Genomic DNA, 1,084,494 nt, shown 5'->3' with positions numbered 1-1,084,494 from the left:
CCTCTAGTCTCCCGTGAATGCTGAACCCAATGTGAGACCCAGTGAGAGGCCACAGAGCCCAGTGGCACTGCCATTCAAATCAGCTTCCCAGCATCAGAGCAAGGTGGGCGGTGCTGGGTCTGCTGGGGCAAAGACAGGCGCTAGTCTGCATTTGTGCAGTATATTGTGATAGCCAGAGTTAGAGGTATCTACATGTAGATAAGGATACATAGAGGTCTATTTTTAAATTTTTTTATTGAAGAATAGTTGACATACAATATTATATTAGTTTCAGGTGCACAACATAGTGATTTAACAATCATATACATTACCAAATGCTCACCATGATTAAGTATAGTTACCATCTGTCACCATACAAATTTATTACAATATTATTGACTATAGCAATTTATTTTTAAATGTCATTTGATCCTCACAAACAATGCTGCAGGATTTTCATGTTTTTCAGAGGAGGTTAAGTTGGGCTCTAGGGGTCCAATCATTAACCCTACTAGAAGAGGTGGCATAGTGAGGACACCAATCCAGAATTTTAGCCATTATAGGCACCACTCCCTGCCTCTGTCTCTTTTCATATCGTGCCCAAACCCCCCTTCACCTACCCAGGGTTGACCTGTCCTTTAAGTCTAGTTAAATCTATTTGAATGAAGTAGATCCACTGACCCCATCCCTTCTGACTGCCAGGAGTCCTTGGTGGTGTTCAGCAACATACACCTTAGCAACTATTCTTTTGTTGACTTTGTATTGTTCTGAGGTGTCAATCCTGAGTTCCAGACTGTTTTCTTAAGGCAAGATTAATAGAAGATTCCTTTGGATGTCAACATCTGACAGCACTTTCACATTCTACTACTCAGCAAATAACCAATAAATGCTTCTCAAAAGTAAATGAGTAATGTGGGAAGGTAGTCAGGAATACATATGCATATGTGAGTGAACATACATGTGTCAGGCAAAGTTTGATGCAGGAAACAGAACCACTTTGGCTGAAAGGGACTGAATATAGGGAACCATGTGCTTCTGTAACCATTGCAGAGCAGAAGTAAGGAGCCACTTATACACGACTGGTTCCGGGATGAATTATCCAGCTATGATTCACTTGTCAGGAAGCTGTTACTGCTAATGACAATTGCCTCACCCCTCTCAAGTGGTGACCAGACACTAGGACATGGAGTTGAACCATCACAAACATTCACCTTTGACTGACCTTCCAACACCTCCAGTGCAGGCAGATGGCCTCTGCCCGCTTCTCCAGGATTCAGGCAAATTCAGCTCTCTGTCACCACCTACACTGCATCCAGAACCCTACTTGCAAGATGGCCTCTCCTCCCTTGAATACTGAAGGGAGCAGAAAAGGGGGTGGGAATGGATTCTGAGTGCCAGCAGAGCAGGTGCCAGTGCATGACTGTAAGTGTGCAGGTGTAGAGCGACTATATGCCACCACCATTCAGCAGTTAAGACAGTGAGGTCATGGCTAGGTGTCTAGGAGAGTCAGTAGGCTGGGAGAGGTGGATTCTTTTGAGGTATTTTAGATTGAGTGCTTTTACTCCAATCAGTGAAGTTTGATTGGGTGTTCGAGATTCAGCCTTGGAGGGAAGCAATGTCAAAAAAGACAACCTGTACCATGGAAGGAATGAGTAGAAAGGAAAGGCAACCAGCTTTCCCATGCAGCCGGCAGGGGCATGGTGAGGAGAGGCCAGCATACTAGGTGCTTTTTACGTATATGAACCTGACTCTTTTGAGCACCACCTGCTCATTAAAAGCCCTCCTTTTAAGCCCTCTACCCACTACCCTCCGGACTCCAGCCCAGAGAAACACACACACAGTTTACAATCTTGATCAACAGGGCCCCCTGGTGGTGGGGCAAAAAATATTCATGTTTTCTGTGGTGCAGCAACAAATTAGCTCCATTAGAGCTCAACTTTTGGATGAGGGAGAAACACAAATCTAAACTGAGACAACGAGCAAGTTGAACTAGATCTCCCAATGCTTAGTTCCCAGTAACCGGGGCAGCCCCTAGCTCCCCTCTGATGTGCCAGGCTGACTCTAGCTAGTCAGTGGCCCTCAGCTGGGGGCTGTGCTGCACCCCCGTACACATTAGGCAATGCCTGGAAACATTTTTGATTGTCACAACTTCAGGAGAGCCTACTGATACCTCAGTGGCCAAGAATGTCACTTAAACACCCTACAGTGCACAGGACAAGAAAGAAGAATCCTGTTGAAATGTCAGTAGTGCCTCAATTGAGAAATTCTGCCTTAGCAGAGGACAGTTTCCCCCCCAGAATGCCTTTCAGGGTGTCACAGGCTTGAACCCTCTGTGTCGCTCACAGTTCCCCACAAACCTGAGATGTTGAGAGAGATGCAAAACAGAAGGATAAAGACCCACAAGCTTCACACATCTTAGGATGGCAGAATGGCTGTGATTGCAAAAAAGGAAAATAACAAGTGTTGGTGAGGATGTGGAGAAATGGAAACCCTCTCATATTGTGGGTGGGAAGGGAAAATGGTGCAGCCACTGGGGGGAACAGTGTGGCGGTTCCTTGGAGCGTTACATGCAGACTCATAGAATATGACCCAGGAATCAGTAGATACTCAAAAGAGCTGAAAGCAGGGGCTCAGATAGGTTATTTGGATGTCACTGCTTACAACAGCATTCCTCACAATAGCCCAAGGGCAGAAACACCCCAAACATCCATCAGTAGAAGAATGGACAAACGGAAGTGGTCTATCCACACAACGGAATATCATTCAGCCTTAGGAAGTAATGAAATCCTGACACATGCTACAATCCAAGTGAAACTTGAGAACATAAAATGAAATAAATCATACACAAAAGGACAAGTATTGTGAGATTCCACTTACACGAAGTACCTACAACAGGCAAATGCATGAACACAGGAAGTAGAAGCATGGTTGCCAGGGCTGGGAGATAGGGGAATAGGGACATCATGTTTAATGGGTGCAGTTTCTGTTCGGGAAGATGAAATCGTTCTGGAAGTGGATAATGGCGATGCTTACGCAACACTGTGAATGTACTTAATGCCACTGAATCCTACAATTGAAAATGTTAAAATAGTAACTTTTATATTATGGATATTTTGTTATCCCCCTCCCAAACTTGGGGTTCTCAGATCATTTAGGCCGAACAGCAGCCAAGGTCGGCAGGATCCCAGCTTGCCAAGACCTTCTGACCATGCCCCACAAAGGCCTGAAGGTGTTCGCCAGGACTTACACCTGGTCATGACATATTAGCTGAGGATTTGCTGCCCATGGCTCTGATGAGCTAGGCTCCGAATGGATTTCGTGGGACCCAGGACAGCTGGCAGCAATGCAGCTCACCACCAGGGCACCATTTTTAAAAAGTCTGAAATGCACTGTAAACGGGAGCTTCCGGAAAGCCCTTGTGACGCAGCTGTAGTCAGCAGGACTGTCTTTCTCGAAGAAAGAAGATGAGAGAAAGGGGCTGGAACTGATAGGAGGGAGGACGCTGCCAAGTCCTCCTGGCTGTCTCTGATTCTCCACTGCAGCTGTGAGCCGCCAGCTGTGCCCAAGTTAAGACAAAGGCACTTTACTTGCCTTAGCCCATTTCTCTGTGGCATCTCACTGTCCGAATGTGTTTGCGCATGCACACATGGGTGGTTTATGGAACAGCTCCCCCTAAGGCAGTGATCCCAGTCTTTAGAACACAGGGATGATGAGTCCAAGTTGTAACTCGAATTCCAGTGACACACCAGTTAGCACTACACGGTGAGAACTGTTGTAGGTCACAGAGAGCACCCTTGCAGCAGCTGGCCGGCTGGCACAGGGCAATCAGTAAGGGAACAGGGATGACTCCGGACAAGCCATCCGCACCCAGCCATGCCCAAACCTTCGGCTGTAAAGCGGTGATCCGTGCTGCAGGGCATCAGTAACGGGCATGTGGCACAGGCTGCCTTTTGCCCAGAAGAGGCTGCAGACCCCAGAAACACCTTGTTGGAGATACTAGTCACTTCCCATCCACTGAGTTCTCGAGCAGCATGGTTTCATGGTTCTCTTTTGCAGGTGACGTCCACTGTGTATACCTCAAGCTTTTTCCAGGGACCCCTTCGGGTCCCCATTGGGAGGAGTCTGTAGCCAGGGAAGGTAGTGGCTGGGCAAATGTGGCTGTTCAGCTGTCGGGACCTATAGGAGGTGATACCTGGAGATACCTGTATGAGCACACAAGCCCCTGCAGAATGTGGAGGCCTTGGCCAGAAGTGCTGGCATTACCACAGGATTCTCCTCAGTCAACCCCAGAAATGCACTCTTACCACAGAACTGGCTGTAGGGTCAGAAAAGCCATGGATTGTCTGAAGCTTGGATATAGGAATATGTCATACCAGGCCACACCCTGGGGACAAGAAGTGTCCCTGCCATTGCCTACTATGCAGTTTGTGGCAATATGAGGAACACCAAACCTCTCGAGTGTCTTTCCTATACTTGCCCACCCAAAATTCAGTGTAACAATGCCCGTCTCTGTTTTGGTTCACGTTATTCTCCCTGAACAGGATGCCTTCCCATTCTTACCTGTTTATGACGTTTCCCCTAATTTATACCCATCTTTATACATCCTGTTATTTAAGCAAGTTAAACTAACACAAGCCATTTTATAAACTTGTTTTCTTCCGGGACCTTTTATTTGCAACTCCACAATTTGCCACCAGGTGGCAGTGGCACACTGCACTGTGCTATTCGGGTTTCTACTGGGATCTAAGGTTTGACGGGGACCTTCGGCGCGAGTCGGGCCCTGCGCATGACCTCACTTTATCCTCCCATAACTCTAGCTATTACCATCCGCACTTTACAGATGAGGAGACTGAAATTCTGAAAGGCTAATTAATCAGCCCCAAATCACAGCAGTCTTTGGAAGCAGAGCTGGAGTTTTGAACCCAGGTCTGGCTGCTTTAAAAGCCCACAGGGTGTGGTGCACTGAATTTTGCCCTCGGGGCTGAGTTTCCTGCAGCCCTCTCCTTACTGCATGCTGCCTTTCTTCTGATTTTATGTGCCCTACTGTGTCCAATCAAGGCCCTCTCTTGCTCCAGTCTAGTTCCCACCCTGGGCACTAGATGCCAATTCCGTGTTGTGATCCTCCTCCGCGTTCCAGGCTTCAGCGTGTTTTGAGGGTTTGCTTGGCATGAACTCTGTGTGGGCTGGGTGCTCGCTGAACTTTAATGTGGGGTCATGGGGCGACCAGGGCTGCCGGATACCACCTTAATGAGGAAGAGAGCTCTGGGCGAGGCTGTGTAGTGGGGGTCCGGCCTGTTAGGGCAGCCTGAGCACCTGCAGGTCCAAGGCCAAAAGGTGAAGGGAGGACGCACCAGGGTCCCCGACCTTCCTTGGGGCCATCCTTGCTTAAGAAAGGGAACGTGCCTCCAGAGAGGGGTGACTTCTGCAGAACGGGGAGAAAGTCTGGGGCCAAAGAGATGTTGAGAGAAGGGCAGTAAGTGAGCAGGAGGAGAGATCAGGGAGGACTTGGCAAGACTAAGAGCACAGCCAGTGGAAGGGGATCACGTGAGCCAAATGGAAGGGAACTGGGGAGCCCAGGAGGAGAGGGACTGCTGCTGCCTGGGACGGCAGCCGAGATTCCAGTCCGTCCTGGGCATGAGGAGCACAGAGAGGGAGGTCTCGTCCTGTTCCTAGGCCAGCAGTCCTCCCAGGCTCCCAGCCTTCCTTCTTAGCTCCGAGTACCACTCCTGCTGGGGGTGATGCTGACCTAGCACCACTTGTTCAGACACCCGTCCCCCCAAGGAGGGGCAGAGGTCCGGCCGGCACAGCGGGGAAGGCTGCCATGGGACGCTCTTCACTAGATGTCGGGACAGTAACAAGACCGGAGGCACAAATGGAGCCGAGAGGCAAGTTCCGAGCAGAATGTAGAAATCCAGGAGGTAGAAGGGGAACCCAACCCGCTAAACTGAAAGGGCAAGAAGCAGAAAGAGAAGACAGAGAGGGGCCAGGAACCCACCGTCCAGGGGGCAGGAGCAGGGGTAGTAGGAACATGGAAGGGTCCCGTCCTGCTCCAACAGATGCTGTTGGTCTCACTGCCTTTTTAATGCAGCTCAGGCCTGCTTCCTGGGAGGGCCAGCTAAGCGAACCAGGCAGGTTGGGCCCCACAAGTGGAAAATGAGGCTCTGGGGTTCAGCCTCTAGCAGTGGCCTCTGACCCTAAGAAGAAGCCCCTAAAGCCAGCCTCCCAAATGTCAGACCCCTCTAAATTCTACCTACACTTGATGGTATACCTTCATTAAAAGTGGCACATGAAATGGGTCAGAAGACCATAAATTGGGGCAGTGCTAGGAAAATTCAAAGGCCACTCACGCTTCTGGTTTAGCTGGGTTAGAGGATGGGGCAAATAACAGTTCTTATGTCCCTTTGGAGTCTGAACACAGGAACCAGAAGCAAGAGGAAGAGGATGCAGGTGAGCCTGGGAGCATCAGGAAACCTCTTTAGGACACTTTTTAGGGGTTCTCTGGAGAAGCGGCTCTGAGGAGAGGGGGTCAAGGTTGCAGAGCGGAGCATGCACAGAGGCCCTGACCGCTCAGGAAGCCTGGGGCCAGGCACTGGGACAGAACACAAACGCCGACAGGGACGACAGACCCCAGCTCACACCCCCATTGTGCCATCGATGCTGCCACAGACGAGGTGTTGCTCGGGGACCCCCAAGACTGGCCAGGAGAGTGACTTTTGCAGCCAAACAGCCCTGTTGGCAGAGGAAGAATTCTTAGCCCCTCTTTAAAGGCTCTCTGATAAGAAGCCATACTATCTGAGCAGCTGGAGTTCAATTACAGTGTTATTTGGACAAAGAAAAAAATTCAAATATCCCACCCAGCCCAGTGTTGCCTCTGTGATGATTTTGCCCCGGAGGCTCCAGAGTCAGGGTGTGGTGAACTCAGCCTGCCTCCTATGAGTCACAAAGTGCATGCACACACGGAACCTCACTCGAGTCTCACAACAGCTCTGGAACGTGGCCTTATTGCCCCAGGTTATGGTTGAGAGGTCAAGAGACAAGGACAGCGCTTGCCCCAAGCCGTGGAGCTGAAGGGTAAGTCAGAACTTGAACTCAAGTCTTTTAATTCCAAATATCTTCCCCACCCTTTTTTTTTCTGTCACAGATCACAGACAAATGATTTAAAAAAATAAGATCAATATAGGGAATTTTTTTAAAAGCTGAATTTTCCATTTTAGAAGATAATCCTGTATTCTGTGATTACTTCCATCCTGCTTTTTTTTTGGCATTAAAATGTCCTTTAGGAAATGATGCCAGTTGTGGATGGTAGATTCGTATTTTTAATTTAAGGCCTAGTTGGCAAGATTTTAAAAAGTCACAACCCCAAGTTTAGCCCCCAGCAATTTGTCCTGGGAAGTTCCCTGGGGTTTGACATGTGAGAGCGCAGGAAGCTGTAGCCTACCTGGCAGTGTTCACAGGTGTGCACGGGGGTGGGTGGGGCTCAGCCAGCCGGGAGCCGAGGATGCCGAGTCCCTGCCACGCCTGGGCTCTGAGCCTGTCCGTGCCACCGCCCGGGTCAGGGGCCTGGCTCTCTGCTGCAGGAGCGACAGCAACCCTTTTGCTCCACGGCCGCTACTGATCTCAGCCCCGACACCACCTCAGGGGTCAGTGATGACAAGAGGGACTCCGTTCAGCACACACCGGTGATAGATTCCCTCTGGGGCTGCGGCAGCTTGCTGTGTCGTGGGAGTGAAAAGGCCTTTGCCGTATTTCTTGAGCTACTTGGTTAACTAAAATACGCAGTTACTCATAGGGATCCAGGAGTGCAGCACTTGGAGAGACGGCTGGTGCACCACCAGATCTCGGCCCTGTAACAGCGCAGCGCTGGCCATATACCGTTCGAGGCCGCCTCTTTGTCTACAGGTTGAGATGCAAAATCCTAAATTTGGGTCAAGCCCAGGCACTGTCTGGCCTCACCGCCCTTTTCAGCGAATCCCAGCCACCCAGAAACCATTCCCCCGGCACTCGTGGAAGCCAGTCCGCCCTCCCGCGCCCGCGCACTCCGCCCCATCCACGGCTTCACCCGTCTGCTCACACGCACGCTGAGCGGGGAAGGTGGCCGGAGCCACAGCTCAATGCCTCGTCATCCAAGGAACCCGGCCGTATTTGCAAAGCTTAATGTCTCCCTATCGTGGCACTCCCTATCTAAATTGTCACTTGCCCTGTGTTTTGTTTCTTCTTTAATAGCTAAAGCTCTGTCAAACCAGCCCCAATCAGATGTCAACATTCACAACAGTTGCAGATGCAATATTTTCCATCATCATAAAGATGATTTTCTTTATGTCTAATATAAAAGGTAGATGTGTGAGGTCCAGAACTCCCTGCGATCCGTTCTGGCTCCTTAAAGGCGTGACACATACTCGTCTGACCTTGAGGTTTGTTGGGAAACACTGAGAACCCCTTGACTGAAGTCCGTCACACCCAGTGCAGACCAGAAGCGTGAATCCTGTGGTCGGCTGGTCGGAAGACTTGGCCTCCCCATGTCCTTCTGCGCCTCCCCGATTGCCCCTCCCCTCGAGGGCTGTGCTGGTGAGATGTGAGAAAGCCTCTGTCCGCACTCTAGACTCTTGGTGACCGAACACACGGCTCTTCAGAATGACTTACCCGTGCACCCCAGCCCTGGGGCCTCAACGGATCTGCACCGTACCCCCACATCCAGATCACCGATGGCTGTCCTTGCCGAAGGATCAAGGCCACCGAGCTCGCTCTTTGTGTCAACCATCTGTGACTGTCCCTTCCGTGTCCCGCTGGACCGGGGGCTGTGGCAGCTGGCCCGTCTCGCCAGCACGAACTCTGGGATGGGCCCCTCCCTGCAGCCCCTCTGTTTGAGGAACCGCCCCTGCCCTGTGGAAGCTGCCCCCACTGTCTTGATGAGGACTGAGGGAGCCCAGGGGGATCTTCTGGTCCTTCCCATCTTGGGCAGAAGGGAGAATGGACCTCAAAGGGCTACGTCCCAGGACCAGACTTGATTTGGGAATCTAAAGTATTTTGTGTCTTTTGGTGAACTTCAGAAATTGTCCCGTATTTTCACTAACTCCCATAGGAAAATATGAGCCAGGGCCTCCGCATGAGGAATGGCAGGAAAAACCAGCTCAGTTCGCTGGAATGGGCTCCTCCACCCCACTCACCCCAGCTGAGCTGAGGCGTGTCATCCTGTCGGTAGAAGGGGGCCAATGTGCCTTTCTGATGCTCACTCCCCATCATGTGGTGTGGCGAACAGCGTCCTCTAAACATCTTACCCAGAATTAGCCAAGCTCAGGGTTAAGCACATAGTCCTCTGAGACTGCCAAGTCTTCCTGGAATTTTGGCACCAGCCCCAAGTTCAGGGTTTTCTCCAAACCACCCTGAGTTTTGGTGATTCACTAGACTGTCTCACAGAACTTGGGGAAAGCACTATATTTACATCGGCAGGTTTGTCGTAGCAAAAGGAACCAAATCAGAACCCACCGAAGTCTGAGGTGCACGGGCACTGCCTGAGAGAGCTCTGAACACTCCTCCAAACCCCGATCACAAGGCTGGTCTTTCTGGCACAGCCAGCCCCACCCTGAGTCACCCCTACCTGAGCATGAACTACCAAGCGGTCCACCGTGAGCAACAGGACACCCCAAATCACTCAGGTCTGGAGGCTACTCTCCAGGAGCCAGCACTAAGGCCAGGCCTCTGTCTGGGTAAGGTTAGGTCCTCACCACACACATCTCTCTGACAAAAAGCAGTGCCCTGGGGCAGTTCGTTCTAATACTTCTCAGTGTTTCATAGAGCGATGGCGTAACACTAAACATAGTTTGGAAAAATCATAACACTGAGCAGGGTCCAAAATAAGGTGGTCACTCATCTAAGCTTTTGAGAGCGTTTGAGTCAGTTTACACTCCCTGCTAACCACTGGAGAACAGGGATTTTGTGTTGTGGCTAAGGGCCAAGCCACGTGCCTGAGAGTCAGCCCCGCTACGAGTAGGAGTGACATCCTCCAATGAACGGAGAAAAGACAATGAGGATAAGTAGGTATGGAGACCCTGCCCACCCCAAGTGTGCCAGGCTGGAGTACCTCTAGCCCCTGAATGGATGAAAAATACATCCCTCTTTCCGAATTGTATAGGTCTATCTCGAATTAGCCGCATTCTTACTGCCAAAATAAATTTCCAGGTCTATTTTTAGGTTGTAACACTTTGGCAATTAATGTTATTCAAAATTCTGTAAGCTGTGGGAAATCTTGAAACTGTGAATGAAATAATTTTTGTTTTAAGTTTCAACAATCAAAACACTATATTTTGATGAATCTTTGAAAGCATCACTATGAAGGTGAAAAGGGGGAGACATAGTTTCCATTGGATTCATTTCTGAACAATCATGTCTCTTCTCTCCGTGTGTGATTCTTATTTAGTTGGCACCCAGCAATTGTGAACACCCTGCACAGCCCGGGGAAAATGGTGTGCAAGCACCTGTCAGTGGGTCAGCATGGGACAGGCTATGTCAAGCTGGTATCAGAACACCTTGGTCTGTTATTTGAAGAAGTTTGTTTCAACTTCCCTGATTATATGAACTTCCTCCCATTTTAAAGAGCAGATCCATATAGTAACATCACTTCTAAGAGTAAATATTATAAAGTCAATGACAAGAAAAACTGGCAAAATTAACATCCCTTTTTGAAGCAGTTCTTAGGCTACAGGCTCAGCACCCCCATGAAGACAAAAGCCCCGAAGACTGCCCTGTTCACCTCTCCTGAGCAGACGTCTTCATCAGCAAATTGGCCACTGTGCCCTCTGGACAACTTGTCTGGTCCCAAGAGTGGGGTTGAGTCGAGGGGCTCATCATCGGCCAGATTTACTTGGCCTTAAGCTTCCCACAGTGAAGAAAAGAAATTCTCACGCCAAACTGTTTTATGGCAAATTAAGAAGCAATGTCCACCAGAGGAATCTTTCTGGACCTCTCACTGCTTCTGTGTGTTTGTGATAACGTGTCACTGTAACATTTAGCCACATCATTATGCCACCTTCCAAACCACTGTAGGCAGGTTACTGGCAAAAATGCAAGATTCTTTTTATAAATAATGCTCAGTTCACTTTGTGTGAATATTTACATATACCCAGGGTTGTTTATTACCCAGGAAGAGGGCAATTACATGTATTTGATATTCCACAAAACCCAGGACTGTGCCTGATGCCAAACAGCTATGAAATAATTGTTTCATTAAGTTGTGGATGGGTTTTTACATTAGCATATTATAGAATCCCCTGTGGGGTGGATGACCTAAGAGAACTGTTTGTGATGTTAGAGTCTGAATATATATAGGAAATATTCTGATGCAGTGCCCCTAACTAACAGCCTTCCGTCTAAGCATGCAAGGAAGTTAGATGACGATTAGAGGAGATTTGTGCAGCTGATAGAAATGAAATCATTTGAATTCTACGTGGCATTTCCAGAAATGTGAGTTATACACAGAACATGTACAGCCCTGGAAAGTTCTAGACCTAGAACACCCTAGAATGAGTTGATGGATTTTGGCTTCAGGGTAAAACCTGAGACTCTGTAGCCCCAGGCACATAAATAGTGACTATCATGTACTTACAAGGTGCTATGCAAGCCTCAAAAACATTTTCATTATTTTGACCCACCCACTGCTGCAAACTGTTTCTGGTGACCCAGGGGAGAGGTAATAGTATCCTCATGGCTCCCCGTTGACTGAACTCCTTCACGTGTGTTATCTCATGAAATCCCTCTAACAACCAGGTGAGGTAGACATTATTTTCAGAAAAGAGAGGCTTAGGAAGGTTGCAACTTGCCTAACCAAGGGGGAAAATTGTGTGTCAAAACCAGGATTTCTAACTGAAAGCTAGTTCTCACTCACCATGCAATGGCTTTAGATCATCTGACCCTAAAAAAAATCTCTAAACGGATCAAAAGGACAATGTGGACACAAACCCAATTTGACTAAAAATTATCACTTTACATATTAGTAACTTCAGTGCATCGTGGGCGTGTTTTGTATTGAATTCTGCCAAATTTTCAGAGTTCTTTGGGGAAAGTTTCAATCCTTTTGTTCTTTGCTGTAATACATTCCAATCGGTGATTCCCTGCATGCTTTATAGTAATTGCAAAATATTGGAACAAAGTGTCCAACCACAGAGGATATGTTATATCCGCCCTAAATATCTTGGCTTCTAGAATGTAGAGAATTTCTCTCTCTTCTCTGTTCACTCACCTGTGATAACCAGGTTCAGGGTGGGGTCTAGGGTCTGTGATATGGAAGTGACAAGCCCTCTGTCCATCCACACCAAAGGATGCCACTTGGTAGCGTGTGTCACTAACACCAAATATTAAGGGCCTGCAGTTTAACGAGTCATAAGAAATACATATTTGGTCATTCTGATTATTATTTTATTATATTATTTCCCAGGTATATTTGGTCTTCATCCACTGTTCCTGTAAACACTTCAGAGCCTTCAAGGTGAACTGGGTGTCTTGTTCTGTTGATGAGAGACTTTTGGACCCCACCCAAGTGTAGGGGCTGGAGGTTGAATCAGCCAATGGCCAATGACTTAGTCAATCGTGATGATGCACTGAATCCCTCACAAACACCCCTGAGAAGAGTGTATGGCTTCCCTGTCGGAGAGAGTCTCTGTGCTTGGGGAGCCAGAAAGCTTCCCCGTACCGCCAGGTCAGGCCCCAGGCTCCACGAGGACAGAAGCTCCTTTATTTGGGATCTTGCACTATGTATCTCTTTATTGAGCTATTAACTTAATGTCCTTTACGGTATCCTTTACTAAACTGGTAAAGGTATGTGTTTTCCTGAATTCTCTGAGCCACTTTAGCAAATTAATGGAACCTAAGGGGGAAGTCATGGGAACCTGCAGTCGGGGGAACCGCCCGTTGGTCGGAAGCACAGGAAACTGCCTGGGGCTTGTGACTGGCGTCTGGGGTCGGGGGGTGGGGTGGGGGGTGGAGGGCAGTCTTGTAGGATGAAGTCTTAACCTGGGCCATCTGTGCTGTTTCCGGGCAAATAGGGTCAGAATTGAGTTGAGTTCTGGGACCCCCTGCAAGTGTTCGAGAAGAGCTTGGATTGCGCATGGGAAGATCGGGAAGATCCCCCACCCCCACCCCCATACACACACACACACGCACATATTGGAATCAGGTCCAGGAACCCAAAAGGAGTTATACTAATGTGTGTACTATGTCAGTGCTGTGTATAAGAAAAAAAATAATGCCACACTGGATGTGCTAGTAAAACATTAAATTATAAAGCAAAAAAACATCCACCCCCTCTACTAACTTCTCTATAGACCAAGGCAATCTTTTCTATTCTAAGCAAGATTTCACACAATTTTCCTCTCGTCTCCTGTCTCCATCCTATGTATGTGCGTATTGTATACACACACACTAATTTCTGAGGTCCAGTCCTCACATGACAAGACTGTTTAAAGCAGAAAAAAAAAAGTTGGGGAGGGAGGGTAGAGAAAGGAACAACTTAGCTAGCTAGACTTGCTTGGAAATCTCTGGGGGCCTGGCTAATGCTAGCGAAGCTTAAAGACCACCTAGTCATTTAATGAAACACAGAGAAGAGAGAGAGGCATTTGCTATTCTAAAAAGCCCCAAGTCAGTGAATGCAAACGTGCCCTATTCTAGAAAACCCAATTAAAGGAACTGCTGGGAATTCCCTGCATAGTTAAGCAGAACAATTTTTCCCCCTTTAAGGCCATGTTTACCCTTCAGAAACCACATACCCTTAAGCACAGAAAGCCAGAAATGCATCATTTTCAGGAAGGACGTGGTGCATTAGCTTGGCCCTGTCCTTCAAAGGAAGAAACCCAAAATCCATCACTGCCTCCGACAGCGGCTGCCTCCTGCTGCTGCCAAGAAACAGAAGCGGCTCCAGGGCCAGCATGTGACTCTGCTTGGAGGGGACAGATGTCGGGGCTGGTCAGAGCCTGGGCCTTCCTCTAGCCTACGGACATGCTCCAGCGAGAAGTCAGTCTGAGAAACCGCAGACCAGGGAAGTGCTTTCCAAAGCCACAGAGAGGTAACAGGCAAATAAACGAACAGGGATATGGAATCTCACGCCCCAGTTTCTGAGATTTGTCACTGGGTCATTTGCAATGACTGAGTCAAGAAGTATATTCTTTGATAAAACTGCTAAGGGAACTTTCTTCCAAGTGTTCTGTCTCATCTCCAACCAGCTCGTGGTGGTTTCAGGTTATGGCAATGTGCTCAGTGTAGCCCAAGCGAAATTGTGAGATCTCATAAGGCAAAAAATAAAAACAAAAGCTGAGTGGGAAGGGGGTGTTCCTGCCTCTCTCTGGGTCTCTGGGTCTGGGGCTATGCCCCTTCCGGCCTCTCCATCCCTGGTCTGGGGCTCTCCTCTTCCTTCCTCCCCATGCTCTCCTCTGGCAGGAGAGTCACCCCCACAGCTCTCCAAGGACTTGTCTCCAATGCAGGCAGCCGGCAGAGATGGACACCACCTCTGCTTCTCAGGTCCACGCTCCTAGAAACTAGAAAGTCCTGAGCAAAAAAACATACCCCCTGTCTTTATGGAATTGTAATTTCGTAGAGAGAGAAAAAAGACACTACCAAAACTAGGCACATACATGTGTTAAGTCACTAAGGGAGAGGACAAGAGCATGCAGAAGTGTAGGCTGCTCTGGTGGAGAATGCATGGGGGATGCTGTGGAATGAATGGGCCCCCCTGCCCCCAACTTTCATGTGATAATGAGTGTGACTGTATTAGGAGGTGGGGCCTTTGGGAGGTGAATGGGTCAGGAGTGTGGAGCCTTCATGATGGAATTAGTACCCTTATAAAAGAGACCCCAGGGAGCTCCCTCACCTCTTCCACAAGGTGAGAACACAACAAGAAGGTACCATCTATGCCCCAAGATTCAGGCTCTCACCAGACACTGAAATCTGCATAAACTTGGACTTCCCAGCCTCCAGAAACTGTGAAAAATCCATTTCTGTGGCTTATAAGCCACTCAAGCTATGGTGTTCTATCATAGCAGCCAAAATAAATGAAAACAGGAGATTGGGGAGGAATTATATAGGTTAGGGGTGCCAAGAAGTGTTCACCTGAAGGAGTGACATTGAAGTTGAACCCTGAACAAGAAGTAGGAATTAGCCATTCAAAGGGAAGGGGAAAAAGAACTTTCCAGACCAGGGAACCACATGAACAGTCCCTGGGGCAGGGAAGAACTGAATTTATTTGAGGAACTTAAATGCCAGTGTGGCCAGAGATGAATGAGACAGAGGTTGAATTGGGTTGAGCTAGAGCGGCCTCAGGAGCCACCACATGGGTCTCTCATAGCCAGTTATGGGGTTCTACTGAAATTGCAATGGAAAACAATGAGAGTTGTACCAGGTGCATCACTGTTTTGTTTGTTTTAAAACATCATTCTGGTGACAGAATGAACTGATAACCGACAAGCATCAGTGGAAGCAGGGAAGCCAGTTAGAAGCCTGTTTGTGCTTCCATAGGGGAAGCTATGCTAAGTTCTCAGTCCAAGGCTATGACAATAGACATGGAGAGAAGAGAAGGATTCAGGATAAACTTGGGAGGTCAAACGGACAGGTGTTAGGGACATATTTTATGTGGAGAGTAGGCAGTGAGGTAAAGGGTAGAACCAAGAATGCACCTAATATTTCTGGTCTGAGAAACCGGGTGGATGCAGGTGTTGGTACCAAGACCAGAGGCTCTGGAGCAAATGGGGAAACGGCTCTGTTTCGGACACACTGGGCTTCAGCTGTCTCTGAGACATTGAAGTAGGGCTGAAGAGTAAGGTAACGGTATCTGAATCCAGTGCTCAGAAGAGAGGTCTGGCCAAGAATGATAAATCTGAGAGCCACCAGGATAAAGAGGGTGTTTTTTTAAAATGGGAATTGGTGAGGTCACCCAAGGAGAAAGTGCAGAATGAAATGAGAACAGCGCCTAGGACTGAGTTTGGACAACTCCAACATCCACAGCAGGTAGCGGAAAACCAACTAGGAAGTCTGGGGGGGAATGAGGAAAACTGGGCAAGCCAGCTGTCAAAGCACAAGGAAAGGGAAGGGTGCGTGTACATAGCTAATGATGATACCATCCCTATTTTCCTTCCAGTGCCTTCCTGTTTTACAGTTACTCCACTAAACCTTTTAAATCTCAGCTCCAACTTTAAACTGTCAGATCCACTCACCCATCCATCTACCTACCCAACCATCCATCTATCCATCCACCCCCTACCCCTCCATGCATCCATCCATCCCTCTGTCAATCCATCCGAGTCTGACTTCCCACTAAGGTGCAGGGCACACAAGGCTCCACAAGGAGGAGCCCTCAGTCCTCTCTCTGTTCATTTTTCCTTTCCTGTTTTTTTGTTTTCTGGCTCTGAAGGAACTGTCAAAGATTTGCTTCACGTACATATAATGATATCCAGTGCGGTATTTGGTCTTGGTAAAGTACCACAGATCTCCGGTAAATTATGTTGAGTTTGTGGTAGTAATAATAGCAATAATAGTAATACCATGATTGGAACAATCTTCCTTTTAATGAAGAGAAGGAATATTTTTAGCTTCCAAATTGTCTGCTGTGTTTTCACACAGTCTGGATTGCTTCTAATCCATTTAAGCCTCTTGCCTTCAGTTCACTCAGTTTCTTTCAACATTTGCATTTTCCTTCAGCCTGTCAGCATGAGAAACTCTTATGTGGCAATGCTTTAAAGGCCAGAGGAGTACGTTCCAGAGACGGAGACTATTTCTGTTGTGCAGCACTTGATAGAGGCCTCATTCCCTCCTTGCAGCAGGTGGCCTGTCCTGGTTTAGCTCGCATCCCTGCCCTTGGCCACCATCCTCCCTAACTTCTGCCACCACGAGAACCACAAGTTTCCCTTTCTCAGTAGGTCCCTTCTTCCTGCTGCCACCTGGATTTGCCTTTTTACAGGTCATTTATCCGTCTACTTTGGCATGATGGGAGATTTCACATAGATTCACATATTCCTTGAGGACCTTCTGTGATACAGGTTGCAAAACGCGATACTACTGGCTCTTCCTCCAGTCTCCCACTGGGTTGGATTTACTCTTTGCCACTGTCTTCTTTCTGTCTCAAAACTGTTTCAGAGTAGCGTGCACAGGGCTCTGCTCCAGCTGCAGCCCCGTGGCCTCTCTGCTCCCTGCCACTTAGCATGTTGCAATTATGCAAAATCTAGTCCAGATTTTCATATGCTGGGGCCATCCTTGATCTCTAGGGCACCAGATCACAGAGCACTCAGCTTTTTTACGTTCTCTTTTCTATAAACTCTTTCCCAACTCCATCAGTGGGTGGTGGCCTCATGCCCATTTTGGAAGTAGGTAAGGGCGTAAATCCTTAGAAAAATAGATAGGCTCCATCAGCTTGTGTTTGCTGTGGCAGGTGATGAATTAGGGGGATTAAATCTCCAGCGAGTGAGAGCTGTTAACACATAATGGCTCTGCCAAAAAGGGGTTTATGAGTGTCTTTCCCAGGGGCTCTTTCAAAATAAAATGAACCTGCCTCAGATGATTTAGGAGGACAGATTAGATGACGTTTCAAAATTCCTTCCAGTCCTGAGTTTCTCCTGCTCGTCCCTCCCCGACTCTGCTCTCTGATTTCACGAGCCTGAGTGGTTATGCTGTGAGGGGCGGCACCCATCCTCCCTACCTGGGCTTTCTGTTGCCCCAGTTTTACTGATGGGTGAGGTGGACTTTTCGTAAATCCATCAAAAACATACCTGAAGCATACTCTGGGGTACATATTAAATCTAGGAGCCTTGATGTCCTTTTCTTTCTGTCCCTGAAAAAAAATTAGGCATCTATTCCCACAGTGGGTCATGTCTTAGATTTGCTAAGTTGATGATTTTCTTTGACCATATTTATCTTTCTAAGTTTTGAGTGACTGGGCACTTCTCTGAGCCATTACTCCTGAGAAGTAATTAAGCTGTGGAATTCTTCACTTGCAAGGGTAACCATGAGTCTAGAAGCATTTTCCTGTGAATCCTTCTGCATGCAAAAGCCAAAGAGGACTGACTCTGGCCGCCTCACTCAGCTCAGGTGCATCGTGTGGATTAATTGGGTGGGGGCCACTCCAGCAATTTACTTGCTTCACAGACATTGCCAAGCACCCACTGTGTGCTACACCCACTGCTGGGGAGATTTCCAAAGACTTAGCACAACGTGAATTGTACAGTGGTAAGCATAGCTGACAACATGTTCTACAACAGAGGAGGCAGAGAGCAGGAAGCAGGGAGGGCGTCTGGACTCTGAAATCAGACACTCTTGTGCTTCTAACCAGCTGCTTCACCCCTGCACAGCTGTGTGGCTTTACCCATCTGCCTGTGCCTTGATCTCAGCCTTCCCAGTCTCCAGGACAGTGAGTAATCAAGGTTTGTTGTTTTATATATTTTTTAAATCTGCTAAACCCTAGTTTCTTCCTCCATAAATGTAAGACTGTTGCAAGGGTTAGGTGAGTAAATGAACGGGAAGTATTCACTGTAACCAGTGTCCAGGGGGACACTGCTCTGGGCCCCTGAATTTAGCTGGGGCTGTTCTGTTTAAGGCGTGTCTCATTGCAGGGCTCAATTCAAAAGAAATACAAAGTGTCCCACAGGAAGCTTTGGAAGGTAATAGATGCCTTTCCTATAAGTGTCTTTAGGAGGTGGAGAGAATTGCGTTATACAACAGGGAGAGAGCCAGGCTCCCAACTGGTCTCCCTACACGCCTCTCTCTCGGCCCCAAATCCCACTGCTCATCTGTGACCAGATCTTTCCACTTTTCATAAACACTCCTCACCCCCATCCCAGCCCAGGCCCTTATGCTCCCCTTCTCCTTTCTAACCCACCTCCAGCGTGCCCCACCCCACTTTCCCACAACCAGGAAACCTCCTCCTGCCGCATCCTGAGTTGGTTTTGAACCACGCCAGGCATTTATCAGCATTTCTAAGGACTGTGGAGGCAATGAGCTTCAGGGACATGATTTTTTCCACTGGTGTTAAACAAAACTGGATATTAAGGAAAAAAGTCTCCAGGAGAATCTGCAAGGATGGAGGTGAAAGCAGGAGAAAGTGGGAGGCAAGGCTTTCTGCTGCTTTGCGAGGCAGAGAGGGCCCTGGACCTTCCCAAACAAGGGAAGAGTAACTGCTCAGCATTTGCCCGCTTGGAGGAAAGCAGGGCCTCTAATCACGGGGAGATGTGAATGGCATGCATTTCCTAGGCTCCGCAGAGCCTGTGGTTACTCTCCACCTTCACTGCCAGACAGGGCTTTCCACAGAAGTTTGGGGGTGCAGTGGAGCACCCCGCACCTCTCCCTCTGGGAACCCAGGGGGATGGGATGTGCATGTTTCCCACCCAGGCAGAAAGCATGACAGAGACACGCATGCTTGGTGGCATCGCTGGTCACCAGGCTCCACGCTCCCAGGCCAGGCTCATCACCCCGAGGTCACATCGCATCTGTAAAGAGGAGCAAAGCATTAAAGGGTCTGGATTCCAATCGGAGTTGGTATGCAGCGGGCAGCTGCCCAAAGCCCCACAGTGGGTCCCTAAGGCTTCTCGTGGCTCTGATCTGGCCCCTGTGAGGTGGGTGTCTGGAGGCACATTTAGCAAGAGCTCTCCCACACTTAAATAGAACCTTCTCCGGCACCCTTGGCAATGCATTTAATCAGATGCAATTTAAGGTAGAGAGAAGGTAGAAAGAGACTGAAGTTAACTGAGGGCACTCCATGTGCCAGAAGCTTTCCATATGTAATTTTACTGACTTCTCAGGGTTATAATAGGTAGGTGCGATTTTTCCTTTTTTAGCTGAAGCAACAGAAGCTGAAGGTTTTTAAACAACTTACATAAGGTCGTAGCACCAGATAAGAAGCAGAGTCAGGGTTTGAAGCCAAATCTGTCTGATTCTGAAGTACCTATGTCTCCCATAACTGCATATAGTTTCCCCTTCTTCATGTTAGACATTAAAATTAAAGCCCTTTAACACTTATAGACCAACTTACACATTCCTAAATGAAGGCCTGATAGACCCTCAAAAAATATTTTCACAGAAAAAAAAAAATCACTCAATAGTGACTTCAATGAAAAGAATCTACCCCATTGCTCAAAACAATGTGGCTACCCTGATACTTTCATCTCGGGATTTATTTATTGTCTGGGTGTGCTCAGAATGGACAGATGACTGTGACGTCTGACATGAGGTTAAATAGAATTTCTCTGCCCATGGGGAGCATTACCGTCCTGGTCTCATCCCAGCACTGACTCAGAGCCGTTGAAGACCCTGCCCTGAGGCGGCTGCACCGTCCAAATCACACTGAACAATTATGCCTTAATGCTGCCATTCACCATTTTGGGAGCCAAAATAAATCTGTGTGTGTGATTTTTTTTTTCTCACAAAATGTAGACTCAAACAACAAACGGACCTGATTCCTTCCCTTCCAAAGCACATTGCCCAAATGCGCTCTCTTTGTCCCCTCAGTTAATGAAGTCTCCTCACTGCCCGGAGAGGGACCAAAGGGAAAAAAGGAAATCTTTGATTAAAAAGAAAGAAGAGGAACCACTTCGTCATTACCCACCTAGTCTGGGAAGTCTGCGTAGAGTATCTACAGTGGCTCTATTATTGCTTCCTTTCTAAAACGGTCCTTCTTAAATGGTGCCTGGCTTTTTTGTTCTTATATTTCTAATTTGACTTTCCCAGATGACATTTGGGTCTATAAGGAGATGGGGGAAGAGGGTCAGCCTCAAAGAGGAAGAACTGAGGGAAGTCAATGGGCTCCAGAATCTTTGTTCTTTTATCATTTCTTCCGCATCTCACATCTACGAGCGAAGGTCTGACCTTGCTTGCTGGGCCTTCAGGCACACAAAGCTTCTGGGAAAATGAAGCAAAGCATCACCTCTCCGCGGAGACAAAGAAGTGTTTAGGGGATCGGAGAGGAAAAGCCAGACCCGGATGTTCTCTCCCACACGACCTCATAACAAGTCCCAGGAGTGTCATGGCCAGTCCGTCCTGGTTTGCCTGGGCCAGACCATCCCTGCTGGTGAGGACAGTGGTTTCAGAGGCTCCCCGCGGTGAAGAGCCCCCGATGGCCTCATTTCCTAAACGACCAGAGTTGTCCCTGAAAGTTACTTCTCAAATCCCCTGTGCAACCTGCTTGTGAGGCTCCACAAGGTCAGTGTCTGCCCCTTCCGGGTCCCCGTATTGCTATCGGGCAGGTAGCTGACTCTGTATTAATGACAAAAATAATGATGTTGACACCTGCCAATACAGGACCTAGAGGGGGAAAACTGAATTCTCCTGATGCATCAGCAAATTGCAAGTTGAGGGCAATCATTGAAAACTTACCTTAGGAAACACATTACCAGCCATGTATGTGGCCATTAAGAATCTTAACCAGATGGAAGGCAGAAAAAGCCCAGCAGCCAAGCACCACTTCCCTCTCCCAGCTACTTGTAACAGTGAGGCAGACAACCAGTTGAAGTATATATTGTGCAAAGCACCTGTGCCAGAGACCTCAGGTACCTGCAATGAGCAGCACAGGGCAGTTGGCCCAGATTTATAGATTTTTCCCACAATGAGATCATCACTTTTTACACTTATCCAATTCTATGTGAAGAGTTTCTTTAGAATCCCTTTCCAACTTTCTACAAGTTTACCCAATGTAGGGGGCAAGGCGCTTATAGATATAAAACTTGGACTCTGGCAGGAGATGCTCAAGGACCCCAAGAAAGATCTGAAAACCAGGAGCTCTGGATTTAAATCTGGCTTCTGCAATGTGAAGTGGTCTCAAGTTGTAATTTTGTGCCTCAGTTTTCCTATCTGTAAATTGGACGGACTCCTAGTGTATCCCATAGGACTGTTGAAAAGGTAAGAATTTTAAGAAATTAAAAACATGCTGCAGACATAAACTACCCATGCAATTTATGAGGTTCCTTTATTCTGAGACAACCAGGATATACCGGGTAAACTCACTTTGGCAATATTTCCTGAGTGTCTGTTCTGGGTAGCCAGGGTGTAAGCTAGATGCTGCTGGTGATGCAGCAGTGAGCAGAACAATGAAGGCCCTGTCCTGAAAGAGCTTTAGCTTCTAGTCAGAGGAGACAAAAAATATAATACAATATACAGCTGACCCTTGAACAATGAGGGGGTCAGGGTGCTGACCCCTTGCACAGTCAAAAATACACATACAACTCTTAAATACACTGTAGAGATGGTTTGTGGGAGGTAAATTCCCTCAACTTTTGCTTATATGGAAATTGTTTAATCCCTGCTTCAAATCTAAATGATAATCTTGCTGGGTAGAGTATTCTTGGTTCCAGGCCCTTCTGTTTCACTGCATTACATATATCATGCCATTCCCTTCTGACCTGTAAGGTTTCTGCCAAGGAGTCTGATGATAGCCTGATGGATTTTCCTTTGTAGGTGACCTTTTTTCTCCCTCTGGCTGCTTTTAATACTCTGTCCTTATCCTTGATTTGTGCCATTTTAATTATTATATGTCTTAGTGTTGTCTTCCTTGGGTCCCTTGTATTGGGAGATCTGTGCACTTCTATGGTCTGAAAGACTATTTCCTTCCCCAGATTGAGGAAGTTTTCAGTGATAATTTTCTCAAAGAGACTTTCTATCCCATTTTCTCTCTTCTTCTGATACCCCTATAATGTGAATATTGTTCCATTTGGATTGGTCACACATGTCTGTTACTATTCCTTCATTCCTAGAGATCCGTTTCTCTCTCTGTGCCTCAGCTTCTTTGTATTTCTATTCTCTAACTTCTATTTCATTTACTGTCTCCTCTCCCTCATCTAATCTGGTTTTAAATCTCTCCATTGTTTATTTCATTTCAGATACTGTATTTTTCAAAGTTTTTGTCTCTTTCTTGAAGTCCTCCATGAGGTCTTGAATATTTTTCTGTAGCTCTGTAAGCATGTTTATGATTTTTATTTTGAAATGTTTATCAGGAAAATTGGTGATTTCACATAGCCCTCTTTCTGTTGTTTGTGGGATTTTGGTTTGTACCAGGTTCTTTTGTCATTTCATATTTGTATTGATTACTCTGGAATAATAACTTTGTGCAGACAGTGCCCTCTAGTGCCCAGAAGCTCTACTTTCTGGAGCTGCCCAGCACCTGGAGCAATAGTGGGGATTTCAGGTGAGCAGCACCAGTGCCTGCTGGGAGGAAAGAGCTCTTTCCTGCTTCCTGGCTGCACTGCCTGCTTCCACTGCCAGGGCCAGTGGGCTGAGCATGCAGGGGGGAGCTTCTGCATTAGGTCCCTGTAGCTACAGTAGACAGAACTGCCCTTGGGCTGGCCTAGTGCAATGGTGGGTGCAGCTGTTTCGTGAACTGGTGCTGGCCAGATGGAAGGAGTGGCAGGCTGCATGTGATGATGGGGGGCCTCGATGCATGTCACCAGCCATGGGGATGGAGTGCCTGCAGCTCCTTAAAGTTCCCAACCTGTTGGGCTAGTGTGACAGGATGATTTTGTCCACCTTTCTCCTGAGCAGTAAGCTCTGTGTAATCCTTGCCCCTTTAACAGCCCTCTCGCTGTTGGGAAGTCTTTCAAAGTGCCCACCTTTCTTTTGTCCCAGAGTGGCCAGTTGTGGGTATTTGTTCTCCACAAGAGGCTGGAATCTCAGTCTCTCTGAGTATTCCACCTGTCTTTGCTTTCCAACCCCATGTAATGTGAGTTTGTGCACCCAGAGAAGATCTCCAGGGGTGGGTGTTCAGGAGTGCTAGGCTTCCACCCCCTCCCTGCTCTGTTTCTCTTCCTTCCACCAGTGAGCTGGGGTCGGGGAAGGGCTTGGGTCCTGCCAGATTGTGGCTTTGCTACTTTACCCTTTTCTGTGAGGCCTTCTCTTTTCCCCAGATGTAGGCAATCTGTTGCAGTCTTCTTTCCAATTGCTCTTTCAGGATTCATTGTATTTGCTGTATTTTCATATTATATGTGGTTTGGTGAAAAAGTTTCTGTCTCATTTCTCACACCACCATCTTTAAGCCTCTCTCTCTCTACATACAACTCTTGATTCCCAAAAACCTAACTATTAATAGCCTACTGTGGAACAAAAGCCTTACTCATAACATAAACATATATTTAGTATGTTATATATATATTATATTGCATTCTTACAATAAAGGATGCTAGAGGAAAGAAATTTTTTAAGATTGTTGCAAATCTCAAAACATTTTCCCAATATATTTATTGAAAAATGTCCACATATAAATGGACCCATGTAGTTCAAACCCATCTTACTCAAGGTCAACCATAATTTATGATATGATGTATATAATAATACATAATGAGATTCCAGGCATTCAGAAATATGCTAAAAATACAAAGAAAGGCAGGGGCTGGAGGATGAAATGGAGAGGGTGTGGCTATTTCAGAGAGGGTGTCTGATACAGTCTAACAATTTGGTATTTAAGCTGAAACCTGAATGAAATGAAGAAGTGAATGGATTTTGAGGAAGGAACCTTCTAAATACAGGAAACAGAAAAATGCAAAGGTTCACCCATCACTCAGCATCACAATCAGAAAGAGACAAAGATTTGCCTCCTCAAGTAGAAGCTGAGAAAGCTGTGGCCCAGCAGGAGGTGGAGACCCCTCTGATCCGTGTGGCTTTGCGTCTGGACAGGAGCAGGTAAAGGCAGAGGGCGTCTGGCTGCAGCCCGGCCACTCCACCAGGGTGCGGGCAACCTGAGACGCTAAGATGTCAGCGGTAGCAGCTGTCCACGGTTTTCTGAGACCTGTATTTCTCTGACTGTGAAGAAGCTTCTACCTTTTTCCATAAAACGGGAGTGAGTTGTGTCTGGCCCTGAAAACGGCCACAGAAAACTTTGTAATTGGTCTCATTTATACAAAGTAATGCTCTTCTCCAGCTGCACTCTGCCTATGAGTGGGCAGCAGGCAAAACAAAGCCAGAGCCCCAGACTGCATACACCAAGTGCCCATTACCCTCTCACTAAATATTATTTTTTGCAAAGCCTTTAGCTAAATTGCAAGCCACTTTATAGTCTGGATACACCCCACCATAGCGTGTATATCATACTGAGCCATAAAATGTGTTGAAGTTTCTTGGGGCAGGAACAGGTATAAAATTACAGTCCATTATTACTGTATTTCCTTCCATTACTCTTTGTTATATTTCTTAGGTCTAACCAAAATCATTCTTACTTCTGCTGATTGTGTACAGCCTTCAGATATCAGGAGATGGTCTCCGGCTTCCCCCAGGTCATCCTTCACTGAGCTCTTCTCATCTTTCTTCATGAATCCAGTTGTCCTCCGCCATCACTCCAGTTGCTCTTCTGCCAACACTCACCTGTTTGTACCTGGCTGGTAATTAGAGACTCAGAGCTGAGCACAGCCTTCCAGGTGGGGTCTCAGCAGGGTCGTCTGTTACTCCAAGTGTTGCTTAGCTGATCCATTTTCATTTCCTCCCGGGTCCCACATTTCACTCCAGACAGGATAATGTGAAGCGAGCACAAAGGGGAACAGCACAAATATTACCCAGACCCAGAAAACGGGTCCTGGGAGGACAGATTAGAAAGCTGGGCCAGGTTCTGTTTAGAGCCCAGAAGTAGTCCCAGGAAGAGGGTGTAATGACGGCAGGGGCCTGTTTTCGCCTGCATCTTCAGTAACAGCAAGAAAACAGGTTTTATGCCACAGCAGAGACATTTTGTCTTAAGCGTTACTAAAACCTGCAAGGGGCTGAGCTTTCTGGGGTTTCTCTCCAGAAGTCACTAGAAGCTCCTGTACAGGGAGTGCGGCAGGGAGGAGCCTCCCGCTCCGTGCCGCAGGCTGAGGGCTCTCCCCCATCCAGGTTCCCTCCCCACTGCACATGCTTCTTCCTCTCCAGAGCCACGCAAAGGGCGCTTTCCCAGCTACCTGTTCACCATGATCTGGATTCATTCATTTTCTCTCCTGAGGGTTTATGGAAGGGGAGAAAACCACATCGGCAGACAGCTGGCATGAGTTGGTCTGAGTTGGTCACACTTCCCTGGCAATTTTGTTGGTGCAGTTTTTCCTCATCTTGTATGCCCACCCCAGCCCTGTGCATAACATTTATTTGTCACAGAGTAGGTATCCGACAGACACGTGGGGGCTGGCTCCAAACAGTGGATTAGACAGCACTGGGCTCACAGCCGCTCTCTCCCGTCAGCCACGGGATTTGGGGCAGGTTGCTTAACTTACTTGGGTCTCGGTTTCCTCACATATAGGACAGAAGCATCTCCTTGGGATTTTGTGAAACAAAGTGAGAGGGCATGAGTAAAGCCCCTGGTACGTAACAGGCATTTGTACAGTATTAGTTTATCCCCCCAGAGGGAAAACCTCTGGTGTCCAGCTCTGGTGGACCTCACAGTCTCTCATGTTTACAAAATTTCTATTATCATCTTGACTTAGGGAAAGCTACTGTTTGGAGGGGGAAAAAATTTCAAAGAATACAGTTAGTCTAATCCATTAGCAAGAAAGTATAGAAGGTCATAACCCAGCTTTGATCTGCAATTTGGAGGAAGGAGTTTCCATATACTTGAGGGATCATTTCTTCCCCTTGATGGGATGTTGGAATTTAACTCCCATTAACCATTACAGACATAATGAGTCAGCATCCAGGGGAAACGTACCCTCTAGTGCTTAATGAACGCAGAATAAAACATTTCCTTTTATCTTCGACATTTACCAGAGTAATTTGAATGATGATATTCATATTCATGATGCATAAGATCCTTCCGTCAGCTCCGTATTGTCGCTAAGGCTCCAGTGGAACGCCCATAAGCACACCAAGAGCTTTTTGATGATTTTGTGATATGGAAGCTGCTGCTGCAGATGAATCATGTGATCCCAGGTCAATAGAAGATACAAAACATTTTACAGCAGCTGCATCTTTCTGCTCAAACCAATGGATTTTGGTTGCATTGAAACAATAATCTTCAAATAGAGCACAAATCACTTTTAATAGAGCAAGGCCCACCTACCACCTGATAGGATAAAAATGGACCAGTGGCAATAATGAAGGCCATTCCGCCAAGCATAATGTTCAATAGTTCGTCCAACTGGGACTAGAAGGGGCAGATTTGAGAGCTTAAAAAGGTCCAGGCTGTGCTGTAGTCCCATATTTTTTAACATGAGAAAACTCTACAGTGAAGCCATCTCGCTCCCTTGTTACATCTGCAAGCTCCTTGAGGCACAAGACTATGTCTTATGTATCTTTACTTTCCCACCTCTTAGCACAGGGCTTTTGGTGCACAGTGGGCTGTTTTGAAGCATTCACTCTGTGTCAGGCCCGTGTTAAGCATTTTATATCATATGCATATCTTATGCATTTCTCATTACAAGCTTATGAGGAAGGGAAATAGTATCAATATTCCCTTTTTTTCAGATTAAGAAACTGAGGTTGGTTTAGAGAATACTAAACACTTGCCCAAGGTCACCCAGTAGATGACAGAGCCGAGACCTGAATCCAGGTCTCCTGAGGCCATAACCTGGGTGTGAGCTGCATATTCCAGGGTCCTCATTGAAATGTTTGCCAAACAGCACTGGAGTCAAGGATGGGTCAGCATGTGCAAAGGCTGTGTGGCATTTTTTTTTTTTAGATAATTATTTTTTATTGAAGGGTAGTTGACACACAGTATTACATTAGTTTCAGGTGTACAACACAGTGATTCAACATTTATATACATGATAATTCTAGGTACCAGCTATCACCATACCAAGTTGTTACAATATTTTGACTATATTCCTTATGCTATACATTACATCCCGGTTACTTATTTATTTTACAATTGGAAGTGTGTATATATATATATATATTTGTGTGTGTGTGAGGGCATCTCTCATATTTATTGATCAAATGGTTGTTAACAACAATAAAATTCTGTATAGGGGAGTCAATGCTCAATGCACAATCATTAATCCACCCCAAGTCTAATTTTCGTCAGTCTCCAATCTTCTGAAGCATAACGAACAAGTTCTTACATGGAGAACAAATTCTTACATAGTGAATAAGTTACATGGTGAACAGTACAAGGGCAGTCATCACAGAAACTTTCGGTTTTGCTTATGCTTTATGAACTATAAACAGTCAGTTCAAATATGAATACTCATTTGATTTTAATACTTGATTTATATGTGGATACCACATTTCTCGCTTTATTATTATTATTTTTAATAAAATGCTGAAGTGGTGGGTAGATACTAGATAAAGGTAGAAAACATAGTTTAGTGTTGTAAGAGAGCAAATGTAGATGATCAGGTGTGTGCCTGTAGACTAAGTGTTAATCCAAGCTAGACAAGGGCAATAAAACATCCACTTATGCAGAAGATTTCTCTCAGAACAGGGGGAGTCAGGTTCTAAACCTCACCTCTGCTGATCCCCAGTTTCTCACCTGATGGCCCCCCTGCGACTGTGCCTGTCTTAGGTTGTTCCTCCCTTGAGGAATCTTACCCGTCTCTGGCTAACCAGTCATCTTCCAGGGCCATACAGGGAAATGTAAAGTTGGTAAGTGAGAGAGAAGCCTTATTGTTTGAAAAGGTTAGCTTTTTATTTCTTTGCATATGTATGCCCTGTGGCTTCTATGCCCAGCATTTGTCTTGAGGTGTCTTTACCACTTGGAAGAATTATGATACTCGGTAAATTCGATATGAGGCACGAATTCTATTTAAGGGTTGTAGTTAGGAAGGAAGAAGAAAAGGCGGAAGAAAATCCGGGAAGATTGATTATTTCTTTGACATATCTTCTTGTAGAGTAACTTCAGCATGTATAGGTTTTAAACTACTAATTAAATTGCGCACACACATTAATATATTAGGAGTACAGTTATGTAACCAAAGCATACCTGTAATTACCATCCATCTCCAGTGAAACCAAGAAAACCAGTTAGGCACCTTAGGCATTTGTGAAAACTTATCTATGATATGGTGGATATTGTCCAACTGAACTTGAACACTCTGAGAGAAATCAGACAAATTAAAACAACCCATTCCTGGGGACTGTTCACATCCCATATGTTCTTTTAGCAGTAAATAGTCTGTAGTTGTAAGATTTTGGAGAGCTACAATTTGCAGTTCTCCTAATTCTTGGTTGAGTTCCAACAGTATAGATCCAGTCAAATTTGTTGTTTTACTATATGCACAGGCCAGCTTAGATATCTCCTTCTTCATTCCCATGGCAAGTCCAGGAACTGCTGGGATGAGTGCATCTACACCTGTAGCAGTACGTGGATCTTTTTGGGGTTTTTTGATGATCATCTTCTGGCATGAGTCTTCCCGAGAGTGCTGATGTTGGAAGTTCTTTTTCATATCATATCTTAGTTCATTTTCGGGTGTGTGGCTTTTATACATGAGTCTGTGGGTACAAATAGTAATTCCAGTAGGGGATACTTCTAGAGGAGGTCTGTAACAGTCTGTAAAAGGCCAGATGGTCAATATTTTAGGCTTTGTCACAACTACTCAGCTCTGCTGTCATAGCATGGCTGAGGTCCAATAAAGCTTTATTTGCCAAATCAGGCAGTGGATGGATTTGCATTACCTGCCTCCTCTGGAGTTGGCCAACTCTTCATCTACAGTGTCTACCAACAAAATCAATGGCTACATTAAGTTGGGGGACAGGTAGATCCCGAAGCAGATGGAGCAGAATTTGATGCTGTCTCTGTCAGGATCCCAGAGGGAAACAGATGACATGCTCAGAGAGTTAATTAGAGTTTTCTGCAGGACTTCCCATAGAAATATGCACAGGGATAAGAGAACCAACAGAGGATGGTGATACTAGCTACTCTGGGAAGCAGTTCCCAACCCTAGGCCTGAAGGGACAAATGAAGGAACATCATTATTGGAACAGGGCAAAGGTTGTCACACTCATGCTCAGGGGGGCCCAGGTGAGTCTCGTAACCAAGGTCCTGGTGCAAATGGCAGAAGGTGTGAGTTGAGGCTGGGAGGGAAGGGTGCGCAGGACTCTGGAAAGAAGTTTAGGATTTCCTTCTGTAAAGATACAGATCAAGGAGGCCTTCCAAACAGAGATGCAAATCTTAGGTATGTGACCTTGGGTTAACTATCCACCTTGCTGAGCTTGTATTTCATTTTTTTGGGAATGGTGAACTGTGGGTAATGAGGTTCACCTCATGAGTCCACCTGTGCTGCAGAGGAGCAATTTCACATGAATGTCCATTTCCTGGACTCCCAGGCTACCCCATCAACACTTGGCACCCTTGGGGGTGCTGCAGCTTCCCTTTCTCAGCTGTCACCATCACAGGCTTGACACTGAGCCATCTAGGACTTCCTTTTATCAAATCCACACACCCTCCTTTTTAAGACCCCCACACTATTCTGTGCAATTTTGGGTGTTGGAGGCCTGGGAAAGGAAAGTAATGCTGACTCTACAACAGTGATAAAAAGAGCATCTGTATTGTTAGAGGGTTAAAAAAAATGCCAGAACTATTCTTTGTAACAAAAACCCTGGCTTCTACATTGGTGCCTCATGGGGAGCAGAGCTGATATTAATTCTGAGTTGTTTGGAATTTGCATGGAAGAACCATCTTCCCTCACCCCTTCTCCCAACAAAAGCTAAAGTAAATGGGGTAGGTTTGTAAAAGATGGAATCTTCCAGGTTCCACATTCAGAGTATGATTATTCTCTAGCAAGAGATCAGGGACTGACTCCATTTCTGCGGGCGTGATGGAACTTCCAGCAAGCTGAGAGAGCAGGGTGAGAAAGGCAGGGTTCAAAGAATGTAAAATCCACACTGGAAAAAAAACAAACTATTGACACCTCATTGAAAACTTTGGAAAACTTTCTGCATAGGAACAAGCTTTCCTTGTATCAAAGAAGTGGGCGGGAACAGAAAACCCTCCTTGTCTGGGAGTTACTCTGGTCACTCTCCTTGTTACTGCTCAGTTACTTGTTCCCTATAAACCGTCTGTCCTGGCTGAAAAAGTAGGGGCATCTGAAGCATTCTGGATAAAATCTGGTCCTGGACAGATGGCTGCCCTGTGTTCCGACCCTGGTAAGGCGGTGAGGCTGTGAGGATGTGAGGCCGGAGCTTGAAAAGCCCATGGTCCAGTTTTCTTCTCAGTCCTGTTGGAACTTGTTGAAAGACTATCAGTACAAAATGGAAGAGAAACTACTTGTCACTGAAAGCTTTGGAGAAAGACCATACCTCTGCAAGAAAAATCAGCCCTGGGAGAATAAACTTGTAAAACATAATCCATCACTGGAAAGAACATGTCCGGATCCCGGACCGGCCGCTAACTGCCCAGGGGCACTTGCTGTATGTCTCTGAACTTCAGCCTCCTTACTTGTGTCTGCAAAATGAGAAGACAATAATATGACTCTCTCATAGGGGTGTGACAAGGTAACATATGAGATACTGTCATGTAAAACATCTGACAAAATACCTGACCCAGAACTGTTTTTTAATATTTATCTCAAAAAAACACTTATAACAATTTGTTCATTCAACAGGTATATATTTAGTGTTATTATGTGCCAAGCCCTGTTCTAGCTGCTGGAGGGTCATACAAAGTCCCTGGCTTCCTGGCCATCTAATGGAAGACACAGAAAGTGCAAAATACATCTATAGGATGATAATTACTATCATGTTAAAGAATGGTAAAATAAAGAAAGCATGGTGGAGAGAGAGGGGAAAAAGATGGTGGAGTAGGAAGGCAAGGCAGGAAACCTCCTCCCACAAACACACCAAGGAAGCAACTACAGCAAACATAACTAAACCTGAAAATGACCTGAAGACTGCAGAACAGACCCCCTACACCTGAGGAAGAAGAGAAGACCACACAAAGAAGAATAAACTGGCAGAGCCATGGTCAAGCGGGACTCCAGCCTTTCCTCCATCCCAGCTCACAGGTGGGAGGAAGAGGAATGGAGTGGAAGGGGATAGGCACCCAGGAACTCTGCACACCTGGCCCTGGAGATCTGCTCTGGGACCATCAGTCCATATTGCACTGGGTTCTGGTGGTTAGCAGGACTGGACACAAGGGACAGTTGGAACACTCTGGGAGTCTGCGACTCCAGCCACTTGTGGAGGACAGTCACACACCACTGGTCCCATGGAGACCCAAAGCAGAGGTGATAGTTTAAAAAATTTGCCAGCAATGTGAGGGGTGACAGAGGGCTGAGGGTTGGATGGAGATCTCTCTGCAGGATAAAGTGCCAGTAGAGAGCCTTTCCTCAGCCCAATGGTTAAGGCACTCCTGGGAGCCCCAAAAGGCCCATCCCCATTGCTGGCAGAGAAGCCTTGAGACATTTCCCTGTGCAAAGCCAGCATGCCAGCCCTCATGGCCCAGCAGCATCAGACTTTACTGTCTGGCAGGCAGAGGGAGGTTCTCCCAGCTTTCTCAGCCCTTTCGCACCCCAACTTGGGAGGTGCCTGCAGGGACCAGTTCCCAGACCTCCTTCCTCCCTGTGGGTGGCCAAGTCTAGTGCTGTGCACCTCACCACAGCCAGAGGCACTTAGGCAACTCACTGCTGCTGCATGCCCTGCCACCACGTGAGTCACCATGCTTTGCCCCAGAGCTGAGCTGCCTGCCATCATTGCAGGGAATCCCACCATCACCCCAGGGCAGACAGAAGGTGGCCCTGCCAACAACTATCCCAGCAGAAGCCAATGCTCTCATCACAAAGGGCCACTTGAGGCAAACTGCAGGTCTCAGCAGACTAAAATAAACCACTGCCAACAGACAGACAGAAAGGTGACCCCACCCACTGCTCACCAACAGCCACTGGGACTCCACAGTAAAGGAGAACCAGACAATGGAGAGGGAAGTGTCCTGAGCTTCTGGGTACCTTCTTCATAAAGCCATTACTCTCTACACCAAGAAGCATAGCAGGTCTGTCTAACACAAAGGGAAAAACACAGAAACCCTGACAAAATGAGGAGGCAGAGGAATGTGTTCCAAACAAAACTACAGGATAAGACACCAGAAAGAGGGCTAAATAAAATGGAGATCACAAATCTCTTGATAAATATTTCAAAGTAAAAGTTATAAATATGCTCACTGATCTGCAGAAATGTATTAAAGATCTCAGGGAGGACTTCAGCAAAGAGAAATAAGCTGAAGAATGCAGTAACTGAAATGAGGCATACAATGGAGGGATGAATAATAGATTGCTGCAAGTAGAGGAGACAATCAATGAGATGGAAATTAGAGAACAGAAAAACAATGAAGCTGAGGAACAGAGAGAAGAGATAATCTCTAGAAATGAAAGGATGATAAGAGAGCTGTGTGACCAATGTAAATGAGACAATATTCACATAATAGGGGTACCAGAAGAAGAAAATGAGACAATATTCACATAATAGGGGTACCAGAAGAAGAAGAGAGAGAGATAAAGAGAAAGTTTCTTTGAAGAAATAATTGTTGAAAACTTCCCCAAACTGGGGAAAGAAATAGACACTCAGGTAATGGAAGTACAGGGAGCCCCTAACAAAAGGAACCCTAGGAAGACAACAGCAAGACATTTAATAATTAAGATGACAAAGATTAAGGATAAGGAGAGAGTATTGAAAGCAGCCAGAGAGAGAAAAAAGATCACATACAAAGGAAAACCCATCAGGCTATCATCAGACTTCTCAGCAGAAAACTTACAGGCCAGAAAGGAGTGGCATGATATATTTAATGTACTGAAACAGAAGAACCTTCAACCCAGAATCCTCTACCCAGCAAGATTATTATTCAAATGTGAAGCAGAGATAAACCAATTCCCAGATAAATGAAGGTTCATGGAATTTATAGCCACTAAACAAGCATTATAGGACATGTTAAAGGGACTGCAGTAGATGGAAATGTTCCTAAGGCTAAATGGATTTCACTAGTGAAAATAAAGCCACAGTAAAGGTAGTAGACCAACTAGTTACCAAGCAAGCAGGGAACAAATTAAAACAAAACAAAAGTAGTAAAACCAACTGTATACAAACTCAGTCAAGGGATACATGAAAAATGCAGATTATGACATCTAATGCATAAGGTATGGAGGAGGAAGAAGAAGAAGAAAATAGCAGTTTTAGACTGTGTATGAAATAGAGCAATCATTATAACTTAATATAGATTGTTATATAGTCAGAAAGCTATCACTGAACCCTGTGGTAACCACAAATTTAAAGCCTATAATAGATACACAAAAAAAACATTTAAAAAGAGGAATCTAATCACAACACTGAAGAAAATCATCAAATAACAAAGAGTGTAAGAAAGGAACAGAGAGGAACTACAACCAGAAAATAATTAATAAAATGGCAATAAACACATACCTATCAACAATTACCTTAAATGTAAATGGACTGAATGCACCAATCAAAAGACAGAAAGTGGCAGAATGGATAAAGAAACAAGACCCATCTATACGCTGCTTACAGGATTCTCACTTCAGATCCAAAGACATACACAGATGGAAAGTGAAGGGATGGAAAAAGATATTTCATACAAATAATAGGGAGAAAAAAGCAGGAGTAGGAGTACTTACATCAGACAAAATATATTTCCAACAACAAAAGTAACAAGAGACAAAAAAGGACATTATATAATGATAAAGGGGTCAATCCAACAAGAGAATATAACCATTATAAATGCGCACACAACATAGGAGCATCTAAATATGTAAAACAAATACTAACAGAATTAAAGGAGCAAATAGACTGCAACACCTTCATTTTAGGAAACTTTAACAAACCACTCACATCAATAGGCAGATCAACCAGACAGAAAATAAATAAGAAAACAGAGGCACTGAACAACACATTAGGTCAGATGGACTTAACAGTTATGTATAGAACATTTCACCCAAAAGCAGCATGATACACATATTTCTCAAATGCACATGGAACATTCTCCAGAATCGATCACATACTAGGCTACAAAAAAGAGCCTGAATAAATTCAGAAAGATTGATATTGTATTAAGTAACTTCTCAGATCACAATGCTATGACTCTAGAAATAAATTACAGAAAGAAAACAAAAAAGCCTACAAACACATGGAGGCTGAGAAACATGTTTTTAAATAATTAATGGGTCATAAACAAATTCAAACAGAAATCAATCAATACATGGAGATAAATGAAAACAAAAATTCAACAGTTCATAATTTTTGGGACATTGTGATGGCAGATCTAAGAGGGAAATATATAGCAATACAGGACTACCATAAGAAACAAGAACAATCCCAAATAAACTATCTAAACTCACAATTAAAGAAACTATAAAAAGAAGAACAAATGAAACTCGAAGTTAGTAGAAGGAGGAACATAATAAAGATCAGAGCCAAAAAATATAAAATAGAGAAGAATAAAACAATAGAAAGAATCAGTGAAACCAGGAGCTGGTTCTTTGAGAAAATAAACAAAATAGATAAACTCCTAGCCAAACTTACCAAGAAAAAAAGAGAGAGTACACACATAAACAGAATCAGAAACAAAGAAGGAATAGTCACAACAGATACCACAGAAATACAAAGAATTATTAGAAAATACTGTGAAAAATTATATGCCAGTAAATTGGACAACCTAGAAGAAATGAACAAATTCCTAGAAAAATACAACCTTCCAAGACTGACCCAGGAAGAAGCAGGAAATCTGAACAGACCAATTACCAGCAATGAAATTGAACTGGTAATCAAAAAATTCCCAACAAACAAAGTCCAGGATCCAATGGCTTCATAGCTGAATTCTACCAAACATTTAAAGAAGAGTTAATACCCATGCTTCTTAAAGTATTCCAAAAAGCAGAAGAGGAGGGAATACTTTCAAACTCATTCTATGAGGCCAGCATTACTCTAATATCAGAACCAGACAAAGCCACTACAGAAAAAGAAAATTTTAGACCAGTATCCCTGATGGACATAGATGCAAAAATCCTCAAAAAAATGTTAGCAAATTGAATTAAAAAATACATCAAAAGAGTCATCCATCAAGACCAAGGGAGATTTATTCCAGGGATGCAAGGATGGTACAATATTCGAAAATCCATTAGCATCATACACCACATTAACAAAAAGAAGGATAAAAACCACATGATTATGTCAATGGACACTGAAAAAGCATTTGACAATATTCAACATCCATTCATGATAAAAAATTCACAACAAAATGGGTATAGAGGGCACATACTTCAACATAATAAAGGCCATATATGACAAACCCACAGCTAACATCATACTCAATGGCAAAAAGCTGTAAGCTTTTCCTCTAAGATCAGGAGCAAGACAAGGATGTCCACTCTCACCACTCTTATTCATCACAGTACTGGTGGAGGTCCTAGCCACGGCAATCAGACAAGACAAAGAGATAAAAGGTATCCAAATTGGTAACAAGAAATTAAACTCTATTTGCAGATGACATGATATTATACATAGAAAACCCTAAAGACTCCACCAAAAAACTATTAGCACTAATAACTGGATTCAGCAAAGTTGCAGGATACAAAATTAATACACAGAAATCTGTTGCATTCCTATGTACTAACAATGAACTAGCAGAAAGAGAAATCAGGAAAACAATTCCATTTACAATTACATCCAAAAGAATAAAATACCTAACCAAGGAGGTGAAGGATCTGTACTCTGAAAACTATAAGACAGTCATGAGAAAAATTAAAGACACAAATAAATGGAAATATTTATATTTCCAAAGCAGGGTAAGGCTGATAGAATGTCAAGAAATGCTATTTTAAATTTGGTGTCCAGGAAATATCTCTGAAGAAGTAACATTTGAGCACATGGAAATTGTCTTGTATATACCTGGGGGAAGAGCATTATAGGCAGAGGAAACAGCAAGCACAAAGGCCATGGGACAGGAATGTGCTCAGCATAGTGTAGGAACAGCCAGGAGCCCAGTAAGGCTGGAGAGCAGGTTGTAAAGGCAAAGAGTTAAATGAGTGGAGGAGAGGTATTAGGAGATGGTTCATTAGCTGGTGTTTCAAGAAGTTTTGGTGGTTTCTTGTGTGTTTATCTTGACTCTGAGATGAAATTGAAAACCTCTTGAGTCAGTGGGGCAGAGCAGTTATGACTGGTCTCTAGTATCAGTGAATCTGGGTGTTAACCAAGCTCATGACTTCCTATCATCTGGAAAAGTCTCTTAATCTCTCTAAGCCTCCATTTCCTCCTCTATAAAAGGGAGATCATAATAGTACCTATCTCATTGGATTTGTATGAAGATTAAATGAGATAATTTGGGAAAAGCACCTGGCATTGAGTAAGTGCTCCCACATGTTAGTTACTATTATTGAGGGCAGCAGGGTCATACTCTACACATTTCCTTTATCAGTCAACAAGTAACTATTAAGCTCTTACCATGTGCAAGCTTTGTGATATATAATCCCGTACTTCCTAGCATTGTGTTGACCACATAACTCACCTGTTAAACGAATTTTTGTAGACTTACAAAACAGCAATAATTTTCTAACCTAGCAATCATCTGACAGACAACTCTATTCAGAATCCCAAAACCAGAAAGAAAACAAAATATGTCTGCATTCCCAGAACACCTGTCAGAAAAATTGTGCACTAATGCTATAAACTTAAATCATGGAAAGCTCTTCATTGCCTGCTCATTTTTAAACCCAGTTACATGCTCAGTCAGTCAGGTTTTTCAAGTTATAGAGGATTGGAAGGGACAGTTGCCAAAGGCCAATGCATTTAATGTAGAGAGCAATGGTGCAAAGAAGACAAAATTAAAACTATAGAAAGCAGGGAGAATAACTCAAAAAAGGAGTACAGGAACCTATTCATTCACTCCTTTATTTATTCAACAATTAATTCCCTGGACAAATATTTATGGGTGACTATTGTAGACTAGGCAGTATTGTTGGGAGCTGGGTATACGGAAGTGGCAAGAACACCATCCTTGCCCTCACAGAGCTTGCAGAGTGGTGGGAGGAGACAGGCAAGCAAACTGTTGTTGATCCAGAGCATTAAGTAGACAGGATGAGTACCAGGCACTAGAGGGTACTGGAGAAGCACTGATCAATCTTGAGCCCTCATAGACCATTTCCCGAAAAAATGGGGGGCCATTTGTATGAGGGCACTCAGTTCATGGTTCATCTGCTGACTCAATAACAGTCACCACACTGCAATAATAGGTGCTCAAGTCTGTGATGCTGAGCACATAAGGATAGTCAAGATTCCCTGTATTACATTTTATAAAGCAGGGAATAACATGATGGTTTCCATTCAAAATTATTTTAGTACAATTATCAGTTCTAAAATTGATGCATTCTCTGGAAATCTTAGTTGTAATCTTGCCCTTGTGGCATTAACATTTATTTCCTAGTGATATTAGATCTATGAGGAATTATTGTAAGGCTGTAGTTTTCAGACAGTGTTTCAGGTACACTCTATGAGATTTAATTTCATACTTAAATATTAAATAAAGTACTTTGGTTTTTTAAAAAATTATCTGGTTATAAGGAAAAGGTTTAGGAAAAATATCCTTAGCTAGGGGAGTCCTATTTGTAATGGTAGCCTTGGCACTATTCATGCTATCATTTCAAATCGAAAACAAGTCAGTCAGTCCACTTGACTATGTTTCATAGCCAAGTAATGGCCAATTATTCACCTGCCTGGTTTACTCAAAAATGCCATTGATATCAATGAGTGCTATTTATTAGAGCAGAAGAATGGGAAAAAACCTAAAGATCTAAGAACAGGGAACCAGTTAAATAAAAGATGGCACACCCATAAATAGAATACTGTACAGTCATTAAAAAGAATACAGTGCTCATATGGGACATTCTCCAAGATACACTGGAAGGGAAAAAACAGTATCTGAGTGAACAAAAATACCTACATTATTTTTAGTAAATGGAGTGATGCACAAAATGTTAACGACAATGGTAGCTACCAAGTAGAGGTGCTGGTTGACTGGGTTCAGGAGAGGGAAGGAAATTATTTTACACTGATATCCATTGTACCTGTTGAATTTCATATCATTTGCATATATTATAAATCCAAAAACAGATCTAAAACTTTTTTTAAGTGGAGAATAAATAAAAATTTTCATTAATCCCAAAGGAAACATGTTGGAGTAAGATGGTGGAGCAAACTAAGCAGGTGTCAAATAATGGCAGCTTCAAGGGCTGCTTCCTCTGTGCCCAGGCTCTGTCACTTAGGGGATCATAAGGAGTCACACACCAGCAGTCACAGGAAGATTAGCTCAAAGTTTGGTGTGCTCCATGCTTTAAAAATCAATTTGAAGGACTTCAACATACATTTCTCCGAAAAAGATACACAAATGGCCAAAGAGCACATGAAAAGTGGCTCAACATCACTAATCATTAGGGAAATGCAAATCAACAGCTCCATGGGATACCACCTCACACCTGTCAGGATGGCTATGATGAAAAGAAGAAATAGAAAACAGAAAATAACAAATGCTGGTGAGGATATGGAGGAAAGGGAAACTTTGTGCACCGTTGGTAGAAATACAAAATGGTGTGGCTGCTGTTGGCAGAAATATAAAATGGTGTGGCTGCTATGGAGAACAGTAACATGGCTCCTCAAAAAGTTAAATGTAGAATTACCACAGGATCCAACAATTCTACTTTTAAGTATATACCCAAAAGCATTGAAAGCAGGCTCTCAAAGAATATTTGTAAACCCAGGTTCATTGCAGCATTATTCACAGTCTAAGGCAGAGGGAACCCACTTCCATCCATGGACAGATGAGTGGATAAACAAAGTTGTGGCATATATACACAAAATGGAACATTAATCACCCTTTAAAAGGAAGGAAATTGTGACACATGCTACAATATGGATGAAGCTTGAGAACAGTATGTTAAGTGACATAAGCCAGTCACAAAAAGACAAATAATGTATGATCCTATTCATATGAGGTATCTGTAGTAGTCAAATTCGCAGAAACTAGAATGGTGGTTGACAGGTGCTAGGAGGAGGAGGAAGGAAGGGTGTGTGATTATTTAATGGGTACAGAGTTTCAGTTCTGCAAAAGGAAAAGAGTTCTGGGGATAGATGGTGGTGATGGCTGCACAACAGTGTGTGTTTAATACCATTGAGCTGTACACTTAAAAAGGGTTAAGTTGGTGATGTTCATGTTATATGCATGTTACCACAATAAAAGTAAATTTTTGGAAATGTGAATTTGAATATATCCAGACATTACACTCGCCAATTCCTCAACAAATTTGTTATGTTTTGCAGCCAGTTTCACAGATCTACCTTAAAAACCAGTTTCACACATTGCCTTACCTGCCTGGTCCCATATTCATTCCAATTTGTGAGCCTTAGAGAATCCATTTAACCTTTTTGACCATCAAATTTTCTCCTAGGAACAATAATCTCCATCCTCCTGGGATAATGGATGGAGGAGTAGGTGAGCTATGTGTGCAAGCATTTATAAACCCAGTCAGATGCTGTGATGTGCTGCATTCACCCCCAGAAGAGATCAAAGAGTGCTTCACTGTGTGGGTTAGTAACATCGTCACATCCCCTCCACACCTGAGCTGGAGAAAAGGTGACAGGACAAGTATAGGAAAATTAAAATCACACAATCCATGGGTTTGGTTTTTTTTCCCCCTTAAAATACTATCAGCATTGCGGGGTGGGGGTGGGGTGGAGGTAGAAGCATAATAAACAGCTTTGAGACATGCCACACTTGATGTAGAAAACTTGGTTCTCAGACATCATTCTTTTTCTGACAGTGGTGTAATCTTTAGATGTGATTTCTGCCATTCAAGAGCTCGCCCACAGCCTTGGACACCAAGAACTGTTTCTTCGGGTGATCATTCTACTTAGTGTGCTCTCCCTTGGCAGGTACCATGTTCAATTCCTCTCCTGTTTTGTGTATTAGCCCCGGAGACAGGAGCATGTTTTTCTAAGGGTCTTTCTTCCTCCCTTCCTCCCTCCGTCCATCTGTCCTTCCATCCCTCCCTCCATCTGTCCTTCCATCCCTCCCTTCCTTCCGTCCCTCCCTCCCTCCCTCCCTCCCTCCCTCCCTCCCTCCCTCCCTCCCTTCCTTCCTTCCTTCCTTCCTTCCTTCCTTCCTTCCTTCCTTCCAACTATTATTTTTTGAGCATCTGCTGTGAGCCAGATGCCATCTAGACGTGGAGCAAACTGAGGCTAATAAGACAAAGTCCTTGGCATTGTGCCTGTAACATCCTGGTCAAGAAGGTTTCCTTCCTAGTCAAAACTCTATGTGCCTTAGTTTCAGACTCTGAACAAGAAAATCTGTTTTTGAATCTCATCCTTAAAGAAGCTAGATTATATAAATCTATCAATACCCTGAGCCATCGCTTGAATCTGACCTATGAAACAAGCAACAAAAATATTTTGACTTTATAGATAATACCTTACATATATTTATAGTATGCCTTTTTTATGCTCAGCTCCAGGTATCTCAAGACTTCTGTGATTTAGAGAGAAGAAAATCATCTACATGTGATAGATATGGAAAATAGGTTCTTAAAACTCAAGTGACAAATCTCTGTAGGATTGTCAACTTGAGGACATGTGTCAAGCAGTATCCCATAGGAGTCCTTCTACTGAATTTTTTGTCAACAGATTGTTTAAATGGATTTTATAAATGATTCAAAATATATCTGAGTGGCTGGAACAAGAAGCAAAAATAGCCTTTAAAATAACCTTGACAGCTTTTCCTGCTGACAAACATGGGGGGAGATGATGATGAACATTCTCAAAACTGTAGGTCCTTCCCCACAAGGAAAGTGGATTGTGTGAAGGTTTGACCCCAGCTGCTGTCTAAGAAGTTCCCATTCGAAGATGCTAGTATTTTGAACTCTGAGAGAGAAGAAAAAGCCTGGGAGATGAAGACTGGTCCACACTTCATAACTTTGGTTTTATGATGAAAAAATTAAAATATGTAAGTTGAAATGATCTCTTAAAAAAAAACCTAAGGTGTCCCAGCCTTCCAGGTCCAAACCCACCCTTCATGGTCCTGTTCGTGATGCTGGAGCTGGACCTTGGACATTTCTCCTGTACCAGGCGGTGCCATGTGGGCCTTTGTCCCCAAGCGCGCTGTAGGAGCACCGCAGGGGGAAGTGACTTGTCTTACTGGTTCTGTTTTTCCTTTCTTCTTGTTCTTGCAGCACGTGGGACATCCTGTGGCACTCACCTCTGTGATTTCAGCAGTCCCCTTACAGGTGGAAGTCCCTCTTCCAAATTTGTTTTTTCCTTGGGTATCTATCTCCTTGTATCCTCTGTTCCTATCATTGTGGGAGTTTCTTAAACTCTTACAGTAATAAATCCCCTGTTACTAGTTAATAATTATTTACATTAAACTTTCCCTGTTACTGTGTGATTTCTTTATCTTCATTGGACCTTGATTAATACACTGATATCCAACAGAAATGTATATTTATGTTCACCAAAAGCTCTGTACAAGACACTTCATACTAGCATTATTCATAATAGCCAAAATGTCTATTACTAGGAGTGAAAAATTGTGGTATATTTATACAAGAGAATGATATACGCAGTGAGAATAAAAACTGCAACTACATGCAACAACACAGATGAACTGACAAATGTAATTGAGTGAAAGAAGCAGAAACAAAAGAGAATACTCTCCACGATTTCATTGACTTAAGTCCCCAAACAGGCAAAACTAATTAGAAAGAAAAGCAATTATTCTTGGAGAGGATTAGTGATTGGAAGGGACACAAGGAGCTTCTGGGATGTTCTATTTCCTGGCCAGGGTATTGGTTACATAACACTGTTTATGCAAATTCATTGAGCAGTGTTTTTGACGTTTATATTTAAAAAATTAGGCTGAAAATATTACATGTTTATTGAATATGTAAATAATCTGTATGCTAAGATTGAGAGGTTTATGAGGATATGTTGGTGAAGATGTCAAATAAGCAGTTGGAAAATGTAAGGCACATGGGAGATTGCGGCTATACATATACGGACATATACGCTCAGTTTCATATGGTAATGGTTGAGGTTAGAGATGGGCTCATCAAGGGAAAGCGTTCAGGTCAATAAGATAGGGGATAAATGATGGAACTTTGGAAGGAGAACTCAAGTGGGTAGAGGAGGAAAAGCCCACAAAGCTGAAAAAAGGTAAGTCGAAGGAGATAAACAGGAGACTTGTGTCGTACAAGCAGTGGGACAAGAGAATGTCAACAAATGGAAATTTCATTGTCAAAAGGCACTGCAAGATCAAGAAAGGTGAGACTGAGTTACATGATTTTGATAATTAACAGGTCATTTGAACTCTAAATGAGACATTTTGAATAATCTGGCTCTGATCAGAGCAAAAGGCAGAGATTATGGGTACACATTACTCTTTAAAGTTATTTGGTGGTAAAGTGAAGGAGAAAGAAAGTTTGAGCATGGTTTAGGCCTCAGGGAAGGAAGAGCCTAAGGACAGCGGGCTGGCGCGTAGTCCCCTGAGACAATGGGAACGGTGGGATGCCACCTCCGCAGTCAACCAGCTAACAGGCGTCTGCTCCTCAAAGTGTGGCCCACAGAGCAGCTGCGCCAGCATCACCTGGGGCCTTGCTGCAAACGCAGAACCACGGCCCGGGTCTAATCAGAATCTCCATCTTCGTCAGATCCCCATAGCTTTTAACACTTAACAGCTATCAGGCTACGATGAGATTGAGGCTCAAAGAGGCTGCCGAACTGATTAGGGCTGAGCCAAGATACATTTCCGGAACTTGCTCAGACCAATGTTCTTTTCAGAAATTCAGAGGAATTTCTACTTTCAATTCAACAGTATTGTTTAGGATGCTAGAACCCCTCCAACGACTGAGCTCAGGGTAGTTCCGTGCCTACAGCTGCGAGCCCGTTAAGTTGGTGGCGTGAGACCGGCACTGCCTCGCCGGAATCCACGGCAGCGTTGGAACTTCACTTCCCAGCAAGCCCCGCGCCTGGTGGCGTCAGCGCGAGACCTGACAGGCACCTCGCCCTGTCTGCTGCCCAAGCTGTCAGGCAGAGGCGGGACACCACACGCTTGACGTCAGGGCGCGCGGCATCCTGGGATGTGTAGTCTGACCGGGACTCGGACGCCCCCTCGAATGAATGGGGCCGGACTGCCTGCGAACTACAGCTCCTGGGCCCGCGGCTTCGGTGGCGCCGCGCGGGAAGTGGAGACCGCGGCGGCCCCCGGGGACAGCGGCGCGCGGGTACGCTGGCAATGCGCTGTGCCGCGGAGGAGGCGGCGGCCCGGTTTCCAGGGATAGCGGTGTAGGCGGGCGCTTCCTCGGCGCGCTCGCTCCCCTTCCCTGCACCGATGCACCCGGCCTTCGCGGTGGGCCTGGTTTTCTCAGGCTGCTGCAGTAACGTGATCTTCCTAGAGCTTTTGGCCCGGTAAGTGACCTCTGCGGGCCGCACCCGGGATTCTGGGGCTGCCCTGAGGAAGCCGGAGGAGGGGCGCCCCCGCGCGCCGTTCCCGGGGCGCGCCCCACTCCACGCGGGGCCCGGGGTGGGTCGGCCTGAGCCCCGGGTCGGCTCTGGGCTGCCTGGGATGCTGCGGAGCCGGGACTCGGTCATCCAGCGCACCTCCGCTCTCCCGCCTAACTGTCACAGCATCTCTCGAGGGGAACTCTCGGGGTTTTGCTGTTGTCACCCCTTTTTCACACCCTGGCTGATTGAAGCCTGGAGAGTTTTCCACGTGACCGGGCCGAGGTCGGCCGGGAGGTTGTGGCAGAACCCAAGGTTCCTCCAGCTCTTTTCTGGATCCTGTTAATGCCACGTTTGACTTGAGTAATGCTTTGTTTACACGCTGCAAAGAAAGTTTCATTTCTGTAAAAGTGGCCCGCAAAGCATTTGTTTTATTGGCCTTAGAGATAGTTATGACTATTTTGCCTAAATATACCTCTGAGTGATGTAGTAGAAAGAATTCTTATTTATGCAGAGGTCGGTCCAGTTGGCCTGATAAGAGCATTTCCAGTTTTAAGATACTATAGTCTTTAAGTTGGGAAACACGTGTTTTGAGGCATAGTTTTATAAATTATGAATGGCCATGACACTTTCCCAAAGGGAAACTAAGTTGTAGTGAGGTGGCACGCAAATAAAGTTGAGTAATAATGTGCAAAGTTCAGTAGGTAGAAGCTGTTACATAGAAAAGACAACAACGGTTGGGCTGGAAAAGACTCAGGACTAAAAATCTCAAAGATAGGAATTTCAGTCTTGTCTCTCTGGCTGTGTGACCTTTTCAAGTCATTTTGCTTCTCTGGGCCTCCTTTATCTGGCTTTAAAATATCTATGGTTGTAGCTCCATGCTTCTGAATTTACACATTATCTCTATTGCCCATCAAAGTAATCTTGTATACAAATTAAATCAAGAATTATAATCTCTGTATTACTGAAAATGAAACAGGTTCCCAAGAATTTAGGTGGTGGTTTACTACTAAATGGTAAAGCCAGAACTGGAATCCAGAATATCTGAACTCCTAGTGTGATACCTTTTTCAACCTCCCTGTTACTTTTGAACTTGAGCGGCCCATTTTTGGTTACCCAGATTTTGGTCAATTCCTCATGTGGTGCCAACTACAAATGTGTTTTATTTTCATTGATTAAGTCATTGTGAAGCAATCAGTTTACTTACGATGTGGGGTTAATTTTTGCCATTGTGGAGCTTGAAATTTTATGATGCAGGAAGTGTTGAAAAAGATCTGTAGTTCATCATCCTTGGGAGTAGGCGGTGAGGGATATAAAAATAAAAAAGCAAAATGCATCTGGGGATAAGCATGGCACATTTCAAAGGAAGGTCACTTTGGAAATTGATTTAAAATTTTTAAAAATTATAAAATCAGGCCAGCCACAGAAATGATCAGAGAATAATAGTGTAAGATTTGTGTTAAATATGCCATTAAATTAAATCTTGTCAAAGGCTTTATGATGTCAGAATATGCTAGCAACTGAAGGCCCTCATTTCTGGTTGTGAGCCATGGACTAAATTACTTGATCTTCCCAAGGCTGTTCTCTGAACTGTAAAAGGCAGGAGGATGGCATCACCGGCCTTGCAGGGCTTGTGAAGGATGAAAAGAGATGCACGCATAAAGCCTGAAGCAGGTGGAGTTGGCATCCTCTACCAACTTCTGTTTCAGTTCTGGTATAACTTGTTTTTTGAGCTGTTCGTGAAAAGTTGTGAATAAATCTAACTTCACAGTTTTTGTGCATTATAGGAGCTTCTATTTGGTACACTTTGAATAATTTGTAAATACATCATCAAATCATCACTCCCTATTTGTCTTTCTTGTAAATCTGGAGTTTTGCATACAGCAGTGGGGTTCTCCCAAGATGGTGAGGGGTACATTTATTAATTTAATGAATGGTAAGCCATAGTGAATAGCTGCTTTTTCCTGATTTGCTTCAGCAACTTATGACTTATGTTGCAGATCAATAAAATATGAGCTGGTAGGGCCAGATGCTCTTGAAGGTTCTTTGTAGATTTGGTCTTTTCATAATTTATGACTTTATCTTGAGACAGTGCAATGGAAATCTCATAAATGTAGAGTAGGAATTGTGTTTCTTACATGACTTCCTTGGGACCATTTCATGCCCTAATAAGGGACAAACAGAGCACTAAGTACAAATTAAAATACTGGCATGACTTGTAGGGAGAAGCAAAGATTTTTAACCATTTCCCCCAAATTTAGTTCTTTCTTTCTGATTTTCATACCTATAATTAGATCCCGTAATAAAATATGAAGCACCATGCGGTGACTAGAGCAGAGGCGAAGTAATGAACTAGTGCTTTGATCTCCCTCCTGGAAGAGCTTCCATTCTACCTTGGAAACAAGGTATGCACACATCAGCTAATTGAATAGGCAAGGTATTGTGCATCTTACACAGTCTGAGACATTTTCTTTTTCCCTGTTTATTTTCAATCAGGTGCGTAATATTGAATCACATAAAGAACTTCCCTAACTGTAGAATAAGAAATACAAAAGGCATAAGCTATCTGTCCAATTCTTTCCCTTTAAAGTTGCTTTTTTAAAAGTAAAAATTTGGATTCTTAGCAGAGAGAATTTGAAGTAAGAGAAACATAGCAGTTAGTGCTATAATTCCTGAAGATAAAGTTCAAGAAAAGAAGTGATTGAGGGAAAAGGACCTAAGTTTTTACTCTGAAGTTTTAAAATGAATTATTCAAACTGAAATAAATAGTTTCATTGGTAGCTATACAACAGTGGGTTCCTAAAAAGCTCTGTAAAGTTGAGGTTTCAAAAATTGAATTATATGAGTACATTAGGGAGATTTAAAAATCCTATGGAAATAAAAGCCAAAGTAAATCAGAGATAGGGGAGGAGGGACTAGGGATTGACTCCTAATGTATATGGAATTTCTTTGGAGGTATCCTAAAATTAAATAATGATAATGGCTGCAAAACTCTCTACTAAAACCACTGAATTATAAAAAATAATAACAATAATAAGAAGAAAGAGGTCTAAAAGCACCGTTTATTTGCCATGTGGCCCTGGGAGACTTTCCTTATAGCCCTCAGTGTCTTTAGCAATAAATGGGCATAATAATATCTACCTCCACAAAATAAAGATAAAATTGAAGATTATTATGATGCTTTTTAAAAAAAAATCCTGTGAAGAATACACTTGTAACATGAATCATGTTTTGAAATAAATTGTTTTTCATCTTGCCTACAGTCCTAGTATTCTAGATCATTCTTGTTTCCTGTGAGGCACCCCTACATTCATTCAATTGCTTGAATGATGGCCAGACACTGGGCCCAGAGAGTGGGAGCATGAAGATGAACAGGACGTGGACAGTCCTTAGCCGTCTCTGTGTGGCACTGGGTTCTTACCATTGCATTCTCAGCATAGTGTGGTCACCTTAAGGGCACAGGCATCATGTCTCAGTCCTGTCCGCCCTCACAGCTAACACCTAACTTTACACATAATGGGTTCTTGATTATTGTTCTTTAATTGGCCTAAGCATTTGGTAAAGAGAAAATGGAGGGAAAGGAAGGAAGCTTAATGAACCCCTTTTGGGCTAAGTTTTGTGCTTGGCACTGTATTTAATTTATCATTGGATCCTGTCTACAATGTTAAGAATTTATCACTTCTATTTTATAGGTGAGAAAAATTGGTCAATATAAATATCTTTAAAAGGGTTATTACAAGTGAAGACTTTCCAATACGCAAGATCCTAGTGGAACTAGTCTTGGCCTTTTTCACTTCCTGGCAAAAACTGTGTTGTACTTTTCAGGAAATGGCTTGTTTACTGTACAGTTAACCAATGAGATAGGCACTAATACTGTTCCCATTTTAAAGCTAAGAAAAGTAGGCTTAAATAGGGTAATTAACTTTTCACTGTCACACGGTAAGTGACAGATCCTGCATGTCATTGTGTACTTTTTATTAAGGTATCATTGATACACACTCTTATGAAGGTTTCACATGAAAAACAATGTAGTTACTACATTCACCCATATTATCCAGTGTCATTGTGTACTTTTAACCAGAGGAGTACAGCCGTTCCAAACCTTGTGACAGCACCTAAGAATTACCTGTGCATCCTTAACGCCCCCTCTCCCCCACCTCCTGGCCCTTTCCCCAGACCTACACTAGTAGTTCTCAGCTTTGGCTGCACGTTAGGGAATCAAGTAGGAAGCTTTCAAAATTATAGATTCCATGATGCTACTCCAGAGACCAATCCAGTTGGAACTGGGAGGGCGAGGCTCCTCAGGCATATGGGTTTTTAAAGAGCAGCCTAGCCAGTGCTGACAAGCAGTGTGCCAGGAACTATCTAGGCCTGAAGTGCCTTCTGCTACTCATATTTAGGCTAATGGTTTTAATTAGCACCTTGGATGATGTAAATGTCTTCCAAGATTACTTATGGATCCTTGCGATGGTTAGCTCTGTCCTTTGAACATAAGAAGTGCTAAAGAGATTGTTGAAATGAATATAAAGTGGTTTTCAAGGAAACCTTCATAGGCAGTGGAGCCTACAGGGTAGCAACAGTCCTGCCTCAGATGGTAAGCCGAGCTCTGTACAAGAATGGCTTATGCTTGGAGTTGTCTCTTTCTGTGCCTGGTGGGTATATTTAAGAATTCGTATACTTGGCATTGCTGTTTAATATTAATACTGACAATGGAGAATGGAGTTGTTTTTAATAAAGAGCATTATACTAATATATAATAATATAGTCAAATCTCTTAATCACTAGCTTTGGGTAAATAAATGTCTTTGATCAAGATGAAAATACAGAGTATGAAGGCCTGAAAATATGGGTAATATGGGAAATCTGGAAGCTTTAGGAAAACAAAGACAACTGCTCACTTTGTACTTCTTCCAGTGACTGAGCAGAACCTAATGGAGGGCAGGCCCAAGAAAACCACAGGTATTTTAAGTAACTAATTTTCACAGAGTGCTTCAGGAAGGATGTCAGAAGGAATTTTTCTGTCTTGTGAATTTGTTCCTCCTAACGTCGCTGTGGAAGATCCCCGAACCCTTACATAGATCCTCAAGAGGTCTGATTGAATTCCACCAGCATTTGTTGTTTGCCTAATATGTTTGTGTTAAGGGTTGTGGGGAACACTAGATAGTAATAATGTTCCTCAGTCTTTGCTTCATTATTGCTCCTTACCCCTCACCCCCACCAAAGACTCTTTTTAGATATTTTTTCCCAAATCATCCCTCCATAGATACATTATTTTCTAGTTTATGTACTGTATGTATTTCTCTATTTGATACTTCAAAAAAGAATGAGATCCTGCCACCCCACGATCCAGTTACTGCCCTCGTTGGGGCACTGTCTAAGGTAACATCATAAGCAGTGGGCGCACAGTCTTAAGCCGACGGTAGTCATGGTGATTCCTGGTTGGGGGATATGTAAACATTCCTGGACACCTGAGTGTATTTCTGTGCTTTGGGCTTTTGCCCCTTATACTGATTAGAATCCTGACTGAGGATCCTGACTAAAGCCCTCTTAGTTAAGTGAGGCTCAATGCTAGTAACGTGACCAACTTCCTACAGTTTACTAGAAAAATTGTGTCCTAGTACTAGGAACAAGTGTATCCAGAATAATTTTTTTTGAGTATGTGTGTGTTATTTTTAAAGTATAGTTGACATGCAATATTAGTTTCAGGTGTACAACATATTTGACAATTATGTATGTTATGAAGGCTCACCATCTGTAGCTACAAAGTTATTATATACGTATTGGCTATATTCCCTATGCTGTACTTACCAACCCTGTGACTTACTTATTTTATAACTGAAAGTTTTTCCTTCTTTATCCCCTTCACCTAGTCCACCCATTCTCCATTCCCCTCCCTTATGGCAATCATCAGTTTGTTCTCTGTATTTATTAATCTATTTGGTTTTTGTTAGTTTTATAATTCCACATATGAGAGAAATTGTATAGTATTTGTCTTTCTTTGTCTGACTTATTCCACTTCGCATAATTGACGAATTCCATCCATGGGTTACAAGGGACAAGATTTCATTCTTTTTTATGGCTGAGTAATATTTCATTGTATACCACATCTTTATCTATTCATCTATTGATGACACTTAGGTTGCTTCTGTATTTTGGGATTGTAAATGCTGCAGTAAATGTAGGAGTGCATATATCTTTTAAAATTAGTGTTCTTGTTTTCTTTAGGTAAATTCCCAGAAGTGGAATTACTAGGTCTTATGGTATCTCTATTTTTAACTTTTTGAGGAACTTCCATACTGTTGTCCATAGTGTGTGCTCCATTTTACATTCCCTTTTCCCCACATCCTTGCCAAAACTTATTTCTTGTCTTTTTGAGGATAGCCATCCTGACAAGTGTGAGGTGATATCTCATTGTGGTTTGATGTACATTTCCTGATGATAAGTGAAGTGATTCTTACTCATGGCCTGCTATACCTAGAGAAGAATGAAATAAGAAAGCTTGACATTTTTTCTCTGTGAAGTATATTGATAATTATATGTGATCATTGGGTTATGAAACCTGAAATAAGAACAGCAGCTAATAGAAATCTATCTGCCCCATTAGTCTGAACTGTCAATACAAAAAATCTCAGTGCCCTTTATCTCAGTGTTTTGTACCTTTTTTTCTCTTTGTTATTTACTACATAGGAAGCATCCAGGATGTGGGAACATTGTGACATTCGCACAGTTTTTATTTATTGCTGTGGAAGGCTTCTTCTTGGAAGCTGATTTGGGAAGGAAGCGGCCAGCTATCCCAATAAGGTACGGCACATTGAAATCTCTTTTAACTTTCGTTTTTTAAAAAAAGTGAAGAGCTTTTCTGGGACCTATATAAAAGGAGTATGAGACATCCTTTTATAAGAGCTATAGATATCAAAGATATCAGTAAAATAATAGTTCATTTTCTGAATTTAATATGTTGTGAAACTCCAGAGAGCATATTTTTAGAATAAAATTCCTGCTACAATACTTAAAATAACTAGTGGAGACAACTCTGTGTGTGTGTGTATGTGTGTGTGTTTATATGTGGTCAGTTAAAGGCCTAGTGTGACCACAATTTTGGAAAATAGTTTTGTATGCTGTCCTCATGTTGGTGAAGTTATTAGATATGCTGAGTGGTGTTGCTCCTTCATAAAAATGAAATGGCTTTTGGAAATAAAAAGAGATGGTGGCTACACAACATTGCAAATGTACTAAATGTCACTGAATTGTTCTTTTAAATGGCTCTCTTTCTGTTACATGAATTTCACCTCAAAAGAAAATGAATGGCAAACAAAGGCAAAATTGTTGATTTCAGACGTCCATCCTTTAGTTCAAATTTGCATAGGGCCCAAATAGAAAACAGGGCAGTTCTTATAATAAACAATGTATTGAAAACTCAGCATTGCTGTTGTGAGAAGACTTGAAATAAAAGTGTAAACCATCCACATGTATTTAGTAGGATAGTGTCACTTCATCTGAAAGGGACGTTCTGGTGCGAAGATATCCCGGGACTGGATAAGGCTCATCCTCGTGGGTGTCCTTTTGCAGCATTCCTGAGTGACGTGCTGTAGAAAATCTGACTGAATTTTGTTCTTAATATTGTATTTTTTAAGTGCCCAGTGCGATGTTAAATGTTCTGAATACTTGGGTTTGCTTTCATTGGCTTTAGTACCTGCATAAAGCTTTCTGCTCCCAAGACCAGCATTTACATCCCAGGAGCTCTGGCACTTTTTGGCTTCACCGGCCCTTTCCTTCTTCCTCGCCCCGTCCCTTCCCATCCTGGCTGTCACCAGCACAGTTCAGGAGCTTACTCACTCTCACTCTAACTTGTGTAATAGTATCCTAGCCGGCTGACCTCCTGCCTCCCACCGCTTCGTCCCTCCATTTCAAATTCCACAATACCTGCGACCCCCCTCTCATAAGCGCTCAGGGGTCACTCCCTAACCTGCCCTTTGAGGCACCCTGGGATGCTGCCCTCATCACCAGACCCCATGTGTGTCCCATTTGGGCTGTTTTATTTTCTACCTGGGAAACCATAATCAGAATCTTTCTTGTGTCATTCATCCCCATGAGCTATTTCTAAGCAGTGCTGTGTAGGCAGCAATGTGGAATAGCTGGAATTAATTATCCTGAAAAACCTTGATGAACTCTGTTCTCCGAAAGACATCTTTTCAAGACAGGATGAAGAAAATTTGCAAGAAACCTTGTGAAGTCACCAACAGTATATTATTTAGAAGCTGTGAAACAGCAGTTGTCAGAAATTTTGCATGTGTGTAGGACTGTGTTCTGCATCCACTGTAACTTTATTTCTAGATCATGTTAATTTAGCCCTGATGTGGCTGCCTGTTAGGCCATATTGCTCTATACCTAACCAGCAGTGCAAAATAGGTTCTTGTCAGGGAAGATAACTTGAGACTCAGTGCTGTCACACCCTTCAAATGTCTGAAAGGGCGGGTGGGGAATCTGTGCTCAAGATTTTTCAACATTTCCTGAAGACTGTGGAACCACTTATTTACCTTTGCCCCACATTCTTTACCCACTTATTTAAAAAATGATTTTTTTCTCTTTTTGATTAGGTTGAGTTTTCTGAAATTGCTTTTCAGCCTTTTTTTGACCTACAAGAGTGGCGATTTAAATGGCTTAATCTGATATATATATAAAAGGCATCTTGTTATTTTCTAAATCAAAAAACAGGCATACAACTGTAAAATTATTTAATTCATTTATTCATAATTTTTCATTTGTATTTATCCATTTATCTTAGGGTTACTGGATTGAAAATTTTTTTGTTTTTATTATTATTTAAAGACCTATAAACTACCAAAAAATAAGGGCCCTGATTTTAAATACAAATCTGTACAAGTCAAATAATGTCCTGGTTCATTTGGAGACATCTGGTTCAATTCAGAACGTGGGATATTTTAAGTTACTAGGCTGAAAGTAACCCTTGACTTAGTAAATCTTTTCTTTGGAAATAGTGAAAATTAATAGAATAAACAAGTGTATAGAGGAAATATTTGAGAAAATTAACTATTTTCAAGCTCTTTAGAGGTATATGAAAATAATTTACAAAGAACTAACAAAATAATAAAAATTATCCAATTTAAAAAACCTACTGATGTCTACTAGGTAACTTTTTTGAAGCCCAGTTTTCAGTTACTGTGTATACTTGAAAAATATTAAATTAGTGTTTCTTTAAAAATATTATATAATTCAAGCTTTTTTCATATTAGCCTGGCTTTATGAAATAGTTTTATACATACTTAGTATTTGGCTTCATGTTATAATAGTGATACAATCTTTTAATACAGAAGAAGTAAAATACTTTTTAACCAAAAATATCTATTTCCTTCTATACTTTTCTTTTTCTTATTTTTTATTTAAGTATCATTGATACACAACCTTATGAAGGTTTACATGAACAATATTGTGGTTTCAACATTCACCCATATTATCAAGTTCTCACCCCCCATTGCAGTCACTGTCCATCAGCACAGTAAGATGCTATAGAGTCATCACTTGTCTTCTCCGTGCTGTACTGCCTTCCCTGTGACCCACCTATATTGTGATTGCAAATTGTTTTACTTGGTTTTCTTAAAATAGTAAGTTCTATTTGATGAGCTGTCATCTCTGCATTCCAGGTACTATGCTGTAATGGTGACCATGTTCTTCACTGTCAGCGTGGTGAATAACTATGCCCTGAATCTCAACATTGCCATGCCTCTGCATATGATATTTAGATCTGTAAGTGCTGCTGGCTTACATACGTATGTTTGAAAAATGTAGCTGACTGGGTAGATTAAACAGATGGTCAAAATAGGAAGGTTTTGTAATAAGTAAAGTCTAGGATATAAGAATAGGTCTAATGGATAAGTGAGCAGAAGCTTGTTTTCATCTGAGAAGTAAGGCAAAAAGAGAAATGTGAACATGGATGGTTTACTTTATTTTATTGAGGTTCTATGGGTGATTAATAAAAGGAAAGTTAAAATTTCCCTAGGAAACAGATTTTACCTTTAATTTCCTTCATCTGGTTGATTTTTTATTCAAACTTGTTATGGATGTTATTTAACTCACTTGTCATCACCTTTTCTTCCATATACTTACGTTTTCTTCTAGTACATGGAACACATACTTTTTTTATTTTCTATTTTTTTAAGCAGAGACTTGAGATAATTAAAGAAGGCAAAGATCCTGATGAAGGTAGGGTTTCTCCCAAAGCAGCAAAAGTTTTATTTTTTGCCTCATGTATGGTGGGAGACCTGCATTTAGTTGTATATAAATTAAAACAGTGTTTCCTAAAGAGCATGAAAGACTTCAAGGAGGAATGTAGTTAGGATTGCAGAAAAATGCAAAATGGATGATAACTGGAATTAGAACATTTCTGTATGGTCTGAGATTGAATGTGTTATTCCTAAAGGGACATTTCTGAGTTAATTATGATTACAAAGATCACCTTCAAAGCACTGAGCATATGGTAGACTTTCAATAATAAACTGTTGCTGATTGGCTGACACCTTTCCAGAGGAGAGAGATCCCTGCACTTTTTAAAAAATTGAAGTGTAATTGACATACAATATATTTTTTTATTAATGTATAGTTGATATACAATCTTATATTGGTTTCAAGTATACAACCCAGTGGTTCAACAGTTACCCATATTATTAAATCCTCACCCCTTACGCAGTCATTGGCTATATTCTCCATGCTGTAGCACCATCCCCATAACCAATTTATATTGGGACTGAGAATTTTTGTGCCCCTTTGTCACCCTCCTCTCCCCACCCACACACCTCAACCCCTCCCCCATGGTAACCACCAATCACTTCTCAGTATCTGTGAGTCTACTGCTATTTTGTTCATTTTGTTTTTAGGTGACACAAATAAGTGAAATCATGTTATTTGCTTTCTCCATGAGGCTTACTTCACTTAGAATAATACCCTCTAGGTCCATCCATTCTGTTCCAAATGGCAGGATTTCTTTTTTTTCATGGCTGAATAATATTTCATTGTGTATATGTACCACATCTTCTTTATCCATTCATCTATTGATGGACACTTGCTTCCATATCTTGGCTATTATAAACAATGCAGTAATAAACATAGGGGTGCATATGTCTCTTTGAATCAGGGATTTCCGATTCAAAATCAGAAAATGATAAATTCCTAGAAGTGGAATTACTGGGTCATATGATTTCTATTTTTGTTTTTTTGAGGAACCTCCATACTGCTTTCCACAGTGGCTGCACCAATTGACATTCCCACCAACAGTGTAGGAGGGTTCCCTTTTCTCCACATCCTCGCCAGCACTTCTATTTCTTGTCTTTTGGGTAGTGGCCGTTCTCACTGGTCTGAGGTGATATCTCATTGTGGTTTTGATTTGCATTTCCCTGATGATTAGGGATGTGGAGCATCTTTTCATGTGCCTGTTGACCATCTGTATTTCTTCTTTGGGGAAGTGTCTGTTCAGGTCCTCCTCCCTTTTTTGGATTGGGTTATTTGTTTTTTTAGTGTTGAGGTGTATGAGTTCTTTATATATTTTGGATGTTAACCTCTTACTGGATAAATCATTTACAAATATATTCTCCCATACTGTAAGTTGCCTTTTTATTCTGCTGATGGTGTCCTTTGCTGTACAGAAGCTTTTTAGTTTGATGTAGTCCCACTTAATCATTTTTCATTTTGTTTCCCTTGCCTAGGAGATGTGTTCAGGAAAAAATTGCTCATGATTATGTTCAAGAGATTTTTGTCTATGTTTTCTTGTAATTTTTATGGTTTCATGTCTTAAATTTAGGTTTTTGATCCATTTTGAGTTTACTTTTCTGTATACACAGTAATCTGATTTCATCTCTTAGATATAGCTGTCCAGTTTTCCCAACACCAGTTATTGAAGAGACTGTTCTCCATTATATATTCATGGCTCCTTTATCATATATTAATTGACCACATATGTGTGGGCTTATATCTGGGCTCTCTAGTCTGTCCATTCTTGTGCCCATACCATTACTGTTTTTATTACTGTAGCTTTGTAGTATAGCTTGAAGTCAGAGAGCATAACCCCTACCAGTTTTGTTCTTTCTCAGGATTGCTTTGGCTATTCAGGGTCTTTTGTGGTTCCATATGAATTTTAGGATTATTTGCTCTAGTTCATTGAAAAATTGCTTTGGTAGTTTGACAGGGATTGCATTGAATCTGTAAATTGCTTTGGGTAGGATGGCCATTTTGACAATATTAATTCTTCCTATCCATGAGCACAGGATAGATTTCCACTTATTAGTATCTCTAATTTCTTTCCTGAGTGTCATATAGTTTTCAGAGTACAGTCTTTCACCTCCTTGGTTAGGTTTATTCCTAGGTATTTTATTCTTTTTGGTATAATTGTAAATGGAATTGTTTTCCTGATTTCTCTTTCTGATAGTTCTTGTTAGTTCATAGGAATGCAACAGATTTCTGTGTCTTAATTTTGTGTCTTGCAACTTTGCTGAATCTAGTTATTAGTGCTAATAGTTTTTTGGTGGAGTCTTCAGGGTTTTCTATGTAAATTATCAAGTCATCTGAAAATACTGAGAGTTTAACTTCTTCCTTACCTATTTGGATGCCTTTTATCTCTTTGTCTTGTCTGATTGCTGTGACCAGGACCTCCACCAGTACTGTGTTGAATAAGAGTGGTGAGCGTGGGCATCATTGTCTTGTTCCTGATCTTAGAGGAAAAGCTTTCAGCTTTTTGCCATTGAGTATGATGTTAGCGTGGGTTTGTTGTATATGGCCTTTATTATGTTGAAATATGTGCCCTCTATACCCATTTTGTTGTGAGTTTTTATCATGAATGGATGTTGAATATTGTCAAATGCTTTTTCAGCATCCATTGAGATGATCATGTGGTTTTAATTCATCTTTTTGTTAATGTGTATGATATTGATGGATTTATTGTACCATCCCTGCATCCCTGAAATAAATCTCCCTTGGTCATAATGGGTGATCCTTTTGATGTATTTTTCAATTTGGTTTGCTAATATGTTGTTGAGGATTTTTGCATCTGTGTTCATCAGGAATATGGGTCTAACATTTTCTTTTTTTGTAGTATCTTTGGTTCTGATATTAGAGTAATGCTGGCCTCATAGAATGAGTTTGGAAGTATTCCCTCCTCTTCTGCCTTTTGGAATACTTTAAGAAGGATGGGTATTAGCTCTCTTTAAATGATTGGTAGAATTCAGCTGTGAAGCCATCTGGTACTGGATTTTATTGGGATTCTTTGGATTACCAATTCAATTTCATTGCTGGTAATTGGTCTGTTCAGATTTCCTGTTTCTTCCTGGGTCAGTCTTGGAAGGTTGTATTTTTCTGGGAACTTGACCATTTCTTCTAGGTTGTCCAATTTATTGGCATATAATTTTTCAATAGTGTTCTCCAATAATTCTTTGTATTTCTGTGGCTTCCCTTATGACTATTCCTTTTTCATTTCTGATTTTGTTTGTGTCCTCTTTCCTTGATAAGTCTGGCTAGGGGTTTATCTATTTTTTTTTTTTTTCTCAAAGAACCAGCTCTTGGTTTTGTTTTTCCATTGTTTATTTTCCTCTATTTTATTTATTTCTGCTCTGATCTTTATTATGTCTCTTCTGCTAACTTTCGGTTTTGCTTATTCTTCTTTCTCTACTTTCTTTGTGAGTTTAGACTGTTTATTTGGGATTGTTCTTGTTTCTTGAGGGAGGCCTATATTGCTATTTACTTTCCTCTTAGAACTGCTCTTGCAGTGTCCCCCAAATTTTGGACTGTTGTATTGTTGCTTTCATTTGTCTCCATGTATTGTTTGATTCCTGTTTTGATTTGTTCATTGATCCATTGATTATTTAGAAGCATGTGTTTAGCCTCCATGTGTTTGTGAGTTGTTTTCTTTGTGTGATTTATTTCTAGTTTTGTACCATTGTAGTTTGTGAAGTTGCTTGATACAATTTCAGTCTTTTTAAGTTTGTTGAGGCTTTTTTTGTGGCCAAGTATGTAATCTACTCGGGAGAATGTTCCATGTACACTTGAGAAAAATGTGTATCCTGCTGTTTTGGGATGGAGTGTTCTGTAGATATCTGTTAAGTCCATCTGATCTAATGTGTTGTTCTGTGCCTCTGGTTAATGTCTGGTTAATCTTGGTGTGAGTGGTGTGTTAAAGTCTCCAAAAATGAATGACTTCCAGTCTACCCCTTTAGTTCTGTTAGTATTTGTTTTTCATGTTTATGTACTCCTATGCTGGGTGCATAGATATTTATAATGGTTATATCCTCTCGTTGGACTAACCCCTTTATCATTAGATCTTGTTACTTTCTTTGTTTTGAAATCTATTTTGTCTGAAATCTATTTTGTCTGATATAAGTACTGCTATACCTGCTTTTTTCTTCCTATTATTTGCATGAAATATCTTCTTCTATCCCTTAACCTTTAGTCTGTGTATGTCTTTGTGTCTGAAATGAGTCTTTTGTAGACAGCGTATAGATGGGTCTTGTTTATTTATCCATTTTACCACTCTGTGTCTTTGGATTTGTGCATTCAGTCCATTTACATTTAAGGTAATTATTGATAGGTATGACTTATTGCCATTTTATTAATTGTTTTCTGGTTGTTTTTGTAATTCCTTCTCTTATATTCTTATTATTTGATGGTTTTCTTTAGTGTTGTGACTGGATTTCTCTTTTTTAAGTTTTTGTGTATCTATTATAGGATTTAGGTGTGTGGCTACCATAAGGTTCAAGAATAGCTTCCTAACTATATAATAGTCTCCATTAAGTTGATGATTGCTCTATTTCAAACACAATCTAAAAGTAATTCTTTTTTCTTCTTCTTCCTCTGCACTTTAGGTATTAGATGTCATAATCTGTACTTTTTGTGTATCCCTTGACTGATTTTGTATATAGTTGGTTTTACTCTTTCTGTTTTAATTTTGTACTTGCTTGGTAAGTAGTTGGTCTACTACTTTTACTGTGGCTTTATTTTCACTAGTGAAAACTATTTAGCCTTAGAAACATTCCCGTCTACAGAAGTCCCTTTAACATATCCTATAATGTCAGTTTTGTGGTTATAGATTCCTTCAGCCTTCATTTATCTGGGGAATATTTCATCTCTGCTTCAAATCTGAATGATAATCTTGCTGGGTAGAGGATTCTGGGTTGAAGAGTACATTAAATATTTCATGCCACTCCCTTCTGGCCTGTAAAGTTTCTGCTGAGAAGTCTGCTGATAGCCTGATTGGGTTTCCTTTATATGTAATCTTTCTCTCTCTGGCTGCTTTCAGTACTCTCTCCTTATCCTTAGTCATTGTCATTTTAATTATTATATAACTTGGTGGTGTGTTTCTAGGGTTCCTTTTGTCAGGGGCACTCTGTGCTTCCAGGACCTACATGTCTATTTCCTTCCCCCATTTGGGGAAGTTTTCAACAATTATTTCTTAGAGACCTTCTATCCCTTTATCTCTCTCTTCTCCTTCTGATACCTCTCTTTTATGAATATTGTTTTTGTTTAGAGTTCCCACACAGCTCTCTAGCATTCTTTCATTTCTAGAGATTCTTCTCTTTGTTCCTCAGCTTCATTGTTTTCTGTTCTCTAATTTCTATCTCATTGATTGAAACAATCATTCTCTCCATTGTGTGTTTCATTTCAGTTACTGTATTCTTCAGCTCTTGTGTCTCTTTGTTGAAGTCCTCCCTGAGATCTTTAATACATTTCTGCAGATCAGTGAGCATATTTATGACTTTTACTTTGAAATCTTTATCAAGAAGATTTAGCCCTCTTGCTGGTGTCCTATAATTTTGTTTGGAACATATTCCTCTGCCTCCTGATTTTGTCAGGGTTTCTGTGTCTCTTCCTTTGTATTAGACAGATCTGCTATGCTTTGTGGTGTAGAGAGTAATGGCTTTATGAAGAAGGCATCCTGTGGTGCCTGGAAGCTCAGGACTCTTTCTACTCTAGTGCCTGGTTCTCCTTTGCTGTGTAGCCCCAGTTGCTGTTGTTGGACAATGGGTGGGGTTGCCTTTCTGTCTGCCTACAGTGGTTTATCTCAGTCTGCTGCTGCCAGCCCTTTGTGATCAGAGCTGTGGCTTCTGGGAATATTGTGCAGGGCTGCCCATGCCTGCCCTGCAGTGATGGTGGGGCTGCTGGGTTAAAGGAGTGGTTGGTGTGGTCACATGGCTCTGGGGCAGGTGCACAGTGCAGCAAGTTACATGGTGGCAGGATGTGTGGGTGGCTGTGAGCTGGGCCACCTGTGATGAAGAAAGAGTGTTTAGGGATGGCTCTTGCACATGCCTCTCTAACTGGGCTGAGACAAGACAGAAAGCTGGGAGAGCTTTCCAGGCAGCAAAGTCTGATGCTGCTGGCCAAGTGGGCTGGCCTGCTGGTAGTGTGCAGGGAAACCCCTCCAGGCTGAGCTGTCAGAGAGGGGAATGTAGCATTTGGGGCTCCCAGGATTACCTGACCTGTTATGCTGAGGAAAGGCTGGGGGGTATCATCCACCTGCCCTCTCCTCTGCAGAGAGACCTCCATCCAACCCTCACCTCTCTTGCACCCCTTAACCACAGCTGGCAAATCTTTCAAATTGCCACCTCTCCTTTGGGTCTCAGTGGGACTGGCAGAGCATGCCTGTCCTCCACAAGCAGCAGGAGTCTCAGCCTTTCAGAGTGCTCCAGCTCTCCCTGGTGTCCAGCCCTGCTAATCACCAGAACCTAATGCAGTGTGGGCTCATGTTCCCAGAGCGGATCTCCAGGGCCAGGTGTGCAGAGTTCCTGAGCACCTCTCCCCTCCCTACTTCTTTCCTCTTCCTCTTGCCTATGAATTGGGATGGGGAAGGGCTTGGGACCCAATGGGTTGATCATGGCTCTGCCCCTTTACCCTTCTCTGTGTGGTCATCTCTTCTTCACCAGGTGTAGGTGGTCTGTTCTATAGTCTTCAGGTCATTTTTAGGGTTAGTTGTATTTGCTGCAGTTGCTTTTTTGGTGTGTGTAGACTGCATGCCTGGCAGCTTTGGCAAGCTGGCAGGAGCTGAAGCAGGTACAGGCAGGAGAATCCTGGGGTGCTGTGTGCAGGGGGCACCCTAGAAAGATAGCAGGATCCAAAGCAGGTGCAGGCCACAAGGTTCCTGGGTGCTCTGAGCTGGAGCTACCCTGGCAGGATAGCAGGAGCTGTAGTGGTCCCATGCCAGGGATCCTGGGCCACTCTGAGCTGGGGGTGCCCTGGCAGGAAACTGGAGCCAAAGTGTGCATACTTTTACACCGCAGCTTTTTCTGTGCCCCAGAGTGTGCCTGTCTAGGCAGGGGTTCCTCACTGCTGCAGTCCCTAGTCTCGGGGTAGGGTTCCTGTCAACTTTCCTGCCGTTTTCCATGTGGCCTTTAACCTTTGTTGTACAGAAGCTGTTCAGTCAGCCTTCAGTTCTTTAGGAGGAACTACTGTAGGTGTTTGTGTAGATTTGGTGTATCCGTGGGAGGAGGTGAGTTCAGGCTCTTGCTACACTGCCATCTTGGACCCACCCCCACCCACCCACTGCGCAATTTCTTTCATTAAAACTGGGGGTGAAGAACAGCTTATTTAAAGGTCTTATAAATTAGATAGATGGGAAACTTGACAAAATAAGATTATAGTATAATTTACTCCTGCTAGCCCTAGCTTCAACTATTACCAGTTACTAAAAGTTAATTGTTTTTGTTGTCATCTTTAAAAGATTTTATGATTTTACACAAAAGGTTTTTAGTGATTTTTACTTTTTGCCATTGTAAGAACATTAGTAATTATTCACCCTAACCTCCTTTTTTTCTGTTTTTAACCCCTGTCCATGTATCTTGAATTATGGTATTTTCTTTCCGAGTGCACTAAAACTCTGTTACCATTGTCTCCTTTTACAGGGTTCTCTAATTGCCAATATGATTCTAGGAATTATCATTTTGAAGAAAAGGTAAACAATACAGTTTCATATTCTGTGTTTAAGAGGAACATCCTGAGTCCCACCTGTAAGTTAGTTTGGATTCCTTTACTCCTGGTGGTGAACTTGCAGTTGCTTTCGGCTGTCTGCCTTCTTAGTTCTGTGATAATGGTGAGCTTTCTTGGGGCAGTGGACAGGTAAGAGGCCCCACCTGTGCCTTGGAGCAGTGTTTTCTCTGTGTAGAGCTAATGAGCTCTTGTCATCAATGACTCTTTAGTGCCATACTGGCCTGTGAATTCAAGTGACATAGAACTTTGCTGTCCCAGATGGTGAACCACTAGCTACCTATGACTATTTACATTTTAAATTATTTAAAATTAAATAAAGTTTAATATTTAGTTTCTCAGTCTCTTAGTCACATTATAAATGCTCAGTAGATACATGTGGCTAGTTGCAGCCGTACTGGAGGGCCCAGATTGGAACATCCCCAACTTCACGGTTCTGTGGGACGGTGCTGTCATAGAAGGTATTCATCAGCACAACATAACAACTAAGGAATAATCATACATGTTAAAAGGCAAGTTTCTAACAAAGGCCCAAATGGCCAAGAAGGTAGAATCAAGTTTCAGGACTGCTTTTTGTGACTGTCACCAATGGCTGTCTCTGGGATATGGTTAGGAACTATCAGAAGTAACTGGGATGCCTTTTCAAAGTTTTTGCTCCCACCTTCATCCTGAGCTCACCTGCCATTCCCAAGGAGGGGAGGGGCTCTGGGGAGAGAGAGAATATAGTTTGGAACATTTCTCAGGGGAGGTTCACCCTCGCTGTTAAGACCAAAATAGTAGAAGTTAATGCCCACTTTTCAACATTCTCATCTAGCCCCAGAATTAGAACTTTCCATACCAGCTGTTCATTCGAAGAGTGGGAACCTAGAGTTTTTAAATAATAAGGCTGTGTCATAAAGGCAATTGTCCTATCTTGCTAGGCCCCTTGCTATGAGCCCTTTATCTCTTGAGGCTTATGTAGTCCCCAGGTGGGTAACGTTGTTGTCGATTTCTAGGTTCTCTCCATTCATACATGTATAATGATCAAAAGTTTCTTATGTTTGACGTGGCTGCTATGTTTCTTGGTAGTGTGGGATTCACCTTGGGACAGATCTGTTGTCTTTCCAAACTTTGATTTTGGCCTATAACAGGGATATAAAATAATATCTTATAAAAGGAATGTATTCTCCAAATATATATATATATATATATATATATATATATATATATTCCCCCAAAATGTCAGAGGCCTTTCTCAAAAATCTCAGTTTCCCTTAAGAAGTTGTTTTGAGTCTGTTGTTTAGAATCTACCCAATATCTAAGCCTTTCTTACAGTGTACATCCCCCAGGGAGCAGGAAATCTCCCTAAGCTAACTATCTGATATCATGAATGAATAACTTATCAGCTCCCTTTGTCTATCTTGAGTGGAGCCCCTCACGTTCATAGTGTTCCCCTCATTCCAGGATTTGTGTATTTACCTTAACCATGCCTTTCATTATTTTTTAGGCCTGAATTACAAAGCTCTCTAACATGCTCTTCCCCAGACTGAAGCGTTCCCTTTTTTCTCTGTCAGCCTCCAGCAGGACCTGTCTCCTCATCAGCCCCTCTACTCTAACATAATGCCCTTGGCCTCTTGCCAGTTCTCTTATAGGCGTTGCTGTGACCAGAACTATACCAAGTATTTGAGTAGAAAACTTTGGATCATTCATCCTATAAGTTAAATTTCATTCTTGCTTGAGGCCTTTTGCTTTATCACCAAGAGCCTGAGAGGGACGTTAATGATACTATTTTAGTTAATGTGCAATGCCAGTGTCATTCCTGCCAATAGTCCTATTAGTTTAATATTTCCTCCTTTAGCCAACCATGGCAGCATTTAAAAACAGCATTGAAGTCATTCAGAGACGTTAAAAAAATCCTCTCCTGAAAATGGGCAGTTCAGTTCCTTTCTGAGTGCCGAGTCCTGCTGCTCGTCCCTGAGAGCCCACCCTTCACACGCGGGTTGGGGCCCCCTGAAGACGGGAGAACCACGGGTGCCAGTTTCAGTCTCAGGCAGGCTTTCATCTGGACTCTTGAGAGCAGGGCATGGCATGTATAGTCTGTGTCTTTTGTTTTTGTTTTCTGCTGAAACAATCGATTGGTCCACCAACTATTGGAAACAAACTATTTTAAACCACACCAAGAAAGGGTGTTGTTTAGAAACCAGTCAGCATCCCGATTGTCTCCCATGCAGACTTACATGGACTCTGCTGGGAAGTGACCCCCTCAGTCATATTTTGGTGATTTGTTCTCTTCTGCACATTCTGACTGTAAACATCATATGGACGTTTGTATCTGTGCCTTCTAAGGTGTTCTTATTCTTATTTTTTCAGATACAGTATATTCAAATATACCTCCATTGCCCTGGTGTCTGTGGGAATATTTATTTGCACTTTCATGTCAGCAAAGCAGGTGGTAAGAATTGGTTCACAAATCATTTATTTTCACTCCTTGCTATGGGGGCCTAGGTACATCACGGTTGTTGCAATAAATTTAAATGCTTATCTAATACAAGGATTCACATTTCTGGAAGAGTGGAGGGAAATGGGTAACACAAATATATCCCTTGTATCTGGTATGTTGCATGTAGTTCCCGTTTCTGTACTTAGTATTTTTTCTTATTTCCTAGACTTCACAGTCCAGCTCGAGTGAGACTGATGGATTCCAGGCATTTGCATGGTGGTTACTAGGCAAGTACAGTAATTACAGTAAAGCTAGTTGTGTCTGAGGTTCTGTTAGCTGAGTTTTCTCCGAAGGGATGTGTTTCTTTGCAAGAAGCTTCAGCTAAACAAATTATGCCATGGAAGAGAGAGGCATCTGGAATCATATATTTCTGAACCTTCGTGTTCAAGAAATGAAAAAAAGAAAATGCCCATGTTCATAGTAGTGTGTTCTACAACGTGGATCAATGGGTTTTTGGGTTGCCACTGGAATAGAAAGGAAGTATGTTTAGTTGCTCTTTGGAAACCGCTAAGAGTGTCACCCAATTCTTCAGGATCTGTCTGTTGAGTAGAAGCTTCTACTAAACACAGGCACACTACAGCAGTTGACTCTTTAAACTTACAAGGGACCTATTTCTAAATCTTAGATTTGTTTTCTTAAGTTAACTCACCCATAACAGTTTTCCCCATACCTGACTGATCTTCAGAATCTCCTGGGGAATTTATTAAAATACAAGTATATCTTTCTGAAATTCATTAGACAACTCCTGTACAGCTTTGCCTTTGTATTCTGTGATAGGGCGGTGAGGCTCCAAGTGCATGCAGCTGATAGCAATCACAGACTGAGACCAAGGGGAAGAGAAGTAGCAATGAAAGAACTATATTCTCCTTGCTTCTTGGTTTGAAACTTTACCCTTTTATCTTGCCCTTCTTAACGTAAAAAGATCTTTATGAGCTATTAGAAAATACTGTATCCAGTAAAATTTGCATAGGCTAAGAATATACAACTCATGGGGAAAAAAATTAATGTCCAATAATTTTGTTTAGCCTACGTCTAGTAATCAAAGAAATGCAAAATAAAATACAAGTACCTTTTTGTTTTGGGTCTATTATATTGGCAGGATAATAAATGATTATTCTCATTGCTGCTGCTGAGAGTGTAATAAGACAGCCATTTTCATATAAACTGTAGTTTACATTGGCACAGTCTTTCTGGAGGAAAATTTAGGTATTGAGTTTTTTAAATGTCTGCAACCTTTGAACCGAGTAATTCCACTTATCGGAGTTTATCCTAAGGAAATAATCAACATTTTGTTTAAAGATTTGTGTACAAGGATGTACATTGACATTAATGATGAAATAATTGGAAGTAATTAGCTGTTCTCATATTGTAAGACATTTAAGTATGATGCATCCACATGGTGGAATAATATGCAGCCATTAAATCATGCTTTTGAAAAAAGTTTAATGAATGAATTGAAGGAGGATCTAGGAAAAATTTTATGTCATGAAGATACAAAATTGTATATTCCTTAAGATCCTGTCTTAGCATAAAATATGCACACAAATGTATATGAAGAGATGTGTAGCAAACTGTTAAGGACTGGCTGGTTAACATTGTGGTTGATTATTTCTTTTTAAAATTTTGTACATGTTCTACAACTAATTTGTAACATTTGTAGAACTTTAAACAATCAATAAATGTTCTTTAAGAAAATATCTGGAAATAGCAAATCCAGGCATCTCCTGAACCCACTGTTTTGTTCTCTAGGTATCGCGGCACTGACTTTTGCTCTCTTGATGTCAGCAAGGATGGGTATTTTCCAGGAGACCCTATACAAACAATTTGGGAAACATTCCAAGGAGGCTTTGTTTTATAATGTAAGCAATTCCTTGAACCTGGGGAAGATAAAAGTTACCGAGTTGTAATATGTTACTTCAAATGAAATAGTCCATCCTTCTGATGTAGCTGAAGGATCAGTTTATTATCTGGTAAACTGCTTTGGGCCCCACAGACTGAGGGGCCTTTAGTGGGCTATGAATGGACATTCTGTGCTAGTTCTCTACACGAGGTGACTGTGATCAGCAAAGGGGAAGCGAGCAGGCAGGCATCTGAGGGAACTGGGGGAGAAAGGGGTGCGAGGAGGACGTCCCCTGGATGGCATGTATTCACTCGATGGTGAGTTTCACTAGCTAATTATATATGCATCAGCTTGTCTGCTTGAAACTGCTGATCTAGAGCCACTTCATCTAACTTTCATCCCCCACCGACCCTGTCCCCAAAGCCAGGGGGATACAGTCAGCTCCAGGTTCAATAACTTCTCTCTCAACTTTTTGTACTAAGGTTGCAGATAAGCAATTTGAGACATTCAACTGAAGCTAGAGTAAGTGACTGGGAATTTAAAAATAAACATTCAGTTTGGTTCACGTCTTTCTTTTAGCAGAGTACCTAGCAGAGTAAGTGCTTAGTGATGCTGGCTGTGAGTCCTCGTTACTGTGGTGGTCGTGGTGGTGGGTTTTGTCAAGCATAGTAATCTTTGCTTACCTGTTCTTTCCTCTTCCTGTTCAACCTTTTTTTTATTCTTGTCTTAATTTCTTTTTCCTTATATTGTCCTCCAATCTCTTTTCCCACTAGTTTCCTAAAAAGAAATTTCCCTGAAACCTTCCTTCACATTCTTAATTATCTTTAAAGCCGTTATAACTAACTGTTTTCAAAAATGGCAAAACGTAGCAAGTCCTTTGGGTGGAATGACTATTTAAATCTCTCATTCCCTTTTACTGCTGACTCCATTCTTGTGTGTGTGAAGGCCATCAGACGCCGGAAGAACAAGAACCGTAATTTAGGGGTTGATCTCATGCCATATAACATCAGGTAGTTAGAATCACGAGTCTAACTAGCTGGCTTTTCTAGATAATTGCTTGTCAAACAACTTAGACAAAACTTTAAATCATTAGAAAGCTAATTACCCTGTAATGTTTGCATTTGAATTTATATGAAATATTTCTTCCCATAGCATGCCCTCCCACTTCCTGGCTTTATCTTCTTGGCTTCTGATATTTATGACCATGCACTGCTCTTCAGTAAGTCTGGTGAGTTTGGGCTTATCCAGTAGAATCACCTCACAGTTTCTAAGGCAAAGACTCCATTTCACTCAACTTGACCACTGGTGTTCTCAATGATCTTATCCAAATCACCAACCCTTGCTCAAAACTCCCCAGCCCATCTTCAGGAATATGGCACCAGCAAATATAGCAGCAAAAGCTTTTATAGGCACTTCTCAATTATTTGCCAAAGAAGTAAGAGAGTATCTTCAGATTTTTCTATTTTGCTTTGGAATTTGTGTTTGCATTTGAATGTGGAATGAATGCAGACAAATAATAATAACACTGAGAGATTGGAACCATGAGAATTCAGGTGGTGTCCGACTCTCTGCTGCTGTTCATCCTTTCCTGCTGTGAGAGGAAGATCTGCTTGCGAGCCTAGACGTAGCTACCTGGGAGCAGCAGAGGCACAGATCATGACAGGGCTTTTTTCCAAGTTACAGGTTAGGTAGGCGGCAGGAATAAGCAAAATTAGTTCAAATGTCTACAGTGTAAGTTAGCTGTTATTCTTTAAAGGGATATTTAATAAATTAACTATAAATTACCAGTTGTTACCTTGAAAGAAATCACTTACATGATCTGATTATCTACTAAAAGACTAAAAAAGATAAATGAACACACAGGGAACAAATACACATTTTTTAAATTAAGGCTTTTTGTTGATTATACCCCAAATGGTAAGTATATTTTGTAGAATGGCAGTATGTTCAGTGAGCATTTGCCTGCTGTCTGAACAGGAGCTGACACTACTTGGAGTGTGCAGTGTTCCTCTCCCATTTGCCCACAAAAAAAACATGTGATGAAGGTAGTGTGTAGGAAAGTTTTTAACAATCATTTCTCTCTTTTTTTGAGATATAATTGACATATACAGCTAATTTTTGATGCATTGGTTTTTAAGATTCTGGGATTGATTTCAATTTAGTTATTAGAATGCTTTTCTAAAAGTTGTGGAGATGGGTACTTACATAAATTTTTTTTAAGAATCTGCCTTCAACTTTTTCAAAATCATCTCAAGCATGCATTTTTTTTCCCTCTTGCTTGTATTGAGGTTAAATACCTCAGATGGCTGTGTTCTTGAATTTTCTAGAAGTACTGAAGATCCATTGAAGTATTTTAAGTCACACTGTGATTGTCTCTTTCCCCAGCAGGTTGATACAATGCATCTCTGAAGTTACTAAACAGTAGTAACATTTGTTAATGTTCTTTTCATTTCAATACTTGCTAAGTGTTTCAAAGACAATAGAATACCAGATTATTGGGATTTCCCATTAGTCCAGACATACAGTTATAACAAATTATCTTTATGTCTATGGCTTTTTATATTTGCAAAAGAAAATTAGTGTTAATTTACTAAGCAGATCTCAAGATCACTTTGCTAGAATTTCCTGTTATGTGTTGTAATTCAACCCCCAAAACAATTGAGCAATATTAAAAAAATGACCCTCAAGGATTACTATTTCTTACTCTCTTTGATCTTGGATGTTTTATATTTACTGTGCAAGGTTCATTATATAAAAATAGCATAAGATTGTATTTAAAGGAGGGAAATTTAGAGTTCCACTGCTGTACACATCAGCGAATTTCATTTTACCAGTGTCCTTCTAGACACTGTTTACATTTATTCTTACTAGTTATAGTACTTGTACTGATATAATTTTATGCTTGCTTTATCACTTTAACTGCATCTTCTATGTGACTATACATAGTCTTTATGATTTATGAAATGATTAATGCCTTATCTAATTAAAGACCCTTTGATTCAGAGTTTTTCTTTATTATAATTAGTATGGCAATGAATGCAGAACTTTGTTCTTCTTTTTAATCAACTAGGATTAATTCCTAAGATTGGGTATCAATACTTTATGACCCTTTAAGTATTATGAAATTAATTTTTTTTTAAATATTGCCAGTTTCACTACCACCTTGCCAGATTAGGATATTATTTATAAATTTTTAATTGCTAATTTAATAGATATAAAATGATACAGCCTTGTTTGATTCTAGCAGGACTGAACATATTTCCAGATGGCATTCAGTTGCTAGTTGTCTTTCCTCCTGGGCCGATTGTCAGTTGAGACCATATCATTTTGAACTTATCTGTGCTTCATTCACAGTCTTTCTTTGTAAAGTGGGGTCCTGTTCACCTGAATGATAAAGAGTTTGTTTTCAAACTATAATTTGTTTTAAGAAACCAATGTAATGACTCTTAAGGCTGATGCACCCTAGAATCAAGGCAAATAAAGTGGTATATGGTCTGGATCTATATGCAAGGAAAATAATATTGCTACCTCTGTTATGTTCAGTCTGTATTATTTTGTTTGAAAAGATGAAAACTTAAGCTATCAAATGTGCTATGACTTTCTCCCCTCTTACTCTTGGCAGAATTATATCAAGTTCCAGTCATTGGTGTGACAGTGCCCATCATGTGGTTCTACCTCCTCATGAACGTCATCACTCAGTATCCTTTGCTCTCCTTTGTCTCGTTTTGGCACCGGAATGTTTATTCTTCCAACAGTACACTAACATGAGTTTCTTTTTTTGCCTTGGTCTGTTGTGCAGGAGGCAAAAAGGCCCATCCAGCGAGCACCCCAAAGAGATGCTAGTGGTGTGGTAGGTCTGTAAGTCACAGGGCACCATTCAGGAAGTGTTCTGGGTGGAGGTCTAGAAAACAGTGGATAATTGGCAATTAGTGTATGACATGAATGCTCTATAATTTCTACCTGGAGTTTTCCAGTATCCCAGGATATTTTTCAAGCTGCTACAAAATTCTATAAGAAATTTCAAATTAATTAAACCTAATTTTCAAAATGGTTCTTTTGAACAACCTTAAATTAAGTCCACTATAAAAACTGTTGTATCTTTGAAACAGTGAAGCAAAGATGGACCTCATTCCTCTGAAGCCTCCTCACTTACAGACGAGGGGGTAGGGCCGTGGATCAAATCAAATAAAGGTGGGTGTGGTGACCTACTGTAAACTGGGAGGAATCCAGAATAAGAGTAATTGGAGGTTTTCAAGCAGTTTCAAGTTAAGATCCACAAATGGAATGGCAGGAATTCTGCAGGATGTTCTACCAAGGATGATCTAAGAGCAGCCATAGCCGATCCCCATGTTTTCTGGTTCTTAGCAAATGAACATTTAAGCCAAGAACCACAGCAGAAGGTTCTCCCTGCTGATCTCTTCGGTAGTCTACAGAAAACCACCTTAACCCCACCCCCTCAGGTATGTGTGCATCCGAGGCGTCTTCATCCTCACCACAGAGTGCGCCTCCCTCACCGTCACACTTGTTGTGACTCTCCGCAAGTTTGTGAGCCTCATCTTTTCCATCCTGTACTTCCAGAACCCTTTCACTCTGTGGCACTGGCTGGGCACCTTGTGTGTCTTCGTTGGGACCCTGATGTACACAGAGGTGTGGACTAACCTAGGGACCACAAAAGGCCAGCCTCAGAAGGAGGACAAGAAGAACTGAGGTCTGCCTGCCATAGGGAGGGCCAGGGTCTGGGCCCCACCTCACCTTTGTTAATGCTGAATTACCCCCAAGCACCAGAGAATCCTCAGGAGGGGCCCCTCCGATTTCTCATGGCTATACTACTGACGTTTATGGACTCCAAATAGCAACCCCTCAACTCTGAAATAGGAAGAGAATAGCTCTCTGCTACGAAACAGCCCATTCACTTGTTATTTGTTCTGTTTACCAAAATATTCAGTGCTGCACTTTCTTGAATGCTGAGTCCCCAGAGCTACTAGTTTTATATCCGTGGTCTTGGGCAAGTGTATCCCTTTTGTTGCTGTTCTGTTGACTCTGCGTAACAGTCACTGTGGTCCTGGGGCCTTGGGCCTTTTTGCCCCCTTCCATCCTTCAGCAGCAGCATCAGGAACAACTGAGTGGCCCAGTGAACTGAGACACTGGTGCTGCTGGGGCTGGACTTTCCCCAGTGTTGGGGAAGAGCAGTTTGTCCCTGTGAGCTGGGCCCTGGTGACACGAGTAGGACCGGTAGGGCTCATTTCCCACATTCTACTTTTTTCCTAGCAGAAGTCATGTGCGTTCACATCTTTTGATTTCTGTGCTTAGAACAAATGTGCAGCCTCTCTATGTTAATGAGAAAGGAAGGTTGTATCTGAACTGGGAAAGGGACGTTTTCCCTCTGTCCACATGCCTAGTAGCCTAGAGCAGAGGTGTGATGCCCAGCTGGCTCCTAGCAGGCAGGTGAAGTGGAGGAGAGAGATGCAGCCCTGCCTGTCAACTCTGATAGCATGCCAGTGAGTGCACTAATATATATACAGTAGGTGTGGTGTATGAAGTAGGTCAAACCGCAACTAAAATGAAAAGGGTTTTTTTCCTGCCTGTGGTATCAGTGTTCCTCCGATGAGATTAATTTTGAGAAAGAGGCGTAACGTCAGTGGAACATGTTTTGGTGTTTGTGCTTTTGTGTAGTTTGTATATGGTAATTTTGGAGGTGAGACTAGCAGGAAAGTCAGTGTTCTTTATTTCCTTGTTCTTCAGTAGGCATTTAAGCTGACTGGCCACTTCTCCTTTTGCACAGAGATGAAGGCTTTTGCACAAAGACAAAAAAAAAAGGGGGTGGGGGGCACAGATTGTGTTCTTAAATTGAGGTGTGGGTCTCCAGGTCTCATACCGAGGTGCGGTATGTCTACTCCACAGCTGGGAGCTGTTCCCTGGTGGGGTCTGAGGTCAGTGTCTCTAGAACCGCTGGGTTGCTTCGGGGAAGTCGCTTAAGCTGCCTTGGCTTTTTGTTACACAAAATGTGGATACTGTTTCTCCACCTGAGCCACAAGGTTCCCAGACTGATTTGTTGTTATGGACACTGACCACTTTCAAGTGCCACTAATGGTTTAGTCTAAAAGATGCTGAATTAGGTGTGAAACCATTCATGGAATCAAATGGTACTTTCTTTGAAAAATCTGGAGTTCCTCAGGCTGATGGTGCTATAAATACCATGGGTTGAATATCCTCTTAAAAACAACAAAAGCTACTTTTTTTAAATCGCTTTATTGAGGAACCTGTCCTTAGACTCTGTTAGCTGTGTATCTGGAGTCTTACCAGGATAACTCTGAACAGGACAGAACCTTCCACCACATGGTATCACCCTTTTTATTGGTGGCAAATATTACAATATATATGCTAACTGAACTGTTGATGTACACAGACAGCTCTTCACTGGGTCTATTAGGTTTTAGAGAATGTGTGTCCCTCTCAGTGTGAATGCTCTGCTGGTCTTATTAACAAAAGGTTCTGTATGGACAGATAAGGGCACTCATACAGTGAAACAAACACATGTAAGAACAGAATGTCTGAAATGCCCCGTGGGTTGATTTTTCTTTCTAGTGGTCGAATGTAAGGAAATATGTCTAACAGATACTAGTTGATTTTTTTTAACAAGCTTTTTTTTTTAACCATTTATTTCCCTTGCACAACTGACTTTTCAATCCAGGTTGAAATTTATTTCAACCTTTATTAAAGGGGCGAATAAACCATTTTGTAGAGAATCAGATTCATATGTAACTAGAGGAGAAATGTCTATTAAATAGCTATGCTTTCTCTGAATCAAGATCATGTAACTTTGTGCCCCAGAGATAGAGGATATGGTTTGTTTACAAAAGAAATTGTTGTTTAAGACATCCAAAACTCTACCCTTAGAGCAAAGATCAAATAACAGTTGACACTAACCAGCAAATGAGCTGTGTGTGGGTACACCTATGTGCCCACTTAACAGCTAGACTGGTGTCCTAAATAAAGTAACAGGAGAAAATGGTGGCTGTTTGAATTATATGTCTGCATACCCTTTACCACAATTCTATTGTCGCATCATAAGCTCTCTTTTTCTTTTTGTATTAGTAATTTATTTTTGTTCCTTTATTTTCTTTTTCATCCAACTAAACAGCCATTAATGCACTAGGTAGGCTTCTGTCAGGTTCTAACATACTGACACAATCCAAAGAGTTTTTTTCCTTCTGCCCTTTTATCCAGTATTTTAGTTATTTCAGTGCTATGAGTGAAAACATGAAAGCCAAATGGATGCATGCCACCCACAACAGACCGATTCTACCAGAAAGATTACCTGACATTTCTAAAGGAGTCTGACATCTCGTGGTCATTTCCTGAGCACCTTTCTTCCTGTCTGCCCTGTTTTTCTTTTAATTCCTAACCTCCCCATCCTGTTTCCTCACTGCAGCCTATGTTCACTTGTATAGCTTTCTCCTGAGCAACACCTATCTGTAATCTTGTGTCCGTTTATGCCTCTATTCTTTGGGGCCTCTCAATGTTTTTATGGATTTTTACAGGGTACTTACATCCGCATACCATGTATTTTGTTACACTTTATTAAAGCACTGATACAGAATGGGGTGTCTACCTGGCAGAGTATGTGAATATATGTAGATGAGTATGGACATGAAGGGTTAATGTAAAAATGTTCATATATTCTGTCATGGCTCAAAGTGTGGCTGAGAATCTTTACCACAGTTCTTTTCTATATTTGGAAAATAATAGTTTTCCTGTTTCGCTCTTCTTGTCCTACCTTTAGCTGACTTCACTCAGCACTGTCGAATGCCTGTGGAGAGGGGAGGTAGAAAACATTAGGTTAGGAGTGATTCTAAACCAGTGCATTAGCTCGGGCTGGTGGACATGCTCATCAGTGGACCAGCTGGCATATTAGAGAATGTGGCAAAGACCGGGAGCAGGTACGCAGTGCACACTGAGAGCACATCATAGAAACGTGCAGTCAAGATCCTACCTTGCAGTCATTTGTTTCTTGTGGGTGTGGAGTTATGAGTAATTCTGCCCTTATTAGGTAAAGTATTTGGGTCTCAGTAGCTTTATCCTGGGAAATGGGAATGCTCTTACCTGCGATCGTCCACTCTTAGGTTGAAAGAAGTGTCAATGTAGATAAGATATACTCGTTATTATTACTGGTTGTCCTGGCATTTGAGAATGAGTATCAACAGTGTTTGTAAATGAAAGAACTAGTCATTGCACTGGGATGTGTTCAGTACACACCGAGCTGTGGTGGCAGACTGTGTAGTATTGTCTCCTCCCAGCAGTTTCCTGCCAGTAGACTGCAGAGAAGGGAGGAACCAGGGGTCATGTCCAAGTTCTGTTTGCCAGTCCCAGCACAGTTTCTGAGAAAACTTCTGATGGATCCTGATACCTGTGTTCCTACTCTTCATTAGCTGGTTGGCAAGAAAGCAAATAAGAGGAAACCTTCCTAAGATTCAAAGCCAGAGAAGAAATAGAGGGCGCACACCAGGGATTGCTCCCGGCATGCTGCTTTTTGCTGTCTTCCTGCCTGGTGGTCAGAGGAAGAGCATTGCATCTTGAGCACCTTGCACATGAGATGTACAGTGCAAGGGGATGCCTATCAGAGTAGCAGTAAGGATTTCTAAAAGTTTTTGAAGTAGGTTATTTGGGGTGAACCTTACATTTCCATAGCTGGTTTGTATTGGCTGATGCCTGGAGCTCATTGTCTGTTTGTCTGTTCTCAGTATCATACTGAGACCTCTGTCTGTGCTTTACCCACTTTAATCATTAACCATCCTGGCAAATTGCCTCAATTTTAGTCAGGTAAGGTAAGCTGCAAGGGTACCACAGGTAGGTGGGATGGGGGAAGCCTAGTCTACATTTAGAAGAAATAAAACTCATGTTTTTTTAAGAAAAAAAGCTTTATAATTCCCTGGCACACTGGATTATATATATCTTGTGAGATGTAAGGATGACGCCTATGAACCCAGGACAGCGTGGTGATCCCCAGGGCGATACAAATGGCTGTATATATTACTACATCACAGTCATTTCTGTGCAAGTTGTTTCTGTTCCAGAGAATGGCATCTTCCTCCAAAGAAGAGGATGATATTTAAAGTAGAATTTCCTAACAAAATATGTGGAGTGGGGGGTGGGGAGGAATGGTAGGGTTATGGTTTTCCCAGCCTGGGAGCTAGTCATTCAGTATCGAGTTTTAAGAACAAAGACGGGGCAGAGATAGCAGTAGAGTATGTAGAACAGCTAATAGGCATTAGTGAGCATTCAGATGTTGAGCTCTGTAAATATCAAACATTGGCTTCCAGCCTTGTGAGTTATTTGAGCATAGAGTTAAGGAGTACATGGAGATTCTGTGAATAAAATGTTTTGCCAAACAAGCTGAAGAAGTCTTTTACCATGATTACTTAGAAAGAGCAATTTTCTACTTTCTGAAACAACTCATCAGACACCTGGTTTTTATCCTGAATTGTACAGTCATTGTTTCTTAATAAAAGTGATAAATTTGCAGGTGTTTCCAATCACCACTACCTTTCAAGTGCTTGTGTGTGGTTTCAAAAGCTCTCCAATTTTGCCTTGCATATTGGTGGTGGTACGTTTTACTACAGATGATCGTAAGCCTCCTGTCTTTTTAATGCATAGCATGTGGATCAAACATAAACCACTTCACAGGCTACAGGTCTGTTTCTGCTTCAAAAATGTAAAGAGGATCAGCCTACTTTTGGAGGTTTTAGAGGTTCATGATAGTTTACATTTCTGTAGCAGATCTCTCAAAACCTCTTCACCTTAATAGAAACACATTGATTTTTGTAATGCTGCAATGTAATGCCCAGCTCTATCTTCAATCTGTTGCTTTTAAGTAAATCTTAATGTGAAAGCAACTTTCAAAGCAGTTTGCCACACCCAGTCCATTTTTGATCATGTTACTCAGTAGCCCCTAGGTGCAGAACACTAAAAGGAAAGCATAATTAAAATCACTAAGTAAAGCATAATTAAAATCCATCTCTTTAAAAATCACAGCACAACTTTATTGGAAGGATGGGGCTTGATGTTCTTAAACTGTCCTGAGCCTGTAATTGCATGCTGGAATGGTCTCAAGCCCCTTTAAACCCTCAAATCATGTAGGCAACAGAGGGTAGCAAACTCGAATGTTACGAACCGCAAGCCTGAAACAAGTAGAGAGCCCTTTGGGAGACGGAATCATGGTTTAGTTAACCCCTCAGCAAACTGTGTAACCTCACCAGCGGGGCATCTTCTGCAGGGCAGCACCTCTGACTCCCTTGCCAGCAGCAAAACTTCGTTGCGGATGATGCTGGTGTTCAGCCCGAGATGTCCCTCATTAACACTGGCCTGAGCGCACCAGTGCACGGCAGACAAGATCCACTTCCTTTGTCCCCGTTTTACATTCAGCATTCAAGCAACTAGGAGACATGAGCATAGGGAGACATGAGCATAGATTAATGAATTTAGTGTGTATTCATGTCAAAACTTCTCTTTAAAAGAAGAAAGCACATCTGGCTATGCAAGTATTTGTTAATAGTTTAAGCTTTTCAGTGATGTTCTTTATTGGCAGATTAACTTAATAAAATCATACCATCATTAGAATTAAGTCATGTTCATGGCTGATTGTTACATAATCAGCACTTCAGGAGTTTAGCATCTGGCTTCATTATTGCATGTGACTCCATGGTGACAGATGCGTTCAAAGCTAAGGGAGCTGATGATGATTGGAAGTTTATTATTTCCTATAATAGCTTCAAGTAAGTTTACTGCATGAGCACATTCTCTTCATGAAGGCCACACATCTGTATCAATTTCCTAGAATTTTTAAGTTTGTCACAATAATGAGTGTCATGCCAGCAATTAAATGGAGTGACTTAGTAACAGTAAACACAGAGTTGCCATATGTGAGGCACTTTGCTTGACTTAATACTCTTCACTAATCACTGAAGTTAGAAAATTCTCCTAGTTACACAGATAAGGAAACTGGGGCACAGAGGAGCTAACTTTCCTTAGTTACTCATACGGGTCGGAGCCAGGATTTGAGCCCATTAAACACTAATTCCAGAATCTACACTTAACCATGGTACCATGCAACCTCTAAAGTTCCAGTGAGAGACTGCAAGATCTTCCTTGCCCCATGTCTCTGGTGTAGATCTCTGTGGGCTAAGTGTCAACAGTCTCAAGTATGTTTTCTCACCATTATGTTAATGTGTCTTTGAATTCATACCTTCTCTCTTTCCTCTTGAGAGTTTATCATCTGTGCTCTAGTATAAGCAGTCAGAAAATAAAAACCAGGAAGTTAGTAAACAGGACTCAAACAATTCTGGTTCTTAAATGTTCCTATCTGAATGTGTTCTGGTATCTGAAGCACATGACTTCCAGGTTAATCAACAACATCAAATACACAGTGTGGAAACTTAGGTAATTAAATCACAAGGCCTTTATCAACAATTTGCCTAAGTAGCTGTAATTCACAGTATGTTTAATGTATGCATTTAGTTTCTCCAAGTTCTGTCTAAGAAAGCTCTTAAATTATGTAATCTACCTGGATAAATGCCACCCCTGAATCATACTTTGATAATAAACCTTCAACCATCATACAAAGATCATTACTGGAGTTTTCATTTTCAGTGATTCAGAATCTTTGGCCCAAAAGGAGTTTAATGCATTATCCATTATCCGATGGATTGCCTAATAGCCTCCTTTCAAATGAGAATCAGTGGAGTATTGCTCAGATTTTAGTTCTAGAAAACATTTGTCTCTGCAGATGTGTTAGCATGTGCAATTTTGTAAGAAAATGAAAACTCATCACTTTAATATAAATTATATCAGGATAAGATTTAACTGCATGCAGTAAAACCCAGCAGTAACTTAACACACTAGTTCATTTTTCACAGGTGGTAGGCAGACTGCGGCCCGTTCAGCCACTCGGGGAAGTCACCCAGGAAAGCAAGTGGAAGCTGTCAGAAAGGCACATCTGCAGAAGCCCGGGTATCTGCCCGCTGCCACTAGAGGGGCGATGACACGGCCTCTGTCTGGCTTCCGCATCACACAAGAGCACATCAGGAATCTATCCCAGAACACTGCCTGCGATGATTCGGGGAATGTACATTCCAAGATCCTCAAACCCTCTGACACTGGGAGAAATTGGGATTGGAAGGGGAAACGGCTGACTTCCTGATAGGCAGCCTAGCACAGTCTGCCACATGGCTGCTATTAAACAATAATATTTAACTTTCAGACAGTAAAACAATGCTTCTGCCTCGTATGACATCCCTCATACAATGAACATGCTCTATCTTTTCTCCGTAAGGCACCATATCCAGCTCTTGTTCAGGCACAATTTCCCTTTAATATCCTATATCCTAAAGCCAAAAATTAACCACCATGTCTTAGATAAAATTAAAAGGTAGCGGAGGGAGGATAATTTGATGCTGATAATTAAAAATTAAGCTGCAATATCAATACACTAATACATTCATACCAATGCAAAGAACAAAATAGGTAGACTTGTTACAGTCCCCATTTTAGCAATTCTTTATGAGGCCATAGTTGGTACTTAGAACTTACTCCACTACTTACGCTTGTTCTTTACCTTCTGCCAGCAACTCTGCCGGTCAAGGGTCTTTACCTTGTGGAATGACCCAAACCTTCACGGCTGAAGAGTCAGCTCCTGTTCCGCCAGCTCTGTGGTGGTGTCTTCTAACTTGTGCCTCTGGACATGTAACTAGTAAGGAAGGTTCCTGGGGCTGCCTGGAGTTAGAAACATTCCTCACTGGTGGGGTAGCAGGACCTGCTCCCATCATCCTCAGGGGCAGTTCCCCCCAGCTAGGACTGTAATCCTCTTCCTTGCCTATTGCTGCAGTGACAAAAGAAGTAAAAAGTGACTCAGTGGTAGTGTCAACTTCCTCAAGTGAGCCTTTGCTGCATTCCTTAGTGAAAGCATTCCTCCCTGGGCATCTAAAAATTCTCCACCAGCAGCACTTCAAATTGTGGGGACAAGAAACAAAAATTTTGCAGGTGGTTTGTTAGGGGGTAATGGTGTGAGTCCACCTCACATCTACCTCCTCATTCCTGGATGCATGTTTCCTCTGGGTGCAAAGGGACTGTGGGACTGTGTGTGTTGCTGGTCAGGCAGGCACTGCATCTTGCAGGACAGCAGGACAGCACGTTCCGCCTGATTTTCCAATACACTGACGCCGAACCAGGCAAACCAGAAGGTGCCAGCTTACCTGGATGCTTTTTTTTCTAGCTGCCACACAAGCAGCCCATTCTCAGGTGTCTGTTACTGGTTTAGACCAACTTGAGTGACATAGAGTTGGCCTCACTTAACTTGTCTCTGGCATCTCCCTCAAACCTCACTTAAACACATGCAAATGAAACACACACATTTGCAGTGTTCTGGTGTAAATCCTGAAAGCTACACTTCTTTTGAAAGCTCCCCATCCCTCCCACTTCCACCCTCTTTCTTCGGTGGGCCCATTTTAAATGTGTTAAAGCTAGGAAAAGATGTCATCAAAAGGAGAAAAACAGGTGGGGAAGAAAAAGATGAAAACATTCTTTGACAGTTCACTTCTGTTTTGCAGCTGTGAGAGCTGCAGATTTGAATTGTGTTACCTCCCTCACCAAGCTAATTAATTCTCTTTAAGGAGAAAAAAAAAAGCCACGTCTCCTTCCTTCAATCAGTGTCAACAGCCAATTACAATCTTTCATCACCCAAAGTGTAATAACACAAATGTTATCATGGAAGAAAACAGTTGGACTGACAAGATTAGCAATTCACTCCTTTCTTAATCCTGTAATCACATGGTATGCAGCAGTTTACAATAATATACACCCAAATTTGCCAGTAAATTACCCCATAAAGGCCGTGTGTAAATTCCCCTCATGTCATGTCTACTTTTGGCACAGAAGCATGTGTCTTCCTGTAGGAGACTTGGGATGAATTAAGATCAACTCCTTAGAGAGCTTTTTCCTCATCCTTTAACCACTGCAGAAGGTTGATAATTATAGAGAGGGACATACTTGGTGGAATATATAACCATGAATGGCATATAGGGGCTACAGAGAACCAAGGCAGCTGCCAGTGACAGAAGGTGCTATGCCAGTGCTAAGATCAGCACTTGGTTGTGGGTGCTGGAAGACAAAAGTCTTCTTGCCTTATAGGATCAAATATCTGTTGATAAGATTTGATTTTGTTCCCCTGACATCTTTGGGATGCCCCACTTAATCAGCGCTTAAAAACCACACTCCCTGCCTCCCACCCCCAGAGGGTGTGGTATGATGGGTATGAATTTCAGATCATAAACTGGACTGTGAAAGGAGTGTCACAGACAACTGATGTAAAGAAACTGATTTAGGAACTGATGCCCAGCCCCCACACTGCCAGGCCTGGTGGGGGTGGATGGGGGGCTCTCATTACATCTTTGCTAGGGCTCCACATCTCCCTGTCGTCAAAGGAAGACCCAGGAGGCTGTGTGATGTTTACAAAATGAAAAAGAGGTTCTGAATTTCTGTCCATTCTTGGTTGTTGGGGGTCCCTGAAACCTGGTGATTCTGTAGCCCCAGTGCCTGCCTGGGAACACTGTCTTGGTTTCCCCTGTGCTGTGTGACTCAGCATTTCTTGGCCCCAAATGCCTGGTTTACCTCAGGTGGGGAGCCCAGGGGGCCTGAAGGGTGCAATTAAAGCCAGGTGAAGACGTTAATGAAACGAACGAGAAGGCGGAGGCAGATCCAGTGTGGGAGAGAGCAGGGGAGTGGAGCAATGTCATGCCCTTGTGAAGCCCGCTTAGCCCGTGAAACAGGCCCAGCTTATTCTTTAACAATCTATATGCTGCTCTTCCTCTTCTTCCAGCCCTGAATCAATTAAATAGCTTTGTAACCAGGGTGAGAGACAGACCTCCAGAGTGTGTACATGACCCTATGTGGGTAAAGAATACCAAGATTCGGATCAACACAGTTACCCACATAACCCTATTCTTAAGACAAAGCTTCAAAGAAATTACTAATCACCCATATATATCATGCCTTATGCCAACCCCTACCCAAAAGGCCCTGTAAAACCCCAAACCCTTAAGTGCACCTCCTCTCTGAGGTCAACTGCACTCCCGTCTGAGTGTATACTTGTGGGTAAATTTGCAATATTTCCAGAATCTCTCACTTGGCTTTGGTGCATCCTTATATCAATAGGTGTTTCAGGGGGTGGAGAGCAGTGGTCACCTACATATCAGTGGGTAATAACGGGGGCATGCCAGGGTTTATCTAGACGGGAGAGGTTGGGTGGAGCTCTCCTCTGCTGCTGCAGCCGGGTCTAGAGAGAGACAGGGGTGACTGCTTGTAAGAAATAAAAGGGTTTCTTAATTTTATTTCTCCCTTTGACTGATTTTGATTTTAGAGGTGTTGTGCCCTGGGATTTTTCCCCGGGGAGTTACAGTACTATCTTATCAAATAAACTTTCTTGTTGCATAAGCCTATTGTACTTGTGTCTGAATTGTTTTCCATGATAAAGAACTCCCAGACCTCCACCTCCTGTGGTAAATGTCTTTGTCGCTTTGCTGTTTCACTCAGCTTTCGAAAGTCTTAACAGGATCTGTTTCTCTCTCCTTGTTTTATTTCAGACCATTAGGGGAGTGGAAGTTCTCAGAACATAATGTCACTCCATCCAGTGCTCGGCAGCTCCACCAAATTCTGGGGTGTTAGGAGGCTAATTCCTACGCTGTGCAGATAAAGCGGACCCTGGACGCCAAGTAACCCTGGCATTAGGAGCTGGCAAGGGAATTGCTCTACGCTGAGCAGAGTCCAGTGAACTTTCCTTTCCTCCTCTGTTCTTCCTTGTTCTCGCTCTACTGAATGCATGGCTGCTGACATGGGCTTAATATTCTTGCTTTAATGAATTCCTTTCTTGCTGGCACTTGTTTAACCTGATTGTGAGCTCTTTCCCCGTCAGAGTCAAGAGCTCTGCCCTGTCGAGGTTGAGGTTTTGCCTGTGCACAGGGAGAGACCTCCCCAGAGGCAGCTGCCTGGCAACAAAGGGTCAAAGAAACACTGTGCAATATACAGATCTCATTTCTCCTGCCTTAGGGTGGAGGAAGGGAGGGGGCTTGGTTTAGAGACTTCTGTCTACCTGGTAGTCTAGCTGCCAAGAGGACTTCTTTCCCCCAGCACCACCTTGTGGGGGTTGGGGGTGCAGCGAGTGCCCAGTGTATGTAGCTTATGGGGCCCCTCGCCTCTGCTGCTGCATCTGCACCCATTCCTTGACTCTATCTAGACTTTGAAGGGGGATTTCTTCATCCTCCTGAGTAGTAGCCACAGGATTTCAGCTAATGTTAGAAGATCTTACCTGAGAACCATCACACTTCTTTCGGACCCCTTGTATTGAGGAAACTGGAACGCATTTCCTGCTTCGCCAAAGTCCTGTTCATCTCTGCCAGGGCCCCTTGAGTTCCCTTGTGCCAGGAGGACTTACGATCTATAACTGAATAGCCCGGGAAGGCATGAAGATCAGGCCCCCCAGTAACCACCGCTGGAGTCACACACTTTTGATACTGGACCAGATATTGGCAGTCAGTGGGTAATACAACAAAATCAGAGTATGTCTTAATGAAAGCATATGTTCCAAATCCCCAAATCGTCCTTAAGCAGCAAAACTCTAACCACTAGATAATTTATGGAAGACATTGCAGAGCTCAGCATGCTTAGTGCCTTGTGCTTGACAATCAATCCCCTACCTAAACTAAGTGAAAATATATTTCAAATCGAAGATGCAAATGCTCTGCTGTGGATACTGTTGAGTTCATTTCACACAGATAAGGCACAGATTCCACAGTACACTTCGTCGTGACAGTCTGCAGGCATTCACAGATGCTAGTGAAAAGTATGTTATGTGCCTCTGGCACTTCCAGGACCTAGAATGCTCCTGGTGGCTGTGGTTGAAAACTATCCTGCACCAGAAATTCTAATCCCACTATACCCACACAGAAGCTCTTGCTCATGTGCACCAGCAAACATATCCAAGACTGCTCATGACAGTGCTGCTTGCTCTACCAAAAAAAATGGGAAAGACCAACATTGCCGTGGACAAGAGAATGGAAAATGGAAAAGTAATAAATGAACTATAGCTTTGCAGCAACAAAGATGAATCATTGTTGAGTGTCAAAGGTAAATCTCAGAAGACTCAGCAGAATGCTAGCACTTTCATAAAGCTCAAAAAACAGCAACATCAAACTACGTACTATTTAAAAAATGCAAGGTAATGGCAAACTGAAAATCCAGAATTGTTATCTCTGCACTTCTGGGGCTTACATTTTAATAAAGGGCAATATGCAATAAACAAGAAAATAATTAAAATAAATGTTAGATGATAAGAAGTGCTCTGGAGACTAAGCAGGGAAAGGGGGTGAGGATTGGGTGGGTGGGATGGTGACTCTAGACGGAGATTTTAAATAGGATGATCGAGGAAGGCAGCAATACCAGCAAAGCCCTGAAAATGTGAGAGAGCAATGTGGCCATCTGGGAGAGGCGTGTCCAGGACAGAGTTACAGGAAGTGTACATCCTCTCATCAGTAGCTTATTTCATATGTGATGGTCACCTACTAACACTAGTGCCCTGGGACCAACTAACCTCCTTCACCACGAAGCTACCTTGTCTTTCCTTCTTTTGTGTGGCTCTTAGAATCATATATTGATCACAAGGACCTGCCCCAGTTACAAGCAAGTAGAGTTATTATTTAGGTAAAATTAGTGGCCCAAGCAAAATCTTTATTTGGCAGAATTCAAAGTTAAGTCAGGAATTTTACTACAATTTACGAGTACTGCAGTTTCAGGAAAAATAGATTGGATCTCTGTACCTAATCTCAATGATCCAGTAAATATAGAATTTAAATGTTCCACAGTGGCAATTGAGAGTATTTTTGACTTTACAGTTGGGAGGAAATGCTATTTCTTGTAAGAGTTAGAGAATTAGAGGCATGCATTAGGATAACAGAATTTTCAAGAAAACCTTATAAACTAGGATGAAAATTGGATTTGGGGCTTTAGTGTCTGGAATTCTAATTTAACATGCTGTGGAATTTGCCTCATCAAATTGTGAAACTAATCTCTCATGCCAACAACTGCCTGGGTTAATAAAAAATGAGCTTTTCACATGTTAATAAACAATAGAAAATGTAAAACTGAAGACCTTTCTCCTCCTTAAATGCAAGCAAGTAGTATGTGACCTTAGCTGAGCCCCTTTGATCTGATGGAGGCATTCTAAATTAGTGGATCAAATTGCTCCCATTTTTCACAGTTCGTCAACAAAACTTGCTGCATATGCTTTTTTAAAACAGTGATGCCATTAGGTTCTGTCTGGTGCTAGGCTGATCTGGCGCAGGGAGCTGTTGATCTCATCATCTCTGTAAACAATTTCCTTTGTTATCAACAGAGTTTGGGATTGGGGTGCTTTCATTACTCAGATACTTTAGGGAAGAGTTTTTATGCATGACCACTTTGCAAAAAAGAATACAAACAATAACATAGTGCTTATGCATTTGGAGGTCAAAGCAATATATATTCAACTAACTCAGTGTCTCACCAACACTGTTAAGAGAAGTTTTTGTTTGATTTTGGTAAGTTTGTTAAGGGATTTGATGCATTTGAGAGAAGATGGTCAGGTAAGTCTCTGGGTGCCCTCAGACCTTTTCTTCCCCCAGGGACTCTGCTTGTGCTCTGCACTGAGAGAGAAGCCACCTGAGCATAGAGTTCTAAGAGTTGTTGTTATTCACTGGTTTTCATTTTTACCACATTTCCCTTTTAGTTTTTGGCTTATTTGTTTTACTAAGGAGATAAGTATTATGTGCATAAATATATATATTAAATATAAACACATATATTATGTACAGAAATATGTATTGTTTTAGAGAGTTTTTCTGGCTCAGTTTTTTTATTGTTTTCTATTTATATTCTTATCGCATTTTACAATTCGTTTAATCTTTGGGTTCTCTCTTTTATCTTTATTACATGCCTTAATGTAACACTTTAGAAATATTTATTTTATTAATTTTTTTTAACTTTTATTTTGCTTTCACTAATCTACAATTACATGAAGGACACCATATCTACTAGGCTCCCCCCTCACCAAGTTCCCCCCACATCCCCGTTCACAGTCACCATCCATCAACATAGCAAAATGCTACAAAATCACTACTTGTCTTCTCTGTGTTGCACAGCCCTCCCCATGCCCCCCCCCGACACTATACATGCTAATTGTAAGGCCCCCTTTCTTTCTCCCCCCCCTTATCCCTCCCTTCCCACCCATCCTCCCCAGTCCCTTTCCCTTTGGTAACCGTTAGTCCATTCTTGGGTTCTGTGCTTCTGCTGCTGTTTTGTTCCTTCAGTTTTCTTTTGTTCTTATACTCCACATATGAGTGAAATCATTTGGTACTTGTCTTTCTCTGCCTGGCAGAAATACTTATTTTGAAATTTTGATTTAAATAGTTCTTTTATGCCTCAAATGTTTTTCATTTAATAAGTCCAATATAGAATCTTGTTACCTTATGGTATTTCTTATTTACTTTTCATTTTAATAAGTCTTTCTTTATTCTTTTTTTATTGGATATGAAATTTTTGTTAAACTTTTAAGTATCTTACTAATTCAATTTTTTATCTTTCTACACTTAAATTCTTTTATTTCTCACATTGTCACATTGTATGGATAGTATATTATTAGGAACACTAGAATACTTTTGAGAGTGAGAGGGAGGCCTATTAATTTTGCTGGGACAATAATAGGCATAAACTGGGACAGCCCCAAGCAAATCAGGATGCATGATCACTCAACCCCCAAGGAAATTTGGGGACCCTTCCCTACCCCACGAAGCACCATGAAGTGGGGCAGCATCTCTGGTTTTTTCATAAAAGATCCTTCATCTCTTCTGAACCTATCTTGCCAAAAATACTTACAAAGATAAAAATAGCTAAGCTTATAGAGCATTTATCATTTGATAAGCACCTTCCATGGGCATTCTGGGGGGAATACAGTGTGAGCTTCCCCTGAAGGTAGATGTAGCCTCTTCCCAAGTGGGGATGGTTTTCCCAGTCTGCCCTTTCCATGCAGTGCAGGTTTCTGTGTGTGATATTCTTCCTGTTGGACTTGGGGCCACTCTTACAACAACGTCCTACCACACAAGAGGTTCTCAATAGTCCTGGCTGACTTGGTGAAAAAAATACATAACCATAGGACGCGTCACTGGAGGGGACCTTGGCAGGTTGTCCACTTGCTCTCTGCATCTCTCACATACATAGTCTTATAGTTACTGTGATTTGACTCTTCTTTCTTGTTGAGAAAAAGCATTTCCTCGTTCTCTCCCTCATTATGAGGGACCTGGAAAAGAGGGCTAATGCAGGGGTCAGCTCCAGCAGGGCTTCTTTTTAAAATGAGAGAGCCGTATTTCTGCTGAGCACCTTCCCTGACAGAACCCTGAGCGGCAGCCTGGGCCCTCTTAGACGGCCAGAGGTTCAGAGGGCTCCATTCTACCTCCCCAAACAGACCCTGTTTGTCCCCAAGGAAAAGCCAGTTTCTTACAATAATTATCACTATCATCTTTATTGAACCTAAGATGTTATACATTGTAGTATACACCATCATTTTATATTCCACCAAGAAAGAACAACAATGCTGCCAATTGAGCTATGGCATGCCATCAATTTTTAAATGTGCTCTGATTTTAAAGATATTAAAATGTGAATAAAGTATCTCAGAATCGATAAAATACTTTTTCTTACCTTTAATTTTTCACTATCTGATTATTAATTCTCATCTAAGACCCATCACAGGGGGTTGGGGACTCACCTGCAGGCTATTGTTCAACCCGATTCATTACATCCCCTCCCCCAGCCACTCCCAGGTCTGTGAACTGACATTCCCCAAGAGTTGAGCCTAGCTGTGGGTGAAACAGTTGAGTAAGCTGCCTAAGGTCAGACTTCCAGGGAATGGCTGAATCAGAATTCCAACTCAGGCATTCGCAGGGTAGTTAGCCATTATGTTATGGCACCTCTCTAGGTATTTAGACAGAGCCTCTAAAAATTGCTTCTGGTGCAGGGAAGCAGGGATCGTGATTTTTGTATTATACAGTCTACCCTGGAGGCCATTACAGGAAATGGCTGTGTCAAACTCAAGACTAATGCCTGTAAGGCATTGAGAATGTGGCCTACACGCTCATACATCACCCCCTCTGGGAGAACTGGAAAAGAAACTTCTCTCAAATGTCATTATCAAGAAAAGCTGTGCTACTACTGGGCAACTGCTCCACTTCATCTTAGGTCACTATGACTCTTCAGTCTGTGGAACTGATCATGCTTCCTTCTTTGCTGTGACTAGTAGGAAACTTAACTTTGTGACCCACCTCGAACAATTATGATTTGCACAAAATCTCTGAAATTGGCAAGTCTCAATTGCTAAAAGTATGACAATGTTGTAACCAAAGAGCACAGCCCGCACATCTCCATGAAGAATGAAGGACCAAGGTCATCCACATGGAAAGGGAGTGTGTCCCATATATTAAACATTGTCTTTTTTTCCCCTTTGCCCTAATATCCTTCCTTTTTCATGTTTTATCTGATCAATTTAAATGTACTGCTGCATGTGTCCTCTAACCTTTTTGGAATGCAGCAGTATACAAGATAAACGTACATCTTTGTGATCTCCTGAAAATGTATTGCTTTCTGGAAACTGAAATGCAGATATTCAGGTCAATAAGGCAGCATATTAGCAGCTATCCTAACTTCTCATCCAGTGAATTATGAAAGACATCTGTTTATAAATTCCAAACAACAACAACAACAAAAATAACTGGCACTAGGGAAAAAAATCTGAAGTAAAGACCACATGTCAAAGCATATCCACTGAACACAGCATCTTGGGGAGAACAGAAAAATATGGGAATAGCAGAAGATGTCTTCAAAAAATGTTTCAAAGTACTGTCACCTCTCACCTCTCATTTCTCCTACTGGAATACAGAAATCAAACAGATTCTTTCATTATTATAGGACTATTTTCTAAAATATTCCCCTTCCCTTAAGGCTTTTAGGTTAAGCATTTGACAACAAGAAAGTAATCATATACAATAATTGTTATAAATATTGAAACTACAGAAAAATCCAGCAAGAAATAAAATAACATAAATGTTGAATATAAAACCAAAATAGCTCTTGGAGATTTATTTTGGCAAAAGAAAAATAGGTATGAGGTTCTATAAGCTGAGTCTTAATTAACTTTCTAGTTAACTTTATAAATGGGGGAGTGGGAAAGACAAGAAGAAATAAAAACATTTAAAATTCCATGATATACATCAGAATAAGAAAAAATATACTTCTCAAATCACTATGGATGAAAAGAACAAAATATATTGCAAAAGACATAAACCAATAAGGGAAATAGCAAAAAATACAAGCGCATTAGGAGCCAAGATGGCGGCATGAGTAGAGCAGCAGAAATCTCCTCCCAAAACCACATATATCTATGAAAATATAACAAAGACAACCCTTCCTAGAATAAAGACCAGAGGACACAGGACAATATCCAGACCACATCCGCACCTGAGAGAACCCAGCGCCTCGCGAAGGGGGTAAGATACAAGCCCCGGCCCCGCGGGAGCCGAGCGCCCCTCCCCCCAGCTCCCGGCGGGAGAAGAGCAGGCAGAGCGGGAGGGAGACGGAGCCCAGGGCTGCCGAACACCCAGCCCCAGCCATCCGGGCCAGAGCGCAGACACAGTGAGTGCGCGGGGCCCTGGATTCTAGGCAAACAGGGCAGCAAGAACGGTGAGCGGGTACTGGAGGCCGGGTGCTGGAGGACATAAGAAAAGCAAGAGGTCATTTTTTTGGTTGTTGTTGTTTTGCTTTGGCGAGTGCTTTTTGGAAGTCTTAAAGAGACAGGGACCCCAATACTAGGGAAACAGGGCAGCAACTCTGGCGAGCGGGTATCGGAGGCTGGCGCCAGAGGACAAAAGAAAAGTGAGCAGCCAATTTTTTTTTTTTTTTGGTTGTTGTTTTGTTTTGGCGGGTGCTTTTTGGAAGTCTTAAAGGGGCAGGGCGGGGACACTTAATCCAGAGGTAGGGAATCCGGGAATCTCTGGGCACCCTAACCCCTGGGCTGCAGGGAGCAGGGAGGCCCCTTATGGAGATAAATAGCCTCCCAGCAGCTCCTGCTCCAACGCGACTCCACCATTTTGGAGTAGCTGCCCGAGCCAGGCCACGCCCACAGCAACAGCGGAGATTAACTCCATAGCAGCCGGGCAGGAAGCAGAAACCCTGTCTGCGCGCAGCTGCGCAGCACAAGCCACTAGAGGCCGCTGTTCTCCCAGGAGAGGAGGGCCACAAACCAACAAGAAAGGAAGCCCTTCCAGCCGTCACTCGTCCCAGCTCTGCAAACTATTCCTATCACCATGAAAAGGCAAAACTACAGGCAGACAGAGATCACAGAGACAACACCAGAGAAGGAGACAGACCTAACCAGTCTTCCTGACAAAGAATTCAAAATAAGAATCATAAACATGCTGACAGAGATGCAGAGAAATACACAAGAGAGATGGCATGAAGTCCGGAGGGAGATCACAGATGCCAGAAAGGAGATCGCAGAAATGAAACAAACTCTGGAAGGGTTTATAAGCAGAATGGATAGGATGCAAGAGGCCATTGATGGAATTGAAACCAGAGAACAGGAACGCATAGAAGCTGACATAGAGAGAGATAAAAGGATCTCCAGGAATGAAACAATATTGAGAGAACTGTGTGACCAATCCAAAAGGAACAATATCTGTATTATAGGGGTACCAGAAGAAGAAGAGAGAGGAAAAGGGATGGAAAGTATCTTGGAAGAAATAATTGCTGAAAACTTCCCCAAACTGGGGGAGGAAATAATCGAACAGACCACGGAAATACACAGAACCCCCAACAGAAAGGATCCAAGAAGGACAACACCAAGACACATAATAATTAAAATGGCAAAGATCAAGGACAAGGAAAGAGTTTTAAAGGCAGCTAGAGAGAAAAAGGTCACCTATAAAGGAAAACCCATCAGGCTAACATCAGACTTCTCGACAGAAACCCTACAGGCCAGAAGAGAATGGCACGATATATTTAATGCAATGAAACAGAAGGGCTTTGAACCAAGGATACTGTATCCAGCACGACTATAATTTAAATATGATGGCGGGATTAAACAAGTCCCAGACAAGCAAAAGCTGAGGGAATTTGCTTCCCACAAACCACCTCTACAGGACTTCTTACAGGGACTGCTCTAGATGGGAGCACTCCTAGAAAGAGCACAGCACAAAACACCCAACATATGAAGAATGGAGGAGGAGGAATAAGAAGGGAGAGAAGAAAAGAATCTCCAGACAGTGTATATAGCAGCTCAATAAACGAGCTAAGTTAGGCAGTAAGATACTAAAGAGGCTAACCTTGAACCTTTGGTGACCACGTATTTAAAGCCTGCAATGGCAATAAGTACATATCTGTCAATAGTCACCCTAAATGTAAATGGACTGAATGCACCAATCAAAAGACACAGAGTAATAGAATGGATAAAAAAGCAAGACCCATCTATATGCTGCTTACAAGAAACTCACCTCAAACCCAAAGACATGTACAGACTAAAAGTCAAGGGATGGAAAAACATATTTCAGGCAAACAACAGCGAGAAGAAAGCAGGGGTTGCAGTACTAATATCAGACAAAATAGACTTCAAAACAAAGAAAGTAACAAGAGATAAGGAAGGACACTACATAATGATAAAGGGCTTAGTCCAACAAGAGGATATAACCATTCTAAATATATATGCACCCAACACAGGAGCACCAGCATATGTGAAACAAATACTAACAGAACTAAAGGGGGAAATAGACTGCAATGCATTCATTCTAGGAGACTTCAACACACCACTCACCCCAAAGGATAGATCCACAGGGCAGAAAATAAGTAAGGACACAGAGGCACTGAACAACACAGTAGAGCAGACGGACCTAATAGACATCTATAGAACTCTACATCCAAAAGCAACAGGATATACATTCTTCTCAAGTGCACATGGAACATTCTCCAGAATAGACCACATACTAGCCCACAAAAAGAGCCTCAGCAAAATCCAAAATATTGAAATTCTACCAACCAACTTTTCAGACCGCAAAGGTATAAAACTAGAAATAAATTCTACAAAGAAAACAAAAAGGCTCACAAACACATGGAGGCTTAACAACATGCTCCTAAATAATCAATGGATCAACGAACAAATTAAAATAAAGATCAGGGGATATATAGAAACAAATGACAACAATAACACAAAGCTCCAACTTCTGTGGGACGCAGCAAAAGCAGTCTTAAGAGGAAAGTATATAGCGATCCAGGCACACTTGAAGAAGCAAGAACAATCCCAAATGAATAGTCTAACATCACAATTATCGAAATTGGAAAAAGAAGAACAAATGAGGCCTAAAGTCAGCAGAAGGAGGGACATAATAAAGATCAGAGAAGAAATAAACAAAATTGAAAAGAATAAAACAATAGCAAAAATCAATGAAACCAAGAGCTGGTTCTTTGAGAAAATAAACAAAATATATAAGCCTCTAGCCAAACTTATTAAGAGAAAAAGAGAATCAACACAAATCAACAGAATCACAAATGAGAATGGAAAAATCACGACAGACTCCACAGAAATACAAAGAATTATTAAAGACTACTATGAAAACCTATATGCCAACAAGCTGGAAAACCTATAAGAAATGGACAACTTCCTAGAAAAATACAACCTTCCAAAACTGACCAAGGAAGAAACACAGAAGTTAAACAAACCAATTACGAGTAAAGAAATTGAAACAGTAATCAAAAAACTACCCAAGAACAAGACACCTGGACCGGACGGATTTACCTCGGAATTTTATCAGACACACAGAGAAGACATAATACCCATTCTCCTTAAAGTTTTCCAAAAAATAGAAGAGGAGGGAATACTCCCAAACTCATTCTATGAAGCCAACATCACCCTAATACCAAAACCAGGCAAAGACCCCACCAAAAAAGAAAACTACAGACCAATATCCCTGATGAACGTAGATACAAAAATACTCAACAAAATATTAACAAACCAAATTCAAAAATACATCAAAAGGATCATACACCATGACCAAGTGGGATTCATCCCAGGGATGCAAGGATGGTACAACATTCGAAAATCCATCAACATCATCCACCACATCAACAAAAAGAAAGACAAAAACCACATGATCATCTCCATAGATGCTGAAAAAGCATTTGACAAAATTCAACATCCATTCATGATAAAAACTCTCAGCAAAATGGGAATAGAGGGCAAGTACCTCAACATAATAAAGGCCATATATCATAAACCCACAGCCAACATTATACTGAACAGCGAGAAGCTGAAAGCTTTTCCTCTGAGACCGGGAACTAGACAGGGATGCCCACTCTCCCCACTGCTATTTAACATAGTACTGGAGGTCCTAGCCATGGCAATCAGACAAAACAAAGAAATACAAGGAATCCAGATTGGTAAAGAAGAAGTTAAACTGTCACTATTTGCAGAAGACATGATATTGTACATAAAAAACCCTAAAGACTCCACCCCAAAACTACTAGAACTGATAATGGAATACAGCAAAGTTGCAGGATAGAAAATTAACACACAGAAATCTGTAGCTTTCCTATACACTAACAATGAACCAATAGAAAGAGAAATCAGGAAAGCAATTCCATTCACAATTGCATCAAAAAGAATAAAATACCTAAGAATAAATCTAACCAAAGAAGTGAATGACCTATACTCTGAAAACTACAAGTCACTCTTAAGAGAAATTAAAGGGGACACTAACAGATGGAAACTCATCCCATGCTCGTGGCTAGGAAGAATTAATATCGTCAAAATGGCCATCCTGCCCAAAGCAATATACAGATTTGATGCAATCCCTATGAAACTACCAGCAACATTCTTCAATGAACTGGAACAAATAATTCAAAAATTCATATGGAAACACCAAAACCCCGAATAGCCAAAGCAATCCTGAGAAAGAAGAATAAAGTAGGGGGGATCTCACTCCCCAATTTCAAGCTCTACTATAAAGCCATAGTAATCAAGACAATTTGGTACTGGCACAAGAACAGAGCCACAGACCAGTGGAACAGACTAGAGACTCCAGACATTAACCCAAACATATATGGTCAATTAATATTTGATAAAGGAGCCATGGACATACAATGGCGAAATGACAGTCTCTTCAACAGATGGTGCAGGCAAAACTGGACAGCTACATGTAGGAGAATGAAACTGGACCATTGTCTAACCCCATATACAAAAGTAAATTCAAAATGGATCAAAGACCTGAATGTAAGCCATGAAACCATTAAACTCGTGGAAAAAAACATAGGCAAAAACCTCCTAGGCATAAACATGAGCGACCTCTTCTTGAACATATCTCCCCGGGCAAGGAAAACAACAGCAAAAATGAACAAGTGGGACTATATTAAGCTGAAAAGCTTCTGTACAGCAAAGACACCATCAATAGAACAAAAAGGAACCCTACAGTATGGGAGAATATATTTGAAAATGACACATCCGATAAAGGCTTGATGTCCAAAATATATAAAGAGCTCACACGCCTCAACAAACAAAAGTCAAATAATCCAATTAAAAAATGGGCAGAGGAACTGAACAGTTCTCCAAAAAAGAAATACAGATGGCCAACAGACACATGAAAAGATGCTCCACATCACTAATTATCAGAGAAATGCAAATTAAAACTACAATGAGGAATCACCTCACACCAGTAAGGATGGCTGCCATCCAAAAGACAAACAACAACAAATGTTGGTGAGGCTGTGGAGAAAGGGGAACCCTCCTACACTGCTGGTGGGAATGTAAATTAGTTCAACAATTGTGGAAAGCAGTATGGAGGTTCATCAAAATGCTCAAAACAGACTTACCATTTGACCCAGGAATTGCACTCCTAGGAATTTACCCTAAGAATGCAGCAATCAAGTTTGAGAAAGACCAATGCACCCCTATGTTTATCGCAGCACTATTTACAATAGCCAAGAATTGGAAGCAACCTAAATGTCCATCAGTAGATGAATGGATAAAGAAGATGTGGTACATATACACAATGGAATACTACTCAGCCATAAGAAGAGGGCAAATCCTACCATTTGCAGCAACATGGATGGAGCTGGAGGGTATTATGCTCAGTGAAACAAGCCAAGCGGAGAAAGAGAAATACCAAATGATTTCACTCATCTGTGGAATATAAGAACAAAGGAAAAACTGAAGGAACAAAACAGCACCAGAATCACAGAACTCAAGAATGGACTAACAGGTACCAAAGGGAAAGGGACTGGGGAGGATGGGTGGGTAGGGAGGGATAAGGGGGTGAGGAATAAGGGGGGTATTAAGATCAGCATGCATAGAGGGGGTGGGAGAAAGGGGAGGGCTGTACAACACAGAGAAGACAAGTAGTGATTCTACAACATTTTGCTATGCTGATGGACAGTGACTGTAAAGGGGTTTATAGCGGGGACCTGGTATAGGGGAGAGCCTAGTAAACATAATATTCTTAATGTAAGTGTAGATTAAAGATAACAAAAAAAATAAAATAAAATAAAAGGGGGATTACTCCATCATAGGATAAAACTAACTGTAAATCAACGATTAATGCATGCTTTAAATATCTTTAACTTTGATCACTTAAAGGGTGTCAGATGATCGGCTACGGAGGTACACTTTTCTGATAATATTCCTTTCTCTTAAAAAAAAAGCAGTTCCTGTGTGGTGACCTCCAATGAGCTCTACACAATGGTATAAAGGGCATATCAAAGTGTGAGCAAAGGGTCTGTTTGTGTTTATACAGAGGATCAAAGCCTAATTTGGCTACCCAGAAAATGAACTAAGATGCGATATGAAGAAGAACTTCCAACATCAGCACTCTCGGGAAGACTCATGACAGAAGATGATCATCAAAAAACCTCAACAAAGATCCAGGCGATGCTGCAGTTGTAGCTGCATTCATCCCACCGGTTCCTAGACTTGCCATTGGAATGAAGAAGGAGATATCTAAGCTGGCCTGTGCATACAGTAAAACAACAAATTTGACTGGATCTACACTGTTGGAACTCAACCAAGAATTTGGAGAAGTGCAAATTGTAGCGCTCCAAAATCTTACAACTACAGACTATCTACTGTTAAAAGAACATATGGAATGTGAACAGTTCCCAGGAATGGGCTGTTTTAATTTGTCTGATTTCTCTCAGATTGTTCAAGTACAGTTGGACAATATCCATCATATCATAGACAAATTTTCACAAATGCCTAGGATGCCTAACTGGTTTTCTTGGCCTCACTGGAGATGGCTGGTAATTACAGATCTGCTTTGGTTATGTAACTATATTCCTATTATGTTAATGTGTGTGTACCATTTAATTAGTAGTTTAAAACCTATACATGCTGAAGTTACTCTACAAGAAGATATGTCAAAGAAATAATCAATCTTCCCATGTTTTCTTCCGTCTGCTACCTCTGTAGCTTTTCTTCTTCCTTCCTAATTACAACCCTTAAATAGAATTCGTGCCTCATATCGAATTTACCAAGTATCATAATTCCTCCAAGTGCTAAAGATACCTCAAGACAAATGCTGGGCATAGAAACCACAGGGCATAAATAGGCAAAGAAGTAAAAAGCTAACCTTTTCAAACAATAAGGCTTCTCTCTCACTTACCAACTTTACATTTCCCTGTATGGCCCCAGAAGATGACTGGTTAGCCAGAGACAGGTAAGATTCCTCAAGGGAGGAACAACCTAAGACAGGCACAGTCGCAAGGGGGCCATCAGGTGAGAAATTGGGGATCAACAGAGGTGAGGCTTAGAACCTCTCCCCCCCTGTTTTGAGAGAAATCTTCTGCATCTGTGGATGTTTTATTGCCCTTGTATAGCTTGGATTAACACATAGTCTACAGGCACATACCTGATCATCTACATTTGCTCTCTTACAACACTAAACTAAGTTTTCTGCCTTTATCTTACATCTACCTACCACTTCAGCATTTTATTAAAAATAATAATAATAATAATAATAATAATAATAAAGGGAGAAATGTGGGATCCACATATAAATGAAGTATAAAAATCAAACGAATAATCATATCTGACTTGATTGTTTATAGTTCATGATGCATGATCAAAACCGAAAGTTTCTGTGATGACTGCCCTTGCACTGTTCACCATGTAAGAACTTATTCACTATGTAAGAGTTTGTTCACCATGTAAGAACTTGTTCGTTATACTTTAGAAGATTGGAGACTGTTGAGAATTAGGCTTGGGGTTGATTAATGATTGTGCATTGAGTCCCCTATACAGAATTTTATTGTTGTTAAGAACTATTTGATTAATAAATATTAAGATATGCCCTCTCAAAAAAAAAAAAATACAAGTGCAAAGTCATCACATAACACAAGACAAAATGATAGAAGTAGGACTGCATTCATCAGTACTAAAAAGAAATAAAGATTTTGTTCCACACCTGAAGTAAAAGGCAGAAACTCGGATTGAGTTAAAGAAGTGCATCCAGCTATGTTTTTCTTATAACAATGATTCCAAAATCAAATTACATAGAAAAAAGTAAGACTAAAAGGATAGAATGAAATATATTAGGGGAACAAAAATAAGGAGAGGTGGCCCCAATATTATCAAAGGAAAGTTCAAAGCAAAAAAGATCAGTGAAACAAAAAGGATCCTTTTACACTGAAATAAGGTGAAATCCATAATTATGATAGAATAGTCTTGAGCATTTATGAGCTGATTAACACAACATCAAAATGTATGTAGCAGAAAAAACCCATTTGATATATAAGAAGAGGCAGAAACACAACTACAGTGAGATACTAAAAACCAGTTATCATCTACAACAGAGCAAGTTGATAAAAATGAGAGGCTCTATATAGGTAGTTAATATAATTAGTAATGTTTAATTAGTAGATGTAGCAAAATTTTATACCATAGACTTTCTTTTCAATTCCACGAATGATTTTTTTTAGTTGAGCACATCCCAAGGCAGAAATAACATTAATAATTTTTATAAAAATATAATCACATAAACCACATTTCCATTTCTTCATTACAATCTACTGAAACTAGAACTTAAAAGAAAACTCTCCAAATAACTGTTGGGCCAATTAAGCCCCCAAACTATGTTGCTAAACCCTTGTGAATTGTTCTATCCTATATAATAGCTACTAGTCAGGTCTGGTTATTTACATATAAATTAATTAAAATTAAAATTAAAATTTCATTCCTCACATTAGCCACCCTTTAAGTACTCAATAGCTACATGGAGCTAATGGCTGCCATAGGGACAATGTAGATGTTTTTAATGCATTTAAAGCTTTATTAGGCAGTGCTGTTTTTAGAAAATAAAATTCATAACAAATGGGGACCAAATAGTTAATATTTAATAACATGGCTCTCATCTCTCACAAAAATATAAGAGACAACACTAATATCCCAGGATAAAAATGTAACAAAAGCACGAACCAACAATTCATAAGAAGGAAATACTAATATAAAATAAGCACATGAAAACTTAAATCTAATCAATAAAACATCATTTCAACTATCAAATTAGCAATGATAAAAATTACAGTGAGCTATGATATGCTAATGAGTATGGTGACATAGTCACTGATAAACTACCGAAGGCAAATAATGAGAATGTTTGATGGTATTATTCTAGAAAGTCCCCACTCAACCGTCTAGAAGCTTGGTTCTCAAACCAGGCTACACATTGGAATCCCTCTGGGGACTTTAAAAGAATACAGTGCTTGAGCCTCTATACCCACAGACCCTTATCTAACTGGCTTAGGGTAGAACCTGGGCACTGGTATTTTTTAAGCTGATGGAGAATCTCATATGCAGGTCAGACTAAGACATAACTTCAGGGTCCTGAGTACAGTAGAAATGCCACTTGAGTGTGGGACTTTAAGAGTAGGGGCATTTATGTCCACTGCTTGGCTTCCCATATGGAGCTCTACCAGGCAGTCTATTCATAGAGTTCCCAATATGTCCCTATGGTGGGAACTCAAGGACAGAAGACTGCGTGGTTGTTAAGGCAGACAGGGGCTGAGACAGACCCCTGGCCACCGAAACACCCAGGGGAACATGAGGCTTATTCTGTGCTTCCATGAGCATAACCGAAGTTACATAAAAGAGCAGGTTGACAAACCTGGAGGGGCCAGAATGATGGGGATACAGCAGCAGCTACAGGTGAGGATGCTGGAGAGCAGGAAAGAACCAACGAGCACTTGTTCTTTGATGCGGGAACCAGATGCCTTCCCCTGATAGCCCGAAACTGTAACTTCTGGAACTTAGGTGCCATCATGGGTAAAAAGTCAAGAAGAGAAATAAGATTGAGATTATCCTGAATTGACTGAGAGTAAGATTCAGTGGCTTGCACTTTGGATTCGAGCTTATAACTAAGAGTTTGTGGCCGGAGCTAACTTACTCATTACATGTGCATTAGCTAGCTTAACTACCACAAGGATCCCAACAGGCACTCCTTCTATAATCATAGCTTTATAGATGGTAATGCTTTGATTCAGATAGCAAGTCATTTATATTTCTAACACTTTTAGCTTTATATACTTTGATGTTATATGATGCAATTCATAAGAGTTCATGACTGCTATGTCTTAGTAATGGTATGCACCTGTTTTAATGTAATGGGTGTTTTATGTATCATTTAATGATTTTTGTCCTGACCTCTTACTCTGATTATAATATTGCTACCCCTGGTTGCTTTTTATTTCTGTGACATTACTTTTGATGCTTCTGTAAGCATTCCTTTATGTACCACTTGCTTATCTACAGTCAGCAGGCAATCCAGGAAGGAAGGGAAGGAGAGAGTAGGGGAAAGAAACAGAAATGTAATCACTGTGAGCGGTGTTTTTTTTTTTTAAATAAGTAAGTAGAAAAAAACTAAAAAGAAAATTAATGGTTTGGATAAGACATTCAATAAGATATAGTCAATACGTACCTCAAATTTTTGTTCTTTCCAAGAAAACACCTTTTTTTCTATACTCATTCATGCTAAAACTCATAGTAAACCCGGAATGAAATGAAACTTCTTTTCCTAAACAAGTTTATCTGCCAAAAATCTACAGCAAATTTCACACTTAATAGTAAACATTAGAAATACTCTTTTTAAGGTCAGATGTGAGATAAGGATGCCCACTGTCATTGCTTCTATTCAACATTGTACTGGGGGTTTTTCTGGGGACAGTTTTTAAAAAGAAAAAAAACAAAATTAAGAGGAAAAAATAATAGGAATGGAAAGAGGAAAATATTGTCATTTTTTTTAGTATTAAGTGGATGGAAATCCTGAAACAACATACAAATACAGTTAAAGGGAATACCCATGATATATATAGAAATCAATTTCATTCTATACACCAGCGACATAAAATATAATCTTAAAGAATTCCATTTACAACAACCCAAACAAATGGCATCTAGGAATACATTTTTACTAAACATAAATATGTCCTTTATGGGGAAATTGTTCAGTTTTATTAAAGGAACTAAAGAAAACCTACACAAATGGAGCATGCTTACAGATAAGGAGGTCCAATATTATGAAGGCAAGCTTCCTAAATTTATGAATTAAACAGAATTCTAATAAACTCCAGGCAAGACATTTAGATTTTGATAAACAAATTCTAAAATTACTTAGAAAAGGAAACTGCAAATAGCCAAGATAATTTTTTAAAATATCAAATTACACAAGTTTTCCTACCATACTTTAAAGTCTTACTATAAATGTATAGTAAATAAAATAGTAACATAGAGCTGTTTCTATCCAGATAACATATCACTTCCAAGCATTTATGGAAGCAATATATGAGAGAAGTGATTTTACAGATTAGAGAGGAAAAGGGGTGGATTGAACAACTGGAAAAAAAAAATTCAATCCATTCCAGGTAGAATATAGACCTAAATTGGAAAAGCAAAGATTTTTTAAAAAGCACATAGAAGAGTATCTAGAAGACTACATATATGACAATGGAATATGGAAGGAATTCACAAGACATAAAAAGTATAAACTATAAATAAAAGATGGACAAATTTGGCTATATTTAAAACTTTTATTATTAAATAACATTTTAAAAAGGTAAAAAGGTGGAAGACAGCCTTGGAAAGAACATCTGCAATATACACAGTTAACAAAAATAATAACCAGAATTTATAAATAAACCCCAAAATTGATAAGAAAAAGATGATAATCCAATTTAAAAGTAGGCAAGACATATAAATAAGCAACTCACAGAAGAGGAACCAAAAGTGGCCAACAGACATAAAAAATGGTCAGCATTACTTGTAATTGGAACATTCAAATTAAATACAACAAGTTTATATTAACAGCCACTGAATTAGCAATAAAAAGACTGTCAATTCCACTTATTGGTGAAGAAAAACGGGAACTCTCTTACATGTTGGTGAGGGTGTATTAGAATAATCCATGTGGCAATATCTTGTTAAGATAAAAGATTTGTATATCTATGACACAGAATCGACAAGAATGGTTTTAACTGTGTCTTTGTAATAGCAAAAAAAAAAAAAGAAAACAAATTTAGTGTTTATCAGCAGGAAAGTGGATAAACTGTAGTCCATTCTTACAATGGAATATTATATGGCACTGAAAAAAGTTTACAACTAAAACAGCAGTCTACATAAATCCCACAAACATAATGTTAAGAAAATGTTAACTGCTGAAAATTTACAGTACAACATGAAGTTTAATATCATGGTGAACAAAAACTATATATATTGTTTAGTGAAATACATATGTGCCAAAATATCAATTTAAGAAAGGTCTCCATTTCTAGATTTTTATCATGAATGGGTGTTGGACTGCGGCAAATGCTTTTTCTGCATCAATTGGTATGGTCATTGTTTTTCTTTTTAATCTGTTATTATGGTGGATTACATTAGTTGATTCCAATTATTGAACCAACCATGCATCCCTGGGTTAAAAAAACACTTGGTCATAATATATAATCTTATTATTGAATTTTACTTGCTAATAATTTGTAAGGATTTTTACATCTATATTCATGAGTGGTATTAGTCTGTAGTTTTCTTTCTTTGTGCTCTCTAATGTTGGTATTAGAGTAATACTGAGCTCATAAAGTAAGTTGAGAAGTCTCCCTCCCTTTTCTATTTTCTGGAAGAGATTGCACAGAATTGGTATAAATTCTTTCATAAAGATTTGGCAGAATTATCCAATAAAGGCATCTGGGTCTGGCAATTTCTTTTTCAGAATTCAATTAGGAAGTCTTTAATTCAATTTAATTCTTTTTCAGTTTCTTTAATATATTTCTTTATAGGGTTATTCAATTGATCTATCCCATATTGTGTGAGTGTGGTAGGTTGAGGAATTGGTACATTTCATCTAAGTTGTCAAATTTATGTATGTATAGTTGGTTGTAGTATTCCCTTATTATCCTTTTGACATCTGCCAATATAATTTTTAATATTGGCAATTTGTATCTTCTCTCCTGTCAATTTTACTAGAGAGAAGTTGTCAATTTTATTTGTCTTTTCAAAGAACCAGCTTTCTTTTTCATTGATTTTTCTCATTGTTTTTCTGTTTTCATTTTCAATTATTTCTTTGCTTATCTTCATTATTTCATTCTGCTTACTTTGGGTTTATTTTGCTCTTTTTTTAGGTTCTTGAAGTAGGAGCATATTGTTTTAAAAATCATTTTCTTTTCTAATGTATGCATTTAGTGTTATAAATTTCCCTTTCTGCACTGTTTTAGCTGTATCCCATAAATTTTGTTATGATGTATTTTCATTTTCATTTAGTTTATTTTTTAATTCCCTTGAGACATTCCCCTAGAGCCATGGATTATTTAGTAGTGTGTTGTTTTTCAAATGTTTGGAGATTTGCCTGTTATCTCTCTGTTACTCTAGTTGAATCTATTGTGGTCAGAGAACATTCTCTGTATGATTTCAATTCTTTTAAATTTGTTAAGGTTTCTTTCATGGCTCAGGATATGGTCTAAGTTGGTAAGTGTTCCATGAGTGCTGAAAGGAATGTTTATTGGGCTGTCACTGGATGGAATGTTTTATAAATATCAATTAAATTCTACTATTTGATGATGAAATTGAATTCTTCTATATCCTTGCTGTTCCATCAATTGTTTAGAAAGGAGTGTTGAAGCCTCCAACTATAATTATAAATCTATTTCTCCTTTCAGTTCTATCTGTGTTTGCTTCACATATTTTGCAGTTTGGTTGTTTAGTATATACATAGTTAATTTTCTTATATCTTCCTGGTTGACTGACCCTTTTATCCTTATGTCATATATATCTCTGTTTCTGGTAAAATTTTTACTCTAAAGCATACTTTATCTAATACTAATGCCACCGCTCCTGCTTTCTTTTGATTAATGTGTGCACGATATATGCACTTTTCCATATTTTTGCTTTCAACCTGCCTATATGGTTAAATTTCAAGTGAGATTTTGTAGATGGCATGTAATTGAGTCATGTTTTTTGTCCACTCCACCAACCTCTGCCTTTTAAGTGGTGTATTTAGACCATTTGCTCTAATGTAATTATTGGTATGTTAGTTCTTAAGGCTGGTTTTGGCTTTTGTTTTGTTCTTTGGCTCTCTGTTTTCGTTATCTTGTCTTTTCATGTGTTATTTGAATATTTTTTAAATTCTATTTTTATTTATCTATAGTATCCTTGAGTGTATCTCACAAAGTAGATTTATTAGTATTCTAGATATTATATTACTTGTATATGACTTACCACAGTCTACTGGCATTGATATTTTAAGAGTTCAAGTGAAATGCAGAAAGCTTAGCTCCCTTTAAGTCCCTTTGCTCCTATTTATAATCACCTTAAATTATACATACCTTCTACATATATTAAGAACCACATCAGGCAATGTTAGAATTTTAGCTCAACAATCAAACATAATTTAGAAAACTCAGGATGAGAAGGAACTTCTATTGCATTATCTGTATTTTTACTCTTTCCAGTGTTCTTTTTTCCTTCCATATTCCAGATTTCCTTGTTTTGTCATTTTCATCCTGTTTCAAGGGTTTTCTGTAGCCATTCTTTTAGGGTAGGTCTGCTGGCAATATATTCTTGGTTTTCTTTCATCAGAGAATGTTTTAATTTCTCTTTATTCCTGAAGGATATTTTCACTGAATCTAAAATTCTAGACTGATGGGGTTTTTTTCTTTTAGCACTAGAAAAATGCTGTTCTACTTCCATAGTTTCTGGTAGTATCATGGGTTATAATGAGAAATCCACTATCAATTGATTTTTTTTCCTTATAATTAAGATATAATTTCTTTCTTGCTGTGTTAAGATATTTTTCTTTGTCTTTAGTTTTCAGAAGTTTGATACTGACATTTCTGTAGCAGATTTATTTGGCGTTATCCTTTCTGGGGTTCATCATCTTCCTGAGTTTGCAGGGTTTTGGCTTTTGGCAAATACAGGGAATTTTTAGTCATTATTTCTTTGAATACTTTTTTAACCCCATACTCCTTTTTTTTACTCTCCTTCTGGGTCTTTAATGACATAAACATTAGATCTTTTCATATAGTCCCTACATATCTCTGGAACTCATTTTGTTTTGTAGTCTATTTTCTCTCTATTGTTTGTATTGTATAATTTCAATTGCTCTGTCTTTAAGTTCACTGCTTTTTATTTTTCTGTTCTCCTCATTCTACTGTTAAGCCCATCCAGTAAGTTTTAAAATTTCAATTATTGTATTGTTCAGTTCTAGTATTTCCATTTGATTTTTCTTTATATCTTCTATTTATTTCCTAAGACTTTCTCTTTCAATACTGAGACTTTTTCATTTGTTTCAATCATGTTCATAATTGCTTGTTGAAGCATTTTTATGGTAACTGCTTTAAAATTCTTGTCAGATAATCCCAACATCTGTTTCATCTTGGTGTTGGCATGTGAACTTGGTGTTACTATTCAAACTAATAGTTTTCCTGATTCTGGATGAGTATTTCTTTAAATTAATCTTGGATGTTTTGGATAGTATGTTGTAAGATGACAAATCTTATTTAAATTTTCTATCTTTGCAGAGCTTCTGTGACACCATGCCAGTGGGGGAGGGGACACTGACTCATTATTGCCAAGTGGAGGAGGAATTCTACATTTTCTACTTGGTCTCTCTTGACAAGGGATGAGTGATACCTTACTAATGCTGGGTGGTGGTCAGGGGAAAGTTTAGGATCCCCATTAGGCTCCCACTGACACTGGTGTGAGGGGGGGGGCATTCTTTACTGCTCTGACAGGTCCGTGGTGAAAGCTCTGGATCTCCACCAGACCTTCTCTTCCACCACCCTGATGAGAACGGGAAGAGGTACCTAACTACTATCAGGTGGGCAATGGAGGTCCAGGTCCCTAAGTGGCCTTCAATGACACTGTCGGGGGGCGGGGGGGTTTCTCATTAATATTGGTTAGTGGGGAAAGTCCTAGCTGTCCATGAGAACTTCACCAGCACTACTCCAGCAGGGAGGCAGAAGGGAACTTTGTTACAGCCAGAAAAGGGTCGAAGCCTTTGCTGACAGGGTGAAGAGTAAGGGTGGGGCCACAGTTATATCCATGGTGTTTGACTAAAGCAATGCAGTGATTGTTTAAACACTTTCTGTCTCACTAGGCTGCCCCTTTCCTAGTCCCTTAGCGAGAGAGAGCAGGCTTTTTGTTGGAGTTTTTGTTGTCTGTACCTTTAGTGATTTGGAGTTGCAGTTTTTCCAAAATCCAGTTCAGGATATTTGAGGTAAAGAGGAAGCCCAGAAAACTCACCACTGGGTCATCACTCAGGTCCTGGGGTCCCCAGTGGGCCTGACTTTTTCCTTCCGTCTCTCAGCCTTCTTATGTTTGTTTTATAAATAATTTCTCGGGTTTTAGCTGTACTTAGTGCAAGAAATAGGGAAAAGTGCATCTCTTCCATATTGCCTGAAACTGGAACTATTATTTGTATATTTTTTGTGTGTCTGAAGTATTTCATAATGACTTCTTAAAAAGTTAGATGATGCTGGTGAAAGTTGAACTATTCTTTAAGACTCTTGGGGCATAATGACTGAGACTCACTCTCTGCCTCCTCACTTCCCCAGAGAGGACTGCCTCCCTTTGCCTGCCCAGCCTTGTCCCCTTGTCCGTGTCCCCCTTTCATCCCCTCCCACCAAACCCAAGAAATGACCTTTAACCAGCTCCTATTGAGAATAGGGCCAGGTGGAAGACAGAAACTAATAGCAAGTCATGTTATACCTAAATTTGATTTTGGGAAAGGGGGTTCTCAAAGGAGTTTTTGATATTTTTAAAAGAGAAGTCATTGAAGGGTTTTGATATTTAAAATATTTCACCATTAGTACAGTACCATGTGGAGGCTCTCCTTCCTCTGAGTCATCACGTGCAGATGTTTCAGAGAACAGACCATTTACCAATCCAAAGCGACATGTTTCAATGTTTTAACAACTAGGATAGTTTTCCTGGCACAAATCAGCTGAATACCAGCCTTAACTATAACTACTTCTCCTTTCTCTGTGAACACTGAGTAGTGAAAACTGAAGAAAATTGTTTAAAAGTATTTCTAATGATGAGCAGTACATAATTAGAAAAGGGTGAAATTTAAAAAACTGATACTTTTTATTCCTTCATATTGCTAAAGCAAGTTGAGAACCATGACAAATTATATTAATTAACTGCCTTTGAGAGATGCAGTTGACCACATGTTAAATAGAACACTACAATCCTTTCCTAATCCGAAGAACAAAATACTTCAGTCCTCTAGAGTATATACTAATGCTGTAAGTGGACATACTGAAATTCAAGAGCACAGTCCCCACTGGATATATCTAAAACTCACTATGCACATAACAATTCAGAGGCCTTGGGAAATTTTGCCATCTGGTATTTCAGAGCAGGAAGCAGCTGGAAAAGTCATTAATAGCTATGGGAAAAACTGAAATTAAATCTCTAAAAGGTAAGAATAACTTATATTTTTAAAAAGGCACTATTCAGAGAATCACAAAAGAAACTGATTGAGAGAATCAAGGCATATAGATCTTTTGACGGAATAGCTAGTTGACGGAATGAGATACAGCCGGGATCCATGGCCAGATAAGACAAAAGGATTGGACATGATCAGATCCAGTTTTCCATGTTAAGATCAAATGTCAAGCACCAGTCTACTTGCGGCCCTGAGGGATTGGAGGCAGGATGAGTTTGGTGTTGGAACCCGGGCGACTGATGACTGCGATCGTGTGTCTTCTAGGTTGGCCAGACCCTTTCTCACTTGGAAACGTCTGTTTATATAGTGCTGTAAATATTAAGAAAAAAAGATACGGTACATATAGTTAACCCTTTTTTGGTACACTAAATAAATAAAATAAGCATTACATGGTATAAACACCAGAGTAATTTTTAGAATTCATTCATAACAAAGTATAAAGAATGACATCCAAACAAGAAAAATAGGGGATAGGTTCATAATATATTATGTGCATATTTGGACAAGCCTTGGGTTGCATAGACCTGCCCAATAACCAGAAGGTTGCAACATCAAGTAACTTCTCTGCCACTTTTCTATCCTGCTCCTGCTCTCGGTGATAATGTCCTGCAACCGTGCGTGTTCATAATCATGCATAAGCCCACTTAGAGCAGGCACACACCCATCCTGAAGTCCTTCCTAGAGAAATCTCATGTAATGTCTCTAAGGTTGGTTTTGTTCACCAAGGATGAACCATGGCACTAGGTTCCTTCAGGGACTGTGGGGAGCAAGAGGAGTTTGGAAGACAGACTGAACATAGAGCATGGTGGCCAGAGGCAGCCCTGTTCTCACTGGGGAGAAAACAGTGCAGCAGGACTGGAAAAGCGAGGCAGGAGATTCTATAAGGATTGAGAAAAATGCAGTGACCTATAAGATCAGGAAGACTCAATCCAAAATGTTAAAGGAAAAATGGACCTTTTAAAGGTATACTCAGAGCAAGAATGGCATACTCCTTAGGAAGATGATATTATGCTATCTGAAGACAAAAAAGGAAAAAGACAAGAAATATCTCTGCCTTGTTTGCTGCTGCTTTATTTTTTTTTCCACCATGGAAATACTTTTTAAACTGGAAAGGGTAACAAAAACATCTTAAGAGAATGAAGTCCTGGAAGAGGAAAGAAGACAGTGGAATAGGAGGCCTCATAATCAGCTTAGGTAGCCAGGTAACTTCCAGCCCAGCGTGCTGAAAGAGCTCACGGTGGTAGTTTTAGAGTGTTTGGTCTCTGGGAATCCACCGACAGTGAGAAAAGCACTGGAGACAAGTGATACTGCCATTTTAAAAATAGGTATGAAAATGCATGATCAAAACCAAAAGTTTCTGTGATGACTGCCCTTGCACTGTTCACCGTGTAAGAACTTATTCACTATGTAAGAATTTGTTCACCATGTAAGAACTTGTTCATTATGCTTCAGAAGATTGGAGACTGTTGAGAATTAGGCTTGGGGTTGATTAATGATTGTGCATTGAGTCCCCTATACAGAATTTTATTGTTGTTAACAACCATTTGATCAATAAATATGAGAGATGCCCTCTCAAAAAAAAAAAATGGGTATGAAGATTTACAAAAAATGGGTATGAAGATTTACAAACCAGTGCACCTGACTTTAAACCTTAGTATATTTGAGTTTATGAAACAAATGGTTTGTGCATTTAGAAAATACTGAACTGAGTGCTAAGTGTTGGAAGGGATTTGCAAAGAAAACTGTTTCAAATTAACTTAATTTACCTTTTGCTTACTCTGGGGTTTAGAAGCTATAGGCCATAGGCCAAATCTGGTCTGCAGCCTGTTTTAGTAAACACAGTTTTATGGGAACCCAGCCAGTGCCCATTCATTTACAAATGTCTACGGCTGCTCTCACACTGCAATGGTCGTGTTGAGTAGTTGCAGAAGAGTCCATGTGGCTCACAAAGGCAAAAGCTTTTACTATGTGACCCTTTACAGAAAGCTTCCTGACCTCTCAGTTAGAAAATACCACTGATATATTAATGCATCTTAATTTCTGCAAGACACATCTCAGTTTCTCGTGTGGATACACTAGAGAGATGTGAGTAGGAATCAGTCCAGGTAGGCTCTCCGTGGAATTCAGCCTCTGGAGACTTGTCACAGGACACCCCTTGGCTGAGTGCTGGACCCCCTTGCTGGCAATGATGAGCACACAGGCACAGGTGGATGCTTGCTGATTTTATAGAAATATAATGCAGTAAATGTGGAAGATGAACCAAGACCCAAAATGACCCAATCAAGCTAGAATGTGGGGCTGAAACCAAAATGATAAAAAGATGAAAATAAAAGTTGTGTTCATGTAAAAAGAAATCAAGTGTGCATATATTGGACGATAGAAACCTGGCTTGGTAGTCCACGTGAAAAAGATAGGAGAGTTTAACTGATCCAGAGCTACTAGCGTGATGCATTGGTAAGAAAGCCACCAAAGAAGGATGTCAGCAAGATGGCAGACTAGGAAGCTCCAGGCCCTTGTTTCCCCATGGAAACATTAAATAAACAACTAGCTAAAATAACTTTATAGGAGCTCTAGAAATCAGCCAAAGATCTACAGCAACCAAGTGAATGCCCAATCAAGAAAAAGCCACATTATGAGCAGGAAATTTCTAGGTGCTTTTTAGTCACCTTTGCCCCAACCCCAACTTGGCAGGCCAAGGAACTGTCCCCCAGTTCCCTTCTGTGCCCCACCTGCCTGGGTGCTGCCTGATTGGTCTCTGTACCACCTAACTCAGAGCTCACGTGGCCCCAACTGGAGACCTCACACTGGGGGAAGCCACAGGCCCACGGGAAGCGCATGCCTAGGAAAGGACTGAAAGACCCTAAGCCGTCACACTGGGCTGACCCTGGGCCTGGAGCTGCTAAGTAGTCAGGAACTTCCCTGCACAGGCCCAGTCTCTAGACTGGGGAGAGGCAGCTGTTTTTTCAAATTCAGTTTTCAACAAAGGATCACAAGACATAAAGAGACAGGAAAAAATGGCCTATTCTAAGGAAAAAAATTAATCTCCAGAAACCAGCCCTATAGACAACTACCATAATCTCCTGCTGTGTGTACAAAAATTTCCAAACGTAATACCCAACAGGCATCGAGCACTTCATTTCTTACTTATGCCATACCCCATCTTGCTGGTCCTATATTATTATATTATATATTACATAATCATGTGCATGGTAATATGGGATATTACTATAGTATTATAGGACAGATACATTATTCCCAAGACTCAGACATTAACTGATTTGCCCAGCACCATGCCTCCACACAATAGTAGAAATGGAACCAGAACTCAGGTCTTCTGATTCCTAATTCGGTCTTCTTCCCACTGTACCGCCCCACAGGTCACAGCCCCACTCTGCTCTGGCCAGACTATGTTTGGAATGCAGTTTTGACTCTTAAGTATTCCAGGTAAGGAAGGACACAGGCAGAGGAGAGAAAATGTGATAGGAAGGGTCTAGGAACACGATCCTCTGCGTAGCAGTGAGTCTCAGTGCCATGTTTTGTCCAGGGTTCCTGGGTCCCCTCAGGCCCTGGAGTGGCAGGTTACAGGCTTTAAGGGGTTCCTAGAACACTGCCCACATCCTGTAAGATGACATTAAGTGTCTACTTGAGGATCTGGGATTATTTGCTGGAATTTTGGTCTTAGGACTCTAACCCTCATTGGGTCCTCCCTCATGAGTGAAATCCTGGAAAAATACCTTATCTCAGCCAGCTCTCCTGAATACAACTGCTGCTGAAGATGGAGTCCACCTTTGAACTGGTTAGAAGACGCATCTTTAGGAAGCCTTCCTTCTGGAGATGCCATCCACTGTGTCCTCCTGTCCCCAGCAACCTAACAAGTCATATTCTCTTGCTGGTTCCCCTGGTCACCTGAACAAGCAGGGGATCCTCATGTCCTCTCCTGAGCTCAGGCAGACCCCCAACCCCACACCACCTCCCAGCCTACAAATGGTGGCTCCATCCTAGCTTCCAGGTGCTAGAGAATTTCCCCAATCCACCCATTCCTCTATCACCTGTTCACAGAGCCCCATCTTCTATCCTGACACTGGGTTCCTTTCTCCCTTTCCCATTTTTACCCCTAGCTCTTCAATCTCCCCACACTGTTTAAGGTGTTTATTCACTGTCGCTTGTGAACATTGACATGAAGCCCAGGGACAAAACTCTGATCACTAGTCTGCCTGTACCAGGAGACACCCATTCACACACGTGCTGGGGAGCAAGGAGCAAAAATGGGGGGCCTGAGCCAGATCCTTCCAACCTAAAACCACCAAGATTCTGCCAGACCCCCAGCACAGGAGAGTGGCTGGTGCTGAAACCTTCCTTGCTTCTCGTCACCTTCACTGAACGGAGCTCAAGTCGCCAAAGGCCTCCTCCAGGCACATGTGCCGCTGGCCCGGAAGTCCCTTGCAGCTAGTGTGGCCAGATGGGCTGGGCAGCAGTCCACTCTAAGCAGCTCAGTGACCTTGGGCACATTCCCGACCTTTCTGAACTTTGCTTCTCATCTACAGCAATGGGAGACAAATAACCCACCCTACTTCAGAGGAGAGATGCTGACTTGAAAGACTCAGTAAACTTTAAAAACCAGGAACAGTCATAAAAAGAGTCGGGAAGAGATATATTTAAATAGTAACATTCATACTTACATGAGAACCGTATGTAAAACACCTCATACCTTTTAGGGCCTGATCCTCCTCCTCGCCACTTCTTCCTGATCCTGGGCGTGAATAAATGCTGCCCTCTGGAGGCTGAGGAGACAATTCTTTTGCCCATGGACAAGACTGAAATAATCCAGAATGGTTCATAGTACCAGGGGAATCCTTGCCACTGAAAAATGAAAAACGAATGATATCTCGGAGATGAGAAACTACTAATGGCTCTACGATCTATGCCTGTGACTTCACCGGGTTACCTTTCCCAAGTCACGTCAGTCGTTTGTGAACATGTCTTTGCTGAGCTAGTTTTCAATGGTATCTACAGCAAAGTTATAGAGCAGCTGACATGTCAAGTACGATGCATATCAGCATAAACTTCTCATCCAATAGCTATAACATAACTGAGTACCTGTAAGAGCAAGGCATTGTGATAAAACCAAGATGAGTAAGGCTCAGATCCCGATCCCTAGGACTTAAGAATCAAGTGCAATTTGTATATGGCACTTCCTGCTCTTTAGAGGAATAGAGAAAATGACAGCGAGTTGGGGTCGTGACCCAGGCCACACATGGGCACACCTGATGCCGGTTTTGGGGGACTGTGATTTTATTTCCCTTTTGAGGGTAAGGTGGAATGTAATCGGGGTGCCTGATGTCCCTGGGTGGGCAGTTCATTTCCTACCACCCAGGTGGCCCTGCCTGCTTCCTGGATTCGTCCCAGGGGAGGCAGCCCCACGGGGGAAACTCATCCTGCAGGGAGCTGGGGAGTAGCTGAGTTTAGTTGCTTTGTTCTCAGCAAAATTAAATGTTATTTCTTGTATTCATTTTAATCAGTTTTTTTGTCTTCGCTGAACTGTTTGCATCTTTTCCTTATTTGTCTTTTGAGGATCTTGGTGTTTTCCGTATCAATTTGTAAGGACTCTTTACATATAGTGAATGATATAACTTTTCTTACATTTTATATAGCTTGTTTCCCTTTTAAGTTTGTTTTGGACTTAGAAGAACTAAAAAATGTCTGTATAATCAAAGCATATTCATCTTTTCTCCTGTGAGTCTTCTTATTTCTCCAAAAATATCTCATTAGCATTTTAGTCAACCTACTATATGTGTACAATAAAATTAAGTCATATTATTCAAAAGGGCTTGTAATGAAAAGCAACAATCTAAGCTCCACCTCTTTCAACCCTGAGAGCCAACCCTTTTGACCCATGTCTGATTTTTAGACATTCTGACAATAATCTTCTTTCTAAATAACACATTACTGACTTTTACTGACATCAGTTTTAAACATATCTTTGGTAGACATGGATTTCTGCTATGATCAGAAAGGATTTAGCTGACTTAAGGACATTCCCCATTTTTTCTCCCCACAAACAGTTCTATCAGTATTTTCAGTTCCTCCATCTGTCAGATCTTTATCTTCACATATTATATTTAAAAACTTCATTTCTTGTTCCATCAAGAACAGATGATGGACACTGACTTCCTACCTCCACCTCCTAAACTTTGTTGTTAGAGTTCTACTTTTCACTGTCAACATTGATTATATTAAGCTTTATATTCATAACTTTGTCTCTTTACGATTTAGCCAAAGATTGATTTTAAATGTTGAAAATTAATAGATACTTGTTTACTGCAGGTTGGCTGTGATTGTGCTTTATTCTCTGTAGTTCCAATGTAATGACAAGTATCTTAGCAAAGTAGTACATTTCCAGCATCAAATGTCAAGTTCAAGTTCACCTCCACTGCTTCAAATTCCACATTTAACTTCAGTTCATATCTGGCAGTAGCAAAGGCCAGTGCAAAGTGGGTCAATTCAAGATAGTCTACCAGAATGATATTACGACTGTGGTAGAGATGGAAAGGGTAGACGCCAAGTCTTAGTGAGGCGAACCCTGGAGTTCAGGGCTCTGTTGTTACAAACACAGTCCAATTAGCTGTCTGAGCCTGACCTTGACCCAGGAGGAAATTTGGTAGGTGGTGTAGGCATACACGAGGAGGCGCTCATGTGTGTTACATCTGAATGGCAAGCAAGGGCTGCAGTACTTGACTGTTAACTCATGGCTGGAACTCAGAACCGGCTCTCCTGGGAAGTCCCACGCCACAGAGCCTGGGCGCCTGCCTCCCAGTGGACCTGAGCTTCCTGTCAAGCACAGCTAGGGCTCGATGGCACCAACATTCCTAGGCAAGGATGGCCGGGATGGGACAATCTCCCTGAACCTAGGGGTTCTGCTCAGAAGTTTCAACTTCTTGTTATCAACTGGTAGAGAAGTTGAATGGCTTGCTTGAAGGAGAGGATCCTGCTTACCAGCTTATAACGAGTTCCTGAGTCTGTCTTTGTGCTAGACAACAGCTTTGGGAACTCCTCAGAGAAGGCTGGGCCCCTTTCTGGCAGAGCACCCTCGCTTCTAGAAGGCCCTATTTCCCAATCTCTTACTCTTGCCTAAAGTAATTGAGCTTATCCAAGAAGCACTTCCTGCAGAGTCATTAGCTGAGATCAATACTGCTGATATCTGGGTTCACCAGTGACTGAGCAACTCTTTCCCCTATCCCCTGCAGTGGGAAGTGCCATTATTAGCCCATGTTTGGGATTTTCTCTCTAGAAGTACAACTAGACTGAGTCTTTCCCCCCTAATTACAGCCTTAGATGCATTTGCATTTTATGGGCCAGATCTTTGATTCCAAACTATGGAAGCATAAAGGTATTCTTCCTTCTTTTAGTGAAAAACATAAAACCCATAGATTTTATGGCCAAATCTCTAAACTAATATAAATCTAGTATGTTGAAGGAAACACAAAAATAAAATGGAAAGAAAAATTTCACTGGTTTTTTAAAATACAAACGTATTAGTTTGCTAGGACTGCTGTGACAAAGTATTGTGGACTAAATGGCTGACAGTTACTGTCTCACAGTCCTGGTGTCTAAGGGTTGAGATCCAGGTGGTGGTGGGACTATTTCCTTCTGTGGGCTGTAAGGAAGAATCTGTTTTGCCTCTTCTCTAGCTCTGGTGGCTGGCTGGCCATCTTTGGGATTCCGGGGCTTCTGCATAACCCCAGGCTCTCTCCCTATGTGTGTGTCTGTGTCCAAACTTCCCTTTTTTGTTTATAGGGACACCAATCATATTGGATTAGGATTCTGCCTTACTCCAGTGTCACCTCCTCTTAAGTAATTACAGCTGCAATAACTCAGTTTCCAAATAAGGTCACATTCTGGGCTATTAGGGGTTAGGATACCAATACAAGAATGTGAACGATTCAACCCATAACAGTTGGGTCTCTTATTGTTGAAAACGAGTACACCTTCATACCTTCGAGTACACCTTCATACCTTCATTTAAAACACACACTAAAAGAGGGATCACAGAATAAGTTCTGCCTTTCAACAATTTCTTTTCCTATGGAATCTATGAAAGTATTAAATGAAAATGCTTTGAAAGTCATACGTATAAATGCGGTAGAATTGAAATTCACGTGTTACTACATGTGGATGGTCAGACTTGAGGGATAGTGTGCACTGTAGCCTATTAGGTATTCTTTTTTCCTCTCTCTCTGTTATGGACTGAATGTCTGTGTAACCCCCACTCCTGTTCATATGTTGAAATCCTAACTCCCAATGGTTATTAGGAGCTGGTACCTTTAGGAGGTCACGAGGTCTTGAAGTGGAGGCCTCTTGAGTGGAATTAGTGCCCTTATAAGAAGAGACACAAGAGAGCTTGCTCTCTCTCTCTCTCTGCTCTCCACCACAGGAGGACCCGGCAAGAAGGCAGCCATCTACAAACTGGAAGAGCACCCACACCAAAATGTCACTGTGCTGGCACCCTGATCTCAGACTTCTCAGGCCCCAGAACCATGAGAAATAACTGTCTGTTGTTTAAGCTTCCCAGTCTACAGTGATTTGTTACAGCAGCCTGAACTGACCAAGACATACTCTCTCGCTGTATTCTCATCAACCTACTGAGCTAAAAATCCAGCACTTGAATAAATCCTCAGAGATTTTAAGCTTCAGGATTGTTAAAGAAAGCTAATTAACTAATTATAATACTAATACCAGGGTCTCTAGATCTACTGAAATGTAAAGACTTGGGAGACCTATTTAGAAGGGACAGATATTTTTCATCATCAAATTTATGAAAGGAAATCCAAAGTATTACAATAAAATTCAGAAATGAAGGAAAGCATTATTCATTTTTTAAACTGACATTCTCATTATGACACATCTCCTCATCAAATATCCCTTTGCTCTATCAGACTTTTAAAATAATTTTTTCAAGTTATCTTAAAACTTCCAAAATTATTGTGTTCATTGTTGAATATATGAGGGAAGAACAAAGAAAATAAAAATTGGCCATAGTCCCATTGCTAGAAGATAATACTGATAATATTTTAGTGTATTTAATTTCTGTACATACACATGAACATTTTTGAACCCATCTTACACTGGATATGCATTTGCATCTGCGTTTCAACACTTACCATTCTAGGCACTGATTTGTATTTAATGCTTTATAACTTACCTAAATTTTTTTCAGCATATAGAGTGATGTAGTAAACTTAATTACATTGAAAGGGCCAGTTTTTCCCATTTATTGAATGTATCATCAAATTCTCGTGGATTCTTAATAGATTTTTTAGGATATAAAAACAAAATATATAACCTGTGCAGACAATTTAGAAGTTACAGAAAAAGAATAAAGAAGATAAAAATAATTGATAATTTTAGAGAAATATGACTGTTAATATTATAGTGTACTTCCTTCCAGTCACATTTCTTATCTGTTACATTGTTATGTATTCAGACACTCCAGACAGACTGCCAAACCCATGGACTCCTTCTGAAGAGTTCTTTACTTGGTTCTGTCACTGGTCTGGCCACAGATGACTGGATTAAGGAAGAATATCTGATATAGGGGTGACCAGTCTATAGACTCATCTGCTACTTAGATCTCTATCCCTGAGTGGCACCCCGAGTAGATAGCAATTGACTCAACCAGCCTGATCTTTGCTTGGGAAGTTTGGACCCAAGACTTATAGAGAGATAGTCAATTGTACTGGCAGGCACAGCTGATGCAGAAACAGAATGTAGTAGAATGCCCACAAAAGCCCAGCACTAAAATTAGGGGTACATAGTCTGCTGTATGGGGTCTCAACTAAACACATATGGTGCTTTTCAAACACACTTTGACAAATGAAGCATGGGGACCCTAAAATGGGTATATATTTTTTACACGTTGAACATCAACTGGGGGGCATTTTGAAACTTAGCATTGTACTAATCAAAGATGTTGATTGCAAATTACAGACACCAAATCTGGCAAACTTGAATATTATAATGAGAGTTATTGAAAAGCTATTGGGTAGTTTATCGACTTAATGGACAACTAGAGAATTGGGCTTAAAAACCAGGCAAGAGCCAAGGTAACTTGGTGCCAAGATACAGCCAAGTCTCAGTACAGGGAGAGACTAGTAGGTCAGCACTGCTTGCATCCCGTGGTGGGCTCTTGATCCTTCCACCGTTGGGTGACTTGCAGAACCTCTAACTGCCCCTTTGTCTTTGTATCACTCCCTGAAGATTCAAAATCCCAGGGAGAAGCTTCTAAGTGTATGAACCTAGGTTATGCCTATGCCCCTCCTAGAGGGCCAGGATCCACTCCCTTTGAATTCCGTGGTGGGAGGGGAGGCTGCTTCCCAGTTTCAGGATTTCTCAAAAACCCAGGGATGAGTGTTATGATCTTAACTAGTCAGCACTATTTTGATTCCATCAAACCTCAACTCACCTCTTTTCGGGATATGGTCCAAAGAGAGTTTTAAAATAATCTTCACAAAGCTCAGAATTTTTCTGTAGTTCTAAAGCTGTAAAAAAATGTGTATCATTGATGCTGGGTACTGGTACTGGACCCCTGCAATTGAAAAAAAAAAAAATCCAAGGAGTTTTGTAATGATACTAGGCAAGCATACACACAATACCTAAATACTATTATATCCACATAGAGGCAAATACCAATAAAATCTACCTGGGAAAATATATTGTTATCCACTTATAAGCATTCACTTCAGATCTTGTCTTAGACACTGGCTTTATTACATTCTAATTAGTAGATTATGCAAATTTGTATTGTGACTATTCCTTATCCCTTAAGCCATTAATATAGGCAAATTATCTTCCTACTGATTAGTATGTATTTTATTATAAACCCTAGTCCATTTGTTATGTGAGTTCCAGATATCAACTGCTATAAAAATTGCAATGGATGTATATTTTCCAATTTTGTATATAATCTAATGTTTTGAAATTATTCCAGAATAAAATATTTCTAAAAATCCTAATTTTGTACTCACACCTGAAGTCTAGTATAAAATAATCTTTATTTTATTTTTTATTTTTGTTTATCTATACAAGCCTGTTTCCCCAGAGTGACTTGAAAGAATCATTAACCATTTTTGGTGAATATATCCGACTGGTATTCATCCCAAACTCGTTAAATAGAGTGCTGTGTGCAAAGTAGCCCAATTGCATATAAATGCATGCAAATTCAAAGCCTCTTATCTGCCCTACTATGCCTCATTTGGAGCTCATATTTAAAATTTTTAGTGTCTCTGTCCCCAGGGTTTTAATAGGCATGGACACTCTGTTGGTCACACAGGCCCCACCTTCAGCTGCTCTGGGGGTCACTGCTTATCCCCTGGCCACCAACCTCCCGGCCCCTCATAGAACTTCACATATACCATACAGCCTGTTTTTGAATCAGACTATCCACAAATAGCCTGCCAATATGGAGAAAATTAGTCACAACTTTTTTCAATGTATCACAAATAGACACAACTTAACCTTCATCTATATTGGTTAAAGATTTTCAACAGACAGCTTAAAATCATAGACAATTAAAAGAAGTGAAATTGAAAAAATTTTTAAATGGCTTTTTTATTCTGCTTTCATGAATCATCACATTCAAAAAAGCTTTTTAAAATGCTCTAATTAAGGTCCTGTCAATGTTCTCAGTAACTTTCTGAAAAGAGGGACTTCACTTTATTACTCAAATTTTCTAAAAGGGCACACACATAAAAGAGAATTCAGAATATTTAAGCCTGTAACATGAGTGAGAAAACAAAATGTGAACATTTCATAACCATCCTGTGACCTGCTTATTCATTTTGAGTAAGTCTTAAAATCGAAATGTGCCTCTTCATATGTCATAATTAATGGTACAATTATTAATTCTAACCACTGACTCATGATGCCTTTACTATGTAACAGGAACTAAATGAAACATTTCATGTTAAATATTAAGAATTCATGTATTCAAGAAGATACTTAGATTCAAAATATCATTATTTGCCATCATCAAAGACTACAAAAAATCATCACCTTCTGGCAGCTGTGAGCATATCAGGCCTTTTAAAAAATATATAAATGAGAGGAAACACAACTTCCAGAACTAGGCTTACTACCGAATTACTGCCTCCATATTAGTCCAGAGGGTCTTGTTTGTGTTGATGACTCAGGATTCATTTGGCTTAATTGGGTACTAGAAAATAAATCTACAGATGCCCGGGTATAAATATATGTGATAAATCCCTACCTTTGAAATAGCAGTGTGTGATGTGGAGGCACCTTTCCCATTAGGATCTCCCGGGATGCCTTATACTGTCTCTCAATGGAATCTCTTTCCTAGGCAAGAAATATGATCAGGAAATTATACTGATGTTAAAAATATGTCAGATGGTTACAATAACTATAATCATTCTTTTCTTACTAGATATTGCCAAATACATGGAGAGAAAAAGGAAAAAAAAATGTAGGCTTAAAAAACAACTGATATCTGCTCAGTGGAAAAAAACCCTTAAGAAATCAAAATATTTTTATGAAGACTGCAATTTAATATATCATTTGACATCTAAATAATAATGAGGCAATTTTTATTAACTGCATGTTTATACATTATCTTTCTAATGAGATTATCTCTCAAGGATAGAGATTATTATTGTCTTTCTAGTCTTAGCACGCATAATAACTCACTGGCTATATCCAGCAATGGTTAATTATGATCTTGAAATAGGACAAATGGGAAGTTTTTCTCTCATATTTCACCAATATCACTGTCACCATCACTAAATACTTAGTGAACATTTGATGGGGATACAAAAATATAAAAGACACAGTCTCTGCATTCAAAAGGTTTATAATCTGGTGGCAAAATCAGATTTAAAAAGAGGAAAAAAGCAACAAGATAGCACTGTTGTTTTATAAATAGCATAACATGTGCACACACAGATTACCTGATGGGAACATGACCTGTTCAGCAACTGTCCATGTACTGAATTTCCTCACTTCAAGCAAGCCTAATATATAACATTCTTAATAGAAAAGATAAATTAGCAGTACTTATTTGTTTTACCTGAAGACTCATTATAAAAAATATAATGGGATATATAACATCTAAAAAATATAATGGGATATATAACATCTATTTAAACAGCAAATGCATTTAAAATACACTAATCTTTGCTTGCTGTAGCTTAATATGACATAAACCTGTTTTGATTTTAATGTCATTACCAGTCTCCTCTACAAGTTGATATTCACTTAAAATCACATAGGAAACAACAACAAACAAGCACACCAGTGGCAGGATACACACAAAAGCTGTGGCGTGAGCTCAGAGCTCCAGGGGAACCACCTGTTCTAACACGGGGGGCCAGCATAGTCTCAAACGATTACATATCTTTGGGGGAATTTGCTAAGAATCGATATTTAAGGATTAAGTTAATGTGAACCTAAAAACATTTCTCTATTACAAAACTTATCTGCAGGAGTGGCTGTGCCCTGCAGTGATGCCAAGATGGGCACAGTGAGCATCTCTGGAAAACAAACCACACCCAGAGACCAGAAGTCCCTTTGGTCACTCCTGGATCCCCTGTACACAGCACACGCACTTCAGCAAGAAGCAGGAGCTCAATACATATCTTCAATGTACAACAGTATAAATTTGGGGGGATAAAATGAAGCATAAGTAATGTTTACCATTCCTGGTAATTTGAACTAGAACTTTCTGTCAACGGTTACTAGCTTGAGAATTCTGGGTCAAGCTTTTGAGATTGTCTCTTAGACACTATGACACATGAGAGCTCACATGTGGATTCATTGAACATAAGCTCTCAGGTGGATATTGATTGTCAAGACAATTTTACTGTATCCCTGACTGATAGCTTGTGGTTCTATATAAGCAAATGAGGAGAAAGTATCTGTTGGGTGAGAGGGAGGGGGTCTGTAATAGAAAAAGAAGGGAAGAAAAGAACAAACTCTATTCAAATCTCACCATTTAAAAACTGTATGTTTATACGGCCAATTAATATATGATGAAGGAGCCATGGACATACAATGGGGAAATGACAGCCTCTTCAACAACTGGTGTTGGCAAAACTGAATAGCTACATGTAAGAGAATAAAACTGGATCACTGTCTAACCCCATACACAAAAGTAAACTTGAAATGGATCAAAGACCTGAATGTAAGTCATGAAACAATAAAACTCTTAGAAGAAAACAGAGGCAAAAATCTCTTGAATATAAACATGAGCAACTTTTTAGTGAACACATCTCCTCAGCAAGGGAAACAAAAGCAAAAATGAATAAATGGGACTACATCAAACTAAAAAGCTTCTGTACAGCAAAAGACACCATCAGCAGAACAAAAAGGCATCTTAGAGTATGGGAGAATACATCTGTAAATGACATATCTGATAAGGGGTTGATATCCAAAATATATAAAGAGCTCACATGCTTCAACACCCAAAAAACAAATAACCTGATTAAGAAATGGGCAGAGGATCTGAACAGACACTTCTCAAAAGAAGAAATTCAGATGGCCAATAGGCACATGAAAAGATGTCTTACATTGCTAATCATCAGGGAAATGCAAATTAAAACCACAATGAGGTATCACCTCACACCAGTTAGGATGGCCAACATCCAACAGACTAGGAACAACAAATGCTGGCAAGGATGTGGAGAAAGGGGAACCCTCCTACACTGCTGGTGGGAATGTAAATTAGTTCAACCATTGTGGAAAGCAGTATGGAGTTTCCTCAAAAAACTAAAAATAGAAATACATTTGACCCAGGAATTCCACTCTTAGGAATTTACCCTAAGAAAACAAGATCCCAGATTGAAAAAGACATATGCACCCTTATGTGTATTGCAGCACTATTTACAAAAGCCAAGATATGGAAGCAACCTAAGTGTCCATCAGTAGATGAACGGATAAAGAAGATGTGGTACATATACACAGTGGATCATTATTCAGCCATAAGACGAAGACACATCCTACCATTTGCAACAACATGGATGGAGCTAGAGGGTATTATGCTCAGTGAAATAAGCCAGGCAGAGAAAGACAACTACTAAATGATTTCCCTCATTTGTGGAGTATAACAGCAAAGCAAAACTGAAGGAACAAAACAGCAGAAGACTCACAGACTCCAAGAAAGGACTAACGGTTATCAAAGGGAAGAGGTTGGGGAGGATAGATGGGGAGGGAGGGAGAAGGGGATTAAGGGGCATTATAGTTAGCACACACAATATAGATAGGTTACAGGAAAGGCAGTACAGCACGGAGAAGACAAGTAATGACTCTATAACACCTTACTACACTGATGGACAATGATTACAATGGGGTTTGTTGGCGGAGGACTTGATAATATGGTTGAATGTTGAAACTACAATGTTGCTTATGTGAAACCTTCATAAGATTGTGTATCAGGGATATGAAACTAAAAAAGAAATAATCAAGGGGTCAATAAATGTGAAAAAACAACTATATGTTTAAGTAACCCCACAGATACATCTGAATTGTATCACATTACTATAAAATTATATATATTGGCCAAATCTACTCTCCTACTCTTATGTTAATTTGTTATTATTTTTTCTCAAATTACTCTATACTAGTACATACATTTTCTATGGTGACTTAGATGTATACCACCCTTCACTTTTTCTTACATTGATACTTGGTTCAAATTATATCATGATTGGGAAGGTAACAGTGGTAATGGAAGCATAGTATTTGGATCTTCTAGAATTTCCACATAAAAATAGAGCATGCAGGTGGAGCCAAGATGGCAGTGTGAGTAGAGCAGTAGAAATCTCCTTCAAAAAACCATATATATTTTTGAAAATACAGCAAATACAACTCTCCCTAAAAGAGAGACCAGAAGATACAGGACAACAACGAGACCACATCCACACCTGCGAGAACCCAGTGCCTCGCAAAGGGGGTAAGATACAAGCTGCGGCCTGGTGGGACCCGAGCGCCCCTCCCCCCAGCTCCTGGCTGGAGAAGAAGAGTCAGAGCAGGGGGGAGATGGAGCCCAGGACTGCTAAACACCCAGCCCCAGCCATCTGCACTAGGAGCGCAGACACACAGTGCATGCATGGGGTGCTGGAAACTAGGGAAACAGGACAGTAAGACCTGTGAGCGGGTCCCCGCAACCGGCACCCATGGGACAAAGAAAAGCGAGTGCTTGTTCAAAGTCTTAAAGGGACAGGGACCCCACAGCTGGACGGAAAAGTCCTGGGACACTTAGTCCAGCAACTGGGAATTCCGGGGAACTCCAGGCGCCCTAAACCCCTGGGCGGCAGTGCAGCTTGGAGGCCGCTCATGGTGATAAACAGCCTCCCGCCTGTTTCCCCTCCGATGAGGCTCTGCCATAGTGGAGAAGCAGCCTGAGGCACTAGGGCAGAGCTTCTTTCACAGTGGCCGGGTGAGAAGTAGAAATCCCGTCTGTGTGCAGCTGCCCAGCACAAGCCACTAGGGGTCGCTGTTCTCCCAGGAGAGGAAGGCCACCAACCAGCAAGAAGGGACGTTCTCCCAGTCAACACATGCGCCAACTCCCCACAAATACCTCTAATGCCATGAAAAGGCAAAAGAATTAGATACAGACCAGACTAACCCAGACATCCTCCCATGACAAGGAATCTGGGGAGACAGACCTAACCAATCTCCCTGAACAAGAATTCAAAATAAAGGTCATAACCATGCTGATGGAGCTGCAGAGAAATATGCAAGAGCTAAGGGATGACGTACGGAAGGAGATTACATAAATGAAACAATCTCTAGAAGGATTTATAAGCAGAATGGATAAGATGCAAGAGGCCATTGATGGAATAGAAACCAGAGAACAGGAACGCATAGAAGCTGACGCAGAGAGAGATAAAAGGATCTCCAGGAATGAATCAATATTAAGAGAACTGTGTGACCAATCCAAATGGAACAATATTTGCATTATAGGGGTACCAGAAGAAGAAGATAAAAAGGGATACAAAGTGTATTTGAAGAAATAATTGCTGAAAACTTCCCCAAACTGGGGGAGGAAATAATCACTCAGGCTACAGAAGTATACAGAACTCCCAACAGAAGGGACCCACGGAGGACAACACCAAGACACATAATAATTAAAATGGCAAAGATCAAGGACAAGGACAGAGTTTTAAAGGCAGCCAGAGAGAAAAAGGTCACCTATAAAGGAAAACCCATCAGGCTATCATCAGACTTCTCAACAGAAACCTTACAGGCCAGAAAAGAATGGCATGATATATTTAACACAATGAAACAGAAGGACCTTGAACCAAGAATACTGTATCCAGCATAATTACCATTCATTTAAATATGAAGGAGGGATTAAACAATTCCCAGACAGGCAAAAGTTGAGGGAATTTGCCTCCCACAAACCACCTGTACAGGGTATTTTAGATGGACTGCTCTAGACGGGAGCACTCCTAAGGCTAAACAGATGTCACCAGAGAAAATAAAATCACAGCAAAGAAAGCAGACCAACCAAATACTAACTAAAGGCAAAAAATAAAATCAAGTACTCACAAAAGCAGTTCAAGGAAACACAAAAGAGCACAGAATAAAACACCCAACATATAAAGAATGAAGGAGGAGGAATAAGAAGGGAGAGAAATAAAGAATCACCATACAGTGTTTATAATAGCTCAATAAGCGAGTTAAGTTAGACAGTAAGATACTAAAGAAGCTAACCTTGAACCTTTGGTAACCACGAATCTAAAGCCTGCAATGGCAATAAGTACATATCTTTCAATAATCACCCTAAATGTAAATGGACTGAATGCACCAATCAAAAGACACAGAGGAATAGAATGGATAACAAAGCAAGACCCATCTATATGCTGCTTACAAGAGACTCACCTCAAACCCAAAGACATGCACAGACTAAAAGTCAAGGGATGGAAAAAGATATTTCATGCAAACAACAGGGAGAAAAAAGCAGGTGTTGCAGTACTAGTATCAGACAAAATAGACTTCAAAACAAAGAAAGTAACAAGACATAAAGAAGGACATTACATAATGATAAAGGGCTCAGTCCAACAAGAGGATATAACCATTCTAAATATATATGCACCCAACACAGGAGCACCAGCATATGTGAAACAAATACTAACAGAACTAAAGGAGGAAATAGAATAAAGTGCATTCATTTTAGGATATTTCAACACACCACCCACTCCAAACGATAGATCCACCAGGCAGAAAATAAGTGAGGACACAGAGGCACTGAACAACACAGTAGAACAGATGGACCTAATAGACATCTATAGAACTCTACATCCAAAAGCAACAGGATACACGTACTTCTCAAGTGCACATAGAACATTTTCCAGAATAGATCACATGCTGGGTCACAAAAAGAGCCTCAGTAAATTTAAAAAAATTGAAATCCTACCAACCAACTTTTCAGACCACAAAGGTATAAAACTAGAAATAAATTCTACAAAGAAAGCAAAAAGGCTCACAAACACATGGAGGCTTCACAACATTCTCCTAAATAATCAGTGGATCAATGATCAAATTAAAATGGAGATCCAGCAATATATGGAAACAAATGACAACAACAACACAAAGCCCCAACTTCTGTGGGATGCAGCAAAAGCAGTCTTAAGAGGAAAGTATACAGCAATCCAGGCATATTAAAAGAAGGAAGAACAATCCCGAATGAATAGTCTAATGTCACAATTATCAAAATTGGAAAAAGAAGAACAAATGGGGCCTAAAGTCAGCAGAAGGAGGAACATAATAAAGATCAGAGAAGAAATAAATACAATTGAGAAGAATAAAACAACAGCAAAAATCAATGAAACCAAGAGCTGGTTCTTCGAGAAAATAAGCAAAATAGATAATCCTCTAGCCAGAATTCTTAAGAGAAAAAGGGAATGAACACACATCAACAATCAGAAACAAGAAAGGAAAAATCACAACAGACCCCACAGAAATACAAAGAATTATTAGAGAGTACTATGAAAACCTATATGCTAACAAGCTGGAGAACCTAGAAGAAATGGACAACTTCTTAGAAAAATACAACCTTCCACGATGGACCAAGGAAGAAACACAAAATCTAAACAAATTACCAGCAAAGAAATTGAAGTGGTAATCAAAAAACTTCCCAGGAACAAAACTCCTGGGCCAGATGGATTTACCTCGGAATTTTATCAGACATACAGAGAAGACATAGTACCCATTCTCCTTAAAGTTTTCCAAAAAATAGAAGAGGAGGGAATACTCCCAAACTCATTCTATGAAGCCAACATTACCCTAATACCAATGCCAGGCAAAGACTCCACCAAAAAAGAAAATTACAGACCAATATCCCTGATGAACGTAGATGCAAAAATACTCAACAAAATATTAGCAAACCAAATTCAAAAATACATCAAGAGGATCATACACCATGACCAAGTGGGATTCATCCCAGGGATGCAAGGATGGTACAACATTCGAAAATCCATCAACATCATCCACCACATCAACAAAAAGAAAGACAAAAACCACATGATCATCTCCATAGATGCTGAAAGAGCATTTGACAAAATTCAACATCCATTCTTGATAAAAACTCTCAGCAAAATGGGACTAGAGGGCAAGTACCTCAACATAATAAAGGCCATATATGATAAACCCACAGCCAACATCATACTGAACAGCGAGATGCTGAAAGCCTTTCCTCTGAGATCGGGAACAACACAGGGATGCCCACTCTCCCCACTGTTATTCAACATAGTACTGGAGGTCCTAGCCATGGCAATCAGACAACACAAAGAAATACAAGGAATCCAAATTGGTAAAGAATAAGTCAAACTGTCACTATATGCAGATGACATGATATTGTACATAAAAAACCCTAAAGACTCCACTCCAAAACTACTGGAACTGATATCGGAATACAGCAAAGTTGCAGGATACAAAATTAACACACAGAAATCTGTGGCTTTCCTATATACCAACAATGAACCAATAGAAAGAGAAATCAGGAAAACAATTCCATTCACAATTACATCAAAAATAATAAAATACCTAGGATTAAACCTAACCAAGGAAGTGAAAGAACTATACCCTGAAAACTATAAGACACTCTTAAGAGAAATTAAAGAGGACACTAACAAATGGAAACTCATCCCATGCTCTTGGCTAGGAAAAATTAATATCATCAAAATGGCCATCTTGCCCAAAGCATATACAGATTTGATGCAATCCCTATCAAATTACCAACAACATTCTTCAATGAACTGGAACAAATAGTTCAAAAATTCATATGGAAACACCAAAGATCCCAAATAGCCAAAGCAATCCTGAGAAGGAAGAATAAAGTGGGGGGAGATCTTGCTCCCCAACTTCAAGCTCTACTACAAAGCCACAGTAATCAAGACAATTTGGTACTGGCACAAGAACAGAGCCACAGACCAGTGGAACAGAATAGAGACTCCAGACATTAACCCAAACATATATGGTCAATTAATATACAACAAAGGAGCCATGGACATACAATGGGGAAATGACAGTCTCTTCAACAGATGGTGCTGGCAAACCTGGACAGCTACATGTAAGAGAATGAAACTGGATCACTGTCTAACCCCATACACAAAAGTAAATTTGAAATGGATCAAAGACCTGAATGTAGGTCATAAAACCATAAAACTCCTAGAAAAAAACATAGGCAAAAATCTCTTGGACATAAACATGAGTGACTTCTTCATGAACATATCTCCCCAGGCAAGGGAAACAAAAGGAAAAATGAACAAGTGGGACTATATCAAGCTGAAAACCTTCTGTACAGCAAAGGACACCATCAATAAAACAAAAAGGTACCTTACAGTATGGGAGAATATATTCATAAATGACAGATTCGATAAAGGCTTGACATCCAAAATATATGAAGAGCTCATGCACCTCAACAAACAAAAAGGAAATAATTCAATTAAAAAATGGGCAGAGGAGCTGAACAGACAGACAGTTCACCAAAGAAGAAATTCAGATGGCCAACAGACACATGAAAAGATGCTCCACACTGCTAGTCATCAGAGAAATGCAAATTTTAACCACAATGAGATATCACCTCACACCAGTAAGAATCGCTACCATCCAAAAGACAAACAACAAATGTTGGCGAGGTTGTGGAGAAAGGGGAACCCTCCTACACTGCTGGTAGGAATGTAAATTAATTCAACCATTGTGGGAAGCAGTATGGAGGTTCCTCAAAAAGCTCAAAATAGACATACCATTCGACCCAGGAATTCCACTTCTAGGAATTTACCCTAAGAATGCAGTAGCCCAGTTTGAAAAAGACAGATGCACCCCTATGTTTATTGCAGCACTATTTACAATAGCCAAGTAATGGTAGCAACCTAAATGTCCATCAGTAGATGAATGGATAAAGAAGATGTGGTACATATACACAATGGAATATTATTCAGTCATAAGAAGAAAACAAATCCTACCATTTACAACAACATGGATGGAGCTAGAGGGTTTTATGCTCAGTGAAATAAGCCAGGTGGAGAAAGACAAGTATCAAATGATTTCACTCATATGTGGAGTATAAGAATAAAGAAATACTGAAGGAAAAAAACAGCAGCAGAATCACAGAACCCAAGAATGGACTAACAGTCACCAAAGGGAAAGGGACAGAGGAGGATGGGTGGGAAGGGAGGAAGAAGGGGGGTGGGAAGAAAGGGGGTATTAGGATTAACATGTATCATTAGTATGTAGGGGGTGTGGGGAGGGCTGTGCAACAGAAGGAAGACAAGTAGTGATACTACACTAATGGATACTGACTGTAATGGGGTGTGTGGGGGGGTACTTGGTGAAGGGGGGAGCCTAGTAAACATAATGTTCTTCATGTAATTGTAGATTAATGATAACAAAAAAAATAGAGCATGCAACAGCATGGAATAGTAATGCAGACATTATGTTGAATGACAAAAGCTCAGAGTAATAAATAATACATACAAATATATGATCCAATTTATATGAAGTTCTAGGACAGGCAAAACTAATCTGTAGTGATAGAAATTGGATCAATGACGGCCCAAAGTATCAAGGGAGATTGACTGGGAAGGGGCAGAAAGGAACTTTCTGAAGTAATGAAAATGTATCTTGTTTGGGTTTCATGGTTATGAAGGTGTACACTTTTGTCAAAACTCATCAGTCAGTACATTTAAAGCCTGTGCATTTTACTGAATGCAAATTATACTTTAATAAAGTTGATTTTAAGAGGTTGAAAAAATGGAATAACTAGATATGAAAATGAAAAACCTATCAAAACATTTATAGGAAGACCAGGTGACACCTTATCCTCTTAAACTCCAAAATACAGGTGAGAATAACCAACACCTGCATGGTATCCAGGTCTATCCAACAGGACATTGAAGGAGGCAACTGGGTGACTAAAAGACCTGAGAACAGGAGAGCCCCCAAAGAAGAGAAAGCTGTGACAGTTTGGGAACCACAGCTGGAATCATAGGGATTGTTCCGATTCCAGTGGTAGGTAAGAACAAGGGGTCCACTTAGGTTCTGAAGGATCTGGATCAACTCTGAATTCTTGAAACTGACCTCCTGGGCTCCCTTCTAAGATGCAGCCACACACTAAAAAAACATGGGTGTGTATGGAATATAACTGAGTTAGGACAGAGTAAACAGGGACAAAGGAAAGAGAAAGTCTAGACCAAAGTCAGGGAGGGGAACAGAGCCAGGAAATCTGAGACTCTCTGTGTGTAATAGAGCACATAAAACTAATGAGAAATTTCATGAGATATTATAAAATTCTAACATCTCCTATGTCTTTCAGAATCAGCATTCTCAGTGTGGAAGAAAGAAAAATATGTAATAGAGAAGACATTAAGTAAAAATCCTGAAGTCTTAAATCAGAAGGCCAATTGGATTCTCTTGCCTTCCAGAATATGAGAGAGAGAGAGAGAGAAGTGGCCAGGAACGTGGACACAGAGCCAAGAAATCAGAGAATCGGGGTTGGCATGCACAAGAATGAGCTCCAACTGTGGGAGAGAAGCCTGAGTGCAAGAGGAGGACGGCCAGGAGAAAGGCCAGAACATATGAGAAATAGAAGCAGAGGTGCGAGGAACTGAATGCCTCTGGGAGGAAGAGAACTCGGTTTCTAATCCTAGTTCCAGTCCCTATGAGTTCCACACATCATCTCTGCTCATTATGCACTATGAAACCACTCATGATATTTTTTATAATGGAACTACCTCTTCCTGTAGCTGACTTGAACAGGCGTTGGTTTCTTGCACCTTGAACACCCCACTCTTATGACTGAATCAGACATGAATGTATAGCTAAGCTGCTATCTACTGTGGCCTAAGCCTTTTTGTTTTTTTTGGTATCATTAATGTACAATTACATAAGCAACATTACAGTTACTAGACTCCCCCCATTATCAAGTCCCCACCACATACCCCATTAGAGTCACTGTCCATCAGTGTAGTAAGATGCTGTAGAATCACTACTTGTCTTCTCTGTGTTATGCTGCCTTCCCGGTGCGCCCCCCCCCATTATGTGTGCTAATTGTAATGCCCCTTTTTCCCCCTTATCCGTCCTTTCCCACCCATCCTCCCCAGTCCCTTTCCCTTTGGTAACTGTTAGTCCATTCTTTTGCTCTTTCAGTTTTTTTCTTTGTTTTTATACTCCACAGATGAGTGAAATCATTTGGTACTTGTCTTTCTCTGCCTGGCTTATTTCACTGAGCATAATACTGTCTAGCTCCATCCAAGTTGTTGCAAATGGTAGGATTTGTTTTCTTCTTATGACTGAATAATATTCCATTGTGTATATGTACCACATCTTCTTTATCCATTCATCTACTGATGGACACTTAGGTTGCTTCCATTTCTTTGCTATTGTAAATAGTGCTGCGATAAACACAGGGGTGCATATGTCTTTTTCAAACTGGGCTCCTTCATTCTTAGGGTAAATTCCTAGGAGTGGAATTCCTGGGTCAAATGGAATTTCTATTTTTAGTTTTTTGAGGAACCTCCATACTGCTTTCCACAATGGTAGAACTATTTTACATTCCCACCAGCAGTGTAGGAGGGTTCCCCGTTCTCCACATCATCGCCAACATTTGTTGTTATTTGTCTTCCAGATATTGGCCATCCTAACTGGTGTGAGGTGATATCTCATTGTGGTTTTAATTTGCATTTCCCTGATGATTAGTGATGCAGAGCATCTTTTCCTGTTGGCCATCTGAATTTCTTCTTTGGAGAAGTGTGTGTTCAACTCTTCTGCCCATTTTTTAATTGAATTATTTGCTTTTTGTTTGTTGAGGTATGTGAGCTCTTTATATAATTTGGATGTCAAGCCCTTATCAGATATGTCATTTATGAATATATTCTCCCATACTGTAGGATGTCTTCTTGTACTACTGATGGTGTCCTTTGCTGTACAGAAGCTTTTTGTTTGATATAGTTCCACTTGTTCATTTTTGCTTTCGTTTCCCTTGCCTGGGGAGATATGTTCATGAAGAAGTTGCACATGTTTATGGCCAGGAGATTTTTGCCTATGTTTTTTTCTAAGAGTTTTATGGTTTCATGACATACATTCAGGTCTTTGATCCATTTTGAGTTTACATTTGTATATACGTTAGACAATAATCCAGTTTCATTCTCATACATGTAGCTGTCCAGTTTTGCCAACACCACTGTTGAAGAGGCTGTCATTTCCCTACTGTATATCCATGGCTCCTTTATTGTATATTAATTGACCATATATGCTTGGGTTAATATCTGGACTGTCTATTCTGTTCCACTGGTCTGTGACTCTGTTCTTGTGCCAGTACCAAATTGTCTTGATTACTGTGGCTTTGTAGTAGAGCTTGACATTGGGAAGCGAGATGCCCCCTGCTTTATTCTTCCTTCTCAGTATTGCTTTGGCTATTTGGGGTCTTTTGTGGTTCCATATGAATTTTTGAACTATTTGTTCCAGTTTGTTGAAGAATGCTGTCAGTATTTTGATAGGGATTGTATTGAACCTGTAGATTGCTTCAGGCAGGATGGCCATTTTGACAATATTAATTCTTCCTATCCATGAGCATCAGATTAATTTCCATTTATTAGTGTCCTCTTTAATTTCTCTTAAGAGTGTCTTGCAGTTTTCAGGGTATAGGTCTTTCACTTCCTTGGTTAGGTTTATTCCTAGGTATTTTATTCTTTTTGATGCAGTTGTGAATGGAATTGTGTTCCTGATTTCCCTTTCTGCTAGTTCATCGTTAGTGTATAGGAATGCACAGATTTCTGTGTATTAATTTTGTATCCTGCAACTTTGCTGAATTCAGATATTAGTTCTATTAGTTTTGGAGTGGATTCTTTAGGGTTTCTTATGTACAATATCATGTCACCTGCAAACAGTAACAGTTTGATTTCTTCTTTATCAATCTGGATGTCTTTTATTTCTTTGTGTTATCTGATTGCCATGGCTAGGACCTCCAGTACCATGTTGAATAAAGCAGGGAAAGTGGGCATGCTTTTCTTGTTCCCAATCTTAAAGGAAAAGCTTTTAGCTTCTCACTGTTAAGTATAATGTTGGCTGTGGGTTTGTCACATATGGCCTTTATTATGTTGAGGTACTTGCCTTCTATACCCAATTTGTTGAGAGTTTTTATCATGAATGGATGTTGAATTTTGTCAAATGCATTTTCAGCATCTTTGGAGATGATCATGTAGTTTTTGTCCTTTTTATTTATGTGGTGTATGATATTGATGGATTTTTGAATGTTGTACCATCCTTGCATCCTGAGACGAATCCCACTTGATCATGGTGTATGATGTATTTTTGAATACGGTTTGCTAATATTTTGTTGAGTATTTTTGCATCCATGTTCATCAGGATATTGGTCTGTAATTTTCTTTTTTTGTGGTGTCTTTGCCTGGTTTTTTTACTGGCGTGATCCTGGCTTCATAGAATGAGTTTGGGAGTATTCCCTCCTCTTCTATTTTTTGGGAAACTTTAAGGAGAATGCATATTATGTCTTCTCTGTATGTTTGATAAAATTCAGCGGTGAATCCACCTGGTATGGGGGTTTTGTTCTTGGGTAGTTTTTTGATTACTGATTCAATTTCCTTGCTGGTAATTGGTCTGTTTAGATTTTGGGTTTCTTCCTTGGTCAGTCTTGGAAGGTTGTATTTTTCTAGTAAGTTGTCCATTTCTTCTAGGTTATCCAGTTTGTTAGCATATAGATTATAATAGTATTCTCTAATAATTCTTTGTATTTCTGTTGGGTCCATCATGATTTTTCCTTTCTCATTTCTGATTCTGTTTATGTGTATAGATTCTCTTTTTCTCTTAATAAGTCTGGCTAGGGGTTTATCTATTTTGTTTATTTTCTCAAAGAACCAGCTCTTGGTTTCATTAATTTTTTCTATTGTTTTATTCTTCTCAATTTTATTTATTTCTTCTCTGATCTTATTTATGTCCCTACTTCTGCTGACTTTGGGCCTCATTTGTTCTTCTTTTTCCAGTTTCAATAACTGTGAATTTAGACTATTCATTTGGGATTGCTCTTCCTTCTTTAAATAGGCCTGGATAGTTATATACTTTTCTCTTGGAACTGCCTTTGCTGCATCCCACAGAAGTTGGGGCATTGTGCTGTTGTTTTTGTTTGTCTCCATATATTGCTTGATCTCTGTTTTAATTTGGTCACTGATCCATTGATTATTTAGGAGCATGTTGTGAAGCCTCCATGTGTTTGTGAGACTTTTTGTTTTCTTTGTACAATTTATTTCTAGTTTTATACCTTTGTGATGTGAGAAGTTGGTTGGTAGAATTTCAATCTTTTTAAATTTACTGAGGCTCTTTTTGTGGCCTACTATGTGGTCTATTCTGGAAAATGTTCCATGTGCACTTGAGAAGAATGTGTATCCTGTTGCTTTTGGGTGTAGAGTTGTGTAGATGTCTGTGAGATCCATCTGTTCTAGTGTGTTGTTCAGTGCCTCTGTGTCCTTACTTATTTTCTGTCTGGTTGATCTGTCCTTTGGAGTGAGGGTGTGCTGAAGTCTCCTAAAATGAATACATTGCATTCTATCTCCTCCTTTAATTCTGTTAGTATTTGTTTCACCTATGTCAGTGCTCCTGTGTTGGGAGCATAGATATTTATAATGGTTATATCCTCTTGTTGGATTGACCCCTTTATCATTATGTACTGTCCTTCTTTATCTCTTGTTACTTTCTTTGTTTTGAAGTCTATTTTGTCTAATACAAGTACTGCAACACCTGCTTTTTTCTCCCTGTTGTTTGCATGAAATATCTTTTTCCATCCCTTGACTTTTAGTCTGTGTATGACTTTGGGTATGAGGTGAGTCTTTTGTAGGCAGCATATAGATGGGTCTTGTTTTTTTATCCATTTAGTGACTCTGTATCTTTTGATTGGTGCATTCAGTCCATTTACATTTAGAGTGATTATTGGTATATATGTACTTATTGCCATTGCTGGCTTTAGATTCATAGTGACCAAAGGTTCAAGGGCAGCTTCTTTACTATCTAACCATCTAAATTAACTCACTTATTATGTTATTATAAACACAGTCTGATGAATCTTTATTGCTCTCCCTTCTTTTTCTTCCTCCTCCACTCTTTATATGTTAGGTGTTTTATTCTGTACTCTTTTGTGCTTCCCTTGACGGATTTTGTGGATAGCTGATTTTATTTTGCATTTAGTTAGTATTTGGTTGGTCTACTTTCCTTGCTGTGGTTATATTATCTCTGGTGACATCTCTTTAGCCTTAGGAGCACTTCCATTTAGAGCAGTCCCTTTAAAATACACTGTAGAGGTGGTTTGTGGGAGGTAAATTCCCTCAACTTTTGCTCATCTGGGAATTGTTTAATCCCTCCTTTCAATTTAAATGATAATCTTGCTGTATACAATATTCTTATTTTGAGGCCCTTCTGTTTTATTGCATTGAATATATCATGCCATTCTCTTCTGGTCTGTAAGGTTTCTGCTGAGAAGTCTGATGATAGCCTGATGGGTTTTCCTTTGTAGGTGTTCTTTTTTTCTCTCTTTAGCTTCTTTTAATACTCTGCCTTGGCTTTGATCTTTGCCATTTTAATTATTACATGTCTTGGTGTTGTCCTCCTTGGGTCCCTTGTGTTGGGAGATCTGTGTGCTTCCATGGTCTCAGAGACTATTTCCTTCCCCAGCTTTGAGAAATTTTCAGCAATTATTTTGTCAAAGACACTTTCTATCCATTTTTCTCTCTTCTTCTTCTTCTGGGACTCCTATAATGTGAATATTGTTCCATTTGGTTTGGTCACACAGTTTTCTTAGTATTCTTTCATTCCTCGAGATCCTTTCATCTCTCTCTGCCTCAGCTTCTCTGTGTTCCTGTTCTCTGATTTCTATCCCATTAACAGTCTTTTCCTCCTCATACAGTCTGCTCTTAAATCCTTCCATTGTTTCTTTCATTTCTGTTATCTCCCTCTGGAATTCATCCCTTAGTTCTTACATATATCTCTGTAGCTCCATCAGTATGCTTATGACTTTTATTTTGAATTCTTTTATTGGTGATTTCAGTCTCAGCAGGCCCTCTCTCTGGGGTTTGAGGGATTTTGGACTGAACAAGATTCCCCTGCCTTTTCATGGTGATGGAAGCCATTGGTGATGAGTGGCATGTGATTCAGCTGGGAGAACAAAGTCCCTTCCTGCTTTCTGGTCACTTTGCCTATCTCTGCTGCCTATGCCGGGCAACCACACACAGGGAGCAGCCTCTGGGTTGATCCCCTGAGCTCCCATAGATGGAGTCACCCTTGGGATAACCTAGGGTACTGGCGCAGGTTGCAGGTGAGCGGCGTGTGTTCTCCCATGAGCACAGCATGCCTTCATGTTTTCGGGACTCCACACCATTTTCTGCTGCCTGTGCCAGGCAACCACACACAGGGAGCAGCCTCTGGGATGATCCCCTGAGCTGTGTGGGCAGTGCAGCCCTCATGATGGCCTAGAACAGTGGTGGGGGTTGTAGGCAAGCAGTGCATGTTCACTGTGAGAATAAAGCACCGTTGTGCCTTCCGGACTCTGCACTTGTCTCCGCTGTCTGTGCCAGTTGACTGTGGGCAGGGGGCATCCTCTTTGTCTGTCCCAGTTAGCAGCATGCTGGGAGAAGCCTCTGTGTGGTTGCTGTGGGTGGGGCTGCTCCCCGGTTGCTCCACAGCAAGGGAAGATCAGTCAGTTTGCTTGTAGTGCCAGCAGGGGTGAATGAACTGCAGGTTGTTTATCACCATGAGGGGCTTTGTTGCTGCATTGCCACCCAGGGGGTTAGGGCGCCTGAAATTCTGGTTGTTTAGGAGTCCTGTGCTTCCACTCCCTCGCCACTCTGATTCTTTTCCTCCCACTGGTGAGCTGGGTTGGGGGAGTGCTCAGGTCCCGCTGGGTCACTGCTTTGTATCTTACACTTTTCAAGATATGTTGAGTTCTTGTAGATGTGGATGTAGCCTGGATGGTGTACTGTATCTTCTGGTCACTCTTTTAGGAATAGTTGTATTCACTGTATTTTCAAAGTATATATGGTTTTGGGAGGAGATTTCCGCCACCCCACTCACGCTGCCATCTTGAGAATCTGCTGTCTGGCCTGAGACTTTTTGTCCAAAGTAACCAGTTTGATTCTTCTGACCACTGCCTGGAGTTCTGACTTTAGAAGATGATGTGATTATTTGCTTAGAACAGGCTATCCATAGGATAACAGTGATGAGCTGACAACAAAAGCAAAAGTTCTATTGCTTCTTCAGCAATTGCAATTGCAATGATTTGGGCCTCTTTGTATTTCCAGTTTATTCTATAAACCCTATTAATAATGGAAAATGAGCACAACCTAATTTGAATGCAGTGCCCCTCTGCATTCAACAATCCTGCACATAACTGATTTCTCTCTGTTCTTGGAGAACTGAATTGGGACTAAGGTGTATGACTGGTTTCAGTACTGCGAAGTTATAAAACATGGACTCTTTGAGTGGACTTACTTTGAAGGCTCAGCAAGAACACTCAAAATTATATCCCAACAACAAAGCCGAATTTCCCTTGAAATACATATTTCACAGCATTAATTCTGTGGTGGTACTTTCCTATTCTTGCTAAATACAAGCATTCAGTATTTTGACTAGGAGGCTGAGGCAAATGTACTCCCAAAATCTAGACAGAATATTGTTTTTAGATCCCATTCTATTCTTAGAGGTGTAGAAAGAGGCTAAAAGATTGTCTTCAGCTGACGCCAGTCAGAGAATAGCTTTGGCAAAGCCTAGTCTCAAAATACCCAATCCTCTTTTTGTCTGATGCCGTGTAATGCTCAGATGCAGCTTCACCCCATCTTTCTCTCCTTACCACTGGTGTTTTTTTGGCTGAAAGTTGGGCCCATAATTTCACAAGGTAGTTTTTGTGTGTGGAATCCATGAAATCATACAGATTTGAAGTAGTAAACCTCCTAGATGACTCTCTGGATTTCAGCAGAGGTGTGTTAACACCTGGTAGGAAAAAAAAACAAAAGTTTAAGATAAAAGGCATAATATAGGATAAGGGTACTTTCTGAAGTGAAAGAACCTTTTATATCTGGATTGTCCTACACACAGAAAACTGCATCCCTAAAGTGTGTGCATTTCAGCTTGAAAGTAAGGTAACTAAAACTATGTCTCATAACTATTATTGATAATCATAAAGCCAGGCCATAGCACCTAATAGACACATCCTGGGAATATGTTTAGTGTTCAGTCAGTATAGGTTTATGAATGGAATTAAAGGAAATACATATTAGCAAAACACTACTTTCCAGATAATTAACTGTATAATTACTTTCCGTTTGCTATAACTCGCCTAAAAAGCTAAGAAGAAAGCAAAGTGTTCATGCTAAGAAGAAACTTAAAAGGGATGATGAGGTCACTGTTTAATAGAATTTATTCATATATAATATGTAATATTTTCTTAAAACATTATATCAACATAATACACCACATCAACAAAAAGGACAAAAATCAAACAATCATCTCAATAGATGCTGAAAAAGTATTTGACAAAATTCAACATTCATTTATGATAAAAACTCTCAACAATTGGGTATAGAGGGCAAGTACCTCAACATAAAAAAGGCTGTGTACGACAAACCCACAGCCAACAACATACCTAACAGTGAAAAGCTGGAGTTTTTTCCTCTAAGATCAGGAACAAGAAAACGATGCCCATTCTCACTGTTTTTATTCAACATAGTACTGCAGGTCCTATGTTGTACTGAGTACTGAGGCCACGCAATCAGACAACACAAAAAATTTAAGGCATTCATATTGGTAAGGAAGAAGTCAAACTGTCACTATTTGCAGATGACATGATATTATACATAAAAAAACCCTAAAGAATCCACCCAAAACCTACTAAACTAATAACTGAATTCAGCAAAGTTGCAGGATACAAAATTAATACACAAAAATCTGTTGCACTCCTATATACTAACAATGAACTAGCAGAAAGAGAAATCGGTAAAACCACCCCATTTACAATTGCATCAAAAAGAATAAAATACCTAGGAATAAACCTAACCAAGGAAGTGAAAGACCTATACCATGAAAACTACAACACACTCATGAGAGAAATTAAAGTAGACACAAGTATAAATGGAAATACATCCAATGCTCATGGATAGGAAGAATTAATACTGTTAAAATGGCCATCCTGCCTAAAGCAATCTAGAGATTCAATGCAATCCCTATCAAAATAGCAATGGCATTCTTCAACGAACTAGAGCAATAGCTCTAAAAGTCAAATGGAACCACAAAAGACCCCGAATAGCTAAAGCAATCCTTAGAAGGAAAAACAAAGCTGGGGGGATTACATTCCCTGGTTTCATGGTCTACTACAAAGCCACAGTAATCAAGACAATTTGGTACTGGCACGAGAACAGACCCATACATAAATGGAACAGAATAGAGAGCCCAGATATAAACCCACAAAAATATGGCCAATTAATATACAATAAAGGAACCATGGATATACAACGGGGAAATGACAGCCTCTTCAACAACTGGTGTTGGCAAAACTGGACAGCTACATGTAAGAGAAGAAAACTGGATTATTGTCTAACTCCATACACAGAAGTAAACTCAAAATGGATCAAAGACCTGAATGTAAGTCATGAAACCATAAAACTCTTAGAAGAAAGTATAGGCAAAAATCTCTTGAATAAACATGAGCAACTTTTTCCTGAACACATCTCCTCAGGCAACAGAAACAGAAGCAAAAATGAATAAATGGGACTACATCAAACTAAAAAGTTTCTGTACAGCAAAGCACACCATCAGCAGAACAAAAAGGCATCCTACAGTATGGAAGAATACATTCATAAATGACTTATCTGATAAGGGGCTGACATCCAAAATATATAAAGAGCTCACATGCCTCAACACCCAAAAAACAAATAATGTGATTAAAAAATGGGCAGAGGATCTGAACAGACACTTCTCCAAAGAAAAAATCCAGATGGCCAACAGGCACATGAAGAGATGCCCCACACTGCTAATCATCAGGGAAATGCAAATTAAAACGACAATGAGATATCATCTCACACCAGTTAGGATGACCAACATCCAACAGACAAGAAACAACAAATGCTGGTGAGGATGTGGAACAAGGGGGACCCTCCTACACTGTTGGTGGGAACAGAAATTAGTTCAACCATTGTGGAAAGCAATATGGAGGTTCCTCAAAAAACTAAAAATAGAAATTCCATTTGACCCAGGAATTCCACTCCTAGGAATTTACCCTAAGAAAACAAGATCTCAGATTCAAAAAAACATGTATGTTTATTGCTGCACTATTTACAATAGCCAAGAAATGGAAGCAACCTAAGTGTCTATCAGTAGATGAATGGATAACAAAGAAGTGGTACATATATACAATGGAATATTATTTGGCCATAGACAAAAACAAATCCTATCATTTGCAACAACATGGGTGGAGCTAGAGTATATCGCACTCAGTGAAATAAGCCAGTCAGAGAAAGACGAGTACCAAATGATTTCCCTCATTTGTGGAGTATAACAACGAAGTAAAAGTGAAGGAAGAAAACAGCAGCAGATTCACAGACTTCAAGAAGGGATAAGCAGTTATGAAAGAGAAGAGGTTGGGGATGGTGGGTGGGGAGGGAGGGAGGAGGGAATTGAGGGGCATTATAATTAGCACACACAATACAAATAGGTCACAGGGAAGGCAGTACAGCACAGAGAAGACAAGTAATGATTCTATAGCATTTTACTACCCTGATGGACAGTGACTGCAATCTGGTGGGGGGAACTTGATAATATGGGTGAATGTAGCAACCACTATGTTGGTCACGTGAAACCTTCATAAGATTGTATATCAATGATACCTTAATTAAAAACAAACAAACACAAAACATTAGAACGTATAGAGACCTAGAATATAAAGACCCTGAATTTCCTTTACTGCTCATCTATAAAGGGCCCAGGTGTAAATGCCTTTGGATATATAGGAGCATCAACTTTATAAATGCTTTAAAAATGCTAAAATAAATGATTTCCACATGTCCTACCAATCAAATATGGCTGACTGAACAGATGTGGAAAGCCACCCTCACGCAAAGACAAAAATTACCTAATAACACATAAAAGAAATTAATTTTGTTTCTAATACATAGCAAAGCTGAAACTAAGAAAGAAACATTTCCAGATGTTGGCATTGACATGAAGATCCCAAGTGGGAAGAATGGAAATTGATGCCAAGAGGTCAGAGTGTATGTGGGTAAAATTGCAGTATTTCCAGAACCTCTCCCCTGGCTTAGTGCATCTGCATATCAATAGGTAATTACAAGGGCGTGTGAGGGTTTATCTGGACCAAAGAGGTTGGGTGGAGCTCTCCTCTTCTGCTACAGCCGGGTCAAGAGATAGAGACAGGATGACTGCTTGTAAGAAATAAATGGGTTTCTTAACTTTACTTCTCCCTTTGACTGATTTTGATTTTAGAGGTATTTTGCCCCAGGATTTTCCCCCTGGAGTTACAGTGTATCAGGGACTGAGGTGTCTAGACTGAGAAAGGACACTTCCTGTGTGCTTGATGTACAAGACTTGGGCTCTTTGATGATGTGAGAAGTTAGAAAGGGGTGTCTAGAAATCTCAGCCAACAGACCTAGGACTTTGCCTGGGCACAGAGTCTCACCTGGATTGAGGGTGGACATACCTGTAGGAAATCAGACCTCTAATCCTGTGCTGTGTGCTGGTATGGACTCTGAACTTGAACTTCCACCAAACTGTGTGGTAATCCTAAACCAATAGGGTAATGTTAAAGCTGTGGCAGATGAGAAAAAGTTCATCATCGTGATAGGGAAGTTTAAGTGCCATATCCCAGCAACTGCCTTGGGTGGGAGAGAGACTCAGAAGATCAACAAATGGGCAAATCCAATCCCAAGGAATTCCAGCTGATAGAGTAATCTGAACAGTAATCCATTAAATAACTATGTTTATAACCATCACAATGATAATAGGAGACAATTGCATGTGGAAACATTCTTTGTTAAATCATGACGGGAACGCCATTCAATCCCTATTTGTTGAGCACCTGCTATGTGCCAGACAGTGCTCTGGATATTGAGGATACCATTGGGAATTCCTTCTAATGCTGGAGTCAGTCAACGCATCGGATGATGTCAGGTAGTGATGAGCACAACTGAAGGAACAGGAAGCCAGATAAGGGGACAGAGTGAAAGAGGGCCTGACGGTAAAAGAAGGCCTCTCTAAGGTGGTCTAGACTGTGATCTAAAGTCAAGAAGAAGAAAAATGTTCAAGTATCTGGGGTAAAGCATATCTCGCAGAGAGAGGGCCTTTGCATAAGGGCCCAGTAACATGCTTAACCTAACCGAATTACGGTAAAGAATTCAGCATGACTCAAGCAAGTAAAAAATATATGAGATGGAAGAGAGGGACTCTGTGCTCATTAAAAAAAAAAGAGGAAACTTTTGTCCTCTTGATGGGACTCTAAGAACAGAGCATTATGTAAAAGACCAGATAAAAAACTAAAGAGATAGGAGCTATATTTATTGAGATAATTTCTACAGAAATGATCTTCTATGTATATGTATATATAACTTATATGTATATATTTATATATATGTAAAAGCTTACAAAATATTGTATTTGTGTCAGCGTTCCTTTTCCTAGCTTCCTAAGACATAAGCCATTTATACTATGATGTAAACAAGTCAAACTCAATGTGATGATACAATGCAGCTGTAATTTCAACAATTTAATGTCTTCATGGTTTTTCAACAACCACACAGTTTGGGTAAAGAAAATGTGCTTAGACTACTATTAAACTACACTGTAATGCCATCACTTTAATGACCTGGACTCTTACAATAATTTCCATCAGTTCTTAATATAGTTTCTAATGCTATAAAACATCAATGGACAAGAGATCTAGTTCTCAATTTGAAAAACCCAAGGTTATAATACTCTGCAACAAAGTTTCTTAATGTGATACTGTTCAAAGTATGTAAATTAAAGTCTAACTTGAGACAGCATGAAATATATATGAATTACTTTACAGTCCACAAAAAGAACTCAGTTCATCAGTATATAGACTACTGACATTTATTTTAAACACAATGACACATAAATGAATTTAATAATGCATGACAGATTTTAAAGTTATTTTATGGATTAGTATCATTACCAAATGCAGGAAAATATAAATGAAATATCTGAAACAAGTGGAACTACATCTCAAGTTAATTCTAAATAGCTTAGGCCTTTTATTTAGATTTATAGCCCTTTAAAGTCCAGTGAATTAAAATAATATTTATATAAAACATTTAAAAATAAGCATAGAATCCAACCTAAATAGCAAATGCAGTAGAACCATATTACCTAAGAATGAAACACATATGAAAGATGATATGTATTTAATACCATATCATCACACAGACTAAACGAGCTTTCATTACAAAAAAGAAAGGTGAAAATAAAAGATGTGGATGATCTGATATTACAGGCACATAGTTATGTCAATAACCAGTAATAAGATTACAATTTGGGAGTCAGACTGTGAATATTTTGAAAAACAAATATCCCTGTTTCATAAATAATTTTTCTACATTAAGATTGCTTCTATAGCAAAGCAACTATATCACTCTCCTGTCCAAATATATGAGACTGAACACCTTTAAATATACATTTTTTAACATTTAAATAAAACCTTGGGAAAAAAAAAACGAATCAACACTAGAGTTTGTCTCTCTCTGAAAACACTTGGGGATAGGCTTTAATTTTCAGACAAAAGTCCTCAGATAGCCAGATGGTTTTAGAATTGTTCATGTTTCTGTCACCAAATGAGGCTTAAAAGAACATACTTAGACAATCATGAAGGTTTTTCTAAACTAATTATAGAGTAATTTATACCTACCATGATTAAATACATACACATATATAAAATATAAATACCTATAAAATCCCTATAAAAGAGTCTTAGTACTGAAATACACAACCATACAGGGCCAAAAGCAAATTAAAGCACAATAATCTGCTATACAATTAAAATATTTATTTATTTTTAATAGGATAGTTACATAATTTGTAGTGGAAAATTAAGGGAAAAGTTCAGTGCATTAGCAAGTGTTATTACAGAAGTGAAGTTATTACAGAAGCTATTTCCCAGGACAGATTTAAATCTTTACAGTTTGTCTCTCTCTGCTTCTAAGAAAGGAATAATAGCAACTCGAAAAATAATCATTTCACATGGTATCACCATAATTTTCCATAGCAAAATAATCTTTTAGAGTAGAAAGCTACAATGTGAGTCCAAGGAAATGAATGAATGATGTTCAGATCATAGACTGTGAAATGAATACAGTAAAGTGCCCTCTTCTCCAGTGTCCAAGCAAAGGAATAATCGGCGATTTAAACAGAGAACAGATTCTACATCAGGATAAAGGAAAACCCAGGAATGTGTACTCGCCCACAGAGAGAATGAGGTACGAAGAATGTTCCTTTCCATTGAGATTCATACTTTGAAATGTCCTCAGCAGTGCTGACCGAATGGGTTCATCATTTGGCACCATATTCAGAATGTCCTAATTCAAACATAAAACAATAGTACTCTGAATTTCAGGTTTCTTTTTTAATGAATGAGTTTATCATGAAGTAGTTAAGTGACACACTGAAGAGGATAAGACACAGGGCAGGTAAATTTCAAGAGTGAAAACTTGATACATAAGATTTTCATATGTGTAGAATTTGGGAGAGAGAAAGGAGAAGAAAAGGGTAGCATTGATTGGCAGGAAATAGGATAGAAACCTTCAGGGAGGTTGAATACATGCAAAAGGTTTCCTCTCCTTCGAGCAATATCTTCATAAGTACATTTCTGATGTGCTTTCTACCCAAGCCTACACCCCTGCCTCTGGTAAGTGTGATCTTTGCTTGCTAAGGGTTCATCCTTCAGTAACAACTTTTTCAATAATGTTTCACTGGACACTTCCTCTAGCAAAGTCTTTTTAAGTGTGTCTTTCTTCATTTTGCTTTTCTATCTTTGTCTTTGGAAACTGAAGGTCATTAGATCTGATAGCTTGTAAAAATCAGTCTTTGTCTCAACCCACCACAAAAAAACCCAAAACATCCAATATCTTGTAGTTTATTCATTAGTCAAAAAACTTGACAGCATTTACCAGCTAACCAATCTGAAACACAGAATTCAAATGCCTTTGATTTCATCAATAATGAAGTAATAGTAAAAATAATAACATTTATTGAGCATACACCATGTGCCAGGTGCTCTGACGAGTCTTTTATGTATCATAAGGAAATTTTATGACCTCAGGACTAATTTATAGATACTCACTAGAAAGTCTGAAAGTCATTAATCTAATGTGTACTAACTTCATGTAATTTTCTAGTACTCAGCCCTATATTCAATAAAACAGACTATTAGGCTCTTCATAGTCAGTCAATAGAGCCAACTGTAGTAAATGGTTCATAGATCATAAGAGGAAACTTAAATTTCACCCAGTTCAACTAATCACCCAACATAATGGAGACTCCATGTAAGATTCTCATCAGAGCACCTAAGTTCTGGGAAAGCCTATTCCTCTGTACATGGTATTTAAGTCTTAGAAAGTTCTTCCTTGTGCCAAAGTGAAATAGAACATAAGTTTACTGCTTTTACATGACAGCTTTTCATATATGTGAATCCTATTCTGTATAACTTCTTCTGAATAAATACAGGTTCACTGCAGAAAGTTTAGTAAATACTAAAAGGCATAAGTGAAAAATAACAGTTACCAATAACCTAATAACCCAGAGCTCACAACTGGAACCATACTAGCTATGCCTCCTTAACTTGCTTTCTCCAACATATAACAAATATTTTCTTCTTCCACACCTTTGTCCACAATCAATTATAATGGCAACATAGCATTTAGGCATATGGGTATACCATAATTTTTCCATAACTTATTTTTAAAATCCTCTCAGATGGCTAGATTATTTCCAGATCATAAAGGCATTCACAGGAACATCCTCGTACATAAATTATTTCCTTATGATAATTCTTGGATGGGAATTACTAGGTTAAATAAAGATGAGCAACATTTTAAGGCTTTGACAGATATTGTAAAACTGTCCCCAGAAAAGCTGTGCCAATTTACTTTCTCAGTGTGACCCAGGAAGTGCTTTACCCTTAGCCTCTCCAAGGTCAGGTATTAATTTGTTCCCTATGTTTGCTAGTTGGGTACCCAAAAAAGTCTATTCTGTTTTAACTTACAGTGGTAATTAAATACTTTTTTGCCATATTTTGGGCCATTTTTATTTCCTCTTTTGTGAATTACCCAATCATTCTTTTGTCCAATTATCTTTTGAAGTTTGAAAGTAACTGATTTAGCTGTTTAAATATTTGAAGAAGGCTCCTAAGTCCAGTAGAAATATCATCTCTGTGGACTTGAAACTAGATACCAGACTTCTAAAAAGCTTAAGATGGCACAAGCTAATAGAGTGACTAAAGTTCAGAGTGATTTTTATTTTCCCCAAAAGAGTACTTTGCTAAGAACCATAGCGAATAAAGTAATATTAACTCTGTGTGCAAAGATGGAAAATGACAGTTTTTAAATATTTATATTCTACAACTAAAAAGTTTCCCTTGTGCCAAGAAAATCAATAGTAGCAGTAAAAATCTCTCACCAGAAAGGAGTTGATCTTTCCTACTCCTTCCTTTGGACCACAAACAAAATGTCTAGCTATACTGAATATGAGACATTTCTACTGCCAAAGCACAAACACCAACAAAACTCCTACACCATCGGGGACCCCGGGGAAGGGGGCCAGAGCTCTCTCCAAGTCGTCAAACGAAGGGAATTTGGCTTCTCACTTTCCATGAGAACCCTAAGGAAAATGCAACCCCAAATGCTTTAAGGAGCCTCAGAGCCAGTTGTCCTGGGAGGAAACCAAGTGAATTCATAAAGTTCTTCACGTGAACTAAGTGAGGTATTGGTGCCTCTATAATCCCCTCCCCCACAGCTTATAAAAAACAGTTACCCTCACTTTCTTTCTCTTTCACAATCTGCCCTCCCCCCCACATCGAATCAAAATACTTGTTCAATCTATTGTCACAATGCCTTATTTTAGGTTCTTACCTGTCAGGATTGTTGCAATAGCTTTCTAGCCTCCAGTATTTCTTGTCCCTACCTTCTGTACTGCCCTCTACTAACTCTACACAAATGCCATGGAGTCAAAAATTTAACCATTCAGTGGCTCCCCATTGTTAGAAGATCAAGTTTCCAAGCTCGTCAGCATAGCACAGAATGCCCTCTTGATCTACATATACCTACAGCTCTTCTAATATCTGGGTCCTTAAAAGATGCTCTATGCCTGTTTTTGCCTCCATGCTTAGGCATATGCTGTTCCCTCTTCTAAGAAACCTTCACTCTCTTCCATCAGTCAGCTGACAGTGATGTAGCCTGGATGACTTAGCTGAAGGATGGCTTCCTCTTGGAAGTGTCTTCTGATCCAATTCCCACATGCCGGACTGAATTCAGTATCTTTCCTTGGTGCCCTTATGACACTCTGGAAAAGTTAACAAATGGGTTTTCTGGTCTGTTTGATGCTAAATCTAGCCTTGTATGCTGTGGGACCTCCAGTTGCCCTAATCACATGTTGTTGTAATGAACCCTCTTATCTGTCTTCACTGATAAAAGAGAGCTTCCTGAAGAGTCCTAATCATTTCACTGTGTCCAGCAACTATCACAGCATCTGGCACATGGGAAGTACTCAATCAGTGTTTGTTGGATGACTGGACTAATTCAATAAAAATAAGGTATGATATGCTTAAAAATTTACCTTATTACTTTCATCTTCAACAAATCACATAGGTTCTTCATTTTACAAGAGGATTCCTGCATCCTGAGTTTAAAAAATATCAGTTTCCTCTACAGAACTTGAAATAATGTTTGCCATACATACAATTTTGTGGACATACACCTTTTGTGTATGATAAGACACATTTATATAGGCATTCATTCATCACTTTTTTTTGTATTTTTTGAATACAGGATGCCCAACACTGCTTGGCATGCTACTGCATATGTAGTAAAAACTCAATAATTATCTTCTAATATTTTAAGAGTCAAATCGTGGTTTGACTGCTTTGCTCACAATTACCCTCCTTTCTGGGAATGCAGCCTCCACACACTCGAGGAGTGAGCCCGATGGTGACCCTGTCTGTGGCTGGAGTAGACTGGTTTAAGAATGAGCACCTGACCCACACTGGGTCAATCCGTGTCTTTCCCTGAGATTTTTTTTATCTTAGGGTCAAGGAACATGTGAATTAATCCCTTTCTAGTGGTGGGAACTGCCAGGTGTAAAACTTGAGAGGTGTTGGTGACCATGTTCTCTGCCATGTGCAGAAACTGATACATAATCATTTGTATCAAAAAGAATGAAGACAACATGGAGAAAGAAACAGAGATGAGAAATGATGAGAGTCCTGGGGATGACAAGAGTCCAGGAGATGACAAAAACCCCGGAGATGACAAGTCTAGGTTATGCTCAATTACTGGTCCCCAGTCACACCTCTGCCCTGCCCCGTTTGGTTGTGTGAGAGATTCCACTCCTTCCTCATGGGTTCATATGAGCTGGCTCAGGTTGGACTCCTTTCACTTGCCAGCAAAAGAATCCTGATGGTATGAACAGATGAAAAATGAAAAATGAAAAACTGATTTGCCTGCATTTTCTCCCCAGTAATTCTTTTAACTGATTCAACCAGATGGTTCAGCATAATGAAGGCACGGGCTAATTTACATGAGGTTCCTATTCAGAGGCAGAAAGAAGGTATTCATTTTGAAATACATTTCAAACAAAAGTTAAGTTTCAGGCCAACGCCAAGTCTAAAGCACTTGCTCAATCACAGTGTCATATCCATAAAAACTTGTCCTCTGCCCTTCAGAAGACTCCCACAAACCAGTGGTGGGTTTGGAATCTTTGAGGGAGACGCCAAGACCCAGACACTGCGAAGGCTTCCTTTCTCAGAGTTCTTGTTGCTTCCAGAGCCCTCAGTAATGCAAGAGGCATGAGAATTTTCTAATCTAGAAGTGAATTTTCTTGATGAAGAAAACAAAATTCAAGGGCAATACCACACTGCCTCAGCCAGAGTTGGAGCTCATGTTGGAATTCATACAAGTCTGGACACAAAGGCTCCGTGCTGACACCAGCCTCTAAGACCAGCTCAGCCAGCTGGCAGCAGCAGGGCTTGCTGGGCACCTCCCATAGCGGCCGCTCTCCCAGGCTGCAGTGCCAAGCCACAGGGGCAGCACAGAGGTGCAAAGGTTGACTGCCTTCTAAGAGTCCAATGGCTGGATGGTGCCGGCAGGCTTCCCACCTCCACTGATTCAGGGTTGCAGAAGGAAGCCAGTATAGAGATTCGTACGACCTGGCCTTAACTTTCCATTCTATGGCAGCACTGCTTTGGGGGCACAGACGTTAATGACCTGGTGGCCCCAGGAACGGCTTAAACCTTGGTGCTCTGACTGCCCCTAGCTTGCAGTCTTCCTGTCCAGCTGCCCTGCTCCTCAGCAGACCCCTGGTCCCGGGGGGCAGCAGAGCTTTTGTCCTTCGGTGCACCCCTGTGCTTCTGGGGGCACCTCTCTTTCTTTGGCTTGCTGCCTAGGAGCAGCGTCCCTCTGGACAGAGCTCTCTCTGGGGCCCAAATGGGCTTCCGTCTCTTTGCTGGGCTGCTGGGCGGCGGCCATTCCATCCCCCTTGGGGGGCTCCGTGGCAGTCTCTGTCTTCTGAGACCTTCGCCTCTTACGAACCTCTTCTCTTCTCCTTGGGCGCTCCCTGGGAGTAGCGACATGCGGCACTGACTCCGCAGAGGACTTTTCACTCTAGAGGTCTCCTGGGTGGGGCCTGACTCTCTTCAGTCGGTTGGTCATTTGCTTGAGATGATCCTCCAGAATTCTCTCTTTTCAGAGATGGTCCTTTTTCGGACACGGCCACTTTCTGAACCAGGTCATTTGACGGGAGGCTGGCATGACCTTTTTTGCTGGAATAATGTACTTTCCCCCTTTTCTTTTCCTGTAATTGGGGATCTTCAGGCAGTGGTTGAGCGTGGGGTGGCTCAGGAATTTCTGGTGTGCGGACTTTTCTTCTCTGGTTCCCCTGAGGGCTCTGAGGTCTGGGGTCAGGGTGGTCAGGGGCATTAGTCTGGGATTCTGGCTGTGAAGCTGCCTGATGGCGTCCAGGCGCTGCCCTTTTCAGATGCGCTGCTCCTTCGGCTGCCTCTCTTTGGATGGGGAGGGGCTTTTTTCTAGCTGCCGCCTGCCGCACTGGCCCTTGGTTTTGGGGGGAGGCCTGCATGGCTGGGATCTTCTTGCTGGAGGAGTGGCCTGCTTTTGGAGTTTGCCTTTGCTTTGCAGGCGTCGAGTCATGATGAGCCCCCGTGTTCTGGGGCAACGGTGGCTCCGAGAAGGGAGTAGGAATGCGAGGAAGCCTAACCACCTGGGCCTCCTCCTCCTGCGGCGGGGCCGGTGGGGGGGCAGGGGCGGCCTGCGGTGCAGGCTCCCTGACTGACGCACTGATAAGAGGAAGTTTCACCTCCCTGACTTTCTCTTCCTGGGCTTGCTGAGGACTGTGGTCCAGATGGGAGCTCAAGTTTTGCGGTGGTTTGGAATGGGGAGGGCTGATGAGGGGAAGTTTACTGGGGTCTCCTTCCTGGGCTAGAGGAGGCCTGGGAGCGGGGGTCGCAGTGTGATCCGAGGCTGTTCCTACAGCCTCCTCCCTGCTGGGTGAGAGCACTGCGGGTGTGGGCCTCCGACTCTGGAGCGGAGCAAGGACTCGAGGCTGCGGCAGCCTGGTGGGAGCCAGCCTGCTTCTGGGAAGCAGAGCCACTGGCTCTTCCCTGTCCTGGGTCTGTCCGGAGTTTGTTGAGTCCTGGGGATGTGGCAGCTCTGGGTACGGAGTGCTGACCCGCGCGGCTTCTGCTTTAGGGGGTCCCTCCTCTAGAGGCTGCGGAGCCTCTCCCAGCGATGATCCTAGCACCCCGTCCCCATCGGGGTGGGAAGGATCCCTTGGAGGGTCATGATGGGAACTGCCGGGTGGCAGGCTGGCTGGCTCAGTTTGCTCATCCTGGGCTCTCTGGGGGCTGAGGGATGTTGGGCCAGACTGCCGTGGAGGTTCAGATGGGGGACACCCGGTGGAGGTTGCCTTGGCCTCCCCCGACTCCTCATCCTGGTCCAGCTGAGGGCCATGGATTGGGGGTGGGTCAGGGTGCTGAGAAGGCCCTTGGGAAGGGGTGCTCGGGCGATGCCCTCCTTCACCTGCTTTCAGGGACGTCTGGGCCTCATTTTCAGGGAGATTTGTGGTTATTATTTTTGAAGAAAGATCTGACTGTTGAACATCCCCTTCCTTCTGGTTTGGGGCTGAGTTGTGGGCCTGCTGGGGAATATGGGGAATACCGAGTCCTGAATTGCTGGGCGGTGGGAGCGGCTCGGCACCAACATGGCTGTTGGGAGAATGCTCTTTTTCCTGGGCTGCTCCCTCCCGAGTCAGCTCCTGGGTCTGGGAAGGAGCTAGGCTGTGATTTTCAGGGACGTTTGTGTGAATCTGCATTCCAGGGAGGTGCTCTGTTATCTGGCCATCTGCTTGCAGTTTTGCCAAGCGCCTCGGGGATGGAACTAGGTGTGCCGGCACCCCAGAGGCAGTCTTCTTGCTAGGGGGAGCTCCTGCTTTAATATAAGAAGAAGTTAGCTAAAAACATTTTAACAAATACGAACAATTATGTAACTTAAGAAATTAACAAAAAAAATCTCTCCCTTTTTTGATGTACGTAGGCCCTTGAAAAGAATAAAATTACATGCACATTCAGAAGAATTTAACCATCCCTTCTTCTTGGGGATACTGAGTGCCTATAATTCTTATTTAGTGGACCATAGAACAATTTTAGTCAACCGAAAACAAGAACTTTAATAATAAAATTTAACAAATAAAGAGGCTTGTTCGCAGAACCAAAATTTATATCTAGGTCTGAGAGTGGCAAGAAAATTTTCTAAGTGAATGAGATTAAGTTTTTACCACCTTTGAAGTCATTGCTGCTTTTGATGATAGAAACTAGTGGATGGACTAGTTAATGGCATTCCCCTCAAAGAAACTGTGAGCTTTGTGAGGAGTAATGTCAGCTTACTAATTCTTAGCAAGGTGCACGGAGCTCAGCAAGCACTCAATAAATAAGTAATGAATGGAGGAAGGAGGGAAAGAATAGATCTGATGGGCCCACAGACACCATGGCTCAGAGAAGCTGCTCCAGAAGATCTGCTGTTCAAGTTGTTACCCCACCCCCACCCCCAGGGCTCCCCTTTTCCTTCCAAGTCTACTCTGGCTTCAAAAATGGCCCTCAGAGGCCACTAGCATTGTTGATATTGCAGAGCATGATCGCTTCCTTCAATCACCACAGGAGCAAGTTCTCAGAGTGATTCTGGTCTCATGGACACAATCACCCCAGCAGGCACTTGTTTATGATAGAAGCCCTGGTATATTCTGGCGGGCCATGTATCATTTTAACTTAGTCCTAAGGGCAGGACGCTGAAATGCTAGTGGTCAGAGGTGGCACACCCATCTGGAACAGCCTTAAAGAAACTAGTCTCTGCTCACTTTGGGGAGACCCGATACTCAGAGACTCCAAACAAAATCAGACCTCCTAAGTGAACCCAGGTGGTCCATCTGCAGAAGCGAACCAGACTCCCTGACACAGTGCGCCACCCCCAACAAAGCAGGATGAGCTTGGACTACTCTGGGTTCCCACCGAACCTGCTAGTCTGGGAGTGCATCCGGTCAAACCAGATGTCTCTGGGGAGGGAGAGGGAAGGAATGGGGGCGAGGGAAGGCTGGCTTCTCTGTGGGATTTCCGAGAGAATACCCTGTTCATCATTGTTATCTCCCTAGTTTATAGGAGTTAGAAATTAAGCCAACAATTATAATTTAAGGCAACAGTCATAAATTAAAGACAAATTTAATCAAAGTTAAAATAAAATATAAAATCAATGAAAACATCTAGAGTAGGCAAATTCACAGAGACAGAAAGTAGATTAGAGATTCCCAGGGGCTGGGGGTGTGGTAGTTTTTGCTTAACAGGTACAGAGTTTCTGTTTGGGGTGATGAAAAACTGTGGAAATAGTGGTGATGGTTAGGCAACACTGTGAATGCAATTAATGCCATTAAGTTGTATGCTTAAAATGGTTAAAACAGCAAATTTTGTTATTTTTTTTTTACCACAATAAAAAAGTTATTAAAAAAAAGAGAAATATCAGAACAGTGAAGTTCAGTGCTGAAGCTTCTTCCCATCTTTAAACCCTCCTGGTTTCCTGTAAGCAGACATAGAGGATTTTTTCCCCCTGCTTTCAGAATTTAGCAATTCACGTAATTTGGCAAATGATACCACGCCCTTCATTAGAGATAAAGGCACCATTTTACGGACTAGTCAATTGCTCAATTTTCCCGTTTGACTCATCATCACCATCACCATTTTCCTCTGTGATTAGTCAGAATTCTGAATAACGATTTGCAAATATAATTTTATTTTATGATCTCTACAGCAAGAACTCAGGTTGGCAGCTCGGTCAGCTTTTTAAAAGCTTTACTAGAAGCACTGACTATTCCAGAAATTGATTATATAGAGACAAATGGAGAGTAAAATACCCCTCATATTGAGTTGTGAGCATAGGGAATTTTTTTTTTTTTGTCTTTTAGTTGCAGGCTTAATATTACCTGCATTACTATAGGGAAAAAATAACATGATTCTGTACCTTAATTGATACACATTTTTAATTCATGGTACACCTAAAGATCTTGAGGGTTTATAATCACTCTGTACCTAAAGTTACTATTTTATAAATGCATCAAATAAAAATTCAGTTAGTCTCTCCTCTAGTGAAGGACTGAATTTCTGGGTCCATGCTGATAGGCCTGCTATACTCAGAACAGATAGATCTTGGGTTTACTTTTATGGCTCTGTTCCACTCTCATTGTTAAGAGTAGAAATTAAAATTATATTCTTAGTTACAAATTAGCAATATAAAATTACTAAAGATAAAGCTACATATTATTTCAAATATTTGGGAATAATTTTTAGTTGGCATTGATAACAGGATTAGTGCTTCAATGGAAACACCATTGACCATCAGATTCCTATTTGTACTGAAGCCTAACATACAGATTCTCTAATTCAACTGGGAAAAACCTAAGCTCTGGAAGACCAGATTCTAAAATACTCCATAATATTATACATAGCGTTTGTGTTTTTAAGAAATGGGAGTTCAAAGTGAATCCTCTAATCAAATTAATGATTTTTGGTGAAATTTAGAATACAAAACTAAGGCCTCCTATTTCCAGTCCAGTTTTCTAATTGCTCAGAGAAAACTGTCTTTCACAGAATCTTGAATATTTTTTATTTAAGTTCCTGATCTTTGACAGCTCAATGACATATAAAAAATACTCCACTCAACTAAAATTGTTGATTTTTGTTTCTAGGTATCCTGTTTACATTTATGCAAATTATGTTAAGTCTTTATGGAAATATTTCTAAACCACAGAACTTAGACCCAACACAAAGTGGAGGCACAGAAGGCTGTGGCGGTGACCTGCTGCGGCTCTGGACCCCTGCAGGGAGTCATGACATTCATTTTCAGGTGATTATGGCTGGGACCTGCTCTCTGGCAGTGAGCCTGTAAACTTCTGGCCTGCTCGCATTGGCATGTACTTCACAGCCCCAAGACTAAGGCCACTGGTTCTACTTTTGGACCACCAGGGAAAGCTTATCAGTAAGGACTATGTTAATTGCAATTTTAAAATACTCTCGTCTGGCCTCCATGAAGTCACTTTATGTACAAGTTTACCTTTAAATCATTCACTAAAAAATGTAACTTCCTGCACAGATTAACTGTATATATAAAATAAGCTGTTTGGTTTTTTAAGAAAACACGTTATTTTCCAAAATACTAAATCTGCCAGAAAAACAGGGGTCTGTTGAGGCTGGTGATTTGATACATTAATTATAAACCCACTTCCCATCTACTTTTTAAAACTGGGATTCTATTAGGCCATAGCTGGATGTCCCAGTTTCAGTTATCAAATGCATCTGAGAGTGATAACATTTTTATAAACTCTATAATTCATACTTTTCATCAAATTAGATAGTCCTGACCTAATTAATCCAAATAAATGATGTTTTATTTGACCCTTTAAAATGAGAGTCTGTTTTCCTATGCACAAATTCTCTTGTCTATTAATTTGCCAAATGGCAAGGGCACCCAACTGTCAGTGTTCCTCATGGCTGCAGAATAAGGGGGAGAACCAGAGCCCCACTGCCTGCCGAGGCAGGGTACTGCTCAGGTGCCATGATTCAGAGGTGCCCCCAGTGCTCCTGATTGAGAAACAGTTTTCTCTGTACTCAGAACTGGTTGGGCTCAGGAGACTCATTCATGTTTACCTAAACCCACATGGGGCTGATTTAAAAACTAGAAGACAAAGTTATTAATTTACCATGGGAGATGGGCCTGGCTCGTGGGTCAGGGCAGGGTGTTCCAACATAGGGTACCGCCCCCCACAGGGATGCAGGCCCACCCAGGGGACCAAATTAAAGATCAGAAGGTTGCTGGGTTAGCAAAGACTTAAAGCAAAGGGAGTCAGCTTTCCTCAAGAGAAACTTGTATCAAGTTACAAAGCCTCATTAGGTACACTGTGCAACTTGTGAGGCATAGCTTTTCAAAGAACCAAAGCCTAATTCAGAGAATAAGAGCAGTGCTGGAGAAACACACCAGCAGGCACCCGATTTAAGGCCCACCCCCTATGGACAGAGCACTGTCCTCCACTTATGCACCAATGCCCATTTTCACATAGGGCACACTTTGTTCAGGTACTTTGCAGGCCATAAGTTGTACCCTGATCACATGTCTCCTAGATAAGACATATGTAGAAGAGAAACCTCAGTCATTATCTGTTGGTTGTTACCAGTTTCACACTGACCTCATTCCAGAATTCCAGGGCCACCTGACCTGGGAAAAGTGTGTAAAATTGTAAATCAGCACTATTAGTTTGAACTCTGGAAAAATCATGACCTGGCCTGCCTCAGCCTGGCCAGGATGCAACCTGGCAAGCAAAACCCTACTTGGGCACAGACTCATAAAAGCTAAAACACACAAACCTGCAGAATATTTGCACAGCAGCAAGAGTCTCCTGTATATATTCATAATATGGGATGGGATGAGAATGCAGGTCATTCCCCTGGGGGGACCTTCCTTTTTTTATTATTATGGTGGTAAAATGCACATAACATAAAATTCGCCATCTGTATGGAAAATGGAAGATCCATGGCCAGGATCCTCGCCTGATCCTAATCTACTCGCCCACTGTACGTGCAGTGATGTAATACTCAGCCTCCCGTGTAGGTGCATGTTTGCATAAAAAGAGATCTGCCCGGTGCTCAGAGTAGAGGAGAACAGAGCCTCGAGTGGAAGCAGCACCTGAGGCAGGGGCTGGAGCAGAGGCAGAGAGGGAAGTGGGGGGGATTCTAGTGCTTACTGCCACCGTGAGAATAAAGCTTGGCATTTATTTAACCAAAACTGCCCTATATGTAAGCCATTAAGAACCCTTTTACCCCCAGTGCTCCATTGCTGTTTTTCAGTCTCACTGAATCCAGAGTGAACTTTCCCAGAGCTGAAACCCCCTCTGGCCTGCAGCTATACCATCTGAACCATTTTTAAGTGTACAGATCAGTAGTGCTAAGCACATTTACACTGTTGCACAGCCAACCCTAGAACTCTTCTCATCATGCAATGCTGACACTGTGCTGTTCACAACTTCCACTCCTCTCTGCCCCACGTCCCTGGCAACCATGGTTCTATTTTCTGTCTCTATGAATTTAACTATTTTAGGTAGCTCATATAAATGGAATCATACAGTATTTATGTTTTTGTGACTTGCTTTTTTCACCAGCACAGTGTCCTTAAGTTTCATTCCTGTTGTAATATTGTCAAAATTTCCTTCTTTTGGGGGGGCTGAATAATATTGCATTGTAAGTACGTTCCATACTTTGTCTCTCCATTTGTCTGCTGATGAACACTTGGGTTGTTCCACCTTTTGGCTATTGTGAATAATGCTGCTATGAACATGGGGGTACAGATAACTGTGCCAGTCCCTGCTTTCAATTCTTTTGGGTACATACCCAGAAGTAGAATTGCTAGATCATATGGTAATTCTATTTCTTATTTTTTGAGGAACCACCAAATTGTTTTCCATAGCAGCTATATAACCTTTTATATTCCTAATTTCTCCACATCCTTGCCAACACATATTATCTATCTATCTTATTTTGTTTTGTTTTGTTTTCATAGTAGTTATCCTAATGGGTGTAAGATGCATCTGGGGGAGCCTTTTAAATACAATACTCCTGTACCAACATTCTAAGTGAGGGCTTTGTAATTCCTAGATTCTGAGGAGATGCTCTCATATATCCTGGGTCATTTGCTGTGAACGATCCATAAGGCAGGATCCATAACTCCATCTAGCAAGACAGTCAACTGAAGCCCAGAGCACTAAGCAGCTTGCCCAAGGGAGCAGCAGGCCAGAACCTGGCTCTCATCCCCCGACTGTACTTTTCCACTATACTATGTAGTCCAACACTTTAAGGACAGTAGCAGTGCACAGAAAAAGGGACCGAAACAATGTCAATACAAACCTACCAAGCAGAACAACACCTCAGCCCTCTAAAGGGGGCCAGACTTCTGAAAGTCTGAGCTGTGATCCAAAAGGCTGACCCTTACCTACCACAAAGCTCCAGGGCACTGCCCAGCAGGCCCTGAAGGACAGTCCTCCGGGCTCTATCTTGGTCACTGAGACAAGCGCAGGCACGGGTTCAGTGGGCTGATTCATGCAGCTAGTTTGTGGGGACAATCACACCAGAGGAAGTATGGGAATTAAAGAGTTAGAGCCAGCTTAGCCAGGCTGATGAGTACCCAAATAACAACTCACAAATTTGTTTTCCTTTCCGTGAAAAAAAAATTCTGGAACAAAAGGGACAGGATATAGTACCTGTAGTCGGAGCCAAACTGCTGGCGGTTTCCTCAGACAGTCCAAGGTACTCTCTAATGAGCTGACTCAGCAACTGGTAGGCGACATCCAGATCATCTACAGTAAACGAGACACTTTAAAGTGACAGAATCCTATCAAAATACAGTTTGCAACTGTTGGTGGTAATGATTTTTTTTAGCTACATTTAATTTTATGAATATTGTGGTAGACAGAATTCTAAGACCCAATGACAGAGAGAGTTTTCTGGTAGCAGAAAAGGAAGGCAGAGACTTGAAGCATGAGGAGGATTTGATGTGCTGGTGCTGCCTTGAAGGTGGAGGGGGCCATGTGGACAGGACCTCTAGGGAGAAGCCTCCAGGAATGGAGGGCAATGCCTGGCAGATAGCCAACAAAGAATCAGGGACCCCAGTCCTACAACCACAAGAACCTGCAGTCAGTCAACAATAAGAATGTACTTTGGAACAGATTTTTCCCTGGTGACCTTATATTTCAAAATAAAACTTTGCTAAAAGTTACTGACCTGCGTTGATTACTGCATCAAAATATCCTGGAAATTCCTGATTAACTTTAATATAAAGGTCCACTCTGGAGACAGCAAATTCAACTTCTACACGACTGAATAACCCTTTTCTCCGTAAGTATTTCTCATATTTTTTTTTGTTCATTGGTACCACCAGGATATATCGAGGCTCAAAATAGGAACATTTCAAACTTCTTACACCCTATGTGTTTAAAGAAAAGATAATAAATAAATTGGAAACAGATACGATTAAGAAATCATTTTGGAGACATCTGACAACACGTATAAGTAGTACTGTATTGAAGAATGTATCTGTATAAATAGGTATTATTTCCCTATAAATATCTCAAGGTTAGATTACTTCTCTCTGTTCATCAAATATTAAATTGGAAATATAAGAATTCATTCAACCCAGTTATCCTCTAACTAATCATTCTACTGAATTTGATTAAGAAAAGAAAATTGTTAGATGCAAATAGGTACATTCACAGCAGTATTGCATCTTCATTATTTAAATGTAGTTTCAATTCTACATTTTAAAGGGCATCCTTGTAGCTCTAGGAGATATAGATATATTACCAGAGTGAAAAGGTTCCTTTGTTACCTCTTTTTTCATCTCCTTGGGACTGTTCCTGTTGCTAAAACAGCAGCTGGTTGGCTGGTTCCTATTATATCTCACAGACTCTTACCCAGAGCACAGGAAGGCCATGCTCATTGCACCCGGATGCCAGGAGCTCACACAGGGAGCAGTGGCAGGTGGTGGTCTGTGGATCTGGAGAGCTGGTTGTGACTGCAGCTCTCCAGCTACCGCAGAATCTGTGCCAATCTCTCCAGCTTCTTGAGTACCAGTTTCCTCCTCAGCAAAAAAAAGAGCTATTCCAAATGGATGTTAAAATTCCTTCTACCTCAATCCTGTCTATCATCAGTAGGTTCACTTAATGTCCAAAATCTTTGTTGTGAAAATTCTGGGGAGAGAAATATAGACTCTTTAAAAAAACAGTTTCTAAAAGTGTTGATGACAAGAGCACTTTGGAAAAATGCATTAGCTGGAGAGACTCCGGGGAGTAAAAGCCTGGTGTACAGACTCAACCTCCTGGAGATGAGAAGGACAAAGCTCTTGGGGAGTAAAACAGTGACACATGAGCCAGCACTCAGAGAGCCACCGAACTGGAAAAGGGTAAGCACAGGCAACCGGAAAGCTTCTGCACTTGAAGATGAATTCATTTTTATTTCTGCCTAGGAAGATATTTTTGTCCAAGGGAGATATTTTTGAGAAAAGGCTATTTTTTGCTTATGAGCATAGAAACAAAGAAAACCTCCTTAAAGATGCAAAACCAATCAACTGCAGAAATCTAAGAATTGCATGATTTGAAATTAGGAAAATGAAGGAGCTGGAGGAAATGTGACTGTTTCATTAGAGTGAGGCCGCACTTACACCAGTACAGGGAGTCAAACGGGGATTGGTCTCCTGCTCTGCCAAGTCACAGAGGAAAAAAGTTCTCAGAAAAGGTTCGGAGTCCATAGTAAAGGGATACCAGAGTGGCCTGGTTGTGTTTTCTGTAAGTTTGATCTAATGGAATCACTTTTATAACTTTTTTTCTGACTACAAAAGTGTCATCCTGCTCAGTGAAGGAACCTAGAGAAAAAACCAACTGTCTTCGAAGATTTCAAATACACAATAAAGCTATATATTTTTAAAATCAATAAGTGGAATATTGATGATTTTACTCTGGGTCTTGTTTTCAGAAGATTTTCTGCATATACTAATTATAGAAGATCACTGGGAGAAGATGGGATACTGGAGCCAAGAGAAAAATCTCCTGAAATTGGCAAGTCTCAATTGCTATAAGTATGACAATATTGTAACCAGGGAGCACAACTCACACACCTTCATGAAGAATGAAGGACCAAGGGCATCTGCATGGACAGGGAATGTGTCCCATGCCTGTAAGCATCAGGCTTTATCTACAATATCACTTCATAACAGAGACCATGCTCTAAAAAGATAAAGGATAGTTTAGGGAGAAAATAACTTAGAAAATATATCTTAGGAGGCAGTTTTACTCATAGTCCATGTGTAATTTCTTGTATGTAACTCCTGTCATTTAATTTTTCATGTCTTGCCTTCCCCACACTAATTACAAGCCTCCAGTCTCACACTTTGGTAGGCATTCCTCGGGCCTAGCTGTATGCTACCTGCCCATTGTAGCCCCCTCCCAAATATATATACAAACTCTCACACACATTAAAAATAAATTGCATGAAAACACTTACTTCTATTTCCATATGAATACAGCTTGCTAAACCATCTCTGGCGATACCTTCTACGGTGTCCCTACTTAATCCATAATGGTGATTACTATAATGAAATGTTAGAATGAATTTCCCCTGAAATTTGAAAAATATAAAGATTTTCATAAAACAGGTTGCCATAGTGGAACTTAATTTACAGAAAACTATTTGATGTCTTAATTTTATTATGATTCCATAAAACTTAGGAATATTAGCAATTGTATATGGATGACAAAGAGTTTATACCAAACTGTGGTCAAGTAATGTATTCAGAATTTTCAACTGGCAAACAAATCAGGCTTTTGGAAATAATCTGCCGACAAAACATTAGAGGAGAGTGTGGGCACGGAAGCTTATGGTGGATCATTTTACTTATTTATCCACTTCCTTGCTAACCCTGCACCGTAAGCCTTCATTCTTGAGGAAGCACAGACTAATAGTTTGCCCTTCGCCACAGCCATTTTGGCTCTGCCAGCGCACTGCGTAGCCCAGAAAAAGCTTCAGTCCTCAAAAGCCTTGCATTCTCAGATAAGCCGGAAGGCCATGAATTACAGGGACATCGTGAAACCTCTGAATCCTGAGATAAGCCGTGGAAAACAGACCCATCCTGTTTTCTCTTAAACACAGCTTTTTACTGAAACTGCCCCAAATATTATCCAACAGAATTGCTGTGTGCCTTACAGTCACCTGAGGTATAAATACCGCCTTCTCTCTGTATTCTAGATGCTGGTTCTTCCCAAAGCTGTACTCCCTTGCAAAAAAAAAAATCCAAGTAAAAAATACGTTTCAAAATCGTCTGACCTTTTCTTTGACAATATTATATTTATTAAACCACTAGGTCTCATCTATACTGGAGGCTGACGACAAGGGAAGGGATGAGAACGTGGATGACAAAGGCATCTGTGGCTCCTCACGCACATGATTCTGAAATAAACAATGAAGCGAAAACTCCCAAGGCTGAATCCCATCAACGGGATCTCATCAAATGGCACCACCACCATTAGGAACAATAGCAGATGTTCGGGAGATCTGTGGGGTGAGGCCAGGCTATGTATCAGGGGGGCAGTGTGGGAAAGCCAGGAGATGTCAGGTGTATTTTGAGGTGGAGTGGGTCTCTGGTCTGCTGCAGGCGATGACGAAAATCCACACCCCCCATAATCCAAAGAAGTTTATGTCATGCATTCTACGACTTAAGGACTCAGCAATAAATATCCTTAATATTTTATCCCCTTGATGTCACACCTTTGTTCTTTGGAACAAATACTGTGACTCCTTTTCTTTTAATACATATGTATCTACATAGATATATCTTCTGAATCTCCCATCAGGTATGTGCTTACCTTGTTTACTGTGACTTACCCTATTTTCAAAATGTATAGCTGAATCACTTTTCAGATATAAAACTATGAGTTTGTTTATTTATGTGTACAGGGCCTCCCTCTGTTCACAAGGATATTTTCTGGAAGGATGTAGGGTTGGGAGGCATCTTGCATTGCATTGTACTTATATATACAAAACAGGCCCTGTTAAATGGTATTGTTAAAGAATTGGGATTACGTGGTTTTCCAGTTTCTGGCTGGTGACACTCCTTTCACTTCTTCCCACCTGTGCCTTTCTTAATAGTAATAATCGTATTTCAGAAGCCTTTTGATCTGTGGTCTTATTTCCACAGGAGAGAGTATCTACAGGCAAGTGATAGTTACATGTCTTTAAAAAGGGCTGTGTGTCTGTGGGCATGTCCAGGGGATGACCTGTATGTTGCCAGCGGGGTGTGTATATGAGAGGGTGTGTACCTATCAGAGTGGGTAGGTGTGACCACAGTGGGTAGGTGGGTCCATAGGTTTTTGTGGCGAGGTATGTCAGGGCCGTCTGGCAAGTGGTGGGGACTGGCAGGCTGTCTGGGCGCGTGTTCTGTGGAGGGGGATCTGTGTATAGGCTGGGTGTGTCTTAAGCTGACAATGTGTCATGAGTGTGTCTCTAGGTTTGTCTCTTTATGAAACAATCTCAAGCTCACTTTAAGGGGGAAAAAGGAAATCAGAAGCAAAACTGAGTTGAAGAAAATGACATTATATTGAAGTAATATATGTTAGCAGAAGCAGTGAAAATAGGTACTTTTAAAACACTCAAGGACATTGTAGAAGGCGTAAAACTGTAAGACTAAATAAAGCATACAAGTACAGTGATTTGTTAGACTAGGAATTGAACCAGACTTCCTTGGTTATAGATATGATAAGGTATGGAACATCAGGGGAGCATATGTGGTACTGAGAACAGATGAACTGAACCAAGGAAACATGCCTCAGACTCTAACAAGAGAAATTAACATTAATGTGGGGAACCAGTTGTCTTTCAACCCAAAGAGTCCTCAAGGAATGCTTCTTACTCATATCAAGATAATGCTTCCAATCTCTATTAAGGCTTTTAGAAATATAAAGACCCAGAGCACTCTTGATCAATTAAACTGATCATACATTAATAGTGCCAAAATATTGCCCTATGACAGAAGATTTGAAGAATTTCCAGGGCGTTCTTTTGATAAGGGTTGGAGGGAAAAGAGCCAAGGCATTAAAGAACTTTCTCACTTGGGTTTCTCTGTGAATGCAAGAGGACATACGCACCATGTGTGAAGTTTGTTATTCAAAGTAAACCCATAGGAAGTGCAGAGCCTATGCTGAAATGTTCTACAATTATGTGCATTTAGGTGTAAGCCAGGTCCATTATTTGGGGATGGAAGGGGCAGAGAACAGAGGGAGGAAGGAGGAGCAGAAAGAGGGGAGAGGAAATGTAACTGTAAGAGTATCACTGGTTGAATGATAATCTTTCAAAAGCAGAACATAGACTAGTCCTTAATTCAGTCCCCTTGTAGGTTTCAGGAAAAAAATATGGTGTAAGATTCATTTGGTGACAGAAAGGATGATGATATTAACAAAATTCAGGCCCACAGTGAAGAGAAAATAAAAGGCTTACAGATTTGTCGGCTGTGATAAAGATATGAAATACTCTTTCAGTTCCATGGAAGTCATGGGTGGAAATGTATGCACATTAGCATACAGTTTTGACAGATGAAACACACTCAGGTAGTGAGGGTTCCCTCTGCATGTGAATGCCCAGAATAAACTGTTATGAGAATGAGCCCACCCAGAGACAAGGGTGTCATGAATTACTAGCAATGACAAGATTACCAGGGTTGCAGGGGAAAATAACTTGAACTGAACAAGACTGCCCAGAGCTCTTATGAAATAGACTAATGTGGGGTAAGCACCCTCACCTGGTAAAGACACAGCCCTGAAATCAAGACTCTTCTTTGGTCTAATAGCCAGGGCTTCCAACTGCATTAGGGAACCATCTGGCCTCTAAGACTCAGGACTTCTTGAACAGGGATGTTAACATGGAAGGTTAAGGCTGTATATGTGTCCAGGAAAGGCCGACTGAATGGGACAGACCATGCCGACACAATGCTTATGGGCTCAGCAATTAGCAAGCGACCAGCAACGGTAAACAGAAGGAGTGGTCTCTGGAAAGAACACCCCAACCCCTAGGAATGCTCAATCCACAAGCTTCATGCACCCGATCAGGTCTGCGAGCACTGCCTAGCTTGAGGAAGTCAGATTAATAACAGCAGCACCTGATAAACATGGATCACAAGAACTTTTCATAGTGCTCTTACTTCCATTTTCTTAAAATGTCTACTCATTTGGTTTTATTGGAAATTTATAACATTTTCTCTAAGATCATAAAACAGATGAAAAATAGTGTATAAGTGACTTAAGGGAAGACAATTACAACACGTCTCTCATAAACACAAAATGTAATTGTTCTCTTTTTTATCACTATTTCTAGTATTTCCACGAGAGAACATGTATTTCTTGCACAAAAAGAATAAAGGAGAATATTCTTACCATGTTCAGCATTTCATCGAAAACTTCTTGAGAGATAAAATGATAATCAACTCGATCCCCTTCTCCAAAGTAAGGCGGCCTTGTGGTGTGACAGGCACTGGAAACATAAGACAGATAACCTAGTCTATTTCTGTTAACTTGAAATTCAAAATGGGAAAGGTTTCAGTATAAACTTTTCAGTATAAACTTCAATTTTAAAAAGTTGAAGTTGATCCACACATCATAAATCAAAGTAAGATAATTGTGAACCCACTGTGGTTCTGAAGTGTTACACTACACTCAGCCTCTGTACTCTACAGGGATTTTACAAATTTTGGATTATCAACATCAAATTTTTACTCATTGTTTTCATCACCTTCTGAATCACATCCTCTGCTGTCACCTAATAACACTTTATTTAAGTATAACCATATTTATTACTCATTTATTTTCCCCTCAGTGTTTCCATGTTTCCTCTGATCTATGGACATCTTCTGTGTGCTCTCCTTCTCTTTCCCCCAGTGCGCTAGCCCACGTATCTCTCAGGACTTAGTTTCTAAGTGTCACTCCTCTAAAAGGCTTTCCTGACCCCCTACTGCTGGGTTATGCACCTGTTCTTTGCACTCCCATAGCCTCTGTGCCTGCCACCAACTGCCCCGAGGCCTGCGCCACCCTGACCCCATCTCCTCGCTGTGGAAGGGCAGAGATGAGCTTGCTCTGCCTGCTCACTGTGTGGGAACCGCCATGGGAATCCAAGCTTTTGGGGCTGAATGGAGTTCTCAGCTCAGCCAGAGTGGTGGCTCCTTCCCTGCCTGCGTAGCACCCCCAGCCCGCCACACCCCAGTGAATCCCTAGCACCCAAACTGCCTTCCTTTCTCCACATACCTGTTTTTTTCCTCTTTCCTAGCAAGACATACGAATCATAAGGCAAGGGCTTGTCTTTGTTTGTCTTATTTGTCCCCATATTCTCAATGCCTGGCCCATTACTGGCATTCATGAACTATTTGTAACATGAAGGAATAAATGAAACATGTGGCTGTGATGAACTCCATTTTATGGATGACTATAAAATGAGCAGTCCAAGGCCACAGAGCTGTCCCAGAACTAGACTAGAGGGGACCCAACTAGCACAGGACTCCTGATTTCATACCATTCTGACTTCCCACCGTTAAGTTCTGAGAAGGCAAACTGGTTTTCAGATTATTCTGTAGTTTTAAAACAGGAGATGAGACTAGCTACACATTTGATGTATTTCATTTGTTCTTCACAAAAAACCATGAGGTAGGTATTATTGTTTTTATTAGACAGACAGTGAAACTGAGGCACAGTATTGAAGTCATGGGACCAAGTAGCAATGCCAGGGTGACTCCAAAGTTAATTTCTTCTAATACCACACTGCAGCCTCAAAAGCCTCACCATTACAAAGTCAAAAACAAGTTTTTTTAATTCATACCACTGTTTCCCTTCATTGATGACCAAGAATTATACTAGTAATTCTACACTAGTATATTTTAAGGTCTTAGCATATATTTAAATTGTATACTCAGCAAAGAGTATATTCCAAGAGAACACAGTCAAAACACCGTGACATTTGTTTTGTTGTATGAATACCTTGGCATTTCTTCACCCACCCTGGCAAGGACCTGAGACCCTCTGTCTATTGGTATCCTTGACAGTCAGCAAAGATAAATCAGCGACATGGCATCCTGTGCCACACATCCTTCGCACAGCCTTTAAACACTGAGCTGAATTTGCATTTCCCAGCAAAGGAATGGAACACCAGAGATTTTTTTTCAGAATTTCTTAAAGGAAAACAAAGCAAAGAAGCAATTTGAAGCTTCCAGGCAGGTAACTAAAGAGATGACTTCACTGATGTGGAGAACGTTACGTCAGGATCTGCAGCCACTGCGGACCTTTCTGTGAAGGAGAACCCAGGAGGGCCTGTGGTTTTTGAATCCTGTCATCCAACTTTCATACACAGAAATGTTTGCTGCAAAGTATGCTGCCTAAATATGAACATCTTAGAAAGGAACACTTTGGAGTGAAGGCAGTATTTCACTAAACTTAGAAAAAAATTACGCCAAATTCTGGACAAAGAAATTTACCTGGGCTATCATCACCTTCAATTCCCTTCCTCTCTCCTGTCTAAATATAATTTCAGTCATAATTTGAACTTCCATGACTTTATTATTTACGAACTGATTTACTAGTAAATCATGGCCAATTAGTTAAATCATGGTTTGTGACGGGAGTCATACTCCTATTAGTTTCACTTAACAGACAAAAGAATTGAATTAGAGATTAATCCCAGACTACAACAATGACCCTAAAAGTCTAAGAGCGAATTAGACATTCTAAAGGCCAATTCGTTGACCAGCTGTCATCAAGGAACCTAACAAACCGAGTCCACAGAGAGGAGGAAGAGACCAGAGGGGGAAAGAATCCGGAAGGCCAGGCCAAACAATGGAGTGTTAAAACAGCCAGGGTGATGGATCAGGAAGGAAGATGTCCAAGAAAGCTAGCAGGTAGATGAGGAAGTAGACATTTTTTCAGTTTGATTCAGAAGCATGCAGATTTAGAATCTCAATTCTGGGTCATATTGCCTCAGGAAATAATGAACTTATTATTGCAAATACGTAGGCAGAGACTTGGCTACGAGTGCATCTCAATTCAAGCACATTGTAACACGCTACACTGTTGGTAAGTGAACTCTTTAACAGGTACCCACAAAAGCCTGGTAATCCTAGGGCATTTGGCAGGCAAATTCAATTGGCAGTAGTGCAAATATATGTTGATAAACTGATGGACACAATTTAAAGAAATCATCAAGACAGAAGATTCCAACACATACTGTGTCTGAGTATCCGAAGCCAGAAAGCCACTACTCTGCCCACTTTCCGGTAACTACACCCCACGCTCTAACTCATGCCATCACCGGCTGCTACTACTTCCTACCTGGTCTCCCTGCGTCCAGCCTTCCCTCCCCAGGCCCGCTTCCAAACTGCCAACAGGGTGCGCTTTCTACAGTGCAGCTGCGCTCATGATACCCCCTGCTGAGAGATCCTTCAGATCAGACCCCTGTTTAGTTTTCTAGTCTGGTCTTCTCCCATCTCCCTCCACACTTAAAGCTTAGCCGTACTACGGGTTCTTTCAGTTAACCAAATAAGCCTGTTGTTCTTTCTGCCTGGAATGCACCCTGACCCAAGCTGCACGTCCCTCTGGTCTTTACTTCTGTCACAGAGCTTCTTTACTTCCCTTATCATACCACCCATCAAACCCTCTCTTCAGACAGCATTTACCTGTCCAAATCCCATACTAGATTGTAAGCTACCAGGAGGACAAGACCCACGGCTGTTTTACATTTTATCACTTGCATGTGGCACATGGATGGTGCTCAATATACACTGATTGAATGAATAAGTGAACCATTCTACTAGTTTGTCACATCTGTATAAACAGACATTAGACTGCATTTAGGTAGTTGTAGCTCATACCGTCTCATTTAGCTACATAGCTGTGGTCTTTTACTTTACTGTATTACAGTGCTAAAAGTAAAATACAGTCAGCAGTCAATGCCCTAAAAAAGGTTATAAAAATAGAGATTGCTATAAAATAGAGATCTAAGGAAGAAGAACAATGCTTTTGTCTCATGGCTATTCAGATCACTTTCAAGGCCTTAAATCTGGAAGACAAATAGGCATCCTGGTATTGTTCTATGATTCTCTCATTATCCAGACTTCTTCCAGGAAGCCACTGATTTGTGTATTATTATTAAGGTTGGAAATAAATAGAGAGACTTTGAAGGCAGTAAATGTGTAACTCCAGGCTACTTATAACTAGTGCAGGTAAAGAAAGAACATCTAACCTATTTCTAAAACCAAGAACAAAAGGAAAATAAAAACCTAACACAAGAGCAAAATTTCTCAGCACACCGATATTTGTTATGCCACCGAGTTATGTTTTTAATTTTTACATACCTGAATATGCAACTTAGCATGTGAAAATTTGTTCAATGTCTTGGTCTTGGGCCAATGCAATTTAAAAAGGAAGAGAAAATACCAAGAGAAAATGAAATAAATAGGAGGGAAAGAAAAGATTCAAGCAAATGGCTTAGAAAGTGCCTTTGCAAATACCTACATGTTCATGATGAGATGGTATTCATGCTTTTTTTTTTCATTGAATTAAAAATCTATAAAATTTATGTTGGATAGAGAATAAAATGAAAGAAAATCTAAACTTGCCCCTGAGCTTATTCTTTGGTTATATCATTTGTTTTAATTCAAAAGTTGCTGTATATAAAGTAGTACTATCTTACTCTCTTATCAGATGAAATTACTAGTTATCTACTACCCCTTTTTATCCAGTGATACGGTCTTTGATCCATGCCTTGATGGAATTCCTAGAATGACTTGCCACTGAACAAGCCCTGGTCTCTGCCTCCATGAGGATGCCAATGAACTGGCTGGACAATGTTTCTGAGCCTATAAGGGAGGTAGGTTAGTGAGTGTGCAAATAGTAGTGGGTCAGTAAGGAGTGTCTTTCCATTTGCCACTACTTCCATCCAGAGGAGAAAAACAGCAGTGGCAGTGAGGTAGGGCAGGGACACGGGACAATCACAATTAATTTCTCCTGCCTATGATGAAAAATCCCAAAATATAACTAGTATAGTAAAAACAGGAGGGACTCCATCTTATGACTAAGATTCCTTTTTAAAAATCAGGGAGTTAGAAGGTAAGATTCCTAACACATTTTATGGTAATCAACCAATAACATACCCTATCTTAAGGCAGGGCAAAGTCCTAAATTCCTTGTGCAAAGTTTACCTTACAGAATATCTAGAGGACAGATTATGGATGTTGACATAATGTCTCTCACTGGAGACAGACATCATGAGACCACTTGTCAAGCCTACATGCCCCCCTTCCATTCCACCTGCCCTTTGCCCCATTCTTGAAAGCCTGAAACGACAGAATCCTCAGCCCTTAAGCATGCCTCCTGAGGTTGCCTACACTCGCCTTTCTTCAGGTGTGTACGTTGCCTTAAATAAAGCCTTCTTGATGCTCAACTTACTGCATTTTGTCTCTTGCATTTCCAAGCCTCTTGGGGGGTTAATAAGAAACCCTTTTCCCAGTGGTAAGACTTTGCTATTTGTTATTTCAGTCAATTTTCTAGACTTAAGCACAGGTATTTTCTCTCTCTGTTCTACTTCAGACAAGTGGGGAAGGGGTACTGAGATCTCTGATTAGGGCTTGCAAGTTACCGTTGCCTGGGAGACAGGGACAGGGCTGCAACTGTACCATCATGCTCTTTAGTAGCCTGCCCCCAAATTTTCTTTCTTTGTCTTTGGGAAGTTCTCAGAACATAATCGCATTCCATCCAGTGCTCTGCGGCTCCCCCAGATCCTCGGGTGGTAGGGCCTTAGTTCCCATGCCATGCAGATTCAAGTGGACACTGGATGCCACGTGACCCTGGCTTCTGCCCTACACTGAGCAGGAGTTCAATGAGCTTCCCTTCCACCCGCCCCCCACCCCCTCGCCTGTCCTTCCTCTCTCTCTGCTGCCTGGGCAGCTGCTGTCATTTGCTGCTACTCTCACTTTAATGAATTCCTTCCTTACCTATACTCCTCCAAACTGTTTGAGAATTCTGTCTCAGTCAGTCAAGAACCCTCCCCTGTCCAGGCTGAGGTTTCACCTAGTGTGCAGGGAGAGACCTCCCCAGATGCAGCTGCCTGACAACAGCAGCAATAATAGTACGAGCATGACGTTAATGTTAGGATTTTTGTTTTGCCTTCTTGTGCCTCCACATGAATAGTACACACACGACTTAAAGGCCTAAGTTCCCCCACAAGATTACAAATGTCATTAAGGCAAGGACCTCATCAATCTTGTTCCCACTGTATCTGCAGAGCCTTGCACATGGAAGGAACTCAATAAATATGTATTGAAAAAAATCAATGAACAAATGAGTAAATCCATGCATCTCTCCATATATCCATTAGTGGAAGCTGGGGAAAATTACCTGTGCTTCTTATCACACTAACTTCCCACTAAATATTGCACAAAATACCATTAATTCATTCATACATTCACTCAATCAGTTAGCATTCATTTAACAAATATTTATCATGCACCTATTAAGAGCCTGGCCCTCTGCTGAACATTGAGAACTCCATGGTAAGCAGAGCTGACATTGGTCCCTACCCTCACTGGCCTACAGATGAGCAGGGAAAAGAGGTGTCAAGTCAAGCAATGACAAGCATGATGTATAAGCATTCTAATGCGGGGAAAACAGGATTAAATGAAGACCAATAGTTGGGGAGCCTAGTGTCCAGGTGAGAACATAGTGGCAGACTGGATCACAATCTTGGCGATGAGTTAATAAACACCTCGAAGAACTCATTCAAAGCAGCATGCCTCAGGCAGTGTATCACACAAACAAATATGAAGGGCTAGGCTACCAACCATTTGCAACATAATTAAAGGAATTCTAATCAGAGCCTTGGTTCTTCTCACTTTGTTTTGTTAAAAGATTCCAGGTTAGCACATTAGCACAATAGTCAGGACATAGGCTTTTGCCCTAGTTTGACTTTCCATTCACTGAGTTTGACTTTTCTTTTAAAACAGACTCAGTACCACTATATAAGCATAATAGCACTCCATATATTTTTATTCTAATATTAAGTTCTCATTTATTTTTGTTACTTCAGGATGCTTAAAATATATTAATGAATAAATTATTCTATAATCCTAGTATTTGTATCCTAGAGTAGTCCTAATGAGGGATGTAATTTTAGGTATCTAAATAAATGGAGTGGTTTAAAATAGTACTTACATTGTTTGAACATGTGTAGCTTAAGGGAAGGAACTTTTATGTGATGGTATTAGAAAATAATGTGCATTTATTTTGTCTACTGTCCTATGTGTGTTTGTAGTCACATCCTCAGCTCACTGAAAACATCACTAATCTAAAAGTAATTTCTTTGTCATACATGCCAATAAAAGAAGAAACTAGTTTAGAAGACCTCAGTGATAAATCTGATTCCTGGAAACCGTTAGAAAGTCTGTAAATCCAGCTGAAGATTTTTTTGGATGGTTCTATGGTTCTAGATTTGGGATATGTTCCTCTATTTTAACTGGGTCATTAAGAAATCACACAGCAAAATATCTGCTCCAGAAAAATGAAAGTGTATTGAAAGCTAACCTGAGGGAAAGGAAAAACTTGAGCTGTCATTTCTCTTTGCTTCCTCCTGAAATACGGCTCAAAAAAGAGAACTGTGTGGCGATACAATAGCTGAGCTGCTGTCAGCATGAGTTCCGGCAGAGACAAGGAAAGGCTGTCACCTGCCCCCAGACCAGCCCATCGCACATGACAACATTGTGATTTGTCCTATCACACTGCATGCCAAGATGAGCCCGCATTCCAACACCACTATACTTTATTAAAACACGTGTATCTTCAAGCCTTGAAGAAAGATTCCTGCTGTTGCTGAATTAAGTTAAACGTTTGGAGGATTAGAGTAAAAAAATATAGTGTATATCACAGTGTAATAAATGGCAAAGAAGCTGATAAACCTGCTTTGTACATTTTTCAACTTGCTTAAAATTAATAACCCATATTAGCAATAGCCAACATTTTACAGCCTTACCAGCCAATAATCAAACTTACCCATATCTGAAGTAAGTGCTAAAGTGCCTGCAGAGGCGGTGAGCCAGTTCTCGTTTACCACAAGCTTCAGGCCCAGCTAATATCAACATGGGGTAAGGCGCATCCAGACTGGGAAGAGTGCTGTAACACAGGGCAGAGTCAGCGATGGTCCTATCCTGGTCAGACACGCAGCGTGGTAACTGCGTCCAGCGTTTAGGTGTCTCTGTCACAATCACAATTAACTCAATAATTGAGCACTTGCTATATGTAGGCATTGGATAGCAGCAGCAGGTTGGTCTTACTTTCCAGAAGCAAGCTGGTTATACTAAGCCAAAAATAATATTTAAAGCATAGATAACAAGTAAAATCCAAATATACGTAAACCTATTAACAATTTCTTAAAAAGAAAAATATGGTAAGCTGTATTAGTTCTTGGTTGATAAAAAGTATTCTTCCAAGAACTTCAAAATAAAAGAAATGCCCTAGACCACCCTCTGAGGCTTAAACTTTAATAGCCACACCTCTTGAATCAGAATACAGACATGCAAAGAAACTGGTAATACACTAAAATTTACATGAGCAATTACTTTGTGCTGAGTACCTTTCTAGAATTCTCTAGCTAATTAACGTTTCTCTTATTATCCCCATTTAACACACAAACAAACTAAAGTACAGAGAGGTTAATTAGCTTCCTGAAAGTAAAAGCCAGTTAAGTCCAAGCTGATAGATGAATTTAGGCATGGCTCTGGGCTGGGAAGACTGGACTAAAAATGAATTTATTCATAAGATCTCCTATAACATGCTGAGCAGAAGTGTTGAGATTCCACTCATGACACAAATTATAGAAACGCAGAATAAAATATAATATATTAAAAATACACGGCTGAGGTATAGCTTCTATGAAGAATGGAGGCAGTGGCAGGGTAGTTTTTCAATCTCTGAATACCTACATAAGAATAGAAAAACTTGAGAGCAAAAACCCATGGATAACTTACACAATAAAATGAGATGAAAAGTCTTTTCACAAACAACACACCCCAAAACTTTCACAGCCTTGGACTCTGTGCTTGAGGAAGAAAGAGGAAGCAGTGGGGCAGGCCCGAGAACAAGGGAACCCCAAGATGGCCCCTGGGAATCGCTGGTACGCAGGTAGGCTGAACTTGTACAGGTACAACCACCTGTACACGAATGTTCATAATGGCTGTGTTTGCAATAACCAAAAAGTGGAATCAGCCCAGATGTCAAGAGACAGGTGGTTAAACTACCTGTGGTGCACACATACCAAGAAATACTCGGCAATAAAAAGGAATGAACTATTGATACATCCAAGTACTTCGATGAATTTCCAGAGAATCAAGCTAAGGGAAAAAAATAAAGGCAGTCCCAAAAGGTTATATACTATATGATTCCATGCACATAGCACTCCTGAAATGACATCACAGAGAGACAGGGAACAGATTATTCGTAGCCAGGAGTTAGGGAAGATGAGAAGGAAAGAGGTGACGATGACTGTAAAAGGGAAGCATAGGGATCCTTGTGACCAAACTCTCCTGTATCTTGACTGTAGTGTTTCTCGTATGAATCTACACATGTGGTAACAGTGTGGAGAAGTAAATGCCCACAAGATCATAGGGAAAACTGACAAAATCTGGTAAGGTTGAAGGATTGTATCAATGTCAATGTCCCGGTTTTGATATTCTGCTATAGCTGCGCAAGATATACCATTGGAGGAAACTAGGTGAAAAATATATAGAATTTCTCTGTATTATTTCCTACACCTGCATGTGAATCTAAAGCTATCTCAAAATTTCAAGAAGTTTAAATAATTAAAGAGAAAATAATTTGAGAGGAAGTAAAAATATTGAAGATAGGCAAAGGAGATCTTCCTGAAAAAGAAAACCAAAGGAAGAGAACAAATATTAAAGACTGTAATTCAAGAAAACCTCCCTGTAATAAAAATATAAAACAAAACTGTACACTGAAAGAGCACAGAGCCCACCTGAGACTGACTACTGGCCCAGAATGACTAATGTCAAGGCAGTCCATTAAAATTACTGGACTTTAAATTTAAAAAAAAATTGTTCATCTAGAAAAAGAGAACACATGACTTAGAAGGGAAAGAAAATTAAATAGTCATCAGATTTTCGACAGCAATGTTTTGCATCAAAAGAAAATAGAGCAACATCTTTACTATATTCAAGGAAACAAGTGTAAGACATGACTTTACATGTAACATAAATGACTTTCAAATACAAAGTTTTGTAAACAGTATCAACTTGCAAGAGTTCAAGGGATACTGATACCATAGCCCTTCCTAAGGAATCTACTAGAGAACAAGCTTCATACGACCAAAATGACTCAAGAGACATCAATATAAGTTCTGGTGGTGAGCAACAAATATGCAGTTATCCACAGATACAAGAATAAATGACAGCAAAAGAGAAAGTATAATAAGTGCTGGCTACATATTCTGACAATATAAATATAGCACACTATTTTTAAGATGGGGTGATTGACACTTACGTGAAATAGATATAACAGACAAATTCATAGAGACAAAGGTAGATTAAAAGTTACCAGGGACTAGGAGTAGCAAGGAATGGGAAATTACTGCTTAATGGTTACAGAATTTGTTTGGAAATAGATGGTGATGACGGTTACACAACACTGTGAACATAATTAATGCCACTGAACTGTACACATGGGTAACATGGAAAAATTTATTTTGTATGTATTTTACCAGAATGAAAGAATGGGGGGGGTATTAATGGGAAGAGCATAAGCAAGGTACGGTTTTAATGTTTTCAGTAATCATGCTGGTGGTAGGAATAGTATTGGTATTCTGATTCTGATACTGTTGTGGTGTAATATGGGATTTAAAAAAAATAATTATGGGATGTTCTAAATCCATCTTCCTCTGTGTCCCTGGTGTGGGAGAAAAGGAAGATACAAATATAACAGAGAAAAGGTTAATTAAATGCTCAACTATAGTCCTGAAATTGAATTATAAGTATCAATATGAATTCAGCAGATATTCTGTCATCTATCTATAGAAAGACAGTTAGATCTATCTAGATACAGATTAGATACATATTAACAGATTGGACAGCTGTAGATAGATAGGTACAAACAGATAAACAGGATAGAGAGATTAGATAGATGGATGGATGGATGGGTGGGTGGGTTAGAGGGAGGGAGGAAAAATGTATATTCTCCGCAATGTCCACTAAAAGGCCTAGAGGCAATGACCCACCCAGCAGCAACGATTATGTCCAGCACCCAGACTGGGATTGGGGAATCCATTTCTCGCTAAAACAAACCATGGCTTCTTGGAGAAATGGCTGATTCCAAAGTTTGGAGAGGACTTGTACAAGATGGGCCTGGAGAACCTCGTCATACCAGAGAGCGAGAAAGCCATCCGTGACTTCCAGCTCACAGTCAAGGTTCTGCTGTGTCATTTTAATATTGAATCCTCACCCCAATCAAACAAGAAGAGGGGACAGTGATTCCCCAATAAAGCAGTGTTACAGTCCCACAGTCAAGAATCAGGGTTCCTCTCTGGGAGCTGCCAGAGAGTCAGGTACCAGCCCAGGGTGGGAAAGGCAATGTCAGACCTGCTCCACCTCCATGAGTCTTTCACAGCGAACACTGCCCTGTCCTGGAGCACCCAGGGCTGCTGGGCCATTTGCTCTTGTTTTCCCCACAGCCAGAAATGATCATGAAATATGCATTTATCAGACACTGCTGTGAATTTCTTTGATACATATTTTTATATAAATTTACCCCAAAGCAGGAAACAACTAGCAATATCTCATAAACTAGAAAAGAAATACAATGAGGACATAAATGCCCTTCTTTTAAATCAAATGTGCTTTTCCAGATATATGCAAATAAATGATAAATCATTTCACCTAGAGGGCTACCATAAATATATAAAACTGTCAATGTCTATATTATTAAATTACATGTAAAACATCATGTTCTGGATGTAAAATAAAACATTTTGCTCTCTGTGGGAAACCAATCCTGTGGAGCACAGGGGCAAATACCACATGAGGAAGGGAAGCCATTTATAACCAAGAGATTTTACAAGTATTTTTAAAATGCCTTTGGGTATTGATAGAATTTCTGTATTATACTTGTAGCATAAATGGCCATCTGCTGCAACAGATTGTTTAAGAAGAAATGGAGAAACCGTGGTAAATCTGTCTTCAAACTTAGAGGTGAGAGACACTCTTCATGTGTTCAACCAAGCTGGGTGACCCACAAGCTCAGTGCAATCACTGTAAAGATTATTTCAGGTTTCCCTTAGGCTGGCTGGGCTTCCTTCTAGGGACTCTCTAATAATCTGCATCCACAGATGTTCTTTGAGCAGGGGTATCTCGCATTCACTCAAAGCTAAGGAGAAATTTGCAAGGGATAGAAATCACAAGTCTCTGCTGAGGAGGCTGAGGTCTCTGGTTCTCTCCTATAGCACAAAAATTGACAAATTATTATTTTTTATTTCACTGACCTGTGTCACAGGGTAGCTACCATTCAAGGGGTTAGATGAAAGAAGGGAAATGAAGCCACACTTGGGAAAACACCAACAAGTGAGCTCCATATTCAAGCATGTGATGATCAATGCTATAATTGAGACAACATAGCCTATCAAATGAAGATCTGATCCTTTCCATCAGAGAAGATGAGAAAGGAATGGGTCACACAATAGAGGGCTAAGAATAATGATGAGGTTGTCCTGTGCTTGCCACTCTGAGGTCCACCTTGTGGATCCCTACTGAATACCTGTCAAAGATCCTCTGTGGCTGCATCACGCTGTTGACAACATGGGTCAGGTGGTCTTGGGCTGCGACCACTTCCGCAGGAGGGTCATATTTATTTACTGCTGCAACCTTTTCCAGAATAAGAAATGCAAAAAGGAAAACAAAGAAGAAGGCTTTGTCTCTAGAAAGAAGGCTTATTTTTTCTTCAATGAAATATTCTAGACATGCAACCAGGTATAGAAAATAATGTAATGAACATTCAGGAATCTTAGTCTTCATGTCTATTTGTGCTTAGTCTTCATGTCTGCTCTGACTTTCTTAAAACCTAAATAATGATAATTACTTTAAGATATTGAACTAGAGCTCATTGGTCTTCTACTCCTTTGTACTCTCTGATTTGGGAGGGCAAAAGTGACAACAAAAACAAACTTCTAAAGTCCAAGATTACTTTTAATACAGTAAACATGCCAACTTTCAGTATGAAAAGAAGGAATAAAATTCATGGCTCTAGATTCCAGGTAGTTGATATTGCAAAATTTTTGTCTCATCCCATCGCACCAAGAACTACTGTGATTATCTCAAGTTCTACTCCAAACTCCTCCTCTTTCAGCATAACTTTTTCTGTTCAAAGAAATGGACCTTTCCTCATAATGTACAATTCTTTATCCCCCATCTTTGTCATCCCTCTAAATGCATCATCTTCATCTACCACACCTTTACTTAATATAAGGCTTTAAAATGTATTCCCTTTGCAAAATGATAATGGGAAAGAGAAATCTAAGAAGTGCCTTTTAGTGTGAGAATAGTAACAAACTAGCATAACTATTTTTAACCAAGACTTCAGAAAGGTATTTATGAAATGGAGTATCTGCCTCTCTACATATTTACACTTGTTTTCATTCCAATCTCAAATTTGCATCCAGTGTAAGAAATGCCTCATTAGTGGAGATTCCATCAGTCATGAAAGCAAGACAAAATAGCGAGCATGGTTGTGGTGGGGGAGGTAGGTGCTAGAGCTCAAGGTCTGGTTACTCCAGAATTGTGTGTCCAGAGGAATGATTATCTTAAGGAGCAGAATTAAGGATTTAGGATCTCAGAGCAGTGGTTTATTGGAGTGTTTTTTGATTATATGGTAGAAGGTGATTAAAATACTTTTCATTATTAAATGAATTTTTAGAGTGACATGGAATCACATACCCTCCAACTATAATATTTTCCAAATTCAGAAGCTGCCATATGCTGCCAGCCTATAGAAAGAGTGCTGCTTCCTTCCACTCCCCACCCACCAATCTTCCACGGTCCCAGTAGCAGGGCTTTTGCTGCATTTGTGTTGATGCTCAGCTTTGCAGGTTCAACACCAATTGGGAAACAGTCCCTAAATAAATAAATAATGAATAAGTGACAAAGTATGTCACTTATTGACTATATTGGTCCTGCAGTAGGCATGAACTCATAAACACATGAAACGATATGATTACATACCTTTTCTTCCACTTTAATCTTCTTCTGATCTAATTCTGTTAATCGTAGTAGCATAAAAATTACGAAGAACCAATATTCAGATTTTTCCTATTTGAAATAGCAAGAGGACTAATCAGTTGCTTTCCTTTTCCCAAATTCATAAGCACCAGCATTCTACTGTCATGAGTGTAGGCCTGTCACCTATCACCCGTCATTCACACACCCTCACAGGTCTCTACATTTTCACAATTACCAGTCCCCTTATATTAACAACTCAAATGCAGGCTGCTCCTTGTAACTTAGAAAGGTCTTCAAATGTGTAATTTGGTTAATTTCCCTGTGAGATAAGCAGGAAGGTACAATTATCTTCATTTCTTTTCTTTTTTTGCTATTATTAATATACAGTTACTTGAGCAACATTATGGTTATTAGATTCCCCCCATTATCAAGTCACTGCCCATCAGCGTAGTAAGATGCTATAGAGTCACTACTTGTCTTCTCTGTGTTATCCTGCCTTCCCCGTGCCCCCCCTACATTATGTGTGCTAATTGTAATGCCCCTTATTCCCCTTCTCCCTCCTTTCCCACCCAACCTCCCCAGTCCCTTTCCCTTTGGTAACTTTTCATTTCTAAAGAGAAAAACCACTAAGCCTCAGAGGGGTGAAACACTTCATCTAAGACTCCAAGGCCAGTGAGTCACACTTTATCTTTTAACTCTAAAGGGTTTCATTATTGCAAATAATGGAATATTATTTCTTTTTACTTTGTATTTGGATTAATTTGTATCACTTACTATGAATTTGTTTCACAAATATAAAATAATGTTCATGTATAGAACAAATTCCTTATTACTCCCAACCATCTGCTGTGTTAGGATTATCCGGCTTTTAGAATTATAATGAAAGTTTGTTGTATTAAGAAGCTACATCTTTGAAGTGAAAGATATTAGTAACTGATGCATTGTCTAGATGAGAATGCATTCGAAATGAGCATACAAAGGTCTCGTGTGTACTTTAATGTGTAAATGGGGGAGTTTGTGTACATAAATGAGATAACGGGTATGAAATGGTTGTGATATTTATTTATACATAAGCACAAACAGTCCATGGACCCGAAACTGGGGGCTGATGGGCACTTTAAGCCCTACTCCTTTCTTTCCCAGAGACGCTTTCAAATTGTCTGCCATTACTCCCATGCCACAGGTTATTTCTATTTTTAAATCTTAGTTTTCATTTTGATTTTGGCTTTTTGCCTGTCCAGATATGTTCATCAAGATACACATAAAAAGAAAAGTATTCAGGGATATATACAAATTCAAGAGTCTATGGAAAGGTAAGTGAAGGGTAGGTAGAGAAGTGAAATGAAGGACAAATGGACAAAGAGGGAGAGACCGAGGCTAAGGAAGAAAGGACTTATCAATGGAAGGAGAGAGAGGTCTGAAAAACAGTCATGGATCTTTGAATCCCACAGGTAAAGAATCTGTGGGAAACATTATTTTCTTCTATAGTCATTTTACAACAACACCGATTTCACAGCTATATTAAGACAAATCACTTTAGGTATCTAATCTTAGCCTTTCCTTCCCTAGTTATAAAATAGGAGCCATATTCTGTCTACGCCTCCGGCATGCTGCGTTCTCTAATGTAAAAGGACACCACTCGACAATCTCAGCAGCACCCTCCTGCAGTCTTCATTACCACCTGGATGAGTCACACACGGCCACACGGGATAGGGAATTACAGCTGCCCTTTCACTGACAGTGACGGAAGGTGCTACTTTGCTTAATCCTTCTGTTTTCTAAGACAGAATGAAGGGGATCACATTGTATTCATATTCTTGACGTTCCTTATCAAAACTACCTCTTGAAGAATTATTCCAAGAAAGTCTTCATACTCCCTCCCTTGATATAAATGATCTCTCACCTGAATTGGATTTCTTAGAAGATTGAGAACTCGAAGGAGAGGTAGACTTTCAAGGTTTTCTACCTCACCCAGCTCTGCAATCTGTTCAAGAAAGAAAAAAAAAATTATCATAGACTACAGGCATAAAGATAATAGGAAACAACATAAGAGGAGCTACTTTGGATCCTTTAAATTCAACTCATTACAAAAATTACCCTGTGACTCATAGACTATGAGACGTGACTGGCGGTTACTACGGGCGCGGGGCTGGTGTGGGTGGGTGAGGCAGGTGATGGGGATAAAGAGGCACAAAGATCTCGATCATAATATAAGCTGCTCCTGGGGATGGAAGTGCAGCATGGAAAATATAGTCAATGGTTCTGTAACATCTTTCTATGTTGACAGACAGCAACTGCATTAGTTGGGGCGAAGATTGAATAATATGGGTAACTGTTGAACCACTGTGTTGTATAGTTGAAACCAATGGAATTTTTGCATATGCCCCTCGACAAATGTGAGCACCCCCCCCACATGTTCTTTCGTCCTCTCTGACTGGAGAACAGTGAGGTGGTCCTCATCTCAGCCATGTTTGTTCTCAGGTAGCAATCAAATAGTATATAGAATCAGAGAAACGGTACAAAAAGTGCACGCAAGGGCGACCTGGTTCTCCAGCCACCTCACCTCTAACCCTTCCTAGACTTGCCTCCCGACACTGCTTCTGCTAGCCTGGTTCCCTGTGGCTGCTGAAGCCTTCTTACTGCATGCACATGCGTAGTCTATCATCTTTTCATTAAGAGATAATTATTTTAAGGAAAGCTTAAAAACTAAAAATAGAAAACTGACATACTTCTTGACATGGGTGCTACTTGGGTGTTCACTGGAAAACTGTTTTTTAAAAATGTACATTTATGTTCTATGCTTTGTGTGTAGGTTGGGTCACAACTCTAAAAAGTAAGGAAAACCTTGAGAGTTCCTTAATCTAACCAAGGATAGAGCTTGGGTTGCAGCACGTCTGAATTTTCCACTAAAGATAAACAATTTTACTTAGATTTCCTGTCATTAGCATAACTGTCATTTTATTTCAAAGGCAGATACTGAACTTTTACAAAAAATTAATAATCACTTCTTTGTTTATATTGCTCCCTACGTCATTTGCATGCACTGTAAAAGCGCTTCAACAGCAGAGACACTGGTAATTCCTGAGTTAACCCAACCACAAAGTGCAGCTAAAATGGAAACTATTCCCAACAGTAAGTCAGGGGAATATGTGCCATGTTCAAAGGATGCCATTTTCAAAGATACATAATGAAAGGCAAATTCAGATTTATAAAATACAGTTTGCACACATCAGTCTAGTCACAGCAACATTATGTTATTATACGCAGCTCTTTCCGCAAGACGACTGGACTGGCCATTAGATTGTCATTTCCATTGTCTACAAAATGAAAGGATTTTTGTTTTTATTGTGTTATTCAGGAAGGTGGAAGTCAGCTTGGTTCACACTGCCCTGTCAGAACTTTTGAACGATGGTTTGACTTCCCTCTAGCGCACAGCCTTTATGCTTGGGCCTGACAGAAACGTTAAGAGGAGATATTTTCCTGTAGTCACCATGTCTCAGCAACAAATCCTGGCCACGTGCACTTGCAGACCTTGGCGGCGAGTGGAGAGTGGCATGTTCTTTCCAAAGGGCAAACTGATGTGTTACACATGCATAAGCTATGAACCAGCTATCTCCCCTCAAGAAGTTTACACTGAAGAGATCATGAGGTACGAATTAGATATGAGAACATTCAGCCTAACATTTTTAGGAAAACTGAAAACATTTTCTAAGTCCTAAAAACTCCACCATTATGTGATTAAATGAGTCATGGTATGGTCCCGTAACAGGAACACATTTTGCAAGATGGCGACATCTACGGTGATTGACATGGAAAGATCTTGAAATGCTGCGAACACCATGAACAGAATCGTGGACTACAAACAATTCTTTTGTCATTAAGATGTCAGCTGGGATCAGCCAGTCTTTCAGGAGTCAAATGAGAGAGATCTGGCTTTGCTCCCAGCCCTTCCAAGGGTAGGATGAGGTTGGTAAGGCAGAGGGGCAGCAAACACGGAGTAGCCTGGCCTCGAGTTCCCCAGCTGCTGCATGAGGAATGTGCCGCAGACACTGGTTGCCCTGCTCTGGAGCCCTCGCCCTGTAGCAGACCCACCCTCACATCTGCTCTCCTCAAATGCCTAGACCCATGGCTATGTGTGTCACAGATGCTCACAGAAGGTGTGGGAGCACAGCACCCCAAGTGACTTAAAGACAAAAACTGCCAGAATGGTTATATTCTTAGAGAACTTCCGTCATCTGCTGCTAAGAATGTCATACCAGCACAGCTGATCCCCGGATTCCAGACTCTCTTCTCAAACCTACTCTGTTCCTACTGGCTACTCCCCAGCCCCCAGAAGCCTGTCAACTTCGACTTTGTAGGACCAGCGGTTTAGTCGACTCTTTTTTTGCCATTTCTCTCTAGGCCACGCTCTCCAAGGCCCACCTCCAGACCTAAAGGGGCCTGGTAAGGCCTTTTCTTTAGATAGACAGACCGAATGATTTGTGAAATAATGCCATGAAGACAGAGAGAAGTAAAACATCATTCTCTAAGGAACTCCCAGACCAGGATCTTGCTTATAGAAGAAAGGACTGAGGTTGTAATACAGTTAACATTTTGGGGATGAGATTTAAATGGTTAAAATGACATCAAATCTAACAAGTTCTATAAAGCAGAGAGTAACAAAGGTTCCCCAAAACACCAGCTGATGGGAAACATTTGCAAAGGGACTTTAATGTTCTAATGATCATGCAAAGGTGTGGCAATGTTTCAACCAAGTAAATACACTGATGAAAGTGCTACCAATATAACAATATTCTTAACATCAAATGAATCACATGAGAAGCAATAGCAGTGTTATGTTTCCTTTATATGATAAATTTTCCATCCCTGATGCACAGTATCCTCAGTGGTGCTGGAGAAGTCTCTGAGGAAATTTTGGATGGCTCAAAGAATATTTCAAAGTACTGTTTGCTGCTCCCCAACCTGCCCAGTGGGGAACCAGGGAATTATGTTATTGTTATGGACCCAATTGTTGCCAAAGGAGCTCCCCCTTTGGGACACGTGGCCACTTTTTTTTATGGAGTCTCTTTTAACATTTGAAAATTACAAACTCCTTTCTTCACTTAACAATACCCCCTTTTCCACTAAACTCTTCCAAATGTAATTTGAAAAGTCTCTTGAAATAAAAGAGAACAAAATATTATTCATGAGGTCTTTTTAGGCCAGCACTATCCAGGACGGTAGTTCCTAGCCACATGGGGCTACTTAGCACTTGGAGTATGGCTAGGATGCACTAAGATGTACTGTAAGTGTAAAGTACACACCAGATGTCAAAAACTTAGTGTGCAGCAATAGAATATAGAATGTCTCATCAATAATTTTTATGTAGATTACATGTTGAAATGATATTTTGGATGTATTGGGCTAAATAAAATACATTATTAATTTTGTCTGTTCTTTTTATCTTTTTTTATTGTAGCTACTACAAAATTTAAAACTGCATATGTGGCTCACATATAGGGCTAGCATATTTCTACCAGAAAGCTCTCTTCTAGAGCATCACACCATTTCTGGAGGAAGGGCCATTAGCATTTCATTTACTGTCTTTTATAGGGTGTAGAACACTGACTCTAGAAGCAAAGCATTCTGTATTTGAATCCTGTCTCTGCTATTTTGCTGGATATGTAACTTTATGCAAGTTACTTGAACTCTCTGTGCCCTGGGTTCTTCAACAATAAAATAGCAATAAAAACCAGGTTATAATGAAGATTAAATGAGATGATACATGTACAGTGCTTAGACGAGTGCCTTACGCATAAATACTTAATGACTACCTCTAGGCTATTTTATGACTGTAACTGTTATTACTATGATTACTCCTTTTCCTGAGTCCTGAGATGCACTGAGTTGGGACTTAATGAGTGCAGTCGACTTTGCCAACACCCCCTGTTCATATGTGAGAGCCATTTTAACAGCCATTTCATGAAAAAGACAGAAAAACTATATAAAACAGAGATTGTGCTGCCTTCATAAAGATGCACAACAGCACAGTGAATAAAAGTTGGCCATTAGAAATCATTTTAGAAGTTGACAGAACAATTTAACATATAAATCAAGTGAAAATAAAAATAAACAGTTTTGTCTCTTAAGAATCGACTTCTTCCCAGATCTATAGTCTGTCTTCTCTTGATTTTTAGAAATCTAACAGCCAATGGAGTTCACTGGAGAGTCACAGACACACCCACTGAACACCACCACTGTGAGCAGAGAAATGTTTCCACAGCATTACATCTCACCCCAGCTAGGACCAATGTCTCTTTCAGGGTCAGCCCAAACTTCCATTTTCAAGAAGAAATAAACATTCAACTTCCTTATGAAATCCTTCTAAAAAATGTGATGAAGTAATCAAACAGAATAAAATCACATTATAGACCTTATTGCATAAAAAGTCAGTTATACCATAATTATGAGCTTAAATGCTTTATTAAAGATGAGGTATAGTTAAGAGTAAGAGCCTATTTATATAATTTGTGAAAGTGTGCCTTGAGCCAGATATGAAAATTTGAGTAAATCCAATCACAACTCATACAGATTGGGAACATACACTAGTGTTACTGGTAGGATGTAAGAATTCACTTCCTCTTCTCTTTAAATGGTAGGCAGGGGCAACACCAGCCTTTGGCTATTCTCATGTCTCTAATTTCCCTGCTCTGACATTTCAGACATTCCAAATTCATCATTCTAAATAAAATTTCACACAAATACATCTACTTCAAAAAGTCACATCCACTTGGTTGCAGTTTAGACCTTTAAAACAACGTAAGTGATTAGGAACCATCAAATTTGAAAAAAATTAAGAACTTTTAAGTATTTATTTAAAAAAACAAAAACAAAACACAGTCCTCTGCAACTACTTCTCCAGGAGATTTTCCAGAATAAACTTTGCAAGCTGGCATTTAATGTGACAACCCTTGAGAACCCAATAATAGGTCCTAGTATGTGTCCTTTTATGTAGACAATGAAACGAAGACATATAAAGTATGAAATTACCTTATTATCCTCTACATTGATCACTTCCAAAAAGTCATGATTCTCCAAGCCTTGGAGACTACTGATCTGATTGTGGGACAGATCCACAATCTGCAGGGCTTTTAGGTCCTCCAAACCTGTGATCTTCTCAATCTCGTTATTGCTCTAAAATTGATAAAATATACTTAATGTCTGAGAGGCCTCCAGTAAGAGAAAGTATAAGAGCAAGTTTTCCATTCTGTATACTGCCCCAAATCTCTTCAAACCAGTAGGCCATTCTTGTCCCCCCCTTCCCATTTCCATCATTCACCTCCCTAAACACATACACATACGCCCCAGAAAGAAATCCTAGGTTTTCTGTTGGAAGACTCAGAATATAATATTCTCACTAAAGTTAAAGCAAGATGAATGTCCAAATCAGTACAAAAGCTCGGTAGAAAAAGCTTTCAACACTGCATATCTAAAGCCTACTGATAGCAGAGTTTCATGTTTATCTTTAGAAATAAAAATTTAATGCAATTCTTTCATCACCACTAGGTAAATCACTTGAATATTGTAATTCTCATATACAATTTGTCTGCAGAAATATCTCAATACAATCACTTCTTATCATGAGGCATGTGGTAGTCTGATACAGCCCTTGAGTTACCCACGCCCTTGTGCAGTTCCCTCCTCTGGATGCCGACTGGCCCTGTGACTCGCTTTCACCCAAAGAATACGGCAGAAGTGTGCCAGTTCCAAGCCTAAGAATTAAGAAGGTCTGCAGCTTCTCCTTTTGTGTCTTCGAGTCCTGAGCTACCACGTAAGAACTCTAGCTATTCTGATAGAGAGACTCTGTGGAGAGGTCACGCGGAGAGGAGCCCTGCGAGGAACACCCCGGCCATCCCAGAATCCCCGCTGAGCCCGGCCCCGGGGCCGATGTGCCGGCTACACCAGCAGAAGAAACACCTGGCTGCATCCAGCTCGGACTGAAGAGCTGCTGGCTAACAAATTTCCTCCACACCACGACACTTGCGTGGCTTGTTATTCAACAGCAGATGATTAAACTGAGTTCTTTAACAATTCACATGCAAGTACCTCTCAGACAATGAGCATAAAATAAAGATTCAAGACTCAAATGTGGTCCTCTTTCCCAACCCCATGTGCCTGTGGCAACAATAATTTGCATTTTCTTGTACACTTTCCCACATACTCAGAATACCTTGGGTTCCTTAGCCTTGAGGTATAAAAATAACACAGTAAAATTAAACTTTTAGTTTAAGCTGAGAATCATAATAAAGAGAATTTCGAGGATCCAACTAATGCTGTGATACACCCACCTTTAAACTTTTAATGAGCACTTAACTGAAAAATTACAGTATTCTCTTCCAGCTACAATATTTTTCCTGGTACATGTTTCCTGGTATATTTAATAGCAAGAGCTCATTTTTATGCTACTTTTCATAAGATGCCAGTAATGAGCAAGATTTGTGTTCATTAGTATAATTCTATGGCTCTTTAAAATGTATTAATAGAATGTTGATAACCTATAAAGGTGGGTGATAGTGCAAGCAGGCTCATTAAACTATTCCCTCTTTTTTTATATATGTTTGAAAAATTCCATAATAAGAAGGAAAATATATTCATAACCCTATTTGCCTAAGTCAAATCACATTTTCTACTGTTCAGAGTTCAAAAATGTTCTAGAAAGTGTAACAGAAAAGGGAAAGAAAAAAACTACACTCAACATAATATCCACATTATCCACATTAACTTATTGGAATAAGACCTCCATATCCCATTTAAAATGTGCCCACATATAATATTTATGTACAATACACTTTTTCCCTAGGAACTTTGAAGTACTGTAGATGTGGAAGATGGATTGTAATAATTCTTTACAGTGCCTCTCATGGGTTTCAATGTGGTAGATGCTTAAGAGTGGAGTGAGGCACAGAAAAGTTTAATTAGATAGCCTATGGCCATAAAAGAAAGCAGAATTGAGAAATATGCAGAATCACACAATTTCTGAGTTGAAGGTCATCCAGTCAAACCCTTTATTCAATATTGAAAAACTGATATATCATATCACTCCATAGTTTCTGCACGAAAACTTCTTCTCGCTTGTTTCACCATGATTAGCAGGGGAGAGGGGGCATTTAGAGAGAAGTTATTTTCCTAACTAGATGAAGTAAGAAATATTCTCAATCTCCACAATTTGGGAGGGAAAAAACAAGTGGCTCTTCTAAGAGAAAACAAATATTCAAGTTTGGAATGCATTGTCCTTACTTACTAAGAGATGTGGTTGACAGAGTAGGCCCATAAGGGAACCACATTTTTCCTTTATGGGTATTGTGATAGTTGATGGTGGACATTTAACAATTGGTTTGTATAGTGAATTATTATTTTTTTCAAAATTGTGAAATGAATTATTTCCAATAGTAAAGCAACTGTTTTTCTGATTCCACGAATTAAAAAATAAAAGCATTAAAAACTGTTGAAACAAATGTGTATCATTTTATTTTACATAATATTTGGAAGTGAAACACCATTCTCAAAAACTTTAAGGAAAATGAGTGATGGCATCGTCTGTATTGTCTAGTTCATCTTGGGTGATGGGGCAGAGATTGAAAAATCTGCCTTATCAGTTGTAGAAAAAATAGGTCCTTTATGCCTTCTCTAAAAGCTCCTTGAGATGGAACTGTCCACATGGATTACTTATTTAGTTATTGAAACAGACTCTTAGGATAAAAGTTCTATGTGTCATTATTCTTAATAATGAGTTCACTTCTCATTCCCTGCAGATACCCATCTATCTCTTCCCACAAGCACATCCCACTTAGTTAATGGGAATGCCAACACACAAAGACATGTAGGGAAAGGTTAGGTTCTGACAAGCAACAAATCGAATAGTACCTACTGCCAGTAAGCTTTCAAATTATCAGAATTTTAAAATGTGACTTTGTTTTATAATTTTTAAATATGCAATCCAATGTATCAAATTCATTTATTTATGCATTGCTAACATGCTTCAGTGGGCAGGAAACATGAAACCTCAGGGAAATTATTAAACCTTTCCATGCCTTAGTTCCATTCTCCATACTGGGAACCAGTACTTTACCCTCACTTAACTCATTCTAAGGACAGAAGGGTCTTGAAAACACAAATCAGGCTCCAAGCTTAGGGAAAGAAAAACTAACACATAGCCAACCTTCAGCCATCTGTATGGCTAAGTAAGGTAAAATAGTATTTTGTTTATGTCAAAAATCTGCACACAAGCCAAGATGTCATTTCAAACAACGGTTCGATACTCTCCTACAAGCTAGTTCAAGTAAGGAGCTAATAAGCTACCAGCCTTGTGACAAATGTAAGAAGAGCAAAGCCATTCAAGGGAAAGAAGTAGGGGAGAGGAGGAAATAAGGTAGGAGAAAGAATCCTACATAATCCACACACTATAGTATCAGCCTCCAAATTAGGGACCTATACTGTTATTTCAAAAATACTGTGTATATCTTTGGAAATAAGATCCTGATCTTTTTTTTAGAAATTATCTGTAGTTTCATTTAGTCACATAGCAGGTCATATGGCTTAAGAAGAGTGCTCTCTGTGGGAAAAAAAATAAACATTTAAACTTTCTGACTGGAATTGTTCATTTACTCTTAGCACTAATTCTGGTTTTCCAAAATGGGGGACTAGCATATATCGATAGAAAAGAACAGCCAACATTCAGAGCCTAGAAAACATCTTATGGCTCAATTCAGAGCAATAAAGTATTAACTGCACCAAACATTATGGTTATATATGTGTTTGAATATTATTTCATCAATAGGACATTAATACATTAATGAAATGTATTTTTTCATAGTCATTAAAAAGTATACCGTTCTTTTTCAGTGTAAAATGTCAATCTTTTAACAAATTGAATTTGGATACCAAATTAGTAAAGCATTTTACTTTAGCAGGAAATATTGATCTCACACACACACACACACACACACACACCCCAGATATGGAAAGGAACAAACAAAAACTGAAGACAGTAACATTTCATGAAGGAATTAGCCCTTTAAAAATTTGAAAAATCCTAATTATCATTCATATATTTACTAAAACTTAAACTAGAACTTCTATAAACAATGACATTTTTATTAGACTCACCAGACAAAGTACTTTGATCGGTAACATGCTTAAGCCATTAATTGTTGCGATCTTGTTTTTGGCCAAACTGAGGTGAGTTAGATTGCTGCAGAGCTCTAGTCCACTGATTTCTGTGATCTCGTTGCCTTTATACCATGACTATGTTTAAGGAAAATGTTATTAGGAATATTCTGAAGAAAAAAAAGAATCAGTGTCAAAGCATCTTTAGAAATATCAGCCAATAGCATAAATAAAGTGGTATACCACATGCCCCATACAGAATGAATGCTAAATCTTGAAATATTTTTCATATAGAAGTTAATACTAGCACCATTCGAAATAATATATATATATATTTAAAGGCATAGATTTTGAGTGTAGTCAGTTGCATTTAATTTGGTGAGTAAAAACATTTTTAGAGTGTCAAAGTCAATATCGTGATATAGAGAGAAACAGCTTTTCTCTCCATCTACATTGGCTTCTCATCTCCCTTTAAAATAAGTAAGGCCTAAACTCTGCCTTCATTTCCTCTGTGGATTAAGTTTCTAGTCGTTTTAAAATTTAACTCATTTTTTGTGTTTCATCTGTTAACAGTCAGCTAAAACTGAAATCTCAAAGTCAAAATTTCTACTTACCTCCCTCTGTCCTCAGTATCATTGGCAAATTTCCAAGATTCGATCTCATTCCCCCAAAGCTCAGTTTCCCTGCCAAGCAGACTCGGACATCACCATTTTCTCAGCCCCTCATAATCTTCAGGCATCCAAACCAATCGCCATGACTGGCATTTTTTGCTTCAACACATCTCTTTAATTATTCCCATCCTTTTCACTCACTCCTTCGACAACTTATTCAGCCTTAGCACAGGGGTGCCTCTAACACACATTTCCTCCCACCCTCAAGTCAGCCTATACACTGTAGGCAGGTTCTGTTTTTCAAAATGTTGATTGCCTATCCTGCTTCAGTGGAAAACTTCTCATAGTATGAATTCCAAATTCCTAACTCTGGAATTTAAGGCCCTTCACCTGAAGCAAAACCTATTTACCCGATTTCATCCCCATTATAATCCAGGAAGAACTCTCTCCAGTTCTGCTAAGTCAGTCTTCTCCACAGTTCTAGAATGTGCCAGTAACTTTATTATTATCAGTGTATCTTTTTTTCATACTGCTTTCCTATTCCTTTTTAAATCATGCCCATTCTTTAGGACTTAATTTCAAACTCCACTTTTTTCCTTTTCTTTTTCTTTTTTTAACATTCACATTAAACCACATCTTATTTCTTTTTGAGAGAGAACCTTGTTTTCTTATTTCTATTTCTTTTTAATTGTAGAAGTAAGAACGGAAGATGGACTGGAAGAACATATTTACAACATATGTAGTAGACAAAGGATTATTACCTAAAATGCATAAAGAATGACAATAAGTTTGTAGGAAATGGAGAAAGAATACCTCCAGGGAACTCCCAGAAGAGCAAATCCAAGTGGCTAATATTAAACATACGAAAAGACACTGCATCACCTACAGTCGGTGGAATGCAGATTAAGATGCCATTCTTCACCCACCAGTTTAGCAAACGTTTTAAAGTTTTGGAAGAAAAGATTTTTTCATACTAGTAGGTGAGAAGTTTCCTTCTGGTATAGCCACTTTGGAGGCGATTTAGGAGCCTATTATAAGTGTAAATAAGTCACAGTAATTCCAGTTCTCAGTATGGACTTCAGAAAAACAATTTCTTCCTCAAAGCCTTTTCTGGTCAACTTCTAATGATCCCCTAACTACCTCCTTCCATTCAATGACAATTTATTTTAAAGAGGAAGGAAGGGATTGTAAATATCACAGGAACATATATGTTACCTCTAATTATTTGTACTTATCCTAATTCTATTAATAACTAGTTATGTGACTTCTCTCTGCTCAGATTTTTCATTTATAAAGTGGGGATAACACCATGGTGCTGTCATACAGGGATAGGCAAAAAGTTGTTGTGAAGGCAAAGAGCTAAATCATGGGGAAAAAAACAGAAAATGAGTATGAATGAGTGGCACAAACCCTACAGCACCTGACAAAGATAAAGTATTGTTACCATTATTAAATTACAAGCACATGAGGCCAAGGAATTACATCCTTTACCTCTTGGTCAACAGCACAAAATGGAAGATTCAAGGCAAAGATTGATTCTTAAAAGACCTAGGCCAGAGAAAGAGGTAAATTAGGCAACTAGAAGCAATGATGAGAAAACATTACCAAATGAACCAAAAATTCCTAGATTTGCTTCACTGAAAATCAATCCTTCACTGAAAATTGAATCCTTTCAGATTCAATCATTGTGCCAAAGCATAGTTCTGCTTGTCATCAAAATGCATTTCCTAGTCTACTTTTATATAACTTCCTGCCAGAATAGCTCTACAAATAGACATTCATGTTCACAAACACTGTGCTCCTTTCTGCTTCCATTTTCTCTGAGCTATTTAAATAATCCTTCTGGAAATATAACAAAGAGCAGATCTTTGCAAATATGGAATGCAACAAAGAATGTGAAATAGGAAACAGTAGATTAAACTCTCATATAGCTACAAATAGCTTAGAATATCCTTGGAGTAGCAGTCTTTGGAAAGAAAAATTAGGCAAGGAAAATGTCAAATGGCCATCTGTCTTTTAGCGGAGGAAGCGATAAGTCTCTAAGTCCCATTTCAGGAGCACTGGGGTCCTGGTAGCTCTGCTCCAACCAAAATGAAGATACTCTGAATTATGGCAAAGAATAAAACAAATGCTAGTGGGTAGCTAAGTTAGAGAACATTCCCATGGGAAGCAAGCAAGGATCAGAACACTAGAAAACAGGGATCCTGAAATTATCAAGAGATAATGGAGATTGAAAAGGAAAGCTTTACTGTGCATACAGCGATTTGCCAAGACATTAGAAGCTAACCACAGTTCCCTTGGTACATCCAGCTTACTTGCTAGCTTTGACTTGTATGGCAAGGCCTGTTTTATGAAATTAGTATTGCAAACGAGGAGGCTAAAGATGCCTCACTGCAATCATAGCCTGGCTTCTGCTGTACGACTGTGGTCACTCACAGCACTGGGGCAAAGGGTGAGGAATCGAACATCTCTGCTGAGAAATATGTTCACTTCAGAAAAATTGTTTCCTGTTTCCCAGCTTTCCCCTTTAAATTTCAAGCACTAGAAACGAATCAGGTTCTTGAGTAAAGAGTACTTTTTATAATGGCACAACAGTTCCTCCCCCTCCCCCTTGCAGTTACTCCCACAGTCACATCATTTGTCACCAGAAGCAATGATGACAGTCATTATGCAGGACTGGTCCACACAGAGCTCTGAGTTTGCAGCTTGCTTTCAGAAATGCCTTTATCTCCCCAATCTCCTGCTTTCTTATTTTAAGAAACTTCATGAAATGTTACTTGTCCTTCCTCCTAATATTCTTCTTTGATGTTCTTTCATAGGTTTCAGGACTTTCTGATAAGGAGAAATATAATCTGAAAAGTCACTGAACTATGACAATGAATTAGCTGACTGGGTTAATCTTCTTGGGGATGTTTTAATTTTAAAAGGTCACTATTAGGAGAAAGAGACTCGAAGAACTCAAACTCATCATGCTGCATTCCAGCTCTACCGTCTTACAATTCTGTGGATAAATCTTCACAGTGAATTTTTAGATCTTCATGGAAATTGAGTGAAGGAACCAAGTGGCACAACTGCATAATTTTACCGCTGGGGAAAAGCCCAACAATATATTTTTACATTTGGCGATGCTCTCAGCAGTTCACAGTGCTTGACATGAATTATTCACTAGTTCAGTATTCAACTCTTACTCATTTGTCTACAATCGTAAAAGATGGTTTGGGCGTATAGAAAGCAGTTACGGAGAAGTAAGTAGGAAAAATCCATCCCAATCCTCTGAGCGGAGAGAACCACAAGGATGCTTTTATCCAAACCAATCCTGAAAGACCTGTATCACTCTACAGTGAAAAACATTCCTCACCGTGGGAGTGAATCTCTCTAAGAAATGAAATGCTAATATACTTTAAATGGCTATGTGATAAAAGTTATAATTACTCAATGAATCACAATATGGGAAAAACGCTGGGAATTCAGAAGATGAGTCCCAGTTCCACTATTTACCCAATAATCTTGGACAAGGTGCTGAACCTCCCTGGGCCTCAGGCTCCTCTTCCATTGAAGAACGGTTAGAACTACATGATCTCCAAAGTCCTGGACTTAAAAATTCTATGAATCACTTTTTAAAATTCTCTGATTCTATAATGATAAAACAAATTCCAATGAACAATCAGTCAATATTTACAAATAAGAGTATAAACTGCATCCTTCCTTAAGACTAAGCGAATTTACTTTTCCTAGGCAAAGTTTATCATCTTGCGATTTAGGAAGAGCATCAATTAATCATCAGTTATCTACATATGGAAGGACAAAAATAGCATAATAAGATAAACTAAAAAGTGATTATCTTATAGCCAACAATTCATTCTGAGGTATTAATATAATCTACAGTTGACTCTTGAACAAAACAGGCTTGAACTACACAGGTTCTCTTATATCCAGTCTTTCTTCAGTAGATGTATTGTAAAAATTTTTGGATATTTCCAGTAATTTGGAAAAACATTTTCTTTTCTCTAGCTTACTTTATTGTAAGAGTACAGTATATAATACAAATAACAAAAAATACATGTTAATTGACTATTTACATTATCTGTAAGACTTCCAATCAACAGCAGGCTATTGATAGTAAAATTCTGGGGAGTAAAAAGTTATATGTGAGTTTTCAATTACGTGGTGCAGGAAGTAGGGGGCCGTGTCCCTAAACCCCATGTTGTTCAAGGGTCAACTGTACTACAGTCACATTGTCAGCATTGCTAGTTTAACAGAATTTTATTTTAAATGTAATTGTTTTTTAATATTGATAGTACTTTTATTTAACTTTAAACAGAAGTCTGCTTTTCCCCCTCAAATGGAAAAGATGTATATACCCGCTAAGGAAAGCTTGAACAAAAATTTAAAAAGTATAAAAATGATAACAGCCAAACTTTTAAAGCATTCATAAAAGGACAAAAGGCATGGCATCAGATTAGAAAAGCCAGCCTCATGAAGTATAACAGAGAGGACTGATTAGCTTAAGCTGTGGATCTCAAAGCGGAGTCCTCAGACCAGCAATATAGGCATCACTTAGGAATTGTTAGAAATGCCGGCTCGCAGGTACCACAGACCTACTCGGAAGCTCTGAGTATGGACGCCAGCAAGAGGTGCTTTAAACAAGCCCTCCAGGGTATTCTGATACACCTAAGTTTGAAGCTTGGTAAACAACTGTTTTCAAATACATTAATTTACCATTTTCAGATTTTAAAAATGTTAATGGACACAGGGACATCGCTAGCCCATACATAGCCTGCTCTTATTTACTTTCAAAAATATAATGAACATTCTTGAAACCACGGCCACCCGCAGTTTAAGAAGTAGAATATCAGCAGTAACTTACGTCTATCTTGGGCACCTCTGTCACATCCTGTTGTCCCCTTCTCAGAGGTAATTACTAAGCTGAATTGTCTATTTCCTCTTCCCTTTCCCCTTTGGGTTTATACCTAAATTATATTTAGTTTTATTAGGATTCATCCTTATTGCTGCATAGAGATATATTTCATTCATTTTCACCTCAATATGTACCATTGTAGAGATGTACCATAATTAATGCTTTCTCTTATTTCCCATACATGCAGGTTATTTCAGTTTTTTTCCTATTACAGCTAGTATCACTATGGGCATTCTTATACAAGCCCCCAGATACACATATGCTAAACTTCCCATATATAGGAATGAAATGCTAAGTCATAGGGAATTTAGATGTTCAACTTTGTCAGATAGTACAAAACTGTTTTCCAAAAAGGAAGAAAAAAAGAGATCCTCTTGATCTACTTGTTCTTCAATACTTGGTATTTTTAGAGTTCTTAAATTTTGTCAAATGAATGGATATACCTCATGTGGTCTTGAGTTGCATTCCTCTAATCAGATGAAGTTGACATCTCTTCGTGTTTTTAGTCTTATCTCGTTTTCTCCAAAATTCTTCTTATACATATTCTTATCCAGGAACATGGGATATATTTCTCTTTATCTAGGACTTTAATATCCTTCAATACAGTTTTATTATGTTTCCCCCTACAGGTCTTAATTCATCTTTAATAGGGTCCATTTTATTGTCCTTATAAATGGTGTTTCTTTTTAAAGTTGTGCTTTCTGTTTATGATATGGAGAAATGCAATTGATTTCTGTTTATTGAAGTCATATCAATCTACTTTGTTGAACTCTCAGAATAATAAGAAAGTAACTTATTGCAAGTTCTTTTTGATATTCTCCATAGACAATCATATCATGTGCAAAGAATGACTTTTATTTTCTCCTTATAAATCTTTATACTTCTAATTTCTTACTCTTGTTTTATGGCATTGGCTAAGATCTCCAAACCAATACTGGATAGAAGTGACAAGGGTAGGTATTCTTGTCTTGTTAATGATTTTTTTTAATTGAAGCATCATTGATATATAATCTTATATTGGTTTCAAGTATACAGCACAGCAGTTCAACAGTTACCCATATTACTAAATCCTCACCCTTGTTCCTGATTTTAAAGAGTGCTAGAGAACATGTCTTCAATTAGGAAAAAGTTTGTTCCTAGTATTTGTGTAGACATTCTCTATCGAGACAAGGAAATTCCCTATTGCTAGTTTAGTAAGAGTTTAGTAAGTGTGAATGGGTACTGGATTTTATTAAATTTTCTATATCTATTGAGTTTCTGTATCTACTGATCATGTAGTTTATTTCCCTTAATCTGCTAATGTAGTTCATGACATCTGCTGGCTTTCTTATATTACACCACCCTTACATTCATTAGATAAACAACTTGATCGTGGTATATTGTTTTCCCATTCGTTGTCAGAATCAGTTTGCTAATATTTTGTTTAAGATTATTTTTTTTCATCTATATCGTGAGTAAAATGAGTCTCATTTTCCTTTCTCTTACTCTTCCTTGTCTGGTTTGGATATCAAAGAAACCTCATTAGAATGAATTTTGACTATGTCTTCTAAATTTTTGAAAGTACTTGCTCATTATTGGAAGCTCTGCTCTTCAATGTTTGGGTTTCATTGGTTTTTCATACGAGGATTTTAACTTAATTTTAGTTTGTAATGAACTACTTTTACAGTTACAAGACTACTCAGGGTTTCTATTTCTAAGTCAGTGTTTTGATGTACAATATTTTTCTAGGAATTTTTCTATTTCACCTAAGTTTTCAAATGTATTGACACAAAAAAAGTATCTAAATATTATTTTACCTAAAAGCTTTTTAGTCTTCAACAATCTAATTACACAATTACATACACTATGATATGCTTCAACAGAACAAAAGTGAAAGGCATATTTGGTACTGTTTAAAAACTAGCCTATCTTTTAAAAAATGTCAGGTATCTAAGTTTATTTCATTAAGAGTGTATGAAGCGTAGCTTGTTTTGGCTACTTTGAGTTTTTAGAAACACAGGTGAGGAATGATGCCATGTTACATTCTAATTATACATCCTTGTTCTGAATTTCATTTGGTTCTGATGTAATAATTATAAATTTTTATACTTTGGCAATAAGACTTGATTGCTACATCTAAAGCCAAGTTAAAAAAAACACACCCTAATTCCTTTTTTCATGCTATTTGAAATTTACAAAGTCATAATAATTTAATTTTTCACATACACAAATTTATATAGACATTAAGACTTTCACAGAAGTGTTTTAAACTGTTTCTCTGTTTTGGATCCGAACTACTGTGGAGTTGTTTTATCTGGCAATTCAATGCTGTACATTGAAGAATATTTTTCTGGCAGACAGAGCTCAGACTGTCTACCCCAGACTGTCATGTCACCATTCTCATTCAGGATACCCTGACGATTAGGGGGGGTTCTGGATGCCCTATCCCTTCAGGCTGGTAGGAGTGTAGGTGGGCAGTGGACTTCTAGAGCAGTGCTTCTCCAGCTTTAACGTGCACTCACGTTCCCTGGGGGTCTTGTTAAAATTGCAGATTCAGATTTCATAGGCCTGGAGTAGAGTCCAAGAGTCTAAATTTCAAAGAAGTTCCAGGCAATGCTGATGCTGCTGGTCCTCCTCGAGCAGCACTCATCTAGACGGCCTGACATGAGTGGATTTCTGAGCCCCATAGCTTCTGGGCCATTAGACTCTATCTCTTTGCAACTCCGATACATACATGACAGTCAAGCCTAAAGTGAAGGTTCTCTGAATAGGTGCTGCTATCATGCACTGCTTTTAGTTTGTCATCAAAACATTTCATTTTGGTCATTTTCTCACCAGGCTACATTTGGGAGAACTTGCTCATTTCAAGAGCACCATTTACATGTCCACTAATTGCTCATCTTCACATATAAGTTCTAACAGTGCGACGCTATGTTCTAAGCTTTCCACTATATACAAATAAAGGCCTGTTTCCTACATCTTCAAGAAAGTGTACCTTCTATTCTACCACATCTCAGGTTTCTAACAACTGTAGTGTGTACTATCTGCTGCCACATCCCTGGAATGAGGCACCCAAGGGCAATTGATCCACTCTCCACGCTGCCTGAAAAATCCTCAGGTGGGTAGAAAGATGCTTACTGAGAAGGAGAAGGTGCTGCTCCCTTATCACCCAGAGAACATCTGTCTCTGGTGTAAAGAGACTCAGCTCATTAAACTCACAGGTCCCCAGTTAACCCCTTAGGCTCTAGAAGCTGGAGTGTGCCTACTTCAGAGTTGATGCTCTATTGGCATGGGAGCCTGGCCCATGCAAAAGATATGTTCCTGAAGTTGGTTTCTAATGAAAAGTTTTTTTTTTTTTTTAATGAGAGCATATTTTAAATACACTACAGAAGCTTGCTATTTAAAGGGAACTTAATTATTTTGTAAAATAATCACTACTTTTCCTTTTGGATTTTCAGATACTGAATTTACATAAAATAGGGAATAAATTTAAATTTGAAGAGTCAGTTAAAACATAATTTCTTATCTGGAGCTATAATTAAAAATAAGTCTATGTTTATTGGAAGAATGACTGCCTTACTTAGCTTTCCAGGTATAAGATGCTCTTGGAAAGCTTTGGCTTGCAATTTTACTCCTTGTTAAATAAAATATCTTTTCTCATTTTGTGGTTATCAATTCTTAATCACTTAAATGAGTCACACAACTCTAGTAAATTGTTTATCCAGTACTATTTCATATTATCTTATATATATATTTATTAATGGGCCTACTAACCAAATATCCCCCGTTACTCATTCAAAGGATACTGTCCAAAATTAGCTTAGTGAGTGCCTGGTATGCTGACAAATCACACATTTCAGAAATTTGGTTGTAGGAAAAATCCACCTTCTGATGAGAAAAAAAGAACAATATATCATACTTTATTTTTATTCACCTTAACCACAATAATTAATTGCACAAGATGAATGTATTTCTGGGTGTGGGGTTAGAATTCATTATTGAAAAGGTGAACATATTTACCTATATTCAATCATTTTCTAATGGGGATGCTTGTCTGTCCACTTTGAGGGATGCCAAGGAGGAGACCACTCCTTCTGGCCAGCACAGGCATCCCCACAACACAAACACTTTCAATTCTTGCAGTTACTACCCTCATTTTCAGCATTTATTTTAAACTTTCTTGGTCTTCCTTCAGGATTTACCTTACTTTCACCTTTCTTTACCACCATTTCTTTCATTTTCCCTAATGCCTAGTAAACTGAATTCACCTAATTTATATGCATAGCCTGTTTTTCTTTTCTTTGCCTTTTCTATTTCTATCTCATCATAGTTTCCCATGTCACCCCTAAATGCCATAAAAATATTTCTTATTCATCCCTCTGGCCATATACCTCTTCAAGTTAACACCCCTTTTCAAAATGGACTATTTTAAGAAAGCATTTTCAGCGACATCAGTCATTCCTACTCAAAAATATGAGACTAAAGAAAAACAACATTAAAAACTTTGTTTAAATATTCACTTACTTGCAAAAGAGAAACAAAAATGATTTAAAACAATTTCTTGAAACACTGCATTGATAATTTGCTGGGCACACTGTGACCATTTTCTAGAAAACTACCAAGTAATTATAACTATAATAAGCACTATCCTTATCTTCTTGTGCCCTGTAAAACAGTGATTCACACCCCAAAAATGTACAAAGATTATCTTATTTATGTATTAAATACTAAATACTTTAAATATTAAAAACTTAAAGCACTGAATACAAAAGAAATTTGGAAATTCAAATGGTAAGAGTAGAAAATTGGTTAAGTCTATTACAATATAGCAACAGGGCTACGTAGTAAAATGCAGTGTGAGAACCATGGGAGGAAATAGAAATGAGCAAATAAAATATTTTTTTTTTATTTTGGTATCATTAATCTACAATTACATGAAGGACATTATGTTTACTAGGCTCCCCCCTTCACCAAGTCCCCCCCACATCCCCGTTCACAGTCACTGTCCATCAAAATTGTAAGATGCTATAAAATCACTACTTGTCACCAAGTTCACAGTCACTGTCCATCAACATAGTAAGATGCTGTAAAATCACTACTTGTCTTCTCTGTGTTGCACAGCCCTCCCCATGTCCCCCAACACTATGCATGCTAATTGTAATGCCCCCTTTCTTTTCTTCCCGCCCTTATCCCTCCCTTCCCACCTGTCCTCCCCAGTCCCTTTCCCTTTGGTAACTATTAGTCCATTCTTGGGTTCTGTGCTTCTGCTGCTCAAATAAAATAGTTTTAATAAAAAAAATCAGAACACATAATTCTATGCACATACAATTGCAACCATGTAAAATATATACCGTGACTGAGCTGTGAAGCCAGTTTGGCAGGATGGAATGAAGTTTCATATTCACTTTTTTCTTCTATATAATAAGGATGGAGTAGAAACGAACTTATGCTTATCTCAGTTTAACTTATAACTGATACTTTTCCTTTCACACCTTTCCTTCTTGTGGCATAGCTTGTGTTTGCTCATGAAATCTACCTAACTACCCCCCTGTTGGGGCTCCATGCCAACATTATGCCATCTATGCATCTACGGTGTTAGGTTTGTGGCAGGACCCTAAAAGGTTACGACATTGCTCTGACTCCCACTGGGATTCCACTGGAACTGAAGGCTTGTAGGAAGTACCCATCAAGAAAATGAAACTTCTGCACCTACTAAGAGCAAAAGCATTTTAGGAAATACAAGAAGAGTGCAAGGACAAGGTTCTGCTCTTTAGGAAAAGTATGCTTTCTTTGCTTGGTGACACAAGGCTCATAGATAGTAAGTGAAAAGAAAACAGAGCTTTTTGACAAGGTGGGATGTTGTATACAAGCCAGATTTACTAGGAAGACAGAGGCTTTGGGTCTCAGACATCAAGTTCAATCCCAGCCCTGCTACTTCCCAGCAAAGATTAAATAAGTTACTTAACCTTTCTACAGAGTGTCCTCATCTGTAAAATGGGACCATTCCAGTGGCTCATAGCTTTACTTTGAGAATGAAAGAACATAGTGCACAGAAAACACTGGAGGGCCTCATTTATTTCCCTCCCAGGTTCATGCAGAGTTCATAGAGGCTTGAAGCACCTCAGCAGGGGCAGTTCGGCACTTCGCAAGCACTTCTCTAAGTTACTGATATATTGGATTTTTCTCTGGGAGCTCAGAGCCTTAAAGACAGGGTATCTGAGTTGTTTTTGTTCATTGGTGTTATCTTTTTGGAGGGGATGAGGTAAGGATATGAATGGAAGAAATGCCAAGGAAGTTTTTCCTAGGGAAGGGGTCACACTGTTGCCATGACTGACTTCCGTGAGGCTTAGGCCAGGGCACAATGGGACAGAAATAGAGGGACAGTCAACAAGGCTCTGCAAATACAATTCCTGATAACCTGAAGACCACGGACCCATGCCGAGTACAAATCGGCAAGTCCTGTGGCTTATTTGGACAAAGGAATGTCACCCCTGGCAATAACTACAATTTCAAAGGAAAAAAACCACACCATTGACAAAAATGGAATGATGTGAAATGATAGAAGAAAAATTTTAAGAAAGACGTCTCACTGGCAGTATAGGGGAAGTCAGATTCTAGATTTCAAACTGATTTGCCTATTTGTGCAAGCCCCAGAAAAACACTTTGGATCTAAGTCAATTTGATTTGTAAGTAAAATAAAGCTAATAGAAAATAAAAGGCAATAAGTTGATGTCCATTCCTAAATATAACTTTTTAATGAAATTTTGAGTCCCATAGAAGAGCACTAATCCCGAGCTTGTGGATACTGCTCTCAAGTTTGTCAGCACATTAGAGCCACCTGGGGGTCTCTTAACAATTCTTATGCCCAAGTCTTACCTTGGGCCACTCGAATCAGAATCTCTGGGATTAGGATGCAGGCATTAGTAGTTTTAAAAACTCCCTAGGTGATATCAACATGCAGAGAAATCTGAGAACTACTAACCTATGACCTGTCTGTTTGAGTGTGGTCCGTGGACCAGCAGCAATGGCGTCACCTGGAAGGTTGTGAGACATACAGTCTCAGGCCCCACCCTAGACCTCCTGGGTCAGAATCCCTCTTTCACAAGAACCCCAGGTGATCTGCACACATATTAGAGCAGGGGACACTCTGCTCTACAGCAAGCTACTCCATCAACCACTACTCACAGAGTTTACTCCTGCCTCAGAAATGGAAAAGCAAGTGCGCAGAAGTGAGACTAAAGATCAGAAATCACTGTTTTCTAAAAAAAAGTAAAGGTTGAAAAACTAAGGAGGGCAAAATTTGAGCCGCCCAGAAAAATTTTAAAGATTTTTCAGGTACGAAATTGTTCTGCTATAATAAAAACAGCTAAATAATAACTAGTATTTAACAGTAGGAGCAAGCACTGAATGAAGTTAGTTCCTCAATTTGAAGACTATGTTTTAGCCAAGCTTCCTAAAAGGATTATCCATTGATGGACCATCTCTTTTTTCCATAAGTAAATGATGCACAAGTCCTTCCCCTTTTTTTCATTTCAGAACTTACACTATTTACTCCTACATCTTATTCTCTCAGAATTCTCTATTTTAGAGCTGTTTTTCATGTTAATGTACATTGCAAACCAGTTAACACTTGTAATTGGTGTATTGATAAAGTTTACCTTGAGATTTTTGGGTGGCTTGAAATTGAAGAATGTAGTCAGTTTATTTCGAGAAGCATTAAGTTCTAGAAGGTAAGGCATAGAACTCACGCAAGACAAATCTGGGAAGAAATAAAGAACAAGGTAAGCCAGTAAAATAAAAATTAGACTAAGTCATTAAAAACAGCATGTTACATCAGAACATTTTTAAATTATGCCAGCTCCAAGCATATCTTAATTATTGCAGGTGAGTAAAATGAATAAAATAGAAATGTGAAAATACACACACACACACACACACACACAGTGTGAAAAAATCCCCATGAGCCCATAATTTAACCTCCCAGCCCCCACCCCCCCACTCTTTCCATCCCCTTTCAATGACCAAGTCCTCCTCCATGTCTCAATACACTCTCTGTGAGTGGCTAAGAGTCAAATGCTCTCACAAGTGCTAGCCTTGGAGGAAAGGATGAGAAACTAAACCCTTAGATAATCCTCTTGATAATTAGCCCCTAAATAACTGAATTAAGTCTTTTCAGAGAGACTGAAAATGCCATGATTAGAGAACTTTGTTATAAATAAAATTTTGTTTTGGTTGGACTTAACCCTAAATCTCATTAATTATTTGAAGTGATTTAAATTATTGCTGCTATTTTACTTTCAAAAATAAGTCTGAGTTTTGCATTTTATTGCAAGCAAATATTCTGAACCTCGAATACTAAGTAAAGGACTACTGTGTTACTATCACTCCTAATGAAATTACAAATAAAATCTAAAAATGGTGCAGCACTGTGTTGTCTTTACCGCTGCCCAGCAGATGCACTTGGGGCAGCAGGATGGACTAGGGAAGGACTCATGAGGCGGTTCACAGTCCTGTCTCTACCACTGAGAACAGCAACACTTATAACTCTCCCTCTCTTCTCCTTCAAGATCATAGAACCCGCAGTTACAGCCCCTCAGGGGATGGCCCCTGCTAGGAGAATGGAGCCTCTACACTGGAAGCCAAGCAAATGCTTCTACCTTTCACCAGGTGGCAAGGACATGGGCAAACCCGGAGCAGGAAGGCTGGGCAGCTGGGGCCCTGCCCTGGAGTAGGTGCAGCAGGCAACACGAGCCCATTGCTACCCTACCCCAGTATCAGTCCTCCTCAAGGGTCATGGAAGCCGGAAGATCCCCGCCAATTTCTATTTCATCTCTCTGGTCTTAACCACACCCTTCTTTAGCCTGTCTTTTTTATGAAGTTGTTCTAGGAGGAATAATACATTGAGACATTAACACTTTGGTGGGAATTAACGAGGGAGTCAAGGAAGGCTGCCTGTGAAAGGAAACCTCAGGAGAAAACTGTCATTACTTTACAAGCCTTGCCTATGTCTACTAAATATAAACCAGAGTCACCTCTGCATTGGGTCATAGAGAAAAATCAAAGTAATCTGGCTCATCTCTATCAATCTTACAAAAACACATCACAGTTTAGGAAAATACCATATACTGGTGACCCCTCTTTAGGAGTTATGGTGAAATGGTACAGTGCGTTAGATGGCCTGGTCGTCATGCAATACTGAGCCCCCCTTCCACCACTGGAGGTGTGCTCCAGGCTGCGCCGGTGCTCACGTACTAGGCGGGGTGGCGGGGGAGTGCAAACCAAGTCCCTGAGGCCCATCCTGGAATGGCTGAGCAGTTACCTATGCTGGCAGCTCTCTCTAAATTTAGGAGATTCTGGACCTCTACACTGACTTTTCCACAGTATATGTTTATAGCCCTAACAGGGTCTCCAATGCCAAATGTGCACTTCAGAACATCAGCTGAGGATGGACACTGAACTAACACGTTAGTACTCTTGGCATTCCATATGTCAGCATCAGCATTTTTGGCTATAAATCATGGAGCTGACCTTCCTGTGGGCAGGTAAGTGCTACTCCATGGAGCTCTGGAAGCAGAAGCTACGACGGAGATGAAGATAAAGAGACAACAAGTACATTTCACACTTTGCGGATGGCCAAAGCTTTCAGATCAGACAGAAAATACGTCCATGGTCTGGGTTGCTAGGCTTCTCTCTGGCAAGCCCGTTAACTCCCTGCTTGGTGTAGTGACCTCTGTGCCCACCAGATGGCAGGAGCTCCTCGTCGCTTACATCTGTGGTTCTCAAAGTTTGATCCTGGACCAGCAGCAATAGCTTTCTCCAAGACAATTAGAAATGCCGATTCCTGCGTCCCACCCCAGCTCTACCGAACCCGACACTCTGAGGGAGGGTAACAGCCGTTTGTTTGCGTTTTAACACCGCAGGTGTCTGCCGCAGGCTGAAATCGGGTCTGCAGCACAACATTAATAAAGCTCTTCTTAGAAGAGCATAACTATACTGTGCCTCACACACAGTAGATTCTCAAACCCTTGATGAGTTAATAAGATAGGCCCTAAGAGATTAAAGAAGACCGATCTGAAGAGGAAAGCTTCATTTGAAGTCGGGGACTCCCTGCTCAAGTTGCAAGAGTACGAAGCCACGTCACTTCCCAGCTCACCAGCCCTGAGCATTGCTGAAGCCTCGCCACTCTGCAATTCCTTGCCCAGTAAATAAAACCAACCTCGAAGGCTGGGGAGTGGGGATATTTCTTGCCAGTAACACTAAAAAAACTCTTACCATGGGGGTGGGAGGTAGAGTTGGGGGGTGGGGAGGGGGTGGGGAGTTACAAGGTGGGCCAAGGGCTGATAATTGCTCCATCTGAATGTTCATTACGATAGTTTCCCTATTTGTGCGCATGTTTATATTTTCCATAAAAAAGTTTTTAAACCAGAAATAACAAGTCTTTTAAGAAACAGTTGAAATTTTTAGGAATTAAATATGCTACAATATTTCTTAGCCATTGAGAAGAGTGGATTTTAATTACTGCAGACATATAAGGGGAAGAAATGAGAAAATGAGCCAGAAAAGACTATGATCAGCAACACTTCATTGTCATAAAAATGACAGGCTAAAGAAGCAAGCAGAAAAATTGTTAGTGAAGAAAGAAGAAAGCAGGCTGGAAATAAAGATGGCTTACTTACCTAGAAGTCTAAAGGAAAAAATTGTACACTTGAACTTCAATAGGATCAGCATATCGGGAACAACAACCCAGCTTTGAAGAAAATGTGACTAATCTTAAGTGTAAGCAAGGCACCCCAACAAATACTACATCGAACTACAAATGGTAGAGTGAGAGCTGAAAGGCTCAGCTATACATATAGAGACAACAAAAAAGAGAGGAAAAAATAAATTTGTGAATCCCAGAACTCAAATAAGAAAGAAGAACAGGAGCAGCTACCCAGCATTAAAATGCAAATGCAAAAGCAAAATGAATCCATTAGAGAGAAAAAAAAAAAAAAAGGACAAGTCAACTGCACTGAATAAACTAATAGAGGGCAAGAAAAGGGAATCATCATATATTCAGGAAATACTAAAGAAGTGATGAGCTGCCTCTTGGAGGGAAAAGCCAAAGCAAACATTCCACCCGGTCCTCTTCAATATCGCTGTGGTTCGAGCATAGCATGACGCTGCATGTTGGCTGACCTGTGCCTTTTTCTTGACTCATCAGTCACTGGTGCCTTTTTTTTCATATGGGAACTAGAGCATCAGCATCTAAACTGATCCACAATAGTACATCAAGTTTTGTCACATTAAACCATATTATATACTGCAAAGCTTAACTTTTGAAATAATTGAGTGATCCATCAATTTACTAGCACAACAATTACATACCTTCAATTTTATTTACTGAAAGGTCCAACTTCTGTAGGTGAACATATCCACAGAGAATGCTAATGTCAATTAAATCACAACCCTGAGAAAATAAAAGATAAAAAAGACTGTTTGCTTTAGCAGGTTGGTACTCAGCCTTCTCACATCTGGAAGAGCTGACACACAGAAATCTAGAATTTCTTTCAAAAGTATAGCAGAAGTGAGAGAACAAAATCTGAAGCCTACTACTAATAGGACCTTAAAAGAGACTACAAACTCCATCAAAAAGTGCATTCCTTTGAAGAAAATAATAGCTTAGAAAATTAGTATTGTTAGCAAGAATACTAACATGAAAAGGCAAATTAAAGCGGGATCATGAAGCCCTTTAGAGCAGAGTTTTATTATTTAAAAAATAACATATAATAGCAATAAAGCCAAAGCCTTTATCAAGTAGAAGAAAAGAAAAAGCAAATTCCTCGAATTTAAATGAAATGTTGAAGAGCTCACATCTTCTAATCAAGACATCATTAATAACAGTACCATCTACACTTTCTCAGGGTCCCTTTTCAAAGCTTCTTCAAGCTTCTTCACAGTAATCTCATCTGATCAAACAAAACTGTGAGGCCCCTGGGGCAGGTTATTCCCAATTTGGAAATAAAGAATGTGAGGGAGAGAGGGGTATGTAAATAGTTTGAAATCCCACAGCAAGTCAGCACCAGAGAAGCAGATCCAAGTCTCATGAATGCTTGTCCAAGACGCTTTTCATGAAATCTCGATCTAGAGAACTTCAAGATGGGTTGGAAGGGAATTTGGTTCCTGGGAACAGACTCATATTACTAGTTTATGTTGCAATGTCAGAAGCAGAAAAAGACAGCCAATGAAGTGTCACAAGCAAATTATCAAATATAATAATGATAAGAATGTTTAATGAAGGCAACTAAATAGTAATAAATAAATCAATACTTACTGAAAACCTAGTATGTATAAGGTGTTGTGCATGATGGGAAATATAATGATGCGATAGAGCTATACTGTGCCCTCTAGAAACCTGTGACTTTGGGAAAGAAGCTGTATATACAAGTAATCAGACAAAGTAAAAAAATAGCATGCAACATTAAGATATAAGGAGCAAAAAAAATCACCCAGCTAGGTAACCCTAAGAAAGCATATTCAGTAAGACAGGTTATTAAGGCAAAGTAATTCAATGTGTAATATTGCATATGTTAGAAGGTCAGTGGCAAAGTAAGTTAAACTTCAGTCCATCTAGCTGAAATAAGATTTAAAGGATTGCTTTTTCTTTTTTTGGAGATCAATTTAAGGCATAGCACTATGTACATAAGTAGAATATTGATTGAAGGGGACGTGTATAGGAGATGCACTGGCTGCTGGAATTACCTACCATTCCAGGGCCTAACACAGGGCAATGCACACAGGGTTGCTCCCTGTAAGTTACTGCCCAAGTAGCTGAGTCATCCTTAAAATGTTTTGAAGTGAAAATAGTAAAAGATTAGAATCTTCATATGCTGTTCTCAAGGACATGCCATAAAACCAGCATGGGTGAAAAGAGCTTTCTTTCAAATTCAAGACGGAACAGGGCTATGAGTTATGTATGCTTTAGCCAAATATGGTGCTCAAGCAAAATTCCAGTGAGCTTTTTTCACGCGTGTTTCTGCATTTACTCTGCAGCTCTCCAAGGAATATTTAATGCTTTACAATACCAGGAAAACAAGAAGAGATTATTTTTCTATGACTACAGAGAAACAAAGGGAGGAAAGAACTGAAATGCCCTGAGTATTCTGCTCTTATAGCTTCTCTTGTAAAATTGGAGCCAAGATTCTGTGCTTGTATCAAAATCTTGACAATTAACGAATAACAATACATTTTTTCTTTAATGATGGGTATCTGTTAGAAAGCGAGCTATAGCTTAAAGCTACTTATTTCTTTATATGCTCAGAGGGGGAAAAAGTCAATACCAAAATACTTTGTTCCCTGCAATTTAGATATAAATTCTAGTCCTGGCACTGATCAGAGAGAAAACTCTTTTTAAAGAGTTTTTTATTGGTTTTACAGAATCAAATTCAACCTCTCGAAAGAAAGCATTGATTGCTATAATATAGACTACTTAAGTTGAAAGAAACAGGCTGTGAAGGGAATGAAAATGAAGTGATCGGGGGCCGATTTCTGGGTTGTCCAGGGTTCTGTGGCTTCTAACATTTACATCAACAATTCTTTATCACTTGTCTCCATCAAATGCAAAACTCTTGAGATCTGGGGCCGCCACAAAAGCTATGAGTACCAGAGAAAACGGATATGGTCCAACCAGTGTCAGAGTGTAGCCAGCCAGGGGACCTCGCCATACTCACTGATAAAGTCAGATTGAGGTAGACCTGTTCAGTCCCACAGCCTGAGCGCCCCAGTTGGTGGAGTGCCTCAGCCACGACCTCCTCTCTCAGGACCCCATCAAATTCCTCCTGCAAAAAAACCCCAGAGAGGTGGACAAAGAAAGGACTTCCATTAGAAAGGAAACAATCCACCCCGTCATATTCAGCACTTATTTAGTGTATTACACGTCCAGGAGCTGAGCCCTCTGAAATTTACCAGCCCCAAAAAGAATTCTGTGTTGAGGACACATATAGATTACCTATAATTAAATGAGTATTTATCAAGTCAGTGTTTTAACTGCCACCAAATTTGCAGGTAGTCATTTGCACTAGGTATTCAAAACGGAATGAGCACAAGAGCAGTAGAAGCATCAGTGTTAGTGGTGATGACTACAGTGAGTTCTTCTCTGTTCCAGGCCTTGTGCTAAGAGCTCCCAGTGGGTCAACTCATTGAATCCTCTTGACAACCCGAGGTAGGAACTCTTGGCTCCATCTACGGACGAAGACCCGAAGGCTTCCAGACCTGAACTTGCCCAAAACTGCACAGCTAGAAAGTGACGGAGCCTGAATTCAAGCCTAAATCTGTCCCCAAGGCAAGTCTAACCACAACACTGACCGCTTGTCCATAACCCAAATGAAAGCAATTAGTTTTCTTTCTAAAACTGATTATTTTTTGCTAGAGGAAACAGGTCCTCACTTCCCTTCCTACTGGATAATTTTGCTGGATTCATACAATTTATAAGATTTATTAGAAGAGTACTAATGACTTTCACAAGGAGTTAGGCTTTTGGTCTGCAGACAGCCATGGACCAGTGGTGACCCAACACGTCCTTTCCCTAATAACAAACAGAAGAGATAACAGGTGGATCTGGCCTGTATTTGTGCAGCCTTCAACTCCATAATGAACAACACATTAACACTAACATCAGCCTAAGGACATAAAATGCAGTAATCCCATTAGCCGCACCAATAGAACTAAGCATGATCTGCATGCGGATCATGGTGGCAAAATACCCTCTCCAGGTCTTCTGCATTAATTCAGGAACCAACAATAATGCTCAGGCTGCTGGTACTGAGGACATAATTATGCAGGCTTGTGCTGCTCTACAGAGTTTCTCTCCTTCAAATTCCACTAACCCAGGGAAGCAAATACCATTCACACGGAGATACTGCACAGGCTTTGGGGCTGGGCAGGTTTCATTGGAACTCCAGATCTACCATTCTGGATATGACTTTAGGGAGATAAAGTTTTCTCTCAGCCTCATATTCTTCATCTATAAATAGGAAATGTTATTATCTACTCTTAATGTTTTAGAGAGAATGAAAACAATGTATATAAAGCTCTTCGTACAATGCCTTGAACATAGCAAGTGTTCCCAATAAATGACAGTTGTTACTGCTAATTGATGAAGTTGAAAAATCCACACCTCAGTGTTCCATTCATCCATGCCAACTAACCTGTTCACAAATGGGGTAAAGATATAAATAAAATTTCAATTTCTTACAAAAGCCCTGGGAAGGAATAGGGATGGGGGTGTTACTTTCCCTCCAAAATTTCTACCTAAACCTCTGAAGTTTACTTGACCACCCTCTCTATTTCACAGAAGATACTGTACCTTACTAATAGGAGGAGGATGTCTGTTTTTTAATGCAGCCATTGATACGGAGACTGGCCACAGTCAGCATTTTCCCAGATGTCCACAGCAAGACTCCCATGGCAACCCACTCATACCCTGGTGGCAACCCTCACAGTCTGTGCCTGTCCCTTCTGGCCTTTGCTTACTTTCAGATCCTCACAAGCCCTACCTTTACCTTGGGTGGCTTCAGAATCCTTAAGGATGACCATTCAACACCCCTACTACTCTAAGCAAACACACACACACATTTCTTTTATTTCCTCAACTCCAAACACCTTAAAATTTATTTCCACCCGACTTCAGCCACTCACTCCCAGGCCATGCTCTGGACCTAGTCATCACGCTAAACTGCTCTACCTGAGACAGCTCAGACCCATTAATTCTCTGACCCCACAACTTAGCCTATTTTTTAACCTTTCCAACAGCTACTGAACTTGTTCCTTGATGACAACAAACTCTTCAGTGTGTTCATCCTTCCCTTTCCCAGAGTCTGTCTGTCCCCTCCTCACTATAACTCCCTCCCTACTGGGCATCACATGGGCAATTTCAATGACTCTCTCACATCTTGACCCCTGACTGCAACTACCACATACATACCCAAACCTGAATCAAGTTCACAATCAATTCCCACACTGAAGCTTGATGGTGTTTATCATTCATTTGGGATAAAGATCTTTATAACATGCTAAGCACACAGCAGCTAGTGTGCTAGGTTTGGTAGACAAAATTATGAGTAAGATCTATCCTTAAGGGATAGCCAGGTCAGTCTGGGAGACAATTTCAGGAGTTTGGTAAATATCACAATAGAGGTAAGCAGGGTACTTTGACTATTGGCAGGGCATCCATTTTATATCAGCTCTAATGGGGAGGAGGTTAGCAAAAGCTTCCTGGGGAACAGAGCGATTAAGTTGAGTCCCAAAGTTGTGAGTTACTCTGGAAAGGGGAAGAGAGGCAGAAAAGAGGGCTAAGGAGGGTACTGCAGGCAAAGGGCTACACGTACCCAGGGGCAAAGGGGAGCATTGGCAGAACAACAGAGGGTTCAAAATAGCTGAAGTATAAGAGCAAAGGGGGGAGCCCAGGGCCTGGCATGTGGGAAGTGCTCAAACATGGGGTGAGTGAATCAGTGGACCTACTTCTCCCCCTGAGCTGCTGGGTGGGCTGGAAAAGGCCCCACAACCATGCATTCCGGGGCCTCTCCTAAGTAGCTTTTAGCTGGGCCTCGGTGCTGTTACAGAGGCTCCGCTTCACCAGCTGCCTTTCAGCTCCCCACCATGGCTCACGACCAGCCCGGACTGTCATCACGGTCCTCTGGTGCCTCCACTCCGTGGTCCTTGCTCTCAGCAGCTGCCCTCTTCTGCTTCTGGGGCAAAGCAGAAACCATCAAACGTAACCCCTCCCCATTCTGCACTTGTCCCTCTGCCTCTCACGGGGCTCTCAGAGGAAGCCTGCTCCTTCCCATACACACGCCTCCCCTCCCTCTGTTCCACAGTGACCCTTCCCAGGGACCCTCAATTTTGCCCTCTTTTGCCTGTAATTTCAACCAGTCACTCTCCACTATCATTCTCCAACCTGTCACTTCTCCGGCTATACTAATATGGGTGTCTGTTCTGGCCTAAAGAGGCTCCCTTCAGCCCTGCATGTTCCCTCTGCTATGGCTGTAGTTTCCCTTAATAACCAGGCTCCTTCGGAGTTGCTTTTTTTTATGCCTTAGTTCCCCTTTGGTCACCTCCCATTCACTCACATCGGCTAGGCCTCTGCTTTCACCATATCCCTAACCACACGGGCCAAGGTTTCCAAGGACCCCCAAATAGGCCACGCTAATGAGCAGTTTCTAGGACTGTTCCCACTTGACCATTGGCAACACAGCTCATTCCTACATGCTCAAGACTCTTTCTTGCCTTGGGTTCCCTGCCACATGGCTCTTCTCTCTTCTACCTCTCTCACCGGTCCTTTCCAGTTTCCTCCCGATTCCTCTATCTGCTTGTCAGTTAACGACCTCAATCCTCGGGGTTCTTTCCTTGGCTCTCCTCTTCTCTTCTCTTTCTGGATGATTTTACAGACTCCACTGCTGATGATTCCCAGATCTCCCACCCTGAGACCTCCTCCTCTGATTTCCAGAGTCGTATGACTCACATTCCAGATCCTCAGTGCCCAGCTCCACCTGCCCCTGTTTCCCAGTGTGATTAATGGCCTTAATATTCCTCCGGACCATGCCACAGACCTAGCTAGCAGTCATCCTAGACTTGTATTCTTTAATTAGTAACTGTCAATCCTAAATATTTTAAATGTCATCGTTAGCTTCTTTTCCATTCTCACTTCCACTGCCTTAATCCAGACTTCTGTCGCTCCCCATAGATATTGCTAGTCTCACTGACCTCCCTGCCCCCAGTCTTACCAGTCTCTATTCTAATCCCACTTGACCCCTGGGCAGTTCCCCACTGTTTAAAGATCCAAACCCACAGTCTGTGCAAGAGCACAAAGCCCCCCCAATCTGGCCCTTACCTCAGCTGTTTTTTTCTGCTCTCACCTATAAGTCATCAGTAGACCTGCCCACACACCACCTCTCCATCCAGGCAAGGGTCTACTTTCCTGGCAGTCTTCCTTGATCCCCACAATCCAGCTGTCTTCTGTACACATCCCTGTACGTATGCAATACTTTGGATGCTGAATGGCTGTGATTTGCTTGCCTTCTTATCTGACCTTGGGTGCAGGGACCAGGCATGTCCTCAATCACGGTCTCACCTTCTTCTCTTGTTATTTGCTGCTACTTTGCATTATATCCATGATTTTTGAAAGCCAATCCTGACACTTTATTAAGAACTTTAACATAGACTTTCTTACTAAGTTTGATATTCATAACTATCCATGAGTAAGCATTATTATACCTTCAATTAAGTTACTCCCCAAGAGTAGTTTGCAAGCCTCAGACACGACTCTTGGGCCCAGACACTTCTGCCCTATCTAGGCAAGAGTGCTTCCTACATAGCAGTCAATAAATGTTTGTTCAAAGACCACTAAATTAATTAAATCACTTGATGGGCTACAGTTCACAGATTGAAAAACATGGAAGTTATTATTATTGTATCAGTAACAGTACAAATAATATATTAATGCTAACTATATTACACATAGGTTCTCATTTAATTCTTACAGCTCTATGGGATAGGTATTAAAATTCCCATCTTACAGATGAGACAGAGAGAGGTGAAGTAACTTGTTTAAAATGTCACAAGTAATAAAAGGCTTTACACAAATCTTTGATTTCAAAGGCAGTATTCTGGCTTTGCTGGTCTGTAGTACCTCCCTTAAGTTCATAAGGGCTTCTCAATCTAAGGCTAATTGTATTATACACACTTAGTAATCACTGTGACTTTCACAGCATTATAAATCTTAACTAGGCTAAGATATGGAAAATAAATTACTCAACACGGAAGTCCAAATATTTCCTTTTAAGACTTTTCGGTATATTCAGTGTATTAAAACTTACGAGATACTCTAAAGAGCTAAAATAGAATGTGAGTACACAAAATAAATATTAATATCTAGAATGTAAATGGAAGAAATACTGAACTTTTCCACATAGAGCCTACAAGCCAAAAAGGAATAATCAGACCAAGTCATCCCTCTCTCTGGTTTGTTAACCACATACTGAAGACAGATTAACAATGCTACTAATGAACCCTGTAGCTGAAGAGCGTGCGTTAATTAGAATAATAAAGTAAACTGGTGATTCATTTGTGAATTCCTTTGGGGTGGAAGCTGGTAGAAACCATACAAACATCTCAAAGTTGTAAAAACACTGCTACAGTTTTGCAAAAAAATCACTGTTAACAGTAGCAAAATCAGTAAAAGATGAACAAAGTAATAATTTTCTATGGTCCACTTTGAGTAAAACTAATGTGTAACCAGGCCATGTAGAGGAAGGCAGAAGAGGAGTCGAAATGGGAAATGAAGGTGGTAAAAAGGGCCAAAATGTCAAAAGTGAACAAAAGGACATTTCAGAAGAAGGGAAGGAACCCAGCTGAGGGAAGAATTTAAGTGGTTAAAAGCAGAATCAGAGTAACAGAAGACACTGCAAGTTACAGAGCAGAGAAAATAAGAAACAGGACAAATGAAGAAAGGAGTCTGTAAACGAGAACAGGTATAACAAACAGGAACATATTTGGTCTCAAGGAGGAAAGGTGACTAGGAAAAGGGGCAAAGATGCAAATAGGGGAGGCCAGAGAATATGAGAGAAGGGGATATTGGAATCATTCTATTTCTCTGTATTACATTTACTTCTGAAAAGAATCTGAAGCAATTTATATTATGAAAGAAGAGGCAAGAGGAAAGAAAAACTTAATCTAAAGAAAAACGATTGAAATTTAGAAAAATATTGATTCTGAGTTTCCCAGCAGCCACAACAAAAAGGGAAACCCGTCAGTTTATTGAGAGGGGGCAAATCAATTGATGGTTTTGAAAGAAAGAAAACAACATATTGAAAACCAAGAGAAGGATGTGATGCGAAGTGGAAAGGGACAAAACAACAACAACAAAAAAAAAAACGGGCAACGGGCTAAGAAAGGAACAGGATGATAGCAATAAGTGTTAAGAAAGAAGTGTGATCAGGTGGTGTTTAGAAGAGGTATTTTAGAAAATTTGTATTCATGTGAAAGGCCAAGCTTCCACCAGGCAATACAAATAGGAACGTTGCAAACATTCTCCACATGCCAAGGTAGAGAGAGAGAGAGAGAGAGAGAGAGAGAGAGAGAGAGAGAGAGAGAGAGAGAGTGTGTGTGTGTGTGTGTGTGTGTGTCGCTGGTATAATGCAACATATACCCCTTTTAGGTCAGTCTTTGAGCAATCGCTTACCGTACTATTTCAGGACAATACGTCCCCTTCCCACCGCCCCAGAGGATGAAGGTACTACAGTGGGGAGCAGTGTGGGGAGTACTGCACAATAGTGGGGAAAATGTGCAAGGGATGCCGAAGACGAGCTCTGCCTATTCACAATACTTTCAAGGTATGATTTTGAGAAAGTTAAAGCTATAACTCATATACAAATAGATACTTTTTCTTAACGATGCTGTCTAACTTGACTCGTAAGAAACCAAATCGCTAACGAAAAGTAAGAGACTCGGAAATATTTCAGGCAAAGAATGAAGAAACGGCTTAACCCAAAGTGGGAAGAGAAGAGGGGGCGCCTCGGGGCGGTCGGGGGAGACGCCCCCGGAGCAGAGGGAGGGGGCAGTGGGCTCAGCCGCGGGGCGGCGGGGGGCGCACACCTCCAAGTTCGGCATCTCGGACTCTGAGGACTCCTCGGATCCCGCCTCGCCCTCGCTCTCCTCCTGTGCGCCGGCGTCCGCCTGCAGAGAGCGGCGAATGAGCTCCTGCAGCAGACAGGAGGAGGCTTCGTGGAAGTCACCCTTCGGTCTCTGCCCCACGGGAAATGAGGACAAGCATGACTGACGCTCTTTTTCTGAGCGCGACTGTATCGACTGAGCTGCATGGAGCGAAGTGTCCAAGCCTCCCGGGAGGGAGGAAGACGTCGGCCTCAGGGGATCCTTCCCGGAGGTCGCCATCTTGTTTACCAGGGTTGCCTAGGAGACGGACGCCCAGGGCGGAGCCGCAAGGGATTCTGGGCTGTAGTCTTCGCCCCTGCGCGCTCCCCGGCTTTCAAACACAGCCGCTAGTGCGCGACTTTCCCTTTCTTTTTCTCTGCAGTGCCCCCCGCCACCTTTTCTTCCTCTTTAGTTCGTTCAGTCGCTGGCTTTGTTTCTCTTCTTTTTCATTTTCACCTCTTTTCTCCCCATTTTTTTTTTTGGGGTCTCCAACTGTCTTGTTTTCTCCCCAATTTGAGACTCCTCTTAGAGATTTTTCATCCTTTCCTGCTTCATTCATAAACGCTCTTTTTGCAGCATTGTACTTTGGAAGTGTTAAGTGTCCCTAATGCTCGCTCTCGGAAAGCTAGTAACACTGAAATTCTACGCTAAGTACAGCTCAGTCTTAGGAGATGAGGGTGTGTGTAAATGAAATAGAAGGCATGGCTTCCGTCCTTGGATAGTAAAGAGAAGTAAGGAGAAGCTACCAGACAACGACTGAGAGCTGATCTGCAATTGATTTACATCCCGCCCACCCCTCCACCGAAATGATAGGCTATGTCCTTGGGGAGAAAAACTAGCAGTGGTCTAATAATCCAAACAGAGAGGAAAAAATGTCAAATTGACATTGTATCTGAAACCCTCTGAAAAGCTATTAGCATCCCATAAATAATTGCATTAGTCAAGTGACCTGCATTGGTAATTATTTTTATCTTGTTGCATAGGTTCTCTTCACAGTTTTATAAAATACTCTTGCATGATTACAAACCATGATGGTATGCTAGTGTGATTTTATGTGACACAAATCCATAGCCTTGAGCTCTACAAAGTAGACATTCTATAGAAAAGCAGAATGGAAATTACAGTAACTATTATTGCCATAGTGATGACAATAGAGGTCCTTGCAGGGAAGTCGCCCTCATCCGCCTGGCCTTATAGGGTCTTTTCTCCATGCTCCAGTGATAGCAGTTGCAGATACAAAATGATCCTGTCAATGGCTGCCAGGGGAGGAGAAAAACATCCTTATGGACACCATCCACTGACTATTATCATTCTCAGTGCTTGAGGGACCGCTAAAACTGACATAAAGCTTTCAGAATTACCTTCCTTCATTATCTTGCTAGTCATAAATGGAAAGGCCACAGTGAAAATATCTCTTTTTGCTAGGCTCATCTTGCTGCTTGCTTATTTCTTTTTCCAGTGGGTAGCCGCTCCTCCAAGGGGATTTTCCCCCATCCTCACCCCCACAGGAAATGGCTCTAGCTAACTGACAGAGGGAAGAAGGAGGCAGAAAGCGTAAAACTGTAAACCCAGTGTTTTTGTTTTTGGTTTTTAATTAACTTGATCAGATCTAGCAAGCAAGCTTTGCCGAGGTCTATCAAGTAAAGTGTCTTAAGGCAGTGTTAGGACCAAAGAATAATTTTCAAAAAAGTTAAAAAACATGATTTTCATATAAAAATAGAATGAAACATGTGAAATATTTTATTCAGCTCATTAATTAATGATAGAACCAGTAAAATGGTTAACAGGGTATTATTCAGAGTCAACAAACAAATTCTGAAGTAAGTTCACTAAGCTGAAACTGGGTGACACCCTATAGGACATTAAACTGTAGCCTTTGGAGTTAATGTTTCTAAATGTTTTGTTCCATTTCACCTTCACATCTACCCTCTGTCTATCCCCATTTAATAGATGAGGTAACTGAGAAGTTACCTTAATTATTCCAGGGACGTTAATTAACTGACCCAAAGTCAAATGGTGGTGTTGAAATCCAAACCTAGAATGACCAGGACTGTCTATCTTCAATTACTAATTCTGCAGGTGGAAAATGTGAGTCAAGATAAAGGTACACAGGGGGTCTCAGAAGAAAAAACATTTATCAGTTAATATTCTTAAGTATAAATAAAAGAATTCACTCAGAGAATGACCCTTTCATATAGAATCCCAGCAAGTCAGAACTAGAAAGATCTTAAAAGCTCATCCTATCCCAACTCTCTCTATAAAAGCAGAAATTGATGGTCCTGCAAGGACAGCGACTTGCCCAAAAGCACCTGATTTATTAGCGCTAAACAAGAATGAGAGTTTAGACCTCTAGTGCTCAGTCCTGGCTCTTGCTAGTTCAGCAAAATCCTCTCTAGGCCAAGACTGCATGAATAGAATCCCTACTTTGCGATTCTGGGATTGAAAGTAGAAAACTTTGTCTTTATAAAAGTTATTTTATCAGGTAGAGAAAACCGAATTAGGCAGAGAGAAGAGGTGAGGGGAGGGAATATTTTGTCTAAACTCTTCTCATTAGCATAAAACATCAATACTCACTTCCATTTATTCACTGCTTCCTGTAAACCAGGCCTGTGCTAAGTGCTGTACACCTATCTCAGTTAATCATTCCAGTGGCTCTCTGAAAAAGGAACTGATATCCCCATTTTATGAAGGAGAAGAATGATGCTCAAAAATGCTAAGCAAGTTGCCCAGTCACACAATTGTGTACAAACCAAAATTCCAACTCAAGTCGATCTTAACCATTAATATTCTTTCCAGAAGTATGAATTAGTTTCTCAGGAAGTAATCGTGAGTCACGGTGAGCCTGGCCCTGGTAAGGTACTGAAAGAGTGTGAGTATGAGTGTGTGTGTGTGTGTGTGTGTGTGTGTATAATCCAGGAATACCCTGGATCCTTATCAATTTAGGTGAGAGGAAGGAGAAAGTGGAAAAGTGTTACCATGATACTAACGACAGCCTTTCTTGAAGGGACACCCAGGATAGGCTGTGGGGAGGAGAATCACAGGAGTGAAGAGCTGAAGTTTGAAAGAGGGTGGGAACCTCCAGCTGAGCTCCTAGCTAGCTTTACCCCAGTAGTATTATTTACCCTTACCCCTCATTTTTCTTGGAACAGGGGTCTCCCCCAACTGGAGCCAACACCTTGATATAAGACCTTAGCTCACTGAGAATGCAGAAAGGCAGGGAAGAGCCCTCCATTTCCTGTTGTTGGGAAGAGTATCTTCCCAGGAGTGTAGACTCTGGGCAAAGCAAAGAATATGCACCCCCATTTCCTTCACGTACCTGCACTTCTCTCCCCATATTTTGTGTGAGGAAAAGCAGGTCCAGCAGTGCTTTTCAGGCATGTTGAGATGGCAGCACCTTGACTCCTGGTATTTTTTATGGGACAGTTTTTACAAAATAGCATGAAACAGGGAGAGCAGATAGGACCTCGAATGTACCATTGATACAATAATAACAATGAAAACACAACCACAACTAACATTTATGAGTAATTACCATGTGCTAGGCACCCTTATAAGTGTTCTTCATATATTAACTCATTCTACAAGGACCCAACAAGGTAGAGATTAATATTACCATCCCCATATTATAGATGAGGAAAGACAGGCACAGAGAGATTATGGAACTCACCCAACCCACTTTGTCACACAGCGGGCAAAATTCGGACTCAAATGGAGAGAGTCTGGTTTCCCAGTCCACATCTTTAATCAAAACACAGTACTTCCACTCAACCACGTCAGTAAAACCTTATGGGAGGATGTTATACACTGAATGTTCGTGTCTCTCCCGCTCCATATTCAATTTATGTTGAAATCTAATCCCCAATGTGATGATATGAGGAGGTGGGGCCTCTGTGGGGTACCAGGTGACTCGGGTGGAATCCTCATGAATGGGATCAGAAGAGGCCAGAGAGCTAGCCCCTTCTTTCTGCCTTGTGAGGATACAAGAAGGCAGACGTCTCAGTAATCCTTACCTAGTCCTCTGTTCAGATTTTCTTCATGATTTCATCATTTTCTCATAGAACTTGAACCTGGCCCCCAGATCTGGGACTTCCAGCCTCTAGGACTTTGAGAAGTAAATTCCTGTTGTCTACAAACCATCTAGCCTATGGTTCTCTGTTATAGCAGCATAAACTAAGACAGGGGAGAAACTTAAATGTGAGGTAATTCAATACACTAACATAATACCTTTCATGTTTTGTTATCCTTTCCTATGAGGAAGGGATGATTCTTCATAAGGATGTTTATTATCTAATTATAGCCTAGTGTGTCAATAGACATTAAGCAAATAATTATACAAATAATCATTTATTTCCAGTTGCCGCCTTAACCAAGGGCTAAGGAAGGAAAACATAGGTGCCATGAGAACATCATCTGTGGCCTTGACCCAATATGGTGTTGAAACGTTCTTCAAAATGTCAGACAGACACTTTGAGCCTCATGATGATTGTCAAAAAAGTTGGGAAAGAAGGTACAACAAATGAGGAACTTCTTTTGTTACTTTTGCAGAAATAAGTTGTACTCAGATTATGATGGCAGAAATTAATTGTCTTCCAGGGCCTGATAAAATTCAGGCAGGACTTGAATGAGCCAAATAATATCTGTTCGAAGCAGATATCAAAGGTATTTTGGGGGGTGCCCCACTGAGAGATACCCTGGATCCAATACTGATGATGAGATCAAAGATAAAAATTGCAGTCTAGGAAGAAATAATCTTAAAAGTTCATCGTCAAAGGCAGAAAATTCAAGCCAATGATGAACTGTTTGCAGAAGAATTGCAGGCATCAAGTCATGAATAAAATCTGAGCAGAGGACTAGGTAAGGATTACTGAGAATTTCTAGCTCAGATTACTTTCACAGACAGAAAGGCGGATTTCATCAGGGCAGTCACAACAACTTAAGATCAAAATGATTAAAACGTTAAAATGATACCAGAAGAGACTGTCTGAAATCTTTTGGAAGAAGATATGAAGACTTGAGGATGTCATGCTAGGACATTCAGAAGAAGATTGGAAAAGACCAGAAGGAATTCAGGAAGAAATCATCACAGGAGGGGGTAGAAAGGAAAGAGAGTTTGAGAGACATGAGATTTAATAACCAAAGCATCCCAATGGCACTGATTAATAAGAACAGAAGGAAGAGCAAACAGCAGACAGGTGAATTAACTGTGCAAGAAATCCAGTCATAAGCCAAGTGCTTCCAGAAATGCAATATACTTCATCTAGTTAAACACAAGTTTGGAACTGTGGTGCTTTGTGGAAAAAAGCAAATCATGCAGGCTCTGATGTAAAGCACAGGAAACACCCAGGTCACCATTATCACCAACTGGTAACACACAGTGTGACCATTTGATTACATAACCCATCTAAGTGGGGGGGGGGGTCTGTTTCAAGTGCTGGGGATTCAAAAAAAAAGTTAAGTCTTGGTCTCTTTATTCAAGAGATTTGAATTACGATAGGGCAGCAGGACCCAGATTTTAAAAATGAATTAAAAGTAGACAAGAGAAGATAAGTCCCATCTGACTGACAAGGAGTTAGTGTTACAGGCTTTTAGGGAGGGACTGAGTTGGAGACAGGTGCAGAGCACCCCTTCCCTTACGACTGTTGTTGGACTGGGCTCACTCCTGGAGGCAGATAAAGCAGTGCCCGAGGCCAGTCCGTGGGAGTTGTCAGTTGAGTTAAATCTGTGTCCCAAGGCAGGAACGCGTGCCCCATGCAGGAGGTAAGAGTTGAGCTAGGCCTTCCAGGAGGAAAGTGGTGGCCACACGGGAGGAGGAAGTGGGCAGTTCCAGAATGGAGAGTGGTACAAAGTGAGGTAAGGAGGCTGGCCTGGATGTGCTTCAGGAAGAGTCTCTGAGAAGTAATTGATGTAGAAATAACACCTGCTCACAGGAAGTTGGGAAGAAGGGGGACAGTGTTGCCTTCCCAGAGAAAAGGGGCATAAAGGAGGAAGTGGATGAAATTGCTTCATGTAGCAAAATATCTTAGTACCATCGAGGGGATGAGACTTAGGAAAAGGTGGGGAAAGATGGGCCTGGTGAGAGATTCTAACAGCCCTGAGGAAAAGGCAGGATGCTAAGCACATCTTGGTTTCATACAAAGTCCATTACATGAAGATGTTTTCCCAGATTAACAGGATGTTCTGTCAGCCTCTGATATAGTGTATATTTTAAGCTTTGTACACAGTTAACATCTCCACCTTATGGCCAAACTTCCTCAGTTCCCTTTCTCCAGTGAAAGTTCCTCTTCTTGCACAAAGCACCTTGAGCACAGTAGGTGCTCTACAAACCTGTATTGATGGCTCAGAAGCTTAGCTTTCTAGTAATTACATGTGTGCAGCTGCTATTTCATTCCTCCTGAAATAAATGGCATCTGTGCTGGTAAGTGTTTAGAATTAAATTAGCAGGACACCTGTCTCAGAAAGCAGTATCTAGACTCTGAAGATGCCAAAGAATTAAAAAAGAAACAAATCAGCCTTCCAAGGGTCTAACAGGACTTTTTCAGAATTGGAATCTAATCCAAGCCAGTACTAATGCCTACCTCCCAATGATACAGAGGGAGTTGAACGAGACGAGCATAAAATTGGCTGATACACTATGTTCTTTTGCAAATATGGCCACCAATTCTTCTTATCCCTGTACCTCTTGCAATGCCACTTTAGCCCCTTTGATTAAGAGATGGACTCTAAATACCAAAACCAGGCAAAGACACCACAAAAAAAGAAAGTTACAGACCAATACCCCTGATGAACATAGATGCAAAAATACTCAACAAAATATTAGCAAACCAAATTCAAAAATACATCAAAAAGATCATCCATCGTGATCAAGTAGCATTTATTCCAGGGATGCAAGGATGCTACGACATTCGAAAATCCATCAACATCATCCACCACATTAACAAAAAGAAGGACAAAAACCACATGACATCTCCATACATGCTGAAAAAGCATTCGACAAAATTCAACATCCATTCATGATAAAAACGCTCAACAAAATGGATATAGAAGACAAGTACCTCAACATAATAAAGGCCATATATGACAAACCCACAGCCAACATCATACTTAACAGTGAGAAGCTGAAAGCTTTTCACCTAAGATCAGGAATGAGACAAGGATTCCCACTCTCCCCACTGTTATTCAACATAGTACTGGAGGTCCGAGCCATGGCAATCAGACAACACAAACAAATACAAGGCATCCAGATCGACAAGGAAGAAGTCAAACTGTTCCTGTTTGCAGATGACATGATATACATCATTCTAATATATAGAATAACATAGAGAAAATCATTCTAATATATAGAATAACATAGAGAAAATCATTCTAATATATACATAAAAAACCATAAAGAATCTACTCCAAAGCTACTAGATCTAATATCTGAATTCAGCAAAGTTGCAGGATAAAAAATTAATACACAGAAATCTGTTGCATTCCTATACACTAACAATGAACTGGCAGAAAGAGAAATCAGGAAAACAATTCCATTCACAATTGCATCAAAAAGAATAAAATACCTAGGAATAAACCTAACCAAGGAAGTGAAAGACCTATACTCTGAAAACTACAAGATACTCATGAGAGAAATTAAAGAAGATACCAATAAATGGAAACACATCCCATGCTCATGGATAGGAAGAATTAATATTGTCAAAATGGCCATCCTGCCTAAAGCAATCTACAGATTCAATGCAATTCCTATCAAAGTACCAACCACATTCTTCAACGAACTAGAGAAAATCATTCTAAAATTCATATGGAACCATAAAAGACCTCAAATAGCCAAAGCAATCCTGAGAAGGAAGAATAAAGTGGGGAGAATTATGCTCCCTGACTTCAAGCTCTACTACAAAGTCACAGTAATCAAGGCAATTTGGTACTGGCACAATAACAGACTCATTGACCAATGGAACAGACTAGAGAGCCCAGATATAAAGCCAATATATATGGTAAATTAATATACAATAAAGGAGCCATGGATATACAATGGGGAAATGACAACCTCTTCAACAGCTGGTGTTGGCAAAACTGGACAGCTACATGTAAGAGAATGAAACTAGATTATTGTCTAACCCCATACACAAAAGTAAACTCAAAATGGATCAAAGACCTGAATGTAAGTCATGAAACCATAAAACTCTTAGAAGAAAACATAGGCAAAACTCTCTTAAATATAAACATAAGCAGCTTCTTCATGAACACGTCTCCATGGGCAAGGGAAACAAAAGCAAAAATGAACAAGTGGGACTATATCAAGCTAAAAAGCTTCTGTACAGCAAAGGACACCATTAACAGAACAAAAAGGCATCCTACAGTATGGGGGAATATATTCACAACTGACATATCCAATAAGGGGTTGACACCTATACAAAGAGCTCATGTACCTCAACAAACAAAAAGCAAATAACCCAATTAAAATATGGGCAGAGGATCTGAACAGATACTTCTCCAAAGAAGAAATTCAGATGGCCAACAGGCAAATGAAAAGATGCTCCACATTGGTAATCATTAGAGAAATGCAAATTAAAACCACAATGAGATATCACTTCACACCAGTGAGGATGGCCACCATCCAAAAGACAGACAACAACAAATGTTGGCAAGGATGTGGAGAAAGGGAAACCCTCCTACACTGCTGGTGGGAATTTAAACTAGTTCAACCATTGTGGAAAGCAGTGTGGAGGTTCCTCAAAAAGCTCAAAATAGAAATACCATTTGACCCAGGAATTCCACTCCTAGGAATTTATCTTAAGAATGCAGGAGCCCAGTTTCAAAAAGACACATGCACCCCTATGTTTATTGCATCACTATTTGCAAAAGCCAAGAAATGGAAGCAACCTAAGTGTCCATCAGTAGATGAATGGATAAAGAAGAGGTGGTACATACACACAATGGAATATTATTCAGCCATAAGAAGAAAACAAATCCTACCATTTGCAACAGCATGGATGGAGCTAGAGGGTATTATGCTCAGTGAAATAAGCCAGGCAGAGAAAGACAAGTACTAAATGATTGCCTTCATTTGTGGAGTATAACAATGAAGCAAAACTGAAGGACCAAAACAGCAGCAGGCTCACAGACTCCAAGAAGGGACTAACAGTTACCAAAGGGAAAGGGACTGGGAAGGTTGGGTGGGAAGGGAGGGATAAGGGGGAAAAAAGGGCATTATGATTAGCACACATAATGTCAGGTGGGGGGGATACAAGAAAGGCAGTATAGCACAGAGAAGACAAGTAGTGACTCTATAGCATCTCACTACGCTGATGGACAGTGACTGTAATGGGGTATGTGGTGGGGACTTGATAATAGGAGGAGTCTAGTAACCACAATGTTGCTCATGTTTTACATTAATCATACCAAAATACCAAAAAAAAAAAAAAAAAGCAATGTACAGATACCCCTCAAACACCAAGATTATGATTTAATTGCTCTGGGATGAGCTGTGAACATGATTATTTGTGAAAACTTCTTCAGGTAATTTAATGTATAGCCAAGGTTGAGTTCTAGCTCTCTGCAGTTCTAGCTCTGTTCTTCCCACTCGCTCCAAGCTCTAGAATAAATTTCTTCTCCTGTTGTAAAAGAAAAATAAGAGGTTGAGTCTATTTCTCCACTACTTGTGTCTGGGCTTGGCCATGAAACTTGCCTTGGCCAACAGAACAGTACCAAATGTGGCACCAGCAGAGACTTGGAAAAGCTCGGGCACTGGGCTGCTCTTCCTCGCAGCTCTTAGGAACCTATGGTCACCTTATAAAGAAGCCACGACCAGCCTGCTGGATAAGGAGGGGCAATGGGCCTGAGTCCCTGAGGCTGTGGCCAGCAGCCTCCCATTGCCAGACGTATGAATGAAACCAGCTTAGTTCATCCACTTCTAACCAATCTGCCAGCTGACAGTGATTCCTGAGGGAACCCAGCAAAAACCATATGAGCCAAAAACAAGTCAGAACAGAACACCAGACCAGAAGAAAGACTCAGTCAACTCAAAGACTCATGAGCCAAATAAATGGTAGTTTTAAGCCACTAAAATCTGGAATGGGTTGAAAAGCAGCTGAAGTTAACCTACACATACATCACATGGATTGCCTAGAGTCTCACCCAACTGGTTAGTAACAGATCGAAGTGATTAGTTTCATATTGGCCTTTGCTACTGTTAGTTTTATCTTCTATCATAAACAAACCTTTGCTGTTATAAAGGCCAAAAATGAAGCAAACCTTTCCACCAATGCAGGTATAGTAGTCAGGATTCTTCAGAGAAACAGAACCAATAGGATCTATATCTATCTATCTATCTATCATCTATCTATCTACCTATCTATCTATATCTATCTATCTATCTATCATCTATCAATCTATCATCATCTATCATCTATCTATCTATCTATCATCCATCTACTATCTATCTATCTATATCTACCTATCTATCATCTATCAATCTATCATCATCTATCATCTATCTATCTACTATCTATCTATCATCTATCATCTATCTATCTATCATCTATCTATCTACTATCTATCTATCATCTATCAATCTATCATCATCTATCATCTATCTATCTATCTACTATCTATCTATCTATCTACTAACTATCTATCTACTATCTATCTATCTATCTATCTATCTATCATCTATCTATCTTTCTATATCTACCATCTGTCTATATCTATCTATCTATAACACACACACACACACACACACACACACACACACACATATATATATAATAAGGAATTGGCTTACTTAATTAAGGAGGCTAGAAGTCTCAAGATCTGAAGTTGGCAAGCTGGAGTCCAGGAGAGCTGATGGTTGACTTGCAGTCTGAAAGCATAGAAGTCAAATGTTCCAGCTCAAGTCAGACAAGCAGTTCTTTCTTAGTCTTTTTGATCTATCCAGGTCTCTGACTAGATGAGGCCCACCCACATTAGGGAGGTTGATTTGCTTTATTCAGTGAACTAATTTAAATGTTAATCTCATCTAGAAACACTCTCACGAGTGCACCCAGAATAATGTTTAGCCAAATATCTGGACACCCCGTGGCCCAGTAAAGTTGACACATAAAATGAACCATCACAGAAACAGGCGGTCTGTAAGCAAGGGATGGCAATAATCTGCAGAAGGAAAAGAACAAAGCTCACATCTTTCACCATCATTGCACCAGCCGCCCTGCCCAGCCAGGGGGGCCTCATGGATGCTCTGCTTGAATATCATCCTCCATTTCATGCCCCTCTTGTCTTCCTTAAGGTCTGTAAAGATGCAAACCACTAAGAGTATTGAAAAATCCATAGTAACAGATAATAATAATAATAATAATATTGCCACACTTGCCTGAAGAAGTACAAGTAGACAAGAGGAGGTTTGAAATTCTTTTCTCTTCAGAAACATTTATTCGAAAACAGAAAGAGGATGGCAAGGAGAGGAATCATACCGTGAGTCATGCCATGGGGCCTTTTAGTGAGACACAGAACACTGGCAACATGGATTTCTGGAGAACAAAAATCAGTGACCATCAAAAGAATAGCATGGAATCCTGACCTTTGGCCCCTCATTGCCCTTAGATACCCAGTTGAGCAAATCTGTGTTTGACTGACTTGTCTGCTTTGTAAAGAGTCTTGCAGATACAAACAGCTCTGAACATGCACAGTATTTTCATTATAAATAAATAGCGGCTTAGGGCGTTTTTCAAAGTCCATTAATTATTGAGGTCCCCTCGAGCTTTTCTCTCTCTGCCATGTTTTGATTTTTGTTCCTGACCAAATCAAGTTACTGCAGGGTCCACCTTGATTCTGAATTTGTTCAGAAAGTGATGTATGACTTTAATGAAATCCTTTTGTATAACAGTCATAGTGATGAAATTTGACTTTTAACTACTTAGGTACTGATTTGCTTTTGATACCATAGCTTTAAAAAATTGTGGTAAAATACATATAACATAAAGTTCGCCATCATAACCATTTTTAAGTGTACAGTTCAGTGGCATTAAGGATATTCACATTCATGTGCAACCATCACCACCATCCATCCCCAGAATTCTTTTCATTATGCAAAACTGAAACTCTAGACCCATCAAACACTAACTCCCCATTTGCCCCTTCTGCAAGCCCCTGGCAACCACCATTCTACCTCAACTATGAATTGCTCTAGGGACCTCATATAAGTAGAATCATTCAGTATATATCTTTTTGTGACTGGCTTATTTCACATAGCTTAATGTCCTCAAGGTTTATCCATGCTGTAGCATGTGTTAAAATTTTCTTCCTCTTTAAAGATGTGGTACATATACACAATGGAATATTACTCAGCCATAAGAAGAAAACAGATTCTACCATTTTCAAAAACATGGATGTAGCTAGAGTGTATTATGCTCAGTGAAATAAGCCAGGCAGAGAAAGACAAGTACCAAATGATTTCACTCATTTGTGGAGTATAACAACAAAGCAAAACTGGAGGAAGAAAACAGCAGCAGATTCACAGACTCTAAGAAGGGACTAGCAGTTACCAAAGGGAAGGAGTTGGGGAGAGGAGAAGGGGATTTAGGGGCATTATGATTAGCACACATAATGTAGGGGGGTCACAGGGAAGGCAGTATAGCACAGAGAAGACAAGTAGTGACTCTATAGCATCTTACTACACTGATGGACAGTGACTGCAAAGGGGTGTGTGTGGGGGGGGACTTGATAATATGGGTGAATGCTGTGACCATAATGTTGCTCATGTGAAACTTTGTAAGATTGTATATCAATGATACCTTAATAAAAAAATTTGTTTCTTCCTCATTAAAACTGAATAATATGCATTGCATGCATATATCACATTTTACTTACCTATTTATCTGTCAGGTAAATTGGGCCGCTTCCAATTTTTGGCTATTGTAAATAATACTGCTATGAATGTGTGTGTGTAGACCCTGCTTTCCATGCTCTGGGCTATATACTTAGAAGTGGAATTGTGGGATCCAATGATAATTCCGTTTTTAATTTTTTAAGCAACTGCCATACTGCATCATTTTCCCATAGCAGCTGTATCGTTTTATATTGCATTTCACATTATGACAGTGTACAAAGGTTCCGATTGCTCCGCATCCTCACCAACACTTGTTTCATACTGTTTTTGTTGTTGCTTTATGGTAGGCATCCTAGTGGGTGTGAGTTCCATCCCTTTGTGGTTTAGTTTGCATTTCTCTAATGTTTATTGATGTTGAGCATCTTTTCATGTGGTCATTGGCCATTTGTGTATCTTCTCTGGAGAAATATCTATTCAAGTCCTTTGCCCTCTTAAAATCAAGTTGCTTGGGTGTTTTTGCTGTTGTGTTGTAGGTCTTTATATATTCTGGATACTCATCTTTTCTCAGATATATGATGGCATAAATCTGGGACTACCCAAATATTCCATTTTTTAAAATCTTGCTCCTTTAGTCATCTCTCAAAGGAACTGTGTCTTCCCTCAGCTCATATCTCTTCTAAGCATTTGAACCTAACTAGTGGGGAAACTCAGTCCATACCCAGGCTCGCCTCAGTTACTGAACTAACCTTACTGCATCCAGAAGGACCTCTGCCATCTAACCAGACTTCAGTTAAGTCACTCTGTACACTATGCTCAGAATTTTGTATCCTGCAGGGGAATCCTGGGCGCACATGGAGTCAGAATGACAGCACTTCCTCCACCTGTCAGCTAACGCCCATTGCTGATTCAACCCATGAGATGATGTTTCTGTGTTTATACCCAACTTTCTCCTGGCAGCAGTGATATGAACTTCAGGCTTACCCATCGGAAGGGAATAATCAGTACATTAACTGTAGGATACTTTGTAAACCCAACCTATTCCATGGATGAGAATCATCACAACTGACAAGGTTACATGGCTAATTCCTAGTCCTTTGACATCTCAAGAATTATCCTTTATGTTAAAATTGAAGAGAAATAAATGGATATAGATCATAGTTAAAAATACAGAGAGCTCTTCCCCTTGCCCAATCAGCTCATACTTATTCATATAATGGCAAGGAGATGGGGACTTCCAAATTTGATTCATATCTCCCCATCCAACCATTTCTCAAAGAAGCTGCCAAGACTTCTAAGATAAATCCCAAACAATATTTTATATTTTCATTATGCTTGTTTTTAAAAATGAAAGTAAAAAGACAAAGTATTTTTCACTCTGGCAATAAACCTGCACAGGCAGAGAATTAGATGTCAGAATCTTTAGTAGCAGCCACATTATTTAGCTGATGAATTAATAGGAATTTGTGGAAGACGAGGTAGGATTTAAAGTTAAAGCTGAATAACAATTAGGCTTTAGTGTCATTAAAATTCTATTTTCAGCTGCTACTAATTTTCTTTTTGACCAAGAAAGACATTAGTTTTTACGAGCAAAGAAGAAAAAGATCTACATTGTTTTCCAACACTACCCACTGAAGAGGTTGCTACAGTATTAAGAGGCTGTCATCTGAATTTTGCAGACAGGAATAGATGAGCAGAGATGGGGAGACTGAGAAAGAAAAGAATACACTGACATGCATGTGAGAATCTCAAAAGAATGAGCAAACTCAGGCTGGAAACAGCAATACTGTTTCCAGAAGCAGGAAGATGGGTGAGGGAGAGTAAGAAGAAATAGCAGAAGCCGGCGTAAGGCTGCCTGGCTTGTTACAGGGGTCAGAGAGCCCTGGACATCAAGGTGCCTATTGCTGAGAAAAAGATCAAGCGCTGTAACAGGCAAGGTTGGGGGTGTCACGCAAGGCCAAAAACAAGTCCACTCAACTCCAAATGACAGTGGGGCTACTGGTTTCAAGCTTTTAGCAAATTTCTGTCATAGAGATGCGGTTGGTATTTGGAACTAACCTGGCGAAAGGAGTTGTGTTTGCGGCATGATAATGCCCTCCCCTTCCCCAGACACAAGGGTCTGCTGTTAGTGTCACCACGACTATCCACCCCCCGAATTCTGATTACAGACAATAAATAAGGAAACTGAATCCATTTCATTGTTAAGCAGGCCCATTAATGTATTAATTGAGAGTTAAAGAGCATAAGCATTTTATTTATGTGACAAACCATAGAATCTAAGGTGTAGATTGTCAAAGCTCGAGTACTCAAAAACCGAACCATTCAAGCTGAGGAGACATCAGAGTGAGTAATGTGTGGAAAGGCCAAATAGGGATGACGCCACCACTGCTAAATCTAAAGACTGTTAAAAAATTAGACATTTTTCCTGAAGCAAGTCTGATAAACACACAGCTCTTGAAGAAAAGCAGCAAACTGAAGAAAGCTGATTTCATAAATTTTGAGCCACTCTACTAGAATGGAGGAGCAAGACCTCCCTCTTAAGGAGCAACAGTTAAAAAGAGAGCTGCTAAGAGAGGCTTAAGAAAGGAATGACTCAGCAAAGAGGAGGCAGCCCTTAAAAAGGAAATGTGGGTCACAGCCTCAGGCCCCCCAGCATTCCTAATGGCTCCTCTGAGGGCAGTTCTGCTAACTCTGTGGTCGGGCCTTAAAGATGAAAATGAACATCTCAGACCTCATCACAGCACTAAAAGGGGTTACATTTTAGTTCGCAAATGGCAGTCTCTTTCTAATTTACATACTAAACAGAAGCTTCCAGAGTCCTGGAAATTCCCTTAGGGAGACAAGATAAATAAGAAAAGGTGCTTATGCTAGCCCGTGGTGTAGAGGGAGCAACTGAACTAAGTACAGATGACTCATAATGATGGGTGGGTTTTGTAATACCGTGTGAGAGATGCTAATGACGGAACTAAGATCTAGTGCTAAGAGGAAGCAAGCAGCACAGCTAACTGAGCTCTTCCTGAACGCAGTCTTGCTTACCATCATAAGCTAGTGAGCAAGAGCAATACCACGTCCTGGGGAGGAGAGAATGGCATGCCAATATTTTCCCTTTTGTTTGGGTCTCTTAATTTGCTAGATTGGCCATAGGTGCCTCCTTTCCTCAGGATTTATGAGAAACACCTCGAAGTACTTGTTTTCTCAGAAGGCTCTGTGGAACTGTAAATTATTTCATATGTTTTCCCTGAAAACATATCTAGGATGTCAACCCCCAAGGAAATGCATAAGCAGCTGACCCACCCAATATCACCACCTTTTCTAACACTGGTGAAGGGATTTCACAATAAGGGCACCTGGTATTTGGTAGGGCACTATGCTAGGTTCTTTACATACTAATGTTTTTTAACACTCAGGACAGTAGGAATTGTCCTATTTTTGCAAAACAAAAGACAGTTTAGAAGGTTAGGTGACTTGCCTAAGGGTACATATGACAGTAGGTAGTACAGCAAAAACTGTAAACCCAGGTCTTCTGATACCAAAGCCCATGCTCTTTTACCACATTCTGTGCATCAGAAAACTGAAATATATTCAAGCACCACTTAACTCTTCTAAAGAAAAAAGCTGAGATCTGTTTAAGAAGTAAAACTAAAAATTGGGTCATGTCATACCCAGGCGGGATCCCACCTGATACCTGCAGACTTAACATCTATTATCCCCAATTCACCCTCCAGCCTTCTTACCTAACAGAACCTCTACCCATCACCACCCTCAACCCAGCCTTCAAGTAGCCTCAGGCTGCTTTGGGAAGCTGGCCACCCACCTGCAGCCCCTGCTCAGGGCCTTGATTGATTTCAGTCAATCAGAGTGTCCTGTTCCTTGCTGGTGATTGGTTTGGGATGGTCACATGAAACTCATTGGGCCAATAGTATGTCTCTGCTGGAGGGCTTCTGGGAATGGTTTCCCAGCTCCTTAAAAAAAAAAAAAAGTTCAGAGGCAGACGTGGTCTCTTCCAGCACGGGCACGTTCACAAAGGGCTCTTGGAACTGTGTCGGCATAAAATCACCAGCTTTTCCAGTGGCATGATGCGCTTCAAGTGCACCTGGGCTTCTGTTACCTGTTGACCAAGTAAAGGACCATTCCGGGTCTTACGTTCTGTCCCTTGATTTTGGGAACCACTCTTGGATGGTTCCAATGGTTAACTGGTTTCTTGAACTATTTTCTTTTGGTAAAATATGGAGCAGTTCATCACTTCACATGCATTTCTCTTTTGTAATTTAGAGCGAAAGCGAAATGCCGAGCAATCTGACCGAAACCGTAGGAAACTTCTCTCTCCACCTTCCTTTATAAGATCAAACAGGTATCTGTCAACAAAGGGCAGTCTACCCTGCTAGACTTCTTGAATGTGATAATGAGATAATGCTTGGTCTCTGATTTCTCCCCAGCTCTTCAAGGGTCTGCAGACTGCACCTGCCTGCACCTCTTCTCCAATCTGGCCCCTCTCAGCATCTGCCTCCCTCTTCTCGCTCTCAAATCCAAATGAATTTCTAATGTTCTCTGCATTCTTTATACTCTTAGTCCTTTTATTTTACAACTTTATGCTCACAGGCACCCCATATTTTTATCCTTCAATCCAACAAATGCTTAAGAAATGCCTACTATGTGCAAAGGACTGTGACATGCACAGGGCAAGACATAAACCTGAGTAAAGTCCCTGCCCTCCCTTAATTTGTATTCTAGTGAAGGAAAGAAGTCAGGGTCAAGAAAGCAGAAAGTACAAAATCAGGGTCCCATTTTTGATCAGCTGAGGCAGAAAGGGAAGGTGGGACCGAATATGTGAGCAGACAGGAGGGACCGGGCAGAAGAGGGCGAGTCAGCTCCCTGTGCCTCTCATCCAGACTGAGGACTAGCGACATACAGAGCAGACCACAGGCAAAACATTCCACTGCATCTTTTCTACCCCACTCTTTCCTGGACCCCACCTCTTACCCAGTCCCTTGACCCTTTTTGTGCATTCTACCTTCTCTCTCATATGAAGAGCTCTCTTCACCTACTTTTACAATGTTATCATTTTTGCCAGTGCCTTCAACTTCCCTTTTCTCCCATAAGCTGGGTATCCCTGGGATCTTCTGAGGCGGTGTGTGAGGCAGAGGCATCTCCAGAGATGTCAAGTGAAGCCCCATGCCTCCGCCTATGGGACAAGAATTCAAAAGGTGAGAAAGGGCTGAGACTTCCCAGGGTAGTGGGCAGCTGGCTTAGCCTGGTTTGCTGGATGCTGTTCCCTGCCCAGCTTCGCTGCGTGCTGAGCGGGCCCCGCAGGGCGCTGTATGCAGTGGCATGAGGGGAGGTGGGTGGGGTGGGTCCAGTGACCCACATGCTTTGATCAGACTGTGAGACAGGCTTGGAATATCATGTGGCTTATATCCACGTGACTCGTGCACTGCCAAAGATGAAGAAAACCACCATGTACTTACTGTCTGTGGGGTTGGCCTCTGTCCTTATATTACTCAGAACTCAAATGACTATTAATAGTGAAAATTAGGACCTGTTACTGTTCCTAGGCTCCACATGAGAATGAAATGAAATGATGTAAATACAGGATCTAGCACAGTATGAGAACATAGAAAGCACTTTGTAAATGTTAACTCTCATCCATCCCCCCACATCTCTTTACATAAACATTTACTTGAGATTCTAGTTTAGATTCTAAACTAGATACCTGGATTCTAGTGCTAGATACCATTAGCACAAAATAATATTTGTATACTGAGTCACACAGCCAATCTTTAAACGGGAGGACATACCATATAATTCTGAAGAGATTTCTAGCAAATTTAATTGGTCAATATTTTTGAAGTAAAGAAAGATCATCCCTTTGGAAGATGAAGTAAGAACCCCATAACCAGAGAAACGATGTGGATGAAATGAATAGCATAGCAAGGTTGAAGTCCCCATTCAGAAGAGGTAGAGCTGGACTTTCCAAGACAGTGGCCACCTGTGCCTTTGAGCCCTGGAAATGTAGCTAAGTATGAATTGAGATCCACTTTAAGTATGAATACAAACTGGATGTTGAAGAACTTCAAACAAACAAAAAAAACCCTAAAAAATTTAGATATTAATTATATGTTGAAATGGTAATATTTTGGACATAGTAAGTTAAATAAGATATTATATACTTGAAATTATTAAATTTTATTGAAATGAATGCTGCCTGTTTTTATTTCCTTTTATAAATGTAGCTACTAGGAAGAATTACTTGTGGCTCACATTATATTTTTACTGGATGGCGATGAGGTAGGACATAGTCTTGGCGACAAGCCGCATGAGATATTATTCATTTTTAGCTGGCTTAATAGATACGTAAGCATAGAAGGAGTTAAGTATGGACTGGTATGAGTTAAGTATACTCTTCTACTACCCTTCACTGTTGAACTTAACCAAGGCTATTTTTCTCTGCTTTAAAGAAAGTACTTTCTCTCATTCCGGTCCTAAAAGCATCCAAGGTCTTCTTCCCAGATGCTGCTGCTTTTGTGTTGTCCTCCTGATGCATCAATTAAGGATACTTTGATGACATGGATGCTGCCTGTCAGAAAGCTCAGCGCTCACCGACTAACTCTCCAAAGAAAGCTGGACTGCGATTATCTCACTCCGCTTTCTTACTCCCTGGGAGCCTACTTGCTGTTCCTGCTGTGGCCAGGAAAGGAAAGCAGGGAGATCTCCCTTGGGGGCAGCAGGGCCTCAAGCTTGAGTCCATGCTTTTGTTTTCCTAGTTGGGAGGCACCTTCCTTGATGACCAACATGTCCATTTCGTTTCTTTAGCCTTCCACAGAGAGGGATGCCTTTACTAAAGCGAGGTTCAAGCAGTTTTGCCATTGACCAAAATACAAAGTACTTAACAAAGTACCACCCACATTTGGGTAGAACCACCATTAAATGAATTCGAAGAGTGTGCCCCCCTCCCTCTGGCCCCATTTCATTTCCTGTTTAGAGCTGTTATTTTTCAGCTGGCATCGAAATTTCAATTCTTGTGTCAAGGTGAATGATGTCATATTTTCTTCCAAGTTCGATTGCCTGCTGGACTCCTCTTTTTGGGGGTCCCACAGACAGGCCAAAGTCAATGTGTGCAAAGGAACTCCTCAACTCCCCCCACAAAGTCCTCTCGTCCTCACTAAATCTGTTCAAGGCACTACAGTTCTCCCAGTCACCAGGCTCAAAATGTTGACAATGTGTCATTCAATTCCTCTCTTTCCCTTACTTACTCGCTCATGAACACTTACCCAGTCAACATGTAATTTCATCTCTTGTCTTCATCCCTTCTTCTCTGTTCTGCTGCCATTTTCCTATTTTAGTCCTTCTTTGTTTCTTTTTCAGATGATTGCAACAACTTCTTACCTAGGCTGTTTCTTGTTTTTCATTTCTCTAAGTAGTTGTGTCCAGGTTCATCTTCCTGTAGAGACTCCAATCAAGTCACTTCCCAGCACACACCTGGTTGCCCATGACCTACAGACTGAAGTCAGACACCTCAAATCACTTTCTGCCAAAGTGGATATAAATGCATATAAACACAGAGCAAAGCTGAGCAGCCATCTTCCCAGCATTCAATGCTCTCTCTTGTCTGTCCTCTTTACCTTCCCAAGGCGCCTCTTTAGACTCTTGGTTCCGATAGAACTGAACTTCTGAGTGCTCCCAATATGCAAACCCAGTTCCTAACTGAACAAGCTCATGCTCATGCCCTTACGGGAGCTCCTCTTTTTCCAAATCTGACCATATAATCCTACAAATTCATATTAGTTTGCTAGGGCACTGCAATAAAGTGCCAAACTGGGTAGCTTAGAACAACCTAAATTTATTGTCTCACAGTTGTGGAGGCCAGTCGGAAATCAAGCGGACAGCAGGACCGCGCTCCCTCTGAAGGCCCGGGGAAGGGTCTGCTCCAGGCTTCCCTCCCAGCTTCCGGCAGCCGCTTGGCTTGTGGAAACGTAACTCCAGTCTTCATATGGTATCTGTGTGCTTGTGTGTGTCCAAATTTCCCTTTTTTAATAAGGACACCACTTACATTGGATTAGGGACTCACCTTACTCCAATATGACCTCATCTTAACTAATTACATCTGCAATGACCCTATTTCCAAATAAGGTCACAGTCTGCAATACTGTTAGGACTTCAACATATGAATTTAGAGGGGACACAATTCAACCTATAATCAAGTTCAAATGAGTGTCACCTCCTTCTGGAAACATCCTGAACCCACTCTCCCTCTCCCTCTTTGCCCACCTCTGGCCTAAGAAACTCTCACCACTTTTCTGTGCTTCATGACACCGGCACCAGACGTGCATCTGGTTCAGGTATTGAATTATCTCCGAACTATGTGCCGAAGGGGATTATGACTCTGCCTGCAGGATCTCTAATTGCACACCTATCTTTCACCTTGGAAGATGGTGGAAAAGCATAAACAGTTCCGAAAGTGCTCTCTTTGGCACTGGAAATATGCTCTGCGTGATGAGGAGGTGTCCCGTTGGTGATTCCCTGACAGGACAGCTGTCTCCAGAACCAGCACAGAGTTCTGCAGACATCTCTGCGCACTCCTTCAGGTCCGGCTGCTAGAGGCGACCCTCGCAACTGCTACCGCTGAAGGACAGGCTGCTCTGAGCCGTCCCCACCCCACCAGCCAGCAACGCCATCCCGAGCAGTTAATCCGCTATTAAAATGCAGATCTTGGTTTCTTTTCGCAGCCTGCTCAGCCACATTTTGCAGTTTTGATTAGGAGATAGAGGCCTTTGTGCAAGAATTAGGTCGGGTCACACCATTTAATAAAGCTATCATGACTGATGCGAGCCCTGCACACAAAAGGAAACAGAAGGCATACAGCTGTGCTCTTTGTGGCATGAAATCATGCAGCATCCACTTGGGGAGGGACCTTTTTGATGTCACAGGGCGAGGGATTAAGTCATAATTATGTAGATCTAAATTACCTTGCAGCAAACCCACTGGCGTTTCTTCATTAACGTCGCAGCAGGCTTTAATTCCAGCGTAAGATGGATCACCCTTCAGCTGCACGACATCCGGCCTGCAGAAGATGTTTGGAATTAAGCAGGGACTTGGGTGAAAAGAACATCAGGTGCCATTTTTCTACTTTTGTCTTAGATGGGATTTTGATTAGTAAGTACACGTCTGCCTTTCATGATAGCGCTTGGGGTGCCTGTTAGCCAGGTTTCACATTTAACTTCACGGCCAAAAGCTCAGAGCACTGGAATCTGAGAACCCAGTAGTTACAAGGACCTTGCATATCACTGATCATGTGAGTTTTCATCAGAAGGCAATAGAACTCCAAGTCAGATTTCTTTCGGAAACTTTTATGACTAAGGTGGCCAACCGATATGACCATGAATATTTCCTACATCCAAATCACACTCAAAATCAGAATTATATCTTAGTATCTTTTCCAGGGGAGTTGAAATAACTAGGAGGAGAGGCTTAGGGATAACAGCTATCTGCTAGGAACTTATGTTACCATCCAAGGTCAGGTCGTGGAGGTTGACCCCTGGTCAATGTGCAGGATGTCTTAGGATTGGTTAGTTGGCTCTTGTTTGGATCACCCAGCAGCTGCCTCAGCAAGGCTTGTCTCTGAGCCAGTCATCTCCTCCATCTTCTGTTAGGGTCAACCCAGAACACTGCCTCCCAGGGTCAGGCAAGGTAAACAGTCTTGTTTCAGGAGATCGCAAGAAAATTTCCTAAGCAATAGAGAGCCAGACCTGCTTTTCTCCACTAGGGAAGGAGCTAGGTGTTCTCCTACTAATCTTTGGGGATTGGCTACCCGTGGACCTCTTTTCCATCTGTAACAGGAAATATTCTTCTGCTATATTAGGTAATGTTTAGCCCCCAACAAAGCATAGAGGAGATGACAGAATTGGGAAGGACAGTCTAGGCCGGTAGATCTTCAACCAGAATTAGGTGGTTTCAACAAAGGAAGACATTACCAGGTCTCACCTTGGCCTACTACCTAAACATCTCCAGTGGTCTCTTCTTCAACCTTCCATGAGGCTTCATTGGAATCATAGCAACTCTTCCAATTCTTTTATGTGATTTCTAGTCTCTCTTATTTTTGTCTTTGTTTATGGATAAATGTTAAAATTCCAGACTATTTCAAATTCTTTCTGGAAAACATGTGGTAGTGGTAGTGGTAGGTATCAAATTATATGTACATTTGAAAATAGAAGTCACCCACAAAAATCTACCCACTCGAGCAGGAAACTATACTCATCATCTATGATAAATGGGCATTTAACTTTAGTTGAAATCTTTAGTGACAAGTAGCTCGCTCCTTTAAAATGTGACCTAGTCCACTGTGGGCTACGCTCACCATATAAAGTTTTTCTTTGTATTAAAACGAAATTAGCTTCTTGGTAATGTTTCTCTATTAATCTTAATTATTTCCTTTGATGATTTTATATGATTTTTTCCTTCCAGCATTTATTAGTTACTATTGCTACATAACAAACTGTCCCTGAATTTAGCTGCTTAAACAATATAATTTGTATGAGAGACAGCTTCTGAGGGTCAGGAATCTAAGAGCAAGTAAGTCACTTGGATGCTTCTGGCCTAGGTTCTCTCATGAGGTTGTTATTAAGATGTCAGTTGGTGGGGCTACAGTCATCACCCTCAAGAAAAACCTCCTATTTGAAAACTGGACATTTAAAGCAGCTCTGAAAATCAGATACCCTCCTCCACCAGGGCATTGTTGCTGTTGTTTATTTGCTTTTTGCTTAGTAACTTTCCTGGACAAATTCTGTGTATATATATATATATATACACATATATATATATATCCCTGTCATGTGTGGCCACTGAAATCTCTGCTCAACCAACTTAATGGACGGCTAATGACTGTACAGAGATTTCCATAAATGCCTTGAGCCAACTAGTCTCCAGCTTTTCCCAAGGTGCAATGTGTGTGTGTGCGTACATGCACGAGCTGTGATACACTTTTAATGCTCCTGAGCTTTAGGACTTCCTGCTTATATAGGACCTCAGGTTCAGCAAGAGGTAAGATGTGAGGTTTCTCTTAGGCCTCTCCTAAGCATGCACAGTGTCCTGTATATGCATGTGGCATTCCAGACCCCCAGTGATTTGGCGGAGCCTTTCAGAGCCACCTATAACTACCTCATTCCTGAGTCCTTCCTTTTAAGTTACTGGTCAGGCTCTTGACGGCCCCAGCTGGTATCATGGCCTCACGTAGCCACAACCTGAAAAGAATCTTGTTTAACAAGATTCAGAGTAACATCCCCACTCTCCTTTCTGCCCCCAGTGAGCTCTGAATCAAGTCAAGTAATGACAATGTCCTATGAATGAGGCTTTTCCATGGAGCTGCAAGAGGAGTAAAATAGTGGCAATTCTATGGAAATGGGGCCTTTGAGGGGCTCCAAACCCAATCTGCCCCTCCAGTGGCTGTAAGGCTGCTCAATCGCAATGCTGCCATGATTTTGAACCTGCTGGTTTTCAAGGACCCTGCAAAGCCAGGATGAGAGGTAGTTAAACAGTGCAAGTTAAAATGCCAGGAAGATTTGTGATTCTTAACAAGATTCAGCAGTTTTTCCTGAATAAGGGCTCCTTGGTTTATTGCACGCCTTTCGTTAATTTCCAGAATTTGGAAAAGTTGATTTTGAAAATTTTTGCAAGTATTTTTATTGCTTTTATTGAAGAACGGATTTTATTTATATTTTATGTAGGTGTCATTGATATACAATCTTATGCTCAGGTTTCACATGAACAACATTGTGGTTACTACATTCCTCCCTATTATCAAGTCCCCCCCCACATACCCCATTACAGTCACTGTCCATCAGCATAGTAAGATGCTATAGAGCCACTACTTGTCTTCTCTGTGCTATACTTCCTTCCCTGTTACCCCCCAATATTATGTGCACTAATCATAATACCCCTTATTCCTCCCTTCCCACCCATCCTCCCCAGTCCCTCTCCCTTTGGTAACCATTAGTCCATTCTTGGGTTCTGTGAGTCTGCACCTGTTCTGATCCTTCAGTTTTTGCTTTACTCCACAGATGAGCGAAATCATTTGGTACTTGTCTTTCTCTGCCTGGCTTATTTCACTGAGCATAATACCCTCCAGCTCCATCCATGTTGTTGCAAATGGTAGGATTTGTTTTCTTTTTATGGCTGAATAATATTCCATTTTGTATATGCACCACATCTTCTTTATCCATTCATCTACTGATGGACACTTAGGTTGCTTCTATTTATTGGCTATTGTAAATAGAGCTGTGATAAACATAGGGGTGCCTATGTCTTTTTGAATCTGTGATCCTACATTCTTAGGGTAAATTCCTAGGAGTAGAATTCCCGGGTCAAATGGTACTTCTGTTTTGAGTTTTTTGAGGAACCTCCATACTGCTTTCCACAATGAACTAATTTACATTCCCACCAGCAGTGTCAGAGGGTTCCCCTTTCTCCACATCCTTGCCAGCATTAGTCATTGCTTGTCTTTTGGATGTCGGCCATCCTAACTGGTGTGAGGTGATATCTCATTGTGGTTTTAATTTGCATTTCTCTGATGATTAGTGATGTGGAGCATCTTTTCATGTACTGGTTGGCCATCTGAATTTCTTCTTTGGAGAAGTGTTTGTTCAGGTCCTCTACCCATTTTTTTCATCAGGCTATTTTTGCTTTTTGGGTATTGAGACATGAGCTCTTTATATATTTTCGATGTCAACCCCTTATCGGATCTGTCATTTATGAACATATCCTCCCATACTGTAGGATGCCTTTTGGTTCTGATGGTGTCCTTTGCTGTACAGAAGCCTTTTAGTTTGTTATAGTCCCACTTGTTCATTTTTGCTTTTGTTTCCCTTGCCCGAGGAGATGTGTTCATAAAAAGTTGCTCATGTTTATATTCAAGAGAGTTTTGCCTATGTTTTCTTATAAGAGTTTTATGTGGAAGAACGGATTTTTATAAGTTCTTACTCCACTATTCTGTAAGTTTCCCAGGTCCACTTCTTGAAGGGAGGAGCACCAAAGAATTTGTGGACATATTTTAAAACCACCACATGGCATCTATACTCAGAACTGAAATCCAGTCTCACCTGCCAACCTGGCCCAGACCTGCCATCAGCAGTTATGAGATTTAGCAATGGAATTAAAAGGGTGGGGAGGCCCATCGTTTGCTGAGCGCTTTCTTTACAGCTGAACCAGATGCTTTTCCAGGCGTGTTTGTCCTCTCTTTGACCCCTTGGAAAACCTATCACCTCTGTAACCACCTGCCAGCCTTACAAGGTGGGGAGGCATCTACATTCATGGAAGCCTGCTCGATTTTATAAAGGAAATCCAAGTGCAGCCCACGTATCAACTGTCAATAAGACAATTTGCCAGCCCCTTGGGACCTTTACTCTGCTCAGCTTTCCCCGTGAGGTCACCTGGTGTGCCTGGATGGTGCCCTACCAATCGGCAGCCATAGTCTCACTTTTGGCCAGGCCCTCCAGCACTTACTGTGTAGTCCATGGTATCCTGAGAGATTTTATGCTGTCTTTAACATTGACAAGAACTAAGTCTTTTTGCTTTTGGACAAATGAGGGAGTATCCATGGCTGTCACAGGAGTACTTTGGAATTCTAACTTTGGCTGCGCATTTGACTTAGAAGTAAAATCTGCCTTTGGGTAGTTACAGCTGATGTTCAATGTAATAACTAATCAGTAGAAACTCCACCCTACTGACCAAGCCATGTTTCCAGAAATGAATGGCTGAAACTAGCCTAATTACCTGTCTCTCACAGTGGAGGGCCTTTTAAGCCCAGCCAGGTTAGCAGCTCGCTGGAGCCAGACAGTCTTGGTTTGTGTCACACGTACGTACTAGAGTGATATTACAGGGGATCTTTCCTGTTTGCTTGTATAAGCCTGATTTTCTATGGAGAAAGAAGTTGAGAAATTTTCACTTTGCCCTACACTCACTGGGAGGAATTGGCAGCCACACAGTAGAGGGGCAGAAGGAGAATAACCAGAACGTACATGCCAGACCTTGCCCTCCTCACAATCCTGAACTAGGCAATGTGGCAGATTAAAGATGGCTGCAAATTCTTTGATATTCTTCCTATTGAGGGTAGGAGCTATTACTGGCTATCACTTTTTGACCTTTAAAGTATGGCCAAAGTGATGCTAAGCTAGTTTAAGGCTAGTCTTTAAAAACACTAGCAGTAAATTAAAATGATACCAAAAAAAACCCCCCAAAAAACAAAAAACCACTAGTAGCTTCTGCCTTGGTCTCTTGGTGCCCTGAGACATCATGTAAGTTCAACCACCCTGCTGGGGAGACCACATGGCTCTGAGACTACGCGGGAGGAAAAGGGCCCAGCTGAGTCCAGCCCTACAGCCACCCCCGCCGAGGTGTCCAGTATGTGCACGAAGGCATCTTGGATGCTCCAGACCAGCCCAGCTGCCAACTTAAGGCCACCAAGTTACCCTGCTTGATGCCACATGGAGCAGAAGAATTGCCCAGCTACTCTGTGTCCAAGTCTCAGATCCACAGAATAATGGGATATAATACAATAATGTTTAGTTTGTTAGTTTGTTACACAGCAATATATAACTGCAAGAGGGAATCAGTGCCCTTCCGGGAGAGTATGTGTTAAACATGAGCAAAGCACCGGATCAGGTTAGACCCTGACTCTTCTTCAGCTGCTTTTCAATGGGCGCTCATAGGCCCTCTTAGGGTGCCAGGACTTGGGGTCTGCCCTGTGTGTCAGTGGATAGGGATCCTAGGTGCCTGCTTGGGGTGCAAGATGGCCACACTGAAGTAGGGTCCTCTTGGTGGGGAGCAGATCTTCGGCTTATAACCAACAAATATCTAGAAGGGAAATTGTTGAGTCATGGATATGTACATTTCTAAGCTTTTTGCTATACACTGCCAAATTGTACTCCAGAAAGGACCTACCAATTTCTAGTTCCTTCTACAGTCTATGAGTGCCTGCTCCCTGGCCCCTCAGTAGCACTGGCTATTATCAACTGCAGTAGTAATTGTGATCTTACAGGTAATGTCATCCGTTTGCACGACCTCAGCATGTTCATCTTTGCATCCATTGTGCCTGGCGTACTGTCTGGAAAGAAGTAGGTACACAATAAAGATTTGTTAAGTCTCAAAAGACTGCAAAATCTATTCCTCCAACCCAAAACCCTCTCCTGTCTGTCTACGTCCCACAGGTGCCTCAATTTTATCATCCATGCAGTCCTTCACCTCCAACCCTGCTTCCTCCCCCCGCCACACGGTGGTCCCTGTCTCACTGACTGGCACATCAGCTGGCTCAGTTAGCCTAGCTAGAAACTTGGGAAACTTCCTTTGTCCCTTTGCCACTTCCTCTTACTCACTCCTCCCATCCAACCGTTGATCACGCCTGCCAAGTCTATTCATTCTTCACCAAGGCATTCATTCTAAAAGTACTTCTTGATCATCGACTGTGTGCCAGGGACTTAGTATTGGAGGTATTGAGAATAAAATATACAAAATCTCTGCCCTCATAGAATATTTTAGTTGGGGAAGATTATAAAAAAATTAACAAATTATATGGGATGTCAGATGGTGGTAAATGCTGTGGAGAAAAAACTAGGCAAGGAAGAGTGACAGGGTATGGGAGGGAGGCTGCTGTTTTAAGTAGGTAGACAAGGAAGTCTCACTTAGGAGGTCAAATTCAAGCAGAGACCTGAAGGAGGTGAGGGAGCCACGAGGCTTTTAAATACCTCCTGAATCCATGCTCTGCTCTCCATCTGCACTGCCTTGGCCCTAGTTAAAGCTACCACATCTTTCGCTCTTGGATTATTACTAGTCTTACGGCCATCCATCTCCCAATTCATTATCCACCTTTCCCCTAGGGTGATCTTTCTCAAGGCAAAGCCTGATTCCACACTCTTGCTTAAAACTAGTAGTTAGCCCAAACTCCTCAAGCTGAAAATCTGATAATCCATTAATACACATTCTGGGAGGGCAAGATCTTCCCCAACCTTGCATCCCCCAAGTCCCCTTGACAGCCACAGCCACTTTGAGCTCCTATGATAAGCATGGCACTGAACTTTTAAAAACCATCTTAAACTTCTCTCTTCTCATTCCATAAAGAAAAAACTGGGCTTTTTTGTTGTTGATTCCTTTTTATTTCGCCTTGAAATGCCTGTTAGAGAACCTGGATCCCTTTAAAAGAGCCATTCATTCAGGAAGGGTAGGTTATGGGGCTGGAAGAAACTTTCTAATCAGTAAGGTAAGAGCTAATCATGCAAATCAGGGGCATTTGTAGCTGGACCAAGTGGGAAGGGGCTGCAGCTTTACATTATTCATAAGCTATAGGCTGGCGGCATGGCCCTGGATATCAACAGCATAAGCTATATGGACTTTAGATCTTGGCGTGATAAGGGTACAAACTCTGCACCCTTGGAGAGTCAGTTTGCAGCAATAGGGGTTGGGTCTGGCAGGGTGTGGGGGGCTCTGCATGCTACGTCATGGGGTCTCTGGGTCAGGCTTCCTGAGTGTAGGTGACTGAAGTGGAGGGCTCAGTGGGGCCGAGGAGCGCCATGTCCCTGGGGCCCACCCCAGCCTTGGTTCTGGTGAACCTAGTTAGTGTCCTCGTGCTGTCTAGCAGGCTGGGACTACACCCGGGGTCTGCCTTGCAAATTCAAGCTGTAGGTCCCAAGGTCACATGAACCACTCAGTGCAAAGCTGTGTCCACAGCTAGGACAATGACAATCAGTAGGTGTCCTATTTTGGGGCATTAGAGGAACAGAAACTGCATCTGAGGGGTGGGATATTAATGAGGGGCAGGATAGCCTTTGCTCCGTTAGTCTCCCTGAAGGATGCTGCCTTCAAAGACCAAATTCAGGGGCATCCTTCCAGAACCTGCTCTCCACAGGTGGCCATGGCAAACTTTCCAAGCATTGCCATCTAAATTTGAACAGTACCAGAGGGTGGGCTAATTAACATGAGAGGGGTTAAAAGGCATGAGAGGCGTAAAGTGTATTTAGGATATATACTTGGCTGGGAAGACTTTATAGGCTTGAGCACCTTTTTTCATGAATGAATTTAAATAAAAGTAAATCTGGTACTTGACAGTTAAGGAGCCAAACTCCAGATCCCAGATCTCCCATAATCAACAGAGAACTGTCTCCAGATTTGCCAAGGTGAGTCTGATCCTGTTGACAAAACTCTGTGGTGTCTACCTAGGGGTAAACGTTCCAATAATGGCGGTGGTCAGAGAGTAGGGACAGAGTGGGGACTTCACTGGACTTATAGAGCATGCTCAGACAGCTTTTGTCCTCCCTTGCTAATAAAGGTTGTAGCACACTGCCTGCTGGCACAGCTGTGGGGAGGAGGCATATTACTTCTCCTCACTCCTTATGGTTGAAGGCTCCTGACGCTTACCGAAGGAACTCCATAGATAGGAATGCCAAATTGGCTTAGATCTGTGCTATGGCCTGAATGTTTGTTTCTCCCAAAATGCCTACACTAAAATCCGAATCCCCATTGTGATGGTATTAGGAGGTGGGGCCTTGTGGAGGTGATAAGGTCATGGGAGTGAAGCCCTCATGAATGGGGCTACTACCCTTGCAAGAGACCCCACAGAGCTCCCTAGTCCCTTCCACCCTGTGAGGACCCAGTGTGAAGGCACCATCTGCCAACCAGAAAGTGGGCCTTCACTAGACACCAAATCTACCTGTGTCTTGATCTTGATCTTGGACTTCCCAGAACTGTGGACAACACATTTCTGTTGCTTATAACCTACCTAGTTTCTGATATGTTGTTGTATCCAGAATGGACTAAGACAATCCATCCTTTGTGCAGGGGTGGGATGTGGGGCAAATCATTTGGATATACTCACTTCCCTTCAGAACTTTGAGGAGGGTCTGGAATGGCATGTAACCATCTCAGGGGGCTGCTGGGGCAGGACCTGCATCACAACTAACCATATCTAGGAGACATGGGAATGAGAATCCAAGAAAATAATGGTTAATAAAACCACACAACTTAAGAATTCCTATAAGCCCTGTGAAAAGTAAAGTATGTTTGCTGTATTGTAGGCAAATGAATTGCAGCTCTTTAAGTAACAAAAGGCCTGTACCTTGTGCTTTGTTAGTCTCCTAAAACTGACTGAGTTAACAGCATTTCAGTGTTATGTCTCCTTATTTTAAAATGGCAACTTCAGATCTCCTTCAAAATCATTAACGTTTACTTCCATTAGGACATCAGAGAAATATAAGGAACTCTGAACTGTTGAAGACAGTAGAAAAGAGAAAGACAGACTTTTCTCCCAGTCTTTTTCATGCTTTGGTAAGTAAGTGGACCTGGGTTGCTACAGGAGAAGAGCTCAGTTCTGGGGACTGGTATTGAATGGCGCTGTGATGGGAAGCTTCCAAAGAAAAAGGGGCTGGTCCAAGTGAGATGATTAGATCTCAGTGAAAACTTAGGAGTAGAGATGTATGGTCTCTTTCTTAGGAATTCTTAAGCCTTAAAAACAGTTAATTATAATAATATTATATTTTGTCTGTATGTATTAGATGGATACGGAGGCTTCCCTGTGAATAGTTAGAAACACTGAAATAAGACCTATGTATATGGCTCCCTAATACCAAAGAGTTAAAACAAAGGAAGGAGGCAAAGAAAGGAAAAAACAGAAGCAAACTGGGAGGGGCTGGGTCACTCCCTGAGTGAACATCCCCGTTGCTTTGGTCTCTAAAGCAAACATGCAGGTGGAGCACTTGACATTAGCAAAGCACCATCTCTTCTCCCCCAGAGACTCTAAATTTGGCTCCCATTCCCATCATTCCACTCAAATTATTGATGCCAATAATTTCATCCCTTAAAAGAACTCCGTTGCTTTTTCAGCTTTCTGCCTCATAGTCAGCCTCTTTGTTGTGTGTATTAGGATACTCAAGGTTATGTTGCAGTAACAGCCCCCAAATTTCAACAGTTTAAAACAAAGATTCTGCTTACATCACATGTCCCCTGCAGGTCAGCTGGGGCTCTGCTCTGCACCCTTTCCTTCTGGGACCTGAACACACTGAGCAGTGATCGTCTGGACTGTTGCTGGGAATTGCAGCAGAGGGGGCGTGAGCTCTGGAGGGCTGCACACAGGTAATTAAATGCTGTGATTGGGAAGTGGCACACTTCTATTCACAACTCAACACCACTAATCACATGGTCCGCCACAAAACTCAAAAGAGCCAAGAAATGCAATCCTACTATATTCCTAGAAAGTGGAAAACAGGAAATACTGAGAATCTGATTAAAATCTCAGACTTTTATTTCATTTAATACACTTATAAACCATCCCTCCAAAAGCTATATATGTGTAATTTCAGGGGATGCAAAGATCCCATGTATCTACTGACTCCCAGCAAGGTTAAGAGCAAATAATTAAAGAAACAATGTGCCAGCCCTCCTCGCTTACTAGCTTACCTTGTTGGCTAATTTTTTTGACTGTACTCTGCTGACCCTCCTCATATATCTGAGGGTTTTCCTTTTTTGCTTCATTTTCTTGAACTGTAGAGTTTGCCAAAATGCACCTCTTCATCTGAAATCGCCCATCACCACCCTGGTGCTAAACTTTCTTCAAGACTGTAGTCCAGGTCTACATCTCCCATTAAGCTGGGTCTGGGTAACAATTGTTTATAATCATGATTCCTCCTTCTTTCCTCAAGCATTCAGTCTGAACCACATAATGGGCTTTCAGGAGCACTGCAATGGCTCGCCATACCCCAGAGGTGCCTCCTGTGTGCTGCTCATTGTTTCCCTTCTACCCCTCCACTTGGCAGCTTAATGGTGTGGGGGCACATTTGGGCTCCCAAATGCACAGTTCCTGGGGTTGGCAGTCAAGACACCGGGAGCCTGGTGCTGGCTTAGTCACTAAGAGTCCCACTCTCTTCTTCTGGACCTCCTCACTTGACCCCTCAGGAAAGTGAGATGGTTGGGACAAAAGCTCGCTCAAGTTCTATCCAGCTCTTGTGAATCCACCACAGAGTTAGCTACAAAGAAATGAATTGCTGTCATTGCTCCACCCCTAATTATAATAAAAGCAGTATCCCCTCCCTCTGCCACTTTCCAGGAAGATTATCTGAGGACTGCTCCTGAAGCCCAGTTTGGCTAACAAACTTCCTGTTTCAGGGCAGAAAATGAAGAGGGAAGGAAGAGAGATCCTTGATACAGTGAAAATGGAAGTTCCATGACAAGGATCCTCACCTGATCCTAATCTACTCACCCACTGTGTACATGCAATGATGTAAAACTTAGCCTACCGCATAGGCGCATGGTTGTATACCCATTGGCAATAAGTCATTACTGCCTGTGTTGCTATAAAAAGAGCTTCACCCAGTGCTAGAAGAAAGGAGAGCAGAGGCTGGAGGCGAGAGCAGAATCTGGAGCAGAGGCAGCACCTGAGACAGACTTGCTACTTGCAGACCGCCCTGGAAGTGGACAGGATTCTAGAGGCTGACCTTTCACCATGAGAATAAAGCTTGGTATAAGCCCATTTTACCCACAATGTTCCACTGTCATTTTTCAGTCTCACCAAATCCAGAGTGAACTTGCCCAGAGCTGAAACCCCCTTCAGCCTGGAGCTACATTTGGGAAATTCCCTTAATCTAGCTACTGTTTTGAAAGGTCTCAGATCTCCCAGTGGAAGAAAGAAAAAGAGACTGGTATTTGGAGGAAAGGAGAGAGTTTTCCAACCTGGAGTGTCAGATTCCTAAAGCTGAGGAGAGATGGGCTGTAGATTCCACAGTAGCTCCAGCTGCACCAGCCTGTGGTGCCTCCCAGGAGCAGGGCCTTGGGCGGCCTGCAGAGGTTGGGCTGGATGAAGCCTGGGGACACTAGGGAGAACCTGTGTATCTGGAGCAGCAGCATTTGAGGGCATCAGGTCCAGGGCAGAGGTGACAAAGTTAGGGTGACACACTGATGACGATACGGTCTTGCCCCGTGTTCCTGACCTGCTGGACTGTTGGCATAACCAAAAGGAAGGGAAGCCTCTCCCCAGCCTCCCTATCAAGAAACCCCAAAATCATTCCTGAGATTAGACTTTTGCTGAGAATGTCAGGTGGGACCTCAGTGCTAGATTTGATTTAGGAAAAAGAAAGTGACACTCACTCACCTCCATTGCACAGAGCAATTTGTGAACTTATCAGAGATTCATGATCCGTCATTCCTCAGCACAGGCAGGAAGAGCAACAGCAAGCTCAAACCCCAGGCACAAGGCCATTATACCTGTTCAGGACTGGTCCCTAAAGGTCCGGGAGCCTCAGAGTTCAATGAGGTGCACTTAATACATTGGCAGGCAATGAGAGGCAAGCTCACTAACAGCTGGACAGGAAGCAGGTTTGAGGAACCAGATGCCTGGGCAGTAGTCCTGTGTGGGAGAGGGGACCAAAACAATGGAACAACAAAATCAGAACTCCTGTTGCCTGGGAGCTTCAGGCTTCCAAATACAGCAAGTGGCTCCCCTGGGCCCCTCCTGGGCATAGCCTAGGCCTTTCTAAGGACGTGCCCCTCCAGGGTGGCTGCACTCCTACACGTCACCAAAGCAGGCTTTCTAGATATTAAGTCAATAGCTCTCCTCAAAAGAAACAGGCAAATAATACCATCATTAGCATAATCGAGTATTATTACGTATATGTAATATTTATTAAGTGCCAGGTGCTGAATACCTTTTACTTTGTGCAGCAATATTGTTGGACAGGAGCTATATTATTATCCCATTTCACAGGTGAGGTAACTGAGACTTAGGACATTTAATAACTTGTGCAACATCAAACCACTTGTCAGTAAAGGGCTGAGGTGACTTTCTGAGCCAAGGCACAGCGGACTCTAAACTCTGAGCATTTAGCCCCAATCCCCAAAGGCCACTCCAACTTTTGGCCCAGGTGTGGGTCACCTTCAGCCTCCAGCTGGCTGGGCTCAATCCCTGGGCCAAAGGTTTTTGTTTCCAAGAGAAGTGCAGATAAACTGGCCACAGGGGGCTGAGGGGAAGCAGAGAGGAGAGTGGGAAAGGGATTCATTCCAGGAGAGGGCAGAGCAGATGGAGGGTCAGCCTACCAGAGAATGTCACTTGGCGCTCACATGTTTACCATGTGAGGTCCCCTCCCTGTGCCTCGCCGGAGGAGGGGCATTGGTTTAGAACAGGGACTAGAGGGGCTCCGAGCAGGAACTCTGGTGGAGGAATCCGTTGGGTCACATGCTTAACCTGAGCCTTAGTTTCCTCTTTGAAGTCGGGATGATAACAGGATCTATCTCATGGGATTTGGGGGAGGTTTAAAAGTAATAATGTAGTAAATAAAGCATTTAGCACAGCGCTTGATACATATCAAGCGCTCTGTTCATGGACTCTAAAATAATGTACTAGCAACCATAAAATAAAAATAACACAAAACAGGTACTAATGTTTCCTGATCTTTCCCAGTAAATAAATCCTTGTGAAAGAAAACTCAGCCTGGTAGGTGATTACATAAGTTTGGAATGAGGAGATTGCCAAATCTCCAATATTATCTATTGTACATTCTGAGGCCACATTCTAAATAGGATTGAGTATAATGGGAACTACACTTACCTTGCAGGAAATACCTTTTGTTTTCCCATTCTACATACATACATAAGCTGTATGTACATTTAAAACTACATGGGCGGCCTTCATAGGTCATTGTGTTCTCAGGGTCCCAGGACTCCTGCTCCAGGTGTGTCAATGTTCCAGCAATATTTTTAATTATGGACGTAAGTCTCAGGCCCAGGTACGTTAAAGCAATTCCTCAGATCATGCACACTTCATCATACTCACACCTAGTTCCATTAGCAGACATTCTTCTCTGGTGTTTGCATCTCAAATCATTTTTAAAGAAATTTCCAGCTCAATTCCAGTGGCTTTTGCATCTCATTACACTCTTGATAATTAGCGATATCTCATTACGCCCCGGCTTCCGTTGGAATAGGATTAGTTGTTTTCACGCATAAACCTGTGCTGTGCCTTACACGGCACCTCTTCAAAATTCCAGGCAGGCCTTCTGCCCCAGCCAAACCAGGACAACTACTTGCAGCTGCGTACACTTCATTATACGTTCCATTTCAGGAAAAGACTCGGCTGTTTTTCACATCTGGTAACACGCTTATTAATTATGTACTTCTTATAACAACTGTGCCTAATTAGGACAGAGTCGAAACCTTTGCTGAGCCCAACCATTCTTTGTTTTCTTGTTCTCGGTAGCTCATTACCCTCCCCCCAAATTATGCCCAATTTGTTTGACATCCCTGACACATTAAGACAATTGCTCTGTGTGTGTGTATTTCAGCACACACTCTGCTTTCCTCACAAAATCTTGTTGATCAGGACACTCCTTAATTTCATATCCAGCTGGTCTTCTCATCACATTTGCCCCAGTGGAGTAGAGTCTAGCTTGGGCTTGTCAAATCCTGATCACTCTGTTCCTTCCTGTGAAATTTCTGTGCTCTGGTCCTTGGGATGTAGCCACAGCTCTGCGTCAGAGCAAGAATCCTGAACACAATGGCCTCCACGCATTCACAGAGCCTACCCTTTTCCATCAACAAATGGTAAAGAAAGGGCAAACTTCCCGGCTCTGTGCCAAGCCAAAGAGGGCTTGAGTTTCTGGAAGGGCAAAGCTCGGAAGAGAGCAGCAAAGGGTCGGGCTGAAGAGTTCAGTCCCCAGTCCTGAATGAGATGTTTTCCTAAATGAAAGGGTAGTTTTGGCAGATGGAGTGGGTGATAAGGACTCTGGGGAGGACAACATCAGAGTGGAAGTTGCAGACCTCTTTGAAGTATAATTCCATGTCACAAGGGACTGTCCCTTTTGCTTGCCACTGCATGAATCCCGTATCACCTGAGTTGTAGCAGGTGATTGTATCTTTGTGACTGACTGACTGCATTAATGCTAAGAAATTCATGGAAACAACTTGACAGTAAAAATCATCAGGGTTTGAAAAAGGCATCCCACAGTATGGGAGAATATATTTGTAAATGACATATCTGACAAGGGGTTAACATCCAAAATATATAAAGAACTTACATGCCTCAACACCCAAAAAGCAAATAACCCGATTAACAAATGGGCAGAGGATATGAAGAGACAGTTCTCCAAAGAAGAAATTCAGATGGCCAACAGGCACATGAAAAGATGCTCCACATCACTAATTTTCAGGGAAATGCAAATTAAAACCACAATGAGATACCACCTCACACCAGTTAGGATGGCCAGCATAGAAAAGACTAAGAATAACAAATGCTGGCGAGGATGCAGAGGAAGGGGAACCCTCCTACACTGCTGGTGGGAATGTAAGCTAGTTCAACGATTGTGGAAAGCAATATGGAGGTTCCTCAAAAAACTAAAAATAGAAATACCATTTGACTCAGGAATCCTACTCCTTGGAATTTACCCAAAGAATACAACTTCTCAGATTCAAAAAGACATATGCACCCCTATGTTTATTGCAGCACTTTTTACAATAGCCAAGAAATGGAAGCAACCTAAGTGTCCAGCAGTAGATGAATGGATAAAGAAGAGGTGGTACATATGTACAATGGAATACTATTCGGCCATAAGAAAGAAACAAATCCTACCACTTGCAACAACATGGATGGAGCTGGAGGATATTATGCTCAGTGAAATAAGCCAGGCAGAGAAAGACAAGTGCCAAATGATTTCCCTCATTTGTGGAGTATAACAATGAAGCAAAACTGAAGGAACAAAACAGCAGCAGACTCACAGACTCCAAGAAGAGACTAGTGGTTACCAAAGGGGAGGGGTGTGGGAGGGAGGCTTGGGAGGGAGGGAGAAGGGGATTGAGGGGCATTATGTTTAGTACACATGGTGTGGGGGATCACAGGGAGAACAGTGTAGCACAGAGAAGGCAAATAGTGAATCTGTGGCATCTTGCTGCACTGATGGACAGTGACTGCATTGGGGTATGGGTGGGGACTTGATAATATGGGTAAATGTAGGAGCCACATTGTTTTTTCTTGTGAAACCTTCATAAGAGTGTGTATCAATCACACCTTAATAAAAAATTAAAATCAATCAATCAATCAATCAAACTACCACAGTCTGTCATTGCCAGGCACCTTTGCTTTGCCAAGCTGCCTGGGAAGGTCTATAAAAAACAAAAAAACAAAACAAAAAAAAAAACCAGGGTTTGGTTGCCAATTCAACTTGATGTACTTGAGTTTTTCCTCCCAAGCTAGGAAACATAAATTAATGACTCTCAGGCTGAGACATCATTTAGGCAAGAAGGTGGTCCTGGACAGGGGCTGCGGCTTTTGTGAACGAAGTTACGCTATCCACATCCATTTGACCCTCTGTTGGATGTGCCATTAGCTGTTCTTGACCTGTTGAAGAATAAAGACGTGTACCATCCGATGAAGAAATCTGGTCCTTGAATGTCCTGGACAGATGCTTAGATGCCTTTTTCTGTGGGAAATGACATTTTTCAATTATACTGTTACTGTAAGCAAAGCAGGGATTCTACTAAATGCCCCCCTGAAGCAGCTCATCTCTGCCAGTTCTCAGTGTTGTTGGCATTTTACTCAGTCCAAACCCATGTCCCTTTCTGCAGCCAGTAACACTGCCCTGAGCAGCCCCCGACCCACCCTGAGCTCCTACAGCATCGCTGTCACCACTCCGGGGTTATTCGCCTGGAGCCGACAGGAAGAAGAAAAGGTGCACAGCAATGCTGGGAGGCCGACCCTGGCAGGCAGCTGAGAGGAGGCCTCCAGACCGGAGGGCCAGCCCGAGACTCCCCTCACCCCTTCCTCCCACGCCTACTTCTTAAATATACTACTTCCTAGGATGTTGTTCAGGGGCACCTTGCTCTTCCAGGCCGTCCCTGACACAGACCAGCTTCTTCCCATCAGGCCTCTGAAGCTGCACCGATGTACGACTTCCTCCCAGAACCCCCGGGACGACCCTCTTCCGGCTGTCTGCTGACTTCCCTTCAAAGCCGCCCCACTGTGTGGCCTAATTTCTAACACAGCCCTGAGTGTGCATCTGTTAGGGTTCTGGTTAGAGTCTAGTTTCCATACTCTGACTTAAAGGTACATAATAAGGGTGTCCGCATTGTTGAGTATCGGCCCTCATGCCTAGCAGCGTCTGGCATATATCAGGACCTCAGGGAATGTTTGCTGAATAAAGAATACAAGAAAAACCATACACAATATTTAAGCTTCTCAAGACATATTTTAATTTTCTGTTTTTCTGACCAAGACCAAAATTGTACAAACAGTTGTAAGATTTTGGACCATCCTAGTGTGAGGCATGTCTGTGTGGTCAAGTCCTTCCTGCCTTCCTTTCCTTATGTTTCCAGGTGTGTCCCAGTCAGTACATTGCTTTCTTTGGTGACGTGTCAACCCTGGGTAGCAAGAGTACTTGGAGACCTGGGGACAGTGGGGAGGTCCACTGTGCCAGGAGCGGTGAGCGCCCACATCACCTGAGAGCATTTCAGAAATGGCCTCAGCTTGTGGGCACAAAGAGAAGACACGTCACGTCTGTCCCATCTTCCTTGCCCTCCGCTGAGCGGACCTGGGCTACTTCCTAGAGGTGAGAAAGACCTAGGGACTCATAAGGAGAGTAAGTGAGCATCTAAAAGTCATTCACACCCAGACAAAGTTTCAACTGACATTAAAAGTTTTCCAACCATCATTTTCTCCTGGGAAGTGGACAAATCAAGAAGAGGGTTGGATCACTTTTCAATCTTCCATTTTGGCTACTGGCTCTTTATTTTTGATACCATGAAATAAAAACAGAGGCAATAAACCAACCTATAATCCATGTACAAGCTACTGCATATGAAATTCTCCCAGGGGTTGGGATGGAAGGACTTTTCCCCCTAACCCTGAAGAGGTCCTGTTTTGGTTAGGGAAAGCTGTTGAAAACTACAGCCAGCTGAGAAGCCATTGATTTGATCTTGGCAATAGAGGCAGAAAGCAATCCATATACACTTATTTCATGGAACCGTAAACTGATAAGGTCAAGAGAGTAAAAACCTACTATTTGTGTAATAGAACCCTATTAAGTGGTTTTAGGAAGGGACTAAAACTTAGGTAGCAGTCTTGTTTTCAAAAGACCGTTGGGTATTAGTAATTCATGCATTCATTTGTTCAAAGTCCAATTTGACACAATGTTCCTCCCCATCCCACCCTAACCCCTTTGAAAATGACTGCAGTAAAGTGGACATTTAATCAAAACATCTGTACTGCAGATTCCATTTAGAATTTATATGAAAAACCAAAATTAAAGGGACAAAAAAAAAATCCTTACACCTTTTCTCCATGAAAGCATCAGTGCGGAGAAAACGAAGTCAGCTCAGAATATACCAAATAACAGATCAAGGAAAGAAGTATGACTAAGGAAACAAAAATGCCCACTTCCCCAGCTGCCCCACTCCCGGCCCCTCCCCGCAGCAGTGCACTGGGTTAAACCGTAGTTATTTTCTTATCCTTGGTGGCTTGCTTGATGGCCGCCTGCTCGCAAATGATCTCCTTGAGCCTCTGCAGCCTCATGTTCTGAGTGGTCTGGTCTCCCACCCCCGTCTGACTGCGGTGCAGCAAGGTCAGGGCGTGAATGTACTCCAGCTCCGTGTACTTCACGCCCTGGTCCACCACCAGGTTCAGGAGCTCATCGGCCGTGTTGTATAACATCTCATAATACTGCCTGCGAAAGCAAGACAGGACACCGCTCACCATCTCCACTGCCAGCAATTTATGTGGTTTGAGTGGTAATGAATGTGCTGTTTACAAATTACATGGTTTACTTATTCAATAGCCATTTATTGATCACTAGACATCGTTGTAGGCCCTATGAATATATCAGGGAACAAGACGAACACGGTCTGTCCTCTGGGAACTCACTGGAGCTCTCTTCATGAGAATGCATCTCCACGAGATCCAGGGAGACCTCACATCTTCCAGGGGCCCAGTTCACTCAAGACCTTCTCCTCATCTGCATTTACCTCAGGTGATCCAAAGACAGAGAAGTAGAGGCAGAACCCAAAAGGAGAGAAGTGATCGTTTGGCAGGCACTGCAAAGGCAGCTTTCGTCTCACCGCGCCTCTCATCCATCCACATGCATTGGAGGATCTGGAATCTATCCTTACAGTGGGACAGTAATGGCACGTACCTCTTGGGGCTATTGGGAGAACTAATTACTCCACATAAAGCACTTGGAAGGGTACTCAGCACAATTATACGTGCTTTGCAAACATTAACCATTATTATTAGAAATACATAATAATGTATTAATAGTATTATCAGTTTAGAATGATGAGCAAGACACAGCCTCTTTCCTCACATAGCCTGGTGACCGCAGGAAAGGCGATGAACAGTACAGAAATAATGATCGAGTTTCTGTTGACAAATTTCCATGGACTGTGTCATATGACACTCACTACACCCAGGGAGCAATTATTACTCCTTTTCCCAGAGAAGGAAACTGGAGCATAGAGAAGTTTGAGGACTTGCCCAATGTCAAAAAAATAGTGGGCAGCTGTGGCAAGATAAGAACCCAGGTTTTTGACTCCTAAGTCCAATACTCATTCTTCATTCTTCACAGACACAAGCATGTTCTGTATAAAGACATGAATGAGGTATAAATGCTGTGAATTTACAGCCGAGGAAAGAGAAACCACACCATGCTGACAGGAGGGTGACGGGTCAAGAAAGACTTCACACAGGGTAGGACAGTGTTTTCTAGGCAGGAGATCCTAGATTAAAAGAAAGGAAAAAAGCCTGAGCAACAGCAGGGAAACGTAGTCTGGCCAGCCAGGGGAGGGGAGCTGGATGGCAGAGAGCTGTGGGAAAAGGTATTTGGAGGCAGAAGGTAGAGTTTGGACTAGTTAAGTCAATAAAGAACCTTAGGCCTAGTCACTAAGGAACTTGAGGACTAACTGAGTCAATAAAGGACTTCCCTCCCCATCCCTCAAAAGTTCTGTTGAGAGCACAGGCATCACTCCAAGTTATGCTTCTGGAAAACCAATGTGACAACAGGTACACAGAATGATATGGGAGGGGACTGGTTATAATTGGGAACTTGAGGGCCATCTGGGTGCCTGGGTGGTGGAGAGGAGTTGTGCCTGTAAGAGAAATGTGCATTGGAGTGGATCAGTGCAGAGAAGAGATGGAGGCGGGAGTCAGGAGAGGACAAAGCTGCCACTTGCCTTCTTAAAACTAACATTATACCGTCTCTATTGGGCTCTGAGGCTATGACTTGCATGGCTAATATCAATCACCCAGTTGGTAAAGTTCAGCACAGGCTCTGAGCCAGCGATGCCATCCCCGCTAGGTAGCCAAGGACAGAGGAGCCCTCCCAGGTACAGGTCACTTGCTTCTCTCTTCCTGACAGGAACGGTAGCTGTGCCAGCCACTCAGGGGACAGAACATGGTGGCGGGGCCCAAAGCAACTCCAGGGGTGAAGGGACCTTGCAGGTGTATCACGATCACTTGCTCAGAAATCCTGGCACTACTGAATTCAGGCCCTTGGATTTGTTTCTTCAACAGCAACATGTTGAAAAAAAGAATATCCTATGGGAGAACTAAGTAATGAATATATTCAGGGAGCTTCATAACTTCAAGAATATCTTATAAATTGTCGCTACATATGTGGTAAAAGTGTTGGTGTCTTTTTACATGGCTAGTTCCTTTTTCTGGTTGGCTAAACCTTTTCTAATTGACACACTTTAAAAAAAATAGGGGAAGTAATACTCCATATACTCTTTTGTGAATATTTACTAAATAGTGACAGGAATGGAAAGTGCTCATCTTCCATTGGCAAATTTATGAATGACTCCTGGCAGCAAATCGTTCGACATCCTTGTGTAGAGGGTCCTCCTGGGGCCAATTCTTTTATCTTTTTTTATTGAAGTAGAGTTGATATATAATATTATATTGCTTTCAAATAGACAACATAATGATTTGACAGTAATCTACATTATTAAAAGCTCCCCCAATAGTGTAGTGACTATCTGTCAACATGGAATGATGTTACAGAACTACTGACTATATTCTTTATGCTGTACTTTCATGCCTGTGACTAATTTATGTATGATTGTGATTTTGTGCCTTGCCTCTTTATTCCCTTCACCGATTTCACCCACCCACCTCAGCCCCTTCCCCATAGTAACCACCAGTCCCATCTCAGTGTCTACGAGTCTATTTCTGTTTTGTTTGTTTTGGTTAGATTCCATGTACGTGAAATCGTATGGTGTCTTTCTCTGCCTGTCTTATTTCACTTAGCATAACACCCTCTAGGTCCATCCATGTTGTTGCAAATGGCAAGATCTCCTTTTCATGGCTGAATCATCTATATATCATTGTGGTACAATGGTATATATGTACCACATTATCCATTCATCTTCAGATAGACACTTTGGTTGTTACCATATCTTGGCTATTGAAAATAGGTGGCAGTAAACATAGGCACGTATCCTATTGAATCAGTGATTTTGTTTTCTTTGGAAAAATAAGCTGAGTTACTGGGTCATACAGTATTTCTATTTTTAGTTTTCTGAGGAACCTCCATATTACATTCCCACCAACAGTGTGCTTTTCTCCACATCCTTGCCAGCACTTGTTATTTCTCGTCTTTTGGATAACGGCCATTCTGACAGGTGTGAAGTGATACTTCACTGTAGTTTTGGTTTGCATTTCCCTGATGACTAGTGATGTGGAGCATCTTTTCATGTGCCTGTTGACCATCTGTATGTCTTCTTTGGAAAGAAGTCTATTCAGGTCCTCTGCCCTTTTTTAATTGAGTTATGATTTATTTTTTGGTGTTGAAGCAAAGAGTTCGTTAAATATTTTGGATATTAGCCCATTATCAGATATATCACTTGGGGTTAATTTTCCGTAGTGGTTTCAAATGAGTGTTCACCTTAAGCTCATGGAACCACATATTTAGGGAGTTACTAAACTGGTCAAGGGTAACCTTGAATGTAGACAGAGATATTTCTGAAAGAAGAGGCAAATGAACTCTATAATCTCCAGACATCTGGGAGGCCAGTATCAGCTACAGTTAGGAACTTTTTTGAAGTTTCCTGTTTAGTGTAAAACCCAAGTGTACTACTCCTACTTTATAATCTGTATTTAAGATTGTAATTTTGAATTGTTATAATTTAAATTTATTCTTTTTATGAGAAACTTGATGCTATAGGAAGGTGAATCATATTTATCTTCTGGTCTCGCATGTCCCTTGGCACATGATGGCTTCCCCTGATACTAGTCCCTGTTTTGAGAAATGAGGTCCTACCTTATCTAATTCTATTTCCCTTAGATGCACAGGTGGGAGAGAGATCTGTCCATTTAGGACCTACCTAAGAATACATTTTTAAAACTGCTCAAGAGAGCACATGGCTGAATCTAGATTTACCAAATAGAATGAGAGAGAACTCACGATTCTTTCAAAGCTGGGACTTGACAGCTGTGGTGCTAGGCGGTTCTCAGACTATTGAGTACCTGGGAAGTTCATGAAAAGTGCTGATTCTTGAGGTCCCATCTATTGTGATCCCCAGAGGTTTGAACCAGTCAAGACTCTGGGCCAGAGTCAGTTTGGTGTGGGAATAGTTACAGAACCACTGCCACCTCCTTGAGCCAGGGACCTAAAAGCATGAGGGAATGAGACAGAAGCAGTAGGTGGGTTGTGATGCTTTTCACTGAGATTTGGGTTTCTTTGTATTAGGATGTTGATATTTTCATCATTTATCTTCAGAAGTAACAATGAACCCATCAGACTGAATGAAACTGGATTTCTTTTGAAAAATCTGATGAATTGTTGCCAGGGATACTGGCTGGTTTACTGCAGAGACGCTGTTCCACGCTGGCAGCAAACAACACAGCGAGGATGCCTGGGTTTCTAGCCCTGGGTCCTCCAGGTGGTAAGTGATAAAGGGCACGCCACTTAAGGCCTAAATGCTTCAGTAGCCTCTATGCAATGAAGGCCTTTATAAATCCCAGAGTGACAGTTTAAAGTGGACTGAGAGGCTGAAAAAGCCCTCCCGAGCCTCTGATGAACAGTGCCTCAGTATTGCAAAGCTGAGTTATTAAACAAAATTGACAGGTAACTGATGGTGTATTTTCTATAGTTAGGGAAAAAAATTTCCCATAACCATGATGATATATTAGATTCTGAAGAAGTATAAATATTTAAAGACAGAATGAAATTCATTCATCTTCCAGAATAGCATCCAATAGCAAAGGCTATACTAAATCAGCACAGCCAGTTATACTTGGAGGTGGGGAAAGGGTGCTACAAGGTGCCCCAAGGAGAAAATCGGAAAATGCCCGGAACTGTAGAATTAGAATGAGCTTCCATGACAAACTCTGACACAGTGAAATGAAATCATGTAACCCAATTGGGCTAAATAATTTATCAGCACTTAGTGAGGCCCCAGGAAAATGAAAGCTTGATTTTTATCATCAAGCATTAAAATAGCAGCCATGGCTTCCAGGGCACCACTTCTTGTATTAGATAGTACTTAGCTCCCTAGAAGGGGTCAGTGGACACACATTTGCTCTAGACCTCTTCTGGCTCATGACCTGTAGAGAAAGTCTCTTCATAGCCCATACTATTCAAGACCAATTGCTCGACCAAATATCCTAGTCAGGAAGCCATAGTCCAACGTCACTCTTCAGGGTGGAACATTCTGTGAGTAGGTGGCTCTCGCCATGGTTTCTCGCCCCTTTTGCTGAGCAGCATCTTTGGGCAGCAGTTACCAAGTGTAATGAGTGGATGGGGTGGGGGTGGGGGTCACATGGACTGTCTCGTGCACATAGCCTGCAACATGTTTATACTCTGGTGCAAACAGATGATTTTCTCCTATCTTCATGTTTCCTTTATCAACAGATTGTCCTTTCCTGTGTTTTTTTTTTTCTTCTTACTTTATTTTAATGGTATTGCACTACAGCTCTTTCTCCCCATTGATTCCATCTGCAAACATTTACACCAGTAAGGATATGAAAGGGCCTTTAGTAAGCTAGGCAGATCTTCTTTTTTAAAGTTTTACAATAAAGTTTATCTTTCTCTAATTGGGAAATTAATACATATGTCATATACACTATATGAACTAAATAGAAAGATTACTCATATAATTCTATTATAAAGATATAGCACATACTGGCATTTCGTTCTAGCTTTTTTTTTTTTCTTTCCACATACAGTATTCTACCAGTTTCTTTCTTACAGTTGAAGTATTTAGCTTGACACACTATTGGACACGTTTTCCAATTTTAAAAAACCTTCTTCCCTCAGGATAGACTTCCAAAAGCAATTAGTCAGAAGGTAAGATGTTGTTGAGGACTTTGGCAATGCTGTCAAATTGCTTTCTTAAAACGTGCATCAATTTATCTTCCCTCCAACATATGACAGCACCTACCTCTTCGTATTCTTTTAATTTTCATGAGGTCGAACAATTTTTCACCCTCTTGTTGGTTTTTTAATGTACACAGGTATACATGTATGTATGAGCAAATTTTTCACACCCTTTGTGCCTCCGGAGTATTAGTGCTGCTTTCCTGCCCTCTCAGAGCCCTTTACAAGTTTTCACAGACAAGAAGTGAGGAGCATTCTAGCCTCTCATACACGGGTCTACCTCCCGCTCTGCCGTACTCAGAGTAAAAGTTATGGCTGTGCCTCTGAAAGCTACTGGAAACAGTTTCGGTTCTCTTCTTTGTAGACTGAGGGAAGAAAGCCCCCCCAAACCCAGCAATTCCCAACCCACTGTAATTTCCAGAGACAGACAGATATGTCTCATGTGGGGGTTAGGATCTGTCTTGATGGTAGTAAGAGTAATAATAATGTCTACCTTTTAGGTGCATTAATATATCCAGCCCTTGGAAGTGGGTACTGCGATCATCCACATTTTATGGAAGAGCAAACTGAGCTATAGAGTGAATATGAGTGGTTTGTGGAAGGTCTGCAGCCTGGACTCACTACTCCGAAGCCACCGTAACGCAGAAGTATTTGAAGCTGTAAAAACCAAAAGTACTAATTGCAAAGAATACTTCTACAGCTAATTTGTTATTAGTCACTCTTTATGAAAAAAGAATTAAATAAAATTTACACACTAACTCAAATCTCTGCCTTCCAGTGTACTGGAACAAACCAGTATTGTGGCAATTTAAAAATTCATTTGTACCTTTTGTAGTTACATTTGAATAACACTAGATTTGATCTGGGAATTTATTGCTCTAAACCAAATAATGAGGTTGTGTTGTAAATTCAGCATTCAGGAGTTACAGGGAAGATTTTTGGCTTTTATCATTGTATCATCTCTTTATTTCTCCCTTTTTGCCCCTCTAAGCTGGTAAGGGATAAGTTAACTTTTCTTTCCCAAAATTGGCTGCCCTTCAAATCTATTACTTCTTTGAGGAAGGGGAATACTTAAGTAATTTCTCTGTGAAGACTTTCTCATCGAGTCCTTCCTGAGATAATGATAGTATGATTGTCAACAAGAGAATTGGGTTCTGAAGCTGACCTCTTGAATGTAAGTTTTAAGGCAAGACAGTTTTACCTGAATATAACTTTATATTGACTGTCGTTCCCTAAAATTCCTTTTAGCCAATAGTTGTAGCATTTTGAGCACTTTAATAAAAAACCCACTAGTAGATGGGTCACTGATTGTCAGGTACAACATTCAACTCCTGTCTTCTCTGCTCCCTCCATAGCATATGCAGTAATAAGCAGGGAAATGGAAAAAGAGAAAAGAAAGGAGCTGAATAATCCATAAACTGGATAATCATCCCATAAATAATTGAGAGGTAGTTATAGTAGAAAGACTTAGAGAAGTAAATACTCAAGAGACCAACTAGCTCAGGTTCTCGTTAAGTCTCACATCCCCCCTAACTAGCTGTGTGACCTTGGCTCTTTGGACCAGTAATCCCCACTGGAAAAACAGAGGGTAGAGCAGATGCTGTTTAAGCACCAGCAGTTTTGGATTTTAAAACCTTTATAGCATCCCCTGCTTGGTCCTTTAAAATCATGGGCTTCCATCAGAATTAGCTGATGCTGACTTTCCCTTAAGCCATGGTAGGCAAGATGCTACAGTGACTGATTTGAAAACACTCTGAACAAGTGTAAACTTAGCTCAGATGTACTTTCCAGGCCAGTCATAAAATGGATGGTAATCCTGTGTGTCAGAAGAATAAATTAGTTTATTAAAAATATAATATAATTGCTCTCATTTGTCTTCCCCTTCGAAGAGCTTAGAGTTTATTAAGGACATGATTGAAAATTCTAATTTGAAATAGTTGAAGTTATTTCCATCTCGGGAATGAGAAAACTAAGGTAGAGAAAAGCTAAATAATTTTCTGAGAGTTAGTGGCGGAATAGATTTATATTCAATGTTGGGATAGTTTTTAACACTCCTTACAACAGACTGTGCAGGGTGGGTTTTGCTCTGACTGGGGCACTCCAGAAGAGAAGTAAAGTGTGGTCTGTAGAAAACAGTGCAGAAATTCCCTCAGCAGTGGCAGCAGAAAATCACTCAAGAGGTAAAGAGCTGGGGGAGGGTGGTGGGGGCGGGGCATCTGCTGCTTGAAAGCTTGCACAGGTTTCTTTGATTGGTCATCGACCCACATTTCCTTTTTATAAAGTGGTACACACACCACTGCCTTCATCAGTGGCACTGTGCTTAAACGGCAGTTACCTATTGGTCTAATGCCGATAATATGCTTTGGCAATACCGTGGGGGTGTTTTCCCTGGGGAGGTGTTAAAAGTTAAAGTCAGCTGTGCTGATACTTCTCAGGAATGTATCCTGATATTTTTGATGGCAGCAGCCTTGCTTTATTTCTCCTCAGAAGATACAACCACTAAAACGAAGGAATTCCACCGAGATCCGTCACTTTGGAGCTGATGACCCTCTCCCTAATCTGTCACTGTTGCTGAAATGGGAAGAAAATTTCTTTGTTGTTCCCTTAGCCAGAAATTTCTGCTCCCCACTTTTGGAACCCACTTTAAATTTATACACCTCTGTGGTTGAAATGTCCTCAGCAGCTGAGGGATTCACATGTCCCTCTCTGCTACATCAGATCAATTTTTAAATTAAGTTTTCTACAACAAGCTAGAGGAAGATCTGCATTTTAAATTCAGTACAATTAAAACTGTATCTCTTTGGTCTGGTGCTGCCTTCGGTCAAACCCCATTTGTATGAATAATTATTCAGTCCATTAAGAAGTCTGTTCAACTCCTTCTCCCATTTTCAAGGGTTTAATAAATATTGATCAGGCACAGTTTTGTTTGCACTTGCCAAAGCAATTCTGATGGATTCATCTTCTGATGTTATCAAATAATGAAATATGAAAGAGTGAATAGAATTACCCTCTTGTTCTGTGATTTTTTATTTAGGTCCTTCATTTTACTTTCATAATTGTGTTTGTCTCATGCTCCTATAAATGCTCTTTTGATAATCAAAAGGTGAGTCCAGGTTAAGGAGAGTTACGCTGTGCTGAATATCACTTTAGAGAGTCTTTTCATTAAAAAAAATAATTTATCAAATATCACTTTAGAAAGTCTTTTCAATTAAAAAAAAATAATTTACCTAATATCATAGGTTGATAAAAGGACATAGTATTGTGCCCTTTGGTGGCCTCAGAGTTATGTATTACTTACCAATTAACACAAGGCTCTTACACCGTATATTTTCTGTTTGCCGTATTAGCAATCTGGGAGGCATTGACTGAGATGTGCTGAATAAAAATAATTCAGAGGCCTGACGGCTATTTCAGTTGAAGTAATGAGATGGAATTATCAACTTTTCAACAAATCATGCGAAGATTTCTTCAAAGGAAAATCTAGTATTGTTACTACTAATGCACAGGAAGCTTTAACAGGTTAAATGCTAATACAGGAGTCCCCCTTTATCCATGGTCATGTTTTCCATGGCTTCAGTTACCCACAGTCACGGGAAGGTCAGGAGTAGCCTGATGCTGTGTCACAATGCCTACATCCCTCATCTCACTCCACCTCATCAGGTAGGCATTTTATCAGTTCACATCATTGCAAGAAGGGTGAATACAGTACAACAAGATATTTTGAGAGTAAGAGAGACCATAATCATGTAACTTAGTACAGTATTTTGTTATAACTGCTCTATTTTTATTATTATAGTTGTTAATCTCTTACTGTGCCTAATTTATAAACTCAACTTTATCACACGTATATATGTTTTGGAAAAAACATGGTACGTATAGGGTTCAGTACTATTGTGATTTCAGGCATTCATCCGCTGGGGGTTTAGGAACAGATCTCCATGTGAAAGAGGGGACTACTGTGTAACATAGAAAGGTGTGTTCTTTGGCTGCAAGAAGCTTCTTTTATATAGTTAAAAAAATATCTAATCCAGGCACAGATCAAAGGTATTTAAAACACTAGGCAAACATTTTAACTTAAAATAAATCCAGGGCTTGCCAGCCAGCCTGCCTGCCCACTCTCCTCCTCTCTCTGGGTACATGGGAAAGGAGAGAAGAGTTGGAGGGCCCTGGACAAGGCATGGAAAGCAAGGTTTCTGCTCTGGTGACTACTAGGGTCAGGGATGGGATGAAGAAGTGAAGGGGTAACAGGGGCCTGTGAGCACTGTGGAGAAAGGTCACAAGGGGCAGGCCCGGACTGCATGGCTTTCTGGGAGAACATGCCCATTAGAGTATGATGCCCGTGAGGCCCCGGGAATGGTTGATTCTGGTAGGTACCACTGACTCCGCCCCTAACTAGGAACCCCACAAGTGTGTTACGACAGGAACTCAGTGAGGCTGAATGGACAGTTCCACGAAGCTGACATCACTACTGTGGAAGCTGAGGTCCTCAAACGGTGCCTCCTGAGTGTTGGTCCTAGTTTGGGCCCCTAGCACACTTCTCCATATTGTTATGGAGATTTCTCTACTTTGGTGTAACAAAAAACTGAAGGACTGGAAAGGAAATGATTTTGGCAGAGGAACAAAAAAATCTGCAGATTACTTGAGAAGTGTGAGCACATGCAAATCAGTAGGCTCCACAGGCCAACACTCCAGGGTGAATGTACTGAACCTGTAAGTTATTTACAAAAAGAGAGAAAACCTAAATAAACCAAAGCTATGAAATGGGCCACCCGAGGTTCAAGAACATGTGACTCAGAGCTGATGTCCGTTAGAAAAATAATAGGCTAAATTGGAAAGAGCTAATGGAAACATGTACGATATCCAGCAGGGTTTAATTAAAGACCCCAATAGTCTGACAAACGTGATGGATAGCTTCCCGGAGCCGTATGAATTTGGTGGATGAAAATACCACTGCGGTTGTTACATATTTGGATGTCAGTGAACCATTTTATACAGTGCCTCTAAAAAAATACAGCGAGCAAAATGCATTTATTCTGAATGGCTACCCCTGATAGGACACAGGCTGAAAAACAAACAAAGGGAAATAACAGGCAAATTAACAAAGTCAGAAGAGAAGCCATCGAGTGAATGCAAAGGATGGTGGCTTAGGACTGATCTCACTTAATGCCGTAATAAATGTGCGAGAACATACAGAGTGGCCCAAAGGGCAAGTGTTACTGAATGGGAAGGGGCCGGGAACAGCCACAGAGAAGGAGAAATAATGTAAAGGACTCCAGAGAATTTAGAATTATGGGCAGCAAATAATGAAATTAGATTCATTCCGGAAAAATCCAAGTGAATTTGTCTGGAAGAATTTCTAACTTTCTGTATTTCATGGTTGGGAAAGACCTTAAAACAGCACAGGTAAAAATGGTCTGTGAGTGTGTATGGAGATGGGAGGAGGGCGGGGAGAGGCGAGGAGGGCATGGAACCAGAGCATTTCTTACCTCCTATGAAAAGAGGTGCCAGTAATAGGGAAAGGAGCTGACAATAATCCCTTTGTTGTGCGTCACAGTTCTGTATTGCTTTACACTGTAAGCCAAGTGAGAGAAAATTAGAGAAGAGCATCAAATGGGATTAAAGGGACAGAAGGTTGGAGGAAAATAGAAGATTAAAAGAGATTCAGTCCAATTTTTGCTCAAACGTCAGCTTATCACTGAGTGAAGTTTTCCCCGACTACCTTATCTAAAACCATCTCTGTCCCAGCCTCATCAAGCTTTGTCCTTCTACTGAGCTTCACTTTTCTTTTTGGCACTTACCTCTATCTAAAAATATGTATATACCATCCCCCCCAAATATTTTAAATATATTGTCTATATTATATATATTTGAAAAAAGTATATATACCTACTTAGAGACACAGCATAAATAATGGTTAAGATCATGGATGCAGGAGCCAGGGGTCTGAGTTTGAATCTCAATTCTGCCTTTTACTATTTGTATGACTGGGCAATTTTAATTTCTCTATGTCTTATTTTCTTCATTTGAGAAAGAAAATAGTCATATGGGGTTGTTTCAAAGATCACATGATGTGGAACATTATTTGTGCCAGGAACACAAGAAAGAGTTGTGTAGTATTTATGACATGAACAAGTATCTGCCTCCCCCTCCTAGAACACAGGCGCTGTGAGAGCAGGGCTGGCTTCTGTATCATTCCTCGTCACTGCCTGGCCTGAGAACAGGGCATACAGTGAGCGCTGGGTGAAAGAGTGAGTGAGCCAACAGTGTGTAAATCTCACTGAGTGACAGAGCACAGTGTATCAGCAGTCAATGATTCTTTGACACTGGGGAATAAACTGGTCACTGAAGTGAAAGGCAAAGGTGTATTCTGATGTAATTCTGGGAGGGAGGTGTGGAGCACTTCTCTATTTGGGATAACTGGTTGCAAATGAAAAAGAGGAAGACATAGATGGAAGAGACCCATTTCTGGCTAATGATCTGCAATCCTCACCAACTTTTCATTCATTCCTTGGCAGAATTAGACATCAATCCCGTAACTTAGACCTAATGTGTATGACCTTGGAAATTTCTTGGCCTGTCTGAACTTTAGCTTCTTCATTTACACAATGAGGTAAATAATATAACATCAGAGGTTAGCGTTGAGAATTAAATTAGATGACGTGGCAGGTCACCTGCTACGTGAAAATGGTAATGACTTCTTCTGAATGCGCAGTATGTACTTACTCTGTACTGGCCAGGCATATGTCATGTCTTTGGATGTTCACAACAACTGCAACCCTTTCTCCTTTTTCTCTACGATTAACTCCATGCTTTGTCCCAATGCCTTTAGGACCCTGCTGTGGTTTTGTTTTGAGCTTGCATATCTGTGTCTGCCCCTTCCACTGGTTCTTTCATGTCTGCCTTCAAATGTCCTGTTTCTCATATTTTAGGGGAAAAACACCCCAAACAATAAACCCCAAGCCCTTCACACAGCCCTGTGTCCCTTCTAGCTCTCATCTGGTTTCTTTTCTTCCTTTCATTGTTAACTTTCTTGAACAAATCATTTGTGATCACTGTGTGTCCTTCCATCGCCTCCATTTTGTCAGAAACTATATCCAAAAAGGTCACCAGTTCCACCCTGCCGGACAAACACAGCGGCCTTTGCTTAGTTCCCTTCCATCCTGCACTTGCTCTCCGTGAGCCATGCAGTTGGACTCTCATCCCAGCTCCTCTGGGTCCCCCATTCTTCATCGGCTCCTTGGCGGTCTTCCCACTGCAGGCATTCCTCCCAGGCAGACACTGGCCTTTGTTCTTCTTGCTCTGCCTCCCAAAGTTTTAGGTGTGCATGACAGGTTCTCTCTCAAGATCTTGTCTCTCAACAGATCAAAGCCTCATTTTCACTGTTTTCCAGACATTTCTACCAGACGTTCTTATCAGGCGGCCTCCCTAACCTCCAAATTTTGCAATTTTGCTTAACCTCAAAATCTCAATGTCACTCTTGACTCTTTACTTCTTTTGCCCAATCACCACGTTTATAGATGTAACATCTTTTATCTTTATTTCTCCTTTCCAATCTCACCTTCACAGATCCTCCTCACCTCTCATTGGGTCATTACAATCGTCTCCTACATGGGGTCTCTCACCTCCCAGGCTAACCTCCAGTTTCCACTGGATCAGATCTCTAGTCCGTATAAAAAAACAAAAAACAAACAAAACATGTGTTTGAGAGCCAACAGAGTCAAGTTCAAACTCCTCACACTGACATCCAAGGCCTTTTAATGATGTGGCCCCTATTCCACTTTTTCCCCCACTTTTCTCCTGCATCAGCCTTCTATTTAAGCCAAACTGACCTACTCAATGTCCCTTGAGCAAACCTATTAGTTTTTGGCTATTGACTTGTATATCCAAAGCCTAACCAACCTTCAAGACTGATGAAACCTCTCTCTCTCTAAAGCTATTCTGAGCAATTTCTTCTTTCTTTGTCATGTTTTGCATGGATCACCTATTTATCTATCATTCAGAGGGCGGGATTTTTTACAAAAAGGTTAAGATTCTTTATGAACTGGTAATACAATAAATACAAGTTTGCTGTGTGAACTTGGGAAAGTTACTTAACCTCTCTGAGCCTTCGTTTCCACATCCATAAAATAGGGATATTGATAGTACCTACCTCATAGGGTTGTTAGGAGAATGAAATGAATTACTATCTGTGAAGTGCTTAGAACAGTGCCTGGTACATAACATGTGTTTGTTAACTAAGTAAAATTAAAGGTACAAAAAAGCATATAGTACAAAGTCTCTCTCACAGTCCTGTCTCCTAGCTACTCATCTGGTTTCCTTTCCTGGAGATAACTGCTGTTACTAATTTCTAGGGTATCCTTCCAAATACACCTTATACATATACAAGCATAGTTGTGTGTGGGTATGAATGTGCATATGAGTGTGTATGTGTACACTTAAACGTATAGTTTACACTTAAGTGTAAACGTATAGTTTACACTTAAACGTATAGTTTAAGTTGTGTTGGCATGCTCTTCTGCCCCTTGCTTCTCCCATTCAACACTATTTTAGAGATGTTCCATTTCAGTACATGCTGACCTGTCTCCTTCTTCTTAATGGCTGCAGAGGATTCAACTGTGTGGATGAACCATAATGTATATTTATTGTATTCTCCCAGAATGCAGACTTCTTAATGACAAAGACTATGTCTTCTGACTCTCTGAAGCACCCTCAGTGCTTACACAGTACCTTTCAAAACTGTTTTTATTTGTTTATTTGCTCAACAAACATTTAAGCATCAATTATGTACCAGGTGGTATATAGTAGGTTCTGTGGAGACAAAAAAGAGCAAAACATAATCCTTGCTCTCTGGAGATGCCATCTGGCGTGACAGCAGCCATGGGATTATGGCAATGTGACGGTGCTGTAACAAAGGTACAAATAAGACTCTCTAAGGTCACAAATGGGAAGGCTTGTGCACTTCTTAGAGCAGCCAGAGAAGGCTGTGTGTGCGGAGGAGACACTATGGATGAGGCAACATGAGGGAAGGAGAGCCCTCTACTCGTGAAGGAAATGGGATGTGAGAAGCGAGCGGGAAAGGCTGAAGGTTGTGGTATTTGGGGGCACTACAATGGGGGTCCTCCTCACTGGAGGGCAAAGCAGTGTCTGGAGGGAGGAGGGAAAGGGGTCAGCAAGGAAAGGAGGGACCAGATCACAACAGCCCGAGTGTGTCACGCTAAAGACTTTGTCCTTTCATGGGCGGGTGGGAGGAGACCTCAGAGAGCCCTCTCCAGGGCAGGACGGACGCCTGAGGGGCAGGAGAGCCTCCAGACGGTCTATCCCCCCAGCCTCTCCCTGGTCCTCAACTTCTCCTCCGGATTGTACCAGCCTTCCGGGTTCCCCACAAGTCCGTGTCCCCCAGCTTGCAGTTGAACAAAAGCAACATCAAAGAGAGAGAAGGGTACCAATACCTCACCAGAAAAACACACCCAACCTCTCCCTTCTAGTACCTGCCATTCAGGTCAACACGGGCGTGGAGCTATCACAACACACACAGCTAGACTGAGAGGAGGCAGAGAGGAAAGCGCTGGCTGTAGTGAGAAGGAAAGACAGCAGGACGGACACCTTTTACCAAAAGGTACCTTCCATCCCTACTCCTCCACGGGTCTGTTGGAAGTGCAAGGGAGGAAGGTCCTAAGAAGGCAAGCGATTATATATAAAATTATAAATTAGGGGTACAATCACGATCTTGTTTAATCTCTTGACAATCACACGCAATAGGTCTGATGACGTTAATTTGGCAGAGAAGCAGAGGACGGAGGTGCCAGTCTTGTTGTGACTGACCCCGGACTCACGCCCTGGCCTGCAGGACTCTGTACTGCAGTTCCAGGGAGGTTCTGGCAGTGCTATTGCCCAGATGTCTCAACACCTAGCAGAACTTTACACCAGATTCGTAGTTTAGAATCAGGTGTTTGAGTCTGGGGAGGGTATGATGGGCAATGAGGCATAATAGGATAAAATTAACCATAGGAAAATTCATCCTGAGTGTTGGCAGAGAAAATCAGGCATGGAGGGACAGAATAGAAATTTTTTTAAATGGGGCCTTTCCATATAAAAAGACGAATACTGCGCCTGCCTGACAATGCTGTTCTCAGTCTATATATAAAGAAAGGGCCTTTGATGGGGAAAAATATATATAGCATTTGCATTCTTTTTTTAGGAAGAAAAAAGTTTCAGATTTGAAAAACCTCCCAGAAAGGGTACCATTATGGGAGGCAGGTTTTTGAGCACACTTAATACCTCTATTTAAATGCTAATACTAACCTATAGCTTTGGACCACACAAAAACTACATTTTTTCAAAGTCCATAAAGTGAATTTCAAATGAAAACTTCATTTCTTGTATAAGAGATTTTTTATTCTGCTGAGAAACTAACACAAGGAATTCCATGAGATGTATAGCCTTCTGATGAGGGTTAAAAGCAGCTGGTGACACATCAGGTGTGTTTAGTGGCAGAAGACAGGGCCTGCCTCTGTCACAAATGGAGTTTCCCCTCAAGACTTACCACACCAGCGTTTGCCACAATAGCACCTGAGGGAGGGCAGTGCTTTCCTGCCACTCATCCTGGCCCGTGCTGAGGGAGCGCTGGTGTCCGGAAGGAAAGCTGGAGACTACGGCCAGGAGTACAGGGCCTGGGGGAACCTGGCCCCGGAGAGCCTGGGCACGCACAGTGCCTGGAGAGGGGCTCCTCAGAGGTTCAGTGCTGCTTTATTTCCCACGGGGACCGACAGTGATGACCGAGTGACCGAGGCCCAGAGTGCCGGGACATCTGTTCAGATTTCAGAATTTGACGGAGGCTGGGAGGCCACACGTCTCATGTGGTTGCACAGGGAAACAGACTCAGAAAATAAAATTAAACAAACATAGGAGATGCATGTGGTGGCGGTAATGACTAGGAATGGGAGCAAAAGGAGGCTTCTGGGTGATTCTCATGTTCTATATTCTTGTCTGGGTGATGGTTATATGGGTATATTTGCTTTGTAAAAAGTAATCAAGAGCTGTAGTTAAGAACGGTACAGTTCATTGTACAGTTGTAGGCTATTTTTGTAGGTACATATTACACTTCAATAAAAACACAATGCCTTCTCCCCTGCTTCCCCCTGCAAAAAAAAGAAAATGAGAGGAGGCAATAGGCCAGGTGTTGGGGTTGGTACCTTGACATTTTTAACTCAGTCTCATATACTAACATTAAGACAAATGCTGATTTCATGAACCCTGGAAACATTACGCTAACTAAAGAAGCTAGTTAGAGCAGACCGCATGCTGCACCCAGAATAGGCAAATCCCCAGGGACAGAAAGTAGATCAGTGGTTGCCAGGGGTGGGGGCATGGTGAGTGATGCTAATAGATATAGGGTTTCTTCTGGGGGTACTGAAAATATTCTACAATTAGCCAGTGATGACAGCTACACAACTCTGTGGCTTTACCAAAAAACCCCAACAAATCACACACTTTAAAAGGGTTAATGTTTATGATCTGTAAATTATATCGTAATAAAGCGGTTATCAAAAGATGTTAATTTTATGAACTAGAACCCTGACTTAACAACACAGGAGATGTACACCTACAGCCAATATTGTTGTGAAGATTGATCCGTTAATCAAGACTTTTGCTGCGGCTCAGTGTTCGCCTCGGGTATCTGCAGAAAATATTCTGTAAGCTGACAGATATGGAAACATTTTCATTAGCTCCCATTTTCACTAAGTGCCCCTGAAATGCATGAACGCCATTTCTCAGGGCCCCACACTTTTACAGGTTCTGTATCCCCTCAGCATCTTTGCACTAAATGCCTTCGAACTCCCTTCATCTCTATATACTATTCTCAAGAAAAATGCATGACAACTAACAATGAAGAACCCCTACTAGAAAAATAGAGTAGAACTGGGAACGGTACCATGTGTCTGATTACAGACTAAGAGAAATATAATTGAGCCAAAGATCACTAACAATTATATTAATGTTTTCATTAAGGGGAACATAATATTTATTGAACAGTTACTACATGTCACGTGCTTTACAGGTGTTCCTGGTTTTACCCTCACAGCTGACTCATAACCTGAGGTCACCTGGCTGGTTAAGAACAGCCATACTGAACTCTGCCTACGCGATAATGCACTACCTGATCCTACCTCCCCCACATCATTCCAGGATAACTGGAGTTGGGCAATGAGAAAACAGTTTACACCCAGAACCAAGCCTGGGGACACAAAAATATGTATTCATAAGCAAGTGACCCACTGAGATCATATTTGTGAGAGCCCCATGTAAACTGTGAAGTGCTACAAAATATGCATGTCTGGTAAGAATATATTACTATTATTTTAGCCTGGATGTCGGATGGGGGAAAAGTAGAAGCTGAGCTGTACAACTGTTCAAGGTGCAACTGCTGTGCTGACTTAAACACCAAGTTCAAGTGAAAGACAGACTTCTTGTGACTGTCTGCTCTTTCACGTGGTTGCCTGGCAGATCCCTCTTCACGGTGAGGAGTGACTCTTCAAGGTTGAGCTGTACTGGAGAGGAAGGTGCAGGGCGGGATGGCCTGTGATCCCAGTGGGTACAGATTTGAAAGAAAAAACTATGTTGATCCTTAATAGGAAAAGTCGAAAGTTATTCAAAAGGCAGCAAAAATAGCCTGGAAACCTGAGCTCAGTTTTTCACAAAGACTGCAGAAGAAGGTAGGAAAGAGTGAAAGGGCTTATTCCAATTCCTTCATGCTTGCTACCTGCAGAAGCAAGTGTCTCATAATTTCCTATGCTTTCAAAAATCTAATGAACTTCCAGCATGCTTCACCTACGGTCTAGCGGGCTCTGTCAGCAAGCACGATGTGGCTTACTGACTGTTCTCCTGCAGCCCCAGGGAAATGCTGCTGTCGTGATCTGAGTATCAATGGAGAAAACAAAATGAGAGGAAGGTGGCAGATGGATACCCTGAGGTTATCCGCGAGTTAGAAGTGAAGTTATGATTAAGCTCACTCTGTCTGGACCCCCAAGTTGCAGATCTAGTTGTGAGGCCATCCTCCACCATTGATCAGACCAGGGCTATGGACCAAGGTTATCCTAAATGCCCTGCTTCAAATGAGGACTACAGAGGACTACGGAGCTGCAGACACCTACACAGGGGAGTGTGAAAAAACGAGGGAGAAACAAACCTTCAGTCTGTCCTTCTATGCCAAGACTGTTCGGGCCCATGTCTTGCCTCCTCTCCTCACACATCCTTCTCAGCACCTCGTCTGAATTCACAGGCATGAAAGAGACTCAGCTGCTGCCCCAAAACCTCACCGGAGCACAGCACTCCTCAATATACCTATTCTACTTCAAAGCCTAAGGCCGTATGAGGGCTATTACACAGGACTCATGGGCCAGGAAGGAACTGCTATGTCTGGAAGTCCTGAATATCCTGAATCATGTAGCTGGGGATGTCCTATCCACTCCAGGCTTATACTTCTGTTGAGAATCTGCTTCACTGGCAAACATTTCAAGTGCAGTGATGAAACAAACACTGATTTATGACCCAAATGTTTCTACAAATGTTTTCTCAGCCTGGGGGGTGCAAACCATTTGGGCAGGAAAACTGCGGTGATGTGTTACAGAAATGGATGCTTGGGGGCAAAAAATCCCCATGTTACCAAGTGCAGCCAGGATGTGACATCTCAGATGCATCCGCTTAATTTAGTTCTTGCCCTGCCACTAGCTAAGGAGTGGTCATGTTATGATCAAACCATTTAATCCCACTGTACCTCAGTCTCCACATCTGGAAAAATAAATGAATTAGACTGGAATAGATGACATCTAAAAACCAAGCGAACCCAGGAAGGAGACTGACATGGGAGGAGAGGCAGCGTTACTGCTCTCATTTCCATTTTCTAGGAAAAGGAATTAAGGCTTGGAGAGATTAGGCCCCAGGTCACACAACTCATCAGCAGCAGAGCTTTAAATCTTTATCTCCTAAGCCCAAACCTGTAACTTTTCTATCAACACACACAGGTTCTTGGTAATTCTTCTGGCACCCTAGCTTCCTGGGTGCCTCTGTACTAAGCAAGTGTCCCCGGTCATGGATGGCCCACACTTGTTATTTGTCCTTCCACTTTCTTTTTTTTTTTTTTCCCTACCATGCACTGTGCCATTCAATCTGCACTGAAAAAAAACCTGTGCGTTTGACAAGAGCACGGAGCACCCTGGGACTGCAGTAGATGCAGCTCTATGTCAGTGCATATTCCATTCAAAGTAATAGTGGCTTCATTGTAATAAAAAGCTTTATTGTGCTTTGTAATGAAGACACAAAGCACTTAGTTGAAATTGCAGTCTTTTAAATGAATCTGCTTTATACTCTATATAGCAGAGATGCAGATACAAGGGAATTCAAAGTGATCTCTGCAAAATGATTTACCCAAAGTAGCCTTACCTCTGAGTAGGAGGCTCAATTTTGCCTAAGTACTAACTGCTTCTGGGGTCAGGGTTTCTGATCTTTTCTCTCTTCCTACTGTGTTATGGCGGCACTCTCTGATCTTCCTCAACGTTCATTCTACTTGTGAGAACTGGTAATAAATAAAATAAATAAACAGGAGATACCATTACATACTATACCATCTAAATCATGGTATAAAAAGCTTACACTGCTTACCTCTACACATACACACACATACACACTGCGTGTGCATGTACACACCCCAGAATATAAGGCAGCTAGCTCTGTGGGAGGAGATGGAAATGAGGATTTTAAAGCTTTTAAAATAAAGATTATAACTGTTGTTGGACTATACAAAGATACAGAGTAATTCAAAAGCTCTTCAAAGAATGGAATAAGTACATTAAATCCAGTTAAATAATTTTTCAGAAACACTGCAAGACACACTTCTTGCTGTTTCATTCTTGCACAATGAACTGAAGGAAGAATATCTCATTTTCCAAATGGAACTTTATGTAGGTTTCAATAAGCCCCCTCAGCACTTATCTAAATCTTTAATTAGTTCTATAATATACTGATGATATCAAGACTAATTAAATTTATATAGATAAGGTGCAATGAAATTCTAACCAAGTGAGCTGGAAAGCATATATTAAATAGTAAATTTAATGGTTCAAGCTGATAACTACAATTTTATATCAAAAAGTTATATTCAATTTACATGTTGTATTCAAATTGATTTTGAGTGTGCAAATTATTGGAAATATCTCTTGAATATATCAGTAAAATTGCTAATCCAGCCTGTTTAAATATCAGTTATTTATGTCTGCATTTGCAAATAAGCCACACACTTTGCATTTTTACTGCATATAGTAAAATTTATCTAAACCTTACGCCATTTTTATTAAGAATAATAAGTGATTTTTCTTTTGGCTTCATGCATAAATTAAGGAGGCAAAGAAAAGACTATTGGGTCTAATGAAGAGAGTCAGCAATTCAATACACAACAAGGTGAAGATGATATATATATAGGTATATATTTTGCTGACTAAAGCAGTTTGTATTACCCTTTGGGGAACAGAAATTACAATAGTATAATTCTCCCTTCTTTAGAGTCAACTGGAAGGGAGTCATACACAAACATCTGATGCCATAGTCACAGGGAGAGGTGGACATTTACAAATTTGGTGGTGTTTATCATTAGTTTTGGGAAGGGAAGGGAAATGCGTTTTTAAAAGTACACACCAGCCGATCACGCGTCACAGGTCAGCCAAGGAATATGCTTGGAAAGCTATATTAAATATTTGATTGCTGATCAAAGAGAAGCCCCACCCACCCATACCATTGTATACCATAAGTTGATCAATAATACCTTGGTTTCTACAGGTAATTGGCTACCCCTTAGAGGTATCGACATTAAACATGCTTGTCTTTTTCTTTGCTGATATACAAGAATACTGAAGATGTTACAAATGTTGTTAACTGAGCTTCAGTGACCTCAGAATTAGCTGCATATTTGTAAAAATTTGTGCAGTGATCAACTTTGGGCCAACTATTATCTGCTTTCCTAAAATATGCCTTTTAATACTCTTGGATGCTATTGGTTTGAAAGCTACCTTTGAAATAATCCAGTGTTTATTAAATATCTATTCTATGTCACATGCTTTCATTATGGGAAACAGAAATAATATGCCAATGACTTCAGAGAACAGAAAAATGAGTGTCAACCGTAGCTGTCAATCACTCTAGAAAACGGGTGGAAGTGTGATGCATTTCGACGAGCAGAAAGTTTAAGAACCAGACAGACCAGCCAGAACAATGGCATGGAGGTTGGACTAGGAGCCACATGTAAGGAGGACTATAAGATCAGTGGGAACAGAAGATTCCAGAACAAACAAGAAGCTGTCCAGTTAAGAAAGGACAGTTAATAGGATAATTTGTATTGGAGCCTGAAAAGTTTGGGCTGACAGAGTATTTACAATAAAGTCACTCTGAGGATTGAGCAACACATTAACTTAAGGGAAACAGTATTGCAAAGGATGGATGAAGGGAAGAGTGGAAAAAACATGAGCAAAAGGACTGTTGCTTTATTCCAGATGTGGTATGGTAGTTATGGTGGGAACAGTAAAACAGGAATTAAACTGAGAACCATTTAGAGAAAGAAAGAGTCAACAAGTTTTTGTGTTCAATTTGATGTAAATGGTGGACAAGAGAGATGAGTGTGCTATAGAGGGTGTTAAAATTTTTTGTCATGTAAAATCTAAAATTAAGGGATGGACAGTGGGACTAAGGTTCAGATTTGGCAGATCTTCAGCCCGTTTTTACAGAGAACTGAAACCAAAGTGAGCGAACCTGTTAGTCTGTTATTAATATTTGAAAGCTTGGAGGAAGAATGTTTTGGAGCAGATAAGGATGATGAAAGGGGATCGGGGCCAATGACTCCACATTTCCCTCCTGAATGAAGAATGCTGTCAAGTTTAGAAATGGGCATTTGCTTTATGAGAGAAGATGAGCTGTTCAAATGTAACCTCTGCAATAAAGCGAAAGCCTGTGAATTCTGACACTCGGTCCCCAGGGCTGTTCATTCTATTGGGGCAGCCAAGCGAGACAGTATGACTAGCTGGGGAGTGGTGGTCAGTTCTGAATGGAGGGCTGTGACGGACGCAGTGAAGAGGAGCTCTGGCCCCGCCAGATCGTATCATTTCAGCATTAGCATGATTGCCTGTTCTGATCCATAGCTTTCTGTTCAGAATGATCCAAGGATGAGAGAGCAAATGCAGAGAGCCAAAGAGAAGGGATTTGGAATCCCACAGCACCTTTTGAAAACTTGGTAAGATCATGGACTGTCTTGATCCATGAAATCAAGAAAAAATTGGTATCCACATAAATGCAGATTTTGCATATAATTTTGGGGTTTACAGACCCACTGAAGCTTCACTACACACTCTGAGTTAGGATTACATGCTTTATAGCCTAAACATCACACACATACACACATGCACACACCCATGTACAAATATCTCTCTATATAGTGACTCAAGTTCTCTACACAAATATACACCATACATATTTGTGTGTGTGCACGTACATGGATGTATGTATATATGTATGTATCTATCATGCCACATGTAGCTGTCAACCACTTCTATTTCTCAGTTGAGATGAAGGAAGAAACTTCAGTATCCCCAGAAACAGGAACCAAGTTATGGGATTTATTGTCTAGGCACACGTATCTGTATCTTTACATGAGCACTCTCAGTGCTTTGAGACTGATGGGTAAGCAAATGCTCTTTTATCTTGTTTCTCAAGGTTCTTACTAGAGCCAGTCAAGCCCTGAAGGTCTTGGTCAAACATACAGCCCGGGGATCTTACAAGAGCCCCTTGCTTTGTGTATGGTGATGCATACCGACTAAGAGCACCCTGTGTGCCTGCTCTGCTTGGTAGAGGCCTCACATGCCATCTGGGAAGATGAGAATGAGTCAGAAGGCAGGGATGGGGGAGAAGAGGAATCAGAAGTAAGTACTAGAGAATAAATTAATGCGTTTCAAGCTATTTCTCAAAAAAAGATGAATTTATTCACGTAATTTAGCTCAGCACTCTGAGACAATTTAAAAGATACATAAGACAAATCGGGCCAGTAATTTCTGAGTAACTGACTACACGCAGCAGTTCCTGAAGAGCACGAATGTAAGTTTAGGTACCTGGGGTACCAACACAGCACTTGGGGAAAATATTTTCATTCTTCTATATTTATTTTTTATATTCTTTTGTAATATATCCTAGAATTATTAAAGGTCTCAGTCTTTTTATGTGTTCACTGGGTCTCCATGGGAGAAGTCTCGGATTGCTGCCTCTCAGGCTACATGTTAAAATCCTAAATCTGACGTGTGAAAGTCCAGCAATGCCAGTTCGCTTGGTGCAGATGCCTCTCAGCTGAACGGGTGCAGACAACCCCCATCCACCAGACATGCTGACGCTCATACAACTAATATGCTTCTCAGACCCGCCTCAGGAACTGGGATGTCTGCCCCGCTGCTCGGTCCGCAGTGGGGGAAGGAGGCTGATACCGCACTGGATTCTATTCTCATCTTGACTTTTTAGAGGGAAAGGGTGGAAAGACAAGTTACTTATTTTAGTTCCTTGTTATTCATAGTGCTAGGCATTTTGAAAAGAACTCCTAGACCCAGAAGCACTTAGTAAGTTGTAAGATGCCAAGGAGTTACTATTTTATAATTGGACTACTAGAAGTAAAAATACATGCTTCTTTAAGAACTCCTGGGCATAGGTGGGGCGGTCACAGGAAGTCTTCAGTTTCTTTTGTTGTGGCATTCCATTCGACCCACTGAACTAGATGTACTGCTTGAGGGGCATTCAGAGAAGAAACTAGAAAGATGACGCCTGCACTCAGGACTAAGAAAGCCCCCGGGGAGGGGCGGGGATAATCCACTTCTAAATCGTGCCTAAAATGCTCATGGCAAAATGTATCAAGCCATGGATACTAAAACTACAGGGACACTGTTCCGTCTCATGGCCTTGGCACGGGACCGGAAGAGCGCAGAGTCCGGCACCAGCCCTCATCTCGACTGATGCGTGTTCTAACTAACTGAGATGATACATCTGAACTTCTCTGAGCCGCTCGGCTAGGGAAAAATGCTAGACAAATTCAATTATTATTGGATTATAATCCTGTAACAAATTTTACCCATTAGCCCATGCTTTTTGATTATCTGAGCCTGGCTTCCTTTTATAATTCAAAGTGCTTCAGTGAAGAATAATAAAGTTCCCCTGGTCTCCTTTTGTGAGGAAACCATTCCACTGAAATCCCCTTCAATGGAGCTCCCTAGGATTCAGCTCAGGGCAGTGTGGGAACAGTTTGCAGTCTTTGATTGAGAAAACTTGGTCAAAAGCACGGATACCTTCCCTCTTTGGTCTTTATCCTTGCTGCTTTTCATCTCTCCACTTGTTACCATATTTCACGCTTCAAATGAGAATTACATTCCCCTGCCTTGCCCTCTAATTGGACTCACTTTTCAGTAATGTCAACTATCAAACACGTAAAAAATGGGAAGCCAAGTGCTAGCTACTCTCTTGCAGGTTATAATAGGACGAAAAAGAATTAACATCTGCTGACGTCTTCCTTATGTGTATACTAGGGACATCTATTTGTAATTGCATTTAATCCTTAAAATTGCCCCACAATGTAAGCAAATCATCTCCATTTTAGAGATAACTCGAGTGTGAAAAGGTTAAGAAAGTACTAGAGGTCATGTTGGGGTTCAACCCTGGTTTGCATTTGGTTTCTACTTTATCAAATTGCAAAACAAGGACATTTTGAGAAGAGACATGGAATCCTTCTCTCTAGAATCTATATATTATGGGAAAAACATAGATTATCGAAAGAGATGAAAGATCTCTTAGGACCTATGAATTATCTAAAACTGTGTAATCAAAGAAAATTTGATTGATTTGATACACAAGCCAGAAAGAAGGGACCTATGTCTTTAGCTCTCAGGGAAGAATTACTTAACAAGGAAACTAGATGGTCACTGTGGTTTTCTGAATTATGTCTATAATCCAACTGAGTATAGGAATAACAGACAAGACCTTGCCTTTAATAGGACTAGCAGCAGTATGAACACTTATCAATTGAGAGAGAGGAGATTAACAGCTGTCATGCCTAAATCTTAGGTTCACGCTGAAATACAAATTGCCATTTTCAGGGATGTTTCGCCAAGTCGAGTCAGCTGGGCAGTGGCTGCAAGCAGGCAGCTTTCCATTTCCGTTGCTGGTGACTGGTTTGGAGGAGGGTGTGTGGTGTCCTCTGGGCCATTAAGACCTGAGAGGAAATCTGCAGAGAGACTACAAGAAATGTTCCCTTGCTGACAAAAATAAAGCACAGAAAGGGAAACAGTCTTTTTCCAGTGGATGTATTATGACACTTGGAAATATGGGAACCAGCCTGGAGCACAGAGCAGCTGAGGAAGACGGAGCCAATGCACCTTGAGGAAGGGAGAGCAGAGATCTGGCCAGGACCCAGGTCCTTAATGACATCACTGGGCCACGGAATTACCAGTCTTCAAGACAGCCTACCTTGGGACTTCACAGTATGTGAGATAAAACATTAAACATAAATAAATACATTAAGTCCCTTAAGTCAGCACTTTCTGCTACATGCAGTCAACTGTACCCTAATAAACCTCCTGGTGCCAGAGGATCAAGATCTGGCTCACTTGAATCGCCTCTCTCCTCTTCCTAGTATTTTACTATTTTAGTGTAAAAATGCTGTTCTTTACAATTTAAATAAACTCCCTGACACACTACTTTTACCTCCAGTCATCTGTCTGCCCACTTTTTGTGAAGTATTTAGCGACCCTTTTAGAAATCTTTCTTCTCCCCCTACTGTCCAGGTACTTCTCTCCATTTTCCCTCAGCTACATTTTTGCTTTGGCCTGTGCTGTCCTGCAAACTCCATCGAGTCTTTCAGGCTTTGCACGATGAGGCGTGAAAAACAACAAAAAGCATTGATGCGACTGTGTGCTCCGTCCGGTGCTGGCCCAGTGCTGGGGAACGATGGCTCTCCTTGTCCATCAGCTGGTCGCGACTGGTGGGCTTCTCAAACAGGATGCTTCTGGCAGTTTGCTTTGTATTTGGACCATGAGTTCCTTACACTTTTTTTTTTCCTGAAAATTTCTGGTTGACTTTTTTGCATTGTTTGTATTAATCATACCTTAAGTTGTTGTTTTAAACTTCTTAATCCTACTGTCCATTTTCTGGACTCTTTTACCTCCCAGAGACCTTATCCTGAGGGTGCTGAATCCTGTTCCTCCAGCTGGGACTGGCTCTTCTCTGAGCCTGCTTCCTGGCTGGCCTTTCATTGTTTTCCTGAGTGGGATCAAACATCTTTTGGACACTATTTGTTCTAATTTTTTGGTTTATTTACTTGCTTTGCTCAGATACATCCTCAACTAGTTCTCTTGGAAGAAGAACTAAACTCTCTGAATCTTATAAATCTGAAAATGTCTTTATCTTGCCCTCGGAATTAGCTGATACACTCTTTGGATACATGATTCTGGGTTGAAATCATTCTTTCTCAGAGCTGAAAGGACAGCGCCACATTATTTCCTAGCACTTAGTGCTATTGATCACAAGTCTGACACCTGCTGACCTTTTCTTCTCCCTCTCTCTCTCTGAAGCTTTTAGTAACTTTACTTTTGGCACTCTGATAATTCATGAGACTGTGTTTAGGTGAGGCTGTTTCTTTCATGCACTGCATGTGGCACCCAGCAGACACCAGCCAATAGGATGACGTGTGCCCTTCCTCAGCTTTAGAAAAGCATTTCCACGGGTTCTGCATTCCCTTCCCCTTCATCTTCTGGTGTCTTCCTGGGACTCCAATTAGTTGGCTGCTAGGCCTTTAAGTCCAGGTAGGTTCATGTCCCTAAGACACCTTTCTCTCAGTGGGACAGACTTCTGCTTGGGGGGTGCAGAGAGGGTGAGGAGGTGGGACGCCAACTGTCAGGCTTTCTCCAATGCCACAATGAAGAGGGTTTATCCTGCGGTCCAACATCCATATACCAGATGCTTCGACTTTCCTTCAATATTTCCTAAGAAGGCTCTTTCAGGAATAAATTCTGGGTGCCAACATTTTGAAGGGGGGAATAAAACAGTGTGTATACTTTCACATATAGAAAATTTTCATGAATCCCTCTGTTTTCCGTTTCTGTTGGCACTCCTGTGATCCTGTAAGTGTTGATTATGAGCCCCATAGCATTCACTGTATATTTCAGCCCGAGGTTTTCCCCACCTAAACTGTGTCTCATCTTCCTTCCATTTTTCAGAAATCTGTCGACATCATTTCTTCACTGGTACATCCCTCCCTCTTCTTTTTTACTGGTGGATTTATTCCTTTTGGTTTCCTAGTGGAGTCTGTCATCTTGAACCCTACATATTATTTCAACCTCACAAGCTTTGTTACAAATATTGGCGATGATGCAGAACATTTTAAAACAACTGTTAATGTAGGGCATTGAAACTGAATGTATGGTTGGGCAGGAGGACAGGATGGCTTATTCTGGGTAGCTAAGCAGGCACACAGTGAGGAGAAGCTGTCGAAGTTGTCCACTGTGTATGGACAGAATAGTTTTCAAGTTGCTTTCATCTCTAGGAACAAATAAAGAAGAGAGAGGCTGGGCTCAAATGTGTTGACTCTTTAAAGTGCAGGATTCCTTGAATTTCAGGTCCAGTCCCATGGAGAGGCCCGGCTGCTTCCAAGGTAACAAGGTGCCTATCGCCCTCCCTTCACCAGCAAAGCCACCCAGCTCAGGGCTGGGCTGGTCCCAGCTGGCATCATTGCTGTGAGGGTGGTAATGAGCAGTGGCAGTGAAGGGTGTCAGATGGCTCTGGGCTTGGGGTGGCGAAGAGCTTCTGCACCTTGATGTGGCATGGAGAGGTGTCAATCAGTCCCATTAGTGGCAGGAAGACAGTGATGGGGGGACAGCTTGTCTGTGATGGTGATGACAGCAGTAACAGTGAGAACAGGCTGGCAGCTGCCACAGACACCAGAGCAGCAGCCGGTGGACAGTGACAGCAGCTACAACTGCAGGAGAAAGTGGTGACAGACTTAGGGCAACACACCCCTAACACTTTAATGTGATGTATTGAAAATCACTTTCAATAGAGTTGCTTGCTAGGTAATGTGGTTATAAGAAAAGACTTCAATGTGCTTAAAGACGCCTATGACAAGGAGCCTCTTTCTAACACCAAGGTCAGAGGACCTTATAAAAGGCCTATGTTTCCATCTCTGTAACACTGATTCTGAATTTCAGCTTGCAAGGGGCCCATTTGTTTCTTAAAAAGGCTAGTACCTCTAGAAGGGTTGTACTCCTTGTTGTCATCAGGTGGCAATAAAGAGTCATAATTTATAATCCCAGATAGTTTGGGTTACTATGGAGACCAGACATTTAGTATTTCAAATCATGACTTTGTTAACTACACTCACTGCCTGCTTATTAAAACAATCTGAACTGAGAGATTCAGTAACAAATGAAAACTTAGAAAAGAAAAATCTTCATGGCAAGTACAAAACAAAAGAATTTCCTTATATTTCTTCAGCTGTTCTTAACTTACTGGATCTATAATGGAGTCTTAGATTCATTTGCACCAAGTTTCTTTCTCTTCATTAGATGCATCTATTTTAACTTTGGAATAGCCATTTCCTCAGTAGCTTGCTGCATCTTAGATCCTTTTCTCTAATAAGAAATTCTTCCTCCAGCTGGGATAGAAGTGTGTGTGAGATTTTGAATAACACCTGCCCCTACCCACCCAACTGTAATCATTCTTTCTCTAGCTGGAAGTTCTTTAGTCCTAATTAGCTCCAAAATCAACTCTTAATAATAATTTAAAAAAATCACCAGGACTACTAAAAGCATTCCCTTACTTCCAGAGGCAGCGTGACAAACTTTTTGTGTCTTACCTCAATTATAGAAAGTATTTCCCTTTTGCAGTGAGAAAGAGTGGGGGGAGCTCCCTGCCATTCTCTACCACTACTTTCGATTTTCATTGTTAAGTTTTTTTTTCTAAATATCTTTATTGAGATGATTCACAGACCATATAATTCACCCACTTAAAGTGTACAATGCAATGGCTTTTAGCATCTTTATAGACATGCACAGCCATCACCACAATTCCAGGACTATTTTCATCACCTTGAGAAGAATCCCTGTACCCTTCAGCGATTGCAGCCCTGTCCACCCTGCTCCCCACCCAGCCCTAGGCAGCCACTGATCCAGTCTCTGTCTCTATAGATTTCCCTATTCTGGATTTTCATGTGAATGGAACCATGCAGTATATGATCCTCTGTGACTGGCATTTTTTCACTTAGCATAATGTTTTCAAGGCTCATTTATATTGTCGCATATATCAGTACATCCATCTTTTATGGCCAAATAACAATCCATTTTATGGATATACCGCCTTTGCTTCTATGTTCATCCAATGATGGACATATGGGTTGCTTCCACCTTTTGGTTATTGTGAATAATGCTGCTACAAACATTGGCATACAAGTTCTTGTGCAGACGCGCTTTCATTCGTCTTGTGTATATACCTAGGAGTGAATCTTAGGAGGTTTTAACATCTTTTCTTAATCCTCTCCCTCTTAACTTTCATCCCACTGTATTGCTCACGTTACTGAGCCCACTCCGCTACGCTGTGTCTAAGTGGGAACTGAATCTTCACCTGGGACGCTCCAGGACTGGTTCACTCTCACATATGTGCAATCACAATTTGATGTCTGAATGAATGGCCCCTTGCCACTTTGCTGAAAACACTCTGAGCAATTGACTTCTTTAGGAAATGCTTCAGATATTGAAACGGTTTAAATTACATGCTTTTGGGCTTGTACATAGCTCTACTTATTAAGGAAATCAGTGGTAAGAAGCTTCCAAAGGTAGATAGTTTCAAAGATGTGCAAGAGCCTGAGTATACAGCTTTAAAAGGACGGCCAAGTGCTGAAGAGAGACAGAGGCTTAATATACAATGTATGAGAGAGACAACAGTGCACAGAGTTTGGATAAAGAGGATAATGTCATCCTGCAACATGAGAAAACCACCCAGGTAGGCTTCCCATGCTCGAGAGTGTGGCTTCCCCTATTCCCTCCTAGCTGCTCAGAAAGACCCCTTTGGGGTCTAAGGGTCATCTCCCGAACACTTGCTAGACGTGGTTATGTCGCTGAGAATGTTCTCCTTAGGCAGACAGCAGGTGTCTAAATTACACTAGATTCCTCTCAGGGAGGAAGGAAGAAGGAATTCGACTGTTTTGTGTTAAGTGACCCTAACACCAAACCTTAGCTCTTCTCCAAATTTGTGAAAGACACATAGATTCTTCCTGTATCCCTGGCACTTTCAGGGCACTTCTCGGCATTACTATCACTGACTCTCAGGCTCAGGAAAGGAGCCCCTATATCCAGCTGAAAAATCTGCATTGGACTTAGAAGACCAGCACCAGAGTCAGCACTTAACTCAGCAGTGATGACGTTCGACTTCCAAGCCTGGGCACCGGCGCTGTGCTCCCCGGCACGGGAGTCCGGCCGCCCGCCCGCCTCACTGGGGCTGACCTACGAGCTCCAGGTTCTTCTGCTGACCACTTGACCTTCTGCTCCCTGTAAGCAGGAGAAACCTCCCCCTACAGTATCTCCCTCTCACATAATCAATCACAATGCTTATATTTTGTTTTGACTTGGAATTTAGTAGAATCTTGATAGTAATTAATTGTGATATTCATAACTAAGAGGAAACATGGCAGTATCAATATCAGGAAGAAAAGTAATACTCTTTCTGCATTTATTTAGTAACAGAAACATGAGAATGTGGAGATAGGGAACAGAAGTCATAACTGCCATCACACACAGTAATTTCTGTTTATAAAGAAGTGTCCAGCAGCCATAGTATTCTAGTCTTAGAGAAGGGAAACATTACGGGGAGTGGGTGAACAGGACGCTGCTAGGGTAGTATCAGAAAGTGGGAGGGTGCGTTCAAAGCACAGGAGGTGCTTCTTCTTCCCAGGTGGCCTGTCAACTGCCCCAGGGTGTCACTGTTTCCCATGGTAACAAGACCATGTGCGAGCTTTTGACATCAACCTGCAGGAGGTGTCAAGAACTCTGGGCGCCCTAAGCAAGGAGTTAGGACATCCGGGGTCTAGTCCTATCTGGATCCTTCACTGCTGGAGGAAGGGGTCAGATGACACCATCTCAAAGTCCTTTCAAGTGAATCCTTCTTGGGTTTCCGGGAAGACAATATGATCCAAGCCATCTGAGAACCAATCAGGACTCTTCTCACCAAATTCTAAACTCATTTCTACCTTTTACTGATTTCTCCTCTCACCAAGCTCGTGAAAACTGTGGTCAGTTTAGCGAGCTCAGTTTTTGCTACTTCTCCTCTTTTGCTGTCTTTCACACAGAGAGAGACAGGGAGCTGGGCATGCTTTCCTCTCCTCAGCACAGCAGAGAGAAGCTAAATTAATTCACATTCAGGAAATCTTCCCTTCAGAGGATTGTAAATACAGAAATGCAGATTACTAATATTTCTGGTAATTTCAGCACCTATTGTTGATCAAAGTGACAGAGGATGGCAAATGAATATATACCTTAAAAGGCTTTTCTTTTTCTTTGATAGCAATCACCTTGGACATCTTATTTTTGCATGAGACCCTTAAATACTTAAAACATCCACTTGTCAAATTCCGGGTTAAAAAAATTCTCCCTTGGAACCAACTAAGTCTGAAAACACACACACACATACACACACACACACCACACTATAGCAACAAAGCTCTCAATTTTCTTAGAACCTTTAAGCAGAGCAGCAACCAAAAATTATACTTCATAAACTTACCCCTTTTTAATACTTTCTGGCTCATAAAGTAGTACCTTTCCTTGGTCTGTAACATCCTTTTTTCTTCTAAATCTCACTCTTTCAAAGTATAGCTCAAAACCTGCCTCTTCTATGTTTTTCTTTAATTAGTTCAGTCCAGTCTGAATAATGTCCCAGTAGCACTTCTTCCTAACTCTTTCCATAAAGTAATTTTTTAAAGTCTATCTTCTTTGGTGTATAATAAACTCAGTACTTCACTGTCTGTGCCACTCACTCACTACTGAAATTTTATTCATTCAGCAAGCTGCCAACTGGGCATAGTAGTTACCTCTTATTTTTGTATATCCAGCATCATCTCACTTCTTTTGTAATAGAACCTTTCCTTTTCTCTGGAATGAAAGCGAAGTTCAGTGAAGTCCAGGTTTGAACTATCCACCCTTCACAATAGGTGGGGATACATGATCTGGATTCTTCAGTGACAACGCTCCACTCTTCTTGGCCACAGAAGCTGGCTAGGAGATGGACAGGGCCCATCAGAGTCCCGATAGGAGATTTTCTACATGGATTTGAGAAGATAGAGGGTCTCTTTCCCCCCAGGATTTCCAGCTATGAGTATGACAGTTTTGGGTTCTATTTTGCCACATGGGGAGACAGGCTATATAATAATAAAACCAAGCAGATGCAAACAGAAGCAAGAGTTTGATAAAAACAACAAAAAAGAGCAGAAAACAAAACCAAAAAAAGATTGTGTCTTACTGGTATGGTTTGAATCTTAGGAAAAAACCAAGTCTAAAAGCAATCACCCCTGGAATATCCCAGGTTCACGATTCAAAAAATTCTTTTTTGGCTTAAGCTAGTTTGGTTGGTTTCTGCTCCTTGCAACAGAAAGAATCCTCACAAATACATTGACTGTCTACTGTACTAGGCCCTGAGCATCTCTCTAATCTAGGCCTCTGTTTGGTAGTGGCAGCTAAACTCCTAAGATAAACGCTAAGGAAGCATACTTCCGTTATCCCTGCCTTTGTGTAGTCTCCTCCTGCACCAAACCTGGGCTGGCCTAGTGACCTGCTTTAACTAACAGAATGTGACAGGAGTGATACTGTGCCAGCCCTGGTTCTAGGCCTTAAAAAGGCCTAGCAACTTCTACTTCCATGCTTTTGGGAGCCCTAAGTCACCACGGAAGAGATGTAACTACCTGATAGAGAAACAATATGGAAAAACTATGTGGAAGGGAGAATCTCTGCAGAGAGATAGAGAGGGACCCAGCATCCCAGCTGAGCCCAGCTATCCCCCAGACATGTAAGGCAAGCCATCTTGGGTGTTCCAGCCCCAGCTGCCATCAGATTACTGCCAAGCAAGAGACCCCCAAGGCAGTCCAGCAGAAGAGCTGTTCAGCTGAGCCCCAGTCAGTCTGCTAACTCAAGAAAACTAATATAGTGGTGGCTGGTTTTGGTACTAAGTTTTGGGATGATTTATTATGTAGCAATAGATACTGGAAGCGGAAGTGTATTCCCAGCAATGGGGAGCTGAGCTTGAGGGTATGCAATCCAGCCAATGTTGCTTTACTTAAAAAAAATAATAAAATTCTTGAGAGATATTTAATTGTTCTACATAACTGACCAAGACAAAAAGATGCATAACTTCATACCAAAACTTTGTGTGATGAATAATCGCCAGAGTTTAAGTCCAAACCTCAGTAGTAAATGAGTAAAATGGTCAGGCTCCAGGCTTTGCTGAGGATTGACAGAATTAAAAGGTAAAATGTACTAGATTCACTAGATTTTACTACCTATGTGTGAAACAGCCAAGGTGCTAAGATGCAGAGCAGGAATGACTGAAAGGACGCTGGGTAACCGACAGATGATGAGGCAGGAACAATGGAGAGTCAGATGTGGAAAGGGAGCAGAATAACCCAGCTCGGAATAACCTAGCTAATGGCAGCTGGCACTACGGCCCAAACTGGCCCAGAATCACTCTTTAAGGACAGTCTCATGAAGCTAGCATGGTGGCGGCCACTGAACCCAGAGCACCATGTCTTGCGCTGCTGCCAGCCGAGTGGGCATTGGCTGCACCATGGCCATCACCACCCCCTCTGCTAACTGAAGCCGTCGCTGCCGCCTCACCTGATTGTCTGCCAGCCCTGTTCTCAGAAGTCCTGAGCTCCCCGATCACTCTGGGGTGGGTGTACCTGACGGGTCTGCCCTAGGTGGGTCCCCATACAGCAAGCAAGGTGTGCTCTGCTTCCCTCCAAAATCCATCCTGTGGGACATTCCCTAAACACAGTCATTTAGAAGCTAGGGGGTCAAAAAAGGACAAATGTGAATCATATATAACTGTTTCTGTTTTTCTTATAAAATGCCTATGTTTTTTTATTGTTGGAACAAAAAGACATAGCTTCTTGTTTTTCCTCCTTTCTGGACATTTTAAATACATTCAGAAACAAAAGCAGCTTATTCAAAACTATTTTAAAACAATTTCATCAGTCATTGTATTACCACCACAGGTAGGTGTTCTATTGATACTCTGGGAATTAAGGTTTGCCCACGGCAGTGACTCCATTCTCCCTGCGCTGCCTGCCCCAGCCTTCCTCCCTGACCCAGACGCCCTGCAATGCTGCCGCCACGCTGGGTCTCTCGGAGGTCCTCCGCCCCTTCTCATCTCCGTCAGGACCAGTAATAACTATGACCGTTCCTCGAAGGGGCCTCAAGTGATCTGCTAAAATCCTTTCTCATAGTCTGTTTGGTCTTCTTTTGTTTATCCCTGTAGGCCTACAAAACATCTCCTTTCAATTTCTCTCAGGAAAGAGAAAAAATTGTTACCCCTCCTCGAAGCCCTTTCAACAAGGAACGCCCTGTCATCACCGTTTAATAGAGTCCATAAAATCACTGAGGCCGTGGGATGTCTTCTTGAAATACTACTGCATTGTACTGCCGTGAGCTGCACAGCACAATAGCTAAAATGCAGATAGACCTGGTTTTGAATCATGGTTCTGTCATTTGCTCGTTGTGTAGGCCTTGGGTTACTTAATCTTTCAGAAACTCAATTTTCCCATTTACAAAATGAAAATGCTAATAACTCAGCATACTAGGTCAGTCCAAGGATCAAATAAGATAATGTGTGTAAGTCACATAAGTAGAGTGCCTTACACGAAGTACATACTCATACATGTATGCATACTCATAATTTTAGTAATAATATTAATAATAAAAATACTTACTTTAACCCATTTGTTGTTACTACCCAGTCTTACTTATACATGTGAAAATGAGATGCTATGACAGAACTATAGTGATACAAAAACTCCATGATGCAACATGAAAAGAAAATGAGGGGTTACAGTTAGTCAGCTATTCTGGTTTACACTGAGCTATCATATTATTGAGTCATCAGGTTTTAAAAACCAGAATACAGGGGGGATTACACTCCCCAACTTCAAGCTCTACTACAAAGCCACAGTAATCAAGACAATTTGGTACTGGCACAAGAACAGAACAATAGACCAATGGAACAAACTAGAGAGCCCAGATATAAACCCAGCCATATATGGTCAATTAATATACAATAAATGGGGAAATGACAGCCTCTTCAACAACTGGTGTTGGCAAAATTGGACAGCTACATGCAAGAGAATGAAATTGGATTATTTTTTAACTCCATACTCAAAAGTAAATTCTAAATGGATCAAAGGCCTGAATGTAAGTCAAGAAACCATAAAACTCTTAGAAGACAACATAGGCAAAAATCTCCTGAATGAGCAACTTCTTCCTGAACACATCTCCTCAAGCAAGGGAAACAAAAGCAAAAATGAACACATGGGGACTACATCAAACTAAAAAGCTTCTGTATGGCAAAGGACACCATCAACAGAACAAAAAGGCATCCTACAGTACGGGAGAATATATTTGTAAATGACATATCCGATAAGGGGTTAACATCCAAAATATAAAGATGGACAGGTTCATGATGACTCAGGGGCAAACATCATGAACCCCAATTGTCACTGCTATGAAGAGCACAGAAATCCCACTTACCAGGATTTTCCACACAGAAGAATTATTGACAATCAATTCTTACTGTTCTCCTATTTGGGTTTAAATATAACCAATAGTTCAAAGAAAAATGAACCCTGGAAAGGGAAAAACAAATGTATTATTCTAAGAGAAGGATAGCTTGATCTAGGAGACTAAGCAAACCTTTGAAGTTAGGTCTTAGAACGGCTCACTGATCAGGAATGGATATGATAGATTAGACAGAATAGAAAAACTTAATATTACTATTAATTATCTGAGTTAAAAAGAAATGTGGCATTAGCCCTAGTGCCAACAGCAGGTCACCTATCTGTGATAGTATGTCACACTGGCCAGTATATAGTCCTGCTTTGTATCTGCTTGGGTGAGGAGGCCTTTTAAGATAGTTGCCAAAAAAATCTTACTACATTGATGGACAATGACTGCAATGAGGTATGGGGGGGGTCTCGATAATAAGGGTGAATGAATGTAGTAACCACATTGTTTTTCTTGTGAAACCTTCGTAAGAGTGTATATCAATGATACCTTTATAAAAAAAAAGAATAAAAATAAGATGGCTGACAAAAAGAAGTACCTCTCTGCTTCTGCAGGTAAGCTACCACAGGGGTTGGTATTATCCAAGCAGATCTGCACAGGTCCTACTGCAAGAAAGGGACCCCAGAAAAGGAGCTGCATGTTTTATTGGAAAACTGCACGTAACCTTATTCGTTTCTGTTTTTTAATTGAAAAAACGGAAAAGAGCAAAAGCTCTTTGGCTTCAGGGCCCATAATCTAAACACATGCCGTTGGTGAGAAGGAACCTCAAAATGCCTGAGAGCACATTCTTTCCCTTGGCACAACAAACAGCAAATATTTAAGGCTCATTAGAGGAACTGGAAAATAGCTGATAGCCAATAGCTACAAAACTTAACTAAGGCAATCAGTTTCCCCAGCAGACATGCTTCTCCTGTTCAAATGTTAGTTATGTCATTATAATTTCAATAGTTTCATCCCTGGGGAGTTAGGAAACCAGGAAATGAAAAAAAAAAAAAAAAGCAAAATTTCTGCAAACTGAAAAATAAAATATTTCCTACACTGTATAATTAAAGTTAACAAAAGAAGTGGACTCTGCCACATACATGGAGCCGAGAAAAGCTGCAACTTCAAATGACTGATTTATCACAGCAAGTAATTACTTTATGTTTTTCACAAACATTTGAAACCTATTATTACTTTCACAGCGGCACACATCAACAACAGAAGACTGTCACCTAAGGGAGAAATGGGGAACTGGGCTGTAATTAATTTCTGGTCGAATATATCATGAAGCCTTTAATGTCGTCAATAAAATGGTTCTAGCCACTAAAAATCCCCAACCTCTCCCTCCCTCCTCTGTCCCCAGTACCCTGAAATGTTTCATCAGAATCTTTGTGAAAGAGATTGCCAGGGGAGCATGAGATGCCATGTTCATGCCTGCTACAGAGTTGAGCCCATTGATCCACTCCTTCCCCTGACCTGTATCAAGAGAGAGAAGCCAATCTGGAGCTGGCCTCTCCTACCAGCTTTGTTTTTTTCCCTCATCTGACTCCATCTCCAACTGAGAAAAATAGAACGTGTGCAGTTCTGTGAAGGAATTTAAACATGCAGATGCTGCGCAATGGAAATCATTACAGCAGCCACCAAAGTCTGTATCTTTAAAGGTTAGAACACAATGATTAAGAGTGCCTCCAGGAGAAAGTGAAATGGCTGATCTGAATAAAACCTTTCCATCAATCGGAAAACCACAGCACAGCAAAGGAGACGAAGAACTACAGCAGATGTGACATTTATATTTTCCAGCACCTACATGTTTATTTTCTGAGTCATTGTTTAGAGCCTTATAAGAACTTTATAGGTCATGCAAAAGCAGTACCAGCTTCTATCTTTGTCTTACTCTTCAGTATGTGTGCTGAGCAAATGCTACAACCACAGTATTGACTATGAAAAGGAACCAGCCTGTTACGTTTTCTTCATTCATTCATTCATTCACACATGCATTAGCTTGTCTAGTCAACAAATATTCAAGTGCCTTTTAGTACTGTATGTCTCAGAAGTCATTCCGGTATCTTTATGGAATTAAAGTTATCATGTAAAAAAACCTCTCCTGTGATTGTCTCTTTTGGGAGGTAGAGGTCAAGGTGGAGCTCCAGATGTCTGAATCTCATTTCTTGCTCTATGATGTGGAACTCTGAGCAAGTCATACTTGCAAGAGATATTTGCAAATGACTAGAGTTGATTTTCTAGTCAAAACTTTCTTTCATAGATGGGGAAAATTTAGCCAAGAGAGCTGAAGTGACTTGTCCAAGTTTATTCAACACTCATGGGTTGACTTTATTTCCCAGCCACCCAAATCAACCACACACATTTAGTTCACCCCCAAATTCCAAGAATACAACCTGGCTCCATCTTAAAATAGTAATGGTGACTGACTCGAGGGGTAATTTTCATGATGACTCAATTCAATCCAGAAACATACTTTCAGGTAATTTTCACTTTCACTGCCTGCAGCAGGAGCAAACAAGAGTCAGGGGGACAAATAAATACGAGGTTGAGAGGAAAATGGTCAGGGCCTTGTATGAGTTTCAAACAACATGAGGTTAGGCCAGCATTTCTCTAAGAGTGTCCAAGACCTGCATCAAGAGCCCCTCGGCATTTGCTTGATAAACTGCAGATGTCTGGGCCCCACCTTCAACCTTCCAAATCAGAATTTTTAGGAGTGGAGTCAAGGAATTCCACTTAAAACAAGTTTCCTAGGAAATTCTTACATCTGCTAGCCTTTGAGAACCACTTGGTTAGTCTGGTTGGTGTTTTATGAGTATGGGTATGTGTACTTGGGATAAATGACAGAGTCCTCCTTTGTGGTATGGCCCCAGGAGAGTGGTTTCGGGCATCCAGAGCTATTGCTCCAGGGCAGTCATTTGGAAAGCAGGCAGAAGACGACAAGCAGACCCAGCAACTAATGGCTGAGCAAAGCCAGCCCTACACATTCTAGCGGAGGAGGCTCTGCAGAGCCCTCTGCAGTGAAACTGCTAATCCAAGCTAATTAAAATTGCCAGAGACCAAAGCTCAATAGAAATCTGGATGGAAGGACACACAACCAGAAAAAATAAAGGATAAGAAAATCTTTGAGAGCTAAGAGCGTAACTGAAAAATGAAATAATATTTTAATTTAACAAAGCAAAACAAGACCCATTATTTACCAAATGACACATTAGCTTTCACATGGTTAAGAGCATATACAGAGTTCGGGGCTGGAGTGATTTAAGTTTGAATCCTAACTCTTAGTAAATGGGAGTTTACTTAGTCTCTTTGAGATTTAGCTTTTTTCATCTGGAAAATGTAGTAATAATAGCTATATATTGAGCCCAGGGAGAATTCTGTGAACCAATTTCCTATGGTTCATGTCATGTACTGAGTTCAATTATGAAACTAATAATAATTACTTTCACAATGGTAATACATTATCATCACTGTGAGAAAGTAACTAACTTAAGCCTCTAAGGGGTTCACACTGAAGTCACTGATCTTTTAGAAGTTGTCCTTTTGGTGAAAGTAGGAGTCAAAAGTCTATAGGGTGAGGCACATGTTTATTTCTTGATAACCTATTTGTACTTACCTAAGGATGCTCTCTGGAACATACATGGAAATTCATATTTATCAAACATGCTTTGAAACCCAAATTACATTCATAAACCTTAGATTGCTGACTACGACAGAGAGGTAAAGAAAAAAAAAAGAAAAAAAGTACCCAGAAACCAAAAGCAAACAAAACACAATCATGGTTATCAGTCACAAGAACTTTATAATGAAGTGGGAGGGAAGAACATGCTAACACAAATAACAGCAATACGATATTAAACGATGGGTACAAATGAAGAAGAGTGTGGCATATAATGAGACATTCATTTCAAAGGGTAGAAAATAGGGAGGAAAGGGATTTTCTAAAGAGAGAAATCACTATGGGCCAGACACGTTAGGGAAAGCTTAGAGCCCACGGGGCTTGGGGACTGCCCCCAAGCCACCGCGCCCACTCGCTTCCTTCTGCAGTTCCGTCTCACTCTTTTTAGAATGGAAAAGGGTGTTAACCAGAGCAGGAGGCGGGAATGGAGAGAGGGGATTTCTGTATAAGATGGAATGAGAAAAGGATTGAGGGAGGAGCTGGGAGGAAGTGTGGCCTTGAGAGGGTCTGTCTGGGAGTGTAGCTCTGCTTTTATATATATATATAAGGCCTGTGCCTGTTTCCTGCTAATCAGCATCAAAATGAAACATTACATCTTCATGTAGAAAACAAGGAAGGTCAGCTTCCAGCCTCAAGTGTTTCCCTAAGAATTCTAATGAAGTCAGTAAATGATCATTCTTGGGCTTTAGCCACAGAATGAGCTTCATGTCTTTTTAGTACGACAATCCTTCCCTCACTGGGTGAATTAATTTAATACCCTAACTGTGACAACTGCAGTGGTAGTGTCAGGGTTCATAAATAACACAGTTTGATGAGAGATTTTGGACAAGTCACTTCTGATTTCCATTCCTTGGGATCTTTATTTGAAATAATAACACCTGTCATCTCTGTTCATCTCTGAATCAATCCAACTCCAACATACATACTACAAAGGGAAGAATACCACTGTGTGCCAATATTCTCGAGGAACCCTAAATTATACATTGACATTATATATGTACAAGGTACAGTGACATTAACTGAGCATAATCAAAAGAAATCTCACTTTATCAAAGCCCCTCATATGACATACATTTATGAGAAATCAAACACCAATACAGATAGGTATTTTTTTTTTTTCACCTGGCAAGTATTCTTATTTTGGTGTGACTTGTAGGGGATATGAGGACCAGTAGGCATACTCACCGGTCTTCAAAGAGCCCTAATTACATAACTGATTAGAGATCGGTCAATTGTTAGAATGTATGGAACTATTGTAAGTGCAGTAGACAGAAAAAGGAGATTGGTAGACAGTGGGATGGTCAGAAACAAGGTAGAAAAGTCAAATGAAGGTTTAATTATTTAAATCTATTTATATAAAGATTTTTTGACATTTTTCCTCAGAGATCAAGCCATACAAATTTTTGTTTTATTATTAAATTGTATTAACTGGCATATTTCCTTCTACCAGGCAGCAAAGGCATTCTACCCACCATATTTCCCAGTTTATTCTGGCCCCTAGGAAAGTCAGGGCCGGCTTTGTATCACCATCGAATTCAAGAGATGTAACCGAATTTTTAGAGGCATCATCATTAAAACATTTTGGTAGCAGATTTATCTCGCCTAAAAAATTAATTACACAAAATTAAATTATAAACCCACATGTTTCATACTCTTGAATCAAAAAATCTGGAGTATTACAAGTAAAGGTTTGAAAAGGGTTAGGTCACAGCAGAACTGGAAAGGCAGGTAAGACCAATGGCAGAATAAAGCTGGGAAGAAATTAAACAGAGAAAAGCATGTGAAAAATACACATATATATACTTTCTCAGAAACAAAACTGCTCTTCAAGCAAGGCAGTCAAAGAAAATTTTATTTGATAGGTGGGACCTATCTCAGAGGCAGTACCTACTCGGGATTCATCTGTGACAGGCATTCAGGAGGGCACTGGCTGGCTGGCTGTGGGTGCTTCCAGTAGATGGCAGCATGTCATTGCTAATCCCCAGCTATCAAACTATGCCCTGGTCACTTACAGGAAAACCCATAACCTTTCCTGCAGAAAACCAAAGTAATGTTCCTGGTGCAATGGGTTTGCAGGAAATAAGTCTACTTGAACAGCTCCCTGGGAAGGAGTTCAACAGGCTCAGCCATGCTAGAGATCATTCTTGGCTTTAGAGAAAGTACAAGGTCAAGAATAAAGCAGGAGTCCCAATTGACTTACTTAGTTTCTAAGGCTGGCTTTGTTACTCTGTCACTTTGAGGAAGGCACCTAAACAGTTTATCTCAAAGGGAAGTTGGAGAAGTTAAAGTGAGAAGATGCTTTAATTTATTGGTAAGAAAGCTGCTGTATCAATTTAATGGGGAAAGTACAATTTCAGTGTTGTCAGCACGTTCCTGCGCCGTCCTTTTCTGGCTCTTGTACGGTGGGACCATTTCTTGCCCATCCTCTTCAGGGGTTCCCTGCTTCTCATGCCCTTTACACGTTAGCATTCCCAGGAGATAGTTTTCCACCTACAGTGTTTAAACCACAACCCCAGGTTCCCCAAATCTGGTTGTTCAATCAAGGCCTCTTCCCCCAAGCTTCTAGCTTACAGATCCCGCTGCATGTTGGACATCTCTACTTGGAGATCGTCACATCCGCTGATGACCTTCCCTCCATCAACACTTATACCTGTCACATCCACAGGAGACCCTCCCTCTCCTCCTGCAGGTTTATCTTATTTGGTGGTACAGTGACCCAGCTGGATACCCTTCTCAGGAAGCACCCTCACTCCCTTTTCCTTACTGTCAGTATTCAGTGACTCTTAACACCTGCCAATTTATCTCCTTTATACTCCCCACAGCTGCCTCCTCGATCCCACACTGACCCTCCCCAGCTCTCTCAACAATCACCTTCCAGCTGGTCTGCAAGGCCCCCGGTTGCATGGCCTGCAAATCCTACACAGCTGCTGAAGTCATCTATCTAGAGCACAGATCTGACCATCTCACTCTTCCATTTAGTTCATTTATCCTACAGGATAAAGTCCAAACATCTTAGCCTTATCACCCCACAGCATTTCCTGAATGCCTACTACCTGCCAGGAACTACCCCAGGCTCTGGGGCCAGAGAAGCCACCAGGAGTCCCAGCCTTTTGAAGCTCACATTCTACTTCTGGTAGACAGATAAGGAGCAAACAAATACAGAATAGTCAGATGGTGGTATGTGCAAAGAAAAAATGACTCGGTAAGGAAAACAGGGAGTGCTGGTGGGAGAGAAAGGCATGTGCTGAAGCCGTGGAGAGAAGGCCTTCGCTAAGGTGGCATCTGCGCCGAGCTGTGCCTGAGCTGGCTCTGCCTGCCCCCAGTGGTCATCTCTCACCAGCCCCCTTTAAGCAGCTGCTCTGGTTGCCCTGAACTGCCGCTTCTATTCCAAATGGCTCTCTCCCCACCCCGGATAACTCCACTGAAGATTAATAGGAAGCATCACCTTCTCCAAAAATTCCTACCTCTCTGGATAGATTATGGAAAGTCAACATGAGTTAGGTATTTTCTTCACACAAAGTGCCCCCATCAATGTGAGGGCAGAATTCGAGTTACTTATTTTTTATCACAGAACATTTAGGGCTTTTAAAACTTTAAAGCTCAACCTTTCTTTTTTTTTTACAGCTTTATTGAGATACAATGTACATACAATTCACTTAAAGTGTACAATCAAATGTCTTTTTGTTATGTTCCCTGTGTTGTGCAGCCGTCAGCACAATCTGTCAGAATATTCTCATCACCCCACAAAGAGACCTTGTGCCCACGGTTTACAAGTGTTGGAGAGGGTGTGGAAGGTTTCTCGTCCTCCCAGCTTCCCCAGCTCTAAGAAACCACCACTCTACTTCCTGCTCCTCTAACGTGGCCTGTTTTGGTTGTTTCATATGAATGGAGTTTCATTTAATGCAATGTTTTCAAGGTTCAACCATGTTGATTCATTGATCAGTACTTTCATTTTTATAGCTGGAAAATATCCATTGTATGGACTGATCACATTTTAGTTATCTCTCGGTTAGTAGGTATTGGGTTGTTTCCACTTTTTTACTGCTGTGAACATTTGTGTACAAATTTTTGTGTTGACCTATGTTTTCATTTCTCTTGGGTGTGTACCTAGGAGTGAAATTGCTGGGTCAGATGGTTACCCTATGTTTAATTTTTTGAGGAACTGTTTTCAAAGAGGCCGCACTATTTTACAATCCTACTGCACTATTCTGGTTTCTCCCCACCCTCTCCAATACTTGTTAATATCTGTCTTTTTGATTATAGCCATCCTAATGGGTATAATGTGGTATCTCATTATGGTTTGATTTGCATTTCCCTAGTAACAAATGGTGTGGAGCACCTTCTCATGTGTGCATTGGCCATCTATTTATCTTCTTTGGAGAAATGTCTATTAAAATCTTTTGCCTATTTTTTTAATTAATAGATTTAATTTCTTTCCAATAGTTGTAGATTTACAGGAAAACCGAGAAGATAGCACAGCAATTTCTTGTATAATTTACACAAGTTCTTATTAATATTTTACATTATTGTGACATTTTTTATCATAACTAATAAATCAATATTGATATATTATTATTAACTGAAATCCATAGTTTATTCATACTTTTTCCTTAGTTTTGACCTTAAGTCCTTTCTCTGTTCCAGGATCCCATTTAGGGTACCATATGACATGTAGTTGTCACATTTCTTAGTCTCCTCTTGATAACGGTTCCTCAGACTTTCCTTGCCTTTGATGACCTTTGCAGTTCTGAGGCGTTCTGGCCAGGATCCTCCTCTACTGGAATCTGTCTGCTATTTTCTTCATTATTATATGGAGGTTGTGGGTTTGGAGGAAGAAAATCATAGAGGTGAAGTGCCATTTTTGTTCCCTATACCTGCCAACATGACTTATGCATATTGATGTTGGCCTTCATCATTTGGCTGAAGTACTATTTGTCAGATTTCTCTGCTCTAAAGCCTCTTTCCCTCCATTCATTGGGTACTCTTTGGAAGGAGTCACTATGTGCAACGTACGCTTAAGAGTGGGGAATGAGGCTCCCCCTTCTTAAGACAGAGTAGCTACATAATTTATCTGGGATTCTTCTGTATATATTTGTCTCATCTTCCTCACTTACTAATTTATTCAACCATTTACTTAAATAAGTATGCACTCATGGATATTTATTTTACATTTGTGTTGTAATCAAATACTACTCAATTTTCTTGCTCAAATTGTCCCAATTTTTGCCCTGAGATTTTTTTTAGTTGGCCCGTGTCTCACCTACACATCCCAATCCATGTATTACATGTGTGTGTGTGTGTGTGTCCAGTACTTCCTTACTTTCTGACACTACAAGATGCTGTAGGCTCATCTTGTATTTCCTGCCCCATCCTAGAATCAGCCATATATCCCAGGAGTCCTGGTTCCTTTCGTTGGCAAAGAGGATTACAAACCAAGATCTGACACTATGCGTCAGATGGGGTGTTCTTTACCTGTTCTTTAATTAGGTTACTTGTCTTCAGTTCTAAGAGTTCTTTATAAGTTCTGGATGCAAGTCCCTTATTGGATAAATATATGCAAATATTTTCTCCCTTTAATTTAACCTACCAAGCTGTCTTTTCACCTTGATTCAACTTCTTATTGACTTAAACAAGTATCTTATATGCCACTGTCCTTCTCTATATAAAACTGTGTCCTGAGGAGGCATTTCATGCAAGATTTTTTTCTCCTTTGGTTACCAGGTTCCCAATGGCTCCTTCTTTACCAGTGGGATCTTTCTGTTGGCTTCTGTGGTGATGTTCCCATGTATGGGTATATGCACAGGAGATAAAGAATTTCCTTGGTTAAACGAACGTAAAAGCTAACCTAGAGTTGTTGGAAGAGGGTGTGGTGCTGGAGAAGGGAGGGGTGGGGTGGGGTACCTGGAGGCAGAGACTGCCCTTCATTGAAAACAAAACTACTCAGTATCCTTCTGAGAGTGATCAAAACTCTGCTTCATCATAGGAAACAACAAGAAGTGCCCATGCTGGGAAGACGATGGCTTCCTTAGTGACCATTCAGTGGGAAAAGAGAGGCTGCCAATTTGGTCTTTTATATAACACACTAGAAAGACTCTAATTGCATTTTTTTTATCCTGAATACATCCAACCCTACCATGGAATGGAGAAATTAGAAGCCTGTTCCCATATACATTTGAAGCTTGTTCCTACATTGGACAAGTTGGGTAGGGAAGGTAAATAAATGCAAATCAAAGCATTTCAGTTCTCTGGTCAGATCCAACCATGGCCCATTCTCTCTCTTAGTTAATTTAACCTACCAGCAGCATGTGACCAGATGAAGATGCTCTCATCTTCAAATACCTTCTCCCTTGACTTCTGTGACACAGACCTCTTCTGTTTACCTTCCTACTTAGTTACTGCTCCTCTTCAGGTTCCTCTGCTGTTCTCCTGCAGCACTCCACATCTGAACAGCGGAGGGCCAAAGGCCCAATCCTGCACAACTTCTCTTTTCTCCTCTAGTTGTGCTCCCACTGAGATCTCACCTCTCACTCCGTCTCATGGTCTCGAGTCTCATCTGCGTGCTGAAGATTCCCAAAGTCCTACTTCCAGCCCGGGCCTCTTTCCTAAACTCTCGATTTGTATATGCAGCTCTCTCCTTTATCTCTGTTCAGATGTCTAACAGGCATCTCAAACTTCCTATTTCCAAACCCAAACTCGTGCTATCACCTGCCTATCTGCCCCTTTCCCTCCCCTGCCACCCCAACTTAAGCTGCTTTCCCGAGGTCAGGCTCATTTTCATTTCAGTAAGTGAAAACTCCATCCTTTGAATTGCTCAGAACAAAAACCTTAGAGTTACTGGTTTACTTCCAATTCCTCAGCACACCCTGTCAGCTCTACTTTTAAAACATATCCTGATCTGCCCACTTCTTATCCTGTCTACGGCTACCATCTTGGTTTGAATCACCACTGTCTTTCACTGAGACTATTGCAATAGGTTTCTAGCAGTTCCTTCTGCTTTTGCGCTTGCCTGCACCCTCACCGCCCCAATCACCTATGTTCAACATGGCAGCCAGAGTTATTCTTCTACAGCCTACGTCAGACTGTGGCACTCTTCAGTTCCAAACCCTCTGACAGCTTCCTACCTCACTCAAAGTAAAACCCGATGTTATTACAACAGTCTTGAAGATCTCAGCTTTTTAGATTGAACGTCTGAAGCACCTCTTACTCTTCCCCTGCTCATTTCCTTCAGCTGCACTGACCTCCTACTCTTCTTTAAATGCCAAGCATACTCCTCCTCTGGTTCTTTGCTCTTAGATCTCCTTACCTGGTGTGCTCTTCCCCTACATATCCACATGGCTTGCTCCTACTCTTCCTTTAGGACTCTACTCAACTGTTACCATAGCATTGAGGATTTACATGAACCCTCTAAAATTGCAGGGTGCCTTCATTATACCCTGACATACTCGACCTATTCTTGCCATACTTAATTGTTTACAATAGCACATATCATCATCTGACATACTTTATATTTTTTTACTTATTAGCTTGCCTGCCTTGCCCATAAAATGTAAATTCTATGAGAACAGGACCTAAAGAGAATGTATACTCAATAACTGTTGAATGAATGAATAAAAGGGTGAGGAAGATTTCTCATGTGTTAGAACTTCTCCTCTTACCAGTTCCTGAATCAGAGATGGCTTTTCCTTATCTTTGTCAGATTTAAGCATGAGAGATAACAGGTAAGGAAAACCAAAATGAGAAAAAAAATCGAGGAGAGCTGGAAACAGAGGTGACAAGAGAGATGAAGGAGAAGAGAGAGACAGCTGGTAATGGGAGAGACTGATATAGAAGGGAAAATGCAGGAAGAGAGGGAAGAACTAGGAAGAAAACTCTGGATATTCTGTTTGAAAAATAGCTTCACCTCATATGGAAAGCCTGCCAGAGCCACCCCGGGGACTCCTCAGTGCCTATTCAGCCTCTCCCATCATGCCTTGCTTGGACTCCTGGGCTGCCTCAGTGACTCACTTCTGCAGAAGGGCATGACAGCGTGGGGTATGATGGTTTCTGATGGAAGGAACTAAAAAGCATACTGGTAAAGCCCTTCCACTTTCTAATTAATCTGCAGTGATCTCCCAGGACAAATTACCTTATGGAGCCTGAAAATTACAAGTGGGGACAAAAGGACGGAAACCATAGCAGAGATCATTACCACAGGGCACAGAGCGTCCCTCCGATTCTGGTGGTTGCATAGCTTAGCTTGATCCTTTGCTCACCCAAGAGTCATCCTCCTTTTAGAAATTAGAGTAAAGGTATATATAAAAAGAGACAGACAGCAATATTACAAGTAGAAGAACCAACATAAATGGAATTCCTCCAGATGCCTCATTTCTTTATTATAGAAAGGGTGTTATATTTTCCACGGGCCAGGAAGGCTAAGGAAGTAAAAAACTGTAAGAGACTTGCAACTTCTTGTTAAATAAGTTTTCTGACACATGGCAACTAGTGATTAATTACTGTGTTAGAAGATAACCTTCCTATAGAGATTTGCTGGAAATACAGATGCTGTCCATGCTTGATTAGACTGTGCTTAAGGAACGCTAAGGCACTGCTGCAGTCTATTATTCTGGCCATTTTGGTATCGTTGTTATATTTATTCTATGCAGTTTCAAATTCAGTAGAATTGACGGAGCCCATTTCACAAAACCTGTCCCTACCAAAAATAAGAGCAGAAAAAAAATAAGGCTATAAAGTGTGTCTGTCTAGGTATGTGTATATGTATAAGAGCAAGAGAAAATGAAGGCGAAAGAAACGATGAATAGGAGGGATATTTTGTTCCTAATGTAACACTTCCTGCTGTACAAAGAAAGAACTGCGAGGGAGATGTTTCTTATAAGCCTGTAAGAAGATGACCCATGTCAGCTGGCTAAAAATTTCAGGGCAAAGTTAACTCTATCATTGTTCAAGCCTATCATGAACACCACCACAAGGCTTGTTTTGATACCTACTCACTCATCCAGTGCACATCATGAGCACTTACTCTGGTCCAGGCACTAAGGAAACACAGCAAAGTCTCTTTTGGAGCTTTTAAATCTAGTGAGGAGATGTCTTTTGAACCAGGATAGGAAGGACAGAGTCATCCAAGGCTGTAGGCTCACCTTTTTACTTGCATAGTCCACTAAGAGTGAAGAGTAATAAGAGGTAGCGGTACCTCTCCCCCGTGGTCACATTTCGGCTTATACCCACTTCCTTGGACATCATCCCCAAATTCAACTGTGAAACGCGTAACCCGGTTGCCATTCAATTATTTCCTGGCACATGGTGACCGATGCCAGCCTCAATACTGCCCAGTCAGCCTTTCATTATTCAGACGCTAGTTCTTTTTAGTACGTGTTCAGGCCCCATGCTGTCTGCCAAAAACCGTGGCAATGTACTTATTTCAGCTAAATAAAAAAATCATTTAAAAAAGGATGATTGAATTTAGGAATCTTATTCCTCAGAGAATTAGTAATGCTTTTCTGTATTCCTCAGGCCTCCATGTTCTTTACTTCCCCTTGTCAATGTTATCATGAATAGACTAATTCAATAATGAGATCATTTCCCACAAGAGGGACCAAATAAATGCAGCAATCAGTCACACCTGGTTTCGCTAATCTGAGCAAGGAAGGCTTTCCACCAAATTTAGCCTAAAATAGGGAATTTAATGAACACACACCCAAATACACAAACAGGAAGAAAAAGACAGGGAGAAGGAAGACAGAGAAGCAGAGGAACAGTGTAGCAATGGGACAAATAGAGTGACAGATTGGAAAAGAAACGTTAAAAATGAAGACAAATGGTTATATGATTTCAAAACAAAGATTGTAGCATGTATGTCTTAATAACTGTCAAAACAATATAATATTTCATCATGCCCTGAAATATCTTAAAAGTATTGCTTCACATTTTCTTGAACTTCTTGAGGAATCAAAACATCAAGCAGAAAGATGTAGAAGTTCTAAGCAGTAGGCAGGAATATTCTGGATTATTAGAAACAAATGTCTTCCTAGCCGTAAAGGTGTTTATGGAGTAACTCCCTTAGGTAAGAACAGCAATAAGGCACCAAGACGTCAGTCACCATATAGTCTCTGCAAAACTTTCATTTAAAGCCCCAGAGGTCTGATGACTTGAGATATAGATAGTATTGAAACCCAACAAGGAGAGAATAAGATCAACTCTTACATTTGAAAATGTGTGTTAAAAAGAAACATTAAAAATTGAGATCAGCAAACCTATGAAAGAGAAAATGAGAGGGCTACTTAAAAGAATATTAAATTACAGGAAAGGAGATGATGGTTGGTGACAAGTAACCACTCCCCCTCTAGTGAAAACAAGAGGCGATGGCTTTTTTCAACTCGGAAAGACAGATGAGATGAGTAAACAAATTCATGCCAAGGTACATATGACACATGTTATTCATAATGAAGGGAAAAATGGAAAAAACCTGCATGTCTACAGATTTGCAAATGATTAAATAAACAATGGTTCATTTATACTTGGAATATTCAGGCATTAAAAGGAATATTTTCAAGGAATATTAATGGATATGAGAAAAATCATGTTTTCAAACAATATTATTGTTATGGGAAAAATGCAATTAAGTGAATATAAAATTGCATTAACACTCTCCTGTGGCCACATTTCAGCTTATATCCACTTCCTTGGACATCATTCACAAATTCAACTGTGAAATGTGTGGCCCAGTTGCCATTCAATTATTTCTTGGCAAAACACTTTGTCAGTACATGGTGATAATAAAATCTCCAATTTTGAGATCTGAAATCATATGCATGCAGATGTGTGAAAACTCACATATACAACACAGCACATGCACAGAAAAACAGGAGAAAGTATATCAAATATCCTGGGCTCTAAATGAAAGGTGTTTGAACAATCATATATTACTTTTATAATCAGAAAAAAAGAGTTACCAAAGCTTTGTAGTAAAGAGAATTTAGGCTAGACAATAAGAAAAATTACCTGCCTCAGGGATGGTAAGCATCCAATAAATTTTATAGAATTACCTCCTCTATGACTGAAGAAAATCCATTTGTTTTGTTTTGTTCTGTTTAACTTACTTTTAAAGTAACCAAGAATCTGTTTTTATAAATGACTTTGTAGGCAATGGAGTCTTGGCTTTGGTACAAGAAATGGAGCCCAGTCTTCCCTCCTACCTTGCAAAGTCCAGGTCTGCCTCCCGTGACATAGTGATGTTGGTCAAATTCTGCTGGAGAACAAAAATGTTCCTACACATTTTCTTGATGCCGGACTCACTGATGCGCCTGAAGTACTGGGCGCCGTTAATGAGGATGCAGGAGATCAGGTGCCCCAGACCTGAGGGGTCAACACAGAACAGTGGGGAGAGGAGAGAAGACACGTTAGGGCCATCCTGCCTGACCTTGCACATGAGCTTGGAAGGATTTCTCTCTTCTAACCCTCCACAAATTTAAATGACCAAAGAAAACACACTACTGACAGTTGTACCAGCTGATTTCACAATAATTTCAGAGTATTTATACATTGCCCTGACAGTTACAAATGGGGAGACTTTATGCTGTGGCAAAATGTGGTATACCCACAGCTTCAGCATTGCCTATACATCTAAAGCCACCGAGCCAAGGACTCAGGAAATAGGCCAGGTTGTTATGAACTATTAAATGCATAGGAACTCTTGTTTTCCTGTACATATATTTTGGGAGTGGAGGACACATGTAAATACAATGGTGTGTTTAGTCTCTTCTCACTCCCACAAACAGTCCGGGTGTACTTTTGGCGGAAAGGCTGATTTAGAACCTAATAAGCAAAACAAATCAATGAGAAACTGGGCTACAGCATCTATGTTAATTCACCTCAACAGTGACAATGGAGCTATATTTCCCAAGTAGTAACTGCCAAGAATGTAATCAGAAACAAAGCGTGAGGGAAAAGCAGATCACACATTGCTGAGTTCCCACGGGTCACTTATGGACATTCCTGGGTTCTCCTAAGTGGTTTGTTGTCATCCAAAGGACTGTCTTAGGGTCTACAACATTTGGCAAAGGGCAGCTCAGTATATAACTAGGAGGGCGCATTCAGCTCTCCTATGTAGTTCAGGAATGCTGGGTCAGAACAATCTGAGGCACCGGCACGTTAGCATTTTTAAAAGGTCCCCCAGAACTCTAAAGCTAAGCTGACTGGTCACAAGTGGTCTACTATTTTTGTTATTTCCCTCTTCTAAAATCGTAACCTCTCCATGGCGCCTATGGTTCAGGTCAGAGCTCAGGCACACCTTCCGGTTCCATGGCTCCCTCTGTCTTCAAAATGAGTTTCCTTTGATTGGGAAGAACACAGGAAGGGAGTGGAGAATGCATGCTCTCTCCTGCTTCGGCTACACTCACCCAACAGTGCTTCAAGACCACGAACACATCTATCTGTATGTGCTACTATTTGAAAGTGAAGCAAAAAGCTTTTTACTCTGCGAAAAAGAAAAGGCACATGCAATTTTACACTTAAAGCTAGGCAGTTTATGTGAAAAATCTCTGTCAGTCAAGTTTTGGTGTGATTCTCCTAAGTCTGTAACGTTATGTATCTGCCATGGTATATGCAGCCTGCCCTAAGCGTAGGCAATGAGGACGCATTGTTTACAGAGAACAGTAAATAATAACAAATATAGTAAATAAATAAACGTATATAGTGGATATGCATAAATATTATAATGTAAAATGAATATGCATAAAAATTATAATAATAAAACAAATTAAAAGTTGGTCTGTTTCATAGTATCACTACACACTGGCAATTCCAAACAGTGTCTGTGATAACATACTCCTCCCTGCCACACCAACAAGACTGAGATCCTATCACTTCTCCCCCTGTCCCGTCCCTAGGAAACTCAATATCAAGTCTTTGGAATGTAGAAAGTGCTGTCACAGAGAAGCAGCTCGCTTTTTGAACAGGGAAGCTCAAACTTATGGTTTCTCAGTTAAAATTTGTTTTATGTAAGAGGATCACACTTGTATTTCAAGAAGATGTTGCTGCTCATCAGGATTAGATGTTAAGAAATGTCTGGGTGAATGAGAGGAAAACTCTGGGGACTGCACATGTGGATACACAGGACTTGGAAGGCCACAGTCATGAGCAAGGAGGAAACTGTGTAGTAAGGGACAAGTGGCTTCACAGAGGGGCACTGTGGCTTCAGGCTCCAGAGGACTGCTGCTGTCCCTGAATTCTCGGTGTCATGGAGACCACAGCTAACCTCTTGATCACTTATACTTTGCGGCTAAAGTCTTTAAGGGATATTCCTCTGTGGAACATATCTTTATGCCATCATTTGATGGGAAAATAGGATTTTAGGAGGTCCAGATTTGCTGGCACACAACTATTTCATAAAGCAAGCCAATGACCATGTGTTGACACATCCCTTCCTTTCTTCAGGTTGTTGCAATCTTTTGCACAATGTACCTTCTTAATTGTTTTAAATAACACTGGCTCAATTCCGTGAGAAATCATAGATACTTTTGGCATTCTGGTCTACATACAAACCAAAACAAGAGAAAAAGTAATGTAATTTGAAGTCCTCAAAGGGATTCCTATAGGAAGAACTGAGCATGAATAGTATTTGGCTAGCACCGTGTATTTCAAAATGCTGAAGGCCAAGGCCATCAGATGGTACTTTTTCATACCTTCCCTCGCTGCCCTGCCCCTGAAGGCATTTATAGATGCTGCCTTCCTAAAATCGCGGCTAATCGGGTTTCTGTTCTTTTTAGACAATAATGCATTTTCTGACAGAAAACGTCCCCTTCCACTGGTGATTTTAGCTGATGAAGAATCTTCCTAGGTTCTTTCCTCATTGAGTGTGTTTCTTTTTCTTTTATGAGCCACTCTTGAGTTAATTCATGGCCCACTCCACACATCACCCAACTCTCATGAGTGGCATGTCAAGGAGGCAGCCTGGCTGCCCTCTGCCTTATCTGGGATTAAATCTCCTTATCAACCAGGAGCAGATGGCAGTTACATTGTTGTACACGTAGCTACAGAGAGACTAGGTACTGCAGCTTAAATCTAAAAAGGAAAACAAAAATAATAACAACAATAAACCCAACAACTACAAGTTTTGAACTTCAATAGTATAGAAAAATCAGGAAAACCTACACCTTTCCTTCCTCCCAAACTCCCAGGGACAGAGTCTGACCTTCAAATATATATTGGAATTTGTGCTGCTGAAGGCTGGCGCTCATGGCCTCTTCGATGGCGCTGATGTCTTTGTTGAGCTTGACCACCAGAGGGTCATAATCCATACTTTCAACATTAGCGACTATGGCATAGTTCCCCTCCTTTGCCAGAGGGATGAGATAGTGGAAACAGTGAACCCTGAGAAAGAGAGATGGGGAGAGAAGTTAGCAATACATCTTTCTGATGAAAACAGTGATCTTCAGACAGAGCACCCAAATATGTAAAGAAGCAGTGGCTCTGTAAATTTTTACATACTCTTCTGCTTTTTCACCAGAAAATCATCTTATTCTATTGAACAACTTGTGATCCTGAGCAAGTTAGCTTTTTGGACCTTTGCTTGTTTAATCCATATATTGCAGGTTTGAATAAATAATAATAAATGAGCTCTAAAATTCCTTTCAAAGACAAGATTATATGTATAATGTGGAAAACATTATGTCTTTTGACAGATATATTGTAGTGAAAATGAGAGACAGAGGCACAGATCTTAAAACAGTAGGCTTTGGAATGATATAACTTTGGTTTCAATTGCCAATACCAACATCTACTAGCTGTGTGACTTGAGGCAAGTTACTTCGTCTGTCCCAGTTTCCTTATCTGTGCAAGGGAGGAGAACACTGCCCTGGTCATGAGGTGCTGTGAGGAGCTACTAAATATAAAATGCATAGCACAGGGCCTGGCGCAAAGGGAGTGCCCAGTAGGTGTTGGCTATCACCCCTATTATATTTGCTATTATTAATCTATTAGTAAAATCAAGCACTGAACATCTATGAATATGTTAAAAATTGTGCTAGGCCCTGGGAATGTATATGATTTGTGCCCTTAAAGACTCCACAGCCTAATGGGGCTGACCAAGATCAAAAATAGGGACCAACAGGGTACCACAGGCATTTGCCAAGGGGCATCAGGGCAAGTTCACCACCGAAGATGATATTTGAGTCACATGAGACTGTCTGAATGAGCCTAAGGAAGGAGGGCATTCCTATGTTGAAATGGCTTGAGTCAGTTTGACTATGCAGATTCTTTGGTTCTTTCTGGTAGGTATCAATAACTGCTAAAGAAATCTGAGATGGCTAAAGATTGGCTACTCCATAATCTTTGTATTAAGCTGTAGTGGAAGCAAGTTTCAGTCCAAATAATTTGATCACACATACAGGCATTTATTAAACAAACAAACAAACAAACAAAAAAACCCCAAACAAAACCCCACCACCCACTGGCAGGCACAGTTCAAATGGCCGTTCTGCAAGCTCAGTGAAGATTTCTACTGCTGTAGGTACTCGGTCTGATGGTGCCATGAAAGTTCACTGGGGGCAGACATGACGACAATTTCGAGTCAAGATTCTGTCACCCTTACAGCCCACATCTCAAAAGCTGCTAATCAACTAATGACTAATCAACAAAAACCCACACTAATTTTCACGTGCTCATTGGCAAGGTGTATAGATTTAATCAAGATACTGGTGACAGCACTGGGTGCAGCCCCCTCTGGAACGCGACCTTTCTGATATGATGAAAGTTGACTGAGTGTGGAGTAGGACTCATGACTAAGGAAACTGATTGATACTGAGGTTGAAATTTACACTAAGTAGCTGTTAGCTGAAAATAAAATCAAGCCACCAATGCTAAATTACTTATACAGTAAATTACAGACCTTATTGCCCAAGACAATGGGAAGACCATGTACAAAGGCATGGGGGTGTGAACGGGGGATAGTTTTATGGAATGACAAGGGGTTCCTTTTGGCACACATAGATCACATGACAGAGGCATAAGGTGAGCTTGGGGAAGAAGTGCAGGCGCCAGCTCATCACAGGCTCTGGAGGCCACCTAAGGACGTGAACTTTATTTGAGAAGTCAGAGGGAGCCGTAGGAGAAATTTAAGAGGTGGAATGATACAATCGGACATGCGTTATGGCAAGATCACTCTGGCACCATATAAAGGGTGGACTGATGGTGGAGAATGGAAACTACTGGAAGTAAAGAGACTATTTAGCCATTATTATTAACTGGAGGTGAGAGCTTATAAGATGCTGAAGTGAGTGGTAGAGAGGGGAGATAAATACTGTTTTAAGTACTGTGTTCCTCTCCAAAAATGATTAGAGATGAAAAAGAACATAGTCAATGGAAAATGTCAAATTCAAAAAAAGTGTTTTTAAAATTCTTTTGAATTCTGGCATGTTGTTGCTGACCTTAACACAACTTTGGCATTAAGGTTTTCTGCAAATATTGCTGATTACACAGCAGGATGGTTGATTTTCAGAAAGTGCATACTTAGGATCCCAACCATGATGGGCAGTTGCTGTTGAAACCACTCCTGATGGAGAGCGAAATCAGCTGAAAAAGCTGACATTCTTGGCATCTTGGGCTTAAATGGTGACTTACTTTTCTTCTTCTAAAGTTCAAATAGGAAAAAAGAACTCAGCAATTTTTAATGGTCTCACCAGGTCTTTCAACTCTTGGGGGTATCATTTGCCTTATACTTCAAACTGTGGAAAGGGGTTGCTTGGTGGTTAAATGTGACCTGCGGTGACACAGGTAAAATGTCAAAGGCTCTTTGGATGGATGGACCCTTCAACACAGAACCTACTGGATTTGAGGACACTTTCTAGTTTGAACTTTAATAATGTTAAAAGAAAAATATGAGCTACGGATATAAGAATATTTTGGGAACTAAGACAAGAGCTGGGCATTTGAAGCTGTTCTGGACTTCTCCTAGCATTTCCCATTCACTGTTTCCCATTAATTTTTTGGTCAGTTCTGTCTGTGTTCTCTTATTATAATGGTTTCTTGGGTAAAAGTGCCAGAGACTTTGCCCAACAGCCACTTCTCCATCACACCTGCTCCTGAACTGCAGGGCCTAAGTTCTACCTCTGTTTCATAACAGGATGGGATGAGAGAAACATGAGCGGGTTATGATGGCAAGGATGACTCTGGCCGTGTAGTCTCTGTACTCCGTAGATCCACGCAGTGGACTATGCGTGAGAACAAAATCTCCAAACCAATTCATTGTCTTTAAAGAGCAACAGGTTTTGTTTGGGGAAATAGTACTTTTTTTTAACTGGGTTTGATTTCAAATCAGTTAACTGTTAAGAATCACTCAGGTTATACTGAACACCTATTAGGCAGCAGGACTGTTTCTGGGTTCTAGGGCCGTAACAACAAACAAGGAACGCTGTTTTCTTACCCCCCAGGAGCTAACAGACTCCTCCACGGTCACCTACTGTGGGTAGCCGCAGCACTTAGGGTATCCTCTGTTTTAGCATTCTTATGCTATAGTATAATGATTTGCTGGAGATGTGTCCTAGTTATTTGTATCATCAATTGTACAAACCAAGAAAAAAAAAACTTGTTACTGTGACACAATGAATAAAATGTGTCAACATTTACTATCTGAGCTGTACAAGGAGCACTCTATATAGTTTTATGTGCCATTAAATGGGAAAAAGATAACATGGAGCATATTTATAAGAAAGCAATCTGAATTTTGAAGTCACGTTACATGAGGAAGCAAAAAAATTTAATTAAGAAAAAAACATGTTTAGTGTTTTTTGTAAAAGTCAAGGGAAGAATTCTGCATCTAGGACTCTAAAACGCAGTCCTTTTTGTTATTCTTAAAATGGTATTTTTCTTTTTTTTAAACGAATGTTGAAGCAGATGTAACAATGGGTATTATAGCACTGAATGCTTTCTTGTAAAGTTAATAAATAATGACTAAAACATGTTCAGCACTATTAAGAATTGTATTGCCAAAATGTACAAAAATAAAAAGGGCAGAATAGAGGTTAAAGATTTGAAAGATCTTATTGAAACGTGTTGAAAATCTCCCACTTGGAATTAACTATGTTGCAAGTAGAGAATTCTAAATGTAGAACACATTGTATACCCACACGATCAATAGCATAAATTCCTGGAGTTGTGATAGTAATTGATTTGATGTTCCCTTGTTTTTCTGTGCAAACCAGGTAACAAGAGGCATCGGAGTGTTAATGGGTAGAGTTTGTTCTCTCTGTATATTGCATTTATCTATTCATAGAAAACACCTATTTCTGTGGTGGCTGGTAAATAAGTAGAAAAACAAATCTAAAAATTATCGTAAAATGAATCAGAAAAGATAGAGGAAGAACCTTGATTTCTGAACAGCTGAATAGAAGAAAGAAGATTAGAAATAACGCTGGGGAAAACAATCCAAATCTGCAATGGTGCTTCTCTTACTCCACTCACAAGCAATAAAGAGGTAGCCCCCTGGACAAGATAATGAAGAATGAACAAAAGCAAAAGGCGTACAGAAGAAGTGACATCAGAAATACATTATCAATTAGGCTTTGCCTGGGCATACCTGAAAGATATCCAAGTTCTAACTGGAGTCCAAATGTACGAACAAAACCCTATTTACATGTTTAAGACCATAATCTCGTTAAGACTCTAAACAAAAAGAAAATACTCTATCAACTTTAATAATGTCTCATGATAATACAGAAGAAAATGTATTACTATACACTTGCTGATCCTAAAGTTTCAAAAGTCTATATCCAACTGTCTATTTGACATTGCTACCTAGATGTCATTAAGCATCTCAGATAGCACCTATTCAAAATGGAATTCTCGATTTCCACACCTGCCCCAACCTCTCCCCTTCCTCGGCCTTGCTCGCATCTGTCCATGGCCCTGGCATCCACTAGTTGCTCTGGCGGGATTCTTTCCCTTGAGTCTTTTCTTTCTCTCACTATCATCAGCCCCTGCACCCAATCCTATCAGCTCTGCCTTCAGAATATGCCTCATATGCAACACTTCCCACACCTCTATGACCTCTGTCACTCCTGCGCTCATCACTGTGGTCACTCTGCTTCCATTCAAATTTCTTCCTGGCAATCCCTTTTTTATACAAAGCTAGAGTGATTTTTTTAATGTGAATAAATGAATGAATGAATGAATCTCTCATGCACTTAAAGCTCTCCTATGCCTTCTTAATGCACTTAGAATAAAATGTAAACTTTTTCGCTTGGTCTGAAGGTCCCTGTATCAGGCTCAAGCCTCGTCTCTTTCCCTATCCTTCCACACCTCCCCAACCGCTTGTGCACAGGGCTATAGTCACACTGGACTCCTCTCTGTTCTTCAAAAGTTGTCAAGCTTGACTTTGTCTGAGGACCTTGTGAGTATTGCTCCCTTTGTCCAAAACTCTTTTCCCTTAGGTCTCTGTACAGATGGCTCCTTCTTGTTACTGTGTCACATTTTCTCTGACCACTTTATCTAGAAAACAAAGAGCAAATCCCCCTTTCTAGTCAACCCAGCCCCTTGCTGCACTGTCCAGTATGACAGCACTAGACAGCTGTGGCTACCGAGCCCTTGAAATGTGAGTAGTCTAAATTTCAATGTGCTATAAGTGTAAAATATGCGGTAGATTTCAAAGGCTTAGTACCAAAAAATGCAGAATAGCTTATTAATAAGTTTTATGTTAATTACATATTTAAAAAATATTTTGGATATATTGGGTTAGATAAAGTACATTATTAGAACTTATGTGCTTCCCTCTACTTTTTCAAATGTGACTATTAGAAAATTTGAATTGTCTATGTGGTTCTCACGTGTAGCTCTCTTTATATTTCTATTGGATAGCACTGCTTGATTCCATTACGTTACTTTCATTTTTCAGTTGTACTTATCTGAAATTATCTTTTTTTGTATACTCATTGGCTATTTCCTCCCATTAGAACACAATTCCATAAGAGCAGGGACTGTGAGTGTTTTTTTAAATTATTGTATCCCAGTTCTTAGACCACTGCCTGGCACAGAGAAGGCACTTAATAAATGCTTAATGAATGAATGAACAATTTAAGACTTCCCAATCTTTTCTTCTACCATTTCCATTAGGCGTATGACGAGAGATCACAAAACTAATCAGAATGTTCTACACTGCAGTGAAGGAACAAGGGTCCAAGAAAATGGCATATTTGGAGCTATTTTTTTAAATTATTATTTTATCTCTTCAATAGGGTTTTAAGTTCCTGCAGGAAGGGATCACGGTTCCTGCATCTACATTATTTCCGTTTTGATTAACAGAGCACCTTAGTAAAAATATCAATCACAATAAAGTCACCATAGTTGTGAAGTTACCACTTTTTGGGTATATCTACTCTGTGGCAGGCAGTGTACTAATTATTTATTACTTCATTTATATAGTCTGTAGGTTGGGAATTACTGTCTCATTTTCAAGATGAGGAAACAGGGTTAGCAAAGTTAATTAACTGACTTAAGATGGCCTAGCCAGTCAGTAGAGGTAGAGACATTCAAATCCAGATCATTCTGATGTCAGAGGACATGCAAATTATGAATCAAATTATTCAAAATACAGCATGTGCTTAAGAACTTCAACAGTGACTGAGTAACATGAAAAATCACTTCCCGTGTAATAAAGGACATCAGTAGTAAGAACCAAAAATTAGGGTGGTAAACTTCAGAAATATGCAAGTGATTTGTGACCCATAGTGTCTTTAATTCTGAACTCTTCGGCTTGATTGTGTCATACCTGACTTCCAGATGCAGGACCAGCAAGCAGCGGTCAGCCATATCCTGGAAAGATCTGGCAAGTTCGCTCAGAGTCTGCATGATCTGCTCTGACACTGGGGGGAGATCCATGTTCACGTGGCTTTCTTGGGCAGGAGACAGCACTGAAAGAGAGGTGAGAACAAAACACCAATTTACTGCATGCCAATGGATTTTTTTTTTTTGAAATGACATATTATTTTGTTGCTCATCATGTTGTTTTTAGCAATTTGGCTAATGCTAGTGTTGGCAGCAATAGACATCCAAGACATGATAGATTATTTCTGTACTTGATTACACAGACGCTCAGCTGATTGTCTTGAATTGATTCATAGAATGAATAAAACCGAATCTCGGAGTTGGGAGTGACCTCAACAGTCATCTGGCCCAACCACATGGTCTGTGCTTGTGTCATTTGTAAATCTTCAAGTTAATGAAGTTCACCTTCTGGTTGTATTCCCTCACAGATGTTTGTGAAAGGAAATTTAATACGTTTTGAGGCAGCCTATTCCATCTCTGAAAGATGTGACCATTGTACATCAAACCCTATCTGTCATCATGAACTTCTAATTATTGGCTCTGACTCTACTTACTTTGCAATCATTCTCATATGTGACAGGACTTCAAGTACTGAAAGTCTCTCTTTTGGCTTCCTTGAAGTCTTCCCTTTTCCAGTAAATGTATGCAGATTTTTCTTTTTATTAAGGTATCACTGATATACAATCTTATGAAGGTTTCACATGAGCAACACTGTGGTCACTACATTTACCCATATTATCAAGCCACCCCCCGACCCCATTGCAGTCAGTGTCCATCAGCATAGTAAGATGCTACAATCACTACTTGTCTTCTCGGTGCTATACTGCCTTCCCTGCGACCTCCCTACATTATGTGTGCTAATCATAATACCCCTTAATCCCCTTCTTCCTCCCTCCCTCCCCACCCCTTTTCCCTTTGCTGGTCCCCTCTTGAAGTCTGTGAGTCTGCTGCTGTTTTGTTCCTTCACTTTTTGCTTTGTTGTTATACTCCACAAATGAGGGAAATCATAGGTACTTGTCTTTCCCCTCCTGGATTATTTCACTGAGCATAATACCCTCTAGCTCCATCCGTATTGTTGCAAATGGTAGGATTTGTTTTCTTCTATGGCTGAATAATATTCCATTGTGTATATGCACCACATCTTCTTTATTTATTCATCTCCTGATAGACACTTAGGTTGCTTCCATTTCTTGGCTACTGTAAATAGTGCTGCGATTAACATAGGTGTGCATATGTCTTTTTCAAACTGGGCTCCTGCATTCTTAGGGTAAATTCCTAGGAGTGGAATTCCTGGGTCAAATGGTATTTCTATTTTGAGTTTTTTGAGGAACCTCCATATTGCTTTTCACAATGGTCGAACTAATTTACATTCCCACCAGCAGTGTAGGAGGGTTCCCCTTTCTCTGCATTCTTGCCAGCATTTGTTGTTCCTTGTCTTTTGGATGTTGGCCATCCTAACTGGTGTGTGGTGATACCTCACTGTGGTTTTAATTTCCATTTCCCTGATAATTAGTGATGTGGAGCATCTTTTCATGTGCCTGTTGGCCATCTGAATTTCTTCTTTGGAGAAGTGTCTGTTCAGATCCTCTGCCCATTTTTTAATCGGGATATTTGTTTTTTGGGTGTTTAGGCATGTGACTTTTTAATATATTTTGGACGTTAACCCCTTATCGGATATGTCATTTACAACTATATTCTCCCATACTGTAGGATGCCTTTTTGTTCTGTGGATGGTGTCCTTTGCTGTACAGAAGCTTTTTAGTTTGATGTAGTCCCATTTGTTCATTTTTGCTTTTGTTTCCCTTGCACGAGGAGATGCATTCTGGAAAAAGTTGCTCATGGTTATATTCAAGAGATTTTTGCCTATGTTGTCTTCTAAGAGTTTTATGCTTTCATGAAATGTCTGCAGTTTTTCAACTATCCTTCAAATAACCAGATTGAATTATTTTACAATTCTCATTATTTGCCAACAAAAACATTCCAATTGTTCTATGTCTCCCCTGAAATGTGGGACTCAGAACCAAACATAAAAAATACTATAAAGTAGTCTGAGCTGTCTAGAGAGAATTATCCATTCCCCTGTTTTCTTGACGCCATGCTCCTTGTATGTAAGTCTAAAATCTTCTAGGGGTTGGGGAAAGTGGTAGTGTGCTGTATTCTACTTCAACTCATACAGAGTTTATAGTCAACTAATGGCCCAAGAAAGTCTTTATGGAAAATTTGATAATGCTACCTTCTATATCTCTCCCAAGTAAATGGTAAAATATTTAACAGCATTTGGCCATTTTCTTCAGGAAAATACTGAACAGCAACAGTATGAACTACATTTATTTATGTCTAGACATCAATTGTATATCCAGTTCCCCATGATTTGGCAACACCAGTGTAATCTGGCAGTTTCATTCAAAGATGAGTTTTGAACCCTGTCTCCATTATTTACTTACTATGTGACCAAGAGCTAAAAATTTCTGTCTGCCTTAGTTTCTTCCTGAATTATAGAATAATAGCACCTACAGCATGGGGTTTTGGGGATCACTTAATGGATTATTGTAGGTAAAACACATAAAGCTCAGTTAATATTAAAATAAATAGTCTTAACAATTCTTCTTCTTTAGCATGTGACTTGTCCAGGTTAAGAGTCTTAAGCTTAATTATCAACAAGGTACTTGAAAGATAATTCCACCCATCTTAAAGTTCAGTTTCCATTTGTCACTATTTTTGCTTTTCCAATGGAAAATTCCTCTCCCAGCAGAGGAAGCAGTGTCCTTTGGAAGAAGGGCTCGCTGGCCTTAGGGCACACGGGACTGGGTGAGGCACCACTGCCTAACCCAGGAGGAGTCCGTCTTATAGGGCAGGGGGTCAACATCTGGCCGTAGCAGTGGCTACAGTTACAGGCTTTCAGTGCCACAACCATACCTGGACTCTGCCAAGCCCAGAGAAGGGCCCAAAAAGACAGTCCAGCCGTATAAGGCCATGTTTTCCTCTGTGGAAGCAGACTTTAATAAGTGAAAATATCATGGCAAACATAAATGAATTTTGTTCAAGGAAGCCGACATGTAAGGAGGAAAGGAACGCAGCGATGTAGATTTAAAATTACTACCAGCCTTGGCATCATCCAAGATGTTCATTAACTTGATTTGCAGAAGAAGATGATGTGATGTTGCATTCCTTTCTTATGTTAACATTATTCACATTGTTTGATCTCAAGGGGAGAGCATTGCCTTCCTAATGCTTTGATTCGGCAGGCTGGATGAAAGCAACTATAAGTAACGCTATTCTAATATTTCAAAGCATTTTAGGGCTTTTGAGTCCCTGAATTCATTGGCTGATTCATTCAGGGTCACTGGCTCTTCTGGATGTTTTTTCACATAATTCTATTATAGCAGTTACCATATTCCACTGATAATATCTGTGCATTGGTATGTCTCCGTACCAGATCATTAACTCCTTCAGAGCAGGTATTATACATATTTTATTAGTGTATACAATGCATATATATTTTTCCATTAATATATATTTTTTATATTAATGGATTATATTTCCATTCTCAGCTCAGGGCCTGCAGAATAACTGGAGGCATTATCAATGGATTATCAATCAATGCTTTTTAATTAAACAGAATGAATTATTTAATTGACAAATTCAACATGAAAAATAATTCACATACTAAGATCGTTAAATATCAGGAAAGAGAAGGAACAACTTGCCATGTACAAATATAACTCCTTAACAAATATATTCACCTTAGTTTCTTGAGGAAATTCTTAGGCCAGGGTGGAGATGGGGACATAGTTCATTATAGCTGGTTTCCTGGGCTACCCAGGAATCTCACAGAGGTACAGTTTACAGCAATGCTGGGCAATGTGCATAGCTCCAACACTTTCCCTCTGGACTGTGTGGCTTTTAGAAGTTACTTGCCTTTCACAAGTCCACCTTCCTGCAGCCAAGATGTGGAGTCTCTCTTTTCTACTGACATAAAGTCCCTGGCATATCAAATACCCAGCATCTCTCAAGGAAACCAACATACTGTCATGGAGAAGCAATCAGTCTAGGACATTAGGGTGTCTCAAGAGGTTCCACATCCTAATATTAACCAGACTGAAATCTGTTTAGGTCTTAAAATTAGTCAAAATTGGACTCATTCAGACCCAGAAGAGCATCTGTTTTTCAAGGATGCAGCTGCTACACTTTCAATGGCAACTTACTGTGACTTCTTTAATTGACTCACATGAGGATGTCCTTGTGCATCTGCAATATTGTCTAAAATTGTTACAATATTAGCTTCGACTGGTATCAGCTGTCATGAAAGTGATACATTGAAAAGGAAAAGATGGTTATCACAGCAGGAAAAGAAAGGTTAACTCTGTGAATTCAAACTTTTTAGAAGATGGTGAAAGACAATGAAGAAGGATCCCATGAGATTTTCTCACTGGAAAAACATTTTACAATATCAAATTTTAGTACACCATTATTTCTGACTCTTCTTCCTATTTGTACAGAGAAATGACAAACACCACCCAGTAGCACCTTCCTAACTCCTAGAGAAAGGTGTTATTAGGTTTTGTCAATAATTTTGAGATCCTTTGATGTTGTTACCTGGCTGACATTTTTAAAAAATATAAAAATAGGAATACTGATTAGTCCTGTGACAGTATGACCTCATAGGGGCTCACAGAGTCAATGGGGGCTGTGACAGTAGACCCTCCACCGAAACTCTCCTTAAATAAATGCCTGGGGGAATGCTACTACAAGCCTTACCCTTTCTTTCTCTGTCCTGAGCCGTATTTGTAACACCTAGCTATTCTCTGCCGACAGTCCTAGCTTTTATCAAGTCATTTATTTAGTCACTCTTTCCCACCCTCCAAAAATGTATAACTTAGTTTTAAGTTATTTTGCTATGTTTCTACATAGAATGGCCCTTACATAAGGCACTTATTTTGTAGGTTCACTTTCTTTTGCTTCCAATTTCAGAAACAATGGTTCTTTTGTCTCTAAATAATAACTCTCTTTTCAGTCCAAATCTCTCTAGAAATTTTTGGTTTGAACTAGCAGAGTCGATTGATTTTAAAAATGAAAATGCTGACTTAGGTTTTTCCCCGATCTGCAGATTTTTTTTTTCTTTCAACTGTCCCCAAATCAACACTGATCCTTTATGTTCCCATATTTTGTGTACACGGTTGTCAAAGCACTTACCACTCTTCCTGTGTGGTGCCTAGTCTGTGAGGCCCTAGGCCCTTGACAGTAGAGACCATATTGCATACTTCTGCATCTCTTAGCTCAAGAATGACATTCAAATGGGTGAAGGGGGTCAAAAGGTACAAACTTCTAGTTATAAAATAAGCAAGTCAAGGGATGTGCTGTATAGCATAGTGACGACAGTTAATAATACTGTAGTGTACATATGAAAGTTGCTGAGAGGAGATCATAAAAGTTCACATTACAAGAAAAAAAATGTATGTAAAGTGACAGATGTTAAATAGACTTATTTTGGTGATTGTTTTGCAGTGATATCAAGTCATTATGTTGTGCATCTGAAACTAATATTAGACCTTAATTAAAAATTTTGAAAATGACATTCAATAGACACTTATGTTTATTGAATGAATGAAATGTCTAATGGCATAAAAGTGTGAGTTTGTTTTTAAATTAAAGTATCATTGATATACAATCTTATCAAAGCTTCACATGAACAACATTGTGGTTTCAACATTCACCCATATTATCAAGCCCTCAACTCTCTCCCAGCCATTGCAGTCCCCGTCTATCAGCGTCCTAAGATGCTATAGATCCTGACCCACAGGATTCTGATTGCAAAGGGGGGAGACATAGTGTGCATTAGTCAGATTAGATCCTGTACACACATACATGCATATAACCAGCTCTGGAATATAGCCTGCTCTGTGAGACTTGATACCCAACCAATGAATCTTTTTATATCTGATAGCTGTGCAACATGAATGCAAAGCCTGTTCACTGCTGCCTCTGGAAGGAAGCTCTTTTTTGCCCACTTTGAAAGCTGGGATAGAGAAAAATATAAGAAATTAATTACCAGGGAGGAAAAAAGAGATAAGGATTGGGGAACTGGAGGATGACTCAAGGTGTCGTCTATTTGCTATTCTAGGGTCTAATCACCTAATTGATAACAGATTCATGGTCAAAAAAATGTTTCCAGTGGGTACAGCAGGCAAAGACCTACCTACTCTCTTTTCTGCAGTACTATTTGTTCTTTAAATGGTCATGTGTCACCCCGCTTCCTCTGACTGGTCATCAGGCCAGAGGGGATGGGACTTGCCTGCTCTTTGGAACACCTCCTCTCCTTCTCTCTGCTCTGAAATGTCTTCTATCACTCTAACTATAGAGAGTCACTCGTTCGGGAAGAAAAGCCGTGCCTGTCCCACTCACTGCCCAGCTGCCCCCCCACTCCCACCCCCACCACCAAAGAAAAGACCACACTTTTATAAAAAACATGCAGTTATTATTTTTTTTTTAGAGGGCATCTCTCATATTTATTGATCAAATGGTTGTTAACAACAATAAAATTCTGTATAGGGGACTCAATGCACAATCATTAATCCACCCCAAGCCTAATTCTCAACAGTCTCCAATCTTCTGAAGCACAACGAACAAGTTCTTACATGGTGAACAAGTTCTTACGTAGTGAATAAGTTCTTACATGGTGAACAGTGCAAGGGCAGTCATCACAGAAACTTTCGGTTTGATCACACATCATGAACTATAAACAATCAAGTCAGATATGATTATTCATTTGATTTTTATACTTGATTTATATGTTAATCCCACATTTCTCCCTTATTATTTTTATTATTATTTTTTAAATAAAATTAAACATGCAGTATTTTATATAAAACTTTGTTAATTTTAAGGATCCTGTTAAGAGTCATTTTCATCTCTATGTAACCATACTCTTCTTGCTGCTTCGCAGAAGGGTATACTTGATTCTTCTACTTTTTGTTGCCCCTAAACACATTTCTTAACAACTCTAAGGCTTCTTTTCCTCATTTACGCAACTCAGAGAGTTGCTGTAGGGACCAAACAGGGAATGTGCCCCCGACACAGTGCCCGCCATAAAGTTGGGGACCATCCCACAGGGGCTCTGCCTCCCTCCTCTGGCCTTAGCATGTTTCATCACACGCAGCACTGGCCTCCAGAATCCCTGGCAGGTCAGGACATCCATGAGAACAGAAGCGCCGACTTATTCTCCCTGGCATCTCTCACAGCCTGTGTAGCTCTTCCTTAGACTCGGTAGTAATGCCTGTTGAACTTCCTCTTCAAGTTAAGGACTAATCAAAGAATTTTATGTTTTTCCTTGTCTCTCCACAATTCTTTTACCTAATGTCTTCCCAAGAGTTCATGAGCGTGGAACACTGTTCTGTTCCAGGTTAAGAAACTGAGGGTACAGAAAAGCTATGAGGGTTTGAAGAGTTATTTCAAATGTCGACCTATAGAGGGAAAGCAAAGGAAGTTCAGGTAAGGCCCATCGTGAAGAGCAAAATGAAGTAAGAGCCAAGGTCAGGAAGGACGGCTGTTCCCTAGGCCCCCACAGGATGGGAGGCCATTCTCAGCCAACGGTACACACTGCACGCTGCACGGTTCCATGGGCGAAAATCACATCCAGTTACTCATGAAATAGCGCTTGCCGGTGACAAGCCCGAGCATGCCCCAGGTCCTCCATGATGTTTGGCTTTAGCTTCCCACCTCCATATGGTGCAAACAAGCACAGACACATGATTTTACACCTCATGAGCGATGACAGTACAGACCTCAGTCTCTTTTGGTCCTGCGGGGAAACACTAAGATTGATTTTTCCTTTTTTCCAAATAATCCTCCCTGAGGCCTGGTAAAAACCTAATCATCTACTAAAAAGGCATGTGGTGTGGCCAATTCAGCTGCAGCCGGATATGAAAGAGAAATGGGGAGGGGGAAGGCTAACGAACAGCTCTTGTCCTGTTGAAAGGCACTATTGTGGAGCGCTATTAGATTTCCGTGGACTTTGTAAGCCTTTTGTATGTCTGTAAAACCGTGCATCAAAAAGCATCCTAAGGTGTTACATACTTAACCAGATAATTTAGATGAATAATGACACAGACTTGAGTTTTAAGAGAATTTTAGAGGCAAAAATATTCCATGGCAAAGAGATAACATTTATCCACGTGTTCAAACAGGATCCTTCCAGCTTCAGCATTCGTAAATCTTCCAAGAGCCTTAGGGAATGGCTTGTTCACTGGGTTAAAATGAGAAACATTAGGTCCACTTACAAATGATGAAACTTAACCAAACAGAAGTGAAGCATGGTTCCCTAGGTGACCCAGCAAAACAGGTGCCCTGAGTAAAGACAGAACTGAAGGAGTTAAACTCCTATATGGGGTCTCTCTTCAATTGAACTTTTTCCAGGTGCCTTTTTTCATGAATTTCCTCTTTAGACAGCCACATCACTCATATATTTGGGCCAGAGTTTAAAAATGATCACTACTTTCTTGACTTTTGCCTTTGTATCCCCGGTACCTAACACAGTGGTTAGAGCTGGTAGGTGAATATCAAGTACAGTGAACAAGAAATTGCTCTTTGCAGACAAATGGGCTTGAGGGCAAATTCTGACATTCTCATAACTATTTGGGGGACCTTCTCTAGAATATATTCCCCACCTGCAAAAGGAGGATCATCATACCTACCTCACAGGACTCTGATGATTAAATGAGAAAATACATAAAGGCTTAGGACGGTGTTTGACACACAGGTACTTCCTATGTGGCAATTACTATTACTGCTACTACTGTTTGTTCAGTAAACATATTCTGAATGAATACATATGTAACAAAAACCCAGTACCCTCCGCCACCTACAGCGGAGGCTTTGGAAGGCTTTGGAAGAACTGACCAGTTTAACACATTTAATGGCAAAACCTGATGAGCTATTGTAATGGCAGAGCAAAATGGACAGAATCTAGAAGCACTGGCCACTCTGACTCTATCTCTGTGTGGGCAACACAGAGACAACTGACCTTCCTGAAAGAGCTGGGCCTGCCACCAAGCATTCAATCCCCGAGGCTAGTGTGCAGCTGGTGATGGCTCCCTTTGGAGCATGTTGGAAGTAAGACATACAGAACGACCTGGCTAGCACATGGTGCAGGACTTGCTGATGTGCATCTTGCTAAGTGAACCTCTACTCAGTGAGGACAAGCCTGGCCACTTCTTCGGTATATGCTCAAGGTGAACAGTTAAGTACCCCCCATTAATCTCTCCTCTATCAGATAGTCCCATATTGATGATTGGTGCCACATACATATTGACTAATACCTTCTGAAGATTAATAATATATGGCCATATTTCTGTCTTTATAAATTAGTAACATATGAATACTGTTCATGCATCCATTCTGTCTTGCCACATAATCCCTCAAATAATTAACAGTTCATACAGATGCTTCTAGAATCAACTTTCCTAAGTATCAAAAGATTAATAATCTGCTTTTGTGCAAGTTAAGGGAAAAACTACATAGAGAAGCAATCATTTATCTATCAGGAGATTATATAGTCTCACAATATTTCTTACCTCCAAATCTAAATAATTTTCTTTCTCTGAGTAAAAGGAGATGAGTGCCTTGGTGTTAACTATGGACTCAATTTTCCTACTTATAATGAAATTTATTCTGGATTGATTATGCTTAGGCTCAGAAAGTAGTGGCTAAATTCTGACTGAAGCACTTACTAACTAAATAACCCTCGGCAAATTGTGAAGACCCTGAATTGGAACAATAACAATTTCAGTCTCAGAGGGTCATTGTAAGGATTCAATGATATGAAACCCATAAAGCATTTAGAACAAAGCCCGGCACATAGTAAGCGCTCAATAAATCTGAGTTATCATTGTTAGAACTCCTGGTGGTGGGAACCTGGAACAGAGAAACTCCTAAACTTATTTATCAGAACACCTTGCAAAAACCCAGAGAGTTTAGTGGGCTTAGTTGTTCACATGGCCAATGGACAGAAAGGCTATGAAACTGACATGCTAAGACACATGTGCAAACTCAGGACATTTTAACTTTAAAATAAGGACTCACAAAGGCATGAGAACACTCCAGAATTCTGGTGGAGGCAAGCAGGAGAAAATGGGATTAAGGTTGAAATGTTATCTTTTCCTCTACAAAAGGGGGAGAGTGACTTTCTTCAGGGTTGCCAATTCAATAAAAGAGATGGCACTTCCCACAGGCATGAGAAAGTGGCAGCTTGGCGGGAAAGCAAGGAAGGACACTCAGGAACAGCTTGGGAGGAGACAGCGTTTCTCACACTATCTGAGGGAGGAATGACAGGCATCTCTTCTGTCAAGGGAGGGACGTCTGCAGTGCCTGGTTCTTCAGGAAAGTAAACTTAGGTGTTATCTTAGGAATTCAAATAGATATTCAAAACAGTTGTGAAATTGTGTTTTTGAGAGATCAGGTCTGTCTTACTCAGATTGGGTCCGAAAGGTCACATTTACATTTGTATTTTGAATTAGCATTTACTTCATGGTCACAGTTTATTTCTCCCCTGCCAAAGGCACTATGAGAAGAAATAGACACGGATGTGTCCTGTACATAGGGAGTAATGACGATGAATCTGTATAGCCTATGAAATTCTGCCCTGACATGACAGAAGTTGCCATTTTCACCTGAAGAGACAAATTGTGTTATGAATTATTTCAATATACCCATAAAGGCACTGACAATACAGATCTAATGAGACTTAAGGCAACTGACCTGGGCTTATTTTTGAAAGATGCCTTTTCTATTTACTACTATAGGAGACTTGTTATTTGCTTTCTTGGGGGTATGTTCCCCTTGGTATTACCCTAGATTAAATTCACTGTAAAAAAGGAGACAAAAAAATATCCTTGGGCTTTCTGACTGTCATCAGCTCGGCATCACCTCCACCTCCTTTCCTAGAAGAATAGGAACGACCCTGATACCGCACAGGGTTTGGGGCCTGGATTCTGCTAGGGAGAGGCACTCCCCAGAGATGGGGAAGGCAACAGGAGAGGGAAGGCGTTATTCTCCTAAAGCTGCTTGGGCAGATGGCAGAAAAGAGGGTTGCAGCTGCTTCCAGGAAAGCTCCTACCACAGCTGTCTCCTCACTGCAGTGGGTGAGACCTCTGGCACACTTCCTGCAAGCCAGCAGCCAGTTCCCTCACTCTCTGCTTCCTTCTACCTGCTTACTGAGCTCTTTTAGCAATTTTTAAAACATCTACTTCCTTGTATTAAATTCCCTCTTGCTTGACATACCTGAAATGGGTTGTTTTCCTGAATGAGCCTTGATGAATAGGTGTAACCGTCTCCACATGAGATATTTCTGAGCTATGGCAACTGAGATCTCAGAAAACATCTGGAGTTGGAGTTGGCAGGAAAAGTTCACTACGAATCCCTCGGCTACCTTTTACAGGAGGGTGGTTTACCCCATAGCAGGATGTCCAGAATGTGGTTGATAGAGCCCCTCATCTCCCGGTCTCCATTCGCTGGGTTGCCCACCCCTGTCTGTAATCAGAGAAGCTCCCCTATTATTTGTTACCCATTAGTATTTGGCAGTAAAACTCAGCTACAAGAGCTGTTTACAAACCACTGCCCTTGATGAGGAGAGATGTGGGTCACAATCAAACAACTTCCCACTATACTCAAACCTACAGGTCCAGCCAAAGTAGGGATAAAAGTCAAACATTTAAGTTATGGCACAACTCTTAAAGACTGAGGATGAATGGTAAAGATATCTGTATAGATAATACTTGGAAACAAGCAACCTGCCTTCTCTTTATTATTTTAGTTACATGAACTCTAGTATCTTTTTAAAAAAATTATTTACTGAGTACTAAACAAATTATGAATTGCTCTTATTCTGAATAACTCATATCAAGTTTCCCTTGCAAAGTGCCTTCAACCCTCCTTTGGAAAATGTTTGACAGAACCATTTGCTGTCAAATTTTTCAGAAAACTCTTCCACGGTTTTCTCCACTATTTTCTAAAGAAATCCCAGGTTAAAGATGCAAATCTCAACAAAGCAGGCTTCTTAGCAAGGTCACTTGATTTGGAGCTGTTCTCAGTGACTAAAAAAAAGCTTCAACTTAATCCTGAACGTGTATCTTCCAAGAAATCTCCAGGTTTGTGAGCCCAGTAAGTGTGTAACAACTTCCAGGCTCCACAGTTTGGATCATCGGCCCTTTGACAACCAGGGTAAATGTATGAAATTTAGAAGGAATCACCCATTGACATACGGATGCTTAGATCTCTTTGTCCTTAGGCTCATTCATCAAAACATTCACTTTTTAAAAATGAAATATTCATTTCACATCTTCCTCTGCTGGACTAAGTAGAACTTAATTTGTAGAAACAAAAAGGTGATATTGGTAGTCTTGGTTTGATAAGACACAAGAGCTCAACTGAGAAATACATTCGTAACTGTTTGGAAATTAAACATACACATTGGAGACTCTGGCAAGCCTTGGTCTCTGCCCACTAACTGTAAGGACATAGGCGTAGTGCTCCTGGTTCCCTCCAGTACCCTTTCCAGCCTCTTTCCGTGGCCCTTGAGCCTTTATGAGACTTTTCTTTTCCTCCTGTGAACTCATGTCGGCACCTGGCTCTCATCACATTCTTTTCCAGGTGGTAATAACCACATTGGTTGTAGGGATCATCGCCAAACTTTAGTCTATAATTCCCAGGATTTCTTCAGATTTCACTGTTTTGAGAATATCTGTTGTCACCCCATGTCCCGTGCTCCACATTTCCTCAGATTCAGAAAATTTCCTTAATGCTCCAAGATAATCTACTTGAAGCCAGGTCCCATCTGATGTTTTCCTCCCTCTTGTTTATTACCACATCTCACCCTTTCATTCGAAGAACCGTCCCTTCCTAATCAAACAGAAACAAAAGACAAGCAGAGCGGTTCTGCTTTCTGTGAACGTTACCGTCACCACTTTACCCATCGTGGGCCCATCCATTTCCTGTGCTTTCTGTGCATAGACACAGCTCAATTTTATTGTCTCCACCATCTCTAATGACCATCAAGTCATTCTGGGAGTTTGCCTCCTTGACACGTTTTCCACAGCCTCACCTGACAGTTTCTGGGCCTGCTATATACTCATTCGTGATTACAGGCCTCTTCTTTCATTCTTATATTTTTCTCTGTAAGCTCATCAGGGAAATCTTTGTATGTTGTACAATAGTGTAGTAGTTAGAAGTACAGACTGTAGAGGCCAACTGAATAAGTTCAAAATCTGGCTTTACCACTTGATCACTAAACAAATATGTATGCTTGGGGAAATTATTTCACCTCTGTGTGCCTCAGTTTCCCAGTATGTAAAAATAGGGATAATTATGGTATTTACTTCATGACTTATTGTGACGATTAAATGAGAGTGAGAAAGAGAATAAGCCCTCGCATAGAGTGTACTTGATATTGTTTTTTTTGAAATTACTTCACCTTTTATGGTTCATATTTTATGTTATATTATGAACTATATTCCCTATGAGAGGTCCTAACCATGGGATCACATCTATATTTTCTCAAAATGTCTGAAAATCTAACTTCCTGAAAACTAAACAATCAGCTTTGCTGTGTAATCTCCAATATGATAGGGTAACATTTTCCAAAGACTACTATAATTTTCACTTCCAGTGAATTTTTCCTTTTGGTTAGAGTTAAGTACAGAATATTGAGTATTCACATTTTTCCCTCTTGGGAGGTAAAATCGTCCAAAGGACAAGTGAAGAACTTTCTTCTTTGTCTATTTAAGTGGAATTAAGACATCTGGAACATCAAGCTAATTGAAACCTCCTATCACTACTATCACTGTGTCAGTATCATTGTTATGTCAAGTATCAAACACAGTCTGTACCTCACTGAGGGCTTTTAGTATACTTTTATGCCAATACCTGTTGCTTTTATCCTTTTACAATTGTTTGAATATTCACTTGAATGTTCTTTCCAACCTCTCCTCCAAGAGGGGAATTCCCAGAGACTATTTCCCACATTTTGCCCATTACGCAAGGATGGTTACTAACAGTTGAGCTTTCCTCCATATGAGATAAAGATTTCAAAATAAATGTATAGGAATTTCTACAGAGTTTTAATTTCCTCGGGGGTTACAAATGGTCCATTTTGTAGTTTGCCATTATATTAGGTGACAGCATTGTATATACAGCAAAGATGTGGATAAAGTAATTGCAAAATTAGTAATAGAGTCAATTCTCAATGAAACCTGTACAGGATCCCATATTTTAATTTTAGTTAGCAGCATCAATTTCTTCCTTCAATGAACCAGTCACAAGCACTATTAACGAGTTGAGTTGCTTTAGGGGCACTTGGTAGCTTATTGCCCAGTTTGGGAATTACCTCTTAACCCTTCTAGGTTATTTACAATTATTATAATATGCTTACAATTCCACATGCTAACACATAAACAAAATTCCTGTTTCATTCTATCTCCCAACATGGGACAAATATAGGGCATGAAAAATATGACATTTAAATGAGTCCATTTTGCTACTTCCAGCAGGTCTGTTAGGGGAATAATATCTAAGGTTAGATTTGTGTATTAGAGAGCAAATACCATTAATATAAATGTCTCTAAAATGAAGGAAATTCCTATGAATCAGCTCATTGAGTATACATCCTAAAGAGAATTTTATACAATAAAGTTCTAGTTGAACTAAGAACTTGCATTTGTATTTAAGCTGTACCACATGGCTGTGATGCGCAGAGACAGCTTCATTTGGATGAGTGTCATTTAGCATTTGGCTCTTTTCGGCAAAGCTAATCCCATATTCTAGCATAGTGCTTGGCTGAGTGACAGTCTATCCTTCCAGACGAGGAACGTGGAAAGGCCTTTGACATCCTACATTTCCTTTATCTCATCAGTGCTGAAGGCTTGCTGATCACTCTTCTTAATCTCTCTGAATCCATCCCCTGCCTCCTTGGTACAGCCTTTCACCGTCTGTCGCCCAATTAGTGTAGCAGGTTTCGAACTAAGCTCTTTGCCTCAAGAATTATTCCTCTCCAATTTATTCCCCTATAGTCTAAGTGGAGAAATCACTCCAAAACACCATCTGATCATGTCTCTAATGTCTAAAATCTTCCAACAGCTTGACATGGTCTTTCAAGTAACATCTCCACTGGTCCTTGCTCGTAACTCCAGCTTCTTTGCCTGGTGCTCCCCCACGCCGAACCTTAGGTTCCAGCCGTACTGAATATGTGAACTGCCCTGAACTCACCATGTTTGCTTTCACTTTACAGCCTTTTCTCCTCCCTTTCTGTTCCTTTCCTGGTTTCTCCTCTATAAAATGTTCTTCTATCCCCTCTTGGGTTAATTACTATTTATCCTTTAAGACCTATATCAGCTGCCACCTTCTCTGATACTTACCTTCCCCTTTAAAATAAACTTCATATAGTCCCATAGTATGTTGTGCTTACTCCATAGCTACCAAATAACAATATGGTGCAATGACTTTTATGCCTGTCTTTTCCATGACTTATACAAGCCCTGCAGGCAGAATTTGGGCCCCGTTTATGCATGTCCCTGGGCCTAGCACATCATTGGTACTCTCTTATTTGTTAAACCATGTTGATGCAAAATATTTACTGAATGACTGAATATCTTCCCTGCTGAGCCCGTAAGATAGTGCTTCACTGACCTAGTTTAATTTCTCCTGGATAAATTCAATAGAACACATGATTCATGAATCCCTAACTATGTTGGCTCTCCAGCTGACTGACCGTGTGGCTTCTCTGCCTCCTCAGTAGGGGATGCCTGCAAGCAGATGGATGGAGAGTGAGGCAGCTGGCAAAGTGGGGGAACACACAGGACAGAGGGCAAAGACAAAAACAGAGGGAAGCCGAAGTTACTTTCCTAAGTAATACCATTTTCAGCGCTTCCTCATCCCCTGCAATTCAAGAACCCGTAACACACAAACTACAAAAAATTCCCTAATGTAGAGAGTACAAATCCCTAAGATGCTGCACCTGCAGTGTTCACCAGAGTTGCTTTACTTAAAGACATGCAAATAATGCTCCCTCTGCACATCCTAATGCAGTAAGCTTTCAAACATGCTTTGAATTTGTTGAAGCAATTCTGGTATTTCAAGTGTGTTAAAATGTCATTGTACCTGTTTTTATTAGGTAAGGCAACAACTTAAATTGTAAGGAAGGGAGTAAAGGATGTTCGGATCAAGAAAATAGAAACCATGTCCAAGAATCAACAAACAGATTTTTAGAAGGGAATAGAACTGTCATACAAGGAAGTGGAAATCATAAATAGAGCGACCAGACTGTCTACAACGAGGAGTGCTGAAAGAATATAAAGTACAGAATATGAGAAGGAAAAAGAGAAGCACAATGAAATTTATTTTTAGTTTAATGACAAGTAGTATGGCTACAAGATCAAGACCCCAGTTCTGTCACTGGCTAAGCAGAGTTTAAACTTTTATGCCTCAGTTTTTCCATCTGTAAAACAATATTTTTCTCTAAGTCTTTAAAACTTAGTTTAAAAGACTAGTTAGCTAGCTTCCTAGTTAGCTCAGCATGTGCCTGTGGGGATTCAACAAAAGATGACTATAGTATAAACTACAAATGTATAGTGTTTATGTACACAGAGTTACTTCTGAGGGCACAACAGGAGGTCTAAGGGAAGGGGACGGCAGTCACAAATGGACAGAATAACTTCACAGCTGCTTTGGTACCCCTGGACTGCTCATTTCTATGAAAAGAGGAAGAATGTCCAATGAAGCTCAGAAGTGACATACACTCATCTGAGATGAGCTGTGATAAGAGGACCAAGTACAGTGCTCATCAGCTCAGTAAACACTAATGATGAAGAGGGTGCAGACTGCCACTGGTGATAAAGAGCCAGCAAAACACTCTATTGGTTTTTCATTTGGTGAATTAATATCCTTCATGGCTTGTGTACACTAACCAGTAATGAACTCTCTCCTTAGAACTGCCTGGGGAACTCCCCTCTGCCTCTGCAAGAAGGCATAAATTTTATGTAGAAATTAGCACTTTTAAGGAGTCAATAACTCCTTTAATAGAAGCTTGTTTTCTATTAGTTTCTACAAACATTCTCATTTTGCTCTTTCTCTCTTTCTCCCTTCCTTAGGCATACACCTTAAGCAACTTAAAGAAAAAAAGAGGCAAAACAATCCTTCATAAGATTAGATCCACTGATCAATCAATCGATCAAATTTACATAATAACCCTGATATGAGCTGGGAATTTTTTTAAAAACCTAAGAACTCTCAAGTCCTATTAGTCTTCTATGACAATAAAGAAAAATCAATCTCTTACTAGTCAAGTCTTGCACATTAACCGTGATGATTAGGTTTTCTCCATTGACCAAGGTCTTCTAAACCTTATGTACCCTTGCAGAATTAGAAAGTCAGGCCCGGGCCTCTGAGGCACATAATCGTATTTCATTTCTCTGGGGTTTATAACTGCCATAGTTCACAAAGGACTGTAGAGTTAGAGCTGATGATTTCTTTCCAGCCTTTAGTCATCCTCTCTAGAAGAAATTTCCCTTAGGAAGATGGGTCTGGGGAAGGCTGTCTGGAAACTAGTCTTCTGGTTGTGGCTGTGTGCTTGTGGTTGACAATCTTAGGTCACTGAGGCATATACTGATAAAACAAAACTAAGTTTAAAAGACTGAGAGAAAAATATAGTTGTTTCTTCAACTTAGCTGACTTTCTTTTTTAATATAAAAAGTTAATATCAAGGAGATTGTATTACCTTCTGACATAAAGTACTAGATGCGAGTCAGAAGGTCTGCGTTCTATGACTGGTTCCTTTGCTGATTTTTCTAAGAGTGTTTTGGATTTATTTTCTTCCCCAAAGATTTATATCCTGCCTATTTTCCTAAGAACTTGTAGTTCTTTCTCATATATTACCTCATATTAGCCTTGCAGATTTTAATTAAAAAGATTTCACAGGGGCATATACACATAATAAAAACAATCTCATAAAATATATGACAAGTTGCTATTTCTAAACTTAACATGCATAACATCCATCCTTTCAAGTTGAACTACCCCATTCTTTTCTCCATATCTTCAGTATTTCCTATGAATCTGTTAAAAATAAGACAAAAACCTCCCCTTTAATTTTACCATATATGTGCATTTGTGTCTCCTGCAGGTAATGGCCTCAGTAGGCTGAGGGCCCCACATGGCCTAGACCATGAATCTTTTGTTCACACTGAAACCTGATGCCTAGCCTAGCCCTGGTACAAAGCAGCTAGATGACTGAAGGACAGAATGAGTGAAGGGACACACATCCTTTCTTGCTTGGTGCCAATTTCAGCCTCTTCTTTCCCTCCATTTCTCTTTCTTTTTTGACACTTTAATATCATGATTCCTCTCTAGTACTTTACATATAAAACTGGTCTTTGCCCCAGATCCTTGACACTAATTGTCCCACACTTTGGTGCCCACATCTACTCTTTGTCATTTCCTTTTGCGCCTTGACTTACTTGTCAAAAACGCTCCTGAGTGCTGGCAGTCCTTTAGCCCCTGGACTGTCCTTTAGTCTCTGGTCTAAAGAGATGAAGTTCTAAGGGTTCAAGATTCCAGTGTTCCACTTGGGAATATATTTTGTAGTTCATTATATTAAAACAGTATTTAAGTGAGGCTGATGATTTTCTTCGTGGTCAATTAGCATTTATTAGACACTTAGAGTATACTCTAAAATGTTCTCTAAAACTAAAAGGCATTCAGAGTTGGTTTTTGAATACATTTTTGAGCCTTTCAAAGTTCTGAGCCCTTTAAATATGGGAGTCCCCCAACCTTCCGTCAAAATGGGAGCTCATGACAACCTTTCTGGGTTATCGGATGTAGAGAAGACAGATGAAACATAACTGTAGCTGGGAGCAACCTGTACAGAGGAAACCATGGAAAGTGGCCACAGGTCACCGTGCTACCTCCTCTTGGAATCCTCTCCTTGTTTTTATAATGCTGGCCACCCTAGTATCTCAAGGCCTTCCCTATATGTACAGCATGTGAAAACATACTGAAATCCTCTTCGGATCACGATACATCTGTTCTAAGAGGCTGAATGAGAGATGCCAGGGGAACATTAACTCAGAATTTCCTAACTTGAGTGCAATTAAAATCTCAGCCACAGTGCAGAATTAATGTAGCCCTTTGCATTTTAAATACATATTTTAATTCAATGACACCCATCTGTAGAATATGAGACTGCATTTTTATTGAGGATTTCAAATGATATAATCTGTTCCTATGAAGCATAAATGGCTTGGTTCATGTTTCCAGAAACCTCAAAAGAATTATATAGATCTGGCATAAGCACATGTGGTGACACTCAATTTTGCTTCAATTTAAATCTGTTTAACTTGCATGGAAAGTGTTGTTTGTGTGGTAAGATTTAGATTGTGTATAAAAGTGTCACCAAATAAGAGCACAGTCCTTTAAATGTCTCGGATCATTGCTCAGGAGAGTCTGTCAGGGAACGCCAAGGTCAAGGGCAGTGAGGCTCCACCCTGGCTGGAGCTGTGTAGTCATGATGTAATCATCTTTCAGCTCATTTAGCCTAGTGAGATGATTCATCTAAGGTAAAATATATGTTAATGAACCCAGCTATGAAAATATTACAGGACAGCTACCTGGGAGTTGCACTATTAGTTTTGACAGATTTTTGGATGGGTGTAAAGTTTCTCAGGAAACTGAGCTACAGCAGAGAGCAAATGCATTCTTTTCTCTTTAGAGCTGTTATTTAGCATTTTTGCTCATCCTGTTTTTCACCTGTATTTCCATGTTAAGTATGGTCTTCAAAATCATAAATCTCTAGAGGAGGCAGGAGGCAACCTGGGTTCAAGACCTGGTTGTGGCACCACGTCCATACGTGACCTCGGGAGAGCCAGACATCTGGCTCAGTTTCCTTGTCCATCAAGTACGAGAAGAGCGCAAAGTTGAGATTAAGAGTGTGGCCACTTGAGTCCTACTGCACAGATTTAAGTCCTGTGGCCATCACTTTCTTTAATCTCTCAGCCTTGACTTCCTCCTCCAAGAAATGAGGATAAGCACTGCCACCTACCTTAGAGGTTGCTAAGGACTAGACAAGATAACACAGGAGAGATCTTAGACCAGGGCCTACCTCTCCCTGGTTGGTATTCAAGAAATGCCAGCTCTTATTGCGGTCACCTCAGGCAGGTCTGGAAGCCACAATGTCCTAGGTTCCAGTCCTGGCTTTGTCACTTACTACCTGCATTTTAGAGAAGTTACTCCATCTTTTGAACCTCATTTTTCATCTGAAAACAGAGACAATAATGCTTACTCTATTAATTACCTATTGCTGCTGTGACAAATTACTACAAATATAGTATTTAAAAAACTCACAAAGTTATTATCTTCCAGTTCTGGAGATTAGAAATATGACATAGGTCTCACTCGGCTAAAACTGAAGTGTCAGAGGTTCTAAGGGTGAATCCGATTCCTTACCTTTGCCTGCTTCTAGAGGGTGTCCACATTCCTTAGCTTGTGGCCACCTTCCTCCATCTTTGAAGCCAGCGATGGAGAGCTGAGTCTTCTCACACTGCATCACTTTGGCTTACTCACCTGTCTCTTCCTCCACTTTTAAGGACCCTTGTAATTACATTGGACTGAACTGCATTATCCAGGATAATTTTCCTACCTTAAGGTGAGCTGACTAGCAATCTTAATACCATCTACAATCTTAATTCCCCTTTGCTGAACATATTCACAGGTTCTGAGCATTAAGGCTTTAGCACCTTTAGGGGGCTATATTCTGCTTACTACACACCCTCAAAGTGCTATGAAAATTAGAAATTATTTTCTAAAATTCCCAGTATAGTGTCTTGTGCATAATAAATTCTCAATAAACGGCAGTGTTCATCATTGGAGCTGACAAGTGACTAATGTCCTGTCAATCTTGGACATTCTGGGATATTAAAATCTTATAGCTAAATGTTTTGCTAATAGTTTTGCTTTGATCATAAAGAAGGATGTTCCAAGTTCTGATCATATATCCATAAATATCTGTCATATATCCATAAACATATATTATACCAGCATAATATCTGGCTCTTTTATTAATCTGTTGATAGAAATCTGAGGCAAGTTAAATTTTCTAGCATGATTATTATACCCCCAAGGGGGATCTCCCTCAAAAACTCTATCAAATGGCTTGCAGAAATATTTTAACAGTAGTGGACTTTTTATAATATTACTTATGGTGGCATAATGTTTTATCTCCAATTATTAAACATACTTGAAGTGTTTTATCATGTTTCTCATAGAAGTATCACTGATAAACAGAATCCTGTTCCACTCACTCTATGTTAAGCACCTTACTGGTTTTAGCTACCTATTAGTCCTTACGGAACCAGAAAACATCTTGGTCAAGATACTGTGTTCATGAGCAAGGCAGAATACAGAAGAAGCCAACCTGGGATCCTATTAAATACTGGATTATCTCACCCAAATCCAAGCAAATTATTCTGGTAAGATTAGGTTTTGGACAGTACTAGGAATGAGGGCAGATTATATAGTTATTCTTGTCAAATTTCACAGGAAAAATTGTGAAAGTCCAGATTTCAACTGACATTTAGAAGGTCCGTTTTTCTCTAGTTTCTGAATCTCAGGAAGACTGACTGGAACTTTGTGGCCAATAGGATCTTCCTTGACTGGGTCTACCTAACAAGTTTCACATAGTGTAAATTATTCATTAGAATTGATTAAAAACTTAGAAGTGAGAACCCTGTAAGGACTTTTACTACCATAATCACTTTCTAGCTCACCACCTATTTTAATGAAAGCTAGATATGCACACAGATTAAAGAGTCAAGCTGTTGTTATAAGTTTTTCTACTAGGCAACTACTCTCAACTCTTTTAGTTGATTTCCTCGGTTCTTATCCCTATAGTTAAAGAACTTGCCTACTGTATTACTTCCTGATTTTTCAGTTGTAGGTGTTTATTTGCTGCCCTCCCACTATGAAGATGAAGAATGAGGATTTAACTTGATCCATATACGCACACTCTTCCCATTACTTTCTCACCGCAGTTGTCTCATAATTTTGGTTAGATCAGTATTTTATGTTTACATTTGACTCACTAGATAAATGCTACTGACATCTAAGGTCATGCTTCTATGTTTTTAGTGCATATTTTCCTCCCTGCACAACAGGTTTGTTTTCTCTGCCAATATCAGCCTCGTTATTTGTTTGTTTAGCTTCTTAGGTACTTAGGGTTCACTGAACTCCAAAGACTTCCCTAATTAAATAATTCTCCTCTCAATAAATCCAAACACATTGGGTATTTTATCAACATCATGTTCCTGAATGAATCTCCCCTGGGACCTTCTGAATCAGTCCTTGCTAGGCTAGTTACTCACCATGCCTGTTGCGTAGCTGCAGTCTTGGCCCCTCCTGTCATCACTTTGGGGTTCTTTAACTGCATCCAAATCTCTATTTCTTGTATATCATGCCTTACTCTTTTAAGATAAACTGTTTCACTTTGGTAAATTCTGAGGAAGACTGCATGGGAAGCGAGTTTTTTGAGATCTTGTGTCTCTGAAAATGTTTTTATTCTTCCCTCACACTGAATTGATAGTGTAGTTAGGTATATAATTCTAGGTTGGAAATTATTCTTCTTAAAATAGGAAAAGTCTTCTTCTATTGTTTTCTAGCTTCCAGCTTTGAGGAGTCATCGCTTTTCTGCTTCTTGATTCTCTCTCTAAAACTTTTTCTTTTTTCCCTGGACAGTTGTAGGATTTTTCTCTTTATTTTGAGGGCTCTGCAATTTTGCAACGATGCCTTGGTGGGAAGGTTGGTCTGCTTTTGTCTACTATGCTGGTCCCTCTGGAACCTTTCAATGTTTTCCTGTTTGGGGAAATTTTCTTAATTTTTATTTGATGATTCTCCTTCTTTTCTCTCTGTGTCTTTACTCTTCAGTTGTTGAACAAACAGGACTGCTTCATGGGGTCTTTTACAATTTTTTCCTATTTTTTATTTGTCTTTATGCTCTACTTTTTTTTTGATGTTTCTTTAACTTTGTCTTCTAACTTTCTTCTGAGATATTTATTTTCACTTCTTATGTTTTATTTTCAAGAGTTCTTTTTTGTTTTCTGAATATTCCTCTCATATAGTACACTACACTTGTTTCATGGGTGTAATATCTTTGCTTACTTTAAGTTATATTAACTATACTCTTTTTTTAAGTGTTTTTTCTTTCTGGATAATCCTTGTTCCCTCTAAGTTACTTTTTCTCTTCATTTTGGTCTCTGTGTTTCATATTGTATGGTATTTTCAAATGTCTACTGTCCTTGTCTGTCTGCTCATATTTAAACGGCGCTGACTGAAGTTTTGTGTGGAGATGGAGCTTATGGACTGTGATCCCTGCAGGTGATCTGGCTGGACCTTTTCACTGGGGAGCCACAGATTTCAGTGTCTTTGGCTTTTTTTTTCTCTTGGGCTGATCAGATTCCTCAGAGAAGACTTTCTAGTCTCTTATCTGAATATGTAACACCTGGCTGCTAGCCAATCAGGGAGAGTAGGCAGGTCTCAATAGTCATTAATGTGAAGTTTGAATTAACTGCCCTAATTTCAGAATAGTAGTCTAACACTCAACTATTATGTATGTCCCACAGCCCCCCAAAATCTCTATTTTACCATTTGTGCAGAGTAAACTTCTAGTGCTCTGTTAGGGTTCTGACAGGAGCAATGCCACAGCTATGTGAAGTAAGGTAAAAAAATCTGAGGGTAAATGTCTCATAAACAGACCTTCAAAAAGTCTTTCTATTTTTAGCCCTACATTCATTCCCTCTTAGAGGTAGCTAGCTATGCCATTTTTTTTTTAAAGAAGTAAATTGGATAACTTCTTCATGTATTCATTATTAGTTCAGAAATTAGCTTTCATGGATTTTTCTTTTTCTTTTTCCTTTGTTTCTTTATACCTTTAAAAATAGTTTTTGTTTTGTTGCAATAGGGTTAATGAAGGAAGCATAGATAAATGTGTATGCTAATTCATTGTATTTTTTAAAAAAAGATTTAGGGTTCATCTAAGTGACTTATCCTTATTGACTTCATGGTTATTATTACCATGTGCTTGGACCTGGGGTGTATTTTATTAAAAATGGTATTCTTCCACTTCCCCCAATCTATAGATCCATTAATTTGCCAAATATCTCTCCTAAATTCTATGCCAGTCTCCTCCTTGACAAACTTCATGCCTGGGTATATCAAAGAGATATTGTATATTACTAATAGGCAGGCCTCAGACAACATGATCGATCACTGTTATCCCTCCTACCTTAATGTTTTGGGAAGAAATCTGCCAAGAAGATGATGAGAGACGGAGATGACAGCTTTTACTGATTTTTCATAGCCTCTGACTCTGTAGACATGAATGATTCATAGCTAAGTCAATGAGCTGAGTTCAATGCTACTCTCTAGTTACTGGCAAGGGGCTCTGGTTAAAGCAGAAGGTGGGAAGCCTAGAAATATGTCTGCTCAGGACCCCTTTAAACCACAGAGAAACTAGTGCTCTATGGCAAAGATAGTGGGGGGTCTAAATCAACAATTCATTAGTTTACTGGAGTGAACTTTATATCACTCCAACCAATCAGTTTGACTCTGCTGATAGCTCCTCCTTCAACCCAATGCCACAAAGGTTTTCTTCATTGGCTCTCAAAAATGTTTACTGGATCTATGCTATAATTTTTCCCTGGTGAGAGAGGTTGTTCTTGTTTATATTATCACATTATTGTCCACATCACATTATTTTATTGTACTCTAATTTAGGTGAGTAAATGTTAGAAATCAAAACTAGGGGACCTATTGAGACTTGCAGGGCTAGCAGGTGGGGAGGAAAGTTCTCTCTGGGACTGCCGCACAAGGGACTGTGCTCTTGGAGTCATTTACATAGAAATATGTATTTCCCCACTGGAATAATATCATTAATGGAGCTTAAAGTTGACTAGTTTGCCTACCTATTTGTTAGTTGATACAATCCACATTTCTTGAGCCCCTTTTACGTACCAGGTATTATATTAGTTGTATAGAAGAAAATAAGAGGAAAAGAGCCAAAGTCCATACTTTCAAGGTGTTTACAGTCTACTTGGAAAAGCAGATACAGAAATAGATAAATTTCATAATAGAGTATGTAAAATGCTTAGAGAGCACATTTGGGTATTATGAGAGCTCAGATAAAGGTTCCTAATTCAGTCTGAGACCGCCAAAGGAATTTCTTGAAGAAGTGATGCTTAAGGTGAATTTTAAAGGAGGAATAGGAATTAACAAGGTGAAGGAGAATGGGAAAAGGTAGGAGAAAGGGTATTAGATGCAGCGGGTTCAGCTTGAATCAGGTAAGGAAGTGAGAAATGGCACAGCACTGCAGAAGAACCAAGGGCAGTTCAACGCCCAGAAAACCAGAGCTCTGGATTGTGAGCCCTCTTCTCTGCCATGTTAGGGGTCTTGGACATTGCCCACGGCATGATGAGAGACCACTGCGGCGAGTTGTCTGTCACCTTTGCATTTACATAGATCACTTTGTAGACACAGGTTTACCAGCCAATCCAACTTGGCACGGTAGTTGTATTTTAGGAGGATAAGGAGAATGGGAGCAAGCCAATCATAGGAGGCTATTGGGAGAATCTAGGCAAGAACAATGAAGGTGTAAATCAGGGCAGCGACAGTAAGGATGAAGAACTGACAGATGGAGAAATACTTTGGAAGTCAAATTAGCCTATCTTCAGAGCAACTATCAAAAATACACATTATTAGTATGCCTACTTTACAATAATTATAATAAATTATATAATATTAGGTATATAAAATATACTTAATTAATAATAATTATAATAGAAAATTGAGACTCAGAGAGATGAAAAACCATGTCCCATATCCCATAACCACAGATAACCATATTTCTATGGGGAAAATGCATTTAGTGCTTTTAGCAGTCAATCTGGAAAAGAATTCCTGGGAAGAACATAACATATTTATTAGCTGGTGAGTGAATGTTTGTGACAAACAGGTACTGATGGAAGGACTGTTTAAGGAAAGGGGCGACAGGTCAAAGTAGAGGGTCATGAAGAACATGCCCCGTAAATAAATCCCACGTTTAGCAAGGGATAAAATAGACATATAATTAAATATATTGCTTTAGATAAGGACATGAATGGCCCAAAATAGTGGAAATCCAAAGGTAGTCATACTGTTTAATCCTAGGAGAAATTCTTCATGGGAAATCAATGGATGACTTGGGAGGAACCTTCCTGTGTTGCATTATGTAAGATAATTGTCACTACCTGTGCCTGAAATGAGAGTGGAAAAGGAGGGAATGGTAATGCCTGCCGAAATAAGGAAAAGTGTTAGCTCATCTGTAGACAGATTACCAGCCAGTTCAGTAAATCCAAGAAGGGTAGCAGGTTTCAGATGCTCACTGTAAGCCCTTGGTTAAATGAACTCACTCTGATGAAACATTTGCTGAGTACCTGCTATGTTCAAGGAGTTATGCCTCAAACTGATTTTATTATTGATATTGGTAATTACAGTGGCCTTGTCAACATCTGCATCAGCATGAAGTACTCACTAGGCAGGCCCTGTGCAGCACACACAGGTGAGCTGTGACTTCTACCTGCTGCTCTGGCTTACAACCTAAGCCACTATGGCGTGTTGGTGAGGGAAAGGAGTCTTAGTGCCAGCTGGTCTGGCAGTGGTGGCTGGATTGGTGACTAATTCACGTGACTAATTCAGTGAGGAAAGTAGAAAATTAAGTGATTTGCAGCACGGGTAATTGACCCCGAATGAATTCAAGCTAAATAGCCGTTTTCACTATTCTTGTTTCTCAACCCTTCCAAGTACATTACTAAGATGCATTTCTCAACTGTTTAGATTGTTTCCAATGGTTTTGAAACTAACAGAAGCTCTGCAGTAATGAAGCCTTTTTGTCGTTTCACAATGTATGTGAAACCTTAAAAGGTGAACCTTAGTAAAAGATTGGTGTACAAAGGATATCATGGAATAATCTGTTACCCAAATAGTAGACACAGAAATGACCATATTAGCACTTAAGAATCTTAACTTCTTAATCTAAAGACCAGCAGGCTTGAACTCCTTAGACCCTTAGAAAGGAAAACCCTACTTTACACTGAGTTATTCTTTGCCACCAGGATTTTATTGAAGACTACAGACTATAGTTAATAAAAACTTTGCAGTTTTGGTAGATGTTTTAAATTAATGCATATTTATTTAGTTTTAACATTCCAATATATATATGGCATTAATGAAGTATCAGTGTCCTGTTCACCTTCTTGGGGATATTCAGGGCTATTTAGATATTTAACAGTCTATAAATTATTCAGCTTTTAAAAAGTAAAACATTTTTTTAGACACGTAACTGAAAAAAATCCATATGAACAATCAGCTCAATGAGATATGCTACAAATTAATTCCTAAGGAGGAAGAGAATGCAGCTAAATACAGACAGAATCGCTTAATGCTAAAAAGTCCAAGAGCACCAAAGCTTGGATGGCCTGTCCCTTCTGTTACAGTTTTCACTAAGACCACAGTGTAGCAGCGGCTTCATTTCCATAACTCCCGATACACTGAAGTACAAGTTTACAGAGAAAGTCATTTAATGAGAGCTGAGGTTTAACCAGGAGTTTTACTCATTGTGGCCCCAAATAAGCACACCCTCACCCAGTGCAGTGGGCAAGTTCAAAGGCTATATGGGTTTGGGAAGGCTGTTAAACATAAGTGCTCAAAGTTTAATTATTTTAAATGCATTACACCAAAGATCCCTTAAACAGTGAAATTATCAAGGAGAATGGCCCAGCCATCAACAGGAAGGATAGGAGAAGGTGAGACAAAAACTGAAGGCAGACCCAGGCATTTCACACTGAGCACCACCATGGGCAAATACTGACAGCAAAATGAAAGAGTCAGAAATCAAATATTATCAGGATGGCTAGGAATGAGGAAATGAACTTTAAAAAGGAGACTCAGAAGCAGAAGAAAAAAAACTACCATTTATCGAGAGATCACTGTTTGCTAGGCAGTGTATCAGGTGTTGTGTATATATTAGTTGACTTGATCCTTAAAGCGATCCTATGTGGGATTTACAATACAGACATCACACTGGTGATGTTAAACGTGCCTTGTCCATGGCCAAGCTCATGCTCATCTATCATGTCCTGTTGGTGACGAGGACCAGAAACAAGGTAGGTGTAACATTAGATGTCCATCTGGCCTCAGTATGTCATGGGTAGTGCTGGGGCAAGGAGAGTGGGTGGAAAGTATGTTTTTCCATACTTTGAGAGGAAAAGTATGCTTCCCCACTGTTTGTGGGAGGAGGTTCTGGCTGTGGTGGTGCCTGTGGTAGCCATCTGTCTGGCAGGGACATGCTCTACTTCCTTGGAGCAAGGCAGACACAGCAGCATATGCAAAACTCTTCTGTGGGGGCGTTTCTCCAGCTCACTTCCAAGATTTCTGTGAAAAGCCCAAAGGCTGTTGGCTTGAGCAAATGCGTTAATTGGGCTGGTGGTATCTTTAAACAAATAATAGGATGGTGGAGTTTTCGTCACACACTCCCTTTTTTAGAAGCAGACACAACCGAAGTTCTGAACATCCTCTCTCTCTGGGTAAAGCAAGTATTTTTCTTCATAAAGCCAATCGTAAAGGATGGCCTTTATAATCAGTGCATGAAGAAAGGCACTGATGTTATTTCCATTTTGATGCTTACAATAATAATCCATACATTTTATACAATGATAATAATCTATGAAATACATACTTTGGTGCATATTTCTCTCTACACAATCCTTCTCAGTATACTGGTATCATTATTTAAAGACTGTTCCATTAAAAAGTTAAAGTCTTGTGATCACGGTCCTTAAGGAAAGTCCTACATTTCCCTAAAAATTGTGCAAGAGACTCTCTTGAAGAAAATGGACAGGTCCTCTGCAGACCTACAGAGAGGGCTTCCAATAAAGGAAGAGGATATATGGCCACTTTATTCTGACCCTTTGTTCAGGCTGCTTCACCTACATCTCCCAGAGATTCCTCATTATAAAGAAAAAAAGAGTTGGTGTTAGTGAGAAAACAGCACTATTCCACTAAAGTACCCAAGATAAATATAACCTGGAATAAGATGTAAACACTGAAAAGTATGTATTAGAGATCAGGCCTAAAGCTTGGGTAAAGTACATGCAGTTAAAAATCATTCCCTTGGAACCACAGGTAGCTGCACTTTTTTCAGACTCAAAATGTTTAAATTCTCAATAATGAGCTATTTATAGAAAGAAATATTGCTTGAACTGGCATTTCTTCCTCAGGTGTTAGGCTAATGACTTTGTCATTTTTATTTCAAGAAGTTTATCATATAAAGACCATCTTGATGTACAGAGACCCACTTACACAGCTTATCACCCCCTTTACTGGGGTTCTATAATATAATAATTTCGATAGTTACCTTGTCTTCGAACAACATCAGGCTTCCTAATACCTCATCTTTGCCATACACTGTGTGTTTTAGAAGAATGAGGTTCCAAAGAGAGATAGAATACACACATATTGGAAAACAAAAAATGAGAAAGAAGAGAGGAAAACCTCACTTGCAATTAAACTACAATCGTCCTCCAGTGTATACCCCAACATGCGTTAATACAGACATTTCCAGTAACTTTAATCTTTAAGTGGTGACTGTTGAAAAAAAAAAAGAAATCAAGTTTGCATTTCTTAGAAGACAAGAGGGAAGAAAATGACTTGTCATATCTGACTGGTTCGGAAATATAAAATCCAATTCTGAAGGAGCAGAGATAAGAGAAGCGCTACGGAAGGGCCATCAGCTTAGCAAACACTAAATAATGAACAATGCAGAGACTGTCCAGCATGATAAAATACTCCATTAGAGGGACTGTTTTTAAATGAGTGATAATTGTGGCACATCCACAGTGAAAGGTTATTGCATTTTTATCTGTGGCAAGAAGCTTTTGACAGACTTGCTGAAAAGTCACCTACCAATAGTACCTTCTTTAGATGAATTTGACCAAAGGGGTTTTCCAGCATGTAACATCTTTCTGACATTTACAGGATTTTTGCTTCCTTGAGGAAATCTGATGAGATATTCTTGATGCCTAGAAAGATGCCCAGGTTTTTCATCAGCCTTATAGAGTAGTCCTCATTATTCTTCCTTTCATAAAAACTGGATTCAGTTCTTAGTTAACAACTCCAGTCAAATCCACCCAGGATCCAATGACCGGAGATAGTTAGTTCACAGAATTAACTGCTATTAATAAACAGCGCTGTGCTTTGGAGACTTACACCTGATGTATCTCTGTACCTCATATGAAGGGGGGTCTTTTACATTTTTACTGTATGATTTGTAGTACTGGATATAAATGACAGTATTGAATTTAGAACAATACAGTAAAAGAGAACCCATTCCTAAATACAGACTTACAAACTGATCTAGCGGGGGGTGGGGGTGGACAGCTTTTCTGCTTCAGCTTCTTAAAGTGGGTGACATGTCAGGTCACCTCCCCTCCCTTTAAGGTGCCCTCAATGCCATTCATCACAGGAACGCATCGCCTTCATCTTGCTGCCGGCATCTGGGGACACAGCTGAAGAACAGCACCGTCTCTGTGGGGGGACAGGCGCGCTGGTTTGCTGCTCTGAGGCCCATTCTAACAGGTGGTCGCCTTGTTTTTCACACACTATGGTCTCCATTCTGCAAACAGTCAGGTTTAGTTTAGATTTTGTCACTGTCCCATTTGACCTTGGGCAAATGACTGAACTTCAGTTTCATAATCATGCTTTGTAAAACAGAGAATAAAGGCTGGCCTGTCAACGAGAGCTTGAGGCAGGGATAAGGGATTAAGAATTTATGATTATAAAGGTCCTTGAAAGGATGAAATGCAATCTAAATGCTGAGTCCATTATCATCACCATGGCATCCTTGGGGACTGTCACATGCACACACATTCGCACAGACCGCCTGTTTGCTAAACTTCCCTGGGGCTGGTAGTATTTATGCACAACTGATGAATAAGTAAGCTGTCTGAAAAAGCATATCCGGTTTGCACTTCGGATATTTTTTTGAATTCAACTCCACAGAGTGATGGAGATTTTGGCCACTAAATCTAGGCCGGCACTCCACTCTTTCTGTTTTTCCTGCAGCTCTCCCACCCGCTGCATTTTGCAGCATACCTAAACTGAGTTTCAGGGTGAAGAAATTAAAAGACACACTCTTTATCTAGCAAGGAGTTGATTAAGTCATGGTTTCACATTGGTTAGTGGGTTTATCTCAAGTTTTAAGGCACCCCATCATCTGAGGGCTCTTCTAGATAAGAACTTAGATGTAATCGTATGGTCAGTGCCTTCAGGTACAGCCTTTCACCTGCTTCTCAGTGTAAGAGGCTTTCTTGTCCAAGGCCGGCCGCCCTCGCAGCCAGGCCTCCTCACCATCACGGGTGTGTCGGCTCCGCTCGGGTGATCCTGTCTGCCCACCCTCTCCTCTGTCCGGCTCTGTCGGCATGCCACTGCAGAGCCTTCCCTTGTTTTTCAACTTCTGTCTCTCCCTCTTCCCAAAGATTTTCATTCCTATTTCTCCTTCTTGTTTCCATTTTATAGTTTTGTTTGAAGATACAATCATTCAGAGGGAAGCTCCAAGCCATTGCACTTAAGCATCCACGATATTATCATATTTTAATAAAACATTTCCCTTACGGATACAAATGCTGGCATTTTCAAAGGAAGAGGCTTATAATTCTTCATGGGCAGATACTCAGAACTCCATAATTACACTGAAACGCCCACAGCTCTAGCCTTCTGCAGCTTTACAATTGGTAATTACCTCTTTGCCGAGGCTGGTGGGGAGCTGCCTTCTGATCAGTACCCAGCACAGGACAGTGAACTCTACAGATGACCAGCTGGTTGACAAGAAGGGAACTGAATTTGGTTCTGACGTGGTGTGTTTTTCAATAATCGTTGAGCCCTCTCTTCATAGTTCTTTAGAACAAAAAGGCATCCTTTTGAGGATGGCTTCTCAGAAGGGCAATGTAGACAGAGGCGACCATCAGAGAGTGGCAGGTCTGTTCTCAGACACAATCCCAGGACCTCAGATACAGTTGCTTATGTAATTTTTTCAGTAAACAGCGTGATCATGAAATTAACCAGTACAATGAATTTGTAAGGTACCACCAACCGAGGGAGAAGAACGGTAAGAGTGAAGACACAGAATGAGAGGCAACTTAAGGAAATGACAACTAACAAGACCAAAAAATGATTCAGGCACAGAAAAGCTTAACCTCGCAAAGATGATTAGAGAAACTAAATGTGGAGAGTTAGGCTAAGCAACACCTGAAGAGGAGCTGTCTGATAATAGTCTACTAATATTTGAAACTTGTAAATACCGAAGCAGGAGAGGAATTACCATGCGTGATGTTTTAATTAAAGATAATGCAGATGAAATGATGACAGTGAAAACTCTGGCTTAATGTTTGACAGAAGGAAAGCTGAAACAGGACAATGCCCCATGAGATCTTGGCTAGGGATGGGATATTTTTCTTCTCGTTTGTGTCACAGCAGCAAAGTAAAACGTGTGATGAGGTCTGCATTTTATCTTTCCATTTACCAGTAAGGCAGACAAAGACCATTATAGTGAACTTTAGTGTAGGGCATATCCCATCTTCTAGAAAATGTTAAATCATAGTAGGCAATGCAGAAAAGCCTCCTGCTATGTCACAAAACCATGTACCTGAGGGATGGGAGTGTATAGACTCCTGGACCTTTTCCTTCTTTAATTTCAAAGATAGAATTGACTAATAACACGTCAACAATCATTCAGTTGGTTAGACAATTGCAGCCGTTTTGTGTTAAGAGAGATGCTGATTCCTTGTGCCCTTCTCACTAAAGAGGAATGTTTTAATCAGACTGGAGACACAGTTTTGTTAACTGAAAACTGCTATGCAGAAAGGGGTCATTGTCCTGACTCCAGCATAGACTCAAAGTACAACACTCTGTGCCAGGTGTTCTTGTTCATAAAATGGGAAGTCATGTTACTCTCAAGCTTTTGAAAACAGAAGAACTGGCAAAAAAAACTACAAAGCTATAGAAATTAAAGAAGAAATTTTGGGGGACTCTAAATCAGTGTTTCTCCACCTTGGCTATTGCCTGAATGTTAAAAGGCATGATGGACTGGGTATCTTGCCCTCAAAGTCTAACTAGAAACTCAGTAGGTTGATTCTAATACAAGCCAAGGTTCAGAACTAATCCTTTGGAACAATGGTTCTCCACCTCTGATTTGATTGGTTTGGGGATGCCCAGGCCACAACTCAGCACGATTTTTGAAAACCTCTTAGAGTGGGGTTCAGAATCAGTATTTTTCCCCAGCATCAGTATATTCAAAGTTCCCAACTGATTACAATTGATGTGCAACCAACTTTGGGAATTGCTACTCAAAAAAGGACATCTTTCAGGAAGCAAGTTCCACTTTTAAATGGGTTTTGAGTCAACACTGAACACTGGAACCCAATGAAAATGAAAAGGCTTTATTTTTAGTGAACAATAATTCTTTTAGTCTCAGAATCTTTATCTGAGATTTACATGGTTGTATTATACCACTGGCTTTGAGGATGAAGGAAGGGACCAAGAGGTAAGAGATGTGGGCAGCCTCTAGAAGCTGGAAAAGGCAGGGGAACGGGTTGTCCCCTAAAGTCTCCAGAAGGAGTGCAGGCCTGTTGACACCTAGGTTTTAGCTTGCTGAAACTTCTGACCTCCATTACAATAAAGATAAGTGTGGTTTTTTTTTGCACTTACTCATGAATTTTTTAATTCAGATACAATCTTTGTATGTTAGTTTCAGGTGTACAACATAATGATTCAATATATGTACATACTGGGAAATGATCCCCACAGTGATTCTAGCTGACATCATCACCACACAGCATCTTAATGGTTTTTCTTGTGATGAGAACTTTTTTTTTTTTTTTAAATTCTCAACAGTCTCCAATCTTCTGAAGCATAACGAACAAGTTCTTACATGGTGAACAAATTCTTACATAGTGAATAAGTTCTTACATGGTGAACAGTGCAAGGGCAGTCATCACAGAAACTTTCGGTTTTGATCACGCATTATGAACTATAAACAATCAGGTCAAATGTGAATATTCGTTTGATTTTTATACTTGATTTATATGTGAATCCCACATTTCTCCCTTATTATTATTATTATTATTATTATTATTATTATTATTTTTTAAATAAAATGCTGAAGTGGTAGGTAGATGCAAGATAAAGGTAGAAAACAGAGTTTGGTGCTGTAAGAGGGGAAATGTAGATGATCAGGTGTGTGCCTCTAGACTAAGTATTAATCCAAGCTAGACAAGGGCAACAAAAGATAAGTGTGTTTTGTCTTAAGTCTGCCCCAAAATATAGCTGTGACACTTATTAAGGATTGTTTAGCACATGTGGCAACTAAAAAGTAGATGCAGGCCCTAATCAGGTGGCTCAGGGTAGAAAAAGACAGCTCTTCCCACACCAAGCCTTTCAGACCCACAAGATTATAATCTAAATCAACTGCAATAACTGTTTAATGTGGACAGCTATTTTTTTTTTAGCAGCTATTCAGCTTGTCCAAACATTGAGCTTATAATAGATGCATTCATAAAAAACAGTGGCTAGAAAGATAAACAGACAAAAGCAATTTGTGGTGAGCAAGTGGTAAATCAATCTAGAATTCAGAAGGAACTGTCCAGAGAGGACTATGTGAATTGGAGGCTTAAAAATCAGTCCCAGAGCATCATTAGCGATATGTCACATTGATGGGAGTTATTCTTGATATGCTTTGATAAGAACAGCCTTTATCTCTGTGGTTTTCCTTCCTAAAACCTGTAAGTCCAGTCTAATCATGAAAACAGATTAGACAAACTCCTTCTGAAGGACATTCTGCAATATACCTGACTAGTTTTCTTCCAAACTGTCAAGGGCATCAAAACCAAGGGACATCAAGGAAACTGTCACAGTCTAGAAGAGCTTAAGGACACATAATGACTAAATTTATTATGATATCCTAGATGGGATCCTGGAACAGAAAAAGGATGTTAGGTAAAAACTAAGAAAATTCTAATAAAGTATGGATGTTGGTTAAAGATAATGTATCAACATTGGCTCATGAGTTTTGCCCAAAGTAGCATACTGCTGTAAGATGTTAGCGAGAGGGGAAACTGGGTATGAGATACAGGGGAACCCTACATCAGCTTCGCATCTTGAACTCAAACTATTCTAAAATAAAAATTTTATTTAAAAGACAATCCCAGGAGCCCCATAATAGACATATTAGCATTGTCAATGAACTGAGATATGGAATTTTATTAGTGGCTAGAATCTTTGAGAATGTGAGGAAAGTGCAATGACTAGAAAAGGGCCAGTATAGCAGCCAAGTTTGAAACAAGCAAAAAAGGAAACCACGGTCATTTTATATTGGATGAGTTAAACAATTTTTAAAAAATTGAGCAGATCAAACAACTGAACTGCGACCAAAGTCGTGTGATGATGTGCAACTCTGCTAATAATGTGAAATTACTTTCCTGCGATAGTGAAACATCTGTCCTGTTCTGTGCCTGACTATTGGGAGAAATGAAAGATTCTGAACAAATCTTATAAATACAAGACAGGACAATGTTTCCCAGAAGTTGTTTCAAGGAAGAAAAGCCCTGTGAAATGCTCTGGGGCAACAGAATTCTACCTCAAGTTTGGGAAACCCTGCACTGCTGTAATTGCTTGTTAACATATTAAAGACTTCAGATGTTTTAGTGTTTGAATGATACTTAATGTTATATAACCTAATGTTTCTCAAGCGTCTTTGACAACTAAGTCTCTTTCCCTTTAGCATAAATAGAAAAAATTTGGATACTGCTAGGCCTAAAACATACTTGTCTGTCAGGGGGTTTGGAGGCTAGACAATTTAGAAGCTATCCATGTCTTCATATAACTAGGTGGACATTTCAAGTATGTTTCAAAAGGTCAAGTATATGGATTGGCATTATTTTAAACCTTTATCAATGACATAGCTGATGAACTATAGTACTGCCCAAGAGAACGTTCTGTGATGGAAATGTTCTATACCTGTGCTGACTAATACAATAGCCATTGAGAATTTGAAGTATGGCTAATGTGACTGAAAAAACGAATTATTAATTTTCTTAAGTTCAATTAGTTTAAATTTAAATAGCCACAGCAGGCCAGTGGCTACTGTATGGGACAGTGCAGTGTCTAGAATATATTACATAATATGATAACAAGACAAGTGGAATTTATAAGGTAGCAAATACCTGTAGAACAAAAACAGAGAGTGACAAATTGAGAAATGTTTTATTACAACTATGATGAAACTCAAAAAAGGTACGTGCAATAATCCTATATATTCAAGGCACTCAAAATCTGGTTCCACAGAAGAAAATGATAATCAGAAGTGATCACAAGTTAACTGTAGGCACTGAAGGGCTTCCATTAAAAAAAAAATAAAAAAGACAATCATCCTGATGGTTTAATAGGAGTATGGCATGAATGGACCTCCTAGCACTGCCAGCAGTTAACCTTGGTACTGGTCAAGACAACAATATGGTAAAGAGAAAATTAAATTGGGAACTTGAAGATTTGCTTCCATCCGATCAGGCACAGCAGGCAATGTGACCATTCTGAAACGTTAATTTCCTCATGTGCAGAATAACTGAGTTGGACTGAGTGATTTCTAAGAATTACTTTAAAAAATAAGTATAATTTGCATATGCACATTCACTGTAACACTATTCACAATAGCTGAGAGGTAGAAGCAACCTAAATGTCCACTGAGAGATGAATGAATGAGGTGTAAAAGAATATTATTCAGCTTTAAAGAAGGACACCCTGTCCTACACGACAACATGAATAAACCTAGAGGACATTATTCTAAGTGAAATAAACTTGTCACAAAAGGACAAATTCTGTGTGATTTCATTTACATAAGAGTACTTAAAGTAATCAGACTCATAGAAAGTAGAAAGTGGCTATTAAGGACTGAGTAAGGGGGGGGAAAAGGGAGCTGTTAAATGGATAGTTTCAGTTATGCAAAATGAAAAAGTTCTAGAACACTGATGTACAATAATATATTTAACACCACTATACTAGACATTTAATGGTTAAGATGGTGTATTTTATATTACGTACTTCTCATCACAAAACAAAGTATATAAATAATTCTATAACTAATACTGCAATTCCTGAACCAATTCCAGGAACAAAAATTATGATATTATTTGCCCTGGATGTTAGAGGGATAGTTAACCTTTTGGCTTTTCAGACTGAAAAAGACTAGGGTATCCCTTTTATTAATTTTTATTATCTGTACATGTGAGCTCAGCAAGAACTTCAGTAATGGGAACTGAGAGAACCAGAGGAGGCTAAGTTGTACCAAAGGAACCTGCAACAAAGCCCCTATTAACAAAGGCTAAAAGCAGAATCACCATCTGAGTGTGAGTGAACTTGGGCCTGATCTGGGCTCCTAATCTGCTAGATTTGGTTGCCTTTGACTCAGAGACTGGGATCTTTAGGCCAAAAATCTTTAATATCTGGAGATGGGCAGGTAGAGGCCAGGGAAATGTTTCCAGATACATTATTTTATAGAGAAAATACTCAATGTTTAATTTCTGAGGAATAGGACAGAAGAAGGAGGGTTAGAGACTGAAGCAAAGGGACTTAATAAGAAAAGATGGCCTCCCAAAGGGTAGGTTGCTTGAAGAGCAGAGTATACAATCAAGGAAGTTTTAGAATCTCTAATCCTGGAGATTTTTTACAGAATCCAAGGCAGAGAGGAAGGTCTCCCCTGCCACTGCACTCCCACCTCCTGAAGCAATGCAGAAAATACAAGCCCTTGAGCTCCCTTTCAATTCTCTGTAGTCTTTCTAAAAGTGATACATCTACAAAACAAAAGGATACAATACAAAAGAAAATCATTACTGTTTTTTTAACACTATAACTATTTTTATGTAGGTCACATTTTGCTTTCAATTTTCTTAACCATAACATCTGAGCCCAGATCAGAGCCTTTATTTAGGATTCTTATACACAGCGGACATTACAAGGGGCAGACATTACCTTGTGTCTGTACCAAGAGATGAAACTGATCAGTGGAGGAAAGTATGTTTAACCTATACCTTGAATGCCTGACGCTAAATATGATCCTGCTCAATTTCCGTGCGCTGAAAAGATCCTAAAAAAAAAAAGGGAATTTTAGAAGTGGGAGTGGGAGACAGGGGCTGAGTTGTTGTGGGGAGAAAGGCAGACTCAGAGAACAAGGCCTGTACAATGAGAACCAGAGAGACCCACGAGAGAAGGTCAAGTTGGTTCAAGTCCTCTCTGGGGCTGTTTCTGGGGTTCTTGGCAAAAATGCTCTTTTGGTCTGGGATCAAATAATCCTGGAGTTGCTGGTGGCCAAGGATATTGCCACATGGGAAGTGTTTATTTAGATAGAAAAGAATAAAGAGAAAATACCAAGAGATAGAGAAAGACTGAGAAAGAGTGACCGAGAGAATGTGCACAGGTAGCTAAACATGTCTGTGATGCTATCTTGCAAACTTCTAGATCCAGCCAAACCTGAAGTCTTTTGATCAACCAGGTTTAAGAATATTACCAGTTTTTTCCTTCAATCAGTCTTTGAGTTTCCATGAAAGAGTTTTAAGCATAACGGTATAAGGAAGATTGGGGGGTTGGGCTAGCAAAATGAATGGCGCAGGGACCATGGACTGCCGTAGGATGAAAGAATGGGCGACATCTCGGTGCGGCCAGGATCTGTGAGGTGAGGAGAGCCTTTTACGTGCAGAGGACAGAGTGACACATAGGCAAACACCAAAAGAGATGGAAAAACTATCTCTGAAAAAATTATCAACTTTTATCTCTTGGACAAATGGCCAACCATCTCCAGGGGCTAAAATGCAATACTCTCTTCAGAATGGCAGGAAGTGTTTCAGGTGGTTAAAACTACTGTTGTAATATCTAAACAGATATTCTATTATGAAAATAATTCTCTGCCAACTTCCTTTACTCCATTATAGTAATGGCTTGCTAAGTATATAAAGCAGGGCAGTTACCACACCAAACAGTTAACAGGATGCGGAACCAGAAATAAACCTAAAATCTTTTCTTGATTTCTTTCCGTCCTGCTGAGTATCCATGATAAAAGGCTGGCATTTTCTTTATGCTATCCAGTCTCCAGACTTGGAAACACTTTTGTGGAGGTAATTATTTGGTTCACTTTTCACAAGAATAATATAGAGCTGTCCCTAATTCCCTTTCTAGAGTCACCTTGACATGAAGAAATCAAAGTAACCCATCATCAGAGAATTCTCTGCTTTGTTCAAATTATGAGCATCAGTGGGCATCTCTCCTGGGAATTCAAAGAACAGAAGGGTCTGGGTGAGCGAGGCTTGTTGTTAGAATAAGCCAGGTTTGCTCGATGCTTTGTTTTAGCAAAGGCAGCAAAAGTAGTGATTATAGTTCACTTGGGTTTTGTACTGATAGTCAAAATGCTGACAGTCACTTAAATCACTCACTGGGTGGAATAATCACCCTGAAAGCAACCGAGAGGGTACAACTTACACTACAAAATGGAATTGAGCACATGAGACAAAGTATTAATGGGCACGGTAGAAGAGATCTCTGTTAGAATAATGGAGATGATTAAAGACAGCAATTAGGCATCGACTGGACTGGGTACTCTTAGTGACATCAACGCAACAGCCAAATCGTGCAGTTATAAAGTTGAGCATAACACAGACAGTATCATTCTCTTTTTGGAAACAGTTGATGCCAGGTGAGCCTGTGTGAATCACTCAGTGGCTTGCTATAGAGGTTACTGCTACCTCGCCAGGTGGAGCTCTTTTAGATGGACAGAAATCTGGAATGCTGTGCCACTGGAAACGAGAGGTTGCATATTAAACATTAGATGCTGATGGTCCACCAAATGTGAGGACCCCTTCCAATCATCACTAATAAACCAATACGAGGAGCTCTAATTTTGCAAAAGTCAAAGGCAACTACAAGAAAAGAGGCATCTGATCCCTTTTTAGAGCTGTCTACTTGGCAATTAGCAAAAGGGAATCGGCACTTCCTGACTTTTTTTCTTTGGTGGAGTGAGGTGGGACAGAAAACGGATAATTCAGACTACTGCTTGTAACAGACTGCCTTATGTGATGCGATCATGAAATTGAGTGCCTGAGGAGTCCTACTTAAGCAGAGTCTGCTCGGATTCAATACTATGCTCAAACTATCCTTAATAGGTGGATACATTTTCTTTTCCTATAGACTCTGAAAATAAGTATAATTTTATCAGCAGTTAAAAAGTAACATTTTATATAAGAAGAAGTATAAAAGAATACATAAAAAGTAGTATTTTAAGCAGATTTCTAAAGTATAAATTTGCTCAAAAGCCCTCGTCCCATCCATTCTCCACCCACTATTGACCCTCAGGATAGCTACATAATCAATGTGAGATAATTGGAATAGTTAAGCATTCATGGGCCTCCAAGACTGCCTATGGCGCCTGTATTTCCAGGAATAATTCACGCCTGTGAATTTCGTCCATACTCTTCCATCTCAAGGCTGGAAATCGTGGGTAATCGACTAATAATTTTTCAAAAGAAAATCATAAATAACTTACTTGAGGATCATAGTCCAAATAATGTAAGCATTTTCCTCTCAGTAATCTTCTAACAGTTAACTCTAATATTAAATTCAGAGCTGATTTTGTTTCTTACATGAGACTGCTACTATTGTTTATTTTTCTGTTCTGTTCCCATCTCTCCATTTATACATTCAAATCTGTCATCTCCTTTATTGATCGTATTTCTTTTTTGCTTCTATTTTAACCAACATATACTTCTGAACTAATGTCATTGAAAATATTTATTTTACAGTTATTGAAAAAAGTTTATGTGCCCTAAAGTCTTCAAATTATTTTTCTTTGACTATTGGTCCTTGACAGAAAAAAAGCTTCTCATTTTTATTTCATATCTTCTTCCTTACTTTCCTTGAATTCCATAATTATCTCTCAGCCATCTCTTTTACAGAGTAATTATTTTTCTCTTTGTCTCTATTTTTCTAGCACCTTAACCACTTCTCTTTTTAGATACTTTTTCATTGACTTTCTATCAGTTACAATGAAGGCTCAGCTCTGAGACACAGATTCTACCACTGAGAAATTGTTAAGGGGGGCAAATGGTGTTGCTTTCTGTTCTTGAGACACAGTGGTTCATTTTTACACGGCTTTATGTTTCTAAGGTTTACTATCAAGCTATGTTAACATGGAGTTTTCCTGGCCTTCCATGCCCCACACAGGGAAGCCAAGATTACTCCCTTCTGCAGAATCACAAAGTACATGAGGTGTAGCCCAAGCAGAATTCTGGCACGGATCTAGCTCAGATCTTCTGACAGCCTGGCCATGCCCCCCACACGGCGACACGTATATACACTACACTCCAAATGAGAGTATTCAGTCTAGTCCTCAGCTGTCCCCACAGCAGCTGCCACACCAGATACTTACTCTGAGATGTAGAAAGGTTGGAGAAAGCGGACTTTGTTCGAGCTGCTAGCCATTCCAGGCTTTCATGCACGTTGGCCAAGGCTTTGAGGTCACTGACATCACGGAGGATGTCTTGGGGAGGGATTAATTTATCACCCAGATTCCCAATAAGAACTTCTGACTCCTTGCCGAAGGCTGCCCTGGAAAACAAATCAGAAACACACTTCACAGTCCGCAAGGAGAAGACGGGGTGGGCAATACTTTTTAAGGCATGTCTAGCACAGTGGTTGTTAAAGTCAGTATTTTACAGAATGCTATTTTTCCTAGGCTTAATTTTATGAGAAAACTGCCATATACCTGCTTAAAATTGCTCTGGTATGAGAAGGAGGGTTCTTAGGAGAAGAATCAAGCGACCCTGAGGCTTGTACCTTTGGGAGCCAGCACGGGCCCAGCCCGTACGGTGGTGGTCCCTGGGGATGGCTTCAACACCTGCTCCTTTGGGAGTTTTTCCCTTGCCTCTTCTGCTACAGAAGTTGATGAACTGCTTAGGGTGTTAAATATGTACATGGTTTGAAGGTTATGGTAATAAATAAAATAACCAAGTTAATCAGCTAGATGTTTTAAAATGTTCACAAGCAAAGAGGGCCCAGCCTCTTTAAGAAAGCAGATTACAGTTGAGATGGATGGCAGGCCTCATTCATTCATTCACTTGTTCTAAAAAGGATCTGAAGCAAATAAACCATAAAGCATTAAGGCATTCATTATTTAGAATGAAAAGTCAGTTAAAAAAACCATATCATGCTAGATTCTTTTTAATGACTGGAAAAACACGGCTAAGGGGGCTTTCTGCAGAGCCTGCTGTCTGCATAACGATTTAGGGGAATGAAGAGTCATGCTATGTGGGGTCACAGGAGGGAGGCAAGGGAAGGAACCCTGGGGACCTGTGGCACTGCCCCTGCACAGATGCACACACAGAGGCTCAGAGGGTTAGCGGTTTTGCCCATGGGACACATGGGTGGCAGAGCTGGGACTCGGGTCCCCTAATTCCACAGTTCTCTCTCTTTCAAAAAGAAAGGGCTGAGATAATAAAAGATGACTGAGGATTAAATGGGAGAAAATGCCTTTTCAGGAACATTCCATACAGGAGGGTAAGCAGAACTGATGCTGGTGAAGGCTGGAAAGGCACCTGGAGAGTTTTCTCTAAGTCCCAAGGCTTTTAAAACTCAGAACACCTTAAGTCAGCGGAAGGAACGGCTTTATCTAAGCAGAACAAACCGAATTGTTTCCGGCAAGCAGTGACGCATACAGCTGACACAGAGTCGGAAGGGTGCTCCCTGACACAGGCACGTGGCGCCCCGCACTACGGCAGCTGCTCAGCGGAACAAGAGCTGTAAATTAAATGCCCATTAAAAATGTTTCGCTACAAAGCAGTAACTCATGATTAGGCTTCTTATTTCAACAGAGTTATATATATATATATATATATATATACACACACACACACACACACATATATTATATTTATTTATTTATTAAGGTATCATTGATAAACAATCTTATGCTTATGCTCAGGTTTCATATGGGCAACATTGTGGTTTCTACATTCCCCCCTATTATCAAGTCCTCACCACATACCCCATACAGTCACTGTCCATCAGTGTAGTATGCTATAGAGTCACTGCTTGTCTAACAGAGAGTTGTATTTTTAAAGGAAAAGTCATAGTTGATTGACTGAGTTAGCTAAGTCATGGCTATGAAGGCAATACAGACCGCATACAGGAACCCTGAGTGTGTACAAACCTTATGTGGGGGACTTCTAGAAGGGCTTGGGGTGGGATCTGAAAGTCTGCATTTCTAACAAGTTTCAGATGACTCACTGTGAAGCATGCTTTCTTTAGCTGGTCAGGGTTAGAGCACAGGCTTCAAAGTCAGACAAACCTGGGTCGGAATCCTGAATCTGCCACTTACTCCCTGTGTGACGCTGCTTAATTTCCCTGAGTACTGTTAGCTAGAGGGAATAGTACTGACCTCATATGAACAATGCAGGAAGTAGATGAGGTGACTTTTTAAATCATTATTGGGAAATTTCAATATTTACAAAAGTAGAGAGAGGAGTATAATTAAACCTCCACGATGCCATTGTTCACCTTCAATCATCAGCAAATCATGGTGAGATTTATATCATCTATCCTTTGTCCATTCCCCATTCCTCTTGGGAGTATTTTGAAGCAAACCATTCAGATGATGTCAAGTGCAAGCACAGTGTGTGGAACTTGGTGAAACATAGTAAGTTGTAGTTGTTATAATTCTTAGGTCTGTTGAGATGACTGGTTTATTTAGCATCAACCCAGGGTACACTATGATGAATAAACTGAACTAGATGAGTGATCAGAAGTAACTGAATCTCAAGGGCTAGTTTTCCAAATGGAACCTTGTAACCTTGTAGCAATGTCCTTTGCTTCCGAGGCCAGACTTCTCAGAATCTTCAGGAGACAAATTACTGTGAAAGAAACTACTCGTTGCCTACCCTGTATCCATTATACCATGTCTCCTGAGTAAAAGGACTGTGGTATTGTTAGGGTCAGCAATGCACCCACTTAAAAACAAAATAAACCCAAACAAAAACCCCACTCAATTTCCCAGCCCCTCTCGCAGATGTGGCAGTCAGTGACATATAAACTTAAATCAGTAAAAGGGCCTCCAAGAAAGCGCTTTCAAGCAGGCTTAGCTGGCACAGACCTCTTCTGCCTTCCCCCTTTCTGGAATGGAGCCAAGGCCAGTGAAGGTGCAGTAGCTCTTCTTCAAACATCAGGGCCATGAGTATGAGAACAGTGCTGAGAACAATGGAGCCCCAAACAGGGAGGCACGGGTGCACCGGTGACATCATGGAGCTGCAACATGGCCCTTGACAACACACTCCTGGGCCTCGAGTTACGGGAGGGAAAATGAAACCCTACTTGTCTGAGCCACTGCTATTCCAAGTTGCTGCTGCAGAGCAGCTAAATGGAATTTCTCACTGACACAACGATCTAATTAGCATAAATGATGTCATCCTCAGAAAACTTTTTCTGAATTTAGATATCCCTAAAATCGGGTTACTGGGAAAAACAAAACCATGCCTCTCCTTCATGCTTTGAGCCTGCAGACAGTTATAATAGCTTCCCCTTGGCTGTCACTTGGTCAAGTTGTAAATATTTACTTTTCTTAATCTGTCCTTATATATCAACTCTCTCAGCCCCTTAATCATCTTTGATAGATATAACACAAAAAAATGCCTCCGAGCTGGGTGGTTATAAAGCAATAGGGGAGGCAAACTGCTTTGAAAAACAGGCTTGGAGCCATTTTTATTCATGTAGGTGTAACCTTGGGTGGAATGTGACGATCAAGACAAATGTATTTATGTAAAAGTCTGATCTGCTTGTGTGCGGGTGTCCGGGCCTCAGGCATGTCTACTGTGTGCTTCCAGCTCTAGATGCTGATCCCATTTCCCTTTGGCTTCCTGAGATTTGCTTAACCTCCTCCACTGGGAGAGCAACAGACTGAGAAAAATACAAACTGCCGCATGTTGAATACACAGTAGACATCTCATTTGACAGGAATCCATAATCACCCCCTAACAACCTGGGGATAGCATGGAAACCACGACATCAACAAGAAATGATTGACAACTATAACCCTTTCACACGAGAAACCATTCCTTCGAGGGTTTGTGTGTGTCTAAGAGCTTGGGGGACATTTATTAGGGGTTAGAATAACCTTAAGGGGATGACTTTAGCTGCTTGACTACGGATTTTTGTCTAAGTCCTCTAATTTAGTAAATAAATTATGGTACATTCAGAGTCTGGAAAGCTATTCAGTCATTAGAAATCATGTAATAGAAAATACTTAATACCATAGAAAAATGTTCAGGAGCTTATTGTTAGCCGTGATATGCAGCTGAGTAAAATAAGTTGTAAAATTGTAAGGATGGGATGATATTTAAAAAGAAAAAAAAATTGTAGTGCTATATGAACTGAGAAAAGATTGGATATCTATCTATCAAAATGTTGACCTTGAGACTGGATCATGCTTTGTGTTTCTCCGTATTTTCTACATTTTCTTCAAAGAACAGGTTTACTTTTTAATTAAACACAAAAATTTGAAACCCTATCACGAATGAGGAAACCTTTCAGATGGACACATGAAGAACTTGAGCACAGAGAACTGGAGCCATGGGTATGTATCAGTCACTTGCACCACACTGGGCAGTGGTGAGCGGCTGGTCTGAAGGCTGGTTTGGTCTGAGCTCCAGGCTTGCTCAACATGATGCCAGTGTCCACCATGTGCGGTCTCACTGCCAGAATGCCTACCACCCTGCATGTTTCCTCCTCCTAGATGCGGATTTTTAGTCTTCATCTTCTGCCTATTACAAATGTACAATTATTTAATGAAGACATTATATATTTTTCAGTAAAATGGGAAGCAGAATATGCATTATCTTGAGAGGTGAATTAACAGAAACTCAGAAGTAATAGGCACTCAGTATCTGCCCAAAGATTATCTGACAAAGCCAAGAACAGAAATCAGAACTCAAAACTTGTGTGTTTTAAGCACTGAACCTTTGTCAGCCAGCATGTGAGTAGTCGCTTCATTAGCCCTGGACCAGTGCGCTCACACAGAAGCCTATGAAACTGAAGAATAACGTTAAAACTGCTAAGCTTAATTTTACCACACAATTATAAATCTTTAAAGAGCTTGATTTGACAAGAACTTATTTAAGAGAATTTTGCCAAATGTAAAGCCTGTTTAACTTAATTTTACCACACAGTTATAATCTTTAAAGAGGTCTACCTGACAAGAATTCATAAAAGAATTTCACCAAAGAGGCTGAGAATTATTTCCATTTAGTCTTTAAATAGTTCTTTCTGTATATCCAGTGAAACCTTAGGAAGGCAACTAACTAGAAAAAGACAGATAAATAGAGAAATAGGTAAGTAGAGAAATAAATAAATGGAACAACAGACAAAAAACCAAACATACACCTGCATTTTCAGCAGACTAAATGCACTTTATGAAAGAAATATGGCAAAGAGTTTGAAAATGATTGATTTGCAGATCTGAGCTATATTTGATCACGTGCCATATACGCTCAGACCCATTCCCCTCTCTCCTTGCCCCATTCCCCACAGCCTCCACCATGGCTCCTACTGCTGAAGCCACTGTGAGATGGTTGACAGCAGGAGTCCCTGTGAGCCACAGGGGGGCGGGGGCGGGGGCAGGCAGGAGCGAGGACTGGTTCAGGTGGTGCACCAGACTCACGCAGACTTCGTGTACCTTGGAGGGGCAGCGCTGCACCCACACTTTCACATTCACTTGAAGTGTGGATCTGCTTTCCTCGTCTGAAGTGTTCCCAGCAGACCACTGTCACTCAAGGTCTTACTCCCAGTCATGATAGCCTGTTCAAAAATGTTTCTGGTCAACAATAAGGCTTCTCTCTCACTTACCAACTTCACATTTCCCTGTATGGCCCCGGAAGATGACTGGTTAGCCAGAGACGGGTAAGATTCCTCAAAGGAGGAACAACCTAAGACAGGCACAGTCGCAGGGGGGTCATCAGGTGAGAAATTGGGGATCAACAGAGGTGAGGCTTAGAACCTCACCCCCCCCCGTTCTGAGAGAAATCTTCTGCATACATGGATGTTTATTGCCCTTGTCTAGCTTGGATTAACACATAGTCTACAGGCACACACCTGATCATCTACATTTGCTCTCTTACAGCACTAAACTATGTTTTCTACCTTTATCTTGTATCTACCTACCACTTCAGCATTTTATTAAGAATAATAATAATAAAGAGAGAAATGTGGTATCCACATATAAATCAAGTATAAAAACCAAATGAGTATTCATATTTGAACTGACTGTTTATAGGTCATAATGCATGAGCAAAACCGAAAGTTTCTGTGATGACTGCCCTTGTACTGTTCACTATGTAACTTATTCATTATGTAAGAATTTGTTCTCCATGTAAGAACTTGTTTGTTATGCCTCAGAAGATTGGAGACTGATGAAAATTAGGCTGGGGGTGGATTAATGATTGTGCATTGAGCATTGACTCCCCTATACAGAATTTTATTGTTGTTAACAACCATTTGATCAATAAATATGAGAGATGCCCTCACAAACAAACAAAAAAAAAAGTACACACTTCCAATGGTAAAATAATAAGTAACCGGGATGTAATGAATATAGTCAAGATATTGTAACAGCTTGGTATGGTGATAGCTGGTACCTAGAATTGTCATGTATATAAATGTTGAATCACTATGTTGTACACCTGAAACTAATGTAATGTAATACTGTGTGTCAACTACCCTTCAATAAAAAATAATTATCTACAAAAAAAAAAAAAAATGTTTCTGGTCAAGAAACTTATTTTAAGGCAAAAGAAGTAAGGCAGGGCCCATGCTCCTGGGGTTCCCCTCTTGCTGCCTACCCAGTCCCCCAGAAGGAGCTGGTCAGACAGGGCTGTGAAAGGGCCAAGGCAGGACCCAGGACCCAGGAGGGTACCAGCTGGAGGCAACACAAGGCTGGAGTGCTGCGGTGCTTTGACCCAGAGAATAAATCACAACTTTTATTTTTTTCCAGTAAGAAAGTATGGGTCTGGGAGCTAAAGAGTGAAAGTGGGAACAGCCTCTCCTCCCATCACTAAAACCACTCATGGAGGTCCTGCTCTTGGCCACGCAACCTGGGGCTAAGCTGGTGGAGAGGCACTCAGGAAGGAATACTTGCCCCGGCAGACACGACGGTGACCGCCTTACATTGGTGGAAGAGATTATCACCTGGCTCTTTGGGGCTTTTCCTACTACTGACCCAACAGGCAGAGAACAGCGTTACTCTGAAGCCTGGAACGACTGACCTCCACAGCCAAGGGGGAAATGTGCTGCTTTTACGCAACAGGAGCAGGCAGGACATGTCGGATTCACGGGGACCCTCTTAGGACTTCCACATCCACAGTAAATGCCTGAAGAAATAACTGCTAAGAACTCAGCTCTTGCAGGAACAAAGGCTTAGTTCAACACAAACAGGTAGAAAACGCTGACCGCCTGAGGTGCCGGCAGAGAGCAAGGGCAACACAGGACGGGTGATAGAAGAAGGAGGTGATGAATACCACCTACGGCCTCCTGAGCATTACAGAAATAGGACGGCAGCAGCCTTGTATTTTTATGCATCTACTCATAAATGGGGTCTTTTCATTTTCCACTCCCTCTACTATTATTAATTGTAGTGAAATATACAATTGACCATTTTTAAGCATATACAGTTCAATGATATTAAGCGCTCACACTGTTGTGCAACCATTATCATTATCCGTTTCCAGAACTTTTCCATCATCCCAAAGAGAAAACTCTGTACCCATTAAACAATAACTTCCCGTTCCCTCTTGCCCCCCAGTCCCTGGTAACAACTCTCGTAGTTTGCGTCTGTGAATTTGCCTATTCTAGATACCTCATGGAAGTGGAACTGTACGTGTCTTTTTGTGTCTGGCTACTTTCACTTAGCATGTTTCCAAAATTCATCCATGTTGTAGCATATATCAGAATTTCATTCATTTTTAAGGCTGAATAATATTTATTGTAGGTATGTACCACAGATCATTTATCTATTCCTCTATTGATAGATATTTGGGTTATTTCGACCTTTGGTTATGTCAATAATGCTTCTATGAACATTGGTGTATTACTGTCTGAGTCTCCATTTTCAATTCTTTTGGGTTTACACAGAGAAGGGAATTGCTGGGTCATATGGTAATTCTATATTTAACCTTTTGAGGGACTACCAAACTCTTTTCCACAGGGACTGGGTCATTTTACATTCCCACCAGCAATGCACAAGGGTTCCAATTTCTCCACACCTTGCCAAAATATGCCATTTTCTGTTTTTAAAATTTATAATTGAAAAAAAAAATACCCATCCTAATGGGTGTGAGGTGGTATTTCCCCCAATATTTTATATGAGGAGCTGGTAGTGATTAACTTTCCAATCTAGTTCAGAGGTGACCAGATATGAGGGCTCACATCTGACTTGATATGGAAGATGGTGGAGATCCTGGACTTGACGTAAATTAAAATGACTGATGAGACTTACGCTCCCTTATTGGGAAGATGGGGAGAATGCCTCCATATGATGAACAGTACCTTGCACTAAGTGGAAGTATGAAGTTTTAAAATATGGGCATATGGTGAGAATAGATACAGGTAACAAAGTGGGTGGACTCTCCAAGCCTGAGGCCTGTGTGCCCTAATCTGTACCAGAGGGAGGTGGAGCTGACCCTGCAGCCTGTTTCCCAGGCTCCCAGCTGGGTACTGACGATGAGGGCCCTGGCGGTACACTGAAGGGCAGAGAGAAAGGAGAAGCCAGGGTACTTATCCACCTCCCTCTCTGCCTCTGGTGATGTCTCCAGGAACGGATGCATCTCACAGCTCCACCGTGCCCCAACTGACTTCGGTCACCTTGGTGCTCCAGTAAATCCCTTCCCTTTGGCTTTCCCCCTGAAGGAAGGAGGTGGCTTCTTGCCGTTGCTTATCTATGGGTTATCAAAATGTTCCCTGTTTGACACCCCAGTTCTCACTAACCTGTATAACTAACCAGCTACATTAAATTCTCTCAGAGGTAATCCTTGAAGTGGATTCTGTTTTCCACTTTAGACCTTGACTTATGCAAGGACTAATAATGATGTCTGACAATATTCAATGCTACTGGGAATTAAATAAATTATTTGGCATGGGAATTAAGTAGTTCTACTGCATAGGAAGAGAAATTGGGACATGTTAAGGTGACCTGTAAAGATCATGAAGCCCTTATCTGTCAGTACCTAAACTGATGAAGGTTATAAAAAGGTCGGGTCACCTACCTACACCTAATAATAGCAACTGACTCTTAACAATGACACTTCCACTTATCACTTCTACTTTTTACAACTGCTCAGTCTTCACCCCTTTCAAAACCTAATTTGTCTGTGTCAAAAATAATGGGGGTAGTACCCTTGTGATGGCTTCTTTAATCAGGTTGTTCAAAAAAACTGTTTTTCTAAAATGATCTTGGCTAAATCTTCATAAATAAGAAGTAATAAAATAATCCAGTTATCTTGATTACATTATTTTCCCTTCTAGAAACTGCTAAAACTCATCACGAGGTCTATCCTTCAATGGTTTTCCTACATGTGAATTTCATCACACACTATCATATGATGAGCTATTTTTCATATTTAATAAGTAATTGCTCCTCTGTAGAAATTTGTCTCCTCCTTCAGTAATCACAATCAGGGATTTTTCATTTGCTTTCTTTGCCTACTGTTCTGCCACCATTTAAAAACTTGCAATGTTCTTGACTGGCTAGGTGAGGCTGAGCAGTCCATGAATCTATGCAGAGGCAGAACTGGGAATGAGTCAGGGAGGGGCTTCAGGGTGTTCTTTAAAATCAAGAGTACATAAAATATCAGCAACTTCTCTTCTCCTAGGTTCTGCTTGGGACTTAGGACAATACTCATTCATTTTCTGCTTGTAGGGAAATCGAGATTTCTGGGTTTCTACTCATTTACAAATGACAGCCAAAGAAATTAATCAGGAACATCATTAAGGGGTTGGGGATGGTGTTCGACCACCAGCTCTTCCACCAGTTAGTTCCTTTAAATCAACCTACTCACTGAGACAGGTAGAAAACAGGAGATTCATGGATTTACAGCACTCTAGCACTGACAGGGATCTTGGTAGTTCATCTAAACATGTGGTACTCCCCCTGGCTTTCTATGAAATACTTAACTAGGGAAGCATAAACAAAATACCCCATGCCAAACACCACCTGCAGAAATTGGCCATGGGTGGGGTTCAAGCATAGGCACTTTTTAAAAATAAAAGCTTTATTGGGATATAATTTGCATATCATAAAATCCACCCATTTAATATGAACAGTTCAGTGGTTTTTAGTATAGTCACAGTTATGCAATTATATAATTAATTTGGAACATTTTCATCACCTCAAAAAGAAATCCTGAATCCATTAGATTTCATATTTATCCCCAACCCTGACTCCAAACCCTAGGTAATCACTAATCTACTTTCTATCTCTACGGATTTCCCTATTTTTAAATTTAATTTAATTTATTCTAAATTTTACTATCATTAATGTACAATTACATGAACATTATAGTTACTAGACTCCCCCTATTATCAAGTGCCTACCACATACCCCATTACAGTCACTGTCCTTCAGCGTAGTAAGATGCTACAGAATCATTACTTTTCTGTTATACTGCCTTCCCTGTGTCTCCGACGCCACATTATATGTGCTAATCGTAATGCCCCATACTCCCCCTTATCCCTCCCTTCCCACCCATCCTCCCCAGTCCCTTTCCCTTTGGTAACTGTTAGTCTATTCTTGGGTTCGGTGAGTCGGCTGCTATTTTTTTCCTTCAGTTTTTTCTTTGTTCTTATACTCCACATATGAGTGAAATCATCTGATACTTGTCTTTCTCTGCCTGGCTTATTTCACTGAGCATAATACCCTCTAGCTCCATCCATGTTGTTGAAAGTGGTAGAATTTGTTTTCTTCTAATGGCTGAATAATATTCCATTGTGTATATGTACCACATGTTCTTTATGCATTCATCTACTGATGGACATTTAGGTTGCTTCCATATCTTGGCTATTGTAAATAGTGCAGCAATAAACATAGGGGTGCATCTGTCTTTTTCAAACTGGAGTGCTGCATTCTTAGGGTAAATTCCTAGAAGTGGAATTCCTGGGTCAAATGGTATTTCTATTTGGAGCATTTTGAGGAACCTCCATACTGTTTTCCACAATGGTTGAACTAATTTACATTCCCACCAGCAGTGTAGGAGGGTTCCCCTTTCTCCACAACCGCGCCAACATTTGTTGTTGTTTGTCTTTTGGATGGTGGCGATCCTTACTGGTGTGAGGTGATATCTCATTGTGGTTTTAATTTGCATTTCTCTGATGACTAGCGATGTGGAGCATCTTTTCATGTGCCTGTTGGTCATCTGAATTTCTTCTCTGGAGAAGTGTCTGTTCAGATCTCCACACATTTTTTAATTGGATTATTTGCTTTTTGTTTGTTGAGGTGCATGAGCTCTTTATATAATTTGGATGTCAACACCTTATCGGATATCTCATTTATGAATATATTCTCCCATACTGTAGGAGGTCTTTTTGTTCTACTGATGGTGTCCTTTGCTGTACAGAAGCTTTTTAGTTTGATATAGTCCCACTTGTTCATTTTTGCTTTTGTTTCTCTTGCCCAGGAAGATATGTTCATGAAGAAGTTGCTCATGTTTATGTCCAAGAGATTTTTGCCTATGTTTTTTTCTAAGAGTTTTATGGTTTCATGACTTACATTCAGGTCTTTGATCCATTTTGAGTTTACTTTTGTGAATGGGGTTAGACAATAATCCAGTTTCATTCTCTTACATGTAGCTGTCCAGTTTTTCAAACACGAGCTATTGAAGAGGCAGTTATTACCTCATTGTAATGGCTCCTTTATCGTATATTAATTGACCATATATGCTTGGGTTTATATCTGGGCTCTCTAGTCTGTTCCATTGGTCTATGAGTCTGTTCTTGTGCCAGTACCAAATTACCTTGATTACTGTGGCTTGTAGTAGAGCTTGAAGTCAGGTAGTGTAATTCCACCCTCTTTATTCTTCCTTCTCAGGATTGCTTTGGTTTTTCGGGGTCTTTTGTGGTTCCACATGAATTTTAGAACTATTTGCTCTAGTTCATTGAAGAACGCTGTTGGTATTTTGATAGGGATTGCATTGAATCTGTAGATTGCTTTAGGCAGTGTGGTCATTTTGACAATATTAATTCTTCCTATGCATGAGCATGGGATGTGTTTCCATTTATTGGTATTTTCTTTAATTTCTCTCTTGAGTGTCTTGTAGTTTTCAGAGTATAGGTCTTTCACTTCCTTGGCTAGGTTTATTCCTAGGTATTTTATCATTTTTTATTCAATTGTGAATGGAATTGTTTCCCCGATTTCTCTTTCTGGTAGTTCATCATTAGTGTATAGGAATGCAACAGATTTCTGTGTATTAATTTTGTATCCCGCAACTTTGCTGAATTCAGATATTAGATCTAGTAGTTTTGGAGTGGTTTCTTTGGGGTTTTTTATATACAATACCATGTCATTGTAAACAGGGACAATTCGACTTCTTCCTTACCAATCTGTATACCTTTTATTTCTTTGTGTTGTCTGATTGCCATGACTAGGACCTCCAGAACTATGTTGAATAAAAGTGGGGAGAGTGGGCATCCCTATCTTGTTCCCAATCTTCAGTGAATAGCTTTCACCTTCTTTCTGTTAAGTATAATGTTGGCTGTGGGTTTGTCATATATGGCCTTTATTATGTTGAGGCACTTGCCCTCTATACCCATTGTGTTGAGAGTTTTCATCATGAATGGATGTTGAGTTTTGTCGAATGCTTTTTCAGCATCTATGGAGATAATCATGTGTTTTTTGTCCTTTTTGTTGATGTGGTGGATGATGTTGATGGATTTTCGAATGTTGTACCATCCTTGTATCCCTGGGATGAATCCCACTTGATCATGATGGATGATCTTTTTGATGTATTTTTGAATTTGGTTTGCTAATATTTTGTTGAGTATTTTTGCATCTGTGTTCATCAGGGATATTGGTCTGTCATTTTCTTTTTTTTTGTGGTGTCTTTGCCTGGTTTTGGTATTAGAGTGATGTTGGCCTTGCAGAATGAGTTTGGGAGTATTCCCTCCTCTTCAACTTTTTGGAAAACTTAAAGGAGGATGGGTATTAGGTCTTCACTAAATGTTTGATAAAATTTAGCAGTGGAACCATCTGTTTCAGAGGTTTTGTTCTTAGGTAGTTTTTTGATTACTAATTTAATTTCCTTGCTGGTAATTGGTCTATTCAGATTTTCTGTTTGTTCCTGGGTCAGCTTTGTAAGGTTGTATTCTTCTAGAAAGTTGTCCATTTCTTCTAGGTTATCCAGTTTGTTATCATATAATTTTTCATAGTATTCTCTCATAATTCTTTGCATTTCTGCAGTGTCCATAGTGATTTTTCCTTTCACATTTCTGATTCTGTTTATGTGTATAGACTCTCTTTTTTTCTTGATAAGTCTGGCTATGGGTTTAGCTATTTTGTTTACTTTCTCAAAGAACCAGCTCCTTCTTTCATTGATTCTTTCTATTGTTTTATTTTTATCGATTTTGTTTATTTCTGCTCTAATCTTCATTAAGTACCTCCTTCTGCTGACTTTGGGCCTCATTTGTTCTTCCTTTTCTAGTTTCATTAATTGTGAGTTTAGACTGTTCATATGGGATTATTCTTCTTTCCTGAGGTAGGCCTGTATTGCAATATACTTTCCTCTTAGCACAGCCTTCGCTGCATCCCACAGATTTTTGCGGTGTTGAATTATTATTTTCATTTGTCTCCATATATTGCTTGATCTCTGTTTTTATTTGGTCATTGATCCATTTGATTATTTGGGATCATGTTATTGAGCCTCCATGTGTTGGCTTTTTTGTTTTCTTTGTGTAGTTTATTTCTAGTTTCATACCTTTGTGATCTGAGAAGCTGGTTGGTACAATTTCAATCTTTTTGAATTTACTGAGGCTCTTTTTGTGGCCTAGTATATGATCTATTGTTGAAAATGTTCCATGAGCACTTGAGAAGAATGTGTATCTTGTTGCTTTTGGATAAAGTGTTCTATAGATATCCATTAGGTCCATCTCTTCTAATATGTTGTTCAGTGCCTCTGTCTCTTCACTTATTTTCTGTCTGGTTTATCTGTCCTTTGGAGAGAGTGGTGTGTTGAAGTCTCCTAAAATGAATGCATTGCATTCTATTTCCCCCTTTAATTCTGTTACTATTTGTTTCACATATGTAGGTGATCCTGTGTTGGATGCATAGATATTTATAATAGTTATATCCTCTTGTTGGACTGACCCCTTTATCATTATATAAGTCCTTCTTTGTCTCTTGTGACTTTCTTTGTTTTGAAGTCTAATTTGTCTGATACAAGTACTGCAACTCCTGCTTTTTTCTCCCTGTTGTTTGCATGAAATATCTTTTTCCATCCTTTACGTTCAGTCTGTGTATGTCTTTGGGTTTGAAGTGAGTCTCTTGTAGGCAGCATATAGATGGGTCTTGATTTTTTTTCCATTCTATTACTCTGTGTCTTTTGATTGGTGCATTCAAACCATTTACATTTAGGGTGATTATCGATAGGTATGTACTTATTGCCATTGCAGGATTTAGATTTGTGGTTACCAAAGGTTCAAGGGTCATTCCCTTACTAGCTAACAGTCTAATTTAACTCACTTCATATGCTATTACAAACACAACCTAAAGGTTCTTTATTTTTCTTCCTCCATTCTTTATATGTTAGGTATCATATTCTGTACTCTTTGTCTATCCCTTGATTGACTTTGGGGGTAGTTGATTTGATTTTGCATCTGCTTAGTAATTAATTGTTCTACTTTGCTGTGGTTTTATTTCCTCTGGTGACATCTATTTAGCCTTAGGAATACTTCCATCTACAGCAGTCTCTCCAAAATGCACTGTAGAGTTGCTCTGTGGGAGGTAAATTCTCTCAGCTTTTGCCTATCGGAACATTGTTTAATCCCTCCTTCTAACTTAAATGATAACCTTGCAGGGTAGAGTATTCTTGGTTTGCGGCCCTTCTGCTCCATTGTATTAAATATATCATGCCACTCCCTTCTGGCCTGTAAGGTTTCTGTTGAGAAATCTGATGATAGCCTGATGGGTTTTCCTTTGTATGTGATCTTTTTTCTCTCTTGCTGCTTTTCAAAGTCTGTCTTTATCCTTGATCGTTGTCATTTAAATTACTATATGTCTTGATGTTGTCTTCCTTGGGTCCCTTGTGTTGGGAGATCTGTGCACCTCCATGGCTTGAGAGACTATCTTCTTTCCCAGATTGGGGAAGTTTTCAGCAATTACCTCCTCAATGACACTTTCTATCCCTTTCTCTCTCTCTTCTTCTGGTACCCCTATACCCCTTCTTATACCCCTATAACGCAGATATTGTGCCATTTGGATTGGTCACACAGTTCTCTCAATATTCTTTCATTCTTAGAGATTCTTTTTTCTCTCTGTGCCTCAGCTCCTTTGTATTCCTCTTCTCTAATTTCTATTCCATTTACTGTCTCTTCTACTGCATCTAATCTGCTTTTAAATCCCTCCATTGTATATTTCATTCCAGATATGGAATGTCTTAATGATTGAATCTGTCTTAAATTCATCCCTGAGTTCTTGAATATTTTTCTGTACCTCCATGTGCATGTTAATGATTTTTATTTTAAACTCTCTTTCAGGAAAATTGGTGAGTTCAGTTTCATTTGGCCCCTTTTCTGGGGTTTGTGAGATTTTGGTCTGGACCTTGTTCTTTTGACGTTCCATATTTCTGTGTGGTGCCCACTAGTGCCCAGAAGTTCCAGTCTCTGGAGCTGCTCAGCCCCTAGAGTGAGGTTGGGGGTTGTAGGGGAGCGGAGCTGGTGCCTGTGGGGAGGAAAGATCTGTTTCCTGATTCCTGGCTGTAGTGTCTCTAGTATCAGAGCTAGTGGGCCGAGCACACAGGTGTAAGCCTCTGTGCTTGGCGTCTGTAGCTGTTGTAGGCAGGGCCTCCCTCTGGCCTGACACCAGCACAGTGACGGCAGGTTTGCAAACCGGTGCTGGCAGGCCAGGAGCAAGGCACAGCAGGCTGTGAGTCACAGTGGGGGGCCTCGAAGCTGAGTAGGCAGCCAGGGGGATGGGGCGTCTGAAGCTCCTCAAAGTCCCTACCCTGCTGGGCAGAGTGCACCCAGACAACCTTGTCCACCTGTCCCTCCTCCGGAGCAGCAAGCTCCATGCAATCCCCGCCCCTCCAGCAGCCCTCTTGCTGCTCGGAAGCCTCTCAGACCACCTGCCTTTCTTTTGTCCCAGAGAGGCCAGATGTGGATCCCCATCCTCCACAAATGGCCGGAATCTCAGTCTCTCAAGCACTCTGCCTGTTCCAGCTCCCCAACCCCACCAACCTCCAGAGCACCACACAAAGTAGGTTTGTGCTCCAAACAGACCTCCAGGGCTGGGTGTTCAGCAGTCTTAGGTTTCCACCCCCTCCCTGCTCTGTTTCCCTTCCTCCTGCCGGTGAGCTGAGGTGGGGGAAGGGCTTAGGTCCTGCCGGATCAAGGGTTTCGTACTTCACCCTGTTTCATGAGGTCTGCTATGCAGTCTGGTGAGATCTGTATGCAGTCTGGTGCAGCCTTCTTTACTGTAGCTGTTTTAGGGATTGTTGTATTAACTATATTTTCACACTATATGTGGTTTTGGAAGAAATTCTCTGTCTCACCTCTCATGCTGCCATCTTGAATCCCCAGATTTCCCTATTTTGGCTATTCATATATGATTCCTACTCATATAACAGAATTAGACAATATGTTGTTTTTTTGTAACTGGCTTCTGTCATTGAACATTTTCAGGTTCATCCATGTTCAACTATATAGTAGTACTTAATTTCTTTTATGACCAAAAGATATGCCATTGTATGGATATGCCACATTTTGTTTATCCTTTTACCAGTTGATGGACATCAGGGTTGTTTCCATTTCTTTGTTATTATGGATATTGCTGCTGTGAACATTCACATAAATTTTTCTGTGGGTATTTTTATTTCTCTTGGGCATATATACCTAGGCATGGAATTGCTGGGTCATATGGTAACTCTATCTTTAACCTTTTGAGGAAATGCCAAACTATTTTCCAAAATGGCTGCACATTTTACATTTCCACCAGGAGTATATGAGGTTCTAATTTCTCCCCATCCTAGCCAAAACTTATTATTATGTTTTTAAATATTACAGTATCCCAATGGATGCAAACTAGTATAGATCTCATTGTGGTGTTGATTTGCATTTTCTTGATGGCTAATGATATTGAGCATTGTGTTTATTGACCATTTGTATATCTTTAGAGAAACATCAATTCCCATCTTTTTTCTTTTTCTTGAGTCACCTATTCTTTAGCATATATGTGCTAGGAATCCACCATTACCTGGATCCTGTCCTAGATCCTGTGATGGGTTCAAAGCCCATTGCAATGATTTAATACTTTGCTAATATGCCATGACTCAGAGTTTGAATATAGTGTGCTAAAATCTTCCTGTGACTGTGTTCCTTGATTGGATCTTTAAGGATGGCAAATATTTATGACACATTTTATAGAAAAACTGATGCACACAGAGAAAGATGTACTCACTTGCATACTGTAGCAAAGGTGGGAATAGAGCTACTTTCTGGCCTTAGTTTACAGGACACACTGGTCCCACATGATATAGTAGTTTTAGCATTTTGCTTTTTCCAGGGACTCAAAGAAGCAACCCCCCTCCCAGACAATGCAATCATACTTTAGAAATGCTGAAATCCCTTGCTGTTTGTGAGGCTTCCTGGGAATGAAAGCAGCTATCTGTCCCCAACTCTCACATTGTTAATGTGAACATATAATAGAAAGGCAAACATATAGGTAGGCTAATGAAAGTATTTGTAGACAATCATGATCATCTTCAAACACTGAAATCATTTTGATATGACAGTGCAAGGACTGTCCCACCACCAAATGTCCACATTAATATTAGAGATAAGGAATAAAGTCTCCAATGCATATGTCTGAAATTCATTCACCACCATTCTGCCTTTTCACCATAAAGTTTTCTTTCCAATTTTGTCTAACATGATGACTAACTGAAACCATCAATGAGATGGGGAGAGTAAAAGAGGGAGGGACAAAGGGAGGTGGAAGAAAAACTCTTTGTTACAGAAGAATGTTAGCTAATAAATATTTCAGACAAAGTTCATTGATGGATGCTAAAACTATTGGCTGAAAGGTTGTGGAAGAATAGAAATATCACATGGTCTCAAGGTATCACCCTACAGGTTACAGAAGGAAAGAAATGCACAGTGGGAGTCACCACCCTAACCAAATGGTCCAGCCTGGAAGAGCAGCAGAGCCAGACTGTACGTGAAGCAATGGGAGGCACAAAGCATCACCTACGTGGTGTTCTCCAGTGTGCAGTTTGGGTGTAACCACGAAGAAACTGTTAGATAAATTCAGATCTCTACTTGATAACTGGCCTGGACTCTTTATTAAGGGATTCCATGTCATGAAAAGTAGGAGTTGATGAGACTGTTGCAGATTATTAGAAACTAAAGAGACATAATGTCATGTATGAATCTTGATTGGATCATGGATTTTTAAAAATCCACATGATATTTTTGGGGGGGTAATTGTAGAATTAAGACAATGGATTGTACATTGGATAAACTCTGATTGAAGGTTGATTTTGTTATGTGTGCTGTGTGGGGAAATAATGGCTCTTCAAAGATGTCTATACCTACTTTCAGGAACCTGTGAGTATGCTACTTTACATGGCTGCAGGGATTTTGCAGATGTGATTAAGGTTAAGGACCTTGAGATGGGGAAATTATCCTAGAATATCCGGGTGGACCAAATCTAATCATAGGAGTCCTTAAAGTGGAGAATTCATGTGATGATGAGTAAAAGATCAGAGAGGTTATGCTGCTGCCTTTGAAGATGGAGGAAGGAGACCACAGACCAAAGAATGAGATTGGCTTCTGGAAGCTGGGAAGGCAAGGAAATGGATTCTCCCCTAGAACTTCCCAAAAAGAATGTGGCCCTGCCCCTGCAGATATCTTGATTTTAGCTCAATGAGACCTGGGTTGGACTTCGACCTCCAGAACTGTAACAAATGAATCTGTGTGATTTTAATAAGCCACTAAGTGTATGGTAATTTGTTATGGCAGCAACATGAAACTAATACTTATGGTAATGATGTGGGTGTGTAGTAGAATGCCCTTGTTCAAGGGATATGCATGTTCAAGGGTTTAAGAGTAAAGAATCATGACATTTTAAGCTTATTTTTGGATGGCTTGATATAAGGGAAGTGAATGTATACATTTAGAGAAAGAACAGAGTGGGTGTGGCAGGATGTTAACAGTAAGTCTAAGTCAGGGTGTATATACATTCCTTGGACTGTTATTTCAACTCTCATGTGGGCTTAAATTTTTCAAATAAGAACAATTTAGGTTCAGGGAAAAAATAAGAATTGAGAAATAGACAGTTGTGCTTTTCACAATCAGTGTCTCCCCGACTCCTGCCCAAAATACTTCCCAAGACAGCAATCTCCTAGGATCGCTGCCTAGATGGATCCCTTGACAGTGATCTGTAAGTTTCTTCCCAGCATGCTGACTTTCTGGAAATGAAGGTTTTATAAAAGGTATAACCTAACATGTATGATGAGAATTTAATGTGCCAAATTAAAAACTTGAGCAGTATTACTAAAGCAATCAGAATTCTTGCACACTGTTTCTGCCATTCTCATTTCAGATCCAGAGAGATAAAATTTAGAATGACAGCCACTTATGTTTTGACATGTTTAATCCACATAGGCATACAATACATAATTTCTTCTGTCAGCCCATCTTTCTGTCCTTGTATAAGAATTCTGGGGTAGCTTATGTGCTGTGTTCTTATGGATAAGCAGAGAAAAACTATTAGGCTCAAATAAATCTGTTCCAGGAAAAAAAAAAAAATGCCGGAGCTACCAAGGCAATGGCAGGCCAAGGGCCTGGGGACTAAATTGCAACACCATTCTGCTTAAGTCATTTCCACCTCTACACTTTCTAAAAGAAAGACAAAAACAACACCCACTTTTATCAGAGAGCCTAAGAGTCTGCTCATAGCAAAACATGAGGATTCAAACAGTGAATCTCCAATGAGAGGTCAAGATTTTAATTACAGGGCATCATAAGCAAATGTGTGATAAGACCAAATACATTATTATGGGAGGTTCATTATGTGAAAAAAAAAACCACACATGCAAAACACTGTTCCTATTTGACTCAGAACTGCATTAAGTCATAGAATAAGAAATTCTCTAAGTTTTCTCTATAAATGAGTTTTAATCTAAGTTACCACTTTTCTTCCCTGGCAGCAAAGCTTTTGTCCCTTGGCCTGCATTACTAACAGTATATGCTATACATTACATGGCTCTTATATTTCTGACTCATTTATAATAGTTTATGTAAAATGACAGCTCAGATTTTAGGTAAGCAGTTTAGTGTTTGCACCCTGCTGTCAACTAAAACATATTGCCCCAAACTCATATGCTGAGGCCCTGAACCCCAAAGTGATGGTATTTAGAGATGGAATCTTTGGGAGGTAAGTCAGGTGGAACCCTCATGATGGGATTAATACCCTTTAAAGAAGGGATATGAGATCTCTCTTTCTCTGACATGCGAGGACACAGCAAGAAAATGGGTCTCTGCTAGCCAGGAGGTGAGCCCTCGTAAGGAACTGAACTGGCTGGCACCTTGATCTTGGACTGCCTGGCCTCTAGGGCTGCGGGGAATTTATTTCTGTTGCTTAAGCCACCCTGTCTATGGTATTTTGTTATTGTAGCATGAGCAGATGAATACACATCCTATATGCTAAGATTCCTTCTATGCTATCAATTCTCTTACTTAACTGCATGACTTACATATTAAGGAGTACATGAGTACAGACATTCATTGAACAAGCACTTACTGAGCAACTACTGGGTGACTCCAGGCCTGCCATTTAACACTGAAATTCTAGAGCAACACTAGCTAAGTGCTCCGGTTATTAACCATATAACTTTGGTATCAGTGTCGAATACTTATTTGATCTAGGAACTTGGTTTCAAAAGTGTTTACAGGCATCCTCTGCTTTTATGGCATTAGTTTTCTGGAAAACAAGAAGCATTAAAGAATTGGCCAAATTTTCTTATAAAAGCAGCTTTGTAATTGAAGGTTGTGATTCTGAGACATCAAATAAATGATGAATGTTTGCAAAAAATATGCAATAAGTGTAAACATACTAAAACTGGAACCATCAGTAGTAGCTAAAACATACTGAAATTTATTCAAAATGCTGCCTAATAGACAGAATGCACTAGGCATACAGACTGGTCAAACAAAGGGCTCCAACCTAAGATATAAGTATACAACCTAAAAACGCAACTTTACTCAATATTAAGTATGACCCAATAAGCTACTGAAAACACACACACACACACACACACACACACACACACGTGCTAGTCTGTAAGTTCTAGAATCAAAAGCAGTCATTTATAGATGAGGGATCGAGGAGCAGAGGAGTGGGGGGACCTGGCTGGAGACTCAGAGAGAATCAGGGGCAGGGTGAGAGAGTGAGGCAGGAACCCAAGGCCTCAGTCTCGGGGTATTCCCCACATTCTGTACCCATCTTTTCTGTACCAAGCAGATGAGAACACTGGTTTTTTAGTGGGTGAAGTCTGAAAAATTCCATGAAAGTTGATATTAGGTAACAAGAAGCAAGGAGCTCATTGTGCAGTGGCACATCATTTACAGGCTGATGGCACCTTCTCAGAGTTTGGACACAGACTCAACTTGGGATAAAGCTGCCAGTTAGTCTGGAACCTGCATGCATCTTTCTTTAGCCAAGCCACTAAAGGAAGCCTGGCTCCCACGTGTCCTTTGTAGGATGTTGTCAAACAATACTGGATATAAACAGTAAGGTACAAGTGTTTTTTCTGGAGGTGCTGGGACTTCCACAGGTAGGCATTTTTTTTTTTCTGCCACGAGTCACTAGAAGTTATGCATCTATACAAATAGCAACAGCTTTCCATAAGAGAACATTTCCATACAGAACAGCTTCAAAACAGATTATTGATATATAGGATTAAAATGACCAATAATTACTTATATGTTGAACATGTACTGCAGTTTTTCAACTTCCAAGAATGATTACAAATTTAAAAGTCAAAATTTATATAGCATTGAACCTATTCATCTGAGTATTCCAGCTTATTGACCATTTTGGTTATTTCTCATATTGGCATCCAGTTTCCTTTTGAAGAATCTAAATCCATTCTGAGCAGAGATACTCAACAGCTGATCTCAAGCAAAGGCAGTAATTGCCAAACCAAGGAACTAAGTGTCTGGTCTTCAAGGCAGCAATCTGGGAACAGAGATGGGGAAGGAACTGAGAAATGGGTGGGGGCTTAGAAGGAAGACCAAGAAAGAGATGAGACTGTTCGGAGCAAAGTGAGACAGTACAGAGCAGAGTTAAGTGCTTTGCAAAAAACTGGCAGAAAGTGAAGATGGCTTAAGATTATGATTTTTTTTCTCAGGGATAAAAGAAATGTTAGAATGACATTTAGTGTATTAGTGGGGAACTGGTGGACTGGCAGTGAGTGGTAATGGGTTTGAATATGTGTGAACAATGTTTTTAAGTAAATAAAAAGTTAAACCCTAAGTAATAATTACTCGTGGTTAAATAACCTCTAATGATGAACAGTGATGCCCTGTCCCAAGGCTCCCCATTCTGAGTCTTGTGCCACAGAAAAAAGCATCTACAACTTAAAAAAAAAAATCCAAAAACTGTTTGTTGTGAATTCTTCCAGTGGTTTAAACTATCTCTCTATGTGATCTGTGGAAGCTGCCACTTGTTGATGGATTAATTTCAGACATTTTATTCTGGCCTCCTGCTCAGTGGATGGGTGAAGAATTGGCTTACTTCCTACCCACTTCCCACCTTCAACTATACCCATGTCCCCTTCCTGATGTAATTATTATTTTTCATTTTTCTACTGGTCTCCTTTTAATATATACACATCTCTTCACCTCTAGTCGGAGCACTCACCATACTATAAACTTCTCATTTGTTTAACTCCCTCCATACTGTGAGTTCCCGACCCAGGAGGGAAGGAGGAAGGACGCAGAGGGGGAGAGGGTTTCAGGGAAGAGAGATAGGGGAGCTGATGTCTGATCTGTAGCTTGGTACCCACCCTGGACAGGTACAGAGGCCGGGTGGGGTGGGCAGAGAGCCTTCCAGGAAGAGGAATGGGCATGGCAAAGACTAGGGACTAGGAATCAGGAAAAATGTAACAGGGAAAGACAGAGGGCACGAGAAGGCAAGTGGTCCTTTGCCATCTGGCAGGGAGGTATAAGCCTGCAGCAGAGAGCAGCCATCAGTGGATACAGAGCTGGGGGAGACACGAGTGGGCACAGGCCACTTCAGTGGGCATTTGACACTCTCACTGCTTGTCCTGCCTTAGGAACACTGCTTCCAGCTCTGGCCAGGTGAGGTGACAGGTATCTCACTGGTTAGGACATCATTCTCAGCCCTTTCTGAAGGCCTTTCTGAAGGGCTGAGTGGGACTATATTACAGGGATTGATTTTTTTTGTTCTTTATTGAAGACTCCAAACGAGAGAGAGAGGAATCGTATTAAATGTACATCTAAGTAAAAAAAGGTAATCCCATGATATGAAATTCAACAAAATATAAAAATGTAGAAAACACTAAAATTTAATGATACTAACAGATAATTATAATCCTCAAATAATTGTCTAAATAGATGAGCATTTATGCAATGGACAGGGAAGATTTTAAGGTTTTTCCACTTACTGTCAATCTTACAGTAACAAGAGTCATATCATTTTGATATAATAACAAAGTACCTGACTCAATCATCTTGAACATTAATTGATATGTTTGTAGCTGAGTTTCCAGTTAATTACCTGTCTTTTTGTTTAATTTTGAGATTTAAGTCTGCTTCTCATCCAGCCTTGCCTGGCAGTGTCCTACATCCATCTATGACCTTCATCTTATTTAATCGAGGGGAAAAAAAATTTTAGCAAAGCATTTTCTACTCTATACTTATTTAATATATTCATGTTTCCTGATTCATCTTTTATAATTATATTTTTAAAGTCATATTAAGCCTGCAGAGATCGTGAAATACATGTCTCCATGACAGTGAACATTTTGTTCAAGCTAGCCAGTCTTTTTTTCTCAGCACCAGATCTTCTACTTACTTGTTCCTTCAAATTTATCTAAAGGTTCTTCAAAAGCTGTAGTTATGGGCAACCTTTTAACAGCTGTTGCTTATGTTGTTTTGAAAACCTTTTAAACTGCCAAGTAGAATTTTTCTGAACATCACTTATGCTCTAACTTTATTCATGTTATATTTACATCTAAATACATTTGTAGGCCTACTAGATTTCTGCTTCTCTGAATTGTCTACTCTGTGAAGAAACTGAAGAAGTAGAAAGGCCCACCAAAGGCAAAAACAGAACCAAACGAAAACAGATCACTGTTTTAACGGTGACGTTCAGGATGAGGACTCAGGCCTGTGAGCTTCCAAATGGAATGTATTACTATGTATGTAACTCCTAGGGAGGCCACTGACAGCATTTTCCTTACATTTTATTTCTTTTTCAATGGAAGACTAGGTGATTCTTCTTATTTTAAAATTCAGTTTCATTCATTCAACCGTTATTGAGGATCTGTGATGAACGATTAGGGTTCCACGGAAGGAAGGTAAGAAGTCAAACCTTCTTTCTGCTTTTACTCTGACTCCTATTTAAATATTAACTTTTAATATGGAACTCATGCCATGTAAAGTCTTATAAGAAAGTATTTTGCTGTTCTTTAATTACACTGAGTTCATAATTCCATAAAATGACAAAAAAAAGCAGTCTTAATAAACATAGCAGTCATTTGATTCCCTAGACAAAATAAAAAGTTATTTTCTAAATAACCCAGTAACTTAAAATAGCTAAGCTTTCACCTGTCTTCCTTATTCAGGGCTGATTCATGTTCTATCTGAAATCTACATAATCTGTTTTATATCATATTTACCTTTGCATTTCCTCTGTTTCATCCCTTCTCTTTTCAACAATGACTCTTTTTTTTTTCTTTGATTAGGAAAACATCAAGCTCAGAGGAAAGAGACGATAATTCCTGGTTTTCATGTATTATCCCCTGCCAGCTCCCAAATACCTGGCTATTCTGTTACCAAACTGGTATTGGAATGGAGAGAGCCCACAATGAATAACAATACTGATAGACTACCTCTGGAGTAAAAGCAGTTATATGAAGTCTGTGGCATAGCATGAAATGATTGGAATGTCAGTCAAGATTACGAAATGAAAATGAAAGAATAACTCAAATGTCCAAAAATATGAGATCCAGATCCGTTTTTAAGCTGACCGACCACAGTGTGACAGCTCTGGGAGCCGCACTACCTGTGCTCAATTCCAGCTCTGTTACTCCGTGACTGTGAGTCTGGGGACGTTACTTAATTTCTCTCTACCTCAGTTTCCTCATCTGTCGAAGGGGGATAATAATATCTGAAAACTCACAGTTGCTGCACAGAGCTGGGCACCACCAACTCAGATTGTTGTGGTTGTTGAAATAGATTACATAATGTTTCCAGAAACTTAATTCTCTATCAGTCATCCTTCCGTCTGCCAGAGTTCAAGACTAATTCATAGGTTTTATATATTTTTCACCATTCATCACCTGATAGCTCTGGTCCTGGTCACACCAATGACGCCTGCCCACATTAGGATTTTCAAATCTGGGTCTAGAGAAATGATTCGTATTCTTTGAAATTCTGGGGCCCTGAGTGAAATGGGGTAAGAGATTTTCTGGGACAGTGTTTCTCATATATATGGTCTCCCCAACTCCTAGACAACCCCTTCCCACCATCTTTATTTCTCCCAACACCTTACCCTTTCTGTTAATTATATCTCCAGAAAGCAGGATTGCTTTTATCATTAGATAGGCCAAGGATAAATATATACATATATTTGACAGGTGCAAAGACAATGGGCTAGAAAGCCTGCTTTCAGCTTCTTTGGGAACAAAAGGATATTTGCTTTTTTTTTTCTATTAAAGCCCTGGCTTGACCTATCTTTTTTCCCCTCTCTATTCAAAGTTAGGCCTGGAAATAATACCTTTTTTTTTAGTTAAAATACAAGAATAGGAAAGGGTCTCATTTAGTAGTGAAGGGAACATAACCTTTATTCAATGCAAAGGGCACTGGATTCTATATTCATTTGTGAGCCAAACAGCACTCTGAGCTTTAAAAACTAATTATAGGAGGAGAATGTGCCTCCAGTCTTTCTGGCTCCTGCCATGCTCTATGGTACTCTGATGTGCTAAATCAAGGCGCTTTGTCAACTCTACCACATTGGAATATCAATGAAGTGTTTTCTCGCCTACCTACTTTTGCATTCAATTTACAACTGGGGTAGAGAATGTGACAGATTAAGAGGAAAGAATCAATCACATACAAAACAAAATAGAACTAAAAAATTATTTATTTTTCTTCTGTTAAGCAAATATAATTTGCTTTCAAACCATGTCTACATGCAACAACATGGACAAAAATCTCTCAGGTATAATGATCTGCAAAATAAACCAGATACTATGATTAAATTGATATGAAATTTGACGACAGTCAAAAAATATGGTGGTGAAAGTCAGAATAGTGGTTACCCTGAGGGTAGGATTTCTGGGGTACTAGAAAATTTTGTTCTCCATTTTAATTTGGGAGATGGTTACAAGGGTAAAATCACACATAACATTTAATTGGCTTATACACCTACTTTATTTCTTGTATATTATAACTCACCAAACATTTTAAAAAATGTACCATTTTTTTTTGTCTTCAAATTTAAGATACAATTCCAGGAGCAAAACAAGAGAAAAAAAAAAAGTCAGGAGCTTAATTCTAGATCACCTAAATCAGAAGCATGAGGTGATATATTAGGAGGTCTGTCTCTTTGCATCAGCATTCTCTTTTTTGGAATAGGGCTAGAAAACCTTCCCTTTAATTCTAAGCTTTTGGAGATAACTAATAAAACTGATCGAAAATCTCCTTTATAAGCATTAAATAGAATTAAGAAGTTATGTAATAATATAAGCTGGAGAACAACAAGAAGAAGACCTATATTCATTTAAAGTAACCTGAAAAGTTGGCAAAAATAGTTTATCCCTCAGAAGTTGCTGCTAATATAATTATTCAGGATATAGATATGATTAGATGAGTACATTTAAAGAGAAGAGTGGGAATATGCTTACAGACTGCCTAAGTATCTGGCAGCAGGAAAATGTGATGATAATACTGGGAAAGAGTAAATAAAGCCTGGCGGCCTGACCTCTGTCCTCAGGTCAATGTGATTATTCCTACCTGGGGTGCCAGTTAATCAATGTCTCAATCATTCTTTACCTCTCTTGTTAAAAAAAGCCATGAGGCTACTGTCTGATTCTATTGCCATGACCATGCAGTGTCCATTAAGGGGAAGTGGAGAGAACAGGGGCAGGAAATGAAAGTGTTCAGAGTTTATTAATTTATTTCAGATACTGGGGACAAATATATTCATTAAAATAATGGTTTTAGAGAAAAACATCTCTATGACTTTGCTGTAAGGATTTCAAATAGGAAACAAATGTTCTATCTAAAAAAAATTTTTTTTGACTTAACAAAATTTTAAAAGTCTGTTTGTTAGAAAACACCATTAAAAGAGTAAACAAGCAACTTGTAAAGTAAGAGAACACATTGCCTATCTATTTAAGAGAAGTTGTATCCTGAACAGTAGGGAAAAGACAGATACCTAATGAAAAATGGGCAATAGATTTGAACAAGTATTTGAGGGGATATTCAAATGGTAAATAAATGCATTAAAGTACAACAGAAGGTGCTTACTTCATAAATCATGAAATGCATATTAAACCACAATGAGATACCTCTACAAAACTACTAGAAGAATAAAAAAGATGCAAAATGTCAAGTATATAAGAGATATGGAGCCATGCCATGAGAGTGCAAACTCTTACTATCACTTTGGAAAACTGCTGGGCAGCGTACACCAAAACCGAACATACGCATACTGTATGACCCAGCAATTCTATTCCTAGAAATATATACATATGTTTAGCGAAAGACATATAGTAGAATATTCACAGCAGCATTATTTGAAATAGTTCCAAACTAGAAACTACCCAGGTACCCATCAACAGAATGAATGTGTGTATACATATACATACACTCACACATAATAAAATATTTTTTAAAAAACTGTGGTGTATACACACAATGGAATATGATACAGATGATAGAGTAATAAAGACCTATTCACAACAATATGGAGTTATCTTGCAAACATAGTGCAAAACAAATTAAGTCAGTCACAAAAGAATACATAACTGCATTATTCCATTTACATGGAATTCCAAAACAGATTAATCAATGTTTAGAAGTCAGAAAAGGGTAACTTTTGGGGAGGCCAAGTAGTGACTAAAAGGAAGCATACAAGGGCTTATTGTTTCTATGTTCTGTTTCTTCATCTGGGTACTAGTTACACAATGGACAGTATGAAAATTTACCAAACTATGTCTTTGATATATGCACTTACATAATATTTATTCAATAAAAAGTAAACTATAGGTAATGTAAGCAGAGAGATGGAAGCTTTAAGAATCATAAGGAAATGTTAGAAAACAAACATACTATAACAGAAATGAAAAATGCCTTTGATGGGCTTGTCAACAGATTGGGCATAACTTGTGGGATTGAAGAAATGTTAATAGAAACTTCTGCAATTAAAATTCAAGGAGGGAAAAAAAGCATGAAAAGACAAAAGAATATCCAAGAACTGTGGAACAATTTAAAAAGGTGTAGTATATACAAAATGGAAACACCATAAGGAGAAGAAACAAAAATAGGAACAGAATAGTTGAAGCAATAATGGCTGAGAATCTCCCCAAATTAATGATAGAAATCCAAGCATAGACCCACAAAACTCAAGAGAACACCAAGCATGAAAAACAACAACAAAAAAATTCAAGTAGGCATATAATATTTAAATGGCACAAAATTAAAAACAAAGAAAAAGATCTTAAAAGAAGCTAGATCAGGACAACAATAAAAACCCCTCACCTACAGAAAAATAAGGATAAGAATTACATAGACTCTCTTCAAAACTTATGGAAGAATAGTGGAGTGAAATATTTAAAGTGTTGAAAGAATCACCAAGCTAGAATTTTGTACCCTGCAAAGCCATTCTTCAAAACTGAAAGAAAAATAAAGACTTTCTCTGACAAACAAAACTTGAGGGAATTTTTCACCAAGACACCTGCCTTACAAGAAACATTAAGAGAAGTTCTTTAGGGAAAAGGAAAGTGGTACATGTCAGAAACTTGGACCTATGTTAAGAAAGAAAGAGTTTTTAAGAAGCAATAAATGAAAGAAAATAAGTACCAGTTTGTTCAAAATAATAGTAGCAATGTAGAGACTGCAGCTTATAGATAAATGAAATGAATGTTATAAGGGCTGGCAGGGAGGAATTGGGAATACTTTGTTATAAGGTACTTGAAGGATTATTTGAAAGTGGACTCAGATTAGTTATAAATGTGTATTACAAACTCTAGAGTAACCACTAAAAAGAGCGGACAAAACAAAGGAGTATTTACATACTGAGAGAAGAGAAAAAGTAGAATCATAAAAAATACTCAATTAAAACCAAAAGGCTGAAAATTATGATCTATAAAAGAAGAAGAAAAACAATAAGATGGACTTAATTAAAATTTAAAACTTCTGCTCTAAGAAAGATACTGTGAAGAGAATAAAAAGACAAGGTACAAACTGGGAGAAAAATCTTTGCAAAACACATATCAGATAAAGGACTGGTATCCAAAACACACAAAGAACTCTTAAAACTCAACAGTAAGGAAACACACAACTTTGTTAAAAATGGGCAAAAGATCTCAATATATTCGCACCAAAAAATATGACAGGTATCAAGCATATGAGAAGATGCTCAATATCATGTCATTAGGGAAATACAAATTAAAGCAATGAGATATCGCTAAGCAACTATGAGAACGTACCAAATCCAAAACAGTGACAACACCAAATGCTAGCAACTCAATGAGAACAACTCTCATTCACTGCTCATAGGAATGCAAAATGGTACAGTGACTTTGGAAGGCAGTCTAGCAATTTCTTACAGAACTAAATACATGCTTAACATACAATCTAGCAATCACACTCTTTGGTATGTACCCAAATGAGTTGAAAACTTAAATCCACACAAAAACCTGTACACAAATGTTTACAGGAATTTTTATTTCCAATTGCCAAAATGTGGAAGCAATCAAAACATCCTTCAATAAGTGATGGATAAACTGTGGTACATCCATACAAGGGAATATTATTCAGAGATGAAAAAAAAGATATTGAGCCACAACACACATGAAGGAAACTTAAGTACATATTGCTAAGCGAAAGCCAAGTTAGAAAGGCTACCTATTGTATGATTCCAATTATATGACATTCTGGAAAAGGCAAAATTATGGAGACAGTTAAAAAAAAGAGTGGCTGCTAAGGGTTCACCAAGAGGAAGGTAGGGGGGACAAGAGATGCACAGAGGATTTTTAGAGCAGTGAAACTATTATTTTCAATGATACTATAATTGTGGATAATACATTCATTATACATATGTCAAAACCCACAGAAGGGACAACACAGAGGGAACCCTAATGTAAACTATAGACTTTAGTTAACAATAATCTATCGATATTAACTCACCAATTAAAAAAAATATTATCACTCTAATGCAAGATGTTAAAAACAGAGGAAACTGGAGTGGGACAGTGGGTGAGGGGATATAAGGGAATTCTGTACCTTTTGCTCAATATTTTTATATATTTAAAACTGCTCCCTCCAAAAACAAAGTCTGTTAACTAAAAAAAGTAAACTATACACAGTTTCTTATATCAGTGTAACTACCTGACTAGTTTTTCTGAGACAGTGTGAATAATAAGGAAAAAAACAAACAGGAATGCTTTAGGTTAAGTTACAGGTGAATTTTTGAGTCTCATGACTTTCAAGAAGTTTTAAATGGCACTATAGTAAATTTTCATAATAAAATGCTAAAAAATGGCACTACATTGTTTGAATATGGTTAATGTTGTGAGCAGTAAAAACCTATTTATACTTGCAACCCACATTCTGAGAAAGAGATGAAGCTCACAGGTCTATGATGAATTAAAAGTAAGGTATTGGCCATTACATCTTTTATTCCTTTTCTGGTCTTTGCTTCTTTAAAGCGGTTTAAAATTTTTTACTATTTATTCATTTCACTTGGACAGGCAAAGGACAGTAAGGATAAATCTAAATTAATGAGACAAAGCATTACCTCCATATTTTTTCTACTTACACGGCTCTGAAAATGACAGAGGTGACAACATTTCACGGTGGCAAGGAAGCCAGGTGAAAACGAGTAACTTCATAAAATTAGGCCACATTTTCATTGCTAAGTAAATAATTTAAATTGTACAAAGGTAAATGTTGAGTGATAAAGTTGAAAGAGAGACCTTACTTTTGTCGAAATAAGTAGAAAACAATCAGAATACAGAGCACATGAACAGACATGGGAAGCACATGTGTATTTCTAGAAAGTTCAGCTAACAGTTCTGTAAACTGAAGAATGTGCTCAGAACCACTGTAACATACTCTGAATAGGTAGGAGCTTTATATTATTGTATGTTTCCAAGGCAGGACAGATAACAAAGTTAATATAACTTTGCTGAATAAATGAATTGATGAATATGTTTCCCCTAAGAGGGGAGAATGACATACAAACTGAAAGATATTAAATTTGATTTAACAATGCTCCAAATCTGATTCGTATCAATCCCTTCCTTCTAAAGTTTTGAGCACAAGGCATACTTCTATGGGAAAAGAGGTGTGCTGGGATGAATATAAATTTGCTAAGTTTAGTTCATTGCTACTTGATACTTAGAATTGGCAAAATTTCGTGGAAGAAAGTATCAGCTAAACAGACGTTTTCCTCCCATGTTCAGTACAACTTAGAAAATAGATCTTTACCTTATGAAGTCTTCTTCCTCTTCTCTCTTTGCCCTCAGCTGTTTCGGTTGAGCCATATTAATCCAGTTTGGTAGAGATTTCAAAAGCCTGCTGATATCATCGTCTTTTGCCCAAGATGCACTGATAACAAGTTTTTCTTCGGACTGGACAATACCCCTAAACACAATCAACAGAAAAGAGACATCTCAGTAAAATGCCTGGTATCCAGTTAGTATTTTTCATTTACTTTTGCTGCAGGGAAAAGGTACTACACCCATCTCTCTTATTAACATAATCCATTATCCGAGTTGGAAGCATGACATCCTTAACAGGTCACATTACTGGGAAACATAATTTCTAGACTTCATTCATAGTTTCTTTATTGTTGAGTCATTGTGAAAGCTAGTGGTAATAATAATTCATTCCCCCATCATAGTTAATCCCTTAGGACAAATAAAAGTGTATGGTACGTTTTAGGGGGGATTTTTTAAGAAGATGTTGAACAAATAAAAAGTGGGGTAGTCATGTAGAAGAATGCTATTAAATGATGACAAAAATGGTATCTGAAAGGTGACGAAAGTGGTATAAAAGGTTGTTCTCTGACTTCTTGGTTTGAATGACCAATTAGCTGTACTTGAAGGTATTTTTTGAACTATGGACCCCTCTATTCAAAGCAAATGTACCATCACAGAGAAACCTTCTGCCCGTGATGTCAGGCAGAAGGAGTCTTTGATTATTGCTCTCTCCAGTGGACTTTGACTAGTGACCTAGAGTGACAGGCTTCAAGTCCTTGAATGGGGCCCATGGGTCAGCTATTAACACTGCTCTTATCAGAATGTACCTGCAAATTCACCTTCAGTGTTCAATTTCAACTTAGTCAAAAAGCTTCTCTTTCTGATCAACACTTCCGTCACTGTAACTAATTTCAATGGTCTAAAATTCCTCATCAGCAATTCTAGGTGACAGAAATGATATTTATTCAGGAAGGGAGTGTTAATTAGCTAGCTACTCCTCTGAAGTTGACCAAGACTCACAGAGGTCCCTCCCCTCTTCCACATCAGAGTCAGAAATTTATGTTGGTAAAGTCATTATAGTGGTGAACATTATACACTTTTGTATATGCAACACATGTACACATGTGTGTTTGATAAAACCTCCTTTACCCAATAGACAGTGTAGTGTTTGTAGACAAAGGAAGTTGAAGCCTAAAAACCTTAACTCATGACATCTTGACTTAAGGTAATATGATTTCATGTTGCAGGGAGCAATACTGCCCTGGTCTTCTGATAATATGCTAGAATAAATATGAGAGCCATAATTTATTTCTAGAATACTTCTCACTGTAAGTTACTAACAGTGACTATGGTCAGTGATACAAAAATTAAACTATAGACCTTTTTTCCTCAGATCTCTCAAATTACTCTCACTGCTACCTTCTAGTCCCTTTTTTCCCTTGTTACTTTCTTGCATCTTTTTCTGTGATATTTAAGGATCAGCCTCACAATCTAACTTTTACACCTTTGTACTCGGGTGCTGGGTGCAGTGTTATAGCATGGTACTGCCTCAAGCATATGAAACTCCACGCCAGATGGACCCTCAAAGTTCTCTGGCATTCTTTTTACAGCAGACTGTCCCTGACCAACCTCCTCTTCCATTCCATCAATGACTATTTTTTAAACCTTTGCACTCTATCTCCTCATTGCTTATCCCCCACATTCTTCCCATCTGACAGAGAAAAGAGGGAACCTAATTACATACTTTCAAAGATTCCACTTTCTGGCTCCCAAGGAAATATGTTCAAAACTGTTTCATCCTCATTCACTTCAGCAATCCCTTTACGTGGCTTTTGGGGATCCTTTCTCCCTCCAATTCTTTTTCCTGTATATCTAATGTCTCTCTCTCAATATATTCTCCAGGCCCTGTTATTTTTTCAAAAAATGAATGGATGAATGAGTGAATGAATAAATGAATCTCCTCCTCCTTCAGCATGTCTCTCTGGGGAAGCTCCTTCCCCTCCTTCACAGACACTGTCATCGAATGAATGGTCTTCACTCACTGATTTCCCTTTCTCGCCTCTCATTCACTTTTTCCATTCATGAAATTACTCTACAGGATTTACTTTATGATGTAGCCCATCTAATGCTTTTTGAAAAATTTTCAGTTGTTGTATTTTCATCTCTAAATATTCTATTTAGCTTTGTTACAAATCCACTGGCTTCCCCTCCAAAATGCCCTGTCCTAGTATTATAGCCCTTCCTGCATCTCTTTGAAATATATTAAAAGCAGCAATTTTAAAGTTCCTTTTATGTGATTCTATATTATTTGGAAGTTCTGTGGATGTCAAATGTCCTGTTAGTTGCAATTTCCTTCTTTTATCGAGATGGTGAGTTTTCTAACGTGGGCAGCTCTACCTCAGTGGGACTTGTCCTCTGCAGGAATCCCACATTTGCCCTGAGTTTTGGAGATGTCACATGGGTGGTTTGCATCAGCCTATTCTGCATCCTGTCTATGGGTTTCACTAGTTCTAAGTAAGCTTTGAGGTTTTTTTTTTTTCCTTTTCTTGCTGTAAAACATTCTCTCCTAACATGGGTAGTGCAAAGAATTGAGGGCCCTACTTACATATACATGTGTGGGATTCTGATTTCTTTCAGGGGTCACCTTTTCTACTCTAAGTTGGGTGGCTCATTCCCAAGCCCAGAGTTTTCTCAGTCCCATTCATGGGCAGAAAATTCCCTTAGATAATTTCTGCACAAATAAAAGTCCCTGCCATGCAGGTGTTAAAATGCTAACCCCTAATTGGGTCTTGACCTCTAGTATGGTTTCAATGTTTGTACTCCCCCAAAATTCACATGTTGGAATCCTACCACGGATGTGATAGTGTTAGGAGGTGGGGGTTTTAGGAACTGATTAGATTATAAGGATGAGCCCTTATGAATGGGATTAGTACCCTTATGAAAGAGACCCCACAGAGTTCTCTAGAGCCTTCTGCTAAAGTGACAATACAATGAGAAGTCTGTGACCTGGGAGAGGGCATCACCTAACCCTTCTAGTGCCATGTTCTTGGACTTCCAGCCTCTAGAACTGTAAGAAATGTCTTATAAGCTACCAAATAGTCTGTGGTATCTTCTTATATCAGCTCAAAAGGACTAAGACACCCTGTATATGTGGTCCTCATACCTTGACAGGCCACTGAACTTCAACCTTTGCTTGTTGTATACCTTTTACTTTCTCTTTCATTGGAGGCATCTGGAGAATTCTCTTCCTTTTGAATTTAGCTACACATTTAAAATATATTTTTTAAAATCATATAGTTTTATTTGGACTTTCTATGTGTTAAGTATGGAAAAGGGCTTCCTAAATGTATACACTCCACACTTTTGACTGAAGTCCAAATTCAGTCTTAAATCAACTGCAGTCAAAGTTCTAGAACCACCATTCCTGTGAAACTGCTCCCCAAACCTGTGGGTGTATTTTATTCTTCACATTCTTTGATTATGCTAAAGCATCTGATTTTTGATTACTCCCTCCTTGAAATATTACTCCTTTGGTTTCCACAATGTCACCTTCTCCTGGATTAACTCCTGCTACCCTAACTTCTTTCTTAGCCAAACTGATGCTTTTTTCCTCTCTCCATATTTTAAATACTGTTTCAAAGCATTCTGCATTTCTCACTTGGGCAGCCTCATCTTCTAGCAAGACCTGACCAACCTATACTCCAAATACTTCTAAGTTAATATCTTCAAGGCTGCCCTCTAAGTCTTGGACCTACATATCCAAAGGTTTACTGGAGAATTCTTCTTGAAAATCCTAGTAGTATTTCAAATTAAGATGAGTCAAAAGAAGCTCATTTATTATCCACGTCTCCCTCTCCCCCTAAACATCTAGTATTCCTTACTTTGGTCAACGGTTCAACCATTCATCCTATTACTGAAGTCAGAAACTCTCAGCAATCCTAAACACCCACAGTCACCACATCCTGCCAATTTTCCACCTCCTTAGTACCTTATAAATCTGTTGTTTTCCTGTTCAGGTTCACTGCCATTAACCTATATTTAGAACTTCATCATTTCTCAGTTGGACTTGGAGGTAACCTTGTAACTGGGCACCTTGCCTAGATCTTCAAGACTATCAGTCCAATTTACCACACTAATCGGAAGAGTCGTTTTTCTTAAATTGTAAAAACACAGTCATGTTATTCTTCTTAGAACTCTTCACTGATTCCTAATTCTAAGAGCGAGTCCAAACACAGCAAGGCATGAAGATACCTTTTTGGCTTCATCTCCTGCTATTTTTTCACTCTTTTGTTCACTAATCCCAAGTCAAACCCCTGCTGTGTTGGCTGACCACCCTATAAATAATGAGTATTCCAGAGTTTTTTGAATGGGATACGCTGTTCACTACTCCTGTGTATTCTCTCTGCCTAGAAAGTCTTCCTTGTTTGCCTCTACTGATTAAGCGTCACTTCCACTCTTCCCTTGGGACGGCTGAGTTCTCTCTTTTGTGCCTCATCACCCCTGTACTAGAGATTTTCACCCTTGATTGCCCATTGGGTACAATAAAAAAAAAACTCACGTGGGAACTTTTAAAAAAACTAGATGCCCGGGCCACACCGAAGACTACGTAAGCCAGAATCTCTGGGGGTGGGATCCAGGCCTCAAAAGCTTCCTGGATGATTCCACTGTGCATCAGTGGCAAGAACCACTGCCTTACGCTCGCCTCCACTGTAACCGCTCTGACTACACTTCTTTACAAGCTGGGATCCCCTTGCTGGATAATGAGTTCTCTGAGGGTAGAGTTGATTTCTCATTAGTTGTCGTTTTCCCAGTGCCTAGCACAACACCAAGTACTGGGAAAGTGTGTAAGAACTGAACTAGAGATAAAGATAAGCCCTCTTCAGTTTCAGGAGTCTAGATAACATTACACTAAAACCATTTTAATGTTTTTCACTCTTCTTTGCACTAAATGACTTAGGTGAGCTGTCAAGTCATTTGGTATTTTAACCAAATTGTGGATCACTCCTTCAGGCTCTCAGCATGCTCTCTGAATTCAAAACAAATGAGAATAATGAATTCAGGTGTGTCCCCTTCTGAAAAAGGCCAACATAAAGTCCTGACTCACAAAACAAATGAACCAAAGACTTCATTATTTACTGACAAGCCTTCCCCTTCTACTCCACTTATTTCTAGATGGCCTGTTATTGGACAGTCTCCTTGAAGTCTCACTTTCTCTTGTAAGAATTGGTTGACTATGTCAGTCCACAACAATCTCTCCTGTTGGAAAGCAAATGGATAAAAACCCTCCTTTTATACTTACCATTTATAACTTCACATTACAACTTTTTTTTCTATACTGGGCTGGGCACTATGGCCTGTGGGTTAAATCTACTCCATCAGGTGACTCTGCATGCCTGCAAGCTATGAACAGTGTTGACATTTTTAAATGGTTAAGAAAAATAAGAAGAATATTTTGAGACACATGGAAATATATAAAATTTAAATTTCAGTGTCCATATCTACAAAGTATTTTGGCTGAGTGGCTCAATTCCTTATATCCATACTGTAAGTTAAATTCTGCTCCACAGAGTCAGAAGCCCAAACCCAACTCAGGTTTTCAGCATCTAAATGAGCCCATCGATACTGGCATAATTCTGCCCTAGGGTTCAGGAAAAAGTTTGGGTCTGTAGATTTGCAATGATATTGTACATTTTGGAGAATTTTTTATTTTAGCACTAGCAGAGATGAAAAAAAAGTTAGCTTAGTGGACTACTAGATTAAAGGTACCCACATTATTTATTTATGTCTTTTTAAAAGACTGACTTAATTCAATAATTCAATTTTACTGCCTTCACTAATATTCACAGATCCTGTCTTATTAAACAATAGTAATCCAAACCAACTAAAATGCTACCTATATACAACCCTCAACAATAAATTATTAATTCATACTGGAATAAGCATCAATCCTAAATGCAATTCTAAATATTCTAATTTGAAATATTGGCATTGATTACCAACATACAATTATCCTAAAGGGAATTTTTCTTTCAAATGGCAAAGTTTAAATCCTGATCAACTGCATTTGTTTGTTTATTCTTTTGTTTATATTTTATTATTTGTTTATAATTTTGTGATAAACTGGATTGTGTGGGCTATAAAATTCCAGGACATGTTCAAATAGTCTCAAAAAAGAAGAGCTATAGCTTCAACAATTATTCCACACGAAGAGCAGAGTTAATCACCACTACCAGAACCATAATCTACTAATTAATTCAAGGCTCAGTGGCCCAAAGACAGAGCCATCTGTGTAACTTCTTGGGCCTGTTCCCATGAGAAAGAGGAAAATGGACATAGGTGATAAGGCGGCCGAGAGAAGGGCCCACCCTCCAGACACAGCTCAGTGAATTTCATTCAGAAAACATCTGCTGGTGTTGACTGGCTCTGATGTGCATTGCCTCCTTTCTGAAACAGTTGCAAAGTGGGCCTGTTCTCTGGACACAGCTGGGGTGCTGAGTCTTTCATTAGGTAAACGACCAGGGGCAGGTGTGGCTAATTGGAGTCAAATGTTTGGTGCCGGTCAGGGCATGATGTTTACTTTCCCAGACTGAATCTTTCAGGCACTTCAAACATTAGGAGCCAAGCTGGACAAATGAACCCCAGGCAAGGATGGTCCAAATTATGCTACTATGGTCAATTTTCAAGGGTGAATGACTGAACCTGTACAGTAAGCCAAACTACAGTGCGATGGCCAGCAACACAGTGATATTTAGAATGAGGGATGCAAAAATAAGTTAGGACCATGCTTCTGATTATAATGAAACAGCAAAACCAAAAAATACCTTATGCTAACACAGAGCAGAACAAACAGGAAACAAGCAGAGAAACACCATGTTATTTTTTATATCACACTCAGTGCTGGTGAGAGAGCTGTGTGATGGTCTGGAATCACAAGTTATGAAGCATCTGGTAACTCTGGAGATGGTTCATGGGAAACAGAAACAATTCAAGAGGACCCACAGAAAAAGAACTGGAATTTGCGAGTTTACAGAAAGTAACTGTTGGGGAAAATTTAATAACAATCTTTAAATAGACCAGTTCTCATATGAAGGGACATAACTGTCTGATATTTAAAATACCAAAAAGAAATTATATTGTAGCACTGTGGACCAAGAATATAAAAATTGTCCCTAAAAATTTTTGTCTCAACTGTAAATGTTCAGGTTTTTCTTTTGATAAGCAAATTAGAATATGGATATCCTCAAGATCCTTATAAAAAGATTCAGACCAGGTAACCTAAGTGTATGCTTTCTCATTGCATTTAGAATAAAACTCAAATTCCCTGGCCTTGAGATAGTTCATCAGTGGTCCTCAATCCTGGCTGCACATTGAAACACCTAGGTAGACTCTTTAAAAGATATCAATCTCACCTTCTGAAGTGGGGCTCGGCAGGGGTGTCCTTTAAGCTCTCACATAATTCTCTTGTGCAGCCAGCAATAACTCAAGTGATCTGACTTCCGCCCCTGTCCAACCTCATTCAGTGTCCAGTCTCTTTGCGCTCTCTGTTCCAGTTACGCAAACCTTAACTCAGTCTAGCTTTAAGCCTGCTGCATCTTCATACCTGCTGCATCCTCTGCCTGGAATGTTCTTACCCATATCTTCACGTGGCTCCTGATCAGCCTTCAGAATTTGGCTCAAACCATCATACATGAGGTCTTTCCTTATGTTGGTAATATTAGAATATCAACAATATTATCAATAAATTAATTTAAAAGTAAATAATAACAAAAACGCCACTACCACCAGCAGCAACAATAAATAATAACATTAGCTGACAGATACTTAGCATTTACCATGAACTAGGTGGTCTTCCAAGTACTCTGTGTGTATTCAATCCTAACAATTCTATGAGGTAGGTACTGTGATTATGCCCATTTGATACATGAAATATTTCAGCTTGCCCATCATGGTAAAATAACCAAGAGATGAGAGCCTGAATTGGACCCAAATCTACGGTTCTGGGGTCTGTGCTCCTATTAAAATGTCTCTCTAAACCATTTGAACATTTTTAGGTTTCCTGTTTCCCCTTTAATTCCATTGACTCTTCCTTGGACTTTAGAGTCAGACAGACTTAGCTTCCAGCACAGCCACGGCCATTCTCTGTGACCTTAGCAGGGTCATGTACCTCTCTGGACCTCCATTTTCTCATCTGTAAGGTTGGGAGAATCTAATCTTCACAACAGTTGTGACTGACTAGGTGAGTTAATGCCAATGAAATCCCTTGGCCAGTGACTACTTACTTTCCTGAGCGTGTCTTTCCATTTGAGTCCAGGTCCTTATTATTTTGCATCAACATTACTGCAAGAGACTCCTATCTGATCAGGGTAGACTGGGTTAGGTGGCAGAAATTAAGACTCCTTGCTTGCTACAGAATTTGTGGCACACCTGGTTAAGTGGCCAGCATCTGTATTTGGCAGAAGGGCTGCTGATGTGTGCTGGAAAAGTAGAGTGAAGTTACTCACTTGATCAATAAACATGAGGGAAAGATGTGTACACAGACATCATGCTAAAAGTTGGAGATAATTATGTGGAAAAGACATAGTAACTTCCTTCTAGAGCCTCAGAGTTTAGATCAGTAATGCACATGAGAATCACTTTGGGAACATCTAACAACTACTCTTGCCCAAGCCCCACACACAGTGGGTCTAGTGTGGGAAATCCAGTATGTGCATTTTGAAATCTCCCCAAATAACTCTGATACAAATTCACAGTTGAAAAACAATGCTTTTGAGAGAGAAAGACATGTAAATCAACAATTGATCAAATACACAATAAAAAATTTAAAATTGCAATACAATGGGTAAATACTAGAGTTATACATAATAAATTATAGGAGCATACAATAAAAGCTTTCATTTGCTGAATTATCTCTATGAACAAGATACTGTACATATTTTATAAATGTTCTTTGTATCTCTTCAATATTTAATAAAAATGAATATATCTGTGCTGGGTAAGCCAAGAAGGTGGGGGGACATAACATAATTTCAAGAGGCAAAGAAGACAAGCTTGCATGGAGCTTGCAGAGGATTTCACTGGCATATGCCCTTGACTCTTCTGAGGTTCAAAGTTAATTCGCTGGCAAAGGCAGCAAGGTGAGTTCCACTAGGCTCTGGTTCCTGCAGGACAATGGCTTCTGGCTACACAGGAAACTGGGGGGTTTCATGACTCACCACGGCTCCTGGTGGCTAATCTGCACAATGGGGCCACTGATATCTTAAAACAACACTTCGATCATGGAGTGGGGAGGTCATCCTCCTCACCAAGACCTACAACAGCATTCCTTTACGTAATATGGGAAGTTATCCAAATCCCCCTTTTCTGCCCATTTCTATGCAACTACGGTGTCCACTCTAGTCATTTTGATTTCTCAGCCTCTCCCCCATGTATCACAGCCATCCATCATGCCGCCCCACTCCTTGCTCATCATGTTCAGTCTGTCAGGAATTTCCTCATCCATTCAACAAACATACTGGGGGCCATAAAAGCGCCCAGCCGTGTGCCAGACCTGGTTTCAGTGATAGCAAGTTTATCCCTACGTTACCCTTCCCTCACACCCCGGTGTGAGTTCTGGTCCTCTGGGGAGAAGTGGTGAAAAGTGGGCCCTGAAGATGGTTACACCTTCTCCTAATAAAAACATGCCATGTCATATCACTTGGGGCTCTATGAGTAGATCTTTGATTTGTAATTCTCTGCCAGGTGCAACACAATGTAGAAAGGCCAGAAAAAAAAAAACTGAATAAACTGATGCTAAATTGGAAGAGGCAGAAACTTCAAAAAACTGTGATTTCCAATTTTTAAATGACTATTTTTGGGACCACAAGCTGTTGGTTGTACCTCAGGACAAAGAGGACAAGCAAAGGGAGAGAAGCGCTCAGCTTGGAAGCGGCAGACTAAGAGCCTACTGTCTGACTGCTAATGCAGCGCAGTAGAGAATTCACAGCTGAGTTCTCCTTTGAGCCCCAAGGGGTGTGACTAATTAAGGAAAAGACTTCTAGTCCTCATTACCCTTTTAGGAGACCTCTCTTCATCCAAAGCATGTACCGTGACATCATTAGACAGTACCGACCTTCTCTCCAGAGTGAGGTGCTCACAGAAAGGTGAGATGTTCCTGACCTTTCCTCAGATCTCTAAACTCCTGATGGATGCTCAGGTTCTCGTGGTTAACTTGGAAAACAAACCAGCTCTCAGCAGAGGGCATTGTGAGCTTATGGATTTGATCATTTCTATAAAAGATATCTGCTGAGAAAGAATCAGATTGCAATGTTTCCCTGCTCCCTGCCTCCTTCCCCAATGTTATATCATTTTGGATCATTTGAATTGTATATGGCTTTCTATTTAAGTCAGTCATTTGCTGGCAGCGAAACGAAAACATTTCCTGTTTCTCCTCTCACTGTAATCAGGATTTGGCTGTCCAAATTAGGACTGCCCTAATTACTCCTCAGCAGGTGCCGATCTGGGGGAGGGCAATAAATGGGAAGAGAGGAAGTAAGGACACTTTGCGTCTTCAGACCCATACAATAAGGAAACACTTTCTCCCCAAGCCTGAAAAACCTGGTTCACAGGCAACAGGCACCATGGGGTGGTATGTGCAGGGAGGGAGTGTGTGTCTGTGAGTGTGCATTGTTGTGTAACAACCACATCAATTATTTTTTATTTATTCCTCTTCAAAGCTTCGCAGAAGTACCTTCCCCAACCCTGAGAGAATTCTTCCTAGGCCTGTAATTCAGCAACCGTGGTAGACCTACAGATATTACCCTGTATAGGGAATGATTTGATAGTGGAAACCAAGAAATGGACACCATTCCAGAGAATTTGGCCAGGAGGGATCCCAAAGTAGTTTACTCTCTTGGGCGAAGGAATCAAGATACTTTTGGTGAGCACAATGTATCAGGAACCGAAAACAATGGCTATGTTCCAAGACGTAGTACAAGGGAAACACAGCTGCACTGTTTGGTCAAAATGGTGAAATATAAATGACAGAGAATAACTCAACTCCCGTAAGAAGGACAGATCATGGGGAACAAAGTTGTCCCAGTTCTGCCTGAAGCCACTCACCCCACTTGTGCTTTACATCTCACCTCTACTCAGTAACCAAAAACGAAATTTCAGCAATTTGCTCCTTTCCTACATTGAATTTTCCCTTTCTCCTAATTTTCCTCAAACACAAAAGCACTTATTTCTATTTAAAATAACACATAAAACAAAACAAAACAAAATCCTTCACGTGACCTCAGTTCTCTAGCAGTTCATCTGTCTGTTTCCCCTTTGCAGCTTAACTCCGTATAAATGTCTCACCTATATTTACAAGTTCTCTCCTCCCAGTGTCTTTTTTAAGCCCACACCAATCTAGGTTTCACTCCTACTAGTCCGTAGGAACAGCTCTTGCGACAATCGCCAGTGGTCTCCAGGTTATCATCACTCAGTCCACGCGCAGCCCGAACGCTGACCCAGCAGGGCTGGGACCAGCTGATACTCCTCGCATCCCTCTACTCGGTTTCCGGGACACCTCATTGTCTTAATTTTCTTCCTACTTCACTGACTGTGGCTTCTCTGTCTCCTTTGCTGGTTTCTCCTCCTCTTGCAAACATTTTAAAGTCCATAGTCTTCTTCTCTGTCATATTTATACTCACTCCCATGGAGAGTTCATCTAGTCCATGGGTTTTAAATACCATTTACATGCCAACGACTGGCAAAGATATATCCCCAGGACAGACCTCTCTCCTTTTGATGAATATATCCATCTGCTGACTCCGTATCTCTAAGTGGGGGTCTAACAGACACTCCAAATTTAAATCTTGATCTACTTGCTCCCAAACCTGCAGTGTTCTCCATCTCAATAACTGGCAACTCCATCTTTTCACCACTCAAAAAACCCTGAGTTCTTTGTGAGACCTTTCATTGTCTCACACTCGATATCCAGTCTGGCAAGATTCTGTTGGTTGGCCCTTCCAAATGTAATCAGAATTCTATCACTCCTCATCATCTCTGCTGCTACAAATAGTACAAGCTGTCTTCATTTCTCACCTGGATTGCCACAATTGCCCTTAATTGGTCTCCTTGTGTCCACCCCTGTTCTCCAACTGTCTCTTCTCAATATTTATATTTTAAAATATAAGAAAGACCTTGCTGTGCCTAGACACAATTCCTGCAATGGTGCCCCATTTCACTCACAGCAGAAATCCCTATCCCTACAGTGGCTGACGTGGTCTGGGCCTCAGTTATCTTCCTGGCATCCTTCTAACGCCCTCCTTGCTCACTGTACACAGGCCACATAAGCCGCCTCCCCCCATGCCTGAAAAGCATCATGCTGAGCCCTGTCTTAGAGCTCTTATCCTCTGCCAGGGCACTCTTTCCAGATTACCTTACCTAACTCCCCAAACCCCTCTGAGCCTTTCTCAAACCATAACTTGACAGGGCCTACGGCAGCATCCTGTTTGAGATAGCAACCTCCTCCTCCTCCTAAACCCAGAGTCATGCACCCTCCTCCATTTGTTCTCCGACAGTACTTACTATCTCCTAAAATTCTTTATAACATGTTTATGTATTATATTTACTATCTATCTCCTCTCTCCCATCTCCAACACCTCCCATGCAAGCAGTATTTCATCTGTTTGGTTCACTGCTGTACCTAGACACTCTTGCATAAGTACTCAATAAACACTTGTTGAATGAACAAAATCCTAGACACCAAGTAAATAAATTGTTTTAAGAATTGAGTAATCAACTGCATCAACAGATACTGAGATTAAAGAATATTCTGACAGGTTTAATGAATTTAGGCAAGGACCTTGGGGCACAGAAATAATTCCAAGTATAGAATCACAGAACCACTGCTGATGGTCTGAGTGGTACCCCGGAAGACAGGGTAAAACACCTGACAGCAAATGCCCTGATGGTCATAAAAGGAAAGAAGGTGAGTTACAGAAATTGGATGAGTTTGGAATTACAGGCAAAATTCTAGAACAGATTATTTTCGATAGTTTGTGAACAGTTAGGATCTTCCTGGCCTCTGACAATGAAAAAGTCACATGGCCTTTTGCTTCTTTCCTAACTGGGGGACTCACTGACTTGAATGAAGAAATGATAAATTTGGCTCAAGGTCAAGAGACCTTGTTTCTAAGGGTTATTTATAAACTGTCCGGGATGAGAGTTTTTAAAAAGGTTTGGCAGAGAAGGGAGGAGAGGGACTTAAAAATGAAGGGATAGGAGGATTACTAAACAAATACCTAGTATTGCCCATTGCTGGCCTGAGCATGCCCATCATGGGGAGACAGGAAGAAGGGATAACTATGTTAAAAGGATTGGGACTTGGGGAACACCAACAAGAGATCTCTCAAGTCTCTTCTAGGGCATATGATGAAATATAGGGGGGACTGTCACTAATGGTGGTGAAGGCAATCTTTGTTATCATCATTGTCACTATCAAAACAGCAGCTAATTGTGTTGGGGGAGCTTTAACTATTTTGTTAGAAATAATTCTAAAAGACTGACATTTTCAAAACAACTCTATGAGGGACGAACTATTATTATCTCTTTTTGCAGATGAGAAAAGCACAGAAAGGCTGAGTAGCTGTTTGAGATCATACATCTAACAGGTGGGAAAGCTGGTATTCAAATTCAGGTTCCAGGGTCTGTTCTTGAGCCACAGCCCAGGTTCATAGTTAGAAAAACACAAGCATTTCTGAAGTACTGAGTAATATACGGCTGTCAGTCTCAGAGGGAGTCTTGAGAGGTATGCCCGCCAAATTTCCAACTTTGTCCTGTCCTGTTGAGCATTTTAAAAAATGACATATATATAAAGAAATTAAAAGATGGTGTATAAAATCAAGAATCACATGGAATTTGGAGAAATGGCTACATTTTCTGATGACAGAATGAGGATTCAAAAATATCTCAATAGACTGAAATGATGAGCTAAAAGTAGCATTAAATTTAATGGGTAAATGTGAAATCCTGAAGTTAAAAAAAAAACCCTACAAATACAGTATAGGAAAGATAAGACTGGTTTCAGTGAGTATTTCTTCTGCTTCCTTACCGTCTACAGTCAAGCAGCGGCTGTGTCCTGCAGATGCACCCCCCTCACATCCCTGGGTCTGCACTGTCCTCACCATCTCCGCAGCCCCTCCTCTGACCCGGCACTCATCGCCTCTCTCCCCTCTACCTGCACACTCTTGCCTTCTAACCCATCTTACACAAAGCTCAGAAAAAACCCCCTGCAGCCCCGGTCTGCCCCTGGTACTACTCCTCGTTCACTCGCCTTCAGGGGCTCCCCACCTCCTGATCTAAGAAGGCCCATAGTTCCTTGGGCCTGGCATTCCAGATCCTCCGTTTTGGCTCAGCATTCCTTTCTCAAACCCAAACATTCATTTTTTTTCTTCCTTTTCCTATTCTTTCCCACCTCCTTGGCATTGCTCTGGCTTCTTCCTTCTTTAGCCCCTTAATCCTGATTAAGTCCTCCTCACTCTTCACACTTCCTATCGTTCACCAAGCCTTTCTTGTCCTCCGTGAGTAACTTCTTCCCCCCTGGAGCATGTCTACCTATCTTAACCATACTGCCTGTCATGAATTAATGCTCTGGATACACATGTGCTGTTTCTTTGTCCCCTATTTCCCTTCTGTCCTCTACCAAGAAGGTAAGCTTATGAAAGGTCTAATCTGTGACTGACTTCTTTGTCCCCACGGGATCCCGGATCTGGTAAGTGCTCAATAAACACCTGACAGATGCCAAGGATGGGATATCATAAGAGGCACTATGTCCAGCACGGGGTCCTACGCAAGGAAGGTGAAGGTTTTGCTGAAGTACAAAGAGCACCCCTGGCACACTGGGCTCCGTTTTTAAGATAGATACTTCCGGGCTAACGGGCAACAGAAAAAGAAGACTGTGACGGTGTGCAGACCCAGGACATATTAGAAACCAAGACTGTTCAGTCTAGGGGGAGAAAAAGACTAAATGGACCATGGTGGACTTTCATGTACAAGGATTAAAGTTATCTGGAACCATCCCAGAAAAAGGGCTATGGCCAGTGGCTAGGGGAGTGTCATTTCAAAACAGGAAATTGCTCAGCAACGACCAGTCTGCTTCGCAGGTGTAGTGATCTTCCCATCACTTGGCATGTGGAGGGGCAAGATAACAAATGCGGAGGAAGAGATCGCCTACAGTAAGTAAGATGCCAATCTATATGAAGCTAACTGATTTCTTTCAAAATACCAAGAACAACAATAATATAAAAATGGTCATCAGTGGAATTTAGTTTGTAGAGTTGACTTTACCTTCTCTTATGCAGGTTCTGTAACAGCTCTATAATAGTTAATATCCACCAGTATTATTATTTGTTAGAAATTACTGGATGGCCCTAATGAAATATATTAAAAAAGAGGATATGACTTGCTTTTTAAAAATAGCCTTAAAATTCAGCTAGTTAAACATAAACTTAATGTAAATGTAAGAGAAAATGTTAGTTAACTGCACTGACTTTAAAATATTTAAAAAATTTTAATACTGATGTTTCAATACTTAAAATATGCTATATGGTTCTCATTTGGTGGATGTGACATTGCTACAGTCCCTCTGGAGTTTGGTTTTGTAAAGGTGCAAATGTTACACTCTATGGCTCAGGTGTTTCAAGCTTAGACACTGAACCAAGAGCAATGGCTTTAACATTTTGTGTGTACACTTCAAAGGAACTTTGAAAAACACTATTCTCCTTCCCACACTTTTAAATTGATAGTATTTTCCTGCATGGGTTTAAATGGCTTCAGAAGATACAATTTTTGACATATATCAAGTGTTGAAAAGATTAACACTTTAAAATCACTATTTTAAGTGTATCCAACGGAATCTCAATGCCATGGGGATTTGCTATCCACCATTATACATCTAACATACATACAAATGAGCTCTTCTTTACCAGCTGGATATTTTTCATTTTTCTCTTTGAATTACTATTTGTTTCATTTCCTCAGTGAATTTTATCCTAGTGTAATATATGTTTATACTTGAAGGTATTTTATTGATTATACGATGGCAGCATTCTGCAAAAAATTATTTGTACAAATTAAAATCTGAAAAATTGAAATTAAAACTGTTACCATGAGACTAAATATTTTTGTTTGAATTGCCTTTATAATTATTACTTAGTACACAATTTATTATAATGTAATTTTTTATTATGCCTATGACTGCAACACACTCAAATGTTATAGTCTTTGATGAATAATTATTGGACAAAACAAAGTAAAATGTTACTGGGAGTACATCCTCAGTGAAATGGTTTTTTCTTTAATTGGTTCATGCAACTGTGTTTCAATAATACTTATTGCTGGAACGAAGGAGGTTAAGCACGAATCTGTGTTATATTCTTCTGCCAGATTAATCTTCCCTAACACTGTTTCCTAGGTCACTTATAATGACTCCTTATCATCTACTCTGCAACATTTAAATGTCGGAGTCTTTTTGGTGAAGACTGCTTGTAATTTGTGCTTACTCTTCCTAGCCAACATTATCTACTACTACCTTCTACAAGGAACTGTGTTCCAGCCTGACTTTCTCTTCATTTCCCCTCAGTATTAGGCCACTATGATAATGCTCCCCAGCATGTCTGCAATGCCCTTATTTATTCTACTGCCCTCAGCCTCATCTTCTTTCTACCATCACACACCTCTCACCTTTTCTCTTTCCCTCTCTTTCATTTTATTCCTTCTGCTCTTGTCTCCTATATTGTACAAGTAGTACCTGATGATGTACTCTACTTACCTATCCTTAATAATACACCACACAAAATTTAGTATTTTATTCCCTGTTTCCGGTCTTGCCAACCAGGCCATAATTTGTTCCTAATTTGTTTGTTTTATTAGCTTTTTATGAGAAGTGCTATGAATCTTTTCCATCAACTCGAAGGGATTTTTGAACCCAGAGAAAAGGAAGCAGAGGGAAAAGTAATAGGTTTTCAAGTTCATAACGACAGTTTTTCATTTCCAGTGATGTCCAAAACAGGTGTAACTGTCCTTTCATGACAGTAGGAAGACTACAGATCAAACATCAGGGGAACATATGTGTAAGAAATAAAAAGAAATCATGTTATAGATTACTAAGGATTACTAAGAGTTCAAAATCTATATAAGATCTTTTAGGATCACCAGATGACTAGTCAAGGTCTGCCATTTTTCCCTGAGCGAGACAAACCTTATGATTCTAGGCTTCCATGCAAATCAAGGCTGACACCTCACTATGCCAGCCACTGGCAGTCCTAAGTGGCTCTGTCCCTTCATGCCTGTCTTTCTCTCTGTGGGTATGATGACACAAGCATCTAGGAGACTACTTCTGAGGCACATGTACTCATCAGGCCCTGTGGCCACCTGAAAGGTGGTCCTTTTCCATAATGGCGGGAGGTGAGGCTGGGACAGCAGCACCACCACCTTGCACAGTCGCCAGGCGCTGCAGTGCCTTGGCACAGCCCCCAGCAGAAGCCCCACCTGTAGGCTGCAGTGCAGGTGTCCTTGTACTCCTGGAGCTTCACGCACACCATGTTGAGGAACTGGTCTGAGTAAGCGCTCAAGTCGCGCATCAGGTTCATGAGGTCCTGCACTGTTTTCTCCACAATAATTGTGCTCTGGAAGATAACACAGAATTTCATGAGTATTTTCTACTCAAGGAAGGATAACTGAAAGGAAGCAATCACTTAAGAGTTCAGCTTTCACTCACAATATAGACAGGTCACGGGGAAGGCAGTACAGCACAGAGAAGACAAGTAGTGGCTCTACAGCATCTTACTACGTTGATGGACAGTGACTGCAAGGGGGTGTGGTGGGGGACTTGATAATATGGGTGAAAGCTGAAACCACAATGTTGCTCATGTGAAACCTTCATCAGATTGTATATTAATGCTACCTCAGTTAAAAAAAAAAGATAAGCTTTCGTGGGAGGATGGGACATTTAAAGTGACAAAACAAATCTCTTACATCGTGTTTGCCTTCCAGAGACCTGAGAAAGTGTTTTCTGGGGAAGGGCATAGACCAGGGATTTTTCAAATTGGTTTCATGGAATTCTTGGCATCCACAAGATACCTCTGTGGCTATTAAGAAAAGAAATGGGTATTTGGTTGGAGTCTGACTCACTTTGAGATTAGGGGCCAGGCAGCACAAAGAAAAAGCCTTCCCTGAGTTGTTGAACAATTTTTTTAAAACCATCAATCTATTAAGAATGCAACTAACATTCGTATTATGCCTTACAGCTTGCAGACTGTTTTCACATACACAGCATATGTTATCTCACTTGACATTCACATAATAATCAGATAATCATGAGCATTTATTAGATTCTTACAAGTGCAAAGTACAGTGCTAGGTATTCTACATGCTCCATCTCATTTAACCCATTCAACATGCCAGCCCATCAGGTGAATCCCATAACCATCCTCAGTGTAAAGAAGAAGAAATTGGCTTAGAAGAAGGAAGTGAACAAAGCAAGGGCTCCAGGCTTTGTCCTTGAACACCATCCACCCTCTGCGTCCCAGCCAGACCCGAGCGCTCCTGAGGGTGGGTAACCCAAACATTTTCTCATGCGATCGCAGTATTTCCTATTGCTGGTGCCGTTGTAGAAGCAGTATCCAAATAGACTCAGACATCTTCTTAAAACTGAATTAAAGGAATATCCAAGGGAGAAAATAATAAGCCCATCTTGTAGCTAGAGACTGACAATGCTGTGCAGCAAATCAGTGTTATGTCTGAACACAGGCATATTCAATAAATTCTAAACCTTTCATTAAGGAAAGACTGAGTTGTTTAAACCATTAGTTCTTGCCTCTTTCAAGAGCAGGAGAATTACACTGGAGTAAATACTAACCACATGCTGAGCTGCTTGATGTCCCTTTGGTCAACTGGTTTGTTGAATAATCATTTATTCATATTTAATTACATATACTATAGTAGACTTGGCCATAAAAGTAAACCTTGAAAAAGAAAATTTTTTTCCAGTCCGACAGTGACCCATGAAGGAATGAATGGCATTTTATCATGCTTAAATGTAGATGCTGGGATACAGGGTTTTGGCTAATTTCTTTTCTACTGAAAATAAAAAGAATAGATAAAAATCTATAGTTTTTCTCAACACAATGGAGTATCAGCTTGAGTTATGAGTTTACATGTGCACGTTTATGCAAGATTATTTGATGTACAGGTTTCTTATCTTCTTTTCCTCCCCCCTCCCACCCCTGCAGTAAAATAATCAGAAGGTGAAATGGAAGGAACAGAGGAAACCAAATTACAGTCTCTGTAGAATCCCCACAAGTCCCACTTCCTCTCCTTATTGATTTTAAGATTAAAGCACTGCAGCTTCACCCTGATCCATAAGCCCACTCCTCTGTACTTGTGTGTGAGTGACAGGAATTGATTCTGCGTAGCTACATCTGTCCCCGTGCTGGTAAGAAGAACCTAAAATCCTCATTCTGATTCAGAACACTGGGTATCCTACAATATGTGGGCAGCAATTAATAAAGGAGAGCGGCGCTCAGCCATCCTAACAAAGCCCGTTTAAAATCTAAAACTGCAGGGAAGCTGAGCATGGGGAGACGCTGGGATTATTGAGAGACAGGGCCTGGTTCTATTCCCAATTACGCTATTGATAATCAACTCTGGGGCAGGGTGGGCAACCTCTTCCTTTCTCATGACTCAATTTAGTCTTCTAATAAGCAAGGATAATTTGGTGGCCCCTCCGCTCTAGTGGCCCTCATCGCTCAGGTATATTCAGTCGGGGCACTGGTGCTTCTCACTTGGGGACCATTGTGTGGCTGCTCTCAGGCGGCCTCAGGTGGTTTGGTCTTCCCGGTTAGACGCGCAGCTTCTCAAAGCGAGCCCAGCATTCTTCTTGCCCTTCTTTCTGTCTCCCATCCTTCCCCTCCCCAGCTTGTTTATAATTTCTCAGCATCTTCAGGACAATACTAAGAATAAAAGAAACAGTACTACTAGTGTTAATACAGGTTCATAAACTTCTTTAAATGTCATATAAGGGAGGGATGCCAGACACAGACATCTGTGCATTTTGAAACCTCTGGTTCAGTGTGGTCTGTATTCAGCCCAGTGCTCTCAGGTGACTAGAGCTGTGCTGAAGGCAGTCCCGAGGGAAGGGGACCCTGCAGGCAGTAAGAATATGGTTTGGGGGTAAACAGGAAGTACCTACAGGGAATGATTAGAATGCCACGTTTAATTCCAATGATTATGCTCAACAAAGAGCCTGTGTGATGCTGTATGATTACATACAATTTTCCAGCTATTTGCTTGGTTTGCCTTGTCGTAGTAGCACTCCGGATAATCAATCACTACATTTGCTTCAAGGAAAATGACACTGTAGTTTGCCAAATGATGGGTATTTTTACAGGGGAAAAAAATTCGCACTTTTCAAGAATTTAAAACAATTTCCAAATTGGTGGCTCTGACAGAGAAATGCTAAAAATATCAAATTTCTAACAAGGTCAATTCTGTTTTTATTTATTTGATCTGTTTGGCACCACGCATGATTTATGGACTTATTATTAATTTTGGGATTTGCCTATGTTGAACATAATGACTTCGTAATAAGTCAAACCCTGATTTCATTCATAATTTCTACTAAACATACCAAAAATGATTTATACTTGTTTAGAAACAACCCAATTCTCATTTCTTGGAACTTATTACCAGGTAATAAAGTCTGGGCATGACATGAAAAATGAGAAAAGAAGAAAACAACCAAACAAACCCATGATAGCTGATGCAATTTAAAAAAACATTTATATGAAAATAAACTAAAATTTCTTACATGGATACACCAGCCATCTAAAATAAGAAGAGAGTGTATAAGGAGCAGCTCATTGGTTCCACACTTGAAAAAAATTTAAAAATAAATGAATGAAGATGTTTAAGCCTTTGAGACCTTGTCCATTGTTTGTCAAAATGGGGCTCTGCAGCATGATATTAGTATTATAGAAAATTGGCTCTAAGTTCAAGTACTTTGGAAAATGCTGAGTTAAAGAAAACTGACGTGGTTTCCTCACTGGAGGACTTTGGAAACTTTTACTCTATACTCATGTCATTGTGACTCTTGAAGAGGTGACTGTGGTATTCAATCTCCCCCTAACTATTTAATCAAAGAAAGGATTTTCAGAGCACATCTTTTCACATCTACTGGAACAGTGTTTTCAGAACATGGTTTGGGAGTAACTCTTCCAGTTCTCTGGTCATACTGATGAGGACACATCAGTCCTGGCAGGAGTGCGGTGGGAATCCAGCTCTCTGCCGCCTCAGTCCACGCCCTTTCCTACACACCCACCCCTCCGGGCTTCTCTGGAGCGCCACTGAGCATGCCCACCCTGCGCCCCAACCGCACTAAGTCATTCCTTGACCAGGTGCCCTCCTGTCTCTGTGCCTTTGAGCTTCCCACTCTCTGAGCTTCCCCTCCTGGGAGGCCCTTCCTAGCTCATGTCTCTCCTCCTTGAAGAGTCAGCTGTACGGTGACCTGCTCTGATTTAAATGCCCCTTCTCCGTGCTACCAGAACACTTTGGGCGTAATTTAGCCCAAGCCCGAAGTGGGGCTTGGCAACTACTGGTTCACTTGACTGTCTCTTCCACTAAGCTATAAAATGCTTTTGTTTGGTAACTATACCTGTATATCTGCTACCTAGTAGGAAGTTATCTGGCCTATGGTTGGTGTTCACTGAATATTTATTAGATGAATTAATGCAAATACATAGCACATTCTGAACAGGGTGAAAGCACAGGCCTTGAGTATAATTATAATGTAAAACAGTGGGTCAAAAGCCTGACTTGGTAAGGTAGAATCAGATCACAGTCTCTATTACTGTATCTTAACAACTCCCATGATTCTAAAGACTGAACATTTATTGTGACTAAAGTTCTTAGATTTTTCTATAAAAACCTTCCTAATTTCACCTAATTGCATTTTTCTCTATAATGACAATCCATTATGTATACAACTAAATGTGCTAATTTTAAAGTTTTAAGACATATACATTCACAATTCAGGAAAAACAACAACAAAAACTTTAGTCTGGAGAAGGCAACCTCTGCATGTGTGCTGTTTTAGCTGCTAATGCAGAGATGGTGCAGACACCTAAAAAGAACCTAGGGTTCTGGGAAATGGCTGTATGAAGAATTTGACAGAAAATATGTAGTAAATCTGTCCATTGCTTCAGACACACCCATCCACTACTACACACATACCAGCAGCTGTGGAGGGAGGGGGCTTCACAAATGTTTGCTGATGACACGATTACTGTTTATCGGGGCATATTCCACTACATGTCATTAACACTGGTCATACCAGATTGCCCTTCCAATTACTATCGGCTCCAAGTTGTAGTTGGCTATAAACTATCATAGCGACGATGACGACAGTAATGACAGAAGCCAAAAGGAAATCTGTTCTCTCTCTTTTAATCTATATTTTGATTTGTGTGGTGTTTAAAATGTTTTGATGAGATTTACTCCTTTCAGAAACTATCTGGGAAAAACTAGCCACCCAGGGAGTTGCTACCTGAGAAACTGCTACTTCTTCTCCCTTCGGAACCATGTTCCACCTCACCAGGGCCTCACGGAACTTTAAAATGTGTATGTCCCACAGAAGTGAGTGCTTCTGTCCGTGGGAAGACATGAGCACAGTTTTATTTGTAATAGCAAAACCAAGTGATCCTCACGTCCACCAGAAGCTGAGTGGACAAATAAACCACTGCACATTCATCCAAGGGAAACCCGCAGAGCAAAGGAAAGGACCAAGTACAGCCACCTGTGACAACACGGACGGAGCTTCACACCGTGCGCTCAGTGAACGCGGTTGGACACGGGGAGAACAACTGTACGGTTTTATTATTATCATAGTTCAAAAGCAAGCAGAAGTAATTCTGGTGATAGAAGTCAAAATCGGGGCTGCCCTTGGGGCACCTGGAAGTGGGTCCTCATGGGGAAGGGAGAGCCTTCCAGATGCCCCTGGAACTCCACCCACCACTCTGTGTCCCAGCTGGACCCGATCAAGTTTCATGCTTTCAGGAAAATCAAGGCTGACACCTCACCTACACCAGCCACTGGCAGTCCTAAGTGGCTCTGTCCCTTCATCCCTGTCATTCTCTCTGTGGGTATGACGACACAAGCATCTAGGAGACTACTTCTGAGGCACATGTACTCATCAGGCCCCGTGGCCACCTGATAGGTGGTCCTTTTCCATAATGGCAGGAGGTGAGGCTGGGACAGTAACATTACCAACTTGCATGACAGGCAGTGTGAAGAGTGAGGAGGATTCAGTCAGGATTAAGGAGCTAAAGAAGGAAGACACCAGAGTAATGTCAAGGAGGTGGGAAAGAGTAGGGAAAGGAAGAAAAAATAAATGTTTGGGTTTTGGAAAAGAATGCTGAGCCAAAATGGAGGATCTATCAATAACTACTTGATTGGGTAATTGCTGCATGAGTCGAAACATGTAAAAACTCTCATTGTTTAAGATGCATGCACTTTACAGTTTGCTAGTTTAAATAAAAATAAAACATTAGTTACGCCTAATTTTGTCCTTCAGCAACTTGAAGCTCTTGAGTAGACTAGGTCCCACATTCATCGGATTTCCTGTAAGGCCCTTCATGACGTGACTTCTCTCTATCCCTCCAGCTCCCCCGCCCAGCACTGCCCCCTTGCCTTTCTAACCAGGCGCCATGTAGGACTTTAGTTCTTCATTCCCATGTCAGGCCTTGCACCTGGCTGCAAAGTCGTGACCCTTGTCTTCCTTTCCTAGAGAACTTTTTCTTACCTTTCAGGTCTCAACTAAAAACTCCTTTCAGTGGGAAGACTCTCTCCGCTTCCCATTTGGTCCTGTTAGAAATACCCAGAACGCGTCCCCCACCCTTTGGTTCTGTTTCTCTGCGGAACCGAGGTTAACACAACCTTTGCTGGGGAGGACGGGATACTGGCTAGGAGGGACATCTGGCTGGTGGTCACACGTATGCCTGTTACATCTCAATTTTAAAACAACTTATGTCTAACCGTTACACAGAGGAATAGGCACCCCTTCAAGAATTTTCTGAGACCACCATCTGTCAGCGTACAAGTATTCTATTGTAATGCTTTCACTTGCGGTATAGTTTTAAAATGTGAAGCTGTTACGTAGCATTGCTGGCAATACCACTACGGGCCACTAAATCAGACCGGTTCAGAAGGATCAGACGTTGTTTGGGGGAAGAGCAGGGAATTTTGATTACATAGATACATAGTTGTTATGTACCTATTCTCTCTGTGCCAAAAGTAGGCTAACTCTAGGAGAAAAAAAGCTAGCTGAGCAAGATTCCTACCCTCTCGCAATCTTTGATATGAGTAGGAGGAGACAGACAAGTTCCTGAATAAGGACACGGAGCTGTTCGGGGTGCTCCCCTGGACGTCTGCAGGTGGCCCGGCAGCGGCGGAGAGGAGGAAAGAGGTCCCTGCCCTGGGGTGGAGGGCAGGGTGAAGGGGTGAGGAGGAGGAAGTTGTAACTGGGCCCAGTCCTAAAAGATATAAACAGCGACTTGTAGGTTGACCAAGATGGAAAAAAAGCACTTGGGGCAGACGGAACATGAGACAGTGTGGGATCCGGGGACTGCAAGCGGCTCTGCACAGCAGAGAGAGGGAGTCAAAAGCTAGATCCTGGAGGCCCTTTTGTAACTTATACATACACAGAGAGTACCTAAGTATTTTGGATATTCCTCTTTACTTTTCTCCAGCAAGAAAATACAACAAATTAATCCAAATGTTACTATTCACTAGATGGTCCACTCCAAGTGCAGGAGATCACCCCAAAAGGTTCCACTCTTGAGAAAGACAAATTTCTACAGCCAACAGGGAATGACACGCTGACGCTCTTCTAGCAGGCTGCAGAGAAGTGGGATTTATTTGGACTTAAAGAAAATGAGGTCAAATTTTGGGCAATCAGAAAAGCTATATCCTTTTAGAATTCACATATGTGATTATTAAATTGATTTGCCAGTTAAAAACTAGGAAAATGCATATGATGTAAACTACTAATAATATTTTCTTAACATTTTGGGTAGAGGACCATTTATGGTTGAATAATATCTGTGTCTAACATATCTTATAAGCACAGCTGGCTCCTTATGAGGCTTATTTAAGGGTGTGTGATTTCATATTCAAAACAAAACAAAAGAGCAGGAAAGGGGAAAGAAGTATACAACAGTCTGCTTTAATTACACTGTGAGATCCCAGGGGGCAGCTTTGTTTCCCTAGCTAATACTAGATATTAAAAAAAATATTTGTTGACAAATATACTTAAAATCAATGTAACTCTGTGTCCAGATTTATTAATTACCCTTACTACGTAATGGAGCCCGAAGAGCAGAAACAGTGAATAGGTGAGCATTAAAATAAGAAACATCCCCAACTCCACTGCCACCCAACAGGCACACTCACATGCCCCACATGTATTTCAAAAGCACCTTAAGGTTGCTATTCAGTGAAATGCATAGTGCTACATGCTACAGGGGACACGGAGGTATAACAATAACATTAGCAGCCATAGTACTTCTTTTGTGCCAAGCAGTGCTTGTGGCATAAAGCATGGTCTCCTTCTAGTTGAGATAACATCATTTCAAAAAGAAAAAAGTGGTATTTCAAGAGAAGATGCAAATAAGTACAGAAGACAATGTAAGGGAATGGGAGTACAAAGGTGGGAGCCTGAACGGGCGGTGCCTGGAGCACAGGTGAGGTTGGGATGCATGCACAGAAGAGGCAACGCATTTTAGGGTGAGAAAGGCACAGGCAAAGGCTGGGAATAAGGGGTGTGCTGGCTGTGTGGGGCAAACAGACCAGTGTGCCTGGAGGAGGGGTTTCTGTTGAGAAACTGGAGGAGAAAGGTGACTGGACAAGAGGGAGCTGGCCTGTGCATGGCCTGAATGACGGGCTGAGGGCTGCCTCCTCTAGCTGGAGAACTGGAAAAGCTGGGCAGTGTATTAGGAGGTGGAGCTCAGAGTCCTAATTCTAGAGCTGAAAGCAACCCTGCCTATCGACAATCTAATCCTTGGATTTTAAAATAGGAAAACAACCAAAACAAATATGAAAGGGCCTGTCAAAGATACACAGGTGGTTTATGATACTTCAAAATCTAGAATCCAGGTCTCCGTGTTCCCTCTGGCCAAAGCTGATGATTAGGACATCAACTGGAATAAATTATTGCAGCTGACGTATTTATTGAAAAACATGAAAAATCAATGCCTAGAGAAAGTCACAAAAAACTTGTTTGTCACCCTTTGATCAAATTCTTTGAAAAGGATAAAGAGAAACAACTATGCATTTACTCTGTCTTTCCAGTAGGAACTGTATTTCAGGATTGCAAAATTGTGGACGCTCTACCTTAATGAAGAATGACAGCTAAGAAATGTAGAAGAAATAACATAATTAGAATAGAATAACAGAATTAGAAATAACAGAATCATTTTGCAGTCCCTAGTAAAACAATTGATTCAGGTAAAGATTATCAATTGGTTCTAAAACAAATTGATGAAAGTTGACATTTGAAATGAATATTTTTGTAGTGGCAAAGTTCCACCATGCAGATTACTTTCTGGTCAAATAGGGAAAAACTGCAACTGCACAATGGAGGGACCACATGGTCCCAACTGTCATCCAGAGGGTCAATCTGAGCATCACTAACATTAGGAAGCCAGTTCCTACAGCCCTGTGGATGTGATGGAATATGAAATGTAACACCATCTAGGATATATTATTACTAAAAACATTTAACTTCAATCTAATCAGGCTTTTAGATCTAACTTATAGTAACAGGAAATAGAGAAAAGCTATCAGACCCGTACAGAGGATGGGATATTCTAGAGCACAGCTGGCTGGGTCTAATCAACACGTCTCTGTCACGAAAAAAGTGACTTCTAGATTAAGAGACTTAAGCCATCTAACAACTGTGGCTCTAGATGGAATCCTGGTTTGGACAAACTAGTTATAAAGAATATTTTTGTAACATTTGGGAGATTTCAAAATGTACTGGGTATTAAAAGATATCAAGAACTTACTGCTAATGCTGATAATAGTGATAATGATTTCGATAATGAAAATGCTCTTGCTTTGTAAAGAAGTAATACTAAAGTATTTTGCTATAAAATAGCTTGAAGCCTTGCTTTAAACACTAGAAAACCAGATGAAATTATGAAGCTATAGTTTTGGAAACTGGAGAAGGAAAATACATGAGGTGAGCCCTCCAAATGCACCAGCTGGAGTTCCCAGGTCAGAATGTGGGAAGGGGGAAACTTCAGCAGAGCCTGGAATCTTGCTGAGTTGAGGAGAAAGAATTTGATTTCAGAAGGTTAAGACAACTAGAGTTTTGTGGACTAAAATATCAGAGTAGGAAACTGTACAGAGGGAGGGTAAAAGAAGGGGGGGAGGGGGGATCTCTGTAGATACTCAGAAGAGTCTCTTCAAATCTTTGGCTGAGTACTGGTAAGTGCATGCGTGGCAGAAGCTACTAGGCCAGTGAAAGAATGACCTGAAAAGAGCAAGTGGAATTCCCAGAGTTCGCACAGGGCCAGGAATGGTTCGTGTTTCTACTAGCTAGACTGGAAAATCTCCTAACAGATAGGGCATCTGGTAGAGTCCTCAGAAAGGCACTACCTCAGGAGCGGGGTCAAATTAGCCTTAGGATAAAGCTTGCTCTGAATGTGTCTAGCAAAGCCTGCAAACAAACAGTGAAATGAGCAATGCAATTCTGTTACTAAATGGGTTCTAAAACACAGTTCAGTAACATTTAAAGGACTACAGCAAAATCTAGCAACTAACAAAGTAAAAGAAATCACATGTCCAGCAACTAATCAAAAATGATCTAGCATGCAAAGAAGTGGGAAAATACATAAGGAGGAGGAAAATTAGTTAAGGGAAACAGACCCAAAAATGAGTCAGATAACAGAAAGAGTAGACAAGGAGGTTAAAAGAGCCATTAGAAATATGTTCCTATGGCCTAGAACATAAAGGAAACGATGAAAATGACAAGAGAAATGGGAGACACAGCAATAGAAACTATCCAAAATAAAGCACAGATGGAAAAAGGTTTAAAATGGTGGAACAGGAAGCCAGTGAATGTGGGACAATGTCAAGCCACCTAATACACATGTGCTTGAAGACCCCAAAAGAGGTGGGGGACAGAAAAATAATGGCTGAAAATTTTCCAAATTTGATGAAAACTATAAGGCCACAGATCCAAGAAAGTCAACAAAACTCAAACAGAAAATCATTTAAACTAAAGCAAGAAACATTGTAATCAAGTTGCTGAAAACCAGTGATAAATAGAAAAATCTTAAAAACAGCAAGAAAAACAAAAGAAATGAGATTTGAAAAGGAAAAGGGAATTCAGGCCTTCTGACTTCCATTTTTATGACCTCTTTACTACCCCATTCTGTGTCCTCTCTTGGGGAAACAGTGCTGGGTGAAGATGGGCTGGGTTAAGGGTCCAATAATACGGGTACTACTATCTCTATATGCAAAGGGTCCAATATTATTCCATGCTCTACAGTCTAGTTATACACACATGGGGGCTGGACCGAGATGCAGCACTCACAGCAAGGAGGTTGAGTGAGGCCCTGGCAGTAGCCTAGGGGCGGCTTGAGGAAAAGAGGATCCCAGAGAGAAAAAAAGAACAGGGACAAAGATTAAAAAAATCGAGAAAGCAACAGCTGATAAAGGCTAAGGAAGAAGACTTTCAAGGAAGGCGCGTAGTGTAGGGAATCAGACTTTCCAGAAACCAGCTACCCACCCCCACACACTCCAAAGGACAGAGAGGAACAGCCAATGGACGACTTCCTCCAGGTAAGGGCGTCCCCTGGAGGTTTATTTCCGAGTTGTATATTTGTAACTATTACACAAAGGGTTCAATATTATTCCATGCTCTACAGTCTAGTTATATGCACATTAAAAAAAAAATCCTTCATTCTTTTCCTTAACCTAAGAAATGCAAGTTGTTCTTTAAAAAAGGCAATTTACTCAAAGGAAAAATTAGTAAAAGAAAAAATAAAAAGTAAAGCATAAAAGTAAAATGGCATGAAAAAGAATATAGATGAGCTTCAGAAAACATATCTTCAAAGATAACCCAATTGTAGCCCTTAGTTGACTTGACTAATGAAGGTAAAAAATTCAAGTGCCCTTGTTTTCCCTTATTTTAGATATACTGTAAATATAAAGAGCATTTTGCAAGCAGGAAAGGACTTTGTTCTCCCAGCTGACATACCCGCTACCTGTCTACAGCCACCACTATCACCATGAAAAGGCAGAAGAATTTAGTTCAGTCCAAAATAGTCCAAACAACCCCTGAGAAAGGACCTGCGGAGATAGACCTAACCAGTCTCCCTGAAAAAGAATTCAAAATAAAAATCATAAACATGCTGATGGATCTTCAGAGAAATATGCAAGAGCAAAAGGAGCAAGTAGAGAGGGAGACTACAGAAATAAAAAAATCTCTGGAAGGACTTAAAAGCAGAATTGATGGGATGCAAGAGGCCATTAATGGAATAGAAACCAGAGAACAGGAACGCATAGAAGCTGACGAAGAGAGAGATAAAAGGATCTCTAGGAATGAAACAATATTAAGAGAACTGTGTGACCAATCCAAAAGGAACAATATCCATATTATAGGGGTACCAGAAGAAGAAGAGGGAGAAAAAGGGATAGAAAGTATCTTTGAAGAAATAACTGCTGAAAACTTCCCCAAACTAGGGGAGGAAATAGTTGCTCAGACCACAGAAGCACACAGAACTCCCAACAGAAGGGACCCAGAGAGGACAACAGCAAGACACATAATAATTAAAATGGCAAAGTTCAAGGACAAGGACACAGTATTAAAGGCAGCCAGAGAGAGGAAAAAGGTCACCTACAAAGGAAAACCCACCAGGCTATCAACAGACTTCTCAACAGAAACCCTACAGGCCAGAAGAGAATGGCATGATTTATTTAATGCAATGAAACAGAACTGCCTTGAACCAAGGATACTGTATCCAGCACAATTATCATTTAAATATGAGGAAGGGATTAAACAATTCCCAGACAAGCAAAAGTTGAGGGAATTTGCCTCCCACAAACCACCTCTACAGGGCATCTTACAGGGACTGCTCTAGATGGGAGCACTCCTAAAAAGAGCACAGAACAAAACAGCCAACATATGAAGAATGGAGGAGGAGGAATAAGAAGGGAGAGAAATAAAGAGTAATCAGACAGTGTTTATAATAGCTCAATAAGCGAGTTAAGTTAGACAGTAAGATAGTAAAGAAGCTAACCTTGAACCTTTGTAACCACAAACTTAAAGCCTGCAACGGCAGTAAGTACATATGTTTCAATAATCACCCTAAATGTAAATGGACTAAATGCACCAATCAAAAGACACAGAGTAACAGAATGGATAAAAAAGCAAGACCCATCTATATGCTGCTTACAAGAGACTCACCTCAAACCCAAAGACATGCACAGATTAAAAGTCAAGGGATAGAAAAAGATATTTCATGCAAACAACAGGGAGAAAAAAGCAGGGGTTGAAATCTAGTATTAGACAAAATAGACTTCAAAACAAAGAAAGTAACAAGAGATAAAGAAGGACATTACATAATGACAAAGGGCTCAGTCCAACAAGACGATATAACCATTATAAACATATATGCACCCAATACAGGAGTACCAATATATGTGAAACAAATACAAACAGAATTAAAGGAGAAAATAGAATGCACTGCATTCATTTTGGGAGACTTCAACACACCACTCACTCCAAAGGACAGATCCACCAGACAGAAAATAAGTAAGGACACAGAGGCACTGAACAACACACTAGAACAGATGGACCTAACAGACATCTATAGAACTCTACATCCAAAAGCAACAGGATACACGTTCTTCTCAAGTGCACATGGAACATTCTCCAGAATAGACCACATACTAGGCCACAAAAAGAGCCTCAGTAAATTCCAAAAGATTGAAATCCTATCAACCAACTTTTCAGACCACTAAGGTATAAAACTAGAAATAAATTGTACAAAGAAAGCAAAAAGGCTCACAAACACATAGAGGCTTAACAACATGCTCCTAAATAATCAATGGATCAATGACCAAATTAAAATGGAGATCCAGCAATATACGGAAACAAATGACAACAACAACACAAAGAACCAACTTCTGTGGGACACAATGAAAGCAGTCTTAAGAGGAAAGTATATAGCAATCCAGGCATATTTAAAGAAGGAAGAACAATCCCAAATGAATAATCTAATGTCACAATTATCGAAATTGGAAAAAGAAGAACAAATGAGTCCTAAGGTCAGCAGAAGGAGGGACATAATAAAGATCAGAGAAGAAATAAATAAAATTGAGAAGAATAAAACATTAGAAAAAAATTAATGAAACCAAGAGCTGGTTCTTTGAGAAAATAAACAAAATAGATAAGCCTCTAGCCAGACTTATTAAGAGAAAAAGAGAATCAACACACATCAACAGAATCAGAAACGAGACAGGAAAAATCATGACAGACCCCACAGAAACACAAAGAATTATTAGAGACTACTATGAACACCTATATGCTACCAAGCTGGAAAACCTAGGAGAAATGGACAACTTCCTAGAAAAATACAACCTTCCAAGACTGACCAAGAAAGAAACAGAAAATCTAAACAGACCATTTACCAGCAATGAAATTGAAGCGGTAATCAAAAAACTACCCAAGAACAAAACCCCCGGGTCAGATGGATTTACCTCGGAATTTTATCAGACATACAGAGAAGACACAATACCCATTCTCCTTAAAGTTTTCCAAAAAAATAGAAGAGGAGGGAATAATCCCAAACTCATTCTATGAAGCCAACATCACTCTAATACCAAAACCAGGCAAAGACCCCACCAAAAAAGAAAACTACAGACCAATATCCCTGATGAACGTAGATGCAAAAATACCCAACAAAATATTAGCAAACTGAATTCAAAAATACATCAAGAGGATCATACACCATGACCAAGTGGATTCATCTCAGGGATGCAAGGATGGTACAACATTCGAAAATCCATCAACATCATCCACCACATCAACAAAAAGAGGGACAAAAACCACATGATCATCTCCACAGATGCTGAAAAAGCATTCAACAAAATTCAACCTACATTCATGATAAAAACTCTCAACAAAATGTGTATAGAGGGCAAGTACCTCAACATAATAAAGGCCATATATGATAAACCCACAGCTAACATCATACTGAGCAGTGAGAAGCTGAAAGCTTTTCCTCTTAGATCAGGAACAAGACAGGGATGCCCACTCTCCCCACTGTTATTCAACATAGTACTGGAGGTCCTAGCCATGGCAATTAGACAAAACAAAGAAATACAAGGAATCCAGATTGGTAAAGAAGAAGTTAAACTGTCACTATTTGCAGACGACATGATATTGTACATAAAAACCCCTAAAGACTCCACTCCAAAACTACTGGAATTAATATCGGAATTCAGCACAGTTGCAGGATACAAAATTAACACACAGAAATCTGTGGCTTTCCTATACACTAACAATGAAGTAATAGAAAAAGAAATCAGGAAAACAATTACATTCACAATTGCAACAAAAAGAATAAAATACCTAGGAATAAACCTAACCAAGGAAGTGAAAGATCTATACCCTGAAAACTGCAAGACACTCTTAAGATAAATTAAAGAGGTCACTAACAAATGGAAACTCATCCTATGTTCCTGACTAGGAAGAATTAATATCATCAAAATGGCCATCCTGCCCAAGGCAATATACAGATTCGATGCAATCCCTATCAAATTACCAACAGCATTCTTCAATGAACTGGAACAAATAGTTCAAAAATTCATATGGAACCACCAAAGACCCCGAATAGCCAAAGCAATCCTGAGAAAGAAGAATAAAGTCAGGGGGATATTGCTCCCCAACTTCAAGCTCTACTATAAAGTGACAGTAATCAGGACAGTTTGGTACTGGCACAAGAACAGAGCCACAGACCAGTGGAACAGATTAGAGACTCCAAACATTAACCCAAACATATATGGTCAACTAATATTCGATAAAGGGGCCATGGACATACAATGGGGAAATGACAGTCTCTTCAACAGATGGTGCTGTCAAAACTGGACGGCTACATATAAGAGAATGAAACTGGATCACTGTCTAACCCTATACACAAAAATAAATTCAAAATGGATCAAAGAGCTGAATGTAAGTCATGAAACCATAAAACTCTTAGAAGAAAACATAGACAAAAATCTCTTAGACATAAACATGAGTGACTTCTTCATCAACATATCTCCCCGGGCAAGGGAAACAAAAGCAAAAATGAACAAGTGGGACTATAGCAAGCTAAAAAGCTTCTGTACAGCAAAGGACACCATCAATAGAACAAAAAGGTATCCTACAGTATGGGAGAATATATTCATAAATGACAGATCTGATAAAGGGTTGACATCCAAAATACATAAAGAGCTCACACACCTCAACAAACAAAAAGCAAATAATCCAATTAAAAAATGAGCAGAGGAGCTGAATAGACAGTTCTCTAAAGAAGAAATTCAGATGGCCAACAGGCACATGAAAGGATGCTCCACATCGCTTGTCATCAGAGAAATGCAAATTAAAACCACAATGAGATATCACCTCACACCAGTAAGGATGGCTACCATCCAAAAGACAAACAACAACAAATGTTGGTGAGGTTGTGGAGAAAGGGGAACCCTCCTACACTGCTGGGGGAATGTAAATTAGTTCAACCATTGTGGAAAGCAGTATGGAGGTTCCTCAAAATGCTTAAAATATAGAAATACCATTTGACCCAGGAATTCTACTTCTAGGAATTTACTCTAAGAATGCAGCAGCCCAGTTTGAAAAAGACAGATGCACCCCTATGTTTATCGCAGCACTATTTACAATAGACAAGACATGGAAGCAACCTAAGTGTCCATCAGGAGATGAATGGATAAAGAAGATGTGGTACATACACACAATGGAATATTAACTCAGCCATAAGAAGAGAACAAATCCTGCCATTTGCAACAACATGGATGGAGCTAGAGGGTATTATGCTCAGTGAAATAAGCCAGTCGGAGAAAGACAAGGACCAAATGATTTCACTCATCTGTGGAGTACAAGAACAAAGAAAAACTGAAGGAACAAAACAGCAGCAGAACCACAGAACTCAAGAATGGACTAACAGTTACCAAAGGGAAAGGGACTGGGGAGGATGGGTGGGAAGGGAGGGATAAGGGTGAGGAAAAAGAAAGGGAGCATTACAATTAGCAGGTATAATGTTGGGGGTGGTACGGGGCGGGCTTGACAACACAGAGAAGACAAGTAGTGATTTTACAGCATCTTACTATGCTGATGGACAGTGACTGTGAAGGTGTATGTGGGGGGACTTGGTGAAGGGGGAGCCTAGTAAACATAATGTTCTTCATGTAATTGTAGACTAATGATACCAAAAAAAAAAAAAACAAATATATATATATATATATATATATATATATACACACATATATAAAGAGCATTTGTATTGTAATATAAATGTACATGTCAGAAGAGCTACCTATCATCCATTTGTCCATCTGTCTAATATTTACTGAGCTCCTGCCATGAGCCAGGCACTACCACTATGCTACATTCTGGGAATACAACAATTATAATGAGGTGGCCAAAGATGTGCTTTACATGCATTACCTCCTTGTTTTATATGCGGTAGTGCTTTATAAATGCGTTACCTCATTGAACTCCCTATCCATTTTACTGAACTATCTATAATATGGGTACTCTATTATCTCTATTTTATAGCTGGAGAAACAAAAGGACTAAGAGATCTAAGAGTCGTCCAAGGGCATACTGGATTTGAACTCAGTCAGCCTGGATCTTGTGTTGCTTCTAGTTGCTTCTAGTAAAAACAGTAAGTAGTGAGTTAATCTTTTCAGGAAGTCCCCAGGGCTGGTGCAGCACAGTCCAGGTGAATGAGGACTGATTACGGAAGGTTACCGTGACCTTCAGAGGACATTTAGTGAGACCAGAAGTAGGTTCACCGGAAGCTGTGGAGGGGTGCATGGTGAGGGGAGAGACTCTCATTGGAGACATTTGCCCATGAGAGGAAGATGTGAGTAACTCAGCAAGTAGATAGGATGGAGACAGAACAGGAAATGAAGATTGGACCCTCCTGCTTGTCACCAGGCTGTTCTGTATAACGAGCCTTCTGCAGGCACAGGGCCACTCCACCGCCAGCAGCCAAGAGACTCTTCAGTAGCAGTTTTAAGCCAGCAATGGTTCTCATGTCTTCGTGCTATCCTGATGCCCTGGCCTCTTAATTCACCCAGAACCAATATTTATGACAAAAGGATTGGACATAAGGACATAAGACTGCCATAGAGGCTCAATCTAATAATTCAAACTATCTTAAACTCATCTTTCTGAAATGATCTTTTCACATAATTTTCCATGCCCTGCTAATGCCATCACCACGGCATTTCCTAACACCCTTCTCCTTGAGAACTAAGAGTACTTCGCAAATATCTCCATCAATATCCCAACAGATTGTGAGAAAGCAGAGCAGTCATTATCATCCCAATTTTTTTGCAAGTCTAACACTTAAAGCAATTTCAAGGAACAAGTATAACACTTTGAAAGACGTTTTAAAAGAACTCTGGAACACCAAGCTGCCATCACAGGTAGTCTTAAATGTTTGCATCTCTTTATATTTCTCAAATTCACATTCCATTCTGACAAGTTTCTGTCAAGTAACAAAGCATCTACATTCACAGAAAGCCCTCTCTGGTGTAGCAGTATTATTCAAGAGTTTTATGCGATTATTTTGGCCTTTTAAAGATTACACGTCCTCAGCTACTCTACTGAGTGCCAACCAATAAACACACCTGGAAATGCACAGAGCAGAACCTTTACAATTCTCCTTTTCACTAGCAAAGGCAAGGTCTCTTGAGCAGGAGGCTGCAGTGACCCACGGTGGGGATTCATTAGGGAAGAGCTACAAATATATAAATCACCATGTCAGAGGAGGAAGTCCAGCTGGACCCAGTGGGAGATGCACAGCACACACACATTTGTTCCACTCTGTGCAGGCTCACCTGTCTTTGGTGGCTCACACCATGTAACAATCAATCACCCTGACAAGTTTCCCTGCAGATGGTTTCAGCCTCAGTTACTCCTGCACCTCAGAGGTAAGATCTGGAGCCCTCTAAGGAGGAGAATGAGCAGAGAGCTTGGCTTCCATGAAAACAGAACATATGGGACTGTCTGGTGGAGAGGGCACGTGAACAAGTGTGCAAGCGTGCACATGCGAGGGAAAATTTGTTCAAGGGTAGAGATATAGCTCAGATATGCCTCATACCAGGAGAGACAATAAAATTTGTGAAGAACTGATGAATTTTAAAAAGTAGACCTTATTTTTGATAAAATTGGCTAGTTGTAAACCCAGCATTTGAGCTCATTCTAGGAATAAAGTTAACTGCTCTATATGACCTCTGCATGTTGACCAAAACAATATACAGCCTGGGCAGAAACCAAATGGCTAGTAAACAGGAGACCAGGGGTGCAAACGTGGTTTTAACACTGACTGCCTTGGCAATGTGGACCGAGTGACTCTCCCTTTTTGCAAGGGGTGTGATATTCTTCATGAACCACGGGGCATCTCCACCCTGGCCACTGTAAAGGCGACTTGGGCTTTAACTCATTTTCCCAAGTTTAGGAGATGAGTCATTCATACTTATCTTTCCCAGATTTTAGTTCTCAAAGCACATTATTTGTGATTTGAGATTAGAAATTACCACAATGCATTCTGATGAACTAAACTCAATGGCATTCCGCCAAAGTCTGTGTGAAAGTCACAGTAATAGAACCACCCACAGCCTGCCCAGGGAAGCAGCTCTTCTGAGCCCAGGAACTATTAGTGGTTAAAAAAAAAAAGAACATTGAAGATTTGATGCAGTTCCTTCTAAGACTATCTCTTCACACAGGAAACACCCACGCCACTGGGAAGGACACAGCCGACACATGTACAATAAATTCCAGACTTGAGGATTTCAACAACCAGGAAAAATAAATGGACCAATTAAAAATAGATCTGACTTTTAATTTTGCCCAGTTATGATCTTAAGACAAAAACAGATCACCTGCAACACCATTGTTTTTATAAAAGTATGGTGTTGGGAAAGTAATAGGAAAAAAAGGACAGTCCTTTCCAAGAAAGTTGACTGGAAAACACACAGACAGACAGACACACACACACACACACACACACACACACACACACACACACACACACACACACACACACGGACTATACTGAACTTACTTTATACATTTTCTGTGGATCCCACGTGGGGCTGGCTGGCCTGGGTTGGCAGACTTTGGGATCACTGCTCGAGGAGTAAGTGTCCATATGAACAGAGCACATGTTTTGCAGGTCACGATGCCTGACGAGTCATATATGTCAAAGAACAATGTTCCCCTGTTGTGACTGTTTTCAACTTTAGGGCAGCATGGGTTTTGTTTTTAAGTGGGAAGTTGCCATTCTACCAAATCCAGACTTCATATTTATTCTAGAATCTCTTACTAGACTAAGGATGAGAACAGAGATGAGCTCACATGTTTTTAAAAGTAGGAGAAATTAAGTATACAAAGATTCAACTGTCATGACTTTATCTTTGGGATGTTAAGTATAAAATTTTTAAAATACAAGATTAATACAAAACTCAAAAGTCCTAAAAGGAATAATGAAATTGTTCAAGAGGCTCTTAGGCGGGTAACTTAGGAGTCACTTTAAGAACATGCAGATATAATTTGGAAAGAAAACTCTAATGAGTCATAAAATTACCACAGTTCCCATGTAACTGAAAACAATAGAGCCTACTATAAAATACAGAGTATTCAAATCATTTTAATGGTTTCTCATTTTTTTCTTTTAAACTCTCTGTTCCTTTTATCACTAAGGTTTTTTTTAAATGAAAAGTAAAATGTCCCTGCTGCCCATTTTCTTCTTGTATTGTTTCCCTTTTGTTCTAAAAATGAGGGTAAAATTAAGTGCTTAGATCACTGGAGATTTCCAGATGGTCAGACAAATGAAGACTGAGCCTCCGGGGCTTGCGTTTTTCGCAGAGAGGGACACACATGTCTCACTCAGCCTCCATGGTCCTGTTCAATACAAACGTGATTTAGCCTAAGTACCTCCAGTTTGTGACAATGAAATCTCTGCCTAGAATGAGGATCAGAATTGGTTTAATTGCTTAAATCAAAATGGGAAATTTCTATGCGTTTATAAAGTATCCCTTTATTTTCCTCATGTATACACCTGAAATATTAGAAGTTTATGTATTTTAATCTTTACAGCTTATTCTGACATATAAATTATTTTTCTTCTTATTTATCTGTCTCCCTTCCTGATGTCCACCTTTCCTCTGGTTTGTTAACCCTTCTCCTGGTAGAATAATAATAGAAGAGCTACTACTATTCTTGTATTACCACACCAGGCTATTCTTCCTCTTCGTTTATTTTCATGTGTTCCATTTGCTGTTCAGCTTTCTGTCTTGAACTCTCTAGCACATAATAAGTCTTCAGGTAAGAGCTAGATTACAACTGGGAGTGTTTATTAAATGAGTGTGGATATATTGCTAGCTCAATATGCCAGGCACTATTCTAGGTTCTTTTAAAGCTGTTAACTCATCTATGTATGAGATGGATACGATTACTATCTCCAAAAATACGTAAGGCAGGCTAGCTGGAGGAAGAACTTGGTTGTCTTGAAGATAAATGGTCATTGATGTGTCTCAAGATCATGAGGGACTGGAATGTTGGCAGAGGTAGAAAAGAACAGCACTAGTGAGACTGGTAATGTGTTGGTCAGTGTTAAACAGCTGGCTCTACAGGGAGATGAGGGAGTCCTGACTTGCAGTGGTTCTGGTTTCCCTGTGTACACATTCCCCCTATGGCCACACTCAGGCTACCAATGTGCTGTCCCTCAGCTCAGAGCTGGGAAGAGAAGTCCAGGAGACACACAGTAATGGAATCTGTCTACCATCAGCTAGAAAAGATGTAAAACGCCAAGAGCAGAGATAATACTAAAATGTAGCAAAATAATCAAGAAGTGAGAGTCTGAGTGTTTATTACCTCTGAATATTGCCGAACTTACTTTTTAACAATGGCTGTGTTTAATAACTGGCTCACAAAATTTCTGAAAGTTTAACAACCAGCTCTTGGAGCCCGTGGGAGCCAGCTCCTTCCTGCACACCACTGAGTGTGACTACCCACATGCAGCTATTCTCAAGTAAGTGGATGCGCAGGGTGCCTGCAGACTTGATCTTCACAATGTCCCAAATTTGCCATTGCTAGGAAATACATGTGGGAAGAGGGAGAGAAATGAAAATGGTAAGAGTTTATGAAAACAGAATATCCACTCTAATCTGATGAATGAAGAGGTCAACTGTGAAAAAGAGAGCTTGAGAAGATGAATTCAGAGAAGGCCTGAGTGTGTTTCTCTAACATGCTACAGGCCATGAGTGGCAAACAAAAACACACTGGAATCTTGCACCAACAGTCATGCCCCCCGAGTGAGGGTCTTGCTTCTTTCTTCTCTGTTCCACATAGACCCTTGATGCATGGAAAATGAACGGAGGTCAAGAAGGAGTAGAGAACATTCCATGACATGATAAGCTTTAGGGGAGCACTGAGGATACATACACTTTGTAAGAAGAATGGCAGATTCGGGAATTTAAGCTATATGGCACTGAGAGAAATCTGCACGGCGAGCTCTGAAACAGAGAGAAGAAGTCAGATACCATAGGGCACAAGCAATCTTTGGAAAAAGCCAGTCTGTTTCACTTACCAAGCATTCCCCAGAGTCAAGCAGAGTCTAGTGCAATCATATTCAGTATTTTTTTCACTAAATGAATTTCTACTGTATCTGTTCCATGAGGTAACTGCCTTTGAATTCTTGTCACTTGAATACAAAGGGATGCTTGTGTGTATGCGAGTGAGAACTGTTTTTTATGGAAAACTTTGTCTTTTTCTTTGATGCTGAAGATTCTAGTAATATTTGAAAATGCATGAGCTCAAAAAGGCAGGCGCAGGTAAAATTTCTGATCCCCAGCTCTTCATGTAACCTTACTAGGTACAGTACAATATAGAATTTGATGTATATAGCTCTTATCAAATGCTTGCTGAATTGAAGGATTAGTGCAAGATCCGTCTCATTACTCCAACCTGCCAAATAATGGGCTATTTTGCTAATTGACACCTGAACATATAATTACAACTGGCAAAGCTACACAGCAGAGGACCTTAGGTCAGAACATCAGCCAGCTTTAGATCCCAAGTGGCAAACTGCAGATTGAACTGGAAGTTAGTTAACACACTTCTCACTTCTCTAATTGCAAAGAGGAAGCACAGCTGTAAGCCTCAGGTTGGCTTTGGCAAAGCCAATACTGAGATTGGGCCCGTTCAATTGCAGATTGGGCCCGTTCAATTGCAGTGAATATTGTGTTTCTGCTCCCCTGGTCCACATTTACTAAGGCAGTTAAGGATTTCCTGCCATAAAATTCTGGTTTAGAGGAGGGATTCTACCTTCTGCTACGGGTGATGCGGTGCAGCTTGGATATGGAAAAATAGAGTAGCTATGTTTAATAAAGAACCTTTATCAACTTCTTTTTCCAGATCATTTAGTGAATATTCTTGTGCATATTGGAAAACACTGCTAAGGAGATGTGAACGAAGAAGAAGGGTGTGGGAGGAACTAACCTTTCTTAAATACCTCCTGTATGCCAGGGATTATGCTAAGCAAGGCGTCATCACATTCTGTCCTCATACGCCTCACTTTACAGAAAAGACAGGGAAGCTTCAGAAAAGTTAAGTTCCTTGTCCAAGTAACACGGTTGGTAGGTGGGAGGGGTGGGGACGGAGCTGCCCTCAGACTGACTCTATCCCAAAGCCTGTGCTCTTTGCATTATACCAGATGGCAACTTGAATCCCAAATTTTCAGGCAAGGCCCTGGCATGAAGGAGCCAGCAGTCTAGTTTTAGTCTTCTTGAAAGACATATACCTAGAAATTCAACTTCCCATGACATAGAGACAAGTGCTTTCCATCACAGCCCGAGATGCTCTGGAAAGACCTAGAGCCACGTTAGAAGCTGACTTAGGCCTTCAGAGAAGATAGGTAGAGAAGTTGGACCTCCACGGCATGGGAAGGTGGGAAACACGGGGGACACGCAGTCTACATTCCTCCAGTTGCCTGAGGGGCGCGGCAGGGCCGGGCCTTCTGAGTGCAGGTGTGGGAGCAGGAGTGAGAAGGATGTGCTTTTTCACTTTGGGCTAAAAACACCAGACTGCACATGCACAGGTATTCTTTTTTCCTCTTTCCCTCCCCAAATCTCACCAAAATGACAACAAAGAGATTATTTCTAACTGACATATAAACCTAGATAAACAAAGGAGAACAGGGGGGAGAAGACACAAGCAACGTGAGTTTGGAAGCTGGAAAGCAGATCGGATTCAAGGAAGTGGAATGCTACGGCAGTAGCGGGAAGGCTGAGAAACCGGCCACCCTGACTGCGGATTCCCGGCAGCCTGGCTACACCCGGCTGTGGGAGCAGAGGGAAGGGCGGTGGGTACTGGGACTAGCTAAGTCTACTTGACAGGTCCTCAGGCCCCAGAGCCCTCCCCACAGTGGCTAACAGGATGGATTCTCCTCCACCCTGGCAAAAAGCTGAAGGCTTATTCTCTGGAAAGGGTAAAACGGAGGGTCTCTGGTACAGTATGAACAATTAAGGATGGGGAATTAAGTGAATTCATGAATATCAGATGCCAAGAATCCCGAGCCTTCTCATCTTCTTCACATTTGGCTTCCTGGGTGTTGGCAGTGAGGCCTTCAATCTCCAGACAGCCAGTTAGAGAATCTTTCTGTATGGGGCTGGGTCAGACAACTGACATTGGAGGTTTCCCAGACAAATGGCCCAGCCAAATCTTCATGGTTCTAGGAACACAGGAAGCCAGGAAGTGCGATCAGGATAATAAATAAAATCTAAAGAGCTCTTGTCCTTACTATTTGAAAAAGAGAAAGGATCTCTGTGAACCAAACTCCATATAGAATGATTGCTAAAAACAGCTTAAAGTATTTTAATTTATTTATAAAAGAAAATTCCTGTTTTTTCACTTTCTGTGTTCTTGGCAATTATTTAGATTACCAAATTGATGAAATAACCTGAAATACATGCTCGTTTAAGTAAGAAGGCCATTAGCACACAAGCTTTAAAGATACCTTGGAACCATATATTGTCAGCTAACATACAGAGTGCAGAGCACAAGTCATAATCTTCCTTTAATTAACTTAATACACATTTGCTCAGGGCTCTACTGAAAGGACCTGGTCTCTTTTAATATGCACGCCTACCTCTGAAGTTTCTAAAAATTAGTCTTTGGCAGGTCCAAGTAAGTGATTAGTTTTCCACTGTCATCCTACAGGTCATATCATGTATCACATTTAAGTGAATGTGGCAGTATAATCGGAGAGACTAATTTTTGCTCTAACTTCCACAGGAAACTTGGGGTGGGGTCTGACTCAGAAGAGATTTTTCTCCTTCTCTGCTCCCATTTGTAAAAGAATAACCAAATTTTTGGCTCCCCAGGATGGCTTAACAGCTTCCTTTTGTTTCAAGGAACTCCGCCAAAGAAAATCTACCACCCAGGTCTCAGGGAAGGGAGTGGGAGATGGCCTTACATGCTTTGAAAGGGTCATTGGCAGTGATGGGGATGATAACACTGAACTTATTATCCAGTGCTGACAGCTGTGTTAGAAATGTTCATATTAATACGTAAGCCGGAAATTTACATATGAATTTACTTAATCCTTGCAACAACCCTGTGAAGGTACTATTATTGCCATTTTACAAAGGAGAAAGCACAAAGAGGGTGGGAAATGTGCCCAAGGCCAGCTAGTAAGTGGAAGAACCAGGACTTGAACCCAAGCAATCTGGTTCAGAGCCCAGTGGCTTAATCACTCACAGTGATTCCTAGACTGTCTAGGGATCCCGCAGTAAGGGGCTATAGTTTCTGTAAGTGGCCAAATCACTGGCCATACAGGGCCCCTGCGGGATCACTGTTGAGGTGGTGTGGAGATGTTCAGGAGCCCAGCACTGTGCTGTTGCCAGGACAAGCAGCAGGGATGGACTTTGGTCAGCCTGGGAGGAGAGACTGCAGGGTACAGCAGAGCCAAATGTCTTCAGACCCACTGAGGGGACTTGCGAATGAGCCACTCAGCAAAGACTAGAACGGACAGAGTCCACAGTTCGTCAGACATCTTTCTTCACCAGAGAAAGTTGCGTACCTCTTGCAAAGCTCTACAACTCAAAGCTTCAGAGCACACACCCGCTCTCAGATTCAGAGCTGAATCAAAATGAGTTCTACTCTGGAATAGGGGGAGAAGCTAATCAAATTGGAAAGTACTTGTCAGAGCTGAGATTCTGTGGAAGAAGGAAGCAGCAATGCCCCAGAAGAACCAATCGCCACTGACCAGGCCAAACGGGTGCAAGGCCGCGCCAGCTGACATCACCGCCTTCTGATCTCCCCGGGGTTCCGTAGCTGCAAAGAATCGCCCACTCTTGCCACATCTGGGCTTTGGGGTCTCTTCTTCCTCCTCCCTGAAATGGTCACCTGCCTAGTACACTCCTACACAATCTGCAAGATCAAACGTCAGCCTTCTCCAAAGCCTTTCCTGATTTTTTTCCCCAAGTTAATCACTCATTTCTTTGTGCTCCCATAGTACTTTGAACGAACCCTTTCTGTTTATCTCCCTCTATTCCTTAGCTCCCTGCCCCCAAAATTTCATCGAAATTAGATCTCAAGACACACGAGGCCCTTCATATATTGAGTGGCTAAACACTGTCTGGTGTCCACTAAGCCGAGGCCTGAAGAAGGAAGGAGATGGTGGGTAGTGGGCAGAGGCAAGAGTTACAAAGGTTGGATTCACCCCCTGACTTGGCCAGTGACTTACTCTGTGATCTTACAAAATCACATAATTTCTCTCAGCCCCACCGTTGCTGTAAAGATTAAATGAGATCACATCTATGAAGAGCACAGTCCCCTCTTCATAAATGTTAGTTGAATTAATGTCATTAATTCATGAGGAAAAGCTGAGAGATGAGTATATTCTTTATTAAGAAAACATGCATAGCAAACTAGACGTCTCCAAGTTCACAATAACTGGTCATTATCAGAGGATTCATAATAGAGCAACTACCTAGGATACCAGCATTTCTATAGCAAAATGAATAAAAATAAACACAAAAATGCAAGAGGTGGGAAGACAATGTAGTCCAACTGAATGTTTAGAGTATTACCACAGTTTAACCAAACTGCTGGCATACAGGAATTTATGTATCATTTCTAATTATACAGGAGTACTCCAGAGGTTTTCACTGCAAAAAAATGACATTCATGTTTTCATGTTTGTTTAACACACTTCCGATGAATTTTCTAATCTTCATTTCTATCATATAAGGTTTCCTTTGTTTTTTTTAAAAGGAATTAAAACAAGGAATTCATTTAAAAAGAAAAACCTTAGAAAACATAATCTGATTGGGCAAATTAAATTAGTCAAGATAAAAACTTTGTTTTATGAAATTTGTCTAGGAAAAATATAAAGTATTATATAATGCTAAACATCTTTCTATATATACATATATAATAATCCTTCACTATTTACTTGCATTTTTTTTTGGTATCATTAATCTACAATTACATGAAGAACATTATGATTACTAGGCTCCCCCCTTCACCAAGTCCCCCCCACATACCCCTTCAGAGTCACTGTCCATCAGCGTAGTAAGATGCTGTAAAATCACTACTTGTCTTCTCTGGGTTGCACAACCGTCCCCGTGCCCCCCACGCAGTATACAGGCTAATCGTAAGGCCCCCTTTCTTTTTCCCCACCCTTGTCCCTCCCTTCCCAACCATCCTCCCCAGTCCCTTTCCCTTTGGTAACTGTTAGTCCATTCTTGGGTTCTGTGATTCTGCTGCTCTTTTGTTCCTTCAGTTTTTCTTTGCTCTTATATACTCCACATATGAGTGAAATCATTTGGTACTTGTCTTTCTCTGCCTGGCTTATTTCACTGAGCATAATACCCTCTAGCTCCATCCATGTTGTTGCAAATGGTAGGATCTGTTTTCTTCTTATGGCTGAATAATATTCCATTGTGTATATGTACTACATCTTCTTTATGCATTCATCTACTGATGGACGTTTAGGTTGCTTCCATATCTTGGCTATTGTAAATAGTGCAGCAATAAACATAGGGGTGCATCTGTCTTTTTCAAACTGGAGTGCTGCATTCTTAGGGTAAATTCCTAGAAGTGGAATTCCTGGGTCAAATGGTATTTCTATTTTGAGCATTTTGAGGAACTTCCATACTGCTTTCCACAATGGTTGAACTAATTTATATTCCCACCAGCAGTGTAGGAGGGTTCCCCTTTCTCCACAACCTCACCAACATTTGTTGTTGTTTGTCTTTTGGATGGTAGCCATCCTTACTGGTGTGAGGTGATATCTCATTGTGGTTTTAATTTGCATTTCTCTGATGACAAGCGATGTGGAGCATCCTTTCATGTGCCTGTTGGCCATCTGAATTTCTTCTTTAGAGAACTGTCTATTCAGCTCCTCTGCTCATTTTTTAATTGGATTATTTGCTTTTTGTTTGTTGAGGTGTGTAAGCTCTTTATGTATTTTGGATGTCAACCCTTTATCGGATCTGTCATTCATGAATATATTCTCCCATACTGTAGGGTACCTTTTTGTTCTATTGATGGTGTCCTTTGCTGTACAGAAGCTTTTTAGCTTGATATAGTCCCACTTGTTCATTTTTGCTTTTGTTTCCCTTCCCTGGGGAGATACGTTCATGAAGAACTCACCAATGTTTATGTCCATGAGATTTTTGCCTATGTTTTTTTCTAAGAGTTTTATGGTTTCATGACTAACATTCAGCTCTTTGATCCATTTTGAATTTACTTTTGTGTATGGGGTTAGACAGTGATCCAGTTTCATTCTCTTACATGTAGCTGTCCAGTTTTGCCAGCACCATCTGTTGAAGAGACTGTCATTTCGCCATTGTATGTCCATGGCTCCTTTATTGTATATTAAATGACCATATATGTTTGGGTTAATGTCTGGAGTCTCTAATCTGTTCCACTGGTCTGTGGCTCTGTTCTTGTGCCAGTACCAAACTGTCTTGATTACTGTCGCTTTGTAGTAGAGCTTGAAGTTGGGGAGCGAGATCCCCCTGACTTTATTCTTCCTTCTCAGGATTGTTTTGGCTATTCGGGGTCTTTGGTGGTTCCATATGAATTTTTGAACTATTTGTTCCAGTTCATTGAAGAATGCTGTTGGTAATTTGATAGGGATTGCATCAAATCTGTATATTGCCTTGGGCAGGATGGCCATTTTGACTATATTAATTCTTCCTAGCCAAGAGTATGGGATGAGTTTCCATTTGTTAGTGTCATCTTTAATTTCTCTTAAGAGTGTCTTTTAGTTTTCAGGGTATAGTTCTTTCACTTCCTTGGTTAGGTTTATTCCTAGGTATTTTATTCTTTCTGATGCTATTGTGAATGGAATTGTTTTCCTGATTTCTCTTTCTATTAGTTCATTGTTAGTTTATAGGAAAGCCACAAATTTCTGTGTGTTAATTTTGTATCCTGCAACTTTGCTGTATTCCGTTATCAGTTCTAGTAGTTTTGGAGTGGAGTCTTTAGGGGTTTTTATGTACAATATCATGTCATCTGCAAATAGTGACAGTTTGACTTCTTCTTTACCAATCTGGATTCCTTGTATTTCTTTGTTTTGTCTGATTGCCGTGGCTAGGACCTCCAGTACTATGTTAAATAGCAGTGGGGAGAGTGGGCATCCCTGTCTTGATCCTGATCTCAGAGGAAAAGCTTTCAGCCTCTCGCTGTTCAGTATGATGTTGGCTGTGTGTTTGTCATTACGGCCTTTATTATGTTGAAGTACTTGCCCTCTGTGCCCATTTTGTTGAGAGTTTTTATCATGAATGTAGGTTGAATTTTGTCGAATGCTTTTTCAGCATCTATGGAGATGATCAAGTGGTTTTTGTTCTTCTTTTTTGTTGATGTGGTGGATGATGTTGATGGATTTTCGAATGTTGTACCATCCTTGCATCCCTGGGATGAATCCCACTTGGTCATGGTGTATGATCCTCTTGATGTATTTTTGAATTCGGTTTGCTAATATTTTGTTGAGTATTTTTGCATCTACGTTCATCAGGGATATTGGTCTGTAGTTTTCTTTTTTGTTGGGGTCTTTGCCTGGTTTTGGTATTAGGGTGATGTTAGCTTCATAGAATGAGTTTGGGAGTATCCCCTCCTCCTCTATTTTTTGGAAAACTTTAAGGAGAATGGGTATTATGTCTTTCCTGTATGTCTGATAAAATTCTGAGGTAAATCCATCTGGCCCGGGGGTTTTGTTCTTTGGTAGTCTTTTGATTACCGCTTCAATTTCGTTGCTGGTAATTGGTCTGTTTAGATTTTCTGTTTCTTTCTTGGTCAATCTTGGAAGGTTGTATTTTTCTAGGAAGTTGTCCATTTCTCCTAGGTTTCCCAGCTTGTTAGCATATAGGTTTTCATAGTATTCTCTAATAATTCTTTGTATTTCTGTGGGGTCCGTCGTGATTTTTCCTTTCTTATTTCTGATACTGTTGATTTGTGTTGACTCTCTTTTCTTCTTAATAAGTCTGGCTAGAGGCTTATCTATTTTGTTTATTTTCTCGAAGAACCAGCTCTTGGTTTCATTGATTTTTGCTATTGTTTTATTCTTCTCAATTTTATTTATTTCTTCTCTGATCTTTATTATGTCCCTCCTTCTGCTGACCTTAGGCCTCATCTGTTCTTCTTTTTCCAATTTCGATAATTGTGACATTAGATTATTCATTTGGGCTTGTTCTTCCTTTTTTAAATATGCTTGGATTGCTATATACTTTCCTCTTAAGACTGCTTTTGCTGTGTCCCACAGAAGTTGGGGCTTAGTGTTGTTGTTGTTGTTTGTTTCCATATATTGCTGGATCTCCATTTTGATTTGGTCATTGATCCATTGATTATTTAGGAGCGTGTTGTTTAGCCTCCATGTGTTTGTGAGCCTTTTTGCTTTCTTTGTACAGTTTATTTCTAGTTTTATGCCTTTGTGGTCTGAAAAGTTGGTTGGTAGGATTTCAATCTTTTGGAATTTACTGAGGCTCTTTTTGTGGACCAGTATGTGGTCTATTCTGGAGAATGTTCCATGTGCACTTGAGAAGAATGTGTATCCTGTTGCTTTTGGATGTAGAGTTCTATAGATATCTATTAGGTCCATCTGTTCTAGTGTGTTGTTCAGTGCCTCTGTGTCCTTACTTATTTTCTGTCTGGTGGATCTGTCCTATGGAGTGAGTGGTGTGTTGAAGTCTCCCAAAATGAATGCATTGCATTCCATTTCCTCCTTTAATTCTATTAGTATTTATTTCACATATATTGATGCTCCTGTATGGGTGCATATATGTTTATAATGGTTATATCCTCTTGTTGGACTGAGCCCTTTGCCATTATGTAGTGTCCTTCTTTATCTCTTGTTACTTTCTTTGTTTTGAAGTCTATTTTGCCTGATACCTGTATTGCAACACCTGCTTTTTTCTCCCTGTTGTTTGCATGAAATATCTTTTTCCATCCCTTGACTTTTAATCTGTGAATGTCTTTGGGTTTGAGGTGAGTCTCTTGTAAGCAGCATATAGATGGGTCATGGTCTTGCTTTTTTATCCATTCTATTACTCTGTGTCTTTTAATTGGTGCATTCAGTCCATTTACATTTAGGGTGATTATTGATAGATATGTACTTTATTGCGATTGCAGGTTTTAGATTCGTGGTTACCAAAGGTTCAAGGTTAGCTTCTTTAGTACGTTACTGTCTGACTTAACTCGCTTATTGAGCTGTTATAAACACAGTTTGATGATTATTTCTCTCCCTTCTTATTCCTCCTCCTCCTTCTTCATATGTTGGGTGTTTTGTTCTGTGCTCTTTTTAGGAGTGCTCCAATCTAGAGCAGTCCCTCTAAAATACCCTGTAGAGGTGGTTTGTGGGAGGCAAATTCACTCAACTTTTGCTTCTCTGGGAATTGTTCAACCCCTCCTTCATATTTAAATGATAACCGTGCTGGATACAGTATCCTTGGTTGAAGGCCCTTCTGTTTCATTGCATTAAATATATCTGGCCTGTAAGGTTTCTGTTGAGAAGTCTGATGATAGCCTGATGGGTTTTCCTTTGTAGGTGACCTTTTTTCTTTCTCTGGCTGCCTTTAATACTCTGTCCTTGTCCTTTATCTTTGCCATTTTTATTATTATGTGTCTTGGTGTTGTCCTCCTTGGGTCCCGTCTCTTGGGAGTTCTGTGTGCTTCTGTAGCCTGAGCAAGTATTTCCTCCCCCAGTTTGGGGAAGTTTTCAGCAATTATTTCTTCAAATACACTTTGTATCCCTTTTTATCTTCTTCTTCTGGTACCCCTATAATGCAGATATTGTTTATTTTGGATTGATCACACAGTTCTCTTAATATTGTTTCATTCCTGGAGATCCTTTTATCTCTCTCTGCATCTGCTTCTATGAGTTCCTGTTCTCTGGTTTCTATTCCATCAATGGCCTCTTGCATCTTATCCATTCTGCTTATAAATCCTTCCAGAGATTGTTTCACTTCTGTGATCTCCCTCCGGATGTCATCCCTTAGCTCTTGTATATTTCTCTGCAGCTCTGTCAGCATGTTTATGATTTTTATTTTGAATTCTTTTTCAGGAAGACTGCCTAGCTCTATCTCCTTCTCAGGGGTTGTGATTTTGCTCTATTTCAAATTTTTCTGCCTTTTCATGGTGATAGGGATAGTTTGCGGAGCCGGCGCAAGTGATGGCTGGGAGAACGTCCCTTCTTGTTGGTTTGTGGCCTTCCTCTCCTGGGAGAACAGCGACCTCTAGTGGCTTGTGCTGGGCAGCTGTGTGCAGATGGGGCTTCTGATTCTTGCCAGGCCGCTATGGAGTTTAGCTCCACATTTGCTGTGGGCGTGGCCTGCCTCGGGCTGCTATTCCGATATGGTGGAGCCGCGTTGGAGAGGAAATGGCCGGGAGGCTGTTTATCTCAATGAGGGGCCTCCAAGCTGCCCTGCTGCCCAGGGGGTTAGAGTGCCCAGAGTTCCCCGGGATTCCCTGCTGCTAGACTAAGTGTCCCAGGACACTTCCGTCCATCTGTGGGGTCCCTATCCCTTTACGACTTCCAAAAAGCACTCGCTTTTCTTTGTCCCAGGGGCACCGGCTGCGGGGGACCCACTCACACATCTTACTGTCCTGTTTCCCTAGTTTCCAGCACCCCACGCACGCACTGTGTCTGCGCTCTGGTGCGGATGGCTAGGGCTGGGTGCTCGGCAGTCCTGGGCTCCGTCTCCCTCCCCGCTCTGACTCCTCTCCTCCCGCCAGGAGCTGGGGTGAGGGGCGCTTGGGTCCCGCTGGGCCGGGGCTTGTATCTTACCTCCTTTGCGAGGTGCTGGGTTCTCGTGGGTGTGGATGTGGCCTGGCTGTTGTCCTGTGTCTTCTGGTCTCTCTTTTAGGAAGAGTTGTCTTTGTTGTATTTTCAAAAATGTATGTGGTTTTGGGAGGAGATTGCTGCTGCTCTACTCATGCCACCATCTTGGCTCCACCTCTGCTGGCATTTTTAAACATGGATTTCTCAAAATCCCAATCCCTAACAGGTGGATTATTTATTTCAAAATGATATTTAATAAAACAAAATTCTAGTACAACCATACATGTCATATAAATTCTTATGCTGTTATCTCTGACAATTATTGTAAGGTAATTGATACATTCCTGCCTTTTGGAGTAGAATTCAGAGATATTAAGTAACCCCATAGTGACTCATTACAAATTAATAATTCATCATTATTAATATTTTAATCTGTTTAGCAATAAAGCTTTGCTCTTAAAGGCTATCATGGCAGGTAGAGCAGTTTGTACCCCATTAAATGGCTCCAAACAACCATACTGTTTAATGCTTTTTCCAGATTCTCTTACAGAGACTAGCAGCTATTAATTCTCAATGCTTGGAATAAAAAGTAGTAGCAGACTCTTACTGTTGTCAGTTTCTGCAACTGCTGATTTGCTGTTTCTTAAAATAATGTGAACCAGAAAATCAGATAGACAAACTTTTCAGGAATAAATAGGCTTTTACTGAGGATCTATGGCTTTGAAAAGCATAAGAGCTTTAAAAGTACCTAGGTTCACTTATGACCACAATTTATGTAACTCAGAAGCTTTCAGTTTTGCTTATACTAATCAACTTCTGGTACCTAATCAATCAAGTACTCAGAGGAAATAAAATGCAACAGCATTACTAACCTCTCCAATAACAGTAAGCTAGGTATGCAAAAAGTCCTGTGAATACTGTGATGAATAAGATAGGATTCATGATATAGATGTATGTTTTGTACTTTGTTGAAATTTAAGTCTTGAAAGCAGAGCCTGGTCATTTTTGTATAACTCTGAGCACCTAGCATTGTGCCCTGTACATAGTTAGCAATCAATTATTATTTTTTTCTTGAAATGAATGTCTAAGCTGGTAATGTCTGGATATTTGGGAATGGGTAGAAGGGTCTTCCTAGTAGAGAAAAGTGAAGGACTAAGAAAATAAAAGCAAGAATGGTGTCAGCACATCAGGGAAACAGGAAGCAGCTGAGTTTGGCTAAGGTACCTAAATGATTTCTAGTTTTATATATATACATATATAATAGAAACATATACATGTTAATGTTATGGATACTATGCATATAGCTCATTCAGCTAGATCATGAGATCATAGATGCATGTGCAGGCTCTTTTCCAAGTTTAAAGTGGTTTGCTCAGGGTATTATTATTTTTTTTGAGATGTAAAGAATTTAAATTTCATGACTGAAACCTGGAATCAAGGAAGAAAAAGAGAAATTGCATCTGTTAAGCACCAATGTGCGCTGACCCTGTACTAGATACTTTACTATTTGATCCTCTTCAATTCACCTCTGAAACACTATGTTCCTCAGCATGAAGCCAAAACTAGTAAAAAATAAGATATCTGTCCAAATGCACATAGCACGACAGCAGGATGGGGGTGGGAGAGGGGGCTAGGGAGGGATTTGCTTCCGATTTGTTTTTTATGGTTTCTCCTTCCGCTCACAGAGGCCAACGACGCACATCCCTGGGGTCACCAGAAGTGAAGTTTTTCCTGGTAAGTAGCACTTTTTAGGGATGAGGAATTGCTGTCCCTTCCCCTTTCCTCCTCAGAACTTTTAGCCTGATGATCTCTCATGTTCTGTTGGCTTGACTGTGTGATATGTTGAAACTGTGAAAAATGAGGCTTAGAAAGGGAAAGTGGGCTGTCCAACACTAGCAGGTCTGTGTCCCCGGCTGTTCGCCGAATGCAGCCATTCTCAGGTATATCTCTGACGCACACAGTTCATGGCTTAGGGCTGGGGTCCTCTCAAGGACACATGGGCACTGGCTTATAGGTTCTGGATTTTTCAGAGGGAAAAACAAATCTATGATGCTGTTGGCCTTCAGAATCCTATCCAAAAAGCCAGCATTGTCGAGTTTGAACCATATGAAATTGCCAATATTTGACCTTACTTGGCCCTAATAGAAACATTCCAGATGTGCTCTAAGGAATTTTCTAGTTAGCTTCTGGCTCTGCTTTCCAGATGATGAACACAACTCTTTGTTACTAAATTTCCTGCATTTTAAAAAGCTTCAGCACACAAAACAGCAGCAACATTAATCATTAACACCTAAAAGTGCACAGAGCGGTTTTCATCCAGCACCTTGTTTTATCTTCACATTCCTGCACATGGAAAACACACACACAAAAGTTCCATTCTTTTTCAACTCTTAACACTCAGAGCTGAACCTCTCTCGTTAGGCCATTTATTCTTTCTCTAGAAGGATTTTGTGGCTTTACTCTCAACCAAACTGCAGTAACTGATCGAGGATGGCGTGAAAGGAGCTCCCTAGTCCTCCAGTGCTAATGACTGTAAGTCACTATCCTGTGAATAAACCCACTTGGGTCTGCTAATGCCAGCTGCAGGTAGGAAATTAAAGTAAATGGGGAGCCAGGAGTTGTAGCAGTTTCAGTGTGGGACCCGGATCCAAGGGACTCGCATCCATTAACGAAGCAGCAGCACTTGCAAGCCCAGCGGGAGCCAGCGGCTCCCTGCTGAGAAACAGAAATTAACTTTGTGAGGAGATAATTCCGCTTTAGATGGTTGTCATATTCAGAACAGTTCTCTGGGTGAGGCGGTGGGGAGAGAGCGAGGAAGCTGCTGACAACATGGCCACACGTAAAAAAGAGCTTATCAGGGAGCCAGGTGGGCCTGAAGATTGAGGTTCTGTCTTGCTACCTCTGGGACACGTGCTTGAGATGTAGCTGGGGCTGTGGGGCCGTTTACCTTGAACGGCTGCTTGGAAAAGTGAAGACCTGCACAAACAATGGTCCGAGCTTTCACTCAACCCAAGTGGATCTATGAGACAAGGGAAATGAGGTCTTTGGAAAACAAATTGTGCCAGGGGGTGGGGATCTGCAAAGTTTTGGGGGGGGGGCGGAGTCAAGTATCCAGAGGCCATAGACGGCTGCAAAGAGACCTGCTGGAGTGCAGGCTGCCACAAAATCAGCCATCAGAATCTGAAAGGCACCCTGGGATTGGACAGCAAGCAGCAGCAAGATAGCACTTGCTGTTCAAAACAGATGAAGCGAAAGAGATGCCTAAGGCTGTGACCCTATTTTGACTAACTTGAAAATAATTTATTACTGGGTTTGGATTAATAGCCATAGGGTAAAAGTACAGGAAAACTCTGGTGTTTATGAGCTGAACCAAACACCATTCCATTTCAGAATTAACGTATCTCAAGCACTGGCACAATGCCAAGTCCCCTACCCTCAAGGGGTTTCCAAGATGTGTGATTCCAAAAGGTACTCAAAGTGTCTTATCTTCATCAGATCCATGTGGCAAACAAAATTACTGTTTAGTCTCAGGTTAGTAAAAGACAATCATCCAGGTGGAGGTGTTATTTTAAGAAATGTTCTACTTTGCATTTCTGGCTGTAGATAAGAACCTATCAAGTAAGGAACTCGAATCAAGATGGGTTAAGAAGTCTGGAGGGGCAAAATGGAAGTCGAGTTGTGAGTTTCATAAAAGCTACAATAATTGGTTACTGCCCTGCCAATTCCAATTTACGGTTATCATTATAAATGTGAGTGATACCTATGAAGTACTACAGTATAAAAGATGGTAAAAATCATGCATGTATCAACAGACTTTTTCTGAGCATCTACATATTAGCTACTCCACTAGGAGATGCACATGCAGTAGGAATCCAGCCTCCTTGTAACCAAGGAATTCACACACCTGCAGATGACAGAGAAGTAAACAAGCAATTACAAAAGAGGTGATGTCACACTGTTGGTAAATGGCAGAGCCAGTAATAATACCTGGGCAATGTGCCTTCTGAACTTAGCCATTATCATGTTTGTACAACTCTAAATTACTACAGCATCACACATGTATTTTCTCATTTATGACTGCACTGATAACTTAATCTGCACAGAACTTACGTTCATAATGTACTTTTTTATATGCATCACTTATTTTATTTTTTTTTATAGAAAAGGGACATGATTTTATTCTCAGGAATCATATATAAAACAGTAAAAAATTTCAAACAATGCATTTATTACATTATTTTATTGTAGTTCTAAAAAAAGCCTACAACTCTCAGGAATGTTATAGTGTCTATGTGAAGTGGATGTTTGTTCATGCATTTATGGGAGAAAATAGACTTGAATGACTCATGAGTGTAATCTGACATTTATCCTTTGGCTTGTGAAATGATTTGAAGGATAGGTGTTTTTTAATTAAAATATTTTTTCCAGTTTTACTGAGAAGTAATTGGCATACATTCTGTATATGAAGAATAGATATTTTGCAGAGAAAGATGGGGATCTTTAAGAACCTGCTGTCATTGGTATTTATTCTCTGCTTCATATGCATCACTTATTTAATGTCCATACTGACCTGTAAGGGTCAAGTTAATAATATTCCCATTTTATAGATCAGGAAACTAAGTCTCAAGGAAGTGAGGCTTCCTGCGAAGGTCATGCTGCCAGTGAGTGAGTGGTAAGGCTGAGAACGGACCCCAACTCTAGTTCCAAAGGCCATGCTTTCTTAACTATATGGGCCAGTTTCTTAAAATCAATATTCATGTAGGGTTTCACTTTACATGTTCCAGATCATTTAATCTTCCAGACAACACTGTAAGGTAAACATCTCAGATTAGAGGTTAAGGAATTAAGGCTCAGAGGTGTAAAGAGACAGGATCCATTTATACAGCCAATAAGTAGTAAAGCTAACGGGTTACAGCGAGTTGCCAGACTCTAGATCAGTGCTTTTCCACTGCAGTCTGTATAGGGAGTAACTGCTCACCAAGGTTCTTGAGTGCGAAGTAGAATGCAGGGTTAACTACTTTCACTGGCAGATGAACATGGGGAGCTGACTTAATGTCTACTTTCTTATCACTAGTTGCTTCCACCCTCTCCCCAAAGAAAAAGGTACACGCTATACTTTTCAGAATTGTTCATCATTCTATATTATCTTAAGAGTACTATTATCTCATCACTTGGGCACTTAATGCAGAAAAATGAATCTGGTGATTTGAAGCTTATAGACTAAAATATAGATCCCACTGCCCTAGACTCAAAGCCAACATGTCTCCAAACTCAAATGTGCTGGGATCTCAGAATCAAGATAAAGATTCAATCCCACCTGCCTGGTAAGTGGAAGACATACAGATATGGGTGCTGTCACATCTTCTTTTTATATCTGATGGGTTAGAAGAAATCATCTAGGGTACCTTCTGTAGCACAGAAAAGCAGTGAAAATCACAGGCGAAACAAAGTTGGTTTTCTGGTTTAGATTATTGTATTATTTTAGGTAGACTTGTAGCTTAAGAGGGGCTGAGAGAGGAGTAAAAGTAGCAGAATTGCTCTTTTAAATGCCTGGGAGAAGGTGTACATGAGAAACCACTGTCTGCTTCTCTTTGCTGGAAAAAAGAGCTGACTTGGCAGAGCCTTAGGACTGGGAAGAGGAGCCATCTATGATACAGTAACCAGTTGGAGGGCAGTGCGTACTATCTACCTACTCCCTGCAAATGAGAAATACACGGAGACACTGAGCGACTCACAAGAAGTAGGGATAATACACTGCACAAGTCTCTAGCTGATGGTAGAGAACATAAGGACTTTAATTTATGCCAATAGGCAAGTTCTTTTTTTAAAACTGGGCTCTAGGGTGCCCAAGGGCCTGGTGGGCGAGGAGGCCACACCCAAGAAGAAGAAATGGCCAGGAGGGGCTATTTGAATAGGGATGGCGTAGGCGTTAAGGGTTTCAAAAGTTTAAAGTGCCTCAGGGTCCCACAGAATCTCTCAATTTTGCTGATGGCTGCTCTTGTGTTTTAAACATAAAGTATCTTTTGAGTGGATTAAAGCAATGAATTGAATTCTCGAGGCTCCGATTACCTTTCCCTTTGCCAGTTTTTATCAGCAACGATCAGTAAGACTGTCAGATACAGATGTAAACTTCTTCCCTCTTGCATTCTTCCTAGCTTCAGAGCATATAAAGAACAAACTCAATTTTTTTTTCTTTTGAACATTTGAATCCAGGAGGAGAATGTGCTAGAAAAATACTTAGTAACCAGGAGACCAGTAAGAGAGGACACGTGTGAGAGGGAGCACTGTCCTCAGTCTCTGAAGGCACTTCGCTCCCTCAGGCCCCTAGGTCCCTACCTGCCCTGTGCCTGTCACTCTCAGCTGTATCTTGACTCCTTATGGAACAGGAAGCTGGACAGCCAGTGTCTAGAATGGCAAGTGGAAAATGACACCGCTGATGTGTCGTTATGAGCCCTCTCCCGGCAGTCAAATGGGCTGGCATGGTTCACACATGCCCTCTGGGATGAGGCGGTGCTACAGGCTCCTGGTGAGGGCTGCTTTTTCCATGTCCCCCATCTTGAGGGTCCAGCACTCTGCCCCTGTAAGGCACATGTAAACACAGTGCATCCCCCAGGGGCTGTGAACTGCCGGAACCTGTCAATGAGTCCCCCCTCTGCACTCACAGACAGGTCAGACAAGAACGTACGGGGAGGCTGAACTCTCTGAGCAGGGGGCAAAGCCAGAGCTGGAAAGGGTGCAACACAAACCACTCGGCCGACACGAGCCGGCAGGTTCTTCAGAGGCTATGCCTGGCCAGGAATGGGAAATGTCTCCAGAACGGGATGTCCTGTCTCGCTCATGATTACGAACACGAACACGCAGCAAGGGTTCCATAAGCACTGCTGAACTGGACCAAACTGAATCAGGATGTCCAGGTGTGGCAGCACTTGGGAATGTGCCTCAGCCTGATGCTGAGCCACTCGGATGTTTGGGCAAAGTGATTTTCTTTCCTCAGAAAATACAGGTGACGATTATCACAACAACAGAAGAGATCTTGACAATAACTATTAAGAATAAAGAGGCGGATGGCAACAGAACCTAGCTAGCTGTATAGAGCAGGTGTTGGGCTGGTGACTAAGCACACAGTTAACTTTGGTGTCGTTCATGCTAAGAATGGCACTGTCCCCAGGAAGCCCATGACTGCCTTGACTGCCTAACCTACAGCCAAACTGCTCTTGGGTACTTTTCTACCTTAGGCTAGAATCATTTACTGGATTTTGAACATTAGGAGCAAAAAGACAAGTAATTAACTAAATCTGGCTTCCAGAAGTTTAACCCATCTTAGGTCTCCCAGGCCTGTAAGGGGTACTTAAGAGCAAAGACACCTGATGGCCTTTTAATTTGTTTATTGTTATATGTTGTGTTTTTAACAATTTATTAGTCCTTAGGTCATTGTGAGAGTGCTCAATAAATATCAACTTGTTTTGTGTGAGTCCATGTGGGGCATAGATTTTAAGCGACGGATGTTGTTATTCCTTCTCTTAGGAAGAACGCTTTTATTCAAGAAGATTCCATAAGGGTTTGCTTGCTCCCTAATGTTCATCCCAAAGACTGGAGTCAGGAAAATACTGTGATTTTATTTTTAGTAATGGGAGAGAATGCATTTTAGAAGGAATTGATTAAGTTTCAACCATCTTTTGGGTTATGAGCATTTAGGAAAGTAAATGTTATCTCAGAGACATGCATTCACTAAGGTGTCAGATCAACTTTCTTTTCTTACAGGATCATTTCTTTTTGTACAGGATTGACTGAGTGAACTGCATGTCTTCAATTATCGTCAGGGGCTGTCCTTCTGGTAAAAATATGGGTGGATGACAATTCATGGAATCAAGTGTAAGCAGGTGGTTGAAAAACTATACTGAGCAAGGGTTGCTTAATGGATTCTTTTCAACCTAAAAGGATATCCATAACAGACTTGGAAATGACCTGTACAACAGATTTATTGATAACTTTGAAAAAAGATACAGAAGATTTAAGTTTAAGAAAAACAGAAAATTGAGAATGCTGCTACTATGACTATAGATGACAAAGTCAAGATTCATATTATCTTCATAAGCAGGAAACCAAAACTATGAAATTTAAGACCAGCAAATGTTTTTCATTTAGATTCCAGATTACTGTCTTTGTCAAGAGCCTAATGGGGTGGGGGGGGAAGAGCCTGGGGATTGTAATAAATCAAAAATCAACAGAAATAAGAAATTTGAGCGGATTCTTAGAAAAATAACAGCAAAAACAAAAAAATCTTGTGGGTTAACAGCAGTATGATGTCCTATCAAATGCAGATTGTTGAATTATCACTGTACTATCAACGTGGATCAAATGAGCTGGAATTGCCCTTTAGAAGTTCCTGTTATTCTCCCCTTCCCTTACTATACTCTCTGACGTGGCCCTCCTTTGTGTTATTGCTGGATTCCTTTCTGAATCCAGGAGATTTAACATTACTACTCAGAGATGCTAGCCCCTTGGTTCCTTTATATCTTATCATTCAAGAAGAGCTCAGTGTCACCTCCTGAGAGTCTGTCCCTTGCCGCTGGTCTAAAACATGCCACTTCCTTAACACTTTCTACCATAACAGACATTCCTGTCTTACTGCCTTTCTAATGTTTTTGACTGCCTGAGACCATCTTACTTACTTATTTCCTGATTCATTTGATTTTTCCACCATTAGACTGTGTACCTCATGACACCTGTGGCCTTGCCTGTCTTATTGCCTGTTGCATTCTCAGTGCCTAGAAGACTGCTCCCAAAAGAATAATAGCTCCACAAATATTTGTTGAATAAAAAGTTAAACGTGTGTATGGCAGACCATAACAGACTGCATTTAATTATCGGTATCTCATTTTTAGAGAGACATTGGACATTATCCAGAGGACAATCAGGATGGTAAAAATTCTAGAAACTCATCATATGAGGAAGAGTTTCAATGAACTAGGAACGTTCAATTTAAAGAAGAAACAGCTAACAGGAAGCATGACCGTTATCTTGTAGAAAAGGGAGAGAACTTGTTTGGCCAGTACCCCAGACGGCAGGATTAGAAGTACTGGATGATTCACAGAGAAACACAGTTTTGGTTCAATTGTAAGGAAGAACGTTGTTTAAAAAAAGGCTAAAGAGGCCAGCAACAGAGCGGACTGCCTTTTGGAGGGGGATGTGTCTTGCTAAGGTTGGTACTCAGCAGCGTCTGGATGACCATCTGGCACGGGGGATATAAGATGGAATTTGACACAGCGGGGAAACCCAGGCAACCTTTAAGGCCTCTCAATTCTAAACATCATATGATTCTCTAAGTCTGTTCATATCTGAGTGTGATATTTCCCAAAAGGTATTCCTTAGAATATCAGGTCCTTGTAATACTTTTGTGAAAAAAAAAATCCTTAGGAAATAGTCTATGCTGTATTCCATCCAGTAATGTACTATTGTAAAAATACCTGTATAATGCTAAACTAATTTTCCCAAGCCCATTTTCACCTGGGAACCAGGTCTCAAATAGTACTTATAAATATCCCATAGAACTGGATCCTATAGACCACAGTTTGAGAAATGTTAGCCTACATTCTAGGAAGAGCATTCTTTTCTCCTTAGAATAACTTAAAGTAGAAAAATGCTAGAATTTTAAAACATGGAAGTTATGCAGCACCTAGAGAAAAATTTTAAATTTTTGGCAATTTTATTAAGATAAGTAATCTACATATCACAGGAATTGGCAGTGTTTTCTTTGTTTAGAAGAACATAGACAAATCAAAGAAACTGATATTCCATTGAGAAGTAGTTCCTGAACATATTTATGATTTATTTCTACACATACCCATAAGCTGAAAAATACTGAAAACACTGACATCTCATATGCTGGAGTGCTTAGACATGAAGATCCATAGTAAGTATATTGTTGAAACTGCCCAAAACCAAGAAAATAAAACGTGATTTTTAGGGAAAGAAACCCTTATCATGTTTCACAGTGTACTGGCTTGGTGAGAATGTAACAGACTGGAATGATTCATTCAGTCAAAAATATGTGAGTACCTACTATGTGCTAGGCATTAGAGATGTAACAGTGAGCATATCAAGACACTGGACATGCTTCCAGGAAGCTCATTATTTAGGGAAGGAGACAGACAATTAAACAAGTCATTAAAACACACTATGATCAGAACAGTGATGTGCTGGGGCTGGCTCTTATCATCTAAGAGTAAATTATTATATATTTAGGACTTTGGTGAACCAGTTGTCAAACACAGGCATTAATAAACACAAAAATAATATTACTCGTACCCAAGCTTTTAAGGTTACTTACATCTACTATAACCTTATGATAAAAACTCTATGCAATGGTGTGCTACTATGAATCTCTTCTTGGTGCTGCATTCAGCAGCAGGTTGGCAGATTGAAATTGGACATGGCAGGAGCCAGTTACACCATGGAAACTGGCAAACACTACAAAGTGGAGCTTGACTTATCTCCCTTCTACTCCTTTTTTTTTTTTTTTTTTTAAAGAGAGCTGGTTTTTAAACATTTACCAGAACACTACTGGATAGAAAGTATTTTCAGGTCCCCCAGCTTCAGGTTAAAATAGGTGAGATCTCCATTAAAAGGTAAAAGCTACTAAGGAAGGATTTTGTATCTTGGTATTTCTGGCTTCTGAAAAGCCCTCCCATACCAAAAAACATATTTATTTTTGCATAAGCATATTTTCATTCAACAAACATGTACTAAACATCTATCATATGCAAAACAATTTAAGGGGTCAAGAAAATGTCATGTAGGCTTTTGAGAAGAGTGACCAGACCGATTAGAAAGCTTGTGTTATACAGAACATACCATTCTATATAAGATACAATTATCTTCCATATTGTCCTTTATGAGACATGTTTACAGGCTACCTTCATACAAGTTAAAAATATGTAAACTGGGAAAAATTAAAATATGTAAAAAGTTTCAATATGATGTCCCCCTTGAGTATATCAAATCCTTCCGGAAAGTTTAAGATTGTTACATGAGAACACTTAGATGCGGGAGGACCATCCATAATACTGATCTTTTCCACTGACCGCCAGAGGTGATGTAAAAGATACCACAGACCATGTGGACATCATTTCTCTTCCCCTATATGGTCTTCCTGAAGCTGTGTACACAGGCAAAAAGGGCCGTGTTTGATTTCTCCCCTTTGTTAAGTGACAGGATCCTAGGATTTCCCATCAGAATCATAGGCATATGAATATTGCCAGGTGCAGTCTACCTCCCAGTGTGGGGCTCTCTGAGGGTGTGTGGGCGTTCTGACTCCAAAACCCTAAGTTCCAAGTAACTCTGTGGGAAATCAGAAGTGATTCCTAATCCTCCACTCCTCTAGAAAAATTGCCCCCGTTGCTGCTAATAATACTTATCAGGAAAAAAGGCTATGTTTACATAGTATTTCACAGTAAATAGATCCTATTCATCTATATTATTCCATTTAACTTTCTAAGGGAGGTGTGACAAATGCTCTTACTACAAATTTTACAAATAAATACACAAGTGATGAGACCCGTTTAGGACCACATTGTGATGATACATGAACCCATGTGAAAACACAGCTCAAAGTCCAGTTATCTTGCCACTAAACCAACCATATGGTCTGTGGGCCAAATCTACCTGCCACCTATTTTTGTAAATAAAGTTTTATTGGAACACAGCCACATACATCCATTTGTTTACTGTCTGTGGCTACTTTTCCGGAGACAAAGGCAGAGTGGAACAGTTTCAAGAGACGATATGGCCTGCAAAGCCTAAAATATTTCCCACCTGGCCCTTTACAACAGAAATTTGCTGAGCCCTGCACTATACTGCATTCCCTCAGTGGAGTGGTCCTAAATTTCCAGCGACAACAGCCTGGCCTCTTTCAGTCCAACACGTAGTGGAGTGACCCACAGGTTCTGGGTACTGTTAAGGGGCTCTGAGGCCCAGAGCACCATGGGAGATGCGTGTCCCCGGCACAGCAACCACTACCCCGCGAAGGTGGTAAAAGGGCTGAGCTTGCTAGGCACTTAGCTACGGATTGGCCTATGATTTCTATTATCAACATTTTGAGATTTTTCAAGAAACTGATGAAAAAGAACTGAATAGAAAGCACCAAAGACTTAAAAGATTAAATGAAAGCCTAAGGTAATGAAGCAAGCAGCTGGTAGGGCTAGAAAAGGATTTCATGAAATACTAGTCTCAGCTTGCTCTCCGCATTGTTTTTTTTCCTTTTCAAATCTCCTTTCGTTTTGCCCTCTGTTTCTTTGCTTGATTAAAAACCAATTGTATAGGTATAAAATAAGTGTAATGTTTTGCTATTTTTTGCTATAAATTAAAAATTTTCCCTGCTGTGTGTGCGAAGGAAGTGAGGAGTAGAGGGCAGTTATCGTGGACTTCGCTGCAAAATCTGTTGGTTTATTATGGTCAACAATGCCTGCCTGTTATGTTCCCTTAAATCCTCTAAAACTGACAACTTAGCCAGTCAACCAGAGACACTTCATTTCCCCCAGAAAAAAAAAAGAGGGTCCCTAGGTAATCTGACATCACTGCAACAAAGATCAGATTACTGTGATGTGGGCTCATGACGTGATTATAAAATGACCCTTTAATCTGTTCAAGTAAGCAAAGCTTCCTTTAACTTCCCGCATGGAGACATGAAGTGTGGAGTTTTGTTCCAACCAAGTTCCACAACAGTACCAAGAAAGATGCGATTTGCTGGGTGAGAGGGAGACAGTATGGCTGGGACATGTGGGAGGAGTTATCTGCTGGGGAGGCGACAAGGGTGAAATGCTTCTGCCAGGGAGAAAGCCCGCCAAGTCTGAAAAAGGGGTTTTCGACTTTCGGAGAGAACCAGGTAGAAGTCAGTTTGGGATGTGTTCAACCCACAGACATCTTCAGTCACTACCCTGGGCAGGAGCTCTGTTACTGACCCAGCTGTCTGTCTCTGCTAGATGGGCACACTGGGTCCTCAATGCATTCTGACTGTCTGGAATGTTCCCATCTATCCCGAGATGACCCAGGCAACAGGACAGATTTTCTTGGCAGGATTGTGGGGAGGTGGTGGTAATGTACACCGACCTGAAGAAGTAGGTGTGAGTAACAACCTTTGTACAGAATAAAGATGGGTACAGAAGAAGAAAGAACTATGTCTGAAAAGTTGTATTATAGAAACTACACGTGCATTATGATACTATATTCCCTATCTCAGCAAGTGCCATCTTTCTAACTCAACAAATTTAAAAAGCTGGGATCACGGTAGACCCAGACTTTCCATCCCCAACTGAATCAGTGGCCACAGACTCTGCTCCCTAAGCCCCTTAATACCCATTCTTCCATTTCTACTGCCTTACTTCAGGTAATCATGTTCTTCTTAAAAAATCTCTTTCACTGTGCAATACAACATATATACATTTCACAATAACATTTATATAAAAGTTTATAGTATGTGTGTACATCTTACTAAATAATTATAAAGCAAACACTCAATGGAGTTGCACACCTGGTAAAGAAACAACTTTCCAGTATCCCAAGTGCCCCCCACCCCAGTCAAAGCCTTCTCCCTTCCCACCTGAGGTAACCTCCTTAAGAAACATCTTTTTGATATTCTTAGAATTTTACCACTTGGATATGTATCCCTAAACAACATGGTATAATTTTGCCTGTTATGTAGGAATAATTTTACGTATTATTTTGTCTTGTTTTTTTTCAAATGTTATTTTGTTGGATTCACCCAGGCTGTGTATAACATTCTGCTATTAAAATTCCATTGTAGGCATACATGACCGTGTACTTATTTCCTTTAATGTGCTAGGCTATTTCATGCCTCTGTATCTTTGTTAATAATGCTTTTTCCTCTACTTTGAACATTCTCTCACCTAGATTTGTGACCACTGTCTATTTTGAACATCTCTCACATAGATTTAGTTTAAGTCTCACCTCCTTTATGAAATCTTTCTTGAATGACTACTCCCTCTCTAAAGTTCCCACTGCATCAAACACAAATGTGTATCATTGTAAATATAATACTGATTTGTCAGTATGTGTGCCTTTCTCTACTAAACAATAAACTTGAAAGTAGGATACAGGTCTTCATCTCTGTAGTTCTGTCTTACACTGGAGGCCTACTGAGTCTTTTAAGCAAATATGCACAAAAGGTGCATGTTTGCTTAATACAAGCAAGGATAGGGAGAAAACAAGTGTAACACTTAAACTTCGAAGATATGAAGTACAATGTGATCTGCACTGACAGAGTAAGGGGAATCTAGTACACTGCCTTGAGGTTCCTAAGATTGAGTTCATCTTCCCATAAAGCATTTGTCACTATAGATTTGGGAACTTGCCCAAGTCCTCCAAGGCTGACATCCTAAAACTCAATAGTACTCCTAAATGATTCTAAAACAAACAGGCAAATGCTAAACAACCTTGCCCAGGAAAATACAGTGAAAGTGAATTTATTAAGGGTGTACATTCTTCACTAGAGCACAATCTTCAAAGCAATATGCTGCACTGTCATTATCTCATTACAGTAATTTCAACACTTGCTCCCGTTAACTTATTAAAAAGCATTTTAAATCATTTTCTTCATTGCAGACACAACAAACTATCTCATTACCCAAACATGGATCAGTGCCAAGTGATACGGCAAGGGATGTGATAAAAGACATGCACATACACAGAAGAGAGTCAGAGTTTGGAGAGAAGCGTGCACATAATAATGTGTAACAGTAAACCGCTGCTCACCAAACAGGACATGGTTTTTCAAAATGTTGTCACAACTATGCCACAACAGTACTAAAAAATTATGCCACTTACCTCATTCTAAGTCCTACAAAGAGAAAGAAAATCTTGTTATTTGGCTTAAGTTTTTTCTTGCGTAATACCTTGGTAGAGCATCAAATAACCTCCACCCACCACCCATTTTATATATAAACCTAACATTGTACAATTCCATGCAAGTATTCAGTATTCGAATAAAAACTTTCAAGTTAAAAAAAAATACATATATATATATATATGTCATTTCAAACACACTGTCTAAAGCAGGCAACTGGCAAATGACAAGCCACAAGCCAAACCCAGATGCAGATGCTGCATTTTTTGGTAAGTTTATTGGAATCCAGCCAGGCTCTTTCATTTACACAATGGCTATAGTTGTTTTTATACCACAGTGGCACAACTGTTCAGAGACCACATGACTCACATAGCCACATGGACATATTTACTATCTGGCCCTTTACAAGAAAAGCTTGTGACCTCAGGTGTACAGCCTTGCTACTCAAAGTATGGCTCCTGGAACAGCAGCCTCAGCATTACTTGTGTGCTGGGTCAAAATGCAGAATCTCAGGGCTTAGCCTGACTGACTATATTGGAATGTGCATTTTAAAAAGATCCCCCGGTGATTAACATGAATATTAAAATGTTGGAAGCACTGGTCTAAAGGACACAGCCCTAAAGATCAATCAAATCACAAAAAAGAGGTGGGCTTATTAGACACACAGTATTTTATTACTAGACAATTGTGAAGAGGGCTGCTTGCAAAGATTTTCATAGAGATGAAGAGCAGGGGAAAGGAGGTAAATTGCAAATTATGGAAAGAATTAATATTGCATAAGAATAGATTTCTAGCATCAATTTATACTCCTGTAGAGGACAGGACATGTGCCAGCTAGTTTACCCAAGATGGCTAGGTTATTTTTTCATAAAAGAACCATTACTGCTGAAAGCAGGTCTAGGGCCCATATCACTCTCTCTTGTGCAAAAATAACAGGTAAAAAAGAAACAAATTTGCCAATTTTAACCAAGTCCATTTTGTTGTCATACTCATTTCCTTTTTAAATACTCCATTTTCCCTGTATAAGGGGAAAACTGTTTTTCCAATAAGGCAAATGGGCTGTGATTTGCTCCCTGAAATAAACATGTTATAAAATCCACTCCAAATCTCTATTTTATCATGTGTTATTTGTATTCCATTTGAAATGGGCTCTGTGCTCTCATTTTGGGTCTGCTTGATTCAACACTATAAGGATCTGACAGAGAATACCATTTCCTCCCAAAGTTACACAGCCTGATCTACCGTGTTTATGTTTAATATCTCTTAAATTTTCCAAGTTCTTGAGTTGGCAAGTTTCACAATATCCAAACTGGTGTAAATGTACAAAAATGGAGTTAACATTAACAATTAAAGTTAACGAAAATAGAGTCAGGGGCCATTAAGGAAATGGGGTCCATGCGTGTCTTCTCTGAAACCGACTATGCCAGAAGAACGTTGAGCTTAACATTCTGCCGAATCATAACCATCTGGGACAAACAAGAAATTTCTGCTACCTGCAAGAAAGTGGACTTTTGCCTAGTGATACACTTAGCAACCAATTATGGATAGCCAAGTGTAGGTTACAATAGCCGTGGTTAATCACAGTTATCTCAAAACAACTCATGTAAGCACCCTCAGAGTTCCTTCTCTTGCCTTAAGAAGCCCTAAGCCTGTTACCCTCTTCAGAGCATACATTTGGGTTTCCTCTTTAATCTATGTTCCCAGACCACAACCTCTAGGGCCTCAAACAAACAATGCCAACTGCTTTACAGCTTTGTCCTTACTTTTTTGGTCAACACGAGACACCTCCGAAGAGAAAAGAACAAAAGTACAAAGGCAAAGGGCCATTTTGTGACCACCCCTTCTAACCAGCAGACAGCAAAATGCAGGCTTGGAAAAACACGTTAGACTCACTGTAAGAACACCTGCCATCGTGAGAGGCCAAAAGACGGGCAGGCGGTAATTTGAGAGGAAGCGTTATTGCTCCTTTGATAACAAGTTTCAGTTGCTCAGAGGTTGTTGCCTTCTGCTCCCCAACACACCCTGCTTCGGAAATGCTGATCTTAGCAGGGAGAAAATATTCTCAAGAAAAAGGGATCCTTTACGAGCTTTCATACTGGACCATCTTTGATTACAGAGGTGACAAACTGACTTCCGTCTCTGAAAATGTATCCTTTTTGACACACCTACTTTCCAATTAAATCTAACAAAGAAGGACTGTGGCTGCTAATTATGGGCTTTTATCAGAGCACCATGGAGAGTTACAGCTAGAAGGACATTTGAAGAGAACCAGTCATCCTGTGTTTAGAGATGAGAAACTGAGGCCCAGAGAGGTGACGTGATCTGCCCGAAGTCACACCACAAGTTGGTAGATGACCAAGACGTAAACTCCCAGAGGACAGTTTTCTCTTTCTTTTAAAAAAATCTTTACACTTCTTAATGCTTAGGCCAGTGCCTGGCACACAGTAGGCATTCAGAAATTATTTGTTCAGCTGAACACCGATCCCTGAATTCCAGCCCAAAGTTTTCTCCATTGCACCATGCTTGTTCATGGTTAACAATGGATTAATCTCTCTTCTACCTTTCAAAAGAATCAGAAGTCATATTTCAAATTATGTCTTTACAAAGGTATAATTAAATCTTTAAAAGGTGCATGGAAAAGAAATTAGAGGGTAGAGCATAACAGACATCTTACAACCTGCGGATGCCAAGAGCAGACAGCTCCCCTCAATCTGCTCCCCCCACCCCCTGCAACAGTGTAACAGCAATTATATTCCACGGTGAATAATATAATTATCTAAATGAAACCAGGAAGGAAAAAAAAAGAGCATACACATAAAAGGATTAGCTGCTCAAGGACTTGTGGTTGGAGAAGGCAGAACGATGGATCCAGGCTGACAATTTCATAAAGTAGCCGTCAATTATTTAAATCATTGTGACTTTTCAGATAGCATTCTGGACAGCAAGGGAAAAAACACTAAAATTCTGAAAACCGTGAATTAGGAGAGAGCTGCTTGTTATTTGGTTTTAGAGTTGAAACGGGCTCTGCCTTTAGAGACAGGAGCAAAAGAAAAGTGAAGTCACCCTAATTAGTGAGTGGCCCGAAGATGTTACTTTTTGAAGTTCGGCTGAGCAAAATATTTTTCTTATAGTACAAGTGTTGGTGTTAAAATCCAGTATAAAAAAACTGCTCAGGACACGAAAGGAGAGGTTTTAAATAACACTGCAGGTAGAATAGAAAGAGAAGTGGGTCAGCAGGAGAGAGGTCTGGATTCCACTGTTTGAGGGGCCATTTATTAGATATGCCTCCATAGCAAGACACCTTGTTAAGCTTTTTAGTCATAAAGTTGGATTAAAATTCTAGCTGATATTAGTGTTTATATGACAGAATACTAGCGCTGGCTTGGGGAAATTCACACTGCACATTAACCATATGCAATCATATCTTTTGTTAAACAGAATGATGACTAAGAAAGAACATTTATCTCATGTATAAAAATTTGGTTATAGCACACCTTGTCTGCTGTATTGCTATCATATAAGTAAAACAGCATGTGCCTATATGTCCAGTAAGAAGTAGAATTAAACCTAAAATTTTTGCCATTACTTGAAGTATTTGTATTCACAAGCTAGAACTAAAGCAATTATTTCTACCCATACACGAGGTCTGTAAATGGGTTAGTACTTGTGAGGTCAGTCTGGTCAGTAGTTTCATGAGCCAATCAGCTTGATTTTCCCTAGATACAGCTAGCTGAGGAAGAGTAAAAATAACTTTCAATCCAGTCACATGATTATTTCTATAAAACTACTCCATAAAAAAAGCAGACATTATAAAAATATAACTAAATCCATAAATATTTAACTAATGCATTTTAGACAAATATATGAAGTATACAGCAAGTTTTTAAAAAACATAGATACCCAGGGACTAATTAAAACATTCACCAACTAAATTGTAACATCATAAATTGCAACACATCTCTGATTTTTTTTCCACTTAAAGACAAATCTTTGATTTTCTTTTATTTATGTTACTATGTTCCGCATCAAAAACCTTTTGATCCCTGATAGCTTACAGATTTCTTGTATGCTGGGTATTGGAGAAAGTTCTTTCTGCACCTACAGTTTGGCCCCTTTGCCTATACTGATTTCACCCTATTAATTCCTCCACGAAGAGAGTTTGCTAATTAAGCCTCTGAGCTTCTGTCATATTTTACTAATATGCAGGTCATTCAAGTACACTTACGAAGGCCGTGCATGTACCACCTCTTGTACATTCCACCTCCCAGGCAGTAAGCATGCTTTCCCTCTCTCCCTATACCATCGTCTTCACCACTGACCAGTGTATAGTGTAGGGCAGGCTCCGGCTGGCCCCGCTGACCCAGCCACCTAACATTCAAAGGTGTGCAAACAGAAAAAAGCCTCTTAACAGAGCCCTGGTATCTCTTTTTGGAAGCTTAATATGAAAGGTCTTCTTGAAACATACAAGCTCAGCTCTTGACAAAGCAGGATTTCATTTCCCATGTGTCTTGTTCTTTGGATTTATCTCCTTTTATAAGAAACCCCTGGAGGAGGAACCCCAAATCTGGGAATAAATTTCCTTGTAGTTAGCTCTGAATGACTGACTTGTAAAAGAATTATATTTCCTCTTTTGTCCTATAAATTCCAGATTTCCAGATGGTCAAGAATCCCTACACCTTTTTCCTTCTCATTGGCAAGAGCTGTTTTTTCTCCCATGTTTGGTTTTTCTTCCCTACTCTTTGAGCTGGAAGAAGAAAATCATTAAGTTCTGAAGGAGTCTGCCACCAGGGAATTCCTATGACCATTATTTTCAGAGCCAACTTTTACATCACCTGACGCACGGTCTTCACTGTCGCTGTAGCAGCATGTCTTCAGGTTGGTTTTATCTTTTTGTGTTGGTTGGGGGGCATGGGGTAGAGTTGGAGGGAGAGAGAGAAAAGGTATTTTTTTTAATAGGAGAACCTTAAGAGTGAAAGTAAATTTAAATATTTTTACTTTCACCTTTTTCTTAGGTTCAACAGTTTCCTCATCACATTCACTTTTACTAAAGCATGTACCACGATGATGTAGCTCTTTATCTGTAAGTCTGACCTCACCACCGCCCCAAGCCCCTGCATTCGCACAACTGGGACACACAGCTAAAAACAACATCCAACTGATTTGAAAACTTATGGCCACACAAATACCTACATGTGGATGTTTATAGCAACTTTATTCATAATCATGTTAAATGGAAGCAACCAGGGTGTCCTTCAATAGGTGAAGGGAAAGCAAACTATGGCCTATCTGCACCACATGCAACATCCATGATCCACACCATGGAATATCAGGCAGTGGTGAGAAGAAGTGAGCTGTCAAGCCAAGAACAGCCAGGAATGAATCTTATGCATATTGCTAACTGAAAGAAGCCAGTCCGGAAAAGCTAAATACTGTATGATTCCAATTATATGAATCCTGGAAAAGGCACAACTACAGAGACAGTAAAAAAAATTAGTGATTTCCAGACGCATGGGGAGAGGGCAGAAGTGTTGAACAGATAATGTACAGGGAATGTGGGGGGTGGTAAGAACTCCCCTGTATGATACCATAATGGTAGATACATGACATCAAGCATCTGTTGAAACCCAAAGAATTTTAAAGCTGAAAGAATGAAACTTAATATATGCAAATTTACAAAAATCATTTAAGAGGTTAAGGAAGCCCAATGGAGTACAGAATGTGACAAAACCATCTAACAGTTTTACAAATGTATACGGCAACCTTACCGAAAGGAGTGGGAGAAAAAGTTGCTGACCCGAGTACTTTTGGAAATTAGTAGAATCTATAACATTAAAGGCAACAGAAATTATACATAAGGACTCTGCACTAGTAATCAATTTGTTTCCAAAAAGGGTATGGGTTAACAATTCTGATACTGCTATGCATGTATGCCAGAAATGAACACATTGGTTAATGTGTTTCTCCCATACTTGGCTTTTCTCCCCTACTCTCTGAGCTCGATGAGGGATGGTGGGAGCCAGTTTTCACAACTGGAAAAGGGAAGATACTGATGAGGAATTTAGAATCACCCACTGGTATTGCATTAGAGTTGCTGGCATCGATATGAACTCATGTTTGGCTTTGGCTCAGTGAATATTACAAGTGGCTATATATAGACTATAGAGATATGAATACATACAAGGGTCACATATATTTCCTTTCTCTGCCAGTTGAGAGGACTCAGAAGTAAAGATATCCAGGTAGCAACCCACATACCAATTCCCCAGAACTTGGTTGCCAATAGGGTTCTCCAGCAACAGGAGCTGGGGCTTCCTGGGAAAAAAATTGGTGACTCTAGGACTGGGGCACAAAATATACAGATGGGGCTTGGAGTATATTATAGTACCAAAGAATAAGGAAGTGCTACCAAAAAAAAAAAAATCACGAAGATAGAGACACAGGAGATAGGTGAGAACTGAAAGAGCTCCCGATGGCCAAAACTGGAACAATTTGTATTGGATTACAGTAGTATTGGATTATAATCTACTGTATACAAAAAAAAAATCCATGATTCCATTCAGCCATAAATGACTAAATAGATATAAACATGGGAGAGAAAAGACAACTCTCTCATGCAGAAATGTTCCAAATAATTTATACAGATACTCTTCCCTCAAGGAGGTGGCGTATAACTGCATTCCTTGAGTGTATAAGCTGTGTAAAATGTATGCAAATGACTTGTTTATCCGTTAAGTCTATCCTTACCACTGCCACAATCCCATTCATACCACAACTTCTATAAACAGCTAAAAACATATCCAAAAAAACCTCACAAAAAAACTGGATAACACCCAATGACAGAGTAGACTGAGGCAGAGTATTCCAAGCAGCCAGAGACGTGGGCTTTGGTGGGCTCTGGGGGATAAAAGAGTAACTTTCTAGTGGAGAAACCTGACTGACACTGCCTTAGCTAGGTACTCAAGGTTAAGCTCGGCAGTGACAAGTTGCTGATTGCACGTACACTTGATATATGATGAGAATGGCACTTTACCTCTGTGGTCGTCCTCCCTACGACAGGTACCCCCTGTCAAATCATGAGACAAACATCAGACAAACCCATATCACAGGACACTGTGCAATATACCTAGTCCACAAGGTCATTAAAAAGAGAGAAAGACTAAGAAACTGTTACATCCAAGAAGAGGCTAAGAAGATAGGACAACTAAATGGAATATGGTATCCTGGATGAGATCCTGGAACAGAAGACAGATGTAAGGTAAAAAACAAGGCAATGTGCATAAAATATGGACTTTAACAAGAATGCACCAATATGGGTTTATTCATTTTAACAAATGCTTCATACTAATATGTTAATAATGGTGAAACTGTGTGGGGGCTGTATAGGAATTCTGTACTATCTTCGCAACTTTTCTGAAAATCTAACACTTTTCTGAAATAAAAAATAATAAAAACCCCACAAATATTTAATGCTACTTTCCTTGGCAAACAATATAGGTTCGCTTTTACACACCTTATCCCTACCTGTTTAAGCCAGAAGCCACCATTTAATATAACTGTTGGCAATTTCCATTTTATTCTTTCAAACCAATGAGTGCCTACTATGTGTCAGAGGTTTCTTTTGGCACGAAGGCAAATGTATGGAAGAAAAGGGAATACTTCTTCCTTAAGAGGCAAGGAATTAACTGACAGTTCAGCTGTTTCTGCTCAGGCAGTCTGCTCATTCTGGCAAAGCCTTGGAAGCCATGGGCAAACGCATCAAGCAAGGTCACCCAACAGAGCACTTCTGCAAGCACCTGATAGGCAGCCTTGACCTTGGAATGACCAAGGGAAGAACAAATTCAGAACGGCTTTGTGGAATGAAAAGGAAGAAGCGATTAAGCTCCTGTGGTTGAAATGGGGCAAAGAGAGAGTAGCGTGTGACCAATGAGGTGAGATACTGAATAGTTTTCATTTAAGTACAGTTATCTGAATTTGACTTTGTAGCTATTTGCAAGTGAATACTCAGGGTATTCTGGACTCCAAAGATATGACCATCCATCATGGGAATAGCTGTAACTATGGAGGAGAAAAAGCAGATAAAAGTGAGGAAGAAAAAGAAACTAGAGGCCTAGATGGATTTTTTTTCTCCTCAAAAGACTATTCCCAGTAAGTACAATCCAATGAGGACATAATGACATAGATAACCTGTTAATGAGCTAGCAGTGTGCTGCCTTTTCCTCAAAGCAGGGCTTTAACTGATGGAGCCCCTGTGTGTCTACAAAGGTTAATAAGTGAGAAATGCACAGCCTCGTCTTTATACAAATATGGACACGCTGCAGACACAGGCTGCTCTTGTGGACAGAGGTGATGAAGAACGCCATCCAGTCACTGTCCAGGAGGGCCCGGAGGAAAACCTGATGGAGATTTAGGAGCACAATACTTATCCCCAAAAGTCAGCTTGTCTGGGTTGTGTGGCCAATTACGACAAGCGGTCTAAAGAATGACTTCAAATGCTGGACTGAGCAATATGTTGGGGCTCACCAAATCTCAGGCAGCTGAAGCTTCGGCCTGCAGAGAAACACTTGCAGGGAACTTTCTGTCTCCCCTTCAGAGGTGGATGAAGGGATCCCTGCCTTGGATGGCCTTTCTGCCCTCGAATCCTGCCCGTGAAGGGCCAAAGCCCATGCTCCCTTAGAAGTACAGCCATTGGACTGTGTACCTTCTCTAAAGCCTCCCACGATTCTGTACCTCTCCCCACATTAAAAGTAAACTGTTCTGCTCAAAGATTAAGACGCCATAAGAGCTCCGTGCTCCCTGGTCACCTTATCCCTCACTCTCCGTCCATTCCTTCCTTCATCTCGACTAACCTCACTGTGTCACAGACACGTCTTTTGTGTCTTTGCTTATGTTACGTCCCTCGTTTGGGTTATTTTCCCCTCTGTTGTCTCCATTTTTACACAGCCTACCATACACGGCACAGAACCCACAGCTTGCCTGAAGTCTCCTGAACCCTCTAGCCTCAGCGCCCTCAACTCTTAAACTGGAAATCTTCTGAACCATCCCATTCAGTGCTCAATGATGAACTGTCCTCTGCTGCTCTCAGAGTAGTAGGTGTGAGGAATTCTGATTTCCCAGCTAAATCTGAAGCTCCTGAGAAATGGGAGCCATGCTTTAAATTTCTTCTGTACCCCCACGTTTCCTTGTCTGGTGATAGCATAAGGCAGGTATTTATAAGTATCACTTTGTTTTATTAGAATTTCAACAGTGTAAATTACTCAACTGCATTATGTTACCCTTGTTATAGTAGATGTACCAGATTTCTACCAGCCCATCTTAGAGTGTCTCTGCTAAGATAAAGTACATGCAAGCTTTTGAGTAAGACAGGATCCTTGAAAAGCCCGAAGAAAAACAGCTGCTTTATTTGAACAGTTAACCGTAAAGGGCCATTTAACTTTCAAGCTGAGATCTTGTTTCTCTCTCTCCATTTTCTCACTAGAACATCTCTAAGCCAGAGCTGTAATATCCAGACAGGGCAAAAATTACTTAGGATAAGAACCTCAAACATTTCTGAAGACCAGCAGTTCTCTGGACTCATCTGGCTCCTACCAGTCATCTTGCCAGATCAGCAACTTTGCTGCTGCTCCCAAGAAGGATCGCTATCACTTGCTTGGGCTGTCGAGCCAGGCTTTTCTCTCTTCCTGCTGTCTCTTGATGGGATGCTCTTCCTCTTCTCTAGCATTTAAGGAAAGAAATCAATCTGAAGATGCCTTTGTTAGCAAGTAAAGTCAAATCTATTTCAGGCAAAGGCAGCTCTCTAAAGATCTGAGTGACAGAGTGTTAATGTAGTTCAGTCCCTGTCAGCAGATCTGTCGTAAGCCATTACCTTCTGTCCTGCTCATTCTCCGGGCGTGGGCTGAGGCAAGACCAGAAGAGACAGCAGCCGATCGGCAACTGCAGGAGAAAGACTCCCCGCGATGAGCCCTGCTGCACAGAGCAGCCGACGTGGGAACCAAGACCCCCACCGGTGGGCCTACCCTTACTTAGAAAGTAAATTCTGAACCCTCTTTTAAATCCAGCGCTTAGCCCTATACTGAGATCACTCGGAACAGCCTGATGCTCAGGCTTCTTAGCACCAATCAAAGCTGGCGAACAAGCGTCAGTGACTGTGATCCCTCTCATTCAGCGGCCCCCGTGATGCCTCTATCCATGCGGATGAAGCCCTCCAGCTTGGGCTTTCTCACTGACCTCACAACCCAGATAAAATAAATGATTTCTTGAAAAGTTACATCTAAATTAAAATCTGTCCAAACACATTATGAAAGATGGGTTGCTGGAAAAAACTGGAATTATAATGGACTTCAAAGGACAAAACTTTTGAGACCATTAATGATTCTTATAGAACGTATAGGGCTGGTTTCTACAGAAAAAAGAAAAAAACTAACTTTATTTGTAGCCCCTATGGGATTTCTCCAAAAGCCTACCTGGCTATATTATATAAAGTTAGCTTATTATATAGAAGTTAGTTTAAAAAAAATTATATATATATCTATATCTATATATATATAACCTATATGTTCCCCCCCACATATACACATGTACCTATTCATATAATACCCCCCACCCCGTTTTGTAGACAGCTACTTACAGAAGTCTAATTAACCAGGAACTTTCTAAGAAAACCAGCTAAATACCCGCTCCTACTCCCTTTTCATTCAGAGATAAGACTATATCTGTAAAAACTCAAGTCGATCATATTATGCGCCTATTCTGCCTAAATATAAAAATCATCTTGCACTTGCTCACTTCACAGACTTTATCAACAGTTATGACAAGTTCCCTTAAAGGGACCAGATCCCCATTTCATATGCTTTACCCACCCTGCCATGATGAAATTTACATTAATCATTTTCCTGAATGGTTAAGAAGAATCACAACAAAAATTCCACAAAAAATAAAACGAATAAACCATTAACAGAACTAATAATATACAAGTAACTCAACTCACTAAGATAATCTGAAGATACAGATGAATGTTACAAGTCCCCATTGATAGTAAATATTTAATTTGCTCAGCTGCCTCGGAAGTGAACAGGTGAGAGTTGAAGCCACAGTGAACAAACAACCGATGACAAAAATAAAGGCATCTTCTATTCCGTCTTCCAGGATAAAGCCCAAATTACCCACTAGTGGCTGATTAGTTGAGGCTTCTACTTGTCATGAAGAAGCCAGACAACACTGCTAGGGAATAAAATAAAAGAGCAAGAGTAAAATTCAAAGGAAATTAAAACTACAAACTGTGGTAAATTCCTATTTCTTTAGATCTAGATGGACTCTGAAAAATCAAATCAGACCCCAAGGCATCTTGGATCCAAGACTTACTTTAGCACAGCGGGACCACTAGCACCACCTCTCTGAGCTTACAGGGAGGGAAACAAATCAATTGATCTGCTCTCTTTTCAAGTTAATGATTTTCATGATGACTTCCAGCAGACCTTAAATGGGACTAATCTATTTACACTAATAAAAGCTGAATATATTCGGTACCATGGAGTGGAATGGCAACAACTGGCAGTGATGCAAATACCACGCAAATGCAACATTCTTCACTCTAAAATAATCTCATATGATGAAAACAGTGTGCTGTTGCTGCCGGCCACACTGCCTTGGGAAACCCGCAGGGGGCGCTGGCAGTGCCTCGGTGGAGCTGGGGAGACAACAGGTCCGGGCATCAAGTGTGATCATCTTCAGCCAACCATCACACTGTAAACAGCTGCGTCTACCAACCTCCAATAAGGCTTAGCTGGGGCTCCAGCTCACTCAGCCTACCGAAAGCTGTCATTTGGAACCGTGTTGACACCTAGAATTTAGACCATCCTGGTGCTGTTGCCTTCACAGCAATACTCCTATGCTGCTGCCTGCCAAGTGGCCGTCGAGGAAAATACAGCAAATCGAATATATTGCACTCTCTATAACTTGATTCCAATAATTAATTGTAGTAGCTTGAACAGCATCCCCTAAATTCCACCTGGAACCTCAGAATGTGACCTTACTTAGAAATAGGGTCTTTGCAGATATAATTAAGGTAAGGATTGAAATGAGATAGTGCTGGAACAGGGTGGGCCCTAAATGTGATGAGAGTATCCTTACAAGAGCCAGAAATGGACATACGGAGACTCAGGGGAGAAGACCATGTTAAGACGGAGGCACAGTTAGGAGTTATGCTACCAGAAGTCAAGGAACACCAGGGTCACCAGAGGCTGGAAGAGGTGAGGAAGGGGCCTCCCCTAGAGCCTGGGGGAATGGGCGCCCTGCACTCCAGAACTGAGAGAGGATGCAGTTCCACTGTTTTGAGCCAACTGTATGGTAATTTGTTACGGTAGCCCCAGGAAACGAATATACTAGTTTTAGTGGTGGTACACACTGCATGCTGATTCTGCTACTAATAAATGATCAGTGGACAGATTCCAGGAAAAAGAGAAAGGAGCAAGGGTATCCTTTCTTGCTTCTGTTTTATAGAGGAAGAAATGGCACAGAGAAGTTACCAATTTGGTCCTGGTCACAAAGTTATCAATTGAAGTGGCTGGGATTTAAATCCATTTGTATCTGATTCCAAGGCTTATGTACCAAGCCTCATTCAAAGCATCAAAGAGAGTGCTCTCTTATTAACCTGGCTGAATTAAAGAATGCCTCAGCTATAATTTTTTTATGTACTTCCTCTCAGGGCAATAATTAATTCTATGAAGCCGAAAGAGCCAAACCAGTGGCACTAATTCTGGCCACATGCTGGGGTCATCTGGGCAGCTTACAAAATGCTGATGTCCAAGCCCCACTCTTGACCAACTGAACTGAATCTCTTGGGATGGATCTGGGCAGTGGTGCTTTCAGAAAGCTCCTGAGTGATCCTAAAGGATCTTGTTGCCGAGATTTGCTGCTGTAAACCCCCAGGTAACAGAGGGAAGTGCAGGTGGCTGAGGAAGAGATGAGATACTTGTCAGTATTTGTGGGCGATTCTAGCCATTCTGCTTCACCGAGGTACCTGACAATTAGTGGGGGTGTGAGGAAAATGAAAATATGCTTTAAATGTTTCAAGACTGCCTGACATCTGTCCTTGTACAGCTTATGTTTTCCCTCCAATGATGCGGAAATGTGAGCCTGAGCATTGGGAAAGCTGCCTTTGTCTCACATTGCCCCACATGAGCCAGAAAAACATAGGCTCATCCTGTGTTTGGAAGGAACTCTGCAAAACTCAGCGATGTGCCAGACCGGAAGCAGCTTCTGCTGCCACTGCAAATATTGCTTTTACAATTTCTGGGCCTGTACGAGACAAAGCTGAAGAGTTTTTTTAAGTGACGACTGTTGACCACTGTAGTACCGAGAGCCCACAGCGTTAGACCCCATTCCCCAGTGCCCAGCTGGGCACGGTGGTGCTGTGCGAGGCAGCGCTACTAATCCCTGGGTCTCTGTCAAAGCCGAGAGGGCCAGACAGCACAGAGGTTCCTGGGCCCCGCCGCACAGTGCGCTGAGCTTCAGGAACCCGCATTTCTCACAAGCTCTGGTGACGCTGATGCTGACAGCCCAGGACCCCGCTTGTGTTGCACTGGTGCACGGCAGTGCTCCTCACTCCGCTGTGCACACACATCACCGGGTGCTACCATACAGAAGCAGATTCGGACTCAGAGGTCTCATGTTCTTGCCCACAGACCGCTGTGTAAGTATTAGGCGTATAGACTATTTCATCCACTGGGGGTAAGGGAAGAACTTCACTTGTATCTTTGCTCGCTCAGTTAAATGCCCAATCAGCAGTTTGACAGGTAAAAGATAAGTCTTAAGCATTAGCCTCCTGCCCTTTGTCTGGATGGAAAAACTAAAGAAGAACTAAATTAAATGACATCCCCAAATCAATGGTAAAGTGAGGAACTGAGTGGATGTTTTGTCATGTCCAGTGAATGAACAATTTTTAGACTCCTGTAGACCTATAAGGGAGGAGAGGGTATCCACTTCAATTGACTTATTTCCATAGCTGCCTGTTCAGAATGCCAGATCTGACTCAAGAGAAGTCTCTCTTTCATTTGAACCAATGCTTTGCTTTACAATAGGCGGAAGCCATTTTGAAAAAAAAAAAAAGTGCTGGCAATGGAGGGATTTCCGATGGCAGGACCATGAGGTGTATTCAACCCTCCTGTCTTGAGACTGATAGCATTAGGGGCATAAGAAATGTGACTTTTCCGTATAAGCACTGGAAAATCCTTAAGCTCAAGACCACAGATAGTATATGCACAGGGAAAACACACACACACATGTTCTTATACTGAGGAAGCCATTAGTCATTCACTCATTCTCACTCACTCATCCATTCATCCATTTATTAAATCTCGAGTACCCTCTGTATAGCAGAGCCTGTTCTAGGAGCTGGGGATTTAGAAAAGAACCATCTGCCAAAAATATCCAAGCTATTCTCTGCTGAAAAGTGCCTTGGGCACTAAGATGAGAGATGGTTCTAAGCTTTCACTCTTTGAGAGGCAACACAGGGAAGGAAGGGATTTAGAGCAGTGTGCCCTAACTATGGCAAGAGCCTCGGGTTTTTTCCTCCTAATCTGCTGTAGGTTGATATTCATAAAATACATAGAAATGAATTCCTAGAAAAAAGAAGTTTTAAAAACCACGAAGATATACAAAACACAAACCCCATTTTTCCTTATTATTAGATTCAACAGACAATGTCAAATTGCTTAAAGTGGGTCAGGGGTGGGGTGGTGTCTAAACGCTTTCTCTCAAATTCTGTACATCTCATGGCAGACTGGTAACAAATAGCTTGCCAACAAGCAGACCCTTCAAGCCCCCCTCAGAGCAGAACTCATTCAGTGTTGGGATTCCTGGGTTAGGTTGCCTGGGTCTGAATTACAGCAGCTAAGTATGTGACTGTGGACAGAAAGTTAGTTAATTTCATTGTATCTCAGTTTTCTCCCCAGAAGAATACCACCCCAATAAAGCCATTGCTGATGCATGCAAAACACAAGTCACTACACAGAAAGCACTCAGAACAGTGTCTGGTTCACAGTAACTGCGAATGAAGTGTTACCTGCTATTGTTACTACTGTCTACCACGATGAACGTTCCGCTCTCACTATAATTACTCCTTCTATTACTGCTGGTCTACAAGCTGTATTACTTTGGGCCAACACTTGCTCAATTGTTTCATCTGTAAAATGGTGCTACAATCTCTTCCTTCCTTTCCTGTTTCCTTTCTTCCTTCCCATCTGTGAATGCTGGGCCCAGAAAGCAAAATCACCAATACAAAAGCGTCTTATCATCCATGAACATGGCCCCCTGTGACCGACTGTCTGTACCGCCCAGATGGCACTTCAGAGAGGCGAGGATAAAGTGTCCTGGGGTTGGCGCCCCTATGTGTCGCCCAGCATGCACAAGCAATGCCGAAAGATAGCTGACCTTCCACTGTCCCTGGAGAATCCATCAGCTGGGCTGATGCTTTATGACACTGGGTGCGGAACCAGGGGACAGGCATGCTCCCTGCTCCCGCTCTGTGACCGAGCGAGCGGCAGTCAGCAGAGGGAGTAACTCTAAGGAACATTTTTATACCTCACGAAATGGAATAGCTAACCCACCTACATCTTTCACACATACAGATATTTCTCTGAGCTCCCTCCATAGCAGTTGTTTCAGATTCTTGGCAAAAACTTTTGAGAACTATTTCTTACTTTTTCTTCAGATTAGTCACCTACAATCAGCTAGGAACAAAAATATCAAGGTGACACAGAAGCACGTTTAAGAAACACTGAAGCCTTTAGCCAGAGACGGGTAAGATTCCTCAAGGGAGGAACAACCTAAGACAGGCACAGTCGCAGGGGGCCATCTGGTGAGAAAATGGGGAGCAGCAGAGGTGAGGCTTAGAACCTCCCCCCTCATGTTCTGAGAGAAATCTTCTGCATACGTGGATGTTTATTGCCCTCGTCTAGCTCGGATTAACACATAGTCTACAGGCACACACCTGATCATCTACATTTGCTCTCTTACAACACTAAACTCTGTTTTCTACCTTTATCTCGTATCTACCTACCACTTCAGCATTTTATTAAAAAAAATAATAATAGAGAAATGTGGTATCCACATATAAATCAAGTTTAAAAATCAAATGAATATTCATATTTGAACTGACTGTGTATAGTTCATAATGCATGAACAAAACCGAAAGTTTCTGTGATGACTGCCCTTGCGCTGTTCACCATGTAACTTATTCACTGTGTAAGAATTTGTACTCCATGTAAGAATTTGTTCGTTATGCATCAGAAGATTGGAGACTGACGAAAATTAGGCTTGGGGTGGATTAATGATTGTGCATTGAGTATTGACCCCCCTATACAGAAATTTATTGTTGTTAACAACTATTTGATCAATAAATATGAGAGATGCCCTCACAAAATATATATATATATATATATATATATATATAAACACACTTCCAATTGTAAAATAAATAAGTAACGGGATGTAATGTATAGCATAAGGAATATAGTCAAAATATTGTAACAGCTTGGTATGGTGATAGCTGGTACCTAGAATTATCATGTATATAAATGTTGAATCACTGTGTTGTACACCTGAAACTAATGTAATGTAATACTGTTGTCAACTACCCTTCAATAAAAAAAAAAAAAAAGAAAAGAAACACTAAAGCCTGAGTATGGGAAATTATGTTAGAAAACAATTTATAATCATTATAAAGCAAGAGGAAGGGGAAGGGAAAATAACCATCTATTTATTTGTTTTTTTAATCCCATAATTCTGAGACTATTAAACAAATTTACTGACATGGTCTAATTTGCGTTCTCATAAAATTTTGATGGAGAAAGAGAGGGCAACCAAGTAACCAAATAAGAAATTAGGTATTTTGGCTCTGAAAACAACTTTGGAGATTAATAACTTGGATGGCCTTAGTTTCAAGATTTACGCACACAGAATTATCCTGTATTGACCAGGTCAAAGAGAAACAGGCAATGGAGTTATTGTCTAGCATCAAATGGAGTTAATTGTTTTACAGAACAAGCGGCATGGTAACATGAACAAACGACCTGTGATAGGCTGGGAGTGGTTTGACGAGCACACTGGTGTGCTGCATAGATGCGTCGTTCAGCCAGCACTGTGTGCAGTCCTAACACGGCCCAGATGGCTGTCAGCTACTTAGAGTTTTAATGTCTTTGCTACTCAAGCTGAAAATGATCATGTGTAACAAGCCAGCATCTTAGTTCACAGATTCACTGTAGTATACTGCTGCCTTTTGTTTTCTTTTAAATTCAGTACGCTAAGCATACTGGAGTTGCTCTGTGCAGCATATACCATGACCCTTCAGGGATACGCAGAGCAAAAGATTATCTGACGGACAGGAAGTTAACGATATGGTCAGACAAAAGAAAAACGGGAACAGGTTTTGTCACCCTCTTTTTCTCATCTTCTCACTATGACACTGCAGTTATTTATAACTCTCAAAACGTACTCATTTACTTTACTTATTTGAACTGAGACTCAGGGAGAAGACGTCACAGCCATGCAGAGAGCCAGTGCGCGAGTAATCCAGCAGGGGGACGAGTGAGCACATGCCCCGCTCCATTCCCGGTACAGATGCCTCACCAGGAACACATCTAACACATACTCAGACGCTCCAAAAGAACTCTTTCCTAAGTGTAATGTTATTATTCAAGTTCTGGGAGAAGTGAATGCCTCTATTCTATTTTCTCAATACCACAGAAGAGTTTGCTCATAAAAAAGAATGCACATAACCAGGACATTTCCCTATGAAAGGTTCAGCATTTTTATTAATTTTAATGTATGAAGAAGGAAAAATCAAGGAAGACTTACAGAAAGGCATGTGAGGCAGACAACTGAAGCAACTATTTCTCTCTTCCATTTACACAACTTTTCTTTGAGGAGTTCTAGCCTTCCACATTTTGAGATTCTAATCCCATCATGAAATTTTTATTAAATAAGTGCTTTAGTGCCCATCAGTCTGTTAAATGAAGAACACTATAAAGATTCGATTATGATGTAATAATAGTTCATGTATATCCATAATTTAAACCCACATGAAATTTCTTTCAGTTTTATATTTACCTCCAAGTCACTGGCTAAATTGGATACAAAAATAAATACCTTAAGCCTATTAATCTAAATACCCACTGAAAAGTTATTTTATTTCTGTTGCCCAAAACCCATTTCTTTATACATTCAAAGTGACAATTTCAATATTAACCATATCATCACTTGAACAAAAGGATCTGACTTGTGAAAGCCAGGTTGCTGGTAGGTTCAAATTCACTGAGAGGTGGCCAAGTTCTTTACAGTAAGTCTGCCCTCAAATGGTAGAGAAGGTTTCCGGTTGGTAGCTGAGGTTACAGGCAGAGTAACTTCCTTCCTTTAAGCCCTTCATAGCCCAGGATGCATTAACCAATGGAAAAAGAATTACTTTCAAGGACATATTCCAGGCAAATAATGAGGAGTCGCCTGCATGTTAATGAAACTCACCATCTCCCATATTCAAAGCTAACCACTTCTTAGAGATCTTAAGGAATTTCCATTATTTCTACATTAGTCCTAAATTTCCCTAGTGCCTATTTATTTCCTCTTGTTTTGTCCCTGATGAATATGGAAACAGATGGTAATTCTTCTTCTTTTAAATTTGTGACTCCTGCCAAGTCGATGAAAACTGCTGATACAAATAGTAAATTCAAAGTACATTATTACCTGTAGGAGAGGCCGCTGCACCCCCAGCACCTTCATGGTGTCTGCATTAGCTAAGATCTTCAAAGGGTCGGATGTTTTAGTGACTCCTTCAATCTCCTTGTTGATTTCAGCCAAGACCTGATTGAGGAAGATGTTCTTGATGTACACGGTAAGAAACTCTCGAAGAGGACACTGTTTGGCTGGGCCAAGTCCCAGGGCATGTTCAATCTCCTGAATGAATCTGGAAGACAGATGGAATACAATGGTTGTTAAACATATCAGAAAAATAGTTATAGGAGTATATGACAAAACACATATAGGTATCTCTAAGCTTTGGCTATTTCCATGGACAGAGTAGGGGAGTTCCCAGAAATCTTAACAAGAGCAGGTTATCACTCTATTATTCATCTGTATATCAAGGTATTTTTACAATACAAGTTAGTCCATTAATTGAATGTAAATAGGATGAAATAGAAACTATTACTTCCAAACTAGAGGGTGAAATAAGCAACACAAAATATTTTTTCTTAAGTCAAGAAGGAAATATGAATACAAAAGGCAAAGAAAGGCAAGATAAATGGAAAACAAATTATGATGAAAATTTAGAGGCACACCCCCAAATACTATTTATTTCTCATGGAGGTATTATATATATGGATAGAAATGTTAAAAAAAAAAGACACAAGCATAGAGGATATTCTTTCAATTTGTGATGGTATATGAGTTGGGAGGTTACAAGAAGGAACAGGATAGGATGTAGGGACAAAGGAGAACTTCAACCTTATTTGTAATGCTCAAAGCATATACAGCAGAATGTTAATAACTAAAAACTCAAAGACGAGTATGCAGTTGTTTGTTATATTATTCTTTGTACTTTTCTATTCTGGCAGATCCTGCTTTGCATAGTTCCAAGGTGCACAAGTTTAAGTTTCTATAGTTTGGTTAGTAACACCCACCAGTCCCCCAAGGCTTAAATTCCAGTTACCACAATATATTAACTGTGAGAAATGGCATAAAGTAAAAACTTTGCTGCTTGCTGGCTCTTTAGTTCCGAAGCCTCTACATAAATAATTGATGTTCATCATGATCAATGACCAATCACATCACTTCTCTCAAAATCTATCAGTGTTTGATCATGGCACATCACTTATTAAGTTTATGTACAGACAGCAAAGCATGTAGTTGTGTTGTCTTCTTATCTCCCAGTGATAACCCATGTGAGATTTTACAAAAATGGATAATTAAAAGAGGGAATTGCTCAAAAAAGATAAAAATACATGAAAAACAGGGTATAACACTGGAAGCTAAACTCAAAATGAATGTAAATGTATTTATAGAAGAAACAGCTGACTGTGGGAATGTTTGCACTGCCCCCAGAGAAGCAAATGCCAGAGTGAAGGCGAACTTACTGATCTAAGTGAGGAAAGTGGTTGTGATGTAAGAGATGAAGATGTCCCAGAAAAACCACACCAGCAAAAAAAACTTCACATTAAAGGAACTCTAGGAGGTATTTCACGAAACTGAAAAGCAAAGAATAAAATGCTGGCAGTTGATCCAAACTTAAGAAGAGGTATGACATTTCACCAAGGCACAGAAAAGACGCTCACTATAAACTGCAAGGTATATAATAAAAGGGTGGCAGCAAGCACTGTAAAAACTACTTTTAAGATTTTAGCAAAGAAAACTTGATTTCTCTAAGTGTCTAATGTTACAGTGTACTAAGTATTAGTTTTCTTATTTTTTCATTTCTGTATACATTTATAACAGACAGCCAGAGAGTTTTTAATGTTTTGACAAAAAAGTTTTAAAGTCAGGAAACAATTGTGATTTTCCCAATTGAGTAAGATTGTTGTACATGGTGACTTTTACAGTTCCACAATGTCATGCGTTGTACTTCCAATTTTTCTCAAAGGAAGTACAAGTGAAATGAAATGAAGGCAAAAAATGAATGACTAACTGGGAAGATATATTTGCAACTTATCTCACAGATGACAGCTAGGAAAAAATGTTCAAAGGACCAGAAAAAGATAATTTACAGTAAAAGAAATACAATAGCCATTAAATGTAAGAAAAAATTCTTAATTTCATTCATAATGAGAAAAATGAAAAGTAAACTATATTGAGATGCCATTTTTTTACATCCAGGTATTAGCCAAATTCTCAAAGTTGGAAAACATACTCTGATGGCATTAAGTTTAGTGAAGGAAACATTCTTTAACATTCCCGATGGGAGGGGAAAAATGGTACGACACTTATGAAGGGCAAATTGGCTCTGTCATTCAAAATTACAAATGTTTCCTTTTGATCCAGAAATCCCAGTTCTGGAAAATTATTCTGACAACTGTATCTGATTATGATTACATAGATCTGTGTAGCATTGTTTTTATGGCAAAAGACTGGAAACAAACAAATCTATCATTTAGTTATTGGGTAAATGAACTGAGGTGTACAGACACACTGGAATATTATATTGACTCCCCCACCTCTAAATGTGGAAGCTTTTGACGGACTAACGTGAAATGATCTCCAGGATATACTGTTAAGTGAGAGAAGCAAGGTGCAGCTCATTACATATTCAGTAGTTTTCACTACACTGACCTGTCTGTAGGAATTATATATCCTCATTTGTTTATTATAAAGACACCTGGGAAGGCGCCCTGGTAGTAAAAAGGGATGGGGGTGGGGTCTGGATGAGAAGTGGGAATAAGACTTTCCAATGATAACTTTTTGTAATTACTTTATTTTTTTAAAACTGTGATACATTAATTACTCAAAATTGAATTAGCAAATGTAAAAAATTACCTACATATCAAAGACTATATTTCATAAATTGCTTTCTCATTAGACTACATTTAAAGTTTGGTATATAAATGTTTCTTAAGTTTCACCGTTTAACTTAATAAAGACTTTCCTTTACTTAATAAACAAATACATCATGGTTAATCTTGCATCTCATCATTTAAACACTCCATTAATCCCAGGTGTGTGGCTGGGGGAGGGAGGGAGTACACATAGGATTACCACAGTGAAAAGGAACCCAAGATTGAAGGAAAGAGAGTGGGACATGAGAAACCATAAGAAATGGCAATAAGGCTTCTTGTTTTTATCAGCATCAAAAGGGAAATAAAAGGGTGATCCAAAACAAGATACAACAAATCTTTAAGAAGAGAGTAAGTGGAAGAAGACAGGGAAAAAGAGCAGAAATAAAAGCAGAAGGTTAACCATGGCCATCACTGTAAGATTCCCAGTCCCACATCCTGCTACACTGACCCATTCTGAAGTCATCTAACAGAGAAATCCCCTACCCAGGGCATCTCTTTCTCCTTGGTTGGCCTTTTAAAGAAAACCGCTGCTACTAATTCGCTAATGAAAAAACCAAAGGTTTTTTCACTATCTTGTAATATTGTGGGCATGAATTATGACAGTTCCTATTTATTCTTTTCAATGGGGCTTAGAAAAAGGGCTTTCTGAGAAGTACTTCTTACCTTTTGGAAAATCTTTAACATTAGAATGAAAGTTTAAGTAGTTAACCTGCTCCTAAACAGCAACAGAAGGCTCTAAATTATCCACATTTCCTTTTTTTCTTGTCCTTTATTCGCCTTTGGCTGAGGCAGGACTCCCATCACATGCCACTGAATGACTTCCCTCAAATACAAATCACTTATTCCCTAAAGCACACACATCAGTCTAAACTGACACACCCAGGCTGATGTTGTCATCGCTAACTCAAGGGCACCCATTCAATGTTTCCGAATCTGCTTGCAGAACTGGGAGGCCCTTCCCTGTGCAGGAAGCATGAAACAAGCAAGAGAGAATGCAAGAAAAATAAAGGTTCTTCATCAGCCCTTGAGTTTAAAACTCAAGTCAAAAATGGGAAGTACATGAAATGGGCACACTGCCCTTTCTTGGGCAGGAGGAAGACAGAATAAGAACTTAGCGAGGCAGCCAGGAAGTAAATCAGATTCACGGTCACTGCAGGGAGGAACAGGTTAAGGGAAATAGATGGCCAAGAGCAGAACACTTCAGAGTAGGTGCTCCTGTCTGAATCTTGAATGGACAATGTTGGGCAGGTTATCGAGCCTCTCTTAATTTTACTTTGGTATTCTGGACAATGGATGTAATACACAGGATTTTTTCAATGATTAAATGATGAAATAAAAGTTAGGCATTCGGCACAGGGGTTGACACATGTAACAGCTAAATAAATGGTAGCTGCTGCTATTCGTGTAATTACTGTCAGTGCATAAACCCTTGTGAGGTTGGCGATTAGAGGGAAGTGTGACATGTTTTATGTTTTATGATTTTTTTCCCCTCGGTCCTTTATTCTCTCATGCAATTGTCCACAACTGGTAATTTGGAGCACAAGGTTAATACTTTGACTATTTCATCAACCAACTGATGTTGGCATGACCAAAACTGCATGTGGCCAGGGGCCAAGTGTACACCGCACACTTCTGTGGCCTCAGCGCCTAGTACCACTCCTCTGTGGCTAGCATATAACAAGCTCTCAGAAAATATTTGGTGTTGAACAAAACAATTAGCAGTCCCTTAACATCAACCCATAGTTCTTGAAACCTGGGCATGATTTCTCTGACAAACCCTTTTCCCAAGATTTTGGACTAGAGGTCCAAATAAAAGATTTATGAAAAAGAAAATTCATGCCATATTCCCACCACCCCAATGTTAACAGTTGTCTTTGACTAGGCATTCTCCAGTCCTCACCCACATTACATCACTTTTTTCCTCTGCACAGTATGGTAATCCACACTGCATTTGACCTCTGAACATCATGGGTTTGAACTCTGCAGGTCCACTTATACAAGGATTTTTTTCAATAAATATATTGGAAAATTGTTTGGAGATCTACAATAATTTGGAAAAACATCTTCTTTTCTCTAGCCGACTTCATTGTAAGAATATAGTATATCGTGCATATAACATACAAAATATGTGTTAATCGACTATTTATGTTATTGGTAAGGATTCCAGTCAAGAGTAGGCTATTAGTAGTTAAGTTTTTGAGAAGGTCAAAAAAATATATGTGGATTTTTTACTGCATGGGGGGTTGGCACCCCTAACATCATGTTATTCAAGGGCCAACTGTATTCCATATTCTGCTCTTTCACAGACTATATCCATCATGCTAATGAATACAACATTATTAATTATTAAACCAAACATCTATTAGAGAAGGTTAACACTGCCTCCTGGTTTTATTACAGATAATCCTATAGTGGACATCCTCACTTTGCTTCTGTTGAATTACTTCCACAAGTTACTGGGAGTAGTTTCTTATAATTTTTCATGGGCGAGTCTTTATTTCTTTGCCCCCAAATTCCCATAATATACTGCATAGCTCCTTTCACCTAATAAGTACTTTAAAAATAATCTGCTGAATGGGAGACAGGAGAGAGAGTCAAGAGTATAGAAGAGATTCATCAAAAAGCCCATTTTTTTTCCCAACAATGCTCCGAATAAGCTCTATGGAACTAAACAAGCATTGAATTTTTAACAGTGAAAAAAATCTCATTAGGAAAGAAAACACTTCACTTCAAAGTTAAGATGGAACGCAGATGGAACCCTGTCAAAAGGGTATTATCTAATCTCGTGAAGTGCTCTCACACTGGGGATTCCTATCCTGGTAAATGATGAGGAAGCAAACGCAAAGCCCAGGTACCTGTGTGTATGGAGAGAGAGAGAAGGAGAATCAAAGACAATGATCTACATAATGATATAGGCAGAGCATCTAATTAGAGGTTTTAGGAATCATATTCAGATCAGCCTCCTAAACCTGAGGTTGTGTAGTAGGGTAAACCAAAAAATAAATGAGCAGGCAACTGATTCTCATTACAGCTGGGTGTCGAGTGCATGGATCTCAGGTCCTAAGTCCTGATATTGCTATTTGTAAATATTTAACGAAAGGTTTTTTTTTCCCCCAGGATATCATCAACCAGGGGAACTCCTAAAGTATGTATGTATGTGTACATATGTACCTATATTGCAAATGTGCTCTTTCTTATGGCAAGTATGTGTCCTTTGGAATGCATACATGAGTACCCACTACCTATATCCAACCCAATATTTTCAAAATGCTTATCACAATGGGTTTCTATCCAGTGAAACTGCAAACTAATTAAAGCGTCGCTCAAGCTTCCTGAGCCCCTGGCTTAACCCAGTCTCCTCATCACAAATTCTATTTCATTGTAAAGCTCCATTTCTTCCCTTTTATCTCAGTCAAGAGTTATGGCTGCTACTAGCTGGAAATATCCTTGAACACAGAGGGCTTATATTATATGTTAGATGTTGTAATGAGAGCAATGATATTTATTCATTTGAATAAAAATAGTCACTCATTATAAATTATGTATTCCTCACAGTCACACTGTAATGAGTTTTTAAAATTCTATGGCCAACATTGTCAGTACTGGGACAAACTGGTATGATGTGCCTCCTGAAATGATAAAGAAGAACACAGCATTGCTGCTCTGAGATTCCTGCCAAAAATGCATTACTTGAATCCATTCCTCGGGAAACATCATTTTTCCATAAAACTGAAATACAACATAAAAGTTGCACATTTCAGGAAATTCAAATTCAGAATTCTGGTGTTTGGAGCACAAGGAATTCATTCACCTCTCTCATGAATAGTGTGTCAATGATTCCTGCTAATTAACGTTTATCAGGCATACATCTGTATGTAATCTGTTATCATATAACATCTACTATTTTAATTCTTTTTGGTTTGATATTACCTGACTTTGTTGTATGGTATCACACATACATTGTAGTGGTTTAGGCTGAATAGTGTACACAAAATATTTATCTGAAGTGCTTGGGGATTTTTCTCTTGATCCCATACATTACAACAAATGGAAATGTGTGATTTACCCTTCTGACCTCCTACATTCTGTAGGATCTCTCACCATATCATTTTCACTAATGAGTCTTCTAATTTAGTCAACTCTCTGCAGAGATGCACCAGGCTTACCTCCACCAAGAAGCTCTGAATCTCTTCCACTGCATAATAGCTTTACAGATGTTTAAGAAAATATGAATCATCTTTTTCCATTCATTTCAGTCCTAGGTCTTTGTGAAAACTTGCATGATTATTTATAGGCCTCACAAAGGTCAGCTTAAGTAATCAAGCATATTCAAAGGTAAGTCACCATGGCACCATCCTCACTGTATAGTACTCTGTACATTTAATAATGTTGTATAACAGAGTTATAAATGCATACATTAACAGTTAATTAACAATAAACAGTGATGTACTATTTATGACAGAGACACGAACGAATTACTTGTGCTTTAAAAGCCAGCATACAAATCTTCTGAAATTTGCACCTTTGATTCTGTGTTATAGTTTGATGGACAGAATGGAAACAACAGCAGTAAATAACAATAATCCTCTAATATGAATGTCACATGGATTACAAAGAGAAAATACAGTTACATTTCTAGCCAATCCAATCAATAGACATAATCTCTGGACACAGAAAAAGAACAGAACACTGAGTGCCAAATGCAGAACTTTTCTCTAGAAATATAGGCCCATATAAAGAGACGCCAAGCATCACCAACCACAGAGTCCTGTGTGGTGATGACACTTCCTACCCACCGCTCGAAGGGCAAATGCAGACTTTTATAAGAACACAGTATTCTCAAAATCCCTGTCATCCCTGATTTGTATGGAAAAAAAATAACAATCTACCACCCACAATGAAACCCATTCCCAGACATCAGTCCCTTGCACAAAAAACTGTGACCAGTTAGCTGGACTCAGCTGAATGGGCGTTTGGAATCAAACCCAAGAGAGGCCATGCAAAGGGCCAGAGATGACGCAGGGCGCACAAAGAAGCCCCTGGCAAGCATGGCTCCTTTAAGGCGCATTTCTTACTTACCCAATTACTCTCACATATGACATTTAAGGCACAGAGCAAACTGAAAACAACTTGGGCAAAGAAGGAAAGAAGCCTCAGGAATTGATCGGATATATACTCAACTTACTCGGATTATCTGATTTGAAAAAGATAATTTAGAAATGATTTACAAGGGACTCATTCAGAAACAGCACCTACCAGTGTATTTAAGACCATAAATCAGTGGAACGTGAATACCGAAGAAAAATCCATAAAGGCTAATGCACTTTAGAGCACATTTGCCTCTTAATTCATGGGAGTAAGTCATCGGCACATCAGGCAGAGGCTACCCCAACAGTCTGGGATTGTTCTTGCTAAGTGTAGCTACTATCTGTGCCTTTTGTATCGAAAGATTTTCTGGGTAAAAGTGCAAAATAAGCTCATCCTTGCAGAGCCAAATCATGTTCTCAGCCCACAGCCCTAGGAGACAATTTGCTAAACTAATGAAATAAAAAGGGTTTTGGGTGCTCTTATTTGTAATGAGTGAAATTCATGCCTAGGACTAGAGGAGAAAAGAGGTAAAAGTCATTAAGTAAAGGGAGAAAAGAAGATTATCTACCAAATTTGAACTCTGCAGGCTTGTAAACATATTTAACTTACAAAATCTCACCATGATTATATTGCAAGTGATTTGTGACTACATTTAAGCATTCCCTCCAGACTGAAAAGCACTTTAGGTAAAATGAAGTAAGCCTCTTTAAAATGACAGCTGTTTAAATTTTTTGAACATATAATTTGGAAATTGAATTAACTCTGACTGTAACTCTTAATATCAAGCAATTTTTTAAAACTAAAATATGCATATAAATAAATTAATAAATGAGGGCTACTGATACAAAACTCAGAGACAAAATGATAATCCTGCTTTATTAACAGGCCTGGAATTCTGTTTTTTATCCTTTCCATTTATGTTCTTTATAGTAAAATAATCTCTCATTTATATTTTTATAAAACATAAGGCTGTCAGAAAATCTTCAAGACCAAGAGCAACCTATTACTAAAATGTCTATCATATCATCTGGAAACCCATGTGTAATGTAGTAAATATACTTTATTTTAGCAGCTCCTTACCAGTTTGGCCTTTAAATAGTCTAATGCAAGACAGAGGGGAATCTGGCAAATCTACCTGTTGCTATGACAGTAGGTTCTGTATTAATAATTGCTTACATCTATTGAGCTCCTACCATTTTCTTACTGAAGAGCTTTATGTGGGTTCTTTCACGTAATTTTTACAGTAACTACGAATCTGCACCATTTTACATATCATTTTACATATCATGAAGCTGATCGAGCGAAAGAATAACAGTAACATTAATGACTGACAGTTATATCATGCTTGACAATATGGCAGCACTGTTTTAAGTGATCTCCATGCTTTGTTTCACTTATTCCTTAAAACATTATGAAATACTTTTATAACTGCCACTTAGAAGAAATGAAGGCACAGAAAGGTTAAGTACTTTCCTTAGGTCACACAGCTACTAAGTGATGGGCCAAAATTTGAATTTCAGTGGTTTGGCTCCATAGGCCACACTGGCCACCGCTCTATAAAATGTACTTTTCCAATATTGCTGCATCTCAAATGCTCACCCTTAGGGTTAGGACTCTTGAAGGAGGCTGGTAGGGGAGGATCATCAACAGAAGCACATGTGGAAAGCCCTAGAATGCATCTTGGTGTAATGGAAACTTGCACGGATTGAGAGGACCACAGTTCCACTAAACACAGTATTTGAATGTGCCAAAGCCCAAATTATTTCTCTTGAAATATAATAAATTTTATCTTCAGTCCTGCTTTCTTCCCTTGAGCTTCTGATCTGCATTTTTAATCACCTGTTAGATACTATCAATTGGATGCCCTCTTGGCAATTCAAACTATGCCTAAAATGGAACCATCACAGCTGCCCTACCATTATTTCAATTCTCTCCTTAGTGTTCTCTATTTTTGTACCATCCTCATTCCATGTACCCAGGCTCAAATTCAATCATCTTGCACTTCTTCCTCCTATTTTCAGCCTTGCTACTCGGGCAAGACGCCCCAGAGTTAAGAGACATTCTCTTTATATCTTATGTTCATGCATTCATTCACTTGTTCATTCCTTCATTTATTTAAGCAATACTGATTAATGTCTACCTTACGCTTTGCATTGTTCTAGGTGCTAAAGCATTCACAGTGAAAGAATCATGCCCCAAGGACTATCCTGCATGTAGCACATGATGTGATGGTGCCACCTCAATCAGTTCCATGCTGGGGCCTGAGTGGACATTTTTGGGCCTCCATTCATAACATCCAGCTCCATGATTCAGGCTTTTATTAAATGAGATGATTTAGATGAATGGACAGAACTTAATATACAAGGTTATTTCTTTCCTAGGCTTCCCTAAAACAATTCCTAACTGGTTTTGCCATCTCTAATCCCTTCCTCTGTCAATATATCTAACACAGCTATTATATTAACTTCACCACGGCAAAGAATATATATATATACACTTGGAGTTTCACGAATGTGCCCTATTCTCCCTTGCCTCCAGGTCTTTGCTTATGCTGGTCCATTTACCCAGAACACTCTCTCCATACCTCTTTTCCCAATACTTACTTGTCCTACAGCCACTAGCTTAAATATTTCTTTCTCCAGGAGACCTTCTCTCCTTTAAGTCTAGGTTGAATGCCCTTTCACTTCACCCCCACACACTCAGGTCCACAGAATATTCCCATTGAGGTGTCTAAATTCCCTTCTAGTTTGTAAACATCTTGAAGGGAGGGAATGTGTCTTGTTCATTGCAAATGATGTTTAGTACCTATCAGGTGTCAAAAAATAAGTCTAAGCTATTTTTACTTCTACTCATCAGCAAACTTTGCTTTCTGGGTACTTCCTCCACTTCCTACATTTAAAAAAAGCAAAGGAAGAAAAATGATCCTATGCCTTTTGATAATGTCTATGTGGTCTACTGCTAGTCGGTCCAGGCATTTTCTAAATTGTGGTATATATGCGAGAGTGAAGGCTTAAAAAACTGTCATTTTCACTATAACCTTTCTTTGAGGACCAATTCAAAGGTCGCTCACTCACACAATTTTCTTTGATCTCTCTAAACTTAATTTGAACCACTTTACCTCATTACATGGCATTAATCATTGTTCTATGTGTTTCCTATTAGAATTAAGCTCCTTTAGAGCAACAACTGTGCTTTGTACATCTTTGAAACATATGTGAAGCACTTAACACTATGGACACTGGACAGTTAATAAATGTCTTAAGAAATGATGATATGTTTCTATCACAACTTAGGCTTATCTTGAAAGGCCTGTCTTTTTTACAATACATACATTATTTTAAGGTTATGTTTTAGAGAATCAATACGGCTGGCCAAAAAAGGTTAAAAAAAAAGAAGGACTGTGAAAGATAAAAGAGAAGGTTGTGAAGCTAAATGATGCATGCACTATATTAAATGTATCGATATGAGGCATTTTAAGGCAAACTATGAGCAAATCAAAGCCTGGTCACATTCCTGGTAATGTGAAATTTGGTGAGGTATTTCATGTGCCAGAAACATCAATTGTGAGCCTGTGGGGATGAAATTACAGTATAGGTTTGCTGGAAGAGACAGGCTGGCCACTTGGTATGCTCCTTCAACTATTCCTCCAGTGGGATGCATTTCATTATATTTAATAAATGAATGCTTTGGAAAACTCAGTTTGAGTTATCTCTAATGAACCTATTTGGCAGTAACCTTTTTCTGAACTTAACTTATGATTATTTCTTGTTCCACTCTTACGTTTATTATCTCCTAACTGCCAAGTGCACACAAAGTGCTCTAAGAAAAAGTACCTGGAAAATAGTGAGTGATCCCCTAACCAACAACTGTGATAATGAGTGAATCACAGCCATTTCTCTACTTTTATCACCTTTTTTCACATACTTGATTATTTCACGAAGCCATGATAATCTTCTTCTATGACTGCTGGTTCCTTTCTCTGCTCCCACATCCACACTTTCTCACACTGGTATCATAATTATCTTACAACAATATTCACAAAGCTATTTTCCATATTGGCTCAAAGTTCTCTTCAAATTTACCTCTTACAGAGCTCTTCCCTATTTGGAAGAGATTATCTGCTTTCTTGAGTCTCCCTTGTGGCCATCCGTTGCCATATCACACTCTCAGGGCTTTCACATGACACAATGGGCTGGAGTAGCATCAACTTAACATTGAAAGTGAACTAAGCTCAACATTTCTTGGCCATCTCAGCTGGTGTCATACTATTACTGTCATACTTCTTTTCAGAAGACTCAGTGTCATTTCCTTCTTTATAGTTAGTTTCATATTTAGGTCCATTTACTAAGTAGGAATTAAAACCTTTCTAATTCCTACTATTCTATTTTATTCAAGTTCCCGTATCCTTTGTAAGGCTACATCAGAGTTATAAATTCTGCTAGCAGATTGGAGCCACAGAAAAGTATAGTTAATGACATTTGTACACAGAATAGTACAGAAACAAAATATAGCCTCCTGTCTAGCTGATTACTTGTAGGTGAATGTCTATCAATCACATAGGCATTAAAATGATGGAATATATATTTGCAAAAAGAAACTAGACCCTATAGAAGAATTTCAATTGCAATACTATCAGTTCCTATACAACTGATATTCCTCTGGATTGAGCTGATGACAAATATCTAAAAGACAAAGAACATAAAAGAGCTGTGCAACAGTCCAGCTCTGCAATCAGGTGACTCTGCTTACTGAGTTAACTTTTGGGCTGATTGTTGCTACTAATTTCAGCTGAATATGCAAGAGGCAGCAACCCTATGGAAGTAGTTCAAATATGTGCTTCTGTTGATATAAGCCCTGGTTTCATCTAAGAAATGATTCCTGTGTTCAAACAATGAAAAAAAAAAAGGAATACATGGTTTATTGTAATGCGAATAAGAAGTACATCTTAATGGAAAAAAAATATCTCAGAAAACTACTTTGTTTAATGTGAAATCTGTGAAAAAAGCTTCTAGCCCATCAGAATGGTAGCCAGTCTCCTCTGACAGTTTATTTTCAATGATAGTATACATAAAATTGTCCATTTTTATGAGGTCAACAATGAAAAATTATGGCCATAAGCATGATAGCCACAAGACAAGAGTTTTGCATTTAGCATTTAATTATTCAGATTGCTACTGTGTGCACTTGTACTTATTAATACCTGTAAATGTCTTTATATCAATTCCCACATGCATATTTTGTTTTGCCAGCTATATAATAAGCTCTTCTTGGACAGGAGATAGTCACTGTATTTCCTCTCTTTTTAAAAGTATGCAGCAACACACATTTTATTATATTTCTGACACATTCTTGGCAATAATCCTTCACGCAAAATCCCAGGAACAATCTGAAATATGATGTAAACCTCCCAAACATCTAACTAATTAATTCGATTAACATTTCCTGACCACATATAGGCCATGCCCTAGGCGCCGGTGATGCCAAGTCCTGTAAGTCAAGTGGATACATGATGATCTTTCTTGTCTAAGGCACATGTTGGCACATACAAAGGACTTTCACATACTTGAAACTCACTCAGCTTTGGGGGCTGTTTTGACAGTGATAATTACTGTATCACCATTTTACAAATGATTGCAATTCAGACAAGATAAGTAATTTGCTGAAGGTCACACTCCTATCCAGTTTTAAGATAGTATCTTCAACCTAGATCCAGATCTTAATTAGTTTACCATTCTTTCTTCTATACCATATTCTAAAAACGGCAAAGCCCACAGGCATGGAAATTCAGGAGAAAGTAAAATAAATGGTCAAAGATTCAATGATTCTAGAAAATTTCCCAATGTGCTCATTTCCAGGGATGGAAAGGCATATTTTTCACAACTAACTCTTAGATATTTTGGTAGTTCTAAAAACAGTGGCAAAGGCAAATACATAAAACTTTGTTGGGAAAATGAGTAGGCAAAATGCATGTACAAAAAAGAGTGACATGACAGGATCCTCTACTACTGGTGTGTTTGTTTCTCCAGGATAGGGCTGTAGAATGCGTCAATTCATGACATCAGGGCCATACGCAGGCCGGAAGAGCTGTGAGAGATTGGCAGTTTTAAAGACTCAGTCGTTAGGCCAAGCACACTGCCAGCATCTTTTGCCTCTTAGTTCAGTGTTGTATCCTTCCAATGATGAGAGTGAAAGAGTAATTAGACTAGGTGGGTTTCTCTTTAACCTGGTTGGCCATTTCTTCTAACAGCACAATTACCCTGCTAATGAGATTAAACCTAGTTTAACTAGAGGATTATTCCACAGCAGAGCCCCCGCCGACTCCAGGTCCCAAAGGATCCATCGTTCTGGAGATGCACCCATCTAACATTCATTTGCCTTAATGAAAGCCAGGCAGGAGAATTGGGCCTGCACAGTTGCAAAAAACACAAGAGCTTTTGTTTATCCTGAAAAAGAGCCTCATTTATTCAATCTGAATCTTCCTAATACCCAGTGAAATATTTATTAATGACTATCAGCACAGCAAGCCAGAAAGTCTTATTTGCATTAAGTTAAACTATAAATAATTAAAGGTACATTTCCTTCCTTCAGTCATGGTCTCAGAAAAAAACTTCAGTAGCATGAAGAAAAAAAATAGACCATTAGTGAAATACAATGTATTAAAAGTTGAAGGTGGTAGATCTTTTGCCTACCCTTGGACTACATGGGTCACTTCTCAATGATACATAATTCATTATCCTTTTATACTCACTTCAGTAGAGGTGACAGAATGAGACACTGATAATTTTTTCTTATTTCTGTTGGTTAGGATTATAGGAAACATCTGTGCTCTTCATCAGGTGGGATCTGATAAAAAAATTAGTTCTGAGCAGATCTGGGTATCCATTTATCCATGTACTCACCACACATTTAGTGTGTCTACTGTATGTCTGGCACCACTAGATAATAAGAATGAAGAAATGACAAAGCAGAGAACCTGCTCTTAAGACGGCTGAAGCTAGGCAATGTTGAGTCCAAACCACAGCTGACACCCCATTGCTGGTCATGAAATAAATTCAAGGGTTGCAGTTGGCACTGAGAGAGACAGGGCTGAGGGTGGACGGAATTGGATAGAAAATTTCAGGATGTATTACATTTTAATGTAAATATTGATTTGTGTAATCTATATTGTGTGTGTGTGTGTGTGTGTGTGTATTTTTGTATTTATTTAGGTTTTTTTTAAGACATACATGTAGGCATGTACCAGGTCCCGATGTAAAATACAATTTTCACTGTGAAAACAATGTATGAAAGCCACTGCTCCAGAGATAAAAAAAAACTTAAGAATTATACTCTCGACAGGCTAAAGCACAAACGGTACAGACCCCTTTGCAGTCTGTTTACACACCTTATCCCCTTACCTGACTCGGTCTTTTGAGGGTAGGTTATGGGTCAGCTTTACCAGTGCGTTCCCCTCAGAGACAAGCACAGCACATTAGCAGAAGCTCCGTGACCTTCCGATTAAAGTGGTAAGTTCAGCTCGCTCTAAAAACGGTCATGATGTAAACCAGCTAACTTAGGTCTGTGTTTAGCTGAACATACGTGAAGAAAATATACATTCATTTGCTGTTGGCCAGCGTTTTGATCATCTGTGTTTTATCTTCTCTACCCATGACTGAGCTAACTTCAGTTGTGCAAGCTCTGATTAATTCATAGCTCTCGGTCTCTACCTTAAGGAAGTATTCAGAAATTACAAACAATATTGCTGCTAAGACAAATGGTACCTCTTATTGGCTGAATCTGCAGTGGTGCAGTGGGAGGGAAGTAGGCCTACTAAGGAACAAATATAACATACTCCACCAGAGAACCTAAGACATACAGAGAACACAAGCATGAGGGGATGCTAGTACATAATGTCTAGCTCACAGTCAACAAGAAGAAAATAATTTCCAAATACAGTCCATGCCTCTCATCTCATTGCTGCCCTAGGAAATTAGCACAGGAATAAACAGCATGGTTAAGAGAGCAGTAATGAGTGAAAAGAGAGCCGTCTCCATGCCGTCTCATCACCCCGGCCCCGGGTCATGCCTTCCTCATCTGCCCTCACCGTGTTCAAGCACCTGGTGGGTGTCTGCCACGCTGCATGTGGCTGTCATGTAACCATTCTGTTTTCAGCTGAAAAAAGATGGGCTTGATGAGCTTTGAACAACTTGGAGCCTTGCTATTCCCTAAGGTAATTTTTGCAAGTTATGGAAAAGGAACTGGAAAGGAACAAAAGCATGAGATGACCTTCAAATTTTTTTAGCTTGCTCTCTGACTTGAGAAGTTAGGCATGACTGACACTTTGTAGTCGTGTTGATAGAGAACAGACAATGCCTATTAGGTCTCCACACTGGGAACAAAGGCTTCAATTAGATGTCAACGCGGTCAGTTACCCTGGTCACCTAAACCTGAAAGCAATGACAGGGTGACGTCCATGAAACGTCCCCAGGGATGCAGTTCCTTTTGATTATTGTCCCTAAGGTTGTTTGAACTTCAGAAACAAAGGAAAGAAAACTGCATCAGAGACATGGAAGTTCAGTGCAGGAGTATTATTTAATAATATGACTATTACTTAATACCATCTTATGAGAGAAATAAAGGGATGTTATTAAAACAAAACAGAAAAACGTTTATTCTTGGAGTTGTGAATCTTTCATCCTGAGCATCATCAGGAGAACCAAAGTGATTATTTCAGGTCTGGATAGGGTGAAGGAAGACTCCCTTCCTCTTTGGTCAATTACTTCTCTAGAAGGCATTATCACTAATTGCAGAAGGAATCAGAATAATTAAAAACTGGATCACTGAAGGATATATATTTATTCAAATGTACATATCTCTACCTATCTAATCTAAATATGATTTTAAGAGAATCCAAAAGGGATGAAAACCAAGCAATAATCATAATGTTTCAAATTTGTCTTCAGGATTTTTGAGTCATTTTCATATTCATGACCAATTTTAATGCCACCAACAGCTTATAGTGCTTCACTGGGGAAGTAATATTTACCTCTAGGGATAAATTTAGAGAGGCAGGAGGAATATAAGACGGCTGCCTGGCTGGCTGGCTGACAGTATATTTCAAAAAGTTATAGCTAGCTGATTCACTAAATTTCTCGGTATTTAACCCGCTCCTTTGATTGTTCATTATTCCCTTTGCATTGCTTTAATGAGATCAAGTAAGATGAAAAGGCAACAAAATCATTTCCAAACTAGACCCATCTTTATGCCTGGTCTGTACTTCTCCAATTTTTATAACTACACCTGAACTAGTCTTTCCCATTCCCACTTCACCATCCATCTGCGTTTCACCATTAGATTAATCTACATTAGACTCATAGTGATTATCCATTTCTCAAAAACCTCCAGGGGCTTCTACTTCCATCACATGAATCTAAAATTCTCTCTGGCTTTCATGGCCATCCTATGATCTGGCCCCCTTACGTTCCTACATTTCTGCAGGATGTTTATTTCCTTATTACTTGCAAAGTCATTCCAGCCTCGGACCTTTCACTTATATATCCCCACTCATTTAGAACACCCCTCATTTCAGTGAAGTTTTAGAATACCCGTATTTAAGATACATGAAATCACCAACACACAGGCAAAGAGAGAGTGCAATGTAAACAGAGCAAGGGGCTCGGCTGCCATTCTATTTGACAAGAACATGTCCCAGGGTCAACGGGACAGGGGGACACGAATCCAGGCCCCTCAACTAGGTTCAGCTCCAGGCTGCCCTCTGTGGTGTCAGAATCTAGCTACTCTGAGTTTGAGTATGTCATCTAGTATTTTAGAATATGTATTTTAATGCAATGTAATGCTTATTATTCACAAGGTGAATATTTCTTTTGGAACTTGACCACGGAGAGGGAAAGAAAAACTGAAGGAAAACACTTGCTGTACCTTACTTACCACACTGAGATAGTAATTCATCTCCAACTTGCTAAACAATTTCCACAGGTAAACATGACAATATCCAATATACACCTGAGGTACAGGAATAGAACCTACCATGCATAAATGATTGGAACTCTGCGCCACAGCCTACCTGAATTCTTCCTGTCTTTTAAAAGCTCAGCTTCAGGCCTCTCTCCAGCTTACATTACACCCCCCCCCACCAGGCCTCTCTTAGCTTTCATAGTCCAAGGAACACAATTATATGTTTATACCTCATCTTCCACTGTCCCCTGTTATTTCTCATGCAATCATCTCATCCACCTATATTTCCATTTCTCTGAGTACAGAGACTGTGCTTTTATTATTACTATTTTTTTATATTTCAATGACTCCCAACATACTGTGTCACTCTTGTTAAGAACTCTGTGATGTGGTCTTTTGGAGAATGCAGTGTACAGAAGGGAACCCAGGCTCTGGGGTCAGGCAGGCTTGGATTGGAATCTCAGCTCTCTCAGGTATTTAACTACAAGACTTCCCTGATCCCCAGGCCCCTCATCTACAAAATAGGGGAATAATACCTTCCCTTGAAGGGTTACTGCAGTTTGGCAGTGATCCATGTTACTGCCCTAATGCCTTTTACTCACTCAGTGTATAAAAGCAAAGTGCCTGAAATATAGTAGCACTCTTTATATGGCAGGTAATACTCTGTTAATTCATTTGTCCATTTATTTGTAAATGTTCCAACCAAATAAATAATAGAGTATTTGTATCATGAACGTTCTGTCATGACTGAATCTCTTTAAGTAGGAACTCCTCCAGAATTTTAAATGACTCAGTTTACAATAATGGAGATCTCGAGAGTTCACTTGTAGCTTGCTAACAGTACCTTATGTCTATGTACCATTTAGAGTTTACAAAACTCGTTCACACACATTATCAGTCTTTCCTAAATTGCAAACAAGAAATGCTGGGAATCTTTATCAGGCAAGGGACCTGGCAACACCTGGTGTCTTGGAGGCACCACTGATGAACATACTGAAAATGTGCTCTGGGCCTCTGAAAATGCTGCTCCCACGGCCTGGGCTGCTCTCCCTCCAGACACTCACACAACCCCACCCTTCGCCATACACACACACTTCAGCGAGCTCTCTGCACGCAGCCATCTGCTGACGGTGCCCAGTGAAGGCCTGGCATCTAACAGAGCTCCCAGGCACTCTCCAGCTCCCTTAACTGCCTCTTTCTCTTTAGAATTTATCATCATCTGATACACACCTACTTGCTGATGGACTTATTTTCCATGTGCCTCATGAGAACCTAAGCCCCACTAGGGCAGGGACTTAGATGAGTTCACACAGTGTGCCTACAGCCTAGAAAAGTGCCTAACACACGAGGTGGTTGCTGAATCACCGTGAACTCGCTGGATTCCTGTCCAGCTCTCTCCATGAACTCCAAGGCCTAGAAAGTCCATGTTATCATTCTCACTGAGCCCATTATGGAAATAATGGAAGCAGTGTCTTTACTACTTCATTCCCATCAGATTCACCCCAGCCAAGTGTCTGGAGAAGAAGAAATCTCCAGAGGTCAGTTCAGCTTCCAAATTCTCCTATTTTGCCCATCCCACGGGTCCCCTGACCACCAGTGGTGCCAGGCAGTAAAACTGGGATCTGTGCAAGAAAAGAAGTGCTAATGTAACCCAGCTCTAGACCTTGTCACAGCTCTGTGATGCCTCATTGAGTCTACTGTTTGTTGATCATACCTGAAAAGTAAGAAAAGTGTCTTACGACATTACTTGGGCAGAATAGCTTAACATTTTTTTTTCTTGAATTATCACCAGTAGCACTTTCTTGCATCTTCAGATCCTGCAGCTTTCAATCTGGCCCCCTGTAAAAACTAACATATGCTCACAATAAATCTTTAAAATGGCTCTATTAATAGAGTGGCTGTGGTGACAGTTTTATAAATGGGCCCCATCTTTATGCAAACTGTGTTTTATTCGATTGCACTATAATGATTTGTAATAAGAATACAGAGATGAATTCTTAGGAACACCAAATGTTCCTAAGCCGGCCAGGGGTTTCAAAGCCCATGAATTCTGCATGGCAGACTATGTATTCCGGGAACAACAGACATCATCAGATTAGTTTTGCTACAGTTGTATGCTTCTCTGCCTGCTTTTTCCAATCAGATAATAACAGTCTAATAACTGGCTTTGTGTCTGTCAATCCAATTACTTCCTATTTGGGATATGCTGACACTCCATTAAATTGGCAGACAGATGGCAGGGTGTTTCATTACCCTCCGACTGAATAATTAGCTTCCTGGGCACATAACTAGGGAATGAGCCCATCTATGAAGTCAGGTGTTTTCCCAATAAACCCAGAGATATTCATCGCTAAAAATCATCTTGTTAGCCTGATGTTATGTTGATGACTGCCTATAATAGACAAAGCCATCGTGTTTACCCTCAGTCGACTTAGGAGCCTTTCTTGGGCAGTCTTCATGGGGAGGGGTGGGCCCGGGCTGGGGTGGGGGTGGGGGTGGGCCCGCGGGTGGGCCCGCCCCCACCAGGCCATATTTCTTCTCGAGGCCTCTCCTCCCTCCCAAGTCTGACTGGTATCCACTCCAAAAATAATACAACCTCAGCTTGGGATCCAAATGATGTCACCTTGGGAAAGCAAAACTATGCTTTCATCTGACCTGATCTCATTAAGAAATTAAAGGAGTATAGCATTGACTAAACTAAGCTGCCTATGAAGAAAGTCAGCTAGAATTTAACTGAAAACTTTTAAGGCTAGAGAGAACTTGGTGCCTACAGTAAATTAAAATGCAATCCTAAGAATTTTAATGAAGTCATCTTATATATATAAATCTTCATAGGAGGCTTACAATTAAGAAACAAGAATTTAAAAGGAAGCACCATCATATGTCTCCCATATTCTCCACTTTACCATATTGATTAGCATTTAACAGGTGTACCATAAACTCTCTGTGAATCAACTAAAGGATGTTCCAAAGAAGTTAATAATCATCAAGATATTGATTACTTAATATTATAGGCAAGGCGTCGACATAACATTAGGCTAAAAAGATTATTTTTAGTGATGAATATCTCAGGAAAAACTATGATATAGTTGGTGAAATTAATGCCCCCAAATATAATGAGTTTAATCCTAAAACCATATATGGTTGACAGAGACCCTTTCCCTCTCCTTAAATAGTTTTGTCACAAATGTCTCACCATTATGTTCAAATTCTAATGAAATATCTGGCATTTTAAACTTTACATAGGTTAGAACCTCAGAAACAAAAAAAGAAAATTACTAAGGAGACAGTATGATGTCATGGAAAGAATACAGCCAAGGAATCGATTCCAAGCTGGCTGCGCTGTCTGTAGCTGTGTGATCCTGGGCTTCCGTCCGCTCACTAGATGAACCTCACGGACCCTTTGAGTACACACGGCACATCCCATGATTCACTGTGGGATGCTGGCATGATCTGGCCTCCTCCTCAGCTGTCCTCAAAGCTAAGAGTAATTCCCTCCGGGCCCTAAAAGGGACGTGGAGTACCACACCTCTCTCATTATCAATGCTCATTTCCAGAAGCGACAAAGTCTAATCAGCTCCCTCCTGCAGGCAACAGAGGGTGAACATACTAAAACAGCACTAAAAGCAAGGAGACATTCGGGTGTAGAACCACTCAAGTGGACAACTTTATAGCCCTTTAATGAGGATTATATTTTTTCATAGTTGAGGTTAAAGGGAAAAGCAGGCCCATTAAGCATTGTCTTCCCTTTTCTAAGTGTCTTCATCCCTTATTTATTGAAGGTACTAGTTATATTCAATAGTAATTTCACATGAAGTTGCTTGTGTGAGACCTGATTTTTTTTTAAAGTTCTTTGAATACATGGTCTCTTCGAGCATCTAAGAAAGCACTCACCATGACTCGTTGTTTCAAAAAACAGTGATCAGACTGGGAGATGCTCAGTCGATGCAGCCAAAGAGGGCAGCTACTGACGGAGGGAAAATGACCAGTGGCAGCTGGTTGTGACACATTCTTGCTATTATCAACGGCTGGCACAGCTTCCAATGAAACTAACACTATGACGGAAGGAACACGTGGGCTGAAAGAATTGAAATCTGAAGGAGCTGAATTGAAGGTAGTGCCTCTCGGGTGGTAAGAGATGGAATAGCCTAGTAACCAAACCTCAAAATTGGGAAAAAGGTGATTTAATTTTGAGAATTTTAAACGAGACTCCAAAGACTGAATATTAAATGAGAACTCCAAAGCAGAAGATGTTGGCTTGACTTCCAGGTTCACTCAGGAGGCCAGGAAGTGTCAATGTCATTAGTACAGCCGACAAGGGGCGAGGCTGCCACTTGCTTTCTAAAGTAATTAACCACATAAAACGGGAGAGACATTTAGTCTATGAGTCACCTGGAAAGCAAAGATGAAAATGCCAGCCTAGTTAATGAAGTCACCTGAATATATATATGATATGGTATCTCTGAAGCATTATTTTTCTAATTAGGAGTCAAGAACACTAGAAGCCTCATGAAGGATTCAAAGGTGATTATAGAGACTGTAAAAAAAGAAAAAAAACCCACTTAGTAGCAAAATCATGGGCAGGATATATGAGGTGAAATGGTTTCTCACGTTCAAGGTCCGCCAGTGCAACTCCTCAGCCACTCTCCCACTGAGTCAGGAAGCCTACGAAGACCTACAAAACGCCAGCAGGGCATTTTCACTGTTGTTAGAAGGGTAAAGAAAAGCCAGAAGTCCCCTTAGAGATGAATATTTGAGACTCAGTTCAAAAGTAAGGTGGCACCTGACAGATACAGTCAAGTTATCAGAGTTAACAGATTAAATACTGCCCATGTTAGAGTCTCTTCAAATCTGGAATTAAAATCATCGACGAAGATGATACAATGAGGTGAACAGGCTGCTTGTTCAAGCTACCCTTTGAGGTTTTGAGGCTCCACTTTGAGGAAAACATCTTCATTTGCCAATTACAATGTTGTGCTTGCTTTCCTAGTAATCAGCATATTTTCACAGGTGAAGAAGAAAAAAGGGTGGGGATAGGGTGGGAAAGAAAGAAAGCCTCCAAAAATCCAAGGGAATGCGCACCGTCACCTCTCTTCCTCACACCAGTCCTGCTCATGTGGCCAAGGCAAGGAGAACACCCTGGGAAGGTGACTCACATTTGGCTCTGTCTACACAACAGCCTCCAAAGCCGCTCAGATGACCTAAAGTCGACTACTGCTTTTGATACCAGCTCCTGAATAACTGTAAATGTATTTTACTTTATACACTTTTTAAGAGCATCAAAGTTGTCAGTTTTTACAGTTCCATTTCCATTTCTGGATAAAAATGCATAGTCTACAATAGCTCCACTTACGGCTTCATCAAAGCATGGTAATTTGTATTTCTGCTTTGTGAACAATTTTCTTCTGTAGCAGACTTTCTTTTTTCATTTTCCATATTTTTAAAAAATGAAAATGCCTTAGTTGTAAATAACATCATCACTTACTATGGACAGTGTATAAAGTATGTTTTGGGGCGTTTTAAATATGAAACATTATGGGCTGTTTGATTCTGATCTGAGTAAAAGCAAACGTGCAGGTCCTAGAAAGTGCATCTAAAACTATGGGAGGGACAAAAGGAATGGCAGCAGATGTCCTAAACCAAGGTCCTTAACCTGGGAATCACCTGGTGGAGCTGGGCATGCAAGTGTTTCTCCAGGGTTCACAGCTGTCATCAGATCTTCAAAGGCAGCTGTAACTCCCCCAAATTCCTTAGTCACAAAATTCCCCTCAACAGTCTCATCTGCATATGAAAATAACAATGTTTGATTCAGTTTCCACATGTCTTACATAATAAAAATAAGGAACTAAGTATAGAGGTAAGTTTTATTTAGAGCCACCAACATTTGATTTCTAAATCTTAGATAGTATTTTTATTTCTGAAAGAGTAACTATATAAAGAAACTTGCTCTGTATTAGATAACTTAGTTTGTGTCTTTACCCTGCTGTTCAGCTTGGAGCAGGCTAACTAACTTCTCTGGACCCTAGTTCAGAAATGTTGAAACTAGTTTACACATCCAGAACTTAATTTACTAACTTGTTCTCACTGACATTTTGTTTTGAAATATTTTTACTAACCAAACTGCTTTTGTTAAACAATAATTTATTTCTCCTTTAAAAAATTAATCCCAGTTTCTATAACTGCCAAAAGAACTTCTTATCAGTTCTTTTTCTACCCATTTATACATCCATCCAAACAACAAATATTAAGAGACCCTATTCATGGAGCTAAGGACAGGTACCTGAACTAAGTAGGTTCAGCCCCTACTTCTATGGAGCCTATGGTAAATGCTTCATCTTCATCTGATATATGCCCAGCCAGAATATAAATATGCCTATTTATAATATTGCAGCCATATAATGATATAGTTCCAGGGGAGGCATGTTCCAGGCCCAGGACAAATAAACTAGTGAAACCGGTGAAGCCGAAAAATGGCTAGGGAAGGGATAAAATGGAAGAAACCCATTTATTGCTCAGAGGAGGCCTGGCTCTGTTTGTCCGTCTCTAGCAGTCACTTGCTCCACTTCTCTCCAGTCTTGGTATGCACCTGCCTCTCCTCTAGCCCCTTCCACAGATAAATTCCACATAGCGAGCCCTGGCAACTGACAGGTGCCAGTCCAACTGTGCAACAGAGGGAAGGAGAGAACAGCTTCTCTCCATTCCTTGTCCCTGGAGGCTCCAAAAGAAACACCTATTAACATGGAAATGGATTAAAGCCAACAAGGGATTCTGCAAATATTGCAATTTTACCCCACAACCTACCCCTCCAGAATCCTTGCCTCTCAATCTACTCACTCTGCATCTTCCACAATTGCCCCTGTGCAAGAAAGCTGGAGCACTGTAAACAGCAGAAATACAGGTAGCAATAAAATCATGATAATCCGCAAGCCTGAGGAGCCAGCTAGATTCAAAGTCCTACTTAGATTAAATCCATAGCATGTCCATTCCACAGGAGGCCAGCAGCTAAACTGGTAGGAAGCTCTGTGCATGCTCAGCAAGAAGCAGCTGTAACCAGGGGACTGGCCCAAGCTGCAAGGACTATAGAAGAAAATACCTTTGGTCAGAGCTGTTCTGGTGATGGGCTCTATAGCCAGCAAGTCATGGTACACAGCAGCCAGTGGCTTCTCTGTCAAGGTGTACTGGACCTCTGCTCCTTTCCACAGTTGTGACCAGAATCCAATTGGTTGGCGGGTCTGTTCAAGCCTCTGCCAGAGGACCCATCCACCATTTTCAGGTACATGAACATCTAGCTCATAGGGTCTTGATAAGTCCACTACACTCAAGGCCTGTATGGACTTGACTGCTTGCTTAGCAGCATGTAAAAGAAACTGCACAAGTTTCATCCCAGTCCCACCTGATGCCCTTTCATACCAACTGGTATAAGGGCCTCAGAATTTGTGCCAAGTGCAGATTAACATTGTTTAGTAGCCCAAAAGACCCAAAAGCTCTTATAATACTGCCCCAGTGGTAGGGGTAGGGAAAGCCTGAACCTTGTCTATGACTACTTCTGGGATAACTTCAGTCTTACCTGACCAGACAACCCCCAAGAACTTTACTGACAAATAAGGTTCCTGAACCCTGGTGCTGTTCACAGCCCATCCTTTCTCCTGTACATGTTTCAGCAGTCTAGGAGATGCCCTTTCTAAATCTGCAAGATAATCAGATGTGAGCATAATATATACAGCCACATCCTTTGCATTTCTTCAATGTGGCCAAGTCCTGGGCTACAAATCCATGAGAGATGGTGGGGTGTGGAGGTATACCTGTGGGGCAGTGAATGTCCACTGTGAGCCTTCCCACATGAAGGCAAACTGTTCCTGACTTTCCTGTGCTATGTCAATAGAGAAGAAAGCATTAGTTAAGGTCTACAACATAATGATATGTCCCTAGTTCATGACTGAAGATGTCCATTAGGGCTGCTGAGGGAACAGCAGCATGCAAAGGGGGCATGACTTTATTCAGTTCCTGTAGTCCACGGTCATATGCCAGGAGTTATCTGGCTTTTTCACTGGTCACACCAGGGAAGTGAAAGGACTATGAGTGGGCCTTATGATGCCCACCTTCTCAAACTTCTGTAGAGTTTCTCTAATTTCCTTGTGTCCCCCAGGCAATCTGTATTGCTTAGTATTTCTCAGCTGCCAAGTACAGGCAAATCTACAGGCAGGTACTTAGTATGTCCCCTCAGAACTGCCTTTACCACATGTACCCTCAGTCTGAACTCACCTGCAGTGGTCTGTAACCACAGGCCCTATAGGATATCCACCCACAAAACATATTCAGGGATGGGAGAAATCTACACTGCTTACTCCTTTGGGGGTAAATGCCCTATTCCCAATGGGATTTGGGCTTTCTTTACTCTAACTGCCTTATCCCCATAGCACCTATCACAGCAGGAGTCCCAGGAAAAACGCTCAGGGTTGCATGAATCAAAGAACACTCTTCTCCTGTATCCATCAGTGCCAGGACACATTGTATATTCACGGGGGACCAATGAATTGCTAATTCTACATGTGGCCCCCGGTCCCCACCACATCCCCCAAGGTGGGGGCCTTGATGCTTCCCCAGTCAAACTGCAACACCCAATACCCTCCTGTGGGGGTGGGGGTCCAGGCAGAGTCTGAGTACTTTCCCCCAGGAAGTCCTGCAGGCACACAGGCTGGACATATGGCTGTCTCCGGCATCCATGTCTTTGACCTCAGTGGCTGGAACTGCTGCTCTGACTTTACTTGGTGTCACAGTTCTAGCAAGATTCTATTGAGTTGCCTATCAATTTTTTCTTTCACTGCCCTCGCCTTTATCAAATCAACTCACATCTGTGTCCTCGAGACCTGCATGGGGCCCTCTGAACCTCTCCTTTCAGTCACAGACCATACTTCCTTCTGTGCTCTTATTGTTTCAACCTCCCCCAGATCTGCTATAGTATGAGTAACCTCACTTAAGGGTTTCCCTATGTGGGGGACAAGAATAGTCACTAGGGACCCAAAGAATGATGGGGGAGCTGTATAGAGCACCAGATTTCTCATTTCTATGGTGAAAAACTCCTCATCAGGACCCTGGGGGGTCCACATTATAGATGGTATTTTTCGTGCCCAACTCCCATAAAACCAGCTGGAGCTCAGCATATGTTTTCCAGCTAGCAGGGAAGTATGGTAAAGCACCCTGATTAAGCCAAACTGCTCTAAGGGCTGCTGTCAGCCAATCCAGAAGGGCATGATTTCCTGGGGTGTGATGGGCATTTGCAACCACTGCTGGAGGGAGGGATGAGTCGTCAGGCAAGCCAGTTTTCCCATTTCTGACCCAGATAGAACAATGCTTTCCACCCCCATATCCCAAAGACACAAAAGCCATGTAGGCAGAGCTTCTAATGGCTTCTGATGAAACCAGATGCTCAAATTCCACCAGCTCCTCCTAGGTACAGGGGTTGAGCATGGAGTGCTCCACAATGTGGGGAGGGGGCTGCTCCTCCCCAAGAACCTGATGGTTGTTGCATTTTTATTTTCTTAATTACAACAGGCCAGGCCTTTAATACAGGAGGGGCTGTTGCCTTGGGTGGTGGCCCTGGCAACAGTTCCGCCCTCAGTCCCAGCCCCTCATTCTCCCAACATCTCCTCTACCATCTCCAGGGCTGAAGGCACTGCTCCTTCCTTCCCATCCCACATGGCCTCCTGCAGCTTGGAATCTCTCGCTGCCTTCTCCCCCCTAGCTAGCGTGTCTTTCAGCAGTGTGACCTCAGTCCTCAGTACTGTCTCTCCTTCTTTAGGGCATCCCATAGCTCATATCCCAGCTCATCCAAGCAACATTGAAGTGCACCTCTCTCCTCAGGAACCCTTTCCAATACCTCGAGAAACAACCGCCGCACAATTCCTGGTGCCACACGGCCACTCAGGCCCCTTAAGCAGTCCCCTATCTTATGGACAGACAGTTCTATAGTTGCCGGTGTCTCTACCCTCCCCCAATTCTGGGGTGGGGCCCACTCATCTAGGAGGCGCTTTACCCTAGACTAACTCCCCACTAGGGGATCCCTGCACAGAAGCCCCACGGATGGGGGATTCTCAGGTGAAACAACACCATCCACAGGGGACTTTCTGGGTGTCTCCCCACCATCTCTAGGGGCAGTCCACTCAAGCACTGCACCCACGAAGACAGATGTCGGGTTCACAGGTCTTGCTACAGCCAGATGTAGCTCTGATGGAAGCAAGTTCCCAGCCTAGGGCGAATAAACTAGTGACTGGTGAAGCTGAAAAAGGTCTAGGGAAAGGATAACGTGGAGAAACCTGTTTATTGCTCAGAGGAGGCCTGGCTCCATTCATCCCTCTCTGGCAGCAACCCTCACTCCCTGTTTCTCTCCCATCCCATTCGCTCTTGCCTCTCCCCCTGCTCCTTCTGGGGTTCGGAACCCTTTAGGCAGAGCCCCAGCAACTGACAGGAGCAAGACCAGTCGCACAACAGAGGGGAGGAGAGAACAGCTTCTCTCCTCACCTTGTCCCTGGAGGCTGCTGGGGGTGTGTGTGTTGGGGGGACACCTATTAGTATGCAAATGGACTAAGGCCAGGGGAGGGATTCTGGAAATACTATAATTTTACCCCACAAATGAGTACATCCATCATCACGAATATACTGAAAACAAATTGTGAAGCTTCTCACCAACTTCACAGCCTTTTAGGAGCTGAGAATCCTGGACAGTCAACTGCTGAATGAGAAGGACTGTTGGATTCCTTCTAGTTTTAAAACATCAAGATCTCCCCATTCTAAGGGGAGAAGAAAAGATCCATAGTTCTATACTGGCTCCTGATACCCTAATAGGAATGATACTTCAATGATTAAAACATTTCTGCTTCTCCCTAATCTACATTAATGTCTTCTTTCACTAAAACTTAATTATGTCTATAACTAAAGAAGGTATCTATACTGATAATTCAATTTATGTAATGTACATCTTCCTCCATGCTTCAGAGACTCGAGTTTAAATGCCTTTTTGGATTCCTAATTATGTGCTGAGTTTAATGCTTTTGAAAGCTATTGGGTCCACATGCCTGAGGATGAATTTTCCTCATATAAACAAAGAGGATGATTGTTTATTTGACAATTAGGTCCCACAGTTGCCCAGTACTATGCAGCATGAACTTCTACCTACAAATCTCAATCTGGAAATGCTCGTTTTGTGAAGACCAAGAACAGTTCAATCACGATATCTTTCTTTCAGTTAGTGGCTAGCTCTAAATCTTAAAAGAAGATAACCCAGCTCTAGTACGAGGGAATGAATTACATGGAGAATTTGCTTAATCATTTAGTTCAAATGGAATGTACGTAGCCACTCATGAAACTAAATTATGTGAAATAGGCACAAAAAATTGTGCCACTGTGGGGGGTGGGGGATGACATCAAATTGAAAAAAGGTCAGCAAAATAAAAAGTGGTACATGTGAACTTGTGCTAAAGGCAAATAGCTTCCATATATTTTCTACCAATTGTGTTCTGGATCTTTGGTGCAAGTTGAGTGGTTACGGTTACCACCCCATAGTTCCAGGGAGTTGGGAATCGTGTTTTTGCATCATTTGTTTCCACCTACTGAGTGCTTAACAATAAAAAAGTGCCCCCAAAGGGATGGGCAGAGACTCATTAGCAGCTTAAAGCTTTAGGGCTATTAAGCAATCCCAGGTAAAGACATCTCTCAGACTTTCCCAGTGAAAATCAACTCATCAAATTCCTTTCCTGTCTGCATTCTACCGCATGCTCTACTGTCGCTAAAAAAGCTTGTTTCACCCCCAGTTGCGGGTACCTGCAGTTCACTCAGCAGCTGCTGATTCATTGACCACATTGCAGACTGTAAAGTAGGCTGAGCCTTCTTGCTGCTGGGAAGATCAGGTTGTGCTAGTTATGTGCTCATTATTTCCCTGGCTGGAGGCAACTTCTGACTCCCTCAGGAGCCACCTAACACTAATGGTGTCAGGTTTGTTACCTGAGAACATATATTTCTTCTAATTATGGGTCAGTGGGCTTAAGATCTTGCTATCCAAAAAAAGTGGCAAATCTTTGGACACGTTAAGCTGGACGATCACTATGTTATGACAGCATCTAAGATGAAGAGTTGGAAACTGAATCAACAACAATATGGTTGTTATGGTTCAAATGCCCAAATTACACACCAAGTCTTTCAACAGTGTATTCATAGAAACTGAAGTGGAAAAGGAGAAAGTCTTTTCCCATCATCCCCCACAACTGACAACAAAATAACATTTCCCCTTTGAAATGGATAGACTTAGACTGATTAGGAAATCTGCAACTATTATTAGGGTGTCACAATCTTATAACCAAACTAAGTAACAAAGATATGGAGTTTTATAATTTGACCAAGAATGCAGTCATGTTAAAAGTGGGCCTAGAACCCAGGACTTTCAAATCCTCTTCCTTCAAATTGGTCTTCTTTCCAATACATTGCACTGTTTCATTTTATCATCAAGTGGTAATCCTATATTGTTGGTGTGGCAGACTATAAAATTAAATTGGGAAATGTTCCAGAAATCAACAATTGAATAAACTAAGAGAAGCTAGTGGAAAATATGTGCCACTGAGGGGGGTGGGGGATGACATAAAATTGAATAAAGGTCAGCAAAATAAAAAGTGGTATAAAATGGACAGCTTCTATACCGACTTAAGCCTGAGGAAGATGCTTTTCTTGACCGAGAACTTTTCAGATAAAGAATTTCCTTCCTTCTTTCCTATATACTAGCTTTATTAAGATATAATTCACATACAATTCTCCCATTTAAAGTTTATAAGTCATTGGTTTTTAGTATATTCAGAGTTGTGCAGCCATCGCCATAATCAACTTTAGAATATCTTCATCACCTCAAAAAGAAACCCCATTCCTATTAGCAGTGACTCTCCACTTCTCCCACAAGTCTACCCCACTTCAGCCCTAGGCCATTACTAATCTAATTCCTGTTTTTATACATTTGCCAGTTCTGGACTTTTCCTATAAATGGAAACATATAATAGGCAGTCTTTGTGACTGGCTTCTTTCACGTAGCCTCATGTTTTCAAGGCTCATCCATGTTTCAGCAACCATCTGTACCTCATTCCTTTTTGCTGCAGAATGACATTCCATTGTGTGGATATACCACATTTTATATATCTATTCATTGGTCAATAGATGACGCTTGCTTTTTGATGTATTAAAATCCCTTCTGGGTTCTTTAACTTACAATCCACTGCTGTCTCTATTTTTATTTTTCATTCATAATGGAGTGGTGTTCTTTACCTGACTGATGAAACCAATCCAAATATGAGCTGAAAACAAGATTAAAGATAACTGAAAGGCCATAGATTGGTATTATTTTAACCATTAAAAGAATACCAAAAGAAAATGTTGTGGATCTTAGGAACTAGGAGATACGTTATCTAGGAGAGCGTAGGTGTGTGGACACAGTGGTATCACCACAGCCTAGTGACTCAACAGTCAGTGGCTTTTGTAGTGCCTTCCTTGTGATTTCTCAGAATGTGGGAACAGCAAGCAAAGATCCTCAGTTAGAACAAACCTATTGCATTTGAAACACATCAGTGAGACCAGCACGGGAGAAGCAGGAAGAGGGAGAGAATAATGAGAGATGACACCTAAGAAATTATGGGGGGCCAGGTCATGAGGGCTTCACAGGCCACAGCAAAGAATCTGGATTTGCCCTGACTGAGCACTACGATCTACCTCATGTTTTAGCAGGAACACTTTGACTGCCTTGTGGACAACAGAGTATAATGAGCCATAAAAGTAGTAGGAGTTTCAGATAGTATACACTACTGCAACAATGCAGATGGGAAATTACGGTGGCCTAGATCAAGGTGAGAGCAATGGAGATGGTGTGAAGTTATTAGATTCTGAAGGTAGAGCACACAAGATTTGTCAATGACCTGCTGTGTATGGGATATAAGAGAGAGGTGCCACTGAGCAAATGGAAGGAAGGAGCTGGCACTTACTGAGATGAGCAAGACAACAGGAGGAGGTGGCCTGGGGAGAAATTAAGAGTTTCAGACAAATGTAGTTGAAGATGCCAATGAGACATCTAAGTAGAGAGATCAAGTGGGGAGTTGGATAAGTAAGTCTAAAGTTGAGAGAAGAAATTGGCACTAATATTTGTATATTAGTGCAGAGTTCGTATTTCAAGTCATGAGACTAGGAAGTGCATCTGATAGAAAAAAAGAGAGGTCCAAATGGTGAACCTGAGATACCCAAATTACCCTAATTTAGAGATAGAAAAGATAAGGAGAAGCCAATAAAGGAGAAACAACAGCAGGAGGGAGGAGGGAGACCCTAGTATATACAGCATGTTGAATATATATATGAACTGCACTTTCTTTCCTCCTGGAAATTCCCTAAAGTATGATATATTCTAAAAAAATATCACAATGGTTAAGGAACACAGCATTGGGAAGAAGTATTTGTGTCATGCCACTACTACCTGTGCGACCTTGGGCAAATTTTTTAGCCTCTATGAGCCTTTACCTATAAACAATACCATCTGTATGTTGAGGGATTAAATGACAGCCCATTCAAAGTGTTCAATATAATACTTGACACAAATGCTCAATAAATGTTACTTATCATTGCTGTTGTTATTCATGAATCCTTCCTCTTTCATGTCTAAAACACTTTCCATCTGTACACTGATCATTTGGGATTTACTAAAAACCTTGAAGTAAAACGGTAATTACTTCTGTGTTTATGTCTTAATGTTGTCAGCTAAAGTATAAGCTATCTGAATTCAGAGACTGATGCAACTTTCTTGGATTCTCCACAATTCTAGTACAATTCTCTGAGCACAGCAGAAGTCAAATATATATACATAAATATTAGTGGGCCAAATATTAGTTGGCCATGGGGACAGAAGTACAGCATGGAGAACCCAGCCAATGATTCTGTAACATCTTACTACATTGATAGATAGTAACCGCACTAGAGGGGGTGAGGATTTAATAATATGGGTAACTGTTGAACCACTGTGTTGTATATTTGAAACCAACATAAGATTGTATGTCAACAATACCTTAATTTAAAAAAAAAGTATGCATGCAAAGTAGTAAAAATTCCTGGGAAGTCTTCAGACCTCCAAAAGTTGTGGAGGGGTGAGGGTCAAGACAACTAAAAAAAAAAAGAAAATCAGTGGGTGAATTTTATGACTTTACATTTTGGACTGGGCAAAAAAGATTATGGGTCTTTGGCGTCATCTGCTCTGTTTTCCTGGATGTTTAAAAGGGAAAACTGAACATGCAACAAACTATATGTAGATAAATAAACTGCAAGTCTTCTAAAAGCCAGGATGATGAGGTCATCTCTGTTAGATCCTACCTGGTCTTCTGTTGGATGGGGGTTGGGGGGGAGTGTGAACCAACTGAATAAAGGTCAGCAAAATGTAAAATGACACAGAGTGGAGACCTTCTATGTGGCCTTAGGCCTGAAGAAAAATGCTTTTCTAGACCTAGTGCTCCCAACTTCTCAGGTACTGAAGATGCTTTGAAAACTATCATTACATTTCTGGAACAGGTGCTGTTCTAGAAACCCTTCGACACCTGCTTTTTAATGAACTGAAATAAAGCCCCTGGAACTGTCAACAACAATGTGGGCATTTTCTGGACAGCCTATGCAGTTCTGCTTCTCAGAGAAGAAACCATAGCCCCCAGAAGGACAGACTCTTTGAAGCTTTTTTTTTGCTGCTGCATGGCCGTGTCTTTGATTTGTACAGTGTCAAGAGATACCTGGCCCAAGTGGGAGGCCTGGGCCATCCGACGGGAGCACCGGAGGGAAGACTCAGACGTCTCCTGTTGGGATCCCTGCTGCTGCCCCAGCTTCTGTCCTTCACACGGTTTGGATTCTATGAGATACCCTATTGTCCTTCCAAAAAGTTTCCTTTTTTTGGTATTGGTTTCTTTGACTTATAATAAAAAAAGCCCTTCACTGATGTATTTGGTATATCGGAAAGAGGCTGAGAATTGGAGAGGATTTTCCAGTGTTTCTAAAGTAAAACCAAGAATATAGAATATATGTCCATTTCCTTCCTCCACCTCTTCCTTTGACCTCTCGGTTTGGTGGCGGGAGATAACAGCATTCTCAGGCACTGAGGACGGAAAGAACTAGGCGATTTTGAGAAAGTAAAGTACATGCTCAGGGAAGGAGGAAAGAATATGGGGTGGCTTTGGTCCACGGCATCTCAGTTCCTTCCTCTCATACCATTCCACCCCTCTATTGCTCAGTAAACAAGAGATATGAGTCCTAACTTCTGACATAGTGTAATAAACAAGACATAGATAGAAGAAAAAAACCTATTGAGAATATTTCTCAATTTTAGGGATGTGCCAAAGAAAACACCTACTGAAAAAACTAAGATTTGATCAAGTGTTTGTATTATTTTTTATACTTAAAAGGGAGCAAACGCAGTTGACAACCAAAAAAAAATGACTGCATAAGTACAAATGGTTTTACAACACTTCTGACACCCAATGTGTGGGTTTTTTCCACACCTACAATCAATTCTCCAACCTTCTGGATGCCAACTGGATGTCCAACGACTCAATCCAATTCTGACACTAACTACTGTTAGCGTTAGACCCAAGTCAAAGGCTCAGTTTCATCAGAATGCCCCCACTTCAGATACCAATCACACGCCCCAGGCCTTTCATACTTTTGATGGACTAGGTAGGAATTGGGGTTCCCCCAACCTCCTCCTTGGGTTTGATAACTTGCTACAAAAGATGAAAGAACCCAGGGAAAACAGTTAACTATTTACCAACTTATTATAAAGAATATTACAAAGGCAAAAACATACAGCCAGATGGAGAGGTATATAAGGCAAGGTTCTGAAGGCTCCCTAGGATGGGAGCTTCTTGTCCTAGTAGAGTTCGGGTGAGCCACCCTCCTGATAACACATGGATGGGCTCATCAACCCGGAAGCTCTCTGAATTACATTGTGTAGGGACTGTTATGCTGTCTATGGCCCATTATATAGGCACAATTGATTAAATCATTGGCTGTGCATGACTAACTCAGTCTCTAGCCTCTCTCCCCTGCCAGGATTGGGGGTTGAGGGGATGTGTGGTGGAGTTGAAAGTCCCAACCTTTTAATTATGCCTTGGTATTCCTGGAAACTAGCCTCTATCCTGAAGCTGTCCAGGGGTACCCAGTCAGTCACCAGTCATCTCACTGGCATATAAGAGACACTTTATTACTCCAGAGATTCCAACGGTTTTAGGAGCTGTGTGCCAAGAACCAGAGATAAAGGCCAAATAAATATTTCTTATTATGCCACAAGTAATAATACTTTAATTCTACAATTTATGTACTTAGCCAAATAGGTGTAGAAGACATAAGTTTTAAGGTATTATTCCAATAGTGGTAGTACTTTTGGGCTGATCAACAGAGGTCCTACTTCCAGATCTCCTTTCACAATGAGGTGCTCATATGGGAGATAGCTAATGAGGGCTGGAGATACGATAACTGGTCATTTAATTTAGTGAAGTGCGTTGGTCCTACGGGAACTGAATTCACGGTATTGGTCTCATTCAAACTGCACTCCAATCACTACAGTATACTATTTTGGGGTCACATAGCTGCTGATAGCTGCCTGGGGTAGTACAGATGTTTGGAGTAAAAACCAGCAGCCAAGCAGTTAACTGCATTGGAAAAGAAAAAAAAATGTAATGCCTTCATTTTTAAAAGTTAGCCTGAATGCAGCTGTGATTCTTGAACAGCTTGTTCTGAACCACATGGCCTTCCAGCCCCCCAATCTTCCCACTATGTTCCATGCTCAACTGGCTTTCAACAGCTTTCCCAAAGCAACTCTTCAGCATACTAAACTTGGGAGTCTTTAACACCAAGTAACACTTTTCTCTCTTTAATGGGATAATTTAGCCTTCTGACTTTCACAGCAGATGCATTTAAGACTTAGTGATGTCATTTAATTACAGACTCTGAAGAAATCTGAAAGCATCATTATAACTAGCCTGCACTGTCAGCTCCGTGACAGAGCCCACCAGCAATGCTGTGTACAAGAACAGACTCCAGGGAGGAAGAAAGAAGAGAAAAAGGCGCAGGTCAAGGCCTGTGCTCCATCACCTGAATATTGATGTCCAAGGTTCTCCATATATCATCGAGCTAAATGAAGATAAAACTCAGAAAGGCAAAGACTGAGGGTCCAAATTAGAAGGCAAATGAAGGATCAGGTCAATATACCTACTGAGTAATTATTAAGGTGTACCTTCTCAATTAGAGTGATCAAATTAAGATATCAAAAGGTACATTTTTCTGTCCTCTTAATGTGCTATTGAAGCTTTAACCACTAGAGTTCAATAACTACTATGTACCACGACAAGCACTTGCACTTGACCTTTGTCTCTTAAGATTAAGATGATGGAAGATTAGGGGAAAAACAGCAAAGAAAAGACCGTGTGTTCATCAAATGAAAAAGCATTTTAAGAAAAAAATTGCATAATTAAAACTGTTATTGATTTGAATTATTAACATATTATCATGGAAAATGGAAAGGTAGATAAAATGGATGTTTTGAACTAATGAATACTACTCTTTAAAACATAAGATGGGGGTGTGTAAAGAATTTATCACATTCATACATTATCCAAAGGAAGCAAATCAAAACAAATAAATAATAAGCATTTCATCCACTTTCTCTTGGTACTCACTGCCATCACCTAAGGATCTGAAAAATTAAATCGTATAGAAGAATATAGGAAAATATGAGAGCATCACAACCTCAAATCTGTATTACCTCCCGTTACTGAGAACACGGATCACTGGCATCTTGAAAACAAAGGAAGAAAGAACTAAGTTATCTTTGTTAGTTTGTCAAAATCTGAACCTTCCTCCCTTCCAGATAATTTACAATTTTTAAAACTACCTACAAGCAATGATTCCATATACTAATTCTCCACACAGTTCACTGAGTGCACACTTTATTACATTACTTCAGTGCAAGAGTTCAAGAGCACAAACACGGAAGAGTAATTTGGTGTGGTGAATGAGATGATCATCTGGCTTTCTGCCACTAGGAACCATATAAAATTCATTGCTCATAAAAGCAGTTATGTCCTAGGGGAACTGCAAGTAAGATGATGGCCAGGGCCATGGCTTGACATCACACACAGCAGTACATATAAGCAACAAAGTCCACATATGATCTACTCTTCCAACAACCAATCGCAGACAATCCCTGGTCTCTGGATGTCTCCAACCAGAACTGGGCAAAGGGTTTGGCAGCCTCTGCAGCAAAGAGTCAAGGATGATATGAAGACATGGGTGCTCTAACTCTCCTACAGCTGGGAAGGGCCTAAAGAAATAGTTTTCAAGGGCTACCATGGTTCATATCCATGTTACGGGATATGAATGAAATGTTTTGTAAAAAATCATTTGTTGAATACTATGAACTGTATGAATTGCTATATACATTTTATTACTAATCTTCATAATACTCCTATGAGAGAAACATCTCCCTTTTACAGAAAAAGCACAGTGTACTTGTCCATGTTAGGCAAATAAAATGGTATAGATAGGGTTCAAACCCTACTATGCTTGAAACTTGTGTCTTCCCACTCTGTCATTGTACTATCCAATGGTTTGAGCCAGTGACCAGGGCAGAATCCACCCGTGGGGGGGTTCTGAAGCCAGAGAGAAGGTCTGGGGAGACTTGTCTTACCTTCATACTCCACACAATACCATCAGCCTTTGCTATCACATCCCTCTCCCAACATGCACAGTATAATTGTAGTTATGTACCCAGGTCCTGGGAACTTTTAATCTATGGACAATAATTCCTGGCACTTATTTAATCAGATTTTATCTAAAAAATAAAGTGTTTCAGGGGACCCATTAAAGTGTGATATGCCCCAGGCTCCACTTCTACTGTGGATGATACTGCAAATATACTCCCACGGTGGGATCGTTTTTCTGCTGATTTGAAACTTGCCCTTGACAGCTTTCAGCCTGCCTGATCTGAGTCTCATCTTCAAGTAGATTATTGCAAAACAGACTTACCTAGCGAGATCAACATGTAGAGAGCATCGGATAATTTCTAATTGAATTTTGCATCACTTTGATTAATGTTAATACCCTAAAGGCCCCAATGAGGGGTGCATTTATGTGATTAAAAATAATCCAACAATTTTATAAACCAAGGAGGCATATTTTTAAGCCTAGAGGCCCAGGTATCTAACTAGTTTAGATCCAAGAATGATTGCAAGATCTCAGAGGTTACATTTATTTTAGTAAACCTAGATATGTAAATATACAGTAATTTCCTAACACAGCATTTTGACAAATACATAGCAATGTCTGGATTGATACCTTTCTTTGAGACAAGAAAGCTAACATGTTCCCAACAAAAACTTAAAAGACATTATGAACATGGACAGTATTGTAACCCTTGGCAGCATTTGATGCTGACCCAACATGGTTATTTTCACCCCCAAAGGTGAAATAAGGTAGAAAGACTCATACAGGCTAGGATTACAAAGGAACCATTAAAGTTAGCAGCCACAGGGAATGATTAAAATTAGAAGAGGTTGATTTGGATACAACTAAAGCTTTTTAGTGCTGTCACTTATTAACTGGCATGTCTGCAAGATGGTACTATTTGTTTTGGAGCTGATGAAACTACAGGTAAGCGAGGCAACTTTCCCAAAGGCACAAGAGCTATGAATAAGCCAAGAACACAACTGGGAACTGATGTCAGTGCTGAGCCCATATGGGAGACTCACGTAGGTAAGGAAGGCCCAGTGTAAGACAACCTCCCCTGGAGATGCATCAGCCTCTCCCACAAGCTTCAGGCAACAGGGTGGTTGGGCTTCAATCATCTGGAAAATCCCACACTGAAAGAATGAACAGATTTAAGAACTGGAAGGGGCCTCTGCAGTCACTGATATTCCAAGTCTTGCATGTTGCAGATACAGAAACAAACCAAGAAAGACTAAGTGATATGCTCGAGGAAACATAGCTGATAAATGGCAGAGCCAGATCCCAAACCCAGGCCTGCCAACTCCTAGCCCACTGCTCTGTAACATTACCAGTGTGGACAAACCATCCCTAGAAATCAGAACCTGTTTTCTGATTTATTTTTATAGGAATTACAAAAATTTATTTTTATAAGAATCCAGGACCCCTAAGAAGTCGGGTCCCATCTAGAATTTAATGACCTCTCTAGGCTACCAACAAATGAACCACATAAAGTAAAACAGCCTGCAAAAGTTCTCAAGTCCAGTAGACTTCTCCACAGACTGTTCTGAAACTCTGCATTTAAAGAGGTTTTTTTGCTTCTTGATACTTTCTATTTCCCTTATATAGGAAGACATACTATTTACGAATCACCATTTTCTCTTAGAACAAAAGTGTGGAAAAGAATGTAGGTAGCATATCCCACTCTTGCCAGGGTTGCTGATGCACGGGCCAGTGTCTCATGTTTCCAAAGATTAATAAAAGGTCGTCTGCCTAGTTTTGTGATGTCATATGTGGAGTCATCATAAAGCAGGGCATATTATGACCAGAACCGTCTTTACAGGACCAAATGATCACAGCATTTCAGGAGGCAAGACTTAACCATTCTTAATTTAAAAAATACCAACATGCCAAGAAGGATTGTGGCTGCCATGTAGGGGCTCCACTCAGATCTGCCTTTGAGAGAATGTGCTGTGGGGAGCAGAGCTGATGTCAGCCCACAGTGCTACACCTTTAGACCCCCTCTGTGTTCACACCAGGCCACGTTTTCTGAAGTTGCTCCCAGCCAGTGATTGAGAATGGCAGGCAAACCTGAACTGGGCCACTGCAGCCCAATGCAGGATTCTTTATGACACTAGTATGCTCCAAAACGAAACAATAAAGACTTAGGATTTATTAACAATAATTATGGTAGATTCTTGGTAAAGCTGGGAGAGTTGCTAAGTCCAAGCAAGAGGTTTTCTTCCATAATATAAAAGGGCAATTAAAAATACACACATGTATAGGAAGAAACTTGCATAATGACAAACTCTTAAAACCTGTTTTTGAGCTCCTAAATCCAAGACAACTTTGAGGCTGCTAATATCATTAATGCTTCCCTTTTCCATATTCACAAAAACAAAACAAACAAAAAATACCTCGTTGACTTGGCAACGCTGTCAAATAAAATGCCAAAAGTGTTGTTTTTTAGATTCTTCAAAAGCTATTACGGGAAGAAGAAATTATTTTAAGTATGCAGAAAATGAAGGATTTTGGGGGAAAGCACATTAACTCGGAATGTTAAGGCATTTAGGGTACTGACTGATGCCTAGAAATAAAAACATAGCTAGTTATAAAATAGTGTTAGTGATCATTAATTCTATGATAATATCATTTGTCTAATAAGACCCATCCCTCCAGCATCCAAGTCCTGCTCTTCCAGCACGCCAGAACACCCTGCTCTGCTCTTCAGTAAACCATCAGGCTAAGTCCTCTGACCTAAATATCAAAAAGTAAATAAAGCTTAAAAGATAATATAAATATAGACAATATTGTAACCCCTGGCAGCATTCGATATGGACCCAACTAAAATTTCCCAAATGATCCAAAGGCCTAGAGAGTTGTGAAAAGTTTCACGGAACAGTGTTTCTAAGATATCTGTTCCTTCTCTTTTATCCCCTGACTCTGCTTTTTATAGTATCATAAATCCATACTACTCACCTAGCAGTACAGCAAAAGTAAGAGTTAGTAGTATTGAGAAAGCCATTTAAAAAAACCCTCATTTTTATAGACAGGGGCATTAAATGCACAGTATTAAAACCTCTCATTTATACAATGAAGACAGCAAGTAGATATAAATTTTATAGTACTTAAAATCAAAACTCCATGGCCTACAAAAACAAAATTACCTTTCTAATGCAACTCTGAATGAGAATTTAAACTCCAAAGGTAATTTTGTATCCTAGATACTCACTGATATGTGAATTATACTCACAGAGATGAATCAATAGAATTTGTTTGATTGCTACATCATCCCTCCATTATATCAAATTTTCTAAGGCAGCAGGAAAGATCATACGGATGTTTGAGGACTGCTTATTTGAAGATACAGAGGAGGCCAAATCCTATCAGACCTAATGGAGAATAGAGCCTGACCGTGAAATCTTAATTAACACCATAACAATTTACTTAAAAGTCTCTGATATACTTCCTGTGAGGCTAAAACAGAAGGGAAACACTCTTAGCATTTTAGAAGAATTAAATTAAAAGAAAAAACCCAACATGGCAGAGGCCACATTATAGACTAATAAGGGATTTGTTAAAGCAATTATTGCTTGGGTATTGTTCTGCTATGTGATAGGATGAAGTGGAAAACAGCTCTGAAACTTCCGTTAGACTCTGGTGACTTTCCGAATGAGTAATGGGAAGACAGTAAGCAGTCCACCACCTTCTGACTATCTTCGCTTTGGCAGTAGTGGAGAAGTCTTAAATGAGGTAATATCCCAGATCAAGTCCTGCTTAAAGTTAATATGGGAGCTATGAGGAACTTGTCTTACATTTTTTCTCATTCATCACCCCCTAAGATCAAAACCAAGAGGTAGAGTAGGATGAACAGCAACGTGGTTTAAAACTTACTGTACATACTTTGGACTTTTCATTTCTCTTAATCACAGCACAGTACTAGGAAGAATGCCTGTAATTCTCATCAGTCCAGTATCCTTTTATATGCCTTTCTGAGTCACTTTTCTTTTTTTAAAATAGGGGATAAAGTAAAGAGTGAATGCTACTAGACATCTAGGCTGCAAACAGTACTGAGGTGCAGGGGATCTGTAGTTCCAGGGAGAACAGAGTGTCACCCAGGTAAGGTACGGTACGAAGACAATCTTCACAATGACTCATAACAGGTGTTACATATGATATGTACTAGGTATATGCCAGAGACTATTTTAAGAACTTCATGTGTATTAACATGCTTAATCCTTAAAAATCCTACAGAATTATCACCATCCCCATATACCAGATGAAGAAACTCAACAGGGAGGTTTAGTGACTTGTTCAAAGTCATACAACTAATAAATGACTAGGCCAGGTTTTGAACAGGATTGTTTTAAAGTCTGCATTCTCAACCATATGCCACTGTCTCTCATCTTTACTACTCATCATTAATTCCAAATTAAGTCATCCCTGTTTTCACCAATAATCATAATACTGCCTTGTTCTTCAGAATGACATTTACTAGGAATGTGAAAAGTACTTTTCAGTTTTAGGGTAGCAACTTCTTACAGGACCCTCTGCAGAAAGTATTTTTACTATACCTTGTGGTCTAAAAGGAGATCCTCAGATTGTATATATCAGACCTGGATATATAAGTCAGTAATAAGGTTTCCTATTATTTCTTTTGAAGTCATATTTGTGAAAGCAAAGGTAACTGACCAGAAATATGTATATATCTTTATTCTCAACAGAACAAGCAGAGGCACAGAAAAACTGTATATGGTTCTTAATCTCAAAAGAAATTTGGATAAATACTATGCTCAAAGAATTCTCCTTGATATGGAACAGGAGTTATTAAAGACCCTAATTAAATCATTTTAAATCTATAATCTTAGCAGACTACATATAAAGAAGATAATCATGAAATAATGTCTGATAATATAAATTAAGTGATTTTCTTGGCCCTCAAATAGTTCTGTATTTAGAACAAAACTAAAACTCACGCTTTTTTTTTTTCTTTTCTTTTCTTTAGTTCCTTTCTAGAAGGCTAAAGGGCCTTTAAAGGACAGTTTTGTTTCAAATTTTTAATATGGTAGTGAATGATACATAAATATTCTTAGATACAAAGCAATTAGGAGGCCACCAGTAAAGCAGGGACAATTTGTGGTCTATAATTTGCCATAAAGAAACACAGAACACCATACTTTGTTAAGGACACCCATTTGAAGACCCAAAGGCTCCTGAACTTAATCCAAATTATTTGGCATATGAACAGCCTTACTCTGAGCCAAATGTTAGCTCTTGAACATTTGATAACTCTTAAAAAATAACATGTTGATGATTGAAGAGGATAAAAATCAACATGAGTTGAGTTTTTCATAAATTACATGATCTTAAAAATTAGAGAGAACAGATGAATCCTGTCCACATTCACAATGGAACCCAATTCATCATTCACGTTCTGTAGCCCTTCATTCAAAGAGGTCAGTTAGACTTCTGTGGTGGTCCCTTCCCACATATAGGAACTGGGCTGGGGCAACATGTGCCACATGTCTGGAATGAGAGACAAGATGTTCAATTAACTCCTGAACGATTACTGAATACATTAATATACTTCTGAAACCAATGCACAAATCACGTCAGTGTCACTAGCATAAGACAGGGAGAGGAACAAGAGCAGCCTGCAAGTAGGATGAGGCATTGTTGCTTTACTGAGCAACACTTGTAAATCCAGCACCCAAGGGTGAAATGAGAAAATAGACTGTGACAGTCAATAAAGAGATAGTGAAAAAAGAAAGCAAAACTCAGTATCCTCAACTGGCTAACCTAGTCTTTCAAATCGTACTTGCAACTTGAAGTATCTAATTTCTTTAGCTTTGTAGCTCAGAGAAAATTAGATTTCTACCATATTTTGCCTTATTTCTTTGAATTAAGAGTGCTTTTATTTACCGAATACTCATAAATGTTCAAAGACCCATAAGTCCACCGAGACTGTAAGCAGAAAGAAGATAGATGTATTTCCTTCAAGAGAACTGATGGCATGGTTTCCTTCTAGCCCTGAGTCTAATTCTGTATGTCCTAGGAATCCTTTCCTGAAGTTTCAAGAGTGCCAGATTTCAGTTCTTCTTCTGAAGATACTAGAACATCCCAAATGGAGTTTAGCCATGATTTATCTGCATTGACATAGCAGTCCCACTGGACTTCGGACACCCAACAGAAGCATGAACAAACAAGCCTGTGGGATTATGGATGCCTCAGAGGAGACAAGGACGGGGAAAAAGATGTCTTAGAGTTTCTTGGATATTTTAATGCCTTAACTGTGTCACGGTCCTCTCTACTGCACTATATCCACAGAAGACCACAGGGAGAACATTTCCTCCCAGATAACATTAGAGGAGCTGCACATATGTAATCTGATAGATGCACCTGCTACATGTTTGGCAGATAAAATTAACTTGTCTCTCTGTCTAACTTTATTAAGGATGATACACTCAAAGACAAATGTACAAGGACAGTGCTACTTTGTGTACCCAGATTAAGAAAGCTGTGTGTTTGCAGGTCACCCTGTGGGACTGTCAAATTGACTACTTTATGGAGTGGCCTAATAAGTGGCTTGAAGCCATTTGCTAAGAATGATCAACGTACACTCCTCTCATGTATATAAAAACGTACGGAGGCTGTGATTTCATCCAGGTTGATTTCTACTCCTTTTCCCCAAAGGATAGGCATATGGCAAAGTAAAGAGGCTGAGAAACCTTGGCATGTGGCACTATGTACCGAAGAGTTTAGGAGGGAAACAGATTCTTCACTTCTGACAAGGCAGGCTTCAAAAAAAAAAAATGTGTAAAATGTTACTTCCGTTTTTTGAAAATTAAATCACCACAATTATGACTCTACAAAGAGTTAAATCCTCTTAAAGCCCATTGACTTGGAGCCCTGGGGTAACAGGAAGTGCTTCATCTTACTGCCACTTATCTAAGTCGCTGCTGGAGGTAACAGGCCTTAGGTTAATTATATTTTCATTATTATTTATTCAGCTAATAAAAGGAGAGGTCAGGCTAGCTGAGAGTGGAGGATTAGAATCTTCAGGGAAAAATAATCATAAACTTTGAAAAGACATTGTCAGTTATCCACAAGCCTCAGTGATTCCTGAAATTGGCCAGGGTGAGCTTCATACAGCCCATTTAATTCACCTAAAAACGTCTAATTCACTAAACCCAATGGCAATATGAATTCAGAACTGATGTTCATAAGTTAAGGACCATATACTATGATATGCACAAATAGAGTAAGAAGTTAAGCTTGAATCAAGTGGATTTTTAAAATTGCTTTTTCCTAAAAAAAAAATCAATTGAAATGTCTTCAAGTTTCTGTGCATAATATCCATGGTCAATATGCCACTGATTATTAGCAATAAGTTGAGTTAAGCAGCAATGGCGTAAGAATAATAGTTACAACCTCAATGGAGCTAACATTCATTGAATGCTTACTATGTGCTAGGCTCTGACTAAGCTAACTTTATATATATTATCTCATTATCTTTGATTGCCTTTTTCAACATCTTTCTACTTCCTACTGAACATCTTTAAGCCTTTACAAACAGTAAGAGTCCACAGCTGGTAAGGATGTTGCATTCATTTAGAAAACAAGTGAAGCATTATAGTACCACATATGGAATTGGCTAAGCACACACTTTCTGCTCACACATGAGAATAATTCAAGGTATCAGTGTGCATTTTCAGGGATGTGGATGGTGTACCCGCATGTAGCCTTCCCCACTCTGCCCCGGTTGCTTAGCTCACTGGGCAGAGGATCATATAATGAGGGCAAGACTGGCTCAATCTGCTCTCTGATGCCAGTTTATTTTGCACAGAGAATAATCACTCAGTATCATGCATCAGATCCTTAATTCCAGCTATATGTTTTGGAAATATGTGTCCTTGATCATGAGGGGACCAAATGTAAGAAAGAAAGGCTTAATATAAACTCAATCTTACTATTTGGATAGTGGATGTGGAGAGAGTAAAACCACCACCACAAAACAAAACAAATCTCAAACATTTTTCTTCTGGTAGTGGACAAGGAGGCCTCTCTTCATAGACACCGTCTATCAGCTTTACAGCCCATTTCAGTCAGGACTCAGAATGGAGAGGTGGTGGAGTTGAAGGGGACAATGAGGCCGGTGGCACTGTGTACATCTGACTACACAGGGGCAAGGAAAAGAGAGACGGTGCTTCCAAGAATTTATATTATCAGCTTACTGCTGACACTCCAACCTCCAAAATGCAAAAGTTAATTAGAACCCACAGAAAAGCATGCGGAGAATTCAGCAGCTGTAGAAGGCAGCGCGTTTTGGAACATGATCTGCTCTGGTAAGCAGCATCGCCCAGGCAGTCGTCCAGGGAGCTCAGAGAGCAGAAACAAATGAAACAAGGCCTATAGCAAATACACAGATTATCAGGCTCTGCTCCAAACCTACCACATTCATTTTTCCCTCAAGGGGCCTGGTAGGAGGGTAGTAGGGCGGGAGCAGGCGTCTGTACTCTGAAGAATCTCTCTAGGGAATTCTTACTCTGTCATATTTGGAAAACCACTTGAAGGATATCAGTTATGATAATTTGGGTTACAAAAGACTGAATTTCCACACTGAATTATGTGGCCATGTCTCTAAGTAGGAAGCAAACTCAGTGAGTAGCCTGTGAGAGTGCGGCTTTCAACCAGAAAGCTCCTGAGCGTGTTTCTGAGGCCTAGGCATGCCCAGGTCAAGATGACAAGTGATAGAAGCCATCAGAGGGCAACTGAAGATGGCTTAGAGGCCCATAGAGGACTCTAGGACATCAATATTATTCCTATGCCCATTTTACAGATGAGGAAATCCAAGGTCAGAAAAATCTGGGGTTTGTATGAAGTCCCCAGATAATAAGGCAGGGGACAGTGCTCTAAAGAGAAGGGAACAACAGCCTAGCAGTCAGAAGAATGGAGTTTCTGCTCAGCTTGCCATGAAACTACCTTAGCCCTCTGGGCCTCAAATGCCCTTGTTTATAAAGAGAATGGATTGGATAATTTTTAAGGTCCCTGTGCTTTTAAGCAGTGACAAGCAGTGTTTCTGCCTCACGGCATAGTTTCTTTTATATTATATTTTATTGCCGTGTTTTAATGATGTTCAGCAAATGTGGGCATTAAAAATATAGGTTAGATAATACTGTAGGAGTTATCCAAATTTAAGGTTACATATATGAGAATAAATAATTCTCATGAATGCATGGCAAGTTCTGCTTTAGTGAAGATGGAAGGGGGAGGGGGCTAGTGATTTGAATTCTGCAGCATGAAAGATTCTTTGTGTTCTAACACATAAGGTGCAACAATAAGTGGCATCTTCCGTGAGACCAGGTGTTAGAGATTGCTGGGTGAGATGTTCCTAAATATTACCAGGGCCGCAGTAACAACTCTGTCTGCAAAATGCATGCCCGGCATAGCCTGGGATGCAGAGCACATATTAAGTAGGAAAAGTGAATGCGCAGAACGGCTGTATAATTGTTGAGCTCGTGCCTCATATATTCATAGTTAATTTTGGCAACCGATTTCAGTTACGGGAAGGGGAAAGACGGGGAGGGGGTGACTTCTCCTGTCCTTCAACTTCCCAGAAATGTATTAGAAATGACAGCCTATGATTGCTGCAGACAGTATCTAATTAACTGTCATTATAAAACACATGTCAGAGCCTGGGGCCTATGAGGGATCTGATGTCTAATTTCTCTCCAGAATAATAAAAGTCTCCTTTGAAACAAGCTGGTGAATGAATTTTGTTGTCTTATTAATCAGCTGATACCAGTCTGACCCCCTGTTTCCCTCCCATACCTTACTGTTTCCTGCTACATCCTCGTTCCCTACTTTGGAACTCATATTTTAGACAAGTGATGGATTTAAAACAACTTGCTGCCATCTTCTGCCTAGGCAATCTCAATAAAGACCTACTGCAGAAATACGATATGGAAATGAAAGCTGTTTGTAAAAACTATTAACTCAATAATGAAACAATTATTTCTAAACAACCATGAAAATTACTTACAAGCCTTATTTTCTCTCATTTTGCCATACCATGGATTGTGATTCTATTTTCATTTCTCTTAATTAGAACAAAGAATTTAATCCTTTCTCCTTCTATTATGTAAAAACAAGCATGGTTATTAGAGGGTTATCTAGTTTCCAATGAATTTCATTTAGGAATGAGTTGCAGAGACAGAATCAGTACTGATGTCCTCTAACTAGAGGGTTAAGACTGAATCAACACATAACGTAATTTTCCTCAATTCATTTTACCATTCACAAGATGACTCACCAGCTTCCCCAAATGGATCCATGACACTCAGCAACTAAGCAAGGAACATTTGCAAATGAGGCTGAATGAAAGAGGAGACAGGATTGTCAGGTGATAGATGTTGTGCACGATCCTGCACAGAGCACGTCTGTGATAACTCCCACTCACCCCCTCCAGTACTGGTGTAAAGTACATCCACAGCCATGGAGGATTTTCTGGGAGTGGATGCCAGATTCTGGACCTGCTTGAATCTGTTACTGATAATGACCAAAGCGGGTTTTCCAAACAGTGCACTATAACCATCACAGAACGGATGGATATGCAGTGGAATAGGACAGAATATGACAGAAAATACCAGAGCGTACTGTACATAGTAATTTGTGTGTATGTGTCCCCAGTACTGTTATAGACAAAAATTCTGAAAATCTTTAGGCCAAGGTAAAGAAATTGGTCAAATAATATTAAATACATAAATGATCTCAAAGCGAACTGAACCGGCATAATGTTTGTCAGCTACTTAATTTAACTTCAAACTCCACTCATTAGATGTATCTGTTCCCATCTTTCTTACACAAGGAGTAATCAGTGTGGGAATGATTGGAAAATGAAAGATCTAAAGATAAATCTATGACTTCTGGCAAAATCACTTACAACTTATGTTGGAGACCTAGCTGAGATCTAGGATGCTGGCAAATGCTGAAGAAGCTCCATTATATGAATTACTGAAATATAAAATAAGCCATAAAATTTTATCTAGGTGATCATAGCAGATAATTATGTTCTAATTTAAAAATGTTATGATCTTTATGACACAGGCAGAAGCAGTCACTTAATTGTGACATATTTGAGAGTCAATAAAATCCAGGACTCTGTTTATACATCTGATATTTACATCTGCCCGTGAGAGTATTGATCAGTAATTGCTGCACTGAAAATCAAAGTCTGGGTTTTTCTACACACTAGTGCTGCTTGCGGTCCCTTGTCCAGAGTCTCCTGTGGCTGAGGCCTCAGAGCGGTGAACCCCGCCCACAGGTTTAACAAAGCTAATGGACTTTGAGAACTGGGTTGCTATCTGCAGGGTTAGCTCAGGACAAAATTGTTCACTCTGTACATCTATCCATCTGTCCAACGGAAGGCCCATTAGTATTTACTGAGTGATAGCTATGTGTCAGGCACAATGTTAGGTGTTGGGGATATGCACATGTTTTTTGTTCTCAAAAAATTTACTATCTAGCGAAAGGATACCAATCTGTAAACAAATGAGTGCACTGAATATTAGAGACATTATGACACAAGTCGATACAGTGTACAGAGAAGGGGGAAGGAACGAGCAATCAGATGTCAGGAAAGGCACGTCAGAGGAGTGCTGATACTTTGGCTGGGGGGTGGGTGGAGGAGGAGAGGACACCAAACGTTGGGAGGGAGGGAGGGAGGCACAAACGTCAAGGAGAGAGCAAAGTGGAAGACCATGCAGACGGAAGGCCCAATCCTGAAGGCTTCAGCTGAAGCATTTAGACTATACCCAGGAAGCAGGAAGGGGTGTAGGCAAAGTAACCAAGTAATTGGCTAGGTGTTCCAGAAAGACTGCTCTGGGACAAAGACACGAACTTAAAGAAGTTCATCTAGAAGTCACTGATTATGAGCTTCTTAATTCAGGGTTGATCACCTCAAAATTAGGCAACTGACCTCCCTCAGCACTTAATTATTGAGTATCTTCCTGTTATTCTTGTCTAGACTTTATCACCAAAGCAGTGCACCTTAGACCATCTTTTAAAAAGGAAAAAAATGTATGCCTCGAGCTTTGCCCTCACTACGACTTTTATGCTGGGATAAAATTAATTTGATTGTAGAATATTTATTTGAAACATTCAATATACTTCTAAATAACCAAAACACTATATAGGAAATCTGTAAGTAAGACATCTTTCTAGATGGAAGAATATTTAATTTGGTTCATGGGTAATATTTCTCATCCTTGAAGCCTAGCCTAAATGTCATCTCCTCCAGGCAGGATACTCTAATCTCCCGGCCAAAAGTATTTCTATCCTTCTCTGAACTGCCACAGCCTTTTATTTACATTTTTTAATGCACATGTCACACTCTACCTTTTATTCTGTGTCTCTTCTACCAGGTTATTAGCTCCTTAAGGAAGCATTAACTGAGCATAGATTTTTGAAAAGAAACATGAGAAGGAACCTCGGTTTCCCTTTGCAGCTGTGTCAGGTTGGGTAACTGACTTCTTTGAGCCCCAAATTCCTCACCTATAGAATAGACATAATTACTAACCACCTTTCAGGATTGTTTGAAGATTAAAGTGTCCAGTACAGTACTTGGTACATAGTTTGAACTCAGAAACTGCTGCTTTCTTCTCCTCCCTTGACAAGGATCTGGGATCCTATCTTTACCTCTTAGAGTGCATAGGAAGAAGTAATACACATTAAAGATATGCAACAAATACTTGATGGCTGAATAGACGAATGAATAAACAAAAGTCAATAATACATGAAGTCAATACATCTCGAGCAAGCAGCAGAATTCAACTGTAGTAACAGACTCATGGCAGAAACATGTTGGACATGGAAGTGTCCTTGGAACTCCTATCAAATCAGGAAGATGACGATCTCACAACTTTATGGAAGGACAACCCTACTGTTAGGGCTACGAAGTGTGAAGAGTCAATCACCTGATGTAATTTGGTGTATTTCTTGGCAGTGGTAAAACATGTTGCTGATTAGATGGAGAGTCACTGAACTATCACAGTGTAACTGCCTAGGAAAGGTGATTTATTAGTTCCAGTCATTACCTACCCCAGCATCGCCCCCATCCCCAATACCACTACCGCTGTGAGTCTAGAGGTTGCAAACAGCAACCTCTATGTCTATCGCTGAGACTTAGTTCCTTAGACTCAGTTTCTCACAAGGGTCAGACATGATACTTTTGTACGTAAAAGATGATACTTTTTTAGGATTTTCACAAGTAATTAATCAATGTAAGACATCTTGTTTACAAGTTGCTGCAGAAGATGCATTTGGGCTACCTTCCCTAGCAACACAGACAAGCTACAAGACAGAATTTTCTACTAGAATAAAACAAAGAAAAATTTTAAAAGAATTGCTTCCCATACTGTTTCCATATATAATGATACATTGTTCCATAAAGGCTCCTGATGGAAAGAAGACAAGCAACATTATTTTTGGGATATGAAGCTACTGGCTCCCTTTGTTGTCAGTTTGGAAACTGAGTCTTCAAGATCTTCCTCCCACTATCAAACATCCATGCATCACTGAAAAATAGCAAAGTTGCAACTGAACTATCTTATCACTGTCGTAGAAGTTGCCTGTGTCATGGTTGAACATAACTCTTACATATATGATTTCATAAAGGCAACTTTTAAAAGTAATTATTCTTGGTCTTAACCCTAGGCCTGAATTAGAATCCCCCCTAGTCACTCCTCCTGAATTTATTTCTTCAGATCAAATCCATGTGAAGGCTTGTCAGTGGCACCAAAACTTATTCTACGGCAGCTTACTATCAGAATCTACCCAGTTAGCCTCAAATTGCTTTGGAAAGTGTTCCAAAGCTATTCTTTAATTCATGCTGTTGGAGATAATGTCCAAGAGGCTGTAGCTGGCAGAGTCTCTCCTTTGTTTCCACAGAAAAAGAGCACACAGCTTGGTGGAGAAGACTTTAAATTGCCTTTAACATGTTACTTCAATCAGATAATTAGCCTTTCCAAATTCTTTTGAAAGGATAGAGAACCCTCTCTCTTCTCCACGTAAGTTCTGTTGAGTGGTCTACACTAGCAGTTAGTACTTCCTAAGCTACCTCACTGGCTCTCACAGAACATGCCTGCCTGCCCAGAGGCGACAAGAGATCTCTTGATAGAGCTCACCCTCCCGAAGTCTCCAGAGCACCTGCACTGCCGCGGGGACGGCCCGGCCGCCCCAGCCAGGAGGGGGCCACCGCCGCTCTGCCATTCGTTGCTACACTTCCCTTTTCCTTCCCCAAGAACAGCTCCTACTTTAATTGCCTTAGCTTCCTTTCTTCCATCTAAACTTAAATACCAGTCACCTATTTTTTTTTAACTTTATATGCCCATTCTCAATATTTTTTAGTTTCAAATGATCATATATACCAATGACTAAAGGCAAAATTTATAACTAGTGCTTCAGACCCCAAATTTCAACTGCCTGCTGTACATCTTTGCAACCATAATATAGAGGAGACTCAAATTCAAAATATACAACATGATCACTAGCTCCTCCCCAGTCCGAATACTTGTTCTTCCTACTGTGTTCCACCTTCTGCTTAATGGTATTCCCATTTGCCCAGAGGCTCAAATTAGAAAATTTAGAAAATACTGCGAGTATTTTCTTCATCTCTCAAATCCGCTCCTCCTCCTCTGCCCTTCCTCACTGCCACTGCCTTGGCTCAGGTTCGCAGCATTTCAGACCCTGTTTACTATCATAGCATTCACACTGAGGCAGGAGAAAATTCTTTAATGCAGACATCCCATGAGATCACTCCTCTTGCATAAGGCCTCCCCAGGGTCTGGCCACAGAGAAACACAGCACACACCCCCTGTGGCAGGAAGGTCCTCTGGAACCTGGTCCCAAGGTGCCTTTCTAGTCCTATTTCCTATATACACTCGCCAGATCCGCTAATGATCCTATCTTTGCCCTTGTCCTCAGCTCTGCTGGGACTGCTTTCTACCTTTTGGTAAATTCCATTTTCAGTGCCTGAAGCCTCTCTTCTGTGATCTTTAATTTAATCAGGTCAAATGATCATTCCTTTCTCTGGACCTCCACACCTCCATTCACTGGATGGGTCCACGATCCCTTCTGCTAAACCCTTAGGACCAGGTATTTTTCAGAAAGGAGAAAGTTTGAATTTAGAAAAGTTATGCAGGTCATTTACTACATATTATGTAACAATCCCAGCAGAATTTAGGGTAGCACCTCATAATCAAACACATATAAAATGTTAGTCCAAAATTAAGGCTATACATAGCCTATCAGTTCAAGTCAGGCATTACTGCTAAATGAGTCTCACACACAAAAAATTTCCACTTCTCTGAGCTTTTGGAATTTGGAATTGAGAATTCTTTTATGTATTTTTGCCAACTAGATATGACCTGCTCAAGGTCAAGAGATGCCTCTGTTTTTCAAACTCCAATGCCCAGTATAATGTGTAGCTCATTATTAGCAAAAACACACTTGCTGAATAATTATCTTAATAAGTCTGCATTGGTACCAGCTTGCTTTTAGTGTTTATAAACAAAACAATTAATAAGCTAATAAACACACTCATAAAATATGAGATCATGGTTTACATTAAGGACTAACATGCGTAAAATTGATTTTAGAAGATCATAGAAGTATTAAAAAGATGCAGGATAGACTAGTGTTTAAGAACATGGGCTCTGGAATTAGATAGGTCTGGCTGTGTATCCCAGCTCTGCTAGCTATAGGATAACAGGCAAGTCATTTGACTTCTTGAAGGCTTAGTTTCCTCAAAGATAAACTGGGTATCACACAAGCTTCTATTTGACCACTGTAAAGATAAATAGAAGAATACCATACTAGGTGCTTAGCATGAGTTTAGTCATTAAAAAATAATTATTATGATGATCATAAAATGATTATTAAGAACAGGACATTTTTTGCTGAAATAGCTACATGAGGGATCACAGTGGCATTCCTTATGTAGGGAAGGCTATACATGTTGATCTTACCAAGCTTATTAAAGCAGTGGTCCTTGTTCCTAACATATAATTTGGTCACACTCTTGACATCTCATCTTGGCACAGGTGGACATATTTAAAATACACCAGATGAGACTAGAAACAAAGGTTTCTGCTAAAACTGTATAGAAAAGGATTCTGTTCGGGAAAAAAGGGTGGCAGATATAAATGGAGTATGATGCTCCCTGTGGTGATTTCTAATAGTCCTTCAAGCCTGGAAGCTAATTCTGAGCAAAAAAGGCTCCTTTGGATGTTAAACATTCATGATAAGGGGAATAAGGGAAAAGTTCAAAACTCTCAGATTTCATTAATGTTATCCAGGACACAGGATTGATGTATTACATTTACAAATTTTATTTGAGGTAAAATTGATATAACATTAGTTTCAGGTATACAACAAAATACTCTGATATTTGTATATACTGTGAAGGACCACTAAAATAAGTCTAGTTATCTATCACCACACCAAGTTACAAAAAGTTTTTTCATTATGATAAGAACCTTAAAGATTTACTGTCCTGAAAACTTTCAAATATTCTATGCAATATTAATGATTCTACTTGCTGTATTCTGCATTAATTACATCACTATGACGTACTTATTGTCTGTTGGTTTGTAGCACTTGAGTCCCTTCACCCATTTCTCTCATCCACCCAAACCAACTGTCCCTCTAACAATCAGCAATCTAACCTCTGTGTCTATGAGTTTGGATTTGTTTATTTGTTTTGTTTTTTAGATTCCATGTATAAGTAAAATCATATGGTATTTGTCTTTCTCATTAGACTTAGCATAATAACTTCAACATCTATCCATATTGTGGCAAATGGTAAGATTTCTTTCTTTTTTAATGGCTGAATAATATTCCATTGTATATACATACCACCCTTCTTGATCCACTCATTCATTAATGGACACTTAGGTTGTCTGCATATCTTGGCCACTGTAATAATGATACAATGAATATAGGACTGCCGATACTTTTTCAAATTAGTGTCTTCATTTTCTTTGGATAAATACCCAGAAGTGGAATTGCTGGATTATGTGGGACTTCTATTTTTAATTTTTTGAGGAACCTCCATACAATTTCCCATAATGGCTGCACCAATTTACATTTCCACCCAACAGTGCAGGAAGGTTCCCTATTTTCCACAACCTTGACAACACTTGTTATTTCTTGTCTTTTTGACACTAGCCATTCTAACAGGTGTTAGGTGACATCTCATTGTGGTTTTGATGTGAACCCTGATAATTAGTGATTTTTTCATGTGCCTGTTGGCCACCTGTATCTCTTCTTTGAAAAAAATGTCTCTCTAGAGCCTCTTCTCATATTTAACCAGATTGTTTATTGTTTGCTATTGAGTTGGATGAGTTCTTTATATATTTTGGATAATAACTCCTTATCAGATAAAATATTTGTAAATATTTTCTTCCATACAGTAGGTTGCTTTTTTGTTTTGCTGGTTTCCTTTGCTGTGCAGAAACTATTTAGTTTGATGTAGTCCTACTTGTTTATTTTTGCTTTTCACGTCAGATCCAAAAATTCATTGCCAAGATCAATGCTGTATCCTGTTGCAAGAAGTTTATTGCTTCTGTTTTATTTTAGGAGTTTTATGGTTTTAAGCCATACATTCAAGTATTTAACCCATTGACTTAATTTTTGTGTATGGTATAAGACAATGATCTAGTTTTATTCTTTTGAATGTGGCTGTCTAGTTTCCCCAACATCATTTATTGAAGAGACTAATTTTCACATTGTATGCTCTTGCCTCATTTTTCATAAATTAGTTGACCATGTAAGTATCAGTTTATTTCTAGGCTCTCAATTCTCTTCCATTGATCTATAATGCCATACTATTTTGATTACCATAGCTTTGTAATGTAGTTTCAAATCAGGGAGTGTGATGCCTCCTGATCTGTTCTTCTTTCTCAAGATTGCTTTGGCTTTTTGGGATCTTTTGTGATTCCATACACATTTTAGGACTGTTTATTCTATAGTTGTGAAAAATGTCATTGAAATTTTGAAAGGAATTGCACTGACTCTGTAGATTGCTTTGGATAAAATGGACATTTCAGCAATATTAGTTCTTCCAATCATAGAGTATAGAATATCTATCCATTTCTGTCTTCAATTTCTTTCAGCAAAGTCTTATAGTTTTCAGCATATAGATTTTTTCGTCTCATCAGTTATATTTACTCCTAGGTATTTTATTCTTTTTGAATAAAAGCTATAAATTATAAATGAGGTTGTTTTCTTAAATTCTCTTTCTGGTAGTTCACTCTTGGCATATAAACATGCAGCTGATTTTTGTATATTGACATTGTAATGTATCCTGCAACCTTATAGTTCTGACAGAATTTTAGTGGAGTCTTTAGGGTTTTCTATATATAAAATCATGTCATTTGCAAATAGTGACAGTTTTAAATGTTCCTTTTCAGTTTGTGTGTGCTTTATTTATTTATTTTTTCTTGCCTAATGGCTCTGGCTAGGATTTCCAATACTGTGCTGAATACAAGTGCTTATAAGTATATAAGCTCCTTTCTGGGAGGTACCTATGCATGGCAATGAGAGCACAACGATGTTGTCTCCCTGTCTACACTCCTGAGAGCACCTTCATGGCTACTAGCTGTATGGCAAATCTGAGGTCTGAATATCAGGCTGAAGCTTCAGGCCAAGATAGTAGGCCTTTTTCACTGGAAGACTGGGGATATGTTTCAATCTGATTTCTGTGTAGTGCCCTGGGGTTGTATCCTGGAAGAACTGTCTTTCTAATTGTTACAACATTGTGGGGCCCAGGAATGCAAGCTGCGTGACTACCAGGGTCAGATTATAAAGGGTGCCCCCTGTGTGTACTGCACACACCCACCCACTTTAGCAGAGCAATGGGAAAGGGTTGTGGGTGGGGAATTCTTATCAGCTTTAGTAATGCAATAGTAGAGTGAGGGTCCACGTGCACTTGCCTGCAATAGCAAAATAGAGGGAGAGAGCCAAAATATCATCTACCAGTGCCTCTGTCCCTATAAAGAGTCCCGACTGGTCCCTGCTCCTCTGATAGACATTTCCAGATTAGCAAATGAATCTCCCTCACATCTAGGCACTAGTCTAGGCACTTCTCAAACTACTGCTTTTGCGCTGGATCCAAAGCAAAAGAGTCCATGTATGAGATCTTTAAAAGAAATATCTCAGGTTCCAAGAGCCTGTTGGGTTTCTGGGCATTGGCCCTGTTGGTTTTCAAAGCCAGATGTTTTGGAGGCTCTCTGTCTGGTGCATGTCCCATGGGTTGGGGTACTTAATATGCAGCCCAAACCCCTCACTCCTCAGGGAGAAGCTGTGGCTTTGTGAGACCCCTCCCTATTATGGGTCACTATGCAGAGGGTGGAGTTTTGGGGGAGATCGCATCTCTGCCTCTCCTATCAACTTGTGGTGGCCCCTTTAATCTTTGTTGTGGAAGAGCTAAAAGGATGATTTTCAGTTATTTTTCAGAGGGAATTGTTCCATATGTAGCTGCAGATTTGGTGTGTCAGGGGTGGAGGTGAGTTCAAGATCCTGCTATGCCACCATTTGGACCACCCTCCCCCCCACCCGCAACTAGAGATTTTTACCCTCATTAGAAAATAACCAAAATTTTCTCTCAAGTCTTTTTCTTTTCCTTAAATAAATGTTAACTGTTTCCCTCAGTTGTTAACAAAAAGAATCATAAAAAGAAATAATTTGTCCTTCTATGTGCTAAATGGCTCAAGGTGCAATGTGTGCAGACAGACTTTAAAATCGGAATAAAAACCAGACACCACCCCAGGCCAGAAAGATATGATGTCAAAAACATGTCTGTTTAAAGTCTCTGAGAAAAATGGTGCGTTAATTGGGAATAAAAGTTTCCATTTTAGTAGCCTAACTACTGGGCAGGTAGTTAGTAAGGATAACCAGTATCAAATACCAAATTTAGCTCTCTTGGCTATGAAAGCTATGTTTTCAATGTTTAAAACCAAACAGACTTATTTTTAAACAACTTTGCACCAGCCTCAGTTAGCATCTTTATATGCATCCTCACATCTAATTCTCACAATGTTTTGTGATGAACACTAAATGTAGGTGTAGAAAGTCATGTTCAGAGAGGTTAAATAATTGGCCTATGTATGATCATACAGCCTTGCATGTGGCCAGCTCTGTCTCTGGGGCATCAGATGTCAAAGGCTATGTGCTTTCAATTTTAACAGAAACATACAGGACGCCCTCCCCTATGCCTTCACCTGCCTAATTCCTACCTTATTCTGAAAGACTCAGTTTGATTGTTATACCCTCTGATAGGACACCCTCTTTTCTATGTTCCTTTATCTGTTCTTTATATTTTTCCACAGTGCTTTTTATAATATTTTGAAATCATCCATTTACTGATCTGACTTCTTCACTGGACCCTGCTCTCTGAGAAGAGGGACCTTGTTTTTCCCTCTTGGATACATTCAGTGCCTGGTCGATGATCATCAGTCAAAAGGTGTTTGCTAAATTGAACTGAACACCTGTCCTAAGTTTGGCATCAACTTTTAGGGGACTCGTTAGAATGTTACTATATAGCTAAGAGATATTACCTTCCTGTGATCCAATTAAGGTTCATTATCTAACCTGGGTGATAGTTGTACATGCTTTATGTATGTTATGTCATTTCATCTCTCTCTAGCCCTACAAGGCAGACACTGGTAGCCCCACAAATAAGGACTTTGATGCTCAAAAAAAAAATAGGCAATTTACTTGAAGAGGCCATGTTTTAAACCCGTTTCTGTCTGGAAAGAAAGCTAATATTCTTGAGGTAGAAAAATAAATTTTTGGTGTGAATTAGAGTAACAGGCAGAATAAACAGCAAAATATTTGTTTTTAACGATATGACATACCTTTATGTAATACAAATACTTATATTATTACATAAAAAAGGGGTTACAGAACAGTGTAATCTCATTTATATAACAAAGTATACATACACATTTTAAAGTCTAGAAGGATAGATATCAAACTATTATTAAGGGCCTTCTCTGCCAGGACTGTTACTTGCTCTGAATTATGAAATTTTAATATATATGATTTATTGTCAGAAAATCCATGATGATGTATGTGTTTTAGATGTGTATGTTTAGGTTTTGTTTGTTTTCCTTTTTTTAATTTTTTTAAAATTTTGTTATCATTAATCTACAATTCATGAAGAACCATTATGTTTACTAGGCTCTCCCCTACCCCAAGTCCCCCACACAAACCCCATTACAGTCACTGTCCATCAGCATAGTAAGATGTTGTAGAATCACTACTTGTCTTCTCTGTGTCAGCAAAATATTTTAAGTTGGTATTTTATAGAGAAAAATTAGTTTCAAACTAAATGAAGGAAAAGAACAGATAAGAATCAAGCCCTTTGAATAGATGTAAGTATGAATGCAAATAAAAGGGAACTCTTACATAAATAAGAGTTCCCAGTTCCTCAAGATAAGTGAGGGGAATTTTTTTTTTTTTTTAAATATAGTGTCTGCCAAAGAAGGGGAAACCTATAGAGGTCAAAAAATTTTGAAACTGAGTGAAGATGAACAGAATGTAATGAAAAAAAGGGCTAACTCCATTCAAAATCTTATTTTAATTCTAATGAAAGATTTGCAAGCTTGAGAAAGACTAAAATTATACTAAGTATCATGAGTGATCATAACCAAGTGATCTGGGCAATCTGACACTAACCAAATGCTTATGAGAATATATTAGAAGGTGAACTGTACTAGTTGGGTCTTTGAGAATCATTGCCAAGTACTGATTCTCTCCTCTCTCCTAGAATAGGTGATGCGAAGTTCAGAACGACAGGGAAGTTTTTCCTTAAAGGGGGAAAACATCCTTCAGTAAGCATAGTATCAGTTGTTAGTTTGGTAATGTTGACCATTATACTCTAAAACTTTACGATTCCCAATTACAAACTGATATTCAAACAACTCTGCTAAATTTTAGCCAGTCCAAATTCCACTGAGGTAGATAAATGTTTCTCAACTACCGTTCTAATGAAATGTCACTACTATCATTTTAGGAAGCAAATTAAATTGGAATTTAATTTAAATAGAAAGTGAGTTGCTTTCCTTTAAAGAACTACACTGTTTCCTGTGTTAAGCAAATAATAATTAACACAAGTACATACAGTTATAATTAGCAGGGAATTTCATTAAACAAATATGCCAACATAACCAGATGCATGACAAAGTAATTGTAATATGCCTTGCCAATGTATTCTTTTGCACTTCATAGTTCTCACATAGTAATTATAAAGCTATCTCTTTTTTCATAAGCACAGAAGTTCTACATATGAGCCTCCTAAAAGCCATATTTAAGTAAAAGCAGGCAAATAGAAGGAATCTTCCTGAGGGGGGAGTATTAGATAATGCAATCAGTTATTTCACTCAGAATTCCTGGTAAAAGTTCAATTGATTTTGATTCTTTAGTTCCATCTGAATTTTACCAAATTTCATCCTCACTTCAGTTTTATGGGTTTGTATCCCTAAGCTGGGCAGAGAGAAAGCTATGTACATTTATTGAAGCCTGATTTTACACAATCTCCTAGAATAAGTACTCTGGCCATTGTATAAAAAGTAAGATGCACAGAAATTATGCGGCACTTTGACTCCCAGAAGAGAATAGGGAGATAAATTACAAAAGGTAGAGGAACTATAATTCACAGGTAAAGTTTAAAATATGCACGCTTATTTAACACTGAGGAAAGAAAAATGATGGGTTAATCTGACATTTTCCTTATAGGAAATATAAAATTACAGAGGAAGGTGATTAATGCAGAAAAGAGAAAGTTTTAATTAGGTTAGTTCTAGAATAACTCCAAGTACAAACTTTATCATCACAATGTTATGCTACTCAAAGATCTTAAAATACATACCCTATTTATTTTTATCCTACACTTACAAGAAACATGAGGCTCTCAGTGACTACGAAGCAAATTATTTGTCCATGGTAAAACAGCACATCTAGAGATATACACACAACTTCTAATTCCTGAGTCTACTATAGTTGTAAGTATTCCATTAACCTTGGGTTTTCAAAACGAGAAGAAGCCATTTTAAAACCTATCAACTCTCATACAAAAAGCTTCAGCTATTCGGCTTTGAAAATTTTACCTAGCACAGGTTACTTGTAAACCAGTGATAAATTCAGTCAAAAGGGTTATGACTGTACCTATTAGAGATCAATTCCACTTAAATATTAAGTCCTGAACTCAAGGGGAAAAAATAGTGATTTATAAAAAATTTTTATACCACACCCAGGCAAATGAAAGTGTGAACTTTCCCCAAGCAATAGGTTATACTCATGCTCATTTTATAGGAAAAAATAAAACCTTATGTTCACATTGTAATAGAAAGCCAGCAAGCAATGGCCTAACAAGTCCACCTCTCTGTATATAGGACTTCATGGATTATGAAAAGCTTTCATACATCTTACCTCAACTAATGGTCACAGCAAGTATAATTGCCTAGCTGTTGGTATCTGTGTTTAATAATGCAGTAACTAAGACCTGGAGACATTAAATGTTCTGCCCTCTATCACCTACCTAATAAATGTCACAACCAGGATCAAAACTCGATCTTTGGATTTTGAATTTTTTGTCTTTTCCACCACTTTGCAGATGCCACACAAAGAAAGGTCTATATATATATATATATATATATATATATATATATATATTAGTGAAAGCTTGATCAATATTAAGCAACTCCCAGCTCTGTTAGCTAACAGTAAAACAGCTTACAGAACTGCTCAATATGCTTGAAACCAGTAACTTTCTCATTATTTCAAAGGTTACTTAAAAAAAAAAAATAAATGGCAACTGTACATATCTGAGATACAAAGTTCCTATCCTGTCTCACAGAAAATCACTCTTCTGGGACTAGGAAGTTTTTGAACTGAAAGTGTTAAACAAACAAATTCTAATGGCATGTCCGCTTCAACAAAATACCATACTCTGGGGCTGAACACTCTCAGCCCACAGGATGCTGGTGCTATCCTAACAGGGATCAGGGGATTTGTCTACAGCTTACAGACATCATAATGAAATATCTGTGAAGGCGTCTTCAATAGGAAGACAGAAGAGGGGTTCATATCTTCACTGGACAAATTAACTTCTTATAGCACATTTTTTTAGATGGTTGGAGTATCAGAAGGATTATTTTAAAAGTGACCTTTCAGAGCAATTTTTGAAAAAGCATGCTAATCCTAGTAAAAATATCACTTGACTTCTGTGCAACATTTGAAAACTTCACAGAAATTGTGGGATGCAGAAAGATGAGCGGAAGTGAAAGTGAGGAGGTAAAATAAAATGAATGAACATTTATTAAGTGGCATCGGCTGCATGCCTGGCACCTGGCTACTTCATTTACCCATAATTTCTCATTCAACCTTCATGTGTAACCTATAAGGGAATCAGTATAATTATCATTAACATGAATGACATAAACAAAAGTGAAAAGGCTAAGAAACTCTACTGATCCACAGAGCTATATGTCTTTGTAGTTTATATGGGTACAAGAATCTAAAGAAGCCTAAGAAACTTTGAAGGCCTTTGAGATCCCAGAGTTGGTAAACCCCTGTTAGGGCCACTAAGAGCAGAAATGCCTAGCAGAAGTCCAACAAAACGCTTTTAGGGAACTACAATTTCTCCACTGTCCTTTTCTCTAGTTGTTGTACTGAATAAAACAATTATAATCTCCCTCTCTCAAAAGTGTTTGGTGTTGCAATTTTTTTGTTGAATACTCAGGTAACTTTTCTTTTTGGAAAAACATGAAAATGCAGACAGTCCTATATGAAAGTAACAACACTGCCACCATTATGCATTATTCTGAAATTTGTGTATTAACTCAGTTAATTCTCCCAACAACCACATGAAATCATTTAATGAATGAGCAAATGGTGTCACCAAGAGGTTCAATAATCTGCCTAACACCACACCATCAGTAAGTTAAGGGAGCCAGGAGTCCAAATCATTTTTATGGTTTCAAAACTGTGCTCCTCACCACTTGATTCATTCAGTACACCAAACAACACAACTGAACATTTTTTTCTATGCCAGGGATGGTACTAGGTGAAGGGGATACAAAAAAAGAAAGGCATGGTATTGAGTCGTCAGGGCAGACATAAACTAAGACAGTGAACAAATTACACTCCAAACTTTTATTTTAGAGCCTGGTGACTTGCAAAGAGACAAGCATTTATACTTGGTGCTCAGTACTACTTTAAGTAAACCTAATCACCATTCATGACAGTTTCTATGTGAACCCCAGACTAGCAGCACCATTGCCATTTGGAAACTCGTTAGAAATGCAGATACTCCTGGTTCTATATGGACATATTAACTTTTCACCAGGGAGACATCTTGACTTTGTAAATTGGTGTCCAACAAACAATTACTTTAAATGTCTCCCCACATTATAAAAGCAGTACAAGTTAATTGCATATTAAAGTGAAAAGTACAAAGAAAAGAATAACCATTGTCAGTGTTCTGGTGTGTTTTCTTGTCTTTTTTTATATGTTTAGAAATAGCTTTTTACATTGCTCAGATACATAACACTACATCATATGGATGTAGCATGATTAACTTCCCATTCCTCTATTGCTAGGTCTTTAGTTTGTTTCCAGTTTCCTGCAAGCTGTGATGAACATATTTGTGCAAAAATATTTACTCATATTATGAGTGTGCTACCTTGGTATAAATATGTTAGTGAAAAACATTATGTGTAAACATTTTCGATACAGTGGTTGTATCAACCATTGATTCCACCCAAAGCATGTAAGACTCCCTGTTGGCTCACCAGTACAATGGTAAGGAAATGGCTTCTTATATTAATGTTCATTTTTGGTTTCTAGTAATGTTGAACTCCTTATATACTCACCAACCATGTATGACATTCTTGCACATTTATGATCCCATTTGTTGATTTTTACAACTTAGGTTAATCCATATGAACTTGCCCTTTCATAGGTAAAATACAGTTGAAAATCAGCAATTTCATATTGTCCAAACCTAAAAGCTTAACTTTCAGTATTTGAAATTGTATCACACAGTGATAGAATTTTCAGTTGATCTAGGACATGAACCATGAAAAGAAGAAAAAATTCTTATCACTAGTTTCAGCATCATTTGGGGTCTCACTCAGAGCTCTGCCATCTCCTACAAATAAGTACACCCAATATTTTCTTTAGTAGAATGTCAGTTCCTAGAGGTAAGGGGGGAAGAGTGAAGGGGGGGGGTTATGAAATCACTGGAAACCTATCCCTTCAAATCTCAGAATCTGGTGTCTTCTAGGACAAGTCTCCACTCCGACTTCTCTACCTATTACTCCACACCTGTGCTTTCTTCTGCTCCAAAAACAACAGAAAAGCCCAGGCATGAGGGAGGAACTCAAGAAGGCAGAGAGGAGCATTCGCATCTCTTCCTGTGCCTTTTCCTCACTCCTCCTGGACAAGCCACTTGATGGAGTTTCATGTGAGGAAGGAGAAGAAAACACATGACTAGTCAAAGCCAACCTACATCACTCACTTGCTCAGTCCCTTGTTAAATACAGGTAAGACATCACTGGGTCCAAGTGAAAGTGTTTTCCTTACCAATTAGGTTGCTAGTAAGTTGTACAGGGAGGTGGTTAGAATTGAACCAAGTCATACACAGATCTCACTTACCATCTATTACCTTAATCAACAAAGTTGATTGCACATTGAAAAGTAAATCAAGTACCAGCTACACAATACGGTTGCATGGGAAGAGCAGTGAGCTTCTCTTCATCCTTCAGGCAACCTGGGGTTGAGCCACACAACTCTGTCACCTAAACGAGCTACAGGACTTTCGCTGAATGAACAGCCAATCATGCATCAGCACATTCTATTGTAAAAAGAGACATATCAGAAGTGCTCTGAAGTCTCTTTCTAGATCTAAATTCTATGAAGACACTGCCAGTTGGTTAATACTACAGGCAGCCTCTTTTCCTCATAACTCTGGCAATAGTACATTTTATCAAGGGAGACTCAGCAAATCTTTCAAAGTAGGCTCTTAAGCACCCTTAAACACTCACATATGCTAGAAAATACAAGGCTTTTTATGAGTTTCATGAGTCTATTTCAGATCCTTTAGAAGAAATAGTGTTATCCAAGCTAATTAAATCACTTCATCTGCGTGGCTCTGTGCAATTGTTGGGATTTTTCTAAAAATGCTCCTTTGGGTATCTTTTGCTTACATTATTTTGTTCAAAATTTCAGAGGTAAACATCAACATAAAGTGCTAATCTTCCTTTAAGACTTCTTAATTAGGGAAGGTGGAAATCTCAGTGGATTTATTGTTAGTACTAAATTCTTAATTTATCAGTTTGTTTGCTCTCTCACTGGTTGTTGATAGGCTGATACATGCTAATTTGGGTGCAGGGTTGTGAATGTGCTAACTTGTTTCTGCAATCAACTTGTAAAGCTGGGTTATTACAGGTCGAATAACGGTAATAGAAAATCCAAGAGATGATACATATCTGCCTATTCTAATTATGCAGTATCAAATATGACTTGCAATAAGGAGACCATTTCCTAGGCCTTGGAAATATTTTTGTTACATGGAACTTTCTGTTGACTAGAAAAAAAAAGACTTCTTGTAAATCAGCCTCACATTCTTTTAAATCAGGACATTAAGCATGCTGTGCTACAATGGACCTTTTTGTTTTAGGAAAGAAGCTTTTATGTTCCAGTGGAGAGGAATGAGAGCCAAGAGTCCTATGGTAGGTTAGTGTGTTTCCCAAATAAGGCCTAGAATGGGGGAAAGTCAAACCAGCCAGGCAGGAGGGAAATGAGTAGAGCAGGAGAGAGAAAGTGCCGGTGGGGGGTGGTATCAGGTGAGAGGAGAGGAGGGACACTGTGCTGGCATATCCCGGATGCTGCGACTCAAAGGGAGTGGGCTTCCAGGGGCTTTGCAGCGCTCTCCCCCGCTGCTCTCTTAGTCTTAACGATTGACAGCCTGTTAAGAGGAAACACAAAGATGGCATATATCCTTCCATCTCCTATCCCATCACTAAAACAATATTTCAAAAATGTTTGTTAATTAAGAATATTACACATATTCAAATGTAGTTACTGTACAAAAATACTACACCAAAATGCTACTCTCTTCCTTAAAAAAGGCTAAATGAAAAGGTCGGGGCGCTCTGAATGCCTCTGTTGTACACACCCGCTTGCGCTCACTACCACTTGCTGGGTCCACGCGCTCTCTGAAGGGCCTCGCCGCACGGAACCGAACGTCACCAGAGGACGTGTAAAACCAGAGGCTGGCTCCCGGCGACCTTTCCTGCAAGGAATTTGACCTGTCCTGACATTTTCATCTTTGGTCAGACTGGGCTGACTTGGACAGGCAATGAGTAATCCTAACTGGCACTCTGCTTCTTCTCCATTTTTAATTTTATTCTTCTAAACCCATTGTGTCTTCTTATCTCATGCAGGAGGTTACTGCGAGACCAACCTGGAAAGCAGGTGAGGCCTATTGCTCCTCTCCACTGGCACTTTTCTTCTAGTACACCCCCTCCCAACTCTGACCACCTGCCCCCACCCAACATTCAAGGACTGATACCCTTCCTCCTCACTGTCCATCAGGACCACCGCGCAGCTAGGCCCTTCTCTCAGCTTGCTGCCGTGGCAAAAAGGGGTCAACAGCTAAGGTATTCTAGGCTGTATCTGATGACAACGTACGTGTAGTGTTACACAGTGGTGGGAAAGATAGAGATGCAGGGCTCCAGACTCATACTACCAAGGTTTGAATGCTGGCTCTGACATTTACTGTTGTGTGGCCATGCAAAAGTTTATATCATCCTGTTAGCCTAAATTTCTTCATCTGTAAAAAAGAGGAAGCTTATAGGAGTACAGTATTTAAAAGCAAAGTCACTTTAGTTCTGTGCCTGGGAGATAGTAAATACCCAATAAAGTCTAGGGATTATTTTATTACATCATTAATGTTATCATCACCACGGTCTTATCATTTATTAGCCTTGCCCACATCCATTAGAATTTTAAAAGAAGATTGCTCAGAGCAATAATATCTTAATCTAATATTCCATGAAAAAAGAATCCTATGGTCATATAAATTGGGAAGTACTGGTGAAAAATAAAACAAAATGCTTTTTCTTCCCCCTTAGTATGGGACTTCTTAAAAACTTTTTAATCTTAAGGAGTAATGAACTACTAAGAATGGGATTAGTGGGACTATTTTCCAATCTTATTCTTATTTACGTATGGAATTGTTCCCCCGCCTAGAACATTTTAATGGTATAATTTCAGGCACTGTTATAAACTGGAGGAAGGGTATTTTTGACATTGGGAACAATCCTTGAATCCCACAGCATTTCATCATTTTTAAAACTGGCTAGCCTATCACTATGCTACTGGCCCTCCTCCTTATGTCTCCCCACCCTCCAGAACTGCCTTCAGACTTCAACATTCATTCCGTAAGTACTTCAAACCGCTAAAGCACTTTAATTCTTGATTTTCCCTTATGAACAACGTTTTTATACTCTTTATGATCTAAAGATTGAAGAGGCATAATGTATTCCCTTCCCACCCCCAAAATTCTGCATATCTTAGGTTACTCAACTGCAAAGATTAAGAATCCTTTGGGCATCTGGGCAAGAAAATTAATGTTACCTTATACACACACACATACAGACATACACCCAAGCTTTTCAGTGTGTAACCGTATAACATCTGTACCATGCTTGTTTTACTTATTAAAAATGTATATACTTACATAAAAGAGGGGTGAAAAATAAAGACATGTGCTCATGTCCAATGTCCTCACTGCATGTGCATGTATTTTCCTATAGCAGCTCTCTCACCCTAAGTCTACCTGTTGGTTTCCACGTTTGCTTTCTTAGTGTGACATGCCCATTATGGACAGAATCCTGGCCTTATCTTTTTGTCTCTAGTGTCTGGCATGGTACCTGGAATATCACAGGCATTCAATAAATATTCATTCAATTCAATGAAAAAATTGTGCACTGATTGAATTATTTTATACTCCATGACTTACCACCGAGGTCACAGTTGCAAGCACTACCATTAAAAATGTTTCTTAAAAAGCCCAACAATTTAGAATTCCCCTGACTGAACAGAAAACCAAAGCAATCATGAAAGGAATCCTTTCTTAACCTCTCTGGATGAGAAAGTAAATTCTGGATCCAGATGGCCTGAGTTCCAGTCCCTATTTCACAACTTACTCACTATGTCCACTTCAACAATTTATTTACATTTTTTTTTGAGACTCAGTCTCCTCATCTGTTTCAAAATGGGATTAGTTACAGTACTCTATTAGTTAGGGTTCCCCCAGACATACAGAACCAAGAGGATATGATTCTCTTGGAAGGACCTAAAGACATCACAGTAGGTGGCAAGTAATTTTGACTCCAAAATCTCCCAGCAAAAGAGCACTCAAATGACAGCCTTCTCGCCCATCTCAACTGAGGCATTTCCAAAACTGAAGCATCCTCCTGATACTCCCTTAAACATCTAAATCACAAAGTAAACAGTATCTACATCTTAAAAAATGAGATGCTTCATTTCTTTCCCTAAAACTGCTTTTTTCCTCCTATCTTCACCTCAGCAGAGGAATCCCAAGCAATTTAAGCAGAGCTATAAAATGCAACTTGTGTTCAATGGCTTACATTCAACATCACATCATGTCCCCACTATAATCACATCTTAAAGTAGGATCCATGACTGTCACCGGCAAGAAGGGAGAAGAACAATGGCCTCATCTGTATAAAGGCAGAATGTTAGTATCTCCTTATCCTCCTACATACAGAAAACAAAATCACCACCAACAAATTTCACAGATAAACTTAGTAGAAATATACAGTGAAGCTAGAAAATACATCTATCCTTCAATACGTATTTTAAAAGCAGCCAATGGTGATCATACCCACTTGTTCCCCTTCTCGTCCTAGAAGCCTAAGTTTAGTATTCCTTCCTACAGTTCCAAGACTCACCACCTTTGACTATAGTCACAATGATTCTCCTAAACTGATCATATCACACCCAGACATTTAAAACTCAGGTAAAATATCTAATACTTCAAATATTAAAGATTTTTGTATAAATTTACAATGTGCTTTATACAGGCTTTTCAAAATTTCTTCCCATTTTCTGCAGTCTTGCTTGCACATTAGAGAAAAATGAACCATATCATTTCTCCTACCTCTTGAATATGAAATACTTCCTGAATTCTGTCATTTCAATAAATTTTTCTTTCCTGTGCTAAGAACAAAAGATTCTTGGTCCCCAGATGGTCTTGCATGAAACGTTGTGTTAGTGCCTAGTGGCATTTTTAAATGGGTCTAAAGCTTTCACTACATTCTTAATGGGGTTTGTGACACAAAAAAGTGAACAACTATCAATGCTATCAAGGTTCATTACATTCAAAGAACAATAAGCCATAGAGCCATAGAATGGTTATAGTTTAAAAGGGCTTTAGAGATAATCTTAGAGATGATAAAGCAAATATCTTCTTTCTACAGGTGGGATAACAGAAGTTCAGAGAGGGTAAGTCACTTAGAAAGAAAAACAGTTTTTTAAGTGTGACATTATCAAAATTTAAAAAGTGGTAATGGAGGCTCTCTGGGTTATTTAAATATCCCCACCCTCCACTTTAAATTGTTACACAGGTACTTACAGAAAACAAGCAAGAAATGCCATCAAGATGGTAATTATGGGTGATATATTCTCTGTAATGGGGTAATACTGGTTTTGATGAAAATGATGATTGTGAAAATTATATGGAAATATGAAAAAATATGATGTGTAAGAGAAAAAGCAGAATATAAATTAGTACATGTAGTATTATATGAATATATATGCATGAGGAAAATAACTGGAGGTTATGGAACTAAAAAAGGTTGTTATGTTGGAATAGAATGATAATTTTTTCCTCTATCCATAAATTTACTGGTATTAAACTACTTTTCCAGTGATTTCATTTGGGAAGGGAACCAATTCACCAGGCAGACCCTGGGAAAACAAGCTAAGTCTTGAAGGATAGATGAAGAGGTATTAGATAGAAGGGCAGGTAAGATATTCAGAGCAAATGTTCCACCTTGAGTCAAGGCATGAAGAAATTAAAAACTGGAACATCTGGGAGAAGAGTGTAAGAAGCTCAGGGTGTGTGGACACCTAGTACTGAAGACAGGAGAGAAGACGTGTATTGTGCCTCTTTGCACAGAGCCTAACACTAGTAAGCATTCAGCAGATGGAATTTAGTGTTACTGTTCCCTTAAAACATTCTAAATGAAAGGCTTACTGATTGCTTCATCTGACTTTCCAGTGTCCCGTGAAGAACTTTACATGAGTATCAAGTACGCCTTGCGGTAATAAAAACTGGTGAATGGCAGTTTTGTTAGCACCTATTTCACGGCAGGCATGATTCTCAGCTTCCACATTATAGTTACATAGACCACGATGGTGTAAGAAGGAGGAGCCTTTGGGAGGTGATTAGGTCAGGAAAGTAGATCCATTATGAATGGGATTAGTGCCTTTAGAGGCCCCACAGAGACCCCTTGTCCCTTCCATCATGTGAAAACACAATGCGAAGTCTACAACCCAGAAGAAAGCTCCACCCAAACATGCTGGCACCCTGATCTCAGACTTCCAGCCTCCAGAACTGTAAGAAATAAATTTCTGTTGTCCATAAGCTACGCATTCTGGCATTTTGTTATAGCATCCTGAGCAGACTAAGACGGTGGTACAATGGTCATAGTGCCTCTCTGGACCTCCCCAGGTAGAAGTCATTCAATCTCTCTGGTGATCTCTGCCTAAATAATGACATCTTGCTGTTCCTAATTAGATATTTACATACCTCATTCTAGAGTTTTTGTTGTTTATATGTAACCTAAATTCATCCCTGAATGTTTGTTAATAATATTCCCTTCCTCAAAAGTATCACATTCACAGGTGTGCTAGTGATGTACCAGTGACTAAATTTCAATCCCTGCCTCAGTGAACTTGCTGCAAGGTAGCAGATTTAAAAAATAAACAGGTACAATGAAGACTACAGAATTGGTCTTCTGAGAGAGCAATTATTTCAGCATCTTGGTGTTCATATTTGTAATAGATGAAAGTTTCCTATATTGACAAACTTCAGTTTCAAAAGATTCAGAACACACAAAGCACACTCAAAAGAGATTAAGTTCTTTGATCTTTGAATGAGGTTGTCAGCAAGGTGGAGAAAAGCATCAAGAGTATTCTGCAGGACAGGGATAAAAGGAATGGTGTCACCATCAGTAGAATAAAAAGGCATCCTACAGTATGGGAGAAATATATTCATAAATGACATATCCAATAAGGGGTTAACATTCAAAATATATAAAGAACTCACACGCCTCAACATCCAAAAAGCAAATAACCCGATTAAAAAATGGGCAGAGGATCTGAACAGACACTTCTCCAAAGAAGAAATTCAGATGGCCAACAGGCACATGAAAAGATGCTCCACATCACTAATCATCAGAGAAATGAAAATTAAAATGACAATGAGATACCACCTCACACCAGTGAGGATGGCCAACATCAAAAAGACAAGGAACGACAAATGCTGGCGAGGATGCAGAGAAAGGTAACCCTCCTACACTGCTGGTGGGAATGTAAGCTAGTTCAACCACTGTGGAAAGCAATATGGAGGTTCCTCAAATAACTAAAAATAGAAATACCATTTGACCCACTCATTCCACTCTTAGGAATTTACCTGAAGGAAACAAGATCCCAGATTCAAAAATACATATGCACCCCTATGTTTATCACAGCACAGCACTATTTACAATAGCCAAGATATGGAAGCAACCTAAGTTTTCCATCAGTTGATGAACAGATAAAGAAGATGTGGTGCACATACACAATGGAATATTATTCAGCCATAAGAAGAAAACAAACCCTACCATTTGCAACAACATGGATGGAGCTAAAGGGTATTATGCTCAGTGAAATAAATAAGCCAGGTGGAGAAAGAGAAGTACCAAATGATTCACTCATTTGTGGAGTATAACAACAAAGCAAAACTGAAGGAACAAAACAGCAGCAGACTCACAGACTCCAAGAAGAGACTAGCGGTTACCAAAGGGGAAGGGTGGGGGAGGGCAGGTGGGGAGGGAGAAGAGGATTAAGGGGCGTTACAATTGGCACACATAATGTAGGGAGGTCACAGGGAAGGTAGTACAGCACAGAGAAGTAGTGACTCTATAGCATCTTACTATGCTAATAGGCAGTGACTGCAATGGGGTGTGGTGTAGTATGGTATGACAGTATGGGTGAATGTAGTAACCAGACTGTCGTTTATATGAAACCTTCATAAGACTGTATATCAATGATACCTTAATAAAAATAACACGAATAACAACAACAAAGAAAAGAGGAATGGTGTCAGAGAAGCAAGAGGAATCAAATCACAGAGAAAGGAAACGGGCTTTACCTAAGCAGCATAGCATCAGCAAAACATAGGGCCAGATGCAGGCAATTATGTGTGATAATGTCTGAGAGAGCCCGTTGAGAGTTCAAAGGTTCAGACAAATTGGAAAACTGAGACTCTGGTGAAAGACTTGTAAAATTTGCTAAGGGCAGCAAAGCATGGCCTATTTTAGCTCATCTTCCATAAAAACACCCATTAAGTTAATATTTATTTGCTGAGCAAAGTTGCTCATGACTTCTCTCAGTCTCCCTCCCCCTGCTAAACAGAACAAAACTTTGATGGCTTTTGCTGTAGACTGAATTTTTGTATCCCCCTAAAATTCATATATTAAAACCTAATCCCCAGGTGATGGCACTTGGATGTGGGGCTTTGGGGAGGTGATTCATAAAGGTAGAGCCCTCACGAGTGGGGTTAGCGGCTTTATAAGAGAGATCCCAGAAAACTCCCTTGCCACTTCTGCCATTGAGGATGCGGAGAGAAGAGAGCAGCCCACGAGCCAGGAATCAGGCTGTCACCAGACACCAATCTGCCTGCACCTTGATGCTGGACTTCCCAGCTTCCAGAACCGTGGGAAATAAATTCCTGTTGTTTAAGCCACTCAGTCTGTGGTATCTTGTTGTAGCAGTCCCAGTGGACTAAGACAGCTTCTCATTGTTTTTCCCCTGCACTGCTTCAATGGCATTCTGTATTCAGTCATTTTTGGCTTTTAAACAGTGATCATACTTGTAACTGCTTGTTTCATGTCCACTTTCCCCACTAAATTGTAGGCACCGTAAAAGCTTAGACCATGTCCTGCTTGACTTCCCTAGTGTTGGCACAATGTTCAACAGAGTACGTGCTCAATACGCATTCTGAATGAATCAATGAAAGAATGCACAGAGTATAAACAAATGAAACCTCAAACAGCACCCCAGAAAGATGGGTGCCCCTAGTCCCCTCCTATGTTGAGAGTATCACCACTCTGAAAAGTCAGCTGACCTGCCCAAACTCTCGGAGACAGAGAGGAGCAAAGGCAGTTGTGAGGCAGAACTATTCAGACTCTACCATCCACGCTCTCTCCTCCAGATCACACCGCTTCCCTTAGATAGCGTGCACTAAGGGAGAGCTACTGAAAACCGAGGTTCACTCTGCAGAGACATGAATGAGCCCCCAGGAAAAGGAAGACTAACTATAAGAAGGGATTTTAGGTGTTAGTGTTATAGAAAGTAGAAAATTCAGGAGATACAATAGAGTAGCCTTTCCCAGTGACTGGAGCAGTAAGAGGGCAGTTTGTAAAGAGTCTTGAAACCAATTAAAATGGAAAATTAGATGTATTTGGCAGTTGTGTTCTAAGACAACATGTAAAAACTAGTAAGACAAAAAGAGCTATAGGTGAAATTGTGGTTTTGATGGAAATAAAGAATAAACAACCAAAGATGCTGTCTATATATGGAGATACTTGTTCACTTATTTCATCCACCTAACTTTTGCTGTCCTATTTAATTCAGTCCATGAAAACCAATTATACTTGAATGAAATGGAAACCAAGCAGTTTCTCAGAAGATGTAACGCCCTCTTCCATGCTGAGGAATCAAACTTCGGCGGAGGCAGAGCAGCAAGGCAAGTTCAAACTATTTTGGGCTATGTGTTTTCTCAGGTCTCTCCCTTGCTAACCCTTCCCACCCTGGATATTTGACTAATTGGGACTCTGGATTTCAAGCAGAAGTCTTGAGCTGTAATTTGGTACATCTGCTTAGAAATGTGACTCGAATCGCAAATGATTTAATTGTAAGATTTAGGAGTGGTGAACACTAGAGCAATTACAAATAACTGCCAGAGAAATGCTAATAAATGTCACTGTCCGGAAAGGAGAAAGACAGGATCCAATTTCATGCAAACAATTAAAGGTACCTTGTGGCCATGAAATGTGCTGGCCGTCAAAATATTTTTATGGTCTTTAACAAAACCAGAAACTTGAAGGATTCAGTAAACCAGTTCAAGGAGGAAAAGTCCTTTCTGGGTGATGGTCCTCCTCCCTAGTATTATACATGTGTGGGTATGAATACAAATGACTTCTGTCTAAGAGGTTTGCATTTCTGGAAACTCTGCATCTCCAAGAACTGGTTTTCTTTAGTTTTCTACTGAAAAGGTTCGAAACAAGTCTATAATCCCCACACATATGAGCTACTCAGCTCTCATGTACTACAGTGCCTTATTTTAAAACGGAACTCACAGAATGAAACACCAAAGGCATTTCTGCTTTACATATAGATCCCAAAGAAACCAGTGATCAACCAATGGGGCTCTGAGTGTCCATCCAGGGAAGAGCATATAAAACCAAAACAGTCTAAGACTTCCTGAGAACTGGAGTACAATGGACACATTGGAAAAAGTGTTTGAAGCCAGTAATTCTTAAATATATAAGGGTCTAAATATGCTTGAAATATAAAACACTTTTCCATCAAGCATTAAGAACAGTGGCTCACTATTAAGGGCATACGGAATCCAGAATCTTGGGAGAAAGGAGACAGTGGGAGGCAGATACAGCAGAGAAACAGAAGCCCACATGACCTGAATCTCCAGATAACTCTAACATTCAGCCCTTCTTCTCTGATTACTACAAAACCACAACATAAGGCCTTATGCTTTCTTTAACTTCAGATAAATTTCCAACAACCTCATTTTGGTCTCAGAGGCTTATCTGCTCAGTATTCATGGCACCAAAATCCAGTGGCCAAGAAAAAAGCCAACTGACCTTCAGGAGAGCAAAAATATGTTAACTAGTGGGCTAGGAATTTCAAGGTACTGTACAAAGAGAAGCAATTTAGTGTGGAAAAAAGAAATGACCATTGATTTGAGGTTAAAATATTAATTCACACTATATTCTGCTTAACTAGGAGTTTTAGACATAATATTATCCTTTTCAAGTTTGACTAATTTAAAATTACACAGATTGAACAAAACTCAAAACAAGTCACATTTTAAAAGTTCTTTAGTCTGATTATACACAAAGCTTTTTAATACAGGCCACCCTCCACCAGGACCCACCAGACATTGTATAAACCGTCAAGTAGGCCATTTTGAGAAAATCTCTCCTTTCCATCACCCTTTTGGACTGCACTGAAAATTATCAGCTAGAGCAGGTTTCCCTAAGAAAAAGAAGAGCATGACTCTATTACTACAAAATCTACTGACTTTGATTCCCAAGTAATAAAGTTCTCTCAAATTATTACCACACTGAGTTACTCGTACTGTTGGGAGCCTGAAAGTGTTTCTCTTCTAACTACAGGAACAGATATCTGACTTAATGTCAACTGTCCTGGCTCCTGAATCCATACTATCAGGTCATTCTTTAGCAATCTAGCAAAATCACTGAAGCTAAGTACCTTGAACAGAAAAAGGCTAGTGTAGCAAGCCCGAGGGCTGCTATCAGAAGGTCCTGCTTGTAAAGTTGGCCCTCGGCTAGTATTTGGAGATTTGGATTTTGGAAGTGTTCTCACCCTTCCTAGTTGATATGCTGAACACCTGCTTTCTTCTAGGAATCTGGAATTTTGGTTCATGCTAGGCAGAGGATGCCTACATGACCAGGGGACCAGTCCCTGACATGGGGCGCTGAATCTCTCATTCATGATGTTGCATTTTTGTTGCGGGGAGAATGCGTTCTGTGCGAACCCCCCCCATGGGAAGGAGAGCCTAAGGAGGTCAGTACATGAATTCCTCCAGACCTTGCCTGTGACTTTTTCCCTTAACAGCTAGTTGTGTATCCTTGGTAATAAATCTTAGCCATGGTACAACTATCTGCCAAGTTCCTCAAATCCCTCTAGTGATCTGTAGACATGGAGTGATCTTAGGGACCCCAGTGGGACTCTGAGATGACTTCCCAGGCTGGGCTTCACATGGTTCCTCTGAGTTCAGGGCCCCATTCACTGGTGGCTTCACATGCCCTCTCTGGAAGCCGGTCCTAGGTTATTCACAAAGCGTATTAATGAAGAATCATTGTACATTTCTAGGGTCTCAGGTCTTCTTCAAACCTGTATAGCTTTTAACAAGGAGCCTTCTGAAGAAAATACCCTCAGGTTCATTTTCTAACCCAAAGTATTAATTCTAGTGACCTAAATCTAAGGTCAGGTAGAAAGATGTTAGTTCAATAACTGATCAGATAAGGAGTATTTGGGGGCAATACAGGCTTTGCAACAATGCCTCAGCCCGCACCACACCAGCACTTCCTGGGTCTTCAAGGAACAGCTCTGGCCAGTCCACGGGAAGGTTGGGGTCACTGTCAGAGGAAGAGAAAACCCACTGGTCTCCTGGCCTTTCTGATTGTGTAGATTCTTCTTTTTCAGGGTGAGAATAGAAAACAAAATACTAACGAGCCATTCTAAATCTGAAAGACCAAATCTTTCATCAGGACGTAGATGTTGCAATTATGTGGTGATGGCTGATAGGAAAGAAAATAATTAATATTCTGCCTGGTTGCAGGTTTTTCTTGCTGAATCACACAGATTTCAGACACTGCCTCAGAACAGGAGCAGTTGGTTGAGCTGGGGGGGAGGAGGAGCAGCAGCGGGGAGGCCACGTCAGGCAGCACACTCAGTCTGATCCCATGAGGGCCCAAACTGCTCAAGGAACCTTTAATTCTGAGCAGAATAATTCAATACATTAAGGTCCAGAAAGACACGGTATCATCATTTTACCAGCATATATTCCAATGTATGTGGATTTCAAAACCAATCACAAATTATTTCATCTGATCCTCACAGAGCACCGATTCTTGTGAGTACTTCGGGTGTGATCTTAAATAAACGCTGTTACTACTAATCCTCTTGGCGTTTTCATTACAAGTTGAACAGGCCAAATTTATTTCATGTAAGAAAAATAAGATAATAGCATCACTAACAGCTGCTACCACCAGTACCACAAGGGCAACATGACACTTAGCATTTATTCTTTCTCCTACCCATACTGCTGTCTTTATTCTAGACTGTGTTGCTTTGGATAGTAATTGCTCCTAGGTGTGTTCACTGCAATGCATCCCAATACTATATAAAAGAAAAACAGCAAGTCTTATTACATAGCAATAATAGCATTGCAGAAAACTGAATCAGTAGCAGTTTGGAGTTAACCTGACTACAGATTCTCATAGAAGTTTCAGACCTTCAGAGCAACAAAATGCTACTAGAGAATTCACTACACACCATCTAATTTATGCCACCTGGACCACAGATTAGGAACATAGATGGTTTTCTAAGTGGTGCATAAAACGACCTATCTTTTCTCTTGATATACCTGGTCCTCCCATTCCCAGGGGCAGCCATGCTGACATAATGTCCTTTTGAGCCTGACTCTCTTCAACGCATTCTCATTTTTCCTTCTCATGGTCTCCTTTCTTCTGGCCTTCTCCCAAGTGCTTCCGTGGGACCCTCTTTAGAAAAAAGAAAATTCTGTCAGTCTGGTAGGTGAATGAGGAATCATGGGAACGATGGGCTGCACCTGTGCAACTTTGAAATTTTAGCAATAGATCTGCATCCTGTCTGAGTTCTCTCTGTACCAACATGTATGTGTATCGTTACAATCCTATTTCACTACAGTTTCCCTTTCAAAAATGAGCACTGAATTCCAGAGACCCCAGAGAACCTTAAAAATGCAACGCTGAAGGCCAACGCCTTCACCAAACAGCAGCATCTCTGGCACTGAAGCAAGTATTTCCGCTCACCGGCGTATGAGCACCTAACCCAGCCTTAGGCAGAGATGTACACGGCTTGATGGGCCAGCAGCGTACTAAGTAGTGACTCCAACACTGAGAATTTTAATGTTGAGTAAACCATAGATGGGATCTGTGATCTAGCCAGGCTACAAATTTTTAAAATTAAAAACCTGAACATTTCTTCATCTACAATAAGGGCTTAAGGTAATATTTCACTCACAAAATAACGGAAGCCCTCCACAGAACTAGGAAATGAGTTCTCCTCATTAAAAACAAGAGCTTTGGTAGGTTTAAAACAAAATAATGGAAAATTAATCCTCCTAGAGTTTTTCTAGATTGATTAAAAAGCTAACGAAAACAAACATCAAAAAATTAAAATAAATAAAGGCTGTGAGTGGGAAGGGCCACTTCAAAAGGACCGAGTAAACAGGCAACATCAGAAACATTTTCTTACCACGAACTGCTTACTGAACTTTAGGAAGGCTGAAATAATGTTTCAAAAATAGTTTTTCTGGTATAACAGTTAGAAATTTTCTATTAACATAATTAGAAGACACAGAAAACTACAAAGTAAACATATTCATGCAACAAATATTTACTGAAGGGATACCCTCTGCCCGGCACTTGGCAGTAGACCCACGATATATATCGGGGACAAAGACTGCATGAGTCCCTTCTCAGAAAATTTCCATTCTAGAGGGACAGACCACCAAAAACCATGTCAACAGATCAACAATTGATAATAAAATAATTGATAAGTACCTCAAATTATTTTTTAAAAAGATAAGGATTAACAAGGGACAATGGTTCTAAAACAAACAATTAATATTTTGGTCTTATTCCAGTCCTCTTTAAAAATGCTGAAGTGCTCGTGTTCACAGTAGTAATCATATACCACTTTATATCCTGTTTCTTTCATTTGAAGTCTCATTAACATTTTCTATAACATTATACATGCCTTATGAATATAATTAATACTGTATTTTAGTTTTTATTATTACATACATGAACATTTATAGAGCACTGTGCATAAGACACTTTCTATATGTTAGCTCATATAATCTTCATAACAAGTCTTTAAGATGGGTACTTCTGTGAAAGAGTTTCAGGTGGAGAGCAGAGCCTGCTCATATGCACTAAATCACCAAAGACATGGGATGGAGAGAGAATTGGCATTTTTCTCAGCTTGAGCTCAGTGGTCATGGGGAGAGGCGAGGACAGCAGGACTCAACAGCACTGGATATGGCTGGATCACAAGAGGCCGTGGTACCAGGCCAAGGAGGTGAGACTCAGCAATAGAGCATCAAGGAAAATGAGGGGAAGAAGAGTGTGCCCCGCATTTCCCCATGGGAACCTGTGTGCTGGAGAAGAGATGCCTCAGCCCATTTTCAGCCTCTTTCTGGCCAATGACATGCATGAAACCTCTGGCCACACTCTCAGAAAGAATCCTGCAGCCTGGATTCATCCACTGACCTCCTGGCTCCAGCCACTCTGACTCTTGGGGCCCACGGGGGTGGCACCATATCTTCCTCAGCAGCAGCAATGTGGGTACATCGTCCTGCCACATGGGCCCTCCTAACTGTGTTACTTTCCCAAAATAACAGAGGGCTGGTATCTGGGGCTCAACAAAAGCTCCCATGACGGTCTTGTTCCCTGGAACCTGCTGGGGCTCTGTTGCCTCCCACATCCTAAGCAGTAAGCCTCAGCTAGCCACAGGCAAGGGTACCCTGCATAGCTCTCTGATGAGCTCTCGGGGGCTTGGGAGCCTTCCTGCCTTTCAACAGAAGCTGAGACCTCCTGCAGGGACCATGGCTGCACTGGAACAGATCTGTCTGAAGCCACTTTGTTTTGAACTCTAGGGTAACTTCAAGAGTTGAAAGTACCATTTACCTGTATGACTGATACGTACATTCAGGAATGAAAAGCAGCAAAATGGTTCATTTTCATTTATGGAGGGATTGTAAGTAAACTCACATTTATGAGCAAAAAAAAAAAGATAGGTACTTCTGTTATCCTTATTTTGTAGATTAAGAAAAGTAGAAAGTTTAGGTAACTTCTTGAAGTTACTTAATATTGTTAATTTAAAGCAGAGCTAAGGTTCAAACTAGGCAGCTCGACTTGTGTGTAAATTCTTATTGCATAAACAATCTATACTCTCTTAATGGTTGCACAATATTCCACCACCCTTATTTGGTACTTGACACACAAACTTTTTATAGTGCAAAAATGAAAACAACAAAGAGAAAACATATGGAGTCACAATGGAAGCAACAAATATGGGAAAAGAAAAAAGCAAAGAGCAGAGAAGTAGAAAAAAGTTTCCTGTGGAATGTCTAAATAAAATGGTGGGGAGAGAACAGGAAAAACGAGTTTTCAAAAATTATCCCCTTGGCAAATTTCTAAACATATCTATTCCAGAAGTGATTATGTATTCAGAATAACTTTTTTTTTTTTTAAGTAAAGAAACACATGCTTATTATGCTCTATTTTCACCAGGGAAGTGTCAGCTAGAACTTCCGAACATTTGGGATCGTGGCAATCAACAGCTAAGAATTCGGCCATCAGATGTGTCCAGGTTTTAGCCACATTCGTAATTCCCTGGCCTCAGCTAATCTAAAGGGTGCACAGAATTTTCTGAGGGACTTGACACAATCTTGTAGAAAGAACAGACACAAATCACCAATCAGGAGTAGTTTTATTTGCTGGAAGTTGTACATGTAGGAGGGATTCACATATGCAAGCCCAATTGGTGGAATTATATAAGACTATTTGTAATATTTTGAATAATTAACAATAATTCTCACTAAAGCTCCAGGTCTGTCTGTGCCTCCTCATCATATTTCTCAATGCCTTTGGGTGTATGGTTATGTATTTTATTCAATACCTTCCCACCCCACACTCTAACATCAGTTAGATGAATCTGAGTTAAGACCATGTTTCACACATTTTCTCTTCCCCTACAGAGTCTTTATTAAGTCTCCAGTAAAATTTACAATGTAATAAAAGAGTTAAGAGCTTGTGCTTTGCAATCAGACCATCCTGGATTCAAATCTCGGCTCCATCACTCACTTCTGATTTACAGACTTAGGTGTGTGTGGAGGGCAGTGGTGGGGAGTAGGGAGCAGGAGTGGGGTCTTAGAGAGGTCTATAGAGAATTTACTATACTCTTTCCTGTACCTCGGAATTCTTCTGAAACCTTTTGTAAATAGCAGGTGCTCAATAAATATATTTCCACCATATCTAAATTTTCTCTGTATATTTAACAAGATCTAATACTCATATATATATATATATATATATATATATATATACTTCTTGCCTTTAGGATATATGTACCTGGAAGATGTTTAACAGCTACATATCAGCAATGAATGAAATGATGTTAGTACATAATTTGGTTGTAAAATTTAGGAAGTGCTTTATGTTGACAGAAATAGTACAAATGAGGACTGTAAAAGGACATAAAACATGAAATATCTCTCTCACTAGCCTATCTATTTGCCTTAGATTGATCTCTCCCAAACTAGGAATTCTTCTGGTTTTTTCCTTCCCCTAAGAGGCAGAACCTCAAATGAAGCAATCAAAAGCAGGGTGGCTCTGAGTTATTAGGGCTTCCAGGAGCAAGGCACAAAGATGACAAAGTAGCTCAAAATCAAAGATTAGGCTCACTCACCTCTTAAGGCCCAATAAGGGACAGTGACCTCTGTCACTTATGACCACAAAGGAAAATGACCAAAGTGTCATCCACTCGGGCAGCCATGAGGTTTTGGGTTATTTGCGGTTTTATAAAGGGTGGCATCTCATTTCCAAAAAGATGGTGTTTCTGGGGGAAATTCGTCCACTGTGTTCCTCTGGAGCTTTGATACCCGAGATGGTGCAGGGCTCTGAATTGGGCTTCTGCCAATGGTGCAAAAACTGACGACATGGAACAGGTACCAACAATGGCCCAGCTGCTCATGGGTGCATTTAAATCAGTGCCTATTCTTCCTCCGCCATCATCCAAGGCCCTTTTAGGGCTCTAAAACAAACACAGCATAATTTTGTTTCCTGTCTGGCTTTGTAGAATTTTGACATGTCCTCAGTCAAACATGACCCAGTCCTTCAATCAGGTCCTATTTTTCTGGAGATGGGAAAACAAGAGGGAGCTAAAGTAATTATTGAAAACTCATAAGCAGCAGCTTTAGCCTAATTACCTTGACTTTCCTTTTTAATTTTTCTATCGATTGCCTCTTGTTAATATACCAGTATTGACTGAGCTGGTACAGCCTGGTGCACCTATGATAAGAGCAGATGCCGCTGGGAAGCAAAACGTAATTAGGAGAGCCAGTATTCTGCTCTTCTTTTTCAGAAGCACACATGTACAGCACAGACTTTGGTGTGAGACCCTCTTGAGCATCACCAGCAGCAAGAATCTTTCTGCAATGCCTCCGCAGTCTGTTGTGTCTTTGCCACCAGGGGGCAGCTGGGAAAAAGAAAAACAACCCCTTCTTTGTTCTCTTGATGTTAAAATAAAGTATTTTTCCCTCTTTTCCACACATAATCTGTTAGAACGCTTGGGTCAACAAGTCCCGGGGCCGAGCTTCCCAGGAATGAAGGTGACATCCTTTTGAGCTGCATGTGTTGCTATTTAAATGCTTCTGTACTTAAAGTTTCAACTTGAAAAGAACTAAGCAATAGTGGGTGAGCTGCCCTGAATATTAATGTACTACTGACAAATGCTTTTAACAGGTCCTGATTCCTCTGTCAGGGAGAAATGTCAAGTTTTCTTGTTGCAGAATATGAAACTCATTTTAAAAATAAATATTTCTACGCTACTTTAAACTTTTCCATTTCTCACATATCTATGTGTTGTATAACATTAATAATATGTTGTAGGTTGAGAGTCTCAATTGCTATCAAAGAATACCTTACTATAAGCAAACACGATTTAGTAATATTGTACGGAAATCAGTTTTCTAGGTAAACCAGGGTGTCATGTTGCATTGTTTCACTTCATCCTTTAAAGCAGCTCAAAGAGAAAAATTATAAATAAAGCAGGAGCTGTTAGCAATGCTGTAAGTAATCAGAATATTTAAAAGGAGGAATTCTCAAAGAATAAACCCTGGTCACAGATTCTGTTACATATTACAGAAGGAAAGAAGCATTCATAAGGACTGGCAATAGTCACAAAAACCAAATAACTGGTGCAAAATCCAATACTCACGGTGGAATGTGATCAGAGAAGGAAGCAAATGGATACAAAGGAAAAAATGAAAGAATCATTAAACTAAGGAAGTAAGTTAAAGACTAGAATATAGCAGAAATGGTGTACTGAGCAGTAGAAGCAGAAATAAGAGAAATAGTTTAGTTCCTATAAAGCGTATTATAATAACAACAAAGATACATCAACCATAAAGTGACACAAGTCTACAGACTTTAGAGGGCAGTTAGTCAAAGAACAAATGTATTTCTATTAAAATAACTTCATCAGTCTGTGAGGGTGTCACTGTAGTCAGCTAGTCACAGGAATAAATATATCATCAATCCAGATCAGCAAATGGCAGACAATTCATTGGAAGGTACTGAAAAATAAAGCCCTCTTACAATCTGTACAATAGTACATAACAACATCAGAAAATACCACAGTTATTCACCCATAACACAGGTTTCAAGAGTGCTTTGGTGAAACACCAGTTCAGAGACCTTATATAATATTTGAGATTTAGAAATGAAAACTGAGAAACAACTTGAGGATTTTTAATTAATGAATTCTAAATATTAATAAGTGGTGTGCACACCCTCCCACTCCAGGGTCCCAGCTGGAAGGACTAACCACCTAGAGGTCACCTAGTTAGTTCCCCTCCCATATGTACAGGTGGGCAGGAGGATGAGGCAGGCACAGAGGGAGGGCACCCCCCCCAAATAATAATGTTATATTCATATTGCTGTTAGAACACTTAGATGATGCTTCAGCAGTTCAGGAAATATTTTCAGACTGCCTACTATGTCCCAGGAATACAAAGGCAGATATAACCTGGTCTTTCTCTTTGCAAAGGTCATTGTCTAGTGGAGAGAAACACTCAAATAATCATGACACAATGTGACAGGAACGTGAATTATGATAGGATCAAGATGTTAAGCCAACCAATGAAAGGAAGAGATTTCATTTTTTAAAAAACATTATATCTAAGATGTATCTTAAAAATGTACACAAAGTGGCCATCAGGAGAGCGGCAAGACTGGAGCAGTGAGCAAAGAGAGGCCCTGGCATCCCCAGGTCAGCATAGGCCTCTAGTGGGGAGGGCCAACCAGTGCTGCCAGGGGAAGGCCTGTGTTTAGAAAGACAAGGGTGGGCAGAGAGCTAGACACACCTGCTGGGAGGCTACTAGAGGAGAAAGGGAGACAAAACAGGGGTGCAGCGGAGAGTAGTCATCATCCAGAAACGGAACTAGAGCTCTTCCTGACATCCCAGATGTGGTATAATCGGAAGAGCGCTGGGTTTATCATCACGTGACTTGGCTTAACTTTCTCACTCCACTATTTACTATGCATATGACTTTTTCAACCAGGATTGTTTCAGTTACAAGTAACGGAAAACTGACTAAAAGCAGTTAACAGTTAGGGTTTCACTATAAGAATTAGAAACCACTCTCGGTATTTTAAGCAGAAAGGGATTTAATGTTAAGAAATTTGGTGCTTACAGTATCATAGGAAGAGCTGGTGGTGCTGGGTTTCCAGGAATTATTCAAAACAAGCACTAAAGAACTGACCCGCCAGAGGAGCTATTACACCTGTCACTTAGGAAAGGGAGGAATTAGGAGGCTTCTAAAGCTACAATTACCTCCTGATAGCCATGAAACTGGTGAGTGACTTTGAACATTGATGCAAAAATACCACTTGCTCCCCAAAAAAGCCAAGCTATCAAAAACAGCTTTATCTCAGTTCCCCTTTCAAATGTCACATGAATGCATCTAATAGGCAGAACCTAACTCATCCACTAAACTGTGCCGGAGGGGAGACCAGGAACTGTACAGTCACAGAGGTACACCAGCTGGAGCTGGGAATGTCTTCCGACTGCCAGAACACCAGATACACAAGTAGACTAAACAGCAAGTATAATTATTAGTATTCATGACAAGATTTCCAAAGACAGGGCAGTTTCAGAATCAATTAATTCAGTGGCTCTACAGTATCATTAAGGACACGGAGCCTTTCCATTTCTCTATCATCATCAGAGGCTTGTCTCTTTCTGATTACAGAATGGCCGTCAGGGTGTAGGTAACACATGTACATTTGACATTGTTGACAGAAACAAATGGGCCTATTTCTTTGTGTTATCTTTTAATCAGAGAAAACCTTTTCCCAGTTGCCTAGTAGACTTTCTCTCAGATTCACTGACCAGAGCAGCATGATTTATCTGTGGCCCGACCACCGTTGGCAAAAGAAACAGCATTAGCACGACTGGCCTAGACAAATCACGATGCACCATGAGGGGCAGGAGGAAGGAACCTCCCTGAGCATAGAGGGTAACCTGAACAAAATGATATTTGGCAGCTAGGATGAAGGGGGCGGGAAGGGGGTGGGTACGGGATAGTAGGCAGCCAAAAGGTTCAGCAAGATGCTTATCTCCAACTCTCCATGTCTTACTTTCCTCAATTCCAACATGAGGATGTCATTCTCTGCATCTTCGTTGAACACAGGCATCATCCCATGGTAAGCTGTGCCTGCGCTCCAACAGGGCCGTCATTCCTGGAAGACCATGTAATGTGACCCCTATAAATCCTCTGCAGACCGTGTGAGATACCACCATCATTATCATAAGGCGGAGCGAAAATGGGGCTTTTGTTCTCAGAAAGTACCACCTTCCTCAAATAGTGCTAATTGAAAGGGCAAGTAATTGTCTTAAGGATAAGAAATTTGCTGATATATGTGTCTTTGGAGCATTTTTTATTGTCATTATGGAAAAGAAGGCCAGATTCTATGTAAAGAAAGACAAGCAATAAACCACGAAGCTGCCCAACAGTGTTGTAGTATGTCCAGAGAACTTTTTTCTGTTTTTAACAAAGACTCTCTTGAGCAGTGTCACTATGTTGATGAAGCAACATTCATGAAGCATGCTAACCACCACCCCTGCAGGTAATAATGATCAAGATCCCCAGGTTCAGAGGGTAGGGCTTACTGTTAATGCATATGCAAATATCTATGCAGGCTCTTATCTGTAAAATGTGTGAATAATTGCAAATTTTATAGTCCTAGACTTTTTCAAAGGGTCCTATGCTTACCTGTTGCTTAGAGGGTACAAGCTAATGTATATCACTTCCTCCTATCAAGTTCAAACTTTTTTTATACACTCAGTGGAATTTCATTTTATATAGTTATTTGAGGGTCAGCAAAGATTACTGCATATTAATATGCTTATAGTATCTTTCTGGTTGCCAAAGTTAATTCACTGAATCAAATTACATTACAGGATGAAAAAATACTATAGAATTAATCTCAGAAATTGATTAAAATTTCCAAAGGAATCTCCCTAATATTCTCATTTACTTACTCTTAATTTTACTACATTAGAATCCTGTACCCTCAAATACAATGAGCCATTACATAGGACTCTCAGCCCCATAGAAACATTAATGATGTGATTACATATGCTGGCTATGCCTGGAATTTTGTCATCCAGTTATTATAAGAAGGTTAGAAAAAGCTTTGACCTGTAGAATACTACCCTTTTGACATGATAAAGTTATACGGAAGGCTAATTTGTTATGGTAGCTTTGTAATGTGTTGGGTTGGCCAGGCTAAACTATACCTCACTGAATTCCCTTCCCTGTGTGTTTCCAGGTAGCGTGAACTACAAGAGATATTCTTGCTTGAGATTTGCGGGGTGGAAAGGAAGCAGCAGCCACGGGACTTTACAGATTCAGGTGGCTGGGGTCTTAATGTCATTGCTGATTCAGCTCCTTGGTGTCGGGCAGCTGTCAGGTCTGCAATGGCTCCACCATTTCCCCGATCCTCCTGCAGCTTTTCTTCAACTCCTCTGCCAGGTGTATCTTTAGCTCAATGATAAGGGTGCCAAATTCTCCTATAGAACAGTCATGTCATCAGGGCTGGAGACAGAGAGAACTGACACAAACTCAGGCCCATTCTTGTGGGTTCTACCTTGTCCCTGCTCTCCTTTATTTATATTCCTCTTTCCTCCTTCCTGTCTACCATGCAGACTGCAAATTACAGCATGAGCTGCGAACACCACAACTGTACAAGGTCAAGTCCCTGTAACAAAATTTATTACGTGTGTTTTTATACTATAAATACCCACACATCTATACAAGCTTCTGCTTTTCTGATTGAGCACTGATATTTAATGCCATAATTAATCTGTTAGAATATCATTCCTTGGCATACTGCCCATACAGATCTTTATTATCAAGAGAATTGACTACAGGTAAGACTTTTTAAGTTCCTATGATCCAGTAATTGACAGATGTGTGAATCATGAAGTGGACAGTTAAGGCTTCAAGAAGCAAAAAAAAAATATCACTACACATTTAAGAGAGATTTTCATTTGAAAAGTTTCAAAACTAAGTTTTAGCATTAATAACTAAAGTTCAATTATCTGCTAAAGCTTGCTTTCAAATCTACTTATTCTTCATTCTAGAAAACTTCAACACCGGCTGTATTTGAAAATTTGATTTTTCAAAACTTATATATTAGAGAAAATGATAAAATAAAAATAGCATAAAGAGTACATTAAATATATAGATCTCTATATAAGGGATTGGGGGAATAACAACATCCACTGTGCAGAAGTGTTGGCAGGAGTCTCTGAAGAGTAACAGTTATCATGAGAGCTGATTTTATTACATAGGGTTCTGCAATGATATTTCACTGAGTATAATCCTGTGAGTCTTGGATGTACTATTTTACTTCAACCACTGCTCTAGGGGGAAAACTCTATGATTCCCTCCCTTGTACTGATGAGAAAACTAAGACAAGGAGATAAATAACTTTCCTAGGACAACCGAAGTAACAGGACAAGGCATTTTGCCAACTCCTGAATTCATACTCAGACAAAATGCCATGCTACAATTTTTTAAATTTATACAAATTGTTTAGAAATAGAAATACTGCTTAGAATACTCCATTACTCAACACATAATGGCTCTTTCTTATCTCAGTGACTTTTCTCATCCCTTAACCAAATCATCTAGATATAACCAGATTTTTTTGATTAGAATAGAATAAAAAATGCCCTGAGGCCAGGTCCCCAACTTCTTCATGACACTTCAAGATAATTCAGAGTTAACATGAATACAGTCAAGGTTTTTAATGAATCAATGGTTTGTGGTATTTAAGGTCCAACTGTATAAGCTTCTTGATGGCAGATACCACATCTTCTACTTCCTAGCATCCTCTTAACTGTACACAGTGCTTTACAAGCAGTCCTACTAATATTAATAGTCAATTAACTTTTCAATCTGGCAACATAAAGCTGAAAACACATTCAAAAACAGGTTTTTACACTGAAAATATATACAAAAATGATACACAGATCCACTCACCAAACTGCTTAACTCTACAACAAAGGGGGCTTATCTTGAAGCTTAAAGGTCATTCCAGAACAAATCCAAGAAAATACTGTAAACACTGGGTAGAAGATGTACAGAACTTCTTATTGTTATTCAAGGAAGCAACAGAGAGTCAAAATAATAAAGATGGCCAAACATTCTGATAAATTAGAAGTACACATTCATCATGAAAAAGACAAGGTAGGTTGATATCATGAAGTTCAACGTTGTCTTTTCACAAACTGTCTTTTTTTGCCCCATCAGAAAAAGCACAGTCCTATACCAGGATGGGTATTCTTAAAAAGCAGCAGAGTAGGAGTATCAGGTCTCAGACGGCCACACACTGTCTACATTTATATTTCACCCTATTGTGTAGACTGCACTTGGGGCCAGTTACCTTCCTTCTCTTCTATAGCTGCAAACTGTCAAAACAAGCCATCTATTTTTAAAATGTGCTTTACACATAAAAAGGAAAACAAGTCTAGAGCCTAGTCATCTCAGTTCCTAGGGAAAAATTCAAATGGAATGGAAGTAACAATACAACTTGGAGTTGGAAGGGAACTTACAGGCGTGCTGGCTGATTTGTACCCAAGCTCCTATCTGCAACATCCCTGGAGATGTCAGTAACATTACCTCCAAAATCAGAAGCAGCTAAGAGATGAGACAGTTTCTAAAAATTACCACTTTAAAAAAGATTTTATATCAAATCACTGATATACACCTGAAACTAATAGGATATTTTATGTCAATTATACTGCAATTAAATAAACAAATTAATGTCCTAATTTAAAAAAAGGATTTGAAGTCATGTTCTATGAAAATGATGTTCCCAAAACATCAAAAATATATGTCTAAAATTACCTAGGCAGAACAGGTCACAAGGCTGGAACAGCTCTGCTTTCGCAGACCTGCAAAGGCTGCTAGTTTCTCTCTACAGAACGCCTTGGTCAGGAAGCGCAAAGAGCAAGAAGCTACCAGTTTGTCATTCCATTATTCACACCTTCAAGTGTGAAGCTCATTCTGCTAAAAGGATTCTACTTGCCTTTTAAAATGTTGCACTACGCACCACCCTGTGTCCCAGCCATGCTAACCACAAAGGTAATGATGCTGTACATTTAATTTCTCCAGCCTTTGCCTGTCTGCCAACATTATAAATGAGTCATTAACAGTCTAAAATAGACTGACATTGTTGTTTGCTACTGCTGAGAAATCTCATTTCTTCCAAGACAGCAGGAGGACAATTTGGGTTTAATAATTGAGAAGCACAGAAAGCATGCAAAGTTAAAAGAATCCAAAAGTATATTGGTCCAACTTTTTAGGATATTTGTTTTGTCACTGCACTGAAAGGCTGAATGGCATACTTTATCAAAAGGTGCAGGCTGGACAAATAGACTCTAGCTTACAGGAAACATGGGAGTGGTCGCTAATGAAAAAGTGAGAAACCTCACCTTTACCTTGTACAGTGTGAAGGGAAGAGCATTTGCTGGAAGAGCAGTGCCAGGATGTCCCATGTGTCCCAACCAGCCACAACCCATCTTCTAAGATACACACACACTCTGGTTAAATGACAGTCAAGCAGCCAGAAACCTTAAGCTACTTAATTCCAAGTTGACTTTGGAAGTCAAGTAACATGAGAAGGATCCAGACAGCCTAGAACTTTTATGGCAACATACTTCCTTCCTAAGGGATTCAGAAAACATGGAAAAAGCTTCATAAGGCAGAATATTTAAACAAGCAAAAGGATGAAATTTTAAAAGTTTAGGGATGAGGAAACAGCAAACAGCCTCGTTTAGTTGAAGCACAGAGTTCTGTGGAAAGGTAATGGTGATGGGTCAGACATGCTGACAGGAACCTATTATCACGTGCCTAGAATTTCATGACAATTGTTTGTATTCAATTATAATCAATAAGGACCCACAGATGGTTTTAAAGGATAGTGAAAAGATTGGAACTGTGCCTGAAAATTGATGTAACAGCACAGTGTAGGACATAGTCAAGCAGCTAATGGGCAATGGTATTGTTCATATGCAGCCAGAACAAGATTTATGATGGTAGAAATATTATAGCAGTCTAAGGAGCAGTTCCTTGGATGGAATCTATAGGATTTAGATAATAACTGGTAGTGGCAAAAAGGAAGATGAATTTGAAGATAATTATGCTTATGGCACAGGTGGATGAAAAAAATAGAACCTAGGGAAGAGAAAAACTTCCTGCAAGATGATAAACTCTTCTTTGGACACGATGCCAATGGTATATGTAGGTAAAGATGTCTAGAAGGCAGATTATGAGAAATACAGGTTTGGGGAGAGACAGAGTAGGAAGATATTGCATAAACATAATAGTAAAGGAAGGAAGGAAGATCGCTGATCTAGATTATATAGGCTAGAAGACCTACCTAGGTTAGTAATTTAGGCAGAAGCAATATTTTAGGAACAGGAAGGAGAAAGAGGAGGCAAAAGAGGCCAGAGAAAAATGAGCAGCCAGGAAGGTAGGGGGCAAACATAGCACACTGTTTCAACCCTGAATACTTAGGAGCTCAAGAAGAAGGTTTGCACCTATTTTGATAGAATCAGATAAGGAGAATAAGTGCAGGGGGGGAAAACCTGCTGGATTTAACAACAGGGGTTATTACAGGACCAGAGGTTCTCAACCCCAGCAGCACAGCCCAACCTTCTGGGAAGATTTTTAAAATTAGCAATGGGGAGGCTTAATCACTGGCCAATTAAATTAGAATGTGTCAGGGTGGTGCCCAGGCATTTGTAGTTTTTAAATTCACCCAATGACTCAGACGTAGTCAGGGTTGAAAATCACTGTCCTACAGAATGATGAATTACCAGTATTTTTTAAAATGCTAGAGTTAGTGGGTGGTAGAGAGAAGGAGCACAGTCAACTCTTTGGATAAACTTGGAATAGAAAAGAGGGCAGTGTCTTGAGAAGACCTCAGGTCAGGAGGTTTTTTTAGGATACGGAGAGAATGAGCATGTTTGTAGGTAAATGGAAAGAAACAAGTAGGGAAAAAATAATCATCTTAGGGAAATGGAGAGAGGGTTTGGATTGGCGTGGGTAAGGAATACAGGAGCAAGATTTGGGAAAATCTGGCAGAGGGTACAACCAAAAGCACAAATGAGAGCTTAGCTTGATATGGTAGAATATTTATTCCCATGCTAAGAGAATCCTCACTGGATGGTCTTAATAGGTACATTAACAGGCAAGGATTTGGGGCTTCAAGAAGTGGAGCACTCTCACATCTCAAAAAGGAGAGAACCTAAGATCCCATGTAACTGAGGTGGGTGAACAATCTTCCAATATAACGAACCAGACTTCTTATGAGAGGGACTAGATCAGAAGCACGACAGGACAAGTGAAGAAGATGCAGACAAACTTGTGAGTCACCTGGAGAAAGTGTGTGAACAATATGGCTCAAGGTTAGAAGCCAGACAATAACTGCTTTAAAAAAAAGTAAATGGAATGCTCGAACCAGATTTAACTTACATCTACCTTTTGTCTGAAGACAGTTAAGATCTGATCACAGTTTTGAGTTCGGGAATGGCTTTAAAGCAGTGGACTAATACTAAAACATATACCTCACTCCTCAAGAAATACTGACAGTGAAGCGTGTCACGATTTGTTAAACTCCTAACATTTCAAAAAGTTGCATGAAATCAATACAGAAAAACCAGAATGTCAAGGAACCCCTGGATTTCTGGAAGGCATATGGAAACTAGGAAAATATAGTTTTTCCTTATTGTAGCCTAACAGAAACAATCAGAGATTATCTAAAGTTTCAACCCTCAGACCACACTGAAAAAAAGTGAAGTATTAGGAGATAAGTGAACTTCAAAGATTCCATTTATATTCTGCCAGGTCCTGTTCAAATAAAATGCAAAACCAGTTTATGACCCATCACCATCTCCCTGCTTAATGTGATAATGACTGCACAGTCTCAAAAGGTTTAAGTTTTAAATTCTTTCTAGTACTAGGGATGTTCCCATCAAGAATTTGAGTTTATAAATGTCACCCACTCTGACCCTGGCCTGCTAAGGGAAGCTGTCCCAGTGATACAATGAAGCTCCCCTGTGGATAACAAACAACCTACCTGTATGAACTTGGTCTGCCAAAGGCACTACTGTCTAGTGCCTGGTAAATGGTTTGTATAAAAATCCATATGTCGACTTGAGCAGAAATGAAATAAAGTCTGAGCAGTGACAGAATGTCAATTATGGAGTGGGCAAAATAGCCTTTTTAAAAAGTTGTTAGCTTTGGCACTTTCTTGATTCTAATAATTTTATTTAAATATTACATTCATCTGTCACAAGCCACATTTTGAAAAATAGCGAGAACTATTTGGTGAAGAGGAGAAAAATTCTTTTTGACAATCATTTTCTTGGGACTTCACAAAAAATAAGTTAAGATTTATATTTTCAATTCATCTTCATGACCTGTTTAGAAGAGAGGGCAAAGAAGCAACAATGCTCCCTTGCTTATCTAAACAACAGGTTATGTCCGTCATTTGGGAAGTGCCTTGTGGAATTGGAAGTAAAGGACAGAATCTCCATAGGTCACTACAAGACATCTACAGAGATGAGGTGGGTTCCAAACACTGAAAAGGAAGTCACCATAGACTTAGACAAATTATAATTTAAGGACCATGATTATTACAGAATGACACTCAGATGTGTCAAACATAATGACAAAGGCTCAATGTAGGATGTTTGGACTTGGCAAGGAAAGGGCAGTAAGAGGAAGACACCAAGGTACATGTTATAAGGACACACAAATTAACATTTGAAATCTGAATTCTGATTTTCAGAACACTCTGACATAAAGAACTCCTTGGTTCCTTACACTATTCCCATAAGGTAGGTAAAAAGCAAGCTTTTTTATACCCATTCTACAGCTGAGGCAACTGAGGCTCAGAGAAGGTAACCTGCCCAAAAGCCACTATCTAGAGTAAGTGTTGGAGCCAGGATTCAAACTGAGGTCTCACTGTGCCAAATTCCATGCCACTAACTGTTTTATTTGGCTGGACAAATTACTATCTTATTTATCTCTTCATCTCCATTGTTTTGCAAATTAGGTAGTCTTAGAAATTACTACAATTTTTTTTCATCATAGCCCAGCAATAGACAGAATCTTCATTTAGCACCTGCTAATTTACAGAGTCCAAGGAAAAAGGACATTCTTTTATTTATGTCCCACATAAAGGAAATAAAAAGCAATAAAAAGAGGAACAGGGAGATACCATTTAATGGGTTGGATTTCAGTCTGGAAAGAGGAAAAGTTCTGGAGATGGGCAGTGGTGATGACTGCACAACAACATGAATGTACTTAATGTCACTCAATTGTACACTTAAAAATGATTAAAATGGCAAATTTGACATAGACATTATATATAATAAAAAGCAATACAACATTTAAAAAATCACAGTAACCAAGTCACTTGTCAATCATTCCCACATTTTTCCTTCCAGTCTGTCCCAAATTTGTAGTTAGCAATTAAGCTTTTTGCATTTGTTGCAACTTTTTTAGAAACTAATTCTAAGGAAAAGTAAAGGGAGAAAATTCATCAATAACCAACATTATTTGAGAACCTCCAGGGTTTATAGAACAGAAATTTGTTCTTGTCATCCAAATATTTGAAGAACAGTTTGTGCAAGAGGAACTGGACCATTTCCTTAAAAAACCCAAAGGCTAGAACTGCAATGGACAGGGAAGGCTGCAAAAAGACGGAATGCTTTCACTAAAAGAAGGTTTTCTAATGGGGCAATTTCATTGAATCATGAAATGAATTTCCTCAAAAGGTGGAGAGTTTTCTATAACTAAAGGCATAAATATCAGAACGGACAAAATTCACGATAAAGATGTGCTGGAGGCTGGATTAGAACAACCCTAAAGGCTTGTAGTAAAACGACCTGTACACATAAGTCATTCTTCTTGTTATTAGCTAACTAGTAACTGGGGTAAGAGCCCCAAAGTTTCTAGAATAGAAAAATGTTACAGCTTGTTACAGGGGAACATAATGTAGGTTACAAATGGCTAGAAGGCAGTGAAGTAAAGAAGGCTGGCACTTAGTATTAAGACACATTTCTAGCCAGTACAACCATTTTCCAAATGAAGGACATAAAATCTGACTTAAATTTGACAAGGCAAAGTACTCTCTGGCAGATTCCAAATAGTCAGAGACGTGAGATGTTTTGTAACTCCCCAGTGTTACCTCTACTTCTGAAACAAAAAGCTGTCTTCAGAAAACACTATGTGACAACATCAGTGGAAAGTCTCAATAAAAATGTCCCCAGTACCTCCTACCACACAAACAAGCCCTTGACGACAACTCCCTGGCAAACAGTTATTTTCCAGAAGGAGCTACTGCGCTTCTTGTGGCTCCAGGTTCACGAAGCCACTAAGTGGAGGCTGAGCTCCCATGTAACTCCCTTTCTCCACTCGATACACTACCATAAATTTTTAACATAATGTTTTAAGGCCTAATGAAAAAGTTGTAAGTATTACTTCAGCTGTAGTTCCTACTCACTCAGATGCTCTGTTGATTAGTAAGAAAAGTGGCATTTGGGGGCAAAGGAAGACTCAGATAGATATTCATGTGCTGTTATCAAGTTAATAAACTGTCAAGTGGCAAATTATTTAAAAGAACTTCAATAAAGGTTATAAAATGGAAAAAAAAAGAAAGAAGAGGAATTCACCTGTAATTAACTGAAGGCATAAAAGCTAATGTTTCATCCTTTCCATGTAAATAATTTAATGGGAGGTAATGTACAAGAGAAAGTGATAGACACTGTAATAACAGATGACAACACAAACAATCTCTTTTAAGACTTTTCCTTGCACAAACTTGTTTGTTAAATTATTAACATTGGACAAATTGAACAGAATGAGTAAATTAAGAAAGTGTAAAATTACAGGGCTTGTTGGAGGCCTGTGAAGAGGTGCCACAGTTGAGCTTACAACCATTTTTCAATATGACTTCCTGACCAAGGACTTGGACTTTACTTTGTAGGCAAAGGGGAGCCACTAAAGGCATCTGAACATGGGGTTTGTACATCACAACTCCACAGAGTCAGTGCAGAGCATGCCAGGGATTCACCAGCTCCACATATGTGCATGTGCCCACTCTGCCCCAGAGCATGTGAGAGTAATGATGACTTCCTTCGACACATGTTTGTTTGCTTACTAGGATGTCACCTTCTGGGTTGCTTTGACCCTTCTTCACAGTCTCCTGTTCTTGCCTGTTTTACCACTACACAGAGAGTTCTGCCAGGGATAAGTCCTCAGACCTTTGCTTTATTAGACTCTCACTCTAGGAGATCTTATTTATAACTGTGGGTTTAATACCATTATTATTATTATCATCAATTTTTTAATGTAATCTTTTATTGTGAGACAATTATAGTGCATATACAGAGAAACAATACAGAAACGTTTGTACCTTTTACCCACTACCTTAATGGTAACATCTTGCAAAACTATAGTAAAATATCAAAACCAGGATAGCAATATTGATACAGTCAAGATACAGAACATTTCTGTCCATCACCACAAAGATCCTTCCTGTTGCCCTTTTATAGTACCAACTGCTTTCCTCCTTCCCAATCTCCTCTTTAAAACCTGGCGAGCATTCATGTGCTCTCCATTTCTACAATTTCATCATTTTAAGGATGTTATGTAAATGAAATCATACAGAATACCATTATTTTTGATGACTATTGAATATATCTCTGCACCGGAGATCTCTCTGCTCACCTCTAGACCGCCCTGGATGCCTACTAGACATCTCAAATTTAACAGGGCCAAATTCAACTAGGTTTCTCCTCCCAAATCTGCTTCTATCCAAGTCTTCTCCATTTTAGGAAACGGCAACTCCATTTTACTAAATGCAGAGAACAGACACCTAGTTATTTGCTTGAGTTTTCCCTTTCACATCCCACATGTAGTCTACAATAAATCCTGTCAACTCTACCTTTGATGTACAGCCTGGTCCAAGTCACTACCACCTCTCATCCACATCATGGTTTGGCAAACTACAGCCCAGGGGCCAAATTGGACCCATGTATAAATAAAGTTTTATGGAAACATGACCATTCTAGTTCATTCACATATTGTCTGTACTGCTTTCATGCTACAATGACACACTTGAAGATCTATAATGGAGACCATACGACCTGCAAAGCCTAAAATATTCACTACCTGGTACTTTACAAAAAAAATTTGCTAACTGCTGATCTGGGTTATCGCAATAGCTTCCAAAGTCTCCATCCTACTTCCGTCCCTCTGGCTCCCTATATACCATTCTCCACAAAGCAACCAATGAAAATTCAAAACTGTGCTGTCCAATATGCTAGCCACTAGCCACATCTTGCTACTTAAATCCTATTCAAAATCGCAATAAATACTCAGTTCCTTTAGATGCATTAGCTTCAGTTCAAGTGCACAACTGCCACGAGTGGTTACTGGCTACCTCATTGGACACTGTAGATTTCAGAACATTTCCATCATCACATCAAGTTCTGTTGTTCAGCACTGCTTTAAAATCTCAGATCATTTCCCTCCACTTCTCTAAACCCTCCAGTAACTTCCTTTTTTGTTTTTTGTTGAAGTCTTTGCTGAGGCCCACTACATGATCACCTCCTATCTGCAGTCACCTACCATGTTCTCTGACCTCATCCCCTTTCACACCTCCTCACCCACTGTGTTCCCCTCATAAGGGTCCTCCAAATCCCAAACATGCACTTGTCTCAGGCACTTTGCGTTTGCGGTTCCTCTACCTCAACATTTGTCTCCAGATATCTGCATGAATCATTCCCTCACTTGCTTTGGCCTCTGCTCATTTATCACCCTCACAGAGATTCTTTCCTAATTAGCCTGTTAGTCTACTTTGTCTGCATGGCACTTGTCACCAGCTGATTATTATATTAATATTTTATGAATCAATAAAATGATATGACATTTTTAATATTTGTTTCCCACTAGAGTACAAGCTCCAAAGAGCAAGAAATTTGTCTTTTTTGTTCTCTGCTGTCCCTCCCGGGCCCAGAATGACATCAGGTACACAGTAAGTACTCAATAAATATTTGTTGAATGAAAGAATGAGTGGGTGAATGAATGAATGACTGAATGAATGAGTGGAAAACACTGCAAAAGATGCTCCAAAAGAACAAAAATGTAAGAGGTTCTGCTCTGAAATCTGCCTCACTGATCTATTTCCCAGATGTGGACTTAAAATATTTTTTCTTTTACTCCCACCAAAGCTTAGTTTGACTGACATCTTTCAGCGGACTTTGGAATAACTGATGAAGTCAGTGAAAGTTCCTCGACAGCTTCAGTTGAGTCTTCTCTGCCTCAAGCTATTCAACAGAAAAGCTTGTAGGGCTTTGGAGATACAAGCTTGGGAAAATCAGCTCACCTAGCAGCCCAAGACCTCAGACTAAATTTACCACCCCAAGCACAAAACTTACCATGGTCAAATCTGCCAGCCTGAAGTTAATTATTAATACTGGCAACAGGATTTTCAGTTCTCACATGATTTTGGTTGGCATGACTAGCAAGTACATTTAAGAACTCCTGTTTATATAACTTAGAGCTTCATTTTAATTTTGAGTAAGTCATTATGGAAAGAACTTAAATTTCTTCAGTAGCTCAAGCTATTAACCCCATCAAGTCAAGAGGTATTGTCGTACCACTGACTGAAGGAAGACACCATTCCTCTTGTTTTAAACAGTGTTGTGTTTCTCCCCCCAAACACCTTCACAAGGGTTTAATGAAGGAAACACAGAGGTGAAAGAGGGAACACCACCGCGTGCAGGGTAGTGGAAGCTACCCCGAGGCCAGCAGACGGCAGCTGTGGCACCCCTGACTTTGACACAGGCCACCTGACCTCTTCTCTCCTCACTTCTGCTCTCTAGGACACCTTTTTTTGTTGTTGTTATTATTAATCTACAATTACATGAAGAACAGTATATTTACTAGGCTCCCCCCTTCACCAAGTCCCCCCCACATACCCCATTACAGTCACTGTCCATCAGCGTAGTAAGATGCTGTAGAATCACTACTTGTCTCTAGGACACTTTTTAAATTTTGCCAAGAACCCCAACTCAGCTACTTTAATGGGCAACAGATGAGTAGCACAAATGCTTTCACTCCTCTGACAGATTTCACCTGGCACATCTGTAACATATGAATTCCCAAGCAGGTAAATAATTTAAGATTATTATGTAAATGGAGAAGTAACATTTAACTTATAAATAATACTCAGCAAGAAAGGAATTTTTATTCCCTTAGGCATACGAATAAAAGCAAATCTATGAGATGATCACTGGCCTAGGGAAAGGTTAAGAGCAGCTTAAATAATAAACGCAGAAGGACAATTCAGACTGACACTATTTATTTTTCCTGCCTCTGCATCCATATGGCAATAATCCAATCTGAGAAGCTGAATTTATGTGGTGAGGGCATAACTCAAAGCCTGATTGCTTCAAAATTCAACAATTTAGGGCAGTTCGGAGAAGTGATATTATACCCCACTTTGCATTTTGAACGGCAGGGAAATTTTACACAGATTTTCACAGGAGATACTTACATGAATACTCTAGTAAAAATTAATGGATTGCTTTCTCTTTCCTGATGATCTTTAAAATTCCTAGAATCTAAGCTGAAGAAACTAAGATACTTTTCAAGGTGAAGTACCTAACAGTTACCACTTACTGTTCCAGTCATATTATACCAAAGACCTAAAGTTTCAATAATGTTTCCAATTGGCTCCTGATAGAGACATGTAATTGCCCAAAGCAAAGTGTAACAACAACCAGCTTCCCTTGTGAAAGGGGAACATTTCTCTTTTAACATTCTTCTGTCTGCACAATCTTGATTTTTTTCTAAAACAGAAAGAAATTGACCATTTTTTCTCTATTAAAGGAATCTCTGACTTGCCCCTGAACCCTAGATAAATTCAAAAACAACAAGAATTTAATGAAATCAAAGTAGCTATACATGTGTAGCCAGATAAACTGTTTTTCTTTTCTTTTATGTCTTAAACTCTCAAGTTTGATGTCTTAAAACTCTCATTGTTAGATTTCCAACATTTCATTAGAATGGAAGAATGGATTTAAAGCAAGTCCAATATAGGATAATACATAAGGCCAGTTTAGCAAGAAATCTTAAAGCTAGATTTTATATCTTGAGTTCTGACTTCCTCTTGCCTGCTGGAACTTATATGCAGTTGCCAGTTACATCACATCAGATTCATGACTTCATCTATGTTCCTTACTTCAAAATGAATACATTCAAATTCAACCCTGTCCAGAACTGTGCAGGATCGGAGTTTTTACCGTACTTGCAAGCTATCGAGTTAGTCGGCCACAGTTTCAAAGATGCTGATCAAAGAAAAAAAGCTCTCTGGGGGTCAGAGACAAAGGATATTTGTTACTTTCACCAGTAATAGTAGCCAGAATATCATCATTTACTTGCTCTGGCTCCTTAAGGCTCACTTCCGATCAAACCACGTAACAAGGGCCAGGTGATGCATGACACTCAGTGGGCTACAGGACAAAAGGAGCATCTGATGTAAAGAACCCCCATCCCTTGTAATAGGCTGCAAGCAAACTTGCCCAGTCTTTGCTCCCTGTAAAGAGACGTTATTTTTAAGATACTGGACAGAAAATAATCTGTCCTTTGCTCCAGAGGGAGACACTCTTTCTTCTTCCAAAGCTGTTCACTGAATAACCACCCTGGAGAAGATAACACAACAAAACAGGGTGTCATGCCTTCCTGTTCATGAAACATGAAGAAATGCAAGAGACCCATGGAAAACTGCCACCCAACAAATGCCTTCCTACCATGTAAACCTGCCCAGTGGTCACATGGAAAAGAGACACTTGACTCACTAGGAGGTCATGAAAGACTTGGTGCTTCGGGTTGACAACAAAGGTTAAGAAACTTATTCCATGGTACACCCAGCATTATATCTGCATTTTTCTTTCTTTATATCTTACAATGGACTACATCTAATATGATAAAATCTTGTCTCTGACAAAGCAACAATATCAGGAAGGGGAACGAGACCTCTTGACTTCCAAACAACATTTTTTTTTCTGCCACATCACCCCACCTTCATATTCTATCTTATTAATGGCCCCAATTATCAGTTTTGATTCCTGGTTCTTTCCTTCTTATATGACCCCCAAATAGGTAACACTCAGAAAGCATTCTTGATGATGTTTCAAAGTATTTTTCTTTATAATAAGCTCCTAAGAGTATGGAAAATAATAAACTGTAAGGTGAGGCAATTGCTGATAAATGTGCAAAATATGGACATTTTTCTTAATCTTAATGGAAAAAAATGGAAATGCAGCTCCGAATTTTCCCATCTTCACCCAAAACCAAGGCCAGTCCATTAAATAAGTGACAAGAAGAATGAGGTCTCCAAATTTCAAGATGGTAAATGCAAGAGCAAGTCTACCAAAGCAAAACGAATAGAGCGAAACCACAATCCCAACACCAAATACATTTCAGCTACATATTTACTTTACAAAAAATAAAGGGTCCTACTTAATGCTAAGAAGTTCTGTTTTAGCTCCTAATTATTTCTTCTTAAAATTGTCAGATAAATTTAAGCCCTAAGTAACACGCTGTTGTTTCTGTGGTATTATGTTTTGAACGGCAGTCAAGTCAATCTCAAATTATCAATCCCCTTGCTGGAATGTTCATTTTCCTTATCTCCTAGGTCCACATCTTGTTTACCTACCATGGATATATTATTGTTTGCTAAACACCACAGCTGGACTGCCATAAGTATCATCAATAAGTTGCGCAAAATACTGTTTTGACTCTCGAAAAGTTCTTTATCTCTAATATTTTGGCAGAAAACAATTAAGGTAGGAGTGCAAAATATGCTACATTGTCCGAAATGCCTCGTTCTGTAACCTAAGAGATAACCCCAAAGTAAGTGTTCCTTTTTGTCTTATATGAGAAAGAAAACCAACCTACAAGATCAGACCCTAAGGTAGACTGGTTTGTACACCATGGTTTCTCTGTGAAAGTTGTGAAAATAGAGGAGACCTCATCTGACGTGGAGTCAGGAAGCCCTGAAGGGGTAACTCTCACACACTACTACTCATGTTCAGTTGTAAATCCAACAGGAAGAAGCTAACTTCCCTATCCCAGAAGGAAGATTTTCTCCTTGCTCAGCAATGAGAAAGTCCCAGCCAATGAGAAGCTGTCACGATCAGCAACTGAGAAGCCACCACTCCCAGTTTCCTCCAATGGACTCTTGTCCAAAGCAGCCCCCAACCACACCTCAACTTTCCCCTTTCCTCCGGATAAGCAAGCTCCTCTCCTTTGTTTTCTGGACCTGCCTATGGTTCACCATAGTGCGCATGTCTCACATTGCAATTCCTACGCTATTCCCAAATAAATTCATTTCACTGGTAAAATAACTGGCTGTTTTATTTTCAGGTGGACATTACCTGATGATCAGAGATGGGATCCAGAGATGACTCCCAACTCCAGGGCTGGTAAGCTGCACAGGTGCCGAGCCCCACGGCGTCCACAGAGCTCACTCCTTTCTCAGAGACCCTGGAGTTGGAAGGCGTCTCTCCTGGACCTGAGCTCCTCTACTCTCTTCGCATTTTGAGCTCTCTGGCTGTATTTGGTGTACTCTTGTGTTTTCTACTTCTGTTTTTTTGTTCCGTTTCTGTTTCTAAAGCTTCTTGGTCAATTATGCATCCTGTTCAGAAGGGGGAAAACATGTGATTCCCAGTGCTTTAGAGCTGTTGGAAAACAGGGCCCCTTACAGTTAAGAGGTTTCAGGGAATCCATAGGCAAAATAGGGTCCTCATGTCCTTGGACCAGGATGTTGTGCCCTTCTGAAAACTGAGTGAACTTTTGGATAATTTGGAATTGTAATGGTCATTCAAGGGAAGCTCTGACTTAGATAAATCCATCTTAAGGGACACCTCAAAAGAGAGGATCCCAAACTGCTCAGACACAGTGGAACACATTCTTCCATTTGTGCGCACAGGTTTCTAAAAGATAAAATGACTTTAAAAACAGCTCTAAAACTATCTTTATAGCAAGCAAATAAAAATCTTTAGTGAACAAAAATACTTTGACCATCTACACAGGTAACTTAACTATGTCCATCTACCAGAAACACAAATCGGATCCAACTATTCTTTTGAGTTTTGTACCCAAGACATAGCTAGGTTTAGAAAAAAAAAAAATATGATCTGTGCATATATGTTTATGTATGTCTAGTATTTGTATGACATAACATTTCTACCTCTGGATGGCAGTGCCAAAACCAATTTGTAAAGGGCTCTAATTAATTGGCTTAAGGAAAACAAGTATTTCCAAGAAATAAGTAAACAAACCCAAATGTTTTTCAAGTCCACATGATCTGGGATATTCTTTGATAAATAGAAGCTAGTTTAAGTTTGTTGATTTATTTTAGACAGACATAGCTTAGAGTTATCAACACTGAATATAATACAAACATACAAATTTTATTCTGGTTAACCTAGGTTTATTAATCAAATAAGTTCATGTTATCTCTGTTAAAAAATCTGTCAGCAAGAAAACGTGCTTGAGATTATAGCAGACTTTGAAATCATGAAGCCTTTGAATATCTCATGAAGTTTTTATGAGTTACTTAAACATAACTGAAGGGAATTAAAATGATTTAGATAGATGAATGAATATGGGCTAATATTTTTTAGGTGCAATGTGTGCTTAAAAAAAAAATGCTCCCCCAAATCCTTCTTGGTAACTTGCAACTTTAGAGTTTTACTAAATTAAATGACGGAATTTCATTCAATATCTGGTTTGGTTTCTTGAAACAAGATAAAATGCTAAGACATTAATTACTAAACATAGGTTGATTTACTGTGGCCTCTTACTACAGAGGAACTAAAGATATTTGGATCTATTAGTAAACACATTTTATGCCACACTGAGAACATTTTTGATGAAAAAGCACATTTCTGGAAATTATGAAATGTATTTATAAATTTACCAACCCACAATTGCTTACTTCTTAGTTCTCACTGGGAATTAAGTATTCTAAGGTTTAAGAAATCTAGTAACATATGTAAAAATAAAAATATTTTAAAAAATAAGGATGGAAGAAACAACTGTATATGAGAAGTATGTAAGGGAAGTAGGATGTGTGTTTTCATTAAAGGAAGGCATAAGAAATGGAACTGCATTTTGTTGAGGGAAATAAAAGTGATTCTGTCCTAAAGTAAAGCTGGTTATTTTGGAAAGACAACAAGGGACAAACTAAAATGGACAAAGATAGTTGTAGAAAGTTTGCAAAAAGGGATCTTGGGAAAGGAATTTTATGTGTAATCAAACTGGCTAAGATTAAAATGAATTTATTTAAAAGTGAGTTTTAATAACAAAAGTACACTGGTGCAAAATTAGAATTTGGTTTTTGTGTTAAAGGACAAAGTTTTCTTAGATCATTGGTCTGTTCTTAATAGAAATTATCAACTAAATGTCTTTACCTTTAATGTAATTTGCCTAGAAACAAAGATTCTTGTGTTTTGTCTTTATCAGAACTTTGATTACTTAGAAAAGCTCAGTCTTCTCTATTCAAAAAGTGCTAAGGCTTTGTAGCTACGTGGATATTTGTCCTTGAAATCTTTCTGTCAACTTTGATTATGTAGATAGTATTGCTACATAACTTCCTGTGATCCTATTTAGCCAAGTCAAACCTTCTGATGATTAGTTGACCCTTGATCAATGCAGGGGGTAGTGGCACTGACAACCCCATGAAATAAAAAATCCTCATATAAGTTTTGACTTCCCAAATCTTAATTATTAATAGCTCATTTTTTAACTAAATCAATACATATTTTGTATATGTATTAAATACTGTATTCTTACAATACAATAAGCTAGCAAAAAGAAAATGTCACCTATCTCCCCAAATTATCCAGTACCTTACTGAAAAGTATCCATGTTATCAGTGGACCTGTACCGTTCAATTCTGTGTTGTTCAAGGGTCAGCTGTTCTGGATAAACTTCCCAAAGTTGAAATTCTAAATGAAGTGTTTTTGATCTCAAACTGAGAACTCCCAGAGGGTCCCTGAAATATCTCAAAAGATGTGTTGTCTCCCAATAAAAAGAGAGATATCACACTAATTAGGCTTTTTTGATACGTTAAATTACACGGGAAGCATTGTCAAATAAGAAGTAATAATAAGACTTCTTTATGCTGTATTTGTATAGGCATGTTAGTATAAGCATTCCAAAAATTATATAAGATTCCTAGAATTCTGATTATGTCCTGGCATAATATTACAGTCATACTTTTAAAATGCATGCCACAAAAATAACCAAATTTACTTGTCATTTGCATCAGTTTTGTTTTTATGTGTATGTGAACTCTCACAGACCTTTAACCGTAGCCATCCTAAAGTCTTGCCATTTTATTTAGTTAGTGCTGTACTCTGATATTCTGCAGAAAACGTTTCTTATAAAATTGCTTTACCTTCAAAGAGACTCATGAAAAAGGAATCCAACAAGTACTCTAGAGCATAGGTTTTGACAACACTGAATTGGGGAAGAATTTCTAAAACTCTAGTGGAAAACTAATTGCTTTAATGTTTTGTTTTCCAGATTAAAAAGACCCCTTTTTTGTCTCTCCTTTATCTATATCTCACAACAATTTGGTAAAGTGTATCTTCACAACAAAGATTGAAGAATTTTTCCTTTCACCCTTCCTGATCCTTCCAGAATTCTGAAACTCTGATTAAATATTCTTTTTTTTCATGACAACCTATGTACCTGCACAAGTTCAATGAGAATCTGTTCTGCTTGTAGCAGGATGCCCAATGCACTGAGCTCCTGCTTTCTCTGATCCACAGATGAAAAAAGGGGATATACTCCAATTTTACAAAACCCTAATCAAATGGACAGAAAATAACTGCACTTTGTCAGAAAAGTCTTTTCCCAGTGCACTCCCATGAGCTGAAAACATCAGAAATGATCATCTTTTGTGCAGAGATTTGGTCTTTTGGAAAAGACATCTCCAGAAAGACTCTCTTCAGCCCCATTGGAAAGGTCCCCTCACATACTATTAACTAACCCTTGTGCCACCAAACTCCAAGGAAAAGACTCTTGGATTTATGTGTTACATCTAAAGAAAGTATCAAACCCTGAATGAATCAAACACTATTCCAACTGGTGACCTGAAAGTAAAGATTTCCAGGAGGTGAAGCAGATGACAACTGGAGTAAACAAGAATACCAGACCAGGTTTGTGTACTGTTCTCTCACTGTTGCCTCTTACTTTATTTTTTCTCTCTCTTTTTTGGAAATACAATACTCTTACCAGTATTTCCCAATCTACTACAAAAGGAGGAAACATTTCTGACTTTTGGATCTGTTATCAGAAACTCTGATTTGTTCATGATCTCGGAGATCCCTCGGTCTTACTGCAGCCAATTTCTTTTTAATCCCAAAATGCCATTGCCAATTATAACAGTAAGCCTATGGGCAGTACCTATCTGGTTCCCATACCTTTCTTGAACCTTTCGCCAACCATACTGGTTCAGGTGAACACCTCCACCTTTGCCAATTGTACTACTTTTGTACTCCTGATGTTCTTTTCGTTATCTAAATACAATCTGTTCCCCTGCACTCAAAGGAAATACAAATGGGCTAACTCCTCTTTGTAAGTCTTTTAGAAAAGACTCTTTTAGGATGGGATGGCACCTCAAAGGATGTTATCCTAACACCTCTGCGCTCTGGACTGAAAAGGTCAGTCAGGAATTTCCAGCGAATAGATCTATCAATAACCAGACCTTAGCTGGAGTCCTCTGTGCCCCACTTGGTTTCATTTTTGTCTGCAGTGCACTGTACTTCCTATGGACATATGAATGTTTAGGTAGCTGGTGAACTGGAGGTCAATGCTTTTTGGCACGTTTAACTGTCCCTTTCATCATTCATAGTAAATCAGAAGCCTCCCATTGGTCCACCCATTAAACCTCCATAGCTGTCTTAAATGGAAACTTCCCGGAGATGTAGAAGACTCAGGGTTTGCCTCCACAGGGAGAGTGAGCCAATTCCCAAAGCAAGTAGCATCCCAGCTGATCACCTGACTTGGCTAAAGTAGTTTTGGACAATGGCATAGCCCTTGATTACCTACTTGCTGAACAAGGAGGAATCTGTGTGATAGGAAACACCACCTGTTGCATAGGGATCAGTGCCTCTGGAGAGGTAGAAATCCAATGATACAAGATCAAGGAACAAGCCCATTGGGTAAAACAAATTTCACTCAATGACCCCGGGTGTTTTTTTTACCTATTTTGTTGGTTACTTTCAGGTTTGGGCTCCTGGTTTAGAACCACCATACAAACTAGAGTCATATTAAAAATAATTATGCAAAGCAGAAGCAAAAGTCAGTCTTGTATGCCCCACAGGGTATACTAGCTTAGAGCTTTGAGATCATCTCCAATGCTTAGGACCTTGACAAGACAGGGATTTTAAATAAGAATGCCTGAGAGTTCTCCTTCCTGGTCCCCCTTTTTACTCAAATATGGCCTCAATGGTTTCCAACCTGTGCACTTTCCCTCTGACGTGGGACATGACAACCAGGAAAGGTCCTTCCTGATACCAAGGGACAAAAACAATTCTAATAAAAAGCAGATGACCTAATTCTTAATCAGTGGTACTTTGGGGGTAAGGTCTTGATCAAATGGGGGAGAATATGAAAATGAATAAAAGAAACCTCAATAAAGTGAGGAAGCCCTGAAGGCGGAGCTCTCACAATCTACGACTTGTCATCAATTGCAGACCCCAACAGGAAGAAGTGTTCCTTACATTCTCCAATACGAAGAAGCTTACTTGCTATCTCAGCAGGAGAAAGGAATATTTTCTCCTTACTCAGTAATGGCCCCAGCCAATGAGAAGCTGTTACTATTCAGCAAATGCCACCACTCCTAGTCTCTCCCAGTCTCTCCCAATGGTCTTTGTCCAAAGCAGCCCTTTCTTCTACATAAGTGGTTCCTCTCCTTTATTCTCTGGACCTGCCTATCACTCACCATAGTTTGCATGTTTCACATTGCAATTCCTCTGCTATTCTTGAAGAAACCCATTTTGCTGGTAAAATAACTGGCTCTTCTCAAGCTTGACAAAGTGGTTGTTTCCTTACTGATGGCTGTACCTTGAAATCTCATAGCTATGACAGCTTACAGGCATCACTCATGAAAAAGTCCCTCTATTATTTGTGTGTTTGTGTATTTAACCAATTATTCTAATTCTGAACTATTTTTATTATATTCAACCTATTATTTAGTAGCAAAATAAGTATTATACACATTTTTACAGATAAGGAAACTAAGTCTCAGAGATCTTAAGTGAGTGGCTCATGGCCTAGAACAAAATTCTTTACTCTCAAAATCCCATACTCAGGAGGCAGATTCACTTATCCAAGAAATAATGAAAGACTATTCTAGGCATTGAACCAGGTACTACAGTTAGAACAACAGAGGCACAGTCCTTGCCCCAAAAGGCCCACAGTTTAGTGGAGGTAATGGTGGGAGACACATGAAATAATCATACATAAGCAATCATGATCCAGTGGGGTAAAGGACCAAAAATTCTGAACTTCTCTGCATCCATCAATTCATTCAGTCATACATCCATGATTTCTTGATTAGGTTCTATCAAGCACCATGCGAAGGCAGAGTTGAAAAACAGAATGCTAAAGACACTGCAAACTTTAATAAAATTTTGGCTTAACACATTAAAAATTATTATTTCTTGTAAAGGGGGAGTATTGTTTCTAAGTTTCTGTCGATTCAATTTAATAGAAATCCACTTCAGAGAAATGCCTTTTATATATATTGTCTTACAGTGAGTGCTTCTGTCATTATGCCTTATTAAAAATAATTTTAATTACTTTGTTAACTCTTGTTTTATATAATGCTAACCCTCAAACTGTGCACACAATGAAGAACAGCAGCAGATGGATACAGTTCTGGACACATATTGCAACTAAGATTTTAACTGACCGGATATGGTAGACTGAATGGAAGTCAAAGTTCAAACAACTCAAATCCACAGTTTCCTGGAAAATAAATTACTTCTAGCCTGAAAGGTCTTCCTGCTTTCAGTTTCTCTACCTTCTAATATATCTGGAGTACCTACCACCACATTATTTTTCTGAAAAATGCCTTTACACATCACATTTTGACAAGAAAATCTTCAATGGCTCCAAACTGCCTGGAGGATAACTTTAGTCTTGCATTAAGGGCCCTCCACAAATCCAGTCCTATTCTCCCCAAAATGAGTCCCTTAATCTGATAAAACAGGTCCGCCCAGTGTCCCCAGAATATTCCTGCTCCTCCACAAATGTCCTCACTATTCTCCTTCCTGGAGGATCATTACCCTTTCCTTTTCCACTAATGTTCACTGAACATTTACTATGTATTAAATGACTGCTTTATTTAATCCTCACTACAATCCTATGAAGAAAGAATTATTATTAGCCTAATTTCACATTTCCAAATACTGACACATAGAGAGGTTAAGGGCCTATGGTACCACAGCCAGGAAGTGGGCAAGTTGGGATTTGAATTGAGGTCTTTATTTCTGAAGCCTGAAGTTTTAGTCACCGTGGTGCAATAAGCAGGATTATCGGATGGTGACCCCCCGAGTTCACTCAGTGTTACCCGGGCAACAAACTAGCTGGGGTAGGTGCACAGCTCGTTCCCAGCAGAAGGGACTATTGCGGATCAGTTGTCCACAGCACTGGGGGCTTCCTCCCTCAAAAAAGGAAACTGGAACTTCCCATGGACTGAAAGGGTCTCCATACCAGGCAGCTGACATTTTCAGCAAACTTCCATAGGCAGCTGGGACATCCAACTGAACTGCTCGGTCCCAAGCGGCCTAAGTACCCTTCAGTGACAACGGTGTTTCCTCATTCTTGTCTAATGGCAGGGTGGAGTAACAGGGACCCTGAGCCCACACTGCAGGCTCAGCAGAGACCAAACCCCAGAGCACCTACCTTGCTGTGGGAGAAACTGCACCTCATTTTCTCTTGCTGACTTAGCCGTGTAAGTCTCCCTCTTCCCTAGTAAGACCTGCTCCTTAGCCGTGCTGGGCGAGGTTGTGCGGTCAGTCCTGAGCCCTGCTCCCCAGTGAATGGGGACCTAAATGCAATCTACTGGACACAACCGTCACCTATGGTGCCTTTTGGCATAAATCTTACCTAGGCTTTTAAGGTTGAGCTCAAGTCCCATTTCTTCTATAAAGAAGTTCCTGATTCTTCTCAGGCCTCTAAACCACAACAGAGGTTAATCTCTGGCCTCTAAACAAAGCACATCTTTGCATAACACCATTAGGTAAGGTGTCTTTTCCACAAATATGCATTTAGATTCCAATGAAATTGTATGCTTCCTAAAGGTAGAGGAGGGATCCTATGTGTTTAGTACCTTCAATGGAACCCATGGAAACCCTGCACACAACAGGCCTTTAATGTGCATTTGCTGGTTGTATGTGTTTGTATGTATATTTTGTTTTCCAGAAGGCCACATTTCACTCACAGTAGCTATATATGAGCATTACTCTATGCCAACAAGCACTGTGTTGGGCACTGGGTTTACAAAGATATAAGGAGCTCCTAATCTAGCAGAGAGATGGAAATATGACTGATGTATTGTAATAAATTATACAGAACCATCAGGTGGAGTGGAGAGCCGCTCGTGGAAGCTCCCCAGCCGAGGGGGGTATGAGAGGAGGGGGGATGCACACAGACAGAACATTCACATTTTAACAGGGCCTTGAGGAGCGAGCCAGACTAGAAAAGAGCAAACTTCTACACCTGAATGAGAGAAATACACCAACTCTTTAGCTATTAAATGAATACTACTAATTTAAAAGGAGATGATTCCTAACATTTGTGAAATTAAAGAACTCACTTAATGATCAAAAGTTCTTTTACTAGTTATTAACCTTGAATTGGACAGAAAAGAGCAATTTTACTGAATTTATTCTTTGGCAGTAGCTACCTGAAAGGATAAGAAAGAGTAGTGAAGCTTCCAGAAGTTCTAACAATTCATCTTTGTCTGGATTTCTTTATCTTCCTTTTTTTTTAAGAGCTAAATCTGAATCTATGAGAAATACCAAATGGAAACAAGGCTTTTTAAAAAAACTTAAAATGAGTGAAAAATAATTATCTTGTTTCTTTTTTACATCTAAGGAACATAAATATAGTGTGAATTATTACCAATTGAAGAAATATTTCTAAAGAATATTTTCTAAAACTAATGTAGAACAATTTCAATCTTCTGTAATTATGAAAAACATTCCAGAAGGAAGCTCCAATTTGAGGGATATTTTCCTTTTTATATTTCATGAGAGGAGACCAGATCGATACTAAAACTCATTTAAAATCTTCAAGTTTTACAGGCAAGGCCAGATGTGAAAAGTGCACGCTTATTCTGTGAACTTGTCTTTCACAGATCCTTCTGAAGCAGTGTTCTACTCTCTCAAAACTTTGTACGGCCATGTTTATAAACAGGCTGTGTTCAGAGTCTCTCCCATGCACAGGCCTTTCAGCTCTATGACAGCCCTTGCAATTATTTGTTCAACTTGTTTTTTTCTACCATTTTGAAAGCCCCTTGAGGGTGGAGTCCAGTGTCAACTTTTTCGTAGCTACATTCCAGCACATTGCAATACTCTGCACATGCTAAGTATTCAATAAATATTTGCTGGGTAAGTCCCTAAATGAATGAAGTGCATCTAAAAAAACAGTAACAAATATCACGTTAGAACAAACCCCTCTGAAGGTGGTAGAGTAACACACGGTGTTTGGAAACTTGGTTATATTTTTAAGCAGGAAAAAAACTCTTCATTGGGACATGGTATGCTTCCACAACTCAAGGCGACACTAATTGCTTGAATGACTCTGCATTGCCTACAGATGTTTCCCCCCATTTGAACAGGAATAATACAGCCATTCGACAGCAACTTTCCTGTGAAGAAATATGCTTTCTAGAGTAAGAATAAGAGTTGCAATGAGAAGTAAATTGTCACGTTTCATGTGTCCACACTACAAACACCCCTTCCTCCAGATCGAAGTAAGTGCTGAAAGGCCTTAGCACCCTCCCTTTCCCACGGTCTCTGAAGGCCCCTACGAGGGAAGAGAAAAGTAATATGCAAAGTCTGGTGAACCACACACAAAACGTGGAAGAGGCAGATGAAGTAATCTTAGAATTCATCACAGTCAACCAGATCAATAAGTTCCTGAGCAGCTTAGGAATGACGAGAAAATTACAAGAGGTGAAGAGGGATAAGGCCCCAAACTTCTTAAATCCCTAGAGTCACTCAAAATACAGAGGTCTTTGTGTTTAAGACACTGAATTACTCTACTTTCTTTTTAAATTTTGGCATCATTAATATAAAATTACATGGGCAACATTGTAGTTACTAGATTCCCCCCATTATCAAGTCCCCACCACATACCCCATTACCATCACTGTCCATCAGCATAGTAAGATGCTATAGAGTCACTACTTGTCTTCTCTGTGCAATACTGCCTTTCCCATGTCTCCCCCTACGTTATGTGTGCTAATCGCAATGCCCCTTATTCCCCTTCTCCCATCCTTCCCACACATGTTCCCCCATCCCTTTCCCTTTGGTAACTGTTTGTCCATTCTTGGGTTCTGTGATTCTGCTGCTGTTTTGTTCCTTCAGTTTTTGCTTTGTTCTTATGCTCCACAGATGAGTGAAATTATTTGGTACTTGTCTTTCTCCACCTGGCTTATTTCACTGAGCATAATACCCTCTAGCTCCATCCAAGTTGTTGCCAATGGTAGGATTTGTTTTCTTCTTATCGCTGAATAATATTCCATTGTGTATATGTACCACATCTTCTTTATCCATTCATCTCCTGAGGGACACTTGGGTTGCTTCCACATCTTGGCTATTGTAAATAATGCTGGAATAAACATTGGGGTGCATCTGTCTTTTTCAAACTAGAGTGCTGCATTCTTAGGGTAAATTCCTAGGAGTGGAATTCCTAGGTCAAATGGTATTTTTATTTGTAGTTTTCTAAGGAACCTCCACACTGCTTGGTTGTACTAGTTTATATTCCCACCAGCAGTGTAGGAGGGTTCCCCTTTCTCTGCATCCTCGCCAACATTTGTTGTTCCTAGTCTTTTCTACGTTGGCTATCCTAACTGGTGTGAGGTGATATCGCATTGTGGTTTTAATTTGCATTTCTCTGATAATTAGTGATGGAGCATCTTTTCATGTGTCTGTTGGCCATCTGAATTTCTTCTTCGGAGAATTGTCTGTTCATATCCTTCGCCCATTTTTTTAATAGGGTTATTTGCTTTTTGGGTGTTGAGGTGTGTGAGTTCTTTATATATTTTGGATATTAACCCCTTATCAGATATGTCATTTATAAATATATTCTCCCATGAATTACTCTACCTTTTAACTTAAAATTTTTAATCTGGTATTTCTCCTGTTGGTTAAATTCCCAATAATAATGCCACCCAATGCCCCTTAACCCAAACCCCACAATTATTAGAAAACATTAAACTTTTTAATGGCTCCTTCAGGGTCAGCAGAGAAGGGGGCTAGAGACCAGATGCAGTTCTGTAGTCTCCAGTCAGTTGAAGAAAGACCCTTTCCAACTGGGAGTGTTCAGTGGTGGCATCAGAAATGAGAGGACAATGGGACCCCAGGTCCTGAAATAACTGGTTCGGCACCAAAGCCTAAATACTCAGTACCAAGTTATGCATGGATGCTATTCTCTACCTGCTTTCATCTATTTATACAACCCAGCAAGGAACTGTTGCTCTTTTGTGAAAATGATAATGATTTGGGGGAAAAAAAAAAAGAGAGAGAGAAGACAAAAATGGAGAAAATGGAAGCAGAAGGTTTATACGAGAAAATCTGGAGATCAACCAGTACAATCTACCCCATTATGCTAAGGAGAAAAATGAGGCCCAGAGATGAGATGTCTTTCTCAAGACCACATAGTGATTGAGCAGAGGCTGAAGTCCTGAGTTATTTATTCATTTGCAGTCTAGTATTAATTTTATTATGCCAGAGATTCATATGTGAATGGGAAGGAGGTGAGTTCCAAGGTTGGGCCTTTCAATGCTGGCTGAACCTAAGTCAGTTCACCAGTGGATCTCTTTCATTTCCACTCTGGTAAAATGGGGGTGACACTCACTAATTTACAGAATTGTTTTCTAAAGTAACACCATCTATTTGAATGTGCGACACAGACTCTGGGAGTATAAATGCCCAGGGCGATCTAGCCAGCAGTATGCTTTCAGCAGCAGAGGAACACAACAGGCAGGCAATCTGTCTTCTCACATAACAATCAGTCCAGAGGTGGGCAGGTGTCCAGGTTCGGTAAAGTCAAGGCTCTAGTTCCAACTGCCTGCGGTTCTCTTGGCCCCTCATGCCCCTAGTCAGCTTGTCCTTAGGTTATCTTCTCTTGAAACTGCCATGGACAGAAAAATCTCTCCCAGCTGTGGAATAAAAATCCTTTTCAATCTGACTGGGCCAGGAAATCATTTGGAGTTTATCCTCTTCTTCACTAGCGGAGTTCCCTTTAAGAGCACCTACACAAGCCTACTGTTTAGAAAGAAGTAGTCTAGAACTATTATAACACACTGACTATAGGCAAGTACAACTCAGGCTGACAGTCTAAGTTCCTCAAAATATAGGGGGTCTTATCAGTACCCAGATGAGTCTCTTTTCCATATCAACATCCATTCATTGCTTAGTATACCATGTACTTTCATGAGACCCTCAAAAGTGATCGTGTGTATCTTATCAGTGTGTCTCAGTCTGTGCATCCCTCTACAAAATCCATGAAGCTCTTCTTTGTGTTTCACTAAATCCATTTCTCTCTCATTTCAGTCTGCGCATTGCAATCCGGCTCTACAGGTAGCAAATTGAAATGTTTAGTGGTCCATTGCAGACAGATTGAATCTGAAAAGAATATGGCAATAAGAAAGAAGTGACGCATCAATATCATACATAAAAGCTCTCACCAACGACAGTGATGATGTAGGTCAATGAGCATTTGTTAAATGTCTACCATTGTGAAAGTAACCTATTATTTTCCTGGTTGTGCACTCAAATGCCTCAGTCACCTCACCAACAGAACAAGTCAGTAAAAAATGATACAGTTTATTTTCCACTGCTGTTGTTCTAGGGGGACAGGGTGGCGCATTTGTACCCTGCCACTCCTGTGGCCCCACTTCACCAACAGTGTGCTTAATTTATCCCTCCCCTCGTTCATTTTGTAAAATTTTGATGTACATATCGCCATGGCTTTTGCTTTTCTTTTTTTTTTTTTTTTTGGGTTGTTAAAATTAAGCTTGACATAGTTCAATTTTAAGCCTAACATGACATGATCATCTGATTTAGGATTACTTACAAATAGAAAATAAGAACATGACAATCAGGTCACAGCAAAACAAAGGAAAAAGAAATTAGTAGCAGCTGCCCTGGAATACACTTCTTTGTCTCTGCCTGCACAATGAAAACAGCTGAGGTTATAGGACAGGTTTCACACAGTAGCATTTTGTATCTGCAGCTGACAATTTATATCCCAACTAGTTTCCACATCCAAATCATCTCTCCACTAAGTGCAATCCCCACACACAACGGGAGCTCCGGCAGCCACACCCGCCCAGGGCGGTGAGCCAGAGGGAAGCCCCGGCAGGAGAGCATATCCCCCACGTCTGCCCCTGCCACGTGGGAGTCCTGTCATGACTGAGGTGTTCGTGCTGTGCTGCTTCCCAGTGCTCATGGACTGAAGGCTTGTGTCCCCCCAAAATTCACACCAAGTCTTGATAACCTCTAATATGATGGTAATTGGAGGTAGGGACTTGGGGAGGTAATTAGGTCACAAAGGTGGAGCCCTCTTATAAGAAGAGTCACAAGAGAGGTGACCTCTCTCAGCCATGTGAAGATACAGCAAGAAGATGGGCACCTGGAAATCACAAAAACAGGTGCTCATCAGATGCACATCTGCTGCCACCTTGATCTCGGACTTTCAGCCTCCAAGAAGTGTGAGAAATAACTTCCTGCGGTTTAAGCCACCTTGTCTATGGTATTTTTGTCACAGCAGCCTGAACTCAGATACCAAACATTGTGCCCTAAATGCCTTAGGACTACTGCATGCAGTGTTTTATTACATTCACAAAGGGCTGATACAAATTTATCAATATTCATAGGCAAAGTACTACGAATCTAAAAACCAGTGTTCTTGTTCATCTGACATCTGAGGCTAGGAGGTTAATGGCGACCAACTTAAGTATGGCATGATAATACGTCTGTAAAAACAGCAGTCCCTTCCATAATCGTCAAACAACAGCCCCTCTAACACATACTGCATTTGCCATGGGCTGGGGGCTCGTCTGAATGCTTCAATCATGAAATAGTGCTATTCCTCTCCCCACTGCAGAGATGAGGAGACTGAGACGACGAGAGATCACGTCGTCAGTCTGAGGTTTCACAGCCAGGCAGGGACACCGAGGCTACAGAGCCGCAAGTTTTTCACCACTATACTAAAATCTCAGTCTCCCTAAGAAGGAAGTAGAAAATAATTACCATAGAGACGATTTTTGTCACAGGAAATTTTAAAAACAATGCTAAACTCATCGGGGCAATGAAAAGATATAATCCCCCAGATAGTTGTCTGACGTTTGGCCAAACACACACTAAATATGATTATGCCTCCTTCCGTTAGGCTGAATGTAATCAAAACCTTAATCTGATGAGAAATGAAGTGTCTATACAACCTGGCGGGTGACAATTCTAATCTGCTAGGGCAGCGCCTGGTGACAGGCTGCTGCTGATAATCAGTTTGTAGAACATTCCCTGTAGCTGATTAGTAATGTATGGAACTGTCTTGCCTCCCTTTTATCCTTTTTTTCTCCCTGATGTCATCTCCTGTCTCTTCCTTCACAAAGTCTGTATAGCACCCCCCACCAATGTCAGTCTTGGCAGACCCTGCCTGATTATAATTGGCTGTCCTTTGCTATTACACAGACTACACTATTAGAGAGGCAACTCCATATCAGAATCACTGTTCCAAAGATAGCGACCATTAAGAATCTTCCTGTTGTTATGGACGGGAAGCAGTCATTTGCGCTAACAAATCAGACTAAACATATCAGATGCAATTTCCTTGGAAGGCATAATGAAGCCCAGTACTAGAAAATGGCTGCTCGGGTAAAAAGCAATTGAATGATGAGCTAACCTACAGGCTCTAACATTATTAGCTGTGGACTTTTGTTATGGTATTCTTACAGTGTGACCATGGGACAGAATAGTCATGGAGCCACAGGGTGAAGGGGTCAGACAGAACAAGGCTTAGTTTCCGTACCTGATCCTTACTGGTTGCATAATCTTGAGCAACTTACTGAGACTCAGTTTTTTCATCTTTCAATTGGAAATAACGATAATACAATAGGTTGCCATGGGACTCTGGGGAGAGTATATGTAAAGTACTCAACTCAGTGTCTGCAGTGGAATAGAAACTTCTTTCCCACAAGAATTTAAGTTCCATGATGGCTGACAGTCTTGTCTGTCTGTCTTCCAGAACTTAAGGAATGCTCAATAACATTTTAATGAATAAATGAATACGTACACTATTTGCCTTTTCCCTTTTAACAAGTTGGATTAACATCAATTCTTTTTTTTCCGTGATGTCAAAAGAAATTATTTTATTAACAATAGGTAAGTTATTGAATGCTTCCAATTAATAGGTCCCCACCTAGACAACCAAAATGTTTGTTCTTTCCCAAACTCATTATCGAAAACTCAAGAAGAGCTTCGGTAATAAATGCCTCAATCTCTGAATTCATTTTAGTTTACTAGATCACTTGTAAAGAATTCCTTTTTCCTGTACTGACCACGTATCCTACTTTTTTATCATCTTCTTAAAATATTTCTTGTAAGTCAAGAGATTCAGCTGTATTCTAACAGAAGGACTAATGGGTCTCAAGCCAGAAGGAGGGGCTTTGCTTTGACTGACAGCCCTGCCCCCAAAACTTCTCTAAGTCTGAGAGTTTTCATTAGGTTCTATCTTGAGGATTTCAAAAAAGCACTTTATAAATATGAACTGTAATGTACCATACAAATTTCAGCTATTATTCTTACTATTCCATTATCTATTCCCCGTTGGTACCTAAGAGAGCCAGAATTTCAGAATTTCAGGTCCTCGAATCTGTCAGAAACAAAAATGATAGCAAATATATCTTACAAATAAGCATATTGGGAATTGAGACAAAAAAAAAAACAGGCAGATTTCTCTAATCTACTTTAAAATAGGAAACAGTTAAAACTAATTAACTGGCATTTCATTATCAACTCTATTTTTCTTTATTTCTATTTAATGACAGTTTTTATTGGGGCCATTTTCTTAACTAATCACTGGTATAAGGTGAATCCTAAAATTTTACCAATTAAAGCTTCAATGGAAATCCTTCAAAACACCTGACAGTTAATTACGTGCAAAATGAGTCACTTGGCCTCAATTTGGTATTGGTTTGAAAAAAGAAGAAAAAAAAAAGGCATCAGCAGGAAAAGGGCACCGGATGTGTACACACAAGAAATTTATAAGAACTCTGGCTTACCAGGAATGGAGACAGTGAAAGCCTGAGTTATGAAAGCAGTGCCCTGTGATGGACTGAAAGTCTGTGTCCCCCTAAACTGGTATGTTAAAGCTCTAACCTCTAATGTGATGGTATTGGGAGGTGATGAGGTTTAGAGGAAGGCATGAAGGTTGGGCCCTCATGATGGCACCAGAGCTCCCTGAGAACAGACTGAGACATCAGAGTGTCCTCTCTCTACTACGTGAGGGCACAGCAAGAAAACAGCCATTTGTAATCCAGTGAGAGAAAACAGAGCATGACTACACTGGCATCGAGACCTTGGATTTCCAGCCTCCGGAGCTGTAAGAAATAAAGTTGTGTTGTTAAGCCACCTAGTCTGTAGCAGTTTGGTATGGAAGCCTGAGCTGCCTAAGATACTATCTCCATCACCATTTTAATTGGGCCTGATTGTCCACAGTTGCAGAAACTTTCCATTTACAATCTCATCTGAAAAGCAAACACTCCAACATCTCCACACCTCCCCTCAGAGGGGCTTTGGTCCCAGCGCTGTCCCCACAGGAATGTGCCTGAAAGCTTGCTGGGTGAGACAGGCTTTGCATCTATGCAGGCTTCCTGCTCTAGGAGACAGGCAGGCTTTCCTTCCCCAACCAATCTAAGATTTAGTATGAAAAGAAGAATGCAAAATACCTCAATTTTTATACTGATTACAGGCTGAAATATTTGGATGTACTGGGTGAAATACATTATTAAAATTTATTTCATCAGTTTATATTTCTAATGTGGCACATATTATATTAATTCTGACTGTACATTTATTGGTCATCCAAAATCCATGTCTAATATTGACATAGGAGTCGGTGTATGCATGTAAGTATATATATAAATAACAAATACAAATGTACATGCATGTCTATCATCTTTGCAGTGCACTTTGATAATTCATAAACTGTACATTCCTATACCATGCTGGAAACTGTTTAACTAGCTGTTTTCATAATGATTATATTGAGGCTAATGGAATAAAGTAAAAGGTATACCCCGTATATCAAATTTTTCATACACACAGATCTGCATACAAACATACATATCACGGGCCATAAAAATGACATTAATTCAAACTAGTTGGGAGGGAAGTCCATTCACATACTAGCAGAATAGCCAGGTGAATACTACATTTTTATTTAAAATTAAATTTGATCATTTCTAAAGTTATAAAGGCACTGCAATTTCTAGCTGAATGCTGTCTAGTAGAAAGTATAATTTAATACACAAATCATAATCACACAAACTGGCAAGCAAAGCCCCAGTGGAAGCAAGCTAACAGTGCCTAAAAATGATCTGATTATTAGCTTTTAAGCTTGTTGATCTTGTTTAATCGTGTTAATATCTTCCTTCATTAAAATCTTCAAGGTAATATTATGCTTTCACTCAGCTCCAATTTGGATTTTCATATCACAGATCGTACATTATGCTGTTCTATTATACTCTGCACAGATCTTTTTGAAGGTGTGTCACAGTTATTAGAATAACGGAGAATTTCTAAAATCTAGGACTACATTTTTTTATAATTCAACTGGGAAAAATAAGACTGTCTAGGAGTTTTTATAACCCTTTGATGGAATACCACTTGCAAATTCAAGATACTGTATATTTTCCCTGGCATACATCTCTGCATTTTGACTCGCATATTTTCAGCTAATGTTCCTTTCTATTTATTTCACCAGGTAAGAATATGCTATAAGCTGACTGCTGGTTTTAATAAGTATATAAGAAGATAAATAGCCAAGTAACAGTCTTTCCAAAATACTTGCCTACGGATGTTAGAGATTAACCTCAGAGCTACTGCCACTATTAAAATTATTCTAGAATTCTACATCAGGCACTGCCTTAAAAAAAATTAGATGATGACATCTTTGTCCACTAAGGAATTTTCTTCACCATTTCAAATAATTCAAACCCAACTACAATGAATGAAGCAGTAAACAAATTAGATACTATCATTTGACGTTAAAATATATATGTGTACGTGTGTGTATATATATATATATATATGTGTATATGATTTTTAAACATATACAAAATATATAAAGCAATTGCACTTAACTTTTGTGTCCTTAAATTTGCTCTAAGGTAGTTCCAAAGTAAAAGTAATTTAAAAAATGGTTGGAACAATAGCATTTTTATATATTAAAAAATGCTCATGACATAAATATTTTTATGGATAAAATTCAATTAGATGATCAAATCTAGATTATTTACTAAAAAAAAATTAGTCCGTCTATAATCATGGTCCTAACATATCATCTCAAAATTCCATTGTAAAGGCATGTTTGCTCTATTTCCTTTTATATTCTTAGCTTAAAATCATAGAGTTACAGTCATTCGTATTAGGTATGACCTTCCACACCCTGTTAAATAAATGCAGAGAGAGGGTTGTCCAAGGTCGCAAAGCTAAAGAACGGAGGAGTCTGGTGTCCAAAGTCATCCCCCTTCCACACTGACATTCATATCTAGAGCTCCCGTTTTCCTTCCAAGTTCAGATGGGCTGGGGATTCTGATTTTCAAATTCAGATTATTTATTTCATGTGAATTTTTTTTTTCCAGACTACATTGAACCTAATTAAGCTACTTCATCCCTTGGGGAAACTATAAAAACCCAATCGTCCCTCCTGTCATTACGAGTTCCACGTGGTGACAGCATTAACACTTCCTTGCACTGATTACCCTGGACGCTACTGAGTTCTTTCTCTTTACAACCAGTGCTGCGGATTCTCTCCCCAATTTCACAATCTCTATTAGCTTTCTCAGGTTTCCTTCTCAAATTACAATATAACTACCTCTAACTGCCCTCTTGTAATTAAATTTTAATTCGTATTAAGCTTAGGATTTGAATTTGACCAAGTTAAACTTTCTTATAGCAGGTATTATTAGCTTATTATTTAATATCAGAGAAAGGCTCTTTTTTCCATTTTAACTAATAACAGAGAGTGGATTCGGTGTGTTTTTTGGACCACATTGGATACCAAAGTTTCCATATAAAAAACAATCACCAAACCAACTTCCTTCAGGCAATAAAACAAATTCAGTGAAATAAATGAAATTGGATCATCTATTGTTATTTGTTACAATATGATCTGACATATACATCTTGACCAGGACCTATTAGTAAAACAATAACTATCGGCTCAAAATCACAAATCCAAAGGTTGAGCATTTGACCGTGTGTCTCCCCAGATAGTCCCTTTACTAATGAATAAATGGAAACAATTTCCTGCAATTTTGGAATCTGTCAAAACTCATAGAAACAAATCCAGGAAAAGAGTCCACAACCAGGATTGTTCAATTTCTCTTGAGCACATATAAAGTCAAGAGGACTTTGATGAAAAGAACTCAAATCAACATTTTATGGAATTTATTTAGTGCAGCTTCTCTACATTGTATCTTTTGAAAAAATAGTCTTTCAAGAGAAGACAAGAGTAATTTTAAAGAGGGGGTTCTGTTAACATATAACTTTGGAATATACCGCCTGCTCTATCCATCTCTTTGGCACTATGTACTTTAGCACGTTAGAGTTCAATAAGTCCTGGAGTGAGAAAACCCACTACATTTCATTCAACCAAGGTTATCCACCTTACCCCCATCCCAGTTCCATCTTTTCCCTTACTGGCCTTGAGTCCCATTTACATTTTTTGGCACACTAATGTCTTGTGGAACATAGTTTGGCAAATGCTGATTTATTCAAAAGTACATAGAATTGAAAGACAAATGAACATAGTGTCAACTAAACTTAAGGAACATTTATCATGACTTTAGCAAGTTATTTAGCTACCCTGGACCTCAGTTTTCCTGGAAATGAGAGTCATATTATATCTCACAACTAGAGAATGAAAAATTAACAGCTCTAATACATTTTCTTTTGCAATGGCAAATGATAAACTTTACTCATTAAACCAAAATGAAACATTTAGTGAATGTTCAATGTTTTAGGTTCTGCTGGAGCTCCCAGAGATGGACGTTACATGAAGGCACTGACATGCAGTTGAAAAGACACACACTTAAATAAATCATTACAGGGAGCTATTAGAGGAAAAATACCAGTTCAGCCTAAAAAGGGTCTGGCAGAGGAAGCCCTACTGAGGAGTAAAGCTGAGGGATAAAGATCTATTTGCCTGAGGGGTTAAAGGCAAAGGGCATCCCAAACTGAGAGCAGACTTTCAAGAACATTAATCTTTAAACAGCCTAAATGTAAATATATCCCTCTGTAAATCATTTGACACTAGCTTCTTTAATATGCGTTGTAATTTTATTCTTGTAAATATTTGTATCATTTATATCATGGTGGTTCTAAAGGTAAATGCTGATACTAAACAATAATAGTACTTTTCAAAGGCAACCTCAGATTCGTGCATAGTTTATAAGAAATAATATATGCATGGCACTGAACTGGTACAGCACATGCCTACTTTTAGTGACTAATTTATTATCATGGCCCAATTTTTAATTTCTGCACAAAAGACACACAATATACACAAATAAATTAACCAATGTCTGAACTTTTAACATTCTGAGCAACACCTCAATAGATGACCTCAAAAATTATCAAGAGAGAAAAACAATGGCCGGCATCTTGACATATGGAAAAAAATGAGACATTGGAACTTGGTACCAGGGTAACCTGCCAAATGAATGGCAGTGGCTGTTTTCATAAGTTTAAGTGATAAATGTATATACTCTGTAATGTTACAAAATAAGTACAGTATCTCTATGTATCTTAAAATTAGTCTCAACTTAAAAGTGAAATCAATTTAAAAACTATACTACGGAACAATTTGAAAACAAAATAGCCTCAGGCTTTTTTTCATGGAGAGGCACTGATACATAGGGCAGAAAGAAAAATAGAACCAAATGCCACAAATACAAAATAAATTCAACTCAATCTTTGTTTTTTATAGAGCACTTGAGCTTTTATTTGAAGCATTCAGCTTATTTGCATTTTTTCTTTGTTCTTAAAACTGAACACATATGCAGTTAGCAGAACATATTTTTTGTAACAGCACATTTCAGTTTTATGGTACAGCTGGTTATATCGAGAGGGAAGACATATGCTCCTGAATTACACAGCTCTCGGTTTTGAACCATACTCTCACCAATAACTAGATGTGCAACCTTGTGTAAGTTTCTATAACCTTTAATGTTCTGGGGGAACAAAAGGGGAATAATAATACTTACTTCACAGAAATCCTGGAAGAGTTCAATGAGATTATCTGTGTGCAAGTACCTTTATTTTCCTTAAGCTTTAAGATAAGCCACTTCACCTCCCTGCTTTCTTTATTTCTAGCTCCTTACCATGAATGAGGAAAAAAGATAAAGAATAACAAAAGCAATGGGAAGAGGACTAATCAGTCTGGGAAGGACCATCTCTCTATCTCTCAACCTGAAGGAACACTAGAAGTACCAGGAGAGCTTTAAAAAAAACAACAACAACCTTCAAGCCAGGCCTCCACCTGTAGATCAGAATCCCAGGGATGGAGACCAGGCATGTGGGCCCTTGTAACTCTGACGGGCCGATTGTGGCCTCATCCTTAGAACAAATTTCCTAAAGCAGGTAACTGCCCTAACACAAAGTTGGTGCCCCATACATGTTCATGAAATGAATACAGACACTGACAAGTAAGACCTTTTGCCTTCAGAGTCTTCGGCTGACATGTAAACAGATAAATTAAAATTGTGATAAATGCAACAATAGAAACAGTACAAAAGAGAGTGGGATGAATGTGCTGTTCTAAAGCAGCTCATTTTAAGAAATCAATAGATTGTTACTTCAATGTCAACAACAATAAAAAATCCAAAAGATTATATAGACAAAGGGTCCAAAATGTAAGGGGGAATATTATTGGTTTTACGTTTATAATGTCCTGCTTTAAATGCTCCTTGATCAGTAGTGTATTTTGTTTTTTAATGACCTGAGAAACAGTACAAATAACCCCTGAGGGGTGGAGAACACTTGCCCCATATTTATATGTTAATCTTCATGTAAGACAATATTTTTTCAAGGAATGCCTAATACAGCTACATTTCTGTATAATAAATGAAACGGGCAGTCCTTCACCTATCACTACAATAGGATTTGATACATGCAATATTACTTGTTCAGATAATAATAATCAGATATTTCTAGACCGCCTGGCAAACTTTTAAATGCAGAGACAACTTAATGAAAGTTATTGATAATGATGACTAAAAAATTGCTGTCACTATTAATGCAACAGTTATCGACATAGATTTACTTACGTTAATGGATCGGTTTTACCCCGCTCATTAAATAATGATAACAACAATAAGTCTCTCAAAACTAACACATTGAGGGGGAAGTGCTTCAAATCTTGAGGGTAAAGTGTTGACTCTTGCTATCCACAAAGTCCACTTTATTATCTAAAAATAAAGAATAAGAGAATCTCCCTTCAACTGCTTCTTTTCACAAATATTGTTAGACCAGAGCAGGTAATCTAGGTGCGATAAAGATACAACTCTGTTTCTTCTGGCTCCAAGGGAGAAAAATGGAAATAATATTCTGATTTTTGAAATAAGCCATGTGCTCTCATCTTCTGAGCATTTATTTACAGTGGTGCTCAAACTGGAGCACCTATCAGGATTACCTGTAACAGGGCTCCTAGAAAGGCCACCTCCAGTTTTGATTCCATAGGTCTGGGTGGGACTGAGAGTTTAAGTTTCTGACAAACTCCCAGGGGATGTGATGGCACTCCTCCAGGGGTCACCATGCAAGAATCAGTGACATTCGCTCTTCAGCCTTCAACAACCCTACACAATCTGGCCACACACACTGAAACTTTGCTCCAGAATAATCTCTTCTCCAAAGCCTTCCTGAGACCCTATTCTGCTTCTCCCTTCATTTTCTAGAAAAAACCCTTCTCATTGCCCTTATCATCTGGGGGCTACTGAGACTGAGTCTACATGTCTGTCTTCCTATCCTCCCTGCCTGGACATAGACTGCATTTTACAAACTTTTGCTGATTTAAATGCATGTGACCATCAGGAGAGTGAGCTCTGGGGCCAGACCACCTGGGCTGTAGTCATAGCTCCAGGACTTGCTAACTGTGTAGTTAGAGGCATGTTACTTAACTCTCTGACTCGTTTCCCCTCCAAAATGATGAAGATGTCATTGGGCAAACCTCACAGGACTGTTTGTGCGAACTAAATAATGCATGTAAAGTGGTTAGCACATTGCCTGACACCTGGCAAATGCTTAATAAATGCTGTTATTCTCATTGACAGTATTATTGAGAAATACTGATTCTATGAAAGTCAGGGATGATAAAGGGCAATCAGAAAACCTTTAAGAAAAAGGGTTTTGGAAGAGCTATCCCAACAGATGATTTTTTTTTAAATGATCTTTTTCTTCTTCAAGGGAACTGGGAGTAGAGGTCCTTGCTACTTCACAGCTCTCAGGGTTGGACTGCTGTGTTAAGACTAGACCATGAGGCTGCTCCGTTTCCTATCTTACATATGCTAGAGCAGGGAGATGCGGGGAGCTGGATGAACCTGGACGCAGGGAGCTGAGAATGGTCAGGGCACGTATTTCCAGCACAGCCACAAACAATCACCCTGAGAATTATTTACCGAGAGGTTGCTGGATGCGTTGGCTATTCACTTGGAGACCAAAACATAGTTTCATGAATGAATTTCTTTTCCAAATTACTTCATCTGCAGCAATAAATTTGGGGATGAAAAGGCCTGGGTCTCATACGGAAGAAAGTATAAAGATAAATAGTAATATATATAATTATATGTCTTTATATAATATTATAAATAAATTATCATGATGTAATTGCATTATAATAGTAACATATAGTAATATAACAAATCGAGGAATAAATAGTAAGGGAACAAAAATACGTAAGGAAAGAGGGCATTTCAACAGTTTCAGTGTGTACACAGAATATTGCAAGTGCTTGACTGGTAGAGGAGATGACCACTGGTTAATCCAGAAGAACTGGCATCCTCTGGTTTCTCAAGTATTCAGAGTGCAATGTAAATGTCAAAAAGGTCACATAAGAACCAGTGAAGCATCTCCTGACAAAGAACAATGGGCCTGGACCATGGGGCTGTGTCTTCTTTAATGTTTAAAATGACAGACAAGCTAAAAAATTATGTTCGAAGGTTTTATTTTTCTAAGGCAGACAAACTACATTTTTCCTGATACTGAAAGATAATTTATTTGTTTAAAAAATATATATATTCCAGCTATATTCTTATAGTTCCAGAGCCTCCAATGCACACAGAATACTAAGGACTAATACAATTGGGTACCATTTCTTTTCTTATCAGTCCCCAGAGGGCAATAATCATCACTATACTGTCATTACTAATGTAAAGCAAAATCACAGATCCACCAGGACTCAAAATAAAAAGTTGCAAGGTATTGTTTTATTGCTGCCACTTTTTTCAGTACACATTTTCATTTTTTAGAAGACTTCATTCTATTCAATTAAACACAAATACTGACCAAGGGAAAAATACATGTAGATATGCACAAAGTACAATGCCCATTCTATACACTGTGTGGCCACACACAGAATTCTATTTTCAGCTGGCTTCACAAAAAGCCGGCTCTTTCAGAGTTAATCACGCTATAAAACGTACTACCTTCCTCCAGGCTTTGGTGAAGAGCCCTATAAAATTACATGAAGACCTCAGGACATTACTATATGCATTATAAGGTGTCTCAATCACGACTCTCACTCTGAGTTTAATGGCATGTAAAGTGATGCTAAATAGTTCTACTCTAGACCAACTATTTTCAGAGTGCTTCAAGGCAAAACTGTTCTGAAGCCAACTTTTAATAATAAATTTTACACATCTGTACACAGCTTGCTAGATTCACACACTAGTATTTTAAAATTCAATACAAATATTTATGTTTAATAAATACCCTTATCCAATAGGTTTTTTTTCTTTAAATCACATTTCATGGCAACTGATTAAAACTAGTTAAGTTAAAATAATGAACAGCTGTGCTTGAATGTATTTTACAGCAAGTTGTAGAAGTTAAGTAGTTTGGAGAAAGGTTAGTAATGTATTAATAGTCAGATTCTGAGGTGTGGGAAGCAAAAGTCCTAAGAGGCAATAGATAGAGGGGGAAATGTCAATACAGAAATTTAGAATTCAAAATATAAGGAACAATAAGGATTCAAGAGAAAGCCATATGTTAAACTCAGTATCATTCCTAAGCATAACTATTCTTTGCCTACAGATTTACTAAAACTGCAGCAGTGCCATTCAGGTCTCAGTTTGGGCTAGGTGATTAGCTGGAAATCATGCTCTGCTGACTGTCCACAACTGGGGTATTAACCAAGTAACTGCCAGTCACTCGGTACACCTGCTGCACACACAGCCTCTGTTGATGGGGTCACCTTAGAGACTTTGTTCTTCAGCATGAGTCCAATCCTACCAATCTGTAGCTAACTGGACCAAGGGTAGACATCTTATCCAAAGGCAGCCAATTCAAAGGTTGGCTAGAAGCTAGGACCACAGTCTTACTCTTAGAAAACTGAAATTAAAATTAGGTAGAGAAAAAAGCAACTAAAGGATGGGTTTGTAAGTTGTACTTTAAAAAAAACCAATTGTGAGAAAAAGTAAGGAGAGTAAAACAAGCATGAATGCTTAGCTGCATCATTTACTGGAAGATGTGTATTTATGGGCCACTCTCGTTCAGGTTCTGCTCTTCCTGCTCAGCTGTTTACAGTCAATTACCATTCCTGTGTTTCTCCTGCATTTTTAAACTCCCAAGTATATCACATACATGCTACACTCGCAGTAATCTGAATGACTACTCTTTGCAAAGAAAAGATCCAGTGAAAGACTGAGCAAAAGTGTTGCCAATGGATTTCAAAACCAAACCAAGTTAAATCTCCAAGTAAGCTGTCATCTCTGCAACTCATTCTCCAGTGACAAAATTACTACTGGAAAAAAGAATGAAGATGTTGGTAATACCTTATTTAATTTAATCTTTAGCAACTGATGTTTAGCAATCTAATAATCATTAAATCCTTCACTTCCCACCTGTCTCTCCAGTCTCTCTTCGCCAACCCATATGTATCCTTTCTCTTTCCCATTCATACTAACAAGGATTTCATTTATTGTTAACACATCACAGTGATTGCCAGATGTTTGAAAAACAAAAGATAATCATCTGCATTATAATGTCACAGACTATTTGTTATTGCAGATATTCAGAACATCAGAAGATTTTAGTATATAAAGATTTTTCACTGGTAGCACTAATGGTATAAAGGCTCAAGTTTTACCTTACTGGTTATCAAGAAACATATCCCATTCATAAACACTTCCCAGACTTTGGCCATAAGGTTCAATATCTCCTGTTTCGCTTCCTCCCTTCCTTCATGCCATCCACCCTAACCTGCCAAGTTGGCTTAAAATTTCCCATTCAAGACCTGACTTCATATCAGACCTGCTTGGCCTTTTTCCTATTTTAAACTATCCACTTAAGCCAAAAGGTAAATAGTATTCACTTAATCTCCAGCCTCCAAATCCTTTCAGACTAAGTATGCATTTCCTTTAAGGAGATGCCATATAGGTTCCTATTATCCCATTCACTAAATCTACACATCTGTGTTCAACATTTTATTATGAAATATTCACACATACAAGTAAGTACAGAGAATGAGTACCCATGTAGTTGCTACGCAGTTTAACATTACATGCTTAGAGCCTTGAGTGTAGTCCTAATTATAGTCCTTTCCCTTCTCCATTCTCACTTCCAGAAGTAACCATTGTACTGACTTTAATATTTACATTTCAAAACTATGTGTTTTTTACACATGGATAGATTGCTAAAGAATACACAGAGACACAAACACGTGTACAATTTCTCATATTTTTAAACTTTATGTAAATGCCATCATACCATATTCATTGCCAAACACTATGGGAGATTAATTCATGTTGATATACTCTGCTTCTAGTTCAACTATTTTTTACTGCTGGATAGTATGTGCAGCTTTTCATTGTTAAGATATCACAATGTACTTATCAGTCCTTCGTGATTAAAAGTTAGGATGTTTCCAGTTTTTAGCTATACCAACTAATACAGGTTGTACGTCATTAGTAAGTAATCCATATTTTCTCTCTGCTTTTAGTGTCTTATCTTTGGCTTTGGTGCTCTACAGTTTTATCTTGTAGCCTGAAGTGATGGCTCTCTTTCTATCTTTCCTGCTTGGGATTCATTAAGCTTCTGGGACCCAAGGATTCAAGTCATTTACTGATTCTGAAAATTTCTCAATTTCTATTTCCAGAGATATTGCCTCTTATTTTTTTCTATTACCTTCTTTTGAAACTTCTGTCCAATGCAGATTAGAACTTCTCATCTTATCTGTTCCATTTACCCACTGCTATAAAAAAAAAAAAAAAAACACACTCCAAAACTTAGTAACAACCACCACTCTGGGGTTCAAGAATTCTGAAAGGACAGAGCAGGGATGGACTGTGTTTATTCCGTAATGACTGGGATCTCTGCTGGGGACATTCAAACCACCAGGAGTGACCCAGAGAGCTGAGACTGGACTCTCTGTGTGGTTTTGGGGTTCCTTAAAACTCTGTGGCCTCAGGCCATTTGGATAGCTCAGGGTTTCAGAACTGTTATTCCAGTAAACAATGCAGAAGCTGATAGCCTTTACAATCTAGCCTCAGAAATTACATAAGATGATTTATGCCATACTCTCGGGACAAGAAGTTACAAGTCCATGTCAAGGGCACAGGCTCCATCTCAAGGAAGGAGTAGCATCAAAGAATCTGTGGTCTTTTGCAAAAGTGCTGCTGCTGCATCCTATGTATTTTAACTTCTCTTTCATATTTTCTAAATATTTTGTCTTAATACATTGCCTCTGAAGTAATTTCCTCAGACTTGTCTGGTAATTTGAGTGTGTTTAAATTGATGTTCAGGCATAAACTATTCTTAATGCAAAGAGTGACATTTTCATTCCTTGAAACCTTTTTGATTCTTTCACGTGACTGCCCAGACTTTTTTTTTACAGCAACTTATTCTTTTATCATGTTTTAGATGCAAATTTTATTTTTTAAATGTTTAAAAAAAAACACTCCAGAACTTAGTAACAACCACCACTCTGGGGTTCAAGAATTCTGAAAGGACGGAGCAAGGATGGACTGTGCTTGTTCCATAATGACTGGGATCTCTGCTGGGGACACTCAAACCACCAGGAGTGACCCAGAGAGCTGAGACTGGACTCTCCATGTCTCCATTTTATATTCTGCAATTAGTAATTCCAATTCTAAAGTGATTGGGAACTAATTCAGCTGCTTATCGTTTCTGCTTGACCCCACCTCACGGTTACATATTCCCTGTGTGTTTCTTTAATTTGACGTTGTGAACTCATGTCTTAGGAAATTTTATCCATGGGAAGAATCAAGTCCTTAATTGAGGATATAGTCCTCTAGAGAAGAGTTGTTTGCTTTGCCAGGACAAATTTCCTTGTCATCTCCCTTTGCTGATGAGTGGATTGTTTTTCTATTCTACCCCTTCACTTACGGTGTAACCCTTCAAAAAGCCTATGCTTTATATGATATGGCCAATTTAATCCTAAAGCCCCTTTTGCAAAGGCCCAAAGGCCTGTGTCCAGGAGTGACACAGCTGTGAAAACTCAAACGTCTTGGTTACAGAGACTGACAAATGCCCGCCAGGCAGCTGCAGCGTCAGTCTCAGCCTACTGCTCTGGTTTTTTGTTTTCTCTCTGTTTTCATCCCCAGGAGACCTCTTATGCTCTAACAAGGTCAGCAATACATTAAAAAGAAAGTTTATTACATTATATCCTGGATTTCTAACTGCTTTGTCCTGAGAAATTTTCCAGACTTTCTGTGTTCTTTCATTTTATTTTTATGTGTTGTTTTTTCCCCATCTCCTTAAACATGGAAACCACAAATTTCTGACATATTATGTAATTTTTACTTCATTAAACCCAATTACTAAAAATTTGGAATGACGTGGCAATTTTTAAAGTACCAACCCTATCCTTAAAACTGAAAATTAAAATAAATGGCAATTTTGTATGGACATCCATTATCTTTATAAGCATAACAAGTTTACATATAGCATACCTAAGCCATCACTTTACATCTTTTACAAAGTTGTAAGAATACATTAAAACTCAGTTTTCTGACATTGTAAACAAATATTAATTTTAACTTAATAAATTATCATGAAGGATTAATACAGTCTCTTTCGTTTGTAAGACACTATTTCCTAGTTTACATGCAGTCCTGACAAAGGGCGGGAGAATGATTCAGCGCCTAGAGACATCCTTCCTGAGCTACGGCCGGTCCTCGTACAAGTTCCTAAGGTTTGGTCCAGGACCAAAACCTCTTTCTCAGCACAGCAGTGTTTTCTTCCCCTCACAGCTGCCTCCCTCAGCCCAGGCAACCAGAGATGATCTTTCCTAACTAGTCTGGGAGTCTCCCCAGGGACCTTAACCTCCTCGTGTCCCCTGACGAGGCTCCCCAGACCTCCAAGAGGCTTGCCTGGCCAGACCACCCCCTTATGCCTTTTGCTGACTCTAAGAGCTCAGTGAAAAGCTGCCTCGCTTCCCTTCTTCCACCTTTACCCTGGCACCTTTAGTGATGCCAAAACCTTAATCAGTTAAGACTCAGCAAATCTAGAGACCAAAGTCTCCCTGAAAATGTCTACCCTAGAGCCGTATGCTCCCCTTTCCTCTGCACGTGCACCTCCTTCACTGCTCTCCTCTCATAAGCCTTTCCCCTCACTTGCTTATTCCAAGTCAGCTTTCTAGCTGTTTGCCTGACTTGGCTGAGCCTCCTTCCTGCCCCCATAGGACCTCACTGTCAGCCTTTGTCAACACCTGTCACGTCTCATGGGACCACCTGTGGTCAGCCCCCTTCAACCCTTCACTAGGAAGCCACAAGACTAGTCCTCCATCCCCCTAAGCACTAAACCAGGACTTCCATCCTCTGCCCTGTTATCAGAGATCTCTGAAAACAGGCACAGATTTTCAGGTCTTGGGAGGCTGAGGCCTCAGGGATAGGCCCTGGGATGCTACGCTCTCTAACTATCCGTTTCCTCCCTATCCATATCCCACTCGGAGGGATGTCTGAGGTGGGATGTGTTAGGTCCTGGGCAGCTGGCTGTGCCAAGACTTCTGCGATAGACCCTGGGACGCTGGGCTCCCTAACGCATTCCCCAGGACTCCAGTCTTCTGTCCTGCTCTCGGAGATGTCCGGGACGGGAAGAGCTCCTTTCTTCCTAGATGAGCCACTCTGTTGGGCTGCGTTCTCTAGCACTGATCCCAGTTCCACCCTGGGCAGTTGAGCAGAGGTCCCCTACATTCAAGCTTTCTTCTATCTCAGAAGCCAAAAGAACTCTGCCACGCTTGCAAACTTGATACAGCCCTCTCTTTGCCCCTCTCCCTACTTTACTTCTGCCCCAACATTAGGTTAAAACTGACCTTAGCTGAGCCAAAGAGTTATTAAAGAGGCTTGTAAGTTTACTAGCAACCTTCACTTGTTTGATACAGGTTCCCATTGAACTGCTGTTTGCTCGGTAGGCCCAAATGGAAATTATAATAACAAAGATGCTCTGAGGGGGGAAAAAACCTCTTCCTCCTGTGCATGAAGACATGCTAGTATAACAGTTTACAACAGCTTATTATTGTACTTAATGTCTCAGTAGTATGTCTGCATACTCAAAAAGACAACAATCTCAATATTAAAAGAGCTAAGTTCTGCTAACAACTATGTCTCCCTCTGTATCTGCCTTTAAAATCTTTATTGTTACTTTGGTTAAATGAATAACTAAATATTGTTTCTTAATAACTTATTACCTTATTTAAACAAGTGCCTTAAAAACTTTCTTTTGACAACTTCCCAAAACCAGATTCAAAAAGGTGCTTTTACCTCTAGTTAACTGATATTTTCCAGAGGGTCCCTGAAACATGTCAGAGGAATTTTTTCTCCTCGTCAGGGAAAAATATTTGGCTAATTTGGCTTATTTATTTAATATATAATTACTAGGGAACCACTGTCAAATGAATGATGCTAAACTTTAGATTATTAAACTGTTACATGTTACAGAAATTACCAAATTTTCTTGTCAATTGTGTTATGATAAAGTCTTATCAGATCTTAAGCCATCGCCAGTTTTAAGTTTTTTTTTGTCATTTACCATTGCTGTTTTATTCCAGAACTAGTAAAAAACCTAGATTCAAGCAATAATTAATTACCTAAGACTGAGTAAACTAGAGGATAATTTTAATTTTCATGACATTTTGTTTCAAATGTCGCTAATCTCTTGTAAACATAAAAAGTGCGTTTTAAACTTTTTCTCTTAAACTAGTTTACAACAGTTTGGTAAACTATACCTTTATAAGCAAAATTAAAACATTTATTTTTTTCTCTCTACCTGATCCCTTCAGAATTTAGATACCCTTTGACTATTTTCATATTTTATGGCAGTATTTTCATTTGCATTAAGTTCAATAAGAATCCACTCTCCTTGCAAAAGGACACAATTGAAAACACTTTTTATTACCAAGGCTTTGACTGGAACATCATACTTGAGACACATGCATAAACTCAGATATAACCAGACAGCTTTAAGGAACTAAGATTGACTTTATGGAGCCAACACAGCCCCTTGGAAGACCTGGCCTGGGACCTTGCTTACAGGGTTCCCAGCAGCCTTACCAGGTGAGTGAGGAAGGTCACTTCCTGGCAGGAGCAGGAACCTCAAAATACCTTGGGGAACTCAAGAAGAGGAGTTCACCCAAACCTACAGGTACTGCAGGCAAAACCCGATGACAAGTCTGGCTTGTCTTTCCTGGCCTCGAGAGGCCTTTAAAAGCTCAATCTGAAATTCCTTATAAAAAGTTCCACCAGAGCACATGTAAAAAATCCTATGTGATCAATTGCTCTTCTTGCTGCACTTACGTAAATAATCAAGCCAAGTGTCTAAAGCTATATTTATTTTCTTAAAATGGTTACCTCTAATAAAAATGAGGGTGACTCTAGAGAGTATTGTTTCAGTAATGCAGCCTTATCTATACTAGATTCTAATACTAGTCATTGTAAAATAAACTAAATTCTAGTTTCCTCAGATATCTGTCTGACTCTCCAAATGTTTCCAATTTTCTCCCATCTCAATTAAAAATCTTACTATTCTTAATCCTCATATTTAGCCATGAATTCTTAATCTCCTTGTCAAGTTTGTTCTTCCAGAATGGAAAATCCAACTCCAGGTGTTGCTCAGACAAGGATTTCAACCTCTGTCTCTGTTAAGCAGCGAAGATACTAGCTGATCAAGTCTCTCAGAATCATAGAGTTCAGTTCCACTTTTAGAACTCGGCATCCTGGCTACTGCACTTTGCTAAACTCCCACTAATGCTTTTACTAGCCCCACTGTGTGAACCATGCTTACTAAACCTCTTAACTAAATTTATTTCTTCCAGATTACAGTCCCTTAAGATTAAAGTCCTGTTATCCTGAAAATTTATGCCCTTACCAACTGATAAGTCAGCCAACTTCCTGAGGCCAGTGCCCTATTAGAATATGCCACATCTATACATCCACTCCAACAGGCTTTAAGAGAATTTGGGCTCACCTAGGTCATAGCCTGACCCATCAGACGACAAGCCCAAGGAAGCAGGTCCTCATCAAAGTCTGGAATGACGGGTCGCCCCAATCTCTATTGCAGTCTATTTGGAAAGGACCCTACCCTGTCCTTATGTCTGCCTCCTCAGCTGTCAAAATCCCTGGGGTCACCAGCTGGATCCATTATTCTCCTATAAATCGGTGGAAAGATCCAGTGGTGCAGAGTCACGAGACCCAAGAACCCAGCTATGCCTGTGAGCTTCCAGAAGATCTGAAGTACGTCTTCAAGCAACAGCCACCTAAGATAAATGCCCCATGACTCCAGTTCCCTAAGTCTTTCTGGGCATTCTTGTGAGAGTGGGACTTATTGTTCATTTCCTGTGCTATTGTGAAACCCCTTTCCTTTAGCCAGTATTTCTGCCCCTGTTGGGTTTAAACCTTAAAAAGAAATGGCCTTAAACATGCCATCATTACTATTATTAACCCTCACCTTATTAGTTCCTCACCTGGCAGGCATATGACCCTCTACTTTTAACCCTTGGGGACCATGGGATCCCTCTACTTTAGCCAAACAGAATAGCCTCCTAATTTCGATGGGCTAGCCCCTCACAACCCAGTATTAGAAATGAATAGCCTAGTATACTCCATATTACATGGTCTCTTGGTTTACAGGAATTCCTGACCTTGAAAATAGTATTAGAAATATCTCTCTAGTAATGAAGAACATCTGGAAAGCAACAGTAGAAGCCATAGAAGTCTAGCAAAAATCCTTACACTCGCTAGCACACACAGTCCTCCAGAACAGGACAGCCTTGGATATGCTCACTGCCAAAGTCAGTGGCACCTGTGCCATACTTAATGAGACCTGCTGTTTCAGTATCAACGCCTCAAGTTTAGTAGAAGAAAATCTAGAAAAGATCAAAGAGAATATCTGCCTTTTGACAAACTTGCCAAAAAGGAGACACAGGACTGCTGGCTGGGCCCTTTCATCCCCCTCCTTGGAGTAGTAGTATTAGCCCTCCGATTCAGACCGTGCTTACTTAACCCTCTAATCCAATTTGTGTCTCCTCACCTAGAAGCAAACTGCAGATGGTCGTAAGACAAGGATTCCAACCTGTACCCTCCGATGACCACACATCTTCATGGGTCCACTTGACAGAAACCCCTCCAGACAGTCTAAGTCCTCCTTGCTTCAACAGACATCAAGCAACTAAAACACTTAACTGGGTGCCCTTCCTGTCCTAATCTGCATGTCTTGCCAATGGGTTTCAGCTCTGGGCAAGTTCACTATGGATTCAATGTGACCAAAGAAAGTGACAGTAAGACATTCTTGGGGTGAAAGGGTTATACCCAACTTTATTTCCATGGTGGCAGATCAATCACTAAAAGCCCATTCACTCAGAGCAAGTCTGCATGCAACAAGCCGGTCTCTGCCTCTGGGCCCCTCTGCCCACACAGCCGTCCTCTGGGTCTCTCTGTCTGCACAGCTGTCCTCTGGGCCTCTCAGCCCACACAGCTGTCCTCTGGGCCTCTGACCTTGGTGCTGCCACCACTCCAGCCTCTGCTCTGCTCTCCTGCAGCCCTGCAGCCATGCCATGGTGTGGGTGGAGCCCCTTTAATACAGAGTCAATAGCAACATATTGCCCATACACGTGCAGTGAGCTAGCCAACAAGGGCCAGGTGAGAATCCTGGCCACAGGCACTTTCATTTTATCCACACTCTACCATCCCAATGGTCAGCAAGCAGAGGGACCCAAATAACCACACTGTCCCTCACAAGCAGGAAGCAGCCAGAGTTGTCGTTGCCCCTCATCCCAATGATTTGGGTCCCAACTGCTTGAAGGGGAAATGTTAGGCAGGAAAATAGATATGAATGGGGTGGAAAGAGAATAAGGCCAGGAAAGTCCACTAAAACAGACCCAGAGTTAATGAGTTAATCAGTTAAAGCACAAAAAGCCAGAAGCAACATGGCCTGGAATGTCTGAATATTCCCCAGATAAAGGAGGGTACCTCAGTATAGCCCATGTCTTTATTGTGTTAATCATGCAGGCCCAGCTTATTTTCTAACTTTACCTATATGCTGTTTTTTCCTCCTTCAGCCCTAATCAAGTAATTTGCAACCTAAGCAACTAATTTAGTAAGCAGACCCAGCCATAAACAACAAAGTAAGAGGCAGAAGGATTCCATCTTAAAAATAGGATTGCATTTTAAAAGCCAGGAAGTTACCCTTTAGCAAACAGACAATAGCACAGCCCTCCTTGGGGGCTGGGCAGGCAGTCTTGTTTGATATGCTCCCAGACCACAATGCCAGTATCTCAGGGAGAAATCAGAGCAGTAAATTCCTTGCCCTAAGTTAATTTTAAATATTCAGAGACCACTTAACAAGTCTGCACCCTCAGCCCTTAGTCACATTCCTGAAAAATCCTTAAAAGGGTGCACCCCCAACCATTCAGGGCACTCCTCTCTCTGAGGTTGCCCACACTTTCTAGGTATGTAACCTTTTAACTTTAAACTTTCTCTTTTCAGCCCTTCAGGGTGCTCCTCTCTCCAAGGTCACCTGCACATTTTCTTTTTTTAAGTAACTTTAAATAAAACTTTTACTCTGCTTCACTACTGTGTCCCTGCCCTTCAATTCTTTGTTGTGGCAGGGACAAGGACAGAGGAAAATACACAACGCTCCCCCCCAACACTAACACGTGTGCAAAGGAATATCTGCTTGCTAATGTTTGTTAAAGCAAAGGGGTCTCAACTAATTAGATAAATTGCACATGTTACACTGGCAGAATGATATGCTTTAAAACAGCAAATGTGATTTTTTTATGTGACTTTTCAAATGGTCAAAGAAACTTGGGCACACACTATGATCATTTGCTCAGTATGCAATGTTTTAAGAAAAAAAGGAATATTTCTATTTCCTAAGTGCTTTATTTTATATCCTTATATTTTTGATACTTAACTGTATATGTGAAATATTTACCAGCTTTTCATATTTTGCTATTAATATATATATATTACCGATTTTTTTCTCATGACTGTGTGTCACAAAAGTGAGAATTATTTTAGCGGACAAAATCGCTTTTCTATGCCTAAAATGTCATGGGAGTGACCCAAAACTGGGTAAAAGATTTCATGTGCTGTGCAAATACCATAAAACCAGAGTTAGAGCTTTTAAATTAGGAATTTACTGAAAATTATTCTAACCTTAAACAATACCTAACAACAGTGAAAGAATAATCACAATGTATTTTTATGTGATTCAAAAGCTACAGATATTAGTAATAATGGCTCAGATGAGCAAATTACAAACTTTTCTTCTATTGCCAGCCTCTTGAAAATTTAATGTATAAGTTAGATAGTGAGCCCTAAGATATGAACCAACACTGCATATGAAATCAGCATACTGTGAGTTAAACTAACAAGTCAGATGTAGAATAAATAAACTGCAAACTTGATACTGATCAATCATGCCTCAAGCAGAGCAATCAAGGAGTGCAGTCTTTGAGAGGAAGCCTGTTGACCTGAAAGAATGAGAAACAACACTCACCGTGATTTTACTCCTTCTAATCTGTCTGATAACACTAACAAAATGTGTCAGTTGGAATGAGCCGTGTAATACAAATACACAGGGAAGGAGAGGCAAGGCCCCACTAAGAAAGACGAGAATAAAAGAAGAGAGATGACATTCAAAACAGTCACAGGGCTCAGGAAGTCAAGATGGGAAGGGCAGTCTTTTAATTGGGCTCTCGCACATTGCCCCCCCTTTCATAGAATGACAGTCTCTGCAAGATCAGAACACAGACTTGTTTAAAGAAAAGAACTTCATGGTGTTCAGAACAGAGGGGAGACCCATACATCCCTTTGCCATGTGCGGACCAACTTCTTTTCTTCAAAGGCATGTATTGGTGCTTGAGAAAATAACAATGTGCTCCAAGACCCAGCAGGTGCAGCTTTGGAGTCATTGTGACCCGACAGAGAGATTCAGCCCCTAGGTGGTGGTGAAAGAGTCTGAATGTAAACACTACTTTACATCCGGTGCAGAACTAGCAGGCAATGAAATCATAATGTGTGCATGAGAAAGGTGGCTTAAGAAATTACTCAGGGTATGCCCGTCTCCTTCCACAATGCCACACATGGTTACCTAGGTATTTCTTCAGTCAACATTGTGGTGTGAACCTGGTGTGAGAATTCTCAGAAACGCGGCAAAGTGGTAGGTTTGTATTTAAGAATTTGCGCTTTACCTCTCTGTGCCTCAATCTTGTCATCTATAAAATAAGGACAGTTACAGCGCCCACACCTTATAGCTTGTAAGTTTTAATTGTAAGGATTAGATAATTTGATTAGATTTACATCATTCCAAAATTATTAACTACTCTAGTAGCATTATTATCTTTATCATGTTTAACAGACTTATCTGTTTTCCTGACTTCTATACCATTTATCCAACTTGTAAACTTTTATATTTTTTATGAATTTCCATCTCAACCATTCTAACGTAGCTTCTTCCCCCATAGAAAATGGAAAAGTATTTGTTACATGTGCATATTTTAAAATGAAAATCTGAATAAAGGAAAACTATAATAGCTGCCAGAAAAAAAACATCTGCCAGAAAAAATATAGTCCAGTGAAGATGTGTAATAGAATTATTGGTCTAAAATGGTAACAAATGAAATCAAGTAAAAATTTCATAAGGTAGCAAAATTTTATCAGATTAATCAAATTTATTTACATGTAGGTTTTCTCTATTACAACAATTGGATAAACAGCATATCACTTCTTTGGAATAAAGTTATTTACACCTGTATACTTCCCATCACTAGATAATCTTTCAACATTTTAGTCTGAAATAATTGTTACAGAGACAGTACAGAGAGTTCCTGTACACCCTTCACCCACTTCCCCTATCTAACCATGGTGTTATGATCAAAACTAAGAAGTGAACATTAGTGCAATACTAATAACTGAAGGCTTTATTCAGATTTCTCCAGTTTTTCCACTAATGTCCTTTTTCTGTCCCCAGTCTAATCCTTGCTACCACACTGAATTTAGTTGTCATTTACCATGTCTTAGTCTCTTCCAGTGTATGATACTTCCTCAGTCTTTGTTTTTCATGATTTCAACACCTTTTTTTTATTAAGGTATCATTGATATACACTCCAATGAAGGTTTCACATGAAAAACAATGTGGTTGCTACATTCACTCATATTATCGAGTCCTCCCATACCCCATTAAAGTCATTGTCCATCAGTGTAGTAAGATGCCACAGAGTCACTACTTCTCTGTGCTACACTGTCTTCCCCATGACCTCCCATACCATGTGTACTAATTATAATACCCCTCAATTCCCTTCTCCCTCCCTCCACACCCTCCCTCCCCTACCCATCCCCTCTGGTAACTGCTGGAGTCCTTCTTGGAGTCTGTGAGTCTGCTGCTGTTTTGTTCCTTCAGCTTTGCTTCATTGTTACACTCCACAAATGAGGGAAATCATTTGGTACTTGTCTTTCTCTGCCTGGTTTATTTCACTGAGCCTAATATCCTCCAGCTCCATCCATGTTGTTGCAAATGGTAGGATTTGTTTCTTTCTTATGGCTGAATAGTATTGCACTGTGTATATGTACCATATCTTCTTTATCCATTCATCTACTGATGGACACTTAGGTTGCTTCCATATCTTGGCTATTGTAAATAGTGCTGCAATAAACATAGGGATGCATATGTCTTTTTGAATCTGAGAAGTTGTTTTCTTTGGGTAAATTCCTAGGAGTGGAATTCCCGGGTCAAATGGTATTTCTATTTTTAATTTTTTGAGGAACCTCCATATTGCTTTCCACAATGGTTGAACTATTTTACGCTCCTACCATCAGTGTAGGAGGGTTCCCCATTCTCTGCATCCTCACCAGCATTTGTTGTTCCTAGTCTTTTTGATGTTGGCCATCCTCACTGGTGTGAGGTGATATCTCATTGTGGTTTTAATTTGCATTTCCCTGATGATTAGCGATGTGGAGCATCTTTCCATGTGCCTGTTGGCCATCTGAATTTATTCTTTGGAGAATTGTCTGTTTATATCCTCCCATGATTTCAAAACTTTTGAAGAGTACTCACCAGTTATTTCGTTTCTTTGGTGTTTTTCCAGGATTGGACTGCTGTTATGGATTTGGGGCAAGAATACCAAAGAGGTGAAGGGCCTTTCTCATCTTGTCAATCACATCAAGGGATACATGACATCAGTATGTCTTATAACTGATGATCAAATTTTGATAACATGCCAGTGGTTTCTCTCAGGTTTTTCCACTGTCGAGTTCGTGTTTTTCCCTTTCTAGATACTGTAGTTATTAGAGGTGAGTCACTGTGTCCAGCTCACAGTGTAGGGAAGAGGAATCAGGCTTTGCCTCCTGGAAGGAGGGACATCCAAGGACTTGGGCACTTATGGTAAAATCACCATGGTAATTAATAAAGACTTTGGGAGAGCAACTGAGGCTATACAAATATCCTGTTTCTGTAACTTAGGTGTTTTCAAAAGCCATTTTTATATGTACCATTTCCTTTAACCTTCACAAGAACCCTTTACTGCATCAATAAACAAACTGAAGCTGAACAAGATGGGCCTAGCTCACTGCAAGTGAAAGATAAGGCAGATTTCCAAGTTCATGCTGAAGGTGTAAATCTATGCGGCAGTACTAATGCTGCTGCTCAGTTCCAGCGCTGGAAGATTTCATTGTCCAGACAGCAAATGTAGGTATAAATAGGCATGCCCACTCATTCAGATTAACGCAAATATTACAGACTAAATCTGAATAGAAAATAAGGAAGAAGACTGGGCTAGGAGACAATTAAGTGTTCGACACTTGAGCTATGTGCGCCGAAAATCGCCATTCCTCTTCTCAATCAAGATTATTGTTCACTGTCCTAAGAAGGTCTACTAGACTCTCTTTTCCTATAAAATAACTAGACTCTGGACTACTTAATCAATTCTTCATAGATATCTGAATCCCAAAGAGGAATAGAGTTCAGGCTTAAGCCTGAAATACAGTTTTAGATAAACCTGTTTTCTAACTAAATCATACTTAATTCATTCTTTGTTAAAAGTTCTAGTAAATGTCTTTAATTAATATCATTTATACCTGAAAGATCATAATGTTTAAACTCTAAAACACAAAAAAAGCCTAGATATTTTGTATACATTTAGCTATTAGATTTAGATATTAGATTTATATAGCACTTACCACATATATTTTCTCATACAATCCTTTCTATCACATTATGAGATAAACAGAAAAAATGGCCTTATTTCCATTTTACAGATGAGACTTCTGAGAGTTTAAGTTTACCTAACACCAACTATCTAGTAGAGTTAGGACTTGAAACTATATAGAACTAGTTATATTGTGCTGTACATCTACATTTGGCCTAAACTGATGGGTACTCACTCTTTTTACTTATATCTGAACTTGCCTGACCATAATTAGATATGTCAGATCATTTTTTTTAGACCAAATGCATTCTTGCAACTATATCAGAGCTATTGACACTTTTTAAAATCAGATTTTTTTCAAATCGTAAAACATATGCTGATGAAACCATAAGAAGTATAAAAAAAATAGAAAAACTAATACCCAGAGGTGATAATTTATAAAATTATCTCCTAGTGATATTTTATATAGTTAAGATGATAATTGTGTCCATATCTCATATTCATTTGAAACATATGTACTTCTCTTTGCTAATTAAAGCTCTTCATGGAACTAACATACCATTAATAAAAATAACAAACAGCTGCCCGGTACTTACATGCAGTTACTGTTTTGTGCTTCTCATAAATGAACTTACTTCATCTCAGCCCTATGATGTAGGTACTGTCTCCATTCTATAGCACAGGAAATGGATTTCATGGCTATATAATAGTACACTACCTGCAAATACCATTATTTACTTAGCTTTCCCACTATTTCTTGACGTTTGGGTTGTTCTCAATTTATGAAACTGTCAGGAACATGGGTAATGTTAAGTTCTGACTCTGCGTGTATTAATAACGTAAGTGCATGCTGGCTGGTTGGCTGGAGCTGGGGAGTAAGTAAACTAAGACACGAATCATAAGCATTATTAGACATTGTTGATTGGTACCAAAATAAAAGGTAATAAAAAGAAAGTCCACCTTTGTATTTTCTAATATCCTTGACTGCCTATTAACACTAAGTCTAATGGCCAGGAACCCACCAAATTATATTATTGCCTGAAGAATAGTCATTATAGGTGATAATCACCTTCCCCCTATGATCATAACATTGGGTGGTATGGTTTAGGTAAAGGAAATTGTGCACAGTAAAATTATTCATGTATGGTCTGTCAATCAACAGCCAGCCCGATCAGAAAAATCACCTGGGTTAACTACTTTGTTCTGGCAGAACCACACTGCCTTCCACTTTTAAAACTGAATAAAACATTTTAAAGTCCTTTGGAAATATTTCTGTAAACTACAGTAGGAAAGCTTACATCCACATACTAACAATGTTGAATATAAATTAAGGCCCAGTGAATGGGGAAACTCCCTTGCTATTGCCAGTTGGAAATTGTTTATAGGTTTCCTATTTTGTTATAAGCAGACTTTTCTCCCTTTTAAATTTTAAAAAGCCTCCCCTTAGAAGCAAGTCTCTATCATCCAGAAAGATATGTGGTGCTGAAATGCCCTTTACCTGCTTTATTTACAGGAGAAACACGACAGAAAGAGACTATGCTCTCCACCATCTAATTTCTCTAAGCTATAGCACTAGATTCTTTTTAAGTTTATTTATTCAAAACAACAGCACAATTCTTTTTTCTTGGGTCAGCAGCTTACTGCATTAACATCCATCATCAAAGGAGCCCGGCTGGAAGGCAGGTGGAAGCCCATTTTCTCAGAGACTGATTTTTTTTTTAAGCCAAAACACACAGGCAGTAAGCAGGAGGTTATTTACCATCCAAAAGGTTCAACTTGAAGGTCACCACCAAAAACTGGGCACTCACACTACTGACCAGCCTCCTTGAAATCTTGAAGAATATTTTTTTAATCACTTAAATTCCTTTTATGATGGCCCGTGAGAGTCTGATTACTTCACTACACAAAGCCCACCTGAATAGCTTAAAACAAGGGGAGGGGAGGTTCCAAAGGAGAGGGAAGTAGGTCAATGTGTGTTTATTACAAAGATTTTTCTAATGGCTTCTCTACTTGCTTTACTTACTTTGATGTATTTAAAGTGGGAAAAGTTCATCAAAGACCTCTGTGATTAGAGGCTTAAATGTATTTAAACAACTACCTTTGCCATGTTTTAAAGGTGATTTGCTCCATGGGTCCTAGCAAAATTATTCTTTGAAAACCTTGATTTGCTTCTTGCTGGGAATTCAGCTCAATTATTTTTCCTTGCAAGGTGGGAGTGGAGAGTTCTTGCTTGAAAATGAAGTCAGAAGGGTCAGTATTCCTGAGACTGCTCTAAGAACTGCAAAAAGCAATTGGTTTATATTCATTTTACATCCTGTCATGTCAGGGGAATGTGTTTCCTTCCTGTAGCTTTTCTGGAGATTTATGTAAGGTGAGGAATGCATTTGACCAACATGTATAAACCACTGGCCTCCTATTTCAGTAGAATGTGCTATATTCTTTATTTCAGATATTTTTAAACATTTGTCATCAAACAGTTAAATCAACTTTAGGATAAAATTGGAGATTTTCAGTCTAGGGTTCAAATAAGTAAAGAAAGACACCCCCCCACCCCACCCCAAAAATGTCCCCTATGCCTGAGTGGCTGGCAGAGAGGACCTGTGCTATCAATATTTTCTCTCGAATTAAGCCAAAATTTGTTTCAGTTAAGACTCTGATACCAAAGTCATCAATCACCCTCCTGTCTGAGAATGAAGCTGGAACATTCATTTCTTCTTCAGATGTAAATGATTTTTAGCATCTTATTCACAGCAATTGTGCTGAAGAATAAAGGTGGCTCTTTAGAAGGGAGAAATAAATTCATTAAATAAAATCAATAAAAAGCACAAAGGACCTTCACCTGATTTTTAAAAGAAACACTACTTAGCAATGAGATTGTGATTTGTTAACCATTCTAAATTTTCACTTCTACTTACTTCCATACTTAGATCATAGAGAAATTAGCAACCTAATGTTGTCGTGAATATATTATCATCTGTGGCCATTTCTGAGTAATCTTTCAGCTTCAACATGCTACAGAATGCTGTGCACTAGGAAAATACAAAATACAGGTGAAAACAAGGCCTGCCACAAATAGCGACTGGCAAGGTCACCTGATTATAAGCATTATAGTTAATACGATATCTATGCCATTCAGGTGCAGAAGGTGGCATTCAGGCGAAGCTACCAGCATGCACCCCAGGACCAGCTCTTAGGCATGGACAGTGGCTTCCGGAGGAGGTCCTGGATCATGAGGCCAAGGCTCTGCGCCCGGAGGCTCGTGGTGGACATGCACAAGAAGAAGAAATCTCAAGAGGCCTTCAGAGAACGGACAGCAGAAGGGGAGGGAACAGTTCATCACTACTAGTCATGAGAGGGAGAACTTAAGACAGCACTATTAATAAAATGCTTTGAGGGAAAAGCTAAAAAGCATGATTTGGAACAAAGGCAGCAAAAGGAAAACGAAGGCTTTATAAAATTCTGAAAATAAAACTTCCTCGCATTTTCAAAATGGCACAGTCATTTTCAGCACCATGGTTCACCTCCCAAACCTCGGTTTTTAGAAAAGAAGCATCAGATCTACGGGGATTCTTGGTGGAGACACGGCCTGCGTTTCTAAGGTTGGAAGTGTTGATAAAAACAGTTAAAGGCACTAAGAGTTACCAAAGAGAAAGGGACTGGGGAGGGTGGGTGGGAAGGGAGGGAGAAGGGTGAAAAAGGGGCATTACGATTAGCAGACATAATATAGACGGGTGCACGAAGAAGGCAGTATAGCACAGAGAAGACAAGTGGTGACTCTATAGCATCTTACTACACTGATGGACAGTGACTGTAATGGGGACTTGATAATGGGGGGAATCTAGTAACCACAATGTTGTTCATGTAAGTGTGTATTAATGATACCAAAAAAATAATAAATAAATAAATAAATAAAAACAGTCCAAGGCAAGGGCTAAACTATTAATACATGATGAGCCTGAAATACTTTAACAAAACAGAAGACCTGAGATTGGTTTGAACATATAAAAAAATAACCAGAAAAAAATAAAAATAAAATCTCTAAGTGAAAGAAATTAACTGAGATCAACCAGGCAGGAAAAGACAGGGTAGGAGCCGTCAAGAGCTGGTCGCTATCACAATGTAGATATTTAAAAGGGGAAAAATAACCAAAGGAGAATGAGACCAGGTGTGTGACTGAATTTATGACCTCCAAAAAAATAAAATAGTTTCAATCTAAACATAACCTTGAGAAATCAGTTACTTTAATAAAGGGGTCAGCATGAGGGAAACAGTTGGGAATAAATTGCATGAGATTATTTCCCTGTGAGTGAACACACAGTGTAATAAGCTGTGAAGAGCGTCATTCCATACTTACATTGTGTTTTGCAAGCAAAGTGGGAAATTGAGAATTACTGAACCTTGCTTAAGTTCTTATCCAAATGAGTGTTTCAATTAGTTAACTAAGCTTTCCCCAGCTTTAGAACTGGAGCTAGTATAACGAATGAAGTGTTCCATCATTTTTGGTGATGTAAAATGCCCCAGCAAAATTTTTATACATGGGATTAAATCTAACCAAACAAGACTATTTGTATTGATAATGCAAAGCAATACTACTTAGATAAGATGTTTCAGGCTAATCTATATGTAACAGCTTTACCAAGTTTTAATTTTCATACCATAAAGTTCACCCTTTTTTTTTTCTTTTTTGGTTGTTCTTAACTTGAACAAATACACGAGAAAACAGAGCCTTATTAAAAACAGTCAATGTAAGTTTAAAACTATAATTATGGTGACTCATTTTAAGGCCATCATACAGCTAAACACATTTTAGGGTATTAAATAAACATTCTTGAGTCACTAAGTGATGTAGGCTTTCTAAAATATATCTATCTACCAATGAAGAAAACAAACAAAATATACAAAAATCTCTTGGTCAAAACTAACAAGGAAAAAAAACCCCAAAGCATTCTATTTTCATGCTATTTTGGAGAAACAGTGATTGCTTTCTTGGGTGGTTTTGGAGTGGGGAAAAGGAAAGGAGTTTTCATTTATCTTTTTAACTGTCAAGGTGCTGAGCACAGTTCTTTTTACATAGCATTTAAGAAATATTTGCTAAACTAAAGAATGAAGGAGGCTGGGACATAGGAAGAAAGCAAAAGTCAGAGGAAAGCAAACTTTAAAACACAAGCCTGCAATTCCTAATTAAAGTTTTGGAATTTTATTCTTATAGTTGATAACTTGAATGACAGTCCTTTTTTTTTTTTACGTATGCAATGCATTTGACAGATGAGAAATTCTACTACATACCCCATGTGAGGAGATCAGTGTGGCCTGAAAGACGGAAGTGCCTAAAGATGAAATCATAGAACAAATCAAGCACAGTAAATCACCTGGAGAGGACATTTGGACCCATGGAGTTGGTAGAAGGCTTGTGGAATGGCAAAGACATGAGATTTGTCATTTGTTCTCAGAAACAGCAATATATCTCAACTATAATACATATGTCAACAGGAATATTTTAATGCTTTTTCCTAGAACTTAAAGATGAGAGATAAGGGAAACACCAAGAATTACCAAAGCAGTTTTATTTCATGCATAGGAAATAGGCAGCTCAAATAAAACAGAATAATATTCTACATGGGTAGCACAGACATTCGCAGTATTACAAGAATGACAGTAAGAATACAGGAGGCAAGAACTTCAGGCCTTGGAGGTTCATCACCTCATTCTCATTCTTTCTCTTTCTCTCTCACACACATGCTTGTGTTTACTGTATTCTGCACCCCTAAATGATAATTGTATATGACTTTTTGAAAAGCTTTCTATAATATACATGACAAGAGAAGAGCTTCTTACTGCTAACAAAAGTACTTAATCACAAAATCTTTTCACTAATGAAAATTACCAGGAAAATAAAGAGTTCAGAGGTATACACACTTGGATATAACATAGATGTATAATGTTGTATTAATTAATACATTAGCATAATAAAAGAAAATATTGCCCTGGGAAAAAAGGGGAGGATAGTTAAAAAAATGCCTTATGAGAAATCAGTGATTCACAGAAAGCATAATGCTCTTCTCTCCACTTCGGAGAGATCAGATCCCACCACTAACACTGCATTCTGTTCTAGTTTTTGCACATGAGAAGGGGCAATACTCTACCCAAGAAGAACCACAGAAGAGCAATCAAATGATTTAGAAGAAAGAACTGTTGGAAAACCAGGGTTATTTAGCCTGGACTTAAGGCTAAAGCAACTGATACATTTAATGACTGTCATAAAGGGATTAGATTAGTCTATGGTGCTCTTCCAAACAGGCATACTAGGAGTAGGCAATCTTCCCCAATAGAGCTGAACCATTCTTTATTCATGATACAAGTATAGATAATGCACAAGGCAGAAACTACCAACTGCCAGAAAAAGAGAACCAGAAAGTGCCATGGGCATTTAGAGATTGAAAGGACTGGAAGTAAAAATTACAAGAAAGCACATTTCATCTCAATCTACTAACTAAAGCTGTCCAACAAAGGAACAAGTATTGAACTCCCAGCGACACCCAAATCAAAATTGTGCTTTCTGAAGCCTCTCATCAAAGGGTTACTCTATACTGTTGCCCACTCCTAACACTGTTATCTGGAGATACAGTCTGGGGTTATTCATCTTGGCAGGGCCATTAGGTATACAGCCTGCTCTAAATCGAATAGTCGACAAAGTAGAATGATTTGTCCCCACTAGAAGCAGACTACTAGTAAATCAGCCCTCAAAATCTTTCAGAATAAAGTAAATCCTTCCCCGATAAAGAACCACAGCCTTATATGCAGACTATCGTGTATGTCTATAATACACTGCCTGGGTTATATGAATAAACCTGGGGTTTTCTAAGGTGATTTCACATATTCTTAAATAGAACTATGAAGACAAAAAGTCTTCATGGGTTGACATACCATTACACACATACATAACTATTCTAGTTGATACTAAATAAATTTTATCAAGAGAAACAATATTGGGTTGTAGGAACAGATCAATATGAATTCTCTTATCATATGATAAACAATAGAATTATGACTTCGGCAAACGCCTTTGAATGAAATGAAAAAATCACTGATGCTGATTTTTAAAAAGGTAAGCTTGTAGTTGATGCCTGCATTTGGCAGTAACTCTGTTTATCATTTGTTAGCAGCAAAATAGAATCATGAAATCATTTATCTAAGACTCTGTTACCATAAAGGTATGAACCTCAGCTTATCTTCTAGCCATCCGTACATTTCCATATAAATAAACAATAAAATTATGTTGATTTTTAAAGACTGAAAAATAAAAATGCAATGTAAAAGAACTACTAAGTATTTTGTGTTTATGGAGGTACAGGTACCTCTACTTTGTAATACCTAAGTTCATTCAGGACTCTCCCTTTAAAGATTTTAAAAGTTTTGAATGATTTAGTTTCAAGGAAAAGCCTTACAAACTATCATGAGGCAAAGTATGCATGGCCAGGGAGGATCAAGATGGAGGCACACTCCAACCGGTAGTAAACGCCTCCAACTAACAGTTCAGTGGGAGCCTTCACTGTATAAACGTTTTCATGAATTTATAACTTAGTCATCCAACTGGCAACCTATGAACCAAAACTAGAGTGCTGACATATTTAGTATGAGACCACAGCATTTCATTTTAAAACATGAAATGGCAATTGACTATATGTAGATTTCACATAATAACAAAAAATACCTGACTTTCTTGTTTTAGACAAATTCAGACAATCAGGCACCACTGGGATTATATTCTAAGTGACGCTTAGCTGGACCTGCATACAGGCTAGCTCCTTTAGATGGACAAAGGGTCTTCCAAATTGCCTAAGTCACTCACTCAAGTCAGCTCCAATAGGCATGTAAATTTGTGATCCTTTTTTTTTCAAGGAACAAATGTTTAATGTTTAATGAAAGGAAATAAAAGCAAAGATAATACAAAAATGACCTGAATCATCTCAATATAGTCAGGTATACAGTTAAATACCGAGTTTTGAACATTCGTGAATTAACCAATTCTGGACTTCAACTATGAAACAGTCTGTCCCTATTGACCAATGACCACACACTGAAGTTCTGGCTTGCAGATATTCACTTATGGATTGCTCAACAGGGTCATCTTGAAAATCTCCAAACTGATAATGAAGGGACTGTGAAACAATATCCCCCCCAAAAAAGTTCAAGGCTTTTCCATGGGTAAAGATGGTGGATAACACTAACCTAACATTTATTCATCACCAGAAAGTAGGTGTCACATACTTTTAAGAAAACTTCCTTACTTGATTTGGTAATTTGGAGTTGATACTGTCTTCTAAACTGTTGCTAATATGACCGGGTCTTTTCCCTCTCCCAGTCTCATTACATTCAGACACTAGTATTAAGCATAATGTTAAGTGCTGTAATTCTGCCTTTATTAGATTTGGGTATATAAATGGCATCCCAGTGAGCGTGGCAAATTTTGATCATTATTTCTCCACTCAAGTTGTGTTCATCCTCCTGCTGAGAGGATGATCACTGAGCTTTACCACAAGCCCAAGGGACCCATTATTTATTATATTACATTTCATGGTGTGGAGTAAATAAATAGCATTAAAGTGCTAAATTCAATCACAGAGATGAACTGTATTCATAAACTAGAGAAATTCCTTAAATGAAACCTATGCTGCTAATAGGCTCTTCATAAAAATGCAGAAAACGTTCACTGTACTATGGCAGCAATAAAGGGAGGCAGTTGGGTTAACACATAGAAATATTAGAGGGCAAACATTCTAGGCAAGGCACATAAATGGCATGTAACTGAATCACAAGGTTAAACACACAAACCTCACTTAGTAATCTGTCGTTTTCATGTAACAGGCTTGTAAAAATTCACACCTTAGAAATAATATAATTACCATAATGGGAGAATTCAAAATAAACTAAGTATATGAATGTGCGAAAAATTCAGCAACCCTAACCCTCTTAAGATGTGCCTTAATTACTGTGCATTTTGTCTTAATCAGCTTGTCTTACATTAAAAGCCCATTCGGCAGGGAATGTGTGTGCATTTGTCTTTTGTATTACATGTAATCCACTCTCATTTCCATCTCTGATTTCTAGGGTCTCACGCAATTGCTTTGGGTTTAGCTTTTGACTAGAAAAGATTTTCTAGCCACCAAATCTTTGGGATTTTCTTTCCCCATGCCTCACGCAACTTTTAATCATTTAAGGGAAGCTACAGTTCTGCGTTTTTACCTTGGCAGATTTAAACTCCATAGAGCCTGAGTGACACAAACGCCTTGCCTTCCCGGACTTCACGACAGGAAGTTGAGGGCTGCAAGCATCTGTTCGACCCCAGCACCTGTTCCTCCTTAAAAGGCGCTGCACTGACGCTACCCACATGCCTGGACTTTTACAAGAGGAATGATAATGAATTTTTTGAGTCCTTTATAACATTCACTTAGTATGTTAAGGTGGTACAATACCGATAGAAAGAACAAGGAAAATGAGCATTAATAACCGAAGTATCACAGTAACTGTAAAACCGTACTTAAGAGGATTACCGTGGAAGTAATCAGCAACAGATAAAAGGTGACCAAGAGAAAAGCATGCCTGTTACTCTTCGTTTTTGAGACTTCTCTCCAAGCTATCAGAGATCACAGGGAGTACTGCATCACCCGGAGGGGACGCTAAGGCAGATCCTCGGGCACAGAATGAAGTCAGAGGCCTCGTTCCCCAGGAAGGCAAGTTAGGGTGGAGCAAGACCAAGCAACCAGGTGTGTGTTAGACCGAGTAACAGTCCGAGTCTGGGCCTGCGAAGGGACACTGAGGGCAACTTCTCGAAATTGAGGAGTAAATGGAAGAAAGAACAACACACACACACACACACACACACACACACACACACACACACACACACACACACACACACACAAGAGAAAAGTCAGGAGATACAAAGCTGACTGTCAACACTCAGAGTCCAGAAGAACTAAAAGGGAAGCTGGGAAAAGGGGAAAAAAATCAGATGTGCCCCAGGCCACATGCTAGTTGTCACAGCCATGACCCTGTAGACACTGCCCCCCCACACGTAGCTCTCTCAAGAAAGAGCCCTGTGCCCCTGAGCCTTGGGAACCACAGCCAGGGCATGTGGAGGCAGGTGTCCTTATTCTCTAAAATAAGAAGGCCAACTGGATGACTCCAAGGTCCCTTCAACCTACCATACCCCAATACTGCCTATGAGCTGCTGACCTCACTGCCAGGTTTCATTAGGAAGAATATGCTCCTAGAATCTCAAGCCAAACTCGAACTCCAGTCCCAAGACATGTGCTTACATTTTAGTTAAATTTGAGGAAGCCAGTAAGACACTAGAGGTCTATCATGGATAAAACTGTTTTGTGGAGGTTTGCACAAATGAGATAATATCTATGGGAAAATGCATTCTGAGTTCCAAACTGACTACCAAATAAACCGGATGTATGGAGTATAATACATTCACAAGTATGAAACTCTATTGTTGTGATGCGACCAGGTACCCTGTTAGAGAAAAGCTTCAGAAAACAGGCAATTTGGTGAATGACCATGAACATGACCTACAGACATAAAAATGTATATATACATTTTTATTTCACTTACATGCACTTCTGGAACACATTTATGAGAAAAGTAAGGCCTTATAACATTTTCCATTCATACATTTATTATATAGTATATACATATGTGTATCTATGTATATATTATATAACAAATGGGTTTTTTTTTTTTATTCCCTTGTATTTATTGCACTTGCTTTGATATAAACAATTCCAAATATAACCTACACAGGGCTCCAGTAGTGCATCGGATTTTAACAGTGAGTCACTGTATCCATTTGTGGAACATGGAGGAGAGAAGCTCACAGTTCCTAAAACATAACATGTTATTTAGGTAAAAACACCTTAACCATTATGATGAAAATAGGTAACCAATGCAGAAACTACAAAGTGAAAAAAAAGAACAGCGGGCTGATTCAGATGTTTTGTGGGCAAACAGCAAGAAGTGGTTGATTGTAAAGACTATCTTTAGCTTCTCTGATTGTAAAGGCTACTTATGTAGGAGTTTGTACCCAATGCACTGGGTATGGGGAGTTCTCAGTATCTGAAGCAGAACCTTCTGATCAGGTATCTTCTGAGACCAGGTGTGGTTGTAATGGGAGAGTCAGGAGACAGGGTTTTTCTCGGGCTCTGCTGCTAACTAGTTCTATTATCCTAGGTAAGTCACAAAGCCTTTCTATACTAGCTTCAGCTTTCCCTTGAGTTGCACATAGGGGCTAGACTAGGGATTGCTAATCTTTTAAGAGTTAGTCTCACTCACGGGTAAGATTCCTCAAGGGAGGAACAACCTAAGACAGGCACAGTCGCAGGGGGCCATCTGGTGAGAAATTGGGGATCAACAGAGGTGAGGCTTAGAACCTCACCCCTCCGTTCTGAGAGAAATCTTCTGCATACGTGGATGTTTATTGCCCTCGTCTAGCTCGGATTAACACATAGTCTACAGGCACACACCTGATCATCTACATGTGCTCTCTTACAACACTAAACTCTGTTTTCTACCTTTATCTCGTATCTACCTACCACTTCAGCATTTTACTAAAAATAATAATAATAGAGAAATGTGGTATCCACATATAAATCAAGTTTAAAAATCAAATGAATATTCATATTTGAACTGACTGTTTATAGTTCATAATGCATGAACAAAACCGAAAGCTTCTGTGATGACTGCCCTTGTACTGTTCACCATGTAACTTATTCACTATGTAAGAATTTGTTCACCATGTATGAACTTGTTCGTTATGCATCAGAAGATTGGAGACTGATGAAAATTAGGCTTGGGGTGGATTAATGATTGTGCATTGAGTATTGACCCCCCTATACAGAAATTTATTGTTGTTAACAACTATTTGATCAATAAATATGAGAGATGCCCTCACAAAAAAAAAAAATATATATATATATATATATATATAAACAGACTTCCAATTGTAAAATAAATAAGTAACCGGGATGTAATGTATAGCATAAGGAATATAGTCAAAATATTGTAACAACCTGGTATGGTGATAGCTGGTACCTAGAATTATCATGTATATAAATGTTGAATCACTGTGTTGTACACCTGAAACTAATGTAATACTGTGTGTCAACTACCCTTCAATAAAAAAAAAAAAAAAAAAAAAAAAGAGTTAGTCTCACTCATAAACACACCTATTTAGATAGAGCGTAAGTGTGAGCAGTGGGGAGGCGGTCTGTTTCTCTTTCATTGGCTGCTATTTGGGGGTGGGGTGGGGGAGGCAGCTTTCCGGAGTGACCATGTCAAATCCTCACCAGCTGTGCTGGGAAACTGGATTTGTCTGTTCACGACCACTTCTAGTGCATCTACAAAGTGGATGGTGAAAATGGCCATATCATCAGTTCTATAAAACATGTTCTAAAGAATATTAACTCCAAAATGTACTCCTTAAATAATGACTTTATTGTTCACATAGACTTAGAAAATGATGTATATACTATCTGCCTCTGGCAATTCACCACAGACCTTGATATTAAAGGCTCTGAAAAGTTCTGCAATAAAGAATTGTGCTTTAAAATCAAGCAAACAAAAAGTATATTATACTTTTATGGTACTAAGAAGAATTTACCAAAAGAGTTTCTTAATTCACCTTCTGGCCATGGCCGCTAGCACAGTACTTGATATGTGACAATGTTCACATTTTTTGAAAATGTGAGTGATTGAGCCTGGGAAAGCCTAGAACCTGCAAAGATGGCTAATGTCCTTATTAGGTCTTGCACAGCTAGAGTAAAAAGTAATATGCATTAAAAAAATGCAAATGTAAAATATACAACAACAAAGCAATAGCTTTCCATGAGGACAAAAGAGTAAATTCAAGCCAGTAAGTTTCATGGGATACTTTCCTCAAGCAGGAAAGGAAAAGCTAGAAACAAAATATACTGCACAGGGCTTATGAAGTATTATACTCCACATGAGCTCAATAAACATTAGCTGATGTTTCCCAGCAGCATCTGTAACTTATTTATCTATCCACTTAGGTCTCAATGTCTAAATTTCCCTGTCTATAAAATAAACAAATATTTACTGTAAAATAAAACTGCAAACCATACTTACCAAGGAGCTAGGAGGCTTAATTTACGTTTCAGAAGCATTTGGAAACAGGCAGATGACGGATGGGAGCGTCAATCATCATCACCATCACAACCGCTATTGCAGTAAACAGGTTAGAAAGACAGCATGCCAACTCTCCTGCCTTCTGTTTCCTGTCGTGGGAGAGGTGCCCTTTTTTTTAAAGCCACTTATTTCTCAGTTTTTTAGGGTATGGAGAGGAAGATGAGAATTGCTAAGGCTATAAAACTGGATATAGTTAAGTTCCAGGGATTTGCATTTATAAAGATCTGCTTTACTAACCTATGACAAATATTTCTGCCCACAATGTACACAGAAATTAAATGATTTCCTAGGAAAAGCTAAGATATAACAGTTAAAAAAAAAAAAAAACTTTCAACACAGTTGAGAAAGGAAATAATCTTTGATTAGGCTCTGGACCACAGACCCCAGGTTCCTAATTCATCAGCTTGTAAATTACTTGAGCACAGGGACTGCGGCAATCACTCCTCCCGGCCCTAGTGTCTGGACTACATTCGGCACTGAGGAAAGGTTGAAGGTTGAATACCCGTGCCTCAGTATTTTATCAAGCAATAATCCAAACCTGCCTGGTTATGTAAAGGTCCACGGTACTGATTTAGGTGTTTGTAAACTGCTTTAAAGGCAAATTTAAAATGCTTCCCTCCTCATTAGCGTAAGCCTTCATGGTAAGAGAAAGAGAAGCAGGGGTTGGGGGTGGGGAGGAGTGGGAAGACAGCATCTGTATATTCTACAAAATGTGAATCAGCTGAATATATGACACGGCTATCAATCTGTACACCAGTCACCCCAATCCATTCTGGAGAAAAATCATTGCTTCCAACATAAGACACTAAAACAAATTTATAAATGTTAATAAAATTTTTAAAAGGTCAGGTCACTACTTCCTGTAACATATGTCAGGGGGAACCTAAAACATCTCACTATCAGGTCATTGGCAGGACAGCTATGACATTAAAGGATGGAGAAATAGAATTTTTTTTCTTTTTTAAAATTACTTAGCCAGCACATCCGTCTGTTTCCCCCCTTGGCTGCCTGGTACAGAGCGAGCACTGGAACAGGGGAAATTTATTGAGACACACCATTAAATCAATATGGCAGAGCACTCTACTTTATACAGAGCTACAAAAGGCATGCATGTGGGAAAGCTGAAGGAAACGAACTGGCGCTGAAAACAGGAACAAACATGTTTTTAAAAAGTAAATGGATTCTTAGGATTTACAAATTTGGTAGATGATGCAGCCAAACCAGGGCCTTCAAATGCACCTCATAATCCTTTCTTCTGAGGCTAAAACAAGAGCTAGCCCTCTTACTCAAGAATCTAGCATGAAAATGACAAACCAAAGCAAGGGTTCTGGCTGGACTATCAGAAATCACTTTGGAAGAAGGTAATAACACTGGATTTACAGAAAAGAGTCATACCAGAGTTTTATTTAGTAACAAATAGAGATGCTATTTTTTATAGATCATCCATGGAGACACAGAGGGCAGGGAGGGAATGTGTTGTCAAATAATTCTGCTGTAGAGCAAAATGTGTTCTGAATATCAGAGAAGCAAACACTGAAAATACAGTACGTGTAGGTCATACTGACATTCTGAACACTTAACAAAAGAAGTCCTAGGCCACATTTTTCAGTATTCCATGGATATAATGAATACAAAATATATATGAAAGTACAATACACATACCCACACATATACATATATATAACATGTAAATACCAGGGGTTTCTAAGATTTGACCATGAAATATTTTATATATCTTTTATATGTAGTGTCTCTCTCAGGTAACTAAATTTATAGATTTATAGAATATACTGGAAAGATTGCTATGGAAGCCTTAGAATACTTTAGTTCTACAATTGAAAAGAGTCTTAGAGATCAACTTGTCTAAAATCCACAATGGCATCGTTCACTTAAATGTTTACAGTAGTATTTATGGCATATTTACATGTTGCATATTTGATCCTCTTTAACAGTTGCATGTAATAGGCAAAATTAACTGATTTACCCAAGAGTACTCAGCCAAATATGTGAAAGTCAAATGGGGGGAAGGACACATAGGTAAACAAACTCCTCACTTAAATTCAGAATGGGAAGGATAAGCATGAAAATGAAATCAGCACGGATCCCTACAACAAAGGTGTGTCTATAAGCAAAAATAACAAGCAACTAAAAAAGTCAATTTAACCATTTGCATGGCAATGCATATGCCCCAGAAAAGGAAACAAAAGAGCTATACCAGTTGCTACTGGGAATAAAAGGGCCCCATATTCTACTTAATATAGCAGAGTGCCTTCCATCACTGCACAATGGCATATACCTTTTACAGTCAAGATGCACATGCTTACAAAGAGGAAAAAGGAAAAACCGAGATCCCATGAAAATAACCTTGAACTTGGCCTGCAGGTTATTTCTCTGCATCTTTGTATGTGGTTTTGTTTTGTTTTGTTTTTCAATAGCATTATCAAAAAGAAGGAAAAATCCCCACCTTACATGGCAGCTGAGCCTACAGAGACCCATTCTGTCACAGGCCATTAGTGTTCATCATTACACAGCTTAATGCAGTTGTCTGTTCCCTTCAGTGAACTCTGCATAGATTTATCTTCAGCTAATGCAGCAAAGGTTAAGGGAAACTACAGAGGTCTCTGGATTTGTTTGCCTCTTTGGGATAGCATTTTGAAATCATTCTGGGCCAAAGAGACTCTACAGAATAGGAGATGGCAGTATTGTGCTCCTCCCTGAATCACACTGGCTCTAATAGGCGATCCTTGTTCACAGGGATGAAGATCTGGGATACAGAGGCACCTTTGTTCAGAGGAGGAAAATTGTTATCTTGGGACTGTAGTTCACAGGAGAAAAATTCTATTCACAGACACACATATACTTGCATACCATGAACTCTACAACTCTGTTTGAGGCTCTGAAACTTCATTCACCCATTCAACAAAACTGAGGTCCTGCTATGTCAGGCACCATCCTCGGTAACAGGGAATCAATGCTGAACAAAATAGACAAAGTCCCTGCCCTATGTAACTTCCATTCTTAGTGGGAGGCGACTATCAGTAGACAGATAAAAGATAAAGTATGTAGACAGTGATTAGAGAAATGGGGTGGGGGGAAAGCAGGGCTTATTACTATTTTACATAGGCTAGCCAACCAAGGCTTCACAAGGACAGTACCATTTGAGAAGAGCCCTCATGGTGTTAAGGTAGTGACTCATGTGCAAGAACAGCAGCGCTATCCAAAGATTCAAGACAAGGTTCGAGCAGAAGAGCGTGGCTGGAGGGGAGTGAGCTATAGAGAGAGCTGTAGAAAACGCACTCACCTGGCAGGAGCAGATCATGTAGGGCCTTCTAAGTGACTGTAAAGAATTCAGCTTTTTCCTCTGCATGAATTGCTATTGGTGAATTTTAAGCCACAGAGTTTATATGATGTGATGTACGTTTTAACAGGATCACTTTGGCTAAAAGGGAGGATTAGCAAGAAATCAAGCATGAAGACCAGCTAGGAGCTGAATTCAATATTCCAGGCAAGAGATGATGGTGGGTGGCATAGACTGGAGTACTGACTATGAAGGTGGTGAGCAATGGTTAGATTCTAGGCTGTTTTTCAAAGCTAACAGGACATGCTGATAGATCGCTTATGGAGTGTGAGAGAGAGAGAGAGAGACAGGACTCCTAGATTTATGGTCTGAGCAACTGAAGGAAGGGTGTTGGGACACAGTTGGTGAGCAGATGATGTGGAACACTGGGATCTTTGTTTGGGACACTTTAAATTTGAGATTCCCATACAACAAAGAAGCAGAACAAGAAAGCTGAAGGACATGAAAAGGCTGGAGCTCCCTGGAGAGGACGGGACTGGAGGTGTAAATTCGGGAGTCATCATCCTAAGGCGGTATTGAAGTCCTAGGGTGGGGTGACGTCGCCAGAGAAGCGAGCACAGACAACAAAAGAGAAGGTGGCCAAGAACTAAACTCTACAGGCAAAGAGGCCAGGTAGGCGAGGGGGAAACTCACAAGGAGCCAAAGGTGTGGGAAGAAAACACGTTGAGCATGTGACCCTGGGAGGCAAGGGAACAGAGTCTTCCAAGGAGAAAACGGGTCAGCTCCACGAAATCCTACAGACAGGCCTCCCGACCCGTCAAGGAGGCCGGCCGCAGTGCTGGTGACTGTGCTGACTGGCAGGAAGAGCGCAGACCAGAAGGGCACGCACGGAAAAGGGACACTGGGGGTTGTATTTTGTTCAATGCCATCCCTTTCTCTGTTTCAAATTCTCCAATGCCAAAAAACAAATGAAACAAAAAAGAAATAGACTTATCCCTTACACATGTCATATGTCATTTTCGAGCAAGTCTGTAACATGCTTTGAGGTCTTTGTAAAAAGCACAGGAGATCTCGGTCTCCGCAGAGTCCACTAATGCACTAATCACATCACCTGTTGCCAACTTGCATCTACTCCTTAGTAAATCTTTTCCTAGGCAAAACAAAGAAAACATTCGGTATTATTCTGTTCTCAGTAAGGCAAATGCTCTGTCACTTCTTTCCCTTTGTTTTATATATATATATATATATATATATATATATATATATATATATACTTATTTATTTTGGAAGAGAGGAGGAATGAGACAAAGAAACGAAGGGAGTGACGGGTAGGCTCTCATTTGCTAAAAAATGTTCAGATTTTTCTCAACTAAGGAACATTCTTGCACTAGCCTTAAGTGATACCAAGGATAATCATTAAGTAAACTAGTCCAAAATTTTAAAAATGAATGGCATATCGAGATATGATTATATGCCCTCCTCAGAGTGGCTCTATTCAAAGTTCCCAAAGTCATAATCGCTCTATCTAGTAATTTCTCTCTCTTCTTGATTTCTCTGCAGCTTTTAATAACTTTCTCCTCTAAACACTCTTGCAAGGTTTCCATAATTGGCTTTCTTTCTATGTCCTTTGCTGTCTCATCATTTCTCTTGTCCCTAATATGGGATATTCTACGATTAAACTGACCCTCAGCTTTCAACTATATTCAAGGCTTTAAAATCACCTCTAAGCAGAAAAGTACAGGGGTTAAAAGCTTGGATTTAAACACCATCAAGATTTCCATTTGATCTCACTGTAATAATTACTAGTTATGCGACCCACGGCAAATTATAAAAATATTGTCTGTGCCAGTTTCCTCATCTGTAAACCTGCTTCATAGAGTTTTTGTGACGGTAAATGAGCCAACCATGTAAGGCTCAACATCAAGTGTGGCACTCAGTAAGCATGCAAAAAACGTTAGCTATTATTGTGACTCCCACATATAAATTCCTAGCTCCAGACTCTCTTTAAGTCAAGTTCAATTTCTCTTGCTTACTAGAATTACTCACTTGGTTCTCTCAAATTCTTTGCACACCAAAGACAAAATAATTTAGGGATATCATAGATTGAGGAAGATCTGTTCTATCATTAGTAAGTCAATTATAATAAATCATTCAATAAATGTTAGTCTACAATGAAAATGAATAAAATGGCATTTCAGTAATGGAACCTAACTTGAAATAGTAACGGTGCCTAGAAGGCATTTCACACTCTAGCCTATGCCTACCACAGTGCTACCTTATTTCATCTTCTTTGCCCCACCAGCCTATGTCTGCTCATTTCATTCTTACAGTTCTTACTAATGAAACAGTTTATTTAACCAATCATCCCCCTCCCACCCTAAACAAAAATCACTGGTCTAGAATATGTCATATGGAACTTCAGAACCCTATGGGTATAAGGCATTTTCCTCATTCAAAAACAAACAATTTTTATTGTTAATTTCTTATAAATAACAATCTGTGCCATTTCAAATATTTTATCCTATTATTCTAAGAACTGTTTTTGGAGGTAATACTAACAGAGAACACTTAGCAGACATACCTGTCCCATTCTCACCTACAAGAGCAATTGAAAGGATGTTCCCACACCAAACTCCTGCTGGACGGGCAGCTCACTGTTCAGTTTTAATTGAATACTCTGTTTGTTGTCAGAACCTAAACTGGTCAAGAGTCTACTCTGAAGTATAGATTCTCCCTGCCATCAAAATCCTTTTATCTCACAAATACATAGTCCCTAACCATACGCACTTGATAAAATATATCCACAGTAAATAGCAAAGAGCCCACAAAATGTGTATTTTACCATTTCTGTGTGAGCTTTCCATAGTCTTTGTAGCTATAAGCTTTTTACTTTTGCCCAGAACAAGGGAGCAGAATACCGTCCTGGTCAGGTTCAGGAGGTAATTACAAAATGCACACAATTCCACCTGTGTCACTCAATAACCAAACACAGTAAGATGCGTATAGGCTTCATGTGATTTTTGTGATTTCACACCAACATCTTAAGGCTTAAGGTTCAACATCTTATGGCTCTTCCAGCGGTAATTCCCAGCACCTCACTTCACGTACACAGCTGATCTGCTGGCATGGAGTAACGGAGACATAGGAGAACAGAGACAGATTGTGAGTTCCCTCCGTCAGCTCTCTCTGGGATGATGCTGAACCCCTCTGCTGTTTCAGCTATCCTGGAAACGCCCTGGCTGGCTTGAGTGGCATGCATGTAAGCAAAGGCAACTCTGAGTCAGACAAATGTGAGTTCAAATCCCAAAGTCACCCTACAGGACTGTGTTCTATGACCTTGAGCAAATCACTTCATCTCTTTCTCAATTTCTGATTTTTAAAATTAAGTGGGTGTTCTGAGAATTAAGACGAGGCATGAAAAAGAAACTGGTACACAATAAGCACTTCATAAATGGCAGTTCCCCTTGTCCAGGCCACGCATGGACTTCTGTAGATGGCAGCACATCCCCGCACATTCACCCTTTCCATCCAGCTCTGCAAAACTTTAGCGAGGTATTTACTGTGTATCCCTGCAGAATAAAACTGGCATTGGGCCTCCCCAAAAAGTATTCAGAAGGGAAAAAACCTACATGAATGAAAAAATAAAAAATAAATAAAATAAATTTTTAAACCCTAAATTGCTCTCAAAGGCTTAATATTATTCTGATTGAATCCTTTTACCATCTGCAAGAGCTCCACTAGACCCATTCATTGGGGAATATATTCTTTTCCATTGCTTATAGAGATCAACCCAAACAAAAATAACAGGCGTTAAAGTGCTCCCTGCCGGTTATCAAGGGGTCTTTCGCATAATGTGGCAGAAACAATATCTTAGAGGGATAGGCATCTTTACCACCATCCTTTCTTCCCTGCCTTTTATTCTTCCTAAAAATTACTACAGCAAACAGGGGCAGACAGCTGTCTATCCATGCCTCAATATTTCTTTCACCCCTGCTCACACAGCAGTTTTCCCATACCTTTGCTTGGAAAATACTCAGTAAAGAAATGAGTGCAAACAAATTAGTCACTCTGTAGACTATTGGTCAAGCCACACTAAATCAGGGTCACACAGGGTGTGCTTCGGGAGAGGGGAAGTAATCAATTCAATGTTGCAAAAAAAAATTAATGAAAAGACATGCAGAAGTTTCAGTCCTTTTTTACCTTGTTATTAACATTCAGGCTGTGAGTTCTGAACACACTGCCCAAGGGCAATAACAAACCCTACAATTGGGAAAGGGAAAGTGCATTATTAACTCTGCTACACTGCAGGTTGGCAGCAGGCAGGTGTTAGCCTATGCATCTGGAGTTTTAGAGAAATGAATGAATGTTAAGAGAAGACATCCAGAGAGGCAGGCAGCTCAGTCATATCTTACTTACCTCTGGAAAACCCATGTAAATGGAGGCTGCTGAATAAACAAGGTGCTCTTTCTCCATCTCAAGTAAAGCAAAGTGTTTTTCAGGATCCAAAGTGACGGTAAGCTTGTACAGCAGAACAGGAATGAGACTTTTAGGCTTTCCTAATGTAGCACCAAATGGGACCAGGTGAGCTTAACATGTTGCAAACATGAGTTTAGGAACCACAGGGAGAAGCTGTTTAAAATGCCCATCCCCCCAAAGCTGTACCCAGACTTATGATTTGGCAGGTTCCAAAGTAAGGATCAGGAATTCATATTTTTAATAAGCTCCTCTGCCAATTTCAGTACACAGGTGGTTTGCAAAACACACTTTGACAAACACAGTAAAAGTATAAAATAGAACCAAAATAAGCAGTAATTTTGTTTGGAGGAAAAAAAAGAGGAGGAAGAAATTACAATAACAAAACTAATCATTTCCCCCCTAAAAACAGGCTATATAAATAAGGGCCTCTGTGCACCCTTAGCATATATTCACTTAGGGAATACACGAGTGAACCAATGAATGGATATGCTTATAGCTGGGCAATACTTACCATTTAGTAAGTATTCATATCAATATCATCCTTGACAACTTTATGAAATGGGCACTACTATTCTATCCTCATGAGAAAGATCAACTGAGATTAAACAACTGGCCCAATGTCACACAATCAGCAACGTGAAGCGCTATGGCCCAGGACTGAGATCAGAGGATGGGGCAGAGAGTTCCCCACCCCCTTCAGTTTGCTGTATCCATGCTCAACAGCCCCAAAACGCTAAGGCCTCTCAGATCGTCTGAAAATGATAATCCATTTGCAGTTTCTCTGACAACAATCTCTGCAGATATCATTACCAAGACCTTACTGTGTTTCAAGTATAATTCTAAATAATTTACACACATCGGCTCATCTCCAACAAGCCCACAAAGCCAATAGTGGTGTTCCCATTTTACAGATGAAGAAATTGAGACTTAATGAACCTTAGTGACTAAAGTAGGAAGGGAACCTAGACTGGTTTGACTCCAATACCTGAACCTAAGAGTATGTCTGCCTTCAGGGCTAAACAGCCTTCCTCACAGCTCTCAGAATCCTAATTCATTTAAGGCATTCCTGTAAATTCCTACTAAGGCATATTCTTTCACGCAGGATTGATTTTATAAACCTTTATTCAAGCATGTACAGAACCAGTGCTGGAGCGACAGAAATCTCCCAGTGCACTACTCATTTTCTTATTAAGGAAAAAACTCCATATATTAGAAATTCTATCTTGTAAGTCCCAAAGGGGAAAAAAAACATGATATCTATGAGGAAACTCATTTCTTTCCATGACTGCCAATATCTTTCCCAACTAGGTTTCTTACTTTTAATTAGACTTCCTCACGTCCTATTCCTCCAGCCCCCAATTCTCTGCTGTCGGGGCTTTGCTCACACACCAAGCCAATATAAAGACGAAGAATTATGGGCAGAGAGCATACCATTCTCACATAGTTCTATTTTTTTCCCTTCAATTTTTGCTGTGCAATTCAGAAATGGGGAAGTTGTCTGGAGACTGGCAACAGAAAACAATTAATAAAGTCTAGCTTCCTTTTTCTTTGCTGTCCAAAGAGAGGGAAATGGAGCTATACAAGGGAGAGAACACAGGCTATCCACGGAAAAGTATTTACTGAGCTTTGGAGAGTTTATGAGGAATAAGGAGATGTTTGCACAGCTGAAGACCCACAGAAAAAAAGATCAGAGAAGGTATTTACTCTGCTACCCTGCCAAAGGGAAGTGAAAGTTGTAGAAGGTAAATCTACTGTGACTAAAGGGGTTCAGAACAAGTGTCCCCAAAATGTGCCACTTTGGCACATGGACTATTTTGAGCTAAAGGCAATCAAGACCCTGCAGATTCAAGAAAAACTTCCACCTCTCTCTCAAACTACCTAGAAGAATTTAGATAGGGGATCTGGACCAGAAAAAGAGTTACTACCAAGAGATGATTTTTATCTAAGTGACCTGTATGACCAAACGGTTGCTCTTCTTATTATCCCGTGAATTCCCCTCCTCCCCTTTGCAGTCCCAGACCCCGTCCACTCCTCACCCAAGATGGCATGTAAGCCTCAACTGCCCAGCTTGCCCAGGGCTCTCATATTTGGATGAGCACTCATACTCACAGCATTAAATGTTTCTCTCCTGTTAATCTGTCTCTTGTTAATTTATTAGATAAATCAAAGAACCTAGAAGGGATAGAAGCAAAGTTTTTTCTTCCCCAACACTGTGTGTGTGTGTGTGTGTGTGTGTGTGTGTGTGTGTGCAAATGCAAAATAGTGCAAAGACAGTACTGAGGAGTCTTCTGTACCATTTGAAAAATTACTCTGAGGAACAATTTCATATATAAAAGGGTGCCTTGGTACAATGAGTATTTACAACTGTGATATGCAAATACATTGAGAATTATTTCCTCATAGTAAAGTGCAGAGGCTTGCCTTGACCTTTAGGGGGAAAAAAGGCTTCTGATAAATGAGTTACAGTTTTGGATTCCAAACCAATTCAATGTCATAGAAAACATAACGTCTATCTACAAATATAGAACATTATTAACATTAACAATGTTTTCCTTCCTTTCTGAAATTTCATTAGAAGACACCCTCAGGCCTGGCAAAATCTACAGGAAAATAGTACATGTAATACTCCATTATGGATGCCCTTAACAGACACAATCTCACGTATTTACAAATGTTGCTCTCTTCCTAAAATTTTCACTAATTAGAAAATGAAGTACTTTCATTGTTATTTAAAGTTTTAGATCCCTAAAATTTCTTTACATTTTTACTCCTTTTCTCCCTTTCAACCAGGAAAAAGCAGGGTTAATATTTAGGTCCATAAAGCGTCTACTTTAATATAGTGCCTGGCCTATGAGTTTTTAGGACATTGTCACAAAAGCATTAAAGTTCTTTTCATTTTGGTATCTGTAAGGAAAAATGAGCATTATGAGAGTTTGGAGGACAGAGCAACAGCGCTGTTTGGGGCTGCTTTTCCCTCCCTAGCGGCCCCGCTGTCTCCATTGTCTCTCACTAGGTTCCCTCCTTGAACTGTGACTCACTCTTTCCCTTATTTGTTTTCCCTCTGCAACTCTCCTTTCCGGCCTTTTCCTCCATTCCCTTAGCCAAGTGGTTGAAATGATCTCAGATGTGCTGTTTTTAATAATTTTCTCTGTGTTATGCTACAGACAAATTAAACAGCTTATATTTCTCTAATCGCAAAACAAGAGAGAAAGAAAACTACCCTTTACTCATGGGTAGCCTTCAATTTATTCAGGGGTAATCAAAAGACAAGAACCTCTTCCCCCAATCTCCTAATTATCTTCATTAAAAAAATACTGTTTGTAAAAGTAATTACAATTCATTTTTTTTCACATAAAAATTTTAAAAAATGCATCCTTACATCATAAGTACTTATGCTGGTAGCTTTTCATCTACACCAAGAATAGTAAAGATGGATTTCATGGGAAGAATGCCAGTTATAAACCATCAACATTATAATCAAATTACCAGGAAAAGGCAATCAACCAGCTTTTCTGTTTATCTGTAAGCCAATAATGAGAATCAATCTACAGAGTAGTACCTCTGTAGTGGTTTTGGAGTTACACAGTGAGGTCTCCTTGTGGGCAATTCTGATATCAGAAAGAAGTCCTCAGAGTAATATTTAAAATCATACTATTCAATGAACAAGCAATCTGTATCCCCATATTTATGGTTTAACGCTATGAGCCTGATTTATATTATAAGTGGACCAAAGCCTATTTCTATTGGAGTCAACAATCCTTTTCTTATGATAATGCAGTAATTTCTCAGACTAATGAATCATGATGTTTTCCTGAAAACGTTCAATTCAAAATAAATACAGAATCTGTAGTGCTAAGAGACTACAGGTGTTGATTTTTTTTTCATTTTGTTTTGATTTTTAATTTTTGGAAGATATAGCATCCTTTTCCTGTAGATTGATTCCAGTTTGAATGCAAAGTTCCTGCTTCAGTTCAGAGCTTTGATCTTGGCTACGATGCCTTCCTTGGCCCAGACCCTAATGAGACTAACTCTCTACGTACACTGTCAATCTTCTTCATCAAATGCTGCAAGTGAGAAAAAATGACTTCTTTACAGAACTCTGAGGCCCTCTTTGGGAAGAAAAACAGGGAAAGGTGGTGTCTGATTTCTTTCCATTTTTCTTCTTTTTTCTTGGGGTGTGCTTTGGACATATTCAAAGAACATTTTGTGGTCATAATAATTACATCAGTAAACAAACTCCCTTCCCCTTTTTCTTCTTTCTTTAGGGACACCCAAGAAATGCCCACTGCAGAAATGAAACTGACCAAACTCAATACTAAGAAAGCTTTATTTATAAACCAAAATGAGCAATTTCTCTCTATTGTAGATTAAAAGAACCAGGAAGTGAGACTATGTCTCCTGGCTTTTCTCTGTCTTTCCACTGCAGCCATTTTACAGATTATAGTTAATCCTCCAACAGTGAATACCAACAGGGTAAGTTATTGTGTCTTATGATAAGAATACTACTCTTGATTTGGGTTTCAACACTGTGCAGGAGTTCAGTCAGAATTATTAGCCAAAAGTCTTAATATAAGATTCACGTCCTTGTTCCAAGGTGTGAGTACTGCCGTAAGGGACCTTGAAATGGCCACTCCGTTAATTTTAAGTGGCACTAATTAAGACTTATAATTTAGACTCTATGTAATACACAGACACAAACACAGCCCATGTAAGTTTTGGCTCTTTCTTTAAGAAAACACCAATTTGAAGATTAAAAGTGAGACTGAGTTGTCTTAGAGGGCACAATTTTCATTCTAGAAAGGAAATAAGCAACTTCAAGTTGCTGTCAGTGGGAGGAACAACTGAGTTTAAAGCTCCATTTCACAAATTAAATTCTGGCTCCATTTTTTAAACATCAAGACTTTCTTTTTTCCTCCACAGCACCAGAAATACATTCCAGAGCCAATGTTCTCAAGGGAAAACGTACAGTATTTAGACAAGCAGTAATTCGCTAGTAATGTTTCCACATAATCATTTCACACATGATTGCTAATCATGCCATGTGAGGCAAATCTTTTAAACTAGGAAACATATATATGCTCATAAAATTAAATTATCAAACTGATAAATAATGGGAAAATGGTCAAATAAAAGAATGTGTTCTAAACTGGCTTAGAGTAGTAATAAAGTCTGTTTTGGATAGCTTTGGATACTTACAAAAGGGCAGAAATCTGGAACATAATCAAATCTTAGGAATATAAACACTTCCTTTCTCTTATTCCTGAAACGCTTAGCTAATGTTATTTTTTCCCTAAAGGGGAAACAGGTTCCCATTCAGTCACTTACACTCATAACTTCTAAGGACTAAGCTCTTAAAAAAATTATTTATTGAGCTCCATTCCAACAATTTTCTCACCAAACCACAATCTCCCTCCTAATATCCCCTCCAGCCACTAATGTGCAATAACAGAGATAGGTCCGAACTACACCAGGGCTTCGGAGTGCATTCTCTTGCTGGGAAGCGAGGAAAGCCATTCAAGCCAGCTCCATTTTTCTCCTCTGGCTCAAAAGCAAAGATACAGAAGGTGGTGAGTGAAAGCATTAGTGAGGTTTACACAGAGGAAAGCCAAGAGAAACACTTGGAGCAGGCACGCCACACCCTCCCTCCTTCAGAAACACACATGAGCACGGAAGAAGTCAAAGTCATAAATAATCTTCAGTGGTAAAAAAGGACTGATGCTTCACACATGGCAGGGTCTGGCAGAGCATGTTCTGGAGCCAGCTCATGAAATGCTTAGCTGTCAAATTAATTCCAGTTGGCTGGGAGATGAACCCTGTCACATATATTGTAAACTAGATGAAACATAACTAAACGTAATGATAAAGTGCAATGAAAGTGTTGCTGGAGAAGGAATCCTGAAGCTTCAGCCTTGTTTAATGATTTCGTCAATATCTGGAGAAGAGGAATTCCATGGAAACCGAAGACACTTCAGGGCGATTTTGTGGACATTAGGATACAATTAAAAAGGATTAATTGTCCCCCCACCCCAAAAAAAGAATTTTATTATTTAAAAATAGTAAGCTAAAAAAAAATGTTAAATTTTAAAGCTTAAAATGATTTTTCCTTTATGAGCTGCATGCTCCACTAGGGAGCGGGATTAACGCACGGCAGGAAAAGCCCACTCAAGCTTCACTGCAACCCACCAGAGGGCTGAATCAGCCCTCTCATTACTCTGTGCTCCTGAGTAAGGGTTAAGGCACCTGATAGGAAAGCACAGCTAGACTATGAAAATGAGTTAAGAAAAATTAAATATATCCAGTGCTTTTCTTTCACAAATTGTTGCTAGCATTGTTTCCTCTTCAGTTTTTCACTGCTCTTCAAACAAGTTATTCCATCAGCTGTCTCACATTCTTTTTAGAAAAGTATAAACACCAGATAAACAACTGAGTGAATTTTAAAAACTAGTGAAGCTTCTGAATCAAACTGTTTATCATTTACTGAGGCTTTTCCAAATAAATACATAGGTATGTCTGCTTCTCCTCACACCCGAGTAAGGCTTAGCAATAGGGCACGAACAAATGGCCTGGGGAAGTCTAATTGTTTCCCTCCCCTTCTATGGCCTCCACTAGATCATCCTGCTTTTTCAAAATGAGGAACAAGGAATATATCATACATGGGAGATGTATGTGTTTAAAGCCAATTCATAATAGCATCATAAAGACTAAAATATTTGAGATTATACTTGTCATATCTCACTGAAAAAAAGAAGGGCCCACAACAGTAGGAGTCATTTGAGAAATTAGTAAATGCCACAAAACATAGGGAAATGCATGCTTTCCAGAAGATAATGCCAATAGAGATTGCTATAAAGATAACATTCCTGCAGGTAACATAGGGGTTCTTTAAAGTTTTTGTTTCACTGCATACCAAGACCCAAAGCTATTTGGGAAACCACAATATTTTACTCTAAAAATACTCAAGGGCTACTTTCTTTCAATAGAGATATTCCTAATCTATGTAGTGAAATTTTGTTTTAAATAAATTAAATTATATTTTAAATGGGCTTGAAAATTTCCCTTGGGTAAATTTATATAGTAAAAATCTTAAGTTATGCAATTAATTAACTTAAACTAACCAGTTAAATTCATAAAGTTGTCTTCTAAATCACCCCAACTATCTTTAGATGCTTATTTTTTGAAGAAAAACTGAGAAGAGGCATACTGATTAGACCAGACCACCATGAGACAGTACTCTGAATTTCTGATCTTGACCTGGCCTGCAACGTCTCTGGAGCCCAGAGCTAGTCATATTGTGTCTTTCCACTTTAAATTTTTTAAGTAGAAAAATCATTTCTTCTAACCCAGCAGGAGAATGAACCTGCTCCCAGGGTGTCCTACTGAAATGGTATTCCAGACTCCAACAACCCAATCAGAGCCACCATGAAAGAGTCCTTGAACCAGAAAAATCTCCTATTCTAAGGGTTTTGAATGTAGGCATAGTCTTGGAATACAGCGTCGGAGGTAAGAGCCATGGTACTGGAGTACTTCTGCTGGCTTGAATCCTGGCCCCACCACTCACAAAAATGTGATCTTGGTCAACCTACTTCAACTCTATGCCTCAGGTTTCTTAGCTATAAAATGGGGATAACCACATAGGGTTGCAGTAAAGACTGAATTGGATAATCCATGGTAAGCATTCAAAACGTAGCTGGCTATATCACTAGGGCTCAATAACTTGAGTTACTTTTATTATTATTTACTTGAACTGATTGAGACCTTTACAATATATTGGCAAGTTGTAAAAGTGAAACCCAGAATGTAGACTTAGATGATTAGTTCCATCCTACATTACGCTAACATTCCTAGAATTCAGAGTTTTAAAAAAGTTTCAAAACTTTTATTTACTCTTTTGTATATAATCCAAAATACAGGGATTCAAGATGTAGGCTCATTACTATTTTTTCAGTACAAGTAGGAAACAATATTAATGTTCCAGAAGTTCAATGTTTGCAAGGCATCAAATTGAGCAACACAAGCAATATCACTAGGATGCATCAATAACCTGACTCTTTTGGCTTTGGTAATAGTTTTCCTGGAGTTTGCTATGATAATGAGTATAGACAGTGTTGATCCATTAAGGACCATGGCTACGTCTTAATGTGCTCCTTCAAGTGATTCAATCAGTTTGTTTGGGAGAGACTTTGAGTTATCTTAGGGACATTCAAATACCAGGTTTCTCAGGATATGCCAACATATTTAAATTATAAAGGGGCTTCCTGACTGCATTAGAAGTGAATCCACCTTCCCTTTCTTGTCTTTGCAGAGGGCATGCCCCAGGCTTTGTCACGACTAAATGCAAACTTCTCTTAGACTCAGGTTTTAATTAGTAGTTCTGCATCATCTACAAAATAAAATAATATCTGAAATATGTGTAGCACACATAAATGTAGTTCATCCAACTTCCAGGTAAACACAAATGTGTATGAATCACAGAGTGGACTTGTAGAGTCTAAAAGACTGAGAAGCAACTACAAGAGAAAATACACAGAAATTTCAGAAACATCAAGGTCATTAGGAAAGCTTATTCTTCCTTTCCAGTGAGAGTAGGAAAAAAGAGCATGAGATGTAACCAATATTTGGAAGAAAAATATCTTCTCCCTAGTAGTGCAGTTCACATAAATTGCTAGAAAGATTTCAGAATGTCAGCAGAGGTTTCCTTCCTCTGCCCAATCCAAACTTCAGGAATAAAACTTTCTTCAGAAGCACCACAGCCTAGGACAAAATTCCTATAATGTTTACATCTGTAAGGGTTATTTTTCTAGAAGGAAGGGAAAATATGGGGAAATGAAATTTTTGCCAGCCATTGGGATGCCCAGTAAGGCAGACGTATGTTTGCAAACTCCAAACCTAAATGACTTGTTGCAGCACGTTTCTGACAGGCACGAGCAAATGTCTCCTGCAGGAGGTTCCTCTGCTGTGTGCGCCTGGGCTTGGGGAGGGGAGGGGAAGAGGAGCTTCATGTGCTGTCATGGGAAATTAACGGTCTCTACCTTGAGTTTTACAGATGATCATTTGTAATCAAACACAGGCAGCCTGTCGGCTAACATAAGCACTAAAAAGAGCAAAATAGTGGCTTTCTCTCTTGCTTCATCTTTATCACTACAATGACCTGAATAACAATCAGTTCTCCTTAAATAACTGTACCACAAAATACGAAATCCAGCCTTGTAAATTAATTTTGGTATCAAAAGCAACCCGAAGAAAGAAAACTGGATGCAAATCTGTTTCAGGAGCACAAAACCTGAGCTATGAACTGTGCATGGTCACCTAACAACCAGTTGTCTATCTTTGTTACCATGGTTCTGACAGTGAGGACTCGTATTGTCCATGAAAAGTGTACATACTAATTCACTCACCCAACATTCATGGAGAACCTAGCATTAGCAGGACATCAAAGTTCTAGGCATGCAAAGCCAATAAAAAAATGGTTGTTAGCATCTTCATTATGAGGGCAAAACATGAGAGAACAAACACTTAGAGAACAATATATGCTAGGTGACAAGGGCACAGAGGAAAGGGGAGGAGTAAGGGAGGTGACCCAGAAAACCTGCTGCTGTGGGACGCATGGAAACTCACCAGGTAAAGGAGGTAGAGGGCACCAAGCAGAGAGAAAGCTCATGCAAAGGAAGAGAGGTGACAGAGCATGAAGGTTTGTGGAACTTCAAATAGCTCAGGATGGCTACATAGACTACACTAAATATATGAGTAAATGCAGAAATGAGGCTTAAAAATTAGTTCAGCAATCCCATGTTTTCTCATGCACTTACTACATGGAATGACTGAATGGGGGCCTGGATGTGAGAGGAGCCAGCAGCTGGAGGTGACCTGGATCCCCGCAGCAGCTCAGCACGCTAAGTCCCATGAAGTACCTTGAACAGGACCTCTTCCTGACTGGGCTCCAAACCAACACTGCAGAAAGCACAGGATTTAGAACCAGAATCCATCGGCTTATGCCTCCAATACTGCGTCACCCTGAGGAACTGAATGTTTAAGCTTTCAAACTGCTTTTCAGGGTTGTTATGCTGACAGTAAGATGGTGTGCTTGGAAGTATTTTGCAAACTGGTATTTAAGTGATAGCTATTTAATACTATTATATCATTCATATACCTAAGTAAATACATAATCATAGTAATAAAGTTATTATTTGTGTTTGGGTAGATCATGGCCTTATATGCTGGCCTCTCCCTTTTGACATTTTTGTAATTATAAAATATGTGCTTGTTGCAATAAATCCAGAATATATGATAAATTATGACAAAGAAAATACCTTCACATTTATTTCTAGGTATACATGTACTTTAAAGAAAAATATAAATGTATTTATGTATTTTAATCAAAATTTGGTCATGTGATACTTCTGTTTTGTAACTAGCTCTTTAATCAATATATTGACTATATCCTCCTATGTTAATAAAAATATACCTGCTGTACCACTTTTAATGACTGGACAATGGTATGTACATGGTATATAATTGATATAATCAATCTTGTCTAGATAGACGACCCAGTATAGGTCTTAGCTAAACATTCCCTGTGATCTGTCCATTTCACAGTCTTTTCATCCTCCCTTCAGGCCATCCTCCGACACACTCACCCACATCATCCTTCTGGACCTCTGTATTTGACCCTCTCAATTTTCTGAAAGTCCTCAGTTCTGTACCACCTGATTTGACAATGTATCAAGCTTTGCTTAATTGGGAAACTAAAATCTCTCAAGCCAGCCACAAAGGCCATTAGCCCATCTGACTCACACTGTTCACCCAGGAGTCCCATCTTTGTCCTTCACCGGCCCTCCCTTCCCACCCCCACCTGCAACTTCCAAGCAAATATCTTCAGTTTGAATGCATGCAATCCAGTTTTTCTTCTCACCCCTAATCTTCACCCTTCTTCCCAAACAACACTTTTAATTGTAGATGTTACCATTTTCTCCTGATAGATTATTTTCCTATTCTAATATTTTCACTGGGTGTGCATATATTGATTTCAGTAAGACTGCATTCTATCCTGAGTCATTTCAAGACAATGTGTTAAGTACTGTAATGAAAATATGCCCAATGCACAGTCATTTAAAAAATTTGAAAAGAAAACAGTGGTCAACTCACATTTTGTATGGATGGGTGGGGCTAAGACCAGGAGACAGTTGACAGAGGAGGTAATTATGTATGACCTGAATCTTCAGGGGTAAACTGTACACCAGATTTTAAAGGAAAGAAGAAGGTTGGCATGAGCAGGTAGGTTTTGGGTAGAAATAAATAAGGACAATAGCATAACAGGTTCAGGAAAAGAAAAGGTTTACTGTAGGTGAATATAAAAGGTGAACTTAAGAGCAATGTGGGTAAGGTCAGAGGAAGCCTTATATATACTCTACAAAAAGGAATTCTGACTCCCTTCATTAGCAGACAGTCAGAAATTACAAAGGAGGATCACTCTGGCAGAGGTGTGAAAGACGGATTAGAGAAGTGTAGGTTTAGAGTAACGGGAACTCCTTAGGAAGCTGAGAAAGAAAAGCGATGGAAACAGGTATTGAAAGAAAAGAATGGATTTGAGACATAGTTATGATGCAGGATTGACAAAAATGAGTGCCACTGGCATGTGGGGGTGGAGATAAGTTCTCCAGGCAGATTCCAAGAAGAATTCTTTGGTCTGAATCACTGGAGAGCAGGCAACAGCATCTCTCAGAGTAGAGAGTACAGGAAGCAAAGAGCAGACGCAGATTAGCAGGGCAGGATGTAGGTCTGGGCAGAGGAGAGAGGCTGTGAGTGAAAGATTTGGACAGAGATTGGATAGTTTAGAACGGAACCTGCTTCCTGGACCTTTGGAGAAAGTTTTGGTTTGGAGATAACATTCTGAAAATAACAGCCAGAACTACTAAATGAGCAAGACAATGGCAGAGTAAGCAGAAAACTATCAAAGCGAGACTCTGTGGAGAATGTGTGTTGAGTAGGTAGGCAGAGAGGGCAGAACTTTAAAGAGCCTGAGAATGAATGGTGTGAAGTAGAGTAAGAGGCCAGAAAAAGGTGACGATAGAAATGGAAGAACTGAAACAGAAAAGCATGATCAGCTGTGTAACATGTCGACGAATTAGTTAAGACTGAAAAATACCCTTGAGGTTTGACAGTCAGAAGGTGCCTGGTCAGCAGCGTGTAAAGTTAACCAAAGAGGAAAGGAAGAGCCTAGCAGGAAAGAAGAGAGGACCTTCAGTGGTAGGTGAGGGGGGTGATCCGTAAGTTTAAGAGAAGAGTTGTTATAAAACGGGAGAGGCTGAGCACATTTACAGGTCCCCGGGAAGGAGCCAGTAGAGAAGAAAAGACTGAAGACACAGGAGAGGCTGGATTTACCAAAAGAACAACATCCCACAGGGGGTGGGGAACTGGGATTAAGACCAGAAGAGGAAGTGCTCCTCAAAAAGGCAAGGGCACAGAGACATGGGCCTCTAGGACAAAGAAGCTCCTGGGGTAAAGGTGGAAAACCAAGAAAATTCAGCATCAGTGGAAAAATGGACTTTTCTCATCAATTTTCTTTTTTTCTCAAACTACCATGACACCTATCAGGGAAAAAAGCTCCATAAAGGCAAAGATAATGTCTGGACACAGCACTCAATAAATATTTGTTGAAAAAAAAAAAATCAATGAATGAAAAATAATAGAAAAAGATGACTAAAGAATTTTCCTTTAAAATTCAGCTTAAAGATAGTTTACTCTTGTCAAAAAATAAAAAAGAGAGTCAATTCTTATTGAACGTAGGAGTTGCATCTTGGAAATCAACATCAATCAGAAACAGAATCAATAAAAAAGAAAATGTAATGAATTAAGGTTTATAAAGCAGAGGGACTTCCAACTTTCATAGGAGGATGTCGGTTCCTTTTTATTCTTCAGTGAAACCCTCATTTCAATTTTCCTTAAAGCTTCAAAATAAGAAAGAACTGCAGAGACACCCAGATGCATTTTTGAGCATTGATGCACCTCTATCAAAATTGCTCAGTATTTCTAATTTTATTTTGAAGAATGGACTTAATGGCCTCTTTTCATACAATGTTCTTTGCTGTTCTTATTTCCACTCTTACATTAAGAATGTTTTCCATCATACTTAACATGGCTGCAAAAAGCAAAAAGAAACATGCAGATCAGAAATTGATGGCTTTGTTGATGCTAAGCACCCTGACCACACTGGGCAGAGCAAGAAAGCTGTCAGTAGCTGGCACAGCATTGCTGCTGACAGGGAATTCTAGAAGCCACCAGGAGAAAAAGGATACAGATGTATTAACACTCAGAAAACAAAGTGGCTAGGTCAAATGTGACTGTACAGAACATATTATATTCTAATAGCCAAATAGCTAACATGAAGGCAGTGAATAAATATAATTAACAATAGGTTCAAGATAGTATGAGGTTAAAACCACATGTCTTTTAATATGGAAAAGTTATAATGTAAGATTCTAAAAACTTACTAAAAGAATATTTAATATCCATCAAGTTTATCTTGAGCTTTTAAACCAGGGCCACCCACTTACTTATGATTCATTTGCTCATTTTGAAAACATTTTTACTATTATGGACCAGAACCACATGATTTACAGTTAGTTACTACTCACTACATATGTTTGAGCCTCCCAACTGGGCCCATGCATGCTCGTTGCCTCCTATGATGGTCCTATATCTGACTGGCTCTTTATTAATCCCTTGTGTGAAACTTCTCAATTCCCTCTTGGATTGAATTTGTTGTTTTCAAACACTAGCCTACATATTGATGGCTGCCTACGAATGCTGACTTTAAGTTGCCAACTATCTTTCTTTCAAAAGCATGGTTCTCAACATCAAGGCAATATTGTTTTTACTGTTACTGATGTTGAAATTCCTTTTCTTTAAATAAAAGTGGCAACCTACATTAGTTGACAATTATTTTTTCATTGATTTGTTAAATCCCAAAGTCTGGGGAAATACAGAGTGAATTAATTTAAGCTTCCCTTGTTTTTCCAACTTCCAAGGCTGTAAGACAGTCTATAAATACTACCAAGATGATCTGCACACCCTGGCTGGGCCATGCCTGGCCCCCAGGATCTCTTGCCTGAGAGTTTCCTTGACCCCACAAGACAGGAAATCAAAAGATTTCTTGAAAAGTTGTTTAGAAGAAGTTTAAGTTGTAAGCAGTTTTTAGAACTATAAGATCCTAAAAAGTTATCACTTACTCCCAAATAATGATTGAATATAGTATTTTTATAATTGCAGATTTCAGTGGTACACTGGCTAAAATAGAAGAATCAGCTATGGCTGTTAGTCCCATAATGTGGATGATTAATACAGACATAATGTTGCATAAAAGAAGCCAGATATCAAAGAGGACATATTGTATTATTCAATTTATATGAAGTTCAAGCCTAAGCAAGACCTATCTATCTATAATAACAGATATCTCACTGATGGTTAGTCACCTCTTAGGAAAGAGTATTCCCATCAGCATGAGACAGTTTTCTGGGGCAATGAAAATGAGCTGTATCAATAATCTGGGTCATAGTTATACTTGTGTATACATTTATAAAAATTCATACAAGTATATGACTATATATATATATAAATCCATGTGTAAAAATTTACACATTAATGTATGTATACCATAAGTCAGTAAAAATGAAAAAATAGATTCGCTTCCAAAATATTTATAGATTCTGAATTCATAAGAGTGCAATTAAGAAACTTCCATATTCTTTCACTAAAGAGTGATATCCTAGAAACTTTCACTTTTTTCTTCTTGCTATGTATCAAACACTTTCCCACCTGCTTATGATGTGGTTGCTTACAGGAATAGGCATCAAAGAATGCTCAATGAATTTAAAAATAGTAACTGCCAAATAATTGCTATTCTTCCACAAGTACTAATAACTACGTGAGGACATCAAAAACTCCAGTATTCATTTCAATTGCAAAACAACAGAAAGCGTGGATCCAGCAATCCCAATTTCAAAACCACTGCTCCTACCAAAAAATGAAATAAAGGTAATTAATAACTAAATCTTCCTTTCTGATACTTTCACCTCTATTCTTTTTATCTGGCTATTCTTGCTTCTCCTGCTTGAATCAAAGAACTTGCCTTTGTTATTAAATAACAAACTCTCAAGAAAATACTGTTGCTTAGTTTGAAGGTTTCTGTTTGTTTTTATTACAAAAAGAAGATTAGAAAGGGTTGACTCTGAAATGATAAGTATTTCACTTGTAGTACCACGTATTAAATAAAATACATAGTAGGCAGTGTTAATGATTGAATGTCGAAGTGACAATTACAGGAAGTAAAAAAAACTGAAAATGATCAGGAAAGAGCTCTTGGTATTATACAGAGGCCCTTGAAACAAAGAACGCAAAGCAGAAATAAAAGAACAAAATGAACAAGAGTATGAGTGCGTGTGGGAGTGTGTGTGTACATATGTGTTTTCTGAGGAGCAAGGAGAATGGTAAAGTAATTTCCCAAATCATACAGAGAATACATATCGAAGTGTAGGATCTTGTTTTTCCTATAGGTATTTCTGTTACTTTTGATAACAAATTACATTATCAACTTAGGTTTCAAAATCCAATGTAAATGGGCCTGTGGCTGGACAGAAACATATTTCACTGGATACTGAATAAGCATATTTTGGCTTTTGTAGTCCAAGACAAATACATGTTCAGAATACCAGCACACAAATTATGTAAATGTTTTGCACTGAAAAGAATCTATTTTTTTTAAATATGGAAGCCTCCAATAATATAAATTGATAGCTATAAAATTTAATTGATAATAATTAAAAAACAAAGCCTGCATCTAAAGTATCAGCTTAAATCTAGGTCAAAATCACAGCCACAGTCATGATGATTTTAGATTTATTTAAAAATATAGTTTTAGACCCATATTAGCCTTACAACATAAGAAAGCCACTTTCTTTTTGTCTTAAGTGTCAATGAAACATGTACCAGTTCCTGGCTCAGGAGAAAAATAGCAAAATACAAAAAGTGTAGCAGAGAAGGAAAAAAGAGAAGAGAAGGAACTCCGCTGCAGGGAGCGGTGGTCCCTCTAACAACTGCTCTAGCCACAGCCAAGACATGAGTTCCTCTTACCCTGCGTCAAAAATGGCGCAACACAACTATAACGCCTTGACTTGGTCAATAATAATCATCAGCATTAAACCAAAGTATAAAAAAGAAACTTAAATGAGCAAGAGTGGAACAAACGTATCTGTCCAGAGCTCTAAGGCTGCACAGTGTATTAGACAGACTACAAAATGTACCTGGCAGTTCAGTTTCTAGTTAACTACATTTTGAATTTAGCTTCTGCTTATGCATCTCCAGGAAAAAGACTGTCTTCCAGGAAAGCTTCCCTATTTCTGGACTGCCTTATTCATTGGAAAATCCTGTACACAATCAAATCTCTTTGACATCCCACCAACTAAGTAGTTCTAATACAGATTTATACAACAATAAAAACCCAAAACTGTTTCATCTCTTTGAAGTGACAGACGTTTATGTATTTGAAAATACATATAAAATATTGTTTTTCTTCGTCAGTTGTTAACTAACACATCCGTTTCTTCCTAATGTTTCTCATCAGGAATGGCCTGAACTCTTCTTCTGTTACCTAGCCTGTAATATGTTTCTTCTTTTTGACATTACTGTTTAAATCGGCATTGATATTTGAGTTAAAGCCTTGACTGCCCATTTCAGTCAGTAATATAATATTGCTGGTTGGTTAGTTGCAGCTGGTGTTTAGCCATATATCACATAACACATTTTGAAAACACAGAAGTTGAAGAAATGCTTAGAAAAACAATTTTTTAATCTCCAAAAGTTAATCTGAAGATTAAAAGCATTTGACATTTATAATATAAATTCAAAAGCAGTTAATCAAATATGGGTTTACAATCTCAATATACCACTACTCAGTCCTTCACAGACCTTCACAGGTCAGATAGTCTGAAAACATAAGAATACTTTTTATCATTCTGAGGACAGGAAAAAAAAAAGTCTTTCATAACAATGCAACTAGATCCACATTTTCTCCCACGCATGAATAATGTATGACTTACAATGCTATTGGCTAGACTGTCTAATCACCAGCATACTTCAAAATGTCTACATAAGCTTTACTTCATTAAGAACAAACAGGTATCTGTATAAAAATATCACATATCTATAAATGCTCAAAATAATATTCTGTCAAATAACAATGCACACAGCAAACTGACACAGGTAGGATAACTTTTGTGCATTTCTCATAGATAAAAAATATTGGGAAAAGAAATACATAAGAATTATTTCAGCTTGTGACATTCATGCTTAAATAAACTTAAATCCCTCTTTCAAAGTAAACTGTACACACTATATATACACACCATATATATATATATATACACATATAATCTCTATATACATATATATATATAAAATCAAGGAAAGATTATATACATAATCAAGAAATAATCCAGGAGATATTGTACACATTCTAAATCAAAGTGAAAAAGAAAATCCATAGAAACAGAGTAAAAGGCTAAATAAGAAAGCTTTTAAAGCAAGGTTTCATCAGTTAGAAAAAGTTTTAAAATCTTGGAAGGGGATTCTTTATTCATAAGAGAATGATAAGGCGAATGTACCTTTATGCAACCATAAGCTCCCAATGTAGTAATAAAAGAAAAGGGCAGAGGAAAAAGTAAATTTCTAATAAATATCTACTAAACTCAAAACATGAAGCTCAGTTATAAGAATAGTAATTTAATTCAGGATGAATGCTGTAAAAAGTAAATTTCTAAATCACCTTTGTTTCTGTATTTTATTCTATGACAAATACTTCCTATTTCCAACAGAGGTAAAAAAATGTAAAGCAACAAAAACCCAACTACACAATTTTTAGATAAGAAAAATGATCTACTTCAGATTCGTTTCTAAAGAAAAAAAGTTTTGCTTCATACTCATATCTGATGAAAAAACATTCACTTCCAATCAACAAATATTTGCTAAACATTTGCCTAACTTAGTTTTTAAACAAGTGTTTTTGGTACCCCTTTACTTAGAAGATACATCTGATCCACTGTCCTCCCTTCGCTGTGGAAGTAACATTGGGAAACGGAAAGTGGATGTAAGAAGGTTTTGAGAAAGAAACATGACAAAGGGCAGAAATCCAGGATGTTACAGGAATGCAAACTTGGGAGTTTTGAAGACTAAAATGGTCTTACCAAACTCATTCACTTACGAGCAAGGATTAGTGCCAAAAAGTTGAACAAATCTTCTGTGCCAGACGAGGCTTAGACTAAAATATATACCCCGCAAGTGGTTAAGTGATTATGCCACAGTTATTTTCTATTAGATTTGTTGGCAAAGATTACAAAAAAACACAACAACAAAAAAAACCACAGGCCTTCTGCAGAGCAGCCCACCAACCTGGACTACTCCTCTAGGAGCAAACAGCAAACCTGCAGCCCCCCAACAGCTGCTCTTTAGAAAGCATATGTATCTGTACCTGGAATGACACGTCGGATAAATCCTTAGTAACATCTTGATAAACCGAGGGCATAACATTTGCTCAGTCTCTTTGGATCATGCTACATATCAAAGATTTATTTTTCATTTCAGGAGACCTAATTGTTAGGAGGGACAGAGGGTTTTCACTATATCAAAGAGAAGAGTGTTAATTACTTCTCTCTTACAAAGAAGGCTTCTTCAGTATCCAAAACGCAGTAAGATGAAACCTTAGAAAACAGTCGTTACTGATAGCCATTATATCATGCTTTCTCTAAGCCTCGAGAACCTTTGGAAAACTCAGACCTAGTCCCAAAAGATTTTTATAAATCTAATGCCCTGTTTGTTGTCTAAATGACAAGAAGAAATTTCCACCCTGACTACACGGTGTGCAAGCTTCTTACTCATGTACCCCAACATATGCACCAGCTGCATGCACCCCCATTCGCGTTAGTCTGTTTACTGTTCTTCAAACTCTTCCTTTTCACTTGGCATTTCTTCTGGCCAGGCCATTCTACCCCAGATATTCACATGGCTTCCTCTCTCACTTCATTTTCATATCTAACCAGATGTCACTTTCTCAGGCCTGGTTCACCCAATCCAAAACAGTGTGCCACTACCCTGACCCCAAAGCCATCAGTCAGTATTCAATTCCTAACTCTTCTCTGTTCATCTTCATTAAATCATCACTACCTGATACTGTTTCATGTGTTTTCCTGTTTCACTGTCTGACTTTTCCACTAGACTAAATTCCATGAGGGCAGACTTAGTAGTTGCTAGACAGAGAGGACTTGGCACAGAATAAGTGTTCAATAAATTTTATTAAATGGATGGCAAATGGATTTTTATTATGCTTAATTATAACAATGAACTTTAACATCTTTGATCTACCAGGATGGTCACCATGTGATAATGTAAGTACTATAATTCATAAAATAAAAAACATAAAAATAAAAATGTTATCAGAATCATCAGTTATTTTGGAGTTCCATCTTCTTTTCGCTGCCCCAGGTTTGATTTCAGTTATTTCGTGGCCTGACTTCAAGCACTGCTTAACAATCACAGGCACTTCAAAACTACTTCACAACCAGGACACGTGTAACTTTGAAACAGGTCCCTGTACTGCTGCTAACCGGCAGTTTCTACATCTGACAAGATTAACTTTTAGAAGTCGTCCTCTCTGTGATTAGAGACAAACAGCATTAGGTGGTGTGAATACAGTCCCTTGTTCCCTGCCGTTTTGCCTTAAGGAAGGCATGCAGCCGACCAGAGGGATGCTGTCTGTCACCAAAGCCCAAGCTGTCCTTAAGTTTCACCTCCCTAACTGACCTAAACGCCAGCCTTCTCTTTCCTGCCAATAAATATTTCATTTTTTATTCTACCCTGGAAGTCTTTAATTGCTGTCTGAGTTTAATGAAGTGTGGTCAATAATAAATAGTGCAAAGCACTCACGGCCCAGATATTCAATATTCAAATTGTGTTCAACAGAGTAAGCATCAGTGACATTTTTGCAACTTTAAATACCATCATCATCCACTATGTCTCCAGCCTCCTACCTCTGCCAAGTCACCCTGACTGCAAACATCTGTTCTTCAATTGTCTCATAAGAAACACACTTTATGTATGCAAAGTGTTCACTACCCTGAAGAGCCAAATGCCTTTTAAAAGCTAGTTGAAGCAAATAAGCAAAAGAAACAACACATCGTCATTTGGGCTTTTAAATTTTATAAATCAGGCCTTTTGAGTTCCTAAATACCTAAAAGCATTTCCCAGTCACAAAATCATAAAACTTGAAAGTGATTTGACCAACATCAAAAATTAAACTGTGGTCACTCCGACACACCCCAACCCACTTTTAGGGGCCTATCCTCTATCACCCAATGTACAAAACTCCTTTCCCTTGCAACAATGGCTCCAGTACTAAAAGAATGATTAATAAATCATTTAATAAATTAATTTCCCAAGTTTGCTCTAATTGCAAAATGTAACATGCATTCCCTTCAGTAGATAATTAAGGTTACATGAGGTCATAAGGGTGGCACATCCTAATCCAAGAGCTGGTGTCCGTAGACAAAGTGGGGCAGGCTGTATGAGAAAGCAGTGAGGCGGCTTCCTTGGGCTCATGTCCTCACTCCTGATTTGTCCTCGCAGGCAGACTTGGAATTTTTGTTTCTCAAGCAATAATGGGCAGGATTAAATCCCACCAACACCTTTCTTTAACGATTTCACCTCTGAAACCGGAAGCTCACCGTTGAGACGACTGAGTGCAGCAGTCAAACACATGACTCTGTTTTCATTAGTAGTGCTCCCCACCAATTTGAGTAGTGGCCCTAAATACATGCAATATGTACGTACATACATGCAGAGAAAGAAATAACGCTGGAGTGTTTTCTAAATATTTTAGATAGATGCTGCAAGCATTTAGATTTTTAAAAGGGTAAGTTTTGTTATCAGCCATTTTTTCTATATGAAGGGACTCTACTAACAAATCTAATGTACAATGTATTTTCTGCTTTTAGAGGACAAAGAATATTGAGAAATGCAAAAACAAAAAATAAATAAATTGTTACTCTCTCCGCTCAAAACCACACAAATAGTAGCCACAAAGTCATTTCAAATTTCTTGAAGTGGCTACATTATATATTAACTATAACTAATAAGGGTTACACTGCGTCAAACTGTGGTTGACAACTCAATAAAATGGGCGTTTTTGTTAAACATTTACTTATATTCAGATCACAGTTAATAATTATCAGGTATAATTATTCAAAAATAATTTTTGTAAAAAAAATCTAAATGTATGTCACAGCAAGATGAAAGGAAATATGCCATTCAAATTTCAACATTAACATATCTTCCTTCTGTTCCCAGATTCAAGTCCCATAAAATAAAATCCATTATTAGAGTGAATCTATCCATTCCTCTTGAATGTTTCTAGAAAAAGCTAAAAAAAATATCAATGTGTCTGTGGCAGTGAAAAAGTATGAACTGTATTCTTTTCAGGGTCTCCATATTGGTGAAAATATTTCACAATCTACCTAGGCATGGCTAGAAACCATTTCCAATGTGTTTTTGTTCCTTTAGACCCACAAGCAGAAAAATTGATCAGTTGGATCTCTTACCATCAAAAGCTTACATCAGGGTTTAATTGCACACAACGTCTAGTTAGGCAAAGAATAAAGTAAGCTACATAAAACCATATACCTCATCTTTCTAAAACTTCATCTCTAAGATACAGTTTTCTGATTTCCTAACACAAAAGAGTAAGGAAAACCATTAAATAATCAAGGCAAGGGCCTGGCAGAGTTCATGGTCAGTGAACACACTGGAAGTCAGTGTGTTTGCTCCCAACATCCTATGAGATTCCCTAGTGCTAAGACTGCAGTAGTTAAGAAAAAAGTACAAAATTAAGTTACCAGATCTGGAACTTTGTACAATAATTTTATGGGAGGACAGTATAAATGACTGCTAAAAGTATAGAAAACAGCATGATGGGAATCTGTGTGGTGTTCTTAACAGAGTGTTCAACATGGAAGACCTTTAGGCTGCCAAGAAAACACTGTCAGCTGAATAAAAATTATGTGAAGAACATTTTCAATAAATGAAGTGTAGAATAAGTGTATGCAGTTTCAGGAAGAGAGGCCACAAATATTGCTCCATACGGGGAAGGGTAGCAAAGGAAAATGAAGGACCTACACACTTGCCAGGGTTTCTTCCTTGCAGTGAAAAACATTGGAGTTCACTAAGAGATTGTGTAAGATAACAGTGAAAATAGTTAAACAGGTGTTGATTTGTGAGAAAAGCCAACTGATGGTAAGTTCCTTCTGAAGGATGTGTGTGGCTTTTTAAAATATGATGCAAGTTATAATAATTACTATAATCAATTATTAAAAGTTTTGAAAAATTGGGGTGAAAAAATAATGAGTCACCGCATACAAGTATAAACACATGAAGAGGTGAACTACTGGGTAACAGGACATGTGATTGCTCAAAGATTTCTTACTGTTTTCAAGAGAGGCTGTAATGATTTACATACTAGGTATGAGACATCCCACTGAGGCAGGTCCTCTCCAACAACTGATGTTTCTGCCAGCCATGCAGTTACCAAGTGTGCAGCTTTAGGCAAGAATTCAATCTTACTTTTTTGTTTTCCCCAGATCTGGTACAGAATCAGAGTCCAAGAAATCGTTGGTGAGTAAAACTGAAGTGAAAGAACCTAGATTTGAACCTAGATAGCATGCTGTGGTTTTCATTTTACATTTCAACCCTGTGTCTTTTTCCCCATCTTTCCATTCTTCTACACTGCCTCTCCCACTATGTTAACGGTTACAAGTTTTGTCTACATAAACTCATAAAAATAAGAGTGACTATTTCTAAACAAGAGTCCACATCAAACTTTGAGAAAACACTCATCATATCTGATAAACCTTTGTTGATTATAAATACATGAATGACTATAGAAGTGAAAATATATATATATACTAATATGAGAAAGCTGATTCTTCTCATTACCAAAACTAAATTTCCAAATTTAGAAGAAGTCCAAAAATCAGCAGATGTTGAAGTGTAAAAACTAAAATTAAAAAAAATACTGAAAAATCTTAGTCATTTGAAGTTCCATAAGCCCATTATGAGTTTTTCAGCTGACTCTACAATGGGTTTCAGAAGCATGGTTGCAGTTTAAGCCAAAGGCTGATTTAAAGTCTATAATTATCAGTTGCTTAGAAAGGAATTAACTTACCTTGCAGACCACATAATATTCTTGTGACTTCCATTAAGAATTACACAGAGAATGAATGAATGATAAACTATTTATAGCATGTAAAACTTTCTCCAGGACTGATCGATAATAAATTAAAATTCTGATTGAAAATGGAGACCAAACAAGCAAGAAAGACTAGGAATATTACTAAGTCTTAAAACAACTCTTAGTAAAGCAGCATAAATATAATACTAAAAATTGTCAAGAATTGTAATAAACTCTACCAGTATTTTACCAGAAATGCATTTTATTAAGTGTGAAAAAGTATATGTTTTTATCCATTCTCCTAATTCCATGTTATAAAAGAAACAAAAAGTTTATGGGGAAAAAATCTTTTCAAAAGTGGTTATTGACAATACTGCTAAAAAAACCTTTCAAAGGGTTTCTTCTATACTCAGGAACAAACGTTAGCATAAGGATTCCATTTATCCAAGCCACACAAAACTTGGCAGTAAATTATGGAGTTAAATTTAGGTTAGGAGATGCCTACAATGATTAAAGTATTTTGCCATTTTCCTAACAATTAACAACACTAAGTAGAAATCAATTGTAACTGGAGAAGAGAGTGAGTAGTAAACTAATTACCAAAGTCAGTTGATATATATAAGCATTGTTACTTAATCCAGAAATTCTATATGTTGTAATTTACCTACTACTTACATGTGTGTGTATATATAAATATATAATCAGCTAAATCTATAGAGCAATAGTGTTCATTCTCTTAATTACATGATTCTTAAATAACATGAATTTACTTGCAAATGTTTGCTGAAACAGATTTTAAAGTTAGTAACATTTCTTCAAAATTATGTTTTATTGCATGAAAGTCAGGCTTTTTTCTATTGTTTGATTTATGTATTTTTGTTTTTGCATTTAAAACTAATTGGGTAGGGTATACCAGTACAATTTTAAAACCTGGTTACCTAAATAAGAGATATGAATTGAACTAGGTCTGACAATATCAAATTAATAATTCTTGGTTAAAAAGAAGGTAGGATAATTCCACTAATAAACTGCTTATGTTTTGGAAAAGTAAATACAATATTACCTCTGGCCAATTTGGTAGCATTTGTTTAACTGTTATTCCAAATATTATAGGAGTTATCTGAGAATGTTAATGTGAGGACCTCAGGTACATAACTTTCAATGAACATGAGTTTCTGGTCCATTATGTGAGAATACAAGAAAAACATATACTGGTTCATTACAGAGAGAACATACACAATTAGTATTATATATTTATGCCCAAAAAGTACCCTTTTTTGATCAAAAACATATAATTCACCACCTTAATCTTTTTAGCTGTATAATAGTGTTAACTATATGCATATTGTTACATAACAGATCTCTTCATCTTGCAAAACTGATGTCTTCATCTTGCAAAACTGAAACTTTAGATCCATTGAACAACTCCCTTTTCCTACACCCTTCCAAAAAGTTTTTTTTTTTTAATGTACTTAGAGCTTAGAAAATTTCTAAACAAAGTATCATGGATTCTTATTTTCTTACGATCATAGTATCCCAATAAACAGAGCGTTATAATAGATATCACTGTAGTCAACATCAACTTATCCTTCACATATATTTGCTATGTCTTTCTGTTTTTGTAAATCATATTTAGAGACCTGTCGATTCTCAGAGAGTATATAAGCCACTAGTGTAAATTAGTAAGCAAGCTCATGGGTCCACAGTATTTTCTAAAAAGGACCACAGAGTCAATATTTTCGGTTTTGTGGTCATAGCAGTTCTCTGTAATATTCAGCTCTGAAATTGTAGCACAAAAGCAGTTATGGGCAATACATTAACAGATGGGCATGACTGTGCCAATAAAGATGTATTTACAAAAACAGGTGGCAAGCTAGACCTCTCCTATGGACCATAGTTTGCCAACTCCTGAAATAGATAATAGGGAAGAGAAGGGAGGACAATGACAGAGAGAAGGAGGGCAGAGACAGGAACCAGAGTAGGAACAAGAGGAAATTGAATGAAAGTACTTATGGAGTATTACTCCTGAGAAAAAGTAGCTACTTAATGGCACTGACATTATATGTTCTATTGATGAACTTTGATAGTGAGGCCCAAGAAAACGGAGCAAATTTTTTCTTATGACTTGTTTCAATACTGACTGACCTATTGGCATTCAGTACATCAGCATAAATAATGAAAATATTGATCTTCATTAAGTTCATAGAATTTGACTTACCTTAATAATGGATGGAATATGACGGTAATATTTCTGGCTCCAGGTTTGCAGACAAATTTTGTTCCTCCACCTTCAATTAAGTTGTCATCAGGACCCCCTTTTAGAAAGAAGGCAAGAAAGAGAGAGAGAGATTTAGCTCATTAGGATTTCTACAAAGAAATAAGCCAAGTCTATCTAGATAAATGAGGAACATCACTGAAAACAGTTGCCTTCAATACCTACAAAATTATTTTTAATGACTTGATCCAGTTTTCCTCATTAAATGAACTCTGGATTAGCATTTTCACTCAAGTGAGAATGTAAAAGCACAGTAAAAATAAAAGGTCTGCTTAAACAAACAGTGCAAGTGGAAAAGACAAGTAGTGACTCTATAGCATCTTACTATGCTGGTGGACAGTGACTGCAATGGGGGGAGGGGAGAGGACTTCATAATATGGGTGAATGTTGTAACCACAATGTTGCTCATGTGAAACCTTCATAAGACTGTCTATCAATGATACCTTAATAAAAAAAAAAACCAAAAAACTGTAAACCAACATAAAAAAAAAGAAACAGAGCAAGAGTTAAGGTCAAAATCTGGGTCTCTAATCACCAGTGTCTATGTCAATACAGTACATGAAATTTTCAGGGATAAGAAGGAGTACCATTCAAGGTTGCCCTGGACTGTCAAAATTGGAGCAGACCCATATAAACTGCACTGATCACATTTCATCAAATCTAATACCCCACTAATTGTAAAACACACTATTGTTTTAAATAACACTAAGAAAAACAATTCTACTAATTAAACTTATAATGCCTCCATATTACTTAGAATCTTTTTTTTTCTGATTGAAAAGCTCCCTAGTTTAAATATATAAAACTAGGTTACATAATTTATAAACAGATTTATATAAGATTTTTAAGGCTTTATTTAAGCTTTTTAAATAAATAGATGTTTACCACAAATCTCTCATACATATTAAAAAAGAAAAATTAATTGGTTAAGGTATTCTTATAACTGTAATATTCAAAGTCCAGCTCCTCTGAATGATGCAGAATTGTCAATATCCTTGTTTTCGAAACAATGTCACTTACTGGGTTTCTTCAAGTAGTGCATCCAGGATTTTATTCCAAGCCGCTGATACCCACTGTGTTTAAAGCCGGGATGCTCTTGATGCTATCAGAAGGTTTAAAGAGAAGGTGTTCCTGTACCAAGCAGGACTCACACTCTTTCCTCAAAGGGTCCTATCCTCTAATGGTTCATTGATTGAAACACTGAAAGGTCACGGTGTGAGGAATAACCTCTCAGCTCACGCATACTGTGGCAAAAACAACTCATTAGGACTGTCTCCAGTCGACAGCTAGTAAGATGCCATTGATTTAAGATACATCCTAATTTTGGACAGTTTAGAACAAGAAAAAATGTATGTTCTTAGGATGGTCGGAGAAATCTGCCCCTTCCCTCCCCCTCCACCACCACCCCTCCACCCACTCCTCCATTTCTTTCCATTACACTGAAGCCCCTTTATGTAATCCCGGCCTCTCTCCATCTTTCACCCACTCCGGGGGAAGTGAACTAACTACTTTGGTAAAATTGAGGGAAAAAGCTGGCATGAATGCCTCAGCAGCCCCCTTATTCCACTTTAGAAACATGAGCGCCAATATATAGTAAGTGTTATCTTGCTGAGTTTAGCAATAAAGGTCCTGCCTTGTCAGAGAGAAGCTCCAGCGCCTTCTGTAAATGGGCAAGGAGATGTGTGTAGCTCTGGTGTTCAGTTAGCAACCTCGCCTGGCTCTCAAACCAGGCTGCATCCTTCAGTGTAGCTTATATTAACACAGAAGTGGTAGTTTGCCTGCCAGCTACCTTACTTATGCTATTTCTTAATAGTTTCAGAACTCGGACAGGAAGAACAGATGTTATTTAACGGGCTTCCTCAATAGCCTAACAATCTGCACTTACGGTATTTCATTTCTTTTTTTATAATCAAAATTTTTCTTTCTAATTATACTTCTTTGCAGGATACCAAACACAAATAAATCTCACCTGATTTATTATCTATCTTAATGGTCTCTGAGGCTTCCTGGAAACTGACTGATAAAAACATGTGAAGCTTAAGAAATCCATACCCGGGATCACTGAGACTTCCCAAAGGCATCGGAGTCTAGACAAATCCATTTGGATCAGTTGTTTCCACCAACTAATCAGAGCATGGTTTTTCTTAAGGAAAAAAACAGAAAATATAGTGGCACCTACAGCTCTTGATTAAAAAAGATGTGCTGTCTTTTTTTATTTGGAAAAATAAGCCATCCTGTTATATTATATTTGCAGCAGAGATATTAGTGTTCTGCTCAGTCAGTGGTTTTGCTGGGTTAAAAGGAAAGCAAAAGAAACCTGCCAAAACTACCATAACTACTATTCCTTTAATTAAAAATTCTCCTCAAAAGGTCACATGATATGGTTACAAACTAAAAAAAAAACAAACCTGAATAAATAATCTGTTTTAGCAACATATCTCTAAGATGATAAAATCTAGTCAGTAATGAATCACCAAGGAAATGTGTGTATGTGTTAAAAACAACCGGTTATATTCTGCACTCTAGGAACAACATCAGTATCTTCTTATGAAATCAATTCTACATAAAAACATAATACATCCATCTACTGAATATGAGCATATCTTTTAAGGATAAATTTGAGTTGATCTCCAATGGTTTCTAAAAATTCTGAAGCTCTATGGTATTGGGCATTCAGTAATTGAATACTGACTTGAGTAACCTAGCTCCAGTCAAACTAGTACCTTAATGGACACTGAAAACATTGTATGCATGCATGCCCACCTCTAGGCCTTGGCCTAAACTGGGCTCCCAGCTGGAGGGCTGTGTCCCCTCCTACCATTCCTTTAGGCATCATGTCTAGCTTTAAACTGTCAAATGTCTCTCTCCCAATGTCCACGATTCCATTGACAGTGACTTCATATGAAATAATCTATGTAACCTTAACATAGGCCACTTCTCCTATTGTCATTTGATTTCTAATGTTTATGCAACTTTTCCCCACCTGGGATGTAACTTCCTTCAAAGTGGTTATAAAAGTATATACTAGCTGAAGGAAGAAAGAAATGAAGACCTAACTTAGTAGAATGTTATTAAAATTAGATGAGAAAGTATTATAGGCAAATCCTTTGTAAACCTAACCAATGTAAACAATTCTCTCTGTGTCAAAAACCTAACCATTGTAAGCAATTCTGTGTCCTTTCCAAAGGTAGTACGTGTGCTTCACAAACATTTGTTGATGATAATCATATGGGGAACACAGAAAACAGAAGATATATTATTACATATTATTAAAAGTAAGGCATAGGATCCATTAGAAATGTCAGTGAGAGGAAGATTTGGTTATGAATATGCACCAGGCTAGAAACTACATAATTGTTTCATTGTTCTAAATTACTGAGGCTATGGAAAGATGATTATTGGTTCACACAGTGGGGTTAAACTAAATAAAAAGTGAAGTTTGGGCAGAAATATGAAAAAAAAAGACTTTTCCTCCCAACCTCAACCCCCAACCAAAATTCTACCTACAGAAACCTCACATACTCTCCCCAGCCCCATTACCAAGTGCCATCTACACTGTATTTGAAGTGACTTCCTCTTACCACAAGTCCAAATCTAGCTAGCTTACTAAATTACCAATAAACAGCACTAACCCAGTGAAAATATTCTTGAAAATAAAGCTGTCAGAACCAAAAGTTAAGGCCATGGCCAAAGACCATACGGTCTGTGAGGCTCTATCTTGATATTTATTCTAACATTTCAATATTCTGGGTGAGGAGCAAAGCTTACCTCTCCCCACATGCATTCCTGTAATCAAGTAACCTGGGGATTGTTGCCATGCCATAAACATTCCCTAGGAACACATCCAACCCTGAGAAAAGCACAGAAAGGCCAGCGCCTCTCGCTCCCCTTCATTCATTATGCTTACAGTCTAACCTCAGCTCTCAAAGGCCAAGTGATAGGCACCAGAAATGGTGATGGATAATTGGAAGGAAAGAGAAGCTGACAACAGTAGCACAGGTAGAATATAGATATTGTGTGGAGAGGAGGAGGAGAACCAACCCAGTCCTATGTCCTGTTTCTCACAATGCACCAGGGCCACCCACTGACTGGGGGAATGATAGCATTTTAGGACTTGCAGGCTAGTCCCATCTCTTAGAATTCAGTTACTTGTAACTAATCAGCTCCTAAGCTTATTTATTCCTTAATTCTTCCCAACCATAAGTTGATACAGTGTGTAATGAATATAGTCACCTTAATAAACAGAAATCCCAAACCAAAGCCTCAGAAAGAAATGGAAACAAATGTTCTCACTGAAAGACTATGGTACAGTGGGAAGAATAAAAAAGATCTGTGCTGGACCCAGATCAGCTACATAATATTTTAAAGTGTCATCAAATTAACTCTCTAAGCCCCAGCTTTCCCATTTATAAAATACATATTGCAATAAACTCTTTCGAAGACATGTGGTGATTTTTATGTGAGAAAATGTCCCAGAGGGCATTCAGTACAGTGTTGACACTCAGTAATCTCAAATAAGTGGTCATCTACTTTTCACGTTAGAATTACCAAGCAGTTAAGGATCTAACTGATAAAACACACACGCACACACACACACCATCATTATTCTTGCTGCTTCAGGCAAATTGTATAAGTCAATATCATTGAAACCAATTAAAACATGTCTGTCTTATTTGGGAAACAATATTATTGCAGTGCAAGGTTTAGAAAATTGCTAAGAACATTTATAGCATTATGAAATGAGTCCCTCTCTACTCTTCTTTTTTTAATTAATCCATGTAAGATGTATAGATGTTAAAATTATGAATGCTTTGTGCCAAGTACTTAGATGAAAATATATAGAATATAAATGGTTATTTTTGTTGAGCCACAGAGAGCAGCATGCCTCATCTGATATTTTTTATTTGTCCTAGGTTTAAAGTTGGCCTTTCCACGTAGAAAAGAACCACAGTGAAGGTGAATTCTTTTACAGCAAATATTTTGCTTCATAAATACTTTCTAAGGATTATAAAAGAGCATTCAGTACAATAAATATGGAATTCCTGACTGCATCAATAAATGGCATCTTTAATTGGCTCTAAGAGCCAACTGAATGGTCTAAGGATTCCCAGAATTCATAGCTGTCACCTTGCCAGAGGTGTTACTGTTTAGGTCTTTTTAGAAGGGCCTATTCTTAAAGCTCAAATTATCATTATAATTTAATGTTATTACTCCTGCTACCATCAACAACAAACATGTTACAAGGGACTGTAAACGAGCTAGATTGGCACTATATCAGGAAGGAAACAAAGATAAAACACCCGCATTACCCGCAAACAATTTACTAGTACAGTCAAGCCAAGCAAACCAGGATTGGTGGTAATATTCTATTGGTCATGGGTAAATTGCCCTTGGACCTGGGAAGAAAATCTAGGCAACAGACCCCTTCAAGAAAAGGATCATTTTTTGGACTCAACTCTCACGAAGTACATAATTATTAACAATATTGTTTTGTTCACGGATGTATCACTTGTGCTTAGAATAGTTTCTGGCACATAATAAGAACTCAGGAGACATTTGTTGAATAAATATATGAATAAACAAATGAACAAAAAAAAACCGATGTCTCTTTTAGACCAAGTGAATTCTAAGTACAAACCACCTAGCAACAAAGAGCATCATCTGCATGCAGTATGCTTGGTAAGGAACCCACGTTTTAATCAAGTGCTGAAAAAGTATATTAAGATACTATTTGTAGAAGACAGTCTCCTGTACAGAAACAAATTAGTTATCTCCAGCATCGGAGACATAAATGCCTTGCCTTTATTTCACTGTTCAATTATATTTTATTCCTGGGTAGTTCTAATGTTGTGCTATAGATAATTATGACAGGTGTCAAGTATTTCAGAGGGTCCATGTAGGAAGAAGGTCAAGGGAGGGAAAGGGGATTCATATTTATTAGATACCTACTAGGAAACTGCTACTGTACTGGACCCTTTACAAAAAATACCTCACTTACTCTGAATAGTATCCCTGTAAATTATTACCTAACACAGAGCTGAAGAAAGAGAGGCTCATTGCAGGTTGGAGGGAACAAAGTGTCTTGCTCGAGGTCACACACATGGTAGGTTCAGTATTCAATTTTTTTTCTTACTATATATATATACTATAATGTGCTTAATACCATTTTATGTTCCCAAGAAACTCACAGGTTGAATAAAATGGCACAGATGATGGGAGATGCAGGAAAATACTAAAAGAAGGAGCAGAAAACCCTGGTTTTATGGTAGTTTGACACATAAATGCATTTGCATGGAATCAACACTCAATATAGCAGCTATTTATCCAAGTCAGTGCACAAAAGCCTCTTGGATCAAAAATGTAAGTGAAGCTGAAGGAGAACAACATTCTATAGATAAAACCATCACGCAGATGATGGTTCTGAGGAAACACACTGAATAGTACAACTGAGGCCAGAAAGAACACATTCCTCTCTAATACAGACCCAGCAGCAAGAGTCAGAATTAGCTTTACTTTTCCCATCTCTGCTGACCAGCCAGTACTGGGTAGAATGACCCCTCCACTCAAGACTCCTTGCAAACGCTCCTTGGAGATCTAGGAACAGGATGATGGGAAGAAAGAAAAAGTCTACCCTTCAGAGAGGAACTTTGGAGAGTCTGACTGTATTAATGCCCAAAACACTGATAGAGGCCCAGTTTTTCCTGTTTCTCCCTTTAAATAAAAAAATAGGCCTCCTTTGGTTCCTGGTAAATGACTGTTACCAGAGTTCATTTCCACATGTCCAATCATCTGAGGCCCATACAGTGTCTTACAGCATCCTCATGACACAGAAAATGCTTGGAATCCCACAACGATTATCCAAGAGTTTTAGTTTTAGCAAACAAAGGGAAAAGAAGGTGGGGCAAAATACAAAGTTTTGAAAAGTCTCAAAAGTCTCACAATAAAATAAGCAGTCCTAGTATGTAAATTAAGTTCATTTTCTTTTTTTAAACTTAAAACCTTGTCTCTATTCCTTTTTTTTTCAGCATTATTAAGGTTTCCATGGTAAAAGTGTGTAAGATAAAGTGTAGTGTTGTGATGATTTCATATGCACCTACACTGTGAAAGGATCCTTCCACCTACTTAACATATCCATCACTTTTTGTTTTTTTGGTGAGAACATTTAATTTCTACTCTCTTTGCAGATTTCAATTATACTATACCCATGTCTCTATTTCTGCTGTCCTCTGTAACTCTTGAAAACCTGAGCATGAATTTTGGGCTATGACTCATGAAATACATCCTCCCTCTCCCAACCCCCTCCACTCGCAACTTAATAAGAACATGACAAACCCTGTGTGAAGAGCAAGTGATGTTGGTGGGCTTTTTTGGTCCTCAAAAATTATATTCAAGTAGGGATGACAAATATCACTCAGGGTGCCACTCCTCGCTCTAAGAAGCACTGGCAGGCGCTGCTAACCAATGAGAATCCTTCGTGTTCTCCGCAGTCCCAAGTGGTCAGGAGCTGAAAACTTACCTTCCTGTGGTACCGAAAAACCATGTCTCCTGCTCAACACTCTCCCTTCATCAGAATTCAAAACTAAACCAGAACAATCAAATAAACCAAAACAAAAAAGCTCTCCTGGGCATTGTGTCAGAGTACTTTTATCATACCAAACGGGTCTCTTAGGAGTGGCATGAAGAAGCAAAGACTTAGGAGCTCCTGAGACCTGAGTAAATTCGTGCTTCATTTCCGTAGTATGCTGGAGGCTTATGGTGAGTGGTTAGGAGCTGAACTAATCTTGGAAAAGAACGGGGGTGAAAATATTGATGCAAGGATCCCTTGGTAATCCTTCTCTATTGCTGAGGGCCCAGGTGGGATGAAATTACTGGAATACAGCAACAGCATGTTATTTATGCGATATTCTAGAGCAAAAATAAGAGTGGAGAAGAGAAACTTTGAGAGTGAGAATTAAGGTTTTACCAGCTGGACGTGGTCAAAGAACAGGAGAAAAAGGACTAAAGGTTCTGGTAAGAAAGAAATTCAGGTGATTAACCACAGATGGGTCAAGCCTTGATATGAAAATGTCTGGAAAGGGCCTGACTGAGGAAAATGATGGAAGCTACACTTGGGGGGTCTTCATAATGTCAAAACAGTATTCATGGCTGGAGTCAGAATGAGAGAAGTTTTAAAAGGAATGGGATATTGTAATCAGAGAGGGACTTGGAATCATCTTTCCCTTCTTTCGCTCTGGTCACAATCATGGGAAGCCCTCCTCTCAATTAGAAATGGAGTGGTGGTGGGCTGCAGGAAGTTTGGTAGTTAAAGAATTAGGCAGCAGCAAAGTTTCGGGGTGGGGTAAAACTGAGTGTGGATAAAATGAGAGTTCCTGTGGCCAGGATTCTCACCTGGCCGTGGTTGACTAGCTCACTGCACACCTGTGGGCAATACATGGCTGTTGATTCTATATAAAGAGCTCCACCCAGTGCTCTGGGCGCGACACAGTGGCAGGGCTGCAAGGCTGCAGGAGAGCAGAGCAGAGGCTGGAGTGGTGGCAGCACCGAGGACAGAGGCCCAGAGGACGGCTGTGTAGGATGGCTGTGCAGGCAGAGAGGCCCAGAGGCCCAGAGGACGGCTGTGTGGAACGGCTGTGCGGACAGAGGGGCCCAGAGGCAGAGACCAGCTTGCTACACGCAGACTTGCTCTGAGTGAACGGGATTTTAGTGACTGACCTGCCACCTGGAAATAAAGTTGGGTATAACCCTTTTACCCCAAGAACATTCTGTCAATTTCTTTGGTCACATTGAATGCATAGCAAATTTGCCCAGGGCTGAAACCCATTGGCAAGACACTGAGAAACAAAAAAATAAAGGAAATTCCAAGGATCTCAGACCAGAGGGAAAAGGAGAAGCGTCTTGTGGTCTCTCTAGAGTCATTCACAAATACAGGCAAGATGCAAAGAACTCTAAACCAGAGACTGCCTAATGCGTTATCATGGGTTTTCATAGTATGGACAATCAGTACCTGTTTTGAAGTATAATGAACAGTATAATATGTTCAGTATCTTATGTCTGTTGGAATTTCAATGTGAGCAGATCGCTAGGAAGCAAATGCCTCATCTGAATTTTGCTTCAAGTAAGATCATATTTCCCAGATTTTTGGTTAAATTCCATAAAATAATTTTTATGCAGAAATTAAACTCATATTCATACAGTGTTCAAGAACTGAATACATTCTAGCTCCTAAATAGGGGAATTTTACAATAACCTATTATTGTGGGGTGGTGACTTGGTTTAAAAAGCCCAACAAAATAAAAAAACAATTCCTTAATTATCTTCCTAGCAACAAATTTTAAAAGTTGTTTTGAGGATGGGATGACAAGGAAGAAAGGAAAATGAAACAACAAATTTTAAGGTTAATAATAGCTCATCCTGAGCCGTCAGTGAAATGGGTTCATCTGGGCGCTCTTTACACGCACGAAAGTCAAAGGTGGCTCCGTTAGTAATAGTACTGATTGTTTCCGCAGTGGAATCTGAAATGGCATGCTCCATGAAGAGCAAAATGTAAGCTATGAATGAGCCAATTACCAAAGGAGCCACAGTCACTGCATGTGTATTTTTAAATGCCTCATCAATAAGGCACAAGGGAGCTTTAATTGGCCATCTTTGAGGACCATTCCTATCTTAGTGACATCCTCCTCCAACTCACTTGATTTTCAGGCGACATAAGGAGATTGCATTGATTCTTTCTTGCACTCTATAACTGATTCCCTAGTTTTAATGATCTTGAATCTATTAAATATATTTTAGTGGCTAGCTCAGAGATTCTCGTATGTGTAGACTCTGGAATCCTCTATCTTACTTATTGTATGTCTGGTTTCTTTCATTTAGCATAATGTTTTTAAAGGTCAATTCATGTTGTAGCATTTAGCAGTACTTCATTTCTTTTTATGGCTGAGTAATATCCCAAAGTATGCACATACCACATTCAATTTGTCTATTTACCAACTGATGAAAGTTTGGGTATTTCCATTTTTGGGCTATCATGAACAATGCTACCATTAACACCCATATCCAAGTTCTGTGTGGACATGTTTCCAATTCTCCTCAGTATATCCCTAGAATTTGAATTGCTGGGGCTTAAGGTAACTCTATGTTCAACATTTTGAGGCACTGGCAGACTGTTTTCAAATAAAGCTACACCCTGATGTTTACTGTTGACTTTTTAAAAAAACAACTATTTAAGAGAAAATTGGGGGGTGCAGTCGGGGGGAGGGGGTGATGGGCAGCATAGAGGAAGTATGAGTATTTTGTTCTCCGGAAGGATCCTTTCCTTTCCCACCAGCCCCAGATCTCCCCTTGCTTCCTGTAGGGTTCCCTGTCTGTTTCAAGGGATCACTGAGGAAGCATTACTAGATGTAACAGGTGATGGCCAGGGCAGAAGCATTTGGTAATTGGCACAATTGGGAAACTATCTGTGCTATCTGCACTGTTTCAACTAAGCGTGTGCTGGTTCATTACCCGTGATTAAAAACAGACAGTAAGGTTTCTCTCCTCCCTCAAGTTTCCAACTGCAGAAGATTTTACTGTGTTTTGCTCAGCGGTTCTTGTTAAAATAAAGCAAGAATGATCTGAAAGATGACAGAATGCAGTGAAGTTCCCTAATCAGATAAGCCCATCTCAGTGCAGACCTAGCATGTCTGTTTGGTCAGTCAGGAGTCTTCCGACAATGTCTTGCCAGCTGGATGGTAGATTTATGGTGCAGATAAGCAGTAGGCTGAAAACAGACTGAACCCATCAATCTTACTTTGCCTGTGAAATGGTCTATGATGGAGCCCAGGCCACTGGAAATGATTAGTGCATAAACATACTAGTTCATATAGACAAAATGGTATTGTTAAATGTTGTCATTATCTTTGCACTCAGAGATGTGCTTAAATCCACGTACTCCCAAAGTTTGAAAGAAATTATTTTGAAGGGCTTGATGTGACAGGGACAAAGTATAATAACCCCAAATGACTGGAAGAAGTAGAAGAGAGAAAGGTACTCTTTAAGTAGAAATTTAGAGTCAAAATACAAGTTGCACAACATGGTAGCTTACTGACAAAGATAATCAGTGCTGGCATCCAAACAGAAACAGCATTATTTCAAGGCTCGTTGGAAGCATCTGGATTTCTGAAGCACAGGTGGCTTTAAATGACTTTACCAGCAAACCCAGAGTCACTGTTTAGGATTAATCAGCAACAGTTAACTTTCCAGGCACTCTAGGCAACTCTCGCAATATTCTCACAGAATTAAGATCGGTCTTCCAAGCCAGCTAAACATGAGCCAAGACATTACCAACTCTTAAAATTACAGCTGGCAGAGACATTTATTTTTTTTGTTTCTATATAAATAGGGCATAATATAGGATTGTGCATACCCTAAGTTCAGTAGAAAATTGATAAAAAAATACTTCACAATCTATTCAGAATGTGCATACTTTCAGCTCTCCAACGTCCAATACATTTTTCTACCCCAATGGAGTATCATATATTGATAAAGGAAATAGAGCCATCTAATTCATCTACAACTGAAATAATGACAATCATGAGAAAAAACAGTTGACCTTTCTATGTTCAAAGCCTTGACCTCTCTCCTTCATTAAATGCAGTTAAGTTCAATGTCAGCTATCAACCATCCAAAAGATAGTGAATTTTTCCAATCATATTTGCTCCACATTTATCTGGCACACTTATATCTTATACTTACTCTCAAAATTTTTCTTTTCCATATGATCAGTCATGATTGTCATAAAGCACATACCCTAAGTGTTAACATTCATAATACTAGATCCTAAAATTCTAGTTCTAAGCATTTCCTCTCATCCTCAATAAAAGAATACTATTATGGATGAACCTAAGATTTGGCAACAAGGGTGTTTATCATAGAACAGGATATTAGTTTTTTTTAAAAAAATCACCTAAAATGCAAGAAATAGGGAATTGAGTACATACACATGTATCTACACATAATTGATGCAAACACATATGTATATATATATGATATAAACTGGAATATGATGAGGCCATTAAAAATATAAAGGCACTGCAATAAGGCCAAGAAAAAGATATAAACAGCAGGAGCCATGATAGCAAAAAGTTATCAGTTAAAATATTACTGTGAGATAAGCCCATATTATGTCTCATAATTGCAATCTGGAAGTCTTTGCTCATCTGATTCTTTTGTCTCTCACCTCTGCTGAAGCTTGTTCCTGGATCTTTTTTCCCATATATATTATGTATCAAGTATATATATATGTGCACATGTGCTTGTGTGTATATTTTATAAGCCCATATTCCTTAAATATTTCTCTGTAGCAATACTGTGAGGCCTGGTTTGAAGGTAGGTTCCATCAGGAAACATTAGCAATAGCTTCTGCTAGTTTACCTAAGGAAACTACCAACCTGGAACCTATTTTAAACTAAATTCTCACTTTGAATTTTTCTCACACCACCCTGAGGACAAGTATTTCTCTAGGGATCTGTCCTCCCTCAGCCTGTGCCAAGGGGACCAATTTTCTTTCAGTCCCTTACAGGAGGCAGGAAGATTATGGGAAAGGGGTGATAGTTCTGCATGGTCCATATATATTCCACATGGAGTCTGGAGATCCCCTCTGCTAGACTCCCCAGGTTGGGTGGTTCTGGGTTCTTTACTCTCCAGTGCCTTGCGAGTTCACTGGGGCTTGGCAAATACCTTCAGGGTGAAAATAGACTTCCATAGTATTTTCTCCAGTGCCCCTCTGCAGGCCTTTTCTTTGTTTCCAGATAATCCTAACTTCCTGACAGCTCATCAAAGCAATTTAACACATTTTTAAGTGCTTTATCCAACATTTAAAATTTTTTCATGGGAAGATGAATGGAGGTACCAGTCATACTGCTAGAAAGAGAAGTCTCCACACAATCTACCCCTACGGAACAGTCAACAAACAACTGGCCCTCTGAATGCAATTATTCCAGTGCAAGTATCTTTGGATTCTACTCAGATATCTATCTCTATTACTGTTTGTTGGTTTGTTTTTAGTCAATTCTCATATCCTAAGATAATCAATATAAATATGAATCACGAATCCTTATGTAAATAAAAATCATAAACTATTATAAATAAAACAAAGATAATCATACAAGAAAAATAAAAAACAGAATAAAAGTAATATAGCTCTTGCCATAAATGTTACCAGTTAACTTGATATAGTGAAATATAAAATACAGATTAAATGCAATTTGTTAAAGACTATATCAAATTATATAACATTTTCTAACTTTGATATCAAGTAATTATATAGCACTAAGTTGCTTAACCTCTATAAGCCTTCTATTTCTTACCAATAAAATAAGGGGAATGAACCAGATGGTGTACTCTTGAGAAACCCTTCCATCTGTGAATTTTTATTTTCCAGATTATAAATTCTCCTTTATAATATATTGGTTTTAGTTACATTTTCTGGTACTGTATAATAATATAGTAGCACCTTTACCAAGCAGAAATTTGTGCCAATTATTATAATAATTGCGATATCATATATAATAATTCTAATCAGATTGTAAATGAGAATGCACTGTACTTTTTGCTTTGGGATATTAGTTATGCTTCAGGAAAAAAGAGTTAGTATCATTTGGGGCCGACATTTTTACACCATCTAATTATGATTATCTCATGCACTCTTTCCTTTATGGGAAGATCTTATATCCTACCTTGATTATCACAGGAATCCCCAATGCAGAGAAATAATAATGGGTAAATTTCATGGCATGTTTATGTGGTTATGGGGTTAATGTAAGTTTGCACCCGAGAACTTCCAGAATTTCCTGCCTGGCCTTAGTCCATTTACATACCGATGGATGTTTACCACAGTAGAGGCTTTGGTCCATCTGGGGCAAGAGGCAGAGAGAAAATGGCCATTCTCTCCTCCCCTCTGTTCCTGGTAGCTAATCTATCTGGTGCCCATCAGTCACCATGGACCCGCCCGTGGAGTTCCTGCGAGAAGGGGTGGGCAGGGGGAAGCACAGGGCGCGTGCAGAGGCCAGAGGGGATGGACAGTATGGAGCCTGGCTAGTGGACCCTAGTAAGCTGTGAGAAATGAAACCCCTTAATCCAACCTGTCCTTTCCCTTGTCTTACTTCAGTTTTACCAGATTCACAAGGTGCTTGCCCCAGACTGGGAATATCCTTCTCTACCCGCCCAGGTGCTACAGTGATTTTATCCAAAACTGTTTTTCAATTATTCACCCCAAAACAGGTATCTTTAAACAAATCTCTGTAATCAATGGTTTTCAAAAAAGCAATTCTGGTGAAAATATATTTAATAGAAAACACTATTTATTTATTTAAATTCAATCTATAATCAGGAACTCAGCATCTTTGTGCCTAGGAGTGTGCTCATGATGACATAACTAATAGACATAAGCTATGACTTCAAGAAGTTCATGTTATGCTTGAGATATAAAAGAACACACCAAAAGTTAGACAGTTATTATAAAATACAGCAAAAGAATTTTTAAAATGGAATTCCCGTGAGATAGAAGTATTACTCTAGTTTGGAAACCAATTTACATAAGCATAATAAAATCCAGGGAAGACATGTGAAGTTACAGTTGTTTGGCAGAGAAAATATGATACTGGTCCTCTACAAAGAAGCCTGATTATTTACAAAAAAAAAAAGCAGATTAGCAAAGATAACATGTAACACAGAACTCCTAATATTGGTATTCAATAAATATTCCATTTGGCTGATCAAAAATAGTGACTCAATCACATAACAAAGAAGCTTTTCAAAATTTTCTAAATACATCACATAAAATTATTGCTACAACCTCTTCCTGGAACAGTACTTTAATATTTCTTCAAAAATCAGTGAATCTGCTTTTAAAATGTTGTTTTTCAAAAGTCTAAAATATAGACAAGGCTTTACTAAAATAAAATGCACAAAAGAATGACTTATCAATTTAGCTCAGGAGAGAGTGGAGAGAGGCAGAAGTTACTAACAAAAAGGCTCTAAAGATACTAGACAAAGCAACTTAGGCCTACAAACTAATGATGATGGACACAGTTTCCATGTAAACATTTTTATTCTAAACAATAAAGCACTGCTCCAGCAATAGAGAACTAAAGAGAGACTAGAACAAAGAGATGGAAGGCAGATTAAATTCATTCAACAAGTATTTATGAAGTAGCAACCAGGTACAGGTACTAAACAAGGTCCTGATAGTAATAAGACAATGCCAACCTTTGGGTGCTCATGTCTAAACCCTTGTCTCACTTCTATTTTGCTCAAACTTCTCATCCAATCCATCAGCAAATCCTATTAGTTCAGCCTTCAAAACACAGAATCCAAAACTTCTCACCATCCTCACAGCTGCTACCTTCTGATTCACCACCATCTCTCTCCTGCTTACTGGTCTCCTAACAGGTCAGCTTGCTTCCATCTCTGCCCCTTTTTGGGGGATTCTCAACACGAGCCAGAGTGATCCCGTTAGAATGCAAAGCTGATCCAGTTGCTCTTCTCTCTAGAACGCTTGGCTTCCTATCTCATTTGGAGTAAAATCCAAACCCCTTATGATGAAAAAGAAGACTCTACACTATCTGCCCCTATAATTTTCTGCGTTCATCTACTCCTCCTTGCCCGTCTCACTCTGACCCAGTTACACAGGCCTTCTTCCTCCTTTGTGAACAACCAGGCACACATCTACTTCAGAGCCTCTGGCACTGAGTTCCCTCTGCCTGTCAACACTCCTACCCTAGATCTACATGACTACCTCCTTTTTTCTCCTTCAGGTCTTTACTCAACTATTTCCTTCCCAAGACACCCTTCCCTGACATGTAAAATGAAACCAAAATGAAATATAAATAATTTCATTTAAATAAATGTAGCCATGGGAAAGCATATATTTCTTCATGCCAGTGACTCTTAAGTCTATAAAAAACTAAGTTCCTGAAATTTGGCCACAGTGATATAATTCTGAGGCAGATATTATACAGGGAATACCCACTGCAACAATACATTTGCACCAGCACACAACCAAAGCATACACATACAAGACTGAAACTATATGCATATGAATGTTTCAACCAGTTTTTTCCTCCTAACACTCGGCCCTGTTTTCTTAAGTATGTAATATTTTTTAAGAATGTGACTAGTAAAGATTGCACAATATCACAGGGATACACCAAACATTCACCATTCAATAATTATTAGAAACTTGCTTCATGCCAGGAACTGTACGTGCTGGGGAAAAGGAGTGATCAAAAAAAGACAGCCCCTGTTCTCTGGAGTTGACCCTAGTGTAATGAGCTAGATACTGAGCTACCAAACAGATAAATATGGAACTGCAAATTGTCTTCTGTGTTGAGCCTGGAACAGAATGGCAGGAGAGACCACAATGCCTCTCTAATATTTAACAATAACTCTTTAGTATCTATTAGGGACTAATTTATTTCAAAGCCAGAGAAAGGCTCTTTGAGGGAATACCATTTATGCAGCCTGAAGGATGAACAGGAGTTGGTCTGTAAAGAGTAGAGGAAGGAGTGTCCTTAGCAGAGGGAAGAGCATGTGTGAAGTCCCTGAGGGACTAAGGAGCTGGGCACATTCAAGACACTGAGACAAAGTTCAGTCTTAGAAGCCTAATGAAGAAGAAGAGTAAAATGGAGAGGAAGTAGACACAGCCAGACCACAAAAGGCCTGGTAGGTCATGCTATTGAAAACAAATTTTAAAAAAAATTCTAAGTATAATGGGAAGCTGTTAAAGATTCAGAAAAGGGAAGTGATACAATCTAATGCAAATGCAGATTAACAGAGTAATCTCTAATACAGTCCTCTCCTTAATTTTTATCCTGACATCCTGACAGTTGCTTCAGAGTAACTCTCCTATCTTCCAAGCAGCACACAGATGCTGCAGCTCCTGGGACCATAAGCAAGCTAAAGGTAACAAAACCTCTGGCCACTATGCCCAAAGCCTGCCGCACCTTTCATTCCTATCTCATTGGCCAATCTTCTGGGATAGTAACTATCTAGCCATTTCCACCCTACTCTCAATTTCCTTCCTCCTGATTCAGGTACTACTTTTCTACAATCTCCAATCCCCCTCTGTTATACCCTGGTTTTTTCCTATGAACATTTTTCTCCATAGTCCTCTAAAGTATCAGTTATTTCTTCTCTCACAGGTAGGAGAACTGATCAACTAGACTGGGTGGTTTCCCAAAGCAGCTTCCAGACCATTGCATCTCTGGCACTTGAGTAATAATTATATATATATAATTGCATGCTTAATTCTGATACTTTAGGGCACAGCCCACTGTCCTGTGCCCCCCTCTCCCATCTTCATCTGCTACCATTTATTAACATTGGCTCCTGATCCACAATTTACTTCTTACCTGAAGTTCTTCCAATGTACAGGATGATAACCTCAACATTCATGCTTATGGCCCATCAAACACAGAAGCCTCCAAGAGCTTTGATATTCCTGTTGCCAATGAGCTGAAGACCTCCTTCTTCATACCCCAGCCTGTGTGGTCCACAGACATGCATAGTCCAGCATGCAGTCTCCAGCTGTCAGCCACGTCAGGGTCTGCCTCGGCAGCAGAGAGCCCCATTTCTTTGAAGACCCACATTCAGTGACTACGGTAGGCAGGAGCATGAAGTCTTGGCTATTTCAGCTCAATGCAAAACAATTCGGACGGCACTGATCCCTGCTAGGTTGACCAAGGCTCTAAGAAACCCACCTCCAATCTGACTCTTCTCTCTGGCAAATCCAATGTCCAGCCCACTTCCTTTCATAGGTGGTGACTACCAACAGATATCTTTCACCTCTGACTCCGTCTCAGTGTCTGCTTTTGGAGAATCCAACCGGTAACAGCCACCCACTCCCTCAGTCTCAGCTGGACAACAACCATCTATCACTGCTCTAACTACGCATTCCCACCATCCTCACACAATCATTTTTTTTTTTGTAGATAATTATTTTTTATTGAAGGGTAGTTGACACACAGTATTACATTAGTTTCAGGTGTACAACACAGTGATTCAACATTTATATACATGATAATTCTAGGTACCAGCTATCACCATACCAAGTTGTTACAATATTTTGACTATATTCCTTATGCTATACATTACATCCCGGTTACTTATTTATTTTACAATTGGAAGTGCTCACACAATCATTTTTGACTCCATCATGGCTTCCAAGCTACAGGCTCCTTACCTTTCTCCCACTTCATCATTTTTTTCCCCCACTTTCCTCCTTATTCAACCAAGATCTCATGATACATAAGGCAAGGAGGGCTCCTGCCCAAACCATCACTCATCCTGCTGTCCTCTCATCTTACCAGTTTGCAAAAGCCAACAATGGGGAAGGCCAGTTACCTGCCTTCTCTGGGTTTTCACCAACCACTGCTGTAGGGGGTCACTGAACAAGGTACAATAGCTAACCTGAATAGGCCCTTCAACACTGCCCAGCAAGTCAACTACATTTCTCTGGATAATTCATTCTCCCACTGTCTACAACAATTCTATCAACCCTTCTCCACCCCAGCTATACTACTTTCTCCCTCACTCTTAACAGATGATCTTACCTTTTGTTTTACAGAGAAAGTATCAAGAACCTGGACATCACTCATCTTCTCATGTCCAGAAAAACAAATGAGTCTACGTCTATATGCACTCAAGCTCTTCAGAGTTCTAAGCATTTCAGAGAGAGTTCCCCTGACCTAAAGCTAACACCTAAGAGTCCTAGAACACGTTTAAGCTTATTACATAAATGAAACTTCAGCCCCACTCAAAATAACCAAAGTGAATTGATAACACACATTAAACCCTGACAGAAATTCAATATTATTTAATGAGGTGTGACAATAAAGCAATAGGACAAGTTCCATAAACTGGATTTTTTTCTAAATTTATTTCCTTTTGTTTAAAAACAAATTATTTATAAATTTTAAAATTTGAAAAGAATGGAAAAATTTATAATAAGAGTATAAAATATATATATATTGTGTGTATGTGTCATCTAGTTATATGTAAAAATGATACAGTACTTATTACATTCATATTAATTCAGCCAAGTGATTCAGCCTTGAGGAAGTCATCTTTATCCTGTGACATGAATTTCAATAAAGCTGTGTCTCGACAAGAAGTAGTATTAATGCCAGATCTTTTATTTATTGAAACCCTACCTCGAAATAATTTTGTACTGAATGATCCTTCAGAGAAGCAGGCCACACAGTAATGGTTCTTCACCTGAGTGAAGTCACAAAAGTCTTTCAGAATCTGATCTAAACTACGGATCTTCTCCTCAGAGAAATGCACATAAACATGAAGACAAAATTCTACAAGTAATTCCAGGAAGGACACAGAGAGCTTCAATAACAGAAACTCCAGGTGTAATAGAATTTAGTAGAGTTTCTGGAGTCAGAAAGTTCTGAATTAAAATTCAAACTCCACTACTCTCTGTGTCTGTCCTTGGTCAAGGCATTTAAACTTTTCCAAACTCTCTTTATTACAGCTTGAACCTCTATTTATCTATAAACAGCACAATAATACCTTCCTTGCCCTCAAGGACTTATCATAAAGAACGAATACAAGAAAGTGTGTGAGGCCGCTTGTAAAATTTTTGTAAAGCATGGTTTAAATGACATTTGCTATAACATGGAAGCAGTTACGTGTTTTGCTACTCCCCACCACGAAAAATCAAGAGTCAAATCCTCAGAGGAGAGCAGATTCAACTCATAGATTTTATTCTCACATATAAAAGAAACATTAGAAGAAATGGGCAATGTTTAGACTGAAGGAATGGAAGTGTGGGGAGGAATATGATTACTGTCTTCAGATATGTGAAGTGACATTATGAAAAAGGAGTTAAAATTGTATTCTGTGCATCTGAGAGATTACACATGGCAGCGTGAAAGATGAGACAGAGAACTCCACCCAAAACTACATATAATATGAAAATATAGTTAAAGAACTAATCCTAAAAGAGCAATAGGAAAGAAGGTTGCGTCAGACTGCATACACCTGGAGAACAGAGCAGATCTCATGAAACAGGGTGATGTAACAAGGCCTTGATCCGGGGGAGCCAATCCCTTCCCTCACCCGGGCTCACTGGTGGGAGGAAGAGAAACGGAGGAGGAAGGGGGTGGAAGCTTAGGACTGCTAAACACCAGCCTTGGAGATCTGCTTTGGGAGCACAAACCTACATTGTATGGTGCTCTGGAGATAAGTGGGGTTGGAAAGCTAAGACAGGTGGAACACTTGGAGAGACTGAGATTCCAGCCATTTGTGGAGGACAGGATCCACATACAGCTGCTCTGGGACAGAGGAAAGGAGGGTGATCTGAGAGGCTTCCTAGCAGTGGAGAGGGCTGCTGAAGGGGCGGGGAATGCACAGAGCTTGCAGCTAAGGAGAAGGGATAGGTAGACAAAGTTGTTTGGGTGTGTTGTGCCAGCAGGTTGGGAACTTTCAGGAGCTTCACATGCTCCATCCCCCTGGCTGGCTAGCTCCAAAGTCCCCCAACTGTGATATGCAGTCTGCTGTGCCATTCTCCTGGCCTGCCGACATGGGATAGCAAACTGGCAGCCCCTGCTGTGGAGTCAGGCCAGCAAAGGGAGGGCCCACCTACAGCAGCTACAAACACAAAGCACAGAGGCTTACACCAGTGTGCTTGGTCTACTAGTTCTGACAGTGGAGACAGGTACAGCAGCTGGGAAGCAGGAAACAGCTCTTTCTCCTCCCAGGCACCAGCACTGTTCCCCTGCAACCCCTGACATCACTCCAGGGGCTGAGCAGCTCCAAAGACTAGAGCATCTGGGTACTAGAGGGCACCACATACAAATATGAAACATCAAAGGAACCTGGTTCAAATCAAAAACTAACAAACACTGGAAAAAGGGCCAAGTGAAACTGAACTCATCAATCTTCCTGAAAGAGAGTTCAAAATAAAAATCATAAATGTGCTGATGGAGGTACAGAAAAATATTCAAGAACTCAGGGATGAATATAGGATGTAGATTCAATCATTAAAAAATTACATATCTGAAATCAAACATACAATGGAGGGATTGAAAAGCAGATTAGATGTAGTAGAAGAGACGGTAAATGGAACAAAATTAGAGAAGAGAGAAAAAAAGAAGCTGAGGCACAGAGAGAACAAAGGATCTCTAGGAATTAAAGAATATTGAAAGAACTGTGTGACTAATTCAAACGGAACAATGTTTGCATTATAGGGGTACCAGAGAAGAAGACAGAGAAAAAGGGATAGAAAGTGTCTTTGAGGAAGTAGTTGCTGAAAAAGTCCCCAATCTGGGGAAGGAGATAGTCTCACAGGCCATGGAGGTGCACAGATCTCCCAGCACAAGGGACCCAAGGAGGAAAACACAAAGACATATAAAATTACAATGGCAATGATCAAGGATAAGGACAGACTATTAAAAGCAGCCAGAGAGAGAAAAAAGATCACATACAAGGAAAAGCCCATCAGGCTATCATCAGACTTCATAGCAGAAACCTAACAGGCCAGAAGGGAGTGGTATGATATGTTTAATGCAATAAAAAAGAAGGGCCTCGAAGCAAGAATTCTCTACTCAGCAAGACTACCATTTAAATTTGAAGGAGGGATTAAACAAATTTCGTAATAAGCAAAAGCAGAGAGAATTTACCTCCCACAAACCAGTTCTACAGTGTATGTGAAAGGGACTGCGATAGATGGAAGTGTCCCTAAGACTAAATAATTGTCACCAGGGGAAATAAAACCACAGCAAACAAAGAAGAACAATTAATTACAAAGCAGATGTAAAACCAAATCAACTACCCCCAAAGTCAATGAAGGGATAGACAAAGAGTAGAGAATATGATACCTAATATATAAAGAATGGAGGAAAAAAGAAAAAGAAGGGTAAAAAAAAGAATTTTTAGGTTGCATTTGTTATAGCATACTAAGTGAGTTAAATTAGACTGTAAGAGAGTAAGGGAATGACCCTTGAACCTTTGGTAACCACGAATTTAAAGCCTGCAATAGTAATAAGTACATACCTATTGATAATTACCCTAAATGTAAATGGTCTGATTGCACCTTTCAAAAGACATGGAGTCACTGAATGGATAAAAAAAACAAGACCCAACTATATGCTACCTAAAAGAAACTCACTTAAAACCCCAAAACATGCAGATGACATGATATTGTACATAAAAAACCCTAAAGATTCCATTCCAAAACTACTAGAACCATTATCTGAATTCAGCAAAGTTGCAGGATACAAAATTAATACACAGAAATCTGTTGCTTTCCTATACACTAATGATGAACTAACACAAAGAGAAATCAGGAAAACAATTCCATTCACAATTGCATCAAAAACAATAAAATACCTAGGAATGAACCTAACCAAGGAAGTGAAAGACCTATAATCTGAAAACTACAAGACACTCTTAAGAGAAATTAAAGAGGTCACTAACAAATGGAAACTCATCCCATTCTCTTGGCTAGGAAGAATTAATATTGTCAAAATGGCCATCTTGCTTAAAGCAATCTACAGATTCAATGCAGTCCCTATCAAAATACCAACAGCATTCTTCAATGAAGTGGAACAAATAGTTTTAAAATTCATATGGAACCACAAAAGACCCCAAAGAGTCAAAGCAATCATGAAAAGGAAGAATAAAGCAGGGGGAATCTAACTCCCCAACTTCAAGCTCTACTACAAAGCCACAGTAATCAAGACAATTTGGTACTGGCACAAGAACAGAGCCACAGATCAATGGAACAGAATAGAGACTCCAAACATTAACCCAAATATATATGGTCAACTAATATATGATAAAGGAGCCATGGACATACAACAGGGAAGTGACAGCCTCTTCAACAGCTGGTGTTGGCAAAAATGGACAACTACATGTAAGAGAATGAACTTGGATCATTGTCTAACTCCATATACGAAAGTAAATTCGAAATGGATCAAAGACCTGAATGTAAGCCATGAAACCATAAAACTCTTAGAAAAAAACATAGGCAAAAATCTCTTGGACATAAACATGAGTGACTTCCTCATGAACATATCTCCCTGGGCAAGGGAAAAAAAGCAAAAATGAAGAAGTGGGACTATATCAAACTGAAAAGCTTCTGTACAGCAAAGGACACCACCAATAGAACAAAAAGGTACCCTACAGTATGGGAAAATATATTCATAAATGACAGATTCAATAAAGGGGTGACATCCAAAATATATAAAGAGCTCATGCACCTCAACAAATGAAAAGCAAATAATCCAATCAAAAAATGGTCAGAGGAACTGAATAGACAGTTCTCCAAAGAAGAAATTCAGACGGCCAACAGACACATGAAAAGATGCTCCACATCGCTAATCATCAGAGAAATGCAAATTAAAACCACAATGAGATATCACCTCACACCAGTAAGGATCGCCACCATCCAAAAGACAAACAAAAAAAAGTTGGTGAGGTTGTGGAGAAAGGGGAACCCTCCTACACTGCTGGTGGGAATGTAAATTAGTTCAACCATTGTGGAAAGCAGTATGGAGGTTCCTCAAAAAGCTCAAAATAGGCATACCATTTGACACAGGAATTCCACTCCTAGGAATTTACCCTAAGAATGCAGCACTCCAGTTTGAAAAAGACAGATGCACCCCTATGTTTATCGCCACACAATTTACAATAGCCGAGAAATGGAAGCAACCTCAGTGTCCATCAGTAGATGAATGGATAAAGAAGATGTGGTAAATCTGCACAATGGAATATTGTTCACCCATAAGAAGAAAACAAATCCTACCATTTGCAACAACATGGATGGAGCTAGAGAGTGTTATGCTCAGTGAAATAAGCCAGGCAGAGAAAGACAAGTACCAAATGATTTCACTCATCTGTGGAGTACAAGAACAAAGCAAAACCTGAAGGAACAAAACAGCAGCAGACTCACAGAAACCAAGAACAGATTAACAGTTGCCAAAGGGAAAGGGACTGGGGCGGGTGGGTGGGAAGGGAGGGAGAAGGGGAATAACAGGCATTACGATTAGCATACATAATGTACGGGGGGCACAGAGAAGATAAGTAGTGACTCTATAGCATCTTACTATGCTGATGGACAGTGACTGTAATTGGGTATGTGGTGGGGACTTGATAATGGGGGGAGTCTAATAACTACAATGTTGCTCATGTGACTGTACATTAATGATACCAAAATTTTTTAAAAAAGAAAAGACTAGGAACAACAATTGCTGGCAAGGATGCAAGAAAAGGGGAACCCTCCTATACTGCTGGTGGGAATGTAAACTAGTTCAACCATTGTGGAAGGCAATATGGAGGTTCCTCAAAAAACTAAAAATAGAAATACCATTTGACCCGGAAATTCCACTCCTAGGAATTTACCCAAAGAAAACAACTTCTCAGATTCAAAGAGACATATGCCTCCCCTATGTTTATTGCAGCACTATTTACAACAGCCAAGATATGCAAGTAACCTAAGTGTCCCTCAGTAGGTGAATGGATAAAGAACAAGTGGTACATATATACAATGGAATGCTATTTAGCCCTAAGAAAGAAACAAATCCTACCATTTGCAACAACATGGATGGAACTAGATGATATTATGCTCAGTGACATAAGTCAGGCAGAGAAAGACAAATACCAAGTGATTTCCCTCATTTGTGGAGTATAACAATGAAGCAAAACTGAAGGAACAAAACAGTAGCAGACTCACAGACTCCAAGAAGGTACTAGTGGTTACCAGAGGGGAGGGGTGGCAGAGGGCGGGTAGGGAGGGAGGGAGAAGTCGATTGTGGAGTATCATGACCAGTGCACATGGTGTGTGTGGGGTCACGGGGAAGACAGTGTAGCTCAGAGAAGTCAAGTAGTGACTCTGTGGCATCTTACTACACTGATGGGCAGTGACTGCAATGGGGTTTGGGGGGAACTCGATAATAAGGGTGAATGTAATAACCAGATTTTTTTTTTCTTGTGAAACCTTCATAAGAGTGTATATCAATGGTACCTTAATAAACAAAAAAAATTGTATTTTGTCGGCCAGGAGATGGTATTAAGACAAGCAGATTGGATCCTTCAGAAAAGTGGACTTGGCTTTATAAAAGGAAAAACTTACCAAGGATTAGAAGAGCAATGAATAATAGTGACTATTTTAGGAAACAATTTCTTTCTTGTAACTCAAGGTCTTTTTTTTTCCCTCTCCACCAGGACAAGCTGGCTGTCCACTTGTCATATGATACCATAAAGGAGATTTAAAGCAATGACTGGATAGTAAGGATCAATTCCAACAGTGAGATTCTGGGGTTTCATTAAAATGTCCTGGGAGTAAACTCATAAATATTATTAAGTCAAAGACCATCACCAAGGATTCTGCAGTAGTCAACTGCCCTAAATTCATCATTATGTTCTGCCATAGCCATGTAGGATTATGAAAATGGATTTAAACATCTGTGTAATTATATCTAGTCATGTCTAATCACACCAACAATAAAAAGGAATACTCTACACATCAAAGAGCAAATGAGTATAAAGTAATGTGAGTAGTATTTTTAAAAAGGCAAAAGTACAAGTAGTGATTCTACAGCATCTTTCTATGCTGATGGACAGTGACTATAATGGGGTATGTGGTGGGGACTTGATAATGAGGGGGAGTGTAGTAACCACATGTTGTTCATATGAAACCTGAGCATAAGATTGTATATCAATGAAAACTTAAAAAAAAAAAAGGCTAAAAGTACAAAAGAAGAAAGCAGCATTTGGATCTATCATTTTATAGGTAAAAAGTTTTCCATAGACTGCAACTGCCATTGTGCTGGTAAATGTTTAATAATCAGCTCTCTGAGTGGGGGCAGAAGCCCTGCTTTGCAGCCTTTGCTGATTGCTGTGGTGTAAATATTCCCGTCAAGGCCAGTTTCAAGGTACCAATATGATGTCACTGAACACAGAGTAGGAGGAAAAGTTCACAGTGAGCTCCAGGGAGCATGTGCAAGCTCACTCCCGTGAGTCTGAAACTATTCCCATGATTAATATCATATAACTTTACCAACCCCACTCCAACCCACCCCCTAAAAAACAAACCAACAAACAAACAAAAAAAACATGTTCGGTAATGATATTCTTCTTTAAATATAGGTTTTATCCATTTTGGCTATAACTAGGTTTAACACATATAAATCTGTATTTATGTCTCAATGTGAGAGATGCAGTTTATAGGAAAACATTCCCCGAATATTTCTCCTCAACTGACTTCTCCATACTCCTTACTGCTTATCACACAACAGAGGGGGAACAGAGCAATTGTTACAGACCTATTATGAATAATATCAAAAAATTATTAATAGTTTGGCACAGTATATATATAATTGGAATAAGATAAATTCACAAAAGCCAAACAATCATTTAGTAAAATATCTGAATCAAAACCCTGAGATTTTGAGAGCAAAATAAATAATTTGGGTACCCAACATTTTCATGGGCTTCAGCACAATATTAAACAACTTATACATCTAGAATTATCAATATCTAAGAAAGTGCCATTAGTATTTAAAGACACATATTCAGGCATGCAGGGATAAAATGACATCACATCTAGAAACTGCTTTAAAAATACTTCAACAAAGAATTAAAAAGAAAAACAGGAGATGGAGCAAATAAGGTAAAATCTTGATAACTATTCAATGTGGAATGATTAGTGTGTGTGTGTGTGTGTGTGTGTGTGTGTGTGTGTCTTTCTAATTTTTATGTTTGAAATTATCTCCCCAAGCCCCCTAGAAATAGTTTTTAAAAAGCTGCCAGAAAATCACCAGTTATATTTAACACAGAAAACATTTCTTAATTTTCCCTAGATCCACTGGAGTCTTTAGTAAACACCCTCCTAAATCCTGTTTCACCATTTCTGCATATTACATACAGATATATTAACAACTGGAGCACAATAACACAATTTAACTGTTAAAATTAAACTTGAGCTCGCACTCTCCAATTCCGAAGTACCTATATAAAGTCTCAAAACCTTCGTAGGGTCCTTTTTTTGACCTTGCACAGACATCGATCACCGTATTCATAACAATATATTCATTGTTCTCTCATAAAGGAAACGTGCTCAAGGTAAACACCCACCTTTAGTCACTTTAGACCTCTTTTGCTGGGTACTGGCCTGACAAATAGTATTTACTCAGTAAGCCATGATTTAGGGAAAGCAGAGAGGTGGATAGCATGACACTTGGCACATACCATCAGAAGCATTGTTTAACAAGCTTAGAAGGTGGCATTCAGTGATCTCAAAAGTACCTACCTAGAGAAATAACCTGACATCCTATGCTCACAACACCCCTCCACATAACAATTGGGTATAAGTATGTTGCAGGTTTACCATTAACTGGAGAAAAGTTTTACATTCTGGACCCAGGTGATTGTTCTGCCAAACTAACCTCATGCATCTCATATTTTAATATTTTATTTCATCTCTATTTTTTACTACATTTTGAAACAGTTAACTGTGTTGCTCTCTGTCTCCCCAGGAACTGTGGCCACCTTCAAGGTAGGGTCTTTTAATCTCCTATTTAAATATAATACCTACAGCTCCAATATAGAGTTCAATAAGAATTGATGAACACAATAAATTAAATCCATTTTGAGAAGGCAGAAAGAAATCACCACAAACCCAAATGACATGATCAAACAAACTATTAACCCAGAGATGCCTGAGGAGCGTAACATACGAGATTCACGCTATTTTTTCAAAAGGAAAATAAAATACCATTGTTATTCTCCATTTACTCAACCAAAAAATGTTCTGTACTAAATGGAAGACACAGAATCTCACTTAAACTCCAGGAAAGTTCTGCTATGACACTTTGAACATCTTCAAGTTGAACCATGTTCTATGAAAAATGCCTCATTTCAAACAAAAATTCAAAGGAAAATTTTCTTATTCATCTTAATACCCAAAAAAAGCCAAAGGATAACTGAAAATTATTTAATGACCTCAATTTTTGTTTGATATTTTCCCCACACCTTATAAATTCAAACTTCAGAACCATGCCTGTTTGCTCTTCTAAAATCTTTGATACTTAAGTAGTATGTAGTTTTATGCAGTGATCTATTTTGTATCAATCAGTAAAGAAAAAGGATGACCACACAGCAAACATACCAAGCATAAAGCAGGCTCACAAGAACTGATACAAATTTGTCTGTTTAAGAATTTGCATTTTTACTATTAATGCTTCTTAGAGGAAGCCTATAAAGTGATTTTAAGTCTTGTGATCTTCTTAAAGCACAAAAGAGAACAAAGTATTCGAATGATCACAGAATGCTTTGGTAATTTCACTCTGATCTCTTTCACGCAGGACTCCATAGAGAGCATCTTGGCATGCTATAATTATTTATTTACTAAATTTCTGAGTTTGATGACATGCAATGGATTTAATTATTTATTTACTAAATTTCTGAGTTTGATGACATGAAATGGATTTAAATATTGTTATGCAGATGATGCTCAGTACTCTGTCCTTCTGACGTACTTACCTATTTTTACTCCCAGTACATTCTTGTCTAATATCCAATACCATATGCATTGAAATGAGTTATTCTTCAATGTTTCAAAACCTGATTTATTAGTTGTTCACATTCCATCTGCCACAGAAAACTGCAATGTGCTTTTACTTTTCACTCGCTGCACAAAAGGTTGAGGCTCAATTTTCCTTCACTTTATCATTTGATCAGCATATCTGACACATGTGTTAAGTCCTCCTTTCAACTCTATAAGCCACTTAAAATTCATGTATTTTTTTTGTGATTAGTCCAGTACAGCAGGAGCCTGACTAATGCATTTGTCATCCTTCATATCTACTAATGTTCCAGAAAACTGGCCTCAAAAAACTATCCTTGTTATTATAAAAAACAGTGAAGCAAGTCTGAAACACTGATGCTTGCCCAAAGTGAGAAAACAAATTACTTTAATATTAACAAATACATATCGCATTATCTATAGCTACGAAAGGATAGACCAATCCCAGGGTCCATGAATAACAAGAAGGAATAACAACAGATGAAATAATCTGAGGGTGTGGGAATTTTTAGGAAAAAGAGAAAGAAGAGTCAAGGAAGACACCCAACACATCCCTCTAGGACTAAAAAGAATCATCATTTAGAACAACAGCAAGGAAAGCAGGCTCTCCAAGGTGAGATGGGTTTTAGTTCTAATTGCTCTAGAAGGCTAAAGGAGCATTCAGAAAAGATGTTTGGGACGTAGGGGATTTGCAATGATGGGTAAATTCAGACACTGACAGAGGAAGGAAATGAAGATGCACAGCACAGTATTAATGATAAGGGCCCTGAAGATGTAGATACCTGGGGAACCCTGGGTTCTTTGTGGGAACTGCCAGGAATGAGATACAGGGCATGATGAGATGGAGGTGAGTCTGTGTAAGGGTTGTGGGCATTGAGGACAATAAGCAGATACACAGTTCTGGGGCCCTCACCTTCACTCTTTTGATGGTAGTGTAGAAGCTACCCTCCTGAACGGTCTTAGCCAATGAACAATTCTCAATCCTCCCCTTGCTTACTGATCTAGCAGTGTCAATTGACACAAGTAACCGTTCCTTCCTGGAAACAATTTCTTCACTTAGCTCCAGGGCCCTGTAAGCTCTTGGTTCTCCTCCTGACCCATGGGACAGTTTTCTTACTGAATTCCTCATCTTCCTACCATTCAGCATTTGAGCATTCCAGGGCTCAACCCTCGGACCCTCTCCCTACTCTAGATACATGCCACGTAAGATTTCATTGAACTTGGTGGCTTTAAATTATCACCTATATGCTAATGACACCTCAATTCATATCTCCGCTCCAGACCTCTCTTCTCCTGAACTCCAGACTTGTGCGGCCAACTGACTACTCAGTATATCTATTGGAATTCTAATAAGCATGACTCTTAATTTAATACGTTCAAACCAAATTCTGACCCACCTCCCATCCCCTACTTGCTTCTCTAGTAGTCTTCCTTTTCTCCATAAAAATAAAGTACTGACTCTTGCTATAACATGGATGAACCTGAAAAATGTTATACTAAGTGACAGAAACCAGAGATAAAAAGCCACATATTGTATAGTTTCATTTATACTAAAATGTCCAGAATAGGCAATACCTCAAGACAGAAAATAGATTGGTGATGGCCAGGAGCTGGGGGAAGGAGAGACGTAGAATGCTAATAGATAAGTGTTTCTTTTTGGGATAGTAAAAATGTTCTGGAATTAGATAATGGTGATGGTTGCACAACTCTGAGCATAATAAAAATCACTATTCTGTATGCTGTCAAGTGGTGAATATTACAGTATGTGAATTTTATCTCAATAAAAACATTTAAATAAAATAAAAGATGGCAGGAACTTTGTTTCCTCTTGTATCTCTAGCAAATGTAACACCACCTGACAATAGTGGGTACTCAGAAAATATTTGCTGAAAAAGTGACAAGTTAGTCTCTAGAGTTTATATTCACTTCTCAACAGAACTACTGTACTGTTTCCTCTTTTTCATACATCAATATCTAATGATGTGCAAGAGAGGTAAGACCAAAAGTCCATTGTTCTCTCTTAAAATCTTCCCTAAAAGTTAATGTAAATATGAAGAAACAGCAAAATGAGAAGTATGACACATGTTACTTCTTTAATTTCAGAACTCTCTGAAGATAATTTTAATTATTTAGGTATTTGTATCACACTGCATTTAAGATTAAACACTATGTTTTGTGGAGCACAAAGGATAAATTCTAAATAATTCACAGATAGGTATTACAAAACTATTTTGTGTATGGTACAATAAAAGAAAAAAAGTCTAACATACAATGCTCTGCCCTCAAGGAATTTATAACCTACATGGATAGAAAATAAATACACAAGTCCTAACATTTCCAAAGATGAGAAACTAGCAAGTAAAATAATAAAATTATGTAGGATTTTAATTTGGTAGCACCGAGGAGAAAACCTTGTATCCATTATTCTCCATTTTTTAACTCTGGCATTTTTTTCAGTGTGGACAGGAACATATCATCAACTGGGACAGTAGTAGATATTCAGTGATTTTTTATTTAGTTGATAACCTCACGCTATACCATAGTACCTAGGGAATCACATATCTCACACATGCGCACACACACATTAGAAAGGAGCTCGTTTTCCATTTTCCATTGGCAGGCAGAGATCACTCCTGACAGCACGGGTTTCCCCAGGGTGCAGCTGCCTCGGTGCTCATGTCAAGGCACAGGAACACTTGTTAAGAAGAAAGGCCCAGCTGAAGCTAAAATACCTGATCGCCTAGATTTCACCCTGGCATATCGTATTCCTCAACCTGTTTGTCCATAATCTCTTCTGGATGTGTTTCCCTCCCTCCTCATCACGGCAGTGTTGTTTTGTCTGAAATTCAATCACGGATGAATTAGACTTTAGGAAACATTCCCATTCTCGCTCTGTAGTCACATCAGAAACTCTAGACCCCGTGTTAATTTCGTTACCGCTTTCAGTTCTTGCATTTCAATGCAAAATCACTCTCCCTGGAGAATGCCACTGATATTGGCAGGAAAGCACACAGGAGGCTGCCACACAACTCAATCGCCAGCAACGACCGGGGAAACCCAACCCTCAGCAGACATTAGTAATCATGGGAAAACAGCCAGAACTTTAATCACAATTCTTTCAAAAACAGCCAGATTTCAAAATGCTGTTATTCTAGGATGTGACCCTAATACAGTGCTTAATCAAAGCCATTGCCAGTACGAGAATAACCTGCAGACTTTAATAAAAACCAATTTCATAGAAGTCAGTGTGTCAGCACTATGCTGGACCCAGTTTAGCAAAACTCTGAAAAGTTTACACATATACACATTCTATAGATAAAGTGTATTTATACAAATACACACATGTGCACATCCACATTTACACTGCCATTTAGGCAGGCAGTCACACAAGTAAGGTTATAGAGTCAACAGAAGTCCTGCAGAATGTGAACTTGTATAATTGGTGACCAGCTGGGTGGGCAGGTGCAGGATCTGGACTGGACTGCCCACACGTCCCAGAGATGACCCGGAGTGTTTCTTCAAAATACCAACTGGGGGTATGGCATTTTTTATGCCAAGCCTTTGCTGGCAATAGGCACAAGCCCCAGATGTTCCGGAAGTCATGAAGCTTGACTTGACTCAGCCACCAGCTCTATTTTTAGGCTATGTCCTGGCAAAATGGCAAAGGCCATGATCATACCTTAAGACACAGCAGCTGCCACACCTGCTTCTGTAGCTGGAAAGTTCACAGGAGAGCTGTTTTCTGGCATCAAGGAAAAGGAAAGAAAAGAAAAGCAAAAAACTGCTAGCCCGTCTTGTCTGCTCTACTCTCACTTTGAGCGCTTGTCTCTGCTCCCCAAACTGAAGAGAACTGGGGAGGTGACAGGGAGTGACGAAGCACTGGGAGGGAGAGGCCATACTGAAATGTTCTGTATTTTCACAAAGATGATTTCTACCAGGGAATATTGTCTATAACACTGTGACATATGTACAACATGGAGAACTACTTACAGCCAATTAGAGTTGTAGGGAGTAAGTTGACTTGAAATTTAAAAAAAAATTAATTTGCCCATATGCGTGTACATGGGGTATATATACATACATACATCTCCAAACATTTGCAGAGATTGCTTTATATCACAAGATATTTCCACCAGATCTTTCCACTAATAAAAGGGGAGAAATTGCTCTAAATATAAACAATGTGACTATCAGTGATTATTCCATGCTAAGGACTCCAGTGAACATCAAAATTCAGCATTTCAATTAACTAAAAAACAATATGAGATTTTTTTACCCCAGGAAAAAAAAAAATACCCCAATCACAGAGAGACCTATTTTGGGGGGGATGGGAGGAGGTGGGTGAGAATATGCCAAAGCTATTTCTTAATTTTCTTAAAAAGTAGCATATAAACAAGGAAGAAATGGCCAAGGGAGTCTACACCCATCACATTTCTGTGCACCATTACCAGAAAAATCTTTAGGAGATTCTTCCCAAGACAGGTGGTTCACAGCACACCTGCTTTCAACTGCATATTGACAGTATTTATTTATGTACTTGAATGGCATAATTTGTATGTAGTTGGTACTTCTATAGAAGCTAAGAAAGAGGCTATTTCACAAATGCCTATTTGAAATATTACAAAAGGTTTGAGATATACATGACCCCATGTGCAAAAGGCAACTAAAGGTTTGAAATATTACAAAAATAACAGTGCTTTACACTAAAACCCTTTGCTGGGTACAGAGACAGAGACGCATTTCTTTCCCACTACAGACTCTGAGGAAACAAAGGGATGAGGTGACAAACTTGTAAAGCTCATATTCTTGTGAATCAGAATAAAATTTTTTTTTTGCTTTTGATTCCTGAATTACGAATTCTTAGAACAGCAGAGAGACTCATATGTAAATGAAAATGCAGAAGTTTTTCTAAATGATTTTCTAATTATCTGTCGCTTTGGAGATTTTACAACATTGATTCTCCACGTTAGTGCAAATAATAGAGGGTTAGTCTGCACACAGGTGACTGGGCAAGTGGGAAACTACCCCATCCTCATTTCACTAAAGAAGAAAAGAGGTCTACATTAGTAATACCTTACAATAATACAGCTACACAATGTCCAAATGGATTTTGCAGTCGCACTTCCATATGAGCTTCACAGTTCTATGAGGTAAAGCAAGGGTTACTGAAGCAATTGTTGAGAAAATCCAGTTACCAAAAAGGGAAGCACCTTGCTTTATGATCCCTACAGAAGGTTAGTGGTTTAAATCAAATGACAATGTGCTAGACAATGCAAGGTATATTCAAATACCTTAAAAGTCAAGGGCCTCTCTCTAGTTTCCAATAGCTATTCTATGATTAACTTGCAATGTGATATTTAAGGGAAATAATGTCAAGTTGGAAAATGAATTTTCACTTTATAGAGTAAGACACCACTTTCCCAATATCTCATCACAGACACTAAGATAAATAATAAATAAAAGGTAGGCTTTGGCTACAAAACATTACACACAATTTCCAGCAAAAGGGTTGATCTCTGCTCATCCATCTCAGAAACGAAACAAATGATGTTCAGGAAGGCTAATTTGGTATCTGTTATCAAAGCTGCAAAGATATACCATATTCAGTGAAGCACAGCACATGAAGATTATGTAGCATGGTCATCTTCTGCCAAAGAGAAATTAGATGACAAGTTTTCCCTGAGGTAAGGGGACAGTTAAAGGGAAGCCCAGGAATGGATCATGATAATGTAGAAGAATAAGAGAACAAATAGAGAGAGATAGGAAAACACAGAAAATATAAATATAGTGTCATCCAGCAAGGACAATATGACAAAAACATAAAACATAGCTTTACTCATCTTGGAAATGTCTGCTCCCTCTAAAACCAGGAAAAGTTAGAAAGCCTCTCCATTTGCACATGGGGTCATGTCCTCTACTGAGAGATGAGGCTTTATAACAGTGCTGACCAGTGGAAATATTATGTGAACTTCATATATAATTTGGAAATTTCCAGTAATCACATTAAAAAAGTAAAATGAAACCAGTGAGATTAGCTTAATTAAAATTAAACCCCATATATGCAACAAAAACATATAGTCATACTTTTAATGTGATATTTTACTTTACTATTAAGTCTACAAAATCTAGTTTGCATTTTACATTTAGAGCACACCTTAATCCAGACATTAAATGTTCATCAGAAAAATTTGGTCTATATTTAGATTTCATAAAATTTATAATTGAAAAAGTAGATTTCACATACCCAAGTTGTTCCATATATAATTGAAAGGTTTCAGCAACTGAATCAAATCACAGTTTTTAATTAAAATTGAATAAAATTTAAAATTCTGGTCCTTAGTTGCATTAGCCACATTTCAAGAGCTTAATAGCCTCATGGGATTCATGGCTACTATGCTGAATAGCACAGCTGCACATGCTAAGTTCTGCAGTCTCCAGAATGCTGGGCGTCATTCCACAGATACTGGCACAGATTTCAAAAGGATAAATGGAGGTAAGCAAAGTCCACATACTAAGTAATTGATCACCTGTTCACTAACATAATCAATTTGGTTGATTAGACTGGGCAGTTGTGGTAGAGAATGTTAGTTGTAGTCAATAGTCACTCTTTCATATTAATAATGCTCATGATTTTTAGTTGAGTATCTTGAAATTCAGACTACATTTCCAGCCTCCCCTCATAGTTAGGTATGGCTCTATCACCAAGTATTGGCCATTGGATATAAGCAGAAATGTTGTGTGGTAGCTTCCTGGAATCTCCCTTAAAAGAGAGCTGGTGCAAAACCCTTTTGTCACTTTTCTGTTTTGTCTCTGTGTTCAGTGGCTGCAAAGGCCACCGTCTTGAATGAAGGTTCTGTCACAGACCAAGTTGGAACAAGCCAGACTCTCCAAGGACTTTGTAGCACAAAGCCATTAGACCTCAACCACATACTCCCTTACTTCTGAGTAAGGGAATAATACATCTACCCTGAAGAAGCCATTGTGTTTTAGGTCTTTGCTACTCACAGCTGAACCTAACCCATTCTGAGAGAGGGGGTGCACCCGGGACATCAAGCACCACCGCCCTATTCATCAAGCTTGACCTGTGTGACCCAGCTAGCCGAAGAGAGGTTCCATGAACACTGAAGAAGACCAAAAAAACTGAACATTTGGCCACCTACCCAAATTCATATCCCCCTCAATTTCTTCTTCTCAAAAAACTCTGAATTTGTTCGTCTGGACCGCAGAATGCTTTATGCAAGCTTAACTCAATACCCTTTAAGTCCAGAGGCATATTTAGGCAAAGCGTCTGCAATTCAGGCCAGTAAGGCAGAGGACCTTCTGGGAAAAGGTCATTTGTTTTATAAAGGAAATTTTAAAGAAGAGGTGGGCCTTTGTTGCCTCGAGATCTTGTGTGGATGTGATAACTATGACACTGCGTACTTGGGACACCGGTGCCACCTTGGAACCAATGTGAAGATGAAGCCCACGCTTGGGAAAGGGAAAGCCCAGGAGAACAGCAGGGCAACAAAGCCGGAGGCCTGGACCAGAGGCCCACCCTAATGCAGAGACTTCTTGTTGGGCTGACTGAGGAGCCCATTTAATGAGGGGGTGCTTCTAGTACAAACAGTCAAAGGCATACGAAATGACATAAGAATTTCTCCACAGAAGCATCCCATTATTTTCCAAGCTCTAAAACAAACAAGCAAAAAAGAAAACAAGCAATTATAAACAAAACCAAAACATACAACTGAGCTATAAGAAGAGAGGGATCTATTACATAAAGGATAGGATTTAATAACAGGAAAATCTGATTTTAAGTACTTCTATTCACTCATTTTGCAAATACGCACAATTCAGTGCATATTTTCCCTATGTGTAAAAACAAAGTTAATGTGGCCTATTCTTGTCTTTACTTCAAAACGAGGCAGCACATTAGGAAATAAAACAGCCAGAACTCTCACAAAATTTCTCATAAATCCATAGTTACAGTTTCTTTCTGCAATGTAAAATGAGATAACCAGAGAGCATTTCTACTATTGCAGTTAAAGGACAAGAAAGAAATCCAGATTTTGTCAAGGACTGGGATACCCAATATATGAAGTATCTAAGCTGTGAAAGCTATTTTGGAGCAAGGCAAATGGTGGTGAGGGAGACGTGGCCAAGGCCACTTGAGCACGACCACTAATCAGCTAGGACAGAAGAAAGCCAGGCAGACAGAGGGGCCAGATCTGGGCTTCAGCACCTTCAAGAGAACCCTGAGAGGACAGAGACTGGATGGGGAGAAACAATGGACAATCCCAAACTCGGGGCCTTTCCATCAATTCCTAAGAAAACATCTAAGAGTTGAGAGGTTTGGTGAGAAGGTACAGGAAGTACGAAACATAAGAAGGAGTTTCCTGTTGTCAGGAGTGTGAGCTTTAGAATTAGAAACATCAAAGTTCAATATTTGCTAAAGGAAAGGAAGGGAGAAAGATCTTCACACAGAACTTTTTTGCTCTTTTTCAATGCCATTTTTCAAGATCAGCTTTTATTTTCTTCCACTTAAGGTTTTACCCATTGTCTCTAATCTGCAAAGCTTCATATACTTCCTTGTTTTTGGTTGAAGGGGAACAACAGCAAACCTTCACCAAACTGGGTCCCCTTAAGGTAGATTCTAAAATTCCTCTCTCTGTTTAGGCTGTAATAGATCTACTTCCGAGACACCCTATGAAAGCTGTGAAAGCTATTCGGGAGCAAGGCAAATGGTGGTGAGGGAGACGTGGCCAAGGCCACTTCAGTAATCAATGTGACGGTCAATATGACAATATTTGTTGTGAAACACAGAAAAGAGGTAATATGAAAGGTCATGACTTCTGTAATTTACATAAGTATTTTGGTGCTGTTTGTCCTTTTGTTGTTACATGTGAAACAGGAGAATGAGTAACACCCAGGCATCCAAGAATAATCAATATGACTGTATTTGGTTTAAGGACAGTCTGTTAATCATAATGCCCCAATTCCACTTGTTGGAAGAATATTACTTATTTTTATCTAGTGTACAGTTTGGCATCACAGTAATTTTTTTTGATAAATGCTTTTATAAAAGGTATTAAATTCTATTACACCTTTATGTAACCACATAAACTGTGGATTCTGACAGGAAATTGGAATGCATTTATTCTTGTTTTAATATTTAATCACAAAGGTTTGTTTTTGTTTGCTTATTAATAAATAATTTTATATACTTTTCTAAGATGTATATTTTACTATATTTGCTCAAATACGCTTGCTCATCTATTATAGAAACACTCTGTTACAAGAATTCTGGAAAAGTAAGATGCAGAAGTTATAACAACTGGGTGTAACAAGGAAAGGACTGGCAAGCCAGTCCTTTCCTTGTGTGGAAAACACAGACCTGAAGAATCTAAAATCAGGAGAGATTTCTCTAATCCAAGAGCCTCCATCCAAGAAGATCTCCTCTGGGTATTTCCTACACAGATCTGACAACCTCATCAACTATTCTTCTCAAGCCAGACTTGCAAAGCCAAACTGCTTCCCATTTTATAATTACATACACATTAGTAATTCAGGGAGCACGATGGCCTACGGCTTAAAGATTTCAGGCTGGATTATCTCAGGCTCTGAAGGTTATGCCTGCGAGGTGGGGATTAGCAGAGTTAATTTCAGATAGTGAACTGGAGATACCAAGGCTGATGAAGAAATGTCAGAGTCCACAACCAGAACAATAAAGCAACATGTGCAGTCTTGCCTGGGCAAATCTCTCCTTGCCTGGATGTTACTCATTCTCCTGTTCCACATGTAATAACAAAAGGACAAACAGCACCAAAACACTTATGTAAATTACAGAAGTCATAACCTTTCACATTACTTCTTTTCTGTGTTTCACAACCAATGAAGACTGAGTAGAATCAATGAGTCCAAAATCAAAGACCTTCCTGATTTTTGGAAGATTTAAGCCCTTTGATTAATATTTATAAATTTTATAAATTTACTGTTGGATGGATCTTTCCAGGCCTCTCCCGCTAAGTCTAGGTGTCAACATTCCTATGTGCAATATAGTGGCCAAAAAGGAATACTTTCCACATGCTTCTTTGGCTGCAAAGATCTCAAGTCCAGATCTTGCCATACTTTTGTTTGGACAAAGAATTATCTCAGCAGACTAATCCATGTGTTCTGAATGGGAAAAATACAAAAACTGAGTGGCCCCAACAGATTAAAAGATCAGGATCACAACACACTTCACCGCCCCAGGTCTTCCTACCATATGTACCTTGTTGCTACCACACAGGGCCAATGAAAGCAAATGAACCAGTTCTCACACCTACCTTCATTCAATCCCCCAAACACCACCAAATACCACTTTTTATACTCCAGTGAGCTGCCCATTTTGTCCAACAGGGACCTACAAGGAATCGTTGCCAGGTAGCTGCCTCTGGGGAGGCCTTTCCCACTAGGCGAAACCTCAACCCAGATGGGGATGGGAGGGCTCTTGACTCTGATCAGGAAAGAATTCTTGATCAGGTTGAACAAGTGCCAGTGAGGAAGGAACTCATCAGCATGAGACTAGAAGCAAATGTCAGCAGCCCTGCAGGCAGCAGAGAGCAAGGCAGAGCAGAGGGAGGAAAGGGAAGTTCACGGAACTGCTTGCTCAGTATGGGGCAAATCCCCTGCCAACTCCTAAAGCCAGGGTCACCTGGAGTTCACTGTCCACTTGGTCTGCACAGCATGGGAGTTATATCGCTACCAACCCAGAATTTGGGGGAGCCACAGAGCACTGGATGGACTAAGTTTATGGTATGAGAACTTCCACTTCCCTACTGGTCTGAAATAAAACAGGGAGAGAGAAAAGGATTAAGACTAGAAATGAATGAATGAAATAGCAAAGTGACAAAGACACTTTCCACCAGAGGTGGGAATCAGAGAGTTCTTGTTTTTATCATGAAAAAGAGTTCAGAGACAAGTGCAATAGGCTTATGCAACAAGAAAGCTTATTTGACAGACAATATACACTCAGATGGGAGTGTGGGCTAACTCAGAGTGGAGGCACGCTTAAGAATTTAGGGTTTGAAGTTTTATGGAAACTTTTGGTTAGGGGTTGGCATAAGGCATGAGGTACACAGGAGATTAATGATTCCTTTGAAGTTTTATCTTAAGAATAGGGTTATTTCGGTTCTGTGTTGATACAGATCTTGTCATTCTTTACCCACAGAGGTTCATTTACAGTCCAGAGGTCTTCTGTCTTGTTACAAAGATACTTAACTGATTAAGGGGCTGGAAGAAGAGGAAGAAGAGCACATAGATTAAACAATAAGCTTGGCCTTTTTCAAGGGCTAAGTAGATTTTTTTTTCATTAAAGTATCATTGATATATGCTCTTATGAAGGTTTCACATGTAAAACAATGTGGTTACTACATTCCCCCATATTATCAAGTCCCCCCTGAAACCCCATTGCAGTCACTGACAATCAGTGTAGTAAGATGCCACAGAGTCACTACTTGTCTTCTCTGTGCTACACTATCTTCCCGATGATCCCCCTACACCATGTGTACTAATCATATACCCCTCAGTCCCCTTCTCCCTCCCTCCCCACCCACCCTTCTCCACTCCTTGGTAACTGCTAGTCCCTTCTTGGAGTCTGAGTCTGCTACTGCTCTGTTCCTTCAGTTTTGCTTCGTTGTTGTACTCCACAAATGAGGGAAATCCTCTTGTATTTGTTTTTCTCTGCCTGACTTATTTCACTGAGCATAATACCCTCTAGCTCAATCCATGTTGTTGCAAATGGTAGGATTTGTTTCTTTCTTATGGCTGAATAATATTCCATTGTGTATATGTACCACATCTTCTTTATCCATTCATCTACTGATGGACACTTAGGTGGCTTCCATATCTTGGCTATTGTAAATAGTGCTGTGATAAACATAGGGGTGCATATGTCTTTTTGAATCTAAGAACTTATTTTCTATGGGTAAATTCCTAGGAGTGGGATTCCCAGGTCAAATGGTATTTCTATTTTTAGTTTTTTGAGGAACCTCCATTTTGCTTTCCACAATGGTTGAACTAGGCTAAGTAGATTTTTAAATGGCATGATCCTTGTCCCATTTCCTTGCTCTATTATCTCAGAATCACTTCTGCAAATAGACTGTTAAAAAAGCTCCTTAAAAATTCATATCAGCAACTTAGTTCCAAAAGGTATATTTTTTAAACAAATATACACAGTGTTAAAAATGAAGGAAAAGAAGCAGTGTTGCTAGGAAATATGACTGTGTGTCTATGTGTGTAATTAAAATGGAATTAACAACAAAATAATTGAAAAGGGAGCAAAGAAGTGCTGGTTTCCATTTCCTTCTCATTTTGTATGTAATAGAGAATAATGGCAAAAAAGCAATCTTTGTTATTATTTTACTTAATGGGTAATAAATTATTCTTCTCCCAAACAGAAAACCATAAATAAGTAAACCAGATACATTGAAACTGTAAAGTTGAAGGCACTGGGGGGAGGGGGGAGCACGTCAGACACTGATGACCTGCCAAAGTCCCCGGCTGCTGCCCCCTCCCAACCTGAAAAATGTGCCTTAGGCTGGCCAATCCTCGCGCCGCTGTAAATCTAAGCTCTGCCTCCCCAGACCTTCTTTAAAAACTCGCTGCCTGTCTACTTTCTTGCGACTTCCCCAGCCTCCATTTCCATAGAGTAGGGAACCTCGCCCAGGGCATTCAAATAAACTACCTGGCCCTTTGTTGCCTTTCTTCGCCAGCATATTTCGGCTAAAATTTATCTTACAGAATCAAATGGGATTTTGTTTTTAGGATGATATTTAATATTTTTAAAGGGTGGAATGGGGAGGGCCAGGTGGAGAAGAAGAGAGACAAGAAATCATTTTGTGTATGTGGCATTTAAATTTCTTTCCTGGATTGACCTGAGGATCTGGGTCTCATGAATCTAAATGCTGCCACAAGGCCCAGTTCCTAATGATTGCTCTATTACACTACAGTTGGATTTATCTGAACAATTAAATGGCTTGTCCAAAACACAAACTCCTTTGGGGGATGAATATAGGGCAAGAATACAAAGTGTGTCTAACAATGGTAAAAATGTCAAGAAACAGAAAATGTCAAATCCCCAAGAGAAAAACAAACTCAAACTTTGGTCAAGGATCAGGCACCTACTTTTTTGTGTGATGAAATTATGGTCTACAGTATCCCCTAAGGGGAAAAAACCGCTTCAACTAATCAAAGAGGACTGGTTGGTGGATTTCCTTTCTTCAAAGTTCAAAACAAAAGCAATAACAACAACATAACTTTCATGTCACTGCAGCAGGAAAATTTAACTCTTCTCAGGACAAATTTTCTTTGGAAAAACCTGAATCAGAAATGAGAGGTGTACATTCTGAGTTGTTCTTTCTGATTCTGATTTTCTGCCTGATATGCTAGAAACTAAATAAATGTGGAGGACAGCTCTAGCTGTTAATTACATATTCAAGCTGTCATCTGACTTTGCTGATGGGTCAGACAGTAATGTTAAAAAGCTTACGTATTTTAGTCGGTGATTTTTGTTCAGCTTGACATGCGAACACCTTGTAAGAGACAAATGGTTTGAATAAAATTAGCTGCCTTTCCAAGGCCAGGCTAGTTCAGTCTCACTGTGAGACTCAGTTTTACTTAGTTCTGAGCTTGGGCAACTTCCCCTCACAGGCCCAGTTTTCATCTCCAAGGCGCTCCAAGGCACTGCCATGCTTATTCAGTCTCCAAAGAGCAATGAAAGCCTGATGGAGGTAACTAGTCTTTACTCTTTTGGTTTTGATTTTGCAATTATAAGTGTCTGGCCTAATAGAAATTAGATGAAACAACTATTAAATATTTAACATCCATAGAATCCCACCAACATCCTCTTAGAAGGCCTTGCCGTTTCCACCACTTACAGTTGTATCAGTTTCTTGTCAGAGTGATATATTTCCACTGCAATAAAAGTTGGGTGAGGAGTACGAAGGGCTAAAACAAATTGCGCCTCAGCACAAGGAGCCTATAATGGATGAGATCAAAGCTGTCAATACACACAGCTAGACAAAGAGCAGAATGTCAGAGACCAAGAACTAAGTTTGTCAAGGGTTTAAAGAGAAAACTTTTCAGAGAGGCCTCTGCCATCCATCCCATCTACAATTTCAACCTTCTCTCCTAATATTTTACATCTCTTTCCTGCTTTTTCTTGGCATTTATCATTACTAAAACATTATATATTTCTTATCTTGTTTATCATCCATCTCCCCTTCTAGAACATGCGTTCCTAAATGGAAGGGATTTTTGTCCATTTTGCTCACTGCTGCATCCCCAGAGTAGTGCTGAAGCAACTGTTTGTTGAATAAATAAATGAATGAGAACCCAGAGAGACAAAGATCAGAAACATTAACTACTGTGCTTCACATTTCACTTTTTGATTAATTTAATCCACACAAAGGCCTATTTTACCAACAAGGAATCTGAAATTCAGCAAAGTAAGTTGTTCAAAGTTACACAGATAATAGCTAGCTACATAAGGATTTCCACAAAGTTCTTTATGCAGCACCACACTGCCTGTCTTCAGTGAGACTTGACTCACTAAGTTGGACCTTTGTATGAGTGCGCAAGAGTGAACGGGGTAATGGAAACAGCACTGAAAATACAGACATGAAATTCCAGGAGAATAAATACTGCAGAATGGCAAAAACCTAGAAGTTATGCTGAAATTAATGTTCAAAAAAATAAATTAGAGGTAGGCTCTGCAGTACCTTGATCGTCAGGACCTTTATTTTTACAAAATGAACCCTTTCAAACTTTTTCTTAAACACTAGAACTTTTCTGTCATTTGAAAGCTTACACAGAATTATGATATGTGAAGTCAATAAAAGTCTGAGAGAAAATTCTGGAGACAATAGGTTAAAAGAAAATTACAATAGACTAAAAACAAAGGCCTAAAAAATGATGCAAGTAGAAAAACAGCAGAAATGCCAGGTTTGAAAAGTATTGTAAAATAAAAAAGCAAAGAAACATGGTGACAAATTAGGCAAAGGTAATTGTCAGAGAGGACTTAAAAGTTTGGATTCCAACTACACTAAGAATGCTGCCATCTTGGGAGAACAAGGAAATTTCAGAAGAAAGGGGGTGTAGCATATGACTACAGGTCTCTTCTACCTCCACGCATCCCTTACATGCTGAAGTTGCCAAGGTTCTAGTCTCCAAGTCTTTGCTCTTCTTACTCTCCCTGAATGATCAAATACACAGTCAGTATCACCTGAATGTGTTATAACGAAACCCAAGCACATGTGTGGCCCTGATCTTTCTCCCAAAGTCTAGATTTCACCTGAATACCTCAGACATTTCAAATTCAACAGTCTGTTGTCTGTACATCCTGCCCTTCTTTCCCCAAAGCTGGACCCTCTACCAATTTCCCACACCAGCAGTCACCTTAACATTACTTTCTCCTTCTCCACCCCAGTCAGAGGGAGTGAAGAAGGATTTTCAATTTTATTCTGTATCTTTCTGCATTGTTTGAATGTGTCCAATAAGTTTATGTAACTCTCATAACTTAAAATCTGTAAACTAAACAGAAAATAAGAAATGTTGATAAGGATGTTGAGAAATTGAAACCTACAGTGTGCACTACAGATAGGAATGGAAAACGGAAAACAGTATGGAAAATGGAATGGCAATTTCTTAAAAAATTAAAAATAGAATTGCCATATGATCCAGTAATTTTACTTCTGGGTATATATCCAAAATATTTTAAAGTAGGGTCTCAAAGAGACATTTTTATACCAGTGTTCAGAGCAGCATTATTCACAATGTCCATATATTATTCTCTATATAGCCAAACACAGGAATCAGTTCAGATATTCACATGGATGGACTGATAAACAAAAATATGGCATATACATACAATGGAGTATTATCCACCCTTAAAAAGGAAGAAATGTCTATCACATGCTACAACATGAATGAATCTTGAGGACATTATGCTAAGTGAAGTGAGCCAGTCACAAAAAGACCAATACTATATAATTCCACTTATATGAGGTAATTAGACTAGTCAAGTTCAGAGAGACAGAAGGTAGAATGGTGGTTCCCAGGGGCTAGGAGAGGCAATAATAGGGTTTAAGTGTTTAATAGGTACACAGTTTTAGTTGGGGAAAACGAAAAATTTGTGAAGATGGATGGTGGTAAATGTACTTACCACTGGTAACACCGGTATTGGACACTGGTTAAGATGGTAAATGTTATGTTATGTATACTTTACAATTGAAAAAAATTAAAAAGAAAATTAGAAGTCAGTGAAGCAACTAAAGAAACCCCAACTACTATACAATAAATAGAAGTGCTTTAAAAAAAAAGAGTACTTTAACACCAAAAGATATCCCTACTAGGCCCATGCCTTACTCTATATTCAAGAATGATCTTTTCTTAGCAAAAGAAATTAGGCATTCAAAGGATAAACAAATTATTTACTCATGTCAGGTACTACATTTTCATTTCAGAGACAAAAAGCCAGTATATAAAGTATCCCTTCACTGTTAATCAAGTTTAAATGAAACTTTTATGGATGGCTAGAGACCTAAAACTGAAGTATCAGTATACCATCAATATTTTAATTGCATTCATGAATATTCACAGACATTATGTCTTTAAAGAACAAGATAACCAAAGTATTCTAATATGCAAATTTCAGTTCTGACAAGCCTCTTACCTTCATCTACATTACAAAAACCAAGGCATTTTGGGGCATTCATTATTTATGTAATCCTAGAATTTTGGGAGGTTAACAAAAGCTATTGACCTTGAGCAGCATTTTCTCAGACAGAGGCAGAGTAATTGTGGTGTTCCTAAGCCATTTGGCCCTACCCATCTGCAAGAGCTGGTTTTTATTTTTTCATGATTTGCAACTAATTTCTACACCACCCCCAACACCTGTTCCTTTACTATAAACCCAAGAGAACTAGGAGAATATAATGTAGCTAAAGATTTCTTTCTCTACTTTTTCTTTCATGGCCCTGGGAAATTCCAGCTTTAATATCACAAAGAATGTTAAGAACTTTGACAGATATGCCACCTGTTTAATAAAACTAAGTGCATTACTTCAGTTTTCAAATAAAAAATAAAGTTATGCAAATTGAAATTGATTGATAGTCCCTCAAAGTGAAGCAACTCATTTTGATGACAAGCCACAAGTAACCTTTGAAAAAAGGAGCTGTCCAGAATACATCACCACATCGGGTTATATATATATTTATATAAATATTCTATTTGAATTATTATTTCAAGTTAGCCATGGTGATAAGAAATACAATGGAAAAAATTCTATGAGAAATTCTAATTCTCACTAATGTTGAGATACAAAAATATATCCTTAATTCAAAACCATGTGCCTGGAGAACCAGAGGGTGGAATTAGTCAATAGTAAAATATTTAGTAAATAATCAGCATATGGGAACTGTGCTCAAGGTTCTATAGCATCAAGTAAAGAGATTCCTTCCTAATCAGCTCAAATGTCCTTCAGTAGATGAATGGATAAAGAGGTGGTACATACACACAATGGAATATTTCAGTCAAAACAAAAAAGAAACCTTCCATTTGCAACAGCATGGACAGACCTAGGGTATTATGCTAAGTGAAATAAGCCAGGTGGAGTAAGACAAATACCATATGATTTCACTTATTTGTGGAATATAAAAACAAAACAAAACAAAACAAAATGAACCAAGTAGCAGTAGACTCATACACACTGAGAAGGGACTGGTGATTACCAGGAGGGAGGGGAGTGGGGTGAGAAGGGATAAAGAGGCACAAAAATTCTCAATCATAATAAAAGTTGGTCATGGGGATGGTAGTACAGCATGGAGAATATAGACAATGATTCTGTAACATCTTCCTGCATTGACAGTAACTGCATTAGTGTGGGTAAGAATTTAATAATATGGGTAACTGTTGAATCACAGAGTTGTATACTTGAAACCAATACGATTGTATATGAATGAAACTTCAATTAAAAAAATTAAAACCAAAAAAAGAGATTTCTTCCATGGACTAAGGATGGCACATAAATCATGAAAATCCCACCAAGTGTTTGATGAAAGGTGAAGCTGATTTCAAAGGGAGAAATATGGCCAAAGGGGAATACAGAACCATGGAGTTCATTTCTTACAATCCCATGTGATAATACTACTACTTATGTATTACAATCTCAACAAATTAAGACAATAACATAAGAATAAGAATTTCAAATATATACTGAATTGGAAAAAGTTTGCACGTACCTATTGGGTGGTTATGACAGGAACACCTATACTATTCTAAAAATCTCTAATCTCTATGAAGCTGATTTATCTCCAATTATGAATACTTAACTTGCATAATGTGATTGTGTTGGTACTTTATTATGCAGGAATGTCCTTCCAAATAAGCCACATGGATCCATTGTGGTTCCTTTTTTAAATTTTAACACATTTTTGGGGGAAAGTCAGAAGAAATGCATATGCAAAACAAAACTACCAGTTTCATTGATTCAGTCAACATTTAGTATTTTTGCATGTAAAGCCTGTGGAAAATAACAAATTTGAACTCTATAATACTATTATTAAAACATGGAAGGAATCACTGATAATTGTTAGACTGAAAACTACATCCTCTTGACTTTTACAGGCACTCATCCAGACTGGGGACGTGAGAGAGAGCAGTATAACGAGAAGCAAGGGGACTGAGTAGAATAAGGAGACAGAGGTGCTTTTTCCAGACTCTGTGCCTTAACTTGTTGGACAAGCTTAAATGACTTAACTTCTGGGGGCCTCAGTTTTCTGTAAAATATAGTAGACATTATCCAAGAGATCTTCTAACTTCATACTAATCACCGGAATAAAAATAGGAACAGTTATCTTAGAGTTCTTACAAGAGAGTGAAAATGCTCAAGATGGTGATACAGGAACTTGCAAGATGGCATTTTTATAGTTCAAATGTTTTTCATAAAGAAAACTATTATTAAAGGGAAAAAAGAAACAAGTACAAGTTTGTAATTATTTGCCAGCTTCCTAAAGTCTGGTGAATGCATTAAGTAAAGTGAATATTTAAAGGCAAGTGAATTAACACATTTTACTTTTCTAATCTAAAATACAGATGACCTTTGAACAATGCAGGGTTAAGGGTGCAAAGCTCTAATCTCTACCAAACTGATTTGTCTCCAATTATTTGTCTCCCTGCACAGTCAAAAATCCACATTTAACTTTTGAATTCCCCCAAACTTAACTACTAATAGCCTACTATTGACTGAAAGCCTTACCAATAACATAGTCGATTAATAAGTATTTGGTATGCTATGTTATATACTGTACCATTACATAGACTGAAGAAAATAAGACAATGGAGAAAGAAAATAAATTTATGGTAGTGTACCGTATGTAATGAAAAAAAAAAATCCATGTACAAGTGGACCCATGCAGTTCAAACCCATTTTGAAGGGTCAAGTGCATTGTCCAAACTTTAACAAGATGTGTGCCAGCTTCATCTCATGTATAATTTATCCTTTTTGATTATGTCTATTTTTAAACTACTTTTTAAACAGACTACAAGTCCAGCTTCTGTGTCTATGCGTATGTGAGCATCTTCTTCCACTGACTAAGAAATGAAAATATCTATCCCACCCTGAGCAGATAATCTTTTTCCATCTCATTCATGATTTTATATGTACACAGGGAATAACAGAACTAGAAAGTAAAAAAAAAAAAAAAAAATAAGTTAATCTTAGATTCTTTTTTATAAGGAGATATCAGTGTCTATTATCATTATCACAAGCATGAGGTGTTAGGAGATTGCTGTACAATAATCATACCTACACAAATGCTAAACTAAAAACTATCACAACTGTGGATATTTTAAAGGTCATCCTCTTATTTGTCACCACTGAAATTAAACAGATGAACTAAGCTGCCCTAATCTCAAGGACTTTATAAAGACTTGTGTTGCGGAGGGGCTGTATGGGTGCAAAAGTCTCTATCCGTGCACTCTAGTCCAATATCCAAGTCTCCGTGTTGGCAACCAGTCTTCCCTGAGATGGTTTCACTGGTCCCATTTCTCACTTCTGACTATTTATTTTTCTACTGAGATTTTATGAGATTACTTCTGGCATTATCTGGGTGGTGAAGTTCCCTCTGTTAAGAAACCATCTTTATAACTGTCAGATTATTGGGATCCCCTCGTTTGCTCATTTTGATTTTGCTGGATGTTACTAAATTGGCTAATGTAAGAAAATGTTTTAAATAATTCAAGCTCAACTAACAGATGCCCCCTATAAATGGGTTAAATGGGTTTTGTAAAAAGGCATAATAATATACTACATAATGATAATTTGACTGTAATGGAGACAACAGATTAAAATGAAAGAGGCAAGCCAACCAATCACTTTCCTCAAGGTGTGATCTGCCAATTATCTCCACCAACACAGATCCTAATATTATCATTCTAGGCCATATGCGTAATTCTCAGGCAAAAAATAAATCCTTTAACAAGTCTGTAAGAACTGTTGGCACCCATGCATGCCAGCCTGCACTAACATCTTGAGAATTTTCGCTATTCCAAAAAAATGTATAATGAGGGGGGAGTAGAAGAGGTGGAAGAGAACCTAGCCATAAACGTGACTTACTTATAGGTTCAAAAAAAAATGTAAAGATCCAAGCGATTCTTTTTAAATTTGCTAATAGATAATAGCAAAAATGCTGGCAGTGCTCACCACTCACGAGCTGGAGGAGTATGCGAAGGTCCAGAACACTTTCAATATTCACTGTGCCCATCTGTCAGCAACATAGTCACCGAACAGAACGAGCAATTACCAAAGCCCTTTTCAGATATAACCTGTCAACCACATCTAGTCCTCCTGCCAAAAGAAATCAGAACTGAGGAATGCAAAAACAGACTGGCCTTCTGGAACCAAGGAGAGGTTTGTTTGAGACCCTGGAGGTGAAGAAAGGAAAGGGGAAAGTCAGAGAATCGTTACAAACCGGAGTATGTCTGAATTGTACACCACTGGGTAGCAAAGAAGCATGGAAGCAAGAGGCACCACTATGATGTAAATCCACTTCGCTCTACTGCGCTTACGACACCTTTAAATTCAAGGAATTGTCTATTTATTCTCAGAACTGATACTCTCTGCACAATGAACATCCTGGATTGACCCCTCCCTATAGCCATCCCCAGCCATCCCCTATCAGCAAAGCAGTGGGATTTTTTAATCAGGGCAATTGTTTCAATCCATCAAATATTAATTAAATGTTTGCAGCATCTAAGGCAGTATAGTATGTGTTATGGCTCCATAATTTTTTAAAGGTGGGGCAGGTGAGACTCAAAGTTAACACTCCAAAGCAACACCTCTCCTGCCTACTTTGTGATCAGGCCTTACAGTCCAGATGTAAATAACGTGCACTGAAGAATGCGGTATACAGAACGGATCAGAATTAAGAGAAATGACATTAGGTAATAGTCACAGGCATGAGGTGATGGAAGACTTGGATAAGGTATTACCAGTGAGATTAAAAAACCACAAGAGGTAGATCTAAATGAAAGAGGAAACAACAAGATTTGGTGACAGGATAGGTGTAGCAGAGGAAAGAAATGTGGTACCTCCAAAGGTACATATAAAAAACACATACTAACTTCCTTTGGGGGGAAAATATCCCTTTAAAACTTTAGCTAAGAATTAAGCACATCCCTTTCCTTTCATCAAATGTGTATAATCATAAATATAATTATTTGGTTACTGGTGAACACGTCGCTGTCAGAGGTAATATAAGGGCACACTGCACAATCAGGCCATCCGTTGCATGAACGGTATCATTTCTATGATAATGTTCCTTCTAAAACCTTGGTTCTAATGGATTTATCATCACAGCTGAAGATAAAGAAAATTTTAACCCTGAAGAGATTCCAAGTCTTCACCAAATAGCATCTCTGCAGGTGACATCTTTTCAGATGCACCTGGGTGCAAAGGGCAGAGGCAAAGTCTAGTGAGAAAAAGATGGAGAGTACAGGAGAGCAGCCAACATGAGACCAAAGTACAACATTAACAAGCGTGAGCACATGTCCCTTTTGTGAGGCAGTGGTTATGCTGACCGAGAGCTTCATCTTTCCACATGTGAAGAGCAGGCACTTCAGGATGCAGGCAGTCACCCTTAGAAAGAATGACTGACTTCTACACACACCAAGAGCCCTGTCCTTAGTTATCCCTTAGAAACAAATGCCCACCTGACTTAGTATTAAATCAGGCTAATCAACAAATACTTTTATTCAGTGTATAATGAGAGGAACAGAGTGACTAAAAATGCTACTCTCAAGAAGCTTACAGTCTAGTTAAAGAGCTTGTAATATAGATTCAATCGAATTATCTCTCTAAATATCTAAAAAGCCATATGTGTGTGTGTATATTGGTATAGTGTGTATATTTTTAAATCTATAAGTACACAGATTTTACATACGTATAAATTATATGTATAATAAATGTGACCATATAATTATATATGTATACACACACATGCAGATACATGAACACACACAGGCTCTGGCGTCATTCAAGAATCAGAGCTACTTTTTTCACACACTACACTTTCTACTTACTCCTGTCAGATACTGGCTATAAAAAATGATGTATAATCACCCAAATTATTCATGAGGACAGAAACTTACTAGAAGTCTTACCTAACAACCAGTGAAATTAACACTGGTTATTGGTACTTCAAGAATACAAAATGTTTTATATACACCTAATAATAACTGGAAATACTTATAGCATGCAACCAAAGGTATTTAAAATTTTTACAATGCTGAAGAATCTCTCTTCACAGGATATATAAAGTCCCCAACATCTTTATTTCATACTTAGCACAGGAACATACAACCCTGACAGCTACAAATCAAAAGCCCAAGTTGACAGTTAAAGGTCCAAAGTCCTAAGTTGTGCAGGACTGCAGACCTTGGGCACATTACCACACGCTTCCTGGGTCCCTGATTCCCTAGTTATTGGAGTTGCCTCTGGTGATTTCTCAACTCAGTGAGACTAAGTGGAAAACCAGAGGTGAGGACTTGCCAAAGGATGGTGACACTGAGACACCGTCTGTACTCTGTGTATAGTATGTGTACAGCATAATGCACCAGACCCTGGACAGTAACTAGTCAGCTCACTTCTCCAGACCTAAGTTTTGCTACTCTGTAAAAATGGGGTTACTTCCAGCTCTAGCATTCCATTGCAAGTTATGAGTATCAAATACATAATAGGCTGGTATTGGCTTTTTTAAAAAAAATTAATCAGAAATTCCAAAGTCAACATATTAATTATATTTGAGATTTACTGGTCATGTATTATCACAGCTACATTATGACAACACTCTTGTTTCAGAATTGGTATCCTTTCAAAGTACACACATACATACAAAGAAAGTGCTTTTTATCATATGGTCATATCCTTAATTATTATATTAGAACCCGGCTAGGGCTTCCTAGCACGTGGAAGATACCTAACTGAAAACTTCAAAAATAAACACAATCCCCCTTTTCATAGTGAGGAAATGAATTTATGAAACTGGAAAATATCTAGTGGTTATGAGTAGGAGACTGAATCATAAGCCCTTTGAAGTCACTATAGATCGTATTCAAATACCACTATTCTTGCATTACTGATCAGCAATCGAAATCATGTTGTGCTGTTTCAGCAGGACGAGCTTTAGAGATGTCTCTAAAGCTTCCGCAGAAACCCCACAGCTCTTCAAATCAGTAATGTATCTTTCCTAAAGTTTATTATTTAATTTTACTAAAGTGATTTTTGTTATGCCAGAAGGAATTCCTTTTATATGTTTTTGTTTGTGCTTCCTTTATTTTGCCATAACCTTTCAAATGCTAGAATCTTTCATATACACACACAGAAATTACCAATTCTTTTTATGTTGTTCAAAGGAAAATGATTATCCAAAGCAACTTGGTTGTTTATTATTCTTGATTTATTGCTATTTTTATATTGAGTAAGCTTTACAAGTTTTTTCCTAAGCTTATTGATTTTTCAGTTCCAGTCTTCTTTTCCAGGCAGGTCCATGTTTTGTTCTATTCAATTATTTAGTGCTATGATTCAGATTTACTGTTTGTTTTCATTGCTGCAAATTTGAAGGAGAAATGTAGACAACATTCTAGACAAGAATTTAGGCTGTAATGACATGGAAATAAAAGGACATAGTCTGAATGTTGCACTAAAATACCACTAAGTACAAACAAACATGATCATTCAAACAACTGCCTGGTTTCTTTAATACCTAGGGACACTTTATTCTTCATTTGTAAACACGACTGCCTTTTCCATTAGATCCTCTAGTTGTAAAAAAAAACTCCACATCTACTTTCTCAGTAAATCCAAATTTTTCATTAGCCTTCTTTCTAAAGATATTTTTATTAGTAATTTCCACACTCACTATCTCCCTTCTGTCTCATAACATTTTGTCTGTATGGACCATCAAGGGGCTCTCCTGGTCACCACTCTGACTCACACTTGTCTACTGTGAACCATTCCAAGACCTAGAGGCACACAAGTCGTCACTTTTTGAATATCATTCCCTGATCATTTACATAGTTAAATTGTGTCTTCCACAAGACCGTAAGTTACTGAAAGGCAGAGCTCCGAGACAACTGTAAACTTGATGCTCTAGGAGGGAAAGGCCACCCAGCATGCTCAACAGGGTAACGGCTGGCAAGCACAGAGATACCAATACTTAATTTAGTGTCTCTAATCAGTTTCCAATTAAAGAGATTTTTAAAACATTAGTTATCATAGTCTTGCTTTTTTTGAATGCCTATTTAAAAGTGGCTCAGGCTGGGCAATTCTACTCTGGTTATTAACAAGCATTTCTCACCCTAAGCAGTGGATCCTGTTGATTTTAGCTGCTTCCTAAATCTTGTTCCCAACCTATAGGTGGAGTCAGTCGCTTCACTTCCCACATGAAAATCATACTTGAGAAAGAGGTTGAGGAGTGGGTGAGAGCCCACGTCGCACCACCTTCTGGATGTGCGACTTTGGAAGTGTAACATCATACACTCCAGCTTCACACATGGCATGGGCCACCCTTCTCAAAGGGTGACACAAGTACCATCACCATCCAAATGGATACTTAAAATGTAGATTCTGGGGCCCACATATCAGCCCTGCTGAATCAGCTTCCCTAAGGTCAGAGATTAAGACTCTGTTTTTACCAAGGGTCACTTGGAGTGCACTGAAAATTGAGAACCGCTATGGCAAAAGAGCAACATGTGCTGAAAAGAGGCAATGAAGTCAGTCAGAAAACTTGATTGTTAAGTACATCTCTGCCATCTAATTTGTCTTGTACTCTCAGGAAAACACTTCTTTAGGTTTTAATCTCCTAACTATAAAATAATGTGGCTGAACTGGTATTCATGAACTGTTAAGGATATAAGACTCCATTTCCAATTCCCAGTCTAGAGAGACCTGGCAACTCTTATCCCCCATAGTATTAAAAGTCTGCAGAGGTTCTAAATACATGTAGTTGTCAACATTTATACAGTACCATCTATTACCCGTAATATATTGACACTTCTAAATTGACTTTTATATATCAAATTTGAACTGTCAAATATTTCCAGTTAATCCACCAAGACCCTTCCTGCCAGCTCACAGTTCAGTTTCAGAAGCACTACCATCTTGGTATACAAGCAGTTAGACAACTATTTGATGTTTTATGGCACTTTGTCATTATAAAAATTAGTGGTGAACAGACAAACAAAGGTGAATGCACTGGTGATAAGCATAGGTCTCAAACATATTCCAGTTGAGACACAGATGTACAACATTAGGTGTGCCAAAGTACAGAATCTCTAGCAGGCTCAACACACTCACTGGAAGAAGCCTGGAAACATGAGGATTCCAAGAGTCTTCTCAAAGGAAAGAACAATATTAATCTTCATGCATGAAATGCAGAAGACTGTGTCAAAAAGTTGAAGAATTATTTAGTATTTTATACTTCTTTTGGCTCTCTGGGAACAAAACTTAATGCCACATTACAATATTTATGTATGTGTACATATATATGTGTGTGTGTGTGTGTGTGTGTGTGTGTGTGTGTGTACAAACACACAGATAGTTGAAATGCAATCCACAGATAATTTTGTATTTTTCCCCTCAATATTGAGTATTCCTTATTTTTTATTATCTTAACAACAGGGAGTTAATGCAAGCTTAACTATGAAGTTACTTATCTCTACTCTGCTTTGAAAACATTTTGGTTCTTTTCCAGTTGAAAATACTATCTGCTACCACCTGACATCAAATTTCTCTTACTTTTCTGGAGGTCATGTAAATTACATATTTCATCATACTTTCCAAACTTCAGTTCTCTTTTATCACTTAGGTCCTTTGGGCACATCTAACATCTTCGCTTCCCCGTTCATACAAGTCCTATCGAGAAACTGACAACCCTGCTTATGTTCATCAACTGTACTAAGTGTGCTACCCTTCCCCACATGTTAAGCTTTCTTTTCCTTTGTCATTTCACAATTTATTCTGTCCCCTTTTTAGTTATCTGAGGCTCTTTTTTATCAATACTTTGACCTTTCAAAAATATTAATTATTCTTGGTTCTTTCTCAAAGGGAATTCCAAAGTCATAAAGTTGGTATGTTACAACTATCCTCTCCATCTTGAAAACTGACTTTCTCAAACTCTCAACAAAATGGGTATACAGGGAAAGTACTTCAACATAATGAAGGTCATATATGACAACCCCACAGCCAACATCATACTTAGCAGAGAAAAGCTGAAAGTTTTTCCTCTAAGATCAGAAACAAGACAAGGATGCCCTCTCTCATACTTCTATTCAACATAGTACTAGAGGTCCTAGCCATGCCAATCAGACAACACAAAGAGGCATCTAAATTGGTAAGGAAGAAGTTAAACTGTCACTATTTGCAGATGACATGATATTATACACAGAAAACCCTAAAGATTCCACCAAAAATCAATTACAACTAATAATTGAATTCAGCAAAGTTGCTGGATACAAAATTGATACACAGAACTCTGTTGCATTCCTATATATTAATAACTAATTCGCAGGAAGAGAAATCAGGAAAACAACAATATTTTCAATTGTATCAAAAAGAATAAAATACCTAGGAATAAACCTAGGCAAGGAGGTAAAAGTCCTATACTCTGAAAAATACAAGACACTATTGAGAGAAATTAAAGAAGACACAATAAATGGAAATCTGACTTGTGCTCATAGATAGAAATAATTAATATTGTCAAAATGGCCATCCTGTCTAAAGCAATCTACAGATTCAACACAATCCCTATCAAAATACCAACAGCATTCTTCAATGAACTAGAATAGTTCTAAAATTCCAACAGAACCACAAAAGACCTCAAATACCCAAGGCAATTCTGAGAAAGGAGAAGAAAACTGGGGGGATTATGCTCCCTAACTTCAAGCTCTACTACAAAGCCCAGTAATCAAAATAATTTGGTACTGGCACAAAAATAGACCTACAGATCAATAGAACAGAATAGAGAGCCCAGATATAAACCCACACTGATATGGTTAATTAATACATAATAAAGAAGCCATGAATGTACAATGGGGAAAAAACAGCCTCTTCAACAACTGGTGTTGGCAAAACTGGACAACTACATGTAAGAAAATGAAATGGGATTATTATCTAACTCCATACACAAAAGTAAATTCAAAATGCATCAAAGCCGTGAAAGTAAGTCATGAAACCATAAAACTCTTACAAGAAAACATAGGCAAAAATCTCTTGATTATAAACATGAGCAACTTTTTCATGAACATATCTCCTAGGCAAGGGAAACAAAATAAAAAATGAACAAGTAGGACTACATCAAACTAAAAAGCTTCTGTACAGCAAAGGTCACCATCAACAAAAAGGCATCCTATAATATGGGAGAATATATCCATAAATGATTTATCTGGTAAGAGGTTACCACCAAAATATATAAAGAACTCACATGCCTCAACACCCAAAGAAACAAATAACCTGATTAAAAAATGGGCAGAGGATCTGAACAGACACGTCTCCAAAGAAGAAATTCAGATGGCCAACAGGCACATGAAAAAATGCTCCGCTCACTAATTATCAGGGAAATGCAAGTTAAAACCACAATGAGATATCACCTCACACCAGTTAGGATGGCCAACATCCAAATGACAAGGAACAACAAATGGTGGCAAGGATGCAGAGAAAGGGGAACCCTCCTACACTGCTGATGGGAATGTAAATTCATTCAACCATTATGGAAAGCAATATGGAGATTCCTCAAGAAACTAAAAATAGAAATACCATTTGACCCAGGAATTCCACTCCTAGGAATTTACCCTAAGAATGCAGGATCCCAGATTCAAAAAGACATATGCACCCCTATGTATATTGCTGCACTATTACATTAGACAAGATATGGAAGCAACCTAAGTGTCCATCAGTAGATAAATGGATAAAGAAGATGTGGTATTTATACACAATGGAATATTATTCAGCCATAAGAAGAAAACAAATCCTACCATTTGCAACAGCATGGATGGAGCTAGAAGGTATTATTCTCAGTGAAATAAGCCAGGTGGAGAAAGACAAGCGCCATATGATTTCTCTCATTTGTGGAGTATAAAAACAAAGCAAAAGAGAAGGAACAAAGAAAGCAGTAGACTCATAGGCACTGAGAAGGGACTAGTGGTTACCAAAGGGGAAGAGTTGGGGAGGGTGGGAGAAGGGGATTAAGGGGCACTATACTTAGCACACACAATACAGGCAGGTTACAGGGAAGGCAGTACAGCATGGAGAAGACAAGCAATGAATCTATGGCATCTTACTACACTGATAGACAGTGACCACAATAGAGGGGATGGCAACTTGATAGAATGGGTGAATGTCAAAATCACATTGTTGTTTATGTGAAACCACCATAAGATTGTATAGCAGTGATACTTTAATAAAAATTAATTTTAAAAAAACTGACTTTTTCAAATTAGCTTCTCTCATTGGCTTTACTTTTTCTCTACCTAAAAAAAATACACGAGGATGTCAGGCTTTAAAAATGTGAATCATATCATCATTTAATCTATTCACACCATACACTCAACATTCTTATAACTTGGACTGTATACCTGTTTTTCTAAATCAATCTTTCCATGAACATCTTATAAATTAAATTATGTTAAAACACTAATCACTTTGAAAATTAATATGATCTGAATATTTCATTAAGAGTCCTGCATATTTCAATATAATCTTGTATTATAAAAGTACATTATTTATTTGTTACACACAGAATTAATCACTCTTTTCTTTGCATTCTCAAACATCTCCATCTTTGAACTTACACATTTTGTGGAATGTGTAATTTGTTTTGGAAATACTATCCATCCTACTAAGCTATAAGATTCCCTGTAAGAGAGCATTCAGCAAAGTTCCTTGATTATGAAGGTACTCAACAAAAATTAGCTGAATTAGTGAGGTCACAAATAAAGTCAAGTCAAAGCAGAAGTCAAGTGATATCCTCTTACTTGGTATCTGAATAATTTTCAAGTGGATTCAACATTTTAAAAAAATAATAAAACTATAAAAGTAATGGAAGAAATCACGAGAAAATCCCTTATATTATAACCACAGCCAGTAGAAGTCTTTTATAATGGTGTCAAAAGAATCCACAAAAGAAAAGCTTGTTTGTTGCATTTAACAAAATAAAAATGAAGCATTTTCGGTGGCAAAACTATTGGAAGCAAAGTCAAAAGATAAATGTGAAGAAATTGGAAACTCATACCTCTGAGTGTTTAACTACGTGATAAAGAATTCCTACAAATCAATAAAAAGTGAAAAATGAGGCAATTAAAAATTACTCAAAACAATTATGAACAAGTTACAAAAAAACGAAATGTAAAAAGTTCTTAATATATGAAACAATGTTGAACCTCACAAGAAAAATACAAATTCAAACTAAAAACACTATTCTTTATATATCAAAGTGCGAGTGAGTCAAGAGTTTGGTAATACAGCATGTCGATGAGAATGTAGCTTGCTATAAGCATCAGCTGGTACAACCCGTACGTGGGCAGTGTGGCCGCGGCCATCAGAGCCACAAGTGTACGTACCATTTGACCTACAAACTCCACTGCCAGGAATTTATCTTTTCGGATATATTCACATGTGTGAAAGGACATTTACACTGCAGCTCTGGTTGCGGTAACAAGTGGAAGTCAGAAACACGTGGACTGCCGCTAACGGAGGAGTGGTTCTGTAAGCCATGGTATGGCAGTGCAATGAAATACTCTTTGACCATGAAAAAGAAAACGCCATGACACGGTAAATATTTTTAAATGTTTAGAACAGTATTTATGATGTGTTGCCACTTATGTAAAATAAGATAAGAAAGAATATACATATAGATGCTTATTTATGCAAAAAAAGAAGAAGAAAGAAAAGAAACACAAGAAACTAATGTTATCCGTTGCCTCTGGGAAGGGTAACAGGGTGGCTAGGGTGTAGAGGTTCCAGGTAGCTGTTTCCCATATACACTTCCAAACTTTTGAATTCTGAAGCATATGAATGTTTTTCCTATTTATGCTGACTTATTAAAGGTAATAAAATAGTTCTTTTTTCAAGGTAGCATAGTGTATCAAAAGGTTAAAGAAAAAAAGAGTCAAGTGATTATTCTTCTATCAGCACTTTTCAAGAGTACATAAACATGTGTAAAAACCTTTCCATTTTTCTCAATATTCTTTGGTATATATAAGCAGTATGATTTAGTACATAGGATTTGGAACACACACACACACACACACACACACACACACACACACACACACTAGGTTTGCTATTTAAAATACTCTAAACCTTTAGTCTAACATTATATCCATAGAAACAGTGTCTTCCAATATAAGATTATCTGCATGTAACTATAAAATCTTTTCAATATTGTTTATTAAATACATTTACCAATGACAGTCATCCTGTGTTCTTTCCACACATATTTATTGAGCACCTGTTGTATAAACGATAGTCTCCTATATGCTAAGAAGAAAACAGAGAAGAAAAAAGCATGATCTCTGTCCTTATGAAGTCAGTACTCTGCTGGGCAGTAGACCAAGTAACTAAACTTAAACACACCTCTAATCAATGTGCATTGATTATGCACGATGAATCAGTACTGTTTTTCGGTCAAAAAAAAAAAAACCCAACTTGATTCAGAGGATTTATTAACAATAGCTTAAGAATTGACCCACTTAACTGAAGATTTGAAGCTTGTTAAATGTTGACTAAAACAGAATTAGGATTAACTGCTTACTACATGCTAAACCAGGCTATATGTGTACTTTTATAAATCATGCCCACAACCACTCTATGACATAGGTACTATTGTTATTTCTATTACATGGATGGGGAACCTGAGGCTTGCATGGGTTAAATAATTAACTCTAAATCTCATGAAATAACCACTCTCATACTGTCTCTGTGTGAGTCTGATTTCTGGTTTCTAACTTCAAAAGAGATTGAAGATAAAGTACAGATGCGTGTAAAATTTGGCCCTTGGCCCTCTCACTGCAAGCCCAAAATATGTTTCCTGGCATTAAAAGGCTATAAATCTGAAATTCATGAAAATGTGGCTAAATAAAAGTCATGCTAAAAAAAAATGGAATCGATTATCTTCACTTTATTTAGGTCAATTCATTTACATACCTTCGTTAGTGATACTGAACTCATGTTCCTTATTTTAAAAAATCACACCATGTATCTATAATCCCACTGAACTGTCACTATTTAGACACTAATATTGCTGCAACAAACATATCTTTGACATCCTTTGAACTTTCAGGGAACTTTATACTTTGTATTACAGTTATTTGAAAACAATTGTTATCACAGCCCTCAATTCCATCCAGCTGCAGTTCTTGAGAGATTCTCAAAGGGTGGTTGTAAACCAGCTGTGGCACCTGGGAGTGAACTCGTCTGACATGCAATTCCCAAGCCACACCCAGAAGAACTACCAGATTTAGCAAAAACAGAAGACAAGATGTCCAGTTAAATTCAAATTTCAGATAAACATTAAGCTTCTTTTTTGTTGTTAAGTACACTAGCCTCCCTCCTTGTCCCACCCAACCACGGCACCTCAGGCTCCCCACTGCCGTCTTATCTGTGGTTTCATTTTCTGACTTTCGGTTTCCTGCTGTCAACCTAGGTCCACAAATATTAAGTGAAAGATTCCAGAAATAAACAATTCTAAACTTTTGAATTGCTCACCGAGTAGCATTATGAAATCTCACACTGTCTCACTCTACCCTTTGTCCAGCTTATCTATACTGTATACACTACCCTCTGGCAGTCACAATCATAGGTATGTGTGTATAGGAAAAAACATAGTACATGAAGGGCTTGGTACTATCTGTGGACTTAGACATCCACTGGGGATCTCGGAAAATATCCCCTGTGAATAAGGAGAGACTACCATATGTTCCAAACACTGCATGGGATATAATTAAAAATTAGTTGCTGTGTATCAGAAATTCAATTTAACTGGGCATCTCATATTTTATAGGATAACACTACACCAGAATCAAAACCCAGTCAAAAACTCTGAAGGTAGATCCCAGCAATCAATACTAACATATCTTCAAGGTTATTCCAGTGCATACTTTAAGTTTGAGAACCACTGGGTTAGACTTACATCTTTTCTGAGCCATTTCTAACAAGTCAGTGCCTACGTTAAATCCTTTGAGTGGGTAGCATCTGTAAGAGCCAGCATATTTATCAAACACTATACCCCAGGCTCTCTCAATGGATTTTTCTCCTTCCATGCCCATAAACACCCAATCAAGTAACCACTGCTACTAACTACTGTCATTTCACAGATGAGAAGAGCCCAGGATCCAGCATGTTAGGGAGGCCCACTTATGACTTTCCCTATCCACTCCACTACGCATGCCCAATACTTGGGATCAGCCTCCCCTCTGGTTCCTAATTAGGTATGGCTCCCAATCCATTTACCAAAGTTCTGAATGGGAAAAGTCTTTGCCAGGTCCTCTAACTGGGACCCTAATCAAACTAACATGGTACAGTTGGGCACCTAACACTACTACTCACTGAATTAGATTTCTATTGCAATTCCCCATTCACAATATATTGGAATCCTGGGTTATCTATACAGCTGACCCTTGGACAACACAAGGGTTAGGGGTGCTGACCTACAGTACAGTTGAAAATATGAATGTAAGTTTTGACTCCTTAAAAGTTTAACCACTAAGAGCCTACTGTTAGGTTGACCAGATAACATAAGATTACTGATAACATCAAGACTTGATTAAAACACATTCTGTACATTATACCAATTTAGTTATTTTATTCTTATAATACAGTAAGCTGAAGAAAACAATTAAAAAAAAGATGTCTCACATCTTCAAAAATTTCCAATATATTTATTGAAAAAAATCCATGTATAAGTGGACTCCAACAGTTCAACCCCATGTTGTCCAAGGGTCAACTATAGGTGACACGGGGGAAGTTTGAGTTCACAGAACTACAATTCAGACTGCTGGGACAGGCCTCAGCAGCCTTAGCTCACATGCCTCAATTTGCAGTTCTGAATTCAAACCTATAACTAAGTCTTAGGTTAGGACATATATCTTCTCCCTGAGAGTAGAATTAATGTCTGTTCATTTTTTGTCCTCACATTACATGCCAAAAACCTTATATATGACAAACTTTGAAAAATTATTAAGTGAATACTGAAAATCTTAGCCTCTCTCCTCCTGGACAGCCACCAAAATACAGCACTTTTGACTAGTGCTAACCTTCAAAATCAGTCACATGAAATTGGTTTAGAAATGTACAATTAAAAGTATGACAAAGTACCTTTATTATTTTTTATTTCTCCTTTAATGTAAGTGGAGAAAGTAAAAAGGTAAGAGCTTGAAAAAAGGATGGCAGCATAAGAAGTGAGGCAGAAATCTCCCAAAACCACATATAATATGAAAAAAGAGAAAATACAACTATTCCAAAAGAGGGACCAGAAATAAGATTGAACCAACCAGTCTACATCTGGGAAAAAAGAACAGAAAATTTATGTCATGAAAGGGTAGAGTAGTAAAGCCAGAACCCAGCGGGACCAAGCATTCCCCCTACCCCAGCTAACCGGCGGGAGGAAGAGAAACAGAGAGGGGAAGGGGTACAAGTCCAGTACTGCTAAACACCCAGCCCTCTGGGAGCACAAACCCACATTGCATGGTGCTCTGGAGATTAGACGGGTTGAAAAGCAAAGTCATTCCACTCGCTGGTGAACAACAGGTTCCCACAACTGGCTGCTCTGGGACAAAAGAAATGTGGGCACTTTGACAGGCTTCCCAACAGTGAGAGGACTGCTAAAGGGGCAAGGATTACACAGAGCTTGCTGCTCAGGAGAAGGAACAGGTGGACAAAATCGTCCCGGCAAACTCAGCCCAGAAGTTTGGGAACATTCAGGAGCTTCAGGCACTCCATTCCCCCAACAGGCAATGCAGCCCCGAGGACCCCCCACTGTGATAAGCAGCCTGACACTCTTTCTTCCCAGTGGCACCTCATGCAAACCTGCTAACCCTACAAATCCTGCCATTGCTCCAGACCAACTGGAGGGGAGCCCTGCCTATGGCAATGACACAGGCTTAACGCAGATGCTGCTCCCTGGGCGCAGCTCACTGGCTCTGACAGTGGAGGCAGGCACTGCAGCAAAGAAGCAGGAAACAGCTCTGTCCTCTTGGCAGGCACTAGCGCGGCTTGCCTGCGATACCCGCAATAGCTCCAGGACACCAGAAGGGCAGCGCTGCCTACAGCAGTTCAGGGGATTAACACAGAGGCTGCTCCCTGCCCTCAGCTCGATGACCCTAACAGCAGAGGCAGGCACTGAGGCCTGGAAGCAGTAAAAAACTCTTTAGGATAGGCAATGGCACAGCTCACCTGCAACAACTACCATCAATCCAGGTGCTTGGCAGCTCCAAAGAGCAGAGCTTCTGGACACCAGAGGGTGCTGCCTACACAAACCTAATATTTCTCATTAGCTAACAGGATTATGAAAAGAGAAGAACCTTTTTCAATCCAAAATCCCTCAAACACCAGAAAGAGGGCTCAGTGAAACTGAAATCAACAATCTTCCTGAAAAAGAATTAACATAAAAGTCATAAGCATGTGAACGTAGCTACAGAAAAATATTCAAGACCTAAGGGATGAATTCAGGAAGGAGAGAGATACCTTGAAAAATACAGAAACTGAAATGAAACATACAATGGAGGGATTTAAAAGCAGATTAGATGAGGCAGAGGAGATGGTAAGTAGAATAGAAATTAGAGAATAGAATAAAAAGAAGCTGAGGCAGATAGAGAAAAAGGATCTCTGGAATGAAAGAATATTAAGAGAACTGTATGACCAATCCAAACAGAACAATATTCACATTATAGGGGTACCAGAAGAAGAAGAGAGAGAAAAAGGGACAGAATGTGCATATGAAGAATTAATTAGTGAAAACTTCTCCAATCTGGGGAAGGAAGTAATCTTTCAAACCATGGAAGCCCACAGATCTCCCAACACAAGGGACCCAAGGAGAACAACACCAAGACATATAATAATTAAAATGGCAAAGACAGAATATTAAAAGCAGCCAGAGAGAAAAATAATCACCTACAAAGGAAAACCCACCAGGCTATTATCAGACTTCTCAGCAGAAACCTTACAGGCCAGAAGGCAGTAGCACGACATATTCAATGCAATGAAACAGAAAGGCCTCAAACCAGGAATACTATACCCAGAAGGAGTATCATTTAAATTTGAAGGTGACATTAAACAATTTCCAGATAAGCAAAAGTTGAGAGAATTTACCTCCCACAAACCATCTCTAAAGTGTATATTAAATGGACTGCTCTAGATAGAAGTTTTCCAAAGGCTAAATAGTTGTCACCACAAAAAAAAAATAAAAACCACAGTAAAGGAAGTACACAAATTAAATCAGCTACCCACAATGTCAGTGAAGGAATACACAAAGAGTACAGAATAAGATACCTACAATATAAAGAGTGGAGAAGGAAGAGAAAAAAAAAGAATCTTCAGATTGTGTTTATAACAGCATAATAACAAGGTGAGTTAAGTTAGACTGTTAGATAATAAAGAAGCTGCTCTTGAACCTTTGGTAAGCAGGAATCCAAACCCTGCAATGGCAATAAGTACATATCTATCAATAATCACCCTACATGTAAAAGGACTGAATGCACCAATCAAAAGACATAGAGTTACAGAATGGATAAAAAAGCAAGACCCATCCATATGCTGCCCTCAGAAGCTCACTTCAAATCCAAAGACATACACGACTAAAAGTGAAGGGATGGAAAAAAGATACTTCATGCAAACAACAGGGAGAAAAAAGCAGGAGCTGCAATACTTATATCAGATAAAATAGGCTTCAAAACAAAGAAAGGAACAAGAGACAAAGAAGGATTGTACATAATGATAAAGGACTCAGTCCAACAAGATGATATAGCTATTATAAATATCTATGCACCCAACATAGGAGCACCCAAATATGTGCAACAAATATTAACAGAATAAAAAGGGGATTCTTTATTTCTGCATATCTATCGATATGCAGTGCATTCGCTTTAGGACACTTCAACACACCACTCACTCCAATGGACAGATCAACCAGACAGAAAATAAGTAAGTACACAGAGGCACTGAACAACACATTAGAAAAGATGGACCTAACAGACATCTACAGAACTCTACACCCAAAAGTAACAGGGCACGCATTCTTCTCAAGTGCACATGGAACATTTTCCAAAATAGATCACATACTAGGCCACAAAAGAGCCTAAGTAAATTCAAAAAGATTCAAATTGTACCAACCAACTTCTCAGATCACAAAGGTTGAAACTAGAAATATATTGGGCAAAGAAAACAAAAGGCCCACAAACACATGGAGGCTTAATGACGTGCTCCTAAATAATCAATGGATCAATGACCAAATTAAAACAGAGAGCGAGCAATGTATGGAGACAAATGAAAACAACAGCTCAACACCTAAACTTCTGTTGGACACAATGCAGGCAGTTCTAAGAGGGGAAAAATAATACAATCCAGGCCTATATAAGAAGGTAAAACAATCCCAAATGAACAGTCTAAACTCACAATTAATGAAACTGGAAAAAGAAGAATAAATGAGGCCCAAAGTCAGTAGGAGGAGGAACATAATAAAGATCAGAGAAGAAATAAAATTGAGAAGAATAAAACAATAGAAAGATTTAATGAAACCAAGACATGGTTCTTTGAGAAAATAAAGAAAATAGATAAAGTCCTAGCCAGACTTTTCAAGAAAAAAAGAGAGTCTACACACATAAATGGAATCAGAAATGAGAAAGGGAAAATCACTACAGACACCACAGAAATACAAATAATTACTACAGAATACTACAAAAAATTATATGCTAACAAATTGGAATATCTAGAAAAAATGGAAAACTTTCCAGAAAAATACAACCTTCGAAAACTGACCCAAGAAGAAAGAGAAAATCTGAACAGACCAATTACCACCAATAAAATTGAATTGGTAATCAAAAAATTACCCAAGAACAAAACCCATGGATGAAATAGCTTCACCGCTGAATTTTATTTGACATTTAGAGAAGACCTAATACCCATCCTCCTTAAAGTTTTCCATAAAGTAGAGGAGGAGGGAATACTTCCAAACTCATTCTATGAAGCCAACATCACTCTAATACCAAAACCAGGCAAAGACACCACAAAAAAACAAAATTACAGACCAATATCCATGATAAACATAGATGACAAAATACTCAACAAAATTTTAGCAAACTGAATTCAAAAATACATAAAAAATATCATACATCATAATCAAGTGGATTTATTCCAGGGATGCAAGGATGGTACAATATTCAAAAATCCATCTACATCATCCACCACATCAACCAAAAGAAGGATATACATCACACCATCATCTCCATAGATGCTGAAAAAGCATTTGACAAAATTCAATTCATGATAAAAACTCTCAGCAAAATGGGTATAGCGGGCAAGTACCTCAACATAATAAAGGCCATATATGACAAACCCACAGCCAACATCATACCTAACAGTGAGAAGTTGAAAGCTTTTCACCTAAGATCGGGAACAAGACAAAGATGCCCACTCTTCCCACTCTTATTCAACATAGTTCTGGAGGTCCTAGCCATGGCAATCAGACAACACAAATAAATAAAAGGCACCCAGATCCACAAGGAACAAGTTAAACTGTCCCTGTTTGCAGATGACATGACATTATACATAAAAAACTCTAACGAATCCACTCCAAAACTACAAGAACTAATATCTGAATTCAGCAAAGTTGTAAGATACAAAATTAATACACAGAAATCTTTTGATGAACTAGCAGAAGGAGAAATCAGGATAACAACTGCCTTCACAACTGCATCAAAATAATAAAATACCTAGAAATAAACCTAACCAAGGGAGTGAAAAAACTATACTCTAAAAATTCCAACATACTCTTGAGGGAAATCAAAGAAGACACTAATAATGGAAATTCATCCCATGCTCTTGGCTAGGAAGAGTTAATATTGTCAAAATGGTCATCCTGCCTAAAGCAATCTACAGATTCAATGCAATCCCTATGAAAATACTAACAGCATTCTTCAATGAACTAGAAAAAATAGTTCTAAAATACATATGGAATGACAAAACACCCCGAACAGCCAAAACAATCCTTAGAAGGAAGAATAAAGTAGATGGGATTATGCTCCCCAACTTTAAGCTCTACTACAAAGCCATAGTAATCAAGACAATTTGGTACTGGTGTAAGAATAGAGCTATAGATCAATGGAATGGAACAGAGAGTCCAGACATAAACCCCCACATATATGGCCAATTAATATATTATAATGGAGCCATGGACATACAGTGGGGAAATGACAGCCTCTTCAACAATGGGTGTTGGCAAAACAGGACAGCTACATGCAAGAGAATGAAATTGCATTATTGTCTAAACCCATACACAAAAGTAAACTCAAAATGGATCAAAGACCTGAATGTAATTCATGAAACCATAAAACTCTTAGAAGAAAACATAGGCAAAACTCTCTTGAATATAAACATGAGCAACTTTTTCATGAACATATCTCCTTGGGCAAGGGAATCAAAAGCAAAAATGAACAAGTAGGCCTATATCAAACTAAAAAGCTTCTGTAGAGCAAAGGACACCATCAGTCAAACAAAAAGGCATCCTACAGTATGGGAGAATGCATTCATAAATGACATATCTGATAAGGGGTTAACATCCAAAATATATAAAGAGCTCACATGCCTCAACACCCAAAAAGCAAATAACCTAATTAAAAAATGGGGGGATGATATGAACAGACACTTCTCCAAAGAAGAAATTCAGATGGCCAACAGGCACATGAAAAGATGCTCCATATCGCTAATCACCAGGGAAATGCAAATTAAAACTACAATGAGACATCACCTCACACCAGTTAGGATGACCAACATTCAAAAGACAAGAACAACAAATGCTAGTGAAGATGCAGAGCAAGGGGAACCCTCCTACACTGTTGGTGGGAATGTAAATTAGTTCAACCTTTGTGGAAAGCAGTATAGAGGTTCCTAAAGAAACTAAAAATAGAAATACCATGTGAGCCAGTGATTCCACTCCTAGGAATGTACCTCAAGAAAACAAGATCCCAGATTCAAAAAAACATATGCACCCCTATGTTTATCGCAGCACTATTCACAATAGCCAAGAAATGGAAGCAATCTAAGTGTCCATCAGTAGATGAATGGATAAAGAAGATGTGGTACATATACACAATGGAATATTATTCAGCCATAAGAAGAAAACAAATCCTACCATTTGCAACAACATACATGGAGCTAGAGGGTATTATGCTCAGTGAAATAAGCCAGGCGGAGAAAGACAAGGACCAAATGATTTCACTCATATGTGGAGTATAAGAACACAGAAAAACTGAAGGAACAAAACAGCAGCAGAATCACAGAACCCATGAATGGACTAACAGTTACCAAAAGGAAAGGGACTGGGGAGGATGGGTGGGAAGGTAGGGATAAGGGCAAGAAAAGGAAAGGGGGCATTACAATTAGCATGCATAATGTGGAGGGGGTACGGGGCAGGCTCTACAACACAGAAGACAAGTAGTGATTTTACAGCATCTTACTACGCTGATGGACAGTGACTGTGAAGGGGTATGTGGTGGGGACTTGGTGAAGGGGGGAGCCTAGTAAACATAATGTTCTTCATGTAATTGTAGATTAATGATACCAAAATAAATAAAATGATACATACAAATCAGTAAGGAGTACCGAAAAATGGCCAAGGGATAAGAACTTGGCAATTTGGAAAGGAAAGAGCAGAAATGAAAACGTACCAAATGCAAACCAAAGTCTAGGGTAATTGATTTAAACTGCTAAACATCTAAGATCTTATAAGCATTTTACATAGTTACTGTATATTATCATGTATTTCCCCTCTTATGCCCTTCAAATAGTAGAGAGGGCCATTGTAGTCAGTTATATGATATCCCCGGAGGTGCAATCGCTGAGCACAGAACTTCTTTCTGTCCCCCACACTTCTCTTGGTGATCAACAGCAGTCTTACCCTTCCGAGCAAATGAGAGTTTATTAGATAATTTGAAGAAGTATCAACAGTGTTAACTCTCAGATAACTTAAATGACCAGGAGTCCATTAACACAGTTTATACCTCACATCTCTTTAGTGAGTATGACCAGGCCTATGGGGAAAATCAAAAACAACAAACAAAAGCATAAAATATATTAACTCCTTTAAAATTAAAAACAACAAAAGGAATAGGAAAGAGGTTTAAAATATGTATAACATTCGTTACCTTCCAAAATTACTATTCTAACATTAAAAGTGGGGAAGGGTTAAACACATTTTTCTCTTTAAAATAGTTCATGTTTACTCACCTGCCCAAAAATGCTTCAGGTATTTCATGAACTTAAAAGAAAATACTATTCAGACATTTAACTGATCATTACGAAGTTATACCTAGAAAGTGAATATAAAATACAATATGCAATAACTCAACTTCAAGCTATATCTGAACTCTAAGAAGCCACAATTCTAATGCTGTTATTAAATTTCCCTTTTACACATTTCCTAGGAATTACATTTATAACAGATTCCAGGGCAAATATGTTTTTACTAAAAAAAGAAATCCACAGTGCCAGCTAGCACTTCCTTTCAGGAAACATTACACTGTGGGTGTCTTAACAGGCATACTTTTACTTTGAACAAGGATAAAAAGCAGATGAATTAGCAAACATATGACACAGGTCAGAAACAATGCGTGAGGGGAAAACACTTATCATATTAGTTCTCTATGCTGTGCTCTTCTTTTAAGTACACTGAAGAATGAACTGTTGGATTTGGGCAATTATATCAGGAGACTTTTTTTTACTATTCAGAGTTCCATGAAAATCATGCATGTTTTACACACCGTATACCTTTATCTCAACATCCTGACAAGTTCTAAGAAGTGTGACTCTAATAACTACTTAAAATAAAATTCTCATTTTTTAAAAGGTTCATGAAAAATGTAAAGTTTTGATTTTAAAATCAATCACTAACACTGGGCTTGTGAAATCCCTAGCCATTTGCAGAATGCATATAGCATGTATCAGCTGACAGGCAGAGAATCAATATGCAACCTAAGATTTTTTGTGTTTATTTTACTTGGAAAGGATGAAAGGAGGCCAGGTGATATTTAAAAGAGTGTGATGACTACAACATTCTAAGAAAGTCAGGTTGAATCAAAGCCGTGTGATTTATGTTGAAGGGATGAGTGTCTGTCTCCTCCGTCAAACACCCACATTCACCACTTTGGGTCAGCTGCTCTTTTCTGAAGAGCTCAGTGACCAACATGCTGCTGAGGTGACAGGTGGTCAGAAGTGCCAAAGAAGGCCCACTCTCGACCCAACTATCTGCACAGTCTCTGACTTACTCCATTCACACTCATTGCTGAAACAGAAGGAAGCAGAAAGATTCTAAGAAAAAGCCCTGGGCAGGGAGCATGAGCCAGTGCTCTGTATCTGCAAGTTCTCTTGCTCACTTGGCTCCTTCTGTTCTCACTTCTACAGAACTGTGGTCCACTCCAAGACCCAATCTTCAAGTCCTTGCTCGTGAACCACTCTTTCAGCATTTCAATTGCCATTTCCACCAATACACATAAAAAACACCCCAGCGGGGCCTCATCTTCCTCCAGCCCAGCCCCAGGAGTCTTCCTGAAGTGACTCCATTCATAGCACTCCCTTTGCAGATCTCCAGCGTCTATGCAGAAACATTCATCTTACATACTCAAGCTCCTCTTGCCCTTGGTACTTTGTATTTTGTTTCTTTAAAAATCTGATGTGGTATATTCTATTAACGGTGAAGTTGGAAGATGACTTTTTCCTTCTGGACAGTGTGGGAATCACAAATTTGGTAGCAACACAGGGATTGAAGGTGGAAGTGAACAATAAGCACTGGACACTAAAATCAAGCTAATAGTAACAAAATGGGCTGGAAACATGGGGCAAGATATCTCCTTTCAGAAGAAGAATTGACTGTAGATATATGTGGAAAATTTCATTTAGGATAAGAATCAGCGACAGGGAACAGCCAGAAGGGACTATTTGTACTGAAACACAAGCCATTAACTTGAGCCAAGCTAACAGCAAATGACTGCAGTGGCAACTGCTGGCTGCAGATAATTAGTTTAGAATCTATTTTAACATGAATATTTTATCATGCAGCACAAAACTCGTTATGGAGAAGAATTAGAGAATCAGGACGTCTGAAGGCTCTGGAGAGGTGATCTGTCAGGTCCCAATAAAGAGCCTTCTAGGAGAAAGCAGGTTTAGTGATTCAGCAAGACTGATTTCATTAATGTCACAACAATCCATTAAGAACATATCTGGTGACAAGTTAAAGAGTACAGGTACCAAGCTATACTGCTACAACTTAACTATGGGGAACAACTGGCAATAAAAATGAAGTTAGTAAAAAATCACCCCAAGTGATTATGCTTTTCTCAGTGACACACACAGTCTATTCCTATCAGAAACAGCCTAATAAGTCTGGCCAATTATGTCACAAAAGCATAACTTATGTACTTACAAATAAAAGGTGAAAAAACTCAAAATTCTTACAATTAAAAGTTACACTTTGCACGCTATGTAGGAGCACCAAATTTATTTTTACTTCAAAACCAGTTGCATATTGAGCGAATGTTATCATAGCTAACAACCACGGGTAACAGCCTTAGGCACATTATCTATTTGATCCTCAGAATTACCCTATAAGGTAGGTACCACTGTGGTTCTTATTTTGCGGATGACATAATAGCAAAGGATGCTGAAATGGACATGCAGCTGAAGTAGCAAAGCCAAAATTTAAACCTGGCAGTCTGATTCCAAAGTCTGTGTTTTTTCTATGTGTATTTCAAGTGACCCTAGAGCTTCTGAATCCAAACTTAGGTTCTTAGAGAAACAAATTGAATGTCTGAATTCTATTTAAAAAATAGAATAAAAAGGGCACATAGGTATAACTTCAAAAAATTACTACAGTAAAGAAATTAAGTGTAGCTAACAAAGAATAAAATTATAGTTTCTCTTTGAGGATGAGACAAGAAATGTTTCATTCAACAGTTAACACATAGCTAACACACTACCATCTTCTTAACCACTATGCGCTCAGTGACCAGGAAAGAAAAAAGGCATTTTAATTATTGCTGCTTTTTCCATCTATTTACATACCTTACCTCTCTCTATACACACAATAGCTGAATCAAGCACAGTCCTGTAGGCTGATGGGAACTCAATAAATATTTGTTCATTGTTATTTAGATAAATAACTTGCCAGGCCATTCTGTGTTGTATGAATTAATCCATACCCTAGGGGCATTACAGGCCAGGTTCAATTTTTCCAATAACTTCTAATCCACTGCTTTCCCAAATATTTTCCATCCATAGCAGTCTCAGAGGGGTCTATCTATTCCATGACATACTGCTGTCCCTAAGGGAAATGTGAAGATGAGGGATCTTTTTATTGTTAATCCATCTTTTGATGCCACAAACATTTACTGCATGTAAATTGCATGGCACAGGGTTATAAAAAATTAGTAAGATGTGATCCTGCCCATAAGGATTTCACAGTCAAGTTGGGGAGAAAACATTTAAGTAAAAAAATTTAATACAATGTGGTGATTATTAATATGTAAGTAGCTACTGGAACAGCCAAGAGAAGACATTAAGCTGTCTGAGAGGTCAGGTGGGGCTCTAGTGATGGAAAGTGACTGCAGAAAGCTAGTCTATAGCAAACAGGCAGGCCCTGGAGAAGTGCAAATTCCAGTACAGTAATGAAGACGACATGATGATGGGCACAAAGCACAAAACCTGAAATAATCCTGTGGCTAGAATTCTGATTCATGGCGATTTTGTTACAGAGAAAAAAGTCAGTTTGGTTATGTTTTGAAGCATAAGATCAGGCATGTCGACATATGCTGCCCTAGCACCAGATGAAGGCTGGAGGGCAGAAGCAATGACCTTCTCTACCAGAGATCAATTTATGTTGAAATTGACAAAAATTCTAACAGTCCTATTTTTGGTGTAGAGAGCTTAGGAGCTCATAATTTAAACATATTTTCAAGATGCCTGCCTGCTATTCAAACCTTAATAATGATAAAGACTTCTGACTTTGAGAGAATACTACAGTCAACCCTTGAAAAATATGGACTTGAAGTGCACAGGTCCACTTATACACAGATTTTTTTCAATAAATATACAGTATCTGTAACTGGAGGTACGGCAGCATATTCCACAGGTGATGTGGTTGCTAGAAAATGAAAAATGTTCTTGTATATAGTGACCCATACAGGGACTCAACCCGAGACACTAGTGTTATCAGCACCGCATTCGAACTGAGCTAACAGATCCCTCACTGGACGGGAACCAGAGCGCCATGATCTGGGAGGGGCGCTGAGTAGCTGAGGCCCTGGCCAGGCAACTTAGAGAAAAGAGGTGGGAAACCTCTGCTCCTTTTCAGTGTGTCCCTCCCAACCTGGACCACATCCACCTGCAGGCAGGTGTCAACCCACTGCAGGCGCCAGAACAGCTATTTCACCCTTTGCTTGCTCTCTGCTCTGCTGGACACTAGACCTTCCCATTTCTTTTCCACTTGTCTACTCTTTTTTGCATCTGAAGTTCATAGACCCACTTTATATACAACAGGCTATTGGAAGTTAAGTTTTTGGGGTCTCAAATGTTATATGTGGATTTTTGACTGTGTGTGGGGTCTGCACCCACAAAGCGCCATGTTATTCAGGGGTCAACTTGATTAAATCATTGAGAGATAAAGCTTAAAATTTGATCACCTTATAGTAATACAATCTATGAGGGCATTACAGTTTTCAGGAGAAGGACTGGGCTGAATTCCTATAGATATTACCACCTTTTAAGAAAAGCTGATACACAGAAATCTAAACGTATACAATAAATGGTAAATTTTTTTTCTATATATGAATTTAATTTTCACCTTCAAGACAGTTTACTTCTGCAGTCTTCCAAACAGCTTATTTCCTAAGAAATTTACATTATAAGATTTATTTAAAATTTGTGTCATATATACTATATAAAATAGGAATATTTATGGATCTACATAAAATCTACTTGTTAGGTAAAGGAAAATTTAAGCAATATAGAATAGACACAGGTGGAGGCAGGAGGCGCTGGTTCACATGCTACCTGAGAGAGAAAAACCTACCCCAACTTTCCATTTGTCCAACAGCAAAACAAAACCTGGGATCACCTCTCATTGTGTCCGGAACAAAAGAAAATCACACTGGGTCACTGGGTCATAGCTCCCCTTGGCTGCTATCCCTTATTCCTGGCTCCCACTTTCTATTATAGGGTCTGGTAAAGTGTGGAACATAATTAAAGGTAGAAAATCATATTTGAGATGGGCTTTGAACCCTGGATCAGGTTTTATTGAGTTGATACAGATTGAGTTTGGAAGGGAGAAAAAGATTCTATGTAGACCAGGCATGCAGCTGGCAAGCATGAAGAGCTTGAGGAAAAGCAAGTAGCTCAAGGATGGAGTGGGAGAAAGAAGTCCAAGGAGAAAGTGACAGCTGGAGGAGTAGACAGGTGGCACAAACACGACCCCTTGAAAAGGAAAGTGACGAATCTGAAACATTACTTCAGGACTACTCAGCATACTCTATAAAAGCCAGAGACAGGGAATTTATTTAGTAGAAAACAGACGTAATCCAAGCGTGATGCAGCAAAAGGTCTGAATTAACTGGGGTAGTGGGAATGAAAAATGTGTATAAATTACAGACACATTGTCATATATCTTTTCATGTATACCACACTTTATATCCATGATCTTATTGATTTGTTCAGATGCTCCAATGCCTCATGACACAGTAAAACCATGAAAATTTTCTTAGAGGAATAATCATCATATAAGTAGGATACAGAATATTGTCCCTACTTTATCAATGAAGAATCGATGCCGGAGATTCTGCAACCTGCTCAGTGTCACCCACTTGCTAGTAAACAGCAAGGGCAGTATCAGAGCCTGGTGCGGGTTAACCCAGTGATCCTCCAACTACCCTAAAGGCAAAAAATTCAGATATAAGGAAGGTGAGTTCTGCTGCTGCTTCTGTTAAATCTCAAATGCATTTTGTTCAAAGACGTAGGAAAAATTGCTGAAGAGGAGAGTAAACACAACTCATCAATGGTGAGATGTGCCTTGATTTCAGAAACATTTAAATGTGAAAAAATATGATGTTTTATTATCAAGAAAATACGGTGTTCGGTATTTTGCACCAGACACAGTGCCAGGTGCTATTAATAGGATGGGAGATACACTCGTGCAGTCTGACTGGGCTGACTGGGTCGGTTAGACACATATGATCAGTTCTAGCTCCAGTTGGGGGAACTATCCCTCCTCTCCAACCTCATTCCAAGACACCATCAAGTCTCAGCAAAAAATGGGCCTGCAGTAGCTCTTCAATTTGCCATGCATTCCTGGGGGGAACTACCGTGCAGAGGAGGTAAACCTAACATATCTGGCTTTTGACATAATCTCAAGTATCAAAAATTGTGCTTCAATGTCCCCAACACGTGGCTATCAGTAAAATACCTACAGTTAAAAGGATCAAATGTTGGCTAGACTGTAAACAAGAGGCACCTTTTTGTTTTTACATGGCAACAGTAATGCAAACATCCTCAATGATTTCTGCCCTGCCTATTAAAACAGCTGCTTTGAAGAGAAGCTAAAGCATTATGCGATGTAGAGCAATGCTAGCTGGCACATAAACCAGGAACTCTGTTGGAGCTCAGAGGGGCATTTTTATGAGGTCTGAAAACCAAGTTCAGTGGAGCCATGTTTGTTGTTTTTCTTTTTTCCCCAATTTCTGAAATCAAAAATCCTTAATGATATAAAACAACTGCAATATCACGCAGTCAGAATTCAACCAGTTTTATTACTTTTTATATTCAATCAAAATACCAAATGCTATTCACAATGCCATTATTGCTGAACCATGAAAACGTGTTAAAATCCATTATTATTATTATTACTTTTAAAGATGTCCAAAATGATCCAACTCTATCTTTTTATGAAGACTCAATAAAATTTTTTTTAAAAATGCTTTTCCTCTCCAGTCCACAACTCAGAAATGGATATACTGCTCCCCGCTGTTAATGAGGTAATAGAAACACTACCGCTGTAGTACGAATGCACTCATTTAATGAATTTATTTTCTTGGTAATTACTATAATAACAGTAACTCATCCCAAACTTCAGCATTTTAACACTGGCATGTTATTTCCATTTCCATATTTAGTTTGCTTACCTCTTGGACAAATTTAAATGAATGAAAATCAGCTAGATTACAGGTGGTAAAGACACCAAAAGAAACGCCATATGGAGATCCATATGCTTTGGCATTAAATCAGCATGTGACAGAATCCTGGAATGTAACTTCCGAATAACTGACATCCCCTCTGCATCAACGCTCTGTACTGGTGCTCTAGAACATTCACATTTTAAATCTTGTGCTAACATATTCTATGCCTAACTACTGAGCAGTATATCCAAATGCACAGCAGTTACTTTTCTTCTCCGAAAAAAGTAAACAGAGCAATTTGAAAACAACTAAAATTACAAGAACATTCTCTCTCTACACTCCAGACAAGAAAAATCACAAGATAAAACTTTCATTCTGAAGAAAAACCTGGGGGAAAAAAAAAAATCAAATGGCAAAGCGGTGAGAGCTACAGCAGTACAGTTTAGGGCAGCCCTGCAACTGAAAAGTATGCAGAACAGAGGCACTTCTGACCTAGCAAGAGTCTTTTGTAACCTTTGACATAGCAACAGACCGGTGAATTAGGAACCATGCTTTGCATCACACTATTCATTATAAAATTATCAGGAACCACCTTTCTGACAGGGTAATGTATCAGTCATTACCTGATGAGAAACAGAACCAGTAGGAGATAAGGATTAAGAGACGACAAGGGACTGGGAGCTGGCTAGGCAAGGCCCAAATCCGTAGGGTAGGCTGTCAGGAAGGGAAGGTCCTACCTCTCAGGCACCACTCAAGCTGTTGTCCAAGAGAGAATTGCTTTTTCAGGGAAGCTGCAGCTCTTCTTTTTAAGGCCTTTTGCTGGTGCAATCAGGCCCAGCCAGATTATCTAATATAATTTCCCACACTTAAAGTCGACTAATTATGGACTTGATATTTTCATTTCTACCACATACATTCACAAGAACACCTAGATTAGCATTCTATTGAACTCAGGAGGGGCTGTAGCTTAGCCAAAGTGACACATCAAAAAGACCATCACAGGTAAAAATCTGGAAGCTGGCACCATGCCCTCACTGTGGGATTGGGGAACACTGGACAGCACTCATGGAGTTGCATCTCAGCTAAGTTAGAGTACTTATGTTTTTTTTTTAATTCATAAGAATGGGTAGTAAAGTGCAAAAGCCTTGCACTAATGATGCTGCTGGTGGTAATAAAAAACAGTAAGCCGTTACTCCCGAGAAAAAAATTAGGTGTCAAATACCAGAAATTGCTTAAAGATATAGGTTATAGTCTCAAACTTGGAGCTACATTCTTTTGAAAACCTTTATTATTTAAATTCATGTGGGAAAAATAACTGTTATCATAAATGATGACCACAAATGCATAATAAAACAAGAGTAAACAGGGCCTGGTATTTAATACAACTGAAGTCAGAACATTTGCTATGAAAGAGCTGGTGCTAGAGTTAGGATGCTTATTTAGGGAGCACCTACTGTGTGCCTGGCATCCTGCTTGATTCTGTGATCACAGTGGTACACAAGGGGGACATGGTGCCTGTTCTTAAAGAGCTTATTTGGTAAATATAAATGATTTACTACATAACATCTCTTCCCTACCAGTAGAGGGTTTTTAAATATCTAATGAAAACTGACCAGAGTTCCATAACAAAAACCCTGGCTTCAATTCAAATACAAAAGCGTCTTACAACATACTTCACAAATGTTTTGATTCATCAGAAAAATATCAGTTGAGAAACAAACTTTATTGGTTTCTTACCACTTATGATTAATGGAAAGTACTAGGTATATAAACTTCAAAATTAAACTGTCAAGGAACAGAGATGACAAAGAGAAACATGAATTTTAACAAACAGCATACCTACAATAGTTTCAAAGTCATATTAGCAGGCAGACAAGGTTACTACACTATTAGGTAATGGAAATCAGGATGGAAACTGTGTTCCACGCTTCCATTTTCCAAGATTTCTTGTGCTGTCCTTGGTTCAAAATAAATGTATAAATATAAGCAGAACAACAATATACTTAGGTGGATTCATTAAGTACATCACCAGAAGAGACTGATAATAAACATCATCTTAGAGGATGCTCTCTAGTGTCAAACAAGGGTTTTACATTTTGATCTTGCCTTTGGTCAGCCTTTTTTTTCCCCCAAGTAACATGTTAGAAAAATACAGCCAAAGCAGGTATCAAACTTATGCACATCATGAGACTGGGAAGACAATAAAAACAGAATTACGATCTCAAAAGACCACGATAGCCTAGAGCTATGCACCCAAACCGAGGTGAAGAAAATTTAAAAGAATAAAGATCAAGTTCTATTACAGAGCAGAAAAATCAGCCATGTATGAATAGAATGGTAGCTAGAGAAAGCCGACCTGCAGGGATAGAAAGGTTGATAGAAGCTGGGAGTAAGGGAAGAAATTGACTCTAAAGGGTACCAGGGAGACTTTTAGGAATGAGGGAAAATGTTCTATATACTGAATGTGGTAATATATACAGGACTGCATATATTTGTCAAAACTTCAATTGTCCACCTAAAAATACTGAATTTTAGTGTATGTAACTTACATCTTAATAAGCTTCACCTTAAAAACAATAAAATGGGCAAGTGGTGTTTAAAACACCACTAATGAACAACCCTTAAAAGTCACAATGAATCAGCAGAATAACTAGCTATAAAGTATATCTACAGTAATGTTGGATTCCATTAGCAGATGTACAGTACCTAGAACAAGAGAAGTAAATCATCCAACTCTCCTCTGGGCAGGTTAAATCCTATTTGGTGAAAAGTTTCCATTTTGAAGAGTGATTTGAACCAACTCGAATAGTGAAGAATATTCATCAGAATGTAAAGGGCACTAGAAACCTAGAAATATAAACTGAGAACTGAGGGTTTTCATGTGGAAACAAAAGACTGAGCAGGAAGATGCTGGCCATCCTTGTGTAGCACAAGGGCTGCCACGTGACAAGGAGATTAGACATTCTCTGAGGCTAGACAGGGTCAAAGGAGGACCAGGATGTTTAAGCAATAGATGCAGACTGGAAAACTACTTGAAGTAATGTGGAGAAAATGTAAGAATTGGGAAAGTCATCAAACTAGATGGCCTTTAAGACCCTTTAATAATGAGAATAGTTTAAGCAAGTAAAGAAATGAACCTGAACTGGGTAACATGTAGCAAATATGGAAAACCATTCAAGATAAGCAAACTATTAGAAGGTAAAAACCTAACTGAATTTGTGGAAAACAATAAGAGAAAGGAAGTGAAGTTATGATATTTAAAGAACCTAATAAGTATTAAATGGCTATCAAGTGCTGTCCTAGGTGCTTTATGCACATTTAATGCTCAGGGTAAATCACTGAAGTCAGTATTATTACAAGTCCATCTTTAGAAAAGAGAAGATTGAGGTTCAGAGAATTTCAACAACTTGTTCAACATCTAAAAACTGGAGGATCTAGGATTCTTACTTGGGTTTGACTCAAAAGCCCACACCGTGTCCACTGAACACCAGTGTGATTCCCAGAGGTAGGATTCAGTTACCTGGAAAATTAACTTTTGAGAGACACTGCATTCCTTAACGATACTAACAAATGAAGCATTACTATACTTTTCCTCCATAAAGCAAGAGTCTTGAACTGAAATTGTAGATGGAGGAAAATCTCTCATTTACGACTATTTCACAGAAAAATAACTACCATTCAGAGGCTTAAAAAATGTGTAAGTAACCTTTTTTTACCCCCTGCAAATTTCTAACACCAAGCATATATAAAAATCCCTTGACTTTTTAAAAGGCCTAAGTGAAATGGAATTTAAAAAAAAAAACATCAGAACAAAAGGTGAAGAGTTATCCTCCTACTCAGTCTAAGCTTATCTCCCTATTTCATGTATGAGATACAAAGCTCTGAAGCATGCTGACCAGGAAAAAGAAGGGAGGAAATCTACAAATGAAAGATAACAAGGTTTGTCCCACAGCCAATCAACCCAGCACATCAATATCCTGTTGCTTTAGAAACAGAACATAAAAGGTTACTGCTTTAATTCCCTTCATTTGGTTAAACCTCACATTTGACAAAATACCATCTAAAAAACTGATTAGCATGGTCCTGGAGATCAAAAATAAGAGGAAAGACAAAAAAAAAAAAAAAAGACTGTTAAGGCTCCGAAATTTCAGTTAAAATGCAGAATAAAAAGGTATTAGACACTGAAGTGACCTAATTTAATTTGTTACAGGAGTTGGTCAAACTGGGTTCTACTGAAGCCCTTGATCCTGACAGACAAAGAAAAGACAATTTCAAAATAAAGACGGCAGAATCCCATGAAGAAGTAAGGTAAATCAGAGTCCTACTGGGAAAACAGATTAATGGCGAAAATTACTCTAAAACTCACTTTACCAGCAGGAACTGTACTATATTTCAATTTAGCTTCACCTTTAAATGATTAAGGGACTAGAAAGGAGACATAAAACAATGCTAGACATGCTGTGATTATCAATATTTTATATTTTATACCTGAAAAAGGAAAGAAATACCTGGTAAATACTAATCTTAAACATGTATTTTTCAGTCTATCTGGGTATAATTTTTAAGTCAGGTTGCACACATGATGAGGAATCTTTTGTTCTCTTCAGGAAATACATAATGAGTTTTTAACACTTTCCTTTTCCCAAAGCACCATTATTTGGTGCTAAAAGCCAGGCAAAAAATGTATGTATATAATAATAATCAAAATGTAGCCCCTAGCTTTTCTTATTTAATTTGCTCAGAAAGGCATAATTCAAAATTTTCTAAGTAATGCTATTTCTTGGAGAAATAAGATAAACCTAATTTCATTTACAGGCTAACTAAAGACTGAAGGTCCATTTATCATTTTAAAAATGCTAGCTAGCAGATAAGATTAGTTTCTGTCACTCACAGCACTGTCAAGATGACTCAATATGATTGCAAAGTCGATTTTTATGGCCATATTTGAACAAATAATAAATGTTCCCATGGAGGCTTCGGTTTGAGGATCTCAAAGAATTTTACTGATATAGAGGATAAACGACAAGCACACTTCTAGCAGTAGGTTCATTTTATAATCTCATACTACAGTTTCCTAAAGAAGATCTAGAAGAAGCCACTGAAATTATTAAAGCCTGGATAAAAGCAGTACCGAAATAAGCTTGAAAGAACTGGGATTACTGTGGTTGAAGAAAAGACAGCATAAGGGAAACCTAATATAGGTATTATATAAATGAAAGCTTACTATATGAAGGATGGGTGAAGCTATTCAAGTGAGCAACTCAAGCAAAATGGAATTAAGGAATCAGGTAAAATGAAGAAGGGAACTTGCCCACAATATCACCAATTAGAAATTAAAAGTATAAAAATACTCCTCTGAAGCTCCACACTAGGTAACACCAACTGAGTAACAGCTTGGGTGGAGTCAATAAAATTAATTAAATGATACCAAGATACTCATGGTAACCTACTGAGATTCCAAAGAAATAATGAAATAAAGATGAATGGTAAGTGGAAACATAAAATTCTGCCTTAAGAAAAAATCTTGGACTATAGAGATTATGTCAGAAACTCAATTTACATAAATAGGGAATTTTGCAAGAGTTATAAAAAAATCCCAAATTGCCTTATTAACTCATTACCAAAGGGAATTAAATGTCACAAACTAAACTGCAAGACCAACCAAGAATTCAAACAAATCTAAAACACTCAGGCTTCTCAAACACTCAAGCTGTTATCTTTGTGCTCTAACTGAATATAAGCAAAAAATCATCTTGATACCTGAAATCATCTTATGTCTTCTGACTGGTTTATTTCCAATGCAAGCACAATATTATTAATATTTTTAATCTCTAAATTTTCATTCTGAATCCATCAACAAGTGTGCAAAGAACAACTAGAATTTTTCTGGATACACAGAAAAAAATAAAATATCATTAATGAATTACTGAATTGTGCCATTCACTCAGTTTTGAACATTTCAAATCATTTTGTGAACAGCCTTAAATAGGCATTCTCTCACTATCATCAAGATGACAAGCAATAACAAGGATCAGCAAGGATGTACGGAAAAGAGAACCCCTGTACACTCCTGATAGGAACATTGACTGGTGTACACACTTTGGAAAACAGTATGGAGGTCCCTCAAAAAATTTTTAATGTAACTATCATGTGACCCAGCATTCCACTTCTGGACACACAACCAAAGGAAATGAAAATGGTATTGAAAAGCTATCTGAACTCCCAAATTTATTACAGCATTATTCACAATAGCCAAGATATGGAAACAACCTAAGTGTCATTCAACAGATGAATGGATAAAGATGCAGTGCACATATGTGTGCCACATCTTTTTATATATATATAAAATGGAATATTATCCAGCTATGAGAAAGAGGGACTTCTTGCCATTTGTAACAACACAAATGGACCTTCAGGGTATTATACTAAGTGGATAAACCAGACAGGAAGACAGTTACTCTACGGTATCACTTATATGTGAAATAAAAAAACCCCAATCTCCTAAAACCTCTGTCTAACTTGGTGGTTACCAAGGGCTCAGGGAATAGAGCAATTGGGGAAAATTTAAGGCTACAAACTTGCAATTAGTAGATAAATAAGTCCTGGAGATCTACTGTGCAGCATAGTGATTACAGTCAAAGATACTGTATTATAAATTTCAAAGTTACTAGGAGACTAGATCTTAATTGTTCTTGCCACAAAAAGAAATGATAATTATGTGAAATGATAGAGGTATCAGCTGACGCCATGATGGTATCAAACGGCAATATATAAATCAAATCAGCATGCTGTATGCCTTAATCTTCATGTTATGTCAGTTATTTCTCAATTTAAAAAAAGAAAGAAATGGGCATTCTCCACATGACCTATTATTTGAAAGTAATTTTTAAAGTAAGTTTATAAAATGCACTTATACTGTGTACTAAAAACAGACAGACTGATATGAGAGGTCAGGACCTTAGAGTCTCCCAAGAATTGGAAGTTCATGACCACCAGGAGAGAGACTTGATCCTCTGCCTTCCTCACTGGTAACTCTTCACTCCCATGAAGCAAACACAGCACCTGAGCAAAACTTCTCCCCTCTCAGATCACTCCCAACACCACCTAGAAGTTCTTACTCTGTCATATTGCTGCAATACCCACCAAATTAAGGCCCAAGTACAGATAAGAATTTCTCTTTAAAATACAGATGAACCTGGTTAGATGATTCACACCTAAAAGGAACTGCTTATGAGGCATGGTACATCATCATTCCCAAATGTTTGTGGCCAGCACCTTTCAAAGGTCAGGGAGATGATAACAGCAATGTTAAAGAATGGAGTAGGTCACAGTGGTGGGGATTTTAACATCGAAAATGAATCCGAGCGGCCTCTGGGCACAGATTCTCAGAGAGGACATATGTAACTTATGCTTCCTGTGTGGTGTGCAAATTCTCAAACTGTTTCAAAAAAAAAATGGGGGAAATAATTTCCAGTAAGAAAAAAAAGACTATAATTAGCTTAATTAAATCTAATTATTTCATGTAGAATAAATACTCAGAAGATGGGCTATGATTTTCCTGTTACCTATTTGAATGTGAAATCTTTCATGTTCCTAAAATTAAAAACATGATTTTTAGTATTATCAGTAAAAGGAAAATAACTAGCGAGAAGTGCTTTGATTCATTCTATAAAAATACCCTACATATCAAGAGGTCCCAGATTTCAAGAGGAAATTTTTAAGTTTTTTGATGAGAAGTGAATAGAGGATAAATAAGCGTGTCTCTGCAACCAAGTGTTTCTCTATCATGGGAAGCTAGTAGCTGTCCAAGTAAAACTGGCAAAGTCTACCAGGTCAATATCTCGCTCTGTAACTTACAAATTGGTAACGTCGGGCAGGAACCTTTCAGAATAAGAGACCCAAAGTTTATGAAGGAGGAAGAAATGGCAAGAAAACACACATCTACATATATACAATGAGTTTTGCATTAGCAAATGAAAGCACAGATTTGGAAATTGTTTGTAAATAAAAAGGCAACTTAGTAATTTATCAATTGGTTATAAAAATGAAGCCATGCATGGAAAACTTATTAATGTTCTTTTAATAGTTTTCTGAGGTCATAAGAACTGTGATGGGTTAATCAATTGGAGTTACACTGCTTTTTAATATGTTTTCTTTCCCTGGGCACCTAGTACCATATGTTCCTAAGAAATTTCCATTAGTGGCTCACTGACAAATAGAACAGAAATAGTATTGCAGGGCTGGAGTTTGAAGAAAAAAAGAAATCCAATGGCAACATTTAGATGTTATGTGATTTACCACACATTACATAATGACAAAAAGTGGCCTTCAGGAATAAAATTGCAGCTCCTGTAAGCAACTGCATTAGTCAGGCAGGTGCTACATAAATGATAACAAGTAATGGTAATACTTGTAACAAAAAATGCCTTATGTTTATCTAATGCCTTCCTTCTAAAGTACTCAAAACTACCGACAGGAAATAGCTAACTGCTCCTCCCAGCTTTGGGATGTGGCTGGTGATCTTTTTTCTTTCACATATCTGAATCATAGAATGGCTTATCAAAGAATCAAAGCAAGAAGGGATTTTAAGAGATTTCTATAGTAAACCCATCGGCTCTAGAGCAGCAGTGCCCTCTGCCACGCCTCCTCAGATGTTCTGGAGGAGTCTACGAATTCTCAAGGCTGCGGCACCATAAACCTCACAGAGCAATGACCTTCTTCCAGAAGGACAACTAAACATTCAGGTTATAGCCATGATGGGACCTGGGGAAAGTTTTCATGCTTATAAAACTGTATTACAATTTTCTTTCCTATATATGAAAATTGCAAATTATTAAATCATCACAACCTACACAGATATTATGGTTAGCTTTTAGAGAGATCCTATGTCTGAAACAACTGGCTTTTCCTATTCTTAACAGGTACAAAAATACTCTGTTTTCACTTAAATCAGCAAGGCATAGACAGCAACTGAGATCCGGAACTCTGTTAAGACGTTCTTATCAAAGGTTCATAATTGGATTTCATTTTAAAGTTTGGACATTGGCAGTTATGCAAAACGGGAAGATACAGCTCAGGAAGTAAGGTTAAGGACAAAATGAGATACAGGAGAGATGGCTATTTGCATTAGATACCAGCTTATGACAATAAAGAAAAAAAAACTTTTTGACTAATGAAAGCATCACAGTGCTTGAAGTAGGAAAGAGAGAAGAGTGATACCATCCCCATTTCCACGCAGAGGCAGAACGCTCTGACACTGCCTTCAGCACCACTCCTTGTACTTATAATTAAAGAGTGTGTGTGTGTGTGTGTGTGTGTGTGTAAATAGAAATTTGTTCCTTCTAGCAGTAACTGTGTAAAAGCATAAACAGTCTTAAGCATACCGTAGATATAAGGTACATGGGTCAAAGGTAAATTAAGTGAATGTTTTTGGAATAGAGGATGACAGGTCAGTATCAGTTCACACTAAGAATGTACTGGATAAGGAACATTAAAAGAGGAAAACCATACACGTGCAGCAATTTCACTGAGACAAGTGTGGCAATGTGACCCTTTCCTATATGTATACTATGCACCCCTAAAGACATTTGAAGTGCCTTGAGAGCACAGACACAATTTTTTATATATATATTATAAATTCAATCATAGAAGAAAAGGAAAAAGGACCAATGGTAAAAGGAGGGGAAAGGAGATCTTTGTTAAGCTATGGATCAGGAGAAAACCTTTAAACAGCAAATAAAGAAAAAGCGCTTGAGTAGTCGGACACTTGGGTTGAAATGAGGGCTCTCCCCTGGAGGATGATCCATCCATTCTGAAAAGGCAGCAACGGGGAATTCTGAGAATTCACAATCTGTGGCAGGTGAAGGAATGCACTTATTTTCCAGCTCCGCACCACAGTGCAGAAGGAACTGAGTTTGCAGTCAAAGACCTATGGTTAAGTCTTAGGTCTGCTGCTTACTATTATATGACCTTGGTCAAGTTACCCAACCTCTTGAAGCCTGTCATCTCACCTGTTAAGATAAAAATACTTGTATGGCCTCACATCTGTCAATCACAATAAAGTATGTGAAAAAAGCAGGAGTTCTTGTAGTTGTTACTACTGAAGAAAGAAAACATTTATTTATAAATCAAAATGAACCAAAATATAGACTGTTGTGATCAATATGTAAAACTTGTTACAATTACTTCTTCAATACAGTTCATGATTACACTTGAGTACTGACACACCTTAAATATGCACTATGATTTCACAGACCACCATTATTCTGGTTGAAGACAATATTGAAACACATATATTGAACTACTTTCAGAGGAACATGGAGAAAAAAATCCAAGAGGGCATCTACTAGGTTTGCCTGCTAAGCAGGCAGCCAATGATCACGGTAAATGACTCACGCAGGAACAAAGAATCTGACTGGTAGAGACACGTTTCTCTTGACGAGAAAATGAACATAATAGAGTACAGGTGGTATTCTATTTCCATATAGTATAGACTTAAAAAGATAACGTGCAGTACAAGAAGTAAACAAGCTGCTACATAAAATGTGTAAAAGAAAAGGATGTGATTTACTGACACTCCTACTAAGGATATAGCCCATCTCACAAAAAGCAACAAAGTAGACACTTGCTAGCTGTCCTCAAATATCCATTCTCTCTTTCTTCCCAGTACATGAATGATTGAAACAGACTACATTTCTGAGTCTTCCTTCCAGGGAGGTATGGTCACATAACTAAGTTTTAACAAAAGAAATATAAGAGGAAGTCAGTGTGAACAGCTTCCAGAGAGAGAGACATGTCCCATTTTGTCCCTGCCTTCTCCTTGCTAATATATAGATATGATGGCAAGAACTGAAGTACCTATCTTGGACAAGGAGACCTTAGGATAGAGCACACACATAACAAAACATTGAAAAAGCTAGGGCCTGGTTCCTTGAAGACATCATGGATCAAAGCCACCATACCAGGACACCAGGACTTGACTGCCAGGCTTTTATGTGAAAAAGAAATAAAATTCTCTCTTGTTTACACCACTGGTCCACTGAGTCTCTGTTATTCACAGCCATTCCTATTCCTACAACCAAGATGTTTGACAGGAAGTCTGTCAACTTGATAAGGAGTGTTTTAAAAGAAATCGACAGGCAGAAAGAAATAAGCTCAGATAAAACAGGCAACATGGGAGACAACAGGAAGGATGGCAAAAGTAGTATGATGGAGACTGTATCCAATAATACTTTGCTGAAATAAGAAGGCTGGTTAGAAACAACACTGATGACCCTGTTTGTCTAACACTAATGACCACAGCATGGTCAAAGTGATCTTCAAAGAGCTAAGTGTGATCTCCTAAGATTACCTAAGAATTGGGGTTGTATACAAAGAGAGGGGGAGGAAGGGAAGGGAATATAAAAAGTATGGGAAATGGAACATTATAATTTGTTGAATACTCACTGACTGGGGAATATGGTAGCCATTTCTCTTCAGTTGCCCTGTTTAGTCTTCAGAATAACCCAACTAATTCCTATCATTACAGATCAGGACATGACTATATCAGGAAAAAGTTTAGTAACTCAAAAAGCTAGTAAGCAAAGAAGGAAGAATCCTCATTCAGGCCTTTGTCTCAAAAGCCCACCTCCTTTCCATCACATGAGCCTGCTGCCTCACCAGTCTATATCTGAACAAAACTTTCTAGACTCAGAAAGAAGCAAAGTAACACAGCCTGGCATAAAAGACAAGTGAAATAAATGTAACAGCACTCCATTACTCTGAGCCATGAGAAAAGAGATAATGTGGTAGTAACAGAAATCTGGGAAGAAAATGATTATGTTCATTCAGTTTGTAACAACAAAATGTATGCTGGAAATACTTGAACATGTACCCAGTAGTCTTAGAAAAAGAAAATGATGACATGTTTGGAAGATATACATGTTTCCAGGGCTAGATTCTATGTAAGAAAAAAAAAAACCTATAAAGTAAAAATTTTTAACCAGACAAAAGAATTGGTATTACCTTAAAATATCACTAAGTTGATTTCCATAAGCACCAGAGACCTGATCTTCCTACTGTCCTTAGTTTGAATGCAAATCCTACAATCCACTTGGAGAATTCTGGTGCCAACTGTGGTGTCATCTTTGACTTCTCCACTGTTTCTAATGTGCGTACTTACCCTAAATGAAGTTAGGGTTCACAATGGCTGTGGTCATTCAGATGTGGCTGTAAGCAGCAAGATATGAAGAATTTTTTTAAAAAATGAAACCCTTACATAATTATCTAGAATCATGTTCGGCCACATAAACAAGGCAGTTGCAATGTGGTTAAAAGACAGTTACTATACCCAGAGTCTCTGACTCACATTCGAGGTCCATCTTTTACGGAGAGTGTGACTTTAAACTAGTCCCTTACTTGCTCAGAACTTGTAAAGTCGGGATGACAATGACCTCCCAAAATAAAGATGCCATGTCAAAAGCTGAGTACACAGAGACATTAGGTTTTAAAGTGGACATTCACCTTAACAGTATTTGAGTTTACCTGATACACAAAAAGGTTGTTTCAAAAACATATATTTGATTCATGTGCTCAAGCAGAGATATTACCTAATGCATGACCATGTACCATCTCCAAATAATGACTCCAATATCGTTTTAGTATTCTTCCTCATAAGCACAAAAATCCAAATGTGTATTAACACATCTATACAAGTGCCACTTCGAAGCAAGCAACTAACGCCGCTTGGGAGAATGTCAGCTTTGAATATGAAATCTATCCCATCTACCCCACAGTCTTTCAGTTTACGTCCCCAAAGACAGTATATTTTCAATCAAGCTGGTTCTTCAGCTGCATATGAGTCACTCAATAAGACCAAAGGTAAACATGCTGTTTATGTCTGTCAGTCGATTTGAAATCACAAGAGAAGCCATCCTCAAAGTCTATTTATTTCCTTCGTTTGATTCAGCCCGACTCACTTTGAACGTTGACTAACACTATTTCTGTGTGTGTATGTGTATGCAAGTGTATATACATATTAATGTAATTCAATACTACTAGGTTAAACTGCAGAGAAAACATTTCTTTGCCCTTGATTAGGGCCTGCATTAAACCATCAGACCCCATCACAAGCCTTGCTGATGAGTAGCTATTTGGACACACACAGAGCTGTGATTTCCATCCACTTTACTAATCAGCAAGTTCAGATAATGTGACATTGATGAACAGGAATGATGCTAATGTGACAGTGATGAACAGAAATGACAGCTCAGGACTGATTAAAATTAGCCAAGGTTCTTCAACCCAGGACAAAAATGAAGGTGCTTTGGAAACAACTATAGCCAAACACACATCTCTGAAACAGAAAACACCAAAAACATGTGTTTACTGATTATACATAAACTTGAACAAATACACTGTAATGTAGGCAGTCATTACGCAAATCCTAGAGTAAATCAAAAATGGCAGTACAAACATGAATACTCAGGTCTGAAGTGCTGAGCAAAACAAAACGTCAGAAGGTAGAGGGTATGTACGGTTTGATTAGAAAAAACACAGGGCTTACTGAAAACACAGCATAAGGGCTTATCAGAGCTGAAAGAAAATTCTCTGATCTACACTAATTTATGAAAAGTGTTCTCAAATGCCATGTGGACATCTCATGTTTCTGGTTCTCAAAGACTTCAACTTAGAGACCTTACCCACAGCCTTCAGGGCAATGGCCTCACCTTCCTTACCTCACTTACTCCCATGTCACTGAGGACCCCGCAGTAGAATGACCCAGGAAGAAACAGAAGAATCGTGGGTGTGGGTTTTATAAGAGTCAAAATGTGTTCCCAGCAAAACTGAAGAAAGGGGTAGCATAAGTCTGTTTTCCAACATAGTCTTCTCAATCTATCCATCAATGCTTCTAGCAGCAGTATACAGTTTAGAAAAAAAAAAACAGAAAATCTGCACAGAGATGACATAGTCAGCTGTGGCAACTACCATAGCTTGTAACACCAAAAGCTGACCGTCAATAATCCACACTGTACAGGTGACCCTCAGAGCTGGAACAGAATAGGATGGGATACTGATGTCTTTTTATTTTTAAATAAAAGTTCACTAATACATTCTGTCACTGTTAAGTTCTAAATAAAATGACAAGATTCTCATGTTGATAGTATTGAATTTAATTCCCAAGATAGACTCAAAATATAACCGGCACCAATGAGTAATTCTAGAAGGACTGGCTGGCATCCACAAGCTACCATGTCCTGGCATAGGCCTTCATTCCAGCGCTCAAGAACAGGACATATTTCAACACAAACATCCATATATGTGAGGTTCTAACAAGAATAAATAAGTATATTATATGCCAATAACATTGGTCTCAGAATTTTAGCAAATTTTAATTCAGGTTTTGTATAATGTTAATATCGTTGCCAATTGAAATATTCTATTGGTCAGCACTGAAAAGAAATAGCTAAGTGGCATTCTAGGAACCCAAGATCTACAGATACACCAGACACACTTTACAGGCATTTCTGAAAAAAGGTAACAAAGGAGATCAAAGAATAAGATACACAGCTCAGAGCTTCTGTAAGCAGATACTGAAAGTCAATCAACACAGGCAAATCTTCAATTACTATATTCCCAGTGGCAATCATTGACAGGGCTCTTTCTGGGTCATACTTCATGCATGTGAATCATCCCTGAAATCTCAGAGAATAGACTATTTGCACAAAGAATCTCTCATTTTAAACTCTAACCATCTATAGTAACATTACTCCCTTTTTAGTAAATAGCCCTTTCTCACGCTGAATGGCCTAAATTATCCCTTATTAGAATTCTTCTCAAAAGTAAATTTTCTGTAATTATCTGAATTACTTTATTGCTTCTAAAAAAGTCAATTATAGACATCAAACAAATTTATATTGGAATAATTTTTCCTGCTAAGGTTCAAAATCAAACATTTTTCCAAATTTAAGAACAGATGTGGCCATTTATGACTCACACACACTAAAGTTCCACTCCCTTCCAGAAGAAAAGGTCATCAAAAGCAGGCTTTCTTGTAGGTCGATGTTATCTTTTAGCACTGCACTGTTTTCTGGCATTAACTTACTACCATACACCATGTATGAAAAGCACTCAGGAAAATAAATTACCTAAGAACCACCTCTTGCTCAGGGTGGTTATGTTGCTCCTATGTACAGTGGGAGAATGCAGTTGATACTCATTTCCTAAGAGGGTTTTCACTGAAGCAATTCATCCTAAATCTCATTCTGAACTCATTCCTCCTCTGATTTTTATAAACTAACTAATTTGTGATGTGGCATATATTACTGAATGCAGTTACTAAGTCAAGTTCAGATTGATGGAGAAAGAAAAAGTTCACAAGTTGGAAAGAACTACAAGAACTGAATTTCCCCAAAATTAATAATAATACAGGGTCCTTGTATAAGTTTACCAGACTTCTACTTTCCAAAACTAATTTCTAAAAATGATTCAATAGGAAGTGGTGGCTATTTTTTAAAAATAAAAAACATCACACTGTTTGTTGTAAGTCAGGTTGACTGAAAAGAAGCAGTACAACTCAACTCTCAGCTGCAACTCCAAGGATTTATATCCCTAGAACTACATATTTTTCACATAAAACATTTTTTTTCTTAATCTCTTTTCTTACTGAGGTTGACAGACCTGCTCCCAAGCCTTCCCTGGGTCTCAGAGGTGACAGTGCCACAAGCCCTGATGACAGCCAAGTCTCTCGGGGTTGTATTATGACGTCCCTTTGTCTCCCCACCAGGTTTCACCTACTTGTCAAAATTTAACAGAAGAATAGAAAATCAGCTAATGAACCTGTAGTTAGAAGACAAGTAGACTATAACATAAATAGAGAAAGCTAAATATGAAATACTTTTATATTAAAGCTAATTAAATAAGCATGGGTACTCGCCACCATGGATGGTTAGACTCCACAGATGTCAGAATCTATTCCAAGAGCAACCCTAGAAAACCTCAAATGAGTCTATTTACAATTACCAAAGTAATAGAAAGATAGCCTTTACAAAGATAATAACAGATGTATCGTAAAGGATATGAATAACGGGTATTGTACAATTTTAACATCTTTTCCTCACTAGCAATTTTATTTTGTCCTTTCCCTACAGTTTTGCTATGCTGCAGAAAATAAGTATTTTAAGGCATTTGTATGTATATGCATACTAAGAGGTGTTGGGTACTCCACCCAATGTTTAATGATTATGGTCTCAACTATACCCTGCCTGCCTAATCTTGCCATGATAGCAGAGATGTCTCATACTTCACAGAGCTGAAACTAGGAAAAAAAAAGATTAGAGTAAGTCCCTCCTGCATGCTCAAGGCTATCCAGTTAATATGCCAAAGCACCTGACAACTTTTCTTCCTTCTTCACAGATGCCTTGGTATGGAAAGCGAATCAGATTCCCATTCTTCATCTCCTTTTACCTTTGACAAAGCCATTCATGTGCAAAACCTCTAGCTTTTTTCTGTCACCGCTTTTAACTATTTTTTTATTCTTTAAACACCCAGCTCTTTCCATTTATACCCTACTAGAGTGACTTAGAAATCATATAATCAACTTTCTTGGATTAATCCTAAGTATACAAAGTAAATTTACATGTATTTTAACTTATTTTTTGAGCAGATTAGTATTTAAGGAAGGATAAATGTACCTCCATTTTCTTAATATTTTTGTTTGGCTGATGGAAAAAGAAAATGTCTAGGTGTTCAAATAATCTACCTCTTTTCTAGGTTGCAGTATCACACCACTCCCATGTTCTATGCTGCAGCTTCTTGGCAGCACAGCACAGACGGAGAGCGGGAGCTCTGGAGTCTAACAGCAGCTCTTCTCTGACTATACACTTGCACGCAATGTGACCTTGGGCATATTACTTAACTGCTCTGGATCTCATTTTCCACATCTATTCCTACCCTTCCTAGAGTCTTAAATGCAGTAATGCATTTATGTAGCTGGCATACTATAAACTCCCAATAAATGTTAGTGCAGAGGTTGAGATGCTTCTCTCTCCAACTACAAAGGAAGCTCCAGGTTGTGATTCCGGATCATCCATGCTTATTCATCTGCCAAGAACAAATAATTCTCCAAATAGAAAAATGACCTACATATGCACCTTAATCTCCAGATAAGAGAGTATTTTTAACACGATTTCTCTAGTTGTCTTTTTGTCCTGAATAATCACGCCTCATAAGCAATGATGCCACATAAAAAATGATCATGAACATTTGAATTTACATATAATTCACCAAAAAGCAGCATAAGTAATAGAAAGAGATTAGAGTCGGAAAGGCACAGGTTTGAATCCTGGTTCCACAATTGACTGAGCTATTCAAGCCTTCTGATGCTCAGTGGTCCATTTACTAAACAGGATGATAATACTCATACCTCAGGTATTACCACATCAAATGAAATAATGAGTGAAACACATGGCACAGAATAAGGACTCAAATGTAGCCTCCTTCCCCTGATAAACACAATGAATTTAAATCGCAACCCCCCCCCATTTCATCCCCCTATCCCCCAGGAAGTTGCTTTTTACCCCTAAGGGAACAGGGATGTCTGAAAGGTAGGGATTTATTTGTGGAAATCTATCCTTAATATTCTTCTAGTTACATAAACAAGTGTTATGTACTAATTACATTGGGGTTTTACATTTTGAAATGAAGGGCACACCATACACCATAAACATAATAAAAAGGCAAAGAAGAGGGAGACAAGGGAACAGATGGTATAAACCATGCACATCATTCAAAGAGGCAATGGGGCCAATAGAGTTTTTCAATAAAAGCAAAGAGAACACTAGGTGGTAACGAAATGGATACTTTAGATCTGGGGAAGCAAAACATATTCACTACTCTTTGGGGTGCCAAGGGAGGCTTGGATAACATCTCCTGTCTTAATAAGCCACACTGTTCCCAGCTGTTGAGAACAATGACAGAGTTCATTGTGACAGAGAATCCATACACAAAAACTCTACAGTCTCCAGAGCCAGAGGTGCAGGGCAAATGCTAAATCATACATCTGTTGGCGTTTGGATGTATAAAATGAACAGGGATTAAAAAAATGAGAGAAACACCTCGCATATCTGGGATCTTTCTTCTCCAGAAACTGTCAAACTTAGATATAATTTTCTAATCCCTTCTCCTTTTGTTCTAATGTGTTGGTTCTGAGTACTATTTTTTAATTGACTATTTTTTAGAGGAGTTTTAGGTTTATAAATAATTACATATTATTACAGAGTAGCCATACAACCTTTCAAAGTCCAAGAATTTTCATGAGTCCTGGCTTATTTAAAATATTAAGTAGTCACCCAGAATTGGAATAAGCCAATAAATAAAATGACCAAAGAAGAGAATTTGAGGCCCTATTTCCTCCTATTTAGGTTTGCATAAACCAAGTGATGGTGACAACCACCTAAATATAATATAATGATCAGCTACCAGAAAAAAATATAATGCATAGCTGCAGATTTATACAATACCTATTCAGGGCATTACTAAGGCCAAACTCAGAATTATAGTAACTGGTGATGCACTGATTTAGGTATATTTGTAACAATCAGAATTTTCACAGCCAGTTGACATTAACATCTCCACAAGGAACCTCCATATTTGCTAAGACTCTAAGGAGACATTTCATAATGGGTCTGATTTCCAATCTCGGACTTTGAATGTTCCTGAGATCAAGACTCAGAGCTTTCTACCAGACAGCTTCTTTGGAGATGCAGTGCTCTACCAGTCACGCACACACATTAAGCAAAAGATTATCAAGTTAAGTCATTACTAGGCTAGGAAACAAGCAGATAACATAGTTCTAAATGTGTGGTACCTAACTTGTTAGAAATGCAAATTATTGGGGTTCCTCTCCCAACCTAATAACAAATCAGTAATCTGGGGATACCCAACACTCTGTGTTTTACTGAGCCATCCAGGTGATTCCGAGACAAATGAGGTCTGAGGATGTGTGACCATGAGAAAAAGAGGAAGTGAAAATGAACAGAATATGTGCTCCCAACACCCCCTGCACCGCAGTGTTTGCTAAAAACAGTGAAGAATTTTGAATGCTTTAGAACAGTGATGCATTTCATTTGGGAATTGTGATGACCATTCTGTAGGGTTCCCTACAGTGGCCTACTGAATAGGACACTTTCAACTACTGCCATTTTTCTTAATTGGCTACAATTCACATTTTTCACACATCACAAAATGAACTAAAACTTTTGTTTTACTTATTTACAGCTTTTCTCTTCTATGTAATTTGAAATTTATTCTGCCTAGGGCTTGGAACTTAATTTGTTCTCTTTATTTTACAGTGGCTTTCCAGCCTTCCCAAACTACATTCCTCCATACTGCCTCAATCTTCTCATTCCTTTATGTATTTAGCTCAGGTAATACAACAGATACACCACAGGAAGATCTTAGGTTCAGAGAAATTAGGTAAAGGTCTCAATTCATATGCTCGAGCCCTTAATTAACCAACATAAAACGCCCAACCATTGCATGACTTAAATATGTATTATTTATTTCAAATCAATCTCAGCTTGATGCAAAAAAAATCCAATAAATGGGTGTGGCATTGTGGTTAGTGTCCCTGCAACCTTGCTCTCTTTTCTATTGTCATCTAAATCTATTTCCCATTGAGTCTCTATAGTAAAATTAGTTATATACTCACTGTTGGTACTAATGTACCCAGAGAAGGGAAATGCCTTTGTGAATCAATTTGCTAAACTAGGTAGTCATGATACATTTGTTTGCTGCAGGAAACTAGTAAACTTCTCTCTTGAGAAATAGAATGTAGGATCAATGGAAAAACTTTCATAGAATCTTAGATCATGTATTTTTTCTTTAATTTCCCACAAATCAACCTGGTCTTTCTTTTTAGTCCAGTGAATAGCTGGTTCATTTCAAATTATAGATTTTGTCACAAACAAATTCCTAACCTGACATCAACATGGAAAAAGGAGGAGGAGTCAACCTTTATAAATGGGATTAACTTATTTCAGCAAATTGGAAAGAAAAGGATTGGGTATTTCTGTCAAACTGATTTATGTCTTGGTCTACAATATCCCAAAGAAATAAGAATTTCTCAACAGCATGGGTAACAATATCATATTGGCCTCTCAAGTGAAAAAGGAGCCAATTATTGGGGAAAGGAAAAGAATGCACCAAATACACATCTGTTCTGGCAGAAGCAGCTGAAGACGCTGAAGGCTTAGCAGCATTACAGGACTCACCTGCTAATGTTCCAGGAAGTCCCCCAAAAGGGAAATGACAGCCCTTTTCATTCTGGAATCACTTTCCTACCTAGTTGCTAAACTAGGTAGTCATGATACATTTGTTTGCTGCAGGAAACTAGTAAACTTCTCTCTAGTTTCAGGAAACTTCTCTCTAGCTCAGGAAAAAATTGATCGAACAAGCAGAAATCGCTTTAGAAATGGACCTCTTAATCCACAATCCATGGTTAGAATTCAAGGACTGCATGACCCTGGATGGGGGGGGGAGGGGGACATATCTTTATTTTACTAACTGCTAACTGAAATTGAGTTATTTCCTTTAATTATGATTACAGGCAACAACTACAAGAGTATTAACATGCCTTGTAACTGTATATAAAAAACATGTATTAAAATTGCTGCAAGTACCTCAAATTTACACTTAGGCTCATAATTGCCTAGAAAAATGTTGTATTATTAGACTTGTCACTAGATCTTGTTATTTATTACAACCTGTATTTCAACATAGCTGGTTCTTTTTGTACTCCCTATGCACTTTTTACTGCATTTAACTACATTATTTTGAGAAGTTGCATGATTCAAAAAGGTTAAGAACACTACTTTAGAAAGAAGGAAGTGGTATGGGGAAGAGGAAATACTCCCAAGTAGTCACAGAAATTCCAGCATAAACCCCATCATGAAGAACTTTCCAGAAAAAAACATGTACATTGTTCTCTTCTGAAATCCATAAACTCGTTTGTAAGCATCACCAGCTTATTATTCTCACTTGGAAATTAAAATAAAACCTTTAAAATGTTGATATAGCTTATTTGGTCTCAATAGGAAAAAGTTCAGCAATCAGTTTGACCTTGGAAATACTAACCTAACAGCAATGGCAGCTCTGGGAAAGGCAAAGGTGAGCCGAGATGACAGAGCAAACATGTTCAGGAGCCAAGTTTTCCGCCGGCCAAATTAAGCCTAAGGTACCATTGGAGGGACACTCTGAGGCAATCCAAGAACCGCAGTCCTTATAGTGTGAAAGTAGTAACTAGCACATAGCCTGTGGTGGGCAACTCAAATGACTAATGTCACACTTACAAGACAGAGTAGGTGAGAAGCTCTTTGTCTGTATAGAAAGGATTTAAAATACACAGACAACAGAATAACTATGAAATTCTAGACAGGAGATTAAACAATCACAAACCAACATCTTTATAAAAATCACATATGTCTTGATGGTTCAAGCACTGCACTGTGCATAAGGATACTTCTGAAACGGTAGTTTGTAAGTCATATACTTTCAATGTGCCTGCTAAGAGCTCACTATTAAAAGGTCTCTTACAATAAGATTTGAGTAGTCTGGGACCATATTTTGGAAAACCATGAAAGTGAACTATGACCTCAACATTACATGGATCTACCCAAACTTATATATAAGGAGCTACTAATCATTACTATATTTAAATGGTTATTGAATTTAATATGTAACTGAACAGAGGTCTGCACCAGCTAACTAGTCATCTACAATTTATGCTATGAAATTCTTAACTTTAAACTTCTCTTTCTGGCATGACCTTTTTTTCTCAACTAACCTAGAAGTGGGGAGTCTCAAGCAATCAGTACATAAGAAGTTGTGCCATATTATAGCTATTAGCGAGAACTTTAACTGAGAGTAAATAACAATTATCGCTATGATGCAGCTTTAGATACATTTCTTCATGGCATCGGGCAAAAGTGAACACAAAGTGGACAGTGAAACACAGGTAGGTAACTTGACTTGGGTCAGAAATGAGATGCTGCGGATGCCCTTCACATCAGACAGCTTCTGAAGAGCTGGCCAGGGCGTTCGGAGGGCCGTACCACAGATCCTTGGGCAGATAGGCTCTTCATTCATTCTAGTCCCCCATAAAATGAATCATGTGCATGCAAGGATCTCAAGAAAGGAAATTTCTGAGACAGATCCTTGCATTTAAAATGCTCTGCAGGTGAAAAGAAACATCTTTTCCCTCTCTCAACAAAGAATTTTCTGTACTACTCTGTGCTATATGCCATCCCAGTTTTTTAAAAATTTGTTCATACAGTAATGATTCAGCTGAAAACAAAAAAGTGTTGCTATAATTGTGCCCAATGAGCCCAAATTATTAAACTTTTATTTTCGAGTCTGGTTTTCATCACTCCCTCCTCCAGTGCAGTATATATGATAATATATTATTTGTTATTCAGAAGAGGAAGAGTTCCATACAAAAATGGATGACTTCAAATGCCTTATAAATAAAACATGGATAAACGTCTTGGGAAAATAAATTAAAGGAGCATTTGTATTTGATCACTCCATCATATTACTGTCTTTATCTACAAGCAGAAGAAGCGGTTGCTATATATCTCCTGAAATTCATTATGTGTAAAGCCCATAATGGAGAAAAATCACTACTAAGTTATGGCGGAAACTCAAACAAATCATACATATTATGCACCTTAGAGAGACTCAAAACACATTAACAGCACAAAACTGAGAAAAGATGATAGCAGCCCACACCTGCCGTCTGGGGGCAGGTTCATATGTTTGTTTTGGAAGAGCTGTTGCTAGCTTGATTATTTTGAAAATTAAGCTTTAGCACATTACTGAAAGTTGATATTAAAATCCAGTTTCACTTCTTAAAATTCATTAAAATGGCTGAAGAGGACAAATAACTAGTTTGGTAAAATACCTTGGCTAATTTTGATTTAATGAATAAGAGTCATGAGATAAACTACTTAAATCCATTTTTTTAAGAAAAGCTGAATCTGCACCATTAACATAATATTGTTAAAGTTGCAAATACATGTGACACAGAACTGGAATACATCACTAATAACAAACACAGTCAATTTTGCTCTAGGGGATGTTATTCTAGATTATCTTTCATTTTTCCCATTATTGTTGAAATGCATTGGGGGAAATACAAGTTTCAAAAACTACAGAAATAAATAAGGAACATTTAGTGTTTAAGAAATCATTTTTAAATAGAAATGACAACTATCTTCAGTGAGAAAAATCATAAGAGAAAAAACTTTACTCAGATGCTACATAGGGCAGAGTGATTTGTAAACATAAAATTTTAATTATAACCATCATTTGAAATTAGGTAAAATAAAAACCACCCAATTGTTAAGGATTTCAAATTTTCACATGGTATTTCCCATAGCATAAACAGCTCTAGAAGAATAACATTATTAATTAAAGGAGCATTTGCATTTGTAAAATAACAACAGCACGTACATTCAATGTAATAAAAGATAAAGCCTAGTTCATATAAATGTCACTGTGTAAATGTATAAACACTGTCATTCTATCAGCCAATATTAGATGGGCTCTGGTTACCATCCAGATCATATAATGTGTGCCTAAGAGCCCTGAAGGGTCAACATTCCACGTAACAGTCTTTTATTTATTTTATATACTATCACCAACAGATGCTGCATTTTGAAGCATTCTTCATCATACTGGAGCTATCTGAAACACATACTCAGTTGATTTTTATAGCTAAGTGAGGAAAGGCATAAATGAAACACTCTCTTGCTGTGGGAAGGAAAAGAGAAGGAGAGAGGCAAACAGGGGCAGAGGGTAAAGATAAAGAAAGGAGGAGAGAAGTGAAGTAAGACAGGAAGAGAGGAGGCAGGACTTCAGGAGGTGAAAGGGAGAAGAATTAGGAAGGACAACAGAAAGATCTCCCATAATTAATTTACATAAACTAATATTTTATCTTATTTGCATTTATAATGTATATGTATACATTAGACATTATAATGTATAATGACTCTAGTAGCCATTCAATTTTTATTGGAATATACACTTCATCTTTTAAAATATTTGGCACCAAAAATCTTGACTGATGCTACATTTCTCAGATAATTTAACTGAGCACTTTGCTCCTCGTTACTCAAATCAGAGTCATCAATCGACATGCATTTGTCGGTGTTTCACCCCTCCCCAGAAAAGGGCTCTGAAATCCAATTCACACTCAGACATTACTGAGTTCCTTCTAAGGGCTAGATTTTGTGCTTGTCCCTAAGTATACCAAAATGAATAAGGAACCCCCACTGAGTGTGAGACAGGTAAAAAAAAAAAACAGCAAATAACAATGTGGTAAGTTCATGAAGTGATAGGCCCAGGTCTCACGGTGCATCCAAAAAGGGACTTGTATCTGCTAAGATTGTCAGCCTTTCTGCTGCATTTGTTCAGTATCATTAATTCTGCTTTTGGCTTTCAATTTTCTTTTTAATTAAGGTATCATTGATATTCACTCTTATGAAGGTTTCACAAGAAAAACAATGTGGTTATTACATTCATCCTTATTGAGTACCCTCCATACCCCATTGTAGTCACTGTCAATCAGTTAAGTAACATTTCAGAGAGTCCCTATTTGTCTTCTCTGAGCTACACTGTCTTCCCCATGACCCCACACACACCATGTGCACCAATCATGATACCCCACAATCCCCTTCCCCCTCCCTCCGCACCCACCCTCCCCGACCCCTACCCTTTGGTAACCAGTAGTCCCTTCTTGGAGTCTGTGAGTCTGCTGCTGTTTTGTTCTTCAGTTTTGCTTCGTTGTTATACTCCACAAATGAGGGAAATCATTTGGTATTTGTCTTTCTCTGCCTGACTTATTTCACTGAGCATAATACCCTCTAGCTCCATCCATGTTGTTGCAAATGGTAGGATTTGTTTCTTTCTTATGGGTGAATAGTATTCCATTGTGTATATGTACCACCTCTTCTTTATCCATTCATCTACTGATGGACATTTAGGTTGCTTCCATATTTTGGCTATTGTAAATAGCACTGCAATAAACATAGGGGTGCATATGTCTTTTTGAAGCTGAGGACTTCTTTTCTTTGGGTAAATTCCTAGGAGTGCAATTCCTGGGTCAAATGGTATTTCTGTTTTTAGTTTTTTGAGGAACCTCCATATGACTTTCCACAATGGTTGAACTAGTTTACATTCCCACCAGCAGTGTGGGAGGGTTCCCCTCTCTCTGCGTTCTTGCCAGCATTTGCTGTTCCTAGTCTTTTCTATGTTGGCCATCCTAACTGGTGTGAAGTGATGTCTCACTGAGGTTTTAATTTGCTTTTCCCTGATAATTAGTGATGTGGAGCATCTTTTCATGTGCCTGTTGGCCATTTGAATTTCTTCTTTGGAGAAGTGTTTGTTCATATCCTCAGCCCATTTTTTAATTGGGTTATTTGCTTTATGGGTGTTGAGGTGTGTGAGTTCTTTATATTTTAGATGCTAACCCCTTGTCAGATATGTCATTTACAAATATATTCTCCCATACTGTAGGATGCCTTTTTGTTCTGTTGATTGTGTCCTTTGCTGTATAGAAGCTTTTTAGCATGATGTAGTTCCATTTGTTCATTTTTTACTTTGTTACCCTTGCCCAAGGAGATGCATTCAGGAAAAAGTTACTCATGTTTATATTCAAGAGATTTTTGCCTATGTTTTCTTCTAAGAATTTTATGGTTTTATGACTTATATTCAGGTCTTTGACCCATTTTGAGTTTACTTTTGGCTTTCAATTTTACACATTCAGATTATAAAAAGTTTTTACCTTTTCACATAGCAATATTGAAATATCCTTTCCTTTAGTAGTTTTTTTAAGCAAAATCTGTGTATATCCACACATTAATATTTACTTTTATGTCCTAATTTTTTGTTTTGATTTGTTACATTTACCCTTTTAATCATCTGTAATGTGAGAAAATATGATATGAATTGGGTTTTGTCAAAAGTGTTCTAGCGCCATCATTGACTATATTCATTCCACACTAAATTATCACACACACTAAGTTCTTAAGGAAACTGAAATGTCGATTCATTCCCATTGGTCTAGTGGTCTGCTTTACAAAGAGAAACTTCATGTGAAAACTGCTTCCTAATGGCACTGGCTGGCAGACCTGACTTCCTAGAAATGCCCAACTTCTCTGAACTGTTTACAGTTATTTGAAGGCCAATTAGGTTGTAGTCAACTTCTGTCAAATTATTTCCTATGAAAAAATTCAATATTGATCCTCTTGGCTTGGCTTTTTTTCCTTCTGAGTTTTTTTTTAACTTTTCTCATGGTTTGAAAAATAACACACACCTGTTTTTATATATTTTATTTACAAGTTTGAGGTACTGAACGTATCATTTTCATTTATAACACAAGTATTTCTTATTATTAAATACTCTCCAACATTTAAGCTATTCCTTAATACTTTCTAAAATTTAATAAAATGTTTACTCACCTACAGTTTCTTTGTTGTTAAAGCATTTGAGTAGTTACCAATATTTCATAGCTGCAGTGAATATACTTTTATTGTGCAAAACACATAAAACTTGCCATTCAACCATTTTAAAGTGTACACTTGAGTGGCATGAAATACAGTCATACTGCTGTGCAAACATCACCACAATCCATCTCCACAACGTTGTCATTTAAATGGATTGAACTCCTAAAACTCTATGAAGACCTACTCATTTAGTCTCTCTTGTCCAATATCAAATTATTTATGATTATATCTCATATCCCTTGGTTCATGAGAAGGATATGTAACTAGATATATGCATTTGGAGTTGAAAGAATGGAGTTAGGTGGATATACATGTACATGGTAGGTAATGACTGACCCACGTCATAAATGGACAGGCTCACATGTTAGAAGGAAAAAAGATAAACAACTCACTTTGAAGACAATAACCTAAAGGAAACATATCTTAAATGCGTGTTTTCTACTGTCAGTGATATAAATTCTATAAAAAAAGGAGCAGGTAGTTTGTCAGTAAAGATAGGGTTACTGTATCAACCAACCTTTCTACTTCTAGGTATAAACCTAAGCACAACGAAACATGTACACACAAACTCTTACACAAGAATATTCATAACAGCATTATTCACTGTAGTCAAAAAGTGGAAAGAACCCAATGTCCATCAACAGATGAATATATAAATAAAATACCCATACAATGGAATACTGTTCAGGAATGAAGGATTGATGTGTATTAAAATATGGATGAACCTTGAAAACACAATGACAAGTGAAAAATGCCAGTCATAAATTTACATCACATAGTATATGATTCCATTTATATGAATGTCCATAAAAGGAAAATCTATAGAGAAAGAAAGTTGATTAGTGGCTGCCCATGACTAGAGGGGATGAGGGGAAAAGGGGAGTCGGTAGTAAGAGATATAGGACTTCTCTGGGGAATGATGAAAATGTTCTAAAATTGACTGTGGTGATGGTTGTACAACTCTTATTATCCTAAAAATCATTGAATTGTTAATGGAGTGAATTGTATGATTATGTGAATTATATGCCAATGAAGCTGTATTTTTAAAATACAATTTTTTTAAGGGCAAAAAGAACAAAACAAACAAATGAAAAAGTTCCCCTAACCTTTCAGTGTTTGTACAGTTGCTGAGAATGGCATAAGACCCACATTAGAGACTGTAATTTCAATAGGGATGCATCAAAATCTTCCATTATTTTAAAAATGCTGGCACTGAGCAATGATTCAATTCAAAGATGTATTGATGAAATGTGTCAATTAACATCAAAGACAAATTTCCTATTCAGATGATGAAACCAGAGTTACTGACAATAAGGCTCTTCAGTGGTATGTTTTCATTATCTGGATAATGAAAATAAATTGCAAGAAGGCATGCTATTGATAAGATCCTTAGACACTAGCTATCTTGGAACATCTAATTTTGCTACTGTAAAAATCTGATTTGATGACAAACAAATGCCATTGGAAAATACAAAATCAGTGCCCTGTACTACTGATGGAGTGACTTACATGGTCACTGGACATAAAGATTTATAGCCTATCTAAAGAAAGTATGTTCTTAAGTTCCTGCAATGTACAGCAACATGTTTCAATATTAACTGGTTGCAAAAAAATATTATTCCAGTTCTTTTTCCCTCTCACAGTATAATAATCAAAACCAATAACAGTATAAAGTTATATCACAAAAAATGAGCAGCTAGTAATCAAAGTCAACTATCTTGTAGGGATGTGTACTAAAGCAACAAAATGCTCTAAAATTCTATTCTTTTGACATTAATATAATAAGAACTAAAGTTTAATACCTGGATTAACAATCTGAACCTCTCATGAATAATCAAAAATAAACTGGTGGTGGCAACAAAAAATTCACAATATCACTAGTCCAATGCATCAGAGAAAAATTTCCTTATATGCAGAGAATATAATTTACTATAGTATAACAGACATAAAATAACAGATCAAAAATAACCCATATTCTCCTGCAGGACCCAGATTTTTCTCATTACACTGCCTGGCTCCAAGTACCCCTAAATGTAAGTCCTAAGAATTTTGTTTCTTTCTGATCAACTCAAGAATATTAACCTATTATTTGTTATACATTTCTATAGTTTTATTATTCTCCTTTTAAGAACTTTGGTGCTTCTTGTTGTCTCCATGGATACTCTTTTAAATCTAGGCTAGGTAGGCCCTCATCAATAATTAAGGTACTGAAAGGGTTCTCTCATGCTACAGAAAAACACTTCTGTCAAATTTTCTAGAACATTCATTCCAGAAGTGTATTTATCAGGAATTACCTGGAGGAATTTCTACTGTTTGTAAATAGAGAATGTTCCAATGAGTTGAATATCAGAACTAAATTGATTAAATTACAAAATAGTAACAAAAATATTATCACTATCATTATTGCACATATATCACTCAGAACAATGTCTGAACATAACACTCAGTAAATTTTTGGTATCACATTACATATATAAATCACAAGCATGTGGGTCCTGAGCCAGCCATAGATGTGCTAGAAAAATACAACTCAATGCAACAACTAATTTTGTCCTTTGCCCAATTATTGTCTAGCAATTTGGAGAGCAGATACAGATCACATATACCCAGCAATTTTATGAACCTAGATAACAATCAAGAATTGGAAGTAAATGAAAAAGGCCTCTCAGGGGAAAAGATAGATGTTACGAAACATAATTTCATAAGCATTACTACGCACTCAGGTCTATTTAGTTTACACAGAGCAACACATTCTTATATTCAATTTCTATGTCTAAAGGAAAGGATGAAAAAGATTACTAGAAAAAAGTAGCTAAGAAGACAATGCCTCACAAGAAAGAAAGACAATAAACAAATGAAAATTAAATTAAAGCAGGCCTATGAACAGGAAAAGACAGGAAACTGGATGATTTGAATCAAGGACAAACAGACCAAAATCTTAGTGCAGTAAACTGTTTGGGGTTCATCACAATGACTAGACATTACCAATAAAGTTATGTTTAAAATACTGTGTGCAAGATAAGAAGAAATCTTAAAAAGCTTTTTTCTAGAAAATGGCTAAAACTTTAAAAGATTAAAATAACATTAAGCATAAGGCCAAAAGTTTCATATACTTTATCTTCAACTCTGTCTTCCTAATTAAAATAGGTATTTGCACATTACGATTTAGAACTATCAGATGATTTTTACCTGCCAAATCACGTGAACACCCGAAGTGTCACAACTTATGCATTACCAGGAGCATCCTAATACAATCCCTACAGCTTCTGCTGTGCTCTGTACCACTCTGTCCGTCACGAACTGAACAAGCTATCATGATAACACTCATCAGTCATTTGCAGCCTTGTGGGCCCATTATCACCACCCACAGTGCAGTACTGAAAATCACTGTGATGGTCTGATTTGGTTTTAATGTATGCTTCTATTGCTGGTAAGCCTCCAGTGTTTAGATTTCTTAATAAATGAACTTAGAGTATTTCATTAAATCCTCACAGTGACTCTGTATCATCTTTTAGAGATAAGGGACTCACATCTTTTAAAGATAAGCAATTTGGCAACTTAACTGAGGTCCCAGACTATTAAGTGGAGAAGCTAAGGTTCAAAGGCAGGTGTGTTAGAATCTTGCAGAGGAAATGTTCTTAACAGCATTATTCAGAATAGCCAAAACATGGTAACAACTCAAAGTCCATCAAATGATAAAGGAATGAACAAATTGTGGTATGTCCATATAACAGAATGCTATCCATCAACAAAGATGAACTACTGATACATGCTAGACATGAATAAAACTCAAAAAAACTATGCGAAGTGAAAGAAGCCACCCAGAAACCAGCACAAGGCAAAAGATATTTCCTTTCTGTAAATGTGGAAGCCAGACACAAAAGACCGTATAACTGTAGGATTTTATTTATATGAAATATCCCAAAAGGCAGATCTACAGAGACAGAAAGTACATTAGTAAACATCTGAGGCTGGGACAGGAATTACTGTGAATGGGCCCAAATAAATGGAGAGGACAAACATGTTCTGAAACTACTTTGCGATAATATTTGTAGAACTCAGTAAAGTCACTAAAATTAAGTAAGTAAATAAATAAATAACTGAATTGTACCCTTAAAATGGGTGAATTTTAATTATGCCTCAAAGTTGTTAAAAATAAAACAGGCGTACCGGACTCCAAAATATGCTATTACATGGGAAGCAAAGAAAAAGAAAAAAAAGGTGATGGGCATCCAGTCAGATGTGTGGAATAATTTATAATGAACTTACAAGGTCAACAGTTAAAACATCTCATTGGTTCTAGAGATACAACCTTCTTTAAAAAGAGAGCAGATGCTATATTCAATATTAAAAGCAAGATCTGCTTGCAAATAACAATGGACAAATCGTTTGAATGAGAGAGAAGCTTCTTTCTCTCTCCAACCTGAAAGTACATGGCCCAGGACCGGAATGCTGTGTTCATCGGGGACTGAGACTCCTTCCTGCTCCGCCAACATTGGTGCTTGGCTTCCAATCTCAAGACGGCCTCACAGTGCAGGATGGCTGGTGACACTGTAGCCATCACATTCAAATTCCAAGCAGAGAGAGAAAGAGTGGTGAGAGGGTATCCGGCAGCTGAGTCGGGCCTTCTATGGAGTTTTCTCAGAAGTTCTAACCAACTACCTCAGGTTATATTATGTTTCATTGGACACCTAACTGCAAAACACATTAGAAATGTGTTTTTTCTTTTAAACTGGGAACATTACTACCTAGAATACAATCAGGAGTAGAAAAAAAGGAGGAGGCAGGTAAATGGACACTGACTCAGCAACCAGCAGTTTCAGGAGATGTCCTTTTAAACTACTCAAGGCCAAAAACAAAGTCTAGGATAAAAATTCAGAGAACACTAATGTACAGCTAAACACCAACACAGAAATAATATGTTCAATATTTTATTCTTTTCAAGAATTTGGTATGCCTTTAAGTATCTAAACTGACTACTTGTTTTCAACTCAAAATTAGTCTGAAATCCCTAGTGGAGTAACAGAATTGGGAAACTAGTCTTACATCCTTTTCCTAAACATTCTCCCATCTCCAGTTCTGTGATTGATGCATAAAACCCAAATGAAGGAGACTTGTACAAACACTCAGCTATAGAGCCTGGTAACTGTTAATTTGTTACTATAACTACAGGTTTTATATCATTTGATGGGAATGTCTCTTTTCAAATTGCTCTAGGCTCAGAGGAAAAGGTGTAAAGTTGATGGTCTCTTAATGCACAAACATAATTCTATTAGGTTTGATGTTCTCCAGGGAGATAATTTCTAAGTGCTATTGTATAAAAGAAGCAATAAAAATGGCTGGTCAGAAACAACCAGGCTATCCTGACTAGCACTCCCAGTCTTCATTTTATTATAAGGGTTCGAGTAGTGGTTCCCGAAGTGTGTTCCCTGGACCAGCTGCATCAGCATTACCTAAGAACATGTTGGAAATGCAAATTCTCAGACCTTACCCCAGACCTACTGAATCAGAATCTAAGGAAATGGGGTTCAGCCGTCTGTGTCTTAACGAACCCTCCAGGTATTCTGATGTGCTCTAAAGCTGGAAAACACTGTCTCAGGATATACTCCATATTTCACTTATTTTACTAAAAAAGACATTAAGATTTCAAGGACAGGTAAGAAATGTCACTACACATTCAGTTAGGTACCTTTGTGGCCATGGATAAAAATAATTGTGTATCTGTTGATTTTCTATTTTAGGAGGTATTTATTTTTATTTAAATTCTAGTTTATACTTTATACCTCACCAGTAGCTGCCCTGATAGGGAAAAAAAAAGTCAACTAGTCATGCTAGAATTCTCCAAGCCATGCTGTTACAGGCACCAGCCAGGTGGTAATTCTTCATGGAGGTCTTGAGGAACAGAACGCAGAACTGATTCTCATACTTTCCACGGTAAATACTGTATGTTGGGCCGTGTATTGCTAGATAAGATACCAAGCACTATTTGCACAGCAGTGTCTTTTATACCTTGACAGCATATCTCAACACACAGAGATTCTAATATCTGGTTCTGCTGTGGTACAACCTACAGCAAGTTTTTAACCATCTGTTCCTCTTTCTAAAAAGCACAGATGATGCCCACTCACCACCCATCCAGAAGGGACATAAAGCTGAATAATTCTAAGAAGAAAAACTGGAGTCAAGTTGCTACTTAGTAACTAAAGATCTGAAACATTAATTAAAAGACAATAAAATCTTGAAATTTTATGTTGATAGGAAAATTTTTAGATGGCTAATTGAGCTGGATAGCTATTCAGACTAAGTGAGGATGATAATTATTCCTTATTTAATTATTTTTAAGTTGAGAAACATAAAATTTGTAAGGACTTCAAAAACTCTTGAAGAGATTACCCAAGGAAAACTTCAGTATCTACTTAAGAATCTTTTTAAAGATTCAATTTTCCTTCCATCTGGAAGAAATCATGCCATCAAAAATATTACTAGGTTAGTGAATTCAAAATTACTTTTAGAAAATAAATCTTTTACCCCCAAATTAAATATTATCTAAGTGTCAGACCAGGGAGGAAAAAAAGTATTTATAATGCATTTACATCTGGAATATATAAAGAATACCAAAAAATCATTAAAAAGAAGCAAAAACAGGCAATCAACCCTTTAAAAAGGGGTTAAGGATGAAATAGTTTTAGGCGCTTAAGAATTTAGGGAAAAAAAACACATATGTCAAGTAAATGTAGAAAAAATGCTAAACCTGGCTAGTAATCAGGTATAAATGCCAACCAAGTTTTTTTTTTAATTGATATGAAATGATGTCAAGGATGTAAAGAAACGGATTCTTTCATAGACTACTGGATGGAGTATGAACTGGTAAAAAACCTTAGAATATAATTTGGTAGTCTATTCAAATTCAAATTTCCATATTCAAATTTTGAACAGGCTTATCCTTCTACAAAAGAATTCCTCTTCCAGATGCCTCTTTTAAAGGAGTGGTCAGAAATGCTCATAAAACTACTCACTGTAACATTTTTGAAAGAGCAAAATCTGGAAATATGTCAAATCACATAACACACATCTAAATGCACAGGAAAGGAACTAGAAGGTTGCACACTAAAATCCTTACAATGGATACTCTGGGCAGGGGAACAGGGCTGAGGTTGAAAGATTTTACTTAACTTTTTATAAATTACACAAAATATGAACAACAATTTCATGTATAAGAATCAAAAAACACAAAAATATACAGAGAAACACTTGGAAAAAAAAAACCTTACACTGAATCCCAACATATAAGAAAAAAGACAAAAAACTTGAGGCACCCTGGTCAAAGCTTTCAAGGAAGGACTAGGAATCTTAATTGGTCAATTTCTTAAACATTTTCAGGCCTCTCACTGTTGTAGACAACGGACACAATTTTAAAACAACTACACTATGTTAACTCAGAAGATGGTTTCTTAGCCCCATACAAGAATACATTGTTTTTGAGGGATTTATCATTAGAGAGGTTTAATCACTGAAATCCATCCAAGTTTCAGTCATATACCTGAGTACATTCAAATTACTAGACAACTACCATTAGTTTTACCTTTAACTTAAACCAATCATACATGGATATTAAGAAATGTATCTTCCTATTCAATTTATATATTTTAAGACATAATCTGTCGTGCAATTGCCAAACATAATACAACTACCAAATAAGCCATCTGGTGTGGAAAAAGTATTTTTGAAATAATTTCTTCAGCATGTCTCCCATTTTAAAGAAACTCTAGTTGAGGAAGACCACGTCAAAGTATTTATCCATCCACTGAACACACAAAGAAGGGATTATTCATTCATCCTTAACTAAATGCTGCTTATGGGCAATAAGTACACAGTGAATAAGTGAGAGACTTCAGCAGCGGTTAATAGCAATTAAGTAGAACACAATCACAAATTCACAGCAATCTCAGACTTTCAGAGAGGAAATGTGATAAGTTATCCAAGCTACTAATCGTTTATAACATTATTTTTTACATTATTTACATTATAACATTTTTTACATTATTGAAGTGAATCCAACTATAGAACAACAAGCTTTTCTTATTATACTATCAAGCAATTAGAAAGAAATCTGAAAACACTAATGTGATTTACAATAATACTAAATTCTTAGAAGAATCAGAAGGAGCTTAAGGTCCTCTCAGGAACTTGGGAGGTCGAGCAAATTACCTGGGCCCCTGTAAGTCTGGGGAGAGGAAATCCCGGGGCAAAATACCTCTGAAAACCAAAATCAGTCAAAGAGAGAAATAAAGTTTAAAATCCATTTATTGCTCACAAACTGCAATCCGGGCCCTTCTCTTTCATGCTCCAGCAGAAGCAAAACTGGCCCTCCCCTCACCTCTCAGGTACAGATGAGCTCTCCTTTACCCAGGTAATTACACATTGATAAGGAAATGAACTGCTCTCCACCCCCTGAGGAATGATGCCAATGCACTAAAGCCATACTTCTCTATACCCTTGAGCACCCATTGAAATGCAGATGTACAAAAGCCAGGCAAAATAGTCTGGAAATGTTACAATTTTATCCACAGCCCCAAAGAAAGTTCATGGAAGAGATGGAGAGAAAATTCTTGGTGTTGTATTAAAAAAATTTTCATGGATCAGATGTCATGTCATCAGAACAAGATGTTTCCATTAAAGATGAGATGTGCTGTTCGCTGTGAGCGCCCTGCGCTAGGGGGTCTGCCTCTTGCTGCTGCGAGATCCCCGCGCCTTTCAGCCCCAGACTTCTGCTCTGGGAGCTGGCGGGGTGCCAAGAGGGGTGCTGTGTCCAGTGTGATCTCCCAAAGCAGCGTCCTGTGCAAAAGGCCTGTTAAGCATTTTTTTACATTAAAAAGTTTAATTCGAGGAGGGGCAGAAGATGGCGGCGTGAGTAGAGCAGCGGAAATCTCCTCCCAAAACAACATATATCTATGAAAATATAACAAAGACAACCCTTCCTAGAATAAAGACCAGAGGACACAGGACAATATCCAGAACACATCCGCACCTGAGAGAACCCAGCGCATCGCGAAGGGGGTAAGATACAAGCCCCGGCCCCGCGGGAGCCGAGCGCCCCTCCCCCCAGCTCCCGGCAGGAGAAGAGCAGGCAGAGCGGGAGGGAGACGGAGCCCAGGACGGCTGAACACCCAGCCCCCGCCATTCGGGCCAGAGTGCAGGGCGCTCGATACTAGGAAAACAGGGCAGCAAGAACAGTGAGCAGGCACTGGAGGCTGGGCGACAGAGGGCATAAGAAAAGCGCGCGACCATTTTTTTTTTGCTTTTTTGCTGTTTTGTTTTGGCGAGCGCTTTTTGGAAGTCTTAAAGGGATAGGGACCCCAATACTAGGGAAACAGGGCAGAAAGACCGGTGAGCAGAGGCCTGAGGCTGGCACCGCAGAATAAAGAAAAACGAACGACCACCTTTTTTTTTTTTTTATTAAAAACTTTTTTTTTTTTTTTAATTAAAAAAATTTTTTTTTCTTTTTTTTTTGGTGGGCGTTGTTTTGTTTTGGCGGGTGCTTTTTGGAAGTCTTAAAGGGGCAGGGCGGGTCACTTAATCCAGAGGTAGGGAATCCGGGATCTCTGGGCACCCTAACCCCTGGGCTGCAGGGAGCAGGGAGGCCCCTTACGGAGATAAATAGCCTCCCAGCAGCTCCTGCTCCAACGCGACTCCACCATTTTGGAGCAGCTGCCCGAGCCAGGCCACGCCCACAGCAACAGCGGAGATTAACTCCATAGCAGCCGGGCAGGAAGCAGAAACCCTGTCTGCGCGCAGCTGCGCAGCACAAGCCACTAGAGGCCGCTGTTCTCCCAGGAGAGGAGGGCCACAAACCAACAAGAAAGGAAGTCCTTCCAGCCGTCACTCATCCCAGTTCTGCAGACTATTCCTATCACCATGAAAAGGCAAAGCTACAGGCAGACAAAGATCACAGAGACAACACCAGAGAAGGAGACAGACCTAACCAGTCTCCCTGAAAAAGAATTCAAAATAAGAATCATAAACATGCTGACAGAGATGCAGAGAAATACGCAAGAGAAATGGGATGAAGTTCGGAAGGAGATCACAGATGCCAGAAAGGAGATCGCAGAAATGAAACAAACTCTGGAAGGGTTTATAAGCAGAATGGATAGAATGCAAGAGGCCATTGAAGGAATCGAAATCAGAGAACAGGAACGCATAGAAGCTGACATAGAGAGAGACAAAAGGATCTCCAGGAATGAAACAATATTAAGAGAACTGTGTAACCAATCCAAAAGGAACAATATCCGTATTATAGGGGTCCCAGAAGAAGAAGAGAGAGGAAAAGGGATGGAAAGTATCTTAGAAGAAATAATTGCTGAAAACTTCCCCACACTGGGGGAGGAAGTAATCGAACAGACCACGGAAATACACAGAACCCCCAACAGAAAGGATCCAAGAAGGGCAACACCAAGACACATAATAATTAAAATGGCAAAGATCAAGGACAAGGAAAGAGTGTTAAAGGCAGCTAGAGAGAAAAAGGTCACCTATAAAGGGAAACCCATCAGGCTAACGTCAGATTTCTCAACAGAAACCCTACAGGCCAGAAGAGAATGGCATGATATATTTAATACAATGAAACAGAAGGGCCTTGAACCAAGGATACTGTATCCAGCACGACTATCATTCAAATATGACGGTGGGATTAAACAATTCCCAGACAAACAAAAGCTGAGGGAATTTGCTTTCCACAAACCACCTCTACAGAACATCTTACAGGGAATGCTCTAGATGGGAGCACTCCTAGAAAGAGCACAGCACAAAACACCCAACATATGAAGAATCGAGGAGGAGGAACAAGAAGGGAGAGAAGAAAAGAATCTCCAGATAGTGTATATAACAGCTCAATAAGTGAGCTAAGTTAGGCAGTAAGATACTAAAGAGGCTAACCTTGAAACTTTGGTAACCACGAATTTAAAGCCTGCAATGGCAATAAGTACATATCTTTCAATAGTCACCCTAAATGTTAATGGGTTGAATGCACCAATCAAAAGACACAGAGTAACAGAATGGATAAAAAAGCAAGACCCATCTATATGCTGCTTACAAGAAACTCACCTCAAACCCAAAGACATGTACAGACTAAAAGTCAAGGGATGGAAAAACATATTTCAAGCAAACAACAGTGAGAAGAAAGCAGGGGTTGCAGTACTAATATCAGACAAAATAGACTTCAAAACAAAGAAAGTAACAGGAGATAAAGAAGGACACTACATAATGATAAAGGGCTCAGTCAAACAAGAGGATATAACCATTCTAAATATATATGCACCCAACACAGGAGCACCAGCATATGTGAAACAAATACTAACAGAACTAAAGGGGGATATAGACTGTAATGCATTCATTCTAGGAGACTTCAACACACCACTCACCCCAAAGGATAGATCCACTGGGCAGAAAATAAGTAAAGACACGGAAGCACTGAACAACACAGTAGAGCAGATGGACCTAATAGACATCTATAGAACTCTACATCCAAAAGCAGCGGGATATACATTCTTCTCAAGAGCACATGGAACATTCTCCAGAATAGACCACATACTAGGCCACAAAAAGAGCCTCAGAAAATTCCAAAAGATTGAAATCCTACCAACCAACTTTTCAGACCACAAAGGCATAAAACTAGAAATAAACTGTACAAAGAAAGCAAAGAGGCTCACAAACACATGGAGGCTTAACAACACGCTCCTAAATAATCAATGGATCAATGACCAAATCAAAATGGAGATCCAGCAATATATGGAAACAAATGACAAGAAAACACTAAGCCCCAACTTCTGTGGGACGCAGCAAAAGCAGTCTTAAGAGGAAAGTATATAGCAATCCAAGCATATTTAAAAAAGGAAGAGCAATCCCAAATGAATGGTCTAATGTCACAATTATCGAAATTGGAAAAAGAAGAACAGATGAGGCCTAAGGTCAGCAGAAGGAGGGACATAATAAAGATCAGAGAAGAAATAAATAAAATTGAGAAGAATAAAACAATAGCAAAAATCAATGAAACCAAGAGCTGGTTCTTCGAGAAAATAAACAAAATAGATAAGCCTCTAGCCAGACTTATTAAGAAGAAAAGAGAGTCAACACAAATCAACAGTATCAGAAACGAGAAAGGAAAAATCACGACGGACCCCACGGAAATGCAAAGAATTATTCGAGAATACTATGAAAACCTATATGCTAACAAGCTGGGAAACCTAGGAGAAATGGACAACTTCCTAGAAAAATATAATCTTCCAAGATTGACCCAGGAAGAAACAGAAAATCTAAACAGACCAATTACCAGCAACGAAATTGAAGCGATAATCAAAAAACTACCAAAGAACAAAACCCCCGGGCCAGATGGATTTACCTCAGAATTTTATCAGACATACAGGGAAGACATAATACCCATTCTCCTTAAAGTTTTCCAAAAAATAGAGGAGGAGGGGATACTCCCAAACTCATTCTATGAAGCTAACATCACCCTAATACCAAAACCAGGCAAAGACCCCACCAAAAAAGAAAACTACAGACCAATATCCCTGATGAACGTAGATGCAAAAATACTCAACAAAATATTAGCAAACCGAATTCAAAAATACATCAAAAGGATCACACACCATGACCAAGTGGATTCATCCCAGGGATGCAAGGATGGTACAACATTCGAAAGTCCATCAACATCATCCACCACATCAACAAAAAGAAAGACAAAAACCACATGATCATCTCCATAGATGCTGAAAAAGCATTTGACAAAGTTCAACATCCATTCATGATAAAAACTCTCAGCAAAATGGGAATAGAGGGCAAGTACCTCAACATAATAAAGGCCATCTATGATAAACCCACAGCCAACATTATAATGAACAGCGAGAAGCTGAAAGCATTTCCTCTGAGATCGGGAACTAGACAGGGATGCCCACTCTCTCCACTGTTATTTAACATAGTACTGGAGGTCCTAGCCACGGCAATCAGACAAAATAAAGAAATACAAGGAATCCAGATTGGTAAAGAAGAAGTTAAACTGTCACTATTTGCAGATGACATGATACTGTACATAAAAAACCCTAAAGACTCCACCCCAAAACTACTAGAACTGATATCGGAATACAGCAAAGTTGCAGGATACAAAATCAACACACAGAAATCTGTGGCTTTCCTATATACTAACAATGAACCAACAGAAAGAGAAATCAGGAAAACAACTCCATTCACAATTGCATCAAAAAAAATAAAATACCGAGGAATAAACCTAACCAAAGAAGTGAAAGACCTATACTCTGAAAACTACAAGTCACTCTTAAGAGAAATTAAAGGGGACACTAACAGATGGAAACTCATCCCATGCTCGTGGCTAGGAAGAATTAATATCGTTAAAATGGCCATCCTGCCCAAAGCAATATACAGATTTGATGCAATCCCTATGAAACTACCAGCAACATTCTTCAATGAACTGGAACAAATAATTCAAAAATTCATATGGAAACACAAAAGACCCCGAATAGCCAAAGCAATCCTGAGAAAGAAGAATAAAGTAGGGGGGATCTCACTCCCCAACTTCAAGCTCTACTATAAAGCCATAGTAATCAAGACAATTTGGTACTGGCACAAGAGCAGAGCCACAGACCAATGGAACAGACTAGAGAATCCAGACATTAACCCAGACATATATGGTCAATTAATATTTGATAAAGGAGCCATGGACATACAATGGCGAAATGACAGTCTCTTCAACAGGTGGTGCTGGCAAAACTGGACAGCTACATGTAGGAGAATGAAACTGGACCATTGTCTAACCCCATATACAAAAGTAAACTCAAAATGGATCGAAGACCTGAATGTAAGCCATGAAACCATTAAACTCTTGGAAGAAAACATAGGCAAAAACCTCTTAGACATAAACATGAGTGACCTCTTCTTGAACATATCTCCCCGGGCAAGGAAAACAACAGCAAAAATGAGTAAGTGGGACTATATTAAGCTGAAAAGCTTCTGTACAGCAAAAGACACCATCAATAGAACAAGAAGGATCCCTACAGTAAGGGAGAATATATTTGAAAATGACACATCCGATAAAGGCTTGACGTCCAGAATATATAAGGAGCTCACACGCCTCAACAAACAAAAAACAAATAACCCAATTAAAAAATGGGCAGAGGAACTGAACAGACAGTTCTCCAAAAAAGAAATACAGATGGCCAACAGACACATGAAAAGATGCTCCACATCGCTAATTATCAGAGAAATGCAAATTAAAACTACAATGAGGTATCACCTCACACCAGTAAGGATGGCTGCCATCCAAAAGACAAACAACAACGAATGTTGGCGAGGCTGTGGAGAAAGGGGAACCCTCCTACACTGCTGGTGGGAATGTAAGTTAGTTCAACCATTGTGGAAAGCAGTATGGAGGTATATCAAAATGCTGAAAACAGACTTACCATTTGACCCAGGAATTGCACTCCTAGGAATTTACCCTAAGAATGCAGCAATCAAGTTTGAGAAAGACAGATGCACCCCTATGTTTATTGCAGCACTATTTACAATAGCCAAGAATTGGAAGCAACCTAAATGTCCATCAATAGATGAATGGATAAAGAAGATGTGGTACATATACACAATGGAATACTACTCAGCCATAAGAAAAGGGCAAATCCAATCATTTGCAGCAACATGGATAGAGCTGGAGGGTATTATGCTCAGTGAAACAAGCCAAGCGGAGAAGGAGAAATACCAAATGATTTCACTTATCTGTGGAATATAAGAACAAAGGAAAAACTGAAGGAACAAAACAGCAGCAGAATCACAGAACTCAAGAATGGACTAACAGGTACCAAAGGGAAAGGGACTGGGGAGGATGGGTGGGTAGGGAGGGATAAGGGGGTGAGAACTAGGGGGGTATTAAGATTAACATACATGGGGGGGTAGGAGAAAAGGGAGGGCTGTACAACACAGAGAAGGCAAGTAGTGATTCTACAACATTTTGCTATGCTGATGGACAGTGACTGTAAAGGGGTTTATAGGGGAGACCTGGTATAGGGGAGAGCCTAGTAAACATAATATTCGTCATGTAAGTGTAGATTAGTGATACCAAAAACAAAGCAAAAAAAAAAAAAAAAAGGGCAGTTCCTGTGTGGTGACCTCCAACGAGTTCTACACAAGGGTATAAAGGGCATATAAAAGTGTAGGCAAAGGGTCTGTTTTTGTTTATACAGAGGATCAAAGCCTAATTGGGCTACCCCGAAAATGAACTAAGATACGATATGAAAGAGAACTTCCAACATCAGCACTCTCTGGAAGACTCATGCCAGAAGATGGTCATCAAAAAACCCCAACAAAGATCCACGCACTGCTACAGCTGTAGATGCACTCATCCCACCAGTTCCTGGACTTGCCATGGGAATGAGGAAGGAGATATCTAAGCTGGCCTGTGCATACAGTAAAACAACAAATTTGACTGGATCTATACTGTTGGAACTCAACCAAGAATTTGGAGAAGTGCAAATTGTAGCGCTCCAAACTCTTACAACTACAGACTATTTACTGTTAAAAGAACATATGGCATGTGAACAGTCCCCAGGAATGGGTTGTTTTAATTTGTCTGATTTCTCTCAGACTGTTCAAGTTCAGTTGGACAATATCCACCATATCATAGATAAGTTTTCACAAATGCCTAAGGTGCCTAACTGGTTTACTTGGTTTCACTGGAGATGGCTGGTAATTACAGATATGCTTTGGTTATGTAACTATACTCCTATTATGTTAATGTGTGTGCGCAATTTAAGTAGTAGCTTAAAACCTATATATGCTGAAGTTACTCTACAAGAAGATATGTCAAAGAAATAATCAATCTTCCCAGGTTTTCTTCCGTCTGCTACTTCTATAGCTTTTCTTCTTCCTTCCTAATTACAACCCTTAAATAGAATTCGTGCCTCATATCAAATTTACCGAGTATCATAACTCCTCCAAGTGGTAAAGATACCTCAAGACAAATGCTGGGCATAGAAGCCACAGGGCATAAATATGCAAAGAAGTAAAAAGCTAACCATTTCAAACAATAAGGCTTCTGTCTCATTCACCAACTTTACATTTCCCTGTATGGCCCCGGAAGATGACTGGTTAGCCAGAGACGGGTAAGATTCCTCAAGGGAGGAACAACCTAAGACAGGCACAGTCGCAGGGGGGCCATCAGGTGAGAAATTGGGGATCAACAGAGGTGAGGCTTAGAACCCCACCCCCCCTGTTCTGAGAGAAATCTTCTGCATACGTGGATGTTTTATGGCCCTGGTCTAGCTTGGATTAACACATAGTCTACAGGCACACACCTGATCATCTACATTTGCTCTCTTACAACACTAAACTATGTTTTCTACCTTTATCTTGTATCTACCTACCACTTCAGCATTTTATTAAAAATAATAATAATAAAGAGAGAAATGTGGTATCCACATATAAATCAAGTATAAAAACCAAATGAGTATTCATATTTGAACTGACTGTTTAGAGTTCATAATGCATGAGCAAAACCGAAAGTTTCTGTGATGACTCCCCTTGTACTGTTCACTATGTAACTTATTCATTATGTAAGAATTTGTTCTACATGTAAGAACTTGTTTGTTATGCCTCAGAAGATTGGAGACTGACGAAAATTAGCCTTGGGGTGAATTAATGATTGTGCATTGAGCGTTGACTCCCCTATACAGAATTTTATTGTCTTTAACAACCATTTGATCAATAAATATAAGAGATGCCCTCACAAAAAAAAAAAAAAAAAAAAAAAAAAAGGACAGACTTCCAATGGTAAAATAAATAAGTAACCGGGATGTAATGTATAGCATAAGGAATATAGTCAAGATATTGTAACAGCTTGGTAGGGTGATAGCTGGAACCTAGAATTATGTATATAAATGTTCTACCACTGTGTTGTACACTTGAAACTAATGTAATGTAATACTGTGCGTCAACTACCCTTCAATAAAAAATAATTATTAAAAAAAAAAATAAAAAATAAAAAATAAAAAAATAAAGTTTAATTCACCTGGAATTTATTTTGGTATTAGATGTAGTATATGGATGTAACTTTTATCCCCAAATAGCCCATTTTCTTAATACTCTTTTTTGAAGAGCCCATCCTGAACTCACTGATGTGAAATAGAAGCTTTATTACAAATGGAATTATCATATAAAAAAAAAAAAAAGATGAGATGTCATTAGTTAGCCAAAGATTGTTTTCACTGACCATTATCACCACAGTTTGCAAAAGTCATACTATTCTAACTCAGGACCTGTGGTCAAAAGCAGACTACTAAATACTGAAACACACACATCATTTGGATGTACTGGGCTCATAGACAAAGGCATAGTTATCAAAACTGACAGAAAGGCATTAAAAGCATAAGCAAATATTTGGTTATGGCTACTGCAACAGTAAGACCTCATCTAGGTGAGTTTTGTAAAAAGCTGTTGGTGGAAGATTATGACACTTATAAACCTTAGTTGGTCATTTGTCTGCTCTCTCCCTACCTTATTCAAAACACCCTTCAAGTGTTGTGAGGAGGGAAGCCTTCTTCAACCAAGGCTTCATCTTGAGCTTCTCTCTGCATTTATGACTCCTTTAAAGGGTCAACATCCCGAGAGTTTCCACCTCCCTCACAGATAATTCACATACTTCAATCCCTGACCTGAAGCTCTCCCAGTCCATTGCTTTGAACACTGAGGTTTCAACCTTTCATTTCACTGGCCTGCACCAAACACCATACTCACAAATATCTAATTGGATCAATCAAGATCCTAAGAAAATAGGCTCCTCTGTTCCTATGCGATGTCTGCTAGAATATGATATCCTTATCAAATCAAGTATTATAATGGAAAATGGGATTAAAGAATAGTTTCAGGAACTCAATAACAATGTAATTTTTCTAGGAGAAATTTCAATAATAATTAAATCTCCATCTACATACTTATTGATAAACACCCATATCTACAAAGAGAGATACAATCATGTAAGCATATATAAGTCAACCACTATAAAAGATTATCTCATACTTCAAAATTATCTTCTCCAGGAGGCAGAGCCAAGATGGCAGCGTGAGTAGGACAGTGGAAATCTCCTCCCAAAAGCATATATATTTTTGAAAATACAACAAATACAACTATCCCTAAAAGAGAGACCAGAAGACACAGGACAACATCCAGACTACATCCACACTGGCAAGAACCCAGCGCCTGCTGAAAGGGGTAAGATACAAGAAGCACCCCGGCGGGACCCTAGGCCCCTCACCCCAGCTCCTGGAGGGAGGAGAGGAGTTGGAGCAGGGAGGGAGAGGGAGCCTGGGACTGCTAAACACGCAGCCGCAGCCATCCGCCCCAGAGCGCAGACACACAGTGCATACGTGGGGTGCTGGAAACTAGGGAAGCAGGACAGTAAGACCTGTGAGCGGGTCCCGCAGCCGGCACCTCTGGGACAAAGAAAAGCAATGCTTTTTGAAAGTCTTAAAGGGACAGGGATTCCACAACTGGACAGAAGCAGCCCAGGTCACAGTCCAGCAGCTGGAAATTCCAGGGAACTCCAGGCGCACTAACCCCCTGGGCAACAGCTCTGAGACCCCTCACAGAGGTAAACAGCCAAACAGCCCCCTGTCCATTACCCCTCTGGGGCCCCGCCATAGCAGAGCAGCAGCCTGAGGCTGGCCACGCCCACAGGAAGGAAGCTTCCTCCATACAAGCCGGGCAAGATACAGAGACCCAGTCTACACAATTGCCCAACACAAGCCACTGGGGGTCACAGTTGTCCCAGTAAAGAAAGGCCAGGAGATAGTGGAAAAAGTCTAGACTCTCCCCGCTGACAGACACGTCAATAGCACTCCACTGCACCTATCAACATGAAAAGGCAAAAAAATTTGATCCAGACAAGACTAACCCAGACAGCTTCGACATCTTTCCCTGAGAAGGAACCTGGGGAGATAGATTTAGCCAGTCTTCCTGAAAAAGAATTCAAAACAAAAGTCATAACCATGCTGATGGACTTTCAGAGAAACATGCAAGAACTAAGGAGGGAGAATACAGAAATAAAACAATATCTAGAAGGACTTCAAAACAGAATGGACGAGATGCAAGAGACCATTTATGAACTAGAAAACAGAGAACAGGAATGCAGAGAAGCTGATGCAGAGAGAGATAAAAGGATCTCAAGGAATGAAAGAATTCTAAGAGAAATAACTGAGTGACCAATCGAAACGGAACAATATCTGTATTATAGGGGTACCAGAAGGAGAAGAGAGGAAAAAAGGGATAGAAAGTGTCTTTGAAGAAATAATTGCTGAAAATTTCCCCAAACTAGGGGAGGAAATGGCCTCTCAGACCACAGAGGTACACAGAACTCCCATGACAAGGGATCCAAGGGGGGCAACACCAAGACATATAATAATTAAAATGGCAAAGATCAAAGACAAGGACAGAGTATTAAAGGCAGCAAAAAAGAAAAAAAAGGTCACCTACAAAGGAAAACCCATCAGGCTATCATCAGACTTCTCAACAGAAACCTTACAGGCCAGAAGAGAATGGCATGATATATTTAATGCAATGAAACAGAAGGGCCTCGAACCAAGAATACTGCATCCAGCAAGATTATCATTTAAATATGAATGAGGGATTAAACAATTCCCAGACAAGCAAAAGTTGCAGGAATTAGCCTCCCACAAACCACCTCTACAGGGCATCTTACAGGGACTGCTCTAAATGGGAGCACTTGTAAAAACAGCACAGAACGAAACACCCAACATATGAACAATGGAGGAGGAGGAATAAGAAGGGAGAGAAATAAAGCATCATCAGACCATGTTCATAATATCTCAATAACAAAGTTAAGTTAGACAGTAAGATAGTAAAGAAGCTAACCTTGAACCTTTGGTAACCACAAACTTAAAGCCTGCAATGGCAATAAGTACATACCTTTCAATAATCACCCTAAATGTAAATGGACCGAATGCACCAATCAAAAGACACAGAGTAACAGAATGGATAAAAAAGCAAGACCCATCCATATGCTGCTTACAAGAAACTCACCTCAAACCCAAAGACATGCACAGACTTAAAGTCAAGGGATGGAAAAAGATATTTCAAGCAAACAACAGAGAGAAGAAAGCAGGTGTTGCAATTCTGGTATCAGACAAAACAGACTTCAAAATAAAGAAAGTAACAAAAGACAAAGAAGGACATTACATAACGATAAAGGGCTCAGTCCAACAAGAGGACATAACCATTATAAATATATATGCACCCAACACAGAAGCACCAACATACCTGAAACAAATATTAACAGAACTAAAGGAGGACATAGAATGCAATGCATTCATTCTAGCAGACTTCAACACACCACTCACTCCAAAGGACAGATCCAACAGACAGAAAATAAGTAAGGACACAGAGGCACTGAACAACACACTAGAACAGATGAATCTAATAGACATCTACAGAACTCTACATCCAAAAGCAATGGGAAACACATTCTTCTCAAGTGCACATGGAACATTCTCCAGAATAGACGACATACTGGGCCACAAAAAGAGCCTCACTAAATTCCAAAAGATTGAAATCCTACCAACCAACTTTTCAGACCACAAAGGCATAAAACTAGAAATAAATTGGACAAAGAAAGCAAAAAGGCTCACAAAAACATTGAGGCTTAACAACATGCTCCTAAATAATCAATGGATCAATAACCAAATTAAAATGGAGATCCAGCAATATACGGAAACAAATGACAACAACAACACAAAGCCCCAACTTCTGTGGGACACAGCAAAAGCGGTCTTAAGAGAAAAGTATATAGCAATCCAGGCATATTTAAGAAGGAAGAACAATCCCAAATGAATGGTCTAATGTCACAATCATCGAAATTGGAAAAAGAAGAACAAATGAGGCCTAAGGTCAGCAGGAGGAGGGACATAATAAAGATCAGAGAAGAAATAAATAAAGTTGAGAAGAGTAAAACAATAGCAAAAATCAATGAAAGCAAGAGCTGGTTCTTCAAGAAAATAAACAAAATAGATAAGCCTCTAGCCAGACTTTTTAAGGGAAAAGAGAGTCAACACACATCAACAGAATCAGAAACGAGAAAGGAAAAATCACGACGGACCCCACAGAATACAAAGAATTATTAGAGAATACTATGAAAACCTATATGCTAACAAGCTGGGAAACCTAGGAGAAATGGACAACTTCCTAGAAAAATACAACCTTCTAAGACTGACCCAGAAAGAAACAGAAAATCTAAACAGACCAATTACCAGCAACGAAATTGAAGCGGTAATCAAAAAACTACCGAAGAACAAAACCCCCGGGCCAGATGGATTTACCTCGGAATTTTATCAGACATACAGAGAAGACATAATACCCATTCTCCTTAAAGTTTTCCAAAAAATAGAAGAGGAGGGGATACTCCCAAACTCATTCTATGAAGCCAAAATCACCCTAATACCAAAACCAGGCAAAGACTCTACCAAAAAAGAAAACTACAGACCAATATCCCTGATGAACATAGATGCGAAAATACCCAACAAAATATTAGCAAACCGAATTCAAAAATACATCAAAAGGATCATACACCATGACCAAGTGGATTCATCCCAGGGTGCAAGGATGGTACAACATTCGAAAATCCAACATCATCCACCACATTAACAAAAAGAAAGACAAAAACCACATGATCATCTCCATAGATGCTGAAAAAGCATTTGACAAAATTCAACATCCATTCATGATAAAAACTCTCAACAAAATGGGTATAGAGGGCAAGTGCCTCAACATAATAAAGGCCATATATGATAAACCCACAGCCAACATCATACTGAACAGCGAGAAGCTGAAAGCTTTTCCTCTGTGATCAGGAAAAAGACAGGGATGCCCACTCTCCCCACTGTTATTCAACATAGTACTGGAGGCCCTAGCCATGGCAATCAGACAAAACAAAGAAATACAAGGAATCCAGATTGGTAAAGAAGAAGTTAAACTGTCACTATTTGCACATGACAAGATATTGTACATAAAAAACCCTAAAGACTCACTCCTACACTACTAGAGCTGATATCGGAATTCAGCAAAGTTGCAGGATACAAAATTAACACACAGAAATCTGTGGCTTTCCTATACACTAACAATAAACTAATAGAAAGAGAAATCAGGAAGACAATTCCATTCACAATAGCATCAAAAAGAATAAAATACCTAGGAATAAACCTAACCAAGGAAGTGAAAGACCTATACTCTGAAAACTATAAGACACTCTTAAGAGAAATTAAAGAGGTCACTAACAAATGGAAACTCATCCCGTGCTCCTGGCTAGGAAGAATTAATATCATCAAAATGGCCATCCTGCCCAGAGCAATATACAAATTCAATGCAATCCCTATCAAATTACCAACAGCATTCTTCAATGAACTGGAACAAACAGTTCAAAAATTCATATGGAAACACCAAAGACCCCGAATAGCTAAAGCAATCATGAGAAGGAAGAATAAAGTGGGGGGAATCTCACTCCCCAACTTCAAGCTCTACTACAAAGCCACAATAATCAAGACAATTTGGTACTGGCACAAGAACAGAGCCACAGACCAATGGAACAGAATAGAGACTCCAAACATTAACCCAAACATATATGGTCAACTAATATTCGATAAAGGGGCCATGGACATACAATGGGGAAATGACAGTCTCTTCAACAGATGGTACTGGCAAAACTGGACAGCTACATGTAAGAGAATGAAACTGGATCACTGTCTAACCCCATACACAAAAGTAAACTCGAAATGGATCAAAGATCTGAATGTATGTAATGAAACCATTAAACTCTTGGAAAAAAACATAGGCAAAAACCTCTTAGACATAAACATGAGTGACCTCTTCTTGAACATATCTCCTCAGGCAAGGGGAACAAAAGCAAAAATGAATAAATGGGACTATATCAAGCTGGAAAGCTTCTGTACAGCAAAGGACACCATCAACAGAACAAAAAGGTATCCTACAGTATGGGAGAACATATTCATAAATGACAGATCCGACAAAGGTTTGACATCCAAAATATATAAAGAGCTCACACACCTCAACAAACAAAAAAGCAAATAGTCCAATTAAAAAATGGGCAGAGGAGCTGAATAGACAGTTTTCTAAAGAAGAAATTCAGATGGTCAACAGACACATGAAAAGATGCTCCACATCGCTTGTCATCAGAGAAATGCAAATTGAAACCACAATGAGATATCATCTCATAACCAGTAAGGATGGCTACCATCCAAAAGACAAACAACAACAAATGTTGGTGAGGATGTGGAGAAAGGGGAACCTTCCTAAACTGCTGGTGGGAATGTAAATTAGTTCAACCATTGTGGAAAGCAGTATGGAGGTTCCTCAAAATGCTCAAAATAGAAATACCATTTGACCCAGGAATTCCACTTCTAGGAATTTACCTTAAGAATGGAGCACTCCAGTTTGAATAAGACAGATGCACCCCTATGTTTATCACTGCACTATTTACAATAGCCAAGATACGGAAGCAATCTAAATGTCCATCAGTAGATGAATGGATAAAGAAGATGTGGTATATATACACAATGGAATATTACTCACCTGTAAGAAAAAAACAGATCCTACCATTTGCAAGAACATGGATGGAGCTAGATGGTATTATGCTCAGTGAAATAAGCCAGGCAGAGAAGGACAAGTACCAAATGATTTCACTCATATGTGGAGCATAAGAACAAAAGAAAACTGAAGGAAGAAAACAGCAGCAGAAGCACAGAACCCAAGAATGCACTAACAGTTACCAAAGGGAAAGGGACTGGGGATGACGGGTGTGAAGGGAGGGATAAGGGTGGGAAAAAAGAAAGGGGGCCTTACAATTAACATGTACAGTGTGGGGGGGGGGCATGGGGAGGGCTGTGCAACACAGAGAAGACAAGTAGTGACTTTACAGCATCTTACTATGTTGATGGACAGTGACTGTGAACGGGTATGTGGGGGGGACTTGGTGAAGGGGGGAGCTTAGTGAACATAATGTCCTTCATGTAATTGTAGATTAATGATACCAAAATAAAATTTAAAAAAAAAAAAGATCTTTAGGAGAGGCGGAGCCAACATGGCGGCGTGAGTAGGACAGTGGGAATCTCCTCCCAAAAACATATATACTTTTGAAAATACAACAAACACAACTAGCCCTAAAAGAGAGACCAGAAGACGCAGGACAGTGGCCAGACTGCAGCTACACCAGCGAGAACCCAGCGCCTTGCGAAGGGGGTAAGATACAAGCCCCGGCCCTGCGGGACGCGAGCGCCCCTCCCCCCAGCTCCCGGCGGGAGAACAATAGGCAGAGCGGGAGGGAGACGGAGCCCAGGACTGCCGAACACCCAGCCCCAGCCATCCGGGCCAGAGCGCAGACACAGTATATGCCCAGGGGGCCCTGGATACTGGGAGAACAGGGGGTAGACCTCAGAGCGGGTGCTGAAGCTGATGCCCCTGTGACAAAGAAAAGCGGGGGCTTTTTTGAAAGTCTTAAAGGGACAGGGACTTAACAGCTTGACGGAAACAACCCAGGTCACAGTACAGCAGCTGGAAATTACAGGGAAAACCGGGTGCACTAACCCCCTGGGCAACAGCTCTGAGACCCCTCACGGAGGCAAACAGTCAAGCAGCCCCCCCATCCATCACCCCACCGGGCGCTGCGAAAGCAGAGAAGCAGCCTGAGACAAATTCCGCCCACAGAAAGGGAAATTTCTCCCTTCCGGCCAGGCAAGACACAAAGACCCACTCTACACGCAATTACCCAACACAAGCCACTAGGGGTCGCAGTTGCCCCAGTAAAGAAAGGCCAGTAGTAAGTGAAAATTTTGGCCCTCCCAGCTGACAGTCAATAGCACCTGTCAACATGAAAAGGCAAAAAAATATGATTCAGACAAGACTAACCCAGACAGCTTCGGCATCTGCTACATCTTCCCCTGAGAAGGAATCTGGGGAGATAGATTTAGCCAGTCTACCTGAAAAAGAATTCAAAACAAAAGTCATAACCATGCTGATGGACTTGCAGAGAAATATGCAAGAACTAAGGAAGGAGAATTCAGAAATAAAACAAGCTCTGGAAGGACTTCAAAACAGAATGGACGAGATGCAAGAGACCATTAATGGACTAGAAAACAGAGAACAGGAACGCAGAGAAGCTGATGCAGAGAGAGATAAAAGGATCTCCAGGAATGAAAGAATTTTAAGAGAGCTGAGTGATCAATATAAAAGAAATAATTTAAGAATCATAGGCATTCCAGAAGAAGTAGAGAGAGAAAAGGGGATAGAAAATGTCTTTGAAGAAATAATTGCTGAAAATTTCCCCAAACTAGGGGAAGAAATGGCCTCTCAGACCACAGAGGTACACAGAACTCCCATGACAAGGGATCCAAGGAGGGCAACACCAAGACACATAATAATTAAAATGGCAAAGATCAAAGACAAGGACAAAGTATTACAAGCAGCCAGAGAGAAAAAAAAGGTTACCTACAAAGGAAAACCCATCAGGCTATCATCAGACTTCTCAACAGAAACCCTACAGGCCAGAAGAGAATGGCATGATATACTTAATGCAATGAAACAGAAGGGCCTCGAACCAAGACTACTGTATCCAGCACGAATATCATTTAAATATGAAGGAGGGATTAAACAATTCCCAGACAAGCAAAAGTTGAGGGAATTTGCCTCCCACAAACCACCTCTACAGGGCATCCTACAGGGACTGCTCTAGATGGGAGCACTCCTAAAAAGAGCACACAACAAAACACCCAACATATGAAGAAGGGAGGAGGAGGAAAAAGAAGGGAGAGAAATAAAGAATCATCAGATTGTGTTTATAATAGCTCAACAAGCGAGTTAAGTTAGACAGTAAGACAGTAAAGAAGCTAACCATAAACCTTTGGTAACCACAAACTTAAAGCCTGCAATGGCAATAAATTCATACCTTTCAATAATCACCCTAAATGTAAATGGACTGAATGCACCAATCAAAAGACACAGAGTAATAGAATGGATAAAAAAGCAAGATCCATCCATATGCTGCTTACAAGAGACTCACCTCAAACCCAAAGACGCGCACAGACTTAAAGTCAAGGGATGGAAAAAGATATTTCAAGCAAACAACAGAGAGAAGAAAGCAGGTGTTGCAATTCTGGTATCAGACAAAACAGACTTCAAAATAAAGAAAGTAAAAAAAGACAAAGAAGGACATTACATAATGATAAAGGGCTCAGTCCATCAAGAGGATATAACCATTATAAATATATATGCACCCAATACAGGAGCACCAACATACCTGAAACAAATATTAACAGAACTAAAGGAGGAAATAGAATGCAATGCATTCATTCTAGGAGACTTCAACACACCACTCACTCCAAAGGACAGATCCACCAGACAGAAAATAAGTAAGGACACAGAGGCACTGAACAACACACTAGAACAGATGGACCTAATAGACATCTACAGAACTCTACATCCAAAAGCAACAGGATACACGTTCTTCTCAAGTGCACATGGAACATTCTCCAGAATAGACCACATACTAGGACACAAAAAGAGCCTCAGTAAATTCCAAAAGATTGAAATCCTACCAACCAACTTTTCAGACCACAAAGGCATTAAACTAGAAATAAACTGTTCAAAGAAAGCAAAAAGGCTCACAAACACATGGAGGCTAAACAACACGCTCCTAAATAATCAATGGATCAATGACCAAATCAAAATGGAGATCCAGCAATATATGGAAACAAATGACAACAACAACACTAAGCCCCAACTTCTGTGGGACGCAGCAAAAGCAGTCTTAAGAGGAAAGTATATAGCACTCCAAGCATATTTAAAAAAGGAAGAGCAATCCCAAATGAACGGTCTAATGTCACAACTATCAAAATTGGAAAAAGAAGAACAAATGAGGCCTAAGGTCAGCAGAAGGAGGGACATAATAAAGATCAGAGAAGAAATAAATAAAATTGAGAAGAATAAAACAATAGCAAAAATCAATGAAACCAAGAGCTGGTTCTTCGAGAAAATAAACAAAATAGATAAGCCTCTAGCCAGACTTATTAAGAGGAAAAGAGAGTCAACACAAATCAACAGTATCAGAAATGAGAAAGGAAAAATCACAACAGATCCCGCAGAAATACAAAGAATTATTAGAGACTACTATGAAAACCTATATGCTAACAAGCTGGGAAACCTAGGAGAAATGGACAACTTCCTAGAAAAATACAACCTTCCAAGACTGACCCAAAAAGAAACAGAAAATCTAAACAGACCAATTACCAGCAACGAAATTGAAGCGGTAATCAAAAAACTACCAAAGAACAAAACCCCCGGGCCAGATGGATTTACCTCGGAATTTTATCAGACATACAGGGAAGACATAATACCCATTCTCCTTAAAGTTTTCCAAGAAATAGAAGAGGAGGGGATACTTCCAAACTCATTCTATGAAGCTAACATCACCCTAATACCAAAACCAGGCAAAGACACCACCAAAAAAGAAAACTATAGACCAATATCCCTGATGAACGTAGACGCAAAAATACTCAACAAAATTTTAGCAAACCGAATTCAAAAATACATCAAAACCATCGTACACCATGACCAAGTGGGATTCATCCCAGGGATGCAAGGATGGCACAACATTCGAAAGTCCATCAATATCATCCACCACATCAACAAAAAGAAAGACAAAAACCACATGATCATCTCCATAGATGCTGAAAAAGCATTTGACAAAGTTCAACATCCATTCATGATAAAAACTCTCAGCAAAATGGGAATAGAGGGCAAGTACCTCAACATAATAAAGGCCATCTATGAAAAACCCACAGCCAACATTATATTGAATAGCGAGAAGCTGAAAGCATTTCCGCTGAGATCGGGAACTAGACAGGGATGCCCACTCTCCCCACTGTTATTTAACATTGTACTAGAGGTCCTAGCCACGGCAATCAGACAAAACAAAAAAATACAAGGAATCCAGATTGGCAAAGAAGAAGTCAAACTGTCACTATTTGCAGATGACATGATACTGTACATAAAAAACCCTAAAGACTCCACCCCAGAACTACTAGAACTGATATCGGAATACAGCAAAGTTGCAGGATACAAAATCAACACACAGAAATCTGTGGCTTTCCTATATACCAACAATGAACCAACAGAAAGAGAAATCAGGAAAACAACTCCATTCACAATTGCATCAAAAAAAATAAAATACCTAGGAATAAACCTAACCAAAGAAGTGAAAGACTTATATTCTGAAAACTACAAGTCACTCTTAAAAGAAATTAAAGGGGACACTAACAGATGGAAACGCATCCCATGCTCATGGCTAGGAAGAATTAATATCGTCAAAATGGCCATCCTGCCCAAAGCAATATACAGATTTGATGCAATCCCTATGAAACTACCAGCAACATTCTTCAATGAACTGGATCAAATAATTCAAAAATTCATATGGAACCACCAAAGACCCCGAATAGCCAAAGCAATCCTGAGAAAGAAGAATAAAGTAGGGGGGATCTCACTCCCCAACTTCAAGCTCTATTATAAAGCCATAGTAATCAAGACAATTTGGTACTGGCACAAGAACAGAGCCACAGACCAATGGAACAGACTAGAGAATCCAGACATTAACTCAGACATATATGGTCAATTAATATTTGATAAAGGAGCCATGGACATACAATGGTGAAATGACAGTCTCTTCAACAGATGGTGCTGGCAAAACTGGACAGCTACATGTAGGAGAATGAAACTGGACCATCGTCTAACCCCATATACAAAAGTAAACTCAAAATGGATCAAAGACCTGAATGTAAGTCATGAAACCATTAAACTCTTGGAAGAAAACATAGGCACAAACCTCTTAGACATAAACATGAGTGACCTCTTCTTGAACATATCTCCCCGGGCAAGGAAAACAACAGCAAAAATGAACAAGTGGGACTATATTAAGCTGAAAAGCTTCTGTACAGCAAAAGACACCATCAATAGAACAAAAAGAAACCCTACAGTATGGGAGAATATCTTTGAAAATGACACATCCGATAAAGGCTTGACGTCCAGAATATATAAAGAGCTCACACGCCTCAACAAACAAAAAACAAATAACCCAATTAAAAAATGGGCAAAGGAACTGAACAGACGGTTCTCCAAAAAAGAAATACAGATGGCCAACAGACACATGAAAAGATGCTCCACATCGCTAATTATCAGAGAAATGCAAATTAAAACTACAATGAGGTATCACCTCACACCAGTAAGGATGGCTGCCATCCAAAAGACAAACAACAACAAATGTTGGCGAGGCTGTGGAGAAAGGGGAACCCTCCTACACTGCTGGTGGGAATGTAAACTTGTTCAACCATTGTGGAAAGCAGTATGGAGGTACATCAAAATGCTCAAAACAGACTTACCATTTGACCCAGGAATTGCACTCCTAGGAATTTACCCTAAGAATGCAGCAATCAAGTATGAGAAAGATCAGTGCACCCCTATGTTTATCGCAGCACTATTTACAATAGCCAAGAATTGGAAGCAACCTAAATGTCCATCGATAGATGAATGGATAAAGAAGATGTGGTACATATACACAATGGAATACTACTCAGCCATAAGAAAAGGGCAAATCCAACCATTTGCAGCAACATGGATGGAGCTGGAGGGTATTTTGCTCAGTGAAACAAGCCAAGCAGAGAAAGAGAAATACCAAATGATTTCACTCATCTGTGGAATATAAGAACAAAGGAAAAACTGAAGGAACAAAACAGCAGCAGAATCACAGAACTCAAGAATGGACTAACAGGTACCAAAGGGAAAGGGACTGGGGAGGATGGGTGGGTAGGGAGGGATAAGGGGGGGAGAAGTAGGGGGGTATTAAGATTAGCATCCATAGCGGGGTGGGAGAAAGGGGAGGGCTGTACAACACAGAGAAGACAAGTAGTGATTGTACAACAGGTTGCTACGCTGATGGACAGTGACTGTAAAGGAGTATATAGGGGGGACCTGGTATAGGGGAGAGCCTAGTAAACAAAGTATTCGTAAGTATTCATCATGTAAGTGTAGATTAATGATTAAAAAAAAAAAAATGCAGTTCCTATGTGGTGACCTCTAATGAGTTCTACACAATAATATAAAGGACATATAAAAGTGTAGGCAAAGGGTCTGTTTGTGTTTATACAGAGGATCAAAGCCTAATTTGGCTACCCCGAAAATGAACTAAGAAACGATATGAAAGAGAACTTCCAACATCAGCACTCTCGGGAAGACTCATGCCAGAAGATGATCATCAAAAAACCCCAACAAAGATCCACGCACTGCTACAGCTGTAGATGCACTCATCCCACCAGCTCCTGGACTTGCCATGGGAATGAAGGAGATATCTAAGCTGGCCTGTGCATACAGTAAAACAACAAATTTGACTGGATCTATACTGTTGGAACTCAACCAAGAATTGGGAGAAGTGCAAATTGTAGCGCTCCAAAATCTTACAACTACAGACTATTTACTGTTAAAAGAACATATGGGATGTGAACAGTGCCCAGGAATGGGTTGTTTTAATTTGTCTGATTTTTCTCAAACTATTCAAATTCAGTTAGATAATAACCATCATATCATTGATAAGTTTTCACAAATGCCTAGGGTGCCTAACTGGTTTTCTTGGTTTCACTGGAGATGGCTGGTAATTACAGGTATGCTTTGGTTATGTAACTATACTCCTATTATGTTAATGTGTGTGCGCAATTTAAGTAGTAGCTTAAAATATATACATGCTGAAGTTACTCTACAAGAAGATATGTCAAAGAAATAATCAATCTTCCCATGTTTTCTCCCGCCTGCTACTTCTATAGCTTTTCTTCTTCCTTCCTAATTACAACGAATTCTTAAATAGAATTCGTGCCTCATATCAAATTTACCGAGTATCATAACTCCTCCAAGTGGTAAAGATACCTCAAGACAAATGCTGGGCATAGAAGCCACAGGGCATAAATATGCAAAGAAATAAAAAGCTAACCATTTCAAACAATAAGGCTTCTCTCTCACTTACCAACTTAACATTTCCCTGTGTGGCCCCGGAAGATGACTGGTTAGCCAGAGACGGGTAAGATTCCTCAAGGGAGGAACAACCTAAGACAGGCACAGTCGCTGGGGGGTCATCAGGTGAGAAATTGGGGATCAACAGAGGTGAGGCTTAGAACCTCACCCCCCCTGTTCTGAGAGAAATCTTCTGCATATGTGGATGTTTTATTGCCCTTGTCTAGCTTGGATTAACACATAGTCTACAGGCACACACCTGATCATCTACATTTGCTCTCTTACAACACTAAACTATGTTTTCTACCTTTATGTTGTATCTACCTACCACTTCAGCATCTTATTAAAAATAATAAAGAGAGAAATGTGGTATCCACATATAAATCAAGTATAAAAATCAAATGTGTATTCATATTTGAACTGACTGTTTATAGTTCATAATGCATGAGCAAAACCAAAAGTTTCTGTGATGACTGCCCTTGTACTGTTCACCATGTAACTTATTCACTATGTAAGAATTTGTTCTCCATGTAAGAACTTGTTCGTTATGCTTCAGAAGATTGGAGACTGACGAAAATTAGGCTTGGGGTGGATTAATGATTGTGCATTGAGCATTGACTCCCCTATACAGAATTTTATTGTTGTTAACAACCATTTGATCAATAAAAATGAGAGATGCCCTAACAACAACAACCAAGAAAAAGTACACACTTCCAATTGTAAAATAAATAAGCAACCGGGATGTAATGTATAGCATAAGGAATATAGTCAAAATATTGTAACAACTTGGTATGGTGATAGCTGGTACTTAGAATTATCATGTATATAAATGTTGAATCACTGTGTTGTACACCTGAAACTAATGTAATGTAATACTGTGTGTCAACTACCCTTCAATAAAAAATAATTATCTAAAAAAAAAAAAAAAAAAAAATAATAATACCTTAATAAAACATTTTAAAAAAAAAAAAAAAAAAAAAAAAGATCTTTTACAAAAATCACCAAATATTTTTAAATAGCCTTTTTCCAAGTCCATCAAACACCACTATATAAAGTGAGTGCACAGCAAACCAAATAAAGCAGAAATGTTGTCAGTATAGGAGCTGACACCCGTATTACCCACCTCTGGGAATTCCACAATGTGATAGGGTTATTACCAATTGTGAGCCTCTTAAAGCAAATCAAGTTCCTTAATTGATTGAGCTATGAAACTATAATTTTTGAAAACCTAACATTAAAGGAAGGAAAAAAAAACCTAGAATACCCTTGGCTTTTCCATTCCACTAAACAATAATACTCATTTTCTTTAAAATGATTCATAATTACTATGCTTCCTCTGGTTAATTTTCTCAGTTTTTATAAATTCAATTATTTATGCCTACCTTGGATACTTAAACATTTGAATATAGGTATGCTCACACTTATCCCAAAAAGAAGTCATTTTATGTGCTTTTATTGAAGTTATTTGGTTTTCTTCTATAGATAATAAGGTTCTCAAGGTTGGGAATTGCATTTGTATATTTACTTGTGTAAATACATACATATTCATGTATATACACACACACAAATAGCATTTTGCAAACTTAATGACAACTAGGCACCTTCTTCCCCCAGCACCCGTAAACCTGCAAACAATGCTGGGGTCATAGACACCCTGAAGGCCAATCATGCACCCCTTCCCCCCAGTATATGAACACGTAAGTTACAAATCCCTAATTCATCCATTTGGGTTCCTTGTGTTACAGATCTGGACATGTAGAAACAATTTCCAACAAAGAAAACATCTATAAACATAACAGCAAATTCATCCATTTGGGTTCCTTGTGTTACAGATCTGGACATGTAGAAACAATTTCCAACAAAGAAAACATCTATAAACATAACAGTATAAATTATTTCAGCAAATATTTATTGGACACCAAAAAAGTATAAAATCATCAACATCCAAAAACGGGAAGATTAGCACTTGAGGCTGACTGCTACAAATCTGACAAGATCAACTCTACAGCCTCTGATTGGCAGCTTTCCCCTTCCTTTCCCCAAGATTAAACTGCAGCCAGTTTTCATCCAGCCAGTGATAGATACTCTTCACCAACAAAGGAAGGAGGATTAAGCAAGACTGACAAATAAAGCTGAGAATCCATAGTGGCATTGAAAGAATGATAGACTAGATCAATAAATGATGTTCCTAAATGAGAGATGCTTTAGGGAGAAAAAAGTATGCCATGACAGAAATCAGTGAGTATACAGACACTATGTGGTCTCTCCTATTCATGATTAGCATAGTCCAGAAACTGCTTATTCAGCTCTTTTTAAAAACAACCCCCAAGAGTCTATCAAAAGCTCCTACCTTTTATATAAATAGAGAAAATTAAGGCCAGGAGAACATGAGAAAAGCCAGGTTCACACAGGCCTATTAACCAGTCTTCAGTCCCAGCCCCACCTCAATCCCAGGCCTAGCAGGGTTCATTACCTGTGCTCCATCTTAATATTTATACCAACAATTTCCCTGATGCCGATAAGCAGACAGTCCAAGAATAACGTATGTTGGCAGCTTCAGATACATAGAGCACTATCATTAAGTGCAAAAAAACAGCACGGAAGAGAAGGTTGGGGGATTCAAAAATATTAATAAGGTCCCTTTCCTTTGGAATCTTAGCACCTAATGAATAAAGGGAAAGATAAGAGTTTTATGCTGGCAGAGCTAATATAAAAGGTACACTGCTCCTCTACTTCTCAATTAAAATTAGACATCTAAATTAAGAGATGAGAAGGTGAAAAATATTTTCCAGAACAAATGAATTTTCATTTTGTTGTATTTCCTTGGGGAGCACCAATTATGCTGAAGACAGAAGACAGTTTGTTCTAAAGGAGGTCTGGGTTGCCTTACTTCATATCTCAGGCACCTAAGCTTGACAAAGGTCACTTACCATTAAGTGGTAATCTGGGTCTTGTGATAACTCACCACTTAAACTATGTCTCAAGTGACTTGCAAAAATTAAAAACACTGAAGAGAAAAACAGACTCCCAAAATAGCAAACCACCTTTTAGAAAAGAAGGTTCCTTTCCTAATGAAAGAAATGTTGGATTATCTCCAAAGTATACAAACACTTTAAATATTTGTTTAGCCACTGAATATCTGAAATAAATTTATTGGAGAAAGACTGAATAATAAGTAGTAATGCAAGAACAAAAAATATTGCTGTGCTTCTAAAACATTCCAAGCACACATTTACAACAGATACTTAGTAGCAAACAGGCCACTAAAGAATCAGACAATCAGGTTCTTGCATTTTCAGATTTTTGGTCTTCCCCTTCTCTGAATGTTCCACTGCCTTAATAGCAACCTCAGAACTAAAATCAAAAAACAATTTTTTCCACATACACTTTCACACTCCCCCACCCCCGCTTTGCTGTCAAGTGTCTGACCCAGGTTTGATAATCTCATTTCCTGAGAATCAAAAAGCTGAAAATTTAAGCTTCCTAGAGTGTTAATTGCAGCCCTGCTCCATTGCTAATCAAAAAATTGGATGTTTTGCATGAAAATGCTTCTCTAATTAATTCTCAGTCATAAATCGCCCTGGTTTTAATAACCCCTCCTTGATTGGATAGCCTTTGAAGAGACAGTGCAGCTAATCCGCTAAACTAGAAAAAACACATGCAGAGGAAATAAGTAGGTTTACCAAGTAGAAACTAGATGATTGCATTAATACTGTCAAACCAAAAATATGGGTCTCCTTTCCAGGTCTTTCAGACCTCACGCTGCACCCCAGTAAAAAAAAAAACAAAAAATATGAAACTAGGAATCATGAACAAAGGCAAGTGTCAAAGGTCATGAACCAAAAGTCAAAACTTTTCACCCTCCTTCTATAAAACAGCTATTCCAATCATTTCTTAAAAAGAGGTTTACCCTGACATTTTTTTCCCTAGAAGCTGGAGATTCAGCAATGTCCACTTGTCACATTGTCTATTTTAATAAGACAGGGTTTTTGCTTCCCTCCTTCCTCTGCTTCTGACTGACAATATATTATCATACATATCTCTAAGAAGTGCTGAACTGAATTTTCATTATCCAAAATGTCAAGATTCGTTTTTGTCATCAGAGAACACAGCTGGTCTACACCAGCAGCCCTTTGATTAATTCAAATGGAACAAGTCACCTATACATAACTTCATTGTCCCTAGACTAGGTCTTGCGTTCTGCAAGTTTTAATTTACAGCTTGTCAGCTTAAGATACCATTTGCTGCCATGGTGGCACTCAAAGAAACATGAAAAGTCTTAATTAACACTTTGCATTAGTCCTGTGCTTACTAATAAGGCAACAACTGGGAATTTTTAACTTCAGAGCAGGACTCATTTAGAATTCACTCACTATTGTTTAATAATATTACATAAACTTTCAGAAGACGATAGAACTGTACAGAGGCACAATAATGAGCATTTTCAGTTAAGCACTAATTTTAACATTTAAACAAATATATATGTGGCTCCCCAGTTGATTTGTAAAAAACTTATGTCTACTTTCTCTACAACTTAAAAACTTAATGGATCGAAAATCCATCAACATCATCCACCACATCAACAAAAAGAAGGACAAAAACCACATGATCATCTCCAAAGATGCTGAAAAAGCACTTGACAAAATTCAACATCCATTCATGATAAAAACTCTCAACAAAATGGGTATAGAGGGCAAGTACCTCAACATAATAAAGGCCATATATGATAAACCCACAGTCAACACCATACTTAACAGCGAGAAGCTGAAAGCTTTTCACCTAAGATCGGGAACAAGACAGGGATGCCCACTCTCCCCACTGTTATTCAACATAGTGGAGGTCCTAGCCACGGCAATCAGACAAAACAGAGAAATACAAGGCATCCAGATTGGTATGGAAGAAGTCAAACTGTCCCTGTTTGCAGATGACATGATATTGTACATAAAAAACCCTAAAGACTCCACTGCAAAACTACTAGAACTAGTATCTGAATTCAGCAAAGTTGCAGGATACAAAATTAATACATAGAAATCTGTTGCTTTCCTATACACTAACGATGAACTAGCAGAAAAAGAAATCAGGGAAACAATTCCAACTCCATTCACAATTGCATCAAAAAGAATAAAATACCTAGGAATAAACCTAACCAAGGAAGTGAAAGACCTATACCCTGAAAACTACAAGACACTCTTAAGAGAAATTAAAGAGAAAACTAACAAATGGAAACTAACGAAATGGATCAAAGACCTAAATGTAAGTCATGAAATCATAAAATTCTTAGAAAAAAACATAGGTAAAAATCTCCTGGACATAAACATGAGCAACTTCTTCATGAGCATTATCTCTCTGGACAAGGGAAACAAAAGCAAAAATGAACAAGTGGGACTATATCAAGATGAAAAGCTTCTGTACAGCAAAGGACCCCATCAATAGAACAAAAAGCCATCCTACAGTATGGGAGAATATATTCATAAATTACATATCCAATAAAGGGTTGACATCCAAAATAAATAAAGAGCTCACACACCTCAACAAACAAAAAGCAAATAATCCAATTAAAAAATGGGCAGAGGAGCTGAACAGGAACTTCTCCAAAGAAGAAATTCAGATGGCCAACAGGTACATGAAAAGATGCTCCACATCGCTAATCATCAGAGAAATGTAAATTGAAACCACAGTGAGATATCACCTCACACCAGTAAGGATGGCTGCCATCCAAAAAACAAACAACAACAAATGTTGGCGAGGATGTGCAGAAAGGGGAACCCTCCTACACTGCTGGCGGGAATGTAAATTAGTTCAACCACTGTGGAAAGCAGTATGGAGGTTCCTCAAAGAGCTCAAAATAGACATACCATTTGACCCAGGAATTCCACTTCTAGGAATTTACCCTAAGAATGCAGCAACCCAGTTTGAAAAAGACAGATGCACCCCTATGTTTATCGCAGCACTATTTACAATAGCCAAGAAATGGAAGCAACATAAGTGTTCATCAGTAGATGAATGGATAAAGAAGAGGTGGTACATATACACAATGGAATATTACTCAGCCATAAGAAGAAAACAGATTCTACCATTTGCAACAACATGGATGGAGCTAGAGGGTATTATGCTCAGTGAAATAAGCCAGGTGGAGAAAGACAAGTATCAAATGATTTCACTCATCTGTGGAGTATAACAACAAAGAAAAAACTGAAGGAACAAAACAGCAGCAGACTCACAGAACCCAAGAATGGACTAACAGTTACTAAAGGGAAAGGGCCTGGGGAGGATGGGTGAGAAGGGAGGGAATATGGGGGAAAAAAGGGGCATTATGATTAGCAGACATAATGCAAGGGGTTGGCACAGGGAGGGCTGTACAACACAGAGAAGACAAGTAGTGATTCTACAGCATCTTACTACACTGATGGACAGTGACTGTAATGGGGTATGTGGGGGGGATTTGATGGGGGGATTCTAGTAAACACATTGCTCATGTAATTGTAGATTAATGATATCAAAATAGAATAGAATAGAATAATAAAATAAAATAGATAGATAGATAGATAGATAGATAGATAGATAGATAGATAGATAGATAGATAGATAGATAGATAGACAAATAAATAAAATAACTTAATGGAGGTAGATATAAAAAAAGTTATTCCAAAGAAATAACATAGACTAACAGGTCTGGACATTTACAAAACAAAAAGGATTTGAGGTTGATTCTAACTTGAATAGAGAAAGCTCAAACCCACAATTTCGAAGCCTTCCACATCAATAATATATTACACTGAAAATGCACAAGTCACCACAATGAGATACCACATAAGACACCTACTAGAATGTCTGAAACTGAAAAGACTGATAAAGCAAGTGTTGGCATACACTGCTGGTGGGAATATAAAATGATACTCTCACTTCAGAAAACTGGCAGTTTCCTTAAAAACTCAACATACACCTACCATATGACCCAGCAATCCCATGCATAAGGTATTCCCAAGGGGACTGACAACGTACGTCCACAGAAAGACTGATACAGGAAATATTTTGAGCACCATCACTCATAATAAACAGGAACTGAAACAACTCAAACATACATCAACAGCTGGAAGGATAAAAATTTGGTGAATCCGTACAATAGAGGGCTGCTCAGCACTAAAGTGGGACCCACTACTGATACTCCTGACAACACAGATGACAAAATTATTACATTGTATGAAAAAAGCCAGTCACAAAATTGTACACTGCATGATTCCACTTACATAAAATTTAGAAATTGCAAGCTAATCTTCTGTGACATAAATCATTTCAGTAGTTATGTAGGGCTGGGAATGGGCAGAGAAAGACAACAAAAGGTCACAAAGAAACTTTTGAGTGACGAAAATATTCTCTATCTCAATCTCAATAAGAGTACACAGCTATCAAAACTCATCAAATTGTTCATTTTAAATGAATGTGGTTTATTGTATGTAAATCATCTCAATAAGGTAGAAAATTATGTAAGTCATTTTGCAAACCCCATATTATAAAAATATTATATTAATTGTTCACCTCTATCAGTTATCAATTGTGTGACTTTGGTCAAGTTATTTAATTTATGTATGAGCCATGGTTTCTTAGTGATAAAAAACTAGAAAATAAGACCTACTGACAAAATGATTATGAGAATCAGGTGATAGTTAAAAAAATGCCATATCAATAACTTTACTTTCTTCTCTCAAATAATACTGGTTTCCTTTATCTTCTTTCTTATATATTTGTATATCTCAAGTATTACTAACATATTGGGAAAAATTCTAAACCTGCAGAAAAAAGACCTACACTTCTGTCTAGTTCACCATTTGGTTAATGTGTAATATTAAACTTTTCATTTGTAAGAAGCATGAATATCCAGCTGGTGTTTCCTCTATGCCAGACACTGTACTAGGAGCTTGGTCTGTAAGGTAAACTGACATGGTCCTCACCCTGCACAGAACTTTAAATGAATAATACACATGCATTTTAAACAACAAATAATTAATTGAATAATTATAGACATGCCATGTGCTACAAATAAAGAAGCTAACTTAATTTGGGGGGAATTTAAAAAACAAGCAAGCAAACAAAACAAAAAAGCTTCCCCAAGGAAGCAATAGTTAAAGAGGATGAAAGATACTCCATGTAAAATTTTCGAGAGTACTGAGTGACACATGATAAGCATTTAACAAATATTATATAAAAATCTTCTTACAGAGCAAAGAACTACCTTAAAGATAACAATTAGTTATCAAGAAGAGTGGGCAAGCCAGTTCCACATGCAGAGAACAGCTTGTGAGAAGGCCCCTGAGGCCTGAATGAGCATGGCATGCTCTGAGAAGTCCAGTATGGCTATGGTGAGAAAAGGGGCCAAGAAGGGCTGTGCCTAAGTGGTGGCCAATCATGCAGAACCTTATTAGGCACATTAAGGACATGGGGCTTAATACTAAAGGGCATACGAAATCACCAAACACTTTTAAATCACTGTTTCCAATATAACAAATGGTTTGGAAGGATTCAAGATAGAGGCAGAACAACCAAGAGGTGATGACAATTAGCACTAGGAAGAAGAGAATTTAAAAAAGAAACAGAAGAGTTTGTAATAGTAAATAGGTTAGGTGGCAGTATCAGTGGATCTGGTAATAGGTTAAGTGCGTAGAGCAAAGGTAGAAGAAAAGGATGACTTTCAGTTGGCAACTGGTAAGTCAGCAATGCCATCTGATGAAACCAGGGGCACTGAGAGAAGAGCAGGTTTGGGGTGGTGGGAAGAAGAGGAGGTGAGCTTGATTTGGACGTGTTTGGGGTTGGGTGCCCATGAGACAGCCAGTGAGGTAACAGAATCTGTACTGCTTGCCTCAGAGACTTATGATGATGCTTTTCATTGTATATAAATTATCATAAATATTTTTCAAACTGTTACATCACAGTATAAAGTCCTCAGAAACACAAAAACCTATTAAACCACTATCCTTTCTTAAAGTTCCTGTCAACTTCCAAATTAAAGTCATAGAGAACTGGAGGGGCAGGGAGTATTTTAAGATTGACACCTCAAGTAAATATGGGGTAGGAGAAAAAAGGTGGTTCTCTTCCTTGCTTACAGTAAGAGAACTAGTCTGGCAACTATTAGCCATTAGACTGAGGAAATATTTGGTAGTCTTAAAGGAAGAATCATGGAATATTAAGACTGGGTGGTATATAAATTACACATTTATATTGATGTGTAATGAATTATCACAACTGTAGCAGCTTAAAACAACACCAATTTATTCCCTCACAATTTCTGTGGGTCAAAGCCCAAGTAGGGTCCCTATGCTAAGGATCTCACTAGGTTAACATCACGGTGCTAGCCGGGGTTGCAACCTTATCTGAAGCCTGCAGTCCTTTTCCTAGTTCATTCAGGTTGTTGGCAGAATTCAGTTCCTTGTGGTTGTAGGACTGAGGACCTTGATTCCCTGTTGGCTGTTGGACAAGAGTCACTCTCAGCCCCTTGAAGCCACCCTCAGGTCCTTGCCACACAGCTACTCTTCTCCCAAGAAAATATTTTCAAAGCTAGCATTTGCTACTGCTTCTTGTCTCTTTTAAGGAGTCACTTGATTAGGTCAGACCCAGCAAGGAGAATCTCCCATTTGATTAACCCAAATATAAATCACTAAGGCCTTTAATCACATTGCAAAATCCCATCATGGTAACCATATAATGTAACTTAATCATGGGAGAGATACTCCATCATAGTTACAGAGCTGGCTCACACACAGGGGACGAATTATATAAAGGTTGTGGGTCACTGGTGTTTTAGAGTTCTGCCTATCACCAATGGGAATATCAGTAAGATACATGTGACAAAAATATACTTCAAAACAAAAGGCTATTGATGAAAAAGTAGCAAAGAAGGAAGAAAGGAAGTATCTTTATGTTTCTTCTCAAAAGTGCTAACAGATTAGTAGGTGATTTCTAGCAAGAAAGGCCACCTAAGAATCCTGGGCAAAATGGTATATACACAATCAGGACTTCCTAGGAAGAGCACAAAGTTATTTCACTATGAAAAGCTGTACTGTAAATCAGTAAAGCAACAGCCTATAAATTAAATAATCATATCCAGAAACTCTAGACAGATTGAGGAGAGGGAAAAAGTGGCAGAAGTAGGGATAGGGTGTAGAACTGAAATTCTCATACAATTTTCCATTGATTTCTGTAATTGTAAAATACCTATTAGTATTTTCTAAAGCTAAATATGCCTATTTCATGACCCAGCAATTCCACTCTAGGTTTATCCCCAAGAGAAATGAGTGCATAGGTACAAAACTGTTCATAGCAGATTTATTTATTATAGCCCCAAAGTGGGAATGATAAATATCTATTAACAGAATGTATAAATTGTCATTTATATATATAGCAATAATATATAACATATATATTAGATATACAGAGAATGCATAACATGTATAGCATGTATAGACTATATAGCACTAGAAACAAACTGATGAATCAGACATTATATTGAACAAAAGAAGTTAGGCACACAAGACATTGTATGATTCTATTTATACAGAGTTAAAGAACACACAAAACTAATCAATAGCATTAGAAATCAGAATAGTGGCTACCCTGAGGGGATGGGACTGACTGGTGAACGGCACGAAAAGACCTTCTGGGTGCTGGTTCCATGCATGTGTGTATATTACTTGCAAAAATGTAGCTGTATATTTAAGTGTACTTTACAGACTTTAGCCATATTCTACCTCAATAAAAAGTGAAATATAGTAAAATAGTAATAATAAATAAGGCAGAAAAAAGAGATAAAGAACAGAAAGGATTCAGTTTATAGGGAACTAATGCTCATGTGTTAGAGACTATTTCTGTTTATATAGTATACATTATTACATCTAAAATCTTTGAGACAGCTACAAATTTCAAAGTGTAAAATGAAATAATTCTGGTTAAAAACTAAGCAGACAGCAGCTAAAACTGACCTAATTATTCCTGTTGGGCATTACATTTGTCTAAAAACATCCTGGAAGTATATAAAAGAACCATATTATGATCTGGGAATGACAAAGAATTTTAATTTCTTAGGAAGTAAGACAAAATTCTGTATTTGTTCTGAGGAAACTACATCTATTGAATTAATCAGAGTAAATAGTTTAGAAATGATCAGAGTTAACCACTCAATTTAGATGCTAAGAAATTCTTACAGCAAAAGATCTTGAGAAATTTTTTTAAATGATTCATAAGTTAGAATTACTGGTTCCCATTAAGAGTCACAGAATTTAGAAAGGGTAGGAAATCACAAATGAGTGAATGGTTTGTCCCATCAACAACCTAATTTTTATTACCCTCTGTAGCCATGCTGTGGGGAGTGATAACCCACAAACAATTCACTGCTTACCTTCCAAGACAAGTTGAAAATGCCCCTTTCAAATCAGCTGTAACTTGTTAAAACTTTTTTTTCACTCATACATCTTTAATTATTTCTAAGAATTTGTGTTGTTTTCAAAAGATTTTAACTTTCTTCCCTTTATGGTACTATTTTGAGATCTCTGATAACTTCAGGAATTTTTAGTTTAAGAGCTGTTAGCAAATGATGAGTTAGAATGTAACTTTTTTTTAACATTTTGTTTTCACAAGTAGCAAGGAAGTAATTTCAAACTGGAGGCAAAAGGAAGGCAATAAAACAGTGAACATAAAACGTCACGAAGTGCTCTGACATAAAGAATTCATTCAGAGAAGGGATGTCCTTTCTAATCTAACCTCTCTTTCTGCATGTACAAATCATTCTAAATTATTTGTGTGGTAAAATTCAGAGTTAGTGGCATTGAAGATCAAAATAATTTTGCAGAGGAATGGCCATCTTCTTATGGCCATGAGTATTTTTCCCTGGAGTGAATATATATGGAAAGAGCAGAACACTAAAGAGTCACTGAGTATTGCACTCTTGGTTAGAAATATAAGTGAATTCCACCCAGGCTATCACAGCTATGCCATTTAACGAGATTGGGATGATCACTGAAATAAACACATTTTCTCAGCATTTTAAAAGGACTTCTGTCAAAGAAGACAATAGGAAAAAAAAAAAAGTGTTCCTAAGGACCATCAGAGAAGATTCTACTTGGATTTGCCCCTTAGCATCCTTATTCACTCACTTAATGGAAAATAAAAAAGTTATTGAGCATCTCCCATGTGGGAACAACGCTGTTAGGTGCTGAAGGGTCACAGGAAAATTAAAAATAGTTAATATTTATTCAGTACTTACTACATACAAAGCACATTTCTAAATATTTCACATGTGTTAATTCATTTCAATCTCCCTATGGCCCTATGAGGTAGGTATATTGTATTCAGTGTTTACAGGAAATGAAACATACACAAAGAGTTAATTTGCCCAAAGTCACCCAGGTAGTGAGCTTGACCACAGAGACCACACTCTGAACCTCTAACTCAGACTCATTCATATCTCGAGGAACAGATAGTGACCAAGAGGCTGAGACTCAAGAACCCAGAGCTTTGGACCAGAAGAGAGTCACAGAAATCATTTAGCTTCTCTTTACATTGAGAACACCAGCTAAATGACTTGCACAGACTCACAGAGCAAATTATTAAGAAAGATGGACAGCAGCTTGACTGTAATAGCAGTAATAACACAGGGTACATTTAGGAATAAAAATTAAAGAATTCATATTCTTCAGAGACTGAAATGGCACTAAATAGATCAACCAAAGCCTAGAAAGGAGAAAGTATATTTGCAATTTAAAAATAGGAAGAGGAGGAGAGAGGGAAGAAAACTGTAACTCAGGCACTTGACTTAAGGGAAGCAGAATGGTGACAGGTAATCAAAAACTGCCTTCAACAGGATGGAGCTGGTATTTGATTAGATTAGTTAGATTAGACATGGTTAGACTAGACAGATGTAAACAAAAAGAGAAGCATTAAAGTACAAGTTTAAAAAAAGTTATTTTCACCCCTAGTGCTCCACTGAAAACTATTCTTCTTATATTTCCTGCATTAACAAATAACATCACTATCTACCAGGTCCCTAGACTGGAAAACCGGGAATTAGCCAAAATGGCTCTCTCTTGCTCAAAGTCCACACAGAATGAGTCATCATATCCAATTGACTCTACCAGGAAATCGGCTTTTAGATCTACTCCCACTTCTCCATCCTCACTGCCGTCCCCATTCTAAAAAGCTGGCACAAGCTCCCGAAAACTCTCACGTGAAATAAATTGACTCCGTGTCTCCAATCTCACTGTTCCCAATTCATACTTCTCTCAGCCACTAGAACACTTTTTCCAAAATGGAGATCTGATTATGTCACTCTCCTGCTTTAAGCCCTAGAGGACTCCTTATCACCCCTGGGAGAAACACTAGGCCTTCTTGCTATTCTTTCAGGTCCTCTGTGACCTGTCCACCTGTCTCCCTAGTCTAGGTCTGATCTTCCCTGCACACTCTGTGCTTCAACCACAAAGGAGTATCTACAATTCCATGAAGCTCTCACACATCTGCGTGTTGTTTTACACCTTCTCCCTACTTGCAGCAAGTGCCCCTCCCCTGGTCAGCCTGGGTAACTCATCTTTATAATTTTAGTATAAAGATTCCTCCTTTGTAACACCTGCCACAACACCCCCTGCGAGTGCTGAGTGTCTTTCCCTTGATGTTTCCTGAAATATTATAACATCGCTTAAAACTGTATCTGTCTGCTTGTCTTCTATTCCACAGCACCTTGAACTCACGCATTTGCAGATATTCCCGGAGCAGGGCCTAGAATACAGTTGGCCCAGAAATAGTGACTCGGTCTTTTCACCTCCAGTATGTCAACTGCTACTTACAACAGCCCTAAGACATGGACAGGCTAAGGGTTGCTAACTCCATTATGCAAACAAGAAACCTAGGGCTCAGACAGGTAGAGTAGCCTGCCTAGTAAAAGCAGGATGACTAAAGATACCTCTCCCACTAAACCATGAAGCTCCCGGTGCTATTCAAAGCACCAACAGCCGCACCAATATTCCAAATATGAACATCAGTAACCAACTGAACATGGATATGTAAATTAGTTAACTGGTGCTGAAATCAGACATTAATGTGCAAACAAACAGGGACTTCTTTGAGCTAAGTGAGCATGAATATGCAAATGAACTGGCTGCAATTCAGTAGATGTCACCACAATTCGAGGAATGAACATCCTATATTATGACTATTACAATATTCATGTAGCATTCATATATACTATCATATATTACTATAAAATGGGCTTTTTGAGTTTAAAATCGTGAAGCCAGAAGTAGCTTGATGCATATTTTCATGCACAGCACAATTACAAAGTGGAAATCAGATGTGAGCACACAGTCTGCAATCTCCATACGGAACCAAGCTGCCATTCGCAGTCAAACCTGAACAAGGTACTTTGGAATTAGAACAGGCTAGTCCTTCAAGATCCGGCCCCTGCCAGTATCACCAGCTGAGTCTACCATGCACATATTCTTCAATATTTGTCTTTAAAACAAAGTTATTTTTCCTATAGGATTTTTAATAATAAAATAGCCTGGCTATACCACTTGGACATTACTCAGAACCCAATAGGTGATTACATTTAGCTTTTGCTTAAGTACAATTATGGCTTTCATTTTCTATCACCAGTACACCACTGGTTCCTACCAACTTTTAACCTTTTAACTGTTAAAACAAACAATGGCCAAAGCCATTCACAAAAGTTTTGGTACCCTTTCTATAATCGCTGGTTCCTGAACATAACAAATTATAATCAGCAGAATTCTATATACAAAAACTGATTCCCTTGATAGAATTACATCCAATTCATGTTATGAAATGAGGAAAGCCTGTACTCTTACACTTCCGTACATTCCTGCCATGCCCACTGCCTGAAATGCCCACCCTTTCTTTATCTGGAAAGCTTCTCTTCATCCTTCATAAGCAGCTTGAAGCGTAAATACTTATGAAACCTCCCTGCCTCTCCCAGCACTTCTACACGCATCTCCATTACACATACACAACTCCATCACGATGAAGATCACTGTTCTGTGATGGCTGGTTCGTGTGTTAATTTTAAATTCAGATATGAATACGGCTGCAAGTAACAGAGGACCAAAACTCTACAAGGCAGAGTTTATTCCTCTCACGAAGAAGTGTGGGATGGCACGGCAGTGCTGGTCATCAAAGATGCAACAGCCCACAGCGTCAGACACTCAAGCCCCTCGTATTTCGTGGGTCTCCCAGCCCTACAGCGCTTTACCTCCACACCGTACGCATCCGCATGTGGCCACTACGCACCCGGGGCTGGCAGAGGAGCACCTGCTCCTTCTCTTTGAATGTAAGGCCTAAAGTTGTAAGCATCACTTTCACTCATTTTCTATTGGTTAGAATTAAATTACACGTCCATGGCTGGCTGCAAAGAAGGCTTAGAAATGTTGTTTTGAGTATCCAGCTAAAAATCAGGGGCCTTATTCATACAGAGGAAGGAGGAACACATGTTGGTGGCCAAGTTCCAATCACTGTGACATATCCATGGCCTCTTTCTGTTCTTTTGCCCTTCACAGGAAACCTGGGCTCTGTTCATTACTGTACCTTGAGGGCCAAAAAAATTGTTACTAGCACTTTTATGAAATGTGTAGTACAAACATGAATCTGTACAGGTGCAATAAATAAACAGAGAGTCCTGGAAAACACAGAAAACAAAAGTAGACTCACAGCTGCCTTCACCTAATGCTAGACCCTGACATCCCAGATGGAGGATGAGGCGGAGGAAGGAGCAGGTCAGCTGGGAGGGAGCCCTCCAGACCCTGAAGCTGTCGTCTCACGAGCTACTTAAGGCACAGAATTAGTGCAGTGAATATTCACAGCTTTGCCGTGGACCTGGAGTTTCAACAGAGCGGTGAAGGCCGAAGACCAATCCAGCAGTCCCAAAAAACTCCAAACTTGGTTTAGACTTCTAGTTAGGAACATTAGACTACATATACAGTTTTGTCTCTGCAGATGTAAGGAGCCTTTTTAAAAATTGTTATTAGCACTTTTTATGAAATGTGTAAGAGTGCATGACATTTGTACCGTTTTAAAAATAACAAAACAAGCAACAGCATTTCCATCACTTATGTTAAAAAACAAAACATTCTATTATCCTTGATACCCCATGTGTTCCTCTGATTATCCTCTTCCTTCCCCTCCAGAGGTGATCTCTTTCCTCGATTTTATATTATGTTTCCAACCTTACCTTATTCACATTTTCATCATATAAGGATGCCTGCCTAAAGATACTTTTCAGTTCTCACTACTGACCTTCATACAGATGGAACGAGACTATATATAGTCTTATGCAAAGGCTTTTGAGAGTCAATCAAGTTAATGTACAGTACCCCTCATTCGTTTTCATTGCTACATAGTATTCCACTGTGAGGTGATACCACCATTTATAATTCCATTCTCCTGTCTGGTATTTGAATTGTTCACAGGCTTTTGTTAGTCCAACAATAATGCTCTGAACATACTCGTTAGTAGGTTTTGCCTTTCACAATTGAGTTCTCAATGCATCAGAAAGTTATTTTCCTAAATGATCTGACATTCTAACTCAATGTCTTTTCACATAATCAACTATCTCACCACCCAATATTGACTAGTCTGTCCTCTCCCTACAAAGCTGTAATGTCATCTCTCTCTTCCATATCAAATTTCCCTTTATGTAGAGGTCTGCATCAAAGAGTCTTTAGTCTTGCAGTGGTGCCTCAGGTGCTCCAGAGGAAGAGGAAAGAGGTAGATGGAGTGGGCGTCTATGCAGGCAGAACTATGAACCTCCAACCCTACTGAAACCATCTCCACTTCAAACTGTTTTCTATATGAAACTGGGAAATACTCTAACAGAAGATGGGTTCTATATCTGAAAAACTAGTTGGAAGAGCACTACATTATGACTTCTAAAGCACTTTCTACCATTAAAATCTACTGTTTTATTTTCTAGACATCATACTACATACATGTTTACATCAATTTCTTTTGAAATTTAATAATAGATCACACTTCAGATAAAGTTATCTGTATTAGTATTCCTGAAAGGGCACACCCTTCATTTTGAAGATCAGAAATATCTTCTCATTGTGTCCTATTAGGACAATAATAAACTTGTTATTTAGCATTCTAAGTTTCCATTTACTTTCCTCATTATACACGATAAATGTTTGTAGTCTTCTCTACTTTCTAAAAAGCTAAAGTAAGAGTTACATGATATAAACTACTAGAGCTACCAAAAATATACTTTCTAATGGTCTTAAGGAAAGTCTTAAAAAAATAATCAAAGCTGTTATTTTTACACTAAAAAATTAATGGGAACCAAATGATGAAAAATGTGAGAGAAGTAACTTTAAAATTTTTCTGTTATATTATGTTAGAAGTTTGTTTATAAAAAAAAAAAATCTTGATTGAAGTATGATATAAAGAGAAAGGCACATGTATCACATTTAAAACTCAATACTTATCTTATTTAGCAATATTCTCTCTTCCCAAATCTACATGGATGAATGAATAAATGAGTAGAACAAAAGTTTTTTTTTTTTTAAATAAGCTTTTATGCCATTGAGTAGTCCTGTGTGGCAACCGGTGAGGTTCTTAGGCTTTGTGATTGTCATTTTGCCCTCTCAAGATCCATTTCTCATGACCTCCAGCCTCTTCGACATGGCTTAGGTACCAGAGGGTTGTCCACTAGGGAGTTAGCATGTTGTATGCACTAGAATTATTCAGAAAATAAGTCCGTTTTATATAAGTGAAATCCACAAATGAAGACATTTTAAAATAAAATAAATATCTATAACTGCATAGATTAAGGATAAAAGAGGGTAAACTCACTAATCTTGGCAAAAGAATACTTTTATTTCCTAAATGATTTGAAATAATACATTAGTCTGTTCATGACCTGAGGAAAGTATATTTATTCTAATTCTTAGGAACAGATAAATTAGCATTTATAAAAGTCCCATTATTTCATTATAAGACACATCTTACATATAAGTTCGGTCTTTTTAAAAAGCAAGAATATACAAAAGGAAGGGGAATAAATTTTTATACACCATTTTAGAACCTAAAACAGAAGAGATAACTCTGAAAGATTAAGGTTATTTTGAAATAATTATATGCAATTTTAAGAAGAAAAAAATGGACTCTTTTCATGTTCCCTGCATATTGTTACATAGTTATTAACAAAGTCATTAAGCAAAATTTAAAAGATTACAAATAATTTTCTCATCAAATTTCAGGATATAAAGCTTTACAAGTGCTTCTTATATTTAAGGCTGTGGAACAAATGTGTGCTATGAGTGTAAAATCGCTGTACCTCATTTCAGCCAAAATGTCCCTGAAAATGTGTGCATAAATGAAATCTTGTTTTAAATGCTTCATTATAGAACAGCTTGCTATTTAAGAGACTCCTATTATAAATCCTTTTGTTAAAAGGATAATCAACTCATGGTTAATCTATTTTAAACACTGTGTACCTTAAGGCAAGGCACCTCCAAGCAGATTAATTATATGCAATATCATTAAGTATTCACAACCCCAGTCACCAACAACCCATCAGAGAGAAAAACTCGGCAAATTCGGGTCAGGTCAGTATGAGAGCCCAATTTTCCCTGATGCTAGCAGTACTGCCATATTTACTATGTAAAGCAAATCCTCTTAGAGAAGTCAATTCTCATGTGGCTCAAGCTTAACAGAATATTTTAATGTCATGGCTATAGAAATACCACTCATTAAATGAATGGGAATAAAAATGGCACTCTAAAGGTAATATTATTGAGCATAAACAGTAGTACTAAGTAGCCCCAAGACAGAAAAGAAACTATAATCAAAACTAAGTATGTGTTTCTACTTGGATCAATGATAATTAATGTACTCTACCCATTCGTGAGCTTTATTATCTTTAAAAAGGAGCTAAGACAAATCACAGGACTCCTAACTCTGTTTATTAAAGCTCCCACTAGGGTCTCTCAAATAAAATAGGCTTGTACCTACAAATGAGATAGGAAGGATCGAGGCCTCCTTCATCATTTATTTTTTAAGTGCCTGACTTCAAGCCAAGCACTATCCTTGGCACTGAAATGCACTAACAAATATAGCTTGGATTCTGGGTATTCTGAGGGGAGTGTAGAAAAATAACAAGTTAAAAAGACATGCATGCATTAAGAAAAGTATTATGAGGAAAACAAAAATATGCAGTGATAGAGGCAAGATGGAGGGGTTTGGAGTGGGAGGGAGGGCTGGATGCCCAGAGGTCAGGAAACAATGATGAGATTTGGGCAGGAGCCCTGATCTGGAAGTCAGTCACACCTGTTAGGCAGGAAAATATATATGAGCAGGGTGGCGGGGTGGAAAGAAAATAAGGCCAAGATAGCCCAGTAAAAAGACCCAGAGTTAATGAGTCACTCAGTTACAGCTCAAAAAGCCAGGAGTAACTTGTCCTGGAATGTTTGAATATTCCCCAGATAAAGGACGGTACATCAGCATAACCCATGTCTTTATTGTGTTAATCACACAGACCCAGCTCATTTTTTAACTTTACCTATAGCTGTTTTTCTCTCCTTCAGCCTTAATCAAGTGGTTTGCAACCTGGGCAACTAATTTAGCAAGCAGGCCCAGCTGTAAACAACATAGTAAAAGGCAGGAAGGATTCCATCTTAAAAATAAGATTGCATTTTAAAACCCAGGATGTTAAGAAGTAAGATTCTTAACTTACTCTTCAGCAAACAGACAATAGCACAGCCCACCTTGGGGGCTGGGCAGGCATTCTTGTTTGATATGCTCCCAGACCACGATGCCAGTATCTCAGGGAGAAATCAGAGCAGTAAATTCCTTGTGTTAAGTTAATTTTAAATATTTAGAGACTACTTAACAAGTCTGCACCCCCAGCCCTTAGTCACATTCCTGAAAAATCCTTAAAAGGGGGAAACCCCCCCAACCTTTCAGGGCACTCCTCTCTCTGAGGTTACCCACAGTTTCTAAGTGCATAACCTTTTAACTTAAAACTTTCTCTTTTCAACCCTTCAGGAAGCTCCTCTCTCTGAGGTCACCTGCACTTTCTAAGTGGGTAGACATTCTCTCTTTCAATAAAACTTAAACCTTTCAAGGCACCTCTCCTCCCTGAGGTCACCTGCTGCACCTTTTTTTCCCTTTGCATAACTTCAAATAAAACTTTTACTCTGCTTCACTACTGTGTCTCTCCCCTTCAATTCTTTGTTGCAGTGGAGACAAGGACTGAGGAAAATACACAACACTTCCCCCAACACACCTGGGCACTAAGGAGAGCATAGTTTTGACTGAGACCATCTGGGGACAGTGTGTAGGCTGAGCACAGGAAAGACTCTATGACCAAACTAGGAGACACTCAACGGAGCGCTTGAGAAATCTCAAAGCACACAAGGAGCAAAGGGAAATGGCTGCTGAAAGATCAAGGGGAATAAATACAAAAAAGCTAAGCCAAATCCCAAGATGGAGGTCCCTGGTTACCCTGAGGAGAGCCAATTCAGCGGGCCAGTAAGACTGGAGGGGAGGAGAAAATGGGAGTCTGAGAAGAGGATGCAGGTGTCCTGATTCCACAATGATACATTTTTAAAAGCATCATTTTAATTTAAAGCAATTACAGCTATTCTAATTTTTGCAGAGTCTTAATATCTAATTTTATAGTCAAAAAAATCCCCCTAAAGCAGCCAGATCTTTTAACAAAATCGATTTTTCAAATGAGAAAACTGAGGCACAGTAGGACTGACTAACCTAAGAGTGCATTTTGGTCATGAGCAGTAGTATTTTTCTTTCTTTTAAACCCCCATGAGATAATGCATTCATCAGTTATTCTCTTGAAGAATCGCACATTAAACCTGAGAAGCTATATTTAAGCTAAATGTTCATTAAAACTAATATCTTCCTAACCTATAATACGGCTGCCCAATGAAACCATAGAGAGTCTCAGAACAATAGGAAGTCTATGATTAATGCAGACACATACACAAGTTAGGTTTCCACCTGTTATCTTGTACACTTTGAAATGGCACCCCCCACCTTTTCAGCCCCATTGCCAACAGCAGACTATATAACGAACCATCTGTACCATAATAGTTAGAGCCAACTGAGATGGGTTGATGGATACCAAAGAAATCTCATTTTTTCAGTCTTTTTTCCCCTTGTGTGTTATTAGGATGAATAACATTTAAACTAAGCTTTTGTACAATTTAAGCTTTTTAATGTTACCTTAATGGTCTTTCTGGTGGATTTCCTTGTTGCTCCCCTGCAACAGAAGGAAAAGTTGACCCTCTGAAGCAAGCCACTGGAAAGCAAAGCCCACAGCTATGTGGTGTTAAGAGAAGAGACACAAATCTTCTGCCAGTCTCTTGTGATTTGACAGAACTATTCGATTATGCCTTTTCAAGGATAAGCTTGAAATGCAGATTACACTGTGATCCACAGACTCATCAGTTTAACAGAAAAACTGGAAAAGGATGGCCATTTTTAATGGAAAATAGCTGTGATCTTTCTTCCCTTTTTCCTGCTGAATGTTAAAAGCATTCATCAGACTCTTATGCTTCTGAATGAAACACCATCAAACTTTTCCGAAAACTTGTCAGCTGAGCTATTTTCTCAGCAAGCATGTGATGTGTCAGCTCATCAAAATTATTTTTTTTAATGATTACTATGACCATGATATGTTTGCTAACTACTTTTTCCCCTTGTAAGCAGAGATAAACCCTCCTATTTTGATGAATACCCGTAAGTTCAATAGTCTTGTTGCTTGAAAGTTCCATATTTCAATTAACTTTTTGAAAGATGAGAAAGTTCCTAGTTACAGTTATTCTTCAAGTAACCATCCTCACAGAATAGACTTTTCCTCTGAAACTTAGCTGGACTTTAAAATGTTTTTTGTTTATAGGCAGTAGTGTTGTGCTAGGTCAGACAGCTCAAGGGCAACATTACTACTTACTAAATTAGGTATAACTGCAGAACACAAAAACTTATCTATACAGAGCCTCTACTTTTCCTTAAACTTAAAAAGGGATGGAAACCTACAAAGTTGCTAATGGCTGTCAGTGGCCCCACCTCCTCTTGGGAGATACCCTCATTTATTACATCATTGAGTCAGTCCGTATTTACTGAATATTTATAGTAACAGGCACTGTGCTAAGCATCACAAATAAAGTCATATTTTCCCCATGAAGGTTTTAGTTTTGTGGTAACATCAAATAAGTGAGCATTAATCTACAAAACAGTGTGGAAAGTGCTTAGAAAGGGTACACGAAAGATGTGGTAGGAGCACAAAGCAGGGACCCCAACCCCAGGGAGGGGGTGAGGCTGGGTGGGGCCGTAGGCTGAGGACAGGAGGGACAAGCAGAGAGGGCTCATCAGAATGAGTGCCAATGAAGCCTAAATTGGAGCATGGAGTAGCATCCAGCCCAGGAGAGAAAGAGAATGTGTGTGAAGACTCTGCAGTGGCCATGCTAGTAATTAAACGATATCTGAAGAGAAGGCAGGACAGGTCATGTTTGTCTGGCACTTTTGTAAACACTCATAGCTTAACTCACCTAGCTTTCACAACAACCTCATGAAGAAGACAGTTATTTCCATCCCAATTTAACAATAGAGGCACAGAGGTTACAAAGCTCGTAAATGCGGAGCTAGATTTTAAACGTGAGCAATCTGCACCCAGAACCCTCTACTCTTCATTGATTTTGCTATACTGTCTTCTCCAGAGATCACAGGCCACTGGGAGTGATGGGAGGACACAGAAAAACATTCTACCTGGCTATTCTTACTATCTACCAAAAAAGAAGAAAGAATCTAGGTTCAGTCATTTATCCTTATTGAATAACTATGCTTCAATCAGAGTGTATGACAGGTGGCACTGCTGTCCCATTAATTACATGGTCTACCTTTTTGTTCCCCCAGGAAAAATGAAGTATTTATTTATTTATTTGGTTGTTAGCATCTTTTTTTATTATTAAGGTATCACTGATATACAATCCTATGAGGGTTTCACATGAGCAACATTGTGGTTACTACATTCACCCATATTATCAAGTCCACTCACACACCCCATCACAGCCACTGTCCATCAGTGTAGTAAGATGCCATAGAGTCACTACTTGTCTTCTATGTGCTGTACTACCTTCCCCGTGACCTACCTATATTGTGTGTGCTAATTATAATGCCCCTTAATCCCCTTCTCCCTCCCTCCTCCTCACCTTCCCCAACCTGTTCCCTTAGCTGCTAGTGCCCTCTTGGAGTCTGTGAGTCTGCTGCTGTTGCGTTTCGCTTTGTTCTTATACTCCACAAATGAGTGAGATCATTTGGTATTGGTCTTTATACGCCTGGCTTATTTCACTGAGCATAATACCCTCTAGCTTCATTCACGTTGTTGCAAATGGTAGGATTTGTTTTCTTCTTATGGCTGAATAATATTCCATTGTATGTATGTACCACATCTTCTTTATCCATTCATCTACTGATGGACACTTGGGTTGCTTCCATTTCTTGGCTATTGTAAATAGCGCTGTGATAAACACAGGGGTGCATATGTCTTTTTGAATCTGGGATCCTACATTCTTTGGGTAAATTCCTAGGAGTGGAATTCCTGGGTCAAATGGTATTTCTACTTTTAGTTTCGGAGGAATCTCCATATTGATTTCCACAACAGTTGAACTAGTTTACATTCCCACCAGCAGTGTAGGAGGGTTCCCCTTTCTCCACATCCTTGCCAGCATTTATTGTTCCCAGTTTTTTGGATGTTGGCTATCCTAACTGATGAGATGATATCTCATTGTGGTTTTAATTTGCATTTCCCTGATAATTAGTAATGTGGAGCATCTTTTCATGTGCTTGTCATCTGAATTTCTTCTTTGGAGAAGTGTTTGTTCATATCCTCTGCCAATTTTTTAATGGGTTATTTGCTTTTTGGGTGTTGAGGCATGTGAATTCTTTATATATTTTGGATGTTACATGGTCTACCTTTTGATCTTTAAGTGTCAACTGAAACTATGGTTGTGGGATGTTGAGAGGGGAGGTATGGGGACAGGGGGCATACGGGAACTCTCTGCACCTCCCACTCAGTATTGCTATGAACCTAACGCTGTTCTAAAAGCTTTAGTTTATTACTTTTTAAGAAAATGAGATGATCAGGATTCAAGCTAAAAAGAAAGAGAAAAATTATAATAGCTTTGTTTGTCCCCATTAAAGGAATCTGATATACTAGAATCTAAGTATAAAGAAATTATGGAGATAAATTTAAATTATTTCTTAAGCCAATTCTGAAATTAAAATTAGGACACTGTGAGTATGGAAGTTATCTCTAATGCAAGATGACTGACTAAGCTTCCCTAAGTGGCAGTTCAAGTAAGATCAATCCTTTAAGAATGTTCTGTTATCAGCATTTTCTTCTAAGCTTTGCAGTCCTCCTGGGAGGCAGCTGTCTGCTAGAACCTGGGTCACCCGCCCCTTTTACCCCCTCCCTGACCAGAGAGTCAGTCATTCTGTCATTTGCTCCCATTCTAACTACTCTCTGCACTCCTGCACTTCAAGACTCCAAAATGCATACTTCAGGTTTTCCCCATGTATAGCAAGCAACACTTCAAAATTAAATAAAATGTTGGTAGACTAATCTCCTTTTCCTTCTAACTTCAAACATTTCTAGTCTTTTAGTTCTATTTATGTGTGTGTGCTATCGAATTATTACTGTGATACATAACTATGAGGGAGCATAGCAGGATCTTTGGGAAAATGTACAAGTATTTAGATTAATAATGAAGGTGAAGGTAGGAATGACTAGGCAGTAGTCTTTAAATCCAAAAAGGCTGGTGGATTACTTTATAATATTTTGATGTAGAATTATGATGAGTCTTAAAAACTAAATACTCAATTGGGAAGGCTAGTCACTACAAAATATTCTAAGCGCCCCCAAGGCATCAACAGTGAAAGTGATGCTACCCATTCCTCATGGAGAAAGCCCGAGTTCTAAAATAACTTAGATCGATCATTCTTTCCCTTCTCTCAGCTCCTCTGCCATTTTATGCATACTATCTACATGGCTGTTAGCATTTCCTTCTTGATACTGTTACTGATATTCGTGCTGTACTTTTATAACTGTATCTTAAGGCTTTCTCTTTCATTTCCTTGTACTCGATTTCCTTTGCTTCCAATGCCTAAGATGACTTGACAAGCCCTCATGGATCTTTCTTAATTGATCATATTCACCATGATTAGCAGCCTTTTTGTCAAAGAAGAAAATGTTATTAGTTTGATTTTTGATCCGACTAAATTTACCTCTAATTATTTTCTTAAATATTTTCTTCTGCAGAAAACTTTTCTTTTTAATTTTAGTATAATTGCCTATAACATAATGATTCAACACTAACATACATTATGAAATGCTCACCACATTTAGTGTAGTTACCTATCCCCATATGGAGACTACAATTCTTTAGTAACCATATATGGATATTAAATACCTGTGTATCAAAGCTAATATTGATTAGACATACTAACTAGAGGCATCCTTCTTCCCTTCAATGGCAGAGGCTGCATTTGCCCCTTCCCCAATCTTAGGCATTCCTTCCATACCCCAGAAGGTATTGAAAACAATAATCAAAAGCAACAGTAACAGCCACTGAACACTGGTATTCCTTTAGACTGCGACTGGACGCACATTTGCCACCTTTAAGCAAGAGGAGGCTGATTCCACTCTTTTTGCCTAGAGTTCCCACCTGAATGGCAGCAGGCCTATAAATCCTGTGGCCATAGTAACAGTTTTAGCTACTTGGCAGCAGATGCTGGGAAATGATAGAAGAAACAGATTATCAAATGTTTAAATCTTTGTTGTCTTAAAGGAAATCTGTGAATACAGACCTCCAATTCACATGCTATAAATGCTTTCAGATCTTCCTCCAGAAAACTCGCTTTTCCGGAGCTCAGTCACCCACCTTGAAGTTCTCCACTCCGACTGTAGAGCTCCCTTCTCTGCTCTCGCAGATAGGCACTCATGCTGATGGCATGGGAGGAGGATTCGAACCTGCAATGAAACGCACGGTAAACAAATGGTTCCATGGAAACGGAGGGTATCGGCAATGTAGTGTAAAAGAACCCTACTCTAGTGGGTGATGTCCCTCGTGTTCCACAACAAGACCCTCTGCTGTTCCACGGCAGGGCCAAGGCAGGCTGCCAAACACTATTCTGGGCTAACAGTCCTTTACAACAGCATCTGGGGCTTTTGCTCATTGTCCATTTCTCCTAATACAGCTCTGGTCTGTTGCAACCTTCTTTTGCCTTCAGATCCTTTGCCAGGATACCTAATGCAAAGCAACAAGAATATCCTATAAAGACACTCTAATTTTGCTGCTATCCAGTCAAAAGCCTCAGTGACTGCTAGCTGCCACCCTAAAACAACTAGCCCCTCAAAACAGACATCATGTCTTCTTAACTCCCGCAGTTAGAGGACAAGAACAAAGGGGATGCTAGACATTCCACTGAATCACTACACTGAAGCCACAGGGCATCTACAGTCTCTCCTTAAAAGTCCTCAAAAACAATGGTTTCTAAATAGCTGCCAGGATTGCAACCTACCACCTATCATGCAGAATACTCTCCAAAATTCCAAGCTACAAAATGTTGTTCACACCTACCCAGGAACCGTTTCAGAGCTGAGAGACATGGAGCATAGGCTCATGACAGAACAGATCTCTAAAAGCTAGAATAAGGAATAAAAAAAGAAAAACAGTCTTAAGAGAAACATGTAGGTAAAGAAAAAGAAGAAGAAAAATCATGACTATATCAAAAGGTAAATCCTTTGATGTGCTAAAAAATGCCATTTCAAACCTCAGATTTTCAAAAGTCAGAAATAACAGGTTGACAGGAGAAATCCTTCTAGGAATCACTGCCAGTACGGGGTAAACAGCAACATAATGGAAGAGCAACAGGGTAATGGGATGGGTTTCTGGGAACAAGGAGGGAATGCCACGATTTTCTTAATTATGCCTTCTTAATCCGTTCTTTGACAAGGAAGATGAATGAGAGTGAGTCAAAGGGAAACACTTTGGGTTACCTGATCCTCTCTCTGCACCCTGCCAAGACCCAAGAGGGCACTAACAGTCTGAAGGAGGCGAAGTGTGCAGTACTTCAGATGAGCCACCTGCCAGCCAAGTGCAGAAAAGAAGCCCCTGACCTCCAAAAGCAAGCTGGCATCTATTGATCAGAAATAGCAAGGAAAAAAAAAACCTCTTGAGCAAAGAATAGAGAGGCAGACATTATACAATAAGAGAGAACTTAAAACACACTTAATTAACCCTGGCTAGGGGCAGCTAAAGAGAGTAATAATGTCCTTCATGGATGTGATAAAAACAGATTACAGCTTGCTAAAATCTTAATCCTTTATGACCCGATATGTTTTGGCTACTCAGGAATCTTTTTAATGTTTGTAACAAGGCACAGACTGATATAATTTTACAGTAAAAAAGGCACCAGAGGTGATTCAGTCTCACTTCCTTGTTTTACAGCCACAGGCACTGAGGCCTGCTAATAGGCTGTGGATTCTCTCATAGCTCATTAATGGGAGAACCAAGACTAGAAACAGGCAAATCTGTAATAATAGCCTAATTCTGTGTAGGTGAGGAGTTTTTATTACTGCGCAATAATAATAAATAGGTAACGATTACTTAATTTCATTTATTCATTTCCAACAATTTTTATGCTTTCCAATACCTCAGTTTCAGGACTGTCTAAAATGTTTGAAAATGTGTATGTGGTCTGAGGTTGAAATTAGGGTAATGGTTGAAAGCAGGAAATCTAAATCCCCTGAAACCTACTTTCTATAATACACCTAGATTTAGGATAGTAAGTTGCACAGGGGTAAAAAGAAAAAAAGGAAGGAAGAAGGGGAACCCTCCTACACTGCTGGTGGGAATGTAAATTAGTTCAACCACTGTGGAAAGCAGTATGGAGGTTCCTCAAAAAGCTCAAAATAGAAATACCATTTGACCCAGGAATTCCACTTCTAGGAATTTACCCTAAGAATGCAGCAGCCCAGTTTGAATAAGACAGATGCACCCCTATGTTTATCACAGCACTATATACAATAGCCAAGAAATGGAAGCAACCTAAGTGTCCATCAGTAGATGAATGGATAAAGAAGATCTGGTACATATACACAATGGAATATTGTTCAGCCATTAGAAGAAAACAAATCCTACCATTTGCAACAACATGGATGGAGCTAGAGGGTATTATGCTCAGTGAAATAAGCCAGGTGGAGAAAGACAAGTATCAGATGATTTCACTCATCTGTGGAGTATAAGAACAAAGGTAAAACTAAAGGAACAAATGGCAGCAGACTCACAGAACCCAAGAATGGACTAACAGTTACGAAAGGGAAAGGGACTGGGGAGGACGGGTGGGAAGGGAGGGATAAGGGTGGGGAAAAAGAAAGGGGGCCTTACGATTAGCATGTATAATGTGGGGGGGGGGCACAGGGAGGGCTGTGCAACACAGAGAAGACAAGTAGTGAGTCTACTGCATCTTACTACGCTGATGGACAGTGACTGTAATGGGGTGTGTGGGGGGGACTTGGTGAAGGGGGGAATCTAGTAAACATAATGTTCTTCATGTAATTGTAGATTAATGATAACAAAATGAATTTTAAAAAAAGGAAGGAAGATAGGAAGGGAGGGAAAGGGAAAATAAAGGCCTATGGGTTAGGTAACATCTGAGACAGCCTTAGTTGCCTCAATCAGCCATCTTCTCCTTCTGCCATCTGGCTTGTGGGCTGGCCTGGCCTCCATTGTACCGGGGCGTTTTACTTCTTTGCTCCCTCTTCAATCAGCAGTGTGCTCAGAGAAAGTGGCTCCCTCTCCAGCTCAAGGCCTGTCATCAGAGGTGACGCTAACTGGTTCAACACCATCACCGTGGTCTGCTTCCCCTTGCCAGTGACTGGCTTAGCAGCAGACATAAAACCTGACCTTGGAATCTGAGGAAAACTTACAAAGGGGCTTTGTCACTGGCAGAAATGATTAATAAATAATAATTAATTGTTGATAAAAAGTATTTGAAATGATATAACTGCTTTGGAAGGCAGTTTGGCAGAGTCTTATAATCTTACCACATATCCAGTAGTCACTCCGCTAGGTATTTATCAAAATGAGTTGAAAACTTACAACCAGACAAAAACTTGTACATGCATATTGACAGCACCTTTATTCATAACTGCCAGAGGCTGGAAGCAACCAAGTTATCTTTCAATAGGTGAATGGAAAAAACAGACTGCAGTGCTCCCACACAGTGAAATACTATTTAGCAATACAAAGAGGTGATCCATCAAGCCACAAAAGAACATGGAAGAATTTTACATGCATATTGCTAAGTGAAAGAAACCAATGTGAAAAAGCTACATACTGCATAATTCCAACTGTAAGACATTCTAAACAAATAACCCAATCAAAAAATGGGAGGAGGACCTGAACAAATATGTCTCCAAAGAAAAAATTCAGGTGGCCAAGAAGCACATGAAAAGGTGCTCCACATCACTAGTCATCAGGGAAATGCAAACTAAAACCACAATGAGCTATCATCTCACACCAGTTAGAATGGCCACTATCCAAAAGACAAGAAATAACAAATGCTGGCAAGGGTGCAGAGAAATAGAAACCCTCCTACACTCTTGGTAGGACTCCAAATGGGTGTAACTGCTGTGGAAAGAAGTTTGAAGGATCTTCAAAAAACTAAAAAGAGAAATACCATTTGACCCAGTAATTCCACTCCTAGGAATCTACCTGAAGAAAACAAAATCCCTGATTTGAAAAGTTATATGCACCCTTATGTTTATCGCTGCACTGTTTGCAACAGCCAAAATATGGAAGCAATTTAAGTGTCCATCAATACATGAATGGATAAAGAAGATATGGTACATATACACAATGGAATATTATTCAGCCATAAAAAAAGAAATACTGTCATTTGCAACAACATGGATGGATCTAGAAAGTATTATGCTCAGTGAAATAAGACAGGCAGAGAAAGACAAAAACCATATGGCTTCACTTATTTGTGGAGTATAAAAACAAAGCAAAACAGAAGGAACAAAACATCATTAGACTCACAGAGTGAGTGACTAGTGGTTGCCAAGGGGGAGGAGACTGGGTGGGGAGGGGGGAGAGGGAGGGGGGCTGTTGAACCACTGTGATGTACATTTGATTTTTTTTAAAAAAGACATTCTAGAAGAGATAAAACTATAGAGACAGTAAAAAGAACAGTGACTGTCAGGGGCTCAGTGGATGGGGAGAAGAGGGAGGAATGAGTAAGTAGAAAATGGGATGTTTGGAGTAGTGAAAATATTCTGTATGATACTCTAATGGAGCATATATGACATTATGCATTTCTCAAAACCCAGAGAATTGTATAACACAAAGCCAGAACCCTAATGTAAACAAGGAACTTCAGCTAATAATGCATCAGTATCAGTTCATCAATTATTTTAGAAATGTACCATACTAATGCAAGATATTGCTAAAAGGAGAAACTATAAGGAAGGGGGATGTTAAAGGAACTCTGTACAGTCTGACCAATTTTCCTGTAAACTGTAAAGTGGTATAAAAAATAGCCTAATAATTAAAAAAAAGATTTGCAGGAAAAATAACACCTTTTCCTTGGCATTACCATTTTTGTCAGAGTGGAACTGATGGCAGAGAAATGAAAGTGCTGGGTCCTTGATGATACTGAACTGGTGAATTAAGGAATCCTCTACATTCATCCTTATTGTGTGAGATAACAACTTCCCTACAGTTTCATTTCTTTCATTTGGGGAATCAATGTTACTTGCAGACTAAAGATATTTTAACTGAGAGAACATCTAACCTCTGAATAAAACTGTACAAAAAAAAGAACACATTCAATAAGCAGAATGGATTTAATCCAATGCAGGATTAAATCTCTTCTCCTTGAGACGAGATACTGGAGCTTCACCTATTCAAAAATAATGAATTCAAAATACTACAGTAGTACTTTTGTAGTCACTTTACATGCTTAGATTTACAGATACAACTTCTTAAGTATCCTTAACTCCCAGAAGAACACATAGGTCTGCCAAGATTTAAAGCCACTTCTCTTACTTGCTGGCTGTGTGAACTTCCATAAATTACTTAACTTCTCTTGTGCCCCAAGTTTTTTGCATGTGTAAATGAAGATTAAAAATAGAATGATGCCCATAAGGTGGTAGTAACCAAATGAGAGAATCCATGAAAATGGCTGAATGCTGTGCCCAGCACTTAGTAAGATTTCAGCATTAGCCCTACTGCTGCCAAAATCTGACATAATCTGAATTAGATTATGTTTGAGATAATTCTGAGTACCAGGTACCTAGTAACTGCTCAGTCAGTGGTAGGTATTATTATTATCATTACTGTCAATTAACTACTAGCTGTTACCAAGTGACATACACATAGGGTACATAACATGGTGGAGAATTTCCAGATTGTTCCTTTATTAAATCAAAATCTAATACCACTTAGATAGGGAGATTTGCATAACTTTATTAACAAAGGTTGTTTCTTGGCACTTCAGGGTTTTCAAAGGCTGAAATTTTTCATTTCCTTTCATTTCACATGAAATTCCCCAGAAACAACTAGAGAGGTTCATTTCCCTTCATTTTATATAAAACTCCCCAGAAACAAACTCCAGAAATTATTAGAAGTTCTAGATAGTTCAGTAACCATATTCCCAAACAGCTGCTTCTCCTTATAGAGAACAAGAGTACACAAAATTGAATATATGTTCACTTGCTTTAAATTATTTCAAATCAACTTTAACTGGGTGAAATATTGACTGTCAATAAAGTAGAAAGCCATGCTACTTGGATCTAACACTTCTTGATACCTGCTATCTTACCAGCAGGGAGATACTTACTTGAAAAGAGAATTCTTGGGCCTTTGAGGTTTCTTCTTGGCAAAAAAGGCTGCAAACTCTCGTCCAGTGCTAGCATAACTTAGTTGAGCCGATGGTTCAGAGGCTGTACGAGTATTTTTCATGTCCAAGTACTCAGTCAACAGCATCTGTACAATCAGATAAACATTTACTGTATACATTTATGATGTGCTTGAAAAATAATTTTTAAATCATGAAAACCTAATTCTAAAATGTCATCCTTGACATTCAGAATTATGTTATTTTAGCTATTCATGTCTAGTTGTAGACCTGAAGAAAGACTCATTAGAGGCAGAAAGTCATCTATTTGCTATCTATTCCTAAAACTGGGAACAGTGTATTTGAACATGGGGGTAAAGGGAACGGTCTGAGGGCCTACTATGTGCCAGGCCCTGTGCTGAGTGAGTTGGTTAATCTTCTCCTTTGGTCATAACTAAATCCTCATTATCCCATTAGAGCAGCATCAGCAGCTATGCCTTCACTGAGGGTTTACTAGTTCCCTGTAAGAGGCTAATCCATTTAGATGTATTATCTCATTTAAACCACAAAATTTTATCAGATAAATTCTCAGATTATAGATAAGGAAATGAGGCTCATCAGTAGGCTCAGGAGTTGCAAAGTGAACCTGATGGTCTTACTCTGGAGGTGGTGCCTTAGCATTCATTCTAACAGGACAACAGATGAGCATCTAACAAACCTGCTGAGAAGTACTGTGGGCTAAGAGGTCCTGACCTACACACCATTTCTAGGACCACTACTCATCTTAAGAACTTTGAAGCAAGAAAAGTGACAGGTTTTTTTTTTATCACAGCTTCCAGTGGGCCATGCTTATAAAATCAACCCACTTTAGAGCCTCAGGAGTGGGGCCTGTGCTAGAATCAGTGGTTCTATTTCTAAGACAAGCGTTCTAAAAAGTTCCCCACTGTTGTGAAAGAAAATAACGGACCTGGAACAGAGATCACCATGGTTCCTGAGGATATCTAACTGGGACTAAAGTATATCAATTCATTTCTATTAACTACTGACCATACTTAACACTTTAATATAACCACATGGTATATAGTACATGTAAGCCAGCAATACTACCCATGACCAAAGTAAAAGCTTTTCAAAGAGTCAGGGTTCCATTCATTCCTGCATGCATGTATATATTCATTCATTCAATGATTCAATAAAGATTTGAAAGCCATATTAAGTATTATCAAGAAAGATTTATGAAGCACTCAGGAACACGATATTGCCCCAAATAAAATTTAAAGCCAAGGATGTCCCTGTTACACACACATACACATTACTGAGTAGTTATCAAATGTCAGACATTTCAGAAACATGATTTTATTCAATCCTCAAATATATGAAGTAAGTTACTATCTGCACTTTAAAGACAAGAAAACTGAGAAGTAGTGGTATTAAGAAACTAACCTGTGCCCTTGTCTAGCTTGGATTAACACATAGTCTACAGGCACACACCTGATCATCTACATTTGCTCTCTTACAACACTAAACTATGTTTTCTACCTTTATCTTGTATCTACCTACCACTTCAGCATTTTATTAAAAATAATAATAAAGAGAGAAATATGGTATCCACATATAAATCAAGTATAAAAATCAAATGAGCATTCATATTTGAACTGACTGTTTATAGTTCATAATGCATGAGCAAAACCAAAAGTTTCTGTGATGACTGCCCTTGTACTGCTCACCATGTAACTTATTCAATATGTAAGAATTTGTTCTCCATGTAAGAACTTGTTTGTTATGCTTCAGAAGATTGGAGACTGACGAAAATTAGGCTTGGGGTGGATTAATGACTGTGCATTGAGCATTGACTCCCCTATACAGAATTTTATTGTTGTTAACAACCATTTGATCAATAAATATGAGAGATGCCCTCACAACAACAACAACAACAACAAAAAAAAAAGTACACACTTCCAACTGTAAAATAAATAAGTAACCGGGATGTAATGTATAGCATAAGGAATATAGTCAAAATATGGTAACAACTTGGTATGGTGATAGCTGGTACCTAGAATCATCATGTATATAAATGTTGAATCACTGTGTTATACACCTGAAACTAATGTAATGTAATACTGTGTGTCAACTACCCTTCAATAAAAAATAATTATCAAAAAAAAAAAAAAAAAAAAACTAACCTGTATGTACCATAGGGCAGGAATTGATGGGAAATCTCTGTACCATCTGCTCAATTTCACTGTAAACTTTAAGCTGGTCTTAAAAAAACATCAATTTTTTAAAAAGACACTGGCCTGAGGTCTTATAATCACAGAACAACAGGCTAGGATTTCAAGCCAGGTTGAGTTGACTCCAGAGCATGTGCTTTTCCCTATGTCACTCTACCCTCACTAAAGGCCTAAGAACTGCCAATGAGAGTAGCTTGGGTGGCAGTAATTATTTATTTCATTTTCTGTACCGAAGAGATTTCACTGGGAAACTATAAAACATGTTTACAGATTGGTCCACTTTTTTCTCTATTTATTTACCAAGCTGCTGGAATATTATTCAGGATGGTGATGAAGTACTATAATGACAAATAGTATCTCTCCTAATACATCACCCCAACTGCCCAATAGTCAGGGAGAATATTGAACTGGGTCTCTACTCCAGGAAACTCAACTGAGGGGCTCAATTATTTTGTAGATTTGGCACTGATACTAATGTAGTTTGCAGGAATCTGTCATCAAACGTCTAGTTACTAGACAACTAGTAAACCAGAACAGAATTTCAAACTCAAGTAACAGAGAAAAATGTCTATAAATGCACTGCTTTCACTCAAGTTTCACTTTGGTTTTAATACCAAAATTATGTCAGAAATATATTTCTACCAGAGTATGAAGATACCCTAAACCCACTAATTGTTTGAGGTACTGTACAATGAAATACTCACTGGCCAAGGCCTAACTGAACAGCACCCTTAAAACTCAGGTATTTTAAGATCACGCTCCTTTTCTCCACACAAACAAAGTGTCCTTAGTGATTCCCTCTCGGTATTGTTGTTAGGCCATCCCTATGTGCTGGCTTTTCCCTTCCCTCCTTCAGACGTGTAGTTTTTGCACCTTCTCAGCAAAAATATTGCTTTGGCCCTCATGCTCCAGCTACTGTATTTCCCTTTTGTCTTTAGGTTTCAAGCTTCAAAAACCAGCGTTTACATGCCATACATTCACTGGCAAAATCAACCCTAAATTCTGATGCCTAAATCAACTCCCCATAAAACCAGAAATTCCTTGAGTTTTCTTTGTTGGTAGTTTTTTTTTATTAAGGCATCATTGATATACAATCCTATAAAGGTTTTACATGAGCAGCATTGTGGTTATTACATTCACCCGTATTATCAAGTCCCCCACACACACTCCACTGCATTCACTGTTCATCAGCATAGTAAGATGCTATAGTCACTACTTGTCTTCTCTGTACTATATATACTGCCTTCCCAATGACCTCCCGACATTATGCGTGCTAATCATGCCCCTTAATCCCATTCTCCCAGCCTCCCCCACCGAACCTCCCCATCTCCCTCCTTTTGGTAACCACTAGTCCCTTCTTGGAGTCTGTGAGTCTGCTGCTGTTTTGTTTCTTCAGTTTTGCTTTGTTGTTATACTCCACAAATGAGGGAAATCATTTGGTACTGGTCTTTCTCTGCCTGGCTTATTTCACTGAGCGTAATACCCTCTAGCTCCATCCATGTTGTTGCAAATGGTAGGATTTGTTTTCTTCTTATGGCTAAATAATGATCCATTGTGTATTGTACCACATCTTCTTTATCCATTCATTTACTGATGGACACTTAGGTTGCTTCCATATTTTGGCTATTGTAAATAGTGCTGCGATAAACAGAGAGGTGCATACGCCTTTTTGAATCTGGGATTTTGTTTTCTTTGGGTAAATTCCCAGGAGTAAAATTCCTGGGTCAAATGGTATTTCTATTTTTAGTTTTTTGAGGGACCTCCACATTGCTTTCCACAACAGCTGAACTAAGTTACATTCCCAATAATAGTGTAGGAGAGTTGCCCATTCTCTGCATCCTTGCCAGCATTTGTCGTTTCTTGTCTTTTGGATGTTAGTGAACCTAACAGGTGTGAAGTGATATCTCATTATGGTTTTAATTTGCATTTCCCTGATAATTAGTGATGGGGAGCATCTTTTCATGTGCCTGTTATTCATCTGAATTTCTTCTTTGGAGAAGTGTCTGCTCAGATCCTTCACCCATTTTTTAATTGGGTTATTTGCTATTTGGGTGTTGAGGCATGTGAGCTCTTTATATATTTTGAATGTTAACCCCTTATTGGATATGTCATTTACAAACATATTCTCCCATACTGCAGGATGCCTTTTTGTTCGGCTAATGGTGTCCTTTGCTGTACAGAAGCTTTTTAGGTTGATGTGGTCCCATGAGTTCATTTTTGCTTTTGTTTCCCTTGCAGAAGGAGATGTGTTCAGGAAAAAATTGCTCACATTTATATTCAAGAGATTTTGCCTATGTTTACTTCTAAGAGTTTTATGGTTTCATGACTTACATTCAATTTAGGTCTTTCATCTTTTAGTTTGCTTTTGTGTATGGATCTAGACAATAATCCAGTTTCATTCTCTTATATGTAGCTGTCCAGTTTTGCCAACACCAGCTGTTGAAGAGGCTGTCATTTCCCCATTGTACATCCATGGCTCCTTTATCATATATTAATTGACCATATGTGATTCGGTTTATATCTGCGCTCTCTATTCTTTTCCACTGATCCATGGGTCTGCTCTTGCACCAGTACCAAATTGTTTTGACTACTGCAGCTTTGTAGTAGAGCTTGAAGTTGGGGAGCATAATCCCCCAGCTTTATTCTTCCTTCTCAGGATTGCTTTGGCTACCTGGAGTTTTTTGTGGTTCCATATAACTATTTGTTCTAGTCCGTTGAAGAATGATGTTTGAATTTTGATGGGGATTGCACTGAATCTGTAGATTGCTTTAGGCACCATGGCCATTTTGACAACATTAATTCTTCCTATCCATGAGCAAAGGGTCTATTTCCATTTATTGGTGTCTTCTTTAATTTCTCTCATGACTGCCTTATAGTTTTCAGGGTATAGGTCTTTTATCTCCATGATTAGATTTATTCCTAGGTATTTTATTCTTTTTGATGCAAATGTAAATGGAATTGTTTTCCTGATTTCTCTTTCTTGTAGTTCATTGTTAGCACATAGGGATGACACAGATTTCTGTGTATTAATTTTGTATCCTGCAACTTTGCTGAATTCAGTTATTAGTTCTAGTAGTTTTGGGGTGGATTCCTTAGGGTTTTTTAAGCACAACATCATGTCATCTGCCAATAGTGACAGTTTAACTTATTCCTTACCAATCTGGATGCCTTTTATTTCTTTGTGTTGTCTCATTGGCATGGCTACGACCTCTAGAACTATGTTGAAAAAAGTAGGGAGAGTGGGCATTCTTGTCTTTTTCCCTATCCTAGAGGAACAGCTTTCAGCTTTTCACTGTTAATTATGATGTTGGCTTGGGTTTGTCATATATGGCCTTTATTATGTTGAGGTGCTTGTCCTCTATACCCATTTTGCTGAGAATTTTTATCATGAATGGCTGTTGAATTTTGTTGAATGCTTTTTCAACATCTATTGAGATGATTATGTGATTTTTGTCCTTCTTCTTCTTGATGGGGTGTATGATGTTGGTGGATTTTTAAATATTGTACCATCCTTGCATCCCTGGAATAAATCTTACTTGATCATGATGGATGACCTTTTTGATGTATTTTTGAATTCAGTTTGCTAATATTTTGTTGAATATTGTTGCATGTATGTTCATCAGGGACACTGGTCTGTAACTTTTGTGTGTGTGTGGTGTCTTTGCCTGGTTTGGGTACTAAGAGTGATTCTGGCCTCATAGAATGAATTTGAAAGTATTCCCTCCTCTCCTACTCTTTGGAAAACTTTAAGGAGAATAGGTATTAGGTCTTCACTAAATGTTTGATAAAATTCAGCACTGAACCCCTCTGGCACAGGGGTTAGCTCTTAGGTAGTTTTTTTGTTACCAATTCAATTTCATTGCTGGTAATTGGTCTGTTCAGATTTTCTGTTTATTCCTTGGTTAGTCTTGGAAAGTTGTATTTTTCTAGAAAGTTGTCCATTTCTTCTAGATTATCTAATTTCTTAACATATAATTTTTCATAGTATTCTCTAATAATTCTTTGTATTTCTGTGTCCATAGTGATCTTTCCTTTCTCATTTTTGATATTGTTTACGTGTATAGCCTCTTTTTTTCTTGCTAAGTCTAGCTAAGGGTTATCTACTTTGTTCATTCTCTTGATGAACCAGCTCTTGGTTTCGTTGATTCTTTCTATTGTTTTATTCGTCTCGATTTTATGTATTTATGCTTTGATCTTTGCTAAGTCCCTGCTTCTACCTTCTTTGGGCCTCATTTGTTCTTCTTTTCCTAGTTTCATTAATTGTGAGTTTAGACTATTCATTTGGGATTGTTGTTCTTTCTTGAGGTAAGCCTGTATTGTTAAGTTCCTAAGCTCCTCTTAGAACTGTCTTAGCTGAATCCCACAGATTTTGGGGTGTTGAGTTATTGTTTTTATTTGTCTCCATATATTGCTTGATTTGTTTTGATTTGGTCATTGACCCATTGATTATTTAGGAACATGCTGTTCAGCCTCCATGTGTTTGTGGGTTTCTTTGTTTTCTTTGGGTAATTTATTTCTTGTTTTATACCTTTGTGGTCTGAGAAGTTGGTTGGTACAATTTCAATCCTTCTGAATTTACTGAGGCTCTTTTTGTGGCCTAGAATGTGATCTACTCTGGAAAATGTTCCATGTGCACTTGAGAAGAATGTGTATTGTGCTCCTTTTGAGTGGAGTGTTCTGTAGATGTCTGTTAGGTCTATTTGTTCTAATGTGTTGTTCATTGCCTCTGTCTCCTTATTTTCTGTCTGGTTGATCTGTCCTTTGGAGTGAGTGGTATGTTGAAATCTCCTGAAATGAATGCACTGCATTCTATTTCCCCTTTTAATTCTGTTAGTGTTTGGTGCACATATTTGGGTGCTCCTGTATTGGGTGCATAGATATTTATAATGGTTATATGCTCTTGTTGGATTGACCCCTTTATCATTATGTAATGTCCTTCTTTATCTCTAGTTACTATGTTTGTTTTGAAGTCTATTTTGTCTGATACAAGTACTGCAACGTCTGCTTCTTTCTCCCTTTTATTTACATGAAATATCTTTTTCTGCCCCTTCATTTTTAGTCTGTGTAATGTCTTCTGGTTTGAAGTGAGTCTCTTGTAGGCAGCGTATACATTCGTGTTTTTTTATCCGTTGTGTAATCCTATATCTTTTGATTGGTGCATTCAGACCATTTACATTTAGAGTGATTATCGATAGATATGTACTTATTGCCATTGTACACTTTAAATTCATGGTTACCAAAGGTACAAGGGAAGCGTCTTTACTATCTAGCAGTCTAACCTAACTCAATTATTATGTTTTTTCAAACACAATCTAAAGGTTCTTTTTTTTCCTCCTCCCTTCTTTTTATTCCTCCTCCACTCTATACATTAGGTGTCTGTACTCTTTGTACATCTCTTGACTGACTTTGTGGGTAGTTGATTTAATTTTGCACTTGCTTAGAAATTAATTAGTCTACTTCCTTGACTGTGGTTTTCTTTTCTCTGGTGACAGCTATTTAGCCTTAGGAGCACTTCCTTCTAGAGCACACTCTCCAAAATAAACTGTAGGGACAGTTTGTGGGAGGTAAATTCCCTCAACTTACACTTATCTGGAAATTGTTTAATCCCTCCTTCAAATTTAAATGATAATCTTGTCGGTAGGTTATTCTTGGTTCAACGCCCTTCTGTTTTATTGCATTAAATATATCATGCCGCTGACTTCTGGCCTGTAAGGTTTCTGCTGAGAAGTCTGATAATAGCCTGATGGGTTTTCCTCTGTAGGTGATCTTTTTTCTCTCTCTGGCTGCTTTAACTACTATGTCGTTGTCCTTGATCTTTGCCATTTTAATTATTACATGTCTTGGTGTTGTCTTCCTTGGGTCCCTTGTGTTGGGAGGTATGTGAACACCGTGGCCTGAGAGACTATTTCCTTTCCCAGATTGGGGAAGTTTTCAGCAATTATTTCCTCAAAGACACTTTCCCTTTTTCCCTCTCTTTTTCTTCTGGTACCCCTATAATGTGAATATTGTTCCATTTGGACTGGTCATACGGTTCTCTTAATATTCTTTCATTCCTAGAGATCCTTTTTCCTCTCTCTGCCTCAGCTTCTTTATATTCCTCTTCTCTAATTTCTATTTCATTTACCATGTCATCTACCTCATCTAATCTCCTTTTAAATCCCTCCATTGAATGTCATTTCACATACTGTGTTTTTCAAAGTTTCTGTCTCTTTCTTGAAGTCCTCCCTGAGGTCCAGAATTTTTTTTCTGTAGCTCCATAAGCATGTTTGTGATTTTTATTTTGAAATCGTAATCAGGAAGATTGGTGAATTCAGTTTCACTGAGCACTCTTTCTGGTGTTTGAGGGACTTTGGTTTGAACCAGGTTCTTTGCCATTTTGTATTCCTAATGATTACTATGGAATAATAACTTTGTGTCAGCAATGCTCTCTAGTGCCCAGAAGCTCTACTCTCTGGAGCTGCACGGTCACTGAAGCAAGGTTGGGGAGACAGGTGTGGGGTGTCAGTGCCTGCTGGGAGGAAAGAGCTCTTTCCTGCTTCCTGGCTGCAGTGTCTGCCTCCACTGCCAGGGCCAGTGGGCTGAGCATGCAGGGAGGAGCCTTTATGCTACACCCTTGTAGCTGTCATAGGCAGAGTCACCCTCTGGCTGGCCTGGTGCAATGGCAGGGAAGGCAGGTTTGAAAGCCAGTGCCTGCCAGAAGGAAGGAGCGACAGACTGCATATCGTAGTAGGGCCCTTAGCGTGTGTGGCCAGCAGGGGGATGGAGCGCCTGAAGCTCCTAAAAGTTCCCATCCAGCTGGACTGAGTTTGCCGGGATGATTTTGTCCACCTGTCCTTTCTTCTGAGCAGCAAGCTCTGTGCAATCCTTGCCCCTTTAGCAGCCCTCTCGCTGTTGGGAAGTCCTTCAAAGTGCCCACCTTTCTTTTTTCCTGGCGCAGCCTGTTGTGGGTACCTGCTCTCCACAAGCAGCTGGAATCTCAGTCTCTCCCAGTATTCCGCCTGTTTCTGGTTTCCAACCCATCTAGTCTCTGAAGCATCATGTATGTGGGTTCATGCTCTTGGAGTATGTCTCCAAGAGAAAGTATTAGCAGTCCTGGGTTTCTACTCCCTTCCTGCTCCATTTCTCTTCCTCCCACCAGTGAGCTGGTGTCGGGGGAGGGTTTGGCTTCTGCTGGATCACAGCTTTGCTACTTGATCTTTTTCCGTGAGGTCTTCTCCTTTCCCCAGATGTAGGCCATCTGTTGCAGTCCTCCTTCCGGTCGCTCTTTCAGAATTAGTTGTATTTGCTATATTTTTGTGTTATATGTGATTTGGGGAGCAGGTTTCTGCCTCATTTCTCACACCGCCATCTTGTTTCTTTAAATACTCTTAGTAGTTTATCATTCTCACTGGTCTCCAGGTTTAAAGCTTCAGGACAATCTTTGATACATCCCCTTATCCGTTTTCAACATAAAGGGGCCAGTGTCCATGTCTACTGACCCCTCTTTCTCAACTTTCCATCAGTTTACCCCTTCCAGGTGACTCTAACAGCCAACTTAGTTCATCTCATACAGTTTTTTTTTCGTTTCATTTTCTACCTCTCATCATTGCTATTCCAGTCCTTCCCACACACCACAAACAATGACCTTCCGAAAACACTTCTGCCACTATCACTGTAACAACAGTCTAACATCAACATATATTTCCAGTCATACCTTATTCTTCCCAACATTTCAATCAAAATCACCTACTCAACTCTTCCCTAAATGTGCCAGACCCTCTCATTATAGAATGCCTAACCTAAATTACCCTCTCTCCTAAATCCCAACAGATCTTTCTAAACTGTTCCAATATTTACTCTTCAACAACTCCTTACAGGCTGCTCTAGGCCAGCTGTTCCCTTTTGCTGGGCTTCTACAGAACTCATTCCATACATTATTAAGCATTCATCAAAAACTGCCTGCCACTATTACTGATTTATAATGAAAGGACCTGACCACCCCAATTTTATTATTTCCTAACTTCCACCACACAGCCATGCAACATAACAGATCGAAAAAAATATAGTGAAATCATTGCATTTTATAAAGAATGTCATAAGAAGCCTTGATGTATATGTTGTGATCTGCAAACCAAAATAGAATGAGCCCTGAAAATGAGCCCTCAGTACAAACACCTCTAATACAAGAAAAATTAAAAATAGATGGGTGTGATTTTAATCATAGGCTTTCCAGTGATTGTTTCCTTCATTGTATTTGCCTCTTTTTCCTAATATCATTCACCACCAGCTGGAAAATAATGCTTTGAAACAGGTAAAGTTTTACTTTGATATCCAAATTGCAAAAAGTACATTTTTAATTATCTCACAGAACAAAAGAGCCCCTAATTCTAAGATGCTTGAAATTTGTTTAAATTAAGACTACTAAGTCTTGACATAAACATCAAACACCCACTTGCTATTAAAATATAACCATATAATTTCTTGGTGATTCCACATAATTGTAGATAATGTACTGTATCTTCCAAATTATAGATAAATATTCTAAGCAGTCACCTGTGCATTCAAATTTCCTTTTTTATTAAAGGAAGTTAACTATATAGGTTGTCTTTTGCCTGGGGAAAATCACCCAAGACTGGAAATCTGGGGCCAAGGGCATTACATACAATATCAAATACATCCTGCCCATAGAAAAATCTGTAGAAGAAGATAATCCCATGTTCTTAATGGCTCTAAATTCCTTCATATCTCAGACACTCATTTCTTTTGTCTTTTTAAGTACCAACAGTTGTTATTTCGTGTTGATCATGAGTTCAAAAAACAAAAATAAAAGTTTGTGGGTGTTTTAAATTTAACTTAAAAGGTATTGATTTGTTTTTTAAAAAAGAAATATAAAAACATGGTTGGAAAGCACCTGAAAAATCTATATATTCCAGTGATACCATGATTCACTGCATGTCCTGAGTACCTAGTATATTGGATGGTTCTATGGTAAAAGCATAAAACCACAGAGCTTTAAAGAGCAAATTGGAGTGGTCAGCCATCTCTTCCAATAATATCAGATGAGCAGCTGCTAAAATGCTAGTCTATAATCTCATGATATATAAAGCAAAACTGAAATTTTGAAGTTTACAAGTTCTTATAACATTGGTAACATCATTCTGAATGAATTCCTCATTTACCATTTAATCCTCTTTAACATATTGCCTGTGACTGCTTGTGGCTATACATGGAGTTCTTTCCAAAAATAAATGTGAGATTTATAGGCTTAGAATTAACACATCTCTGTCTTCAGCTTCTACATTTATCCAAGTAGCTACTCGCTGAAATAGCCAGATCCTTCTAGGTACATAGAGTAGTAAATCCCATTTAATAACTTCTCAGCTTACCACATCCTCTTCTAACCTAACAGAACTATTTCTCCACTCCACAGTGGACTCTGGTAGCCATGCTTGCATGCTGAGATCTCACCCTTTCAGCCAGAGCTTACTCCGCGAGGGGACAGCCAACCCCGTTAGCCCATCAGATTCTCTTTCCCGAGAATGAGTCAAGTACGGTATCATCTCTGCTGGTCAATGTAAACGCAGATACAAATTTGGGGGGAAACAACCTTTCACCATGTGGGTAAAAAATCAAAGAAAGCCAGTCTGCAATGGGAGAATGAAAGAATGAACTAGGTGACCAAAGAGAGAGAAACAGCAGATTTAAAGGTTGCAGCCTAAGTTTTCCATAGCTTACAGGACTCAAATCCCGTTGCTAGTAAGGTCTCAGATTTTCTACCCTTTGGTTCAAGATATCCTTATAGCCTTTAATTTTCCTTATGTTTTCCTTAATGATAACTTGAATGAGTTATGCTTCTTCACTTAGATATCTATTGATAAATGAATATATACTAATATGCCTCTAGTGTTTTGTAGAACACCGGTACCTCATAGTAAGCGGAGGACTGGTTTGCAAAGATTTTAACTTGTGCTACTAGGAACCCAATTCTCCGGACTAACTTCAATTGTTCAAATGATTTACAGAAAAGCCACACCATATTTGTCTCCCTTTGTGAATCTGAAAACTGGATTGCTTCTTATGACTGAATCAATAATATGGTGAAAAAAATCACCTTGATCTCCCAATATGAACTAAGACTCAACATCTCTTGGCAGTATCTTGAATGTGCCTACATTGAAGACAATCGTTTACTCATTTAAATTGCAGATGCCCAAGAGTTTGTATTCCAGGCACAGCAAAGTATCTTCCATTTTTACTAACCCTTTACCAATAATAATTTTAAAAGCTGAGAAAACATATTACAAAAATAACAATTGCAAGGTCATGAAAAGAACCAAGTTGGCAGAACTGCTGGCCATAATCCCTGAAAGCAAGCAAGCACACTAAATGAGTTCCTCGGGCTTTTTCCCAGAGCACTTCCCAGTTTCCAATGAGCAAGGGAGGAACCCCAGCAGGAACTATAGTGCTACTGGCTGGAAGAGATAAGGCTAGGTACAAGAATACAGGGTGTCAAAAAAAGAAAGAATACAGGGTGTCTAGAATTTCTGAAAAGAGAAATCCACAGAAGGGGGAGGAGCAAAATCAGTGCAATAAATGCATCAAACTATCACCTGATTCCAGAAAATATTACAACAGAGAGATTGAAACAATTTAATAATATATTTTAAATTAGGACTACCATTTAAAATTACTAAAATCAGATGTCCCTCATACAGTTGCTAGTGAATGGAATGTTTGTGACAAAAGAAAAAAACAGAAGAAGTTATTTTTTCAATATAGCAGTCGCGTTTCTCCATTGTGTAAGAACTAAAATACTCTGCAGTAAGGAAACTAAAAGAAAATAAACAGTCATTTTGAAAATGAATGGCTGCCTGCTTAATTATACTCATTATCAATGGCAATTGCGTAATTAAAACCACTATTTAGTCTTGTGAATGGTCCTTACTTTAGTGTTCAAAGTAAAACAAACCAAAAAATTCCAAGAGCACACATGTATTTTCTGTTCCTGTCTCAAATACCTGATCAGCAAAGACTATATCAAAATTGCTCATGTTTGCCTTTCCCCGACCCCCACCCCAACAGAACAGTTCTTAACAAAGAAATTCCACTTTTAACGGCTCCCAAAAGAAATTTTTCATTTACTTTAAACATATGTTTATTTAATATGTAAAATATGCAAAGTATTGTGCTGGATAAAAACAAAACTCAAAAAGAAATCCTTCCCTAATATCAAAGTGGTTTTTACTATATGTAAATAAAATGTTTCAAGTGAATTAACATCCAATTCAATCAATCCTTCCCTCACTGCTTACTTGGCAATGCAGACATACATGGAGGACTATAATACAAGAGAGAAAGTGGTAAGCATCAGGACAAAGAACTTGCTATTTATAAAAGGACAATATTGCTCCTAATTAGGACAATGGGGAAAAAAAGTATAAAGATCATGGCACTGCAGGACATAAATAGAATCTTACAATGTATAAAAGGCAAAAAAAAAAAAACGGTGGAAGGAAAAGACCAAATAGTACTGGGGAAGTTCACAGTATCTTTAATGAATAGCAAACAGTTCAGGTACAAAAACAAAGAGAGGTAAACCTGAAAAGGTGGTAAATGGACAAACTTCTTAGGCCCTTTAACACCAGGCTCAGGCATTAAAATCAAATATAGAGTGAGGATGCTATAGAAGAGGTTTTGAATAGGTAAATAAAATGGTGATAAATATGGCAGCACATAAAATAAAAGATTAGAAGGCAATGGGATTTGGGACAAAATTAATGATTAAGGAAGTATTTGATAAAAGAAAACCTACCAAGTAGTCCAACCCAAGTGTCAACCAGAATAGTGATAATAAGATTGTATGATGCATTTGAGAGTCAATGCAGAAAAAAAAAATGAATAAAACCAGTTATCCCATGAAGGAAAGAAGAGAAATTTTTTAAAAAGCTAAAAGATCACACATTTGAGGAACTAAAAACTGCTTCCATGAATAGTCATTAGGAATGTAGCAACAATCTAGTAGGGACAATAAATTTAGTTTGTAATATACTCCCTAGTGAAGCATATGAATATTCATATTCAGGTGTACCCTCAAATACATAATTGCAAAGGGGGAATTATTGATGAGATTTTCATGACTTATATATTAATTAATGTGCACTGTTAAGTGTATGTTAAATGCTCTCTGAAGGACACTGGAGGACATGTGTTTTTCAATATTTGTTATCTGACTTATTCCCATATTTTTAAAACCACTGTTGAGGTATAATTTACATTCCATAAAATACACCCATTGTAGCATATAGTTCAATGTGTTTTGAGCAAATGTACACAGTTGTGTAACCATCACCCCAATCATTTAGAATACTTCTAACACCTTAAAAAGTTCCCTTATGATGTTAGCGACAGGTTTTCATAATCTTTTATCAGATGAAGAAAGTTCCCTTCTGGGTTTTGTTGGCTGAAGCTTTTGGTTTTTGTTTTTTATCATCAATGGGTGTCAAGTGCATTCCTATGTGTTGAGATGATTATTATGTGGGTCTGGCCCTTTTTATTCTATTGTGTATTATATTACTTGATATTTTTATAAACCCCACTTAATCATGGTGCCTAATACAGTTTTGTGTTAATACATTTAATTTGCTAATATTTTCTTCTAGATTTTTGCTTTTATATTCGTCGGGTATATTGCTCTATAGTTTCCTGTGATCTTTCACTTTTTTATCAGGGTAATACTGACCTCATAGAATGTATTGGAAAGTGTTCATCTGTATTTTTTTAAGAAGTTTCCAAAGGATTGGTATAATTCCTTCTTTAAATGTATGGCAGACTATTTGTGTGGCTTGTATATCTTTAGGAAAAGTTTTAATTACTAATTATTTGCTATAGGAAAATTCAGATTTTCTACTTCTTCTTGAATGGGTTTTGGTATCCTGTATCTTTCTATCAATTCATACATTTCATCTATGTTGTCTATTTAGTTGGCATAAAGTTGTTCAAAATATTCCTTTATAAGCTTCTTAATTTCTTTAGGGTCTGTAGTGATGTCTCCTTTTCTGTACCTGATTTTGGTATGTTTTGCAATTTCTCTTTTTTAATTGATCAGTCTAGGTAAAGATTTATCAGTTTTGACCTTTCCAGAGAACCGACTTTTGCTTTCATTACTGTTTTCTATTATTCTTCATTATTTCTAGGTCTGCTTGCTTTGGGTTCTTTTTCTCTTTTATCTAGCTCTGAAGGTGGAAACTTAGATTGTTGTTTTATTTCCAAATGTTTGAGAGATTCACAATTTCTTCCTGTTGTTTAATTCTGTCTTGGCCACAGAGCATACTATGTGTGATTTTAATCCTTTTAAATGTATTGAGGCTTACTTCATGGTCTAGTATATGGTTAACAGGGAGAATATCCCATGTGAATGTGAAATAACGTGTATTTTCATGGTGGCAGGTAGATTATTCCATACATGTTAGTTTCACTCAAGGTGCCTGACAGTTTTGTTCAAATCCTCCTTGCTTGCTGTTTAGTTGTTCTATTAATTATTGAAAAAAAAGTACTGAAATCTCTAACTTAAATCATTAAATTCTCCACTTTTCCTTTCAATTCTGTCATTGTGCTCCATATGTTTTGGACCACAGAGTATTTTGTTTGTTTATTATTCCAACTCACTCATAGACAATAGAAGACAAATAAAAAAAGACCATGATAGGGGAAGACACAAAAGTGGTCTCAACGTTCAAATGCACATTCCTTACTACTGTTTCAACAAAGTCTCTGCCCACTTCATTCAAACCTATATTTTAAAGCTCATTCTATCTATTTATACCATTTTCTCACTCTTTCTCATCAAAGTTTACTACCAAGGTCCATGATTTTCTTACACTATTACAAAGTAAAACTTCAGCTACTGGCGTTAACAGTTTTTTACATGTTTAATTGTAACGTGTTAATGACTCCCTTTATCATTACACAGTCTTTCTTAGTCTCCTCAATTCTGATGACTTCTACTCTGTTACTTGTTAACATTCTTTCTCCTTTGGAAATACTCCGCCTCCAAAGTCTCCAACTCTGAATTCTCCTGACCACAGTATCATTCATATCCCCTCCCTTCAATGCAACTATACACCTCTTCCTTCTCAATTTGTGCTAAAATTCTGGAAAGATAGGTCTGCACATAGGAATCATCTGGAGAACTACTTTAAAACAGGGACTCATGTGCCCCACCCTAGAACTGTAAAATAAGAGAACAAATATAGAAATGTAGAAAGTTTGTACTTGAAATCAGTTCTACCACTTAGCTGTGCAACCTTTGCAAGTTATTTAATCTTGCTTAAAGCTTTAGGTCCCTCATCTGCTATTTAAGGGTAGTAACAGAACCTACCTCATAGAATTTTTATGACAACTAAAAGAAATAACACATTCAAAAGGCTTAACATGGAACAGGCTATTATTACTGGGGATAAGGCTCAGAAATCTTTTTTTCTTTTTTAATACATCCCAGTAACTAACAAATTACCTATATGTACCTCAAAGCTCATCTGTAAAATAGGAGTAATAATATCACCTACCCCACTGAACTAGTATAAGGAGTACATGAGGTAATGCTATAGATCACTTAGAACACTGTCTGGAGCAGAGCAAATGCATTGTAAGTGTTGTTAAATAAATAAAATTATCTTTATATCCTTATAACCTTCTCACTGCTACCAGTTTTCTCCTGCTTTTCAGTTCCTCTTCTCTCCACAGTAAAGACTTCACTAAATTTAGGTCCCTAAATGCTCATTCTCTAAATTTTTGGAATGTTTTATTTCACTTCAATGATTTTGACTATCATATTTTCCATCCTATTTGAAGGCTCAATATCCATAAGTCCTACTCCCTCCCCTTTTAGTTATTTCTACATTTCAGATGATTCCCAAATCTACCCCTACCACCACACTTTCTCCCAAGCTCTACAGAGGCATTGTCTTCGCCTGCAAGAGTGTCTGGTTTTCACATCCTAGTCACAGTCGGGACGTGCAAAAGCAAAGTAGACATTAAAGGGACTGCTGGGGCATGGGGTCAACAAACAGACTGAGCAGACAAATTCCTTATCACCACCTCTCTTCAAGAGGAGGAAGGGAATGAGGGAGGGAAGGAAGCAAGCAAGCTCCCTTTAGTTGCTCTGTTAACCCCATTATCATCTTACTCATCTCCCAGACCAGAATCTGCAGTTAGCTCTGACTCTTTTCAGTTTTCTTCTCCAAATCACCTGCCAAGTACTACAGATTTTATACTGCACATCTCAATGTCCATTTCCTTTTCTAAATATTTTCGTCCCCATACTCATCCCTCTAAATCTGATGCTTATCATCTTTCACATAAATTATTACAAGTCTCCCAACTGCCTCAAACTTCTCATGCCTTAAATCTATCCCACAACCTGTTACCTGACTAAGCTTGCTAATGCAGAGCTCAATGTCGTGATTCTTCTGCTCAAACCCTTCAGTGGTTTCCTCCTTGCCTGCAGTATAAACTCAGCCTCCTTACTATTGATCAGCACCTTCCACAGACACAACTGACCTCTGCTGCCTTAGTTCCTAGTAATTGTTTATACATTATTACCATTTGGTTAAACTAAATCATATCCTGCTCCCTAAACAAATCCCCCTTTCTGAGCTTTTTTGTTCCTCTACCCTACTTGCTTTTACCTCTTCCATCAAGCACGGGGGAATGAGATCATTTAAGGATAACTTGACTTATTTTAACAAAGTACATGTGCTCCATTCAGATGTTCCTAACCAGAGTCCAGATGCCCAGAGGAGAGGTCAACCCCACGCATGAGGAAGCAGAGGGAAGTGTTACACCTTTGAAATTTTATCTCCTCCTGGAGGTATTCAATATTTTTCTTTTTGAAAGCTCTTTTTGCAGTGATCTTTTATATATCATTTACCCTTAGTCTTACGATGACAACTATCTGCCTCTACCTTCACAACAGACATGAACATGTAACACAGGTAGGTAGATGAGACAGGCCTTTCTTATCCTCCATCCAGAGGTCAATATCCCAGAGTAGGCTGACATCCAAATTGAAACTATCACATAACCAGTGAGCACATGTCCAAAAGGCACTGGCTTTTTTTTGGGTTTTCACATCCATGCTATGTTCATTTTAGATCATCACCAGGCATTAATCATTTATATCTCACAGGAGAAAAAAGGGCACATTTCTGAAATTTCTAAATAAATGCTTCTGATGAAGTAGCTCATATTTTACCATTACGTAGCTCATGTTTTACCATTATATATATGTGTATCTATGTGTATATACACATACATTCAAATGTATACATTATATATATGTATACTCAGACACACACATCTATCTATATATATATATATATATATACATGCTAAGAGAATAAACATCAATGAACATAGTGTGTGAACATGTCATGGTCCCTGCCTTCTGAGAGGTTACCATCTATCTGACTATAAACCATGGTATCTCACTTTCATCAAAACCCACACAGCAGTGTGCATCTCTTCAGGGTTTTATCCTGTTATTTGCCTTCTCCTCTGCCTCACAGTTCGGGCCATGCCTTTTCTTTGTATCTCTGTTAACATCTAACACAGTGTCTTGAACAAAGTAGGTGTTCCCTAGTAGGTTACCTAAATTGAAAGTAAGATGCTCTAAAGGACAGCTACTTACTGATGTTTTATATTCACACATGAGCTGCTTGGAGTAGAACCACAACACCCATGGTGAAACTTCAGGCTTTTCGAGGGACATTAATTTACTCACATCACAGGAATACCATTTATTAAATTTCTGCTCCAATGAGATAAGTGCTACCCTAATGACCTGAAAGAGTTAATGCATCTTGGAACACACCCAAATTGCTCTCTAGAGACAGTTTATTCAATTGAGTGGCTGTGACCCAGAATTTTCAATTAGCAGTTCAGCTACTAAAATCTCCTTCATATTGGTTAGCTATAATCTGTGAATACTGACACACCTATAAAAAAAAAAAAAACAATGTTTGCTTATAAGTTCACTAAAAATGGAATCTTTAGGAATAAAAAATGCAGATTCGGATATTCTGTACCTACTGAGTGCCAATAACTGTGTTAAGTACCTTCTCATTAGGATTTGAGGGGGACTTTGCGAAGACTTGGAGATACTGGAGTTTGCAGGCACTGAGTACACAAAGCACAAGGATACAAAGACAAAGCAAGTGATCCCTTTCTGCAAGGCGTCCACAAAGAATTCATCTGAGGCTCTTCAGAATCTGGTTTCAGCCTATCTAACCACATCCTACACTCTTCTGTATGAATTGTGTATATGGTAATTTCAGTAAGGTATTCACTGTTGTGAAAACAGTTGATCCTTGAACACCAGGTTTGAACTGTGCCGGTCACTTAAATGCAGGTTTTTTTCAATAAATATACTGGAAAAGTTTTTGGAGCTTTGCAGAAATTTGAAAAAATGTTTTTGTTCTAGCCGACTTTATTGTAAGAATATAGTATATCACACATACAACAATAGTATACAACACACATAATACAAAATATTTGTTAATCAACTGTTTATGTTATAAGACTTCCAGTCAACAGCAGGCTATTCACAGTTAAGTTCTTCGGGAGTCAAAAGTTACATGTGGACTTTTTACTACATGGGGTCATTACCCATAACCCACTGCACTGTTCAAGGGTCAACTGTGCATGGATATTATGCCTATCTAGATAAACAGATAGGGATGCATGCCTAAATCCGAGCCTTCCTTCAAGAACCAGTTCACCATCTACCACACTTTCTCTGACCAATCTACCTAAAGTCATCCTTTAAATTCCTATAGAACCCACATATGATTACCTGGACTTTGAAATTAATCATATACTGCTATGTATTTAACTTTTCCTGTATTTATCTCTTAAACTCACAAAATGGCTTGATGAAAGGCACTTTGCGTAATATTTCTCTGTATTACCACAAATTCATGTCACACTGAAATACCTTAACCAAAATCTTTATAACCAAAGGAGCAACGTAATATCACTCACTTCTAGACTTAGTCAATTCATGCATCTACAAGAAAGGTTTTTTCTTTAACATAAGCAAAATTCTTCTATCTGAAGGTGATGACACATATATCCCTTACGCAAGACACTAACCTGATGAAAAACACCTGTTAACAGCTTGATTAAAAAGTAATCCTATTTTATCAGTTTTGTTACCAGGAAAAAATATTTCCAAATGTACAGTAGGTCTGTGATTATTATACATTATTTCTACTGAAACACTGTATGTAAATTCAAAACATAGGACCGAACTATTTATTTTATCTAGTACACTTGAGGTTAACCTGTAATTTGAAAGGTTAACCAAGTAACTGCACTGCTTATTTAAGTTTACAGTAAAGATGAAAATTCTAAGGTCCCAAAATGGAGAACTACTTCATTGGTATTTATGGAAAATTTAATTCTCTCAGACTTGTTTTCCTATTTAGCTTTTTCCCAAAATATTTTTATTTTGATCACTTATTTAAAAGCAATATATACTCATAAAAATTTGAAATACAGAAGCATGCAAAGATTCAAATAATCTTTAATAGGATTGCTATATGCAATCTACCATTTTATTGATTTGCCTCTGTTGATACTTCATTTCATTGTTTTCTGCTGTCATTCCCCTAAATGCTAATAAGCACAGTGTTCTGCACAAACTACATAAGAAATGCATTATATGTATCCATCAGAGGGCCCAATTCTGTCAGCGAAAAAAAAAGAAAGAAAACCTGCCAGAATGGCAGCATATGGCCCAGTAGGATCCTTTTGGCTTTTAATGATTTATCTCCATTTTCTATACATCACAGCACATCTCAATTTGTAAATTACATGACACCTGCCAACACGTTTAACTCCTCCCTTCTGCCCCCATGATGCAAGAGTGATGTCAATATATGAACAGCTGATGCCTGAGAGTTTTGGAGAAAGATGCATGCCTGAGCCATGTCTCCTTCCAAATTCTACACCTTGTAACTCTCAAAGACTACTACCAAACCCAGTAGAGAGATGCAATAAATGCAACAGGGGAGGATGAGTATCCCAACTCCTTCTGACTCGAGAGTGAGTATCTGTGGTAAGTATGACTTCACAACACAGAGGGAGGGGAAACTGAGCCTGACTCTCCTAGTTAGTTATGAGAACTGCCACAGCTCCACCTCACTGTCCATGGCCCTAGTCTAGCACTCGAAAACAAGTTCATACCATAAAGCAAGTCATAGAAAAGACAAAGACAGCATGCTACTTAAATACCAACCATGTTAACTCGGAAGCAACACAGTACGATTCATGTACCTCATGTTCTCTGCTAATTGCTTAAGACATCCTTCTATGGAGAAGACAGCAACAGTAGCCAGGCCTTAGTCTTCCTTAAATGCCAGCTCTTAATAACAAAACTCCAAAAAGGTCTTAATTGCATTTACCAGGAGTTTATGAACTTTAAAAGTTGTTAATCAGATTTCCATGTAAATGGAATGACGATTAAAGGTTAAGTACAGGTTTCTGAAATTTCAGAAGTTGAGAATATATTGCCCTTCACAGGGGAGGGGGGGGGGAATCTATCTGCCTTGACAGGAACTAAACATCTTAATTAAACATGCAGAAGTAGCATGCTTATTTTTACGTGAAGTTCTATTTTCAAATGTCAAAGTTAATCATGCACTTGACTAAAAATGTGCAGTATTCGCTCTGCCGGAGAAGAAATGCTTTAGTATTCTTTTCTGAAACAACATCTGCAGGTCTCCAAGAATTTCTCTGGTGTCCCCTCAGACTTGCCCCCCACCTATGCTACATGAAAACCTGACAATCACAATGCAAAACCTTCTACACAGAGATCTTAATTGCTCACCATCTGAGGAGTAATCTAAAGCCACACGTTTTCACTCCAGTCTGCTTCATATTTACATGGCTCAGGAGAAACATGAGGTGTTTCCTCCATAAATTTGCTGCACCTGTGTCCCTGGAGTGACATGTTGACAAATGAACATGACATCTCCTCAAACTCCAATAAGAATTTATGATTCTTTGAAAGAACATATTTGATCAATTATAGTGTCACCACAGTTGAAAGCAAAACCATGCCTTTGGCGTGTACTTCACAAAATTTGCCAGCACTTATATTCTGCAATAGGATAAATGACAGATTCCACACCCCGGAGTCAGGCCCTCCTTCCAGCTCTAACAGGCAATCTCAGATTCTCCAGCTTAAGAGGAGCTATATACAACCGCCACTGAGCACAACAGCGACTAAGATGAATAGCTGTGTAGTGCTCTAGGCTAAGTAACTGCAGAACTCAAAATCGGAAAAAATAGCATGGTATCTAGCCAGTTAAAATAATTACTCTTTAAATTAGGCACACACTTACGAAAGGAAAAAAAAAATCTCTCCTGCACCCAAATTTTTCTGCTTTTGTCTCTGATTATAGAACTCTCCCATTTGTTCCTTCCAAAAGTCTGAGAAAATACCAGCTTTTGCTCAACACAAAGTCTCTACAGCAAGCACCCCTGATTAGAAAAGCATGAGTTCTCAGCGTTACCACCAGGGCTACAGCTACTGCTGATACTAACATTACTTCCGGCACTGCTATGATTAGGTTTGGCCACAGAGAAAACCAAAGTGTGTCAGTTTTAAAGAAGTCCGTAAGTAAAAAACCAATACAGTGTAATGACTGGCCAATTTAAGGTGAAGAAAAAGCAAGGAAGAATTTTTAAATGGTTTTTTTGGAAAATGTCTCTGCTAAACTTTGAGGTCCTTTTAGTAGACATCTGTGGTTGCCTCTCAAGGGCTGGCACAACACTGGGATGGATATACCAGCTTTACACTAGAAGGGCCTCCTTCCTAAGGATACATCCAGACTTTTACATTTGATTCAATCCAAGTGTCAGTAAGGCTCTAATTAGCAATCTGACTAAGAACATGACCCCACTCTGTGCTGATCCCTCAGCTGTAAGAAGATGAGTGTGCTGGGCAACCACACTGGCTTCTTGGAAGAGCCCCTCTGTGACCAGCAGCATATGGTAAGGCAGTTGATCAGGAGGTATGAGATTGCCTGTGAGACAGAATTACTCAGTAGAAAAGTGCATCATTCTCTGTTATTTCCCCAAAGAAGCTTACATTGAGTCTTCTTCTGTGTGTGAGTGCATAATTAATACCAACTAAATAAATGGTTTTTATGCAGATGAAACCTGTAATAAGCCTGGCCTCATTTGTACTCTGTTCTCTGAAAATAGGTCTACCCAGTAAGATGATCAGGACAGGACTTCAGTAAAGACAGAACACAAAATTCTTAGGCATTGGTCTTTAAAAACCACCTCTTCTCAACCATCACCACTACGATATCTACCATAGGCCTCTAAGGAAACTGACCTCTGCAGTGTCTCTCAAAATCAGATCAGCTCTTTCCCACATCTGTGTCTTTATTCATATAGTCTTACTAATATTGAAAACTGTCTCATTTTTCTCTGCTACATCAAATTTAACCACCTTTCAAGGCCTGACACAAATATCAACTTTTCTCTAATGTTTCTATTCATTCACGATTTATTGAATGCTTGGCCCAAACTGGGCACTGTACGTACAAAGATGCAAAGTTCATGCCCTGAAGGAGCTCTCAGCTGAGCTCAATGGTCTTCCATTCCTTTGAACCATAGCATTTAGTTCCTCTGTTGGTTTATACAAATAATGCTGCAAATAAAGTTGACCTTAAGAATATTACAAACATCACATCCGAAGTATACGTTCAAAAGTAGCACTAGTGCAGAGATTCCAGCCCCACTGACCTGGCTCTTATCTCCACTTTCCATATTCTCCTGGCCTCTTTCTCTAATATCCTGTGTTAGTTTTAACAGTATTTTTAAGTGCATTCTGTATGCACTAACCTAAATACCTTAGGTCCCTATCTGCTATGTGCAGTGACACAGTTCTCCAAATCATCTATCACGACCTTGATCCTGAGCTCCATGATAATTGATTCTATACTGGTGGCAGCTGCCCAGTAGTAAGCTCTGGGAACTTGGGAAGGCACATCTACCATAGGTACAAGATGACTGTATCACTCAGAGCAACCTGTGGAGTTCAATCCCTGAGATTCTCATACTTGAGATATTAATTAGATAGTAAAGAATCTAGTTTTCTCTTATTACCCAATCTACCAGAGTAGCTGCAACTGAAGTTTCTTTCCCTCCTGAGCATATTCAATCATATGACCACATGAACGTAAACTACGAGGGTGTACTGAATAAAGGCAACAAAGCTTATCATTCCTGACAGTGATGTACTTGCAGGTAGTAAAGATGTAATGATCAGTGCCTATTTTGTTGACCTTAATACATCTAGTATTTTTCTGGACCCATGAAGTCATTATCTAAACATTCTGTACCCACATATTGACCACTCTAGAGTTTAGTGACCAATATAAATATAGTGATTCTAAGATTCAGTTACAATAACTTGCAAGCACAAATTAGACTCATTAATGACAATGTATACACTGGGACACAGTTGCTTTCTTTTCCTTTGCACTTACTTTCAACTGAAAAACATGTATTTACCTTTAAATAATAGCTTTCATGGATAAAGGCAGAATACATTTAGACTGAATACAGAATGTAGCATAGCAACCAAACACATTTTGGCTGAGCAGAACAGGAAAGGAAACATACGGCTCACATGCTCAATTTCTTTAAAGTATATTCTCAAAGAATGAAGCTATTATAATCAATAATCCTCAAATCAATAAGTAATAGAAGTAAATAACAGAAGCATGTTTTAGGACATATTATGGACAGGGTAATAGCTGCACTGCTTATGTTTCATGGAATTCTGCTTCTTTTGCTATTTGAAACATAGCTAAGACCATAGATATATCAATTTTAAAGTAAAATAACAGTAAGTTAAAACCCATAGATCTACAGAAAACAAATTATGTGTATTACATATGTAGTTTTAAGGTTGCAGTCAGCACTTTTCCATCCAATCATGAGCTCAATCTCATCCATCAATATTCGTTGATACATATCTACCATGCGAATGTTCAGATTCATCAACCCTGAAACAGCTTTCAAAGAATCCCAGACCCTCCAAAATAAAAAGGTTCTACAGGTAACTACTTTAGAAAATAGAGACTATTATTTTTTCTCATGTGTCAGTCATGACTCTTTAACTAAAAATCAATGATAGGAAACTAGATGGTGGTGTTCCTGAGCTTTGTCACAAATGAGTTGAAAGTTGGCAAGATAACAATTCTATTAAATAATAATTACCTAGTGCCACTTTAGAAGTATGTTTTATTCTTAGAGGGCAGAAATTTCATGTTTTTGAACCTTCAGCCTAATAACAAACCAAAGGAAATCCTCTTAAGGAATGAAGGTAGTGTTGAAGAATTAAAAATATAAGATAAAACATAAAGACAGAGTTGGTTTAGAATGGCAGAAATTTACTTTTAGAAATGAATTAGAGAAAATATCTCCTAACGTATTGGAAACTGAATATTTAGAACATTTTCAGTCCAGTTATGTGTGAATAGGGGTAAAAATGTAATGGTAGCCTGTCTTTAGTTTTCTTTATGAGTGACATTTAAAAGCTGCCTGAACCACACAATTTAAAACTTAATCATATATTGTCTTGAAATGTCAGTGCTGTTAAAAATAATATTAGTTTGATCTCAACTAGGAAGCAATCTAAGAACAAGCACCATCTTATACTTTTTATCTCCAGCATTATCTAGTGAGGTTGCTCAATCCCATGACATGAATAAAGCACTTAATACATAGAAAGAATATCATTGTGCTTTCAAAATAAAGTTTTGTGCTTAACACGTAACTCTTAACTGTATAAGGGGTACATGTTGTAAAGAAAACTTTTTAAAGCAAAGAATATCATTTGCTAAAACTGCTAATTTACTGAGAAATATTCTTCATAAAGAGTATAGAGAATGTTCTCTTTAATACATGTTAAAAAGGTTACTAATATGTTTATCAGTAATTTTCCTTAGAAAATCTTGTTAAAAGAGATACAACAGAAAAATAAACATTTAAGGTGATTCTTTGGATGCTCATAAATAGGTATCCCAACAGTTAACCACAAATTTCAGATAAATGACTTTTTAATTAAGTGAAAATATAATGTTTGGAATTCAATGCAGATTTTCCATTTTTAAAGAATCTAAAACCTGTATGTTGATATCTACAAGCAAATGGAAAAAGAAAACATAAAGGTTGCTCTTGAGGATACTTCGACAGCAATATAAGGCAAAGGCGATCTCCAATAGTAAGTAAGCATCAGTGTTCCATGCTATCGACTATCACCAAGAGTTTTCACTATGGAACTTTCTACCAAATTCCATGTAGAATCTGGTCAACCAATGTCATTAAAATCCCTGAGCATTACTGTACGAAGAAAATATATATTTCTTCTTTCATAGAAAACCCTTCTGTACTATTTATAATTCACAGTGATTTTTATATTCTCACAGTCTACTATGGATTTTTCTTAGTGATTTATGTTAGGCTCTTTTAAAGCCTTGTTCATATTTATGGTTTATTCTCCTCCCAGAAGAGGTAACAATCCATGGCATGTATATGTGTCATGATAAACTTACGGACTGACAGAGGGTGGGCACACACGGACTTCACATCATGGAAAGGAGACTGATGAACAACTGGCAGTGTTGTCATAAGGTAGTTTTCACATTAAAAAAAAAACCCACCAAATGGACTATAGAACTGAACAATGAACCTCACATGAATTTTAAACAGACATATTTCAAATGTCCATATATTGCTCATCTGCTCAGAGTAAACACAAAGGCCAGCAGTTCACATATGTAATTGTTTGCTGGCTCTTCTGCCATTATTACTAAGAACATGTTTCCACAGTGTACATTTGTTCAACTGTCAGTTGCTGTCAACAATCCATTATGGCAGACAATCAAACCATCTAGTTAAAAAAAGCACTTTTGTAAGGAAAAAAAAAACAAAAACCCTATGATCTAGAATTGATGAGCATTAGCTATTCCAGACATATGAGATGGGCAGAGAGCTGAAGCCTGGGTGGGGTACAGAGAAGGCCATGGTGGTCGAGGTGGTCACGACAGCCTCTGACCCTTGTCTGTGCCAGTGCCCTGGCACTGTGCTGCCTTCTTGGCCACCAGCTTCTCGTCAGACACAATGGTTATTGCTCCTCATCACCATCCATGACACCTCCCCATATTTCTTAGATTCTAGGGTACACATTTTACATATCTAAAATAGTTATATACACATCTTTAAAAATAGTTATCAATGGTTGTTTTATAATAGATGTATATACTTAAGGTAGTTTTTCTTTTCTTTCCTAATCTTATTCTTAGTATCTTAGAATCAAGGAAATGAGGTATTTACTAATACTGCTCCTGCAGGATCCATTTCTCATCTAAGCTTTTCTTTTTCCTTCTTCCTTCCGTTGTTTCTCACACATTTCTTTCATGGGTAAAGCTGGGTTCTTAATATATCACAGGCCACAGTACATTGCACTAGTTATCAGACCCTCACCTCTTCTTTTTTGTCTTTTGAGTAAGTGGCAGTTTATTTCCATTTTTACACTTGTAACTGAGACACAGAGTGCATAGGTAATTAGCAGTCCCTCATCTCTTAGAAGAAAAAGGCTTAAGAGCAACACAATGTGAAGAGTTAACACTACTGACTTGCTCACTTAAAAATGATTGAGATGGTACATTTTATGTTCTTTTCACCACAATTAAAAATTTTTTTAAAAAGGTAAAAGCAAGACACTAGGTCTCTCTGGAATCATCCTGGTATATAGTTACGTCCTCTCAACTCAGAATTATTGACCTCCTTCCGTCACATCAGCTAGCTGTGGGCTAAGGAGGTACAGCCCGCCAGCACAGCGTATTCAAGCATCATGCTGGAGACCTCCCTGAAGGAACATCAGAACTGAGGGCCCACTTCATTCTGCCCCTAACACAGCATTTACCATCGCAAATCCCTAAATAAACCCCTGCACCTCTTCTCTAACTCAAGGTTTCTAAATAAAATATGATGAAGGAGAGTAAAATACACAAATAGAAAAAAAGTAAAAAATTTTCAATACTGTAATTAAATGAAAGTTCATTTTGTCAAGAATGCAAGAAAAAATGTTGCCTTATGTAAATAATAAAATATTAGTGAATTACCTGAATTCAACAATATTTATATTAATCTGTGTTAGACATATACATCTAAAATCCCATTTAAAGCTACATAAAATAAGATTAAAAGAAAATCCCATTTAAAGCTACATAAAATAAGATTAAAAGAGGATCTTGCCCTAAATTACAAGTCAATAGGAAATCTGTAAGTAGAAATGAGAAACAAACATTCGATGTCCAAGTTAAAATATTAAGATGGTATTTGGCTGGTAGTACACCAAACAGTCTCTCCCACATACCCACTAAAATGTTTATGAGTGCCTAAGACAACAAAAAACAATTCCCAATACTAAAACTCTGGGCCCACACCCGGCTACCGCCAGAATCTTTAAACAATCCCAACTAAATAAATACAAAGTTGATGGGACAGGGTTAAATCTAAACCTTTTTGGTTCACACTTAGTGGTTTTAACTGCTGCACCAAGGGAAGGAAAGTGAGTCTGCTCACTTGCAATTAGATACAAAAAGTCTCATCCACTCTCCCACTGTCTGTACTTTCCAAAGCAAATAAAATTGGGCAACTATTCACTATTGCATAGATGCTTACCACCCCACACAAGTGCTCTTGTCCTACATCCATTAGAAACGATATTTCAAATAAAACAATCTGTTAGCAAGTAGGAGAGGACTGGCAATGGGGCTCTGACAAATCTTCCCGCAGATAAGGACAATCATCTGGGAAGAGTTTTGTTAATTTCAGTATGTCATCTATTCTCTATGTATCTGAGAGTCAGGCAGAAACGGAGGTTGTAGCTTCCATCTCAAGAAAATAGACTTGCATTATATGAAAAGCCAGAACTGAGCTGGCAGATGTACACATGAAATTGAGTTCTAGCAGTGAAACTCAGAAAATGATTTCATTAGCACCCAAATGTTTAAATAATAGTATTCACATTCCAACAGTCAGCAAACACTGGGTCTGGGTAGACTTCCTCTCATTTGAGAGTAAGTAGGAAAAAGAAGTGAGGAAGAGATAAATTTCAAGAAACTAGAAACAAGGAAATTTCAATAAATTCTGGCATCTTCAGTGGCACACGAGAACACAGGGTTTCTTGAAACAGTAAAAAATCTTTAAAGAGAAAGTAGACTGAAAGGAAAAGACGCCAGGATAACATAAAAATGTACAAAGGAAGGATAAAAATTGCAAGGAAAATAAAAATGCTGTAACAGAAGACAATGCTACAATAAAAGCAGTAGGTTAATAATTTATATTCCACAAAGTAAAATCAGAGGTGCAAAAAACAAATTTGAGAAGTACTCTCAAATGTAGATGGGAAAGACAGCAACAAAGATTGAAAAGGTTGAGAACAAGTGATAGATATGAAGATTTGAGACTAGGGATTCAATTCAAGAATTACAGGGACAACTTTAAAAAAAAGATATATACACACATACATGTTATTTTCTTCCTTTGGAGGGAAAATAACATGAGTAAAACAAAAGCTTACTGTTTGGGGGAGGAAAAAACAATGAAGTGACCCTTGTCTAGATAGACCTAATTTGTCATGCAAATGATAAACAGGCAGAATACAAAACTTACAAAGAGAACAGACGTGAGGATAGCTTTATACTTTCTGCAACACTGTACGATAGACTATGAAACACTGCCTACAGATTTTTTAGGGAAATGAGCATGCCCTCCCACCCATCCCCCTCAAAAATCCTCACATTTAAAGAAGCTCAGAAAACAGAACTTCAGTTCAGAAAATTGGGCACCAGTGTCCTTGAGGAGATGTATTGGTTTCTAGGCCTCCAATAACAAATTCCCACAAATAGCATGGTTTACACCAACAGAAATGAGGCTCTCTCAGGCCTGGAGGCCAGAAATCTGAAATCAAGGTGTTGGCAGGACCACGCAGTCTGAAGGCTCTAGGAGAGAATACCACCTGGATGTATCCCTCCGGTCCCTGCCTCCATCCTCTCAAGGCATCCACCCTGTGTGTCATTTTTTTCCCTATATCCAAATTCTCTTCTCCTAAGGACATTCATTGTTAGAGCCCACCTGAATCCAGTGTGATCTTCCTCTGAGGACACCTGCATAGACCCTATTTCAAAGGTCACGATCACAGGTACCAGAGGTTGGGAATTGAACCTCTTGGGGTACACCATTCTACCCACTAGTGGGGGTGGGTGGCCATTTTCAGACCTACTCTAGGTTACCACAGATGAGTAGAAATTAGGATTGCCAGCCTAAGGAAGTCATGACATAAAAGGGTTGGTGCGTGTTCCCTGCCCGGTGTCAGGAACCCAACTGGACTAAGAGCACTGGGCAGCTCAAGGGCAAAGCTGGCCTGAGAACATTCCGGATATGTGCCTTTCCTCTTCTGCCTTTCACCTAGAACCACTCATTTTGACCCATAGTCAAAATATTTTAATTAGATACTTAAGAAAACAGCAGTGTTATTCTTTCTACTACTAATAGTGGCTAAACTGTTTTAAACACATTTGGGACAATATTTCAAAACTATTAAATAAAACGTGTTTTTTCTAAAAAAGAATAGTTACATCAAGACACATTATAGCTATTTTCTTTCCTCTTTGAAATTCATACTGAGTATCCTGAATTATTAGCTTTTTAAGTTAATTCTTCTTCCATCTAGGTCCTATGACTACGGCTATAGTAATGAATATGCTTAAAAATAATTAGGATATGAACTCAACTATGCTCTAAAAATATCAGAGGTAAATAAATATAAGTGAAAGTTAAAAATTATCCCCAGGATATAGGATTCTCAGTGATTTTTAAATTTTATATTTTAGAAGTTTTCTCTGTTTTCTAAAAATGTCTATAATAATCATATAACAACATTCATAAACAGAATAAACTGGCTTATTTAAATAATGCATAGAATTTTGCATTCCCAATAGAATGCCAATTTTATTACTTTTAATGAAGCAAAAATTTGGAGAAGGAAATTCACTAAAATGTAAACAGTTATTTCTAGGTGCTGGGAACATGGAACAGTTAACTTTCCTTCTCATATTTTGCTGTGTTTCCCACATTTTCTGTAATGAGCACGCCTTGTTCTTATAATAGGAAAAAATTATGTAAGAAAAAAGTGGGGGAGGGGACTTGCCTGATGGACTTTGCAGAAAGAACAGAGAGTGACTGATGTCTCCTTCTCACCTGTAAGATCTAAATACTCTGGTTGGGAAAAAAAGCAAGTTCAACTGTCTGAATGCCTGACACAATGTATAACAGACAAGGATCACCACTGATGTTTTCATGCCTCAACCTACTTCAGAAATTGATACATCTTCTATAACATAATAATTCAGAGCCAAAATACATCTGAATATTAAAAATGATGAAATGCTTAAGTGACTAGGCTAGACTCAAAAATGGCGACATAAGCTGCCACAGGAAAACAAATGCTCTTTTCCCTTGGTTCTTGACTCACGGTTAAAAATTGAACATTAAACCTGCCAAAATGTTCCTGTGTCTTCAAAGGGCTAAATAAACATATATAAATACAACGGCAGCCTAAGGAAGACAGGTAGCAAATAAAGTGTGAGAAACAAGTTTAGAAAGTTTTACTGTCAAATGATGCTGAGGTCTGGGCTGAGTTCCCTCGGTCAGAACTTGAAGTTCACCACGTGACAGCCTGTCACTGCACAGCTTCAGAACAGCCCCCAAAGAGGAACATTTCCACTGCTTAGCTGAAAAAAGTCGGAGAGGTCCTTATTTCACCTCAGTTCCATCTGGGTTCAGAGATGTGGTTCATAGCTTTGGAAATTATCTGTGAGGATAGGTCAGTTTTGATACTACTGTAAAACTTTAAAAAGACAAAGATGAACAAAATCTGAGCTCCGATTTTTAAAAAGATTATTCAACAAAACTTCTCTGGGACGCAGTGAAGGCAGTTCTAAGACAAAAGTATATAGCAATCCAGGCCTATTGAAAGAAGGAAGAGCAATCCCAAATTAACAGTCTAACTTCACAATTACTGAAACTGGAAAAAGAAGAACAGATGAGGCCCAAAGTCAGCAGAAGGAGGGACATAATAAAGAGCAGAGAAGAAAGAAATAAAATTGAGAAGAATAAAACAATAGAAAAAAATTAATGGAACCAAGAGCCAGTTCTTTGAGAAAATAGATAGAATAGATAAACCCCTAGCCAGACGTTTTAAGAAAAAAAGAGAATCTACACACATGAACAGAATCAGACATGAGAAAGGAAAAATCACAATAGACACCACAGACATACAAAGACTTATTAGAGAACACTATGAAAATCTATATATGCTAACAAGCTGGGAAACCTCGAAGAGATGAACAACTTTCTAGAAAAATACAACCTTCCAAGACTGACCAAGGAAGAAACAGAAAATCTGAACAGACCAATTATCAGCAATGAAATTGAATTAGTAATTAAAAAACTACCCAAGAACAAAACCACCGGACCAGATCGATTCACTGCTGAATTTAATCAGACATTTAAAGAAGACATAATACCCATTCTCCTTAAAGTTTTCCAAGAAATAGAAGAGGAGGGAATATTCCAAACTCATTCTATGAAGCCAGCATCACTCTAATACCAATATCAGGTAAAGACCCCACAAAAAAAGAAACTTACAGACCAATATCCCTGATGAATATAGATGCAAAAATACTCAACAAAACATTAGCAAACCAAAGTCAAAAATATATCAAAAGGATCATACACCATGATCAAGTGGGATTCATCTCAGGGATGCAAGAATGGTACAACATTCGAAAATCCATCAACATCATCCATCGCATCAACAAAAAGAAGGACAAAAACCACATGATCATCTCCATAGATACTGAAAAATTATTTGACAAAATTCAACATCCATTCATGATAAAAACTCTCAACAAAATGGGTATACAGAGCAAGTACCTCAACATAATAAAGGCCATATATGATAAACCCACAACCAACATCATACTTAACAGTGGACGCTGAAAGCTTTTCCTCTAAGATCTGTAACAAGACAGGGATGTCCACTCTTCCCGCTTTTATTCAACATAGTACTGGAGGTCCTAGCCATGGCAATTAGACAACACAAAGAAATAAAGGGCATCTAGATTGCTAAGGATGAAGTTAAACTGTCCCTGTTTGCAGAAGACATGATACTGGACACAACAAACCCTAAAGAATCTACTCCAAAACTATTAGAACTAATATCTGAATACAGCAAAGTTGCAGGATACAAAATTAATACACAGAAATCTGATACATTCCTATATACTAACAATGAACTAGCAGAAAGAGAAATCAGGAAAACAATTCCATTCACAATTGCATCAAAAAGAATAAAATACCTAGGAATAAACCTAACCAAGGAAGTGGAAGACCTATACCTTGAAAACTACAAGACACTCCTAAGAGAAATTAAAGAGGACACTAATAAATGGAAATTCATGCCATGCTCTTGGGTAGTAAGAATTAATATTGTCAAAATGGCATCCTGCCTAAAGCAATCTATAGATTCAGTGCCAGCCTTATCAAAATACCAACAACATTCTTCAACGAACTGGAACAAATAGTTCTAAAATTCATATGGAATCACAAAAGACCCCAAATAGCCAAAGCAATCCTGAGAAGGAAGAATAAAGCAGGGGGGAATCTCTCTTCCCAACTTCAAGTTCTACTACAATGCCACAGTAATCAAGACAACTTGGTACTGGCACAAGAACAGACCCATAGACCAGTGGAACAGAATAGAGAGTCCAGATATTAACCCAAGCACATATGGTCTATTAATACACAATAAAGTAGCCATGGATATAAAATGGGGAAATCACAGCTTCTTTAACAGCTGGTGTTGGCAAAACTTGTCTGCTACATGTAAGAGAATGAAACTGGATTACTGTCTAACTCCATACACAAAAGTAAACTCAAAATGGATCAAAGACCTGAATGTAAGTTATGAAACCATAAAACTTTTAGAAGAAAACAAAGGCAAAACTCTCTTGAATATAAACATGAACAACTTCTTCAAGAACACATCTGCACAGGCAAGGAAAACAAAAGCAAAAATGAGCAAGTGGGACTATATCAAGCTAAAAAGCTTCTGTACAGCAAAGGACACCATCAGCCGAACAAAAAGCCATCCTACAGTATGGGAGAAATGACATATCTGATAAGAGGTTGACATCCAAAATATACAAAGAGCTCACACACCTCAACAAACAAAAAGCAAATAATTGAATTAAAAAATGGGCAGAGGATATGAACACACAGTTCTCCGAAGAAGAAATTCAGATGACCAACAGACACATGAAAAGATGCTCCACATCGCTAATCATCACAGAAATGCAAATTAAAACCACAATGAGATATCACCTCACACCAGTTAGGATGGCCACCATCCAAAAGACAAACAACAAATGTTGGTGAGGATGTGGAAAAAAGGGAACCCTCCTGCACTACTGGTGGAATGTAAATTAGTTCAACCATTGTACAAAACAGTATGGAGGTTCCTCAAAAAACTTAAAATAGAAATACCATTTGACCCAGGAATTCCATTCCTAGGAATTTATCCTAAGAATGCAGCAGCCCAGTTTGAAAAAGACACATGAACCCCTATGTTTATTGCATCACTATTTACAAAAGCCAAGAAATGGAAGCAACCTAAGTGTCCATCAGTAGATGAATGGATAAAGAGGTGGTACATACACACAATGGAATATTATTCAGTCATAAAAAGAAAACAAATCCTACCATTTGCAACAACATGGATAGAGCTAGAGGGTATTATGCTCAGTGAAATAAGCCAGGCAGAGAAAGACAAGTACTAAATGATTCCCCTCATTTGTGGAGTATAACAATGAAGCAAAACTGAAGGACCAAAACAGCAGCAGACTTAGAAGCTCCAAGAAGGGACTAACAGTTACCAAAGGGAAAGGGACTGGGGAGGATGGGTGGCAAGGGAGGGATAAGAGGAATAAGGGGCATTATGATTAGCACACGTAATGTGGGGGGGTGCTCGGGGAAGGCTGTATAGCACAGAGAAGACAAGTAGTGACTATATAGCATCTTACTACACAGATGGACAGTGACTGTAATGGGGTATGTGGTGGGGACTTGATAATGGGGGGAATCTAGTAACCACAATGTTGCTCATGTAACTGTCTATTAATGATACCAAAATTAAAAAAAAAATTTTTAAGGGCTAAAAAATGTTCCATCAACGTAAAAGTGGTACATATACACAATGGAATATTACTCAGCTATAAGACAAAAACAGATCCTATCATTTGCAACAACATGGATGGAGCTAGAGGGTATTATGCTCAGTGAAATAAGCCAGGCAGAGAAAGACAAGTTCCAGATGATTTCACTCATATGTGGAGTATAAGAACAAAGCAAAAACTGAAGGAACAAAACAGCAGCAGACTCACAGAACCCAAGAATGGACTAACAGTTACCAATGGGAAAGGGACTGGGAGGATGGGTGGGAAGGGAGGGACAAGGGTGGGGAAAAAGAAAGGGGACATTACAATTAGCATGTATAATGTGGGGGGGGGGCACGGGGAGGGCTGCACAACACAGAGAAGACACATAGTGATTTTACAGCATCTTACTATGCTGATGAACAGTGACTGTGAAGGGGTATGTGGGGGGGACTTGGTGAAGGGGGGAGCCTAGGAAACATAATGTTCATGTAATTATAGATTAATGATACCAAAATAATAAATAAACAAACAAATAAATAAATAATAAAAAAATTTAATTCTTGAACCAGTTGAATAGTGAAAATGAACAGAATCTAGAAAATGCTTTCATTTTAGCAAAATGGGCATTTGAAAATATTTAAAATGTTATCTTGTCATTGGGCCTGGTTGATTCCCTTTAGTGGGCATTACAACTCAAGAGGAGTAGTCTACATACTGAAATAAAACTTCCTTGATCTGAAAAAAAACAAAACAAAACCATTAACTGGGATTCCTGGATCCTCCTGTCTCAGCCCCAACCTACCTGCACAGGATTTCCCCCATGCCCATCTCACCTGTTTTGCCTCTGTTCCAGTCCATTCGGTGGAGTTCCTCCCCACACATGCTCCTCATACTTCCTTGCCCCTGCCTTTTCCTGGTACTGCTTCCCCACATCTTGCTTGCTCACTCATCTGTAATGCCACTTCCTTCTTGAAGCATTTCCCAACAACTCACTGGTCTCTCCTTTTCTTTTTACTTAGTGTCCATGGCATTTATCTGGCATTTACCACTAGCTGTTGAAGTTACAGCTTTGGAAATAGAAGATTTCAACCAGAATCTCCAGTAGTACTGAAATACCTCCAGTCAAATCATGAACACTGATGACCAAATGTAGCATTGGAAGTTAATTCTAAGGCTAAAAGTGCTTGTAAGAAAGAGGGAATTGAATGGGCAGCCTGGGGTAGAGATAAAGGTGGGAAGACCAACGAAGTGAGAGCCTTCATAAAAGTAGAGTCAATTCTAGTTCTTTCCTCTGTATTCCTTAATCTGTCATCCAGGAATAGTAAGACTCAGCAAAAACATAAAGAGAAGACAGCCCTTGCAGTTTTCAGGAACTATGATAACTTTCCGAAAAGTTTAAAAGGTGGTCAGTGCTATCTATGCAAGACCCTGGCTTGGGAATAAAAAGTGTGGGGGGGTGGGGAGGACTGCCAGTAAATTATGATTCAACTGGGTCACTAAACATTTTACAAATGCTTTTAAATGACACATTTAATTAAAAGGAAAAAATAAAGAGAGGTTGTGACTCACCAACAGCATTGTACTAACCTGAGTTTGGTTTCTTTGAGCTGTCTGAACTGAGTGATCTACAGAAGAGTACCCACTGAGTTTTAGTCACCCTGATTACTTTATTGTTGGAAATCGCTACACACTACACAGCTCAAGGCTGAGGCAGAAGGGGAAACACAGGAAGGGTCTCTGGGCTAAGAGACTGACAGCCTCCCACTGCCATCTTTGCTTGTGTTGTGTTACAGACTCTATGTCTCTCAATAAATTCTTAATTCTTTCAAGAGTGCTTCTATTTTTTGGTCCCAGGTAATCATGCATCAGTCTCAGCTGGAAAGCAGCTTTGTATAGCATCATTCCCCTCATCAATACAAACACATGCACACAAACACACAGTCAGGAGGTATTTCATTGATTATATGATGAATGTTATGTCACAGTTTAACATCTCTGAAATTGGGAGGGATCTTATGAATGATGACATGTTAGAACTGATGAAATATGGTACATTTCCTCTAAACTTGACTATAAGCCCTGAAAGAAGAGAGCATGAATGAGATTCAAACACTGACTGAAAGGAACATTAGTGATCTAATCCAATCCCCTCATTTTATAAGTGCAACACGCGCACACACGCGCACACACACACACACACACACGCGCACACACACACACACACACACACACACAGTCAGGAGGAAAAACAAACATGAAATCCAAAGATCCTAATTTCCAGTCATTGCTCTTTTGTTCTGAAAGCTCCTCAGCAAAAAATGGTAATGAACTAACTCCCTGTTCCATGTAAATAATAAGAAATCAAAGAAGTTTTTCAGATGAGGAAGACATGAAGAAAATAAGTTAATATACTATAAGTTGGGCAAGATTGGGGACAAAGTCCATTTTGCTCATTATGATATTGAGTGCCCAACACAGTGCCTACCTAGCAGATAGTAGGCATTTTTTTAAAGTAATCTATGGATAAATATTCTGAGATGAAGAATTTGGCTGCTTATTTAAGGTAAGGTCTGGCAGCAAGAGACCAGTTAGCAGGCAATACCAGTAGTACGTACCAGATGGCCAGGGACCACCTCTTCAAAACCTCTTGGATGCCTGTTACAACTGACGATATCGAGGCTCTTTACAGGCCAAATGAATTAGAATTTCTGGGCTTCAGACCCAGGAATCTGGAATTTTAACAAGCTCTCTCCATGGTGATTCTCACGACCATTAAAGTTTGAGAACAAGTGTGTATGAGAAAATAATGACCTGCACGCAAGGTGATGGAAAGGAAAGAACATTACAGAAATAAAATATAAATCTGAAGAACACAGTACATTAGAGAAAGAAACAGCATTTGGGCAATGGCAAAAAAAGCAAACAAATGAAAAAACAAGCGAAGTTAGTTATCAACTAATGTAAGAACCATTTAAATATATACATATATACATACACACACACACACATATATATATATATAACATAAATGTACAAACATTAAAGAATCAAGAACTCTAAGGAGCCCTGGGATGAAGGATTAATTCCATCAGTGTGCAAGAGGCCAGGAGGGCCATTTGAGACATCATTAGGATAATTAATTAACACACATAAGACTAAAATTCCTCTTGGGGAAAATGATAATGAACAAGAAACACCTAACGCACTTTCACAAATAGCTCTTCAAATATCTACAAAGATAGATGTGAACTAAATATGGAGAAAAGTGAAAAGTATTCTTGTTGCAGTCAGCCGAAGCTTACAGAAGAGAGTCATAGGAAGCAAATTAGTTCATGCTACTCAAGCAAGTCAGACATGAGAGGGCGGCTTTCAGAATTACCAAGAGGCAGGAAAGGAAAAATGCTGCTAAAAACAGAGTGGGGTATGGAATTAATGAAGACTTAGCTAGCTCAGAAACTCAACTAATTCCTTTTCATTTGTCTTTGACAAGAAAAATGAAAAAAGAAATATTTGTATAATTAGAAAGAAGGAGACTGTGCAAAAAATAGCAACTTACAAAAAGCAGATGGAGAAAACGACAAAACTCACCAATCAATAGGCCTGGCTGATGGGAAGCTAAGCCTCTTAAGGGAATTTGCTCACGCACTTGAGGAGTCATTTACAATCATTATGGAAATATCACAGAAAAACAGGGGATGCACAAGATTTGAAGGGGGAAAAAGTAGATAATGAAATAGCCTATCAATCTTAAAATGGTTACAGAGAGAGACTATGGAAAATGTAAGTGGTAAAACCAGTGACATTTTCTCCCGTGCTGATTGTGAGCTCCATGAGGCCAGAGACTTTTCTTCAGTATCCCACACGAGTACCAAATTTAGAGCAAATAGCAAGGGATCACCAGATAGCTGAACATGTACGAAGACAATGAGCTAAAAGGCAAATGGTACCAAACTCCTCTGTTTCTTCTGAACAGGAAACTTATCAGAGGAGGTTGAAGCTCATTTTTCTCTCTCAAGTATAAAATAATATAAGCAAAAGGTAAAATACCTAAACGTGGAGTAGGTAATTCAATCATAAAACATAATCAGAATAAAAATCTAAATGTTCTACTAACATAAATGGATTTGAGAAACTAGAAAAGCAAAAAGGTATAATGTGTACTATAAATTTGAGCAAATATTCTCACAACTTTCTTTATAAAACATTCCTTGAAAGTATTTGTAGAACATGCTAAGTTTAAAGAGAAACCAAAAATGAACAGAAATCCTAAAATCTACCTTTACAATGATCATTATATAGTTTAATGATCACAGAAGTTCCTCACAGAGACATACATTCCAATACAACCCCCATCCACCGTCAAACACTCAAACGTATTTTTATTAATTGACCGTGAATTTATAAACAGAGTAGGCAGACAAATTTCCATAAAAAAGGCATGTGCTGTCAGGAGGCTGACATTACCTTAATGAGAAAAGATCTCAAGTAATTATAAACATAAGCAAAAAAAACTAAATGCTGCATTTCCTATAAGCTAAAAGAGGGGACTTCATTTTGGGGTGTCTTCTCATGAAGGGCATAGTGCATTCCATGTAGTACAGATCAGTGACTACACACTGATTAAACTGATTTGAAGCCACCAACCTCACATGTACGAAAGGCATATGACTCTTACAGAGGCTAAGTATTTCACAGGTCAGCCCTAAACCTCTGAAGAGTCCCTTAGAGTGACCTCTATGACCTTAATAAACAGGAATATGCTGTCTACTATCCTATAAGGTAGGAATGAAGTTGGGCTTTTGTTTTGGGCCACATTGCCTTTTCTCAAGAAAAAGGAGAAACAAAAGGGAGAAAGGTAAAGGGTATTGGTCCTGATTATTAGGAAAGGCATTTGTTCATGCCAAATGAACAAAAGAGAAAGCAGGTTCAAAGGTAGTAATATCACTTATATGAGTAACAACAGCTCTGGCCTACAGAGGACAGAGTCTAATTCAAGCCACCTTCTCATTCAGAGAGCAAAGCTTAGGTTTGACAGTTGGGCAAGTAGAGACATCCCAGCAAACAGTAAACAGAGGGTACAAGGAAGGCCCAGGCCCTTCTAGATGTGACCCAGTTCTTATCCAGTTTGTCTGTGTCCATGCTAAGAAAAAATATTTCTAAGACAATCAAGCTGATGTAAGAGCACCAATCTCTTGAAACAACTGGCAAGAGTAAATTCCATCTCCTCAAACCAAAACACAAAAAAATGCTGCTTAAGATCATTCAAACACCATTTTACTACTCTTAGGAATAAAAGATCAACATAAACCAATTAAGAGACTGTTTCAGTATCTTAGCTATTGTAAATAATGCTGCAACCTAAATGTCCATGAATAGATGAATGGATAAAGATTTGGTATATATACAATAGAATTTACTCAGCCATGAGAAAGAAGGAAATCCTATCATTTGCAACAACATGAATGGACCTTGAAGGGCATTATGCTAACCAAATAAACCAGAAAGAAAGAGACAAATACTGCATGGTATCACTTATATGAGGACTCCTAAAAAAGAAAAAAAAGTCAAACTCAAAGAAATAGTAGAAAAATGGTTGCCAGTGGCTAAGGGACAGAGGAAAAAGTCAGGGGTTGGTAAAAGTGTACAAACTTTCACTAAGACCTGAGAATCTAATCTAAAATGGGATAACTGTGGTTGATAACACTAAAAAAATTGTTTAAAAAGACCAGATTAAGAGAAAAATAATCTAACCAAGGAGTTAATGTAAAAGAAAAAAAAAAACATTTGCTTCAGTGTCAAAAGAACTTAATTCATTCATTTATTAATTCAACCCCATCTAGGTAGGATTACAAGCAATGGCAGGAACTTTATACCGAGCTCAGATAATGCTGGAAATTAACAAATTATTAAATAATGGAGCATTTCTCCTAGAAATAGATATCCATGACCATCTAAATCTCAGACGGGACTAAAATAGGACCAGGGGAGAGAATTACACAATAGTCATGTTTTAGGTGCCCTTTGATTGCCATTGTTAGCATAATAGTACCTAAATTATCTGGCAACCTGGACTGCTGAGAACTTAACAGGAAAGGATAAGAAAAGAGCCAAAATTTATTCATGTTACAGATCCAAAGTTATGAGCTCAAGCACTTGCTGCCAAAGAATACTTCTACATTTATTCCACACACAGTTCTAACCTCCATGGTTCCACTTTCGAATCTTATACCACAGCAGTTAGGCAACTTTAAAGGCAAGAGGAACATGTCTGAGATTGACACAATGAACAGCTGGGGTGATAACCCACAGTCACACAAGGGCAAAAGGACAGATGGCATGAGAGGCAGACAAATGAGACGGAAAGAAATGGAAGTGTGGGGCTGGTTTAAAGTGGGGGCAACAGTGCGCATGCCTCTATGGATGCTAAGTTGACTCTGACACACCACAACACACTCAGTAAAGGGGAGTGCTACAGAGTTCCCGCAAAGCCCAAAATGATGGTACTTCAGTCATCAGGAAAATTCTCAATGTGCTCAATATTTTGTGACAGAAAGACCGAACAGGTTCGAAGCACATCACCCCAAAATATGCTGCTTTTGCATATTGACTATTTTGAGTTAAAGGCACTTAAGAAACAGCAAATGCAAGAAAAACACAGACCTTGCTTCTTTTTCTTAAAAGCAGGAGATGAAATTCCTCTATGAAAATGTCCTCTTTACACCAGAAGGAAAGTAACACCCTTATCAAGGAGAAGTTGAGACCAAGAGAACTCTACAGTTGAGACCTAGAGAATTCTCTAGGGTAAAGATACTAGACTAGGAATATAGACATCTTCAGTGAGATCAGTTAAAGGTCAAAAGGCCAGGAGCAACTTGGCCTTGAATGTTTGAGTGTTCTCCAAGGGTATCTCAGCATAACCCGTGACTTCACTGTAAACAGCCCTAGCAAACAGACAACAACCCAGCCCACCTTAAGGGCAGGGCAGGTGCACAAGTCCACACCCTAAGCCCTCAGTTCCCAAAAACCCTCAACTGCTTATAAACCCCCTAGACAAAGCCCCACCCTGGGCTCTCTTGTCCCCTCCTGGCATAAGCCAGGAGCTCTGTCCTCTGACTTTATTTCTAAATAAAAGCCTCTCCCTGGCTCTCCTACCTTGGGTGTTTGCTAAGCTCATTCTTTGACTCCACAAACAAGAACCCCAGCATCAACTTTTCTACAACTGCCTCTCTTTGTTCAACCTAATATAAAAAAGCATGTAGATTTCACCATGTCTTTGGGTCTTCATTCCCTTATGTGGGTACCTGTGCCACAAAAAGTGCCCATTAAATAAATATGTATGCTTTTCTGCTGATAATCTTTGTCAGTTTAATTTTCAGATCCAGCCAGGAACCCAAAGAGGTGGAAGAAAACTTTCTCCTCCCCTACAGATCCATTTAAATAAATACATTTATAAAACTTTTCATATAAAAGTGTTAAGATACAAACTTTGGTGCTTAAAGGAGTGAGGTTTTGTTTTCTAAAATATTAAGCTACACTGAAAATCAGACTCCTAGACTGTGCTAAATCAGTTGGGCATTACCAATCTTTTTAAAGAAAATATGATACAATACTTAGGAGTTTACTAACAACAAAGCAATCAGTTTCCATTAGAACAAAGATGGCCAATTAAGAAAAAAAAAGCAGTAAGGATACAGCTTTAATTACAAAAACAAAGAGCCATATGGATTTGTCTATTAGGACAGCAGAATCCTGAGGTCTGTGAAAAGCAACTCATTTCAGTCCTGGCACACAAGCCTTAGAAAAAATGGTTAAACAACTCAAAGCATCTTTGAAGCATCAATCGTGCAATGCGTTTCTGATTTTTTCGGCAGTGAATTAAAAGTACATATATGTTGCAGTCAGCTCCTCCGTGTTCCTTAATCCACACATCCCGCCAAACTCTAGGAAATAAAAGCAGACCCGACCATCACTTCACAGTCTAGAGGGATAGCAAAATGACATGGTGGTCCCCCTTTGAAGTTTTTAATAATAGAAAAGAGAAATATACCATGAATGCCAGAGGGGGGAGCTCAGAGCAAAGGGAAAGATCATGTTTATAATGGGCAAGAAAGGGATATTCTGAAAACCTTTTGAGCTTTTGCACAAAATCCCTTTTTCTCTTTTTCACTGTTCTCTTTTGAAGGATAGGTTCCAATACCCTTTGAAATAAATATTTTTCCCCCATTTTTCCTAGGTAGAGGGAAAATAAATAAAAATACTGCTGAGAGTAACCAGTTTAAACAATGGGCAGGTGTCTGAAACATCAGCTTTAGGGAAGTCTCAGGCAAGCAGCCTCCCCTCTCTAATCAGTTTTGTTTGCAAATGAACCTACACAGTAGGACTGCCATCTAATGACGCTGGAGGCACACAGAAGGAATTAGCCCAAGACAATCATTATTTTAAAGAGGTGTTTGGCGTTCTCCAGATTCCTTTATTGTTTACTTCTAAAGACAAAATGGAATTTTAATAGGCTCTTTCCATAGTTAGAGAGACTTTGTGTATTCACTGCCCTTTTCACCACTAAGGAAATACAACAATTTTACCCAACAAGAAAGGAGTCTCTGGCCATTATCTTCTCCTAGAAACAACTTCAGGCAGGTTTCAGAGATGTCCAAAGTCAACCAGCACCCTTCTTCTTCCAGATTTGAATGGTAAGCATTCCTTCTAACTGAGCTTTGATCCTGAACAGTTTTGTCAGTGACCAGAGATACAAAATTGGCACTAAAATGGATATGATCAAACAAGTTTTTGATTCTGTATGGAAAGTAAAGGCTTCCAAATCAGTACCAAATCTTTAAAATAAAACAGAACTATAAAATTGGCATTAAAATTGGTATAATCAAATAGAATCAACAAGTTTCTGATCCTGTAGGGAAAGTTAAGGCTTCCATGAGTGCCCAAATCTTGAAAAAAAGAAATCCTTTTGTATCTGTTGGCTACTATCACAGCAGTACTGAGTAACAAACCACTCAAAACTCAGTAACATACAACAGTAACCACTTCTTCCTTGCTTATATGTATGCTGGTTATCTGGGATTTCACAAAAGACCAAGTCCAAATACACAAGCACATTTTAAGCCTTTGCTAGTGGCCTGTTAACATTCCATTGCTCATGTAAGGTCACATGTCCATGCCCAATATCAATGTGGAGAGGAGGTGCATTGCTCTGAGACTCAGAGGTAGCTGTTGGTGGGGTGCTAGGGAATGAATGTTTGCTGAATGGTAATCCAATCTCCCACATCCTTGGATGCTGGCTTGTAGAAGTTTTTTGGTTTACCCATACCTGGTATCCTGCTTAGTTAAGGGAATACAAAGGTTTTGTCGGTATAGTAATGAGGTAAAAGAGACCTAGTTTTATAAGCTTGTCATTTAAAAGACCATTACAAAATAAGAACTAAATAGGAAAAAAGAAAATCAAACAGCGTATATCGTACTTCTACGTATAAATGGACATCATTAGGAGCTTATTAGCATCTCAGTAATCTGTTGACTAGTAAACTGTCTGCCTTACATCAGTATCAACCACCATTTATGCCGTATTGGCTTTGCACAGACATAGCCTATAGGTAGCAAACTTACAAAGAAAAGAGAAGGTAGAAAAGATCATGCCAACATTTCCAACTTGGATAATGTAAGTAATAGTGGTGGCAATGGCAGAAACTGGAAGAAAGTGGAAAGCACTTGATAAACAGACTTATAGCAATTATTAACAAATCTTTACAATAAATAAGATTTTAATACAATGCTAAAAGGCTCTGATTATCCACATACATTTAAAAGTTAACTTGTCAACCACATAACCAGTTAAATCCTGCTGGGAACAAGATGTAGGATAGAGCTAGACTGGTGTGTGTGTGTGCACATGCATGTGGAGGTTTATACTGTTATGTGTGCCCATGCACATGCTTATATGTGTTCTATGTATGTATGCATGTATAGACATAATAAAACTCTATTTAGATGGTCCAATGACCGCAGGCTCAGACTCCACTAACAACTGCAGAATGCCTACTATATGTCCCATAAAGCAGCTCACAAAATACATAAGCTATGTCGTGAGGAATTATTATTATTCACATTGTACAAATTAGTAAAATAAGCCTTGGTGAAGTTCTGTGAGTTAATCAAGACCACATAACTAGCTGGACATAGAACAAAAATCTGAACATTAATCTTCTAAATAAAGCCTGTTTTCCCTTTACTGCTCCATGCTAATCCCTAAAAATCTCTCTCTTTCTTAACCAAAAGGAGGTTTCTTTTCTATTTCCCCACTTTCAACTACATGAATGGAGAAAAGCCGAAACAACTAGTATTATAATAGTCTCAAGACCCTCCCTAGGCTATGTCCTACCAATTTGGACACACAAGACCAGAATTCAGGAATCTGTTAAATCTCTTACTCTAACCAGCTGGTCGTTACAAAAAGGGGAAAATCTCAATACTTTCAAGTAATATCTTAATATTCTGCTTCCTGGAATGACTTTAAAACTAAAGTAATTGAACCACCTGTTTCCCATAAAACCTTATAAAAATAAAGGCTTTGTCAAAAGGAAGCAAAATACATACTCTAGATTTCTACCTAGTCCATAGCTTTAACAGTGATTCTCAAGTTCATTACGGGTCCAGTCTATAAACCTATCCTTCACGGCACACGAGTCCACTTAATATGCAAATGTGGCTCCAAGAACACTGCCTCAGATACAGGGCAATCTATGCTTGCTTACACTATATTGCATTTAATTTATCTATCTATCTATCTATCTATCTGTCTATCTATCTATCTATCTATGTATATTACTCTGGAAGAGCAGAGTAAGGAGACAAGACTGATAAATGGATTCCTCCATCCCCAAGGGTGATTAGGAAAGAAAGGAATACTAGTAAACAGAGAGCAACTCTGCACTAACTTGTCTCACTTTCAGATAATTAGTTGTGAATTTTTTAAGGCAAGTGACTCACAAGGGAGGGTACAAATTTATTTGTCTTCCACAATCTAATAATGTTGGTAGCAATGAAAGTTATCTATTTATTGATGGGCAATTGTAATTTATCTTCCCTAGGTAAAATGCAGTTATTTAAATTTTTTCTCCTTTTATAAATGCTGGCCTCAGCAGTAAACATGTAAATGACTTCACAAGAACAAAAACACTCATTAAATGTCAATAAAGCCCCAAAGCAAAGCTATATACTGTCAGAAAATGATGGAACAGGTCAGCAAGGGACTACCAAGTTCAGGAAGAACAGGGAATTCAAGATGCTTGTGAAATTAAGAGCTGGGCAAGGAAATCAGGTCCAGGATTTCAGCTGTCACTCCTGCCATTAAGTTTCTGGGTGACCTTTAGGAAGTCGTATGACTTCTCTGGGCATCATTTTTCTCATTAAAAAATAGACATGTTTGATTAGATTCATTTATTTGGAAACACTGACTGAGCACCTACTGGGTTGCAGTACTGATCTACGTGGAGTAGATAGAGCAGTGAACAGAACGGACAAGGTGCCTGGCCTCAGGGACATTCCATTTCAGTGGGAAGACGGCTCTCCATGAGAACCCCTCCAGCTCTAAAATTTTATGACAATTCAAAGTTTCAGGTAGTAACTCATTCCAGTATACACGATGTTCCAAAAGGCAGGAAACAAAGGGCAAACTATTGTTAACAGTATGTCAGTTACATTTCAAATAATATGCCCAATATGGTGAGTACGTCAAATAACATGCCCATAAAATAGTGCGGCAATTTGAAAGACAGTTTGGCAGTTCCTCAAAAAGTTAAACAGAGTTACTATGACCTCAAAATTCCATTCCTAGGTATACTGAAATTATAAATATATCTTCACACAAAAACATGTACATGTTTTCACAGCAGCATTATTTCTAATAGTCAAAAAGTAGAAACCATCCAGATACCTAACTACTGATGAATGGATAAATCAAATGTCCACACCATGGACTAGTATTATATTGGCAATGAAAACGAATGAAGCACTGACACATATGCTGTAACACAGATGAACCTTGAAAACATTATGCTGAGTGAAAGAAGCTAGTCACAGAAGATCACATATTGTACTATGCCATTTATACGAAGTGTCCGAAATAGATAAATCCCTAAGACAGAAAGGAGACTGACGGTTGCCAAAGGCTGGGGAGGAGGAGGAATAGGAACGACAGCTATTGGTGAGTTATTGCCAGTGACCAGGTTTTTTTGGTGGAGTGGTGAACATGTTCTAGAATCAGAGAGCAGTGATGGATACTTAATCTTGTGAATATACTAAGAACTACTGAACTGTGAGCTTTAAAACAATGAATTTTATGTTATGTGAATTGTATCTCAGTGTTTTTAATCTTGAAAAAAATACGTAATAAAATCACATACCTTAGCAAAACTTTGAAAATTTACATATTCAAATAGGAAGTGATTCGCTAGTGAATTATTTTAAATACTCAGATTATGATTTCAAAGTCAACTCCACACTTGGATCATTATTTTAGGCCCAAGGCAAACGTTGTTAAAGCTGATTAAAAGATACGAAAAGCCGTGTTTCTATCAATTCCTTCTCTAATATCCTAAGACTTCATTGCTCCAGTATCCTTGCACCTACTAAATCAATGTACTCTTTCTCCTTCATCATTGTTCTAACTCATACTGTTAATTGCCTCAATCCCTATTCTGAATATTTTGGTTAATACTTTCCCTGCCTCTTCAGCCTTTCTCAGGCATCAATATTTCTATAACCCCCCTTTAACCAGCTTTGGACTTGTATCAAATTAGGACTTTCAGATATCCATATCTGCATGACATTCACATAGTAACTTCTGATTAGTGAAAAAGGGCATGAGATAAAACAAAAATTAAGAAAAAGTAATGATAGTCATTGTCAGCAACTTTACCAAAATTAACTAAGTCCTGGTACATCCCAATTCAGAACTAAATGTACACAATAAGCACCAATAAACGTTTGCAGAATAAACAAGTGGAATAAAAAGACAACACACTGATGTAGAATATAGCTGCAGGAACCTAGAAGCTGCTAAACAAGTCTTAGAGCCAAAGTGTTGAATCAGTTTCCTGATTTATAAATTCTACAGCAGCAAATTTCTGACCATTAACATTGTGCATACTTAGCCAAATAATTACAGAGGCTGCAGGGATTTTTAAAAGAACTGACGGCCTGTACAATAAATATAATAAAATATTAGCACAGAGTGATTATCATTTATTCTAAGATTGCTCCTTGCTGATCACTCTACAGTATGCGCTCCAGGTCATGGCACATGCTTATGGCTGCTGGAACAACAAAAGGCACTTAGATGTCAATGAAGAACAAAGTCAAGGGTAAGGAAATGTTAGGAATTCTTTGAGAAGCCTAGAGGGAAAGAACTCCTTGAAGCTCAGTTTGGTTGGCTATAACCAGAAACTTCTCTGAGGTTGAGAAATTTACATTCTACTACACAAGATTACAGAAGGATAGCTGCTCTTCACATCAGACCAAGTGAATAAAATTGGAAAATTTTAAATCAGGACATTCTCTATGCTGAGGTTTAATAATCCGTAGACATACAAATCACTGTCAAGTGTGATCCAGCAATTCTGAGAGCGGCATTTTAAGCTTCCATTAGGCTGGAGCCCTTTTACCATGATCCTATCAGTCATAAGTTGAGAAGTTAAATACCCTATTTCTCAAACTCTTGAAAGCATCACAGCCTGAAAGCAAATAATTTGCAAACACAAGGTAGTTATGTCTCTTATCCTTTTCTGTAATAAGCAAATTGATTTTTCTCCTCAAAATCTACCAATTGATTTTTCTCCTTCTCTCAATGAGGATTAAACAGTAGCATAATTTCTCTACCTGGGAATCTCAATCTGAAAGGAGAGACAGCAGAACAGTGGGTCACCAAGGGGGTGGGGGTGGGGATGGGGGTGGTGTGTGTCTGTGTGTGTGTCTGTGTGTGTGTGTTACTACTTTCAAACCCCAACCCTCCAGACACACAGTAGGAAAATACTCAGCCACCAGCCTTCCAAATTCTGATCTCTACCATGGCATTTGATAAATTGGACTGCCAAAGAGAGTACCCAAAGGCAAGATGTTAATTTTACAGAGTTCAGTCTTTCGGCCCTCCAATGGCACCCCCATGTTCCCCTGCATCCCTGTGCACATGTAACCACTAGATGACAAAATGCAGTTGGCCAGTAACTGACACAAACTAATCCAAGATACAAAACACTGCTTTCCTTTTCGACTAGATGCTAAAACTCCTTCTCTACCAAAAGTTAAAATAAAGGCCCATTTCCATTCGACTTCCTGTTTTGTGAAGAGCAAATGATTATTCAGTGTTTGGCTTACCGTAAGATAACAGTTTCTAAATTATGTCAAAATTTCATGGCGATAGAAATGCAGAGAGGTGAATAAAATGCCTGGGACTTAGTATGTACAGTGCAACCAAATAAAATAGTAGCCCAGCAGAGGTGTGTATCACCCTCTCAGGGGAAGCATTCAGTGGATAAGCCCAGCCTGGAAAATTGGATAGAAAAACAATTACTCCTCATCCCAACCAAAATGTTCCTAACTTATGAGGTATCTGATAGACAATCCAAATTAATGACCCACAAGAATTGATTATCTTGAAGGAAGAGAAGAACACCCTTAACCGCCTCTGATGCCTCTCCAGGAGCACAGGCGCGGGGGCGTGCAGAGCCACAGCACTGAGCAGGGGTTTCTGCACAACGTGTGGTGCACCGGGCAGAGCACAGACACCTTTTCAACATGCCCCAAATCACTCATTAGCAGAAAAGGCAGGGCCCACTCCACGCATCACACTGCCAGTAAACTGCTCAATCCCCTGTGTTACCTTGAGAGAGGAAGCGTCAGAAGTTCACCCAGAAGCCGACATCAAAAGATGTTCACGAAAAAGATCAACAGAAAGTCAGTCGGGACTGACCAACAGGAGTGCTCATAGATTCAAAAACAAGAATCTCTGTATTACGTGATGACGCTGATGATGGCAGACTTTGCTTAAGGCAGGAACAGACCCACATACACTTAACAGGTTTTTCTTCACCACGTATATACAAGAATTCACCATGAATTGCCCTTAGCAAGGCAATGACAGCCAGACAAAGTAACTGTTTTCACAATTTCAATAAACTCTTTCTGAAAGAAAGGCAAAAGGAACTCAGCGTTTATCATTTTCCACAGGAAAATTAGCAGAAAATTGAGCCATGTAAATAAACTTACCATAAACATCCAAACAGATACTATTATTATCCCACACTTCATGAGCAACAGTTATTTGCATGTAATTAATTTGCTTATTTCTGGAGCCTCAGACAATATAATATGCTTATCAGCTTGGTTTCTAAACAATAAGTGTTAAACACTTCCTTTTATATTTATAAGAAAATATTTATCTTGCTCTTCCCTTGACAGATTCAGAGCCATCTGCAGGCATAACACACAGAGCTGCTTCTGTGGCGATTCCTGACATAACCCCCAACTGCAGGGGAGGGATGGGGGGGCGGGGGGCATGATGTCACCAACTTCAAAGTGAACACGGGGGTAGCAGAGGTTGACTTGAAGAACCCTCTACTACCCAGGCAGCCAAAGGGACCAGAGACAGGAAACATCTGAGGGAAAGGCGGGTGGGAAGCAGGGGGATTATGGGCACTAAACCCGGCTTCTAAATCCTGTCCAGCCTGGAGGTGCGACTCCCTAGCCACCCCCCACAACATCCAGCAGCGCCCGCGGCGGCTCCCCGCACAGGGGGCTCCTCCCGCTCCAGAGCAGTACCTGGCCCATGACGCACACCCTCCCGCAGCCCCCAGAGCCCCGGACGTGGCTCGGCGCCCCCTGAGCTCTGGCCCTGGGCAAACAGCGCGGCTCCCTCCACCGGGGTGGCCGCCCCACTGCCTGGGTCCGCGGCTGTGAGGCTTCCTTCACCCGGTAGTTACCAGAGGGGTTGTCCCCACAGAACTTCAGTAGTCACTTGCCATGTCATGGGTTAGTTTATAAATGTCCCACCTATTGATCCCTCACTTCTCTTTTCTTTATTGTTTTAAAGTTAATTTCCCTCTGACAGAAGAGTCAAACTGATCACATTTTTTATGGATTCTTTATTCACCAATTCACCATATTCATAGTGCTAAACCTCACAGCAAACATACAATATTCTAAAAGCCAACAAATGATGTTACTTATAAATATTTCTGGCTTATCTTTGTATAAATAATACTTGCAGAGTGCACGATTATGTGAATTAATAAAAGTCCATTCATTCAATAATCACTGCCTGCTACGTCCAAGGATAGTGCTAAGTACTGGGTACATAGTGACACAACACTAACCACATGGTTCTCATGGTCAATAAACTTAAAATCTAACAAGAAAGAACTTGACAAATGTGTGAATGTGCCCACACACTAACAATACTAAATGAGCACAGTAAGGTGAAAGGAAGAGAGAGTATACGGATAGGAAACTACGTATTGATTAAGGCAAGAAGAACCAATGGGATGGAATATCTAAACTAAGCCTGTATTAGTTTTACCTGTGGTTTCACTCCTCTGGACTATGAAGTCTCTAGAACAATTCTAGAATTAGTCTCTAGAAGAACTGTCATTTCAAAGAAAATTATTTAGCTCATCTTTAGGTTACTCCATTAATTCTTCTTTCTCTGGTATTTTCAAAATAAGTCTAGTTTTTTTGTTTTAAAAGTATAAGTATTTCCCACAATTTCTTTAGTAAGATAAAGCTTCACATACTTCTCTAAAATTCTAACTGCAGATTTTTCTATTAAAAAGAATAAGATTCCCAGTTTTTTTAATTGCTCCATAAATCCCCAAGGGATTTTCTACCAAAGCCTATTTCAATCAGCTCTAAGTCAAATGTCACTCTGAACTGGGTCACTTCGAAGAGGTGCATGAGCCAGTAAAACATATAACCTATATAACCTCCATGGTAACAAAATATGGTTCTAAAATCAGTCCTATGCAGTTTGACGATGACTTCGCTGGCTCCCATCTAATTTACCCACCCATTTTATTATGTAACGCAAGCTATAGGGAACACGGATCTCTTACACTAGGTGCCCTTCTTCTTATGCAATGCAAGATACGTAAGTATCCTTTTTATTACATAATGAAAGCTACAGAGAACACAGAACTCTTATATTAACTGTCCTTTTAGTACCTAGCACAAGCTCTGTAAATATCCATATTATACATAAAGCAGCTATCTAAAACACAGAACCTCTAAGAATCCTTAAACATGGAAATTTTCAAATCACCCTCAGGTAAGAGTGACTCAGTCATCTCAGGAGAGCAAATAACTTCACAGGGCAAGTTCTTTTTTAAACCCTCTGATCAGAACTTTTTTGTCTTTGTTTTCAGTTTTGCCTGCATCATTGTAATTCCCTTCACCTACTTTAATAAAGGATACGTGGCCCGACTGCCTGGCCTGTTTGCAGTGTTCAGAGGTACGAGCAAAAATGATAGGCCCAAAAGCGTCAGTTAGGACCTCAGCATCAGTCAAGGACAAAAGGAGTCGTTCTTGGTAAAAAATGAAAATTTTGTATGGCTGCCAAGTGAAAGAGAAAGAACACCTCACAGGAGCTGCACATAGTACTTCTTTCTCTCTTCTTCCTGATGTTATAGATGGTTATTTACATGACCCTCTCCTGACAGTAAATGAAAATTTGCTTGAGGGCAAGAATCACCTTTCTTCATCTCACATCTCTAAGGAACTCTGGAAAAAATACTCATGACTGTTCAATAAATGAAGGACTATAACTGGCCTTTAAAAACAATGATGTCAACTTTAGGGGAAAACAAGCTAGGGTATTTTTAAAAATTTCTGACTCTCATGCTTACTGGCCTCACTTCAGCTCCCTCATTGAAAGGAACAGAAAACAACTCAAAATAGCTTAAATAAAAATGGGGGGAATTTGTTGTATGAATTTAGAGTTACAGTATACAACTCAAAGGCAAAAATGTAGCCAGAACCAGGAAAAGGAGGGCAGAGAGGATGCCTAGGAATGGTGAGCCTTCTCTCTCCATTATTCTGATTCTCTGTGCAGGGCTAATTCCCCTCCACTCTCTGCTACGAGCTCACTCTGCTATTCCTTCTACATAGCAGCACTAAAGACTCCTTGGTTTCCAATCTTCTTACATTAGATCAGTAAGGCCAGAGGTGTCATCTTTTGTTCCCAAATTCAAATTCCAAGACAGAAAATCTGTGTTGCCCTGTTTGGGTGAGGCATCCACCCGTGCCCTGTCAGACACAATCAAGGTACGACCAGGACCCAAAAGCCAGCTTTCCTGGGAAGAGGGCAGCACTGTGAATTAGGCATACAGAACAAAAGGAGTCCACTCTAACATTACATAATGCTTTACAGTTCACCAAGAACCTTCACTTCCATTAATGCCCTCAATTCACAAAATAAGCCTCTAGGAGAGCAATATGAGAAGCCACATACAAGAGAACTGAAGCCAAGGATACTTCAAGGACTTCCCCCAGGACTCTCAGCTATTAGGGCAGGAAAAAAAAAATCCAAGTCCAATACTTCCCACCAACCCCCATCATCAAAATGGAATCGTGAAAGGGAAAAGAATAACTTCGTTTTTTCTTCAAAGAGTCAAAGCTAAGCACTCACAGACCCTCTCGGAGAAAAGTATCTTGACAGCATCACAAAAGTGAAAAGCAATCTACTTCATTGGAAGTGGCAGTGGGTGGCGGCAGGGAGAGGGGTGCCAGGGGTAGGAGTGGGAGCAGTGGTAAGAGATGCAACAGATTCTCTGATGCAAGTAAGCCTCCGCACAACAAATCATTTTCTGGTCATAACACAGCCTTCCTGGCCAACTCAAGCCCAGAGAATTTTCTTCTCCCACAAAAATCAAACTCTTTTGGCATCTACCATCTATAACACGGCTTTTTAACATGTAATCACCTGAGGAATATAGTTAAAATGTGGATACTGACTTAGTAGGTGTCACAGATAGATTTTAAGGGGGCCCCCATGATCCCCACTGCCTGCTAGCCACTCTTTTGTGTAATTTCCATCCTCTTGGGGGTGAGAGGGACTTGAGATTTGCTTGTAACTGCTTGAATATTGCTAAGATGACAAGACGTCACATTATATTACGTAAGGCTGTTTTGCTAGTAGGCTGACTCTCTCTCCCTTGCGCCCCCGCATCGGTCAGTTAGCCTCCACAGTTGGCTGACTTAAATGAAGAGAGCTGCCTTGAGCTCTGGGGCAGCCAGGCATTGACTTCAGCCGGCAATGGAGGAAGCCTGGAAGCAAATTCTTTCCCAGATGAGCCTCTGAGGTGAACCCAGCAGCTGCCTGCAGCCTGTTGAGAGGCAGTGATGACGAAGAACCTCCTGCACTGCCCAGACTCCTACCCACAGATACTGGGAGAGAGTACATGTGGGTGCTGCTGTAGGTCTCTAAGTTTTGGTCATTTGTAAGGTAGCCATAGAAAACTAATAGAGTTGGTCTGAATTGGGGGCTGAGACCTGAGATTCCCATTTGAAGAGCACTGCTACTGATCAGACACCGGCGTTTGCGACCTTCTGTTGGGGATGGCCTTCTAAGTTGCTCTTGTCCCAGTCAGACTACAATTCCCTTAAAACACAAAGCATTTACTCCAGGACAGTCCTCCATAAATAGCTGAGTGCTGGCCACCTTTGTGCCACTGTTGTCATAAAGATGATGTCATTCATCCAGATTTTGGGTTATCCTTTTAAATCTGAATCACATCAAAACACTGCAGACAAGTGGTAAATTTCTTTGCTGTTGGCTCTCACAACTTACTTCTTTCAATGATGAATACTAACCTGGAGACCTGGAGAATTTCAAACTGGCATCTGTAAATACGCCCTTACTCCATTTACTGCCATGAGCTTCCTTCCCTTTTCTTGCTTGACATTCTCCCAGTTCTACTGACAACACATGCACTCATGTCTGTTATTCCATAATCACCAAAATTCTCATTAGATGATTCATCTGATACTCCTCAAATTGAAACCACCTTGTTGCTTTCTTGAAATCACTTCTTCACTCTATCTTCTTTAATTCTGCCTAGACATCCTACTACTTGAAATAACACTGTTTTCAGGGGAGTCTGCTGCGCAACACTCCTTGAGGTCACTCCTACCAGGAAGATCATATTGAACCACTTACTCACTTCTAAACACAGCCAAGGATGACCTTTTCCTAGCACTGAAAATCTGCCATCCTTATAATATATCCCCATAAATGTCTTTTTTTTTTCAGTTTTCATTTAAATTCTAAAAGCTTACCACGTTTGAGGGCTTTACCTAATCCTATATCCTACATAAGACTTTGCTAAAAAATAGCTGACCAATCAACTACAATGATCTCCCAGCCCCAGCGTATATTCACCAGCACTGTGCTTCTCAATTCATACTACATCTAATATCTAACAAATATTCACTATAATCCTATAGGTAGTGACAGGTAATGGGTATATATAATGATTCAAAGCAGGATAAAGGAATTGTAGACCCCTGGGAGTGATGGCTACAGTGAGCCTCAGGAGGTAGGTCATGTATATTTAGAAAAGCTTTAACCAGAGATTCTGTTACAGTCTCTTGAAAATCATGGCCCCCACCCTTAGCCCAAGAGAATCAATGTATTGACCCATTTTTTTCTCAATCGCACATCACCAACCTATGCACATTTTAGAAATTCTTGTTAGTTTCCAACACATTGTTCTCTATGAATGCTGTGACTTTAATTCAATAGTGCCTGAGCAGAATGACATGAAAGTAAATACTCAGCATTCTCCAGGAAGCACTACACAACTCTAGCAAGCAAAAAGGGCTAACTGGCCACCCTGGTGATCCAGGTTACTTTTTCATTCCTTTCACATTCAGATGAAGCAAGAGAAACTACAGTAATCAATACTAAATTTCTGAACACTAATATACTACATCACAAAGAAAGGGAAAATGCTGAGTTTAGGATCCTATAAAATCACAGCCTACAGCTTATATATGGTTAAACAATGAGCCAAGAAAGAAACCAACACACAAATTTGGTACTAATTACTTATCCCTCATTCTGGACTTCTGATGTTTGATGACACTGTCTTCATGAGATGAGTGAAACTGATAAAACTACTATAATTCTTTCTATTCCTAAGAGGAGATGAAAAGGGGAAAAGTTAGGAAACGAGAATTATTTAGGAATTTTTTTTTTAGTAAAAATGTCAAAACATTTAGTTATTTAGTATGGCCTTTACTCAATATCAAAAATTCACCTACTGATTGATGCCAGTGAAAAGAAAATGATGCAAAAACCTGGAAATGTATAAAAATCTTCACACCTTCCATGCACACTCCACAAGTACATTTAAAACACCTTGGTTTTTATTTCAAAGAAGTTATAGCTATCCACTCTAAAAGGAAAATTTAAAAGAGGGTGGAAACACATGGAGTCCAAAGGTACTGATGAGATAGGCTAGTTGAGGATCACTTCAACTAATGGGAGATACAAAAGACAAGATCATATTGTTAATGTCAAGAGTAAAGAGGCAGAAATAAGGTGGTAACTACGGCACGGATAATCCCAATTGTTTTAGAACATTGGCTACAATTCATGTCCAATCTAGCTGAGACCCATAGTCACTATATTTTTTCTGCTCTTAACTACAAACTAAATTTTCTTACCCCATCCACCTCTGATCACAAAACCTTTTCACACCGTAAGTGTTAAAAAGGTTTTTAGTTGACCTGCGATCAGACCTTCCATCTTCACATTCCGGCCTCTCTTTGAATCCTTCCCCTGAAAGAAAACTCCCTCTCTCTCAACACGGTGTATTCCAATACCAGATAGCTCTGATTATTGTTAAATTCCTTTACCGAGCAGTAATCTGTCTTACTTCAATTCTTCAGCCTGAGTTTTTGTCCTCTAATAAAATAGAAATAAAAGAATTACATGTCCATATGGAAGTTGTTCAAACACTTGAAAGGAAATTACCATGTCTCCACCAAACCTTTCATTTGCAGCCCTGTGAATCCCTTCCCTTGTATACATACTCTATGTGCTTTTCCTCAATCCCAGCTTCCAAAGCATAAAAATCACATGTTCACATAGGCCTCATCATTCAGACCATCTAAATTCAAGTGAAGTTCCAGTGTTGCCAAACAATGCATTTCTTCACCTTCCTTTTCTTTCTTTCTTCATACAAAGATATTCCAGGTGTTCTTCGTTCTCTTGAATACCCACACTGCTCTCTCTCTGGCCACGGGACCTCGCCCACCACACAGAGGGCGGTGGCCACGCAGTCCATCTTCACTCCTCCCCCACTCCAACACCGGCATGTCGTGCCTCCCTCTACCCTCCAAAAAGTCTAAGCCTCTCACCCTTTCTGCCTCTTCTGAAGCTGTTTTCTTCAATGGCCTCTCCTCAAATATCTGGGAGGGGAAGAGTTAACATCCATTGACCGCGACAATGAATTTGGTATTTTATACACTGCTCCATTCAATCATTCCGTCTTGTTCATGGCTTTTCTTCAAGGTCTCTCCATGGTGAATCAACTTGTCCCTTTTAAAATTAAGCTGTATTCTTTATGCATCTACTACATGCAAAGTACTGTGGTTGGCAGTGGTACAAAGACAGATGAATAACCTATTGTTCCTTCACTCAAAGGATCTTAAGAGCTAGAAGGAGAAACAGCCATACATGCAAATAATGTATTTAAGAAGGGAGGAAGGAGAGAAGATATGAATATAGAAGTAGTCATCCCCACGTTTCTAAATCATAAGAATGTTGCGGTGGTGCTTAGAAATTCCAACCTGTTCACATGGATGATGGTCAAGCACTGCACCAAGTTTGACATGCAAGACTGAAGTTCTTTGAGCCATCTTTCCTTTTAAGCTATTGCCATATTTCTCTCCTTCAATTCACTGACAATCTTTTTAATGTGTTTTACTGTTTTTCTCTCATACACTATATACATTGCTTACCTTCTACAATCTGACTTTGAACTTTGCTTCCAAAATTGAAACTCTATCCTTGGAGGATATTGATGAGCTGATTACCAATAAAAATTTTTGTTGTTTTGACAACCCGTAATTGGTGTTTGTACTAATGACTTTCAACTTGTAACTTTCTTATTAAACTTTCCTTTTTCTCCTATCTCATCAAAATGAAAGCATGCACCAAAGCATTTCTGGGATTTCTATTCGTTTTTTATTCTTCCTCAGAAAAACGTTCTGCTCCTACCACATCAACTATCATTTTTGGATAGCTGCCTTTCTCTCCATATATATGGATATAAACACATATATTTTTATGTACATGGAAGTAGAAATATAGCAGACAATCTATACAGCAGACTGTGATTTAACGAATGCTAGTATTTTACCTTACTTGTGTCATGCCTTTTTTTCCTTTTTAAAGAAGTAAAAGGACACAATACAGCTAACGCCCTACTCGCCCATCTCTTCCCATTTTTTATACTTTAATTATGCATATACAGAGAGAAACAACAAATACTAGTGCTCTGTATGCTTTACAAATATATTTATAGTCAATAAACACAAGAAAAAATTATCAACATCATTAGCCATCAGGGAAATGCAAATCAAAACTACAATAAGATACTACTTCATACCCACTAGAATGTTTATAATAAAAAAGATGGACAGTAACAAGTATCAGCAAGGCTATGGAGGAATTCAAACCATCACATGCTGCTGGTGAGAATGTAAAAGGTTGTAGCTGCTTTGAAAAACAGTGCGGTTGTTCCAACACAGAATTACCATATAACCAGCAACCTCACTCCTGTGTCCATAACCAAGAGAAATGAAAACATATGTCCATATAAAAATTTGTACACAAATGATCATAACAGCCAGAAAATGAAAACAACCCAAATGTTCATCAACTGGTGAACAAATGTGGCATATCCATACAATGGAATATTATCTGGCAATAAAAAAGAAATGAAGTACTGATACATGCTACACCGTGGATGAACCTTGAAAACATTATCTGAAAGAAGTCAGTCACAAAAGAGCACATATTGTATATTTCATTTACAGGAAATGTTCAGGCCAGGCAAATCTATAGAGACAGAAAGTAGATTAGTGGTTGCCTAGGGCTGGAGAAGGGAGAGACTTGGTGGGCTAAGGGTTTCTTTAAGGGGTAATGAAAATGTTTTAAAATTGGTTATGGTGACAGATGCACAACTCTGTGAATAAATACTAAAAGCCATTAAACTGAACACTTTGAATAGATGAATTGTATAAATTGTGAATTAAATCTTAATAAAGCTGGGTTTCTTTAAATATATAAAACATTGCATATATTATACATAATTACATGTTATACATATGCATTAAAAACCCTCAAAGCTTATTAATTTACTACTATATTTCTGAGATTTATCCATGTGGATACAAATACAACTACTTTATTGTCACTGCTCTAGTGCATAGGAAAAAATAGCACAGTATTTATCAATACTTCTACTTTTCAATTTGAAGTAATGCTATAATGAATATCCTTGTTTTGTGTGTGTGACAATTTCATATGCTAACACCAAAAACTAGAATGGCTACGGTGTGGAATATGCACATCTTCAACTATACCAGATATTTCCAGATTGCTCACTAAATAATTAAAGCAATTTAGTCCCATCAGTTACATTGCAAGAGTTCCTGTTTCTTCTCATCCTTGTCAACACTTGGTGTTAGCAAGCTTATTAGGTTTTGCCAATCAATTAAGTGTAAAATGGAATCTCACCAGGACTTTATTTTTCATTTCCTGGATTATTAGTGAGGGGTAGCATTTTCATAATTGGCTAGTCTTCCTCCTGTATGAATTGCCTAATTATTAACCTTTTGTCCATTTTCTATTGAGTAGTTTGTCTTTTTCTTATTGATTTGTACAACTTCTTCCAAACCATAGATATTTATCTTTGATCACTTCAAGAAGCTGCAAACATGTACTCCAAGTCTATGGTCTGTCATTTCTTTTTGTTTTAAATGCCTTTCGTTACACTGAAGATTTTCATATTAATGTATTCCAAAATGTCAACTCTTTTCTTTTAGGCCTTGTGATTTTTATGTCTTCAGTTCTTCTGTATTACAATGTCATGAAATATGCATTGTGCATTCTTTGATGAAAGATTTAGTTTTGCTTATCACATTTAGGCCTGTAACTCACCTGGAATTTATTTTTCTGTGTGTTATGAGGTGGTGATTTAATTTTAATTTTTTCTGTATAAACAGCTAGGTCCATTTATTATTATTCAACATTTCTCAAATCTATCTTTTATCCCTACTAAAAAGTAACTGATACATTATGTTCAAATCTATACTACATATTTTATATCATGAGTGTAAAACATGATTCAGGCAAGAATCAAATCTGGATGCAAGAAATTTCTGGTGAGAAGGTTGCTGAAAAAAATAATAAACAAATGGTGCCTAAGTATCTAAGTATTACTGTGTAGATTGCTTATTAATTATGAAGGAGATCTGTCTCCTTAAAATGGAGAGTTAGAGACATACTTTAATCAAGCAGTCAAACTCAGTACCACCAGTAATAGAACAAAGTAAAATGTACTTGCTGAAGTAACGTGATGAAAAGTATACATCTTCTCCTATGTAGTATTCTTGCCAAAATTTGCCAAATTTAATCTAATCAGAAGGAATGAATTAGACAAATCCAGATGTGGGATATTCTTATGAGGCAACTGGCCTGAGCTCTTCAAAAACATCAATAAAAACAAAAACAAGGTGAAAGGATTATTCTAGATTAAAGGAAATTAAACAGGCAGGGCAAACAGAAATGTAATGGATTCTAGTTACTCTTTTTAAAAGCCCAGTTGTACAAAATGTTCTTGGATAGTTGCAGAAATCTGAATATGGACTGCATATCAGTATTAAATTGAGTGTGTCAAGAGTATGAAGCTATATAAAAGAATGCTCTTACTGTATGAAGACACAGGCTAACATTATTCAGGAGCAAAATGTCTTGATGTGTATAATGTGTGTTAAATATATATACACACATATTTTTGTATCTATGTGTATACATACACATGATATAGGATGTGGCAAAATTTTAAGAAATAGCAACTATGTGAAAGATATATTAGTGTTTATTGTCTTGTCTTTCAAAATACCTTAAAGTTACATTTTTCCCTAAAAAAGGTTGGGGGTAGAAGTTATACTGTCTCTTCTGACTTCTGTCCTGAACTACTTACTGCCTGTGGACACTTTCTTAGATGCCCATTGTCATTTTAACATCCACTGGTCTAAAATAAGTATTTCCCCCAATATAGCCTCTCTTTCTGACTTTCTTATTTCTAACAAATTGTTTTAGCATTACTTTCACTATTATTTAGGCTCAAAATCCTGTAGTCAACTTGTAGGTTACTATGAAGTGAGTAATAAAAACTATAATCATTTATTGAGAGCAGTTTTATTGGTTTTTACAACTACTGGCCTAAAAATTACTTTACCTAGACCAGTGAGTGGAGAAAAAATGTGTAAGTCTGTGAGAAAACAAACTTGTAAATTTAGAGAGACAGGGTAAATCAAAGGAGGATTTTTAAAGAAAGCTGATCCAAAAGCATTCCTCATCAGAGATTGCATATAGACTTGTTCCAATGTCAGACTTCTTAGAACAAGAGGCCATCAACTGAGAAGACATCGTGGAGCCGTAAGGCAACAGATGATAAGGTATCAAGGCCTTCTGTAAACCTAAGGTTCTGGAAGGCTAGTCATCAGTATGCAAAGTAAGTCTCCAAACCTGCCAGATGAAGAGCTGGTGCAATGCAGAGCATCTGTGCATGCATGCCGGCACTGTGCAGAATTCCCAGATCCTATGAACCCTTGGAGCTGTACCCAAGTTGTCTGGACTTATTAGACCACTGCTGGTACAATACAAAGTCCCTCATCAGCCTACTTTCAATGAACCTTTCTCAAGTGCCTGTAATGTGACATAAACATCATTCTGTGGCCAAGAAATGAAACATGAATACAACACGGGCTCTGGGCCCAAGGTCATGATAAAAGTGGTCAGGTAAACATAAAATTACCACAGAGAGCTAAACCTGAGAGAGAGAAAAGCATACAATATACAGACCAGGAAGTTAACAAATCTTTTTAAGTAACAGGTTATTTAAACAGGAACTCTGAAGGTTAACTAGAAGTTCACCATGTAGACCAGAGAGACAGACCACATCAACAAGAGTAAACAGCATGTTCACAGCCAAGAGGCATGAAGAGCATGAACTACTTCAGCCTTTGCATGAACTGTGGGAACATAAGAAATGAGAACATAGGAAATGATAAATAAGTACCATGATAGAGGAAAAAGCTCTTGACTGCTACACTAACAAGTTTGTAAAAGGCAAAGCTGAAAGATATTAAACAAAGAGACAGCTGTGTGCAGAAGAAGGTGCATGGGGGTGTGTCTGTATGTGCACATGTGTGTGTCAGTAGTGATAAGACTGTGATTAATCAACCCATTCAAAATAGCACTTAGTAGGCACCAAGTATGTACCTGACATTATCTCATTTATCCTCTCAACAGCCTTATGATAAGTCTATTAATTCCCTTACTTTACAGACCAGAAATAGAAGGCTTAAAAAGGCTAAGAAACTTCCCAAGGCCACACAGCTGTCAGGTGGCAAAGCTCCATTTCCCTCCCCCATTTCATTAGTACCTATTAACTCCTGTTTCATTCGCTCTCTCATAATGATTACTCCAGGCTCTCCCCTGTGTGATCCATATGGATGCCTGATTAAATGTCCTAATAGACTGCTTCAGCATGTTACTTCTGTGCTCAAATAATCTCAATTTCCCCTTATTACCTATAGGAAAACATCCAAATGCTCTAATATAGTCTCTGTCCTCCAAACTCCCAAATTGGGGTCCCCAGGAAACAGACTCTGAGACATAGTTTAGCATGCAGAATGTTTATTTAGGAGTAATTTTGTGATCAATACCCACAGCTTCCTTTCAGAAAAGTTAACAGTAGCAGGACAGAGCAGAGGGAGATGTCAAGCTACCACAAAGGCCCAAAAACAGCATCGACTGACATTAGGGGAGCTATGGAGCTAGAACAGCCCTCCAGAGCTTCCCGGAGCTGGCTGAGACAGCCTGGCCTTCACACTCCTTCACTGATCAGTCAGTGATACACCCCAGCAAGAGGCACTGGGGTGATGATGTTCTTTGAGGCTTTGGCTGTCATGGAAGGGGCTTAAAGCTAGTGCTCTGGGCACCAACATCTCTGGTCTGATCCACAATGCCTATTTAAAACTCTTCAAAGACTCCACTGTCCTTCTAACAAGTCTAGTCTCATTAAGCATGGCCCACGAATAGCCATAAGGTTTATAAAAATTAAGTCAGTTGCAAAATATCCCACAGCCAACCAAAGTGGGAAAACTTGAAGTCAAGCCTCAATCCAGCACCAAAGTCACCCCTCAAGTGCCTATGACATCATCGGGAAAATGCCAAGGTGAAGGTATGAAAGGGGATTCAAGCTAGGGATTTATAAATAAAGAGCATTTACAACAACATTTTCTTAAGGGCAGTTTTACCATCTACCTAAGTCCCAACACAACATGACTATTAAATAGAGTGAATTAAGAATGCTCCCTGATAATGCCTTTGGAATTAAGCACTAAGTGAAATGACAAGGAATTTGGTTTTGAAACAAGCAAATTACCAGTTTCAGCATAACCTCCACTGGAGCTTGTAAAGTAGAAAAAAATTCAACGAGCTGTGCAAAAGTAAAATCGCTGAACTCAACAGAAGAAATCACTCTGAAATGAGCCATCAGTAGATGGAGCTCTCCCCTCTGAATTGGTGCTGAACCAAAGAGCAGGGAGATCTGAAGAGCTGGAAATATACAGTCATTCAGGCAAAGGTTCTGAACATTCGCACTGATTAAAACACCAACCACAGTTCTGCTAAGAACACTGGCATTAACCCTGGTGTACCAGCCACATTTCAACTCTGAATAATGTTGTTATTAAACATGAACTGGACACCACCAGTGACTTCAGCATATCTAAAAAAGAGATATAGATATCTAAAAAATATCTTCAGCATGTTACCTCTGTGCTCAAATAATCTCAACTTCCCCTTATTACTTATAGGAAAACATCCAAATGCTCTAATATAGTTTCTATCCTCCAAACTCCCAAATTGGGGTCCCCAGGAAACAGACTCTGAGACAGAGTTCAGCACACAGAATGTTTACTTAAGAGTAATTTTGTGATGAACACCCAATAGTTTGCCTTCAAACTAGTGTTTGAGAAAGACTGACTGTAAACCACCTCTGGATTTCCTTTTCATGGTAAAAAAGAAACCCTCAAAGTTTATCTCTCCCCCTTAAGTTAACATGATTCAAGCTAGGAATTCAAGGTCACAAAAGTTTGTTTATTTATGGAAAGATTTACTTATGATGGCTGCTCTTTTCTCATTTTTGTTGCTATCATGAATTAGCCTTATGACCAGGCTCTGTTTTAATCAATTCAGAGGGTATTTGATTCTACATGTTGGTTTGGGGATTAATATACAATGGTGAGGTTGTAAAATTGGACTACCCTTAGACAGATGCTAAGAAACTTTGCCCAAACATGGAAACAGAATTAGACATTATCTCAAATAAAGATGGAAATATTATCCAAATACATTCAACAAAAGTATGCTTAATCTGACAAAAATTAGGCTTGGGGTGGAATAATGATTGTGCATTGAGCATTGACTCCCCTATACAGAATTTTATTGTCGTTAACAACCATTTGATCAATAAATATGAGAGATGCCCTCACAAAAAAAAAAAAAAAAAGGACAGACTTCCAATGGTAAAATAAATTAGTAACCGGGATGTAATGTATAGCATAAGGAATATAGTCAAGATATTGTAACAGCCTGGTAGGGTGATAGCTGGAACCTAGAATTATGTATATAAATGTTCTACCACTGTGTTGTACACTTGAAACTCATGTAATGTAATACTGTGTGTCAACTACCCTTCAATAAAAAATAATTATTAAAGAAAAAAAAAAAAAAAAAAAAAAAAGTATGCTTAATCTTCCAAATGTCTCACAACATGCTACTTTTTAACAGCTAACTAACTCTATCCCACTAAACACTGGCTAAAAAAAAGCTCAATTCTCAAATACTCAGCAGATACAAATAAGAAATTCTGCCCAGTCCAGAAGCTCTTACAATGCTCCAAGTTAGACAGCCGACCGCCGAGCAGGATTAACTTTGGCCTAGCAGCCAAGTAACAACGCCTCAAAAGCAACACACCTATAAGTAAGCTCTCTGAAAAATAGGCAGTTATTTGTTAATGATTCACTTGAAAGTTTAGGGCCCTATCTCTTCCTTTCAAAGGCTACACTTACAGGTAAAGTGCAACTCAACATGGAGGGAAAAAATTGCCTCGTTAAGATTTACTCTATGACTTTAAAAGGTGGAAGACAGCAGGCGAGAACATACATTCAAGTATTTCAGTATAAACAACACTGAGTGAGTTCAAAATAAACTGTCTGTTCCACTTGACATTGGGACACAGCTTTCCCTAAGCCAGCAAACTTTTGTTACCTTGAAGATAAATCTCTCATAATCTGATAATAATTTGCACCTATAGATGCCTTCACTTTGGATATTTGATGTAGGGTTTTTTGTTCAAACAACTCTCTTGAGAATGTCAATAACTATGCAGTTGGAATGTAAAAGCCAAGAAATTATTCTATTTTTGCTGATAGAAAGTACTGAAAACATTAAATCTATAGATACACAATATGGGATAAGATCTAGTTAGAATTTTGCAAGTGTAAGAATGTGCTAAATGTACTGGTAGAGATCAGGAAAAGCACAGGAAATACAAAATGTCTTTATAATGCATAAGTGATGAAGAATATTTCTATTCAATTATAAGAATTCTTGTTTATTTCTATGATATTACAAACAATTACAGACAATGTTATAATAGGTAAAGTAATTCAATGAAGATCTATGATCTACAGATGGTAGAAAGATGCTTCAAATTCCTTATATTTGGTTAACACTTTTAATGAACTTTTAAGGCCCTTTCCTTTGTATCCAAAAATGACTCTACAGATACAAGACGTTAAGTTTAACTGTCTTACAAAGTGGATGTGAGTTGACACTAATCTACACATTCTTTTGCCAAGTTCCTTTTGATATAAAAGATGGATATCTTTAAGACAGCTGATCATAACATTTTTGCATATATTTACATGTATAGTTTATAATTTATAATCTATATTCAAAAAATAGAACCAAGTTAACTGATCCAAAGATAGCTAGTATCTACAACTTCAGCTTAAGATCATATAGTCTCATCCAACGTAGTGCCAACCCTAAACTTCAAAGTAAGATGTGAGACATTGACCTAGCACAATTCCAATGATCTAGATTTATTGATGCTAATGAAGATTTCAAACAATAAACTTTACTACCATCTTTTGGAGACCTCAGATGTACTTCTCCACAAAGAATACAAAGACAGACGCCTACATATGTACGATGTGAACACGTGTAAAACTCGCAGAGAAGAAAATCACACACATACATTCCTCCATCTTAAAGTTCTTTTGATAATCCTATGCAAAACTAATTTGCCTAATATAAAGTTTTTTTATCTAATAAAATGCTTTCTTCTCTCCTTCCTCTTATATCCTGTAAGATATTAAGTTCTGATAAAAAGACTCTGAGCTACTTTGAAACACATGCGCAATACATTATTATGATTCCTGCAGGCTAACCGTGTAGTGCTCATAGACATAAAACCATTTCAAAAGTACACTTACTGTGTATTGGCTCAGTAGGACGGGCAGTCTGGAGGTAGGGAAAAATTGAAAAGGCAGGCAGGTCCAGGTAAAATAATTTCAATTCTCAGCCTGGAAAACAGGCTCCCTACAAATCTATATGCTTAGTTTCTATGCCTTTATTTGTAACACACAGCTAATAATTCTGAATATTCTCTTAAGAACATCATACAGATGAGCTAATTAATAATAAGGAACCAGGGAAATGCAAAGTTCTTTTAAAATGTTAACTGACAACACGTTTCTCTGCAGGAAGGTCCAGTAATTTCCAGTTTTTTCCCGTACCCTCCCCAACCCTGTAAGGCTAACTAACCCAGAGCTAGGAAGAGCTAAATATTTCCAGTACTTATCAAGCTAGCCAAAAGTAACATAATCAGAATACCAGATCCCTGGGGTAATTAAAATATATAGAAAAGAAAGAAGGAATTAATTGAATGACTACAGGCTGCCAAATGTCTGAATAATACTAGTAATTAATATGCTCCACAGTAAGAAAGTTAAGCAGGGGTCAGGATAAGAAGAGCCAAAAGCCACACCGACTGCTCAGGGCCAGTGATCTCTAAAGGTAGTGCCGGAAATGCTCAGAGAAACAAAAGCAAATCAACTCCTCTGGCCATTTCTGGAAACATTTTGAACAAAAAGAAATTTAGCCTCCGGCACATTCTGACTCTCATAGCTGGTGAAACAACACAACTGCTTTGGGAAGGGGGTGGGGAGGAGCAGGGTGCTTGGCTGCAGCATGTAGCACAGCCATCATCCAGGGATCTCTTCTCTCTGTAGGCAGAGGCAGGTTCTGGAAGTGGAATGAATTAAGTGAGAATAAATCTAATGCAGCTAAAATTCTAGTATTTTTAGATCATCAAAATGGTAGTTTTGTAGCAAGGTAACAAAACCTCAATAAAATGGCAATAAAGCTTGATCATTCTGTTACTGTATTTCAGCAAAACATTTATAATCTGCTAGTTTATTGTAAAATCCCTGATGAGCAATGCAGAGGCGCGGCCTATGAGTCAGAACATGGATGATGCATCTATACACTAACCTACTGGGAAGTTCACCTCATTTTGATCACACTCCTCTTTCCATGCCATCACTCCAGATAGCCCCAGCCAGAGAACACTGTTTATGGACGTCCCAATACAGGCTACCTACGGTGCTTCAGAAAGGTCTTGTGGTCTTATAAATAAAGTGGTGAATATTAAAATATGCAAAGGCAAAGGCAAAGAATCACTGATACCTGTTTAACCAGCTTCTCCCCCCCTGACAGTCCCAAATCCATGCCTAGTGTCACTATTTTAAGAGAATACATAGACTTCACATATGGTGGACTAAAAAGAATGTGGGAAGCAATATGGCATTCCAGTGGAATATGTAGACTTTAGTGTCAGACTCATTTAGGCTCAAATCCAAGCTTTGCCACTGGGCAGTCATGTAGTAAATCATGACAGAACACTCAAATGTAGGTGAAATGAGATCACAGAGCTTGGAAGAAGAGAAATCCTAAGTAAGGCGAAGCTGCCACCACTACACCACGCCCACCTACCTTATCACCACACACCAATACCCACCATCACGACCACCACCTCCACCTCTACTACCATCCCCAACACCGCTACCATCACCACCCCTATCCCCACCTACATCACCATCACCACCACCACTCACTGTTACCATTTCACTGGTTTTGGTGTCAGGTTTGGGTTTAAGTTCTGGCTGATCTCAAATTATCTGACCATCTTTAACCTCAGGTTTGTCATCAGAACAAGTGAAAATGAGTAATGGCTCTGGCTTTGCATAATTATTGAGAGGAAAAAAAAAATTAAATTAGACCAAGTATACATTTAGAAATCTACACATGTTCAACTGTAACTCTGGGGGTTAAATCTTTCTCCCAGCCTGGGCCAAATTACCTTTGAATCTGAAATCAGGCAAAGGGAGAAATAAAGTGGGAGAAACGTGTTTGTTGCTTACAAGCAGTAATCCACTTCTGCTCACCAAGGCAAAAATGGACCCCACCCAACTTTTCAGGTCCAGTTATAGCCTTGCTCCCCCAACCTTTGTTATCACCTATTGATATGGAGATGGATACTCCTCTCCATCCTTGGAAACACCTATTGATATGGAGATGCACAAGGACAGGCAAGAGATTCTGGAAATACTGCAGTTTCACCCACATCAACAAAAATGGCTTCTTACTTAATTAAATTCTACTTTCTGTGCTTGTTCTAGTTTGACTTTAAATGTCTTTGTATCATCTTTCAAGGAAAAATTGTCCGTAGTTTGGTAATTCTGGTATTTATTATCAACATTTTGTTTAAATTGATCTAACTCTATTAATTATAGCCACCCTGAAGGCAAATTCTGGCATGCTAAGACCCCCACCCCTTAAGATCCAATCACCAACGCAGAACACACCCTACCCCCACTCCTTAAAAACGCACTTCCTCACCCACGAGCTGCGGCTCCCTCTCTCTGGGGGCAGCCATTTTCTCTCTCAGATAATAAACTCTCTTGCGTGGGCCCATGTCTCCTGAGTCCTTCTGGGGTAAGGAGGGTCGCGGAGAGATACCCTTTCACACCCTTCTCAGTTAACTGGGGACTTCATTTGACACACATCTATCTGATCACCAGGCTGTTATTCTTCATAGCTTAATTTTCAAATATTATATATTTTAACATAGCTGATATCCCCTCCTTTTAACATTAAGCCACAATAACTTTAACCTTTACATCCAATCACAGACTTGATTATTTGAATTGCTTTTGCTGCTGTGACTCAGTTAAAGAAAAAATTTTTCTGATTCTTGTTAAAATGGTAAAGAGGACTTTCTTCAAGACCACTGCAATAGGGGAGTGGGGGAGGGAGAGAGGACTCAAGTCCAAATACAGCAGAGACAGTTAGGGATTTATAGCCAACAAGTGGGGGTGGGGGGTGTCAGTGGATGGAAAATTAATAAGAGGGAAATTCCAAGGGTAGGAGGATTCTTGATAAATGCAGGTCACGAATTCACACATCAAAGGTGGGGGAAGAGGAACTTGTATCAGTTATCAAGAATAATCAGATTATAAAGGGTATGGGATTCTCCATAAACTGATTTAGGATTATTGCTAAAACTGGACTTACTAAGGACAGTCACAGAAGCCCAAGGTCAAGGCCTAGACAAATCTAACTAAAGTTTGGTCAAGGACAGCGTCTTTGTCAACTCCAAGAGTAAACAATCCCTGAACGAGGGCAACGAGTGGCCCTCCTAATAAAGAACATGAGGTTCACTGCACACAGTTGGGGACATTCACATGGCAGCACTGGACCATTCCCTCTCACTATGTCCAAGTTGAAGATTATAATAATACCACTTTACTTTCATATAGCATATTATGTTTAATAAACCACAGTTACATTCATTTTATCAACTGATACTATCAATAGAAATAATTATTACCTAAATGAAGACTTTCTGTACAGATATAAAAATAACTTACAGTGAATTATGAGAACTATATTTTATTTTGTGGGTAAAACTGTAATATTTCCAGACTATCTCGCCTGGCTTTAGTACATCTATGTATCAACAGGTGTTCCTAGGGGTGGAAAGAGGTAGCTCATCTCCATATCAGTGGGTAATTACCTGGGCGACTGAGAGCTTATCTGAACCTGAAAGGTTGGGGGTAGGTCTTGCTTGCATCTGCCAGAGCAGGAAAAAGAGACGGCCCTGGACTGCAGTTTGTAAGCAATAAATGGGTTTTAAACTTTATTTCTCATTTTGACTGATTTTGGTTTTAGAGTATTTTGCCCCGGAATTTTCTTTCCCTGGAGTTACATCTGATGGTAGTTGATAGGACCTCTGAACCTGAAATCTGTCAAAATGGGTGTGACCTTTGGGAAGGCTGCCCCTAGAGATGGTGGGGAGATGCCCGGAACCGCCCTTGGGGATGGTGGGGAGCCCCCAGTGGATGCAGCGGCAGAGGATGCAGCTTCACCTGTTATTATCCCCCCAGCTTGTGGGGCTTCCAATTTGGGAACAGCTAGTGGAGAATTGGTCTAAAGTACCTCCTAGATGGGTGGGGCCTTCCCCAGAACTGGGGAGGGGTGAAAACACCAGAAGCTGCAGAATTAGCCCTCCATGAGTTGGAAAACTGCTTAGGGTTCCTAAGGGGCCATGTAGCATCTGGCATTGTAAGGTCTCTTTTCATTGAGATAGTGGAAAATGTTATTGAGGAGAAAGAGAGGATTATGGAGAGCGTTACTGAGGAGAGAGAGGGACTTTGGCGGGAGAGAGACACACTTCACCATCACTTGGAGGAGCTGGGTGATAACCTATGGAATGCCATTAAGGAAGAGAGACAGTTACTGAAAAGGCAGGTCATGCTCCTGGAAGATTCCTTAGCAGCAGTGAGGGGGGAGGCAGCAGGAAAAGCAATGTTGCAGGAGGCCATGGGGAGGGGGGAGGAAAGAGTGGTGCCTTCAGCCCCAGAGATGGGGGTGGGAGAGAAGAGGAGGAGGTGAGGCCATGGGCCAATCTGCTGCGGAGGCCAACTCCCCTCCCAGGTACCACCATCTCCTGTATTAAAGGCCCCCCCAGCTGTAATTAAGAAAATAAAAACAAAACAACTGTGGGTTCCTCAAGGGGAGGAGCCGCCCCCTCCCCAGGTTGTGGAGCACTCCATGCTCCGTCCCTATCCCAGGGATGAGCTGGTGGACATGACTGTCCAGTATAGGCAGAAGCCATCAGAATCTCTGCCTACATTGCTTTTACATCTCTGGGATATGGGGTTGGAAAACATTTTTGTGTCCGGTACTGAGATGAGTAGAATAGCTTCCCTGATGACTCACCCTTGCTCCAGCAGCTGTGGCAAAATGCCTGTCACGCCTCAGAGAATCAGACACTCCTGGAAGGGCTGACAACTGCCATCAAGGTAGTTTGGCCTAATCAGGGTGATTTAGCATATTAACCTAGTAGTTGGAAAACATGCAGAGCTCCACCAGGTACTGCAGGAATTGGGTATGAAAAATATCATTTATAATGTGGACCCCCAAGACCTCAATGAGGAGGTGTTCACTATAGGAATGAGAAATTTGGGGCTGCACACAGCTCCCACATCTCTCTTTGGGTCCCTGGTGACTGCTCTTGGAAGTAGGGCAACCCGTAAGTGAGGCTACTCGTACATTACAGATCTGGGGGAGGTTGAAACCATAAGGGCACGGAGGGAAGTACAGACTGAAAGGAGAAGTGCAAAAGGCCCTGTAAAGGTCTCAAGGACCCAGATGTGGGTTTGATTTGATAAAGGCTTGGGTAGTGAAAGAAAAACTTGATGGGCAGCACAATAGACTCTCATTAGAACTGTGGCACCAATTAAGGCCAGAGCAGCAGTTCCAGCCGCTGAGGTCCAGGACACAGAAGCCGGAGTCAAGGCCTCATGCCCAACATGTGTCCCTGCAAAACTTGCTGGGGGACAGTACTCAGGATTTGCCTGAGCCCTCACCCCCACAGGAGGATGACGGGGCACCGCGGTTTGACTGAGCAGTGTGGGGTCAAGGTCCCCACCTTGGGGTACATGGTGGGGACCAGAGGCCATATGTAGAATTAGCAATTCATTGCTCCCCTGTGAATGTACAACATGTCCTGGAGCAGCTGGACACAGGAGCTGAGTGTTCTCTGATTTATGGCAACCCCAAGTGTTTTCCCAGAACCCCTGCTGTGATAGATGGCTATGGGGGGTAAGGAAATTACAGTGAAGAAAGCCCAAATCCCACTGGGGATAGGGCATTTACCCCCAAAGGAGTATACTGTATACATTTCTCCCATCCCTGAATATATTTTGGGGGTAGATATCCCACAGGACCTGTGGTTACAGACCACTGCAGGTGAGTTCAGACTGAGGGTATGTGTGGTAAAGGCAGTACTGAGGGGACATGCTAAGCACCCACCAGTAGCTCTGCCTGTGCCTCAGCGGGTGACAAATATTAAGTAGGATCAATTGCCTGGAGGCACAAGGAAAATGGAGAAACCCCACAGGACTTGGAGAAGGTGGGCATCATAAAGCCCACTCATAGTCCTTTTAATTCCCTAGTGTGGCCATTCGAAAGGTCAGACGGCTCCTGGAGTATGACCATGGACTACAGGGAAATGAATAAAGTCACACCCCCTTTGCATGCTGCTGTCCCCTCTACAGCAGACATTCTGGATACTCTCAGCCATGAGCTGGGAACATATCATTATGTACTAGACCTTGCTAAAGCTTTCTTCTCTGTTGACATAGCACAGGAAAGTCAGGAATAGTTTGTCTTCACATGTGAGGGCCAGGAGCAGACATTCACTGTCGTTCCACAGGGTTACCTCCACAGTCCTACCATCTGTCCCGGATTCGTAGCCCAGGACTCGGCCATATGAAAGAAACCACCATCAGTGTTGTTGTATCACTACATTGATGATATTGTGCTCACAATTGATTCTCTTTCAGATTTAGAAGGGGCAGTTCCTAGACCGTTGAAACATCTACAGAGAAAGGATGGGCTGTGAGTAGCACCAAGGTTCAGGGACCTGGTTTGTCTGTAAAATTCTTGGGGATTGTCTGGTTGGGTAAACCTAAAGTTATTCCTGAAGCACTCGTAGACAAGGTCCAGGCTTTCCCCACCCCTACCACTGTGAAAGTATTACAAGAGTTTTTGGGTCTTTGGGCTACTGGAGAGTGTTTATCATGCACTTGTCACAAATTCTGAAGCCCTTATACTGGTTGGTATGAAAGAGCAACAGGTGGGACTGGGATGAGACATGTGCAGGTGCTTTTACTGTTGCCAAGCGGGCCTTGAGTATAATGAACTTATCAAAGTCCTGTGAGCTAGATATTCATGTAAATGAAGATGGGGTCTTTGGCAGCTTTTACTGTTGCCATACAGGCCTTGAGTGTAATGAACTCATCAAAGTCCTGTGAGCTAGATATTCATGTAACTGAAGATGGGGTCTTTGGCAGTGGCTTGAATGGACATGCCAACCTATTGGATTTTGGTCACAACTATGGAAAGGAGCTGAGGTCCAGTAACCTTGATAGAGAAGCAACTGGCTGCTGTGTACCATGCCTCGCTGGATACAGAATCCATTGCTGCAACAGCTCTGACCAAGGTAATAAACACCTATCCTATCGCGGAGTGGGTGCTAGCCTGGACCCAAAGGCCACGAGTGGCATGGCACAGATGCCTGAACTGGTCAAATGGGGCACATATTTACAGCAGCGTAGCACTGTTTCTATTAGCCCTTTCAGTGAAGAACTCTAATGTTTATTGGGGCCAGTGACTATACCAGCGGAAAGCAGGAAGAACTTGCTTTTGAGCCATAGGTAGCCAAGAGTCCTTATCAGAAGGGTCCCTATACCTGAAGATGTTTGGTACACAGATGGCTCCAGTCGTGGGCAGCCCCCGAAATGGAGGCCTGTGGCTTTCCATCTAAGACTGAGACAATATGGATGGAGGATGGGGAGTGGAAGAGCAGCCAATGGGCTGAGTTGAGGGCAGTATGGTTCATGATCACCCAGGAACCTTCCCCTATAGTTGTCTGCATTGACAGCTGGGCCGTCTATGGTGCTTGACCCTGTGGCTACAGACATGGTACCATGCCAACTGGATGGTTGGTCACCAGCCCCTTTGGGGGCAAGAGTTGTGGCAAGACCTCTGGGCCTCTGGTCAGACTAAGACTGTTACCGTATATCCTGTGACTGGCCATTTGCCTTTGGCATCCCCAGGGAATGATGAAGCGGACACACTGGCCCAGGTGCATTGGCTAGAAGGAAAGCCTGCCTCTGATGTTGTTCAATGGTTACATCAGCATTTGTTGGAGGCAGGGCAAAAGACAGTGTGGGCTATAGCCCGTCAGTAGGGCTTACCTCTGACCTTTGAAGAAGTCAGCCAAGCCCAGAAGGAGTGCCTTGTGTGCTCTAAGAGGGACTTATACCGAGTCCTGCAGCAACATGGGACAATAGTAAAGAGGCTGATAGCCCTTGTCAGGTGGCAGATAGACTATATTGGGTCTTTGTCCATATCAAAAGGATATCTGTATGCCATGATTTGGGTGGACACAGCACTGCTTTTCCTGCACATCATGCAGATCAGCAAACCACCAAAAGTGGCCTAGAGCATGTCTTTGCAGTCTATGGCCAGCCACAGGTGATTGAGAGTGATCAAGACACCCACTTTTCTGGACACGCCTTACAAGAATGGGTACTGCAATTAGGAATAAAGTGGAAATTTCATGTACCATATAACACTACCGGGGCAGACACAATACAGAGGTACAATGGTTTGTTGAAATCTGGCCTGAAGTTGGACACCAATAGTCTACGGGACTGGTCAGTTCACCTTTGAATAGTGCTACACCGTTTGAATGAAAAGCCACATAAAGGAGTTTTGAGCCCTGTGGACATGCTCACACACCTTACTGCCTCTCCTATACAACTGCATGTACAAACCAAAGAAGAGTTATTGAAGCCAGGAAATGGCCAGCAGAGCAACATCCTGCTGCCAGCCCCCACTGCATTAACCCCAGGAGACACTGTTGAATGGACATGGCCCTGGACATTTGACACACGGACCAGCGATGGCTGGCCCTTCTGGCACCTTGAGGGAAAAGCCTGGAAGCTGGCCTTATGTGTATTCCTGGAGTAACAGCCGAGTGGCCCCCAAAGATCACGGGAGTGTACCCAAAACGTCTAGGAGCTAAGAGCATCTTACAGGGAAGTCTGTTTTATCTTTTATGGCCAGTGTATGTACCTCCCATAGACCTACACAGTGACCCATCTGTAACACTCACAGGGAAGGGGGAGAAGTCCGGTATCCTAGACCAGGATGAGATCCCACTTCTGCTACTGTTCTATCACAGGATCACACTCTTCCATGCATCCTACCTGATGGACAAGATTTGCCTATGCTGGTGTCATTAAAACTTGTATCTTATTGCTCTTAAGATTATTTTCTTCTACAGTCCTTGTGGCCTTGATGCACCCTCTAGGAGCAGCTGCCATGTGACAATTGCTCTGAACTCTCCACCTCTTCAGATACTGCCTGCTGGAATGGACTAGCTTTGGATTTAATCTGCATAGGACTTTGAACCTAGCTGAATCCTCTGGCTTGAGGATTATCATGATTTTATTGCTGTTGCTATTGTATGTTATTAGTCTGGTCACAATGCTCCAGTTTTCTTGCCCAGGAACCATTGCGGAGGAGGGGGAATGAGTAGATTGTAAAGCGAGATTTCTGGAGGGGTGGCCTGTGGGTTAAATTGTAATATTTCCAGAATATCTCGCTTGTCTTTAGTGCATCTGCATATCAACAGGCATTCCTAGGGGGTGGAGAGTAGTAGTTCATCTCCATATCAATGGGTAATTACCTGGGCGACAGAGGGCTTATCTGAACCTGAGAGGCTGGGGGGAGGTCTTGCTTGCTTCTTCCAGAGCAGGAGAAAGAGACAGCCCTGGACTGCAGTTTGTAAGCAATAAATGGGTTTTAAACTTTATTTCTCCTTTTGTCTGATTTCAGTTTTAGAGGTATTTTGCCCCAGGATTTCCTTTCCCCAGAGTTATATATTTATATGCTAGAATTCCAATTACATTTTTTTAAAGTTCCTTCTAGATATAAAACTTACCCTTTATATTTTATCAACACAGAAGGAAATTATAAGAAACAAAGAGGATCAAAAGAAATTTCAGAAAATACATATTCACTTTTACAGCTATATTAAAATACAATCCTAGAAAATAGCAAGGGTAAAATCATGCTTTTAATGTTTTAAAGCAATATAATGAACTCAAAATGCAATATAATGAACACAAGTTCATTATAATTATAACCCACAAAGCTCAAAAATTACTAAGCATTGGAACACATGCCACACCCACTAAGTATTTTTCAAACCATGATCTTGAAAACTTGTTAGGGTTCTGTGAGGTACTCCGCAGTAGCCCAGGAGGCAATAAAGATGGTGTAAGAAAACAGCATGGGATTTGGAAATCAGTATCTATTCTGAGTTCAAATTTAGTTTTTCCACTGGGTAGCCACACATGACTTTGTGTAAATTACTCTTAGCCTTAGCTTCTTCATCTGTGATATACAAATAAAAGGAGATAAGGCACGTGAAAGTGCTCTGCAAGCAAAAAATTACTACACAATATTAACCACATCAAGAACACAAAAGCAGACTCACACTTGAGATGTTTCTGTAAATTATGAACATATTTTATCTTTAGGATTATATATATCGTGCCTGCAACTCCAACATCTAACACAGTATCTTGCCCACAACAGACCCTCAAATATTTGCTAAGTGAGGTAGATGGATGGGTGGATAGATGGATAGATGCAATTTCTTTTGCTAGCTCTAAAATACAATCCCATTACCTTCTTAGGGTGATGTATGTGTCCCAAAAGGCAAACAAAAGTCATATTTAGAATACAAATTATAATATCAGTATTTGTTGGTAATACATTTTACCTGATCCAAATAGAGAAACCACAAAAAGGAGAATTTTTTTTTAACAATTTCTACAACCTCTCTATCTCTACTCAATTTATTATTGGTCTTACAATTACTATTCCCTATCTTTTCCCTCCTTCTTTATATTTAATATGGATCATTGCCTACATACCAACAGAAAATTAAAAAATTTGTCTTATTGACATTTGTTCTACACAGATCATTAAAATTTTGCTACTAAGTCAATGTTGTATGGCTTTAATATAAAGTTTCCATAGCCTCAAAAATTCTACCTGAGACAAAACAAAGATACAGTATTTGATTTAACTTTTTTTTTCCATTCAATCTCTTATTCCATAAATACTTCTATGTGTCAGGCCCAAAGTATACAACTATGAGTGTTTTAAACAAATAGTGCTGGGGAGACTGGAAATGTGTAACATATTTCCACTACACATTTGTTTAGTAGAGCCATAGATAACTTAGTGATAACTCATCCTCCCTTTTCTACTTTCCCAAAGGGCTTTGCAAAGTCCTTAATTATAAAGTAGTCTGAAGTTTCTATTAGCTAAATTTCCACATGCAAAAACATGAAGTTGGATCCTTACCTAACGCCATATATCAAAAACTAACTAGAAATATATTAAAAGCTAAATGTACCACCTAAAACTGTAAAAATTGCAATAGAAAACGGGACAAAGGTTTCACAGCATTGAATTTAGCAGTAATTTCTTGGATATGACACCAAAGGCACGGGATCCTGAAGAGGAAACAATGAAGACCACAGCCTTTTAAAGACTCCAAAGAGCTCCCCAATCTCTCAAGATGAGGAATGCTAGAGGATGTCTGTGTGTGCGCACTTGTGCACGTTGTGCCTTCTGAGATTTCTCCTTTTGTTACAAGAAATAGTTGAGTCTTATGAGCATATAGTCCAAGCAGCGCTGGCATCACCTGAGAACTAGTTAGAAATGCAATTTATCTAACCCCATCCAGAGCTACTGAATCAAAGTCGCTCTTGAAGGTCAACAGGGGATTCATATGCACGTTAAATGAGAAGATGACTTGTCCACAAAACACCTCCCTAAAGCTAACATGAAAATATCAGCATTGCTGCCCCCAAAGTGTTTGAAGGAGTAGCTCAACAGCAGCCTTCAAATGAAGCAACTCACAAAGCAGCACACACTGGTACTTAATGGTAATTAACACAAGTCAGAAAGTACTTCACTATTTCCTGTGTTCATTAGACCAGAATACTTAAGCAAAACTAATTATGGTTTGTTCACTTTAAATACTTTCCAGAGAAAAAATTCACTTCCCCTACACATTTATTTAGTAAAGCAACAGATAACTTACATACTGATAACTTACCCTCAGTTTTCTAGTTTCCCAAAGGGCTTTGTAAAGCCCTTAATTATACTACTGGTCAGGAACAGCTATTTCATTAGCTAATTTTCTGCCCAGCCCCTCTTGTCAGGTGAAAATGTGTTAGCACAGCTCTTAGAGGAGGCACAGGTAATGTGTTCTGGGTAGTGATTTGCCTTAAAAGGGGTAATTAATATTCTAGTTCCAAAATAAACACATCTATTATAAATAATGCATTCAGGAGTAGATTAAAAGGTTGAAGAAGCTAAACTTATGTCAAAATTTAGACAAAAACCAAAGAAGTCACACAAGAATCACCAATACACTATTTAATTTCTTTATTTTTTAAATTTTTTGATGAAAAAGATTCAGACTGATGATTTCTCCTCTACTTATTAAAGAACATAAAACTGTTCCTGTTAAGAACAAATCTTTAGAACTAAAATCGCTGAGAGGTTAAATAATTGACTGAACAGGAGAGAGGAGAAAACAGTTCACTAAAATGGGATCAGTATTAGTACAAAAGCCATTACAAGGAGGCGACATCTCGTCAGACTGCCCAATAAAAAGGCACGCATGCACTCTGGCATCCAGGGACAATGCTGCACACAAATGGTGACGGTAACTAGGATTCTTAGGCACACCCCAGAGTGGTATTAAAAGTCATGGCAACTCTTCCAGCTGGTTAAAAGGACACTTGGAAGACATTTTTATAACTATTACTGCTTCCTGCACAACTTGGTTAATGAGTTTCAAAACTTGACCTCAACTGAACCTACAGCTACAAGTAGCTCCTCATGCCACCACCACTCTAAGGTCTCAAACCTTTTCATTTTCTATGTCGTTTCCATCCTATATACATGTTTTATTCCCTGCATCTGTCCTTCCTTCTTTCCTTCTTTCTCTATCAGGCCATTCATTATCCAGGGCACCCACTAATCTACCAATTTATGTAGGCCACTTCTGTCTTTATTCATTGTCTCCTTATTTAAATGATTAACCCACCATTTGACATCAAACAGGGAAACAAGATCTCTCAGAAGGATGATGGAAGGGAAGCAGGGCCCAAGACAAACTTCAGATAGTTGTCACAGCCAACAAGTTCTAAAGCTCAGAGGAAGACGTCAGGAGTAATTTCACAAAGAGAATGGTTTTAGTTCCTAAAATTATGAAACGAGAAAGGAAAAATAAGAAACTGTAAGTAGATTCAATGACCTGACATTAGCACACTGCTGTAAGAAACAAAAGCAAAAATTCCTAAGAAGAAAATGAGAAACACTGTAAAACCACAACCTCTAGTTAGTTGGGGGGACTCATAAACAACTGGTTATATAGAAATATAAGGAAGTAACTTAGTAAATGGTTGCCCCCAAATTAACCAATGCCAAGCATGCAGAGGAACAGAGTAAGCAACACATCAAACCGAGTACAGAGATGTACCTATAGTAGGTGATTGACAAGTATGTACCAAATACTCATTACCTTATGGCAAATGCTTACATTAGATTATTTGTAAAATAATCAACAAAATCCAAAGTTTCTATTGGATAGGCCAGAACACTGATTTTTCCCAGGATCATGTCTCAGAGGCAACAAAGACTGAAGCCAGCAGACAAGAGTACAGAGCAACCAGCAAAGCTCTTTAATGAGTGAAACAAGAAAGCTCCTGATAATCATGAGGGGCCACCAGGGATGATGCCGTCAGGGCTGTAGTATCTGGTGTTTATACTGACTCCTGAGAGGAGGAAATCCCACCCCGCCCACCACCAGACCTAAATTGAACCAACTGAACTAAAGCCAAATGAACTAAAGACATCACAACTCACTCCTGACTGGCTGAAAGCACAAAGCTTCATTTGCATTGGGCACAATCACTCAGAGCTGCTGAGGTCAAGCTAACTAAGTGAACTTCCCAATGGCTGAGTTTTATCTGCATAGGGGCATAACCAATCAGAGCAGCTGAGTGAGGTCTAGCTAAGTGGCTGAGTTGGATTGGGTTTTTTTTCTTTTTCTTTTTTGAAACGTACAAGGAAGTTTACGTACCTGCATACTACCTGCCTCAACAGGCCCAGGGTCTTCAAGTAGCTGGACTTAAAATTTTAGGACTGTGGGTAAAATTGCAATATTTCCAGAATCTCTCATCTGGCCTTAGTGCATCTCCGTATCAATAGGTAATTGCAAGGGTGAGTGGCGAGGGCTTATCTGGACTGGAGAGATTGGGTGGAGCCCCTTCTTCTGCAGCCAGATGCTGAGAGACATGGGCAAGAAGAAGTGGACAACTGCTTGTAGGCAATAAATAGGTTTCTCCCACTTTATTTCTCCCTTTGACTGATTTCGCTTTCAAAAGTATTTTGCCCCAGGATTCTCCCCCTCTTCCCACCCCCTCCCCCCTGAGTTACAAGGACCAAGCCTATTCCAAGGTTTCATCATCTCATCTGATCAACCATAATAGTTTTCTAATGGCCTTTCCTACCTCCAGGCCCTCCATTGCTTTCCAGGCTGCTCACATATGTTGAGCACCACCCACAGTCCCTACTGCCTGGACTCTTAAACTCAAAAAGAGCTTTAAGTCTAACACAGAGGTGGAATTCAGGAAGTTATCAATTTACTATGAATCCTTAGGTGGCACTTAAGATCCTCAAAAATCTGGCCTCTACTTATCTCTCAGATTTGAACGGGGACTACATCCTTATAGGAACCGTCTACTCTAAACAAACCATGACACTTCTCCCTGTGACCAGATCATGTCATGTACATCTATTTTCCCTGCTTAGAATATATGCCACTCCGAACCCTCCTTTTTTCTCTCTCTTAATCTACTCTTCGTCCCACCCTCTCTATCCCCAGGAGCATCCCAGTTTAAAGCTCTAAGCCATCAACATCTGAAGCTTTTCTAAAAAGGCCCAACCTCGCTCCTGTGACAAGCAGCACTATTTTGTCTACAACACTTATGAAGTGTGCATTTCTGTGAATATTAGGTGTTATATTAAACTGGTGAGTTAGCTTCCTAAATGAAGCAACATTGCAGCATGAAACTCACTATGGCCATAGTTCCAGCTATACTGATCTTTCTATCTTTAATCTATAAGACAGAGTCTTGTACTCAAATGAACAAGTGATAGGAGAGCTTCAGAGACTCCAGTGTGTTATTTCATGAGCTGGGTATTGATGTTTAGTTTGTGAAAATAAGTGAAAAATACAAATTTATGATGTGTACACACTCTTGTATATATAAAAAAGACAAAACAAACAGGTGCAGAAGTGGAAGTAGGGAAGATTAAAGAGGAGGTGAAGAACAAAACCTAAGACATTCAATCTATATAAAACAAATAAATTCATTCTCAAATATCAGCCAGGCAGCCATCTCAGCAGATCCAGGCATCAACGTATCTTCAAGGGTATTTAAGAATGCTTACCTTTAGCTGTTTAAAACCTAATAATCACTTTCACCCTTTTAACAAGGTGTAGTTTATCTGAAGTAAAAATAGTAACTATAAACCAAAAATGCCAACGTTTCAAGGGATAATACATAATTTGTACAAATGCCAGGAAGACCAGCCAATTTACATGAATAAAACACTTTGGAAATGTAAATGGTATACAAATTCTACATGATGAGGATAATGATAGCCAGGTTAACAATATTTTAACCTTTATAAATGTAATTAAAAAGTAATAAACACTTAAATACCACTTTACATTCTCTAATCAGTTTAGAGATAGTAATTTAGCCACAGGTCATCCTCTGAAATGCATGTGAATAATCCCATTTAGAGAAAATGGAAGTCAAGCTACCAAAATGGGCTCACATTGAGAGAGGCTAAAAGGATAATCCTGTTCTCTCTGGTCCTCAGAACTTCAGTTGAGAATGTAGAACACAATGAAATTCACAAAAGACAACAAAACTCAACTTTCTTGTTCTGCTTTTAGCTTCCTCTGTAAACTTTGCTTACAGAAAGAAAGAATTACGGGGAAATATCTGCAAGGGAATGCTATTTAAAAGAAGATCTGGATAATATCCAGGGGGGGCGGAAGATGGCGGCGTGAGTAGAGCAGCGGAAATCTCCTCCCAAAACAACATATATCTATGAAAATATAACAAAGACAACCCTTCCTAGAATAAAGACCAGAGGACACAGGACAATATCCAGACCACATCCGCACCTGAGAGAACCCAGCGCCTCGCGAAGTGGGTGAGATACAAGCCCCGGCCCCGCGGGAGCCGAGCGCCCCTCCCCCCAGCTCCCGGCGGGAGAAGAGCAGGCAGAGCGGGAGGGAGACGGAGCCCAGGGCTGCCGAACACCCAGCCCCAGCCATCCGGGCCAGAGTGCAGGGCCCTCGATACTGGGAAAACAGGGCAGCAAGAACAGTGAGCAGGCACTGGAGGCTGGGCGACAGAGGGCATAAGAAAAGCGCGCGACCATTTTTTTTTTTGTTTTGTTTTTTTGCTGCTTTGTTTTGGCGAGCGCTTTTTGGAAGTCTTAAAGGGACAGGGACCCCAATATTAGGGAAACAGGGCAGAAAGACCGGTGAGCAGAGGCCTGAGGCTGGCACCGGAGAATAAAGAAAAACGAACGACCACCTTTTTTTTTTAATTAAAAAAATTTTTTTTTTTTTAATTAAAAAAATTTTTTTTCTTATTTTTTTTTGTGGTCGTTGTTTTGTTTTGGCGGGTGCTTTTTGGAAGTCTTAAAGGGGCAGGGCGGGTCACTTAATCCAGAGGTAGGGAACCCGGGATCTCAGGGCACCCTAACCCCTGGGCTGCAGGGAGCACGGAGGCCCCTTACGGAGATAAATAGCCTCCCAGCAGCTCCTGCTCCAACGCGACTCCACCATTTTGGAGTAGCTGCCCGAGCCAGGCCACGCCCACAGCAACAGCGGAGATTAACTCCATAGCAGCCGGGCAGGAAGCAGAAACCCTGTCTGCGCGCAGCTGCGCAGCACAAGCCACTAGAGGCCGCTGTTCTCCCAGGAGAGGAGGGCCACAAACCAACAAGAAAGGAAGTCCTTCCAGCCGTCACTCGTCCTAGTTCTGCAGACTATTCCTATCATCATGAAAAGGCAAAGCTACAGGCAGACAAAGATCACAGAGACAACACCAGAGAAGGAGACAGACCTAACCAGTCTCCCTGAAAAAGAATTCAAAATAAGAATCATAAACATGCTGACAGAGATGCAGAGAAATACGCAAGAAAAATGGGATGAAGTCCGGAAAGAGATCACAGATGCCAGAAAGGAGATCGCAGAAATGAAACAAACTCTGGAAGGGTTTATAAGCAGAATGGATAGAATGCAAGAGGCCATTGATGGAATTGAAATCAGAGAACAGGAACGCATAGAAGCTGACATAGAGAGAGACAAAAGGATCTCCAGGAATGAAACAATATTAAGAGAACTGTGTGACCAATCTAAAAGGAGCAATATCCGTATTATAGGGGTCCCAGAAGAAGAAGAGAGAGGCAAAGAGATGGAAAGTATCTTAGAAGAAATAATTGCTGAAAACTTCCCCACACTGGGGGAGGAAGTAATCAAACAGACCACGGAAATACACAGAACCCCCAACAGAAAGGATCCAAGAAGGGCAACACCAAGACACATAATAATTAAAATGGCAAAGATCAAGGACAAGGAAAGAGTGTTAAAGGCAGCTAGAGAGAAAAAGGTCACCTATAAAGGGAAACCCATCAGGCTAACGTCAGATTTCTCAACAGAAACCCTACAGGCCAGAAGAGAATGGCATGATATATTTAATACAATGAAACAGAAGGGCCTTGAACCAAGGATACTGTATCCAGCACGACTATCATTCAAATATGACGGTGGGATTAAACAATTCCCAGACAAACAAAAGCTGAGGGAATTTGCTTTCCACAAACCACCTCTACAGAACATCTTACAGGGACTGCTCTAGATGGGAGCACTCCTAGAAAGAGCACAGCACAAAACACCCAACATATGAAGAATCGAGGAGGAGGAACAAGAAGGGAGAGAAGGAAAGAATCTCCAGACAGTGTATATAACAGCTCAATAAGCGAGCTAAGTTAGGCAGTAAGATAATAAAGAGGCTAACCTTGAACCTTTGGTAACCACGAATTTAAAGCCTGCAATGGCAATAAGTACATATCTTTCAATAGTCACCCTAAATGTTAATGGGTTGAATGCACCAATCAAAAGACACAGAGTAACAGAATGGATAAAAAAGCAAGACCCATCTATATGCTGCTTACAAGAAACTCACCTCAAACCCAAAGACATGTACAGACTAAAAGTCAAGGGATGGAAAAACATATTTCAAGCAAACAACAGTGAGAAGAAAGCAGGGGTTGCAGTACTAATATCAGACAAAATAGACTTCAAAACAAAGAAAGTAACAAGAGATAAAGAAGGACACTACATAATGATAAAGGGCTCAGTCAAACAAGAGGATATAACCATTCTAAATATATATGCACCCAACACAGGAGCACCAGCATATGTGAAACAAATACTAACAGAACTAAAGGGGGATATAGACTGCAATGCATTCATTCTAGGAGACTTCAACACACCACTCACCCCAAAGGATAGATCCACTGGGCAGAAAATAAGTAAGGACACGGAAGCACTGAACAACACAGTAGAGCAGATGGACCTAATAGACATCTATAGAACTCTACATCCAAAAGCAGCAGGATATACATTCTTCTCAAGTGCACATGGAACATTCTCCAGAATAGACCACATACTAGGCCACAAAAAGAGCCTCAGAAAATTCCAAAAGATTGAAATCCTACCAACCAACTTTTCAAACCACAAAGGCATAAAACTAGAAATAAACTGTACAAAGAAAGCAAAGAGGCTCACGAACACATGGAGGCTTAACAACACGCTCCTAAATAATCAATGGATCAATGACCAAATCAAAATGGAGATCCAGCAATATATGGAAACAAATGACAACAACAACACTAAGCCCCAACTTCTGTGGGACACAGCAAAAGCAGTCTTAAGAGGAAAGTATATAGCAATCCAAGCATATTTAAAAAAGGAAGAGCAATCCCAAATGAATGGTCTAATGTCACAATTATCGAAATTGGAAAAAGAAGAACAGATGAGGCCTAAGGTCAGCAGAAGGAGGGACATAATAAAGATCAGAGAAGAAATCAATAAAATTGAGAAGAATAAAACAATAGCAAAAATCAATGAAACCAAGAGCTGGTTCTTCGAGAAAATAAACAAAATAGATAAGCCTCTAGCCAGACTTATTAAGAAGAAAAGAGAATCAACACAAATCAACAGTATCAGAAACGAGAAAGGAAAAATCACGATGGACCCCACGGAAATGCAAAGAATTATTGGAGAATACTATGAAAACCTATATGCTAACAAGCTGGGAAACCTAGGAGAAATGGACAACTTCCTAGAAAAATATAACCTTCCAAGATTGACCCAGGAAGAAACAGAAAATCTAAACAGACCAATTACCAGCAACGAAATTGAAGAGGTAATCAAAAAACTACCAAAGAACAAAACCCCCGGGCCAGATGGATTTACCTCGGAATTTTATCAGACATACAGGGAAGACATAATACCCATTCTCCTTAAAGTTTTCCAAAAAATAGAGGAGGAGGGGATACTCCCAAACTCATTCTATGAAGCTAACATCACCCTAATACCAAAACCAGGCAAAGACCCCACCAAAAAAGAAAACTACAGACCAATATCCCTGATGAACGTAGATGCAAAAATACTCAACAAAATATTAGCAAACCGAATTCAAAAATACATCAAAAGGATCATACACCATGACCAAGTGGGATTCATCCCAGGGATGCAAGGATGGTACAACATTCGAAAGTCCATCAACATCATCCACCACATCAACAAAAAGAAAGACAAAAACCACATGATCATCTCCATAGATGCTGAAAAAGCATTTGACAAAGTTCAACATCCATTCATGTTAAAAACTCTCAGCAAAATGGGAATAGAGGGCAAGTACCTCAACATAATAAAGGCCATCTATGATAAACCCACAGCCAACATTATATTGAACAGCGAGAAGCTGAAAGCATTTCCTCTGAGATCAGGAACTAGACAGGGATGCCCACTCTCTCCACTGTTATTTAACATAGTACTGGAGGTCCTAGCCACGGCAATCAGACAAAATAAAGAAATACAAGGAATCCAGATTGGTAAAGAAGAAGTTAAACTGTCACTATTTGCAGATGACATGATACTGTACATAAAAAACCCTAAAGACTCCACCCCAAAATTACTAGAACTGATATCGGAATACAGCAAAGTTGCAGGATACAAAATCAACACACAGAAATCTGTGGCTTTCCTATATACTAACAATGAACCAACAGAGAGAGAAATCAGGAAAACAACTCCATTCACAATTGCATCAAAAAAAATAAAATACCTAGGAATAAACCTAACCAAAGAAGTGAAAGACTTATACTCTGAAAACTACAAGTCACTCTTAAGAGAAATTAAAGGGGACACTAACAGATGGAAACTCATCCCATGCTCGTGGCTAGGAAGAATTAATATCGTTAAAATGGCCATCCTGCCCAAAGCAATATACAGATTTGATGCAATCCCTATGAAACTACCAGCAACATTCTTCAATGAACTGGAACAAATAATTCAAAAATTCATATGGAAACACCAAAGACCCCGAATAGCCAAAGCAATCCTGAGAAAGAAGAATAAAGTAGGGGGGATCTCATTCCCCAACTTCAAGCTCTACTATAAAGCCATAGTAATCAAGACAATTTGGTACTGGCACAAGAGCAGAGCCACAGACCAATGGAACAGACTAGAGAATCCAGACATTAACCCAGACATATATGGTCAATTAATATTTGATAAAGGAGCCATGGACATACAATGGCGAAATGACAGTCTCTTCAACAGGTGGTGCTGGCAAAACTGGACAGCTACATGTAGGAGAATGAAACTGGACCATTGTCTAACCCCATATACAAAAGTAAACTCAAAATGGATCAAAGACCTGAATGTAAGCCATGAAACCATTAAACTCTTGGAAGAAAACATAGGCGAAAACCTCTTAGACATAAACATGAGTGACCTCTTCTTGAACATATCTCCCCGGGCAAGGAAAACAACAGCAAAAATGAGTAAGTGGGACTATATTAAGCTGAAAAGCTTCTGTACAGCAAAAGACACCATCAATAGAACAAGAAGGATCCCTACAGTATGGGAGAATATATTTGAAAATGACACATCCGATAAAGGCTTGACGTCCAGAATATATAAGGAGCTCTCACGCCTCAACAAACAAAAAACAAATAACCCAATTAAAAAATGGGCAGAGGAACTGAACAGACAGTTCTCCAAAAAAGAAATACAGATGGCCAACAGACACATGAAAAGATGCTCCACATCGCTAATTATCAGAGAAATGCAAATTAAAACTACAATGAGGTATCACCTCACACCAGTAAGGATGGCTGCCATCCAAAAGACAAACAACAACAAATGTTGGCGAGGCTGTGGAGAAAGGGGAACCCTCCTACACTGCTGGTGGGAATGTAAGTTAGTTCAACCATTGTGGAAAGCAGTATGGAGGTACATCAAAATGCTCAAAACAGACTTACCATTTGACCCAGGAATTCCACTCCTAGGAATTTACCCTAAGAATGCAGCAATCAAGTTTGAGAAAGACAGATGCACCCCTATGTTTATTGCAGCACTATTTACAATAGCCAAGAATTGGAAGCAATCTAAAGGTCCATCAATAGATGAATGGATAAAGAAGATGTGGTACATATACACAATGGAATACTACTCAGCCATAAGAAAAGGGCAAATCCAATCATTTGCAGCAACATGGATGGAGCTGGAGGGTATTATGCTCAGTGAAACAAGCCAAGCGGAGAAAGAGAAATACCAAATGATTTCACTTATCTGTGGAATATAAGAACAAAGGAAAAACTGAAGGAACAAAACAGCACCAGAATCACAGAACTCAAGAATGGACTAACAGGTACCAAAGGGAAAGGGACTGGGGAGGATGGGTGGGTAGGGAGGGATAAGGGGGGGAGAAGTAGGGGGGTATTAAGATTAACATGCATGGGGGGGTAGGAGAAAAGGGAGGGCTGTACAACACAGAGAAGGCAAGTAGTGATTCTACAACATTTTGCTATGCTGATGGACAGTGACTGTAAAGGGGTTTATAGGGGAGACCTGGTATAGGGGAGAGCCTAGTAAACATAATATTCGTCATGTAAGTGTAGATTAGTGATAGCAAAAAAAAAAAAAAAAAAAGGGCAGTTCCTGTGTGGTAACCTCCAACGAGTTCTACACAAGGGTATAAAGGGCATATAAAAGTGTAGGCAAAGGGTCTGTTTGTGTTTATACAGAGGATCAAAGCCTAATTGGGCTACCCCGAAAATGAACTAAGATACGATATGAAAAAGAACTTCCAACATCTGCACTCTCTGGAAGACTCATGCCAGAAGATGATCATCAAAAAACCCCAACAAAGATCCACGCACTGCTACAGCTGTAGATGCACTCATCCCACCAGTTCCTGGACTTGCCATGGGAATGAGGAAGGAGATATCTAAGCTGGCCTGTGCATACAGTAAAACAACAAAATTGGACTGGATCTATACTGTTGGAACTCAACCAAGAATTTGGAGAAGTGCAAATTGTAGCGCTCCAAAGTCTTACAACTAAAAACTATTTACTGTTAAAAGAACATATGGCATGTGAACAGTCCCCAGGAATGGGTTGTTTTAATTTGTCTGATTTCTCTCAGACTGTTCTAGTTCAGTTGGACAATATCCACCATATCATAGATAAGTTTTCACAAATGCCTAAGGTGCCTAACTGGTTTTCTTGGTTTCACTGCAGATGGCTGGTAATTACAGATATGCTTTGGTTATGTAACTATACTCCTATTATGTTAATGTGTGTGTGCAATTTAAGTAGTAGCTTAAAACCTATACATGCTGAAGTTACTCTACAAGAAGATATATCAAAGAAATAATCAATCTTCCCATGTTTTCTTCCGCCTGCTACTTCTATAGCTTTTCTTCTTCCTTCCTAATTACAACCCTTAAATAGAATTCGTGCCTCATATCAAATTTACCGAGTATCATAATTCTTCCAAGTGGTAAAGATACCTCAAGACAAATGCTGGGCATAGAAGCCACAGGGCATAAATATGCAAAGAAGTAAAAAGCTAACTTTTTCAAACAATAAGGCTTCTCTCTCACTTACCAACTTCACATTTCCCTGTATGGCCCCGGAAGATGACTGGTTAGCCAGAGACGGGTAAGATTCCTCAAGGGAGGAACAACCTAAGACAGGCACAGTCGCAGGGGGGCCATCAGGTGAGAAATTGGGGATCAACAGAGGTGAGGCTTAGAACCTCACCCCCCCGCTCTGAGAGAAATCTTCTGCATACGTGGATGTTTTATTGCCCTGGTCTAGCTTGGATTAACACATAGTCTACAGGCACACACCTGATCATCTACATGTGCTCTCTTACAACACTAAACTATGTTTTCTACCTTTATCTTGTATCTACCTACCACTTCAGCATTTTATTAAAAATAATAATAATAAAGAGAGAAATGTGGTATCCACATATAAATCAAGTATAAAAACCAAATGAGTATTCATATTTGAACTGACTGTTTATAGTTCATAATGCATGAGCAAAACCGAAAGTTTCTGTGATGACTGCCCTTGTACTGTTCACTATGTAACTTATTCATTATGTAAGAATTTGTTCTACATGTAAGAACTTGTTCGTTATGCCTCAGAAGATTGGAGACTGACAAAAAAATAGGCTTGGGGTGGAATAATGATTGTGCATTGAGAATTGACTCCCCTATACAGAATTTTATTGTCATTAACAACCATTTGATCAATAAATATGAGAGATGCCCTCACAAAAAATAAAATAAAATAAAATAAAAAAAATAAAAGAAGATCTGGCCCCACTATGCTCTATCCTACATGAAAATTCAACACAGTTGAAAGAAAAACAAATGCTGAGAATGAACATGAAATAAAGAAAAGGGTTTACATTCAAGTGTACAAAGTCACTAACATCCTGGATTGAAAGGAACTATTTGTAAAACCAGAAGAAAGTGACTAAACTTAAAAAATGCTGATATAACTCTCTTTACTAATAAAACATATATACATCCTTATCCTTACCCCTAAATTGGAATCTATTGAAAATGACACCAAGACAACACTGGAATCAGACCAGGATCCAAAGCCTGGCTCTACTGCTTACCAGTCATGGGCTTGGACACAATGCCATCGTCTGAACATGGGGATAATAATACAAAGTTCTCTCACGTGTTGTGAGGGTTGAAGGAAATAATGCACTTGAGGTCTGGTCCAGGTCACAGTCATTAGGTAGGTGAGTGTGAGAGTTGAAGTTTCTTGAAGTAACACCAGTATTTCCTTATAGACATGTGCTGCCAAATTCCGTGGCCCTTTTACGCATCAGAGTAACCAGAAGGGTTCGTTCAACAGACTGCAGAGCCCCGTCCTCCCGGAGTTTCTCTCTCCGGAAGTCTGGAATAGAGCCCTCCAGTGTGCACTGCTACCTGCTTCCTAAGTAATGCTGATGACATCGATCTGGGGATCACACTTTGAAGCACTAGTTTGTCTAAAGCCATTTCTGATGCCACTGTTTACTCTGAGAAATTTTCATGGTTAGACAAAGGAATGAATGAGCCTCTTCCAGAAAGAATCAAAAAAGGCTAACATGAGAAAACAAAATAATCGTTCACCGTGTATATATGCAATAAAGAAAAAAACAGCATGTGCTGAGTTGGGAACTAAGTAATCCCTAAACACAAAGTTTTGGTTGCTCCCCCACCCCGAGAACCCTTTTTCATAAAATGTTAGCACAGGTTTATTCTGTACAAATCCCAAGTGAGTCATGTCAGATTAAATTCCCCCAGGAATGTAGGCAAAATGAACGAACAGACGGCTTTTTTCTTTCTACATACTCTGTTTGTGTGTAATACAAATACTTTTTTTACTTGAGCAGTAAAACCGTCTCCAGAGTCACATAGAGCCTAAACACAAATGACATCAGTGATTTCATGATGACCATAGTTGTGGGCTCCTATTCACCTGCTCCTTTAATATTGTGAACTATCTGATCTCAGATAGCCATGGAAGGAGGAGATAAGAGTAGATACAAAATCAAGAGCATAAAAGATATAAAAGGTGAGGATCTTCCCAAGCTCTTTCTCTGTTGCCTCCAGCTTTTCATCTTAAAGAGAAGGGTACTGCTCTTCATAGCAGACAGCTTCCCATCTCTCTAGTCCTCTGCTTAATAATCCCAGAACATGACCAACAGCTCTTCACACATATTGGAATGGTATTTAGATATAAGTAGAGAAAAATTAGAAGACTATTTTATATTAAAAAGACAAACTTGTTTTTACAGGGAGCACTTAAAATGTCCCTATTTCACTTTAGGAATCTCACCTTCACCCTTCCACAAGTAAATGACAAAGATCTGTCATCTCCAATTGCTCCCAGGTAAGGAACAAGGCAAAAGTACTGCTGCCTGACCAGCAGCAGTAATATAAAGACTTGGTCACCATGGCAAAATTATATTCATTACCACAATCTAGCAGGACATCCTCAAATTGAAGCTCTCAGAATTAATCTACTACCATAAGCTGACTCAACTGTAGCCACTTTAATTTCATATTCTTGTAGTTCCCTGTTTCCATTTTTTCCCCTTGTAACTTTGTTGGTCTTTGTGGATAAAATGAGAGAGTTCCTGTGGCCAGGATTCTCACCTGGCTGTGGCTGACTAGCTCACTGCACACCTGTGGGCACTACATGGCTGTTGACTCTATAAAGAGATCCACCCAGTGCTCTGGGTACGACAAGGTGGCAGGGCTGCAAGGCAGCAGGAGAGCAGAGCAGAGGCTGGAATGGTGGCAGTGCCAAGGACAGAAGCCCAGAGGACAGCTGTGCGGGACAGCTATGCAGACAGAGGAGCCCAGAGGCAGAGACCAGCTTGCTGAGTGCAGACTCGCTCTGAGTGAACGGGATTTTAGTGACTGACCTGCCACCTGGAAATAAAGTTGGGTATAACCCTTTCACCCCAAGAACATTTTGCTGTCATTTTCTCTGGTCACACTGAATCCATAGTGAACTTGCTGGGGGCTGAAACCCATTGGCAAGACAGTCTTTAAAAAGGGCATGGTCAGGTACTCTTGGTCGGATCTTTTTTATGCTAGATTTGTAACATTCTTTTGAAGCTTGAAATTAAAATTTCTTTCTCCTACCAATTTAGTCCGTTCCCATTTGGCAAACATCTTTTTTGATTCTTGCATCTCTAATAGAGCTGAAAATTAATATGACTTTTTAAATTCTTTGATTATGCAAAGGAATCATCAAGGATGTTAGCATGGTTCTTTCTTTATAGTAGACCAGGAGTTGTAATAAAAGCCTTACAATTTCTATAGCACCTCATCTCCCAGATGACCACAGAACACTTCACAGACTATACTGAGAGGAAACACCCCACACTACTCACTCCTAGCTGCCCCACAGGTGAAATGCACCTTCTGATTAAACAGCATTTGCTCAAAAGAATTAAAGGCATACCTTGTTTTACTGCACTTCCAGATAGTGTGTTTTTTACAACTTGAAGGTCTGTAGCAACCCTAAGCAAGTCTATTGGTACCATCTTTCCAACAGCATTTGCTCACTTCCTGTCTGTCACATGTTGATCATTCTCACAATATTGCAAACTTTTTCATTAACATTGATTATACTTGTTATGATGATCCATGATCAGTGATTATGATTTGCTATAAGGTCAGACAGTTACTATTTTATAGCTATTTTTAAAGTATTTAGCTAATTTTAAAGTATTTTTTAATTAAGGTGTGTACCTTTTTTAAAATATAATGCTATTGTACACTTAATAGACTATACACAGTGTAAACATAACTTTCATATGCACTGGGAAAGCAGAAAATCCATTTGACTCACTTTATCATGATACTCACTTTATTGCAGTGGTCAGGAACTGAACCCCCAGTATCTCCAATATATGCTTGTACATAACAGAAGCTCTGATAATTCTAAAGACAGACTTAATACTTCAGCTAATTACACACAAAAGATAGCACTGAAAACAAGTGAATTTAATTTACAGCATGCACAGTTCACTTGTAGTAAGATATGAAGAAAAATTTTAATAAGGATAAGAAAATAAAACTGTAAAACCTCTCTTTCTTCTCCAAAGAACTAAATAGAATTTGGGTAGTTTTATTTTGCCTTTACCTATTATCAAATTTTTTCACCGTTCTTCCAAATCTATTATCACACCCACAATAAAAATGGTACCAGTGAGTGAGCACTGGTCATCTAATCACAATAATGTGATAGTCTCAACCATTAATGGTTTCTCTGGCTAACATTATTCACTATCCCTTATCTGGAGCCCTGGGCTAATCTTCCTGGCCAACAGAAACCGTGGGGATGATTTACCTACCATTCAATGTAAGAGAAAGAGGATAACTGGTCTCCTGGGAATGTAACAGACTTCACAGTTTTATGATTCCTCTGCTACATGATTTTTAAATCCTCCAAGTTCATCACATTTACAATGCATTTATCATTCACTCTTAAATCAGCCAACCAATAGGTATGTATTGGGTATCTGCTACTTGCACATACAAGGAATATTTATTAGATGCATCCAACAAACTGGTTTATTACGTGGAAATGAACCTAAAATTTAGTTCACATTTTCAGTTTACTTGTTTGATTATACAGTGATTCTACTACAGACAAAGCCTGCACATACATCATCACCATACCATAAGGAATCAAACTTTTCATCAGAATCTCTTTCTGATCCAGGAACTTGAAATGATCAATTTCTACAGAATACAAGAAGAGTCTAAGTTCACCTAGCCTGCTGAATAATCTTCTTCCTTCCAGTAACATCCTGAGGGAATCAGCAGGTGGAAGGACAGGACTGGCATTCAGCCCTGCAGCTCTTCTGCTCCCACAGCACTGCAGGGAGGCCAGCTTGCAACCCTGTTGGGTTAAGTATCTTTGAAGACAACCCTGACCATACACACCAGCCCACTCTATCAAATTCATCTGCCTTGAGTAAGGGACGCCCCAAGCCTACTAGTGCTACACCCCAAACAAAAGTGAGTAACTCTGTAATCAGGGGGACAGTGCCAGGTCAACCTCAGGGCAGTCAATCTCCATTTGGCCTATGTCAATCAGCAGAGCATCTAAAATGTGCCTGGATGTTGTAAATACAAGGGATGGTATTTCTTACTGATCACAGCAAGTGAACAGATCAGCAACAAGGGCTCAGAATCAGAGAAGAAAAGGCCTGCAGGGATATTCGGTCTATTTCCCAGCTGATACACATTTGGTTCTGTCCAGATCAAACACCCAGTGAAACTCAAACTCATTTTCGTAGGGGACTATCCTATGGCCCAATAGTTCTCACTGCAGAAATACTCCCTGGCATTCAGTTTATATTCTGCATTTCTTCATTTCTTTCTGCTCTGCTCATCTACACTAATGTGGAAAGTTAAAAAAAATTTTTTTTAATTCAAGTATGAAATAAAGGAATTATTTAATTACTGTTGAGTCTCACCCCTGTTGTTCCTAAGTTTAACACCTGCATTGGAATCTACCTGACCTACATTATTTTGTATTCCAGTTCCCAGTACAGCAGGCACTGCTGTACTTGCTAATTCCTTGGTAAGACACAGTTGAAAATAAACAAGTACTTGCTTAATTTTACTTCAGAGCCCCTTTTTGATGATCTGCTGTGACAAGCCTGACAGCCCCTCAAAAGGGCTCTGTATTAAACCAATGCTGACTATTGAGTCAAAACTCTCTTCTAAGTGACTAGTTTTACAATGACTAAATTTCTTCAGTATTCTCCCATCTCCAAAAAAGGTTAACAGCTCTTTGCTTCCATGTTTATTCCTTAACATGCCAGTTCTTACCCCACAGCATCAAAACTTGCCTCATCTCAAGCCCTAAATCATGACAGATGCCCTGCTTGGGACTCCCACCCACTGGTCTATCATCCTGGTGCCCACTTGTCCCACACTCAAGGCACCGTCCCGGATGCTGCCTCACCAGATCTGGGTAGATGGGGATGACCAGCCTCAGCTCTGCGATGAGATGCCGTTTTGTACAGCACAGCCAAAAATAGTGCTGGCCTTTTTCACTGCCATATCATGTTGCTAACGCATATCTAATATGCTGTCGTTTACCACCCCCATGAGACTGGCTATTTCATGCTGAGCTTTCGTCATTTGCTGTGGCAGCAGCCCTTGTTTTCCTTACATGGAATTATATCCAAAGTGATGAATTTTGTTCTCATTGTTCATTCCATGTTTTCAAAATTCTTCAAAACTTTGTTACCTAATCCAAAAAGGTTCATGCCACTCACTAGTGTTATGGACACAACTCTCTGGCAACACCAAATACTTGCGAGAAGCCCAGAACTACTAAAAACAAGTATGCACCTTTAAATGTTATAAAATTTGCTAAATAATCTTTGTAAGGATGAAAAATTTGAAATGATTCTGAATTCCCCTGTGAAGAAGGGTCCTTCACCTTTTTTCAATGCCTGAGTGTATTGCAGGTGTAGATTTTACAGTGAAAATTTACTTTGTCCATCCTACAATTAGGCAAAAAGTATACATAAAACATAGCTGGGTGATTATGATGCTACTAAACAGTTGAAAAGAGATCTCTGAATAACACATTTTCTTAATATCCTTTAAGTTGGGAAGGACTAGTTTATGACCATATATAATTCTTGTGGCTTCCCATTAACCACATTCCCTGGATTTTGATGGACCGAAGAGAAAAAACAGAGGAGACTATCAAGAAACTCTTGGTGCCCACTCATACTAAGCAGCCTCAGTCACGGTGCAGGTCATGCAGCTAATACAGAGATTATGAGGGAAGTAAGTATCAAGTCACCTCAACGACAAGGTCTTTTCCTTATGGCTGGGCCCCATATATTTTTTGTACTGCTTGCTCTGCTTTTTTCACTTCCTTCCAGGGTCACTTCTGGACCTGTTAACATAGGTAAGCTGTCTGTCCACATCTACTACGAAATCACCAGGTGTTGAAAGCCACCAGCCCCTGCCCTGAACATCATTTGGGTCCTGCTCGACAATTTGCTACTGTTATCACCCACACACAAGGAAAAAAATGCAGAAGCAAGAAAAGCAAAATATGGCATTGCTACAAGAAACTCTATAACCTCTAGGAACGTACATGTAATATACTGCTTGTGGCAACTCCAGAGAGCTGACTGAGAGGATGAACTACTTCAAGAAAGTCGTCCCCACTTCACTTTTACACTCCTGAGCTTCTGAGCTGCTCCACTTACATAACTTCAAGCTACTATCCCCAGGCAAACAGATGGTCCTTAAATTTCCATCTCCTGTCCTGTATCTCTCCACCTAACCCACCATGCTCAGTCTCTAGGTGCCTGCAACAATTCTACAGGGATGTTTGGCCAATACTCCAAATTTAACAGGCACAAAACACCATCATGCTGATCCTAATTCCCAACCACCCAAGTTCAAAACTTCACTTTGACTTACAGCTTTCCATTTCTTGGAGTTGGTAATAAAAGGATTTGAAAATTCACTCTTCCTTCACAGTCTCTCTAAATCTACGCACTCTTTCTTTTCACTGTCCCGGCCTAATCTAGCCTTTCCCTCCTGCATTGATTAAACTCGCCTTTTAATTGTGATCTCTCCAACCATTTCCCTCTACACTAATTCATTTTGCACACTGATGCCAGATAAATCATCCTAAAAATAGTAATTTCACCATTTCACTCCTCTATGAAAAAAGCATATCTACCATTAGCTTTGAAGTAATAATTATGCCCCCAAAATCTACTTAAATCTGATTAAGCCTCTAGACCTAAATTACAGGACAATAATAAATAGCAAATAACACCATGGGGAAGCAATCGACAAAAGACAGAATATGGGAAATTCTTCAAGACAAATGATCTGCTCTCTTTAATAAATAAATCTCAAGGGGTAAAAATGAGAGATTTAACTTACAGATTGAAAGAGTTTTAAGAAATTTACAAATCACCCTACAACATTTCAACCTTAGTGGATTCTGGATTAAACAAACTAAAAACATATTAACATTTGAGACTACTGGAAATGTGAACACTGAGTGGGTATTTGGTGCTAATAAGGAAATCATGCTTTTTAAATTATTTTTATTATTTAAAAACTATTATTAAAAATTATTATTATTTAAAAATTATTATTTTTTAAGAAGATTCTTTATCTTTTAGAGATTCATATTGCTATACAGATGAAACATTATGATCTCTAGGCTTTTTTTCAATAAGGGAAAAGAAAATGGGCAGGGATAAAAATGAAACAATATTGACCATAAATTGGTAACTCCTGAAATTGAAGTGGGGTGATGAGTACATGGGAGTTCACTATACATTTCTATGTACCTCTGAACAAGTTTGAAATTTTTCATAATGGACAAAGCAAAACAAAACAAAATGCCATAATGACAGCCCATCCCAAAAAGGGCCAAGTTCAAACTGCCTATTCTCTTATTCAAAGATTGCCTTATCACCCAAAATTATTCAATCTCATCTTTTGGTAACACTTTCCAAAAAAACAAACCAAAAACCTCCATTCCCACCAGCTTTCCATAATACTATTTGCATTATAGATTCAACCTTACCCTACTGATCTGCCAAGTTTCATCTTGCCCATGAATTTAACTACTTTAACCCATTCTACCGCTTCCTTCTTTCGTCTTCTCTAGCACTGTGTTCACACTAAATCTTCTTCCTTGGGACCATAAGCTGCTCTGTATTGCTCTTGGTTTGTGTTTTTGTCTTAACTCCCTGCAAGGTTTTAATTTCTTATATTCCTTTTATATAAACATGAAAAAAGAAAGGAAGAACTATCTTTTCCTTCACAGTTAAAAAAAAAACAAATTCCCATTAATATAATTGAGAAAACTCAAACAAGTAATAAATGGGTGGGGAAAAGGCAACATTAAAAAACCCATTCTTAATAACAGATCATTATTAATTTTCTGATGTAGCTGTTTCCCAGCCAAAAAAGTCTTGAAATAATGTATTTGTCACCCTCTCAACTATTCAAAGTCAGAAACAGGTACCACCGATTTGCTGTCCTCAGGCTGCTACTCTGAATAAAGTTGACTGAAATCTGTAAATGGAAATCAGTTACAGCACAACTGTTTAGTTTTTATTTTCCCTTTAAAGTATGTATATATTGAAACATTTTCCCATCTTCACAGAGTTTCAACATCTTATCAGCATTTGCTATATGTCACAGACCATAGATGCTCCTAGACGTGCTACAGTGACATCTTTCAAAATTAAACTAAACACACTTTTTGTAAATTTCTCCCATCCTTAAGATAACCTTTAATAGTTTTGGTTTTAATATCACCAAGCCTCTAATACTTGCTAATCCTGGCTTTTACCCCAGAACGTACCTTGGAGTAAGTTGGAATCCTACTGAAATAGCAGATGTGGGGCCATAAGTAATTCTGATTGTCTACCTCTGTTTAATCCTCACCACTTATAATGGCCTCTTGGTCCCTAGCAACACCCCTTGCTTTGGCCCAGGGGCACCAAACATTGATAAGCACACAGTCTTCACAGGGACACTTAAGTCATCAGTAGCAGTGCAAGACTGATGGGCACTTGGCTCTTAATGCTCTGCCCTATAAAGTCTCAAACTAAACCAGACAACAAGAGAAGCTTTGCAGGTGGTGGGTTGCAAGACCTATCCTTTCTACCATTGGGTCCTCTAGACCATCATGTAATTAACCAGCCCCAAGCAGACTTCTCCAATGGAAGAAGGAATCTGAAAGAGGAAATTCCACCAGATCTACTGATTCTGGAGTATTTGCTGCCAAGCTAGTATATTCTGAAGTTTGGGCCAGTGTATTAAGATGTCCATAACATTCACTTCGGGTTTTACTGGGCATGAGACACCCTGACACTTTGACTTGTGCACTTGCCACGTCTGAGCTGGAACCCAGAGGGATCATCCCCTTGGAGTCCCATCAGTTTCTACTTGCAGCATTAGTAGTGAATATAAAACACAGAGGAAGTCCTGGTGCTATGAAACTGTCCAGTTAGAGGAAGGTTTCTTATTTAACTTTCAAATGTTAACTTAATCCTGTTCATTGGGCAGCATACTATCTATTGACAAGACAAAATTTTAGAAGCAACACCTTTCTGGAAATTCAATGGCCTGGTTGACAGCATGACTTTAATATGCACCCAAAATAAAGGCTATCAAAAAGTTTTAAAGGCTGAAATATGAAGAAAAACTATTTCTGTAAATGTAATCTCACATGTTATCTGGCCTGAAATACTGAAAAGAGCTAGTCTTACTGTAAGGTACAGAGTCCTCAGCTAGCCAAATCATCAAATGAAACAAAACCTAAGAGTAGTAACCTAGTTTCAGACCTGGATTCAAAACGGAAACTCCATCTGTCTCCTTGGAAAACTCCTCCAGGTCGTGGATTAGTACCAATAAGAGTTGTAGATGTTCTTACCTGACAGCAAACTTCAAGTTCTCTCTGCGTGAGGTTTATTTTATCACTACTTAAACATTTATGTGGCCATTAAAAAAGTAAAATGATTTTACATTCTGCCTCTGTTAATCACCAAAAACAGAGATCAAGGCACTTGGAAGTGAAGTGACTTGTTCTGGGTGTCACTGCCAGTGATAAACACGGCAGTTAGAACCCACTGCTTCCAGCTCTGGAATGCTGCTTAGCACACTCAGGTGTCATACATTTAAGCCAAAAATGGCTTAATGGGCAGTTTTGTTTTCCAAGGAGAAATGAAAAAACAAGATTTTTTCCCCCCAGAATCATAACACCTAAAGGATGGGTTTATTCAAAGTGATCCTCTTATTTCCTCTAACACAGAATTTCACAAGAAATGGAATATTCTGTTTCTAGTGTACCTCAGTCTTATACACTTGAAAATGTGCAGCCAACAGTATGACAGGCATGTCACCAAGTAGGTGACATTTTGGAAGGTGCTGCTCAGAAAGGCAAAAACATGCATTTCTATTATCACAGTTTCAAAGAGAGTGTAAAACTGAAAAAGAAGTGCAACAGTGTGTGGTCACAGGGCTGACACCAGGAGAAAACCCTGACACTGTAGCTATGAGAGCTGCAGTCTTGTCTCCTCACAAGGCTGTCTCCAGACACACACATGCTGAGACAAACGAGCCTTCCAACTACAGGATGGATCCTGCTGGCTAGGGAAAGCCCAGGTTCCAGTGGAGAATGACACAAGGCTTTAAAAGATCAAAAATAAGCCTTTTCCAAGACTTAATAAGCAGAAAAGCATCTCAATTTTTCAGCAAGAAACATTTTCCATTCAAAAAAACAATGAAACCTGAACCCCTATAACTCATTCATAGGATCCTATTCCCTTCATTCACACTGGCAAATGCTTAGCTGCAGATGTCTATTGATCTTCTCAGTTGTTCTGTCCTCCAGAAATGATTTTAACCTAAAGAGCATGCCACCAGCAAGTATATGAAACTGACCCCAAGCATAAACCTCTACATGGAAATTTAAACTAAAAAATCTTTTCTAAACCCTCCATGTTGGTTTGGAAACAACACTCCCTATGTCACCTACTCCTGTCAGATCGGAACTTAGTGAAAAACCACACAGTATTGCAGGTTCTCTCTCACTTAAGAGTGAACCCTTGGTCTTGTGCTCATCGTTATTCCCTAATACCTAGCATAGAGTTAGCTCCAATAACTTAACACTAAACCATCATTAATGTATCTGTTATATTGGAAACCAAGCTGACAAGTCAACTACATGGTTTTACAGGTTTCCTAAAAGACTCCCCAAAGACTTACAAATCCTTCTCTCTTCTTTGTATCCCTTCACCATACTCCATGAAAGCCCGCCTTGGGTGCTTCGCTAGAAGACAAACCTCAAGCAATATGACCCACACTCTACCGCAGCCTACAGCTTCCCCTGACTTAGTCTCTAGCCTCCCCACTCAGTCCTTTTCAGTGTTACCACATGAATCCCATACCATCTCATCACACCCAAACCAGAATGCCAAGAGTCCAGTATTACCTAAAACAAAGGTCCTCAAAATTCACCACGCATAGGAATCACCTGAAAGGCTTGTAAAAACAGACTGAATGGCCCCACTCCCAGAGTTTCTGATTCAGTACTCTGAGGTAAGGACAAAAAGTTGCATTTTTAGTATGTTCCCACAGAGCACTGACGCTGCTGGCATCGAGAGCCACTGGCCCAAAGCAAAGGTTCCCAATTACAGAATCCTAAACAAATATATCAATCACCTTAGAAGCTCAAAACCAAACAAAAAACACAGAACCCAGTCTTTATCCACAGCAATTTTCATTCAGAAGGTCTAGGATGGGGCTAGGAATCAATCCCTAGGTAACTCTAAGCATACCCAGCTTCAGAAACCATTAGTCTAAAGATAAATCACAAACCTATTTGGTGACACTAAAGGCCTTCCTCGACCTGCACCCAAATCCATCTATCCAAATTCATCTTCTAGTCCACAAATTAAACCCTCAGTTAGAGCTAAACCATTCTTTTCGTTATCCCTGAATATTCTTGTCCATTCATTCATTTTGTGCCACTTTACCAATGTCATCTCATTTGCCATTCCAGCTATCTGGAATGCTATTCCCATCTCCTCTACCCCTGTGAATCCTTCAAGCTCCCCATCAACCTCAAAAATCTTTCAGGGTCCATCTAACATGTTTCAAAATGACCATGACACATTGTGCCAACTACCATTCTTACATTTAGTAACATTAGTCCATTTGTGTGTCTGTCACTGCATGTCCAATGTATTGAGTAGTGTAGAACCTAATATTAGTCAGTAACCTGAAAGAATATTTGAGCCAACCAGAATATACAGGGAACTAAAAACAATGTAAAAGTTGTATGACAGATTTTATTATATAACAATAATTTTAAATATTTAGATGAACACCTTAATCAAAAACACTTTATTCTCAAATCTGTGGATTAATAAAGATGAGTAGACAGCTAAGAAACAATCAACCACAGATCAATTCAAGTCATGACTAAGGTTATTCTTCCAAAATGTGTCAAGGAAAACAAAAGATGGGAACAGAAAAGTAGAAAGGTAAGAAAGAGGAGAAACGTAGTTGGGGGGGGGAGGAAACAGCAAAGACCATTGTCATACCTCAACCTCAAACCGGCTAAATGTGATACACAAAAGGAAATGTTATTTCTATATTAGACCCCTCACCCAATATTAGATTGGTTTTAGTTTTATATTTTAATCCGCCATAGCTTATGCCAATGATATATGTATGTATTAACATGAAATAGTAAAAACATTGCCCAGTGTATGATTTGGGCACTAGGAGGTACTGAAAGAGGTAACACATGTTATCTTTTCAGAGTCTCAAACACTCTTGGAGGTGAAGGAAACAGGGAATGGGAAGTGACTGCTAATGGTTACAAGTTTCTTTTTAAAGTAATGAAAATATTCTAAAATTACATCATGGTAATAACTGTACAACTCCATTAAGTATATTAAAAACCACAGAAATCTATAAACAGGTGACTCTAATGCCATGTAAATTAGATCTCAATAAAACTATTTAAATAAACAAATAAAAAAATAACTCCTTCCATATGAAAATGGGATACCAAATCAGTCATATGAAATCACATGTGTGAAAGGTATAGGTCACTTAAGCCGGAAACACATATTTCTGTATCATGTTTACATTTCAGCTGTTAACATCTGATGCAACAAAGTTCCTTAGTTTATTATAAAAATTTTTATTATGAGATAATGGGTTTTGTTTTCAAAAGTGCAGTGATTATATACATTTTACAAATTCAAAGAAGAGCTAAGTGACATATCTTACTTTGTTCATTAGCATAATTAATTCTTCATTATAACATTACAAATATAATCCTAATAGACTTATAGGTCATTTTGAATTTAGAATATTAGTCCAAGTTGACCAAATATCAGAGATCATTAAAAACCTATTCATGAAGTATTCAATAACCTTATAAGAATAGGAATAGGTATACATAGTACATAACATACTTCCTAAAGCTTAATATACTCAAGTTTTAAATGCCATAAGTACTGTACTACAAATAATTCCATTTGATATTATATATTCTAATAGTATCTGATATGGTTGCATACAAATTATTTTTTATTAGTATTTCACAGTATGTCTCTCTTTATTCACATACCTTTAATATATGCATATCTTTATATTTAAAGTGTGTTTTTTTTAACCCCAAATGAAGAACTTGTTTTAAAAGATGGGGTATATGCTTCAAAATACCATTATAAAAGGTAAAGAAAAACTGGAAATGTTCAAATTTAAGGAAAACTGAAGATATATGAAAAGTAAATGCAATATGTAACACTGGATTCTACTGGAGAGGCAAAAAAACCCTGCTATATAGAACACTGCTGGGTCAACTAACAAAACTAGAATACATATAACACACATGCACACACACATACATATGTCCATAAAGAAAACTGATAAAGTGGTAGAACATTAACAATAGCTGAATTTGAATAAGGAGGTATATGGATGCCCTTACTATACTTACTTTTTTATAACCTTTCTAAAAGCTTGAAATTTAAAAATAAGAAATAAAATAACAAAATGCATATGTTATAAACATCATGGTCAGCTTTTTTTTTTTTACCAACCTGACAATTTCTGCCTTTCAATTGGTGTGTTTAGTCCACTTACATTTAATGTAATCATTAATATAATTGGTTTAAGTCTAACTAACATCTTGCTATTTGTTTTCTATTCATCCTATCTTTGCTCTGTTCTTTATCTTTTCTTTTTTTGTTCTTTTCTCTTACTTAACTGCTTTCTTTTGGATTAATCAAATATTCACTATCCCCTCTACTGGCTTTTTAGCAGTATTATACCTGTGTTATATAGCAATATCTTTTTAACAATCTTACAATTTTTAGTTTTAAAATAACTACTTTGTCCTAGGGATTAAAATATGCATCCTTATCAGTTTACCTTAAACATTATACCTCTTCATGTATAATAAACTTAGAGCACTACAGTTACATTTACACTGCTCTCATCTTTTGTCTAATTTGTCATACATTTTACTTCTCAATATATTGTAAAACCCACAAATATCATTACTGTTTTTGCTGTAAGCAGAAATTAAGAAGAAAAATGTATGTTCTTTTTGCCCACATATTTACCACTTCTGGCCCTCTATATTTTTTATAGACCAATTACCATCTGGTATTTTTTCCCTTAGCTTAAAAAACCTTTCTATACCATTTTTTGAGTGCAGTTCTAGTGATGACAAATTTTCATCTTTAGTTAATTTGAAAATATCTCTATTTCATCTTCAGTTCACTGGATATTTTGAGTGGATGTGAAATTCTAGAATGAGAATTTTTTTATTTTCCAGCACGTTCAAGATGCATCCATTGATGAGAAGTTAGTGGTTATTTATATCACTGGTTCACTGGAGGCAAGGTTGTCTTGTTCCACTGGCTATCTTTAAAGTTTTTTCCTTGGTTTTCAGCAACCTGATAATGATGTGTCTAGAATTTGCTTTTCTTTGTGTTAATCTTGCTTGGCTTCTTGGATCTGTGCTTTACGTTTTTCAACAAATTTGGAAATTTTTTATCATTGTTCTTCTGATAATTTCCTGCCCCAATCTCTCTCCCCTCTCCTCTGTGTCCTACACAAATGTTAGACTGTACAATATTGTCCTGGGGACATTATAGCTTTATTCATTTTTTCCTTTCAGCCTGTTTTCTCCCTGTGCTTCAGTTTGTTTATCCTGACAGTCTCTGATCCTCTCTTCTCCTGCATGCAATCTGCTGCTATATCCATCTGGTGAATTTTTCATTTCAGATACTAATTTTTATCAACTTTTAAAATCCTGGTTATGAGTCACATTTTTCTGCTTTTTTGCAAACATAATGTATGCTGGACATTGTGGATGTTACATTATTGAGAATATAGACTATACTGTCTTTCTTGAAAGTGAGTTTTGTTCTAGCAGGCAGTTAATTTATAGGTACATCAGGCTGATACCACAAAGACTTGATTTTAGGCTTTGTAATGCAAGATCTAAAATAGTCCTTACTCTAGGACTAGAACAGCTGTATTTCTAAAATGTACCTTTCAGAGGTCACATCTGAAAGTACAGGATATTCAGCAAGTTCTCCCCACACTGGCTAGTCTGAACTCAAACACTTTCAAGCACTTGGCAACTTCTAGAACTTCCACGTAGCTCACAGTCCCAGAGTAGCTGTTTTCTGCCAAGCCATGCGCTATGAGCAGCTTCGCATTTGATCAAAGGCTCAATGGCACTCTTCGGATTTATGCGGCTCCTTCTCTGTGCAATTCCCTCTTCTCCAGTATCCTAACCCACAAATTCCAGCTGCCTCCACAACCCTGAACTCTGATCTCTGCTGGCTCTGCTTTGAAAGTCTGCTGCTGTCTGCTTAGGCTTCACTTTCTATGCCATGGTTTGGAAAGCCTCCCCTGTAAGTAAACTGGGATGAATGTGGAAGTCACCTCCTACGGTCTCTTCTCCAGCCATAGAGTTGCTTACACTAGGAGGTAACTTCATCATGGCCAGAACTAGAACTCCCTATTTCTAACTATTTCTGAAGTAGCTTTAAAATCTATTCTCTTATTTCACCTTTAAAATAAAAATGTGACCTGAAGAGCACATTTTATGTCCATGACAGATTAGCAAACCAATACAAAGTATTAAAAACCAGTTTCCAAGCAAACCATTCATCAAGCGCCTATTACAGCAAATGGTAATTGCCAGAACAGCAAAACAAACTCAGGGAATTAGTTGCAACCTATATTCTTTCTACAAAAGCATCAACAAAGCATATGCACTGCCCTGAAAAAAAAAAATCTAATGAATGAATAACCAAGAGCCATTCATTCAATCCACCAGGAGCATACTTATACTCTTGAAGATGACTACAATTTGCAGTCATGATTTATTTTTTTCGTGCAAAGACTCCTATTTGCCAGGCAAGTAATTTCATTCCTATACAGTTATATTTTTCCAATTCTAAACAAATGCTTACTTTTTTTCCTTTAGTAGGTACCATCTAACCAAGTCATTTCTATTTACTATGTCAAATTTACATCAGTCAACTCTAAATCTTATTTCTAATTTCTATGTAACCAAATCAAATATATTTTCCTGGCATATGGAAAGAAAATGTAATTTCTAAATACCATCTCTACAGCATTATACCAAACAGTAATATCATTTATCTGATCTTCAACAAATAAAAGTAATACATTCAGACCTTACAGATTTTATTTTCATCTCACAAAATAAGCTCTTGACCTGCCACTTACCCCAATATATGCAAGAGTTGACTATAGGATAATAGCCATAAATGAGGCTACATTTATGTTTATAAAATAGTGTTTAAGAACATTTAATATTGGTTACCTTCATGTATGACTAAGTCTAGCTAGGTACATTCTAATAGAAAGCAAGACATTGCCTATCTTTGATTTGACTGCTACACATTGAGAATCTCTTCTTAATTTTAAAGCTTGGCAAAAAAAGTTAATTGGTCTTTTGAGGATGAAAGAATTCATGACATGAGCAGCATTATCTTTAAATAGCAACATTACTTTTCAACTATGTTTATGATTAAGGGAATATCTTAAGTGGCTGATTTTTAGTTGTTCTAACTGAATCCAGATGGCATCCTCTGCACAAGCGCCTTACCTGCAGAACATCTTGGATCTTCACCCACACATCTGCCATGTCATACAATTTGACGTCTTCCTGCTGAGTCACTGGAGTCACAACAGTGTCCTGCAGGTATCCCAGGACCACGGAGTGAGCAGTGGCTACAGCATTAAACTTGTCAAATAGCAACTCCAGCAGTTCTAGGAGCAACCTAGTGAAAAAAACAAGTAGCATGTATATACACGTGTCCACAGATGGCTTACCCTGGCCTGCAAGAAAAACATCAAACCGAAGTACAGTAGCACACTCCTATGTAAATGTCACACTGGACTCCAACATATCTTATTTCAAACAGTTGTATGATCTAAGCAAGCAGCTTTTGAAAACTTACCTAAGCCTCAGTTTCCGCTGTCACATAATGAAAATGATGTAAGGATAACCAGTTGTAAAGTCCTTAAACCAGCAGAAGCAGCTCAGTAAGTGTGCTCCCTTGTTACCATATTTCAGTGCTCCTTATCCTGCTTACTACTCTGTATTCATACAGACAGATTCTCCAAGGAATTTGGGCAATTTTCCAGACAACAGTTCAGATGTTATGAAGAATATGCTATTGCCTACACTTTGGTAAGGATACTCATCCTTTTAGTCACGGAAAGCTGTGCTTACTTCCATTCAACTGTATGGCCTAAGTTGCCTGAAAAAAAAACACACACACCTGCCAAACAATCTGACTTTCACTATAGGGAGCAACTTAGGCATCCGCATTATCTCATTTTTCATAGAGATGCTGGACACATATTATTACATCAATTTTATATACTCAAGGACACAAAATGAGGTTGCAAAGCAGCTGGGCCTAGAACAAAAGTTGATTTCCATGTCAGTGCATTTAGCCACCTACCTCTCACTATAGTTTCTGAGTGTAGATATATATTCAGAGACAGCTCGGCGCTTTATTTCACAGATGCAAAGTAATTCCTTTACCACTGAGCCTTACAGCTTCACTGATCACCCGGGCTTGGAATCATCCTTTCCTCCTCTGAACTTGTACAGTATGTTATCCCAATTTTAAGGAGCTTATCCCATGTGGCTCACATATGTAACACAATTAATGTGGGTCACACATATAGCCACTTTACCTCCCTCTCCATTATTAGTCTTTCAGTACAAGCACTGCTTCATACATCTTTGTGTACTTAGGAGTAATTAAAACAGCAATTAAACCAAATGTTTGCTGAATAAATTTAATGTGCATACTATGAGCAAGTACAGACATTTTGGAACGTGACCTTTATATCGTGTGACCCTCAGTTCAGAGTTCCTAAGTAGACTTATAAATCTACCTGGAAAGTAGAAAAGGAAAGCAAAAGAGCTTGCCAGCAGTGTCAATTAACAAAATTTTATTACTATAAATAAGAGAAGGAAACTATAATCTCATCAAGATGTATAACATATTATCTATTCCTATGGCTTCTTTACTACCCACTTACTATAATTAATGTGCCAATGTGACAGCCAATAACTATCTTACGATAAAACCCTAATATCTATTTGACATTTTAATTTAGAGACAGAATCAATAAAAATTTATGCAGTACTCTGTCTAGACTACACATAATTCAGAAATTACACATTTACACATTGTATTTGTAAATAGGAGCCATTTAATCTTTTGAATGATGTTTTTAATCTTTTAAAGGTCAATTCATATTTATACTCATAAATAACTAAAACAATTCTTTCTCATCTGTGATTGGGAAACTTCTCAAATATTGGCAGAAGATACAAAGTACAGGAATATAGTTATAGGCAAAATAGTTAATTCGGTAGAGGGAAACAGTATAAAGTCTGGCACCATACAGAGTAAATACCTGATTAAGTACTTTTCAAATAAAGATGTATGCTGAATATGTAAAGCCTGTGGCTCCTAAATATCAATCCACAGACCATAATGTATTTTTCAGTGGTACATAGCAAAATAAGAAAAATAGGACCATATACAGTATTGACTTTCACAAAGGAAAATATAATTTGATACGTGTGGTATTTTCTTGATAGGAAAATCTCAGTTATTTTCTTTCATGAGAGCAGTTCTGTTGCTGAATACCCCTACTTGACAAATTAAAACTTATAACCTAATGCTATACCCTAACTTTTTTTGAAATCATATTGATTCATGATGTTCAGGAGCCTGAGGCACCCTGGTGTCCAACTTCCCAATGGCACGAAGTTCTGGGTATAGGCCTGCAAAATGGCCATGAAGCTGAAAACACTGGAAGAAAAGTGTTCCTGTGAATGGAGGGGAGCTGTTGTCTAGTTTTCTCCAGGGTCATAAACTCCACTGCTACACACCTTGACTGCTAGTCAAGAACGAGAACAACTCAGCACCCTGGGGCAGTTATCTATTAGAAGAGATCTAGTGGAGAATCAGGTGTAAAGTGAGAACCAGGGTATCTAGTAACATCACAGAAATAGCAATCCCTTGGCAGAGTGTGTCACACTGACAGCTTCTGTCACTCCTGCAGGATCAACGCCCAGACAGCCCTGCTGTAGTATGACCACCATAGCCATCAGACAAGGTACACGGGCAAGAAAAGAATGGAGAAGAGACAGGCCCGAAGTGGACAGATGCTACTTGCAGCTCTGCCTACTCTGAAACATCCACCCATCTGAAAGAGAAGGAAGCTCCCCTTTGCCTTACCGCAGCACGATCATGCAAGCTGATAAGTCCTACAGTTCCAACATCAAAATTAGGAGCTTTTGTGCTACTAATGATACCACCCAGAAAGTGAAAAGACAGCTCACAAAATGGGGGCAAATATTTGCAAATCATTTATCTGATGTAAGACTTATACCTAGATATCTAAAAGATTTTTATAACTCTTAATAAAAAGACAATTTTTATTTGAATTTTTAAATAGACAAGGGATTTGAATACATATTTCCCCAAAAAGATATAGGAATGACCAATAAACAAACAAAAGATGCTCAACATCATTAGCCATCAGAAAAATGCAAACAAAAACCAAAAGATACCATTTCAACCCACTGGGATGGCTATAATCAAAAAGACAGACAATAAAAAGTGTTGGTAAGAATGCAGAGACACTGGAACTCTCCATACAGGACTGGTGGGAATGTAAAATGGTACAGCTGTTTTGGAAAACAGCTTGGCAGTTCCTCAAACATTAAACTTAGACTAAGCCTATGGACCCATACTTCTAACCATACAGAAATTCCATTTCTAGGCAGACACCCAGAGAAATGAAAAATACATGCACACAGCTTACACACAAATGCTCACAGCAGAATTATTCACAGCAGTAGAACAGTAAAGCCATAAAAGTAGAAATAATTCACATGTCCATTAACTGGTAAGTGGACAAACAAGATGTGGCACACTCATACAATAGAACATTTGGTTGTGAAAGGGAGTGAAGTGCCAAATCCTGCTACAGCATGGATGGACCTTCAAAACAGTATGGAAGGCAAAAGTGTCAGAGACTACACAGTGTATGATTCTATTTATAAGAAATATCCAGAATAGGCACATTATAGAGACAGACAATCTATCAGAGTTTACTTAGGTAGGTAGGAATTGAATACTAAAAAATATGGGATTTGTTTTGTCAGGGGACAAAACTGTTCCAGAACCAGACAGCGGTGATGGTTGCACAACCCTGTGAATACACAAAAACCACAGAATTGTACACTGTCCATGGGTGAACCGCTAGCATGTGAATTATATCTCAATAGACCTCTTTTTTAACAAACCATCAGCTGTGGCTCTGAGAGAAGACAATGAGGGCCCAGTACCTCCCCTGTGGTAAAGAGAAAATATAAAAGGACAGTGAAAAAGAAAAGCGGCATGTCAAAAAGTACGATGAAAGCTGATTCCTCTGGAGTTTCACTACCAGAAAGACATTAGCTTTTCTTTGTCTTTTAGTTCATTTGAGATTTTTTGTTTGTTTTTCCTTCTTATATAAGCAACCCATAAGAAACAGGACAGAAGATTCACATTCTTTCCCAGCACTGATAATTCCTAACCCTCTAATTGTGAAAAAATCTGTCAACTTCTCCAAGTGTTCCCGTTTATAAAACCAAAGTACTCATTAATAGTTCTTCTAGGAGCCTCAGAGAATTACTCCAAGGATCATATTGGAAACTGGACGGAATTGGTTGAGGGAACAGTACCATATTAAAGAGAGCAGAGAGTTCAGGATCCTTCTGTCTGGGTGTCTGGCTTGAGCAGCTCTGAAGTAGATGGTTATTCCCCAAAGAAGAGAGAGAATAAAGTGAGGGAAGAATTTGCACAAAGAGATGTTGGGTGTCAATCTGGATATGTTAAGTTTAAGGTGTTATGTCCTTAGGTACTTCAATATGCAAGTCTGGAGCTCAGGAGTAAGACTGATAATGGAAAATTTTTAAATGATAAATATTTGAGAGGATGAAATCACTCGGGGATAATAATGCAGAGTAAGAAAAGCACGCAAGGTCCAGAGCCAGCACTCCTGAAATAGCAGCACTGGAAAGATAGTTAGAAAGTAGCTAGGGAGGAAGGAGGAAATCAGGAAGGCAAATTGTAGAAGACAAAGGAGAAAATACCAACAGAGCTAAGACTACACAGAGGTCAGGTAAGGTAAAGACAGAGAAATTTACAATTCATAGGTCCCAGTGACCTTGGCAAGGAGGGTTTCAGAGGAACACTGGGAGCTGACAATGGAATGAGGAGTGAATGGCTAATGGAGAGAAAGAAACCGAAGTCAGTCACACACACTTCGCAAAGGCACATGGTTCCTCACCAACATACACACTCCTTCAAATAGAAAAAGATGACTCTCTCCTGATGCAAAGAATAAAAGAGATTAGGAACCACTCACATAAATGGAACATAAATCTGCAGTTTAAAGCAAAACTGAAATAGCTTGTTAATATTCACGTACACTCTCCAACAGCCCACACAACACTAGGCTGAGAAAACAAGTGCTTGCCTTTAGCTGCAGACACACTCAGGATGACCTGAACACAAAGCCCCACTAAAATCATTTCCCACTCCACTCCCACCACAAAATATTAAATAAAGAAAGGAGAAATAAAATATTACATTGCAGTTAGCTCAGTCACTTAAATCTTGTCAGGCTCAAGGTTTTCATCACTGATATAAAAGACAAAAAGCAGCAAACTCATTTAATTACTAGAGCTCCTTAAACCGAACTGAGTAAGAAAAGGCCTCGTGTGGGAATAAGGCTAAGACCTTCAGAGATTAGAATTTCAAATAATTACAATTTCTGTCCAGGACTATGTGACACACACACCCCACAGGTTATTTCTAGAGTCACGAAACAGTATGCAGTAATATACAAGTTCACAGTTGGGGAAAGAAAATATTGATTCTGAGATGGTAACGTGGTATAAATGCCAATAGAAAAGATTGGCATTCAAAATCGAGACTTGATAACCAGCTCTCCACTGAATAGCCGTGGGACTTTCATACATCTGGGGACTATTCCAAATCTCAGGTTCCTCAAACACAAATTTCCTCAATTACAATTTCCTAATCACAAATTGTGGGAATCAAATGCAAAAATGTCTATGAAAGTATAATGAAAAAACAAACTCAGAATAACAGTAAATTGTCTTCTAAAGGTAAACAGTTACCACAGGTGGGGCTGGGGAGTGGGGGGGTGGGGAGACAAGAGATACTCCTGATGTTCCCAAGGCCCAGCTGCAGCGCTCCTGCCCACAGCCTGGTTAGTGAAGCCCAGCTTGTGTTCTATGAAATACACCAGCATCACTCCCGTACAAACCCCTCTGTAATCAAGTCAGTTGGACTTGGGTTCTGTCACTCACAACTAAAAGGGACCTAATTCACAGAATAATAGCCCATGTGACACACACGGCTCCTGGGCCAGAAAATGAGGACACAGTCCCTGTTCTATGCTTCTCTGTAACCACACTTCTCCCCCAACATATGGCTCAATGTCCAGATTATAGAAAACAGTCTAATTTTGTGGGTACCTGAGTTCATGCGTAGAAGATTGAGCAACATAGGGCGGCAGTAAGAGAAGTGGAGGACTAGAGACGCAGACCTGGGGTCTTCTGCACGGGGTCGTACTGGAAGAGGCCGCTAAAGCAGTAAGGCCGAAGGGAGGGGCAATCAGTAAAAGCCACACTGATCGCAGCCCGCCAGGCAGGGTGTGAAGAGCTCTACTTGGATCACCTCGTTTAGTCCTCTCAACAACCCTGGAGGAAGGTAGTACTTTCACCTCCGAATCACAGACAAGGAAGCTAAAGCTCCGAGATAAGGAGAACCGAAGGACCCAGTTTTGGAGAGTGTTCCTTTCAAAGAGCACTAGGGGAAAAAGGAGAGGCCAAAGAGGTATCCGTACTGTTCGGTGCCAGGGAAACCGAGGCTGCAGAGACTGTCAGGTACAACGTATGGCCTCTCTCTACTTTCTCCCTGCAAACTGCTTTTTACCCTGGTACTCCACTAAAACACTCTTCAAACGGCTCTAATAACCATTCCGCCCAATGGAATAGCCACTCTTCAGTCCCTGTTCGAGGAGGCACGGCACTCGTTTCTACTGACCAGTCAACCCCCCCGACACCCTGCCTCCCACTGGCCCCACAAGCCTGTGCTCTCCTGCTCTCTTCCCACCTCTCTGGTCGCTGCTTCTCAGAAACCTCTTCCTCTGCCAGCTGCTTAAATGCTGTGAACTGCTCAGGCCTCCTACTCCTTCCCAGTGAGCTCATTCACCACTGTTATCTTCAATTACCCACTTGCCAATGACTCCCAGACAGATCTCCTGGCCAGACGGCTCTCCTGAGCTATAAACCTCAAACTTACCATGTCCTAAATGGAACCCATCCTGTTGCTTCCCAAACCTACCTCTCCATGTTCCCCGAGGCAGTGAATTACCCCCACTTGCCCCAGCAAATCACCCCCACCTTGGCTCCTCCCTCAAATCCAATCAAACACCAAGTTCTCTTCCTGCCACCTCTTAACTCTCCCAAATGGGCCTCCTCCACTCCACTGCCCTGCTACTCCATGGCAGGCTGTACCATCTCTTCCCTGGATTTACTAAAGGGGCCTGCAACATAGTTTTCCTCTCCTCTAGTCCTTGCCTCTCCCTCTCTAGACTATGAGCACATTGAGGGTAAGAACTGTGTCTAATTTGTCACTATATTCCTCTATTTGGCATAATCCGCAGCATATGATAGGCAATAGATGAGTGTTGAATGAAAGAACAACTAGCTCCAGAAGATGGGAAAGGTAGAGGCCTGATTACAAATAACAAGTGGTGAGAAAATAAAGTTATGGATTATAATCTCCTGGTTGTCAAAGCCCACAGCAAAAAATTATTTCACACAAAACTATCCTCTCAAAAGGATAACCTTATCAACCTAAACATGAGACCAAAAATAGTATAGTTACTAGATGAAAGATACATGCATTCAAAGCTAATTATAGTTACACTGGAATAAAATGTTCTTCTAAAAAGTATCAACATGAAGAAAGTATTTGTTCTTTAAACATACATCCAATTAACTGGCAGTTCTTAAAAACAGCCTTCTTAAAGATATAAGTAAAATGTTACTAATTCCCCAAGATCTACTCACTTCCTACCTGCAGTTATATATCTACGTATCTCATCTTCAAGTGCCACCATGAAAAAAGGCAGAGGAGTAAGGAGAAGAAAATGTTAAGGAATAGTCACAGTTGCAAAGGCCAAGAAGTATCCACAGTATAAAGCTGTATCATCAAAGTATGGAAAATGTTCAATATTTAAGGTGAAATAGGACTATCTGAAACCAAATTTAACATCCAGAGAACCTTGAATTAGTCATTTGGCTGGAAAACCCATGTTTGCAGCCAAGAAGCTGCCTTACTTGGTCACAAAGCAAAGACATACACACAAGGTAGAAAATCAGTTCTGTTCTACTACTTATCTGCTGAGACTTTAATATCAGGGTTCTGCATTTTCTCACTGACAAACGTAATTACCAAAAAATATCTATTTCCCTACGACTATGCTCAAAACGATAAGAAAATACTCAACTCTGAGCTTAGGTAGTACATAAAAAATTAAAAGAAATTGATAATCAATTATTTCACATCAAATGGTCTTAGTTTTACATGCCTGTATGTCACACATTTTCATAATAAGCTTGGCTGAGCTAATGTTTTTCATTTCAAACAGGATGTAGATCCCATTTAATCTTCAAGATTATCTAATACCTACTTTTAAAGGGTAAGGATAAGTTCCACCTCTCACTAATAATACTCTTCACATAAAAAGAAGTTACTATTTGAGGAATGCTGACTAATTCTCCATCTGCACTATGAAAAGAACAGGGAAAAACTATTAGCAATATAGAATGAAACAGCAGTAAAAATAAAAAGACACTCAACTGGGTCCTGGCTCTAGTAATTTCCTTCTTGTGTCTCTTCCCCACTTGTCAAGTCAGCCCTCTCATGCTCAGTTTCTGAATTCTCAGTAGATGACTCCAAATGAACTTCTCATTCTGAAATGTGCTAAATTTGACAAAAATTAGAAAGTAAGAAAATAAACCCAGGCCCTCTTACTTTGAAATTAAAGTATTAGTATATTTTTTCAAAAGCCTTTCCCAGGAAAGTCTCATTTAAGAATGTTGGGAAAACTAGACAGCCACATGCAAAGAATGAAACTGGACCACTATTTTACACCATGCACAAAATTCAATTCAGAATGGATTAAAGACTTGAAATGTAGACCTGAAATTATAACTCCTGGAGGGGCGGAAGATGGCGGCGTGAGTAGAGCAGCGGAAATCTCCTCCCAAAACAATATATATCTATGAAAATATAACAAAGACAACCCTTCCTAGAATAAAGACCAGAGGACACAGGACAATATCCAGACCACATCTGCACCTGAGAGAACCCAGCGCATCGCGAAGGGGGTAAGATACAAGCCCCAGCCCCGCGGGAGCCGAGCGCCCCTCCCCCCAGCTCCCGGCGGGAGAAGAGGAGGCAGAGCGGGAGGGAGACGGAGCCCAGGACTGCCGAGCACCCAGCCCCAGCCATCCGGGCCAGAGTGCAGGGCCCTCGATACTAGGAAAACAGGGCAGCAAGAACAGTGAGCAGGCACTGTAGGCTGGGCGACAGATGACATAAGAAAAGCGCGCAACCATTTTTTTTTTTTGCTTTTTTGCTGTTTTGTTTTGGCGAGCGCTTTTTGGAAGTCTTAAAGGGATAGGAACCCCAATACTAGGGAAACAGGGCAGAAAGACCGGTGAGCAGAGGCCTGAGGCTGGCACCGGAGAATAAAGAAAAACGAACGACCACCTTTTTTTTTTCTTTTTTTTTTTTTTAATTAAAAACTTTTTTTTTTTTTTAATTTAAAAAAATTTTTTTCTTTTTTTTTTTGGTGGGCGTTGTTTTGTTTTGGCGGGTGCTTTTTGGCAGTCTTAAAGGGGCAGGGCGGGTCACTTAATCCAGAGGTAGGGAATCCGGGATCTCTGGGCACCCTAACCCCTGGGCTGCAGGGAGCAGGGAGGCCCCTTACGGAGATAAATAGCCTCCCAGCAGCTCCTGCTCCAACGCGACTCCACCATTTTGGAGTAGCTGCCCGAGCCAGGCCACGCCCACAGCAACAGCGGAGATTAACTCCATAGCAGCCGGGCAGGAAGCAGAAACCCTGTCTGCGCGCAGCTGCACAGCACAAGCCACTAGAGGTCGCTGTTCTCCCAGGAGAGGAGGGCCACAAACCAACAAGAAAGGAAGTCCTTCCAGCCGTCACTCGTCCCAGCTCTGCAGACTATTCCTATCACCATGAAAAGGCAAAGCTACAGGCAGACAAAGATCACAGAGACAACACCAGAGAAGGAGACAGACCTAACCAGTCTCCCTGAAAAAGAATTCAAAATAAGAATCATAAACATGCTGACAGAGATGCAGAGAAATACGCAAGAGAAATGGGATGAAGTCCGGAAGGAGATCACAGATGCCAGAAAGGAGATCGCAGAAATGAAACAAACTCTGGAAGGGTTTATAAGCAGAATGGATAGAATGCAAGAGGCCATTGATGGAATTGAAATCAGACAACAGGAACGCATAGAAGCTGACATAGAGAGAGACAAAAGGATCGCCAGGAATGAAACAATATTAAGAGAACTGTGTAACCAATCCAAAAGGAACAATATCCGTATTATAGGGGTCCCAGAAGAAGAAGAGAGAGGAAAAGGGATGGAAAGTATCTTAGAAGAAATAATTGCTGAAAACTTCCCCACACTGGGGGAGGAAGTAATCGAACAGACCACGGAAATACACAGAACCCCCAAAAGAAAGGATCCTAGAAGGGCAACACCAAGACACATAATAATTAAAATGGCAAAGATCAAGGACAAGGAAAGAGTGTTAAAGGCAGCTAGAGAGAAAAAGGTCACCTATAAAGGGAAACCCATCAGGCTAACGTCAGATTTCTCAACAGAAACCCAACAGGCCAGAAGAGAATGGCATGATATATTTAATACAATGAAACAGAAGGGCCTTGAACCAAGGATACTGTATCCAGCACGACTATCATTCAAATATGACGGTGGGATTAAACAATTCCCAGACAAACAAAAGCTGAGGGAATTTGCTTTCCACAAACCACCTCTACAGAACATCTTACAGGGACTGCTCTAGATGGGAGCACTCCTAGAAAGAGCACAGCACAAAACACCCAACATATGAAGAATCGAGGAGGAGGAACAAGAAGGGAGAGAAGAAAAGAATCTCCAGACAGTGTATATAAAAGCTCAATAAGCGAGCTAAGTTCGGCAGTAAAATACTAAAGAGGCTAACCTTGAACCTTTGGTAACCACGAATTTAAAGCCTGCAATGGCAATAAGTACATATCTTTCAATAGTCACCCTAAATGTTAATGGGTTGAATGCACCAATCAAAAGACAGAGAGTATAGAATGGATAAAAAAGCAAGACCCATCTATATGCTGCTTACAAGAAACTCACCTCAAACCCAAAGACATGTACAGACTAAAAGTCAAGGGATGGAAAAACATATTTCAAGCAAACAACAGTGAGAAGAAAGCAGGGGATGCAGTACTAATATCAGACAAAATAGACTTCAAAACAAAGAAAGTAACAAGAGATAAAGAAGGACACTACATAATGATACAGGGCTCAGTCAAACAAGAGGATATAACCATTCTAAATATATATGCACCCAACACAGGAGCACCAGCATATGTGAAACAAATACTAACAGAACTAAAGGGGGATATAGACTGCAATGCATTCATTCTAGGAGACTTCAACTCACCACTCACCCCAAAGGATAGATTCACTGGGCAGAAAATAAGTAAGGACATGGAAGCACTGAACAACACAGTAGAGCAGATGGACCTAATAGACATCTATAGAACTCTACATCCAAAAGCAACAGGATATACATTCTTCTCAAGTGCACATGGAACATTCTCCAGAATAGACCACATACTAGGCCACAAAAAGAGCCTCAGAAAATTCACAAAGATTGAAATCCTACCAACCAACTTTTCAGACCACAAAGGCATAAAACTAGAAATAAACTGTACAAAGAAAGCAAAGAGGCTCACAAACACATGGAGGCTTAACAACACCCTCCTAAATAATCAATGGATCAAAGACCAAATCAAAATGGAGATCCAGCAATATATGGAAACAAATGACAACAACAACACTAAGCCCCAACTTCTGTGGGACACAGCAAAAGCAGTCTTAAGACGAAAGTATATAGCAATCCAAGCATATTTAAAAAAGGAAGAGCAATCCCAAATGAATGGTCTAATGTCACAATTATCGAAATTGGAAAAAGAAGAACGGATGAGGCCTAAGGTCAGCAGAAGGAGGGACATAATAAAGATCAGAGAAGAAATAAATAAAATTGAGAAGAATAAAACAATAGCAAAAATCAATGAAACCAAGAGCTGGTTCTTCGAGAAAATAAACAAAATCGATAAGCCTCTAGCCAGACTTATTAAGAAGAAAAGAGAGTCAACACAAATCAACAGTATCAGAAACGAGAAAGGAAAAATCACGATGGACCCCATGGAAATGCAAAGAATTATTGGAGAATACTATGAAAACCTATATGCTAACAAGCTGGGAAACCTAGGAGAAATGGACAACTTCCTAGAAAAATATAACCTTCCAAGATTGACCCAGGAAGAAACAGAAAATCTAAACAGACCAATTACCAGCAACGAAATTGAAGCGGTAATCAAAAAACTACCAAAGAACAAAACCCCCGGGCCAGATGGATTTACCTCGGAATTTTATCAGACATACAGGGAAGACATAATACCCATTCTCCTTAGAGTTTTCCAAAAAATAGAGGAGGAGGGGATACTCCCAAACTCATTCTATGAAGCTAACATCACCCTAATACCAAAACCAGGCAAAGACCCCACCAAAAAAGAAAACTACAGACCAATATCCCTGATGAACGTAGATGCAAAAATACTCAAGAAAATATTAGCAAACCGAATTCAAAAATACATCAAAAGGATCATACACCATGACCAAGTGGGATACATCCCAGGGATGCAAGGATGGTACAACATTCGAAAGTCCATCAACATCATCCACCACATCAACAAAAGGAAAGACAAAAACCACATGATCATCTCCATAGATGCTGAAAAAGCATTTGACAAAGTTCAACATCCATTCATGTTAAAAACTCTCAGCAAAATGGGAATAGAGGGCAAGTACCTCAACATAATAAAGGCCATCTATGACAAACCCACAGCCAACATTATATTGAACAGCGAGAAGCTGAAAGCATTTCCTCTGAGATCGGGAACTAGACAGGGATGCCCACTCTCTCCACTGTTATTTCACATAGTATTGGAGGTCCTAGCCACGGCAATCAGACAAAATAAAGAAATACAAGGAATCCAGATTGGTAAAGAAGAAGTTAAACTGTCACTATTTGCAGATGACATGATACTGTACATAAAAAACCCTAAAGACTCCACCCCAAAACTACTAGAACTGATATCGGAATACAGCAAAGTTGCAGGATACAAAATCAACACACAGAAATCTGTGGCTTTCCTATATACTAACAATGAACCAACAGAAAGAGAAATCAGGAAAACAACTCCATTCACAATTGCATCAAAAAAAATAAAATACCTAGGAATAAACCTAACCAAAGAAGTGAAAGACTTATACTCTGAAAACTACAAGTCACTCTTAAGAGAAATTAAAGGGGACACTAACAGATGGAAACTCATCCCATGCTCGTGGCTAGGAAGAATTAATATCGTCAAAATGGCCATCCTGCCCAAAACAATATACAGATTTGATGCAATCCCTATGAAACTACCAGCAACATTCTTCAATGAACTGGAACAAATAATTCAAAAATTCATATGGAAACACCAAAGACCCCGAATAGCCAAAGCAATCCTGAGAAAGAAAAATAAAGTAGGGGGGATCTCACTCCCCAACTTCAAGCTCTACTATAAAGTCATAGTAATCAAGACAATTTGGTACTGGCACAAGAGCAGAGCGACAGACCAATGGAACAGAATAGAGACTCCAGACATTAACCCAGACATATATGGTCAATTAATATTTGATAAAGGAGCCATGGACATACAATGGCGAAATGACAGTCTCTTCAACAGGTGGTGCTGGCAAAACTGGACAGCTACATGTAGGAGAATGAAACTGGACCATTGTCTAACCCCATATACAAAAGTAAACTCAAAATGGATCAAAGACCTGAATGTAAGTCACGAAACCATTAAACTCTTGGAAGAAAACATAGGCGAAAACCTCTTAGACATAAACATGAGTGACCTCTTCTTGAACATATCTCCCCGGGCAAGGAAAACAACAGCAAAAATGAACAAGTGGGACTATATTAAGCTGAACAGCTTCTGTACAGCAAAAGACACCATCAATAGAACAAAAAGGAACCCTACAGTATGGGAGAATATATTTGAAAATGACAGATCCCATAAAAGCTTGACGTCCAGAATATATAAAGAGCTCACACGCCTCAACAAACAAAAAACAAATAACCCAATTAAGAAATGGGCAGAGGAACTGAACAGACGGTTCTCCAAAAAAGAAATACAGATGGCCAACAGACACATGAAAAGATGCTCCACATCGCTAATTATCAGAGAAATGCAAATTAAAACTACAATGAGGTATCACCTCACACCAGTAAGGATGGCTGCCATCCAAAAGACAAACAACAACAAATGTTGGCGAGGCTGTGGAGAAAGGGGAACCCTCCTACACTGCTGGTGGGAATGTAAGTTAGTTCAACCATTGTGGAAAGCAGTATGGAGGTACATCAAAATGCTGAAAACAGACTTACCATTTGACCCAGGAATTCCACTCCTAGGAATTTACCCTAAGAACGCAGCAATCAAGTTTGAGAAAGACAGATGCACCCCTATGTTTATTGCAGCACTATTTACAATAGCCAAGAATTGGAAGCAACCTAAATGTCCATCAATAGATGAATGGATAAAGAAGATGTGGTACATATACACAATGGAATACTACTCAGCCATAAGAAAAGGGCAAATCCAATCATTTGCAGCAACATGGATGGAGCTGGAGGGTATTATGCTCAGTGAAACAAGCCAAGCGGAGAAAGAGAAATACCAAATGATTTCACTTATCTGTGGAATATAAGAACAAAGGAAAAACTGAAGGAACAAAACAGCAGCAGAATCACAGAACTCAAGAATGGACTAACAGGTACCAAAGGGAAAGGGACTGGGGAGGATGGGTGGGTAGGGAGGGATAAGGGGGGGAGAAGTAGGGGGGTATTAAGATTAACATGCATGGGGGGGCAGGAGAAAAGGGAGGGCTGTACAACACAGAGAAGGCAAGTAGTGATTCTACAACATTTTGTTATGCTGATGGACAGTGACTGTAAAGGGGTTTATAGGGGAGACCTGGTATAGGGGAGAGCCTAGTAAACATAATATTCGTCATGTAAGTGTAGATTAGTGATACCAAAAACAAAGCAAAAAAAAAAAAAAAAAAAAGGGCAGTTCCTGTGTGGTGACCTCCAACGAGTTCTACACAAGGGTATAAAGGGCATATAAAAGTGTAGGCAAAGGGTCTGTTTTTGTTTATACAGAGGATCAAAGCCTAATTGGGCTACCCCGAAAATGAACTAAGATACGATATGAAAGAGAACTTCCAACATCAGCACTCTCTGGAAGACTCATGCCAGAAGATGGTCATCAAAAAAACCCAACAAAGATCCACGCACTGCTACAGCTGTAGATGCACTCATCCCACCAGTTCCTGGACTTGCCATGGGAATGAGGAAGGAGATATCTAAGCTGTTTTGTGCATACAGTAAAACAACAAATTTGACTGGATCTATACTGTTGGAACTCAACCAAGAATTTGGAGAAGTGCAAATTGTAGCGCTCCAAACTCTTACAACTACAGACTATTTACTGTTAAAAGAACATATGGCATGTGAACAGTCCCCAGGAATGGGTTGTTTTAATTTGTCTGATTTCTCTCAGACTGTTCAAGTTCAGTTGGACAATATCCACCATATCATAGATAAGTTTTCACAAATGCCTAAGGTGCCTAACTGGTTTTCTTGGTTTCACTGGAGATGGCTGGTAATTACAGATATGCTTTGGTTATGTAACTATACTCCTATTATGTTAATGTGTGTGCGCAATTTAAGTAGTAGCTTAAAACCTATACATGCTGAAGTTACTCTACAAGAAGATATGTCAAAGAAATAATCAATCTTCCCATGTTTTCTTCCGTCTGCTACTTCTATAGCTTTTCTTCCTCTTTCCTAATTACAACCCTTAAATAGAATTCGTGCCTCATATCAAATTTACTGAGTATCATAATTCTTCCAAGTGGTAAAGATTCCTCAAGACAAATGCTGGGCATAGAAGCCACAGGGCATAAATATGCAAAGAAGTAAAAAGCTAACCTTTTCAAACAATAAGGCTTCCCTCTCGCTTACCAACTTCACATTTCCCTGTATGGCCCCGGAAGATGACTGGTTAGCCAGAGACGGGTAAGATTCCTCAAGGGAGGAACAACCTAAGACAGGCACAGTCGCAGGGGGGCCATCAGGTGAGAAATTGGGGATCAACAGAGGTGAGGCTTAGAACCTCACCCCCCCTGTTCTGAGAGAAATCTTCTGCATACGTGGATGTTTTATTGCCCTTGTCTAGCTTGGATTAACACATAGTCTACAGGCACACACCTGATCATCTACATTTGCTCTCTTACAACACTAAACTATGTTTTCTACCTTTATCTCATATCTACCTACCACTTCAGCATTTTATTAAAAATCATAATAATAAAGAGAGAAATGTGGTATCCACATATAAATCAAGTATAAAAACCAAATGAGTATTCATATTTGAACTGACTGTTTAGAGTTCATAATGCATGAGCAAAACCAAAAGTTTCTGTGATGACTGCCCTTGTACTGTTCACTATGTAACTTACTCATTATGTAAGAATTTGTTCTCCATGTAAGAACTTGTTTGTTATGCCTCAGAAGATTGGAGACTGACAAAAATTAGGCTTGGGGTGGATTAATGATTGTGCATTGAGCATTGACTCCCCTATACAGAATTTTATTGTCGTTAACAACCATTTGATCAATAAATATGAGAGATGCCCTCACAAAAAAAAAAAAAAAAAAAAAAAGGACAGACTTCCAATGGTAAAATAAATAAGTAACCGGGATGTAATGTATAGCATAAGGAATATAGTCAAGATATTGTAACAGCTTGGTAGGGTGATAGCTGGAACCTAGAATTATGTATATAAATGTTCTACCACTGTGTTGTACACTTGAAACTAATGTAATGTAATACTGGGCGTCAACTACCCTTCAATAAAAAATAATTTAAAAAAAAAAAAAAAACTTATAACTCCTGGAAGAAAACACAGGGGTAAGCTCCCTGACATCACTCTGGGCAACAGCTTCTTGGAATTGATACCAAAAGCTAAGGCAACAGAAGCAAAAACAAACAGGTGGGATGACATCAAGTCAACAAGCTTCTGCAGAGCAAAGGAAAATATCTGCAAATCATGTATCTGATAAGGGGTTAACACCCAAAGTATCTAAAGAATGCACACAACTCAAAAACAAAAAAGAAGCCAATTAAAAAATGGGCAGAGAACAGAATCAGACATTGTTCCAAAGAAGACATGCAAAGGACATGAAATGGTTCTCATCATAATCATCAGGAAAATGAACAGCAGAGCCACCATGAGTTACCACCTCACACCTGTCAGAATGGCTCACTAAAACGAGGTAAGTGTTGGCAAAGATATTGCAGAAAAGGGAACCACTGTGCATTGTTGGGTAGGAATGTAAACTGGTGCAGCCACTATGGAAAAGAGTACAGAAGTTCCTCAAAGATTTAGAAATATAACTACGATATGATCCAGCAATCCCAATTCCGGGTATATATCCAAAGGACATGAAAACAAGATCTCAGAGAGATGTCTGCACTCCCATATTCATTGCAGCATATTCATAAAAGCCAAGATATAGAAACAACCTCAATGTCCATCAGTAGATAAATGAATAAAGAAGATGTGATACACACATACATACACACACACAATGGAATATTATTCAACTGTGAGAAACAAGAACATCTTGCCATTTGTGACAATGTGGATGGAACTTGAAGGCATTATGCTAAATCAAGTCAGAGAAAGACAAATACTATAAATTCTCACAAGTGTGGAATCTAAAAAAAGCCCAACTCAAAGAATCAGAGATTAGAATGGTGGTTGCCAGGAGCTAGGGGTGGGGAACATGAGAAAATGGTGGTCAAAGAGCACAAACTTCCATACCAAATGATTTCACTCATATGTGGAGAATAAGAGCAAAAGAAAACTGAAGGAACAAAACAGCACCAGAAGCACAGAACCCAAGAATGGACTAACAGTTACCAAAGGGAAAGGGACTGGGGAGGACGGGTGTGAAGGGAGGGATAAGGGCGGGAAAAAAGAAAGGGGGCATTACAATTAACATGTATAGTGTGGGGGGGCACAGGGAGGGCTGTGCAACACAGAGAAGACTAGTAGTGATTTTACAGCATCATACTATGTTGATGGACAATGACTGTGAATGGGTATGTGGAGGGGACTTGGTGAAGGGGGGAGCCTAGTAAACATAATGTCCTTTATGTAATTGTAGATTAATGATACCAAAATAAAACTAAAAAAAAAAAAGAGCACAAACTTCCAGCTGTAAGTTCTGGGGAGCTAAATGCACAGCATGGTGATTATAGTTAATATCATATTATATATTTCAAAGTTGCTGAGAGTGTAGATCTTAAAAATTTATCATGGCAAAAAATAAATGATAATTATATGATGTAGATGTTAGCTAATGCTTTGGTGGTATTCATTTTGCAATATATAAGGGTATCAAATCAACATGCTCTATACCTTAAACTTATATAATGTTATATGTCAACTGTATCCCAAAGCTAGGGGGGTAAAGGCTTACCCCATTCCAAAAACGTTTCATCATACTGGAACCTTAGAAAAATTATCCACAAATCTATTTACCAGAGATAACAAAAGATTATAGGTACAAGTAGTGATTCTACAGCATCTTACTACACTGACGGACAATGACTGTAATGGGGTGGGGGGGGGCACTTGGTGAAGGGGGGAGCCTAGTAAATAATGTTCTTCATGTAATTGTAGATTAATGATACTAAAATAAAAAATAAGAAAGATTATAGGTGTCTAATTTTAGAACTTAGTTGTATAACAGTCTTAGTACAAGAAGGTATAAGGCCTCTAGGGTAACTGTTTAGGTATCTAAGTCATCAGTTTGATTCTCAGGTGAGCTAATTAAGATCCATTTACTCTGTGGCTGCTGATCACACTTCTCAACATGTCCAGTTATCTCAGAGGCTTGCCATTGATCACAATGGGGGGCATGAGTAGGGAAAAGTGTATGTCAGTGCAAATGTTGCCCTTCTCCTTAGGAAGAACATCAGGCCCAGGAAATGAGTTAGGAATGTCATCTTTACATAAGCCAGAAAGCAAACTTACAGGATGGGAAGAGACTACTCCAATTCTACCACCAGCAAGCTTTGTGAACTGTCACTTTATTTCAGCTTTCACATTTCCCTGGGTAAATCTGGGATTAATAATAATGCCTCTACCTGTGATGAGGCCAATAGTGAGGCTCACTCAGGTGCGATACCAGATGGCAGACTGCTTTGCAAAGCATAAATGCTACAAAACTGCAAACCTCTGTGATATCTGCGATATTATGAGAGTGTTCTCAAACTTAAGCATGGCTAAGAATCACCTTAAGGCATGACACCTGTGGGCCCTGCACCCAGAGATTCCAATTTTATTAGCCTCCACCACAGGGATAATTTGCATTTCTAACTCTCAAGAGGCATTGGTGCTGCTTATCCTTAGACCCCACTGTGAGTAGTGCTGAGATTAAAAAAAAAAAAAAATCACTTGGTCTTATTAAAATATTATCTCCTCTGCATCTTTTTCTTTTTTATTTATTCATTAAACTTCTTGGGCATTTAATAGCTGCCCAGTCCTATCTCACTAAGCTGATGGACAGTGACTGCAATGGGGTGGGGTGGGGGAGACCTGATAATGTGGGTGAATGTATTAACCACAATGTTTTTCATGTGAAGCCTTCATAAGAGTGTGTATCAATGATACCTTAATAAAAATAAAATAATAAAATAAAATAAATAGATGCCCAACCCTAAATGACTGCAAACACTAAGTTAACTCTCCTCTTCTCAAACTCACAGTCCAATCTGATTAGCGATCACAGTAAGGGGCTGTGCCAGGAGTTAAGAGGAGCCCCGATGATAAGAAATACAGCCTCAGATCCACATGAAACTGACACCACTCCTAAATATCACTCAGGGAAGAATTTCATTTGACATAAGAGTTTTGTGTGTTTCTGCACTGAAAAGATTCAGTGTTAAGAGTGTGGAGTACCTTTTGTAGGACACTAACAAGTGCACAGGAAATGACAAGACCTAAGCTCCTACTATATGCCGAACAGAGATGTACCCTTAATGAAGCATGAAGGCTGAATGCCTAAACAATGTTACTAATAACCCAGGAAATAAATTTTACCTGCCATTCCTTTAAACCGTCCCCATCCCTAATTTGAACCTGCTATAGTATGCAAAATTAAAAAAGTCAAAGCAGATTTTTTTTTTTTACTCTGACAAATATACACAAAGATTAAGAGCTGTAATACTGAGTGAGACCTCTGGCCTACTCAGCCAAGCACCCTTTCTCCAGAGACTATAACCAAAAGACAATACACAGTCAGAAAGACAGCTGCCCAATTTCCTTTTTACAAGAGCTATGATCATTACCAATTAATTTCTTTAAGTCTTACTAGAAAGCACAAGATTTGAGACCATTGCTACCTCCCATGGTAATGAGTTGTATAGCTAGCAATTAGGGTTAAAATTCCTATATGTAAAGAATTAATTCCTTTCATTTGTTCTAAAAATAGTGCAGTAAAGCTGCAGGGGATATATTCTAGCTGAGGAATAGTGGGATTTCTTCTATATGTCCCTGGTTCATCCTATTCATAACTTTCAGTATTTCATAGTTGAGTGTATTTAAGGCATGTTCTCACTGATACGTGTAATCAAAAGTAGAGATTTAATCAAATGGAATCATAATCACCGAAGTTAAATTTACTTGCTTCCCACTTGCTTTGATTTAAATTAATTACTCATCTAAATTACATGGAGGCCCTTCCTGATCCCAAGCATGTCCAGGTGCTGCATGCAGTGCTTGGGAGTGGCTACAAGAAGCCACAGGGACAAATGCTTGACCTTGCTTCAAAGTTGATCTTACATGATTTTTCTGCCAAATAGAATGACTGATTCCATAAATCTTACATTTCAGATACTTAGGAGAAGAGTGAGTAGTAGAGAAAGAAGAGATGAAAGGAAATGCCCCTTGTATGAAAAAGAAACACATGTCACATGTCTAAAGAAACCATGAGAGGTATTTTATTGATTTCTCTTTTCACACACAGTATACTCGGACTACAAACCATGGGGCTTGAGCCTTCAACTTCCTCATAGACAAAACCACTTCATAAGAATACCAGTATACCTCATTCTGGACTCCAAATCTTAGAAATATTCTTAAAGTCTCTTTTTTCAACTTTTAGAGCAATTATTCAATGTATTTCTATGTAATTCATTGTGAGAATTTCAGCAAAAAAAAGTTTTAGGAAATGAGGCAAACACCAACTTTGTCAGTAGAATTACTCAGCTAGCATTCTGCTGACATTGAATCATTCATTGTATGGGTTTCTTTTTCAATCAATTACATGACAGATACACAGGAGGCAGAAATGAAAGGGGCAGACAGTCCTTTATAACACAGTTTAGTAAGTATTACATCTGTATAAAAGTAATGTGGCCACTCCTTCAGATTGCAGATGTATCAAAAGATATAAAATTTAAAAATAAGACTATATAGAAGAAAGTTGGGAAACTTTACTTATATTCTAGGAGTGTGGAAGACCTAAATTTGACACAAAACCCAAAAGCTATGAAAGATAATATTGAAATATATAACCTCATAAAAAATAAAAACAAATGTCTACATGGCCAGATATCATAAAGTGAAAAGAGAAAGAAACTGGGGGAAAATTATAAAGTAAATCCCAAGGAACTAATTTACCTTATAAAGAGTTCCTGTAAATAAGGAAGAAGATAAACATACTAGAAAAATATAGTTCACTAAAAGGGGCATAACATTATTTGAACATTTTTGAAAATTTCAAATGTTAAAAGTGAAAAGAACAGGATATTATCCTAACCACCCTGTACCTATCACCCTGCTTCAGTATTATTTTAGCCTAACCTTGTTTTATCTGTATCTTTACCCATTCTCAATTCAGATTATTTTGAAGTAATATATCCAGATATAACCCAACTATCATAACAAAAAATTATTTTTACACAAATCAAGAGAATTTTAACCTTATTCATATAAGAAGAATTACAAATCAAAACCACCTTGGAAATACCACTTTTCACCTATCAGATTGGTGAAGATAAAAACATTTGATAATGCAACCTGCTAGCAAGGGAATATAAGAACTCTCAAACATTAACAATGACATGAAAATTTGGTATTATCTCTAAGAAAAGCACACTTGGCAATAATTATCAAAATGTAATGAACCACAGAGGTAGGCAAGAACTTTGAAAACAGCATAGCAAAGACCTGGCTGCTTTCCTTCTCATATCCTGTAAGTTGATGTCAAGCTAACAACTAGAACAACTTGTAGGAGTTATCAAGTGAATGAAACTTGGTAACTACAACTAGCATAAAACAATATAGAAGCTTTACTTTAAACACACACACATGCACACATATGGCACCTCCTGATGCCCTCCTACCCAACCCAGATCAGGCCCCCATGGTTTTATGCTCTCATGGCACACTTCGCCTTTCCTCTATAGCATGTACCACAGTATGTAATAATATACTTATCTGAGGGTTCTGATTAATGCCTTTCTTCCCCTCTAGACTTTAAATCCCATAAGGACAGGGACCATCTCAGCCCAGTGTCTGGTCCATGACAAATAATGAATGCAAAAGAATAATTCATTCTTTCACTCAACGAATATTTATTATGGGCAGGTGAGCACTGGGCTAGATTCTGCAGATGTGGCGCTGAGTGAGAAAAACTAGTTCTGTCTTCTCTTGAAGCTGCTGCTCTAGCCGTCAAAATTACATTACCAAACATATATAGACACACACACACACACACACATCATAAGAAGTAATCTAACAGACACGATTCAGTTGGTCTGCAAGCAGGCATTGTTTTTACATACAATAGGATCATTAAAAGAGACTTTTTTCTGATTAAAATAAACTGAGTAACACTAAATTCTTAAATAATAAGTTTATTGTTCACTATAACAGTTGCAAAATAGAGGGGAAAAAACCTACAACCTTACTATCCAAATACAACTACTTTTGGCAATGAGTATATTTCTTTCCTGTGTTTTGTAGGAATCTTTCTTCAATATCACAGTGAACACAGGACATGCAATGTTCTCTGCTTTTTATATCAGACACTTAATCTTCCTTCATTCGTAATATAGAGATCAAGGAATATCACAAAATGGTCTCCTTCCAAAAGGGTAAAAGGTGTCTGGTAGCCATGGCTTCAAGTTAGTCAATCCTTTCTGCCCTCTTCAAGACCAACACATGTACCAAGTAAAGCAGGCCCCCAGCACCTTCCCTGCAATATTAATATCTGCCTTCACGTTTAAACAAGATGACTTTCAAATAGACGAGTAATTGGCTCACACATGTCAATCATTCTTTTCTCTACATCTTTCTCTCTTCCATATTCCTGGTAAGATACAGCACCTCTGAGAGGATTTCTTCCATCTAGTCCTCATGCTTTTCCTATTTGTTAAATATTAGAGAACTTCCTCCAGCTTCTTTGGAACAAAAATGGCAAGAAAATACTCAAGCTGGATTCTGAGAAAGAATCAATAATTAGGCAGCAGGAGGTGAAGCAATTGGTTGTGAGCTGCACAGGCTGAAATCTGAAACTGAAGACACTGCCTATCTTTCTCTGGAAATTATGGGTAGCAGGCGGTTCTGGGAGATCAGCAAAGCACATTACCCTAATGTTCATCAAGTTGGCAACAACAGTGGTTAGATATTTCCTGTAATAGTAAGCAGGTGTTTATAGATACTAGTTAGATTATGAATGAACAGAAAGATAAAACATTTATCCTATTAATAGCTAATAGAGAGTTGGGGTGTGGGTATCAAAAGTAAAATAAGTGGGTCACCAAAGTGATTTTTAAAAACTGGCTGTGAGAGTATTCTGGCTCTAGGAAGTGGAAGCAAGACAAGACTTCACTAGCCTGGTTCCTTCAACATTTCTAGCAAAACAGCACACAACATTAATTCTCCTTCCATAAAGATGAATGAAAACAGGCTTGCAGCGCATCACAACCAGACTGTATTTAATAAGAGGATGTTGAACAATGAAATTTGTGGGTAAGTTACAGTAGGGGTACCTTGCCTCAGAGTAGCATCACATGCTAATGCTAATGATGGGAAGGGGGGCCTATCAGGAAGGATGGTTCGTGGTTGTTTTTACAAATCTGTGCCCCAACTTTAAGAAAAACAAATTCTTGTACCTTTAGCATAAGATTCCTTCAATGATAAAAGACAATAATAATTCAAAGTATTTTGACTTTACTTCTAAAATCAATGGTCCTAACACCTCCCAGTAAGCTTCCATGAACATGCAGGGTTCAGGTGATCATCTGACAATAGCTTTCTAAAACTCTAAACCAGTAGAAGCAACAAAGCCAATCACTTTTAAATGACGTTACCAAGGTGATTAATTCTTGAGGCATTTGGAAGTATTTGCTGGCACACAGCCACTACAGACTAGCTCAAAAGCACCAGTCCTTTGGAATTCCAGTCCCAGAATTTAATCTTTCATCTTCAGAAAGAATGGTTCACTCCAAACGTTTGCTTTCTGTGTGACAAATCAAAAAAAACCTCTAGGACTGAGACATGTCTGAAACAAAAGGGTTTACTGAGCCTTTACAGATGCGGTCCCATGACAGGAAATTTCTGCTTCACCAGCATGGCCGGTTAACAGAAACAACTTACACACCAGATGCAAAGAACAAGGCATGTTTATGAGGGTTCTCAAGGAAAGAAAGTCCTCCAAATTCACACTGGCCATGGATGAGGAAGGTGGGCTAACACAAAGTGGGTAAAGTCCTGGCATACGGGGTCACTGGTCCTGAGGTCCTCCTAGATGAGTGTGGACATGACTTCATTCAGGAACATGGAGTTCTGGTTAGCCATGGCCCACAGCTCCTGACTGATGACCTTCCCTGGTATCTCTCCCTCATTCTCTGGCCCTTATGCCACTTAATATAGAAATTTCCAAATTTTTGCTTTGTCATATGTACTACTTTATCTCATAATAAAGGATTTGGGCCCAAATTTTCATATTAGCACATTTAATAAAATGGCATCATATTATACACACAAAACCAAGACAAACAGCTTGTATACTTGCCAATGTCCAATATATCCTGCCTACAAAAGCCTATAAAATACTGACAAAAAAAAAAAAACCTTAGAGAACAAAAAAGCCTTCCTGCTGACTCACTCCTCACAGAGAAACATTTATTATTTCCTGGTTCCACTTCTACAGCTGCAATTTCTACTCATGAATTCTGGAAGGGGCTTAGGGAATGGGAGAGGCTGGGGTCAAAATCCTATGAAAGTCACACTGCTTCTAAGGGAACTGTAATGAGGTCTGCAGAAAAGTTATTGATCGTGCCCTTTAGATTCATTTCCAATATACACTATAGTCATGTTATTTTCCTATGACAGTTCAGTGTATTCATCTAGGGACTTGCAGCAATAGGGCAAATAGCAAACCAGAATTTTGGAGTGTTCATTAGTAAGGGGACAAAAGTTCACAGAAATCCAGTCACTAGGCAAAGAAAGAAGAAAAGCAAAGTTCAGTTTAGAACCTTTCCCCAGCTTCTCAGGAACACATGAGTGATCAAAGAACACAGACGTTGAGAAAGGAACCAGAACAAATAAGCATGTGTATTCACACACAGGTATGCAGGTAACAGTACTTCGTGGTGCTCCTCTACTGACCTCTAACCGTATAACCTCATCCAACACAAGCAACTCCTTAGGGACAGTGCTGGCATTCAAGGTCAGGTCCGCCTGACACCAAAACCCAAGCTCATCACAACATGTGCTTTGAAATACTCTGTGGCGGGAGGGTGGGGCGGTGATTTCTCCACCCATCTCACTTTTGAATGAAGTTGACAAGGGATTTAATTTTTGAAGAGTTTTAAAGAATAACTCAAATCAGTATTATTTGGATATACAAAAGAATACAAAAAATGTAAATAGAATACATTAATTTTTCCAAAAAATTTCAAGTCAGTCTGGGGAATTCCACACTTCCTTACATAATTCTGTACTTAACTGACATAACTCTATAGCTTACTTAGCTATTATTATTTCTCCTTAAATTTGTTTAACTTCTTAGAAAAAACTGTTAAAGCCTTAAGTACAAACAGAATTTCCTTAACATGTCAACATAATTACGATCCCCTCTACGCACCCCCCAGGAACTCTTGAACAACTGGAAGGACATGCTCAACTTTGTGCTCTGCTCAGATGCAAATGTAGTTTCCATTGTGGCTCCCCAACAGCTCCCAGCCCCCCATGCCAAATTCCTGCCTGGTCTATGTCTGGTAGATGTGGAGGGTGGGGGACAGAGGCAGAGAAGGGGAAGGAGAGATCAGAAACTTTTGTAGTGAATATTGGATTTTCCAGGAAAGCCTCAATTTCAAGTATCTTGTTCTGTCAGATGACATTAGTCTTTTATGCCCTGAACTCCGGTTTGGCAGACATGATATCCCAGTGTATGGCAGTCAAGACAGAGTTAGGATCATAGTACAATTTCAATTTTCCCATTATGAAACAAGAATTAAGAAATCCAAATCCAAATCCTCTTAGTTGTTTTAAGGAGATACAGTAATTCCTGAGACTGATTTGCCTATTAGCAAATACCACCACACATTAGTAAAAACACAGGACAAAGGAAAGACCATGAACTTACATTCAACTCCAAGACCAGACACTTGTGACCTTGAGCTAATCACTTCATCTCTGAGCCCATTTTCCTAACAGTAAGTAGTTCGTAGTGGTGTAGTGAGAACTAAACGAGGTAGGTTGCCTTGAACACTGCTTAGTACTCAGTTAATGTTCAGTAATTGCTACATCCTTTCATTTCAGTATTAACAGTATGTGTAAAACTTCTCAGCTACATAAAAAAACAGCTGAATTATGCTTATGCAAGCTGTTTTTACCCATGTGAGTTTGTATGGACTATAGAATCCCAAGTTCAGAAACAAAAATCAGCAGAAGATATTTGTTTACACACCACAGTGAACAGTTATCAAAAATGCAAACTGCACCCCCAGCTACCTTGATTGGCTGTCCACAGTGAGGTTCTCTCCCCTCTGGTAGCTGCTGTCTGCCACCTGGGTGGTAGACCTCTTCACAATTTGCTTTAGCTCCTGCTCCAAGCGTTCCTGGATCGCCATCACCGTCTCTGGGATCTTCTTCAGTTTGGCCAGCCCCTTGATGAGGATGCCCATAAAAAGAGTGCTGTTTTCCTCTGGATCCAATTCCAAATCCTCCTTAATGTCCTGCAGGTTTATCTCCCTCACTGGAGAGGAAAAAATATATATATTCCATTACAAAATTCACAAACAGAATTAAGTCTAATAATTGGGATCACTGCTTTGATTACTTCCTTAAAGGAATCAGAGATGATTTTTCAGTTAAATTTGTAATTAGATTATATTCACATAGTACCTAAGAATCACAAAATAATAGTCACATTCTTCAAATCATACCCATCAGTCAGTAATGAGAGCTAAAAATGGTTCAGGACAAGTCAGCAAATCTCCATGGGAAGTTGTCCATAGACAACCATTTGCACAATGAATCAGTCAGCTCATGACATTTAGTAAGAGTTCACTGCTTATGAAATGCCATACTTGGTGCTGCAGAATTCTCAAGAGCCAGACCGTAGTCTCAAATTTTTACTTATTAGAAGAGGTAAGTAGCTTGATAAAGACATTATAAATACATGTAGAAAGGGTAAGTTAAAATTATAACAAAAGAGATTATGAAAAATTAAGGAAAAACAATCTATACTAGTGAGAGAAGACTTTGAGGGAAAGAGTAATAAAAAACTAGTTCCTAAATATGAAAGAACCACCTTCTATGTTTCACATATGTCAGCACATGTTGACAGCAATATCGTTGTCTACTGAAGACAGGTCTTGCTAAGCCATGGAAGTTTTCTGAGTAGTAATTTTATATGTCAAAGTCTCCGCAAATCTTTAGATTATAGCTTTCACCCAAACCATCTGGTGTGGGAATGGAAGAAGTGACCAAGAACAGTGGTTCTTAATGCCTGTGGACAGGAGGAGAAGGGCATGGCAAGTGGGATCTGAGACTTCTGTCATCTGCTAAAAACTTCAGGCCTTGCCCTCAAACAAATCCACACATATGCAAACTTATCATATGATTTCAAGGGCTTCATAAATACCAAAAGAACTGTGGGTTAAAAACCTCTGGCCTGAAAATAACTCTCATTTTATGAATGGCTGGACTGACACAAAAGCAAAAGTGAGCAGAAGCCTAAAGATGGACCCTAGTGAAGTTTTCCCCATCCTCCTGTCTCCCCCACTCCTCAAAACAACTGGAAGGTTTCTAAATATGTGACATCCTGAAAGAATGTGTGTATTCTTCTTTAGTGGATTCAAGCTCAACGATACTACAAGCCCACTCCAAGTTGTTTGGCAACACTGGAATGTAAAAATCTATTTAGGAAAGAATGATAACAGCCCAGTTTATGGAGTAAGTAACCACTGAATAAATTCTCTATACTTTAGATGACATGTAGGCTATTCTTCTGAATCATTTTTTTTGCTCCCAAATTATAAAATGCCCTTAAGAACCAAAGGCATTTAATAAAAAATGTGATATAATTACTTACACAAGCTTGCTCTTAAGTGAATAAGTCCTCTACAGATTTATCCATGTTTTTCCATGCTGTTTTACTGAGACTCACTAGACTCCCAAAATCTATGGTAAACTGAGAGTGGAACCAAGAAGATTCAAGCCCCTAAAGATGACATGACAATTCTCAAGGCAAATCAAGAAAGAAAAAAAAAGTCATCAGTATTGCCAATGTGACATTCTAAGAACAGACATTTCAGTTATTGGTTCTGTTTTATACATGAAGAACTAGAGACCTTAGGCCACAGAGTTACTCCATCCTGCAAAACAGCAAGAAAAGTTCTTAACAGCCAAGGAACCATCTAAATTCATCATGCTAGAGGGGAAAAATGAAACAAAACTAAAAGCAGAGCTTCAGGCAGGGGAAAAAAATAGAAATTTAGCCGGGACAAATGGTCTTCACAAAAGAGCACGTATGAACCACAAATAGGACCCAAGCAAAGGGCCACCTGAATGTCAACCACCTGCCACAAAAGAGTGATTGGTGAGGAGATACGTGTAGTTTAAATCAATAAGCCCCTAGATTACGTGGCATATAACTACTATGATAGATAGCCTATTAAAAATAACAAGTAAGCAAGGTATGAATAATAAAATACCACAGCCTCAAATGGCATGTCTGTTTAGAACCTTATCTTTCTGTTGGTCCCCTAAAATCTACCAGACATGAACACTGAACAGATTCAGTATTAATTAATTTATATCATTTATTTCATTTCCATCAATAGGAAATTAAAAGGAACTTAGAGATAATACAATCAACCATGAACACTAGTCTAGTAATCACAGAAACCCTGTGAGGTCAGGTGCTTTATGGAAAAACCCTTGCACAAAAATAATTTAGATGAAATTCAGTAAAGCCTCATACTACAATTAGAACAAAAGGCACATATTTCCAAACTACCAAATGCAGCATCATTCTCTTGGATCTGTATTGCTCTAATATGTACACAATATGTAGATTTTAGAACACTGTACAATTAGAAACACTTTACTCCCTTTCCCCATTCTCTTATCTTTGTTTTTGTTTTTGCTCTAGAATCTTATCAAATGAGGATATATTGAATCTGGTTTAAAGACCCTCACTAACTGAAAGGACAGTGCTAAATATTCAAAGACTTCTATGTCCTTAACCAATTATTTCTATTAAAATCCTATTGGCACCAATTGTTTCTTATTATGCACACAGAGAAAGAGAGGGAGGGAGAAAGATGGATATACAGGTATGTATGTGTAAGTAGATATAAATCGTGCCTGTGGTTCAGCATGGATTCATAGAAGGAGCACTTATCTATGACACTTTGGGACTCATGAAAGGATTACCTAGATGATATCTAAAGTGCCTTCAAGCTCTACAATTCCAAGGTACTATTAATGAAGTTTAAGTCTATTCATCTCTGGTCTATAGTTAATTATATACACCTATATTATAGATGGTTGATCTGGTATTTTTAAATGGGCTAAGTGAATAATCCATTTATGCAGCTCAATATCTTATAAAAGAAAACTTGTTTTTTTTGTTTCCCAATGAGTACAGAAAGCAACCTAGAGCAGTCCATGGCTGTTGTTTTTTTTCCCCACTATGTTTGGTAAGAAAAGATCAGTATCAGGCCATAGTTATACACACATCATCAAGTTAAAGAAGATAAGAACCTTAGTAATATACTCTAATATTTCATTGAATAAACTGTATTATTTCACTTATTATTTACATTTATACACATTAATTAAGGTATAAGAAATAATGGTAGTGTTTACTGAAGAAACTGCTAGATGTGATTGCTTACACTATGATGGCACCTAAAGTATGCGAAGTTCACATATATGACTCCAACCTACATAACTTAATTTACATGTTGTATTCATGAACAGTATCCCTATATAACAGGAGGGATATCTGCCACTGTTGAACAGAATTCAATATAAGAGCCTTAAAGACTTTCCAAGCTTAATTAGACCAGTAAATTATCAAGAAAATTAGATATTCACAATACTGCCCCCATAGATGGGAACCTGACCTCAGAATACTGACAATATTTTCAAGTAGAAAATAGTAAGAAAGTTACCAAGTAAAAATAATTCAAAATGGCACTGTAAATTCATACTTGAGATATCCATATGCTCAAAACACAATTTTACATAAAATATAAATTAAGAAACTAAAAAGAAACAGTCCGGCTCAATATTGAAAATAATTATCTCTTATAGAGAAGAAATGCAAACAATGAGTGGAACCAGAGCATGTATCCAATGAGCTCTGGGTAGACAGGCAGGTAGAGGCAAGCAGGATATAGCTTATGCAGAGTTACAGAGACTTAACATGCTCCACTGGCCAGGTGAGATGACAAAATTCCCCATCAAGGGCTGCGAGCACAAGACTAAATCAAGCTCTAGACCTAGGCTGTTGGCCTTACCAAATCTTTATCCTCCGTTCACGTCCTGGTGGAGATACTTGGTCAACTACATATCTTAAACATTTACCATTTGCTTCACCAATGAAAATTATTTCCAACATCTCTTATTCGAATTAAGGCACCCACTGGTGCAAATTGAAGGAGTAGTACCCCATGCCCTGGTTGCCTCTAGAGGATAGCATCTGGATTAGGGTCTTTCAAATGTTAACTAACTACCCCTGAAGTGTGGATTCCTGATTAAGGTACTTCAAAAATGTTAACTAAGCACCCCTAAGGCGTATATTAAATTATCTTAAAGAAAACTACAGACAATGTACACCCCACTTCTAAAAGGAGGCAGCCAAAAGCTGTTGTCAACTAATATTAGGGGCTATCACTAAAATGAAGGTAGGAGTTTTTCCAGCCTCAGCACAAGGATAATTTCAATTCTGAAATGGAGGTGGAATCCTGTACTGTAGCGAGTTTTCAAAGCAAAATGAATGTGCACTGGTCCTTCCATAAGTGAAAGTGGGCTAAGGGGAAATGATGGTATGTTTGCTTGGTTGGGGTGGGTGGGAAATTAGAGTGGAAGACTTTGAGGAAACAAAAAACAAGCAAACAAAACTAACATCTGTTGAATCCCCCTTGGGCAGCACTTAATGTGCAGTGTCTCCTTTACAGCAAGGAGGATGTACCTTGAAAGGACTAGTAGTAGCAGCCAACAGAGAAGAGGCTACTAAAAATATGACACGAATACAGGATATGAAAAAAGACAAGGAACAGATAAATACACTGATAATCTAAATCAATATTCACTAAAATGTATTAGGTTGCAGTCTTTTGTTAAAGTATGTTTTTGTAAGTTCAATTGCCCAGGGAGCTAGCATGATGCAGTAAGAAGAAAAAGAGCTTAGATTTTGATCAGTATCTCTACCTCTTTCTAGTTGTGTGAGGTCTCTCCAGTCTTGCTGGAGCTCAACTTCTTTATCTGTAACATGTGCATAATAAAGGAGAAAATGTGCCATCAAAACACAAAAACCTCCTAAAAAAAATGTACTTTTAACACTTCTAGCTTTAGGTACTACGGGATTGCTGAAGACAATAGCAGTTGCTTAGGAATCCATTGCTGAACATTTCTGCCAAAACCAACATAGAACAAGAAGAAATAAAACTCATAAAAATCATGCCCTCAGGATAACTTGAAGACAAGTTGCCCAAAATTCAAAACAACTGTAAATAATAAGAAAGAAATACCACCTAACAGCAGCAAGTGATGTCTCATGCTCCTGGCCTGCCCCTGCTCAGCCACAAGACTTTGTTAAAGTCAAAGGTAGACTGAGATGAAGAGACAAGAAGGGACTTATTGATGAACCTCAGACTGATCTAAGACCATCACTACAAAAACAAAGTCCACCCTAAGTTTCAAAATACTAAAAAGTATCCAAGCAGATCAGAGCATGGACTATAGGAAAGAGACTTAAGGAGCAGTATTCAAGACATATACCTACTGGGGAAGAAATGAGACAAAAAGGAAGACAGAAATGCCCTCTGGCTATAGGACAGTGAAGGGAGCAAAAAGCATAAAGGGGAATTTCAGGATCCTTCAAGACAAGAGAGTCAAAATTCCAATAATAAACATCTTTCCCAACCATCAAAACAAAAAAATCCACTAAGTATATGAATTTTGCTCTGCTGACAGAAGAGGGAGCCAGTGAGCTAGGAATGCTATAAAACACCCCAATAAAAATGAACAGAGAAAATGATGCACAGATTCATATGGAGGTATACAAAGAAAAAAAAAATCAAAATCCAACGCATATCAACAGAGGAAAATTTCCTGCAATAAAACAACCACATAGTATATTAACCTAGATGACAACATTCCAGATGAAATTAATATTTTCAAACAAGAATTTAGGGATATGAAAAGCTACCTTGAGTCAGAAATCCAAAAACTAAGAATAGACATGGACCAACAAAAGGAAGGAGGTGTGAGAAGAAAATCGACTACACTCACAAAAGATATGGAGGAGAGAGACAAAATTTTCTTAGACATGAAGGATAAATTATAAAATACCCAATGGAAAATAGAGTCAAATGAGTAGTTTATGAAGTGTACTGAGAAAATGCAGGGAAACAAAAAAGAGGATAAAAGGGATATAAAGAAAGAAATAAAAAGACCAAAGAGAAAGTAGCAGAAATGGAAGACAGATTAAGAACACAGTAACACATGAGGTGAATAATAAGAAAGCAAAATACTTAATTATAAACCAAGAAAATTTGCCAAAAAAAAAAAAAAAGATTTTGGCTCTACAACGTGAAAAGAGCTCATTGGATACCTTGGAAAGTTACCCCCCAACAACCCAAGATAAAAATCAGCTCCAAGATGTATCCCAACTAAAACTATTAAATTCCTAAGTTAAAAATTCTTCAGGGCCTACAGGATCAAATAACTTCTAAGGACAAATAAAAATCAGACTCATATCAGAATTTTCATAAAACACACAAAGGAAGACAACAATGAAATAGCATTTTATTTAAAAATTCAGTAAGTGAAAGTGTATACTAAGGAATAAATACCCACCCAAGCTGTCCTTTAAGTACCAAGGATATAGGAAAAACAAAATAAATGAAGAAATTTTTTAGTTGAAGGAATTCTGCACCGGTGAGCCCTTCTGGAGGAATCCTTTAGATGACAAGACAAGCTTCATCCAACCAAGAGATTACTAGAAAAACTTCAGCAAAAAGACTGATGGTGAGTAAGCATTCAAAATATTTAAATGTAGATTTAATATAAAAACAAAAGAGGGAGTGTGGATAGAAGACAACTGTATAAAGCCAGTATGTTGCAAAAAAGTAAAAATAATGCAACTAAAAATTGGCAGGAGAGGAAGAGGAAAACTGAGTGTGTTGTTTGTTATCCAGGCAATAGATGGGAATTAAAGGATACCAATAAAAACGATTCTGAGAGTCATAGGTTAAAGAAAAAAAAAGACTAAGAGCATTTTTCAAAGGTTTAAAGGTTTTTAAACACAGTAAAAGATAATCACTAGGGAAAAAAGCCTCGATAGAAGATTTTGTTTAAATTAAAGAGCAAAGAATTAACATCAGGGAGAAAGAAACATAGCAAATAAAAATAATGTATTTATAAAATACTATGATAGAGTTGAGACAAAAATATCAATCATATAAATGTGTATCAAAGGATTCAACCCACCTATTAAAAGGATTTTCAATTTCATTCACAGAGCACAAAGCAAGGCCTAACAACATGCCATACACATCTCTAAAACAAACTAGCAATTTAGAATGGCTAGAAATATTTAATGAACAAAGGTATGACATAACTGTCTTCTTATCACTGAATATTTATCAGTCAAATGAAAAAGCTAAAGTACATGATTTCAATTTCTAGTTCAGAAAAAACATAAGCCAAAAGAAAAGTACAAAGAAAAAAATAATAAAGATAAAATATAAAATAATTAGAGAACAAAAAAATAGTCCTAATCAATAGATCAAAATCCTCATCATTTTTGGGGAGTGGGGAAAGAGAGCAAGAGGGGGACCACAAAAGACAAACCACTGGCTACTCTGATCAAGAAGAAAAGGGAGATAGCACGAATGAAAAATAAATGACAAAAAAAGAAAATTTCAAAACTGTAAGAAAAGACTATGGACCTCTATATGAATAAAAATGAAGAAATGAAATGAATAATTTCCTAGGGAAATACAGATTATTAAAATTGATCCCACTAGGGACAAAATGCTTAAAGAGAACAATTTACATATAATATAGAAAATTATTAAGGCATAAAAAGTAAAAATATAAAAATGCACCAAATCCAAATGGTTTCATAGGGAAATTCCCAAATATTCAAAAGCCAGTTAGTCCCAATGCTCCATAAATCATTCCAGAGTACTGAAAATGAAGAGAAGCTTTCTAATTCCTTATAGGAAGCAAATTATTACATTGAAACCAAAATCTGATACAATTTAGACTACAAGTCGTCATCACTCATGAACATCTATGCAAAAATCCTAAATAAACTATTAGCCACCGATTCAACACCTGGTTGAGAAAATAACACACCAAGATCGAAAAGGATCTATTCTAGGAATGAAAAACTGGTCAATGTTAGAAAATCCATTAACATATCATATTAACAGATTAAAAAAATAAAAGACACATGACAATTCATAAAAAAATATAAAAATGAACTTCACGCATACGAAAAGTTCTTCAAACCAAGTCTTGATTAGAGAAATACAAATGAAACACTGCAATACCATTTTCACCTACCAAAGGGGCAGAAGTGAAAAAGTATGGCAACACATTCTTTGGCTAGGCTGTGGGGCAAACAAGCCCACCATACACTGGTGGTAGGAATGTCAACTGGCACAACTTCTGGAGGAGAATTTGGCAATTCTAAAAAAAATACATATCGGTTTATCTTTTGATCAAGTTATCCCCCTTCTAATATCATGATGCACCCCCAACTTATGAAAATTCATATGTACAGTTATATCATTGCTTACAATAGTTAAATATTGAAAACACCTTACAAAGCCATACATAAGAAAGTGGTTCGATTATGGTAAGTGGACACAGTGAAGTACTATGCAAGTGTTACAGGGTGAGGGCCAAAAGCTCTATGAGCTCATAGGCAGTGATATCCAAGATATAAGGTAAAATTACACAGCAAAGTGTAAGAGATTATCTATAGTACCCCACACTTCATGGAAGAAAGAAAGTTGTTAGAATAGTCATATATCTATCTGCTTTTTTGTACAAAAAGAAATCCAGGGTGGATAGACCAGAAACTAATGAGATTGATTAACTACATGGGATGGGTGGAAACAGAACAGAAAAATTACTACCATCCATTTAACTTTCTTATATATTAATGGGGAAAAGAAATGGCCATATAAAAACTGAGCAAATTGTGTATTTTCAATTGACAATTCACAAGAGACCCAAATGGAGTCCATAGAAACGTTCTCAACACCACTAGAAACAGATAAAAGCAAATTAAAATAACTTATAGGTAAAAATATAAAATAAAAGCAAACATTTTGAGATTTGTGCAATTCAGTTTGCAAAAATTAAATTAACAGCCAATTTTCAAGGCAAAGTAGAGAAATAAAAATGCATGTACTTTCGTACAATCACTTTAAAAAGCCATTTGGCAAGTTTAAAATGCACAGCATTCCTGTACATACCCACATATCCACCGTTAAGCGTTGGACTTCTCCCCCTTACGGACATCATGGCACATATGAAAAATAGTAGTGCTTATTACCATGCAAACAGGGTAAATGAAGGTAGCCACATGTGGCTGAAGAGGACCTGCATAGGGATTCTGACTGCCCCAAGATCCAACTGGTTACCCCAAAGGCTGAAAGATTCAGTATCTCAGATGTATCTATAACCCACTCCAAGAGATCAATGGTTGGTAAACTCTGTCCTACAGAATTATGTACAAGAATATTCATGGCTCTAAGGCTCACAATAATGAAAAACTAGAGACTGACACCTTGCCTATGTATAGGAGAACAGATAGGTTTTGATCTATTATATAACAAAACACTATACAGTAGTTAAAATTAATAAACTAGAGCTATATTGTCACACGAGAGAAAATCCAAAAACTACTTTGTTCAATGAAAAATCCCAGTAGAATGATACATATTGTATTATACAATTATACAATAATTGTACAATAAGATATTTCTTATTGTACAATAAGAAATTAAGTAAATTATACAATTAAAATTAAGTAAATAAGGAAATTAAGCTATACAATTTAAACCTTAAAATATTCAAAAGAATATGGTGTATATATATATATAAATTTAGGACATATTTACATATAAATATATACATAAACTATATGTATTATTTCTGTATTTACAGATGTACAATATATTTACATACACACAGTAAGAATATGCAAACATACAGAAAAGAGATACAGAACAAGTTCAAAACTGTAGTTCCCTCTGGGAGAGAAGAAAGAGGAAGAGAATTGAGGAAGATTCATACATTCATAGGAGGCTTCAATTGTACCTGTTTTTTATTAAGTCTGAATCAAATATGGAAAAACTATGAAGACATTAATCTAGTGGGAAGTGCATGGGTGATGGCCATATTGATCTCTGATATGTGAATAATGTAGTATTCATTCTTTATAACAAATATATTTTAAATAATTAAAAAACTCTGGCCTTGCTTCATTTTTACATTTTGAATATCTGAGCTATTGATTCTATTTTGACTCCCTTGCATATATTCCTCAGTTCTTCTTAGAATCATAGAAATCAACCAAGATATTTACTAAGTGCAAATGGAAGGATACTTTAGAAACAATTTATTTAAAATGCCAAGGGAAGCCCTTACTTGAGGACAGAAGTAACTCAAAGGGGGTCAGTCCTATTTTGGAGAATCAGATCTTCACTATTCTCAAGATGTGAGTTCCAAGAAGAGAAACTTCGCCCCTTTTTATATTGGGATTCATAGCTCCTACTCCACATATAAAAAATTTTTTAAATATCAGATCCTAAATTCTTGAAAAAACTATCAAGTCTCAGAACAAGGCTTTATGAAATAAAATGCACATAAGAAAACAGCAGCAAAAGAAAAAACATATGCTCTTAGGTTTTATTGCTTAACCTATGTTAGCACCAAAAAGAAAAGAAGTAAGAAGTCCAGTTTCATTACAGTTACACTCACAGCAATCCCAGCAGGAATGTGAATAAAATGAATTTTAAAAGTCACAAATGAAATGCCTGTGTACCCTGGGAATAATTTCTCAGTCAAAATGTTCCAAAGGCAGTTTGCCAAATAAAAGGACATACTGGGCATCAAAAGCTTAAACCAGCATTTTACTACAATTACTGGCTTTTCTCCACACTTCTGCTATCTTTCTACCTAAGTTCTAGTTGAATCACTACATCTAAATTAGACACCGGTTTTCCTGTAAATTACAAAATACTATGACTGATAAGAATAGGAGGAAAGCTTGCAAAATACATCTTTTACATAGAGCGGGAATAGCATGAGGCCAGCAACCAACTATTACCGTCCTGTGAACCTGGACCAATCACTCAACATTCCTGGGTTCAGTTTTCATATTTGTAAAATGAGTTTGAAAAATAATACCTGATGAACTAGAGTATACAAGCAATTTTTCTTATGTTAACTAACATGGGTTTCTTCTTATGCAAACTGCCTGTTAATATTTTGCGCCTCTTTTTGTATTTTGTATTTGCCTATTTTTGCCTCTTAGCTTGTTTTATTGATTTATAGGGGTTCTTTATATATTCTGGATACTTCTTAACCTCTGTCAGATAAATGTCGATCTTTCCATGTATATGGACTTTGCTGTGAATAGTCCATTATTTGCCCAGTTCTTTATTTTGCTATTTCTTTTCTTCATGAATATGTAGGAAAGCTAAGTGGATGCTAATTATTTTTCTTTTAATGGTTTGCTTGCTTCTGCCAAGTTGTTCCTTGATTTCGTATTTTGTAAATATTTTTTAAACAATGCACACACATATAATACTACACTTTTATTACAAGTACTTGATAACAGACTTGAATATGGTAGATGACAACGTAACTGTGATGGCAAAATAGTACCTGCCTAACTACCTCATAGGACTGCTGTGTCAGTTTTATGATGCAACATATTTTGCATATATATAACATGTAACCCATGACAGAAAAATCTCAGAAAAGTCACTCCAACTCCACCACTGAAGAAGACATTAGAAAAACGACTCATGTGCAAAATTCTCATTTAATTAATAATAATCTGAGAGTTCTCAGGAGTCACCTCCAACCTTAAGTTACGGCACTCCAATGGGAGATCTGCTCAACCCAGGGATTCCCTACTGGAGCTTCCTCTACAAAAATGTCACTTGTAATGGATTATACCCTCAATCCTACTATTTCACAGGATGAGAGGGGAGCTTTAAGAGCCTATGACTGAGAATAAGACAAAATTTCTGCCCTTTATTATATTTCACCAGCCCCACACTTTTTATATGTACTTAGTAACATTTTATGCAGTTCCCTACATAATTTACATCTTCCTCATGTACTCAATCCCTTTTAATAATGTGACCCAGATTAATACAGTCCTAAAGACTAGGGCAGCAATGACTTAAAGACTTCACACATAAATTTAAGAAAATGAAACTTTCATATAGTGGCTCCCTAAAGATAACTTAAGTCAGAAAATAGACACTGCAGAGTATGCTAAGCAGAATAACGGTTCCCCACAGATACCCTTGTCTTAATCCCCAGAGTCTTGCGGATGGTACTTTACATGACAAAGGAGACGATGCAGATGCCAGTAAGATTAAGGACCTTGAGATGGGGGTGAGTAGCTTGAATCATCCAGGAGGGATTGATCTAATCATAAATCCGCAAAGAAAAGGGAAAGAGTCAGAAGAGTGGGTCAGAGAGATGTGAGATGAAAAGGACGTGACTCACTGTCACTGGTTTTGAAGAGGAGGAAGGGGTCCGTGGGTCAGGGAACGCAGCAGTCTCCAGGGGCTGGAAAAGGCAAGTCAACAGATTCCCCTGGAGAGCCTCCAGAAGGAACACAACCCTGCCAACACCTTAATTTAAGCCCAATGAGACCCATATTGGAATTCCAACCTATGAAACTGTAAGACGATGAATTTATGTGGTTCTAATTTGTTGTGGCAGCAATAGAAAATGACTCAGAGCACACCCAGCATACTTAAAGGAAAACAAACTGGTTAGAACAGCCACTGTGGAACCCAGCTTCCGACCTGAAATCACACTTCTATCACTTGTCGGTTTTATCAGCTTACATCGATTATTAACCTCCCTATGACTTGATTTTTTCATCTGTAAAACAGGGCTAATAAGAGTACCTATTTCCTAGGACTGTTGAAGGATTAAATGAGCTCAAGCATTTATTCCTGTAAAGCACTTAAAATACTGTTTCATGTAAAGTAGGCACTAAACACATCTTAACTACTGCTATCGTTGACTTTAATCAATAGTATTTCAACTACCTTCTTTATCAGTCACTCACAGAAAAATCATAGGATTAACAGTCTTCAAAAATAGTCAAAGAAATGAGCCCTTCTAAAAAGAAAGGTCTGTACACATATCTACAAGTGATCCCCATATGCTCCCAGCTCCCCTAAATTACCATGCAGTTCTTCAAGTCATTCCTGATAGTGAAGGAACAGATTACCAAAGTGTCACCATGAACTCCACTAAATGATAAATGCTAACTATACGGTCTGACAGAAAAACTGCCCAAAGAGTAAGAGCTATCTTATTAAAAATAATAGATGTAGCAAAATTAGTTTCTAGTGAAATGTCATAATTGGCATCTTTCCAGATTATTTTCCAGTTATACAGCACTTCTCACTTGCAAAATGCCTGCCTATCGTTCCTTTATAAACAATTAAAATTTTTGCTTCACTTGGCCATCGACTCAGCAACATTTACTTAAACTAATACAACCAGACTAAGCAATGAGGATTCACATTATAAAAACACCAGATACAACAACTGGTAATTTCCACAAAAGGTAGAGGTCAAATACAAATCATAAGTATAAATATATATTCTCTTCCATAATTCCTCACCTTAACAGTTCAAAGCAGTGTCAAAACTCAATGAATAGCAACACTACCTCAACAACATAGGATTGTTGTTGGGAGAAACAACAAAAAGAGAAAACAAACCTTTTAAGTCCAGGAAGAGCCTTGAGTACTTGTGTGTCAAAAAAAAAATAAGCGTTCAGTTTTTGTTTTTTTTTAAGTCAGTAACTAAGTAGACTAACAAAAAAATCTATTATAAAACAATTCCTACATTTTTCCTACAGTAAAGGCAATAAACTTCAAGATTCCAAGCCTAAATAACTCTAAAATTTAATTAAATGATATTTTTTAAAAGGTAATTAAATATGCCCCAGCAACAACAATATATTGTTAGGTTCTCAAAAGAAATACTTTCAATTATTCACACAAAATGAATTGATTGAATCCGAATTATTTTACTGCCTTTCCATTACTTTACACTCTACAAGACTATAGAACTGATAAAAACTACAAGAACTAATTTTTAGCTGAAAAGCCAGTGATAATCGACATTACTATTTAAAAGGACTGAGAACTTTAGCTATCACATGAAGACACCTGTGGGATATCCCGTGAAAAACATCCAGTCTTCTCCCCAGCCCAAAGCTGCAACATACGAGCAGCTCTCTGCAGAGGTCCAGAAGCACTCTGAGCCATACTGAGCTGAACCCTCTGATGGGGCAGGTCTGAGCCATTCCAGAAACTCCCCTCAATCTCTGCATCCAGATTCAAAGTACACCCTCCCTCCTCAACTTGAAATACAGGCCAAAATGCCTCTCCTTTGTTATATTCAACAGAATATGAGGTGGCCCAAGAAGAAACATGGTTTGTGGATGTGCGTCAAAGTGCCCTACGTGAGTACATGTGTACACACACCTGCAGGCACCTGGAGAGGTGGAGGCACCACCAGAAGGTCCAGGGAGTTTGGATATACAAGACGGTCACACACTCGAAAGCTCTCAAAGACCACACAAGGAATGCACTTTTTGCAGCAGGTGGGTAAAAGTTTCTAGGAGCTTTTTATAGAAAAAAAAAAAAAAGCAAAAATCATTCAAATTCAACTTCAGAAAAGCCAAACGGTGCTGGTCAAATACAGCACCGACATCTGCATTCAGGACACAGGCCGTATTCTGCTTCAAGTTTTCAACCTGATAACATGACAGGTCCAACCAATCAACATCTATCTTATTCCCTCTCAGGGTGGCAAAGGACTAAGCATCGGCTCCAAAGCACTAACATGAGACTGTCCTCCCCTGGCCCCACAGGCTTCCCTGGGTCTTTCCCCAGAAACTGCAGCAACTAAAAAGAAGCTGAATGGCTGAAGAATTAATACTTACCACCTGAGCTTCCAGGAGTAGAGCACTGAGAAGGATCGAGGAATTTTCGAGGAGTTGGAAGGTTTGTAACATCAATCAGAGGCCCAGGTGAAGCGTCTTTCACAAGGGAGCTGACGGAGGGGGGAAAGCAGCAGTGGTTACCACCTTCTTCAAAAGCACCTCAAGTCCCACTGCACCCTCATCCCTCATCACTTTCTTTTTGTCATGAGCCCTCTTTACATTATGACTTCAAGTATCTCCCAAGTATACTTGCAGTAAAGTGGTGATTGGTACAGACAGGGGATATAAAGATGTAGTCCGAGGGTTTCAAGTATTTAAAATTGTGTCTTCATTTCAATGCTATGTTTCAAAAAAATTAGTGTAAAGTATATTCTGGATCACCTGAATGACCACCTTATAACCAAATTATGCCATGCAGTTTCACTACCTACCCTTCTTCATTTCTATATTAAAATGAATTTATCAGCCAAGAAAGTTCAAGTGACTGTATCATAACTGAATGAACGTTTTATTAAGTACTTCAGCCTAGTTTAACTTGTGTGAAAAACACAGAAACTGGAGTTTTTTGACATATTCTGGGAGTTCACTACATTAAATTTGCTTTAAAAGAAGTTCATAAATTTCATCAAGCTGAGGATCATGACAATAAATGATTTAAGGAAGCTCAAACATGTTAATTCAGTATTTGATTACCCATTTCACCTTTTCCAAAAAGGCCTAGCAGCTCATCTTAGTGATTAACTTTAGAGCCTCCAAAATAAACACATTAATTTTAAATGACAAAAAGACTATACTAAACAATTAAATTTTCAAGTCAATTTCCATTTATAGGCATCTGTTGAATGCAAGAATATAGGAAATGCCAAGACAAATAACACCTGTGCCCTACCTTCAAGAAACTCAATCACCTCAACAGAGTAGTTCTCTAAGTTCCCAGGATAGACAGGTCAGAAACCACAGGCCTCACCTCTTTCCAGTCCCAGTCAACATCCCCAGTAGCAGTGACTACCCATAATATGACTCTCAAAGTGGGAGGGCAGGCAGAACAGGGACGAGACTACACCTTCAAGAAAGCTTTCTCCAAATGGGATGGAAAGACGGGTACAATCTTTAACAACATCTGTCCCCTCCCTCATAGAAATATTTCCTATCTCCCCACCACCACCCCCCTTTTGGAACCAAACTATGTGGTATGTATATATTTTTAAGCTAACAAAAAAATAACATGATCTTTCAGAAATCTCTCAAAAACTATGTTAATGCATGAAATTATCATATAACGTATTGTTTTTATCGAGTGCTAATATTGTGTGAGCCATTGTCCTAGGCCTTGAGGATAACTGTGATGGAAATTACCTTTTCCCTTTTCCCTTATAACAGTGAGGGGGAATCATTACTGGAACAAACTTGCACCATCTGTTGCGAGCTCGGCGCTGAGCTCAGTGCCAAAGAGCTGAGAATGACTAAGCCATGAGCTAAAGCAAACTTGGCATATCCAGTTGTTGGACTCTCTTGCAGACTAGCGTGAAACCTCAGGTGAAGTGGAAAATAGAAAAGGAACAGAAAAAACATTTACCAGGAATTGAACTGACCTAATTCCAATAACTCTTCCTCTCCAGTATAAAGCTACTAGTTCCTATCTGCCTAAACAATATCGAGAAAATCCAGAGTCTTCAAACAAACAGATTTGTTATAATAGTTCATCTATTTCTGAAATCAATTAGATCATAGATTTCTCCATTCCTCTTCTATATATTGACCCCTGTTGCCTACTCTTTTCTTTCCCTCAACTCCTTCATCCTCTTTTACCTGCATTTTACTCATAAATGGAAAAGTAGCTCTATATACCTCTTCAGCCCCTGGATACACAGGCCCAAGGAGACAGAGGATAAATCACTCATGTTTATAGTGCTGCTACTGAGTTAAGTAAAAGATAATTTCAGTTTTAGATGATAGGAAAAATATATAATACATTTTATAAATATTTCCATAACAAATGTGGAGGAGTTTTCTTTTTAAGCGTTGATAAATGAAGGTATCAATCAGTAGGAAAATTCAGGTATGTAGCGGGAATACTGCCTGCCAAGCCTCTAAATAAAGAAGTACAGTCAGGACATATTTGTGTGCACAGTGATATGTATATATATGTGAGTATAATACACACTTCTATAAACACAGATGTGCACAAGATTCATATTAGACTAAAACCTGCAATTATTTCCTCAATTTTAGCCTAAAAATATATTTCAGTTAAACATAGGGTGATAAATGGCTTGCCATTTAACTTTGAAAAACATAACCTGCTGACTTTATTATCAGAGCCAGAAGGGCCCTCAAACTCCAGCAATAAACTTTCAGAAAGTCAATTTACTGCAAAACGATTTTCATAGACTCATCCCTCTAAAATTTTCCCTTAAGCTTCAATTTTCTCCTTTGTGAACACTAACCCAAAAGCAAGTAACTCTGGAAATGACTTTTGGTTTTCCTCTTCTTCTTGTATGGAGGGACTTCATCTCAAGAGCTCACGAGGACAGGGGCACACCCACTCATTTACCTGCTACAGACATGAAGCTCAACAGAAAGGCAGGAGCTACTACAGAATATCGCATTTAAAGAGAATGTACTTCAGAAAACAGAAAAAGCCTGTTCTCACTATACATCAGAGATAAAGTTGAGAAAATATTAATTACTAACCTCAAAGGGTTTTCAGTCTCTCAGAGGAAGTATTTTTGAAAACCAAAAATAAAAATTAGATTGTTCAAGTTTCTAATTAATTTGAATACTCTAAACTGTATTTTGAAGGAAATAGTGATAGATGTTATTTTTCTTTTTAAATCCATATGACAAATATTTATTTTAAATCTACTCAGAATCACTCACAGCTGAGTTTCAGAAGATAGCTGATGTACATAAAAATCCTTCCCAGTAAAGATAGTCCCCCCAAAAGTATTAGTTGTGTATTGTGACTAAATGTGGCTTGCTATTTAATAACCACATGATGGCAGACAGGAAAACTACAAAGCAAATTAAAATAAACCAACAACCACCACCCCTATCACCATCACCCCCAAGGAAATTCTGGCTGTTAAACATCCATCCAATTATTTAAGATCCACTTCTAAATGTGTTTGATTTCAGTATTTCAAGCCATGAAAAGTTTTTTTTTCTTCTCTTAAAAAAGAAATGTTAGAAGTGCTAATAGCTTATTAAATATTTTCTTTTTAATTATAAAATATTTTTCCCTCTCTTAGTAGTAATAAATATGTCCAGCTATATCCAAAATTTATAGCAGCAGCTCAGTTGGCTGATTTTATTATCAAATTAAAATTTGACAGAGGTGAACTTAAAGTTGTAAATCTCGTAACTAATATATTCACCTCTATAACCTCAACAGCTGGCACAGTACCTGCCAAAGAGCAAGTGCTTGTAAAAGTTTGTTAAATCAAACTGAGCTGAAAAGGATCCATCAAAGATAATGTGCCCTTAGCAAGAAAATTTAACTAATTAAAGAGGAATGGCTGGCATGGTAATTCTCTACAGCTCCAAGATCTGCCTGGACATACAGTAAGAATAATGAATGATTCAGGGGTATGAAAGTCAAAAACAGTCATGGTCTCAAAATATCTGACAGAAAAAAATTAAGAAGACAAAATAGGAAACAAATAATACAAGGACACTCTTTGAACACCCAGAGACAAATATGGACCCCAAAATCTGCGGGCCTGAAATTTTCTCCTCCACAAGCTGGAGGGTCCAAGGAACCAATGTCAAATCAAGTATTAACCCAGGATGCGTGCAATAAAAGGATTAACTATTTCTAAAATAACTTTTTGTTGATTTTTATCTGTCAGTAAGGGTACATAGGTTCTTCTTGGAAAATACAAAGAAAATAATCTAGTATAATTAAATTGTGGTATAATGCCTTCCAAAACATTTAACAGGAAGTCTGTCTGTCCATCCATCAGTGGCCCCCTACACACACATGCACACATTCATACACATTAAAATGTTCACATGCTTTTTTAACATCTTTAATCACCCTGTACAGAATTTTGAATTCCAGTGTTTCCTTTCAACAGTATTTATTTTGCTATTTCATTAAAAATAATCTTCATACACATCACCAATTTTATTATTAAAGTAATAATATGTGCTCATGATGAATACATTCACAGTGCAGAGGCTATGAAATAAGTCCTTTCCCCCCACTCCTCATTTTCCATTTTCCAGAGGTAATTCTTTTTATTAGTATTTCAGTACACCCTTCCAGGAATTTGCTATACAAATACACATGTTTATATCTATATAGAAAGGACACATATTTAAACATATATCCTTTCAATTCTCACACAAAGAAGCTAATCCTGTATGTGCTTTTTTTCAACTGGCTTTTCCGGACCCAAGAATACATCTTAGAAATCTTCCTGTATTGGCATGAAGAGATCTTTCTCATTCGTTTAAAAGCCTAGTATTAAATGGCATAGATATACCATAATTTATTTAACCATTAACCATACTCCTCTTGAATATTTACGTTGTGTATTTTTATTTTTTTAACACTGGTCCAATGAACATCCACATATGTTTACAATATCACATTATTTTTGTAGGATATGGACGTCGAAAGCCTCCTCTACATAAATTGTTTTTTTCTAATGCTAATAAAGTTTTATGTGATTTTTAATTGAGCTAGAATTTTTTGTATATAACAGGTAGACATCTAAATTTATTTTCTTCAAATAGCCAATTGTTTCAACACTAATTACAAAATAGCTTTCATGACCTCCATTGAACTCAACTATGTTAAAAAAAAGTCCCATATATATCCTGGGGTCTGTTTCTAAATTCTATTTCATTTCACTAATCTGATTTTCTATTTGCATACCTGTACTGTTCTGACTAAAGCAGTTTTACAATATCTTTGAAAATTAGATAAGAAAAGCCTCCTTTATAATCCCCCTTCTAGATTTTTTCAAAACAATTTTTACACATTTATTCTGTAAACTACAGATTGGACAGTTTCAAAAAAACTCAACTGAGATTTAACTGGGACCGACATCTTTATGAGCTAAGAACATGGAAGGCCTCCCCATTTTATTTAGGCCTTGTTTCATATCCTGCAAATACCATTTTTATTATGTTTTCCCATGTAGGTGGGCATGTAACCCTCATCAATTCTATTAGATGTCTAATTCTACTTCAAAAATAGGTTTTTCTTTATATGTATATGCCTTCATGTGATTTTTTTCATTTTCTCCTGCAGTAGAAATTTGCTGTTGGGTGTTTGAGTATTTGTTTTTGAGTAACAACAATTGCAACAGTCTTTATATTTGAAGAGACTCTCCCCTGTCTGGGTCAAAACATAAAAGAAAGAGGAGCCTACTTCCTACTCTAGTTGAAGGAGACCAGACATGTCAAAGGCTCAACAACCTGGATGCTTCTACCCAGAACTTTGAATCTTGAGGAGATAAAGATACAGGGACATTTACACGGGGAAGGCAGTACAGCACAGAGAAGCCAAGGAGTGGCTCTATAGCATCTTACTAGGCTGATGGACAATGACTGTAATGGGCTATGTGGTGGGGACTTGATAATATAGGCGAATGATTTAACCACAGTGTTGCTCATGTGAAACCTTTGTAAGATTGTATATCAATGAGACCTTAATAAAAAATAATAAATTTTTTAAAAAAGATACAGGGACATTTAGAGGTCATTTACAGGAGAGTTAAAAATCCAGCCATTGTAGGCATGGTGTCAGCAAGGCAGCAACCCAACCAGACTGCAGCCTCTCTACCATCTGTGCTCAGCTGCTCCGTCTCCCTCGGTCTCACCCGGTTTTAGAGCCTAATTACACAGACTTCCTTCCCTTAGGTTCTGTGACCCAGCTGATAACTTACCACTAAATCCTGTTCCTTGTTTTAGTTACCAGGAGTGACCTCTGCCATTTACAATCAAGAACAATGGCTAATACATCACCCTGTGTAATAGCGAATATGTTTTATTTGTTTCCGTATTTAGTGATTATTCAGTATAAAAGTACTGAAATATACACAGCTAGGTTAATAAATGCAAAGTAAGTGAATTAAACATTTTCTCTAATTTTTAAAATTCAAAACAACTTCTGACTCATCATAAGCAAGAAGTCAGTGATCCTTTCTTTTCCTGCTTATCAAAATTTCTCAGTCTCTAGCTTCATGTGGGGATATAAATCCTGTCTATTACAGAGTATTCTTTGACTACATAGCCTTTTTCAAAAAACAGTTTCCACTCATATTTGTGATCTTGTAAAAAATATGACCTTGGCTTGATTCCCCAGGCCTCTGAGCCTCCTCCAGGGACCAGTGCCGTCATGGCAATGACAGAGGCGAGAGGGCACACTCACTGGCACAAGCACATGTCAAACCCCTCCCTGTGCCATGTGTTAAGGATGGGCAAAAGGAAGAGTCCAAAAATCAAAGGGCAGGAATTACAATTCTTCCACAAAGTGGAGGGGGAAGGAGTGATAATTTTGAATAATCTAATCTAACCTGCTATATCACCTTGCATCTTTTGAGAAACCTCAATTTTTAGTCTCCTAAATTTTTCCTGTTTTGCTTTAAAAAAAAGTTTTTTTCAAGTCAATGCTCTTCTATGAGACCTCAAGGTAACGTTCATTTTCCTACACTATGGAATATTTTCGCCGGACCAGAGTATGGTTGCCTGCTTTCTTGTTTGTTTTTTAAATCTTTGCATTGGAAAGAATCTATTCAGACCTCCTATTTACCACCAGACACCATGGAAGAAATTTCCTTAGCACTAAACCCCTACTCCCAATTTACTCTCCACTACAGTACTGACAATTATTCTATTCAGATTCAGTGTTGAAATTAAGACTAAGGTACATATCCCTTAGCTCAATTTGTGTGCCTGGTAGAAATTTTTCTAGTGCCCATCTGCACAAAACAGGAATTTCCTTCTCTGTTTGGGTCCCTGACTGAACTGAAGCATCACACACAAAGTTGGCAATTTTTGGTTGAGCAGGACAGGACTTTAAGATTTCATTCCCAGCATGCACTGCTTCTGGCGTTCCTCTTGTCTACAGCTGGGTGAAAAACCATGAATGTGTGTATTTCAATAGACAGAGCTCAACTGCCTTCTGAAAAGACCTTGAGGCATTTTAAAGGAATGTTGGAAGGATATATGACAAGCACAACCATCTGATACATGTTCTACTGTCTTAAAATGTGGTCTTACTCTCTAGCAGCTCTAATCTAATATATTTCTTGAATTCACCAGGCCTTAAATTTAGGACTATGGTATAGTCAGCCCAGGAGTAAAAGAAAACTGTTCTCACCGAACCTCTTCTGAACAATTCAAAAAAGAGGATTATATGAAGGTGAAGTTGAACACAACCCTAAGGAACAAAGAAATCTTATAACATCAGGTCCCACATCTGTATTTCTTATTTAGGCTGACTTTATCTAATTTAAGGATTTTTTTCTCTTCCTTCTGAGATATACCAGAGAATCTCTGATCGAATATCTTAAAGGCCCACAATAAATATTTCTTATATATCTTTACTTAAGAGGACAATAAATTGCAATGAAGGAATGAACCAACTTTGAACGTCAGCCTTTTAGAACATGGAATATTTGATATTAAAAAAATATCATATAGTTGCAGAGACAGTACCTTAAAAAGAAGCAAAATAAAGTACAGCATTCTGGGACACAAATAATATTCCTTAAAATTCTACACTGCCACAAGAGACTGTAGCAAAGAGCCTCTTTAACCAACCTCATTCTCCCTTTTTCCTTGTTTCGCTGCACAACTCGGCTAGTGGATTTGATGTACAGGTGCCGGTGCAGTTCATCTATGAGAACCAAGTGGAGGTTCATCTTCTTGCTGTGAAGCTCCAACCTCAGGTCACTCAGTCCTTCCACCTGGAGCAGGGGGCCCTCCAAAGACTCTACAGCTGACACCTGAAGAGGGAAAATATGATTATGTACAACTGAATAATCTAACATTATAAATATGAGACTTTTTTTTTTAAATACTGTCAAAAGAGAGTTTATGAGAACCTTATCAGCAAACATGAGACTCTATGGAGTAGAATGTAGATAGACCTAGTTCTGACCCTGAAGGGTTTAATGTCTAAGACAATGCTGTCTTAGATAATCTTGATAAAGAGAAATATCAAGGCATCTAAGGCACAACAAAGCTGTACATACTCCTTATTCCCATGCATATCACATATCAATGGACACAAAATGACTTCCCTGCTTATATCATCCATATCCTCGCAAGAAGGTTCTCAACTGAGAACCATGTACTAGTGATTTAAATGAACTGTTAGTCAAATCTAGCCTTTTAAGACTGAGACTAAATAAAAGAACAGTATATAAGTTTCGCAGTAATTAATTCTCATGGTGGTCCTGAGTTACAGCTTAGTCAGCCTCAGTCTACATATACTCCCGCCCCTCTACTACAAGCAGACACAGCAGTCATCACCTCTCCGTGGCCTGACCCAGTTTGATAAAAGAAGTGGGATTTGGATGGTGAATAGAAGATAAACTATAAAGAGAGAGATACTCCTGGTGTAAAGTGAAATTTGGGAGATTAAGACAAAAAGGATTGGATGAAAAAAATAGTATAGAAATGCCTACAACAAATGGAGAAGATGAGGGACTCAGGGAACCTGAAACAACTCCCTCTGAAACCAAAATAATAACTGAAAAGGGGAAAAAGAAGACAGTATGTATAATATGATCCCATTTATCTATGCAGACAAAATTATATTCATGTCTTTCTGTAGGTAAAGGTGTTATTTTTCTTAAACAAAAAATCAAAATGAAGAGTATACTCTAGGTACTATTCCTTGGGAGGAAAATAAAACAGAAACAAAGAATGTAAAAGTAATAATAATAAAGGAAACTAGGTGAACTCAGGGATATGAGTCCTACCCAGATGTCTGAAGGGATTAATGTGCTGACTACTCCCCACTTCACTTAGACTTCTAAATATTTCTAATATGTACAGATCAGGCAGTAACTAATACTACTTCAGCACAAAAATATTAAATGTAATTATGGATACAAACATGCTCCTAAAAAATAAAGCATTTATGCAAAAGCAATAGTGAAAGCCATGAAATATACCAGTGACCAAAAATGTTGATTACAGAGGTGCACCGATATACACAGAGTCCCTTAGGAGCAAGTGGACAGTGAATACAGAAAGATGGGTGGCTGCCAAATACAAACTGGCCTGAGACAGGGAGGAAAAGGCAATGGCTTATCCACAACACATCACTAGTTTTGTGATGTTACAATCAAATACTGGTAGCAAACAAGTTTCCTTATGTTAACCAAGGAAGAATCAAGGGAGGAAAGAGTGGCAGGCCCTGGGCCAGCTCTCCCTCTGAAGCCTGCCAAGTTTATTTTCACACTGACTTGCAACCGCGCCTGCTCCAAGAGCCCCTGGGCCTTGCGCCAGCTGCCAGCAACTCCAAATGGAAAGGCAGTCTCACAAAATGACCAGAGTGTCCCCAAGGACAAAAAAACAACAACAAATTCATTTACACTTATGCTCTAAAATGGATTTTAACTCGGGTCTCTAGCAGAGGAAAGAGGCTGCATTAACCTTTAATGACATCAAGATCCAGAAAATGAAAAATAATTTGGTAAACCACTGGCCCATCATGTAGCCTTATCCCTTAAGGTAATTAAACCCAGCTGAGATATTTAAGCTTGAAAACCACCCACAGTACTCGGTTTGCTTGTAGGAATCTGCATGATTTTTAACCCAAACAGCTCATGTTTGAATTCAAAATTATATGACAATGTCAACTTTCAAAAAAAACTTAATTTTCTTAAAAATATAGGTACAGAACTTAGCACAGTGCCTGGCACACATTGAGTGAGTGCTCCATGAAATTATTTCTAACAGAACCTATTATTCTGTGGATACAGAAACCTCAGAGGGTATTTCCAACATGTTTTAAAGCAGCTTTCTCAGTAAAATACTATTTCCTTCATAGAATCATTCTAACAATTTAGATGACAAACTTTGTGTTTTCTGGACCCCAAATACGAGTACAATTAACATATATATAATCGAAAATAGTTAGAACCTTAAAGATTTGAAAATCTTACCAAAAAGAGAATAGAAAATAAGTCTCATTTTTATATGAAAATACAGTGCTTTCTTTTCCAGCCTTCACTACTTAAAAGCTATAACTGCGGAAGCTAGGCAAGGTCACTGCCAGTCCTTACTGGACCTTAAGTAGTCCTCAAACCAATTTGAAGAAAATAACTGTCAATGCAACATTTGATCTCTAGAACATCCACTTAGAAACTTGACATTTATCTTATTTGGTTTTAAGGAGCTTGTACCTTGAAGTTAACACATAAAAGAAAACTTGGAAAGGCCAGTCAACCCAACCAACCATCGCATATGGTTGTATTGGGGGGAGGAGTCCTCTTTCCATGCATCTACTAACATTTAAGCTTTACTAGAAATCATTAAATATCCATCTATGATTAGAAATACACATACCTCCTGATAAAATTCAACTGAAGAGTTTTTTTTTTAATCTATGAGAAGTGGTCATTTTTATAAATTTTGTTCAACCATTTTCCAAATTTAACTATAAAACACTTTCTAAATAACACTGATGAAATATTAACAGGAATTCAAGAGATGCAGTCGGATTAAAGCAGTGACAAAATGGTCTCACAGATTATCTGTTACGAGAAATTATCAAAACAGGTTCACAGACGTGACGTACAACACTGAATAATATCACAAATACATATTAAAATTACAGGACACGACATAGTAGATGAAAGATGAAGTAGACAATGTACAGTGGAGCAGTTCATTGGCAAATGCTGTCTGTACATCTACTCACAGGTCAAATACCAAGCTTTCATGCCCCAAATGATATCTACTGTGACCTCCTAGAATTCTCAGGTATGCCATGCCACTTCCTAAAGGAAGACTACATAGTAAGTGAACTAAATGTATTTGGAAGTTTTGTTACAAATATTTTCAAAAATAGATGGTTGCGGAGGGAGATGGCTAACAGGGGAGTTTTTCAAAGAACACATATTATCTAACAGAACATTACTGTTCCACTCACCAGTTGAAAACTGCTCATAAAGATCTGTTTTGGGGATTGAAAACAAGTATTTCGTTTAGGATTTTGAAAGTTAGCAAACATATACAAAACGTTTTAATACATGATACTAAACAGGACAGCATGTTTTGCTATTAGACACCCAACCAGTTAAGAAAACAAATTCCAAAAAACGTTCTCATTATCTAAAAAACTAGATCAAAGGTATAGTTAAAATGCACATAAATCAAGAATTGGCATTAAAAATTTTTTTACCTTGAAAGATAAGTCTACAACAAAGGAAATCTTTATAATTAGGAACTACAATACCCTTAAAATTTATTTTTCAAAGTCTTTCTCAACTTCACTTTAATTTAAATGAGGAAATTATTATTTCTAGGTAAGCATTTGTCTTCTGCCAGTCTTACTCAAGTTGACTAGGTAAAAAGATCTAATTTTGTGCTCTAACACGAACTAGTGGAAGTGTTTTAGAGGAACCCAAGGTGGCCATTCTCATCAGCTGCTTCATTGACAAAATGCTGGAAAAGAAACTACTGATTTTTTCTCTTTTTTTACTTTTTTTAGCTGGGGATGATGAGACACACAAAGGTAACTGACATGAGTAACTGTTCCTAACTAAATCATCGGCTAGCTAATGTAAATGCTTATTTTAGCAACAATGTGCCATAAAGGAAGCAAATGTGTTGAACAAGAGGGACTCCATTTTGGAATGAGCCTCCCTCTTGGGAAGTGTACCTAACTTGAAAACATGTTCAGAGCAGTACCTGAACAAGCACAAGTTTTAGGCCACTTGGCCTGTGACAACGAATAGTCCCTGATAAGCTTTTGTTAACAAGTTCTAGGTTAATTTGATTTGTGATGATTTATTATCAACATTCTTTTTTTATGAAAGCCTCTATTCTAGGGCATCAAAAGAAACCTTTTGACTGACTATGAGATTATAAACCGATATCTGTTCAATGTCATAGCAGTGGCTCACCCTGAGACACTGGCGTAAAAACATCAAGAAAGCTCAATCATTGTCATACCTCCAAACCCCTGGACCTGCAAAAACTGCCTTTATAAACCCCACAATATCTCCTTCCCAGAGGGCCTGACTTATCGCTTTCTGTCAATTCCCTTGTGCACAAACTATCTCCAATAATCTCCACCTGCTTTCTTTCTTTTGAATTCAGTGTTCATTTCTGTAACACTGCAATTCAAGAACCTGGTCTTTGGGAGTCTGGTAATACCTTCTCCCTTATGTGTATTTATACGTGTGTATATGTGTGTATATATATATATATATATATGAAGAAAACAAGAAGTTTAAGTTTTTGAACAGTCTCAACTAAAGACCACCAAAAATCTTCGGCTATGAACAACAAAAGAAAACATGCCTTGGCACAAGAGATTTACTCAGTGCCCAGTCACTGGCCTGCTGCCGCCGGGTCCCTGAACTGCTAGAAGGCAAACTGTGGTGGCTTCAGGCCCTGAAAATCAAGTCAGCCCTCCCACTCGCAAGTCTCTACATTCAGGCTCAGGGAGCCCCAGATGGGCACAAGAAGTCTCCCTCTGAAAGCAGAATGATCCACACCCAACTCTATACAAGCAGCGAAGAATTTATCACCAAGAATCCCGGATCATTCACTTACCAAACATTTCCATTTTGCTACACCATATATCCAAAGGAAACTTTATTCCTTATTAGAGAGGAACTGTTTTTTACAAAAAAAAATAAAAACTAAAACTAAAAGCTGCTTAAAAACAAGAAACAAAAAACCACAATTATCTTTCATGAATTACTTTGAAATTACAACCATATGAAACTACTGTTTTTACAAGTCAAAAATGATCAAAGATTGGCTATTTCACATGGTTCTAGCTAATAGTTTTAGGAGGGTTGAACACTTTGATAGATACAGGACATCTTAGGACTCTTTGGAGAACTGTGGCCTTTATAGAACCCGGTGTATTTAACTGTGAATCTCTCTGTGAATCAGAGAAACTAGGAACAATTTTACTAGCAGCATATCATATTATATATGTGTGATATTAAACCACAAGCATGTGACCTGAAAGGGCTTTGTTCACCAAAATTCTGTCAAATATGAACTCGATAACTCTGCCCACTCACCTGTGTTGACAGCATGGCACCAGCCCCTCCAGGAGAATGGCTTAGACTGCTCTTCATGCAAAATGGTTGATGGGGGTGAGGGGAGAAGTGTAGGATGTACAAGGAGAATAAAAGGAATATATTCAAGTCTCAGGGCCATAATGGAGGTTTTGAGGAGTCACAGGGGATCTATAGGAAAAATCCCAGAATCCCTAATCCCAGCTTCACTAGAGAAGACTAAAATGTTTTAGGGTCCCTATGGTTCAGCTTTGCCAATGACTGAAGGCCTCAGGACTACTGACCCCATCTGGTACTTAAGATAGACTTCCTGAGAAAGCTGCATCACAAGGCCAGGCCAAGTGCCAGGAGCAAAGACTTTTTTCTCCCCTGACTCCTCAGCCTACAGCCAATCAACAGCGATCAAATCAGGCCATCAAAAAACACCCATTCTTAAAGTCAGTTTGCTAATAACATCATATTGATCCAACCCATTCAGGTGCCCCTTCTCCCTCAGGAAACCCAGTTCCTATAATGCAGACTCAGCATGCTCTTGCCATTAAAAACAGGATGCTGTCTACTTCCATTCTCCGTTCATTTCTGCCAGGGTTATTGCATGTTTTTATTTAATAAACCTTCATCAGCTCAAATGAAGGGTTGTTATTAGTTGAGCTAACAGCCAAATGATAATGCTCCGGAGAGATATCAGCGCTTGTTGATGCATTAGCAAAGAGGAGAAGGGCCGAGGTCAAGCATGTGTCAATGTAAATGAGGCGGTATTAGGTACTAAAGGCTTAATGCAATAGACTGCCTGGGAGATAATGGAATTGACAGGATAAAGCAGATGAGATGAAGTTATTGATAAGTGAATGAATGGAGGGTCCCCTGGAAGATAAACTGCTGCTAAAGAAAGGGTCTTTTAGTTGTCAATTCCTTCTTAAAAGTATCTTCAAATTTTAGAAAACAAAACTCAAAAGACAGCAAACATGACTTCTAGCTTCATGAAAGATCTCTTCCTATTATAGCAAATATGACTTCTAGCTTCATGAAAGACCTCTAGACACAGACCCATCCTAAAAGCATACCATTTTATTAAGCTATCCTTAAGCTTTCTTTGAGGTTCTCCCCACATTTTTTTGTTTGGTTTGATTTTTTTCTTAGATATCAGGGCATTCTACAACAATTAATTCCCATATTTTATTAAAGCAGAAGTCTTTTTCCCCCCTCTTGAAGCAGGGGCAGCCAGGTCTTTTAAAATACCCATCAGCCCAAGCCTCACAAAAAGACAGTATCTGAGAAATGAAATTTAAGAATTTTCTACTCTAAGAGACGTTACAGGCTGTCAAGCCCAGGGTTCCACAACATTTTACAGATTAAAAAAGAAAAAAGGGTGAGGCCCAGAAATGTACTTACTTTCCATAAACTATTTTTCTTCCAAATCATAAAAGTAATACATTCTCAAACTTGAAAAACACAAAAATCACAAAGGAAAAAGATGGTCTGTATTCTCACTAATCATAAAATAATGCATTTTATATCTGACTCTTTCCAATTATTTTTCAAAAGTTTTTACAAAAAGCCTGTTTTTTTTATAAATATGCTTTTTTTAAATCTGGCAATACATTGGGAACATCTGCTCATTAAATATGTTTTGTGTTCTCATACTAGTCCATATTTGAATATTCCACAAATGACTTAAGCCAGTTCTCTATACTAACTGCTCATTTATTTTTTACTTTCATAAATCTTACTGTGACAATTATCCTTGTACACACATTTTTTAACACATAATCAGAATTCTTAATTCCTCCCTTAACAGAACACTCAAGAAGTACAATTCCCTGTCCAACATATAAAAATTAATGAATGGGGAGGGGGAGCCAACATGGCGGCGTGAGTAGGACAGTGGGAATCTCCTCCCAAAAACATATATACTTTTGAAAATACAACAAACACAACTAGCCCTAAAAGAGAGACCAGAAGACGCAGGACAGTGGCCAGACTGCAGCTACACCAGCGAGAACCCAGCGACTGGTGAAGGGGGTGAGATACAAGCCCCGGCCCTGCGGGAACCGAGCGCCCCTCCCCCCAGCTCCCGGCGGGAGAACAATAGGCAGAGCGGGAGGGAGACGGAGCCCAGGGCTGCCGAACACCCAGCCCCAGCCATCCGGGCCAGAGCGCAGACACAGTACATGCCCAGGGGGCCCTGGATACTGGGGGAACAGGGAGTAAGACCTCTGAGCGGGTGCCGAAGCCGATGCCCCTGTGACAAAGAAAAGCGGGGGCTTTTTGAAAGTCTTAAACGGACAGGGACTTAACAGCTTGACGGAAACAACACAGGTCATAGTCCAGCAGCTGGAAATTACAGGGAAAACCGGGCGCACTAACCCCCTGGGCAACAGCTCTGAGACCCCTCATGGAGGTAAACAGGCAAACAGCCCCCCCGCCCCCACGTCCATTACCCCACCGGGCGCTGCGAAAGCAGAGAAGCAGCCTGAGACAAACTCCGCCCACAGAAAGGGAAATTCCTCCATTCCGGCCAGGCAAGACACAAAGACCCAGTCTACACGCAATTACCCAACACAAGCCACTAGGGGTCGCAGTTGTCCCAGTAAAGAAAGGCCAGTAGCAAGTGAAAATTTTGGCCCTCCCAGCTGACAGTCAATAGCAACTGTCAACATGAAAAGGCAAAAAAATATGATCCAGACAAGACTAAGCCAGATAGCTTCAGCATCTCCTACATCGTCCCCGAGAAGGAACCTGGGGAGAAAGATTTAGCCAGTCTTCCTGAAAAAGAATTCAAAACAAAAGTCATAAACATGCTGATGGACTTGCAGAGAAATATGCAAGAACTAAGGAAGGAGAATACAGAATAAAACAAGCTCTGGAAGGACTTCAAAACAGAATGGACGAGATGCAAGAGACCATTACTAGACTAGAAAACAGAGAACAGGAACACAGAGAAGCTGATGCAGAGAGAGATAAAAGGATCTCCAGGAATGAAAGAATATTAAGAGAGCTGAGTGACCAATCGAAAAGGAACAATATACGAATTATAGGTATACCAGAAGAAGTAGAGAGAGAAAAACGGATAGAAAATGTCTTTGAAGAAATAATTGCCGAAAACTTCCCCAAACTAGGGGAAGAAATGGCCTCTCAGACCACAGAGGTACACAGAACTCCCATGACAAGGGATCCAAGGAGGGCAACACCAAGACACATAATAATTAAAATGGCAAAGATCAAAGACAAGGACAAAGTATTACAAGCAGCCAGAGAGAAAAAAAAGGTTACCTACAAAGGAAAACCCATCAGGCTATCATCAGACTTCTCAACAGAAACCCTACAGGCCAGAAGAGAATGGCATGATATACTTAATGCAATGAAACAGAAGGGCCTCGAACCAAGACTACTGTATCCAGCACGAATATCATTTAAATATGAAGGAGGGATTAAACAATTCCCAGACAAGCAAAAGTTGAGGGAATTTGCCTCCCACAAACCACCTCTACAGGGCATCCTACAGGGACTGCTCTAGATGGGAGCACTCCTAAAAAGAGCACACAACAAAACACCCAACATATGAAGAAGGGAGGACGAGGAATAAGAAGGGACAGAAATAAAGAATCATCAGACCGCGTTTATAATAGTTCAACAAGCGAGTTAAGTTAGACAGTAAGATAGTAAAGAAGCTAACCCTAAACCTTTGGTAACCACAAACTTAAGCCTGCAAAGGCAATAAATTCATACCTTTCAATAATCACCCAAAATGTAAATGGACTGAATGCACCAATCAAAAGACACAGAGTAACAGAATGGATGAAAAAGCAAGATCCATCCATATGCTGCTTACAAGAGACTCACCTCAAACCCAAAGACATGCACAGACTTAAAGTCAAGGGATGGAAAAAGATTTCTCAAGCAAACAACAGAGAGAAGAAAGCAGGTGTTGCAATTCTGGTATCAGACAAAGCAGACTTCAAAATAAAGAAAGTAACAAAAGACAAAGAAGGACATTACATAAAGATAAAGGGCTCAGTCCATCAAGAGGATATAACCATTATAAATATATCTGCACCCAATACAGTAGCACCAACATACCTGAAACAAATATTAACAGAACTAAAGGAGGAAATAGAATGCAATGCATTCATTCTAGGAGACTTCAACACACCACTCACTCCAAAGGACAGATCCACCAGACAGAAAATAAGTAAGGACACAGAGGCACTGAACAACACACTAGAACAGATGGACCTAATAGACATCTACAAAACTCTACATCCAAAAGCAACAGAATACACATTCTTCTCAAGTGCACATGGAACATTCTCCAGAATAGACCACATACTAGGCCACAAAAAGAGCCTCAGTAAATTCCAAAAGATTGAAATCCTACCAACCAACTTTTCAGACCACAAAGGCATTAAACTAGAAATAAACTGTTCAAAGAAAGCAAAAAGGCTCACAAACACATGGAGGCTAAACAACACGCTCCTAAATAATCAATGGATCAATGACCAAATCAAAATGGAGATCCAGCAATATATGGAAACAAACGACAACAACAACACTAAGCCCCAACTTCTGTGGGACACAGCAAAAGCAGTCTTAAGAGGAAAGTATATAGCAATCCAAGCATATATAAAAAACGAAGAACAATCCCAAATGTGGTCTAATGTCACAATTATTGAAATTGGAAAAAGAAGAATAAATGAGGCCTAAGGTCAGCAGAAGGAGGGATATAACAAAGATCAGAGAAGAAATAAATAAAATTGAGAAGAATAAAACAATAGCAAAAATCAATGAAACGAAGAGCTGGTTCTTCGAGAAAATAAACAAAATAGATAAGCCTCTACCCAGACTTATTAAGAGGAAAAGAGAGTCAACACAAATCAACAGTATCAGAAACGAGAAAGGAAAAATCACGACGGACCCCACAGAAATACAAAGAATTATTAGAGAATACTATGAAAACCTATATGCTAACAAGCTGGGAAACCTAGGAGAAATGGACAACTTCTTAGAAAAATACAACCTTCCAAGACTGACCCAAAAAGAAACAGAAAATCTGAACAGACCAATTACCAGCAACGAAATTGAAGCGGTAATCAAAAAACTACCAAAGAACAAAACCCCCAGGCCAGATGGATTTACCTCGGAATTTTATCAGACATACAGGGAAGACATAATACCCATTCTCCTTAAAGTTTTCCAAAAAATAGAAGAGGAGGGGATACTCCCAAACTCATTCTATGAAGCTAACATCACCCTAATACCAAAACCAGGCAAAGACCCCACCAAAAAAGAAAACTACAGACCAATATCCCTGATGAACATAGATGCAAAAATACTCAACAAAATATTAGCAAACCGAATTCAAAAATACATCAAAAGGATCGTAAACCATGACCAAGTGGGATTCATCCCAGGAATGCAAGGATGGCACAACATTCGAAAGTCCATCAACATCATCCACCACATCAACAAAAAGAGACAAAAACCACATGATCATCTCCATAGATGCTGAAAAAGCATTTGACAAAGTTCAACATCCATTCACGATAAAAACTCTCAGCAAAATGGGAATAGAGGGCAAGTACCTCAACATAATAAAGGCCATCTATGAAAAACCCACAGCCAACATTATATTGAACAGCGAGAAGCTGAAAGCATTTCCTCTGAGATCGGGAACTAGACAGGGATGCCCACTCTCCCCACTGTTATTTAACATAGTACTGGAGGTCCTAGCCACGGCAATCAGACAAAACAAAAAAATACAAGGAATCCAGATTGGTAAAGAAGAAGTTTAACTGTCACTATATGCAGATGACATGATACTGTACATAAAAAACCCTAAAGACTCCACCCCAAAACTACTAGAACTGATATCGGAATACAGCAAAGTTGCAGGATACAAAATCAACACACAGAAATCTGTGGCTTTCCTATATACTAACAATGAACCAACAGAAAGAGAAATCAGGAAAACAACTCCATTCACAATTGCATCAAAAAAAATAAAATACCTAGGAATAAACCTAACCAAGGAAGTGAAAGACTTATACTCTGAAAACTACAAGTCACTCTTAAAAGAAATTAAAGGGGACACTAACAGATGGAAACGCATCCCATGCTTATGGCTAGGAAGAATTAATATCGTCAAAATGGCCATCCTGCCCAAAGCAATATACAGATTTGATGCAATCCCTATGAAACTACCAGCAACATTCTTCAATGAACTGGAACAAATAATTCAAAAATTCATATGGAACCACCAAAGACCCCAAATAGCCAAAGCAATCCTGAGAAAGAAGAATAAAGTAGGGGGGATCTCACTCCCCAACTTCAAGCTCTATTATAAAGCCATAGTAATCAAGACAATTTGGTACTGGCACAAGAACAGAGCCACAGACCAGTGGAACAGACTAGACAATCCAGACATTAACCCAGACATATATGGTCAATTAATATTTGATAAAGGAGCTATGGACATACAATGGCGAAATGACAGTCTCTTCAACAGATGGTGCTGGCAAAACTGGACAGCTACATGTAGGAGAATGAAACTGGACCATTGTCTAACCCCATATACAAAAGTAAACTCAAAATGGATCAAAGACCTGAATGTAAGTCACGAAACCATTAAACTCTTGGAAGAAAACATAGGCAAAAACTTCTTAGACATAAACATGAGTGACCTCTTCTTGAACATATCTCCCCGGGCAAGGAAAACAACAGCAAAAATGAACAAGTGGGACTATATTAAGCTGAACAGCTTCTGTACAGCAAAAGACACCATCAATAGAACAAAAAGGAACCCTACAGTATGGGAGAATATATTTGAAAATGACAGATCCGATAAAAGCTTGACGTCCAGAATATATAAAGAGCTCACACGCCTCAACAAACAAAAAACAAATAACCCAATTAAGAAATGGGCAGAGGAACTGAACAGACGGTTCTCCAAAAAAGAAATACAGATGGCCAACAGACACATGAAAAGATGCTCCACATCGCTAATTATCAGAGAAATGCAAATTAAAACTACAATGAGGTATCACCTCACACCAGTAAGGATGGCTGCCATCCAAAAGACAAACAACAACAAATGTTGGCGAGGCTGTGGAGAAAGGGGAACCCTCCTACACTGCTGGTGGGAATGTAAGTTAGTTCAACCATTGTGGAAAGCAGTATGGAGGTATATCAAAATGCTCAAAACAGACTTACCATTTGACCCAGGAATTGCACTCCTAGGAATTTACCCTAAGAACGCAGCAATCAAGTTTGAGAAAGACAGATGCACCCCTATGTTTATTGCAGCACTATTTACAATAGCCAAGAATTGGAAGCAACCTAAATGTCCATCAATAGATGAATGGATAAAGAAGATGTGGTACATATACACAATGGAATACTACTCAGCCATAAGAAAAGGGCAAATCCTATCATTTGCAGCAACATGGATGGAGCTGGAGGGTATTTTGCTCAGTGAAACAAGCCAAGCGGAGAAAGAGAAATACCAAATGATTTCACTTATCTGTGGAATATAAGAACAAAGGAAAAACTGAAGGAACAAAACAGCACCAGAATCACAGAACTCAACAATGGACTAACAGGTACCAAAGGGAAAGGGACTGGGGAGGATGGGTGGGTAGGGAGGGATAAGGGGGGGAGAAGTAGGGGGGTATTAAGATTAACATGCATGGGGGGGTAGGAGAAAAGGGAGGGCTGTACAACACAGAGAAGGCAAGTAGTGATTCTACAACATTTTGCTATGCTGATGGACAGTGACTGTAAAGGGGTTTATAGGGGAGACCTGGTATAGGGGAGAGCCTAGTAAACATAATATTCGTCATGTAAGTGTAGATTAGTGATAACAAAAACAAAGCAAAAAAAAAAAGGGCAGTTCCTGTGTGGTAACCTCCAACGAGTTCTACACAAGGGTATAAAGGGCATATAAAAGTGTAGGCAAAGGGTCTGTTTGTGTTTATACAGAGGATCAAAGCCTAATTGGGCTACCCCGAAAATGAACTAAGATACGATATGAAAAAGAACTTCCAACATCTGCACTCTCTGGAAGACTCATGCCAGAAGATGATCATCAAAAAACCCCAACAAAGATCCACACACTGCTACAGCAGTAGATGCACTCATCCCACCGGTTCCTGGACTTGCCATGGGAATGAGGAAGGAGATATCTAAGCTGGCCTGTGCATACAGTAAAACAACAAATTTGACTGGATCTATACTGTTGGAACTCAACCAAGAATTTGGAGAAGTGCAAATTGTAGCGCTCCAAACTCTTACAACTACAGACTATTTACTGTTAAAAGAACATATGGCATGTGAACAGTCCCCAGGAATGGGTTGTTTTAATTTGTCTGATTACTCTCAGACTGTTCAAGTTCAGTTGGACAATATCCACCATATCATAGATAAGTTTTCACAAATGCCTAAGGTGCCTTAATGGTTTTCTTGGTTTCACTGGAGATGGCTGGTAATTACAGATATGCTTTGGTTATGTAACTATACTCCTATTATGTTAATGTGTGTGCGCAATTTAAGTAGTAGCTTAAAACCTATATACGCTGAAGTTACTCTACAAGAAGATATGTCAAAGAAATAATCAATCTTCCCATGTTTTCTTCCGCCTGCTACTTCTATAGCTTTTCTTCTTCCTTCCTAATTACAACCCTTAAATAGAATTCGTGCCTCATATCAAATTTACCGAGTATCATAACTCCTCCAAGTGGTAAAGATACCTCAAGACAAATACTGGGCATAGAAGCCACAGGGCATAAATATGCAAAGAAGTAAAAAGCTAACCTTTTCAAACAATAAGGCTTCTCTCTCACTTACCAACTCTACATTTCCCTGTATGGCCCCGGAAGATGACTGGTTAGCCAGAGACGGGTAAGATTCCTCAAGGGAGGAACAACCTAAGACAGGCACAGTCGCAGGGGGGCCATCAGGTGAGAAATTGGGGATCAACAGAGGTGAGGCTTAGAACCTCACCCCCCCTGTTCTGAGAGAAATCTTCTGCATACGTGGATGTTTTATTGCCCTGGTCTAGCTTGGATTAACACATAGTCTACAGGCACACACCTGATCATCTACATTTGCTCTCTTACAACACTAAACTATGTTTTCTACCTTTATCTTGTATCTACCTACCACTTCAGCATTTTATTAAAAATAATAATAATAAAGAGAGAAATGTGGTATCCACATATAAATCAAGTATAAAAACCAAATGAGTATTCATATTTGAACTGACTGTTTAGAGTTCATAATGCATGAGCAAAACCAAAAGTTTCTGTGATGACTGCCCTTGTACTGTTCACCATGTAACTTATTCATTATGTAAGAATTTGTTCTACATGTAAGAACTTGTTTGTTATGCCTCAGAAGATTGGAGACTGACGAAAATTAGGCTTGGGGTGGATTAATGATTGTGCATTGAGCATTGACTCCCCTATACAGAATTTTATTGTCGTTAACAACCATTTGATCAATAAATATGAGAGATGCCCTCACAAAAAAAAAAAAAAAAAAAAAAGGACAGACTTCCAATGGTAAAATAAGTAAGTAACCGGGATGTAATGTATAGCATAAGGAATATAGTCAAGATATTGTAACAGCTTGGTAGGGTGATAGCTGGAACCTACAATTATGTATATAAATGTTCTACCACTGTGTTGTACACTTGAAACTAATGTAATGTAATACTGTGCATCAACTACCCTTCAATAAAAAATAATTATTTAAAAAAAAAAAACTACAATGAGGTATCACCTCACACCAGTAAGGATGGCTGCCATCCAAAAGACAAACAACAACAAATGTTGGAGAGGCTGTGGAGAAAGGGGAACCCTCCTACACTGCTGGTGGGAATGTAAACTTGTTCAACCATTGTGGAAAGCAGTATGGAGGTACATCAAAATGCTCAAAACAGACATACCATTTGACCCAGGAATTGCCCTCCTAGGAATTTACCCTAAGAATGCAGCAATCAAGTATGAGAAAGACCAATGTACCCCTATGTTTATCACAGCACTATTTACAATAGCCAAGAATTGGAAGCAACCTAAATGTCCATCGATGGTTGAATGGATAAAGAAGATGTGGTACATATACACAATGGAATACTACTCAGCCATAAGAAAAGGGCAAATCCAACCATTTGCAGCAACATGGATGGAGCTGGAGGGTATTATGCTCAGTGAAACAAGCCAAGCAGAGAAAGAGAAATACCAAATGATTTCACTCATCTGTGGAATATAAGAACAAAGGAAAAACTGAAGGAACAAAACAGCAACAGAATCACAGAACTCAAGAATGGACTAACAGGTACCAAAGGGAAAGGGACTGGGGAGGATGGGTGGGTAGGGAGGGATAAGGGGGGGGAGAAAAAGGGGGGTATTAAGATTAGCATCCATAGGGGGGTGGGAGAAAGGGGAGGGCTGTACAACACGGAGAAGACAAGTAGTGATTCTACAACATTTTGCTACGCTGATGGACAGTGACTGTAAAGGAGTATATAGGGGGGACCTGGTATAGGGGAGAGCCTAGTAAACAAAGTATTCGTCATGTAAGTGTAGATTTATGATAAAAATAAAAAAAAAAAAAGCAGTTCCTGTGTGGTGACCTAAAGGGCATATAAAAGTGTAGGCAAAGGGTCTGTTTGTGTTTATACAGAGGATCAAAGCCTAATTGGGCCACCCTGAAAATGAACTAAGATACGATATGAAAAAGAACTTCCAACATCAGCACTCTCGGGAAGACTCATGCCAGAAGATGATCAGCAAATAAAACCCCAACAAAGATCCACGCACTGCTACAGCTGTGGATGCACTCATCCCACCAATTTCTGGACTTGCCATGGGAATGAGGAAGGAGATATCTAAGCTGGCCTGTGCATACAGTAAAACAACAAATTTGACTGGATCTATACTGTTGGAACTCAACCAAGAATTTGGAGAAGTGCAAATTGTAGCACTCCAAAATCTTACAACCACAGACTATTTACTGTTAAAAGAACATATGGGATGTGAACAGTCCCCAGTAATGGGTTGTTTTAATTTATCTGAATTCTCTCAGACTGTTCAAGTTCAGTTGGACAATATCCACCATATCATAGATAAGTTTTCACAAATGCCTAAGGTGCCTAACTGGTTTTCTTGGTTTCACTGGAGATGGCTGGTAATTACAGGTATGCTTTGGTTACATAACTGTACTCCTATTATGTTAATGTGTGTGCACAATTTAATTAGTAGTTTAAAACCTATCCATGCTGAAGTTACTCTACAAGAAGATATGTCAAAGAAATAATCAATCTTCCCAGGTTTTCTTCCGCCTGCTACTTCTATAGCTTTTCTTCTTCCTACCTAATTACAACCCTTAAATAGAATTCGTGCCACATATCGAATTTACCGAGTATCATAATTCTTCCAAGTGGTAAAGACACCTCAAGACAAATGCTGGGCATAGAAGCCACAGGGCATAAATATGCAAAGAAGTAAAAAGCTAACCTTTTCAAACAATAAGGCTTCTCTCTCACTTACCAACTTAACATTTCCCTGTATGGCCCCGGAAGATGACTGGTTAGCCAGAGACGGGTAAGATTCCTCAAGGGAGGAACAACCTAAGACAGGCACAGTCGCAGGGGGGCCATCAGGTGAGAAAATGGGGATCAACAGAGGTGAGGCTTAGAACCTCCCCCCTCATGTTCTGAGAGAAATCTTCTGCATACGCGGATGTTTTATTGCCCTTGTCTAGCTTGGATTAACACATAGTCTACAGGCACACACCTGATCATCTACATTTGCTCTCTTACAACACTAAACTATGTTTTCTACCTTTATCTCATATCTACCTACCACTTCAGCATTTTATTAAAAATAATAATAATAAAGAGAGAAATGTGGTATCCACATATAAATCAAGTATAAAAATCAAATGAATATTCATATTTGAACTGACTGTTTAGAGTTCATAATGCATGAACAAAACTGAAAGCTTCTGTGATGACTGCCCTTGTAATGTTCACCATGTAACTTATTCACTATGTAAGAATTTGTACTCCATGTAAGAACTTGTTTGTTATGCCTCAGAAGATTGGAGACTGGCGAAAATTAGGCTTGGGGTGGATTAATGATTGTGCATTGAGCATTGACCCTCCTATACAGAATTTTATTGTTGTTAACAACCATTTGATCAATAAATATGAGAGATGCCCTCACAATATATATATGTGTGTGTGTGTGTGTGTGTGTGTGTGTGTGTGTGTGTGTGTGTGTGTGTATAAACACACTTCCAATTGTAAAATAAATAAGTAACTGGGATGTAATGTATAGCATAAGGAATATAGTCAAAATATTGTAACAACTTGGTATGGTGATAGCTGGTACTTAGAATTTTCATGTATATTAATGTTGAATCACTGTGTTGTACACCTGAAACTAATGTAATACTGTGTGTCAACTACCCTTCAATAAAAAATAATTATCCAGGGGAAAAAAAAAAAAATTAATGAAGGGAAACCTCGCTGACGGGGCATTACAAAGCCTGCATGGGAAGCTCTCAAGCCGCACTCCTCCTCCAGTTATGGACACCGGAAGAACGGACGCCAATACCATTTTAGCTACTGTAGCATCCAGCAGAAAGGAGGCTTCCACCTGCTGCCTCCCCGCAGCAGCCCAGCCAATAAAAGGCTGTCACAACTCAGCCAATGAGAAGCCACAACACATGGGACTCCAAGTTTACTCCAATGGACTTTTTTGCTTAGAACAGCCCTCCCAACTGGGCCATTTTCCTCTACAAAATAGTTTTCCGTTCCTCTGTTTTCTGGACATGCCGATGGTTTTGCTGTAGCTTGCATGTCCTAAATTACAATTCTCTGCTATTCCCAAATAAACCTATTATTTTGCTGGTAAATGAAATGTTTTATTTTTAAGGTTAACAAAAGTAATGCATATATTTAGGGTTTCTGAAGCACAATGCCAAATTAAAAGCCTTATTTGTAAATGAAATGTTTTATTTTTAAGGTTAACAAAAGTAATGCATATATTTAGGGTTTCTGAAGCACAATGCCAAATTAAAAGCCTTATTTGTTCTAAATGGATTTATAACAGATTTGTTCACAATTAATTTCTTGATGAATTAAACTATACTTAACGCCTTATGAGAAAGATAAGATTACAAATGCTTGTGGAATAGCCCACAAAGAAATCCTTCTTTGTTCCTAATCTTATGATCCCTTTAATTCTCAGTTCCTATCAGTGCTCCATAAGAGAATATTAAAAACCAAGTTTCTACTACAAAATACAAGAGAACAGACCACTAGGAAAGATATTCTCATTTAACAAGTGTCCCAGAGTCACTAACCTTTGTCATCTGGAACAAGATGGTATTTGGGATAACGTCTGTTATTCGGGGCAAGAAAATCCAACAGAACAACTCTCCTCTTAAGAATTAGTAAAGGCAACAACTCTTCTCTTAAGAGTTAGTAAAGGCTTCAGGCTCAACACTTATATCAAGACAGTTTCACCCACACTTTGCAAGAGCCCAGATCCATCAGAAATGCTCAGCACTTATACAGCTCTTTAGCAGAATGAATTAGTAATACCCCACAAAGGCATATGAGAGGAATATGACTTTTTTCATTTTAAGAGCTAGGCAACCACAGGTAATTAGTATTAGGATCAATCTCAGAGAGAATGGACTTCTTAAACAACCACCTCCCCTGTTGCCAAGCCAAGCAAAAGTTATACCGAGAGCACTCTCAGACCATCACCAAGTTGAGATGGAGGGCTCCCATCAACAACACTGTGTCATCACCTGCTGCAATTTACATATTTACAGGGGCCCCATCTGGCCACAGACTGACCAATCGAAGACTGTTCAAGCAAATCCATACATGAGGCTGAACCCAGAAATATGATGGAGGGTGTCAGCCAAGGACTTGTATATTAATCTTGACTAGGCTCATTCCTTCTGCAGATAAGCGTGTAAATGCCTGCACACACACAATCTAATGGAAACCCGTATGCCAGAGTAATGGTAGCATCAGGAGAAAAATGCTGCTCAGTATAAACATGCCCCAACTACTTTTTCTTTTTACCTGACATTGTGTGGGAGAGATGATGATGGTGCTACCTACACCATTTTAAATTTATGTATTGCCTTACATTTTACAAAATGCTTTACTTGTACCCAATTTCATTTTTAGTCTCACCCTTTCTACATTAGCAGAATGGCAGTTAAGTATTTGTATATCCACTCTACAGAAGAATATACCAAACAAGGCAAGAAGGTGATTTGTTTGTCTAAGCTCACAGAACTGGGAAGAACTGGGTCAGGACTAGTCTTAAGAATGTCTGGTGTTTAAGTCCATTTGGTTTGCATTATACAATACTGTACCTAAACACTACTTGTCAATAAATTTCTGCCCCAGTTTCAATACATTAAATCCCAGCAGTAAGTCAGATGAATGCACAGTAAAGATGCAAGAATAAAAGCACCAGGATGACAGCTCTAAGAGTTTAAGTATGAAGAGTTCCAAGTCAGTCCAAACCTAGAGGGCATCTAATTTAACCATTAAACAAAATTCATAATGAACAAATAATCAGGCTATAAAAACATAAAATCAGGCTATAAAAATTATAAAGAATAAGAGCTGAATACTCATCAGCTCTACACAAAAATCACAACAGATGACCGCAACAAAGCAACTTTACTCAACCTACATTTCCACAGAAACGTGAGTACCCCCATGATGTCTGTCTTATGCAAATACATGGTCTCCAACAACTCAGAGCTAGTGTTCAATGCAGTCGGGGACAATTAGTTTTGCTGTATCGCATAGCAGAGGCTACACCCTACATCAAAGGTTCAAATTTGTACCTTGGAATCCCCTGGAAAATGTCAAAAATTAATGCTAGTGTCCCACCCCCAACCCACCCACACACAGAGATTTTGATGTAATTGGTCTAGGGTGTGACCTGGGCTTTAGAATTTTTGAAGGAGTCCCTCCAGCACAGAGTTTGGGAATCACTGCCCTGGGGCCAAGTGAGCCACTGGAAAATTGCTGAACCTCATAATGAGCTCCAGTACAATACAAAAAATATTTCTATTTGCTTTAAATTAAAAGAGGCAAATGAAGAACATATAAAAACATAAACTAAAAGGAAAGAAAAGCTAATACAATAACCTGGTGCCTATCAAACTAGCTTTTAGAAACCCAGCCTTCAACAAATATAAATAAAAAAGGCATTGAGCAGTAGGAAAAATAGCTGCTACAAAGCCCTGCACTTTTACTCCCTAGGAGAAAAATAAAGCTGCCACACAAGCCTACTGGCTTCATTTCGAACATAAGAACCAAGGTTACTCATTTAACTTTATCTTTCAAATCTTTTTGAGAGGAAGATCAGAGGCAATGAAGGGGTCCTAGAAGCAGCTACAACTGACCACCGTACTTAAATAGCAAACCATATGACCTCAACCAAACTGCATGTGTTCCTGGTCCTCCTCCTCTTTGTACTGAATGTGAAATGAGACACTGTATTTGTTCATCCTCTCTCTCCCCACTAGCATGTTGAGCGCCTTCAAGGTGAAGGCCACCTACGCAGATAACACATGCCAACAACACACTTGATGAACAACAGCATCCTCATATTCATTAGTCTATCAAAATATGTGCCAGATTCTTTCCCAATAAATATGTGTGTAGAATATTGGCATCAGTCTTTCAAATCAGTGTTCTAAACTAGGAACAGATGGGCTTTAATGTGGCTATTATTGATCACTGATACATTTTTTTTTATCATGTTGTAGAGAAATCTATATGGATTATTGAAACATTTTTGCAGAGTCAATGAACCACTTTCAGGTTAAGCCCAACCAGTTCACTAGAACATTGCAGGTCCTGATATTTATAGAGCTTTCACCTCAAAACCATTCTGAGTCATGATGAGAAAAAAAAGTCCTATGAGACCTCAGACACTTTAAGTCAGATGAAAGGGACGTGTGTTTTGTCCTTTTCTTACCTGTACATTAACCATTTGACACTGTATGCACGATCACCATTCCCTGCCCGTAACAGGAGAAGAGTAAAATCAGTCTGTTTGCTAATGACACAGTTTTACTGATACCAACAGAAGCAACTTCAGTGGTCCACTGGTCTTGCCACCAAAACACTGACAAAGAAATAGCTAACATCAGCTCTCTCTCTCTCTCTCTCTCCTCTCTCTCTCTCACACACAAGAACTTTTTGATAAGCACCCTCCAATGGTGAACTGGCTTCTATCTAATTACAATACACAGAAGAGTAACACATTTAGGTACTTAAGAGCAGATTATGCAACAAAGTCACCTTGGATAGTTTACCAACAAATTACATTGCTTATAATTAGGCAGTCAATGGGTACCCTATGAATATACACTTGGTGTAGGCTGAAGAGAAACTGATGGCACAAAATCTGAAGTTTGTCATCCCAAATCCCAAAAACATGGCATAGAACTTTGGAGTCTGGATCATTCATCTGTGCATGTGTAACAGCAGACTATGCTTTTTTTCTTTTTCTGAGAAAAATCCTACCTCTGCCTGCAGGAATTCCTTTGGCTTATAAAGTACGGAGTAGACTTTCATTCAGATAGAGCAAGAAAATGAGGAATCAAAATGACAATCTACGTAAGCCCTCTTTTATCAGCTCAAAGCAAGTCCAACTCAGACTAGCTTCTGAGATTATAACATAGAAGCAAACACCGTATCCTTTCTTACAGTATCAGTAAAAATAACATTTCTAAGCACTTACTATGTATACTATGCATACTTTACATATACAGTTTAATATCTCACTTAATTCCCTCAGCATCCCTTGGGGATATATTTTTATTCTCAACTCCAATTGTTAGCAGGGTCAAATTAAATAATTAGCTCCAGGAAAGAGGAACCCTCCTACACTGTTGGCGGGAATGTAAATTAGTTCAACCATTGTGGAGAGCAGTATGGAGAGTTCCTCAAAAATTAAAATAGAAATCATATTTGACCAGTAATTCCACTCCTAGGAATTTACCCAAAGAAAACAGGATCCCAAATTCAAAAAGACATATGCACCCTATGTTCATCAAAGCACTATTTACAATAGCCAAGAAATGGAAGCAACCTAAGTGTCCATCAGTAGATTAATGGATAAAGAAGATATGGTACATATACACAATGGAATATTATTCAGACATAAAAAGAAAATAAATCCTACTGTTTGCCACAACATGGATGGAGCTAGAGGGTATTATGCTCAGTGAAATAAGCCAGGCGGAGAAAGACAAGTACCAAATGATTTCCCTAATTTGTGGAGTATAACAAAGAAGCAAAACTCAAGGAACAAAACAGCTCAGACTCACAGACTCCAAGAAGGGACCAGCAGTTACCAAAGGGGAGGGGCTGGGGAGGGCGGATGGGGAGTGAAGGAGAAGGGGATTAAGGGGCATTATAATTAGCACATATAATGTAAGTGGGTCACAGGGAAGGCAGTATAGCACAGAGAAGACAAGTAATGACTCTACAGCATCTTACTACCTGATAGACAGTGACTCAATGGTGTGGGGGAGAGGACTTGATAATATGGGTGAATGCTGAAGCCACAATGTTGCTCATGTAAAACCTTCATAAGATTGTATATCAATGATGCCTTAAGTAAGAAAGTAAATAAATAAATAACAGTGGTCATCCAGCAAGTAAAAGTCAAAGCTGGGATTCAAGCCCAAGTCCATCTGACCCACACTAAGGTATAGGTCCCTGTTGACATTCACACACTTGAATCCAATGTCATTATCCAATGACTACAAAGGATTTTTATAAACTGAAAATATTACAAGTATACTTATTTTTATTATTAGGTATTAGAAAACTATGCAATTCAATGGCTCCTGTATTCTCTTTATCCAGATGTGGCGACATTTTCAAAGTCTAACTGAAATAATTCCACGATACCACTCTCTCAGCAAAGCATTCTGGGATCCTCTCGGAAGAAGGCAGCTAATGTAAATATTCATTATAAATATCATAAATAATCCTTACCTGACTAAACAGCTATGGATTTTTTTTTTAAAAGACTTATATAAATTTTTTTAAAAAGACAAAATGATCAAGAGCCATTCAAAAATCTCTCCAATCTCAGGAAGACCTAAAAATGAAAAACTTTTAGTTATAAACTAAAGTGCTTCAAAAATTCTCACACCGGCTTGGTTTCCACTGATTCAATGTAATTACAAATTGACTTATATGGGTTGATAAATCAGAACTTGTCTAAGTGGTTTACAAAGCTCATCTGTGCAATTTTAGTTTGATGCAGACTTCCGCACAATATTCCTTATGCAAAAAAGTTCAAAAAAATATTAACTATCATGAAATACCTTCCTGGTTATTAGCTCATGCCACTGGAAGAAGCTGCTATTCTTATATTAATAATTCTTCCTAGAATTAATCAGTCATTGTACATTAGAACCAGCAGCTGGAGTGTTCTGGGTGATAATGAAACCTGTAACAAGGCATCTTCAGCCGTCTTTTCAAGACAATAAGGGAATTAAAATTTCAATTTAAATGCAGAGGTTTGAAACACGCTTCACTGGCAAAATTACTTCAATTAATGTGAGTGGAATACAAAGGACAGACGGCAGAAATGTGATGCAGCAACCAGAAATTATGTCATTAATGTGCTTGCATCAACCCAGCACAATGACTGCAAAGGTCTCATTTAAACCGTACATATCACAAAGCTACAGGCTACGATATTAATCAAGTCTCTGATTTCAATGTGACAGATACAGGCTTCTTGCTGGATCACTTTTAGCTTTTCATAAGCTAACAGCAGCTGTTTACCTTGAAAAAGAAAACAAAAGGCCATGCCTATTTGCAGACAGTCCCTGTCATGACAATTTAATTATTTTATGCAATACTCAAGCTATCGTATCAAAAGGAGAAATAAACATCCCATCTAGAAGCCAAGCCTATAGCTATCAGACCAGTCTGGTGGTGAAGTAGGAATCGCAGGAGCTGACAAGAGCCATGGGTCACCACCGATTTATTTGCTTTGGATTTATTAACCTGAGTAGGTATTAAATTACTGGACATCTGCACCTGCCTTAAAATGGAAATGAAAAATCCTTTCATAAACAAATCCAAGGAAATCAGAGGGTTTTGAAAGACTGGATCGTTTTGTCTTCACTTTCCTCTTATGCCTTGTAGCAAAGATTTCAGTTTGGACCCTTGAAATAGATTTTACTCCCAATAGCACACAACCAAGGGGAACGAAAATGTGATTATTTTTTCATATGAAATCCAATGAAAGAGCAATTATAGACCTTACTATATTTATTCATATATACAAAAGGCCAAATTGAAGAATATTTCCAACCTTTTAAGCACACCTTAAATCCTACCTCCGTGAAATCTTTATTGTGTATTAGGATGTGCCAACTCCCCAGATCATTCAAAGCCACTGTGTCACCTGGAAAATGAGGGTATCAGAAACCTCTCTCTCACAGGCTTGTTTCAAGAATAAAATGCATTAACTAAGGCAACATACTTAAAGTGGTACCAGTACAAGGAGTGCTCAATGTGTATTAGCCATTATTATAATTATTGCTTTTGTCATTCATTTAAATATTGCAAAAAGGAAAGGTTAGAAACTAGAAAATCTTGCTATTAAAAAAAAAAAAAAAAAAAAACAACCTAGGGGAGAAAAATCAGACTAGAGTTCCTAGAGAAGAAAACGTCCCTTCTCTGTTTTGTGGTATGAAGGCCTTTCACATACTTACCCATTTGGCTAATGATCTGTGAACTCTGACTAAGAGGTGCACTATGCTAAATACAGGGCACCAAAAATAGAGAACTTATAATATAGCCTTTGCCCTCAATGACCTACCATAAAAACAAAAGCAATTATAATAAAATACATGCAGCTTATGGAAACAAAGAAAAGTAGCTATTCATATTTACTTTTTTATTGTGGTAAGAATACTATTTTTTTTTTTAAAAGAAAAGCATCTAATTACCTGGGACATTCAGACACTTGATGAAATTTGAGCGAAGTCTTAAAAGAATAAGTTGTTATTCTCCAGGCAGACAGGATTGGGATTAGTTTATGGGAAATCTAAGATTAATTAAAAAAGAAAAACCTATTTTATCCCTACACAATAGCAACAAATAACTAGAAACTGTAATTAATAAAGAGCCACTGTTTTAAAAAGCAACAGGAAATACAATACCCAAAAATCAAACTCACAAAAAGAACACAAAAATTTATTGCATTAAAATCTAAAGGACTACATTACTAAGCATGATTATAGAAGACACAAATGAAGGCTTCAATAAATGAAGACACAATCCTGTTTACTGAAAGACTCAATATTACAAAGATGAAATACTCAAAATTAATCAAAATCCCATCGCACTTTTTGTGAAACTCGACCAGTAGATACTAAAATTCATATGAAAGAGTACAGGGCAAAGAATAGCACAGACAACTGTGAGCTGCAAGGTGAAGGAATGCCTTCAACAGCTATCAAGATATATTATGAAATTATAGTAATTAAAAAAAGCAGTTTGGTGCAGATACAGATGAAACCAACTGAACAAAATAAGGAGCTCAGACACAGACCCATACATATGTGACAACTTGGTAGAGGACCAAGATGGCATTGTAAATCAGTAGGAAATGGATTCAGTAAACGGTCTTAACCAAGTGGCTTATTTATATACAAGATAAAATTAGATCCCTCATTCATACCACATAAGAAAATAGATTTTAAATGGATTAAAGACGATGACATAGGAAATTCTCTTTATGTGTAGAAAAAAAGTTTCTTAAAAATCATGCAACAAAGGAAAAAGAATACAAAAATTTATTGCATTAAAATCTAAAACTTCTTTATAACAAAAGACAACTGAAACAAAATAAAAAGATACACCACCAACTGAACTGAAAGAAGGTATTTATAATCCATCTAACAGACAGAGAATTAGTATCCAGAACATACAAAGAGCTACAAATAGAAGAAAGAAATTTCTGGAAAATGTATCTTATACACTGACCCTTTTCTGGAGTAATTGCTCTTCCTTCCCACCCTGCTGGCCCAATCTAAATCCTACCCCTGTATTTTTTAATTAGAAAAAATTTCCTCTGCAAAGCTGGGAAGAAGTAGGCCACAGCTATACCCCTTCTTCTCACCAGATGTGGAAGAAATAGTCTATAGTAGAACAAGACATGCACAAAGACTACATAGGTGGCATTCTACTTAGACTCCTATCCTCTTAGCATATTGGTTCCATAAGCAAAGCAATTCTTTTTACCTAAGCTAGTTAGAGTTGAATGTCTGTAACTTGCAACCAAGAATGGAAAGAAGTATTTAATGAGGTCCTTAGCAAAGTAAGTCAAAAACAAAAAATGGGACAGTAGTCATTACTGATTAGCTCTTAAGTAAATAACTTAGCCCTTAAGTAATAAGACCATTAAAAAAAATCTGAAATCCTAAAATGAACATAATAATCACAAATTCTAACAACCCATTTTTAATATATAGCATTTACTTAAAAGTATGCCAACTACCAAAAAAATAATGATTTAAGTAAATGTAGGTATGCTACACAAATATATATAAGCTTGTTATTCTGGTTGCTGAAGTCTTGATAATTTAGTATAAATATGCATTCCTAATACACAAACCAACAGTAAAGTGGAAGGTGACTCATTTTTTTGTAGGACACCCTACAGTCATTATTAAGGCAGGGTCACTATGAACAGACTGAAAATAACCAATTCTTGCCACTCCCATGAGCAGACCATTATTAACCTCCTTCGACTATGGAAACTGACCATTCCAGCCTATCACGTAACCAGGTTTTACTACACGACAGAGTATCACGGCACATCTCACCTCTTGGTTACCAAATTTCCTTAAAAGCTTCTTATGAAGGACTTACAGCAAAATTCTTTGTAAGAGTCTGAATGAATTATAACCACTTAGAGGGATTTAACCAGTTTCTCCCCCAAGTTTCTTTGTGTTTTGTCAGTGTTACAGCCAATCTCATTAGGTGAAACAAAGAAAATGGACTTTCGCCTATTGTGAAAAAGAAAATCCAGATATAATCCATCTGCCACTGAGAGCTTCTATAGTCCCCAGACAACTCTGAATGAGATGGACATGGAGTGTTCGTGTGGAAAGGGGAGGTAGATAGGGCAGCTGTCTCTAAGAGCCACAGGCCCTGAGAAGGTAAGGGTTATTAGGGAGCAAGATGTGCATTTTTATTTTTATTCATTGTCTTGACACTCAGCTATATGCACCACTAGCTGCAACCTTCTCTGATTTTCGTTTCTAATTCAAAAAGTAGCAGAATGGACTGAGATTAAAGGCTAGGCTATGAAGTACTCTTGCTTGACACAGTTACTTCCAGAATTATTCCCCCAAAATCCTTTTCTTTCTCATAATTTAAAGGGGGGAGAGGAGCCTTAATGTAAAAATTCCTTCTAAAAATTTGTGGAACATCAAGTTTCTGAATTTCCTGAAGCTCTCTCCCTCTCATGCAGACTTCATTCTTTAAGATGGGATTCATTAACTACCTTCCTCTGAAGCTAAAGACACCGCTTTAGACCATTCCAATATGATTTAAGTACTGGTTTCTTACAATTTCTTTTCATTGTTCCAAAGACACAGAATACATAAATAAGAATCGCCTACCATTTCACAGGCTAGAATTACGAAGAGAACGAGCCAGGCTTCACCTGCAAGGGTCCGTGAATGCCGGGAGAGCAGCTGTAGTGTGCTATGGGAACTACAGAATTCAGAGAAGAGTGAGGGCTTTTATGTCTTAGAAATGACCACTAGCGCAGACTGTTCTCTTACCAGCATGTCAGTGGCACTGAGGTAGTGCTTGCTGGCCATGCACTGCTCCAGCTTTTGAGGCACTTGCTTGATATTTTCTATTTCATCCAACAGGTTCAGGACATGCTTATGTTCAATTCCTTCAATCCACAGTTTCCGAAGCTCATCCCGTTTGCAGTGCAACAGCATCTTGCATGAAAGCAGATTCTCTTTTACCTACAATAAAACAGATGCAGTCTTGGGTCAGCCCATACTTTTGCCAGCCTGAACCTATAACCTGGTTGGCAGTCTTCACTGGTACTACTCTGAGGAACCATTCCTAACTCCCACCCCGACTTATTCCCCAGGGTTGGTCTGTTTGCAAAATTCTAACCCTTAGTTCTGACACTGGCTCACTTGAGTGAGTTTCCACCTTTCTGTCTGTATTTTATCTCCTGCGAAATGAGAAAACTACTCCTAACCTACGTTTTAATGACGCTAGGGAAAAAAACTCTGAAATTATGAAAATACAAAGTGTCACACTGATGTTAACATATCTAAATGGGAATAACTGATATCAGACTCCATGCTATTATTCCTTCCTATTCTTCCCTGAATATTTCTTATTCGGCTGATAAGATCACCTGGTCTGTCCTTCTAGATCTACCACCAAGAACCTGGACATTCAACTCAACTGACTAAAATGGAAATAAGCCCAGTTTCCAAAAAGGACTAGACACATTCACAGGTAATAGCTGAGTAAAAGGAATTAGGGTATACTAAGAACTTTTTTTTTTGCCACATATTGTAATTTTTAAATGCCAAGGCCATTACAAACATTCTCATAGCTCTCCACAGTTGAGTGCCTGGCACAGGCACAGCTTGAGAAAGAGAGGGAGGTGGAGCGGAGCAGGGCGTTACTCACAATGCACATGGTGAGCACATTTTCATTTTCTACCCCAAGTAAAAATTCTCAATTTTTACAACATGGGAAGATACAAAGAATCATGACCTTTCACAACTCAAAGAATTACTTTCACATACTTGTGACATTCCTTATATGTATTTTTATTTAAATTGGAATCTAATAGTTACAGTTTTGTTTTTGTTTTGAGGTAAAATTTACACATGAATGTATCTCAAGTGTACCACGTGATGACTTAGCAAATGCGTACACCTGTACCATCTAAACCTTCATCAACATCTAGGACATTTCCATTGCTCTACAAAGTCTACCATGTTTCTGAAAATTCAAAGCTTGACTTCTATAAGTTTTGGTGCGGTGGTGCACCTACTCAATGACGACGGTATACTTCTGGTGACTATGAAACTAAGTTAACATTTTTCAGCAAACACTGAAAATATGAAGACAGAATGCTAAGATCAGAAGGTTTCTTGAGAAGGCATCTAATTTATTCCCACAACATTAAGACAAGACATACTTTTATGAAATTCTCCAATGTAAAAAGAGCCTTAAACAAGAGGATTTTGTAATCTCTTTTGATAAGCATAATGGATGATTACTAGCTTTTTGGAGGTCATAGACCCCTTTAAAAATCTGTTGAAGATTGTCCTAATTACCTCTAGTCCTTCCTTCATTCCCACCAAAATGACAGCAAAAGATTTTATTTTTTTTACCATAAAATACCAAGAGAAGAGAGAACAGAAAGGAAGGAACAGCAAATAAAGAGTCGGCAACAAAGCTTTGAAACGTGACAAGAAGATGGATAGTGAGTCATCAAGTTAGCAGAGAAATCTGAAAATTTTAGCATGGAATGGGGTTTGCTAACACTGAAAAGAAAGCATCAAGAATACTGAAGGCAGGAGTACAGGGTTAAAACTTTCTACAAGGAATATTTTGAGCCTTAGATCCTCACCAAACCACATAGGCAGTTCTCCCCCTCAATGTTGGCCAAGTAGGTTTATGACCTGAAGAAACTGAATCAGAAAGGATACAGTGCAGGAAATTCACACTGCTGAAGGGAGGATGTGAGGCACTAGACAGAAAACAGGAGGATGAAGTCCAAGCCGGAGCCTCTGGAACAGCAGGAGCCTCAGGCCCTCTCAGTCCTCAGCCTCTTCCCAGGATTGGTTCACTAACACTCAACTTGACTTTTAGCTCCAGCACAAGAAATGTATGGCTTCTCCCTGAGAAAAATGGCCAAGTGAAAAGACCTATATATAGTGACATTTAAGATTTCACCAAGGAACTGCCGCGCCCCTGCGCAATCCCCACTAGACAAGTCCCACTGCTGCCTGAACTTTCCACCAGCTTTGTAGCATCTCCCTCTTCCACACAAGTAGTTAGCAAGGATGACTACTGAGGACAGTCAAGGAAGGCCTGTGACGTGGAGACACAGGCATCAAAACAAAAAGAACAAAGTGCTGGAGGGGAGCTGGCAGGGGAGGGGGACAGAAGCTAGGCAGGAAACATAGTTTTTAAAATTTAATCCTTTAGGAAAAACAGGAGATATATCAATGCAAAAAAAGAATAGGATGCTATTAGAAAAAACTCAAGAGAATGAAAAAACAGCCCCTGGAAATGAAAAATATGATAGAAAAAAAAAACCTAATACAAAGATTAGAAGGAAACCTCCCAGAAGCAAAACAAAAAAATAAGAGATAAGAAAAAAGGATTTAAAAGAAAATGAAGGGATTGATGTAAGAGGGCCAAAACTTGCCAAATAGGAATTCCAGGAAAGAAAGAAATGAGACAAGTCAAGTGGAGAAATATACCAATAAAATAATAAAAGAAAAAAATCCCAAACAAAGTTTCAGACTGAAAAGGCACACCAAGTGTTCACAACAATACAGAGAAAAGAGACCCAACCAGAGCACGTTATCCTGACATCTAATAACACAAGGGATAAGGACACAATCTTAAAAGCTTTGGCGGGGCAGGGTGGTGGTGCACACAGAACCCATACAAAGGACTGTGAAACAGATGCATGAGACTGGTTCTCAACAACAACAGTAAAAGCTGTAAGACAAAGGAATAATATACCTTTAAAGTCCTAAAGATTTCCCAGAAAAACTATCAATCAAGTGTGAGGAAAGAATAAAGACATTTGCAGACATACAAGCTCTAAAAAAATAAACTTTATATGCACCGTATCTCAGCAAGCTCTGTAGAATATGCTCCAATCGAGAGACGAGAACAACAGAGGAGAAACAGCACAGGATCCGGGAAAGAGGGGAACCAATGCAGAAGAAAGGCAATAGGATTAATTGTTACCTCTAAAGAAAACAACAAAATTGCATATGCAGAAAAAAGTATGCTGAAGGGCTCCGATGTAAATATTTACATAGTTATAATGAAATAAGCACTATTCAACCAAAAACTAATATACAACTATATAAAGAGGATGCGGGAAGATGAAGTGGGGTGGGGGAAAGAGGAAATCCTCATCTTGCATAGCTGGAAGTTCATATCTAAATCATACAATATCTACAACAGAAAAATCAAGAGGAAATAGATTAAGCGTATTACTTAGAAATTATAGAAATATAAATACCTGAAAAAAAAACAAAAGTCAGCACCTCTGAAGTGTTAGAATTAGGACTTGGGTAGGATGGAGTAGGGAAGGGCTGGTTTTATCATCAGCATTTGTGATATTATTTGACTTTTTGAACACATTTCTCAAGGCCATTCCTAGATTCTACTGGAGTTCTTGGTCTCTGGGTTAAGAACTCTAGCTATTAAAATATGCTGTATTTTGAATATTAGTTAAATTATGTTAGATTTTGATTTTTGATATTATATCACCTTGGTTCTATAATTCTCAGTTTTTTGCCCGTGTAATGGTTACTGTGAAAACAGTTAAAAATAAATTTTATATCATAGAACACTCAACTAGGCTCTTCAGGTAGTTGGGGTAAACGCAGAATGTCGGTAAAGCTTGGCAAACTCCTTTCTGATTGGAAAAAGACTATTACAGCATTTCACACTAGGATATACAAAGTATAAATCAGCTCACCTCTCATTTTTGCTCACTACATGAAGAAAAAATGAAAAGGAAGGTAGACTTTGTGTCTGAGGTTGGGGGAGATGGCATTAGGCTGTGTGGAAAATGAACATTACCAAAATTATTCCCTAAACTGAGTTAATCAAAGCTGTAGATAAAAGAAGCTGCAAGAACTCTTCATACTAAATTGCCCCAAGACTGCAGCTTTTTTATTAGAAAGTTACAATTGTGAAGAAATGTTACTTTAAGACATGGAGGGTGGGGAGGAATACTAGTTAGCAATAAAAGGGAAGAAATAGGAAGAATCTCAGAAACATTATGCTGAGCAAAAGCAGTCAGACAGGAAAGCGTATATACCATATGAAGTCCTAGAACAGGCAAAAATAACATATGAGGCTAGACTCTAATCAGTAGTTGTTTAGAGCAGGATGTGCTTGGGGAATAGGGGATGGAGGATGGGAGGCACTGACTGCAAAAAAGCAGGGAGGAGTGCTCAAGTGATGTTAATACACTCAAAGATATATATATATATATATATATATGTATATATATACATATATATATATATACTCAAAATATTCCTTTTTATTGTATGCAAATTATAGCTCAGTAAATATGGTTTTTCAAACACGAAGGGAAAAACCAGGGCTATATCAATAAACAGCAGCATCTAAATGTGAGAAAGGTACCAAATTATACCTCAACATTTACTTCTCAAATGCCTAATCTTTTATGAATGGTGACAGTACTTTAATTCTACTCTGTTTATCAGGATAATTAATACTGAAAAACTGTTACTCTTTCTTAAATAAATCCACAGAATCAAGCTGTTCAAATCATGACATCAAAGTCCAAGTATAGAAATCCTTCCTCAAACACAGGTTTTCTTTGCTTCCTTAGAATTTTAGTAACTTCACATTGCTGTTAATCACCTGTTCAGCAACAACAAGAATTTCAGTTTCAATATGCAACAACTCTTAAGTCACTACTTAGAGAGGATTAGAAAAAAGAAAATAAGGAAAACAGGGCCCAAGAGGTCATTGTGAATGGGTATGTGAGATGATACAAAAAGCAGAGACAAAAGAATTTTGCAACCCTGCCTTGGGAAAAAATAAACTAACTGGGACCTCTGACTAACATTGTAGTAGCATTTGTGAGAAGAGGAACAGAGATTTCTGTTAAGAGGCTGATGGGTACAGGTGCACAGGAGGTGGAAGGCCATAACTTCTAAGTCATAAAATCAGGAACATATTGAATTCAGATCAAGGATAAGATACAGGTGGAGAGGGAATGCTTTGGCGCGCACATATTCTCTGGAAGAAAGCACAACAAATGTGTGAACACCTCACTGAAACCACAGATGAGAAATATCCTATTCCCTACAGGCAAGGGATAGTTGGTGAAAATCGATGACAGTCAACATTATTCTTAAATCTAAAAGCACAAAACAGATTAATTTTTAATGTAAAATGGAGAAAACATAAGTGTTTTCATGGGCATTCCCCTCACACATGTCCAACCCATTTTTTTCCATAGTCCCATAGAAAGTGCCTAGAAAGAACGAACTTCAGAAACACTACTTGCTGTTCTGTTTAAAAGAACTATAGATCATTTTTAGATTACCCTCAAACTTTTATTTCCCATGTGCTTGTTTCCCTGAGTTTTCTTAGCTGCCATTCTAAGGTCTTAAATTCTTTGAGAGGCTCCACTCAACCCTGTCCAAGGGCAATACCTTCCTTTTGAGGTGCGGAGTCTGGGTACAGTACACAAATATAGATACAGTTAAGCTTAACGCGACGATTGCCTCACAGTTCTTGTGACTGCATTAGTGCCCTCCAGACTACTGCCTAGATTTTAAATTACGATACCTCATTATTACCCACTCTTCCACACGTCCATTTCTAGGCTTTCTTCCCTCTTTCAGACAAGCAGTTAGATTTCCATCTTGTATTTGGGCTATAAATAACTTCCTACTAAACTGTGTTGTTCTGCTGTGACTTTTTATATTAAGGTTATTCTTTGTTCTGATTCTGCCTTTCAAGATACACTTTCATATAAAAGCCACAAAATTATTTTAGTTAAGTGTTAAGAAATGATGTTGCATTATTCAATGATGAAGCCCTAACAAATTCACTTAAATAATCATGTATAGTTTATTTCCAAGTACAGGCGAGAAAAATGAGTTAAGAGCCTAATCTAGCACCAGCAGAGCAGCCAAAATTGGGGCAAAATGTAAAATGTCTGTGCACGTGTCACAACAGAGAGAAGTATCTGTTTTCCCTTTGGCCTACCTGCTCCTCGGTTACGCAGATACTCATCCTATGATAAGATGGACACTTAGGATCTTTAAAGAAATCTGATGTCATCTCATCCACCCAGTACAGCAGGGAGGAAACCCGGAAAGTCAAATACTAACAAGCATCACCTATACAGCCCAAGCCTCCGACTTGGAACCACTCGTATTCATTTATTTTGGTGCTGCTGCTCCAACAGTCCCCATGAAAGACACTGGCAGCACCTATTACTCTTGAGGTTTTCTAACAAGAACATCTCATCTTGACCAATTTCACAGTATATTCAACAGTAACAAGACAGCCCAAGTCCTCTGCTTGTTACCTATACCACCTTTCCTGATCACTCATACATGGTATTTTCATTGCACCTATTTTTTTAATCTAGAAAAAAATTCCAAGTGGACTTGACTGATGTAGAGAAGTTTGAACCATCTGCAGAGAGTTAAATTCACCTGCTGGCTCCTACTGTTGTCAAGGACAGAAGTACTATCCATACAATACAACATAACCCATATATGAGACTAGTATCAAAATGGGAAATATAAACAGTTCTGTGTTCTCAAGCTTTAAAAGGCAACAAAGCATGAGTTTGAGTAGCTTCATCTGCCTTGGTCCCCACTACTATCTATTCTAAGCATAGCAGCTAGAGTGGACCTTTTAGGTAGTTAGTCCCATCATGCCATTCTTGTACTCAACACCTTTCAATGGTTTCCCATCATCCTCAGTTAAAAATCAGTCCTTACAGTGACCCACTCCACCACACCATCCAGCAGCTGTCTCATCTCTCTCCGGCCACCCCCCACTTCCCACTGTGCCCCAGCTCCACTCGTCTCATTGCTGCTTCCCCAAAATTCCAGTCGTGTTCTTGCTTCAGGAATTTTCTGTACCTGCTATTCCTTCTTCCTGAGGTCCCTTTCCTGACTCTTCCTCACTTCCTTCAGGTATTGACTCAAGTGAAACTTCAGTGAAGCCTTCCCTGACCACCTACTTAAAACAGCAACTCCTCTTTTTTTAAGCACAGCACTTCTTATCATCTGTTATACTGTATTTTACTTATTATAGTCTGTCTCAGTAAAGTCAGAACATAATCGAGGATGTCACCTCTACAAGGAGAGGAATTTGTTTAATTCACTTCTATACCACAGATTCTAGAGCAATGCTCAACACATAACAAACATTTAAAATACAGACTAAAATTGATGTTGTTAAATATCATCTATCTGTTTTTCTGTCTCCTCCACTAGCATGTAAGCTCCATGAGGACAGGAACTAGTGTTTTCCATGGACACAGCCCCAGCATCTAAAGAACCACGCACAAAGACGGCATTCAACAAATTATTTGTTGGCTGAATCTTCATTATATTCTTTTGGTGAAGAACAAAAAGAAAGTTTCAACTCAGACCTCCACAGTCTCAACATCTTGCTTGGTGCCAAAGTAATGTAGTCCAATGATTATTAAATCATCCCCATTTTTACTTTTAAAATATACATACCTGTATTCTGTATAGAATCTAAAGTGCAATCAAAACCCAAAAATGACAAGATCACATTAAGGAAACATCAGTGTTTCCTTGATAAAAAGAAATGGACTCAGTACAAAATGGTCAAATTATACAAGGAAAACATTCACTTTCCTTTTCCCCCAACATTTTTCTTCTTCCATTTATCAATTATTAAAGGCTTTTTTTGAAAAGAGCTTTATCCCTTTCACTTCCCAATACTGAAGCTAATTCATAACACAGAATTATGTGACATTTACTTTCTTGACAACAGTCTGATATAATAAACACAAAGTTTTCCCTTTTTGGTTTGTCTTTTGCTCAAAACTCCAGCAAACTGAAAAATGAGGCTGGTGAAAACACTGTGGCTACTAAAACAAATGTGCAATAATCAAGATGAGACTCCCTTTTTCAATAACCAGCCAACACTCTTTGTTTGGGCAAAGATGCTATCGACTCAGAGTGATAGGGAGTCAAGGCAGAAAGCACTGCAGTGCTTCCCCAGAGACTGGCACAAAGTCCTTTCAGTCGGGCAAACTAATCAGAAAACACAAATACCAAAAGGTCCTTCACCCTTACTGTGATTACCCGGGGCAAAGCCGGAAGGTCAGCAGCTCTACACATCCATGGTCTGACCCGTCTTAGGCTTAGTAAGTATAGGGTCAAAATGAACTACAGCTTACTTTAAATCTAGAGCAACTGATCTATAGCTTTTCCTAGTTTCACAGATAAATCCATAAGATGAACTCACCACTTGTAAAAGCTAAGAATTATAGTATTCCTTTTGAAAATGCTTGGTTAATTTTAAAATGTAAAGAGGTCAACACATTGCTTCCAAAAAGGTTAAGAGCTCACGGATTCTGGAACTGTACTCTCAGAGGCTGAAACTTGTACCAACAGGATTCTTAGAAGAGGAATTTATGTATCTGCTTATAAAATCATAATGTAAGGTCTAAAAGGCAAAGAAAACGTGCGAGAGTGCTGTAAGCACAGCTATTACTGGGGAGGAACGGTCCAGGGAATTCCTTAACCCGGTGGCACAGGGCAGCACTTTTCAAACGTAGGGGCAGCCCTCTGGCTGCAGAGGTGCTTGAGGGGCAGCCACGGAGTACAGAGGAGGGGACCAGCATGAGGCTCTGCATCTTGGCAAATTACTTGATTTAAAGGGGGTGTTAGGGTGGGGGGTCACTGCTTCAATGATGTCTGAAAAACCAGCATCAAGGACCTTAGAGTCAGGGAGACCAGAGTTCAAATCCTAAATCTGTTGAGTGAGGAACAGACATACTCAAGCCTGGCAAGCAATCAGCGCTTAGTAAGTAGTGGCAATTATTGTTCTTTATCAAAAAGTGGTGCTAAAAGGTATCAAAGGGCAGCCCTCAAAACACACAGCCAGGAGGGACATAGCTATGATATGACAGCACATAACATTTGATCAGTTCATCCCGTGGCCAAATATAGAAATAGCCCTTATGAACCCCCTTTATCCTTTAGGCACTAAAAATATGGCAGGAGATTTTCAAGGACCTACCACAGAAGGAAGGAGGTGAGAAAAGGGGAGGTGAAGGAAGGGAGGAGGAAGGGGGCAAGAAAAGAACAAGGGAAAAAAAGGCAAAGAGAAAAAGAATGAAATACAAAAGCTCCAAAATATGAAAATTACAAAATAAAAATACATGCTTGTCACTAAAGAATAATATTCAAGAATTTCAGTATTCACAATAGTGTTTAGATGATTCATAAGTTAGGTTTTCTCAAAAATTACCAAAAATATACAATGACTACACAGAAATCACAACCAACTTCAAATGAAGTAACAGACTCAAACACAAAAAAATCTCAAGAAATAAATTTTTTGAACAGCTACAATGATACACACACACACCGTACATGTGCACGTTCAATGCATATACATAGGAAGAGGCCCTAAAACAGCTCCCACCACTCTTCCTCCAGTTGGGGCCATCACCTGTGTGGTTTCACACTGTGGTGAGAAGTAACGGCAGAAGCCAAGGATAAGACACGGGGGAGGGAAGAAGCCGCCGGGGGCCCTGTGATCCTCTTCAGCCAAGCTTTCCACACACCTACAGAACTCCTGAAAAGCAGCTACGAATCACTCCTTACGGCCACTAGCCACTACCAAGGCACCTCTCCAAGCCGCAACATCTGGACTTACACTAACGGAAGGTGCTACAATCCCTGAACAACAGGAAAGGAGGCGTACCTGCTTTATTTTATTGCGGGAGTTGGTGATGCGCTCTGTGATGCTCTGGTAAGTGCGAATGGCCGTCGTCAGTTCTGTGTAGTGCTGCACGATCAACTCATCCAGGTCACGGTCACACTTCTCATAGGCTTCTTCAAGGCGACCCTTCTCATTTTCTCTGTCTTCGACATCATCACTGGTAGACAGAGTCCTGGTTAAACACAGAATATATCCGGCTGAGTCAAACTTAAAAGCAAAAAGTAAAAGAAAGATGGGTTTCTCATATACTAGCACGTTCATCTCACTAACCAGGAAGTGAAACAAGTACTACCGGAAACTATGAACCCACCACCACCACAGTAAATCCCAATAGCCCATCTATGTGGACCTGCTGACTGCTTATCCAAGGCGCCTTTCCCTTCACTTTTAATCAGACAACAGGCAACATGAACTGTGCATGAGTCTCAGCAGCGCTTCAATTGTTTGGGTGAATCCTAGTAATTCCCAGTAATGCCATTTCCATTACCAGTGACAAGTGTGGTCATTGAGACCTAAGAACTTCTAGGAACAGTTTTCTTATGAGAAGATTAACAGGAAGCAGGTCCCTTTTCCAACACTGGATATTATTAGACAAAGCTAAGACATTCATCTGCTCCAGCCGTCTAACAACCACGGATGGGGAAGCCCAGAGACACGCCAAGCTTCTGCTACTATGTCACCGGGCCACCAAAGCAGCCAACCCTACAGCTGCTTAAATTAGGACTTCCTATTAAGTAATGGACCTTTATTATCTCCCTTAAGTCACTTTCAGTTGATGTTTTATATATAGCTGAGAGCGTACTGATAAAATTACTCATACACTGAGGAGGAACAACCTTCCAAGTAACTCATTTAAATGACCTGAATTTGGTACAGAGCCCCCAGCAGCCTGGAAATAAGGTCATATTAATTCTAAAATCTGTTACAGCAGCAATAATATAAGCTATACTACAAGGCAGTCCCTGCTTTTACTATTCTTCCAACAGCACTAACAAGATTGATAGGAATCAACAATAATCAGGGAGTGAGATAGATACACTTATTAAAAATCTTTCAATAACTTAGTTTGATACATGGGCCACAGATCTTCGTTTCCTCTATTATCTTTCTTGGGTAATTTTTTTTTAATTTAGTGTTGTAATCAGTAACAAAGAAACCTTTTTCTCTTATCTGTTGGCTGCAGTAATTTAGAGTTTCATTAAATTCCCTCAGATTTGTCAGTTTCTACATTCCACATAGTTTATTTCATTTATCTTTTAATTTAGGAAGGGGGAAGTTTAGGCTCTCAATGATGGATGCAATCAATTATAAGTCCATCATTAGAACTGCTTTCAGAGATGGGCTGTCAGTGAATCAATCACATATCCACTTCTAGGTATTTGCAAGCAAAATACTGTACAACAGTCTTCTCCCAACTGTCATTTACAACAAAAGATCTTAATTCATTACCCATATAATATAAAACTTCTTTTTCAATTTAGAGGGAGATTCAGCAGGCCAGTCCTTGACTTCAATCTAACCTCCAAAATAATTTTGTAAATGTGTTATAGATATGAAGAGACCAAGTCTAGCATGAAATGGGGATGGGTGAGACATAACAAAGGAAAAGGTGCAAGCTTCTAAGGGCTGTGGGGTACACTCAGGAAAGCAACACAATGGGAACCCCAAGACTTGGAGGCTGGCCTTTCCCAATGCCAGATCCTGGGTCCTCCTCTGTAAACTGGTGATCTTACACAAATTACCTCAAAGGTTACGTTCTAGTCGAAATACCACACATGTGTCTGACTAATAGAGTAAATTACAGTAGAGAACTCAAGGGGAATTTGGTTTCACAGATAGAGCTATCACAACTACTTGCAATATTTGGGTTAGGCTAGCTAAGCATGTCTTCCTGTTCGTTCTATGATACATAACTTTGCTCTTTAAATCTGAAATCTTCCAGGCTGTTAATCTGAAGTAAAGCACAATCAGAAAATGCCTTCAATTTATCAACTCTCCCAAAGGGAAGAGTTCCTAGATATTTAACTCTGTTACTTCCCCTTGTAACAGAAAACAGCCACAGCATTTTCAAAGCTACAGTGAATCAGTTTGCCATCTTCACAATGCTTTGCATGATCTCCTCTCCACAACCATTTGTAGAAAGAAACATGCCAGACATTTCACATTGTTTACCTTACCTAGCAGAATTACCATTAAGGAAAATGTCAGAGCCAGAGAGGACACCTTCTTGGGCATCAGCTGTCACTGTAACACATTACCACAGCATTAGGAGTGATTTAGGAAATCAAAAGGGTTACAAAAATGAAGATGGGAGAGTAAATTGGGTCTATATGGAGTTTTAGCTCCTGTTTTCATTTTTAGAGAAAATATTTATATAAGGAAATAGCCTGTGCCAGGTTTGTCCGCCATTTGAAATTCATCCTCTTCATGTAAACTTGCCTGAATGACATTTTGCCTTTATTCAAAAATACTTACATAGAGAACTCGGAGTAAAAAACCATTTAAGTTTTTTTAATTAGAGAAAAGGCAGGCAGCAAGGATAATAATAATAGCCACTAATATTTAGAGAGGCTTACTAGCTGCCAGGAACCAGCTGTGCTGCACACTTCATAGAATATATGTTTAATCCTCATAACGGCCCTTTGGAGTGGGTCCTGTTATTATCCTCTCTCCCCTCTTCTTACAGATGAAGCAGCTTAGATTTGAAAAGGCTAAATTAATTTGCCCCACCTCACACAAGAAGGGTAAAGGATAGCATAGGGATTGAAAACCCAGTGTGATATAACGAGTTGTAAGAAATACATATTTGGTCACTTAGATGACCAAATATGTATTTTCCAGATATATCTGGTCTTCAGCTACAGTTCCTTAAACATGATCTACTGAGCCTTAAAGTTCAAATGGGTGTCTTGTCATGTTAATGAGACTTTGGGACCCTACCCAAGGGTGGGGGGTTGGAGGCTGAATCAGCCAATGGTTTAATCAATCATGACAACGCAATGAATCCCTCACAAAAACCCATGAGCAGATAATCTCTATCTCTGGCATCCTGCTTCTCTGTTGGAGAGAGCTTCTATGCCTGGGGAACCAGAATGCTTGTATGAGCCTCGGAGCCAGGCCCTGAGCTCAATGAGGATAACAGCTCCTACATTTGGGACCTTGCCCTAGGTATCTCTTTATCTAGCTGTTAACTTGTGTCCGTTATGGTATCCTTTATTAAACTGCTAAAGATGTTTTCCTGAGTTCTATGAGCTGCTCCAGCAAATTAGTGGAACCTAAGAAGGAGGTCATGGGAACTCCCATCTTGTAGCCAGTCAGTGAGAAGCACAGGTAACAGCCTGGGGCTTGCATCTGGTATCTGGAAGAGGGGCAGTGGCGGGGGGTGGGGGAGGAGGGGGGCATCCTTACAGGACAGAGCCTAACACCTGGGTAATCTGGTGCTGTCTCTAGGCAGATAGAGTCAGAATTGAGCTGAGTTGTCAGATACCCTGCTGGTGTCCAAGAATTGCTGGGTGTTGTACATGGGAAGACCCCTTCCTACACACAAATGCACTGGAACTTGGTCCAGGAATCCAAAAGGAGTTACTGTGTGGTGAGTGCAGATCTGTTCTCAGCTTACACTAACTGCTAAGGAGTCGTGGGCTCTGGAATCAAACAGCATCAGTTAGAATCCTGGATCAACCATTTACTACCCATATGACCTTGGTCACAGCATCTCATTTTGTTCATCTATAAAATGGAAATAAATGTACCTTCCTTATAGGGTTGTGGGAATTAAATGACATCAAACAAAGCCTGGCATATCTTTTGCACTCAAACAACGCTGGTCGTTGTTACCACTATTACAGTATTTCAGTGGTAGAAGATGCAGTAAGAACAGGAGCAGTTTTCCCAAATGTCATGAAAAGATTCCCTTGAAGACAAAGGTTCAAATTCCACTACCTCCAAACACTAGATCACTTGGTACTGCTCATGAGATTTGACCGCTCCTTCACTCCACTCCTCCTTCATGTTAAGAATTATGAAGAGTCTGAGATTTTACCCTGCTCACAAAGTAAGAAGACACAAAACGCCTGGGTCAGAAGCTAAGGACATCATTACTTATAGCACAGCAAGTGGCATGAACATTGCATATTTGCATCAGTTCCCCTTGCTCCCAAGTCCCACGGTGGTAGGCAGAGGGGCCCATATTGATGCCTGCACACACTGAGTTATCAGAGAGGAAATTAAACTTAGAAAATGGAATCTTTTCTTCTGGACAGTAAATATGGCTGTCTCTTTACTCTGGAGAGAGAGATCATCTCTATCTTCCAAACATGCAAACAAACATCAAATAAACATTCTTGACAAGAGTCTAAAACAAAGCGCACTCAGTGCTTTGCTCACAAGAACTGCAGAAACAACACTCCCAAGGAGAACCACCTTCCAACAATGAGAAGCCCTAATTCATTGGGTTCCTTCAAACACTGCTGGTGTCAAGCAACAACAGACTAAGTTTCATTTCCAACCTATTTTCTTCCCTGCAATCTGAGACATGAAACAGTGTCTCACAATAAATGTTTGCAAAGTGAATGAATGATAGACCAAAAAAGTGGACAAATTCTAGGGAGAAAGTTCCCGCTCCCGCTGCCAAAACCCAGCAAACTTCAGTGTGGGATTCTCTCACGTTAGGCCAGTCACTTGGCCTGAACTGGGAGCAGGGTAGAAGAGAACACCTGTCATCCCGCTCCCGGCACAAGCCAGGTCAGGAACCCTCCTCAGCCTTCGAGGCCTCTGTGGAACAGGAAGCTCACTAGCTCACAGAGCCGGTCACTGCCACTGTGAACAACTCCACTTGTTCAAAGACTTTCATTAAAATAAAATTAGCCTCCTTATAATTTCTACTCACTGACCTTAGTCTACCTTTCTCAGTTACATATATTCCCCCTCTTCCAAAAAATCTGTCTTTAGGTGGTAAAGGACTTTCAATACTTCTTTCTTTCTCAGGTGAAACACCTGTTTCTTCCACAGCATGGCTCCCACGTAGCCCACCATCCTAGTGATTTTCCCTCTGAAAGTCCCTCAAGAACTGCTAACACACACAGAGAAGTTACTGCATCCCTGGCATTCATCTAAGGGATTTACACCTAGTAATTTATTTATGCCTGACAATAACCCTATGAGATAGGTGTTTTTTACCCCTTTTTGAGATGAAAAGACTGAGTCATGTGTTTGAGGCACAGAAATGTTAAGGAGCAGAGTCACGCTTCAATCCTGGGCAGTCTATCTCTTAAAAGCATCCCTATCCTGCCTCTCAAGCTGTGGCCCTCAGAACGGAACACAATACTCCTGATATGGTGTGACCAGTCCAAACAGGAAGAGGTTTTATATCCCATAATATGGACACATTTCTAGTAATCTAGCCTAAAACTAGTGGCATTTCTGTAAATATTGGGTCCAAAAATTATCCAAGATCCTTCTGACAGTAAGTGCAGACAAGCCAGCTCTCATTCATCATCTACTTGGGAAATAATATCACCAAATGCTGAGATTTACATGCATCCCTGTGTCATACATTTTTGGAAGGGAAGGTGAAAGAGACACCGGATATAAATGACTGAGTATCTATTACACATTAGGCAACGTACAGGGTTATTTTACACACATCTAAGGGAGCAATTCTCAAAGTAGTCTGGTGAGATACTACGACCACCACCCCTTTTATACAGACAGGGAATAAGAAATCAGAGATACACAGAGGTAGAGTAACTTGCACACAAGTACAAATCTAGCAACATCAGAATTGGAATTAAAGCTAAGGATACCTAACTCCACTATACATACAATGAAATCCTACTTTTTCTGCCTTCAGCTCTTGAGCAGCAGGACTGTAACCTAATCAACCTCTTACACATGAGCTTGTAAAGAGGGGAGGTGGATCACTCGAGATGTAAGCAGAGTATTTAACAGCTTTTTTTAGTAGTAACAGTCTTAAATCTGGACAGGAAGGTTTAAAAACACATGAGCTAAAAGACATGAGCGGAGGAGAAACAATTTGAAGTTGTCACTCCAAGCTGTATTCAAGTTACTGATCATTCTTTAGACTTTTTTCCATTCCTGCCTCATACCATTATGATTTACCAACTATTACCAAGTTCATGGAGGAACATAAAAGTGTAAACTAGATTCCAGTAAAGCTATACACATAGATATTTCCAGATCACTAAGATTTTTTTCCACCAAGACAGCTCTGGCATTTCACATGATGAATCACATCTCCAAGCATGACCAATTAATCCCCAGGAAGTAATTCATTTACCTAATAGCCTAAAAAGACCATGGCACACATGTTGAGCTACTATTAACAGCACCTAGTAGGAACATGTATGTAACATGGATGTGGTTCTAGTGAATTCACAGCCATCTGCTCCAAGCAAGTCCTGTAAACAAGCATAAAAATCCAGGCTAAATAACTGCAGATCTAAACTGAATTTGCCAGTTTCCTTTTTTATGCCAGCTTCTATAATTCAGTGTAGCCGGTCAAGAGTTTTGAAAAGAAAATAATTAGTCACCACCACTGGCTCTTTCCATGGAGCAATTTTGCTTTCAAGTTAGACTTAGTAGAGTAAGAGTGCAGACAGGAGAGAGAACATAAAAGTCAGTATTACCCTTAAAAAGACAAAAAGATCAAATAAAAGAAAAAGCATACTTATGAAAATAAGGTTAGTTACCCAAAGGTAATCCATCATTCAAGAGGAACAATAACCTTCAGTCAAAGAATAAGAGGATGCAGAAATGAAGAACACAAATCTAGACTACTACCATTAGGAACACACAAGAAGTTTCTTACTACTCTCATCAAATTTATCAAATTACGCATTTGCAAACTTTCAAGCTCTTTCACCTTAGGCTAGTCACTTCACTTCTCTGGGTCTGTTTTTCCTTGCCAAACAGACAAAATAATTCAACTACCTGCCTCCCCGGGTTGTTATGTGGATTGGAGAAGTGCATGAGCACATGCTCTGTAAAATACAAAGTGCAATCTATGGATGGGGTAATACAGTAGGAACAAAATAAATCATCTGTGAATCACAACATTGTTGGCCCAAATCCCCAAAAGCCTCTACCATTCAAAAGTTCCTGAGGATATTTATTTATGAACGAAGATCAAACCTTTTCTCTGTATTTTTTAAAGTAGCATTGATATACAATCTTATGAAGGTTTCACATGAATAACATTGTGGTTTCAACAGTCACCCACATTATCAAGTCCTCACCCTACCCCCTCTATATTTTTAAGATGCCTGGTATATTAAGTGCTTAGAAAAAGCTAAAGAGAAAAAGCTGAATAATGAGCAATAGCAAAATGCAGGATCTGAGGAGGTCATGGAGGGCAGTTTCCTGCCTTAACAAACCACTGCAACTAAGTTACACAAATTAAGGCCTGCTCAAAGAGCTCTAGGAAAGAACAAACAATAGTTACACTGACCCTACTTACTTCATTTAGCCATTCACCAACAGTTGTTAAACACCTAGTACTTAGCAGGCTCAGTTATAAGCAGCTACAAAACCAACCAGACTTGAACAAAACCAATCTCTCCAGTCTGAAGTTTACATTCTCAGTGGGGTGAGCAGGCAATAAAACAGAAAGGGAATGCTTGGAAGCCAGGCGGTAGCAAAAACAAAGCAGGGTAGGAGATGGGGAACTATTTTACACCTGCAGGCCAACTCAGATAGAGATGGCAGGTGAACAGAGCTTCCTAGGAAATGAGGGAGGGGCAGAGGGAGGGCACTACGTGGGGAAGCTGGCTCCAGAGCACAAGCAGCACAGGCCCTGAAGCAGAACATGTTCGGCCTGTTCAGCGAAGAAAGGCAAGGAAGTCAGTGTGGCTTTAGAGAAGCAGAGGTAACAGCACAGGGCGTGAGGTCAGAGGGGAGGCTGGGAGGCGGAGCGGGTCCTGCTCTGTGGGTCTTTACTCCAAAGTGTTGCTGCGGCCACTTGAGATTAGCTGCCAAGCAAAGAATGATAGCTTTCAAGAAGTATTTAGTGGTGAAAAGTGAATATCAATATCTACTTTCAATCCCACCTTCAACAAAAGATCTGTACAAGAATATAGATAACACAAAACCAGACAAAACACTACAAAAAAAATTAAAGACCCATATACCTGATGAACACAGATGCAAAAATTCTCAAAATATTAGCAAACTGAACTCAAAACTACATAAAAAGGATCATCCATTCTACCAAATAAGACTAATTCCAGGGATGCAAGGATAGTATAGTATTTATAAATCAATCAATATTATATGCCACATTAACAAAAATGATCAACTCAATAGATGCTGAAAAAGCATGACAAAATTCAACATCCATTCATGTTAAAAACTCTCAACAAAATGGGTATAGAGGGTACATATCTCAACAAAGGCCATATATGACAAGCCTACAGCTAACATAGCAAATGGTGAAAACCTGAAAGCTCTTTCTTTAAGATCAAGAACAAGACAAGGATGTCCACTCTCACCACTTTTACACAACATAGTACTGGAGGTCCTAGCCACAACAATTAGACAACACAGAGATAAAAGGCATCCAAATTCATAAGAAAGAAGTAAAACTGTCATTATTTGCAGATAATACAATATTATACATAGAAAACCTTAAAGATTCCACCAAAAAACTATCAGAACTAATAATTGGATTCAGCAAAGTTGCAGGATACAAAATTAATACACAGAAATTTGTAGCATTCCTATATACTAACAACAAACTAGCAAGAAGAGAAATCAGGAAAACAATTCCATTTACAATTGCATCAAAAAGAATAAAATGCCTTGGAATAAACCTAACAAAGGAGGTGAAAGCCCTTTACTCTGAAAACTGTAAGATAATCATAAAAGAAATTAAAGAAGACACAAATAAATGGAAATCTATCCTGTGCTCATGGATAGGAAGAATTAATATTGTTAAAATGGCCATCCTGCCAACAGCAATTTATAGATTCAATGCAATCCCTATCAAAATACAAACAGCATTCTTCAATGAACTAGAACAAATAGTTCTAAAATTCATATGGAACCACAAAAGACCCCGAATAGCCAAAGCAATCCTGAGAAGGAATAAAGAAGAATAAAGCTGGGGGGATTACACTCCCTGACTTCAAGATCTACTACAAAGCCACAGTAATCAAAACAATTTAGTACTGGCACAAGAACAGGCCCATAGATCAATGGAACAGAGAGCCCAGATATAAATATATTGTCAATCAATATATGATAAAGGAGCCATGAATATACAATGGGGAAAAGACAGTCCCTTCAACAACGGGTGTTGGGAAAACTGAATAGCTACATGTAAAACCATAAAACTCTTAGCAAAAAACATAGGCAAAAATCTCTTGGACATAAACATGAGCAACTTCTTCATGAACATATCTCCCCGGGCAAGGGAAACAAAAGCAAAAATGAACAAGTGGGACTGTATCAAGCTGAAAAGCTTCTGTACAGCAAAGGACATCATCAACAGAACAAAAAAACATCCTACAGTATGGGAGAATATATTCATAAATGACAGATCCGATAAAGGGTTGACATCCAAAATATATAAAGAGCTCAAGCACCTCAACAAACAAAAAGCAAATAATCCAATTAAAAAATGGGCAGATGATCTGAACAGGCACTTCTCTAAAGAAGAAATTCAGGTGGCCAACAGGCACATGACAGGATGTTCCATATCGCTAGTCATCAGAGAAATGCAAAATAAAACCACAATGAGATATCATCTCACACCAGTAAGGATTGCCACCATCCAAAAGACAAACAACAACAAATGTTGGTGAGGATGTGGAGAAACGGGAACCCTCCTACACTGCTGGTAGGAATGTAAATTAGTTCAACCATTGTGGAAAGCAGTATGGAGGTTCCTCAAAAAAATTCAAAATAGAAATACCATTTGACCCAGGAATTCCGCTCCTAGGAATTTACCCTAAAAATGCAGCAGCCCAGTTTGAAAAAGACAGATGCACCCCTATGTTTATCGCAGCACTATCCACAATAGCCAAGAAATGGAAGCAACCTAAGTGTCCATCGGTAGATGAATGGATAAAGAAGATGTGGTACATATACACAATGGAATATTACTCACCCATAAAAAGAAAACAAACCCTACCATTTGCAACAACAGGGATGGAGCTAGAGGGTATTATGCTCAGTGAAATAAGCCAGGTGGGAAAAGACAAGTATCAAATGATTTCACTCATATGTGGAGTATAAGAACAAAGAAAAAAACTGAAGGAACTTCTAGAACAGCAGCAGACTCACAGAATAGTTACCAATGGGAAAGGGACTGGGAAGGATGGGTGGGAAGGGAAGGAAGACCAATTTACACTACCGTGAAGTGTCCTCAAGAAGCTTCTAAAAACAAAGTAATAAATTTTGCATGGTCATTTCTTATAAGTTCTTACAAGAACATTAAAACTCAGGGGGGCAAAGAGGCATTACGATTAGCAGGCATAAGTAGGGTGCAGGCACGGGGAGGGCTGTACAACACAGAGAAGACAAGTAGTGATTCTACAGCATCTTACTACACTGATGGACAGTAACTGTAATGGGGTATGTGGTGGGGACTTGTTGATTGGGGGAGTCTAGTAACCATAATGTTGCTCATGTAATTGTAGATTAATGATACTAAAATAATAAAAATAAAAAGATTGTTTATCAACGATACATCAATAAAAAATAAAAAAATAAGAGGTAACAAAAATGAGAAAGTAGAACTGTTCAAGAGATGCAGGAGAAAACAATGTCATAAATGCAAAACACAGCTTTTCAAGTCATATGGGCATTATTTACATGAAATGAGCCCCCAAATCTAACGCTAAGGTTCCTGTAGCCAATGCAAAAAAGGAAATATCACCAGTTATAAAATTCTCATCAAAAATACAGATTCCAATTCCCCTGAGGAAGTAAACTTTAGTCCAACTTCCAGAAAAAAGTCTTTCACCTAAAACAAGGAAGACCAATATATACTACAGTGAAGTGTCCTCAACAACCTTCTAAAAACAAAGTAAAAAATTTTGCGTGGTCATTTCTTATAAGTTCTTACAAGAACATTAAAACTCAGACCTAGAGATTCTAAAAGACTGAGTATAGTCCAAGTATGAAGCTTTCCAATGATCCATTTAAATCTAAGGATAGATTGTAGGGAATTTATACAATAAATGAATTGAATTGCGGTTCATTAATTTCCTCCTCTCAGCAAGCCATTTGATAATTCGAGCTGACCAGACAGTTCTTTGAAGAGTCTACAGTACAAGTATTTGGGAGTAGAGGGTGTTCACAGACAACTGTTGAACATTATAAGCAGAAAAGCATGTAGTTAAGGTCTACAACATACTGTGAAAAATTAACAGCCTGACGAAGGCTCTTGCCTGAGCGTCAACATTACCTGTAGGTATGAGACTGTCACTCTGGAAGCATTTTAGGGTGTTTCAACAAAATAATAAGAGTCTCCAGGGTAGCATCTGTTATGGACTGTGACACATATCACTACAACCTCCAAACTCATATGTTGTAGCCCTAACGCCAACTGTAGTTGTATTTGGATAGGGCCTATCAGGGAGGTAATAGGGTTAAGGAGGTCACATGTGGGTCTTTAATGAGATAGAACCGATGCTCTTGTAAGGGGAAGAGGAGAAACAAGAGAGCCCTCTCTCCCCCACACACTCACAGAGGAAGGGCCATGTGAGGACACAGTGAGAAGGCGGCCATCCACAGGCTGACAAGAGGGGCCTCACCAGAACCCAACCCCCACTGTATCCTCATCTTTGGCTTCTAGCCTCCAGAACTGTGAGAAAGTAAATGTCTGTTCTTTCAGCCCCCCAGTCTGTGGTGCTCTCTCTTATGGCAACCTGAGCTGACTTATACAAAACCCTATAAAACACAGGCAGTATTATTTTGGTTGGGTAAAATCTCAAGGCTGATGTTTTCAGCCCTTCCCCTTAACCATAGCAACCCAGATTCTCAGCAAATCCACAAGAAGAATTAGCTGCCTAATAGAGCTTCAGATAACTAAACTAATTAACCTGCTGTTAAGAAATATTTAACATACACCTGAATTTTGGTGACATCTACAAAATAATTATTATTCAGTCACACTTTCTGAAAACAGTTACTATGGTTAACTGTCTAAGGGCATTCCTTGTTGGCATCCAGTGACCTCTTCTCCAGGAATAATAAAGATTAACAAAACAATTAATGGAAATCCCTTCAAGCAACTCAGAAAAACTAATTACAAGTAAGACTCCACATACCCAAAAATCACTTCTCAGGAAGCTACAGCTCTACGGAGCACAATCTACAGTAAGAATCAAATCTCCTCGGTGATCCCCATCCTGGGAGGTACTCAAAATGGGCCCCTTAGGAGACAAAGTAGATGTCACTGAGCCTCTGCACTCATTATTCATCAAGCACCTGAACCATCAGCACCACCTTCTCTCTCATGATGCAGTTAAAAACAGAATTGTCCTTAAAAAGAGAAAAAGGACTGGACAAGGGATTGTCTTTTTATTTACCAAATATTCTAGCACATTAGAAGACAAAAACAGAGTAGTTTTAAACATTCAACAAGTATTCAAGTGTTAACTAGTTTTAGAACCTCACTCCAAATAAGATTAACTATTAGCTTACGGACCTTTCTAAAACATCATCCTTTTTGTTATTGATCTCAGCATAAAAAAAGAGTCTAGGGCTGACACGCTTCTTGTAAAAAAACGTGAATCTTATTTTGTTTCCCAAACTGCTTTTAACCAGAAGACATTAGGTTACACTACTAGATCTAATTAGCCCTTATTTCGAAATGTGAGTCAGATTTCCTTTCCCTTTAACACAATACAGACAACCTAAGAAATGCCAGAGAGTAACATACACCTATTATGTCAGCTAGGAAACTAAAGACAGTTCTTTGAGTGAAAGTACAAAACAAAGAGGAGAAGAGATTGCTAAGAATATGAACATTAATCAAGTTGAGAAGTGGCCTTCAAAGCCTATTATACAACGCTGTGCACTTTGTGTGTGATGAGTAGTCTACAAATGCTCCCACTGAATTAGAGACCTTCATCATAACTCTCAGTTTGTGTTAAAAACACACACACACACACATTAAATGTTCAAGATGTATTATTACCATTTAATCACATAAGATATGGCTTCACTCAAAGCATAACCAAATCTATATTACACTTCAAAATCAAACTTTATTAGATTCAATTATACATTGCGATTGTGTTTCTTAATTATGTCTTAATAGATCCCACAAAATACAAGATAATCCGCCTCCCCAATTGATAGCAATTCATGACAAGGCCCTCTGAAAAAGTTTTCTGATGCATAAAACAATATTCCTTAATTCATTGCAAAGAGATTCATTTACTATCAAGCGACAGTAAACAATTTGTGCTTTAAAGTCAATTGCAAATTCACTGGTGCCTTGCTTCAGACAGCACTTGGGGCCAATTACTACACCCAACATGGGCAGTTTTTCACTATTTCAATTAACTAGGTTATACAAAACACTTCTGGGGAACAAGAGCTGTAAGTCTTATAGCCAACAGAGAAAGCCATTATATCTAAACTTAAGCAAAAGCACCTTCACAGAAGCATAGAACTCAGTTCAGCATTGGCAAAGACAACTTAGAAATCTCCCCTTCACCCTTTCTTGGCCGAAGGCTACCTCTTTCCCCACTTCCATTTTAAGGTGTACATCCTCCATAAAGCTTTGTCCACAGTGATCTTACTTTCACCTACAGTGAAATGTTTTTGTTATTACAGCACAATATAGCGTTTGGTCTTTTTAAAGGTGTATGCCATCTCCTAAGGCAGTTTCTGGTGAGTTCCTCAGAAATGATGTTTTATAAGATTATCAGATGTTATGTGGTAGTAGGTTATTCTGGAAATATGGATCACACAAATTGAAGTAGGTTTCCTAACTGCAGACATCCAGGAGACTTTGATATGTTAATGTGCAAGATGCCTCTGGGAGGGAGGGTGTCCAAGTAGGTGGAGGCTGGGAGGACAGGGCATGAAGGTTATGCTGCATTTCTGCAGTTTACTAATCTATAGAACCTTGTTAATTCCCACACCATTCTCTCTCCCTAGCATTCATACATAAACACACATACACTTCCAATGGAAATTTTCAAACATGTACATAAATTGGACTTGTCAAATAAAGCCAGCTTCACCAATTATCAACTGTCTTGCCAATGGGTTTCAGCCCTGGACAAGTTCACTATGGATTCAGTGTGACCAAAGAAATGACAGTAAAACATTCTTGAGGTGCAAGGGTTATACCCAAATTTATTTCCACGGCAGCCAGTCAGTCATTAACATCCCATTCGCTCAGAGTCTGCACGCAGCAAGCTGGTCTCGGCCTCTGGGCCTCTGTCCTTAGCACTGCCACCACTCCAGCCTCTGCTTTGCTCTCCTGCAGCCTTGCAGCATGCCACCATGTGGCCCAGAGCACTGGGCGGAGCTCTTTATACAGAGTCAGTAGCAACATATTGCCCACACGTGTGTCGTGAGCTAGCCAACCAGGGCCAGGTGAGAATCCTGGCCACAGGAACTTTCATTTTATCCACATCAACACATTCCCATCTTGTTTCATCTATACCTTCACTGACTCCAACCCTCTTCTCCAATTATTGTGAAAGCAAATCCTAGACACATCATCTTTATTGGTATATGTCTCAGTATATCTTTTAATTTTTTTACAAACATAGCTATAATACCATCATGTCAGCTAAAAAAAAAGTTAATGCTAATTGGTTTCTTGTATCTTATTTCCCCAACTAAATTATGTCCTCGGGGCCACTCAAACTTTAGCATGCTTTTGAATCACCTGGGAATATTGTCAAAAATGATTCTGGTCAGGTGGGTCGGGTGGTGACTGAGATTCTGCCTTTCTAACAAGGTCTCAAGTGATATTTTGAGTTTAATGTCTCCCATAGTATTCAGCACAGTGACAGACACCAACCTTTAAATGGAAAACCACCTTTTGAAGGATGTGTCACTCTGTTTTTTTGCAAGGGCTTTATCAAAACTTTTAAAGGAATAAGCAAAAGTCAGAAAAGGTCCTCCTAAGGACCGTAAAATACTTAATTTTCCTACCGTGTCAAATGATACTCAAGAATTCTCCCTTATGACTTTCTGTTGGTGAGTTCCCATATTTTTCAAGGCAAAATTCGCAGCACAAAAAGACTGGCTACTAAAAAGACCAAGCCCAAACTCATTTCATGGCTTGAAAAGTTAGAAATGTAAGAAACTGCAGAGCTCACCACTGCAAAATGAAAACTGCAAGCACAAGATTTCAAACTTCCAAATGCAAACAAAAACAAAAGGCAAAACAAAACAAGGCCCAACAAAAGGCATCTCAGTACTATGTCGCCCAAAGAAAACCCACTTAACAGCTAGGTGAGACTTCAGGCTAACAATTGACAATACTAACACGGGTATTAAATAAACGACAAGAGAACTACACTGTATTCTTACAAATGAATAAATACAGAAACAGATGTGTAATAGTCCCAAAGCATTTCTATGAGTTCTGAAGAAAAAGTTCCCAAACACATACTATCTGAAGTGAATGTACTAAACTGTTTAAGTAAACACCCTATAAAATACTGCAAAATGAACAAGACCATCAGTGCCAAGATACCTCACTCACTTTCATGCCATAACTTTATATAGCACATCTGATTACCTTACTCTTCTTCTCTGGGTGTACACAACCCAAAATTTCACCAAAGTGAATCCTCAAAGATGTTTTTGAAAATACAAAGCACTGATGGACTTCCTGCCAAAATGTAATAATAGGGAGAGATTTTACCCTCCCGTCGGCATCTAACAAAACAACTTTCAACACCTTGGCTAATACAGCAGTTAGAGTCTGCAGGACAGAATGACTGAAAAGGAGAGAAAGCTACGCAGAGCATTCTGGAAATCTGCAGGACCTCCTTAAGGCCTGCGGAGTATCATTACCATATGCCTGGAAGGAAACTGCTCAAGGTCAGAAAAAGAACCACCTGTAAGGATTCGCGGGAACAATTACCTGAAATCACACCCCACCAGAGTGAAAAACCTCATCCTCCATGGAGTACTGGACGGAGTACTCAAAAGGATTTTGCCATATTGGTGACACAAAATTGACCATAAACCAAATTTGCTCTGCTTCCAATTAGCAAAATTTAAAACAAGACCTAAAAGGACCACGCTGTTTCCAAGCAACTTAAACCACATCCCAGAACAAAGCTCATTTACAGAAAAACAAAGACACCCAATATCAGGGCCCAACAAGGTAAAATTCACACTATCCAGCATCCAAAACAGTACAAGGCATGTAAAGGAAGGAGAGGGACATCAGTCAACCAAAAGTAACCCCAAAATGACCCAGAGGATGCAATTAGTGAACAGAACATTAAAAGTTATAACACCTGTAGTCCATATAGTCAGAGCTATAGCAAAGACTGAACATGTAATGGAGACATTAAAAATATTTTTCAACAAAAGACCCAAATCAAACTTTTAGAGACCAAAACCACAATCTGACAAAAATTACATTACTACAAGGGATTTACAGCAGGTTAGAATTTGGAGGAAAGATTAGCGAACTTGAAGGCACAGAAATTGCAACTATACAAAAGAAAACACCAAGAAAAAAGACTGGAAAAAAAAATGAACATCGTCATTCACTGAGCTATGGGATAACTTGAAGTGGCCTAAAATACTTAGGGATAAATCTGACCAACAATATGCAACACTTACACATTGAAATGTACAAAAAAATTGCTGAAATTAAAGAATTAAATGGAGAGATACACTGTTTACAGAACACTCAATATTGTCCAGATATCAACTCTCCCATATTAATCTACACATTCAATGCAACCCCAACCAAAATCCCACCCAGCAGGTTTTATTGTGGAAACTGACAAGTTAATTCTAAAGTTAATATGGAAATGCAAAGGACCTAAAATAGCTAAAACAATCTTGGAAAAGTAGAGTATAGATGGAGGGTATACACGATCTGGAGTCAAGGCTTCTAAAAGTGGTAATCAAGACCATGTGGGATTGTTATCAAGATAAACATACACTGGGACAGACTAGTCAAGAAATAGACCCCAGAGTAGACAAACAGTACTGTATGCTTTGTAAAAAAAAAAAATGCAAACAATAGACTTGCAAAAATAAAAAACCCCTTCAGCATACCCCACTACTTAGAAGAGACGCCCAACAGTCAGCCCCATCTTCTCCAAGCCCTTCTACATATTTACAAGCACAGGCGTGCCTTTTCACAAAAACTGAACTGGGTACATACTGCCTTGCAACCCCTCTTCTCTTGTTGTGTGTGATCAAATTTATTTCACTGCAATTTTTCCAAACTACAGCACATGCTGCTGCAGGAGCCAAGAGTCACAGAGAGATGGGGACCAACAAACTGCCACTCCTCTCTCGTCCCACTGCAGGAAATCCATGGAACAATCTAGAAGAGGCTGAGAAGAGCCTTTCCTCAGGCTCATATGCAGGGAAGGATCCCTCATATGCAGAATTCCTACGAATGAAATGGAAGATGTCAGACTACAGAAAAATGGGCAAACACACTGGCGGTTACCAGAGGCAGGGGAGGAGGGGTGAAGAATTAGGTGAAGGTAGTCAAAGGATACAAACTTTAGTTAGAAGGTAAATAGGTCCTGGAAATGTATCTACAGCACAGTGACTATCGTTAACTTCACTGCATTATATTTGAAAGTTGTTAAGAGAGTAGATCTTAAAAGTACTCATCACAAAAAAATGTTGTAACTATGTTAGGTAATAGGTATTAACTAAATTTATTGTGGTAACAATAAATCATTATGTTGTACATCTTAAAAAAAAAAAGAAATAGACCAACACCGATCAACTGATTTTTGATTTTTGATTTTTGTCAAAGGAGCAAAAGAAATTCAGGAAACATAGTCTTTTTAATGAATGGTGCTGGAACAACAGCATATCTTTACACAAAAAAATGAATTGGAAAAAAAAGTTGACAGGAATGCTGGAAGTATTCTCTATATTGATGTGGGTAATGGTGAATTCATCAAGCTATACACTTAGTATGTGTCACTTTACTATATGTATGTATACCTCAAAAAGGAAGACAAAGTTAGCGTGTAAATTAGCATATAGAGTAAGATACCACATTTATTTTAAAAAATTATTTCTATCTATTCAATATTTCACACACACTTATACACACACAACAGAGAGAGAAAAGAGAAAAAGAGACTTAGGTTCCCAATAACAACTATGGTAATTTGTGGAGTATAAAGTTTGAATAATTTTTTCACTTTCACCTTCATATTTTTGTGCATTTCCATTGTTTGAATTCTTTAAAATGAATGTGTGCTATTTTTATAATAATACAGTAATTTTTAAAAACTCAAAGCAAAATTATTAACAATGGTTAATTCTTGGCAAAGAGTAATTTATATTTTCTTCCTTTTAATTTTCTATATTTTTAACTCCCCCACTTAAAAAATATTTATATAACTACAAAGCAACATGAATAAATTTGTCAAACTAAAAAAAAATGCTAACTTGTTATATTTACAACTATTAAACTTCTGTATGTATCTGGACAGGAGCCACATGAAAACCTTAAAAAGGAAAAATACATTGGGAAATGAGATTGTTGGATGATGTTTCTCTTTTATGACTTTTTTAAAGTTTGTGCAAACTAATTTTGTAGAAGAAAATGGGAAAAGTTGTTATGACAATGTGCACAAGAAGAGAACAAAAGGCATGAATGTTGCTGAAGGACCCACAAATATACAACAATGGAAAAAAGACCATTTTTCCAACAAATGGTGCTAGAACAACTGGACATTCACGTGCAAAAAAGTGAATCTAGACACAGATCTTACGGCCTTCATCAAACTTAGCTCAAAATAGTTAATACACCTAAGTAAAAACACAAGATACAAAACTCCTAGAAGTTACCACAGGAGAAAATTTAGATGAGCTTGGGTATGGCAAAGACTAGACACAACACCAAAGACACAACCCATGAAAGAAATAGTTAATAACCTGGACTTCATTAAAATCAGAAACTCCTTCTTTGGGAAAGACACTGTCAGGAGAATGAGAAGACAAGTCACAGACTGAGAAAAAAATATTTGCAGAACACATATATCCACATACGTCCAACAGTGTCTATCCAGCACTGTCTAAATGACAATGGGAAAAACACTCCCCTCTTTCCTGCAGTAGATGAGAGTTAATAAAGACAATAAAAAATATCCAGTTTCTCCAAGGTAATGAATGGGAAAACAGGTACTTCAACACACCACTTGTGGGAGTATAAATTACTTTCTTTCTGGAGGACATTTTGACAAAGTACAAAATGCAAATACACTGTTTCAACTATTCCACTGCCAGGAATTTACACCATAGATATACTCCCCAATGTACATGAATGCTCACAGCAATGTATTTTTAACAGAAGATAAAAAGAAACTAAAGTGTTAAAAAAAAAAAGGGGGGGTGGTAGGAACACAAAATAAATACATTATGGTATATCCATATGACAAAATGCTATACAGCCACTATAAAGAATGAGCTAGAGCCCAGTTTGAAAAAGACAGATGCACCCCTATGTTTATCACAGCACTATTTACAATAGCCAAAATATGGAAGCAACCTAAGTGTCCGTCAGCAGATGAATGGATAAAGAGGATGTGGTACATATACACAATGGAATATTATTCAGCCATAAGAAGAAAACAAATCCTACCATTTGCAACAACATGGATGGAGCTAGAGGGTATTATGCTCAGTGAAATAAGCCAGGCGGAGAAAGACAAGTACCAAATGATTCACTCATATGCGGAATATAAGAACAAAGAAAAACTGAAGGAACAAAACAGCAGCAGAATCACAGAACCCAAGAATGGACTAACAGTTACCAGAGGGAAAGGGACTGGGGAGGATGGGTGGGAAGGGAGGGATAAGGGCGGGGAAAAAGAAGGAGGCCTTACGATTAGCATGTATAATGTGAAGGGGGGGCACGGGGAGGGCTGTGCAACACAGAGAAGACAAGTAGTGATTCTACAGCATCTTACTATGCTGATGGACAGTGACTGTAATGGGGATTGTGGGGGGGACTTGGTGAAGGGGGAAGCCTACTAAACATAATGTTCTGCATGTAACTGTAGATTAATGATAACAAAAGAAAAGAAAAGAAAAGAATGAGCTAGATCAATATGTGCTGCTGGACAAGATCTCCAAGATAAAGAAAAACAAATGAAAGAAATATGGATTGCCAGCAGGGACATGAAAAGATGCTCCACATAGTTAATCATGAGGGAAATGCAAATTAAAACCACAATGAGATATCACCTCACACCAGTTAGGATGGCCAACATCAAAGAGACAAGAAACAACAAATGATGGCAAGGATGTGGAGAAAGGGGACCCCTCCTACACTGTTGGTGGGACTGTAAACTGGTTCAACTGCTGTGGAAAGTATCTGGAGGTTCCTCAAAAAACTAAAAATAGAAATACTATTTCACCCAATAATTCCACTTCTAGGAATTTACCCAAAGAAAACAAGATCCCTAATTCAAAAAGACATATGCACCCCTGTGTTTATTGCTGCACTATTTACAATAGCCAAGACATGGAAGCAACCTAAGTGTCCACCAGTTGCAGAATGGATAAAGAAGATGTGGTACACATACACAATGGCATATTATTCAGCCATAAAAAGAAAAGAAATCGTACCATTTGCAACAACATGTATGGATCTGGCAGATATTATGCTCAGTGAAATAAGCCAGGCAGAAAAAAAAACAATTACCAAATGATTTCACTCATTTGTAGAGCATAAAAACAAAGCAAAACAGAAGGAACAGAAAAAGCAGCAGACTCAGACCCCAAGAAGGAACTAAGTGAAGGGCTGGGGAGGCTGGGTGAGGAAGAAGGAGATTAAGGGGCAGTATAATTTGCAATCACAACATAGCTAGGTCATTGGGACAATTAATACGATTAATGACTCTATAACTTCTTACTATGTTGACAGATAGTGACTGCAATGGAGGGGATACAGTCTTGATAATATGTGTGAATACTGAACCACTGTTTTGTGTGTGTGAAACCATCGTAAGATTGTATATCACTATTTTAATTTAAAAAATTAAAAAGGCTCAAAAATACACACCTATGTTCCCATTTGTTTTAACACATCTTTATGAATAGTACTGAAGTATAAACTCATAAATACTATATATTAACATAGTAAAGAAAATATATATGCTTTTGTTTAAATATTATACATTCACACATGCTTAAATATAGTCTTCTATTGTCCTCCAGCAACCAGAGAACACTTAATGGGGCATGTTTCAGGAGGGAGATGATCAGGGAAAAAAGTCTTCACTTATTTTTTTGCTGTTCCTTTTGAAATACTTGAATTTTCTAAATGTGTAGCACTTTGGAAAATTATGCATGTAATTTTAGGAAAGCATATATATAACTTCTAATGGCAACAAGAGTTATCTAGCCAAAGAGATAATGGGCCTTTTGATTTGCTCGTTTATAGTCCTTCTGTCTTTAACCTAATATTTTATACCTTATGTCTGCTTATATTTCGTATGTTTTACATTTACACATAAGCATACATATATTTAAATCTAGTTTCTTTAGCTCTCAAATAATTTCCACATTAATTCAACTACACAAGGTTTCCTAGTTACAGAGAGAACATTCTGACAACTGGAATCAAACATTTTAACCAATGGAGCAAGGACATTTCAGGTGGAAAATTAATTATGTTCTGGTAGCTATCTTGCAAATGTTAAAATCACGGTTTTAACCTGATCCTAAAGAGGAAATGAACATTTGAGTGTCTATGCCACACACTGCTAGACAATTTTATATGCTTATTTTCCTAAAGCCACAGCAGATCATATCATTATTGCATTTTACAAATGAGAAATGAAACACAGTGATTTTAAGTAACTGTTCCAGCTTATTTTACATGGGTAACAGAGTTTCTACTAACTATGCAACACCTCCCACCTAAGAGTATGACCACACCTATCTGTAAGTAATACTTGGAAAAAACTTATGTCACCAGCACTGCAACTATATGCCCCAAAGCCTTCAAGAAACTTACACGAGGGTAGAAACTAAGACATGGGTTCCCAAGATAGGAATTCTACATGTTTAGCAGAAAGCTGGGGAATATTTTGCCCCTTACATTCCACATATGCCATCAGATGTCCCAGGACTCCCGGAAAGTACATCAAGGGCTTAGTCTCCAGGTCTTCTAGCAGTAATTTTCAAACAGGATTGCACCACTAATGCCCAGACTCCCAAGGCTATAAAAAGAACTGGAAACCCTAAAAACCATTATGAGGGAACCTAGTAAACATAATGTTCTTTCTGTAATTGTAGATTAATAATACCAAAATAAAAAAATAAAAAATAAATAAAAATAAAAACAAACCATTATGAGACAGGCTCAGACACAAAGAGGTGGTGGTGACGTTTCCAGCAACTGCCAGGACTCTGCTCCCAACAGAGGGACCACACTCCCCTGCCGCAGACGGTGTCACAGACCTAAAAGCTGTTTGTTCAAAGCTCTGATCAAAGCCTCGACCCCTTCGATGAAGTTTGCTTTGAATTAAATATGGGGCTGACCAAAATACTCTCTAAGGAGAAGGGAATTTAACAGGTGTCTACAATAAAGGATTTTCTAAGTTTTTGAAATTCCAACTTCTGTGAAGACATGAAAGTTGATGAGAAAGCAAGCCTTCAACTGCCTTCACAACTCCCTGACATGCGTAACCAGTCTGTCTACAAAAGTTCTGCTCTGAGGTTTCCATGAGGTCTCCTCAAGTCACAGCCAAAGTTTGTCTTCCCAATTAAACTGGCTATTAAAGGCCAACTTTTAAAGAGAAGAGAGTCAACATTAATTGGAAAGCAAATCACCTAACAGTAAGTGGTAGACACCTTCTCCAATTAAAAATCGGACAAGAACTCACAAAAATAAAACAGCATCTCCAAAATGCCATATTGCTTATTTCCCATTTAGAAAGGCTTCCTGCTTCAACTTCACAATAAACAAAGGTTGGGGAAATCAAGAGAAAAGTAGGAAAATGCTGTGTGTGCCCGTAAATGTATAAAACAGTCAAAATTATACATCAGCAGGGAATCAGGACTCTATCCACCCAATTAGTTCCTTTTAAAGGGCCAGGGGCTAGACTTAGAACCAAAGGCTGTAGTTAGCAGCGGCCTCCCACAAACTCGATGCTGGGCACTGTCTGTCCCCTCACCAAAGCCTGACCTCACAGCCCGAGGAGCTCTTCGGCAATGCCCAGGGCCCACCCTTTGAAATTCTGACTGTCCTGACATATTTTTATTCAGTACTTTTTAATGGTTAAGAATTTCATTTATGAGTCCCAAGGAACTTTAAATACCCATCTACCAAATATGACACTTTTCAACACAATTACACTATCCATCTTTAAATTATCTTCACTTTCAGATGCTTTAAAGTGATGGACTATCACACTAAAATAGGAGTCCTTACTTAACTATTTGGTACCATGGCTGAAAACAGTGATGAGATTTGGATATGCCCCCTTTCTATACCTACTCTGTCTTTAGCTCAAACCTCATCCACCTGTACTTTTTCTTATCCAGTGTTAAAAGATGACATAAAATGCTTTCATGTATATATAGATATATATACATAGCATTATACTAATTAATAATGTAGTCAAGCAATGACATTTTTATATATCTGAGCAAAACAACTGAAAGAGATTTTTAACATTCACTATTCAAAAAATAACTGCTCAGTGATAGAAAAAGCTAAAGCTAAACTAATCAAACTTTTCCAAGGGCAATGGACTCCATCACTAACAAGTAAGTTACTTTGTGACAAAATGATAGGCCCAAGGAACATGAAAGAGAACTGGCACGTACCAGCTACATCTTCAGGACTGCTCAAATTTTATAAACAGGAACCTAAAATGGGCTTTCCTTTTTGAGGCTTGTTGCCAAAGCAACGAGGAAAGCTACAGCCTTTGTGAGAGAATCTGAAGAGGTTAAAAAGAAGAGGAGGTAATCAAAGTTTTATATGAAGAATTAATCATGAATACATGGTTGCAAGAAGGATAACATAAGGAATACAAACGGAGCAGACAGGCAGAGCAGCAACTTCAGAGTGACAACACGATTCACTCACAAGAAATACCGATACCCCGTTCCTTTTCTCCCATCTTATTGAGATATAATTGATATATAACATTGTCTTTGTTTCGGGTGTAAGACATTATGATTTGATATGTGTATACTGCAAAATGATTGCTACAGCAAGTTAACACCCATCACTTCACAGTTACAATTATTTTCTCCTGATGAGAACTTTTAAGATCTACTGTTAGAACAACATCCGCCACTGTCTTCTTCCCTGAAGTACTCTCCCCCCGCCCCAAACACCAAAGTACAACTACCAGCCTCCTCTCATTCACTGCCCCCACTGTCTATGAAATCTATACCACTGGGGCAGTTCAAAGGCAGGGAGACAACAACAGAGAGAGTTAGCAACACCCTCACTCCAACCCCAACATTTTCCTGTGATTCAAAGAAATGTTGAAATATATACATCAGTACTCCAGTACCACCAACAGCCAGTCTTTAAGAGGATCATATGTCACCATGAACCCCAATCCTTACTAAACTCACCCAGGATGCTAGGTCTAGACACTCCACTACACCACGCTAGTAACAGATACAATACGTGTCATTTAAGTGGCCTGAGGTGATCAAAGGAAGAAAAATGAAAAACAATAAGACACAACAGAAGATGGAATAAAAAAAATGCCTGGGCCTAAATCAAGGTGACAATGTGAAGGTAACACAGATGTGCTTAAGAGATGGATGGATAACCACAAATCATATTCCACACCACCCAGCAGTGATGCCCCCTGAAGAACACACAGCAACAGGAACAGCCAACCAAAGACAGGATGTTTGTGGCTCAGCATCAGCAAAAAAGCTTTAGTCTGGTTTTTGTTTTTTTCAAAATAGGATATTTAGGTTAACTTGATTGGCATTTAAGAAAAGTGATATATATATATATAGCATAAAAGAAATGGGTAAAGCTTACAGAATCTTTTAAGTACACATTTGAGATTGTCCATTGTATATAGCTGTTACCTTCCCTAACCCCCACTCCTCTTCCATTGGAAACAAGCACATATTCTCTGAGAACACCCTTGTATTTCACTGTCTCTTCCAGTCTTTTGTCATAGTTTTTACTTGCATATGTTATCCCTCAAGGGTACCATCATATCTGATTTGTCTTTGCAAACTCAGGGCATTCATTTGTCCAATAAATATTTACTAAGTATGTGTTAAGCACCAGGCACCATACTACAAACCGGCATTAAAGCCATACTGTCTCAATGAACGTTAACTATAAGGCAAAAGAAACAAACAAGTTCAAAAAAGTAACCAAATTAATTCATATTTTATAATTCCACGGGAAGCTACAAATATTCTAGTTGGAGTTTAGCATCATGAAACATCTACTCTACCTGCATATTGTTCCAACAAGACTGTAGGTCCAGAATAGAGTTTCCTCTGTATGGCCTAGACAGAGAAGAACTATTGTCTTAATTCTAAAAAAAAACCCCACAACTTGGTTGTAATGATTTAATATGCCATTAACCTTAAACTAGAGCCCCCTAAATAACACCCATGAGATGGGTCTCTATCAGTCCATGAGAGGTACACTGTTTTATAAGTACATTTTATAAGTTATACATTCATTCATTCAAGAGCTTCTTAACTACTAGGAACTGTGGGGCGTGGTTTTTAAAAAAGATCATCAGGACCTTCCAGAAGCCCTCCAAGCTCAACTAAGTTTAGCATAGGCGCGGGGGGTGGGGCGTGGGGGGGAAGGACCGGGGTGGGGTTATTTTACAAAATTAACATTCAATGAGTTGACATTCAAATGCCAACAACATAAAACGTGCCTTAATACATACTATTCAGGTTGTTTTTAATCACTCCCTGTATCATCCTTAATGGTGTTTGAAAAGGTTCCCCTGCTCTTAATTTAACTTTTTCTTTCTTTAAAGAGCCCCTAAAAGGTCCACCACTCCCACTCTCATCATACATACATATTCTGGGAAAACCACGTACTTAGAGGATAACGTGAAATGTGTTTTGTTCTGTTTAAGAATATATATCGGGATAGGAAAGCAGAACAAAAATCGAAAAATGGTGTGTGCCTTGATACCCACATCAGCTCACTACAGGCTCTACTATTATATGAGGCTGTGGCCACTCACAGGTGGTTGGAGGTGTCCAAAGTGTGAGAATGCAACCTGCAACTCGTGACAACAGTCTCGGGACTTCAGGGCCTTCCTTACACCCTGAACTCCCGGGGAAAAAAGGCTCCTTCCTCAGTGAGCGCTGCTGAAGGTAAATCAATAAATGTTGTAAGATTAAATGGACACACCTGGCTTTCTCTACCAAACCCCAAAGAGCGTGCTTTCAGGGCCCGGACACCCTAATAGAAAGCGCTGGCCCTAATGAAAAGACGGTGAAGTGGGGCTCCTCCCTCTAACCAAACCCCAGAGAAAAAGGGGGAACTGTGGGGACACTTGGGAGGGGCTGGGGGGGAGGCAAGGAGGGAAGGGAAGGGTCAGCAGGTAGAACCCAGCTAACCCTTCTCCCTTCCAAAGCGGAGATCGAGCCGCTGCCCGCTGCCCCCTGTCCCTGACCCTGCCTCCTGCCTCCCTCACCTGATCACAGAGATGAGCAGCCCCGAGGGGTCTTTGCTTTTGCTGACTGTGCTTCTGTATTTCCCACCAGCTCCTTCGGCCGCCATCTTCCGGGGGGTGAACCGGTGGGCTGGAGGGAACCAAAGCGAGCGTAAACTATGTAATTGACCGCGACGGAGAGTTCACCAATGGGAGAAGAGGAATACAGAGCCCGAACTGGATAATCCAATCACTGGAGGGAGGAGGCGGGACTGAGGCCGTAATTCCCAGGCCCGACACGCCCTCTAAGCACTCTGGGAATTGTAGTTCTCCTTCCTCTGTTCCTGGACATGCAGGAAGATTCTACCGGGAGAGTGACGTCTGCTCATGAGTGTCTTATTTATATTTATTTGATTTTTAAAAAATTTTCCTTGTTTTTAGAGTTTTATCCAATTTTTAATCATATTTCTCAGACAATGCCAAAATGTGTATGTGGGGGGTGCTGAGGGCTGGGAATGCTTGATGTCTGTGCAAAGTTTTTAGACACAAGTAGTAAAACATAAAATGCAAAAATGAAAAGACAGAAATAGTTCATTGTGTACTCTAAAACTACATGTTTCTGCAGGCATGTGATGTCTGAGTTCAGTTATTTTTCAGTGTTGCTGTGTTTCCTAAGAATCACACAAGCATCAAAACAAAAATATCTTGGTGAAGGGGGGAGCCTAGTAAACATAATGTTCTTCATGTAATTGTAGATTAATGGTAACAAAATAAAAAAAAATAGACATCAGTTAAACACAAAACCAAAAAAACGGGAAAAGAAAAAGCCAGATTGCAGATGCCTTTTCTTCCTAAGCTAAATAAAATACAGAGAGCAATATTGGATATCTGTGCCTTACTTTTTTTTTTTTACAGGTAAGTTTTCACATATTCTGCGTTTGACTCTCTGGCTTGGTCATTAATAAGAAGATGAAATGAACAAAAACAAAGATGAAGTATGTAGGAAAGTGAGTAAATTAAGGAATAAGGAGAAAAATAAATATTGAGAAGGAGGAAAGGAGGTCATCTGCTTAGTAATGGTCAAGAATAAAGAAGTTCAGAGAGGACTAGAAAGCAAGCTCAGAGGTCCAGGAGTTGTGAAACAGTAAGCATAGCGCACATCAACTACTTTTATTAAGCAAATAATAAGCTGGTAGAAGTTCACAATGATTTTTTTAAATCAGTTTTATAAATAGATAATAAAATTATACATATATATAAAGATATATATATTTAAAGTATTCATAGCCTTTGGCTAAGTTCTAGGGACTTGGTTCCTAAAATAATAGAGGTATAGAAAAAATTCTGAAATTTTGGAAATAACATAGAAGTATTAAATAAATTATGGAACATTCCATATGAGGATATAACACATAGCCACTGAAAATCATTTCAATGGCTTTTAGTGAAAAGAAGATTTTCATGGTATAACTGTAAAAAGCAGGCTATAAAATTAAATGACTCATATTGAGAGAGAGGTAACTGGGCCTAGTGGCTAAGAATGCAGGCAGTAGGGGGGAAAAAATCATCTCAGTTGATGCAGAAAAAGTATTTGATAAAATCCAACTCCCTTTCATGATGAAACACTCAGAAAACTAGAAACAGAAGGGAACTTGTCCAACATGATAAGGAGAGTTATTAAAAACTCAGGGCTAATATCATACCCAATGGTGGAAAACTGAATGCTTTCCAACTATGATGGAGCACAAGACAAAAATACCCACTTTCACCACTTCTAGTCAACAAAATACTGAAAATTCTAGTCAGAGCAACTAGGCAGGAAGAAGAATAGAAAGCATCCAAATGTAAAAGGAAGAAGTAAAACTAGCTCTGTTTGTAGACAACATGATTTTATATGTGGAAACCCTAAAGAATTTTAGGAAAACAATAAATCTGGAGGACTCAGACTTTCTGACTTCAAATGTTACAATACAGTAATCAAAAGTGTGGTACTTGCATAAAGATAAACACATAGATAAATGGAATGTGATTGTACGTGCAAAATTAACCCATACATCTATGATCAGTTCATTTTCTATGAGGGTGCCCGTATCATTAGTCGGGAAACAGTAGTCTCTTCAACAAACGATGCTGGGGAAACTGGATATCCACATGCAAAAGAACAAAAACGGGCCCTGTCTTAGTCCATTCAGGCTGCTATAATAAAATCACACAGACTGGGTAGCTTAGAAACAGCAGAAGTTTGTTTCTCCCAGTTTTGGAGGCTGGGGAATCTAAGATGAAGCTGCCAGCATAGTTGTGTTCTCATGAAGGCCTTCTTCGTGGCTTGTAACCAGTGCCTTTTCACTGTGTCCTCACAGGGTGGAAGGGCTAAGGAGCTCTGTGAGGTCTCTTATGTAAGAACTCTAATCCCTAATCACCTCCCAAGGACACGGACTCCTACTACCATCATCTTTACCTTTAGAGGTTAGGCTTCAACATATAAATTTAGACAGGGGAGACACATAGTTAGACCTCACACCATAGATAAAATTTAACTCAAAATGGATCAAAGACCGAAATATAAGAGAAAACTCTTAGAAGAAAGCATAGTGGTGAGTCTTTATGACCTTACATTTGGCAATGGATTCTTAAATATGAGAATGAGCAACAAAAGGAAAAATTGATGTGTTGGACTTCATCAAAATTAAAACTTTTGTGCATCAAAGGACGCTATTAAGAAAGTTTTAAAAAGACAACCCACAGAATGAGAGAAAATATATGCAAATCACATATCTGGTAAGGGTCTTGTATTCAGCATATAGAAAGAATTCTTACAACTCAGCAGTTAAAGGCAAAATTTTCTATTAAAAACTGAGCTATACCAGAGACAGGTAAGATTCCTCAAGGGAGGAACAACCTAAGACAGGCACAGTCGCAGGGGGGCCATCAGGTGAGAAATTGGGGATCAACAGAGGTGAGGCTTAGAACCTCACCCCCCCTGTTTTGAGAGAAATCTTCTGCATCCGTGGATGTTTTGTTGCCCTTGTCTAGCTTGGATTAATACTTAGTCTATAGGCACAGACCTGATCATCTACACTTGCCCTCTTACAGCACTAAATTATGTTTTCTACCTTTATCTTGCATCTACCTACCACTTCAGCATTTTATTTAAAAAAAATAAAAAATAAAAAATAAGGGAGAAATGTGGGATTCACATATAAATCAAGTATAAAAATCAAATGAATAATCATATCTGACTTGATTGTTTATAGTTCATAATGCGTGATCAAAACTGAAAGTTTCTGTGATGACTGCCCTTGTACTGTTCACCATGTAAGAACTTATTCACTATGTAAGAACTTGTTCACCATGTAAGAACTTGTTCGTTATGCTTCAGAAGATTGGAGACTGTTGAGAAGTTAGGCTTGGGGTGGATTAATGATTGTGCATTGAGTCCCCTATACAGAATTTTATTGTTCTTAACAACCATTTGATCAATAAATATGAGAGATGCCCTCTCAAAAAAAAAACTGAGCTATGGACTTGAGTAGACAATTCTCCAAAGATATACAAATGGACAATAAACACATGAGAAGATGCTGCTCTGCAGCGTTTGTCTTTCAGAAAGTGCAATGAAAACCACAATGAGATACCACTTCACACGCACTAATATGACTATAATTTTTTAAATGGAAAATAAATGTTGACAAGGATGTGGAGAAATTGGACCCCTTGTGCATTGCTGGTAGGAATGTGAAGTGGTGCAGCTGATAATGGAAACAGTTGGGCTATTCCTCAAGAAGTTAAATGTAAAATTACCATATAACCCAGCAACTCCATCCATAGTTACATATGCAAAAGAAATGAAAACAAGTGCTGGAAAAAACAACTTGTACACAAACATTCTTTCCAAGAGCTAAAAGCTGGAAACAACCCAAATGAAGTTGGTATAATGTGTGGTACATGACTGAGGTATAAACAAAATGTAACATAGCCATACAATGGCCTATTACTTGGCCATAAAAGGCTTAAAGACATTATATTAAGTAAAAGAGTCAGACACAAAGAACCACACAGTGTAAGATTACATTTATACAAAATATCCAGAATAGATGAAGTCACACAGACAGAATGAAAACTAGTGACTCTGGGGCTGGGGAAGGTGGAAATGGAGAATAATGCCTTACAGACAGAGTTTCTTTTGGGATGATGACAATGTTCTAGCACTTGATAGTGATGATGGTTGCGCAATTTTGTGAACAGCCACTGAATGATACCCTTTCCAATGGCTAAAATGGTGAATTTTATGTTATGTGCATTTTACCACGCACATGAGAAAAGAACGCAGGATGTATGTACAGTGGAACTACCTAGATGTAACATCAGCTCTCCACTACCTTAAGCAAGGTACATAACCTTTCTGTGCCTCAGTTTCCTTATCTGCTACTCTTATAGGTTATTGAGAGACTGCGTGAGGTATGCGCGATCAGCACTTGGGTAAATATCAGCTATTATTACTAAAGGACGGCACTAATTTTGTTTAAAATACTCCTCTGTGGGTATTCTGAGGTCGTTTTGAGAAGCAAGAATATGAGTAATTTTCATTTTTTATTTACACTTTTCTGCTTTTTTGAAATTTTCTGTGAATAGTTGTTGCTTTTAAAAACACAAACTTTTTTTTGTAAACAGAAAACTTTTTTAAAGAGCAAGGATTGGATAAGCGTAGAAAATGATGGGCTACTTTTGTCACAACCAGGAAATGCAGTTGTGTGATAATTAATCAAAACACCCCAGTTAAACTTTAATTCAATTAACTGTTTTTGCTTCTCCATTCCACTTCCTTCACGTCCCACCTCAAGAAATCCTTCCCATTTTACCTTCTACCTCCCCTCTTCAGGTGACAGACATACCCTTTCACATCGCTCCTATTCTACGTCAAATTCTAAACTAACTCCAAATGTGCACTGAACTGTGAGTAATGAAAAAAACAAAATCAAGGGAAGTGTCAATGGGTCTGCCCACTTATAACCTTCAGCCCTTAACTACAGACCCAGATGTACCAGATTATTTGGAACCAACCAAAATTTATGAAGATCTGAGGGGTTACAAACTTTACTGCATGGAGGAGCTGACATGCTGTACAGGGAAAGAACAGAAAAGGAAACAACAACAAACCATAGCATCTAGTCATTGTCCAAAGAATAAGAGCATAAATACTGCAGATGTTTCAAAGGGAACTAAGGAAGGCTAGGATGACTGTAGCCGTCTTCAAGGAATAGATGTACTATAATTAAACTGGACCCAAAAATAAAAATAAAAATGAATAGAGATTTAAACACCCAAAGAGAAAGAGAAAGGCCTGGTAGACAGGTTGAGGTACAAAGTGAAAACCTGCATCCTATGGTAAGGGACTCATTTGACTAGAGAAGAAATGATGTCGTAGGTGAAGAGATACCTGGAGGTGTGCTCAGCAAGGACCTTGAACCCCATGGCTATGCATTGGATACATTTGTGCAGTGAGGGGAGAAGCAGAGTATGTTCAGGTCTTGTTTTATGTTGTCTATTATATTGTAAACCAGGGCAGACTGTTTCTTATTATTACATTTGTAAATATACCCAGAGGCTCTTAAAGCTACGGGAACATCCAATTAAATTAAAATGCTTTGACCTCTTTGGATGAGAGGCTCTGTATAAATCCAAGGTATTGATATTCTTATTGTGGGTAAATGAAATGTGTGAGCAAGGCTAGCTCAGCAGCAGAATGGCTTCCCTGAGATTCATTCTAAAAATGTCAGGCCTGAGTATCCACAGGACACCCAGCACAGACCCAGGAGATTTTAAAAAGGTATCATAATATCAGCCATGTGAGCAGAACTCTAGAAAAGGAGCCATTTTATACCCCCATCGACACCGCCTGCTTATGAGAGTCAGCACACCTAAGATATAAAATATCTTTAGGCATGGCCGAGTAAATCAAGGCACAGCATATAGATGATAAAACTGAAGGAAAAAGTCAATGATGCTTTCATCATGGAAAAAGCAACTGTCTTATTTATTCAGGATTTCAATTTTGTATCAGCTTTTTCAATTACTTCGGTTTAAATACATCTTACATAAATATAAGCTTAGTTTCATATGTACACACACATTGTATTCTATTTGGAAGGAAATGTTATAAGAAGATCACAACAGACTGTACCTCTCACTGGCTGATTTTGTTTTCCACATTCTTAATACCTGATTCAGTCTATGCTATTTGATTGGGAAATTGCAATTTGACCTTCATGTTGCATTTGAGTTTCTGAGTGTTTTAGGAGGTTGGCGAAGAATAGCATTTTCAGTTATAGAGGACAACTTTGTTGAAAGGGGGGTGGGTGCCCTCTGTTTCTGTGGGATACAAGCCTGACTGCTGCTAACTAAGGCAGCAGCTGTCCCCTCACTTCTCTTCCAGATTCCACCATTCAACAAACACTGAATGCACAAAATGTTCCAGGCACCATGTATAGCCAAGTATCTTCTGGGCATCCACACTCAGATTTCCAACCAATGCCTCCAACTAACCCACTTTTCCTATCCCCTCTATCTCCACTGGCTTCTTCCCCAGTGTTTACTTTTTCAATAAATGGCTCAAAAGTCTGTTGAGTGAAAAGACAACCTACAGAATGGGAAAAAATATTTGCCATATCTGGTAAGAGTCTAGCATCCAGAAAATATAAAGACCTCTTACAACTCTGCAACAAGAATACATATAATCCAACTTTTAAAATGAGCAACTGATCTGAATAGACATTTCTCCAAAGGAGATGATACCAATGACCAACAAGCACATGAAAATATGCTCAACATCATTAATCATTAAGGAAACGCAAGTCAAAACCACAATGAGATACTTCACACTAGGATGGCTGTAATTTTATTTTTTTAAAAAAGGAAAATAGCAAGTGTTGACAAGTAGATGAAGAAATGGAACTCTAGTACATTATCTATGAGAATATAAAATTGTGCAACTGCTAAGGAAAAGTTTGGTTTTTCCTCAAAAAAATCAAACATAAAATTACGATATGATGGACCCAGCAATTCAACTTGTAGGTATATACACAAAAGAATTGAAAACAGGTGCTCAAATAAAAACTTCTACACAAATGCTTATAGAAGAACTATTCACAATATCCAATAGGTGCCAACAATCCTAATGTCCATTAATGGATAAATGGATAAACAAAATGTGGTATATCAATACAATGGAATATTATTCAGCCTTAACAAGGAATGAAGTACTGATAGATTCTACAATAGGGATAAATATCAAAAACATTATGCTAAGTGAAAGAAACCAGATAGAAAAGGTCACGTATTGAATGATTCTTCTTTCTTATGAAGTATCCAGTAAAGGGTAAATCCAAAGAGTGAGAAAGTGCATTAGTGGTTGTTAGGGGCCAGGGAGAGGGGAGTATGGGGAGGGATTGCTTTATGGATACAGGGTTTCCTTTTGAGTCATGAAAACTTTCTGGAACTAGACAGTATTGCAGCCCATGGTGAATATATTAAATGTCACTGAATTGTAGACTTTAAAATGGTTGATTTCCTAAGTTTTACCTTAAATATATGTATATATTTACCTTAAAAACCTCTGTGAGGTTTGCTTATGATCTAATGAGTTTGTGACCAAGTGCGCAATACTTGTGCATCCTAGATCATGAAGATGTTTTTTATTATGCATTATATTAAATCTATCACTGTATCAGTGGATATTAACACTTTATGAAGTTTTTTATGTTGTAATATTTCTTCAAATAAATCTCTACTATCAAAAAAAAAAAAGGCGAGAGTATGATCCTTGCATCCTTTACAAACCTCCAAGGCCTCTCATTGCTCATAGTTCTTTGAAACTGTTTACTAGAGAACCAGTTATAACTGTCTTTCCAGCTTTCTTATTGATTACTTCCCATCATACCCTACTTTCTAGCCATGTTCCAAATATGCCAGCTATTCTTATATTTCCCTTTTTCCTCCATGCTTTTGCTCAGCCTAAAATGTCTCTGAGCCTCATATTCCCTATCTGTTAAAATATGGCTACCTAGCTTCAGGTTTGTGGAGAGACTCAGAGATCATAAGATATGTATGTAGGACACTCAGTATATGGTTATTTTTAAGAAACATTTTCTTTCAATTCACCTGGTTGAAATTCTGCTTGCCCTTTAAGGTCAAAGGTCAGTAGCTCACGTAAGCAGGCATGCGTCAGGCATTCACACACCACAGCTCCTTTAATTCTTACTCATTTGTAAACTTGAGTGCAAAAACATTGTTATGCTCCTTTTCATACAGAAGGGTCTTGGAAAGGATATGTTAAATTGAAGCATCCTCTAACCTACTTTAATATATAATGGGGCTAAGACTGAATCTTCCAAAAACACTTTAAAGAAAATTACAGAAGGCTGGTAAAAGTCACCACAGTTGTCAAACTAATAATAAGTGATTTAAACACAGTATTTCCTTTAGCAATTTTAGAAAGACTTCACTGTTCTGTTGAATTAATTCAAAATTAAGTTGCCTTTTGGGAGCAACAACAAAAATGGAAATCATTTTTTAAAGATTTAGATTATAATCACATTTTAATATACAAAATCATGGGGAACTTTAAAACAGAATCAGCAACATAATTTCATCTCTGAAATTTTTCATACAGTCTGGAATAAAATTATCTAATGTGCTGTTTACATTTTTCATGCATAAAAGTAAAATTAGATAATACAAAAATCCATGTGCTTGGTCTGTAAAAACGCTTATCTATATTTATTTTGGAATGAAACAAATATCCAAAATATGAGCTTTTGAATTTTTACTTAAATACTCATTTGATGCTATTTTTGTCCTTAATATTGGCTCATCAGTGATTTAAAAAATAAAACAAATCTGGACCAGACAGTTAAATAGTGGAGTTGTCCATTCCAAGATTTCAAGTACAAAAGTCTCAGGAAGTCAATCACCCTAAAATCACACCTCCCGTCACAATGGGTACTAGTTACAACAGCGTGACTACCATTTATCTTCAGTTCTTCTAAGGGAATCTTCAACCATCTACAGAGATAGTTTGAATTTGTATGACAATGCCCTTTGCTATCCAAAGATTGAAAGGCATCACAAGGGAACCTGATTCACATATGGGACCAATTATTCTGTGTGGATTGAACATCTATGGAACAGAGATAATCAAGTTGAACTGGTTCAACTGATAGGTGCAAAACAGCTACCTGCATGGTATAATTGGATTAGCTCTCCAAAGCTAACTTGTCTCTATTAGTCCTGTACAGTAAGTATTTTATAAAAACCCTTGTGAAAAAAGCCATTGTGTGTGGGAAGAGTGATAACATGTTGAGATTTATTTGCATTATATACATATTTTTTTCCCAACAGCTGTGAGTACATGTATACCAAAAGACATGTAAAAGATATTCATAGCTGCATTATTCATTATATCGCAAAACAGGGCAGTACCAGAAAACACCCAACAAGAGTAGAATGCATAAACAGTGCCACAGTCATACAATAGGATACCTAGGGTAATGAAAAAGAAGCCAACTTCAGCTATATGCAGCAATATGAATGACTCTCAAAAGTATAATGTGGAATCAGCAAAGACAGACACAAAATGCAGACTGTATAATTTCATCATATGAAGTTCAAGCAGGCAAAATAAACTATACTGTTACAAGTCAAGATATTGGTTCTTTTTTAGTAAGAAGGACAAGGTAGCAGTTGGTGACCAGGAGTGCTGGTACTATTCTCTTTCTTGATCAGTGGTGGTTACATAGTACTAACTTTGTTTTATCTTTCATTTTTATTTATTTTTTATAGTCTACCTTACTAATTTTTCTGAAGGTGACAACATGTGTTATCGAATATATTGTTCACTTTTCTGAATGTGAACATATATATACCGAATTCACATATATTCTGAATATATTATGCTTTTATATGCATTATATATTCTTGTAAGAATACAAGAAGCTGAAGATTTGATAATTTTGGTTGCCTCTTGGGAAGGAACTGGGTGGCTAAAGGGTAGGGCTGTATTTTCAAAATTTTGAAAAATAAAATAAAAATCTGAACCATATGGATGTATTATCCGTTCAAAATAATAATAATTTAAATAAATTATTACAACAAGCTTTGCCCAATATAATATACATGATTCTGGCAGACTTTAATTGTTTCAATATTCTGCCTTTTATTTTACTGTGTTTTATTTTTGTCACTAATACCTCACATTGCACACTGCTCACATTGCCTGCTAAGGTAATGACAGCCTATTAACTATTAGCATCTATTTGAGAAATTCTATAGAATTTTACTCTTAATTTCCAATCATTCTCTTTCTCCAGTATTCTCTATCCATGTCCTATCCTATGTCAGTCTCCAAAAAGCTCTTTTAATATTTTGTTGGCAGTTCTGATACAGTTTTTCAGAGTTCCTACACATAGGAACTTCCACATATTCTAAAACTTACAAAATTTAATTAAATAATTGCTCAAAGTCTCATCAAATTTAATTTAAAAAATAATTGCTCAGAAGCACCACTTTTTTTTTTTTTAATCAAAATGTTTCAATGTATTTATTTAGCCTTTCTGGAACACTTGCATGAAAAGATGTCTAGAATGAAACCCTCCTCATGTAAATGCTAATTATTTATGAGCAGTGGCATTTGAATTCTTTTTTTTTTTTTTTTTATTGAAGGGTAGTTGACAACAGTATTACATTACATTAGTTTCAGGTGTACAACACAGTGATTCAACATTTATATACATGATAATTCTAGGTACCAGCTATCACCATACCAAGTTGTTACAATATTTTGACTATATTCCTTATGCTATACATTACATCCCGGTTACTTATTTATTTTACAATTGGAAGTGTGTTTATATATATATATATATATTTTGTGAGGGCATCTCTCATATTTATTGATCAAATAGTTGTTAACAACAATAAATTTCTGTATAGGGGGGTCAATACTCAATGCACAATCATTAATCCACCCACCCCAAGCCGAATTTTCGTCAGTCTCCAATCTTCTGCTGCATAACGAACAAATTCTTACATGGAGTACAAATTCTTACATAGTGATAAGTTACATGGTGAACAGAGAAGCACCACTTTTATAAATACTGGTTTGCACTAAGTAAATGCAGAATAGATGGTGTTAGTTTAACTTAACAGGTTTGTGAAATTTCCACACTTAATTTCAAAAATATTAAGTAAATGCTCAGATATGCACACAGTTCTCAAGAAACAGTCACTATCACCTGTTACCTGTTCTGTGCCAACATTTGTAAATTAATAAATATGGTATTAACCTGAGCAAGAATGCTGGGTTCTTTGGCTGGAATGATAACACAGAAAATGTGCTCTTGTTTGGAGAAACATAAGTAAGATTTTTATATATGATAGGTTCATACAAGTGTAATGAGAAGAAAGATGCAGAGAATTATGGAAATGAGGAAAAGGGCACCCTTAACACCTTAACCCCTTTGCTTAAATAGCAAAAGCTATTTAATCCTAAATCTATTGAGTGCCTTGATAAAATATCAGAAATTCTAAAATAATTTTTTAACAATAATCTCAGTTAGATAGGAAAACTGAAATAGACACAGAGTAACGAGGAATATGTCTATTCAAGGTTTCCATTCTTTTAATCCAAGGGGATATTTTAAAAAGTTGAGAGTGGTATGACAGAGATACTGACCAATTAGAACAGATGGCCCAGCCTTTTTCCTGGGGGTCATCTGCAGTGCTGGGGGTTAAGTCTTTAGGTACTATACTGTGGCTGACAGATGTGAGGATGGGAACACATGGGGGTGGGGTAGAGTGGGGGGTGCTTTAGGCAATAGCTATTTGCCAACAGTAAATAGCTTTTCAATATTAACACCATTGCAGCTACACCAGTGCAGAACAGCAGAATTATTATACCAGTTCTAGTCCTACTAACAATCCTAAACTTCCCAATAACAAGTGCTTGATAAACATAGTAAGTGTGTTCTAGGTATTCTAAACATGGTATCTCTAATTCCTCTATAAATCTTTCTAAGTAGAAATAATTATTCCAGATTCTACCAAGAAGAACTGTGGAACAGAGATAGTAAATGGATGACTTTGAACTTCCACATTCATTCAAAGTGACTTTTTGTATGTATGAACAAAATGTAGTCCATGAACCTTAGTGGGATCCTAAATTTTGAAAAAGCAGTAACAACTCTAAAAGACACTTTTGAGGGAATTCTAGGATCTTAACTATGGACTGTTTATTATTCTTTTTTTTTAGGTGTCATGATAGTATTGTGTTTATGTAGGATTATCTTTAGGAAATGTGTGTTGAAAAATTTATGGGTGAAAAATCAAGGTTTCTGCAGATTATTTTCAAATGGTTTAGAAAAAAATAAGATATGTATAAACAGATGAAGCAAATGTGACCAAGTATTAGCAATTGGTGAATCAAGATATACAGGTTTTCATTGTTCTGTTCTTTCCATTGCTCTGTAGATTTGAACATTTTAAAAATAAGCTGTTGCAGGATACAAGAAAAAATACAAACAAGGTATGTTGGAAAAGACCTACTTAGTGGGTATTTAATACATATATAGCAATCAACCAGACATGGAGAAGCATAAAGGAGATGTCCAGGTAGTGCCCCCTTTGTAGTAACACAACAGCAAGTTGGAAAATAACACAAGCATGGTGGGGGATTAAAATTTGATGTTACTATACAGTTTTACAAATGAGATGTTTAAAGAATAGCACCTTCAGTCAGTGGCACAGAGAGGAAGGGGTTCAGTGGTGTTCCCCAGAAAGTGTCACGGTGTAGCTCAAAGCAGGATCTTTGATTACAGCTGCCAAACAGGAAGTAACAATGCCCACGGAAGGGGATGGATCAGCTCTGCGATGGCCACCATACAGGGAGCATGGTCATGCCAGGGCAAACCCAGAGGCCAGAGAGACCAATGACACAGGGGCACTGGGGGCAGATGAAGAGGTGCTACAGCACCACACACTCATTTCTGTTACCTAGGCCAACAGGCGACCAGCAAGTAATTTGGAGATTACTAGGCGGAGAGATCAATCTTCTGTAGAAAATGCGTAATATAGATTCAGTTCTTAAAAGTGATGCTTGATAGGCAAATGCATCTGCGTTTGAGCAAGAACAACATGGAACACAGAAAAGAGGGCACACACTGGACAGAACGTTTTCAATATACTGGTTAAGGGTTTCACCAGGGTGTCAGAAGATAGGCTCTAGAGTATGTTTAATGTAAATGTGTAAAGAAAAATAAGGTATTTTCATTACAGAAAGGGCATTCAGTCTTCCTCAACAAATCTTGGCTGCTATTTTCATAAAGTTGAGAGTTGAAGAATTTTTCTGAGTATTACTATTCTTACATAACTGGACCCAATGAACCTCATATCAGTAAGTCCATATTCCCCCATCCTGACTAGGCAAACAAAGGCTAAGCAGTTCCTTCCATGAAATCCAAGGTCAACAGCCTTATTTCAGCCCCGTGTGCCATGTTTCAGTAAGACGAGGGATACCAGGAGCAGAGGTTTTAAAAGACTGGAAGCTGAGAATGGGATTAGGAGAAACAAAATTGAGAATGAGAGAGAGGAAAAAAAAAACAGTAGGATACCCAGAAAGATAATGCAGGGTTACATAGGAAGGGAGGATTTGCTGCCTATAAGGAGTATGAATCACATCAGAATAAGTGGCTGTGGGAAGTAACCCCCCCACCACAACCACACACACACAAACACACTGTTTTCACAAAAATCTGTGGGCCATGAAAATTCTGTCCTCCCCGCAAAATCAGAATTGTTCTCCCTACAACAGGAAGTGCTCCCCAGGCGAACTCCCCCTTCATAGTCATCAACTCCACTTTCTATATCCTTTCATGTCACTAAAATAAGAAAACATAAGCATCAGCCTGCAGCAGATTTTTTTTTTGTATCATTCATCTACAATTACATGAGGAACATTATGTTTACTAGGCTCCCCCCTTCACCAAGTCCCCCCAACAAACTCCATTACAGTCACTGTCCATCAGCGTAGTAAGATGCTGTAGAATCACTACTTGTCTTCTCTGTGTTGTACAGCCCTCCCTGTGCCTCCCCCCAACATTATACATGCTAATCGTAATGCTCCCTTTCTTCCCCCCCTTATCCCTCCCTTCCCACCCATTCTCCCCAGTCTGCAGCAGATTTTAAAAGGCCTTTGGCATATTGCATTGGTTTTGCATCAAATTTATTGCTGAATTTCACTGGCTTCTCCTGATCTGGTTTATTGCTGATTTTAATCTTGTTTGTTTTAGGCTTCTGAGCCCCACTGCAAAATGCCTAATATACTCTTTGGAGTTACCAACTATATAAATAAAATGTATCATATTCCCATTATAGCTACACTACATCATCTGAGTTATGCAGCACCCATAGGTGGCCTACATTTTTAATTATTTCCCCCCCAAAACCCTAAATTACGACAGTGAATTTAGGAACTCCTCCACCTCTCATCAGAGCAAGTAATTGAATACTTCATTATGATAATAAAGCATTTTTCGTTTTAAGTGCACATTCCCAGAGGGCTTCACTCTGCGCAATAAGTCTACAGACAATAGTTCTGAAGGGGCCATGTGTGCTGCGCACTCAGATAATAACACTTAGTTATTTTCCCTTAGATCGTAAACTACTTTTACTTGAACAAACCCTCCCAGGATTCTGTGGCAAAATGTATCAAAATGTAACAAAATGGGAGCTCCATTGTCTGGGTAGAAAAGCAATTCCTGGTGTCTGGTGATGAGGGCATTCTTCCTTCCTGGTACCGGGAGGGCACCTCTCTCATGGGAAATTGTATGGCCTGTTTTTAGGTTAAAAGGCAGAAGTCAAAAACCCCTTTCTGCATCTGCTGTTTTCAAAATAACTGATATGTCAAATAAGCGTATTTTGGGTGGCCTGTCCTGAACTCCTTCAGTTGCCTAGGTGGGCAGCTGTGATGAGGCTGGAAAACCAATGAAGGGCCTCGCAGAGCAGATTCATCTCCCCCAACAAGCCACAGGGCTGAGAAACCACTCCTCAGTCCCATGCTTCCATCAGAAACCCCCTCTGAAATAAAATAATGAGGAAGGAGAGGAGGATGCTTAGTATTTGATCAGTTCACCCTACAAAACATTCTAAGGATTCCTGATTGCCAAAAAACAGATTTCTCCACTAGCTTTCAAAGTCCTCTACTGTATGGCCGCAGACCTCATTTCCCACCTGACCTTTCAACTACTTTCCACATTTATCTTACGTCTGAGTCTTCTGTTTCTCTAGCTGCAGCTACTGAAGTCTATTCCAGCTAGAAATAATTCTTCTCAAGACATCTTTTCAAAGGGGGTTCATCATCATCACCCTATCTGGGCATGGAACCTTTGGCAGTAAATGCCATTAGAGACCATTGAGCAACCCTGTCCATCCCTGGCAATACCTAAAGGGTTTTTATTTCAGAAGTATTAACTGCCCACACAACAGAGGGAAATTTACACATAGTAACTAGCCCTGGGTGTTTAGTATAAGGCCATAATCAATATGCAATATCATTCTCTTGTACTTCTAATTCATTCACACTAAAACTCAGCACAAAGGGAAGAATCAGTTCCCTGGGCAGGAGTTCTAAGTGGGTGGCAGAGATACTAAAAGCCACAAAACAAGCATAGAGCATCTTTCTGTATCTTGCCCTTTGCACCATGCAGCCATTGTTGTTAAAGTACACAGCTGACTAGCAAATCATTGGTAGAACATTTGGTAGATAAGCATATCTTCCACAGAAAATCAAGCAGATCCAGGATTGAAGATAATTCTTTCACAGGAAAATGCAAAGGGACAGGAGGGACCTTCTGCAATGCTACCTAAGTTCTATTTCATGATCTGGGTGATAGCTATCTAGGGATGTTCATTTTGTGAAAATTTATGCACTTGCACAGTTACGAGTTGTGTACTTTTCTATACGTGAGTTATACTTCAATTAAACAGCTCATTAAAGTATTAAAGAAAATTGAATATGTTAAGTATATCTACTTTGTGAAATTTCAAAGGAATTTTAATTAACTATATTCATGGCTAAACATTAATCAGTCAATTTAAACATTATTCAAAATTTGCTAATTCCGTAAAATAAAATAATAAGATTTATAGGTTGAACTTCAAAACTTAAGGAAAACATTATTCATTCATTAAAAAGGAATGAAGTACTAATAGAGGCTATATGAATAAACCTTAAAAATGTGCTGAGTGCAAGAAGCCAAACACAAAAGGTCACAGGCTGCATGATTCCATTTATATGAAAAGTCCAGAATAGATGAATCCATAGACACACAATGCAGACTGTGGCTGTCAGGGCCAGCAGGGAGGGCAAACGGGGAGAAACTGCTTCATGGTTAACCTGGGTGAGCTGAAGTTTAATTAGGTTAGTGTCACCAGATTTAACAAATAAAAACACTGGGCTTCCAATTACATTTGAATTACAGATAAAAAAGCACATTTTTAAAGTATGAGAGTATTCCGTATAAATAAAACAGTGGCAAACTCACAGAACCCAAGAATGGACTAACAGTTACCAAAGGGAAAGGGACTGGGGACGGTGGGTGGGGAGGGAGGAATAAAGGGATTAAGGGGTATTATGATTAGTGCACATAATATAGGGGGGGCACGGGGAAGGAAGTAGAGCACAGAGAAGACAAGTAGTGATTCTATAACATCTTACTAGGCTGATGGACAGTGATTGTAATGGGTGGTGATGTGGTGGGGACTTGATAATGGGGGGAGTCTAGTAACCACAATGTTGCTCATGTGAAACCTGAGCATAAGATTGTATATCAATGATACCTTAATAAAAAACAATATTCCGGATATTGCTGGGAATAGACTTAGACTAAAAAATCATAATTGCATCTGAAACCCAGATACAACTGGGTATTCTGTATTTTATCTGGCCATGCTAAATTATGGGTGTGGATGTGTGTGTGTGTGTACGTGTAAGAGAGAGAAACTGAGGCTCAGAGAAGACACGTAGCTCATCTAGCTTACACCATCTTCCCTGCTGAAACAAGGGCTCTGGTCCTTCTACCCTCAGATGCTATGAAAAGGTGAAATAGTCTGAAAAATTTGGAGTTTTCTTGATTCCAGTCTCTTTCCTGATCCTCCTGCTCTTCCTCCATCTTTTCTGCTTTATATGCCAAATAGCTTTCTAATGAACCTGTTCTGCCCTGTATTTTGGCAGTCATCTTCATGGTTATGTCGTCAATGAAGCTGTGTCCTTCGCCCTGTTTTCTTATCCTGCTGCTGAGATTTAATTTTGTCTGTGGTTCTTCTCAAAACACATAGCAAGTAAATGAGGCCCTCAGCTTACTGCAACGTGGGCCAGGTGGCAGGAGAATGTGAAGCCAAAGAAGAAAAATCAATGTTTTACTTTTCCCTTTTGCCATATATCATAAAATATGGGACCTGCCGTGTCTGTGTAGATTTATCTTGAAAACAAGATTTACCTTTGTGTAAATGGGGTAACCTTGAGCTCAGGTTTTTCAATTGTAAGTAAAAAAAAATCTCAACCTAGGGCTGCAGGTAGACTCCAGTGAGAAAAGGATGCATTGAGTACTTTAGACAATGTTAAAGTGAGTTATTTTGTTTATCTTTATTTTTTAAACCTTTATTTATATGAGAGCTCTGGGAGTTATTTCAGTACATGTTTTTTTCCTCTTGGCATACCACAACCAAAACAGGTTTTGATCTCCTTAAAGAAACATCATCAATTTTTTTTCTCTTCACCTTCACCCTGATCCCCCAAAATAATCAAAGGCATTATAAACAGCGCATGATAAAGAAGCTTAACTAAGGTGGGCCAAGTGCCCCCTCCAGCATAAATCACAGCACCTTCCAATATCCCTGGGCCAAGCCCCTCCATTGGTGATCAGGTGGTGGACACAGGAGAAACAGTCTCCTTTTACAGCCCCACTGGAATCTCTAGGAAATGACAATGCTTCACAGCCATGAAAGGAAGTGCTCTGGAGCTATCAAAACACAAAGTAAGTGACAAATTACTTTATAATGTGCAGAAAATTATGCATCTGAATGATTATCTTTAAAGACTTTTTTTTTTGGGGGGGGAATAACACATTTATAGCTGTTATGCAGAAGGATGGGTGACTGCTTTACTCTTCTATTAAATCTTTCCAGAAAAGGAAACTTCAGGGACTCAAAAGATGCTTGCAAATCATACTTTTTCTCTTTATCTAACAGGCTTTTTTTTTTTTTACTTTTGCTTTCAACAAAGCACCATAACTGGTGGTTGCATCCATCACCCGTGCTGGGTCTCTGCTACAATTTTTTGTTTTGTTTTGTTTTATTTTTAAAACATCCTTCTTACAGCCTCTTCTTTCCAGCTCCACAGAGATAACTGTTTTCTAGCTGTTACTGTTCTTATGTTCTTTGCATTCAATTTAATTTTGCAAATCCAAGTTACAGCAATTCCCTACCTCTTACACAGAGGACGCGCCTCTCAGGAGCCCTTGTGGGAGGACCTACATGGCCATTTAACACTACTTGTCAGCATTAGCTGCCAGCAAAGGATTGGACCAGAGGTTTCTAAAGGAGGAAGAGGGCAGAGACAATGTGAAGTCCAGGACCCCGTTAAAATGATCCATTGGTATATGAGGAAAAATAATAAAACATTTATTTTTCTTTAAAGTGTGAAAGAAGTTAAACTTAAATATTAATATGGGGTGACATGGCCACCTTCTCTTGGTTCAGTCATTTGTCACCAGTAGTATACTAAGTGTCCTGAAAAGAGTGAGGATTCCACAAAGAGTTGAGATTGGCAATGACCTCCATTCTCATTCACTCTATTTGATAGATTTGTAAAGTATTGTAATTTGCATGTATACAGTTACATCATACTTTTTCTCTTTATCTAACAGGCTTTTTTTTTTTCTTTACTTTTGCTTTCAACAAAGCACCATAACTGGTGGCTGCATCCATCACCCGTGCTGGGTCTCTGCTACAATTTTTTGTTTTGTTTGATGAGAAATAGAGAGTGCTTTTACAGACTACGTTGTTTAGGTTTAATTGAGCAAATGAAAAAGTAACTTTAAAATATTTCTGCAGAGAGACTATGAATTGACTTGAATTTTAACATCACAAGCATAAAGGAACTAGAAATTGGCAAAGCTGACACTTTGTCTTCTTGTGGCATGAGTTCTAGTTCAGCCACAATACATGTGAAAATAGAGATGGTTTTATAGGGCTGACACATTTCTCTTGTCTAAAAAAAAGTCTGTTTCTGTTGAAAATAAAATTTTTATATCATAAATAAATGAAATAAAAGCTATTTAAAAATATCACGTACTTTCCCTTAATAAGTTTATAATCATATTAGTAAAATAGTGCATGTACATAATGTAAAACTAACTACTGATATTTTGCAACTGAAAGCTCAAAGAATTGTTACTGATAGGTATATGCAACCAAGAAAGTTTGGCAAACACTGGGTGAAAGTCAGAGGTTTGCTGAACCTGGCTCATACAAGCTCACGAGAACTAATTGTTAAATCTTCTAGAGTTTTTTGAGCTATATGTTAAACACAACTATAATTAGAATTTTAATTATATAAACTTAGCATTATATAAATTAAGTTAAAAACAAAGGAAGCAAATATTCAAGACTTGTCATTTCCTAATTACTTTACTACTATTATTTTACTATTAAGTACAGCCTTGAGGTTATTTACAAGTCTAGATTTTAAAGAAGTCTGGCTTGAGATATAAAAATTTAGGCCTTAATAAGATCAATTTACGTGTCAAATACAGAGCTAACATCTTAAGGCAGGAGATCAAACTTTCAGATTTAAAAGAGTTGCAGAAGACATTTTCACCCCTGTGCCAGATATCTCCTGTTTTCCCCTCTAAATCCACTCTCCTCCTCTTTCCACCCTGCTGTCTGCCTCAGGGCATGGATACCTGTGTATGGAGTCATCAATGGGCTCTCTGACTTGGGGTTGATTCCACCCCTGTGGGAGCCTCCCTTCACCCTAAGGAGGTGAGAGGGAAGAAGGGTGATAAGGAAAGATAATGAGGTCCTTTGGCTGAATCCTTTCAGGGTCACCTCAAACAAAGGCCCCTACTGCTCTCTCAGGAAGGCTTCCTCCACTCAACTCTTTCTTTTCGATCCCAGTTCTCTCTCCCTCTTTTTCCGCTCTGGCTGGGGGCTGGGGTTAGAGCTGTGCTACAGCCTCTGGCATTGTGGTATCCCCTATTCTTCCCCTACATCCAGCTCATATTTTTGTACACAGTCCAGCTATTGAATATTCCTCTAATTTTCCCAAGTGTAACATGCCGTGTGTTTCCTCTTGGGACCCTGAATAACACATTCCCTTTTTCCTCTTAAAAATCACCCAAAGCAATAAGAACAATGCACCGAAGCACAAACCCCACCTTGCCATGTATAACCCAGGTCATACTATATGAAAATGGGAAGGTAGGTGAGGAATGACAAATGATTTGGCCAACTTGGGAAAGTCAAGAATTAGAAGCCCTGGGTTCCTTGGAAAGCAGGGGTGAGGCAAAGGGATAAGAACAGGAAAACTGCTTAAAAAACTGTCTAGCAATACACAATGTCCCCAACTCTACTTAAAATCCAGGACAATTACTCTCACCTACTCCTTGAAGATAAGAGATTTGTTTTCTCCAGGAATTCAAAAAGAGATGGTTTAGGAATTGGAGCAAGAAGGTGGAGTCTCCAAAAGGAATATTTCCAGGAAATCAAAATTAGAATGGATCAATTTTCTGACAAGTTTGACTATGTAGAAAATTACATGCACTGACATTTTATATTTCTCTGTGATTGTATGGGAAAGCTTAGCTATATGTTCAAAGAATATTAAGCAAATGAAAAAGTGAGTGTATTTTTAACTCCAGGTAAAACAAAAATTTAATTAAGGCACAATAAATGTAAATGTAATTAAGGCATATCAGTTGGCTCAGCAGTGAACAATATTCATATATTCATTATACTGAAACAGATTTAATGTGTTACTATGTTGGGAAGAAGGGAAAATATCTTATTAACTAAATGCACATACCTTATGACCCAGGAATTCCACCTGAAATAGTTTATACTGTGTTACTGTGTATTTTCACATATTTATGATGCTGTTTGAAACAGCAAAAAGTTGAAAACCACCAAAAGAACAATAGAGTTAAATGAATAGTATTCCAAATAATAGAATAATATGCAACCATCAGAAAGAATGAGGCAGCACTCTATGTGACACTGAAATCTCCAAGGTACATTGTTGAGTAACAAAAGCAAGTTTCAGAATATTAAGCAAATTTAATGTAAAAGTGTGTTTGTGTTTGTAGAATACTTCTAGGAAGAGATTAAAGACACCTGTAACTTTGGTTGCCTTTGAGGAAGGGAAACAGGAGATGGTATGGGAGGAAGATGGATTGGGATGGGGTTAGACAGTGGTGGTTTTGCTATAAAAGCCCCTGGCACTGTGTAATCTTTAAAAAGCGTGTGCATATACATTTGTCCCCTCAAGTTGATATTTAAGGCAGTCATTCATGGACATGCACAGAACAGCGAAAAACTTAAGTTATCCAATGAACGTCTCTACTAACAAGGCCAGTTGGTGTCTTTGGTTCTCACACTGTGAACAAGTATCCACTTGGCAGTCCAATTAGTGCCATGCTTTTTGCATTTTTGTACTTTGTGCTGGTGATTTATCTGTATAAAAGCCCCAAGTGAAGTACTATGGTGCTGGCTAGTGCTGCTGAGCACGATAAGGCTGTGACCTACCTTACGGAGAAAGTACATGGGTTAAATAAGCTTTCTTCAGACATCAGTTCCAGCACTGTTGGCCCTGAATTCAATGTGAATGAATGAATTAGCAGTATCTACTAAAAAAGGTGCCTTTAAACAGAGACATAAAACAAAGTTGTCTATCGATAGGTGAACAAACTGCTATGAACAGGAGGTTGGCAGGAGCCTAGCTCTGTTTTTCCCATAGAGACAATGGTTTTCTGTCTTCTCAAATGGGGTGTTCACAGCAACTTTATAGGAGAACTGCTGTGAATAACAAAAACCAACTGTATTCCTTGGGCAGAAATGCAAGTCAAACATGATTAACCAAGAAGAAAAACAGGAAAGAGAAGACCAACCATTAACAGAGTATCTATGAGAGTTGGATTTGGGGGATGATTGCTTTCTACATTGTATGTTCTTTAATGTTGAAAGATTTTCACCACAAGCACAGATTATTTTTCTGAGCAGAAATGAAAAAAGCAATAACAGATAATACAGCCATGAGGTCATAATGTGATTCTGTGAGGAGAGAGAATAGCCAGAAAAGAGAATATGGTCTGGATGGGAATCCAAAGGTGAAAGGTTAAAGGTAAAAGGAAAAGAGTCACTGAGGGAGGTGGAAAACCAAGGGAAGTGTGGAATCAGAGGCCAGGATGGGAGAGTGTCTTAGACAGCCATGGGTGGAGAGGTCACGTGGGTCAGATGCAAGACATAGACTGAAGATGCTAAACTAAAGAAGCCCAGTGGTTATTAACTTAAAATAATTCTGTTTTTCAAATACTTGTTAAATGAAAAAACCTGCAACATCTCACAGTTGGTCAGAATCTTGACTAAGTGCCCACATAACTGTGTGCATGTGTATGTGTATGTCTTAATCTTTAAATGAAAGTTTTCTTATGAATCTAAATTTTACCTATTTTATTTGAAATTTATATTTATAAAAAATTACATATGTAACTTATAAATTCATTCTTAGTATTTACACTAAATACTTCAAACTATAGAGAAGTATTCAGAATAAAATGCAAATTCCTCTTCAACCACCAATTTTCAGTCTCACATTCCTCCTAACAGCAATATTTATTTACAGTTTGGTATATTTCTTCCCATTCCTTTTCAGTTTACAAAAATTTCATATTTACAGAAATATGTATGCATAAGCACATGAATACACTATATAGATTGGACTTGTTTTAAATAGAATTATGCTTTAATGATATTAAACTTGCTTTATTTAATTAACAATTTTGGAATTTTTTCATATTATATATATACCTACTGCATTATTTTTAAGTGGCTGGTTAGAATTTCATTGTAGGGAAAATACTACAATTTATTTAATTCCCTAGTGATAGACATTTAGGTTTTTCCAAATTTTTAACTTCTACAGTTTTAATGAGCCTCTTTGTTAATACACAGTTTTGTTTTGCACATGTGCAACTATTTCTTAGGATACGTTTACATAGGAGTGGAAATGCTGCTTTCATGTTTATAATACTTCCCCTTTACTTTTGTGTTTTTTCAAAGGCTCCTGTGATGAATGAACAGTTCATTTATTTTTAACTTTCTTATTTTCTTATAAATTTATTTAAGGCTATAAATTTTATTTGGTGACACCCACACATTTTGATATGTGGCACGATTTTGTGGACATCCATTTCTCAATAATTCATAATTTCAGCATTGATGATGTCCTTTTTAAACCAAGAATTATTTGAAGTGTGTTTAAAATTTCCAAGTTATATTTTAGGGGGACTTAAATTTCCTTTTTTAACACAAGAAAAGGCAGAGCAATGTGATTATACTTAACATAGTTCAACTGTACATGTAAAAACAGTTAAGATGGTAAATTTTATATTATGTGTATTTTCCCACAATTAAAAAAAATTTAATGCAAAAAAAAAGGCTAGTAGATGTCTGCAGGGGCTCAGTTTAATCACAAGGGTCTTTAAGAATGGAAGAGGGAGGCAGAAGAACCAGAGATGACAACATAGGAAGGACTTGGCCCATCTTAGCTGACCTTGAAGGTGGAGAAAGGGGCCATGAGCTGAGAAGCTGGGAAGGGCAAGGAAACAGATTCTCCCCTGAAACCTCCAGGAAGTCGGCTAACACCGTGATTTTAACAGTTAATTAAGCCTGAAGTTCATGTGACATATTGCATTAGTATTTGCCCCTTTAATCTAAGCATAGTAGTAAGTATGGCCTGGCATATAAGCCATAGGGAAATTCTTCCTACAAGATACCGAAAGGCTCTTGTCGTCTTGTCATCCTTTTGTGCAATAGTGCAGAGAGCACCGTCCAAGGTTTTCAGTGAGAAAACAGATGCAGAAGGAAACTAAGCTCCCAGATCTCAAGATCTCATTGGTGGACTGTTGACTGGAAACAGGCAGGGCTTCCTAGATCAGGGTTATTTCCACCATACCAACTAAAGTCTCTCCAGAATCCACTCTGAACAGCCTCAACAGGAGCACTAAGCCCCCAGCACCCAGTCCCAGCAAGATCTAAGGAGTGAGCTTGGGAAATATAACCTGAAACACTGTTAGAATTTGTGCCTGAGAGAGAAAGGTTCTGCTTGCCAGGCTCCTGGTCCTCTTAAGGGCTGAAGGGAATTAAATGAATTGCATTCCTGGAAATGTGTACAGAGCCTTTGTCACGGTGTCCCAGATGTGCTCCACTTGTTTATCCTTTGAACTTTAGATTGCCTTAGAAGAGCTAACATTTGCTTGTTTGGAAGGAGGCTGGGGCCTCTTCTCCATGCTTCTCCCTGGCCTTTTGAGAAAGGTCTGAGAGTGAGAATGATTTCTTTTGTAAATGGAGACAGAGCCTCACCTTGCCAACAGAATTTTCATCAATCTTTTATTTTACTACGTTAGAAACAGAATTCAAAGTGTTTTTTGGATTTGGTACAATTCCTCTGACCTATGATTCTCCAAGTTTGTAGATTATTGCAGAACTTTCTGGTCCATAAAGTGGGGAAACTGAGGCAGGGAGCGGGGAAGTAATGGAGTCCTATTTACTCAGGATTGGAAGAAGGGGAACTTGAAAACCCATGATAGCATAATCAGTTGATGAGAAACTCAACCGTGGGTTTCTGTTTTCCCCTCAATGATTCCTCAGTATCTTAGAATAATCATCTCCTAGACTTCATGAAAAGCTCTCTTTCTACAAGACAGAAAGTGAAGGTGAAGATGGATTTCACATATTTCAAACTGAAACAATACGTCTCTCATACCTTACTCCCTAAAATCAAATAATTCCTGCAGTCCTTGAGTTCTGAAAAAAATGTAATAATCTCCTTTAAACAGTTGACATTTTTGGTGTTAAAATGCCACTCTCCAAATGTGAATTCGCCAGGTGAAAATGTTTGTATACAATAATATTTATTAGAACTTTTACAATGTATAATCTTTACAAATGACTTTTCTAAGTAATCTTCCTTTGAAAGCAGTTTACTTAAGAAGGCAGTTCATGAAAGTTGTAAGTTATTAAAAAGTTCCTAAAGAAAGTCATTTATGTGCAAAATAAAATATTGATCAAATGGTTATAACTTGGAGTGAGCCCTCCCATAAAAGAAAAATAAAATGCAAAGATGTAAAGGCAGTCAAGTGAAGAGAGATCTAGAAATAGAATTAATTACTAAGAGGTTTTTTCTGAAGGACTGAAATGCCTTACCTGGTTATAATCTCCTTCTTTTTCTGCTCCATGGAAAGAACTGATGAAAAGACCTGAAACTTAAAAGGAACTATTTCAGCAGAAGCCATGAGAAAGGGGAGTCACTGAAATGATTCTTTAAGCTAAAGCAATAACCAATAGTTGATGAAAGCTTTGGAAACAGTTTTTCACCCTAAGGAAGTCTACAGAGCTATGGACACGAACCATCTGATGTATCACATGACTTTAAGGATTAAAGAGAAATTAAAAAGACATTTAAATATCAAGTGTTGGGATAATAAACTATCCTATGAACGATCATGTATAGAATTCATAAGAAATGAACTGAATTTTGTCACATAGCAGGGTTTTATCCAACTATTGTCCGTAGATCAGCGCATCTGAAGGATAGGACACCAGAGATGGAAAGCCAGTATGTTCTGTCTGAATGTACCATGGGACTACATTCCCTTGCCCAATTTGCACTTATATGACCTTTTGATTGAGTTCAGCTCTGGTCTTACTGTGGCCACTACCAGGATAACCTGCAAAAACTCTCAAACTTTCATGTACTCACATTCTCAATCTTCCTTGATTTTTTGGCTGAAGATGGTTTTTCCACAGAAGACTCCCAAGATCCTACAAGATATCACAACCATGAAATGTAAGGAGTCCGGGCCCTGAATCTCTGCATGGAAAGCTGCCAATCCATTTGGAGTGAGATATGGACAAGAAATGAGCTTTTTCAAAAAAAAAGAAATGAGCTTTTTCTTGGGTTAACCATCTGAGGTTAGAGGTTATTTGTTATGGCAAATAGGTGACCTTGATTAATGCAGTACTTATTAAAATTACAGATTCCTTGTTCCATATACCTTGTTCAAAGATATATTGACTCAGAAACTCTTTGAATAGGATCCAGGAATCTGGAATTCTTAACAAATTCTCTAAGTGATTCTATATACACTGAAGTTTGCGACGCACTGGTTTAGACTGTGATTTCTTTAAAGTTATCCATACATATCAAAATTAAATCTTTCTTAAAGGCACTAAGTTGAACTGTTCTAAAAAGCTTTAAATCTATTTATATAGAACAAATGCATTCTAAACAATGTTAATCTTGTTTTCAAACATACTCATAGTTTAAATGGTGTAGGTCAGAGTATGTAACATTTATTCAACAAATATTTATTGAACACCCACCTTGTGCCAGGAACTATACTAGATGCTGGAGATACATGATCAACAAAATAGTCACATTCTCTGCTCCCACAGAGCCTCCTATGGATACAGATAACTATTAGGATATTGCAATAGGTGGAAATACCTGGTACTCTAGATGCAAATATGAAAAGCATGCAACCCAGTTGTGGATTCTGGGAAAACACTCAAGCACAAAGGATGAATAGGAATTAGCCTGATAAAAGGAAAGAGGAATGAGGGAGGGTAAAACATGGTTCTGAGTCAGCAAACAGCATGCACTTAGATCAGAAAGGGAGAGTGAACATGCAGCACGATGTTACTGATGGGCATGATGTGGTTCGGGGCTGGGGCACTAAGTATGGGCCAGGTCAAAGAAGATGGTGGAAATCAATTTCAGAAAGCTGGAAATTATCTTGAGGGGAATGAAGTGACATTTGAAGACGTTTCTAAAGAAATGCACTTTATCAGATTTGCTTATAAAAATCACTGCAGCTGCATTGCAGAGAACGGATTGGATGCGCTTAGACAAAAGGCAACCAGTGAAAAGCCTGGTCTGCATGTGTTCAGAATTGTACGTGGTAAGTTAAGTAATTAATTTGTTCATTCAACTAACTTTTATTAAGCCCCACGCAAGGGACTTGGGATATAAAAGTGACAAGGCAGACATGATTTCTTTCCTCATGAACTTTAAAGCTGGGAGAGACAGAGAAATAGAGAGAGATTGAGATTGAATATACAATAAAAAGATGATAGAATACGAGTGGAGAAAAGTACTGGTAACTGTGAAATGCACAAGAGGAAGGAGAAGTCCAAGATGATTTCTCTGGTTTCTGGCATGAATGAATGGACCCATTCTTTGAGATAAGAAAGACAGGAAAAAGATTAGGTTGAAAGAGAGAACGTGTTCAGTTTTACACTTCCACTACCTGCTTTCAAGGCTTATAAAAATACAGCAATCAAGACAGTGTGTTATTGGCATAAAGATAGATAAGTAGGTCAGTGGAACAGATTAGAGATTCAAGAAAGAGATCCACATATATATAGTCAATTGATTTTCAACAAATACATACAAAAGCAATTCAATGGAGTACAGATAGTCTTTTCAACAAATGATCTTATAACAATTGGACAACTATATGCAGAAAAGTAAAATATGATCTGTATCTTATACCATATAAAAATTAACTCGGAGTGGATTTTAGATCTAAGTAAACACCTGAAACTATAGAACTGGTAGTAGAAGAAAATATTTGTGGTCTTAGACAAAGATTTCTCAGATATGATATCATGTTTATTGGCTTTGTGTGAATCAAGGAACTGACTGATCAGGGTGTTGAGTCATCAATGTGTTCTTGGTGAGAGGAAGGTTCACAAGAACCCAGGCATTTTGTTACTAATTGATATCAGCATCCCCTACTTGCAGGTTTTGCTATTGTACGTGATTTGGTACCTCTGCAGGAAATTATACTCCTAAACACATAAAATATCATAGAAAATAGTATGCCTGAGATATTTTGATCAGAAAAACTGCATATTTAGTGTTCTAGATGGTGCAGCCCTTTTTTGAGTCCTCTTATGGTGTTTTTAGCCTTGCAAGCTATAGGACTTAAAAACATCTTATTAGAAAAGTTCCTTTCCTGCAATTGTTCTTTCCTAATCCTTCACTTGATATCTCTGCTTTAGTGCAGTAACTTGTCTTAGTTAAGATTGGATGCGCTCCATCAAATGAGGGCATTGGATGAGAACGGTGAGAGATTCTGGACCTTTTTTTGATTGTTGACCTCTCTGGCAATTTGATGAAAATATGACTCCTTTTTTTTTTTTTTTTTTTCACGAAAATGAACACTGCACATACCCACCGAATTCTACATTCAATTTAAAGGCAGTTCACAGACTGTCACTTAATATAACCTGAATTGATTACTGTGGGTTATCTCTTCAGTTCTATATGATTATGACTACAATTATACTACAAAATCAGTTGACTTGTTAGGCAAAAAAAAATTTTGATCTTACTGCAGTCCTTTCTCCTAAATTTGCCTTGGAGATCCCTGTCTGCAATCGGTGAGGACAGAAGCTACTCTGATACTGGCCTGATATTTCTCTCCTAGGATGACCCTTCCTTATCAGAGCACCCGAGAGTCATATGTTATTCACCGTAACAGATTTTATTTAAAAAGGATCAATCTCTTCGGCTAAAGCAGCTGAGCCTGACATCCTGTTTGCTGACTGGCAACAATCCAGCACCACAGCTGAAGTGGTGGAAGGGACATCAGAGACACTTACTACCCAGCCAATTCACTCTGACCTGGGAATTACAAGTGAGAGAGACAGGTTTGGCACAGAAGGCAGTGCAGGGAACTGAGGGGCTGCTGATGGGGCCTCTGCTGAACACATTTGTGCTTGTGGTCTCAGGAGTGCTTAGAAAATGACAAGCCTGGAAACAGGCCATGGAGCTAAATGAGGAAAAGAGAAAAGAAAAAAATCCTCCCCCCCAACTTCAAACAAGCAAGCAAGCCACCAACATACACCATTAAAAAAAAATCATGCATGGAGATGGCCTCAAGTTTTTATTCTTCTTAAATTAAAAGCAGTCACCAAGATGATATCTTTTTCTTTGTTAAAAGGTGACTAGCAGTCTGTCCAAAGCAGCAGGAGGAAATCTATCAGCTCAGGACGGAGAGTAAGGGTAAATTCTAATCTATGGTAGAAAATTGGTGGCTCTGTAGTTCTTCCTCTTTCTCCCAGGCAGAAAGTTACCTTTATTCTGTTTGTCTCTACCTATACCTTCTACTTTTCTATGGCAGTTCACTGTCTTTCTACCTCTAACTCTATTACATTTTTGAATGGTGATATAACAATTATGTACAGTTTCTTTACTTATTACTTCCATTTTATCTATCGCCCAAAAGATTTGAATTGACTTACAATAAAGACTAAAATACTAGAAAACCACTAAAATATAGCAAAAGAAGACGAGCCAAGCAATTGATGGTTATAGTTGTGTCATAAAAACTTAGGCTGAGCAAAACTACTACAATAGATCCCCCAACAGTTCTGAGCTCCCTCTAAGCCATGATAGAAAATATGACTGAGGTGGTCTTCATTACCTGTTAAATTAAATACAGCGGCTTTAAAATTTTTTTCCTTTAATTAAATTCTAAAATGAATTTATCTGTCATGCAGATATTCAACTAATATGGTAGATTTACATAGTTTCAATTTTACTTAAGATATAGGAACATTTTTTTGTGGAAAGTTCTCAAATATATCCTTGATAAGTGCCAGACGAAGGATGGTTAAGTCATGGATTTGTTAAGGTTTTTCTCAGAGGTAGCTTAAAAATGTCTATTATAGGAATGTAATTTGTTCGTTTTTGACCTGGTGGGAGGATAAAAAGACTAGAAGAGACATTAGGCTAGAGGAGCACATCTTTAGCTATGTTTCTTAGAAAATTATTTTTAATTATCAGTTGTCTCAGATGGGTAAGTAACAGAAAATGAATGGCATGGATCTTCCACATTGTTGATAGAAGATTCGTGTGCTAGGGGTATCTGGAGTGCTGATGGCAAAGCTGAGGTTTTATAAGGAAAAGCAAGGAGCTTAATTTATATTCTTGACTATGTGGAAGGTCTTTCCATTTGTACCCTGGGTAGGCTTCAGGTACATATGCCAACAGGGCCAAATTTTTTTCAGGAAACAGCTTTGGATAACTAAAACATCTCCTGATGACTAAATTAAATAGCAAAGTTGTTTAGACTGGAATCATACCAAGAGGATACAGGTTCTCTCGTTTCCACTCCTCAGGATTCACTTAAGGGTGCTATTGAAGTTAGAGTAGGATCAGATTTACATTATTCATTTCAGTAAGGACAAAAGGGGACAAGGTATAAGCAATGAGAAGCAGAAGATTCATAATGTCAGCATGGTTATTAAGCAAGAGGAAATTTGCCTTGCAGTTTTCCATACTACACACACACACACAAATGGTTTCCTTTCAATTCAAAGTCCATTCAAGTACCACATCCTATGATTTAGCCTTTGAAAACAACTAATTCCTTGGTTCTTTCCCCTCTGGAAATTTGATTTTCTTATAATCTATAAATAGGCAGAGTGGAGGTTCTAAGAAGAAGAATAGTAATAAAAGACACTTGTTTGAGTTTCAGGATTTGAAATACAAATCCAACCAATGCTGATCGTATGCAATGAGCAGAGGAGTATAATCAGTAGAACCATCTGGACCTGAGGTCCAAATAAATGGCAACAACAAAATGTCTAGGCCTTAAAATAGATTTTAAGTCAAAATCAGTTACAAGAGACAAAAGTCATTATATAATGATAAAGGGGTCAATTCATTGAGAGGATATAACAATTATAAATACATATGCACCTAACTTCAGATTACCTAAATACTCTTAGCAAATACTTCAGATCAGAAGGGAGAAAAAAGAAAATAATACCATAAGCAGGGGACTTCAATACCCCATTTTCAACAATGGATAGATCATCCAGACAGAAAATCAGTAAGGAAACACTGGACTTGAACTACACTTTAGATCAAATGGACCTAACAGATATACACAGAACATTCCATCCCAGAGAAGCAGAATACACATTCTTCTCAAGCACACGGAACATTCTCCAAGATAGATCATGTGTTAAGTCACAAAATAAACCTTAGCAAAAGTAAGAAGAATGAAATCATAGCAAGTGTCTTTTCCAACCACAATGGTTTGAAACTAGAAATCAATGACAGGAAAACTGGAAAGTTCACCAATATGTGGAAATTAAACAACATGCTCCTAAACAATAGTGGGCCAAAGAAGAGACCTAAAAGGAAATTTTTAAAAATCTTCAAACAAATGAAAATGGGAGCACAACATATGAAAATTCACAGAATACAGCAAAAGCATTTCTAAAAGGAAAGCTTATTATGATAAGCCTCTAGAAAGAAGAAAGATTAAGAAATTAGGAAAAAGAAAAAAGAAAGATCTCCAATAAACCACCTAATTTTACACCTCAAAGGGCTGGAAAAAGAAGAACAAACTAAGCCCAAAGAAGAGGTCAAGGAAATTAAGAGCTGGTTTTTTAAAAGATAAACAAAACTGAAAAACTGTTACCTAGATTTACCAACAAAAAAAGGATGGTTCGACAGCCACAAATCAACAAATGTGATACACTGCGTTAATGGAATGAAAGATAAAAATCATATGAGTGCCTCAGTGGATGCATAAAAAGCATTTGACAAAATGCAAAATCCTTTTGTGAAAAAAAAATCCCTAGAAATTGGATATTGAAGGAATGTACCTCAACATAATAAAGGCCATTATGACAAACCCACAGCTAACATCATACTCAACAGTGAGAGGTTAAAAGATTTCCTTATAAGATTAGGAACAAGACATTAGTGCCCACTCTCACCATTCTGTTCAACAGAGTACTGGATGTCCTAGCCAGAGCAATTAGTCAAGAAAGAGAAGTAAAAGGCATTCAAATTGGAAAGGAAGAAATAAAATTTTCTCTGCAGATGATAGTCTTATACATAGAAAACCTTAAAGATTCCACCAAAAAGCTGTTAGAACAAGTAAATTCAGTAAAGTTGGAGGATATGAAATCAACATACAAAAATCAGTGGAATTTCTATATACTAACAAAGAGATATCTTTAAAAAAAGTAAAGAAAATCCAATTACAATAGCATTAAAACTGAAAAAATGCTAAGGAATAAATTGAATAAAGGAGGCAAAAAATCTCTATGCTGAAAACTATGAAACATCGATAAAAGAAACTGAAGAAGACATAAATAAATGGGAAGATACCCCATGTTCATAGAATAGAAGAATTAATCTATAGATTCATTGCAACCCCTATCAAAATTCCAATGGCATTTTTTACAGAAATAGAAAAAACAATCCTAAAATTTATATGGGACCACAAAGAACCCCCAATAACCTAAACAATCTTGAGAAAGACCAAAGCTGGAAGTATTACAATTCCTGATTTCAAACTTTGTTACAATGCTATAGTAGTAAAAAAAAAGGTATGACATTGGTAAAAAAATAGACATACAGATCAATGGAATGGAATCAAGAGCCCAGAAATAAACCTATTCATATATGTTCATCTAATATTTGGCAAAGGAGCCAAGAAGACTCAGTGGAGGAAAGGATAATTTCTTAGATAAATTATGCTGGAAAAATTGGATAACC

General features: G+C 39.3%; 3 protein-coding genes and 1 long non-coding RNA gene across 11 annotated transcripts; 1 reads left to right on the top strand and 3 right to left on the bottom strand.

Moving 5' to 3' along the window:
• The first annotated feature begins 43,647 nt into the window (after positions 1–43,647).
• On the top strand, positions 43,648–76,098 carry SLC35B4 (solute carrier family 35 member B4). Its single transcript, XM_036905580.2, has 10 exons — positions 43,648–44,253; positions 50,974–51,087; positions 53,949–54,051; positions 62,178–62,227; positions 64,609–64,690; positions 64,905–64,965; positions 66,488–66,597; positions 67,731–67,806; positions 70,201–70,276; positions 71,039–76,098. Exons 1-10 carry the CDS (start codon positions 44,177–44,179, stop codon positions 71,283–71,285), a joined length of 996 nt encoding a protein of 331 aa, XP_036761475.1. The 5' UTR covers positions 43,648–44,176; the 3' UTR covers positions 71,286–76,098.
• A 27,559-nt stretch (positions 76,099–103,657) lies between these two features.
• LRGUK (leucine rich repeats and guanylate kinase domain containing) lies at positions 103,658–215,485 on the bottom strand. 3 transcript variants are annotated; one of them, XM_036905581.2, is made up of 20 exons: positions 215,113–215,485; positions 208,194–208,301; positions 205,852–205,933; positions 202,143–202,243; positions 198,291–198,372; positions 188,977–189,101; positions 184,861–185,004; positions 179,735–179,815; positions 177,835–177,921; positions 176,375–176,481; positions 171,611–171,730; positions 163,967–164,063; positions 160,050–160,163; positions 157,776–157,977; positions 157,256–157,351; positions 137,025–137,164; positions 118,932–119,020; positions 117,129–117,251; positions 111,378–111,529; positions 103,658–106,978 (listed from the first exon to the last, which is right to left on the bottom strand). In XM_036905581.2, the coding sequence occupies exons 1-20, from the start codon at positions 215,407–215,409 to the stop codon at positions 106,848–106,850; spliced, it is 2,478 nt and encodes an 825-aa protein (XP_036761476.2). In that variant the 5' UTR covers positions 215,410–215,485; the 3' UTR covers positions 103,658–106,847. The 3 variants fall into 3 exon arrangements, with proteins under 3 accessions (XP_036761476.2, XP_057360761.1, XP_057360762.1); XM_057504778.1 differs by lacking the exons at positions 103,658–106,978; positions 111,378–111,529; positions 117,129–117,251; positions 118,932–119,020; positions 137,025–137,164 and adding an exon at positions 142,360–143,766; XM_057504779.1 differs by lacking the exons at positions 103,658–106,978; positions 111,378–111,529; positions 117,129–117,251; positions 118,932–119,020; positions 137,025–137,164 and adding an exon at positions 148,959–150,900.
• Positions 215,486–242,549: 27,064 nt separating this feature from the next.
• Positions 242,550–247,319, bottom strand: LOC130684390 (uncharacterized). Its single transcript, XR_008998642.1, has 3 exons — positions 246,947–247,319; positions 245,835–245,924; positions 242,550–243,074 (listed from the first exon to the last, which is right to left on the bottom strand). It is a non-coding gene; the product is annotated as an uncharacterized LOC130684390 (long non-coding RNA).
• A 6,839-nt stretch (positions 247,320–254,158) lies between these two features.
• EXOC4 (exocyst complex component 4) lies at positions 254,159–1,051,774 on the bottom strand. Of its 6 annotated transcripts, XM_036905582.2 has the most exons (18): positions 1,051,620–1,051,774; positions 1,024,765–1,024,954; positions 1,014,831–1,015,025; positions 986,491–986,675; positions 978,712–978,821; positions 963,744–963,987; positions 936,696–936,870; positions 828,552–828,697; positions 822,587–822,675; positions 662,418–662,514; positions 474,180–474,399; positions 407,496–407,632; positions 389,989–390,144; positions 358,217–358,395; positions 316,586–316,727; positions 310,019–310,197; positions 307,023–307,182; positions 254,159–255,651 (listed from the first exon to the last, which is right to left on the bottom strand). In XM_036905582.2, exons 1-18 carry the CDS (start codon positions 1,051,703–1,051,705, stop codon positions 255,414–255,416), a joined length of 2,928 nt encoding a protein of 975 aa, XP_036761477.2. In that variant the 5' UTR covers positions 1,051,706–1,051,774; the 3' UTR covers positions 254,159–255,413. The 6 variants fall into 6 exon arrangements, with proteins under 6 accessions (XP_036761477.2, XP_057360758.1, XP_057360760.1 ...); XM_057504775.1 differs by lacking the exons at positions 254,159–255,651; positions 307,023–307,182; positions 310,019–310,197; positions 316,586–316,727 and adding an exon at positions 323,184–323,374; XM_057504777.1 differs by lacking the exons at positions 254,159–255,651; positions 307,023–307,182; positions 310,019–310,197; ... (3 more) ...; positions 407,496–407,632; positions 474,180–474,399 and adding an exon at positions 612,218–612,281.
• Positions 1,051,775–1,084,494: the final 32,720 nt, after the last annotated feature.

Source organism: Manis pentadactyla, chromosome 7, assembly GCF_030020395.1.
Source record: "Manis pentadactyla isolate mManPen7 chromosome 7, mManPen7.hap1, whole genome shotgun sequence".
Lineage (NCBI taxonomy): Eukaryota > Metazoa > Chordata > Mammalia > Pholidota > Manidae > Manis > Manis pentadactyla.
This window is presented reverse-complemented; position numbering and strand designations above follow the sequence as displayed.

Bases quoted from the DNA above. Each gene is read 5' to 3' on its own strand.
- SLC35B4 (XM_036905580.2), top strand. From the start codon at position 44,177: ATGCACCCGGCCTTCGCGGTGGGCCTGGTTTTCTCAGGCTGCTGCAGT. The intron at 62,228-64,608 runs GTAAACAATACA...TTATTTTTTCAG, and splicing joins ATTATCATTTTGAAGAAAAG to ATACAGTATATTCAAATATA. The intron at 64,966-66,487 runs GCAAGTACAGTA...TTTGTTCTCTAG, and splicing joins ATTTGCATGGTGGTTACTAG to GTATCGCGGCACTGACTTTT.
- LRGUK (XM_057504779.1), bottom strand. From the start codon at position 215,409: ATGGCGACCTCCGGGAAGGATCCCCTGAGGCCGACGTCTTCCTCCCTC. The intron at 177,922-179,734 runs GTGAGAGATCAT...TATTTCAAATAG, and splicing joins TTCTAAGAAATCCAATTCAG to GAAAAATCTGAATATTGGTT. The intron at 171,731-176,374 runs GTATTCAGTAGG...CCTGTGTTACAG, and splicing joins CCACAGAGGATCTTTGACAG to CACTCTTCCCAGTCTGGATG.
- EXOC4 (XM_036905582.2), bottom strand. From the start codon at position 1,051,705: ATGGCGGCCGAAGGAGCTGGTGGGAAATACAGAAGCACAGTCAGCAAA. The intron at 474,400-662,417 runs GTAAGTCAAATT...TCTGTCTTCCAG, and splicing joins ATATTCCATCCATTATTAAG to ATTCATTCAGGAGATTGAAC. The intron at 310,198-316,585 runs GTATGACACAAT...TCTCTTTCTCAG, and splicing joins GTCCTGCATCTGGAAGTCAG to GGTTCACTGTTTCCACTATC.